The sequence below is a fragment of the Helianthus annuus genome, chromosome 12, assembly GCF_002127325.2.
Source record: "Helianthus annuus cultivar XRQ/B chromosome 12, HanXRQr2.0-SUNRISE, whole genome shotgun sequence".
NCBI lineage: Eukaryota > Viridiplantae > Streptophyta > Magnoliopsida > Asterales > Asteraceae > Helianthus > Helianthus annuus.
Genome location: NC_035444.2, coordinates 113912922 through 115066354, shown reverse-complemented (window position 1 = coordinate 115066354; position 1153433 = coordinate 113912922). Strand labels below are relative to the sequence as shown.

Here is a 1153433-nt window from a genome sequence, read left to right as displayed (position 1 = left end):
ACTTATTGAACTTATCTTCGTACACCTGCCAAGGGTTGGCCGCGATATTATGACCGACTTCGCACACCTGCCTTAGGAAGGCCGCGAACTAAATTTACTAATCTTCGCACACCTGCCTGGGAGGCCGCGATACAAATAAACCTAGTCTAGAATACTTGGGAAAACATCCCCTAATATCTTCGCATACCTGCCTGGGAGGCCGCGATGGAAACTAATACGATACATGACATAATGAACGAACATAGTACTACTCACACTATACTATTACTGAACTGTTAACTGTGAACTCACTCAACCAGTTGTTGACTCTCTGCTGCATGCCTTGCAGGACCTTAGGTACTTATGGAGCTTGCACTAGGAAGGAGCAGGTCGTTGTGGAACATGGATCGTGGATGCCATGTTAAAACGTTTAAACAATCAAACTTAACATTACTTTGGGTTTACATTTACATACTTTGGATTTTCATTAATACGCTTCCGCTATTGATACTATGTTTGGTTTAGAACATCAATTGTATTGAAATGGGTTTTACGAACTATCTTATTTATATTATGCTATGTTCAATATGATTGATGGCTTGATCCTGGTCATGTCACGCCTCCAAGCGGTGGTACTCCGCGTGTGGATTTTTGGGGGAGTGACAGATTGGTATCAGAGCCATTGGTTATAGAGAACATGGTTTTAATATGGGAAAAACGTTTTTATTAAAACCAGACTATAACCAGAACAGTGCTCTCAATGATCCACAACGACGCTTCGCTCCACGTGCAAGACTCAACATCCTAGGTAATAAGGTTTATGTTTATTACCTGCTTGCTAGAACTATATAGAACTTTGCTCGTAGTATGCTAGATTTACATTGCCTACTATACGTCGTTACATGAGAATACCTATGTGCTTACACTCTTCTGTCATCGCACTACTCGCGAACCTTTCTCACTTACTCTACTTTTACTATGAAGATCATGTCTGGACGTGTGAACATGACTCAAGCCCAGTTGACGGCTCTTATCAATGAACGAGTAGCTGCGGCACTTGCAGCTGCACAAGCAGGTAGTATACCCTGCGGATGGGATACTGTTGGTGCAGTCATCTGTCGACTACGTCTAATGTCGAGTCCGGGTTGCGATGCGGATCTGATCAAGCATGATGTCATCATGGTTAATGATAACATCATGTGACATCATCATATATTGCATCATTACATCAATATTCGAAAGTCAAGACAATAATAATATGATCATCATCAAAGGCTTCAATAAACGACAAAGTCATTTTAGAAATAAAAGTGTGAAGTAGACATTTGTGTTGATTGGACCAAATGAGGGTCCAATGAGAATCCACCTCTCAAAGATCCAATGACAAGCCACCATCATGTGGTCAAATGAGAGTCTGCCATTTTATGGCCCAATGAAAAGGTTCATGTGAAGAATCATGTGAAGACAAAAGGATGATAAGGTTCACTTAAAGTCAAAGCATGATGGATCGCTTATTTGACAGTCATGATGGATCACATATTTGTCAACATGTGGGAATCGCTTTTATGGCAGTCAATAGAATCGCTTTTAAGGCATCAACATGGATCGCTTTTATGGACTTATTTAGGATCGCTTTTGTGGTAGATGTAACTATGAGCGGTCCCAAACTAGTATATATAGGCTTCATTGTCATTTCATTTGTAACAACTTTCAGATCTGATACCGAGGTATTGCCGGTTTTTCCTTGTAATCGAAACGTTGTAAAATCAATATACAAGAGGATTAAAGTGTGATACAAGCTGTGTACACGTCCGTTTCCTTGTTTCCGCCTCTGAAACGGAGTTGAGCTCTTCCAAACGACTCGTTTAGGTCGAAATTCGATCCTACGAATGTTGAACATCAACTTTTCAATATCAGTTGTCGAAAATCTTTTTGACTTTTTCAAAACTTTATGCTAAAACACACTGAAAATCTTTTTGGATTTTTGACATAAGAGAAATAAAATGCAGTAAAGAAATATTTACAGACAATATTTTTGAGAGTTTGTGTAAGTGGATCATATCAGCTAATGAGACAAATCATCAACACCGTTAAGCTTTGATTTCATTTTAAGTTTTAAACAATTTACCTAGATTGTCAGTATACTGGTCCACTTAAATTTTCACACAAAGTTCAACTGATCCGAGATACGATATTAGTGTTTTAGAGACTTGAACTTAATTGTGTATCACTCCACTTGAATATACTCCCGTATCCAGATCTCAATGTTCAGATTTACAGGTAAATATACTACAACTGATATCTGAATATAAATTAGGGGATATGCGAGGGCTGAGGGATCTCAGGTCGATACTTCCGTATGCGCAGAGAGATATCAGCTTCGACTTTTTGGTGTGTCCCCTTTAGGAGATCTTTTAGCTACAACAACTGATTATCAATTTTATTGTCTAATCAGCTGAGGGCTTAATGCTGTGTTTCAAGCATTTTGCAGCAAGTATTATCCGGGGACTAGGTCAGAACTTCCATTCAGCAGAAGTCCCGGGATAATACCCCAGATATCACAGAGTATAAGAACCTAGTATATCAGAAAAAGAAACCTTTCAAACGAGATTTCAGGGGTTACCTATATACCCAAGAATAGTTACCCACAAATCAAGCAAGTTTGTTTTAGGTTTATATCTCGTCATAGTTTATTAAATGTGGAAAAATCTACTGACATATCCACAGTAAGATTGTTTATCACTTTTAAACTTTCCAAATCTTTAGCATGTTGTGATAGTCCGCTGATGTACTATCATTTCCTCTTTTTCACAACAAACTCATTTTTTGGATTTTATCATGTTTTTGTATTTTTTCAAATTTTCTAATGTTTTTGGATTTTCTGATATTTTCTACTCCCCCTAAAATGCAAACACATTAAAGAAAATTGAAAACAAATTGTACAAAAACATGACAACCGATATCAAATTGCATCAATTCGCAATTCACTTGGCATTAACACTCAGAACTCCCCCTATCAACAAACTATTTTTCTCATTTAGATTTCAAAACACTTAAGTTTGTTTTAATCAAAATGATTGTTCCGGAAAATAAGTTTGGTTGATTTTAATACTAAGTTCGGGGATGTGGTTCATCATCGTGTCTCTCAATCACTTGTAGGAAAATGCAAGTACAAGTTAATGTCCTTGATTTACCATATGCACAAGTTATGCACAATCAAATCTTCCAACCACTTGTAAACAAACATAAACAAACCTTTTTTACCGTTTGCATGATTGACATTACCATAGTAAATTCCTCAAGAAAGATGCCGATACCTGCTCCTCGCTTACCTACCTGGAAGCTCCGGCAAAGTCCTTCAATCCTGTAGAATTTTGACAATTTCAAACATTTTCAAATCATCCTAATTAAACATGAAAGATGCCGATTCCTGATCCACGATTACCAACTTGGGATCTCCGGCATGTCAGGTTTTTCATTTAAACAGATTCACCCAAGCCTGACGGTCCTTGGGTGATTTCGAATTCTTGTTCAACAATGGTGGAAAATTTGCATCATCCATTGTTAAACCTGAATTCTCCTTTTTTACCTCAACCAATGGCTCCTCTGGTTTTAATGAACCAGAATCATTGCCTGCAGGTGGCTTGTCTGAATTTGACCTGTCAGATTCATCGCCGACCATTTTCTTCTTTTTCTTTTCCTCTTTCGTCTTCAGATTTGTATCTGATGAATCTGTCTTGCTAGACTTTGCAATTGAAGGAGTTGATTCATCAGAACTTTTATTCTTTCTGTCCGGTGAACCCGAGGACAATATCTTTGTCACACCCCCAAAATCCACCTGTGGAGTATCACCGCTTGGGAGCGTGACTGACCAGGATCAAGCCACCAATCATATAGAACAATGTATATAGTTAAAGTAACAACAATTAAACCAAACCAAATCCATATGAAAGGTGTTTCCAAAACATAAGTAAGTTATCACTGTTTAGCGGAAGCGTATAAGTAAACCCAATATAAATAAGTGTGTAATGTCATAAAGTGTGCAACAAACAATCACGATCCAAGCCCACAACGACCAGCTCCTCCCTGTGCAAGCTCCATGTATCTAACGACCTGCAGGGCATGTAATAGAGGATCAACAACTAGTTGAGCGAGTTCACAGTTTATAGTTTAGTAATTGTAATAGTATGGTGAGCCTTGTGTTCGTTCATTAAGTCATGTATCGTAATAGTTCGTATCGCGGCCCTTCAGGCATGTATGCGAAGATTAGGGAAAGTTCTCAAGTATTCTAGACTAGGTATATTTGTATCGCGGCCACCCTGGCATGTGTGCGAAGTTTTAGTATATAGTTCGCAGCCTTTCTAGGCATGTGTGCGAAGATCAGTCATAATATCGCGGCCAACCCTGGCGTGTATGCGAAGATCAATTCAATTAGTATCACTAGTCTAGCAGTATCTTAACCAATCACCTTCCTTACCCGAGGATCATATCACTACGTTCCATTATAGATAAGTACCAGTAAATAATCAAATCCCATTCCCACCCTGGGAACCCCATGCCTTGGTTGTGTGAACTCACCTTGGTTTGCTCGGTATGCTATGTTATGTGTTCACAAGTAATCAGTCGAGTCCTATTGTATGCACGTGTAATCAATCAGTTCATGTTCGTAATGATACGCATGCAGTCTATGTCATAACATGTACTTAAGCAATTATCACGTATCACGTAAGCAGATAAACAAAGTCGTGCAATTCATGTTTCACGTAAGTGTCATTTACAGTTTGCACTATCATGGTTATTCATAACATACTTAGTAGGGTTAACATACGTAACGGAAATGATAAACTAATAGAGTCAGTAAGTTAACAACGTTCACAACCCGTTAGGGTTTCATGCTTAACGTTGTTACACCAATCTAACACAGTTGTAAGGTTGACAGAGTTAACAGACTTACTCAGTTGTTGTCACACACATCTAAACAGATTCAACATTATTTGTCATACAATTCATTGTTTCAAAGTAGTCATCATACAAGTCGGACAGGGCCTTGCCCTTTATAAAACTCAGACAAGATAAGAAAACTCGGACCATTAGGGGGGGTAGGGGTTAAAGTTCGGACATATGGGGTTGGGGTTAAAAGTCGGATGTGGTGTGGGGATGTTAAAACTCGGACAAAGAGATCCTTTGAAGAAACTCGGACCACATATGGGTCATGAAACTCGGACCAAATTGCACATACAAAACTCGGACATCCCATCAGTTTAAAGATCGGATAACCCCAGAGTTTAACACAAAGTCGGACTAGAGTGGCTCATAAAACTCGGACCCTCTATGTTTATTTGTTTAAACATCGGACAAACATAAACTTTTGGCAAAAAGTCGGACCCTCATGTTTGAACAAAAGTCGGACCCTTTTAGTTATACATAAAAGTCGGACCTCATGACACTTACTTCGGACCACATGTTCTCTTATAATAAAACTCGATCAAACCAAATAATTATTATCATCTATATCCGCCGTTTCATCACCCAATGATCATAGCCGTTTCATCACCCAATGATCATACTATTAACATATACACAATATATGATATTATTCAAAAACAATTAGTGGCACACTCATAGACCCACCCATATGTCCCCTGACAATCCTATGCTAACAAGAACAATCTAGCCGAATAGGGTATGGTGATTACATGCAAACTAGCTGACAACTTCCTATGCCATCACATGCACAAACATTAACTTGGCTACACTTTCCATACAATCCACATGCCAATCATACCTCACAATAGCCGACAACTATGTATATTGTTTTCATTTTTCTATTGGACCAAAAAATAAATCACTCATAAATCATTTGCTTGGAATTATCTAGTGGATACTCTAATTGGACCGAATAAAATCGGTGGTTTCACACACCTTCACATTCGATAAGTCAACATCATGTAAGATTACCTAGCACATGTATATTAACTCGCAACCCAATGATAGTCATGATATACGCATATCAAACAGAGTATAGGCAGTGGACATAATCCGAATATAATCACAAGCATCAACTCTAGTCCATATGAATAACGATAGAACACACAAAACCCTAACTATTTATAATCTCATTATTTAACAATTATTCTAGCCAAACCATTCTAATCTCAACGTGCATAACCATCATAACAATCAAACTATTGTAACAGAAGATCGAATCACTCAATCAATATCTAAATACTAACCGTATGTGGGATGGAACAAACAAGATCTTCAAAAGGAATGGTAGTTGCTGTCAAGTTCAAAGGTAGTGAGAGAGAGAGGAAGTGTGATTAGGGTTTTATCAGTTATCAAATACACGCACAGATTAAAACAAATCCTATATTCATTCGATACTGGGCCAAAGCTGTGACAACTGTGTTCTGTAAGCACCGTATAATGTAAAACAATGTTAGTTATCAATAAAACAATACGCTTTGGTGTTATTATATGTGTTCTTGTGTTTAATGATTTTACCATTTGATTCGATTCCGATTTCAAGCTTTAAATCACTTTCTGGAAGGTTATACGCAAACTGGTGCTTAAACGCAATCAGTTTAACGCGACGTACATTCCGGAACTGTGACGAAAGCCAAACATACCCTAAATATCCCTTTCATAACTTAGAAATAAGTTTCGAAGGATTCGGTATGGCGAAAACATGTTTATTTAAACTAAAGAACTAATTACAACAAAACTGCGAACGAACGTTGGTGATCGCCCGGATAATATTTAAATCCCACAAATATTCTGTTATGATTAAAATCTTATTTTAATCAGGTTCGTGTTGAAAAATAAATTAAAACGCTTAAAAACGTTCTTTTCTAGTTTAAGCGCGTACCGCGTGTTTCTACGCAACACAGTGCTTATACTGCAAAACGCAGACAACACAGCCAGTCTTGGCAACTGAAATTTATTTCCAGTAATATTTTGGGGAGTTTATTTTTATAGTATAATAAAAATATTTTAGGACGCCATAACCGGGATTTAAACGCTAGATAAAATACCCGGTATCCAGTTAAACACTCGTTTTAGCCTGCGTATGGCATGTTTATATAAAAAACTTACACTTTGCCCCCCCCTTTCATGTATACGGACACATAGGGGATGACCCACCAAATATTTGCCAATCTTCTACAAAATCTCATTTAATATTACTTAGATTTCTTTTGGATTTTATTTGATTTTGTAAAGATTTTGTGAGATATGGAAAGATTATAAGTACCATCTTCCTCATTTCACCACTCAACACCAAACTCTCACTCCCTTCTCCCACCTACGGCCATGAGCCACCCCCACACCACCACCATCTTCAAACTTGGTTCATCCATTCCAAGCTTCATCTAAGTGCTAGAAGGTGAATCAAGGGTGCTTGAAGTTGTAGATCACTAAGGAGCTTCATACATTGCTTTTCACCATCTTTTTTCTTCATCTTTTTCTAGAATTTCTACCCTAGCCTTGTGCTAGTAGTAAGTCCATTTATACTCTTGTCTCACTTCGATTCTTGTTCGATTGTTGATTGTTTTTCACACACAAAAACTCAAACAGCTTGCTGAGTTGGATTTCCAGCCAACTTCAACAGGCTGTAACGGGGTCATTTTAAGTCGAAAAACGGAATTTCTAAAGCCTAAAATGAGTGTTTTGGAATAACTAAGCAAATGGCACTGGAATCATAATTTTTCGAGACCGTTTACTATTTTTAAAAGGTTATTTTTGGACAGCAGCTCAAGCTGCATTTTTATTGCAGAAAAAGTATGACATTTTTGGAGTCACAACTTAGAACCTGAATAAAATCAACCCATGAAATTTTTACAGTAGATGGACACCGTTGTCAGGACGATCCTCCAACTGGAATTTCGTCAAACGGACTTACGGTTGATTTTTAGTGAATATTTCCGTAAACTGCAATCAGAAAGGTAACAAATCTGATTGCAGTCGAGAAAATGATTTTTTATAAAATATGGGTAACAAATTGGACTTTGATATTTTTACACAATAAATTTTGGAACATATGTCATATTCTGTAAAAATTTGGAGATTTTTAGAAAAGGCTAACTATTTTATAAAAATCCTCGAAAACAGTCCGGTTTCGAGTTATAAAGCTGAAATGAAGTATGCAACGTTTTGTTTGTCGATATGTCGATTTGGTGATTGAAAATGAACTATTGGTTTTATATAAAAGAAAATGATATGCTATTAAAGCATGGACACCTCTATTTACAGAGGATACCCTACCGAAATTTTCGGAGAATCCGAACACTTAGTAAAATATTAGATAAAGTAGGTACGAAATAGTTGTCTAACTATTTTTTTCTAATATCGATAGTTAAGTTAAAATAATTATCATTGTTTTAACAAAATAATACCTAAGTAACCAAATCAAAACACTAAACTCTAAGCCAAGGCACGACCCGCTCGTCTAATAGACATTAGTACGTTGTAGGTTGTCGTGTAGCGGACAGGGTTTGAGATTCGATTCAAGACGCACTACTGTGAGTACATAGTCCCCTCTTTTACTGTTTTTCAAACATTTTGGGGTGAAACACATGTGCCTACTTGTTACTTTTGTGCTTTTCATGTTTTCATACCATATACTTGCTATGTTAATTAGTACATTATTAGTACATTTCATTTCACTTGCTATGTATGTTTACTTGACATGCTAAGCACATTGTTTTACATTTCATTTCACTTGCTATGTATGTTCATTTAACATGCTGGCACATTGATTTACATAACTTTTCTGCTTTGTATGTTACTTAGCATACTTAGCACATCGTTTTCACGTAACTTGTTTACATTTGGTATGACATTTGGTTTGCATAAACGGTTCTTTACTACATTCATTAACATTAGCTACGCCGCTCGGTAGTAAGTAATGGTACCATAGGACTTGACAAATCCCGTTCCTGACATCCTGGGTTGGTGTGGATGTAAGGAATGACTGAATCCGTGAACATTTTACTTTGATAGCCTTTACTCTAAGGTTATCCTGCTGTCTCAAGGCTTGAATGTAATGCGTTTAACTTTCCACATAAATGTTTGTATCAATAAAGCATGTTTTCTACTTGGCAAAACATAACTTTTTGATTTATTCAGAATACTTTGTTTTGTTCCTTTTTACTTATGGGTGAGTATTCTCATTTTGTTACATACCATACATAACTTTTGTTTACACATAAATGTTTGTATCAATAAAGCATGTTTTCTACTTGGCAAAACATAACTTTTTGATTTATTCAGAATACTTTGTTTTGTTCCTTTTTACTTATGGTTAAGTATTCTCATTTTGTTACTTACCATACATAACTTTTGTTTACACATAACTACATGACTACATTTTGGACTTTTAAACATTGACAATGGTTTAGACAAGAACATTTGATGATTGGTTTGAACATGAACTGTCACACCCCGGCCGCGTGTAACATGCAACCGCGGCGGAAACGCCAGGGAGTGTCGTAGACAGAATTAAATTTTTTCATAACCATGGCATACAAGTTGTATTTTATTTATAAACAAAGGTGTTACATTGTCTTAGAAAGAGAGTACGGAAATCAAAACATAATTATGCTAGTTCAACTTCATTTTTTTAGGCTCTAAGGCACAGGTCCGCCCTAGAATCATGATCATCGCCCTATGGAATAGCTCCTGAAAACACATGTGAAAGTAGGTACGTCAGCATAAAAATGCCTGTGAGATACATAGGTTTTGTGAAAATGGGATTCATGACTTGAGTTTTAAAGAATGTTTAATAACAGTCAGTCATGAACCTTGTAATTTGTTTTGCTTTGTAAATCATTTGAAAAACGATAACATCAAACGATATGTATAGATAAGTGCAAGGTTAAACGAATAACCAAGTAAAATGAGTTGAATAAGATAAGTTGTTTGTGAAAATAATGTCTTGTGAAGAATATGTTACTTATGTAAAGTGTAATGTGTCTAAACTGAAATGACTTAGATAACGCCACGATATGTAATATTATACAAACATTTATATATAGGAAGTACCAGCGGCGTATCCACCATGTTTGTATCATATTACATACGCCACGTTACTTAAATCATTTACCCAACCAATCCACCATGTAAATTGTTCATGTGTAAACCAAATGTCAAGTGTTATTGTAAATCATGTCAAATGTTTATGTTCAAATGTAAGCCACCAAATGTGTATGTCAATGTCGACGTGTTTATGTTCAATGTAAATCATGTATTGTGCATCCGAAAATGTATCATGTATGGTAAGCGAAATGTATCAACTTAAACCATATGCACAAAACAAGTCGTTGAAGTAAAACGTGGTTTAAATCAGCGTTATGTTCTGCGGGAAATGCATGCTCTATTGATATTAACATTTATGCGGTATTGTAAACTATGCATACATCCAAGCCTTGAGACTGTGGCGATAAACCCTTAAACAAATTAAAGGTTTATCTAAGTTATGTATATCGAATTCGGTCATTCCTTCCAGTCCTATCAAACCCAGGACTTCAGAAACGGGAGTTGTCAATTCCTATGGTACCACTACCTACTAACGAACGGCGTAGCTAATGTTAATGAATGTATTGTTCCATGTTAAACAAACCAAATGTCATAACAAAATGAAGGCATGTGCCCATATGCTGAGTAAACATATGCAGCAGAAATGTTCATGTAAATCAATGTGCCCATATGCTGAGTAAACATATGCAACAGAAATGTTCATGTAAATCAATGTGTCCATATGCTGAGTAAACATATGCAACAGAAAATGTAATGTAATCAATGTACTAGGTATGCACACAATGGGCATACATAGCATGAAATGTAACGAAATCATGTACTATTATGTACTAATGAGCATAGCAGATATACGATGTGAAAACATGGAAAGCATGAAAGTAACAGATAGGCACATGTGTTTCACCCCAAAACAGTTTGGAAAACAGCAAGAGAGGGGTTCTATGTAATCACCTGAGGTTGCTTTGTTGTTCTTGTGAAATAACCAGGTAATGCGAGAGGTCACGGAATATCAACGGCACCTAATAGGTAGCTATGTTAATATACCGGACCAAATCGGAAGATCGGATAGTACACGGGTTCGTAAACCAAACGAGTATGGAGACTCGTGTAATATGGTTCAACAAAGCCTACATACTAAAATGAAACTTAACCTAAGTGCTTACGGTCCAGCACGACCCGTTTAGGTAGCTTATGCCACCTTACGCGTCGTTCGCGTAGAACGCGTTCGGAACGCCTAACATTGCGACCACAAGGTATAACCTCGGAAGGTTATAGCTATGGTCACCTAATATGTTTGGTCGGATCCTAAAGATCGACCAAATGGGTCGGGTTCGGAAGTATAAGCGATGGTTTAGATCGCTTACCTTACGACCCTATATAAGCACTATACTAAACGTGACGAGCTAAGCATGTTAGAACATGCTTAACTTAGTTTAGAAAACAGGTTTGGCATCAAAACAAACGGCTTTGATGCCCACGAGTAGTTTGGTTACAAAACACGCAAGAATGCGCATTTTGGCCGAAACTACGACTCGTCACTAAGCCTAGATAACGGGGTAATCAGTAGGTATGGTCACTACGGACCATGACCATCGTGATCACGCTCACGTTATGAAGTTCCATGAACTTCGCATCGACCATAAGCTGGTCAATGCAGAAAGTCAACAAAACGTTGACTTTCGGACTCGAAAAGCGAATAAAAGAGCGAAAGAAGACTTACGGAGGGTCCCCGAGTGCTAATCTAGATCAAATAGCTCAGGTATGAAACAATGGTTCCAACTTAGAGCTTTAGATCTGATTCTTGTGGGTTTTTACACAAAAGGGGGGGGTATTTATAGGAAAAGTGGAACCGTTAGGATCGTTTATCGAATATCGTGCCGCGATCTCGAGCGTACACTTGTCAAATTCTTGTGGTAAGTCAGAAATTGCCCCTTGGCTCTTGATTAGGTGAAAGGGCATTGCCTCTTGATCGAACGAAAGGCCAACTGCATTAAATAGATACATTGAATCTGTCTGACAGTCTCACGCGCCCCGCGTAAGGATTTGGTAAATCCTTACGTGCCCCGCCTAAGGTTCCCAGATCAGAATTTACAATTTTGGTCCCTGCACTTCAGAAACACGTATTTTGGCCCATTTTTGGCACGTTTAAGCCCCGTTAACCTCATTTCAAGGCTCTAAGATGAAGTTAAAGTGTAGGGGACATGAAATATGCTCAAAAATATTCCGGATGTCGGTTCGTTTGGCCGTACGATTGCGATGTTCGCTTAATTACGACGGAATGCGCATAAGCGCGAAAGACGATCCAAATGACGCGACGAATGGATTTTTCTCATGCCAAACACTAAGGCATAATATAAGGATGCTTACATAAATTTTTGGATGTCCGGATGTATTCAGAACGTAAGTTATGCGCGAGAGTGCAAACTTGTGCACTTTTTGACACTTTTAGCCCCTGAATGATCCAAAAGTTTGTTTTAGCATACCAAACCCCTCAAAGCCTACTTCTAAGCTATGTAAAGGATATTTATGGTATGTTTAACTTATGGACATGTTCCGGAATGTTCGTTACAGTTTAAATTGGCATACTTTCGCAGTTTGTCAAGTTTAGTCCCTGTAAGCGAATTAACTTGTTTTTGCTATACCAAAGCCTTCAAAACTTATTTCTAAGTTATGTAAAGGTTATTTAAGGTACGTTGAGTATATGTTGATGTTCCGGAGTATTTGTCGCATTAAACTGAGTACGTTTACGCACTAGTTAGCGTATAACTCTCCAGAAAGCGATGTAGAGTTTGGAATTGAACAAAAGTCAAAACATGAAAAATGCAAAACACAATCAAACAAACATTGGGATCAAATAACATTATTTTATTGATAATTGAACTGTTCATGATGATTACAGGCACAAATGTTACAGTCTCCCCTACTTGTGGAAATTTCGTCCCGAAATTTATTTAGAGGAAACTGATTGAAAAAGATGTGGATATTTTGCTTTCATTTGATCTTCACGTTCCCAAGTAAACTCGGGTCCACGCTTAGATTCCCAACGAACCTTGACCAAAGGAATGCGCTTGCGTTTAAGCCACTTGACTTCACGTTCCATGATTTCTACCGGTTTCTCAACAAACTTCAGTGTTTTATCAACACGAATTTCGTCAAGCGGTATGTGGAGGTTTTCATCAGCTAAACACCTCTTGAGATTGGACACGTGAAAGGTTGGATGAACATTTCCAAGTTCAGGAGGTAACTCAAGTCTGTAGGCTACCTTACCGATTCTTTCGACGATCTTGAATGGTCCAACATATCTAGGTGCAAGTTTTCCTTTCTTTCCGAATCTGATCACACCTTTCCAAGGTGAGACCTTAAGTAATACACGATCACCGACTTGAAAATCCAAGGGCTTGCGTTTTAGGTCCGCGTAACTCTTTTGACGGTTTCTAGCTGTCTGAAGGTTATCACGAACTTTCTTTACCTTTTCTGTTGTCTCTAAAATGAGGGCAGGTCCAGTAAGCCGAGCCTCGCCAATCTCATTCCAGCAGACTGGTGAACGACATTTTCGACCATAGAGAGCCTCGAAAGGAGCCATGTTGATGCTGGAGTGATAACTGTTGTTGTAGGAGAATTCAATCAACGGAAGATGTGAATCCCAACTACCACCAAAGTCGATCACACAAGCTCTAAGCATATCCTCTAGTGTCTGGATTGTTCTTTCAGATTGACCATCCGTTTGCGGATGGTAAGCTGTGCTAAGATTAAGTTGGGACCCCATAGCAGATTGCATGGTTCTCCAAAAATGAGAAGTGAAACGAGCATCTCTGTCAGAAATGATGCTCAAAGGAACACCATGTCGAGCTACAATTTCATCTACGTAGATTTGAGCAAGTTTGTCAGCCGAAAAATCCTCACGGATTGGTAAGAAATGCGCTGACTTTGTAAGACGATCCACGACTACCCAGATGGCATCGTGACCTTTCTTTGTGCGTGGAAGTTTAGTAATGAGATCCATAGTAATGTTTTCCCATTTCCAAACTGGGATCTCTGGTTGTTCCAATAAGCCAGAAGGACGCTGATGTTCAGCCTTAACCTTGAGACAAGTAAGGCATTTTGATACGTATAAGGCAATGTCCTTCTTCATACCAGGCCACCAATACTGAATACGAAGATCCTTATAGATCTTATCTGAGCCAGGATGAATGGAATAACGAGACTTATGGGCTTCATCCATAAGCAAGGTACGAAGATCATCTTGGCTTGGGACCCACAAACGGTCCATGAAATAGTACGATCCATTGTCTTTTAATTCAAGAGCAGGTGTTATGTGATAAGGAAATTCCTTATCCATCAAGCCTTGTGAAACACAAGGTTGTTGAGCCTGAGAAATACGGGCTTGTATATCGGTTTGAATAACAGATTGGACACGTACACAATGAAGCTTAGTACGTTCCTTGCGACTTAATGCATCGGCTACGACATTCGCCTTACCAGGATGGTAGCGAATCTCGCAGTCGTAGTCGTTTAGGAGTTCAACCCAACGTCTTTGCCTCATGTTGAGTTCTTTCTGGTTGAAGATGTGTTGAAGGCTCTTGTGGTCAGTGAAAACCACACATTTTGTACCGTACAAGTAGTGTCTCCAGATTTTGAGAGCGAAGACAACTGCACCCAACTCAAGATCATGAGTGGTGTAGTTTTTCTCATGTATCTTCAACTGCCTTGATGCGTATGCTATGACTTTGTTTCTTTGCATCAGGACGCAGCCAAGTCCTAATTTAGATGCGTCGCAATAAACGACGAAATCATCGTTGCCCTCAGGCAATGTTAGGACAGGTGCGTCGCAAAGCTTTTGTTTCAAAGTCTGAAACGCTTCCTCTTGTTTGACTCCCCATTCAAATGGCTTGTTCTTCTGAGTTAGAGCAGTTAGAGGAACTGCAATCTTTGAGAAATTTTCTATGAAGCGGCGGTAATAACCCGCTAGACCAAGAAAAGAACGAACTTCAGTAGGGGTAGTAGGTGTATCCCAATCCTTAATCGCACTGATCTTGGAGGGATCTACATGAATACCTTGTTCGTTGACAATATGTCCTAAGAATTGAACCTCTTTAAGCCAGAATTCACACTTGGAGAATTTGGCGAAAAGTTGTTCTTTCTTTAGGAGTTCCAAAGTAAGACGGAGATGTTGCTCATGATCAGCTCGCGTCTTAGAATATATCAAAATGTCGTTAATGAAAACAATGACGAACTTATCCAAGTAAGGTTTGCAGACCCTATTCATCAAGTCCATGAAAACAGCAGGAGCATTAGTCAAACCGAATGGCATGACTGTGAACTCATAATGTCCATAACGAGTACGGAACGCTGTCTTTGGAATATCTTCTTCATGCACACGAAGCTGATGATATCCAGATCGTAGATCAATCTTTGAAAAGTAAGATGCGCCTTGTAATTGATCGAAGAGATCATCAATGCGAGGTAGGGGATATCGATTCTTGATGGTAAGCTTGTTAAGCTCACGATAATCGATACACATCCTAAAAGATCCATCCTTCTTCTTTACAAAGAGAACGGGAGCACCCCAGGGTGAAAAGCTAGGATGGATAAAACCTTTGTCGGAGAGTTCCTGCAGCTGTTTAGACAACTCTTGCATCTCGGACGGTGCAAGACGATATGGAGCTCTGGCAACGGGATTTGCACCAGGTACGAGATCAATACGGAACTCGACTTGGCGTGCTGGAGGTAGACCAGGTAAGTCTTCAGGGAATACTTCGGAATAATCCCGAACGACAAGAATATCTGAAATAGACTTACCCTTGCCTTTATCTGCTGTAACATGCACTAAGAAAGCCACATAGTGCTTTCGCAGATACTTCCGTGCTTTAAAACAGGACATGAGTTTGAGACCACCGGCAGGCTTCTCACCAAGGACCTGTAGGATCTCACCTGTCGATAGCGGTACACGAACAATCTTCTCAGAACAAACTATCTCTGCGCGATGCTTGGATAACCAATCCATTCCCACAATAACGTCGAAGCTTCCAAGTTGCATTGGCGTGAGGTCAATAGGAAAAATATGGTCGTTAAGGTTTAACTGGCAGTTGGGTAGAACAGAATTTAGAACAATGGGTTCACCACTGGCAACCTCTACTGTCAAAGGTTTACCTAGTTTCGTTCTAGACACGCGAAGCATTGTCTCAAAAGACAATGACACAAAGCTCTTGTCGGCACCCGAATCAAAAAGAACAGATGCTGGCTGATTATTAATAAAGAACGTACCGTTCACCACCTCGTTGTCTGCTTGTGCTTCTTGTGCATTCATGTTAAAGACTCGACCTCGAGCCGGTGCCGGATTTTGGTTTGCATTCTGGTTCTGGGTGACTAGTCTTGGACACCGATTTCTGTAGTGGGTCAGATCCCCACAATTATAACATGCACCTGGTGGGTAGTTTGGTCGTGCAGCCTGACCCTGTTGTTGAGCAACCTGTTGAGCAGGGTTCTGGACTGCGTGATTCTGAGCAAACCGACAAACATCGGCAAGATGACCCGACTTCCCACAGTTAGTACAGAAACGGCACTGATATTGTGGTTGGTGGTGACTGTTGCATCGATTGCACAAAGGTGCATTTCCTGAATAGGGTTTCTTGGCTGGAGGCTGTGCGGCTTGGTTGGGAGCTGCCTGGTTAGCTTGGGCAGTCACAGCAAAATTTTGGGAAGCCTTACGCTTCCTTGACCCCCTTGAGGAACCAGAGTCCTTTCCCTTCTTGTTTTGACCTTTCTTGCTATCCTCCTTGTCAGCCGACTGCTTCTTGCCCTTGTCACCCTTCCTGTGTAGTTTATTCTTTCGAATCTGCGACTCAGTCAGTGTCGCTGATAACTCGATTGCCTGACGGAGTGTGGTAGGGTTGCTACCAGTAAGGATATCTTGTACTGAGTCAGGTAGGCCGTCGATGTATCTTTCGATGGCCTTATCGAGTGGGGTAACCATAGTCGGGCAAAGAAGACTCAACTCTTCAAACCTATCAGTGTAAGCCCTGTGCTCACCACTATCTTGCCTCAAAACATCAAATTCCTTCTCCAACGCTCGTTGTTCATGACGAGGACAAAACTCCCTCATCATAAGAGCTCTCAGTTGAGCCCATGTCTGAGCTAGAGCAACTTCTGCACCTTGATCTCTCATAACCCCATTCCACCATGTAAGAGCCCTCTTCTGAAACACGCTTGAAGAAAACTCGACTTTGCGATTGTCAGGACACTGCACATGACGGAAAGTGTTCTCGATGCTTTCGAACCACTGAAGAAGCCCAGTTGCTCCCTCAGAACCACTAAACTTGAGTGGCTTAGCCGAGCTAAAATCCTTGTATTTGCATGTACCATTGTTGTTGTTGGCCTGGTTCCATTGAGCAAAGAGATTCGGAAATTGAGCAGCCATCTGCTGCGCAATAATCTCCGCCAGCTCGGCAGTAGCTATCTGGTTGTCGCGTCGAGGAGGCATTCTAGAAGAGAAAAACATGAAATGAAACGAGTGAGATGATTGGATGAAGAGAATGAGATGAAGCAGAAGCAATCAAAAGCAAAGATGGCAGTTATGCATCGCAAAGCAAATAAGCGACGTGAAATGTCTAGTCAAGTAAATGGGTTAGAATTAGTGTATCGCGAAGACATGCTCGCCTATAAGTGAACACTCACCCCAAGAGTTCCCAGGTAAGAGTGACTGGTCCGATTATGTGGATTTGTACGAACACTCTAGCCTTAGACAGAAAACCCAGGGTACAGGCATTCACTCTTCCAGTTCGCACGTGTTCACACTATTAACCCAAAACTTTGACGGGATTTTTGAAATCCAAAGAGGTTCAAAACCATATAACAGAGGGTTCAAAACCTAGTAATCAATCATCCTAGAACAGATGATTAATTTTCAAAGCGGATTCGGAACCGAAGTTCCCGTTGTGGTTATCACCTAAGGATAGGTGATATGCATGTTTTAAACTCTAAACGCAAGATAACTTGTGTTAGGGTCCTAAAGTTATAGTCTAGGTCCAAGCATTACTAATAACCTAATTCCCTATAACCATTGGCTCTGATACCAACTCTTCTGTCACACCCCGGCCGCGTGTAACATGCAACCGCGGCGGAAAACGTCGGGGAGTGTCGTAGACAGAATTAGATTGTTTCATAACCATGGCATACAAGTTGTATTTTATTTATAAACAAAGGTGTTACATTGTCTTAGAAAGAGAGTACGGAAATCAAAACATAATTATGCTAGTTCAACTTCATTTTTTTAGGCTCTAAGGCACAGGTCCGCCCTAGAATCATGATCATCGCCCTATGGAATAGCTCCTGAAAACACATGTGAAAGTAGGTACGTCAGCATAAAAATGCCTGTGAGATACATAGGTTTTGTGAAAATGGGATTCATGACTTGAGTTTTAAAGAATGTTTAATAACAGTCAGTCATGAACCTTGTAATTTGTTTTGCTTTGTAAATCATTTGAAAAACGATAACATCAAACGATATGTATAGATAAGTGCAAGGTTAAACGAATAACCAAGTAAAATGAGTTGAATAAGATAAGTTGTTTGTGAAAATAATGTCTTGTGAAGAATATGTTACTTATGTAAAGTGTAATGTGTCTAAACTGAAATGACTTAGATAACGCCACGATATGTAATATTATACAAACATTTATATATAGGAAGTACCAGCGGCGTATCCACCATGTTTGTATCATATTACATACGCCACGTTACTTAAATCATTTACCCAACCAATCCACCATGTAAATTGTTCATGTGTAAACCAAATGTCAAGTGTTATTGTAAATCATGTCAAATGTTTATGTTCAAATGTAAGCCACCAAATGTGTATGTCAATGTCGACGTGTTTATGTTCAATGTAAATCATGTATTGTGCATCCCAAAATGTATCATGTATGGTAAGCGAAATGTATCAACTTAAACCATATGCACAAAACAAGTCGTTGAAGTAAAACGTGGTTTAAATCAGCGTTATGTTCTGCGGGAAATGCATGCTCTATTGATATTAACATTTATGCGGTATTGTAAACTATGCATACATCCAAGCCTTGAGACTGTGGCGATAAACCCTTAAACAAATTAAAGGTTTATCTAAGTTATGTATATCGAATTCGGTCATTCCTTCCAGTCCTATCAAACCCAGGACTTCAGAAACGGGAGTTGTCAATTCCTATGGTACCACTACCTACTAACGAACGGCGTAGCTAATGTTAATGAATGTATTGTTCCATGTTAAACAAACCAAATGTCATAACAAAATGAAGGCATGTGCCCATATGCTGAGTAAACATATGCAGCAGAAATGTTCATGTAAATCAATGTGTCCATATGCTGAGTAAACATATGCAACAGAAATGTTCATGTAAATCAATGTGTCCATATGCTGAGTAAACATATGCAACAGAAAATGTAATGTAATCAATGTACTAGGTATGCACACGATGGGCATACATAGCATGAAATGTAACGAAATCATGTACTATTATGTATTAATGAGCATAGCAGATATACGATGTGAAAACATGGAAAGCATGAAAGTAACAGATAGGCACATGTGTTTCACCCCAAAACAGTTTGGAAAACAGCAAGAGAGGGGTTCTATGTAATCACCTGAGGTTGCTTTGTTGTTCTTGTGAAATAACCAGGTAATGCGAGAGGTCACGGAATATCAACGGCACCTAATAGGTAGCTATGTTAATATACCGGACCAAATCGGAAGATCGGATAGTACGCGGGTTCGTAAACCAAACGAGTATGGAGACTCGTGTAATATGGTTCAACAAAGCCTACATACTAAAATGAAACTTAACCTAAGTGCTTACGGTCCAGCACGACCCGTTTAGGTAGCTTATGCCACCTTACGCGTCGTTCGCGTAGAACGCGTTCGGAACGCCTAACATTGCGACCACAAGGTATAACCTCGGAAGGTTATAGCTATGGTCACCTAATATGTTTGGTCGGATCCTAAAGATCGACCAAATGGGTCGGGTTCGGAAGTATAAGCGATGGTTTAGATCGCTTACCTTACGACCCTATATAAGCACTATACTAAACGTGACGAGCTAAGCATGTTAGAACATGCTTAACTTAGTTTAGAAAACAGGTTTGGCATCAAAACAAACGGCTTTGATGCCCACGAGTAGTTTGGTTACAAAACACGCAAGAATGCGCATTTTGGCCGAAACTACGACTCGTCACTAAGCCTAGATAACGGGGTAATCAGTAGGTATGGTCACTACGGACCATGACCATCGTGATCACGCTCACGTTATGAAGTTCCATGAACTTCGCATCGACCATAAGCTGGTCAATGCAGAAAGTCAACAAAACGTTGACTTTCGGACTCGAAAAGCGAATAAAAGAGCGAAAGAAGACTTACGGAGGGTCCCCGAGTGCTAATCTAGATCAAATAGCTCAGGTATGAAACAATGGTTCCAACTTAGAGCTTTAGATCTGATTCTTGTGGGTTTTTACACAAAAGGGGGGGGTATTTATAGGAAAAGTGGAACCGTTAGGATCGTTTATCGAATATCGTGCCGCGATCTCGAGCGTACACTTGTCAAATTCTTGTGGTAAGTCAGAAATTGCCCCTTGGCTCTTGATTAGGTGAAAGGGCATTGCCTCTTGATCGAACGAAAGGCCAACTGCATTAAATAGATACATTGAATCTGTCTGACAGTCTCACGCGCCCCGCGTAAGGATTTGGTAAATCCTTACGCGCCCCGCCTAAGGTTCCCAGATCAGAATTTACAATTTTGGTCCCTGCACTTCAGAAACACGTATTTTGGCCCATTTTTGGCACGTTTAAGCCCCGTTAACCTCATTTCAAGGCTCTAAGATGAAGTTAAAGTGTAGGGGACATGAAATATGCTCAAAAATATTCCGGATGTCGGTTCGTTTGGCCGTACGATTGCGATGTTCGCTTAATTACGACGGAATGCGCATAAGCGCGAAAGACGATCCAAATGACGCGACGAATGGATTTTTCTCATGCCAAACACTAAGGCATAATATAAGGATGCTTACATAAATTTTTGGATGTCCGGATGTATTCAGAACGTAAGTTATGCGCGAGAGTGCAAACTTGTGCACTTTTTGACACTTTTAGCCCCTGAATGATCCAAAAGTTTGTTTTAGCATACCAAACCCCTCAAAGCCTATTTCTAAGCTATGTAAAGGATATTTATGGTATGTTTAACTTATGGACATGTTCCGGAATGTTCGTTACAGTTTAAATTGGCATACTTTCGCAGTTTGTCAAGTTTAGTCCCTGTAAGCGAATTAACTTGTTTTTGCTATACCAAAGCCTTCAAAACTTATTTCTAAGTTATGTAAAGGTTATTTAAGGTACGTTGAGTATATGTTGATGTTCCGGAGTATTTGTCGCATTAAACTGAGTACGTTTACGCACTAGTTAGCGTATAACTCTCCAGAAAGCGATGTAGAGTTTGGAATTGAACAAAAGTCAAAACATGAAAAATGCAAAACACAATCAAACAAACATTGGGATCAAATAACATTATTTTATTGATAATTGAACTGTTCATGATGATTACAGGCACAAATGTTACATGAACTATATGCTTTGGTGGTTTGTTTAAGTGACTTAAGTAACGATATGTGTGTAGTATGCTACAAGCATGGTGGATACGCCGCTGGTACTTCCTATATATAAGTGCTTGTATTGTACTACATGTCATAGCGTTATTTAAATCATTTAGTTTGGACTTATATACTTTTACACGAATAATACATTTTCACAAGACTACGTTTTACAAAAACAACTTACTTTATACAACCTATTTTACTTGGTTATTCTTTAACCATACATAATTCTTTTATTTATACTTATCATCAAACTTTGTCGCTTTTCAAAGGATTTACAAAACAAAACATTTTACAAGGTTCATGACCAACTTTTATTAAACACTTTTCTTAAACTTATAAGTCATGAATCTTATTTTCACAAAACCTATGTTACTCGCCGGCATTTTTATGCTGACGTACCTATTTTCACATGTGTTTCAGGAGATGATGCATAGGATTGATCAAGACACACATAGGCGGACTTGGGCCTTAGTGACAATAAAAGATGCAAGACTAGTTAATTGTGTTATACTTATATGTTTGTTAAGACATTGTAACTCTTTTAATCAATAAAACAATATTTCAAATTTCCATGTGTTATGAAACCATGATTCTGTTACAACACTCCCCGACGATTCCGCCACGTTTTGTTGTTTTACGTGGTCGGCATGTGACAAAAGCCCACTTTTGTTTTCGATGAACACCATGGTGGACGAAAACACTCTCTAGTGTTTTCATGGGAAATGTGTTTTCGGCTAGGAGGGTTGATTTGTGAGTTCCATGTTCGTTATTATTATTAACATTCATGCTCATATTGCACAAGAATATATAAAACACACTTAATGCACACCATATATATCATATAAATCAAACACGGTTTAGCATATTACAAACGCGTACAGTTGTGAAACAAACAAGTCGTGCCAACAAACAATCTAAACAATTAACGTGAAATAAATGCGAAAATGGAATCTTGGAAACTCGAGTTGTCACATTATCTCCAACTTGAAAGAAATTTCGTCCCGAAATTTAGCATGCGGTTACTGAGGAAGCTAGGTAAGTTGTATCGTTTACTGGTTTTCCTGGGTTGTCACATCATCCCCCTGTTGATTTGGAATTTCGTCCCGAAATTCTGTAGTAGCTTCAGCCTCAGTAGTGGTTGCATTGGTTCCGAATAACTGGGGATACTTTTCTTTCATCTGGTCTTCGCGTTCCCAGGTGTACTCTAGGCCACGTTTGGAGTTCCAACGAACTCGAACAAGAGGGATTCTCTTGTGTCTAAGGACCTTAACATCCCGGTCCGTGATTTCAACTGGTTCCTCGACAAACTGCAACCGCTCGTCGATAGTGACTTCCTTGAAAGGAATTATGAGAGTCTCATCTGACAGGCACTTCTTCAGATTCGACACGTGGAATACGTTGTGAACTGCACCGAGTTCAGCTGGTAGGTTTAGTCTATAGGCTACCTTGCCTATACTTTCAGTGATTTCGAACGGTCCAACATACCGTGGATTGAGCTTGCCTCGTTTACCAAATCTAACCACACCCTTCCAGGGTGAAACTTTAAGTAAAACCCGGTCCCCGACCTGAAATTCCAATGGCTTCCTACGCTTATCCACGTAGCTTTTCTGGCGATCGCGAGCTGCCGCCATGCGTTGTCGTATTTGTGCTATTCGTTCAGTAGCGTCAACTACCATTTCTGGACCTATAATCCGACTATCTCCCACCTCTACCCAACAGAGAGGTGACCGGCATTTACGTCTGTACGATGCCTCGAATGGAGCGGCTTGTATGCTGGTGTGGTAACTGTTATTGTACGAAAACTCCACTAAAGGAAGGTGCTTTTCCCAGCTGTTGCCGAAATCGATAACACACGCCCGAAGCATGTCTTCTAGAGTTTGAATCGTGCGCTCAGACTGCCCATCCGTCTGAGGGTGGTAAGCTGTGCTCATGTCTAAACGAGAGCCAAACGCTTTGTGCATCGCTTGCCATAGTTCTGAGGTGAATCGTGCATCCCGATCCGAAATAATGGAGGTGGGCACCCCGTGCCTCGAAACAACTTCTTTAGGATAAACGTCTACGAGGGTGGAGAACTTATCCGTTTCTTGATAGCCAAGAAATGTGCAGGCTTGGTGAGTCGATCAACGATCACCCAAATAGTATCATTCCCCCGCTGGGATCTAGGCAGGCCAGTAACAAAATCCATGGAAATTTCTTCCCATTTCCACTGTGGTATCCTGGGTTGCTGAAGTAGGCCTAAGGGTTTCTGGTACTCTGTCTTGACTCTCGCACAGGTCGAACATTTGCCGACGTAAGTTGCAATGTGGGCCTTCATGCTAGGCCACCAATAGGTTGTTCTGATGTCGTGGTACATTTTATCCGACCCTGGATGTACCGAGTAGCGAGATCACAAGTTCTCGTAAACCGCCATAAAGTGGGACCCAAATACGTCCTGTTACATAGTAGGCGCCGTCTTCCTTTTGTTCTAATCGTTGCCTGGAGCCGCGTAAGGCTTCAGCCCTGACGTTTTCTGGTTTTAATGCTTCCACCTGAGCATCACGTATCTGTGCAGGAAGACTGGACTGGATAGTAAGCTGCAGTGCTCGTATGCGTCTAGGTAGAGTGTCTTTCCGGCTGAGGGCGTCAGCCACAACATTGGCTTTGCCTGGATGGTACTTGGAACCGTCGTCGTTGACGCATGTTCAATTCCTTCTGCTTGAAGATATGCTCGAGACTCCTGTGATCGGTGTAGATAGTGCACTTGGAACCGTACAGGTAGTGTCGCCATATCTTAAGCGCAAAAACAACAGCTCCCAGCTCTAAATCGTGCGTCGTGTAGTTCCGTTCATGAACTTTGAGTTGACGAGAAGCGTAGGCAATAACTTTATCCCGCTGCATCAATACACAACCAAGCCCCTGTATCGACGCGTCACAATAGACTACAAAATCATCTGTGCCCTCTGGCAATGAGAGAATAGGTGCGCTGCAAAGCCTATCCTTTAAGTACTGAAAAGCCATTTCTTGGGTATTACCCCAACGATAGGTAACACCTTTCTGTGTCAACATCGTAAGCGGTTGTGCGATCTTGGAGAAGTCTTTAATGAATCGTCTGTAATATCTCGCCAAACCCAAGAATTGGCGTATTTTCGTTGGTGTATGCGGTGCAGGCCAGTTCCTGATCGAATCTACCTTGGACGGATCGACATGAATCCCATCCCTGTTCACCAAATGGCCTAAGAAGTGGACTTCACGGAGCAAGAAGTCGCATTTAGAAAACTTTGCGTACAATTGCTCCTTTCGAAGAAGTTCCAAGATAAGACATAAGTGCTGCTCGTGCTCCTCCTGACTCTTGGAGTAGATCAGAATGTCGTCGATGAAGACAATGACGAACTTGTCAAGATAAGGTTTGCACACCCTGTTCATAAGATTCATGAAGACTGCCGGCGCGTTCGTAAGCCCAAATGGCATGACTAGAAACTCGTAGTGACCGTAGCGAGTTCTGAATGCTGTCTTGGAGACGTCCTCATCCCAGACTCTCAGCTGGTGATACCCTGACCTTAGATCAATCTTGGAATAGTAACTCGACCCTTGCAACTGGCCGAATAAGTCATCTATACGAGGAAGAGGATAGCGGTTCTTCACTGTGACCTTGTTCAGTTCGCGGTAATCAATGCACCTCCTGAAAGTGCCATCCTTCTTTTTCACAAATGGTACTGGAGCTCCCCAAGGCGAAGCGCTTGGACGAATAAAGCCCTTATCCAAGAGCTCTTGTAGTTGCTTAGACAGTTCTTCCAATTCAGTTGGAGCTAAGCGATACGGTGCGTGGGATATAGGTGTTGTCCAAAACTATAGGAACGAGGTCGCTAGGGAACGTCTGGCCAGCGAAGATAAGATTACAATCCTGAACTATGAATGGCCTCTAGACTTGTACCATAACTAACACTACAACACGCTGGGTGTTCAAGGGAGTTGGTGTATGTTTTAACATTCGACTAACTTTCCAAGGCATATAATTGGTATTCACACTCGAATCAAACAAGACAGTAACATAGAAATCGACAAGGAGAAACTTACCCATAACCACATTGGGATCATTTCTGGCATCACCCTGCCCCAACACAAATGCACGACCCCTTGCTTCATTGACGTTGTTGTTCCCACCATTGTTGTTGTTGCCATTTCCCTGATTGTTGCTATTGTTGTTGTTGCGATTCTGGTTCTGGTTCAACTGGGGACAATCACGCTTGAAATGACCTTCAGCCCCACACTAAAAACATCCCCTGTTGCCCCGTTGCTGCTGCTGCTGATGCTGGTTCTGTGGAGCTGGTGGTGGGTGTTGCTGATTCTGATTTGCAGGTCGCGAACTCCTGCAGTCTTTAGCTTCATGCCCTAACTTGAGACATCTCTGACAACGCTCCTTACAACACCGCCCGCTGTGGTGTCTGTTGCACTTATTACACAGTGGGTGAATTCCCCGATATCCACCCTGCCCCTGACTGCCAGATGATTGCTGACTCGGATTCTGGTAGTCATTTGTCTTGCGCTGCTGAGACTGAACAGAAACTGATCCCCTGCTGGAATCCCCATCCCATTTTCTTTTGTTGTCTCTGGGAGTAGCAGAAGTAGTAGCAGCAGTAGTGGTAGCATTGATACGTTTTGGCAACCTGTTCTGATCCACTGCCTGATCTGTAATACGATGAGCAAGGCGCTGAATAGCCTGGATATTATCAAGATTAGCCGATGTCACATGGCTCTGGATCTCTGGCGCTAACCCCTTGAGATACAACTCAATGCGCTTGACTGGAGGGTCCACCATAGTTGGACATAGCACGGCCAGCTCGTTTGACCTTTTAGTGTAAGCTTCAATCTCTGACCCAGTCATTTTCAAATGATAAAACTCATCCTCCAGCTTGTGGATGTCTTCTCGAGTGCAGTATTCCCTTTTTATCAGCTCCTTGAAATCATTCCAAGGGGTGGCGTTAGCAGCTGCCAACCCTAGGATCTGTACTTGCACGTTCCACCAAGTTAACGCGATTCCTTCCAAAGTACCAGTGGCGTACTTGACCCTGCGAGCCTCAGGGCATTCACACATTTCGAACACAGATTCTAGCTTCTCAAACCAATGGAGGAGTCCCACTGCCCCCTCGGTGCCACTGAATGAGCTTGGACGACAGTCCATGAAGTTCTTGAAAGTACAGACGGGCTGCTGAGCGTGTTGACCTATTGTGTACGCATAGGACAAGGTTAAACACAAGAGTTAATGTAGGATCTAAAGATCCTAGTATGAGTCTAAACTGCAGGGTATACTACCTGCTTGAGCAGCTGCAAGTGCCGCAGCAACTTGTTCATTAACGAAAGCCGTCAACTGGGCTTGTGTCATGTTAATTCGTCCGGCCATTGATCTTCACATCAAAGGCAACATAAGTGAGAAAGGTTCGCGAATAGTGCGATGACAGAAGAGTGTAAGCACATAGGTGTTCTCAAGCAATAACAAATAGTGAGCAAAGAAATCTAAGCATACTACGAGCAAAGATCTATGCAATTCTAGCATGTAGGCAATAAACATAAACCTTATTACCTAGGATGTTGAGTCTTGCATGTGGAGCGAAGCTTCGTTGTGGATCGTTGAGAGCACTGTTCTGGTTATAGTTTGGTTTTAATAAAAACGTTTTCCCATGTTAAAACCAGGTTCTCTATAACCAATGGCTCTGATACCAATCTGTCACACCCCCAAAATCCAACTGCGGAGTATCACCGCTTGGGAGCATGACTGACCAGGATCAAGCCACCAATCATATAGAACAATGTATATAGTTAAAGTAATAACAATTAAACCAAACCAAATCCATATGAAAGGTGTTTCCAAAACATAAGTAAGTTATCACTGTTTAGCGGAAGCGTATAAGTAAACCCAATATAAATAAGTGTGTAATGTCATAAAGTGTTCAACAAACAATCACGATCCAAGCCCACAACGACCAGCTCCTCCCTGTGCAAGCTCCATGTATCTAACGACCTGCAAGGCATGTAACAGAGGATCAACAACTAGTTGAGCGAGTTCACAGTTTATAGTTTAGTAATTGTAATAGTATGGTGAGCCTTGTGTTCGTTCATTAAGTCATGTATCGTAATAGTTCGTATCGCGGCCCTTCAGGCATGTATGCGAAGATTAGGGAAAGTTCTCAAGTATTCTAGACTAGGTATATTTGTATCGCGGCCACCCTGGCATGTGTGCGAAGTTTTAGTATATAGTTCGCAGCCTTTCTAGGCATGTGTGCGAAGATTAGTCATAATATCGCGGCCAACCCTGGCGTGTATGCGAAGATCAGTTCAATTAGTATCACTAGTCTAGCAGTATCTTAACCAATCACCTTCCTCACCCGAGGATCATATCACTACGTTCCATTATAGATAAGTACCAGTAAATAATCAAATCCCATTCCCACCCTGGGAACCCCATGCCTTGGCTGTGTGAACTCACCTTGGTTTGCTCGGTATGCTATGTTATGTGTTCACAAGTAATCAGTCGAGTCCTATTGTATGCACGTGTAATCAATCAGTTCATGTTCGTAATGATACGCATGCAGTCTATGTCATAACATGTACTTAAGCAATTATCACGTATCACGTAAGCAGATAAACAAAGTCGTGCAATTCATGTTTCACGTAAGTGTCATTTACAGTTTGCACTATCATGGTTATTCATAACATACTTAGTAGGGTTAACATACGTAACGGAAATGATAAACTAATAGAATCAGTAAGTTAACAACGTTCACAACCCGTTAGGGTTTCATGCTTAACGGAGTTACACCAATCTAACACAGTTGTAAGGTTGACAGAGTTAACAGACTTACTCAGTTGTTGTCACACACATCTAAACAGATTCAACATTATTTGTCATACAATTCATTGTTTCAAATTAGTCATCATACAAGTCGGACAGGGCCTTGCCCTTTATAAAACTCAGACAAGATAAGAAAACTCGGACCATTAGGGGGGGGGTAGGGGTTAAAGTTCGGACATATGGGGTTGGGGTTAAAAGTCGGATATGGTGTGGGGATGTTAAAACTCGGACAAAGAGATCCTTTGAAGAAACTCGGACCACATATGGGTCATGAAACTCGGACCAAATTGCACATACAAAACTCGGACATCCCATCAGTTTAAAGATCGGATAACCCCCGAGTTTAACACAAAGTCGGACTAGAGTGGCTCATAAAACTCGGACCCTCTATGTTTATTTGTTTAAACATCGGACAAACATAAACTTTTGGCAAAAAGTCGGACCCTCATGTTTGAACAAAAGTCGGACCCTTTTAGTTATACATAAAAGTCGGACCTCATGACACTTACTTCGGACCACATGTTCTCTTATAATAAAACTCGATCAAACCAAATAATTATTATCATCTATATCCGCCGTTTCATCACCCAATGATCATAGCCGTTTCATCACCCAATGATCATACTATTAACATATACACAATATATGATATTATTCAAAAACAATTAGTGGCACACTCATAGACCCACCCATATGTCCCCTGACAATCCTATGCTAACAAGAACAATCTAGCCAAATAGGGTATGGTGATTACATGCAAACTAGCTGACAACTTCCTATGCCATCACATGCACAAACATTAACTTGGCTACACTTTCCATACAATCCACATGCCAATCATACCTCACAATAGCCGACAACTATGTATATTGTTTTCATTTTTCTATTGGACCAAAAATAAATCACTCATAAATCATTTGCTTGGAATTATCTAGTGGATACTCTAATTGGACCGAATAAAATCGGTGGTTTCACACACCTTCACATTCGATAAGTCAACATCATGTAAGATTCCCTAGCACATGTATATTAACTCGCAACCCAATGATAGTCATGATATACGCATATCAAACAGAGTATAGGCAGTGGACATAATCCGAATATAATCACAAGCATCAACTCTAGTCCATATGAATAACGATAGAACACACAAAACCCTAACTATTTATAATCTCATTATTTAACAATTATTCTAGCCAAACCATTCTAATCTCAACGTGCATAACCATCATAACAATCAAACTATTGTAACAGAAGATCGAATCACTCAATCAATATCTAAATACTAACCGTATGTGGGATGGAACAAACAAGATCTTCAAAAGGAATGGTAGTTGCCGTCGAGTTCAAAGGTAGTGAGAGAGAGAGAGGAAGTGTGATTAGGGTTTTATCAGTTATCAAATACACGCACAGATTAAAACAAATCCTATATTCATTCGATACTGGGCCAAAGCCCACTTTTGTTTTCGATGAACACCATGGTGGACGAAAACACTCTCTAGTGTTTTCATGGGAAATGTGTTTTCGGCTAGGAGGGTTGATTTGTGAGTTCCATGTTCGTTATTATTATTAACATTCATGCTCATATTGCACAAGAATATATAAAACACACTTAATGCACACCATATATATCATATCAATCAAACACGGTTTAGCATATTACAAACGCGTACAGTTGTGAAACAAACAAGTCGTGCCAACAAACAATCTAAACAATTAACGTGAAATAAATGCAAAAATGGAATCTTGGAAACTCGAGTTGTCACATTATCTCCAACTTGAAAGAAATTTCGTCCCGAAATTTAGCATTCGGTTACTGAGGAAGCTAGGTAAGTTGTATCTTTTCCTGGTTTTCCTGGGTTGTCACAATCTTTTCGAGATATTCTCTTGCTTTCTTTCTTTTCTTCCTCAGTCTGTCTTTCTGCCCCTGTGAAAGCTTGACTTTCTTTTCTTGAATTTTCTGTTCTTGAACTTTAGGTTTTAGAACCTTCTGTTCCTGGGGCTTGACTTTGACTGGAATCTTTGCCAATTTCTGAGAATTAACCCTCAATCTGTCATTCGATTTCCTTGGGCATTCTCTGGCAATGTGACCTTTGATGTTGCAATTAAAGCACCGTCTGGTCTCATAACTCCAATTCCAGCAGTTAACAGCAATGTGTCTTTGATAACCGCATCGGTAACACACTCTGTTATCGTACCTTATACCACTTTCACACCAAATGCTCAGATCATAGCATTGTCTGGCTTGGTGATATTCTTTCCTCAAGTTTGCTGATTTTGTCTTTTGAGCACTGTGGTCTGACCTGCACCACTTATTACCAACAATTTTTGAATTTTCATTTTTTACTTTTTGTAATTTTTTCTTTTGATTGGATGATCGATCTGATGTACTTTTATTATCTTTTTGTTTCTGTTCCACTTTCTTCTTCAAAGGTTTCTGTTTAGAACATTCACCTTTTTCAGTTGATTGTAGAACAGTTTTCTGAAATTTTTCTTTTAAATTTAAAAACAATTTTTGTTTTTCAATTTTAACATGTTCATCATCAGATTTTACATCACAATCTTCAACTTTGACAGAGTCAAAGTTTGTGACATCGTCACTTATTGGAACAGAATTGATTGGTTTTGGACAGGGAAAATTTAAACTGTCTGATTTAGTCACAAAACCTATCAATTTCTTCTCAAGTTCATCAATTTTGTTCCTCGAATTCTCAGCTTCACTTTCAAGCTGAGATATTCTCCCAAAATGAGACTTGATTGTTTTCTCATTATCATTCTTCAAATTTTCAAGAACAGATTTTTCATTCATCAAAACTTTTATCTGTTCCTGAAATTTTGATTCATTCGCTTTCAGATTCTTGTTTTCCAGCTTAATCCAGAAATCCTCATCTTCTGAAGATTTCTTTTTGCTTTCAAACTCTTTTTCCAACACTTCAATTTTCTTTCTAGCACATTCACATTCTTTCTCCAAATTTATAATTTTCTAAAGATGTGAATTGATCAATTTTTGCTTTTCAATGTTGTTTTGGCTAAAAACCTATCTCCCATCATCAAGAATTTTCAGTTGATTTTGAAATTCTTTTTCACTTTTTGATTTTTCAATTTCAAAATCCTTAATTTTCTCTTCAAAAACCTTTTCTTTTTCTTTCAACTTCCTGTTTTCAAATGTCAAACTGTTCAAATTACTTAACAGTTTGTCATTTTCATCTTTCAACTTCTCACAATTTTCCTTCAAAATAAGAATCTGCTTATCATCAGCATGCTTCACATCTTCTAACTTCTTGACTTTCGATGTCAAACTTTCCGCATCCATCAAGAGTTTGTCATTTTCAGTCTTGAAGCTGTCACATTTTGAGCACACTGATGCAGAATTTGAAGAGTTATTCTTCACAGATTCTTTTTCAGTTTTCTGTCCTTCAGCTTCCTTTGTTGAACTTTCTTCAACTTTTGCTTTTTTCTGGATATCCATCTCATGCTCTTCAATTTTCTGAATAAACTGTGCCAGATTCATAACTTGAGACTTCCTCATGTGTTTTACAATCAACAGATAAGTTCCCCACTTCTGTTGGGGTAAAGCCTCAGCTAGCTTATCGATCCACTCATCATCCTCTTTCTTAATGTCCAATCTACCCATTTCCAATACCAGATGACAATATCTATCAATTGTCTGCTTTGTTGTTTCATCTTCAAAAGCCACAAACATATCAAATGATTTCTTCAATAACGCAGCTGAAACTGTATCAACCGATGTAGCAAGAGCATTGTAAAAGTTCTCTTCCATGTTTCAAAAATCAGATGATACTTCGGGAAATACACTCTGACAAAATACCTGACGATCAAACAAACAAAACACAATCAGTTTAAAGATTTATCAATTAATGGAAACGAAAACTGGTACTCGAACTCGTGAAAATTTTGTGCGGACTGAAAGTTGACACACTGAGCGGACTGAAAATTGACACACTGTGCGGACTGCTTTGACCTTTTCAATGACCTAGCAAAACCACACGACCTGGAACGAAATCGAATTCAAACAACCTGAACTGGAATCAAATCTCAAATGAACTGTCTTGATGTAAACTTGTTCACCTTGTGAAACACCTCAAATTTAATGAAATCGAATTCAAACACCTTGTGAACTGTCTTGGCAAAACTGTCCTGATGAGGTGGCAAAATTGTGATTGGGCCGTTTGACATGGGCTTTCTCTTCACATGGGGCAAACTTTGAAAGTGACTTTGGGAATTGGCGGTTATGACTGGGCGGCAAGTGTGATAGGATCAAATTGGACGGCACCTTTTTATAGTGGGGTGGCAATTTTTTTATGACACAATCTCTAGTGGGCTGTTCAATTCAATCAACCACAAACATGTGATAATGGCCGACAATATGATTCAATGTTTCATTTCATGCCCTTCAACATCTTTGATCACATGCAAACTACTGATCAAACCTCATTAAAAGTATGCATAATTCAATAAATATTTTCAAGCGGTTCACACTTAACAATGATTATCACAAAAGCGAATCAAATGATGTCTTATAAGCGGTTCACAAAATGTACTAAGAGCGGACCTAAATTCTACCAAATAAGCGACTGACACGGTACAATGAGCGGACCTGAATATTGTTCGAAAAAGCGGACCAAGACAATATTTTGGAGCGGACCTATGCAATTTTTGAGCGGACCTTGTGTTCTAAAAGCGAGTCTAGAGTGACGTCAGCAACGAACGAACATTTTTCGAGCGAAAGTTCAATTTTAAGCCAATTTTAGATCTGAAATTCTCAAAGTTTTGTTAAATCATGATTCCGCACACACTGTGTAAATTTGAAGCGATTCTAACCGTAAAAAGTTACGTTTTTTCGAAAAAGAAAGGTGTAGAAGCAGAAAAAGTGATGAAAACGAGCTGTATATGCGAGATCTCCTCCTCCTTGGCTCTGATACCAATTGTAGGATAGAATTTCGACCTAAACGAGTCGTTCGGAAGAGCTCAACTCCGTTTCAGAGGCGGAAACAAGGAAACGGACGTGTACACAGCTTGTATCACACTTTAATCCTCTTGTATATTGATTTTACAACGTTTTCGTTTACAAGGAAAACCGGCAATACCTCGGTATCAAATCTGAACAATGTTACAAATGAAATGACAATGAAGCCTATATATACTAGTCTAGGACCGCTCATAATGACAGTCATAAAAGCGATCCATGTACATGACCTTAAAAGCGATCCATCATGTGGCCTTAAAAGCGATCCTATACTAAACCGAAAGAGCGAACCACTTTGATATAATTTTGTCTTCACTTGAACTCTTATCTTATTAGACCTTTTCATGATGACACATCATTGGACCTCCTAATGGTCCAATCAAAACCAACACTTGAAATTGTCTTTTGTGTATGATAATGTAAACGGCCATTTCTTGTAACATGACATCACTTGTGATGTCACCTTGGTGATGTCACTCGTGATGTCATACCCGATCGGACCCGCAACGAGATCGAGACTCGATATTAAGACGTAGTCGACAGATGACTGCACCAACAGATACACATTAGGTTCTTTGAATCCTACAATCCTAAATCAACCCATGTATTTAACATCGTCCTATTCTATGCACAATAGGTCAAAACGCTCCGCAACCTGTCTGCACTTTCAAGAACTTCATGGATTGTCGTCCAAGCACTTTCAGTGGCACCGAGGGGGCAGTGGGACTCCTCCATTGGTTTGAGAAGCTCGAGTCGGTATTTGAGATGTGTGAATGCCCAGAGGCTCGCAGGGTGAAGTACGCCACTGGCACGCTTGAAGGAATAGCGCTAACTTGGTGGAACGCGCAAGTACAGATTTTAGGGTTGGCAGCTGCTAACGCCACCCCTTGGAATGATTTCAAGGAACTGATTAAACGGGAATACTGCACTCGAGAAGACATCCACAAGTTGGAAGATGAGTTGTACCATTTGAAAATGTCTGGGTCAGAAATAGAAGCTTATACTAAAAGGTCTAACGAGTTGGCTGTGTTGTGCCCAACTATGGTGGACCCTCCGATCAAGCGCATTGAGATCTATCTCAAGGGATTAGCGCCAGAGATTTAGAGCCACGTAACATCGGCTAATCTTGACAACATCCAGGCTATCCAACGCCTCGCTCATCGTCTCACAGATCAGGCAGTCGATCAGAACAGGCTGCCCAAACTTCAGCTGCTACTCCTACTACCCCCAGTGACAACAAAAGAAAATGGGAGGGGGATTCCAGCAAGGGATCAGTTTCTGTCCAGTCTCAAGCACAGCAGCGCAAGACAAATGACTGCCAGAGTCCGAATCAGCAATCATCAGGCAGTCAGGGGCAGGGTGGATATCGGGGAATTCACCCATGGTGTAGTAGGTGCAACAAACACCACAGTGTAGGATGTCGCAGAGAACGTTGTCAAAGATGCCTCAAGATGGGTCATGAGGCTAAGGATTGTAGAAGCTCACGGCCAGCAAATCAGAACCAGCAACTCCCACCGCCAGCTCCACAGAACCAGCAGCAGCAGCCACAGCGTGGAAACCGGGGATGTTTCCAGTGTGGGGCTGAAGGCCACTACAAACGTGATTGCCCTTAATTGAACCAGAACCAGAATCGCAACAACAACAATAACCAGGGCAACGGGAACAACAACAACTGGGGAAACAACAACAACAATGGCAACGAAGCTCGGGGTCGTGCTTTTGTGCTAGGTCGGGGCGACGCAATGAATGATCCCAATGTGGTTATGGGTAAGTTTCTTCTCGACGATATTTATGTTATCGTCTTATTTGATTCGGGTGCTGATACAAGTTATATGTCCTTGAAAATGAGTAAATTGTTAAAACGTACACCAACTCCCCTAAACACCAAACACGTCGTAGAATTAGCGAATGGTAAAAGTGTAGAAGCCGCACATGTAATCAAGGGTTGTAGCATCATCTTAGCTGGTCAGACCTTCTCGATTGATCTTATACCCATAGTTTTGGGTAGTTTCGACGTCGTCATCGGTATGGATTGGTTATCCCAACATCACGCAGAGATTTTATGCAAGGAAAAGATCATTCGTATTCCTCGTTCTAGTCAAGAACCTCTCGAAGTTCAAGGCGACAAGAGTGATGCTGTGGTTGGCATCATCTCTTTCTTGAAGGTGCAGAAATGTTTACGAAAGGGGCATACTGCAATTCTGGCACTTGTCACTGACGCATCAGCAAAGGAAAAGAAGTTGGAGGATATTCCAGTTGTACGTGACTTTCCTCAGGTGTTTCCTGAAGATTTACCCGGTTTACCGCCTCACCGCCAACTCAAATTCCAGATTGAGTTAGCTCCAGGAGCAGCACCAATAGCCCGCGCACCGTATCGTTTAGCCCCAACCGAACTGGAAGAACTGTCGAAGCAGCTACAAGAGCTCTTGGAAAAGGGCTTTATTCGTCCAAGCTCATCGCCTTGGGGAGCTCCAGTACTTTTCGTGAAAAAGAAGGATGGCACTTTCAGGATGTGCATTGATTACCGCGAACTGAACAAGGTAACGGTGAAGAACCGTTATCCTCTTCCGCGTATAGACAACCTATTCGACCAGTTGCAGGGGTCGAGTTACTACTCCAAGATAGACTTGAGGTCGGGATATCACCAGCTGAGAGTCCGGGATGAGGACGTCTCCAAAACCACATTCATAACTCGCTACGGTCACTACGAGTTTCTTGTTATGCCATTCGGGTTAACGAACACGCCTGCCGAATTTATGGATTTGATGAACAGGGTGTGCAAGCCGTATCTAGACAAGTTCGTTATTGTCTTCATTGACGACATTCTTATTTACTCCAAGAGTCAGGAGGAGCACGAACAGCACATACGATTGATTTTGGAATTTCTTCGAAAGGAGCAATTGTACGCCAAGTTTTCTAAATGGGACTTCTGGCTTCGTGAAGTCCACTTCTTAGGCCATGTGGTGAACAGGGATTGGATTCATGTCGATCCATCCAAGGTAGATTCGATCAGGAACTGGCCTGCACCGCGTACACCAACGGAAATACGCCAATTCTTGGGCTTGGCGGGTTACTACAGACGGTTTATCAAAGACTTCTCGAAGATCGCACAGCCGCTTACACTGCTGACACAGAAAGGTGTCACCTACCGTTGGGGAGATTCCCAGGAAACCGCTTTCCAGTACTTAAAGGATAGGCTTTGCAGCGCACCTATTCTCTCAATGCCAGAGGGCACAGATGACTTTGTGGTTTATTGTGACGCGTCGATATAGGGTCTTGGGTGTGTATTGATGCAACGGGATAAAGTTATTGCTTACGCTTCGCGACAACTCAAGGTTCATGAACGGAACTACACAACGTACGATTTAGAGCTGGGAGCTGTTGTTTTCGCGCTTAAGATATGGCGACACTACCTGTACGGTACCAAGTGCACAATTTACACCGATCACAGGAGTCTCGAGCATATCCTTAAGCAAAAGGATTTGAACATGCGTCAACGAAGATGGGTTGAACTTCTGAACGATTACGAATGCGCCATCAAGTACCATCCAGGCAAAGCCAATGTTGTGGTTGACGCCCTCAGTCGGAAAGATACTACACCTAGGCGTGTACAAGCCTTGCAACTCACTATTCAGTCCAGTCTTCCTACACAGATACGAACTGCTCAGATAGAAGCATTAAAACCCGAAAACGTCAAGGCTGAAGCCTTACGCGGCTCAAGGCAACAAATGGAACAAAAGGAAGATGGCGCCTACTATGTAACGGGGCGTATTTGGGTCCCACTATATGGCGGATTACGGGAACTTGTGATGGATGAAGCACACAAGTCTCGCTACTCGGTACATCCAGGGTCGGATAAAATGTACCACGATCTTAAAACAACATACTGGTGGCCTAGCATGAAGGCCCACATCGCTACTTACGTCGGCAAGTGTTTGACATGTGCAAAAGTCAAAGTGGAATATCAGAAACCAGCGGGCCTACTTCAATAACCCAAGATACCGCAATGGAAATGGGGAGAAATTTCCATGGATTTTGTTACAGGCCTACCCAGATCCCAGCGTGGGAATGATACTATATGGGTGATCGTGGATCGACTCACCAAGTCTACACACTTTCTGGCTATAAAGGAAACGGATAAGTTCTCCACTCTCACAGACGTTTATCTTAAAGAAGTTTTTTCGAGGCACGGGGTGCCCACCTCCATCATTTCGGATCGGGATGCACGATTCACGTCAGAGCTATGGCAAGCGATGCATAAATCTTTCGGCTCACGGTTAGACATGAGCACAGCGTATCACCCTCAGACGGATGGGCAGTCTGAGCGAACGATCCAAACTCTTGAAGACATGCTTCGGGCATGTGTTAGTGATTTCAGCAATGGCTGGGAAAAGCACCTCCCTTTGGTGGAGTTCTCATACAATAACAGCTATCACACCAGCATACAAGTCGCTCCATTCGAGGCATTGTACGGGCGTAAATGTCGGTCACCTCTTTGTTGGGCAGAGGTGGGGGATAGTCAGATCATGGGTCCGGAGATTGTAGTGGACGCCACAAAAAAGATTGCACAAATACGACAACGCATGGCGGCAGCACGTGACCGGTAGAAAGCCTACGCAGATAAGCGTAGAAAGCCATTGGAATTTCAGGTCGGGGACCGGGTATTACTTAAAGTCTCACCCTGGAAGGGTGTGGTTCGTTTTGGCAAACGGGGCAAACTAAATCCGCGGTACGTCGGATCATTTGAAATCATTGAGAAAATAGGCAAAGTGGCCTACAAGCTAAACCTACCAGCTGAACTCGGTGCAGTTCACAATGTATTTCACGTGTCGAATCTAAAGAAGTGCCTGTCAGATGAGACCCTCATAGTTCCTTTTAAGGAACTCACTATCGACGAGCGGTTGCAGTTAGTCGAGGAGCCAGTTGAAATCACGGACCGGGATGTTAAGGTCCTCAAAAACAAGAGAATCCCTCTTGTTCGAGTTCGTTGGAACTCCCGTCGTGGCCCAGAGTACACCTGCGAACGCGAAGACCAGATGACAGAAAAGTATCCCCAGTTATTCAAAACCAATACAACCACTGCTGAGGCTGAAGCTACTAACACGGAATTTCGGGACGAAATTCCAGATCAACGGGGGGAGGATGTGACACCCCAAGGAAACCAGTGAACGATGCAACCTATCTAGCTTCCTCACTGGGTACCTACTAAATTTCGGGAGAAATTTCTTTTAAGTTGGGGATAATGTGACAACTCGAACTTTCGACTTTCACTTTCGCATTAAATGCACGTTGACTTTGACCGATTGACTTCGACTGTTTAGTTGTTGATTTGTTTGACTTGTAATGTATACATTGTGATATAAGAAAGTGTTCTGTGATTGCATGATTATGTGTTCGATTGTATAACTTGAAATCTGTTTGATAAACTTAAACTGTCAACACTTGAACAACCCGACGAAACACAAGTGTGTTTCGCCAAGCACTCTTCGACGAAACAAGAGAGTGATTCGCCAAGATATAGCTCGACGAAACAGGGGGCCTGTTTCGTCAATCCCACCTCAACGAAATAGATCTGATTCGCCGGCCCAGTTTCGCCGAAAGCCCAGTTAGGGCCCAATGCACTGTTTCGTGTTATATAACGTGAAGCGGTTCCAGTTTCACATTTTGAGCAATATGTGAACCCTAGAGCTCTCCACTGTGTGACACCGACAACTGCCTTCCACCACCACCTCTATTTCTCGAATCCTTAGTGGTTCTTCTCGAATCGGTTAGTATAATCCTATGATGTGATTCCATTGTATGACTATCTGTTGATTTATGCTCTTATGTGGCAACTAGGGTTAGTGAAAGACATGAATCCAGAATTTATGTCGTTATATATATATATATGATATTGTTCTTGAATACTTTACGATTCTGATGTAACTAGTTGATGTAGCTTGTATATTCTTGGTGATATTACGATTAAAAGAACATGACCATCAGGTCCGCACATGTTGTGATTTACGGCCGTTTCATGATCTAGGGTTCATGCTAGAGATTGGATGTTAGTGTAGGAGGTGATTAACGTTTTCCATATGAACAACAATTACTGAATGGCTACTGTATTGTGTCAATGATTTCAGAATGATTAGACAATAATTATGTGCTAAATGATTAGATGATGATTACTGTTTGATTGTTGATGGCAATTAGGGTTTTCCTGTGTTATTGCGTAACTGATCGACGTAACGGGTATTGACGTAACTGAAACTAGTTTACGAAACAGAAGTGTCGGCGAAACAGATAGGGTGTTTCGCCAAGGGCAGTTGACAGAACAAAGGGGTGTTTCGTCAAAGGGTCGAACGACGAAACAGAATATGTTTCGCCAAGGGCAGTTGACGGAACAAAGGGGTGTTTCGTCAAAGGGTCAAACGACGAAACAAATGGTGTTTCGCCAAAACATGTTTCGCCAAAGTGTGTTTCGCCAACCTGTGATTCGCCAATTTGGATAATCTGCACAGTAAACTTAATTTAATACTGTTGGAATTAACTGGGTTATTTAACTGCTGTTAAGTGATGTGCATGACTTATGTGATAACGGATACATGCTAGTACTTCTGTGATTATATCTATACGTGAACAACTTGGATATAAACTGATTATGCATACGTACGTATTTAGGACGTGATTGATTAACTGTGAGCACTTACTTAGCATACCGAGCAAACCAAGGTGAGTTCACACAACCAAGGCATGGGGTTCCCGGGTGGGAATGATAAGATACGACTAGACTAGTAACACTTATTGAACTGATCTTCGCACACCTGCCAAGGGTTGGACGCGATATTATGACCGACTTCGCACACCTGCCTTAGGAAGGCCGCGAACTAAATTTACTAATCTTCGCACACCTGCCTGGGAGGCCGCGATACAAATAAACCTAGTCTAGAATACTTGGGAAAAACATCCCCTAATATCTTCGCATACCTGCCTGGGAGGCCGCGATGGAAACTAATACGATACATGACATAACGAACGAACATACTACTACTCACACTATACTATTACTGAACTGTTAACTGTGAACTCACTCAACTAGTTGTTGACTCTCTGCTGCATGCCTTGCAGGACCTTAGGTACTTATGGAGCTTGCACTAGGAAGGAGCAGGTCGTTGTGGAACATGGATCGTGGATGCCATGTTAAAACATTTAAACAATCAAACTTAACATTACTTTGGGTTTACATTTACATACTTTGGATTTTCATTAATACGCTTCCGCTATTGATACTATGTTTGGTTTAGAACATCAATTGTATTGAAATGGGTTTTACGAACTATCTTATTTATATTATGCTATGTTCAATATGATTGATGGCTTGATCCTGGTCATGTCACGTCTCCAAGTGGTGGTACTCCGCGTGTGACACCACTGCTCCCGGTGATCAAAGTAGCACACCCACTGCTTTGAAACCAACACCTGCCACCAAAAAGACCAAAAGAAAAACATCCAGAAAACCCACCAAACCCACACCAAAGGCAACTCTAGAAGATGAGATCCCAGAGTCAATGCCAGTGACAACACAAAAGTCACAAGAAACCACTGCTGCTACTTCCTCACAGCAGTTGGAAGAAAGATCTCAACCCCAACCTAAAACTCCTCCTGCATCCTCACAAAAGGATCAGGTTGTAAGCACAGGGACACCAAATTATGAAGCTCTGTATCCACTCGGATCCATCTTCCACAGTCCTGATCCCAAGGATGTAACATTTGTGCTTGTAATCATTATGAACAGTTCAATTATCAATAAAACAATGTTATTTTATCCCAATGATTGTTTGATTGTGTTTTACATTTTTCATGTTTTGACTTTCGTTCAATTTCAAACTCTACATCGCTTTCTGGAGCATTATACACAAACTGGTGCGTAAACGTACTCAGTTTAATGCGACAAATACTCCGGAACATCAACATATACTCAACATACCTTAAATAACCTTTACATAACATAGAAATAAGTTTTGAAGGCTTTGGTATGGCAAAAACAAGTTAATTCGCTAACAGGGACTAAACTTGACAAACTGCGAAAGTATGCCAATTTGAACTGTAACGAACATTCCGGAACATGTCCATAAGTTAAACATACCATAAATATCCTTTACATAGCTTAGAAATAGGCTTTGAGGGGTTTGGTATGCTAAAATAAAACTTTTGGGTCATTCAGGGACTAAAAGTGTCAAAAAGTGCACAAGTTTGCACTTTTGCGCATAACTTACGTTCTGAATACATCTGGACATCCAAAAATTTATGTAAGCATCCTTATATTATGCCTTAGTGTTTGGCATGAGAAAAATCCATTCGTCGCATCATTTGGATCGTCTTTCGCGCTTATGCGCATACCGTCGTAATTAAGCGAACATCGCGATCGTACGGCCAAACGAGCCAACATTCGGAACATTTTTGGGCATGTTTCATGTCCACAAGGTTTAGGCATCATTTTAGGGCCTTAAAGATGGCTTTACAGGTCTTAAAAGGGCTGGAAATAGCTTAAAAACGCAACAGGGGCCAAATATGTAAATTCTGCAAGTGGTGCAGATCAGACGGGGCCAGGCGACCCACGTAAGATCTGCACACACTTTCACGCGGGCCGCGTGAGGATGTCTGACAGAAAGATTTTGCATTTAATGCAAAATCTGGCCTTTCGTTCGATCAAGGGGCGATGCCTTTTCACCCAATGAAGGGCCAGGAGCCAAGTTCAGTGAATTTAACCATTGGACACATGTACGCACGAGATCAAGGCACGATATTCGATAAAACGATCCTAACGGTTCCAGTTTTCCTATAAATACCCCCCCCCCTTTGTGTAAAAATCACAACAATCTGATCTTGAAGCTCTAAGTTGAAACCATTGTTTCATACCTGAGCTATTTGATCTAGATTAGCACTCGGGGACCCTCCGTAAGTCTTCTTTCGCTCTTTTATTCGCTTTTCGAGTCCGAAAGTCAACGTTTTGTTGACTTTCTGCATTGGCCAGCTCATGGTCGATGCGAAGTTCATGGAACTTCATAACGTGAGCGTGATCACGATGGTCATGGTCCATGGTGACCATACCTACTGATCACCACGTTATCTAGGTTCAGTGACGAGTCGTAGTTTCGGCCAAAATGTGCATTCTTGCATATTTTGTAACCAAACTACTCGTGGGCATCAAAGCCAATTGTTTTGATGTCAAACCTGTTTTCTAAACTTAGTTAAGCATGTTCTAACATGCTTAGCTCGTCACGTTTAGTATAGTGCTTATATAGGGTCGTAAGGTAAGCGATCTAAACCATCGCTTATACTTTCGAACCCGACCCATTTGGTCGATCTTTAGGATCCGACCAAACACATTAGGTGACCATAGCTATAACCTTCCGAGGTTATACCTTGTGGTCACGATGTTAGGCGTTCCGAACGCGTTCTACGCGAACGACGCGTTAGGGTAGCGTAAGCTACCTAAACAGGTCGTGATGGACCGTAAGCACTTAGGTTAAGTTTCATTTTAGTATGTAGGCTTTGTTAAACCATATTACACGAGTCTCCATACTCGTTTGGTTTTCGAACCCGCGTACTATCCGATCCTTCCGATTTGGTCCGGTATATTAACATAAGCTACCTATTAGGTGTCGTTGATATTCCGTGATCTTTAGCACTATCTGGTTATTATACAAGGAACTCAAAGCAATCTCAGGTGAGTACATTGAACCCCTCTTTTACTGTTTTCTAAACTGTTTTGGGGTGAGACACATGTGCCTATCTGTTACTTTCATGCTTTCCATGTTTTCACATCGTATATCTGCTATGCTCATTAGTACATTATAGTACATGATTTCATTACATTTTATGCTATGTATGCCCATTGTGTGCGTACTTAGTACATTGATTTACATAACATTTTTGCTGCATATGCTTACTCAGCATATGGGCACATCGATTTACATGAACATTTCTGTTGCATATGTTTACTCAGCATATGGACACACTGATTTACATGAACCTTTCTGTTGCATATGTTTACTGAGCATATGGACACATTGATTTACATGAACATTTCTGTTGCATATGTTTACTCAGCATATGGACACATTGATTTATATGAACATTTCTGCTGCATATGTTTACTCAGCATATGGGCACATTGATTTACATAACATTTCTGCTTAGTATGTTTACTTAGCATACTTAGTACAATTGTTTACATCACATGCCTTCATTTTGTTATGACATTTGGTTTGTTTTACATGGGACAATACATTCATTAACATTGATCACGCCGTTCGTTAGTAGGTAGTGGTACCATAGGAATTGACAACTCCCATTCCTGAAGTCCTGGGTTTGATAGGACTGGAAGGAATGACCGAATTCGATATACATAACTTAGATAAACCTTTAATTTGTTTAAGGGTTTATCGCCACAGTCTCAAGGCTTTGATGTATGCATAGTTTACAATACCACATAAATGTTAATATCATTAGAGCATGCATTTTTCCACAGAACATAACGTTGATTTAAACCACGTGTTACTTCAACGACTTGTTTTGTGCAGTTTACATATGGTTTAAGTTGATACATTTCGCTTACCATACATGATACATTTTGGGATACATATTACATGATTTACATTGAACATAAACACGTCGACATTGACATACACATTTGGTCGTTTACATTTGAACATAAACATTTGACATGGTTTACAATAACACTTGACATTCGGTTTACACATGAACAATTCACATGCTGGACTGGTTTGGGTAAATGATTTAAGTAACGTGGCGTATGTAATATGATACAAACATGGTGGATACGCCGCTGGTACTTCCTATATATAAATGTTTGTATAATATTACATATTGTGGCGTTATCTAAGTCATTTCAGTTTAGACACATTACATTTTACATAAATAACATATTCTTCACAAGACATTATCTTCATAAACAACTTATCTTATTCAACTCATTTTACTTGGTTATTCGTTTAACCTTGCACTTATCTATACATATCGTTTGATGTTATCGTTTTTCAAATGATTTACAAAGCAAAACAAATTATAGGTTCATGACTGACTGTTATTAAACATTTCCTTAAGCTCAAGTCATGAATCCCATTTTCACAAAAACTATGTATCTCACAGGCATTTTTATGCTGACGTACCTACTTTCACATGTGTCTTCAGGAGCTATTCCATAGGACGATGATCATGATTCTAGGGCGGACCTGTGCCTTAGAGCCTAAAAATGAAGTTTGAACTAGCTTAATTATGTTTTGATTTCCGTACTCTCTTTCTAAGACAATGTAACACCTTTGTTTATAAATAAAATACAACTTGTATGCCATGGTTATGAAACAATTTAATTCTGTCCACGACACTCTCCGGCGTTTCCGCCGCGGTTGCATGTTACACGCGGCCGGGGTGTGACAGAAGAGTTGGTATCAGATCCAATGGTTATCGGGAATTAGGTTATTAGTAATGCTTTGACCTAGACTATAACTTTCTAGGACCCTAACACAAGTTATCTTGTGTTTAGAGTTTAAAACATGCACATCACCTATCCTTAGGTGATAACCACAACGGGAACTTCGGTTCCGAATCTGCTTTGAAAATTAATCATCTGTTCTAGGATGATTGATTACTAGGTTTTGAACCCTCTGTTATAAGGTTTTGAACCCTCTTTTATAAGGTTTTGAACCCTCTGTTATATGGTTTTGAACCTCTTTGGATTTCAAAAATCCCGTCAAAGTTTTGGGTTAATAGTGTGAACACGTGCGAACTGGAAGAGTGAATGCCTGTACCCTGGGTTTTCTGTCTAAGGCTAGAGTGTTCGTACAAATCCACATAATCGGACCAGTCACTCTTACCTGGGAACTCTTGGGGTGAGTTTTCACTTATAGGCGAGCATGTCTTCGCGATACACTAATTCTGACCCATTAACTTTGACTAGACATTTCATATCGCTTGTTTGCATTGCGATGCATAACCACCATCTTTGCTTTTATTGATTCTGTTTCATCTCGTTCTCTACACCCAATCATCTCACTCGTTTCCTTTCATGTTTTCCTCTTCCAGAATGCCTCCTCGATGTGAACACCAAATAGCGACTGCTGAACTGGCAGAGATCATTGCGCAGCAGATTGCTGCTCAATTCCCGAATCTCTTTACTCAATGGAACCAGGCCAACAACAACAACAATGGTACATGCAAATACAAAGATTTTAACTCGGCTAAGCCACTCAAGTTTAGTGGTTCTGAGGGAGCAACTGGGCTTCTTCAGTGGTTCGAGAGCATCGAGAACACTTTCCGTCATGTTCAGTGTCCTGACAATCGCAAGGTCGAGTTTTCTTCGAGTGTGTTTCAGAAGAGGGCTCTTACGTGGTGGAACGGGGTAATGAGAGACCGTGGTGCGGAAGTTGCTCTAGCACAGACGTGGGCAACGAGCGTTAGAGAAAGAGTTTGATGATTTGAAACAGGATAGTGGTGAGCACAGGGCTTATACTGACAGGTTTGAGGAGTTAAGTCTGCTTTGCCCGACTATGGTTGCCCCACTCGATAAGGCTATCGAAAGGTACATCGACGGCCTGCCTGACTCAGTACAAGACATCCTTACTGGTAGCAACCCTACCACACTCCGTCAGGCAATCGAGTTATCGGCGACGTTGACTGAGTCGCAGATCCGAAAGAATAAACTACACAGGAAGGGTGACAAGGGCAAGAAGCAGTCGGCTGACAAGGAGGATAGTAAGAAAGGTCAGAACAAGAAGGGAAAGGACTCTGGTTCCTCAAGGGGGTCAAGGAAGCGTAGGGCTTCCCAAAATTTTGCTGTGACTGCCCAAGCTAACCAGGCAGCTCCCAACCAAGCCGCACAACCTCCAGCCAAGAAACCTTACTCAGGAAGTGCACCTTTGTGCAATCAATGCAAAAGTCACCATCAGCCGCAATATCAGTGCCGTTTCTGTACTAACTGTGGGAAGTCAGGTCACCTTGCCAATGTTTGTCGGTTTGCTCAGAACCGCGCAGTACAGAACCCTACTCCACAAGTTGCTCAACAACAGGGTCAGGTTGCACGACCAAACTACCCACCAGGTGCTTGTTATAACTGTGGGGATCTGACCCACTACAGAAATCGGTGTCCAAGACTAGTCAACCAGAACCAGAATGCAAACCAGAATCCGGAACCGGCTCGAGGTCGAGTCTTCAACATGAATGCACAAGAAGCACAAGCAGACAACGAGGTGGTGAACGGTACGTTCTTTATTAATAATCAGCCAGCATCTGTTCTTTTTTATTCGGGTGCCGACAAGAGCTTTGTGTCATTGTCTTTTGAGACAATGCTTCGCGTGTCTAGAACGAAACTAGGTAAACCTTTGACAGTAGAGGTTGCCAGGGGTGAACCCATTGTTCTTAATTCCGTTCTACGCAACTGCCAGTTAAACCTTAACGACCATATTTTTCCTATTGACCTCACGCCAATGCAACTTGGAAGCTTCGACGTTATAGTGGGAATGGATTGGTTATCCAAGCATCACGCAGAGATAATTTGTTCTGAGAAGATTATTCGTGTACCGCTGTCAACAGGCGAGATCCTACAGGTTCGTGGTGAGAAGCCTGCCGGTGGTCTCAAACTCATGTCCTGTTTTAAAGCACGGAAGTATCTGCGAAAGCACTATGTGGCTTTCTTAGCACATGTTACAGCAGATAAAGGCAAGGGTAAGTCTATTTCAGATATTCCTGTCGTTCGGGATTATTCCGAAGTATTCCCTGAAGACTTACCTGGTCTACCTCCAGCACGCCAAGTCGAGTTCCGTATTGATCTCGTACCTGGTGCAAATCCCGTTGCCAGAGCTCCATATCGTCTTGCACCGTCCGAGATGCAAGAGTTGTCTAAACAGCTGCAGGAACTCTCCGACAAAGGTTTTATCCGTCCTAGCTTTTCACCTTGGGGTGCTCCCGTTCTTTTTGTAAAGAAGAAGGATGGATCTTTTAGGATGTGCATCGATTATCGTGAGCTTAACAAGCTCACCATCAAGAATCGATATCCCTTACCTCGCATTGATGATCTCTTCGATCAATTACAAGGCGCATCTTACTTTTCAAAGATTGATCTACGATCTGGATATCATCAGCTTCGTGTACATGAAGAAGACATTCCCAAGACAGCGTTCCGTACTCGTTATGGACATTACGAGTTCACAGTCATGCCATTCGGTTTGACTAATGCTCCTGCTGTTTTCATGGACTTAATGAATAGGGTCTGCAAACCTTACTTAGATAAGTTCATCATCGTTTTTATTGATGACATTTTGATATATTCTAAGACGCGAGCTGAACATGAGCAACATCTTCGTCTTACTCTGGAACTCCTAAAGAAAGAGCAACTTTTCGCCAAATTTTCCAAGTGTGAATTCTGGCTTAAAGAAGTTCAATTCTTAGGACATATTGTCAACGAACAAGGTATTCATGTAGATCCCTCCAAGATCAGCGCGATTAAGGATTGGGATACACCTACTACCCCTACTGAAGTTCGTTCTTTTCTTGGTCTAGCGGGTTATTACCGCCGCTTCATTGAAAACTTCTCAAAGATTGCAGTTCCTCTAACTGCTCTAACTCAGAAGAACAAGCCATTTGATTGGGGAGTCAAACAAGAGGAAGCGTTTCAGACTTTGAAACAAAAGCTTTGCGACGCACCTGTCCTAACATTGCCTGAGGGCAATGATGATTTCGTCGTTTATTGTGACGCATCTAAATTAGGTCTCGGCTGCGTCCTAATGCAAAGAAACAAAGCCATAGCATACGCATCAAGGCAGTTAAAGATACATGAGAGGAACTACACCACTCATGATCTTGAGTTGGGTGCAGTTGTCTTCGCTCTCAAAATTTGGAGACACTACTTGTACGGTACAAAATGTGTGGTTTTCACGGACCACAAAAGTCTTCAACACATCTTCAATCAGAAAGAGCTCAACATGAGACAACGACGTTGGGTTGAACTTCTAAACGACTACGACTGCGAGATTCGCTACCATCCTGGTAAGGCGAATGTCGTAGCCGATGCATTGAGTCGCAAGGAACGTACTAAGCTTCATTGTGTACGTGTCCAATCTGTTATTCAAACTGATATCCAAGCCCGTATATCCCAGGCTCAACAAGCTTGTGTTTCACAAGGCTTGATGGATAAGGAATTTCCTTATCACATAACTCCTGCTCTAGAGCTGAAGGACAATGGATCATATTACTTCATGGACCGTTTGTGGGTCCCAAGCCAAGATAATCTTCGTACCTTGCTTATGGATGAAGCCCATAAGTCTCGTTATTCTATTCATCCTGGCTCAGATAAGATGTATAAGGATCTTCGTATTCAGTATTGGTGGCCTGGTATGAAGAAAGACATTGCCTTATACGTATCCAAATGCCTTACTTGTCTTAAGGTTAAGGCTGAACATCAGCGTCCTTCCGGATTATTGGAGCAACCAGAGATCCCAGTTTGGAAATGGGAAAACATTACTATGGATCTCATTACCAAACTCCCGCGCACAAAGAAAGGTCACGATGCCATCTGGGTAGTCGTTGATCGTCTTACCAAATCAGCGCATTTCTTGCCAATCCGTGAGGATTTTTCGGCTGACAAACTTGCTCAAATCTACGTGGATGAAATTGTAGCTAGACATGGTGTTCCTTTGAGCATCATTTCTGACAGAGATGCTCGTTTCACTTCTCATTTTTGGAGAACCATGCAATCTGCTATGGGGTCTCAACTTAATCTGAGCACAGCTTATCATCCGCAAACGGATGGTCAATCTGAAAGAACAATCCAGACACTGGAGGATATGCTTAGAGCTTGTGTGATCGATTTTGGTGGTAGTTGGGATTCACATCTTCCATTGATTGAATTCTCCTACAACAACAGTTATCACTCCAGCATCAACATGGCTCCTTTCGAGGCTCTCTATGGTCGAAAATGTCGTTCACCAGTCTGCTGGAATGAGATCGGCGAGGCTCAGCTTACTAGACCTGCCCTCATTTTTGAGACAACAGATAAGGTTAAGAAAGTTCGTGATAACCTTCAGATAGCTAGAAGCCGTCAAAAGAGATACGCGAACCTAAAACGCAAACCCTTGGATTTTCAAGTCGGTGATCATGTATTACTTAAGGTCTCACCTTGGAAAGGTGTGATCAGATTTGGAAAGAAAGGAAAACTTGCACCTAGATATGTTGGACCATTCAAGATCGTCGAAAGAATCGGTAAGGTAGCCTACAGACTTGAGTTACCTCCTGAACTTGGAAATGTTCATCCAACATTTCACGTGTCCAATCTCAAGAGGTGTTTAGCTGATGAAAACCTCCACATACCGCTTGACGAAATTCGTGTTGATAAAACACTGAAGTTTGTTGAGAAACCGGTAGAAATCATGGAACGTGAAGTCAAGTGGCTTAAACGCAAGCGCATTCCTTTGGTCAAGGTTCGTTGGGAATCTAAGCGTGGACCCGAGTTTACTTGGGAACATGAAGATCAAATGAAGGCAAAATATCCACATCTTTTTCAATCAGTTTCCTCTAAATAAATTTCGGGACGAAATTTCCACAAGTAGGGGAGACTGTAACATTTGTGCTTGTAATCATTATGAACAGTTCAATTATCAATAAAACAATGTTATTTTATCCCAATGATTGTTTGATTGTGTTTTACATTTTTCATGTTTTGACTTTCGTTCAATTTCAAACTCTACATCGCTTTCTGGAGCATTATACGCAAACTGGTGCGTAAACGTACTCAGTTTAATGCGACAAATACTCCGGAACATCAACATATACTCAACATACCTTAAATAACCTTTACATAACTTAGAAATAAGTTTTGAAGGCTTTGGTATGGCAAAAACAAGTTAATTCGCTAACAGGGACTAAACTTGACAAACTGCGAAAGTATGCCAATTTGAACTGTAACGAACATTCCGGAACATGTCCATAAGTTAAACATACCATAAATATCCTTTACATAGCTTAGAAATAGGCTTTGAGGGGTTTGGTATGCTAAAATAAAACTTTTGGGTCATTCAGGGACTAAAAGTGTCAAAAAGTGCACAAGTTTGCACTTTTGCGCATAACTTACGTTCTGAATACATCCGGACATCCAAAAATTTATGTAAGCATCCTTATATTATGCCTTAGTGTTTGGCATGAGAAAAATCCATTCATCGCGTCATTTGGGTCGTCTTTCGCGCTTATGCGCATACCGTCGTAATTAAGCGAACATTGCGATCGTACGGCCAAACGAGCCAACATCCGGAACATTTTTGGGCATGTTTCATGTCCACAAGGTTTAGGCATCATTTTAGGGCCTTAAAGATGGCTTTACAGGTCTTAAAAGGGCTGGAAATAGCTTAAAAACACAACAGGGGCAAAATATGTAAATTCTGCAAGTGGTGCAGATCAGACGGGACCAGGCGACCCGCGTAAGATCTGCACACACTTTCACGCGGGCCGCGTGAGGATGTCTGACAGAAAGATTTTGCATTTAATGCAAAATCTGGCCTTTCGTTCGATCAAGGGGCGATGCCTTTTCACCCAATGAAGGGCCAAGAGCCAAGTTCAGTGAATTTAACCATTGGACACATGTATGCACGAGATCAAGGCACGATATTCGATAAAACGATCCTAACGGTTCCAGTTTTCCTATAAATACCCCCCCCCCCTTTGTGTAAAAATCACAACAATCTGATCTTGAAGCTCTTAGTTGAAACCATTGTTTCATACCTGAGCTATTTGATCTAGATTAGCACTCGGGGACCCTCCGTAAGTCTTCTTTCGCTCTTTTATTCGCTTTTCGAGTCCGAAAGTCAACGTTTTGTTGACTTTCTGCATTGGCCAGCTCATGGTCGATGCGAAGTTCATGGAACTTCATAACGTGAGCGTGATCACGATGGTCATGGTCCATGGTGACCATAGCTACTGATCACCACGTTATCTAGGTTCAGTGACGAGTCGTAGTTTCGGCCAAAATGTGCATTCTTGCATATTTTGTAACCAAACTACTCGTGGGCATCAAAGCCGTTTGTTTTGATGTCAAACTTGTTTTCTAAACTTAGTTAAGCATGTTCTAACATGCTTAGCTCGTCACGTTTAGTATAGTGCTTATATAGGGTCGTAAGGTAAGCGATCTAAACCATCGCTTATACTTTCGAACCCGACCCATTTGGTCGATCTTTAGGATCCGACCAAACACATTAGGTGACCATAGCTATAACCTTCCGAGGTTATACCTTGTGGTCACGATGTTAGGCGTTCCGAACGCGTTCTACGCGAACGACGCGTTAGGGTAGCGTAAGCTACCTAAACAGGTCGTGATGGACCGTAAGCACTTAGGTTAAGTTTCATTTTAGTATGTAGGCTTTGTTAAACCATATTACACGAGTCTCCATACTCGTTTGGTTTTCGAACCCGCGTACTATCCGATCCTTCCGATTTGGTCCGGTATATTAACATAAGCTACCTATTAGGTGCCGTTGATATTCCGTGATCTTTAGCACTATCTGGTTATTATACAAGGAACTCAAAGCAATCTCAGGTGAGTACATTGAACCCCTCTTTTACTGTTTTCTAAACTGTTTTGGGGTGAGACACATGTGCATATCTGTTACTTTCATGCTTTCCATGTTTTCACATCGTATATCTGCTATGCTCATTAGTACATTATAGTACATGATTTCATTACATTTTATGCTATGTATGCCCATTGTGTGCGTACTTAGTACATTGATTTACATAACATTTTTGCTGCATATGCTTACTCAGCATATGGGCACATCGATTTACATGAACATTTCTGTTGCATATGTTTACTCAGCATATGGACACACTGATTTACATGAACCTTTCTGTTGCATATGTTTACTGAGCATATGGACACATTGATTTACATGAACATTTCTGTTGCATATGTTTACTCAGCATATGGACACATTGATTTATATGAACATTTCTGCTGCATATGTTTACTCAGCATATGGGCACATTGATTTACATAACATTTCTGCTTAGTATGTTTACTTAGCATACTTAGTACAATTGTTTACATCACATGCCTTCATTTTGTTATGACATTTGGTTTGTTTTACATGGGACAATACATTCATTAACATTGATCACGCCGTTCGTTAGTAGGTAGTGGTACCATAGGAATTGACAACTCCCATTCCTGAAGTCCTGGGTTTGATAGGACTGGAAGGAATGACCGAATTCGATATACATAACTTAGATAAACCTTTAATTTTTTTAAGGGTTTATCGCCACAGTCTCAAGGCTTGGATGTATGCATAGTTTACAATACCACATAAATGTTAATATCATTAGAGCATGCATTTTTCCACAGAACATAACGTTGATTTAAACCACGTGTTACTTCAACGACTTGTTTTGTGTAGTTTACATATGGTTTATGTTGATACATTTCGCTTACCATACATGATACATTTCGCGTATGTAATATGATACAAACATGGTGGATACGCCGCTGGTACTTCCTATATATAAATGTTTGTATAATATTACATATCGTGGCGTTATCTAAGTCATTTCAGTTTAGACACATTACATTTTACATAAATAACATATTCTTCACAAGACATTATCTTCATAAACAACTTATCTTATTCAACTCATTTTACTTGGTTATTCGTTTAACCTTGCACTTATCTATACATATCGTTTGATGTTATCGTTTTTCAAATGATTTACAAAGCAAAACAAATTACAAGGTTCATGACTGACTGTTATTAAACATTTCCTTAAGCTCAAGTCATGAATCCCATTTTCACAAAAACTATGTATCTCACAGGCATTTTTATGCTGACGTACCTACTTTCACATGTGTTTTCAGGAGCTATTCCATAGGACGATGATCATGATTCTAGGGCGGACCTGTGCCTTAGAGCCTAAGAATGAAGTTTGAACTAGCTTAATTATGTTTTGATTTCCGTACTCTCTTTCTAAGACAATGTAACACCTTTGTTTATAAATAAAATACAACTTGTATGCCATGGTTATGAAACAATTTAATTCTGTCCACGACACTCCCCGGCGTTTCCGCCGCGGTTGCATGTTACACGCGGCCGGGGTGTGACAAAGGACATGTCTCTTTCAACACCCATACCCTCACCAATCATATTGCCACAATCAATATTACCCATGTTGCATGCAGTTGATATGGCACAGACACAAACCAGTTCCTCACTATCACCTATTTCTGAGAGTATACCTCCACAAGTGACTGGGTCTGATGCTCATACCTCTGCTAACCCAGCAACAGCTGAGGAGGTTACACCCCCTGAGTTACAAGTAACTCTCAGTGGTAGTTCAAGTGGAGCAGCAACTACAACTGATGGATCAACAGATCTTCAGTTGGACAGTTGTTACATTACTAAGACTCCCTTGAAGGCAATTTCTTCCATGGCAACATTGGTAACCACCAGTAAGTTATCTTTAACTGCTGGTAACATGAAAGGTTTATCGGTTGCTGAAGAAAGAAGTCCCCAGTACCAAGAAAAAGGGGCATCAATGGATGATTTTTGGGACTCTGTTCCTAAGTCACACATTGATACAACCACCACTGGTGGGGATTCAGATGATCCTGTTAATTCAGGTGATGATTCAAAATACAATGAATTGACGGCCAGAGTTGAAAATCTGGAATCTTCTGTTGCCGAGATAAAAGATATGGTGCAGCAGCTGTTAGAAGCTCAAAAAGCCCAAACATCTGTTCCTCCTGCTCAAGCACCTGCTCCACAGCATTTGCTGCAAATGAGCTTTGGAATATCTTCCAGCCCATGCTTGAACAACAGCAACAAATGGTTGCTAAAAGGCATGCTAATCAAGTACAAATGCTGACCAACATGGTGGAATCTCGGTTCAAAGACACTCTGTGACAACCCGAGTTTTCAAGGTCTCTATTTGACTTAACCTTGTACTTATTGGCAAAGTGATATATATATATATATATATGTATATATATATATATATGTATGTATATATAATGTGCATTACAATTGAGTGTATGATAATAAAATGTTTCATGTTAATTTTGTGTGTATTGTTTTTCGGCCCAAGTTAAATAGCCCAAGACAGGTTACGGATCGGCCCAACTGCTTTAGTATTTTCCATTACGTAGACTTCTATACGTAAACCTTTAAACCACAAATATCAAACCCTATTTCTTCTTCCACACCCTACGTACGGCAAACAGGAGATAACCCCCTCCCATTCACAATATCATCTTGTTCAACCAGGACTTCCGGTTAGTGAGTTCAGTTCATGTTTGTTTAATTTTCAACTACCTGATTTTGATACGTACGGATTAGACTTATAAGATCTCATGCATAGGTGAACGATTTGAATTATAGCTATGTTTGTTTGTGATTACTTGTAGCTTGATACGAATTAACTGAATTAATTGATTAGAGTGTTAATCGAAATTGTTTATGATGTTGATCGAGGACATGCTTACTTGGCCGAAGGCATGCTTGCTGATCGTGTTTTAATATATGATAAGAAGTTGTATGATAAAAATTTCATGGTCATGATCAGATTAAATCGATTACATGATTTTCTTGACGATGAGGATTGTGATGAAATCTGTTAATATTTGTGTTTGTATGGTGGGCCGATAAGTTCATCAAATAGGGTATGTTGATATTGGGCTGGCCCTTATTAATAATTACTTGGGTTCGGCTCTTAAAGCATGATCTGATTGATTGGAGTTCGATGCTAAACATAATTGTTATGTATGAGAATTGTGTTGTTGTTAGATGTTATGTTAGGAGTTTGCTAAACAATAATTACATGAAACTCGATCCACTATTGATGTATCATGATGTACTTTGAATATGAATTATGAGCAAAGGTTAGTTTATGAAAGTGGGGTTGTTTGTGATCTGACTAGTCTGCCATCACATGTGCCTATGGGAGTGTGTGTATGTTGATAAGATTTAATCGGTGATGTAATGATTTGGTCTAAAGTATGAGTTGCGTGATTTATTATTTGGATTCATTAAAACTTGACTAGATGCTATGATTAATATATGCAAATGGTTTGTATTGTTTATACATGATAGTGGTTATGATTTGGATTTAGGGATGTAAATAATTAACTGTTACATGATCAAGTGATTAGAGGTAATAGAGTTTAATTGTTTTCATAGTTAATATTATCTTGATCAGTAAGCACATGGATTGGATTATAAATTATGGGTAACTTTGTGGTTTGATTGGGCATATATGACTATATGTGTGGGACTATTTAAAATGTAAAGTGGTGATGATGAATGGATCGAGTTGAATTGCTGTGAATCTGATTAGACGTAAATACCTATGATAGGACGTGATTGATTAGAGTATATGGGCAAATAAATTATCTGCCGAGCAAACCAAGGTGAGTTCACACAACCAAGGCATGGGATTCCCGGGTTAGGAATGGGTTGGAAGTTTTGAAATGGATAATTACTCATACTTACGCTATTGCTAGACTATATACCATCGTCCTCAGGTTAGTCAGGACACTTACGTAAAACCTACGTAAACTAGTACATACCATTGTCTCCCGGGTCGGGAGGACACTTACGTAAAACCTACGTAAACTCATACCCACTACTGTCTTCCGGGCCGGAAGGACACTTACGTAAAATCTACGTAAACCCCACGCGTACCACTGTCCTCAGGGAAGGGCACTTACGTAAAACCTACGTGACCTTGTACGTATTCCTGTTCTCGGTTAAGAAGAACACTTATGGTTGCAAACAGTCTAGTAAGTAATTACATGGGAAGCCCCCATTAGTGAGGATAAACGTGGGAAGCCCCCACTGGAAATAAATATAATCGTGGGAAACCCCCCTCTAGAAGTACATACATACATGGGAAGCCCCCACTAAATGAATATACGATTTGTTATTACGAACTTACCTTCTGTGAACTTGCTCAACTAGTTGTTGACTCTCTGCTGCATGCCTTGCAGGACCTTAGGTACATATGGAGCTTGCACAGGGAGGAGCAGGTCATTGTGGGACATGGATCGTGGATGCCATGTTAACATTTAAACATTGAACTTATGATTTACATTGGGTTTACATACTTATGCTTCCGCTACTCAAATTATGTTTTGCTTGATTTGAACATTAATTGTATTGAATTGGGTTTTACGAACTACTTTAATTATTATACACTATGTTCAATATGATTGATGGCTTCATCTAGGTCATGTCACGCCTCCAAGCGGTGGTACTCCGCGTGTGGAATTTGGGGGTGTGACAGATTGGTATCAAAGCCATTGGTTATAGAGTACTTGGTTTTAATATGGGAAAAACGTTTTTATTAAAACCAGACTATAACCAGAACAGTGCTCAACGATTCACAACGACGCTTCGCTCCACGTGCAAGACTCGACATCCTAGGTAATATGGTTTATGTTTATTACCTGCTTGCTAGAAATGCATAGAACTTTGCTTGTAGTACGTTTAGATACACATGACACTAATACGTGAGAATACCTATGTGCTTACACTCTTCTATCATCGCACTACTCGCGAACCATTCTCACTTACGCTACTTTTCTTTGAAGATCATGTCTGGACGCGTTAACATGACTCAAGCCCAGTTGACGGCTCTCATTAACGAACAAGTTGCTGCGGCACTTGCAGCCGCACAAGCAGGAGGTATATCCTGTAGTCATAGCACACTCTAGGATCATTAGATCCTACACTCCTAAACCAATCTCGTGTTTAACTTTATCCTATTCGTACACAATAGGTCAACATGCACAGCAACCTATCGGCACTTTCAAGAACTTCATGGATTGTCGTCCAGGCACATTTAGTGGCACAGAAGGAGCAGTGGGACTCCTCCATTGGTTTGAGAAGCTCGAGTCGGTATTCGAGATGTGTGAATCCCCTGAGGCTCGCAGGGTCAAGTACGCCACTGGCACGTTAGAAGGAATTGCGCCAACTTGGTGGAACGCCCAAGTTCAACTCCTAGGGTTGGTAGCTGCTAACGCGCCACCCCTTGGAATGATTTCAAGGAACTGATAAAAAGGGAATACTGCTCACGTGACGACATCCACAAGTTAGAGGTGGAGTTTTTCAATCTAAAGATGACGGGGTCGGAGATCGAGGCCTACACCAAGCGGTCAAATGAGATGGCCGTTCTGTGTCCAACTATGGCGGACCCACCTATCAGGCGAATCGAGTTGTATCTCAAGGGTTTAGCGCCAGAGATTCAGAGCAACGTGACATCGGCTAATCATAACAACATCCAGGATGTTCAACGCCTAGCCCATCGTCTCACTGATCAGGCAGTGGATCATGTGACAACTCGAATTTCCAAGATTTCCAGCTTCGCATTAATTGCGCACTAATTGTTAAGCTGTCTTGTTTGTTTCACCACTGTACACGTTCGTAAATTGTTAAGTCGTATTGCGCTTGTTATATTGTATATATTAGTGTGCTCTTATATGTGTTGGGTGTGCAATGTAAGTGTGTTAACGGATATATGTTTTGTATGTTTAATGTTTGTACACTTAATAAAAAGATGGAACTTTTGTCAAACACCCACACACCTCACGAAAACACACTTCACGAAAACACTAAGTGTTCTCGTCTACAAAGGGGCCAACGAAAACATTAAGGGCTTCGGCCCAGTAAATATCAGTTATATGTTTCGATATTAATCATCAAGAAAAAAATCAATCGCCAAACCCTACCTTTCACTTCGGTGCGAACGGCAGCAGGATATCCCCTCCCCTCTTCAAGACTCTATCTCGGTTGATTTGATTAGTGCCCTCGGTTAGTTCTTGTGCCTCCAATCTGTTGTGTTTATAATATTTTTATGCTAGTTGATTTGTAAGATGGTAATATTTACATGTCATGTCTATGTGATTGAATTGCATAAGGATCCTTATACTTAATTATGTCGGCTATTGCTTTCATAAATAAATAGAATTGTCAGTAATCATGTGACTTTTTCATGGATATGTAAATATGTCTAGATGATGATTTGATTTGGTCCAATCACATGTTAATAATTAACACATGTCGGCCATAATTGATTTAAATTGGTAAGGATAGTGGGTGTCATCATGATCTGTTAATTGGTGACTTTGTAAATTACAAAAAAATAAATAATCAATTGTCAGTAGGTTGCAAAGGGGTCATGTGGCTTTGGGCGGCCAAGGGTTCCGATTGGTGGGATAGGGCGGCTCAAAGGGGGTATTGGTTACCTTATTGGCCCAACCGAATTATTGAGGGTGGCGGCTATCATCTTGCACATGACTTGTAGGTTTTGTTTTTAGTGTTTAATATTTGTGCCATGATGATTGAATGTTGTGTGATCATTGGTTAGAAATTGGCGGCTGAACCTATGTTGGTCCAATCAAAGGAAAAAAAATAGTGGCACACTAAGAATATTAAATCATCTCAAAAGAAATTGTGCAGGGCATTCAAACATGTAAATTGTCGGCCACTTTATAACTCTTTGACAAATGATTTTTTTTGCATAAAGTGCAGCCAAATAAGTAAACATATGATTTGTGGGGGTGGGCGGTTGTTGACCGAAAGACAGTGGCTGTGGGCTTCGGCCCAATAGAACAAGGTTTTCTTTTCAAATCAATAATTTACTAAATAATGTGTCAGGAATCTGTTTTGGTAAATGCATAGGTGATTTGTTTGGTAGTGATGGGCCGACCTTTTGTATATTACCTGGTCCGAGTTTCTAAAAGAAGTTGATGCCCGAGTTTAATGATGTATGCAAAGCCCGAGTTTTGGTAGCCATCACACATGTCCGAGTTTAACTCAAGAATTACCCGACCTTGCAAGTCACAAGGGGGTCCGAGTTTAAGGGAGACTTATGTCCGAATTTGTAATTAAATTATGTGGTCCGAGTTTAACCCCTTTCCCCCTTTAGTTTGGTCCGAGCTTCATGAACTCATGTCCGAGTTTCATGAGGGTGACACAACTAGTCCGACTTTAAGTAGTAATATATATATATCCAACTTTTAAATGCTAAGGAGGTTCTTGTCTGACTTTTGTGAAGGAACCCCTCCCCCTTTGTTCCGAATTCTTTGCATATAAGCATTATCATCTGAACTTTAAATCCTTGATGATCTTGTCTGAGTTTGATACGTGATGCTTTGGATGTTTACATATAATCTGAGTTTAAGGTGATACATGATCTAAGCCTCCTGTTAATACTAAATCAAAACCCTGGATGAAGAACATGTTGACAGATACTTGTTACTTGTTCCTGCATGTTAAGATACTGCTTGTACTGTATGATACAATATCGTATATGATTGTTTGATCACCGAAGAGTTGTCAACCCTAATTGAGTTTATATACTTACGTCAAATATGTGCAATGTATCCTAGGTCGTGTGTAACGGACTTAAACAATTGTTAAACCCTAGAGCATAGCATACCGAGCAAACCAAGGTGAGTTCACACAGCCAAGGCATGGGGTTCCCAGGGTGGGAATGGGATTTGATTATTTACTGGTACTTGTCTATAATGGAACGTAGTGATATTATGGGATGAACTATGGTACATACTCCACTGTTAGAACTACTGCTAGACTAGTAACACTTATTGAACTGATCTTCGCATACCTGCCAAGGGTTGGCCGCGATATTATGACTGACTTCGCACACCTGCCTTTGGAAGGCCGCGAACTGTAATTTACTAATCTTCGCACACCTGCCTGGTAGGCCGCGATACGGATAAACCTAGTCTAGAATACTCGGGATGAACATCCCCTAATATCTTCGCATACCTGCCTGGGAGGCCGCGATGGAAACTAATACGATACACGACATAACGGACGAACATACTACTACTCACACTGTACTATTACTGAACTGTTAACTATGAACTCGCTCAACTAGTTTGTTGATCCTCTGTTACATGCCTTGCAGGTCGTTAGATATTTATGGAGCTTGCACAGGGAGGAGCAGGTCGTTGTGGAGCATGGATTACGTTTTGAACTTATTGAACTTATGTTACACATTTGGGCTTTCGTACTTATGCTTCCGCTATACTTATAAACTATGATTATGTTTTGAACACCTATCATATTGAATGATTGGTTTACATTTATTATATTTGATATTACTTACATGTTCGATATGATTGGTGGCTTGATCCTGGTCATGTCACGCTCCCAAGCGGTGATACTCCGCGTGTGGATTTTGGGGGTGTGACAGATTGGTATCAGAGGCATTGGTTATAGAGAACTTGGTTTTAATATGGGAAAACGTTTATATTAAAACCAGACTATAACCAGAACAGTGCTCTCAAACGATCCACAACGACGCTTCGCTCCACGTGCAAGACTCGACATCCTAGGTAATAAGGTTTATGTTTATTACCAGCTTGATAGAACTGCATAGAACTTTGCTCGTAGTATGCTTACATTACCTTGCTCACTACATGTTAATGCTTGAGAACACTTACGTGCTTACACTCTTCTGTCATCGCACTATTCGCGAACCACTCTCACTTACACTACTTTTACTATGAAGATCATGTCTGGAAGAATTAGCATGACACAAGCCCAGCTAGAGGCTTTCGTTCAAACTCAATTTGCTGCGGCACTTGCAGCTGCTCAAGCAGGTAGTATACCCTGCAGTATAGACTCACACTAGGATCCTTAGATCCTACATTAACTCTCGTATTTAACTTTGTCCTATTCGTACACAATAGGTCAACACGCGCAGCAGCCTGTCTGCACATTCAAGAACTTCATGGACTGTCGTCCAAGCTCATTCAGTGGCACCGAGGGGGCAGTGGGACTCCTCCATTGGTTTGAAAAGCTAGAGTCAATATTCGAAATGTGCGAGTGCCCTGAGGCTCGCAAGGTCAAGTACGCCACTGGCACTTTGGAAGGAATCGCGTTGACTTGGTGGAACGCGCAAGTACAGATCTTAGGGTTGGCAGCTGCTAACGCCACACCCTGGAACGATTTTAAGGAACTTATCAAAAGGGAATATTGCACACGTGAAGATATTCACAAGTTGGAAGATGAGCTGTATAATTTGAAAATGGTTGGGTCAGAGATCGAAGCGTATACTAAACGGTCGAATGAGCTGGCCGTGTTGTGTCCAACTATGGTAGACCCTCCGTACAAGCGCATTGAGATGTATCTCAAGGGATTGGCGCCAGAGATCCAGAGCCATGTGACATCGGCCAATCTTGACAACATTCAGGCTATTCAGCGCCTCGCTCACCGTATTACAGATCAGGCAGTGGATCAGAATAGACTGCCAAAGCGTGTCAAGGCTACTGCTACTGCTGTCACTACTTCTACTACTCCCAGTGACAACAAGAGGAAATGGGAGGGGGATCCCAGCAAGGGATCGGTTACTGTTCAGTCTCAGCAGCGCAAGACAAATGACTACCAGAATTCGAGTCAGCAATCATCTGGCAGTCAGGGGCAGGGTGGATATCGGGGAATTCACCCACTGTGTAATAAGTGCAACAGGCACCACAGCGGAAGATGTCGCAGGGAACGTTGTCAAAGGTGCCTCAAGATGGGTCATGAGGCTAAGGATTGTAGAAGCTCTCGACCTGCAAACCAGGATCAGCAATTTCCGCCACCAGTTCCTCAAAACCCGCAACAGCAGCAACCACAGCGTGGAAACCGGGGATGTTTCCAGTGTGGGGCAGAAGGTCATTACAAACGCGATTGCCCTCAGTTGAACCAGAATCAGAACCACAACAATAACCAGGGCAACGGGAACAACAACAACAACAGGGGAAACAACAACAACAATGGCAACGAGGCAAGAGGTCGAGTTTTCGTGTTAGGACGAGGAGACGCAATGAACGATATTTGAACTTATAACTTATTTTGGGTTTTCATTATTATGTTTCCGCTACTCAAACAAAGTTTGGTTTGAACATCAAATGTATTGGGTTTTACGAATTATTTTGACTACTATACTTTATGTTTGATATGATGGATGATTTGATATTATTGAGCGCATCTGCCGTATTTATGGACCTTATGAGCAGGGTGTGCAAACCCTATCTTGACAAGTTCGTCGTTGTCTTCATCGACGACATTCTGATCCACTCCAAGAGTCAGGAGGAGCACGAGCAGCACTTACGTCTTATCTTGGAGCTTCTTCGAAAGGAGCAGTTGTACGCAAAGTTTTCTAAAAGCGACTTCTGGTTTCGTGAAACCCACTTCTTAGGCCATGTGGTGAACAGGGATGAGATGCATGTTGATCCATCCAAGGTAGATTCGATCAGGAACTGGCCTGCACCGCGTACACCGACGGAAATACGCCAATCCTTGGGTTTGGCGGATGACTACAGACGGTTTATCAAAGATTTCTCAAAGATTGCTCAGCCACTTACACTGCTGACATAGAAAGCTGTTACCTACTGTTGGGGAGATTCCCAGGAAAACCGCTTTTCAGTACTTAAAGGATAGGCTTTGCAGCGCACCTATTCTCTCATTGCCAGAGGGCACGGACGATTTTGTAGTATACTGTGATGCATCCATCCAGGGTTTTGGATGTGTGTTAATGCAGTGCGACGAGGTCAATGCTTACGCTTCACGGCAACTCAAGATTCATGAACGAATTATACGACGCACGATTTAGAGCTGGGAGCTGTTGTTTTCGCGCTTAAGATATGGCGACACTACCTGTACGGTACCAAGTGCACAATTTACACCGATCACAGGAGTCTCGAGCATATCTTCAAGTAGAAGGAATTGAACATGCGTCAGCGACGATGGGTCGAGCTACTTAATGATTATGAATGCGTTATCAAGTACCATCCAGGCGAAGCCAGTGTTGCGGCAGACGCTCTCAGTCGAAAGGATACTTTACACAGGCGTGCACGAGCTTTGCAGCTCACTATTCAGTCTGATCTTCCTGCACGGATACGAAATGCTCAGGTAGAAGCATTGAAACCAGAAAACATCAAGGCTGAAGCCTTACGCGGCTCGAGGCAACGGTTAGAACAAAAGGAAGACGGCGCCTACCATGTAACAGGACGTATTGGGTCCTACCCTATGGCGATCTACGCGAACCTGTGATGGATGAAGCACACAAGTCTCGCTACTCGGTACATCCAGGGTCGGATAAAATGTACCACGACATTAGAACTACATATTGGTGGCCTAGCATGAAGGCCCACATTGCAAATGATTGACTTGTGCGAGAGTCAAGACAGAGTACCAGAAACCCTCAGACTTACTTCAGCAACCCAGGATACCTCAATGGAAATGGGAAGAAATTTCCATGGATTCCGTTACAGGCCTACCTAGATCCCAGCGTGGGAATGACACAATATGGGTAATCGTGGATTGACTCACCAAGTCTGCACACTTCCTGGTTATTAAAGAAACGGATAAGTTCTCTACATTAGCAGAAACCTACTTGAAAGAAGTTGTTTCAAGGCACGTGGTGCCCACCACTATTATTTCGGATCGGGATGCACGATTCACGTCAGAACTATGACAAGCGATGCACAAAGCTTTTGGCTCTCGATTAGACATGAGCACAGCTTATCACCCTCAGACGGATGGACAGTCTGAACGCACTATTCAAACCTTAGAAGACATGCTTCGGGCATTTGTCATCGATTTCGGCAACAGCTGGGAAAAACATTTCCCTTGGATGAAGTTCTCATACAATAACAGTTATCACACCAGCATACAAGCCGCTCCATTTGAGGCATTGTACAGACGTAAATGCCGGTCACCTCTCGGTTGGGCAGAGGTGGAGGATAGTTAGATTACGGGCCCAGAAATGGTAGTTGACGCTACTGAACGAATTGCACAGATACGACAACGCATGGCGGCAGCTCGCGATCGCCAGAAAAGCTACGCAGATAAGCGTAGGAAGCCATTGGAATTTCAGGTCGGGGACCGGGTTTTACTCAAAGTTTCACCCTGGAAAGGTGTGGTTAGTTTTGGTAAAGAGGCAAATTCAATCCACGGTATGTTGGACCATTTGAAATCACTGAAAGAATAGGCCCAGTAGCCTACAGACTGAACCTACCAGCTGAACTCGGTGCAGTTCACAATGTATTTCACGTGTCGAATCTAAAGAAGTGCCTATCAGATGAGACCCTCATAGTTCCTTCTAAGGAACTCACTACCGACGAGCGGTTGCAGTTCGTCGAGGAGCCAGTTGAAATCACGGACCGGGATGTTAAGGTCCTCAAACACAAGAGAATCCCTCTTGTGCGAGTTCGTTGGAACTCCCGACGTGGCCCAGAGTTCACCTGGGAACGCGAAGACCAAATGAAAGAAAAATACCCCCAGTTATTCGAAACCAATGCATCCACTACTGAGGCTGAGGCTACTACTACTGAATTTCGGGACGAAATTCCAAATCAACGGGGGAATGATGTGACACCCCAGGAAAACCAGTGAACAATACAGCTTACCTAGCTTCCTCAGTGAGTGCGTACCAAATTTCGGGACGAAATTTCTTTTAAGTTGGGGATAATGTGACAACTCGAATTTCCAAGATTTCCAGCTTCGCATTAATTGCGCACTAATTGTTAAGCTGTCTTGTTTGTTTCACCACTGTACACGTTCGTAAATTGTTAAGTCGTATTGCGCTTGTTATATTGTATATATTAGTGTGCTCTTATATGTGTTGGGTGTGCAATGTAAGTGTGTTAACGGATATATGTTTTGTATGTTTAATGTTTGTACACTTAATAAAAAGATGGAACTTTTGTCAAACACCCACACACCTCACGAAAACACACTTCACGAAAACACTAAGTGTTCTCGTCTACAAAGGGGCCAACGAAAACATTAAGGGCTTCGGCCCAGTAAATATCAGTTATATGTTTCGATATTAATCATCAAGAAAAAATCAATCGCCAAACCCTACCTTTCACTTCGGTGCGAACGGCAGCAGGATATCCCCTCCCCTCTTCAAGACTCTATCTCGGTTGATTTGATTAGTGCCCTCGGTTAGTTCTTGTGCCTCCAATCTGTTGTGTTTATAATATTTTTATGCTAGTTGATTTGTAAGATGGTAATATTTACATGTCATGTCTATGTGATTGAATTGCATAAGGATCCTTATACTTAATTATGTCGGCTATTGCTTTCATAAATAAATAGAATTGTCAGTAATCATGTGACTTTTTCATGGATATGTAAATATGTCTAGATGATGATTTGATTTGGTCCAATCACATGTTAATAATTAACACATGTCGGCCATAATTGATTTAAATTGGTAAGGATAGTGGGTGTCATCATGATCTGTTAATTGGTGACTTTGTAAATTACAAAAAAATAAATAATCAATTGTCAGTAGGTTGCAAAGGGGTCATGTGGCTTTGGGCGGCCAAGGGTTCCGATTGGTGGGATAGGGCGGCTCAAAGGGGGTATTGGTTACCTTATTGGCCCAACCGAATTATTGAGGGTGGCGGCTATCATCTTGCACATGACTTGTAGGTTTTGTTTTTAGTGTTTAATATTTGTGCCATGATGATTGAATGTTGTGTGATCATTGGTTAGAAATTGGCAGCTGAACCTATGTTTGTCCAATCAAAGGAAAAAAAATAGTGGCACACTAAGAATATTAAATCATCTCAAAAGAAATTGTGCAGGGCATTCAAACATGTAAATTGTCGGCCACTTTATAACTCTTTGACAAATGATTTTTTTTGCATAAAGTGCAGCCAAATAAGTAAACATATGATTTGTGGGGGTGGGCGGTTGTTGACCGAAAGACAGTGGCTGTGGGCTTCGGCCCAATAGAACAAGGTTTTCTTTTCAAATCAATAATTTACTAAATAATGTGTCAGAAATCTGTTTTGGTAAATGCATAGGTGATTTGTTTGGTAGTGATGGGCCGACCTTTTGTATATTACCTGGTCCGAGTTTCTAAAAGAAGTTGATGCCCGAGTTTAATGATGTATGCAAAGCCCGAGTTTTGGTAGCCATCACACATGTCCGAGTTTAACTCAAGAATTACCCGACCTTGCAAGTCACAAGGGGGTCCGAGTTTAAGGGAGACTTATGTCCGAATTTGTAATTAAATTATGTGGTCCGAGTTTAACCCCTTTCCCCCTTTAGTTTGGTCCGAGCTTCATGAACTCATGTCCGAGTTTCATGAGGGTGACACAACTAGTCCGACTTTAAGTAGTAATATATATATATCCAACTTTTAAATGCTAAGGAGGTTCTTGTCTGACTTTTGTGAAGGAACCCCTCCCCCTTTGTTCCGAATTCTTTGCATATAAGCATTATCATCTGAACTTTAAATCCTTGATGATCTTGTCTGAGTTTGATACGTGATGCTTTGGATGTTTACATATAATCTGAGTTTAAGGTGATACATGATCTAAGCCTCCTGTTAATACTAAATCAAAACCCTAGATGAAGAACATGTTGACAGATACTTGTTACTTGTTCCTGCATGTTAAGATACTGCTTGTACTGTATGATACAATATCGTATATGATTGTTTGATCACCGAAGAGTTGTCAACCCTAATTGAGTTTATATACTTACGTCAAATATGTGCAATGTATCCTAGGTCGTGTGTAACGGACTTAAACAATTGTTAAACCCTAGAGCATAGCATACCAAGCAAACCAAGGTGAGTTCACACAGCCAAGGCATGGGGTTCCCAGGGTGGGAATGGGATTTGATTATTTACTGGTACTTGTCTATAATGGAACGTAGTGATATTATGGGATGAACTATGGTACATACTCCACTGTTAGAACTACTGCTAGACTAGTAACACTTATTGAACTGATCTTCGCATACCTGCCAAGGGTTGGCCGCGATATTATGACTGACTTCGCACACCTGCCTTTGGAAGGCCGCGAACTGTAATTTACTAATCTTCGCACACCTGCCTGGTAGGCCGCGATACGGATAAACCTAGTCTAGAATACTCGGGATGAACATCCCCTAATATCTTCGCATACCTGCCTGGGAGGCCGCGATGGAAACTAATACGATACACGACATAACGGACGAACATACTACTACTCACACTGTACTATTACTGAACTGTTAACTATGAACTCGCTCAACTAGTTTGTTGATCCTTTGTTACATGCCCTGCAGGTCGTTAGATATTTATGGAGCTTGCACAGGGAGGAGCAGGTCGTTGTGGAGCATGGATTACGTTTTGAACTTATTGAACTTATGTTACACATTTGGGCTTTCGTACTTATGCTTCCGCTATACTTATAAACTATGATTATGTTTTGAACACCTATCATATTGAATGATTGGTTTACATTTATTATATTTGATATTACTTACATGTTCGATATGATTGGTGGCTTGATCCTGGTCATGTCACGCTCCCAAGCGGTGATACTCCGCGTGTGGATTTTGGGGGTGTGACAGATCTGGACAAGCTACCGAAACGTATTAGCGCTACTACTGCTACCGCATCAGCCGCTACTCCTGCTACCCCCAGTGACAACAAAAGAAAGTGGGAAGGGGATTCTAGCAAAGGTTCAGCAACAGTTCAGTCTCAGGCTCAGCAACAGAAGACTGACCACTACCAGAGTCCTAGTCAGCAGTCTTCTGGTAGTCGTGGGCAGAGAAGATATCAGGGAAATCATCCAAAGTGCCACAACTGTAACAGGCACCATAGCGGCCAGTGCAACAAGGGTCGTTGCCAAAGGTGTCTCAAGGTGGGCCACGAGGCCAAAGACTGTAGGAGCCCACGGCCTGCGAATCAGAACCAGCAACCGCAACTACCAGCTCCACAAAACCAGTAACAGCAGCAACAGCGAGGCAACAGGGGATGCTTTCAATGTGGTGCTGAAGGCCATTTCAAGCGGGATTGCCCCAGATAAACCAGAATCGCAACAACAACAACAATCAGGGCAATGGTAACAACGGTGGAAACAATAATGGCAATGAAGCTAGGGGTCGAGCTTTTGTGCTAGGTCGGGGCGACGCAGGAACGATTCTAACGTGGTCATGGGTAAGTTTCTTCTCGATGAATTTTACGTTACTGTTTTGTTTCATTCGGGTGCGGATACAAGTTATACGTCTTTGAAAGTTAGCCAATTGTTAAAACGTGCACCAACACTCTTAATCACCAAACATGTAGTTGAATTAGCTTATGGTAAGAGTCTAGAAGCCACGCTTGTAGTCAAGGGTTGTAATATTGTCTTAGCCGGTCAAGCTTTCTCCATTGACCTTATTCCCATAGTCTTGGGAAGCTTCGATATCGTTATTGGGATGGATTGGTTATCCCAACATCAGGCAGAAATACTATGCAGCGAGAAGATCATTCGTATTCCCCGTTCTAGTGAAGAACCTCTCGAAGTTCAAGGCGACAAGAGTGGGGTTGTGGTTGGCATCATCTCTTTCATGAAGGCTCAGAAATGTTTGCGGAAGGGTCACACCGGTATCTTGGCACTTGTTACTGATGCATCAACGAAAGAAAAGAAGTTGGAGGATATTCCAGTTGTACGCGACTTTCCTCAGGTGTTTCCCGAAGATTTACCTGGTCTACCGCCTCATCGCCAGGTCGAATTTCAAATCGAGCTAGCACCAGGAGCAGCACCGATAGCACGTGCACTGTATCGATTAGCTCCATCAGAGTTGGAAGAACTCTCTACGCAACTGCTAGATCTCTTGGAAAAGGGCTTCATTCGTCCAAGCTCTTCGCCTTGGGGAGCTCCAGTGTTATTTGTGAAAAAGAAGGACGGTACCTTTAGGATGTGCATAGATTACCGGGAACTTAACAAGGTAACGGTGAAGAACCGTTATCCTCTTCCGCGTATAGACGACTTATTCGACCAGTTGCAAGGGTCGAGTTACTACTCCAAGATAGACTTGAGGTCAGGTTACCATCAGCTGAGAGTCCGGGATGAGGACGTCTCCAAAACAGCATTCAGAACTCGCTACGGTTACTACGAGTTTCTCGTCATGCCATTTGGGCTAACGAACGCACCAGCAATCTTTATGGACCTCATGAACAGGGTGTGCAAACCCTATCTAGACAAGTTTGTGATTGTATTCATCGACGACATTCTGATCTACTCCAAGAGTCAGGAGGAACACGAGCAGCACTTACGACTTATCTTGGAACTTCTTCGAAAGGAACAACTGTACGCCAAGTTTTCAAAATGCGACTTCTGGCTTCGTGAAGTCCATTTTCTAGGCCATGTGGTAAACAAGGATGGGATCCATGTCGATCCATCCAAGGTAGATTTGATCAGGAACTGGCCTGCACCGCGTACACCAACGGAAATACGCCAATTCTTGGGATCGGTGGGTTATTACAGGCGATTCATCAAAGACTTTTCAAAGATTGCACAGCCGCTTACGCTACTGACACAGAAGGGTGTCACCTACCATTGGGGTAATACTCAGGAAACTGCTTTTCAGCACTTAACGGATAGACTTTGCAGTGCACCTATCCTCTCATTGCCAGAGGGCACGGACGACTTCGTGGTTTATTGTGATGCATCCATCCAGGGTCTTGGATGTGTGTTAATGCAGCGCGACAAGGTCATTTCTTACGCTTCGCGCCAACTTAAGGTTCACGAATGGAACTACACGACGCACGATTTAGAGCTAGGAGCTGTTGTTTTCGCGCTCAAGATATGGCGACACTACCTGTACGGTACCAAGTGCACTATCTACACCTATCACAGGAGTCTCGAGCATATCTTCAAGCAGAAGGAATTAAACATGCGTCAACGACGATGGGTTGAACTACTGAACGATTACGAGTGAGCCATCAAGTACCATCCAGGAAAAGCCAACGTTGTGGCTGACGCCCTCAGCCGAAAAGACACTCTACCTAGACGCGTGCGAGCACTACATCTCACTATTCAGTCTAGTCTTCCTGCACAGATACGAGATGCTCAGGTAGAAGCATTGAAACCAGAAAACGTCAGGGCTGAAGCCCAATAGAACAAGGTTTTCTTTTCAAATCAATAATTTACTAAATAATGTGTCAGAAATCTGTTTTGGTAAATGCATAGGTGATTTGTTTGGTAGTGATGGGCCGACCTTTTGTATATTACCTGGTCCGAGTTTCTAAAAGAAGTTGATGCCCGAGTTTAATGATGTATGCAAAGCCCGAGTTTTGGTAGCCATCACACATGTCCGAGTTTAACTCAAGAATTACCCGACCTTGCAAGTCACAAGGGGGTCCGAGTTTAAGGGAGACTTATGTCCGAATTTGTAATTAAATTATGTGGTCCGAGTTTAACCCCTTTCCCCCTTTAGTTTGGTCCGAGCTTCATGAACTCATGTCCGAGTTTCATGAGGGTGACACAACTAGTCCGACTTTAAGTAGTAATATATATATATCCAACTTTTAAATGCTAAGGAGGTTCTTGTCTGACTTTTGTGAAGGAACCCCTCCCCCTTTGTTCCGAATTCTTTGCATATAAGCATTATCATCTGAACTTTAAATCCTTGATGATCTTGTCTGAGTTTGATACGTGATGCTTTGGATGTTTACATATAATCTGAGTTTAAGGTGATACATGATCTAAGCCTCCTGTTAATACTAAATCAAAACCCTAGATGAAGAACATGTTGACAGATACTTGTTACTTGTTCCTGCATGTTAAGATACTGCTTGTACTGTATGATACAATATCGTATATGATTGTTTGATCACCGAAGAGTTGTCAACCCTAATTGAGTTTATATACTTACGTCAAATATGTGCAATGTATCCTAGGTCGTGTGTAACGGACTTAAACAATTGTTAAACCCTAGAGCATAGCATACCAAGCAAACCAAGGTGAGTTCACACAGCCAAGGCATGGGGTTCCCAGGGTGGGAATGGGATTTGATTATTTACTGGTACTTGTCTATAATGGAACGTAGTGATATTATGGGATGAACTATGGTACATACTCCACTGTTAGAACTACTGCTAGACTAGTAACACTTATTGAACTGATCTTCGCATACCTGCCAAGGGTTGGCCGCGATATTATGACTGACTTCGCACACCTGCCTTTGGAAGGCCGCGAACTGTAATTTACTAATCTTCGCACACCTGCCTGGTAGGCCGCGATACGGATAAACCTAGTCTAGAATACTCGGGATGAACATCCCCTAATATCTTCGCATACCTGCCTGGGAGGCCGCGATGGAAACTAATACGATACACGACATAACGGACGAACATACTACTACTCACACTGTACTATTACTGAACTGTTAACTATGAACTCGCTCAACTAGTTTGTTGATCCTTTGTTACATGCCCTGCAGGTCGTTAGATATTTATGGAGCTTGCACAGGGAGGAGCAGGTCGTTGTGGAGCATGGATTACGTTTTGAACTTATTGAACTTATGTTACACATTTGGGCTTTCGTACTTATGCTTCCGCTATACTTATAAACTATGATTATGTTTTGAACACCTATCATATTGAATGATTGGTTTACATTTATTATATTTGATATTACTTACATGTTCGATATGATTGGTGGCTTGATCCTGGTCATGTCACGCTCCCAAGCGGTGATACTCCGCGTGTGGATTTTGGGGGTGTGACAGATCTGGACAAGCTACCGAAACGTATTAGCGCTACTACTGCTACCGCATCAGCCGCTACTCCTGCTACCCCCAGTGACAACAAAAGAAAGTGGGAAGGGGATTCTAGCAAAGGTTCAGCAACAGTTCAGTCTCAGGCTCAGCAACAGAAGACTGACCACTACCAGAGTCCTAGTCAGCAGTCTTCTGGTAGTCGTGGGCAGAGAAGATATCAGGGAAATCATCCAAAGTGCCACAACTGTAACAGGCACCATAGCGGCCAGTGCAACAAGGGTCGTTGCCAAAGGTGTCTCAAGGTGGGCCACGAGGCCAAAGACTGTAGGAGCCCACGGCCTGCGAATCAGAACCAGCAACCGCAACTACCAGCTCCACAAAACCAGTAACAGCAGCAACAGCGAGGCAACAGGGGATGCTTTCAATGTGGTGCTGAAGGCCATTTCAAGCGGGATTGCCCCAGATAAACCAGAATCGCAACAACAACAACAATCAGGGCAATGGTAACAACGGTGGAAACAATAATGGCAATGAAGCTAGGGGTCGAGCTTTTGTGCTAGGTCGGGGCGACGCAGGAACGATTCTAACGTGGTCATGGGTAAGTTTCTTCTCGATGAATTTTACGTTACTGTTTTGTTTCATTCGGGTGCGGATACAAGTTATACGTCTTTGAAAGTTAGCCAATTGTTAAAACGTGCACCAACACTCTTAATCACCAAACATGTAGTTGAATTAGCTTATGGTAAGAGTCTAGAAGCCACGCTTGTAGTCAAGGGTTGTAATATTGTCTTAGCCGGTCAAGCTTTCTCCATTGACCTTATTCCCATAGTCTTGGGAAGCTTCGATATCGTTATTGGGATGGATTGGTTATCCCAACATCAGGCAGAAATACTATGCAGCGAGAAGATCATTCGTATTCCCCGTTCTAGTGAAGAACCTCTCGAAGTTCAAGGCGACAAGAGTGGGGTTGTGGTTGGCATCATCTCTTTCATGAAGGCTCAGAAATGTTTGCGGAAGGGTCACACCGGTATCTTGGCACTTGTTACTGATGCATCAACGAAAGAAAAGAAGTTGGAGGATATTCCAGTTGTACGCGACTTTCCTCAGGTGTTTCCCGAAGATTTACCTGGTCTACCGCCTCATCGCCAGGTCGAATTTCAAATCGAGCTAGCACCAGGAGCAGCACCGATAGCACGTGCACTGTATCGATTAGCTCCATCAGAGTTGGAAGAACTCTCTACGCAACTGCTAGATCTCTTGGAAAAGGGCTTCATTCGTCCAAGCTCTTCGCCTTGGGGAGCTCCAGTGTTATTTGTGAAAAAGAAGGACGGTACCTTTAGGATGTGCATAGATTACCGGGAACTTAACAAGGTAACGGTGAAGAACCGTTATCCTCTTCCGCGTATAGACGACTTATTCGACCAGTTGCAAGGGTCGAGTTACTACTCCAAGATAGACTTGAGGTCAGGTTACCATCAGCTGAGAGTCCGGGATGAGGACGTCTCCAAAACAGCATTCAGAACTCGCTACGGTTACTACGAGTTTCTCGTCATGCCATTTGGGCTAACGAACGCACCAGCAATCTTTATGGACCTCATGAACAGGGTGTGCAAACCCTATCTAGACAAGTTTGTGATTGTATTCATCGACGACATTCTGATCTACTCCAAGAGTCAGGAGGAACACGAGCAGCACTTACGACTTATCTTGGAACTTCTTCGAAAGGAACAACTGTACGCCAAGTTTTCAAAATGCGACTTCTGGCTTCGTGAAGTCCATTTTCTAGGCCATGTGGTAAACAAGGATGGGATCCATGTCGATCCATCCAAGGTAGATTTGATCAGGAACTGGCCTGCACCGCGTACACCAACGGAAATACGCCAATTCTTGGGATCGGTGGGTTATTACAGGCGATTCATCAAAGACTTTTCAAAGATTGCACAGCCGCTTACGCTACTGACACAGAAGGGTGTCACCTACCATTGGGGTAATACTCAGGAAACTGCTTTTCAGCACTTAACGGATAGACTTTGCAGTGCACCTATCCTCTCATTGCCAGAGGGCACGGACGACTTCGTGGTTTATTGTGATGCATCCATCCAGGGTCTTGGATGTGTGTTAATGCAGCGCGACAAGGTCATTTCTTACGCTTCGCGCCAACTTAAGGTTCACGAATGGAACTACACGACGCACGATTTAGAGCTAGGAGCTGTTGTTTTCGCGCTCAAGATATGGCGACACTACCTGTACGGTACCAAGTGCACTATCTACACCTATCACAGGAGTCTCGAGCATATCTTCAAGCAGAAGGAATTAAACATGCGTCAACGACGATGGGTTGAACTACTGAACGATTACGAGTGAGCCATCAAGTACCATCCAGGAAAAGCCAACGTTGTGGCTGACGCCCTCAGCCGAAAAGACACTCTACCTAGACGCGTGCGAGCACTACATCTCACTATTCAGTCTAGTCTTCCTGCACAGATACGAGATGCTCAGGTAGAAGCATTGAAACCAGAAAACGTCAGGGCTGAAGCCCTACGCGGCTTAAGGCAATGATTAGAACAGAAGGAAGACGGTGCCTACTACGTAACAGGGCGAATTTGGGTTCCACTTTATGGCAACTTGCGTGAGCTAGTGATGGATGAAGCTCACAAATCTCGCTACTCGGTACATCCAGGGTCGGATAAAATGTACCACGACATTAGGACGACTTATTGGTGGCCTAGCATGAAGGCCCACATCGCTACCTACGTCAGCAAGTGCTTGACTTGTGCAAAAGTGAAGGCAGAGTATCAGAAACCAGCAGGTCTACTCCAGCAACCAAAGATACCACAGTGGAAATGGGAGGAAATTTCCATGGATTTCGTTACTAGCCTGCCTAGATCTCAACGTGGAAACGATACTATTTGGGTGATCGTGGATCGACTCACCAAGTCTGCTCATTTCCTGGCAATCAAAGAAACAGACAAGTTTTCCACACTAGCAGACATATACTTGAAGGAAGTAGTCTCAAGGCACGGGGTGCCCACCTCTATCATTTCGGATCGTGATGCACGATTCACTTCAGAGCTTTGGCAAGCAATGCACAAGGCTTTTGGCTCTCGGTTAGATATGAGCACGGCTTATCACCCTCAGACGGATGGACAGTCTGAGCGTACGATTCAAACTCTTGAAGACATGCTTCGGGCATGTGTCATTGATTTCGGCAACAGCTGGGAAAAGCATCTCCCTTTGGTGGAGTTCTCGTACAATAACAGTTATCACACCAGCATTCAAGCCGCTCCATTCGAGGCATTGTACGGGCGTAAATGCCGGTCACCTCTCTGTTGGGCAGAGCTAGGGGATAGTCAAATCACGGGTCCAGAACTTATAGTAGACACCACGGAAAAGATTGCACAAATACGACAACGCATGGCGGCAGCTCGCGACCGTCAGAAAAGCTACGCGGATAAGCATAGGAAGCCATTGGAATTTCAGGTGGGGGACCGGGTTTTACTTAAAGTCTCACCCTGGAAGGGTGTGGTTCGTTTTGGCAAACGGGGCAAGCTCAATCCGCGGTATGTCGGACCGTTCGAAATCATAGAAAGAATAGGCAAAGTAGCCTACAGACTAAACCTACCAGCTGAACTCGGTGCAGTTCACAAAGTTTTTCACGTGTCGAATCTGAAGAAGTGCTTGTCAGATGAGACCCTCATAATTCCCTTGAAGGAACTCACTATCGACGAACAGTTGCACTTCGTCGAGGAACCAGTTGAAATCACGGACCGGGATGTTAAGGTCCTCAAGCACAAGAGAATCCCTCTTGTTCGAGTTCGTTGGAACTCCCGTCGTGGCCCAGAGTACACCTGGGAACGCGAAGACTAGATGACAGAAAAGTATCCCCAGTTATTCGGAACCAATGCAACCACTACTGAGGCTGAAGCTACTACTGCGGAATTTCGGGATAAAATTCCATATCAACGGGGGGAGGATGTGACACCCCAGGAAAACCAGTAAACGATACAACTTATCTAGCTTCCTCAGTGAGTACGTACCAAATTTCGGGACGAAATTTCTTTTAAGTTGGGGATAATGTGACAACCCGAGTTTTCAAGGTCTCTATTTGACTTAACCTTGTACTTATTGGCAAAGTGTGTTATATATATATATATATATATATATATATAATGTGCATTACAATTGAGTGTATGATAATAAAATGTTTCATGTTAATTTTGTGTGTATTGTTTTTCGGCCCAAGTTAAATAGCCCAAGACAGGTTACGGATCGGCCCAACTGCTTTAGTATTTTCCATTATGTAGACTTCTATACGTAAACCTTTAAACCACAAATATCAAACCCTATTTCTTCTTCCACACCCTACGTACGGCAAACAAGAGATAACCTCCTCCCATTCACAATATCATCTTGTTCAACCAGGACTTCCGGTTAGTGAGTTCAGTTCATGTTTGTTTAATTTTCAACTACCTGATTTTGATACGTACGGATTAGACTTATAAGATCTCATGCATAGGTGAACGATTTGAATTATAGCTATGTTTGTTTGTGATTACTTGTGGCTTGATATGAATTAACTGAATTAATTGATTAGAGTGTTAATCGAAATTGTTTATGATGTTGATCGAGGACATGCTTACTTGGCCGAAGGCATGCTTGCTGATCGTGTTATAATATATGATAAGAAGTTGTATGATAAAAATTTCATGGTCATGATCAGATTAAATCGATTACATGATTTTCTTGACGATGAGGATTGTGATGAAATCTGTTAATATTTGTGTTTGTATGGTGGGCCGATAAGTTCATCAAATAGGGTATGTTGATATTGGGCTGGCCCTTATTAAGAATTACTTGGGTTCAGCTCTTAAAGCATGATCTGACTGATTGGAGTTCGATGCTAAACATAACTGTTATGTATGAGAATTGTGTTGTTGTTAGATGTTATGTTAGGAGTTTGCTAAACAATAATTACATGAAACTCGATCCACTATTGATGTATCATGATGTACTTTGAATATGAATTATGAGCAAAGGTTAGTTTATGAAAGTGGGGTTGTTTGTGATCTGACTAGTCTGCCGTCACATGTGCCTATGGGAGTGTGTGTATGTTGATAAGATTTAATTGGTGATGTAATGATTTGGTCTAAAGTATGAGTTGCATGATTTATTATTTGGATTCATTAAAACTTGACTAGATGCTATGATTAATATATGCAAATGGTTTGTATTGTTTATACATGATAGTGGTTATGATTTGGATTTAGGGACGTAAATAATTAACTGTTACATGATCAAGTGATTAGAGGTAATAGAGTTTAATTGTTTTCATAGTTAATATTATCTTGATCAGTAAGCACATGGATTGGATTATAAATTATGGGTAACTTTGTGGTTTGATTTGGCATATATGACTATATGTGTGGGAGTGTTTAAAATGTAAAGTGGTGATGATGAATGGATCGAGTTGAATTGCTGTGAATCTGATTAGACGTAAATACCTATGATAGGACGTGATTGATTAGAGTATATGGGCAAATAAATTATCTGCCGAGCAAACCAAGGGGAGTTCACACAGCCAAGGCATGGGATTCCCGGGTTGGGAATGGGTTGGAAGTTTTGAAATGGATAATTACTCATACTTACGCTATTGCTAGACTATATACCATCGTCCTCAGGTTAGTCAGGACACTTACGTAAAACCTACGTAAACTAGTACATACCATTGTCTCCCGGGTCGGGAGGACACTTACGTAAAACCTACGTAAACTCATACCCACTACTGTCTTCCGGGCCGGAAGGACACTTACGTAAAACCTACGTAAACCCCACGCGTACCACTGTCCTCAGGGAAGGGCACTCACGTAAAACCTACGTGACCTTGTACGTATTCCTGTTCTCGGTTAAGAAGAACACTTATGGTTGCAAACAGTCTAGTAAGTAATTACATGGGAAGCCCCCATTAGTGAGGATAAACGTGGGAAGTGTGACACCTGTGTCACTGTGACCGTCAAACAAATGCCAAACCAATGAAATTTTGTATTTCATACTTGGGAATTGTGAAAATATGTGTATCATTTGCACATATCAATTCTTGTTCGATTTCGGGCTTTAAGTCGCTTTCTGGAAGGTTATACACGATCTGATGCGTAAATATAACCAGTTTAATGCAACAAACACTCCGGAATAGTGACATAGGCTTAACATACCTTAAATAACCTTTACATAACTTAGAAATAAGTTTTGGATGGTTTGGTATGCCGAAATCAAGTTTATTCGATCGCAGGGACTATTTGTGTCAAACTGCAAAACTATACCGATTCGTATGGTGTCGAACAGTCTGGAACTTGATCATAAGTTAAACATACCATATATCACCTAAATATGGCTTAGAAATAAGCTTTGATAGGTTCGGTGTGTGAAAACATGCTTATATGATCTTACAGGGACTAAAAGTGTCATAAACGGCGTAAGTTTGCATTTTCGCGCATATCTTACGTTCTGGACACATCTGGACATCCAAAATTTTTGTACACACTAAAATATTTTTGTTTTAGTGATCGCCATGCAAAAAAATTCCATTCGTCGCTTAATTTGGATCGTTTTCGCGTCCGTTCGAGTTTCGTCGTAAATAACCGAACAACGTGACCGTACGACCAAACGAACCGACATCCGAGATATTTTTGAGCATGTTTTGAGTCCCCTATGCTTTAACTTCATTTTAGAGCCTTGAAATGAGGTTAACAGGGTTTAAACGCATCGAAAAAGGCTTTAAACACGTGCAGGGACCATTTCTGTCAATTTTGAAACTTTGCTGAACCTGATGCATGCTAGCGTAGCGCGAGCCCTAAGGCCTATGCCCTAGCGCTACACGAGCGCCTCATCTGGGCAGAAAGTGTGTTTTCAGCATCTGTTTGCAAATTCAGGGGCTGTTTTGGTAAATTCTTGGTGTGTTGAGCAAGTTTAAGTGTTCTCCAAGGCTTTGCACCTGCTCCTAACACTTGTATGGATGAGATTTATTCCTTAATGGCTAAACAAACCACTTGTGATGATCCTAGAGCATCACCACAAGTATAAATAGCCCATCCATTTCATTCATTCCTTGCTTATTCTTCTCATTCCTCTCTTCACATCTGCTTTGGAGCTCTCTCTCAAGCATTTGGGACTTTGTCTTCTTGTAGAAAAGATAGCAAGGACCTTAAGTGAGCTTCTTTCATTCTTTTTCTTGCTTTTTCCTTATGTAGTGCAGAAAGTCAAACAGTTTGGCCAACAGTTTGACTTTCGGTTTTGACCATCAATTGGTCAAGTCAAAGTTCAATTGAACTTTGAAACGTGATTGTAATCACGATAGTTATAATCCTTCGCGATTATAACCGCTGATTACCACGTTATCTAGTTGTAGTGTCGAGTCAAAGTTTCGGTCAAAATGCGTTTTAGCATGCATTTTGCCTCGGAACTACTTTAGGGTATCAAAACACTTTGTTTTGATACCAAATCAGTAGGTTAGACATGTTTTGACATGTCTAACTCGACACTATTAGTTTGTGCTTGTTTAGGGTCGTAAGATAAGCGGACTAAACAACCGCTTATACTTCCGAACCCGACCCGTTTGGTCGATCTTTAGGATCCGACCAAGCTTAGTTAGTGATCATAGTTGCATAGGGAATAACCACTGAGGTTATACCTTATGATCACATAGGATTGGTTAGTCATATGTGTGACAACTCGAGTTTCTGACTTTCACTTTCGCATTAAATGCGCGTTGACTTTGACTGTTTAGTTGTTTGGATTATGGACTTGTAATTGTACACGTTGTGTTTTGATGAAATGAATTGTCGTGTTGCACATATGTGATTACTTGCTGTGGTATTAAAGTTATTATTAGAATATTATTAAAACACTTAGTTTAGATCGAAACATGTTATGCCAATCGAAGGACCCCGAAAGATATCCTTCGATTCGAAGGATCAACTGCCGGTTCGAAGGATCTCGAAACATATCCTTCGAACCAAGACCATATCCTTCGACTGGAACCCAGATCCTTCGGCCCAGTCTTTCAGATGGGCTTGGCCCATTTCTGTAATACGTATAAATACGTATCAGCATGTATCGGCTGTCATTTTCTATCATATTCCCAACCCTAGAGCTCTCCAAACTGTGATGGCAAGCTAGTAACCACAGGAGACCCTTGCGACCAAACCCTCATTTCGGTTAGTAAAATCTATTTGATTCGATCGTTCGTTTATATGCGTATGTGTTCACGTGTAGTGTGTTCTTGATTGTTGATGTAACCTGAACTGATACATGCCTGAATATTATGATTTTGAATACGATTGAATATCGATATAGATTTCACATAGGGTTTGATGATGTGTTAATGTGCGTTAACCGGTTTCGTGATACGTTTAAACTAGGTTCATGCTAGACAATGATTTCTGGATGATTGCGTTATGATTAGATGTGCTAAATGATTCTGATGTTTTGGTAATGATGATGACGGCTGTACAGATGATTAGGGTTGCTGTTCCTGTGAAAACGTAACTGATTGTGAAAACGTAACTGTTGATTGATCGAAAGATGCTTGTAGTCGAAACATAGCATTGACCGAAGGATAGATATGACCGAAACATAATTAAGTTGACCGAAAGATACCTTAGGTCGAAAGATGACTGATGGTACGAAACATACCAACTAGTCCGAAAGATAACTGTGAAAACTTGTAAGTGTCGAAAGATCACTGATGTGTCGAAAGTTAACAGTGGATCGAAGGATAGTAGCAATTATAAACATCCTTCGAAGGATGGAATGTATACATGAACTATTTGACATGCCATGCTTGATGATGAATGTTTACATTTGTAATTGTGTGCACTAGCTGATGAGTAACTAGGAAATGGTACGTGTTGCGCCGATGTACAAACTGACTGTTACGTGAACATTATATTGCATGCGAATCATTGTGAACATGAACTGATTTGTTATACGTGCGTACAGTAGGACGTGATTAATTACTAGTGAGCGCATAACTTAGCATACCGAGCAAACCAAGGTGAGTTCACACAGCCAAGGCATGGGTTCCCAGGGTGGGAATGGGTTGGATGATTAATTGTGCATACTTTGATACTGTAACGAACGATTAAACTGTTGATGCTTACGAACTACTCAACTGCCTTCGCACCCACCCTGGTCGGTAAAGACTATGGTCGCGAACGAACTGATAAATTGCCTTCGCACACACCCTGGTCGGTAAAGACTATGGTCGCGAACTAACAGGAAAAACGTGGAACACCACCACAGGAAAACGTGGAACACCACCACAGGAAAACGTGGAACACCACCACAGGAAAACGTGGAACACCACCACAGGAAAACGTGGAACACCACCACAGGAAAACGTGGAACACCACCACAGGAAAACGTGGAACACCACCACAGGAAAACGTGGAACACCACCACAGGAAAACGTGGAACCCCACCACAGGAAAACGTGGAACACCACCACAGGAAAACGTGGAACCCCACCACAGGAAAACGTGGAACACCACCACAGGAAAACGTGGAACCCACCACAGTAAAATATACAAACGGCCCAGTAGAGCCACCTATTACAAATGAACTTACTATTACGCATTCTCTTTATGTGAACTCGCTCAACTAGTTTGTTGATCATTCTGTTGCATGCCTTGCAGATCGCTAGGTACTTGGAGCTTGCACTGGAGATGCGGGTCGTTGTGGACAAGGATCGTGGCTCTTCCGCTTTACTATTGTGATACTTAAAACTATTGATACTGGTTTATTTACTATGTTTCCGCAACACTTTTGAAACGATTTAATGTTTGAACACCTTTTGTATTGAATGGATGGTTTTCATTTACTTTATTTAATATTAAATGCATGTTCAATATGATTGGTGGCTTGATCCTGGTCAGTCACGCTCCCAAGCGGTGATACTCCGCAGGTGGATTTTGGGGGTGTGACAGATTGGTATCAGAGCCATTGGTTATAGAGAACTTGGTTTTAATATGGGAAAACGTTTTTATTAAAACCAGACTATAACCAGAACAGTGCTCTCAACGATCCACAACGACGCTTCGCTCCACGTGCAAGACTCGACATCCTAGGTAATAAGGTTTATGTTTATTGCCTACATGCTAGAATTGCATAGAACTTTGCTCGTAGTATGCTTACATTACTTTGCTCACAACTTGTCATTGCATGAGAATACTTATGTGCTTACACTTTTCTGTCATCGCCCTACTCGCGAACCATTCTCACTTACGTTACATTTGCCATAAAGGTCATGGCCGAATATATCAACATGACACAAGCCCAGTTGACGGCTCTCATTAACGAACGAATTGCTGCGGCACTTGCAGCCATACAAGCGGGAGGTCAACACGCTCAGTCCCCTGTTTACACCTTCAAAAATCTCAAGGATTGCCAGCTTTGTACCTTCAGCGGAACTGAGGGGGTTGAAGGCCTCCTCCATTGGTTCGAGAGACTCGAAACTGACTTCGAGGTGCATGATTGCCCTGAGTCACGTAGGGTAAAGTTTGCTGCTGGAGCACTCGAAGGTGCTGCATTTACCTGGTGGAAAGCACAGGTTCAGATGTTAGGGCTGGCAGCTGCTAATGCCACCCCCTGGAACGAGTTCAAGGAACTGATTAAGGAAGAGTTTTGTAGTCGTGAAGACATCCACAAACTAGAGGTAGAGTTCCTCAACCTACAGATGGTGGGGTCTGAAATTGAAGCTTATACGAGGAGATCGAATGAATTAGCCACATTTTGTCCTACTATGGTAGACCCTCCCACCAAACGCATCGAACTGTATCTCAAGGGTCTGGTGCCCGAAATTCAGAATCATATGACCACAGCTAACCTTGGCACTATCCAGCAAGCCACTCGATTGGCTCATCGTCTCACAGACCAGGCTGTAGAACAGAACAAACTACCGAAACGAGCTAAGACTGATACTGCATGTGCTTCTAGAGATAACAAACGCAAGTGGGATGAAAACCTGAGCACGGGATTAATTTTGGTCCAACCTCTGACGCAGCAGCAAGAGATAGATGACTACCAGAGCCCCAAACAGCAGTTTTCTAGTAGTCATGGGCAGAAAAGATATCGAGGAATTCACCCATGGTGCAACAAATGTAACAGACACCACGGTGGCCAGTGCAACAGGGGTCGTTGCCAGCGGTGTCTCAAGATTGGTCATGAAGCAAAGGATTGTCGAAACTCACGTCCTGTAACCCAAGAACAACAACGACTGCCTCAACCTTCACAGAACCAGCAACTGCAACTACCAGCTCCACAGAGCACACAGCAGCAGCCACAGCGTGGAAACGGGGGATGTTTCCAGTGTGGGGCTGAAGGTCATTTTAAACGCGATTGCCCTCAATTAAACCAGGATCAGACTCAAAACCACGACCATGGAAACAGGGATGACAACGGGGAAAGTGTTGGGGGAAGCAATGGAAACCATGACGCCGGGGCAGCGTGTACATGATTGGTCAGGGAGACGCAATGAACGATATTTGAACTTATAACTTCTTTTTGGGTTTTTCATTATTATGTTTCCGCTATTCGAACAAAGTTTGGTTTGAACATCAAATGTCTTGGGTTTTATGAATTATTTTAACTACTATATTTTATGTTTGATGTGATGGATGGGTTGATATTATTGAACACACCTGCCGTATTTACGGACTTTACGAACAGGGTGCGCAAACCTTATCTTGACAAGTTCGTTATTGTCTTTATCGACGACATTCTGATCTACTCCAAGAGTCAGGAGGAGCACGAGCAACACTTACGTCTTATCTTGGAACTTATTCGAAAGGAGCAACTGTACGCAAAGTTTTCAAAATGCGACTTCTGGCTTCGTGAAGTCCACTTCTTAGGCCACGTAGTGAACAAGGATGGGATACATGTCGATCCATCCAAGGTAGATTCGATCAGAAACTGGCCTGCACCGCGTACACCGACAGAAATACGTCAATTCTTGGGTCTGGCAGGTTACTACAGACGGTTTATTAGGGACTTTTCAAAGATCACGCAACCACTTACGCTACTGACACAGAAGGGTGTTACCTATCGCTGGGGAGAGCCCCAGGAGACTGCTTTTCAGCACCTAAAGGATAGACTTTGCAGTGCACCTATCCTCTCATTGCCAGAGGGCACAGACGACTTCGTGGTTTATTGTGATGCATCCATTCGGGGACTGGGATGTGTGTTAATGCAGCGCGACAAGGTTATCGCTTACGCCTCTCGTCAACTCAAGGTTCACGAGCGCAACTACACGACGCACGATTTAGAGCTGGGAGCTGTTGTTTTCGCGCTTAAGATATGGCGACACTACCTGTACGGTACCAGGTGCACGATTTACACCGATCACAGGAGTCTCGAGCATATCCTTAAGCAGAAGGATTTGAATATGCGTCAACGACGATGGGTCGAGTTACTTAACGATTACGAATGCGCTATCAAGTATCATCCAGGCAAAGCCAATGTTGTGGCGGATGCCCTTAGTCGAAAGGACACTTTACCACGGCGCGTGCGAGCGCTACAGCTTACGATTCAGTCTAGCCTTCCTGCTCAGATACGAGCTGCTCAGACAGAAGCCCTGAAGCCCGAAAACGTCAAGGCTGAAGCCTTACGCGGCTCACGACAACAAATGGAACAAAAGGCGGACGGCGCCTACTATGTCACGGGCCGGAGTTGGGTCCCTTTCTATGGCGGTTTACGCGAACTCGTAATAGACGAAGCACACAAGTCTCGTTACTCGGTACATCCAGGGTCGGATAAAATGTACCACGACATCAGCACTGCATATTGGTGGCCTAGTATGAAGGCCCACATTGCTACGTACGTTGGAAAATGCTTGACCTGTGCGAGAGTCAGGGTCAAATATCAGAAACCAGCTGGCCTACCTCAACAGTCTACGATACCACAGTGGAAATGGGAAGAAATTTCCATGGACTTTGTTACAGGCCTACCGAGATCTCAGCGTGGGAACGACACAATATGGGTGATCGTGGATCGACTCACCAAGTCTGCACACTTCTTAGCTATTAAGGAAACGGATAAGTTCTCCACTCTCGCAGATATCTACCTCAAGGAAGTTGTTTCGAGGCACGGGGTGCCCATTTCTATTATTTCGGATCGCGATGCACGATTCACGACAGAGCTTTGGCAAGCGATGCACAAATCCTTCGGCTCAGAATTAGACATGAGCACAGTATATCACCCTCAGACGGATGGGCAGTCTGAGCGAACTATTCAAACTCTAGAAGACACGCTTCGAGCGTATGTTATCGATTTCGGCAACGGCTGGGAAAAGCACCTCCCTTTGGTGGAGTTCTCGTACAATAATAGTTATCACACCAGCATTCAAGCCGCTCCATTCGAGGCATTGTACGGGCGTAAATGCCAGTCACCTCTCTGTTGGGCAGAGGTGGGGGATAGTCAAATCACGGGTCCAGAGATTGTAGTGGACGCCACAGAAAAGATTTCACAGATACAACAACGCATGGCGGCAGCACGCGACCGTCTGAAAGCCTACGCGGACCAGCGTAGAAAGCCATTGGAAATTTCGGGTCGGGGACCGGGTTTTACTAAAAGTTTCACCCTGGAAGGGTGTAGTACGTTTTGGCAAACGGGGCAAACTAAATTCACGGTATGTCGGACCATTCTAGATCATAGAACGAATAGGCAGGGTAGCCTATAGATTGAATCTACCAACTGAACTCGGGGCAGTTCACAATGTCTTTCATGTATCGAACTTACAGAAGTGCCTATCAGATGAAAACCTTATCTTTCCTTGTAAGGAACCCACTATCGACGAGCGGTTACAGTTCGTCAAGGAACCAGTAGAAATCACGGACCGGGATGTGAAGGTCCTCAAAAACAAGAGAATCCCTCTTGTTCGAGTTCGTTGGAACTCCAAACGTGGCCCAGTGTACACCTGGGAACGCGAAGATAGGATGACAGAAAAGTACCCCCAGTTATTCGGAACCAATGCAACCACTACTGAGGCTGAAGCTACTACTACTGAATTTCGGGACGAAATTCCAAATCAACGGGGGGATGATGTGACACCCCAGGAAAACCAGTAAACGATACAGCTTACCTAGCTTCCTCAGTGAGTGCATACCAAATTTCGGGACGAAATTTCCAATTAGTTGGGGATAATGTGACAACTCGAGTTTCTGACTTTCACTTTCGCATTAAATGCGCGTTGACTTTGACTGTTTAGTTGTTTGGATTATGGACTTGTAATTGTACACGTTGTGTTTTGATGAAATGAATTGTCGTGTTGCACATATGTGATTACTTGCTGTGGTATTAAAGTTATTATTAGAATATTATTAAAACACTTAGTTTAGATCGAAACATGTTATGCCAATCGAAGGACCCCGAAAGATATCCTTCGATTCGAAGGATCAACTGCCGGTTCGAAGGATCTCGAAACATATCCTTCGAACCAAGACCATATCCTTCGACTGGAACCCAGATCCTTCGGCCCAGTCTTTCAGATGGGCTTGGCCCATTTCTGTAATACGTATAAATACGTATCAGCATGTATCGGCTGTCATTTTCTATCATATTCCCAACCCTAGAGCTCTCCAAACTGTGACGGCAAGCTAGTAACCACAGGAGACCCTTGCGACCAAACCCTCATTTCGGTTAGTAAAATCTATTTGATTCGATCGTTCGTTTATATGCGTATGTGTTCACGTGTAGTGTGTTCTTGATTGTTGATGTAACCTGAACTGATACATGCCTGAATATTATGATTTTGAATACGATTGAATATCGATATAGATTTCACATAGGGTTTGATGATGTGTTAATGTGCGTTAACCGGTTTCGTGATACGTTTAAACTAGGTTCATGCTAGACAATGATTTCTGGATGATTGCGTTATGATTAGATGTGCTAAATGATTCTGATGTTTTGGTAATGATGATGACGGCTGTACAGATGATTAGGGTTGCTGTTCCTGTGAAAACGTAACTGATTGTGAAAACGTAACTGTTGATTGATCGAAAGATGCTTGTAGTCGAAACATAGCATTGACCGAAGGATAGATATGACCGAAACATAATTAAGTTGACCGAAAGATACCTTAGGTCGAAAGATGACTGATGGTACGAAACATACCAACTAGTCCGAAAGATAACTGTGAAAACTTGTAAGTGTCGAAAGATCACTGATGTGTCGAAAGTTAACAGTGGATCGAAGGATAGTAGCAATTATAAACATCCTTCGAAGGATGGAATGTATACATGAACTATTTGACATGCCATGCTTGATGATGAATGTTTACATTTGTAATTGTGTGCACTAGCTGATGAGTAACTAGGAAATGGTACGTGTTGCGCCGATGTACAAACTGACTGTTACGTGAACATTATATTGCATGCGAATCATTGTGAACATGAACTGATTTGTTATACGTGCGTACAGTAGGACGTGATTAATTACTAGTGAGCGCATAACTTAGCATACCGAGCAAACCAAGGTGAGTTCACACAGCCAAGGCATGGGTTCCCAGGGTGGGAATGGGTTGGATGATTAATTGTGCATACTTTGATACTGTAACGAACGATTAAACTGTTGATGCTTACGAACTACTCAACTGCCTTCGCACCCACCCTGGTCGGTAAAGACTATGGTCGCGAACGAACTGATAAATTGCCTTCGCACACACCCTGGTCGGTAAAGACTATGGTCGCGAACTAACAGGAAAAACGTGGAACACCACCACAGGAAAACGTGGAACACCACCACAGGAAAACGTGGAACACCACCACAGGAAAACGTGGAACACCACCACAGGAAAACGTGGAACACCACCACAGGAAAACGTGGAACACCACCACAGGAAAACGTGGAACACCACCACAGGAAAACGTGGAACACCACCACAGGAAAACGTGGAACCCCACCACAGGAAAACGTGGAACACCACCACAGGAAAACGTGGAACCCCACCACAGGAAAACGTGGAACACCACCACAGGAAAACGTGGAACCCACCACAGTAAAATATACAAACGGCCCAGTAGAGCCACCTATTACAAATGAACTTACTATTACGCATTCTCTTTATGTGAACTCGCTCAACTAGTTTGTTGATCATTCTGTTGCATGCCTTGCAGATCGCTAGGTACTTGGAGCTTGCACTGGAGATGCGGGTCGTTGTGGACAAGGATCGTGGCTCTTCCGCTTTACTATTGTGATACTTAAAACTATTGATACTGGTTTATTTACTATGTTTCCGCAACACTTTTGAAACGATTTAATGTTTGAACACCTTTTGTATTGAATGGATGGTTTTCATTTACTTTATTTAATATTAAATGCATGTTCAATATGATTGGTGGCTTGATCCTGGTCAGTCACGCTCCCAAGCGGTGATACTCCGCAGGTGGATTTTGGGGGTGTGACAATATGCTTGTTAGCTTGTATGCCCATAGGAAATGACCAAAATGCCCTTTTGAAGCATAAATCCGTATTTTGACTATGTGAACATAATTTTGACATGTAATCTGATTTAGTAACATGTTTAGGGATAATTGGGCATGTAAGACTTGACATAGCACATAGATTACCATCCGAACATGGTTTTACGCTAACGACGCCTTATAGTAGCTTATGTTACCATAATGTGTCGAAACGGGTCAAAAGCACTTAGGTAGGCCTTTCAATCAGAATGTAGGGTCTATTAAATCATACCATATGAGTTCAATTACTCATTTGATTTATAGAACCTCATTCTATCCTATCTCCCGATTTAGGACCGGTTATTTACATAGTTACCTATATAGGGTGCCGTTTGATTCCCTGATCACTCTAGCTTTGCTTGGTTGTTGTTCAAGACTTCTAAGCACCCTCAGGTGAGTACATAGTCCCCTCTTTTACTGTTTTCAAACTGTTTTGGGGTGGAACACATGTGCCTACTTGATACTTTCATGTTTCCCATGTTTTTATATCATATACTTACTATGTTCAATAGTACATTATTAGTACACGATTTCATTATGTTTTGCTATGTATGTTCACTTAACATGCTAGCACATTGATTTCCATATACTTCATTTTGTCGCATATGCTCATCCAGCATATGGACACATTGTTTTACATTTTGAACCGTTGTAACCATATAATCATTTGAACCGTTGTAACCATTTGATCATATGAACCGTTGGTAACCATTTGACTATGTGAACCGTTAGTAACCGTTGATTATGTGAACCGTTTGTAACCGTTGACTAGATGATCCGTTGGATTATGTGAACCGTTTGTAACCATTTGACTATGTGAACCGTTTGTGACTATTTAACTATGTGAACCGTTTGTAACCGTTGATTGACACGAACTGTTTGAATCTGTTTGAACCGTTGGGTTAGGGAAGTGATTAGGTAACGGGGCGGGTATAATGTGTTAAAAGCATGGTGGATACGCCGCTGGTACTTCCTATATGTAAGTGCTTTTAATACTTTATACATCGTTGCGTTGTCTAGATCACTTGGGCAATGGTAAACAAAACAAAGTTGTAATACAAGGTTTTTCCCAACAACATATTATACTATTCGAGTTTTTATTCCATAAACGATTTAAAAAAAACTGGATTTAATTAAACAAATGTTTTGGGGTTAAGAATCATGGCTACGAGATTTTTTTTATGAAATATAACCAATTTGATTTGAGTTGGTTATTTGTGTCGCAATACTATACTTTTCAAAACAAGGTTTTTAAATAAGTATTGCAATATGTAAAACGAGCCATGAATCTGAAACTCATACAAAACCTATGTACTCGCCGGCATTTTTATGCTGACGTACCTATTTTCACATGTGTTTCAGGTACATTAGTTGATGGCATTTGATGATGATATTGGTGTATTCTCACATAGGAATGGACAAGGCCTTAGCGACTTTAAAACTTGGAGGATAATAGTTGTATTTATCTAATTTGTATCAAAACATTTAGTTCAATAATTCAATAAAACGAAACTATTTATTCCATGGTTGTGAAACAATGATTCTGTTACAACACTCCCCGACGTTTCCGCCACGTTTTGTTGTTTTACGTGGTCGGGGTGTGACAGAAAAGTTGGTATCAGAGCCAATGGTTATAGGGAATTAGGTTATTAGTAATGCTTTGACCTAGACTATAACCTTCCTAGGACCCTAACGCGAGTTTACTTGCGTTTAGTCATAAAACAATACCGTCACTTATCCTTAAGTGACAACCACAACGAGAACATAAATTTGATCTGCCTTGAAAACTAATCATCTATTCTAGGATGATTTATTATAAGGTTTTGAACCCTTCCAGTTTGACTCATATTTGGCTTAGTGCCTTTTGAGTTTTCAAACTCGTCAAAGTTTGGGTCTAAATAATGTGAACACGTGCAAACTGGAAGAGTGGATGCCTGTACCCTAGGTCTTCTGTCTAAGGCTAGAGTGTTCGTACAAATCCGCAGTATCGGACCAGTCACTCTTACCTGGGAACTCTTGGGGTGAGTGTCCACTTATAGGCAAGCATGTCTTCGCGATATATTATATTGACCCGCTTACTTTGATTAATCACTATCTCATTTGTTTGCCTTTGGTAACAAACAAATGGTCATAATCTTCATGTGTTGTCATTCTCTTTTGGCTATCTTTTGCTTGTTTCCTCCTATGCCTTCCATTGTCTTCAAGATGCCTCTTCATCGCAACAACACCCAAATGTCCGAACCAGGTGCTGCAACTACCCAGTAAGTAGGCGTCGTACTCCAGAGGACCGTTGTTTTAGCTATCAGCATGACTCGCCTCAGGGATGAAGCCGTATAAAGGAACTGCTCCTTGGTGCAATCAATGCCACCGTCATCACCCAAATCAAATACCCTGTTTCAAATGTACCCACGGTGGACGATGGGGACATTTGGTTAACATCTGCCGCTTTGCGATCCAAAGCAAAGTTGTTACCAATCCTGCTGCTACTCAACCTTCAAATTCTGCTTCATATGTCGCCTTGGTATATCTAGTGCCTCAACCTCATGAACTTTCTACCTTGTGTATCGACGTAAGCACGCCTAGTGCAAGGTGTCGGAACACCTCTCGTTACACAAATTCCAAAATCCATGTAGGATCTTTCTATCCTCATAATTAGATCCTTGTGGATGGGTATCGTTCATCGGAGCCCTTAATTGAATTCTTTGTATGATTCAATACGTACATTACAATTCAATAAGGACAAAGCCGAATTCTTATTAAGATTTTCCTATCTTCATAGATAGATTCTTGAAAATGATTAAAGTGCCAAATGAAATCCACGGATTGGATTCCTGGTATGCTTTAAGTATCCGCGTTCAAAGATAACAATTTAAAGGCCAAATTAAACAATTATGTGATTATATGCTTATGTTCTCCCTTTTATGTTTTTGTGATCCAATTTTGTTATCCAAATCCTCGTAGAATCTTCCATATCTTCGTATAAGGGATTCATAGTAGGATATCCAAAGGTACTATCTTAAATCCTTAATGGACTTCTACGTTGGAGTTGAGTCCCTTGGGTTATGAAGTACTATTCCATAATTAGACCCCTTGAGTTGTCTAGTTAAACAGATTGATCCAAAATTCTGGTTAGGAATATCATGTGATGGTATAGCTGAAAAGTCTCCTTGAGAGGTCTAATTAAAGAGATCTTTTGTTGATCTAATTAAAAGGACCCTATGGTAGTCTAGCCACACTCATCACAGGTTTGATTTTTCTTCCCTTACACATTATGAAATGAACTGTGCAGACTGTGCAAGGAATTACGTAATTATGGAGGCCTACATAATTATGGAATTTAGTGCACAGAAACCACAGCGAGTTTTGTCATGCGTCTAGAGTGAACCCTGTTCATTTTCAATTCTGATGAAGCACCCGTTGAAGAAAAATGAACTAGCTACTCATTTTTCACTTCTGAAAGAATATCCGTTGATGGAAATGAATATCCGTTTGTTTAATCCTTCATTTCCGTTCTGATGAAGAATCCGTTGAGGAAAATGGATCATCCATTCATTTTCGCTTCTGAAGAATATCCGTTGATGGAAATGAATATCCGTTTGTTTAATCCTTCATTTCCGTTCTGATGAAGAATCCGTTGAAGAAAATGGATCAACCATTCATTTTCGCTTCTGAAGAATATCCGTTGATGGAAATAAATATCCGTTTGTTTAATCCTTCATTTCCGTTCTGATGAAGAATCCGTTGAGGAAAATGGATCATCCATTCATTTTCGCTTCTGAAGAATATCCGTTGAAGGAAATGAATATCCGTTTGAATATCCTTTTCATTTCCGTTCTGATGAAGAATCCGTTGAGGAAAATGGATCATCCATTCATTTTCGCTTCTGAAGAATATCCGTTGAAGGAAATGAATATCCGTTTGAATATCCTATTCATTTCTGTTCTGATGAAGAATCCGTTGAGGAAAATGGATCATGTGACAACTCGAGTTTCCAAGATTTCCATCTTCGCATTAATTGCACGTTAATTGTTAAGTTGTTTGTTTACACGACTTGTTTGTTTCACAACTATACACGGTTGTAATATGTTAAATCGCATTGTGATTGATATGATATATATGTGGTGTGCATTATATTTGAGGTGTAGCCTTTAGGCACGTTAGTAGCCTTGTTTTCTCATTGTTTCTCTTTTATGCCCCTTACGACAATATAAATTGTTACAAAACGTGTGACTTTAATAATCTTGCTAAACAAAACATCCGGTTTAATATGTTGTGTGTTAGTGAATTAGTTTAAGGGTCTAGAGTATGTGGGCCGAAATCTTTAGCAAATTGCATCAAGTGGTAATTGGGCCGTACACGTTGATGGACTAGTATGACCGAATGTCTTTGATTATCTTGGTTATCTCATAAACTAACAAACTGAGATAACACCACTTGAGCCTTTCTTATTGTCTGGAAATAATCGGCCCAGTATGACCGGCCCACCTCATTTGTTTGATTGGCAATTTAAGTAGAAGGCTGCGTGACATATTTACAATTAGCACATTATCACAAATTTTAAGATAAAACAAACCCTACCTCCCCTACTTGTTGTGCGACGGCAGGAGATAAGACACCCCCATCTCGGTTAGTGTTAATATTTTTTTTTTATTGAATATGTTGGTTGAATACTCTCCTTGTTAATCATTCACATGTTGCCTCAGTATGTCGGTTCAATAGGGTTATAGAATAATGGCTAGATAAAGGTGGATAAGTTTGAAATTGAAAATGGTGGCCATGTGTGTTGTCGGAATTTAGTCAAGGTTCACTTCTAAATTGTTTGTTTATATGCTGCCAATTTATATGATGATGTTGTTGGTGATTTGATAATTCACATGGTGGCATATGTTGGTCCAATAACCTTGGTGGGATGAAAAGTGGGTCGGCCATGATTGGTTTGGCTTATTATAAAATGGTGAGGGAATATGTTATCATAAATGGCGGCTAAGTTGTCTATAAAAAAAAAATAAAATAAAATAAACGAAGTCAGTAGAAGGGTCATGTGTTGAGATGTAGAGCTTGGTCTTGATTGGTTGGGTTGGGAGGTCAACCAAAAGCTATTGGTTGAGGGCTTCGGCCCAATAGTCCGAGTTTTATAAGCCACTTTATGTCGAGTTTCATGGCCCTAAACCCTTCCCCTTTGTCCGACTTTATGATAAAAATCCCCTAGGTCCGAGTTTCAGCCAATGAGCTCATTTAGAATCCTACTTTTATATGATAATGGGGTCCGAGTTTCATGATTTAGTGGCTTTTGTCCGAGTTTATTATCATTAGTGTCCGAGTTTTTGCGTGCATGATTTTGTTGAATGCTCACACATTAAATTAAGATAAGTTGTTCACTCTGTTAGGTATTTAACTCTACTGGTTTGTTAACCCGGTTAATTAATTAACAGTGTGGGTTATTATTCATGCTATGCTTGTTAAATCTGGAAGCTTGTTATCTTTGCTTAATACATTAACCTAGTTAAGTCTGTTAAAACCATCGAGCATGTTAGTGATTAACCATGTTAGATATTACCAAGAACTCAATTATATGGAGTATGATTGTGTGAACATGAACCCACTATTATGGGATGCTTGATGAGAAATGCATGGACATACTGTGCGACATAGACTACCTGTGAAACATTTTGAATTCGAAACTGATTGTACATACGTGCGTACTATAGGACTTGACTGATTACCTGTGGGCGCATAACCTAACATACCGAGCAAACCAAGGTGAGTTCACACAGCCAAGGCATGGGGTTCCCAGGGTGGGAATGGGATTTGATTATTTACTGGTACTTATCTATACTGGAACGTAGTGATGTGATTTGATGAACTAATGTACATACTCCACTGTTAGAACTTCTACTAGACTAGTAACGCTTATTGAACTGATCTTCGCACACCTGCCAAGGGTTGGCCGCGATATTATGACTGACTTCGCACACCTGCCTTTGGAAGGCCGCGAACTGTAATTTACTAATCTTCGCACACCTGCCTGGTAGGCCGCGATACAGGAAAACCTAGTCTAGAATACTCGGGATGAACATCCCCTAATATCTTCGCATACCTGCCTGGGAGGCCGCGATGGGAAATTAATACGATACATGACATAACGAACGAACATACTACCACTCACACTATACTATTACTGAACTGTTAACTGTGAACTCGCTCAACTAGTTGTTGACTCGCTGCTGCATGCCTTGCAGGACTTTAGGTACTTATGGAGCTTGCACTGGAGGCGCGGTCGTTGTGGACAAGGATCGTGATTACTACGTTGAACTGTTATGACGTTTAAAACTATTAACTATGTTGGACTATTTACTATGCTTCCGCTATACTTTGAAACTATGATTATGTTTGAAACACCTATCGTATTGGATATTTGGTTTACATTTATTTTTACTTGATATTAATTACATGTTCAATATGATTGGTGGCTTGATCCTGGTCAGTCACGCTCCCAAGCGGTGATACTCTGCAGGTGGATTTTGGGGGTGTGACAGATTGGTATCAGAGCCATTGGTTATAGAGAACTTGGTTTTAATATGGGAAAACATTTTTATTAAAACCAGACTATCACCAGAACAGTGCTCTCAACGATCCACAACGACGCTTCGCTCCACGTGCAAGATTCAACATCTTAGGTAATAAGGTTTATGATTATTGCCTACATGCTAGAATTGCATAGAACTTTGCTCGTAGTATGCTTACATTACTTTGCTCACTACTTGTTACTGCTTGAGAACACCTATGTGCCTACACTTTTCTGTCATCGTACTACTCGCGAACCATTCATACTTATGCTACCTTTACTGTTCGATCATGTCTGGACGTGTTGACATGACTCAAGCCCAGTTGACGGCTCTCATTAACGAACAAGTCGCTGCGGCGCTTGCAGCCGCACCAGCAGGAGGTATAACCTGCTATTCCAACCCTATCCTAGGACGTTAGATCCTACTCTCGTGACCCAACTCTCGCGCTTAATCTTGACCCATCTTTCTCGCGCAACGGGTCAGAACGCACATCAATCTCTCTGCACATTCCAGAACTTCATGGACTGTCGTCCAAGCACATTCAGTGGCACATTCAAGAACTTCATGTGTGAACGCCCAGAGGCACGCAGGGTCCAGTACGCCACTGGCACGTTGGAAGGAATCGCGCTAACCTGGTGGAACGCGTAAGTACAGATAATAGGGTTGGCAGCTGCTAACACCACTCCCTGGAACGAATTCAAAGAACGCATTAAAAGGGAATACTGCATGCGTGACGACATCCACAAGTTGGAAGTGGAGCTTTACCCTTTGAAAATGACGGGGTCAGGAAATTGATGCTTATACGAAACGGTCGAACGAACTGGCCATTATGTGACCAACCATGGTGGACCCTCCAAGCAAGCGTATCGAATGGTACCTCAAAGGTCTAGCTTCAGAGATTCAGAGCCATGCTGCATCGGCTAACCTCGACAATATCCAAGACATTCAGCGTCTTGCTCATCGCTTCACGGATCGGGCAATGGAACAGAACAGGCTGCCTAGTTGTATCAGCGCTATTGCTACCGCTATCACTTCTGCTACTCCCGCTACTCCTAGTGACAACAAGCGGGAAAAGATGGGTATTCCAGCAAGGGTTCAGCTACCATTCGGTTTCAAGCACAGCAGCAACGCAAGAATAGTGATCACCAGAGCCGAGTCAGCCAACTTCTGGTGGTCAGGGGCAGGGCGAATATCGGGGAATTCACTCAACGTGAAACTAATGCAACAGATACCACGGTGGTTAGTGCAAAGGGAAGATTGTTCGCATTCCTCGCTCTGGTCAAGAACCTCTCGAAGTTCAAGGCGACAAGCGTGGTGTTGTGGTTGGCACCACCTCTTTCTTGAAGGCTCAGGAATGTTTGCGGAAGGGCCACACCGCAATTATGGCTCTCGTTATTGACGCATCAGCGAAAGAAAAGAAGTTGGAAGACCATACAGTTGTACGCGACTTTCCTCAGGTGTTCCTAAAGATTTACTTGGTCTACCGCCTCATCGTCAGGCCGAATTTCAAATCGAGCTCGCTCCAGGAGCAGCACCTATAGCCCGCGCACCGTATCGCTTAGCTCCAACTGAACTGGAAGAATTGTCTAAGCAACTACAAGAGCTCTTGAATAAGGGCTTCATTCGTCCAAGCTCTTTGCCTTGGGGAGCTCCAGTACTATTTGTTAAAAAGAAGGATGGCACTTTCAGGATGTGCATAGACTACCGCGAATTGAACAAGGTCACAGTGAAGAACCGCTATCATCTTCCACGCATTGACGACTTATTCGACCAGTTGCAAGGGTCGAGTTACTATTCCAAGATTGATTTAAGGACAGGGTATCATCAGCTGAGAGTCCGGGATGAGGACGTCTCCAAAACAGCATTCAGAACTCGCTATGGTCACTACGAGTTCCTAGTCATGCCATTTGGGCTTACGAACGCGCCTGCAGTCTTCATGGATCTTATGAACAGGGTGTGCAAACCCTATCTTGACAAGTTCGTCATTGTCTTCATCGACGACATTCTGATCTACTCCAAGAGTCAGGAGGAACACGAGCAGCACTTACGTCTTATCTTGGAACTTCTTCGAAAGGAGCAATTGTACGCAAGTTTTCAAAATGCGACTTCTGGCTTCGTGAAGTCCACTTCTTAGGCCATGTGGTGAACAGGGATGGGATTCATGCTGATCCATCCAAGGTAGATTCGATCAAGAACTGGCCTGCACCGCGTACACCGACGGAAATACGCCAATTCTTGGGTTTGGCGGGGTATTACAGACGATTCATTGAAGACTTTTCGAAGATCGCGCAGCCGCTTACTATGCTGACACAGAAAGGTGTCACCTACCGTTGGGGAGATTCCTAAGAGACCGCTTTTCAGTACCTAAAGGATAGGCTTTACAGTGCACCTATTCTCTCACTGCCGGGAGGCACAGATGACTTCGTGGTTTATCGTGACGCATCGATACAGGGTCTTGGTTGCGTATTGATGCAACGGGATAAGATTATTGCTTACGCTTTGTGTGACATTTGTGCTTGTAGACATTGTAAACAGTTCGGTTATCAATAAAATAAAGTTATTTGATCCCAATGTTTGTTTATTCATGTTTGATGTTTTTCATGTTTTGGCTTTTATTCGATTTCAAACTCTATATCGCTTTCTGGAGAATCGTACGCAAACTGGTGCGTAAACGTAATCAGTTAAATGCGACAAATACTCCGGAACATCAATTTATGCTTAACATACCTTAAATAACCTTTACATAACTTAGAAATAAGTTTTGAAGGCTTTGGTATGGCAAAATCTAGTTTATTCGCTTACAGGGACTAAAATTGACAAACTGCGAAAGTATGCCAATCTGAACTGTAACGGACATTCCGGAACATGGTCATAAGTTAAACACACCTTAAATATCCTTTACATAGCTTAGAAATAGGCTTTGAGGTGTTTAGTGTGCTAAAATAAACTTTATGCCCATTAAGGGACTAAAAGCGTCAAAAAGTGCATAAGTTTGCACTTTCGCGCATATCTTACGTTCTGAATACTTCCGGACATCCAAAAATTTATGTAAGCATTAAAATATTATGTTTTAATGTTTGGCATGAGAAAAATCCATTCGTCGCGCAATTTGGATCGTTTTTCGCGCTTATGCGCATTCCGTCGTAATTAAGCAAACATCGCGATCGTACGACCAAACGAACCGACATCCGAGATATTTTTTTAGCATATTTTGAGTCCCCTATACTTTAACTTCATCTTAGAGCCTTGAAATGAGGTTAACGGGGCTTAAACGTGCCAAAAATGGGCCAAAATGCATGTTTCTGAAGTGCAGGGACTAAAACTGCAATTTCTGAACTGTGACCCTTAGGCGGGGCGCGTAAGGATTCATGTAATCCTTACGCGGGGCGCGTGAGGTCCCCAGAACTGCAAAAACAGTTTTAACAGCTGCTAACAGCTGTTATGCGCTCAAAAACCCATTGCAAATGGTATTTTAGAATCAGGGGACTGAAACAATGGACTCATATGGTTTTTAAAAACTATGGGTACACATGGATGGCCAAGATCGAAGCACGCTTTGCGAGGAACGATCTTAACGGCTCTACAAATCCTATAAATACCCCTCCATGTCTTGCCCATTTCCCTCACACTTGAATTCTGAGGTTGCTCTCTAAGTTGGGGTGCTTGACACTTCATACCTGAGAGTACTCGGAATTCAATCTTGCGGGGACCCGTTGTAAGTATTCTTTCGTTCTTTTATTGCTTTTCGAGTCCGAAAGTCAAACTTTGTTTGACTTTCTGCATTGACCAGTTTATGGTCAATGCGAAGTTCGTTTGAACTTCATAACGTGAGCGTAATCACGTTGGTTATAGTCCCTAGCGACTATACCTACTGATTACCACGTTATCTAGGCTTAGTGACGAGTCGTAGTTTCGGTCAAAATGCGTTTTCTTGCGCATTTTGTAACCAAACTACTTTAGGGTATTAAAACCGTTTGTTTTAATACCAAAACCTGTTTTCTAAACATGTTCTAGCATGTTTAGCTCGTCGCTTTTAGTTTTGTGCTTGTTTAGGGTCGTAAGGGTAAGCGATCTAATCAATCGCTTATACTTACGAACCCGACCCATTTGGTCGATCATTAGGATCCGACCAAACACATTAGGTGACCATAGTATATAGGGAATAACCTTTCAAGGTTATACCTTATGGTCACGCCATTTGAGTAGTTGTATGACAAGTGGTTCTTATGCTTTAGGTAAATTACCAAAATGCCCTTTTTACACTAAAATTCATTTTAAACTTATGTAACATAAATTTTGACACCTAAACTGATTTAGCAACAATATTAAGTGTGTTAAGGCATATCTTGCTTGTCATAGGGCTAGTTAGGCGTTTCAAGCGCGTTTTACGCAAACGACGCGTTAAAGTAGCATAAGCTACCTAAGCGGGTCGTAACGGGTCAAAAGCACTTAGGATAAGTTTCGTTTTAGTATGTAGGCTTTGTCAAACCATATTACATAAGTTCCCACACTTATTTGGTTTGCGAACCCTCGTACTACCCGATCCTCCGATAGGTCCGTTTATTAATGTAGGTGCCTTTATAGGTGCTGTTTGATTCCGTGAACTTCTAGCATTGCTTGGTGGTTGTTCTACGACTTCTAAGCAATCTCAGGTGAGTACATAGTCCCCTCTTTTACTGTTTTTCAAACATTTTGGGGTGAAACACATGTGCCTACTTGTTACTTTCGTGCTTTCATGTTTTCTCATCATACACTTGCTATGTTCATTAAATACTTCGATTACATGACATTTTATGCTACGTATGTTCGTTTAGCGCATACTTAGTACATTTATTTTACATGACATTTTCACGCTATGTATGTTCATCATACTTAGTGCATTTGTTTTACATGACATTTTCACGCTATGTATGTTCATCATACTTAGTGCATTTGTTTTACATGACATTTTCATGCTTACATTTTGGGTATGACATTTGGTTTGTTTAAGTGGGACAATATACATTCATTAACATTGATCACGCCGCTCGTTAGTAGGTAATGGTACCATAGGAATTGACAACTCCCATTCCTGAAATCCTGGGTATGTTTGGATTGGAAGGAATGACCGAATTCGATTAAAACATTTAGACAGATAGACCTTTAATTTGTTTAAAGGTTTATCACCACAGTTGCAAGGCTTGGATGTATGCATTTTCACAATACCGCATAAATGTTTGTATTCATTATAGCATGCATTTTCCACAAAACATAGCGTTGATTTAAACCATGTTTTACTTCAATACACTGTTTTGTGCATTTTTCCTATGGTTTAGTTGATACATATTTCACTAACCATACATTGACATTTTGATTACACATTACATGATTGATATTTGACATAGACAATGTTGATATTGATATATACACATTTTGACATGGTTTTCACAATAACATTGGGCAAATGGTTTAGACATGGGCAACTTTCATTGGGTGGTTTATTTAAGTCATTGAACTTGGACTTAATCATTTTTCTTACAAATAACACATTTTTCATAAGACATTGTTTTACAACACTGTTCGATATATATATATACAAACTCATTTTACTTAGTTATTCATTTAACCTTACATTACTTTTTCACATATCATCTACTTTATCATCGCTTTTCAAATGATTTATAAAACAAAACATGTTACAAGGATCATGACTGACTTCGTTAAACAACCCTTTTCTAAAACCTAAGTCATGAATCCTATTTTCACAAAACCTATGTTACTCACTGGCATTTTTATGCTAACGTACTTTATTTTCACATGTGTTTCAGGAGCAAATGCGTAGGATGATCGTGACACGCTAGGGTGGACTTGGGCCTTAGTGACATAAAACAAAACTAGACGTAGTTTAATTTCGTCATGTGCTCTTTATTTCTGTAGTTTTAAGACAATGTGGCTTGTTGGTTCTTGTTTGAACAATGAATTCCACCCTCGGGTGATGAATAAGATAATACTTTAAATGCCATGGTTGTGAAACAATAATTCTGTTACAACACTCCCCGATGTTTCCGCCACGATTTGATGTTTTACGTGGTCGGGGTGTGACAGAAGAGTTGGTATCAGAGCCAATGGTTATAGGGAATTAGGTTATTAGTAATGCTTTGACCTAGACTATAACCTTTCTAGGACCCCAACACAAGTTGTCTTGTGTTTAGATTTTAAAACATGCACTTCACCTATCCTTAGGTGATCATCAAAACAAGAACCCAGATTTCTAAAACGATTTCTGAAAAACAATCCTCTATTTTTTTCAAATGATCTATTTTATTGTTTTGAACCCTTCTGACTTTTCAAATTGATTTTGGAAATTTATCATTTGCTTTAATGATTCTTTTGGCCTTGTGCCTTTCGAGTTTTCAAAATCCCGTCAAAGTTGGGTCTAAATGATGTGAACACGTGCAAACTGGAAGAGTGAATGCCTGTACCCTGGGTTTTCTGTCTAAGGCTAGAGTGTTCGTACAAATCCACATAATCGGACCAGTCACTCTTACCTGGGAACTCTTGGGGTGAGTGTTCACTTATAGGCGAGCATGTCTTCGTTAAGCATTGTTTATGGATCCATTTACTTTGATTAGTCACAGTGCGTCATTTGTTTGCTTTGTGATACGGACAAATGACCACCATCCTTGCTTTGTTGATTTTGTTTCATCTCATTCTTTTCATCTAATCATCTCACTCGTTTCCTCTCGTGTTTTCCTCTTTTCTTTAGCATGCCTCCTCGACGCGAAAATCAGCTACCCAATGCCGAACTGGCAGAAATCATCGCACAGCATATGGCTGCGGCGTTCCCGAATCTTATTGCTCAGTTTAACCAAGCAAACGTCAATCAGAACGCTCCTTGTAACTTTAAGAGTTTCAATTCGGCTAAACCACTCAAGTTCAGTGGTACCGAAGGAGCAACTGGGCTTCTTCAATGGTTTGAGAGCATTGAGAATACTTTTCGTCATGTTCAGTGTCCTGATAATCGCAAGGTCGAGTTTGCTTCAAGTGTCTTTCAGAAGAGGGCGTTGACATGGTGGAACGGGGTTATGAGAGATCGTGGTGCTGAAGTCGCTTTAGCACAAACGTGGGCTGAGTTAAGGACTCTCATGATGAGTGAGTTCTGTCCTCGTCATGAATTGCGAAAGTTGGAAAGGGAGTTTGACGATCTGAAACAGGTTAGTGGTGAGCACCGGGCGTATACTGATAGATATGAAGAGTTGAGTTTGCTATGCCCAACAATGGTCACCCCACTTGACAAGGCTATCGAAAGATACATCGATGGTCTACCTGATTCTGTGCAAGACATCGTTACTGGGAGTAAGCCTACCACTGTCCGTCAGGCCATTGAGTTAGCTGCGACATTGACAGAATCGCAGGTCAGAAAGGGTAAATTGCATATGAAGGGTGACAAGGGTAAGAAGCAGGATTCTGACAAGAAGGATAGCAAGAAAGGTAAGAAGGGGAAGGATTCTGGCTCATCAAGGGGCTCTAGGAAGCGAAAGGCTTCCCAAAATTTTGCCATCACTGCCCAACAGGACCAGGCAGCTCCCAATCAGCCAGCGCAGCCTCCCGCGAAGAAGCGGTATGAAGGGAATGCACCTTTGTGCAATAGGTGCAATAGTCATCATCAGCAACAACTCCCGTGTCGTTTCTGTACCAACTGTGGAAAGTCGGGTCATCTTGCAGAAGTTTGTCGTTTTGCTCGAAATCAGGTAGCTCAACCACCTGTTCAACAGCAAGCTGCACGACCTCACTACCCTCCCGGCTCATGCTTTAATTGCGGAGACCTGACTCATTATCGAAACCAGTGTCCAAGGCTGGTTAATGCAAATCCAGTTCAGGCCCAGGCTCGTGGACGAGCTTTCAATATGAATGCTGTTGAGGCGCAGGCAGACAACGAGGTGGTGAACGGTACGTTCTTAGTTAATAATCAACCTGCGTCTGTTCTTTTTGATTCGGGGGCCGATAAAAGTTTTGTGTCTTTATCTTTCGAACCTTTGCTTCACGTGTCTAGAACAAAACTAGGTAAACCTTTGACTGTTGAAGTTGCGAATGGTGAACCCATTGTTCTTAATTCCATTCTTCGCAACTGCCAATTAAACCTTAGCAACCATCTTTTTCCTATTGACCTCACGCCTATGCGTCTTGGAAGTTTCGACATTATTGTGGGTATGGATTGGTTAGCCAAGCATCGCGCAGAGGTGGTTTGTTTTGAGAAGATCGTTCGTGTGCCGCTCCCGTCAGGTGAGATCCTACAGGTTCGTGGTGACAAACCTGTTAGTAGCCTCAAGCTTATGTCTTGTTCTCAAGCTCGGAAGTATCTGCGAAAGAACTATGTGGCCTTCTTGGCACATGTTACGGCAGATAAAGACCAAGGTAAGTCTATTCAAGATATCCCGGTTGTTCGGGATTATCCGGAGCTGTTTCCTGAAGAATTACCTGGTCTACCCCCAGCACGCCAAGTCGAGTTCCATATCGATCTTGTACCTGGTGCAAATCCTATTGCTAGAGCTCCGTATCGCCTTGCACCATCTGAGATGCAAGAGCTATCTAAGCAGCTTCAGGAACTTTCTGACAAAGGTTTTATCCGTCCTAGCTTTTCTCCTTGGGGTGCTCCCGTTCTTTTTGTCAAAAAGAAGGATGGATCCTTCAGAATGTGTATCGATTATCGTGAGCTGAATAAGCTTACCATCAAGAATCGATATCCCCTACCTCGCATTGATGATCTCTTTGACCAATTACAGGGTGCTACTTGCTTTTCGAAGATTGATCTTCGTTCTGGGTATCATCAACTTCGTGTGCATGAAGAGGATATTCCCAAAACAGCATTCCGCACTCGATATGGGCATTATGAGTTCACAGTCATGCCATTCGGTTTGACCAATGCTCCTGCTGTTTTCATGGACTTGATGAATAGGGTCTGCAAGCCTTATTTAGATAAGTTCATCATCGTTTTCATTGATGATATCTTGATTTATTCTAAGACGCGAGCTGATCACGAGCAACATCTTCGTCTTACTCTGGAACTCCTAAAGAAAGAGCAACTTTTTGCCAAGTTCTCCAAGTGCGAATTTTGGCTAAAAGAAGTTCAATTTTTGGGACATATTGTCAACGAACAAGGTATTCATGTAGATCCCTCCAAGATCAGTGCGATTAAGGATTGGGATACGCCAGCTACTCCTACTGAGGTTCGTTCTTTTCTTGGTCTTGCGGGTTATTACCGCCGCTTCATTGAAAACTTCTCGAAGATTGCAGTTCCCCTAACTGCTCTAACTCAGAAGAACAAACCCTTTGAATGGGGTTCTAAGCAAGAGGAAGCATTTCAGACCTTGAAGCAGAAGCTTTGTAATGCACCTATTCTGACTTTGCCTGAAGGCAACGATGATTTTGTTGTCTACTGTGATGCATCGAAATTAGGTCTTGGCTGTGTTCTAATGCAAAGGAACAAAGTCATAGCCTACGCATCTAGACAATTGAAGGTACATGAGAGAAACTACACCACTCATGATCTCGAGTTGGGTGCAGTTGTCTTTGCTCTCAAAATATGGAGACACTATTTGTACGGTACAAAATGCGTGGTTTTCACTGACCACAAAAGTCTCCAGCACATATTTAATCAAAAAGAACTCAACATGAGGCAAAGACGTTGGGTCGAATTCCTAAACGACTATGATTGCGAAATTCGCTATCATCCTGGTAAAGCGAATGTCGTGGCTGACGCATTAAGTCGTAAGGAACGTACTATGCTTCATTGTATTCGTGATCAAACTGCTATCCAAGCTCGATCCGATATTCAAGCCTGCATTTCTCAGGCTCAGCATGTTTGTGTTTCACAAGACTTGATGGGTAAGGAATTACCCTATCACATTAAGCCTGATCTTATTCTAAAGGAAGATGGGTCGTATTATTTCATGGACCGTTTGTGGGTCCCAAGCCAAGATGATCTTCGTACTTTGCTTATGGATGAGGCCCATAAATCTCGTTATTCTATCCATCCTGGCTCAGACAAAATGTATAAGGATCTTCGTACTCAGTATTGGTGGCCTGGTATGAAGAAAGACATTGCCTTATACGTTTCAAAATGCCTTACTTGTCTTAAGGTTAAGGCCGAACACCAGCATCCTTATGGTCTTTTGGAGCAACCAGAGATTCCAGTTTGGAAATGGGAAAACATCGCTATGGATCTCATTACTAAACTTCCGCGCACTAAGAAAGGTCACGATGCCATCTGGGTAATTGTGGACCGTCTTACTAAATCAGCGCATTTCTTGCCAATCCGTGAGGATTTTTCTGCTGATGATTTGGCTAAAATCTACGTGGATGAAATTGTATCTCGACATGGTGTTCCTTTGAACATTATTTCGGACAGGGATGCTCGTTTCTCTTCTCGATTTTGGAGAACCATGCAATCTGCTATGGGGACCCAACTCAATCTGAGCACAGCCTATCATCCACAAACTGATGGCCAAACTGAAAGAACAATCCAGACTTTGGAGGATATGCTTAGAGCTTGTGTGATCGACTTCGGTGGTAGTTGGGATTCACATCTTCCATTGATTGAATTCTCCTACAACAACAGTTATCACTCCAGCATCAACATGGCTCCTTTCGAGGCTCTCTATGGTCGAAAATGTCGTTCACCAGTCTGCTGGAATGAGATAGGTGAGGCTCAGATTACTGGACCTGACCTCATTCTGGAGACAACTGACAAGGTTAAGAAAGTTCGTGATAACTTACAGGCAGCTCGAAGCCGTCAAAAGAGTTACGCGGACCTAAAACGCAAGCCCTTGGATTTTCAGGTCGGTGATCGTGTATTACTTAAGGTCTCACCTTGGAAAGGTGTGATCAGATTTGGAAAGAAAGGAAAACTTTCACCTAGATACGTTGGACCATTCCAGATCGTCGAAAGAATCGGTAAGGTAGCCTACAGACTTCAATTGCCTCCTGAACTTGGAAATGTTCATCCAACCTTTCACGTATCCAACCTCAAAAGGTGCTTAGCTGATGAGAACCTCCACATACCACTTGACGAAATTCGTGTTGATAAAACACTACATTTTGTTGAGAAACCTGTGGAAATTATGGATCGTGAAGTCAAATGGCTTAAACGCAAGCGCATTCCGTTGGTTAAAGTTTGCTGGGAATCTAAACGTGGACCTGAGTTTACTTGGGAACGTGAAGATCAAATGAAGGCGAAGTATCCACATCTATTCCCACGAGTTTCCTCTAAACGAATTTCGGGACGAAATTCCCACAAGTAGGGGAGACTGTGACATTTGTGCTTGTAGACATTGTAAACAGTTCGGTTATCAATAAAATAAAGTTATTTGATCCCAATGTTTGTTTATTCATGTTTGATGTTTTTCATGTTTTGGCTTTTATTCGATTTCAAACTCTATATCGCTTTCTGGAGAATCGTACGCAAACTGGTGCGTAAACGTAATCAGTTAAATGCGACAAATACTCCGGAACATCAATTTATGCTTAACATACCTTAAATAACCTTTACATAACTTAGAAATAAGTTTTGAAGGCTTTGGTATGGCAAAATCTAGTTTATTCGCTTACAGGGACTAAAATTGACAAACTGCGAAAGTATGCCAATCTGAACTGTAACGGACATTCCGGAACATGGTCATAAGTTAAACACACCTTAAATATCCTTTACATAGCTTAGAAATAGGCTTTGAGGTGTTTAGTGTGCTAAAATAAACTTTATGCCCATTAAGGGACTAAAAGCGTCAAAAAGTGCATAAGTTTGCACTTTCGCGCATATCTTACGTTCTGAATACTTCCGGACATCCAAAAATTTATGTAAGCATTAAAATATTATGTTTTAATGTTTGGCATGAGAAAAATCCATTCGTCGCGCAATTTGGATCGTTTTTCGCGCTTATGCGCATTCCGTCGTAATTAAGCAAACATCGCGATCGTACGACCAAACGAACCGACATCCGAGATATTTTTTTAGCATATTTTGAGTCCCCTATACTTTAACTTCATCTTAGAGCCTTGAAATGAGGTTAACGGGGCTTAAACGTGCCAAAAATGGGCCAAAATGCATGTTTCTGAAGTGCAGGGACTAAAACTGCAATTTCTGAACTGTGACCCTTAGGCGGGGCGCGTAAGGATTCATGTAATCCTTACGCGGGGCGCGTGAGGTCCCCAGAACTGCAAAAACAGTTTTAACAGCTGCTAACAGCTGTTATGCACTCAAAAACCCATTGCAAATGGTATTTTAGAATCAGGGGACTGAAACAATGGACTCATATGGTTTTTAAAAACTATGGGTACACATGGATGGCCAAGATCGAAGCACGCTTTGCGAGGAACGATCTTAACGGCTCTACAAATCCTATAAATACCCCTCCATGTCTTGCCCATTTCCCTCACACTTGAATTCTGAGGTTGCTCTCTAAGTTGGGGTGCTTGACACTTCATACCTGAGAGTACTCGGAATTCAATCTTGCGGGGACCCGTTGTAAGTATTCTTTCGTTCTTTTATTGCTTTTCGAGTCCGAAAGTCAAACTTTGTTTGACTTTCTGCATTGACCAGTTTATGGTCAATGCGAAGTTCGTTTGAACTTCATAACGTGAGCGTAATCACGTTGGTTATAGTCCCTAGCGACTATACCTACTGATTACCACGTTATCTAGGCTTAGTGACGAGTCGTAGTTTCGGTCAAAATGCGTTTTCTTGCGCATTTTGTAACCAAACTACTTTAGGGTATTAAAACCGTTTGTTTTAATACCAAAACCTGTTTTCTAAACATGTTCTAGCATGTTTAGCTCGTCGCTTTTAGTTTTGTGCTTGTTTAGGGTCGTAAGGGTAAGCGATCTAATCAATCGCTTATACTTACGAACCCGACCCATTTGGTCGATCATTAGGATCCGACCAAACACATTAGGTGACCATAGTATATAGGGAATAACCTTTCAAGGTTATACCTTATGGTCACGCCATTTGAGTAGTTGTATGACAAGTGGTTCTTATGCTTTAGGTAAATTACCAAAATGCCCTTTTTACACTAAAATTCATTTTAAACTTATGTAACATAAATTTTGACACCTAAACTGATTTAGCAACAATATTAAGTGTGTTAAGGCATATCTTGCTTGTCATAGGGCTAGTTAGGCGTTTCAAGCGCGTTTTACGCAAACGACGCGTTAAAGTAGCATAAGCTACCTAAGCGGGTCGTAACGGGTCAAAAGCACTTAGGATAAGTTTCGTTTTAGTATGTAGGCTTTGTCAAACCATATTACATAAGTTCCCACACTTATTTGGTTTGCGAACCCTCGTACTACCCGATCCTCCGATAGGTCCGTTTATTAATGTAGGTGCCTTTATAGGTGCTGTTTGATTCCGTGAACTTCTAGCATTGCTTGGTGGTTGTTCTACGACTTCTAAGCAATCTCAGGTGAGTACATAGTCCCCTCTTTTACTGTTTTTCAAACATTTTGGGGTGAAACACATGTGCCTACTTGTTACTTTCGTGCTTTCATGTTTTCTCATCATACACTTGCTATGTTCATTAAATACTTCGATTACATGACATTTTATGCTACGTATGTTCGTTTAGCGCATACTTAGTACATTTATTTTACATGACATTTTCACGCTATGTATGTTCATCATACTTAGTGCATTTGTTTTACATGACATTTTCACGCTATGTATGTTCATCATACTTAGTGCATTTGTTTTACATGACATTTTCATGCTTACATTTTGGGTATGACATTTGGTTTGTTTAAGTGGGACAATATACATTCATTAACATTGATCACGCCGCTCGTTAGTAGGTAATGGTACCATAGGAATTGACAACTCCCATTCCTGAAATCCTGGGTATGTTTGGATTGGAAGGAATGACCGAATTCGATTAAAACATTTAGACAGATAGACCTTTAATTTGTTTAAAGGTTTATCACCACAGTTGCAAGGCTTGGATGTATGCATTTTCACAATACCGCATAAATGTTTGTATTCATTATAGCATGCATTTTCCACAAAACATAGCGTTGATTTAAACCATGTTTTACTTCAATACACTGTTTTGTGCATTTTTCCTATGGTTTAGTTGATACATATTTCACTAACCATACATTGACATTTTGATTACACATTACATGATTGATATTTGACATAGACAATGTTGATATTGATATATACACATTTTGACATGGTTTTCACAATAACATTGGGCAAATGGTTTAGACATGGGCAACTTTCATTGGGTGGTTTATTTAAGTCATTGAACTTGGACTTAATCATTTTTCTTACAAATAACACATTTTTCATAAGACATTGTTTTACAACACTGTTCGATATATATATATACAAACTCATTTTACTTAGTTATTCATTTAACCTTACATTACTTTTTCACATATCATCTACTTTATCATCGCTTTTCAAATGATTTATAAAACAAAACATGTTACAAGGATCATGACTGACTTCGTTAAACAACCCTTTTCTAAAACCTAAGTCATGAATCCTATTTTCACAAAACCTATGTTACTCACTGGCATTTTTATGCTAACGTACTTTATTTTCACATGTGTTTCAGGAGCAAATGCGTAGGATGATCGTGACACGCTAGGGTGGACTTGGGCCTTAGTGACATAAAACAAAACTAGACGTAGTTTAATTTCGTCATGTGCTCTTTATTTCTGTAGTTTTAAGACAATGTGGCTTGTTGGTTCTTGTTTGAACAATGAATTCCACCCTCGGGTGATGAATAAGATAATACTTTAAATGCCATGGTTGTGAAACAATAATTCTGTTACAACACTCCCCGATGTTTCCGCCACGATTTGATGTTTTACGTGGTCGGGGTGTGACACTTTGCGGCAACTCAAGATTCATGAACGGAACTACACGACGCCCGATTCAGAGCTGGGAGCTGTTGGTTTCGCGCTTAAGATATGGCGACACTACCTGTACGGTACCAGGTGCACGATTTACACCGATCACAGGAGTCTCGAGCATATCCTTAAGCAGAAGGATTTGAACATCCAGGGAGCTGTTGGTTCCACTCTATGGCGGTTTACGAAAGCTTGTGAAGGACGAAGCACACAAGTCTCGCTACTCGGTACATCCAGGGTCGGATAAAATGTACCACGACATTTGAACTACATATTGGCGGCCCAGCATGAAGGCCCACATTGCAACTTACGGCGTCAAATGTTTGACTTGTGCGAGAGTCAAGACAGAGTACCAGAAACCCTCAGACCTACTTCAGCAACCCAGGATATCACAGTGGAAATGGGAAGAGATTTCCATGGATTTCGTTACAGGCCTACCTAGATCCCAGCGTGGGAATGATACTATATGGGTGATCGTGGATCGACTCACCAAATCTGCGTACTTCCTAGCTATTAAGGAAATGGATAAGTTCTCCACCCTCACAGACATCTATCGTAAAGAAGATGTTTCAAGGCACGGGGTGCCCACCTCCATCATTTCAGATCGGGATGCACGATTCACGTCAGAGCTATGGCAAGCGATGCATAAAGCGTTTGGCTCTCGTTTAGACATGAGCACAGCATATCACCCTCAGACGGATGGGCAGTCTGAGCGCACGATTCAAACTCTAGAAGACATGCTTCGAGCATGTGTTATCGATTTCGGCAACGGCTGGGAAAAGCACCTCCCTTTAGTGGAGTTTTCATACAATACCAGTTACCACACCAGCATTCAAGCCGCTCTATTCGAGGCATTGTACGGACGTAAATGCCGGTCACCTCTCTGTTGGGCAGAGGTGGGGGATAGTCAGATTACGGGTCCAGAGATTGTAGTGGACGCCACAGAAAAGATTGCACGGATACGACAACGCATGGCGGCAGCACGTGACCGTCAGAAAGCCTACGCGGATAAGCATAAAAAGCCATTGGAATTTCAGGTCGGGGACCGGGTTTTACTAAAAGTCTCACCCTGGAAGGGTGTGGTACGTTTTGGCAAACGGGGTAAACTAAATCCGCGATATGTCGGACCATTTGAGATTATAGAAAGAATAGGCCCAGTAGCCTACCGATTGAACCAACCAGCTGAACTCGGGGCAGTCCACAATGTTTTTCACGTGTCAAATCTGAAGAAGTGCCTGTCAGATGAGACCCTCATCATTCCTTTTAAGGAACTCACAATCGACGAGCGGTCGCAGTTCGTCGAGGAACCTGTAGAAATCACGGACCGGGATGTGAAGGTCCTCAAACACTAGAGAATCCCTCTTGTTCGAGTTCGTTGGAACTCCCGTCGTGGCCCAGAGTACACCTGGGAACGCGAAGACCAGATGACAGAAAAGTACCCCTAGTTATTCGAAACCAATGCAACCACTACTGAGGCTGAAGCTACTACTACTGAATTTCGGGACGAAATTCCAAATCAACGGGGGGATGATGTGACACCCCAGGAAAACCAGTAAACGATACAACTTACCTAGCTTCCTCAGTAAACGCATGCTAAATTTCGGGACGAAATTTCTTTCAAGTTGGGGATAATGTGACAACTCGAGTTTCCAAGATTTCCATCTTCGCATTAATTGCACGTTAATTGTTAAGTTGTTTGTTTACACGACTTGTTTGTTTCACAACTATACACGGTTGTAATATGTTAAATCGCATTGTGATTGATATGATATATATGTGGTGTGTATTATATTTGAGGTGTAGCCTTTAGGCACGTTAGTAGCCTTGTTTTCTCATTGTTTCTCTTTTATGCCCCTTACGACAATATAAATTGTTACAAAACGTGTGACTTTAATAATCTTGCTAAACAAAACATCCGGTTTAATATGTTGTGTGTTAGTGAATTAGTTTAAGGGTCTAGAGTATGTGGGCCGAAATCTTTAGCAAATTGCATCAAGTGGTAATTGGGCCGTACACGTTGATGGACTAGTATGACCGAATGTCTTTGATTATCTTGGTTATCTCATAAACTAACAAACTGAGATAACACCACTTGAGCCTTTCTTATTGTCTGGAAATAATCGGCCCAGTATGACCGGCCCACCTCATTTGTTTGATTGGCAATTTAAGTAGAAGGCTGCGTGACATATTTACAATTAGCACATTATCACAAATTTTAAGATAAAACAAACCCTACCTCCCCTACTTGTTGTGCGACGGCAGGAGATAAGACACCCCCATCTCGGTTAGTGTTAATATTTTTTTTTTATTGAATATGTTGGTTGAATACTCTCCTTGTTAATCATGCACATGTTGCCTCAGTATGTCGGTTCAATAGGGTTATAGAATAATGGCTAGATAAAGGTGGATAAGTTTGAAATTGAAAATGGTGGCCATGTGTGTTGTCAGAATTTAGTCAAGGTTCACTTCTAAATTGTTTGTTTATATGCTGCCAATTTATATGATGATGTTGTTGGTGATTTGATAATTCACATGGTGGCATATGTTGGTCCAATAACCTTGGTGGGATGAAAAGTGGGTCGGCCATGATTGGTTTGGCTTATTATAAAATGGTGAGGGAATATGTTATCATAAATGGCGGCTAAGTTGTCTATAAAAAAAAAATAAAATAAAATAAACGAAGTCAGTAGAAGGGTCATGTGTTGAGATGTAGAGCTTGGTCTTGATTGGTTGGGTTGGGAGGTCAACCAAAAGCTATTGGTTGAGGGCTTCGGCCCAATAGTCCGAGTTTTATAAGCCACTTTATGTCGAGTTTCATGGCCCTAAACCCTTCCCCTTTGTCCGACTTTATGATAAAAATCCCCTAGGTCCGAGTTTCAGCCAATGAGCTCATTTAGAATCCTACTTTTATATGATAATGGGGTCCGAGTTTCATGATTTAGTGGCTTTTGTCCGAGTTTATTATCATTAGTGTCCGAGTTTTTGCGTGCATGATTTTGTTGAATGCTCACACATTAAATTAAGATAAGTTGTTCACTCTGTTAGGTATTTAACTCTACTGGTTTGTTAACCCGGTTAATTAATTAACAGTGTGGGTTATTATTCATGCTATGCTTGTTAAATCTGGAAGCTTGTTATCTTTGCTTAATACATTAACCTAGTTAAGTCTGTTAAAACCATCGAGCATGTTAGTGATTAACCATGTTAGATATTACCAAGAACTCAATTATATGGAGTATGATTGTGTGAACATGAACCCACTATTATGGGATGCTTGATGAGAAATGCATGGACATACTGTGCGACATAGACTACCTGTGAAACATTTTGAATTCGAAACTGATTGTACATACGTGCGTACTATAGGACTTGACTGATTACCTGTGGGCGCATAACCTAACATACCGAGCAAACCAAGGTGAGTTCACACAGCCAAGGCATGGGGTTCCCAGGGTGGGAATGGGATTTGATTATTTACTGGTACTTATCTATACTGGAACGTAGTGATGTGATTTGATGAACTAATGTACATACTCCACTGTTAGAACTTCTACTAGACTAGTAACGCTTATTGAACTGATCTTCGCACACCTGCCAAGGGTTGGCCGCGATATTATGACTGACTTCGCACACCTGCCTTTGGAAGGCCGCGAACTGTAATTTACTAATCTTCGCACACCTGCCTGGTAGGCCGCGATACAGGAAAACCTAGTCTAGAATACTCGGGATGAACATCCCCTAATATCTTCGCATACCTGCCTGGGAGGCCGCGATGGGAAATTAATACGATACGTGACATAACGAACGAACATACTACCACTCACACTATACTATTACTGAACTGTTAACTGTGAACTCGCTCAACTAGTTGTTGACTCGTTGCTGCATGCCTTGCAGGACTTTAGGTACTTATGGAGCTTGCACTGGAGGCGCGGTCGTTGTGGACAAGGATCGTGATTACTACGTTGAACTGTTATGACGTTTAAAACTATTAACTATGTTGGACTATTTACTATGCTTCCGCTATACTTTGAAACTATGATTATGTTTGAAACACCTATCGTATTGGATATTTGGTTTACATTTATTTTTACTTGATATTAATTACATGTTCAATATGATTGGTGGCTTGATCCTGGTCAGTCACGCTCCCAAGCGGTGATACTCTGCAGGTGGATTTTGGGGGTGTGACAGATCATCCATTCATTTTCGCTTCTGAAGAATATCCGTTGAAGGAAATGAATATCCGTTTGAATATCCTTTTCATTTCTGAATCTGAGGAAGCATCTGTTGAAAATGGATCATCCATTCATTTTCGCTTCTGAAGAATATCCGTTGAAGGAAATGAATATCCGTCTGATTATCCTTTTCATTTCCGTTTCTGAGGAAACATCTGTTGAAAATGACTCCGTCTGTTCATTTTCGTTTCTGAAGAATGTCCGTTAAGGAAATGATAGGATTATGCTTTGCATATCTCTAGGGGTTATTTGACACCAAGTCACAGACAGACTCCTACGAATAAATTTCGGGACGAAATTTCCTAAAGTAGGGGAGACTGTGACACCTGTGTCACTGTGACCGTCAAACAAATGCCAAACCAATGAAATTTTGTATTTCATACTTGGGAATTGTGAAAATATGTGTATCATTTGCACATATCAATTCTTGTTCGATTTCGGGCTTTAAGTCGCTTTCTGGAAGGTTATACACGATCTGATGCGTAAATATAACCAGTTTAATGCAACAAACACTCCGGAATAGTGACATAGGCTTAACATACCTTAAATAACCTTTACATAACTTAGAAATAAGTTTTGGATGGTTTGGTATGCCGAAATCAAGTTTATTCGATCGCAGGGACTATTTGTGTCAAACTGCGAAACTATACCGATTCGTATGGTGTCGAACAGTCCGGAACTTGATCATAAGTTAAACATACCATATATCACCTAAATATGGCTTAGAAATAAGCTTTGATAGGTTCGGTGTGTGAAAACATGCTTATATGATCTTACAGGGGCTAAAAGTGTCATAAACGGCATAAGTTTGCATTTTCGCGCATATCTTACGTTCTGGACACATCTGGACATCCAAAATTTTTGTACACACTAAAATATTTTTGTTTTAGTGATCGCCATGCAAAAAAATTCCATTCGTCGCTTAATTTGGATCGTTTTCGCGTCCGTTCGAGTTTCGTCGTAAATAACCGAACAACGTGACCGTACGACCAAACGAACCGACATCCGAGATATTTTTGAGCATGTTTTGAGTCCCCTATGCTTTAACTTCATTTTAGAGCCTTGAAATGAGGTTAACGGGGTTTAAACGCATCGAAAAAGGCTTTAAACACGTGCAGGGACCATGTCTGTCAATTTTGAAACTTTGCTGAACCTGATACATGCTAGCGTAGCGCGAGCCCTAAGGCCTATGCCCTAGCGCTACGCGAGCGCCTCATCTGGGCAGAAAGTGTGTTTTCAGCATCTGTTTGCAAATTCAGGGGCTGTTTTGGTAAATTCTTGGTGTGTTGAGCAAGTTTAAGTGTTCTCCAAGGCTTTGCACCTGCTCCTAACACTTGTATGGATGAGATTTATTCCTTAATGGCTAAACAAACCACTTGTGATGATCCTAGAGCATCACCACAAGTATAAATAGCCCATCCATTTCATTCATTCCTTGCTCATTCTTCTCATTCCTCTCTTCACATCTGCTTTGGAGCTCTCTCTCAAGCATTTGGGACTTTGTCTTCTTGTAGAAAAGATAGCAAGGACCTTAAGTGAGCTTCTTTCATTCTTTTTCTTGCTTTTTCCTTATGTAGTGCAGAAAGTCAAACAGTTTGGCCAACAGTTTGACTTTCGGTTTTGACCATCAATTGGTCAAGTCAAAGTTCAATTGAACTTTGAAACGTGATTGTAATCACGATAGTTATAATCCTTCGCGATTATAACCGCTGATTACCACGTTATCTAGTTGTAGTGTCGAGTCAAAGTTTCGGTCAAAATGCGTTTTAGCATGCATTTTGCCTCGGAACTACTTTAGGGTATCAAAACACTTTGTTTTGATACCAAATCAGTAGGTTAGACATGTTTTGACATGTCTAACTCGACACTATTAGTTTGTGCTTGTTTAGGGTCGTAAGATAAGCGGACTAAACAACCGCTTATACTTCCGAACCCGACCCGTTTGGTCGATCGTTAGGATCCGACCAAGCTTAGTTAGTGATCATAGTTGCATAGGGAATAACCACTGAGGTTATACCTTATGATCACATAGGATTGGTTAGTCATATGCTTGTTAGCTTGTATGCCCATAGGAAATGACCAAAATGCCCTTTTGAAGCATAAATCCGTATTTTGACTATGTGAACATAATTTTGACATGTAATCTGATTTAGTAACATGTTTAGGGATAATTGGGCATGTAAGACTTGACATAGCACATAGATTACCATCCGAACATGGTTTTACGCTAACGACGCCTTATAGTAGCTTATGTTACCATAATGTGTCGAAACGGGTCAAAAGCACTTAGGTAGGCCTTTCAATCAGAATGTAGGGTCTATTAAATCATACCATATGAGTTCAATTACTCATTTGATTTATAGAACCTCATTCTATCCTATCTCCCGATTTAGGACCGGTTATTTACATAGTTACCTATATAGGGTGCCGTTTGATTCCCTGATCACTCTAGCTTTGCTTGGTTGTTGTTCAAGACTTCTAAGCACCCTCAGGTGAGTACATAGTCCCCTCTTTTATTGTTTTCAAACTGTTTTGGGGTGGAACACATGTGCCTACTTGATACTTTCATGTTTCCCATGTTTTTATATCATATACTTACTATGTTCAATAGTACATTATTAGTACACGATTTCATTATGTTTTGCTATGTATGTTCACTTAACATGCTAGCACATTGATTTCCATATACTTCATTTTGTCGCATATGCTCATCCAGCATATGGACACATTTTTTTACATTTTGAACCGTTGTAACCATATGATCATTTGAACCGTTGTAACCATTTGATCATATGACCCGTTGGTAACCATTTGACTATGTGAACCGTTAGTAACCGTTGATTATGTGAACCGTTTGTAACCGTTGACTAGATGATCCGTTGGATTATGTGAACCGTTTGTAACCATTTGACTATGTGAACCGTTTGTGACTATTTGACTATGTGAACCGTTTGTAACCGTTGATTGACACGAACTGTTTGAATCTGTTTGAACCGTTGTGTTAGGGAAGTGATTAGGTAACGGGGCGGGTATAATGTGTTAAAAGCATGGTGGATACGCCGCTGGTACTTCCTATATATAAGTGCTTTTAATACTTTATACATCGTTGCGTTGTCTAGATCACTTGGGCAATGGTAAACAAAACAAAGTTGTAATACAAGGTTTTTCCCAACAACATATTATACTATTCGAGTTTTTATTCCATAAACGATTTAAAAAAAACTGGATTTAATTAAACAAATGTTTTGGGGTTAAGAATCATGGCTACGAGATTTTTTTTATGAAATATAACCAATTTGATTTGAGTTGGTTATTTGTGTCGCAATACTATACTTTTCAAAACAAGGTTTTTAAATAAGTATTGCAATATGTAAAACGAGCCATGAATCTGAAACTCATACAAAACCTATGTACTCGCCGGCATTTTTATGCTGACGTACCTATTTTCACATGTGTTTCAGGTACATTAGTTGATGGCATTTGATGATGATATTGGTGTATTCTCACATAGGAATGGACAAGGCCTTAGCGACTTTAAAACTTGGAGGATAATAGTTGTATTTATCTAATTTGTATCAAAACATTTAGTTCAATAATTCAATAAAACGAAACTATTTATTCCATGGTTGTGAAACAATGATTCTGTTACAACACTCCCCGACGTTTCCGCCACGTTTTGTTGTTTTACGTGGTCGGGGTGTGACAGAAAAGTTGGTATCAGAGCCAATGGTTATAGGGAATTAGGTTATTAGTAATGCTTTGACCTAGACTATAACCTTCCTAGGACCCCAACGCGAGTTTACTTGCGTTTAGTCATAAAACAATACCGTCACTTATCCTTAAGTGACAACCACAACGAGAACATAAATTTGATCTGCCTTGAAAACTAATCATCTATTCTAGGATGATTTATTATAAGGTTTTGAACCCTTCCAGTTTGACTCATATTTGGCTTAGTGCCTTTTGAGTTTTTAAACTCGTCAAAGTTTGGGTCTAAATAATGTGAACACGTGCAAACTGGAAGAGTGGATGCCTGTACCCTAGGTCTTCTGTCTAAGGCTAGAGTGTTCGTACAAATCCGCAGTATCGGACCAGTCACTCTTACCTGGGAACTCTTGGGGTGAGTGTCCACTTATAGGCAAGCATGTCTTCGCGATATATTATATTGACCCGCTTAGTTTGATTAATCACTATCTCATTTGTTTGCCTTTGGTAACAAACAAATGGTCATAATCTTCATGTGTTGTCATTCTCTTTTGGCTATCTTTTGCTTGTTTCCTCCTATGCCTTCCATTGTCATCAAGATGCCTCTTCATCGCAACAACACCCAAATGTCCGAACCAGGTGCTGCAACTACCCAGTAAGTAGGCGTCGTACTCCAGAGGACCGTTGTTTTAGCTATCAGCATGACTCGCCTCAGGGATGAAGCCGTATAAAGGAACTGCTCCTTGGTGCAATCAACGCCACCGTCATCACCCAAATCAAATACCCTGTTTCAAATGTACCCACGGTGGACGATGGGGACATTTGGTTAACATCTGCCGCTTTGCGATCCAAAGCAAAGTTGTTACCAATCCTGCTGCTACTCAACCTTCAAATTCTGCTTCATATGTCGCCTTGGCATATCTAGTGCCTCAACCTCATGAACTTTCTACCTTGTGTATCGACGTAAGCACACCTAGTGCAAGGTGTCGGAACACCTCTCGTTACACAAATTCCAAAATCCATGTAGGATCTTTCTATCCTCATAATTAGATCCTTGTGGATGGGTATCGTTCATCGGAGCCCTTAATTGAATTCATTGTATGATTCAATACGTACATTACAATTCAATAAGGACAAAGCCGAATTCTTATTAAGATTTTCCTATCTTCATAGATAGATTCTTGAAAATGATTAAAGTGCCAAATGAAATCCACGGATTGGATTCCTGGTATGCTTTAAGTATCCGCGTTCAAAGATAACAATTTAAAGGCTAAATTAAACAATTATGTGATTATATGCTTATGTTCTCCCTTTTATGTTTTTGTGATCCAATTTTGTTATCCAAATCCTCGTAGAATCTTCCATATCTTCGTATAAGGGATTCATAGTAGGATATCCAAAGGTACTATCTTAAATCCTTAATGGACTTCTACGTTGGAGTTGAGTCCCTTGGGTTATGAAGTACTATTCCATAATTAGACCCCTTGAGTGGTCTAGTTAAACAGATTGATCCAAAATTCTGGTTAGGAATATCATGTGATGATATAGCTGAAAAGTCTCCTTGAGAGGTCTAATTAAAGAGATCTTTTGTTGATCTAATTAAAAGGACCCTATGGTAGTCTAGCCACACTCATCACAGGTTTGATTTTTCTTCCCTTACACATTATGAAATGAACTGTGCAGACTGTGCAAGGAATTACGTAATTATGGAGGCCTACATAATTATGGAATTTAGTGCACAGAAACCACAGCGAGTTTTGTCATGCGTCTAGAGTGAACCCTGTTCATTTTCAATTCTGATGAAGCACCCATTGAAGAAAAATGAACTAGCTACTCATTTTTCACTTCTGAAAGAATATCCGTTGATGGAAATGAATATCCGTTTGTTTAATCCTTCATTTCCGTTCTGATGAAGAATCCGTTGAGGAAAATGGATCATCCATTCATTTTCGCTTCTGAAGAATATCCGTTGATGGAAATGAATATCCGTTTGTTTAATCCTTCATTTCCGTTCTGATGAAGAATCCGTTGAAGAAAATGGATCAACCATTCATTTTCGCTTCTGAAGAATATCCGTTGATGGAAATAAATATCCGTTTGTTTAATCCTTCATTTCCGTTCTGATGAAGAATCCGTTGAGGAAAATGGATCATCCATTCATTTTCGCTTCTGAAGAATATCCGTTGAAGGAAATGAATATCCGTTTGAATATCCTTTTCATTTCCGTTCTGATGAAGAATCCGTTGAGGAAAATGGATCATCCATTCATTTTCGCTTCTGAAGAATATCCGTTGAAGGAAATGAATATCCGTTTGAATATCCTATTCATTTCTGTTCTGATGAAGAATCCGTTGAGGAAAATGGATCATCCATTCATTTTCGCTTCTGAAGAATATCCGTTGAAGGAAATGAATATCCGTTTGAATATCCTTTTCATTTCTGAATCTGAGGAAGCATCTGTTGAAAATGGATCATCCATTCATTTTCGCTTCTAAAGAATATCCGTTGAAGGAAATGAATATCCGTCTGATTATCCTTTTCATTTCCGTTTCTGAGGAAACATCTGTTGAAAATGACTCCGTCTGTTCATTTTCGTTTCTGAAGAATGTCCGTTAAGGAAATGATAGGATTATGCTTTGCATATCTCTAGGGGTTATTTGACACCAAGTCACAGACAGACTCCTACGAATAAATTTCGGGACGAAATTTCCTAAAGTAGGGGAGACTGTGACACCTGTGTCACTGTGACCGTCAAACAAATGCCAAACCAATGAAATTTTGTATTTCATACTTGGGAATTGTGAAAATATGTGTATCATTTGCACATATCAATTCTTGTTCGATTTCGGGCTTTAAGTCGCTTTCTGGAAGGTTATACACGATCTGATGCGTAAATATAACCAGTTTAATGCAACAAACACTCCGGAATAGTGACATAGGCTTAACATACCTTAAATAACCTTTACATAACTTAGAAATAAGTTTTGGATGGTTTGGTATGCCGAAATCAAGTTTATTCGATCGCAGGGACTATTTGTGTCAAACTGCGAAACTATACCGATTCGTATGGTGTCGAACAGTCCGGAACTTGATCATAAGTTAAACATACCATATATCACCTAAATATGGCTTAGAAATAAGCTTTGATAGGTTCGGTGTGTGAAAACATGCTTATATGATCTTAGAGGGACTAAAAGTGTCATAAACGGCGTAAGTTTGCATTTTCGCGCATATCTTACGTTCTGGACACATCTGGACATCCAAAATTTTTGTACACACTAAAATATTTTTGTTTTAGTGATCGCCATGCAAAAAAATTCCATTCGTCGCTTAATTTGGATCGTTTTCGCGTCCGTTCGAGTTTCGTCGTAAATAACCGAACAACGTGACCGTACGACCAAACGAACCGACATCCGAGATATTTTTGAGCATGTTTTGAGTCCCCTATGCTTTAACTTCATTTTAGAGCCTTGAAATGAGGTTAACGGGGTTTAAACGCATTGAAAAAGGCTTTAAACACGTGCAGGGACCATTTCTGTCAATTTTGAAACTTTGCTGAACCTGATACATGCTAGCGTAGCGCGAGCCCTAAGGCCTATGCCCTAGCGCTACGCGAGCGCCTCATCTGGGCAGAAAGTGTGTTTTCAGCATCTGTTTGCAAATTCAGGGGCTGTTTTGGTAAATTCTTGGTGTGTTGAGCAAGTTTAAGTGTTCTCCAAGGCTTTGCACCTGCTCCTAACACTTGTATGGATGAGATTTATTCCTTAATGGCTAAACAAACCACTTGTGATGATCCTAGAGCATCACCACAAGTATAAATAGCCCATCCATTTCATTCATTCCTTGCTCATTCTTCTCATTCCTCTCTTCACATCTGCTTTGGAGCTCTCTCTCAAGCATTTGGGACTTTGTCTTCTTGTAGAAAAGATAGCAAGGACCTTAAGTGAGCTTCTTTCATTCTTTTTCTTGCTTTTTCCTTATGTAGTGCAGAAAGTCAAACAGTTTGGCCAACAGTTTGACTTTCGGTTTTGACCATCAATTGGTCAAGTCAAAGTTCAATTGAACTTTGAAACGTGATTGTAATCACGATAGTTATAATCCTTCGCGATTATAACCGCTGATTACCACGTTATCTAGTTGTAGTGTCGAGTCAAAGTTTCGGTCAAAATGCGTTTTAGCATGCATTTTGCCTCGGAACTACTTTAGGGTATCAAAACACTTTGTTTTGATACCAAATCAGTAGGTTAGACATGTTTTGACATGTCTAACTCGACACTATTAGTTTGTGCTTGTTTAGGGTCGTAAGATAAGCGGACTAAACAACCGCTTATACTTCCGAACCCGACCCGTTTGGTCGATCGTTAGGATCCGACCAAGCTTAGTTAGTGATCATAGTTGCATAGGGAATAACCACTGAGGTTATACCTTATGATCACATAGGATTGGTTAGTCATATGCTTGTTAGCTTGTATGCCCATAGGAAATGACCAAAATGCCCTTTTGAAGCATAAATCCGTATTTTGACTATGTGAACATAATTTTGACATGTAATCTGATTTAGTAACATGTTTAGGGATAATTGGGCATGTAAGACTTGACATAGCACATAGATTACCATCCGAACATGGTTTTACGCTAACGACGCCTTATAGTAGCTTATGTTACCATAATGTGTCGAAACGGGTCAAAAGCACTTAGGTAGGCCTTTCAATCAGAATGTAGGGTCTATTAAATCATACCATATGAGTTCAATTACTCATTTGATTTATAGAACCTCATTCTATCCTATCTCCCGATTTAGGACCGGTTATTTACATAGTTACCTATATAGGGTGCCGTTTGATTCCCTGATCACTCTAGCTTTGCTTGGTTGTTGTTCAAGACTTCTAAGCACCCTCAGGTGAGTACATAGTCCCCTCTTTTACTGTTTTCAAACTGTTTTGGGGTGGAACACATGTGCCTACTTGATACTTTCATGTTTCCCATGTTTTTATATCATATACTTACTATGTTCAATAGTACATTATTAGTACACGATTTCATTATGTTTTGCTATGTATGTTCACTTAACATGCTAGCACATTGATTTCCATATACTTCATTTTGTCGCATATGCTCATCCAGCATATGGACACATTGTTTTACATTTTGAACCGTTGTAACCATATGATCATTTGAACCGTTGTAACCATTTGATCATATGAACCGTTGGTAACCATTTGACTATGTGAACCGTTAGTAACCGTTGATTATGTGAACCGTTTGTAACCGTTGACTAGATGATCCGTTGGATTATGTGAACCGTTTGTAACCATTTGACTATGTGAACCGTTTGTGACTATTTGACTATGTGAACCGTTTGTAACCGTTGATTGACACGAACTGTTTGAATCTGTTTGAACCGTTGGGTTAGGGAAGTGATTAGGTAACGGGGCGGGTATAATGTGTTAAAAGCATGGTGGATACGCCGCTGGTACTTCCTATATATAAGTGCTTTTAATACTTTATACATCGTTGCGTTGTCTAGATCACTTGGGCAATGGTAAACAAAACAAAGTTGTAATACAAGGTTTTTCCCAACAACATATTATACTATTCGAGTTTTTATTCCATAAACGATTTAAAAAAAACTGGATTTAATTAAACAAATGTTTTGGGGTTAAGAATCATGGCTACGAGATTTTTTTTATGAAATATAACCAATTTGATTTGAGTTGTTTATTTGTGTCGCAATACTATACTTTTCAAAACAAGGTTTTTAAATAAGTATTGCAATATGTAAAACGAGCCATGAATCTGAAACTCATACAAAACCTATGTACTCGCCGGCATTTTTATGCTGACGTACCTATTTTCACATGTGTTTCAGGTACATTAGTTGATGGCATTTGATGATGATATTGGTGTATTCTCACATAGGAATGGACAAGGCCTTAGCGACTTTAAAACTTGGAGGATAATAGTTGTATTTATCTAATTTGTATCAAAACATTTAGTTCAATAATTCAATAAAACGAAACTATTTATTCCATGGTTGTGAAACAATGATTCTGTTACAACACTCCCCGACGTTTCCGCCACGTTTTGTTGTTTTACGTGGTCGGGGTGTGACAGGAAGCCCCCACTGGAAATAAATATAATCGTGGGAAACCCCCCTCTAGTAGTACATACATACATGGGAAGCCCCCACTAAATGAATATACGATTTGTTATTACGAACTTACCTTCTGTGAACTCGCTCAACTAGTTGTTGACTCTCTGCTGCATGCCTTGCAGGACCTTAGGTACATATGGAGCTTGCACAGGGAGGAACAGGTCGCTGTGGGACATGGATCGTGGATGCCATGTTAACATTTAAACATTGAACTTATGATTTACATTGGGTTTACATACTTATGCTTTCGCTACTCAAATTATGTTTTGTTTGGTTTGAACATCAATTGTATTGAATTGGGTTTTACGAACTACTTTAATTATTATACACTATGTTCAATACAATTGATGGCTTGATCCTGGTCATGTCACGCCTCCAAGCGGTGGTACTCCGCGTGTGGAATTTGGGGGTGTGACACACTCAAGCAGACATCAAGGCTATAAAAGCTAGCATACAAAAGACTGCTCAGAGTGAGAGTGTTCTATCTGCCATCTTCTTCATGGATACACTCCTGGCAGATAATGCCAAAAAGGGGGAGAAAATCAAGCTGAAAAAGAAAGTTATAGAAGATGGGTTGTACATTGAACCAGAAAAACCCAAAACCTCAAAAACTTCAACTCAAAGAGCTGATACAACAGCAGTTACAAAAACAATTGTCTGTAGCCAAACAGCTGCCATCACATCAACACATACATCTCCAACACACACCACTCTACCACAAATCACCACAACCAAAACAGTAGTTACAAAAACTGCTGTTTCATCATCACCTGTGTCTACAACACAAAAACCACCACTACCATCACAAACAGCCAAACCTTCATCGCCCCCTGCTAAAAGGCAGAAGACAACAGATTTTATAACATCTGTTGTAATGACAACGGGAGTTGAAGCACCAGTTGTTTCAACATCTGTTAGTCAACCACTGATCACCCTTCAAACAACTGCCACAATAACCCCTGCTCAAAAGCAGAAGACATCTGCTAATACATCAGCAGTTGTAATGACAACAACAGTTGAGACACTAGTTGTTTGAACAGTTGTTAGTCAAACATCCACCACTGCTCTCTCCTTTCCTATATCTCAACCTAAGCTCATTAGCAGAAAAAGAAAGCCAATTACTGCCGATGAAGGGATACATGATCCAAATACTGAAAAGTATCCACTAGAGCTTGAAGCCATCAAAAATGAGATGAGGCAGTTTTATACAGAACCAGATCCCTCAAAAAGTAAATTCTCCTCACTCATAGGCTATATAGCTCCAGAAGATATAAATGATTATCTCAAGATAAAGGCAAGGCAAGCTAAAGTTAAAGCTAAGATTGACAGTGAAAATGAAAGGCTAAGCGAAGAAGGCATTGCTAATAGACTGGAGTTCTACCTTGCAAAGGTTAAGCAGATAGAAGAATTTGCACAGGAGCTAGCCAAAGAAAAGGTTGATCAAAAGAAGAAGTTGAGAGAACAACTTCTAGCCTTCATCATGAAAGAAAAGTTCTATCCTGCTGATGAACAACAGTTTAAAGAATGGCCTTTAGTAGCTTTAAAGCATGAGGCTGAAAGGATCCAAAGAATCAAGAATGATCCTTCAAAGAAAAAGAATGCTCCAAACTGGAGTAAGTACAAAAAGCTCATTGCTAACCTCACTGCTGAATATAAAGGAAAGAAAAAGGAGCTAGTGGATGCTAAGGTAGACACTGTTGAAGCCATATCAAAATGGTCTAGGCAGCAAACTGATGAAGCCTATGAGAGGTTGAAGAAAAGGAAGAAGAGAGAACAAATGATGAAGCTGGAACAACAAATTGAAAGCCTCAAAACAATGCTAAAATCAGCAGACAACCTTACTCTTGTGACAAACCAAGAAGAAGGTAAACAACTGTCTTACAAGGAGGTCAAAGAAAAGGAAGCAGAGTATCTCAAAGACACCATCATGAAAATGGGTCTAAAAGAAGATAGCTCAGCAAGAATTCAAAACCTTTTTAAGAAGGTATTAAACAGTCTTGCATCCCCAAACACTGGAACAGGCATGATAGAAAAAGAAAAACAAGAGCTTACTGGACAAGAAACTGTAGAAGACATAGGTGCAGTAAACAAAGTCATTAAAGAAGCTTTCAAAAGAATGTCTGAGAGTTTGCATGTGTTTTCAAGGCCATCATCCCTTAACTCATCTGATAATAAATCTCTCCCAAGAAACCCATTGGATTCAAAAATACTAAAGTGGAAGTCTGATCAAAAGACCCACGTATTGACTTTGCTCAGATCCAATGGTGAGGTGAAGCACATATCAAGGAAAGAAGCACTAGGCCTTAGTGTTGAAGATTTGCAGGATCTCCTTGAGCTTTCACTATGCAGGGATGAAGATGACCAGAGTGCCAAAGATTTTGAAGCTGAATTTAAGGAACAAGCTAAGGCACTCTTGATGAGTAATAAAGGTCCTGAATAAGGAAGGGTTTTGGCATTATCTGTTCCAGGGGGAGATTGTTGGGATTGAACCCTAACAGAGGAACAGATAATGTAAAGCCAAAACCGGATCCCATCAGTGGACCATCAATAAGCAGCAGTTTATCCTATGCTCTCCCCTTGACAGTGGTTATCTAACAGCTGATGGATCTTAAGTGCTGCTCAACTACAACAACTGATAAACCAAACTCTGATGATTATCCAACGACTGCTGAAGACAAACACTGATGCTCTATCTACTGCTGTTTCCTAAGTACTGCTGAAGACTCAAGCACTGCTCTCTCAAAGACTGATCACCTTTGAAGGATGCACTGAAGATTCAACATTTGTGCTCAGGCTACAACAGTGGAACGTGAAGCAGTAGTTTTCCTTAGTTTTGCTTTTTACTACTTATCAGATGTTACATGTCAGTAGTTTGTATAGAACAGTGTTTATAGTTTGTTAGGTCGTTAGATGTCACTATCATGGTGACGTCAGCTGAAGCTCATCAGTAGTTTGGTTTGCCTATAAATATGACAGTATTCTGTACTGTTATACTTGATTCGTTTTGAGTGAGTTCTCCTCCTCAATTCAATCCTTTCATCTTGTGCAACCAACTCTGGTGTATCAGGCCGAGGGGGAGTTTAGATTGTAAGCTTGCTGTAATCATTTGCTTTCTATTGTAAATCATTTGACTTAATAAATAGCAATTGTTTATCAATCTATACTTTCCTTTGATTATGTTTACAAAGTTTGCAACTCATTTCCGCTGCACTTATTCGTTATTATGCAAACAAACACAATCATGACAGCCCCAAATCCTAACAGGGTGGAGGTTTTCTACAGAAATTAGCTGGATTTTGTCATTGTTTTCTACTTCTACACCTACTTTTATTTGTTCAGAAAGTTGTAACGGTCAGAATTGGCTCAAAATTTCTCAGATTGTGCGCAATAGTTCAAAGACAAATCCTGGAAAGTTTCGGACCAAAATACGAATTAAAATGGACCAAATGATCTTCGGACTAGGTTTCGCTTCAAGGGACACTTGACTGTTTCGCTTGAAAGGTTCCGCTTCAACTGACAATTTGAAGTTTACCTTGTGTAGTTCCGCTTCAAACTACATCATAGTTCCGCTTATTCGGTCATTTTTCAGAGGTTCCGCTTCAAATTACGTGATAGTTTCGCTTGTGTGTCACCATAAGTGAGGTTTCGCTTCAAATTCATCAGGGTTTCCGCTTCAAGGTTCCGCTTCAAGAGACTGTTTTGGAATTTCGCTTATTAGGTTTCGCTTCATTGATCATCTAAGGTTCTGCTTCAACAGTTTCGCTTATTTGGACAACATCATAGTTTCGCTTCAAGTGAATTTCAGCAGTTTCGCTTTTGTGATCATTCTAGTTTCGCTTATTTGTCTACTATCTTGAAAAACGTGCAAAGTCATGGATACCTAGTTCTACAACGCGTTTGCAACACCGTCTACTACAGCTGCGATTGCTCAGGCCATGAACTTAGAGAACGAGACGGGAACCACCCAAAAGCCCCCGAAATTGATGAGTATCGAAGAATACTACGGGTGGAAAGACAGATTCAAGAACTGGGTTCAGGAAAACCATCTTAGAGCATGGGAATGTATCTTGAAGAAATATGTATTACCTCGAACAGAATTGCAGACTACCAAAAAGTTGTCGGAATTCACGGAGCAGGAATGGGCTATGTACAAAGCTGAGAAAATGATGATAAGTCTGCTTCAGCAAGCGATCAAAGAAGACATCTTTATCTTGCTACAGCACGACAAAATAGCAAAATCAATTTGGGATGCACTTAAACTCAAATTTGAGGGAAGCGAGAAAATGATAAAAAGCAAGAAAGCGTTGCTTAAGAAAGAGTTTGATTTGTTCAGCAGTCTACCGGGTGAAGACACAAAGAAGCTGATTGAGAGATACTGCCATCTTGTACGATCAATGTCGATGTTAAGTATTGAAAAGATCATGAAGAGTGGGTAGACAAGTTAGCCGATGCGTTACCACAGAAAGAGTGGGGAACATATTTGATGATTCTGAAAAACACTGGTGTTTATGATGAGTTGACTATATCTCAGTTTATAGAAAAGATTGAAAGTCAGGATCTGGAACAGCAGAAGATTGCTAGGATGAATAATCCGAGTGGTCAACAGGATGTAAAGATGTATTACAAAGGTGGTATTCCGGTTCCAGAATCTGAGAGAAGTCCAAAAATCGAGACTGCATTCAGTGCTGGAGATTCATCAGAAAAAGCTGATCAGGTTTCAAGCAAAAGCAGCAGTGGATTCTCATCATTTCCAAGTGTTAATCCTAAAGAGTCAAATTCAAGCTTTCAGTCTCAGGGCACAAAGACAGGAAATGGATACATGATTCAGTGCAATATAGCTCTAAACCTTCCAGAAGGTCAAAGTTTTTCAGAAGACACTGCTAATGACCACATGGAACTTCTTGGTTCTGTGTTGTTATCTTATGAGGGTCTTGTTGCTGGTCGGATCGGAAATCCTATGCTCACAAAGGAGGATTACGATAAGATAGACGCCGAAGAGATGGAATTAATGGATATTAAATGGTGTCTTGCAAGTGTTCTTCGACGTGCTGAAAAGTTCAAGACAATTACCGGGAGAAATGACTTTCTTGATGCTCATGTATCTACTTTAGGTTTTGATAAATCTAAAGTTACTTGTTTTCGATGCAGGGAGAAAGGGCATTTCAAACGGGAGTGCAAGGGTAGAGAAGCTAGCGGTGCTCAGAATCCGTTCGGAAAAAACGACTACTACTACCGGAAAGCCATTTATCAGCAGGTTTTGTCAATCACAAGACTCACAAACGGCTCATGGTAGGAAGATTGAAGATTCTAAGAGAGCATGTTTAGTGGACTTCAACTGGAGCAACTACATATCTCCTTATAGCAAAGCCTGTATAGTTGATCAAGATGATGAGAGACTACCTGATGGCTTTAGCTGGGATATGTTCGTTGATGAGAAAGGAGAGTTCAAAGCTTTCATCGCCAAGATTGTCAGAGAGCCAAACATGTTTGCTACCTGGATGAAGTCTATTGGAGTGAATGTGACGAGTGAGGATGAAAAGTCTGTTACATCTGATGAAAATTCAGAAAGTGTTGATGAACTTTCAGAAAGATCTGGGGAAATTTCAGAGGGTTCAGATAAGAGTGTTCAAAATGTTGCTAGTTCTGAAGAGGAAGTTGTATTTGATCAAACTGTGACACCCCAGGAAAACCAGTGAACAATGTAACTTACCTAGCTTCCTCAGTGAGTGCGTACCAAATTTCGGGACGAAATTTCTTTTAAGTTGGGGATAATGTGACAACTCGAGTTTCTGACTTTCACTTTCGCATTAAATGCGCGTTGACTTTGACTTTGACTGTTTAGTTGTTGGATTGTGGACTTGAATTATACGAGTTGTGTGTTAATGAAAATATATATATATACGTTTTGATTATTTGATCGTGCATAGTTGTTTGCTACATTGTGAAACTTGTAAACTAGTTAGCATGAAACACATTACATTACACAAACAACCTTCGAAGGATGTCCACGAAACATGGTGCATGAATCGAAGGATGACGAAACACATCCTTCGATCCGGAAGATCATCCTTCGGATTGATAAGTCTCGAAACATATCATTCGGGCCATGAAGGAATCCTTCGACATCCTTCGGCCCAGTCATTTAATGGGCTTGGCCCATTCCGATGATACGTTTATAACTGAAAATACATGTATCGGTAATGATTATTCTAAAAACCCTAGAGCATCCTTGTGACGGCAATCACAGACTTACGGAGACTCCTTGCTGATCGATCCACTTGTTTACAAATTCCGGTTAGTGTTCAAGGTGTACATGATGTCATGGTTTATCAATTATTTGCTGTACGTGGTTTGTATGCTAACCGGTTACGAATGTTAATGGGATATGAATGTTATAACTGCCTAATCGTTTTGCAATATGTGTTTTTATGATCGGATTTGTACGGTATGAATGTTACGATGGGTTAGCTAGGATATTTGTATTAAACTGCCATGATTGTTATGATATTGTTATTAATCGGCTAACAAATCGAATCCGTTGTGATAATGTATAATGATAAGGTTTGTGGGTTGGTTGTGATATTGTACAATTCGATTTGTGTTATTGATTCGTTGCTCTTGAAATCGGATCGTATAGGATTAAATACTGTTATGGTTCATGTGGGTGAATTTAGGGTTCATAATGTTTATGAAAATAATCCCTGTTTGATCAATTTTTAGGAAACAGAAATGATTGAAATCGTGTTGGTTGATTTTCACGGATAAATTGGAAACTTGAATAAAACGTAACTGATATTATCGAAAGATAATGTATATGCCGAAAGATAATAGTAGTGACCGAAAGATAGTTTGACCGAACCATAATTTGACCGAAGGATAGATTTGATCGAAGGATAGCATGCTTCGAAACGTGACAAAACAGTTGGTCGAAAGATGACTAATGAATCGAAAGATATTAGGGTTTTGATAACGCTTTGAACAGTGGAACATATGTTGAATTAATTTACATGCCATGCTTGGTAATGAACATATTCGTGTAATACTACGTGTTGTACTGATATGCAAACTGACTGCTATGTGAACCAATTAATTGCATGCGTAACATTTCGAGCATGAACTGATTTGCTATACGTGTATACATAGGACGTGATTAATTAACTGTGAGCACTTATTTAGCATACCGAGCAAACCAAGGTGAGTTCACACTCTTACCAAGGCATGGGGTTCCCGGGGTGTTGGGAATGGGATTGAAAGGTTGATTAGATACTCTATTGACACTATGACTAGACTACCACATCACTATCCTCGGTTGTGAAGGATACCTATAGCTACGAGTAGTCTAGTGGTTAGGAAAACGTGGAACACCACCATAGGAAAACGTGGAACACCACCACAGGAAAACGTGGAACACCACCACAGGAAAACGTGGAACACCACCACAGGAAAACGTGGAACACCACCACAGGAAAACGTGGAACACCACCACAGGAAAACGTGGAACACCACCACAGGAAAACGTGGAACACCACCACAGGAAAACGTGGAACACCACCACAGGAAAACGTGGAACACCACCACAGTAAAATATACAAACGGCCCAGTAGAGCCACCTATTACAAATGAACTTACTATTACGCATTTCCTTTATGTGAACTCGCTCAACTAGTTTGTTGACCATTCTGTTACATGCCTTGCAGATCGTTAGGTACTTGGAGCTTGCACTGGAGAAGCGGGTCGTTGTGGACAAGGATTCGTGGTTTCTATGCTGAACCATTATAACATTTGAACTATTTACTATTTACTATTGTTGGATTATTACTATGCTTCCGCTACACTTTAAAACAATAACATGTTTTGAACACCTTTTGTATTGAACGGATGGTTTTCTTTTATCTTACTTAATACTATATGCATGTTCAATATAATTGGTGGCTTGATCCTGGTCAGTCACGCTCCCAAGCGGTGATACTCCGCAGGTGGATTTTGGGGGTGTGACAGATTGGTATCAGAGCCATTGGTTATAGAGAACTTGGTTTTAATATGGAAAAACGTTTTTATTAAAACCAGACTATAACCAGAACAGTGCTCTCAACGATCCACAACGACGCTTCGCTCCACGTGCAAGACTCGACATCCTAGGTAATAAGGTTTATGTTTATTACCTGCTTGCTAGAATTTGCATAGAACTTTGCTCGTAGTATGCTTACATTACCTTGCTCACAACTTGACATTGCATGAGAATACTTATGTGCTTACACTCTTCTGTCATCGCACTATTCGCGAACCTTTCTCACTTATGTTGCCTTTGATGTGAAGATCAATGGCCGCACGAATTACCATGACTCAAGCCCAGCTAGAGGCTCTCGTTGCTGCGGCAGTTGCAGCCGCCCAAGCAGGTAGTATACCCTGCAGTATAGACACTAGGATCTCTAGATCCTACATTAATTCTCGTACCTAACTTTGCCCTATTCGTACACAATAGGTCAACCCGCTCAGCAACAACCTGGGTGCACATTCAAGAATTTCATGGACTGTCGTCCTAGCTCGTTCAGTGGCACGGAGGGGGCAGTTGGACTCCTCCACTGGTTTGAAAAGCTCGAGTCGGTTTTCGAAATGTGTGAATGCCCTGAGGCTCGCAGGGTGAAGTTCGCCACTGGCACACTTGAAGGGATTGCGCTCACTTGGTGGAACGCACAAGTGCAGATTTTAGGGTTGGCAGCTGCTAACGCCACCCCATGGAACGACTTTAAGGAACTCATCAAGCGTGAGTACTGCACGCGTGAAGATATTCATAAGTTGGAGGATGAGCTTTATAATCTGAAGATGGTCGGATCGGAAATTGAAGCGTATACTAAACGGTCGAATGAGTTGGCTGTGTTATGTCCAACTATGGTGGACCCTCCTTACAAGCGTATTGAGTTGTATCTCAAAGGTTTGGTGCCAGAAATACAGAGCCACGTTACCTCGGCTAACCTCAACAATATCCAGGAAATACAGCGTCTCGCTCATCGCATCACCGATCAGGCAGTGGATCAGAATAAACTGCCGAAGCGTATCAGTGCTACCGCTACCGCTACTGCTACTACTACACTTGCCACTCCCAGCGATAGTAAGAGAAAATGGGAGGGGGATTCTAGCAAGGGATCAGCATCGGTACAGTCGCAGTCTCAGCAGCGAAAGACGGACAGCTACCAGAGTCCAAGTCAGCACTCCTCTAGCAGTCATAAACAAGGAGGGTATCGAGGAAACCTTCCAAAGTGTAACACCTGCAACAAACATCACAGTGGCCAGTGCAATAAGGTTCGTTGTCAAAGATGCCTCAAGATGGGTCATGAGGCCAAAGACTGTAGGAGTCCACGGCCTGCAAATCAGAACCAGCAACTCCCACCGCCAGCTCCACAGAACCAGCAGCAGCAACCACAGCGTGGAAACCGGGGATGTTTCCAGTGTGGGGCAGAAGGACACTACAAACGCGATTGTCCTCAGTTGAACCAGAATCAGAACCACAACAATAACCAGGGCAACGGGAACAACGACAACAACGGGGGAAACAACAATAACAATGGCAACGAGGCAAGAGGTCGAGTTTTCATGTTAGGAGGAGGAGACGCAATGAACGCTAATTGAACTTATGACTTCTTTTTGGGGTTTTTCATTATTATGTTTCCGCTATTCGAACAAAGTTTGGTTTGAACATCAAATGTTTTGGGTTTTATGAATTATTTCAACTACTATATTTTATGATTGATGTGATAAATGGTTTGATATTATTGAACACACCCGCCGTATTTATGGACATTACGAACAGAGTGTGCAAACCCTACCTAGACAAAATGTTCTTGACTCCATCAACGACATTCTGATCTACTCCAAGAGTCAGGAGGAGCACGAGCAGCATCTTCGTCTTATTTTGGAACTCCTTCGGAAGGAACAGTTGTACGCCAAGCTTTCTAAATGCGACTTCTGGCTTCGTGAAGTCCACTTCTTAGGCCACGTAGTGAACAAGGATGGGATACATGACGATCCATCCAAGGTAGATTCGATCAGAAACTGGCCTGCACCGCGTACACCGACAGAAATACGTCAATTCTTGGGTCTGGCAGGTTACTACAGACGGTTTATTAGAGACTTTTCAAAGATCACGCAACCACTTACGCTACTGACACAGAAGGGTGTTACCTATCGCTGGGGAGAGCCCCAGGAAACTGCTTTTCAGCACCTAAAGGATAGACTTTGCAGTGCACCTATCCTCTCATTGCCAGAGGGCACAGACGACTTCGTGGTTTATTGTGATGCATCCATTCGGGGACTGGGATGTGTGTTAATGCAGCGCGACAAGGTTATCGCTTACGCCTCTCGTCAACTCAAGGTTCACGAGCGCAACTACACGTCGCACGATTTAGAGCTGGGAGCTGTTGTTTTCGCGCTTAAGATATGGCGACACTACCTGTACGGTACCAGGTGCACGATTTACACCGATCACAGGAGTCTCGAGCATATCCTTAAGCAAAAGGATTTGAATATGCGTCAACGCAGATGGGTTGAACTTCTAAACGACTATGAATGCGCCATCAAGTATCATCCAGGCAAGGCCAATGTTGTGGCTGATGCCCTCAGTCGGAAAGACACTATACCTAAGCGCGTGCGAGCGCTACAGCTTACTATTCAGTCCAGTCTTCCTGCACAGATACGAGCTGCTCAGATAGAAGCACTAAAGCCCGAAAACGTCAAGGCTGAAGCCTTGCGCGGTTCAAGGCAACAAGTGGAACAAAAGGAAGACGGCGCCTACTATGTAACGGGGCGTATTTGGATCCCACTTTATGGCGGCTTACGCGAACTTGTGATGGATGAAGCGCACAAGTCTCGCTACTCGGTACATCCAGGGTCGGATAAGATGTACCACGATATCAGAACAACTTATTGGTGGCCAAACATGAAAGCTCTTATCGCAACTTACGTCGGCAAGTGTTTAACTTGTGCAAGGGTTAAAATCGAGTACCAGAAACCATCAGGCCTGCTTCAGCAGCCTAAGATACCGCAATGGAAATGGGAAGAAATTTCCATGGATTTCGTTACGGGCTTACCTAGATCCCAGCGTGGGAATGACACTATTTGGGTGATCGTTGATCGGCTCACAAAGTCTGCTCACTTCTTGGCTATCAAAGAAACGGATAAGTTTTCTACCCTAGCAGACATCTACATGAAAGAAGTTGTTTCGAGGCACGGAGTGCCCACCTCTATTATTTCGGATCGCGATGCACGATTCACGTCAGAGCTTTGGCAAGCGATGCACAAATCTTTCGGCTCACGATTAGACATGAGCACAGCATATCATCCTCAGACGGATGGGCAGTCTGAGCGAACTATCCAAACCCTTGAAGACATGCTTCGGGCATGTGTCATTGATTTCGGCAACGGCTGGGAAAAGCATCTCCCTTTGGTGGAGTTCTCGTACAATAACAGTTACCATACCAGCATCCAAGCCGCTCCATTTGAGGCATTGTACGGACGTAAATGCCGGTCACCTCTCTGTTGGGCAGAGGTGGGGGATAGTCAAATTACGGGTCCAGAGATTGTAGTGGACGCCACAGAAAAGATAGCACAGATACGACAACGCATGGCGGCAGCACGCGACCGTCAGAAAGCCTACGCGGACAAGCGTAGAAAACCATTGGAATTTGAGGTCGGGGACCGGGTTTTATTGAAAGTTTCACCCTGGAAGGGTGTGGTACGTTTTGGCAAACGAGGCAAACTAAATCCGCGGTACGTCGGACCATTCGAAATTACAGAAAAGATTGGCAAGGTAGCCTACAAGTTGAACCTACCAGCTGAACTCGGAGCAGTTCACAATGTCTTTCACATATCGAACTTAAAGAAGTGCCTATCAGATGAAAACCTCATCATTCCTTTTAAGGAACTCACTATCGACGAGCGGTTGCAGTTCGTCGAGGAACCAGTTGAAATCACGGACCGGGATGTTAAGGTCCTCAAACACAAGAGAATCCCTCTTGTTCGAGTTCGTTGGAACTCCCAGCGTGGTCCAGAGTATACCTGGGAACGCGAAGACCAGATAAAAGAAAAGTATCCCCAGTTATTCGAAACCAATGCATCCACTTCTGAGGCTGAAGCTACTACTACTGAATTTCGGGACGAAATTCCAAATCAACGGGGGGATGATGTGACACCCCAGGAAAACCAGTGAACAATGTAACTTACCTAGCTTCCTCAGTGAGTGCGTACCAAATTTCGGGACGAAATTTCTTTTAAGTTGGGGATAATGTGACAACTCGAGTTTCTGACTTTCACTTTCGCATTAAATGCGCGTTGACTTTGACTTTGACTGTTTAGTTGTTGGATTGTGGACTTGAATTATACGAGTTGTGTGTTAATGAAAATATATATATATACGTTTTGATTATTTGATCGTGCATAGTTGTTTGCTACATTGTGAAACTTGTAAACTAGTTAGCATGAAACACATTACATTACACAAACAACCTTCGAAGGATGTCCACGAAACATGGTGCATGAATCGAAGGATGACGAAACACATCCTTCGATCCGGAAGATCATCCTTCGGATTGATAAGTCTCGAAACATATCATTCGGGCCATGAAGGAATCCTTCGACATCCTTCGGCCCAGTCATTTAATGGGCTTGGCCCATTCCGATGATACGTTTATAACTGAAAATACATGTATCGGTAATGATTATTCTAAAAACCCTAGAGCATCCTTGTGACGGCAATCACAGACTTACGGAGACTCCTTGCTGATCGATCCACTTGTTTACAAATTCCGGTTAGTGTTCAAGGTGTACATGATGTCATGGTTTATCAATTATTTGCTGTACGTGGTTTGTATGCTAACCGGTTACGAATGTTAATGGGATATGAATGTTATAACTGCCTAATCGTTTTGCAATATGTGTTTTTATGATCGGATTTGTACGGTATGAATGTTACGATGGGTTAGCTAGGATATTTGTATTAAACTGCCATGATTGTTATGATATTGTTATTAATCGGCTAACAAATCGAATCCGTTGTGATAATGTATAATGATAAGGTTTGTGGGTTGGTTGTGATATTGTACAATTCGATTTGTGTTATTGATTCGTTGCTCTTGAAATCGGATCGTATAGGATTAAATACTGTTATGGTTCATGTGGGTGAATTTAGGGTTCATAATGTTTATGAAAATAATCCCTGTTTGATCAATTTTTAGGAAACAGAAATGATTGAAATCGTGTTGGTTGATTTTCACGGATAAATTGGAAACTTGAATAAAACGTAACTGATATTATCGAAAGATAATGTATATGCCGAAAGATAATAGTAGTGACCGAAAGATAGTTTGACCGAACCATAATTTGACCGAAGGATAGATTTGATCGAAGGATAGCATGCTTCGAAACGTGACAAAACAGTTGGTCGAAAGATGACTAATGAATCGAAAGATATTAGGGTTTTGATAACGCTTTGAACAGTGGAACATATGTTGAATTAATTTACATGCCATGCTTGGTAATGAACATATTCGTGTAATACTACGTGTTGTACTGATATGCAAACTGACTGCTATGTGAACCAATTAATTGCATGCGTAACATTTCGAGCATGAACTGATTTGCTATACGTGTATACATAGGACGTGATTAATTAACTGTGAGCACTTATTTAGCATACCGAGCAAACCAAGGTGAGTTCACACTCTTACCAAGGCATGGGGTTCCCGGGGTGTTGGGAATGGGATTGAAAGGTTGATTAGATACTCTATTGACACTATGACTAGACTACCACATCACTATCCTCGGTTGTGAAGGATACCTATAGCTACGAGTAGTCTAGTGGTTAGGAAAACGTGGAACACCACCATAGGAAAACGTGGAACACCACCACAGGAAAACGTGGAACACCACCACAGGAAAACGTGGAACACCACCACAGGAAAACGTGGAACACCACCACAGGAAAACGTGGAACACCACCACAGGAAAACGTGGAACACCACCACAGGAAAACGTGGAACACCACCACAGGAAAACGTGGAACACCACCACAGTAAAATATACAAACGGCCCAGTAGAGCCACCTATTACAAATGAACTTACTATTACGCATTTCCTTTATGTGAACTCGCTCAACTAGTTTGTTGACCATTCTGTTACATGCCTTGCAGATCGTTAGGTACTTGGAGCTTGCACTGGAGAAGCGGGTCGTTGTGGACAAGGATTCGTGGTTTCTATGCTGAACCATTATAACATTTGAACTATTTACTATTTACTATTGTTGGATTATTACTATGCTTCCGCTACACTTTAAAACAATAACATGTTTTGAACACCTTTTGTATTGAACGGATGGTTTTCTTTTATCTTACTTAATACTATATGCATGTTCAATATAATTGGTGGCTTGATCCTGGTCAGTCACGCTCCCAAGCGGTGATACTCCGCAGGTGGATTTTGGGGGTGTGACACAAACACCATCTGATTCTAGTTTATCAGATACTGATTCTGAAAAATCTGTACAGTTTGATCAATCACCAGTTGATAGTAGCAGTGATGATGAGGAGGAGAAACATATTAATGTTACTAAATCTCATCTTTCTCCTGAAAGTTTTCATTTCTATTTTGCAGATCGAATGGAGAAACTGAAGGAGAAACGAGCTGCTAAAGAACAACAACAAGTGAAGATTGAAGAAGTTGTTCAGAATGAAAATGTTGAAAGTTCTGCTGAAGAGATAGTCGAAACTGAGAAAGTGAAAGAAGAACTAAAGGTAAAAGAAGAAGAAAAAGTGATTGAAGTTGTGAAAACAATTGAAGTTGAATAGATTGTTGAAGTCATCAAGCCTTGTATGAAGTGTTTGGAAGCTTGCAAGGATTGTGCAGCAAAAGACGACATCATTGCTGAGTATGAGAAGAAAAAGGAGCAGTTACTGTTTAACCTCAACTACGTGAAAGAATCGTACGATGTCTTGAACAAAACAGTAACTGGTCTCCAAAAGACAAATTCAGAAAGAGAACAAGCACTGACGATGATGAATACAGTCATGATGTCAAAGCAAAAAGCCATAAATTTCTACATCAAAGAAAGTGCTAAATGGAAGCAAGAGTTGGAAACAGAAAAGATTGAGAATGAGAGAATAGACGTTTACTTCAAAGTTATTCTAGTTCTGATTATCTTATTGATCGTATTTACCCAACTGTTGCAGGTATGGAAGCTTTTCAAGACGAGAAGCCGAGGGAAAAGAAAGATTGTGGTAAGAAACCGACTGTTAGCTATAACAAGTGTCCGCCTCCAATTTGGGAAGGGTACTCTCCTAGAAAACCAAACGACGAGCAACTTGAAAAAGCAGTCAATATAAAGCTTAAAACCGACACAACTGACGTTTTACCAGATAACATTGATGTCACGTTTACCTCGTCCGATATTGATCATGAGTCTGAGTTGATCAAAAAGGTGGTCGATCAGGTGTTGGATACTGATGAGGAGTCTGAGTCAAAGTCTGAGTCTGGAAAGTCAAATTCGTCAGTCAACAGGGAAAATTCGTAGGTTAAACGGTCTTATAATAAAGAATTTTTGTTATCAAAAGCAAATTTGAATGATGAAGCATTTGAAGTAGTTTATACTTTGAATGGTTCTGACAAATTATCTTACAATAAAGAGTTTCCAATAATGTGTATTAAAACGTAATTGATTAACAAAACTTTCAAACTAATAGAGATTAATATTCCTGAATTGAAAGTTTTGAAAAGTTTTGAAAAATCTAAAAAATATACTTCAAGAGTTCAACAACGGTTAAACAAGAAAAAAGGTTACAATTCTGGTTCTGGTTTCCAAAAGAAACCTAACCAAAATTGTAGCTACAAAAAGAAAGGTCTTGGTTTTATTCCACTAGAAAATTATAAAAATAATAAAGGTTCTAAAACAAAAACAGAATTTGTGTCAGGTGGAAGCTCAGATGAGGAACAGAAGAAACCATTCTGGAGACAGTCAAATCAAGAGTTTCTTGCTGAAGGAAAGAAGAATGGAACTGAAGTGTTTTATCAAAGAGAGACTCGCACCTGTTACAAGTGCAATGAAGCTGGTCACATTGCATGGAATTGTTCAAAGAATGCAAAAACAAAATAGGGAGTTTCTCAGAAATTAAAAGAAAAAGTTGTTGATATTGAACCACCAACTGAAAAACTTAAAGTTTTTGAAAACTCAACTTATGAGGTTGGTGAATGAATAGGGGGAGTTCAGATTGTTTATGCAGAGTGAATAGCGATTTGATGTGATTCGATGTCGGTTGTCAAGTTTCTGTACAGTTTGTTTTATTTTTCATGTTTCATGTGGGTCAAGAGTCTAGTTATTTTCAAATTTCCTTTGAAATGTGTTTGCATTTTTGGGGGAGTATGGAAATTTCAGAAAATCCAAAAACATTTGAAAATTTGAAAAAGACAAAAACATGATAAAATTCAAAAATGAGTTTCGTTGTGAAAAAATGTAAAGATAAAATGTGATAAACAATCTCACTAAGGATGTGTCAGTAGGTTTTTACACACTTAGTAAATTGTGACGAGATATAAACTAAATTTCGAACTTGCTTGTTCTGTGGGTTAACACAAACTTGGATATATAGGTAACCCCTGAAATCTTGTTTGAAAGGTCCCTTATTCTGAGATACTAGGTCTTTATGCTCAGTGATATCTGGGGTATTATCCCGGGACTTCTGCTGTATGGAAGTACTGACCTAGTCCCCGGATAATGCTTTCCGCAAAAAGCTTGAAACATAGCTTCGCCCTCAGCAAGCTGATGAAACAATAAAATTGATAGTCGCTGCTGTTGAAATCAAAAGATCCTCTAAAGGGGACATACCTTAAAGTCGAAGCCGTCATCTCTCTGCGTATACGGAAGTATCGACCTGAGCTCTCACGGCCCTCGCATCTAAACCTTGAACAGATATCAGCTGTGGTATACTCACCTGTAAGACTGAATATTGGGATCTGGATACGAGAGTATATTCAAGTAGTGGGACACACGGATAAGTTCAAGAGCTTAAGACATTAATATTGTATCTCAGATCAACTGAACTTTGTGTGAAAATTTCAGTGGACCGATATACTGACAATCTAGGTGAATTGTTTAGAACTAAAAATGAAATCAAGCTTAACGGTGTTAGTGACATGTCTTAAAACTGATATGATCCTCTTACACGATCTCACAAAAATATGTTTGTAAATATTTCATTTCTACATTCTCGTGTTTTTACAAATGGTGTCAGTTACTTTCCTTCCGAAAAATCCAAAAAGATTTTGTGTGTGTTTTAGCATAAAGTTTCAGAAAATTCAAAAAGATTTTCGACAACTGATGTTGGAAAGCTGATTTTCAAAGTTTCAAGTGCTAAACATGATGACTTTGTTGTGAGGAGGAGAGTGTCTAATTGTCAAAATATAGTTTTCAAATCAACATGTGATTCATCATAGTCCGAGAAAGAGTTGTAGATGGTGTACATGGATTTGAGAGAGAGTTAGTATTGATGCACTCAAGTTGTTAAATTTTGAAATCTTATTGCTGGGTTAAGAATGTACAGGTATAGTTAGGTTTTGATCTTGGATCTAAAGATAAAGTGTCAGGTTTCGATTCCTGAAGATCTCTGTTTGAGCCAGGCTGATTGATCCTGAGAAGTTGTGAAGGCCAGACAACGATCATGAAGATGTTGCTGAAGAACAAAGGAATACCAGCAAATCGAGAGGGGGAGTCTGAAGACAGAGAGAAAAGCCCAGAGACTGTTCAAGACTGAAGATGTGAAGACACAGCATGGTCGTGAATCAATGAACGACTCCATCAACATCTGAGGGGAGTCTGTTGGTGCACTACATCTGTTGATTTCATCTTGGATCAAGTCAAACATTGCATTGTATAGATTAGGGCTCAATATACGAGAAAATAGGAGAATGTGTGTGTTTTAGGAAGAGGTTTCGCTTGTAGAGACATATGCTAGAGGTTCCGCTTTGTTGTCACTGTAGAGGTTCCGCTTATATGTCATGTACACATAAGCGAAACCATGTGCACTATAAATAGGAGTCACTATAAGCGAAACTATAAGAAGAACTTTGACGAATTCCATACCGAGGTGCTGCCGGTGTGATGTTTGAGATGTAAACGTTGTTAAATCAATGAAATCAGTAGTTTAAGTGAAGAACAAGCTATTTCTACCTACGTTTCTTGTTATTCCGCACCTGAAACATAGAAGAACGCCTCTGAACGACTCGTTCGGGTCAGAACACGATCCTACAGAATATTCGGAAGCATCCCATATTTATAGGAATTTTAGTTTGTATTTCGTTACTATAAATAGGTGGGTATATCAGATCGAATACGACATCACAGCTACACTCACTACACTATCACACTTGTTATGTCGCAATTTTTACTTTTCACACAAAGCATTGTAACACTTAGCGATCTGGTCAATATCCTGCACTGTATCCTGAAGTTTGAAGCAATAAGAAGAACTAGGTAGCTGCGATTGTCAGCTCCCGAGGTTTTATGCCGGCGATCTAGATTGATCAAGGGCTTTCCTCGTACATCTCGTGTCATTTCCTTTAGTTTTTTCTCATAGTTTTATCATAGATACAACTCAATATCCTGAGCCGTATCCTGAAAACTGTTTTTACAAACAACATAACAAGCATATTTCCAATACACTTTTTAGCACACTACCTCACTTAACTAATTTGATCACTTAATTGCTTCGGTAATTTTTGACCAAAACACCTATATATACTAGGTGTGCCAAGTCATTTGTAAATTTCCGGCTTGAGTACCGAACTGCTGCCGAAGTGTCAACTCGCTATAAAACTTTGTCAAATCAATCAAAAGACAGTTTAAAGTGTATATCTAGCTGAATTGACTTGATACAATTGTTTCCGCCTCTCGTATAGAGCAAAAACTCTTCTGATCGACTCATTCGGGTTAGAAAACGATCCTACAAGTGGTATCAGAGCTCAGGAGGAAGAGTTCTTACCAATTCAGCTGCAAATTCTGGTTTCTACACCTTCTTTTTCACAATTAACAAGTTTTCACGGTCAAAATGACTTGAATTTTACATATAATGTGCGAAACAGTGTTTTAACAAACCCTTGAAAGTTTTAGACTTAAAATCGAACAAAAACCTGATCAATTTTGACAAAATCAGCTCGAGATGATGACATCAGCAGTATTTCGTACGGAATAGGAGTTTCATTTCGCACGAAATAGCGTTCGCAGGGTCTTTTCGCACGAAAGCACTTTAATTCAGTCATTTCGCACGAAATCAAAAGGGTTTTTTCATACGAAATCAGTTATTTCGCACCAAAGTGGTACTTCGTTTGACCATTTCTCATGAAATCACCTATTTCGTTTGAAAGGGTGTTATTTCGCACGAAAACAGTGATTTCACACCTGATTGGTATTTCATTTGTACAAGGTTATTTCGTTTGAAAGGAGCCTATTTCGTTTGAACTGTCAAAGTTTGTTGAATTGTGAAATCGAATCATGGAAGAGGAATTTTACAACGCCTTTGCTACTCCGATCAGTATTGCACAAAACACAATGTTGGAAAATGAAACGGGAACCATGCAAAAACTGCCAAAGCTCATGAACATTGAGGAGTATAAAGGATGGGAAGAACGTTTTGAGAATTGGGTTCAAGCTAATTACTTGGATGCTTGGGAATGTGTTGAGACGAAATATATTAGACCGATGACTGATGATGAGGAGGTGATTGCAATGAAAGATCTTAGTGCAGAAGAGAAAAAGAAATACAAAGATGAAAAAATGATGACTAGTTTGTTACATCAAGCTGTTAAGGAAGATATCTTGGTTTTATTGCAACACAATGGAACTGCATACTCTATCTGGAAAGCTTTAAAATCAAAGTTTGTTGGAAGTAAAGAAATGATCAAGAACAAAAAATCACTTTTGAAAAAGGAATTTGATCTATTTCGTGGTTTGAGAACTGAGAGCACCAAGCAGATCATTGAAAGATACTGTAATTTGTTAGTCAACATGAAGAGGGCGAGTATTACAAAGGATAATGAAGAATTGATTGAGAAGTTGGCCGATGCTTTGCCACATGAAACTTGGGGCACATACCTCATGATGTTGAGAAACAAGAAAGATTTTGGGAATCTAACACTGAGTAAATTCATTGAGAAGCTTGAAGCTCAAGAAATGGAACAAAGGAAGATTTCAAGAATGAAGGATTTTGATGGTGAACAAGATATCAGTCTTTATTACAAAGGAGGTATCAGTGATAAGACCAACATGTCACCAACGGTTGAAACTGCATTCAATGCAAAGTGTTCATCGAGAGGTTCATCTAAAGGATCAAACAGCAAAACAAGTTTTTCGTCATATCCGTCATTTGATCCAAACTTGTCAGCAACCAAGAATGGCAAGATGTTACAACGCAACATTTTATTAAACCTTGAAAATGATTAGAATTTCTCGGAAGAGGTTGCAAAAAGTCACATGTTTTTGTTAGGGACTGTGTTAGAATCATATGGTAGTCTAGTTGCAGGGAGGATCGGGAATCCAATGTTGACAAAAGAGGATTACGATCAGATTGATGCTGAGGAGATGGAGTTGATGGATATAAAATGGTGTTTAACAAGTGTGTTGAGGAGAGCTGAGGAATTTAAACAGATCACAGGAAGAGATGACTTCCGTGATGCAAATGTTTCTACTTTAGGTTTTGATAAATCTAAAGTTACTTGTTTTCGTTGCAGGGAAAAAGGACATTTCAAGAGGGAGTGCACAAATCGCGAAGCAAGTGGAGCTCAAAATCCATTCAACAACAATGACTACTATCGGAAAGTGATTTATCATCAAGTGGCTCAACAATCACATTAACAAGAACCACAAACTGCTCATGCTAAGAAGGCGATCGAGGAGTCATCAAAGAGAGCTTGTATGGTGAATCAAGATGATAAAAAATCAACAAAAGGATCCAATTGGGATAAATATATTTCAGCTGACAGCAAAGCATTTCTGATAGATCAAGATGATGAAAAATTACCAGAAGGGTTTAGCTGGGAAAATTTCAGTTGGGATTACTATGATCCTAACAAAACTCCAAATCACAAAGCTTTTGTTGCTCGAGTTGCTGAAGACATTGATAATGATAATGATTATTATGCAAGAAGAATGGAAGAGCATTTAAGAATGATGGAGGAGAGTGACAATGATGATGAAAAAGCTAAAAAGAAAAAGAAGAAAGCTAAAAAACCTGTCAGCAGTGATGATGAAGAAGTTCGTGTGATAAGGAAAAAGGTAAAAGAAGTTCCAGCGTTCACAGTTGAAGAAGAAGCTGATGCAAGAAATATTCCTGTGAAATGTGATAACTGTGAAGCAATGAAGAAACAAAACAGTACTCTGATTCATAACATGAACAGATTGAAAGAGTCGTATGATGTTCTAAACAAGTCAATAAATCAGTACAATCAATCAAGCAGTGAACAAGCAACAGCAATGAAGACACTTCAAGGAGCTTTCATGACAAAGCAGAAAGTTGTCAACAATTACATTGAGAAGTGTGCTGTTCTAGAACAAAAACTAGAAACTCAGAGGATTGAAACAGAAAGAGTAAACAGGTTGTTAAAAAGTTACTCATGTACTTCTTATGTTATTGACAAGATTTATCCAACCGTTGAAGGCATGAAGACTTTTGAAGAAGAAACATCTAAAGAGAAGACTTGTGAAACAAAGGAGAAAACCAAGTGAAAAATTCTGGTAAGAAACAAAGCGTCAGTTACAACAAGTGTGCACCCCCGCTTGAAAATGGATATTCGCCACGAAATCCAAATTCTGAAAGAGTCAAAAAGGCAACCAACTTAGTGTGGGAGTCTGAACCATCAGTCAATTTGCCAGAAAATATTGATGTTACTTTCACTGCATCTGACACTGATCAACAATCTCAATTGATGAAGAAAGTGGTGGATCATGTGTTAGATAAAGATGATATGGAGGAGTCTAAGTCAGAGTCAAAATCTGAGTCTGGAACTCCAAGTCAAACAGTCAAAATGGACAAACGGGTTTATAATAAAGAATTTCTGTTATCAAAATCTAATTTGAATGATGAAGAATTCAAAGTGGCATATACTTTGAATGATTTTGACAAATTATATTCTGAAGAGGAATTTCCAATAAGAGGTGTCAAAACAGAAATGATCAAAAAGGTTTTCAAACTAACAGAAATTAATATTTCTGAAATAAAAGATGTAAATCTATCGGAAAAACCTAAAAAATACACCTCAAGAGTACAATAAAGAGAAAACAAGAAAAAAGGTTACAGTTCTGGTTCTGGTTATCAAAAGAAACCAAACCATAACGGTAATTTCAAAAAGATAGGTCTTGGATTTATTACACCAGAAAATCATAAAAATGAAAAAAACTTATAAACCAAAAACTGTATTTGTTTCAGGAGCAAGCTCAGAAGAAGAAGAAGAAAAGAGCTCATTCTGGAAGCAGACGAACAGAGAATTCCTTGCAAAGAAGCAAGAGGAAATGAAAAATGGAGCTGTTCAAAAGAAAGAGACGAGAACTTGTTTTCAATGCAAATCAATTGGTCATATTGCCAAGAATTGTCCTAAGACAATCCAATCAAAACAAAGAGTGTCTCTCAAAATGAAAGAAAAGATGGTTGAAAATGAACCACCAACCAAACCCTTTATTGTTTTCAAAAACTCAAAATTTGAGGTTGGTGAATGTTCAAAAGGATTTTACAAAAGAAAAGCAAATCTTGATAACCAAAAATGGGTTGTTAAGAAATCTGATGATAGTTCTAGCAATGATTTTGATTCGTCAAAATCAGAGGAGCTATCTTCTGGCGATGAATCCGATTCCACAAAATCAGAGGAGCCACAAGTTGAATCAAAAGGTGAAAAATCAGTTCCTCCAATGGATGATGCAAATTTTCCAACATTGAGGGCTGAAAATTTTAAAGAAAAGGTTGGTAAAGTTGAGATTTCAAATCAATTCTTTTCTGAAAAGAAAGAATTTGATGTTTAAAAAGCCTTTAACCCCCAAAGTGAAACACATTTTTGGAAAAATGATTAATGGGAAGGCAAAAGGGGTAAAGGAATTTTACGAGAAGAAGAGGAAAGGTAAGAAACTGAGGATTGAACAAAACAAAGTGATGAGTAATCCCCAACCTTCAAGTGGTAAAATCAACAAAACTTATTTTCTGGAAAAACCATTTTGATTAAAACAAACTTAAGTGTTTTGAAATCATAATGGGAAAATAGTTTGTTGTAAGGGGGAGTTCTGATTGTTTAAGCCAAGTGGATGGCGAATTAAAGCAATTCACATCAGTTTGTCAGTTTAATTGTACAATCTATCTTTAATTGTTTTTTAAAATGTTTTTGAATTTTAGGGGGAGTTATAAATTTAAAAAAATCTAAAAACATTTGAAAAACTGAAAAATCACAAAATTCAACTCGTTTTTGAATTGAAAAATGTTGAAAAAAAAAACAACAAAAACATCGAAAATTGAAAAAGAGTTTTGTTGTGAAAAAGAGGAAATGATAGTATATGAGTGGACTATCACAACACGCTAAAGAATTGTAAAGTCAAAAATGTGATAAACAATCTCACTGCTGATGTGCCAGAAGGTTTTTATACATTCAGTAGATTGTTTTCGAGATATAAACATAAATTCAAATACTTACTTATCTCGTGGGGAACATCTCTCGGATATATGGGTAACCCCCGAAATCTTGTTTGAAAGATTTTCTATTTCTGACATACTAGGTCTTTGTGCGTGGTGATATCTGGGGTATTATACCAAGACTTCTGATTTTGCGGGAGCAATAGCCTAGTCCTCGTATAATACTTTGCATTGCTTTAATCTTAAAGCAAACCATCAGTACAAAAAATGATGAAACATTGAAAAATGCTAATCATGTGCTGTTGAAGAAAAGATCCCCAAACAGGATACACCTAAAGTCGAGCTATAATCTCTTTGTACGAACGAAAGTTCTAGCCCGAGCTCTCACGGTTTCACAATTATCCGTTTACAGATATCATTAGTGTACATTCACCTGTAAGACTGAATATAGAAGTCTGGATACGGGAGTATATTCTGAGGTGGGACATGCGAATAAGTTTAAGTCATTAAAACACTAATCTCGTATCACGAGACACTTGAACTTTGTGTGAAAATTTAAGTGGATCCGTATACTGACAATCTAAGTGAATTGTTTAGAACTTAAAATGTTTAAAGCTTAACGGTGTTAGTGATTTGTCTCATAAACTGATATGATCCTCTTACACAAACTCACAAAATATTGTCTGTAAATATTTCTACATTTTTCTTAAATTCAAAAATCTCAAAAAGATTTTAGTGTGTTTTAGCATAAACTTTTTGAAAAAATCAAAAAGATTTTTGACAACTGATGTTGGAAAGCTGATTTTCAAAATTCCGAGTGCTAAACATGATGGACATCAAGCAAGGGGGAGTTTGTTTGAAAAAAGAAAATAATATTTCTTCAAATGGTCATCAAGATTGTAAATGTCGAATCAGTTTTGAATTTGTTTTACAAGTGGTTCATCAGAGATTAACAATGAAAAATCATTTATTAATTGATTAATACCTACAAGTGGTTTTAATTCATCTGTTGAATTGTTCTTCTACAAGTGGTAAGCAGAGAACATAAATTTGTCAAATTTTAATTTTGTGAAATTCATTGTGAGGTAGAGGATGTGCAGGTAAGCCAGGTTTCGATTCCTAAGCAGAGTGTGTACCAGGCCATGATCCTGATCCCAGCTTATTGATAGAAGGAGTCTGTAGATGAAAAGAGCCAGATTCTGATACTAGGAGATGTGTTCACGCAAGCTGCTGATGCTGATGAACTTAAGGAATCAAGAGATCTGATTAAGAGAATTAGAGTGAGGGAAGAGCCATGTCAAGATCCTGGAGATGAAAAGAGAAGAGAGAGTTTGAGGATACTTTACATTGTTAGATACTTTGGAAGAGGTCGGGAAGACTGATGAAGAGTGAAGATTGAAGACTCGACATCGAAGACTTTGTCAACATCCAAGGGGGAGTCTGTTAGTGCATATGTTTGTCGACTTCGTCTTGTATCGAGTCTCGTATTCATTTAGATAAATCAGGGCACGCAAAACGAGAAATGTGGGTGTGAAGGTATTTCGCACGAAATAGCAAACAGCTATTTCGTACGAAATCACATGAGTATTCCGCACGAAATCACTATTTCGTGTGAAATCTGATTTCGTATGAGATGATTTCGTACGAAATCACCTTCCCTATATATACTAGGTGTGCCAAGTCTTTTGTAACTTTCCGGCTTGAGTACCGAACTACTGCCGAAGTGTCAACTCGCTGTAAAACTTTGTCAAATCAATCAAAAGACAGTTTAAAGTGTATATCTAGCTGAATTGACTTGATACGGTTGTTTCCGCTTCTCGTATTGAGCAAAAACTCTTCTGATCAACTCATTCGGGTCAGAAAATGATCCTACACATTTTGATTCCCCAACTCTTACAAAAGTCAGTAGTCCTCTTACTTATGAACTGAGAACCATTGTCACAGATTATCTCGGCTGGTACTCCGAACCTGGTTAGGATATTCCTTTTTATGAAGGATACTACTTCTTGGTCTCTAACTTGTACAAATGCTTCATCTTCAACCCATTTAGAAAAATAGTCAGTCATTGCTAGCATAAAGACTTTTCCTCCTGGAGCTTTCGGCAACTTTCCTACTATGTCCATCCCCCACTTCATGAATGGCCAAGGGGAAGCTATAGGATACAATGGTTCAGCTAGTTGATGTAATATGTTACTGTGCCTTTGACATGCATCACATTTCCGAGCATTTTCCGCAGCATCTTTCTTCATTGTCGGCCAATAGTATCCTGTCCTTAATACTTTTGAGAATAATGACCTGCCCCCAGTGTGGTTACCACAATCCCCTTCATGTATATCCTAAAGTACTTCTTTGGCTTCAGGATCCTCAAAGCATCTTAAATATGGTCCTGCAAGAGATTTCTTGTACAAAACGTTATTTATAATGGTGAATCGTGATACCTTCATTCTAAATGCTTTAGGATTTTCGTCCTTAGGGACATGTCCTTCCTTTAGATATTTCATGATAGGATCCGTCCAGGATGTAGCGTTCTCACCAGGATCACGAGTAGGATCCTGAACATTGGTTACTTCCTTATCCTGAGCCTTGAAGAGATCCACGGCAGGATATAGGATGTGCAGTATTGGTATTTGGATCCCCTCAGGTATCCTGATTGATGATCCTAGGTTTGCCAAGGCATCTGCTTCAGCATTATCTTCTCTTGGTACTTGTTCAAGTGTAAAAACATCGAAATATCGTGCTAATTTTTTGAGAATATCAAGATATTCAATTTACTTCTCACCGTTAACTGCATAAGGCCCATTAAAATGATTAGTAATTAACAAAGAATCAATATATACTTCCAGATTCTTAATATTCGTGTTTTTAGCCAATTCTAATCCTGCAATCAATAACCACTTGGGCTAGCTCAAGTGGCCACCGACATCCTTGCTAAAGTCTCTCGGGGACCCTCATTTGGAGAGGTCTGGGGTTCGATCCCACTCGAGTACGACTAGAGGATATTTTCTGTCAGGGATCTTTGTCGGGTAGTGAACTGGGAGGGGAGATCCCCTCCGCGGTCGGGGTTACCGTGCAAATTAACCTTTTTTGTTAATCCTGCAATCAAAGCCTCATATTCTGCTTCATTATTAGTGGCAGGAAATTCACATCTAATAGCCTGGGGTAATATGTCCCCCTTTGGCGATTTTAGTAGTATACCCAATCCTACACCTCTAACATTAGATGCACCATCAGTATATAATGTCCAGGATTCTGAGGATTCTCCTAGTTGTTGAACTTCTAAGTATACTTCATTTTGAATGTCACTACTGAAATCAGCCACAAAGTCAGCTAAAGCCTGAGACTTTATGGCATTCCTAGGTTCATATACTAGATCATAGGCACTTAACTTTACCAACCACTTAGCCATTCTTCCTGACATTTCAGGTTTCCTAAACACATTTTTAACAGGATAATTGGTTTTAACATGAATCCTATTTGTTTCAAAGTAATGTATAAGCTTTGTTGATGCCATAACTAAGGCTAATATTAGTTTTTCTAAATGAGAATATCTAGTTTCAGCATCTAGTAAACTCTTGCTAACATAATAGACAGTGATGTGCACAAAATGCAACATATAAATTACATCAATTGTGGCTTAAAACTAACCCTTTTTTCGTACTAATGTTGGAAAAAGTATGCTTTTGTCTTCCTTTTGTGTTTTCAGGATTAAATGAGCTCAAAATAACAAAAGAAGCAAAAAGACAGCACAATCTAACAAAAATATAAGAAAAGGAACAAAAGTGATATGCCCGACCCCTCAACAGCATCTCCCCAAGCAAAACAGAGAAGCCAGAAGACTGAACATGCCCCGTGCTCAGCGAGCACGGGGCCGTGCCCAAGAAGTAGTAGAAAAGACAAACCTATAGAAGCTTCTATTGCCCACCACGGGGCCGTGCCCAGCGGTCACGGGGGTGTGGTCAGGTTGCTGCAGGCGCATTTATTGTAATTGCGAATTACAATTAATGAAGAGAGAGAGTGTCAGATGGACACGGGGCCGTGCCCAGCGGGCACGGGGCCGTGCCCAGACTTCTGTTCAGCCTATAAATAGGAGTGCTTGGAGCCATTTCAACTCATCCCTTGGCACACCACCTCTCTCACACTTCACCCACCACCCACCACCACCATAACACCATCATCCACCACCATCATCCATTGTCCATCATAGAGTGTGTGAGTCATCTCGGGATCCAAGATTGATCGTAAGAGTTCTTGAAAATCAAAGGCCATGTTTGCCTAAGTCTCTTACATCACTTGGTGAAGACAAGTGTTTAGTGTAATACTTTTTATTTTTAATCTTTTGCACTTTTTAATTGGTTTTGTATTAATGACTTTAATTACTAGTTTCTTATGTTGAAGGTGATTCTTCCTTATCGTTTGTCCGTGGTGTCTTGGCATTATTTTACTGTCTGTATAAAATAAAAGATTTTCACCATTCATATCTCCACAGTCTATATGGAGGTATGTTGGCTACCTGGTCGGGGGTTAAGAGAACGGTTTGGTAAGAGTCTTGCCATTGTTCAGTGTATAGATCATGCAAAGGACCTGGGTCAAATTTCGTAGGACCTCCTTCAATATCCAAAGGTATTGGATGGCGGGGGTCCAAACTCTTTGATCCCCTCATAAGTTAAACTACTATTAAAACTTTAACCCGACTACTTAGGACTGTATCCCTGCTGACTCAGGCTACTTAGCCAAGGGTAACGTCGCCTTCAAAAGAGGGGCCTACCACATTATGCATTAATAACTTAATTAATTATCTTTCAATAATCCAACCCTTTAGGATTGTATCCTTGCTGACTCAAACTACTGGGTTGAGGGTAACGTCACCTTCAAAAGAGGGGCATACTACAATAACTAAGATAATCTCTTAAACAAGTGCAAAAGTGCAAAAATAATCAAAGGTTACACTAACACACGAGTCGGATCCAAGTGATTCATCTTGTCTATTTGTTTTTACTTTTATTTTTATTTTCAGCATTTTAGTTAGTTTTATTTTCTTAGTTTAAAATTTTTTTCTAACATTTGATTTGATTAGACGTTGAGGATAAACCAGTACTAAAAGCTCTTGTGTCCTTGGACGACCTTGGTATCTTACCAACACTATACTACGTCCACGATGGGTGCACTTGCCCATATGTGTGTTGAGTGTTAGTAAATATCGTGTTTTATAAATTAAAAACTTGGCTAAAAAGTGTAAAAGGGCTTAAAATATACACCTAAAACATACACACACTAACACGCATCAAGTTTTTGGCGCCGTTGCGGGGACACAAGGATTTTAAGAAAGCTTAAAATCGACGGCCTAATCTTTTTTTTCAAAACCTTTTTAAAACGCGCGCACATTTTTTGCATTTTAGTTTAGTTTGCATTTACAGTAGCCTGAACACGAGGCCGTGTTCACTGAACACGGGGCCGTGCTGCATGTTTTTAGTTAGATACCCAGATACAGAGTCTGAACACAGGGCCGTGCTCACTGAACACGCCCCCGTGCTCAACGAGACCAGTAGCTTTAATTAAAACGCCCAGATACAGACCCTGAACACGGGGCCGTGTCCACTGAACACGGGGCCGTGTCTAGCCTCTGTTTTCGCCTTTATTTTCTGTTTTCTGGTCCCGAGACTCAGTTGTGGTCTGTCGAGTGATTCTTATGGATCAATACTCAGGAGGCTACAACTACACTTATGAGGAGGATGATTTTATGGGAGACTATTGCACTAATTGTGGTAACCCACACTCAGTACAATATTGTAACTTATTTCAACCATCCGCTTCATACAACTATTATGAGGAGCCCAGGTATGAGCCATCGACCTCATACACATCCTATGAAGACCAAAGGTATGAACCTTACCCCTCATACTCATATTTTGATGAATCAAGGTATGAGCCTTCATACTCATACTTTGAGGAATCAAGATATGAACCACCACCTTCATATACTTATTATGAGGAACCATGGCGTGAACAACCCACCTCATATGAGTACTATGAAGAACAAAATTACGACCCTTATCCATCATATACTTACAATGAGGAACAATGGTGTGAACCATCTACTTCATATGGGTACTATGAGGAACCAAGGATCGAACTGTGACAACTCGAACTTTAGACCTATCGTTGTGTAGCGTATGTGAACGTGTTATGATTATACGAGCTTTGATTTAAATGAACGTTATGTTATTATGTGCTTTGTGCTATATGTTATATGATTGTATGTATGTATGTTGTAAACGATCCGTCCGCACACCCACACTTGATCGCACAAGGCTAACCGGTCACACAAGCCCATTCGGGCCACACCTTGTACGCGGACCAATAGGGCAGCCCATGTAAGGGCCGGCCCACCCCTCTAAACCATGTAAACACCCATAGTTGGGGATTAGTAATCTCATTTGTTACAAACACCATCACACACAAAACCCTAGACAACTTTTGCTCTCTCTCTTGTTTGCTTGGAACCCGACGGCACACACACACCCTTTGAAGCTTGTGAACCGGATCGATCCTCTATCTTCATCCGGTTAGTGTTTTGGTGTTTGTTTGGTATTTGATTGTATGATGTGCACTTTGATTTACATGTTCCATGCTTAGATCAACCGACTAGGATTGAATATGTGTTGTTCGTGTACATATTATTGCATGATGTTAAGCTAAAACCGAATTGATATTGCTATGTCGTGTATGCGAGTTGGTGATGTTTGATCGTGATTGATATTCTTGCTATCTTGTTTGCTTAAACGATGATCTTGTGATATTACCGGGTAAATAAACAATCGGCTGTGATATGAATTGAAACCGTATGTTATGTGTAAAGTTCTAGGGTTGGTTCAATTAAATGGCATGGAATAGATTAGTGTTCATAAATGTTGATTAGGGTTCATATGGATTTTTGAATAAGTTGTCTTGTTTGATCGAGATTTAGCATGTCTTGTAACTGATTTCATGTTAATTGATTTGGTTATGTTTGGAAACCTTGAAACGGATTGAAAGAATTCTGTATGAAATCAGGAAGTTTGTTACGTTGACTAACCACACGGTTGCGAGTCGAGACCGGTGATCGTTGCGACTCGGAACCTCACACCCAGCAGCACGAGCCGAAACCATGGTTGCGAGTCTTGTTGCGACTCGTAACCGGACCATGCCGAGCCGAGACCCCTGTTGCGACTCGTAACCAGCTGTTGCGACTCGTAATCCCCGTTGCGACTCGAGACCAGTTATGCACGTACACTGTTTTGGGCCTACACTGTCACGGGCCCAATCATTCTGGGCCAAACATTTTGGACTTATGCAATTGACTGCTAATTGGACTGGTATGCGTTTTATTTGAGCCATGTGTGCCATTGGACTTTTATTGGGCCAGATTATTATTGGGCTGATGTTAGTACCCAGGTTAAATGGATTACTTGTCTGCTACGTGTTGTCATGAATTATACGTGCCAGTAACATGTTAACTTGTATGAAACCCGCATATACTATCTAAGTCAAAACCTGACTTGTATTATAACCATGATAGGACGTGGTTGACCATTTACTAGCTTACCTGTACTCTTTGTGTATCTGCCGAGCAAACCAAGGTGAGTTCACACAACCAAGGCATGGGATTCCCGGGTTGGGAATTGGGTTGGATATGTTGATAATGAAAGAGTTACTCGTACTTACGCATTCACTAGACTATAGACCATCGTCCTCAGGATAGTCAGGACACGTTACGTAAAGCCTACGTAACCCAGTATTTGCCATTTGTCTCCCGGGTCGGGAGGACACGTTACGTAAAGCCTACGTAACCCAATACCATCTACTGTCTTCCGGGTCGGAAGGACGCGTTGCGTAAATCCTGCGTAGCCCCCACGCGTACCACTGTCCTCGGGGAAGGGCACGTCACGTAAAGCCTACGTGACCCAGTACGTATTCCTGTTCTCGGTTTAAGAAGAACACATGGTTGCACTAGTCTAGTAAGTACTATAATGGGAATCCCCCATTGTTCAGGATAATTGTGAGAATCCCTCACCAATAGTATATACATGTATGGGAAGCCCCCACTAGATGAACTTACGCATTACTGTTACGAACTTACTTTCTGTGAACTCGCTCAACTAGTTGTTGATTATTTGTTGCATGCCTTGCAGGACCTTAGGTACATTATGGAGCTTGCACAGGGAGGAGCAGGTCGTTGGGGGATTTGGATCATGAACGATATCTGAACTTATAACTGTTTTGAGATTACATTACTATGCTTCCGCTACATAAACAATATTTGGTTTTGAAACATCAATCATGTCATGATGAACTACATTAATTACTTTTATTATTAAATGCTATGTTTGATATGATTGATGGCTTGATCCTGGTCACGTCACGCCTCCAAGCGGTGGTACTCCGCAGGTGGATTTTGGGGGTGTGACAGATTGGTATCAGAGCCATTGGTTATAGAGAACTTGGTTTTAATATGGGAAAATGTTTTTATTAAAACCGGACTATAACCAGTACAGCGCTCTCAACGATCCACAACGACGCTTCGCTCCACGTGCAAGACTCGACATCCTAGGTAATAAGGTTTATGTTTATTGCCTGTTTGCTAGAACTGCTTAGAATTTTGCTCGCATTACGCTTAGATACACATGATACTATAGCATGAGAATCCCTACGTGCTTACGCTTTTCTGTCATCGCCCTACTCGCGAACCACTCTCACTTACATTACTTTTACTATGAAGATCATGTCTGGAAGAATTAACATGACACAAGCCCAGCTAGAGGCTCTTGTCCAAGCTCAAGTTGCTGCGGCACTTGCAGCTGCTCAAGCAGGTAGTATACCCTGCAGTATAGATTCATACTAGGATCCTTAGATCCTGCATTAACTCTCGTATTTAATCTCGTCCTATTCGTACACAATAGGTCAACACACGCAGCAACCTGTCTGCACTTTTAAGAACTTCATGGACTGTCGTCCAAATTCCTTCAGCGGCACAGAGGGGGCAGTGGGACTCCTCCACTGGTTTGAAAAGCTAGAATCAGTATTCGAAATGTGCGAGTGCCCTGAGGCTCGCAAGGTTAAGTATGCAACCGGCACCTTGGAAGGAATCGCGCTAACCTGGTGGAACGCGCAGGTGCAAATTCTGGGGTTGGCAGCTGCTAACGCCACACCCTGGAACGATTTTAAGGAACTTATTAAGAGGGAATATTGCACGCGTGAAGATATTCACAAGTTGGAAGACGAGCTGTATAATCTGAAAATGGTTGGGTCAGAGATCGAAGCGTATACTAAACGGTCAAACGAACTGGCCGTGCTGTGTCCAACCATGGTGGACCCTCCATACAAGCGCATTGAGATGTATCTCAAGGGGTTGGCACCAGAAGTCCAGAGCCATGTCACATCGGCTAATCTCGACAACATCCAGGAAATTCAGCGCCTCGCTCATCGCATCACCGACCAGGCAGTGGATCAGAATAAGCTGCCTAAGCGTGTCAACGCTACTGCTACAGTCACTTCTTCAGCTACTCCCGCTACTACTAGTGACAGCAAAAGAAAGTGGGATGGAGATTCTAGTAAAGGTTCAGCATCCGTTCAGTCTCAAGCTCAGCAACAGAAGACTGACCACTACCAGAGTCCCAGTCAGCAATCCTCTGGTGGTCATAGACGGGGAAGATATCAGGGATTTAACCCCAAGTATCACAATTGCAACAGGCACCATAGCGGCCCATGCAACAAGGGTCGTTGTCAAAGGTGTCTCAAAATGGGGCATGAGGCCAAAGACTGTAGGAGCCCACGACCTGCAAACCAGAACCAGCAACCGCAACAACCAGCTCCACAGAACCCACAGCAGCAGCAGCAGCCACAGCGTGGAAACCGGGGATGTTTCCAGTGTGGGGCTGAGGGTCATTTCAAACGCGATTGTCCTCAGTTGAACCAGAATCGCAACAACAATAACCAGGGCAATGGGAACAACAACGGTGGGAACAACAACAATAATGGCAACGAGGCTAGGGGACGCGCTTTTGTGCTAGGTCGAGGCGACGCAGTGAACGATCCCAACGTGGTTATGGGTAAGTTTCTCCTCGAAAATATTTACGTTACTGTTTTGTTTGATTCGGGTGCGGATACAAGCTATATGTCTGTGAAAATGTGTCAACTGCTAAAACGTGCACCAACACTTTTACCCACCAAACATGTAGTAGAGTTAGCTAACGGTAAAAGTCTAGAAGCCATGCACGTGGTTCAGGGTTGTAATCTTATCCTAGCTGGTCAAGTTTTCATTATCGATCTCATTCCCATAGTTTTGGGTAGCTTCGACGTCGTGATTGGGATGGATTGGTTATCCCAACACCAGGCAGAAATCCTATGCAGCGAGAAGATAATTCGTATTCCACGTTCTGGTCAGGAATCTCTAGAAGTTCAAGGATACAAGAGTGGTGCTGTGGTTGGCATCATCTCTTTCTTGAAGGCTCAGAAGTGCCTGCGGAAGGGTCACACCGCAATCTTGGCACTCATTACAGACGCTTCAGCAAAGGAAAAGAAATTGGAAGATATTCCAATTGTACGTAACTACCCTCAGGTGTTTCCTGAAGACATACCTGGCTTACCGCCTCATCGTCAGGTCGAATTTCAAATCGAGCTCGCTCCAGGAGCAGCACCCATAGCTCGCGCACCATACCGTCTAGCTCCATCAGAATTGGAAGAATTATCAAAACAGCTGCAGGAGCTCTTAGAAAAGGGCTTCATTCGTCCAAGCTCTTCGCCTTGGGGAGCTCTAGTACTTTTCGTGAAAAAGAAAGACGGTACGTTCAGAATGTGCATCGACTACCGTGAACTCAACAAGGTGACGGTGAAGAACCATTATCCTCTTCCACGCATAGACGACTTATTCGACCAGTTGCAAGGGTCGTGCTACTATTCAAAGATAGACTTGAGGTCTGGTTATCATCAGCTGAGAGTCCGGGATGAGGACGTCTCTAAAACCGCATTCAGAACTCGCTACGGCCACTACGAGTTTCTTGTCATGCCGTTCGGGTTAACGAACGCGCCTGCCGTATTTATGGATCTTATGAACAGGGTGTGCAAACCCTATCTTGACAAGTTCGTCATAGTATTCATCGACGACATCCTGATTTACTCCAAGAGTCAGGAGGAACACGAGCAGCATCTTCGTCTTATTTTGGAACTCCTTCGGAAGGAACAATTATACGCCAAGCTTTCTAAATGCGACTTCTAGCTTCGTGAAGTCCACTTTCTAGGCCACGTAGTGAACAAGGATGGGATCCATGTCGATCCATCCAAAGTAGACTCGATCAGAAACTGGCCTGCACCGCGTACACCGACAGAAATACGCCAATTCTTGGGTTTGGCAGGTTATTATCGGCGGTTCATCAAAGACTTTTCAAAGATTGCTCAGCCGCTTACGCTACTGACACAGAAGGGTGTCACCTACCGTTGGGGAGACCCCCAGGAAACCGCTTTTCAGTACTTAAAGGATAAACTTTGCAGTGCACCCATCCTCTCTTTGCCAGAGGGCACAGACGATTTCGTAGTATATTGTGACGCATCAATACAGTGTCTGGGTTGCGTATTGATGCAGCGGGATAAAGTTATTGCCTACGCCTCTCGTCAACTAAAGGTTCATGAACGGAACTACACGACGCACGATTTAGAGCTGGGAGCTGTGGTTTTCGCGCTTAAGATATGGCGACACTACCTGTACGGTACCAGGTGCACGATTTACACCGATCACAGGAGTCTCGAGTATATCCTTAAGCAGAAGGATTTGAACATGCGTCAACGACGATGGGTCGAGTTACTAAACGATTACGAATGCGCTATTAAGTACCATCCAGGCAAGGCCAATGTTGTGGCTGACGCCCTCAGTCGGAAAGACACTTTACCACGGCGCGTGCGAGCGTTACAGCTTACGATTCAGTCTAGCCTTCCATCACAGATACGAAATGCTCAGGTAGAAGCATTGAAACCAGAAAACGTCAAAGCTGAAGCCTTACGCGGCTCACGACAACGAATGGAACAGAATGCAGACGGCGCCTACTCTGTAACGGGGCGTATTTGGGTCCCACTTTATGGCGGTCTACGCGAACTTGTAATGGACGAAGCTCACAAGTCTCGCTACTCGGTACATCCAGGGTCGGACAAAATGTACCACGACATCAGCACTACTTATTGGTGGCCTAGTATGAAGGCCCACATCGCTACATACGTTGGAAAATGCTTGACCTGTGCGAGAGTCAAGGTCGAATATCAGAAACCAGCTGGCCTACTTCAGCAGCCTAAGATACCTCAATGGAAATGGGAAGAAATTTCCATGGATTTCGTCACAGGCCTACCTAGATCCCAGCGGGGAAATGATACCATATGGGTGATCGTGGATCGACTCACCAAGTCTGCACACTTCCTACCTATAAAGGAAACGGATAAGTTCTCCACTCTCGCAGACGTCTATCTTAAAGAAGTTGTTTCGAGGCACGGGGTGCCCATCTCCATCATTTCGGATCGCGATGCACGATTCACGTCAGAGCTATGGCAAGCGATGCATAAATCATTCGGCTCAAGATTAGACATGAGCACAGCGTACCATCCTCAGACCGATGGGCAGTCTGAGCGAACGATTCAAACTCTTGAAGACATGCTTCGGGCATGTGTTATCGATTTCGGCAACGGCTGGGAAAAGCATCTCCCTTTGGTTGAGTTCTCGTATAATAATAGTTATCACACCAGCATTCAAGCCGCTCCATTTGAGGCATTGTACGGGCGTAAATGCTGGTCACCTCTCTGTTGGGCAGAGGTGGGGGATAGTCAGATTACGGGTCCAGAGATTGTAGTGGACGCCACAGAAAAGATAGCACAGATACGACAACGCATGGCGGCAGCACGCGACCGTCAGAAAGCCTACGCCGACAAGCGTAGAAAGCCATTGGAATTTCAGGTCGGGGACCGGGTTTTATTAAAAGTCTCACCCTGGAAGGGTGTGGTACGTTTTGGCAAACGGGGCAAACGGGGCAAACTAAATCCGCGGTACGTCGGACCATTCGAAATCATAGAAAAGATCGGCAAAGTAGCCTACAAGTTGAATCTACCAGCTGAACTGAGGGCAGTTCACAATGTCTTTCATGTGTCGAACTTAAAGAAGTGCCTATCAGATGAAACCCTCATCATTCCTTTTAAAGAACTCACTATCGACGAGCGGTTGCAGTTCGTCGAGGAACCAGTTGAAATCACGGACCGGGATGTGAAGGTCCTCAAAAACAAGAGAATCCCTCTTGTTCGAGTACGTTGGAACTCCAAACGTGGCCTAGAGTACACCTGGGAACGCGAAGACAGGATGACAGAAAAGTACCCCCAGTTATTCGAAACCAATACAACCACTACTGAGGCTGAAGCTACTACTTCGGAATTTCGGGACGAAATTTCCAGATCAACGGGGGGAGGATGTGACACCCCAGGAAAACCAGCGAACGATTAAACTTACCTAGCTTCCTCAGTGAGTGCATACCAAATTTCGGGACGAAATTTCCAATTAGTTGGGGATAATGTGACAACTCGAACTTTAGACCTATCGTTGTGTAGCGTATGTGAACGTGTTATGATTATACGAGCTTTGATTTAAATGAACGTTATGTTAATATGTGCTTTGTGCTATATGTTATATGATTGTATGTATGTATGTTGTAAACGATCCGTCCGCACACCCACACTTGATCGCACAAGGCTAACCGGTCACACAAGCCCATTCGGGCCACACCTTGTACGCGGACCAATAGGGCAGCCCATGTAAGGGCCGGCCCACCCCTCTAAACCGTGTAAACACCCATAGTTGGGGATTAGTAATCTCATTTTTTACAAACACCATCACACACAAAACCCTAGACAACTTTTGCTCTCTCTCTTGTTTGCTTGGAACCCGACGGCACACACACACCCTTTGAAGCTTGTGAACCAGATCGATCCTCTATCTTCATCCGGTTAGTGTTTTGGTGTTTGTTTGGTATTTGATTGTATGATGTGCACTGTGATTTACATGTTCCATGCTTAGATCAACCGACTAGGATTGAATATGTGTTGTTCGTGTACATATTATTGCATGATGTTAAGCTAAAACCGAATTGATATTGCTATGTCGTGTATGCGAGTTGGTGATGTTTGATCGTGATTGATATTCTTGCTATCTTGTTTGCTTAAACGATGATCTTGTGATATTACCGGGTAAATAAATAATCGGCTGTGATATGAATTGAAACCGTATGTTATGTGTAAAGTTCTAGGGTTGGTTCAATTAAATGGCATGGAATAGATTAGTGTTCATAAATGTTGATTAGGGTTCATATGGATTTTTGAATAAGTTGTCTTGTTTGATCGAGATTTAGCATGTCTTGTAACTGATTTCATGTTAATTGATTTGGTTATGTTTGGAAACCTTGAAACGGATTGAAAGAATTCTGCATGAAATCAGGAAGTTTGTTACGTTGACTAACCACACGGTTGCGAGTCGAGACCGGTGATCGTTGCGACTCGGAACCTCACACCCAGCAGCACGAGCCGAAACCATGGTTGCGAGTCTTGTTGCGACTCGTAACCGGACCATGCCGAGCCGAGACCCCTGTTGCGACTCGTAACCAGCTGTTGCGACTCGTAATCCCCGTTGCGACTCGAGACCAGTTATGCACGTACACTGTTTTGGGCCTACACTGTCACGGGCCCAATCATTCTGGGCCAAACATTTTGGACTTATGCAATTGACTGCTAATTGGACTGGTATGCGTTTTATTTGAGCCATGTGTGCCATTGGACTTTTATTGGGCCAGATTATTATTGGGCTGATGTTAGTACCCAGGTTAAATGGATTACTTGTCTGCTACGTGTTGTCATGAATTATACGTGCCAGTAACATGTTAACTTGTATGAAACCCACATATACTATCTAAGTCAAAACCTGACTTGTATTATAACCATGATAGGACGTGGTTGACCATTTACTAGCTTACCTGTATTCTTTGTGTATCTGCCGAGCAAACCAAGGTGAGTTCACACAGCCAAGGCATGGGATTCCCGGGTTGGGAATTGGGTTGGATATGTTGATAATGAAAGAGTTACTCGTACTTACGCATTCACTAGACTATAGACCATCGTCCTCAGGATAGTCAGGACACGTTACGTAAAGCCTACGTAACCCAGTATTTGCCATTTGTCTCCCGGGTCGGGAGGACACGTTACGTAAAGCCTACGTAACCCAATACCATCTACTGTCTTCCGGGTCGGAAGGACGCGCTGCGTAAATCCTACGTAGCCCCCACGCGTACCACTGTCCTCGGGGAAGGGCACGTCACGTAAAGCCTACGTGACCCAGTACGTATTCCTGTTCTCGGTTTAAGAAGAACACATGGTTGCACTAGTCTAGTAAGTACTATAATGGGAATCCCCCATTGTTCAGGATAATTGTGAGAATCCCTCACCAATAGTATATACATGTATGGGAAGCCCCCACTAGATGAACTTACGCATTACTGTTACGAACTTACTTTCTGTGAACTCGCTCAACTAGTTGTTGATTATTTGCTGCATGCCTTGCAGGACCTTAGGTACATTATGGAGCTTGCACAGGGAGGAGCAGGTCGTTGGGGGATTTGGATCATGAACGATATCTGAACTTATAACTGTTTTGAGATTACATTACTATGCTTCCGCTACATAAACAATATTTGGTTTTGAAACATCAATCATGTCATGATGAACTACATTAATTACTTTTATTATTAAATGCTATGTTTTATATGATTGATGGCTTGATCCTGGTCACGTCACGCCTCCAAGCGGTGGTACTCCGCAGGTGGATTTTGGGGGTGTGACACGAACAACCGGATTCAAGCTTAGAGGATCCCGATCCTTACTCTATCACTGACATAGCCGATTGGATAATAGAAAAACTTAAAACTATCGAACGATGCATAAAAGAATCTCGCACAAGGGAAGAGGAGTTCCGCGCAAGAGAAAAATTAAATAAAGAAACGATAGTTAAAGAGTTAAAAATGGAAGAACAAATAAGTGAAAAACCGACACATGAGCTAAACAACGAAAAAGGTGAGGCCGATAATGTTAAAATTCAAGAAGAATCTAATTTTGAAGAAATTAATCTCTTGTCACCTTCTTTCGAAAATCATTGTTTAGTACCAACTCATGCTAAGTTTTTAAAAGAGCTAAACACTAGCACTAAAATTGGAGAAATGGTAAGTGTTAAGTTAACTAATGATCAAACTTCGCTGATAAAAGAAAACCCTTTTGAAATTAACATTACACCGGTTCCATGTTTTTTACAAAATTCATTTATTAGTAACGTCACCATTGATAAAGATCTTTGTGTTAACATAATGCCTAATTACATTTTCGAAAAATTAAGTATTAGTGATTTTGCTCCACTTCAAATACCCATTTTTCTATCCAATCAGAAAGTAATAAAATCAATCGGTATAGTTGAGGATATCCTGGTTCAAACAGGTCAATTGGTTATTCCAACCGACTTTGTCATCCTCAATGACGCTCCTCTAGTGTTGGGAAGACCTTTTGTAAAAACTCATGATGCTTTGAAAAACCGGAAGTCTAAAAAACTACATCTTCAATTAGGGGCATTCAAAAGGAGCATAGATCTTGAGCGCTCAATGAAATATCCTTTTGGCAATAATGACCCCCTAATTGAAGGTGAAGATGAGCCACCCGATATAAGTGAAAAGATTGACAACTTTGTTGAAGAAGAGGTCGCCATAGAACAAACCTTTAAGGTTCTTGATATAGATGAGCCCCAAAATAAGGAGTCTCCTAAAGACCCACCCCTCGAGCTCAAAGAACTTCCAAAAGGTTTGGAATATGCTTTTCTAGACAAAGATGGTAAATCACTTGTAATTATTTCGTCTAAATTAAATAGTGTAGAAAAAGAAAAATTAATTAGACTTTTGAAAAAACATAAAAATGCGATCACTTGGAAGCTTGTAGATATAAAAGGAATAAGCCCTTCCATGTGCACGCACAAAATTTTAGTGAATGATGACTACAAATCAGTAATACAACCACAAAGAAGAGTAAATCCAAATGTCCTAGAAGTGGTTAAAAATGAGGTCATCAAACTCCTAGACGCCGGACTTATTTATCCTATCTCAGATAGTCCATGGGTAAGTCCCGTCCAAGTAGTTCCAAAGAAAGGAGGTATGACGGTAATAACTAATGAAAATAATGAATTAATACCAACGAGAACCGTCACAGGATGGAGAGTATGTATAGATTATAGACGATTAAATGAAGCGACAAGGAAAGACCACTTTCCTTTGCCCTTCATTGATCAAATGTTAGAACGATTATCCGGTCACAAATTTTACTGTTTCTTGGATGGATTTTCAGGTTACTTTCAAATTCCAATAGCACCTGGAGACCAAGAAAAGACAACTTTCACATGCCCCTACGGAACTTTTGCTTATCGTCGCATGCCATTTAGTCTATGTAATGCACCTGCAACATTCCAACGTTGCATGGTGGCCATTTTCCATGATATGATAGAAAAGACAATGGAAGTCTTCATGGACGACTTTTCTATCTTTGGAGATTCATACGACCAATGCCTCGATAACCTCGAACGAATGCTATCCTGATGTGAGAAAACTAACCTCGCCCTTAATTGGGAAAAATGCCATTTCATGGTAACAGAGGGAATAGTACTCGGTCACAAGATCTCGAGCGAGGGAATGGAAGTTGATCGAGCAAAAATTGACACAATTTCTCGATTACCTCCACCATCCTCCGTTAGAGCAATCAGAAGTTTCTTAGGGCATGCCGGATTTTACGGACGGTTTATCAAAGACTTTTCAAAAATTTCAAGACCTCTAACAAAATTACTTGAAAAAGATGCGCCTTTCATCTTTGACAAGGATTGCAATCAAGCATTTCTAACCCTCAAGGAAATGCTAGTCAATGCACCTATCATGATAGCACCCGATTGGAAACTACCTTTCGAAATCATGTGTGATGCAAGTGACTTTGCTGTTGGAGCTGTCTTGGGACAGAGAAAGGAAAAGAATTTCCACCCAATTTATTATGCTAGTAAAACACTCAATGATGCACAAGAAAATTACACAACCACTGAAAAAGAATTACTAACTGTGGTATTTGCTTTTGATAAATTTCGTTCTTACCTTGTACTTTCTAAAACTGTAGTCTATACAGATCATGCTGCTATCCGTTACCTCTTCAAGAAACAAGACGCCAAACCCCGTTTGATCAGGTGGATTCTACTCCTCCAAGAATTTGATATTGAAATCAAAGACAAAAGAGGAGCAGAAAACACAGCAGCAGATCATCTTTCACGCCTAGAAGACCCAGCTTTGGAGGCAACCAGGGACGAGCAAATCAACGAAAAATTCCCAACAGAGTCCTTGGAAATGGTGGAGTATCGACAAGAACCATGGTATGCCGACTATGCTAACTACTTAGCTAGCGGTATAGTCACCAAAGGATGGACACACCACCAACGAAAGAAATTCTTTGCTGATGTAAAACATTACTTTTGGGAAGACGCTTATCTTTTCAAAATGTGTGCTGAGCAACTCATCCGAACGTGCGTATATGGCAACGAAGCACGAAGAATTCTCCGCCATTGTCATGAAGGTCCATATGGAGGACATCATGGTGCCGCTAGTACCGCACGAAAGGTATTTGATTCGGGATTTTATTGGCCGGCCATTTACAAAGATGCGCAAAATCTTGTCAAGACATGTGACGCTTGCCAAAGATCAAGTAAGATTTCTTCCAAAAACGAAATGCCACAGAATGGCATTCTCGCTTGTGAAATTTTTTCTGTGTGGGGACTCGATTTCATGGGACCTTTCTCACCATCAAAAGGAAACAAATATATACTTGTGGCAGTCGATTACTTGTCAAAATGGGCAGAGGCCGAAGCACTTCCAACAAATGATGGAAGAGTAGTGTAGAAATTAAATCTCGAAATGGAATTCCATTCAAAGTCAATTGCCAACGGCTAAAGCTCTATCGAGGATCTATTGAGGATGAAGAGGAAGAGATCTCGCTCCAAACGGTCTATGAATAAAAGGCATCCACATCGTACCTGGTATGTTATGAACAAATGGGTAAACATCGAAACCGGTAAGTCTTCTAACCATGTTTTTGGGAAAACCGGGGCACTCACACGAGCACTAAAAAAAATATTTTCAAAACTTTGCTCGGCACGGGGCCGTGTCTGCTGGACACGGGGCTGTGTCCGCGCAACTGTCGGGATAAAACTCCCTTTTCACAACAGTTACACCATTCCACACGCCCCGTTTCCCCGAAGAACACTCTGGTCCAGGCGATTTTCTGCAGAATTTTGACGTCTCCTCTCACTCTAACAACATCAAGGTATGATTCTATCATCATTAGTAGTTAGATTAGTTATTTGCATGTAGTTAAAACATCAAAAATTTGGGAAAAAATCTAGGGTTCTTGAAGTTCATCCGAATCAAACCTCAAATTTTTGCAATAATCTGTTAGCATTAGTTTAGATTAGTGTAAGGGGAAGTAAAGAGATTTGTATTGTTGATAGATTTGCTCGATTTCTCACAAAAACCTCAAACCCTTGTTTTCGAACTGAAAAAGATGAAATTGAAGGGGTAAACGGTTTGGTTTGGGAAAAACGGCACTTGGGGTTTCATTTTCGGGGGAAACCGCACCTACTTGGCCAGAAATTTTTAGATTTTCGGGACCGGATCGAAAAATGAGGTTTTTGTGTAACAGACGCCTGGACACGGGGTCGTGCCCGCTGAGCACGGGGCCGTGTCCAGCTAACTGTTTGCAGTTTTTTCCGAAAACCTCACGGTTTCATGCTAACTTTTGGTGTATTCTTTCAGATATCGGTGAAGTTCACAAGATTCAACGCAAATGAGCTCGATGCTAGGGCCAGATATGACATGCTTCAAACAAGACCCGAAGAATACCCAAGGCAAGCATGTACGGATCTCTTGACCATGGTGAACCAACTTGACCGGTTCAACAACCTCGTTACCGGACCACTAAGGGTTGCCCTAACCAGTCGACTTCGATCGGTACATCAATGCACTTTGGAGTTCTACAGTACTTTCACCTTCACTTCAAGATGTGACCCTTTTGACAATGAGGGGCTTGCATTTCGATGTGGTGGGACGAAATACTCGATCTCTATGGCGCAATTCAGGGCAATAGTGGGACTGTATACGGAGGAGGATTCGGGAAATGAAGAAAACACCGGGGGATTGCGAGAACTGGATGAAAATGAACGCCAAGCCGCATGGGCTCAGATTGGTGATGGGTTTTACAATCCGAGCAGCACTAAGAGTTCTAAGCTGAGGGATCCGCTTTATCGCTACATTCATTGGCTCCTCACTTACTCTCTTAGTCAAAGACATGACAGCAGCGGAGTTGTTGGGTTAAGAGATTTGGTAGTCCTTCACTGCATCCACAACCGAAGACCCCTCGATGTTCCATTCCTCCTACTCCGGAACATGCATCTGAACCGGCTTGCTCATGCACCAACCCCTATCTTCTATGGGGGATGGGTGTACCGCCTCTTCAAGCACTTCACGCACATTCCTAGGTCTTCTGAAAGAAGCCCATGGTCAGGGCGGGTCGATGTGTACATTTGCCGCGCCATGAACCTAATCTATGAGGTGGAAGATGGATCGGTGAGCTTTCAAAGGATGCAAGGTCATGCATGGAACCCACAAGAGGCGCTAGTCCTTCACGCTTGTAGGATCGGATTGCGACCTAAACGAGTCGTTTGGATGAGCTCAAATCCGTTTCAGAGGCGGAAACAAAGAAACGGACGTGTACACAGCTTGAATCACACTCTAAACCTCTTGTATATTGATTTTACAATGTTTACATTTACAAGGAACACCGGCAATACCTCGGTATCAAATCTGAAAATCGTTACAAATGAAATGATAACAAGCCTATTTATACTAATGCCTGGTTCGCTTATAATGACACTGAACACATCAGCGAACCATATGCATGACCTTAAAAGCAAGCCTCCAAGTTTGCCATAAAAGCGAACCTCCCATGATCCTTATCAGCGAACCTTCCTTTTGACTTATAAGCGAACCACTCAAATGTTGACTGAGTCTTCAAATGAATCTTCTTATAGGACCTTCCATTTTTTGTCTCTTGTGATTGAACCTTCTCATTGGACCATCAACTGAAATTGTAGGATCGATTTCGACCTAAACGAGTCGTTTGGAAGAGCTCAACTCCGTTTCAGAGGCGGAAACAAGGAAACGGATGTGTACACAGCTTGTATCACACTTTAAACCTCTTGTATATTGATTTTACAGCGTTTACATTGACAAGGAACACCGGCAATACCTCGGTATCAGATCTGAACAACGTTACAAATGAATATGACAACAATCCTATTTATACTACTGCCGGTTCGCTCGAAGTGACAAACAGCATAAGCGAACCACATGTTGCCGTAAGAGCGATCCTTCATGATAGCCATAAAAGCGAACCCTTTCAATTCCTTTCAAGCGAACCTTCCATTGGACCTCATAAAATTTTGTTTTCAAGTGAACCTTCATGTAATTGAACCTACAAATCGATGGCACTTCATTGGACCTTTAATAGGCACCACCTAATTGGACCACTCTTGATTTGTATTTTGAGAACATATATATCTTTTGTGTCTTTTGACATTAAACGGCTATTACTCAATTTCTTGTTTCATGACATCACTTGTGATGTCACCTAGGTGATGTCACTTGTGATGTCACCTATGTGATGTCACTCGTGATGTCATGCCCGATCGGATCTACAACGCACCCGAAACTCGACATAAGACGAAGACGACAGATGACAGCACCAACAGACTCCCCCTCAGATGTTGACGAGTCTTAAGTGTCGAGTCTTCAACGACTTCAGTCTTTCTCACAGTGTAAGCATCCTCTAGTCTTTCTCTTCTCTTTTCATCATCACCAACAGACTCTCCACGCACAATCTCTACTCAGATGTCTTCAGACTCCCCCTTTCGATATGCTGGGATCGCAGTCTGGCATGTTGTAATCACAAAGATCTTCAGGTGTCGGAACCTGGTTCTCTATCTCTTTGAAACCTGCACATCCTCTACCCAAAAATAAATCTTTCGATGATAACATGTAAAAATCTAATGAGTCACTTGCAGACATTATACAATCAAAAGAATGATTTTACAATGTAAATATTTGAAGAACCAGTTGAAGAGATATATCATTTTTGTTTTCAAAACCAACACACTCTCCCAAACCATTTGTTCATCATGTTTAGCATCTGGAATTTTGAAAATCAAGTTTTCAATACCAGTTGTCGAAAATCTTTTTGAATTTTTCAAAAAATTTATGCTAAAACACACTGAAAATCTTTTTGGATTTTTGACATAAGAGAAATAAGAATGCAGTAAAGAAATATTTACAAACATTATTTTTGTGAGTTTGTGTAAGAGGATCATATTAGCTTATGAGACAAATCACCAACTCCGTTAAGCTTCATTTCATTTTAAGTTCTAAACAATTTACCTAGATTGTCAGTATATTTGTCCACTTAAATTTTCACACAAAGTTCAACTGATTCTGTGACAACCCTAACTTTTAAAGTCAGTATCTATTCGTCACGTTATCTTTCATATGTTTCCATGTCCTCGTGTTCGTATTATAAATTGTAATTGGGCCGCACCCAAAACCCTTGTGGTCCAATAGGAGCATATTGGGCTGAAATCGGCCCATCATAGAAACAGTTTACCCACATCTTATGACAACCTAAATCGAATAGTAGCAACCAAGTAAATGGATTCGTACACATCTAGGCTAATTATCAAGCTGATCAAATATTGGGCTTGAGTCCATTATCGGCCGGCCAAGTAAGGAACCGGCCCATTAGTATACTCATGCTCAATTCGAATATCCTGTTTGGACTAATGTTATAAAGTAAGGTGGGCTTAGGCCCAGTTCGGTTGTAACAAACAAACCGCCTAAAAATCATTATCAATACGTATATGTATCACACTAGGATGGTTTCATCATAAAACAAACTCTATCTTTGATTAGTTTAAAACTAAAACAAACCCCACCTTCCTCTCTCAAGATCGCACGGCAGGAGAAACCTTTTCCTCTTTCGCTGTATTCTTTTGTTCGAGACCAGTGGTTAGTAAACTCATGCCCATGTTAAATATTAATTGATTGTTGTGTTTTGGTATGTGCTTGATTAATATGGTACGGGTATGTGTATATTTTATTAACGGTGTGAAATCTTGATGAACATTAGATCAGTAATAAATCTGCCATAAAGGTTAGTTGATGTTGTGAATTGATCTGGTTGCTACATGATGTATGAATGAGTAGGATCTGCCATAAAAGTTAGTTGAGTTACTGATATTGATTAGATTGCATGATCTGTTTGTTAAATTGATCTCTGTTATGTACATGGAACCAATGATCGGTCACAAGGGTTGGGTAAGGGAGGCCCAAGACCTCGATATACATATATGTATTCTTGTTGTGGTTTGAACTTGATTTCACCTACATAATTTATTAATAATGATTATCGAATACTGTGGAGTGTGATAATCATATATAATTAATGGATATAGTATGTTGGCAAATATGATCTTTATGTTGGAAATAGGTCTGATCGAATATTGAGTGGATTTGAATGGAAATTAATTAGGTTGTCATGGGAGTAATGGTTAGGGGTGGCGGCCATGTGAAGCATAGAATTAATCAAATAAGGTGGTTAATTGGGTCCAATAGGATTAGATCACATGGCTGCACAAAAACTCCATAATCTGATTACAAGCATGGCGGCCATGTGAGATCTTACTAAACCATGTGATTATTTTATCCTTTGATTTTATTCATGGAAGTTAATAAATATGGCTAATGATAGTTATAGCGGTTGTGAAACCAAATTATATAAATGGATAATGTGCACACTAAGGACATGATTAAATGCTCTGGATGGACTGCATGTTTAAGCCCAGTTAAACATTTACACACACTACACATGGGCCGAATTTCACTACTCCTTTGTTAACATTTAGTTGGACTTTATTAATGATATGTGTTGTATATGACCCAAACCCTTTGTGCCATTTTATTATGTGATTATCGTTAATTTGTGGTGTGCCATACAAGAACGCTAAGTGTGATTATGAAACTGTGTAGGAAACCGTATGTGTGTAAATGGGTACGCATGTGGAACATGATATTGTATGCTACTTGACTTGTGATATGTACCAATACGTAGAATATTTCATTGCGAATTTAAATTAATTGAGATGTGGTGATTATAATAGGGCGGGATTGACCAAATTGTTTGATAATTAAGATTACCTACCGAGCAAACCAAGGTGAGTTCACTGCACTTTTCTCAAGCATGCGTCCCGGTGGTTTGGGACAATTGGTAAACATTCGGAAGGGAAACATTGGGTAAACAACTTAATCGGTTTTGGTTATTGCCTGGAGGGCAATGGAGGTATTTAGTTGATAGCGCTATTAGGTGGGAAACCTCACACCGGGCCGTAAGGACGGGCGTGAACTAATTATCTGGGTATGGCTATGGTTGTTAGAGGCACACTCCTCGGATACATATGGGCACTCTCCCTAGGGTATCTAACGAAGGCAACATAGCAATCAGTCGTAAGGGGTACCCACTCCCCGGATACACATGGGCACACTCCCTGGGGTATCTAACATGAGCAACATCGTAACGCAACATTAAATCGCATTAACATACATATGGTAACATAACTTGTTAACAAAACCTTGAACTCACCAGCGTAGTCTGACACACTTGTTGCATGCTTGTAGGTAATTACTGAAGGAACTTGGGAACTTGCTGTCTGATGCTGCTGGAGTGGTTATGGTCATGATAAACATTTATATTGATTGGGTTTCGACACATTTATACATTTATACTTTTATGCTTCCGCTCAATACTTTGGTTTTGGTTAAACTTTTCAAACGTTATATTTATTTCAATTGGGTATTTCAATACATTATGACTTGTGTTTGATATGATTGGTGTCTCTTTGTTGGATCGTTGCACCTCCAATAGGGACATACCCTTGGGGGTGTGACAGTTTGGTATCAGAGCCACTGGTTATAGAGAACTCGGTTTTAAAAAATGTTTTCATAAAACCAGACTATAACCGAATTGATCCAAACGATGACCATGACACTCAGCTCCAGACTGCAAGGTTCGTTTCTCATTTACTATTGCATAGTATATCTAGTGTACACTTATGTATAGCATTACACGTGAATGCACACTTGGCACAACAGCATGAGCCCTTACATTACCAACCCCTGTTATGTGAACTGTTAGTGCGACACTACCCTTCGACTATTGTGATTCTTGATCATATAAAACTCTTCGCATGCTATTTGAATGTGGGGAGCCTTTTAGCGCAAGTTAAGAGGCACTGAGATAAGCATGCAAATCGCCTTATTATTATGGGTGCACACATAATAATAACGCGAGGTGCATGCAAGTCCCAGTGAGGCTTAACGAGCGTGGGAAGGGTTCTGCCCTATTGTGTGTAAACTTGGTAGTTTGTAGATTTCAATGTGATACTCGACTTTTACCTCATTTCGATTGGAGTTATGTGCCACAGGGTCCAGTCGTCAGTTAGGACTGACTCCCACCTTTGTTGTAAATAAGCATGTAGTAGAATTAACTGATAGTAAATTGATAGAAGCTTCTCATGTTCTTTTTGGTTGTAAACTTGACCTCGTGGGTCAAGTGTTCGATATTGACCTACTTCCCAATACTCTTGTAAGTTTTGACATGGTCGTTGACATGGACTTGGTTATCTATGTATCAAGCAGAAATCCCCTGCAAAAAGAAAATCGTGCGTTCCCTCTCCCCAGTGGGGAATCCTTATCCGTTTAAGATCATCGTAGTGGTGCCATTGTTGGCATCGTCTCAGTCGTGAAAGCCCAGAAGTGTCTACGGAAGGGATACCCTGCCATACTAGCTCTTGTCACCGATTCGCCACTTTAAGAAAGGAAGATCGAGTGTCTTCCACTTATCCGTGAATTTTCCGACATGCCTTCTGAGAAGTGAGCTGGTTTACTTCCACACCGTTAGGCGGAATTTCAGATTGACCTTATGCAATTTCAGATTAGTTTGAACTTAAACCTAAACGTGTGTTAACCTTATTAAGTATGAACCTTTGTTAAACGTAACTTTTGTTAAACGTTACATGTTAATATATTTGGGGCCACCACACATTAATGATCCAGCCCAGGTTATTTATGCATGCTATCCATTACCCTTCGGCCCACCCATCACCCTTTCATTAGCTTGGCCCAACATTAAACCTTTTTGTATACGTATACTAATTATGTATTGATATTTAATAATCCCTAATTTACCAAAACAAACCCTATCTTTCTCAATCTTGGGCGGTAGCCTCATCTCTCTCGAAACCCCCCCCCCCTGAGGTCGATGACAACATCAAGAGAAGCCAGCCTAGTCGCAACCCTTACTTGCGTGATTAATGGGTCGCCGTGTGTCGTTTGTCGGGTTAGTGTTCCATCATAGGTAACTACTATTGATTGACGCATGGTATGTGTATTTAATTGTGTTACACATGGTGTATGCGTGATTTGTGTTCTGTTATCATGTGAGTATGACGCTTGATGAATGAGAACCATAATGTTTAGGGCATAGAACTCAGTAATTATTAAATGTTATTGTGTGACTGGTTCTGGTTAGTAATTCTTGATTCTTGCCTGCAATATTCATCGTTGTATGGTATTGTTCATATGTGATATTGAAGGTGTGATTTTCATATATGATTGATTAATCGTGTGATAATATGTGAATCCTTGTGCATTGATTGAATAGGGTTAGTTGTCGGGGTTAATAATCTGATTTCTTGATCTTGCTTTATATGCATATCATGTTCCGATAACCCTTGCGTGATCTTGTTGTATATGTGCTTTGAAACCACCCACAGCCATGAGGAATTTATAAGATGATCTTATGTGATATGATGACTGATCTAATGTGTCATGCGTATGGAATTGGTGTAACTGGTCTTGTGAGGAACCGGTTAGAATATATGCGAAAGTAAATGGTGATCTTAAGTTTGGTTCGTGAATTATAAGATAGTTGTTTTGATACTGGATGTTATGATCGTATGCTTGGTATAATAAACATAAATCCCTTAGGTTTGCTAAATACTATCACAGCTGCGTCGTAGGATTTTCGAGGGTTTCGCAACTTCAACCTCCTTAGCATAGCGGGGAGCTGTGAATCCCTGAGTAATAAGACCGATCACAAGGGTTTTCAGTGCGCCCTTGTTTCAATAGAGCTAATCATGTGAAGGCATCGCTAGAATGGAACTTCCGAACGCACACGAGATTAGGAGAACTATACCCACGCATCCCTGTAGACGAACCTTATCACTTTCACTTGTCACCGCCGCTAGAAGTGAAGTAGTCACAGTTGCACGCGTTTGTCGTTTTGCAACACTAACCCTTACCCACCCAACCTCTGTTTTAAACAAATGATACACTCGCGCGACCGCAATGCGACGAACCTCCCTGTTGTGCCATGCCGCCATGCACCACTACTGGAAATTACTTCTAGACAACAAATTACTGACCAAATCCTTCGGATGTTTAATAGACCCCTGTTTCGCTCGAATCTTTGTACGAACCTCATTAATTCCCTGTTTCTTTGATTGGCAACTGATAAAACAAAACGCTAATCACCATACCATGATTTCCACTGATCACCAGATTAGCCCCCAGGCGTTGTAAAGTATCTATAGATCGAGTTCGTCGGAACTCACTTCAAGCCATTGTTTTAGATCAATTTTCGGGACGAAAATTCTTTCAAGTAGGGGATGATGTGACACCCCGCGAAAACGCTTAACAAAACTAGCTTCCTCAGTGACTGTTTGCTAAATTTCGGGACGAAATTTCTTTCAACTTGGGGATGATGTGACAACCCTAACTTTTAAAGTCAGTATCTATTCGTCACGTTATCTTTCATATGTTTCCATGTCCTCGTGTTCGTATTATAAATTGTAATTGGGCCGCACCCAAAACCCTTGTGGTCCAATAGGAGCATATTGGGCTGAAATCGGCCCATCATAGAAACAGTTTACCCACATCTTATGACAACCGAAATCGAATAGTAGCAACCAAGTAAATGGATTCGTACACATCTAGGCTAATTATCAAGCTGATCAAATATTGGGCTTGAGTCCATTATCGGCCGGCCAAGTAAGGAACCGGCCCATTAGTATACTCATGCTCAATTCGAATATCCTGTTTGGACTAATGTTATAAAGTAAGGTGGGCTTAGGCCCAGTTCGGTTGTAACAAACAAACCGCCTAAAAATCATTATCAATACGTATATGTATCACACTAGGATGGTTTCATCATAAAACAAACTCTATCTTTGATTAGTTTAAAACTAAAACAAACCCCACCTTCCTCTCTCAAGATCGCACGGCAGGAGAAACCTTTTCCTCTTTCGCTGTATTCTTTTGTTCGAGACCAGTGGTTAGTAAACTCATGCCCATGTTAAATATTAATTGATTGTTGTGTTTTGGTATGTGCTTGATTAATATGGTACGGGTATGTGTATATTTTATTAACGGTGTGAAATCTTGATGAACATTAGATCAGTAATAAATCTGCCATAAAGGTTAGTTGATGTTGTGAATTGATCTGGTTGCTACATGATGTATGAATGAGTAGGATCTGCCATAAAAGTTAGTTGAGTTACTGATATTGATTAGATTGCATGATCTGTTTGTTAAATTGATCTCTGTTATGTACATGGAACCAATGATCGGTCACAAGGGTTGGGTAAGGGAGGCCCAAGACCTCGATATACATATATGTATTCTTGTTGTGGTTTGAACTTGATTTCACCTACATAATTTATTAATAATGATTATCGAATACTGTGGAGTGTGATAATCATATATAATTAATGGATATAGTATGTTGGCAAATATGATCTTTATGTTGGAAATAGGTCTGATCGAATATTGAGTGGATTTGAATGGAAATTAATTAGGTTGTCATGGGAGTAATGGTTAGGGGTGGCGGCCATGTGAAGCATAGAATTAATCAAATAAGGTGGTTAATTGGGTCCAATAGGATTAGATCACATGGCTGCACAAAAACTCCATAATCTGATTACAAGCATGGCGGCCATGTGAGATCTTACTAAACCATGTGATTATTTTATCCTTTGATTTTATTCATGGAAGTTAATAAATATGGCTAATGATAGTTATAGCGGTTGTGAAACCAAATTATATAAATGGATAATGTGCACACTAAGGACATGATTAAATGCTCTGGATGGACTGCATGTTTAAGCCCAGTTAAACATTTACACACACTACACATGGGCCGAATTTCACTACTCCTTTGTTAACATTTAGTTGGACTTTATTAATGATATGTGTTGTATATGACCCAAACCCTTTGTGCCATTTTATTATGTGATTATCGTTAATTTGTGGTGTGCCATACAAGAACGCTAAGTGTGATTATGAAACTGTGTAGGAAACCGTATGTGTGTAAATGGGTACGCATGTGGAACATGATATTGTATGCTACTTGACTTGTGATATGTACCAATACGTAGAATATTTCATTGCGAATTTAAATTAATTGAGATGTGGTGATTATAATAGGGCGGGATTGACCAAATTGTTTGATAATTAAGATTACCTACCGAGCAAACCAAGGTGAGTTCACTGCACTTTTCTCAAGCATGCGTCCCGGTGGTTTGGGACAACTGGTAAACATTCGGAAGGGAAACATTGGGTAAACAACTTAATCGGTTTTGGTTATTGCCTGGAGGGCAATGGAGGTATTTAGTTGATAGCGCTATTAGGTGGGAAACCTCACACCGGGCCGTAAGGACGGGCGTGAACTAATTATCTGGGTATGGCTATGGTTGTTAGAGGCACACTCCTCGGATACATATGGGCACTCTCCCTAGGGTATCTAACGAAGGCAACATAGCAATCAGTCGTAAGGGGTACCCACTCCCCGGATACACATGGGCACACTCCCTGGGGTATCTAACATGAGCAACATCGTAACGCAACATTAAATCGCATTAACATACATATGGTAACATAACTTGTTAACAAAACCTTGAACTCACCAGCGTAGTCTGACACACTTGTTGCATGCTTGTAGGTAATTACTGAAGGAACTTGGGAACTTGCTGTCTGATGCTGCTGGAGTGGTTATGGTCATGATAAACATTTATATTGATTGGGTTTCGACACATTTATACATTTATACTTTTATGCTTCCGCTCAATACTTTGGTTTTGGTTAAACTTTTCAAACGTTATATTTATTTCAATTGGGTATTTCAATACATTATGACTTGTGTTTGATATGATTGGTGGCTCTTTGTTGGATCGTTGCACCTCCAATAGGGACATACCCTAGGGGGTAATTTGGGGGTGTGACAGATTCGAGATACGATATTAATGTTTTAAAAACTTAAACTTATTCGTATGTCCCACTACTTGAATATACTCCCGTATCCAGATCCCAATATTCAGTCGTACAGGTGAATATACCACAGATGATATCTGTAAGGGGTTAATTGCGAAACCGTGAGAGCTCAGGTCAGAACTTCCGTTCAGCAGAGAGATGACGGCTCGACTTTTGGTGGGTCCCCTTTAGAGGATCTTTTTTACAACAGCAATGACTATCAATTTTATTGTTTCATCGATTTGCTGAGGGCGGCGCTTTTTCAAGCATTTGCAGAAAGTATTATCCGGGGACTAGGTCAGTACTTCCATACAGCAGAAGTCCCGGAATAATACCCCAGATATCACTGAGCATAAAGACCTAGTATCTCAGAATAAGGGACCTTTCAAACAAGATTTCAGGGGTTACCTATATATCCAAGTTTGTGTTAACCCACATAACAAGCAAGTTTGAAATTTAGGTTTATATCACGTCATAGTTTATTAAATGTGCAAAAATCTACTGACACATCCACAGTAAGATTGTTTAACACTTTTAAACTTTCCAAATTTTTAGCATGTTGTGATAGTCCGCTGATGTACTATCATTTCCTCTTTTTCACAACAAACTCAATTTTGGATTTTATCATGTTTTTGTCTTTTTCAAATTTTCTAATGTTTTTGGATTTTCTGAAATGATTTTCTACTCCCCCTAAAATGCAAACACATTAACGAAAATTGAAAACAAATTGTACAGAAACATGACAACCGATATTAAATCGCATCAATTCGCCATTCACTTGGCATAAACAATCAGAACTCCCCTTATCAACAAACTATTTTCTCATTTAGATTTCAAAACACTTAAGTTTGTTTTAATCAAAATGATTTTTCCGGAAAATAAGTTTGGTTGATTTTACCACTTGTAAGTATATCAATACTAAAATCGGGGATGTGGTTCATCATCTTGTCTCTCAATCACTTGTAGGAAAATGCAAGTACAAATTAATGTCCTTGATTTACCGTTTGCATGATTGACATTACCGTAGTTATGCACCATCAAATCTTCTAACCACTTGTAAACAAGCACAAACAAACCTTTTTTACCGTTTGCATGATTGACATTACCGTAGTAATTTCCTCAAGAAAGATGCCGATACCTGCTCCTCGCTTACCAACCTGGAAGCTCCGGCATAGTCCTTCAACCTGTAAAATTTTGACAATTTCAAACACTTTCAAATCATCCTAATTAACATGAAAGATGCTGATTCCTGATCCACGATATAAACTTGGGATCTCCGGCAAGTCCGGTGTATTACTCAAACATAATGTCCACCCAAGCCTCACCAGCCTTGGGTGACTTTGGAACATATCTGTCCCACCAACATTTTGATTTATAAAACTCTTTAGCACCCTTTACCTTCTTATCAACCATCTTCCCAAAAATGTGTTTGACTTTCCCGTTGAAAGCCTTCTCAACATCAAATTCTCCTTTATCAGCGAAGAATTGATTTGAGATCTCAACCTTTCCAACTTTCTTCATCAAATTTTCCTTTGACAGTGACGGAAAATTCTCATCGTTCACCACTGGAACGGAATTCACAATCTTTTTATAAACCAATGACTCCTCTGATTTTATGGAATCAGATTCATTGTCAGAATTACCCTCAAATTTAACAACCCATTTTTGTTTACTTAAATCACCTCTTCTTTTGTAAAACCTTTTTGAACTTTCTCCTTCCTCAGAAGTAGAATTTTCAAACTTTTTAACAAATTTTACAGATTGTTCTTTCTTATCAATACAAGTTTTTCTCAAAACAGAGTTAGAAGAAACTCCCTGTTTTTGGTAGTTGGTCTTGGGACAATTCCAAGCTATGTGTCCAACTTCCTGACATTTGAAACAGGTTCTTCTGTCAACTCTTTGAGCAGATTTTCTCACATTCTTCCTCACTTCAGCAAGAAACTCTTGATTCGACTGCTTCCAGAACGGTTTCTTCTGTTCATCCTCTGAACTTCCTCCTGAAACAAATTTTGTTTTTGGTTTATAAGTTTTCTGATTTTTATAATTTTCTGAAAAATTGAAACCAAGACCATTCTTTTTGAGATTACCATTATGGTTTGGTTTCTTTCGATAACCTGAACCATAATCATAACCCTTTTTCTTGTTCAATCTCTGTTGAACTCTTGAAGTGTACTTTTTAGGTTTTTCAGTAAGATTTACATCTTTTATTTCAGAAATATTAATTTCTGTTAATTTGAAAACCTGTTTGATCATTTCAGTTTTTACACTTCTTATTGGGAACCTCATCAGAATATAATTTGTCTGAATCATTCAATGTATATGCTACTTTGATTGATTCGTCATTCAAATTAGATTTCGATAACAGGAATTCTTTATTGTAAACTCTCTTAACCAGCGAACTCGGACTTTTCTTAGATGAACTCGAACTATCTGACTTAGACTCCGACTTTGACTCTTCATCCATATCCAACACCTGATCGACAACTTTCTTAACTAACTCGGACTCATGATCAGTGTCAGACGCTGTGAATGTAACATCAATATTGTCTGGTAATTCATCAGTGATATCAGACTTTAATTTGATGTTTAGAGCCTTGTCTACTTGTTCCTCATTTGGCTTTCTGGGGGAATAACTCTCAAAGATAGGAGGCGGACATCTGTTATACTTGACACTTGGTTTCTTACCAGTATCCTCTTCTTTTTCTTTCTTCTTGAAAGCTTCAAGACCCGCGACAGTAGGATAAACACGATCAATCAGATAATCACAAGTAGTATAACTCAAAAGTAATCGGTTGATCCTTTCACTCTCGATCTTCTCAAGTTCCAACTCCTTCTTCAAGTTAGCACAATCTTCAATGTAATCATTTATGACACTTTGCTTTGTCATCAAAGTTGCACTCATCTTGTCATTTGCTTTTTCAAATTCTGCATTTGCTCTTTTCAAACTGTCAACTGTCCTGTTCAATACGTCGTATGACTCTTTCACATACTTCACATTAAACAGTAAATCTTCCTTCATTTTCTCTAACTCAGCAATCTTTTTATCTTTTTCTTCACAAACTTTGCAAGCTTCTGAACATTTCTCACAAGGCTTTGTGACTTCAACCACCTTTTCAACTATCTTTTCGACTTCGACAGTCTTTTCAACTTCTACAATTTTCTCGACTTCGATAATCTTTTCTATTTCGACAATCATTTCAACAATTTTCTCAACTTCCACGAGTTTTTCGACTTCGACAATTTTCTCGACCACTTTCTCTATTTCAACAATCTTCTCTATTGCAATCTCAGCAGTTGCTTCATATTTTGTTTCTACAGCTTCAGTCTTCGCCTTTTCATCAGCGAGTAACTTTGCTGCTTCTAGCTCTCTCTACAATCGAGCAATCTTCTTCTGATTCAGCATCTCAACTTTATCTGCATAGAAAAAATTAAAACTGTCAGGATCAATGCTTTTTCTACATTTGTTAACATACTCTTCCTCATCATCCGTATCAACATCACTTCCAAGATCTGGAAATATTGGAAATCTTTTCTGAAAATCCTCACTTTGATCTAGAATCCTGGTAACAATTGCAACATCAGATTTAGTTCCACTAGGTATATACTTGTCCCAGCTAAATCCATGTGCAATAAACTCATCACTTTGATCTATTATCCCATAATAAGCTTTCCTATTGGCTTCTTCAATCATTCTCCCATGAGCAATTTGCGGTTCCTTTTGTTGAGGTTTTTGATCGATTTGATGAAAGATCGATTTCTGATAATAATTGCTCTTTTCTTGACTACCAGTTGACTCTTGGTTTTTACATTCCCGTTTAAAGTGACCTTTTCCTTTACATCGGAAACAGGTAACCTTTGACTTGTCAAAACCAAGTGGAGAAGCAGCCATTCCTCGGAACTCGTCTCTGCCAGTAATCTGTTGAAATTTTTCAGCTCTCCTGCAGGCACTAGCTAAGCACCACTTCACATCCATCAGCTCAAGCTCTTCTGCATCAATTTGGTCGTAATCTTCTTTTGTGAGCATCGGATTACCAATCCTTCCGGCAATCAAACTTTCATATGACTCCAACATGGCGACAAGAGATGCCATGTGTTGCTTTGTCACCTCAGGAGAAAGAGTTTGACCATTCTGGATGTTCAGTGTCACATTGCATTGCAAATTTGTAGAATTTTGCTTTTGAGGACTAGGTGTGTTGATGTTAGGATCAAAGCTTGAGAATGATGAAGTAGATCCACCACTCTGAGTTGTAGTACTTGCATGAGGACTGGCAGAATCATCAGCACTGAATGCAGTACTAATCTTTGGACTAAGATTGGGAGTGGTCTCAAACTTGTTTCCCCGATAATATAAACTGACATCTTGCTTTGCATTTGGATTTGTCATCATGGCTGTCTTTTGAATATCCAGCTCCTGCTCTTCGATTTTCTGAATAAACTGAGCCAAATTCATGTTCTCGGACTTTCTCATAAGTTTCACAACCATCAAATACGTTCCCCACTTATGCTGTGGTAACGCCTCTGCTAATTTATCAACCCACTCATCATCATCATCTTTCACAATGTTCAACCTACCCATTTCCAACACTAAATGACAATATCTATCAATAGTCTGCTTGGTTGTTTCATGATCAAATGCAGTAAACATGTCAAACGATTTCTTCAATAATGCCTTCTTGTTTTTGATCATATCAGCACTCCCTCTGAATTTCTGAATCAACGCTTCCCAAATGGATTTAGCTGTTCCGTTATGTTGAAGTAAGACGAAGATATCTTCTTTAACTGCTTGCTGAAGGATGCTGATCATCATCTTCTCACTAGTGTACTTCAACTTATCAGCTTCAGTAAAATCATTGAAACCCTTTTCCAACCCACGTTCATTCTTTGGTTTCTCGTAATCTTTCAGTAAAGAACACCATGCGTCGAATATGTAAGCTTGAACCCAATTCTCGAATCGGTTCTTCCAACCCTGAAAATCTTCAATGTACATGAGTTTCGGTGGTTTTTGATGAGTTCCCGTCTCATTCTCATTATACAACGCTTCAGCAGGAGTTACAGGGGCAACGGGTGTCGCGAACGCATTGTAAAACTCTTCAGCCATGTTTCAAAACTCAGATGATGCTTCGGGAAATACCTGATAACACACAAGCAAAAACACAATCAGTTTAGAGACTTATCAGATAATGGAAACAAACTGGTACTCGAACTGATGATTATTCATTGCGGACTGAAGGTTGACACACTGTGCGGACAGCTATGACTCGGATCAAATACGAATGGCGTGACCCTTTTTCGTGTAAACTTACTGACTTTCAAGTGACCGGATGAACCTTTGAACACTTTGGACCCCAAACCGTACAAATTGAAACTAACTTCCAAGCAAAATGAATTCTTTCACATGCTTTCACACGATCTGAACACACTGACGAACTGGAACAAACTTTTAAGCAGACAGGACTGAGATCAAATGACCTTATAATGACCGTGTTCACAAAACACAATTTGAACTGCCAAACAACCTGTCCTTTTAAATGAACTATTTCACTATATATAAATTGCCAAAAAGTATTTTTATTTAATTTTTTGTAGGATCGGATTTCAACCTAAACGAGTCGTTCGGAAGAGCTCAACTCCGTTTCAGAGGCGGAAACTAAGAAACGGATGCGTACACAGCTAGATTCACACTTTAAACCTCTTGTAGATTGATTTTACAATGTTTACATTCACAAGGAAAACCGGCAATACCTCGGTACCTGATCTGAAAAACCGTTACAAATGAAATGACAATCTACCTATTTATACTAGTTATGAACCGCTCGAAAGACATTTCCACAAAAGCGGTTCATGTAAAAACCGAATAAGCGATTCCAACAGTTGCCGTAAAAGCGGTTCCCCTCTCTTGATCATATCAGCGATTCCAATTAGTTGACCATTCAAGAGTTTGTCTTTTTGTGAACTTTCATCTCATTGGACCTTACAAATCAAGAAGCTCATTGGACCATCATATGATGATATATCATTGGACCTTTTGATGGCAACATTTGATAGGACCATCAATTCCTTTGTCTTTTTGTGAACATATATTTCTTGTGTCTTTTGACATTAAACGGCCAACATTATAATATTTGAATGATGGCATCACTAGTGATGTCACCTAGGTGATGTCACTCGTGATGTCATCCCCGATCAGATCCGCAACGAGACCGAGACTCTACAGAAGACGTAGTCGACAGATGACTGCACCAACAGACTCCCCCTCAGATGTTGACGAGTCTTAAGTGTCGAGTCTTCAACGACTTCAGTCTTTCTTACAGTGCAAGCATCCTCAACTCTTACTCTTCTCTTCTCATCATCATCAGCAGACTTCTTCACGCATAATCTTTACTTGGATGTCTTCAGACTCCCCCTTTCGATAAGCTGGGATCGCAGTCTGGCTTGTTGTAATCACAGAAACTTCAGGTATCGGAACCTGGTCTTCAAAACCTGCACATCCTCTACCCAAAAATAAATCTCCGATGATAATATGAAAATATCTAATGAATCATTCACAGAAATTATACAATCACAGAATGATTTCACAATTTTGAAGAACCACATGAAGATATATATCATTTTTTTAAAAAAAAACCAACACACTCTCCCAAACCATTTGTTCATCATGTTTAGCACCCGGAATTTTGAACATCAACTTTTCAATATCAGTTGTCGAAAATCTTTGACTTTTTCAAAACTTTATGCTAAAACACACTGAAAATCTTTTTGGATTTTTGACACAAGAGAATTAAAATGCAGTAAAGAAATATTTACATACAATATTTTTGAGAGTTTGTGTAAGAGGATCATATCAGCTAATGAGACAAATCACCAACACCGTTAAGCTTTGATATCATTGTAAGTTTTAAACAATTTACCTAGATTGTCAGTATATTTGTCCACTTAAATTTTCACACAAACTTCAACTGATCCGAGATACGATATTAATGTCTTAAGAACTTAAACTTATCCGTGTGTCCCACTACTTGAATATACTCCCGTATCCAGATCCCAATATTCAGTCTTACAGGTGAGTATACCACAGATGATATCTGTTTAGGGGTTAAATGCGAGGGCCGTGAGAGCTCAGGTCGATACTTCCGTATACGCAGAGAGATGACGGCTTCGACTTTTCGGTGTGTCCCCTTTAGAGGATCTTTTGATTTCAACAGCAGCGACTATCAATTTTATTGTTTCATCAGCTTGCTGAGGGCGACGCTTATGTTTCAAAGCGTTTGCGGAAAGCATTATCCGGGACTAGGTCAGTACTTCCATACAGCAGAAGTCCCGGGATAATACCCCAGATATCACTGAGCATAAAGACCTAGTATCTCAGAATAAGGGACCTTTCAAACAAGATTTCAGGGGTTACCTATATATCCAGGCAGTTTTGTTAACCCACAGAATAAGTAAGTTTGAATTTTAGGTTTATATCTCGTCACAATCTACTAAATGTGTAAAAACCTACTGGCACATCCTCAGTGAGATTGTTTATCACATTTTTAGTTTTCATTTCTTTAGCATGTTGTGAAAGTCCACTGATGTACTATCATTTCCTCTTTTCACAATGAAACTCATTTTTCATTTTATCATGTTTTTGTATTTTTCAAATTTTCTAATGTTTTTGGATTTTCTGAAATTTCCCTACTCCCCCTAAAATGCAAACACATTTCAAAGGAAATTTGAAAATAACTAGATTCTTGACCCACTTGAAAACATAGAAAACAACACAAACTGTACAAAAACTTGACAACTAATATCAAATCGCCTCAATTCGCCATTCACTAGGCATAAACAATCTGAACTCCCCCTTTCACAAACCATTTTCTCATTTAGATTTCAAAACACTGAAGTTTGTTTTAATCAAAATGATTTTTCCGGAAAATGTGTTTGTTTTTACCACTTGTAAGTTTACCACTTGGTTAAGTACGGGGATATGGTTCATCGTCTTGTCAGTTTTATCAAATATAGTAAATCAAGTACAACTCAATGTCCCTGATTTACCGTTTTGCAATCAAGCAACCTGTACCACTTGTAAAATAACCATACAATACCACTTGTATGTATATACAAAATGCCGATTCCTGCTTCGCACTTACCAACCTGGAAGCTCCGGCGTAGTCATTCAACCTGTAAATTTTTAACAATTTTAAGAATTTTCCATACAAATTCATAATACATGAATGATGCCGATTCCTGATCCACGATTACAAACTTGGGATCTCCGGCAAGTCAGGTTTTTCAAGCAAAGAAAATGTCCACCCAAGCCTGACCAGCCTTGGGTGATTTCAATTCGGATTTAGTTGGGGTGTAAGTTGCTTTCTTTGTAGCGTAAAAGTCTTTTACCCCTTTCACCTTCCTATCAACCATTTTACCAAAAATTTTCTTTACATTCCCATTAAAAGCTTTCTCAACATCAAAATTATCCTTTTCAGAATAATCCTGATTTGAGACTTCAGTCTTTCCAACTTTTCTTTTAAAATTCTCAGTCCTCAATGGTGGAAAGTTCTCGTCATCCATTGAAGGAACTGAGTTTTGATCACTCTCATCAAACTGTGGCTCCTCTGATTTTGTGGAATCAGATTCATCGCCAGATTTTACCTCAGATTTCTTAACAACCCATTTTTGGTTGTCAAGTTTTACACTTCGCTTGTAAAATCTCTTCAAACATTCACCAACTTCAAATGTTGAATTTTTGAAAACTTTAAATTGTTCAGTTGGAGGTTCGGTTTTATCAACTACAACTTGTTTCAATTTTCCAGAAACTCCCTGTTTTGTGTTCGTCGCTTTCGGACAATTCCATGCAATGTGACCGGCTTCATTGCATCGGAAACAGGTTCTGGTTTCTTTCTTCACGTAAGCTCCATTCTTTCTTTTCTCAGCTAGAAACTCTTGGTTAGATTGTTTCCAGAATGAGCACTTCTTCTCCTCTTCCGAGCTTGTACCTGAAACGAATTGTGTATTTGTTTTAGAAAATTTTTCATTTTTATAATTTTCTGGTGGAGTAAAACCAAGACCTTTCTTTTTGTAGCTACGATATTGGTTTGGTTTCTTTTGAAAACCCGAACCAGAATTGTAACCTTTTTTCTTGTTTAGTCGTTGTTGAACTCTTGAGGTGTAAAATTTAGGTTTTACAATAAGATTTTCATCTTTTATTTCAGAAATATTAATTTCTTTTAGTTTGAAAACCTTTTTAAGCATTTCTGGTTTAACACCTCTTATTGGAAACTCTTTATCAAAATATAATTTGTCAGACCCATTCAAAGTATATGCAACTTCAAACGTTTCATCATTCAAATTAAATTTTGATAGCAAAAATTCTTTACTATAAACCCGTTTTCCCGACGATTTCGAACTCTTTTTCGGACGAACTCGAACTCCCGACTGACTGACACGCACTTTCGGACTCGGACATTGACTCTGACTCCTCATCCTTATCCAACACCTGATCGACTACTCGTTTTATCAGTTCGGACTCATGATCTGTGTCGGACGCTGTGAACGTGACGTCAATATTGTCCGGTAAAACATCGGTTATTTCGGATACTAACTCAATATTGACCGCCTGTTTTAGTTCTTCCTCATTTGGTTTTCTAGGCGAATACCCTTCCCAAATCGGAGGCGGACACTTATTATAACAGACGCCCTGTTTCTTACCAATATCTTTCTTTTTCTTTGGCTGTTCATCTTTAAACGCCTCAAAACCTTCAACTGTTGGATAAATTCTATCCATTACGTAGTCACAACCTTCGTAACTTTGCAGCAATCTTCTGATTCTTTCATTCTCTGCTGCTTCATTCTCCAACTCTTTCTTCAACTTTGCACATTCTTCTATGTACATGTTGATCTCTTTTTGCTTTGTCATCATTGTTGCATTTAGCATCTTCAAAGCTTTCTCTCTTTCAGAGTTAGTCTTCTCCAAACCATTCACATGCCTATTCAAAACATCATACGACTTTTTCAAGTTTTTTACATCAAACAACAACTGTTCTTTCAGCTTTTCTAGCTCGCTAAACCTCTCGTCTTTCTCTATGCATTGTTTACACGACTCTAAACATTTAAGACAGGGTTTTGTGACTTCAACGATCTTCTCGACTTCAACTCTTTTTTCAACCTCCACAATCTTCTCAATCACTTTGACTTCTTTTATCTCCTTTGCAGCTTTCTTCTCTTTCAGTCTCTTCAGTTTTTCTACAAAATAAAATTCAAAACTATCAGAAGATAAGTGAGCTTTGCCAATATTAATCTGTTCAATCTCTTCATCACTATCACTTGTTTCTGATGAACTATTTTCAGAAGATACAGATCTTTCATCTTCACTCTTCTCTTCATCAGATAACACTTCCATCCATTCCTTCAGCATTTCTGGCTTTTGAATAATGTGTGCAATGAACGCTTTAACATTTGAATCAGCTGGGATATATTTGTCCCAGCTAAATCCTTCAGCCATTTTCTCATCATCTTGATCAGCAATACCAAAATAAGCTTTCTTGTTTGCATCCTCGATCATTTTTCCATGTGCCGTTTGAGGTTCTCTTTGTTGATGCGGTTGATGAGTGATTTGCTGATAAATGGTCTTCCTATAATAATCATCTTTCCCAGACGATTCCTTTTCTCCTCTTGGCTGCTGATTCTTGCACTCTCTTTTAAAGTGACCTTTCTCCCTGCAACGAAAACAAACAACTTTAGATTTATCAAATCCTAAGTTAGAAAGGTTTGCATCCAAGAAATCATTTCTCCCTGTAACCAATCTAAACTTTTCAGCTCTCCTCAAAACACTCGCCAAGGCCCACTTTATGTCCATCAATTCTAGCTCCGCTGCATCAATCTGGTCATAGTCTTCTTTTGTCAGCATTGGATTGCCAATTCTTCCGGCAATCAAACCTTCATAAGCTTCCAATGCAGTGACCAGCAATCCCATATGACTCTTTACAACTTCTTCAGAATAATTCTGTCCGTTTTGAAGATGTAGAGCCACATTGCATTGTAACAGATGCCCATTTCCAACTGATGTATTTTGAGCACTTGGAGGATTCACCGTTGAAAATCCACTAGTGTTTACTGATCCTTGACTGCTTGGTTCAGATTGATTTCCAGCACTAAAAGCGGTTTGTATCTTTGGACTGGCTTCAGCAGTTTGAACATTTCCTTTATAATATAATTTGATATCTTGTTGATGAGTAGAACTATTCATTCTGGCAATTTTTTGCTGCTCCAAATCTTGTGCCTCCAGTTTCTCGATAAACTGTGCAATAGATAGCCTGCTAAACTGTCCGGAATTCTTCAATATCATCAAATATGTACCCCATTCCTTTTGCGGTAACGCATCAGCAAGCTTTTCAACCCATTCAGCTGGAGTCTTTGTGATTTTCAACAGCGACATAGTGCGAACCAGATGACAGTATCTCTCAATGAGAGTCTTTGTTGTTTCACCAGGCATGCAAGTAAACAATTCAAACTCTTTCTTCAACAAAGCTGCTTTGCTTTGTAACATCTCAGTACTTCCCTCAAACTTCTTCTTAAGAGCTTCCCAGATAGAATACGCATTGTCATCATGTTGAAGCAATACAAATATATCTTCCTTTACTGCTTGCTGTAACAGATTGACCATCATTTTCTCTCCTTTATAACTTTCCCTCTCTGGTTCCGTAAGCTCTGAAATGATTTTATCAAGACCCACTGAATTCTTTGGCCTCTCATATTCAGTTTCGATGCTTTCCCAGGCTTTTAGATGATTCGCCTGCACCCAATTCTCGAAACGTTTCTTCCATCCGTGATAATCTTCTATCCCCATCAATTTCGGGGGTTTTTGCATCGTTCCGGTTTCATTCTCCATTGTCATGTTCTTAGCAATGTCGATCGGGCTAGCAGGAGTTGTAGCGAACGCGTTGTAAAACTCCGAATCCATGCTTCAAGAATCAGATAATACTTCGGGCAATACCTGTCAACACACAAATAAAAACACAATCAGTTTAAAAATTTATGAATTAATGAAATCGAACTGGTACTCGAACTGGTGAATTTTCTGTGCGGACTGAAGGTTGACACACTTTCTGGACTGAAATTTGACAAACTGTGTGAACTGCTGACTCAGATCAAACTCAAACGACCAGATTCACTACTAACGAACTGATATGACTTTCAAACAGACTGTTGAACCTTTGACAACTATGAACTCCAAACTGTACGAACTAGAACCGACTTTCCAGCGAATTTGGCCTTTCAAACTATTTCATGTGACCTGAACACACTTCAAACTGTTTTAACTAATATCAATTAGTTGAGATGATTCGAAACTTGTATTTTAATATCTGATTGGTCTAATATGCATAATGGGCGGCAAGCATATGGGTGGCAACTTTTAATATCGAGACCTTGATTGTGCCGATTTAAATAGTGATTAATTTTTATGTTTCCAACAATATCAAAAGATCAATTATTAGAAACTGACAATTTTATATTAGTGTTCACATGCAAATGTTTAATATCTAATTTTATATGATGTCGACAACTCAACTTCACATGCAAACTGACATGTTTTTGAATGAACTGAACACTTTCATGTGACAATATTTCAAACGATGACACCTTTCAAGCGGTGAATTTAAACAATGTTTATCACAAAAGTAATTCAGATGGTCGCAAAAATCGAATCAGATGATGTAACTATGAGCGGGGCCCGACTGACTCAATAAGCGGTTCACAGATTAACTTTTTCGAGCGGTTCACATGTATTACTATGAACGACCCACAGTTGTTTTAGAGCGGTTCAAAGAATTAACTTTGGAGCGGTTCATGCAAAGTCTATATGAGCGATCCACAACAGTATTTTGGAGCGATCCTAAGTGAAAGTTTGAAGCGGTCCTAGATGTGATGTCAGCAAACACGAACCGCTTTTGAGCGAAAATTCAATTTTAATCAATTTTAAGCTGAATTAAGGTCTGAAAACTTCCAGGTTTTGATAATTCATGATTACGCACACAATATGTAAATTTGAAGCAATTTCGACCGTAAAAAGTTGCGTTACTCGAAAAAGAAAGGTGTAGAAGCAGAAAAATGATGAAAAACAAGCTGAATATGCAAGATCTCCTCCTCCTTAGCTCTGATACCAATTGTAGGATCGGATTTCAACCTAAACGAGTCGTTCTGAAGAGCTCAACTCCGTTTCAGAGGCGGAAACTAAGAAACGGATGCGTACACAGCTAGATTCACACTTTAAACCTCTTGTAGATTGATTTTACAATGTTTACATTCACAAGGAAAACCGGCAATACCTCGGTACCTGATCTGAAAAACCGTTACAAATGAAATGACAATCTACCTATTTATACTAGTTATGAACCGCTCGAAAGACATTTCCACAAAAGCGGTTCATGTAAAAACCGAATAAGCGATTCCAACAGTTGCCGTAAAAGCGGTTCCCCTCTCTTGATCATATCAGCGATTCCAATTAGTTGACCATTCAAGAGTTTGTCTTTTTGTGAACTTTCATCTCATTGGACCTTACAAATCAAGAAGCTCATTGGACCATCATATGATGATATATCATTGGACCTTTTGATGGCAACATTTGATAGGACCATCAATTCCTTTGTCTTTTTGTGAACATATATTTCTTGTGTCTTTTGACATTAAACGACCAACATTATAATATTTGAATGATGACATCACTAGTGATGTCACCTAGATGATGTCACTCGTGATGTCATCCCCGATCAGATCCGCAACGAGACCGAGACTCGACAGAAGACATAGTCGACAGATGAGTGCACCAACATTTTTTTTAAATTCGTTCATTTGTGCCACCCAAACAACTAACCGACAACAAAAATTAATAATATGAAATGATAGAACCACCCTAATCACTAAACTAACTCATAATAGGACCCTCAAATTGAAATCACTTACAAAACAAATACACAAGATTACTGTGCGGCAATATTTTCTTTAACTCCAATTGGGCCAAAACATTCCACAGTGGGCGACAATTTTTGTTCTTTATAAAAGATGGCGATGCAAGAAATGATTTATTGGGTTAAACTAATAAATGGGGCGGCTATATATTTTTTTAAAAAATCCGATTAGGCCTCTGTGCATAATGGGGCGGTGCTTTTTCTTTAAATGGACGACACCTTTATTGCTATTGGGCCGCAACAATAGTGCTGGCAACAATTTATATTCAATAACACTTCATGATTTGATTGTTTTATGATAACTTTGATTGGACCTTGAAATCAAAGTAACAGACTTACCGACAAAAGTTATCAATAGGATCTTTTATAGTGTGAAAAATCAAATGACCGACAAAAGATTTAATAATACTGATCAACCTCGTAAAATGAATCACACAACCCGATGAACGTTTTCACTGTCACTATGAGCGGATCTCAATGATGATTGAGCGAACCTGACTAGTTTTTATAAGCGAACCAGAAATGTCTTTATAAGCGGACCACAAATGTCACAAAGAGCGAACCTCGACTGTCTCAAAAAGCGGACCAATGTTCTAAAAGCGAACCAAACCTGGAATCATGCTTGATTAAATTCGCAACGCAACCCGGACTCGACATTAGACGAAGTCGACAGATGACTGCACCAACAACGCTCCACCTCCCCAATACTAGTACCAACCCCACGGTGACCCAGGGCAGTCCTCCTCACAAGGAGGTGGTTTTCCTAACCTTCAAAGTTTACAGGATCTTTTGCAGGAAAACCTTATGTGCACCTGGAACACCTACAACCTTGCCAACAACACATACCACCGGATCAGAGCCATTGAGAGAAACATCACCGATATCCAAGACGACATCGGGAGCATCCGGGAGTATATGGCGGGTCATGGGGGAGGAGGTGATGACAGTGATGAAGACATGGACTAGGAGGGTGAAGAAGGAGTAGGAGTGTGTCACACCCCCAAAATCCACCTGCGGGTTATCACCGCTTGGGAGCGTGACTGACCAGGATCAAGCCACCAATCTTATAGAACAATGTACAAAGTAAAAGTAATTGTAATTAAACCAAACCATTCCATATGAAAGGTGTTCCAAAACATAAGTATGTTATCACTGTTTAGCGGAAGCGTATAAATAAAACCCAACATAATAAAGTATGAAATGTCACAAAGTGTTTAACGAAACAATCACGATCCAAGCCCACAACGACCAGCTCCTCCCTGTGCAAGCTCCATGTATCTAACAACCATGGATTGAATTCTAAACAGAAAGAGGAAATCAAGAGTGATGAAGAACTTGTGCCAATGATGAAGGTGATGATTGCCAGAGAGGATCAGAGAATGAAAGTATGTGTTTTGTTTCTTTGGTGGTGATTAGTGAAAAGGGATTAGGGTTAAGGATGATTTAAGTTTTACTATTAGCACAAAGCACCCTAAAGAATTATCTATCACATATTGCATGCAAAAGTAATACAATTTACAGTTTCACCACCATCTTTAAGTATTTGTCAAATCATTCATAAATAACACATAATCATGCACAATCACAATACACTTTATTGTATCCAAATGTTACAGTTTCACATCAGACTAATTGTGCAAGTAAACAACTAAACAAACAATGAACGTGCAATAAATGTGAAAATGGAATCTTGGAAAGTCGAGTTGTCACATTATCCCCAACTTGAAAGAAATTTCGTCCCGAAATTTAGCATGCAGTTACTGGGGAAGCTAGGTAAGTTATATCGTTTACTGGTTTTCCTGGGGTGTCACATCATCCCCCTGTTGATTTGGAATCTCATCCCGAAATTCTGTAGTAGTAGCTTCAGCCTCAGTAGTGGTTGCACGGTTTTCGAATAACTGGGGATACTTGAGTTCCATTTGATCTTCTCGTTCCCAGGTATACTCTGGGCCACGACGGGAGTTCCAACGAACTCGTACAAGAGGTATTCTAGTGTTCTTGAGGACCTTGACATCCCGGTCCGTGGTTTCAACTGGTTCCTCGACGAACTACAACCGCTCGTCGATAGTGAGTTCCTTAAAAGGAACTATGAGGGTCTCATCTGACAGACACTTCTTCAGATTCGACACGTGGAATACGTTGTGAACTACACCGAGTTCAGCTGGTAGGTTTAGTCTGTAGGCTACTTTGCCTATTCTTTCGATGATTTCAAATGGTCCAACATACCGTGGATTGAGCTTACCTCGTTTACCAAGACGAACCACACCCTTCCAGGGTGAGACCTTGAGTAGCACTCGATCCCCAACTTGGAATTCGAGCGGTTTTCTGCGTTTATCAGCGTAGCTTTTCTGGCGATCACGAGCTGCCGCCATGCGTTGTCGTATTTGTGCTATTCGTTCGGTAGCGTCAACTACCATTTCTGGACCTGTAATCTGACTATTCCCCCACCTCTGCCCAACAGAGAGGTGACCGGCATTTACGTTCGTACAATGCCTCGAACGGAGCGGCTTGTATGCTGGTGTGGTAACTGTTATTGTACGAAAACTCCACTAAAGGGAGATGTTTTTCCCAGCTGTTGCCGAAATCGATAACACATGCCCGAAGCATGTCTTCTAGAGTTTGAATCGTGCGCTCAGACTGCCCATACGTCTGAGGGTGGTAAGCTGTGCTCATGTCTAATCGAGAGCCAAAACCTTTGTGCATTGCTTGCCATAGTTCTGAAGTGAATCGTGCATCCCGATCCGAAGTAATAGAGGTTGGCACTCCATGCCTCGAAACAACTTCTTTCAAGTAGATGTCTGCTAACGTAGAGAACTTATCCGTTTCTTTGATAGCCAAGAAATGAGCAGACTTGGTGAGTCGATCTACGATCACTCAAACAGTGTCATTCCCGCGCTGGGATCTAGGCAGACCAGTAACAAAATCCATGGAAATTTCTTCCCATTTCCACTGCGGTATCTTTGGTTGCTGGAGTAGGCCTGAGGGTTTCTGGTACTCTGTTTTGACTCTCGCACAAGTCAAACATTTGCCGACGTAAGTTGCAATGTGGGCCTTCATACTAGGCCACCAATATGTAGTTCTAATATCGTGGTACATTTTATCCGAACCTGGATGTACCGAGTAGCGAGACTTATGAGCTTCATCCATCACAAGTTCTCGTAAACCGCCATACAGTGGGACCCAAATAAGTCCTGTTACATAGTAGGCGTCGTCTTCCTTCTGTTCTAATCGTTGCCTTGAGCCGCGTAAGGCTTCAGCCTTGACGTTTTCTGGTTTCAATGCTTCCACCTGAGCATCTCGTATTTGTGCAGGAAGATCAGACTGAATAGTGAGCTGCAAAGCTCGTACACGCCTAGGTAAAGTGTCTTTTCAACTGAGAGCGTCAGCCACAACATTGGCTTTGCCAGGATGGTACTTGATGGCACATTCGTAATCATTAAGTAACTCGACCCATCGTCGTTGACGCATATTCAATTCCTTCTGCTTGAAGATATGCTCGAGACTCCTGTGATCGATGTAGATAGTGCACTTGGTACCGTACAGGTAGTGTCGCCATATCTTGAGCGCGAAAACAACAGCTCCTAGCTCTAGATCGTGCGTCGTGTAATTCCGTTCATGAACTATGAGTTGCCGCGAAGCGTAGGCAATAACTTTATCACGCTGCATCAATACACAACCAAGCCCCTGTATCGATGCGTCACAATAGACCACAAAATCATCTGTGCCCTCTGGCAATGAGAGAATAGGTTCGCTGCATAGCCTATCCTTTAAGTACTGGAAAGCGGTTTCCTGGGAATCTCCCCAACGGTAGGTGACACCCTTCTGTGTCAGCATTGTAAGCAGCTGTGCGATCTTTGAAAAGTCTTTGATGAATCGTTTGTAGTACCCCGCCAAACCCAAGAATTGGCGTATTTCCGTTGGTGTACGCGGTGCAGGCCAGTTCCTGATCGAATCTACCTTGGATGGATCGACATGAATCCCATCCCTATTCACCACATGGCCTAAGAAGTGGACTTCACGAAGCCAGAAGTCGCATTTTGAAAACTTGGCGTACAGTTGTTCCTTTCGAAGAAGTTCCAAGATAAGGCGTAAGTGCTGCTCGTGTTCCTCCTGACTCTTGGAGTAGATCAGGATGTCGTCAATGAAAACGATTACGAACTTGTCTAGATAGGGTTTGCACACCCTGTTCATAAGATCCATGAAAATTGCAGGCGCGTTCGTAAGCCCAAATGGCATGACTAGAAACTCGTATTGACCGTAGCGAGTTCTGAATGCTGTCTTGGAGACGTCCTCATCCTGGACTCTCAGCTAATGATAACCGGACCTTAGATCAATCTTGGAGTAGTAACTCGACCCTTGCAACTGGTCGAATAAGTCGTCAATACGAGGAAAAAGGATAACGGTTCTTCACTGTGACCTTGTTCAGTTCGCGGTAGTCATTGCACATCCTAAAAGTGCCATCCTTCTTCTTCACAAATAGTACTGGAGCTCCCCAAGGCGAAAAGATAGGTCGGATAAATCCCCTATCCAAGAGTTCTTGTAGCTGCGTCGATAGTTCTTCCAATTCTGATGGAGCTAAGCGATACGGTGCGTAAGCTATAGCTGCTACCCAGAACTGTAGGAATGAGGTTGATAGGAAACGTTTGACCAGCGAGGATAAGATTACAATCCTTAACTATGAATAGCCTCTAGACTTTTACCATTAGCTAACACTATGACATGTTTGGGTGTTTAAAAGAGTTGGTGCACTTTTTAACATTTGACTAACTTTCATATAACTGGTATCCACACCCAAATCAAACAAGACAGTAACATATAAGTCGTCGAGAAGAAGCTTACCCATTAATACGTTAGGATCGTTCCTTGCGTCACCCTGACCAATCACATACATGCGGCCCCGACGTCATTGTTTCCATTGCTTCCCCCAACGCTATTGTGACACCCTAGGAAAACCAGTAAACGATACAACTTACCTAGCTTCCTCAGTAACCGCATGCTAAATTTCGGGACGAAATTTCTTTCAAGTTGGGGATAATGTGACAACTCGAGTTTCCAAGATTCCTATTTCGCATTTATTGCACGTTTATTGTTGTTTAGTTGTTTATTTGCACAATTGATTTGTTGTGGAACTGTAACGTTTTGATACAATGAAGTGTATTGTGTGATTGTGCATAGTTATGTGTTAATTGTGAAAGTTTTGTCACATGTATGAACTTGGTGGTGAAACTGTGAACTATTGTGAGATGGTGTACTTGTGTAAAATATGATACCTAGGGAGGTATAGAGTAATTAGTGAAATCCTAGAGATTCTTAACCCTAATCCCTTTTCATTAATCATTACACAAACAAAACACGTACTTGCAATCCTCTGATCTTCTCTGGCAATCATCATCTCTATCACAAGCACAAGTCTCCTGCATCAATCTTAACCTTGCAATCTAGTTAGAATCAATTCAAGGTAATCATTAATCATTGGTTTTTGTTAATTGTTGATTGATTCATTCATGCTAAACCCTAGTTTTCATTTGATATTCTCTGCTTATTGATTGAGTCTGATTTATTGAGAAATGAATAAGGTTATTATGTAATCAATTGCTTGATGATTTAGATGTGTGATATGTTTAAACTGTTGATGATTGATTTGATTCTGCACTGTGAAAGTATGTAATTAGGGTTTTCTGTTCATATGAAAACTAAAACATAACTGATACAATCCCTAGGAACTGGAACATTCGTAGGTATGATTGTTTTTAGTCAGAGTTTTGTTTTTGATGCCATGTCCGACTTTTAATAGATGCATGATGTCCGAGTTTAAAGGAGGGATTGAGGTCCGACCTTTAAATCTAGATGTGATCCGAGTTTTAATTATATTGCATAGTGTCCGACTTTTTGCTTGTTAACATTGTCCGACTTTTGTAAGTGAGACACTAGGTCCGGCCTTTATGAGCTTCACAAGATGTCCGACCTTTTTGAGATGGGCTTGGTCCGAGTTTAATGTCCCAACCCCTAGTCCGACTTTGTTTAAGAATAAGGGGGGGTCCGAGTTTTACATATAGGGGAGGGGTTGTCCGAGCTTTAACCCCACCCCCATGGTCCGACTTTTGGCATAGGACAAGCTTTTCCGAGTTTTTGAGGGGGGAGCCTCCCCTGTCCGAATTTAAAGGGGGGGGGCCCTTAGTCCAACTTTTGTTGTGTTAAAACATCTTGTCCGAACTTTATAACATGGTTGATTGTCCGAGTGTTAACTAGGAAGCTTTGCCTTAATGTTTGATGGTATAATGAAATAGCCTGATTGTTTGTTGTACACATGATCTGATTATTGGTTCAGTTATTAACCTTACTAACTCTGTTAGTTAGTAAACTATGTTAAAGTGTAATCCAGTTAAACACGTTAACTCCGTTATGACTGTAAAGATGTTAATTCAGCTAGACATGTAACATTTCTAGTATGCGAATCCTGTTAAGTGTGTTAACTTAGTGAAGTATGTTGACTGCCTGTTCTTCCTATCAAGCATGAATTGTATGAAGATTTAACTGGTTGTAATGCCTGATGTTAACTGTTATACACACTATGTGATGAACTTTGCTTGCGAAACCTTACAAACATGAACTGACTGTGAACACATGCATACTCTAGGCTTTGATTGGTTATTTGTGAGTGCATAACCTAGCATACCGAGCAAACCAAGGTGAGTTCACACAGCCAAGGCATGGGATTCCCGGGTTGGGAATTGGGTTGGGAAGATTTGTATTGGATAATTACTCGTACTTACACTATTGCTAGACTATATACCATCGTCCTCAGGTTAGTCAGGACACTTACGTAAAACCTACGTAAATTAGAATCTACCACTGTCTCCCGGGTCGGGAGGACACTTACGTAAAACCTACGTAAACTCATACCTACTACTGTCTTCCGGGTCGGAAGGACACTTACGTAAAACCTACGTAAACCCCACGCGTACCACTGTCCTCGGGGAAGGGCACTCACGTAAAACCTACGTGACCTTGTACGTATTTCTATTTTCGGATTAAGAAGAACACATGGTTACAATAGTCTAGTAAGGATAAACATGGGAAGCCCCCATTAGTAATAAATATAATCATGGGAAACCCCCACTATTAGTGCATACATACGTGGGAAGCCCCCACTAAATGAACATACGTATTACTGCTACGAACTTACTTTCTGTGAACTCGCTCAACTAGTTGTTGACTCTCTGCTGCATGCCTTGCAGGACCTTACGTACATATGGAGCTTGCACAAGGAGGAGCAAGTCGTTGTGGACAAGGATCGTGAATGCTATAATTGAACGTTATGACATTACATACTTATTTATAATTGGGCTTTTACTTATTTGCTTCCGCTAAACGTTGAACTATTACTTATGTTTTAAACACCTTTCATATGGATGGGTTTGGTTTAATGACATTTACTTTCAGTATATACAATGTTCTATATGATTGGTGGCTTGATCCTGGTCAGTCACGCTCCCAAGCGGTAGTACTCCGCGTGTGGATTTTGGGGGTGTGACAGATTGGTATCAGAGCCATTGGTTATAGAGAACTTGGTTTTAATAAGGGGAAAACGTTTTTATTAAAACCAGACTATAACCAGAACAGTGCTCTCAACGATCCACAACGACGCTTCACTCCACGTGCAAGACTCAACATCCTAGGTAATAAGGTTTATGTTTATTGCCTACATGCTAGAATTACATAGAACTTTGCTCGTGGTATGCTTAGATTACATTGTTCACTACTTGTTATTGCTTGAGAACACCTATGTGCTTACACTCTTCTGTCATCGCACTACTCGCGAACCATTCTCACTTATTCTACTTTTACTATGAAGATCATGTCTGGACTTGTGAACATGACTCAACCCCAGTTGACGGCTCTTATCAATGAACAAGTAGCTACGGCACTTGCAGCTGCACAAGCAGGTAGTATACCCTGCGGATGTGATTCACACTAGGATCTTTAGATCCTACAATAACTCTTGTGTATAACTTTGTCCTATTTGTACACAATAGGTCAACACGCTCAACAACCTGTCTGCACATTCAAGAACTTCATGGGCTGTCGTCCAAGCACATTCAGTGGCACAGAGGGAGCAGTAGGACTACTCCATTGGTTCGAAAAGCTCAAGTCGGTATTTGAAATGTGTGAATGCCCTGAGGATCGCTGGGTGAAGTACGCCACTGGCACGCTGGAAGGAATTGCGCTAACTTGGTGGAACGCGCAGGTTCAGATTTTAGGGTTGGCAGCTGCTAACGCCACCCCTTGAAACGATTTCAAGGAACTTATCAAGAGGGAATACTGCACACGGGATGACATCCATAAGTTGGAAGATGAGTTTTACCATTTGAAAATGATAGGGTCGGAAATCGAAGCTTACACGAAACGGTCGAACGAACTGGCCATCTTGTGTCCAACCATGGTGGACCCTCCGATCAAGCGCATTGAGTTGTACCTCAAGGGTCTAGCATCAGAAATTCAGAGCCATGTGACATCGGCTAATCTCGACAATATCCAAGACATTCAGCGTCTTGCTCGTCGCCTCACAGATCAGGCGGTGGATCAGAACAAGTTGCCCAAACGTATCAGCGCTACTACTGCTACCACATCAGCTGCTACTCCTACTACCCCCAGTGACAACAAAAGAAAGTGGGAGGGGGATTCTAGCAAGGGTTCAGCAACAGTTCAGTCTCAGGCTCAACAGCAGAAGACTGATCACTACCAGAGTCCTAGTCAGCAGTCTTCTGGTGGTCACAGGCAGAAAAGGTATCAAGGATCTCACCCCAAGTGTCACAACTGTAACAGGCATCACAGCGGCCAGTGCAACAAGGGTCGTTGCCAAAGGTGTCTCAAGATGGGCCACGAGGCCAAAGACTGTAGGAGTCCACGGCCTGCGAATCAGAACCAGCAACTACAATTACCAGCTCCACAAAACTCGTAGCAGCAGCAACAACGGGTCAACAGGGGATGTTTTCAGTGTGGGGATGAAGGTCATTTCAAGCGTGATTGCCCCCAGTTAAACCAGAACTAGAATCGCAACAACAACAACAACCAAGGCAATGGTAACAACAACGGTGGGAACAATAACGGCAATGAAGCTAGGGGTCATGCTTTTGTGCTGGGTCGAGGTGACGCAAGGAAGGATCCTAACGTGGTCATGGGTAAGTTTCTTCTCGATGACATTTATGTTACTGTATTGTTTGATTCGGGTGCGGATACAAGTTATGTGTTATTGAAAGTTAGCCAAATGTTAAAACGTGCACCAACTCCCCTAAATACCAAACATGTCGTAGAGTTAGCTAATGGTAAAAATATAGAGGCCACACAAATAGTTCAGGGTTGTAATCTTATCCTCGCTGGTCAGACTTTCTCCATCGACCTTATCCCTATAGTTCTTGGTAGTTTCGACATTGTCGTGGGTATGGATTGGTTATCCAAGCAGCAAGCAGAGATCTTATGTAAGGAGAAGATTATTCGTATTCCCCGTTCTGGTCAAGAACCTCACGAAGTTCAAGGTGACAAGAGTGGTGCTGTGGTTGGCATCATCTCCTTCTTGAAGGCTCAGAAATGTTTACGAAAGGGGCACACTGCCATTTTGGCACTAGTTACTGATGCATCAACGAAAGAGAAAAGAGTTGAGGATATCCCAGTTGTACGCGAATTTCCTCAAGTGTTTCCTGAAGATTTACCTGGTCTACCGCCTCATCGTCAGGTCGAGTTTCAAGTCTAGCTAGCTCCAGGAGCAGCACCTATAGCTCGCGCACCGTATCGATTAGCTCGAACTGAACTGGAAGAACTGTCTAAGCAACTACAAGAGCTCTTGGGTGAGGGCTTCATTCGTCCAAGCTCTTCGCCTTGGGGAGCTCCAGTACTATTTGTGAAAAAGAAGGATGGCACTTTCAGGATGTGCATAGACTACCGCGAACTGAACAAGGTCACAGTGAAGAACCGCTATCCTCTTCCTCGTATAGACAACTTATTCGACCAGTTGCAAGGGTCGAGCTACTACTCCAAGATTGATCTAAGGTCTGGTTATCATCAGCTGAGAGTCCGGGATGAGGACGTCTCCAAGACAGCATTCAGAACTCGCTACGGTCACTACGAGTTTCTAGTCATGCCATTCGGGCTAACGAACGCGTCTGCAGTTTTCATGGATCTTATGAACAGGGTGTGCAAACCTTATCTAGACAAGTTCGTCATAGTATTCATCGACGACATTCTGATCTACTCCAAGAGTCAGGAGGAACACGAGCAGCACTTACGTCTTATCTTGGAACTTCTTCGAAACGAGCAACTGTACGAAAAGTTTTCAAAATGTGACTTCTGGCTTCGTGAAGTCCACTTCTTAGGCCATGTGGTGAACAGGGATGGGATTCATGTCGATCCATCCAAGGTAGATTCGATCAAGAACTTGCCTGCACCGCGTACACCAACGGAAATACGCCAATTCTTGGGTTTGGCGGGGTATTACAGACGGTTCATTAAAGACTTCTCAAAGATCGCACAGCCGCTTACGATGCTGACACAGAAAGGTGTTACCTACCGTTGGGGTAATACGCAAGAAACGGCTTTTCAGTATCTGAAGGATAGACTATGCAGCGCACCTATTCTCTCGTTGCCAGAGGGCACGGATGATTTTGTGGTCTATTGTGACGCATCGATACAGGGGCTTGGTTGTGTGTTGATGCAGCATGATAAAGTTATTGCCTACGCCTCGCGGCAACTCAAAGTTCATGAACGGAACTATATGACGCACGATTTAGAGCTGGGAGCTGTTGTTTTCGCGCTCAAGATATGGCGACACTACCTGTACGGTACCAAGTGCACTATCTACACCGATCATAGGAGTCTCGAGCATATCTTCAAGCAGAAAGAATTGAACATGCGTCAACGATGATGGGTCGAGTTACTTAATGATTACGAATGTGCCATCAAGTACCACCCAGGCAAGTCCAATGTTGTGGCAGACGCCCTCAGTCGAAAGGATACTCTACCTAGGCGTGTACGAGCTTTGCAGCTCACCATTCAGTCTAGTCTTCCTGCACAGATACGAGATGCTCAGGTGGAAGCATTGAAACCAGAAAACGTCAGGGCTGAAGCCTTACGCGGCTCAAGGCAACGATTAGAACAAAAGGAAGATGGCGCTTACTATGTAACAGGGCGTATTTGGGTACCACTATACGGCGGTTTACGAGAACTTGTGATGGATGAAGCTCACAAGTCTCGCTACTCGGTACATCCAGGGTCGGATAAAATGTACCACGATCTCAAAACAACATATTGGTGGCCTATCATGAAAGCCCACATCGCGACTTACGTCGGCAAGTGTTTGACATGTGCAAAAGTCAAAGTGGAGTATCAGAAACCAGCGGGCCTACTTCAGCAACCCAAGATACCGCAATGGAAATGGGAAGAAATTTCCATGGATTTTGTTACAGGCCTACCCACATCTCAACGTGGGAATGATACTATATGGGTGATCTGGATCGACTCACCAATTCTGCACACTTCCTGGCAATTAAAGAAACGGATAAGTTCTCCACCCTCGCAGACGTTTATCTTAAAGAAGTTGTTTCGAGGCACGGGGTGCCCACCTCTATCATTTCGGATCGGGATGCACGATTCACGTCAGAGCTATGGCAAGAAATGCACAAATCTTTTGGCTCACGGTTAGACATGAGCACAGCATATCATATTAAGACGGATGGGCAGTCTGAGCGCACGATCCAGACTCTCGAAGACATGCTTCGGGCATGCGTTATCGACTTCGGCAACGGCTGGGAAAAGCATCTCCCTTTGGTGGAGTTTTCGTATAATAACAGTTATCGCACCAGCATTCAAGCCGCTCCATTCGAGGCATTGTACGGACGTAAGTGTCGGTCACCTCTCTGTTGGGCAGAGGTAGGGGATAGTCAAATCACAGGTCCAGAAATTGTAGTGGACGCCATGGAAAAGATTGCACAGTTACGGCAACGCATGGCGGCAGCTCGTGACCGTTAGAAAAGCTACGCGGATGAGCGTAGGAAACCGTTGGAATTTCAGGTCGGGGACCAGGTTTTACTAAAAGTCTCACCCTGGAAGGGTGTGGTTCGTTTTGGCAAACGAGGCAAACTAAATCCACGGTATGTCGGACCGTTCGAAATCAGTGAGAAAATAGGCAAAGTGGCCTACAAGCTAAACCTACCAGCTGAACTCGGTGCAGTTCACAATGTTTTCCATGTGTCGAATCTGAAAAAGTGCCTATCAGATGAGACCCTCATAGTTCCTTTTAAGGAACTCACTATCGATGAGCGGTTGCAGTTCGTCGAGGAACCAGTTGAAATCACGGATCGGGATGTCAAGGTCCTCAAGAACACTAGAATACCTCTTGTTCGAGTTCGTTGGAACTCCCGTCGTGGCCCAGAGTATACCTGGGAACGAGAAGATCAAATGCAACTCAAGTATCCCCAGTTATTCGAAAACTGTGCAACCACTACTGAGGCTGAAGCTACTACTACAGAATTTCGGGACGAAATTACAAACCAACGGGGGGATGATGTGACACCCCAGGAAAACCAGTAAACGATACAACTTACCTAGCTTCCTCAGTAACCGCATGCTAAATTTCGGGACGAAATTTCTTTCAAGTTGGGGATAATGTGACAACTCGAGTTTCCAAGATTCCTATTTCGCATTTATTGCACGTTTATTGTTGTTTAGTTGTTTATTTGCACAATTGATTTGTTGTGGAACTGTAATGTTTTGATACAATGAAGTGTATTGTGTGATTGTGCATAGTTATGTGTTAATTGTGAAAGTTTTGTCAAATGTATGAACTTGGTGGTGAAACTGTGAACTATTGTGAGATGGTGTACTTGTGTAAAATATGATACTTAAGGAGGTATAGAGTAATTAGTGAAATCCTAGAGATTCTTAACCCTAATCCCTTTTCACTAATCATTACACAAACAAAACACGTACTTGCAATCCTCTGATCTTCTCTGGCAATCATCATCTCTATCACAAGCACAAGTCTCCTGCATCAATCTTAACCTTGCAATCTAGTTAGAATCAATTCAAGGTAATCATTAATCGTTGGTTTTTGTTAATTGTTGGTTGATTCATTCATGCTAAACCCTAGTTTTCATTTGATATTCTATGTTTATTGATTGAGTCTGATTTATTGAGAAATGAATAAGGTTATTATGTAATCAATTGCTTGATGATTTAGATGTGTGATATGTTTAAACTGTTGATGATTGATTTGATTCTGCACAGTGAAAGTATGTAATTAGGGTTTTCTGTTCGTATGAAAACTAAAACGTAACTGATACAATCCCTATGGAACTTTGTTTTTAGTCAGAGTTTTGTTTTTGATGCCATGTCCGACTTTTAATAGATGCATGATGTCCGAGTTTTAAAGGAGGGATTGAGGTCCGACCTTTAAACTCTAGATGTGATCCGAGTTTTAATTATATTGCATAGTGTCCGACTTTTTGCTTGTTAACATTGTCCGACTTTTGTAAGTGAGACACTAGGTCCGACCTTTATGAGCTTCACAAGATGTCCGACCTTTTTGAGATGGGCTTGGTCCGAGTTTAATGCCCCAACCCCTAGTTCCGACTTTGTTTAAGAATAAGGGGGGGGGGTCCGAGTTTTGCATATAGGGGAGGGGTTGTCCGAGCTTTAACCCCCACCCCCATGGTCAGACTTTTGGCATCGGACAAGCTTGTCCGAGTTTTTGAGGGGGGAGCCTCCCCTGTCCGAATTTAAAGGGGGGGGGAGCCCCTTAGTCCGACTTTTGTTGTATTAAAACATCTTATCCGAACTTTATAACATGGTTGATTGTCCGAGTGTTAACTAGGAAGCTTTGCCTGAATGTTTGATGGTATAATGAAATAGCCTGATTGTTTGTTGTACACATGATCTGATTATTGGTTCAATTATTAACCTTACTAACTCTGTTAGTTAGTAAACTATGTTAAAGTGTAATCCAGTTAAACACGTTAACTCCGTTATGACTGTAAAGATGTTAATTCAGCTAGACATGTAACATTTCTAGTATGCGAATCCTGTTAAGTGTGTTAACTTAGTGAAGCATGTTGACTGCCTGTTCTTCCTATCAAGCATGAATTGTATGAAGATTTAACTGGTTGTAATGCCTGATGTTAACTGTTATACACACTATGTGATGAACTTTGCTTGCGAAACCTTACAAACATGAACTGACTGTGAACACATGCATACTCTAGGCTTTGATTGATTATTTGTGAGTGCATAACCTAGCATATCGAGCAAACCAAGGTGAGTTCACACAGCCAAGGCATGGGATTCCCGGTTGGGAATTGGTTGGGAAGATTTGTATTGGATAATTAATCGTACTTACACTATTGCTAGACTATATACCATCGTCCTCAGGTTAGTCAGGACACTTACGTAAAACCTACGTAAATTAGAATCTACCACTGTCTCCCGGGTCGGGAGGACACTTACGTAAGACCTACGTAAACTCATACCTACTACTGTCTAAAGGGTCGGAAGGAAACTTACGTAAAACCTACGTAAACCCCACGCGTACCACTGTCCTCGGGGAAGGGCACTCACGTAAAACCTACGTGACCTTGTACGTATTTCTATTCTCGGATTAAGAAGAACACATGGTTACAATAGTCTAGTAAGGATAAACATGGGAAGCCCCCATTAGTAATAAATATAATCATGGGAAACCCCCACTATTAGTGCATACATACGTGGGAAGCCCCCACTAAATGAACATACGTATTACTGCTACGAACTTACTTTCTGTGAACTCGCTCAACTAGTTGTTGACTCTCTGCTGCATGCCTTGCAGGACCTTAGGTACATATGGAGCTTGCACAGGGAGGAGCAAGTCGTTGTGGACAAGGATCGTGAATGCTATGATTGAACGTTATGACATTACATACTTATTTATGATTGGGCTTTTACTTATTTGCTTCCGCTAAACGTTGAACTATTACTTATGTTTTAAACACCTTTCATATGGATGGGTTTGGTTTAATGACATTTACTTTTACTATATACATTGTTCTATATGATTGGTGGCTTGATCCTGGTCAGTCACGCTCCCAAGCGGTAGTACTCCCCGTGTGGATTTTGGGGGTGTGACATTTATCCCCATTGTCGTCCCTGTTTCCATGATCATGGTTCTGAGTGTGTTCCTGGTTTATATGCAGACAATGTCTCTTGTAGTGATCTTTAGCATCACACTGAAAACATCCTTTAAAACTTTGTTGTTGCTGCTAATTCTGTGAAGATTGAGGTGGCCGTTGCTGTTCTTGAGTTACCAGACGTGAGCTTCGACAATCCTTAGTTTAATGGCCAATCTTGAGACACCTCTGGCAACGGCCCTTGTTGCACTGACCGCTGTGGTGTCTATTGCATCTGTTACACTTTGGATGATTTCCTCGATATCCACTCTGCCCACGACTACTAGAGAACTGCTGTCTGGGGCTTTGGTAGTCATCTATCTTTTGTTGCTGCGCCATAGGCTGGACCAAAATTAATCCCTTGCTCAGGTTTTCATCCCACTTGCGTTTGTTATCACTAGAAGCACATGTAGTATCAGCTTTAACACGTTTCGGTAGTTTGTTTTGTTCTACTGCCTGGTCTGTGAGACGATGAGCAAGCTGGGTGACTTGCTGGATAGTGCCAAGATTAGTGGCGGTCACATGACTCTGAATTTCTGGCACCAGACCCTTGAGATACAGCTCGATACGTTTGGTGGGAGGGTCTACCATAGTGGGACAAAATGTGGCTAATTCATTTGATCTCTTCGTATAAGCTTCAATTTCAGACCCCGCCATCTGTAAGTTGAGAAACTCCACCTCTAGTTCGTGGATGTCTTCACGACTGCAAAATTCTTCCTTAATTAGGTCCTTGTACTCGTTCCAGGGGGTGGCATTAGCAGCTGCCAGCCCTAACATCTGAACCTGTGCTTCCCACCAGGTTAATGCAGCACCTTCGAGTGTTCCAGTAGCAAACTTTACTCTACGAGACTCAGAACAATCATGCACCTCAAAGTCAGTTTCGAGCCTTTCGAACCAGTGGAGGAGGCCTTCAACTCCCTCAGTTCCACTGAAGGTACTAGGTTGGCAATCCTTGAGATTTTTGAAGGTGTAAACAGGTGGCTGAGCGTGTTGACCTCCTGCTTGTATGGCTGCAAGTGCCGCAGCAATTCGTTCGTTAATGAGAGCCGTCAACTGGGCTTGAGTCAAGTTGATATGTCTGCCATGATCTTCATAGCAAATGTAACATAGGTGAGAGAGTTTCGCGAATAGTGCGATGACAGAAGAGTGTAAGCAATAACAAATAGTGAGCAATGTAATTTAAGCATACTACGAGCAAAGTTCTATGCAATTCTAGCAAGTAAGCAATAAACATAAACCTTATTACCTAGAATGTTGAGTCTTGCACGTGGAGCGAAGCGTCGTTGTGGATTGTGAGCACTGTACTGGTTATAGTCTGGTTTTAATAAAAACGTTTTCCCCATATTAAAACCAAGTTCTCTATAACCAATGGCTCTGATACCAATCTGTCACACCCCAAAATCCACCTGCGGGGTATCACCGCTTGGGAGCGTGACTGACCAGGATCAAGCCACCAATCATATAGAACAATGTACAAAGTAAAAGTAATTGTAATTAAACCAAACCATTCCATATGAAAGGTGTTCCAAAACATAAGTATGTTATCACTATTTAGCTGAAGCGTATAAATAAAACCCAACATAATAAAGTATGAAATGTCGTAAAGTGTTTAACGAAACAATCACTATCCAAGCCCACCACGACCAGCTCCTCCCTGTGCAAGCTCCATTTATCTAACAACCTTGGATTGAATTCTAAACAGAAAGAGGAAATCAAGAGTGATGAAGAACTTGTGCCAATGATGAAGGTGATGATTGCCAAAGAGGATCAGAGAATGAAAGTACGTGTTTTGTTTCTTTGGTGGTGATTAGTGAAAAGGGATTAGGGTTAAGGATGATTTAAGTTTCACTATTAGCACAAAGCACCCTAAAGAATTATCTATCACATATTGCATGCACAAGGTATACAATTTACAGTTTCACCACCATCTTTAAGTATTTGTCAAATCATTCATAAACAACACATAATCATGCACAATCACAATACACTTTATTGTATCCAAACGTTACAGTTTCACAGCAGACTAATTGTACAAGTAAACAACTAAACAAACAATGAACGTGCAATAAATGTGAAAATGGAATCTTGGAAACTCGAGTTGTCACAGAGTGGACGGTTGGTGAGCCCACAGGTTAATTTCCCTTTCTATCAAACAATTCCCGGCCTGGGTGCCGAAGTGTTGAACAATTTACTTTCCCTAACTTATTTTTATTTTCTTCTTTTGTTTTTACTTTTAACTTGATGGTTTGGATGTTTGATTTGGTGATTTAGGACGTTTGGTATTGTTTGGTGTGGTATTTACTGATAAAATAGGTACAAACGAGGCTTAGAGTACTAAACATTAGTGCTACTAAAGCCAGGACAGGAAAACCGGAGAAAGAAACCTGTTTTTCAGCCTTGCAGACTGTCCACACGGGGTCGTGTCCGGCCGACACTCCCCCGTGCCCACCTCCCAGACCTGCTGTTTGTTAAATTTCTGCAGAATTTTTGCCAGACACGGGGTCGTGCCTAGCCAACACGCCCCCGTGTCCATCTTCTGTAAGTTTTCATTACTGGCAGTGGAACACAGGGTCGTGTCCAACCAACACGAGGCCGTGTCCAGACTGCCAGTAACATAAAATTTTGCTTTTAACACCATTTTACACATTCAATCAACCTAAAAACTTATTTTTGGGACACAATGAGGACAATGTGTAATTTAAGTGTGGGGGGGGGGATGCTAAAACCTTGAATTTTGCAAGTCCTAATAACAAGCCTTACACAAAACTCTATTGGAACCGCTAATCACCCCATTTTTTTTCCAAAAATTTTCATTTTTTTTATTTGTCTAAGTTTAAGTTGGGAATTCAAGTCTTAACAAGGTTATATTTTTACAAGTTTACAACCGATAGCGTCGTAATAAAAAGAACCAACATAAGAAAAGTATGAAAAAGTATGACAAACTTAGTTAAAATTTGATTATATATACTTGATCACATAAAAACCCTTTCCCACAAAAGTGAGTTTTGAGCCTTTAACGAGCATACAAATATATATCTTTACACTAAATGCTCATTTTTCGTTTCTTGTGTGAATAGCCGCTTGGTTCGTACGACTCTAGAACTTGCCACAACAATACATTCCCGGTCCTTGCCAACTTAAACCCAAGTAAGTAAATGATGGAGGCATTAGGACTAACCTTTTTTCTTTCTACACCATTATTTTTCATTTTTTTACCACCTACCCAAAATCCCCCTAGTTAACCCCTTTGAGCCTATACCTTTTCATTTCTTAACCCAAAAACCATCACCCTTTTTACCCACCTAAACCTTTTTATTTTAACCCTTTATTTTAGTAACAAAGGTCGGTTTTCTAATGACTCTGTTGAAAAAAAAAGTTGTATATTTTGATGAAACCAAATAAACAAACAAGTTCATCAAAAATAACCTTGTTTGAAACAAGTGGTTCATCAAAATAAAATAAAAATGTGAAAAATAAAAAGTCTTTCAAAAACTGACGTTTGTTACGCCTTTCGCCCTTTTTACTAACCACTAACCCAACCACCCACCTTTAGCCCAAGCCTATCCCTTCACCCAAAAAGTCCTCTTGATATTTACAAAGGTATATAGTTAAAAAGGAGGAGGATTGATTGCTTGGCAAGCTTATGGTAGGAGTAAGTTCCATGCCGCTCTCGAGTGATTCACTAAAAATACACCTTCGGCCGAGTGTTGAGTGATTCCCCCGTGAGGTATGTGAACTTGTATATAAATGGAATTTTAAAAAGGTATGTTATGCCCTAATATATAATTTATCTTATGAAATGTTTTTAAATCATGACGAATAGGATTGTAAATAAATAAAAATAAAACCTAAATAATCTTGGAATTCCCGACACTCTATGACAAGCCCAAAAACCTTCTCTTCTAACCATTCCATTTGGGAGTGAATAAAGCCACATTATAAAGAGTTTTGCTTGAGGATAAGCAAAGATTCAAGTGTGGGGGTATTTGATGTGCACAAAATGCAACATATAAATTACATCAATTGTGGCATAAAACTAACCCTTTTTTAGTACTAATGTTGGAAAAAGTATGCTTTTGTCTTCCTTTTGTGTTTTCAGGATTAAATGAGCTCAAAATAACAAAAGAAGCAAAGAGACAGCAAAACCTAACAAAAATACAAGAAAAGGAACAAAAGTGATATGCCCGACCCCTCAACAGCATCTCCTCAAGCAAAACAGAGAAGCCAGAAGACTGAACACGCCCCGTGCTCAGCGAGCACGGGGCCGTGCCCAAGAAGCAGCAGAAAAGACAAACCTATAGAAGCTTCTATCGCCCACCACGGGGCCGTGCGCAGCGGACACGGGGGCGTGGTCAGGTTGCTGCAGGCGCATTTATTGTAATTGCGAATAACAATTAATGAAGAGAGAGAGTGTTAGATGGACACGAGGCCGTGCCCAGGATTCTGTTCAGCCTATAAATAGGAGTGCTTGGAGCCATTTCAACTCATCCCTTGGCACACCACCTCTCTCACACTTCACCCACCACCCACCACCACCATAACACCATCATCCACCACCATCATCCATTGTCCATCATAGAGTGTGTGAGTCGTCTCGGGATCCAAGATTGATCGTAAGAGTTCTTGACAATCAAAGGCCATGTTTGCCTAAGTCTCTTACATCACTTGGTGAAGACAAGTGTTTAGTGTAATACTTTTTATTTTTAATCTTTTGCACTTTTTAATTGGTTTTGTATTAATGACTTTAATTACTAGTTTCTTATGTTGAAGGTGATTCTTCCTTATCGTTTGTCCGTGGTGTCTTGGCATTATTTTACTCTCTATATAAAATAAAAGATTTTCACCATTCATATCTCCACGGTCTATATGGAAGTATGTTGGCTACCTGGTCGGGGGTTAAGGGAACGTTTTGGTAAGAGTCTTGCCATTGTTCAGTGTATAGATCCTGCAAAGGACCTGGGTCAAATTTAGTAGGACCTCCTTCAATACCCAAAGGTATTGGATGGCGGGGGTCCAAACTCTTTGATCCCCTCATAAGTTAAACTACTATTAAAACTTTAACCCGGCTACTTAGGACTGTATCCCTGCTGACTCTGACTACTTAGCCGAGGGTAACGTCGCCTTCAAAAGAGGGGCCTACCACATTATGCATTAATAACTTGATTAATTATCTTTCAATAATCCAACCCTTTAGGATTGTATCCTTGCTGACTCAAACTACTGGGTTGAGGGTAACGTCACCTTCAAAAGAGGGGCCTGCTACAATAACTAAGATAATCTCTTAAATAAGTGCAAAAGTCTGAAAATAATCAAAGGTTACACTAACACATGAGTCAGATCCAAGTGATTCATCTTGTCTATCTGTTTTTACTTTTATTTTTATTTTCAACATTTTAGTTAGTTTTATTTTCTTAGTTTAAAAATCTTTTTCTAACATTTTGATTTGATTAGACGTTGAGGATAAACCGGTACTAAAAGCTCTTCTATCCTTGGACGACCTCGGTATCTTACCAACACTATACTATGTCTACGATGGGTGCACTTGCCCATATGTGTGTTGAGTGTTAGTAAATATCGTGTTTTTTAAATTTAAAACTTGGCTAAAAAGTGTAAAAGGGCTTAAAATATACACCTAAAACATACACACACTAACATGCATCAGATAGGATACTGCTGACCTTCATGATCTTTTACTAGGACAACACTTACTGCATTCCCTGATACAGCAAGATATAGGGATAATGGTTCACCATCCTCAGGCTTCATTAGTTGAGGTGCGGTCGAAAGATACTGCTTCAAATCCTGCAAGGCTGCTTCATGCTTCTCCCCCCATTCAGACTTCTAATTTTTCTTCAGGATATCATAAAACTCCTTGCATTTTTCGAGGATCTTGAAATAAATCTGTTTAATGCTGCTACTTGGCCTGTCAATCTTTGTACATCTTTCATGTTGGAAGGTGATTTGATGTCCAGGATGGCTCTGATCTGTTCTGGGCTTGCTTCTATCCCTCTTTTAGTCACCATATATCCTAGAAACTTTCCTTCCCCCACTCCAAAATGGCACTTAGCAGGATTCAGCTTCATGTTATACTGATCCAGGATATCAAATGCTGCCTTAATATCTTGGAGGTGATCCTCAGCCATCTTAGATTTTACTGCCATGTCATCGATGTACACCTCCATAGTGTCCCCCAGTTTGTCTTTGAACACCATGTTTACCAATCTTTGATATTTTGCACCTGCATTTTTTAAACCAAAAGGCATAGCAGTGTAACAATAAATACCTGTTGGTGTCATAAAGGCAGTATCCTCCTGGTCTGAAGGTTCCATCTGCATCTGCTGGAATCCTGAGGATGCATCCATAAAGGTTAACATCTCATGGCCGGCAGTAGCATCCACCATTGAGTCAATATGAGGAAGAGGAAATGGGTCCTTAGGACAAGCTTTATTCAAGTCTGCGTAGTCTACACAGACTCTCCATTTCCCATTTTTCTTCTGTACCACCACTACATTTGCTAGCCACCTTGGAAACTTGACTTCTCTGATCATTTTGGACTTCAATAACCTTTATACTTCTTCTTGAATAATCATATTTCGTTCTAGAGCGAATTTCCTTCTCTTTTGCTGAACAGGCTTGAATGACCCGTCAATACCGAGCTTATGTGTTATAATATCCTTGGAAATACCTGTCATATCCTCATGCTTCCATGCGAATGTTGACATCCTGCATTTCAAAAAGTTAGTCAATCGATTTTCAATATCCTGAGGGATATTGGTTCCTACGAGCACCGAGATATCTGGATTATCCTGATCCAGGATAATTTTCTTTACATCCTGCTTCGAAGCCTCCACAATATCCTGTGCCCGTATCTTTAATTGCTATGCTGCATTTGGCTTGGTTGAGGATTTCATGGAGGATGAGTAACATTCCTTTGCTCCCTGCTGGTCACTATCCACTTTGACAACTCCCCAAGGTGTGGGGATCTTGATGCACTGGTGATAGGTTGATGGTATAGTTTTCATATCATGGATCCATGGCCTGCCCAATGTGATATTGTAGCAGGATAGGGAGTCTATCACACAGAAGCGCTGTATTGAATTGACCCCTTCAACATATGCTGGTAACTTTATCTCTCCCACTGTGTTCCTAGCTTCTCCACTGAAGCCAACGAGTATAGTGAATTTCGAAGTGATATCCATTGGAGATACATTCATCCTTTTCAATGTCTCTAGTTGGATTATGTTGACGGAGCTGCCATTATCCACCATTATCATGCGTACAAAATGGTTAGCCACATATAATGTTATTACCAGAGCATCATAGTGAGGATCCTGGACAGTATCCCTGTCATCACTGTCAAAAGTGATCACTTTGTCAGTTGTGAGGGTTGACATCCTGGTTGGCCTTTCTCCTCTTTCGGCTTTAGCCTCCTTTGCATGTCTCTTGGCCGCAGAATATGAAGTCCCACAAATGTCGGATCCTCCTGAGATAAAGTTAATTATCTTGGCATCCGCAGGGGGTGATGCTGCTCGTTCAGGATCCTTCTCAGTATCCTGACCCTTGTTTTTCTTTCTTCCCAAGAGATCCTTTTGGTATCCCTTGCTCAAGAGATAACTTATTTCTTTCCTCAAAGCAATGCAATCCTCAGTAACATGTCCGAAATCCTCATGGAAGGCACACCATTTGGACTTATCCTTCCAATAAGCTTTTTGTTGATTCTTTCGAGGCCACCTAGCTTTGTCTCCTAAACCCTGCATAGCATACATAAGTTCAGGTATATTAACAGAAAAATAGTATTCAGATCATTCAGGATACTCCTCAGGATCCCCGTCTTCAACAGCATTCACTTTCTTGTTGTCATTTCTACCATGTGGCTTGGAGTGATATGGTTTATAGGAGGATTCTGATTTCCTGTTAGTTAACTCATAGGTTGTGGACGAGTTCATCCTTTCTTGCATCTTTTTGTCATCCTCCAGTCGAATATATCTTAAAGCCCTGTTTCAAGCTTCATCCAAGTTCCTGCATGGGTTCATTACAAGATCTTGGTAAAATTGGGAATCTTTTTGCAAACCCATCTTGAAGGCCTGCACAGTTGTTGCAACATCAAGATGTGGGATATCTAAGGATTCCTGACTAAAGTTATTCACATAATCTCTTAAAGATTCCTGAGGTCCTTGAGTTATCCTGTAGAGATCACTTATTAGTTTTTCAAAACTTTGACTGCAAGAAAATTGACTATTAAATAAATTCACTAAATGAGCAAATGATGTAATTGAGTGAGGAGGAACATTTAAGAGCCATTTTAAGGCTGATCCTGTTAAGGTAGAACCAAAACCCTTACACAAGCATGCTTCTTTAAGATCTGGAGGGATAGGGTTGATTTCCATCCTTTCCCTATACTGGGCAATATGCTCCTCAGGATCTGTGGTTCCATCATAGAGTTTCATGTTGGGGATTTAAAATCTTTTTGCGATTTCAGCATCACAAATAGGATGCGCAAACTGTGATATCCTGTGGCTATCCTGGGATACTTCAGGAATTGGCTGAACCACCCCAGGTACACTGGATATCATGTCTTTCAGCTTCTGAAGCTCCCTAGATAATGTTGATCTTACACCTGCATCCTACAAAGATCCAACACTGTTAGTAACAAGAGTATTATTATTAGATACATTACCGGTCTGAGGATTCTGGCCATATCTTGAAGCATATCCTAAGCTTTTCACAGTTTACACTCTAACTGAAGAGGGTATCTCAGGAGTATGATTCTAGGAATGGCTAGGCACAATATTTCCCCGGTTATCCTCAGTAAAAACTGCAGAACTGAAGTTCAAAGTCCTGGGTTGTAAGGGAGTGACAATTGTCACACCCCCAAAATCCACCTGCGGAGTATCACCGCTTGGGAGCGTGACTGACCAGGATCAAGCCACCAATCATATTGAACATGCATATAGTATTAAGTAAGATAAAAGAAAACCATCCGTTCAATACAAAAGGTGTTCAAAACATGTTATTGTTTTAAAGTGTAGCGGAAGCATAGTAATAATCCAACACTAGTAAATAGTTCAAATGTTATAATAGTTCAGCATAGAAACCACGAATCCTTGTCCACAACGACCCGCTTCTCCAGTGCAAGCTCCAAGTACCTAACGATCTGCAAGGCATGTAACAGAATGGTCAACAAACTAGTTGAGCGAGTTCACAGTAAGTAAATGTGTAACAGTAAGTAACAGGTGGCTCTACAGGGCCGATAGTAAGTTATGCTGGTGGGGGCTTCCCATGTTAAGTGACCACTAGACTGTTCGTATTATTATCCCTGTTCTTCGTCCGAGAACAGAAGTGTGTATAAAGTGTGCGTAGGTTTTACGCACGTATCCTTCGTAACCTGAGGATAGGAGTAAGTAATGCGTACACGTAGGTTTTACGTGCGTATCCTTCGTAACCGAGGATAGAATGGCATGTGAACCCGTAGGTGTTATCCCAACCTACGTAACCGTCCTGACATCCGAGGACATGATAGGTGACAGTCTAGTAAAGCATATGTACGTTCCTTTCAATAACAACCTTTAACCCATTCCCACAACCCGGGAATCCCATGCCTTAGTAGGAGTGTGAACTCACCTTGGTTTGCTCGGTATGCTAAGTTATGCACTCACAAGTAATTAATCACGTCCTAGTGTATGCACGTATAACAAATCAGTTCATGTTCGAAATTGTACGCATGCAGTTAATTGTTCACATAGCAGTCAGTTTGCATATCGGCACAACACGTAGTATTACACGAATATGTTCACCACCAAGCATGGCATGACAATTAATTCAACATATGTTCAATCAGTCAAAGTATGTTCATAATCCCTAACATCCTTCGAATCCAGTCACTATCTTTCGACAACAGTAATCACAATTATCTTTCGGAAACAATTACCACAATTATCCTTCGGGCCAATGTTATGTTCCGAATCCTATGTCATCTTTCGATCACACACATATCTTTCGGTCAACAGGTATCTTTCGGTCAACAGATATCTTTCGGTCAACAGATATCTTTCGGTCAACAGATATCTTTCGGTCAACAGATATCTTTCGGTCAACAGATATCTTTCGGTCACAACTATGTTTCGACTACAAGCATCTTTCGATCAATCAACAGTTACGTATATCACCATCAGTTACGAATATCACAGAAACAGAAACCCTAATCATCTACAGCCGTCATCATCATTAACAATCATCATCACATCAGTTACATTACACAGAAGGCACAAGATCATCTACGACAGTTACTATCATTCCTAGAAATCATTTAACGGTAACAAAATCAATCATCAACCAATCCGAATCGTCATCTATGTGTCATGTAAACATAATCATCATTCGGTTCAACTATCTAACATACATATCCGGTTTATCATAACCGATTCATAAAATATTATCATTGAACATCATCAAAACGGATCCGATAATCATGCATATCCGATTAACATACAATGATAGATTGCAAGACAATAGATAAATCATGGAATCAAAGCATCGTAAACAACACCACACACTAACCGGAAATCTGGATTACGGAATGAATTCCTTCGAACAGAGAGTAGGTCTGCTATATGCCTGCTATATGCCGTAACACACACACAATGGAACTAGGGTTTTTCCGGAAACTAACTGTTGTCTAACATGCATTCACGTATTTAAATGTATCACAGAAATGGGCCAAGCCCATTAGAATAACTGGGCCGAAACATATCGAAGGATATGTTTCGTGATTCATCATTCCGAAGGATGATCTTTCGGATCGAAGGATGTGTTTCGACATCCTTCGATTCATGCATCATGTTTCGTGGGACATCCTTCGAAAGTTGGGCCATGTATCATACTAACTAGTTAACACATAATACAAGTTTCACAATATGGCAATCAAATGTGCAATTAAGCAATTAGTCAATACATGTTCGTGTAATACATATGAAATCAAATCTTGGAATTTCGAGTTGTCACATTATCCCCAACTTAAAAGAAATTTCGTCCCGAAATTTGGTACGCACTTACTGAGGAAGCTAGGTAAGTTACGTCGTTCACTGGTTTTCCTGGGGTGTCACATCATCCCCCCGTTGATTTGGAATTTCGTCCCGAAATTCAGTAGTAGTAGCTTCAGCCTCAGAAGTGGATGCATTGGTTTCGAATAACTGGGGATACTTTTCTTGCATCTGATCTTCGCGTTCCCAGGTATACTCTGGACCACGCTGGGAGTTCCAACGAACTCGAACAAGAGGGATTCTCTTGTGTTTGAGGACCTTAACATCCCGGTCCGTGATTTCAACTGGTTCCTCGACGAACTGTAACCGCTCGTCGATAGTGAGTTCCTTAAAAGGAACTATAAGGGTCTCATCTGATAGACATTTCTTCAGATTCGACACGTGAAATACATTGTGAACTGCACCGAGTTCAGGAGGTAGGTTTAATCTGTAGGCTACTTTGCCAATCTTTTCCACGATTTCGAATGGTCCGACATACCGCGGATTCAGTTTGCCTCTTTTACCAAAACGAACCACACCCTTCCAGGGTGAAACTTTCAATAAAACCCGGTCCCCGACCTCAAATTCCAATGGCTTTCTATGCTTGTCCGCGTAGGCTTTCTGACGGTCGCGCGCTGCCGCCATGCGTTGTCGTATCTGTGCTATCTTTTCTGTGGCGTCCACAACAATATCTGGACCCGTAATTTGACTATCCCCTACCTCTGCCCAACAGAGAGGTGACCGGCATTTACGTCCGTACAATGCCTCGAATGGAGCGGCTTGAATGCTGGTATGGTAACTGTTATTGTACGAGAACTCCACCAAAGGGAGGTGCTTTTCCCAGCCGTTGCCGAAATCGATAACACACGCTCGAAGCATGTCTTCTAGAGTTTGAATAGTTCGCTCAGACTGCCCATCCGTCTGAGGATGATATGCTGTGCTCATGTCTAATCGTGAGCCGAAGGATTTGTGCATCGTTTGCCAAAGCTCTGACGTGAATCGTGCGTCGCGATCCGAAATAATAGAGGTGGGCACTCCGTGCCTCGAAACAACTTCTTTCATGTAGATGTCTGCTAGGGTAGAAAACTTATCCTTTTCTTTGATAGCCAAGAAGTGAGCAGACTTTGTGAGCCGATCAACGACCACCCAGATAGTGTCATTCCCACGCTGGGATCTAGGTAGGCCAGTAACAAAATCCATGGAAATTTGCTCCCATTTCCATTGTGGTATTTCTGGTTGCTGAAGTAGGCCTGATGGTTTCTGGTACTCGATTTTAACCCTTGCACAAGTTAAACACTTGCCGACGTAAGTTGCGATAAGAGCTTTCATGTTTGGCCACCAATAGGTTGTTCTGATATCGTGGTACATCTTATCCGACCCTGGATGTACCGAGTAGCGAGACTTGTGCGCTTCATCCATCACAAGTTCGCGTAAACCGCCATAAAGTGGAACCCAAATACGCCCCGTCACATAGTAGGCGCCGTCTTCCTTTTGTTCCATTTGTTGCCTTGAACCGCGCAAGGCTTCAGCCTTGACGTTTTCGGGTTTTAGTGCTTCTAACTGAGCAGCTCGTATCTGTGCAGGAAGACTGGACTGAATGGTAAGCTGTAGCGCTCGCACGCGCTTAGGTAGAGTGTCTTTCCGACTGAGGGCATCAGCCACAACATTGGCCTTGCCTGGATGATACTTGATGGCGCATTCGTAGTCGTTTAGAAGTTCAACCCATCTCCGTTGACGCATATTCAAATCCTTTTGCTTAAGGATATGCTCGAGACTCCTGTGATCGGTGTAAATCGTGCACCTGGTACCGTACAGGTAGTGTCGCCATATCTTAAGCGCAAAAACAACAGCTCCCAGCTCTAAATCGTGCGTCGTGTAGTTCCGTTCATGAACCTTGAGTTGCCGAGAGGCGTATGCGATCACTTTATCCCGTTGCATCAATACACAACCAAGCCCTTGTATCGATGCGTCACAATAAACCACGAAGTCATCCGTGCCCTCGGGCAGTGAGAGAATAGGCGCGCTGCAAAGCCTATCCTTTAAGTACTGAAAAGCGGTCTCTTGCGTATTACCCCATCTGTAAACGACACCTTTCTGTGTAAGCATAGTGAGTGGTTGCGCGATCTTGGAGAAGTCTTTAATAAATCGCCTGTAGTAACCTGCCAAACCCAAGAATTGGCGTATTTCTGTCGGTGTACGTGGTGCTGGCCAGTTTCTGATCGAATCAACCTTGGATGGATCGACATGAATCCCATCCTTGTTTACCACATGGCCTAAGAAGTGGACTTCACGAAGCCAGAAGTCGCATTTAGAAAACTTTGCATACAGTTGCTCTTTTCGAAGAAGTTCCAAGATAATACGTAGATGCTGCTCGTGCTCCTCCTGACTCTTGGAGTAAATCAAAATGTCGTCGATGAAAACGATGACGAACTTGTCGAGATACGGTTTGCACACCCTGTTCATAAGATCCATGAAGACTGCAGGTGCGTTTGTAAGCCCGAATGGCATGACCAGAAACTCGTAGTGACCATAACGAGTTCTGAAAGCAGTTTTGGAGACGTCCTCATCCCGGACTCTCAGCTGATGATACCCTGACCTCAAATCGATCTTGGAAAAGTAACACGACCCTTGCAACTGGTCGAATAAGTCATCTATGCGTGGAAGAGGATAACGGTTCTTCACCGTCACCTTGTTGAGTTCACGGTAGTCGATGCACATCCTGAACGTACCGTCTTTCTTCTTCACAAATAACACTGGAGCTCCCCAAGGCGAAGAGCTTGGACGAATAAAGCCCTTTTCCAAGAGCTCTTGCAGCTGCTTCGACAGTTCTTCCAGTTCGGTTGGAGCTAAACGATACGGTGCGCGGGCTATTGGTGTTGCTCCAGGAGTTAACTCAATCTGAAACTCGACTTGACGATGAGGAGGTAAACCAGGTAAATCTTCAAGAAACACCTGAGGGAAGTCACGTACAACTGGGATATCCTCCAGCTTCTTTTCCTTTGCCGATGCATCAGTAACGAGAGCCAGAATGGCAGTATGCCCCTTTCGTAAACATTTCTGCGCCTTCAGGTAAGAGATGATGCCAACCACAGCACCACTCTTGTCGCCCTGAACTTCGAGAGGTTCTTGACTGGAGCGAGGAATACGAATAACTTTTTCCTTGCATAAGATCTCTGCGTGATGTTGAGATAACCAATCCATGCCGATGACGACGTCGAAGCTACCCAAGACTATGGGTATGAGATCAATCGTGAAAGTCTGACCCGCTAGAACAATGCTACAACCCTTGACTACATGAGCGGCTTCTACACTTTTACCATTCGCTAGTTCTACGACGTGTTTAGTGTCTAGAGGTGTTGGTGTACGTTTTAATAAGTTACTCATTTTCATGGACATATAACTTGTATCAGCACCCGAATCAAATAAGACAGTAACGTAAATATCATCGAGAAGGAACTTACCCATAACTACGTTAGGATCATTCACTGCATCTCCTCGACCCAACACAAATGCTCGACCACGAGCTTCATTGCCGTTGTTGTTGTTGTTGTTGTTGTTGCCCCCATTATTGTTGTTATGGTTTCCGTTGCCCTGATGGTTGTTGTTGCGGTTCTGGTTCAACTGTGGGCAATCGCGTTTGAAGTGACCTTCAGCCCCACACTTATAACACCCCCTGTTGCCCTGTTGCTGATTCTGCTGATTCTGTGGAGCTGGTTGCTGAGGCTGCTGATTCTGATTTGCAGGGCGAGCGCTTCTACAATCTTTGGCCTCGTGACCCATCTTTAAACACCTTTGACAACGGCCCTTATTGCACTGGCCGCTGTGATGCCTGTTGCAGTTGTTACACTTTGGGAGATTTCCGCGATATCCACCCTGCCTGTGGCTACCTGACGACTGCTGGTTAGGGCTTTGATAGTTGTCAGTCTTTCGCTGCTGATTCTGGGACTGAACCGAAACTGATGCTTTGCTTGAATCCCCCTCCCACTTTCTCTTACTTTCGCTGGGAGTAGCAAGTGTAGTAGTAGCAGTAGCGGTAGCACTGATACGCTTTGGCAGTTTGCCCTGGTCTACTGCCTGATCTGTGATGCGATGAGCGAGACGCTGGATTTCCTGGATGTTGTTGAGGTTAGCCGACGTTACGTGGCTCTGAATCTCTGACGCGAGCCCCTTGAGATACAACTCAATGCGCTTGTATGGTGGGTCTACCATGGTTGGACACAGCACAGCCAACTCATTCGACCTCTTGGTGTAAGCTTCGATTTCTGAACCCACCATCTTCAAATTGTACAACTCATCCTCCAACTTGTGGATGTCTTCTCTTGTGCAATATTCCCTCTTGATCAGTTCTTTGAATTCATTCCAGGGTGTGGCGTTAGCAGCTGCCAACCCTAAGATCTGCACTTGTGCGTTCCACCAAGTGAGCGCAATCCCTTCAAGTGTGCCAGTGGCGAACTTCACCCTGCGAGCCTCAGGGCATTCACACATTTCGAAAACCGACTCGATCTTTTCAAACCAGTGGAGGAGTCCGACTGCCCCCTCCGTGCCACTGAACGAGCTAGGACGACAGTCCATGAAAGTCTTGAAGGTACACGCAGGTTGTTGCTGAGCGGGTTGACCTATTGTGTACGAATAGGGCAAAGTTAAGTACAAGAATTAATGTAGGATCTAAAGATCCTAGTGTCTATACTGCAGGGTATACTACCTGCTTGGGCGGCTGCAACTGCCGCAGCAACGAGAGCCTCTAGCTGGGCTTGAGTCATGGTAATTCGTGCGGCCATTGATCTTCACATCAAAGGCAACATAAGTGAGAAAGGTTCGCGAATAGTGCGATGACAGAAGAGTGTAAGCACATAAGTATTCTCATGCAATGACAAGTTGTGAGCAAGTAATGTAAGCATACTACGAGCAAAGTTCTATGCAAATTCTAGCATGTAGGCAATAAACATAAACCTTATTACCTAGGAAGTTGAGTCTTGCACGTGGAGCGAAGCGTCGTTGTGGATCGTTGAGAGCACTGTTCTGGTTATAGTCTGGTTTTAATAAAAACGTTTTCCCATATTAAAACCAAGTTCTCTATAACCAATGGCTCTGATACCAATCTGTCACACCCCCAAAATCCACCTGCGGAGTATCACCGCTTGGGAGCGTGACTGACCAGGATCAAGCCACCAATCATATTGAACATGCATATAGTATTAAGTAAGATAAAAGAAAACCATCCGTTCAATACAAAAGGTGTTCAAAACATGTTATTGTTTTAAAGTGTAGCGGAAGCATAGTAATAATCCAACACTAGTAAATAGTTCAAATGTTATAATAGTTCAGCATAGAAACCACGAATCCTTGTCCACAACGACCCGCTTCTCCAGTGCAAGCTCCAAGTACCTAACGATCTGCAAGGCATGTAACAGAATGGTCAACAAACTAGTTGAGCGAGTTCACAGTAAGTAAATGTGTAACAGTAAGTAACAGGTGGCTCTACAGGGCCGATAGTAAGTTATGCTGGTGGGGGCTTCCCATGTTAAGTGACCACTAGACTGTTCGTATTATTATCCCTGTTCTTCGTCCGAGAACAGAAGTGTGTATAAAGTGTGCGTAGGTTTTACGCACGTATCCTTCGTAACCTGAGGATAGGAGTAAGTAATGCGTACACGTAGGTTTTACGTGCGTATCCTTCGTAACCGAGGATAGAATGGCATGTGAACCCGTAGGTGTTATCCCAACCTACGTAACCGTCCTGACATCCGAGGACATGATAGGTGACAGTCTAGTAAAGCATATGTACGTTCCTTTCAATAACAACCTTTAACCCATTCCCACAACCCGGGAATCCCATGCCTTAGTAGGAGTGTGAACTCACCTTGGTTTGCTCGGTATGCTAAGTTATGCACTCACAAGTAATTAATCACGTCCTAGTGTATGCACGTATAACAAATCAGTTCATGTTCGAAATTGTACGCATGCAGTTAATTGTTCACATAGCAGTCAGTTTGCATATCGGCACAACACGTAGTATTACACGAATATGTTCACCACCAAGCATGGCATGACAATTAATTCAACATATGTTCAATCAGTCAAAGTATGTTCATAATCCCTAACATCCTTCGAATCCAGTCACTATCTTTCGACAACAGTAATCACAATTATCTTTCGGAAACAATTACCACAATTATCCTTCGGGCCAATGTTATGTTCCGAATCCTATGTCATCTTTCGATCACACACATATCTTTCGGTCAACAGGTATCTTTCGGTCAACAGATATCTTTCGGTCAACAGATATCTTTCGGTCAACAGATATCTTTCGGTCAACAGATATCTTTCGGTCAACAGATATCTTTCGGTCACAACTATGTTTCGACTACAAGCATCTTTCGATCAATCAACAGTTACGTATATCACCATCAGTTACGAATATCACAGAAACAGAAACCCTAATCATCTACAGCCGTCATCATCATTAACAATCATCATCACATCAGTTACATTACACAGAAGGCACAAGATCATCTACGACAGTTACTATCATTCCTAGAAATCATTTAACGGTAACAAAATCAATCATCAACCAATCCGAATCGTCATCTATGTGTCATGTAAACATAATCATCATTCGGTTCAACTATCTAACATACATATCCGGTTTATCATAACCGATTCATAAAATATTATCATTGAACATCATCAAAACGGATCCGATAATCATGCATATCCGATTAACATACAATGATAGATTGCAAGACAATAGATAAATCATGGAATCAAAGCATCGTAAACAACACCACACACTAACCGGAAATCTGGATTACGGAATGAATTCCTTCGAACAGAGAGTAGGTCTGCTATATGCCTGCTATATGCCGTAACACACACACAATGGAACTAGGGTTTTTCCGGAAACTAACTGTTGTCTAACATGCATTCACGTATTTAAATGTATCACAGAAATGGGCCAAGCCCATTAGAATAACTGGGCCGAAACATATCGAAGGATATGTTTCGTGATTCATCATTCCGAAGGATGATCTTTCGGATCGAAGGATGTGTTTCGACATCCTTCGATTCATGCATCATGTTTCGTGGGACATCCTTCGAAAGTTGGGCCATGTATCATACTAACTAGTTAACACATAATACAAGTTTCACAATATGGCAATCAAATGTGCAATTAAGCAATTAGTCAATACATGTTCGTGTAATACATATGAAATCAAATCTTGGAATTTCGAGTTGTCACAACAATATCCTCAGCGGGCCTGCTAGAGCTGGATTTCAAGAGTTGTATTTCTCTTAAAATCATTCGGTTGGTCTCATGCTGTTGCCTCATCTGTTCCTATACACTACCAAACAAGGTTAGAACTTCATCATTAGAGGCCAGTACAGGGGTGGATCCCTGAACACTCCGAGTAGGTATAATATCCTGAGGTTGCGAGGAGGCTTGCATCCTTGGAGGAGGTGGATAGAGCACCGAACCAATTGTTGCAGAAGTTGTAGCAGACACGGTGGAGGAACTCATGTTTGATCTCGAGGCCATTGCAAACAATGTGGCAAAAAGTTTTGAAAAAAGAAAACCAAGTAAATATTTTAACAAAGTTTCTAATATGAATAGCACCACTTGCCCACGGTGGGCGCCAAATTGTTTTGGTCAAAAATTACCTAAGCAATTTAGTGATCAAATTAGTTTTGTGAGGTAGTGTGCTAGGAAAGTGTATCGAAAATATGATTGTTAACTTGTTTGTAAAAACAGTTTCAGGATATAGCTCAGGATATTGAGCTATATCGATGATCAAACAATGAGCAAAAAGTAAAAGGTGTGACACGAGATATACGAGGAAAGCCCTTGATCAATCTAGATGGCCGGCACAAAACCTTTGGAACTGACAATCGCAACTGCCTTGTTCTTCTTATTGTTAGGGCTGGATTTTTATGACTTATGATCCTTACATGTGATCCTTACACGTGATCCTAACCAGTGATCCTTGTTTCTTTGGCAGATAGTGATCCTCAGAAAAGTTCCAGGATCAGGATCACGGAGCATCCTAGGGATCCTCTTACTAACGATTGTTCTCTTTGAATTTAATGTTGTTTTGCAGGAATTTCAAGTAGGATCCGCTCTTAACAACGTAAACAAGGAACCTGTCATGCTACTTTGGCATATGCATAATCAAAGATGGACGTTGGGGACAATATGGAAACTCAGCACAATTTAAGGGCGATAATTTAGGCTAAATTTACTTCTATTCTTGAAGGGGTAACGAGCTAATAGTTAGGTTACTTACCTAAAATACGACCACACATACTTGTATAAGTAGCACTCTTCCACATTCGGAAGACACAACACATTTCTCACACACCTTAGCATACGATACTATAGTGATCCTTGTACCTAGCTCGTTACCATCCGAAGTTGTAACCATTATTTGTTATATTGAAGTTTGGTGATCGGTAGTTTCTATCACCCGAGGTTTTTTATGCCGGAGATCATTGATCAAGGGCTTTTTCCTCGTATAAATCCTTGCGTCACTTGTGCATTTTACATTTGAGTGATCCTTCACTTTGTTCATCATACCAAGCATCATTCCCCGTTTACATAAAGTTTGGTTGCATTATCCTTGTGTGATTTTTGACCAAAACAGTTTGGCGCCCACCGTGGGGCAATTGGTGCTTCATTCATAAGAAAATTTTCTGTTGGTGATCATTCCGGAAGTGTTGCATGGCTTCATCATTGAAGAATACTTCCACAGCGATGTTTGCAGTCAATTCATCTAATGGCATTCCACCTTTGCCTCCACCACCCGCTGGAACTCAGAAAAATGTTGAGAAGAGACCAACTCCTATCTCCTCTAAACCATCATCTTCTGCTCTAACTTCTTCTGTTCCCAGTACTAGTGATATATTTACTTTGATTTTGCAGATGAGGGATCGTATGCAGCAGCAGGATGAAACTAATGATAGGATCCTCAAGGAAATCAGAGATCTCAAAAGGCAAAAGAAAACGGCAGAGGATCATTCCCCACTAATGCCCAAATCTTTGAATTTTGATACTCCGATGATTACTTCTCAGCCATCAGAGGCCCTGGACATTCAACATATGGGAGGATTAAGAGGAGTGCATTTCGGCCCAGCGGCAATGACTCAGGCATCAGGATCATATTTCCAACCGGCAGGATCCTACACTCAGCATATGGGATCCTTCATGAGCTTAGGATCCTCCTTTGTTCCAGGATCATCCCAGGTTCAAGGATCCTCCTTTGTTCCAGGATCATCCCAGGTTCAAGGATCCCCTCAGATACCAGGATCCTTGAAGAATTTGCAAACAGGAAGTCCAGATGTCCATTAAGGAGATTTTATTCCAATGCAAACCATTGCTTCCACTGGTCCCTCCATCATCCCAGAATCCCTGCAACAAGGATTCACATCCAATGTTCCTAATTTGAACCCGATGGGAGGTAACACTTTTAATAATTCTTATACCACTAACCATGGATTCATGCAGGATACAGGTATCAATCATGCTATGGCCAGAGAGCTACAAAAACTGAAGGATATGATATCAAGTGTTCCAGTGTCACACCCCCAAAATCCCACACGCGGAGTACCACCGCTTGGAGGCGTGACATGACCAGGATCAAGCCACCAATCATATTGAACATGTAATTAAATGGTAAAAGTTATCCATCAATACGAGAGGTGCTTATCAAAACCAACATAAGTAGATGTAGCGGAAGCATTAATGTATAAAACCCAACATAAGTATTAACATATGAAATGTCATAAGTGTTTAATAATTAATCACGATCCATTTGCCCACAACGACCTGCTCCTCCCTGTGCAAGCTCCATAAGTACCTAAGGTCCTGCAAGGCATGCAGCAGAGAGTCAACAACTAGTTGAGCGAGTTCACAGAAAGTAAGTTCAGTAATAGTAATTATATAAGTCGCATTATGTTCGTTCGTTGTTCATGTATAGTATTGGTTTCCATCGCGGGCCCTTTCGGCATGTATGCGAAGATTTGGGTTAATACTCCCAAATATCCTAGACTATGTATATTTGTATCACTGGCCACCCTGGCATGTGTGCGAAGTTTTAGTATGTATAGTTCGCAGCCTTCCTAAGGCATGTGTGCGAAGATCAGTCATAATATCGCAGCCAACCCTTGGCGTGTGTGCGAAGATCAGTTCAAGTAGGTATACTAGTCTAGCCGTATCTTATCATCTACCATCCTCACCCTGAGGACCACATCATTAGGTTCCATTAACTAAGTACGCACGAAATAATCATCCAATCCCATTCCCACCCTGGGAACCCCATGCCTTGGCTGTGTGAACTCACCTTGGGTTTGCTCGGCAGATACACAAAGTTCAAGTAAGCTATATGGTGATCAACCACGTCCTAGCATGGTTATCATACAAGTCAGGTTCGTATTCGAATATAGCACATAGGTTCTACACGTATTGTGGCAATTATAATCATGGCATGCACAAGTATTCATAGCAGTCCAATAGCAGACAAGTAACAAGTTCAAGTATCCGGCCCAATCAATTGGGCTCGTAACAGTGCAAGGTCCAAACAGTGTGCATGTGTAGCCGGTCTCGAGTCGAGACTAGAGATCTCGAGTCGCAACAAAGGAGGTCTCGACTAGTGCATATATTGGGTGGTCTCGAGTCAGGTCTCGAGTCGCAACAGGACTCGCAATACGGGTCTCGAGTCACTATGGTCCACTCGAAACTACACGGTCTCGAGTCGGTCTTGAGTCGCAACCGGACCCGAAACTGTGTTCTCGGTTTGTGCTGTTGTGTGTCGGTGTGAGGTCTCGAGTCGAGACTAACAGATGTAACCGATTTCCATAATTCAGTCAACAATTATTCCGTGATTTCAGCTAACAAGTTAGGCAGTTTCGAAAACAGATCAAATCAACAATTAATCCATATTCAAGCATGTTCATAATCATCATCAAGAACAATCAACCAAATTATCATACGAAACATACAATCGGATCCTTAAATCAACCGATTCTAAACTAGCATGCACCCTAGTCTATGTGTACATCAATTCTGTAATCATGTTTATCTACTCATACAAGTTATACAAACCCTAACCAATTTAAACATACATGAGCCGATTTCAAGCACATTAACATTAACAATTTATAACATCACTAACCATAATCACCACATAAAGCATGCATAACACAACGTCCATAAACATAAAATCGGTAAACACACACTAACCGGTTAGAGAAGGAATGATCCGAAACAAAACTTCGAGAGAGATGGGGTGTTCGGCTGCCTTAGTTCCGAGTCGAGAGAGAGAGTATGTTCTAGGGTTTGTGTGTGTGTTAGGATGTTTTGCAAGTTGTGAGAATGTTACTAACATTCTAGGTATAATTCGGTTAAGGGAGGGATGGGCCGAACCCTCACTTGGGCCGCCTCATGCTCTCGAGTCCAACAACATGGACCGAATGGGTTTGTGTCCGGTTGTGAGTCATGTGCGATCGGTTTCAAGTAATATTTACACATTCACATATCACATAATCACATAATCATTCAATTAGTAAAGTTCACATAAACACGTATCGTTACACAAAGTAGGTACGAATTACGAGTTGTCACATTATCCCCAACTTAAAAGAAATTTCGTGCCGAAATTTGGTACGCACTCACTGAGGGAGCTAGGTAAGTTGTATCGTTCACTGGTTTTCCTGGGGTGTCACATCCTCCCCCCGTTGATCTGTCCCGAAATTCCGCAGTAGTAGCTTCAGCCTCAGAAGTGGTTGCATTGGTTCCGAATAACTGGGGATACTTTTCTGTCATCTGGTCTTTGTGACAACCCAAACTTTAGACATACTTTGATGTAACGTTACGTGTCTAGGTGATACCTTGATTAATGAATGTTATGACGTATGTGCACGATATGTGTTAATATGAACTTGAATGATTCATTGAAAGTATGATTTCTATGCTTGTCTATGTAATGTATTTATGTATGGTTATGACCCGATCGCACAAGACCCACTCGACCACACAAGCCCACTTGGACTTTACATTTGGACGCGGCCCCTTATGGGCAGCCTAAGTGGATTTCGGCCCACCTACTTTACACGATTAACACAAAGGGTGTTGGTAATTTGCACGCACTTTTTGGCAAAGCATCCTCACACAAGAAACCCTAGGCGCTACCCCTCTCTCTCGTTGCTTGGAACCCGACGGCACCCACACACTCTTTCTAGCCGAAGACTATTGTGTGAATCACCTTTCCTGCCATTAATCGGTTAGTATGATTGTTTGTGTACATGATTGAGATGATGTTAATTAATATTGATGTCTTAAAAATCGGCTCACATGCATATGATTAGATCGAGATGCATAGTAGTAATTGGAGGTAATCATTATGTCATGTTTTCGGATTAGGTTGCATGATCTGAATTATTTTAGAGTTGTATATAATTAATTTAGGTTATAGCATGATGTCATGAGGATATGTGTTGATGGGACTGTTGAAAAAGGATTGTTGCTATTCGAATTGTTTACATGAATGATGATGGGCATGTGACTTGAATTGTCAGTATATGTCATGTGCTTGTCATATGTATTCTTAAATCTCAGTACATATTCAACTCAATATATATAATAGTCCTAGTTTTCATGTGAGTGAATGATATGTATGCATTAAAGGTCAAATGAAAAGAAAATGAATAACCTGACATATTTGGTACATGTGATTCAATATGCAAATTGAAAATTGGGAACCATTGGTTCAATTTGCGGCTAGATCAAGTGTGGCCCAATGGAGTTTTATGGCATATTATACATTTCAGTACATCAAAAGTCTAATAGGCATTTCACGTGATTGTATGGAATGATGCATATGGGCGGCTATAAGTGTCTAGGAATGGAAAAAAAAAATCTAGATCTTAGGTCCAATCACCTTTTGAGGTGATTATTTTTGTCGGCCATTGAAAGTGGGAATGAGGATTTGTCTTGCTCTTGTGGTCCAATAAAAAAATAAAATAAAACAAATAAATAAATAGATAAATAAATAAATAACTTGACCTACTTGTTTGCATATAATATTCGGTGCATGAATTTGGAAATTACGGAAAGGGTCAAACGGTGGGAAGGATTCTAGCGGCCAATGAGGGTTGGCGGTGAGGGATTGGTGTCGGCCACTAGGGCATCTAGGTGGTTGTCAGGCGGTTTGCTACTGGCCAGATCAGTTAAGGTTTTGACGAAACTAGAGGGTGTTTCGCCAAGGATAATTGGCGAAACAGAATGTGTCTCATCAATCATGTGTTTTGTAAAAATCTGTGTTTCGCCAATTTGAATAGTTTGCACAGTAACATGATTTAATCCTGTTAAATGTTATCTGAGATATTTAACTGCTGTTAAGTGATGTGCGTGACTGTTATGATAATGGATACATGCTAGTACTTCTGTGATTGCACCTATACGTGAACAACTTGGATATAAACTGATTATGTATACGTGCGTATTTAGGACGTGATTAATTAACTGTGAGCACTTATTTAGCATACCGAGCAAACCAAGGTGAGTTCACACAGCCAAGGCATGGGGTTCCCAGGGTGGGAATGGGATTTGATTGTTTACTGGTACTTATCTATATTGGAACGTAGTGATGTGATTTGATGAACTATGATTCATACTCCGCTGATTGAACTACGACTAGACTAGTAACACTTATTGAACTGATCTTCGCACACCTGCCAAGGGTTGGCCGCGATATTATGACTGACTTCGCACACCTGCCTTTGGAAGGCCGCGAACTGTAATTACTAATCTTCGCACACCTGCCTGGTCGGCCGCGATACAGATAAACCTAGTCTAGAATACTTGGGATGAACATCCTCTAATATCTTCGCATACCTGCCTGGGAGGCCGCGATGGAAACTAATACGATATGTGACATAACGAACGAACGTACTACTACTCACACTATATAATTACTGAACTGTTAACTGTGAACTCGCTCAACTAGTTGTTGACTCTCTGCTGCATGCCTTGCAGGACATTAGGTACATATGGAGCTTGCACAGGGAGGAGCAGGTCGTTGTGGTGCATGGATCGTGGATGTTTTGATAACCTTACAACACTTGAACTATTTATATACATTGGATTCTCATTGTTACGCTTCCGCAACTTAAACTATGTTTTGTTGAAACATCAATCGTATTGAATGATTTGTTTACATTTATTATACTTGACATTAATTACATGTTCGATATGATTGGTGGCTTGATCCTGGTCAGTCACGCTCCCAAGCGGTGATACTCCGCAGGTGGATCTTGGGGGTGTGACAGATTGGTATCAGAGCCATTGGTTATAGAGAACTTGGTTTTAATATGGGAAAACGTTTTTATTAAAACCGGACTATAACCAGAACAGTGCTCTCAACGATCCACAACGACGCTTCGCTCCACGTGCAAGACTCGACATCCTAGGTAATAAGGTTTATGTTTATTGCCTACATGCTAGAATTGCATAGAACTTTGCTCGTAGTATGCTTACATTACTTTGCTCACTACTCGTTACTGCTTAAGAACACCTATGTGCCTACACTTTTCTGTCATCGCACTACTCGCGAACCATTCATACTTATGCTACCTTTACTGTTTGATCATGTCTGGACGTGTTGACATGACTCAAGCCCAGTTGACGGCTCTCACTAACGAACAAGTTGCTGCGGCACTTGCAGCCGCACCAGCAGGAGGTATAACCTGCTATTCCAAACCTATCCTAGGATGTTAGATCCTACTCTCGTGACCCAAGTCTCGCGCTTAACCTTGACCTATTCTTCTCGCGCAACGGGTCAGAACGCACAGCAACCTGCCTGCACATTCAAGAACTTCATGGACTATCGTCCAAGCACATTCAGTGGCACAGAAGGAGCAGTGGGACTACTCCATTGGTTTGGGAAGCTCGAGTCAGTATTCGAGATGTGTGAATGCCCTAAGGCTCGTAGGGTCAAGTACGCCACTGGTACTTTAGAAGAAATCGCGCTAACCTGGTGGAACGCGCAAGTACGGATGCTAGGGTTGGCAGCTGCTAACGCCACTTCCTGGAACGAATTCAAAGAATGCATTAAAAGGGGATTACTGCACGCGTGATGACATCCACAAGTTGGAAGTGGAGCCTTACCATTTGAAAATGACGGGGTCAGGAATTGATGCTTATACGAAACGGTCGAACGAACTGACCATCTTGTGTCCAGCAATGGTGGACCCTCCAAGCAAGCGTATCGAATTGTACCTCAAGGGTCTAGCCTCAGAGACTCAGAGCCATGCTACATCGGCTGATCCCGACAATATCCAAGACATTCAGTGTCTTGCTCATCGCTTCACGGATCAGGCAGTAGAACAGAACAGGCTGCCTAGTTGTATCAGCACTATCACTACCGCTATCACTTTTGCTACTCCCGCTACTCCTAGTGACAACAAGCGGAAATGGGATGGGTATTCCAGCAAGGGTTCAGCTACCGTTCAGTCTCAAGCACAGCAAGCAGCAATTCTATGCAAGGAAGAGATTGTTCGCATTCCTCGTTCAGGTCAAGAACCTCTCGAAGTTCAAGACGACAAGAGTGGTGCTGTGGTTGGCATTACCTCTTTCTTGAAGGCTCAGAAATGTTTGCGGGAGGGCCACACCGCAATTTTGGCTCCCGATACTAACGCATCAGCGAAAGAAAAGAAGTTGGAAGACCATCCAGTTGTACGTGATTTTCCTCAGGTGTTTCCTGAAGATTTACCTGGCTTACCTCCTCATCGTCAGGCCGAATTTCAAATCGAGCTAGCTCCAGGAGCAGCACCTATAGCCCGTGCACCGTATCGTTTAGCTCCAACGGAATTGGAAGAACTGTCAAAGCAACTACAAGAGCTCTTGGATAAAGGCTTCATTCGTCCAAGCTCTTCGCCTTGGGAAGCTCCAGTACTATTTGTGAAAAAGAAGGATGGCACTTTCAGAATGTGCATCGATTATCGCGAACTGAACAAGGTCACGGTGAAGAACCGCTATCCTCTTCCTCGCATTGACGACTTATTCGACCAGTTGCAAGGGTCGAGTTACTACTCCAAGATTGACCTAAGGTCAGGGTATCATCAGCTGAGAGTCCGGGATGAGGACATCTCCAAAACCGCATTCAGAACTCGCTATGGCCGCTACGAGTTTCTGGTCATGCCATTCGGGCTTACGAACGCGCCTGCAGTCTTCATGGATCTTATGAACAGGGGCTTGGTTGTGTATTGATGCAGCGGGACAAAGTTATTGCCTACGCCTCTCGTCAACTCAAGGTTCATGAACGGAACTACACGACGCACGATTTAGAGCTGGGAGCTGTTGTTTTTGCGCTTAAGATATGGCGACACTACCTGTACGGTACCAAGTGCACAATTTACACCGATCACAGGAGTCTCGAGCATATCTTCAAGCAGAAGGAATTGAATATGCGTCAACGACGATGGGTCGAACTGCTTAATGATTACGAATGCGCTATCAAGTATCATCCAGGCAAGGCCAATGTTGTGGCTGACGCTCTCAGTCGAAAAGACACTCTACCTAGGCGTGTACGAGCTTTGCAGCTCACTATTCAGTCTGTTCTTCCTGCACAAATACGAGATGCTCAGGTGGAAGCATTGAAACCAGAAAACGTAAAGGCTGAAGCTTTACGCGGCTCAAGGCAACGATTAGAACAGAAGGAAGACGGCGCCTACTATGTAACAGGACGTATATGGGTCCCACTGTATAGAGATTTACGAGAACTTGTGATGGATGAAGCTCATAAGTCTCGCTACTCGGTACATCCAGGCTCGGATAAAATGTACCACGATCTTAGAACTACATACTGGTGGCCTAGCATGAAAGCCCTCATCGCAACGTACGTCGGCAAATGTTTGACTTGTGCGAGAGTCAAGATGGAGTACCAGAAACCCGCAGGCCTACTTCAGCAACCCAGGATACCACAATGGAAATGGGAAGAAATTTCCATGGATTTCGTTACAGGCCTACCCAGATCCCAGCGTGGGAAAGATACTATATGGGTGATCGTGGATCGACTCACCAAGTCTGCACACTTCCTGGCTATTAAGGAAACGGATAAGTTCTCAACTCTCGCAGACATCTATTTTAAAGAAGTTGTTTCGAGGCACGGGGTGCCCACCTCCATCATTTCGGATCGGGATGCACGATTCACGTCAGAGCTATGGCAAGCGATGCACAAATCCTTCGGCTCACGATTAGACATGAGCACAGCGTACCATCCTCAGACCGATGGGCAGTCTGAGCACAGCGTACCATCCTCAGACCGATGGGCAGTCGAGCATGTGTTATCGATTTCGGCAACGGCTGGGAAAAGCACCTACCTTTGGTGGAGTTCTCATACAATAACAGTTATCATACCAGCATACAAGCCGCTCCATTCGAGGCATTGTACGGGCGTAAATGCCGGTCACCTCTCTGTTGGGCAGAGGTGGGGGATAGTTAGATTACGGGTCCAGAGATTGCAGTGGACGCCACAGAAAAGATTTCACAGATACGACAACGCATGGCGGCAGCACGCGACCGTCAGAAAGCCTACGCGGACAAGCGTAAAAGGCCTTTGGAATTTCAGGTCGGGGACCGGGTATTGTTGAAAGTTTCACCCTAGAAGGGTGTGGTACGTTTTGGCAAACGAGGTAAACTAAATCCGCGATACGTCGGACCATTCGAAATCATAGAAAAGATTGGCAAAGTAGCCTACAGATTGAACCTACCAGCTGAACTCGGGGCAGTTCACAATGTCTTTCATGTATCGAACTTAAAGAAGTGCTTATCAGACGAAACACTCATCATTCCTTTTAAGGAACTTACTATCGACGAGCGGTTGCAGTTCGTCGAGGAACCAGTTGAAATCACGGACCGGGATGTGAAGGTCCTTAAACACAAGAGAATCCCTCTTGTTCGAGTTCGTTGGAACTCCAAACGTGGCCCAGAGTACACCTGGGAACGCGAAGACAGGATGACAGAAAAGTACCCCCAATTGTTCGCGAACAGTACAACCACTGCTGAGGCTGAAGCTACTACTTCGGAATTTCGGGACGAAATTCCAGATCAACGGGGGGAGGATGTGACACCCCAGGAAAATCAGTGAACAATACAGTTTACCTAGCTTCCTCAGTGAGTGCATACCAAATTTCGGGACGAAATTTCCAATTAGTTGGGGATAATGTGACAACCCAAACTTTAGACATACTTTGATGTAACGTTACGTGTCTAGGTGATACCTTGATTAATGAATGTTATGACGTATGTGCACGATATGTGTTAATATGAACTTGAATGATTCATTGAAAGTATGATTTCTATGCTTGTCTATGTAATGTATTTATGTATGGTTATGACCCGATCGCACAAGACCCACTCGACCGCACAAGCCCACTTGGACTTTACATTTGGACGCGGCCCCTTATGGGCAGCCTAAGTGGATTTCGGCCCACCTACTTTACACGATTAACACAAAGGGTGTTGGTAATTTGCACGCACTTTTTGGCAAAGCATCCTCACACAAGAAACCCTAGGCGCTACCCCTCTCTCTCGTTGCTTGGAACCCGACGGCACCCACACACTCTTTCTAGCCGAAGACTATTGTGTGAATCACCTTTCCTGCCATTAATCGGTTAGTATGATTGTTTGTGTACATGATTGAGATGATGTTAATTAATATTGATGTCTTAAAAATCGGCTCACATGCATATGATTAGATCGAGATGCATAGTAGTAATTGGAGGTAATCATTATGTCATGTTTTCGGATTAGGTTGCATGATCTGAATTATTTTAGAGTTGTATATAATTAATTTAGGTTATAGCATGATGTCATGAGGATATGTGTTGATGGGACTGTTGAAAAAGGATTGTTGCTATTCGAATTGTTTACATGAATGATGATGGGCATGTGACTTGAATTGTCAGTATATGTCATGTGCTTGTCATATGTATTCTTAAATCTCAGTACATATTCAACTCAATATATATAATAGTCCTAGTTTTCATGTGAGTGAATGATATGTATGCATTAAAGGTCAAATGAAAAGAAAATGAATAACCTGACATATTTGGTACATGTGATTCAATATGCAAATTGAAAATTGGGAACCATTGGTTCAATTTGCGGCTAGATCAAGTGTGGCCCAATGGAGTTTTATGGCATATTATACATTTCAGTACATCAAAAGTCTAATAGGCATTTCACGTGATTGTATGGAATGATGCATATGGGCGGCTATAAGTGTCTAGGAATGGAAAAAAAAAAATCTAGAGCTTAGGTCCAATCACCTTTTGAGGTGATTATTTTTGTCGGCCATTGAAAGTGGGAATGAGGATTAGTCTTGCTCTTGTGGTCCAATAAAAAAATAAAATAAAACAAATAAATAAATAGATAAATAAATAAATAACTTGACCTACTTGTTTGCATATAATATTCGGTGCATGAATTTGGAAATTACGGAAAGGGTCAAACGGTGGGAAGGATTCTAGCGGCCAATGAGGGTTGGCGGTGAGGGATTGGTGTCGGCCACTAGGGCATCTAGGTGGTTGTCAGGCGGTTTGCTACTGGCCAGATCAGTTAAGGTTTTGACGAAACTAGAGGGTGTTTCGCCAAGGGTAATTGGCGAAACAGAATGTTTCTCATCAATCATGTGTTTTGTAAAAATCTGTGTTTCGCCAATTTGAATAGTTTGCACAGTAACATGATTTAATCCTGTTAAATGTTATCTGAGATATTTAACTGCTGTTAAGTGATGTGCGTGACTGTTATGATAATGGATACATGCTAGTACTTCTGTGATTGCACCTATACGTGAACAACTTGGATATAAACTGATTATGTATACGTGCGTATTTAGGACGTGATTAATTAACTGTGAGCACTTATTTAGCATACCGAGCAAACCAAGGTGAGTTCACACAGCCAAGGCATGGGGTTCCCAGGGTGGGAATGGGATTTGATTGTTTACTGGTACTTATCTATATTGGAACGTAGTGATGTGATTTGATGAACTATGATTCATACTCCGCTGATTGAACTACGACTAGACTAGTAACACTTATTGAACTGATCTTCGCACACCTGCCAAGGGTTGGCCGCGATATTATGACTGACTTCGCACACCTGCCTTTGGAAGGCCGCGAACTGTAATTACTAATCTTCGCACACCTGCCTGGTCGGCCGCGATACAGATAAACCTAGTCTAGAATACTTGGGATGAACATCCTCTAATATCTTCGCATACCTGCCTGGGAGGCCGCGATGGAAACTAATACGATATGTGACATAACGAACGAACGTACTACTACTCACACTATATAATTACTGAACTGTTAACTGTGAACTCGCTCAACTAGTTGTTGACTCTCTGCTGCATGCCTTGCAGGACATTAGGTACATATGGAGCTTGCACAGGGAGGAGCAGGTCGTTGTGGTGCATGGATCGTGGATGTTTTGATAACCTTACAACACTTGAACTATTTATATACATTGGATTCTCATTGTTACGCTTCCGCAACTTAAACTATGTTTTGTTGAAACATCAATCGTATTGAATGATTTGTTTACATTTATTATACTTGACATTAATTACATGTTCGATATGATTGGTGGCTTGATCCTGGTCAGTCACGCTCCCAAGCGGTGATACTCCGCAGGTGGATCTTGGGGGTGTGACAGTCTTCGCGTTCCCATGTGTACTCTGGGCCACGTCTGGAGTTCCAACGAACTCGGACAAGAGGGATTCTCTTGTTTTTGAGGACATTCACATCCCGGTCCGTGATTTCAACTGGTTCCTCGACGAACTGCAACCGCTCGTCGATAGTGAGTTCCTTAAAAGGAATTATGAGGGTCTCATCTGACAAGCACTTCTTCAGATTTGACACGTGAAAAACGTTGTGAACTGCCCCGAGTTCAGCTGGTAGGTTTAGTCCGTAGGCTACTTTGCCTATTTTCTCAGTGATCTCGAACGGTCCGACATACCGCGGATTTAGTTTGCCCCGTTTGCCAAAACGTACCACACCCTTCCAGGGTGAGACTTTAAGTAAAACCCGGTCCCCGACTTGAAATTCCAATGGCTTTCTACGCTTGTCCGCGTAGGCTTTCTGACGGTCGCGTGCTGCCGCCATGCGTTGTCGTATCTGTGCTATCTTTTCTGTGGCGTCCACCACAATTTCTGGACCCGTGATCTGACTATCCCCCACCTCTGCCCAACAGAGAGGCGACCGGCATTTACGTCCGTACAATGCCTCGAATGGAGCGGCTTGTATGCTGGTGTGATAACTGTTATTATATGAGAACTCCACCAAAGGGAGATGCTTTTCCCAGCCGTTGCCGAAATCAATAACGCATGCCCTAAGCATGTCTTCAAGAGTTTGGATTGTTCGCTCAGACTGCCCATCCGTCTGAGGATGATATGCTGTGCTCATGTCTAACCGTGAGCCGAAAGATTTGTGCATCGCTTGCCATAGTTCTGATGTGAATCGTGCATCCCGATCCGAAATGATGGAGGTGGGCACCCCGTGCCTCGAAACAACTTCTTTAAGGTAGATATCTGCAAGAGTGGAGAACTTATCCGTTTCCTTTATAGCTAGGAAGTGTGCAGACTTGGTGAGTCGATCCACGATCACCCATATGGTATCATTCCCACGCTGGGATCTGGGTAGGCCTGTAACAAAATCCATGGAAATTTCTTCCCATTTCCATTGCGGTATCTTGGGTTGCTGAAGTAGACCCGCTAGTTTCTGGTAGTCCACCTTGACTCTCGCACAAGTCAAGCACTTGCTGACATAGGTAGCGATGTGGGCCTTCATGCTAGGCCACCAATAAGTAGTTCTGATGTCGTGGTACATTTTGTCCGACCCTGGGTGTACCGAGTAGCGAGACTTGTGAGCTTCATGTGACAACTCGAATTTCCAAGATTCTATTTCGCATTTATTGCACGTTCATTGTTTGTGTAGTTAATTATTTACACAATTTATTGCTATGGAACTTTATACGTTTTGATACAATGAATCGTATTGTGTGATTATGCATGGTTGTTTGATTAATTGTGATAGACTTGCCAATTATGTGAACTTGGTGGTCAAACTGTGAAATGCTTGTAAGATGGTATGCTTGTGTAAAAGATAATTATTCAGGGTGTATTGAGTAATTAGTGAAAACTTAATTATACTTAACCCTAATCCTTCACTAAACCACACACACACAAAAAATCCAAGCCCGTAGTTCACAATTCTCTGGAAATCATCACCCAATCATTGGCAAGACATCACAAGTTTGATTCCTCTCTTTCTCTAGGATCAACACAAGGTAATTGCTAATCATTGTTTATTGATTGTTGATTTGTCATCTATTCTTGATTCTTGTAATTCTTGCAAACCCTAGTTCTTGATATAATGGTCCTGTATTTGCTGAATTGAATCTTGATTATCGTGTTATGATAATGGTTAGTCGTAAAATCATTGTTGATGGCAAAATATGCTTGGTAATATGAAGTTGTTAACTGTTAAAATGATTTCCTGCTATGCAAAAGTGATGAATTTAGGGTTTCTGTTCGTATGAAATTAAGAATGTAACTGCTACGATCGAACTGGAATATGAACATTTGTTTGTCTGAGTTTAGCAAGGGGTAGCATGTCTGAGTTTATTATGATGCTACTTGTCTGAGTTTATTATGATGTTACATGACCGAGTATATTATGATGTTCCTTGTCCGAGTTTCCTCACATATAAATGCCCGAGTTTTACATTCAGCTAATATGGTCCGAGTTTATGAAATGAAAGAAGTGACCGACCTTTTATTAATCAGGTCCGAACTTTATGATTAACCCTCAAGGTCCGAGTTTGATTTCCATTATCATAGGTCTGAGTTTAACAAGCATAGGACCGAGTTTAGTCCATCAAGCATATGGTCCGAGTTTATTAATGTTGTCCGACCTTGTGAAAGGATTCCCCAGGTCCGAGCTTAACATGGCAGCCCTCACCCTTGTTCTTGTCCGAGTTTAAACAGGGGAACCCCCCCCCCCCCACACTGTCCGAGTTTCTAAGTAGGGCAAGCCCCGTCCGACGTTGTGTGATGTTTAATGTGAAGCCATGAGTTGCTTGTTAATTAATGTGAAATCTGTTCAGGCTGCATGATTAATGTGAAATCTGTTCAGGCTGCATGATTAGAATGAAGCCATAAATTCCGTAAAACTTGTTATGTTAATAACGCCGATGAATGTACGAAGTATGTTAATACTGACAAATACGTTAACCTCCATGTTAGACTGAAATGTGGAAGCAAAGACATCACGCATGAATTATGTGAATGCGATGAACTGACTACGTGATATATGATTCTATGTATATGATTGTATGATATTGAACGCAATCGTATGATCGTGCATGTGTGACCATTCTATGTGATATCATCATGTACACAATACACACACAAGACATAGTTGCTTGGTTACCAATCACTCGCAAACCCTAATTAGATGCAAACACTCACATCGTATTATGTGCAACATATCCTAGGTGGTGTGTAACGGACTGAGACGTTTGATAAACCCTAGAGCATAGCATACCGAGCAAAACCAAGGTGAGTTCACACCCTTACTAAGGCATGGGATTCCCAGGGCACGGGAATTGGGATTGATGGATTGTGATTGAATAGAACTGTACTTACACTATTACTAGACTACCATACCATCGTCCTCGGTTGTGCAGGACACGTACGTGCAATCTACGTACACATATATCAATTACTATCCTCGGTTGTGAAGGATACTTATACTAAATTACTATCCTCGGATGTGAAGGATACTCACGTAAGACCTACGTGAACTTATACTTACTACTATCCTCGGTTGTGAAGGATACTTTTACTCACTACTATCCTCGGTTGTGAAGGATACTTTTACTCACTACTATCCTCGGTTGTGAAGGATACTTTTACTCACTACTATCCTCGGTTGGGAAGGATACTTATACTTATTACTATCCTCGGATGTGAAGGATACTTATGCTTATTACTATCCTCGGTTGTGAAGGATACTCATGGTTACGAGTAGTCTAGTGGTTATACAACATGGGAAGCCCCACCAATAGAACGTACTAACGGCCCAGTAGAGCCACCTGTTACAAACGAACTTACTATTACGCATTTACTTTCTGTGAACTCGCTCAACTAGTTGTTGATCCTCTGTTACATGCCTTGCAGGTCGTTAGGTATATGGAGCTTGCACATGGAGGAGCGGGTCGTTGTGGGCTTGGATCGTGATTATCTTATTAAACACTTATGACATTTCGTACTTACTTATGTTGGGTTTTGATTATACGCTTCCGCTAAACAATGATAACTTACTTATGTTTTGGAAACACCTTTCATATGGATTTGGTTTGGATTACATTGCAATTACTTTTACTTTATACAATGTTCTATATGATTGGTGGCTTGATCCTGGTCAGTCACGCTCCCAAGCGGTGATACTCCGCAGGTGGATTTTGGGGGTGTGACAGATTGGTATCAGAGCCATTGGTTATAGAGAATTTGGTTTTAATATGGGGAAAACGTTTTTTTATTAAAACCAGACTATAACCAGAACAGTGCTCTCAACGATCCACAACGACGCTTCGCTCCACATGCAAGACTCGACATCCTAGGTAATAAGGTTTATGTTTATTGCCTACATGCTAGAATTGCATAGAACTTTGCTCGTAGTATGCTTACATTACTTTGCTCACTACTTGTTACTGCTTAAGAACACCTATGTGCCTACACTTTTCTGTCATCGCCCTACTCGCGAACCATTCATACTTATGCTACCTTTGCCGTTCGATCATGTCTGGACGTGTTGACATGACTCAAGCCCAGTTGGCGGCTCTTATTAACAAACAAGTTGCTGCGGCGCTTGCAGCCGCACAAGCAGGAGGTATAACCTGCTATTACAGATCTATCCTAGGATGTTAGATCCTACTCTCGTGACCCAACTCTCGCGCTTAACCTTGACCTATATTTCTCGCGCAACGAGTCAGAATGCACAGCAACCTGTCTACACATTCAAGAACTTCCTGGACTGTCGTCCAAGCACATTCAGTGGCACAGAAAGAGCAGTGGGACTACTCCACTGGTTTGGGAAGCTCGAGTCAGTATTCGAGATGTGCGAATTCCCTGAGGCTCGTAGGGTCAAGTACGCCACTGGTACTTTGGAAGGAATCGCGCTAACCTGGTGGAACGCGCAAGTACAGATACTAGGGTTGGCAGCTGCTAACGCCACCCCCAGGAACGAATTCAAAGAACGCATTAAAAGGGAATATTGCACGCGTGATGACATCCACAAGTTGGAAGTGGAGCTTTACCATTTGAAAATGACGGGGTCAGAAGTTGATGCATATACGAAACGGTCGAACGAACTAGCCATCTTGTGTCCAACCATGGTGGACCCTCCAAGCAAGCATATCGAATTGTACCTCAAGGGTCTAGCCTCAGAAATTCAGAGCCATGCTACATCGGCTAACCTCGACAACATTCAAGACATTCAGTGTCTTGCTTATCGCCTCACGGATCAGGCAGTGGAACAGAACAGGCTGCCTAGTTGTATCAGCGCTATTACTACCGCTACCACTTCTGCTACTCCCGCTACTCCTAGTGACAACAAGCGGAAATAGGATGGGTATTCCAGCAAGGGTTCAGCTACCGTTCGGTCTCAAGCACAGCAGCAGCACAAGAATAGTGATCGCCAGAGCACAGCAGAAGCTAAGGATTCAGGAGCCCACGGCCTGCAAATCGAAATCGCCAGTAGCAACAGCAAGCAGAAATCCTATGAAAAGAAAAGATTGTTTGCATTCCTCGTTCTGGTCAAGAACCTCTCGAAGTTCAAGGCGACAAGAGTGGTGCCGTGGTTGGCATCACCTCTTTCTTGAAGGCTCAGAAATGTTTGCGGAAGGGCCACACCGCAATTTGGGCCCTCGTTACTGACACATCAGCGAAAGAAAAGAAGTTGAAAGACCATTCAGTTGTACGCGACTTTCCTCAGGTGTCTCACAAGGATTTACCTGGTCTACCGCCGCATCATCAGGACGAATTTCAAATCGAGCTCGCTCCAGGAGCAGCACCCATAGCTCGAGCACCGTATCGCTTAGCTTCACCAGAATCGGAAGAACTATCGACGCAGCTACCAGGAATCTTGGATAAGGGATTTATCCGACCTATCTCTTCGCCTTGGGGAGCTACAAGAACTATTAGATACCAATTATCGGTGAAAAAGAAGGATGGCACCTTCAGGATGTGAAATTGATTACCGTGAACTGAACAAGGTCAAAGTGAAGAACCGTTATCCTCTTTCACGCATTGACGACTTATTCGACCAGTTGCAAAGGTCGAGTTACTACTCCAAGGTTGATCTAAGGTCTGGTTATTATCAGCTGAGAGTCCAGGATGAGGACGTCTCCAAGACAGCATTCAGAACTCACTACGGCCATTACGAGTTTCTTGTCATACCATTCGGGCTTACGAACGCACCTGCAGTTTTCATGGATTTTATGAACAGGGTGTGCAAACCCTATCTAGACAAGTTCGATCAGGCACTGGCCTGCACCGCGTACACCAACGGAAATACGCCAATTCTTGGGTTTGGCGGGTTACTACAGACGATTTATCAAGGATTTCTCGAAAGTCGCTCAGCCGCTTACACTACTGACACAGAAGGGTGTCGCCTACCGATGGGGCAACACGCAGGAAACTGCTTTCCAGTACCTAAAAGTTAGGCTTTGCACCGCACCTATTCTCTCATTGCCAGAGGGCACCGACGATTTCGTGGTCTTTTGTGACGCATCGATACAGGGGCTTGGTTGTGTATTGGTGCAGCGTGATAAAGTTATTGCCTACGCTTCGCGACGACTCAAGATTCATGAACGGAACTACTCGACGCACGATTTAGAGCTGGGAGCTGTTGTTTTCGCGCTTAAGATATGGCGGCACTACCTGTACGGTACCAGGTGCACGATTTACACCGATCACAGGAGGCTCGAGCATATCCTTAAGCAAAAGGATTTGAACATGCGTCAACGGAGATGGGTTGAACGACTACGAATGCGCCATCAAGTATCATCCAGGCAAGGCCAATGTTGTGGCTGAAGCCCTCAGTCGAAAGGACACCCTACCTAAGCGCGTGCGAGCGCTACAGCTTACTATTCAGTCCAGTCTTCCTGCACAGATACGAGCTGCTCAGATAGAAGCATTGAAACCCGAAAACGTCATGGCTGAAGCCTTACGCGGTTCAAGGCAACGAATGGAAGAAAAGGAAGACGGCGCCTACTATATAACGGGGCGTATTTGGGTCCCACTTTATGGCGGTTTACGAGAACTTGTGATGGTCGAAGCACACAAGTCTCGCTATTCGGTACATCCAGGGTCGGATAAAATGTACCACGATATCAGAACTACATATTGGTGGCCTAGCATGAAGGCCCACATTGCAACTTACGTCGGCAAATGTTTGACTTGTGCGAGAGTCAAGACAGAGTACCAGAAACCCTCAGGCCTACTTCAGCAACCCCAGATACCGCAATGGAAATGGGAAGAAATTTCCATGGATTTCGTTACAGGCCTACCTAGATCTCAGCGTGGAAATGATACCATATGGATGATCGTGGATCGACTCACCAAGTCTGCACACTTCCTGGCTATAAAGGAAACGGATAAGTTCTCCACTCTCGCAGACATCTATCTTAAAGGAGTTGTTTCGAGGCACGGGGTGCCCACCTCCATCATTTCGGATCGGGATGCACAATTCACGTCAGAGCTACGGCAAGCGATGCACAAATCTTTTGGCTCACGATTAGACATGAGCACAGCATACCATCCTCAGACCGATGGGCAGTCTGAGCGAACAATCCAAACTCTTGAAGACATGCTTCGGACATGTGTTATCGATCTCGGCAACAGCAGGGAAAAGCACCTCCCTTTAGTGGAGTTCTCGTACAATAACAGTTACCACACCAACATTCAAGCCGCTCCATTCGAGGCATTGTACGGACGTAAATGCCGGTCACCTCTCTGTTGGGCAGAGGTGGGGGGGATAGTCAGATTACGGGTCCAGAGATTGTAGTGGACGCCACAGAAAAGATTGCACAAATACGGCAACGCATGGCGGCAGCACGCGACCGTCAGAAAGCCTACGCGGATAAGCGTAAGAGGCCATTGGAGTTTCAGGTCGGGGACCGGGTTTTACTTAAAGTCTCACCCTGGAAGGGTGTGGTTCGACTTGGTAAACGAGGCAAACTCAATCCACGGTATGTTGGACCGTTCGAAATCACTGAAGAAGTGCCTGTCAGATGAGACCCTCATTATTCCTTTTAAGGAACTCACTATCGACGAGCGGTTGCAGTTCGTCGAGGAACCAGTTGAAAACACGGACCGGAATGTTAAGGTCCTCAAACACAAGAGAATCCCTCTTGTTCGAGTTCGTTGGAACTCCCTACGTGGCCCAGAGTACACCTGGGAACGCGAAGACCAGATGACAGAAAAGTACCCCCAATTATTCGAAACCAATGCATCCACTACTGAGGCTGAAGCTACTACTACTGAATTTCGGGACGAAATTCCAAATCAACGGGGGGATGATGTGACACCCCAGGAAAACCAGTGAACGATATAACTTACCTAGCTTCCTCAGTGAGTGCGTACCAAATTTCGGGACGAAATTTCTTTTAAGTTGGGGATAATGTGACAACTCGAATTTCCAAGATTCTATTTCGCATTTATTGCACGTTCATTGTTTGTGTAGTTAATTATTTACACAATTTATTGCTATGGAACTTTATACGTTTTGATACAATGAATCGTATTGTGTGATTATGCATGGTTGTTTGATTAATTGTGATAGACTTGCCAATTATGTGAACTTGGTGGTCAAACTGTGAAATGCATGTAAGATGGTATGCTTGTGTAAAAGATAATTATTCAGGGTGTATTGAGTAATTAGTGAAAACTTAATTATACTTAACCCTAATCCTTCACTAAACCACACACACACAAAAAATCCAAGCACGTAGTTCACAATTCTCTGGAAATCATCACCCAATCATTGGCAAGACATCACAAGTTTGATTCCTCTCTTTCTCTAGGATCAACACAAGGTAATTGCTAATCATTGTTTATTGATTGTTGATTTGTCATCTATTCTTGATTCTTGTAATTCTTGCAAACCCTAGTTCTTGATATAATGGTCCTGTATTTGCTGAATTGAATCTTGATTATCGTGTTATGATAATGGTTAGTCGTAAAATCATTGTTGATGGCAAAATATGCTTGGTAATATGAAGTTGTTAACTGTTAAAATGATTTCCTGCTATGCAAAAGTGATGAATTTAGGGTTTCTGTTCGTATGAAATTAAGAATGTAACTGCTACGATCGAACTGGAATATGAACATTTGTTTGTCTGAGTTTAGCAAGGGGTAGCATGTCTGAGTTTATTATGATGTTACATGTCTGATTTTATTATGATGTTACATGACCGAGTATATTATGATGTTCCTTGTCCGAGTTTCCTCACATATAAATGCCCAAGTTTTACATTCAGCTAATGTGGTCCGAGTTTATGAAATGAAAGAAGTGACCGACCTTTTATTAATCAGGTCCGAACTTTATGATTAACTGTGACAACTCGAGTTTCTGACTTTCACTTTCGCATTAAATGCGCGTTGACTTTGACTGTTTAGTTGTTTGGATTATGGACTTGTAATTGTACACGTTGTGTTTTGATGAAATGAATTGTCGTGTTGCACATATGTGATTACTTGCTGTGGTATTAAAGTTATTATTAGAATATTATTAAAACACTTAGTTTAGATCGAAACATGTTATGCCAATCGAAGGACCCCGAAAGATATCCTTCGATTCGAAGGATCAACTGCCGGTTCGAAGGATCTCGAAACATATCCTTCGAACCAAGACCATATCCTTCGACTGGAACCCAGATCCTTCGGCCCAGTCTTTCAGATGGGCTTGGCCCATTTCTGTAATACGTATAAATACGTATCAGCATGTATCGGCTGTCATTTTCTATCATATTCCCAACCCTAGAGCTCTCCAAACTGTGACGGCAAGCTAGTAACCACAGGAGACCCTTGCGACCAAACCCTCATTTCGGTTAGTAAAATCTATTTGATTCGATCGTTCGTTTATATGCGTATGTGTTCACGTGTAGTGTGTTCTTGATTGTTGATGTAACCTGAACTGATACATGCCTGAATATTATGATTTTGAATACGATTGAATATCGATATAGATTTCACATAGGGTTTGATGATGTGTTAATGTGCGTTAACCGGTTTCGTGATACGTTTAAACTAGGTTCATGCTAGACAATGATTTCTGGATGATTGCGTTATGATTAGATGTGCTAAATGATTCTGATGTTTTGGTAATGATGATGACGGCTGTACAGATGATTAGGGTTGCTGTTCCTGTGAAAACGTAACTGATTGTGAAAACGTAACTGTTGATTGATCGAAAGATGCTTGTAGTCGAAACATAGCATTGACCGAAGGATAGATATGACCGAAACATAATTAAGTTGACCGAAAGATACCTTAGGTCGAAAGATGACTGATGGTACGAAACATACCAACTAGTCCGAAAGATAACTGTGAAAACTTGTAAGTGTCGAAAGATCACTGATGTGTCGAAAGTTAACAGTGGATCGAAGGATAGTAGCAATTATAAACATCCTTCGAAGGATGGAATGTATACATGAACTATTTGACATGCCATGCTTGATGATGAATGTTTACATTTGTAATTGTGTGCACTAGCTGATGAGTAACTAGGAAATGGTACGTGTTGCGCCGATGTACAAACTGACTGTTACGTGAACATTATATTGCATGCGAATCATTGTGAACATGAACTGATTTGTTATACGTGCGTACAGTAGGACGTGATTAATTACTAGTGAGCGCATAACTTAGCATACCGAGCAAACCAAGGTGAGTTCACACAGCCAAGGCATGGGTTCCCAGGGTGGGAATGGGTTGGATGATTAATTGTGCATACTTTGATACTGTAACGAACGATTAAACTGTTGATGCTTACGAACTACTCAACTGCCTTCGCACCCACCCTGGTCGGTAAAGACTATGGTCGCGAACGAACTGATAAATTGCCTTCGCACACACCCTGGTCGGTAAAGACTATGGTCGCGAACTAACAGGAAAACGTGGAACACCACCACAGGAAAACGTGGAACACCACCACAGGAAAACGTGGAACACCACCACAGGAAAACGTGGAACACCACCACAGGAAAACGTGGAACCCCACCACAGGAAAACGTGGAACACCACCACAGGAAAACGTGGAACCCCACCACAGGAAAACGTGGAACACCACCACAGGAAAACGTGGAACCCACCACAGTAAAATATACAAACGGCCCAGTAGAGCCACCTATTACAAATGAACTTACTATTACGCATTCTCTTTATGTGAACTCGCTCAACTAGTTTGTTGATCATTCTGTTGCATGCCTTGCAGATCGCTAGGTACTTGGAGCTTGCACTGGAGATGCGGGTCGTTGTGGACAAGGATCGTGGCTCTTCCGCTTTACTATTGTGATACTTAAAACTATTGATACTGGTTTATTTACTATGCTTCCGCAACACTTTTGAAACGATTTAATGTTTGAACACCTTTTGTATTGAATGGATGGTTTTCATTTACTTTATTTAATATTAAATGCATGTTCAATATGATTGGTGGCTTGATCCTGGTCAGTCACGCTCCCAAGCGGTGATACTCCGCAGGTGGATTTTGGGGGTGTGACAGATTGGTATCAGAGCCATTGGTTATAGAGAACTTGGTTTTAATATGGGAAAACGTTTTTATTAAAACCAGACTATAACCAGAACAGTGCTCTCAACGATCCACAACGACGCTTCGCTCCACGTGCAAGACTCGACATCCTAGGTAATAAGGTTTATGTTTATTGCCTACATGCTAGAATTGCATAGAACTTTGCTCGTAGTATGCTTACATTACTTTGCTCACAACTTGTCATTGCATGAGAATACTTATGTGCTTACACTTTTCTGTCATCGCCCTACTCGCGAACCATTCTCACTTACGTTACATTTGCCATAAAGGTCATGGCCGAATATATCAACATGACACAAGCCCAGTTGACGGCTCTCATTAACGAACGAATTGCTGCGGCACTTGCAGCCATACAAGCGGGAGGTCAACACGCTCAGTCCCCTGTTTACACCTTCAAAAATCTCAAGGATTGCCAGCTTTGTACCTTCAGCGGAACTGAGGGGGTTGAAGGCCTCCTCCATTGGTTCGAGAGACTCGAAACTGACTTCGAGGTGCATGATTGCCCTGAGTCACGTAGGGTAAAGTTTGCTGCTGGAGCACTCGAAGGTGCTGCATTTACCTGGTGGAAAGCACAGGTTCAGATGTTAGGGCTGGCAGCTGCTAATGCCACCCCCTGGAACGAGTTCAAGGAACTGATTAAGGAAGAGTTTTGTAGTCGTGAAGACATCCACAAACTAGAGGTAGAGTTCCTCAACCTACAGATGGTGGGGTCTGAAATTGAAGCTTATACGAGGAGATCGAATGAATTAGCCACATTTTGTCCTACTATGGTAGACCCTCCCACCAAACGCATCGAACTGTATCTCAAGGGTCTGGTGCCCGAAATTCAGAATCATATGACCACAGCTAACCTTGGCACTATCCAGCAAGCCACTCGATTGGCTCATCGTCTCACAGACCAGGCTGTAGAACAGAACAAACTACCGAAACGAGCTAAGACTGATACTGCATGTGCTTCTAGAGATAACAAACGCAAGTGGGATGAAAACCTGAGCACGGGATTAATTTTGGTCCAACCTCTGACGCAGCAGCAAGAGATAGATGACTACCAGAGCCCCAAACAGCAGTTTTCTAGTAGTCATGGGCAGAAAAGATATCGAGGAATTCACCCATGGTGCAACAAATGTAACAGACACCACGGTGGCCAGTGCAACAGGGGTCGTTGCCAGCGGTGTCTCAAGATTGGTCATGAAGCAAAGGATTGTCGAAACTCACGTCCTGTAACCCAAGAACAACAACGACTGCCTCAACCTTCACAGAACCAGCAACTGCAACTACCAGCTCCACAGAGCACACAGCAGCAGCCACAGCGTGGAAACGGGGGATGTTTCCAGTGTGGGGCTGAAGGTCATTTTAAACGCGATTGCCCTCAATTAAACCAGGATCAGACTCAAAACCACGACCATGGAAACAGGGATGACAACGGGGAAAGTGTTGGGGGAAGCAATGGAAACCATGACGCCGGGGCAGCGTGTACATGATTGGTCAGGGAGACGCAATGAACGATATTTGAACTTATAACTTCTTTTTGGGTTTTTCATTATTATGTTTCCGCTATTCGAACAAAGTTTGGTTTGAACATCAAATGTCTTGGGTTTTATGAATTATTTTAACTACTATATTTTATGTTTGATGTGATGGATGGGTTGATATTATTGAACACACCTGCCGTATTTACGGACTTTACGAACAGGGTGCGCAAACCTTATCTTGACAAGTTCGTTATTGTCTTTATCGACGACATTCTGATCTACTCCAAGAGTCAGGAGGAGCACGAGCAACACTTACGTCTTATCTTGGAACTTATTCGAAAGGAGCAACTGTACGCAAAGTTTTCAAAATGCGACTTCTGGCTTCGTGAAGTCCACTTCTTAGGCCACGTAGTGAACAAGGATGGGATACATGTCGATCCATCCAAGGTAGATTCGATCAGAAACTGGCCTGCACCGCGTACACCGACAGAAATACGTCAATTCTTGGGTCTGGCAGGTTACTACAGACGGTTTATTAGGGACTTTTCAAAGATCACGCAACCACTTACGCTACTGACACAGAAGGGTGTTACCTATCGCTGGGGAGAGCCCCAGGAGACTGCTTTTCAGCACCTAAAGGATAGACTTTGCAGTGCACCTATCCTCTCATTGCCAGAGGGCACAGACGACTTCGTGGTTTATTGTGATGCATCCATTCGGGGACTGGGATGTGTGTTAATGCAGCGCGACAAGGTTATCGCTTACGCCTCTCGTCAACTCAAGGTTCACGAGCGCAACTACACGACGCACGATTTAGAGCTGGGAGCTGTTGTTTTCGCGCTTAAGATATGGCGACACTACCTGTACGGTACCAGGTGCACGATTTACACCGATCACAGGAGTCTCGAGCATATCCTTAAGCAGAAGGATTTGAATATGCGTCAACGACGATGGGTCGAGTTACTTAACGATTACGAATGCGCTATCAAGTATCATCCAGGCAAAGCCAATGTTGTGGCGGATGCCCTTAGTCGAAAGGACACTTTACCACGGCGCGTGCGAGCGCTACAGCTTACGATTCAGTCTAGCCTTCCTGCTCAGATACGAGCTGCTCAGACAGAAGCCCTGAAGCCCGAAAACGTCAAGGCTGAAGCCTTACGCGGCTCACGACAACAAATGGAACAAAAGGCGGACGGCGCCTACTATGTCACGGGCCGGAGTTGGGTCCCTTTCTATGGCGGTTTACGCGAACTCGTAATAGACGAAGCACACAAGTCTCGTTACTCGGTACATCCAGGGTCGGATAAAATGTACCACGACATCAGCACTGCATATTGGTGGCCTAGTATGAAGGCCCACATTGCTACGTACGTTGGAAAATGCTTGACCTGTGCGAGAGTCAGGGTCAAATATCAGAAACCAGCTGGCCTACCTCAACAGTCTACGATACCACAGTGGAAATGGGAAGAAATTTCCATGGACTTTGTTACAGGCCTACCGAGATCTCAGCGTGGGAACGACACAATATGGGTGATCGTGGATCGACTCACCAAGTCTGCACACTTCTTAGCTATTAAGGAAACGGATAAGTTCTCCACTCTCGCAGATATCTACCTCAAGGAAGTTGTTTCGAGGCACGGGGTGCCCATTTCTATTATTTCGGATCGCGATGCACGATTCACGACAGAGCTTTGGCAAGCGATGCACAAATCCTTCGGCTCAGAATTAGACATGAGCACAGTATATCACCCTCAGACGGATGGGCAGTCTGAGCGAACTATTCAAACTCTAGAAGACACGCTTCGAGCGTATGTTATCGATTTCGGCAACGGCTGGGAAAAGCACCTCCCTTTGGTGGAGTTCTCGTACAATAATAGTTATCACACCAGCATTCAAGCCGCTCCATTCGAGGCATTGTACGGGCGTAAATGCCAGTCACCTCTCTGTTGGGCAGAGGTGGGGGATAGTCAAATCACGGGTCCAGAGATTGTAGTGGACGCCACAGAAAAGATTTCACAGATACAACAACGCATGGCGGCAGCACGCGACCGTCTGAAAGCCTACGCGGACCAGCGTAGAAAGCCATTGGAAATTTCGGGTCGGGGACCGGGTTTTACTAAAAGTTTCACCCTGGAAGGGTGTAGTACGTTTTGGCAAACGGGGCAAACTAAATTCACGGTATGTCGGACCATTCTAGATCATAGAACGAATAGGCAGGGTAGCCTATAGATTGAATCTACCAACTGAACTCGGGGCAGTTCACAATGTCTTTCATGTATCGAACTTACAGAAGTGCCTATCAGATGAAAACCTTATCTTTCCTTGTAAGGAACCCACTATCGACGAGCGGTTACAGTTCGTCAAGGAACCAGTAGAAATCACGGACCGGGATGTGAAGGTCCTCAAAAACAAGAGAATCCCTCTTGTTCGAGTTCGTTGGAACTCCAAACGTGGCCCAGTGTACACCTGGGAACGCGAAGATAGGATGACAGAAAAGTACCCCCAGTTATTCGGAACCAATGCAACCACTACTGAGGCTGAAGCTACTACTACTGAATTTCGGGACGAAATTCCAAATCAACGGGGGGATGATGTGACACCCCAGGAAAACCAGTAAACGATACAGCTTACCTAGCTTCCTCAGTGAGTGCATACCAAATTTCGGGACGAAATTTCCAATTAGTTGGGGATAATGTGACAACTCGAGTTTCTGACTTTCACTTTCGCATTAAATGCGCGTTGACTTTGACTGTTTAGTTGTTTGGATTATGGACTTGTAATTGTACACGTTGTGTTTTGATGAAATGAATTGTCGTGTTGCACATATGTGATTACTTGCTGTGGTATTAAAGTTATTATTAGAATATTATTAAAACACTTAGTTTAGATCGAAACATGTTATGCCAATCGAAGGACCCCGAAAGATATCCTTCGATTCGAAGGATCAACTGCCGGTTCGAAGGATCTCGAAACATATCCTTCGAACCAAGACCATATCCTTCGACTGGAACCCAGATCCTTCGGCCCAGTCTTTCAGATGGGCTTGGCCCATTTCTGTAATACGTATAAATACGTATCAGCATGTATCGGCTGTCATTTTCTATCATATTCCCAACCCTAGAGCTCTCCAAACTGTGACGGCAAGCTAGTAACCACAGGAGACCCTTGCGACCAAACCCTCATTTCGGTTAGTAAAATCTATTTGATTCGATCGTTCGTTTATATGCGTATGTGTTCACGTGTAGTGTGTTCTTGATTGTTGATGTAACCTGAACTGATACATGCCTGAATATTATGATTTTGAATACGATTGAATATCGATATAGATTTCACATAGGGTTTGATGATGTGTTAATGTGCGTTAACCGGTTTCGTGATACGTTTAAACTAGGTTCATGCTAGACAATGATTTCTGGATGATTGCGTTATGATTAGATGTGCTAAATGATTCTGATGTTTTGGTAATGATGATGACGGCTGTACAGATGATTAGGGTTGCTGTTCCTGTGAAAACGTAACTGATTGTGAAAACGTAACTGTTGATTGATCGAAAGATGCTTGTAGTCGAAACATAGCATTGACCGAAGGATAGATATGACCGAAACATAATTAAGTTGACCGAAAGATACCTTAGGTCGAAAGATGACTGATGGTACGAAACATACCAACTAGTCCGAAAGATAACTGTGAAAACTTGTAAGTGTCGAAAGATCACTGATGTGTCGAAAGTTAACAGTGGATCGAAGGATAGTAGCAATTATAAACATCCTTCGAAGGATGGAATGTATACATGAACTATTTGACATGCCATGCTTGATGATGAATGTTTACATTTGTAATTGTGTGCACTAGCTGATGAGTAACTAGGAAATGGTACGTGTTGCGCCGATGTACAAACTGACTGTTACGTGAACATTATATTGCATGCGAATCATTGTGAACATGAACTGATTTGTTATACGTGCGTACAGTAGGACGTGATTAATTACTAGTGAGCGCATAACTTAGCATACCGAGCAAACCAAGGTGAGTTCACACAGCCAAGGCATGGGTTCCCAGGGTGGGAATGGGTTGGATGATTAATTGTGCATACTTTGATACTGTAACGAACGATTAAACTGTTGATGCTTACGAACTACTCAACTGCCTTCGCACCCACCCTGGTCGGTAAAGACTATGGTCGCGAACGAACTGATAAATTGCCTTCGCACACACCCTGGTCGGTAAAGACTATGGTCGCGAACTAACAGGAAAACGTGGAACACCACCACAGGAAAACGTGGAACACCACCACAGGAAAACGTGGAACACCACCACAGGAAAACGTGGAACACCACCACAGGAAAACGTGGAACCCCACCACAGGAAAACGTGGAACACCACCACAGGAAAACGTGGAACCCCACCACAGGAAAACGTGGAACACCACCACAGGAAAACGTGGAACCCACCACAGTAAAATATACAAACGGCCCAGTAGAGCCACCTATTACAAATGAACTTACTATTACGCATTCTCTTTATGTGAACTCGCTCAACTAGTTTGTTGATCATTCTGTTGCATGCCTTGCAGATCGCTAGGTACTTGGAGCTTGCACTGGAGATGCGGGTCGTTGTGGACAAGGATCGTGGCTCTTCCGCTTTACTATTGTGATACTTAAAACTATTGATACTGGTTTATTTACTATGCTTCCGCAACACTTTTGAAACGATTTAATGTTTGAACACCTTTTGTATTGAATGGATGGTTTTCATTTACTTTATTTAATATTAAATGCATGTTCAATATGATTGGTGGCTTGATCCTGGTCAGTCACGCTCCCAAGCGGTGATACTCCGCAGGTGGATTTTGGGGGTGTGACATTAACCCTCAAGGTCCGAGTTTGATTTCCATTATCATAGGTCTGAGTTTAACAAGCATAGGACCGAGTTTAGTCCATCAAGCATATGGTCCGAGTTTATTAATGTTGTCCGACCTTGTGAAAGGATTCCCCAGGTCCGAGCTTAACATGGCAGCCCTCACCCTTGTTCTTGTCCGAGTTTAAACAGGGGAAACACCCCCCCCACACTGTCCGAGTTTTTAAGTAGGGCAAGCCCCGTCCGACGTTGTGTGATGTTTAATGTGAAGCCATGAGTTGCTTGTTAATTAATGTGAAATCTGTTCAGGCTGCATGATTAATGTGAAATCTGTTCAGGCTGCATGATTAGAATGAAGCCACAAATTCCGTAAAACTTGTTATGTTAATAACGCCGATGAATGTACAAAGTATGTTAATACTGACAAATACGTTAACCTCCATGTTAGACTGAAATGTGGAAGCAAAGACATCACGCATGAATTATGTGAATGCGATGAACTGACTACGTGATATATGATTCTATGTATATGATTGTATGATATTGAACGCAATCGTATGATCGTGCATGTGTGACCATTCTATGTTATATCATCATGTACACAATACACACACAAGACATAGTTGCTTGGTTACCAATCACTCGCAAACCCTAATTGGATGCAAACACTCACATCGTATTATTTGCAACATATCCTAGGTGGTGTGTAACGAACTGAGACGTTTGATAAACCCTAGAGCATAGCATACCGAGCAAAACCAAGGTGAGTTCACACCCTTACTAAGGCATGGGATTCCCAGGGCACGGGAATTGGGATTGATGGATTGTGATTGAATAGAACTGTACTTACACTATTACTAGACTACCATACCATCGTCCTCGGTTGTGCAGGACACGTACGTGCAATCTACGTACACATATATCAATTACTATCCTCGGTTGTGAAGGATACTTATACTAAATTACTATCCTCGGATGTGAAGGATACTCACGTAAGACCTACGTGAACTTATACTTACTACTATCCTCGGTTGTGAAGGATACTTTTACTCACTACTATCCTCGGTTGTGAAGGATACTTTTACTCACTACTATCCTCGGTTGTGAAGGATACTTTTACTCACTACTATCCTCGGTTGGGAAGGATACTTATACTTATTACTATCCTCAGATGTGAAGGATACTTATGCTTATTACTATCCTCGGTTGTGAAGGATACTCATGGTTACGAGTAGTCTAGTGGTTATACAACATGGGAAGCCCCCACCAATAGAACGTACTAACGGCCCAGTAGAGCCACCTGTTACAAACGAACTTACTATTACGCATTTACTTTCTGTGAACTCGCTCAACTAGTTGTTGATCCTCTGTTACATGCCTTGCAGGTCGTTAGGTATATGGAGCTTGCACATGGAGGAGCGGGTCGTTGTGGGCTTGGATCGTGATTATCTTATTAAACACTTATGACATTTCGTACTTACTTATGTTGGGTTTTGATTATACGCTTCCGCTAAACAATGATAACTTACTTATGTTTTGGAAACACCTTTCATATGGATTTGGTTTGGATTACATTGCAATTACTTTTACTTTATACAATGTTCTATATGATTGGTGGCTTTTATCCTGGTCAGTCACGCTCCCAAGCGGTGATACTCCGCAGGTGGATTTTGGGGGTGTGACACTTCATCCATTACTAGCTCGCGTAGACCGCCATAAAATGGGACCCAAATACGCCCCGTTACATAGTAGGCGTCGTCTGCCTTCTGTTCTAATCGTTGCCTTGAGCCGCGTAGGGCTTCAGCCCTTACGTTTTCTGGTTTCAATGCTTCTGCCAGAGCATCTCGTATTTGTGTAGGGAGGCTAGACTGAATCGTAAGCTGTAGCGCTCGCACGCGCTTAGGTAGTGTGTCTTTTCGACTGAGGGCATCAGCCACAACATTGGCCTTGCCTGGATGGTACTTGATGGCGCATTCGTAATCGTTCAGTAGTTCGAACCATCGTCGTTGACGCATGTTCAATTCCTTCTGCTTGAAGATATGCTCGAGACTCCTGTGATCGGTGTAAATTGTGCACTTGGTACCGTACAGGTAGTGTCGCCATATCTTGAGCGCGAAAACAACAGCTCCCAGCTCTAAGTCGTGCGTCGTGTAGTTCCGTTCATGAATCTTAAGTTGACGCGAAGCGTAAGCGATAACCTTATCCCGTTGCATCAATACACATCCAAGACCCTGGATGGATGCATCACAATAGACCACAAAATCGTCCGTGCCCTCTGGCAATGATAGGATAGGTGCACTGCAAAGTCTATCCTTTAGGTGCTGGAAAAGCAGTTTCCTGCGTGTTGCCCCAACGGTAGGTGACACCCTTCTGTGTCAGTAGTGTAAGCGGCTGAGCAATCTTTGAAAAGTCTTTAATAAACCGTCTGTAGTAACCCGCCAAACCCAAGAATTGGCGTATTTCCGTTGGCGTACGTGGTGCAGGCCAGTTTCTGATCGAGTCTACCTTGGATTGATCGACATGAATCCCATCCCTGTTCACTACATGGCCTAGAAAGTGGACTTCACGAAGCCAGAAGTCGCATTTCGAAAACTTAGCGTACAACTGTTCCTTCCGAAGGAGTTCCAGAATAAGGCGTAGATGTTGTTCGTGTTCCTCCTGACTCTTGGAGTATATCAGGATGTCGTCGATGAAGACAATGACGAACTTGTCAAGATAGGGTTTGCACACCCTGTTCATAAGGTCCATAAATACGGCAGGTGCATTCGTTAACCCGAACGGCATGACAAGAAACTCGTAGTGGCCATAACGAGTTCTGAATGCGGTTTTGGAGACGTCCTCATCCCGGACTCTCAGCTGATGATAACCAGACCTCAAGTCTATCTTGGAGTAGTAACACGACCCTTGCAACTGGTCGAATAGGTCATCTATGCGTGGAAGAGGATAACGGTTCTTCACCGTTACCTTGTTCAGTTCACGGTAGTCGATGCACATTCTGAACGTACCGTCTTTCTTTCTCATGAATAACACTGGAGCTCCCCAAGGCGAAGAGCTTGGACGAATGAAGCCCTTTTCCAAGAGCTCTTGTAGCTTCTTTGACAGTTCCTCCAATTCTGATGGAGCTAGACGATATGGTGCGCGAGCTATGGGTGCTGCTCCTGGAGCGAGCTCAATTTGAAATTCGACCTGACGGTGAGGCGGTAATCCAGGTAAATATTCAGGAAACACCTGAGGGTAGTCGCATACTACTGGAATATCCTCCAGTTTCTTTTCCTTCACTGATGCATCTGAAACGAGTGCCAAGATTGCGGTGTGACCCTTCCGCAAACATTTCTGAGCCTTCAAGAAAGAGATGATGCCAACCACTGCACCACTCTTGTCGTCTTGTACTTCGAGAGGTTCTTGACCAGTACGGGGAATGCGAATGATCTTCTCACTGCATAAGATCTCTGCCTGATGTTGGGATAACCAATCCATTCCTATGACGATATCGAAACTTCCCAAGACTATGGGAATAAGGTCGATCAAGAATGCTTGACCGGCTAAGACAATACTACAACCCCTGACTATTTGCGTGGCTTCTAAACTCTTTCCATTAGCTAGTTCTACGATGTGTTTGGTGTTTAGGGGTGTTGATGTACGTTTTAACAATTTACTGGCTTTCACAGAAATATAACTTGTATCCGCCCACGAATCAAATAAAACAGTAACATAAATATCGTCGAGAGGAAACTTACCCACAACCACATTGGGATCATTCCTGGCATCACCCTGCCCCAACACAAACGCACGACCCCTTGCCTCGTTGCCATTGTTGTTGTGGTTCCCACCGTTGTTGTGCCCGTTGCCCTGGTTATTGTTGTTGTTGCGGTTCTGGTTCTGGTTCAACTGAGGACAATCGCATTTGTAATGACCTTCTGCCCCACACTGGAAACATCCCCGGTTTCCACGCTGTGGTTGCTGCTGCTGTGGGTTTTGAGGAACCGGTGGCGGAAGTTGCTGATTCTGGTTCTCAGGTCGTGAGCTCCTGCAATCTTTAGCTTCGTGCCCTAGCTTGAGACATCTCTGACAACGTTCCTTGCGACACCGTTCACTGTGGTGTCTGTTACACCTGTTACATAGTGGGTGAACTCCCCGGTATCCACCCTGCCCCTGACTGCCAGATGATTGCTGACTCGAATTCTGGTAGTCATTCGTCCTGCGCTGCTGTGCTTGAGACTGAACGAAAACTGATCCCCTGCTGGAATCCCCATCCCATTTCCGTTTGTTGACGCTGAGTGTAGAAGGAGTAGCAGCTGGAGTAGTAGTTACACTGGCGCGTTTGGGCAGCTTGTTCTGTTCTACTGCCTGATCTGTGAGTCGATGAGCAAGACGGTGGATGTCTTGGATGTTGTCGAGGTTTGCCGATGTAACATGGCTCTGGATCTCTGGCGCAAGTCCCTTGAGATACAACTCAATGCGTTTCACTGGAGGGTCCACCATAGTTGGACACAGAATGGCCAGTTCGTTTGATCGTTTCGTATAGGCTTCAATCTCTGACCCCGTCATTTTCAAGTGATAAAGCTCGTTCACCAACTTGTGGATGTCATCACGCGTGCAGTATTCCCTCTTAATGAGTTCCTTGAAATCATTCCAGGGTGTGGCGTTAGCAGCTGCCAACCCGAAGATCTGAACTTGGGCGTTCCACCAAGTTAGTGCTATTCCTTCTAGCGTGCCAGTGGCGTATTTCACCCTGCGAGCCTCAGGACATTCACACATCTCGAACACGGACTCGAGCTTTTCAAACCAGTGGAGGAGTCCAACCGCTCCTTCAGTGCCACTAAAGGTACTTGGACGACAGTCCATGAAGTTCTTGAAAGTGCAGACTGGTTGTTGTGCTGGTTGACCTATTGTGTACGAATAGGACAAAGTTAAATACAAGGGCTAGTTTAGGTGTGTAGGATCTAAAGATCCTAGTGTGTGCTATAACCACAGGATATACCTCCTGCTTGTGCGGCTGCAAGTGCCGCAGCAACTTGAGCTTGAACGAGAGCCTCTAGCTGGGCTTGAGTCATGTTAATTCGTCCAGACATGATCTTCATTGTAAAAGTAGCGTAAGTGAGAATGGTTCGCGAGTAGGGCGATGACAGAAAAGCGTAAGCACGTAGGTATTCTCATGTAATAAAGTCATGTGTATCTAAGTGCACTATGAGCAAAGTTCTATACGTTTCTAGCAAGCAGGTAATAAACATAAACCTTATTACCTAGGATGTCGAGTCTTGCACGTGGAGCGAAGCGTCGTTGTGGATCGTTGAGAGCACTGTTCTGGTTATAGTCTGGTTTTAATAAAAACGTTTACCCATATTAAAACCGAGTTCTCTATAACCAATGGCTCTGATACCAATCTGTCACACCCACAAAATCCCACACGCGGAGTACCACCGCTTGGAGGCGTGACATGACCAGGATCAAGCCACCAATCATATTGAACATGTAATTAAATGGTAAAAGTTATCCATCAATACGAGAGGTGCTTATCAAAACCAAGATAAGTAGATGTAGCGGAAGCATTAATGTATAAAACCCAACACAAGTATTAACGTATGAAATGTCATAAGTGTTTAATAATTAATCACGATCCATTTGCCCACAACGACCTGCTCCTCCCTGTGCAAGCTCCATAAGTACCTAAGGAACTGCAAGGCATGCAGCAGAGAGTCAACAACTAGTTGAGCGAGTTCACAGAAAGTAAGTTTAGTAATAGTAATTATATAAGTCGCATTATGTTCGTTCGTTGTTCATGTATAGTATTGGTTTCCATCGCGGGCCCTTTCGGCATGTATGCGAAGATTTGGGTTAATACTCCCAAATATCCTAGACTATGTATATTTGTATCGCTGGCCACCCTGGCATGTGTGCGAAGTTTTAGTATGTATAGTTCGCAGCCTTCCTAAGGCATGTGTGCGAAGATCAGTCATAATATCGCAACCAACCCTTGGCGTGTGTGCGAAGATCAGTTCAAGTAGGTATACTAGTCTAGCCGTATCTTATCATCTACCATCCTCACCCTGAGGACCACATCATTAGGTTCCATTAACTAAGTACGCACGAAATAATCATCCAATCCCATTCCCACCCTGGGAACCCCATGCCTTGGCTGTGTGAACTCACCTTGGGTTTGCTCGACAGATACACAAAGTTCAAGTAAGCTATATGGTGATCAACCACGTCCTAGCATGGTTATCATACAAGTCAGGTTCGTATTCGAATATAGCACATAGGTTCTACACGTATTGTGGCAATTATAATCATGGCATGCACAAGTATTCATAGCAGTCCAATAGCAGACAAGTAACAAGTTCAAGTATCCGGCCCAATCAATTGGGCTCGTAACATTGCAAGGTCCAAACAGTGTGCATGTGTAGCCGGTCTCGAGTCGAGACTAGAGATCTCGAGTCGCAACAAAGGAGGTCTCAACTAGTGCATATATTGGGTGGTCTCGAGTCAGGTATCGAGTCGCAACAGGACTCGCAATACGGGTCTCGAGTCACTATGGTCCACTCGAGACTACACGGTCTCGAGTCGGTCTTGAGTCGCAACCGGACCCGAACCTGTGGTCTCGGTTTGTGCTGTTGTGTGTCGGTGTGAGGTCTCGAGTCGAGACTAACAGATGTAACCGATTTCCATAATTCAGTCAACAATTATTCCGTGATTTCAGCTAACAAGTTAGGCAGTTTCGAAAACAGATCAAATCAACAATTAATCCATATTCAAGCATGTTCATAATTATCATCAAGAACAATCAACCAAATTATCATACAAAACATACAATCGGATCCTTAAATCAACCGATTCTAAACTAGCATGCACCCTAGTCTATGTGTACATCAATTCTGTAATCATGTTTATCTACTCATACAAGTTATACAAACCCTAACCAATTTAAACATACATGAGCCGATTTCAAGCACATTAACATTAACAATTTATAACATCACTAACCATAATCACCACATAAAGCATGCATAACACAACGTCCATAAACATAAAATCGGTAAACACACACTAACCGGTTAGAGAAGGAATGATCCGAAACAAAACTTCGAGAGAGATGGGGTGTTCGGCTGCCTTAGTTCCGAGTCGAGAGAGAGAGTATGTTCTAGGGTTTGTGTGTGTGTTAGGATGTTTTGCAAGTTGTGAGAATGTTACTAACATTCTAGGTATAATTCGGTTAAGGGAGGGATGGGCCGAACCCTCACTTGGGCCGCCTCATGGTCTCGAGTCCAAGAACATGGACCGAATGGGTTGTGTCCGGTTGTGAGTCATGTGCGATCGGTTTCAAGTAATATTTACACATTCACATATCACATAATCACATAATCATTCAATTAGTAAAGTTCACATAAACACGTATCGTTACACAAAGTAGGTCCGAATTACGAGTTGTCACATCCACGGGTAGTCAAACCTATCCCGGAGATTGCAGATGGAAGCCATAAGGTATCTCGTTTTGCACCACCAATCTGTGATGCTGAGATACCCAAAAGATTCCATATCCCTACTATGAAGCTGTATGATGGTACAACGGATCCTGAGGAACACATAGCACAATACAGGGAAAGGATGGAGATCAATCCAATTCCAGAAAAGCTAAAGGAAGCATGCCTATGCAAAGGATTTGGATCCACTCTTACTGGATCAGCTCTTAAATGGCTGCTGAGTCTTCCCCCTTACTCTATTACTTCATTTGCTAATTTAGTTAACTTATTCAATAACCAATTTTCTTGTAGTAGAAAATTTGAACGATTAACTAGTGATTTATATAGGGTAACTCAGGGTCATAATGAATCATTAAGGGATTATATAACCAAATTCAGTAAAGAATCCTTGGACATTCCCAACTTGGATATGGCCACAGCTGTTGAGGCCTTCAAAATGGGATTGCTTAGGGATTCATTGTTCTATGATGATCTTGTTATGACACCATGCAGGAACCTAGATGAAGTAAGAACTTGTGCACTCAGGTTCATCCGGCTAGAAGATGACAAAAGGATCCAGGAAAGACAAGTAGGATCCTCAAAACAAGAAAAGCAAGGATCCTCTTTCAAAAGCAACAGATTCAAATCCTACAATAGAAATGACAACCAGAACGTGCATGCTGTTGACCAAGAAGAGGATGATGATGTCACACCCTGGCTTTGCGGAAGCGTGGTTAATTTGGTGTGACTTCTTAATACCATAGCTTAATCATAACCAAGCTATATGAATTAAAAAAAATATGCAAGATCATCCATTAAAATAAAAATACCATAACATCGTCTTAACGGGATAACACCCTAACAACCATAACATTGTTTCCCAAACAAAACAACTTAAACATAACATAAACACAGTTTAAGGACTGTGACTTGTCCAGGAAAGAGTCACATTCCCTAAACCCCGGATGATCTTGGAAACTAGTGCAGCGGGAAAACGTGCCATACCGTGCCAGATCTTTTAATTCCCTGAAATACATGTAAGTTGAAAAATCAACAATAATGTTGAGCGAGTTCATGTGTAAGTGAGTAAATAAACCTTTGTCTTTATCAAAAACCCTGGTATGTAGCAAATAAGGAAAAAGAGATCACCAATGGTTTGCAAGGCCATTGATATGTGTGAAGTGCAAGTAGGAAGACTCAAACCTAGCGGATTTATGTGTCGGGCACTAAGTCACCCCGAGGTCCGTTATGCTGGACCTAGGGCTGGGCTCGCTACACCCAGATAGATCTACCGCTCCTGTCCCTCGGTCCTACCATGAGGATTAATGGCCTCAAGTTTCCGCCTACCCACTCACATGATCTAAGTAGTAAACCTCCTTACGCTAACCATACCATGTATAAAGTATTCATAATCAATGTAACATGTATTTCACCCCCGCAGTTTAGAAAACTGAAAACAGTTAAGAGAAAAGGGGGACATGAACTCACAGTCAGTGCGTCGCTATACCAAGTACTCCGAATGTCAGGCAGCTGTGCAACGACCTACATGTGCTAATTCTATTAGACGGGTTTATATTTTGCATGTACTTGGTAGTTAATCTCCTTCCCAAGGATGGGGGATTTAATACATGTGCGTTCAATTTATAATATTAAGTCTCACTTAATATATCTTCATTTCAAATATAAATATTTTTCTCAAAAATATTATATTTCCATTTCACATAATACTTCCAAAATAATGCGTTGACAAAATACGCGTTCATGAATATTTCCGTATAATGCGTAAGTTACGTTTTAACGATTAAGTGGTAATAATAATTACCGGTGTAACTTATATGTTTGTCGTGTAATCGTTTGTATTATTTTGGAGCTGTTATCGTTCGAAATATTATTTTTACTCTAAAAATAATATTTATATATTTTCACAAAATAATCATAAACAGTGTGGTGAAAATATATTTACTAAGTATATATTTATCACGTTTAGTTTTGTGAAAATCCCACCTCCGAATATTTGTAAATAAGTCGTGGCGAAATATATTTGGAAATCATATCAAAAATAGTTCTAACACTTGTAAATACTTCTAAGTGTTAGATTTTAGAAAAATTTCGCCAGAGTTTCCCCTGTAACTGGAGGTGGCCACGCTTTCAAGCGTATCATTTTCTTTTACAAAATAATTTCAACACTTCTTTAAATCAACCAATCAATTTCCGACACATCAAACTAGTCGACAAGTATGTAAATCGTATAATCGCATGAACTTGTAGTTTTTCCGAAGACTATAGTGTAGATCCCGTTATATTTTGTGGATCTATGTGTAAAGTAACTCAATCTTGTAAAAACCTCGTTTTTAGAATAAATCTACCTTTACATCTTCTCGTCATCTTTTGCAAAAATTATTATTTTGTCGGATCTTTCATTTCACAAGTGTTTATACACTTGTGGTTTGTAAAAATCACACTTGTTAGTGTGTTATCCGACTTTTAGAAAACATGATTTTCTCAACACTTGGTCCTTTGAAAATACCACTTGCAGATACGTAGATCCGCTAGTTTTAAACACTATTTTACAAGTAAAAATACTTTTACACAAGTTCATGTTTCTCGTGTGGTAGAGTTTCACCTTTTAACCCTTGTACCGATAGAAACAAGCTTATGTCAAGATCTATGATCTTAACAAAGTCGGGTTAAACGATGATCCGAGCTACCACAACGTAGATCGGGCCTAAATAATCACCACTTTCAAGTACTACAACTTTTACACAAGTATTAAGCTTTTAACCATCAATCTTCATGTTTTAGTAGACTTCAAAGATTCAAAATGCAAGTTTCCGCATTTTAACCGTTATAAATCTTATTAACCACCTTAGATATGTTCAAGAATGAGTTTTTAGTGTTATACCTCTAGCTCGAGGCTAGAGAAGATTCTAGGCGAAAATGTGGTGGATAAAAGCAAGATAACGAGGTCCTTCCACTTCCGTTAGCTCCAAGACTCCTTATGCGTGACCCGAAAGGCTTGTGTATGCTTGGAATGGATGGATCAAAAGCCGAAAATGGGTGGATGTGTGGATGTGGGTTCGGCCGAAAGCCAAGGGAGGGCAAGAGAGTGTGTGTGTGTTGAGTTGTGAAGTGTGAAAATCTCTTGTGTTTAAGTCCATACTTATAGGCAAACATGAAAGTGATTATCCCATGGTTCATGTGTCATCTAGATATGAGACCAAGGGAAATAAAATATTAGAAAAATGGTACGTGTCAAGGTCACAAGGTGAGCGATCGGCCCAAGGGGGGGGGGGTTTCTAGTTCGAATTCAAGTGGATGGTTAGAGTTTAGTTACTTTAAACCAAGTTAGATTTAGGGGTTAACTCGGTTAGTCATATGTTGTGCTTTAACGCGGGTGTTAGGGTATTCAGGGACCCTAACTGGCTCAGAAAAAGACCAATAATATTTTTGTCAATATTTTCATGTTCCGGGCATAGTCCGGTTGTTCGGTTGGATAGTAATCCGTTAAAGTGCTTAAGTAAGCTTTTAAGCGTCGTTAATAATATTTTTTGTGACACAACTTATTCTACAAAGTGTCAGGAATATTTTCCTCATGTTCTGGCACTTTATTAGTTAGCCAGAAGCTAGTATGTTAATAAAAGTGCTGTGTTTGGTGCTTAGAGTACGTTTTAGGCACATCCAGCCATTATATCTTATTCCTAGAGACGCAGTTCTACAACCCTTGTATCCCTACACTCACTATGGGTGTAGTAAAATATTTCTGGCTCATACAGGCCCTTAGAGGCAGTGTCTGCCTGATGCTGGCTTTATCAGCATGTTCAATAGGTTATCCGTTCTAATGCTACTGTGCTTTAGTGCATCATGTTTGTCACTAAGGTTCAACTTGTAAATAATGTAGTGACGGCAATCAAAGTATGATGCAGGAATATACAAGTACTAGAAATCAAGTAGCAGTTCGTCAGCAATTTCAGTTAAGCACAGTAATTAAGCAGCAATTATTTATTAATTAAATCGTACGGATACCTGGTTTAGTGAGGGTTGTCACATTCTCCCCCCGTTAGAAAAATTTCGTCCCGAAATTTTAAGCTCTGCTTGTAGAAGCAGGGTTCTCAGGAAATAAGTGGGGGTATTTCTCTTTCATTCGGTCCTCACGCTCCCAGGTGAATTCAGGACCATGTCTAGCATTCCAACGAACTTTGACGAGCTTGACACTGCTCCGGCGGGTCTTGTTAACTTTCCAATTCGTGACCTCGACAGGTTCTTCAACGAAGTGGAGCGTGTCGTCAACATGAATTTCGTCGGTAGGAATGGCAACTGTATCTTGAGTTGGACTTCTCTTCAGATTGGATACATGAAATGTATCGTGAACACCATTTAGTTCAGCAGGTAGGTCCAACTTGTATGCTACTAACCCGATTCTCTCCAAGATCTTGAACGGTCCAATATACTTCGGGTTCAGCTTTCCACGTTTCCCAAAGCGTGCCACACCCTTCCAGGGTGATACCTTCAACAAAACCATATCACCAACCTCAAACTCTAGAGGTTTCCTGCTTCGATCCGCGTAGGCTTTCTGCCTGTCACGAGCCGCACTGATGCGATCTCGGATTTGTGCGATCTTATCTGTGGTTTCCTGTACCACTTCAGGACCAACCAATTGTCTATCACCTGCGTCAGCCCAACAAAGCGGTGATCTGCATTTGCGCCCATATAAAGCTTCGAATGGCGCGGCACCAATACTGGTGTGGTAGCTGTTGTTGTATGAGAACTCAACCAGAGGCAAATGTTTATCCCAGCTACCGCCCAAATCCATAACACATGCTCTCAGCATGTCGTCCAATGTCTGAATCGTCTGCTCGCTTTGGCCGTCGGTCTGTGGGTGAAACGCAGTGCTCAGATTCAACTTTGAGCCAAAAGCTTCCTGGAAGGATTGCCAAATCCTCGATACGAACCTTCCGTCTCTATCAGAGATAATCGAGAGAGGTACTCCATGACGTGTAACAATCTCTCTCATGTAAATTTCAGCTAGTTTGCTCGTATTATCCTTCTCTCGGATAGGTAGGAAGTGTGCTGACTTCGTTAAGCGATCCACTATTACCCAAATAGTGTCATGGCCTCTTGGCGTTCTTGGCAACTTCGTAATAAAATCCATAGAGATTTGTTCCAACTTCCACTTGGGAATCTCTGGTTGCTGCAGAAGTCCCGAAGGCTTCTGGTATTCCGCCTTAACTTTGGCGCATGTTAAACATTTGCTCACATAAACAGCCACATCGCCTTTCATCCTAGGCCACCAATAATAATCTTTAAGATCCTGGTACATCTTATCCGCTCCAGGATGGATAGAGTACCGCGATTTGTGAGCTTCATCGAAAATAACCTTCCTTAAACCACCAAACAGAGGAACCCAAATCCTTTTCTCAAAACACAACGTTCCTTCCCTGTTTGGTACCAATAACTTCTCCATCCCACGGAGATACTCTTCTTCAAGGTTTCCTTCTTTGAGAACTTCCTTCTGCGCGGCACGAATGCGCAGAGGAAAGTCGGTTCGAATAACCATCTCCAAAGCCCTAACCCTTATGGGCTTGATTCTCTCTTTTTGACTTAGGGCATCGGCGACCACATTCGCCTTCCCTGGATGATACTTAATCTCGCAGTCGTAATCATTCAACAACTCAACCCATCGTCTTTGCCTCATATTCAACTCCTTCTGGTTGAATATGTGTTGGAGGCTCTTGTGATCTGTGAAGATTGTGCACTTCGTACCATAAAGGTAGAGTCTCCAGATCTTTAAAGCAAAAACTACTGCGCCTAGTTCCAAATCATGGGTGGTATAATTCTTTTTGTGTACCTTCAGTTGGCGTGACGCGTAGGCAATAACCTTTTGGCGTTGCATCAACACACAACTCAATCCTTGACGCGATGCGACGCAGTATACCACAAAATCATCTGTACCTTCCGGTAGAGCTAAGATTGGCGCGTTGCAAAGCTTATCCTTCAATATCTGAAATGCTTCCTCCTGTTTGATTCCCCAATCAAACTTCTTGTCCTTCTGCGTGAGGAGCGTTAATGGTTGGGCGATCTTTGAAAAGTTCTCGATGAACCTTCGATAATAGCCAGCCAAACCCAGGAATTGCCGAATCTCGGTTGGCGTTTTTGGCGTTTCCCAATCCTTGATCGCCTCGATCTTGGTTGGATCCACGTGGATTCCATCTCCGTTTACCACGTGCCCAAGGAATTGCACTTCTCTTAGCCAAAACTCGCACTTAGAGAATTTGGCGTATAGCTGTTCCTTCTTTAGTAGCTCCAGAATGGCTCTTAAATGCTGCTCGTGCTCAGCCTTCATCTTTGAATAAATCAAAATATCATCGATGAATACAATCACAAACTTGTCCAAGTATGGCTTACAAACTCGATTCATCAAATCCATGAACACTGCAGGTGCGTTTGTCAGACCAAACGGCATAACGAGAAACTCGTAATGTCCATATCGGGTTCTGAAGGCTGTCTTTGGGATACTCTCTTCCTGTATCCGTAACTGATGGTATCCAGATCGAAGATCGGTCTTTGAATAAAAGCTTGAACCATGTAGTTGGTCAAACAGATCATCGATTCTTGGCAGGGATACCTGTTCTTGATCGTCAGCTTGTTCAACTCTCTGTAATCAATACACATGCGGAAACTACCGTCCTTCTTCTTGACAAACAAAACTGGAGCTCCACAAGGCGAGAAGCTCGGTCGGATAAATCCCTTGTCTAACAAATCTTGAAGTTGTGTCGATAGTTCCTGCATCTCAGACGGAGCAAGTCTGTATGGCGCCTTAGCCACAGGCGCGGCGCCTGGAACTAAGTCTATGCGGAACTCCACTTGTCTCTGAGGCGGCAATCCAGGCAAGTCTTCTGGAAAGACTTCTGGATATTCCCTCACGATAGGGATGTCTTCGATCTTTGGCTCAGCAGCTTTCTTATCTACAATGTGTGCCAGAAAGGCAGCACATCCCTTCTGCAAACACTTTCTTGCCTTCAGGCAGCTAATAATCCTCAACGGCGTCTCACGCTTCTCTCTGTGAACAATAATGGTCTCACCATCATCGGTCGGGATACGAACGACCTTCTCATGACAAACTATCTCGGCCTTGTTACTCGATAACCAATCCATCCCTACTACCACGTCGAAGCTTCCCAACTGGACTGGTAGTAGATCTAGAGCGAACTCACGCTCTCCCAATTCGATTACGCAACCTCGAATCACCTCATTAGCTTCTACTAACTTTCCATTCGCTAATTCGATCGAGTACAGAGTATCTAACTTACTAGCGGCTAAACCAAGCATATTCTTAAATTCTAACGACACGAAGCTATAATCGGCGCCAGTATCAAATAGAACGGATGCATAGCGTTGGTTTACAGGGAACGTACCAGTGACAACATTGGGATCCTGGCGCACTTCCCTTGCTTCTATGTTGAAAACCCTTCCGCGAGCTTGGTTTAATTCCGGGCAGTTTCTTTTGTAGTGCCCAATGTCGCCGCAGTTAAAGCATCCGGGTCTCTACCCATTTCCACCAACGTTTCCAGCTTGATTGTTTCCCTGATTTCGATTCATGGCGCCCGCTTGGTTTGCATGATTGACCTGATTCCCATCACCTCCATGGTTTCCTTGGGGGCGGTTCCCATTACCACCACGATTATTCCTATTCCCAAATCCTCCTTGGCCTCCCCGGCAAGCACTAGCCCAACAAAAATCCTTCGTATGACCAGTCTTCCCACATGATTCACAAACTCTTAGCCTGCAACGACCAGAGTGATGTCATTGGAATTAGTTGCACTTGGGTTGTGCACCCATATATCCCTTACCTTTCTTCCTACCACCAGCTGTATCCTGAGCTGGCGCGTTCTGCTCTCCTTTCTTAACCACCACCCCGGTGCCCTGCTTGAAGTTCGAAAACTTTCGTTTGTTACCACATGACGACTCCACATGAGTCTCTTTCTTCTTGGGCTCAGCTTCATCAAACTTGTTCAAACGAATTGCCTCCTCGGTGAGAGCCACACTCAAATCAATGGCTTCAATGATAGTTGCAGGTTTGGAGGAGGTCACCATGCTGATGATTTGAGGAGCTAATACCCAAATGAAGCGTTCGATTCTTTTGAACTCAGGTGTGACCATGTAGGGTACCACATGCGACAAGTCGTGGAATCTTTGGACGTACTCAGCTATCTTTGAACCTTCCATTTTTAGATGCCAGAACTCGGTCTCCAATCTTTGGATCTCAGCGCGAGAATAGTACTTTTTGCGCATGAGTTCCTTCAGTTCAGCCCAAGTCAGCGCGTAAGCAGCTGCTTCGCCAAGTGTCTGTACTTGCAAGTTCCACCAGGATAGGGCTCCATCCAGAAATAGCCCAGAGATGTAAGTGACTTGCTGATCCAATGCGCATTTGCTCATGCGAAGAACGGATTCTATTTTCTCAGCCCAGCGGACAAAAGCGACAGCACCTCCTGTGCCATCAAAGTTTACGGGCTTGCAGTCCAAGAACTGTTTGTAGGTGCACCCTGCACATACATTATAACGCATGATTGGCGTTAGCACTCTTGCTAAGGGGATCCATTTAGGTCATGGTATGTCTTAATGACTTAGGGTTACCATGAGGTGGATTGTTGTTGTTGCCCGTGTTGCCAGAGTTGCTTCCACTCATTCCTCCTTGAGAGGCAGCATATTGAGCAGTAGCAGCAGCAATGACTTGCTGTAGTTCTTCCTGAGTCGTAGGCATTTGCTGTTGTTGACGTCTTGGCGGCATCTTCTAAAGATGTGTTTACGTCGGTCAGGCCATAGTAACGCGTACGTATATAGTAATAGTAATAGCACATAACATCTCATGTTATCAATACTTCACAAATACTATTCACACAACATCCCATGTCACAAATACAACATCCCATGTCATAAAAATATATACACAACATCCCATGTCATAATAATGTAAATAAGCAATCAAGCGAATCAAATATGATGAGAATACTGCGATTGCCATATATATCGAGACCACAACATAAGTGTATCAGTACATCATTGTGTCATACAATCATCAATCAACTAGGGGCTACATCACCCCTGTCCAAAAGCTATATCAAATCAGTGTCAAATACATCAAATACATCAAGTATGTGTCAAAAGTCAGTATCATCATGTAGTCTCCAAAATGCTATGCAATCAAAAGCAATCGCGGCCCTCTCACCAACGTCTACACAAGCAGTACTGATGAGCTCTATACAGATGGCGGCGGAGGAGGGGGAAAGTAAGTGTAAAGCAAGCGACGTAACTGAAGCCAGTCCTCCTCCATAGCCTGCTGAGTGCGAATGACGGAAGCAACCTGCTGCTCTAGTGTAATGAGACGAGCAGCATAATCTGGGGGTAATGATCGACATGGCTGAAGAGGAGAGTGTATCTGACCATGGCATGAACATGGTGGCAGCTGAGCTCTCTCGAGCTCCTGGAGACGCTGCGTGTGTGACTCGTGCTGGTGAGCGAAGGACATCAAGATGTCCTCTATAGTGTGTCCCACATGAAATGGATGGTATGGATCAGTAGGCGGCATGACTGGTGGGGTCGACTAAAGCAAAGGCTCACTGGTGGGGTCAAATGGTGCCACATGAAACGGTGAAGTAGAGGGTGGAACAGATGATATCTGGGGCATGAAGGGAATAGACATCGGTACGTGCCCAAAAGGATGTGCTGAAGAGCCCTCTCCAGGCCTCGCTGGAGGTACAAACTGAGGAACCTGAAAAGTGAAATCAACAGGTCGTGTAACAGGGATCTGAGGGGGCAAAGGTGGAACATCCTCATCGGCAGGTATCCAACCGTGCTGTGCATGCTCATCCGGTGGATCCATGTGGTCTGCAAACAGTGCGTGCTCAGGCTCAAGTGGAACGGGATCAAATAGGGGAGCAACAATAGGATCAACTGGTGCAATGTGCTCAACAGGGATATCAACAACAGGTGGGGGAACAACAGGATCGACACCAACAACGACATGATCGCCCTCCAAATGATCATCAACGGGCGGGTCAGCTAGAACGGGCTCAACTGGGATGCCAGCATGTACGGGGTCATGCTCGGGCATAGGATCTAGAGCAGCTGCCTGCTCAGGAGCCAAGGCAGGCTCATGGTTATCAAAATCCATCTCGAAATCAAAATCGGGATCAATAGGATCAACTGGATCAGCGGGATCCTCCATGGGCTGGTCCATCGGGATAAACTCAATATCATGATCCAGGTCGAATCCCGGAGGAAAGATGGGATCAGAATCCTCTATGTCGTCATGCTCAAATGCAAAGCTAGGAATAGGTGCGGCAGAGGATGCCTGGTCAGGATCCGAATCGTGTGCAAAGTGTTGTGCGCTCACCTTGTGAGAAGGTGCGGATGCCACAAACTCAAAGGAGTCTGGGACCGGTGAATGTGCGGGTGAGTCCTCGGCAGGGGCATCAGTGATCATCAGAAGATCGCCAGCGGGAAGAAGGGCTGCATCCGGAATCTCATCCTCAATAGGCTCATCCTCAAATAGATCAACATCGCCGTCAGCCTCGGCGTCGAGAAGTAAGTCATATGCGGGATAGACGGCTAACGGTATAGGAGCTGGAATCACTACTAGGGGTAAGTACTCAGCAGGGGGGCCATCCGCAGGCTCATCAGCACCCTCGGGTAGTGCGAAGGGCTGGAAATCGTCGTCGTCCGTGCTGGTGGAATCAGATGTATGCACCTCATGCTCCGAAGATGGGAGGTCATCAGATACGATAGGTAGGGGTCCGGTGGTGTCCGAGTCACCTGTGCCCGGTGAGTCCATGTGTCTGTAACACACACACAAGTATGCACAAATAATCAGTCATACAATCGAATAATCACATAAGCTACCAAGTAAGATATCACATAATTCTCCTAGTCCCACTAGCCTCCCAGCCTCCCAGACTGTTCTTCCTAGTCCCACTAGCCAATTCTTCCAGCCTCCCAGACTGACTCCCTAGTCCCACTAGCCAAATCTCCCAGCCTCCCAGACTGACTCCCTAGTCCCACTAGCCAAATCTCCCAGCCTCCCAGACTGACTCCCTAGTCCCACTAGCCAAATCTCCAGCCTCCCAGACTGACTCCCTAGTCCCACTAGACAACTACCTCGATCCATTGGATCGAGCCTCGGCCTCCCAGACCGAGCCTCAGCCTCCCAAACCGAGCCTAAAAATAATAAATAAAATGCGCTCAACATTTGTTTATAAAAAGGTTTTGGATCTGGACTTAAGTGGTATGCAGTAAAAATGTTTTTGTGAGAGCCCTAGTGATCATAGTCTAGACTCGGGAAGGAATCCTAGTTCGCTATGATCAGAGCTCTGATACCAAGCTGTCACACCCTGGCTTTGCGGAAGCGTGGTTAATTTGGTGTGACTTCTTAATACCATAGCTTAATCATAACCAAGCTATATGTATTAAAAAAAATATGCAAGATCATCCATTAAAATAAAAATACCATAACATCGTCTTAACGGGATAACACCCTAACAACCATAACATTGTTTCCCAAACAAAACAACTTAAACATAACATAAACACAGTTTAAGGACTGTGACTTGTCCAGGAAAGAGTCACATTCCCTAAACCCCGGATGATCTTGGAAACTAGTGCAGCGGGAAAACGTGCCATACCGTGCCAGATCTTTTAATTCCCTGAAATACATGTAAGTTGAAAAATCAACAATAATGTTGAGCGAGTTCATGTGTAAGTGAGTAAATAAACCTTTGTCTTTATCAAAAACCCTGGTATGTAGCAAATAAGGAAAAAGAGATCACCAATGGTTTGCAAGGCCATTGATATGTGTGAAGTGCAAGTAGGAAGACTCAAACCTAGCGGATTTATGCGTCGGGCACTAAGTCACCCCGAGGTCCGTTATGCTGGACCTGGGGCTGGGCTCGCTACACCCAGATAGATCTACCGCTCCTGTCCCTCGGTCCTACCATGAGGATTAATGGCCTCAAGTTTCCGCCTACCCACTCACATGATCTAAGTAGTAAACCTCCTTACGCTAACCATACCATGTATAAAGTATTCATAATCAATGTAACATGTATTTCACCCCCGCAGTTTAGAAAACTGAAAACAGTTAAGAGAAAAGGGGGACATGAACTCACAGTCAGTGCGTCGCTATACCAAGTACTCCGAATGTCAGGCAGCTGTGCAACGACCTACATGTGCTAATTCTATTAGACGGATGGCCGTGCCTTAGCTTTATAGTTTAAGTTTTTGGGAAATAGTTAGACAACTATTTCGTGTTTATATTTTGCATGTACTTGGTAGTTAATCTCCTTCCCAAGGATGGGGGATTTAATACATGTGCGTTCAATTTATAATATTAAGTCTCACTTAATATATCTTCATTCCAAATATAAATATTTTTCTCAAAAATATTATATTTCCATTTCACATAATACTTCCAAAATAATGCGTGTACAAAATACGCGTTCATGAATATTTCCGTATAATGCGTAAGTTACGTTTTAACGATTAAGTGGTAATAATAATTACCGGTGTAACTTATATGTTTGTCGTGTAATCGTTTGTATTATTTTGGAGCTGTTATCGTTCAAAATATTATTTTTACTCTAAAAATAATATTTATATATTTTCACAAAATAATCATAAACAGTGTGGTGAAAATATATTTACTAAGTATATATTTATCACGTTTAGTTTTGTGAAAATCTGTCACACCCCCAAAATCCACACGCGGAGTACCACCGCTTGGGAGCGTGACTGACCAGGATCAAGCCACCAATCATATTGAACATGTAATTAATATCAAGTAAAATAAATGTAAACCAAACATCCAATACGATAGGTGTTCAAAACATAACCATAGTTTCAAAGTATAGCGGAAGCATAGTAAATAATCCAACATTAGTTAATAGTTTTAAATGTCATAACAGTTCAACGTAGAAACCACGATCCTTGCCCACAACGACCCGCTTCTCCAGTGCAAGCTCCATAAGTACCTAAAGTCCTGCAAGGCATGCAGCAGAGAGTCAACAACTAGTTGAGCGAGTTCACAGTTAACAGTTCAGTAATAGTATGGTATGAGTAATAGTAAGTTCGTTCGTTTATATCATGTATCATATTTCCATCGCGGCCTCCCAGGCAGGTGTGCGAAGATATTAGGGGATGTTCTTCCCAAGTATTCTAGACTAGGTTTATTTGTATCGCGGCCTCCCAGGCAGGTGTGCGAAGGTTAGTAAGTTCAGTTCGCGGCCTTCCAAAGGCAGGTGTGCGAAGATGTCATAATATTGCGGCCAACCCTTGGCAGGTGTGCGAAGATCAGTTCAATAAGTGTTACTAGTCTAGTAGGTTCGTATTCATTAGGCTCTACCATCTGAGTATGCACCACAATCTATCAAATCCCATTCCCCACCCGGGAACCCATGCCTTGGCTGTGTGAACTCACCTTGGTTTGCTCGGTATGCTTAACTATTTGATTCCAATTAATCAGTAAAGGCCTATAATTATACACGTATTCACAATCAGTTTATATCCACTTATTTCACATATCATTCATGATCATAAAGCATCGAATAAGTAATAAACATCAAATCTGTCATTGACACACAATTCTATTTCATGTGCCAAACACTAACACATGTGGTGGAGTAATTAATTGTGAAGGCTCACATGTGATAAAGCACTTATGTTGGTCCAATTGGAGTTAAGTGGGATCGGTTCAATTAAATATCATTGGCCTTGTGAAAGGTGCATGTCCTAAATGGCGGCCTAATCACAACTGATTTATCAGTTTTATAGTCAACGACTCAAGTTGGTTCTTTTCTAGGATTCATGTGCTAATGTGGTGAGGTCCAATAGTGATCAAGATTTGTGATATTGTCAGCCTATGCCATGTGCTCCTTGTTACATTTAAAGGCTCATTATCATGAACACATCACATGCATAACATTTAATATAACAGTTCATCAAGCAATAACATTATGGATTTGATTACCCACTGTCTCGGCGAAACACTGTTCCGTCGAAGTCGGCCATGGCGAATCAAGTGTTTAGTCGGGATCATCCCCACAAGAACATCACCCTGTTTCGTCGAGAATCATATTGGCCGTCACGGTGTTTCTGTAACCCTAACGTGCACAGTTATCATAACACCGAACAGTTTCTGGTATCATCATCGTTGTTACAATACTCAATGTTGTAACCCTAAGACATCAACTAGTCGGATCAGTGGCCTGGCATTCCTCCGACCCGCTCATACAGTCAACATTCCTAGTATGTATTACATGTTAACATATAGTTGTTTCACATAAACCCTAGCATTTAGTCAAGCATGATCAGTAGTATAATTAATCAGATTTAGTCTAATAATTCACGGTAGGAATATCACTCCATCAACCAACCCAATAAACTTATCAATCAGATATAAATGCATACATGCTAACATATAAGATCTATCAAGAATCATGCTGTACGAGAATACATGTAAATTATCATATCAAAACACATATAACATCTTCAATTATGAATATGTAAAAGAAACGGAAGAGAACACTAACCCTACGCACGAACAAGGCGAATTACAGACAATTAAATCATGCAAGAAGGAGGGTTGCGACTAGTCTGGCTCTCCTTCCTACTGCCGTCGACTTTAAGGGGGTGTTTAGGGTTTGAGATTATGTGACAGCCAATTAGTGGAGTCACGTACAACCTATTATGTGTGCGTGTATATGACATCCCAAGGTGGCCGGCCCAAGCTCCATGTCTTCATTTGGGCTTTACTTAATCCATTAGTTATAGTGATATACTAGGTGGGTGTATGTGCTCGGGTTGGGCCAATGTAACAGTTGGGCCGATGAGGATCCTTATACCCGAAATGTTTACGGCTAAGACAACATGCATTTGTTTAACATAAACAACTAAGATATACAATTTACAAAAGAACATACATGCAACACCATAGAACTACCAGATTTTTAATGAAAACATATGAGATTAATACCCGGTGAATTATAAGATGCAGATAAACGAGGCATAACATGCAACGATTAGCACAAGAAAAGGAGTTGAAAACACGAGTTGTCACAAAATCCCACCTCCGAATATTTGTAAATAAGTTGTGGCGAAATATATTTGGAAATCATATCAAAAATAGTTCTAACACTTGTAAATACTTCTAAGTGTTAGATTTTAGAAAAATTTCGCCAGAGTTTCCCCTGTAACTGGAGGTGGCCACGCTTTCAAGCGTATCATTTTCTTTTACAAAATCATTTCAACACTTCTTTAAATCAACCAATCAATTTCCGACACATCAAACTAGTCGACAAGTATGTAAATCGTATAATCGCATGAACTTGTAGTTTTTCCAAAGACTATAGTGTAGATCCCGTTATATTTTGTGGATCTATGTGTAAAGTAACACAATCTTGTAAAAACCTTGTTTTTAGAATAAATCTACCTTTACATCTTCTCGTCATCTTTTGCAAAAATTATTATTTTGTCGGATCTTTCATTTCACAAGTGTTTATACACTTGTGGTTTGTAAAAATCACACTTGTTAGTGTGTTATCCGACTTTTAGAAAACATGATTTTCTCAACACTTGGTCCTTTGAAAATACCACTTGCAGATACGTAGATCCGCTAGTTTTAAACACTATTTTACAAGTAAAAATACTTTTACACAAGTTCATGTTTCTCGTGTGGTAGAGTTTCACCTTTTAACCCTTGTACCGATAGAAACAAGCTTATGTCAAGATCTATGATCTTAACAAAGTCGGGTTAAACGATGATCCGAGCTACCACAACGTAGATTGGGCCTAAATAATCACCACTTTCAAGTACTACAACTTTTACACAAGTATTAAGCTTTTAACCATCAATCTTCATCTTTTAGTAGACTTTAAAGATTCAAAATGCAAGTTTCCGAATTTAACCGTTATAAATCTTATTAACCACCTTAGATATGTTCGAGAATGAGTTTTAAGTGTTATACCTCTAGCTCGGGGCTAGGGAAGATTCTAGGTGAAAATGTGGTGGATAAAAGCAAGATAACGAGGTCCTTCCACTTCCGTTAGCTCCAAGACTCCTTATGCGTGACCCGAAAGGCTTGTGTATGCTTGGAATGGATGGATCAAAAGCCGAAAATGGGTGGATGTGTGGATGTGGGTTCGGCCGAGAGCCAAGGGAGGGCAAGAGAGTGTGTGTGTGTGTTGAGTTGTGAAGTGTGAAAATCTCTTGTGTTTAAGTCCATACTTATAGGCAAACATGAAAGTGATTATCCCATGGTTCATGTGTCATCTAGATATGAGACCAAGGGAAGTAAAATATTAGAAAATGGTACATGTCAAGGTCACAAGGTGACCGATCGGCCCAAGGGGGGGGGGGTTTCTAGTTCGAATTCAAGTGGATGGTTAGAGTTTAGTTACTTTAAACCAAGTTAGATTTAGGGGTTAACTCGGTTAGTCATATGTTGTGCTTTAACGCGGGTGTTAGGGTATTCAGGGACCCTAACTGGCTCAGAAAAAGACCAATAATATTTTTGTCAATATTTTCATTTTCCGGGCATAGTCCGGTTGTTCGGTTGGCTAGTAATCCGTTAAAGTGCTTAAGTAAGCTTTTAAGCGTCGTTAATAATATTTTTAGTGACACAACTTATTCTACAAAGTGTCAGGAATATTTTCCTCATGTTTTGGCACTTTATTAGTTAGCCAGAAGCTAGTATGTTAATAAAAGTGTTGTGTTTCGTGCTTAGAGTACGTTTTAGGCACATCCAGCAATTATATCTTATTCCTAGAGACGCAGTTCTACAACCCTTGTATCCCTACACTCACTATGGGTGTAGTAAAATATTTCTGGCTCATACAGGCCCTTAGAGGCAGTGTCTGCCTGATGCTGGCTTTATCAGCATGTTCAATAGGTTATCCGTTCTAATGCTACTGTGCTTTAGTGCATCATGTTTGTCACTAAGGTTCAACTTGTAAATAATGTAGTGACGGCAATCAAAGTATGATGCAGGAATATACAAGTACTAGAAATCAAGTAGCAGTTCGTCAGCAATTTCAGTTAAGCACAGTAATTAAGCAGCAATTATTTATTAATTAAATCGTACGGATACCTGGTTTAGTGAGGGTTGTCACAGATGAGGATTATCCTCCGATTTCTGAATATTGTTTTTCCGTTGATAATTATGAACTAATCCTTGCAATGCAGAATTTAGGAGAAAAAGCCAGATGGCCCAGAAAAAATGGTAAACCAGCCGGAACTAAAGACAAATCAAAGTGGTGTGCATACCATGAGGATTTCGGGCATTTAACTGAAGAGTGCATCGCATTAAGAAAGGAAATTGGATATCTGCTAAGCAAGGGACATTTAAAAGAGTTGTTGGGAAGAAAAAAGCAAAAGACCCAGGATCCTGAAAGGATCCCTGAAAAAGCTCCAGCCCCTCCGGCAAATGCACAAGTGATCAACTTTATTTCTGGAGGATCAGACATCTGTGGTACATCCTTCTCAGCAGCTAAAAGGCATGCAAAGGAAGCTAAAATGGATAACGGAGACAGACCTATTCGAACATCAAGTGTCTCGGAAGGAAAAATCATAACCTTTGAAGAGGATGATAGAATCAACATCCAGGATCCTCATCATGATAGTCTAGTCATCACTCTCTTTATCTCTAACCATTTTGTCCGCAGGATCCTTATTGACGGAGGAAGCTCAGTGAATATTATCCAACTCGATGTTCTGAAGAAGATGGGTATCCCTGAATCAGATATCACACCAAGATCCTCCGTGCTTGTAGGATTTAGTGGCGAAACTAAGAAAACCCTGGGGGACATCAAACTCCCAATTTACGTGGAAGGATTACATAATTATCAGAAATTTTGTGTTATTGACTGTTTGTCTTGTTGTAATGTTATCCTTGGCAGGCCTTGGATACACGATATGAAGGCAGTCCCGTCCACCTACCATCAATGTGTGAAGCTCCCTAGCCCATGGGGAATAATCAAGATCGATAGTGATCAACAGGAGGCTAAGGATTGTTACACCTCATCAATGAAACCAGCCTCGAAACCAAGGGAGCAATAGCAATTAAAGTCTCCTCCAAGGGGTGTCTTGGAGGCAAGAGAGCAGGATGTGGACGAAATCCTCTTGGATCCTGATGATCCTGAATCCAAGATCTATATCGGATCAGGGATCCTTAGCAACATGAAAGAAGACATAGTATCCTTCCTCAAAAGAAGAAAGTGTACCTTTGCATGGAAACATGAGGATATGACAGGTATATCTAAGGATATTATAACTCACAAACTTGGCATTGACAGGTCAATCAAACCAATCCATCAAAAAAGGAGGAAGTTTGCACCGGAAAGAAATGCCATTATCCAGGAAGAAGTAGAAAGATTACTTCGAAAAGGTATGATTAGAGAGGTAAAGTATCCAAAATGGCTAGCCAATGTGGTCGTTGTTCAAAAGAAAAACGGAAAGTGGAGGGTATGTGTCGATTTCACTGACTTGAATAAGGCATGTCCCAAGGATCCTTTCCCATTACCCCACATTGACTCCATGGTGGATGCAACGGCGGGTCATGAACTGTTAACCTTTATGGATGCATCATCTGGATTCCAACAAATTCAGATGGAGCCATCTGACCAGGAGGATACGACTTTTATGACCCCAACCGGTTTATATTGTTATATTGCTATGCCGTTTGGATTAAGGAATGCAGGTGCAACATATCAAAGACTGGTAAACATGATGTTCAAGGATCCTATTGGACAAACTATGGAAGTATACATAGACGATATGGTCGTAAAATCCAAGAGAGCTGAGGATCACCTAAGGGACTTGGAGGAAGCATTTGATATCCTTGATAATTATAACATGAAGCTTAATCCTTCAAAATGTCACTTTGGTGTTAAAGCAGGTAAATTTCTAGGATATATGGTGACCCAGAGGGGCATTGAAGCAAGCCTGGAACAAATCAAAGCATTGGTAAATATCAAATCCCCTGCCAACGCTAAGGATGTGCAAAGGCTAACAGGCAGGATAGCAGCTCTAAACAGATTCATATCCAAATCCTCAGAAAAATGTAAAGAATTCTATGATATCCTAAGAAAGAATAAGAAATTCGAATGGACTGAAAAGCATGAGAATTCTTTACAAGCCCTAAAAGAATACATGTCCTCAGCCCCAGCATTGATGAAACCAGAAAAAGGAGATGTGTTATCCTTATACCTTGCGGTATCCTCAAAAGCAGTAAGTGCAGTCCTTGTTAAGGATCATGAAGGTACACAATATCCTGTCTATTATGTAAGTAAGAGTTTACTTGATGCTGAATCCAGGTACTCACACCTTGAAAAACTTATTCTTGCACTGATTATGGCATCTACTAAACTAAGACATTATTTTGAAACACATGTTATTGTTGTTAGAACTAATTTCCCAATTAAGAATGTCCTCAGGAAACCAGAGATGTCTGGAAGAATGGCTAAGTGGGCAGTAAAGCTTAGTGCCCATGATATAAGATATGAGCCCAGAACAGCCATCAAATCCCAAGCATTAGCAGACTTTGTGGCTGATTTCAGTAGTGATCTACAAAAGGAAGCCGAATTGGAGGTCCAACAGCTGGATGAGACCAAGGATCCTTGGATACTACATACTGACGGATCCTCAAATGTCAAAGGCACAGGGCTCGGCATACTACTAAAATCGCCACAGGGGGACATAATACCCCATTCCATAGCTTGTGAATTCCAAGCCACTAATAATGAGGCTTAATATGAAGCCTTAATCGCTGGCTTAAAATTGCTAAGCATATGGGGATCAGGTATCTTGAGGTATACGTGGATTCATTGTTAATCACTAATCACTTTAATGGATTCTATGCTGTGAAAGGTGAAAAACTAACCAAATATTTAGAGATAGTCAAAGAATTGGCACTCTCCTTTGTTTCTTTCAGTTTGACACAGGTACCAAGGGAGGAAAATACAGAAGCTGATGCATTAGCCAATCTAGGATCATCTTTGAAGATCCCAGAGGATATAAGTATCCCCATCATCCATATCCTGGCTCCAGCTATTGAAAATCAGGTGGCCATTGAGATAGAAGAGGATACTGCAATGATCCCTAGTGAGGATACTCAATCTTATTCAGGATCATGGATCTCACCAATCATGAGATACTTACAACACGGGGAGATTCCTATGGGAGAAAATCCTAGGGCTTTCAGGATTAAGGTATCTCAATTCACAATCTTAAATAATGTGCTATATAAGCGATCTCTTGCAGGACCATATTTAAGATGTATCGAGGATCCTGAAGTTCAAGAAGTGTTAAAAGACTTCCATGAAGGAGATTGTGGAAACCACACTGGGGGCAGGGCATTGTTCTCAAGGATCTTAAGGACAGGATACTACTGGCCAACTATGAAAAGGGATGCTGTGGAGTATGCTAAGAAGTGTGATCCTTGTCAAAGACACAGCAATATCCTTCATCATCCGGCTGAATTTCTACATCCTATACCATCCTCTTGGCCATTTAAGAGATGGGGGATGGATATAGTTGGCAAGCTCCCTAAAGCACCTGGTGGAAAAGTATTCATGCTTGCTATGACTGACTACTTCTCCAAATGGATAGAGGCTGAAGCTGTAACATTTGTGCTTGTAATCATTATGAACAGTTCAATTATCAATAAAACAATGTTATTTTATCCCAATGATTGTTTGATTGTGTTTTACATTTTTCATGTTTTGACTTTCGTTCAATTTCAAACTCTACATCGCTTTCTGGAGCATTATACGCAAACTGGTGCGTAAACGTACTCAGTTTAATGCGACAAATACTCTGGAACATCAACATATACTCAACATACCTTAAATAACCTTTACATAACTTAGAAATAAGTTTTGAAGGCTTTGGTATGGCAAAAACAAGTTAATTCGCTAACAGGGACTAAACTTGACAAACTGCGAAAGTATGCCAATTTGAACTGTAACGAACATTCCGGAACATGTCCATAAGTTAAACATAAAATAAATATCCTTTACATAGCTTAGAAATAGGCTTTGAGGGGTTTGGTATGCTAAAATAAAACTTTTGGGTCATTCAGGGACTAAAAGTGTCAAAAAGTGCACAAGTTTGCACTTTTGCGCATAACTTACGTTCTGAATACATCCGGACATCCAAAAATTTATGTAAGCATCCTTATATTATGCCTTAGTGTTTGGCATGAGAAAAATCCATTCGTCGCGTCATTTGGATCGTCTTTCGCGCTTATGCGCATACCGTCGTAATTAAGCGAACATCGCGATCGTACGGCCAAACGAGCCAACATCCGGAACATTTTTGGGCATGTTTCATGTCCACAAGGTTTAGGCATCATTTTAGGGCCTTAAAGATGGCTTTACAGGTCTTAAAAGGGCTGGAAATAGCTTAAAAACGCAACAGGGGCCAAATATGTAAATTCTGCAAGTGGTGCAGATCAGACGGGGCCAGGCGACCCGCGTAAGATCTACACACACTTTCACGCGGGCCGCGTGAGGATGTCTGACAGAAAGATTTTGCATTTAATGCAAAATCTGGCCTTTCGTTCGATCAAGGGGCGATGCCTTTTCACCCAATGAAGGGCCAAGAGCCAAGTTCAGTGAATTTAACCATTGGACACATGTACGCACGAGATCAAGGCACGATATTCGATAAAACGATCCTAACGGTTCCACTTTTCCTATAAATACCCCCCCCCCTTTGTGTAAAAATCACAACAATCTGATCTTGAAGCTCTAAGTTGAAACCATTGTTTCATACCTGAGCTATTTGATCTAGATTAGCACTCGGGGACCCTCCGTAAGTCTTCTTTCGCTCTTTTATTCGCTTTTCGAGTCCGAAAGTCAACGTTTTGTTGACTTTCTGCATTGGCCAGCTCATGCTCGATGCGAAGTTCATGGAACTTCATAACGTGAGCGTGATCACGATGGTTATGGTCCATGGTGACCATACCTACTGATCACCACGTTATCTAGGTTCAGTGACGAGTCGTAGTTTCGGCCAAAATGTGCATTCTTGCATATTTTGTAACCAAACTACTCGTGGGCATCAAAGCCGTTTTTTTGATGTCAAACCTGTTTTCTAAACTTAGTTAAGCATGTTCTAACATGCTTAGCTCGTCACGTTTAGTATAATGCTTATATAGGGTCGTAAGGTAAGCGATCTAAACCATCGCTTATACTTTCGAACCCGACCCATTTGGTCGATCTTTAGGATCCGACCAAACACATTAGGTGACCATAGCTATAACCTTCCGAGGTTATACCTTGTGGTCACGATGTTAGGCGTTCCGAACGCGTTCTACGCGAACGACGCGTTAGGGTAGCGTAAGCTACCTAAACAGGTCGTGATGGACCGTAAGCACTTAGGTTAAGTTTCATTTTAGTATGTAGGCTTTGTTAAACCATATTACACGAGTCTCCATACTCGTTTGGTTTTCGAACCCGCGTACTATCCGATCCTTCCGATTTGGTCCGGTATATTAACATAAGCTACCTATTAGGTGCCGTTGATATTCCGTGATCTTTAGCACCCGCGTACTATCCGATCCTATCTGGTTATTATACAAGGAACTCAAAGCAATCTCAGGTGAGTACATTGAACCCCTCTTTTACTGTTTTCTAAACTGTTTTGGGGTGAGACACATGTGCCTATCTATTACTTTCATGCTTTCCATGTTTTCACATCGTATATCTGCTATGCTCATTAGTACATTATAGTACATGATTTCATTACATTTTATGCTATGTATGCCCATTGTGTGCGTACTTAGTACATTGATTTACATAACATTTTTGCTGCATATGCTTACTCAGCATATGGGCACATCGATTTACATGAACATTTCTGTTGCATATGTTTACTCAGCATATGGACACACTGATTTACATGAACCTTTCTGTTGCATATGTTTACTGAGCATATGGACACATTGATTTACATGAACATTTCTGTTGCATATGTTTACTCAGCATATGGACACATTGATTTACATGAACATTTCTGCTGCATATGTTTACTCAGCATATGGGCACATTGATTTACATGAACATTTCTGCTTCGTATGTTTACTTAGCATACTTAGTACAATTGTTTACATCACATGCCTTCATTTTGTTATGACATTTGGTTTGTTTAACATGGGACAATACATTCATTAACACTACCTACGCCGTTCGTTAGTAGGTAGTGGTACCATAGGAATTGACAACTCCCATTCCTGAAGTCCTGGGTTTGATAGGACTGGAAGGAATGACCGAATTCGATATACATAACTTAGATAAACCTTTAATTTGTTTAAGGGTTTATCGCCACAGTCTCAAGGCTTGGATGTATGCATAGTTTACAATACCACATAAATGTTAATATCATTAGAGCATGCATTTTTCCACAGAACATAACGTTGATTTAAACCACGTGTTACTTCAACGACTTGTTTTGTGCAGTTTACATATGGTTTAAGTTGATACATTTCGCTTACCATACATGATACATTTTCGGATACATATTACATGATTTACATTGAACATAAACACGTCGACATTGACATACACATTTGGTCGTTTACATTTGAACATAAACATTTGACATGGTTTACAATAACACTTGACATTCGGTTTACACATGAACAATTCACATGTTGGACTGGTTTGGGTAAATGATTTAAGTAACGTGGCGTATGTAATATGATACAAACATGGTGGATACGCCGCTGGTACTTCCTATATATAAATGTTTGTATAATATTACATATCGTGGCGTTATCTAAGTCATTTCAGTTTAGACACATTACATTTTACATAAATAACATATTCTTCACAAGACATTATCTTCATAAACAACTTATCTTATTCAACTCATTTTACTTGGTTATTCGTTTAACCTTGCACTTATCTATACATATCGTTTGATGTTATCGTTTTTCAAATGATTTACAAAGCAAAACAAATTACAAGGTTCATGACTGACTGTTATTAAACATTTCCTTAAGCTCAAGTCATGAATCCCATTTTCACAAAAACTATGTATCTCACAGGCATTTTTATGCTGACGTACCTACTTTCACATGTGTTTTCAGGAGCTATTCCATAGGACGATGATCATGATTCTAGGCCGGACCTGTGCCTTAGAGCCTAAAAATGAAGTTTGAACTAGCTTAATTATGTTTTGATTTCCGTACTCTCTTTCTAAGACAATGTAACACCTTTGTTTATAAATAAAATACAACTTGTATGCCATGGTTATGAAACAATTTAATTCTGTCCACGACACTCCCCGGCGTTTCCGCCGCGGTTGCATGTTACACGCGGCCGGGGTGTGACAGAAGAGTTGGTATCAGAGCCAATGGTTATAGGGAATTAGGTTATTAGTAATGCTTTGACCTAGACTATAACTTTCTAGGACCCTAACACAAGTTATCTTGTGTTTAGAGTTTAAAACATGCACATCACCTATCCTTAGGTGATAACCACAACGGGAACTTCGGTTCCGAATCCGCTTTGAAAATTAATCATCTGTTCTAGGATGATTGATTACTAGGTTTTGAACCCTCTGTTATAAGGTTTTGAACCCTCTGTTATAAGGTTTTGAGCCCTCTGTTATATGGTTTTGAACCTCTTTGGATTTCAAAAATCCCGTCAAAGTTTTGGGTTAATAGTGTGAACACGTGCGAACTGGAAGAGTGAATGCCTGTACCCTGGGTTTTCTGTCTAAGGCTAGAGTGTTCGTACAAATCCACATAATCGGACCAGACACTCTTACCTGGGAACTCTTGGGGTGAGTGTTCACTTATAGGCGAGCATGTCTTCGCGATACACTAATTCTGACCCATTTACTTTGACTAGACATTTCATATCGCTTGTTTGCATTGCGATGCATAACCACCATCTTTGCTTTTATTGATTCTGTTTCATCTCGTTTTCTACACCCAATCATCTCACTCGTTTCCTTTCATGTTTTCCTCTTCCAGAATGCCTCCTCGACGTGAACACCAAATAGCGACTGCTGAACTGGCAGAGATCATTGCGCAGCAGATGGCTGCTCAATTCCCGAATCTCTTTACTCAATGGAACCAGGCCAACAACAACAACAATGGTACATGCAAATACAAAGATTTTAACTCGGCTAAGCCACTCAAGTTTAGTGGTTCTGAGGGAGCAACTGGGCTTCTTCAGTGGTTCGAGAGCATCGAGAACACTTTCCGTCATGTTCAGTGTCCTGACAATCGTAAGGTCGAGTTTTCTTCGAGTGTGTTTCAGAAGAGGGCTCTTACGTGGTGGAACGGGGTAATGAGAGACCGTGGTGCGGAAGTTGCTCTAGCACAGACGTGGGCTGAACTGAGAGCTCTTATGATGAGGGAGTTTTGTCCCCGTCATGAGCAACGAGCGTTAGAGAAAGAGTTTGATGATTTGAAACAGGATAGTGGTGAGCACAGGGCTTATACTGACAGGTTTGAGGAGTTAAGTCTGCTTTGCCCGACTATGGTTGCCCCACTCGACAAGGCTATCGAAAGGTACATCGACGGCCTGCCTGACTCAGTACAAGACATCCTTACTGGTAGCAACCCTACCACACTCCGTCAGGCAATCGAGTTATCGGCGACGTTGACTGAGTCGCAGATCCGAAAGAATAAACTACACAGGAAGGGTGACAAGGGCAAGAAGCAGTCGGCTGACAAGGAGGATAGTAAGAAAGGTCAGAACAAGAAGGGAAAGGACTCTGGTTCCTCAAGGGGGTCAAGGAAGCGTAGGGCTTCCCAAAATTTTGCTGTGACTGCCCAAGCTAACCAGGCAGCTCCCAACCAAGCCGCACAGCCTCCAGCCAAGAAACCTTACTCAGGAAGTGCACCTTTGTGCAATCAATGCAACAGTCACCATCAGCCGCAATATCAGTGCCGTTTCTGTACTAACTGTGGGAAGTCAGGTCACCTTGCCAATGTTTGTCGGTTTGCTCAGAACCGCGCAGTACAGAACCCTGCTCCACAAGTTGCTCAACAACAGGGTCAGGTTGCACGACCAAACTACCCACCAGGTGCTTGTTATAACTGTGGGGATCTGACCCACTACAGAAATTGGTGTCCAAGTCTAGTCAACCAGAACCAGAATGCAAACCAGAATCCGGAACCGGCTCGAGGTCGAGTCTTCAACATGAATGCACAAGAAGCACGAGCAGACAACGAGGTGGTGAACGGTACGTTCTTTATTAATAATCAGCCAGCATCTGTTCTTTTTTATTCGGGTGCCGACAAGAGCTTTGTGTCATTGTCTTTTGAGACAATGCTTCGCGTGTCTAGAACGAAACTAGGTAAACCTTTGACAGTAGAGGTTGCCAGTGGTGAACCCATTGTTCTTAATTCCGTTCTACGCAACTGCCAGTTAAACCTTAACGACCATATTTTTCCTATTGACCTCACGCCAATGCAACTTGGAAGCTTCGACGTTATAGTGGGAATGGATTGGTTATCCAAGCATCACGCAGAGATAATTTGTTCTGAGAAGATTATTCGTGTACCGCTGTCAACAGGCGAGATCCTACAGGTTCGTGGTGAGAAGCCTGCCGGTGGTCTCAAACTCATGTCCTGTTTTAAAGCACGGAAGTATCTGCGAAAGCACTATGTGGCTTTCTTAGCACATGTTACAGCAGATAAAGGCAAGGGTAAGTCTATTTCAGATATTCCTGTCGTTCGGGATTATTCCGAAGTATTCCCTGAAGACTTACCTGGTCTACCTCCAGCACGCCAAGTCGAGTTCCGTATTGATCTCGTACCTGGTGCAAATCCCGTTGCCAGAGCTCCATATCGTCTTGCACCGTCCGAGATGCAAGAGCTGTCTAAACAGCTGCAGGAACTCTCCGACAAAGGTTTTATCCGTCCTAGCTTTTCACCTTGGGGTGCTCCAGTTCTTTTTGTAAAGAAGAAGGATGGATCTTTTAGGATGTGCATCGATTATCGTGAGCTTAACAAGCTCACCATCAAGAATCGATATCCCCTACCTCGCATTGATGATTTCTTCGATCAATTACAAGGCGCATCTTACTTTTCAAAGATTGATCTACGATCTGGATATCATCAGCTTCGTGTACATGAAGAAGACATTCCCAAGACAGCGTTCCGTACTCGTTATGGACATTACGAGTTCACAGTCATTCCATTCGGTTTGACTAATGCTCCTGCTGTTTTCATGGACTTAATGAATAGGGTCTGCAAACCTTACTTAGACAAGTTCATCATCATTTTTATTGATGACATTTTGATATATTCTAAGACGCGAGCTGAACATGAGCAACATCTTCGTCTTACTCTGGAACTCCTAAAGAAAGAGCAACTTTTCGCCAAATTTTCCAAGTGTGAATTCTGGCTTAAAGAAGTTCAATTCTTAGGACATATTGTCAACGAACAAGGTATTCATGTAGATCCCTCCAAGATCAGCGCGATTAAGGATTGGGATACACCTACTACCCCTACTGAAGTTCGTTCTTTTCTTGGTCTAGCGGGTTATTACCGCCGCTTCATTGAAAACTTCTCAAAGATTGCAGTTCCTCTAACTGCTCTAACTCAGAAGAACAAGCCATTTGATTGGGGAGTCAAACAAGAGGAAGCGTTTCAGACTTTGAAACAAAAGCTTTGCGACGCACTTGTCCTAACATTGCCTGAGGGCAATGATGATTTCGTCGTTTATTGTGACGCATCTAAATTAGGTCTCGGCTGCGTCCTAATGCAAAGAAACAAAGTCATAGCATACGCATCAAGGCAGTTAAAGATACATGAGAGGAACTACACCACTCATGATCTTGAGTTGGGTGCAGTTGTCTTCGCTCTCAAAATTTGGAGACACTACTTGTACGGTACAAAATGTGTGGTTTTCACGGACCACAAAAGTCTTCAACACATCTTCAATCAGAAAGAGCTCAACATGAGACAACGACGTTGGGTTGAACTTCTAAACGACTACGACTGCGAGATTCGCTACCATCCTGGTAAGGCGAATGTCGTAGCTGATGCATTGAGTCGCAAGGAACGTACTAAGCTTCATTGTGTACGTGTCCAATCTGTTATTCAAACTGATATCCAAGCCCGTATATCCCAGGCTCAACAAGCTTGTGTTTCACAAGGCTTGATGGATAAGGAATTTCCTTATCACATAACTCCTGCTCTAGAGCTGAAGGACAATGGATCATATTACTTCATGGACCGTTTGTGGGTCCCAAGCCAAGATAATCTTCGTACCTTGCTTATGGATGAAGCCCATAAGTCTCGTTATTCTATTCATCCTGGCTCAGATAAGATGTATAAGGATCTTCGTATTCAGTATTGGTGGCCTGGTATGAAGAAAGACATTGCCTTATACGTATCCAAATGCCTTACTTGTCTTAAGGTTAAGGCTGAACATCAGCGTCCTTCCGGATTATTGGAGCAACCAGAGATCCCAGTTTGGAAATGGGAAAACATTACTATGGATCTCATTACCAAACTCCCGCGCACAAAGAAAGGTCACGATGCCATCTGGGTAGTCGTTGATCGTCTTACCAAATCAGCGCATTTCTTGCCAATCCGTGAGGATTTTTCGGCTGACAAACTTGCTCAAATCTACGTGGATGAAATTGTAGCTAGACATGGTGTTCCTTTGAGCATCATTTCTGACAGAGATGCTCGTTTCACTTCTCATTTTTGGAGAACCATGCAATCTGCTATGGGGTCTCAACTTAATCTGAGCACAGCTTATCATCCGCAAACGGATGGTCAATCTGAAAGAACAATCCAGACACTGGAGGATATGCTTAGAGCTTGTGTGATCGATTTTGGTGGTAGTTGGGATTCACATCTTCCATTGATTGAATTCTCCTACAACAACAGTTATCACTCCAGCATCAACATGGCTCCTTTCGAGGCTCTCTATGGTCGAAAATGTCGTTCACCAGTCTGCTGGAATGAGATCGGCGAGGCTCAGCTTACTGGACCTGCCCTCATTTTTGAGACAACAGATAAGGTTAAGAAAGTTCGTGATAATCTTCAGATAGCTAGAAGCCGTCAAAAGAGTTACGAGGACCTAAAACGCAAACCCTTGGATTTTCAAGTCGGTGATCGTGTATTACTTAAGGTCTCACCTTGGAAAGGTGTGATCAGATTTGGAAAGAAAGGAAAACTTGCACCTAGATATGTTGGACCATTCAAGATCGTCGAAAGAATCGGTAAGGTAGCCTACAGACTTGAGTTACCTCCTGAACTTGGAAATGTTCATCCAACCTTTCACGTGTCCAATCTCAAGAGGTGTTTAGCTGATGAAAACCTCCACATACCGCTTGACGAAATTCGTGTTGATAAAACACTGAAGTTTGTTGAGAAACCGGTAGAAATCATGGAACGTGAAGTCAAGTGGCTTAAACGCAAGCGCATTCCTTTGGTCAAGGTTCGTTGGGAATCTAAGCGTGGACCCGAGTTTACTTGGGAACGTGAAGATCAAATGAAGGCAAAATATCCGCATCTTTTTCAATCAGTTTCCTCTATATAAATTTCGGGACGAAATTTCCACAAGTAGGGGAGACTGTAACATTTGTGCTTGTAATCATTATGAACAGTTCAATTATCAATAAAACAATGTTATTTTATCCCAATGATTGTTTGATTGTGTTTTACATTTTTCATGTTTTGACTTTCGTTCAATTTCAAACTCTACATCGCTTTCTTGCGCATTATACGCAAACTGGTGCTTAAACGTACTCAGTTTAATGCGAAAAATACTCCAGAACATCAACATATACTCAACATACCTTAAATAACCTTTACATAACTTAGAAATAAGTTTTGAAGGCTTTGGTATGGCAAAAACAAGTTAATTTGCTAACAGGGACTAAACTTGACAAACTGCGAAAGTATGCCAATTTGAACTGTAACGAACATTCCGGAACATGTCCATAAGTTAAACATACCATAAATATCCTTTACATAGCTTAGAAATAGGCTTTGAGGGGTTTGGTATGCTAAAATAAAACTTTTGGGTCATTCAAGGACTAAAAGTGTCAAAAAGTGCACAAGTTTGCACTTTTGCGCATAACTTACGTTCTGAATACATCCGGACATCCAAAAATTTATGTAAGCATCCTTATATTATGCCTTAGTGTTTGGCATGAGAAAAATCCATTCGTCGCGTCATTTGGATCGTCTTTCGCGCTTATGCGCATACCGTCGTAATTAAGCGAACATCGCGATCGTACGGCCAAACGAGCCAACATCCGGAACATTTTTGGGCATGTTTCATGTCCACAAGGTTTAGGCATCATTTTAGGGCCTTAAAGATGGCTTTACAGGTCTTAAAAGGGCTGGAAATAGCTTAAAAACGCAACAGGGGCCAAATATGTAAATTCTGCAAGTGGTGCAGATCAGACGGGGCCAGGCGACCCGCGTAAGATCTGCACACACTTTCACGCGGGCCGCGTGAGGATGTCTGACAGAAAGATTTTGCATTTAATGCAAAATCTGGCCTTTCGTTCGATCAAGGGGCGATGCCTTTTCACCCAATGAAGGGCCAAGAGCCAAGTTCAGTGAATTTAACCATTGGACACATGTACGCACGAGATCAAGGCACGATATTCGATAAAACGATCCTAACGGTTCCACTTTTCCTATAAATACCCCCCCCCCCTTTGTGTAAAAATCACAACAATCTGATCTTGAAGCTCTAAGTTGAAACCATTGTTTCATACCTGAGCTATTTGATCTAGATTAGCACTCGGGGACCCTCCGTAAGTCTTCTTTCGCTCTTTTATTCGCTTTTCGAGTCCGAAAGTCAACGTTTTGTTGACTTTCTGCATTGGCCAGCTCATGGTCGATGCGAAGTTCATGGAACTTCATAACGTGAGCGTGATCACGATGGTCATGGTCCATGGTGACCATACCTACTGATCACCACGTTATCTAGGTTCAGTGACGAGTCGTAGTTTCGGCCAAAATGTGCATTCTTGCATATTTTGTAACCAAACTACTCGTGGGCATCAAAGCCGTTTGTTTTGATGTCAAACCTGTTTTCTAAACTTAGTTAAGCATGTTCTAACATGCTTAGCTCGTCACGTTTAGTATAGTGCTTATATAGGGTCGTAAGGTAAGCGATCTAAACCATCGCTTATACTTTCGAACCCGACCCATTTGGTCGATCTTTAGGATCCGACCAAACACATTAGGTGACCATAGCTATAACCTTCCGAGGTTATACCTTGTGGTCACGATGTTAGGCGTTCCGAACGCGTTCTACGCGAACGACGCGTTAGGGTAGCGTAAGCTACCTAAACAGGTCGTGATGGACCGTAAGCACTTAGGTTAACTTTCATTTTAGTATGTAGGCTTTGTTAAACCATATTACACGAGTCTCCATACTCGTTTGGTTTTCGAACCCGCGTACTATCCGATCCTTCCGATTTGGTCCGGTATATTAACATAAGCTACCTATTAGGTGCCGTTGATATTCTGTGATCTTTAGCACTATCTGGTTATTATACAAGGAACTCAAAGCAATCTCAGGTGAGTACATTGAACCCCTCTTTTACTATTTTCTAAACTGTTTTGGGGTGAGACACATGTGCCTATCTGTTACTTTCATGCTTTCCATGTTTTCACATCGTATATCTGCTATGCTCATTAGTACATTATAGTACATGATTTCATTACATTTTATGCTATGTATGCCCATTGTGTGCGTACTTAGTACATTGATTTACATAACATTTTTGCTGCATATGCTTACTCAGCATATGGGCACATCGATTTACATGAACATTTCTGTTGCATATGTTTACTCAGCATATGGACACACTGATTTACATGAACCTTTCTGTTGCATATGTTTACTGAGCATATGGACACATTGATTTACATGAACATTTCTGTTGCATATGTTTACTCAGCATATGGACACATTGATTTATATGAACATTTCTGCTGCATATGTTTACTCAACATATGGGCACATTGATTTACATAACATTTCTACTTAGTATGTTTACTTAGCATACTTAGTACAATTGTTTACATCACATGCCTTCATTTTGTTATGACATTTGGTTTGTTTTACATGGGACAATACATTCATTAACATTGATCACGCCGTTCGTTAGTAGGTAGTGGTACCATAGGAATTGACAACTCCCATTCCTGAAGTCCTGGGTTTGATAGGACTGGAAGGAATGACCGAATTCGATATACATAACTTAGATAAACCTTTAATTTGTTTAAGGGTTTATCGCCACAGTCTCAAGGCTTGGATGTATGCATAGTTTACAATACCACATAAATGTTAATATCATTAGAGCATGCATTTTTCCACAGAACATAACGTTGATTTAAACCACGTGTTACTTCAACGACTTGTTTTGTGCAGTTTACATATGGTTTAAGTTGATACATTTCGCTTACCATACATGATACATTTTGGGATACATATTACATGATTTACATTGAACATAAACACGTCGACATTGACATACACATTTGGTCGTTTACATTTGAACATAAACATTTGACATGGTTTACAATAACACTTGACATTCGGTTTACACATGAACAATTCACATGGTGGACTGGTTTGGGTAAATGATTTAAGTAACGTGGCGTATGTAATATGATACAAACATGGTGGATACGCCGCTGGTACTTCCTATATATAAATGTTTGATAATATTACATATCGTGGCGTTATCTAAGTCATTTCAGTTTAGACACATTACATTTTACATAAATAACATATTCTTCACAAGACATTATCTTCATAAACAACTTATCTTATTCAACTCATTTTACTTGGTTATTCGTTTAACCTTGCACTTATCTATACATATCGTTTGATGTTATCGTTTTTCAAATGATTTACAAAGCAAAACAAATTACAAGGTTCATGACTGACTGTTATTAAACATTTCCTTAAGCTCAAGTCATGAATCCCATTTTCACAAAAACTATGTATCTCACAGGCATTTTTATGCTGACGTACCTACTTTCACATGTGTTTTCAGGAGCTATTCCATAGGACGATGATCATGATTCTAGGGCGGACCTGTGCCTTAGAGCCTAAAAATGAAGTTTGAACTAGCTTAATTATGTTTTGATTTTCGTACTCTCTTTCTAAGACAATGTAACACCTTTGTTTATAAATAAAATACAACTTGTATGCCATGGTTATGAAACAATTTAATTCTGTCCACGACACTCCCTGGCGTTTCCGCCGCGGTTGCATGTTACACGCGGCCGGGGTGTGACAGAAGCTTTTGCCCAAGTCAGAGAAAAGGAAGTTATATCCTTTATTAAAAGAAACATCATAACTAGATTTGGCATTCCTTTTGAAATTGTATGTGATAATGGTTCCCAATTTATTGGGAGCAGGACTACTAACTTTTGTGACAGCTGGGGGATTAAGATGATAACATCAACACCAGTCCACCCACAAGCCAATGGTCAAGCAGAATCATCTAACAAGATCATCATCAATAATCTGAAGAAGAAACTTGGATCCAAGAAGGGGAAATGGGCAGAGGAATTGCCTTATGTGCGTTGGGCTGATAGGACAACTCCCAAGAATGCTACTGGTCAAACACCCTTCTCTTTAGTGTTTGGGGCAGAAGCAGTGATCCCAACAGAAATGGTGGTTCCAACTACTAGAACAAGTACTCGTGATCCTGAAGGAAATGCTACAAACTTGGCTCAGGACTTGGATACTATTGAGGAAATCAGGGATCTGGCTAGGATAAGGATGGCGAGCTACCAACAAAGAATGGCTGGTGCTTACAACAAAAATGTCAGAATAAGGAAATTCCAGATTGGGGATATGGTGTTGAGGAAAGCACTCCAGAATACCATCAATCCTGCTGATGGGAAATTGGCACCAAAATGGGAAGGCCCTTACTTGATTGAAGCCGAAGCAGGAAAGGGGGCATATAGATTGCTAACCATGGAAGGAAATTTGTTACCAAGAGCCTAGAACGCTGTTCACTTAAAGAAATATTTCATGTGAACAGGATCCTCCTGGCACATATGATCCTTACATTGAAAGCATCCTCGAAGGATCCCAGTGATGTCAATGATCCTTACTCTGGTAAAATCCTAATCCTAAACTATTCCATTTTCTTATTTTTACATAAGGATAAGGATCATGTATCCTTCATCCTCCTCTCACGAGAATTTGAGTTCTGATAGTCCAGGTACCCTCAGCATATTATTGATAGTCTTCAAAAGCATCTCAGATCCTTGGGTTCAACCCCAGTTATCCTTGGGCTTGTCCCCAATTTTCGCATGTAGCGCACGATGATCCTGGTATAGTTCATGTCTTTGGGACCAGTACCCACTCCAGGGGCTTATAACCTCATCGTACTGGCTATACCCAGGATCCTACGTATAATGGTAGACGTACCATACATCCGTTCCTAAGGTTTCTAACGTTTTCACGTTAGCTAAGGTTTTGGCATTTTCATGTCACTAAGTTTGGATAGTCGCCAGTGAGGGCCATACTCCAGTTTACATACGATCCTTGGGCTTGTCCCCAGTTATCCTTCGGGCTTGTCCCCAGTTATCCTTTGGGCTTGTCCCTAGTGATCCTTTGGGCTTGTCCCCAGTTATCCTTTGGGCATGTCCCCAGTTACTGACTTATCTTTTATATTGGCTTAGTCCCAAGTTATATCCCATTTTTTCAGGTTTTCGAAGTTAAACAATTAAGGATCCTTAATCCTTACCATCCATTAAAGTTTTACTTATGGTTATCCTAATTAAAGGTTAGGATCCTAACTTGGACCCTCAAGTATGATCCTTAACTATTTTTAATTTCATTCATTATTCATTTGAATAAACCTTAGACCTTGACAACTGAACCTATGATCCTTAAAATAAACTACTTTGAAAATTTTCGATTAAAGGATATTTGATCCAGGATCATATCCTAAATTTCTTAAACATAGTTTGCTTAACTTTTCTTACTCAAACAAATATGTATTAAAACAATTGGAAATTAGAAGGATAACAATACGAGATAAGCCAAAAAGATTAGAGTTATTTTATTAACAAAGGTTTGAGACCCTTCAAAGTTGTCAAAATTGCCAACCCACGTTTCTACCAGCAAAACGTGGCCCGTCCACATGGGTTGGCAAAGGGTGTCCATTGTTTGTGCGGTCATAGCATGCAGGTAAATAAAAGGCGGCAGGATCACAACGGCTTCATCCCCCAAACAGAGGATCCCTCCACCATTTGCAATCCTACCTATTGTCTGAAGGATCCTTGATCCTTAATCCTAAAACTATTGTTCAGAGTTACAGACCATAATTGTTTCTAAAAAACATCAACAACCACAAAAAAAATTGGGCTCCGGCTATGTCTAGAAGTTTCCTTCATCGCCCAATCCTGCAGCTCAATCCTTCGTTGCACCATCACCACCGGCTCCACTCGCCTCCCCAGCATGATCCTTGCCAGCACCTTCAAGCATCGGGATCTCCTCAGCTTCCTCATCATCCTCCAACTTTGCCAGCCTCGCCTTCCAGCCCTCCACGTCCCATGTGCTTTTGTCGAAGGCAGGATCCTGAGCTTCCGCAGCCATCTGCAGCTGGATCTTATACATGGCTATCGCGACAGAGACCTTGGCGTCCTGGGTGATGTCATGCTTCTCATAATCAAATTTGATCAGCATTTTGGCAGCTTCATCCTTGGTAGCCCGGGGCTCCTTCTCAAGATCAGCAATCTTGAGATCCTTCAGCACACCCATCTGTTGGAGGTCAGCGATTTGGCGATCTTGATCCTCGACGTGGCCAACATAAGTCTTTATCTCAGCAAATTTCTGCAAAGAAAACAAGGCATAACATCAGAAACAAGTGATCCTCAAAACTGTCAGGATAACAAACAGGGGCAGTGATCCTTACCTCGTTGAAATAGTCCAGAAACTGTTGGCGGAGCAGGGGCAGACCTTGTAAATCCTCAGAGGCCTTTCTCTTCTTTCCTTTACCCCTAATAGGTGCTTTAGGGGCTGAAGCACTTGGGCTAGCAGGATTCTTCTTCCTTGAGGATTTCACGTTGGTCAGATCATCGATGCCAAACTTTGAGGCAGACTTAGAAGGTTTTCCAGCACCTACACAACCAAAATAAGATAAGTATTCTAATTAAATTTGAAATCCTACTTAGAATTACTTTATAAATATGAATACTTACTTGACATTGTGGCAGAGGCAGAAGATACTTCTTGAGAATCCTGGGTTGCAACTTGGAAAGTTCTTGTCTCCGGATCAAGCTTCTTAAAGGCCAAAAGTCTCTCTTTTGTAGCAGGTGTCAACTTCAGATGAGAGATGGAGATAGCTGCACAACAAACAAGAAAATATCAGTGATCCTCATCCTAAGGAACAAATTTTATGGTGATCCTTCCAGGATCCTCTATCCTACCATGGGTAGCCCACTCCTTGGGCAAATCCTTCCCATCAGGAATGGAATCTCTCCTAACAAAAAAGAACCGACGCTTCCAGTTCGTGTCGTTCTTGGTAACTTTGAAGACAGGGTGATCCTCTCCAGCTTTTCGCTTAAACAAATAACGATGGGATCCGAAAGTAGTAAGATCATACATCTCGGCCAACTCCGCCATGCCAAGGTCAATACCCTCTTGCCCAATGATCCTTTCAAGGGTGTATAACACCCTCCAGATCATGGGCATAGCCTGGATATAGCAGATGCCGGTAAGAGAGAAAAAGGATTGAGTGAACTGTGGGAAAGGATACGAATATCCTATCAAGAACGGAGTAACCGGGAAAGCTACCCAAGTATCAGAAATAAAATCACTCAAAGCAGTGGGAGTAAATGACTTGAAGATAGTATTCGCCGGAAAGCAATGACGGATTCTATCGATCTGAGGATCGGTGAAACAACACCTCTCAGTGGGAGAATCCTTGATGATCCCTTGACCCTTCAAGGGACTGTTCTTCTTAGGATCCTTATGTGGGGAGTTCCGGAGCAACATCTTTTCAAGATGATAGAAAGAAAAAGAAAAACAGAGCAAGCAAGGTAGAAGGAGAAGGGGAATACCTGTTCAATTCTCTGATCACGGTTATAAAGGGAAGAGTTCTCGAATTTAAATGCATTCGATCCTATCCCTATTTCTATTTATAATGATGATTCGTGCAAGGTTGTCACTTCCGTGACGTCAGATTGCGACGGATAGTTCCATTGTAACGGCTATATATCCGTTAGGTCAGTTAGAGATAAGATCAACAAAATACAACTCGTTTATTCACAATATTACTCCTTATATTTTGGGGGCAATTGTTAGGGCTGGACTTTTATGACTTATGATCCTTACATGTGATCCTTACACGTGATCCTAACCAGTGATCCTTGTTTCTTTGGCAGATAGTGATCCTCAGAAAAGTTCCAGGATCAGGATCACGGAGCATCCTAGGGATCCTCTTACTGACGATTGTTCTCTTTGAATTTAATGTTGTTTTGCAGGAATTTCAAGTAGGATCCGCTCTTAACAACGTAAACAAGGAACCTGTCACGCTACTTTGGCATATGCATAATCAAAGATGGACGTTGTGGACAATATGGAAACTCAGCACAATTTAAGGGCGGTAATTTAGGCTAAATTTACTTCTATTCTTGAAGGGGTAACGAGCTAATAGTTAGGTTATTTACCTAAAATACGACCACACATACTTGTATAAGTAGCACTCTTCCACATTCGGAAGACACAACACATTTCTCACACACCTTAGCATACGATACTATAGTGATCCTTGTACCTAGCTCGTTAACATCCGAAGTTGTAACCAGTATTTGTTATATTGAAGTTTGGTGATCGGTAGTTTCCATCACCCGAGATTTTTTATGCCGGAGATCATTGATCAAGGGCTTTTTCCTCGTATAAATCCTTGTGTCACTTGTGCATTTTACATTTGAGTGATCCTTCACTTTGTTCATCATACCAAGCATCATTCCCCGTTTACATAAAGTTTGGTTGCATTATCCTTGTGTGATTTTTGACCAAAACACTTATTACTTCAAACGTCAGGATACAATGCAGGATATTGATCAGATCGCTAAGTGTTACAATGCTTTTTGTGAAAGTGAGAATTATGAGAGAGTTGAAGTGTTAGAGAGTAGTGAGTGCTATTGTGTCCTATTCGATCTGATTTATCCATCTATTTATAGCTAGGAAATACAAACAAAAATTCCTATAAACGGGGGATGCTTCCGAATATTACATAGTTAACGTTATGGATCGAGTAAAGCAGCTTCAACATCTTCCTTTGAACTACTTAGACCGAGTCTTCCAGGGAAAGGGTCCTCATGAACGTTACGAGCTTGGACTCATATTCCTGCACATAATCCGTTAGTGATCCTCAGGATACCATTCAGGATGTTACCAATATCCTGAATGAGCATCCCGGGTATGAACATATATCATACAACTAAGATATAGCTTTAGATATTGACCAGGATATGGGTTCAAAATTTCACCCATAACACCCATAAGTACAGAAAGCTTTTCTGGAAAGAAATACATACTAGTAATAGTAGATGATTTCTCTAGGTAAACATGGGTAGAATTTTTAAGGAAGAAAAGTGAAACTCCTGATCAAATCATTAATTTTATCAGAAAAATTGAAAATCTATTAAAACTAACAGTCAGAAGAATCAAAACAGACAATGGGACAGAATTTAAAACTTCAAAAATTGATAACCTTCTTGTAAGTAATGGAATTTCTCATGATTTTTCTGCTCCCAGAACACCTCAACGGAATGGGGTGGTTGAAAGAAAAAATAGAACCTTAGTAGAAGCTGCCAGAACAATGCTTGCTTATGCTAAAATGTCCACTCATTTTTGGGCAGAAACAATAGCAAATGCATGTTTCACCCAAAACAGAACCATAATCAACAAAAGGCTAAACAAAACACCTTACAACATTATCAATGGAAGAATTCCAAGTGTAAAATTTTTGCATACATTTGGTTGTAGATGTTTTGTTTTCAATGATTTTGAAAGCCTTGAGAAATTTGACAGAAAAGTAGAAAAAGGTATTTTTCTTGGTTACTCTTTGTCCTCAAAAGCTTATAGATTTCTAAACACGAGGATAATCAGAGAAAGTCTTTATGTTTCTTTTGATGACTCATCAGAAACAGAGATTTCTGAAGAATACATGAAAGAAGTAAATTTTTCTGACGAACAAGAAAATTATGAACATCTCTTTGAAATGATAACTGAAGGTTTCCTAGAACATGATAAATCTCTCTCAAACATATCTATAGATAATTAATGTACTAACCCTACATAACAAATGGGAAGTGCATCAGAAATCTTGAATCAGAACAATGAAAACATGTCTGATTCAAGAAATTCTGATACACTACATGCAACTAAGGCAACTGTTCAGGGGGAAACTTCAAATCCATCCGAACCAACAACTTTTCACCACAAGTTGAGATGGATTAAAGGACATGTTCATTCTGATATCATTGGCAATCCAGCAGATGGTGTAAGAACAAGATCTGCAACAACACAGGAGTGTGCATTTGCTGGGTTCTTAAGCAAAATAGAACCCAAGTCTGTCAAGGAAGCTCTAAATGATTCAGACTGGATTCATGTTATGCAAGAAGAGCTGGATCAGTTTGAAAAGAGCAAGGTATGGGATCTGGTGCCTAAGCCAAATGACAAATCAGTCATAGGCTCAAAATGGGTATTCAGAAATAAATCTGATTAAAATGGCATAATCACCAGGAATAAAGCAAGGTTAGTGGTCAAAGGTTATTGTCAATAAGAAGGTATAGACTATCATTAAACTGGCATAATCACCAGTAGCTAGATTAGAAGCTGTAAGAATTTTTCTTGCATTTTCTGCATCCAAAGATTTCAAGGTTTATCAAATGGTTGTAGAATCTGCATTCCTGAATGGAAGAATTGAGGAAGAAGTTTATGTGCATCAACTAGAAGGCTTTGTTGATCCAAAATTTTAAAATCATGTCTATAGATTAAACAAAGCCTTGTATGGTTTGAAGCAAGCTCCTAGAGCTTGGTATGAAACACTCTCAAACTTCTTACTCAATTCTGGGTTTACTAAAGGTACTATTGACACAACACTTTTCCTCAAAACACATAAAGGTCACACTTTGTTGGTCCAGATATATGTTGATGACATCATATTTGGATCAACAAATGAAAATTTATGTAAAAAGTTTCAAAAGCTAATGACCAGCCACTTTGAAATGAGCATGATGGGTGAGTTAACCTTTTTCTTAGGTTTACAAGTAAAACAAAGAATTGATGGAATATTTTTGAGTCAATCAAAATATGTGAAAACAATTCTTCAAAAAACTCACTTGAAAACTACTCAGTTTCAAAAACTCCCATGGCAACAAGGAACAAATTGGATTTTGATAAAGATGGAATATGTGTAGATATAAAAACCTATAGGGGGTGATAGGATCATTGCTATATTTAATAGCAAGCAGACTAGATATTATGTTTGCAACATGCTTTCTGGCCAGATATCAATGTGATCCTAAAGAATCCCACCTAAAAGCTGTAACAAAGGTTTTTAAATATCTAAAAGGCACTTCAGAACTTGGTCTCTGGTATCCTAAGGATACAAACCTTAAACTAATTGCATATACAGATGCAGATTATGCAGGGTGCAAGATTGACAGAAAAAGCACATCTGGTGCATGTCATATCTTGGGAGAAAAACTGGTATGTTGGGCAAGCAAGAAACAAAACTGTGTTGCAACATCAACAGCAGAATCAGAGTATATAGCAGCAGCAAGTTGCTGTTCACAAGTGTTGTGGATGCAAACTCAGCTGAGAGATTATGGAGTAAATCTGACAAAAATACCAATCGTATGTGATTCAAAGAGTGCAATAGCAATAACAGAAAATACAGTTCACCACTCAAGAACCAAACACATAGATGTCAAATATCACTTCATAAAAGATCATGTTGAGAAACGTAACATAGAAATGTATTTTGTTCCAACTGAAAACCAAATTGCTGATATCTTTACAAAGCCTCTTGATGAAAAGAGACACAATTTTTTAATCAGCAAACTTGGCGTGGTTAATATAAGAGATAAAGATTTTTCAGAAAAAAAGACACAAATTGAAAACCAAATTGATGAACATCAAAATTCTGATAATCAAAGAATAATTCAACAGGTTTCTAACAAAGAAATTTATCAATCTGATGAAAAATCAGAAGATCTAATAAATCATCAATAAAAGTGATGATTTATCAGAAAATCTGAAGAAGTATCAGAAAATCTGGTGAAATTATCAGAAATTTTGATACAACATCAGAAACTTTGCTGAAATATCAGAATGAACACTGATCATCAAAAACTTTCATCTTCATACATATCTCATATGTTTATAACTTCATAACTGTGTATAGTCTGTTTTTGTATGTTTTTTCTTTTATTAAAAAAACAAAAAGGGAGAAAAGTAACATGCATTAAGATAAAATTCAATATCACTGCAGAGAAAATCAACCGTCACAAAAGAATTTTTTGCAGAAAATTGAATTTTTCTTGTACTACCAATGCATGCAACGTCATTTTTGCATAAGAAGCGTGAGAGACACGTAGGCACAAAAAAGATTAGGGGCTATATAAGTAGCCGCCTAGCTATTCAATGCTTACTCACACATGGGGCTTAAGTAGACTGTCATATTCTCTATCATATTCCCACTACAACAGATATCGTCTTAAATGAAGAGATTAAAATGAAAATGAAAATCTTTGGCTGTTAATAACATTTATGGTATAACTATCACTGTCATCTATAAATATTAACATCCAGAAAAGGCCTTTCTTCACCAAACAATCTTCTCTTCAAAAGCTCCTCATCAGAAAATCTCATATCTAAAGATGGCTCACCCAAAAATGATGAAACAAAAACACTTCCCTCTCCCTCTTCATAGACATCATAACCTTAGACTTAGGTCTAATCTAAAAGGTCATGCATGGGAAGATTGCAAATATGTGTACAACATGATCATGCAAAGTCCCATGGGCTTTGCTGTGTCTACACATGTTACCATCTATCCAGAACTTCTTCAAGAATTCTAGTGGAATGCTGAAATCATCTTCAGTGGCACTTCCATGTGGATAGAAAGCAACGTTATAGGGGTAATAATCACCCTAAAAGAGGAAACTCTTAGAGATGTCCTCTAGCTGGGTGATGATCAAGAAAACACCTTTGTGGATAAGGAAATGGTACAACAAACCTTGACAGACATGGGTTATCATACATATAACGTGTCAAGGCAGATAAGCAAATCTGGCTTCATACCACATTTCCAATATCTGGTGACACAGCTTAGGGTCTGCTTCTCTAAGAAGATTGGACACTTCAACGAGCTATCATACAGGATGATGGAACTGATTAATGCTGTTGTACAGGAAAAACCTTACATCTACTCTAAGTTTCCCATGGGAGACTAGAAGCTAACATTCACGGCCGTCAACCTTTTCTGATCTACCTACGATTCATGACCAAGGTGATTACCAGGCAGCTGGACTTCGGAGGAGTAAGAAGCAGGTATCCAAGGGCCGAGCTGGCGCTACAAGAGAACATCAGTGATCCTACCCTTGTCCCATCAACAAATCACACCGGTCGGATAACCTGTCTTTGGTTGTATGTGAAGTGCATGTACAACGTGCTTGAGGAGGATTAGTTGCAGTTTGCTTGTTTTGTTTATTTGTGTTATGATGTTTACTCTTTTAATATGTTTAGTTTTTTAAGGGGAATGACAATAGATCTAGGGGGAACTAAAACAACAAATCTGATAAAAACAAGAAAAATCTGGTATAAAATAAAAATCTGTTAAACCTAGTGAAACATCAGAAATTCTAATATTTCACCAGAAAATCTGATAATACATCAGAAAATCAAAGTTTTCATCAGAAAAGTTTCTTAACAACCAGGAAGTATAATAAATCAACAGAAAGGAACATTTGGAAACATGGATTTTAGCCAGACTCGAAGAAACTTATAACCAACTAAAAACTTTTTGAAATAAGTTTCTTTCAAAATATTCTTTTTCTGAGGATTGGAACAAGCTGTATAACAAAAACTTCTTGAAAATCAGAACAACGGTGTGGAGTTCAGAATTGCAATGTAGGTGAAAATCTCAAAACTCTACTTATTCCCACTCATCTAAAAAAAAATGCTGATTCAATCTCTATGTATGAATCAAATGCATTCTGATGAAGTATGAAGAAAATTCAACTCTCAAAGTTTTGTTCAAAGATTTTCTGATATATTTCATCAAAAGGAAAAACTTGGGAAGACGTACAATCTCAAACAGGTTTCTATTGGACCTTTTTGAACCAAAAGGGGTCCTACATGAAGAAAAGGTGCAAGTTGGACATTTGTGTTTATCTACTAGAATCTTGGAATCTCTGATTTTGGTTAAAGGATTGATATTAAATTAGAGATAAACCAAAGGTTCTGAAAAACGGTTGTTTCCTAAACGGATTAAAACATCATTAAGGTGTCATTAACCACCTTTAATACAAACAACCCACGCAAAACACTCACAGATCTCTGTCTCAAAACACTATAAATACCTCATTCAAAGACAGAGACTTCCATCTTCAACCTTCAAAACTCAAAACCCTAAAAAAACCCGTTTTCCTAAACAAAAACCCCAATTCTAAATGGCTGCTATCAACATCAATATACCACCAGTTGAACACTCTGTTCCTTTCATCAACGAAGCCGAATTTCTTCCATTAAAGAGCAACAATGAAGCAATGAACGACAACATTGAAGAATATGATATAAAGTGTCAAATTCTAATTGAATTTCTGATCAGATGCCCGATAGCTCAAGCTCTCACAAAGACCAGAGAGGTACTAGAAAAACTCATACAACAAGTTGTAAAAACTCTCAAAGTCACAAATGAAATTGAGCTAAAAACACATGTGTGGGGAGATATCTTCGTTACAATCTCACCGGAGAAAATAAGGGAATGTTTGGAATTACCCTTAAGCCAAAGCTATGAAGAAGCACTAAAAAAGGAAGATATGTTTTCACTACTTGATGCAGTAATGGGTTACAAGACAAAGATTTCAAAAATCAATGAATTCAAGAGGAATAAGCTACCTGCCTTCTGGCAAGTGTTGATGGAAATTCTGAACAAGTGTTTATCTTCAGTCTCATTAGTGGGTTGAATATTGATTTTGGAACAGAAATATTTAATCTGATTAGAAGATCAATTCTAACTAATACTGGAAGGATAGATTCACATCTACCTTTTCCCAGATTTCTGTCAATCATAATTTCTGATGCATTTTCCGAAAGGAACATAGAAATTCCAGCATCAGAAAATATGTGGAGTACAGAAATTATGAGACCCTGGACTGCTGTAGGGTCTTGGAAGTCAGATTATGATGTGCCTGTTCTGTCAGAAAGAATGATGAATCTGATACCAGAAGATTCACCATACAGAGCAGAATACTTAAGGATGTTAAGCAAGAAGCCAGAGAACAAAGAAGTTTTTGATAGTATGTCCCCCATGGAGCATGATGCACAAGAATCAAGCACACCAAGAATGGAGCAGCAGGGTGAATCAGAACCTCATCCAGCTGATGAAGATGTGAACATGAGTCCTGTGGTAGAAGAAAATCATGCTGAAATCTCACATATGGGAGAAACAGGTGCACAACACTCTAAACTTAATATTATTCATAATTCTGAGAGTGATTCTGATGATTCAATTCAAGGAAATTATGAAATTTCAAGAATGGGCACTGTTTCTATAAGACAAAGTGAGAGTGGAACCAAAGACCCATTTTCTGAATCAGATTCTGAGGAGGAAAATGTGGGGACAACAGGTGGAGATCAGTCTACTAATTAAGGAAACCTGGATGAGAAAGTTAAAAGTTTCTCAACAACTCATGGAGAACCTGAAAAGGATCAAGGATATGAGGGAAACCAGAACTTGAATGTGTTTCAGTTTTCTAGTGAGGGTATAGAGAATATGGAATATTTCCATCCTCTTAACCTCAGAATAGCAGAGAACGTGTTTTCTACTAGTGTTAGAGGTGGAGCATCAGTTGTTTCTCCTATTATCCAAGGACATCGATATGTGTCAATTGAACAACTACACAAGGAACTTGAAGACACAACTGATGTTTATACTGAGAAAACAGCCACAGAAGATAAACATGATCTGATATTGGAAGAGATCAGAAATCAAAAATCAGACATCAAAGTTTTATCAGAAACTGTCAATGTTGTGCAGAAGCAAACATAAGACAACACTGCAACCCTCAACAAACTACAAGAGTCATCAGAAAACACAGAGAGCTCATCAGAATTCAAGAAAGCTCTCACAGAACTGCAAGAAATTAAGAAGCAGATGGTTGAGGTTGCAAGTGCAGGGGAAAGCTCAAGTTCAGGAAGAATCCTTGAAGAAATTCAGTTCCTCAGAGCCAACAACAGCAGCATGGCTGAGACCTTTGAGAAACTGATGGTGGAAATGTCTGCACAAAAAGAACAAAATCAACTGGAATTTCAGAAAATGAAGAAACAAGAAGAATCAAATACTCAAACTCTTGCTGATGTTCATCTGTTAGTAAAGAGGTTGCAGTATAATGTTGCCAGACTGGGAAAGATTGATTTTCATGAACTGAAAACTCCAATTCCACAAGAAAAACCAGCAGGAGTATCAGAAACTCCTCAACAACAATTCAAACAACCAGAAGTCACTCAACAAGATCAAACCAAACAATCAGAAACTCCAACAACTCAAAAACATAAGCAACCCATGGGTTCTCCTCCTAGTAGACAAAAGTTACTCATGGGTCCTCTACCAAACATTCCAAAACCAGATACTTCAAGAATCCAACAGAAAGAACCTATTCCAGTTCGAGCATCTTCCACAGCTCTCACAGGAGAAACATAATTCAGCATAAAGATTGATACAAAAGAGAAGAGAAGAATGGAACATTAAGTAACCTCTTCAAAAAGGTCAAGAAAAGTGATTAGAGAAGATTCAGATGGAAACCTCAAAGAAGTAAATGTGTTGAAAGGTGATTTACACACAATCATGTACCCTGAAGAACACCTAAAGCATTACTACTGGAAAGGTCCAGAAGACAACCCAAAAAGGCCACTCTCTCCAATGAGTAAAAATATTCTTCAAGTTTGGAATGAGGGAAGCTAGGAAGTTCTGCCTAAACCAATGACCAATCCAATAGTCTCTATTGAAAGAATCATCACTTTAAGTACTGGAGGAGGTGTCTTGGGAAATGAAAGTCAGAACAAATACACCTTGATCAGAAAAGATAATCGTGAACAAAAGGTTACTGACGGAAATCTGGCTGATGATCTTCACGCAATGGGCATAGTAAAAATGAAGAATATCATTGATAAAGAGAAAAGTGGTTCAGTTGTGATCATAAGAGCTCTTGACAGCTTCAAAAGTGTAGGAGCAAAAATATATAAAAGGGTTGCGCTAGCAGACTTTGATTTATGTATCAATTTTGAGTACAACAATAAAGTGCTAATACCTCCTCCTGACAACACTATTCCAGCTGAAATCCCTTCCAAACTAGTAAGGACTGGGTAATCTTTGACAAACCAGAAATAAGTGTAGTCTTCAAAGATGCTAATGATGAGAAAGCTCTGTTCAGAATGAGTGAAATACGCAGGTATTCAAATCAAACTCTGAAATATATAAAGTACTGCATGAATGAGAAACAAGAGCAGCTCAAGAAGAAGGGAAAGATCTGTTGGTGCGTACATCTGTCGACTTCGTCCTGTATCGAGTCTTGCATTGCTCATGGCACGAAGTTCGAGGAATATGACATAAAGCTAATTCCGCATGAAAGACTAATTCCGCATGAAAGATCATCAAGTAATTCCACACAGAATAACATGTAATTCCGTGTGAGACATGTAATTTCGCTTGAATTTGTAATATCGTATGAGATGTAATTTTGTGCGTGTATAGTTGGTGCGGAATTAGGAGATCTATAAATAGCTGTGATTCATTGTCATTTCACACGAAATTACCTAGAAGTTTTCCGACGGCGAAGCTCTGTCGAAGTGTCGTCGTGTTGTTATTATGTTCCAGATCAATACAAACGACAGTTTAAGTGTAGATCTAGATGAATTCATGCATTATGTCTGTTTTCGCCTTTCATAGTGTATAGAACGCCTTTGATCGACTCGTCTCAGGTCCGACAATGATCCTACAAGTGGTATCAGAGCTCAGGAGGAGGAGTTATAGCCAATTCAGCCTGATTTCATCTCATTTTCTTACTTCTACACCTTCTTTTCTGATTTGAACAACTTTTCACGGTCAAAATGACCTGAATTTCACATATCATAATAAAAACAGTGTTTTAACAAAGCCTTGAGAAAATTGAACCTTAATTCAATCTAAAATTGACAAGATTCTTAATTTCGCATGAAAAGTTGTATCGAAATGATGACGTAAGCATAATTCCGTTTGAAAGTGTGTACTAATTTCGCACGGAATTACATCGTTTTTCTAATCTCGTTTGAATTTGCACTTAATTCCGCATGGAATTGTAATTCTGTTTGGAAATTTCGTTTGAATTGTGATTCCGTTTGAATCGAGTGTCTAATTCCGCACGAAATTAAGTTTCTGTTGGACAATTCAAACGAAATTAGGTTATCTCGTTTGAAAAGTGTAATTCCGTTTGAAGTTTTTAATTTCGTTTAAAAGTTTGTGCAGGTTAATCTCGTTTGAAACTTAATATCGCTTGAAACTAATTTTGTTTGAAAAATGTCTGACGAAGATTTTTACAACGCGTTTGCCACATCTCCGACTACTCCAGCTGCCATTGCTCAAAACATGAACTTAGAAAACGAGACTGAAACATTGCAAAAACCCCCGAAGCTTATGGGAATTGAGGAGTACCATGGCTGGAAAAATCGTTTTGAAAATTGGGTTCAGGCAAACCATCTGAGAGCTTGGGAAAGCATTGAAACAAAGTATGTTAGACCCCAGACTGCTTTGAGAGTTGATAAATCTTCTCAGAATTTACAGACCAAGAGAGAGATAGTTATAAAGAAGATAAAAATTTCAGCATCAAAGTTCAAAAACTTGAAATGGTTGTGTGATACAGTGCAACATTGCATTGAATCTTCCAAATGGTCAGAGTTTGTCTGAAGAAGTTGCAAGAGATCACATGACATTACTTGCTACAGTTTTGGAAACTTATGAGGGATTGGTTGCTGGAAGGATCGGAAATCCTATGTTGACAAAAGAGGATTACGATCAGATAGACGCTGAAGAGATGGAGCGCATGGACATCAAATGGTGCTTGGCTAGTGACTTGAGAAGAGCTGAAAAATCAAAATGATTATAGGGAGAAATGATTTTCTGGATGCACATGTTTCTACTTTGGGTTTTGATAAATCTAAAGTTACATGTTTTCGTTGCAGGGAGAAAGGGCATTTCAAAAGAGAATGCAAAAATCAAGAAGCTAGTGGAGCAAAGAATCCATTTGGAAAGGATGATTACTATCGGAAAGCCATATATCAACAAGTTGCTCATCAACCATCTCAACAAAAAGAACCACAAACTGCTCATGCTAAAATGATCGAAGATGCAAACAAGAAAGCTTATTATGGCATCATTGATCAAGAAGATGAACAGGTGGTAGCAGGCTTCAGCTGGGATAAATATATCCCATCTGATTCAAAAGTTGTGGCGTTAATTGCAGAAATAGTTCAAAAGCGTGATTTGTTTACAGAATGGATGAAGATATTTGATAGAAATGATTCAAGTCAAGAAGAAGAATCTGTTTCATCCGATGAAAGTTTAGAAAAAGCAACGGTTTTTTTATCAAACACCATATGATTCTGATTCTTCATATGAGAATTCTAAAAAGAAAATAGATTTTGATCAATCACCAACTGATGATAGTAGTGATGATGAAGAAGAAAAGCATATTAATGTTGCAAAAACTCAACTATCTCCTGAAAGTTTTCAATTTTATTTTGCAGATCGCTTGTAGAAATTGAAGAAGAAACGAGCAGCAAAGGAGTTGAAAAAGGAGAAAGTTGATGAAGTTAAAATTACTGAGCAGGTAGTTAAAGAAGAAAAGGTGGTTGAAGTGGAAAAAGTTGTTGAAGTTGAAAAAATAGTCGAAAAGATTGTTGAGGTTATCAAGCCATGTGAAAAATGCTTGGAATCTTGCAAGCAATGTGCCAAAAAAGATGAGAAACTGAGTGAGAAAGACAAGATGATAGAAAAGTTATTGTTTGATCTCAACTACGTGAAGGAATCATACGATGTATTGAACAAAACGGTAACTGGTCTGCAAAAGACTAATTCTAAAAGAGAAGATGCACTGACAATGCTGAATGTTGTGATAATGTCGAAGCAGAAAGCTATCAATTTCTATATTGAAGAAAGTGCAAAATGGAAGCAAGAGTTGGAAACTGAAAAGGTAGAAAATGGGAGAATCTGACGATTATTCCAGAGTTATTCTAGTTCTGATTATCTTATTGATCGAATTTATTCAACTGTTGCAGGTATGGAAGCATTTAAAGATGAAAAGCCGAAGAAGAAGGATATTGGTAAGAAACAGAGTGTTAGTTACAACAAGTGTCCGCCTCCAATCTGGGAAGGATATTCTCCCAGAAAACCAAATGAGGAGCAAGTCCAAAAGGCAGTCAATATTAAACTGAAGTCTGATATAACCGATGAGTTACCAGAAAATATTGACATCACTTTTACATCTTCTGACACTGATCGTGAGTCCGAGTTAATAAAAAAGGTGGTAGATCAGGTGTTGGATAAGGATGAGGAGTCTGAGTCAAAGTCCGAGTCCGAAAGTTTGTGTTTGTCAGTTGGGAGTTCGAGTTCGTCAGTCAGGAGTTCAAAGTCATTGGGAAAACGGGTTTATAGTAAAGAATTTTTATTGTCAAAATCCAATTTGAATGACGAAACATTTGAAGTTGCATATACTTTGAATGATTCTGACAAATTATATTTTGATAAAGAGTTTCCAATAAGAGGTGTTAAAACTAAAATGATCAAAAAGGTTTTCAAATTGGCAGAAATTATATTTCTGAAATAACAGATGTAACTCTTTCTGGAAAACCTAAGCCTTACACCTCAAGAATTAAACAAAAAATAAACAAGAAAATGGGTTATAATTATGGTTATGGTTTTCGAAAGAAACCAAATCATAATGGTAACTACAAAAAGAAAGGATTGGGTTTTATTCCACCAGAAAATTATAAAAATGAGAAAATTTCTAAAAATGCAAAATTTGTTTCAGGACCATCTGCTGAGGATGAAAAGAAGAGCTCATTCTGGAGACAGACAAATCAAGAATTTCTTGCTGAGAGGAAGAAAAATGAAGCTCATCAGAGAAAAAAGACAAGAACATGTTTTAGATGCAATGAAGTTGGTCACATTGCATGGAATTGTCCATTGGCAACAAAGACAAAACAGGGAGTCTCAGAAAAACTCAAAGAAATTGCTGTTGATAAAACCGAACCACCAACTGAAAAATTTAAAGTGTTTAAAAATTCAACATATGATGTTGGTGAGTGTTCTAAGAGATTTTACAGGAGAAGTGTGAATCTTGACAACCAAAAGTGGGTTGTTAAGAAATCTGAGGTAAAATCTGGCGATGAATCTGATTCCACAAAATCAGAGGAGCCACATGTTGTTGAAAAGAGTGAAAACTGAGTTCCTCCAAGTTGAGATCTCGAATCAATTTTATTCTGAGAAGAACGAATTTGATGTTGAGAAAGCTTTTAATGGAAATGTGAAGAAAATTTTTGGAAAGATGATCGATAGAAAGGTTAAAGGGGTAAAAGATTTTTACGCTACAAAGAAAGCAACTTACACCCCAACTGCAGATGCATTGGTTACACCCAAGGCTGGTCAGGCTTGGGTGGACATTTTCTTTCAGTGAAAAACCTGACTTGCCGGAGCTCCCAATTTTGTAATCGTGGAGCATGAATCGGCATCATTCTTAAAATTGGTAATTGTGAATGAATCTTAAATTGAGAAATTTTACAGGTTGTGACTTGCCGGAGCTTCCAGGTTGGTAAGTGTGAAGCAGGATTCGGCATCTTTATTGGTAAAATGAATTTGTGTAGATGTTTTATTCTTACATGTGGTACAGATGGTAATTTTACAAGTGATTCGTCAAGGTCATTAGGTTGAACTTGATGTAATCCTCATACATGTGATTGAAAACAAGGTGATGAATTGATCCCTGAACCTACAAATGGTTCTAACAAAACTTATTTTCTGGAAAAACCATTTTGATTAAAACAAACTTAAGTGTTTTGAAATCTTAATGGGAAAATAGTTTGTTGTAAAGGGAAGTTCTGATTGTTTATGCCAAGTGGGTGGCGAAATGAAGCGATTCACCGCAGTTGTCAATTTTCTTGTACAGTTTGTTTTAAAATTTCTTTAATTGTGTTTGCATTTTAGGGGGAGTAAGAATTTCAGAAAATCCAAAAACATTAGAAAATTTGACAAAGCCAAAAACATGATAAAATTGAAAATTGAGTTTCAGTGTGAAAAGAGGAAAAGATAGTACATCAGTGGACTATCACAACACGCTAAAGAAATGGAAAGTCAAAAATGTGATAAACAATCTCACTGCGGATATGCCAGTAGGTTTTTACACATTTAGTAGATTGTTTTCAAGATATAAACCTAAATTTCAAACTTGCTTATCTCGTGGGGAACATTTCTTGGATATATGGGTATCCCCCGAAATCTTGTTTGAAAGGTCCCTCTTTCTGAGATACTAGGTATTTATACTCAGTGATATCTGGTGTATTATCCCGGGACTTCTGATTTTGCGAAAGCAATGGCCTAGTTCCCGTATAATACTTTACAAATTGCTTGAAACATAGCATCGCCCTCAGTACAAAAATGATGAAACATTGAAAAATGCTAATCATGTGCTGTTGAAGAAAAGATTCTCTAAAGGGAACCCACCAAAAGTCGAGCCGTCATCTCTCTGCTGAACGGAAGTTCTGACCTGAGCTCTCACGGTTTCGCATTTAACCCTTTAATAGATATCATCTAGGTATACTCACCTGTAAGACTGAATATTGGGATCTGGATATGGGAGTATATTCAAGAGGTGGTACACGCGTATAAATTTAAGTTCTTAAGACATTAATCTCGTATCTCGGAACAGTTGAACTTTGTGTGAAAATTTAAGTGGACCAATATACTGACAATCTAGGTGAATTGTTTAGAACTTAAAATGAAATGAAACTTAATGGTGTTAGCGATGTGTCTCAAAAACTGATTTGATCCTCTTACACAAACTCATAAAAATATTGTCTGTAAATATTTCTTTACTGTATTTCTTTTATATGAAAAATCCAAAAAGATTTCCAGTGTGTTTTAGCATAAATTTTTGAAAAATTAAAAAAGATTTTCGACAACTGATGTTGAATAGCTGATTTTCAAAATTCCAAGTGCTAAACATGATGAACATTTTGTGAGGTGGAGTTTGTGTATTATTTATTACAAAGTGGTAATTAGAAGCTTTAAATGAAAATCATTCTGATTGAATTTGAGGGAGAGTTTTAATATATAAATTTGTCAAAGGTTATAAATCTTATGTTTGTCTAGAGGATGTGTAGGATGCCAGGTTCCGATACCTGAGGACACTGTGATATTAAAGAGCCAGGTTTCGATTCTGATCCTGTGAAAGCCAGACTGCGATCCCAACAAATCGAAAACGGGGAGTCTGAAGACATCCAAGTAGAAGATTGTTAGAGGGGAGTGTGTTGGTGCTGATACTTCAAAGAGCAGTTAGACTGATAAAGTGTTGATGCATGGAATGTCTGTTGACTACGTCTGAATTACGTCTTAGGTCAAGATAGGTCAACATAGGTTTTGGAAAGTCAAAATTAGGATATTATGTTGTAGTTTCGCTTTTATGTACATGTGTAGAAGTAGTTCCGCTCATGTGTCATATGTAGTTTCGCTCAAGTGGTTTAGTTGGTAGTTTCGCTTATACGGCATGTCGTATAAGCGAAAGCACAGGGACTATATATTTGTATTTGAGGCGAAACTAGGTCATTCATTCAGGAGGTTGGAGCGGAACTAGGTCATTGCTGGTGTAACGAAACTCTGTCAAATTTGTATCAGAAAGCAATAAAAGAGAAGGAATTGAATAGGAAAAGTTGTGTAACTTCATTTACGTTGATTCTGCCTTCATATGTGAAGATGAACGTTCTCAACTGACTGTTTAGGGTCGGAACACGGTCCAACAAGTGGTATCAGAGCTCAGGACGAGGACTTCATACTACTACAGCTTGATTCTACCGAATTCTCTCATTTCTACTTACTTTCTCACATACTTTTTTGATTTGAACTGGTTCCTACGGTTGAAATGACCTGATTTTTGAGTATAATGTGCGAAACATAGTAATAACAAACCCTAGAAAGATTCAGGTTAAAACACGGCTTAAAAATGGTAAAATTTGGGTAAAAAACATAGTTCCGCTTTTTCGGACATCGCTGGTTTCGCTCGAAAATAACCTGTTAGTTCCGCTTTTACGGACATTTCGCTTTTTCGAACAAGATAATTCCACTCGAAAGAACTTGGTAGTTTCGCTCGAACGAACATTGGGGTTTTGCTCGAACGGACAATTGACTTCCGCTCATACGTACTTTGTGGTTTCGCTTATACGGTCAAACATAGTTTCGCTCATCTGTCACCTATATTGGTTTCGCTTTTGTGAACAAATCTGCTTTCGCTTATTTGTCACAATAGTTGATTTCGCTTTTGTGTCACTGTTTTTCAAAATCTCGAAAATTGTTCTAAGTGTTTGCTGATTGTGCAGGTACATTCAAAATGGATGACATATTCTTGAACCCGTTTAGTGACATGTACGCGTTCACGGGAAATTCCGGAAACGACGATACTTCATCAAGCAACACGAATGAGAATCCGCCAAATGCGAAGAAAAAGTTAACGGAAGCTTAGGAATCTGAAAGTGCCTTCGGACATTCAATAATCCTCCAAAGTTAATGGCTATCGAGGAATACAGTCGGTGGTCTAGAAAGTTTGAAGATTGGCTGATGGCATTTGCATTTCCTAGCTGGAAGAGTCTGAAAAACGGTTATGAACATGGAAACAAAAATGGTGAAACTTTAACATCTGCTGATGAGATTGAATCGTTTGTAGCTGAGCAAAAATGCGTGGTTTGTTATTTCAGTCTCCGAGAGGATATTATTTCTTTGATCGATTATTCAAACGCAAAAGATCTCTGGAAAAAGCTAGAAACGAAATGTCTAGGAAGTGCTGAAATTGTGAAAAGTAAAAAGAAACTTCTTAGGAAAGAATTTGATATGTTTAGCTGTTTAAAGAATGAGTCAGTCTGTAAAATGATAGAAAGATTTGGTCATCTGAAGCTGGAATTAGCAAGACATGATATCAGATTTCCTGATGAAGAGCTTATCAACAAACTGTTCGATTCATTACCTGACGAGATGGATTGGAGATATTATGCGCTGATGCTGAAAAACACTATCGAGCCTTCAAAGTTGACTGTGGATTTGGTGATTGAGAGACTTGAAAGTCACGAGTTGGAACTGAAGAAGACGTACAAAGTCAATCACTCATCTTACCAGCAGAATTTGGATTTGTATTATCCAAAAAGCATGATACCAAAAGCAACTTCTCCCGAAACTGCTTTTTCTGCTGAGAATGTGTCCACATCAAGCAAAGAAAGTCAAAGTGGTCAAAGCAGTGGAAATCACAGTGGTTGTCACAGTGGATCTTCACCATCTGCAAGTCATTCTGATGCAAAGAATCGTGTTCAATGCAATATTGCAATAGACTTGAAGAATGCTCAGAATTTTGATGAGGAGTCGGCCAAACAGCAGATGATCTTCCTAGCATCGGTGTTGGAATCGTATGAAGGGTTAGTAGCTGGGAAGATAGGCAGTACCAGCTTAACGAAGGAAGATTATGATCAGATAGATCCTAAAGAAATGGAGCTGATCGATATTCGTTGGGCTATGGCTAGTGCTGTTCGTCGAGCACAACGTTTCATGGAAATTACCGGCAGGAAGACAATTGGTGGTCCATCTACCAAGCTGGGGTTCGATAAATCCAAAGTGACATGCTTCAAGTGTAAGCAGAAAGGTCACTTCAAGCGAGAATGCAGAAACGCATGTGCTGATGAGTCGGAGAACCCTTTCAGAGATGATTACTACAAGAAGGCGATTTATCACCAGAATAAATCTGAGCTGCCTAGATTGAAGCAGGTTGAAGACAACAAAGAGAAATCTAGAGCTCTTGCGGTGATTTACGATGATGAGGGGCATGATTGGAGCCAAGAAGTTCTACCGGAAGAAGACGCGGTTGGTTACGCGTTTATGGCGAAAAATGAACCTATTCCGTGGAAAGATAATCGTACTGAAGAGCAGAAGTATAGATACAGAAAAATGATTACTGAGAACAGAATCATTAGAATTTCTGGTATCTATCTGGAAGCAAGGAGAGCGAGAAGATGGGATCCGGACAGGGAGTGTCATCTTGATCAGGATGGAAATATTGCGATCGATGACAAAACGCTTGATATCGAAGCCATAATCAAGGAGTTAAAAGAAGAAGATGAGTATTGGCAAAATAAATGGTGGGGAACTGGAGACGAGAAAGAGAAAGAAGAGAAAGAGAAGAAGGAGAAAGAAGAGATGGTGAAATCAAAGAAGATTTACTGGAGTTATTGACACAACGCAGGAGTTGACTGCAGAGAACCTGGGAAAAATGGCTGACAAAGTGCTGGCTGCTAAGGCACTTGAGGTAGACTCTAACTCCGTGTCTGAGTCAAAAAGCCAGGTCAGTTCAAACTTGTCAACAAAAGCGTCAGGTAAACAAATTGATGGAAATGTTGATTGCAAAAATTGCAACAAAGAGTGCAAATTTTGTAATACAGTCACGTATCTCAACGGTAAGAAAGTTGAAGATCTGACAGCAAAGGTCAGAAGCGTTGAGAATCAAATTCTCGATCGTGACAAAACAGTTAAAGCTTCAACTGAACGGATAAGAGAATTAACTAGTCAAATTGAAAGTGATAAAATTGATCATGAAAAAGTTAAAAAAGAAAATGAAAAGTTAATTCTTGAAAACCGTCAGATTTCTGAAAAGTTTGAAAAACTCAAAAGCACAATGAAAGATAATGATGATCGAAATGGTAAAACATATAAAGAAAATGTTCAATTAAAAGCTGTGCTTAGGGTAAAAGAAGAATCAATCAACTAACAACTTGATGAAATCGCTAAACTGAAACTTAAAGTTCAAGAGGTTGTAATAAAAAACGAGCGAATCCAGTTGAAGCTTAACAGTTATAGCTCCGCAAGCTTTGTTTTGCAACACATTATTCCCAAACCCATCGGGAAAAACAAAGCTGGTGAAGACTTGTATTCTGATGGAACCGAGGTGGGTTTTCATAGAGTTCCACCGCCGATTTTGGATAATTACACAAAAAAGCAATCGGGGTTGGTTGAAATTGAGGAAGAAAGTGATGTTAAACTTCCGGAGAACATTGATGTCACGTTCAGATCTTCAAATGATGAAAGTGTCCAAAATGATATTGTAAAAGGTGTTGTTGAAAATGTGCTAAACACAGATAGTGACACTACTGAGGAAGATAGGTGTTTCTTGGACAAATACATTCCGAAACAAAAGTCCAAGAACAACTTAAATGAAAAATCAAATCTTGTCATGTACAAGATGTTAGGTTCAAATAAGTTGTTTTTGGATTCAGAGTTTCCTATTGAGAATGTTAACATGAACAAATTGACAAATGTTTTCAAGTTGGTTGAAGTTGAATTGTCAGAAGTAAACAATTTGAGTCAAAAGAAGAGAAAAATGATTTTTGAGAAAAACAAAGCTTTCAACAAGAAATCTGTTAATCCACCGCGTTTTTATTATAACAACAAGAATCGAAACAATTGGCCGGGTGGTTATCAGGGGGGTAAATCGTATCAGAAAAGAAATGTTTCAAACAAGAGGTTTGTTGAGAAGAAAAAGTTTGTGAACAGTTCAAGTTCACTTGCTGATGAAGAGAAAGATTTTTTTTCAAAATCAAATAAAGAGTTCTTTGAGAAGAGAGCTTCACAGGCTCGGTCTGAAGGCACAAGTTGAGTGACTGATACTCGAACATGCTTTAGATGTAATCAAGTTGGTCACATTGCACGAAAGTGTACCAACGTAAACCCTAAGACTGAAACTGTGAAGACTCAACAAAAGAAAGTTGATGTGAAGGGTAAAGCACCAATCGTTGTTGAGAAAAAGAGTGTGAAAAATGACAACATCAAAGTGAAAAATGAACCTGTAAAGAAGTCGGTAACTAAAAATGACAAATTTTACAAATGGGTTGCATTATCTCAACAAGTTTGGAAACCGAAAACTGAGAAAAATATTTCACCTTCTGAGGATTCAATTCAAGTTGATTATGATGAAAATTTTCCACCTCTGAAGGCTTAAAACTTTAAAATTCAAGTTGCGAGAGTTAAAACGGTCAAGGTTACACCTAAGGCAGATGAGGCCTGGGTGGACACCATGTTTGATTAAGCACTTTGAATTGCCGGAGCTTCCTTGATCGCGAAGCATAAATCAGCATCTTTATTGAAGTTGGTTAACTCAAAGTTTGTTATGTGCACGATCTTCCAAAACTTGTATCCAGATGGATCATGGATAGTGGAGCTTCAAGACATATGACAGGGAAGACTGCATTGCTGTATGATGTGAGAAACATAAATGGAGCATACGTAGGTTTTGCGGGTAATCAAGGAGGAAGGATTATTGGTGAAGGAACGTTATCCAACGGGATTGTGACGTTTGAAAGAGTTAACTACATTGCTGAACTGGAGAATAGTCTACTGAGTATCTCCCAGATCTGTGACAGGATGTATACTACTCACTTCACTGACAAAGAATGCTTGATCTTGAAACCAGGATTTGTTATCCCTGAGGAATGGATTATCATGAGGGCACCGAGAGTTAATGATCTGTATGTGTTGGATATGAGTGTAGCTACTACAACCACGGGTCAGGCTCACTGTTTCGTGTCCAGAGCAACTGAAAAAGAATCGAGATTGTGGCACCGGAAGATGGGGCATATACATCTTAGAAAAATGAATCATTTGGTGCATAATGATTTGGTTACAGGAGTTCATGTCAAAGGTTTTCATCTGGAAGGGGAGTGCATTAGCTGTGTAAAAGGCAAGCAGAAGAAAAAGTCAAACCCTACAAAGCAAGTCAATTCAGTCTCAAGACCCTTGGTGAGACTTCACATGGATTTGTTTCGTCCGGTGAATGTCAAGAGTATTACGGGAGATAAATATTGTCTTGTGGTTACTGATGATTATTCCAGATTTTCTTGGGTATCTTTCTTGAAGACGAAAGACGAAACGTTTGACAGATTGATGGCGTTGTTCAAGAAGATTGAGAATCTGTACCAAAGGCGTATCAAAAGAATTCGAAGTGATAATGGTACTGAATTCAAGAACAGCAGAATGGAAGAATTTTGTGATCAAAGAGGTATATTGCATGAGTTTAGTGCTCCGTACACTCCGCAGCAGAATGGAGTCGCAGAACGCAAAAACCGGACGCTAATCGAGACGGCTAGAACGATGCTCGTAGATTCAAAGTTACCAATTAATTTTTGGGATGAAGCTGTTTCCGCCGCATGCTATACGCTCAACAGGGTTCTCACTGTCAAAAAGTTCAACAAAACATGCTTTGAGCTGATCAATAATCGCAAACCGAATTTGAAGTATCTAGAACCGTTCGGGTCACCCTGTACAGTTATAGAGCCTTATGGAAAGTTTGGTCTGAAGTGCATTGAGGGTATATTTGTTGGATATTCAAGTCCTACACGACGTGTCTTCGTTCCAAGTGAGAAGCGGATTATTGAAGCTGTAAATGTTGAATGTCAAGATTATACTACGCCACAAAGTCCAGGAGATTCATGGCGATATCATTACGACAAGTTGTGGGAATCGTTTGACATGATGGACGAAGAAGAAGAAGAAGAAGATTTCTTTGATGAGTTGGATATTTTTCGTGAATACGAGTCACAACAAAGGTTCCCAGCTGAGCATTCAAGACGACCACGGGAAAATTCAAATGATGATGAAGCAGGGCCGAGTAATACTGGTGAACACGATGATGTCTAACAGAATGAAGTTGCTCAAGATAATCAGTCAGATCAGAATGATAATCAAGAATCAGAGAACATGCCGATCTTTGATCAGGGAGATTCAGATTCTGAGAGGGAGCAGATTCAGGATTCAAGTCAAATAAACCAAGTTGGTGAACAAAGTGCAAATCAAAATGTTACTAATCTGGAAGGTGATGTGGATGTTCCAAGCGAAGTGATGCCGCGAACTCTTTCTTATCATCCAGAGGAGTTAATCATAGGAGAATTGCATTCAGACGTTCGCACAAGACGTCAAATAGATCAGGGCTTAACATGTTTTTATTCTACAGTAGCACCTTTACAAACTGAATTTTCATTAAGTTGTTTTATCTCGCAGATCGAACCAAGAACGTACAAAGAGGCGCTTACTGAAGACTCTTGGGTCATTGCAATGCAAGAAGAGTTGAGTCAGTTTGAAAAGTTGGGAGTGTGGAAGCTAGTGGATTTACCGGATGGTCAAAGGAAAATCAATACGAAATGGGTATTCAAGTGTAAGAGAGACGACAGAGGAGTTGTTGTAAGGAACAAAGCTCGACTTGTTGTTCAGGGCTTTAGTCAACAGGAAGGGATTGATTTTACAAAAGTCTATGCTCCTGTGGCACGACTAGAGGCAATCAGAATTTTCCTTGCATTTGCGTCTTGGAAGAACTTTAAAGTATATCAGTTAGATGTAAAATCGGCGTTTCTTTATGGGAAGGTCAAAGAGGAGGTTTATGTCGGTCAGCCGCCGAGCTTTACTGACCCAATCCACAAAAACAAGGTCTACTTATTAGACAAAGCGCTGTATGGTTTACACCAGGCCCCGAGAGCTTGGTACAAGACTTTGTCTCAACACCTACTAGCCAACAGTTTCATACGTAGAAAAGTGGATGCCACTCTCTTCACTAAAGAGGTCGACGGACATCTTCTGATAGTACAAATTTATGTAGATGATATAATCTTTGGGTCGACAAATGAGAAATTGTGCAAAGATTTCGAACAGGCGATGAAGCAACTATCTGAGGGAATTTTCATTCACCAGACGAAGTACGTGCATGATATTCTAGAGAAATTTGGAATGTCAAGTTCTACTCTAGCTGCTACCCCACTTGCGACAAATCATGGGATTCACCCAGATCTCACCGGAGACAAGGCTGATGAAATGTTCTATCGTTCCATGATAGGTTCTTTGATGTACCTAACTGCTTCACGTCCTGATATTATGTACCCAACGTGCCTCGCAGCAAGATATCAATCTAACCCGAGAGCTTCGCACATGATTATTGTGAAGAGGATATTACGCTACCTGAAAGGAACTCCTACATTGGGGTTGTGGTATCCTAGAAAAGGTGACTTTACGCTCGAAGGGTATTCCGATTTGGATTTCGGATGCTGCAAAGTCAATACAAAATCAACAACTACAGGATGCCAGTTCTTTGGACCTAGATTGGTTACCTGGCAGTGTAAGAAACAAACGTCTGTGGTGTTATCTACATGTGAAGCAGAGTACGTTTTTGCTAGCAGTTGCTGCTCTCAGATCCTGTGGATACAGCAACAGATGCGCGAATACGATTTGCAGTTTCTTAAGACACCTCTTTTTGTTGATAATGAAGCTGCTATTAACATAACAAAGAATCCAGTACATCACAATAAAACTAAACATATAGAAATTCGTCATCACTTTATTCGCGATTGTTTCGAGAAAAAGTTGATACGAATTGAGAAAATCCACACTAACGAACAAAAAGCTGATTTACATACCAAAGCTTTTGATAAAAATCGGTTTAAATATTTGTTAAAACTAAATGGTATGAAGCTTCTTTCGGTGTCGGATGGCATAATTGGCATTGATGAGAGTACTGTTGCGGATGAAGACGAGAAACAATCTGCAATGGTTTGTTGTTTTTTTACATGTTTTGGTATTTAGGGGGAGTAGATAGATGTATATAGATATATTTTCAGAAAATACAAAAACAGTAAAAAATGCAAAAATACAAAAACATGATAAAACTGAAAAAGAGCTTGTGTAAAAAGGGAAAATGATAGTACATCGGCTAGACAATTACAGTATGCTAAAGGATTGTAAAGATTAAATGAGTTAAACAATCTCACTAATGATGTGTCGATAGGTTTTCGCACATTTAGTAAATTTATTCAGGATATAAACCTAAAATTTCAAACTTGTGAAATTCGTGGGGAACACTACTTGGATATATAGGTAACCCCTGAAATCTCGTTTGAAAGGTCCCATATTCTGAGATACTAGGTCTTTATACTCAGTGATATCTGGGGTATTATTCCGGGACTTCTGCTGTATGGAAGTACTGACCTAGTCCCCGAATAATACTTTCTGCAAATGCTTGAAACAAAGCATCGCCCTCAGCAAGCAGACGAAACAATAAAATTGATAGTCGCTGCTGTTGTAACTAAAAGATCCTCTAAAGGGGACACACCAGAAAGTCGAAGCCGTCATCTCTCTGCGTATACGGAAGTATCGACCTGAGCTCTCATGGCCCTCGCATTTAACCCCTTATAGATATCATTTGTGGTATACTCACCTGTAAGACTGAATATCTGGGATTCTGGATACGGGAGTATATTCAAGAGGTGGGACACATGAATGAGCTAAATTCATAAGTCATCTAAATTGTATCGTGAATAGATTAAAATCTGTGTGAGAATTTAAGATGGATCAGTATATCGACAATCGAGGTGAATTGTTTAAGTCTGAGCATGAAATGAAGCTTAACGGTACTAGTAATTTGTTTGAAAAGCTGATATGATTCCCTGACATGCTCGCCAAAAACAAGTTTGTAAATAGTTTACCTTGTTTACTTTCTGCAATTTAAGTTTTCTGTATTTCATTTCTTAGTTTAGAACACTTTATTAAAACCCAAAGTGCGGAGTTAATCATTGGATTCTCCAAGATTGAAGCGGATGCAGGAAAGTTCTGAGCTGAAGAATGAGGAGAGCTTACTTTGTTGGAGTTGAGATGTTTTCAAAGTTGAAACAAGTTCATTAACTTGATACTTGTTATTTTCAGAAAATATGAAAAAGTTTTTGAAATCAGTTTGATTTGTCTAGAGATCAACCAAGGTCATTAAGTTGGACTTGGTAGATTAATTGAGTAATCAGGGTCATTAATTTGGACCTGAATATTTAAGTGGATTTCTAAAACTGATTGAATTTGTGATTTTGTGAAGAGATAAATTTGTAATGTTATTGTTTGAGACACAGGTTTTTGGACTTCATTATTCCCAATGGAAGCTGTTGGTGCACTACATCTGTTGATTTCGTCTTAGATAGAGTCTTTCATTGTAATGTATAGATTAGGGCGCGTTTTACGAGAAAACTGGAGAGTTTACGTGTTTTAGAGTATAGGTCCGCTTATACGGACATAGTAGGTTCTCTTATGTGTCAGGTCCACTTATTCGGACATAATAGGTTAGCTTATTCGTCAGGTCCGCTTATACGGACATGCCGTATAATGGAACCTATAAGGTTCGCTTATATGGACATGCCGTATAAGGGGACCTCCTCACCTATATATACCGTATAAGAGGACCTCATTTGTAACGTTCTAGTTTCCATACCGAGGTGCTGCCGGTGTGAGAATTGATTGTAAAAGCTGTCAAATTAATCAGAAAAGAGATTTAAGAAGATATCTAGCTGTTTCTACATCAGGTACTTGTTTTCCGCACCTGTATCTGATCAAACTCCTCTGATTGACTCATTCGGGTCAGAATCCGATCCTACAAGTGGTATCAGAGCTTCAGGAGGAGGAGTTCTACATAGATTTGCTGGATTTCATCACGTATTCTTACTTCTACACCTTCTTTCTTCGTCAGACCGAGATTTTACGGTCGGAATTCGCTCTAAATTTCACAGATTGTGCGTAACAGTGTATAGTCAAATCCCTGAAAGTTTGAGGCTGAAATTCAAAGAAAAAACGGGTCAAAACGTGTTCCGAAGTAGGTCCGCTTTTACGGTAACTCATAGATTCACTCCAAATTTCAGTTTTGGTTCGCTTTTAGGACACTTTTAAGGTAGATCCGCTCCAAATTCGTGTTAGATTCGCTAAAAAAATGATAGATTCGCTCAAAAATCATAGATCCGCTTATTGGTTTCATTGAGGTTCACTCCAAAATAATTGTTATGGTCCGCTCATTAATCAATTAGGAGGTTCGCTCATAGGGTATCTTTTGTGGTCCGCTCCATTGTCACATCTTAGGTGGTTCGCTCATCTGGTAAAATCATAGCTCCGCTCATCGTCTTATAATACAACCCATGTGACATACATATATCGGCCTAATCAAGTTTATAGTATAAAAGGCCCAATGAGAATTAAGAGCAGTTATCCAAGTGTCGGCCATTATAGGATCTTCCTTGTTGGATAAGTGTTTTTTTTTTAAAAAAAACCCCATCACGTGAATATATGGTCAAATCAAAGTGTTCATATTAACTGCACAATCATTTAATACAATCAAAGTCAAATGTCACAAATTGTTGATTTAATGAAATTGATATCGGTCCAATGAAAAGTTTGATGTGAATTTGTTTGTTGATTTAATCAAAGTCTTTCTTGAGCCACACAAGACCTTTTACTCTCACCTTGTTCTAAAAATTGGTTCACATAATTGTCTGATACGGTTGTTCTAAGCGGTCCAATAATATGTTGTCTTTGTGGAATGTAAGGCTCAATCAAGAATGTGTGATATCGGTCCAATGAGGATTAAGTCCTTTTAATGTCACGGCCCAACAATTGGTGATAGTTTACGGCCCCATCTCAAAGTGTTATAAAAAGTGTGTTGTTTGTCATTTAGTGTTTGATTAAATTTGTCGGTCAAGTAAAATCAACGTTTGTCAGTTCTTTTCTAAAAAAATAATAATAAAATTTTCATGTGAATTGGTTGATTTTAAGGTTGATAAATCAAGTATCATATTTGTCGGCTAGTGAGGTTTTAAAAAAAAGGTTTAAAGGCCCATGTGTCTACATCAGTTATTTGGCCCAATCAGCTATAAGGATAGTAATATGAGGTCCAATCATAGTTGTTGAATGTGAGTTGGTGGATTGATTTGGTCCTATCATTGTTTTTGGTTCTGGTTTGAAACATATATGTTCTCACAGTTTGCCAATTTCATCCTTCAGTTCGCACGGAATATTCATCAGTTCGAGTGTTTCAGTTTGCACAGAGTATCAGTGTAGGATCGTTTGCTGACCCGAACGAGTCGTTCAGAGGTTATCTCTTGCGTTTCAGATGCGGAATAATAAGAAACACAAGTAGAAGTAGCTTGTTCTTCTCCATAACTGCTTGTTTGATTGATTTGAAACAATTTACAGCTCGATCTTCACACCGGCAGAGCTTCGGCGTGGAATCCAACAACACCCTTACAGATCCGCTCTAACATCCCCTATATATAGATGATTGCGTCCGCTTATGTGTCACATGACCATAAGAGCGGACCATACAAGTCCACAAAAGCGGACCACTAAGACCCTTCGAGCGAACCTAGAACCCTATGTCCCTATGAGCGGACCTAGTACATAAAACACATACAGACTCCTGTTTTCTCGTAAAACGCGCCCTAATCTATACATTACAATGAAAGACTCGATCTAAGACGAAATCAACAGATGTAGTGCACCAACAGACTCCCCCTCAGATGTTGATGGAGTCGACTATCGAGTCACAACAATGCTGTGTCTTCACATCTAAAGTCTTGATCAGTCTCTGGGCTTTTCTTTCTCTCTATCTTCAGACTCCCCCTCTCGATTTACTGGTATTCCTTTGTTCTTCAGTAACATCTTCAGGATCTTTGCCTGTCTTTAAAACAAACTAATTCTCTTGATCAGATCTCTTGATTCCTTAAGTTCATCAGCATCAGCGATTTCGAGATTGATTTCCAGGATCGAAACTTGGCTCTCTTCAATTAGAGTCCTCAGGAATCGTAACCTGGCTTTCTAACACATATCCAGAATCAAAACCTGGCTACCTGCACAATATCAACCAAGAAATAAATTTCTAATTTGAACATATTTCAAATAACTAAGCATCAACACTTAACTCCCTCTCAAATTTCTTTCTCTATGATGAACCACTTGAAAAGGTTAGATTATAAAAACATTCAGTTTTACACAAACACTCCCCCTCAAATGCTGCTTATCATGTTAAGCACTCGGAATTTTGAAAATCAGCTATTCAACATCAGTTGTCGAAAATCTTTTTGACTTTCTCAAAAATTTATGCTAAAACACACTGAAAATCTTTTTGGATTTAGAAATAAAGAAACATGAAATACAGTAAAGAAAATATTTACAGACAATATTTTTGTGAGTTCGTGTAAGAGGATCATATCAGTTTATGAGACATGCCACTAACACCGTTAAGCTTGATTGCATTTTCAGTTCAAAACAATTCACCTAGATTGTCAGTATATTGATCCACTGAAATTTTCACACAAAGTTCAATTGATCTGAGATACGATATTAATGTCTAAAGAACTTAAACTTAATTGTGTATCACTCCACTTGAATATACTCCTGTATCCAGATCCCAAATATTCAGTCTTACAGGTGAGTATACCACAGCTGATATCTGTAAAGAGGTAGATGCGAAACCGTGAGAGCTCAGGTCAGAACTTCCGTTCAGCAGAGAGATGACGGCTCGACTTTTGGTGGGTCCCCTTTAGAGTATCTTTTGAATACAACAGCAGCGACTATCAATTTTATTGTTTCATCAGCATGCTGAGGGCTGCGCTTTTTCAAGCATATGCAGAAAGTATTATCCGGGGACTAGGTCAGTACTTCCATACAGCAGAAGTCCCTAGATAATACCCCAGATATCACTGAGCATAAAGACCTAGTATCTCAGAATACGGGACCTTTCAAACAAGATTTCGGGGGTTACCCATATATCCAAGAATAGTTAAACACGAATTAAGCAAGTTTGAATTTAGGTTTATATCACGTTTCAATTTACTAAATATGTGAAAACCTACTGACATATCCACAGTAAGATTGTTTATCACATTTTGACATTACATTTCTTTAGCGTGCTGTGATAGTCCACTGATGTACTATCATTTCCTCTTTTTCACAACGAAACTCATTTTTGAATTTTATCATGTTTTTGGCTTTTCAGAAATTTCCCTACTCCCCCTAAAATGCAAACACATTTCAAAGAAAATTTGAAACCCACTAGAAACATGAAAAGTAAAACAAACTGTACAGAAACTTGACAACTGACATCGAATCACATCAAATCACCATTCACTAGGCATAAACAATCTGAACTCCCCCTTTCAACAAACCATTTTCTCATTTAGATCTCAAAACACTCAAGTTTGTTTTAATCGAAATGATTTTTCCGGAAAATGAGTTTGTGTTTACCACTTTTAAGTTTACCACTTATGAAGCATGGGGATGTGGTTCATCATTTTGTTTATCAATCTCATATGAATAATAAATCAAGTACAACTTAATGTCCCTGATTTATCATTTGCAGTTCAGAATCACTGTACCACTTGTAAATGTAAACTCTTCAAAGTATAACCACAAATACCACTTGTAGATCAAAAAATACCCCTTGTAGATTTTACTGTAGGAATGAGACGTCTACAGAAACCTTTTTACCACTTGTCGAATTATTCAGAAAGATGCTGATTCCTGCTTCTCAATTACCAACCTGGAAGCTCCGGCGTAGTCCTTTCACCTGTAAACATTCAAACACTATTCAAAATTTTTCAAAAAAACTTTTCAAACACTAGAATGATGCCGATTCCTGATCCATGAAATAAACTTGGGATCTCCTGCAAAGTCCTAAGACTATCATGGGAAGCAGACTTCCATCCAAGTCTTCTCAGACTTGATGGATTTCAGCTCTTGAGCAGTAGGAGAGTATGTTGCCTTTTTCGTTGCATAAAAATCTTTTACCCCCTTAGCTCTCCCGCTCAACATTTTCCCAAAAATCTTTTTAACATTCCCATTGAATTTTTTCTCGACAACAAATTCATCTTTTTCTTTGTAAAACTGATTCGAAATCTCAGTTTTTCCCACTTTCTTCCTCACCTCCTCAAACTTCAATGATGGAAACTCCTCATCATTCACTAAAATCTTCTTCTCAACCTGTGGCTCTTCTGGCTTTGTGGAACCAGATTCATCGCCGACATTCACATCTCCTTTCTTTTCAACCCACACCTGGTTGTCTTTTCCTTTCTTCTCATACTTGTTCTTCTTTGAACACTCACCAACCTCAAATTTTGAATTCTCAAAAATTTTAGGCCTATTGGTTGGTGGTTCGACATCAACAACTTTCTCTTTCATTTTCTGAGAAACTCCCTGTTTTGTGTTGGCGTTCTTTGTACAATTCCATGCAATATGACCGACTTTATTGCATCTGTAACAGGTTCGAGTCTCTCTTTGATAACAAATATCAGCTCCATTCTTCTTTTTCTCAGCAAGAAACTCCTTTTTGACTGTCTCCAGAACGGTTTCTGCTGTTCTTCCTCAGCACTTCCACCTGAGACAAATTCAGTTTTTGTTTTAGAATTTTTCATGTTTTTGTCATTCTCTGGTGGAAGAAAACCAAGACCTTTCTTTTGTAGCTCCGATTCTGGTTAGGTTTCTTTTGAAAACCAGGACCAGAATTGTTGCCCTTTTTCTTATTTATACGTTGGTGAACTCTAGAAGTATATTTTTTAGATTTTTCAAAACTTTTCAAAACTTTTAATTCTGGAATATTAATTTCTATTAGTTTGAAAGTTTTGTTTATTAGTTCCGTTTTAATACTCATTATTGGGAACTCTTTATTGTAATACAATTTGTCAGAACCATTCAAAGTGTAAACAACTTCAAATGTTTCATCATTCAAATCTGCCTTTGATAATAAAAATTCTTTACTATAAGATCGTTTGAACGACAAATTTTCCCTGTTGACTGACTTTGACTTTCCAGACCCAGATTTCGACTCAGACTCCTCATCAGTATCCAACACCTGATCGACCACCTTTTTGATTAATTCAAACTCATGATCAGTATCGGACAAGGTATACGTGACATCAATGTTATCTGGTAAAACGTCAGTTGTGTCGGTTTTAAGCTTTATATTGACTGCTTTTTCCAATTGCTCCTCATTTGGTCTCCTAGGAGAATAACCATCCCAAATCGGAGGTGGACATTTGTTATAACTAACAGTCGATTTCTTACCACAGTCTTTATTTTCTTTTGGCTTCTCATATTTAAAAGCTTCCATACCTGCAACAGTTGGATAAATACGGTCAATGAGATAATCAGAACTAGAATAACTTTGCAGTAAACGTCTAATTCTCTCATTCTCGATCTTTTCTGTCTCCAACTCTTGCTTCCACTTAGCACTCTCTTCGATGTAGAAATTGATTGCTTTCTGCTTTGTCATCATAACAGCATTCATCATCGTCAGTGCTTGCTCTCTCTCTGAGTTTGTCTTTTGGAGACCAGTTACTGTTTTGTTCAAGACATCGTATGATTCTTTCACATAGTTGAGATTGAACAGTAACTGCTCCTTCTTCTTCTCATACTCAGCAATAATGTCGTCTTTTGCAGCACATTCTTTGCATGCTTCTAAACACTTCTCGCAAGGCTTGACGACTTCAACAATCTTCTCAACTTCAGTTGTTTTAACAACCTTAATCACCTTTTCTTCTTCTTTCTCAACCTCGGTAATCTTCTCAGCAACACCTTCAACATTCTGAACATCACCTTCAGATTTCTTCTGTTGCTCTTTAGCAGCTCTTTTCTCCTTTAGTTTCTCTATTCGATCTGCAAAATAGAAATGAAAACTTTCAGGAGAAAGATGAGATTTGGCAACATTTATATGTTTTTCTTCCTCATCATCACTGCTACTGTGATCCGGTGATTGATCAAATTTTACAGATTTATCAGAATCATCATCTGATTCACTAGAATCAGACGGTGTTTTATCAAAAACAACTGCCTTTTCTGAAATAAACTCATTCTGTACATCTTCATCTGAACTCTGTAAGCTTTCATCTAAACCTTCTAAAATTTCTCCAGATCTCTCAGAAAGTTTATCAGTACTATCTGAACCTTCATTGGTTGACACAGACTTTTCATCTTCACTTTTCACATTCTCCCCGATAGATCTCATCCAAGTAGCAAACACATCTGGCTCTCGGACGATCTTGGTAATGAAAGCTTTGAACTCTCCCTTCTCATCCACAAACATATCCCAACTGAAACCTTCTGTAGTTTCTCATCATCTTGATCGATTATGCGTGCTGTTTTGCCTTCAGATGACATGTAATCACTCCAGCTGAAATCTACCAAACATGCTCTCTTGGGATCTTTAATCTCTCTCCCATGAGCTGTCTGTGGTTCTTGGGATTGACCGACTTGTTGATAGATAGCTTTGCGGTAGCAGTCATCTTTCCCGAATGGATTCTGTGCACCGCTAGCTTCTCTTCCCTTGCACTCCCGCTTGAAATGGCCTTTCTCCCTGCATCGAAAACATGTAACTTTAGATTTATCAAAACCTAAAGTTGAAACATGAGCATCTAGAAAGTCATTTCTCCCGGTAATGGTGTCGAATTTCTCAGCCCGACGAAGAACACTTGCAAGACACCATTTGATATCCATGAGTTCCATTTCCTCGGCATCTATCTGATCGTAATCCTCTTTGGTAAGCATAGGATTTCCGATCCGACCAGCAACAAGACCTTCATAGGATAACAGAACTGAACCCAGAAGTGCCATGTGGTCTTTAGCAGTGTCTTTAGAGAAGCTTTGACCTTTTGGAAGATTGAGAGCTATGTTGCATTGAATCACGTATCCGTTTCCGGTCTTTGTACCTTGAGACTGAAAGCTTGTGTTTGTCTCTTTCGGATTCACACTCGGAAATGATGAAAACCCGCTGCTACTCTTATTTGAACTCTGATCAGCTTTCTCAGATGAATCACCAGCACTAAAAGCAGTTTGAATCTTTGGACTTCTTTCAGACTCAGTGGCTGGAACACTACCCCGGTAGTACATCTTCACATCCTGTTGACCACTCGGACTATTCATCCTCGCGATCTTTTGCTGTTCAAGATCCTGACTCTCAATTTTCTCAATAAACTGTGAGATTGTCAACCCATCGTACACACCAGTATTCTTCAAGATCATCAAATACGTTCCCCACTCTTTCTGAGGTAATGCATCCGCCAATTTATCCACCCATTCCTCACGACCTTTTTCAACTCCCAACATTGATAACGATCGCACCAAGTGACCGTATCTCTCGATTAGCTTTTTAGTATCCTCTCCCGGCAAACTGCTAAACAAACCAAACTCTTTATTTAACAATGCCTTTTTGCTTTTGATCATGTTTTCACTTCCCTCGAACTTGACCTTAAGAGCATCCCATATTGATTTAGTAGTTTTGTCATGTTGTAACAGAATGAATATATCTTCTTTTATCGCCTGTTGCAACAAACTGATCATCATTTTCTCAGCCCTATACATTGCTCTTTCTTGATCAGTGTAGGTCCCTCGGAGGTTGAGGATAAACCTATTCCTTGTTATGTTCAACACTCTAGCAAGTGCGGAATCCAAGCTAGAGTGCAAACCGTAGTTTAGATGAAAGCAAAGATTACAAAGAGAAATAGTAGACAAGCAAAGTATCAAAGTTTTCTCTTGTATTTCAGTGGACACGGTTACAGACCTTGACCAAACTGAAATGCTCTCTTACAAGACCTTGGGTTCACTCACAAAAGCTCTCAACACTATCCGAATGACTAACTGTGAAGTGAAAACCCTCATGGGATATATATACCCATATCAGACAACCATGCACGAAGGATCAGGTATTCTGGTCGAAGGATCATCTATCGACCAGAATTACCATCGAAAGATATCGAAGGATCCAAACATACCTCGAAGGATGGTATATCCTTCGAGGTTCATAAGTATCCATCGAAAGATCATCTTTCGAGGTCATCGAAGGATACAATCCATCCTTCGATGGCATCCTTCGAAGCATACAAGTTTTACACACTAAGTGTTGACTGTTTGGCCAAGTCAAACCAGGAGGATGGTTGACTTGGTCAAACACACATTCCAACACATAAACAACATTACAAAAGATATAAACACGACAAACAAAAGACATCGTTTTATACATTACAAAATACAGACAAAGTACAGACACAAGTGCACCAACAAACTCCCCCTTGGCTGTAGCTTTGTCTCGGTCTTCATGTCTTAAGTCTCGAGCGTCCTTTCCACTGTCAGATGATGTGACGACCATGCACTTCCTGCATTGACCAGCAGATTGAAGCAATATCGGGCCATCCTTTGAAACTTCATAGCTTGATCTCGATCCTGAACTAAGTAGTTTATCTCATGATCTTTCAAAACAATAATATCCGATCTGGACATATTTGTAATCCACATCGGATCTATTATCCTGAAGTTCTCTTGATTATCCCTGAAGAGGATCACCGCTTCTCCAGTATCAGCATCGTAAACCCAGCAACGGAAGTTTTCAAGAAAGTCGGTCTTCATCTTCAGTAACGGAATCTTCTTCATCACCTTGGGAGGATCGTATACCAAACGATAACGAGCTGTGTTTGTCTCTGGATCAAGTGTGAACCTGATCTGCTCGTATCTTGGAAACTGAGGCTTGTACAGAGGATCCTTCCACCCTAATCTCCTTTCTAACCTGATTTTCTTAGCAAACAGATCCACCATCTGTTCTTTAGCTCGATTGATTACATCTAGTTGGGCCAACACTGCAACATCATAATATGGAAGTGTGAGAATACTAAGGAGAGTTCTGAAATACTGAAGACCCGTTTCTCTTTTCACAACCATGCAGTGAAGATCTTTGACAAACATCCAGCTAATGATGCGACCCCGAGCCTGATTTTTCTCCAGCATCATATAGTTAGCCTGTTCCAACGGAGCGAGCGGAGGAGGATTCCTAGCAAGGATATCCGCTCGCCATTCATTAACTGTTTTCTCACGGCTTTCCTGAGCTGATGGCGAATCAGAAGAAAGATTGGCGAACTCTGCAGTCTTTTCAGCAACAAGGTCATCATCAAGGGCATTCACCTCCGCATTGTCCTTTCCAACATATACAGGACGTTCAGGATCAGAACTGATGAAGATTTCTTCAATTGTGGAGAAATCAGTTTGATCCTGTACCAGCGGAGTAGCATCTATCATACACACAGCAACTTCATCCAAATCAGTCAAAATCGAAATCTGTTCATCAGTCATCTCAGAAATAAACTCTCCCTCTTCCAGCAGTTCACCCGTCACAGGATGATGTTTCTGAGCACTTGAAGATTCAGGGAGATCTGTAGTAAATGTTTCCGGTTCCAGACTGATCCGTTCAGGGTTTACAGACATTTCCAGTGTTTCAGTCTGCTCAGTTGGGCCTGTAGAAGCTGTAGGAGGAGCAGACGGAGTATCTTGAGGAGTACCAGATCCGCCTGCAGCACCGGATGCAGTTGCACCGGAGCCTGAGGCAGTTGTTTGATCTGTATTAGTAGCATCATCATCTTGATCATCCTCACGCCTTGCGGGAACTATTCCTAAGGTTTTGCACCTTTCGTTCCACAATGTACCAACCCTCGAATAAACCCTATTAAAGTTGCTGTACATGGGCTTGAAAGCCTCCATCAGTCTATCATCACGATTACTTACCATCTCCCTCAACGCTTTCGCCTGAGTCTCCAAATTGGTACTATGTCTTTTCGTAATTTCCACCTCCCTATCTCGTGCCCTATTTGCCTCTTTTAACCTTTCGATTTCCTCAGCCTATTCCTTGATCTAAACATTCTGAGCTTCAACAATTTTACATAGCTGGTTGTGTGCCACTACATCTTGTTTTCGCAGGACACGATATTCTTCAATAGTTCTTGTGTGTCTACCAACTATATCACCCAATTCACTGATTTGTTCAATCAGGAATTGTACCTTGTCAGCTTCAGAAAATCCAGACAAGGTTTCTGCCAGAGATGGCCTTAAAGGCTCAGGTCTTGAAGAACCAGATTGACCAGCCTGACCTGACGCACCTGTAGGACCAGAAATAACGAGAGTAGGTCGGGCATGTGTACCTGAGGTGGGAATTGCAGGCGGCTGTTGATCAACAGTCGCCGTGCGTGTCCCAGAAGACCTCTAAGGAGAAGCCATTAGCTCCAGCGTCTCTTTTTCAGTAAATTGATCACCAGAGGAAGGAACCTGCTGCTCAGGAGCAGATGAAGGCTGAACAGAAACAGGAACAGAGGTGTCATCAGTAGATTTCTTCTTTGAACGAACACCCTGTCGCTTAGCCTTCCTTTTCTTAACAAAACCTGGAGAAGTGAGCGTATAATCTTCATCATCCTTATCGGAGTCTCCAGTATCACCCGTCTTCTTAATATGTATCAACCGAGGGTTCCCGCATCTATCAAACACTTTCATCATCCCAGGGGGAGGAGGATTATCATCCTCAGACGAAGAATCACCATCACCTGAACCTCCTTCCTCTTCGGAAGATGAACTGCTTTCATCAATAAGCTTTCTCGGCTCATCTATCTTGCCCTTTCCTTTGTCAGTCGCAACCGAACCAGACTGACCAGCAACATTACCAGCACCACCATCACCACCAGAAACAATATGAACATCAGGATCAACAGACATATCCTGAACCTCTTCAGCAGCCACATTTATATCAACCTCAGTACTAGCTGCTGCACCAGAACTGCCAGCAGACCTTCTAGTTGCCTTGATTCCATGTTTAGCTGTGAGTTGCTCATCAGCCATAGCAATTAACGCTGGTTCTTCATTATCAGAAACACTTCCTTCACGACGCCATCTGTGATTCTGTGGAGCCTCATAGTCAGGAGCATTAAGATGACCAATCAGTTTCCTATCCGGATCCGATCCCTTGTAAACCCCCATAGACTTGAAGATTAGCAGTGTGCGTTCGTTCATCGGATTCACAGGAAGCACATCTGCCTCAACTTTAGCAAGATCAGGAATCTGATCATCTATCATCATTTGCAGAAACCGAGGGTATAACCAAAACTTGGTGTTAGTTCGCTGTGTATCAGACGGAAGTGGCCTCCGAGTGTTCTCCTTCAGATTATTGAAGATATACCGAGAAATGTTGAACGGCTTGTTCAGAATTAGCGCCGTAAACAATCCAGTCAAATCGATTGGAGACAAATCATACCCAGAGCGCTTGTTGCTTAGGCAATGAATGAGAATGTGCAGAAGGAACTTATATCGAAGCGGCAGGTACTTCTTGTTGATTTGATTGGCAAGAACGTTCTGGCTGTACTTAATCCTCAACAATAACCCTCGCTGACACTGTAGCTCTATCGACGTTGGGTCTTCAGGTTGATCACCAAGCCGCAGGCGTTCTCTGATGGAGTTTTCAGTAATAACCACGGGCCTTTTAGCGACTGCTGCCCTGATCACTTCTTTATTATCCACCGTTTCAACCACAGCTGTATTCCAGAATGCCTTGATATTCGACTGATAGGCGACATGCTGTGTGGTGATAGCGTAGTTGATGCGCGCCCTGTGAAGATATTCCATGATGCCAGCAAACTCCGGACTGATGCTTCCTACCGGTTGTAAATATGCCGCCATATTATGTCTAGATTCAGACATTGCTTCAAGCTCCGATTTCACCTTCTTGGTTGGTTTGGCCCGTTCCTTTTTCACTGCTTTTGGTGCCATTTCTGCAGATCACATTGACACGTAATAAGCAAAGGTCAAACAGTCAACATTGGAATTCCACACTTAGAAAATTTTCAATTTCTTGAAAATATTCTAAGTGTTGAACTCTTCGAAGGATCCAAATGTCCATCGAAAGATTGAATCACAGCACGAAAGATGGCAACCAGTTCGAAAGATGTTGATTAAGCTCGAAGGATGTCACTTATCTCGAAGGATGTCAACCTTATCGAAGGATCATCTTTCGAGTAATTAGATATTTTGAAAGATATCCTGATCATTCGAAGGCTGATCAATCAAAAGATGATCTTTCGAGATATCTACCATCTTTCGAGCTTCACCTCGAAGGATGCTGTTTAGCACATCTATCGAGGTGATGATTCATCATCTTCCGATCCGGCCACTGTTCATCAGCATAATTTTCCGGCAGTGAGTTCCGGTGATGTTTTAAATTTTGTTCAAGCGTGTTTTTATGTCAAACAAAAACAACATCACCACCGTTTCAAAACATCAACAATTTTACCCAACCCTGATTCACAACAAGAACACATGCATCAAATTTTTACCATAAACCCAAACCATTTCAAACATCACCCTGTTTATCCAACCTTAACATCAGTCATCAAGATTCAATCCAAACAAATGCAATATGCACAATCAGATACAAGATTATCACATGATTATCAACAAACATCACTGATTCAAAAACAAAACATTCAGATTCTAAAAAGAACATTAATGTATAAAGAATATGATCAATGACATGCTTATGATGATTTTGTTTTGATGTTTGTTAACAGATTAAAACATAATCATCCTACCAAGTATCTTATGAGAATCCTGATGTTAACAAGTGATTTTGAAAATTTGGGCAGAGTTTCGAGAGAAATGAGAGGGTTTTGAGATGGGTTTTTGAAACTGTTAAGTGTGAATGAAGAAGAAGATGCCTTTTTATACCATCACCTCGAAAGTCCAACCGCCTCGAAGGATTAAACCATTCGAAAAATGAGCAGTTTTCTCGAAGGATTACTTTTTGTTCGAAGGATCCATATATGGTTCGAAGGATCCAGATATTTGAAGGATCTGGATCGAAGGATGCCAGATATTTTGGAATCCTTCGAAAGATATCCTTCGATCTAAAACCATCTTTCAAGGGATCTGGTCAACTCGAAGGATCACTTGGTCAAATCCTTCGTTGACCCAGCATCTTTCGACAGTTGACTTTCATTGACTTTCTGACCATCTGATCTTTCGAGGGCCATTGCTTCCTCGAAGGATCAGATTTCCCACCAACACTTTGGATTTTTAGGGAATTTCCAATTTACACCTTTCAAATTTTGAGGTTTTTCAATAATGACCATTTTTAAAGTTGTCCGTTATGAAGTTCTGCAAGGTTAATTTTATGAAGTATCTCGGCTTGTCAGGTATCGGATCGAGCACCAGCATCAGTTAATCAAAAATAATGTTAAATTAAAAATCTTTTTGGATTTTGTGGTTTGATAAAATAAAAGGCAACAATTTTAAAATCCTTTGAATGTTATCAAACGACATCACCGCTAATGTCGTGCTGATATGCACCAAACGACAAAAAAACTGTTTAAAAATAAAGCAGTAAATAAAGCAGTAAGTAAATATGTACAAACACAACAATATTTTTGCGAGTTTCTGGCGAAGAGAATCATATCAGCTTGCGGTCTTTTGTCAAAACATATTTCCTTTTAAAATTCTTTTACAGAGGTGGATAAGTATTCTACCACAATTACCGATATTGTTGTCCACTTAAACTCAGCGATCAAGTGTAATCATAATACAATGAGATACGTTTAAAGTATGATTTATACTTACCGACCGGTGTTCATCCACTCACGACACATTCCCGTATCAAGGTATGCACGAGAGTTCATCTTACTGGGGAGTATACCATTTATCATCCGTTTTAACGTATATATTTACAATGTGAACAAGTCACTTATTTGAGTTTGAAAACAAGCCCTATGTGATAGAATCACTTATTGATGAGGAACTTGAGTTTCAATGCATGAGGGCACAGGAGCAAGTCCGTGAACAGTTCAGTACTTCCGTACAGCAGAGAGACGAACTTGACTCCCGGATAAATGTGATATTTTATCACTTATTTTGATGGACATGTGATTGTTTATCACTTATTGAGGTCGAATGCAGTATGAGATATGTACACGAATGTATGGTTTCATGGAAGAACTTAGACTTTGTCTTTTATAGAAACAACCATGATACCCAGATGATAAACAGCATAAACCCCGAATATCTCAGAACCTCGGCAATCTATCAAACGAAATTTCGGTACCAAGACCATATGCCAATGAACGGTTCCCACGCGGTTTTCAGTCTGTTATGTTTATATCTCCTGCATATTTTAAAATGATCGTGAGTCTACCGGTACATCATTAGTAGAGCTACTTATCATTTTCTTTTTCTTTTGATTTCTGGAAACATGTTTCAACCGACCTCTGATGTAATATCACTTTCTCTTATATTGCCAAGAAACTCATTTTTGTTTTTCTATTGTTTTTGTGTTTTTCTGAATTTTCTCCCCCTTAAATGCAGAAAGTAAATAAATTAAAGACATATTTTTGTATTTTTGTGGTTTTTCAATGTTTTTGTATTTTTCTTGAAACTTTCTCCCCCTAAAATTCAAAAATAAAGTGAAGTAAAAATATTTTTGGATTTTTGGTTTTTAGAAAAATATTTACAAAAACGATTTCCTGATGTCGGTTACTCTTGCTTCACCTTAATGCCGTTTACCAAAAGTAAATAATCAAATCTTGATTTATCAAATGCTTTGGTAAAAAGGTCGACACGTTGGTGGTCGGTATGAATATGAACCACATCGATAAGTCTCTTTTCAAAGCAATCACGTATGAAGTGATATTTAATATCGATGTGCTTCGTTTTCGAGTGCTGTACAGGATTTCTAGTGATCTGTAAGGCAGCCTCATTATCAACATAAATAGGAGTAGTTAGGAATTCAAAACCGTAGTCCCGCATCTGTTGTTGGATCCATAGAACCTGGGAGCAGCAACTAGACGCAGCAATGTATTCTGCTTCACATGTAGACGTAGCCACACATGTCTGCTTCTTGCATTGCCAAGTGACTAGGCGATTGCCTAAGAACTGACATCCTGCTGTAGTTGATTTTCCATCTTTCTTGCAGCCGCCGAAATCAGAATCACTGAAGGCTTTGAGATCGAAGTTATCATCCTTAGGGTACCATAACCCGGTGTCAGGGTAACTCTTCAGATAACGAAAGATCCTTTTGACAGCAGCATAGTGAGAGACCTTCGGATTCGCTTGATACCTAGCGAGAAGACAAGTTGGATACATAATGTCGGGTCTTGATGCGGTGAGATACATTAAGGATCCAATCATAGCACGATAAAGTGAAGAATCCACCGCATCCCCTTCTTCATCCGGAGTAATCCCGTGATTCTGCGGAAGAGGAGTAGAAATTGGCTTCGTATCGGACATCTGGAACCGGCTCAAGATGTCTCCGACGTACTTGGTTTGATGGATAAAAATTCCAGATTCGGACTGATTAACTTGCAAACCCAAGAAGAACGTCATTTCACCCATCGCACTCATCTCGAATCGATCTTGCATCACCTTTTCAAATTCCTTGCACAACTTATCATCGGTGGAACCAAAGATAATATCATCGACATACACTTGTACCAACAGAAGATCTTCACCTTTTTCTTTGATGAAGAGGGTACAGTCGATCAAACCTCGTCGAAAACCATTGCTGAGCAGATAGGTAGACAACGTTTCATACCAAGCCCGAGGTGCTTGATGAAGACCATATAACGCCTTGTTAAGTAGTAAAACCCTGTCAGGATGTAATGGATCTTCAAACCCCGGTGGTTGCTCGACATATACTTCCTCTTCGACTACTCCGTGTAGAAAAGCACTTTTAACATCCATCTCGTACACCTTGAATTTTTGAAGGATGCGTAGGCTAGAAAGATTCTAATAGCCTCTAGACGAGCTACAGGTGCATACACTTCGTTGTAGTCAATACCTTCAATCTGACTGAAGCCTTGAACCACTAACCTTGCCTTGTTTCGGACAACAATCCCACGGTCGTCCTTTTTGCACTTAAACACCCAGCGAGTTCCGATCTTTTTGTAGTTATCGGGCCTATCAACCAATTTCCATACGCCCAACTTCTCGAACTGCTGAAGTTCTTCTTGCATGGCTTCCACCCAGGAATCATCTTTCAATGCCTCCTTCCAAGATTTAGGCTCTTCTTGGCTAACATAGCAGGCGAAAGACCAATCATTTTGTTGTCCCGATTCTCGTATCTCAGCATACAAGCCAGCATTTTCGTTGTTTCTGATTTGATTTCTTGTCCTTACACCACTGAGAACATCACCTACTATATTCTGCTGAGGATGAATGTTATGAATTCGGGTTTCAGTAACTTGTGGAACTTCAACATTTGACCTCAAGTTAGTGATATTTAAATTCCCGATATCATTCTGAAGCTGGTGAGTTGTAGAAGATGATGCATTTTCTTCTTGGATAATTGGCGCAGACACTGGATCCGTTGCTTCTGAAGTACCTTGAACCGGAGGCAGTGCTTCACCATCATTTGCATCAACATACTCCTCATCTTCCGATGACAAATTGTAATCGACAGCATCATTAAACACCTCATTTGAAGCGAGATTGTTGACAGAAGAAGATGCTTGTGAGTCAACAATGATTGGACGAGCTAACTGAGAGCCAGTCGCATTCTCACTTTCAGACAACATTTGAGCAATTGCATTGTCATCATCAAATGTCGGCAGATTGAATGAGTCGAAAAGACCATCATAATCGAACATCCATGGATCTCCAGAAGGCTTCGGAGGATTAGAATATCTTTGAACTCTTACTTCACCCCATTCTTCAATCCTTTTGGTAGTCAGGTTCCATACTCGCAGATTAGGAGTAGCATACCCAAGGAAGTAACCTTCGATAGCTTTTGCACCAAACTTCCCATCAGGCTCAATCATGGTACATGGTGCACCAAAAGGTTCTAGATATTCCAAGTCAGGAGTCTTCTTGTGTAGGAGTTCGAAGCACGTTTTCCCATGTCTTTTCACTGTGAGAACCCTGTTTAATGTGTAGCAAGCCGAGGCAACAGCTTCAGTCCAAAATCGAACTGGAAGCTGAGACTCAACCAACATGGTTCTTGCAGTCTCAATTAAGGTTCTGTTCTTTCTTTCAGCGACTCCATTTTGTTGTGGCGTGTACCGAGAGCTGTATTCATGAAGGATTCCTTTTGCAGTGCAAAACTCATCCATAACCCTGTTTTTGAACTCGGTACCGTTGTCGCTTCGAATTCGCCTCACCTTTAGATTATACAGATTTTCCAACAAGGTGATCAAATTCTTCAGAATTTCTGGAGTCTCGCTCTTGTGGACCATGAAATCAACCCATGAAAATCTTGAGTAGTCATCAGTAACTACCAAGCAGAAAACTTCTCCGTGCACACTCTTGTGTTTGACTGGGCCGAAAAGATCCATATGCAAACGCTCGAGTGGCATGTTGACGGTGTTAACCTTCTTCAATGGATGAGATTTCTTGGTCTGCTTTCCCTTTTGACATGGCACACAGACATCTTGAAGTTGAAAGTTCTTCACATTGACACCTCTCACCAAGTTGTTTTTGACAAGGTGATTCATTTTTCTGAGGTGAATATGACCCATCCGTCTGTGCCAAGAGATCGTCTCATTTTCAGTGGCTTTTGAAATAAAGCAAGTAACTTGTTTTGACTGAGTTATTGCTTGGCTCATATCAAGGACATACAAATCATTAACTCTTGGTGCTGATAAGAGAATCCATTCAGCGGGAATCTTGAATCCTGGCTTCAGCACATAACAACTGGCATCATCAAAATGCACGGTGAACTTCTTGTCGCAGATTTGAGAAACACTCAGGAGATTGTGATCCAACTGTTGCACATAATTGATTTTGTCGAAGCTCACAATTCCATTTGAGATCATTCCCTCGCCGGTGATATACCCTCCTTTGTCTCCAGCAAACGCAACATATCCTCCTCTTATACTTCGCACATCGAAAAGAAGACGATAGTCGCCAGTCATGTGCCTGGAAGCCCCACTATCAACAATCCAAAGACTATTAATAGTTCCTCCTGGAGCCGCCTGCACATGCAATTAACACATCAGTTTGAGAGGGGGACCCAAGCCTTTGTGGACTTGGGTCGTCCTTGATCATCAAGGAAAGTGATCTCAATCACTTGATGATTAGGAAATAAAACCTCTGGTGCTCCCCCTGACTTAATTACCTGTTTTTGTTTCCAAGCTTGTTGTCCTGTACCAGTATTTGTTTTAATTGTTTTTGTATTTACTGGTTTTACATTTGTAGATTTAGCTTGAACAGGTTTTTCATCCTTGACCTCTGATTTTAAGGCCTTCTCAATTACCCTATTGTTCTTTTGTTTTAACTTCTTTTCCCTTTCTTTCAAGACACGTGGGTCTTGTTTCGGGGAAACCGGTTGTTTTTGGTAATTGGTTTCTTGGGGAGCACTTGTTTTTCCTTTCAATTTTTGCAAGTATAGGCAATATCTTACAATGTGCCCAACTGTTCCACATTCAAAACACATTCTCCGCTCTACAAACCTCGGAGAAACGTGTTGATGACCAGACTGAGAACCAGACACTGAACTTTGTGATCTAGATGTGCTTGGACCTAAGTCACATCCATTGGTGTGTTGGGTATAATTGTTCTGATCATTTCGTTTGAAAATTCTAACTTGTTTTACAAAATCAATGTTAGATTTATTTTGAAATGTTTCAAGTTTGTCCGTACCCGTTGATCCAACAAAGTTCACTTTCTGTTCTCTTTTCTTAGCTGGAGCTCTTTTGTTTTGCACCTTTTGAACCTTAGGTTGCTCAACCTTAGATTGTTGAATTTTAGGTTGTGCAGCCTTAGATTGAGGAGCCTTAGACTGCTCAACTTTAGGTTGTTGAACCCTTGGTTGTTCAGTCTTAGGCTGCTGAGCCTTTGGTGCTTGAGTATTCTTGTTTTGAGCCCTCTTTTCTTGTACCTGGCCCTTACCCTTTCCAGAATTCACTTGTTGTTTTCGCTCAACTGGCAGTTTTTGGTTTCCGTATTGTTTTCTAATTAGCTCACACGGAATTGGTTCACATTGAGTGACCGTCACTTTGTTACCTTTGTTTCCCAAAAACTTATCAGTTCGTCCTTCAAAAATTTTCTCAATTAAATCTTGATTTACATTTTTGATTGGAAAATCTCTGTCAGAATAAATTTTCCTGTCTCCCTTGAGCGTATACAACAAGTTATTCTTTTCACTGCTAGGTACACTGGGCTTCATTGCCTTTGGTGTTTCAGCCTTACTCGGTTTCACTGGTGGATCACACAAGATGTGATTCTCAATTGGAATGTCTGGTGTAACCGAGTTAGGCTGTGGTTTCTCATTTTCTTCAGATTCATCGTCCGAAGACTCAGCATCCTCAATAATCGGAGGACTCTGTTCCTTAACAGACGATGAATTTTTCACATTCTCAGATTCAGATTGCCCCGAGGATGATGTACCAGTTGTGAACCCGAGACCTGCTGCAAAGTCATCTAGACCGAGTGGCACAGTAGGTTCAAAACGGGGCATATCCTCGTCATTAGGCGACTTGGAGTAATTGTGATTCATCGGGGGAGGACATGATTTGTAACCAATACATTTTGTATCCCCCTTTTTCCTTTGGACATCAATAATGTGATCCAAAACATAGCGGGAATTGGAATAGCTTTCCAATTTCTGCTTGATTGTTTCACATTCACATCTAGCTGTAGCTAACTCTACCATTTGTTTCTCAATTGTGTCAATCAAATTATTATTAGCATGTTGTTTTCTCAAAACAGCCTTTTGAAGTTCAGAAACATCATGTTTTAATGACGCAATTGTTGCTTTAAACTCCTTTTCATTTCTTGTTAAAAACAAGTAAGCCTCAGTTGCTTTAGAAAGATCAACAATCAATTCTTGATTGTGTTTGTGTGTGATTTCAAAAAGACTTTCCTTTTCTGCATATTCTAGACATTTAGCACATTCAACAGTAGCAGAAATAGAGTCAGATTTAGAATCACATACCTGAGAGGTTTGTCCTTCAACATGAGCCATGAAGGCTGTATGAAAAGAAAAAGATCCATCTTCAGAGAAAAATTGAGAAAGCTTCTCAGAAGTTCCAGCAGCTTTCTGGCAAAGAATAGATCTTCTCTTGCATAATGCTTCAGCATCAGCCAATAGCTCATCAACCTCCAGATCTAAAGCCTCACTTGATAGATCACAAGCATCAAGTGATTCCCCATCCATACTTCCACTATAACCCGAGCTATCTTCATCTTCTGAAGATTCACCAGCAGACACGGGTTCTTCAACCTTTTCAACCACCTTAGCATAACATGCTGTTCCACCATTTCCTCCTTCACCAAGCTGAAGATTCCAGTTGCAAATCTCATCAGCTTGAACAACTAATCCTCTGTGGGGATTAGAGTTTGCGGTTCCAGATGTATTTCCTCCCACGGGAACTATTTGTCTGTCAGAATTGTTCTGTTGTTGCTGAGGCTGTCTTTGATTCCTGAACGGATTCTGATTGCCTTGCTTGGGTGGCTTCTGACATTCCCGCTTGAAATGACCCTTTTCACCACAGTTAAAGCAGGTGACAGCATTCTTATCAAAACCATACTTGGTGTTGTTGTTGCTTTCCAAGTTGGTTCTCCCCGTTCTCTCCATAAACTCTTTAGCTCTACGAATAGCACTAGCAAGAGCCCACTTTATTTCCATCATCTCAAACTCTTCTTTATCAACCTGCTGATAATCTTCGTTGGTTAGGTTGATATTTCCAATCTGACCCGCAACCAACCCACAGTAGGCGGTAACCAAGGTGTTCAACATCTCCATATGTTCCTTGGCTATCTCAACACTGACTTTTGAAAAATTGGAAGTATCCAATCTGACAGTGTTCGGATTGGAAGTAGCTTGAAAGCTTGAAGAACTTCCATAAAATCCCTGCTGTTGTGGTTGTTGCTGTTGCTGTTGAGCTCTGTTAGGATCCAAGAAAGGCGGTGGAGTGAATTGTTGAGCTGTCTGTTGTTGTTGTTGTTGAGAAGAAGAATCTGGTCTTGAATACATCATTGTGTATGCTGAAGGATCAAATTGATTTGCTGTTGAAGGTCCAGTGTTGGAGATGAACGCTGTTTGAAGCTTAGCATGCTGAGAAGCTGGCTTTTCTCCAGTAATACCACCTGCAATCCCAAAATACATCTCTGGATTCTGAGGAGTGATTGTTCTTTTCGCCTTGAGCTTTTCTTCAACATCTTTGTTTTCCAATTTCTGTATTAGCTCATAAATGGTAATTGTATCCAGAACACCGTTTTCCTTGAGAATCTCAAGATAACTGCTCCACTTTGCTGGTAAGGCATCAGCAAATCTCTTCACCATGTCTTGTGGAGTGGCAGAAACTTTGAAGGCAAACATTTCACTCAACAGATGGTGAAATCTTGTAGACAACTCTGCTAGACCTTCATTCTCCATGCAGGTAAAACCTTCAAACTCTTTCTTTAGCAGCTCCTGCTTGATCTTCCTTGATTGAGCATTTCCTTCACACCTTAACGTGAGCATATCCCACAAACTTTTGGTTGTCGTACAGTAGACGAATTGGTGGTATATATCTCTGTGAAGAGCCTGCGTGAGAATCATAAATGCTTTCTTTTCCAATTCAAACTTCTTCTTATCTTCGTCAGACAGTGTGCTGTAAGTTTCTGGATTTGATCCTGCAACTTCCAACTCATTTTCAAATGAAGTGAAGAAACACATCCATAAGTCTTGACCTTGCCCCTGAACATAAGTTCTCAGCCTTTCTTTCCACCATCCCCAATCATTGATGTGATTAAGCTTTGGCGGTTTCGTGCTTGTACCAGTTTCACTATCGTTCTGCATCATTGCTTGAATGCTGTTGCTTTGATTAGTGACCAATGCCCATTGATTTGCAGTTATCATTGCAGCTTGAGTTGGGGCAATAGCCTGCATCCATGCAATTTTGTTGAACTCTGGCGCAGATTGCGTGGTTGATGATTGCGTAGATGATGACTGTGGAGTCAAAGTTGTTGTAGTCCACGCAGAAGGATCCCATTGACCGTTTGTTCCCATTTTATAATTAATATATTAGATGAAAATTAACTTTAGAAAAATTAATTTTCACAAACTATGTTAAAAATTTCGAAGGATAACAAACAGCCAAAGGATGTAGGATCGAAAGACCTGAAATTCACAACTGTTAAGTCTAAACAAATAAGACTCGAAGGATGCACGAAAGATGACACTTGTTCGAAGGATCAACAGTGTTCGAAGGATCACTGTTGAGATTCGAACAATAACCTCGAAAGATAACTTTGAAAGATTCACCTACACGAAGGATCCTTATCTTTCGAAATGAACAGTAACTCGAAGGATGTATCTTTCGAAAAGATTCCTTGACTCGAAGGATAACTCACTGACTTCGAAGGATGTTCGAAGGATGGTTATCTTTCGAATCTCCTTGATCGAAGGATGATCTTTCGAGCTCGAAAGGTATCTTTCGACGGTCTGACACACTGACAGAAAGGACAACAGGTTGGTGAAAAGGTGATGTGGTTGGTGACCAACTTTCGGCAAAGAGGATGATCTGACAACAACTTTTCACCAAGTCAGATTTGACTTTGAAAATAATGCCCAAAAAGGAAGCTTCTTATCCACACCAAGCAACCGGAGTTTGACCGGAATATTGGCCGGAAAACACAAACCTTTTCAAACAAGATTTTTAAGTTACCCAAACCTTCCCGTAACACACCCGGTTAGTTTAGAACACGTTTTTATGGTTAAAAATGCAAGAAACACACTAAAAACGGGTGCTAAACCAAGAAAGTTTTTGTCCAAACATAACCAAAGTCTTGCACAAACCCGGTTTTAACAAGGAAAAGAGCCACGGCTCTGATACCACTTGTAGGTCCCTCGGAGGTTGAGGATAAACCTATTCCTTGTTATGTTCAACACTCTAGCAAGTGCGGAATCCAAGCTAGAGTGCAAACCGTAGTTTAGATGAAAGCAAAGATTACAAAGAGAAATAGTAGACAAGCAAAGTATCAAAGTTTTCTCTTGTATTTCAGTGGACACGGTTACAGACCTTGACCAAACTGAAATGCTCTCTTACAAGACCTTGGGTTCACTCACAAAAGCTCTCAACACTATCCGAATGACTAACTGTGAAGTGAAAACCCTCATGGGATATATATACCCATATCAGACAACCATGCACGAAGGATCAGGTATTTTGGTCGAAGGATCATCTATCGACCAGAATTACCATCGAAAGATATCGAAGGATCCAAACATACCTCGAAGGATGGTATATCCTTCGAGGTTCATAAGTATCCATCGAAAGATCATCTTTCAAGGTCATCGAAGGATACAATCCATCCTTCGATGACATCCTTCGAAGCATACAAGTTTTACACACTAAGTGTTGACTGTTTGGCCAAGTCAAACCAGGAGGATGGTTGACTTGGTCAAACACACATTCCAACACATAAACAACATTACAAAAGACATAAACACGACAAACAAAAGACATCGTTTTATACATTACAAAATACAGACAAAGTACAGACAAAGTACAGACACAAGTGCACCAACAATCAGTAAATTCGGATATCTCTTTAACAACTTGCAAATCTGTTCTAGGCAAAGTATACTTCTTCAATATGCATTCCCATGATCTGAGATGATTTGCCTGAACCCCGTTTTCAAACCGATCCTTCCATCCATAATACTCCTCAATGCTCATCAATCTAGGGGGCTTTTGAGTCGTTCCCGTCTCGTTTTCTAAGTTCATTGCTTGAGCAATCGCAGCTGGAGTAGTTGATGATGCAAATGCGTTGTAGAACTCGGAATCCATATTGACTTAACACGTTTTTCAATGCAAGTGTCAGAAAAGCGAACCAATACTTAACAGATAAGTGAAACAGATGTTCACAAAAGCGAAGTGTACTTTGGAGCGAACCCTTATAAGCGAACCAGAAAAATCCAAATAAGCGAACCAGAAAGTGTTCTTTGGAGCGGACCAACAATGAATTTGTAGCGGACTTGTCTTGACAGATAAGCGGACCTGGAGTGTACTCTGGAGCGAACCAAGAACTTCTTTTGGAGCAGACCAGAAATGATTTTGGAGCGGACCAGTAACCAATCTGTACGGATGAGCGGACTTGATACAGTCAAATAAGCGGACCTCTCAGATGACCGAAAAAGCGAACCACAATTCGAACATGATTTGACCCATTTTTAAGCTGTATTTTGGCCTGAAATTTTCAAGGGTTTGTCTTTGTATGATAATACACAATCTGTGAGTTTTTGAACGAAATTTGACCGTGAAATCTCCTGGAAATGAGAAAAGAAGGAGTAGAAGTAAGAAGAAACCATGAAAAACAGCTACAATCTGTAGAAAACCTCCTCCCAAGCTCTGATACCACTTGTAGGATCGTTTGCTGACCCGAACGAGTCATTCAGAGGTTATCTCTTGCGTTTCAGATGCGGAATAATAAGAAACACAAGTAGAAGTAGCTTTTTCTTCTCCCTAACTGCTTGTTTTATTGATTTGAAACAATTTACAGCTCGATCTTCACACCGGCAGAGCTTCGGCGTGGAATCCAACAACACCCTTACAGATTCGCTCTAACATCCCCTATATATAGATGATTGGGTCCGCTTATGTGTCACATGACCATAAGAGCGGACCATACAAGTCCCCAAAAGCGGACCACTAAGACCCTTCGAGCGAACCTAGAACCCTATGTCCCTATGAGCGGACCTAGTACATAAAACACATACAGACTCCTGTTTTCTCGTAAAACGCGCCCTAATCTATACATTACAATGAAAGACTCGATCTAAGACGAAATCAACAGATGTAGTGCACCAACAATCAGTTTGTTTCAGTTAATTGATAAGTGTTTAAACTGATTGTGTTCTGTTTGTTTGTTTCAGGTGTTTCACGAGGTGAATCATTTCATTCGAAAGGGGATCTAGTTTGAATTTGATATTTCATTTTAAGTGACTGTCTCGATAAACGTGTTTCCGGATCATGGACTTAAAATTCTTTAATATGACTAGTGAAACAGTTAATAGAATAAATGTATTAAAGAAAGAATTTGATTTGTTTTCAGGTTGTCAAGGAGAAACTACAAAGAGTATCATTGAGAGGTATAGTCATCTTGTTCGCTCAATGTCTGAGAAGGGTATTCAGAAAAATCCAAATGAATGGGTTAAGAGATTAGCCAATTCCATACCTCAACAAGAATGTGGTACATATCTGTTGGATTTAAAAAGAAATGGAGAATACTCTAGATTGTCAATTTGTCAATTCATTAAGAAGCTTGAAGAACAAATGGAGAACAATGATGTGAATAAGAAGAATCAAGAAGAAAAATCTGTTTCATCCGATGAAAGTTCAGAAGAAGCAATTGTTGTTGATCAAACATCAACTGATTCTGGTTCTTCAGATGAAAGTTCCGAAAGAGCTTTAGTTTTTGATCAAACATCAACTAACTCTGGTTCTTCGGATAATAGTTCTGACAAATCAGTAGAGTTTGACCAATCACCAACTAATAATAGTAGTGTTAATGAGAAGATTATTGAAGCAGAAAAGGTGACTGACGCTGAGAAAGTTATTGAAGTTGAAAAAATCATAGAGATCGAAAAGATTGTTGAAGTCACAAAACCTTGTCTTACGTGTTTAAAGTCTTGTAAACAATGTATAGAAAAAGATGAGCGGTTTAGTGAGTTAGAAAAGTTGAAAGAACAATTGTTGTTTGATGTAAAGAACCTGAAAAAGTCATATGATGTATTGAATAGACATGTGAATGGTCTGGAGAAGACTAACTCGGAAAGAGAAAAGGCATTGAAGATGATGAATGCTACAATGATGACAAAGCAAAAAGAGATCAACATGTACATAGAAGAATGTGCAAAGTTGAAGAAAGAGTTGGAGAATGAAGCAGCCGAGAATGAAAGAATCAGAAGATTGCTGCAAAGTTACAAAGGTTGTGACTACATAATCGACAGAATTTATCCAACAGTTGAAGGTTTTGAGGCATTTAAAGATGAAGAAACAAAATCAAAGAAGAAGAAGGATACTGGTAAGAAACAGGGTGTCTGTTATAATAAGTGTCCGCCTCCGATTTGGGAAGGATACTCGCCTAGAAAACCTAACGAGGAAGAACTAAAACAGGCGGTCAATATTAAGTTAGAATCCGAGATAACCGATGTTTTACCAGATAATATTGACGTCACGTTCACAGCGTCCGACACAGATCATGAGTCCGAACTGATAAAACGAGTGGTCGATCAGGTGTTGGATAAGGATGAGGAGTCAGAGTCAAAGTCTGAGTCCGAAAGTTCGTGTCAGTCAGTCAGGAGTTTGAGTTCGTCTGAAAAGAGTTCTAAATCATCGGGAAAACGGGTTTACAGTAAAGAGTTTTTATTATCAAAATCTAATTTGAATGACGAAATGTTTGAAGTTGCGTATACTTTGAATGATTCTGACAAATTATATTTTGATAAAGAGTTTCCAATAAGAGGTGTTAAACAAGAAATGATTAAAAAGGTTTTCAAACTAACAGAAATTAATATTTCTGAAATAAAAGATGAAAATCTTATTGTAAAACCTAAATTTTACACCTCAAGAGTTCAACAACGACTAAACAAGAAAAAAGGTTACAATTCTGGTTCGGGTTTTCAAAAGAAATCAAACCAAAATCGTAGCTACAAAAAGAAAGGACTTGGTTTTACTCCACCAGAAAACTATAAAAATGAAAAATTTTCTAAAACAAATACAAAATTTGTTTTAGGTACAAGCTCGGAAGAGGAGAAGAAGTGCTCATTCTGGAAACAATCTAACCAAGAATTTCTTGCCGAGAAAAGAAAGAATGGAGTTTATGTGAAGAAAGAAACCAGAACCTGTTTCCGATGCAATGAAGCCGGTCACATTGCATGGAACTGTCCGAAAGCGACGCACACAAAACAGGGAGTTTCTGGAAAAATGAAAGAAATTGTTGTTGATAAAACCGAACCACCAACTGAACAATTTAAAGTTTTCAAAAATTCAACATTTGAAGTTGGTGAATGTTCGAAGAGATTTTACAAGCGAAGTGTAAAACTTGACAACCAAAAATGGGTTGTTAAGAAATCTGAGGTATAATCTGGCGATGAGTCTGATTCCACAAAATCAGAGGAACCACAGTTTGATGAGAGTGATGAAAATTTAGTTCCTTTAATAGATGACGAGAACTTTCCACCATTGAGGACTGAGAATTTTAAGAAGAAAGTTGGAAAGACTGAAATCTCAAATCAGGATTTTTCTGAAAAAGATAATTTTGATGTTGAGAAGGCTTTTAATGGAAATGTAAAGAAAATTTTCGGTAAAATGGTTGATAGGAAGGTGAAAGGGGTAAAAGACTTCTACGCTACAAAGAAAGCAACTTACACCCCAACAAAATCTGAATTGAAATCACCCAAGGCTGGTCAGGCTTGGGTGGACATTTTCTTTGAGTAAATGCCTGACTTACCGGAGATCCCAAGTTTGTAATCGTGGATCAGGAATCGGCATCAGTCATGAATTATGAATTTGTATGAAAAATTCTTAAAATTGTTAAAACTTTACAGGTTGAATGACTACGCCGGAGCTTCCAGGTTGGTAAGTGCGAAGCAGGAATCGACATTCTGATTGATAAAATGGTTTGTGTAGAGGTGTCATTGTCATACCCTGGCTTTGCGGAAGCGTGGTTAATTTGGTCTGACTTCTTAATACCATAGCTTAATCATAACAAAGCTATATGAATTAAAAATATGCAAGATCATCCATTAAAATAAAAAAAATATCAAAACATTGTCTTAACGGGTTAACACCCTATCAACCATAAACTTGTCCCACAAACATTACAACCCTAAACATAACATAACATAACATGATTCGAGGACTGTGACTTGTCCAGGAAAGAGTCACATTCCCCAAACCCTGGATGACCTCGGTGACTAATGCAGCGGAAAACATGCCATACCGTGCCAGATCTTTTAATTTCCTGAAATGTAAGTTGAAAAATCAACAATAATGTTGAGCGAGTTCATGCGAAAGTGAGTAAATAAACCTTTGTATTTATTAAAAACCCTGGTATGTAGCAAATAAGGAAAAAGAGATCACCAATGGTTTGCAAGGCCATTGATATGTGTGAAATGCAAGTAGGAAGGCTCAAACCTAGCAAATTTATGCGTCGGGAAGAAAGTCATCCCAAGGTCCGTTATGCTGGACCTGGGACTGGGCTCGCTACACCCAAATAGATCTACCGCTCCTGCCCCTCGGTCCTACCCTGAGGATTAATGACCTCAAGTTTCCGCCTACCCATTCACATGATCTAAAAGTAACCCTCCTTACGCTAACCATACCATGTATAAAGTAATCATAACCATTGTAACATGTATTTCACCCCCGCAGTTTAGAAAACTGAAAACAGTTAAGAGAAAAGGGGGACATGAACTCACAGTCAGTGCGTCGCTATACCAAGTACTCCGAATGTCAGACAGCTGTGCAACGACCTACATGTGCTAATTCTATTAGACGGATGGCCGTGCCTTAGCTTTATAGTTTAAGTTTTGTGAAACAGTTAGACAACCGTTCCTTGTATATACTTGGTAATTAATTTCCTTCCCAAGGATGGGGGATTTAATACATGTGTATTTGTATCACCTCATTAAGTCCCACTTAATATATTTTTACTTCTCATTCCAAAATATAAATATTTTTCTCAAAAATATTATATTTTCTCTTCACTTATTACTTTCCAAAATAATACATTGACAAAATACGCGTTCATGAGTATTTCCGTATAAAGCGTAAGTTACGTTTTAACGATTAAGTGGTAATAATAATTACCGGTGTAACTTATATGTTCGTCGTGTAAGCGTTTGTATTATTTTGGGTTCATCAACGTTTGTAAATATTATTTTTACTCTAAAAATAATATTTATATATTTTCACAAAATAATCATAAACAGTGTGGTGAAAAATATATTTATCGAATAAATATTTATCACGTTTAGTTTTTGTGAAAATCCCACCTCCGATTATTTAATAAATAAAGTCATGGCGAAATATATTTTTGAAAACATCTCAAAAATAGTTTAACACTTGTAAATATTTTTAAGTGTTAGATTTTAGAAAAATTTCGCCAGAGTTTCCCCTGTAACTGGAGGTGGCCACGCTTTCAAGCGTATCATTTTCTTTTACAAAATCACTTCAACAATTTCTTGATTCAATCAAACAATTTCCGACACATCAAACTAGTCCCGACACATCAAACTAGTATGTAAATCGCATTATTACATGAACTTGTAGTTTTTCCGAAAACTACAGTGTAGATCCCCTTATATTTGGTGGATCTTTGTATAAAATAGTTTAATCTTGTAAAAACCCCGTTTTTAGAATAAATCATTCTTTACAACTTCCCGTCATCTTTCTCAAAGATTGTTATTTTGTCGAAACTTCTTATTTCACAAGTGTTTATACACTTGTGGTTTGTAAAATCATATTCATTAGTTTGTCATCCGACTTTTTATAAAACATGATTTTCTCGACACTTGGTTCTACGAAAATACCACTTGCACATACGTAGATCCGCTAGTTTTAAACACCATTTTACTAGTAAAAATACTTTTACACAAGTTCATGTTTCTCGTGTGGTAGAGTTTCACCTTTTAACCCTCGTACCAATAGAAACAAGCTTATGTCAAGATCTATGATCTTAACAAGGTCGGGTTAAACGATGATCCGAGCCACCACAATGTAGATCGGGCCTAAATAATCACCATATTTAAACACTATAACTTTTACACAAGTTATGATCTTTTATCCAACAAAATTCAAGTTTTAGTAAACTTTAAAGATTCAAAAGATAGGTTTCCACATTTTTAACGGTTATAAATCATATTAACCACTTTAGATATGTTCGAGAGTGAGTTTTAAACATTATACCTCTAGCTCGGGGCTAGGGAAGAATCTAGGCGAAAATGAGGTGGATAAAAGCTAAGTAACGAGGTCCTTCGGCTTCCGTTTGCTCCAAGACTCCTAATACGTGATCCTTGAAGCTTGTATGTGCTTGGAATGGAGAGATCAAGAGCCGACAAATGATGGAGGGGAGTGTGGGTGTTCGGCCGAGAGTTGGGAGGGGCAAGGGAGAGAGAGTTTTTGGTGATTGGTGAAGTGTAAGAACTCATGTGTGTTAGTGTTGTATTTATAGGCAAAACTTTGTTCTTAATCCAATGGTTAGTATGTCTTCTAGATATTAGGCAAATAGATAAAATAATTCAACTTTTGTACCCTTGTTGTCTCAATTAGTTGGCCGATCCTAATGGGGGGGGGGTCATTCGGTTCGATTTCAATCGTTTAGTTAGAGTTTAGTTACATCAAACCAAGTTAGATTAGGGGTTAACTCGGTTAGTGGTGTGATGCGTTATATCGCGTGTGTTAGGGTAATCAGGGACCCTAACTGGCTCAGAAAAAGACTAACAAAATTTTTGGCAATATTTTTATGTTCCGGGTATAGTCCGGTTGTTCGGTTGGATTGTAATCCGTTAAAGTGCTTAAGTAATCTTTTAAGCGTCGTAAATAATATTTTTAGTGACACGTCTTATTCTGCAAAGTGTCAGGAATACTTCCTCATGTTTTGGCACTTTATTAGTTAGCTAGAAGCTGGTATGTTAATAAAAGTGCTGTGTTTTGTGCTTAGAGTACGTTTTAGGCACATCCAATAATTATATCTTATTCTTAGAGACGCAGTTCTACAACCCTTGTATCCCTACACACACTATGGGTGTAGTCAAATAATTCTGGCTCATACAGGCCTTAGAGGCAGTGTCTGCCTGATGCTGGCTTTATCAGCATGTTCAATAGATTATCCGTTCAAATGCTACTGTGCTTTTGTGCATCATGTTTGTCACTAAGGTTCAGTAAGTAAATAATGTAGTGACGGAAATCAAGGTATGATGCAGATATGTACAAGTATCAACAGTCAAGTAGCAGTTCATCAGTATTTTCAGTTAAGCACAGTAATTAAGCAACAATTAATAGTTAATTAAGTCGTACGGATACCTGGTTTAGTGAGGGTTGTCACATTCTCCCCCCGTTAGAAAAATTTCATCCCGAAATTTTAAGTTCTGCTTGTAGAAGCAGGGTTCTCAGGAAATAAGTGGGGGTATTTCTCTTTCATTCGGTCCTCACGCTCCTAGGTGAATTCAGGACCATGTCTAGCATTCCAACGAACTTTGACGAGCTTGACACTGCTCCGGCGGGTCTTGTTCACTTTCCAATCCGTGACCTCGACAGGTTCTTCAACGAAGTGGAGCGTGTCATCAACATGAATTTCGTCGGTAGGAATGGCAACGTTATCTTGTGTTGGACTTCTTTTCAGATTGGATACATGAAATGTATCATGAACATTATTCAGTTCGGCAGGTAAATCCAACATGTATGCTACGGTCCCAATTCTTTCCAAAATCTTGAACGGTCCAATATACCTCGGGTTCAACTTTCCACGTTTCCCAAAGCGTGCCACACCCTTCCAGGGTGATACCTTCAACAAAACCATATCTCCAATCTCAAACTCTTGAGGTTTCCTGCCTTGATCTGCGTAGGCTTTCTGCCTGTCACGAGCCGCACTGATGCGGTCCCGTATCTGTGCGATCTTATCTGTGGTTTCCTGTACCATTTCAGGACCAACCAATTGTCTATCACCTGCGTCAGCCCAACAAAGCGGCGATCTGCACTTGCGCCCATATAAAGCTTCGAATGGTGCGACACCAATACTGGTGTGGTAGCTGTTGTTGTATGAAAACTCAACCAGGGGTAAATGCTTATCCCAGCTACCGCCCAAATCCATCACACATGCTCTCAGCATGTCTTCTAACGTCTGAATCGTCCGCTCGGTTTGACCATCGGTCTGCGGGTGAAAAGCTGTGCTCAGATTCAACTTGGAGCCAAAAGCTTCCTGGAAGGATTGACATATCCTTGACACGAACCTTCCGTCTCTATCAGAGATAATCGAGAGAGGTACTCCATGGCGTGTAACAATCTCTCTCATGTAAATTTCAGCCAATTTGCTCATATTATCCTTCTCTCGGATAGGTAGGAAGTGTGCTGACTTCGTTAAATGGTCCACTATTACCCAAATAGTGTCATGGCCTCTTGGCGTTCTTGGCAACTTCGTAACAAAATCCATGGAGATTTGTTCCCACTTCCACTTGGGAATCTCTGGTTGTTGCAGAAGTCCTGAAGGCTTCTGGTATTCTGCCTTAACCTTGGCATATGTTAAGCATTTGCTCACATAAACTGCAACATCGCCTTTCATCCTAGGCCACCAATAATAATCTTTAAGATCCTGGTACATCTTATCCGCTCCAGGGTGGATAGAGTACCGTGACTTGTGAGCTTCATCGAAAATAACCTTCCTTAAACCACCAAACAAAGGAACCCAAATCCTTTTCCCAAAACACAACGTTCCTTCCCTGTTTGGTACCAATAACTTCTCCATCCCACGGAGATACTCTTCTGCAAGGTTTCTTTCCTTGAGAGCTTCTTGCTGCGCTGCACGAACGCGCGAGGAAAGATCGGTTTGAATAATCATCTCTAAAGCCCTAACCCTTATGGGCTTGATTCTCTCTTTACGACTTAGGGCATCGGCGACCACATTCGCCTTCCCTGGGTGATACTTTATCTCACAGTCGTAGTCATTCAACAGTTCTACCCATCGTCTTTGCCTCATGTTCAACTCCTTCTGGTTGAATATATGTTGGAGGCTCTTGTGATCTGTGAAGATTGTGCACTTCGTACCATAAAGGTAGTGTCTCCAGATCTTTAAGGCAAAAACCACTGCGCCAAGCTCCAAATCGTGCGTGGTATAATTCTTTTCGTGCACTTTCAGTTGGCGTGACGCGTAGGCAATAACCTTTTGGCGTTGCATCAACACACAACCCAATCCTTGACGCGAAGCGTCGCAATATACCACAAAATCATCAGTACCTTCTGGTAGAGCTAAGATTGGCGCGTTGCAAAGCTTATCCTTCAATATCTGAAATGCTTCCTCCTGTTTAATTCCCCAATCAAACTTCTTATCCTTCTGCGTGAGGAGTGTCAATGGTTGAGCGATCTTTGAAAAGTTCTCGATGAACCTTCGATAATAGCCAGCCAAACCCAAGAATTGCCGAATCTCGGTTGGCGTCTTTGGCGTTTCCCAATCCTTGATCGCTTCGATCTTGGTGGGATCCACGTGGATTCCATCTCCGTTCACCACGTGCCTAAGGAATTGCACTTCCCTTAGCCAAAACTCGCACTTAGAGAATTTGGCGTACAACTGTTCTTTCTTTAGCAGCTCCAGAATGGCTCTAAGATGCTGCTCGTGCTCAGCCTTCGTCTTTGAATAAATCAAGATATCATCGATGAATACAATCACGAAGTTATCCAAGTACGGCTTGCAAACTCGATTCATCAAATCCATGAATACTGCAGGTGCGTTTGTCAAACCAAACGGCATAACGAGAAACTCGTAGTGTCCATATCGAGTTCTGAAGGCTGTCTTTGGGATACTCTCCTCCTGTATCCGTAGCTGATGGTATCCAGATCGAAGATCGATCTTTGAATAGAAGCTTGAACCTTGAAGTTGGTCAAACAGATCATCGATTCTTGGCAGGGGATACCTATTCTTGTTCCTCAGCTTGTTCAACTCTCTGTAGTCAATGCACATACGGAAACTACCGTCCTTCTTTTTGACAAACAAAACTGGAGCTCCCCAAGGCGAGAAGCTTGGTCGGATAAATCCCTTATCTAACAACTCTTGAAGTTGTGTCGACTGTTCTTGCATCTCAGACGGAGCAAGTCTGTAGGGTGCCTTAGCCACAGGCGCGGCGCCTGGAACTAAGTCAATGCGAAACTCCACTTGCCTTTGAGGCGGCAAGCCAGGCAAATCTTCTGGAAAGACTTCTGGGTATTCCCTCACGACAGGGATGTCTTCGATCTTCGGCTCAGCAGCCTTTTTATCCACAATGTGTGCTAGAAAAGCAACATATCCTTTCTGCAAACACTTTCTCGCTTTCAGGCAGCTAATCATCTTTAACGGCGTCTCACGCTTCTCCCCATGAACAACAATGGTCTCACCATCATCGGTCGGGATACGAATAATCTTCTCGTGACAAACTATCTCGGCCTTGTTACTCGATAACCAATCCATCCCTACTACTACGTCGAAGCTTCCCAACTGGACTGGTAGTAGATCCAGAGCGAACTCACGCTCTCCCAATTCGATTGCGCAACCTCGAATCACCTCGTTAGCCTCTACTAACTTCCCATTCGCTAATTCGATCGAGTATGGAATATCTAATTTACTAGCGGCTAAACCAAGCATATTCTTATATTCTAGCGATACGAAGTTGTAATCGGCACCAGTATCAAACAAAACGGATGCATAGCGTTGGTTTACAGGGAACGTACCAGTGATAACATTAGGATCCTGGCGCGCTTCCCTTGCTTCTATGTTGAAAACTCTTCCGCGTGCTTGGTTTAATTCTGGGCAATTCCTTTTGTAATGCCCAACATCACCGCAGTTAAAACATCCGGGCCTCTGCCCGTTCCCACCATTGTTTCCCGCTTGGTTGTTTCCCTGATTTCGATTCATGGCGTCCGCTTGGTTTGCATGATTGACCCGATTTCCATCACCTCCCTGGTTTCCTTGTGGGCGGTTCCCAGCACCACCACGGTTGTTCCTATTCCCATATCCTCCTTGGCCTCCCCGGCCAGCAGTGGCCCAACAAGTCTCCTTCAGGTGGCCAGCCTTCCCACATGCTTCACAAACCTTTAACCCACAACGACCAGAGTGATGTCGTTGGCATGAGTTGCACTTGGGTTGTGCACCCATATATCCCTTACTTTTCTTTCTCCCACCAGCTGTATCTTGAGCTGGCGCATTCGATTCCCCTTTCTTAACCACCATCCCGGTGCCCTGCTTGAAATTTGAAAACTTCCTCTTGTTTCCTCCAGATGACTCCACATGAGTCTCTTTCTTCTTGGGCTCAGTTTCATCAAACTTGTTCAACCGAATTGCCTCTTCGGTGAGAGCCACACTCAAATCAATGGCTTCTGTGATAGTTGCAGGTTTGGAGGAGGTCACCATGCTGATTATTTGAGGAGCCAATCCCCAAATGAAGCGTTCAATTCTCTTGAACTCAGGTGTAACCATCTAGGGTACCACATGCGACAAGTCGTGGAACCTCTGAACATACTCTGCTATCTTAGGACCTTCCATTTTTAGATGCCAGAACTCGGTCTCCAATCTCTGAATTTCAGCGCGAGAACAGTACTTCTTGCGCATGAGTTCTTTCAGCTCGGTCCACGTCAGTGCGTAAGCAGCAGCTTCGCCAAGTGTCTGGACTTGTAGATTCCACCAGGATAGGGCTCCATCCAAAAATAGCCCTGAGATGTAAGTGACTTGTTGATCCAGTGCGCATTTGCTCATGCGAAGTACGGACTCAGTTTTCTCAGCCCAGCGAACGAAGGAGACAGCACCTCCTGTGCCATCGAAGTTTACTGGCTTACAGTCCAGGAATTGTTTGTAAGTGCACCCATGCGGTGGATTGTTGTTGTTGCCCGTGTTGCTGGAGTTGCTTCCACTCATTCCTCCTTGAGAGGCAGCATATTGAGCAATAGCAGCAGCAATGACTTGCTGTAGTTCGTCCTGAGTTGTAGGCATTGGCTGAGGTTGACGTCTTGGCGGCATCTTCTAAAGATGTATACGTCGGTCAGGCCATAGTAAGCGTACGTATATAGTAATAGCAATAGCACATAACATCTCATGTTATCGATATATCACACACAACATCCCATGTTACGATTATTATACACACAACATCCCATGTCACAAATATTATACACACAACATCCCATGTCCCAACATCCCATGTCACAAGTATTATATGCACAACACCCCATGTCCCAACATCCCATGTCACAAGTATTATATACACCACATCCCATGTCCCAACATCCCATGTCACAAAAATATAAATAAGCAATCAAGTGAATCAGATATGGTGAGAATACTGCGATTGCCATATATATCGAGACCACCATGTAGTAAGTGTATCAGTACATCACTGTGTCATACAATCATCAATCAATTAGGGGCTATACCACCCCTGTCCAAAAACTATATCATGTCAGTGTCAAATACATCAAGTACATCAAATAAGTATCAACAAAAGTCAGTATCATCAGATGGTCTCCAAAATGCTGTGCAGTCACAATCGCTGTCGTCTCACCAACGTCTACCTATACAGCACTGATGAGCTCTATGCGGATGGCGGGGGAGGAGGGGGAAAGTGAGGGTAAAGCAAGCGGCATAGCTGAAGCCAGTCCTCCTCCATAGCCTGCTGAGTGCGAATGACAGAGGCAACCTGCTGCTCTAGTGTAAAGAGACGAGCAGCAAAATCTGGGAGGTAATGATCGACATGGCTGAAGAGGGGAGTGTATCTGACCATGGCATAGACATGGTGGCAGCTGAGCTCTCTCAAGCTCCTGGAGACGCTGCGTATGTGACTCGTGCTGATGAACGAAGGACATCAAAACGTCCTCTATAGTGTGTCCAACATGAAACGGATGGTATGGATCAGTAGGTGGCATGGCTGGTGGCGTCGACCAAAGCAAAGGCTCACTGGTGGGGTCAAATGGTGCCACATGAAATGGTGAAGTAGAGGGTGGAACAGATGACATCTGGGGCATGAAGGGAATAGACATCGGTACGTGCCCAAAAGGATGGGCTGAAGAGCCCTCTCCAGGCCTCGCTGGAGGTACGAACTGAGGAACCTGAAAAGTAAAATCAATAGGTCGTGTAACAGGGATCTGAGGGGGCAAAGGTGGGACGTCCTCATCAGCAGGTATCCAACCGTGCTGAGCATCCTCATCGGGTGGATCCATGTGGTCAGCAAATAGTGCGTGCTCAGGCTCGAGCGGAATGGGATCAAATGGAGGAGCAACGACAGGGTCGACTGGTGCAATATGATCAACAGGATGGTCAATCGGTATATCAGCAACAAAAGGTGGATCAACAACAGGATCGATAGCAACAACATGATCACCCTCCAGATGATCATCAACGGGCGGGTCAGCCAGAACAGGCTCAACTGGGATGCCAGCATGTACGGGGTCATGCTCAGGCATAGGATCTAGAGCAGCTGCCTGCTCAGGAGCCAAGGCAGGCTCATGGTCATCAAAAGCCATATCAAAGTCGAACTCAGGATCAATAGGGTCAACTGGATCAGCGGGATCCTCCATGAGCTGGTCCATCGGGATAAACTCGATATCATGATCCGGGTCGAATCCCGGAGGAAAATGGGATCAGAATCCTCTATGTCGTCATGCTCGAATGCAAAGCTTGGAATAGGTGCTGCTGAGGATGCCTGGTCAGGATCCGAGTCGTGTGCAAAGTGCTGTGCGCTCACCTCGTGAGAAGGTGCGGATGCCACAGACTCAAAGGAGTCTGGGACCGGTGAATGTGCGGGTGAGTCCTCAGCAGGGGCGTCAGCGATCATCAGAGGATCGCCAGCAGGAAGTAGGGCTGCGTCCGGGATCTCATCCTCTATAGGCTCATCCTCAAACAGATCGATATCGCCGTCAGCCTCGGCGTCAAGTAGCAAGTCATATGCGGGATAGACGGCTAAAGGAATAGGAGCTGGTATCACAACTAGGGGTAAGTACTCAGCAGGAGGGTCATCAATAGGCTCATCAGCGCCATCGGGCAGAGCGAAGGGCTGAAAGTCATCGTCATCAGTGCTCGTGTAATCGGAGGTATGCACCTCGTGCTCTGAGGATATAATGTCGTCAGATACTATGGGTAAGGGTCCGGTGGTATCCGAATCACCCGTGCCTGGTGAGTCCATGTGTCTGTAACACAAATACAAATATGCACAAATAATCAGTAAATCAGGTAATCACATAAGTTACCAAATAATAATCACATAATCCTCCTAGTCCCACTAGCCTCCCAGACTGTCTTTCCTAGTCCCACTAGCCAATTTTTCCCAGCCTCCCAGACTGACTCCCTAGTCCCACTAGCCAATTTTTCCCAGCCTCCCAGACTGACTCCCTAGTCCCACTAGCAAATTCTCCCAGCCTCCCAGACTGACTCCCTAGTCCCACTAGTCAATTCTCCCAGCCTCCCAGACTGACTCCCTAGTCCCACTAGACAACTACCTCGATCCATTAGATCGAGCCTCGGCCTCCCAGACCGAGCCTCAGTCTCCCAGACCGAGCCTCAGCCTCCCAGACTGAGCCAAAAAAAAATAATAAACAAAATGCGCTCAACATTTGTTTATAAAAAGGTTTTGGATCTGGACTTAAGTGGTATGCAGTAAAAATGTTTTCGTGAGAGCCCTAGTGATCATAGTCTAGACTCGAGAAGGAATCCTAGTTCGCTATGATCAGAGCTCTGATACAAAGCTGTCACACCCTGGCTTTGCGGAAGCGTGGTTAATTTGGTGTGACTTCTTAATACCATAGCTTAATCATAACAAAGCTATATGAATTAAAAATATGCAAGATCATCCATTAAAATAAAAAAAATATCAAAACATTGTCTTAACGGTTAACACCCTATCAACCATAAACTTGTCCCACAAACATTACAACCCTAAACATAACATAACATAACATGATTCGAGGACTGTGACTTGTCCAGGAAAGAGTCACATTCCCCAAACCCTGGATGACCTCGGTGACTAATGCAGTGGAAAACATGCCATACCGTGCCAGATCTTTTAATTTCCTGAAATACATGTAAGTTGAAAAATCAACAATAATGTTGAGCGAGTTCATGCGAAAGTGAGTAAATAAACTTTTGTATTTATCAAAAACCCTGGTATGTAGCAAATAAGGAAAAAGAGATCACCAATGGTTTGCAAGGCCATTGATATGTGTGAAATGCAAGTAGGAAGGCTCAAACCTAGCAAATTTATGCGTCGGGAACAAAGTCATCCCAAGGTCCGTTATGCTGGACCTAGGACTGGGCTCGCTACACCCAAATAGATCTACCGCTCCTGCCCCTCGGTCCTACCCTGAGGATTAATGACCTCAAGTTTCCGCCTACGCATTCACATGATCTAAAAGTAACCCTCCTTACGCTAACCATACCATGTATAAAGTAATCATAACCATTGTAACATGTATTTCACCCCCGCAGTTTAGAAAACTGAAAACAGTTAAGAGAAAAGGGAGACATGAACTCACAGTCAGTGCGTCGCTATACCAAGTACTCCGAATGTCAGGCAGCTGTGCAACGACCTACATGTGCTAATTCTATTAGACGGATGGCCGTGCCTTAGCTTTATAGTTTAAGTTTTGGGAAACAGTTAGACAACCGTTCCTTGTATATACTTGGTAATTAATTTCCTTCCCAAGGATGGGGGATTTAATACATGTGTATTTGTATCACCTCATTAAGTCCCACTTAATATATTTTTACTTCTCATTCCAAAATATAAATATTTTTCTCAAAAATATTATATTTTCTCTTCACTTATTACTTTCCAAAATAATACGTTGACAAAATACGCGTTCATGAGTATTTCCGTATAAAGCGTAAGTTACGTTTTAACGATTAAGTGGTAATAATAATTACCGGTGTAACTTATATGTTCGTCGTGTAAGCGTTTGTATTATTTTGGGTTCATCAACGTTTGTAAATATTATTTTTACTCTAAAAATAATATTTATATATTTTCACAAAATAATCATAAACAGTGTGGTGAAAAATATATTTATCGAATAAATATTTATCACGTTTAGTTTTTGTGAAAATCCCACCTCCGATTATTTAATAAATAAAGTCATGGCGAAATATATTTTTGAAAACATCTCAAAAATAGTTTAACACTTGTAAATATTTTTAAGTGTTAGATTTTAGAAAAATTTCGCCAGAGTTTCCCCTGTAACTGGAGGTGGCCACGCTTTCAAGCGTATCATTTTCTTTTACAAAATCACTTCAACAATTTCTTGATTCAATCAAACAATTTCCGACACATCAAACTAGTCCCGACACATCAAACTAGTATGTAAATCGCATTATTACATGAACTTGTAGTTTTTCCGAAAACTACAGTGTAGATCCCCTTATATTTGGTGGATCTTTGTATAAAATAGTTTAATCTTGTAAAAACCCCGTTTTTAGAATAAATCATTCTTTACAACTTCCCGTCATCTTTCTCAAAGATTGTTATTTTGTCGAAACTTCTTATTTCACAAGTGTTTATACACTTGTGGTTTGTAAAATCATATTCATTAGTTTGTCATCCGACTTTTTATAAAACATGATTTTCTCGACACTTGGTTCTACGAAAATACCACTTGCACATACGTAGATCCGCTAGTTTTAAACACCATTTTACTAGTAAAAATACTTTTACACAAGTTCATGTTTCTCGTGTGGTAGAGTTTCACCTTTTAACCCTCGTACCAATAGAAACAAGCTTATGTCAAGATCTATGATCTTAACAAGGTCGGGTTAAACGATGATCCGAGCCACCACAACGTAGATCGGGCCTAAATAATCACCATATTTAAACACTACAACTTTTACACAAGTTATGATCTTTTATCCAACAAAATTCAAGTTTTAGTAAACTTTAAAGATTCAAAAGATAGGTTTCCGCATTTTTAACCGTTATAAATCATATTAACCACTTTAGATATGTTCGAGAGTGAGTTTTAAACATTATACCTCTAGCTCGGGGCTAGGGAAGAATCTAGGCGAAAATGAGGTGGATAAAAGCTAAGTAACGAGGTCCTTCCGCATCCGTTTGCTCCAAGACTCCTAATACGTGATCCTTGAAGCTTGTATGTGCTTGGAATGGAGAGATCAAGAGCCGACAAATGATGGAGGGGAGTGTGGGTGTTCGGCCGAGAGTTGGGAGGGGCAAGGGAGAGAGAGTTTTTGGTGATTGGTGAAGTGTAAGAACTCATGTGTGTTAGTGTTGTATTTATAGGCAAAACTTTGTTCTTAATCCAATGGTTAGTATGTCTTCTAGATATTAGGCAAATAAATAAAATAATTCAACTTTTGTACCCTTGTTGTCTCCCTTAGTTGGCCGATCCTAATGGGGGGGGGGGGGTCATTCGGTTCGATTTCAATCGTTTAGTTAGAGTTTAGTTACATCAAACCAAGTTAGATTAGGGGTTAACTCGGTTAGTGGTGTGATGCGTTATATCGCGTGTGTTAGGGTAATCAGGGACCCTAACTGGCTCAGAAAAAGACTAACAAAATTTTTGGCAATATTTTTATGTTCCGGGTATAGTCCGGTTGTTCGGTTGGATTGTAATCCGTTAAAGTGCTTAAGTAATCTTTTAAGCGTCGTAAATAATATTTTTAGTGACACATCTTATTCTGCAAAGTGTCAGGAATACTTCCTCATGTTTTGGCACTTTATTAGTTAGCTAGAAGCTGGTATGTTAATAAAAGTGCTGTGTTTTGTGCTTAGAGTACGTTTTAGGCACATCCAATCATTATATCTTATTCTTAGAGACGCAGTTCTACAACCCTTGTATCCCTACACACACTATGGGTGTAGTCAAATAATTCTGGCTCATACAGGCCTTAGAGGCAGTGTCTGCCTGATGCTGGCTTTATCAGCATGTTCAATAGATTATCCGTTCAAATGCTACTGTGCTTTTGTGCATCATGTTTGTCACTAAGGTTCAGTAAGTAAATAATGTAGTGACGGAAATCAAGGTATGATGCAGATATGTACAAGTATCAACAGTCAAGTAGAAGTTCATCAGTATTTTCAGTTAAGCACAGTAATTAAGCAACAATTAATAGTTAATGAAGTCGTACGGATACCTGGTTTAGTGAGGGTTATCGCAGTCATTCCTAAAAGTGATATTGTTTGGTTATTTTTAGAAGTGGTACAGGTTGCTTGATTGCAAAACGGTAAATCAGGGGCATTGAGTTGTACTTGATTTACTATATTTGATAAAACTGACAAGACGATGAACCATATCCCCGTACTTAACCAAGTGGTAAACTTACAAGTGGTAAAAATAAACACATTTTCCGGAAAAATCATTTTGATTAAAACAAACTTCAGTGTTTTGAAATCTAAATGAGAAAATGGTTTGTGAAAGGGGGAGTTCAGATTGTTTATGCCTAGTGAATGGCGAATTGAGGCGATTTGATATTGGTTGTCATGTTTCTGTATAGTTTGTTTTGAATTTTCTTCAAGTGGGTCAAGAGTTTTAGATAGTTTTCAAATTTCGTTAATGTTTTTGCATTTTAGGGGGAGTAGAAATTTCAGAAAATCCAAAAACATTAGAAAATTTGAAAAAGTCAAAAACATGATAAAATCAAAAATGAGTTTTGTTGTGAAAAGGGGAAATGATAGTACATCAGTGGACTGTCACAACATGCTAAAGAAATGAAAAGTAAAAATGTGGTAAACAATCTCACTGCGGATATGCCAGTAGGTTTTTACACATTTAGTAGATTGTGACGAGATATAAATCTAAAAATTCAAACTTGCTTGTTATGTGGGTTAACACAAACTTGGATATATAGGTAACCCCTGAAATCTTGTTTGAAAGGTCCCTTATTCTGAGATACTAGGTCTTTATGCTCAGTGATATCTGGGGTATTATCCCGGGACTTCTGCTGTATGGAAGTACTGACCTATTCCCCGGATAATGCTTTCCGCAAACGCTTTGAAACACAAGCGTCGCCCTCAGCAAGCTAATGAAACAATAAAATTGATAGTCGCTGCTGTTGAAATCAAAAGATCCTCTAAAGGGGACACACCGAAAAGTCGAAGCCGTCATCTCTCTGCGTATACGGAAGTATCGACCTGAGCTCTCACGGCCCTCGCATTTAACCCCTGAACAGATATCATCTGTGGTATACTCACCTGTAAGACTGAATATTGGGATCTGGATACGGGAGTATATTCAAGTAGTGGGACACACAGATAAGTTTAAGTTCTTAAAACATTAATATCGTATCTCGGAACAGTTGAACTTTGTGTGAAAATTTAAGTGGACAAATATACTGACAATCTAGGTGAATTGTTTAGAACTTAAAATGAAATAAAGCTTAACGGTGTTGGTGACTTGTCTCATAAACTGATATGATCCTCTTACACGAACTCACAAAAATATTGTTTTGTAAATATTTCTTTACTGCATTACATTTTCTTTATTTCAAAATCCAAAAAGATTTTCAGTGTGTTTTAGCATAAAATTTTGAAAAAGTCAAACAGATTTTAGACAACTGATATTGGAAAGCTGATTTTCTAAATTCCGAGTGCTAAACATGATGAGCAATATTTGAGGGGGAGTGTTTGTGTGGAATTAAATGTTTTCATAATTTAACCTTTCAAGTGGTTCATCAATATTGTCACTGATAAAGTTTCAGTTTTAGTTTGAGAAAGAGTTTGTTTTAGTGCATACATCTTTATTCTAAAATTGTAAAACTTATGTTTTGGGTAGAGAATTTGCAAGATAAGATGAGAAGCTGTTAGATGAAAAGACAGACTCGATAGTCGACTCCATCAACATCAACTCGAGTCTTTCATTGTAATGTATAGATTAGGGCGCGTTTTACGAGAAAACTAGAGAGTTTACATGTTTTAGAGTATAGGTCCGCTTATACGGACATAGTAGGTGTAACATTTGTGCCTGTAATCATCATAAACAGTTCAATTATCAATAAGACAATGTTATTTGATCCCAATGTTTGTTTCATTGTGTTTTACATTTTTCATGTTTTGACTTTTATTCAATTCCAAACTCTACATCGCTTTCTGGAGAGTTATACGCTAGCTAGTGCGTAAACGTACTTAGTTTAATGCGATAAATACTCCGGAACATCAACATATACTCAACATACCTTAAATAACCTTTACATAACTTAGAAATAAGTTTTGAAGGCTTTGGTATAGCAAAAACAAGTTAATTCACTTACAGGGACTAAACTTGACAAACTGCGAAAGTATGCCAATTTGAACTGTAATGAACATTCCGGAACATGTCCATAAGTTAAACATACCATAAATATCCTTTACATAGCTTAGAAATAGGCTTTGAGGGGTTTGGTATGCTAAAATAAACTTTTGGATCATTCAGGGACTAAAAGTGTCAAAAAGTGCATAAGTTTGCACTTTCGCGCATAACTTACGTTCTGAATACATCCGGACATCCAAAAATTTATGTAAGCATCCTTATATTATGCCTTAGTGTTTGGCATGAGAAAAATCCATTCGTCGCGTCATTTGGATCGTCTTTCACGCTTATGCGCATTCCGTCGTAATTAAGCGAACATCGCGATCGTACGGCCAAACGAACCGACATCAGACATATTTTTGGGCATGTTTCATGTCCACAATGTTTAGGCATCATTTTGGGGCCTTAAAGATGGCTTTACAGGTCTTAAAAGGGCTGGAAATAGCTTAATAACGCAACAGGGGCCAAATACGTAAATTCTGCAAGTGGTGCAGATCAGACGGGGCTAGGCGACCCGCGTAAGACCTGCACCCACTTTCACGCGGGCCGCGTGAACATGTCTGACAGAAGATTTTGCATTTAATGCAGAATCTGGCCTTTCGTTCGATCAAAGGGCGATGCCTTTTCACCCAAATGAAGGGCCAAGGGTCAAGTTCACTGAATTTAACCCCTGGACACATGTACGCACGAGATCAAGGCACGATATTCGATAAAACGATCCTAACGGTTCCACCTTTCCTATAAATACCCCCCCCCCCATTTGAGTAAAAACCCACAAAATCAGATCTAAAGCTCTAAGTTGAAACCATTGTTTCATACCTGAGCTATTTGGTCTTGATTAGCACTCGGGGACCCTCCGTAAGTCTTCTTTCGCTCTTTTATTCGCTTTTCGAGTCCGAAAGTCAACGTTTTGTTGACTTTCTGCATTGACCAACTTATGGTCGATGCGAAGTTCATGGAACTTCATAACGTGAGCGTGATCACGATGGTCATGGTCCGTAGTGACCATACCTACTGATCACCATGTTATCTAGGCTCGGTGACGAGTCGTAGTTTCGGCCAAAATGTGCATTCTTGCATATTTTGTAACCAAACTACTCGTGGGCATCAAAGCCGTTTGTTTTGATGTCAAACCTGTTTCTAAACTTAGTTAAGCATGTTCTAACATGCTTAGCTCGTCACTTTTAGTTTAGTGCTTATATAGGGTCGTAAGGTAAGCGATCTAAACCATCGCTTATGCTTTCGAACCCGACCCATTTGGTCGGTCATTAGGACCTGACCAAACACATTAGGTGACCATAGCTATAACCTTCCGAGGTTATACCTTGTGGTCACGATGTTAGGCGTTCCAGACGCGTTCTACGCGAGCGACGCGTTAGGGTAGCGTAAGCTACCTAAACGGGTCGTGATGGACCGTAAGCACTTAGGTTAAGTTTCATTTTAGTATGTAGGCTTTGTTAAACCATATTACACGAGTCTCCATACTCGTTTGGTTTACGAACCCGCGTACTATCCGATCCTTCCTATTTGGTCCGGTATATTAACATAGCTACCTATTAGGTGCCGTTTGATATCCCGTGACCTCTAGCATTATCTGGTTATTATACAAGAACTCCAAAGCAATCTCAGGTGAGTACATTGAACCCCATCTTTTACATGTTTTCGAGGAGTCAATGTGAGTACATTGAACCCCTCTTTTACTGTTTTCCAAACTGTTTTGGGGTGAAACACATGTGCCTATCTGTTACATTCATGCTTTCCATGTTTTCACATCATATGCCTGCTATGTTGTTAGTACATTATAGTACATGATTTCATTACATTTTATGCTAGGTATGCCCATTGTGTGCGTACTTAGTACATTGATTTACATAACATTTTTGCTGCATATGTTTACTCAGCATATGGGCACATCGATTTACATGAACATTTCTGTTGCATATGTTTACTCAGCATATGGACACATTGATTTACATGAACATTTCTGTTGCATATGTTTACTCAGCATATGGACACATTGATTTACATAAACATTTCTGTTGCATATGTTTACTCAGCATATGGACACATTGATTTACATGAACATTTCTGCTTCGTATGTTTACTTAGCATACTTAGTACAATTGTTTACATCACATACCTTCATTTTGTTATGACATTTGGTTTGTTTAACATGGGACAATACATTCATTAACATTGATCACGCCGTTCGTTAGTAGGTAGTGGTACCATAGGAATTGACAACTCCCATTCCTGAAGTCCTGGGTTTGATAGGACTGGAAGGAATGACCGAATTCGATATACATAACTTAGATAAACCTTTAATTTGTTTAAGGGTTTATCGCCGCAGTCTCAAGGCTTGGATGTATGCATAGTTTACAATACCACATAAATGTTAATATCAATAGAGCATGCATTTCCCGCAGAACATAACGCTGATTTAAACCACGTGTTACTTCAACGACTTGTTTTGTGCAGTTTACATATGGTTTAAGTTGATACATTTCGCTTACCATACATGATTCATTTTGGGATACACATTACATGATTTACATTAAACATAAACACGTTGACATTGACATACACATTGGTGGTTTACCTTTGAACATAAACATTTGACATGGTTTACACAATAACACTTGACATTTGGTTTACACATGAACAATTTACGTGGTGGATTGGTTTGGGTAAATGATTTAAGTAATGTGGCGTATGTAATATGATACAAACATGGTGGATACGCCGCTGGTACTTCCTATATATAAATGTTTGTATAATATTACATATCGTGGCGTTATCTAAGTCATTTCAGTTTAGACACATTACATTTTACATAAATAACATATTCTTCACAAGACATTATTTTCACAAACAACTTATCTTATTCAACTCATTTTACGTGATTATTCGTTTAACCTTGCACTTATCTATACATATCGTTTGATGTTATCGTTTTTCAAATGATTTACAAAGCAAAACAAATTACAAGGTTCATGACTGACTGTTATTAAACATTCTTTAAAACTCAAGTCATGAATCCCATTTTCACAAAACCTATGTATCTCACAGGCATTTTTATGCTGACGTACCTACTTTCACATGTGTTTTCAGGAGCTATTCCATAGGACGATGATCATGATTCTAGGGCGGACCTGTGCCTTAGAGCCCTAAAATGAAGTTTGAACTAGCTTAATTATGTTTTGATTTCCGTACTCTCTTTTTAAGACAATGTAACACCTTTGTTTATAAATAAAATACAACTTGTATGCCATGGTTATGTAACAATTTAATTCTGTCCACAACACTCCCCGGCGTTTCCGCCGCGGTTGCATGTTATACGCGGCCGGGGTGTGACAGAAGAGTTGGTATCAGAGCCAATGGTTATAGGGAATTAGGTTATTAGTAATCCTTTGACCTAGACTATAACTTTAGGACCCTAACACAAGTTATCTTGTGTTTAGAGTTTAAAACATGCACATCACCTATCCTTAGGTGATAACCACAACGGGAACTTCGGTTCCGAATCCGCTTTGAAAATTAATCATCTGTTCTAGGATGATTGATTACTAGGTTTTGAACCCTCTATTATAAGGTTTTGAACCCCTTTGGATTTTCAAAAATCCCGTCAAAGTGTTGGGTTAATAGTGTGAACACGTGCGAACTGGAAGGGTGAATGCCTGTACCCTGAGTTTTCTGTCTAAGGCTAGAGTGTTCGTACAAATCCACATAATCGGACCAGTCACTCTTACCTGGGAACTCTTGGGGTGAGTATTCACTTATAGGCGAGCATGTCTTCGCGATACACTAATTCTGACCCATTTACTTTGACTAGACATTTCACGTCGCTTATTTGCTTTGCGATGCATAACCGCCATCTTTGCTTTTGATTGCTTTTGCTTCATCTCATTCTCTTCATCCAATCATCTCACTCGTTTCATTTCATGTTTTTCTCTTCTAGAATGCATCCTCGACGCGACAACCAGATAGCTACTGCCGAGCTGGCGGAGATTATTGCGCAGCAGATGGCTGCTCAATTTCCGAATCTCTTTGCTCAGTGGAACCAGGCCAACAACAACAATGGTACATGCAAATACAAGGATTTTAGCTCGGCTAAGCCACTCAAGTTTAGTGGTTCTGAGGGAGCAACTGGGCTACTTCAGTGGTTCGAGAGCATCGAGAACACTTTCCGTCATGTGCAGTGTCCTGACAATCGCAAAGTCGAGTTTTCTTCAAGCGTGTTTCAGAAGAGGGCTCTAACATGGTGGAATGGGGTTATGAGAGATCAAGGTGCAGAAGTTGCTCTAGCTCAGACATGGGCTCAACTGAGAGCTCTTATGATGAGGGAGTTTTGTCCTCGTCATGAGCAACGAGCGTTGGAGAAAGAATTTGATGTGTTGAAGCAAGATAGTGGCGAGCACAGGGCTTATACAGATAGGTTTGAGGAGCTGAGTCTTCTTTGCCCGACTATGGTTACCCCACTCGATAAGGCCATCGAAAGATACATCGACGGCCTACCTGACTCAGTACAAGATATCCTTACTGGTAGCAACCCTACCACACTCCGTCAGGCAATCGAGTTATCAGCGACACTGACTGAGTCGCGGATTCGAAAGAATAAATTACATAGGAAGGGTGACAAGGGCAAGAAGCAGTCGGCAGATAAGGAGGACAGTAAGAAAGGTTAGAACAAGAAGGGAAATGACTCTGGTTCCTCAAGGGGGTCAAGGAAGCGTAAGGCTTCCCAAAATTTTGCTGTCACTGCCCAAGCTAACCAGGCAGCTCCCAACCAGCCTCCAGCAAAGAAACCCTACTCAGGAAGTGCACCTTTGTGCAATCAATGCAACAGTCACCACCAGCCACAATATCAGTGCCGTTTCTGTATTAACTGTGGGAAGTCAGGTCATCTCGCCAATGTTTGTCAATTTGCTCAGAATCACGCAGTCCAGAACCCTGCTCAACAGGTTGCTCAACAACAGGGTCAGGCTGCACGACCAAACTACCCACCAGGTGCATGTTATAATTGTGGGGATCTTACCCACTACATAAATCAGTGTCCAAGACTAGTCAACCAGAACTAGAATGCAAACCAGAATCAGGCTCAGGCTCGAGGTCGAGTCTTTAACATGAATGCACAAGAAGCACAAGCAGACAACGAGGTGGTGAACGGTACGTTCTTTATTAATAATCAGCCAGCATCTGTTCTTTTTTATTCGGGTGCCGACAAGAGCTTTGTGTCATTGTCTTTTGAGACAATGCTTCGCGTGTCTAGAACGAAACTAGGTAAACCTTTGACAGTAAAGGTTGCCAGTGGTGAACCCATTGTTCTAAATTCTGTTCTGCGCAACTGCCAGTTGAACCTTAACGACCATATTTTTCCTATTGACCTCACGCCAATGCAACTTGGAAGCTTCGATGTTATTGTGGGAATGGATTGGTTATCTAAGCATCGCGCAGAGATAGTATGTTCTGAGAAGATTGTTCGTATACCGCTGTCGACAGGCGAGATCCTACAGGTTCGTGGTGAGAAGCCTGCCGGTGGTCTCAAACTTATGTCTTGTTTTAAAGCACGGAAGTATCTGCGAAAGCACTATGTGGCTTTCTTAGCACATGTTACAGCAGATAAGGGCAAGGGTAAGTCTATTTCAGATATTCCTGTCGTTCGGGATTATTCCGAAGTATTCCCTGAAGACTTACCTGGTCTACCTCCAGCACGCCAAGTCGAGTTTCGTATTGATCTCGTACCTGGTGCAAATCCCATTGCCAGAGCTCCATATCGTCTTGCACCATCCGAGATGCAAGAGTTGTCTAAACAGCTGCAGGAACTCTCCGACAAAGGTTTTATCCGTCCTAGCTTTTCACCTTGGGGTGCTCCCGTTCTTTTTGTAAAGAAGAAGGATGGATCTTTTAGGATGTGTATCGATTATCGTGAGATTAACAAGCTTACCATCAAGAATCGATATCCCCTACCTCGCATTGATGATCTCTTTGATCAATTGCAAGGCGCTTCTTACTTTTCAAAGATTGATCTGCGATCTGGATATCATCAACTTCGTGTGCATGAAGAAGATATTCCAAAGACAGCGTTCCGTACTCGTTATGGACATTATGAGTTCACAGTCATGCCATTCGGTTTGACTAATGCTCCTGCTGTTTTCATGGACTTAACGAATAGGGTCTGCAAGCCTTATTTAGATAAGTTCATCATCGTTTTCATTGACGACATTTTGATATATTCTAAGACACGAGCTGATCATGAGCAACATCTTCGCCTTACATTGGAACTCCTAAAGAAAGAACAACTTTTTGCCAAATTCTCCAAGTGTGAATTCTGGCTTAAAGAGGTTCAATTCTTAGGACATATTGTCAACGAACAAGGTATTCATGTAGATCCCTCCAAGATCAGTGCGATTAAGGATTAGGATACACCTACTACCCCTACTGAAGTTCGTTCTTTTCTTGGTCTAGCGGGTTATTACCGCCGCTTCATAGAAAATTTCTCGAAGATTGCAGTTCCTCTAACTGCTCTAACTCAGAAGAACAAGCCATTTGATTGGGGAGTCAAACAAGAGGAAGTGTTTCAGACTTTGAAACAAAAGCTTTGCGACGCGCCTGTCCTAACATTGCCTGAGGGCAACGATGATTTCGTCGTTTATTGCGACGCATCTAAATTAGGACTTGGCTGCGTCCTGATGCAAAGAAACAAAGTCATAGCATACGCATCAAGGCAGTTGAAGATACATGAGAAAAACTACACCACTCATGATCTTGAGTTGGGTGCAGTTGTCTTCGCTCTTAAGATTTGGAGACACTACTTGTACGGTACAAAATGTGTAGTTTTCACTGACCACAAGAGTCTTCAGCATATCTTCAATCAAAAAGAGCTCAACATGAGACAACGGCGTTGGGTTGAACTTCTAAACGACTACGACTGCGAGATTCGCTACCATCCTGGTAAGGCGAATGTCGTAGCCGATGCATTGAGTCGCAAGGAACGTACTAAGCTTCATTGTGTACGTGTCCAATCTGTTATTCAAACCGATATCCAAGCCCGTATTTCTCAGGCTCAACAATCTTGTGTTTCACAAGGTTTGATGGATAAGGAATTTCCTTATCACATAACACCTGCTCTTAAACTGAAAGACAATGGATCGTACTATTTCATGGAGTTTGTGGGTCCCAAGCCAAGATGATCTTCGTACCTTGCTTATGGATGAAGCCCATAAGTCTCGTTATTCCATTCATCCTGGCTCAGACAAGATGTATAAGGACCTTCGTATTCAGTATTGGTGGCCTGGTATGAAGAAAGACATTGCCTTATACGTATCAAAATGCCTTACTTGTCTTAAGGTTAAGGCTGAACATCAGCGTCCTTCTGGTTTATTAGAGCAACCAGAGATCCCAGTTTGGAAATGGGAAAACATTACTATGGATCTCATTACCAAACTCCCGCGCACAAAGAAAGGTCACGATGCCATCTGGGTAATCGTTGATCGTCTTACCAAATCAGCGCATTTCGTGCCAATCCGTGAGGATTTTTCGGCTGACAAACTTGCTAAAATCTACGTGGATGAAATTGTAGCTAGACATGGTGTTCCTTTGAGCATCATTTCTGACAGAGATGCTCGTTTCACTTCTCATTTTTGGAGAACCATGCAATCTGCTATGGGGTCCCAACTTAATCTGAGCACAGCCTATCATCCGCAAACGGATGGTCAATCTGAAAGAACAATCCAGACACTGGAGGATATGCTTAGAGCTTGTGTGATAGATTTTGGTGGTAGTTGGGATTCACATCTTCCGTTGATTGAATTCTCCTACAACAACAGTTATCACTCCAGCATCAACATGGCTCCTTTCGAGGCTCTCTATGGTCGAAAATGTCGTTCACCAGTCTGCTGGAATGAGATCGGCGAGGCTCAGCTTACTGGACCTGCCCTCATTTTAGAGACAACAGAAAAGGTAAAGAAAGTACGTGATAACCTTCAGACAGCTAGAAGCCGTCAGAAGAGTTACGCGGACCTAAAACGCAAACCCTTGGATTTTCAAGTCGGTGATCGTGTATTACTTAAGGTCTCACCTTGGAAAGGTGTGATCAGATTCGGAAAGAAAGGAAAACTTGCACCTAGATATGTTGGACCATTCAAGATCGTCGAAAGAATCGGTAAGGTAGCCTACAGACTTGAGTTACCTCCTGAACTTGGAAATGTTCATCCAACCTTTCACGTGTCCAATCTCAAGAGGTGTTTAGCTGATGAAAACCTCCACATACCGCTTGACGAAATTCGTGTTGATAAAACACTGAAATTTGTTGAGAAACCGGTAGAAATCATGGAACGTGAAGTCAAATGGCTCAAACGCAAGCGCATTCCTTTGGTCAAGGTTCGTTGGGAATCTAAGCGTGGACCCGAATTTACTTGGGAACGTGAAGATCAAATGAAAGCAAAATATCCGCATCTTTTTCAATCAGTTTCCTCTAAATAAATTTCGGGACGAAATTTCCACAAGTAGGGGAGACTGTAACATTTGTGCCTGTAATCATCATAAACAGTTCAATTATCAATAAGACAATGTTATTTGATCCCAATGTTTGTTTCATTGTGTTTTACATTTTTCATGTTTTGACTTTTATTCAATTCCAAACTCTACATCGCTTTCTAGAGAGTTATACGCTAGCTAGTGCGTAAACGTACTTAGTTTAATGCGATAAATACTCCGGAACATCAACATATACTCAACATACCTTAAATAACCTTTACATAACTTAGAAATAAGTTTTGAAGGCTTTGGTATAGCAAAAACAAGTTAATTCACTTACAGGGACTAAACTTGACAAACTGCGAAAGTATGCCAATTTGAACTGTAATGAACATTCCGGAACATGTCCATAAGTTAAACATACCATAAATATCCTTTACATAGCTTAGAAATAGGCTTTGAGGGGTTTGGTATGCTAAAATAAACTTTTGGATCATTCAGGGACTAAAAGTGTCAAAAAGTGCATAAGTTTGCACTTTCGCGTATAACTTACGTTCTGAATACAACCGGACATCCAAAAATTTATGTAAGCATCCTTATATTATGCCTTAGTGTTTGGCATGAGAAAAATCCATTCGTCGCGTCATTTGGATCGTCTTTCACGCTTATGCGCATTCCGTCGTAATTAAGCGAACATCGCGATCGTACGGCCAAACGAACCGACATCCGACATATTTTTGGGCATGTTTCATGTCCACAATGTTTAGACATCATTTTGGGGCCTTAAATATGGCTTTACAGGTCTTAAAAGGGCTGGAAATAGCTTAATAACGCAACAGGGGCCAAATACGTAAATTCTGCAAGTGGTGCAGATCAGACGGGGCTAGGCGACCCGCGTAAGACCTGCACCCACTTTCACGCGGGCCGCGTGAACATGTCTGACAGAAGATTTTGCATTTAATGCAGAATCTGGCCTTTCGTTCGATCAAAGGGCGATGCCTTTTCACCCAAATGAAGGGCCAAGGGTCAAGTTCACTGAATTTAACCCCTGGACACATGTACGCACGAGATCAAGGCACGATATTCGATAAAACGATCCTAACGGTTCCACCTTTCCTATAAATACCCCCCCCCCATTTGAGTAAAAATCCACAAAATCAGATCTAAAGCTCTAAGTTGAAACCATTGTTTCATACCTGAGCTATTTGGTCTTGATTAGCACTCGGGGACCCTCCGTAAGTCTTCTTTCGCTCTTTTATTCGCTTTTCGAGTCCGAAAGTCAACGTTTTGTTGACTTTCTGCATTGACCAGCTTATGGTCGATGCGAAGTTCATGGAACTTCATAACGTGAGCGTGATCACGATGGTCATGGTCCGTAGTGACCATACCTACTGATCACCACGTTATCTAGGCTCGGTGACGAGTCGTAGTTTCGGCCATAATGTGCATTCTTGCATATTTTGTAACCAAACTACTCGTGGGCATCAAAGCCGTTTGTTTTGATGTCAAACCTGTTTCTAAACTTAGTTAAGCATGTTCTAACATGCTTAGCTCGTCACTTTTAGTTTAGTGCTTATATAGGGTCGTAAGGCAAGCGATCTAAACCATCGCTTATGCTTTCGAACCCGACCCATTTGGTCGGTCATTAGGACCTGACCAAACACATTAGGTGACTATAGCTATAACCTTCCGAGGTTATACCTTGTGGTCACGATGTTAGGCGTTCCAGACGCGTTCTACGCGAGCGACGCGTTAGGGTAGCGTAAGCTACCTAAACGGGTCGTGATGGACCGTAAGCACTTAGGTTAAGTTTCATTTTAGTATGTAGGCTTTGTTAAACCATATTACACGAGTCTCCATACTCGTTTGGTTTACGAACCCGCGTACTATCCGATCCTTCCGATTTGGTCCGGTATATTAACATAGCTACCTATTAGGTGCCGTTTGATATCCCGTGACCTCTAGCATTATCTGGTTATTATACAAGAACTCCAAAGCAATCTCAGGTGAGTACATTGAATGTGACAACTCGAACTTTAGACATGCTTTGATGTAACGTTACGTGCTCATGAGAACTGAATTATATGATTTTAAATGAATAATTGTTTACGTGTGTTGTGTATGTATGAATGTTATGTGTTGCACGAGCCCAAACTACACAAACCGGCCACACAAAGCCCTTTGGGCCACTCCTTGTGCACGCGGACCATTAGACAACCAAGTGGGCTCGGCCCACTCCCCACTCGCAACACAAAACCGAGTTAGGGGTTTTGTTTTACCATTTTTGCAAATCACAAACACACACAAACCCTAGAAGCTTTGCTCTCTCTCTCTCTCGGCTTGTTGAGGAACCGACGGCACAAGGCCATCCGACCACCCTCTTGTTCGGATCACATCTCGTTACTTGTAATCGGTTAGTATATTATCTATGATTATGTGTTTTATGCTTAGGTGATGCCATGATAAATCGGATTGTATGATTTAGTATTCGGTTGGTATGAGTTATTTGATTGTGCTCTTGTTAATCGGTTTCTGTGAATGATGATCATGTTTTCATACGAAATAGGTTGCATGAGTGATTTGTTAATTGGTCCGGATTGATGTTTGTAATCGGCTGAGATGATTCTGTTTGTACATGCGAATTAGGGTGCATGCTAGGATGGTGTTATGATTAGGATTCGGTTTAGTGTTGGTTGATAATCCGATTATTGATTTGATACGGTTATGAATTTGCTAAATGATGAAGGTTTGAAGACATTATGAATATGATTGAATGTTGTACAATCCTTGTTTGATCTGATTTCCGAAACTGCCTAAGTGTTTGCTGAAATCACGGAGTTTAATTGACTAGAATTATGGAAACCAGTTACACAGCCAGTTGCGACTCAGATTGCGGGTCGAAACCTCCCCGTCTCGACTCGAAACCACAAACAGCACCAGCCGAAACCACGGTTGCGAGTCCCGTTGCGACTCGTAACCAGACCATGATGAACCGAGATCTCCATTGCGACTCGCAACCAGCTGTTGCGACTCGTAATCTCCGGTTGCGACTCGAGATCTCCGTTGCGACTCGAGACCACCGTTGCACGCACACTGTTGGGCCTTCACTGTCATGGGCCCAATCTATTGAGCCCAACGATTTGAATTGTGGACTGTTTATTAATGGACTTGTATGTGTTTGCTATTTGGGCCGATTGAGAATCTGGATTGTTTTGTTATTGGGCTGCTTATGTCATTGGGCCGGGTATGAATGGACTTAGAACAATTGGATCCTCACATGCTATGTCTTATCTGTTTACGTGCGTACATGTTTGCCATGACTATACGTGATTACTATATACGTGCTATATACGAACCTGACTCGTATAATAACCATGATAGGACGTGAGTGATCATTTACTTGCTACTTGTACTTTCTGTGTATCTGCCGAGCAAACCAAGGTGAGTTCACACAGCCAAGGCATGGGATTCCCGGGTTGGGAATTGGGTTGGATATGATGAAATGGAATGATTACTCGTACTTACGCATATACCAGACTATAGACCATCGTCCTCAGGTTAGTCAGGACACGTTACGTAAAACCTACGTAACCCAGTATATTTGCCATATGTCTCCCGGGTCGGGAGGACACGTTACGTAAAGCCTACGTGACCCAATACCATCTACTGGCTTCCAGGTCGGAAGGCCACGCTGCGTAAAGCCTACGTAGCCCCCACGCGTACCACTGTCCTCGGGGAAGGGCACGTCACGTAAAGCCTACGTGACCCTGTACGTTTTCCTGTTCTCGGTAAAGAAGAACACATGGTCGGAAGTTAGTCTAGTAAGTACCGTTAATGAGAAGCCCTCATTAACCAGGATGAACATGGGAAGCCCCCACCTTTATTACACACTAGTATGGGAAGCCCCCACTAGCTATACTTATGCATTACTTTATGAACTTACTTTCTGTGAACTCGCTCAACTAGTTTGTTGATTATTTGCTGCATGCCTTGCAGGACCTTAGGTATACTTGGGAGCTTGCACAGGGAAGGAGCAGGTCGTTGTGGGCAGATGGATCGTTAATGATGTCGAACTCATAACTCGTTTTGAATTTACTTTACTATGCTTCCGCTACTTAAAACAGTATTTGGTTTTGAAACATCAATCATGTCATGGTGACTTACGTTAATTACTTTTATTATTATTAAATGCTATGTTTGATATGATTGATGGCTTGATCCTGGTCAGTCACGCTCCCAAGCGGTGGTATTCCGCGGGTGGATTTTGGGGGTGTGACATTGAACCCCATCTTTTACATGTTTTCGAGGAGTCAATGTGAGTACATTGAACCCCTCTTTTACTGTTTTCCAAACTGTTTTGGGGTGAAACACATGTGCCTATCTGTTACATTCATGCTTTCCATGTTTTCACATCATATGCCTGCTATGTTGTTAGTACATTATAGTACATGATTTCATTACATTTTATGCTAGGTATGCCCATTGTGTGCGTACTTAGTACATTGATTTACATAACATTTTTGCTGCATATGTTTACTCAGCATATGGGCACATCGATTTACATGAACATTTCTGTTGCATATGTTTACTCAGCATATGGACACATTGATTTACATGAACATTTCTGTTGCATATGTTTACTCAGCATATGGACACATTGATTTACATAAACATTTCTGTTGCATATGTTTACTCAGCATATGGACACATTGATTTACATGAACATTTCTGCTTCGTATGTTTACTTAGCATACTTAGTACAATTGTTTACATCACATACCTTCATTTTGTTATGACATTTGGTTTGTTTAACATGGGACAATACATTCATTAACATTGATCACGCCGTTCGTTAGTAGGTAGTGGTACCATAGGAATTGACAACTCCCATTCCTGAAGTCCTGGGTTTGATAGGACTGGAAGGAATGACCGAATTCGATATACATAACTTAGATAAACCTTTAATTTGTTTAAGGGTTTATCGCCGCAGTCTCAAGGCTTGGATGTATGCATAGTTTACAATACCACATAAATGTTAATATCAATAGAGCATGCATTTCCCGCAGAACATAACGCTGATTTAAACCACGTGTTACTTCAACGACTTGTTTTGTGCAGTTTACATATGGTTTAAGTTGATACATTTCGCTTACCATACATGATTCATTTTGGGATACACATTACATGATTTACATTAAACATAAACACGTTGACATTGACATACACATTGGTGGTTTACCTTTGAACATAAACATTTGACATGGTTTACACAATAACACTTGACATTTGGTTTACACATGAACAATTTACGTGGTGGATTGGTTTGGGTAAATGATTTAAGTAATGTGGCGTATGTAATATGATACAAACATGGTGGATACGCCGCTGGTACTTCCTATATATAAATGTTTGTATAATATTACATATCGTGGCGTTATCTAAGTCATTTCAGTTTAGACACATTACATTTTACATAAATAACATATTCTTCACAAGACATTATTTTCACAAACAACTTATCTTATTCAACTCATTTTACGTGATTATTCGTTTAACCTTGCACTTATCTATACATATCGTTTGATGTTATCGTTTTTCAAATGATTTACAAAGCAAAACAAATTACAAGGTTCATGACTGACTGTTATTAAACATTCTTTAAAACTCAAGTCATGAATCCCATTTTCACAAAACCTATGTATCTCACAGGCATTTTTATGCTGACGTACCTACTTTCACATGTGTTTTCAAGAGCTATTCCATAGGACGATGATCATGATTCTAGGGCGGACCTGTGCCTTAGAGCCCTAAAATGAAGTTTGAACTAGCTTAATTATGTTTTGATTTCCGTACTCTCTTTTTAAGACAATGTAACACCTTTGTTTATAAATAAAATACAACTTGTATGCCATGGTTATGTAACAATTTAATTCTGTCCACAACACTCCCCGGCGTTTCCGCCGCGGTTGCATGTTATACGCGGCCGGGGTGTGACAGTAGGTTCTCTTATGTGTCAGGTCCACTTATTCGGACATAATAGGTTAGCTTATTCGTCAGGTCCGCTTATACGGACATGCCGTATAAGGGAACCAATCAGGTTCGCTTATATGGACATGCCGTATAAGGGGACCTCCTCACCTATATATACCGTATAAGAGGACCTCATTTGTAATGTTCTAGTTTCCATACCGAGGTGCTGCCGGTGTGAGAATTGATTGTAAAAGCTGTCAAATTAATCAGAAAAGAGATTTAAGAAGATATCTAGCTGTTTCTACATCAGGTACTTGTTTTCCGCACCTGTATCTGATCAAACTCCTCTGATTGACTCATTCGGGTCAGAATCCGATCCTACAGAAGCTAACTGTCAAAGTTTGAACCAGATCAAGACCTCAGATTCTAGAATATTGAGAGGGGGAGTTTGTGAAAGGGGGAGTCTGGATCAACAGTCCAAGGGGAGTTGGAAGATAGAGCTAGGTTGTGATCCTAAACCTGTGAAGATAGAATGCTTATAATGTGAAGACAGAGAGTTGGAGAAAAGACCAAGACTGAAGACTCGGAGCTGAAGACTTCGTCAACATCCAAGGGGGAGTCTGTTGATGCATGGAATGTCTGTTGACTACATCTGCATTACGTCTTAGGTCAAGATAGGTCAACATAGGGTTTGGAAAGTCAAAATTAGGATATTATGTTGTAGTTTCGCTTTTATGTACATGTGTAGAAGTAGTTCCGCTCATGTGTCATATGTAGTTTTGCTCATGTGGTTTAGTTGGTAGTTTCGCTTATACGGCATGTCGTATAAGCGAAAGGACAGGGACTATATATAGGTATTTGAAGCGAAACTAGGTCATTCATTCAGGAGGTTGGAGCGGAACTAGGTCATTGCTGGTGTAACGCAACTCTATCAAATTTGTATCAGAAAGCAATAAAAGAGAAGGAATTGAATAGGAAAAGCTGTGTAACTTCATTTACATTGATTCCGCCTTCGTATGTGAAGATGAACGTTCTCAACTGACTGTTTAGGGTCGGAACACGGTCCAACATAAAGACTGAAGATGGCAAAGACTCGACACTTAAGACTCGTCAACATCTGAGGGGGGGTCTGTTGGTGCATATATCTGTCAACTTCGTCTTGTATCGAGTCTTGCATTGCTCATGGCACGAAGTTCGAGGAATATGACATAAAGCTAATTCCGCATGAAGGACTAATTCCGCATGAAAGATCATCAAGTAATTCCGCATGGAATTACATGTAATTCCGTGTGAGACATGTAATTTCACTTGAATTTGTAATATCGTATGAGATGTAATTCCGTGCGTGTATAGTTGGTGCGGAATTAGGAGATCTATAAATTGTTATGATTCATTGTCATTTCAAACAAAATTACCTAGAAGTTTTCCGACGGCGAAGCTCTGTCGAAGTGTCGTCTTATTGTAATTGTGTTCCAGATCAATACAAACGACAGTTTAAGTGAAGATCTAGCTGAATTCATGCATTATGTCTGTTTCCGCCCTTCATAGTGTATAGAACGCCTCTGATCGACTCGTCTCGGGTCCGACAACGATCCTACAAGAACAATGAGCAGCTGAGAAGAACCATTGAAGATTGCATTGAAAAGTGGAGGAATCCAGAGGATGGTACAAAGAACTTTACAAGGAAACTCAAAAGGCAATTGATCACAAGAAAAGGCTAAAACTAGGAGACAAATACAGAAGTGGAGTGAAGATCAATTAATGAATTGATGAGATTAATTTTCTGTTTTTAAGAACAAAATTTTATTTCTATTTGTTTTGAACAATGGTTGGTTTGATTATGTTTTTGAACTTAGTTGTTTGAATTATCTTTTCAAGGATTAGTTAAAAGTTGTTTATGTTGATATAGATAGTTCATTTTCTTACAGTACTTAGGGGGAAGCTGTTAGGAAACTTTATTTGTAAGTACTGAAGAAAATCACATTCAACTGGATCTATAAAGAAGATAACAGTCCTGAAGATCACCACAAGAAGAAGAAGATCGGATAGGACAATTGAAATGAACAACATCTACTTAAAAGAATCACAAGTTGATCAAGAGCTGAAGAAGATTATCAGAGAAGGTCATTTCTGATGGATCTTATGATATTTCTGATGAAATATCATCAGTTTCTGATGATTCTGATCATCAGATTTTCTGATGATTTGTTCACCAGAATTTCTGATGAAGTGGTTTATCAGAAATTCTGATGAAATACCCCACTTGTCTTAAAATCAGCTCGATCCTGCCACAATAACCGAAGCACTTGACATTATTGAATATCATGATTACAAAGTGTGACAACCCGTGATTTACGGCACCTAATTACGAAATTAACTAGCGATTAACGCGATACTAAATAGTGTTTACAATGCTAATTAACTTAATTAGGCCTTTGGAGTGCCTAGGAACGTGTATCCGATTCTACAGTGCGCGTGTGACGATCTGCGGAGATGCTATTGGAGAGTTAACGATGATACGCTGAAAACGTACGAAATACTGACAACAACGACAAAAATGGATGTTACACGAATAATTTTATGTTTATGGAGTTGGGTTGCGATATCGGGTCACGTAGGAATTACGGGCCACTTACACACAAGATGGGCTTGTGGGCCCTGGGCCCAAGCCCAAAACCCGCAAACCTAAACCAACACATAATAAATTAATCTTTACTACAAAGTTTGTTTCTTTTTGCTTGTGAATCTTTCCAAAATCCCTTCAAGATCTAAGTAAAATCCTAGAAAATCTTATAACATACTATAAAATCTATACAAAATATTTTCTAAGATTTCACAAGATATCTTCAAATCTCTAAACCTCTATATATGACCATACCTCCTTCCTTTCTACACTCACACCAAAAATTACCCCTGTCTTCCCCTTCTCTCTCTCGAATATTCATTCAGGAAACAAATTCCCACACAAAAAAATTCTGTCTTCTCACTTGATGCTATCCAACATTCACACATACACCACCTAAGCTCTCTCTCTAGAGCATCTTTACAGACAACAGACACCAACAATACACCCCACCTCACTCACTCGACATCTTCTCTCTGTGCATTGAAGGCCGGCATCCGGTCCGGTAAGACCACCGGCGATGCGGCGGTGGTTGTTTCCAGCAACCGGCGAGACCCCCCCCCCCTCTTTCGAACTACAAAACGAACCACCACCACCACTGTTTGGTGGTGGTGCGGCGGTGCGACTCAGGGAAAGAGATGAGAGAGAGAAACGAGACAGAAGAGAGAGAGAGAGAGAGAGGCTGAGAAGAGAAAAGGAGGGCGGCGGCGACGGAGGTGAGCAGCGGCGGCCGGCAGTGGCGGCGGTGCTATCTTCATGTCCGGCGGGTTACCGATGGACTTGGTTCAGGTTGGTTCACTCCACCTCTATTTTGGTTCAACCTTGTTACGGTTTCGGTTTGCTCAATACATACTCTCGGTTCAGTTTCAGAAGCCGTATGGGTTGACTCGGTCAACTCAGCTTACGGGTCAACTCGGTCCGGGTCAACAGTGGTCAACAAGAACAGACCAGGTGACGTTTCGGGTTCGGGACTCGGTTCGGTTCAGGTCAACGATACGGTTCAAGTCGACCCGGTTAAACCGAGCTCACTCGGTTCGGGTCTTGGTCAAGGGCAGTCAACAAGTCAGCGACTCGGGTCAATTCAGTCAACGACCCGGTCAACTCAGTCAACTGAGCCGGTCAACTCAGTTGACCCGGTCAACTCATTCAAGCGGCTCGAAGATTCGACGCGAAGACTTGGTAAAAATTAACGTCACATTTATTTTGTTATTTTTATAGTATTATTACTCACGTGACAAACGAGCTCCAACCGACTAACGATCTTGCATTTAGTTAATTGATTATTCATATTTGGTATTTTGATAAAATTCGTATATATTATGTGTTGGGTTGTTGAATCTTGATAAAAGTAACGACAACTTGCGTTGTCGGGGACGTCCAAAAACAAAGGAAACTCTGCCCGTTTTTTTTGAGAAAAATCCGTAAATAGAAACGCGTTTTATTATAAAACAAACATCGGATTCAAATGATATTTTGGAAAGACGAATACAAGCATAAAGTACTTTCGATAACACTTCACAACTTACAAAAAAGACGAGTCGGAAATTTATATAATTATTATATTTATTATAAACTTCGGGATTTCGACAACTCCTTTATAAAGTCAATATAATTATTTATATTGTTTCAAACGCCGAACGCACATTCGTTTATAAAAATAAATATAGTTTATATTTATTTCAAATACCAAACGACACGACAATTGTTTTGCTAAAATAAATATAGTTCATATATTTATTTGAAGTAATAAACGACACAAATTCTTTTATAAAATAGATATAGTTTATCTATTTATTTCGAACTTCAAACAAACTCGATAATACTTTCGCAAATAAATATAACTTTTTATATTTATTACAAACGCCGAAACGGCGTATACGTATATTATGGCAAATATACACAAGACGTGATGTATATAATACAAGTTATTATATATTATTTTCATACGAAGCGCGATACGAGTTTGTTATATGATATTTTCATAGAAATATTATTTTTATACACGTACGACTACTCGAGACGTCTAGCGCGATGATAATGATATATTTATATTTTTATATAAATATTTATTTATTTATTTTAAGTCTCTCGGAAACTAAGTCTTTTTCAAGACTTACTAAATTGCTGCTAACATTAAACGAGACTTAACACGTATAACTTAATCTTTTCCATTAAGTTAACAACATACCGTTGAATCGTTCGATTAATGATTCGGTAGAGCTCGGTAACACGTAGTTACCGTTTTTGCTTAGAAACTTATTAGATATTCCATGTTAGGAATATTGTAGAATGCACGCTAGCAAGCCACGTCTTGGAAGCGACATCACAAAGTCGTAATTAGCTAGCTTTGCACAGGAATATTCAGGCGAGTTCATAACCCCCACTTTTTACTACTGTTTTACATTCTTTTTGTAAATGTTTTCGGGGTGGAAAGGCATGCAAAATTTTCAGAAACATACCAAGTTTTGAACAAACGCAAAACTCGTATTTCTAAATCATATCACGAATGGATTTCGAGGAACTCAAACGATTTACGAAAGGTTTATACTAAACATACCGGTTTTTTTTTACAAAACAAATGCTTATTTTCGAAATATGAATGATTTTTCATAACTAAGGAGTCAGTCAGGGTGGCTGGGAAGGTTCAGTCAGGGTGGCTGGGAAAGTTCAGTCAGGGTGGCTGGGAAAGCTCAGTCAGGGTGGCTGGGGAGGCTCAGCCAGGGTGGCTGAGGTGGAATATATGTTACAGTAATTACGAAAATTTTTACATGGTATGGTTAACGTAAGGAGGTGTTATACGATCATGTGAGTGGATAGGAACAACATGGGGCCATTAGTCCTCATGGAGGGACCGAGGGACAGGAGCGGTAGATCTATCTGGGTGTAGCGAGCCCAGCCCCCGGCCAAACTAGAAACGGACCGTGGGGTGACTTTGTCCACATACTTTGCCGTGGCGAAATCTGCTAGGTTTGAGTCTCCCTATTTGCACTTCACATATGTCAGTGGCCTTGCAAACCATTGGTGATCACAAGTCCTCTTACACTGCTACATACCAGGGATTTTATACTTACGGAAACTTCTTGTTCATACAAATTAACTACCATGTTTTATACAAATACAAAGAATTATGGGGGTATGGAGTCAAAGTCAGGGTGGGCATTGACAGTTATGCGAACATTACAAAGACAAGGCTTTACAAATACATGGTTTTATGAACATAACGTGTTACAAACACAACGTTTCCATATAACTTGGCAAGAAAATGATTTTTAAATTCATTTTCTCAATACTATTTCAAAAACCGGTTACCAAAGATTTATTTCAAACCTTTCACAACTCAAAAGATTTATTTCAGATCTTTTACAAACAAACTATGAACTCGCTCAACTTTATGTTGACATTTTTCGCATGTTCTTTCTCAGGTTGCATTTCTAAGACAAAGCACGGTTGGAATAGGAGGACCATGAAGAGTCGAGTACTTAGTGGGCGTTCAGTTTCTAGAAAGACTTAGCTTATTTGCTTCCGCTGTGCAATGAAGATACCAGTCCAGTCACGCCAATGCTCTGATAGTTTCGGGGTGTGACACAAAGGCAACTTGAACGTTGGATTCAATGAATATGACAAATTGCTACTTTATGCACGACTTTTACATGAATAAAACAAATGTTTATTCATGTATTCAGCCTTCTATAAATAGAAGGCGCACCAAGCAGAAGATGATGAGTTAAGCTTAGCATTCAACACATACTACAAAACTCCATTGCCTTCTCACCCTCAGAATTCAAGTATTCATTTGTAATAGATAATAATCTTACAATCACCTTGTAAACCTTTTTGTTTCTTGAAAGTCTGATTTCCATTTCCGCACAACTTTTTCACATCTACTGAAATCACTTGCCATATAACATGAAAAGAAGTTTTTAAGTCCAAACTGAGTCAAACAAGCGTAATCATGATGGTTATAGTCCCATGTGACGATACCTACCGATTACCACGTTGATGAATCGAAGTGACGAGTCAAAGTTTCGGTCAAAATACGTGTTTATGCGTATTTTGCGACGAAGCTATTTTTGGGTATAAAAACACTTTGTTTGATATCAAACCTGTTTTCTAACTTAGTTAAACATGTTTTAACATGTTTAACTCGTCACTTTAGTCTAGTGCTTGTTTAGGGTCGTAAGTCAAGCGGTCTTGACAACCGCTTAGACTTTCGAACCCGACCCGTTTGGTCGATCGTTAGGATCCGACCAAGCATATTTTGTGACCATAGTTATATAGGGAAAAACCTTCCGAGGTTATACCTTATGGTCACTTAGTTTAATTAGTTGTATGATAGGTAGGTTATATGACTTAGGAAAATGACCAAAATGCCCTTTTCATGAATAATTTGTATTTAAGCATATGTAACTTAATTTTTGTCACTTAAACTGATTATGCAACATATTTAAACATGTTAGGGCATATAATACCTGTCATAGGACTAGTTAGGCGTCTCGAACGTGCATTTGCGCGAACGACGCATTAAGGTAGCTTAAGCTACCTTAATGGGTCGTAACGGGTCGTAAGCACTTAGAATAGGTTCCGATTTAGAATGTAGGCTTTGTTAAACCATATCAAATGAGTTCCAATATGTGACAACTCGAATTTCCAAGATTTCTACTTCGCATTTATTGCACGTTCATGTATTGTTTAGTTGTTTAATTGCTCAAATAATTGGCTATGGAACTGTAACGTTTTGATACAATGAAGTGTATTGTGTGATTAGGCGTGGTTATGTGTTAATTGTGAAAGACTTGTCAAATATGTGAACTTGGTGGTGGAACTGTGAAATTGTTGTGAGATGGTCTGCTTGTGTAAAATATAGTACTTCAGGATGTTTAGTGCTAATAGTGAAACTTTAACAACCCATAACCCTAATCCCCTTCTATAATCATTCACTAATCATCACACAAGAATCAAAAACACGTACCCTCATATTCTCTAATCCTCTCTACAACCATCTTCTCATCATTCTTGGATTCACAAGTCCTTTTGCATCAAGTTTGATTACCAAACCGTCTAGAATCAAATCAAGGTAATGGTTTAATCATTGGTTGTGATTAATTGTTGATTGATTGATGCATGTAAACCCTAGTTCTTCACATGCTAAGTTCTGTGATTGTTAATGTGATTCTGATTATTGTGATTATGATGTTTGTCTAGTGCATAATCGATTGCTTGATGACTTTGATGTATGATATGAAGAAATATTGATTGTGTGTTGATTACTGCTAAACAGATATGAATTAGGGTTTTCTTAGTCGTATGAAAACTAAAACGTAACTGATACAATCTCATGGAACAGGAACATTCGTATGTTTAATTAGTTGTTTGAGGATTGTGAATGAACATGGTCTGAGTTTTGTTATGTAGATACATGTTGTCCGAATTTTACATGCTTGTTATAGAGGTCCGAGTTTTTGCCTTGTAAGATTGGTCCGAGCTTTGTGTCACATATGATGTCCGATGTTTACATAACATGTTGTCCGAGCTTGTTACAAGGACCCTAAGGTCCGACTTTTATGAACAACAAGTTGTCCGATCTTCATGATTTAGGGGTAAGGCAGTCCGAGGTTCTTAGGAGGGTGTTATGTCCGAGTTTCAACCCCCCACACTGTCACACCCCCAAAATCCACCTGCGGAGTATCACCGCTTGGGAGCGTGACTGACCAGGATCAAGCCACCAATCATAGTGAACATGCATATAGTATTAAGTAAGATAAAAGAAAACCATCCGTTCAATACAAAAGGTGTTCAAAACATGCTATTGTTTTAAAGTGTAGCGGAAGCATAGTAATAATCCAACAATAGTAAATAGTTCAAATGTTATAATAGTTCAGCATAGAAACCACGAATCCTTGTCCACAACGACCCGCTTCTCCAGTGCAAGCTCCAAGTACCTAACGATCTGCAAGACATGTAACAGAATGGTCAACAAACTAGTTGAGCGAGTTCACAGTAAGTAAATGTGTAACAGTAAGTAACAGGTGGCTCTACAGGGCCGATAGTAAGTTATGCTGGTGGGGGCTTCCCATGTTAAGTTACCACTAGACTATTCGTATTATTATCCCTGTTCTTCGTCCGAGAACAGAAGTGTGTATAAAGTGTGCGTAGGTTTTACGCACGTATCCTTCGTAACCTGAGGATAGGAGTAAGTAATGCGTACACGTAGGTTTTACGTGCGTATCCTTCGTAACCGAGGATAGAATGGCATGTGAACCCGTAGGTGTTATCCCAACCTACGTAACCGTCCTGACATCCGAGGACATGATAGGTGATAGTCTAGTAAAGCATTTGTACGTTCCTTTCAATAATAACCTTTAACCCATTCCCACGACCCGGGAATCCCATGCCTTAGTAGGAGTGTGAACTCACCTTGGTTTGCTCGGTATGCTAAGTTATGCACTCACAAGTAATTAATCACGTCCTAGTGTATGCACGTATAACAAATCAGTTCATGTTCGCAATTGTACACATGCAGTTTAATGTTCACATAACAGTCAGTTGCATAACAGCACACACGTATTATTTCACCTTGCACGAATACAGATGCTAACATTTATCTCTAAGCATGGCATGCCAATTAAATCCAGCATATAATCAATCAGTCAAAGTATGTTCATAATCCTTAACATCCTTCGAATCCAGTCACTATCTTTCGACAACAGTAATCACAATTATCTTTCGGAAACAATTATCACAATTATCCTTCGGACCAATGTTATGTTCCGAATCCTATGTCATCTTTCGATCACACACATATCTTTCGGTCAACAGGTATCTTTCGGTCAACAGATATCTTTCGGTCAACAGATATCTTTCGGTCAACAGATATCTTTCGGTCAACAGATATCTTTCGGTCAACAGATATCTTTCGGTCACAACTATGTTTCGACTACAAGCATCTTTCGATCAATCAACAGTTACGTATATCACCATCAGTTACGAATATCACAGAAACAGAAACCCTAATCATCTACAGCCGTCATCATCATTAACAATCATCATCACATCAGTTACATTACACAGAAGGCACAAGATCATCTACGACAGTTACTATCATTCCTAGAAATCATTTAACGGTAACAAAATCAATCATCAACCAATCCGAATCGTCATCTATGTGTCATGTAAACATAATCATCATTCGGTTCAACTATCTAACATACATATCCGGTTTATCATAACCGATTCATAAAATATTATCATTGAACATCATCAAAACGGATCCGATAATCATGCATATCCGATTAACATACAATGATAGATTGCAAGACAATAGATAAATCATGGAATCAAAGCATCGTGAAATCAAAGCATCGTAAACAACACCACACACTAACCGGAAATCTGGATTACGGAATGAATTCCTTCGAACAGAGAGTAGGTCTGCTATATGCCTGCTATATGCCGTAACACACACACAATGGAACTAGGGTTTTCCGGAAACTAACTGTTGTCTAACATGCATTCACGTATTTAAATGTATCACAGAAATGGGCCAAGCCCATTAGAATAACTGGGCCGAAACATATCGAAGGATATGTTTCGTGATTCATCATTCCGAAGGATGATCTTTCGGATCGAAGGATGTGTTTCGACATCCTTCGATTCATGCATCATGTTTCGTGGGACATCCTTCGAAAGTTGGGCCATGTATCATACTAACTAGTTAACACATAATACAAGTTTCACAATATGGCAATCAAATGTGCAATTAAGCAATTAGTCAATACATGTTCGTGTAATACATATGAAATCAAATCTTGGAATTTCGAGTTGTCACATTATCCCCAACTTAAAAGAAATTTCGTCCCGAAATTTGGTACGCACTTACTGAGGAAGCTAGGTAAGTTACGTCGTTCACTGGTTTTCCTGGGGTGTCACATCATCCCCCCGTTGATTTGGAATTTCGTCCCGAAATTCAGTAGTAGTAGCTTCAGCCTCAGAAGTGGATGCATTGGTTTCGAATAACTGGGGATACTTTTCTTGCATCTGATCTTCGCGTTCCCAGGTATACTCTGGACCACGCTGGGAGTTCCAACGAACTCGAACAAGAGGGATTCTCTTGTGTTTGAGGACCTTAACATCCCGGTCCGTGATTTCAACTGGTTCCTCGACGAACTGTAACCGCTCGTCGATAGTGAGTTCCTTAAAAGGAACTATAAGGGTCTCATCTGATAGACATTTCTTCAGATTCGACACGTGAAATACATTGTGAACTGCACCGAGTTCAGGAGGTAGGTTTAATCTGTAGGCTACTTTGCCAATCTTTTCCACGATTTCGAATGGTCCGACATACCGCGGATTCAGTTTGCCTCTTTTACCAAAACGAACCACACCCTTCCAGGGTGAAACTTTCAATAAAACCCGGTCCCCGACCTCAAATTCCAATGGCTTTCTACGCTTGTCCGCGTAGGCTTTCTGACGGTCGCGCGCTGCCGCCATGCGTTGTCGTATCTGTGCTATCTTTTCTGTGGCGTCCACAACAATATCTGGACCCGTAATTTGACTATCCCCTACCTCTGCCCAACAGAGAGGTGACCGGCATTTACGTCCGTACAATGCCTCGAATGGAGCGGCTTGAATGCTGGTATGGTAACTGTTATTGTACGAGAACTCCACCAAAGGGAGGTGCTTTTCCCAGCCGTTGCCGAAATCGATAACACACGCTCGAAGCATGTCTTCTAGAGTTTGAATAGTTCGCTCAGACTGCCCATCCGTCTGAGGATGATATGCTGTGCTCATGTCTAATCGTGAGCCGAAGGATTTGTGCATCGTTTGCCAAAGCTCTGACGTGAATCGTGCGTCGCGATCCGAAATAATAGAGGTGGGCACTCCGTGCCTCGAAACAACTTCTTTCATGTAGATGTCTGCTAGGGTAGAAAACTTATCCTTTTCTTTGATAGCCAAGAAGTGAGCAGACTTTGTGAGCCGATCAACGACCACCCAGATAGTGTCATTCCCACGCTGGGATCTAGGTAGGCCAGTAACAAAATCCATGGAAATTTGCTCCCATTTCCATTGTGGTATTTCTGGTTGCTGAAGTAGGCCTGATGGTTTCTGGTACTCGATTTTAACCCTTGCACAAGTTAAACACTTGCCGACGTAAGTTGCGATAAGAGCTTTCATGTTTGGCCACCAATAGGTTGTTCTGATATCGTGGTACATCTTATCCGACCCTGGATGTACCGAGTAGCGAGACTTGTGCGCTTCATCCATCACAAGTTCGCGTAAACCGCCATAAAGTGGGACCCAAATACGCCCCGTCACATAGTAGGCGCCGTCTTCCTTTTGTTCCATTTGTTGCCTTGAACCGCGCAAGGCTTCAGCCTTGACGTTTTCGGGTTTTAGTGCTTCTAACTGAGCAGCTCGTATCTGTGCAGGAAGACTGGACTGAATGGTAAGCTGTAGCGCTCGCACGCGCTTAGGTAGAGTGTCTTTCCGACTGAGGGCATCAGCCACAACATTGGCCTTGCCTGGATGATACTTGATGGCGCATTCGTAGTCGTTTAGAAGTTCAACCCATCTCCGTTGACGCATATTCAAATCCTTTTGCTTAAGGATATGCTCGAGACTCCTGTGATCGGTGTAAATCGTGCACCTGGTACCGTACAGGTAGTGTCGCCATATCTTAAGCGCAAAAACAACAGCTCCCAGCTCTAAATCGTGCGTCGTGTAGTTCCGTTCATGAACCTTGAGTTGCCGAGAGGCGTATGCGATCACTTTATCCCGTTGCATCAATACACAACCAAGCCCTTGTATCGATGCGTCACAATAAACCACGAAGTCATCCGTGCCCTCGGGCAGTGAGAGAATAGGCGCGCTGCAAAGCCTATCCTTTAAGTACTGAAAAGCGGTCTCTTGCGTATTACCCCATCTGTAAACGACACCTTTCTGTGTAAGCATAGTGAGTGGTTGCGCGATCTTGGAGAAGTCTTTAATAAATCGCCTGTAGTAACCTGCCAAACCCAAGAATTGGCGTATTTCTGTCGGTGTACGTGGTGCTGGCCAGTTTCTGATCGAATCAACCTTGGATGGATCGACATGAATCCCATCCTTGTTTACCACATGGCCTAAGAAGTGGACTTCACGAAGCCAGAAGTCGCATTTTGAAAACTTTGCGTACAGTTGCTCTTTTCGAAGAAGTTCCAAGATAAGGCGTAAGTGCTGCTCGTGCTCCTCCTGACTCTTGGAGTAGATCAAAATGTCGTCGATGAAGACGATAACAAACTTGTCGAGATAGGGTTTGCACACCCTGTTCATAAGATCCATGAAGACTGCTGGCGCGTTCGTAAGCCCGAATGGCATGACAAGAAACTCGTAATGACCGTAGCGAGTTCTGAAAGCGGTTTTGGAGACGTCCTCATCCCGGACTCTCAGCTGATGATACCCTGACCTTAAATCAATCTTGGAATAGTAACACGACCCTTGCAACTGGTCGAATAGGTCATCTATGCGCGGAAGAGGATAACGGTTCTTCACTGTGACCTTGTTCAGCTCGCGATAATCGATGCACATTCTGAAAGTGCCATCCTTCTTCTTCACAAATAACACTGGAGCTCCCCAAGGTGAAGAGCTTGGACGAATAAAGCCCTTTTCCAAGAGCTCTTGTAGCTGCTTCGACAGTTCTCCCAGTTCGGTTGGAGCTAAACGATACGGTGCGCGGGCTATTGGTGCTGCTCCAGGAGCTAACTCAATCTGAAACTCGACTTGACGATGAGGAGGTAAACCAGGTAAATCTTCAGGAAACACTTGAGGAAAATCACGCACAACTGGTATATCCTCCAGCTTCTTTTCCTTCGCTGATGCGTCGGTGACAAGTGCCAGAATGGCAGTATGTCCCTTTCGTAAACATTTCTGCGCCTTTAAGTAAGAGATGATGCCAACCACAGCACCACTCTTGTCACCTTGTACTTCGAGAGGTTCTTGACTGGAGCGAGGAATACGAATAACCTTTTCCTTGCATAAGATCTCTGCGTGATGTTGAGATAACCAATCCATGCCGATGACGACGTCGAAGCTACCCAAGACTATGGGTATAAGATCAATCGTGAAAGTCTGACCCGCTAGAACAATGCTACAACCCTTGACTACATGAGCGGCTTCTACACTCTTACCATTTGCTAGTTCTACGACGTGTTTAGTGTCTAGAGGTGTTGGTGTACGTTTTAATAAGTTACTCATTTTCATGGACATATAACTTGTATCAGCACCCGAATCAAATAAGACAGTAACGTAAATATCATCGAGAAGGAACTTACCCATAACTACGTTAGGATCATTCACTGCATCTCCTCGACCCAACACAAATGCTCGACCACGAGCTTCATTGCCGTTGTTGTTGTTGTTGTTGTTGTTGTTGTTGCCCCCATTATTGTTGTTATGGTTTCCGTTGCCCTGATGGTTGTTGTTGCGGTTCTGGTTCAACTGTGGGCAATCGCGTTTGAAGTGACCTTCAGCCCCACACTTATAACACCCCCTGTTGCCCTGTTGCTGATTCTGCTGATTCTGTGGAGCTGGTTGCTGAGGCTGCTGATTCTGATTTGCAGGGCGAGCGCTTCTACAATCTTTGGCCTCGTGACCCATCTTTAAACACCTTTGACAACGGCCCTTATTGCACTGGCCGCTGTGATGCCTGTTGCAGTTGTTACACTTTGGGAGATTTCCGCGATATCCACCCTGCCTGTGGCTACCTGACGACTGCTGGTTAGGGCTTTGATAGTTGTCAGTCTTTCGCTGCTGATTCTGGGACTGAACCGAAACTGATGCTTTGCTTGAATCCCCCTCCCACTTTCTCTTACTTTCGCTGGGAGTAGCAAGTGTAGTAGTAGCAGTAGCGGTAGCACTGATACGCTTTGGCAGTTTGCCCTGGTCTACTGCCTGATCTGTGATGCGATGAGCGAGACGCTGGATTTCCTGGATGTTGTTGAGGTTAGCCGACGTTACGTGGCTCTGAATCTCTGACGCGAGCCCCTTGAGATACAACTCAATGCGCTTGTATGGTGGGTCTACCATGGTTGGACACAGCACAGCCAACTCATTCGACCTCTTGGTGTAAGCTTCGATTTCTGAACCCACCATCTTCAAATTGTACAACTCATCCTCCAACTTGTGGATGTCTTCTCTTGTGCAATATTCCCTCTTGATCAGTTCTTTGAATTCATTCCAGGGTGTGGCGTTAGCAGCTGCCAACCCTAAGATCTGCACTTGTGCGTTCCACCAAGTGAGCGCAATCCCTTCAAGTGTGCCAGTGGCGAACTTCACCCTGCGAGCCTCAGGGCATTCACACATTTCGAAAACCGACTCGATCTTTTCAAACCAGTGGAGGAGTCCGACTGCCCCCTCCGTGCCACTGAACGAGCTAGGACGACAGTCCATGAAAGTCTTGAAGGTACACGCAGGTTGTTGCTGAGCGGGTTGACCTATTGTGTACGAATAGGGCAAAGTTAAGTACAAGAATTAATGTAGGATCTAAAGATCCTAGTGTCTATACTGCAGGGTATACTACCTGCTTGGGCGGCTGCAACTGCCGCAGCAACGAGAGCCTCTAGCTGGGCTTGAGTCATGGTAATTCGTGCGGCCATTGATCTTCACATCAAAGGCAACATAAGTGAGAAAGGTTCGCGAATAGTGCGATGACAGAAGAGTGTAAGCACATAAGTATTCTCATGCAATGACAAGTTGTGAGCAAGTAATGTAAGCATACTACGAGCAAAGTTCTATGCAAATTCTAGCATGTAGGCAATAAACATAAACCTTATTACCTAGGAAGTTGAGTCTTGCACGTGGAGCGAAGCGTCGTTGTGGATCGTTGAGAGCACTGTTCTGGTTATAGTCTGGTTTTAATAAAAACGTTTTCCCATATTAAAACCAAGTTCTCTATAACCAATGGCTCTGATACCAATCTGTCACACCCCCAAAATCCACCTGCGGAGTATCACCGCTTGGGAGCGTGACTGACCAGGATCAAGCCACCAATCATAGTGAACATGCATATAGTATTAAGTAAGATAAAAGAAAACCATCCGTTCAATACAAAAGGTGTTCAAAACATGCTATTGTTTTAAAGTGTAGCGGAAGCATAGTAATAATCCAACAATAGTAAATAGTTCAAATGTTATAATAGTTCAGCATAGAAACCACGAATCCTTGTCCACAACGACCCGCTTCTCCAGTGCAAGCTCCAAGTACCTAACGATCTGCAAGACATGTAACAGAATGGTCAACAAACTAGTTGAGCGAGTTCACAGTAAGTAAATGTGTAACAGTAAGTAACAGGTGGCTCTACAGGGCCGATAGTAAGTTATGCTGGTGGGGGCTTCCCATGTTAAGTTACCACTAGACTATTCGTATTATTATCCCTGTTCTTCGTCCGAGAACAGAAGTGTGTATAAAGTGTGCGTAGGTTTTACGCACGTATCATCAAAACGGATCCGATAATCATGCATATCCGATTAACATACAATGATAGATTGCAAGACAATAGATAAATCATGGAATCAAAGCATCGTGAAATCAAAGCATCGTAAACAACACCACACACTAACCGGAAATCTGGATTACGGAATGAATTCCTTCGAACAGAGAGTAGGTCTGCTATATGCCTGCTATATGCCGTAACACACACACAATGGAACTAGGGTTTTCCGGAAACTAACTGTTGTCTAACATGCATTCACGTATTTAAATGTATCACAGAAATGGGCCAAGCCCATTAGAATAACTGGGCCGAAACATATCGAAGGATATGTTTCGTGATTCATCATTCCGAAGGATGATCTTTCGGATCGAAGGATGTGTTTCGACATCCTTCGATTCATGCATCATGTTTCGTGGGACATCCTTCGAAAGTTGGGCCATGTATCATACTAACTAGTTAACACATAATACAAGTTTCACAATATGGCAATCAAATGTGCAATTAAGCAATTAGTCAATACATGTTCGTGTAATACATATGAAATCAAATCTTGGAATTTCGAGTTGTCACACACACTCCCATGTCCGATCTTTAACCCTTGTTAAGGGGGTCCGAGTTTAGAAAGGGCAGCCCCTACCCTATCCGAGATTGTTGAGGAGCCACCCTAGTCCGACTTTTGTAATAGAGTTCCAAGGACCGAGTTTTTAAGGTGGATGATCCGAACTTTTTGTGTAAGGCCCAAGTTCCGAGTTTTAATAATACAAATATGGACCGACTTTTAAACTAACATGTGTCTGACTTTTATTTAATAAGGAGGTCTGACTTTTGTTATTTATATATATATATATCCGAATTTTTGAAAGCTTGTCAATCAGAGTTTGTGAATGCTCTCTAGACCGACTTTTATAGATGATAAACAATATCCGACTTTTAAACAAATCTGTGGGGTCCGAGTTTCATTGTGGTTGTCCGAGTTTGTTATACATACACTAAGGGTGTCCGAGTTTTTGCATGCTTTAGGATGTCCGACCTTTTTATAGTTGTAAGGGGGATGTGTTAGTCCGAACTCTCGTGATGCTCATATGGGTCCGAACTATATATATATATATATATATATATGACACAAGGACCGAGTTTTGTAATGTAATGTTTGTCGAGTTCTATGCTTTAAATAACTTGTCCGAATTTGTTTATAAAAGTTGATGTGGACCAACTGTTATATTATTAAGTCAGATAACCCCGGTAAACATGTCGACTGTGTTACGTATGTAAAGTATATGAACCCCTGTTAAGTCAAGTTGATTAACCCTGTTAACTGTTAAGTGTAACTGTGTTCTATTCTGCATGATACGATACCGTGTGTTACTGTAATTGCTGTGTATTACTGTATTTATGTGCAAACCATGTCAGGTCAGTATATAATTAATTATCACACACAGTCGATTGAACACCAAGACTTGTAAACCCTAATTGATTGCAAACGCTTACGTCGAATTTATGTGCATTGTACCTTAGGTCGTGTGTAACGGACTTAGACATTTGATAAACCCTAGAGCATAGCATACCGAGCAAACCAAGGTGAGTTCACACAGCCAAGGCATGGGGTTCCAGGGTGGGAATGGGATTGATTTATTTATTTGTACTTCACTAGATAATGGAACGAAGTGATATGATCCTCGGGTGAGGAAGGTGATTGGTGATACTGCTAGACTAGTGATGCTTATAGAACTGATCTTCGCACACACGCCGTGGTTGGCTGCGATAATATGACTGATCTTCGCACACATGCCAGGGTTGGCTGCGATAATATGACTAATCTTCGCACACATGCCTATGAAGGCTGCGAACTATACACTAAAACTTCGCACAAGTGCCGCGTGGCCGCGATACGAACATACCTAGTCTAGAATACATGAGAACTTTCCCTAATCTTCGCATACATGCCTAGGTGGGCTGCGATACGAACTATTACGACACATGACTTAATGAACGAATACAAGGCTTATTACACTAGTGCAATTACTGAACTATAAACTGTGAAGTCGCTCAACTAGTTGTTGATCCTCTGTTACATGCCTTGCAGGTCGTTAGATACATGGAGCTTGCACAGGAAGGAGCAGGTCGTTGTGGGCATGGATCTTGAATGCTTAATTAAACACTTATGACATTTTATACATTATTATTTATGTTGGGTTTTACTTACATGCTTCCGCTACTTAAATAAAGTTTGGTTTGAACATCAATCGTATTGAATTGGGTTTTATGAATTACTTTAACTATTATGCACAATGTTCGATATGATTGATGGCTTGATCCTGGTCATGTCACGCCTCCAAGCGGTGGTACTCCGCGTGTGGATTTTGGGGGTGTGACACAATACTCATTTGGTTTACGAGACCTCATTCTACCCGATCTTCCGATTTAGGTGTCGGTTTTTTAACTAGCAATCCGATTACTAGGTACCACTTGATTTCCTTGGTTTTCCCGAGCATTGTTAGTTCACTTTAATCAAAGATACTTGCAATTCAATGTGAGTACATAGTTCCCCTATTTTACTGTTTTCAATTGTTTTGGGGTGATTCATATGTGTTAAACGATTTCGATGCTTTCAACGATGATTTCAAAAATGAATACTTTGATTTATATACAATAACGATTTCGATAATGCGAACGAACTTCTTGGGCGTATTTACATAACGAATGACATTCATTAGCTTTGGCCGAGCCGACCATGTGACAACCCTCACAAATCCAGGTATCCGTACAATTAATTAATATTAATTAGGGCTTAATTACTGTGCTTGATTACAATTATGAATAAACTGCTTCATGTTTTCTGATACATACATACTCATGCATCATAATTTATTATTGTCACTTCATTTATTACACACAAAACATTAGTGACAAACTTGATGCACGAAAGCACAGTTAGCACAGTGAGCGAATAACCCAGTGAACATGCTGACATTGCCAGCACTAGATAGACATTGTTTCTGAGGCCAGTATGAGCCGGGAGTAGATTACTACACTAGTAGGGAGTGTAGGGAGGTGAGGATCATAAAGCTGCGTCACTAGGTGATAGTTATAGTGACCGGAAGTGCCTAAAATACACTTTAATTACAAAATTCTGCACTACATACAAAAATTCAGCTTTTAACATAACTAGCAAAGTGCAAAAACTTGGTAAAATAGTCCTAGACACTTTCCAAAGTGTTGGGAATTTAATGTGTCACTAAAAACAATATAAACGACACTTTATAGCTTTACTTAGCACTTTAAGGGATCAATATCTAACCAAACAACCGGACCTTACCCGGAACATAAAAATATTGCCAAAGACACTGTTTTTACCTTTCTGAGCTAGTTAGGGTCCCCAAACACCCTAACACCCTTTATATTAATAAACACACTTAACATACTAACTAAATACTTACAATCCAACTAGTTAGTAACCAAGTATCATCACCACCCAACCCTTACCCCTCCCCCCCTCATGCGACGGTCACCTTAGGGTGACCCACACCTCCATTTTCTTGATTATTTTATTATTGTTGTTGGTTATCTAGAGAACATAATGTATATGAGGTAATATGAAGAATAGGATTATAAATAAGTTCATAAGGTAATCACAATCTCTCATCAACACTTCAACTTCAAACAACTTTCTATCCTCCTACACCACCTCACGGCCGCCACCCTTCCACCACACCACCACCACTTTCAACCATTGTTCAAGTATTTCTCATACATCCATAGAAGCAAGGAGTCCTACAAACAAGCCGGGTGCTCTCGAAAGTTCAAGAACCTCTCTAGATTTCTTTTATCCACCACATTTACACCTTGTTTCTTCCCTAGCCTTGTGCTAGTAGTAAGTGCTTCTAATCATCATCTTGATCTTGTTTATGGTGGTTAGTAGTTGATTTAATGGTTAAAAATTAAGAAACACTAAAGAACTTGCATTAAAGTCTTGAACATAAGATGAATAAGGTGGATAAAGAGAAGATATGTGTGTAAATCATGTACATCTTATATGGTTGTGATTATTTGATGTTGTTTGTTACTAAAAGTAGGATGGATCATCATCTAGACATACTAGATCATGTTCAAGAACATGAACTAGTAGGATGTTAGTGTTAGAAATAAGAAAGATGATGAAACCATCCACCATGAACTTCAAACTTGAATAAACATAATTTTTCTTGTAAAATGAAGTTGTAAACTTGTGGATCTAAAGATCTACAAGTGGATTTTTGGAAGAACTATGCGGAAGATACTAGTTTTGTCATAACCATGATATTTTATGAAAGAAGCACATTTATAGTAACTAAACAAGTGTGTAAACACTTGTGTAACAAGAAATTTAACAAAGAAATATTTTTGTAAATCTTGATTAAAAGTTGTGAAACTTCAAGTTCTTTAAAAATGAAGTTTTCAAGAAGCTAATCATGTTTTTAAAGATAACAAGACCCACTAAATGTGTCGGTGATTTACTACATATTTTTACAAAACTCTCAAGTTCATGAGTTATGGTTTAGTCGTATTTTTGTCAAGTTTGATGAGTAAATATTGTATGTCGTTGATTGGTAAATTGTTTGGTTGATTTTACAAAAAAGAAAATGATATGCTAAAAGCATGGACACCTCCATTTACAGAGGAAAATCTGGCGAATTTTTTCTAAAAATATAACACTTAGAAATATTTTTATAATAAATGGTTACAAATATATTTTAACTTGTTTTTTTTTCAAAATAAACTTCGCCATGAGTTTACTTCAAAAATAACTAAGTACCGGAGGTGGATTTTCGTAAATAAAACTTGTTAAATATATATTTAGAATATATATTTTATAATAAGACGCTTGTGTGATTATGTGATTATTTGGTGAACTAGATATATATTATTTTTAGGGTAAAAATAATATAACTTGAAATATCATGAAATTATGACTTCCAAAATAATATCAACGCTCTCACAAAAATAAATATTTAAGTTATACAAGTATCGTAATACAACGCGAACTTTAAAAATGTAGCTTATGTATTTTTCGGAAAAATACTCTATTTAGAATATTTTTGGTAAAATATTATTTTGGAAAAACTTATGAAATAAAATATAATATTTTTGGGAAAATATATATATTTTGGGATTAAAACATTTTAGACAAAGTAATTAAAAAATATTTTTCAAGTGAGACTTAAAAATATATTTTCGGTGAAAAATATATTTTCGGAATTATAAGACACACATGTATTAATACCCCCATCCTTGGGAAGGAATATATTTATTAAATAATTAAGAAGTGTAAATACGAAATAGTTGTCTAATTATTTCCCAAAAACGTTAAACCTTAAGCCAAGGCACGGCCATCCGTCTAATAGGAATTAGTACGTGTAGGTCGTCACGCAGTAGGTTGATTTGGGACCGACTATTTCGAGACGCACTTCTGTGAGTTCATGTCCCCCTTTTCTCTTTACTGTTTTCAGTTTTATACTTCGGGGGAGAAATACATGCGACAACTATTACAACTTTTATTACATGGTATGGTTAGCGTAGGGAGGGTTTATACTACTACTAGATCATGTGAGGGGTGGGTACAACACTCGAGGCCATTAATCCTCTTTGTTAGGACCGAGGGACACAAAAGTGATAGATCTATTTGGGTGTAGCGAGCCCACACCCGTGAGGCCGGGGAGGCCCATAGAGGTGACTGTGTCTTACAGCCGGAAGCCCGATACAAATTTGCTAGGTTTGAGTTTCCCTGCACTTTCTCACACATACTAGTGGCTTTGCAACCCATTGGTGATCTCTTTTTCCTTATTGCTACATACCAGGGACTTTTATACATACTTCAAAGGTTTATTCATACTCACTTTTACATGAACTCGCTCAACTTTTTGTTAATTTTTTAAATTACATGTATTTCAGGAAATTAGGGATCTGGCAAGGTATGCTATGTCGTCAAGCTGCGTAGGAGAAATGATGTCATCCGAGTTTAGGGATTGTGACCTTTGCCTGGACGAGTCACAAGTCTTAAACTGTGTTTATTTCATGTCTTTTAGTTGTGTCATATGAACAAGATTTGTATTATGTCATGTTGTAATTTCGTTGCATGTGTCGACTTTTGGAAAACAATGTTGTCGTGTTTTATTTTTAAAAACTTGAATTAATGGATGATCATCATGGTTTTATTTTCATATAGCTTTGTTGTGATTAAGCTATGGTATTAAGAAGTCACACCAAATAATCCCACGCTTCCGCAAAGCCAAGGTGTGACAGCTTGGTATCAGAGCATTGATCTTAGCGAACTAGGATTCCTTCTCGAGTCTAGACTATGATCACTAGGGCTCTCACGAAAATATTTTTACATTGCATGCATTACGTCCAGATCCAGGATACAAAACATTTTTACAAACAAAAAGTATGAGCACTTTTAAAAATTTATGATTCAGTCACCACGACTGAGGGAATTCAGCCCTAAAGGCTAGGGAGGTTCAGTCATGTAAACTGAAGGGCCAATCTTTGATATTGAGGAGGTTTTGGTCTGTGAGGCCAGGGAGTTAGTCTGAGGGACTAGGAGGTTCAGTCTGAGAGGCTGGGATGTTAGTCTAGTGAGACTAGGAGAATTACTTGTTTGCTTATTGGTGACTAACATGTTTATTTGATTATATGTTGATTGTTTGTGCATATGTGTGGTTGTGTTACAGACATCATGCCTTCTTCATCAGACACTGGAGTTTCAGACACTTTAGATCCTATGGCAATCGTATTAGATGACAGAGTTTTGTCAGAGCGAGAGGTCTACACTTCCGACACCACCAGTACCGATGATGACGATTTCCAGCCCTTTGCGCTGCCTGACGTCGGACCTGAGCCTGCTGATGGCCTTCCTGTCGGGGACTTACCACTTGCGGTGATCCCTGCTCCTATACTGCTTCCTGTTTACCCAGTTGTAGATATGCCCCTCGATGTTGTTTCTGACGATGACATCGATCTGTTTGAGGAGGACCCACCTGAGGCTGACCATGAGGGCGGGGCCCCTATTGCTGCTGATGTTATCCTACCCATTGTTGGTGCTCCTGCAGAGGAGGCTCCTGTTGATTCACCTGTCCCAGATTCCTTTGAGTCTGTGGCGTCTGCATCTTTGCACACTCAGGGAATGCAGCATCACTCTCACGACACCGACCCTGACATGGCGTCATTAGCTGCACCTGCTCCCGCGCATGATCTTGAGTTTGATCACGAGGTTGACGATGATTTCGATCCTGTCTTTCCCCTGGTTTTGATCCTGACCAGGATATCGAGTTCATTCACTTAGACCAGCCCCTAGAGGAGCCTGTAGCCCCTATCGATCCTTTGTTTGATGATCCAGCTGATTTTGATATGGATTTTTTTGACCCGGAGCCTGTCGTGGCCCCTGAGCGAGTCGTTGCTCCTGACCCTGCATTAGAGCATGACCCTGTTCATGACGATGCACCCGCTGTTGCTCCTTTTGTTGATGATATACCCATTGCCGATCATCCTGTTGTTGCCCCCCGTTGGTAGATGATCATGTTATTGACGCTCCTGTTGATGCTCCACTCCTGATAGAGGATCCTGTTGTTACACCATTTCCTGATCCTGTGCCGGTGCTGTTCGATCGTGCACCTTTTGCTACCCATATAGATCCATGCTACGCCGGCACCCGTAACAGGTGGAACGATGACGATGACGATTACCCACCATTCGTGTTACCTGTTACACCTCCAGCAGCCCCTGTTTTAGCACCCGTTCCAGCACCCATTTCAGCACCCACCGATATCCCACTATTTCCCCCACACACCACAGACGCTCATCGCACAGATCTTCCTGTTACGTTCCTTCAGGACATACCGCCACCGCGTCCTGGAGAGGGGTCATCTAGGCAGCCGCCTATCCCTGTTCCACCCATGATGTCATCCCCTTTTCCATTCGCGTTTCAGTTTCCCACTATTACACCACCTATTGCACCATCCTTCACTCCGTCGAGCGAGCCATTTCTATGGACTATGCCCCCTATCATGCCACTGTCTGATCCGTATCACCCATACCATGTTGGGTATTCTACGGAGGACATACATCATTGATGATACAGTAGGAGGCACTGACCCGTCGCATACAGGAGTTGGAGAGAGCTCAGCGACCACCTTGCCGTTGTCAGACCCCATTTTCAGTACCACACACACCGCATCCACTTTCACCCGACTCAGACGTCCGTTTCTTGACCTCTGAGCAGCAGATAGCATATTTGTTGCGCGTCTGTCGCGCTTTAGAGCAGGATTGGTTACATATGTGTCGCTTGTATTACTCTCATTTTCCTCCTCCCCCTCCGCCATCAGCATAGGCGTTTTGATTCGATGCAGGTAGACTTTTGGTGAGAGGACCCGGATTGTGCAGACTATACAGCTTTTTGAAGACCGCATTTTAATGACATTACTTTTGATGTTTAGTTCTTGATTGTTGTTGTAGTTGATTAGACAGATCAGACAAGGGCGATGTGGCCCTTAGTCACTTTTGATGTATGATACAGTCACAAAACTTGTAAACATTATACTGTGGTCTTGATTTATGATAGCGCAATCGCAGTATTCTCATTATATGTGATGTTGGATTTATTGTTTTCAATTTTATGTTATGTGCTAGAATTATATGTAACATGAGATACTATGTGTTTGATATTGTTGTTGCGTACGTATACCATTTACTTACTATGACCTGACCAACGTGAAACATCTTTTAGAAAATGCCACCAAGATGTGATCCGCGCATGCCCACTAATGAGGCAGAACTTCAAGGAATCATTGCTGCCGCTATCGCGCAGTATGCTGCTTCTCATGCAGAAACAAGTGGAAATATCTCTCAAAACCACGGCAATAACAATCCACCTAATGGTAATGTTAAGTCGTTTGAGATATATTATGATACATTTGGATATTTTTAGCACGTGCGCTAATACCATTTGTAAATTCAAACGTATGTGCAGGATGCACTTACAAGCAAGCCCGTGAACTTCGACGACACAGGAGGTGCTGTTGCGTTTGTAAGATGGGCTGAGAAGACTGAATCTATTCTTAGAATGAGCAAGTGTGCTCCCGAGCAACAAGTGACCTACATCTCAGGGCTATTCCTGGATGGAGCCCTATTTTGGTGGAATTTGCAAGTGCAAACTCTTGGTGAAGCTGCTGCTTATGCGATGTCATGGAATAAGCTGAAGGAGCTCATGAGAAGGAAGTACTGCTCACGTGCCAAAATTCAGAAGCTAAAATGGAAGGTCCCAAGATTGCGGAGTATCTTCAGAGATTCCACGATTTGTCCCATGTAGTGTCATACATGGTCACACCGGAGTTCAAACGTATCGAGCGCTTTATCTGGGGATTGGCACCTCAGAGTATGGTTACTACTTCCAAGCCTGCGACGATCACAGAAGCCATTGATCTCAGTGTGGCTCTTACTGAGGAAGCTATTCGCTTGAACAAGTTCTCGAATACTGAGCAGAAGAAGAAAGAGACTCATGTGGAGTCGTCTGGTGAAAATAAAAGGAAATTTTCGAACTTCAAGCAGGGTACAAGCAATGTGAACAAGAAAGGTGAATCAAGCACACCGGCCAGAGCTGCAACCGGTGTTAAAAATAAAGGGAAAGGTTATATGGGTACTATGCCCAAGTGCAATACGTGCCAGCGCCATCATCATGGCCAATGCAGATTGAGGAAGTGTGAATCATGTGGAAGGAACGGCCACACAAAGGATACGTGTTGGGCCGAAACTGGTGCAGGGCGTACTGGTAATCGAGGGTTTGGGAATGGTAATGGAAACCGCCAGCAGGGAGGAAACGACGGAAATGGAAACCGGGGAATCGTTGCGAATCAAGCTGGTAATGGGAATCGCAACCAAAACAACACTCAAGCTGGGAACGGAGGTGGTAATGGTCACGGACCAGGATGTTTTAATTGTGGAGAAGTTGGGCACTTTAAGAAGGAATGCCCAAAGCTAAACCAGGCCCGTGGGAGAGTATTTAACATCGGAGCAAGGGAAGCGCGCCAGGATCCCAACGTTGTCACTGGTACGTTCCCTATAAATCAACGCTTTGCATCTGTTCTGTTTGATACTGGTGCCGACTATAGCTTTGTGTCGTTAGAATTTAAGAGTATGCTTGGGTTAACTGCTAGTAAGTTAGATGTTCCGTACTCAATTGAACTGGCTAATGGAAACCTAGTTGAAGCGAATGAAGTTGTCAGAGGTTGTGTCATTGAACTGGGAGAACGCGAGTTCACTTTGGATCTACTACCAATCGAGTTGGGAATCTTTGACGTGGTAGTAGGGATGGATTGGTTGTCGAGCAACAATGCTGAGATTATTTGTCACGAAAAGATCATTCGCATCCCAATAGAAGACGGAGAAACGATCGTGGTTTACGGAGAGAAGCGCGATACGCCTATGAGAATCACCAGCTGTCTGAAAGCCCGAAAGTGTTTAAAGAAGGGATGTGTTGCCTTCTTGGCACACATCGTGGATAAGGAAGCTGCTGAGCCGAAGATCGAAGACATTCCAGTGGTAAAGGAATATCCTGAAGTCTTTCCAGAAGACTTGCCAGGATTGCCACCCCAAAGGCAAGTGGAGTTCCACATTGACTTAGTTCCAGGCGCCGCGCTTGTGGCTAAAGCACCTTATCGACTTGCCCCTTCTGAGATGCAAGAGTTGTCGACACAACTTCAAGAGTTGCTAGACAAAGGATTTATCAGACCAAGCTTCTCGCCTTGGGGAGATCCAGTTTTGTTTTCAAGAAAAAGGATGGTAGTTTCCGTATGTGTATCGACTACCGAGAGTTGAACAAGTTGACGATCAAGAATAGATATCCTCTGCCAAGGATTGATAACCTATTCGATCAACTTCAAGGTTCAAGCTACTACTTGAAGATCGATTTGCGATCAGGTTATCATCAGCTGAAAATTCAAGAGGAAAGTATTCCCAAGACCGCTTTTAGAACTCGATATGGACATTACGAGTTTCTGGTGATGCCGTTTGGGTTGACAAACGAGCCAGCTGTTTTTATGGATTTGATGAACAGAGTTTGCAAGCCATACCTCGATAAGTTCGTAATCGTATTCCTTGTTGATATCTTGATCTACTCAAAGACGAAGGACGAGCACGAACAACATTTGAGAGCTATCTTGGAGCTACTGAAAAAGGAAAAGTTGTATGCCAAATTCTCGAAGTGCAAGTTTTGGTTACGCGAAGTCCAATTCCTTGGACATGTGGTGAATGAAGATGGAATCCATGTGGATCCAACAAAGATCGAAGCGATAAAGAATTGGGAGACTCCAAAGACGCCAACCAAGATTCGACAATTCTTAGGTTTGGCTGGCTACTATCGAAGATTCATTGAGGATTTTTCAAAGATCGCTCAACCTTTGACTTCCCTCACATAAAAGGATAAGAAGTTTGATTGGGAATCAAATAAGAAGAAGCGTTCCAGTTGTTAAAGAACAAGCTTTGTAATGCACCGATCTTATCGCTACCAGAAGCAACAGATGATTTCGTGGTATATTATGACGCCTCGCGTCAAGGTTTAGGATGTGTACTGATGCAAAGGCAGAAGGTTATAGCTTACGCGTCACGCCAGTTGAAGGTTCATGAGAAAAATTATACCACGCACGATTTGGAGCTAGGCGCAGTGGTATTCGCGTTGAAAATTTGGAGACATTATTTATATGGTACAAAGTGTACAAAATTCATGGATCATAAGAGTCTGCAAAACATATTCGACCAGAAGGAGCTAAACATGAGACAAAGACGCTGGGTCGAATTATTGAACGACTACGACTGCGAGATCAAGTATCATCCAGGGAAGGCGAATGTGGTCGCCGATGCCCTAAGTCGAAAAGAAAGGATTAAGCCCATAAGGGTTGGGGCTTTAGAGATTATTATCCAGACAGATCTTTCACTGCGCATTCGCGCCGCACAGAAAGAAGCTCTTAAAGAAAGGAACATTGAGGAGGAATATCTCCGTGGAATGGAGAAGCAATTGGTACCAATCGAGAAAGGAACTTTATGTTTCATGAAACGGATTTGGGTTCCTTTGTTTGGTGGTTTGAGAAAGGCTATTTTCGATGAAGCTCACAAGTCACGGTACTCTATCCACCCAGGAGCGGATAAGATGTACCAAGATCTTAAGGGTTATTATTGGTGGCCTAGGATGAAAGGCGAAGTAGCAGTTTATGTTAGTAAGTGTTTAACGTGCGCCAAGGTAAAAGCTGAATACAAGAAGCCTTCAGGACTTCTGCAATAGCTCGAAATACCCAAATGGAAATGGGAACAGATTTCAATGGATTTCATAACAAAACTGCCAAGAACGCCAAAAGGTCACGATACTATTTGGGTAATAGTAGACCGGTTAACGAAATCTGCACATTTCTTGCCAATCAGAGAGAAAGATAACACGAGCAAATTAGCTGAGATATACATGAGAGAGATCGTTGCACGTCATAGAGTGCCTCTGTCTATCATCTCTGATAGAGACGGGAGGTTTGTGTCAAGGATTTGGCAGTCCTTTCATGAAGCATTCGGATCTTAGTTGAATCTGAGCACCGCCTTTCACCCACAAACAGATGGACAGAGCGAGAGAATAATCCAGACATTAGAAGACATGCTGCAAGCTTGCGGGATGGATTTAGGTGGAAGTTGGGATACTCACCTACCATTGGTCGAATTTTCATACAACAATAGTTATCACGCAAGTATTCAAGCCGCACCGTTCGAAGCTCTATACGGACGCAAATGTCGATCACCGATTTGTTGGTCTGACGCAGGTGATAGACAGTTAGTTGGTCCGGAAGTGGTCCAGGAAACCACAGACAAGATTGCACAGATCCGAGATTGCATCAAGGCGGCTCGCGATCGTCAAAAGTGTTATGCGGACAGAAGAAGGAAACCTCTGGAGTTTGAGGTAGGAGACATGGTTTTGTTAAAAGTATCATCCTGGAAGGGTGCGGCACGCTTCGGAAAGCGTGGAAAGTTGAATCCGCGATTTATTGGTCCATTCAAGATTCTGGAGAGAATTGGTTTAGTAGCATACAAGTTGGACTTACCTGTCGAACTTAATGGTGTTCACGATACATTCCATGTATCAGACTTGAAGAAGAGTCTGACGAAAGAAACTGTTGTCATTCCTAATGACGAAATTCATATCGACGACACGCTCCACTTTGTGGAAGAACCCGTTGAGGTTAGGGATTGAAAGATAAACAAAACACACAGGAGCAGTGTCAAGCTCGTCAAAGTTCGTTGGAATGCAAGACATGGTCCGGAATACACATGGGAACGTGAGGACCATATGAAACAGAAATACCCCCACTTATTTCCCAAGACCCCTGCAACTAGAAGCAGAGCCTAAAATTTCGGGACAAAATTTTCTTAACGGGGGGAGAATGTGGCAACCCTCACAAACCCAGGTATCCGTACAATTAATTAATATTAATTAGTGCTTAATTATTGTGCTTGTGAACAAACTGCTTTCTGTTTTCTGATACATAGATACTCATGCATCATACTTTATTACTGTCACTTCATTTATTACACACAAAACATTAGTGACAAACTTGATCCACGAAAGCACAGTTAGACTGTGAGCGGATAACCCAGTGAACATGCTGACATTGCCAGCACTAGACAGACATTGTTTCTGAGGCCAGTATGAGCCGGGAGTAGATTACTACACTAGTAGGGAGTGTAGGGAAGTGAGGATCATAAAACTGCGTCACTAGGTGATAGTTATAGTGGCCGGAAGTGCCTAAAATACACTTTAATTACAAAATTCTGCACTACATAAAAAAAATCAGCTCTTAACATAACTAGCAAAGTGCAAAAACTTGGTAAAATAGTCCTAGACACTTTCCAAAGTGTCGGGAATTTAATGTGTCACTAAAAACAATATAAGGGACACTTTATAGCTTTACTTAGCACTTTAACGGATCAATATCTAACCAAACAACCGGCCCTTACCCGGAACATAAAAATATTGCCAAAGACACTGTTTTTACCTTTCTGAACTAGTTAGGGTCCCCGAACACCCTAACACCCTTTATAATAATAAACACACTTAACATACTAACTAAATACTTACAATCCAACTAGTTAGTAACCAAGTATCATCACCACCCAACCCTTACCTGTCACACCCCGACCACGTAGGACAACAAACCGTGGCGGAAACGTCGGGGAGTGTTGTAACAGAAGCTATTGTTTCATAACCATGGATACAAAAAAAAGTGTTTCGTTTTATTGATAAAATTAAACATTACATTGTCTTAACACATAGAACAAACAAGTTTTATATCGTCTATCATAGTTATTATGTCACTAAGGCCTTGTCCAGATCCTAGGTGACGCATGCATCCTAGAAATCAATCAAGCATCAACACCTGAAACATATGTAAAAACTTAGTCAGCAAAGAAATGCTGGCGAGTACATAGGTTTTATAAGAGTATCGGAACCATGGCTCGTTTATATGTTGCAGTACTTTATTAGACTACAAGAGTCAAAATACAAACCTTGTTTTGAAAAGTGTATTGCAACATATTTAACCAACTCAAATCAAGTGGGTTATAGTTTGTAAAATCTGGTAGCCATGCTATTAACCCAAAAACATTTGTTTTAGAAAACCAACTTGTAAAATATCTTGTAAAAACTTGTTAAAAACTCGTATGGTTTATATCTTTTAGAAAACATCGTTGTGTGACATCGTTTCAAAATCGTTTACCCAAGTGAACCAAATAACGCCACGGTATGTAATATGTTGAAAACACTTATATATAGGAAGTACCAGCGGCGTATCCACCATGCTTTCATCACATTACACCCGTCCCGTTATCTAAACACTAACAAAAAACCAATCATTCACCCAAATCGTTTAACTTGTTCAAATCGTTTTCAAATTGTTTCCAAATCGTTAACTCGTTTAAAATGTTTAAAATCATCCTCGTTTTAATTGTGTAAACCTTGAAAACATTTCGTACATATGAATCACCCCAAAACATTTAAAAACAGTAAAATAGGGGAACTATGTACTCACATGAAGTGCAAAGTATCCTCAATCAATAGAACTCAAGCAAACTCAAGCAAACCAGAGAAATCAAGTAGCACCTAATAATCGAACCACTAGTCAAACAATAGACGCCTAAATCGGACGATTGGATAGAATGAGGTCTTGTAAACCAAATGAGTGTTGGAACTCATGTGATATGGTTTAACAAAGCCTACATCCTAATTTGAAACCTAACCTAAGTGCTTTCGACCCATTACGACCCATTAAGGTAGCTTACGTTACTTTAACGCGTCGTGCGCGCAAAAGCATATTCGAGACGTCTAACTAGTCCTATGACAAGTATTGTATGCCAATACATGTTTAATTATGTTACATGACCAGTTATGAGACAAAAATTTAGGTTATATATGCTTAATTACCAATTATATATGAAAAGGGCATTTTGGTAATTTACCAAAGGCATATAAACTACTTATCATGTGACTAATTAAGCCTAAGTGACCATAAGGTATAACCTTGAAAGGTTATTCCCTATGCTACTATGGTCACTAAACATGTTTGGTCGGATCCTAACGATCGACCAAACGGGTCGCGTTCGAAAGTCTAAGCGGGTGTTTAAACCGCTTGACTTACGACTTTACACAAGCACTAATCTAAAAAGTGACGAGCTGAACATGCTAGAACATGTTTAGTTGAGTTAGAAAACAGGCTTTGATATCAAAACAAACGGTTTTGATACCCTAGAGTAGTTTGGTTACAAAATACGTGAGAAAACGCATTTTGGCCGAAACTACGACTCGTCACTGAGCCTAGATAACGTGGTAATCAGTAGGTATAGTCACTAGGGACTATAACCATCGTGATTACGCTCACGTTATGAAGTTCAAACGAACTTCGCGTTGACCGTAAACTGGTCAAAGCAGAAAGTCAAACGCAGTTTGACTTTAACGCTAGAAACGAATGAAAAGAACGAAAGAATACTTACAAAAGGTCCCCGCAAGCTTTCATTTCCTAAGTATTCTCAGGTATGAAGTGGCTAGCACTTCAACTTAGAGAAATCTCAGAAAATCAAGTGTGGGTTTTGAGCAAAGGGGTGGGAGTTATTTATAGGATTTCTAGAACCGTTAGGATCGTTTCTTGAACCCCGAGCTTCGATCCAAGCCCTACACATCATACCCACTAATTTGAATACCATGGGAGCCTTCAAACCAGCCCATAGAATGGCCAAAACCATGTGCAAAACAATGGGGAATAGTTGGGTTTTAAAAAATGAAGTCCGCTATGCTGGAGAGGGCTTACGGACCGTAAGCACCTCCATACGGTCCGTAAGGACCTTGTGTGCTGGCAGCAAGTTTCAGCAATTGGCAGAACAGGCCCCTGAAGCCCCAAACTTGATTTTTAAGCATTTTTGGCACGTTTAAACCCCGTTAACCCCATTTTAAGGCTCTAAAATGAAGTTAAAGTATAGGGAACTTAAAATGTGCTCAAAAATATCTCGGATGTCGGCTCGTTTGGTCGTACGATTGCGTTGTTCGATTAATTACGATGGGAGTCGTAACGAACGCAAAAACGATCCAAATTGTGCGACGAATGGATTTTTATTATGCCAAACACTAAAACATAATATTTTAATGCTTACATAACTTTTTGGATGTCTGGATGTATTCAGAACGTAAGATATGCGCGAAAATGCAAACTTATGCACTTTTTGATGCTTTTAGTCCCTATTGATCAATAAAGTTTGTTTTAGCATACCGAACCCCTCAAAGCTTATTTCTAATCTATGTAAAGGTTATTTAGGGTATGTTTACCTTATGATCAAGTTCCGGAATGTTCGTCACCCTACAAATCGGTATAGTTTCGCAGTTTGACACAAATAGTCCCTGCGGTCGAACAAACTTGATTTCAACACACCAAACCATCCAAAACTTATTTCTAAGTTATGTGGATGTTTTTTACGGTATGTTAAGCCTATTTCACTATTCCGAAGTGTTTGTTGCATTTAACTGGTTATATTTACGCATCCGTGCGCATATAAACTTCCAGAAAGCGATTTAGAGCTTGAAATCGGAATCGAATCGAATTGAAAACTTACCAAACACAAATACACACATAATAACATAAAAAACATATAATAACACCAAAGCACATTGTTTTATTAATAATCAACATTGTTTTATATTGAACCACGACTACAGAACACAGTTGTCACAGTCTCCCCTACTTTAGGAAATTTCGTCCCGAAATTTTAACTAGAGGAAACTTGTGAAAACAAATGCGGATATTTGGTCATCATTTGGTCCTTAAGTTCCCAAGTAAATTCTGGGCCACGTTTGGTCTCCCAACGAACTTTGACCAAATGAATCCGTTTGTTCTTCAACTGCTAGAATGTACGGTCCACTATCTCCACGGGTTTCTCGACAAAGTGCATCGTTTCATCGATTCGGATCTCGTCGAGAGGAATGTGAAGATCAGTGTCAGCTAAACACTTTCGCAAATTGGACACGTGAAAAGTCGGATGAATATTTCCAAGCTCTGGAGGTAGCTCTAGTCGATAGGCAACTTTCCCAATTCTTTCCACAATCTTGAATGGTACCACATATCGAGGTGCAAGTTTTCCTTTCTTTCCAAATCTCACGACTCCTTTCCAAGGTGAAACCTTGAGTAGGACACGGTCTCTGACTTGAAATTCTATGGGCTTGCGTCGCATATCCGCATAACTCTTTTGACGGCTTCGAGCTGTCACAAGATTATCGTGGATTTTCTTGATTTTGTTAGTTGTTTCCAGAACGAGCTCAGGTCCAGTAAGCTGAGCTTCACCGGTCTCGTTCCAACAGACAGGTGAACGACATTTTCGACCGTAGAGAGCTTCGAATGGTGCCATTTAGCATATCCTCCAAAGTTTGAATCGTCCTCTCGGATTATCCATCTATTTGGGGATGATAAGCAGTGCTTAGATTTAGTTGGGTTCCCATTGCAGATTGCATGGTCTTCCAGAAATGAGATGATAATCGAGCATCACGATCAGAAGTGATATCCAAAGGAACACCATGTCGTGATACAATCTCATCAACATAAATCTTTGCAAGTTTATCAGTAGATAGATCCTTGCGAATTGGAATAAAATGAGCTGATTTCGTTAATCGATCGATAACAACCCAAATAGCATCGTGACCTTTATATATACGCGGTAACTTAGTGATGAGATCCATCGCAAGGCTCTCCCACTTCCAAACCGGTATCTCTGGTTGTACAAGCAAGCCAGAAGGTCGTTGATGTTCAGCCTTGACTTTAAGACAAGTTAGGCATTTTGATACATATAAGGCAACATCCTTTTTCATACCAGGCCATTAGCACTGAGTACGAAGATCCTTCTACACTTTATCAGCACCAGGATGGATAGAATATCAAGACTTGTGAGATTCGTCCATAACTAGGGTGTGAAGATCGTCTTGTTTTGGAATCCAACAACTGTGACACCTGTGCCACCACGAACACCAAAAAAATGCAAAACCTAAGAAACATTGTGTTTCATACTTGGGATTTGTATAAATATGTGTATCCTTTGCACATATCAATTCTTGTTCAATTCTGAGCTTCAAATCGCTTTATGGAAAGTTATACGCGCACTGGTGCGTAAACATAATCAGTATAACGCGACAAACACTCTAGAATAGTGAAATAGGCTTAACATACCTTAAATGACCTTTACATAACTTAGAAATAAGTTTTGGAAGGTTTGGTATGGCAAAAGCAAGTTTATTCGATCGCAGGGACTATTTGCGTCAAACTGCGAATCTATACCGATTCGTATGGTGTCGAACAGTTCGGAACTTGATCATAAGTTAAACATACCATATATAACCTAAACATGGCTTAGAAATAAGCTTTGATGGGTTTGGTGTGCGAAAACATGCTTATATGATCTTACAGGGGCTAAAAGTGTCAAAAATGGCGTAAGTTTGCATTTTCGCGCATATTTTACGTTCTGGACACATCCGGGCATCCAAAATTTTTGTGCACACTAAAATATTTTTATTTTAGTGATCGGCATGCAAAAATTCCATTCGTCGCTTAATTTGGTTCGTTTTCGCATCCGTTTGAGTTTCGTCGTAATTAACCGAACAACACGATCGTACGACCAAACGAGCCGACATCCGAGAATGTTCCAAGCATATTTTGAGTCCTCTAAACTTTATTGACCTTGTAGAGCCTTGAAAATGGCTTAAGGGGGTCAACAATGCCTGAAATGGACTCGATTGCATGCAGGGACGAAAACTGTAAATTTTGAAAGTTTGCTGATTTGGGGCTCAGGCGGGGCGCGTAAGCCCAGCCCCAAACCTTACGCGGGGCGCCTCAGGTGCCCAGCGACCAGAAAGTTGGTTTTTGCAAACTGTTAGCAAATTCAGGGGCTGTTTTGGTAAATTCTTGGTGTGTTAAGCAAGTTAAGTGGTCACCAAGGCTTTGTACCTGCTTGTGACAATTGGAGGGCCATGATTTCTTGCTTAATGGCTAAACAAAACACTTGTCATGATCTTGTTGATCACCAACAAGTATAAATAGGCCACTCCATTCACTTGTTCATTGTGTGACAACCGGTAATTAACGGCTTCTAATTACGCGATTAACGGACGTTTAAGAGGATAAGAAACAGTGTTTAAGGCACATATTAACTAAATTAGGCTACTGGAATGCCTAGGGACGCTTATTCGACGTTATAATGCGCGTACGGTGATTTTGGGTAATTCTGCTGAACGATAACGAAAACAAACTGACACCGTACAAAATACTGACCATGCTGACAAATATGAAGTTTATACGTATAATTTATACTTATGAATGTCGTTTCACGAATTTATAGTGCTTCCAAATGTCACGAAGCGAAAACGAACGTTGGTGATAAATTCAATAATTATAGAAAAGTATAAAGATACGTTCAACGTGTATAAATTTTATAATTAAGATTTAATTTTTCAAGACTTTATATGGTTTTAAGAAAAACCATATGTATATCTTTGTGCTAACAAAGGATCCGTCTTGTAAATTTTCTACCCATGCTTAAAGGTATATATATGTATATACCTATATGTATATAAGTTGGGCGTTTACTAACCTTATAAACTAATAGGTTTATTAGTTTTATAGAAAAACTATCAAATTTAAATCCCATTTCTTTTCCTACCTTTTTTTTATTTGATTTCTTGCAACCTCAAGACAACGTACATCTATAAAAATTATCTATATAAAAATTATCTATACAAGACCCATGCTTCCATTCCTTATGTCCCCAACAATCCACATGATTAGAGGAAAGGAAAAGTCAAGTTAGACATATTATTTCTAGCATGCCATTCCTAAAACCCATACCTACTAAGACACATGAATGACAAAACCCATATGACTAGTACTACAATCAACGAATTTTCACATCATAAAAATATCTACTTGTCTTCATTCATTACTTCAAGCTAGTACTAGAACTCTAGTTTAATAATATTACACCCATGCTGTATATGATTAAATCTAAACCACTAAAACAAAAAGAAAAAAAAAGTTGTTTTCTTTTCCTTCATGCCTTACGGCTTAAAGGTTTCCCAAACCAAACCATCATCATTTTTTTTACTAGTTAATTACTAGATATTTTTACCACCTCTATTATACATTCAAACAAAACCCCACTCTCAAACATAACACTCTGTCTTGTCTTCTCTCTCATCACTCAGGTCACCGGAGTAACCTCCGGCCGGAAATCCAACGCCGGCTTCTCCGACAAACACACACACACCCCGAAACACTTCCCTCGTTCTCACAACCCTCATTCTCCCGCTCGGCTTCTCCGGCGCCGAATCTCTGGCGAAACCCACACCACACCTGCAATCTCGTTCCTCTCTCCGACAAACAGCCATCAGCGGACACAACTCTCCCCCTTGGCTCCTTGACCTCCGGCGAAGGTGTAACAGCGACGGCGAGGACCCGACGGGTCGGATGTTCGAGAAAACACCACCACAGCGGCGGTGCTGTGGTGGAGGGTGTCAGGTGGCAGCAGATGACAGAGAGAGAGACGGTGAGGAGGAAAGATGTCAACAGCGACGAACGTCGTTTCCGGCGACGATCATCCGCAGGCGGTGGAGCCGCGGCGGCGGCGTTTCTAGTTCCGGCAAGCTTCCGATCAGGCTCAGCTTATGTTTGGCTTAGACTTGGTGCAGATTCGGGACGTGTTTGGCTCGGATTCGAGCTATGTTCGGGAAACCGGGTTATAATTCAGGTCAGTGGCTCAAGTGTTCAGAATTGTGTCGGCTTCTTTAGGTTCTACTCAGGTCAGACTCGGGTTCAGCATAAGAAATGAGGTTGCTGTTGGTTTGGATTCACAAGAAGATCAACATGTTATGGTTCGCGCTTGGGTTATAATGTTCCAGATTTATGTTACGGCGCGGTTCACATGTTTGGTTCGGGTTTGGTCAGCTGTGGCCGACCTCAGGTTCAGTCAACAGGTCGACATTCACTTTCGGGTTTATGCGGGTCTTGGATCGGCTCGGGCCGCTGTTCATGGTTCGGGTCGACTCGGTCAAACCGAGTCGACTCAGTCAAACTCAGGTCAACAATGAGTTGACTCGGTCAACTCAACAGGTCAACCCAGTTGACTTGGTCAACTCAGTCGACGTATCGGCACGCGAAGAGCGGTAAAGTTTTAACGACACGTTGAACTTTCATATATATACGTTAGTTTAGAGTCATAGTTAAACGCGAAACCGAGCTCGACCGATACGTTAGTGATTTCGTTTTATCTTTGGCGCATTTTACAAAATTAGTTATATATTATAATGCTTTGGCGAGATTTGATATAAATTGCTTGAATTTTTGTTACAACATTGTTGAATTTTGAAAAATATATCGACACCTAGTTGTCGGGATCGTCCAAAAACAGGGGAAGCTCTGTCCATTTTTCGCTAAAAAAACCCATAATACGAGACAAACTTGAAGTTTATAAACGACTATCGAATGTCAAAGTATACTTTTCAAAAGAAATATAAAGGGTATTAAGTATTTTGGCGACGGTTCCCGACTCACAAAACGAATTTATAACGCCTTGAAAAACTCGAATACGTTTTATAAAACGAATATAACTAATTATCTATACCCTTTTCAGGCGATGAAATTTCGAAAACTTATATACAATAACTATAATAGTCGATGTCATTTCAAACGTCGTAGATTCGAATATTTAATTCCCACATCGACTTCGTACAGTTTTATGAAATAAATAAAACGTTTTATATTTATTTCATACGCCGACTTTAAACTTTCTAGCGAACTAACTATGGTTTTTATATTTATTTCAAACATTAGTATTCGGAAATATTATGAAGTAAATATAATTAATTATATTACCTTCAACTATGTAAAGTCCGGATATTCTTATAAAACGACTACAAATGTTTGAAATTATTTCAAACAACATGCTTTCGATATATAGATATATATGTATATATATTTATCTATTTCCATTCTACGAAAACTATAACGGTATATTACCGCACCACATACGACATTTCGGATACGTACCAGTATTCACCTACGCTTTCTATTCGCGACGACTAACATGACTTCGTAAGTATATTTATATTTATATATATAAATATGTATTTTATAACACTCGAAAACTAAGTCGACTTCGTGACTTAGTTTTATCCCGGTTATAAACGGGATCAAGTAACAATAGTTTGGCTATTTCGAATCAAAATACTAACACCTTCCTTCGTAGAGTCGCTTCATTAACGACTCGGTAGAGCTCGGACACGTAGTTTAGCTATGTTTAATTAGAAACTTATAATTATTCCTTGATTAGGAATGCTTTAGTTGCACGCTAGCTACATCACATTCGTGGAATGACACTACGGAATCACGCGAGGCTAGCTTTGCACAGGAATGTCAAGGTGAGTTCATAACCCCCACTTTTTACTGTTTTACATTTTTATAAAATGTTTTCGGGGGTGGAAAGACATGCAAGTTTTGCAAAATCACACAAGGTTTCGATAAATAAATATCGCATATTTATAAACCATTTTGCGACAGGATTTCAACAAACGCAGATGGTTTACGAAAAGATTATGCTAAACATACCGGTTTTATAAAAAACATAAGTGTTTTTCGAAACATGCATGAGTTTTAATAACACGAATGACGTGGGCAAAGGCCCAAGGACATGGGCAGAGGCCCAACGACATGAATAACTCTCACATTATACGTTAACTAGGGTATGATTAAGCTAGGGAATGAACTGTTAGATCAGGTGAGCGAATAGTAATCTCTCTTAAGTGCCATTAATCTTGTATAAGACCGAGGGCAAAAGTGGTAGATCTATCGGGTGTAGCGAGCCCCACTCTTGGGTCCTTGTGTGGCCCATGTAGTGCTTTTGTTGTTCTAACCGGGTGGACCGGGGGAAATCTGCTAGGGTTGAGTGCTTCCTATGTCGCCACACATATTAATGTCCTTGCAAAACATTAATGATCTGTTCATAGACGCTTACATACCAGCTTTTGATACTTAAGTTTTCAAATGTTTTAAAGATTCATTTGATTGAAACTCACAAATACATCGATTTATAAACTTTGGTAACGCTTTTCAAACTATACCTAAGTAAGAGGACACGCTGATCCTGCTTACAAAGGTTCGTTTGGGCTTGGCCCATTCTCTCTCGTGCAATGCACAAAGACTCTCGTGGGCTAGACTCACAGTTTTCATATATCATGCCAAGAAAATGATTTTACTACATTTTCCCAACAACTTTAAAACCGGTTATCAAAAAGATTTATTTTAAATCTTTTCAAAACAAACTATGAACTCGCTCAACTTTATGTTGACTTTTTCGCATGTTCTTTCTCAGGTTACATTGTCAAAACTACGGAACGGTTGGAATAGAAGAACCCACGGGATTTCGAGTAATTAGCGGGCGTTCATTTTTTAGAAGTCTTAGCTTTTTGCTTCCGCTGTGCAATGAAGATACCGGTCCAGTCACGCCAGCTCTGATATTTCGGGGTGTGACACATTGCTCATTCCTCTCTTCTCTCCTTTGCATCTGCTTTGGAGCTCTCTCAATTGAGTTTGGGACTTGTCTTCTTTTGTAGAAAAGATAGCAAGGACTTGGGTGAGCCTTTTTTCATTCTTTTATTTGCTTTCTAGTCTAAATAGTCAAACAAGTGTTTGACTTTCAGTTTGACCAAGTCAATGGTCAACGCAAAGTTCGGTTGGACTTTGCAACGTGATTGTAATCACGATAGTTATAATCCTTCGTGATTATAACCGCTGATTACCACGTTAACTAGGTGTAGTGTCGAGTCAAAGTTTCGGTCAAAATGCGTTTTAGCACGCATTTTGCAACGGAACTACTTTAGGGTATCAAAACACTTTGTTTTGATACCGAATCAGTAGGTTAAACATGTTTTGACATGTTTAACTCGACACTATTAGTTTAGTGCTTGTTTAGGGTCGTAAGGTAAGCGGTCTAAACAACCACTTAGACTTTCGAACCCGACCCATTTGGTCGATCTTTAAGATCCGACCAAGCTTAGTTAGTGATCATAGTTGCATAGGGAATAACCACTGAGGTTATACCTTATGATCACATAGGATTGGTTAGTCGTATGCTAGTTAGCTTGTATGCCCATAGGAAATGACCAAAATGCCCTTTTGAAGCTAAAATCCGTATTTTGACTATGTGAACATATTTTTGACATATAATCTGAATTAGTAACATGTTTAGGGATAATTGGGCATGTAAGACTTGACATAGCACATAGTTAACCATCTGAACATTGTTTTACGCAAACGACGCATTATAGTGGCTTATACTACCATAATGGGTCGAAACGGGTCAAAAGCACTTAGGTAGACTTTCCAATCAGAATGTTAGGTCTATTAAATCATGCCATATGAGTTCAAATACTCATCTGATTTATAGAACTTCATTCTATCCTATCTCCCGATTTAGGATCCGATTGTTTAACATAGTGATCCATACTAGGTGCCACTTGATTCCTTGATTTCCCGAGCTTTGTTAGGACACTTAATCAAGGATACTTGCAATCTCAAGTGAGTACATAGTCCCCTCTTTTACTGTTTTCAAACGTTTTGGGGTGAAACATATATGCCTATCTATTATTTTCCTGATTTTAAACTACATGATTATACATGCTTATTACATATTCTTTGTTAAATTAAACGATTTCCTATGGTTTAAACACTGATTTTCCAAAACTTAAATAAACAAATTGTTGGATTGTACCATTTTTATACATTCACCCAGCCGATTGGTAGTATGATATAGCGCTATAGGACTAGACACCCCATTCCTGTTGAATGGAATGTCAGAAACCAAATTTTAACCAAATAGAAATTGCCTTCGTGGTATTTCTATAGTCTCCAAAGTGTAGTTTGATACACTAAGGCTTGATTGAATACCAAATCACACTTTCTTTGTATATGTTGATATACTACAAAAGTACAGTTTGATGTGCTCTCACATGTGATCTACCAAAGTATATTTTGATATACTAAGTACAAAATCCAACATGTGTTTTAACATACTACTTTGTTATTTCCCAAAGCATAGTTTGATATGTTACTGTTTACCAAAGTATAGTTTGATATACTACCTACTTTGTTATTTCATAAACTAAAGTATAATTTGATATACTACCAAAGCATAACTGATATGCTATTCTTAAACCAAAGCATAACTGATATGCTATTCTTAAACCAAAGCATATTTGATATGCTATTTTCAAACCGAAGTATAATTTGATATACTACCAATACTTTTATCCTTAAACCAATGTATGTTTGAGATATACTACCAAAACTATTATTTTAATTACTAAAGTATATTTCAATATACTATCCATTTAACTATTTCAAAACTAAAGTATACTTTGTTATAGTATTTATACAAGCTTTTCAAAACCAAAGTATATTGTTGTCTATACTATAAATTTTTTCCAAAACGACACGTTTTCAGAAACAGAACTTTTACATTAGATTCATGGCTATTTTGAAAACATAAAACCTTTTCTCACATTATCCAAAGCCATGAATCTAATACACAAAATCCTATGTTACTCACAGGCATTTTTATGCTGACGTACCTATTTTCATATATGTTTCAGGTACTGCTATGTGATGATTGTTGATGCATGCTACACATAGGATGGACTTGTGCCTTAGCGACTTTAAAACTGAGATACAATTTATTTGTATTTATCTGATTTGTACCAAAACATTGAGTTCAATAATTTAATAAAACAAAACTATTTGATCCATGGTTGTGAAACAATGATTCTGTTACAACACTCCCCGACGTTTCCGCCACGATTTGTTGTTTTACGTGGTCGGGGTGTGACAGAAAAGTTGGTATCAGAGACAATGGTTATAGGGAATTAGGTTATTAGTAATGCTTTGACCTAGACTATAACCTTCCTAGGACCCTAACACAAGTTATCTTGTGTTTAGTCTTAAAACAATACACTTCACCTATCCTTAGGTGATTAACAAAAACAAAACACAATTCGTTCTCTCGAGTCAAAAATTTTCAAAACATCACAAGAAGTCATCTATCCTTAGATGATTTGTTTTTAGGCTTTTAAGCCTTTGGTGTTTTCAAAATCTCGTCAAAGTTTGGGTCTAAATAATGTGAACACGTGCAAACTGGAAGGGTGAATGCCTGTACCCTGAGTTTTCTGTCTAAGGCTAGAGTGTTCGTACAAATCCGCAGTATCAGACCAGTCACTCTTACCTGGGAACTCTTGGGGTGAGTGTTCACTTATAGGCGAGCATGTCTTCAGTGATACATTATATTGACCCATTTACTTTGATTTGTCACAGTGTCGTTTGTTTGTTTTAAGTAACGAACAAATGATCACAATCCTTATGCCTTGTTGATATTCTTAACGTCCAATTTTGAATATCCCATGACATCTCACTCGTTTTCCCTCATGTTTCTTTGCTCTTTTAGAATATGCCTCCGCGACGTAATCAAGCTCAGGATACCGCTTTGGCAGCCTTAATCACTCAACAATTCGCTGCTGTGCTCCCGAACCTTATCACCCAGATAAATCAGGCAAACAATAACAAGAACAATGTTCAGTGCACCTTTAAGACATTCAATTCAGCTAAGCCACTCGCATTTACTGGGTCTGAAGGGGCCACGGGGCTCCTACAGTGGTTTGAGAGTCTCGAAAGCACGTTTCGTCATGTACAGTGCACAAATGAGCGAAAAGTTGAGTTTGCGTCGAGTGTATTCCAGAAAAGAGCACTCACATGGTGGAACGGGATAATGAGGGATCGAGGTGCCGATGTGGCAATGGAACAAACCTGGGAAGAACTTCGGGCTCTAATGATGAAGGAATTTTTTCCTCGTCATGAGCTTAGGGCTTTAGAAAGGGAATTTGATGATCTCAAACAAAACAGCGGTGAACATCGAGCCTACACTGATCGTTACGAGGAATTGAGTCTGTTATGTCCTACTATGGTTACACCCTTGGATAAGGCGATTGAAAGATACATCGATGGTCTTCCTGACCCAATTCGGATATTGTTACTGGTAGCAACCCTACAACCGTCAGACAAGCCATTGAACTATCTGCTACCCTGACTGAGTCTCAAATCAGGAAGGGTAAGCTTTTCTGAAAAGGCGATCTGAAACCATCTGACAAGTCAGCACAAGATAACCCAAAGGATAAATAGACCGAGTCCTCTAAGAAGTCGAAGAAGCGTAAGGCTTCACAAAACTTCGCAGTAGTCGCTCAGAATGATCAGGTTGCACCAAATCAGCCAGCACAGCCTCGTGCTAGGAAGAACTATATTGGTACTGCACCATTGTGCAACAAATGCAACCGTCATCATGTGAATCAGACACCGTGTCAAAAGTGTACCCACTGTGGGTGATTGGGACATTTAGTCAATACATGTCGCCATGTTATCCAAAACCAGAATGCTGCAAATCCTGTTGACGTTAAAGCACGGTTTCCACCTGGATCGTGCTATAACTGTGGTGATCTTACTCACTATCGGAACAATTGCCCGAGACTTGTTAATGCAAATCCAGCACGCGGACGAGCATTTAACATAAACGAGGCAAACGTAAATGACAATGCAGCGGTGAACAATTAGATTTTTGTATTTTCCTTTGTTTGTTATCTTTTGACATTTGAGACAATTCAGTTATTATAAATAAAATGGTTGTTCCAATTTTATTTCCAAAACTGATCCAGTGGTGTGTCTTGACATACCCCTACGATGTTGACGCCTAGGGATTTTATTCCTAACAAAGCAAATTACTCGTGTGATTCCTTTATTCTATGATCATTTGTGATCTTCCCAAAAATCCTAAGTACTAGTTTCTTTTAAGAAACAAAGTACAGGTGCAATTCTTAATCAGATACTTGAAGTACCATTTCAAATCCTTGATTTGATAAAGGTGCTATCATAAGTCCTTGATTGGATTCTTTATGTGTCCTAATACGAATGTTATAACACGACAGAAACAAATTCCAAATCCTTATAAGATCTTCCTATATTCATAGTTAGATTCTTGAGGATATTTTAAAGTACTAATTGAAGTCCGTGATTGGATTTCTAGTGTACTTCAAAATGCATTAATTCACAAACGAGCTAATAACTAAATTAACGAATACACAATTTGGTGATTTTGTGTTTATATGTAATTCCAAAGCTCATTATCTAAGTCCTGGTGGAATCTTTCGTATTTTCATATGTTATATTCTCAGAAGGATACTCAAAGTACTGTTTTAAATCCTTAAGGGGCTTCTATGCAAATAGTAAGAACCTTAGATTCCAAAGTGCTGATTCAAAACACTTATTTGGTTCCGAGTTATAAAGATCCCTTAAGTGGTCTATTTAAAGAGATCATACAACGGTCTAGTTAAGGAAGATCATGTGTTGATCTGGTTAAAAGGATCGTTCATTGATCTAGTTAAAAAGATCTTTTGGTGATCTAGTCAAGTCATTTCATGTTTATTTGATTTTACCCTACACATTATGAGATGAACTGTGCGGACTGTGCAAAGAATTACGTAATTATGGATGCATACGTAATTATGGAATTTAGTGCACACAAACCACAGCATGTTTTGTCATGTGTTAAGACCTATAGTGATGAGAATAACGAGACGGGAACAATGTAAAAAGGACATGGTGGATACGCCGCTGGTACTTCCTATATATAAGTGTTCCTTATTACATTGAGAAAGTAGAGTTATTTAAATTACTAGAAGTCCTGGACCTTGGCCAATGTCATTTTGCAATCTCCGACTCTGTTTTTGAGCACACACATGTTTCCTACATTAGTCTTCATACGAAACTTCCTCCTATCCGTTACTCGAAACTCCATGTTTTTGTTACTGCAACAACGACATTTTGGCAGTTAACAGATTCGCTAAAAATCCAAACGTGACCTAGAGTTTTACTTGGGAAACGAAGGATTCATTCGAAAGCGAAACAATCACAGTTGTCTTCACAAGTTTCCTCTAGAATTAAATTTCTGGACGAAATTTCCTAAAGTAGGGGAGACTGTGACACCTGTGCCACCACGAACACCAAAAAAATGCCAAACCTATGAAACATTGTGTTTCATACTTGGGATTTGTATAAATATGTGTATCCTTTGCACATATCAATTCTTGTTCAATTCTGAGCTTTAAATCGCTTTCTGGAAAGTTATACGCGCACTGGTGCGTAAACATAATCAGTATAACGCGACAAACACTCCGGAATAGTGAAATAGGCTTAACATACCTTAAATGACCTTTACATAACTTAGAAATAAGATTTGGAAGGTTTGGTATGGCAAAAGCAAGTTTATTCGATCGCAGGGACTATTTGCATCAAACTGCGAATCTATACCGATTCGTATGGTGTCGAACAGTCCGGAACTTGATCATAAGTTAAACATACCATATATAACCTAAACATGGCTTAGAAATAAGCTTTGATAGGTTTGGTGTGCGAAAACATGCTTATATGATCTTACAGGGGCTAAAAGTGTCAAAAATGGCGTAAGTTTGCATTTTCGCGCATATTTTACGTTCTGGACACATCCGGGCATCCAAAATTTTTGTGCACACTAAAATATTTTTATTTTAGTGATCGGCATGCAAAAATTCCATTCGTCGCTTAATTTGGTTCGTTTTCGCATCCGTTTGAGTTTCGTCGTAATTAACCAAACAACACGATCGTACGACCAAACGAGCCAACATCCGAGAATGTTCCAAGCATATTTTGAGTCCTCTAAACTTTATTGACCTTGTAGAACCTTGAAAATGGCTTAACGGGGGTCAAAAATGCCTGAAATGGACTCGATTGCATGCAGGGACCAAAACTGTAAATTTTGAAAGTTTGCTGATCTGGGGGCTCAGGCGGGGCGCGTAAGCCCAGCCCCAAACCTTACGCGGGGCGCCTCAGGTGCCCAGCGACTAGAAAGTTGGTTTTTGCGAACTGTTTGCAAATTCTGGGGCTGTTTTGGTAAATTCTTGCTGTGTTAAGCAAGTTAAGTGGTCACCAAGGCTTTGTACCTGCTTGTGACAATTGGAGGGCCATGATTTCTTGCTTAATGGCTAAACAAACCACTTGTCATGATCTTGTTGATCACCAACAAGTATAAATAGGCCACTCCATTCACTTGTTCATTGCTCATTCCTCTCTTCTCTCCTTTACATCTGCTTTGGAGCTCTCTCAATTGAGTTTGGGACTTGTCTTCTTTGTAGAAAAGATAGCAAGGACTTGAGTGAGCCTTTTTTCATTCTTTTATTTGCTTTCTAGTCTAAATAGTCAAACAAGTGTTTGACTTTCAGTTTGACCAAGTCAATGGTCAACGCAAAGTTCGGTTGAAATTTGCAACTTGATTGTAATCAAGATAGTTATAATCCTTGGTGATTATAACCGCTGATTACCACGTTAACTAGGTGTAGTGTCGAGTCAAAGTTTCGGTCAAAATGCGTTTTAGCACGCATTTTGCAACGGAACTACTTTAGGGTATCAAAACACTTTGTTTTGATACCAAATCAGTAGGTTAAACATGTTTTGACATGTTTAACTCGACACTATTAGTTTAGTGCTTGTTTAGGGTCGTAAGGTAAGCGGTCTAAACAACCGCTTAGACTTTCGAACCCGACCCGTTTGGTCGATCTTTAAGATCCGACCAAGCTTAGTTAGTGATCATAGTTGCATAGGGAATAACCACTGAGGTTATACCTTATGATCACATAGGATTGGTTAGTCGTATGCTAGCTAGCTTGTATGCCCATAGGAAATGACCAAAATGCCCTTTTGAAGCTAAAATCCGTATTTTGACTATGTGAACATATTTTTGACATATAATATGAATTAGTAACATGTTTAGGGATAATTGGGCATGTAAGACTTGACATAGCACATAGTTAACCATCCGAACATAGTTTTACGCAAACGACGCATTATAGTGGCTTATACTACCATAATGGGTCGAAACGGGTCAAAAGCACTTAGGTAGACTTTCCAATCAGAATGTTAGGTCTATTAAATCATGCCATATGAGTTCAAATACTCATCTGATTTATAGAACTTCATTCTATCATATCTCCCGATTTAGGATCCGATTGTTTAACATAGTGATCCATACTAGGTGCCACTTGATTCCTTGATTTCCCGAGCTTTGTTAGGACACTTAATCAAGGATACTTGCAATCTCAAGTGAGTACATAGTCCCCTCTTTTACTGTTTTCAAACGTTTTGGGGTGAAACATATATGCCTATCTGTTATTTTCCTGATTTTAAACTACATGATTATACATACTTATTACATATTCTTTGATAAATTAAACGATTTCCTATGGTTTAAACACTGATTTTCCAAAACTTAAATAAACAAATTGTTGGATTGTACCATTTTTATACATTCACCCAGCCGATTGGTAGTGTGATATAGCGCTATAGGACTAGACACCCCATTCCTGTTGAATGGAATGTCAGAAACCAAATTTTAACCAAATAGAAATTGCCTTCGTGGTATTTCTATAGTCTCCAAAGTGTAGTTTGATACACTAAGGTTTGATTTAATACCAAATCACACTTTCTTTGTATATGTTGATATACTACAAAAGTACAGTTTGATGTGCTCTCACATGTGATCTACCAAAGTATATTTTGATATACTAAGTACAAAATCCAACATGTGTTTTAACATACTACTTTGTTATTTCCCAAAGCATAGTTTGATATGCTACTGTTTACCAAAGTATAGTTTGATATACTACCTACTTTGTTATTTCGTAAACTAAAGTATAATTTGATATACTACCAAAGCATAATTGATATGCTATTCTTAAACCAAAGCATAACTGATATGCTATTCTTAAGCCAAAGCATATTTGATATGCTATTTTCAAACCGAAGTATAATTTGATATACTACCAATACTTTTATCCTTAAACCAAAGTATATTTGAGATATACTACCAAAACTATTATTTTAATTACTAAAGTATATTTCAATATACAATCCATTTAACTATTTCAAAACTAAAGTATACTTTGTTATAGTATTTATACAAGCTTTTCAAAACCAAAGTATATTTTTGTCTATACTATAAATTTTTTCCAAAACGACACGTTTTCAGAAACAAAACTTTTACATTAGATTCATGGCTATTTTGAAAACATAAAACCTTTTCTCACATTATCCAAAGCCATGAATCTAATACACAAAATCCTATGTTACTCACAGGCATTTTTATGCTGACGTACCTATTTTCATATATGTTTCAGGTACTGCTATGTGATGATTGTTGATGCATGCCACACATAGGACGGACTTGTGCCTTGGCGACTTTAAAACTGAGAAACAATTTATTTGTATTTATCTGATTTGTTCCAAAACATTGAGTTCAATAATTTAATAAAACAAAAACTATTTGATCCATGGTTGTGAAACAATGATTTTGTTACAACACTCCCCGACGTTTCTGCCACGATTTGTTGTTTTACGTGGTCGGGGTGTGACACCAACGATCCTTGAAATAGAGCAACCCACCGTCCTTCGTTTTGAGTTTAAGCTCATGCTGATGTGGTATTTACATACCCATCAAATTTTGTGAAACACAAAATTGCTGAGCTTGAAGAACACGAGTTTGAAGATTAAATAGTGTTTGGAACGCTTCTTCTTGTTTGGGTCACCACTCAAAAGGCTTATTCTTTTGAGTCAAAGCAGTGAGTGGAACCGCGATTTTTGAGAAGTTTGAAATGAATCGACGATAATAACCAGCAAGACCAAGAAAAGATCGAATCTCTGTAGGTGTCGTCGGTGTACTCCAATCCTTAATAGCAACAATTTTGGAAGGATCCACATGAATACCCTGCTCGTTGACTATATGACCCAGAAACTGAACTTCTTTAAGCCAGAATTCACACTTGGAGAATTTAGCGAAAAGTTGTTCCTTCTTAAGGAGTTCCAATCTTAAGCGAAGGTGTTGTTCGTGATCGGCTCGAGTCTTCGAATAAATGAGGATATTGTCGATGAACATAATAATGAACTTGTCTAAATAAGGTTTACAGACCCTATTCATTAAGTCCATAAAGATAGCTGGAGCATTCGTCAAACCAAAGGGCATGACTGTGAACTCGTTATGCCCATATCTCGTGCGGAAAGCAGTTTTGGGAATATCTTCTTCGAGAACACGAAGTTGATGATACCCAGAACGTAGATCGATCTTAGAAAAGCATGAAGCACCTTGCAGCTGGTCAAAGAGATCATCAATTCGAGGTAGGGGATATCGATTCTTGATGGTAAGCTTATTAAGCTCACGATAATCGATACATATTCGAAAAGACCCATCTTTCTTTTTCACAAAGAGGACAGGAGCTCCCCAAGGTGAATAACTCGGACGGATGAATCCTTTATCAGATAACTCTAACTCTTGAAGCTGTTTCGATAACTCTTGAATCTCTTATGGTGCAAGACGGTAAGGTGCTTTTTCCATAGGGTTGGCATTGGGTACAAGGTCAATATGAAACTCGACTTGACGAACTGGAGGCAAACCAGGCAGTTCATCAGGAAACACCTCCGGATAATCCCGAACAATCGGAATATCCTGAATACTCTTGCACTTGTCTTTCTCCTTGGTGACAGGTGCTAGGAAAGCAACATATCCTTTTCTCAAATAACTTCGGGCTTTTGTTTCTTAAAAGAAACGGGCGTTTAAGGTTCTTGGGGAGATCACAAGTGATCATAAAAAAAATGACAAAACCACACGAGTGGTTTATTTTTGTATTGGCATCATAAGGTTGCATCAAACATTCATACAATTGCATTGGTTCACAAAAAATAAAAACATAAATTTTTATTTATATAACAACCGCATTGTCTTTAAATGTTAAAAGATAGCAACCAGAGGAATTACAAAATACTAATCGTTCACTGCTGCATCATTGATTGCCTCATTGATGTTATACACTCGTCCACGTGCTGGATTCACATTGACGTTGACGTTCGCATTCGGGTTTGCAGTAGCATTCGCGTTTGCATTCACCAGTCTTGGACAGTTGTTGCGGAAGTGACCAAACTCTCCACAGTTGAAACATGAACCCGGTGGGAATCTTGCAGCATTCCCTTGAACCGGTGCTTGAACCTGAGCAGCCTGATTTTGTCCCAGACGACAAATATTGGCCAAATGCCCAAGTTTTCCTCACGTCGTACATTGCTTACAAGCTTGCTGTGCAACATGATGACCGTTGCAGCGAGCACCATGAGGTGCGGTACCAACATATACCTTTTTCGTAGGTGGCTGAGCTGGTGGGTTCTACGGGTTTTGAGCATTCTGTGTTGTAACAACAAAATTCTGAGCATCCTTTCGCTTCCTCGATTTCTTTGATGTCTCACCTTCCTTATCCTTACCCTTACCCTTTTTCTTCTCTTTTCCAGAATCAGTTGCCTTCTTTTTATCACCCTTACGGGTGAGTTTACCCTTCCTGACTTGAGACTCAGTCAGGGTAGTAGACAACTCGATTGCTTGACGAAGGGTAGTAGGATTAACACCGGTCACAATATCTAGAATGGAATCAGGTAAACCATCGATATATCTTTCGATTGCTTTCTCCAGAGGGGTAACCATGGTGGGACACAATAGACTGAGTTCCTCAAAACGATCCATGTACGCACGGTGTTCAGCCCCATCTTGCTTTAGATCGTCAAACTCTCGCTCCAAAGCCCGAATTTCGTGACGGGGATAAAACTCTTTCATCATGAGAGCCCAAAGCTCATCCCATGTTTGTGCTAACGCCACTTCGGCACCCCTATCGCGCATAACACCATTCCACCAGGTAAGCGCTCGCTTCTCAAACACGCTTGATGCAAATTCAACCTTCCGCGCATTCGGACACTGGACGTGTCTGAATGTGCTCTCGATACTCTCAAACCACTGCAAGAGCGCAGTTGCTCCTTGCGACCCAGAAAACTTTAGAGGCTTAGCAGAATTGAAGCTCTTGAAGTTGCACGGCGCATTGTTGTTATTATTATTGTTGTTGTTGTATATCTCGTGGACTTGAGTCACAACACCGAGAAGCACAGCAGCCACTTGCTGAGAAACCAAGGCTGCGATCTCTTCAATAGTGAAAGATTGTGCTTTACGTCGAGGAGGCATTGTCTAATAAGGAAACAAGAGAAACGAGTGTGGTTGAAAAGCAAAAAGTGGTATTGAAAATACTGTCAAAACATCAGAAAGGCGATCATTTGTTCGTTACCTCGAACAAACAAACGAAACGGAGTGACTAATCAAAGTAAATGGGTCAATGTAATGTATCGCCGAAGACATGCTCGCCTATAAGTGGACACTCACCCCAAGAGTTCCCAGGTAAGAGTGACTGGTCCGATACTGCGGATTTGTACGAACACTCTAGCCTTAGACAGAAAACTCAGAGTACAGGCACCCACTCTTCCAGTTTGCACGTGTTCACACTATTTAGACCCAGACTCTGACGAGATTTTGAAAACTTAAAGGGTTCAAAACCTTATAACAAAGGGTTCAAAACCTAGTAATCAATCATCCTAGAACGAATGATTAGTTTTCAAAGCGGATTCGAACTTAGCGTTCTCATTGTGGTTATCACCTAAGGATAGGTGACGGTATTGTTTTAAAATCTAAACGCAAGTAAACTTGCGTTAGGGTCCTAAAGTTATAGTCTAGGTCAAAGCATTACTAATAACCTAATTCCCTATAACCATTGGCTCTGATACCAACTTCTTCTGTCACACCCCGACCACGTAGGACAACAAACCGTGGCGGAAACGTCGGGAGTGTTGTAACAGAAGCTATTGTTTCATAACCATGGATACAAAAAAAGTGTTTCGTTTTATTGATAAAATTAAACGTTACATTGTCTTAACACATAGAACAAACAATTTTTATATCGTCTATCATAGTTATTATGTCACTAAGGCCTTGTCCAGATCCTAGGAGACGCATGCATCATAGAAATCAATCAAGCATCAACACATGAAACATATGTAAAAACTTAGTCAGCAAAGAAATGCTGGCGAGTACATAGGTTTTATATGAGTATCGGAACAATGGCTCATTTATATGTTGCAGTACTTTATTAGACTACAAGAGTCAAAATACGAACCTTGTTTTGAATAGTGTATTGCAACATATTTAACCAACTCAAATCAAGTGGGTTATAGTTTGTAAAATCTGGTAGCCATGCTTCTTAACCCAAAAACATTTGTTTTAGAAAACCAACTTCTTGTAATATGTTTTAGAAACATCTCAAAACATCGTTGCCATGCTTCTTGTAAAAACTTGTTAAAAACTCGTATGGTTTATATCTTTTAGAAAACATCGTTGTGTGACATCGTTTCAAAATTGTTTACCCAAGTGAACCAAATAACGCCACGGTATGTAATATGCTGAAAACACTTATATATATGAAGTACCAGCGGCGTATCCACCATGCTTTCATCACATTACACCTGTCCCGTTATCTAAACACTAACCAAAAACCAATCGTTCTCCCAAATCGTTTAACTTGTTCAAATCGTTTTCAGATCGTTTCCAAATTGTTAACTCGTTTAAAATGTTTAAAATCATCCTTGTTTTAATTGTGAAAACTTATTTATGGTCATCTCGCTAACAACATTCAAACCTTCGTGACTCAATCACCTCGCTTCTCGCTTCTCGAATTAACAAACCACCATAGGGTAAGTTAACAAACATCAGATTCAGTCCCTACCCACAACCCCCACACATAACCATGGGTGTAGTAAAGTAACGGGATTTGTCAGATCCTATGGTACCATAACCTAATACTGGTCGGTTGGGCCAAAATTAATGAATGTCATTTGTTATGTAACTACAACCATCAAGTTTCGTTCACATTATTGAAATCGTTATTAGTGTAGTAAAAATCATTTTAATCGTTTTTGAAATCATCGTTTAAACCTTGAAAACATTTCGTACGTATGAATCACCCCAAAACATTTAAAAACAGTAAAATAGGGGAACTATGTACTCACATGAAGTGCAAAGTATCCTCGATCAATAGAACTCAAGCAAACTCAAGCAAACCAGAGAAATGAAGTAGCACCTAATAATCGAACCACTAGTCAAACAATAGACGCCTAAATCGGACGATTGGATAGAATGAGGTCTTGTAAACCAAATGAATTTTACAGGGGCTAAAAGTGTCAAAAATGGCGTAAGTTTGCATTTTCGCGCATATTTTACGTTCTGGACACATCCGGGCATCCAAAATTTTTGTGCACACTAAAATATTTTTATTTTAGTTAGCGGCATGCAAAAATTCCATTCGTCGCTTAATTTGGTTCGTTTTCGCATCCGTTTGAGTTTCGTCGTAATTAACCGAACAACACGATCGTACGACCAAACGAGCCGACATCCGAGAATGTTCCAAGCATATTTTGAGTCCTCTAAACTTTATTGACCTTGTAGAGCCTTGAAAATGGCTTAACGGGGGTCAACAATGCCTGAAATGGACTCGATTGCATGCAGGGACGAAAACTGTAAATTTTGAAAGTTTGCTGATCTGGGGGCTCAGGCGGGGCGCGTAAGCCCAGCCCCAAACCTTACGCGGGGCGCCTCAGGTGCCCAGCGACCAGAAAGTTGGTTTTTGCAAACTGTTAGCAAATTCAGGGGCTGTTTTGGTAAATTCTTGGTGTGTTAAGCAAGTTAAGTGGTCACCAAGGCTTTGTACCTGCTTGTGACAATTGGAGGGCCATGATTTCTTGCTTAATGGCTAAACAAACCACTTGTCATGATCTTGTTGATCACCAACAAGTATAAATAGGCCACTCCATTCACTTGTTCATTGCTCATTCCTCTCTTCTCTCCTTTACATCTGCTTTGGAGCTCTCTCAATTGAGTTTGGGACTTGTCTTCTTTGTAGAAAAGATAGCAAGGACTTGGGTGAGCCTTTTTTCATTCTTTTATTTGCTTTCTAGTCTAAATATTCAAACAAGTGTTTGACTTTCAGTTTGACCAAGTTAATGGTAAACGCAAAGTTCGGTTGAACTTTGCAACGTGATTGTAATCATGATAGTTATAATCCTTCGTGATTATAACCGCTGATTACCACGTTAACTAGGTGTAGTGTCGAGTCAAAGTTTCGGTCAAAATGCGTTTTAGCACGCATTTTGCAACGGAACTACTTTAGGGTATCAAAACACTTTGTTTTGATACCGAATCAGTAGGTTAAACATGTTTTGACATGTTTAACTCGACACTATTAGTTTAGTGCTTGTTTAGGGTCGTAAGGTAAGCGGTCTAAACAACCACTTAGACTTTCGAACCCGACCCATTTGGTCGATCTTTAAGATCCGACCAAGCTTAGTTAGTGATCATAGTTGCATAGGGAATAACCACTGAGGTTATACCTTATAATCACATAGGATTGGTTAGTCGTATGCTAGTTAGCTTGTATGCCCATAGGAAATGACCAAAATGCCCTTTTGAAGCTAAAATCCGTATTTTGACTATGTGAACATATTTTTGACATATAATCTGAATTAGTAACATGTTTAGGGATAATTGGGCATGTAAGACTTGACATAGCACATAGTTAACCATCTGAACATAGTTTTACGCAAACGACGCATTATAGTGGCTTATACTACCATAATGATTCGAAACGGGTCAAAAGCACTTAGGTAGACTTTCCAATCAGAATGTTAGGTCTATTAAATCATGCCATATGAGTTCAAATACTCATCTGATTTATAGAACTTCATTCTATCCTATCTCCCGATTTAGGATCCGATTGTTTAACATAGTGATCCATACTAGGTGCCACTTGATTCCTTGATTTCCCGAGCTTTGTTAGGACACTTAATCAAGGATACTTGCAATCTCAAGTGAGTACATAGTCCCCTCTTTTACTGTTTTCAAACGTTTTGGGGTGAAACATATATGCCTATCTGTTATTTTCCTGATTTTAAACTACATGATTATACATGCTTATTACATATTCTTTGATAAATTAAACGATTTCCTATGGTTTAAACACTGATTTTCCAAAACTTAAATAAACAAATTGTTGGATTGTACCATTTTTATACATTCACCCAGCCGATTGGTAGTATGATATAGCGCTATAGGACTAGACACCCCATTCCTGTTGAATGGAATGTCAGAAACCAAATTTTAACCAAATAGAAATTGCCTTCGTGGTATTTCTATAGTCTCCAAAGTGTAGTTTGATACACTAAGGCTTGATTGAATACCAAATCACACTTTCTTTGTATATGTTGATATACTACAAAAGTACAGTTTGATGTGCTCTCACATGTGATCTACCAAAGTATATTTTGATATACTAAGTACAAAATCCAACATGTGTTTTAACATACTACTTTGTTATTTCCCAAAGCATAGTTTGATATGCTACTGTTTACCAAAGTATAGTTTGATATACTACCTACTTTGTTATTTCATAAACTAAAGTATAATTTGATATACTACCAAAGCATAACTGATATGCTATTCTTAAACCAAAGCATAACTGATATGCTATTCTTAAACCAAAGCATATTTGATATGCTATTTTCAAACCGAAGTATAATTTGATATACTACCAATACATTTATCCTTAAACCAATGTATATTTGAGATATACTACCAAAACTATTATTTTAATTACTAAAGTATATTTCAATATACTATCCATTTAACTATTTCAAAACTAAAGTATACTTTGTTATAGTATTTATACAAGCTTTTCAAAACCAAAGTATATTGTTGTCTATACTATAAATTTTTTCCAAAACAACACGTTTTCAGAAACAGAACTTTTACATTAGATTCATGGCTATTTTGAAAACATAAAACCGTTTCTCACATTATCCAAAGCCATGAATCTAATACACAAAATCCTATGTTACTCACAGGCATTTTTATGCTGACGTACCTATTTTCATATATGTTTCAGGTACTGCTATGTGATGATTGTTGATGCATGCTACACATAGGATGGACTTGTGCCTTAGCGACTTTAAAACTGAGAAACAATTTATTTGTATTTATCTGATTTGTTCCAAAACATTGAGTTCAATAATTTAATAAAACAAAACTATTTGATCCATGGTTGTGAAACAATGATTCTGTTACAACACTCCCCGACGTTTCCGCCACGATTTGTTGTTTTACGTGGTCGGGGTGTGACACCAACGATCCTTGAAATAGAGCAACCCACCGTCCTTCGTTTTGAGTTTAAGCTCAAGCTGATGTGGTAATTCCGTACCCATCAAATTTTGTGAAACACAAAATTGCTGAGCTTGAAGAACACGAGTCTGAAGATTAAATAGCGTTTGGAACGCTTCTTCTTGTTTGGGTCACCACTCAAAAGGCTTATTCTTTTGAGTCAAAGCAGTGAGTGGAACCGCGATTTTTGAGAAGTTTGAAATGAATCGACGATAATAACCAGCAAGACCAAGAAAAGATCGAATCTCTGTAGGTGTCGTCGGTGTACTCCAATCCTTAATAGCAACAATTTTGGAAGGATCCACATGAATACCCTGCTCGTTGACTATATGACCCAGAAACTGAACTTCTTTAAGCCAGAATTCACACTTGGAGAATTTAGCGAAAAGTTGTTCCTTCTTAAGGAGTTCCAATCTTAAGCGAAGGTGTTGTTCGTGATCGGCTCGAGTCTTCGAATAAATGAGGATATTGTCGATGAACACAATAATGAACTTGTCTAAATAAGGTTTATAGACCCTATTCATTAAGTCCATAAAGATAGCTGGAGCATTCGTCAAACCAAAGGGCATGACTGTGAACTCGTTATGCCCATATCTCGTGCGGAAAGCAGTTTTGGGAATATCTTCTTCGAGAACACGAAGTTGATGATACCCAGAACGTAGATCGATCTTAGAAAAGCATGAAGCACCTTGCAGCTGGTCAAAGAGATCATCAATTCGAGGTAGGGGATATCGATTCTTGATGGTAAGCTTATTAAGCTCACGATAATCGATACATATTCGAAAAGACCCATCTTTCTTTTTCACAAAGAGGATAGGAGCTCCCCAAGGTGAATAACTCGGACGGATGAATCCTTTATCAGATAACCCTTGAAGCTGTTTCGATAACTCTTGAATCTCTTATGGTGCAAGACGGTAAGGTGCTTTTTCCATAGGGTTGGCATTGGGTACAAGGTCAATATGAAACTCGACTTGACGAACTGGAGGCAAACCAGGCAGTTCATCAGGAAACACCTCTGGATAATCCCGAACAATCGGAATATCCTGAATACTCTTGCGCTTGTCTTTCTCCTTGGTGACAGGTGCTAGGAAAGCAACATATCCTTTTCTCAAATAACTTCGGGCGTTTGTTTCTTAAAAGAAACGAGCGTTTAAGGTTCTTGGGGAGATCACAAGTGATCATAAAAAAAATGACAAAACCACACGAGTGGTTTATTTTTGTATTGGCATCATAAGGTTGCATCAAACATTCATACAATTGCATTGGTTCACAAAAAATAAAAACATAAATTTTTATTTATATAACAACCGCATTGTCTTTAAATGTTAAAAGATAGCAACCAGAGGAATTACAAAATACTAATCGTTCACTGCTGCATCATTGATTGCCTCATTGATGTTATACACTCGTCCACGTGCTGGATTCACATTGACGTTGACGTTCGCATTCGGGTTTGCAGTAGCATTCGCGTTTGCATTCACCAGTCTTGGACAGTTGTTGCGGAAGTGACCAAACTCTCCACAGTTGAAACATGAACCCGGTGGGAATCTTGCAGCATTCCCTTGAACCGGAGCTTGAACCTGAGCAGCCTGATTTTGTCCCAGACGACAAATATTGGCCAAATGCCCAAGTTTTCCACACGTCGTACATTGCTTACAAGCTTGCTGTGCAACATGATGACCGTTGCAGCGAGCACCATGAGGTGCGGTACCAGCATATACCTTTTTCGTAGGTGGCTGAGCTGGTGGGTTCTACGGGTTTTGAGCAGTCTGTGTTGTAACAACAAAATTCTGAGCATCCTTTCGCTTCCTCGATTTCTTTGATGTCTCACCTTCCTTATCCTTACCCTTACCCTTTTTCTTATCTTTTCCAGAATCAGTTGCCTTCTTTTTATCACCCTTGCGGGTGAGTTTACCCTTCCTGACTTGAGACTCAGTCAGGGTAGCAGACAACTCGATTGCTTGACGAAGGGTAGTAGGATTAACACCGGTCACAATATCTAGAATGGAATCAGGTAAACCATCGATATATCTTTCGATTGCTTTCTCCAGAGGGGTAACCATGGTGGGACACAATAGACTGAGTTCCTCAAAACGATCCGTGTACGCACGGTGTTCAGCCCCATCTTGCTTTAGATCGTCAAACTCTCGCTCCAAAGCCCGAATTTCGTGACGGGGATAAAACTCTTTCATCATGAGAGCCCAAAGCTCATCCCATGTTTGTGCTAACGCCACTTCGGCACCCCTATCGCGCATAACACCATTCCACCAGGTAAGCGCTCGCTTCTCAAACACGCTTGATGCAAATTCAACCTTCCGCGCATTCGGACACTGGACGTGTCTGAATGTGCTCTCGATACTCTCAAACCACTGCAAGAGCGCAGTTGCTCCTTGCGACCCAGAAAACTTTAGAGGCTTAGCAGAATTGAAGCTCTTGAAGTTGCACGGCGCATTGTTGTTATTATTATTGTTGTTGTTGTATATCTCGTGGACTTAAGTCACAACACCGAGAAGCACAGCAGCCACTTGCTGAGAAACCAAGGCTGCGATCTCTTCAATAGTGAAAGATTGTGCTTTACGTCGAGGAGGCATTGTCTAATAAGGAAACAAGAGAAACGAGTGTGGTTGAAAAGCAAAAAGTGGTATTGAAAATACCGTCAAAACATCAGAAAGGCGATCATTTGTTCGTTACCTCGAACAAACAAACGACACGGAGTGACTAATCAAAGTAAATGGGTCAATGTAATGTATCGCCGAAGACATGCTCGCCTATAAGTGGACACTCACCCCAAGAGTTCCCAGGTAAGAGTGACTGGTCCGATACTGCGGATTTATACGAACACTCTAGCCTTAGACAGAAAACTCAGAGTACAGGCACCCACTCTTCCAGTTTGCACGTGTTCACACTACTTAGACCCAGACTCTGACGAGATTTTGAAAACATAAAGGGTTCAAAACCTTATAACAAAGGGTTCAAAACCTAGTAATCAATCATCCTAGAACGAATGATTAGTTTTCAAAGCGGATTCGAACTTAGCGTTCTCATTGTGGTTATCACCTAAGGATAGGTGACGGTATTGTTTTAAAATCTAAACGCAAGTAAACTTGCGTTAGGGTCCTAAAGTTATAGTCTAGGTCAAAGCATTACTAATAACCTAATTCCCTATAACCATTGGCTCTGATACCAACTTCTTCTGTCAAACCCCGACCACGTAGGACAACAAACCGTGGCGGAAACGTCAGGAGTGTTGTAACAGAAGCTATAGTTTCATAACCATGGATACAAAAAAAGTGTTTCGTTTTATTGATAAAATTAAATATTACATTGTCTTAACACATAGAACAAACAATTTTTATATCGTTTATCATAGTTATTATGTCACTAAGGCCTTGTCCAGATCCTAGGTGACGCATGCATCCTAGAAATCAATTAAGCATCAACACATGAAACATATGTAAAAACTTAGTCAGCAAAGAAATGCTGGCGAGTACATAGGTTTTATAAGAGTATCGGAACAATGGCTCGTTTATATGTTGCAGTACTTTATTAGACTACAAGAGTCAAAATACGAACCTTGTTTTGAATAGTGTATTGCAACATATTTAACCAACTCAAATCAAGTGGGTTATAGTTTGTAAAATCTGGTAGCCATGCTTCTTAACCCAAAAACATTTGTTTTAGAAAACCAACTTCTTGTAATATGTTTTAGAAACATCTCAAAACATCGTTGCCATGCTTCTTGTAAAAACTTGTTAAAAACTCGTATGGTTTATATCTTTTAGAAAACATCGTTGTGTGACATCGTTTCAAAATCTTTTACCCAAGTGAACCAAATAACGCCACGGTATGTAATATGTTGAAAACACTTATATATAGGAAGTACCAGCGGCGTATCCACCATGCTTTCATCACATTACACCCGTCCCGTTATCTAAACACTAACCAAAAACCAATCGTTCTCCCAAATCGTTTAACTTGTTCAAATCGTTTTCAAATCGTTTCCAAATCGTTAACTCGTTTAAAATGTTTAAAATCATCCTCGTTTTAATTGTGAAAACTTATTTATGGTCATCTCGCTAACAACATTCAAACCTTCGTGACTCGATCACCTTGCTTCTCGCTTCTCGAATTAACAAACCACCATACGGTAAGTTAACAAACATCAGATTCAGTCCCTACCCACAACCCCCACACATAACCATGGGTGTAGTAAAGTAACGGGATTTGTCAGATCCTATGGTACCATAACCTAATACTGGTCGGTTGGGCCAAATGAATGTCATTTGTTATGTAACTACAACCATCAAGTTTCGTTCACATTATTGAAATCGTTATTAGTGTAGTAAAAATCATTTTAATCGTTTTTGAAATCATCGTTTAAACCTTGAAAACATTTCGTACATATGAATCACCCCAAAACATTTAAAAACAGTAAAATAGGGGAACTATGTACTCACATGAAGTGCAAAGTATCCTCGATCAATAGAACTCAAGCAAACTCAAGCAAACCAGAGAAATCAAGTAGCACCTAATAATCGAACCACTAGTCAAACAATAGACGCCTAAATCGGACGATTGGATAGAATGAGGTCTTGTAAACCAAATGAGTGTTGGAACTCATGTGATATGGTTTAAAAAAGCCTGCATCCTAATTTGAAACCTAATCTAAGTGCTTTCGACCAATTACGACCCATTAAGGTAGCTTACGCTACTTTAACGCGTCGTGCGCGCAAAAGCGCATTCGAGACATCTAACTAGTCCTATGACAAGTATTGTATGCCAATACATGTTTAATTATGTTACATAACCAGTTATGTGACAAAAAATTAGGTTATATATGCTTAATTACCAATTATGTATGAAAAGGGCATTTTGGTAATTTACCAAAGGCATATAAACTACTTATCATGCGACTAATTAAGCCTAAGTGACCATAAGGTATAACCTTGAAATGTTATTCCCTATGCTACTATGGTCACTAAACATGTTTGGTCGGATCCTAACGATCGACCAAACGGGTCGTGTTCGAAAGTCTAAGCGGGTGTTTAGTCCGCTTGACTTACGACTTTACACAAGCACTAATCTAAAAAGTGACGAGCTAAACATGCTAGAACATGTTTAGTTGAGTTAGAAAACAGGTTTTGATATCAAAACAAACAGTTTTGATACCCTAGAGTAGTTTGGTTACAAAATACGCGAGAAAACACATTTTGGCCGAAACTACGACTCGTCACTGAGCCTAGATAACGTGGTAATCAGTAGGTATAGTCACTAGGGACTATAACCATCGTGATTACGCTCACGTTATGAAGTTCAAACGAACTTCGCGTTGACCATAAACTGGTCAAAGCAGAAAGTCAAACGCAGTTTGACTTTAATGCTAGAAATGAATGAAAAGAACGAAAGAATACTTACAAAAGGTCCCCACAAGCTTTGATTTCCCAAGTATTCTCAGGTATGAAGTGGCTAGCACTTCAACTTAGAGAAATCTCAGAAAATCAAGTGTGGGTTTTGAGCAAAGGGGTGGGGGTATTTATAGGGTTTCTAGAACCGTTAGGATCGTTTCTTGAAACCCGAGCTTCGATCCAAGCCCTACACATCATACCCACTGATTTGAATACCATGGGAGCCTTTAAACCAGCCCATAGAATGGCCAAAACCATGCGCAAAACAATGGGGAATAGCTGGGTTTTAAAAAATGAAGTCTGCTGTGCTGGAGAGGGCTTACGGACCGTAAGCACCTCCATACGGTCCGTAAGGACCTTGTGTGCTGGCAGCAAGTTTCAGCAATTGGCAGAACAGGCCCCTGAAGCCCCAAACTTGATTTTTAAGCATTTTTGGCACGTTTAAACCCCGTTAACCCCATTTTAAGGCTCTAAAATGAATTTAAAGTATAGGGAACTTAAAATGTGCTCAAAAATATCTCGGATGTCGGCTCGTTTGGTCGTACGATTGCGTTTTTCGGTTAATTACGACAGGAGTTGTAACGAACGCAAAAACGATCCAAATTAGCGACGAATGGATTTTTATTATGCCAAACACTAAAACATAATATTTTAATGCTTACATAAATTTTTGGATGTCCGGATGTATTCAGAACGTAAGATATGCGCGAAAATGCAAACTTATGCACTTTTTGACGCTTTTAGTCCCTATTGATCAATAAAGTTTGTTTTAGCATACCGAACCCCTCAAAGCCTATTTCTAAGCTATATAAAGGTTATTTAGGGTATGTTTAACTTATGATCAAGTTCCGGAATGTTCGTCACCATACAAATCGGTATAGTTTCGCAGTTTGACACAAATAGTCCCTGCGATCGAACAAACTTGATTTCAACACACCAAACCATCCAAAACTTATTTCTAAGTTATGTGGAGGTTGTTTAAGGTATGTTAAGCCTATTTCACTATTCCAGAGTGTTTGTTGCATTAAACTGGTTATATTTACGCATCTGTGCGCATATAACCTTCCAGAAAGCGATTTAGAGCTTGAAATTGGAATCGAACCGAATTGAAAACTTACCAAACACAAATACACACATAATAACACAAAAACACATATAATAACACCAAAGCACATTGTTTTATTAATAATCAACATTGTTTTATATTGAACCACGACTACAGAACACAATTGTCACATTACCCCCCCCCCCTCATGCGACGGTCACCTTAGGGTGACCCACACCTCCATTTTCTTGATTATTTTATTATTGTTGTTGGTTATCTAGAGAACATAATGTATGTTGGGTAATATGAAGAATATGATTATAAATAAGTTCATAAGGTAATCACCATCTCTCATCAACACTTCAACTTCAAACAACTTTCTCTCCTCCTACACCACCTCACGGCCGCCACCCTTCCACCACACCACCACCACTTTCAACCATTGTTCAAGTATTTCTCATACATCCATAGAAGCAAGGAGTCCTACAAACAAGCCGGGTGCTCTCGAAAGTTCAAGAACCGCTCTAGATTTCTTTTATCCACCACATTTACACCATGTTTCTTCCCTAGCCTTGTGCTAGTAGTAAGTGCTTCTAATCATCATCTTGATCTTCTTTGTCATAACCAGGATATTTTATGAAAGTAGCACATTTATAGTAACTAAACAATTGTGTAAACACTTGTGTAATAAGAAATTTAACAAAGAAATATTTTTGTAAATCTTGATTAGAAGTTGTGAAACTTCAAGTTCTTTAAAAATGAAGTTTTCAAGAAGCTAATCATGTTTTTAAAGATAACAAGACCCACTAAATGTGTCGGTGATTTACTACATATTTTTACAAAACTCCCAAGTTCATGAGTTATGGTTTAGTCGTACTTTTGTCAAGTTTGATGAATAAATATTGTATGTCGTTGATTGGTAAATTGTTTGGTTGATTTTACAAAAAGAAAATGATATGCTAAAAGCATGGACACCTCCATTTACAGAGGAAACTAAACTCTGGCGAAATTTTTCTAAAAATATAACACTTAGAAATATTTTTATAACAAATGGTTACAAATATATTTTAACTTGTTTTTTTTTCAAAATAAACTTCGCCATGAGTTTACTTCAAAAATAACCAAGTACCGGAGGTGGATTTTCATAAATAAAACTTGTTACATATATATTTAGAATATATATTTTATAATAAGACGCTTGTGTGATTATGTGATTATTTGGTGAACTAGATCTATATTAATTTTAGAGTAAAAATATTATAACTTGAAATATCATGAAATTACGACTTCCAAAATAATATCAACGCTCTCACAAAAATAAATATTTAAGTTATACAAGTATCGTAATACAACGCGAACTTTAAAAATGTAGCTTATGTATTTTTCGGAAAAATACTTTATTTAGAATATTTTTGGTAAACTATTATTTTGGAAAAACTTATGAAATAAAATATAATATTTTTGGAAAAAATAAATATATTTTGGGATTAAAACATTTTAGACAAAGTAATTAAAAATATATTTTTCAAGTGAGACTTAAAAATATATTTTCAGAATTATAAGACACACATGTATTAATACCCCCATCCTTGGGAAGGAATATACTTATTAAATAATTAAGAAGTGTAAATATGAAATAGTTGTCTAACTATTTCCCAAAAACGTTAAACCTTAAGCCAAGGCACGGCCATCCATCTAATAGGAATTAGTACGTGTAGGTCGTCAAACAGCAGGTTGATTTGGGACCGACTATTTCGAGACGCACTTCTGTGAGTTCATGTCCCCCTTTTCTCTTTACTGTTTTCAGTTTTATACTTCGGGGGTGAAATACATGCGACAACTATTACAACTTTTATTACATGGTATGGTTAGCGTAGGGAGGGTTTATACTACTACTAGATCATGTGAGGGGTGGGTACAACACTCGAGGCCATTAATCCTCTTTGTTAGGACCGAGGGACACAAGAGTGATAGATCTATTTGGGTGTAGCGAGCCCACACCCGTGAGGCCGGGGTGGCCCATAGAGGTAACTGTGTCTTACAGTCGGAAGCCCGGTACAAATTTGCTAGGTTTGAGTTTCCCTGCACTTTCTCACACATACCAGTGGCTTTGCAACCCATTAGTGATCTTTTTTTCCTTATTGCTACATACCAGGGACTTTTATACGTACTTCAAAGGGTTATTCATATTCACTTTTACATGAACTCGCTCAACTTTTTGTTGATTTTTCAAATTACATGCATTTCAGGAAATTAGGGATCTGCCAAGGTATGCTATGTCGTCAAGCTGCGTAGGGGAAGTGATGTCATCTGAGTTTTGGGATTGTTACTTTTTCCTGGACGAGTCACAAGTCTTAAACTATGTTTATTTCATGTCTTTTGGTTGTGTCATATGAACAAGGTTTTTATTATGTCATGTTGTAATTTCGTTGCATGTGTCGACTTTTGGAAAACAATGTTGTCGTATTTTATTTTTAAAAACTCGAATTAATGGATGATCATCATGGTTTTATTTTCATATAGCTTTGTTGTGATTAATCTATGGTATTAAGAAGTCACACCAAATAAACCCACGCTTCCGCAAAGCCAGGGTGTGACAGACCAGTATTAGGTTATGGTACCATAGGATCTGACAAATCCCGTTATCGGACTGCCACCATGGTTATGTATGGGGGTTATGTGGGTAACGACTGAACCTGTTAATTGTTAACTTACCCTTTGGTGGTCTATTAATACGAGTTGAACGATGGATTAGTTACGAAGGTTTGAATGTTATAAGCGAGACGACCAAAAGTTAGTTTTCACAATTAAAAGATCGAACGATTTTGAACGATTGAACGATTCTGAACGATTGAACGATTTGAACGATTGGAACGATTTGAACAAGTTAAACGAATTGAACGAACGATTAGTTTTTGGTATGTGATTAGATAACGGGACGGGTTTAATGTGATAAAAGCATGGTAGATACGTCGCTGGTACTTCTTATATATAAGTGCTCTTATCATATTACATCCCGTGGTGTTATTTTGTTCACTTTTACGAACGATCTTAAACGATGTCACACAATGATGTTTACTAAATGATATAAACCATATGAGATTTATTACGAGAACAATTTACGATTTGGGTTTACATAAACAAATGTTTTGAGTTAAGATTCATGGCATCGAGGTTTTATAAACTATAGCCAATCTGTTTTGACTTGGTTATTCATTTTACAAAACAAGGTTTTCTAATATCGATTAACAAAGTTATACAAGTATTTCAACATGTAAACGAGCCATGAATCTGACACTCACACAAAACCTATGTGCTCGCCGGCATTTCTTTGCTGACTTTATTTTTACATATGTTTCAGGTGGTGTTGAATGATGTTGATTGCGACTAGGATGCATGCTCACTAAGGACTGGACGAGGCCTTAGTGACTTAATAACGATGATAGTCGATATGTGAACTTGTTTGTGTTAACTTTAAGACAATTTAAATATTTAATAATTCAATAAAACGAAACTTTTGAATCCATGGTTGTGAAACATTAATTCTGTCGCTCCACTCCCCGACGTTTCCGCCGCGGTTTCGTTGTTTTACGCGGTCGGGTGTGACAAAAGAGTTGGTATCAGAGCTCATGGTTATAGGGAATTAGGTTATTAGTAATGCTTTGACCTAGACTATAACTTTTCTAGGACCTTAACGCAAGTAAACTTGCGTTTAGATTTTAAAACAATACCGTCACCTATCTTTAGGTGATTACCACAACGAGAACAAAATAATAAATCCGCTTTGAAAATCAATCATCTCTTCGTAGATGATTTATTATAAGGTTTTGAACCTTCAAAGTTTTTAAAATCTCGTCAAAGTTTGGTTCTTATAATGTGAACACGTGCAATCTGGAAGGGTGGATGCCTGTATCCTGAGTTTTCTATCTAAGGCTAAAGTGTTCGTACAAATCCATATAATCGGACCAGTCACTCTTACCTGGGAACTCTTGGGGTGAGTGTCCACTTATAGGCTAAAGCATGTCTTCGCGATACATTATATTGATCCATTTACTTTGATATGTTACTGTGTACCGTTTGTTTGTTCGAGGTAACGAACGAATGATCACCTTCCTTATGTTTTGTCGATGTTTTCAATACCTCTTTTTTTATCCAATTGTCGATCTCACTCGTTTCTCATGTTTCCTTTTTATTTTTTGAATATGCCTCCTCGACGAGATGCACAACCTCAAACTAACGCCGAAATCACAGCCCTTGTCGCTCAGCAAATGGCTGCTGTGATTCCAAACCTAATAACTCAAATCAATCAAGCGAACAAAAATAACAACAACAATGCTCATTGTAGTTTCAAAACGTTTAATTCGGCTAAACCACTAAAGTTTTCTGGGTCACAAGGAGCAACTGCGCTCCTACAATGGTTCAAGAGTCTTGAGAGCACATTTAGACATGTTCAGTGTCTGAATGAACGAAAGGTTGAGTTTGCGTCCAGTGTTTTCGAGAAGCGTGCTCTTACATGGTGGAACGGTGTAATGCATGATAGGGGTGCCGATGTGGCAATGGCACAAACTTGGGAAGAGCTTCGGGCTCTCATGATGAAAGAGTTCTGTCCCCGTTATGAGATAAGGGCTTTGGAACGAGAATTCGATGATCTAAAACAAGATGGGGGAGAACACCGTGCGTACACGGATCATTATGAGGAACTAATTTTGTTGTGTCCTACTATGGTTACCCCGTTGGAAAAAGCAATTGTGAGGTATATTGATGGTCTGCCTGATTCTTTGCAAGACATAGTAACTAGTAGTAACCCTACCACTGTGCGTCAAGCAATCGAACTAGCTGCAACCCTGACTGAGTCTTAAGTTAGAAAGGGAAAACTGACCCACAAGGGTGACAAGAAGCAGTCAGCCGACACTACTCAAGACAAGGGTAAGGTTAAGAAGAAAGGCGAGTCGTCTAGGAGGTCGAGGAAGTGCAAGGCTTCCCAAAATTTTGATGTCACTGCACAAAACGATCAGAACTCACCAGCACAACCTCCTGCTAAGAAACAGTATGCTGGTACTACTGATGCGTGTGTAGTGTAATATTATTTTGATGAGTATTTAAGCCCTTTTTACACTTTTAGCCAAGTTTTAAATTTATAAAACACGATATTCACTAACACTAAACACACATATGGGCAAGTGCACCCATCGTGGACGTAGTATAGTGTTGGTAAGATACCGAGGTCGTCCAAGGACACAAGAGCTTTTAATACCGGTTTATCCTCAACGTCTAATCAAATCAAAAAGTTAGAAAAATGTTTTAAACTAAGAAAAATAAAAACTAACTAATATGCTGAAAATAAAAATAAAATAAAAACAGATAGACAAGATGAATCACTTGGTTCCGACACGTGTATTAGTATAACCTTTGATTATTTTCGCACTTTTGCACTTGTTTAAGAGATTATCTTAGTTATTATAGTAGGCCCCTCTTTTGAAGGGGACGTTACCCTCAACCCAGTAGTTTGAGTCAGCAAGGATACAATCCTAAAGGGTCGGATTATTGAAAGATAATGAATTAAGTTATTAATGCAAATTATCGTAGGCCCCGCTTCTGGCGGTGACGTTACCCTCGGCTAAGTAGTCTGAGTCAGCAGGGATACAGTCCTAAATAGCCGGGTTATAGTATTAATAGTAGTTAACTTATGAGGGGGTCAAAGAGTTTGGATCCCCTCCATCCAATACCTATGGGCATTGAAGGAGATCCTACTAAATCTGACCCAGGTCCCAAGCAGGACCTCTAAACGCTGAACAAGGGCAAGACCCTTACCAAACCGTTCCCTTAACCCCCGACCAGGTAGCCAACATACCTCCATATAGACCGTGGAGATATGAATGGTGAAAATCTTTTATTTTATATAGACAGTAAAATAACGCCAAGACACCACGGACAAACGATAAGGAAAGATCACCTTCAACATAAGTAACTAGTTATTAAAGTCATTAATACAAAACCAAATAAAAAGTGCAAAAGATTAAAAATAAAAAGTATTATACTAAACACTTGTCTTCACCAAGTGATGTAAGAGACTTAGGCAAACATGGCCTTGATTGTCAAGAACTCTTACGATCAATCTTGGATCCCGAGACGACTCACACACTCTATGATGGACAATGGATGATGGTGGTGGATGATGGTGTTATGGTGGTGGTGGGTGGTGGATGAAGTGTGAGAGAGGTGGTGTGCCAAGGGATGAGAGAGAATGAAGCCAAGCTCTTCTATTTATAGGCTGGACACGGCCCCGTGTCCGCTGGACACGGCCCCGTGCCCGCCTGACACTCTCTCTCCTCATTAATTGTAATTGCGAATTACAATTAATGCGCCTGCTGTACTTTCACCACGCCCCCGTGCTCGCTGGACACGGCCCCGTGGTGGGCAATGGAAGCTTCTACTGGTTTGTCTTTTCTGCTGCTTCCTGGGCACGCCCCCGTGTTCGCTGGACACGGGGCGTGTTCAGACTCTGTTTCTTCCTTTTTGCTTTGGGAGGTGCCGTTGAGGGTCCGGGCAGTCTACTTTTGTTCCTTTTCTTGTATTTATGGTAGAATTAGTGGTCTTTTTGCTTCTTTTGTGATTTTGAGCTCATTTCATCCTGAAAATACAAAAGGAAGACAAAAACACTATTTTTCCAACATTAGTACTTAAAAAGGGTTAGTTTTATGCCTTAATTGATGTGTTTTATATGTTGCATTTTACACACATCAAATACCCCCACACTTGAACTTTTGCTTGTCCTCAAGCAAAACTCTTTAAATGTGGCTTACACTCCCAAATGGAATAGGTAGAAGAGAAGTTTTTAGTTTGTCCTAGAGTGTCGGGAATCCAAGGTTTTTATAGGCTTTATTTTTATTTATTTACAATCCTATTCGTTATGATTTATTTTGAACTTTTCATAAGATAAACTACTTAGTTGGGCATAACATGCTTTATTAAAATTCCATTTATATACAAGTTCACATACCTCACGGGAGATCACTCAACACTCGGCCGAAGGTGTATATTTTAGTGAATCACTCGAGAGCGGCACGGAACTTACGTATTTCCATAGGCTTGCCAAGCAATCAATCCTCCTCCTTTTTAACTTTTTACCTTTGTAAATATCAAGAGGACTTTTTGGGTGAAGGCTTGGGTTTAAAGGTGGGTGGTTGGTTAGTGGTTAGTAAAAAGGCGAAAATCGTAGCAAGCGTCGGTTTTCGTAAAATACCTTGTTTTTAGTGACTTATTATTTTTGAAGTATTTCTCCAAACAAGCTTTTTATAGCTTTTTTTTTTTTTTTTTTTTTTTTTTTTTTTTTGATGTCACATGAAAGGGCAAGTTGACGAAAAACCGAGCTTGTTACTAAAATAAAGGGTGAAAAAATGAAAAAGGTTTTTGGTTGGTAAAAATGGTTTTTTGGGGTAATGAAATGAAAGGTTTAGGCTCAAAAGGGGTTTTCTAGGGGATTTTGGGTAGGTAAAAAAAAATGAAAAATAATGGTTTTAAAAGAAAAATGGTTAGTCCTAATGCCTCCATCATTTACTTACTTGGATTTAAGTTGGTAAGGACCGGGAATGTATCGTCGTGGCAAGTTCTAGAGTTGTAAGGACCGAGCGGCTATTCACACAAGAAACGAAAAATGAGCATTTAATCTAAATATGTGTATTTTTATGCTCAATAAAGGCTCAAAACTCACTTTTGTGGGAATGGGTTTTTAAATGTGACCAAGCATATATAATCGAATTTTAAACTAGACTTGTTATGCCGTTTCATAATTTTCTTATGTTGGTTCCTTTTTTATCACGACGCTATCGGTTGTAAACTTGTAAAAAATATAACCTTTTTAGAACTTGTTCTTCCCAACTTAAACTAAGACAAGTAAATAACAAATGAAAAAGTTTTTGAAAAAAATTGGGGTGTTTAGCGGTTCCAATAGAGTTTTGTGTAAGGCTTGTGTTTAGGATTTTGCAAAATTTCAAGGTTTTAGCATCCCCCCCACACTTAAATTACACATTGTCCTCAATGTGTCCAAAAACAATATTTTTGGTTGATTAAAATGTATAAAAGTGTGTTAAAAAGCAAATATTTATGTTACTGGCACTCTGGACACGGCCCCGTGTTCAACGGGCACGGCCCCGTGGTCAAGTGCCAGTAACAAAAATTTCAGAATTGAAACAGAAGCCTGGACACGGGGGCGTGTCCGCTGAACACGGCCCGTGTCCAGTTACCTGAACTGGGTGATTTTTCTGTAGGGGCTCAGCACGGGGCCGTGTTGGTTGGGCACGGCCCGTGTTGAGCCTTCTGTGGTGGAGATTTTTGTCGGGTTGCTCTGTTCTTCATGCATGGTTCCATTTTTTCTCGTTCCCTTTTTCATCCATTACCACCATGAGTGTGTTTTATTCTCAAAACAACCATCAATCATAAAAACCATCATAACATTGCAAATATTAGGGAGACACTACACTAAGTTAGCTAAATACTAGGGGATACATAAGGTTATCATAAGAGTTCTACTTATTTAAGAAAATTTCGGGAATAGCTTCCTGATGTAGTAACTCTCTTTAGCCGATGGCTCCTTGGTTGTCATTCAAAGCCATTCTTCTATCTCCCTAGGGAGGTAAAAGGTAGCTTCATTCTCTTCGGTGTCTCGAGGAGGAACGCTCACCGGGATTCCTTACACCACCCTCGGTTGAGGTACTTGGTGCATGGCGTGCCATTCTGCTGGAATGATAACCTCGGGTACTACATTCCACGCCCTTTGGGTTATTACCGGGACCAAAGGCGGGGAAGCGAGAAGGTTTAATCTCTGGTGAAGGAGATTTACTTCCCGTAGGCAACCCTCCAAATCTACCGTCAGATGATTAATACGATCCACCAAAGCTTCTTCTACTCCCGTCATCTCGTCTATGGCTTCCCTCAAAGCGTAAACGTAGTTTACTAGGGAGTCCTCTACCGTAGACGACCTCCTTCCATTTCGGTTATTTCTTGAAGATGTTCCGCTGTTTCTGCTGGCCATTTTCTGCGAAATAATCCGAAGATAACTAAACTTTTGCAAAACAGTACCTCGAACACGGCCCCGTGCTCAGTGAGCACGGCCCCGTGTTCAGCTATCTGCAGGATTTTTGCCTAACAACTCCAGGTTTTTAAATTATTTTAATATACTTTTATTATGTTTTAAGCTTAGATAATTTAAAACAAAGTTATAGAACTAACTTTAGACAAGAATCCGTGGCAAAAATTCCTACAAATCTTTCATAGAAGGTTGGAATCATGGGTTTCCAAGCTTTCATGGAGGTAAGGTTTGAAAAAAATTTTGGAAGAAGGAGAAATGAACAAAAGTGGAAAAGACAAGATGGTCCTTAGGAACCTTCTTTTAGCACTTACCTAGGATGGTATATGTGAAGATTCCAGGAATCTCTGCTGGGTGGAGTGGTCAAAAATGAGCAGAATTCAGGCTGCATTTAAAGAAAACGACAGCACACTGGACACGGCCCCGTGTCCACTGGACACGGCCCCGTGTGCAGAGAAAATCCTGACACATTTTGTCCGTATTCTGACAGAATCAGCAGAGAATCTTCTGAGTGAACACGGGGGCGTGTTGACCGGGCACGGCCCCGTGTCGGTAGGCTGTTTTATGGAGTTTTATTTCTTACTAAGGAGCTAATCTATGTCGGGTGGCTCTTGATTTGTTGGAACAACCCCATAGTGCCTAAGATACCTTAATTGTCCTATACTAAGGCGAGAACGCAAGAGGTTGTCGGTGAAGGTAATTCCTATTTTCATTCTAGGTGGACAAGTCCGACCCTTTCCCGGGCTCTCGTTAAAGAAGGTGTATGCCGAATCGCTCAGGTCTATGTATGCACCGAACGAAGTCGATGGGGAGTCCTTCACGGCACAATCGGCACAGGGACGACTATCGTCCGCGTCTTGTCTAGGTAAGAAGGTATTTTCGGGAGCAACGAGGTTGTCGGAATGCAGTTCCAACATTTCCTCATGGTCATCATCTTGGGATGGATCTAAAAAATCCTTCCTAAGTTCTTTTGACCAATTGAGAAGTAGTTCTTCTAGTTGAAATAGCTCGTCAAGGAGCATTTCTCCTAGAATATCTGGCTGGGCGCATTCGAGGGAGAAATAGTGCTTATTTTTACTTTCGCCCCTCTTAAGGTTACAAGGAATCGGTGGGTCTATATAGTGGGGCCTATAAGTGAGGAAGAAACATTTTAATTCCTCATGTTCGCCTCCACATATTCGACACCACAAACCATAAGAGTGCCGAAAGTAAAAAGAATTACTATCACTCATGTTTGTATCAGAAATTACCAACCGCCGGGATCTAACGGTTCTGTTTTCAGCAACTGAATCTTGGGCACGGGGGCGTGTTGAGTGGACACGGCCCCGTGTTCAGCCTACTGTCTGACTTAAAACAGGATTTGCCAGTTCCAATGATTGAGCACGGGGCGTGTTCAGCAAGCACGGCCCCGTGTTGAGCTCTGCAGAAGCTAAAAATCTAAGAAAAAATCCTAAAAAATTAAAGAAAAATAAAAATATGATTAGGCCGTTGATTCCTAACTTTCTTAAAATCCTTGTGTCCCCGGCAGCGGCGCCAAAAACTTGATGCGTGTGTAGTGTAATATTATTTTGATGAGTATTTAAGCCCTTTTTACACTTTTAGCAAAGTTTTAAATTTATAAAACACGATATTCACTAACACTAAACACACATATGGGCAAGTGCACCCATCGTGGACGTAGTATAGTGTTGGTAAGATACCGAGGTCGTCCAAGGACACAAGAGCTTTTAATACCGGTTTATCCTCAACGTCTAATCAAATCAAAAAGTTAGAAAAATGTTTTAAACTAAGAAAAATAAAAACTAACTAAAATGCTGAAAATAAAAATAAAATAAAAACAGATAGACAAGATGAATCACTTGGTTCCGACACGTGTATTAGTATAACCTTTGATTATTTTCGCACTTTTGCACTTGTTTAAGAGATTATCTTAGTTATTGTAGTAGGCCCCTCTTTTGAAGGCGACGTTACCCTTAACCCAGTAGTTTGAGTCAGCAAGGATACAATCCTAAAGGGTCGGATTACTGAAAGATAATGAATTAAGTTGTTAATGCAAATTATGGTAGGCCCCGCTTCTGGCGGTGACGTTACCCTCGGCTAAGTAGTCTGAGTCAGCAGGGATACAGTCCTAAATAGCCGGGTTATAGTATTAATAGTAGTTAACTTATGAGGGGGTCAAAGAGTTTGGATCCCCGCCATCCAATACCTATGGGCATTGAAGGAGATCCTACTAAATCTGACCCAGGTCCCAAGCAGGACCTCTAAACGCTGAACAAGGGCAAGACCCTTACCAAACCGTTCCCTTAACCCCCGACCAGGTAGCCAACATACCTCCATATAGACCGTGGAGATATGAATGGTGAAAATCTTTTATTTTATATAGACAGTAAAATAACGCCAAGACACCACGGACAAACGATAAGGAAAGATCACCTTCAACATAAGTAACTAGTTATTAAAGTCATTAATACAAAACCAAATAAAAAGTGCAAAAGATTAAAAATAAAAAGTATTATACTAAACACTTGTCTTCACCAAGTGATGTAAGAGACTTAGGCAAACATGGCCTTGATTGTCAAGAACTCTTACGATCAATCTTGGATCCCGAGACGACTCACACACTCTATGATGGACAATGGATGATGGTGGTGGATGATGGTGTTATGGTGGTGGTGGGTGGTGGATGAAGTGTGAGAGAGGTGGTGTGCCAAGGGATGAGAGAGAATGAAGCCAAGCTCTTCTATTTATAGGCTGGACACGGCCCCGTGTCCGCTGGACACGGCCCCGTGCCCGCCTGACACTCTCTCTCCTCATTAATTGTAATTGCGAATTACAATTAATGCGCCTGCTGTACTTTCACCACGCCCCCGTGCTCGCTGGACACGGCCCCGTGGTGGGCAATGGAAGCTTCTACTGGTTTGTCTTTTCTGCTGCTTCCTGGGCACGCCCCCGTGTTCGCTGGACACGGGGCGTGTTCAGACTCTGTTTCTTCCTTTTTGCTTTGGGAGGTGCCGTTGAGGGTCCGGGCAGTCTACTTTTGTTCCTTTTCTTGTATTTATGGTAGAATTAGTGGTCTTTTTGCTTCTTTTGTGATTTTGAGCTCATTTCATCCTGAAAATACAAAAGGAAGACAAAAACACTCTTTTTCCAACATTAGTACTTAAAAAGGGTTAGTTTTATGCCTTAATTGATGTGTTTTATATGTTTCATTTTACACACATCACTACGCCACACTGCAATAGGTGTAATGGTCTTCATGCGACCCAACAGGCTTGTAAATAATGTACCAATTGTTGTAAGCTTGGGCACACGGCCAACATTTGTCGTTTAAGTCAGAATCAAGTTGCTCAGAATCCAACACAGGCTCAGGGAAATGCTGCTAGATTCCCACCTGGTTCATGTTATAACTACGGAGAGATGGGTCATTTCCGCAATAATTGTCTGAGGCTTGCGAACCCGAATGCCAATGCGAATGCAAATCCCGCTCGTGAACGAGCATACAATTTGAACGCCAACGAGGCTCGTGCTGACAACGAGGTTGTTAATGGTACGTTCCTTGTTAACCATCAACCTGCATCTGTTCTTTTCGATTCTGGTGCCGATAGAAGTTTTGTATCTTTATCATTTGAGCCTTTGCTTGCGAGACCTAGAACTAAACTGAGGAAACCCTTATTTGTCGAAGTTGCTACTGGAGAACCTCTTGTACTCGATTCTGTTATTCGCGATTGTCAATTGAACGTTGATAACCATCTTTTTCCTATTGACCTCACACCGATGCAACTTGGGAGTTTCAACATTATCGTAGGGATGGATTGGTTAACTAAGTTTCATGCTGAGGTGGTTTGTTTCGACAAGATTGTTCGTATTCCTCTTTCGTCTGGAGATGTTCTGGAAGTCCGTGGCGAGAAACCTTCGAATGGTTTAAAACTTATGTCGTGTACGAAAGCCCAAAGTTATTTACGAAAAGGATATGTGTCCTTCCGGGCACATGTCACAGTGGCGAAAGGCAAGAGCAAGTGTATCCAAGATATTTCGATTGTTCGAGATTATCCAGAGGTATTTCCTGATGAACTGCCCGGTTTGCCTCTAGTTCGTCAAGTCGAATTTCATATTGAACTTGTTCCCAATGCCAACCCGATTGCGAAAGCACCTTATCTTCTTGCGCCGTCTGAGATGCAAGAGTTATCTAAACAGCTTCAAGAGTTATCTGATAAAGGATTCATCCGTCTAAGTTATTCACCTTTGGGCGCTCAAGTCCTGTTTGTGAAAAAGAAAGATGGGTCTTTTCAAATGTGCGTCGATTATCGTGAGCTTAACAAGCTTACCATCAAGAATCGATATCCCCTACCACGAATTGATGATCTCTTTGATCAGCTGCAAGGTGCTACATGTTTTTCTAAGATCGATCTGTGTTCTGGGTATCATCAGCTTCGTGTACTCGAAGAAGATATTCCCAAAACTGCATTTCGCACGAGATATGGTCACTACGAGTTCACTGTCATGCCTTTTGGTTTGACGAATGCCCCAGCTATTTTAGTGGATTTAATGAATAGGGTTTGTAAACCTTATTTAGATAAGTTCATCATTGTGTTCATTGACGACATTCTCATTTATTCGAAGTCTCGAGCTGATCACGAGCAACACCTTCGTTTGACGATGGAACTCCTAAAGAAGGAACAACTTTTCGCCAAATTCTCCAAGTGTGAATTTTGGCTCAAGGAAGTTCAGTTTTTGGGTCATACTGTTAACGAGCAGGGTATTCATGTGGATCCTTCCAGAATAGCTGCTATTAAGGACTGGAACACACCTACGACACCTACAAAAGTTTATTCTTTTCTTGGTCTTGCTGTTTACTATCATCGAGTCATTTTGAATTTCTCGAAGATCGCAGTTCCTCTCACTCCTTTGACTCAAAAAAATAAGCCTTTTGAGTGGGGACCCAAACAAGAGGAAGCTTTCCAAATGCTAAAACGAAAACTCTGTGATACTCCTGTCTTATCTTTGCCCGATGGGAACGATGATTTTGTTATCTATTGTGACGCGTTGAATCTAGGCATTGGTTGTGTTCTTATGTAACGAGGTAAAGTTATAGCTTATGCGTCAAGACAATTGAAAGTTCACGAGAAGAACTACACGACTCATGATCTTGAGTTAGGTGCTGTTGTTGTTGCACTCAAAATCTGGAGACACTATCTTTATGGTACGAAATGTGTGGTTTTCACAGACCACAAAAGTCTCCAGCACATTTTTAATCAGAAGGAGCTAAACATGAGTCAACGTGTGACACCTGTATCACCGCGACCATCAAACAAATACCAAGCCTATGAAATATTGTATTTCATACTTGGGATCTTGTATAAATATGTGTATCTTTTGCACATATCAGTTCTTGTTCAATTTCAAATCCTACAACACTTTCTGGGAAATTATACGCAAACTAGTGCGTAAACGTACTCAGTTTAATGCGACAAATACTCCAGAACATCAACATATACTTAACATACCTTAAATAACCTTTACATAACTTAGAAATAAGTTTTGAAGTCTTTGGTATGGCAAAAACAAGTTATTTCACTTACAGGGACTAAACTTGACAAACTGCGAAAGTATGCCAATTTGAACTGTAACAAACATTCCGGAACATGTCCATAAGTTAAACATACCATAAATATCCTTTACATAGCTTAGAAGTAGGCTTTGAGGGGTTTGGTATGCTAAAATAAACTTTTAGGTCATTCAGGGACTAAAAGTGTCAAAAAGTGCACAAGTTTGCACTTTCGCGCATAACTTACGTTCTGAATACATCCGGACATCCAAAAATTTATGTAAGCATCCTTATATTATGCCTTAGTGTTTGGCATGAGAAAAATCCATTCGTCGCGCATTTTGGATCGTTTTTCGCGCTTATGCGCATTCCGTCGTAATTAACCGAACATCGCATTCGTACGGCCAAACGAACCAACATCCAACATATTTTTGAGCATGTTTCATGTCCACAATGTTTAGGCATCATTTTAGGGCCTTAAAGTTGGCTTTACGGGCCTTAGAAGTGTCGAAAATGGCTTAAATATGCAACATGGGCTAAAACTGTAAATTCTCAAACTTGTTGCCTAATCTGCACCTCCAGGCGGCCCGCCTGGGTTTTGTGCACATCCTGAAGCAGGCCGCATGGCCCCTTTAGTAACAGAATTTTGTCTTTCTTGCACAACTTGGCCTTTTAAACAACCCAAGGGGCAATGCCCTTTTACCAAATCAGGAGCCAAGGGTCACAATAAGCCACCACAACTTTGTGACAAGTGTACGGCTTGGATCGTGGCACGATATTCAAGAAACGATCCTAACGGCTCTAGTTTTCCTATACCTTTGATGTAAAACCCACAAAAATCTGATCAAAATGCTCTAAGTTGATGCCATTGCTTCATATCTGAGCTCTTTGATCTAGATTAGCATTCGGGGACCCTCCGTAAGTATTCTTTCGTTCTTTTATTCGCTTTTCGAGTCCGAAAGTCAACGTTTTGTTGACTTTCTGCATTTACCAGCCTATGGTCAACACGAAGTTCATGGAACTTCATAACGTGAGCGTGATCACGATGGTTATAGTCCGTAGTGACTATACCTACTGATTACCACGTTATCTAGGCTTAGTGACGAGTCGAAATTTCGGCCAAAATGTGCATTCTTGCATATTTTGTAACCAAACTACTTGTGAGCATCAAAGCCGTTTGTTTGGTGCCAAACCTGTTTTCTAAACTTAGTTAAGCATGTCCTAACATGCTTAGCTCGTCACTTTTAGTTTAGTGCATATATAGGGTCGTAAGGTAAGCGATCTAAACCATCGCTTATACTTTCGAACCCGACCCATTTGGCCGATCACTAGGATCCGACCAAACACATTAGGTGACCATAGCTATAACCTTCCGAGGTTATACCTTGTGGTCACGATGTTAGGCGTTCCAGACGTGTTCTACGCGAACGACGCGTGAGGTAGCATAAGCTACCTAAACGGGTCGTAATGGGTCGCAAGCACTTAGGTTAGGTTTCATTTTAGTATGTAGGCTTTGTTAGACCATATTACACGAGTCTCCATACTCGTTTGGTTTACGAACCCACATACTATCCGATCCTTCCGATTTTGGTCCGGTATATTAATGTAGCTACCTATTAGGTGCCGTTTGATATTCCGTGATCTCTAGCATTATCTGGTTATTATACAAGAACTCCGAAGCAATCTCAGGTGAGTACATTGAACCCCTCTTTTACTATTTTCCAACCTATTTTGGGGTGAAACACATGTGCCTATCTGTTACTTTCATGCTTTCCATGTTTTCACATCATATACTTGCTATGTTCGATAGTACATATTTAGTACATGATTTCATTGTGTTTATGCTATGTATGTCCACTGTGTGCATACTTAGCACATCACTTTACAATATATTTCATGCTATGTATGCCCATTGTGTGCGTACTTAGTACATTGTTTTAAATACGTTTAATGCTATGTATGCCCATTGTGTGCGTACTTAGTACATTGCTTTACTTTACATTACATGCTATGTATGCCCATTGTGTCACACCCCCAAAATCCACCTGCGGAGTATCACCGCTTGGGAGCGTGACTGACCAGGATCAAGCCACCAATCATACAGAACATTGTATAAAATAAAAGTAAATGCAATATAATCCAAACCATTTCCATATGAAAGGTGTTTCCAAAACATAAGTAAGTTGTCATTGTTTAGCGGAAGCGTATTATTGTAAAACCCATAGCAATTAAGTATCAAATATCAAAAGTGTTCAATAAAATAATCAAGATCCAAGCCCCACAACGACCAGCTCCTCCGTGTGCAAGCTCCATTATGTACCTAAGGTCCTGCAAGGCATGCAGCAGATAATCAACAAACTAGTTGAGCGAGTTCACAGTTTATAGTTTAGTTTGGGTAATAGTGCGTTTGTTCAATTAAGTTTCGTATCGTATCAGTTCCATCGCGGCCTCACAGGCATGTGTGCGAAAATTATGTTCGTTAGTTCGCGACCATAGTCTTTACCGACCAGGGTGTGTGCGAAGGCAGTTCATCAGTTCGTTCGCGACCATAGTCTTTACCGACCAGGGTGGGTGCGAAGGCAGTTGAGTAGTTCGTAAGCATCAACAGTTTAATCGTTCGTTACAGTATCAAAGTATGCACAAGTAATCATCCAACCCATTCCCACCCTGGGAACCCATGCCTTGGCTGTGTGAACTCACCTTGGTTTGCTCGGTATGCTAGGTTATGCACTCACAAGTAATTAATCACGTCCTATTGTATGCACGTATAACAAATCAGTTCATGTTCGCAATGATACGCGTGCAATTTAATGTTCACATAACAGTCAGTTTGCATATCGGCACAACACGTATTGTTTCACATCAAACCATCAGCTAGTGTACACGAATACCAATGTTAACATTCATCACTAATCATGGCATGCCAAATCAATCAAACATACATTCCAACATTAAAATATGTTCATAATTATATATCTTTCGATCCACCCTTATCTTTCGGTACATTAGTGATCTTTCGATACACAGTTATCACAGTTATCCTTCGGACCGAAAGTTATGTTTCGAACCAATGCCATCTTTCGACCAACTGTCATCTTTCGGTCAACTTAATTATGTTTCGGTCAATGCTATCCTTCGGTCAATGCTCCTATGGTTCGGTCAAAGCTATCCTTCGGTCAACACTACTATGGTTCGACTAACAAGCATCTTTCGACCACAACTATGTTTCGAGTAGCAATATCTTTCGACAATTAACAGTTACGTTTGATCACAATCAGTTACGGATATCATGCAGTCAATTACAGAAACAGAAACCCTAATCATCTACAGCCGTCATCATCATTAACAAGCACATTTCATATATTCAATCTCAAGAACCCTAACCGAAATCATGAACAATAACCATATTCATTCGGATTACTATCAAGACATAACAACCTCATGTAAACTGATTTCATAATATCCCGATTTCACTAATATATCAACAAGTTATCAATCCGGAGCATACATCGTCACAGTAACATAACAAGCACCATTGAATCGATTTAAACTTATTATCATGCCATACAACTACAAGATCATCTTTATACGATTCCTATCATTCAACATACAATCAATTCGAGTCGTTCTTAATCAAAGCATGTAATAATAATAACATCATGTCATCAACGATGATAGTGAAACACTAACCGGATTAGGGGATTGAAACTAGTGGGGTTTCGGGTGCACAAGAACTTTCAGCCGACTCCAAGACTTCGAGAGAGAGGGAAAGGTATTAGGGTTTTTAGAAACTAACTGCCGGTTACATGCATCACGTAATTAAACGTATTACAGAAATGGGCCAAGCCCATTAGAAAGGCTGGGCCGAAAGATGTCGAAGGATGGAGTCTTTGGTCGAAGGATATGTTTCGAGATCCTTCGAACCGGAAGCTGATCCTTCGAGTCGAAGGATATGTTTCGAGATCCTTCGAACTGTGTGCCATGCTTCGTGATCTAGACTAAGTGTTTTTAATAATAAATCTAATATTATATTCTACCACAGCAAGTAATCACATATGACAAAACGACAATACGTTTCATTAAAATACATCGCGTACAATTTCAAGTCCACAATCCAAACAACTAAACAGTCAAAGTCAACGCGCATTTAATGCGAAAGTGAAAGTCAGAAACTCGAGTTGTCACATTATCCCCAACTTAAAAGAAATTTCGTCCCGAAATTTGGTACGCACTCACTGAGGAAGCTAGGCAAGTTACATCGTTCACTGGTTTTTCCTGGGGTGTCACATCATCCCCCCGTTGATTTGGAATTTCGTCCCGAAATTCAGTAGTAGTAGCTTCAGCCTCAGAAGTGGATGCATTGGTTTCGAATAGCTGGGGGTACTTTTCTTTCATCTGATCTTCGCGTTCCCAGGTATACTCTGGACCACGCTGGGAGTTCCAACGAACTCGAACAAGAGGGATTCTCTTGTGTTTGAGGACCTTAACATCCCGGTCCGTGATTTCAACTGGTTCCTCGACGAACTGCAACCGCTCGTCGATAGTGAGTTCCTTAAAAGGAATGATGAGGTTTTCATCTGATAGGCATTTCTTCAGATTCGACACGTGGAATACATTGTGAACTGCACCGAGTTCAGCTGGTAGGTTCAACTTGTAGGCTACCTTGCCAATCTTTTCTGTAATTTCGAATGGTCCGACGTACCGCGGATTTAGTTTGCCCCGTTTGCCAAAACGTACCACACCCTTCCAGGGTGAAACTTTCAATAAAACCCGGTCCCCGACCTCAAATTCCAATGGTTTTCTACGCTTGTCCGCGTAGGCTTTCTGACGGTCGCGTGCTGCCGCCATGCGTTGTCGTATCTGTGCTATCTTTTCTGTGGCGTCCACTACAATCTCTGGACCCGTAATTTGACTATCCCCCACCTCTGCCCAACAGAGAGGTGACCGGCATTTACGTCCGTACAATGCCTCAAATGGAGCGGCTTGAATGCTGGTATGGTAACTGTTATTGTATGAAAACTCCACTAAAGGGAGGTGCTTTTCCCAGCCGTTGCCGAAATCGATAACACACGCTCGAAGCATGTCTTCTAAAGTTTGGATAGTTCGCTCAGACTGCCCATCCGTCTGAGGATGGTATGCTGTGCTCATGTCTAATCGTGAGCCGAAAGATTTGTGCATCGCTTGCCAAAGCTCTGACGTGAATCGTGCATCGCGATCCGAAATAATAGAAGTGGGCACTCCGTGCCTCGAAACAACTTCTTTCATGTAGATGTCTGCTAGGGTAGAAAACTTATCCGTTTCTTTGATAGCCAAGAAGTGAGCAGACTTTGTGAGCCGATCAACGATCACCCAAATAGTGTCATTCCCACGCTGGGATCTAGGTAAGCCCGTAACAAAATCCATGGAGATTTCTTCCCATTTCCATTGCGGTATCTTAGGCTGCTGAAGCAGGCCTGATGGTTTCTGGTACTCGATTTTAACCCTTGCACAAGTTAAACACTTGCCGACGTAAGTTGCGATAAGAGCTTTCATGTTTGGCCACCAATAAGTTGTTCTGATATCGTGGTACATCTTATCCGACCCTGGATGTACCGAGTAGCGAGACTTGTGCGCTTCATCCATCACAAGTTCGCGTAAGCCGCCATAAAGTGGGACCCAAATACGCCCCGTTACATAGTAGGCGCCGTCTTCCTTTTGTTCCATTTGTTGCCTCGAACCGCGCAAGGCTTCAGCCTTGACGTTTTCGGGTTTCAGTGCTTCTAACTGAGCAGCTCGTATCTGTGCAGGAAGACTGGACTGAATGGTAAGCTGTAGCGCTCGCACGCGCTTAGGTAGAGTGTCTTTCCGGCTGAGGGCATCAGCCACAACATTGGCCTTGCCTGGATGATACTTGATGGCGCATTCGTAGTCGTTCAGAAGTTCAACCCATCTTCGTTGACGCATATTCAAATCCTTTTGCTTAAGGATATGCTCGAGACTCCTGTGATCGGTGTAAATCGTGCACCTGGTACCGTACAGGTAGTGTCGCCATATCTTAAGCGCGAAAACAACAGCTCCCAGCTCTAAATCGTGCGTCGTGTAGTTCCGTTCATGAACCTTGAGTTGCCGAGAAGCGTAGGCTATCACTTTATCACGTTGCATCAATACACAACCAAGCCCCTGTATCGATGCGTCACAATAAACCACGAAGTCATCCGTGCCCTCGGGCAGTGAGAGAATAGGCGCGCTGCAAAGCCTATCCTTTAAGTACTGGAAAGCGGTCTCCTGTGTATTACCCCATCTGTAAACGACACCTTTCTGTGTAAGCATAGTGAGTGGTTGCGCGATCTTGGAGAAGTCTTTAATAAATCGCCTGTAGTAACCTGCCAAACCCAAGAATTGGCGTATTTCTATCGGTGTACGTGGTGCTGGCCAGTTTCTGATCGAATCAACCTTGGATGGATCGACATGAATCCCATCCTTGTTTACCACATGGCCTAAGAAGTGGACTTCACGAAGCCAGAAGTCGCATTTTGAAAACTTTGCGTACAGTTGCTCTTTTCGAAGAAGTTCCAAGATAATACGTAGATGCTGCTCATGCTCCTCCTGACTCTTGGAGTAAATCAAAATGTCGTCGATGAAAACGATGACGAACTTGTCGAGATACGGTTTGCACACCCTGTTCATGAGATCCATGAAGACTGCAGGTGCGTTTGTAAGCCCGAATGGCATGACCAGAAACTCGTAGTGACCATAACGAGTTCTGAAAGCAGTTTTGGAGACGTCCTCATCCCGGACTCTCAGCTGATGATACCCTGACCTCAAATCGATCTTGGAATAGTAACACGACCCTTGCAACTGGTCGAATAAGTCATCTATGCGTGGAAGAGGATAACGGTTCTTCACCGTCACCTTGTTGAGTTCACGGTAGTCGATACACATCCTGAACGTACCGTCTTTCTTCTTCACAAATAACACTGGAGCTCCCCAAGGCGAAGAGCTTGGACGAATAAAGCCCTTTTCCAAGAGCTCTTGCAGCTGTTTCGACAGTTCTTCCAGTTCGGTTGGAGCTAAACGATATGGTGCGCGGGCTATTGGCGCTGCTCCAGGTGCCAATTCGATCTGAAACTCGACTTGGCGATGAGGCGGTAAGCCTGGTAAATCTTCAGGAAACACCTGAGGGAAGTCACGTACAACTGGGATATCCTCCAGCTTCTTTTCCTTTGCTGATGCATCAGTAACGAGAGCCAGAATGGCAGTATGCCCCTTTCGTAAACATTTCTGCGCCTTTAAGTAAGAGATGATGCCAACCACAGCACCACTCTTGTCACCTTGTACTTCGAGAGGTTCCTGACTGGAGCGAGGAATACGAATAACTTTTTCTTTGCATAAGATCTCTGCGTGATGTTGAGATAACCAATCCATGCCGATGACGACGTCGAAGCTACCCAAGACTATGGGTATAAGATCAATCGTGAAAGTCTGACCCGCTAGAACAATGCTACAACCCTTGACTACATGAGCGGCTTCTACACTTTTACCGTTTGCTAGTTCTACGACGTGTTTAGTGTCTAAAGGTATTGGTGTACGTTTTAATAATTTACTCATTTTCAATGACATATAACTTGTATCAGCACCCGAATCAAATAAGACAGTAACGTAAATATCGTCGAGAAGAAACTTACCCATAACCACATCGGGATCATTCACTGCATCTCCTCGACCCAACACAAAAGCACGACCACGAGCTTCATTGCCGTTGTTGTTGTTGTTTCCCCCATTGTTGTTGTTACCATTACCCTGATTGTTGTTATTCCCGTTGCCCTGGTTGTTGTTATTGCGATTCTGGTTCAACTGGGGACAATCGCGTTTGTAGTGACCTTCAGCCCCACACTGGAAACACCCCCGGTTTCCACGCTGTGGCTGCTGCTGCTGATTCTGTGGAGCTGGCGGTGGAAGTTGCTGGTTCTGATTCACTGGTCGCGCGCTTCTACAATCTTTGGCCTCATGGCCCATCTTGTGGCACCTTTGGCATTGACTCCTGCGACATCTTCCACTGTGGTGTTTGTTGCACCTGCTGCACCACGGGTGATTTCCCTTATAACCACTATGTCCCTGACTGCCCGATGACTGCTGACTCGGACTCTGGTAATCGTTGGTGCGACGTTGCTGAGTTTGGGATTGAACAGACGCTGATCCCCTGCTGGAATCCCCGTCCCACTTTCTTTTATTCTCGCTGGGTGTAGCAAGTGTAGTAGTAGCAGTAGCGGTAGCGGTAGCACTGATACGCTTTGGCAGTTTGCCCTGGTCTACTGCCTGATCTGTGATGCGATGAGCGAGACGCTGGATTTCCTGGATGTTGTTGAGGTTAGCCGACGTAACGTGGCTCTGTATTTCTGGTGCCAAACCTTTGAGATACAACTCAATTCGCTTGTATGGTGGGTCTACCATGGTTGGACATAGCACAGCCAACTCGTTCGACCTCTTGGTGTAAGCTTCAATCTCTGAACTCACCATCTTCAAGTTGTACAACTCATCCTCCAACTTGTGAATGTCTTCTCTAGTGCAGTATTCTCTCTTGATCAGTTCTTTGAATTCATTCCAGGGTGTGGCGTTAGCAGCTGCCAACCCTAAGATCTGCACTTGTGCATTCCACCAAGTGAGCGCAATCCCTTCAAGTGTGCCAGTGGCGAACTTCACCCTGCGAGCCTCAGGGCATTCACACATTTCAAAAAACGACTCGAGCTTTTCAAACCAGTGGAGGAGTCCAACTGCCCCCTCCGTGCCACTGAACGAGCTAGGGCGACAGTCCATGAAATTCTTGAATGTGCACCCAGGTTGTTGCTGAGCGGGTTGACCTATTGTGTACGAATAGGGCAAAGTTAAGTACGAGAATTAATGTAGGATCTAAAGATCCTAGTGTCTATACTGCAGGGTGTACTACCTGCTTGGGCGGCTGCAACTGCCGCAGCAACGAGAGCCTCTAGCTGGGCTTGAGTCATGGTAATTCGTGCGGCCATTGATCTTCACATCAAAGGCAACATAAGTGAGAAAGGTTCGCGAATAGTGCGATGACAGAAGAGTGTAAGCACATAAGTATTCTCATGCAATGTCAAGTTGTGAGCAAGGTAATGTAAGCATACTATGAGCAAAGTTCTATGCAAATTCTAGCATGTAGGCAATAAACATAAACCTTATTACCTAGGAAGTTGAGTCTTGCACGTGGAGCGAAGCGTCGTTGTGGATCGTTGAGAGCACTGTTCTGGTTATAGTCTGGTTTTAATAAAAACGTTTTTCACATATTAAAACCAAGTTCTCTATAACCAATGGCTCTGATACCAATCTGTCACACCCCCAAAATCCACCTGCGGAGTATCACCGCTTGGGAGCGTGACTGACCAGGATCAAGCCACCAATCATACAGAACATTGTATAAAATAAAAGTAAATGCAATATAATCCAAACCATTTCCATATGAAAGGTGTTTCCAAAACATAAGTAAGTTGTCATTGTTTAGCGGAAGCGTATTATTGTAAAACCCATAGCAATTAAGTATCAAATATCAAAAGTGTTCAATAAAATAATCAAGATCCAAGCCCCACAACGACCAGCTCCTCCGTGTGCAAGCTCCATTATGTACCTAAGGTCCTGCAAGGCATGCAGCAGATAATCAACAAACTAGTTGAGCGAGTTCACAGTTTATAGTTTAGTTTGGGTAATAGTGCGTTTGTTCAATTAAGTTTCGTATCGTATCAGTTCCATCGCGGCCTCACAGGCATGTGTGCGAAAATTATGTTCGTTAGTTCGCGACCATAGTCTTTACCGACCAGGGTGTGTGCGAAGGCAGTTCATCAGTTCGTTCGCGACCATAGTCTTTACCGACCAGGGTGGGTGCGAAGGCAGTTGAGTAGTTCGTAAGCATCAACAGTTTAATCGTTCGTTACAGTATCAAAGTATGCACAAGTAATCATCCAACCCATTCCCACCCTGGGAACCCATGCCTTGGCTGTGTGAACTCACCTTGGTTTGCTCGGTATGCTAGGTTATGCACTCACAAGTAATTAATCACGTCCTATTGTATGCACGTATAACAAATCAGTTCATGTTCGCAATGATACGCGTGCAATTTAATGTTCACATAACAGTCAGTTTGCATATCGGCACAACACGTATTGTTTCACATCAAACCATCAGCTAGTGTACACGAATACCAATGTTAACATTCATCACTAATCATGGCATGCCAAATCAATCAAACATACATTCCAACATTAAAATATGTTCATAATTATATATCTTTCGATCCACCCTTATCTTTCGGTACATTAGTGATCTTTCGATACACAGTTATCACAGTTATCCTTCGGACCGAAAGTTATGTTTCGAACCAATGCCATCTTTCGACCAACTGTCATCTTTCGGTCAACTTAATTATGTTTCGGTCAATGCTATCCTTCGGTCAATGCTCCTATGGTTCGGTCAAAGCTATCCTTCGGTCAACACTACTATGGTTCGACTAACAAGCATCTTTCGACCACAACTATGTTTCGAGTAGCAATATCTTTCGACAATTAACAGTTACGTTTGATCACAATCAGTTACGGATATCATGCAGTCAATTACAGAAACAGAAACCCTAATCATCTACAGCCGTCATCATCATTAACAAGCACATTTCATATATTCAATCTCAAGAACCCTAACCGAAATCATGAACAATAACCATATTCATTCGGATTACTATCAAGACATAACAACCTCATGTAAACTGATTTCATAATATCCCGATTTCACTAATATATCAACAAGTTATCAATCCGGAGCATACATCGTCACAGTAACATAACAAGCACCATTGAATCGATTTAAACTTATTATCATGCCATACAACTACAAGATCATCTTTATACGATTCCTATCATTCAACATACAATCAATTCGAGTCGTTCTTAATCAAAGCATGTAATAATAATAACATCATGTCATCAACGATGATAGTGAAACACTAACCGGATTAGGGGATTGAAACTAGTGGGGTTTCGGGTGCACAAGAACTTTCAGCCGACTCCAAGACTTCGAGAGAGAGGGAAAGGTATTAGGGTTTTTAGAAACTAACTGCCGGTTACATGCATCACGTAATTAAACGTATTACAGAAATGGGCCAAGCCCATTAGAAAGGCTGGGCCGAAAGATGTCGAAGGATGGAGTCTTTGGTCGAAGGATATGTTTCGAGATCCTTCGAACCGGAAGCTGATCCTTCGAGTCGAAGGATATGTTTCGAGATCCTTCGAACTGTGTGCCATGCTTCGTGATCTAGACTAAGTGTTTTTAATAATAAATCTAATATTATATTCTACCACAGCAAGTAATCACATATGACAAAACGACAATACGTTTCATTAAAATACATCGCGTACAATTTCAAGTCCACAATCCAAACAACTAAACAGTCAAAGTCAACGCGCATTTAATGCGAAAGTGAAAGTCAGAAACTCGAGTTGTCACATTATCCCCAACTTAAAAGAAATTTCGTCCCGAAATTTGGTACGCACTCACTGAGGAAGCTAGGCAAGTTACATCGTTCACTGGTTTTTCCTGGGGTGTCACACATTGTGTGCGTACTTAGTACATTGTTATACATTACATTTCATGCTATATATGCCCATTGTGTGCATACTTAGGACATGGTTTTACATTGCATTTCTGTTGCATATGCTCATCCAGCATATGAACACATTATGCTACATTTTGAACCGTTGTAACCATTTGACTTTGTGAACCGTCTTACCCCTTTGATTTCATGAACCGTCTGTAACCACTGAACCGTGTGAACCAGTTGTATCTGTTGACATGATTTACATTTGACAATAGACATTTGACTATACATGAACATTTCTACAATTGTTAAACACTTCATCTTGATGGTTTGGTTTGAGTAAGTGATTAAGTAACGAGGCATGTGTAACATGATACAAGCATGGTGGATACGCCGCTGGTACTTCCTATATATAAGTGTTGTATGGTATTACATATCGTAGAGTTATTTGAATCATTTCAATTTGAGACATATGACATTTTATACAAATAACACACTTTTCACGAGACATTGATTTACAAACGACCTATCTTATACAAACACATTTTACATGGTTATCCGTTTAACCAAACATTGTTCTCTTATTTATACATATCGTCTGATCTTATCGTTTTTTTTTCAAATGATTTACAAGACAAAGCAAATTACAAGGTTCATGACTAAACATTTTCTCAAACATAAGTCATGAATTCCGTTTTCACAAAACCAATGTATCTCACAGGCATTTTTATGCTGACGTACCTATTTTCACATGTGTTTTCAGGAGATGATGCATAGGACTTATCAAGACATACTTAGGCGGACCTGTGCCTTAGTGACTTAAAACGAGACAAGAACTAGTTAATTTATGTTATGTACTCTTTGGTTCTTGTTTAAACAATGTAGACTTTCATATTTGATTAATAAAACGAAACTTCAATTGCCATGGATTTGAAACAATTGATTCTGTTACAACACTCCCCGACGTTTCCGCCACGTTTTGTATGTCCTACGTGGTCGGGGTGTGACACAACGACGCTGGGTTGAACTCTTGAACGACTACGACTGCGAAATTCGCTACCATCCTGGTAAGGCGAATGTCGTAGCCGATGCGCTAAGCCGAAAGGAACGTGTCAAGCTCAATTTTGTTCGTATTCTATCTGATATTCAAACTCGCATCTCACAAGCTCAACGTACTTGTGTTACACAAAACCTGATGGGTAGGAATTACCACATCAGCTAGAGCTTAAACTCGAAACTCGAAACGATGGGTTACTCTATTTCAAGAATCGTTTGTGGATTCCGAAACAAGACGATCTTCGCACTTTAGTGATGGACGAATCTCACAAGTCTCGATATTCTATTCATCCTGGTGCTGACAAAATGTACAAGGATCTACGTACTCAGTATTGGTGGCCTGGTATGAAAAAGGATGTTGCCTTGTATGTATCGAAATGCCTAACTTGTCTCAAAGTCAAGGCTAAACATCAACGACCATCTTGTTTGCGTGTACATCTAGAGGTCACGATGCTATATGGTCGTCATTGATCGATTAACGAAGTCAGCTCATTTTATACCCATTCATGAGGATCTATATGCTGATAAACTTTCCAAGATTTATGTTGATGAGATTATATCTCGACATAGTGTTCCTTTGGATATCATATCTGACTGTGATGCTCGATTCTCGTCTCACTTTTGGAAGACCATGCAATCTGCTATGGGAACCCAACTGAATCTAAGCACTGCTTATCATCCCTAAACAGATGGACAATCTGAGAGGACGATACAAACGTTGGAGGATATGCTTAGAGCATGCGTGAAAGACTTTGGTGGTAATTGGGATTCTCATCTACCGTTTATCGAGTTCTTTTACAACAACAGTTATCATGCTAGTATCAATATGGCACCGTTCGAAGCTTTATACGGTCAAAAATGTCGTTCACCTGTCTGTTGGAATGAGATCGGTGAAGTTCAGCTTATTGGACCTGAGCTCATTCTGGAAACAACAGATAAAATCAAGAAAATTCACGATAATCTTCTGACAGCTAGAAGCCGTCAAAAGAGTTACGCGGATATGCGACGCAAGCCCTTGGAATTTCAAGTCGGAGACCGTGTCCTACTCAAGGTATCTCCTTGGAAGGGAGTGGTGAGATTTGGAAAGAAAGGAAAACTTGCACCTCGATATGTTGGACCATTTAAGATTGTTGAAAGAATTGGAAAGGTTGCCTATCGACTTGAGCTACCTCCTGAACTTGGGAATATTCACCCAACATTCCACGTGTTCAATCTACGAAAGTGTTTAGCCGATACTGATCTTCATATTCCACTCGACGAAATTCAAGTTGACGACACGATGCACTTTGTCGAGAAACCTGTGGAGATAATGGACCGTGAAATCAAGCGACTGAAGAACAAGCTGTGACACCCCAGGAAAATCAGCAAACGATACAACTTACCTAGCTTCCTCAGTAACCGCATGCTAAATTTCGGGACGAAATTTCTTTCAAGTTGGGGATAATGTGACAACTCGAGTTTCCAAGATTCCAATTTCGCATTTATTGCGCGTTCATTGTTTGTTTAGTTATTTATTTGCACAAATAATTTACTATGGAACTGTAACGTTTTGATACAATGAAGTGTATTGTGTGATTGTGCATGGTTATGTGTTAATTATGAAAGATTTGTCAAATGCATGAACTTGGTGGTGAAACTGTGAAATTGTTTGAGATGGTGTACTATTGTAAAAGTTGATACTTGGGGATGTAGAGAGTAATTAGTGAAATCCTAGTGATACTTAACCCTAATCCCTTTTCACTAATCATTACACAAAAACAAAGCACGTACTTTCATTCTTTGATTCTCTGGCAATCATCACCTCCATCCCAAGCACAAGTCTCCGGCATAAATCTTAATCTTGCAATCTAGTTAGAATCAATTCAAGGTAATTATTAATGATTGTTTGTTGATTATTTGATTTTCATCAATACTTGATTCTTGTGAATTCTTGTAAACCCTAGTTATTCATATGCTAAGTTCTGTAATTATTAATGTGATTCTGATTATCGTAATTATGACGATTGACTAGTTGTATAATTGATTACTTGATGATTTTGATGCATGATATGAAGAATTATTGATTGTTGTGTTGATTACTACTAAACAGATATGAATTAGGGTTTTCTTAATCGTTAGAACTGATAACGTAACTGATACAATCGCAAGGAACTGGAACATTCGTATGTATGATTGATTATAGTCAGAGTTTTGTTTTGATGCCCTGTCCGACTTTTAATGGATGCATGATGTCCGAGTTTTATTTACATTGCATAGTGTCTGAGCTTCTTAACTAGATAAGGGGTCCGAGTTTTGGCCTTGTAAGGTTGTCCGAGTTTCAGATGATGTAAATGGTCTGACCTTTTGTTTTGGATGGTCCGATCTTTATTGATCATTAACATAGTCCGACTTTTGGGCAAAGGACTATGTGTCCGAGTTTTATAAAATGCCTAAGGGTCCGACTTTGGTTTGTTTTATACATGTCCGACCTTCATGCATGACAACTTGTCTGACTTTTGCTAATATATATTGGTCCAAGTTTTATTGTTGTTGCTTATAAGGATCCGAAGTGTGATGGAATGAAATACATATGGTCCGAGTTTAAGCATCATTCCTTGTCCGACTTTTATGTTGGATATGTTAGGTCCGAGCCTTGTAAGAGAGAGTATCAAGGTCCGACTTTTATTAAGACATCTAAATGTGTCCGACTTCTAAACAAAAGCATGATGTCCGAGTTCTTATATGATTTACTTGGTCCGAGTTTTTTAAAGGGGACCATTGATCCGACTTTTAAATGGTTGATGATGTCCGAACTTCTTTTATATATATGATTGAGTCCGAGTTTTAACCCCCCACACTTTATATCCGACTTTAATGGCACATAAGGGTCCGAGTTCATGCTAGGGACCTTTGGTCCAACTTTTGAACAGGGGAAACCCCCCCCCCCACGCACACTTGTCCGAGTTTTGCAAAGGGCAAGGCCCTGTCCGAGGTTGTGTAATGAATTCTGTGGATCAATGAGCTGTATGATTAGTGAACTGTATGATTAGTGATGTAAATCTGTTAAGGTGTATGATTTAATTGAAGCCGCGACTCTGTTAAACCTGTTAAGCGTATTAGCGATGTAACATGTTAAATATGTTAACAGTGGCAATTGGATTAACATCCACGTTAGATTAAACCGTGAAATCAGAGACGTGACGCATGAATTATGAGAATATGATTGACTGCTTACGTGACATATGATTCTATGTATATGATTGTATGATATTGAATGCAATTGTATGATTTCGCATGTGTGAACATTCTATGTGATATTACCATGTACACAATAAACACGCAAAACATAGTTGCTTGGTTACCAATCACTCGCAAACCATAATTTGATGCAAACACTCACATCGTATTATGTGCAACATATCCTAGGTCGTGTGTAACGGACTTAGACGTTTGATAAACCCTAGAGGCAATAACATACCGAGCAAACCAAGGTGAGTTCACACAGCCAAGGCATGGGGTTCCCAGGGTAGGAATGGGATTGATTTATTTATTTGTACTTCTCTAGATAATGGAACGTAATGATATGATCCTCGGGTGAGGAAGGTGATTTGTTAAGATACTGCTAGACTAGTGATGCTTATAGAACTGATCTTCGCACACACGCCAGGGTTGGCTGTGATAATATGACTGATCTTCGCACACATGCCGGGGTTGGCTGCGATAATATGACTATTCTTCGCACACATGCCTAGGAAGGCTGCGAACTATACACTAAAACTTCGCACAGGTTCCGGGTGGCAGCGATACAAACATACCTAGTCTAGAATACTTGAGAATTTCCCCTAATCTTCGCATACATGCCTGGGAGGCCTGCGATACGAACTAATACGACATATGACTTAATATACGAACACAAGGCTTACATTACTATTACAATTACTGAACTATTAACTGTGAACTCGCTCAACTAGTTGTTGACTCTCTGCTGCATGCCTTGCAGGATCATGGGTACTTATAGAGCTTGCACAGGAAGGAGCATGTCGTTGTGGAGCATGGATCGTGGATGTTGTGTTAAACTTTATAACACTTGAACTTATTACTTACATTGGGTTTTCATACGTATGCTTCCGCTACACTTGATACTATAATTATGTTTCGAACACCTATCGTATTGAATGATTGGTCTGCATTTATTATACTTGATATTAATTACATGTTCAATATGATTGGTGGCTTGATCCTGGTCAGTCACGCTCCCAAGCGGTGATATTCCGCAGGTGGATTTTGGGGGTGTGACAGATTGGTATCAGAGCCATTGGTTATAGAGAACTCGGTTTTAATATGGGAAAACGTTTTCAGTAAAACCAGACTATAACCAGAACAGTGCTCTCAACGATCCACAACGATGCTTCGCTCCACGTGCAAGACTCAACATCCTAGGTAATAAGGTTTATGTTTATTGCCTACATGCTAGAATTACATAGAACTTTGCTCGTGGTATGCTTAGATTACATTACTCACTACTTGTTATTGCTTGAGAACACCTACGTGCTTACACTCTTCTGTCATCGCACTACTCGCGAACCATTCTCACTTACGCTACCTTTACTATGAAGATCGTGTCTAGACGTGTTAACATGACTCAAGCCCAGTTGACGGCTCTCATTAACGAACAAGTTGCTGCGGCGCTTGCAGCCGCACAAGCAGGAGGTATAACCTGCTATTCCAAACCTATCCTAGGATGTTAGATCCTACTCTCGTGACCCAACTCTCGCGCTTAACCTTGACCTATCTTTCTCGCGCAACGGGTCAGAACGCACAGCAGCCTGTCTGCACATTCAAGAACTTCATGGACTGTCGTCCAAGCACATTCAGTGGCACATAAGGAGCAGTGGGACTACTCCATTGGTTTGGGAAGCTCGAGTCAGTATTCGAGATGTGCGAATGCCCTGAGGCTCGCAGGGTCAAGTACGCCACTGGTACTTTGGAAGAAATCGCGCTAACCTGGTGGAACGCGCAAGTACGGATACTAGGGTTGGCAGCTGCTAATGCCACCCCCTGGAACGAATTCAAAGAACGCATTAAAAGGGAATACTGCACGCGTGATGACATCCACAAGTTGGGGGTGGAGCTTTACCATTTGAAAATGACGAGGTCAGAAATTGAAGCTGATACGAAACGGTCGAACGAACTGGCCATCTTGTGTCCAACCATGATGGACCCCCCAAGCAAGCGTATCGAATTGTACCTCAAGGGTCTAGCCTCAGAGATTCAGAGCCATGCTACATCGGCTAACCTCGACAATATCCAAGACATTCAGTGTCTTGCTCATCGCCTCACGGATCAGGCAGTGGAACAGAATAGGCTGCCTAGTTGTATCAGCGCTATTACTGCCGCTACCACTTCTGCTACTCCCGCTACTCCTAGTGACAACAATCGGAAATGGGATGGGTATTCCAACAAGGGTTCCGCTACCGTTCAGTCTCAAGCACAGCAGCAGCGCAAGAATAGTGATCACCAGAGCCCGAGTCAGCCAACTTCTGGTGATCAGGGGCAGGGTGGATATCGGGGAATTCACCCAATGTGTAGCGAATGCAACAGACACCACGGTGGTTAGTGCAACGAGGGACGTTGCCAGAGGTGCCTCAAGATGGGCCATGAAGCTAAGGATTCAGGAGCCCACGACCTGCAAATCAGAATCGCCAACAGCAACAGCAAGTAGAAATCCTATGCAAAGAAAAGATTGTTCGCATTCCTCGTTCTGGCCAAGAACCTCTCGAAGTTCAAGGCGACAAGAGTAGTGCTGTGGTTAGCATCACCTCTTCCTTGAAGGCTCAGAAATGTTTGCGGAAGGGTCACACCGCAATTTTGGCTCTCGTTACTGACGTATCAATGAAAGAAAAGAAGTTGGAAGACCATCCAGTTGTCGCGACTTTCCTCAGGTGTTTCCTGAAGATTTACCTGGTCTACCGCCTCATCGTCAGGTCGAATTTCAAATCGAGCTTGCTCCGGGAGCAGCACCCATAGCTCGAGCACCGTGTCGTTTAGCTCCAACCGAACTGGAAGAACTGTCAAAGCAGCTACAAGAGCTCTTGGAAAAGGGCTTTATTCGTCCAAGCTCTTCGCCTTGGGGAGCTCCAGTGTTATTTGTAAGAAAGAAGGACGGTACCTTCAGGATGTGCATAGAAAACCGGGAACTCAACAAGGTGACGGTGAAGAACCGTTATCCTCTTCCGCGTATTGACGACTTATTCGACCAATTGCAAGGGTCGAGTTACTACTCCAAGATTGATCTACGGTCTGGTTACCATCAGCTGAGAGTCCGGGATGAGGACGTCTCCAAGACAGCATTCAGAACTCGTTACGGTCACTACGAGTTTCTAGTCATGCCATTGGGGCTTACGAACGCGCCTGCAGTTTTTATGGATCTAATGGACAGGGTGTGCAAACCCTATCTTGACAAGTTCGTCATTGTCTTCATCGATGACATTCTGATCTACTCCAAGAGTCAGGAGGAACACGAGCAGCACTTACGTCTTATCTTGGAACTTCTTCGAAAGGAACAATTGCACGCCAAGTTTTCAAAATGCGACTTCTGGCTTCGCGAAGTCCACTTCTTAGGCCATGTGGTGAACAGGGATGGGATTCATGTCGATCCATCCAAGGTAGATTCGATACGAAACTGGCCTGCACCGCGTACACCAACAGAAATACGCCAATTCTTGGGTTTGGCGGGGTATTACAGACAATTCATCAAAGACTTATCGAAGATCGCACAGCCGCTTACTATGCTGACACAGAAAGGTGTCACCTACCGTTGGGGAGATTCCCAAGAAACCGCTTTTCAGTACTTAAAGGATAGGCTTTGCAGCGCACCTATTCTCTCATTGCTAGAAGGCACGGATGATTTTGTGGTCTATTGTGACGCATCGATACAGGGGCTTGGTTGTGTATTGATGCAGCGGGATAAAGTTATTGCCTATGCTTCGCGGCAACTCAAAGTTCATGAACGGAACTATACGACGCACGATTTAGAGCTGGGAGCTGTTGTTTTCGCGCTCAAGATATGGCGACACTACCTGTACGGTACCAAGTGCACTATTTACACCGAACACAGGAGTCTCGAGCACATCTTCAAGCAGAAGGAATTGAACATGCGTCAACGACGATGGGTCGAGCTACTTAATGATTACGAATGCGCTATCAAGTACCATCCAGGCAAAGCCAATGTTGTGGCTGACGCTCTCAGTCGGAAAGACACTCTACCTAGGCGTGTACGAGCTTTGCAGCTCACTATTCAGTCTGATCTTCCTGCACAAATACGAGATGCTCAGGTGGAAGCATTGAAATCAGAAAAACGTCAGGGCTGAAGCCTTACGCGGCTTGAGGCAACGATTAGAACAAAAGGAAGACGGCGCCTACTATGTAACAGGACGTATTTGGGTTCCACTATATGGTGGTTTACGAGAACTTGTGATGGATGAAGCTCATAAGTCTCGCTATTCGGTACATCCGGGTTCGGATAAAATGTACCACGACATCAAAACTACATATTGGTGGCCTAGCATGAAGGCCTACATAGGAACTTACGTCGGCAAATGTTTGACGTGTGCAAAAGTCAAAGTGGAGTATCAGAAACCAGCGGGCCTACTTCAGCAACCCAAGAAACCGCAATGGAAATGGGAAGAAATTTCCATGGATTTTGTTACCGGCCTACCCAGATCCCAGCGTGGGAATGACACCATATGGGTGATCGTGGATCGACTCACCAAGTCTGCACACTTCCTGGCTATAAAGGAAACAGATAAGTTCCCCACTCTCGCAGACATCTATCTTAAAGAAGTTGTTTCGAGGCACGGGGTGCCCACCTCCATCATTTCAGATCGGGATGCACGATTCACGTCAGAGCTATGGAAAGCGATGCACAAATCTTTTGGCTCACGATTAGACATGAGCACAGCATATCATCCTCAGACGGATGGACAGTCTGAGCGAACGATCCAAACTCTTGAAGACATGCTTCGGACATGTGTCATTGATTTCGGCAACGGCTGGGAAAAGCATCTCCCTTTGGTGGAGTTTTCGTATAATAACAGTTATCACACCAGCATACAAGCCGCTCCATTCGAGGCATTGTACGGGCATAAATGCCGGTCACCTCTCTGTTGGGCAGAGGTGGGGGATAGTCAACTCACGGGTCCAGAACTTATAGTGGATACCACAGAAAAGATTGCACAAATACGACAACGCATGGCGGCAGCACGCGACCGTCAGAAAAGCTACGCGGAAAAGCGTAGGAAGCCATAGGAATTTCAGGTCGGGGACCGAGTTTTACTTAAAGTCTCACCCTGGAAGGGTGTGGTTCGTTTTGGCAAACGGGGCAAACTCAATCCACGGTGCGTTGGACCATTCGAAATCACTGAAAGAATGGGCACAGTGGTCTACAGACTAAACTTACCAGCTGAACTCGGTGCAGTTCACAATTTTTTTTTTCACGTGTCGAATCTGAAGAAGTGCCTGTCAGATGAGACCCTCATAGTTCCTTTTAAAGAACTCACTATCGACGAGCGGTTGCAGTTCGTCGAGGAACCAGTTGAAATCACGGACCGGGATGTCAAGGTCCTCAAGAACACTAGAATACCTCTTGTATGAGTTCGTTGGAACTCCCGTCGTGGCCCAGAGTATACTTGGGAGCGTGAAGATCAAATGAAACTCAAGTATCCCCAGTTGTTCAAAAACCGTGCAACCACTACTGAGACTGAAGCTACTACTACAGAATTTCGGGACGAAATTCCAAATCAACGGGGGGATGATGTGACACCCCAAGAAAATCAGCAAACGATACAACTTACCTAGCTTCCTCAGTAACCGCATGCTAAATTTCGGGACGAAATTTCTTTCAAGTTGGGGATAATGTGACAACTCGAGTTTCCAAGATTCCAATTTCGCATTTATTGCACGTTCATTGTTTGTTTAGTTATTTATTTGCACAAATAATTTACTATGGAACTGTAACGTTTTGATACAATGAAGTGTATTGTGTGATTGTGCATGGTTATGTGTTAATTATGAAAGATTTGTCAAATGCATGAACTTGGTGGTGAAACTGTGAAATTGTTTAAGATAGTGTACTATTGTAAAAGTTGATACTTGAGGATGTAGAGAGTAATTAGTGAAATCCTAGTGATACTTAACCCTAATCCCTTTTCACTAATCATTACACAAAAACAAAGCACGTACTTTCATTCTTTGATTCTCTGGCAATCATCACCTCCATCCCAAGCACAAGTCTCTGGCATCAATCTTAATCTTGCAATCTAGTTAGAATCAATTCAAGGTAATTATTAATGATTGTTTGTTGATTATTTGATTTTCATCAATACTTGATTCTTGTGAATTCTTGTAAACTCTAGTTATTCATATGCTAAGTTCTGTAATTGTTAATGTGATTCTGATTATCGTAATTATGACGATTGACTAGTTGTATAATTGATTACTTGATGATTTTGATGCATGATATGAAGAATTATTGATTGTTGTGTTGATTACTACTAAACAGATATGAATTAGGGTTTTCTTAATCGTTAGAACTGATAACGTAACTGATATAATCGCAAGGAACTGGAACATTCGTATGTATGATTGATTATAGTCAGAGTTTTGTTTTGATGCCCTGTCCGACTTTTAATGGATGCATGATGTCCGAGTTTTATTTACATTGCATAGTGTCTGAGCTTCTTAACTAGATAAGGGGTCCGAGTTTTGGCCTTGTAAGGTTGTCCGAGTTTCAGATGATGTAAATGGTCTGACCTTTTGTTTTGGATGGTCCGATCTTTATTGATCATTAACATAGTCCGACTTTTGGGCAAAGGACTATGTGTCCGAGTTTTATAAAATGCCTAAGGGTCCGACTTTGGTTTGTTTTATGCATGTCCGACCTTCATGCATGACAACTTGTCTGACTTTTGCTAATATATATTGGTCCGAGTTTTATTGTTGTTGCTTATAAGGATCCGAAGTGTGATGGAATGAAATACATATGGTCCGAGTTTAAGCATCATTCCTTGTCCGACTTTTATGTTGGATATGTTAGGTCCGAGTCTTGTAAGAGAGAGTATCAAGGTCCGACTTTTATTAAGACATCTAAATGTGTCCGACTTCTAAACAAAAGCATGATGTCCGAGTTCTTATATGATTTACTTGGTCCAAGTTTTTTAAAGGGGACCATTGATCCGACTTTTAAATGGTTGATGATGTCCGAACTTCTTTTATATATATCATTGAGTCCGAGTTTTGACCCCCCACATTTTATATCCGACTCTAATGGCACATAAGGGTCCGAGTTCATGCTAGGGACCTTTGGTCCAACTTTTGAACAGGGGAAACCCCCGCCCATGCACACTTGTCCGAGTTTTGCAAAGGGCAAGGCCCTGTCCGAGGTTGTGTAATGAATTCTGTGGATCAATGAGCTGTATGATTAGTGAACTGTATGATTAGTGATGTAAATCTGTTAAGGTGCATGATTTAATTGAAGCCGCGACTCTGTTAAACATGTTAAGCGTATTAGCGATGTAACATGTTAAATATGTTAACAGTGGCAATTGGTTTAACATCCACGTTAGATTAAACCGTGAAATCAGAGACGCGACGCATGAATTATGAGAATATGATTGACTGCTAACGTGACATATGATTCTATGTATATGATTGTATGATATTGAATGCAATTGTATGATTTCGCATGTGTGAACATTCTATGTGATATTACCATGTACACAATAAACACGCAAAACATAGTTGCTTGGTTACCAATCACTCGCAAACCATAATTTGATGCAAACACTCACATCATATTATGTGCAACATATCCTAGGTCGTGTGTAACGGACTTAGACGTTTGATAAACCCTAGAGGCAATAACATACCGAGCAAACCAAGGTGAGTTCACACAGCCAAGGCATGGGGTTCCCAGGGTGGGAATGGGATTGATTTATTTATTTGTACTTCTCTAGATAATGGAACGTAATGATATGATCCTCGGGTGAGGAAGGTGATTTGTTAAGATACTGCTAGACTAGTGATGCTTATAGAACTGATCTTCGCACACACGCCAGGGTTGGCTGCGATAATATGACTGATCTTCGCACACATGCCAGGGTTGGCTGCGATAATATGACTGATCTTCGCACACATGCCAGGGTTGGCTGCGATAATATGACTAATCTTCGCACACATGCCTAGGAAGGCTGCGAAGTATACACTAAAACTTCGCACAGGTGCCGGGTGGCCGCGATACAAACATACCTAGTCTAGAATACTTGAGAATTTCCCCTAATCTTCGCATACATGCCTGGGAGGCCTGCGATACGAACTAATACGACATATGACTTAATATACAAACACAAGGCTTACATTACTATTACAATTACTGAACTATTAACTGTGAACTCGTTCAACTAGTTGTTGACTCTCTGCTGCATGCCTTGCAGGATCATGGGTACTTATAGAGCTTGCATAGGAAGGAGCATGTCGTTGTGGAGCATGGATCGTGGATGTTGTGTTAAACTTTATAACACTTGAACTTATTACTTACATTGGGTTTTCATACTTATGCTTCCGCTACACTTGATACTATAATTATGCTTCGAACACCTATCGTATTGAATGATTGGTCTGCATTTATTATACTTGATATTAATTACATGTTCAATATGATTGGTGGCTTGATCCTGGTCAGTCACGCTCCCAAGTGGTGATATTCCGCAGGTGGATTTTGGGGGTGTGACACAAGCGAATACGATTAGTCAAAGTTCGTTGGGAGTCCAAACGTGGCCCAGAGTTTACTTGGGAACGTGAGGACCAAATGAAAGCGAACTATCCACAATTGTTTTCACAAGCTTCCTCTAGTTAAAATTTCGGGATGAAATTTCCTAAAGTAGGGGAGACTGTGACAACTGTGCTCTCTGTAAACGATGTACGATGTAAAACAATATCAATTATCAATAAAACTATATGTTTTGGTGTTAATATGTGTGTATTTGTGTTCGATGATTTTACGATTTTGATTCTAGTTTGATTTTAAGCTTTAAGTCGCTTTCTCGAAAGTTATACGCAAACTGATGCGTAAACGTAATCAGTTTAACGTGACAAACACTCCGGAATAGTGATATAGGCTTAAAATACCTTAAATAACCTTTACATAACTTAGAAATGAGTTTTGGAGGGTTTGGTGTGTCGAAAACAAGTTTATTCGATCGTAGGGACTATTTGTGTCAAATTGTGAAACTATGCCGATTCGTACAGTAACGAACATTCCAGAGTTTGATCATTGGGTTTAGTGATTGGAATGCAAAAATACCATTCGTCGTGTAATTTGGATCGTTTTTGCGTCCGTTCGAGTTTTCATCGTAATTAACCGAATAACGCAACCGTACGACCAAACGAACCGACATCTGAGATGTTTTAAAGCATATTTCATGCCCCCTATACTTTGAAATCATTATTGAGCCTTGAAAATGGGTTAAGGAGGCTTAAACGTGTCAAAAACCAAGTTTTATGCATGCAGGGACCATTTCTGACATTCTGAGATTTTGGTCTCTGGCGGGGCGCGACAGGCCTCTCGCGGGGTGCCACAGACTGATCTGTGCAGAAAATTAATTTTCAGCAATCAGCAGCTAATACCTGGGTTTTCAGCAATCTGTGCAGACAATACACTAGGGGCTGGTTTTTGAGGTCCCATTGTATTTAAAACCATGTTCTACAAGTGTATAGCTTAGATCATACCTTGATTTACTCAAAATCACTTGTAAAGATCTTGTTAATTCAAGACATCCTATAAATACCCATCAAGTTCATTCTCATTCCTTGCACAAATTGATCAAATCTGCTCTAAGTTGAAGCTAAGGCTTCATACCTAGTATTTTAGATCAATTCTTCCTAGCTTGGACCTTTTGTAAGCTTCTTTCATGCTTGTTTATGCTTTTCAAGCGTGAAAGTCAAATAGTGTTTGACTTTCTGCTTTGACCACGATTTGGTTAACACAAAGTTCGTTCGAACTTTGCAACGTGAGCGTAATCACGATGGTTATAGTCCCATGTGACTATACCTACTGATTACCACGTCGATGAGTCGAAGTGACGAGTCAAAGTTTCGGTCAAAATACATGTTTATGCGTATTTTGCGACGAAGCTATTTTTGGGGTATCAAAACACTTTGTTTTGATATCAAACCTATTTTCTAACTTAGTTAAACATGTTTTAACATGTTAACTCCTCACTTTTAGTCTAGTCCTTGTTTAGGGTCGTAAGTCAAGCAGTCTTGACAACCGCTTAGACTTAGAATGGGTTTCGATTTAGAATGTAGGCTTTGTTAAACCATATCACATGAGTTCCAATACTCATTTGCTTTACGAGACCTCATTCTACTCGATCTTCCGAATTAGGTGTCGATTTTTTAACTAGCGATCCGATTACTAGGTACCACTTGATTTCCTTGGTTTTCCCGAGCATTGTTAGTTCACTTTAATCAAGGATATTTGCAATTCAATGTGAGTACATAGTTCCCCTATTTTACTGTTTTCAATTATTTTGGGGTGATTCGTATGTGTTAAACGATTTCAATGCTTTCAACGATGATTTCAAAAACGAATACTATGGTTTATATTAAACAATAATGATTTCGATAATGTGAACGAACTTGTTGGACGTATTTACATAACGAATGACATTCATTAGCTTTGTCCGAGCCGACCAGTATTAGGTTATGCTACCATAGGATCTGACAAATTCCGTTATCGGACTGCCACCATGGTTATGTATGGGGGTTATGTGGGTAACGACTGAATCTGTTAATTGTTAACTTACCCGTTGGTGGTCTGTTAATACGAATTGAACGATGGACGAGTTATGAAGGTTTGAATGTTATAAGCGAGACAACCAAAAGTGATTTTTCACAATTAAAACGATTGAACGATTTTGAACGATTGAACGATTCTGAACGATTGAACGATTGGAATGATTGGAACGATTTGAACAAGTTAAACGAATTGAACGAACAATTGATTTTTGGTATGTGATTAGATAACGGGACGGGTTTAATGTGATAAAAGCATGGTAGATACGTCGCTAGTACTTCTTATATATAAATGCTCTTATCATATTACATTTCGTGGCGTTATTTAGTTCACTTGGACGAACGATCTTAAACGACGTCACACAATGATGTTTACTAAACGATATAAACCATAAGAGTTTGATTACGAGAACAATTTACGATTTGGGTTTACATAAACAAATGTTTTGAGTTAAGATTCATGGTATCGAGGTTTTATAAACTTTAACCAATCTGTTTGGACTTGGTTATTCATTTTACAATACAAATATTTTACTAGACAAGGTTTTCTTATATCGATTAACGAAGTTGTACGAGTTATTTCAACATGTAAACGAGCCATGAATCTGACACTCACACAAAACCTATGTGCTCGCCGGCATTTCTTTGCTGACTTTAGTTTTACATATTTTTCAGGTGGTGTTGAATGATGTTGATTGCGACTAGGATGCATGCTCACTTAGGACTGGATGAGGCCTTAGTGACTTAATAACGATGATAGTCGATATGTGAACTTGTTTTTGTTAACTTTAAGACAATGTAAATATTTATTAATTCCATAAAATGAAACTTTTGAATCCATGGTTATGAAACAATAATTCTGTCACTCCACTCCCTGACGTTTCTGTCGTGGTTTCGTTGTTTTACGCGGTCGAGGTGTGACAATTTCTCACCCTCTTAACTGAGAAAAAAAAACTGATGTTAAGCACATGGAGTATACGGGAACAAAAATTGAAAAGCTGAGGACTATAGCTGTAATTCTTGAAAGTTAGGGACTAAAGGCGATCCGGACATTTAACTCTTTACTAGTGTATTATAATATAATTTAGCCTTAGCCAGATCTTATCAGGACTCATTAATTTCAAGGTTGACTGTAGGTCCCCTTGATGTGTATGGATCTTCACAGAATCGTCTTTCCAATCAAGAGTGCAGAATCCTCTTGATCAGAATTAGCAGAAAACGTGTGGAACAACAAATCACTTTCAACTGGGTTTCTATTGATTATCAAACTTTCGTATTACAATCAATCTAAACCCTAACCCTCACAATTTCGTCCAAGCTAGTACTCTCACGAAATTCTATCTCTCTAACAACTGTTTTGGCTGATTAACTGATTAACCTAAACCCTAAAGCCTAACCTTGTTTATATAACACAAGGTTTACTATTTGGGCTAGGGTTTCCTACATGGGCAAAGCCCAATTCGTTTCCCCTTTACCCAAATGGGTTTAGTTTAGCCCAAACACAATTATTTCACTAATACAAAGCTAAACCCGCTAACCGTTTATTGTTAAACTAATTACAAGATATCCAAAGACCAAATCTAAGCTGTTGTCACAAATATGCACCAACAAACTCCCCCTTGACAATAGCTTCATAAAAACTTTGTCTTGAGTCAAAACTTTGTCTTCGGTCTTCTTGCAATCTTCAAGTAGTCTTGCACTGTCTTTGGTCTTTGGATAGCTTCAGCTTCAACGGCTTCTGTCAGCAACAGACTGTCAGCAACAGACTCCCCCTAAGCTGATGCATCCAATCACCAAATCTTCAACACGTTAGCGTTTGAGTAAACTCCAGTTCAGCATTTGCAAAGCAATCTTCAAACTCTTCAATCTTGTCTGCAATATAGAAAGGAGGTTCTACCATGCATCCAATCAAACTCTCATCTTCACACTTCACAGCAACTTCTCAGCAACAAACCGCTTCAATCTGTATACTATAAAACAAACATCTCGAGAAACCATAAGAATTTTTCAACAAGGTTAAATAAATTATTATTTTTCAAGAGATAGTTAAACTATATCACAGATTAAGCTTTTTCAACTTATCACCAACACGCAAAACTTTTTGTCCAACACTGAAGAACCTGCCTGATTTTAAAATTTTGAACTCACTTTCTAACACCGTCTCCCCCTATCGGTAACAATTCCTCCAAGAATAACAGTTTTCCGTACGTTAAGAATTTTAAACAGAAAGAGACACTATTTTTGGATTTTTATATTTTCTGAAAGCAAGTAAATACAAAAGCAATAAACACTCTATTTTTGTGAGAATCACTGGTAAGAAGATCTTATCAGCACAATCAAACTGTTTTTCACACAATTTGATAATTCTTTATTCAATTTTTCGTGAAAAGCAGTTCAAGACGATTACCAGTATGTTTGTCCACTTAAAAAAAATGCATGAACATTTCAAGTACCATTACCATATGATACGTTAAGGTAATTTTATTTTCTGAAATACGAGCGTGTCCCACAACAGGATATACCCCCGCGATCAAGGTATGCACAAAGATTCATCGTAGTAGGTGAGTATACTGATGGCATCCTTTAAGATATCCGGACTGTGTCTAGGTCTGCATATAATCTGTTTTATCATGTTTTAATTGCTTAACAATGAACACCCAAACAAATACTAATCAAATCATGGAAATATAAACAACACACTCTATCATGCAAGTATCTTCCCTACCACATATTTCACAAGTCCAATCAAGATTTCTGAAATCTTAACTGAGAATAGGTTGAGAAGAGAACAGAATAGATCTTTAGTAGAGATGGTATAATATACAGATCAAATGAGATTTTCTCAGTTTGATATAGGTTTCTTGGGTTTCTTTTGGGCACTTGAGGGCCTCTTTCGGGTGTATTAGATCTATAGTGTGACAACGAACAGCTAGGTCAGCATGTATCTGGATGCAGCAGAAGCTGTCGTTGCCTAGCACCTACAGGTCAGCATATATCTGGATGCAGCAGAGGAGGTACACGACTTTTTTCAGAGAAGATTTCAGAATCAGATCAAAATTGTGTGTATCGGGAAATATACAGACATTCAAATAGAAATGAGCTAATTCCAAGTGACTATCTTTCCTGGGGTCATGTACAATTTTAGTTCTAACAGACAGACAGCCAAGATATCCCTAGTTGAAATAACAGTATAAAGACCCAAAACTTCAGATTTTGACAATCTATCAACGCAAGAATTAAGGTCATTAAACCATACACCACTGATGTGTTCCCCACTCATATTCAGTTCATTTAAGTTTATATCACATTGGTAAGTTGATTATTTCATGCTTTTGCCTACTGGTACATCATATGATGAAGCTGCTATCACACTTAAGCAATTTATGATTCAGTTTCAGTGTGACAGTCTAACTTGCTGATGTACTATCATTTCTTCTTTTTCACACAGTGAAATTTCATTGCTCTGATACCAATTGTAGGTCCCCTTGATGTGTATGGATCTTCACAGAATCGTCTTTCCAATCAAGAGTGCGGAATCCTCTTGATCAGAATTAGCAGAAAACGTGTGGAACAGCAAATCACTTTCAACTGGGTTTCTATTGATTATCAAACTTTCGTATTACAATCAATCTAAACCCTAACACTCACAATTTCGTCCAAGCTAGTACTCTCACGAAATTCTATCTCTCTAACAACTGTTTTGGCTGATTAACTGATTAACCTAAACCCTAAAGCCTAACCTTGTTTATATAACACAAGGTTTACTATTTGGGCTAGGGTTTCCTACATGGGCAAAGCCCAATTCGTTTCCCCTTTACCCAAATGGGTTTAGTTTAGCCCAAACACAATTATTTCACTAATATAAAGCTAAACCCGCTAACCGTTTATCGTTAAACTAATTACAAGATATCCAAAGACCAAATCTAAGCTGTTGTCACAAATATGCACCAACATTGACCATAACGAGCCATAATTTATTAGTATAATTTAGCTTATGATATAACTTAGTCTTAGACCATGGGTAATGGTTAATGCCTCTGAAGAGGCATTTTTTGCCACATCACCATCATAATGCTTCATGCAATGGTTAAGGTTTCATAATGTCCTTTCATTCATTTGCTTCCTTGTTTTTCCTCCTTATTGGGCATTATTCTAGAATGCCCCTCCCTCTTCATGCCCCTATAATGCCCATGAGGAATGGTGTAAGGGCATTATCAAAATCTTTCATGCCCTTATAAAGCCCCATTACATATGGCCTTAATTGGATTCTCTCATTGCTCATTAATATCAAGGTTGATCGTAACGAGGCATAAGAAGAACTAAGTAGTTAACACGGTAAAATATTTAATATCGGTAATTTGACTATCATGCTAAATTTATATATATAGAAACTTAACACTAATATTTCAGTATACTCTCTAACCATTAATAAGTTAATCTTTTGCAACTTGCAAAACACTAACAATTGTAGCAAGTAGAAACTGACTAAGACTTAAAACACTAACATTTAACACTAACAACTAACAGTTAAGATTTAAAACACTAATATCACAAATAAGAAGAAATATGAATAATAGAACTAAGAAAAAGGTACTGATATCGGGAAAATTGATGATATATCGGTAAAATATTGGCCTAATTGTGACATTTGTGCTTGTAATCATTGTAAACAATTCAGTTATCAATGAAATGAAGTTATTTGATCCCAATGTTTATTTGTTTATGTTTGATGATTTTCATGTTTTGACTTTTATTCAATTTTAAACTCTATATCTCTTTCTGGAGGATTATACGCAAACTGGTGCGTAAACGCAAGCAGTTTAACACGACAAATACTCCGGAACATCAATTTATGCTTAACATACCTTAAATAACCTTTACATAACTTAGAAATAAGTTTGAAGGCTTTGGTATGGCAAAATCAAGTTAATTCGCTTATAGGGACTAAAATTGACAAACTACGAAAGTATGCCGATTTGAACTGTAAGGAACATTCCAGAACATGATCATAAGTTAAACACACCCTAAATATCCTTTACATAGCTTAGAAATAGGCTCTGAGGGGTTCGGTGTGCTAAAATAAACTTTATGCTCATTCAGGGACTAAAAGCGTCAAAAAGTGCATTAGTTTGCATTTTCGCGCATAACTTACGTCATGTATACATCCGGACATCCAAAAATTTATGCAAGCATTAAAATATTTTTTTTAGTGTTTGGCATGAGAAAAATCCATTCGTCGCGCAATTTGGATCGTCTTTCGCGTTTACGCGCATTCCGTCGTAATTAAGTGAACATCACGATTGTACGACCAAACAAACCGACATCCGGCATATTTTTTAGCATGTTTCATGTCCACAATGTTCAGGCATCATTTTAGGGCCTTAAAGTTGGCTTAACGGGCCTTAAACATGTCGGAAATAGCCCTTAAAAGCATGCAGGGACTGAAACTGTCATTTTTCAAACTTTCTGCTGAACTGTGACACTCAGGCGGGGCGCGTATGGTTTAGTCTGTTCCTTACGCGGGCCGCGAGGCCTCCCCAGACCTGCAAAACCAGTTTACCCAGCTGTTAACAGCTGTTACACTCACAAAAACCCATTGCAAATGGTATTTCTTAAACTATGGATTGATACTAGGGGCTCTAATGGTTTTCCAAAACAAGGGGTACACATGGACGGTTGAGATTGAAGCACGTTTCTCGATGAACGATCTTAACGGTTCTAGGAAAACTATAAATACCCCCACCCTTTTCACCCCCAACTCACTTGAATTCTGAGATTTTTTGTAAGTTGGAGTGGTTATCACTTCATACCTGAGAAATACTTGGAATTCAATCTTGTGGGGACCTTCAGTAAGTATTCTTTCGCATTTTTCATTCGTTTTAGCGTTAAAGTCAAACTACATTTGACTTTCTGCATTGACCAGTTTATGGTCAACGCGAAGTTCGTTTGAACGTCATAACGTGAGCGTAATCACGATGGTTATAGTCCCTAGTGACTATACCTACTGATTACCACGTTATCTAGGCTCAGTGACGAGTCGTAGTTTCGGCCAAAATGCGTATTCTTGCGTATTTTGTAACCAAACTACTTGTGGGTATCAAGACCCTTTGTCTTGATATCAAACCTGTTTTTAAACCTCGTAAAGCATGTTCTAACATGTTTAACTCGTCACTTTTAGATTTGTGCTTGTTTAGGGTCGTAAAGGTAAGCGATCTAAACAATCGCTTATGCTTTCGAACCCGACCCATTTGGTCGATCATTAGGATCCGACCAAACCCGTTAGGTGACCATAGTTGTATAGGGTATAACCTTCCGAGGTTATACCTTATGGTCACGCCGTTTAAATAGTTGTATGATAAGTAGTTCTTATGCCTTAGGTAAATTACCAAAATACCCTTTTTGCGCTAAAATTCATTTTAAGCCTATGTAACATAATTTTTGGTATCTAAACTGATTTAACAACAATATTAAACATGTTGAGGCATATCTTACTTGTCATAGGGCTAGTTAGGCGTTCCAAACGCGTTTTACGCGAACGACGCGTTAAGGTAGCATAAGCTACCTAAACGGGTCGTAATGGTTCAAAAGCAGTTAGGATAAGTTTCGTTTTAGTGTGTAGGCTTTGTTAAACCATATTACATAAGTTCCCATACTTATTTGGTTTACAAACCCTCGTACTACCCGATCCTTCAATAGGTCCGTTTATTAATGTAGATACCTATATTAGGTGTCGTTTGATTCCGTGATCTTCTAGCTTGCTTGGTGGATATCTAAAGTCTATTGAGCAATCTCAAGTGAGTACATAGTCCCCTCTTTTACTGTTTTCCAAACGTTTTGGGGTGAAACACATGTGCCTACTTGTTACTTTCATGCTTTCCGTGTTTTCACAACTTATGCTTGCTATGTTCATTAGTACACTTATAGTACATGATTTTATTATGTTTTGCGACGTGTGTTTATTTGACATGCTACCACATTGTTTTACATTACATTTCTTTTGCTATGTATGTTCATTTAACATGCTAGCACATTGATTTACATGACTTTTCTGATTTGTATGTTTATTAGCATACTTAGTACATTGTTTTCACATAACTTGTTTACATTTGGTATAACATGTGACAACCCGTACTCTAGACTTATCTTGTGTGACGTTATATGCTCACGTGATCTATGTTAATTGAACGAATTATGTGATTGTGTGACATGTTGCTTAAACCGAATAGTATTTGATTTCACGAAAACCCACTCGGTCCATTTAGTGGACTCGAGACCATGAGAAAACCCATGTGGGATTTCGGCCCACATCCCTTGTACGTATACATATATACATGCACACCTTTAGGGTTCTAGTTTTACAACTTGACAATTTAGAAAACACACACACACCAAACGCTCTCTCTCTCTCTATCGGAACTAGGCAGCCGACCCTCTCAAGTCTTGAAGTTTCTTGTAATCGGATCATCCCTCGTGCACACTCTAGAATCGGTTAGTGTTTATGGTTGGTTGTTTATACATGTTGATGATGTTTCTTGCATGATAATCTAGGGCTATTGTATGTGATTGATGATGTTCTTGTAATCGGCTCATGTATAAATCTGATAGTGTTGGTATAGCTCGAACGAATTGATAATCATATTAGCAGATTTATTTACACAAAGGCTAGGATGCATGCTAGATAAAAATCGGCTGGTGTGATAAATCCGATTGCATGTTTTAGTTGCTACTGTTCTTGATGATAATATGCATGTTCTTGAATACTATTCATATGATCTGATTAGGGTTCATGAGAAAATAGATGGACAATTGACTGTTTGATCGATTGCATGCTAAACTAAAAGTTGGAAATTATGTTAATTGATCTGTTTCCGAAACTGGTTGATCTATTTGCTGATATTACGGAATGTTAGTTGGAAACTGATAATTGATTTTTGTATGATTGCATGAAACATGGAAACTATTACAAGTTGTTAGGCACACGGATTGCGAGTCGAAACCGAGATTGCGAGTCTTGTTGCGACTCGGAACCCCACACAACAGCATGAGCCGAAACCATGGTTGCGAGTCCCGGTTGCGACTCGTAACCAAACCATGACAAGCCGAGACCAGTCGTTGCGACTCGTAACCCCGTTGCGACTCGAGACCTGACTCGAGACCACCTAGTCTCGAAGGATAAGCATCTGTCGAGATCTCCCTTGTTGCGACTCGTAATCTCTGTTGCGAGTCGAGACCATGCACGTACACGTAATTGGACTTGCACACTAACACGAGCCCAACTAATTGGGCCGGATAATTGGATTGTTTACATCTCTGTTAAATGGACTGTTGATCTGGTTGGGCTATTATTGTCATTGGGCCGGGTTATGTTTGGGCCGGACACTTGGATTTGTTTACTTAGATTGTTTATCGAATTACTGTTACGTGTACATGTTTACCATGATCCTTGCATGCTTGCAACGTGTTAGCCTATGTGATACAACATACGTGCTATATGCGAACCTGACTTATGTGGTAACCCTGTTAGGACGTGGTTGACCACTGTTAGTTCAAAAACTCTCTTTCTCTCTTTGTGTATCTGCCGAGCAACCCAAGGTGAGTTCACACAGCCAAGGCATGGGGTTCCCAGGGTGGGAATGGGATTGAATAAATTATACGTACATACTCAGTTAACGGAACATAATGATATGAGTCCTCAGGGTGAGGGTGGTGAATGATAAGATACGGCTAGACTAGTATACCAATTGAACTGATCTTCGCATACACGCCAGGGGTTGGCCGCGATATTATGACTGATCTTCGCACACATGTCTTGGAAAGGCCGCGAACTATATACTAAAACTTCGCACACATGCCAGGGTGGCCAGCGATACAAATATACATAGTCTAGAATACTTGAGAACTTTCACTAATCTTCGCATACATGCCTAAAGGGCCCGCGATACGAACCAATGCTATACGTGAACAATGAACGAACTTATACGATGCATGATTTGATAAACGAACGCAATGCTTGCTATACTACTCCATTACTGAACTTACTTTCTGTGAACTCGCTCAACTAGTTTGTTGATTATTTGCTGCATGCCTTGCAGGACTTTAGGTACATTATGGAGCTTGCACAGGGAGGAGCAGGTCGTTGTGGGCAAAGGATCGTGAATGATATTTCGACACTTATGTTAAATCATACGTACTATTGTTTGGGTTACATAAATGCTTCCGCTGTACTTAACTAAATTACATGTTCAATATGATTGGTGGTTAGGATCCTGGTCATGTCACGCCTCCAAGCGGTGATACTCCGCGTGTGGATTTTGAGGGTGTGACAGATTGGTATCAGAGCCATTGGTTATAGAGAACTAGGTTTTAATGTGGGAAAACGTTTTTATTAAAACCAGACTATAACCAGAACAGTGCTCTCAACGATCCACAACGACGCTTCGCTCCACGTGCAAGACTCGACATCCTAGGTAATAAGGTTTATGCTATTACCTGTTTGCTAGAACTGCTTAGAACTTTGCTCGCATTACGTTTAGATACACATGACTTTGTTACATGAGAACACCTACGTGCTTACACTTTTCTGTCATCGCCCTACTCGCGACCCACTCTCATTTACGTTACTCTTACTATGAAGATCATGTCTGGAAGGATTAACATGACTCAAGCCCAGCTAGAGGCTCTCGTTCAAGCTCAAGTTGCTGCGGCACTTGCAGCTGCTCAAGCAGGTCAACCAGCGCAGCAAGTTTGCACCTTTAAGAACTTCATGGACTGTCGTCCAAACTCTTTCAGCAGCACAGAGGGGGCAGTGGGACTCCTCCACTGGTTTGAGAAGCTAGAATCCGTATTCGAAATGTGCGAGTGCCCTGAGGCTCGCAAGGTCAAGTTTGCCACCGGCACTCTAGAGGGAATAGCACTAACTTGGTGGAACGCCCAAGTTCAAATCTTAGGGTTGGCAGCTGCTAACGCCACCCCATGGAACGATTTTAAGGAACTCATCAAGCGTGAGTATTGCACGCGTGAAGACATTCACAAGCTGGAAGACGAGCTGTATAATCTGAAAATGATTGGGTCAGAGATCGAAGCGTATACGAAACGGTCAAACGAGTTGGCAGTTCTGTGTCCTACTATGGTGGACCCTCCATACAAGCGCATTGAGTTGTACCTCAAGGGATTGGCGCCAGAGATTCAGAGCCACGTGACTTCGGCTAACCTCGAAAACATCCAGGAAATTCAGCGCCTCGCTCATCGCATCACTGATCAGGCAGTGGATCAGAATAAACTGCCAAAGCGTGTCAACGCTACTGCTACAGTCACTTCAGCTGCTACTTCTGCTACACCCAGCGACAACAAACGGAAATGGGATGGGGATTCCGAACAGTCTCAAGCACAGCAGCGCAGAACGAACGACTACCAGAACCCGAGTCAGCAATCATCTGGCAATCAGGAGCAGGGTGGATACAGGGGAGTACACCCACTATGCAACAAGTGTAACAAGCACCACAGTGGAAGGTGTCGCAAGGAACGTTGCCAGAGATGTCTCAAGATCGGGCATGAAGCCAAAGATTGCAGGAGCTCACGACCTGCAAACCAGAACCAGCAACTTCCACCACCAGTTCCTCAGAACCCACAGCAGCAGCATCAGCCACAGCGTGGAAATCGGGGATGTTTCCAGTGTGGGGCAGAAGGTCATTACAAGCGCGATTGCCCGCAGTTGAACCAGAATCAGAACAACAACAATAACCAGGGCAATGGGAACAACAACAACAACAATGGCAACGAGGCAAGGGGTCGAGCTTTCATGCTAGGACAAGGAGACGCTGTTTGAACTCATAACTCGTTTTGGGACTTCTTTTATTATGTTTCTGTTACTCGAACAAAGTTTGGTTTGAACATGAATCGTACTGGGTTTTATGGACTATTTTAATTCCTATACTTTATGTTTGATATGATGGATGGTTTGATATTATTTGAACGCTCCTGCCGTATTTAAGGACCTTATGAACAGGGTGTGCAAACCCTACTTAGACAAGTTCGCCATAGTATTTGTGAAGTCCACTTCTTAGGCCGCGTAGAGAACAAGGATGGGATCCGTGTCGATCCATCCAAGGTAGACTCAACCAGAAACTGGCCTGCACCACGAACTACAGACGGTTTACCAAGGATTTCTCGAAGATTGCTCAGCCACTTACGCTACTGACACAGAAGGGTGTCACCTATTGCTGGGAGAGCCCCAGGAGACTGCTTTTCAGCGCGACAAGGTTATCGCTTTCGCTTCACGTCAACTTAAGATTCATGAACGCAACTACACGACGCACGATTTAGAGCTGGGAGCTGTTGTTTTCTCGCTTAAGATATGGCGACACTGCCTGTACGGTACCGGGTGCACGAGTTACACCGATCAAAGGAGTCTCGAGCATATTCTTAAGCAGAAGGATTTGAATATGCGTCAACGAAGACGGGTCGAGTTACTAAACGATTACGAATGCGTCATCAAGTACTATCCAGGTAAGGCCAAAGTTGTGGCGGGCGCCCTCAGTCGGAAGGACATTCTACCAAAGCGCGTGCGAGCGCTACAGCTTACGATTCAGTCTAGCCTTCCTGCACAGATACGAGCTGCTCAGACAGAAGCACTGACGCCCGAAAACATCAAGGCTGAAGCCTTACGCGGCTCACGACAGCAAATGGAACAGAAGGCAGACGGCGCCTACTATGTAACGGGGCATATTTGGGTCCCACTTTATGGCGGTCTACGCGAACTTGTGAAGGACGAAGCTCACAAGTCTTACCACTCAGTACATCCAGGGTCGGATAGAACGTACTACGACATCAGCACTATTTATTGGTGGCCTAGCATGAAGGCCCACATCGCTACATACGTTGGAAAATGCTTGACCTGTGTAAGAGTCAAGGTTGAATACCAGAAACCAACGGGCCTACTTCAGCAGCTTAAGATACCTCAGTGGAAATGGAAAGAAATTTCCATGGATTTCGTTACAGGCCTACCTCGATCTCAGCATGGGAACGATGCCATATGGGTGATCGTGGATCGACTCACCAAGTCTGCACACTTCCTACCGATTAAGGAAACGGACAAGTTCTCCACTCTCACAGACATCTATCTTAAAGAAGATTGTTTCGAGGCACGGGGTGCCCACGTCCATCATTTCGGATCGCGATGCACGATTCACGTCAGAACTTTGGCAAGCAATGCACAAACCATTCGACTCACGATTAAACATGAGCACAGTAGCAAACAAGCCGCACCATTCGAGGCATTGTACGGGCGTAAATGCCGGTCACCTCTTTGTTGGGCAGAGGTGGGGGATAGTCAGATCACGGGTCCGGAGATTGTAATGGACGCCACAGAAAAGATTGCACAGATACGACAACGCACGGCGGCAGCACGCGACCGTCAGAAAGCCTACGCGGGCAAGCGTATAAAGCCATTGGAATTTCAGGTCGGGGACCATTCGAGATCATAGAACGTACAGGCAGGGTAGCCTATAGATTGAACCTATCAGCTGAACTCGGGGCAGTTCACAATGTCTTTCATGTATCGAACTACCGACGAGCGGTTACAGTTCGTCGAGGAACCAGTAGAAATCACGGACCGGGATGTGAAGGTCCTCAAACACAAGAGAATCCCTCTTGTCCGAGTTCGTTGGAACTCCAAACGTGGCCCAGAGTACACCTGGGAACGCGAAGACAGGATGACAGAAAAGTACCCCAGTTATTCGAAACCAATACAACCACTACTGAGGCTGAAGCTACTACTTCGGAATTTCGGGACGAAATTCCAGATCAACGGGGGGAGGATGTGACACCCCAGGAAAAACCAGGGAACGATTGAACTTACCTAGCTTCCTCAGTGAGTGCATACCAAATTTCGGGACGAAATTTCCAATTAGTTGGGGATAATGTGACAACCCGTACTCTAGACTTATCTTGTGTGACGTTATATGCTCACGTGATCTATGTTAATTGAACGAATTATGTGATTGTGTGACATGTTGCTTAAACCGAATAGTATTTGATTTCACGAAAACCCACTCGGTCCATTTAGTGGACTCGAGACCATGAGAAAACCCATGTGGGATTTCGGCCCACATCCCTTGTACGTATACATATATACATGCACACCTTTAGGGTTCTAGTTTTACAACTTGACAATTTAGAAAACACACACACACCAAACGCTCTCTCTCTCTCTATCGGAACTAGGCAGCCGACCCTCTCAAGTCTTGAAGTTTCTTGTAATCGGATCATCCCTCGTGCACACTCTAGAATCGGTTAGTGTTTATGGTTGGTTGTTTATACATGTTGATGATGTTTCTTGCATGATAATCTAGGGCTATTGTATGTGATTGATGATGTTCTTGTAATCGGCTCATGTATAAATCTGATAGTGTTGGTATAGCTCGAACGAATTGATAATCATATTAGCAGATTTATTTACACAAAGGCTAGGATGCATGCTAGATAAAAATCGGCTGGTGTGATAAATCCGATTGCATGTTTTAGTTGCTACTGTTCTTGATGATAATATGCATGTTCTTGAATACTATTCATATGATCTGATTAGGGTTCATGAGAAAACAGATGGACAATTGACTGTTTGATCGATTGCATGCTAAACTAAAAGTTGGAAATTATGTTAATTGATCTGTTTCCGAAACTGGTTGATCTATTTGCTGATATTACGGAATGTTAGTTGGAAACTGATAATTGATTTTTGTATGATTGCATGAAACATGGAAACTATTACAAGTTGTTAGGCACACGGATTGCGAGTCGAAACCGAGATTGCGAGTCTTGTTGCGACTCGGAACCCCACACAACAGCATGAGCCGAAACCATGGTTGCGAGTCCCGGTTGCGACTCGTAACCAAACCATGACAAGCCGAGACCAGTCGTTGCGACTCGTAACCCCGTTGCGACTCGAGACCTGACTCGAGACCACCTAGTCTCGAAGGATAAGCATCTGTCGAGATCTCCCTTGTTGCGACTCGTAATCTCTGTTGCGAGTCGAGACCATGCACGTACACGTAATTGGACTTGCACACTAACACGAGCCCAACTAATTGGGCCGGATAATTGGATTGTTTACATCTCTGTTAAATGGACTGTTGATCTGGTTGGGCTATTATTGTCATTGGGCCGGGTTATGTTTGGGCCGGACACTTGGATTTGTTTACTTAGATTGTTTATCGAATTACTGTTACGTGTACATGTTTACCATGATCCTTGCATGCTTGCAACGTGTTAGCCTATGTGATACAACATACGTGCTATATGCGAACCTGACTTATGTGGTAACCCTGTTAGGACGTGGTTGACCACTGTTAGTTCAAGAACTCTCTTTCTCTCTTTGTGTATCTGCCGAGCAACCCAAGGTGAGTTCACACAGCCAAGGCATGGGGTTCCCAGGGTGGGAATGGGATTGAATAAATTATACGTACATACTCAGTTAACGGAACATAATGATATGAGTCCTCAGGGTGAGGGTGGTGAATGATAAGATACGGCTAGACTAGTATACCAATTGAACTGATCTTCGCATACACGCCAGGGGTTGGCCGCGATATTATGACTGATCTTCGCACACATGTCTTGGAAAGGCCGCGAACTATATACTAAAACTTCGCACACATGCCAGGGTGGCCAGCGATACAAATATACATAGTCTAGAATACTTGAGAACTTTCACTAATCTTCGCATACATGCCTAAAGGGCCCGCGATACGAACCAATGCTATACGTGAACAATGAACGAACTTATACGATGCATGATTTGATAAACGAACGCAATGCTTGCTATACTACTCCATTACTGAACTTACTTTCTGTGAACTCGCTCAACTAGTTTGTTGATTATTTGCTGCATGCCTTGCAGGACTTTAGGTACATTATGGAGCTTGCACAGGGAGGAGCAGGTCGTTGTGGGCAAAGGATCGTGAATGATATTTCGACACTTATGTTAAATCATACGTACTATTGTTTGGGTTACATAAATGCTTCCGCTGTACTTAACTAAATTACATGTTCAATATGATTGGTGGTTAGGATCCTGGTCATGTCACGCCTCCAAGCGGTGATACTCCGCGTGTGGATTTTGAGGGTGTGACATAACATTTGGTTTGTTTAACGGTTCTTTATTACATTCATTAACACCGATCATGCCGCTCGGTAGTAAGTAATGGTACCATAGGACTTGACAAATCCCGTTCCTGACATCCTAGGTTTGTTTGGGTGTAAGGAATGACTGAATCCAAAAACATTTTACTTTGATAACCTTTACTCTAAGGTTATCCTGCTGTCTCAAGGATTGGATGTATGCGTTAAGTTACTACATAAATGTCTGTATCAATAAAACATGCAATTATTTTACAAAACATAACTTTTGATTTATTTCAAATACTTGTTTTGTTCATTTTTACTTATGGTTTAAGTAGTCTCATTTTTACTTACCATACATAACTTTGTTTACACATTACATGACTTACACTTAAGTTGGGTTATACTATGACATTTGACTATTGGTTTAAACATGAACATTATACATTGGTGATTTGTTTGGGTGACTTGATGTGACATCTGTGCTTGTAATCATTGTAAACAGTTCAGATATCAATAAAATAAAGTTATTTGATCCCTATGTTTGTTTGTTTATGTTTGATGTTTTTCATGTTTTGACTTTTATTCGATTTCAAACTCTATATCGCTTTCTGGAGAATTATACACAAACAGTTGCGTAAACGTAATCAGTTAAAAGCGACAAACACTCCGGAACATCAATTCATGCTTAACATACCTTAAATAACCTTTACATAACTTAGAAATAAGTTTTGAAGGCTTTGGTATGGCAAAATCCAGTCAATTCGCTTACAGGGACTAAAATTGACAAACTGCGAAAGTATGCCGATTTGAACTGTAACGAACATTCCGGAACATGATCATAAGTTAAACACACCCTAAATATCCTTTACATAGCTTAGAAATAGGCTTTGAGGGGTTCGGTGTGCTAAAATAAACTTTATGCTCATTCAGGGACTAAAAGCATCAAAAAGTGCATAAGTTTGCATTTTCACGCATAACTTACGTTCTGAATACTTCCGGACATCCAAAAAATTATGTAAGCATTAAAATATTATGTTTTAGTGTTTGGCTTGTCAAAAATCCATTCGTCGCGCAATTTGGACCGTTTTTGCGTCCGTTACGACTTCCGTCGTAATTAACCGAACAACGCAATCGTACGGCCAAACGAACCGACATCCGACATATTTTTGAGCACATTTTAAGTTCCCTATACTTTAACTTCATATTTGAGCCTTAAAATGAGGTTAACGGGGCTTACACGTGTCAAATCGCATCAAAAATCAAGTTCGGAGTCACAGGGGCCTGTTCTGCCATTTTGTGAAAATTTCTGCCAGCACCAGAGGTCCTTACGGACCGTAAGGGACCTCATACGGTCCGTAAAGCCTCCCCAGATCAGCAGAATGTGCTTTCCAGCCATTTCCAGCTGTTACACACCTTTACCCATGGTTTCTTGCATCTTGTGGGCTGGTTTTGGATGTCCCATGGTTTTCTAAAACAGTGGGCACACATGGAGGGTGGAGATCGAAGCTCGGATTTCAAGAAACGATCCTAACGGTTCTACGAAATCTATAAATACCCCCCATGAATTCACTTCCAACTCACTTGATTTTCTGAGATTTTCTCTAAGTTGGAGTGATTACCACTTCATACCTGAGAAATACTTGGAAATCAATCTTGCGGGGACCTTCTATAAGTATTCTTTCGCGTTTTTCGTTCGTTTTAGCGTTTAAGTCAAACTGTGTTTGACTTTCTGCATTGACCAGTTTATGGTCAACGCGAAGTTCGTTTGAACTTCATAACGTGAGCGTAATCACGATGGTTATAGTCCCTAGTGACTATACCTACTGATTACCACGTTATCTAGGCTCAGTGACGAGTCGTAGTTTCGGCCAAAATGCGTTTTCTCGCGTATTTTGTAACCAAACTACTCTTGGGTATTAAAACCGTTTGTTTTAATGCCAAACCTGTTTTCTAACTCCACTAAACATGTTCTAGCATGTTTAGCTCGTCGCTTCTAGTTTTGTGCTTGTCTAAGGGTCGTAAGGTAAGCGATCTAATTAATCGCTTATGCTTACGAACCCGACCCATTTGGTCAATCATTAGGATCCGACCAAACATATTAGGTGACCATAGTTGTATAGGGAATAACCTTCCGAGGTTATACCTTATGGTCACCTTGTTTAACTAGTTGTAAGATAGGTAACGTATGTGCCTTAGGTAAATTACCAAAATACCCTTTTTACGCCAAAATTCATTTTAAGCCTATGTAACATAATTTTTGGTATCTAAACTGATTTAACAACAATATTGAACATGTTAAGGCATATCTTGTTTATCATAGGGCTAGTTAGGCATTCTGAACGCGTTTTACGCGAACGACGCGTTAAAGTAGCATAAGCTACCTAAGCGGGTCGTAACGGGTCAAGAGCACTTAGGATAGGTTTCGTTTTAGTACGTAGGCTTTGTTAGACCATATTACATAAGTTCCACACTTATTTGGTTTACGAAACCTCGTACTACCCGATCCTCCGATAGGTCCGTTTATTAATGTAGATACCTATATAGGTGCCGTTTGATTCCGTGATCTTCTAGCATTGCTTGGTGGTTATCCTACGACTTCTAAGCAATCTCAAGTGAGTACATAGTACCCCTCTTTTACTATTTTCCAAACATTTTGGGGTGAAACACATGTGCCTACTTGTTACTTTCATGCTTTCATGTTTTCGCATTATATACTTGCTATGTTCATTAGTACATTGTTTTACATGACATTTTCATGCTATATATGTTCATCATACATAGTACACTTGTTTTACATGACATTTTCATGCTATGTATGTTCATCATACATAGTACACTTGTTTTACATGACATTTTCATGCTATGTATGTTCATCATACATAGTACACTTGTTTTACATGACATTTTCATGCTATGTATGTTCATCATACTTAGTACACTTGTTTTACATGACATTTTCACGCTATGTGTGTACATTTGATTACATACTTAGTGCATTGTTTTTACATGCTTATATCTTGGGTATGACATTTGGTTTGTTTAAGTGGGACCATATACATTCATTAACTTTGATCACGCCGCTCGTTAGTAGGTAGTGGTACCATAGGAATTGACAACTCCCGTTCCTGACATCCTGGGTATGTTTGGATGAAAGGAATGACCGAATTCGATTTAAACATAAAAACCGATAGACCTTTAATTTGTTTAAAGGTTTATCACCACAGTCACAAGGCTTGAATGTATGCATTTTTACAATACCGCATAAATGTTTGTATTCAGTATAGCATGCATCTCCGCAAAACATAACGTTGATTTAAACTGAGTTTTACTTCAATACTTTGTTTTGTGCATTTTCACCTATGGTTTAGTTGATACATATTTCACTTACCATACATGACATTTTGTTTACACATGACATGATTGACATTGACATAGACATTTTGACATTTGGTTAAACATAAACATGTTTACATTGGTGGTTTGTTTGTGTAAGTGATTTAAATAACGAGGCGTGTGTAATATGATACAAACATGGTGGATACGCCGCTGGTACTTCCTATATATAAGTGTTTGTATGATATTACGCATCGCAGCGTTGTTTAAATCATTTCAGTTTATCTATATAACATATTTTTCACAATACATTGTTTTACAAACAACTTGTTTTATACAACTTATTTTACTTGGTTATTCATTTAACCATACATTATTCTTTCAAAAATACATATCTACTATCGTTTTTCAAATGATTTACAAACAATACAATCAACAAGGTTCATGACTACATTTCATTAAACATTTTTCTAAAACCTAAGTCATGGATCCTATTTTCACAAAACCTATGTATCTCACAGGCATTTTTATGCTGACGTACCTATTTTCACATGTGTTTCAGTAGCAAATGCATAGGATGATCGTGATACACTAGGGTGGACTCGGGCCTTAGTGACGATAAAATGGATCTAGACTAGTTAAAACTTGTTATGTACTTTGTTTCTTTTTATTTTAAGACAATGTAACTTGTGGGTTCTCGTTTGAAACAATGTATTCCACCCTTGGGTGATGAATAAAATATTATTTAAATTACCTTGGTTGTGGATCAATAATTCTGTTACAACACTCCCCGATGTTTCCGCCACGATTTGATGTTTTACATGGCCGGGGTGTGACAGAAGAGTTGGTATCAGAGCCAATGGTTATAGGGAATTAGGTTATTAGTAATGGTTTGACCTAGACTATAACCTTTCTAGGACCCCAACACAAGTTGTCTTGTGTTTAGATTTTAAAACATGCACTTCACCTATCCTTAGGTGATCACCAAAACAAGAACCCAGTTTTCTAAAACGATTTTTGAAAAACAATCTTCTGTTTTCAAAAGATTTCTTATATGGTTTTGAACCCTTTTTGGTTTTTCAATTTGATTTTGAAACTTTATCATTTGTTTTTAAATGATTCTTTTGGCCTTGTGCCTTCCAAGTTTTCAAAATCTCATCAAAGTTTTGGGTTCTAAATAGTGTGAACACGTGCAAACTGGAAGGGTGAATGCCTGTACCCTGGGTTTTCTGTCTAAGGCTAGAGTGTTCGTACAAATCCACCTAATCGGACCAGTCACTCTTACCTGGGAACTCCTGGGGTGAGTGTTCACTTATAGGCGAGCATGTCTTCGCTAAGCATTATTTATTAGCCCATTTACTTTGATTAGTCACTGTGTGTCGTTTGTTTGCTTTGTGATACGGACAAATGACCACTATCCTTGCTTTGTTGATTTTGTTTCGTCTCGTTCTTTTCATCTGATCATCTCACTCGTTTCCTCTCATGTTTTTCCTCTTTTTAGCATGCCTCCTCGACGCGAAAATCAGCTACCCAAAACCGAACTGGCAGAAATCATCGCACAGCATATCGCTGCTGCATTCCCGAATCTTATTGCTCAGTTTAACCAAGCCAACATCAATCAGAACGCTCCTTGTAACTTCAAGAGCTTCAATTCGGCTAAACCACTCAAGTTCAGTGGTACTGAGGGGGCAACTGGGCTCCTTCAATGGTTTGAGGGCATTGAGAATACTTTCCGTCATGTTCAGTGTCCTGATAATCGCAAAGTTGAGTTTGCTTCAAGTGTTTTTCAGAAGAGGGCGTTAACATGGTGGAACGGGGTTATGAGAGATCGAGGTGCTGAAGTCGCTTTAGCGCAAACATGGGCTAAATTGAGGACTCTCATGATGAGTGAGTTTTGTCCTCGTCATGAGCTACGAAAGTTGGAAAGGGAGTTTGACGATCTGAAACAGGTTAGTGGTGAGCACCGGGCGTATACTGATAGATATGAAGAGTTGAGTTTGTTATGCCCAACAATGGTCACCCCACTTGACAAGGCTATCGAAAGATACATCGATGGTCTACCTGACTCTGTGCAAGACATCGTTACTGGTAGTAAACCTACCACTGTTCGTCAGGCAATCGAACTATCTGCAACGCTGACTGAATCGCAGATCAGAAAGGGTAAATTGCATAGGAAGGGTGACAAGGGCAAGAATCAGGCGTCTGACAAAGGGGACAACAAGAAAGGTAAGAAGGGGAAGGCTTCTGGCTCATCAAAGGGCTCCAGGAAGCGAAAGGCTTCCCAAAATTTTGCCATCACTGCAAAACAGAACCAAGCGGCTCCCAATCAGCCAGCGTAGCCTCCCGCAAAGAAGCGGTATGAAGGGAATGCACCTTTGTGCAATAGGTGCAATAGTCACCATCAACAGCAACTCCCGTGTCGTTTCTGTACCAACTGTGGAAAATCGGGTCATCTTGCAGAGGTTTGTCGTTCTGCTAGAAATCCAGCCCAACAGGGAGTTCAACTACCTGTTCAACAGCAAGCACAAGCTGCACGACCTCACTATCCTCCTGGCTCGTGCTTTAATTGCGGAGACCTGACCCATTATCGAAACCAGTGTCCAAGGCTGGTTAATGCAAATCTAGTTCAGGCTCAAGCTCGTGGATGAGCTTTTAATATGAATACTGTTGAGGCGCAAGCAGACAACGAGGTGGTGAACGGTACGTTCTTAGTTAATAATCAACCTGCATCTGTTCTTTTTGATTCAGGGGCCGATAAGAGTTTTGTGTCGTTATCTTTTGAGCCTTTGCTTCACGTGTCTAGAACGAAACTAGGTAAGCCTCTGACAGTTGAAGTTGCGAGTGGTGAACCCATTGTTCTTGATTCTGTTCTTCGCAATTGCCAGTTGAACCTTAACGACCATCTTTTTCCCATTGACCTCACGCCTATGCAACTTGGGAGTTTCGACATCATTGTGGGTATGGATTGGTTAGCCAAGCATCACGCAGAGGTAGTTTTTTTTGAGAAGATCGTTCGTGTGCCGCTTTCGTCAGGTGAGATACTACAGGTTCGTGGTGAAAAACCTGCTAGTAGCCTCAAGCTTATGTCTTGTTTTCAAGCTCGGAAGTATCTGCGAAAGAACTATGTGGCCTTCCTGGCACATGTTACGGCAGATAAAGACCAAGGTAAGTCTATTCAAGATATCCCTGTTATTCGGGATTATCCGGAGCTGTTTCCTGAAGAGTTACCTGGTCTACCCCCAGCACGCCAAGTCGAGTTCCATATTGATCTTGTACCTGGTGCAAATCCTATTGCCAGAGCTCCATATCGTCTTGCACCATCTGAGATGCAAGAACTGTCTAAGCAGCTTCAAGAGCTTTCTGACAAAGGTTTTATTCGTCCTAGCTTTTAACCTTGGGGTGCTCCCGTCCTTTTTGTCAAGAAGAAGGATGGATCCTTCAGAATGTGTATCGATTATCGTGAGCTGAATAAGCTTACCATCAAAAATCGATATCCCCTACCTCGCATTGATGATCTCTTTGACCAGTTACAGGGTGCTACTTGCTTCTCGAAGATTGATCTTCGTTTTGGGTATCATCAACTTCGTGTGCATGAAGAGGATATTCCCAAGACAGCATTCCGCACTCGATATGGGCATTATGAGTTCACAGTCATGCCATTTGGTTTGACCAATGCTCCTGCTGTTTTCATGGACTTAATGAATAGGGTATGTAAGCCTTATTTGGATAAGTTCATCATTGTTTTTATTGATGACATCTTGATTTATTCTAAGACGCGAGCTGATCACGAGCGCCATCTTCGTCTTACTCTGGAACTCCTAAAGAAAGAGCAACTTTTTGCCAAGTTCTCCAAGTGTGAATTTTGGCTTAAGGAAGTTCAATTTTTAGGACATATTGTCAACGAAAAAGGTATACATGTAGATCCCTCCAAGATCAGTGCGATTAAGGATTGGGATACGCCTACTACTCCTACTGAGGTTCGTTCTTTTCTTGGTCTTGCGGGTTATTACCGCCGCTTCATCGAGAACTTCTCGAAGATTGCAGTTCCTCTAACTGCCCTAACTCAGAAGAATAAACCCTTTGAATGGGGTTCTAAGCAAGAAGAAGCATTTCAGACCTTGAAGCAGAAGCTTTGTGATGCACCTATTCTAACTTTGCCTGAGGGAAATGATGATTTTGTTGTGTACTGTGATGCATCGAAATTGGGTCTTGGCTGTGTTCTGATGCAAAGGAATAAAGTCATAGCCTACGCATCAAGACAATTGAAGGTACATGAGAGAAACTACACCACTCATGATCTTGAGTTAGGTGCAGTTGTCTTCGCTCTCAAAATCTGGAGACACTATTTGTATGGTACAAAATGCGTGGTTTTCACTGACCACAAAAGTCTTCAGCATATCTTCAATCAGAAAGAACTCAACATGAGGCAAAGACGTTGGGTCAAACTCCTAAACGACTATGACTGCGAAATTCCCTACCATCCTGTTAAAGCGAATGTTGTGGCTGACGCATTAAGTCGTATGGAACGTACTATGCTTCATTGTGTTCGTATTCAATCTGCTGTTCAAGCTCGATCTGATATCCAAGCACGCATTACTCAGGCTCAACAGGCTTGTGTTTCACAAGACTTGATGGGTAAGGAATTACCCTATCACATTAAGCCTGATCTTGTGCTGAAGGAAGATGGATCATATTATTTCATGGACCGTTTGTGGGCCCCAAGCCAAGATGATCTTCGCACTTTGCTTATGGATGAAGCCCATAAGTCTCGTTATTCTGTTCATCCCAGCTCAGACAAAATGTATAAGGATCTTCGTACTCAATATTGGTGGCCAGGTATGAAGAAAGACATTGCCTTGTACGTTTCAAAATGCCTTACTTGTCTCAAGGTTAAGGCTGAACACCAGCATCCTTATGGTCTTTTGGAGCAACTTGAGATCCCAGTTTGGAAATGGGAAAACATTGCTATGTATCTCATTACCAAACTCCCGCGCACTAAGAAAGGTCATGATGCCATCTGGGTAGTTCTTGATCGTCTTACAAAGTCAGCGCATTTCCTGCCGATCCGTGAGAATCTATCTGCTGAAGATCTGGCTAAAATCTATGTGGATGAAATCGTATCTCGACATGGTGTTCCCCTGAACATTATTTCTGATAGAGATGCTCGTTTCTCTTCTCGTTTTTGGAGAACCATGCAATCTGCTATGGGGACCCAACTCAATCTGAGCACAGCATATCATCCACAAACAGATGGCCAAACTGAAAGAACAATCCAGACTCTGGAGGATATGCTTAGAGCTTGTGTGATCGATTTTGGTGGTAGTTGGGATTCACATCTTCCATTGATTGAATTTTCCTACAACAATAGTTATCACTCCAGCATCAATATGGCTCCTTTCGAGGCTCTCTATGGTCGAAAATGGCGTTCACTAGTCTACTGGAATGAAATAGGTGATGCTCAGCTTACTGGACTTGACCTCATTCTAAAGACAACTGACAAGGTTAAGAAGGTTCATGATAACTTACAGGCAGCTCGAAGCCGTCAAAAGAGTTACGCAGACCAATGACACAAGCCCTTAGAATTCCAAGTCGGTGATCATGTATTACTTAAGGTCTCACCTTGGAAAGGTGTGATTAGATTTGGAAAGAAAGGAAAACTTGCACCTAGATACGTTGGACCACTCAAGATCGTCGAAAGAATCGGTAAGGTAGCCTACAGACTTGCATTACCTCCCGAACATGGAAATGTTCATCCTACTTTCCACGTATCCAATCTCAAAAAGTGTCTAGCTGATGAGAACCTCCACATACCGCTTGACGAAATCCGTGTTGATAAAACACTTCATTTTGTTGAGAAACCTGTGGAAATTATGGATCGTGAAGTCAAATGGCTTAAACGCAAGCGCATTCCGGTTGTTAAAGTTCGCTGGGAATCTAAACGTGGACCTGAGTTTACTTGGGAACGTGAAGATCAATTGAAGGCGAAATATCCACATCTATTCCCACGAGTTTCCTCTAAACAAATTTCGGGACGAAATTTCCACAAGTAGGGGAGACTGTGACATCTGTGCTTGTAATCATTGTAAACAGTTCAGATATCAATAAAATAAAGTATTTGATCCCTATGTTTGTTTGTTTATGTTTGATGTTTTTCATGTTTTGACTTTTATTGGATTTCAAACTCTATATCGCTTTCTGGAGAATTATACACAAACTGTTGCGTAAACGTAATCAGTTAAAAGCGACAAATACTCCGGAACATCAATTCATGCTTAACATACCTTAAATAACCTTTACATAACTTAGAAATAAGTTTTGAAGGCTTTGGTATGGCAAAATCCAGTCAATTCGCTTACAGGGACTAAAATTGACAAACTGCGAAAGTATGCCGATTTGAACTGTAACGAACATTCCGGAACATGATCATAAGTTAAACACACCCTAAATATCCTTTACATAGCTTAGAAATAGGCTTTGAGGGGTTCGGTGTGCTAAAATAAACTTTATGCTCATTCAGGGACTAAAAGCATCAAAAAGTGCATAAGTTTGCATTTTCACGCATAACTTACGTTCTGAATACTTCCGGACATCCAAAAATTTATGTATGCATTAAAATATTATGTTTTAGTGTTTGGCTTGTCAAAAATCCATTCGTCGCGCAATTTGGACCGTTTTTGCGTCCGTTACGACTTCCGTCGTAATTAACCGAGCAACGCAATCGTATGGCCAAACGAACCGACATCCGACATATTTTTGAGCACATTTTAAGTTCCCTATACTTTAACTTCATATTTGAGCCTTAAAATGAGGTTAACGGGGCTTACACGTGTCAAATAGCATCAAAAATCAAGTTCGAAGTCACAGGGGCCTGTTCTGCCATTTTGTGAAAATTTCTGCCAGCACCAGAGGTCCTTACGGACCGTAAAGGACCTCATACGGTCCGTAAAGCCTCCCCAGATCAGCAGAATGTGCTTTCCAGCCATTTCCAGCTGTTACACACCTTTACCCATGGTTTCTTGCATCTTGTGGGCTGGTTTTGGATGTCCCATGGTTTTCTAAAACAATGGGCACACATGGAGGGTGGAGATCGAAGCTCGGATTTCAAGAAACGATCCTAACGGTTCTACGAAATCTATAAATACCCCCAATGAATTCACTTCCAACTCACTTGATTTTCTGAGATTTTCTCTAAGTTGGAGTGATTACCACTTCATACCTGAGAAATACTTGGAAATCAATCTTGCGGGGACCTTCTGTAAGTATTCTTTGCGTTTTTCGTTTGTTTTAGCGTTTAAGTCAAACTGTGTTTGACTTTCTGCATTGACCAGTTTATGGTCAACGCGAAGTTCGTTTGACCTTCATAACGTGAGCGTAATCACGATGGTTATAGTCCCTAGTGACTATACCTACTGATTACCACGTTATCTAGGCTCAGTGATGAGTCGTAGTTTCGGCCAAAATGCGTTTTCTCGCGTATTTTGTAACCAAACTACTCTAGGGTATTAAAACTGTTTGTTTTAATACCAAACCTGTTTTCTAACTCCACTAAACATGTTCTAGCATGTTTAGCTCGTCGCTTCTAGTTTTGTGCTTGTCTAAGGGTCGTAAGGTAAGCGATCTAATTAATCGCTTATGCTTACGAACCCGACCCATTTGGTCAATCATTAGGATCCGACCAAACATATTAGGTGACCGTAGTTGTATAGGGAATAACCTTCCGAGGTTATACCTTATGGTCACCTTGTTTAACTAGTTGTATGATAGGTAACGTATGTGCCTTAGGTAAATTACCAAAATACCCTTTTTACGCCAAAATTCATTTTAAACCTATGTAACATAATTTTTGGTATCTAAACTGATTTAACAACAATATTGAACATGTTAAGGCATATCTTGTTTATCATAGGGCTAGTTAGGCATTCCGAACGCGTTTTACGCGAACGACGCGTTAAAGTAGCATAAGCTACCTAAGCGGGTCGTAACGGGTCAAGAGCACTTAGGATAGGTTTCGTTTTAGTACGTAGGCTTTGTTAGACCATATTACATAAGTTCCCACACTTATTTGGTTTACGAAACCTCGTACTACCCGATCCTCCGATAGGTCCGTTTATTAATGTAGATACCTATATAGGTGCCGTTTGATTCCGTGATCTTCTAGCATTGCTTGGTGGTTATCCTACGACTTCTAAGCAATCTCAAGTGAGTACATAGTACCCCTCTTTTACTATTTTCCAAACATTTTGGGGTGAAACACATGTGCCTACTTGTTACTTTCATGCTTTCATGTTTTCGCATTATATACTTGCTATGTTCATTAGTACATTGTTTTACATGACATTTTCATGCTATGTATGTTCATCATACATAGTACACTTGTTTTACATGACATTTTCATGCTATGTATGTTTATCATACATAGTACACTTGTTTTACATGACATTTTCATGCTATGTATGTTCATCATACATAGTACACTTGTTTTACATGACATTTTCATGCTATGTATGTTCATCATACTTAGTACACTTGTTTTACATGACATTTTCACGCTATGTGTGTACATTTGATTACATACTTAGTGCATTGTTTTTACATGCTTATATCTTGGGTATGACATTTGGTTTGTTTAAGTGGGACCATATACATTCATTAACTTTGATCACGCCGCTCGTTAGTAGGTAGTGGTACCATAGGAATTGACAACTCCCGTTCCTGACATCCTGGGTATGTTTGGATGAAAGGAATGACCGAATTCGATTTAAACATAAAAACCGATAGACCTTTAATTTGTTTAAAGGTTTATCACCACAGTCACAAGGCTTGAATGTATGCATTTTCACAATACCGCATAAATGTTTGTATTCAGTATAGCATGCATCTCCGCAAAACATAACGTTGATTTAAACTGAGTTTTACTTCAATACTTTGTTTTGTGCATTTTCACCTATGGTTTAGTTGATACATATTTCACTTACCATATGTCACACCCCCAAAAATCCACACGCGGAGTACCACCGCTTGGAGGCGTGACATGACCAGGATCAAGCCACCAATTATATCAAACTTAGCATTTAATAATAATCATAGACATAATTGGTGTTCAAAACCAAACACTGTTTAAGTAGCGGAAGCATTAAATGTAAAACCCAAAACATAAGTATCAATGTGTGAATGTAAAAGTGTTTAATAAGCATTCACGTGTTCTTGTCCACAACGACCCGCTTCTCCTCTGGTGCAAGCTCCAAGTATACCTAAGGTCCTGCAAGGCATGCAGCAAATAATCAACAAACTAGTTGAGCGAGTTCACAGAAAGTAAGTTCATAACATAGTGCACAAGTATAACTAGTGGGGGCTTCCCATACTAGTGTGTACTAAAGGTGGGGGCTTCCCAAACCTTGTGTTTATATTATCGGTGGGGGCTTCCCACGTTTATCCTTACTAATGAGGGCTTCTCATTAGTGGTACTTACTAGACTAACTTCCAACCATGTGTTCTTCTTTACCGAGAACAGGAATACGTACTGGGTCACGTAGGCTTTACGTGACGTGCCCTTCCCCGAGGACAGTGGTACGCGTGGGGGCTACGTAGGCTTTACGCAGCGTGTCCTTCCGACCCGGATGACAGTAGAAGGTATTGGGTTACGTAGGCTTTACGTAACGTGTCCTCCCGACCCGGGAGACAAATGGCAAATACTGGGTTATGTAGGCTTTACGTAACGTGTCCTGACTATCCTGAGGACGATGGTCTATAGTCTAGTGAATGCGTAAGTACGAGTAACTCTTTCAATATCAACATATCCAACCCAATTCCCAACTCGGGAATCCCATGCCTTGGCTGTGTGAACTCACCTTGGTTTGCTCGGCAGATACACAATGAGTACAGATAAGCTAGTAAATGGTCAACCACGTCCTATCATGGTTGTAATACAAGTCAGGTTTTGACCAAGGAAGTGCACGTATGTATCATACAGGTTAACACGTTACTAGCACGTATATATCATGGCAATCACATGTAAATCAAGTAATGTATCAAGAAGCCCAATTAATATTGGCCCAACTCGTTGTGCGATTCAACTAACACATGCCCAATTATTAAAACAGATCAATAACACCTTCTCGGCCCAACATAGAAGAAGTCCAACATACAAGTAAACAGTTTAACGCTTTCGGCCCAAATAACACATGGGTGCGTTTGTGCGTTCCGGTCGGTGTTGTGCGATTGGGCAAACCCAGCCCAATAAACCCTCTGGCCCAACAGTTTAATAATATGTGTACTAACGTACTTGTGCGGTTCATGCCTCTTGTGCGACTGAAATATTGGGCTGTCCGGCCCAGGGCTCTAGCAGTTCAACTCTGAATAGTAACTTCGGCCCAACACATAGGCCTTGTGCGATCCGTACCAGCCCAGTCAAGCATGTATACCCAGCCCACTGATTAAATGACTTGTGCGGTCCAAGGGACCTTGTGCGAATAGACTTCCCTTGTGCGACCCGAAACCTTGTACGAGTGGGCTGGTATGTTTACTCTTGTGCGATTGATTAACCAACATCCATACTTCAAGCAATCAGTTACGCAAATCAAATTAATTCCCTTGACTAAATTCAATGGTTCCCATTCTTATGATTATCAATCAACAATGCCAACAGTTTCTATTTTCATCATAATCGATCAAAACAAAGTAATTTAAGGCTAACTCATAGAAACCCTAATTCAATTCCATATGAACAATATCAACATGAACAAGCATATTTTCATGGTTCGAGCTTAACAATAACAAATCAATACTAGCAACACGTATCATTCGACCCGATTCATATTCATTCATTCAATTACATAAGTTAATCATTACATCACATGAAGGCCAAGCAATAACAGGTGACATATCCGATTGGCTAGATCATATATCAAACGTACACACACAAGCCGATTCTAAGGGCACTAACTCAACGATTAATCACACAACATCACTAAAATCGTAAGCTAATACATGCAATCAATCATACTAACAATTATACGTTCATAGTAGTGCACTAACCGGTTACGAGTAGGAAAGGATGATCCGAGTATAAAAGCCTTCGGTGGCCGTCGGTTGAGAAGAGAGAAGAGAGAGCTAGGGTTTTTAGTATGTTATGATTTTTGATAGAAGTGTGGGATGGTTACAACACCCCTATGTGTTAATCGTGTAAAGTGGGTGGGCCGAACCCCTATATGGGCCGCCCTAATGATTCTAGTGTAGGTAATGTGGCCCAAAAGGCCTTGTGCGGTCAAGTGGGTGTTGTGCGATCGATTTCATTAACATACATACACATTACATACACAACACACGTAGCACATAATAACATAGCGTTCCTTTAAATCAAAGCTCGTATAATCATAACACGTTCACATACGTTACACAAAGTAAGTCTAAAGTTCGAGTTGTCACATTATCCCCAACTAATTGGAAATTTCGTCCCGAAATTTGGTATGCACTCACTGAGGAAGCTAGGTAAGCTGTATTGTTCACTGATTTTCCTGGGGTGTCACATCCTCCCCCCGTTGATCTGGAATTTCGTCCCGAAATTCCGAAGTAGTAGCTTCAGCCTCAGCAGTGGTTGTACTGTTCGTGAACAATTGGGGGTACTTTTCTGTCATCCCGTCTTCGCGTTCCCAGGTGTACTCTGGGCCACGTTTGGAGTTCCAACGAACTCGAACAAGAGGGATTCTCTTGTGTTTGAGGACCTTCACATCCCGGTCTGTGATTTCTACTGGTTCCTCGACGAACTGCAACCGCTCGTCGATAGTGAGTTCCTTAAAAGGAATGATGAGGGTTTCATCTGATAAGCACTTCTTTAAGTTCGACACATGAAAGACATTGTGAACTGCCCCGAGTTCAGCTGGTAGGTTTAGCTTGTATGCTACCTTGCCAATCTTTTCTATGATTTCGAACGGTCCGACGTACCGCGGATTCAGTTTGCCCCGTTTGCCAAAACGTACTACACCCTTCCAGGGTGAAACTTTTAGTAAAACCCGGTCCCCGACCTGAAATTCCAATGGCTTTCTACGCTTGTCCGCGTAGGCTTTCTGACGGTCGCGTGCTGCCGCCATGCGTTGTCGTATCTGCGCGATCTTTTCCGTGGCGTCCACAACAATCTCTGGACCCGTAATCTGACTATCCCCCACCTCTGCCCAGCAGAGGGGTGACCGGCATTTACGCCCGTACAATGCCTCGAATGGAGCGGCTTGAATGCTGGTGTGATAACTATTATTGTACGAAAACTCCACCAAAGGGAGTTTCCCAGCCGTTGCCGAAATCGATAACGCATGCCCGAAGCATGTCTTCGAGAGTTTGAATCGTTCGCTCAGATTGCCCATCCGTCTGAGGATGATATGCTGTACTCATGTCTAACCGTGAGCCGAAAGATTTATGCATTGCTTGCCAAAGTTCTGACGTGAATCGTGCATCGCGATCCGAAATGATGGACGTGGGCACCCCGTGCCTCGAAACAACTTCCTTAAGATAGATGTCTGCGAGAGTGGAGAACTTATCTGTTTCCTTTATAGGTAGGAAGTGTGCAGACTTGGTGAGTCGATCCATGATCACCCATATGGTATCATTCCCATGCTGGGATCGAGGTAGGCCTGTAACGAAATCCATGGAAATTTCTTCCCATTTCCATTGAGGTATCTTAGGCTGCTGAAGCAGGCCAGCTGGTTTCTGATATTCAACTTTGACTCTCGCACAGGTCAAGCACTTTCCAACGTACGTAGCAATGTGGGCCTTCATACTAGGCCATCAATGAGTAGTGCTGATGTCGTGGTACATTTTATCCGACCCTGGATGTACCGAGTAGCGAGACTTGTGAGCTTCTTCCATTACAAGTTCGCGTAGACCGCCATAAAGTGGGACCCAAATACGCCCCGTTACATAGTAGGCGCCGTCTGTCTTCTGTTCCATCTATTGTCGTGAGCCGCGTAAGGCTTCAGCCTTGACGTTTTCGGGCTTCAATGCTTCTGCCTGAGCATCTCGTATCTGTGCAGGAAGGCTAGACTGAATCGTAAGCTGTAGCGCTCGCACGCGCTTCGGTAAGGTGTCCTTTCGACTGAGGGCATCAGCCACAACATTGGCTTTGCCTGGATGATACTTGATAGCGCGTTCATAGTCATTCAGTAATTCAACCCATCTTCGTTGACGCATGTTCAAATCCTTCTGCTTAAGAATATGCTCGAGACTCCTGTGATCGGTGTAAATCGTGCACCTGGTACCGTACAGGTAGTGTCGCTATATCTTAAGCGCGAAAACAACAGCTCCCAGCTCTAAATCATGCGTCGTGTAGTTGCGTTCATGAACCTTGAGTTGACGAGAGGCGTAAGCAATAACCTTGTCGCGCTGCATTAACACACATCCAAGTCCCCGAATGGATGCATCACAATAAACCACGAAGTTGTCTGTGCCCTCAGGCAAAGAGAGGATAGGTGCACAGCAAAGTCTATCCTTTAAGTGCTTAAAAGCAGTCTCCTGGGGCTCTCCCCAGCGATAGGTAACACCCTTCTGTGTCAGTAGCGTAAGCGGCTGAGCAATCTTCGAAAAGTCTCTAATAAACCGTCTGTAGTAACCTGCCAGACCCAAGAATTGGCGTATTTTTGTCGGTGTACGCGGTGCAGGCCAGTTTCTGATCGAGTCTACCTTGGATGGATCGACATGGATCCCATCCCTGTTCACCACATGGCCTAAGAAGTGGACTTCACGAAGCCAGAAGTCGCATTTAGAAAGCTTGGCGTACAGCTGTTCCTTCCGAAGAAGTTCCAATATCAGGCGAAGATGCTGCTCGTGTTCCTCCTGACTCTTGGAGTAAATCAGAATGTCGTCGATGAATACTATGACGAACTTGTCAAGATAGGGTTTGCACACCCTGTTCATAAGGTCCATAAATACAGCAGGCGCGTTCGTTAACCCAAACGGCATGACAAGAAACTCGTAGTGGCCATAACGAGTTCTGAATGCAGTCTTGGAGATGTCCTCATCCCGGACTCTCAGCTGATGGTACCCCGACCTCAAATCTATCTTCGAATAGTAGCACGACCCTTGCAACTGGTCGAATAAGTCGTCGATGCGCGGAAGAGGATAACGGTTCTTCACCGTCACCTTGTTGAGTTCACGGTAGTCGATGCACATCCTGAACGTACCGTCTTTCTTTTTCACGAAAAGTACTGGAGCTCCCCAAGGCGAAGAGCTTGGACGAATGAAACCCTTTTCCAAGAGCTCTTGCAGTTGCTTTGACAGTTCCTCCAATTTTGATGGAGCTAGACGATATGGTGCGCGAGCTATGGGTGCTGCTCCTGGAGCGAGCTCGATTTGAAATTCGACCTGACGATGAGGCGGTAAGCCAGGTAAGTCTTCAGGAAACACCTGAGGAAAGTCACGTACAACTGGTATATCTTCCAGTCTCTTTTCCTTCGTCGATGCATCTGAAACAAGAGCCAAAATGGCTGTGTGACCGTTACGTAAGCATTTCTGAGCCTTCAAGAAAGAGATGATGCCGACCACTGCACCACTCTTGTCACCTTGAACTTCGAGAGGTTCTTAACCAGAACGAGGAATGCGAATAATCTTCTCGCTGCATAAGATCTCTGCTTGATGTTGGGACAACCAATCCATCCTAATCACAACGTCGAAACTACCCAAAACTATGGGAATGAGATCGATAGAGAATGCTTGACCAACTAGGATAAGATTACAACCCTGAACTACGTGCGTGGCTTCTAGACTTTTACCGTTAGCTAACTCTACTACATGTTTGGTGGGTAAAAGTGTTGGTGCACGTTTTAGCAGTTGACACATTTTTACAGACATATAGCTTGTATCCGCACCCGAATCAAACAAAACAGTAACGTAAATATTGTCGAGGAGAAACTTACCCATAACTACGTTGGGATCGTTCACTGCGTCGCCTCGACCTAGTACGAATGCACGACCACGAGCTTCATTGCCATTGTTGTTGTTTCCCCCGTTGTTGTTCCCGTTGCCCTGGTTATTGTTGTTGCGATTCTGGTTCAACTGAGGGCAGTCGCGTTTGAAATGACCTTCAGCCCCACACTAGAAACATCCCCGGTTTCCACGCTGTGGCTGCTGCTGCTGCTGCTGGTTTTGTGGAGCTGGTTGCTGAGGCTGCTGGTTCTGATTTGCAGGACGAGGGCTCCTACAGTCTTTAGCCTCGTGACCCATCTTAAGACACCTTTGACAACGACCCTTGTTACACGGGCCATTGTGATGTCTGTGGCAATTGTGGCACTTAGGTTGACTTCCCTGATATCTCCTCTGTCTGTGACCACCAGAGGATTGCTGACTGGGACTCTGATAGTGGTCAATCTTCTGCTGCTGAGCTTGTGGCTGAACAGTCGCTGAACCCCTGCTGGAATCTCCATCCCATTTTCTTTTGCTTTCGCTAGTAGTAGCAGGAGTAGCTGAAGGAGTGACTGTAGCAGTAGCGTTGACACGCTTAGGCAGTTTATTCTGATCCACTGCCTGGTCGGTGATACGATGAGCGAGGCGTTGGATTTCCTGGATGTTGTCGAGGTTAGCCGAGGTAACATGGCTCTGGATCTCTGGCGCCAACCCCTTGAGATACATCTCGATGCGCTTGTATGGAGGGTCCACCATAGTTGGGCACAATACGGCCAGCTCATTCGACCGTTTAGTATACGCTTCGATCTCTGACCCAACCATTTTCAGATTATACAGCTCGTCTTCCAGCTTGTGGATATCTTCCCGCGTGCAATACTCACGCTTGATGAGTTCCTTGAAATCGTTCCATGGGGTGGCGTTAGCAGCTGCCAACCCCAGAATTTGCACCTGCGCGTTCCACCAGGTTAGCGCGATTCCTTCCAAGGTGCCGGTGGCAAACTTGACCTTGCTAGCCTCAGGGCACTCGCACATTTCGAATACTGATTCTAGCTTTTCAAACCAATGGAGGAGTCCCACTGCCCCCTCAGTGCCGCTGAAAGAATTTGGACGACAGTCCATGAAGTTCTTGAAAGTACAGACAGGCTGCTGCGCGTGTTGACCTATTGTGTACGAATAGGACGAAGTTAAATACGAGAGTTAATGTAGGATCTAAAGATCCTAGTGTGTGCCTATACTGCAGGATATACTACCTGCTTGAGCTGCTGCAACTGCCGCAGCAACTTGAGCTTGAACGAGAGCCTCTAGCTGGGCTTGTGTCATGTTGATTCGTCCAGACATGATCTTCATTGTAACAAGTAGCGTAAGTAAGAATGGTTCACGAATAGGGCGATGACAGAAAAGTGTAAGCACGTAGGGATTCTCATGCTATGGTATCATGTGTATCTAAGCGTAATGCGAGCAAAGTTCTAAACAGTTCTAGCAAACAGGCAACAAACATAAACCTTATTACCTAGGATGTCGAGTCTTGCACGTGGAGCGAAGCGTCGTTGTGGATCGTTGAGAGCACTATTCTGGTTATAGTCCGGTTTTAATAAAAACGTTTTCCCATATTAAAACCAAGTTCTCTATAACCAATGGCTCTGATACCAATCTGTCACACCCCCAAAAATCCACACGCGGAGTACCACCGCTTGGAGGCGTGACATGACCAGGATCAAGCCACCAATTATATCAAACATAGCATTTAATAATAATCATAGACATAATTGGTGTTCAAAACCAAACACTGTTTAAGTAGCGGAAGCATTAAATGTAAAACCCAAAACATAAGTATCAATGTGTGAATGTAAAAGTGTTTAATAAGCATTCACGTGTTCTTGTCCACAACGACCCGCTTCTCCTCTGGTGCAAGCTCCAAGTATACCTAAGGTCCTGCAAGGCATGCAGCAAATAATCAACAAACTAGTTGAGCGAGTTCACAGAAAGTAAGTTCATAACATAGTGCACAAGTATAACTAGTGGGGGCTTCCCATACTAGTGTGTACTAAAGGTGGGGGCTTCCCAAACCTTGTGTTTATATTATCGGTGGGGGCTTCCCACGTTTATCCTTACTAATGAGGGCTTCTCATTAGTGGTACTTACTAGACTAACTTCCAACCATGTGTTCTTCTTTACCGAGAACAGGAATACGTACTGGGTCACGTAGGCTTTACGTGACGTGCCCTTCCCCGAGGACAGTGGTACGCGTGGGGGCTACGTAGGCTTTACGCAGCGTGTCCTTCCGACCCGGAAGACAGTAGAAGGTATTGGGTTACGTAGGCTTTACGTAACGTGTCCTCCCGACCCGGGAGACAAATGGCAAATACTGGGTTACGTAGGCTTTACGTAACGTGTCCTGACTATCCTGAGGACGATGGTCTATAGTCTAGTGAATGCGTAAGTACGAGTAACTCTTTCAATATCAACATATCCAACCCAATTCCCAACCCGGGAATCCCATGCCTTGGCTGTGTGAACTCACCTTGGTTTGCTCGGCAGATACACAATGAGTACAGATAAGCTAGTAAATGGTCAACCACGTCCTATCATGGTTGTAATACAAGTCAGGTTTTGACCAAGGAAGTGCACGTATGTATCATACAGGTTAACACGTTACTAGCACGTATATATCATGGCAATCACATGTAAATCAAGTAATGTATCAAGAAGCCCAATTAATATTGGCCCAACTCGTTGTGCGATTCAACTAACACATGCCCAATTATTAAGACAGATCAATAACAAGTAAACAGTTTAACGCTTTCGGCCCAAATAACACATGGGTGCGTTTGTGCGTTCCGGTCGGTGTTGTGCGATTGGGCAGACCCAGCCCAATAAACCCTCTGGCCCAACAGTTTAATAATATGTGTACTAACGTACTTGTGCAGTTCATGCCTCTTGTGCGACTGAAATATTGGGCTGTCCGGCCCAGGGCTCTAGCAGTTCAACTCTGAATAGTAACTACGGCCCAACACATAGGCCTTGTGCGATCCGTACCAGCCCAGTCAAGCATGTATACCCAGCCCACTGATTAAATGACTTGTGCGGTCCAAGGGACCTTGTGCAAATAGACTTCCCTTGTGTGACCCGAAACCTTGTACGAGTGGGCTGGTATGTTTACTCTTGTGCGATTGATTAACCAACATCCATACTTCAAGCAATCAGTTACGCAAATCAAATTAATTCCCTTGACTAAATTCAATGGTTCCCATTCTTATGATTATCAATCAACAATGCCAACAGTTTCTATTTTCATCATAATCGATCAAAACAAAGTAATTTAAGGCTAACTCATAGAAACCCTAATTCAATTCCATATGAACAATATCAACATGAACAAGCATATTTTCATGGTTCGAGCTTAACAATAACAAATCAATACTAGCAACACGTATCATTCGGCCCGATTCATATTCATTCATTCAATTACATAAGTTAATCATTACATCACATGAAGGCCAAGCAATAACAGGTGACATATCCGATTGGCTAGATCATATATCAAACGTACACACACAAGCCGATTCTAAGGGCACTAACTCAACGATTAATCACACAACATCACTAAAATCGTAAGCTAATACATGCAATCAATCATACTAACAATTATACGTTCATAGTAGTGCACTAACCGGTTACGAGTAGGAAAGGATGATCCGAGTATAAAAGCCTTCGGTGGCCGTCGGTTGAGAAGAGAGAAGAGAGAGCTAGGGTTTTTAGTATGTTATGATTTTTGATAGAAGTGAGGGATGGTTACAACACCCCTATGTGTTAATCGTGTAAAGTGGGTGGGCCGAACCCCTATATGGGCCGCCCTATTGATTCTAGTGTAGGTAATGTGGCCCAAAAGGCCTTGTGCGGTCAAGTGGGTGTTGTGCGATCGATTTCATTAACATACATACACATTATATACACAACACACGTAGCACATAATAACATAGCGTTCCTTTAAATCAAAGCTCGTATAATCATAACACGTTCACATACGTTACACAAAGTAAGTCTAAAGTTCGAGTTGTCACACCATACATGACATTTTGTTTACACATGACATGATTGACTTTGACATAGACATTTTGACATTTGGTTAAACATAAACATGTTTACATTGGTGGTTTGTTTGGGTAAGTGATTTATATAACGAGGCGTGTGTAATATGATACAAACATGGTGGATACGCCGCTGGTACTTCCTATGTATAAGTGTTTGTATGATATTACGCATCGCAGCGTTGTTTAAATCATTTCAGTTTAGCTATATAACATATTTTTCACAATACATTGTTTTACAAACAACTTGTTTTATACAACTTATTTTACTTGGTTATTCATTTAACCATACATTATTCTTTCAAAAATACATATCTACCATCGTTTTTCAAATGATTTACAAACAATACAATCAACAAGGTTCATGACTACATTTCATTAAACATTTTTCTAAAACCTAAGTCATGGATCCTATTTTCACAAAACCTATGTATCTCACAGGCATTTTTATGCTGACGTACCTATTTTCACATGTGTTTCAGGAGCAAATGCATAGGATGATCGTGATACACTAGGGTGGACTCGGGCCTTAGTGACTATAAAATGGATCTAGACTAGTTAAAACTTGTTATGTACTTTGTTTCTTTTTATTTTAAGACAATGTAACTTGTGGGTTCTCGTTTGAAACAATGTATTCCACCCTTGGGTGATGAATAAAATATTATTTAAATTACCTTGGTTGTGGAACAATAATTCTGTTACAACACTCCCCGACGTTTCCGCCACGATTTGATGTTTTACGTGGTCGGGGTGTGACACTTGAATAACGAGACGCGTGTAATATGATACAAGCATGGTGGATACGCCGCCGGTACTTCCTATATATAAGTGCTTGTATGATATTACATATGGTAGCGTTATTTAAGCCATTCAGTTTTGACATATTACTTTTACAAACATTCTCACTTAAACGTTGTTTTACAAATAACTTGGTTTATACAAACTCTTTTGCTTGGTTACTCTTTTAACCATACGTTTTTCTTTTACATATACTTATCATCTGATTTTGCTATCGTTTTTCAAATAATTTACAAAAGAAAAACACTCAACAAGGTTCATGACTGAAATTTATTAAACATTTTTCTAAAACCTAAGTCATGAATCCTACTTTTCACAAAACCTATGTACCTCACAGGCATTTTTATGCTGACGTACCTATTTTCACATGTGTTTTCAGGTGTTGTTGCTTAGGATGATCATCACATACTAGGGAGGACCTGTGCCTTAGAGACTTAAAATGAAGATAGACTTAGCTTAATATTGTGATATACTTTTGTTTCTTATATTTTAAGACAATGTGACTTGTTGGTTCTTGTTTTAAAACAATGTATTCCACACTTGGGTGATGAATAAAATAGTATTTTAATTACCATGGTTGTGGAACAATAATTCTGTTACAACACTCCCCGACGTTTCCGCCACGATTTGATGTTTTACGTGGTCGGGGTGTGACAGAAGAGTTGGTATCAGAGCCAATGGTTATAGGGAATTAGGTTATTAATAATGCGTTAACCTAGACTATAACCTTTCTAGGACCCTAACACAAGTTGTCTTGTGTTTAGATCTTAAAACATGCACTTCACCTATCCTTAGGTGATCACCAAAACAAGAATCCAGTTTTCTAAAACGATTTTTGAAAAACAATCTTCTGTTTTCAAATGATTTATTATATGGTTTTGAACCCTTTTGATTTTTCAAATTGATTTTTGAAATTTTATCATTTGTTTTGAATGATTCTTTTGGCCTTGTGCCTTCCAAGTTTTCAAAATCTCGTCAAAGTTTTGGGTTCTAAATAGTGTGAACACGTGCAAACCGGAAGGGTGAATGACTTTACCCTGGGTTTTCTTTCTAAGACTAGAGTGTTCGTACAAATCCACATAATCGGACCAGTCACTCTTACCTGGGAACTCCTGGGGTGAGTGTTCACTTATAGGCGAGCATGTCTTCGCTAAGCATTATTTTTGGACCCATTTACTTTGATTAGTCACTGCGTGTCGTTTGTTTGCTTTGTGATACGGACAAATGACCACCATCCTTGCTTTGTTGATTTTGTTTCATCTCATCCTTTTCATCTCACTCGTTTCCTCTCATGTTTTCCTCTTTTTTGCATGCCTCCTCGATGTGAAAACCCGCATTCTTGTCAATCAGAATCGGGCAGCTCAGAACCCGGCTCAACAAGTTGCTCAGCCTCTTGCTCAGCAACAAGGTCAAGCTGCACGACCTCACTACCCACCAGGTTCTTGTTATAACTGTGGGGATCTGACCCACTACCATAACCAGTGTCCAAGATTGGTAAATGCAAATCCAATTCAGGCCCAGGCTCGTGGGCGAGCTTTTAACATGAATGCACAAGAGGCGCAAGCAGACGATGATGTGGTGAACGATACGTTCTTTGTTAATAATCAACCTGCGTCTGTTCTTTTTGATTCAGAGGACGATAAGAGTTTTGTGTCGTTATCTTTTGATCCCTTGCTTCGCGTGTCTAGAATGAAACTAGGTAAGCCTTTGACAGTCGAAGTCGCGAGTGGTGAACCCGTTGTTCTTGATTCTGTTCTTCGCAGCTGCCAGTTAACCTTAACGACCACCTATTTCCTATTGACCTCACACCTATGCAACTTGGAAGCTTCGACATTATTGTGGGTATAGATTGGTTAGCCAAGCATCGCGCAGAGGTAGTTTGTTTTGAGAAGATCGTTCGTGTGCCGCTTTCGTCAGGTGAGATACTACAGGTTCGTGGAGAGAAACCTGTTAGTAGCCTCAAGCTCATGTCTTGTTATCAAGCACGGAAGTATCTGCGAAAGAACTCTGTGGCCTTCTTGGCACATGTTACAGCAGATAACGGCAAAGGTAAGTCTATGCAAGATATCCCTGTTGTTCGGGATTATCCGGAGCTGTTTCCTGAAGAATTACCTGGTCTACCTCCAGCACGCCAAGTCAAGTTCTGTATTGATCTTGTACCTGGTGCAAATCCTATTGCCAGAGCTCCATATCGTCTTGCACCATCTGAGATGCAAGAGTTGTCTAAGCAGCTTCAAGAGCTTTCTGACAAAGGTTTTATCCGTCCTAGTTTTTCACCTTGGGGTGCTCCCGTTCTTTTTGTCAAGAAGAAGGATGGATCCTTCAGGATGTGTATCGATTATCGTGAGCTTAATAAGCTTACCATCAAGAATCGATATCCCTTACCCCGCATTGCTGATCTCTTTGACCAGTTGTAGGGTGCTACTTGCTTTTCGAAGATTGATCTTCGTTCTGGGTATCATCAACTTCGCGTGCATGAAGAAGATATCCCCAAGACAGCATTCCGCACTCGATATGGGCATTATGAGTTCACAGTCATGCCATTCGGTTTGACCAATGCTCCTGCTGTTTTCATGGACTTAATGAATAGGGTCTGCAAGCCTTATTTAGATAAGTTCATCATTGTTTTCATTGATGATATCTTGATTTATTCTAAGACGCGAGCTGATCACGAGCACCATCTTCATCTTACTCTGGAACTCCTGAAGAAAGAGCAACTTTTTGCCAAATTCTCCAAATGTGAATTTTGGCTTAAGGAAGTTCAATTTTTAGGACATATTGTCAACGAACAAGGTATTCATGTAGATCCCTCCAAGATCAGTGCGATTAAGGATTGGGGTACGCCTACTACTCCTACTGAGGTTCGTTCTTTCTTTGGTCTTGCGGGTTATTACCGCCGCTTCATCGAAAACTTCTCGAAGATTGCAGTTCCTCTAACTGCTCTAACTCAGAAGAACAAACCCTTTGAATGGGGTTATAAGCAAGAGGAAGCATTTCATACCTTGAAGCAGAAGCTTTGTGACGCACCTATTCTGACTTTGCCTCAGGGAAATGATGATTTCATCATTTATTGTGATGCATCGAAATTAGGTCTTGGCTGTGTTCGATGCAAAGGAACAAAGTCATAGCCTATGCATCAAGGCAGTTGAAGGTACATGAGAGAAACTACACCACTCATGATCTTGAGTTGGGTGCAGTTGTCTTCGCTCTCAAAATCTGGAGACGTTATTTGTATGGCACAAAATGTGTGGTTTTCACTGACCACAAAAGTCTTCATCATATTTTCAATCAGAAAGAACTCAACATGAGGCAAAGACGTTGGGTCGAACTCCTAAATGACTATGATTGCGAAATTCGCTACCATCCTGGTAAAGCGAATGTTGTGGCTGACGCATTAAGTCGTATGGAACGTACTAAGCTTCATTGCGTTCGTGTTCAATCTATTCATCTTGGCTCAGACAAGATGTATAAGGATCTTCGTACTCAGTATTGGTGGCCTGGTATGAAGAAAGACATTGCCTTGTACGTTTCAAAATGCCTTACTTGTCTCAAGGTTAAGGCTGAACACCAACATCCTTATGGTCTTTTGGAGCAACCAGAGATCCCAGTTTGGAAATGGGAAAACATTGCTATGGATCTCATTACCAAACTTCCATGCACAAAGAAAGGTCACGATGCCATCTGGGTAGTTGTTGATCGTCTTACTAAGTCAGCGCATTTCTTGCCAATCCGTGAGGATTTTTCTGCTGAAAGGCTGGCCAAAATCTACATCGATGAAATTGTATCTCGACATGGTGTTCCTTTGAACATTATTTCTGATAGAGATGCTCGCTTCTCTTCTCGATTTTGGAGAACCATGCAATCTGCTATGGGGACCCAACTTAATCTGAGCACAGCTTATCATCCACAAACTGATAGCCAAACTGAAAGAATAATCCAGACTTTGGAGGATATGCTTAGAGCTTGTGTGATCGATTTCAGTGGTAGTTGGGATTCACATCTTCCATTGATTGAATTCTCCTACAACAACAGTTATCACTCCAGCATCAACATGGCTCCTTTCGAGGCTCTCTATGGTCGAAAATGTCGTTCAACAGTCTGCTAGAATGAGATCGATGAGGCTCAGCATACTGGACCTGACCTCATTCTAGAGACAACTGATAAGGTTAAGAAAGTTCGTGATAACCTACAGACAGCTCGAAGCCGTCAAAAGAGTTACGCGGACCAACGACGCAAGCCCTTGGATTTTCAAGTCGGTGATCGTGTATTACTTAAGGTCTCACCTTGGAAAGGTGTGATCAGATTTGGAAAGAAAGGAAAACTTGCACCTAGATATGTTGGACCATTCAAGATCGTCGAAAGAATCGGCAAGGTAGCCTACAGACTTAAATTACCTCCTGAACTTGGAAATGTTCATCCAACTTTCCACGTATCCAATCTCAAAAAGTGTCTAGCTGATGAGAACCTCCACATACCGCTTGACGAGATTCGTGTTGATAAAACACTCCATTTTTTGAGAAACCTATGGAAATTTTGGATCGTGAAGTCAAATGGCTTAAACGCAAGCGCATTCCTCTGGTTAAAGTTCGCTGGGAATCTAAACGTGGACCTTAGTTTACTTGGGAACGTGAAGATCAAATGAAGGTGAAGTATCCGCATCTATTCTCACGAGTTTCCTCTAAACAAATTTCAGGACGAAATTTCCACAAATAGGGGAGACTGTGACATCTGTGCTTGTAATCATTGTAAACAATTCAGTTATCAATGAAATTAAGTTATTTGATCCCAATGTTTGTTTGTTTATGTTTGATGATTTTCATGTTTTGACTTTTATTCAATTTTAAACTCTATATCTATTTCTGGAGGATTATACGCAAACTGGTGCGTAAACGCAATCAGTTTAACGCGACAAATACTCCGGAACATCAATTTATGCTTAACATACCTTAAAGGTAAGCGATCTAAACAAACTACTTGTGGGTATCAAGACCCTTTGTCTTGATATCAAACCTGTTTTTAAACCTTGTTAAACATGTTCTAACATGTTTAACTCGTCACTTTTAGATTTGTGCTTGTTTAGGGTCGTAAAGGTAAGCGATCTAAACAATCGCTTATGCTTTCGAACCCGACCCATTTGGTCATCATTAGGATCCGACCAAACACGTTAGGTGACCATAGTTGTATAGGGAATAACCTTCCGAGGTTATACCTTATGGTCACGTCGTTTAAATAGTTGTATGATAAGTAGTTCTTGTGCCTTAGGTAAATTACCAAAATACCCTTTTTGTGCTAAAATTCATTTTAAGCCTATGTAACATAATTTTTGGTATCTAAACTGATATAACAACAATATTAAACATGTTGAGGCATATCTTACTTGTCATAGGGCTAGTTAGGCGTTCCAAACGCGTTTTACGCGAACGACGCGTTAAAGTAGCATAAGCTACCTAAACGGGTCGTAATGGGTCAAAAACACTTAGGATAAGTTTCGTTTTAGTGTGTAGGCTTTGTTAAACCATATTACATAAGTTCCCATACTTATTTGGTTTACAAACCCTCGTACTACCCGATCCTCCAATAGGTCCATTTATTAATGTAGATACCTATATTAGGTGCCGTTTGATTCCGTGATCTTCTAGCTTGCTTGGTGGATATCTAAAGTCTATTGAGCAATCTCAAGTGAGTACACAGTCCCCTCTTTTACTGTTTTCCAAACGTTTTGGGGTGAAACACATGTGCCTACTTGTTACTTTCATGCTTTCCATGTTTTCACAACTTATGCTTGCTATGTTCATTAGTACACTTATAGTACATGATTTTATTATGTTTTGCGACGTGTGTTGTCACACCCCCAAAATCCACCTGCGGAGTATCACCGCCTGGGAGCGTGACATGACCAGGATCAAGCCACCAATCATATTGAACGTGTAAATAAATAGTAATAGTTATCCATCAATACGAAAGGTGTTTATCAAACCAACATAGTTAAGTATAGCGGAAGCATTTAAGTAAACCCAAACATAAGTATTAATGTGTGAATTATCATAAGTGTTCAAATAGCATTCACGATCCTTTGCCCACAACGACCTGCTCCTCCCTGTGCAAGCTCCATAATGTACCTAAGGTCCTGCAAGGCATGCAGCAGAGAGTCAACAACTAGTTGAGCGAGTTCACAGAAAGTAAGTTCAGCAGTAGAAATGGTATAGCTAGCATTGCGTTCGTTCATCTAATCATGTATCGTATTAGTTCGTTCGTTGTTCATGTATAGTATTGGTTTCCATCGCGGGCCCTTTCGGCATGTATGCGAAGATTTGGGTTAATACTCCCAAATATCCTAGACTACGTATATTTGTATCGCTGGCCACCCTGGCATGTGTGCGAAGTTCTAGTATGTATAGTTCGCAGCCTTCCCGAGGCATGTGTGCGAAGATCAGTCATAATTATCGCAGCCAACCCTTGGCGTGTGTGCGAAGATCAGTTCAAGTAGGTATACTAGTCTAGCCGTATCTTTTCATTTGCCATCCTCACCCTGAGGACTATATCATTAGGTTCCATTAACTAGGTACGTACAAAATAATCATCCAATCCCATTCCTTGGCTGTGTGAACTCCATGCCTTGGCTGTGTGAACTCACCTTGGGTTGCTCAGCAGATACACGAAGAAGAGGGTTCTTGAACTAACAGTGGTCAACCACGTCCTAACAGGGTTACCACACAAGTCAAGTTTGGTTCAAGTAATGCACGTATGAATCAAAGCAAACACGTATAGCACGTTTTACAGTCAAAAGCATATCAAAATCACACTTGTGCATCTCGGATGGTTGGGCCGTTGAGCTTGTGCGAGCCCAACCATCTTGTGCGATATAAATCTAGGCCCAAACAGTTCCCGGCCCGAATTAATTAATACCTTAGTCTTGTGCGAACCCTTTTTGGGTTGTGCAATCCAAACTAGCCCAACCCAACATAACACCCGGCCCAACATAACAGTCCAATATTGTACGGCCCAAAAGATAACATATAAATGACATTGTGCGATCCAAGCAGACTTGTGCGATCTGCTTGGGTTGTGTGACTGGATTGGACTTGTGCGGTTCAATTTGGGCTGATCGGCCCACTGCTTAACAACTTGTGCGACTGGTAACATCTTGTGCGACCAACTTGTGGGATTGGGGCTCTTGTGCGATCGGAGCCCCTTGTGCGATCCATCTAACTTACCCGAAACTTATGGCAATTGGTTACACAATTAATCAGTTTCCAATTTTATCTCAAATCAATTAACATCTTAACAGTTTCAAGGCCAATACATAATCGATCAAATCATGCAATTATAGACTATCTCACAAGAACCCTAAACCGATTTAAACAAGCTTTGTGACATGCAATTCATCATAGTTCAAGAACATATCCTAATACATTCAATCGGATTAAACATAACAACCAAGCTTTGTGACATGCAATTCATCATAGTTCAAGAACACATCCTAATACATTCAATCGGATTAAACATAACAACCTCATGCAAGCCGATTTCATACATAACCCGATTCACTAACATATCAACAAGTTAACAATCCGAATTGCATAACATAACATAGATTAATCATCTATTCGGTTCTTGATGGTAACATCCGATAAAGTGCACATGTGAGCCGGTTAACCTCTAATCGGTTTTTAAGTTATTTTCATGTATCCGATTCACAAGAATATCAATACATAGTTCATAATGTTCATCAAATCAACAACCCTAATCATCCGAGTCTAAGCATGAAATCATATAATCGTTCAACAAGAAAAACAATACAAAACACTAACCGGTTAGAATCAATCCAAGAGAAAATGAGCCGAATGAAAAGCAAGATCCCGATCCTAAGGTTGCTCGCCGTCGGGTTTGAGAGAGAGGATGAGGGAACTAGGGTTTGTAAGTGTAAAGTGTTTAGCAAACAAATGAGGAGCAACTCCCCCCATTGTGTATGTATACGTATAAGAGGGAATGGGCCGGCCCTTACTTGGGCTGCCCTTGATCCGATTTCAAGATGTGGCCCAAACGGGCTTGTGCGACCGAGCGGTGTGTTGTGCGGTTTGGTTCGTTTATATATACATACATACACATAGATACACACAAAGCACATAAGCATAACAATCATACTTCCATTAATCATTCAAGTTCATATAGTCACATATCGTGCACATACATCACATCAACGTAGGTCCGAAATACGAGTTGTCACATTATCCCCAACTAAAAAGAAATTTCGTCCCGAAATTTGGTATGCACTCACTGAGGGAGCTAGGTAAGTTCAATCGTTCGTTCACTGATTTTTCCTGGGGTGTCACATCCTCCCCCCGTTGATCTGGAATTTCGTCCCGAAATTCCGAAGTAGAAGCTTCAGCATCAGTAGTGGTTGCATTGGTTCTGAATAACTGGGGGTACTTTTCTGTCATCCTGTCTTCGCATTCCCAGGTGTACTCTGGGCCACGTTTGGAAATCCAACGTACTCGAACAAGAAGGATTCTCTTGTTTTTGAGGACCTTCACATCCCGGTCCGTGATTTCAATTGGTTCCTCAACGAACTGTAACCGCTCGTCGATAGTAAGTTCTTTGAAAGGAATGATAGGGGTCTCATCTGATAGGCATTTCTTCAGATTCGACACGTGAAAGACATTGTGAACTGCCCCGAGTTCAGCTGGTAGGTTTAGCTTGTAGGCTACTTTGCCTATTCTTTCTATGATCTCGAACGGGTCGACATACCGCGGATTCAGTTTGCCCCGTTTGCCAAAACGAACCACACCCTTCCAGGGTGAAACTTTAAGTAAAACCCGGTCCCCGACCTGAAATTCCAATGGCTTTCTACGCTTATCTGCGTAGGCTTTCTGACGGTCACGTGCTGCCGCCATGCGTTGTCTTATCTGTGCAATCTTTTCCGTGGCGTCCACTACGATCTCTGGACCCGTAATCTGACTATCCCCCACCTCTGCCCAGCAGAGAGGTGACCGGCATTTACGTCCGTACAATGCCTCGAATGGAGCGGCTTGTATGCTGGTGTGATAACTGTTATTGTATGAGAACTCCACCAAAGGGAGGTGCTTTTCCCAGCCGTTGCCGAAATCAATAACACATGCCCGAAGCATGTCTTCAAGAGTTTGGATCGTTCGCTCAGACTGCCCATCCGTCTGAGGATGATATGCTGTGCTCATGTCTAATCGTGAGCCGAAAGATTTGTGCATTGCTTGCCATAGCTCTGACGTGAATCGTGCATCCCGATCCGAAATGATGGAGGTGGGCACTCCGTGCCTCGAAACAACTTCCTTAAGGTAGATGTCTGCGAGAGTGGAGAACTTATCCGTTTCCTTTATAGCTAGGAAGTGTGCAGACTTGGTGAGTCGATCCACGATCACCCATATGGTATCATTCCCACGCTGGGATCTAGGTAGCCCTGTAACGAAATCCATGGAAATTTCTTCCCATTTCCACTGCGGTATCGTGGGTTGCTGAAGTAGACCCGCTGGTTTCTGGTATTCGACCTTGACTCTCGCATGGGTCGAGCACTTGCTGACATAGGTAGTGATATGGGCCTTCATGCTAGGCCACCAATAAGTAGTTCTAATGTCGTGGTACATTTTATCCGACCCTGGATGTACCGAGTAGCGAGACTTGTGTGCTTCATCCATTACAAGTTCGCGTAGACCGCCATAAAGTGGGACCCAAATACGCCTCGTTACATAGTAGACGCCGTCTTCCTTTTGTTCCATTCGTTGTCGTGAGCCGCATAGGGCTTCAGCCCTGACGTTTTCTGGTTTCAATGCTTCTGCCTGAGCATGTCGTATGTGTGCAGGAAGGCTAGACTGAATGGTAAGCTATAGCGCTCGCACGCGCCATGGTAGAGTGTCTTTCCGACTGAGGGCATCAGCCACAACATTGGCTTTGCCTGGATGGTACTTGATGGCGCATTCGTAATCGTTCAGTAACTGGACCCATCGCCGTTGACGCATTTTCAAATCCTTCTGCTTAAGAATATGCTCGAGACTCCTGTGATCGGTATAAATCGTGCACCTGGTACCGTACAGGTAGTGTCGCCATATCTTAAGCGCGAAAACAACAGCTCCCAGCTCTAAATCGTGCGTCGTGTGGTTCCGTTCGTGAATCTTAAGTTGACGTGAAGCGTAAGCAATAACCTTGTCGCGCTGCATTAACACACATTCAAGTCCCCGAATGGATGCATCACAATAAACCACGAAGTCATCTGTGCCCTCTGGCAAAGAGAGGATAGGTGCACTGCAAAGCCTATCCTTTAGGTGCTGAAAAGCAGTTTCCTGGGGATCTCCCCAACGGTAGGTGACACCCTTCTGTGTCAGTAGCGTAAGCGGCTGAGCAATCTTTGAAAAGTCTTTAATAAACCGTCTGTAGTAACCCGCCAAACCCAAGAATTGACGTATTTCCGTTGGCGTACGTGGTGCAGGCCAGTTCCTGATCGAGTCCACCTTGGACGGATCGACATGGATCCCATCCTTGTTCACTACATGGCCTGGAAAGTGGACTTCACGAAGCCAGAAGTCGCATTTCGAAAACTTAGCGTACAGCTGTCCCTTCCGTAGGAGTTCCAAAATAAGGCGTAGGTGCTGCTCGTGCTCCTCCTGACTCTTGGAGTAGATCAGGATGTCGTCGATGAAAACAATGACGAACTTGTCAAGATAGGGTTTGCACACCCTGTTCATAAGGTCCTTAAATACGGCAGGTGCGTTCAATAATATCAAACCATCCATGATATCATGTTAAACATAAAGTATAGTAGTTAAAATAATTCATAAAACCCAATACGATTGATGTTCAAACCAAACTTTGTTTAAGTAGCGGAAACATAATAATGAAAACCCAAAATAAGTTATAAGTTCAGATATCGTTCATTGCGTCTCCTCGTCCTAACACGAAAGCTCGACCTATTGCCTCGTTGCCATTGTTGTTGTTGTTCCCGTTGCCCTGGTTATTGTTGTGGTTCTGATTCTGGTTCAACTGAGGGTAATCGCGTTTGTAATGACCTTCAGCCCCACACTGGAAACATCCCCAGTTTCCACGCTGTGGCTGCTGCTGCTGTGGGTTCTGAGGAGCTGGTGGTGGAAGTTGCTGGTTCTGATTAATTGGCCGTGAGCTTCTACAATCTTTGGCTTCGTGCCCTAGCTTGAGACATCTTTGACAACGTTCTTTGCGACACCTTCCACTGTGGTGCCTGTTACACTTGTTACATAGTGGGTGAACTCCCCGGTATCCACCCTGCTCCTGACTGCCAGATGACTGCTGACTCGAATTCTGGTAGTCATTCGTCTTGCGCTGCTGTGCTTGAGACTGAACGGATACTGATCCCCTGCTGGAATCCCCATCCCATTTCCGTTTGTTGTCGTTGGGTGTAGCAGAAGTAGCAGCTGGAGTAGTAGTTGCACTGACGCGTTTGGGCAGCTTGTTCTGTTCTACTGCCTGATCTGTGAGTCGATGGGCAAGACGCTGGATGTCTTGGATGTTGTCGAGGTTTGCCGATGTAACATGGCTCTGAATTTCGGAGGCTAGACCCTTGAGGTACAACTCGATGCGCTTGATCGGAGGGTCTACCATGGTTGGGCACAAGATGGCCAGTTCGTTTGACCGTTTCGTATAAGCTTCTATCTCTGACCCCGTCATCTTCAAGTGATAAAACTCATTCTCCAACTTGTGGATATCATCCCTTGTGCAGTACTCACGTTTGATAAGTTCCTTGAAATCGTTCCAGGGTGTGGCGTTAGCAGCTGCCAACCCTAAAATCTGAACTTGGGCGTTCCACCAAGTTAGTGCTATTCCTTCTAGCGTGCCAGTGGCGTATTTCACCCTGCGAGCCTCAGGGCATTCGCACATCTCGAACACTGACTCCAGCTTCTCAAACCAGTGGAGGAGTCCCACTGCCCCCTCTGTGCCGCTGAAAGTACTTGGACGACAGTCCATGAAGTTCTTAAAGGTGCAAACTTGCTGCTGCGCTGGTTGTCCTATTGTGTACGAATAGGGCAAAGTTTAAATACAAGGGCTAGTTTAGGAATGTAGGATCTAAAGATCCTAGTGTGTGCTATACTGCAGGGTATACTACCTGCTTGAGCAGCTGCAAGTGCCGCAGCAACTTGAGCTTGAACGAGAGCCTCTAGCTGGGCTTGAGTCATGTTAATTCGTCCAGACATGATCTTCATAGTAAAAGTAGCGTAAGTGGGAATGGTTCGCGAGTAGGGCGATGACAGAAAAGTGTATGCACGTAGGTATTCTCATGTAATTAAGTCATGTGTATCTAAGCGTAATGCGAGCAAAGTTCTATATAGTTCTAGCAAATAGGCAATAAACATAAACCTTATTACCTAGGATGTCGAGTCTTGCACGTGAAGCGAAGCGTCGTTGTGGATCGTTGAGAGCACTGTTCTGGTTATAGTCTGGTTTTAATAAAAACGTTTTCCCATATTAAAACCGAGTTCTCTATAACCAATGGCTCTGATACCAATCTGTCACACCCCCAAAATCCACCTGCGGAGTATCACCGCCTGGGAGCGTGACATGACCAGGATCAAGCCACCAATCATATTGAACGTGTAAATAAATAGTAATAGTTATCCATCAATACGAAAGGTGTTTATCAAACCAGCATAGTTAAGTATAACGGAAGCATTTAAGTAAACCCAAACATAAGTATTAATGTGTGAATTATCATAAGTGTTCAAATAGCATTCACGATCCTTTGCCCACAACGACCTGCTCCTCCCTGTGCAAGCTCCATAATGTACCTAAGGTCCTACAAGGCATGCAGCAGAGAGTCAACAACTAGTTGAGCGAGTTCACAGAAAGTAAGTTCAGTAGTAGAAATGGTATAGCTAGCATTGCGTTTGTTCATCTAATCATGTATCGTATTAGTTCGTTCGTTGTTCATGTATAGTATTGGTTTCCATCGCGGGCCCTTTCGGCATGTATGCGAAGATTTGGGTTAATACTCCCAAATATCCTAGACTACGTATATTTGTATCGCTGGCCACCCTGGCATGTGTGCGAAGTTCTAGTATGTATAGTTCGCAGCCTTCCCGAGGCATGTGTGCGAAGATCAGTCATAATTATCGCAGCCAACCCTTGGCGTGTGTGCGAAGATCAGTTCAAGTAGGTATACTAGTCTAGCCGTATCTTATCATTTGCCATCCTCACCCTGAGGACTATATCATTAGGTTCCATTAACTAGGTACGTACAAAATAATCATCCAATCCCATTCCCACCCTGGGAACCCCATGCCTTGGCTGTGTGAACTCACCTTGGGTTGCTCGGCAGATACACAAAGAAGAGGGTTCTTGAACTAACAGTGGTCAACCACGTCCTAACAGGGTTACCACACAAGTCAAGTTTGGTTCAAGTAATGCACGTATGAATCAAAGCAAACACGTATAGCACGTTTAACAGTCAAAAGCATATCAAAATCACACTTGTGCGTCTCGGATGGTTGGGCCGTTGAGCTTGTGCGAGCCCAACCATCTTGTGCGATATAAATCTAGGCATAAACAGTTCCCGGCCGAAATCAATTAATACCTTAGTCTTGTGCGAACCCTTTTTGGGTTGTGTGATCCAAACTAGCCCAACCCAACATAACACCCGATCCAACATAACAGTCCAATAGTGTACGGCCCAAAAGATAACATATAAATGACATTGTGCGATCCAAGCAGACTTGGGTTGTGAGACTGGATTGGACTTGTGCGGTTCAATTTGGGCTGATCGGCCCACTGCTTAACAACATTACAGCCGATGAGGTCCAATGAGCCTTGTGCGACTGGTAACATCTTGTGCGACCAACTTGTGGCATTGGGGCTCTTGTGCGATCGGAGCCCCTTGTGCGATCCATCTAACTTACCCGAAACTTATGGCAATTGGTTACACAATTAATCAGTTTCCAATTTTATCTCAAATCAATTATCATCTTAACAGTTTCAAGGCCAATACATAATCGATCAAATCATGCAGTTATAGACTATCTCACAAGAACCCTAAACCGATTTAAACAAGCTTTGTGACATGCAATTCATCATAGTTCAAGAACACATCCTAATACATTCAATCGGATTAAACATAACAACCAAGCTTTGTGACATGCAATTCATCATAGTTCAAGAACACATCCTAATACATTCAATCGGATTAAACATAACAACCTCATGCAAGCCGATTTCATACATAACCCGATTCACTAACATATCAACAAGTTAACAATCCGAATTGCATAACATAACATAGATTAATCATCTATTCGGTTCTTGATGGTAACATCCGATAAAGTGCACATGTGAGCCGGTTAACCTCTAATCGGTTTTTAAGTTATTTTCATGTATCCGATTCACAAGAATATCAATACATAGTTCATAATGTTCATCAAATCAACAACCCTAATCATCCGAGTCTAAGCATGAAATCATATAATCTGACAACAAGAAAAACAATACAAAACACTAACCGATTAGAATCAATCCAAGAGAAAATGAGCCGAATGAAAAGCAAGATCCCGATCCTAAGGTTGCTCGCCATCGGGTTTGAGAGAGAGAATGAGGGAACTAGGGTTTGTAAGTGTAAAGTGTTTAGCAAACAAATGAGGAGCAACTCCCCCCATTGTGTATGTATACGTATAAGAGGGAATGGGCCGGCCCTTACTTGGGCTGCCCTTGATCCGATTTCAAGATGTGGCCCAAACGGGCTTGTGTGACCGAGCGGTGTGTTGTGCGGTTTGGTTCGTTTATATATACATACATACACATAGATACACACAAAGCACATAAGCAAAACAATCATACTTCCATTAATCATTCAAGTTCATATAGTCACATATCGTGCACATACATCACATCAACGTAGGTCCGAAATACGAGTTGTCACATGTGTTTATTTGACATGCTAGCACATTGTTTTACGTTACATTTCTTTTGCTATGTATGTTCATTTAACATGCTAGCACATTGATTTACATGACTTTTCTGCTTTGTATGTTTACTTAGCATACTTAGTACATTGTTTTCACATAACTTGTTTACATTTGGTATAACATTTGGTGTGACACCTGTGTCACCGCGACCATCAAACAAATACCAAGCCGATGAAATATTGTATTTCATACTTGGGATCTTGTACAAATATGTGTATCTTTGGCACATATCAATTCTTGTTCAATTTCAAACTTTATATCGCTTTCTGGAGAATTATACGCAAACTGGTGCGTAAATGTACTCGGTTTAATGCGACAAATACTCCGGAACATCAACATATACTCAACATACCTTAAATAACCTTTACATAACTTAGAAATGAGTTTTGAAGGCTTTGGTATAGCAAAAACAAGTTAATTCGCTTACAGGGACTAAACTTGACAAACTGCGAAAGTATGCCAATTTGAACTGTAACGAACATTCCGGAACATGTCCATAAGATAAACATACCATAAATATCCTTTACATAGCTTAGAAATAGGCTTTGAGAGGTTTGGTATGCTAAAACAAACTTTTGGATCATTCAGGGACTAAAAGTGTCAAAAAGTGCACAAGTTTGCACTTTCGCGCATAACTTACGTTCTGAATACATCCGGACATCCAAAAATTTATGTAAGCATCCTTATATTATGCCTTAGTGTTTGGCATGAGAAAAATCCATTCGTCGCGTCATTTGGACCGTCTTTCACGCTTATGCGCATTCCGTCGTAATTAAGCGAACATCGCGATCGTACGGCCAAACGAACCGACATCCGACATATTTTTGGGCATGTTTCATGTCCACAATGTTTAGGCATCATTTTAGGGCCTTAAAGATGGCTTTACAGGTCTTAGAAGGGCTGGAAATAGCTTAAACACGCAACAGGGACCAAATGTGTAAATTCTGCAAGTGGTGCAGATCAGAGGGGCCAGGCGGCCCGCGTAAGGATTGCCCAAAACATGAGGCGGGCCGCGTGAACATGTCTGACAGAAGATTTTGCATTTAATGCAGAATCTGGCCTTTCGTTCGATCAAGAGGCGATGCCTTTTCACCCAAATGAAGGGCCAAGGGCCAAGTTCAGTGTATTTAACCCCTGGACACATGTACGCACGAGATCAAAGCACGATATTCGATAAAACGATCCTAACGGTTCCACCTTTCCTATAAATACCCCCCCCCCCATTTGAGTAAAAACCCACAAAATCAGATCTAAAGCTCTAAGTTGAAACCATTGTTTCATACCTGAGCTATTTGGTCTTGATTTGCACTCGGGGACCCTCCGTAAGTCTTCTTTCGCTCTTTTATTCGCTTTTCGAGTCCGAAAGTCAACGTTTTGTTGACTTTCTGCATTGACCAGCTTATGGTCGATGCGAAGTTCATGGAACTTCATAACGTGAGCGTGATCACGATGGTCATGGTCCGTAGTGACCATACCTACTGATCACCACGTTATCTAGGCTCGGTGACGAGTCGTAGTTTCGGCCAAAATGTGCATTCTTGCATATTTTGTAACCAAACTACTCGTGGGCATCAAAGCAGTTTGTTTTGATGTCAAACCTGTTTCTAAACTTAGTTAAGCATGTTCTAACATGCTTAGCTCGTCACTTTTAGTTTAGTGCTTATATAGGGTCGTAAGGTAAGCGATCTAAACCATCGTTTATGCTTTCGAACCCGACCCATTTGGTCGGTCATTAGGACCTGACCAAACACATTAGGTAACCATAGCTATAACCTTCCGAGGTTATACCTTGTGGTCACGATGTTAGGCGTTCCAGACGCGTTCTACGCGAGCGACGCGTTAGGGTAGCGTAAGCTACCTAAACGGGTCGTGATGGACCGTAAGCACTTAGGTTAAGTTTCATTTTAGTATGTAGGTTTTGTTAAACCATATTACACGAGTCTCCATACTCGTTTGGTTTACGAACCCGCGTACTATCCGATCTTCCGATTTGGTCCGGTATATTAACATAGCTACCTATTAGGTGTCGTTGATATTCCGTGATCTTTAGCATTATCTGGTTATTATACAAGGAACTCAAAGCAATCTCAGGTGAGTACATTGAACCCCTCTTTTACTGTTTTCCAAACTGTTTTGGGGTGAAACACATGTGCCTACTTGCTACTTTTATGCTTTCCGGTTTTCACATCATATACTACTATGTTCGATAGTACATATATAGTACATGATTTCATTGTGTTTATGCTATGTATGCCCATTGTGTGCGTACTTAGTACATTGCTATACATTTCATGCTACGTACGCCCATTGTGTGCATACGTAGTACATTGTTTCACATTGCATTACTGTTGCATATGCTCATCCAGCATATGAACACATTACACTACATTTTGAACCGTTGTACTCTACAATACATTTCATGCTACGTACGCCCATTGTGTGCATACGTAGTACATTGTTTCACATTGCATTTCTGTTGCATATGCTCATCCAGCATACGAACACATTACACTACATTTTGAACCATTGTAACCATTTGACTATGTGAACCGTCTTACCCCTTTGATTTCATGAACCGTCTGTAACCATTGAACCGTGTAAACCTGTTGTATCCGTTGACATGATTTACAGTTGACAATGGACATTTGACTATACATAAACATTTCTTCCGTTGTTAAACATTTCATCTTGATGGTTTGGTTTAAGTAAATGATTAAGTAACGAGGCGTGTGTAATATGATACAAGCATGGTGGATACGCCGCTGGTACTTCCTATATATAAGTGTTTGTATGGTATTACATATCGTAGCGTTATTTGAATCATTTCATTTCAATTCAAGATATATGACATTTATACAAACAACACACTTTTCACGAGACATTGTTTTACAAACGACTTATCTTATACAAACTCATTTTTACATGGTTATCCGTTTAACCATACAGTGTTCTCATATTTATACATATCATTTGATCTTACCGTTTTTCAAATGATTTACAAGACAAAGCAAAATACGAGGTTCATGACTAAACATTTTCTCAAACTCAAGTCATGAATTCCGTTTTCACAAAACCAATGTATCTCACAGGCATTTTTATGCTGACGTACCTATTTTCACATGTGTTTTCAGGAGATGATGCATAGGACTTATCAAGACATACTTAGGCGGACCTGTGCCTTAGTGACTTAAAACGAGACAAGAACTAGTTAATTTATGTTATGTACACTTTGATTCTTGCTTAGACAATGTAAACTTTCATGTTTGATTTATAAAACGAAACTTCATTTGCCATGGATTTGAAACAATTGATTCTGTTACAACACTCCCCGACGTTTCCGCCACGTTTTGTATGTTCTACGTGGTCGGGGTGTGACAGAAAAGATGGTATCAGAGCCAATTGTTATAGGGAATTAGGTTATTAGTAATGCTTTGACCTAGTCTATAACCTTCCTAGGAACCTAACGCGAGTTTACTTGCGTTTAGTCACAAAACAATACCGTCACCTACCCTTAGGCGACGACCATAACAAGAACATAAATTTCAAAACCACCTTGAAAGCTAATCATCTGTTCTAGGATGATTGATTACTAGGTTTTGAACCCTCTATTGTAAGGTTTTGAACCCTTTGTTATAAGGTTTTGAACCCCTTTGAATTTTCAAAACTCCCGTCAAGGTTTTGGGTCCTAAATAGTGTGAACACGTGCGAACTGGAAGGGTGAATGCCTGTACCCTGGGTTTTCTGTCTAAGGTTAGAGTGTTCGTACAAATCCGCATAATCGGACCAGTCACTCTTACCTGGGAACTCTTGGGGTGAGTGTTCACTTATAGGCGAGCATGTCTTCGCGATACACTATGAGGATCTATTTGCTTTGATTCAGCCCTGGTGTTGTTTGTTTGCTTCATGATTCAAACAAGTGACCATCAACCGTGATTATGGTCAGTGATTGTAACATCCTACTCTTACCCAATACCATTTTATTTGTTTCCTTTCATGTTTTTCTCTTTTAGAATGCCTCCTCGACGCGAATACCAGATAGCAACTGCCGAGCTGGCAGAAATTATTGCGCAGCAGATGGCTGCTCAATTCCCAAATCTCTTTGCTCAATGGAACCAAGCCAACAACAACAACAATGGTACATGCAATTTCAAGAACTTTAACTCGGCTAAACCACTCAAGTTTAGTGGTTCTGAGGGAGCAACTAGGCTTCTCCAATGGTTCGAGAGCATCGAGAATACCTTTCGCCACGTGCAGTGTCCGGAAAATCGCAAGGTCGAGTTTTCTTCGAGTGTGTTTCAGAAGAGGGCCCTTACATGGTGGAACGGGGTAATGAGAGACCGTGGTGCAGATGTTGCTCTAGCACAAACATGGGCTGAACTGAGAGCACTTATGATGAGAGAGTTTTGTCCTCGTCATGAACAACGAGCATTGGAGAAGGAGTTTGATGATTTGAAACAAGATAGTGGCGAACACAGGGCATATACTGATAGGTTTGAGGAGTTGAGTCTACTTTGCCCGACTATGGTCACCCCACTCGACAAGGCTATCGAAAGGTACATCGACGGCCTGCCTGACTCGGTACAAGACATTGTCACTGGTAGCAACCCTACCACACTCCGTCAGGCCATTGAGCTATCTGCAACCTTGACTGAATCGCAGATCAGAAAGCATAAACTTTTTCGAAAAGGTGACAAGAAATCGGCCGGGGAATCGAACCCAATCGAGGAATCAAAGACCATGGATGAACAGACTGAATCTCCTAAGAAGTCAAGGAAGCGAAAGGCTTCTCAGAACTTCGCCGTGGTCGCTCACAATGGTCAAGCCGTCCCCAACCAACCAGCTCAACCCCCTGCTAGAAAACCATACAATGGAACTGCACCCTTGTGCAACCAATGTAGCCTCCATCATCACGCCAATGTACAGTGCCGCAAATGCCAAACTTGTGGACTCATAGGCCATACAACAAGAATCTGCCCAGCTGCAGCTGCACCAAACCAAGCTGGCAACAATCCCGCTCAAGGTCGTTTCCTACCAGGTTCTTGTTTCAACTGTGGCGAGATGGGTCATTTCCGAAGAAATTGCCCAAAGCTTGCTAATGCAAATCCAGCACAAGGATGATCACCCGACTGACTAGAAGACAACATCGTTTAGAAATAATCATGTCTTATGTATTAAGTTTCTTTTGTTGTCAAGATCCAAGGAACAGTTGATATCGTTGTTTATAAATAAATCTTTCATTTACATTGCAATGTATTTCTATGGTTGCATGTATAAACGACATATCCCTTGCAATACCGACAATCAAGGAACCGTATTCCTTGAAGAACAAACTACCCCCAAAATTCTCCCATTCTATAATCGCTTGCGTCTTCCACGGAATTCCTAAGTACCCGTTTATTCTAAGGAAACGAAGTACAAGGCGCAGGTTACAACACAAGACGAATACCCAAGGTACCACTATAAATCCTTAATAGGGTACCTAGGAATTTCCCGTAAGTCTTTAATTGTTGTATACCTTCATTCGAATGTGGTGATTCCTTGTAATCAAAAATCGAATTTTGGGAGATCTTTCTATCTTCTCAGATAGATTCCAGTGAACATTGAGATCCGTCGACAGGTTTCCATATCCGTATTCAATCGATAACAAGTTAATAACAAATTATGATCAAATTAAACAATTATGTGACTATGTGCTTATGTGTTTCCTTATGTATTGTTGTGTGATCCAAATTATGTTATCCAAATCTTCGTAGAATCTTACATATCCGTGTACAAGAGATTCATAGTAGGATGCCCAAAGGTATTACTTAAAATCCTCAATGGACTTCTATGTTATAGTTAAGTCCCTCGGATTATAAAGTACTACTTCATAATTAGACCCCTTGAGTGGTCTAGCTAAACAGATTCATCCAAAAATCTGGTTAGGGATATCATGTGATGATATAGCTGAAAGGACTCCTTGGTGGCCTAACCAAGAGGATCCCCTGTCGATCTAATTAAAAGGAACCGATGGAAGTCTAGTCACCCTCGTCACAAGTTTGATATCCTTCCCCAAAACATTACAAAACAAACTGTGCGGACTGTGCAAGGGATTACGTAATTATGGATGCATACATAATTATGGAATTTAGTGCACAGAAATCACAGCAAGTTCTGTCATGTGTCTAGAGTTAACCCTATTCATTTCCAATTCTGATGAAGCATCCGTTGAGGAAAAATGAACTAGCTATTCATTTTTGACTTCTGAAGAATATCCGTTGAGGAAATGAATATCCGTTATCCTTCATTTCCAAATCTGAAGAATACCCGTCGAGGAAAATGACTCCGTTTGTTCATTTTCGTTCTGAAGATTTATCCGTTGAGGAAATGAATATCCGTTTATCCTTCATTTCCAAATCTGAAGAATACCCGTTGAAGATGACCCCGTTTGTTCATTTTCGTTTCTGAAGATTATCCGTTGAGGAAATGAATATCCGTTGTGTAATCCTTCATTTCCAACTCTGAGGGAGCAACCGTTGAAGATGACTCCGTTAGCTCATTTTCGTTTCTGAAGATTTATCCGTTGAGGAAATGAATATCCGTTGTGTAATCCTTCATTTCCAACTCTGAGGAAGCAACCGTTGAAGATGACTCCGTTAGTTCATTTTCGTTTCTGAAGATTATCCGTTGAGGAAATGAATATCCGTTGTGTAATACTTCATTTCCAACTCTGAGGAAGCAACCGTTGAAGATGACCCCGTTTGTTCATTTTCGTTTCTGAAGATTATCCGTTGAGGAAATGAATATCCGTTGTGTAATCCTTCATTTCCAACTCTGAGGAAGCAACCGTTGAAGATGACTCCGTTAGTTCATTTTCGTTTCTGAAGATTATCCGTTGAGGAAATGAATATCCGTTGTGTAATACTTCATTTCCAACTCTGAGGAAGCAACCGTTGAAGATGACCCCGTTTGTTCATTTTCGTTTCTGAAGATTATCCGTTGAGGAAATGAATATCCGTTGTGTAATCCTTCATTTCCAATTCTGATGAAGCAACCATTGAAAATGACCCGTCTGTTCATTTTCGTTTCGGAAGAATGACCGTTAAGGAAATGACAAGATATTGCCTTACATATCATTGGTGGTTATTTGGCAAATTCACAAATAGACTCCTACGAATAAATTTCGGGACGAAATTTCCTAAAGTAGGGGAGACTGTGACACCTGTGTCACCGCGACCATCAAACAAATACCAAGCCGATGAAATATTGTATTTCATACTTGGGATCTTGTACAAATATGTGTATCTTTGGCACATATCAATTCTTGTTCAATTTCAAACTTTATATCGCTTTCTGGAGAATTATACGCAAACTGGTGCGTAAATGTACTCGGTTTAATGCGACAAATACTCCGGAACATCAACATATACTCAACATACCTTAAATAACCTTTACATAACTTAGAAATGAGTTTTGAAGGCTTTGGTATAGCAAAAACAAGTTAATTCGCTTACAGGGACTAAACTTGACAAACTGCGAAAGTATGCCAATTTGAACTGTAACGAACATTCCGGAACATGTCCATAAGATAAACATACCATAAATATCCTTTACATAGCTTAGAAATAGGCTTTGAGAGGTTTGGTATGCTAAAACAAACTTTTGGATCATTCAGGGACTAAAAGTGTCAAAAAGTGCACAAGTTTGCACTTTCGCGCATAACTTACGTTCTGAATACATCCGGACATCCAAAAATTTATGTAAGCATCCTTATATTATGCCTTAGTGTTTGGCATGAGAAAAATCCATTCGTCGCGTCATTTGGACCGTCTTTCACGCTTATGCGCATTCCGTCGTAATTAAGCGAACATCGCGATCGTACGGCCAAACGAACCGACATCCGACATATTTTTGGGCATGTTTCATGTCCACAATGTTTAGGCATCATTTTAGGGCCTTAAAGATGGCTTTACAGGTCTTAGAAGGGCTGGAAATAGCTTAAACACGCAACAGGGACCAAATGTGTAAATTCTGCAAGTGGTGCAGATCAGAGGGGCCAGGCGGCCCGCGTAAGGATTGCCCAAAACATGAGGCGGGCCGCGTGAACATGTCTGACAGAAGATTTTGCATTTAATGCAGAATCTGGCCTTTCGTTCGATCAAGAGGCGATGCCTTTTCACCCAAATGAAGGGCCAAGGGCCAAGTTCAGTGTATTTAACCCCTGGACACATGTACGCACGAGATCAAAGCACGATATTCGATAAAACGATCCTAACGGTTCCACCTTTCCTATAAATACCCCCCCCCATTTGAGTAAAAACCCACAAAATCAGATCTAAAGCTCTAAGTTGAAACCATTGTTTCATACCTGAGCTATTTGGTCTTGATTTGCACTCGGGGACCCTCCGTAAGTCTTCTTTCGCTCTTTTATTCGCTTTTCGAGTCCGAAAGTCAACGTTTTGTTGACTTTCTGCATTGACCAGCTTATGGTCGATGCGAAGTTCATGGAACTTCATAACGTGAGCGTGATCACGATGGTCATGGTCCGTAGTGACCATACCTACTGATCACCACGTTATCTAGGCTCGGTGACGAGTCGTAGTTTCGGCCAAAATGTGCATTCTTGCATATTTTGTAACCAAACTACTCGTGGGCATCAAAGCAGTTTGTTTTGATGTCAAACCTGTTTCTAAACTTAGTTAAGCATGTTCTAACATGCTTAGCTCGTCACTTTTAGTTTAGTGCTTATATAGGGTCGTAAGGTAAGCGATCTAAACCATCGTTTATGCTTTCGAACCCGACCCATTTGGTCGGTCATTAGGACCTGACCAAACACATTAGGTAACCATAGCTATAACCTTCCGAGGTTATACCTTGTGGTCACGATGTTAGGCGTTCCAGACGCGTTCTACGCGAGCGACGCGTTAGGGTAGCGTAAGCTACCTAAACGGGTCGTGATGGACCGTAAGCACTTAGGTTAAGTTTCATTTTAGTATGTAGGTTTTGTTAAACCATATTACACGAGTCTCCATACTCGTTTGGTTTACGAACCCGCGTACTATCCGATCTTCCGATTTGGTCCGGTATATTAACATAGCTACCTATTAGGTGTCGTTGATATTCCGTGATCTTTAGCATTATCTGGTTATTATACAAGGAACTCAAAGCAATCTCAGGTGAGTACATTGAACCCCTCTTTTACTGTTTTCCAAACTGTTTTGGGGTGAAACACATGTGCCTACTTGCTACTTTTATGCTTTCCGGTTTTCACATCATATACTACTATGTTCGATAGTACATATATAGTACATGATTTCATTGTGTTTATGCTATGTATGCCCATTGTGTGCGTACTTAGTACATTGCTATACATTTCATGCTACGTACGCCCATTGTGTGCATACGTAGTACATTGTTTCACATTGCATTACTGTTGCATATGCTCATCCAGCATATGAACACATTACACTACATTTTGAACCGTTGTACTCTACAATACATTTCATGCTACGTACGCCCATTGTGTGCATACGTAGTACATTGTTTCACATTGCATTTCTGTTGCATATGCTCATCCAGCATACGAACACATTACACTACATTTTGAACCATTGTAACCATTTGACTATGTGAACCGTCTTACCCCTTTGATTTCATGAACCGTCTGTAACCATTGAACCGTGTAAACCTGTTGTATCCGTTGACATGATTTACAGTTGACAATGGACATTTGACTATACATAAACATTTCTTCCGTTGTTAAACATTTCATCTTGATGGTTTGGTTTAAGTAAATGATTAAGTAACGAGGCGTGTGTAATATGATACAAGCATGGTGGATACGCCGCTGGTACTTCCTATATATAAGTGTTTGTATGGTATTACATATCGTAGCGTTATTTGAATCATTTCATTTCAATTCAAGATATATGACATTTATACAAACAACACACTTTTCACGAGACATTGTTTTACAAACGACTTATCTTATACAAACTCATTTTTACATGGTTATCCGTTTAACCATACAGTGTTCTCATATTTATACATATCATTTGATCTTACCGTTTTTCAAATGATTTACAAGACAAAGCAAAATACGAGGTTCATGACTAAACATTTTCTCAAACTCAAGTCATGAATTCCGTTTTCACAAAACCAATGTATCTCACAGGCATTTTTATGCTGACGTACCTATTTTCACATGTGTTTTCAGGAGATGATGCATAGGACTTATCAAGACATACTTAGGCGGACCTGTGCCTTAGTGACTTAAAACGAGACAAGAACTAGTTAATTTATGTTATGTACACTTTGATTCTTGCTTAGACAATGTAAACTTTCATGTTTGATTTATAAAACGAAACTTCATTTGCCATGGATTTGAAACAACTGATTCTGTTACAACACTCCCCGACGTTTCCGCCACGTTTTGTATGTTCTACGTGGTCGGGGTGTGACATTTGGTTTGTGTAACGGTTCTTTATTACATTCATTAACACCGATCATGCCGCTCGGTAGTAAGTAATGGTACCAAAGGACTTGACAAATCCCGTTCCTGACATCCTAGGTTTGTTTGGGTGTATGGAATGACTGAATCCGAAAACGTTTTACTTCGATAATCTTTACTCTAAGGTTATCCTGCTGTCTCAAGGCTTGGATGTATGTGTTAACTTACTACATAAATGTCTGTATCAATAGAACATGCAGTTATTTTACAAAACATAACTTTTGATTTATTTCAAATACTTGTTTTGTTCATTTTTACTTATGGTTTAAGTAGTCTCATTTTTACTTACCATACATAACTTTGTTTACACATTACATGACTTACACTTAACTTGGGTTATACTATGACATTTGACTATTGGTTTAAACATGAACATTATACATTGGTGATTTGTTTGGGTGACTTGAATAACGAGACGCGTGTAATATGATACAAGCATGGTGGATACGCCGCTGGTACTTCCTATATATAAGTGCTTGTATGATATTACATATGGTAGCGTTATTTAAGCCATTCAGTTTTGACATATTACTTTTACAAACATTCTCACTTAAACGTTGTTTTACAAGTAACTTGGTTTATACAAACTCTTTTGCTTGGTTACTCTTTTAACCATACGTTTTTCTTTCACATATACTTATCATCTAATTTTACTATCGTTTTTCAAATAATTTACAAAAGAAAAACACTCAACAAGGTTCATGACTGAAATTTATTAAACATTTTTCTAAAACCTAAGTCATGAATCCTACTTTTCACAAAACCTATGTATCTCACAGGCATTTTTATGCTGACGTACCTATTTTCACATGTGTTTTCAGGTGCTGTTGCTTAGGATGATCATCACATACTAGGGAGGATCTGTGCCTTAGAGACTTAAAATGAAGATAGACTTAGCTTAATATTGTGATATACTTTTGTTTCTTTTATTTTAAGACAATGTGACTTGTTGGTTCTTGTTTTAAAACAATGTATTCCACTCTTGGGTGATGAATAAAATAGTATTTTAATTACCATGGTTGTGGAACAATAATTCTGTTACAACACTCCCCGACATTTCCGCCACGATTTGATGTTTTACGTGGTCGGGGTGTGACAGAAGAGTTGGTATCAGAGCCAATGGTTATAGGGAATTAGGTTATTAGTAATGCTTTGACCTAGACTATAACCTTTCTAGGACCCCAACACAAGTTGTCTTGTGTTTAGATCTTAAAACATGCACTTCACCTATCCTTAGGTGATCACCAAAACAAGAATCCAGTTTTCTAAAACGATTTTTGAAAAACAATCTTCTGTTTTCAAATGATTTATTATATGGTTTTGAACCCTTTTGATTTTTCAAATTGATTTTTGAAATTTTATCATTTGTTTTGAATGATTCTTTTGGCCTTATGCCTTCCAAGTTTTGAAAATCTCGTCAAAATTTTGGGTTCTAAATAGTGTGAACACGTGCAAACTGGAAGGGTGAATGACTGTACCCTGGGTTTTCTGTCTAAGGCTAGAGTGTTCGTACAAATCCACATAATCGGACCAGTCACTCTTACCTGGGAACTCCTGGGGTGAGTGTTCACTTATAGGCGAGCATGTCTTTGCTAATCATTATTTTTGGACCTATTTACTTTGATTTGTCACTGTGTGTCGTTTGTTTGCTTTGTGATATGGACAAATGACCACCATCCTTGCTTTGTTGATTTTGTTTCATCTCATCCTTTTCATCTCACTCGTTTCCTCTCATGTTTTCCTCTTTTTAGCATGCCTCCTCGACGTGAAAACCCGTTATCTAATGCCGAAATGGCAGATATTCTGGCATAACACATGGCTGCCGCACTCCCAAACATTATAGCTCAAGTGAACCAAGCCAACAACAATCAGAACGCTCCTTGTAACTTCAAGAGCTTCAATTCGGCTAAACCACTCAAGTTCAGTGGTACTAAGGGGGCACTGGGCTCCTTCAATGGTTTGAGAGCATTGAGAATACATTTCGTCATGTTCTGTGTCCTGAGAACCGGAAGGTCGAGTTCACTTCTAGCGTATTTCAGAAAAAGGGCTTTAACATGGTGGAACGGGGTTATCGTGCTAAGAAGCAAATGTAACTACTAAACATCTAAACATCGTGTTAAAGTCCTTTTCTGAAATGTAACTACTAAACATCGTGCTAAGTCGTAACCGAACGAAAAAAAAACCTTGAGGCCAAATGTGACAAAATATCATGCTAAGAAGCAACCGAACAACAACCAATCCAGAAAAAATCATAAAACGAAAACTAACTAAAAACACTATAATAAAGAAAAGTTTTGTTAAAATGATAAAAAGTCTAAAGTTTACTCTTAAGAAAGACATAAAAGACAAAAACTTTTAAATTAATAGATAACATATAATATATATAATATAAAAAACAAACAACAGACAAAAACTAACTATTCATCAACATGTTTCAAATTAGTATATAACTAGCTGAGTTTCCCCGCGCAACGCAGCGGGATTTGGTGGGGATCTATTGGGTTCGTTACACAGGGGAATTCAGTCGGTATCAGTTCGGTTTGTAACAGTATTAGTATGGTACCAACACTCCATTTAAGGTTATGATATGTCCAAAAGGTTTGTTTTACATTAAAATCTATGAGAATGAATACCAGTGATGCTTCCGGTAATAACTATACTGGTTACGATTTTGGTATCAACTCAATTCGTCATGGTACTATTTTGAAAAATATACTCTTTTGTCAACAACTTTTTATAGGAGCAGCAAGAAACAAATTATTAACAAAGTCGGTATTCAACTTTATAAAAAATGATGATGAACGCGATTTATCAAACGGAAATCAAATTAATTAAACTAAATGGTTACCTACACCGGTATGGTTATTGTTCAGTCGGCACCAGTTTTATTCGTCGTGGTACCGCTATGACACCAACACTTGATCCAGCCTAGGATACAGTATAAAGACTCTGTTTCGAACATAACCCTGTTTTCAATCAAATTTATACAGGAACGTCGAAAGAAACAACCAAACACAACTACGTATTTAGTGTTTTTAAGTCAACAAACGCAAGTAATCGAAGAAAAACCAAATTAGTAAAACAATTACATATATTAAATGTGTATATCATATATACACTATAGGGATAAAATAAATTTATTTATAACGTACAATAATAAAATAATAATTATATTAAAATATCTATTATATATACCTACTCTTCATAAAGACTTGCTATTGTTTATATATAAATATCTTTATTATATGTACTACTGTTCATGATGAGTTGCTATTAATATTATTAGTTATTAGGCCCGAGTTGCGGGGAGATAGTGTAAAACCATGCAATCAAAATTGTGGAGAGGGGGCGTAAAACAATGCTAAGTAGCAATCGAATGACGATCAACATATTATAAAAAAATGAATTCTAACACCAAGTGACTCACGTAACGTGACACATAGACGAAGTCGAATTTATACGACACATGTTAGAAAGTCGAAGGGGTAAAAAATACTGACGGATCAAATGTAACCACTAAACACCGTACTAAGTAGCCAACGAACGACAATCATATCGAAGAAAAAGCCTAAAACAAAAACTAATAAAAAAGACTAAACTTATTTTAACTTTTGTAAAAAAATTGTAAAAATCTATAGTTTTATAATAAAAATGAAAAACATTCAAGTTCAAAAAAAAAAAAAACAACAAACAAACCCACAAAGACAAAATATACACTATTCTTTATATGTTATGAATTAATACATGTATATATGAATATGTATAATATATAATATATTATATAATATATAATATATAATATATAATATATAATATATAATATATAATATATAATATATAATATATAATATATAATATACAATATATAATTAGGTTGTTCCCACCCTTGTATTGCGATGGGGAACCGACATGTTTTAAAAACAAAAACAACTAAAATAATTAAGAAACTGGTAGTTGATAACGGTTTTTGTTTCATTTAGAGATTCTCAGTACAATAACATAAACTATTTATAAAACCCATAACTAAATTCATTGATGTTACCGCTTCCCACTATTAACCGTCCTCCGGCATATCACACTCCCAAAGAAATTCTACTTTAAAGACTCTTTAGCGTTAGCATCACTTCATTCGAACACTTACCCAAAGGTTTCTTTTTAACATATATCATAACGTGTTGTAGAGGGTCGGTTTAAGCGCAAATAAAAAATACGTAACAATATATATTTTTATATGAGTGCCAGATGGTTAAAAATATCAAATACTGAAAAAACGTCTAAACAATTGGCTAGTTGAAATATAACGTTACGTAAATGAATGTCGAAGCGTAGATAAAAATAACTCCTGTGCACCGCTAATATTATTTGAACCTATATATAAATAGATGAAACATGTAAAAAAATATGACATCGTAACGGAAAAATTGTTTAAAATTTAAAGCGGTAACTTTATTAAAGTTTGGGGATTGTGGTATAAAACGATTTAAAAAGGATAAAAATAACTTTATTAGTGTTTAGGGGACGTTCGATAAATTCATTAAAATTCAGGGATAAGAATGTAAATTAGATTTAAAAAAACTACCAAAATTGGGGACAAAAGTGTAAGAACCAAAATTGTGCGGTCAAAATATAAAAAATAAGGTGTCTTGTGGGATGTATAGAAATGTCACTAAAAATTGACTAAATTACAAAGTTTTCATAAAAGAAAATCTAATTATGTAAGTGTGAATGTCATTCTAATAAATAAGTTAAAAACTAAAGGGTTTTCATTTCTATAGTTTATGATGTGTTTTAATATATAACTAGTTTTAAGTCCCCCGCATTGCGGTGTAGGGGTCGTAAAATTGTGCTACCAGTGTTACGGGGTTGGAGGCGTAAAATCGTGCTAAATAGCAACCGAACAACGATCAAAACCAGGAAAAACCGTAAAACAAAAAAAACCGATTTTTTTGTCACACCCCGACCGCGTGTAACATGCAACCGTGGCGGAAAACGTCGGGGAGTGTTGTGGACAGAATTAATTGTTATACAACCATGGAAATTAAAGTCACATTTTATTTATCAAACACGGGTGTTACATTGTCTTAAAAGGAAATACAGAATTCAAAACATAGTTATACTAGTTCTATCTTCATTTTTAGGCTCTAAGGCACAGGTCCGCCCTAGTATCGTGATCAACATCTTATGGAACATCTCCTGAAAACACATGTGAAAGTAGGTACATCAGCATAAAAATGCCTGTGAGATACATAGGTTTTGTGAAAGTGGGATTCATGACTTGAGTTTTAAAGAAATGTTTAATAACAGTCAGTCATGAACCTTGTAATTTGTCTCGCTTTGTAAACAATTTGAAAAGCGATAATATCAGATGATATGTATAGATAAACGTAAGGTTAAATGAATAACCTAGTAAAATGAGTTGAATAAGATAAGTTGTTTTGTAAGACAATGTTTTATGAAAAGTATGTTATTTGTATAAAATGTTATATGTCTAAACTGAAATGATTTAGATAACGCTAAGATATGTAATATTATACAAACACTTATATATAGGAAGTACCAGCGGCGTATCCACCATGTTTGCATCATATTACATACTCCACGTTACTCAAACCATTTACCCAAACCATCCACCATGTAAGATTGTTCTTGTATAACTCAATTGTCAAGTGTTATTGTGTAAACCATGTCAAATGTCTATGTTCAATGTAAACCACCAAATGTGTATGTCAATGTCAACGTGTTTATGTTCAATGTAAATCATGTAATGTGTATCCCAAAATGTATCATGTACGGTAAGCGAAATGTATCAACTTAAACCATATGTAAAATGCACAAAACAAGTCGTTGAAGTAAAACGTGGTTTAAATCAACGTTATGTTCTGTGGAAAAAATGCATGCTCTATTGATATTAACATTTATGCGGTATTGTGAAATATGCATACATCTAAGCCTTGAGACTGTGGCGATAAACCCTTAAACAAATTAAAGGTTTATCTAAGTTATGTATATCGAATTCGGTCATTCCTTACAATCCTATCAAACCCAGGACTTCAGGAACGGGAGTTGTCAATTCCTATGGTACCACTACCTACTAACGAACGGCGTAGCTAATGTTAATGAATGTATTGTCCCATGTTAAACAAACCAAATGTCATAACAAAATGAAGGCATGTGATGTAAACAATTGTACTAAGTATGCTAAGTAAACATACGAAGCAGAAGTGCTCATGTAAATCAATGTGCCCATATGCTGAGTAAACATATGCAGCAGAAATGTTCATGTAAATCAATGTGCCCATATGCTGAGTAAACATATGCAGCAGAAATGTTCATGTAAATCAATGTGTCCATATGCTGAGTAAACATATGCAACAGAAATGTTCATGTAAATCAATGTGTCCATATGCTGAGTAAACATATGCAACAGAAATGTTCATGTAAATCAATGTGTCCATATGCTGAGTAAACATATCCAACAGAAATGTAATGTAAATCAATGTACTAAGTACGCACACAATGGGCATACATAGCATAAAATGTAATGAAATCATGTACTATAATGTACTAATGAGCATAGCAGATATACGATGTGAAAACATGGAAAGCATGAAAGTAACAGATAGGCACATGTGTTTCACCCCAAAACAGTTGGAAAACAGTAAAAGAGGGTTTCTATGTACTCACCTGAGATTGCTTTGGAGTTCTTGTATAATAACCAGATAATGCTAAAGATCACGGGATATCAAACGACACCTAATAGGTAGCTATGTTAATATACCGGACCAAATCAGAAGGATCAGATAGTATGCGGGTTTGTAAACCAGACGAGTGTGGAGACTCGTGTAATATTGTCACACCCCCAAAATCCACCTGCGGAGTATCACCGCTTGGGAGCGTGACTGACCAGGATCAAGCCACCAATCATATTGAACATGCATATAGTATTAAGTAAGATAAAAGAAAACCATCCGTTCAATACAAAAGGTGTTCAAAACATGTTATTGTTTTAAAGTGTAGCGGAAGCATAGTAATAATCCAACACTAGTAAATAGTTCAAATGTTATAATAGTTCAGCATAGAAACCACGAATCCTTGTCCACAACGACCCGCTTCTCCAGTGCAAGCTCCAAGTACCTAACGATCTGCAAGGCATGTAACAGAATGGTCAACAAACTAGTTGAGCGAGTTCACAGTAAGTAAATGTGTAACAGTAAGTAACAGGTGGCTCTACAGGGCCGATAGTAAGTTATGCTGGTGGGGGCTTCCCATGTTAAGTGACCACTAGACTGTTCGTATTATTATCCCTGTTCTTCGTCCGAGAACAGAAGTGTGTATAAAGTGTGCGTAGGTTTTACGCACGTATCCTTCGTAACCTGAGGATAGGAGTAAGTAATGCGTACACGTAGGTTTTACGTGCGTATCCTTCGTAACCGAGGATAGAATGGCATGTGAACCCGTAGGTGTTATCCCAACCTACGTAACCGTCCTGACATCCGAGGACATGATAGGTGACAGTCTAGTAAAGCATATGTACGTTCCTTTCAATAACAACCTTTAACCCATTCCCACAACCCGGGAATCCCATGCCTTAGTAGGAGTGTGAACTCACCTTGGTTTGCTCGGTATGCTAAGTTATGCACTCACAAGTAATTAATCACGTCCTAGTGTATGCACGTATAACAAATCAGTTCATGTTCGAAATTGTACGCATGCAGTTAATTGTTCACATAGCAGTCAGTTTGCATATCGGCACAACACGTAGTATTACACGAATATGTTCACCACCAAGCATGGCATGACAATTAATTCAACATATGTTCAATCAGTCAAAGTATGTTCATAATCCCTAACATCCTTCGAATCCAGTCACTATCTTTCGACAACAGTAATCACAATTATCTTTCGGAAACAATTACCACAATTATCCTTCGGGCCAATGTTATGTCCCGAATCCTATGTCATCTTTCGATCACACACATATCTTTCGGTCAACAGGTATCTTTCGGTCAACAGATATCTTTCGGTCAACAGATATCTTTCGGTCAACAGATATCTTTCGGTCAACAGATATCTTTCGGTCAACAGATATCTTTCGGTCACAACTATGTTTCGACTACAAGCATCTTTCGATCAATCAACAGTTACGTATATCACCATCAGTTACGAATATCACAGAAACAGAAACCCTAATCATCTACAGCCGTCATCATCATTAACAATCATCATCACATCAGTTACATTACACAGAAGGCACAAGATCATCTACGACAGTTACTATCATTCCTAGAAATCATTTAACGGTAACAAAATCAATCATCAACCAATCCGAATCGTCATCTATGTGTCATGTAAACATAATCATCATTCGGTTCAACTATCTAACATACATATCCGGTTTATCATAACCGATTCATAAAATATTATCATTGAACATCATCAAAACGGATCCGATAATCATGCATATCCGATTAACATACAATGATAGATTGCAAGACAATAGATAAATCATGGAATCAAAGCATCGTAAACAACACCACACACTAACCGGAAATCTGGATTACGGAATGAATTCCTTCGAACAGAGAGTAGGTCTGCTATATGCCTGCTATATGCCGTAACACACACACAATGGAACTAGGGTTTTTCCGGAAACTAACTGTTGTCTAACATGCATTCACGTATTTAAATGTATCACAGAAATGGGCCAAGCCCATTAGAATAACTGGGCCGAAACATATCGAAGGATATGTTTCGTGATTCATCATTCCGAAGGATGATCTTTCGGATCGAAGGATGTGTTTCGACATCCTTCGATTCATGCATCATGTTTCGTGGGACATCCTTCGAAAGTTGGGCCATGTATCATACTAACTAGTTAACACATAATACAAGTTTCACAATATGGCAATCAAATGTGCAATTAAGCAATTAGTCAATACATGTTCGTGTAATACATATGAAATCAAATCTTGGAATTTCGAGTTGTCACATTATCCCCAACTTAAAAGAAATTTCGTCCCGAAATTTGGTACGCACTTACTGAGGAAGCTAGGTAAGTTACGTCGTTCACTGGTTTTCCTGGGGTGTCACATCATCCCCCCGTTGATTTGGAATTTCGTCCCGAAATTCAGTAGTAGTAGCTTCAGCCTCAGAAGTGGATGCATTGGTTTCGAATAACTGGGGATACTTTTCTTGCATCTGATCTTCGCGTTCCCAGGTATACTCTGGACCACGCTGGGAGTTCCAACGAACTCGAACAAGAGGGATTCTCTTGTGTTTGAGGACCTTAACATCCCGGTCCGTGATTTCAACTGGTTCCTCGACGAACTGTAACCGCTCGTCGATAGTGAGTTCCTTAAAAGGAACTATAAGGGTCTCATCTGATAGACATTTCTTCAGATTCGACACGTGAAATACATTGTGAACTGCACCGAGTTCAGGAGGTAGGTTTAATCTGTAGGCTACTTTGCCAATCTTTTCCACGATTTCGAATGGTCCGACATACCGCGGATTCAGTTTGCCTCTTTTACCAAAACGAACCACACCCTTCCAGGGTGAAACTTTCAATAAAACCCGGTCCCCGACCTCAAATTCCAATGGCTTTCTATGCTTGTCCGCGTAGGCTTTCTGACGGTCGCGCGCTGCCGCCATGCGTTGTCGTATCTGTGCTATCTTTTCTGTGGCGTCCACAACAATATCTGGACCCGTAATTTGACTATCCCCTACCTCTGCCCAACAGAGAGGTGACCGGCATTTACGTCCGTACAATGCCTCGAATGGAGCGGCTTGAATGCTGGTATGGTAACTGTTATTGTACGAGAACTCCACCAAAGGGAGGTGCTTTTCCCAGCCGTTGCCGAAATCGATAACACACGCTCGAAGCATGTCTTCTAGAGTTTGAATAGTTCGCTCAGACTGCCCATCCGTCTGAGGATGATATGCTGTGCTCATGTCTAATCGTGAGCCGAAGGATTTGTGCATCGTTTGCCAAAGCTCTGACGTGAATCGTGCGTCGCGATCCGAAATAATAGAGGTGGGCACTCCGTGCCTCGAAACAACTTCTTTCATGTAGATGTCTGCTAGGGTAGAAAACTTATCCTTTTCTTTGATAGCCAAGAAGTGAGCAGACTTTGTGAGCCGATCAACGACCACCCAGATAGTGTCATTCCCACGCTGGGATCTAGGTAGGCCAGTAACAAAATCCATGGAAATTTGCTCCCATTTCCATTGTGGTATTTCTGGTTGCTGAAGTAGGCCTGATGGTTTCTGGTACTCGATTTTAACCCTTGCACAAGTTAAACACTTGCCGACGTAAGTTGCGATAAGAGCTTTCATGTTTGGCCACCAATAGGTTGTTCTGATATCGTGGTACATCTTATCCGACCCTGGATGTACCGAGTAGCGAGACTTGTGCGCTTCATCCATCACAAGTTCGCGTAAACCGCCATAAAGTGGAACCCAAATACGCCCCGTCACATAGTAGGCGCCGTCTTCCTTTTGTTCCATTTGTTGCCTTGAACCGCGCAAGGCTTCAGCCTTGACGTTTTCGGGTTTTAGTGCTTCTAACTGAGCAGCTCGTATCTGTGCAGGAAGACTGGACTGAATGGTAAGCTGTAGCGCTCGCACGCGCTTAGGTAGAGTGTCTTTCCGACTGAGGGCATCAGCCACAACATTGGCCTTGCCTGGATGATACTTGATGGCGCATTCGTAGTCGTTTAGAAGTTCAACCCATCTCCGTTGACGCATATTCAAATCCTTTTGCTTAAGGATATGCTCGAGACTCCTGTGATCGGTGTAAATCGTGCACCTGGTACCGTACAGGTAGTGTCGCCATATCTTAAGCGCAAAAACAACAGCTCCCAGCTCTAAATCGTGCGTCGTGTAGTTCCGTTCATGAACCTTGAGTTGCCGAGAGGCGTATGCGATCACTTTATCCCGTTGCATCAATACACAACCAAGCCCTTGTATCGATGCGTCACAATAAACCACGAAGTCATCCGTGCCCTCGGGCAGTGAGAGAATAGGCGCGCTGCAAAGCCTATCCTTTAAGTACTGAAAAGCGGTCTCTTGCGTATTACCCCATCTGTAAACGACACCTTTCTGTGTAAGCATAGTGAGTGGTTGCGCGATCTTGGAGAAGTCTTTAATAAATCGCCTGTAGTAACCTGCCAAACCCAAGAATTGGCGTATTTCTGTCGGTGTACGTGGTGCTGGCCAGTTTCTGATCGAATCAACCTTGGATGGATCGACATGAATCCCATCCTTGTTTACCACATGGCCTAAGAAGTGGACTTCACGAAGCCAGAAGTCGCATTTAGAAAACTTTGCATACAGTTGCTCTTTTCGAAGAAGTTCCAAGATAATACGTAGATGCTGCTCGTGCTCCTCCTGACTCTTGGAGTAAATCAAAATGTCGTCGATGAAAACGATGACGAACTTGTCGAGATACGGTTTGCACACCCTGTTCATAAGATCCATGAAGACTGCAGGTGCGTTTGTAAGCCCGAATGGCATGACCAGAAACTCGTAGTGACCATAACGAGTTCTGAAAGCAGTTTTGGAGACGTCCTCATCCCGGACTCTCAGCTGATGATACCCTGACCTCAAATCGATCTTGGAAAAGTAACACGACCCTTGCAACTGGTCGAATAAGTCATCTATGCGTGGAAGAGGATAACGGTTCTTCACCGTCACCTTGTTGAGTTCACGGTAGTCGATGCACATCCTGAACGTACCGTCTTTCTTCTTCACAAATAACACTGGAGCTCCCCAAGGCGAAGAGCTTGGACGAATAAAGCCCTTTTCCAAGAGCTCTTGCAGCTGCTTCGACAGTTCTTCCAGTTCGGTTGGAGCTAAACGATACGGTGCGCGGGCTATTGGTGTTGCTCCAGGAGTTAACTCAATCTGAAACTCGACTTGACGATGAGGAGGTAAACCAGGTAAATCTTCAGGAAACACCTGAGGGAAGTCACGTACAACTGGGATATCCTCCAGCTTCTTTTCCTTTGCCGATGCATCAGTAACGAGAGCCAGAATGGCAGTATGCCCCTTTCGTAAACATTTCTGCGCCTTCAGGTAAGAGATGATGCCAACCACAGCACCACTCTTGTCGCCCTGAACTTCGAGAGGTTCTTGACTGGAGCGAGGAATACGAATAACTTTTTCCTTGCATAAGATCTCTGCGTGATGTTGAGATAACCAATCCATGCCGATGACGACGTCGAAGCTACCCAAGACTATGGGTATGAGATCAATCGTGAAAGTCTGACCCGCTAGAACAATGCTACAACCCTTGACTACATGAGCGGCTTCTACACTTTTACCATTCGCTAGTTCTACGACGTGTTTAGTGTCTAGAGGTGTTGGTGTACGTTTTAATAAGTTACTCATTTTCATGGACATATAACTTGTATCAGCACCCGAATCAAATAAGACAGTAACGTAAATATCATCGAGAAGGAACTTACCCATAACTACGTTAGGATCATTCACTGCATCTCCTCGACCCAACACAAATGCTCGACCACGAGCTTCATTGCCGTTGTTGTTGTTGTTGTTGTTGTTGCCCCCATTATTGTTGTTATGGTTTCCGTTGCCCTGATGGTTGTTGTTGCGGTTCTGGTTCAACTGTGGGCAATCGCGTTTGAAGTGACCTTCAGCCCCACACTTATAACACCCCCTGTTGCCCTGTTGCTGATTCTGCTGATTCTGTGGAGCTGGTTGCTGAGGCTGCTGATTCTGATTTGCAGGGCGAGCGCTTCTACAATCTTTGGCCTCGTGACCCATCTTTAAACACCTTTGACAACGGCCCTTATTGCACTGGCCGCTGTGATGCCTGTTGCAGTTGTTACACTTTGGGAGATTTCCGCGATATCCACCCTGCCTGTGGCTACCTGACGACTGCTGGTTAGGGCTTTGATAGTTGTCAGTCTTTCGCTGCTGATTCTGGGACTGAACCGAAACTGATGCTTTGCTTGAATCCCCCTCCCACTTTCTCTTACTTTCGCTGGGAGTAGCAAGTGTAGTAGTAGCAGTAGCGGTAGCACTGATACGCTTTGGCAGTTTGCCCTGGTCTACTGCCTGATCTGTGATGCGATGAGCGAGACGCTGGATTTCCTGGATGTTGTTGAGGTTAGCCGACGTTACGTGGCTCTGAATCTCTGACGCGAGCCCCTTGAGATACAACTCAATGCGCTTGTATGGTGGGTCTACCATGGTTGGACACAGCACAGCCAACTCATTCGACCTCTTGGTGTAAGCTTCGATTTCTGAACCCACCATCTTCAAATTGTACAACTCATCCTCCAACTTGTGGATGTCTTCTCTTGTGCAATATTCCCTCTTGATCAGTTCTTTGAATTCATTCCAGGGTGTGGCGTTAGCAGCTGCCAACCCTAAGATCTGCACTTGTGCGTTCCACCAAGTGAGCGCAATCCCTTCAAGTGTGCCAGTGGCGAACTTCACCCTGCGAGCCTCAGGGCATTCACACATTTCGAAAACCGACTCGATCTTTTCAAACCAGTGGAGGAGTCCGACTGCCCCCTCCGTGCCACTGAACGAGCTAGGACGACAGTCCATGAAAGTCTTGAAGGTACACGCAGGTTGTTGCTGAGCGGGTTGACCTATTGTGTACGAATAGGGCAAAGTTAAGTACAAGAATTAATGTAGGATCTAAAGATCCTAGTGTCTATACTGCAGGGTATACTACCTGCTTGGGCGGCTGCAACTGCCGCAGCAACGAGAGCCTCTAGCTGGGCTTGAGTCATGGTAATTCGTGCGGCCATTGATCTTCACATCAAAGGCAACATAAGTGAGAAAGGTTCGCGAATAGTGCGATGACAGAAGAGTGTAAGCACATAAGTATTCTCATGCAATGACAAGTTGTGAGCAAGTAATGTAAGCATACTACGAGCAAAGTTCTATGCAAATTCTAGCATGTAGGCAATAAACATAAACCTTATTACCTAGGAAGTTGAGTCTTGCACGTGGAGCGAAGCGTCGTTGTGGATCGTTGAGAGCACTGTTCTGGTTATAGTCTGGTTTTAATAAAAACGTTTTCCCATATTAAAACCAAGTTCTCTATAACCAATGGCTCTGATACCAATCTGTCACACCCCCAAAATCCACCTGCGGAGTATCACCGCTTGGGAGCGTGACTGACCAGGATCAAGCCACCAATCATATTGAACATGCATATAGTATTAAGTAAGATAAAAGAAAACCATCCGTTCAATACAAAAGGTGTTCAAAACATGTTATTGTTTTAAAGTGTAGCGGAAGCATAGTAATAATCCAACACTAGTAAATAGTTCAAATGTTATAATAGTTCAGCATAGAAACCACGAATCCTTGTCCACAACGACCCGCTTCTCCAGTGCAAGCTCCAAGTACCTAACGATCTGCAAGGCATGTAACAGAATGGTCAACAAACTAGTTGAGCGAGTTCACAGTAAGTAAATGTGTAACAGTAAGTAACAGGTGGCTCTACAGGGCCGATAGTAAGTTATGCTGGTGGGGGCTTCCCATGTTAAGTGACCACTAGACTGTTCGTATTATTATCCCTGTTCTTCGTCCGAGAACAGAAGTGTGTATAAAGTGTGCGTAGGTTTTACGCACGTATCCTTCGTAACCTGAGGATAGGAGTAAGTAATGCGTACACGTAGGTTTTACGTGCGTATCCTTCGTAACCGAGGATAGAATGGCATGTGAACCCGTAGGTGTTATCCCAACCTACGTAACCGTCCTGACATCCGAGGACATGATAGGTGACAGTCTAGTAAAGCATATGTACGTTCCTTTCAATAACAACCTTTAACCCATTCCCACAACCCGGGAATCCCATGCCTTAGTAGGAGTGTGAACTCACCTTGGTTTGCTCGGTATGCTAAGTTATGCACTCACAAGTAATTAATCACGTCCTAGTGTATGCACGTATAACAAATCAGTTCATGTTCGAAATTGTACGCATGCAGTTAATTGTTCACATAGCAGTCAGTTTGCATATCGGCACAACACGTAGTATTACACGAATATGTTCACCACCAAGCATGGCATGACAATTAATTCAACATATGTTCAATCAGTCAAAGTATGTTCATAATCCCTAACATCCTTCGAATCCAGTCACTATCTTTCGACAACAGTAATCACAATTATCTTTCGGAAACAATTACCACAATTATCCTTCGGGCCAATGTTATGTTCCGAATCCTATGTCATCTTTCGATCACACACATATCTTTCGGTCAACAGGTATCTTTCGGTCAACAGATATCTTTCGGTCAACAGATATCTTTCGGTCAACAGATATCTTTCGGTCAACAGATATCTTTCGGTCAACAGATATCTTTCGGTCACAACTATGTTTCGACTACAAGCATCTTTCGATCAATCAACAGTTACGTATATCACCATCAGTTACGAATATCACAGAAACAGAAACCCTAATCATCTACAGCCGTCATCATCATTAACAATCATCATCACATCAGTTACATTACACAGAAGGCACAAGATCATCTACGACAGTTACTATCATTCCTAGAAATCATTTAACGGTAACAAAATCAATCATCAACCAATCCGAATCGTCATCTATGTGTCATGTAAACATAATCATCATTCGGTTCAACTATCTAACATACATATCCGGTTTATCATAACCGATTCATAAAATATTATCATTGAACATCATCAAAACGGATCCGATAATCATGCATATCCGATTAACATACAATGATAGATTGCAAGACAATAGATAAATCATGGAATCAAAGCATCGTAAACAACACCACACACTAACCGGAAATCTGGATTACGGAATGAATTCCTTCGAACAGAGAGTAGGTCTGCTATATGCCTGCTATATGCCGTAACACACACACAATGGAACTAGGGTTTTTCCGGAAACTAACTGTTGTCTAACATGCATTCACGTATTTAAATGTATCACAGAAATGGGCCAAGCCCATTAGAATAACTGGGCCGAAACATATCGAAGGATATGTTTCGTGATTCATCATTCCGAAGGATGATCTTTCGGATCGAAGGATGTGTTTCGACATCCTTCGATTCATGCATCATGTTTCGTGGGACATCCTTCGAAAGTTGGGCCATGTATCATACTAACTAGTTAACACATAATACAAGTTTCACAATATGGCAATCAAATGTGCAATTAAGCAATTAGTCAATACATGTTCGTGTAATACATATGAAATCAAATCTTGGAATTTCGAGTTGTCACAAATATGGTTTAACAAAGCCTACATACTAAAATGAAACCTAACCTAAGTGCTTACGATCCATTACGACCCGTTTAGGTAGCTTATGCTACCTTACGCGTCGTTCGCGTAGAACGCGTCTGGAACGCCTAACATTGTGACCACAAGGCATAACCTCGGAAGGTTATAGCAATGGTCACCTAATGTGTTTGGTCGGATCCTAATGATCGACCAAATGGGTCGGGTTCGAAAGTATAAGCGATGGTTTAGATCGCTTACCTTACGACCCTATGTAAGCACTAAACTAAAAGTGACGAGCTAAGCATGTTAGAACATGCTTAACTAAGTTTAGAAAACAGGTTTGGCATCAAAACAAACGGCTTTGATACTCACGAGTAGTTTGGTTACAAAATATGCAAGAATGCACATTTTGGCCGAAACTACGACTCGTCACTGAGCCTAGATAAAGTGGTAATCAGTAGGTATAGTCACTACGGACTATAACCATCGTGATCACGCTCACGTTATGAAGTTCCATGAACTTCGCGTTGACCATAGGCTGGTCAATGCAGAAAGTCAACAAAACGTTGACTTTCGGACTCGAAAAGCGAATAAAAGAACGAAAGAATACTTACGGAGGGTCCCCGAATGCTAATGTAGATCAAAATGGCTTAGGTATGAAACAAAGGTTCCAACTTAGAGCTCTTGATCAGATTGTGTGGGTTTGTGCAACAATGGGGGGGTGGGTATTTATAGTATTTCCCGAACCGTTAGGATCGTTTCTTGAAAAACGTGATTGTATCTTGCGCGTACACTTGTCGAAAGGTTGTGGTTACTGAAAATACCCCTTAGTGAACTGAAAGGGCAAGCCAAAATCATGTGGTTGTGGTTAAACCAGCTGAAATTTGCGGACTAGATGTTCTTATCTGTTCTGCATGTCCCATGCGGCCCGCGTGAAGGTGCAGGTCAGACTTACGCGGGCCGCCTGGCCCCGTCTGATCTGCACCACTTGAAGAATTTACAGATTTGGTCCCTGTTGCGTGTTTAAGCTATTTCCGACACTTCTAAGGCCCGTAAAGCCAACTTTAAGGCCCTAAAATGATGCCTAAACATTGTGGACATGAAACATGCCCAAAAATGTTCCGGATGTTGGTTCGTTTGGCCGTACGATCGCGATGTTCGCTTAATTACGACGGAATGCGCATAAGCGCGAGAAACGATCCAAATGACGCGACGAACGGATTTTTCTCATGCCAAACACTAAGGCATAATATTAGGATGCTTACATAAATTTTTGGATGTCCGGATGTATTCAGAACGTAAGTTATGCGCGAAAGTGCAAACTTGTGCACTTTTTGACACTTTTAGCCCCTGAATGATCCAAAAGTTTGTTTTTGCTATACCAAAGCCTCAAAAGTTATTTCTAAGTTATGTAAAGGTTATTTAAGTTATGTTGAGTATATGTTGATGTTCCGGAGTATTTGTCGCATTAAACTGAGCGCGTTTAAGCACCAGTTAGCGTATAACTCTCCAGAAAGCGATGTAGAGTTCGAAATTGAACAAAAGTCAAAACATGAAAAATGTAAAACACAACCAAACAAATATTGGGATCAAATAACATTGATTTATTGAGAACTGAACTGTTCACAACGATTACAAGCACAAATGTTACAGTCTCCCCTACTTGTGGAAATTTCGTCCCGAAATTTATTTAGAGGAAACTCGTGGAAAAAGATGCGGATATTTCACCTTCATTTGATCTTCACGTTCCCAAGTAAACTCGGGTCCACGTTTAGATTCCCAGCGAACCTTGACCAAAGGAATGCGCTTGCGTTTAAGCCACTTGACTTCACGTTCCATGATTTCTACCGGTTTCTCAACAAATTTCAGTGTTTTTTCAACACGAATTTCGTCAAGCGGTATGTGGAGGTTCTCTTCAACTAAACACCTCTTGAGATTGGACACGTGAAAGGTTGGATGAACATTTCCAAGTTCAGGAGGTAACTCAAGTCTGTAGGCTACCTTACCGATTCTTTCGACGATCTTGAATGGTCCAATGTATCTAGGTGCAAGTTTTCCTTTCTTTCCAAATCTGATCACACCTTTCCAAGGTGAGACCTTAAGTAATACACGATCACCGACTTGAAAATCCAAGGGCTTGCGTTTTAGGTCCGCGTAACTCTTTTGACGGCTTCTAGTTGTCTGAAGGTTATCACGAACTTTCTTAATGTCACACCCCGACCGCGTGTAACATGCAACCGCGGCGGAAAACGTCGGGGAGTGTTGTGGACATAATTAATTGTTTCACCATGGCATACAAAGTTGTATTTTATTTATAAACAAGAGTGCTACATTGTTCCAAAACAAGAAATACAAAGTTCATAACATATTTAAACTAGCCTATCTTCATTTTTAGGCCCTAAGGCACAGGTCCGCCCTAGTATCGTGATCAACATCTTATGGAACAGCTCCTAAAAACACATGTGAAAGTAGGTACGTCAGCATAAAAATGCCTGTGAGATACATAGGTTTTGTGAAAATGTGATTCATGACTTGAGTTTAAAGAATGTTTAATAACAGTCAGTCATGAACCTTGTAATTTGTCTTGCTTTGTAAACCATTTGAAAAACGATAACATCAGATGATATGTATAGATAAGTGCAAGGTTAAACGAGTAACCAAGTAAAATGAGTTGAATATAATAAGTTGTTTAGTAAGACAATGTGTTGGTGCACTTGTGTCTGTACTTTGTCTGTATTTTGTAATGTTATAAAACGATGTCTTTTGTTTGTCGTGTTTACGTCTTTTGTTGTGTTGTATAAGTGTTTGAATGTAAGTTTGACCAAGTCAACCATCCTCCTGGTTTGACGTGGCCAAACAGTCAACACTATGTTTGTAAGATTGTTTGCTTCGAAGGATGTCATCGAAGGATGGTTTGTATCCTTCGATGACCTCGAAAGACAACCTTCGATGGATACAGATGGACCTCGAAGGATATATCATCCTTCGAGGTATGTATGGATCCTTCGGTAGATTTCTGGTCGATAGATGATCCTTCGACCAGACTATCTTATCCTTCGAGCATGTAATCTGTTATGGGTATATATATCCCATGTATGGTTCATTTCATAGTCAGACATCCGAAAGTTCTGTGATAGTGTATGTGAGTGAACCAAGTCTTGTAGAGAGCATTTTTCAGTTTGGTCAAGGGCTGTAACCGTGTCCACTGAAATACAAGAGAAAACTTTGATATATTGTGTGTCTACTCTTTCTCTTTGTAGCTTGTGCCTTCATCTAAACTATCGGTTTGCATTCTAGCTTGGATTCCGCACTTGCTAGAGTGTTAAACATAACAAGGATAAGGTTTAACCTCAACCTCCGAGGGACCTACAAGTGGTATCAGAGCCGTGGCTCTTTTCCTTGTTAAAAACCGGGTTTGTACAAGACTTTGGAGTGTTTGGACAAAACTCACTTGGTTTAGCACCCGTTTTTGGTGTTTTTCTTGCTTTTATAAACTTAAAAACGTGTTCTAAACTAACCGGGTGTGTTAAGGGAAGGTTTGGGTAACTTAAAATCTTGTTCTAAAAGGTTTGGTAATTTCCAGCCAAAATTCCGGCTTACTCCGGTGACCGGTTTCTGGATAAGAAGCTTCCTTTTTGGGCAATATTTTTAAAAGTCAAATCTGAGTTGGTAGAAAGTTGAGGTCTGAACATACCTTCTGCCGAAAGTTGTCTACCAACCCCATCACCTTTTCACCAACCTGTCTACTTTGTGTCAGTGTGTCAGTTGTGTTCGAAAGATATCCTTCGAAGTCGAAAGATCATCTTTCGATCAAGGAGGTTCGACAGATACCTATCCTTCAAACATCTTTCGAAGTCTGTAAGTTATCTTTCGAGCCAAGGAATCTTTTCGAAGGATATATCGTTCGAGCTACTGTTACTATTCGAAAGATAAGGATCCTTCGTCTTGGAGAATCTTTCGAAGTCATTGTTCGAAATTCAACAGTGATCTTTCGAACACTGTTGATCCTTCGAACAGGTGTTATCTTTCGAGTCCTTATCTGTATAAATTTAACAGTTGTGATTTTCAGGTCTTTCGATCCAGTATCCTTCGGCTGTTTGTTCATTTCCACATATTAACATAGTTTGTGAACATTGAATTTTCAAAAGGAAAAACTTGTTTTTCAAATTTTTAAGTCAATTTTCACTTAATATATTAATTTTTATAAAATGGGAACAAACGGTCAGTGGGATCCATCCGCGTGGACTACAACAACTTTGACTCCACAATCATCAGCTACGCAATCATCAGCCACGCAATCTGCGTCAGAGTTCAACAAAACTGCATGGATGCAGGCTATTGCCCCACCTCAAGCTACAATGATAACTGCAAATCAATGGGCATTGGTCACAAATCAAAGCAGCAGCATTCAAGCAATGATGCAGAACGACAGTGAAACTGGTACAAGCACAAAACCGCCAAAGCTAAATCACATCAATGATTGGGGATGGTGGAAAGAAAGGCTGAGAACTTATGTACAGGGGCAAGGTCAAGATCTATGGATGTGTTTCTTCACTCCATTTGAAAATGAGTTGGAAGTTGCAGGATCTAATCCAGAAACTTACAGCACTATGTCTGATGATGATAAGAAGAAATTTGAGTTGGAAAAGAAAGCATTCATGATTCTCACGCAAGCTCTTCACAGAGACATATACCACCAGTTTGTTTACTGCATGACTACTAAAAGCTTGTGGGATATGCTCACATTACGATGTGAAGGAAATGCTCAGTCTAGGAAGATCAAGCAAGAATTGCTGAAGAAAGAGTTTGAAGGTTTCACGTGTATGGAGAACGAGGGTTTGGCAGAGTTGTCTACAAGGTTCCATCATCTGTTGAGTGAAATGTTTGCTTTTAGAGTCACTGCCACTCCACAAGAAATGGTGAAGAGATTTGCTGATAGCTTACCAGCAAAATGGAGCGGTTATCTTGAAATTCTCAAGGAAAATGGTGTTCTGGACACAATCACCGTTTATGAGTTAATTCAAAAATTGGAGAACAAAGATGTACAAGAAAAGCTAAAGGCAAAAAGAACAATAACTCCTCAGAATCCAGAGATGTACTATGGGATTGCAGGTGGTATTAGTGGAGAAAAACCAGCCTCTCAACATGCGAAGCTTCAAACAGCTTTCATCTCAAACACCGGACCTTCCCCAACAAATCAGTTTCATCCTTCAGCATACACGATGATGTATTCAAGACCAGATTCTTCTTCTCAACAACAACAGACAGCTCAGCAATTCACACCACTGCCTTTCTTAGACCCAAGCAGAGCTCAGCAGCAACAACCGCACCAGCAAGGGTTTTATGGAAACTCTTCAAACTTTCAAGCCACTTCCAATCCGAACACAGTCAGATTAGACACTTCCAACTTTTCCAAAGTCACTGTCGAAATAGCCAAGGAGCATATGGAGATGTTGAATACCTTGGTTAGTGCTTATTGTGGATTAGTTGCAGGTCAGATTGGGAATATCAATCTAACCAATGAAGATTATCAGCAAGTGGATAAAGAAGAGTTTGAGATGATGGATATCAAATGGGCTCTTGCTAGTGCAATTCGAAGAGCAAAGGAGTTTATGGAAAGGACGGGGAGAACCAACTTGGAAAGCAACAACAACACCAAGTATGGTTTTGATAAGAATGTTGTCACTTGCTTTAATTGTGGTGAAAAGGGTCATTTCAAGCGGGAGTGTCAGAAGCCACCTAAGCAAGGCAAACAGAATCCATTCAGGAATCAAAGACAGCCACAACAGCAACAGAACAACAATTCTGACAGATCAATAGTTCCCGTTGGAGGAAATACATCTGGTTCCACAAACACCAATCCCCACAGAGGATTAGTTGTTCAAGCTGATGAAATATGCAACTGGAATCTTCAGCTCGGAGAAGGAGGAAATGGTGGAACAGCATGTTATGCTAAAGTGGTTGAGAAGGTAGTTGAACCCGTGTCTGCTGGTGAATCTTCGGAAGATGAAGATAGTTCGGGTTATAGTGGGAGCATGGATGGGGAATCACTTGATGCTGGTGATTTATCAAGTGATGCTTTAGATTTGGAGGTTGATGAGCTTTTGGCTGAAGCTGAAGCATTATGCAAGAGGAGATCTATTCTTTGCCAGAAATCTGCTGGAACTTCCGAGAAACTTGCTCAGTTTTTCTCTGAAGACGGATCTTTTTCTTTTCATACAGCCTTTATGGCTCATGTAGAAGGTCAAACCTCTCAGGTATGTGATACTAACTCTGACTCTATTTCTGCTTCTGTTGAATGTGCAAAGTGTTTAGAATATGCAGAAAAGGAAATTCAGTTTGAAATCACGCACAAACACAATCAAGAATTGATTGTAGATCTTTCTAAAGCAACCGAAGCTAACTTGTTTTTAACCAGAAATGAAAAGGAGTTTAAAGCAACAATTGCGTCATTAAAACATGATGTTTATGAATTACAAAAGGCTGTTTTGAGAAAACAACATGCTAACAATAATCTAATTGACACAATTGAAAAGCAACTGGTAGAGTTAGCAACAGCTCGATGTGAATGTGAGACAATTAAGCAGAAATTGGAAAGCTATTCCAATTTCCGCTATGTTTTGGATCACATTATTGATGTTCAAAAGAAAAAGGGGGATGCAAAATGTATTGGTTACAAATCATGTCCTCCCCCGATGAATCACAATTACTCCAAGTTGCCTGATGACGAGGATATGCCCCGTTTTGAACCTACTGTGCCACTCGGTCTAGATGACTTTGCAGCAGGTCTCGGGTTCACAACTGGTACATCATCCTCGGGTCAATCAGAATCTAAGAAAGTGACAGAATCATCGTGTGTTAAGGAACAGAGTTCTCCCATTATTGAGGATGCTGATTCTTCGGACGATGAATCTGAAGAAATTGTGAAACAACAGTCTAACTCGGTTACAACAGATATTCCTATCGAGAATCACATTCTGTGTGATCCACCAGTGAAACCGAGTAAGACTGAAATGTCAAAAGCAATGGAATCCCTTGTAGTTAGCTCTGAAGGGAATAACTTGTTGTATACGCTCAAAGGAGATAGTAAAATCTACTCTAACAAAGATTTTCCAATTAAAAATGTAAATCAAGATTTAATTGAGCAAATTTTTGAAGGATGCACTGATAAGTTTTTGGGGAACAAAAGTGGCAAAGTTACAGTAACTCAATGTGATCCAATTCCGTGTGAACAAATTAGAAAACAATACGGAAACCAAAAACTACCAATTGAGCGAAAACAACAAGTCAACTCCGGAAAGGGTAAGGTACAGGGAAAGAAGGCTCAGAACAAGAATGTTCAAGCACCTAAAGTTCAGCAGCCTAAGACTGAACAACCAAAGGTTCAACAACCTAAAGTTGAACAGTCTAAGGCTACTCAACCTAAGGCTGCACAACCTAAAATTCAACAATTAAGGGTTGAGCAACCTAAGGTTCAACAACAAAAGGTGCAAAACAAAAGAGCTCCTGTTAAGAAACAAGAACCAAAAATGAACTTTGTTGGATCCACTGGTTCAGACAAACTTGAAACATTTCAGGATAAATCTAACGTTGATTTTGTAAAACAAGTTAGAATTTTAAAACGAAATGATCAAAATAATTACACCCAACACACCAACGGATGTGATTCAGGTCCTAGTACGTCTAGATCACAAAGTTCATTGTCTAGTTCTTCGTCTGGTCATCAACATGTTTCTCCGAGGTTTGTAGAGCGGAGAACATGCTTTGAATGTGGCACAATTGGGCATATTGTAACATACTGCCCATATCTGCAAAAGTTGAAGGCAAAAACGAGTGCTCCCCAAGAAACCAATTACCAAAAACGACCTGTTTCCCCGAAACAAGACCCACGTGTCTTGAAAGAAAGGGAAAAGAAGTTAAAACAAAAGAACCAAAAGGTAATTGAGAAGGCCTTAAAATCAGAGGTCAAAGAAGAAAAACCTGTACAAGCAAAATCTACAACGGTAAAACCAGTAAATGCAAAAACAATTAATACAAATACTGGTAAAGGACAAACAGCTTGGAAACAAAAACAGGTAATTCAGTCAGGGGGAGCACCACAGGTTCTTTTTCCTAATCATCAAGTGATTGAAATCACTTTCCTTGATGATCAAGGACGACCCAAGTCCACAAAGGCTTGGGTCCCCCTCTCAAACTGATAAGTTAGTTGCATGTGCAGGCGGCTCCAGGAGGAACTATTAATAGTCTTTGGATTGTTGATAGTGGGGCTTCCAGGCACATGACGGGCGACTATCGTCTTCTTTTCGATGTGCGAAGTATAAGAGGAGGATATGTTGCGTTTGCTGGAGACAAAGGAGGGTATATCACCGGCGAGGGAATGATCTCAAATGGAATTTTGAGTTTCGACAAAATCAATTATGTGCAACAGTTGGATCACAATCTCCTGAGTGTTTCTCAGATCTGCGACAAGAAGTTCACCGTGCATTTTGATGATGCTGGTTGTTATGTGCTGAAGCCAGGATTCAAGATTCCCGCAGAACGGATTCTCTTATCAGCACCAAGAGTTAATGATTTGTATGTCCTTGATATGAGCCAAGCAATAACTCAGTCCAAACAAGTTACTTGCTTTATTTCAAAAGCCACTGAAAAGGAGACGATCTCTTGGCACAGACGGATGGGTCATATTCACCTCAGAAAAATGAATCACCTTGTCAAAAACAATTTGGTGAGAGGTGTCAATGTGAAGAACTTTCAACTTCAAGATGTCTGTGTGCCGTGTCAGAAAGGGAAGCAAATCAAGAAATCACATCCATTGAAAAAGGTTAACACTGTAAACATGCCACTCGAACGTCTGCATATGGACCTTTTCGGCCCAGTCAAACACAAGAGTGTGCACGGGGAGGTTTTCTGCTTGGTAGTTACTGATGACTATTCAAGATTTTCATGGGTTGACTTCATGGTTCACAAGAGTGAGACTCTAGAAATTCTAAAGAATTTGATCACCTTGTTGGAAAATCTTTATAATCTAAAGGTGAGGCGAATTCGAAGCGACAATGGAACCGAGTTCAAAAACAGGGTTATGGATGAATTTTGCACTGCAAAAGGAATCCTTCATGAATACAGCTCTCGGTACACACCACAACAAAATGGAGTCGCTGAAAGAAAGAACAGAACCTTAATTGAGACTCCAAGAACCATGTTGGTTGAATCTCAGCTTCCAGTTCGATTCTGGACTGAAGCTGTTGCCTCGGCCAGCTACACGTTAAACAGGGTTCTCACAGTGAAAAGACATGGCAAAACGTGCTTCGAACTCCTACACAAGAAGACTCCTGACTTGGAATATCTAGAACCTTTTGGAGCACCATGTACCATGATTGAGCCTGACGGGAAGTTTGGTGCCAAAGCTATCGAAGGTTACTTCCTTGGGTATGCTACTCCTAATCTGCGAGTATGGAACCTGACTACCAAAAGGATTGAAGAATGGGGTGAAGTAAGAGTTCAAAGATATTCTAATCCTCCGAAGCCTTCTGGAGATCCATGGATGTTCGATTATGATGGTCTTTTCGACTCATTTAATCTGCCGACATTTGATGATGACAATGCAATTGCTCAAATGTTGTCTGAAAGCGAGAATGCGACTGGCTCTCAGTTAGCTCGTCCAATCATTGTTGACTCACAAGCATCTTCTTCTGTCAACAATCTCGTTTCAAATGAGGTGTTTAATGATGCTGTCGATTACAATTTGTCATCAGAAGATGAGGAGTATGTTGATGCAAATGATGGTGAAGCACCGCGTCCGGTTCAAGGTACTTCAGAAGCAACGGATCCAGTGTCTGCGCCAATTATCCAAGAAGAAAATGCATCATCTTCTACAACTCAACAGCTTCAGAATGATATCGGGAATTTAAATATCAATAACTTGAGGTCAAATGTTGAAGTTCCTCCAGTTTCTGAAACCCGAATTCATAACATTCATCCTCAGCAGAATATTATAGGTGATGTTCTCAGTGGTGTAAGGACAAGGAATCAAATCAGAAATAACGAAAATGTTGGCTTGTATGCTGAGATACGAGAATCGGGACAACAAAATGATTGGTCTTTCGCCTGCTATGTTAGCCAAGAAGAGCCTAGATCTTGGATGGAGGCATTGAAAGATGATTCCTGGGTGGAAGCCATGCAAGAAGAACTTCAGCAGTTCGAGAAGTTGGGTGTATGGAAATTGGTTGATAGGCCCGACAACTACAAGAAGATCGGAACTCGTTGGGTGTTTAAGTGCAAAAAGGACGACCGTGGGATTGTTGTCCGAAACAAAGCAAGGTTAGTTGTTCAAGGCTTCAGTCAGATCGAAGGTATTGACTACAATGAAGTGTGTGCACTTGTTGCACGTCTGGAGGCTTTTAGAATTTTTCTAGCCTACGCATCCTTCAAGAAATTCAAGGTGTACCAGATGGATGTTAAAAGTGCTTTTCTTCACGGAGTAGTCGAAGAGGAAGTTTATGTCGAGCAACCACCGGGGTTTGAAGATCCATTTCATCCTGACAGAGTTTTACTGCTTAACAAGGCGTTATATGGTCTTCATCAAGCGCCTCGGGCCTGGTATGAGACACTGTCTACCTATCTGCTGAGCAATGGGAGACGGGGTTTGATCGACTGTACCCTCTTCATCAAAGAAAAAGGTGAAGATCTTCTGTTGGTACAAGTGTATGTCGATGACATTATCTTTGGTTCTACCAATGATAAGTTATGCAAGGAATTTGAAAAGGTGATGCAAGATCGATTCGAGATGAGTGCGATGGGTGAAATGACGTTCTTCTTGGGTTTGCAAGTTAATCAGTCCGAATCTGGAATTTTTATCCATCAAACCAAGTACGTCGGAGACATCTTGAGCCGGTTCCAGATGTCCGATTCGAAGCCAATTTCTACTCCTCTTCCGCAGAATCACGGGATTACTCCGGATGAAAAAGGGGATGCTGTGGATTCTTCACTTTATCGTGCTATGATTGGATCCTTAATGTATCTCACCGCATCAAGACCCGACATTATGTATCCAACTTGTCTTCTCGCTAGGTACCAAGCGAATCCGAAGGTCTCTCACTATGCTGCTGTCAAAAGGATTTTTCGTTATCTGAAGGGTTGCCCTGACACCGGGTTATGGTACCCTAAGGATGATAACTTCGATTTCAAGGCTTACAGTGATTCTGATTTCGGCGGCTGCAAGAAAGATGGCAAATCAACTACAGCAGGATGTCAGTTCTTAGGCAATCGCCTAGTCATTTGGCAGTGCAAGAAGCAGACATGTGTGGCTACATCTACATGTGAAGCGGAATACATTGCTGCGTCTAGTTGCTTATCCCAGGTTCTATGGATCCAACAACAGATGCGGGACTACGGTTTTGAATTCCTAACTACTCCTATTTATGTTGATAATGAAGCTGCTTTACAGATCACTAGAAATCCTGTACAGCACTCAAAAACGAAGCACATCGATATTAAATATCACTTCATACGTGATTGCTTTGAAAAGAGACTTATCGATGTGGTTCACATTCATACCGATCACCAACGTGCCGACCTTTTTACCAAAGCATTTGATAAATCAAGATTTGATTATTTACTTTTGGTAAACGGCATAAAGGTGAAGCAAGAGTAACCGACATCGGGAAATCGTTTTTGTAAATATTTTTCTAAAACCAAAAATTCAAAAATATGTTTTTACTTTATTTTATTTTTGAATTTTAGGGGGAGAATTTTCAAGAAAAATACAAAAACATTGAAAAACCACAAAAATACAAAAATATGTCTTTAATTTATTTACTTTCTGCATTTAAGGGGGAGGAAATTCAGAAAAACACAAAAACAATAGAAAAACAAAAATGAGTTTCTTGGTAATATAAGAGAAAGTGATATTACGTCAGAGGTCGGTTGAAACATGTTTCTAGAAATCAAAAGAAAAAGAAAATGATAAGTAGCTCTACTAATGATGTACCGGTAGACTCACGATCATTTTAAAGTATGCAGGAGATATAAACATAACGAACTGAAAACCGCGTGGGAACTGCTCATTGGCATATGGTCTTGGTACCGAAATTTCGTTTGATAGATTGCCGAGGTTCTGAGATATTCGGGGTTTATGCTGTTTATCATCTGGGTATCATGGTTGTTTCTATAAAATACAAAGTCTAAGTTCTTCCATGATACCATACATACGTGTACATAATTCATACTGCATTCGACCTCAATAAGTGATAAACAATCACATGTCCATACAAAATAAGTGATAAAATATCACATTTATCCGGGAGTCAAGTTCGTCTCTCTGCTGTACGGAAGTACTGACCTGTTCACGGACTTGCTCCTGTGCCCTCATGCATCGAAAATCAAGTTCCTCATCAATAAGTGATTCTATCACATAGGGCTTGTTTTCAATTCAAATAAGTGACTTGTTCACATGTTATATACGTTAAAAACGGATGATAAATGGTATACTCCCCAGTAAGATGAACTCTCGTGCATACCTTGATACGGGAATGTGTCGTGAGTGGATGAACATCGGTCAGTAAGTATAAATCATACCTTAAATGTATCTCATTGTATTATGATTACACTTGATTGTTGAGTTTAAGTGGATAACAATATCGGTAATTGTGGTAGAATACTTATCCACTTCTGTAAAAGAATTATAAAAGGAAATGTGTTTTGACAAAAGACCGCAAGCTGATATGATTCTCTTCGCCAGAAACTCGCAAAAATATTGTTGTGTTTATACATATTTATTCACTGCTTAATTTTCATTGTCTTATTTTAAACAGTTTTTGTCGTTTGGTGCATATCAGCACGACATTAGCGGTGATGTCGTTTAATAACATTCAAAGGATATTAAAATTGTTGTCTTTTAATTTATCAAAATCCAAAATCCAAAAAGATTTTCAATTTAATATTATTTTTGATTAACTGATGTTGGTGCTCGATCCGATACCTGACAAGCCGAGATACTTCATAAAACTAACCTTTGCAGAACTTCATAACGGACAACTTTTCAAAATGGTCATTTTTGAAAACCTCTAAAACTTGAAGGGTTTGAATTGGAAATTCCCAAAAATCCAAAGTGTTGGTGGAAATCTGATCCTTCGAGGAAGCAATGGCCCTCGAAAGATCAGATGGTCAATGAAAGTCAATGAAAGTCAATCATCTCAGTCGAAAGATGAATTGGTCAACGAAGGATTTGACCAATTTGATCTTTCGAGCTGATCAGATCTTGTTGAAAGATGGAAAAGGTCGAAAGATATCCTTCAAGGATTCCAAAAATATCTGGTATCCTTCGATCCAGATCTTTCAAATATCTGGATCTTTCGAGCCAAATATGGATCCTTCGACCCAAGGGTGATCTTTCGAGACACCTTTACATCTTTCGAAAGGTCATGTATCCTTCGAGGCGGTTCGACTTTCGAGGTCAGACTATATAAAGGTATCATCTTCCTCACAACAACATAACAGTTTCAAACTTCATCACTCAAAAACCTCTGATCATCCCGAAACTCTGTCAAAATCAAAACAAAGCTTAGACTATCTGTTTTATAACGACACTCTTGGTAGGATATCTCTAATACAGTTTATAAACAACATTGTCTTAGGATAATCCTCTTTGATCATGTATTTCTAATTTTTCTTTGTTCTTGAACTTTTGAAAAAGATGAATGACATGTGATGGATGTTATGTGCAAATGTTATAAACATGTTAATGATAAGTTTTGTTTTGATAAGTATAATGTTCATAACAGGTTTTGGTTGAATCTTGTAGTCAAGGATTGTGGGTTGGACTAAACAGAGTTTGTTTGGGGTTTTGGGTTGTGATTATTATCCGGGTTGGATTAGTGTTCGGTTTGAACTAAAAGGCTGATGTTTTAAATGGTTTTTGATGATTAATGTTATAAATTGATTTTGATTGATTTTGATCACCTAAAACCCACTTAAAACTTCCACCGGAAACACACTTAAAAATGACCGCCGGAAAATATCGCCGATGAACAGTTGCCGGAAATCATCACGAAGGATGTTGATCCTCAACCTCGAAAGATGTGTTGCAAAACATCTTTCGAATTGAGACTCGAAGGATGTTAGATTTCTCGAAGGATTCATCCTTCGATTGATCAGACCTTTCGAATGATCAAGACATCTTTCAAATTCTTGATTCTTCAAAAGATGATCCTTCGATAAGGAATTTTCATCCTTCGAGGAAAGTAACATCCTTCGAACAGTCAGTCATCCTTCGAGCCATGTTTCAATCCTTCGATGGCTAAATGACATCTTTCGAGGGTTCAACACTTAGAAATTTTTTAAGAAATTGAAATTTTTCTAAAGTGTGAAATCCTTGTTGACTGTTTTGACTTTTTCTCATTACGTGTCAATGTTTTGATGTACAGAAATGGCACCAGAAGTGAGGAAAGAACGGGCAAAGCCAACGAAGAAAGAAAAATCTGAGGTTGAATCTATGTCTGAACCTAGACATAACATGGCTGCTTATTTACAACCGGAAGGCAAAATCAGTCCGGAATTCACGGGAATTATGGAGTATCTTCATCGCGCTCGTATCAACTATGCAATCACTACACAGCATACTGCTTATCAATCTCATATCAAGGAGTTCTGGAATTCGGCTGTGGTTGAAACAGTGGAGAACAAGGAAGTGATTAATGGATCAGTTGCTGGGAGACTCGTGGTGATTACAGAGAACACCATCAGAGCACGCTTGCAACTAGGCGATCAGCCAGAAGATTCTACTTCTATTGATTTACAATGTCAGCGGGGATTACTGATGAGGCTACGGTACAGCGACAACGTTCTTGAAAATCAGATCAACAAGAAGTTTATGCATCTTCGATACAAGCTCTTGTTGCATATCCTTATTCACTGCCTGAGCAACAAAAGATCTGGATATGATCTGTCGCCGATTGATTTAACGGGATTGTTTACGGCTTTGATTCTGAATAAGCCGTTCAACATATCTCGTTATATTTTCGACAATCTGAAGGAAAATGCTCGAAGGCCACTCCCGTCAGCTACTCAACGAACATCTACCAAGTTTTGGCTGTATCCTAGATTTCTGCAGATGATGATTGATGATCAGATTCCTGATCTTCCTAAAGCTGAAGCAGATGTTCTACCTGTCAATCCGATGAATGAGCGTACACTACTGATCTTCAAGTCCATGTCCGCCTATAAGGAATCAGATCCAATTAGAAAGCTTATTGGTCATCTCGATGTTCCTAACTACGAGGCACCGCAGAACAACAAATGGCGTCGAGACGCGAGTGATTCTGATAATGAAGAGCCAAGGTTAATCGCTTTGGCTGACACGCAGCTCGGGGCTAAACACGTAATCAAAGCATCAAGGAAGTCTGCTGGCAGTTCTAGTGCTGCAGCACATGTTGAAGTTGATGTTAATGTTGCTGCTGAAGAAGTTCAGGGAGTGTTTGTTGATCCTGATGCTCATGTTAGTGCAGGTGGTGATGGTGGTACTATAGTTGGTGAGACAGGCGGTAGTGAAGGTGGAGCTGGTGGTCCTGCTAGTCAGTCAGGTAATGTTGCGACTGACAAAGGCAAAGGAAAGGCGGACGAGCCGAGGAAGTTGATAGATGAAAGCAGTTCATCTTCTGAAGATGAAGGAGGTTCTGGTGACGATGGTTCGTCTTCTGAGGATGATAATCCTCCTCCTCCAGGGATGCGAAAGGTCTATGATAATCGCGGGAATCTCCGTTTTGAACGAATAGAGAAGACGGTTAGAACTGGAGAATCTGACAAAGATGAGGATTATATCCCTGCTGCTCCGGGTTTTATTAGAAAGAGGAAAGCAAAAAGACAGGGTACTCGTGCGTCAAAGAAAAAGGCTGGTGATTCCTCTATTCCTGTTTCTATTCAGCTTTCAACTGCTCCAGAGCAACAGCTGCCTCCTGTTAGTGATCAACTGACTGCATCAGAGACGCTGGACCTGATGTCTTCTCCTCAGAGGTCTTCTGGGACGCGCACGGTGTCTGTTGATCAACAGCCGCCTGCAACTCCCGCCTCAGGTACACATGTCCGACCTCCTCTTGTTATTACTGGTCCCATAGGTGCTTCTGGTCAGGCTGGTCAGTCTGGCTCCTCAGGACCTGAGCCTTCGCGACCGACTCTGGTAGAGACTTTGTCTGTTTTATCTGAAGCTGAAAAGATTCAGTTCCTGATTGAACAAGTCAGTGAATTGGGTTCTATAGTCGGTCGGCATACAAGAACGATTGAAGAGTATCGTGTGCAACGAACACGGGATGTGGAGGCACACAACAAGTTAGTCTCAATTGTTGATGCCCAGAATCTTAAGATAAATGCACAGGCTATAGAGATCGAAAGGTTAAAAGAAGCCAACAGGGCTCGTGATAGGGAGGTCGAGATAATGAAAAGGCATAGTACTGTGTTGGAGAATGAGGCAAAAGCACTAAGGCAGAAGCATGAAGAGCTGTCAGAGCGCTATAAAAATCGCGATGATCGATTAATAGAAGGCTTCAAGCCTGTGTACGCAAACTTCAAGAAGATTAATCAGAAAGTGGGTACGCTGTGGAATGAAAGATGCAATGCATTAGGCATTGTACCCTCAAGGCGTGAGGATGACAAGGATGATGATGCAGCAAATCCGGATCAACCAGCTGCCTCAGGTTCTGGTGCAACTGCATCCGGGGCTGCAGGTGGGTCTGGTACATCTCAAGATGCTCCTACTGCTCCTTCCACAGCTACTACTCGCCCATCTGAGCAGACAGAAACACTAGAAACTTCTACAGGGCATGAGCATGTTAGTCTGGAACCAGAAACGTTTGCAGATCTCCCTGAATCCTCAGGTGTTCTTCAGTATCATCCAGTCACGGTGAACTGTTAGAAGAGGGAGAACATGTTACCGAAATGTCTGATGAACAGGTACTGGCTCTGACAGAATTGGATGAAGTTGATGTAAGCATGATTGATGCTACTCCGTTGGTTCAGGACCAAACCGATTTCTCTGCAATTGATGAAATCTTCATCGGTTCGGATCCTGAACGTCCTGTCTATGTTGGGCAAGATAATACAGAGGTTAATGCTCTTAATGATGAGTATGTGGCAGAAAAGACAGCAGAATTTGCCAATCTTTCTTCAGATTCTCCGACAGCTCAAGAAAACCGTGAGAAGACAGTGAATGAATGGCGAGCGGATTTCCTAGCTAGGAATCCTCCTCCGCTCGCTCCGTTGGATCAGGTTAATTACATGAGTCTGGAAAAGAATCAGGCTCGGGGTCGTATTATTAGTTGGATGTTCGTTAAGGAACTTCACTGCATGGTCGTGAAACGAGAAAGTGGTCTTCAGTATTTTAGGACTCTTCTAAGTATTCTGTCACTTCCATACTATGATGTTGCAGTGTTAGCTCAACTAGATGTTATCAATCGAGTCGAAGACAAGATGGTGGATCTGTTTTCAAAGAAAATCAGGTTGGAAAGAAGAAGGGGTTGGAAGGATCCTCTATACAAGCCGCAGTTTCCTCGATACGAGCAGATCAGATTTACACTTGATCTAGAAACAAACACTGCTCGCTATCGTTTGGTTTATGATCCTCCAAAAGTGATGAAGAAGATACCTTTGTTGAAAATGAAGACTGACTTTCTGGGAAACTTTCGTTGCTGGGTCTATGATGCGGATACTGGAGAAGCCGTGATCTTATTCCGAGATAGTCAGGAGAACTTTCGAATAATAGATCCGATGTGGATTACTAACATGTCCAGGTCGGATATTATTGTTCTTAAGGATCACGAGATCAACTACTTAGTTCGGGATCGGGAACAAGCAATGAAGTTTCAGAAGATGGCCTTGTACTGCTTCAATTTACTGGTTAATGCGGGAAGTGCATGGTCATCGCATCATTTGACAGTTGAAAGGACGTTCGAGACTTAAAGACACGAAGGTCGAGACAAAGCTACAGCCAAGGGGGAGTTTGTTGGTGCACTTGTGTCTGTACTTTGTCTGTATTTTGTAATGTTATAAAACGATGTCTTTTGTTTGTCGTGTTTACGTCTTTTGTTGTGTTGTATAAGTGTTTGAATGTAAGTTTGACCAAGTCAATCATCCTCCTGGTTTGACTTGGCCAAACAGTCAACACTATGTTTGTAAGATTGTTTGCCTCGAAGGATGTCATCGAAGGATTGTTTGTATCCTTCGATGACCTCGAAAGACAACCTTCGATGGATACAGATGGACCTCGAAGGATATATCATCCTTCGAGGTATGTATGGATCCTTCGGTAGATTTCTGGTCGATAGATGATCCTTCGACCAGACTATCTTATCCTTCGAGCATGTAATCTGTTATGGGTATATATATCCCATGTATGGTTCATTTCATAGTCAGACATCCGAAAGTTCTGTGATAGTGTATGTGAGTGAACCAAGTCTTGTAGAGAGCATTTTTCAGTTTGGTCAAGGGCTGTAACCGTGTCCACTGAAATACAAGAGAAAACTTTGATATATTGTGTGTCTACTCTTTCTCTTTGTAGCTTGTGCTTTCATCTAAACTATCAGTTTGCATTCTAGCTTGGATTCCGCACTTGCTAGAGTGTTAAACATAACAAGGATAAGGTTTAACCTCAACCTCCGAGGGACCTACACAATGTTTTATGAAAAGTGTGTTATTTGGATAAAATGTTATATGTCTAAACTGAAATAATTTAGATAACGCTAAGATATGTAATATTATACAAACATTTATATATAGGAAGTACCAGCGGCGTATCCACCATGTTTGCATCATATTACGTACTCCACGTTACTCAAACCATTTACCCAAACCAATCCACCATGTAAATTGTTCATGTATAAACCAAATGTCAAGTGTTATTGTGTAAACCATGTCAAATGTTTATGTTCAATGTAAATCATGTAATGTGTATCCCAGATGTATCATGTATGGTAAGCGAAATGTATCAACTTAAACCATATGTAAAATGCACAAAACAAGTCGTTGAAGTAAAACGTGGTTTAAATCAGCGTTATGTTCTGTGGAAAAATGCATGCTCTATTGATACTAACATTTATGCGGTATTGTGAAATATGCATACATCTATGCCTTGAGACTGTGGCGATAAACCCTTAAACAAATTAAAGGTTTATCTAAGTTATGTATATCGAATTCGGTCATTCCTTACAATCCTATCAAACCCAGGATTTCAGGAACGGGAGTTGTCAATTCTTATGGTACCACTACCTACTAACGAACGGCGTGATCAATGTTAATGAATGCATTGTCCCATGTTAAACAAACCAAATGTCATAACAAAATGAAGGCATGTGATGTAAACAGTTGTACTAAGTATGCTCAGTAAACATACGAAGCAGAAATGTTTATGTAAATCAATGTGTCCATATGCTGAGTAAACATATGCAACAGAAATGTTCATGTAAATCAATGTGTCCATATGCTGAGTAAACATATGCAACAGAAATGTTCATGTAAATCAATGTGTCCATATGCTGAGTAAACATATGCAACAGAAATGTTCATGTAAATCAATGTGTCCATATGCTGAGTAAACATATGCAACAGAAATGTTCATGTAAATCAATATGTCCATATGCTGAGTAAACATATGCAACAGAAATGTAATGTAAATCATTGTACTAAGTACGCACACAATGGGCATACATAGCATGAAATGTAATGAAATCGTGTACTATAATGTACTAACAACATAGCAGGCATATGATGTGAAAACATGGAAAGCATGAATGTAACAGATAGGCACATGTGTTTCACCCCAAAACAGTTTAGAAAACAGTAAAAGAGGGGTTCAATGTACTCACCTGAGATTGCTTTGGAGTTCTTGTGTAATAACCAAACAATGCTAGGTCACGGAATATCAAACGGCACCTAATAGGTAGCTATGTTAATATACCGGACCTAAAATCGGAGGAACGGATAGTATACGGGTTCGTAAACCAAACGAGTATGGGGACTCGTGTAATATGGTTTAACAAAGCCTACATACTAAAATGAAACTTAACCTAGGTGCTTGCGACCCATAACGACCCGCTTAGGTAGCTTATGCTACCTTGCGCGTCGTTCGCGTAGAACGCGTCTGGAACGCCTAACATCGTGACCACAAGGTATAACCTCGGAAGGTTATAGCTATGGTCACCTAATGTGTTTGGTCGGATCCTAATGATCGGCCAAATGGGTCGGGTTCGAAAGTATAAGCGATGGTTTAGATCGCTTACCTTACGACCCTATATAAGCACTAAACTAAAAGTGACGAGCTAAGCATGTTAGAACATGCTTAACTAAGTTTAGAAAACAGGTTTGGCATCAAAGCAAACAGCTTTGATGCTCACGAGTAGTTTGGTTACAAAATATGCAAGAATGCACATTTTGGCCGAAACTACGACTCGTCACTGATCCTAGATAACGTGGTAATCAGTAGGTATAGTCATTACGGACTATAACCATCGTGATCACACTCACGTTATGAAGTTCCATGAACTTCGGGTTGACCATAGGCTGGTCAATGCAGAAAGTCAACAAAACGTTGACTTTCGGACTCAAAAAGCGAATAAAAGAACGAAAGAATACTTACGGAGGGTCCCCGAATGCTAATCTGGATCAAAATAGCTCAGGTATGAAACAAAGGTTCCAACTTAGAGCTTAGATCAGATTCTTGTGGGTTTTAACCAAAAGGGGGGGGTATTTATAGGATTTCCCGAACCGTTAGGATCGTTTCTTGAAAAACGTGATCGAATCTCGTGCGTACACTTGTCGAAAACTTGTGGTTACTGAAAATACCCCTTAGAGAGCTGAAAGGGCAAGTTTAAAACATGTGGTTGTGGTTTAATCTGCTGAGATTTGCTGACTAATTGGTCTTATCTGATTTGTTAGTCTGACGCGGCCCGCCTCAATATGCAGGCCAAACTCACGCGGGCCGCCTGGCCCCGTCTGATCTGCACATATTTTCAGAATTGGCAGTTTTGGTCCCTGTTGCGTATTTAAGCAATTTCCGACACTTCTAAGGCCCGTAAAGCCATCTTTAAGGCCCTAAAATGATGCCTAAACATTGTGGACATGAAACATTTTCAAAAATGTTCCGGATGTTGGTTCGTTTGGCCGTACGATCGCGATGTTCGCTTAATTACGACGGAATGCGCATAAGCGCGAAAAATGATCCGAATGACGCGACGAATGGATTTTTCTCATGCCAAACACTAAGGCATAATATAAGGATGCTTACATAAATTTTTGGATGTCCAGATGTATTCAGAACGTAAGTTATGCGCAAAAGTGTAAACTTGTGCACTTTTTGACACTTTTAGCCCCTGAATGATCCAAAAGTTTGTTTTAGCATACCAAACCCCTCAAAGCCTATTTCTAAGCTATGTAAAGGATATTTATGGTATGTTTAACTTATGGACATGTTCCGGAATGTTCGTTACAGTTCAAATTGGCATACTTTCCCATTTTGTCAAGTTTAGTCCCTGTAAGCGAATTAACTTGTTTTTGCCATACCAAAGCCTTCAAAACATATTTCTAAGTTATGTAAAGGTTATTTAAGGTATGTTGAGTATATGTTGATGTTCCGGAGTATTTGTCGCATTAAACTGAGCACGTTTAAGCACCAGTTAGCGTATAACTCTCTAGAAAGCGATGTAGAGTTTGAAATTAAACAAAAGTCAAAACATGAAAAATGTAAAACACAACCAAACAAACATTGGGATCAAATAACATTGTTTTATTGATAATTGAACTGTTCATAATGATTACAAGCACAAATGTTACAGTCTCCCCTACTTGTGGAAATTTCGTCCCGAAATTTATTTAGAGGAAACTCGTGGAAAAAGATACGGATATTTTGCCTTCAATTGTTCTTCACGTTCCCAAGTAAACTCGGGTCCACATTTAGATTCCCAGCAAACCTTGACCAAAGGAATACGCTTGCGTTTGAGCCACTTGACTTCACGTTCCATGATTTCTACCGGTTTCTCAACAAATTTCAGTGTTTTATCAACACGAATCTCGTCAAGCGGTATGTGGAGGTTTTCATCAGCTAAACACCTCTTGAGATTGGACACGTGAAAAGTTGGATGAACATTTCCAAGTTCAGGAGGTAACTCAAGTCTGTAGGCTACCTTACCGATTCTTTCGACGATCTTGAATGGTCCAACGTATCTAGGTGCAAGTTTTCCTTTCTTTCCAAATCTGATCACACCTTTCCAAGGTGAGACCTTAAGTAATACACGATCACCGACTTGAAAATCCAAGGGCTCGCGTTTTAGGTCCGCGTAACTCTTTTGACGGCTTCTAGCTGTCTGAAGGTTATCACGAACTTTCTTAACCTTATCTGTTGTCTCTAAAATGAGGGCAGGTCCAGTAAGTTGAGCCTCGCCAATCTCATTCCAGCAGACTGGTGAACGACATTTTCGACCATAGAGAGCCTCGAAAGGAGCCATGTTGATGCTGGAGTGATAACTGTTGTTGTAGGAGAATTCAATCAATGGAAGATGTGAATCCCAACTACCACCAAAATCGATCACACAAGCTCTAAGCATATCCTCCAGTGTCTGGATTGTTCTTTCAGATTGACCATCCGTTTGCGGATGATAGGCTGTGCTCAGATTAAGTTGGGACCCCATAGCAGATTGCATGGTTCTCCAAAAATGAGAAGTGAAACGAGCATCTCTGTCAGAAATGATGTTCAATGGAACACCATGTCGAGCTACAATTTCATCTACGTAGATTTGAGCAAGTTTGTTAGCAGAAAAATCCTCACGGATTGGCAAGAAATGTGCTGACTTGGTAAGACGATCAACGACTACCCAGATGGCATCGTGACCTTTCTTTGTGCGCGGGAGTTCGGTAATGAGATCCATAGTAATGTTTTCCCATTTCCAAACTGGGATCTCTGGTTGCTCCAATAATCCGGAAGGACGCTGATGTTCAGCCTTAACCTTAAGACAAGTAAGGCATTTGGATACGTATAAGGCAATGTCTTTCTTCATACCAGGCCACCAATACTGAATATGAAGATCCTTATACATCGTATCTGAGCCAGGATGAATAGAATAATGAGACTTATGGGCTTCATCCATAAGCAAGGTACGAAGATCATCTTGGCTTGGGACCCATAACCGGTCCATGAAGTAATATGATCCATTGTCCTTCAGTTCAAGAGCAGGTGTTATGTGATAAGGAAATTCCTTATCCATCAAACCTTGCGAAACACAAGATTGTTGAGCCTGAGATATACGGGCTTGGATATCGGTTTGAATAACAGATTGGACACGTACACAATGAAGCTTAGTACGTTCCTTGCGACTCAATGCATCGGCTACAACATTCGCCTTACCAGGATGGTAGCGAATCTCGCAGTCGTAGTCGTTTAGAAGTTCAACTCAACGTCTTTGCCTCATGTTGAGTTCTTTCTGATTGAAGATGTGTTGAAGACTCTTGTGGTCAGTGAAAACCACACATTTTGTACCGTACAAATAGTGTCTCCAAATCTTAAGAGCGAAGACAACTGCACCCAATTCAAGATCATGAGTGGTGTAGTTCTTCTCATGTATCTTCAACTGCCTTGATGCGTATGCTATGACTTTGTTTCTTTGCATCAGGACGCAGCCAAGACCTAATTTAGATGCGTCGCAATAAACGACGAAATCATCATTGCCCTCAGGCAATGGTAGGACAGGCGCGTCGCAAAGCTTTTGTTTCAAAGTCAGAAATGCTTCCTCTTGTTTGACTCCCCAATCAAATGGCTTGTTCTTCTGAGTTAGAGCAGTTAGAGGAACTGCAATCTTCGAGAAATTTTCTATGAAGCGGCGATAATAACCCGCTAGACCAAGAAAAGAACGAACCTCAGTAGGGGTAGTAGGCGTATCCCAATCCTTGATCGCACTGATCTTGGAGGGATCTACGTGAATACCTTGTTCGTTGACAATATGTCCCAAGAATTGAACCTCCTTAAGCCAGAATTCACACTTGGAGAATTTGGCGAAAAGTTGCTCTTTCTTTAGGAGTTCCAACGTAAGACGGAGATGTTGCTCATGATCAGCTCGCGTCTTAGAATATATCAAAATGTCATCAATGAAAACGATGATGAACTTATCCAAGTAAGGTTTGCAGACCCTATTCATTAAGTCCATGAAAACAGTAGGAGCATTAGTCAAACCGAATGGCATGACTGTGAACTCAACTCATAATGTCCATAACGAGTACAGAACGCTGTCTTTGGAATATCTTCTTCATGCACACGGAGTTGATGATATCCACATCGTAGATCAATCTTTGAAAAGTAAGAAGCGCCTTGCAATTGATCAAAGAGATCATCAATGCGAGGTAGGGGATATCGATTCTTGATGGTAAGCTTGTTGAGCTCACGATAATCGATACACATCCTAAAAGATCCATCCTTCTTCTTGACAAAAAGAACGGGAGCACCCCAAGGTGAAAAGCTAGGACGGATAAAACCTTTGTCAGAGAGCTCCTGAAGCTGCTTAGATAACTCTTGCATCTCAAACGGTGCAAGACGGTATGGAGCTCTGGCTATGGGATTTGCACCAGGTACGAGACCAATACGGAACTCGACTTGGCGTGCTGGAGGTAGACCAGGTAACTCTTCAGGGAAAACTTCAGAATAATCCCGAACGACAGGAATATCTGAAATAGACTTACCCTTGCCTTTATCTGCTGTAACATGTGCTAAGAAAGCCACATATTTCTTCCGTAGATACTTCCGTGCTATAAAACAAGACATGAGTTTGAGACCACCGGCAGGCTTCTCACCACGAACCTGAAGGATCTCGCCTGTCGACAATGGCACACGAACAGTCTTCTCAGAACAAACAATCTCTGCGCGATGCTTAGACAACCAATCGATTCCCACGATAACGTCAAAGCTTCCAAGTTGCATTGGCGTGAGGTCAATAGGAAAAATATGGTCGTTAAGGTTCAACTGGCAGTTGCGTAGAACAGAATTAAGAACAATGGGTTCTCCACTGGCAACCTCTATTGTCAAAGGTTTCCCTAGTTTCGTTCTAGACACGCGAAGCATTGTCTCAAAAGACAATGACACAAAACTCTTGTCGGCACCCGAATCAAAAAGAACAGATGCTGGCTGATTATTAATAAAGAACGTACCGTTCACCACTTCGTTGTCTGCTTGTGCTTCTTGTGCATTCATGTTGAAGACTCGACCTCGAGCCTGTGTCTGATTCTGGTTTGCATTCTGGTTCTGGTTGACTAGTCTTGGACACCTATTTCTGTAGTGGGTCAGATCCCCACAGTTATAACAAGCACCTGGTGGGTAGTTTGGTCGTGCAGCCTGACCCTGTTGCTGAGCAACTTGTTGAGCAGGGTTCTGAACTGCGCGATTCTGAGCAAACCGACAAACATCGGCAAGATGACCCGACTTCCCACAGTTAGTACAGAAACGGCACTGATATTGCGGCTGATGGTGACTGTTGCATTGATTGCACAAAGGTGCACTTCCTGAATAGGGCTTCTTTGCTGGAGGCTGGTTGGGAGCTGCCTGGTTAGCTTGGGCAGTGACATCATAGTTTTGGGAAGCCTTACGCTTCCTTGACCCCCTTGAGGAACCAGAATCCTTTCCCTTCTTGTTTTGACCTTTCTTGCTATCTTCCTTGTCAGCCGACTGTTTCTTGCCCTTGTCGCCCTTCCTGTGTAGCTTATTCTTTCGAATCTGCGACTCAGTCAGTGTCGCTGATAACTCGATTGCCTGACGGGGTGTGGTAGGGTTGCTACCAGTGAGGATGTCTTGTACTGAGTCAGGTAGGCCGTCGATGTACCTTTCGATGGCCTTATCGAGTGGGGTAACCATAGTCAGGCAAAGCAGACTCAACTCCTCAAACCTATCAGTATAAGCCCTGTGCTCGCCACTATCTTGCTTCAAAACATTAAATTCCTTCTCCAATGCTCGTTGTTCATGACGAGGACAAAACTCCCTCATCATAAGAGCTCTCAGTTCAGCCCATGTCTGAGCTAGAGCAACTTCTGCACCTTGATCTCTCATAACCCCATTCCACCATGTAAGAGCCCTCTTCTGAAACACGCTTGAAGAAAACTCGACCTTGCGATTATCCGGACACTGCATGTGGCGAAAAGTGTTCTTGATGCTCTCGAACCACTGAAGAAGCCCAGTTGCTCCTTCAGAACCACTGAACTTGAGTGGCTTAGCCGAGTTAAAATCCTTGTATTTGCATGTACCATTGTTGTTGTTGGCCTGGTTCCATTGAGCAAAGAGATTTGGGAATTGAGCAGCCATCTGCTGCGCAATAATTTCTGCCAGCTCGGCAGTAGCTATCTGGTTGTCGCGTCGAGGAGGCATTCTAGAAGAGAAAAAACATGAAATGAAACGAGTGAGATGATTGGATGAAGAGAATGAGATGAAGCAAAATCAACAAAAGCAAAGATGGCGGTTATGCATCGCAAAGCAAACAAGCGACATGAAATGTCTAGTCAAAGTAAATGGGTCAGAATTAGTGTATCGCGAAGACATGCTCGCGTATAAGTGAACACTCACCCCAAGAGTTCCCAGGTAAGAGTAACTGGTCCGATTATGTGGATTTGTACGAACACTCTAGCCTTAGACAGAAAACCCAGGGTACAGGCTTCACTCTTCCAGTTCGCACGTGTTCACACTATTAACCCAAAACTTTGACAGGATTTTTGAAAATCCAAAGGGGTTCAAAACCTTATAACAGAGGGTTCAAAACCTAATAATCAATCATCCTAGAACAGATGATTAATTTTCAAAGCGGATTCGGAACCGAAGTTCCCGTTGTGGTTATCACCTAAGGATAGGTGATGTGCATGTTTTAAACTCTAAACACAAGATAACTTGTGTTAGGGTCCTAGAAAGTTATAGTCTAGGTCAAAGCATTACTAATAACCTAATTCCCTATAACCAATGGCTCTGATACCAACTCTTCTGTCACACCCCGACCGCGTGTAACATGCAACCGCGGCGGAAAACGTCGGGGAGTGTTGTGGACAGAATTAATTGTTTCATAACCATGGCATACAAAGTTGTATTTTATTTATAAACAAGAGTGCTACAAGACATAAGTTTGAGACCACCGGCAGGTGTATCCCAATCCTTAATCACACTTGGAGAATTTGGCGAAAAGTTGCTCTTTCTTTAGGAGTTCCAAAGTAAGACGAAGATGTTGTTCATGATCAGCTCGCGTCTTAGAATATATCAAAATGTCATCAATGAAAACGATGATGAACTTATCCAAATAAGGTTTGCAGACCCTATTCATCAAGTCCATGAAAACAACAGGAGTATTAGTCAAACCAAATGGCATGACTGTGAACTCATAATGTCCATAGCGAGTGCGGAATGCTGTCTTAGGAATGTCTTCTTCATGCATACGAAGTTGAAGATATCCAGATCGCAGATCAATCTTTGAAAAATAAGAAGCGCCTTGCAATTGATCAAAGAGATCATCAATGCGAGGTAGGGGATATCGATTCTTGATGGTGAGCTTGTTAAGCTCACGATAATCGATACACATCCTGAAAGATCCATCCTTCTTCTTTACAAAAAGAACGGGAGCACCCCAAGGTGAAAAGCTAGGACGGATAAAACCTTTGTCGGAGAGCTCCTGAAGCTGTTTAGATAATTCTTGCATCTCAGACGGTGCAAAACGATATGGAGCCCTGGCAATGGGATTTGCACCAGGTACGAGATCAATACGGAACTCGACTTGGCGTGCTGGAGGTAGACCAAGTAACTCTTCAGGGAAAACTTCAGAATAATCCCGAACGACAGGAATATCTGAAATAGTCTTCCCCTTTCCTTTATCTGCTGTAACATGTGCTAAGAAAGCCACATATTTCTTCCGTAGATACTTCCGTGCTTTAAAACAAGACATAAGTTTGAGACCACCGGCAGGCTTCTCACCACGAACCTGTAGGATCTCGTCTGTCGACAGCGGCACACGAACAATCTTCTCAGAACAAACTATCTCTGCGCGATGCTTAGATAACCAATCCATTCCCACAATAACGTCGAAGCTTCCAAGTTGCATTGGCGTGAGGTCAATAGAAAAAATATGGTCGTTAAGGTTCAACTGGCAGTTGCGGAGAACAGAATCAAGAACAATGGGTTCACCACTGGCAACCTCTACTGTCAAAGGTTTACCTAGCTTCGTTCTAGACACGCGAAGCATTGTCTCAAAAGACAATGACACAAAACTCTTGTCGGCACCCGAATCAAAAAGAACAGATGCAGGCTGATTATTAATAAAGAACGTATCGTTCACCACCTCGTTGTCTGCTTGTGCTTCTTGTGCATTCATGTTGAAGACTCGACCTCGAGCCTGAGCCTGATTTTGGTTTGCATTTTGGTTCTGGTTGGCTAGCCTTGGACACCGATTTCTATAGTGGGTCAGATCCCCACAGTTATAACAAGCACCTGGTGGGTATTGTGGTCGTGCAGCTTGACCCTGTTGCTGCGCAAGAGGCTGAGCAAATTGTTGAGCAGGGTTCTGAACTGCGCGGTTTTGAGCAAACCGACAGACATTGGCAAGATGACCTGACTTCCCACAGTTTGTACAGAAACGGCACTGATGTTGCGGCTGATGGTGACTGTTGCATTGATTGCACAAAGGTGCACTTCCTGAAAATCCAAAGGGGTTCAAAACCTTATAACAGAGGGTTCAAAACCTAGTAATCAATCATTCTAGAACAGATGATTAATTTTCAAAGCGGATTCAGAACCGAAGTTCCCGTTGTGGTTATCACCTAAGGATAGGTGAAGTGCATGTTTTAAAATCTAAACACAAGATAACTTGTGTTAGGGTCCTAGAAAGTTATAGTCTAGGTCAAAGCATTACTAATAACCTAATTCCCTATAACCATTGGCTCTGATACCAACTCTTCTGTCACACCCCGACCGCGTGTAACATGCAACCGCGGCGGAAAACGTCGGGGAGTGTTGTGGACAGAATTAATTGTTATACAACCATGGAAATTAAAGTCACATTTTATTTATCAAACACGGGTGTTACATTGTCTTAAAAGGAAATACAGAATTTAAAACATAGTTATACTAGTTCTATCTTCATTTTTAGGCTCTAAGGCACAGGTCCGCCCTAGTATCGTGATCAACATCTTATGGAACAGCTCCTGAAAACACATGTGAAAGTAGGTACATCAGCATAAAAATGCCTGTGAGATACATAGGTTTTGTGAAAGTGGGATTCATGACTTGAGTTTTAAAGAAATTTTTAATAACAGTCAGTCATGAACCTTGTAATTTGTCTCGCTTTGTAAACAATTTGAAAAGCAATAATATCAGATGATATGTATAGATAAACGTAAGGTTAAATGAATAACCTAGTAAAATGAGTTGAATAAGATAAGTTGTTTTGTAAGACAATGTTTTATGAAAAGTATGTTATTTGGATAAAATGTTATATGTCTAAACTGAAATGATTTAGATAACGCTAAGATATGTAATATTATACAAACACTTATATATAGGAAGTACCAGCGGCGTATCCACCATGTTTGCATCATATTACATACTCCACGTTACTCAAACCATTTACCCAAACCATCCACCATGTAAGATTGTTCTTGTATAACTCAATTGTCAAGTGTTATTGTGTAAACCATGTCAAATGTCTATGTTCAATGTAAACCACCAAATGTGTATGTCAATGTCAACGTGTTTATGTTCAATGTAAATCATGTAATGTGTATCCCAAAATGTATCATGTACGGTAAGCGAAATGTATCAACTTAAACCATATGTAAAATGCACAAAACAAGTCGTTGAAGTAAAACGTGGTTTAAATCAACGTTATGTTCTGTGGAAAAATGCATGCTCTATTGATATTAACATTTATGCGGTATTGTGAAATATGCATACATCCAAGCCTTGAGACTGTGGCGATAAACCCTTAAACAAATTAAAGGTTTATCTAAGTTATGTATATCGAATTCGGTCATTCCTTACAATCCTATCAAACCCAGGACTTCAGGAACGGGAGTTGTCAATTCCTATGGTACCACTACCTACTAACGAACGGCGTAGCTAATGTTAATGAATGTATTGTCCCATGTTAAACAAACCAAATGTCATAACAAAATGAAGGCATGTGATGTAAACAATTGTACTAGGTATGCTAAGTAAACATACGAAGCAGAAGTGCTCATGTAAATCAATGTGCCCATATGCTGAGTAAACATATGCAGCAGAAATGTTCATGTAAATCAATGTGTCCATATGCTGAGTAAACATATGCAACAGAAATGTTCATGTAAATCAATGTGTCGATATGCTGAGTAAACATATGCAACAGAAATGTTCATGTAATTCAATGTGTCCATATGCTGAGTAAACATATGCAACAGAAATGTTCATGTAAATCAATGTGTCCATATGCTGAGTAAACATATGCAACAGAAATGTTCATGTAAATCAATGTGTCCATATGCTGAGTAAACATATGCAACAGAAATGTAATGTAAATCAATGTACTAAGTACGCACACAATGGGCATACATAGCATAAAATGTAATGAAATCATGTACTATAATGTACTAATGAGCATAGCAGATATACGATGTGAAAACATGGAAAGCATGAAAGTAACAGATAGGCAAATGTGTTTCACCCCAAAACAGTTGGAAAACAGTAAAAGAGGGGTTCTATGTACTCACCTGAGATTGCTTTGGAGTTCTTGTATAATAACCAGATAATGCTAAAGATCACGGGATATCAAACGGCACCTAATAGGTAGCTATGTTAATATACCGGACCAAATCGGAAGGATCGGATAGTATGCGGGTTTGTAAACCAGACGAGTGTGGAGACTCGTGTAATATGGTTTAACAAAGCCTACATACTAAAATGAAACCTAACCTAAGTGCTTACGATCCATTACGACCCGTTTAGGTAGCTTATGCTACCTTACGCGTCGTTCGCGTAGAACGCGTCTGGAACGCCTAACATCGTGACCACAAGGCATAACCTCGGAAGGTTATAGCTATGGTCACCTAATGTGTTTGGTCGGATCCTAATGATCGACCAAATGGGTCGGGTTCGAAAGTATAAGCGATGGTTTAGATCGCTTACCTTACGACCCTATGTAAGCACTAAACTAAAAGTGACGAGCTAAGCATGTTAGAACATGCTTAACTAAGTTTAGAAAACAGGTTTAGCATCAAAACAAACGGCTTTGATGCTCACGAGTAGTTTGGTTACAAAATATGCAAGAATGCACATTTTGGCCGAAACTACGACTCGTCACTGAGCCTAGATAACGTGGTAATCAGTAGGTATAGTCACTACGGACTATAACCATCGTGATCACACTCACGTTATGAAGTTCCATGAACTTCGCGTTGACCATAGGCTGGTCAATGCAGAAAGTCAACAAAACGTTGACTTTCGGACTCGAAAAGCGAATAAAAGAACGAAAGAATACTTACGGAGGGTCCCCGAATGCTAATCTAGATCAAAATGGCTCAGGTATGAAACAAAGGTTCCAACTTAGAGCTCTTGATCAGATTGTGTGGGTTTTTGCAACAATGGTCGAGGTGGGTATTTATAGTATTTCCCGAACCGTTAGGATCGTTTCTTGAAAAACGTGATTGTATCTTGCGCGTACACTTGTCGAAAGGTTGTGGTTACTGAAAATACCCCTTAGTGAACTGAAAGGGCAAGCCAAAATCATGTGGTTGTGGTTAAACCAGCTGAAATTTGCTGACTAGATGTTCTTATCTGTTCTGCATGTCCCACGCGGCCCGCGTGAAGGTGCAGGTCAGACTTACGCGGGCCGCCTGGCCCCGTCTGATCTGCACCACTTGCAGAATTTATAGATTTGATCCCTGTTGCGTGTTTAAGCTATTTCCGACACTTCTAAGGCCCGTAAAGCCAACTTTAAGGCCCTAAAATGATGCCTAAACATTGTGGATATGAAACATGCCCAAAAATGTTCCGGATGTTGGTTCGTTTGGCCGTACGATCGCGATGTTCGCTTAATTACGACGGAATGCGCATAAGCGCGAGAAACGATCCAAATGACGCGACGAACGGATTTTTCTCATGCCAAACACTAAGGCATAATATTAGGATGCTTACATAAATTTTTGGATGTCCGGATGTATTCCGAACGTAAGTTATGCGCGAAAGTGCAAACTTGTGCACTTTTTGACACTTTTAGCCCCTGAATGATCCAAAAGTTTGTTTTTGCCATACCAAAGCCTTCAAAACTTATTTCTAAGTTATGTAAAGGTTATTTAAGGTATGTTGAGTATATGTTGATGTTCCGGAGTATTTGTCGCATTAAACTGAGCACGTTTAAGCACCAGTTAGCGTATAACTCTTCAGAAAGCGATGTAGAGTTCGAAATTGAACAAAAGTAAAAACATGAAAAATGTAAAACACAACCAAACAAATATTGGGATCAAATAACATTGTTTTATTGATAACTGAACTGTTCACAACGATTACAAGCACAAATGTTACATTTTTAACCCTAGATGACTCACGTGACATAAAAAGTAGACGGAGACGAATTTATAACAACATATATTAGAAAGCTTAGGGGGTAAAAAAAACCCAAGAGAACAATCGTGACCACCAAACACCGTACTATAATTAAGTAGCGACCGAATGACATCAAAATCACGGAAAAAAGTATAAAATAAAAACTAACAAAAAACTAAACTTGTTTAACTTTTATGGTCAAATTATCAAATATTTAAGCTCGAAAGATTATATAGATTTTTGAAAGAGACTCAATTTATCATTTCATTCATAATATTAATTAAATAATGTTGTGACGGTTAAATACCCATACAATTCGAAGAGACTAACTACTTAAAAGTAACCCCTAATTACTTAATTTCCAGCCCAGCTGGTTGATGCATTGGAAATAATGGGGAAGGACTCATGTTCGACTCTTGATCCCACCCGAGTTTTCTACTACAGTGCATTTACTTCAGAGGGTCGACTCTTATGGAGGGTGCAACTCTTGTCATGTGGTAGGAGGCTGGAAATTTTCTCGGGGACAGCGTAACGCCCCTCTCGACCAGGCGTAGGCCCGGTTAAGACAACATAGTCCTGGTAATGAGTGGTGGCGGGCCTGCGTCTTGCGGGTGGGAATTAGCCGTCTGTTGTAAAGTTCACCTGTCAAAAAAAAAAAAAAAAAAACCTTAAACAAACAAATAAGAAACTAACCACTTGACCACTACTTCAATTTATGTCCTTTAATTTTGCACCGAATTTTGAAACGTGCCCTTTAAAACTTTTAGTTTCAATTTATGTCAGATTGGGATAAGTGTTGTCGGATCATGAATTGTCTTCCATGGTTGTCTGAATTAGGGTTCATCATCGAATTATTTTGCAGAAATTAGGAGGATGATTGAGATCGATGAGTGAAATTAGAAGGATAATTATACGTTGTGAAGAATATAAAGGGACACAGCTGCAATCAAACTTCAAATGACAATTATACACTTGCATTAAATAAACCTAACTGGGTAAATTAACCCAGTTTGGTGTAAAGGACATAAAGTGATATAAAACAAGTGTTTTTTGAACACAAATTGAAACTAAAAGTTTTAAAGGACACGTTTCAAAATTCAGTACAAACATAAAGGACAAAAAGTGAAATTTTCTCTATCATATATGTTTTTTTTGTTTTCCATTTGAATTATCAAATTCAGTTTTTGAGAATACTATCGAAATGTTATATACACAATTCAATAAGATATCTAGACCGATTCCAAATTATAAAACTTAGAATACGCAAAAGAAAGCGATACTAGAGGATCAATTCAAAGAAGGTTTTGGCTCGTAATGGTTATAAATAGTAGATGTATTATTATGGGTTTTTGATATGGCTGCTGGATTTGTTTATATTGCAATTTGAAAATTCCTATCTTTATCATCTAACTCACCTCACAAATGATGATACTCTGAATAACTTATTTTTATTTGTTTGTATTCTTTTGCATTATTGAGCCTGATAACTATTCATATTTGAATACACATTTTATTTATTTTTTTAAAAAAAGTCTTTATCTATATTTTATTTATAAGTAAATATCCAAAGTTAGCTTAACTTTAGGGTAAATTACAGTTTTCGTCCTTTATGTTTGTAACGGGTTGCAATGGATGCTATTTAACTTCAATAATTACAGTCATAATCCCTTATTTGCAAAAATCATTACTGTCACACCCCAAAATCCACCCGCGGAGTACCACCGCTTGGGAGCGTGACTGACCAGGATCACGCCATCAATCATATCAAACATAGCATTTAATAATAAAAGTAGTTAATGTAAATCATCATAACATGATTGATGTTTCAAAACCAAACATTGTTTAAGTAGCGGAAGCATAGTATGTAATCTCAAAATAATTATATGTTCGAATAACGTTCAAGAATCCAAATCCCACAACAACCTGCTCCTCCCTGTGCAAGCTCCATAATGTACCTAAGGTCCTGCAAGGCATGCAGCAAATAATCAACAAACTAGTTGAGCGAGTTCACAGAAAGTAAGTTCATAACGTAGTGTATAAGCATAGCTAGTGGGGGCTTCCCATACTAGTGTGAAATAAAGGTGGGGGCTTCCCATGTTTATCCTGGCTAATGAGGGCTTCTCATTAACGGTACTTACTAGACTAACTTCCGACCATGTGTTCTTCTTTACCGAGAACAGGAATACGTACAGGGTCACGTAGGCTTTACGTGACGTGCCCTTCCCCGAGGACAGTGGTACGCGTGGGGGCTACGTAGGCTTTACGCAGCGTTGCCTTCCGACCTGGAAGCCAATAGATGGTATTGGGTTACGTAGGTTTTACGTAATGTGTCCTCCCGACCCGGGAGACATATGGCAAATATACTGGGTTACGTAGGCTTTACGTAACGTGTCCTGACTAACCTGAGGACGATGGTCTATAGTCTGGTATATGCGTAAGTACGAGTATTCATTCTATATCCAACATATCCAACCCAATTCCCAACCCGGGAATCCCATGCCTTGGCTGTGTGAACTCACCTTGGTTTGCTCGGCAGATACACAGAAAGTACAAGTAGCAAGTAAATGGTCACTCACGTCCTATCATGGTTATTACGCAGGTCAGGTTTGTATAAAACACGTAAGTTACTAACACGTATTGATCATGGCAATGAACACGTATCCCAATAGCAGCCCAAAGCAAAACAGTTAAACAAATAGCCAAGTGTCCGGCCCAATCAGTTGGGCCTGTAATAGTAAAAGTCCAATAGCAAACAGTCCACAAATTCAATCGTTGGGCTCAATAGTTTGGGCCCGTAACAGTGAAGGCCCAACAGTGTGCGTGTAAATGGTGGTCTCGAGTCGCAACCGGCGATCTCGAGTCGCAACCGGAGATTACGAGTCGCAACAGCTGGTTACGAGTCGCAATGGTGGTCTCGGTTCATCATGGTCTGTTACGAGTCGCAACGGGACTCGCAACCATGGTCTCGACTTGTGCTGGCTTGGTTACGAGTCGCAACCTGACTCGCAACTATGGTCCCGACTTGCAACCATGTGTCGTAACCGAGTATGTAACTGATTTCCATAATTCCTGCATTGACTTATCCGTGATTCTAGCAAACATCTAAGGCAGTTTCGAAATCAGATCAATCACGGAAATTTATCAACAGTTAATTCAGATTTCATGCGAATTCATAACAATTCAAGAACATCAAATCAACGTGAACAGCATTCATATGAACAATAATCTATTTATATGAACATGTAATCGTGACTAATTACCTAGCCCAATGCTTAGCATATCCACAAGTTACCATCCGAATCATATAGCATAACAACAGATTACATCGAGTTTCATCCGATCCGTATGAACATGTTAACAATCCGAACCACATATTAACATTTGATTTATAACAAAGCACACATGTAAACCGGTTCTATCACAATCAACCATACTATCATCATCCGAATTACATCATGTAATGCTCAAGAATCATATATAATCATCATGTAAACGCATGGATCATAACATCATCATATACAATCAAATAACAATGTACACTAACCGGTTGGAATCAAAGAGAGGGTGAGCCGAGAAGTGTTGTTCGCCGTCGGGGATCCAAGCAGCCGAGAGAGAGAGAAAAAGAGTCTAGGGTTGTTGTGTGTGTTTGTGATTTTGCAAAAACAAGGAAACAAAACCCCTAATTCCGATTTTGTGTTGCGAGTGGGGGAGTGGGCCAAGCCCACTCGGCTGCCCAATGAACCCGTGAACAAGGAGTGGCCCAAAGGGGCTTGTGCACTCGTATGAAGTGTTGTGCGGTTCGGGTTTGGCTCGATAAAGATAAACATAACACACACACATAAAAAGCACATAATATCATAACATTCATTAGATCGAAATGTCACATAAGCACGTAACGTTACATCAAAGCAAGTCTAAAGTTCGAGTTGTCACATTATCCCCAACTAATTAGAAATTTCGTCCCGAAATTTTGGTATGCACTCACTGAGGAAGCTAGGTAAGTTCAATGGTTCACTGGTTTTCCTGGGGTGTCACATCCTCCCCCCGTTGATCTGGAATTTCGTCCCGAAATTCCGAAGTAGTAGCTTCAGCCTCAGTAGTGGTAGCACTGGTTTCGAATAACTGGGGGTACTTTTCTGTCATCCTATCTTCGCGTTCCCAGGTGTACTCTGGGCCACGTTTGGAGTTCCAACGAACTCGGACAAGAGGGATTCTCTTGTGTTTGAGGACCTTCACATCCCGGTCCGTGATTTCCACTGGTTCCTCGACGAACTGCAACCGCTCGTCGATAGTAAGTTCCTTAAAAGGAATGATGAGGTTTTCATCAGATAGGCACTTCTTTAAGTTCGATACATGAAAGACATTGTGAACTGCCCCGAGTTCAGCTGGTAGGTTCAACTTGTAGGCTACCTTGCCAATCTTTTCGATAATTTCGAATGGTCCGACGTACCGCGGATTTAGTTTGCCCCGTTTGCCAAAACGAACCACACCCTTCCAGGGTGAAACTTTCAATAAAACCCGGTCCCCGACCTCAAATTCCAATGGCTTTCTACGCTTGTCCGCGTAGGCTTTCTGACGGTCGCGTGCTGCCGCCATGCGTTGTCTTATTTGTGCAATCTTTTCTGTGGCGTCCACAACAATCTCTGGACCCGTGATCTGACTATCTCCCACCTCTGCCCAGCAGAGGGGTGACCGGCATTTACGCCCGTACAATGCCTCGAATGGAGCGGCTTGAATGCTGGTATGGTAACTATTATTATACGAGAACTCCACCAAAGGGAGATGCTTTTCCCAGCCGTTGCCGAAGTCTATGACGCATGCTCTAAGCATGTCTTCAAGAGTTTGAATCGTCCGCTCAGACTGCCCATCCGTCTGAGGGTGATATGCTGTGCTCATGTCTAACCTTGAGCCAAAAGATTTGTGCATCGCTTGCCAAAGTTCTGACGTGAATCGTGCGTCGCGATCCGAAATGATAGATGTGGGCACCCCGTGCCTTGAAACAACTTCCTTAAGATAGACGTCTGCGAGAGTGGAGAACTTATCCGTTTCCTTTATAGGTAGGAAGTGTGCAGACTTTGTGAGTCGATCCACGATCACCCATATGGTATCATTTCCCCGCTGGGATCTGGGTAGGCCTGTAACGAAATCCATGGAAATTTCTTCCCATTTCCACTGAGGTATCTTAGGCTGTTGAAGTAGGCCAGCTGGTTTCTGATATTCAACCTTGACTCTCGCACAAGTCAAGCACTTTCCAACGTACGTAGCAATGTGGGCCTTCATACTAGGCCACCAATAAGTAGTGCTGATATCGTGGTACATTTTATCCGACCCTGGATGTACCGAATAGCGAGACTTGTGTGCTTCGTCCATCACAAGTTCGCGTAGACCGCCATAAAGTGGGACCCAAATACGTCCCGTTACATAGTAGGCGCCGTCTGCCTTCTGTTCCATTTGCTATCGTGAGCCGCGTAAGGCTTCAGCCTTGACGTTTTCGGGCTTCAATGCTTCTACCTGAGCATCTCGTATCTGTGCAGGAAGGCTAGACTGAATCGTAAGCTGTAGCGCTCGCACGCGCCGTGGTAGAGTGTCTTTCCGACTGAGGGCATCAGCCACAACATTGGCTTTGCCTGGATGATACTTGATAGCGCATTCGTAATCGTTAAGTAACTCGACCCATCGTCGTTGACGCATGTTCAAATCCTTCTGCTTAAGGATATGCTCGAGACTCCTGTGATCGGTGTAAATCGTGCACCTGGTACCGTACAGGTAGTGTCGCCATATCTTAAGCGCGAAAACAACAGCTCCCAGCTCTAAATCGTGCGTCGTGTAGTTCCGTTCATGAACCTTGAGTTGACGAGAGGCGTAAGCGATAACCTTGTCGCGCTGCATTAACACACATCCCAGTCCCCGAATGGATGCATCACAATAAACCACGAAGTCATCTGTGCCCTCTGGCAAAGAGAGGATAGGTGCACTGCAAAGTCTATCCTTTAGGTGCTGAAAAGCAGTCTCCTGGGGCTCTCCCCAGCGATAGGTAACACCCTTCTGTGTCAGTAGCGTAAGCGGCTGAGCAATCTTCGAAAAGTCTCTAATAAACCGTCTGTAGTAACCTGCCAAACCCAAGAATTGGCGTATTTCCGTCGGTGTACGCGGTGCAGGCCAGTTCCTGATCGAATCAACCTTGGATGGATCGACATGGATCCCATCCTTGTTCACTACATGGCCTAAGAAGTGGACTTCACGAAGCCAGAAGTCGCATTTAGAAAGCTTGGCGTACAACTGTTCCTTCCGAAGGAGTTCCAATATCAGACGAAGATGCTGCTCATGTTCCTCCTGACTCTTGGAGTAAATCAGAATGTCGTGGATGAATACTATGACAAACTTGTCAAGATAGGGTTTGCACACCCTGTTCATAAGATCCATAAATACAGCTGGCGCGTTCGTTAACCCGAATGGCATGACGAGAAACTCGTAGTGACCGTAACGAGTTCTGAAGGCTGTCTTGGAGACGTCCTCATCCCGGACTCTCAACTGATGGTACCCCGACCTCAAGTCTATCTTCGAATAGTAGCACGACCCTTGTAACTGGTCGAATAAGTCGTCTATGCGTGGAAGAGGATAACGGTTCTTCACCGTCACCTTGTTCAGTTCCCTGTAGTCTATACACATCCTGAACGTACCGTCTTTCTTTTTCACGAATAGCACTGGAGCTCCCCAAGGCGAAGAGCTTGGACGAATGAAGCCCTTTTCCAAGAGCTCTTGTAGCTGCTTTGACAATTCTTCCAATTCTGATGGAGCTAGACGATATGGTGCGCGAGCTATGGGTGCTGCTCCTGGAGCGAGCTCGATCTGAAATTCAACCTGACGATGAGGCGGTAAGCCAGGTAAATCTTCAGGAAACACCTGAGGGAAGTCACGTACGACCGGTATATCTTCCAATTTCTTTTCCTTTACTGATGCGTCTGAAACAAGAGCCAAAATGGCTGTGTGACCTTTACGTAAGCACTTCTGAGCCTTCAAGAAAGAGATGATGCCAACCACAGCACCACTCTTGTCGCCTTGAACTTCTAGAGGTTCCTGACCCAAACGAGGAATGCGAATAACCTTTTCGCTGCATAAGATTTCTGCCTGGTGTTGGGAAAGCCAATCCATCCCAATCACGACGTCGAAACTACCCAAAACTATGGGAATGAGATCGATAGAGAAAGCTTGACCAGCTAGGATAAGATTACAACCCTGAACTACGTGCGTGGCTTCTAGACTTTTACCGTTAGCTAACTCTACTACATGTTTGGTGAGTAAAAGTGTTGGTGCACGTTTTAGCAGTTGACACATTTTCACAGACATATAGCTTGTATCCGCACCCGAATCAAATAAAACAGTAACGTAAATATTGTCGAGGAGAAACTTACCCATAACAACGTTGGGATCGTTCACTGCGTCTCCTCTTCCCAAAACGAAAGCTCGACCTCTTGCCTCGTTGCCATTATTGTTGTTGTTCCCGCCGTTGTTGTTGCCGTTGCCCTGGTTGTTGTTGTTGCGATTCTGGTTCTGGTTCAGCTGAGGGCAATCGCGTTTGAAATGACCTTCAGCCCCACACTGGAAACATCCCCGGTTTCCACGCTGTGGCTGCTGTTGCTGCTGCTGGTTCTGTGGAGCGGGTTGTTGCTGTTGCTGATTCTGATTCGCAGGACGAGGGCTCCTACAGTCTTTGGCCTCGTGACCCATCTTAAGACACCTTTGACAACGACCCTTGTTACACGGGCCGTGGTGATGCCTGTTGCAATTGTGGCACCTAGGTTGACTACCCTGATATTTCCTCTGTCTGTGACTACCAGAGGATTGCTGACTAGGACTCTGGTAATGGTCGATTTTCTGCTGCTGAGCTTGAGACTGAACAGTCGCTGAACCTTTACTAGAATCTCCATCCCATTTTCTTTTACTGTCACCAGATGTAGCAGGAGTAACCGAGGTGGTGACGTTAGCAGTAGCATTAACACGCTTGGGCAGTTTATTCTGGTCCACTGCCTGATCGGTGATACGGTGAGCGAGGCGTTGGATTTCCTGGATGTTTTGGAGGTTAGCCGACGTCACGTGGCTCTGAATTTCTGGCGCCAATCCCTTGAGATACAACTCAATGCGCTTGTATGGAGGGTCCACCATAGTTGGACACAGAACGGCCAGCTCATTCGACCGTTTCGTATACGCTTCAATCTCTGATCCAACCATTTTCAGGTTATACAGCTCGTCTTCCAGCTTGTGGATATCTTCACGCGTGCAATACTCACGCTTGATGAGTTCCTTAAAATCGTTCCACGGGGTGGCGTTAGCAGCTGCCAACCCTAAGATCTGAACTTGGGCGTTCCACCAAGTTAGCGCGATTCCTTCCAAAGTGCCAGTAGCAAACTTGACCTTGCGAGCCTCAGGGCACTCGCACATTTCGAATACAGATTCTAACTTTTCAAACCAATGGAGGAGTCCCACTGCCCCCTCGGTGTCGCTGAAAGAATTTGGACGACAGTCCATGAAGTTCTTGAAAGTGCAAACTGGCTGCTGCGCGTGTTGACCTATTGTGTACGAATAGGACGAAGTTAAATATGAGAGTTAATGTAGGATCTAAAGATCCTAGTGTGTGCCTATACTGCAGGATATACTACCTGCTTGAGCTGCTGCAACTGCCGCAGCAACTTGGGCTTGAACAAGAGCCTCTAGCTGGGCTTGTGTCATGTTGATTCGTCCAGACATGATCTTCATAGTAAAAGTAACGTAAATGAGAGTGGTTCGCGAGTAGGGCGATGACAGAAAAGTGTAAGCACGTAGGGTTTCTCATGCTATAGTATCATGTGTATCTAAGCGTAATGCGAGCAAAGTTCTAAGCAGTTCTAGCAAACAGGCAATAAACATAAACCTTATTACCTAAGATGTCGAGTCTTGCACGTGGAGCGAAGCGTCGTTGTGGATCGTTGAGAGCACTGTTCTGGTTATAGTCCGGTTTTAATAAAAACGTTTTCTCATATTAAAACCAAGTTCTCTATAACCAATGGCTCTGATACCAATCTGTCACACCCCAAAATCCACCCGCGGAGTACCACCGCTTGGGAGCGTGACTGACCAGGATCACGCCATCAATCATATCAAACATAGCATTTAATAATAAAAGTAATTAATGTAAATCATCATGACATGATTGATGTTTCAAAACCAAACATTGTTTAAGTAGCGGAAGCATAGTATGTAATCTCAAAATAATTATATGTTCGAATAACGTTCAAGAATCCAAATCCCACAACAACCTGCTCCTCCCTGTGCAAGCTCCATAATGTACCTAAGGTCCTGCAAGGCATGCAGCAAATAATCAACAAACTAGTTGAGCGAGTTCACAGAAAGTAAGTTCATAACGTAGTGTATAAGCATAGCTAGTGGGGGCTTCCCATACTAGTGTGAAATAAAGGTGGGGGCTTCCCATGTTTATCCTGGCTAATGAGGGCTTCTCATTAACGGTACTTACTAGACTAACTTCCGACCATGTGTTCTTCTTTACCGAGAACAGGAATACGTACAGGGTCACGTAGGCTTTACGTGACGTGCCCTTCCCCGAGGACAGTGGTACGCGTGGGGGCTACGTAGGCTTTACTCAGCGTGGCCTTCCGACCTGGAAGCCAATAGATGGTATTGGGTTACGTAGGTTTTACGTAACGTGTCCTCCCGACCCGGGAGACATATGGCAAATATACTGGGTTATGTAGGCTTTACGTAACGTGTCCTGACTAACCTGAGGACGATGGTCTATAGTCTGGTATATGCGTAAGTACGAGTATTCATTCTATATCCAACATATCCAACCCAATTCCCAACCCGGGAATCCCATGCCTTGGCTGTGTGAACTCACCTTGGTTTGCTCGGCAGATACACAGAAAGTACAAGTAGCAAGTAAATGGTCACTCACGTCCTATCATGGTTATTACGCAGGTCAGGTTTGTATAAAACACGTAAGTTACTAACACGTATTGATCATGGCAATGAACACGTATCCCAATAGCAGCCCAAAGCAAAACAGTTAAACAAATAGCCAAGTGTCCGGCCCAATCAGTTGGGCCTGTAATAGTAAAAGTCCAATAGCAAACAGTCCACAAATTCAATCGTTGGGCTCAATAGTTTGGGCCCGTAACAGTGAAGGCCCAACAGTGTGCGTGTAAATGGTGGTCTCGAGTCGCAACCGGCGATCTCGAGTCACAACCGGAGATTACGAGTCGCAACAGCTGGTTACGAGTCGCAATGGTGGTCTCGGTTCATCATGGTCTGGTTACGAGTCGCAACGGGACTCGCAACCATGGTCTCGACTTGTGCTGGCTTGGTTACGAGTCGCAACCTGACTCGCAACTATGGTCCCGACTTGCAACCATGTGTCGTAACCGAGTATGTAACTGATTTCCATAATTCCTGCATTGACTTATCCGTGATTCTAGCAAACATCTAAGGCAGTTTCGAAATCAGATCAATCACGGAAATTTATCAACAGTTAATTCAGATTTCATGCGAATTCATAACAATTCAAGAACATCAAATCAACGTGAACAGCATTCATATGAACAATAATCTATTTATATGAACATGTAATCGTGACTAATTACCTAGCCCAATGCTTAGCATATCCACAAGTTACCATCCGAATCATATAGCATAACAACAGATTACATCGAGTTTCATCCGATCCGTATGAACATGTTAACAATCCGAACCACATATTAACATTTGATTTATAACAAAGCACACATGTAAACCGGTTCTATCACAATCAACCATACTATCATCATCCGAATTACATCATGTAATGCTCAAGAATCATATATAATCATCATGTAAACGCATGGATCATAACATCATCATATACAATCAAATAACAATGTACACTAACCGGTTGGAATCAAAGAGAGGGTGAGCCGAGAAGTGTTGTTCGCCGTCGGGGATCCAAGCAGCCGAGAGAGAGAGAAAAAGAGTCTAGGGTTGTTGTGTGTGTTTGTGATTTTGCAAAAACAAGGAAACAAAACCCCTAATTCCGATTTTGTGTTGCGAGTGGGGGAGTGGGCCAAGCCCACTCGGCTGCCCAATGAACCCGTGAACAAGGAGTGGCCCAAAGGGGCTTGTGCACTCGTATGAAGTGTTGTGCGGTTCGGGTTTGGCTCGATAAAGATAAACATAACACACACACATAAAAAGCACATAATATCATAACATTCATTAGTTCGAAATGTCACATAAGCACGTAACGTTACATCAAAGCAAGTCTAAAGTTCGAGTTGTCACAATTACACCTTTCGTCTATTAACACTAACCATGTTAAAAATTTAAGTTAAGTCAAATCATGTGATTATCACATGAGGGCATTTACGTCCATCTACCTACCTATTCCCCCAACTAATAAAACCCTCTTTTCACACTTATTCCAAATTAGGGTTCTTCCCACTTGCTTCCACCACCACCACCACCACCACCTGCCCCACCACCACCAACATTAATATCACTAAAAACACATTTCTATGTATAAGCTCTCTACACTCTCTAACCCATCATCCCAAAAAATACAATTGGCAACCCTGTCATATAGGTCAAACCCAAAGATTAAATGCCATAATTAAAGGTGATGTGGACGTCTTGAAACAAAACCCAAAGGTTGGTTCTCGATTAAAACCACAATGAAAACAACACATCCAAAATTTTAATTAAAACCACCAATGCAAAAATAACAAAGCTTGAGCTTGACTAACAAACTAACTAAACAATCATACACTTACTCAAATTTCACTTAATATTTGGGTACAGTTAATACAATGGCATCAAATCAAGATATGGAGTTTGCAACGGAACCTTAGTGATAGCCGTCGCTGTCACTGATGTCGCTGATTACCGTCGCCGCAGTCATCAATGCCGTTGCTGTCACCCACAACCTACATCACCATCATCATCTTCACTGGCGAAGTGGTTTACCGGGTTTAGGAGGCCAGCCGGAGGCCATCCTCCTCCACTATTTCTCCCTATTTCAAATACTTTCTCTCTCTCTCTCTAAATATATATATATATATATATATATATATATTCCTCTTCTCTCGTAATAATGTGTAATAATGTGTGATATGAAAAGTGGGATTGGATAAGTAGTGTTAAAGATCAGATGAGAATATGGGATTTAGGGGTGTTTAGGATTAGAGAGAGAGAGAGAGAGAGAGAGAAATAGATGGTTTTTAGAGAGAGAATAGGGTGTTTATGCGTTTTATTTTTTTCATGTTTTATTTTTAGAGATAAAATGACTCCCAATCACTTGAGAATTTTATGTTATCCCAGACCCATATATGTCATTTTAAACAAGAATCCAAAGCCATCACATTCATTCCCGTTTCTGATGAAGTATCCATTGAGGAAAATGAATTATTTATTCATTTTTGCTTCTGAAGAAAATCCATTGGGAAATGAATAACCCGTTCATTCCACTTCTGATGAAGTATCCATTGAGGAAAATGAATTATCCATTCATTTTCGCTTCTGAAGAAATATCCATTGGGGAATGAACAATCCATTCTTAATCCAATCATTTCCGTTTCTGACGAAGTATCCATTGATGAGAATGAATTATCCATTCATTTTCGTTTCTGAAGAAATATCCATTAGGAAATGAATAACCTATTCAACCTTCATTTCCACATCTGACGAAGTATCCATTGATGAAAATGAATTATCCATTCATTTTTGCTTCTGAAGAAATATCCATTGGGAAATGAATAATCTATTCAATCCTTCATTTCCACTTCTGACAAAGTATCCATTGATGAAAATGAATTATCCATTCATTTTCGCTTCTAAAGAAATATCCATTGGGAAATGAATAATCTAGTCAATCCTTCATTTCCGCTTCTGACGAAGTGTCCATTGATGAAAATGAATTATCCATTCATTTTCGCTTCTGAAGAAATATCCATTGGGAAATAAATAATCTATTCAATCATTCATTTCAACTTCTGACGATGTTTCCATTGAGGAAAATGAATTATCCATTCATTTCCACTTCTAAAGAACATCCATTGAGAAATGAAACACGAACGAAATCCTTTTAGATCTATCTATCTTCATAGTTATATTCTTGTGTGATGTTTAAAGTACTAAATTGAAGCCCTTGAATCTTAGTGTACTTTAAATGCGAATATACAAGTTGATGGCCAAGTTAACGATCATGTGTTTATGTGATTAGTGGTGATTTAGAAAACGAAACAAGTGTAATACCATAAGAACATGGCGGATACACCGCTGGTACTTCCTACATATAAGTGTTCTTATTGTATTACCCTTGTAGCGTTATCCAAATCACTTTAGGATTTTTGTGTTTAGTCGATTCAAATGTTCTATTATCAAATCCCTGTAGAATCTTCCATATTTCACTATGATAGATTCTTAAAATGGATATCTAAAGTACTACTTTTAAATCCTTGATTGGATTTCTAAGAATACTTTACAAGACACTGAAACAAAGAGCCAAATCCTTACAAGATCTTTCTATCTTAATAGTTAGAATCTTAAAGGATACTCTCATATCTATTGATTGGTTTGGTTTTACCATTAATCAAATCCCTCATCCCCACTTCCTTCATTAATCGAGGAAGTATCCATTAGGGGATGAGCATCGTAGGTATAACAACCCATTCCCATTTCCTGCATTATCTGAGGAAGCATCCACTAGGGAATAATAAAGTTATTCCTTACTTGGAGATCCTTGATGGGCTATTCTATGCAAATAGATAAAACTCTAGATTCCATGCAAGAAAATTGCTTGACACAATTGATACAAGCAGACTCCTATGAATAAATTTGGGGACGAAAATTCCTAAAGTAGGGGAGACTGTGACAATTGACTTCAGTTATCATTCTACAATCCCAAACAATATCATAATCGATGAAACCTTGTGTTTTATTTACGGGATTGTATAATTATCCATAACAAATACACAATATCAATCCTTGTTCAATCTCGAGATCTTAAACCTTTTCGGGAAAGTTATACGTAAAATATTACGTAAACGTAATCAATTTAACGCAACGTACATTCCGGAACAATGACATAAGCTAAACATATCCTAAATACCCTTTTACATAACTTAGAAATAAATTTTGAAGGGTTCGGTATGGCAAAAACGTGCTTAATTGATCACAGGGATTATTTGCGTCAAACTGCGAAAGTCTGCCGATTCGCGTATTTCTTAATACGGAACACGTATGCACATCCAAAAATTTTTGTAATCTTTAAAATATTTTATTTTAGTGAGGAGAATTCAAAAATATCCATCATTACGCAATTTGGATCGTTTTCGCGTTAGCTAAAGCGTTCGTCGTAATTAAGCGAAAAACGCGACCGTACAACCGAACGAACCGACATCCACGACATTTCCAAGCATATTTTAAGTCCCCTGTACTTTAACATCCTTATAAAGCCTGAAATATCCCACCTCCTTGCGGCGATATAGGAAACAAAACCTTGATCTTTTAATTTGAAACTATGTTGTAAACTTTTAAACAAATGTCTTTTGAAGAGATGTAAACTCTTATATTTAACTTATGTTTTGAATCGTGAAACAATGAATGGTAATTTTGAGTTTGTTTACTTCATGTAGTATGTTTACTTATTCGTATGCATTGAGAATCAATCACGATCAGACCTCGCGCTTCTGCCTCTTAAAGGGGTGTGACATAAACGTACATGAGCAATAGTTTTGATATATAAATTGATCATACAACATTATTAAACAAATTTTGACATATCGGACTCGTCATAGGACTCATTCGACCATCCGGACCCATAATTATGCATACGACCCGTTAAAGTGGCGTAAACCATTTTAACAAGTCGTAACAGGTCAAAACACCTATAGACACTTTCCAAATCTGAATGTAACGTTAATAAATCATATTACACGAGATCCTATACTTGTTTGTTTTTAAACCTCATTTGATCTGTTCTTCCATTTAAGCCACAATGTACACTAATTTTATAACAATCCAATACATTAGGAAACACTTGAGCTTTGCATACACGATTGGGCAAGACATCAACACAACTCGTGAGTAAATAGTCCCCTCTTTTACGTTTTCAAATGTTTTGGGGTGATTCATATATGCCTACTAGTATTATCCAAGTTTTTGAAACACTAAGGTTTATATATAAAACTATATTCTTTTCTATAATGTGTGAAACTTGGTGGTGCGTTATCCATGAAACGAGTACGTTTATTAACTTTGGCCAAGTAGACCGGTAGTATGTTATGGTACCATAAGACTGAAAATCCCATATCTAAATTTCCCGGGGTTTGTGGGGAAGTTTGGGGAACGACAGAAACCGTGAAACACAATTTGATAAACCCTTTGGTGGTTTCTTAGTCGAGTCAACACCGGCTTGAATGTATTCACAACACAACCACACTTGTTTACATAAAGACGTTATACAAAACAAGGAGGATTGGTTTATACAAAACAAGGACGATTGGTTTATACAAAACAAGGAGGATTGGTTGTTACAAAACAAGGACGATTGGTTTATACAAAACAAGGACGACTGGTTTACATAAAACAAAGACGATTGGTTAAGATAAAGTCACAAATGGTTTCAATTAAAGATATATAAACCATACAAAGTGTTCTTTTAAATCGATTACTTACACGGTTTTACAAAAGAAACAATTTTTTCAAGATTCATGGCTACAATGTTTTCTTACTCATACCAACTTTTATAGTTGGTTAAACATATTCCAATACCAAACACATTTAATACAAGTTTGGTTACAAGGTTTTCACTCATCGACTCTCGTATTCGGACGGGGTATTGCAATGCAATGAAAATCTAAAGCCATGAATTTGACTACAAAACCTATGTCACTCACTAGCATTCATTGTTGACATTACTTTCACAGATGTTTCAGGTGCAAATGTGTAACTATGAAAGCTTGCTACAGGTAGGATGGACACGGTCCTTAGTTTTGCGTTAAAAAAAGAACACATGCCTTAGTTTTGAATTAACACTGAAAGAATTTGTAACGTGACTCCCCGACGTTTCTGTCGCGGGTTGTTATTTCACGGTCGGGGTGTTACACAATGAAACTGGTATTACATCCCCTGCTCAAAGTTCCATGTACATAAAAATGACCCATCATGCGAAACATATCTGGTTCAAATATATCCCAAAAAGATTTGATAATTTTGAACGTGAAACCATCGAGCCCGGGTGCTTTGTCGTTGCCACAATTCCATACCGCCTCTTTAATTTCTTCTTTCGAAGCCGTTTAACAAATAGGCCCATTGCGATAAGTTGAGTCTCTTGAAGCCATTGTTTACAAACTTCGGTCTCGGCTTTTTGTCCTCCATAAAATAAAAACTGATTGAAAATGCTCCTTTATACCAATTTTTAACTCGTCCGGCTATGAGACCCACACCCCCATCAAAACTGAGCTCGTTAATTCTGTTATTTTTATGCCCTTTTATCATTCCATGGAAGAACGATGAGTTTTCGTCGCCCTCTTGCACCCATTTTGGCTTTGGCCCCTTTAAGAAAAAAACAATGGGCTGATACAAGAGCTGAAAATAAAGTTGAAATCCTTGACACAAAAGCTGAAAGTATGAGTTTGTCCGCCAAATTATTTCTTTCAATTCATTGATTGCACTTAACCAAGTTTCTCTTTCCTTTATCGCCTTGTCTGACAAACTCATACTTTCAGCTTTTATATCAACGATTTCAACTTTATTTTTCAGCTCTTGTATCAGCCCATTGTTTTTCTTTAATCGTTGCACACCAAGGCTTAATGGCAGCTTTGATTGCCTTGAGTCTCGCTGCCATTAATTTATACGGGAGTGAATATTTGATGTTATCGTACGACTTGAGAACTAGATTCTTTAGACCATCTTCTTTGAGCCATGAGTTAAAAAATCGGAAGGGAGGGGTTCCGAATTTTACATTAGAGCAAAGTAACAATATTGTTCTAAGATTCAATCTGTACCGAGGTAGGCCAATGAGCTTTGCCGATGGCCATATAGATAAGAACGAATGGCAAACCAAGAACCTCTCGATATAACTGGATCTCTTTCCATCGTTTGTCATGTATGTAAATGAGCACCCCGTCATGGAGTATTCTGACAGGCCTGCTCTAATTATGAAACCGTTAAAATCTGCAGTTGTTTCTGGGTAGAAGTGTGAGTTTCTTCTTTCACAGGGAATGGGGACACAATTAAAATCTCCGGAAAAATATCCAAGAGCCAGATTGTGAATTCATTAGTTGGGATAATTTGGTCCAAAGCTGCTTCTTTAAAAATTTATCATGTGGTGCATAAACATTCACCAGTATAAGGTCACTGAATACGTCAGAGAAAGTGCCCACAGTGGCTAGGAACCACCTGTTATGAATCGATGTTTGTTTTCGAAAAATCGATGGGTCCCAAATATCTAACAAACCATCGGACCTGCCACTGGCATCAACGTAGTCAAAATCTAAAGGAAAATTACACTAAAACGAACTGACCTGGATATTAGAGGAGTCCACCATTTGCGTTTCCTACATACCGATAAAACTGAGTTTATTGACACTTCTAAGATTACGAATATGCTTCGCTTTGTTTGCGTTGCCATCCCCCATAATGTTTGTAGATAAGAAATTTATTGTTCACCATTTGTCTCCTGTGCCCCCAAAATCTGCTCCCTGATTGTAACAGTACAGCTCTAAACCCGATTTCTTCGCCTACCGCCATAGTTAGGTCAACTTCCTTATCGACACTTCCTTTTCACCACTACAGGTATCATCTTCTTTTCGACTGCTTTGTGGTTTTCTCCAATCCCCCAGTCGATCTGGCTCGGTACCTCAGGCCTTCGCCATTCTTCCGGGCCCATAAGGTATCTTTCATCCGCATTGAAGGGAACGTGAATTTCCCTTTTCGATTTGTACCCTTCTTTGTCACAATTGAAGATATTTGTCTGTTATTGTAGGTAGGAGAAGATCGAGGGATGTTAAGATCAATATTCTGTCATTGTGCTTTTGCCACATCTTCAATTAGCTCTCTTAGATTGAAAGGATCAGGTGAAGGTTCACACCCATTTTAGTTGTTGATAGGCCCACTAGGAGGGGTGTCAGCAACCACCTCAATCACATTCCCAATACAAATTTTATTTTAAATATTTCTTCACCAAAAACGAAAAAACACAGTTCTCTGGCGACTACTTCTATTGTTTCTTCATGAACCACCCAGACCAAGAGAAAATCCGCCTGCCGAAGGGAGTGGACGGTGGCACAGGCTTGAATCCACCAATGTATGTGTATATATCGATTTTTTTATATAAATGTGTCCTCGGAAAACACATGCCCTAGCCTGTGGTTCTCCACGCCCACCCGCAGGGCCGCCCATGCTTAGCATACAAACATGAGAAGTGAAGGAAACTTTTTTTTTAAATTTTCCATCTACTTGTTTAATTGGAAAATGAAAAAAATATGAATGATTATGTAATTTTTGGGGAGTAATTACAAATACTCTACTAGTAGATTAATTACAATTAGTAGAGAAATTTGAATGGTATTAAATATGGGAAAACCCCACAATAAATCTGGAAAACTTTCTTGTGGGAATCGAACCCATGACCTAATGGTCTCAAAGCCTTATCCCACCCTCTAGATGTTAATAAAATGAGGAAAATAAAATTTCAAAAAAAAAAAAAAATCTCTTCTCCATTTCTCACGTTAAGCCAATTTGTATGTTAAAGACCCATTTCTACACCAACCTTACTCTAAAAATTAAAAATATATATATATATATATATATATATATATATATATATATATATATATATATATATAGGGTAAGTTTCATGCGAGAACCACCTTTATTGCGAGAACCGCGAGAACCAATGTGAACACAAGCTAAAATAGCTAAAAAAACCTAAAAAAACCCTAAAAAAAACCTAAACCCCCCCAACCCCCCCCCCCCCAAAAAAAAAAAAACCTAACCCCCCCCCCCCAAAAAAAAACCTAACCCCCCCCCCCCAAAGCTAAATGTTAAAAACTAAAACCCTCAAAAACCTAAAAAAAACCTAACCCCCCCCCCACCCCCCCCACCCCCCCCCCCAAATAAACCTAAACCCCCCTCCCCCACCCCCCAAAAACCTAAACCCCCCCCCCCTCAAGCTAAAATGCTAAAAACTAAACCCCCCAAAAAACCTAAAAAATCTAAAAAAATCAAAAAAGAAATCAAAAAAAAATCTAAAATTTTTTTTTTATTTTTTACTATTTTTTATGTTCAAATCGCTACTTTTAGTAGCAAAAAAAAAAAAATTTTTTTAAAAAAAAAATAAAATTTAAAAAAATTTTTTTTTTTTTATACTAAAAGTCGCGATTTTTATATAAAAAATAGTAAAAAAATAAAAAAAAAATTTGGGTGTTTTTTAGATTTTTTTAGGTATTACTGTTTGTGTTCACACTGGTTCTCGCAATAAAGGGTGGTTCCTAACGAATCTTTGTCCTATATATATATATATATATATATATATATATATATATATATATATATTTTATAAGGTAAGCTTAACCCGTGAGGCGCCACCCATTTATAATTGGAAAATTGGTATTTAATAAACCAACCTTTAACCAGTTGGTAAATAATAATCCAACCTACAGAATTGGTATATAATAATCCTACCTATCAACATGTTGGTACTCAATGAACTTCCGTTAATTTTTTTTAACTGAAGTTAGTTTTTAAGTTTTATTTATTACACAAACAGTCCCTGTAGTTGTAATTTACTAGGTTTAACTATTTTATAAACCTCAAATCGAGGAAAAGGAGGATTTTCGAGTGGTTTTTTTGTTTCATAAAATAGTTAAAACTAGTAAATTACAACTACAGGGACTGTTTGTGTAATAAATAAAACATAAAAACTAACTTCAGTTAAAAAAAATTAACGGAAGTTCATTGAGTACCAACATGTTGATAGGTGAGATTATTATTTACCAATTTTGAAGATTGGATTATTATTTACCAACTGGTTAAAGATTGGTTTATTAAATACCAATTTTCCTTTATAATTCGATTACAAGTTACACGCATTCAAAACCCATTAACTTGTTCACAACTCGTCAACCTAAATATTTGAATGGTCAAATATTTTAATGGTTTAGATAAACAGAAAATGGTTTACACGGGTCTGAGACATACGATTTTATTTGTATCTGAGTCAGAGTTAGTTGACATTTTTGACATAAATAAATAAGCGGGTCATGTCCGGGTTAATAAATTCAACGCAGATAAACATTGGCACTTTCATCACTATTACATCTCAAATTTATCAGTCAAGAACTCAAGATTGATTATAATCAAAAGATAGAATTCTACGTACTTTGCTCCTACACCTCGTTATACTACCATATTGGAGGTATATACCTGTATACAACAACCGGGCTTACTACAGAATGCTTATCATTCTTCCAAACAAGTGATCCTGACAACAAAGACGCATCCTTTCGATCAAACTTCCCCTCCACAACAACCGTAAACGCTCTTTTCTTGTTTAACTTGTCAAAGGATAGCTTACTCGGCTCAACCTTGATCGAAAGTCCCTTAGGACTCGCCACCTGGGCTTTGTAGGTAACTTTTTCATCGCCTACGTTCTTTACAACCCGTTTAAAGACCACAGAAAAGGTTGTGACATTGCTTTCAACCTGCAAATGTATTGATGGATAGTTAAGGCCATCAACACCTTTTGTTGGTTTAAAGTTGTTGCAATGGTATGTTTTCTTTCCACCAATCAGTATGGCAAGAGTTGTGCTGTTGTAGCCTACTTTGCATAGGAACCGAATGTAGGCACTCGTGTTGATGTCGTAAACGAGACCAGGGCTTCGTGCTTTGGTTGGGTTTATAAGACCCGAGCCCGATGCCAATGCCATGTCTTTTGTGTTCACTTTCATTGTTGTTGCTGGGACAAAATAGGACACTTGAAATCACATGTTTTGAACTTTTCATCTATATATTAACCTACCCATTTAGTCATTATGAGTAGGGATCGCAATGACGGGTATTAGTATTATATCCCATTTAGTCATTATGAGTAGGGATCGCAATGAGTAATATTATACCCTAATATTACTCAGGAACGTTTGATCGAGACGAGGATTAGTAACTCACCAGTTGTCATTAGAGCTGATTTTATTGCAGCTGGCGACCAAGTGGGGTGAAAGGATTTAACATAGGCTGCAGCTGCGGCCAAATGAGGGCAAGCCATTGAAGTTCCAGATGCTATTTTGTAATCCACAAACCGTTTGTCCATGTCTGGGTGTCCGGTCATGCTTGATAGTTTTGAGTACGCAGCCAATATGCCGAGTCCTGGTGCAGCGATATCAGGCTGTACCATAAAAAATGCATTAATTATACATGCGCCGAGGTACATCAATCAAACTTAGGTACCTTAAGGATGTTGGGAGTTATAAGCTGTGGTCCTCTTGAAGAGAAAGACGTGACAAATGGCACATCATCCATCGTAATGGATCTTGTTTTTTGTATGACGGCGGCGGCAGACTTTCTGTGTTTAAGCAAAGGTATTAATTATTAGGAGGATGCCAACCCAACTTGAGGTTAGATAATTGAATGGAAGTCTTACTTGGTGGAGTTGATGTAGTGATCGATATTTAAACCCTCCTCCTGACTTACTGTGGTTCCTGGGATGAGAAACGTAGAAGGTAGATCATAGTCCTTATCTCGTGACAAAATTAATCCGGCCACTCGTTTGTTGTACAATGTGATATCTTGTTCATTTTTTCCCACACAATACACAATCTTTCCCTTCACCATTTCATCCGACAACGAGTCAAAGTCGCAAGCACTGCGTAGTGTAATCATCCCATTAATTTCAATCTTACATTCTTAATGCAAATGACTACCAACTTAAATGTACCTTGCGTTTCGGTATATTTGACTAGCATTGGCTGCAAGGGTACCACTTATTAAGGGATACATTTTCTTCCTTGGCGAAAATGTATTAAGAGAAATTCCCTATCAGTAAACATAATTTATAATGGTTACAATACGCAGTATTATTTTTAACTGCCTATCCGAAAAACGACAGAAATTGACAAACTTTTATAAATTACCAATCAACCGGTGTGTCCTATCCTATGGCGCAACACGCTTATTTTTTAAAACGTTTTTCTTAATTTTAATTCTTTTTGTAAAAATAAATTGAATATTGTTTACAACTTTCAAACTATTTGTATTCTAATTATTACTTTTTGTTTTGTACTTGTAGCGTCAACATAGCTTAACATCAGACAGTAACCGTGATTTTCTCATCTACGTAGGGTGTAGTGAGAGAGAGAGAGAGAGATAGTAACCGTGATAGTGTGACCGTTGCCCAACTTAACATCAGATACAAACTGCCTATCGGAACTTGATGCAGCGACGGTTGTGACCCACGGTGCTATGTTTTTCACCGTGAGCTGATGGGGGCCTTCGTTGCCTGCTGAGCATGCAACGAAGACCCCCTTCTTCATCGCGTGAAAAGCTCCAATTGCGATTGAATCTTGGAATAACTGTCTAGGAGTACCACCAATGGAGACTGATATTACATCAACCCCATCGGCGATTGCCATGTCAAATCCAGCTAACAAATCCATCTCGGAACAACTACCACTCCAACATACTTTATAAGCTGCTATACGTGCTGCGTCCACCCCACCTCTTGCTGTCCCTTTCCCAATACCGAAAACATTAGCATTCTTCACAGGGATGCCTGCAGCCGTTGAGGCCGTGTGGGTTCCATGGCCTTCCAGGTCTACAGGTGACAACTTCTGGTCGGGCTTTGTACTGATGTGGGAATATTGTGCACCAATCAGTTTGCTGCATAATTACACAAACATATACAAAACTGTAAGTATGTGCACCATGTCCAATGTTAAGGGTGGGTGTCAATGTGAATTACTCGACTCGCTCCTTAAGTGCGAATCTAACCGAGCTTCCTAAACAAAGAGACGTACGTACTTGTTGCAACCTGTGAAGTTTCCAGCGACAACGCATTTCCCCTTCCATTTTGGAGGAGGAGGACCGTAGCCTTTGTCATCGAAGCTAGGAGAGAGAGGCCATACCCCTGTTGGACATTGAATAATAAATCATCATATAAAACATTCTTGTAAATTACAGATATATATATAAGTAGTTGAATGATCACCGGTATCAAGAACACCAATGATGAGATTGCTTTCGACTTTTAGGTTCCTTTTTGTTCCCTCTAGTGGCATTCCAAGGAAATCCCATGATCTGGTTGTGTGAAGCTCACGTTTGGTGTTTGGGAACACTGATAGAACTCCTTCTTTATCTGCAACAAATATTTTGCATAAATCTCATTTTTTGGGTTTGGATTCCAACAACTAGTCGGCCTAATCAACCACAAAGACTCCAAGATCAGTTTGTAACTTTTTGTAGGGCCGGCAATTTTTTGTAGGGCCGGCTCAACCGTTTTAGAGGCTTAAAGCCAACTAGAGATCTGGGCCTACTAACGGGCTGTATGGTAGCCTCTGAATGATCATTAAGAGGCTACCTCTTAATGGAACCATTTAGAATTTTATCAATAAGAAGGTAGAAGAATGTGACATGTGATGATTTACCATTTAGAGGTTACCTCTTAACCATTCAGACTTGAGGTTACCTCTTATTCATTCAGAGATTTTAAACCATTAAGAGTTAGCATCTCAATGATCATTAAGAGGCTACCAAACAGCCCCTAAATAAGGTTTTTTTTATGGGTTTGTACCAATTGGATTTTGGACTTTGTGTTTATTTAAAAATAACAAACGAAAAAAAACGGGCTAACAATGTCTCGAAGACTCGAACCCCCACCTTACTTGTAGATAGAGAGGAAGTTTACCACTAAATCAACCTACCATTTTATGTTTAAACGCCCTAATTTAAATATATATACAAAAACTAGCAGTCTTTTCTAAATTTGGGGTCTTTCTATTAAATGGTGGCCCAAAGCCCTTGCTTGGGTTTTCTTACCCTTGGGCCGGCCCTGATTTTGTTGTTCGGAGACACTTTTGCTTACTTTCACATTATCACTAGGAATTTATCAACGTTTTTTAGTCTCGCTCTTCATTTTTCTCTCACTTTTAATCCCTTTAATTTTCATCTTCTAAAATTTGTCAAAATAATTTTTCGTTTTTATTTAACCTCAAGACTTTTCCACTTTCAATTTTATTCCCTTATATTTTTCATAATTTACAAATTTGTTGTTTAGTATATCGGTCTAAAAATTGTTAGTTAAAACACTGTAACGCGTGTGTGGTTAAACGTTTTTACGTTCATTTTTTGTGGTTTAATAGCCAAGTAGTTATTCTTCTCAATGTTTTACTTTCGTTGTACTTATTGCAAGTTAACACGCTGCGATGTGCATGCATGGTTCAATGTTTTTATGTTTACTTTTATTCGGTTTAAAAGTTTTGCTGCAAAACGCGGGTCCTAAATACTAGTTTCCTTTTATTTGATTATATTCCAATAAAATTTGACATGGCCCGTCCTTTTTACAAAAATAAAAATAAAAAAAAGAAAGGTTTTTGCATGGTTTTCCTGTTTCTATTGATTGATCATGATGGTAAAATATAACTTACGTGAGAGTTGTTTTGCTTCATGAGGTAACAAATTTGCCACAAAACCATTAAAGCTCCTTCCATAACTATGCAACTTGGATTCTCTTGCAAGTGTTTCACTGCAAAATCAGAATTTGATAAGCCAAATAAAAAACTTGTGATGTGAGTGTACTAAGTAACTTGTACGTCAAGTTTCTAAACAAAATACTAAGGGGGTGTTTGGTGTTGCGTTTTCAAAATAGATTATACGTTCTCAAAATAGATTTTGCGTTCTTAAAATTGCATTTTGAAAAAGTACGTATGCAGGTACATGCTTCTGCGTTTTGGAGGCAGATAATCACTTTTTCATCCAAACACTTTTTTAGATTATTTATGTTTTACAAACGCAATAATCAAATGATCACTTCAAAATGTAATCCAAACACCCTCTAATTCTCGACTTTACTTACTCTCCAATGGTATCCGAGAGAAGACTATGGTGATCATCTGCAATCGACGTCAACGTCTTCTCAACAGGTGAAGCTCCCATGTACACTATGTATGCCTATTAGAACAATTGCGCCAAAAAACATCAAGCTCTTACATTATTTCAGTGATGTTTTATACATACCCGTAACTTGTTTCATAATCCGTCAATGTATCGGGTTTACCCTTGGGTTTGTTTGTTATCATTATACTCATGGTTGTAAAACAAGGTTTACAAGGCCGAGTACTCCCCGAGTAGTCGCTACAAGGCAGGCTGCCGAGGCGACTTTCTTTGACTCCGCCTAATTACTCGGAGTCGGTCAAACGCGGTCAACCTCGGCCATAATTGGATCTAGTAGGTCAACGCGGGCCGAGTTTGACTTAAATAATAATATAACATAATTTCTATGCCTATCATATTAAAGAATAAATATCATTTTCACGTATTTTGTTATAAATATTAGTAAATTTGTGTTATTTGACATATATTTAATCTCCAAAAAGTAATTTCTTTATAATTTAACATGTCCGAGTACTCCCCGAGTACTCTCCGCGTAGACCGAGTACTCTCAACTCCCCAGTCGACCGACTAGGGAGCGCCTAGCGACTTTTGCAACCATATTTATACTATAATTGTATATAAGTTCATAATCCAAGAGCATTTCTGTAGCTTACAGAAATAAAAAGAAGAAGCAAACTGTGTTACTTCGATAAAACGAAAATGGCATTTTGATCAATGAGTTTGGCAAAAATAGCTTTCACTTTTTTTCTTTACAAACATATAATTTCACTTTTCTTGTTTTTAATTAAGAAATTGTTTCCACTAACCAAAACCTTTCATATTGTGTCGTAGCAACATATTTTGACCTCGCGCACCAAACTTCTATCTGGCGTTGGAGAATGCATTTGTCGCGCCAGATGGAAATCTGTTACGCTAAGGTTGAAATATGTTGCGACAAAAGACATTTGTCAAACATTGGTTGATTAAAACTTTTTGTCAATTAATCAAGATGATATTTTGATGATTCCAATAAACAAATGTGTGTTGTGATGGATTATACTACTGCAAATCCAGGTTACACGATATTGGTGAATCTTAATATATTATAATGTATTACAACCCAAACAAACATACTCGTTTATCCTAATCATGCCTTTAAATATTATCCTTTTATTTTTATTTTTCTCTGTCTTTGTATAATAAAGAAGTCTACTGATTTAGTTTTTGTACTTGGAACCTAATTGTATGATAAAATTTGATCAAAACTAAAATACTAAGGGGAGTGGGGGTGGTCCGTGATGGACACTCCATCACTCGTGAAATAATCACGAACACCGTCACCACCATACTCTATCACGAGTGATAGTTTAACTCGTTGATAATATCACGCGTTGAAGATTGTTGAATGTATGTCTATGACTTGTACATTGTGTATTAATACTTGTACATTGGAATCCCATCACTAGTGATGACCACCGCCACTTCGATTCTATCACTAGTGATAAAATAGTGGGTGATGACATGGCATGAATTGATTGGATATTGGGAGTGATAGAATTCTATCACTAGTGACCACCCCCTCCCCCTAAGAAATGTACTTGGTATTCCGATGACCACGGGTAAACATGATACCTCACATGTATCGAGTAATCATTCATCTGGATTATAATTGGGTATGGGATTACCAATACCTTTCCTCCGTGACAGACTTACAGTTGAATCCATAAGTTAGTGCACATATGAAGTTAGAGATTTGTTGAATAACCTAGAGGTCCTAATTTGTCGGAGAGTTAAGTAGCAGAAGTGGATCAATAATTTACCGACAGATAGGTGGGAAACAAAAAGAGAGTCAATGTACCTTTCTTTCATTTTGGTAATCTGCAGCAATCACTATGGTGTCAAGACATAGACTAAAGAAGATTAAGGGCAGTAATAGTTTGAAAATCCCCATTGATCACTCTCTTGTCTCTAAAACATGAAGTTGATTAGTTTGGTTTATTTATAAATATAGGCACACGTAGTGAGCATGTGATACAACGAAAAGACCTCCATGTTTGTCTCCGTTTAGAGAAGATTGAGTATTACGTGGCTTCAAATGTGGATCTCTAGAGTGACTACTACTACTTACGTAACATTCGTTTTGTGTTTATAGTAATCAGAAAAAAGAAACACCAACTTTTTATGTCAATAAAATAAAACATTAAATTAGGTAGATAAACAAAGGAACATTACAAAATGAATTTCAAAATGTATAATACTAAGGATTACAAGCATCAAGATACATAATACATCCATTAATTTTTATTCTTTTTGGGCGTAAATGTTTTTGAATTAATATTAAATTTTAATAAATAACTAGCGGAATTCCACGCGCTTCGCAACAGGAATTCGATCTATTCGTATCAGTTCAGTCTATCACGGTACCAGAATTCAGTGTGTATCAATTCAGTTCGATATATCGGCACTCACTAAAGAGAAGTTACAAGTTAATTAATCGGAATTCGGAATAGGAACCGAAAGAGAAAACCCAAACACGGTAGCGTTAACAACCGAAAGAGAAAACCCAAAAAATAAAGTCATAATATGATTGAAACGATAGCAACACGTGTTCAATTCAACGTAAAAACCCAAAAAATAAAGTCATAATATGATTGAAACGATAGCAACACGTGTTCAATTCAACGTAACCAAGATAATAAAAACGGTTGTTTCGGATTGGCTAAAACCGAAATACCACAACGTGCAATAAACAAATAATAACGAACCTTCCTTTTTAATAACAACTAGTAATTTTACCTTGCACATTGCGGCGGAAATTGAAGATAACCTGATATATAATGAATATTTCTAGGACCTGATTTTTAAATTTTCAAATATAGACATTATATTGCTACTTGCAGGTTTATCCTATCAATTATTGTTGAAATAATAGACTTGGGCGGTTATCATTCATTTAGGTTTAATTGTTTCTATCTGATGGGCTCATGTGTTTTTGTTATGATGTTGGGCCAATGGGCCTGGTTGTTAATAAGTTGTTAGTTGTTGCAACAGATTGTACAACTGGGCAAACTGGAGGGGGCAAAGTGCAACTTCTAAGGGACTGCGATCATCATCCTCTGAAGTTTTGGACTAAAGTGTAATATTGGTTGCGCAGACATATAAAAGGGTGGATCTCAGTCATTTGTTCATGATTCACCCCAAATTTCACTCCGTCACTCTCTCCGTATAACGATTAGGGTTTTCTGTGTATCTTCGCATCTCGGTGTTCTCTCGTCTGTGCTTGAGAGATTATCGTTGTTGTTCGGTATAGATGATCATCTGTTGATGATCATCAAGACATCTTTGTATTTCTGTATTGCTCAGATCTTACATTTGTAAGATCATTGGGATATTGAGGGGTAAATCTTTTGGTTTGCGTTAATAAGAGATTTGTCACTTTGTTTTGTCGCTATAATTTGTGTCTATATCTTGTTGTTTGTCATTGTTGATCATCATACCATTGTTTTTAACATGGTATCAGAGCCATTGAGCTCCTGATTGATGATCATTATTCATCTTCCGCGGTATATCTGTGTGTATTTTTGACTGTTTACTGTTGTTGTAATTTCTAGGGTTTCTGTTCTCTGAAACTATTTTTGAAGGCAAATCTGCTTAGATCTGTTTATTTGGAGGTGTTCTTGTTATTGGTGGATGAAACCCTAACTTAGGGTTTCCAAGGCGACTGTTCAGATCCACTCTCTTTGTTAGTCTCTGAACCTTAGAAGGTTCAGGGCAAACTAACCGGAGGTGTTATTTGCGGCATGTCTATTTCAGATCGGGTAGATCATAATATCTACTATTCTGGTATCTTTTGAAGTAATACGCACCCACTATAAGATCGTTCCTTCTTCTTTTATTTCTTGTTGATATTGTTTGTTTTTCAGTAGTTGATGCCGGGGTAGAAAAGACCGGCTTATCTGTGTTATATGTTATTTGTTTGTTTTTTGTTGATTATGTGGTTGTTTGTGTTGGTCTAGTTTTTTTGGCTCCAGAGCAAAGGCATGTCCAGGACCCTGGAATCTTGTGCCTGACTCAGCTTCGCCTTAGGGCGATTGTTTCTATGTTTGTTATCTGTTGATAACTTTTGTGTTCTTGTTGGTTATTTTTTGTTCTGTGTATTTCTATCTTCTTTTCTGTCTTTATCGGTGTGTCATTATGACTGATGCTAGTACCTCTGTTACCCTTATTAGCAAGTTGGATATAGGGAACCCTCTTTATTTACATCCTAGTGACTCTCGTGCCCTCACTATAGTTAGCATGAAGCTTAAGGGCACTGAGAATTATGTCGTTTGGTCTAGTGCAATGAAGCTTGCACTAGAAGCTAAAAATAAGTATGGTTTTATAGACGGTAAATGTGAAAAACCTAATAGTGATGATGTCCTGGCTGCCCAATGGGATAGATGTAACTCTGTGGTGTTAACCTGGTTATTAAATTATATTTCTAAGGAGTTGTTTTTAGGTCAAGTCTTTTCCAAACTTGCTTCTGAAGTTTGGACAGACTTGAAAGAAATGTATGATAAGGTAGATGGATCTGTTATCTATGGCCTGTATAATCGAATTAACTGCATTCACAAAATGGTAGTTCTGTGGCTGAATACTATAACAAATTGACAACAATTTGGAAGCAGTTTGATGTAATGGTGCATCTGCCTTCATGTTCTTGTCAAGCAGCCAAAAACTACAATGATTTTTCAACTTTAATAAAACTAATGCAGTTCCTAATGGGTCTTGATGATGTATATCAACCTGTTAGGACAAATTTGTTAACAAGAGAACCATTTCCTTCTATCAAAGCAGCTTATGCTTTGATTTCTAGAGAAGAGTCTCATAGACTTTCTAGTAATGGTTCTAAGGGTCAGTCTATGTCATTTGTATCTAAGTCTAACCAGTCTAATCAAAACTTTGACCCTAGAAGAAGGAATTTTAGGGGACCTAACCCAAACTTAAAATGTACTAATTGCAATATGTTAGGTCATACAGTTGATCATTGTTTTGAATTAATTGGTTATCCTCCTGGTATGAAAAGAAGAGCTACTGGATCTTTTGTTAGAAATAATAATAATAATAACAGTAATAATAGTAATAATAAATCTAGTATATCATCTGCTCCTTTAAGTTCTGTTGTGTCTACTTTACCATTTACTCCTGAGCAGATTTCAAAGTTAATAAGTTTAGTGGGTGATAAGTATGAGGGAGATCAGGTGAAGTCTAATATGGGAGGTATGTCTTCATGTGTGACTGAATTTGTTAGTTGTTCTTGTAGTGTGAGTTTTAATCATCATTATAGTTGGGTAGTAGATTCGGGTGCAAATCAACACATGATTAAAAGTGATAAAGATATGCTTAACTACGTAGATGTTTCTGAATGTGGATTAGAAGTTGGTCACCCTAATGGAACAAGTGTTAGTGTGTTGAAAATTGGGGAGTTAAGATTAATTAATAATGTTGCGTAAAAAGATGTGTTTTATGTTCCTGAATATAAGTGAAACCTTATGAGAGGTTCCGCTTATTCGTACATGTCCGTATAAGCGAAACCTTATGAGAGGTTCTGCTTATTCGTACATGTTCATATAAGTGAAACCTCCAACACTATAAATACCTCTTGAGCGAAATCATTTGTAACGTTCTTGTTTTCCATACCGAGGTGCTGCCGGTGTGAGAATTGGTTGTAAACGCTGTTATATCAATCAACAAAGTGATTTAAGTGAAGATCTAGCTATTTCTACGTCAGGTACTTGTTTTCCGCACCTGTATCTGATCAAAACTCCTCTGATAGACTCGTTTGGGTCAGAATTCGATCCTACAAGTGGTATCAGAGCTTCAGGAGGAGGAGTTCTACAAAGATTTGCTGGATTTCATCACAAATTCTTACTTCTACACCTTCTTTCTTCATCAGAACGAGATTTTACGGTCGGAATCCGCTCAAAATTTCACAGATTGTGTGTTACTGATCATTGTCAAATCTCTGAAAGTTTGAGCTTAAAATTCACACTAAAAATGGTCCAAAATAACCTCCGAGTTGGTTTCGCTTATACGTACACACAATAGTTTCGCTTCAAATGACCTCCAAATTGACTTAGTTTCGCTTCAAATGACCTCCAAATTGACTTAGTTTCGCTCCAATGGACATCCAACAGACATAGTTTCGCTTATTGTGACACCTTTCGCTCATAGGACCTTCAATTCACATAGTTTCGCTTATTTGACATAAACAGGGTATCGCTTGTTTGTCACAACAAGAAGTTCCGCTTGTGTGAACATCTTTGTTCCGCTTTTGTGTCACTGAAATACATAGGTTCGCTTTTGTGTCAACCTAAGACACCTAGTTTCGCTCCAAAGGCCTGTCAATTGGTTTCAGTAGTTCATGTGATTAAAAGGTTATCGGTCAAATAAAAATCAGACAGATTCATTAAAAGAAGTTGTCGGCTAGTTGTTGAATTGTCCATTTGCATGAGGTAATAAAAGTGTTGTCGGCCACATTTAAAAAGATATCGATCAGATCTTGTAGTTATCAAATATAAATTGAATTGTCATATAAAAGGTCCAATGAGCATTTAAATGACTTAAAAGTTTTCGGCTACATTAGAAATTCATTTCAAAGTAGTGTATTGGCCCAATACATTGCAATTGCATGTGAATTAAATTCACTGAATATGTGTTAAGAAATTACAGCTCAATTAAAGTGTGTTGAATATTTCAACAACCCATGTGATTAACATTTGCGGCCCAATCATAAACTTTGAAAATCGAAAGGCCCAATCAGATTTTATAGTAATAAAGGCTGTCGGCTATCATTTAAAATAAATGAATTGCATGTGATTAATATCATTAAAGTCATATAAAAGATCCAATCAAGTTTTGTCGATAAAAGTAAATGTCGGCCACTATTGTAATTGCATGAGAAATCTTTTTAGAGGTCCAATTAATTGAAGTTGATTCAATCCACGTGTTTTGGTCACCGATTCATTAACATCATAGCCCATGTGACTTATAGTGGGCGGCCCAATCATTAGTGTTAGTTAATGGGTTTAACGATAAAATAATTCTATGAGATTTTGTTTCACTTACATGTGATCGAGCCCAAGATTTGAAGGCCCAAACAGGTTATTCACTTCACACGTATTATTCACGAGGTCGTTTAGTGTGGTCAAGTCGCGTGAAAAGGTCCAATTCGTTTAAAAGTCATCATTTCGCTTGGAAGATAGTTCCAGTTCGTACGGTTTGGAGTTTACAATTGTCAAAAGTCCATCAGTTCGCACATAGTGAGTCTGGTTGTTTGAAATTGATCTGAGTCATAGCAGTTCTCACAATTTGCCAGGTTAAACCTCTGTCCGCACATAATATTCTATATTCATCAGTTCCAGTGATTCAGTTCGCACAGAGTATCAGTTTGATTCATTTTGCTTTGATAAGTGTTTTAAACTGATTGTATTTTGTTTGTTTGTGATACGTCAGGTAACACATGTGTGAAACATGGATACTGAGTTTTACAACGCGTTTGCTACAACCCCTGCTAGTCCGCCTGACATTACAAAGACCATGACAATGGAGAATGAAACCGGAACAATGCAAAAACCCCCGAAACTTATAGGAATTGAAGATTATCACGGATGGAAGAAACGGTTCGAGAATTGGGTTCAGGCGAATCATTTGAAATCTTGGGAGAGCATCGAAAATGAATATGAGAGGCCAAAGAATTAAGTGGGTGTCGATAAAATCATTTCGGAATTCACGGAGCAAGAAAGAGATAGTTGTAAAGGAGAGAAAATGATGATCAGTCTGTTACAGCAAGCTGTAAAAGAGGATATATTTGTGTTACTTCAACATGACGACAATGCTTACTCTATCTGGGAAGCACTTAAAAAGAAATTTGAGGGAAGTACTGAAATGCTACAAAGTAAAGCAGCTTTGTTGAAAAAGGAGTTTGAGCTATTTACGTGTATGCCTGGTGAGACGACCAAGACTCTTATTGAGAGATACTGTCATCTTGTTCGCACCATGTCACAGTTAAAGATTACAAAAACTCCAGCTGAATGGGTTGAAAAGCTTGCTGATGCATTACCGCAAAAGGAATGGGGTACATATCTGATGATATTGAAGAATTCCGGACAGTTTAGCAGGTTATCAATTGCACAGTTTATCGAGAAACTGGAGGCACAGGATCTGGAGCAGCAGAAAATTGCTAGAATGAACAGTTCAACTCATCAGCAAGATATCAAACTGTACTATAAAGGAAATGTTCAAACTGCTGAAGCCAGTCCAAAGATACAAACTGCATTTAGTGCTGGAAATCAATCTGAACCAAGCAGTCAAGGATCTGTCAACACTAGTGGGTTCTCAACGGTGAATCCTCCAAGTGTTCAAAGTGCATCTGCTGGAAATGGGCATTCGATTCAGTGTAATGTAGCTCTATATCTTCAAAATAGTCAAAATTATTCTGAAGAAATTGTAAAGCATCATATGGGATTATTGGTCACTGCATTAGAGTCTTATGAAGGGTTGATTGCCGGAAGAATTGGTAATCCGATGCTCACAAAGGAAGATTATGACCAAATTGATGCAGAGGAGCTAGAACTGATGGATATTAAATGGGCCTTAGTGAGTGTTTTGAGGAGAGCAGAAAAGTTTAGATTGGTTACAGGGAGAACTGATTTCTTGGATGCAAATCTTTCTAATCTTGGATTTGATAAATCTAAAGTTGTTTGTTTTCGTTGCAGGGAGAAAGGCCACTTTAAAAGAGAGTGCAAGAATCAGGAGCCGAGAGGAGCAAAGGAGTCGTCTGGGAAAGATGATTATTATAGGAAAACCATTTATCAGCAAATCACTCATCAGCCGCATCAACAAAAAGAAGCTCAAATGGCACATGGAAAAATGATCGAGGATGCAAACAGGAAAGCCTATTATGGCATTGTTGATCAAGATGATGAGAAAATGGCTGGAGGATTTAGGTGGGACAAATATATTCCAGCTGATTCAAATGTTCATGCTTTCATTGCACATATTGTTCGAAGCCAGAAATGCTGAAGGAATGGATGGAAGTGTTATCTGATGAAGAGAATAGTGAAGATGAAGGATCTGTTTCTTCTGAAAATAGTTCATCAGAAACAAGTGATGATGAAGAAATGGAACATATAAATTTGGGAAAAATTCATTTATCTTCTGACACTTTTGAATTTTATTTTGCAGAAAAATTGAAGAAATTGAAAGAGAGGAAAGCTGCAAAGGAAATGAAAGAAGTCAAAGTGATTGAGAAGATTGTGGAAGTTGAAAAGAGAGTTAAAGTCGAGAAGATCGTTGAAGTCACAAAACCCTGTCTTACATGTTTAGAGTCTTGTAAACATTGTATAGAAAAATATGAGAGGTTTAGTGAGTTAGAAAAGTTGAAAGAACAATTGTTGTTTGATGTAAAGAACTTGAAAAAGTCATATGATGTATTGAACAGACATGTGAATAGTCTGGAGAAGACTAACTTTGAAAGAGAGAAAGCTTTGAAAATGATGAATGCTACCATGATGACAAAGCAGAAAGAGATCAACATGTACATAGAAGAATGTGCAAAGTGGAAGAAAGAGTTGGATAATGAAGCAGCTGAGAATGAAAGAATTAGAAGATTGCTGCAAAGTTATAAAGGTTGTGACTACATAATCGATAGAATTTATCCAACAGTTGAAGGTTTTGAGGCATTTAAAGATGAACAACCAAAGAAGAAAAAGGATACTGGTAAGAAACAGGGTGTCTGTTATAATAAGTGTCCGCCTCCGATTTGGGAAGGGTACTCGCCTAGAAAACCTAATGAGGAAGAACTAAAACAGGCGGTTAATATTAAGCCAAAATTCGAGATAACCGATGTTTTACTGGACAATATTGACGTCACGTTCACAGCGTCCGACACAGATCATGAGTCCGATTTGATAAAACGAGTGGTCGATCAGGTGTTGGTGTTGGATAAAGATGAGGAGTCAGAGTCAAAGTCCGAGTCCGAAAGTTCGTGTCAGTCAGTCGGGAGTTCAAATTCGTCCGAAAAGAGTTCGAAATCATCGGGAAAACGGGTTTATAGTAAAGAGTTTTTGCTGTCAAAATCTAATTTGAATGATGAAACATTTGAAGTTGTGTATACTTTGAATGATTCTGACAAATTATATTTTGATAAAGAGTTTCCAATAAGAGGTGTTAAACTAGAAATGATAAAAAAAGGTTTTCAAATTAACAGAAATTAATATTTCTGAAATAAAAGATGAAAATCTTGAAGTAAAACCTAAACCTTACACCTCAAGAGTACAACAAAGATTAAACAAGAAAAAAGGTTACAATTCTGGTTCTGGTTTTCAAAAGAAACCAAACCAAAATCGTAGCTACAAAAAGAAAGGACTTGGTTTTATTCCACCTGAAAATTATAAAAATGAAAAATTTTCTAAAAATACAAAATTTATTTCAGGTACAAGCTCGGAAGAGGAAGCAAAAAGCTCATTCTGGAAATAATCTAATCAAGAATTTCTTGCCGAAAAGAAAAAGAATGGAGCCTATGTGAAGAAAGAGACAAGAACCTGTTTCCGATGCAATGAAGCTGGTCACACTGCATGGAACTGTCCGAAAGCGACAAACACAAAACAGGGAGTTTCTGGAAAACTGAAGCAAGTTGTTGTTGATAAAACCGAACCACTGACTGAAAAATTTAAAGTTTTCAAAAATTCAACATTTGAAGTTGGTGAGTGTTCGAAGAGATTTGACAAGCGTAGTGTGAAACTTGACAACCAAAAATGGGTTGTTAAGAAATCTGAGGTAAAATCTGGTGATGAATCTGATTCCGCAAAATCAGAGGAGCCACAGTTTGATGAGAATGATGAAAACTCAGTTCCTTCAATGGATGATGAGAACTTTCCACCATTGAGGACTGAGAATTTTAAAAGGAAAGCTGGAAAGTCTGAAATCTCAAATCAGGGTTATTCTGAAAAGGATAATTTTGATGTTGAGAAAGTATTTAATGGGAAAGTTAAGAAGATTTTCGGAAAAATGGTTGATGGGAAGGTGAAAGGGGTAAAAGACTTTTACGCTAAGAAGAAAGCAACTTACACCCCAACAAAATCTGAAGTGAAATCACCCAAGACTGATGAGGCTTGGGTGGACATTTTCTTCGATTGAAAAACCTGACTTGCCGGAGATCCCAAGTTTGTAATCGTGGATCAGGAATCGGCATCATTCATGTATTATGAGTTTGTATGAAAAATTCTTAAAATTGTTAAAACTTTTACAGGTTGAATGACTACGCCGGAGCTTCCAGGTTGGTAAGTGCGAAGCAGGAATCGGCATTCTGATTGGTAAAATGGTTTGTGTAGAGGTGACGTACCTACAAGTGGTATTGTTTGATTATTTTTACAAAGTGGTACATGTTGCTTAAATTGCTTAATGTTAAATCAGGGACATTAATTTGTACTTGATTTACTAACTCGTGATAACACAAAGAACAAGATGATGAACCATATCCCCAATTTTAACAAAGTGATAAACCTACAAATGGTTTTTATCTAAACAAACTTATTTTCCGGAAAAATCATTTTGATTAAAACAAACTTAAGTGTTTTGAAATCTCAATGAGAAAATGGTTTGTGAAAGGGGGAGTTCAGATTGTTTATGCCTAGTGAATGGCGAATTGAGGCGATTTGATATCGGTTGTCATGTTTCTGTACAGTTTGTTTTGAATTTTCTTCAAGTAGGTCAAAAGTTTAGTTTTGTTTTTTTCAAACTTTTAGTTTAGTTTAAATTTTTTTTTTTTATAAATTTCAAAAAATTTTAAATCCTACTTGTCAGCCCACGGTTTCGAGTTTTCTTTTTAAGGAAACAAAGTGATTCGGGCTCGACTCCTCAAATGAACTCTTGATCACTGGTCTCGACTCCATCTCTACAACAACAACAGGTCTCGAGTCATCTTCACCACAGTCGAATCATCATCACATCAGAGTCTCGAGTCACCTTTTCACAGTCTCGACTCCAGTTAACAAATATCGAGTCACACATCTTCTATCTTCCAAGTCGCAACCACCATTTCATCTTGGTTTCCAGTCCGAGTCGCAACATCCATGTTAGGATCTGAGGCTGTCATGATTTGTGTTTGTTTGCATAAAACGAATAAGTGCAGCGGAAATGGGTAGCAAACTTTGTAAACACAAACAAAGGAAAGTATAGATTGATAAACAATTGCTTTTCATTGATTCAAATGATTTACATAAAAGCAAAAGATTACAGTAAAAGCTTACAATCTAAACTCCCCCTCAGCCTGATACACCAGAGTTGGTTGCACAAGATGAAAGGATGAATTGAGGAGAAGAACTCACTCAAAACGATCAAGTGTAACAGTACAGAGTACTGTCATACTTATAGGCAAACCAAACTACTGATATACTTCAGCCGACGTCACCATGATAGTGACATCTAACGACCTAACAAACTACAAATACTGTCCTATACAAACTACTGTTATGTAACATCTGATATTCACTAACATACAAAACATAAGGAAAACTACTGCTTCACGTTCCACTGTTGTAGCCTTAGCACGGATGTTGAGTCTTCAGTGCTTCCTTCAAAGGTGATCAGTCTTTGAGAGGGCAGTGCTTGAAACTTCAGCAGCACTTAGGAAACAGCAGTAGATAGAGCAACAGAGTTTGTCTTCAGCAGTTGTTAGGTAATCATCAGAGTTTGGTTTATCAGTTGTTGTAGTTGAGCAGCACTTAACATTTATCAGATGTTAGATAACCATTGTCAAGGGGAGAGATTAGAGTAAACTGCTCCTTATTAGGAGTCCACTGATGGGATCCGGTTTTAGCTTTACATTATCTGTTCCTCTGTTAGGGTTCAATCCCAACAATCTCCCCCTGGAACAGATAATGCCAAAACCCTTCCTTATTCAGGACCTTTATTTTTCATGAGAAGTTCCATTGCTTTTCTTTTAAAATCTTCCTCAAAATCCTTGGAACTTGTAGCATCCTCATCCCTGCACAGTGTAAGCTCAAGGAGATCCTGTAGATCTTCAGCACTTAGGCCTAGCGCCTGATTCCTTGATATATGCTTCACTTCACCATTGAATCTGAGCAAAGTCAATACGTGGGTCTTTTGATCAGACATCCACTTTAGTATTTTTGAACTCAATGGGTTTCTTGGGAGAGCTTTATTATCTGATGAACTTGAAGTGATTGGCCTGAGGAAGTGAAGAGCAGCATCATGAGCTTCAGACACTCGTATGAATGCTTGTTCAATGATCTTGTTGGCTTCTGCTATATCTGCTTCAACTTCTTTGTCAATCAGCTCACTGTTTATGATGCCTGCTGATGACTTTTGGCTTACTACTTTAACCTTTTTGGCAAGGACTTGTAGTTTAGCCAATCTTTCTTTATCTGAAGCTATTTTCTTCATAGCTTCTTCAATCTGTTCAGCTTCTTTGTTCTTATCTACTCCAGCAGATAGCATTTCCTTCTTTTCTTTACTCAGCTTTGTGACAAAATCTTCTGCTGTGCTGATCTGTGTTTCGAAAAGTTTGACTTGCTCTTGAAGCTTTTTGTAGTCAGACCTTTTAGGAGAGTTAGAGGCTTTCATCCTCTGCTTCTCAAGTCTTTCATAAGCTTCATCAGTTTGTTGCCTAGACCATTTTGATATGGCTTCAGCAGTGCCTATCTTAGCATCCACCAACTCCCTTTTCTTTCTTTTATACTCAGCAGTGAGATCAGCAATGAGTCTTTTGTACTTACTCCAGCTTGGAGCAGTTTTCTTCTTCGAAGGATCATTTTTGACTTTTTGGATCCTTTCAGCCTCATGCTTCAAAGCTACTAGAGGCCATTCTTTAAACTGGGATTCTTCAGCAGAATAGAACTTTTCTTTCATGATGAAGGCTAGAAGTTGATCTCTCAATCTCTTCTTTTGATCAGCCTTTTCTTTGTCTAGCTCTTGTGCATATTCTTCCATTTGCTTAAACTTTGCAAGGTAGAACTCCAGTCTATTCGCAATGCCTTCTTCGCTTAGCCTTTCTTTCTCACTGTCAACCTTGGCTTTAACTTTAGCTTGCCTTGCCTTTATCTTGAGATAATCATTTATATCTTCTGGAGCTATATAGCCGATGAGTGAGGAGAATTTTCTTTTTGATAGGTCTGCTTCTGTGTAAAACTGTCTCATCTCATCTTTGATGGCTTCTAGTTCCAGTGGATACTTTTGCAGCATTTGGATCATGACTACCTTCATCAGCAGTGATTGGCTTTCTTTTTCTTTTTAGGACCTGTGGTTGTGATATAGGAAGAGATATAGGAAGAGATATAGGAAGAATTAGGGCAGTTGTGGATGTCTGACTAACAGTGGTTGAAACAACTGGTGTCTCAACTGCTGTTGTCATTACAACTACTGATGTATCAGTTGTTGTCTTCTGCTTTTGAGCAGGGGAAGGAGAATGGGAAATGATATTTGAAGGTGGTGATGGTGGTGGTGACTCATCATCAGGAATGAAGACCCTTCTCCTTGTTGAAGAAGAGGCTGATGATGTTTTGGGTGGATCAGTGGTTTGAGATTGGATGGCAGTGGATTGTGATTGACTAACAGTGGTTGAAACAACTGGTGCTTCAATCACTGTTGTCACTAACATCTGCTGTCTTCTGCTTTATGGCAGGAGGCAGTGGTGGCGTGACTTTGGATGATGGTAGTGGTGGAACAGTAGTTGTGATGGTGTGTGATGAGGTTGTGTGTGTTGATGAGATGGCAGCTGTTTGGCTACTTGCAGCAGTTTTTGTAACTGCTGGTGTATCAGCTGTTTTGGATTTTTCTGGTTCAACATACAACCCATCTTCAATGCCTTTCTTTCAACCTGTTTTTCTCCCCCTTTTTGGCATTATCTGCTAGAGGTGTATCCATGAAGAAAATGGCAGATGGAGCTTTCTCACTTTGAGCATTCTGTTGAATGCTGGCCTTTATAGCCTTGATATCAGCTTGAGTATCTTTGAACCGAGATTCAACCATGTTGTTCAGCATTTGCATTTGAAGATCATGCTTTTTAGCAGCCATTTGTTACTGTTGTTCTAACATGGGTTGAAAAATATTCCAAAGCTCATTTACAGCAAATGCTTGTGGAGCAGATGCTTGAGCAGGAGGAGCAGATGATTGGGCTATTTGAGCTTGTAACAGCTGCTGCACCATATCTTTTATTTCTGCAACTGAAGGTTCCAGGTTTTCAACTCTGGCCGTCAATTCATTATATCTTGAATCATCACCTGAATTAACAGGATCATCTGAATCCCCACCAGCAGTGGTTGTATCAATGTTTGATTTAGGAAGTGAATCCCAAATATCATCCATTGATGCCCCTTGTTCTTGGTACTGGGGACTTCTTTCTTCAGCAACCGATAGACCTTTGATGGCACCAATGGTTATATTTAACTCACTGGTGGTTACCGATGTTGCCATGGAAGAAATTGCCTTCAAGGGAGTCTTAGTTATGAAACAACTGTCCAACTGAAGATCTGTTGATCCATCAGTTGTAGTTGCTGCTCCACTTGAACTACCACCAAGAGTTACTTGTTACTCAAGGGGTGTAACCTCCTCAACTGTTGCTGGAATAGCAGAGGTATTAACATCAGACCCAGGCACTTGTGGAGGTATGCTCTCAGTAATGGGTGATTGAGAGGAACTGGTTTTTGTCTGTGCAATATCAACTGCATGCAACAGGGGTATTATTGATTGTGGCATTATTATTGGTGAGGGTGTGGGGGTAGAAAGAGACATGTCCTTGGGATCAGGACTGTGGAAGATAGATCCGAGTGGACCTAGAGCTTCATATTGTGGTGTCCCTATGCTTACAACTTGATCCTTTTATGAGGATGCAAGAGGAGTTTGAGGCTGGGGTTGAGATCTTTCTACCAACTGATGTGAGGAAGTAGCAGCAGTGGTTTCCGGTGACTTTTGTGTTGTCACTGGCAGTTGCTCTGGGATCTCATCTTCCAGAGTTGCCTTTGTTTTGGGTTTGGTGGGTTTTCTGGATGGTTTTCTTTTGGTCTTTTTGGTGGTGGCAGGTGTGGGTTTCAGAGCAGTGGGTCTGCTACTCTGATCACCTGGAGCAGTGGGCTCAACAGTGGTTTCTTGAGGGTCAGTGGCAGTTTCTAAAATCTGCTCTGCCTCTTTTGTTTTTAATTTTATAGGTGCCATCATTATTGAAAAAGTTTCTATTGTTAAACAGTTTATTTTGAACGAGACAGCTTGTTTGGGCAGTTCTGCATCTTTCTCTACAAATGTTTGTTCAAAATAATAGCTTAGAAATCTCGGAAAGAGCAGAAAAGCCTTATTATCAATGTTCTTTACCAAATCATCAAATATTACCTGGGAGTAGTTAAAGCTTTTATCGTTTAAAATTGCATACCACAGGCATTGAATTTTTGTTGGTATCTCATTGAAGGACGTTGTTTTATTTGAAACACACATGAGCAGTGTGTGAAATAAAAATCTGGGTGCAGAAGGGAAGTAACCCTTTTGTAGGGTATCTACCTTTGGTTGTTCTGCATAACCCCTTTTCATGAAATCTTTACCAACTCGTCTTTTGTAAAAGAGGTTTTTCCATTTAAATCATCGAGTTTAAAGGTTTCAGAGATGGATTTCGGAGAGATTTTTACCTTCTTACCCTGTATCGAGGAGTTGATGGCGGCGGTGATATCTCCTTGTTTTTCAAGGGTGGCATTTTTCCAGAACTCTCTCTGGGTATCAAGGTAAATAGGAGCGTCTGCTGTTATCAAAGTTTTGTACTTTGATGCAGAAATGATGTCAAGGATGGAGTCGAATGTGTGGTTATCGGTGGGTTTTGTGAGTATACCCACATAATTGTGTGGAGCTTTGTAGCGTATCTCCATGGTTTCAGCGGCCATTTCAGTGGCTTCTGCTGTTTTGGAGGAAGATGACGAAGGTTTTGTTTTTGATTTTGATTTTGGCTTCGTCATTTTTGATGATGAATATCGAAGAAGATTTTTGGAGTTATAAGAGGGAAACTGTTTTTGTGAAGAGAATGTTTGGAATTAAATTCGACAGTGTAATCCTCTGTTTGGATTTAATCAGGGTTTTATTTAGGGAAAAAATGATTGCTGATGTGGCAACGGTTATTTTGATCTAAAGGCTAAAAACGGACCACGTGTCAAACATCTGATGGAATGGTAAATGATGGAAGACAGTTGTTTTAACAACTACTGATGGATCAAGCATCAGTAGTTACAACGTTAATAAAATGGAACAGTGGATGTATCAGTGGATGAAACAATGATTTTAAACATCAGTGTTTTTGAAGAACAGAGGTTGACACTTTAACAGTGGACAGACTTTAGAGAGCAGATGTTAAGGCACAACAGCATTTAAAGAACAGCAGTGGATAGAAATCATTTTTAGCAACTGCTTGTGCATCAGTGTTTTGGCATTTGACAAATAATTTTAGCATCTGTTGGTTTAGATGTAGATATTGATTTTTGTCTTTGTGAAAACACAATATCTTATCTATCATCTGTTGTTTACAGAAATGCTATTCTTAACAAGATACATTTTAGATGTATCATATCAAGATTAAGTTGTCAGCAGTCATTTTCAGAAATTTTGTTCAAGGTTTTGCCATCTGTCTATTATTTCAGACAGTGGTTTAGCATCCCAGATGATGAAGTCTTGCTTTACTTAGAACAACTCATTTTATGTCTAATTACTAGAACATGAGTGTCTTAGTAGTTCAAAAATGAATTTACAAACAATTTCTGATCTGTGACAAAACTAAACTTGAGCTTAACATGACCTTGATGTGTGAGTCATTTCCTTTTGACCAGTTTTAAGGATAGTAATTTCACACAAAAATAAGGAGATTACATCCAGACCAGAGATGAACTTTCAATATTAAAAAGGAGTAAAAAATACAAATACATTTTATAAAGATTAAAATGCATCTGGTTTTATTAAAAGGAAAACGCCTTAAAAAAACTAAAGGATGTTTTGGAGCTGATTAAAAGGATCTGACACTCTTTTTAAGTAAATGATCAAATTATTCTCAAGTTATTCTGACCATTATTTGGGTCATTTTCTTGTCAAATGATTATAAATTTCTTTTACGCACAATCACAGGATATGCCATTGTTACCAGAACAATTTCTGTATTGATAAATGCACACAGTTGTATGATAACCACTGAAGATCTAATTCTAACCTCACAAGTGTTTTATGCTAATACTCTTTTCTTTTGATTTCAAAAGTTTTGAGATAGCCACACTTTGAGATTTTTATTCCCCTTTTCCCTTTTTACCCTTATTATTCATATGTTCAGAAATACTCACTAGGAGATTTTATTTTGAACATACCTTGTCCAAAATCACTTTGAAGCAATGTTTTAAGAAATCTGACCATGTTTGAACATGTTTTAGTTCAGATTTCACATTACTTCTGATTAGGACTGTTTTGACATTTTATTTTTCTCAATATGTGTTAGACAAGGTTGATTTGGTCCTTTTGTAGGCACTCAACATGCCTTTGAACACATGAGAGATTTTGACTAAAGTTTTTCTCCCTCTTTTCGATATCAACAGCATGCAGGTGTTTTAGATGAACACAAGTTTTGCTGATCTGAGGTACATACTTTAGTGTTTATTAAAAAAAAAACATCACAAATATCGAAACAACAATTGTAATTCATTTTGAAACATTTAACGATCTCATAATTTATCAGATATTTTGCAAATCTGAAAACTATAAGTGACATATGTATGAAAACATTTGTTGTGTGAGATTTGTGTGTCATATGACATCTTGGTTGATTTACAGAGTTTTGAATAACCATTTTGATCATGATTTGCTCATTACTCTGTTTTTCAACTGAATGCAACCAACCTTAGTATCAATGAATTTTGAGCTGATCTGTTATGTCAAATTGATTGTTAGATCGAATTTGACTGTCCAAGCTCTGATACCAATTGTTAGGATCTGAGGCTGTGATGATTTGTGTTTGTTTGCATAAAACGAATAAGTACAGCGGAAATGGGTAGCAAACTTTGTAAACACAAACAAAGGAAAGTATAGATTGATAAACAATTGCTTTTCATTGATTCAAATGATTTACATAAAAGCAAAAGATTACAGTAAAAGCTTACAATCTAAACTCCCCCTCAGCCTGATACACCAGAGTTGGTTGCACAAGATGAAAGGATGAATTGAGGAGAAGAACTCACTCAAAACGATCAAGTGTAACAGTACAGAGTACTGTCATACTTATAGGCAAACAAAACTACTGATATACTTCAACCGACGTCACCATGATAGTGACATCTAACGACCTAACAAACTACAAATACTGTCCTATACAAACTACTGTTATGTAACATCTGATATTCACTAACATACAAAACATAAAGAAAACTACTGCTTCACGTTCCACTGTTGTAGCCTTAGCACAGATGTTGAGTCTTCAGTGCTTCCTTCAAAGGTGATCAGTCTTTGAGAGGGCAGTGCTTGAAACTTCAGCAGCACTTAGGAAACAGCAGTAGATAGAGCAACAGAGTTTGTCTTCAGCAGTTGTTAGGTAATCATCAGAGTTTGGTTTATCAGTTGTTGTAGTTGAGCAGCACTTAACATTTATCAGCTGTTAGATAACCACTGTCAAGGGGAGACATTAGAGTAAACTGCTACTTATTAGGAGTCCACTGATGGGATCCGGTTTTGGCTTTACATTATCTGTTCCTCTGTTAGGGTTCAATCCCAACAATCCAAGGTCTCGAGTCATTCACTGTCTTGAGTTATATTCATCACTAAAGGTCTTGGCAAAACACATCTGTTTTGGGTTCACAAGCACCGGTGTTTACGAGTTGGGTTTCGACTTCACGAGATTGCCGAATTCTCGAGTCATTGAGTCAACTGTTTCGAGTCGCATGATCATCTCCGTCTTTAAACATCACCGGTTCATTACCTTCGTTTTCATCATCCTCCATCTTTTCCGACCACCATTCCGACTCCATCAACATCATCGTTCACCCCGAGATCCTTTCACCTTACTGTCGGTTCAGTTCTGTTTAAACATAATGGAAAACATGAAAACATACCTATTACCGCAGACAGTGCAGTGGAGAATCCAGTGAGAGAAGACAACATGGAGTTCGACATCTTTGTCAAGGTGATCTGGTTCCTCCTTTGGGTGCTGACTGATGATGGTGACTGATTAAACCGAAAAGGGTATCGGCTATGGAGATGAAGGTCGAATGTGATGTTATGCTTATGGGGTATGTCTAATGGTGTAACTGTCTAACCCCTTAACCTCCACATAAGTCTCCTTATATAAGCACCCAGGAGGAAACCTAATTAGTTAATCAGGGTCATATGGTCCATCAACAATTACCAACTAATTATCTTAATAGGTTGTTATATATTTTGATCTAGATTATGTAAATGATTATAATGGCTATAGATTAAATATTAATACATAATATATTTAATCTTACATTCTCCCACTTAGCTGAGTAATCATTTACTATGAGTATTAGATAAGCCTAATCAGGATTTAACACTCATTTTAGCCTTAAACAAGTACTATAGCAGAGAAATACAGCCGTTGAATCATTATGCGACTCAGGACCCCCATTAATCATACTATAGCCTTAATTTAAAACCTAATCGTCATGATCAAAATACGCATAAGCCCTTTGTTTGATTTGTAACTTTATTTGTCTATATGCCATTATACCGGTTGAACATATTCTAAGAGACATACAAAATCAAACTGAGGAAATTTCATTAATCATAAAACATAAGCTAGTATAATATGCTCAAATAAGGTCTTTTCTAAATCCCATATTCCGAACATGTTCTTCGTAAACCTTAGGAGGGAGACCTTTAGTCATCTGATCCACAAGCATATCTTTAGTACTAATATACTCGATACAAAGATTATTTTCCTCAACTCGTTCATGTACGAACAGATATTTTGTATCGAGATATAAACCAGCTCCAGTCGAACTGTTACTGTTCGAGAAACTAACGGCAGCTAAATTATCACAGTAAAGCTTCAATGGTCTAGAAATGGAATTAACAATTTTGAGTCCAGTGATCAGATTTCTAAGCAACATTCCATGACAGGTTGCGTTATAAACAGCAATGTACTCTGCCATCATTGTGGAAGTTGTGGTCAACTGTTGTTTATGACTCTTCCTAGAGATAGGGCCGCCTGCTAACAAAAAGATATAGCCCGAAGTGGATTTCTTGTCATCTTTGCATTTGGCAAAGTCAGAATCAGAATAGCCCACCACTTCTAAATGATCACTTCTTCTATAAGTCAGTTTATAGTCTTTCGTCCCTTGCAGATATCGAAGTACCTTCTTAGCTGCTTTCCAGTGATCTAGGTCAGGATTAGTCTGATAACGGCCTAGCATACCAGCAATATAAGCGATATCTGGGCGAGTACAGACTTGAGCATACATCAGGTTCCCGACTACTGACGCGTAAGGTATCTGGCTCATTTGCTCTTTCTCAACCTCTGTTGTCAGACACTGGAATGAACCGAAAACATCTCCTTTAACTACTGGAGCGACGGAGGGTTTGCACTGTTGCATGTTGTAACGTGTAAGGACACGATCTATGTAAGCCCTTTGGGACAATCCTAAGATCCCTTTGTGTCTATCTCGGTGAATTTCGATGCCAATGACGTAAGAAGCATCTCCGAGATCCTTCATGTCGAAGTTACGCGAGAGTAACCGTTTCGACTCATGCAACATGTCTAAACTATTACTTGCTAATAGAATATCATCTACGTAAAGGACAAGTATAGTAAAGTTGCTCCCACTCATCTTGAGGTAGGTGCATTAATCCACTTGATTCTTCATAAAACCTTGCTTCTTCATGACTTCATCAAACTTGAGGTACCACTGACGTGATGCTTGTTTGAACCCATAAATGGATTTCTTCAACTTACAGACTAGATGCTCCTGACCTTCAGGTTTAAAGCCTTCAGGTTGTTTCATGTAAACATATTCGTCTAAGTCTCCGTTAAGGAAAGCGGTTTTAACGTCCATATGATGTAACTCTAAATCAAAATGAGCTACTAGGGCCATGACGATCCTTAATGAATCTTTACGAGAGACAGGTGAAATCGTCTCTTGATAATCAATCCCCTCTTTCTGAGTGTAGCACTTTGCAACCAATCTCGCTTTGTAGCGTTCAACGTTCCCATTCGGATCCAGTTTTGTTTTGAACACCCATTTGCATCCTACGGGTTTGACTCCGTTGGGTAATTCTACCAAATCCCAAATGTCATTTTTCTTCATGGATTCAAGCTCATCAATCATTGCTTTATGTCATTCAGAAGACTGATCACTGCTAATGGCTTCATTGTAAGAGATAGGATCATTGAGCTTTCCGGGATCCATTTCAGTCAGGTAGGTAACATAATCATCCCAATTAGTAGGCCTTCTTTGCCTAGATGACCTCCTGAGTGGATTATCGGGTTCAGCGTTGTCTTGGTTATGAGCGTTTGATGTGCCTTCGTCATGAGGTATAATAGGTTCTAATTGTGGAGGTGAATTTGAGTGGTAAGGTCCGCTGGCTTATTCTCTCTTAGAGCATAATCAAAATCCAGCAATCCAAGTGTAAGCATGAGAGCATCCTTCCATGCAGCAAAGTTATCACCAGTCAAAGGTGGAATCCCGCAATTGGGCACTGATAGTGGAAATAAGATGAGCAAGTTATGATACTAAGGAAGAAGTCCTAATGTGATCTAAGGGCACGTTAAACTAAGGCAGGCATAAATAATGACCATTTTACATTATGAAGCTGTGATATTATCTATTACTAACATCAAAATAATAGACTTAGTTAAAAAAAAATCTACTTAAACGAAGACAAATCAGCTTTGCCCAGAAGTGTAATCATTTAAGCATATGTGCAAAGTGGTTGTAACAAATCAGCTTTGGCCAGAAATTGAGACAATCACTTTAGTTATGCACTTGTTGAGTATGCCATCTATGAAGGAATTAAATCAGCTTTGGTCAGATATTAAGACATTCATGTTTATGATGCACACTCAACATAGCTTTCGTAATACTTGAATGATAAGTAGATGTATCAAATCAGCTTTGGCCAGAAATGATACATCAGAAGCTCATTCAAGTTAAGCCTTCTTGGTTTTGTAAAACATTATCTGATTCTGATTAATTAACTAAGTAATTACAAAACCAATTATTTAATAGCAAACCACCCGTTAGCACGGTGAGTTCGCTGGGGGGTGCAGGGGGACAGCGTGCCCCCGCACGGGGTTCAGGGCGGAGCCCCGAGCTAAATCTTAGTTCACATTAAACAGCCTAAAATAATGAGGTTTCGAGTCAGGTCTCGACTGAGTTATGAGATCTTGAGTCAGTTATGAGGTCTCGAGTCGCAACCTTATTGTCTCGAGTCGGAACCATGGTCTCGACTACTATATCTTATGAGATCTCGACTCATGATGAGGTCTCGAGTCGCAACCACGGTCTCGAGACGCAACTTTATGGTCTTGAGTCTCAACCTTATGGTCTCGAGTTATGACCTTATGGTCTCGAGTCGAGACCTTTGTCTCGAGTTGTAAACTTTTGAGCCCTTATGATTTCGAGTCGAGACCTTATGGTCTCGAGTCGAGATCTGTTGGTCTCGAGTTGTGAAGGTTTAAGGACCTGATGATTTCGAGTCGAGACTGATGGTCTCGAGTCGTAATCTGATGGTTTCGAGCCCATTGTTGATAGCTTTTTATTGTGATAATAACTAAAAACTCGAATTCTAAGGGGTTATGAGATATGATTTCCTGTTTTAAGATGATCTAATTTTATCAAAATATTTTGAAAAATTATAATTGGAAACTATTATGAGATATTTCGAAAAATTATTATGAGATATAATTTCTCTTTTCTGACCACCATTCCGACTCCATCAACATCATCGTTCACCCCGAGATCCTTTCACCTTACTGTCGGTTCAGTTCTGTTTAAACATAATGGAAAACATGAAAACATACCTGTCACCGCAGACAATGTAGTGGAGAATCCAGTGAGAGAAGACGACATGGAGTTCAACATCTTTGTCAAGGTGATCTAGTTCCTCCTTAGGGTGCTGACTGATGATGGTGACTGATTAAACCGAAAAGGGTATCGGCTATAGAGATGAAGGTCGAATGTGATGTTATGCTTATGGGGTATGTCTAATGGTGTAACTGTCTAACCCCTTAACCTCCAAATAAGTCTCCTTATATAAGCACCCAGGAGGAAACCTAATTAGTTAATAAGGGTAATATGGTCCATCAACAATTACCAACTAATTATCTAAATAGGTTGTTATATATTTTGATCTATATTATGTAAATGATTATAATGGCTATAGATTAAATATTAATACATAATATATTTAATCTTACACTTACACCACTGTTCATCATCTTCCAAACGATCTCGAATCGCAACATTCTGAGTCGAAATCATCAGGATCATCACTTTTATAACTTCTGAGTCGCAACCAACAACTGTCATACATTGTGGTTTCGAGTTCACGATTCTGATTCCGAGTCGCAACCAGAGGCGAAGGATTCAAGGGGCGGGGAGGGGCGCCCGCCCCCCCGAACTTTTCGGTCAGTAGTGTTATATATGTACGTTTCGTATAGGATTTTGTAGGTATATACGTTTTCGACCCCCCGGTTTTATAAATTTTTTTAGGGATATACGTTTTCGACCCCCGGTTTTAATTTCTTTTATTTATATAGCCCAAATAAAATATTTAACTAGTCCAAATATTATAGCCCAAATCATTATATTTGGTAAAATACTAAAATGTATGTTATATAACCCAAACCAAATCATTATATAGCCCAACTTAAAAGCCTACCGTATAAAAAAACCCAAATTCGTTTACTTTGGGACACCGACTAGAAGAACAGAAGCCACAAGCAAGAATTGCAGAAGGGGGGGGGGGCGCAGGTTTCATAACTGTTCGACTTCAGCAACTTGTTCGAGAACAGAAGGCAAAACACTGGTCGTTGTTGTGGTCTTGTACTCTTGTTCGACTTCATTAATCTTCATAAAGTTAAAGGTATGTGTTTTTTTATCTTTAGGTTTAATTTAGAGCTGCAATTTATGTGATTTAGGTTGAAATTAGGGATGAAATTGGTCCGAATTTTTGCCCTAAACTTGTTGAATCTTTCTGTAACTATGTCTAATTTTATTTATTTAATCTTATTGTGATTTGATTTAGATAGAAATTAGAGTTTGAAATTTAGGGTGATTTGTTAATTTGTTTTGTTATTAGATTATGCTATGTGAAAGAATAAAATGATAACTTCTTTTTTAATTTTTTAATGTTTGAGAACATTTTTTATTTGATATTAATGTTTGACCCGACCCGACTCGACCCGAATCGAATCACCGATGTTCGACCCGAACATATACCTCGAAATTACGCGATAGAAATTTTTTTTAGGTCCGTTACTTTCCGACCCCCCGATTTTTTTTTCAAGCTTCGCCACTGGTCGCAACCATTGTTTCGACTCACAGTTTTGAGTCCCATCTCGACAGAGATTTCGAGTCACTGGTTTCACGTGAAGTCCATCACTGCATCCCCGATAACATCATCCTTCACGACCACCATCTTCATCGACCACTCCGATCATCTTCACCAACAATCATCATCCCAGCCATTGACCATCATCCATCGTCTCCATCTACCATCAAATAAACCATCATTATTCACCATCGCACCACCACCTTCGTTGTTCATTGCAAGTTGCAGGTTCTTAAAACGAAGAAGAAGGAGAGACATAAATTGACAGGTTGAGGTGTCGGGAAAAATAGAAATTAAGAAGATAAATAGTTTTGGTGACGGTTTGGTATGTCGGGAAACATATTTGGAACTTTAACTGAAAGTCACGTTTGTTTTTCTTTTAGGTTTTAATAATATTAATAATAATATTCAAATCATTTAGTAATCATTTCATTATCATTAATTATAATAATAATAATAATAATAATAATAATAATAATAATAATAATAATAATAATAATAATAATAATAATAATAATAATCAGGTTTTACTTTTTAATAAAAAACCAATAAAAAATAATAGTAATAATAATAAGTATTACTTTATAATAAAAAAAATTTATTTTCTAATTAAAAAAATTTATTTTATAAATAAAAAAAGGGGGAGTTTGTTTGTGATATGGTTTGACAGAATTTTGAGGTGTGGTTCAGAAATCGGGTTCTTTCAACTGCAGAATGTTTGAGGTAGCGTGTACATGGGTTCTTGCCTTGGTTTGTGTTTTGAGGAAAAGAGCAAAAGTATCAACCACCCACTAAAATTATGGCATTCATGTTTCACAAACCCGTGGCTTAAGAAATTACTGTTGAAGAGCTATTATTTGTCTTTTGCACTCCTGAATGTAGAGAAAGAGTTGAGGCATATCATTTACACAACGCTAAGCTAATACAAGATTACAAAGATATAAAGAATAAAAATTTTACTTTGGTAAAAAATGAAAAGCTTTATAAAGATAAATTCGAAGCTCAGCGTGTCACACCCTGACTTTTGCGGAAGCGTGGTTATTGGTGTGACTTACTTAATACCATAGCATTCAATCATAACAATGCTATATGATAAAACCATAAGATGCTCATCCAATAATTAAGTTTAGAACAACAACATAATATAGATTATTTGAAACGTAAACGCCAAATTTTAAGTTACAACCACAACATGTTTAAATGAGTTCTTAAAGACTCGACCATTATCTTAAACTAACCCGAGCTTAGGACCATGTATCTCGTCCAGGAGTAAGATATATCTCCTAAATCCTAAAGACTTGGATGACATCGTTTATTTATGATGCAGCTTGAAAACATGCACACCTGCCAGATCCACTTAGTTCCCTGAAATACATGTAATTTGAAAAACATCAACAAAAGTTGAGCAAGTTCATGTGTAAGTGTATGTGAATAAACCTTTAAAGTAAGTCTTGTATGTATGTAAGTCCCTGGTATGTAGCAATAAGGAAAAACAGATCACCAATGGTTTGCAAGGCCAATGGCATGTGTGAAATGGTGCAGGAAAACTCAAACCTAGCAAATTTGTCTCCGGGATGAAGACATAGTCACCACATGGGCCACCCTGGTCGCATGGGTGTGGGCTCGCGACACCCAAATAGATCTATCACTCATGTCCCTCGGTCCTACAATGAGGATTAATGGCCTTAAGTGTCATACCCACCTTTCACATGATCAAGCGGTAAACCCTCCTTAAGCTAACCATGCCATGTATAAAACGTTTGTAAATAATCGCAACATGTATTTCACCCCCGAAGTTATAAAACTAAAAACAGTTAAAAGAAAAGGGGGACATGAACTCATAGTATTGCGTCTTCAGAATCGTAATCCAAATCTCCTCACCGAACACGACTCCCTACAATGTACTAGGGTCTATTAGACTAACGGGTCGTGCCTTGCTTGTATTTACGTTTTTGAGTTACGTTTCTTATGTTCCCAATATTATTCCAAGTTATGATTACTTGTTAAAATAGTAATAATTTTAACTTTAAATTATATTTAATCTTGGAATAATTGTTTAACAATATTTTGTAACAATACTTCTCAAGTATTTAATTTCGTACTTCTTTCCCAAAGATGGGGGTATTTCATACATGTACTTTCGTATTCTCATATTTGTATTCTCAAAAATAATATATTTTCAAGTCTCACTTTAGAAAATATATATAACTTATTTGTCAAAAATAATGTATTACAAGAATATATATTTTTCCCAAAAATCATATATCTTCTAAATATACTAGGAAAATATATTTTTATCTCCCAGAAATAATATATTTTCTTCTTGTTGAAAATATGACGTAACTTGGTAATATGTAAAAAAATCATGTTTTCACTTCTTGTATCCAAAATAATATTTACCAAAAATATATTTGGAATGGTATTTTCCGGAATATTTCATAAGTTACGTTCTTGCGTTCGGTTTCACAATATTTATGTGTGTAACTTATATATTTATTCCTTGTGATTTTTGGTATTATTTTGGGATTGTAAATTCTTGGTATTTGTTAAGTTATATTATTTTACCCTAAAATAATATAACTATTCCACAAAGTATACAAATATTCACACAAGTGTTTTTAATATAAGATATATATTCTAAATATATATATTTATCCATTTTTATTTACAAAAACCGACCTCCAATACTTGTATTTTTTTAACAAAATGTATGGCAAAGTTTACATTGAAAAACATAGTTTAAAGCATAGTTGTAAATACTTGTTTAGAAAATATTTTCTAAGTGTTTGTTTTTTTAGAAAATTTTGCCATAGTTTCCTTTGAAAATGGAGGTGTCCATGCTATTAAAGCATATCATTTTCTTTTCAAAAATCATCACAACAATCAACAATCAATCCTAAACAATATTATACTTACCAAGTGTAAAAACTATTCAATTTACATAACAATATGAACTTGATCCTTCACAAAAACTTGTAGTAATTTGGTAATGTTTCTAGTAGGTCTAGTTATCCTTTAAAGTCTGTTTATTTCTTTAAAAATCTCATTCTAAAAGAAACTAGGTGTTTACAACTTGTAAACATATTCTACAAAAATGTTTATTTATTAGATCTCTTGTTTCATAAGTGTTTATACACTTGTTTTATCACTAAAAATAGTGTAGGTTTAAATAAAAACCATGATTTATTAGAAATCATATTTTGAACTTGGTTTTAGTGGAAAATCATTCACAATCTTGGATCCACGAGACTATTAATTCACTTTGTTTATTATATCTTCAAGAAATCATTTCATTTATCAAGTTCATGTTTATACAAGAAGATGATCATCTTATGTTGTCACATAATCATCCTCCACTTGCTAGATCATGTGTTTAATCATATTCTAGCAAGCTCCATGTGATGATCAACATCATATTCCTAAGAAAACAACAAGCAAGTATTATTCATACACTAAACAACATTATTTCACCAAGATATCATCATATGTAAGCTTATGATCCATGGTTCTTGTTTATGTCTTTTAGTGTTCTTGTGATTTACAACATGTTACATCTTTTAACCACTAAAATAGAAGTAAACAAGGGTTACAAAGATCTTACTACTAGATCTAAGCTAGGGAAGTCCACTTGATGAAAATGGAGCGGATAAAAGCAATTTATGGAGGTCCTTCAAGATCCATAAGCACCGAGCTCCCTTAATCACCTTCTAACATCATGAAATGAACTTGGAATGCATGGACTTAAAAGGAAAGTAATGGTGGTGTGTGGGGGAGCTTTCTGCCGAAGTAAGGGAGAGGGAGAAGGAGGTTTGTGGTGAAGGTGAAGTGTTGAAGAAGATGGGTACTTATAACCACAATTCTCTATTGTCCATTGGTTCTAATGTTTCAATAAGTACGTACACAATCATTTACAATCTAAGCAAAGATCAAGATGAGATTTAGGAAGATTATGAAATCTTGAGGGTGGGGTCACTTCTAGTGACCGTAAATGTGAGGGGGGGGGGGTAAATGTAACTTTGATGGTAAATGGTGTTAATTAGTTGGAGGTTAAGTGTAAGGTCTAGTGTTTTAGGTGTAGGATGTATTATGTAGTGTATTAGGGTGTTCGGGGATCATAATGTCACACCCCGACCGCGTTAAAACAACAAAACCGTGGCGGAAACGTCGGGGAGTGTTGCAACAGAATTATTGTTTCACAACCATGGATATTAACATTACATTGTCTTGACACATAACAAACACATTAAATATCGACTATCATTATTATTATGTCACTAAGGCCTTGTCCAGATCCTATGTGACGCATGCATCCTAGAAACCACATCAAGCAACAACACCTGAAACATATGTAAAAACTTAATCAGCAAGGAAATGCTGGCGAGTACATAGGTTTTATAGGAGTGTCGGATTCATGGCTAGTTTAAATGTTGCAATACTTCATTTAAAAACTTTGTTTTGAAAAGAGTGTAATATTGCAACTTAATTAACCAACTCAAATCAAGCGGGTTATAGTTTATAAAATCTCGTAGCCATGATTCTTAACCCAAAAACATTTGTTTTAGTAAAGCAATTTGTAAAACATCTCGTATTAAATCGTTAATAAAATCTCGTTAATAAAACTCGTATTATTTCGAAAACTTCGTTTATGTGATATCATTCCAAAATCGTTTACCCAAATGAACTAAATAACGCCACGGTATATAATATGTTGAAAACACTTATATATAAGAAGTACCAGCGGTGTATCTACCATGTTTTCACCACATTACACCCGTCCCGTTATCTAAACACTAGCCAAAAACCAATCGTTTACCCAGATTGTTTAACATTGTTTCCAAATCGTTTCCAAATCATTTCCAAATCGTTTCCAAATCGTTTACTCGTTTAAATCGTTTAAATCGTCCTCGTTTTAATTGTGATAACTTATATATGGTCGTCTCGTTAATAACATTCAAACCTTCGTGACTCGATCACCTCGTTTATCGCTTCTCGAGTTAACAAACCACCAAAGGGTAAGTTAACTAACATAAGATTCAGTCGCTACCCACAACCCCCACACATAACCATGGGTGTAGTAAAGTAATGGGATTTGTCAGATCCTATGGTACCATAACCTAATACTAGTCGGTTGGGCCAAAACTAATGAATGTCATTTGTTATGTAACTACAACCATCAAGTTTCGTACACATTATTGAAATCGTTATTAGTTTAGTAAAAATCGTTTTAATCGTTTTTGAACTCATCGTTTAAACCTTGAAAACATTTCGTACATATGAATCACCCCAAAACATTTAAAAACAGTAAAATAGGGGAACTATGTACTCACATGAAGTGCAAAGTATCCTCAATCAATAGAACTTCAAACAACCTCAAGCAAACCAGAGAAATCAAGTAGCACCTAGTGATCGAACCACTAGTCAAACAATAGACGCCTAAATCGGACGATCGGACAGAATGAGGTCTTGTAAACCAAACGAGTGTTGGAACTCATATGATATGGTTTGACAAAGCCTACATTCTAAATTGGAACCTAACCTAAGTGCTTTCGACCCGTTGCGACCCATTAAGGTAGCTCACGCTACCTTAACGTGTCGTGCGCGCAAAAGTGCGTTCGAGACGTCTAACTAGTCCTATGACAAGTATTATATGCCCATACATGTTTAAATATGTTGCATAACCAGTTATGTGACAAAAATTTAGGTTATATATGCTTAATTACCAATTATGTATGAAAAGGGCATTTTGGTAATTTACCAAAGGCATATAAACTACTTATCATGCGACTAATTAAGCCTAAGTGACCATAAGGTGTAACCTTGAAAGGTTATTCCCTATGCTACTATGGTCACTAAACATGTTTGGTCGGATCCTAACGATTGACCAAACGAGTCGTGTTTGAAAGTCTAAGCGGGTGTTTAGTCCGCTTGACTTACGACTCTACACAAGCACCAAACTAAGAGTGACAAGCTAAACATGCTAGAACATGTTTAGTTAAGTTAGAAAATAGGTTTTGATATCAAAACAAACGGTTTTGATACCCTAGAGTAGTTTGGTTACAAAATACGCATAAACACGCATTTTGGCCGAAACTACGACTCGTCACTACGCCTAGTCAACGTGGTAATCAGTAGGTATAGTCACAAGGGACTATAACCATCGTGATTACGCTCACGTTGCAAAGTTCAACGGAACTTTGTGTTGACCATTGACTTGGTCAAAGCTAAAAGTCAAACTTGTTTGACCTTCATGCTTGAAATACAAGAACAAGCAAGAAGAGGACTTACAAAGGGTCCAAGAAGGGTGTTTGATCTAAAATAGCTCAGGTATGAAGTGTAAACAACCCAACTTAGAGCTGAATTCAGATCAAGTGTGAAGAACCCAAATGAGGAAGCTTGCTATTTATAGGAAGTTAGGATCAATAGGATGATTCCAAGTGTTTAGAGGGTGTAATCTTGGCCATACATGTGGGTTAATGGTATTAGAATACAACGGGAGTCGAAAACCAGCTCCAGGTATTGCAAATATTACATTAAAACCCCTGAATTTAGCCTAGATTGCTGATTTTGAAGTTTCTGTCTGACATAGCCACGCGGCCCGCGTAAGATATACATCAACTCTTACGCGGCCCGTGTAAGGATGTTTGGCAGAATGTCAAAACAGGTCCCTGCACTTCAGAATCATGCAATTCGGCTCATTTTTGACACGTTTAAGCCCCGTTAACCTCATTTCAAGGCTCTAAAATGATGTTAAGGTATAGGGCACTCAAAACATGCTCAAAAATATCTCGGATGTCGGTTTGTTTGGTCGTACGGTTGCGTTGTTTGGTTAATTACGACGGAAGTCGTAACGAATGCAAAAACGATCCAAATTAAGTGACGAATGAAATTTTATCATGCCACACAATAAAACATAATATTTTAATTATTACATGAATTTTTGGATGTCCGGATATATTCAGAACGTAAAATATGCGCGAAAATGCAAACTTGTGCACTTTTTGACGCTTTTAGTCCATATTGATCAATAAAGTTTATTTTAGCATACCGAACCCCTCAAAGCCTATTTCTAAGCTATGTAAAGGTTATTTAGGGTATGTTTAACTTATGATCAAGTTCCGGATGTTCGTTACTATATAAATCAGTATAGTTTCGCAGTTTGACACAAATAGTCCCTGCGATCGAACAAAGTTGATTTTAACACACCAAACCATTCAAAACTTATTTCTAAGTTATGTGGAGGTTTTTTAAGGTATGTTAAGCCTATGTCACTATTCCGGAATGTTTGTCGCATTATACTGACTGCGTTTATGCACCAGTTCGCGTATAACTTTCTAGAAAGCGATTTAAAGCTTGAAATTAGAATCGAATCGAATTGTAAAAATCACCAAACACAAATACACACATAATAATATCAAAACACATATAATAACACCAAAGCACATTGTTTGATTAATAATCAACATTGTTTTACATCGTACATCGATTACAGAGTACATTTGTCACACATAACTAGCTCAAAAATAATAAAACAATGATTCTAGCAATATTTTGGTGTTCCGGGTGATGTCCGGTTGTTCGGTTATATACCAGTTCGTTTAAGTGTCAAGTTATTCCATTTAGTGATTTTTAAGTACCCTTTTTGGGACACTTTGAATTACCGACACTTAGGAAAGCATACAGGACCATTTTGCCATATTTTTGCATGTTACTAGCATGTTAAAATGCTGATTTTTCCTGATTAATGCAGAATTATGCACTTTAAGTGGGTTTTAGGCACTTCCCGGCACTTAAACTAACACATAGTGACGCAGTTTTATGGTCCTTACTTCCCTACACACCATACTAGTGTAGTACCTTGTCTCTGGCCCTTACGGGGTCTCAAAACACCGTCTGTCAGCATGTTTCTGGGTTATCCGCTAATTGTGCTAACCGTGCTTTGTGCATCGTTTAAATCACTAAGGTTTGTATGTGATAAATGATGTGACAATACAAAATGTGATGCATATGTATGTATGATACAGGAATCAGAAAGCAGTTTAAGTTATCAATTGTAATTAAGCACAGTCATTAAGCACTAATCAATATTAATTAACTATACGGATTCCTGGATTTATGAGGGTTGTCACACAGCGAAAAGACATCATTAAACTTAAGGATGATCTATGTGTAAAGACTTGCCATTACTTGGAGGTGAAAGAAAAGATATGCATTTTGACCAAAGAACTGGAAGACATTAAACAAAAATATCAAATTAATGAAATCAATATTAAAAATTACGAATCTTCCAGTAAATTGGTCAAAGATCTATGTGACCTTCAACTTGCATACAAGAGAAAGAAGGGGTGTGGGTTGGGTTTCAATCAAGTTCCTCCTCCATATACTGACAACTACACATATTTACCCATGTCTGAGGAGGAATTGATGAATGAGGACAAGATGGCTTACGGTCCTAAAGCTGATAAGTCATCAATCAACAGCAGACCTGTTGATAAACGAGCGACTCCTATAATAAATTTTGTTGCTAAGGGTACAATTGATCCTAATGCTTCGTCTACGTGTGCAGATGAAGTAGTTGAAGTAACGGTTGAAAATGTTGTTGGGGATGAACAAGCATCAGAGTCTGATTCTTCTGAAAATTTAATAAATGAACCTAATCCAGACTGTATTTCGACGTTAGATATTTTTAGCTCGGTTTTTCGCTCTGTGATTAATTTCAGGCCTGATGGTTTGGGCGAAAACGTTGATGCTTGTGTAACAGATACTAAATCGGCAAATGAAACAAATGAGCCAGCTGAACCATCTGATTCCAAATGCGAATCACTTGAAGCAGCTGATTCTGAGAAATTGGAATCAGTTGATTCTAGTGAATTCAGCTCAAGGGTGTCATGTGCAGAACCATCTTGTGCTGAGAATTCGTCTAATGATCTAGCTGAAGTTTCTACTGAAGTTTCTGGTGTTTCATCTGATAAACCAGAATTCTCCGATTCTGTCAAAGCTGACGACATGAAGGAAGAAGTGAAGACTAACGTGAATAAGGCTCCAAGTGCGCAAGCTGAACAATCTGAACCTTCTGTTAGTAATGAAAAGGTTCAGATCAAGCAACAAGAGCCGAAGCGAGCAGGTAAAGGATGCGGAAAGAAGAAGCCTAAACATCAAAGACGATTAGGCTCTCCACAGTCCTCAACGGGTAGCAATAATCCTCAAAAGGCCCGTGATATGAAAAATGCTTTTGTTAAGCCAGTCAGGAATGGCAAATGTGAGAAATATGCTTTTGACTGTGCTAATAAAGCTTTCGGAAAGACTGGTGAGATTTCTAAACAAGACTTGCAGTCTAAGCAGAACATGAAAAATCAGAAGAAATCTCCACAACAAAAGGCCCCTGTTGTCACACCCCCAAAAATCCACACGCGGAGTACCACCGCTTGGAGGCGTGACATGACCGAGATCAGGCCATCAATCATATTGAACATAGCATAATATAAATAAGATAGTTTGTAAAACCCAATTCAATACAATTGATGTTCTAAACCTAACATAGTATCAATAGCGGAAGCGTAATAATGAAAATCCAAAGTATGTAATTGTAAACCCAAAGTAGTGTTAAGTTTGATTGTTTAAAAGTTTTAACATGGCATCCACGATCCATGCTCCACAACGACCTGCTCCTTCCTAGTGCAAGCTCCATAAGTAACTAAGGTCCTGCAAGGCATGCAGCAGAGAGTCAACAACTAGTTGAGCGAGTTCACAGTTAATAGTTCAGTAATAGTATATTGTGAGTAGTAGTATGTTCGTTCGTTATGTTATGCATCGTATTAGTTTCCATCGCGGCCTCCCAGGCAGGTATGCGAAGATTAGGGGATGTTCTTCCCAAGTATTCTAGACTAGGTTTATGTGTATCGCGGCCTCCCAGGCAGGTGTGCGAAGATTAGTAAATTTTAGTTCGCGGCCTTCCTAAGGCAGGTGTGCGAAGTCAGTCATAATATCGCGGCCAACCCTTGGCAGGTGTGCGAAGATCAGTTCAATAAGTGTTACTAGTCTAGCCATATCTTATCGTTGGGTTCTATCATCTGAGTATATACAATAAGTCATCCAATCCCATTCCTACCCGGGAACCCCATGCCTTGGCTGTGTGAACTCACCTTGGTTTTGCTCGGTATGCTAAGTATGTGCTCGAAGTAAATCAATCACGTCCTAGGGTATGCACGTATACACAATCAGTTTGTATTCATTTTGTTCATGTATAGACATATCACCAAGTAGCACATTGCGCGTATTCAAGATTATGCAAGTCATGTTCATCATTTAACAGCAGTTAGTTAATACAGTTAACTTCTAACAGAGTCTAACCAGGTCACTGTGCAAAGTATTAAGTCGGTGAAACACAGATTGACGAAACATACTCTGTTTCGTCAATCACCCTTTGGCGAAACAAGATTCTATTTCGTCAAGACAGTCCTCGGCGAAACACACTTTCATTTCGTCAAACATTTTCGTCAAGCAGTGTGTTTCGTCAACAACTATCAGTTACGTCAGAAATGTACATCAGTTACAATTTCATCCCAGAAAACCCTAATCATTGGAACAACCGTCATGAACATTATCGATCATCAACATCAAACAGAATCCTCATCATCATACAGAAATCGTTCAATCACAGAAATCATCATGAATCAATCATACAATCATAATTCATCATACTGAGCCTTATGTTGCTATTCATTAATCTGTAAACATCACTATCGAACCATCAATGAAACCGGGATCATATCATCATTCGACTCCACCACAACCCTAACAGTTCAATGATTTGTATATGTCAATCGGTTATACATTCACACATGACAGTTCACAACATCGTACCATCTAAATCATCCATCAATACAATAATCTAACACATGAACGTTACTACAACTCTATTCGATTTCCTGTTCAGATTTACAAGGACAAGATCATCACATAATCATACAAGAACAATCACGGGACTAATCACACTAACCGTGATAAAAGAACGATGGATTGAGAGCCATGGAAGGCTTCGAGAATTCAAACTACCGTCACACAGAAAAGCTCTAGGGTTTCGGTTCTTGGTGAAAGTGTGACGAAGTAAATGTTCCGTGTAACTTATACTCGTTTATGTGTTCTGGGCCCTTAATGGGCTTTGGCGAAACTGGGCTCGGCGAAACAGATTCTGTTTCGTCGAGAATGGGTTGACGAATCATGCTCCTGTTTCGTCGAGCTGTTATTGGCGAATCAACTTCTGTTTCGTCGGGTTGATTCATGGAAGTTACACAAGGCTTAGCTAGTTTGAGTGTGTACTAACAGGTTCACATTATATCATTAACACATAACATGCAATACTCACAACACGTTTCATTATAACATAACATGCACAGTTACAAGTCAAACAACTACACGGTCAAAGTCAACGTGCATTAAATGCAAAAGTGAAAGTCGAAATTTCGAGTTGTCACATTATCCCCAACTTAAAAGAAATTTCGTCCCGAAATTTAGTACGTACCCACTGAGGAAGCTAGATAGGTTGCATCGTTCACTGGTTTTCTTGGGGTGTCACATCCTCCCCCCATTGATCTGGAATTTCGTCCCGAAATTCCGTGGTAGTAGCTTCAGCCTCAGCAGTGGTTGTGTTGGTTTCGAATAACTGGGGTTACTTTTCTATCATCTGGTCTTCGCGTTCCCAGGTGTACTCTGGGCCACGACGGGAGTTCCAACGAACTCGAACAAGAGAGATTCTCTTGCTTTTGAGGACCTTAACATCCCGGTCCGTGATTTCAACTGGCTCCTCGACGAACTGCAACCGCTCGTCGATAGTGAGTTCCTTAAAAGGAACTATGAGGGTCTCATCTGACAGGCACTTCTTCAGATTCGACACGCGAAATACATTGTGAACTGCACCGAGTTCAGCTGGTAGGTTTAGCTTGTAGGCCACTTTGCCTATTTTCTCAATGATCTCGAACGGTCCGACATACCGCGGATTTAGTTTGCCCCGTTTGCCAAAACGAACCACACCCTTCCAGGGTGAGACTTTAAGTAATACCCGGTCCCCGACCTGAAATTCCAATGGCTTCCTACGCTTATCCGCGTAGGCTTTCTGATGGTCGCGTGCTGCTGCCATGCGTTGTCGTATTTGTGCAATCTTTTCTGTGGCGTTTACTACAATCTCTGGACCCGTGATCTGACTATCCCCCACCTCTGCCCAACAGAGAGGTGACCGGCATTTACGCCCGTACAATGCCTCGAATGGAGCGGCTAGTATGCTGGTGTGATAGCTGTTATTGTATGAGAACTCCACCAAAGGGAGGTGCTTTTCCCAGCCGTTACCGAAATCAATAACACATGCCCGAAGCATGTCTTCAAGAGTTTGGATCGTTCGCTCAGACTGCCCATCCGTCTGAGGGTGATACGCTGTGCTCATGTCTAACCGTGAGCCGAAAGATTTATGCATCGCTTGCCATAGCTCTGACGTGAATCGTGCATCCTGATCCGAAATGATGGAGGTGGGCACCCCGTGCCTCGAAACAACTTCTTTAAGATACACGTCTGCGAGAGTGGAGAACTTATCCGTTTTCTTTATAGCCAGGAAGTGTGCAGACTTTGTGAGTCGATCCACGATCACCCATATGGTATCATTCCTACGCTGGGATCTGGGTAGGCCAGTAACAAAATCCATGGAAATTTCTTCCCATTTCCACTGCGGCATCTTGGGTTGCTGAAGTAGGCCCGCTGGTTTCTGATACTCCACTTTGACTTTTGCACATGTCAAACACTTGCCGATGTAAGTAGCGATGTGGGCCTTCATGCTAGGCCACCAATAAGTAGTTCTGATGTCATGGTACATTTTATCCGAACCTGGATGTACCGAGTAGCGAGACTTGTGAGCTTCGTCCATTACCAGCTCGCGTAAACCGCCAAAAAGTGGGACCCAAATACGCCCTGTTACATAGTAGGCGCCGTCTTCCTTTTGTTCCATTTGTTGCCTTGAGCCGCGTAAGGCTTCAGCCTTGACGTTTTCGGGTTTCAATGCTTCTATCTGAGCGGTTCGTATCTGTGTAGGAAGACTGGACTGAATGGTGAGTTGCAATGCTCGTACACGCCTAGGTGTAGTACCTTTTCGACTGAGGGCATCAGCCACAACATTGGCCTTGCCTGAATGGTACTTGATGGCGCATTCGTAATCGTTTAGAAGTTCGACCCATCTTCGTTGACGCATGTTCAAATCCTTTTGCTTAAGGATATGCTCGAGACTCCTGTAATCGGTGTAAATTGTGCACTTGGTGCCGTACAGATAGTGTCGCCATATCTTAAGCGCGAAAACAACAGCTCCCAGCTCTAAATCGTGCATCGTGTAGTTCCGTTCGTGAACCTTGAGTTGACGAGAAGCGCAGGCAATAACTTTATCCCGTTACATCAATACACACCCAAGACCCTGTATCGATGCGTCACAATAGACCATGTCACACCCCGACCACGTAAAACATCAAATCGTGGCGGAAACGTCGGGGAGTGTTGTAACAGAATTATTGTTCCATAACCAAGGTAATTAAAATAATATTTTATTCATCACCCAAGGGTGGAATACATCGTTCGAAACAAGAACCAACATGTTACATTATCTTAAAACCACAGAATTAAGGAGTACATAACGTAATTAAACTAAGTCTAGCTCTGTTTTATGTCACTAAGGCCCAAGTCCACCCTAGCGTGTCACGATCATCCTATGCATTAGCTCCTGAAACACATGTGAAAATAGGTACGTCGGCATAAAAATGCCTGTGAGTAACATAGGTTTTATGAAAATAGGATTCATGACTTAGGTTTAAGAAAATGTCTAATGAAAACTTGTCATGAATCTAGTTTAAGTGTTTGCTTGTAAAATGTTTGAAAAGCGATAACAAATCAGTTAATATGTATGTATAAAAGAATGATGTATGGTTAAAAGAATAACCAAGTAAAAATAAGTTGTATGGAATAAATTGTTTTGTAAAACAAAGTCTTGTGAAAAATATGTTATTTGCAAAAATGTATAAGTCCAAAATTGAATGATTTAAATAACGGTATGTCATGTAATATAATACAAGCACTTATATATAGGAAGTACCAGCGGCGTATCCACCATGCTTGTAGCATACTACACACATATCGTTACTTAAGTCACTTAAACAAACCACCAAAGCATATAGTTCATGTTCAAACCAATCATCAAATGTTCTTGTCTAAACCATTGTCAATGTTTAAAACCCAAAATGTAGTCATGTAGTTAAGTGTAAACAAAAGTTATGTATGGTAAGTAACAAAATGAGAATACTTAACCATAAGTAAAAAGGAACAAAACAAAGTATTTTGAATAAATCAAAAAGTTATGTTTTGCCAAGTAAAAGCTTGTTTTATTGATACAAACATTTATGTGGTAAGTTAACGCATTACATTCAAGCCTTGAGACAGCAGGATAACCTTAGAGTAAAGGTTATCAAAGTAAAATGTTTTCGGATTCAGTCATTCCTTTCATCCAAACCAACCCAGGATGTTAGGAACGGGATTTGTTAAGTCCTATGGTACCATTACTTACTACCGAGCGGCGTAGCTAATGTTAATGAATGTAGTAAAGAACCGTTTATGCAAACCAAATGTTATACGAAATGTAAACAAGTTATGTGAAAACAATGTACTAAGTATGCTAAGTAAACATACAAAGCAGAAAAGTCATGAAAAGCAATGTGCTAATATGCCATGTGAACATATATCGCAAAGTAATGTAATGTAAATCAATGTGCTAGCATGTTAAGTAAACATACATAGCAAAACATAATGAAATCATGTACTAATAGTGTACTAATGAACATAGCAAGTATAAGTTGTGACAACATGGAAAGTATGAAAGTAACAAGTAGGCACATGTTTTTCACCCCAAAATGTTTGAAAAATAGTAAAAGAGGGGTCTATGTACTCACTTGTGATTGCTTAGAAGTCGTAGGATAACCACCAAGCAATGCTAGAAGATCACGGAATCAAACGACACCTATATAGGTATCTACATTAATAAACGGACCTATCGGAGGATCGGGTAGTACGAGGGTTCGTAAACCAAATAAGTAGGGGAACTTATGTAACATGGTTTAACAAAGCCTACGTACTAAAACGAAACCTATCCTAAGTGCTTTTGACCCGTTACAACCCGTTTACGTAGCTTATGCTACTTTAACGCGTCGCTCGCGTAAAACGCGTTCGGAATGCTTAACTAGTCCTATGACAAGCAAGTTATGCCTTAACATGCTTAATATTGTTGCTAAATCAATTTAGATGTCAAAATTTATGTTACATAGGCTTAAAATGAATTTTTGCGCAAAGAGGGTATTTTGGTAATTTACCTAAGGCATAAGAACTACTTATCATACAACTACTTAAACGTCGTGACCATAAGGTATAACCTCGGAAGGTTATTCCCTACACAACTATGGTCACCTAAAATGTTTGGTCGGATCCTAATGATCGACCAAATGGGTCGGGTTCGTAAGCATAAGCGATTGATTAGATCGCTTACCTTTACGACCCTAAACAAGCACAAATCTAAAAGCGACGAGCTAAACATGCTAGAACATGTTTAGTAAAGTTAGAAAACAGGTTTGGTATTAAAACAAACGGTTTTAATACCCTAGAGTAGTTTGGTTACAAAATACGTGAGAAAACGCATTTTGGCCGAAACTACGACTCGTCACTGAGCCTAGATAACGTGGTAATCAGTAGGTATAGTCGCTAGGGACTATAACCATCGTGATTACGCTCACGTTATGAAGTTCAAATGAACTTCGCATTGACCATAAACTGGTCAATGCAGAAACGCTAAAACGAACGAAAAACGCGAAAGAATACTTACAGAAGGTCCCGCAAGATTGATATTCCAAGTATTTCTCAAGTATGAAGTGTTCTACACTTCAACTTAGAGAAAATCTCAGAATTCAAGTGGGGAAAGAATGAAATGGGTGGGGGTATTTATAGTTTTCGCACAACCGTTAGGATCGTTTATCGAAAACCGAGCTTCAATCTTAGCCATACACCTCATGCCCACTGATTTATGAAACCATGGGACCTTAAAACCAGCCCATAGGAACCTTAAAACCATTTGCAAAACCAAGGAGCAGCTGGGTTTTATTAAAAATGATTTCTGCTGAACTGGGACCTGCTTACGGACCGTATGGAGTAGGTCTTACGGTCCGTAAGGACCTTGCAGGTCTGATACTTTCCAGAAATTGCAAAATGGTCCCTGCACTTGAGAAACATGCATTTCGGCCCATTTTTGACACGTTTAAGCCCCGTTAACCCCATTTCAAAGCTCAAAAATGAAGTTAAAGTATAGGGAACTTAAAATATGCTCAAAAATATCTCGGATGTCGGTTCGTTTGGCCGTACGATCGCGATGTTTGCTTAATTACGACGGAATGCGCATAAGCGCGAAAAACGATCCAAATTGCGCGACAAATGGATTTTTCTCATGCCAAACATTAAAACATATTATTTTAATGCTTACATAAATTTTTGGATGTCCGGATGTATTCAGAACGTAAGTTATGCGCGAAAATGCAAACTTATGCACTTTTTGACGCTTTTAGTCCCTGAATGACCCAAAAGTTTATTTTAGCACACCGAACCCCTCAAAGCCTATTTCTAAGCTATGTAAAGGATATTTAGGGTGTGTTTAACTTATGATCATGTTCCGTAATGTTCGTTACAGTTCAAATCGGCATACTTTCGCAGTTTGTCAATTTTAGTCCCTGTAAGCGAATTAACTGGATTTTGCCATACCAAAGCCTTCAAAACTTATTTCTAAGTTATGTAAAGGTTATTTAAGGTATGTTAAGCATAAATTGATGTTCCGGAGTATTTGTCGTGTTTAACTGATTACGTTTATGCACCAGTTTGTGTATAATTCTCTAGAAAGCGATATAGAGTTTAAAATTGAATAAAAGTCAAAACATGAAAAACATCAAACATAAACAAACAAACATAGGGATCAAATAACTTTATTTCATTATTAACTGAACTGTTTACAATGATTACAAGCACAGATGTCACAGTCTCCCCTACTTGTGGAAATTTCGTCCCGAAATTTGTTTAGAGGAAACTCGTGAGAATAGATGTGGATACTTCGCCTTCATTTGATCTTCACGTTCCCAAGTAAACTCAGGTCCACGTTTAGATTCCCAGCGAACTTTCACCAACGGAATGCGCTTGCGTTTAAGCCATTTGACTTCACGATCCATAATTTCCACAGGTTTCTCAACAAAATGTAGTGTTTTATCAACACGGATTTCGTCCAGTGGTATGTGGAGGTTCTCATCAGCTAAACACTTTTTGAGATTGGATACGTGGAAAGTTGGATGAACATTTCCAAGTTCGGGAGGTAATGCAAGTCTGTAGGCTACTTTACCGATTCTTTCGACGATCTTGAATGGTCCAACGTATCTAGGTGCAAGTTTTCCTTTCTTTCCAAATCTGATCACACCTTTCCAAGGTGAGACCTTAAGTATTACACGATCACCGACTTGGAATTCTAAGGGCTTGCGTCGTTGGTCCGCGTAACTCTTTTGACAGCTTCGAGCTGCCTGTAAGTTATCACGAACTTTCTTAACCTTGTCAGTTGTCTTTAGAATGAGGTCAGGTCCAGTAAGCTGAGCCTCACCTATTTCATTCCAGCAGATCGGTGAACGACATTTTCGACCATAGAGAGCCTCGAAAGGAGCCATGTTGATGCTGGAGTGATAACTATTGTTGTAGGAGAATTCAATCAATGGAAGATGTGAATCCCAACTACCACCAAAATCGATCACACAAGCTCTAAGCATATCCTCCAAAGTCTGGATTGTTCTTTCAGTTTGGCCATCTGTTTGTGGATGATAAGCTATGCTCAGATTGAGTTGGGTCCCCATAGCAGATTGCATGGTTCTCCAAAATCGAGAAGAGAAGCGAGCATCTCTATCAGAAATAATGTTCAAAGGAACACCATGTCGAGATACAATTTCATCCACATAGATTTTAGCCAGATCTTCAGCAGATAGATTCTCACGGATCGGCAGGAAATGCGCTGACTTTGTAAGACGATCAACAACTACCCAAATGGCATCGTGACCTTTCTTAGTGCGCGGAAGTTTAGTAATGAGATCCATAGCAATGTTTTCCCATTTCCAAACTGGGATCTCAGGTTGCTCCGAAAGACCATAAGGATGTTGGTGTTCAGCCTTAACCTTGAGACACGTAAGGCATTTGGAAACGTACAAGGCAATATCTTTCTTCATACCAGGCCACCAATACTAAGTACGAAGATCCTTATACATTTTATCTGAGCCAGGATGAATAAAATAACGAGACTTATGGGCCTCATCCATAAGCAAAGTGCGAAGATCATCTTGGCTTGGGACCCACAAACGGTCCATGAAATAATACGATCCATCTTCCTTTAGCACAAGATCAGGCTTAATGTGATAGGGTAATTCCTTACCCATCATGTCTTGTGAAACACAAGCCTGTTGAGCCTGAGTAATGCGTGCTTGGATATCAGATCGAGCTTGAATAGCAGATTGAACACGAGCACAATGAAGCACAGTACGTTCCTTACGACTTAATGCGTCAGCCACAACATTCGCTTTACCAGGATGGTAGCGAATTTCGCAATCATAGTCGTTTAGGAGTTCGACCCAACGTCTTTGCCTCATGTTGAGTTCTTTCTGGTTGAAGATATGCTGGAGACTTTTGTGGTCAGTGAAAACCACACATTTTGTGCCATACAAATAGTGTCTCCAGATTTTAGAGCGAAGACAACTGCACCCAACTCAAGATCATGAGTGGTGTAGTTTCTCTCATGTACCTTCAATTGCCTTGATGCGTAGGCTATGACTTTGTTCCTTTGCATCAGAACACAGCCAAGACCCAATTTCGATGCATCACAGTAAACAACTAAATCATCATTGCCCTCAGGCAAAGTCAGAATAGGTGCATCACAAAGCTTCTGCTTCAAGGTCTGAAATGCTTCTTCTTGCTTAAAACCCCATTCAAAGGGTTTATTCTTCTGAGTTAGAGCAGTTAGAGGAACTGCAATCTTTGAGAAGTTCTCGATGAAGAGGCGGTAATAACCCGCAAGAACGAGAAAAGAACAAACCTCAGTAGGAGTAGTAGGCGTATCCCAATCCTTAATCGCACTGATCTTGGAGGGATCTACATGAATACCTTGTTCGTTGACAATATGTCCTAAAAATTGAACTTCCTTAAGCCAAAATTCACACTTGGAGAACTTGGCAAAAAGTTGCTCTTTCTTTAGGAGTTCCAGAGTAAGACGAAGATGGCGCTCGTGATCAGCTCGCGTCTTAGAGTAAATCAAGATGTCATCAATGAAAACGATGATGAACTTATCCAAATAAGGCTTCCAGACCCTATTCATTAAGTCCATGAAAACAGCAGGAGCATTGGTCAAACCGAATGGCATGACTGTGAATTCATAATGCCCATATCGAGTGCGGAATGCTGTTTTGGGAATATCCTCTTCATGCACACGAAGTTGATGATACCCAGAACGAAGGTCAATCTTCGAAAAGCAAGTAGCACCCTGTAACTGGTAAAAGAGATCATCAATGCGAGGTAGGGGATATCGATTCTTGATGGTAAGCTTATTCAGCTCACGATAATCGATACACATTCTGAAGGATCCTTCCTTCTTTTTGACAAAGAGAACGGGAGCACCCCAAGGTGAAAAGCTAGGACGGATAAAACCTTTGTCAGAAAGCTCCTGAAGCTGCTTAGACAACTCTTGCATCTCAGACGGTGCAAGACGATATGGAGCCCTGGCAATAGGATTTGCACCAGGTATAAGATCAATACGGAACTCGACTTGGCGTGCTGGGCGTAGACCAGGTAACTCTTCAGGAAACAGCTCTGGATAATCCCGAACAACAGGGATATCTTGCATAGACTTACCTTGGTCTTTATCTGCTGTAACATGTGCCAAGAAGGCCACATAGTTCTTTCGCAGATACTTCCGAGCTTGAAAACAAGACATAAGCTTGAGGTTACTAGCAGGTTTCTCACCACGAACCTGTAGTATCTCACCTGACGAAAGCGGCACACGAATGATCTTCTCAAAACACACTACCTCTGCGTGATGCTTGGCTAACCAATCCATACCCACAATAATGTCGAAGCTTCCAAGTTGCATAGGCGTGAGGTCAATAGGAAAAAGATGGTCGTTAAGGTTCAACTGGAAGTTGCGAAGAACAGAATCAAGAACAATGGGTTCACCACTCGCAACTTCTATTGTCAAAGGCTTACCTAGTTTTGTTCTAGACACGCAAAGCAAGGGCTCAAAAGATAACGACACAAAACTCTTATCGGCCCCTGAATCAAAAAGAACAGACGCAGGTTGATTATTAACAAAGAACGTACCATTTACCACTTCGTTGTCTGCTTGCGCCTCAACAGCATTAATGTTAAAAGCTCGTCCACGAGCCTGAGCTTGAACCGGGTTTGCATTTATCAACCTTGGACATTGGTTACGGTAGTGGGTCAGATCCCCACAGTTGTAACAAGAGCCTGGTGGGAAATGAGGTCGTACTGCTTGACCTTGTTGCTGAGCAAGAGGCTGAGCAACCTGTTGAGCCAGGTTTTGAGCTGCCCGATTCTGATTGACAGGAATGCGGCATGTAGCAGCAAGATGACCAGGTCTTCCGCAGTTGGTGCATTGACGACACTGGTGGTGTGGTTGATGATGTCCGTTACACTTATTGCACAGAGGTGCATTGCCAAAGTATGGTTTCTTGGCAAGAGGTTGCGCAGGCTGATTTTGAGCAGCTTGAGCCTAAGTAGTAACGGCATAGCTCTGGGAAGCCTTCCGCTTCCTAGAACCCTTCGAAGAACCTGCATCACTCCCCTTCTTGCTTTTACCTTTCTTGCTATCCTTCTTGTCAGACTCCTGCTTCTTACCCTTCTTGTCACCCTTCCTGTGCAACTTACCCTTTCGAATCTGCGACTCAGTCAACGTTGCAGATAGTTCGATTGCCTGACGAACAGTGGTAGGTTTACTACCAGTAACTATGTCTTGCACAGAGTCAGGTAGACCATCGATGTATCTTTCGATAGCCTTATCAAGTGGGGTAACCATCGTTGGGCATAACAAACTCTACTCTTCGTACCTATCAGTATACGCCCGATGCTCACCACTTACTTGTTTCAGATCATCGAACTCCCTTTCCAATGCTCGCAGTTCATGACGAGGACAAAACTCACTCATCATGAGAGTCCTCAACTCAGCCCATGTCTGTGCTAAAGCAATTTCAGCACCACGATCCCTCATGACCCCGTTCCACCATGTCAACGCCCTCTTCTGAAAAACACTAGAAGCAAACTCGACTTTGCGATTATCAGGACACTGAACATGACGAAAAGTATTCTCAATGCTCTCAAACCATTGAAGGAGCCCAGTTGCCCCCTCAGTACCACTGAACTTGAGTGGTTTAGCCGAATTGAAGCTCTTGAAGTTACAAGGAGCGTTCTGATTGATGTTGGCTTGGTTAAACTGAGCAATAAGATTCGGGAACGCAACAGCCATATGCTGTGCGATGATTTCTGCCAGTTCGGCATTCGGTAGCTGATTTTCGCGTCGAGGAGGCATGCTAAAAAGAGGAAAACATGAGAGGAAACGAGTGAGATGATTAGATGAAAAGAACGAGACGAAACAAAATCAGCAAAGCAAGGATGGTGGTCATTCGTCCGTATCACAAAGCAAACAAATGACACACAGTGACTAATCAAAGTAAATGGGTCTATGAATAATGCTTAGCGAAGACATGCTCGCCTATAAGTGAACACTCACCCCAAGAGTTCCCAGGTAAGAGTGACTGGTCCGATTATGTGGATTTGTACGAACACTCTAGCCTTAGACAGAAAACCCAGGGTACAGGCATTCACCCTTCCAGTTTGCACGTGTTCACACTATTTAGAACCCAAAACTTTGACGAGATTTTGAAAACTTGGAAGGCACAAGGCCCAAAAGAATCATTAAAAAACAAATGATAAAATTTCAAAATCAATTTGAAAAATCAAAAGGGGTTCAAAACCATATAATAAATCATTTGAAAACAGAGGATTGTTTTTCAAAAATCGTTTTAGAAAACTGGGTTCTTGTTTTGGTGATCACCTAAGGATAGGTGAAGTGCATGTTTTAAGATCTAAACACAAGACAACTTGTGTTGGGGTCCTAGAAAGGTTATAGTCTAGGTCAAAGCATTACTAATAACCTAATTCCCTATAACCATTGGCTCTGATACCAACTCTTCTGTCACACCCCGACCACGTAAAACATCAAATCGTGGCGGAAACGTCGGGGAGTGTTGTAACAGAATTATTGTTCCACAACCAAGGTAATTAAAATAATATTTTATTCATCACCCAAGGGTGGAATACATCGTTCGAAACAAGAACCAACATGTTACATTGTCTTAAAACCACAGAATTAAGGAGTACATAACGTAATTAAACTAAGTCTAGCTCTGTTTTATGTCACTAAGGCCCAAGTCCACCCTAGCGTGTCACGATCATCCTATGCATTAGCTCCTGAAACACATGTGAAAATAGGTACGTCAGCATAAAAATGCCTGTGAGTAACATAGGTTTTATGAAAATAGGATTCATGACTTAGGTTTAAGAAAATGTTTAATGAAAACTTGTCATGAATCTAGTTTAAGTGTTTGCTTATAAAATGTTTGAAAAGCGATAACAAATCAGTTAATATGTATGTATAAAAGAATGATGTATGGTTAAAAGAATAACCAAGTAAAAATAAGTTGTATGGAATAAATTGTTTTGTAAAACAAAGTCTTGTGAAAAAATATGTTATTTGCAAAAATGTATAAGTCCAAAATTGAATGATTTAAATAACGGTATGTCATGTAATATAATACAAGCACTTATATATAGGAAGTACCAGCGGCGTATCCACCATGCTTGTAGCATACTACACACATATCGTTACTTAAGTCACTTAAACAAACCACCAAAGCATATAGTTCATGTTCAAACCAATCATCAAATGTTCTTGTCTAAACCATTGTCAATGTTTAAAACCCAAAATGTAGTCATGTAGTTAAGTGTAAACAAAAGTTATGTATGGTAAGTAACAAAATGAGAATACTTAACCATAAGTAAAAAGGAACAAAACAAAGTATTTTGAATAAATCAAAAAGTTATGTTTTGCCAAGTAAAAGCTTGTTTTATTGATACAAACATTTATGTGGTAAGTTAACGCATTACATTCAAGCCTTGAGACAGCAGGATAACCTTAGAGTAAAGGTTATCAAAGTAAAATGTTTTCGGATCAGTCATTCCTTTCATCCAAACCAACCCAGGATGTTAGGAACGGGATTTGTCAAGTCCTATGGTACCATTACTTACTACCGAGCGGCGTAGCTAATGTTAATGAATGTAGTAAAGAACCGTTTATGCAACCAAATGTTATACCAAATGTAAACAAGTTATGTGAAAACAATGTACTAAGTATGCTAAGTAAACATACAAAGCAGAAAAGTCATGAAAAGCAATGTGCTAATATGCCATGTGAACATATATCGCAAAGTAATGTAATGTAAATCAATGTGCTAGCATGTTAGGTAAACATATGTGATAACTCGAACTTTAGACTTGCTTTGATGTAACGTTACGTGCTTATGTGACATTTTGAACTAATGGATGTTATGTGATTTATTGAATGTCGTTATGTGCTTAGTGTTTTACGTGTTTGCATGTTAATCGAGCCAAACCCAAACCGCACATTTTAACCGGTCACACAAGCCCTTTGGGCCATACCTTGTTCACGAATCCATTAGGCAGCCGAGTGGGCTCGGCCCACTCCCCACTCGCAAACACAAAACCACATGTGAGGGTTTGATTTTGATTGTTTTGCAAAAACAACACACACACACCAAACTCTCTCCCTCTCTCTCTCGGAAATCGTCTCTCTCTCTCTCGGAACCGGAGATCACACCCTTGAAGTTCTCGGCTCCGTCTTTTGTTTACATCTCGGTTAGCATCAACCTCTTGTTTACGTGTTTATATGTTTTGTTAGTAACCGGATTTACATGATTATTGTTTATAATCGGATATATGAATGTTATGTTTTTATGTTTGCCATGCTAGATGACCCTATCATGTATGAATTAGGGATTTATGCTAGTTATATTGAATGCATAGTAATCGGAATCAAAGGCCACTGTTATCGTTATTGTTTTGATTTGAATACATGTTGATTAACCGGCTGTAATGTTGATAGGGATTCAGATTTAAGTTGCATGATAATGGGTAATTTTATCACATGAATCCAATCGTATAGATGTTCTTGACATGTTATGAACGTACATGAACCTGTTGATTTCTGAATTGATTTCGGTGTTTGATCTGTTTTCCGAAACTGCCTAATTGTTTGCTGATATTACGGAATGTTAGTTGAATTGAAATTGGAAACTGATAATTGATTTCATAAATGCGTATTGCATGAATTAAGGAAGCTGTTACATCCTTGGTTGCGACTCAGATTGCGAGTCGGAACCCACAGTCTCGACTCGAGACCACACAGCAACATCAGCCGAAACCATGATTGCGAGTCTTGTTGCGACTCGTAACCAGGGCATGACAAGTCGAGACCAAAGGTTGCGAGTCCTGTTACGACTCGTAACCGGACCTTGCCAAGTCGCAATCTCACACAACAGCACGAACCGAAACCACGGTTGCGAGTCCCGTTGCGACTCGTAACCGGACCTGGACAACTCGAGACCGGCCCCGTTGCGACTCGAGAACACCACAGTTACGAGTCCCGTTGCGACTCGGGATCTCCTCGTTGCGACTCGAGACGGGCCATGTTATTGGACTTTTACTATTGCAGGCCCAACTGATTTGGGCCGGACACTTGGCTATTTGTTTAACTGTTTGTTTTGGGCTGCTATTGGAATACGTGTACATTGCCATGATCAATACGTGTTAGTAACCTACGTGCTTTATACGAACCTGACTTGTATAATAACCATGATAGGACGTGGTTGACCATTTACTTGCTACTTGTACTCTTTGTGTATCTGCCGAGCAAACCAAGGTGAGTTCACACAGCCAAGGCATGGGATTCCCGGGTTGGGAATTGGGTTGGATATGTTATTGTTAAAAGAGTTACTCGTACTTACGCATTCTCTAGACTATAGACCATCGTCCTCAGGTTAGTCAGGACACGTTACGTAAAGCCTACGTAACCCAGTATTTGCCATTTGTCTCCCGGGTCGGGAGGACACGTTACGTAAAGCCTACGTAACCCAATACCATCCACTGGCTTCCAGGTCGGAAGGCCACGCTGCGTAAAGCCTACGTAGCCCCCACACGTACCATGTCCTCGGGGAAGGACACGTCACGTAAAGCCTACGTGACCCTGTACGTTTTCCTGTTCTCGGTAAAGAAGAACACATGGTCGGAAGTTAGTCTAGTAAGTACCGTTAATGAGAAGCCCTCATTAGCCAGGATAAACATGGGAAGCCCCCACCAGTAATAAGAACACAAGGTTTGGGAAGCCCCCACCTTTAGTACACACTAGTATGGGAAGCCCTTACTAGTTATATTTATGCACTATGTTATGAACTTACTTTCTGTGAACTCGCTCAACTAGTTTGTTGATTATTTGCTGCATGCCTTGCAGGACCTTAGGTACATTATGGAGCTTGCACAGGGAGGAGCAGGTCGTTGTGGGATACGGATCATGAACTTATTCTGAACTTATAACTATTTTGAGATTACATACTATGCTTCCGCTATTTAAACGATGTTTGGTTTTGAAACATCAATCATGTCATGATGATTTACATTGATTACTTTATTTATTAAATGCTATGTTTGATATGATTGATGGCTTGATCCTGGTCACGTCACGCCTCCAAGCGGTGGTACTCCGCGTGTGGATTTTGGGGGTGTGACAGATTGGTATCAGAGCCATTGGTTATAGAGAACTTGGTTTTAATATGGGAAAACGTTTTTTATTAAAACCGGACTATAACCAGAACGGTGCTTTCAACGATCCACAACGACGCTTCGCTCCACGTGCAAGACTCGACATCCTAGGTAATAAGGTTTATGTTTATTGCCTGTTTGCTAGAACTGCTTAGAATTTTGCTCGCATTACGCTTAGATACACATGATACTATAGCATGAGAAACCCTACGTGCTTACACTTTTCTGTCATCGCCCTATTCGCGAACCATTCTTACCTATGCTACTTGTTACAATGAAGATCATGTCTGGAAGAATCAACATGACACAAGCCCAGCTAGAGGCTCTCGTTCAAGCTCAAGTTGCTGCGGCAGTTGCAGCAGCTCAAGCAGGTCAACACGCGCAGCAGCCTGTCTGCACTTTCAAGAACTTCATGGACTGTCGTCCAAACTCTTTCAGCGGCACAGAGGGGGCAGTGGGACTCCTCCATTGGTTTGAAAAGCTAGAATCTGTATTCGAAATGTGCTAGTGCCCTGAGGCTCGCAAGGTTAAGTTTGCTACTGGCACCTTGGAAGGAATCGCGCTAACCTGGTGGAACGTGCAGGTGCAGATTCTCGGGTTGGCAGCTGCTAACGCCACCCCATGGAACGATTTCAAGGAACTCATCAAGCGTGAGTATTGTACACGTGAAGATATTCACAAGCTGGAAGACGAGCTGTATAATCTGAAAATGGTTGGATCAGAAATCGAAGCGTATACTAAACGGTCGAATGAGCTGGCCGTGTTATGTCCAACTATGGTGGACCCTCCATACAAGCGCATTGAGATGTATCTCAAGGGTTTGGCGCCAGAAATTCAGAGCCACATGACGTCGGCTAATCTCGATAACATCCAGGAAATTCAGCGCCTCGCTCACCGTATCACCGACCAGGCAGTGGATCAGAATAAACTGCCTAAGCGTGTCAACGCTACTGCTACAGTCACTCCTTCAGTTACTCCTGCTACTACTAGCGAAAGCAAAAGAAAGTGGGATGGAGATTCTAGTAAAGGTTCAGCATCCGTTCAGCCACAAGCACAGCAGCAGAAGATCGACCACTATCAGAGTCCCAGTCAGCAATCCTCTGGTGGTCACAGACAGAGGAGATATCAGGGAAGTCAACCTAAGTGCTACAACTGCCACAGACATCACAATGGCCCGTGTAACAAGGGACGTTGTCAAAGGTGTCTTAAGATGGGTCACGAGGCCAAAGACTGTAGGAGTCCACGGCCTGCGAATCAGAATCAGCAGCCTCAGCAACCAGCTCCACAGAACCAGCAGCAGCAGCAGCAGCCACAGCGTGGGAACCGGGGATGTTTCCAGTGTAGGGCTGAAGGTCACTTCAAACGCGACTGCCCTCAGTTGAACCAGAATCGCAACAACAATCAGGACAACGGGAATAACAACAACGGTGGAAACAACAACAACAATGGCAACGAAGCTAGGGGACGCGCTTTTGTGCTAGGCCGAGGCGACGCAGTGAACGATCCCAACGTTGTTATGGGTAAGTTTCTCCTCGACAATATTTACGTTACTGTTTTGTTTGATTCGGGTGCTGATACAAGCTATATGTCTGTGAAAATGTGTCAACTGCTAAAACGTGCACCAACACTTTTACCCACCAAACATGTAGTAGAGTTAGCTAACGGTAAAAGTCTAGAAGCCACGCACGTAGTTCAGGGTTGTGATCTTATCCTAGCTGGTCAAGCTTTCTCTATAGACCTCATTCCAATAGTTTTGGGTAGTTTCGACGTTGTGATTGGGATGGATTGGTTATCCCAACACCAGGCAGAAATCTTATGCAGCGAGAAGATAATTCGCATTCCTCGTTCGGGTCAAGAACCTCTCGAAGTTCAAGGCGACAAGAGTGGTGCAGTGGTTGGCATCATCTCTTTCTTGAAGGCTCAGAAATGCTTACGTAAGGGTCACACAGCCATTTTGGCTCTTGTTTCAGACGCATCAGTAAGGGAAAAGAAATTGGAGGATATTCCAATTGTACGTGATTACCCTCAGGTGTTTCCTGAAGACTTACCTGGCTTACCGCCTCATCGTCAGGTCGAATTTCAAATCGAGCTCGCTCCAGGAGCAGCACCCATAGCTCGCGCACCATATCGTCTTGCTCCATCGGAATTGGAGGAATTGTCAAAGCAACTGCAGGAACTCTTGGAAAAGGGTTTCATTCGTCCAAGCTCTTCGCCTTGGGGAGCTCCAGTACTTTTCGTGAAAAAGAAAGACGGTATGTTCAGGATGTGCATCGACTACCGTGAACTCAACAAGGTGACGGTGAAGAACCGTTATCCTCTACCACGCATAGACGACTTATTCGACCAGTTACAAGGGTCGTGTTACTATTCGAAGATAAACTTGAGGTCTGGTTACCATCAGCTGAGAGTCCGGGATGAGGACGTCTCCAAGACAGCCTTCAGAACTCGTTACGGTCACTACGAGTTTCTTGTCATGCCGTTCGGGTTAACGAACGCGCCTGCTGTATTTATGGATCTTATGAACAGGGTGTGCAAACCCTATCTCGACAAGTTCGTCATAGTATTCATCGACGACATTCTGATTTACTCCAAGAGTCAGGAGGAACACGAGCAGCATCTCCGTCTTATTTTGGAACTCCTTCGGAAGGAACAGCTATACGCTAAGTTTTCTAAATGCGACTTCTGGCTTCGTGAAGTCCACTTCTTAGGCCACGTAGTGAACAAGGATGGGATCCATGTCGATCCATCCAAGGTAGACTCGATCAGAAACTGGCCTGCACTGCGTACGCCGACAGAAATACGCCAATTTTTGGGTCTGGCAGGTTACTACAGACGGTTTATCAAGGACTTCTCGAAGATCGCGCAACCACTTACACTACTGACACAAAAGGGTGTTACCTATCGCTGGGGAGAGCCCCAGGAGACTGCTTTCCAGCACCTAAAAGATAGACTTTGCAGTGCACCTATCCTCTCTTTGCCAGAGGGCACAGATGACTTCGTGGTTTATTGTGATGCATCCATTCGGGGACTGGGATGTGTGTTAATGCAGCGCGACAAGGTTATTGCTTACGCCTCTCGTCAACTCAAGGTTCATGAACGGAACTACACGACGCACGATTTAGAGCTGGGAGCTGTCGTTTTCGCGCTTAAGATATGGCGACACTACCTGTACGGTACCAGGTGCACGATTTACACCGATCACAGGAGTCTCGAGCATATTCTTAAGCAGAAGGATTTGAATATGTGTCAACGACGATGGGTCGAGTTACTAAACGATTACGAATGCGCTATCAAGTATCATCCAGGCAAAGCCAATGTTGTGGCTGATGCCCTTAGTCGGAAAGACACTTTACCTCGGCGCGTGCGAGCGCTACAGCTTACGATTCAGTCTAGCCTTCCTGCACAGATACGAAATGCTCAGGTAGAAGCATTGAAACCCGAAAACGTCAAGGCTGAAGCCTTACGCGGCTCACGACAACGAATGGAACAGAAGGCAGACGGCGCCTACTATGTAACGGGGCGTATTTGGGTCCCACTTTATGGCGGTCTACGCGAACTTGTGATGGACGAAGCACACAAGTCTCGCTACTCGGTACATCCAGGGTCGGATAAAATGTACCACGATATTAGCACTACTTATTGGTGGCCTAGTATGAAGGCCCACATCGCTACATACATTGGAAAATGCTTGACCTGTGCGAGAGTCAAGGTTGAATACCAGAAACCAGCTGGCCTACTTCAGCAGCCTAAGATACCGCAATGGAAATGGGAAGAAATTTCCATGGATTTCGTTACAGGCCTACCTAGATCCCAGCGTGGGAATGATACCATATGGGTGATCGTGGATCGACTCACCAAGTCTGCACACTTCCTACCTATAAAGGAAACGGATAAGTTCTCCACTCTCGCAGACGTCTATCTTAAAGAAGTTGTTTCGAGGCACGGGGTGCCCACATCTATCATTTCGGATCGCGATGCACGATTCACGTCAGAGCTTTGGCAAGCGATGCATAAATCCTTTGGCTCACGATTAGACATGAGCACAGCATATCACCCTCAGACGGATGGGCAGTCTGAGCGAACGATCCAAACTCTAGAAGACATGCTTCGGGCATGCGTTATCGATTTCGGCAACGGCTGGGAAAAGCACCTCCCTTTGGTGGAGTTCTCATACAATAGTAGTTATCACACCAGCATTCAAGCCGCTCCATTCGAGGCATTGTACGGGCGTAAATGCCGGTCACCTCTCTGTTGGGCAGAGGTGGGGGATAGTCAGATTACGGGTCCAGAGATTGTAGTGGACGCCACAGAAAAGATTGCACAAATACGACAACGCATGGCGGCAGCACGCGACCGTCAGAAAGCCTACGCGGACAAGCGTAGAAAGCCTTTGGAATTTCAGGTCGGGGACCGGGTTTTATTAAAGGTTTCACCCTGGAAGGGTGTGGTACGTTTTGGCAAACGGGGCAAACTGAATCCGCGGTACGTTGGACCGTTCGAAATCATAGAAAAGATAGGCAAAGTAGCATACAAGTTGAATCTACCAGCTGAACTCGGGGCAGTTCACAATGTCTTTCATGTATCGAACTTAAAGAAGTGCCTATCAGATGAAAACCTCATCATTCCATTTAAGGAACTCACTATCGACGAGCGGTTGCAGTTCGTCGAGGAACCAGTAGAAATCACGGACCGGGATGTGAAGGTCATCAAACACAAGAGAATCCCTCTTGTTCGAGTTCGTTGGAACTCCAAACGTGGCCCAGAGTACACCTGGGAACGCGAAGACAGGATGACAGAAAAGTACCCCCAGTTATTCGAAACCAATGCAACCACTACTGAGGCTGAAGCTACTACTTCGGAATTTCGGGACGAAATTCCAGATCAACGGGGGGAGGATGTGACACCCCAGGAAAATCAGTGAACAATACAGTTTACCTAGCTTCCTTAGTGAGTGCATACCAAATTTCGGGACGAAATTTCCAATTAGTTGGGGATAATGTGACAACTCGAACTTTAGACTTGCTTTGATGTAACGTTACGTGCTTATGTGGCATTTTGAACTAATGGATGTTATGTGATTTATTGAATGTCGTTATGTGCTTAGTGTTTTACGTGTTTGCATGTTAATCGAGCCAAACCCAAACCGCACATTTTAACCGGTCACACAAGCCCTTTGGGCCATACCTTGTTCACGGATCCATTAGGCAGCCGAGTGGGCTCGGCCCACTCCCCACTCGCAAACACAAAACCACATGTGAGGGTTTGATTTTGATTGTTTTGCAAAAACAACACACACACACCAAACTCTCTCCCTCTCTCTCTCGGAAATCGTCTCTCTCTCTCGGAACCGGAGATCACACCCTTGAAGTTCTCGGCTCCGTCTTTTGTTTACATCTCGGTTAGCATCAACCTCTTGTTTACGTGTTTATATGTTTTGTTAGTAACCGGATTTACATGATTATTGTTTATAATCGGATATATGAATGTTATGTTTTTATGTTTGCCATGCTAGATGACCCTATCATGTATGAATTAGGGATTTATGCTAGTTATATTGAATGCATAGTAATCGGAATCAAAGGCCACTGTTATCGTTATTGTTTTGATTTGAATACATGTTGATTAACCGGCTGTAATGTTGATAGGGATTCAGATTTAAGTTGCATGATAATGGGTAATTTTATCACATGAATCCAATCGTATAGATGTTCTTGACATGTTATGAACGTACATGAACCTGTTGATTTCTGAATTGATTTCGGTGTTTGATCTGTTTTCCGAAACTGCCTAATTGTTTGCTGATATTACGGAATGTTAGTTGAATTGAAATTGGAAACTGATAATTGATTTCATAAATGCGTATTGCATGAATTAAGGAAACTGTTACATCCTTGGTTGCGACTCAGATTGCGAGTCGGAACCCACAGTCTCGACTCGAGACCACACAGCAACATCAGCCGAAACCATGATTGTGAGTCTTGTTGCGACTCGTAACCAGGGCATGACAAGTCGAGACCAAAGGTTGCGAGTCCTGTTACGACTCGTAACCGGACCTTGCCAAGTCGCAATCTCACACAACAGCACGAACCGAAACCACGGTTGCGAGTCCCGTTGCGACTCGTAACCGGGCCTGGACAACTCGAGACCGGCCCCGTTGCGACTCGAGAACACCACAGTTACGAGTCCCGTTGCGACTCGGGATCTCCTCGTTGCGACTCGAGACGGGCCATGTTATTGGACTTTTACTATTGCAGGCCCAACTGATTTGGGCCGGACACTTGGCTATTTGTTTAACTGTTTGTTTTGGGCTGCTATTGGAATATGTGTACATTGCCATGATCAATACGTGTTAGTAACCTACGTGCTTTATACGAACCTGACTTGTATAATAACCATGATAGGACGTGGTTGACCATTTACTTGCTACTTGTACTCTTTGTGTATCTGCCGAGCAAACCAAGGTGAGTTCACACAGCCAAGGCATGGGATTCCCGGGTTGGGAATTGGGTTGGATATGTTATTGTTAAAAGAGTTACCCGTACTTACGCATTCTCTAGACTATAGACCATCGTCCTCAGGTTAGTCAGGACACGTTACGTAAAGCCTACGTAACCCAGTATTTGCCATTTGTCTCCCGGGTCGGGAGGACACGTTACGTAAAGCCTACGTAACCCAATACCATCCATTGGCTTCTAGGTCGGAAGGCCACGCTGCGTAAAGCCTACGTAGCCCCCACACGTACCATGTCCTCGGGGAAGGACACGTCACGTAAAGCCTACGTGACCCCACTAGTTATATTTATGCACTATGTTATGAACTTACTTTCTGTGAACTCGCTCAACTAGTTTGTTGATTATTTGCTGCATGCCTTGCAGGACCTTAGGTACATTATGGAGCTTGCACAAGGAGGAGCAGGTCGTTGTGGGATACGGATCATGAACTTTATCTGAACTTATAACTATTTTGAGTTTACATTACTATGCTTCCGCTACTTAAACAATGTTTGGTTTTGAAACATCAATCACGTCATGATGGACTACCTTAATTACTTTTATTATTATTAAATGCTATGTTTGATATGATTGATGGCTTGATCCTGGTCATGTCACGCCTCCAAGCGGTGGTACTCCGCGTGTGGATTTTTGGGGGTGTGACAACATACATAGCAAAACATAATGAAATCATGTACTAATAGTGTACTAATGAACATAGCAAGTATAAGTTGTGACAACATGGAAAGTATGAAAGTAACAAGTAGGCATATGTGTTTCACCCCAAGATTTGAAAAATAGTAAAAGAGGGGTCTATGTACTCACTTGTGATTGCTTAGAAGTCGTAGGATAACCACCAAGCAATGCTAGAAGATCACGGAAACAAACGGCACCTATATATGTATCTACATTAATAAACAGACCTATCGGAGGATCGGGTAGTACGAAGGTTCGTAAACCAAATAAGTAGGGGAACTATGTAACATGGTTTAACAAAGCCTACGTACTAAAACGAAACCTATCCTAAGTGCTTTTGACCCGTTACGACCCGTTTAGGTAGCTTATGCTACTTTAACGCGTCGCTCGCGTAAAACGCGTTTGGAATGCTTAACTAGTCCTATGACAAGCAAGTTATGCCTTAACATGCTTAATATTGTTGCTAAATCAGTTTAGATGTCAAAATTTATGTTACATAGGCTTAAAATGAATTTTGGCGCAAAGAGGGTATTTTGGTAATTTACCTAAGGCATAAGAACTACTTATCATACAACTACTTAAACGTCGTGACCATAAGGTATAACCTCGGAAGGTTATTCCCTACACAACTATGGTCACCTAAAATGTTTGGTCGGATCCTAATGATCGACCAAATGGGTCGGGTTCGTAAGCATAAGCGATTGATTAGATCGCTTACCTTTACGACCCTAAACAAGCACAAATCTAAAAGCGACGAGCTAAACTTGCTAGAACATGTTTAGTAAAGTTAGAAAACAGGTTTGGTATTAAAACAAACGGTTTTAATACCCTAGAGTAGTTTGGTTACAAAATACGTGAGAAAACGTATTTTGGCCGAAACTACGACTCGTCACTGAGCCTAGATAACGTGGTAATCAGTAGGTATAGTCGCTAGGGACTATAACCATCGTGATTACGCTCACGTTATGAAGTTCAAATGAACTTCGCATTGACCATAAACTGGTCAATGCAGAAAGTCAAACGCAGTTTGACTTTAACGCTAAAACGAACGAAAAACGCGAAAGAATACTTACAGAAGGTCCCTGCAAGATTGATATTCCAAGTATTTCTCAGGTATGAAGTGTTCTACACTTCAACTTAGAGAAAATCTCAGAATTCAAGTGGGGAAAGAATGAAATGGGTGGGGGTATTTATAGTTTTCGCACAACCGTTAGGATCGTTTATCGAAAACCGAGCTTCAATCTTAGCCATACACCTCATGCCCACTGATTTATGAAACCATGGGACCTTAAAACCAGCCCATGGGAACCTTAAAACCATTTGCAAAACCAAGGAGCAGCTGGGTTTTATTAAAAATGATTTCTGCTGAACTGGGACCTGCTTACGGACCGTATGGAATAGGTCTTACGGTCCGTAAGGACCTTGCAGGTCTGATACTTTCCAGAAATTGCAAAATGGTCCCTACACTTGAGAAACATGCATTTCGGCCCATTTTTGACACGTTTAAGCCCCGTTAACCCCATTTCAAAGCTCAAAAATGAATTTAAAGTATAGGGAACTTAAAATATGCTCAAAAATATCTCGGATGTCGGTTCGTTTGGCCGTACGATCGCGATGTTTGCTTAATTACGACGGAATGCGCATAAGCGCGAAAAACGATCCAAATTGCGCGACGAATGGATTTTTCTCATGCCAAACATTAAAACATAATATTTTAATGCTTACATAAATTTTTGGATGTCCGGATGTATTCAGAACGTAAGTTATGCGCGAAAATGCAAACTTATGCACTTTTTGACGCTTTTAGTCCCTGAATGACCCAAAAGTTTATTTTAGCACACCGAACCCCTCAAAGCCGATTTCTAAGCTATGTAAAGGATATTTAGGGTGTGTTTAACTTATGATCATGTTCCGGAATGTTCGTTACAGTTCAAATCGGCATACTTTCGTAGTTTGTCAATTTTAGTCCCTATAAGCGAATTAACTGGATTTTGCCATACCAAAGCCTTCAAAACTTATTTCTAAGTTATATAAAGGTTATTTAAGGTATGTTAAGCATAAATTGATGTTCTGGAGTATTTGTCGTGTTTAACTGATTACGTTAACGCACCAGTTTGTGTATAATTCTCCAGAAAGCGATATAGAGTTTGAAATTGAATAAAAGTCAAAACATGAAAAACATCAAACATAAACAAACAAACATAGGGATCAAATAACTTTATTTCATTGCTAATTGAACTGTTTACAATGATTACAAGCACAGATGTCACAGACCACAAAATCTTCCGTGCCCTCTGGCAATGAAAGAATAGGTGCGCTGCAAAGCCTATCCTTTAAGTACTGAAAAGCGGTTTCCTGGGGACCTCCCCAACGGTAGGTGACACCCTTCTGTGTCAGTAGTGTAAGCGGCTGTGCGATCTTCGAAAAGTCTTTGATGAATCGTGTGTAATAACCCGCCAAACCCAAGAATTGGCGTATTTCCGTTGGTGTACGCGGTGCAGGCCAATTCCTGATCGAATCTACCTTGGATGGATCGACATGAATCCCATCCCTGTTCACCACATGGCCTAAGAAGTGGACTTCACGAAGCCAGAAGTCGCATTTTAAAAACTTGGCGTACAATTGTTCCTTTCGAAGAAGTTCCAAATTCAATCGTAGGTGCTGTTCGTGCTCCTCCTGACTCTTGGAGTAAATCAGAATGTCGTCGATGAAGACAATCACAAACTTGTCTAAGTACGGCTTGCACACCCTGTTCATCAGATCCACAAATACGGCAGGCGCATTCGTTAACCCAAATGGCATGACAAGAAACTCGTAGTGACCGTAGCGAGTTCTGAATGCGGTTTTAGAGACGTCCTCATCCCGGACTCTCAGCTGATGATACCCTGACCTCAAGTCTATCTTGGAGTAGTAGCTCGACCCTTGCAACTGGTCGAATAAGTCGTCTATACACGGAAGAGGATAACGGTTCTTTACCGTCACTTTGTTCAGTTCACGGTAGTCGATGCACATCCTGAAAGTGCCATCCTTCTTTTTCACGAAAAGTACTGGAGCTCCCCAAGGCGATGAGCTTGGACGAATAAAGCCCTTTTCCAAGAGCTCTTGTAGTTGCATCGACAGTTCTTCCAATTCGGTTGCAGCTAAACGATACAGTGCGCGGGCTATTGGTGCTGCTCCAGGAGCTAACTCAATCTGGAATTCGACTTGGCGGTGAGGTGGTAGCCCAGGTAAATCTTCAGGAAACACCTGAGGAAAGTCACGTACAACTGGAATATCCTCCAGCTTCTTTTCCTTTGCTGATGCATCAGTGACAAGTGCCAGAATCGCAGTGTGCCCCTTACGCAAACATTTCTGAGCCTTCAAGAAAGAGATGATGCCAACCATAGCACCACTCTTGTCGCCTTGAACTTCGAGAGGTTCTTGACTAGAACGAGGAATACGAATGATCTTTTCCTTGCATAAAATCTCTGCGTGATGTTGGGATAACCAATCCATACCGATGACGACGTCGAAACTACCCAAAACTATGGGTATAAGATCAATCGAGAAGGTCTGACCAGCTAAAACGATGCTACAACCCTTGATTACATGTGCGGCTTCTACACTTTTACCATTCGCTAGCTCTACGATATGTTTGGTGTTTAGGGGTGTTGGTGTTCGTTTTAACAATTTACTCATTTTCAAGGACATATAACTTGTATCAGCACCCGAATCAAATAAGACAGTAACATAAATATCGTCAAGAAGAAACTTACCCATAACCACATTGGGATCATTCATTGCGTCGCCCCGACCCAGCACGAAAGCACGACCCCAAGCTTCGTTGCCATTGTTGTTGTTGTTTCCCCCGTTGTTGTTGTTCCCGTTGCCCTGGTTATTGTTGTTGTTGCGATTCTAGTTCTGGTTCAATTGAGGGCAATCACGTTTGAAGTGGCCTTCAGCCCCACACTGGAAACATCCCCGGTTTCCACGCTGTGGCTGCTGCTGCTGGTTCTGTGGAGTTGGCGGTGGGAGTTGCTGGTTCTGATTTGCTGGCCGTGAGCTTCTATAATCCTTAGCCTCATGACCCATCTTGAGGCATCTTTGACAACGTTCCCTGCAACATCTTCCACTGTGGTGTTTGTTGCGCCTACTACACCATGGGTGAATTCCCTGATATCCACCCTGTCCCTGACTGCCTGATGATTGCTGATTCGGACTCTGGTAGTCATTTGTCTTGCGCTGCTGTGCTTGAGACTGAACAGAAACTGATCCCTTGCTGGAATCCCCCTCCCATTTTCTCTTGTTGTCACTGGGAGTAGCAGAAATAGTGACAACAGTAGTGGTAGCACTGATGCGTTTTGGCAGCTTGTTCTGTTCCACTGCCTGATCGGTGAGTCGATGAGCAAGACGCTGAATGTCTTGGATGTTTTTGAGGTTAGCCGACGTCACGTGGCTCTGAATCTCTGACGCAAGCCCCTTGAGATACAACTCAATGCGCTTAACTGGAGGGTCCACCATCGTTGGACACAAGATGGCCAGTTCGTTTGACTGTTTCGTGTAAGCCTCAATCTCTAACCCCGTCATCTTCAAGTGGTATAACTCATCCTCCAACTTGTGGATGTCGTCTCGCGTGCAGTATTCTCGTTTGATCAGTTCTTTGAAATCTTCCCAGGGTGTGGCGTTAGCAGCTGCCAACCCTAGGATCTGAACCTGCGCGTTCCACCAGGTTAGCGCAATCCCTTCCAACGTGCCGGTGGCGTACTTGACCCTGCGAGCCTTAGGGCATTCACACATCTCAAATACCGACTCGAGCTTTTCAAACCAATGGAGGAGTCCCACTACCCCCCTCGGTACCACTGAAAGTGCTTGGACGACACTCCATGAAGTTCTTGAATGTGCAGACAGGTTGTGGAGCGTTTTGACCTATTGTGCATAGAATAGGACAATCTTAAATACAAGGGTTGATTTAGGAATGTAGGATTCAAAGATCCTAGTGTGTATTCCATCCGCAGGGTATACTACCTGCTGGTGCAGCTGCAAGTGCCGCAGCTACTCGTTCATTGATAAGTGCCGTCAACTGGGCTTGAGTCATGTTCACACGTCCAGACATGATCTTCCTAGTAAAAGTAGAGTAAGTGAGAAAGGTTCGCGAGTAGTGCGATGACAGAAGAGTGTAAGCACATAGGTATTCTCATGTAGTGACATATAGTAGGCAATGTAATCTAAGCAAACTACGAGCAAAGTTCTATATAGTTCTAGCAAACAGGTAATAAACATAAACCTTATTACCTAGGATGTTGAGTCTTGCACGTGGAGCGAAGCGTCGTTGTGGATCGTTGAGAGCACTGTTCTGGTTATAGTCTGGTTTTAATAAAAATGTTTTTCCCTTATTAAAACCAAGTTCTCTATAACCAATGGCTCTGATACCAATCTATCACACCCCCAAAAATCCACACGTGGAGTACCACCGCTTGGAGGCGTGACATGACCGGGATCAGGCCATCAATCATATTGAACATAGCATAATATAAATAAGATAGTTTGTAAAACCCAATTCAATACAATTGATGTTCTAAACCAAACATAGTATCAATAGCGGAAGCGTAATAATGAAAATCCAAAGTATGTAAATGTAAACCCAAAGTAGTGTTAAGTTTGATTGATTAAAAGTTTTAACATGGCATCCACGATCCATGCTCCACAACGACCTGCTCCTTCCTAGTGCAAGCTCCATAAGTACCTAAGGTCCTGCAAGGCATGCAGCAGAGAGTCAACAACTAGTTGAGCGAGTTCACAGTTAATAGTTCAGTAATAGTATAGTGTGAGTAGTAGTATGTTCGTTCGTTATGGCAGGTGTGCGAAGATTAGTAAATTTTAGTTCGCGGCCTTCCTAAGGCAGGTGTGCGAAGTCAGTCATAATATCGCGGCCAACCCTTGGCAGGTGTGCGAAGATCAGTTCAATAAGTGTTACAAGTCTAGCCATATCTTATCGTTGGGTTCTATCATTTGAGTATATACAATAAGTCATCCAATCCCATTCCCACCCGGGAACCCCATGCCTTGGCTGTGTGAACTCACCTTGGTTTTGCTCGGTATGCTAAGTATGTGCTCGAAGTAAATCAATCACGTCCTAGGGTATGCACGTATACACAATCAGTTTGTATTCATTTTGTTCATGTATAGACACATCACCAAGTAGCACATTGCACGTATTCAAGATTATGCAAGTCATGTTCATCATTTAACAACAGTTAGTTAATACAGTTAACTTCTAACAGAGTCTAACCAGGTCACTGTGCAAAGTATTAAGTCGGCGAAACACAGATTGACGAAACATACTCTGTTTCGTCAATCACCCTTTGGCGAAACAAGATTCTATTTCCTCAAAACAGTCCTCGGCGAAACACACTTTCATTTCGTCAAACAGTTTCGTCAAGCAGTGTGTTTCGTCAACAACTATCAGTTACGTCAGAAATGTACATCAGTTACAATTTCATCCCAGAAAACCCTAATCATTGGAACAGCCGTCATGAACATTATCGATCATCAACATCAAACAGAATCCTCATCATCATACAGAAATCGTTCAATAACAGAAATCATCATGAATCAATCATACAATCATAATTCATTATACTGAGCCTTATGTTGTTATTCATTAATCTGTAAACATCACTATCGAACCATCAATGAAACCGGGATCATATCATCATTCGATTCCACCACAACCCTAACAGTTCAATGATTTGTATATGTCAATCGGTTATACATTCACACATGACAGTTCACAACATCGTACCATCTAAATCATCGATCAATACAATAATCTAACACATGAACGTTACTACAACTCTATTCGATTTCCTGTTCGGATTTACAAGGACAAGATCATCACATAATCATACAAGAACAATCACAGGACTAATCACACTAACCGTGATAAAAGAACGATGGATTGAGAGCCAAGGAAGGCTTCGAGAATTCAAACTGCCGTCACATAGAAAAGCTCTAGGGTTTCGGTTCTTGGTGAAAGTGTGACGAAGTAAATGTTCCGTGTAACTTATACTCGTTTATGTGTTCTGGGCCCTTAATGGGCTTTGGCGAAACTGTGCTCGGCGAAACAGATTCTGTTTCGTCGAGAATGGGTTGACGAATCATGCTCCTGTTTCGTCGAGCTGTTATTGGCGAATCAACCTCTGTTTCGTCGGGTTGATTCGTGAAAGTTATACAAGGCTTAGCTAGTTTGAGTGTGTACTAACAGGTTCACATTATATCATTAACAGATAACATGCAGTACTCACAACACGTTTCATTATAACATAACATGCACAGTTACAAGTCAAACAACTACACGGTCAAAGTCAACGTGCATTAAATGCAAAAGTGAAAGTCGAAAGTTCAAGTTGTCACACCTGCAAACGACAAGTATAGGCATCCAAATTCATCTTCGTCTGCAGGAAATGTGCAACACAAACAAGCACAGAAAGTACCGGTTCGTCCTTCAGGGCCTGCAAGAGCAAATCCAGCTGATCAGAATGCTTTCTACATGAAGAGACAAACATGCTTCAATTGCGGCATTGCTAGTCACATTGCTCGAAACTGCACACATCATCCCTATATACCCTACTATATGTAAAATCAGAGGTTTACACCTAAGAATAACTATCTTTCTAAGCCAATGAAGGTATCTTCACCTAAGGCAATGAAGAATGTGAATCCTAAGGTTAAACCTTCTGATGAGGACTGGAATGCTGCCAAAAACAAACGCAAAGCTTTTCAGGCTCAAAAACGTGTTTCTAAAACTAACAAACCTGAATCAGCTAAAGTTGCACAATCAATGGCAACAAACACGTTTGTTAAACCGAAACAGATTTGGAAACCTAAATCGAAAGCAGCAATGTCTTCAATCTTTGAAACGAAAGGGGATTTGTGTTTGAAAGAAGTGTCTTATTTTGATGCTTCAGGAAATCCCATGACCACGATGGCCTGGGTACCCATGTCTTACTAATCTCCTTACTTTTCAGGAACAACTAAGGAGGAGCTGTTGACAATCTCTGGAATGTTGATAGCGGTTGTTCCAGAGATAAAACGGGTAACATTTCACTATTGCAAAAAGTTCAAATTTTTTTTTTTTACAGATGATATGTTTCCTTTGGAGGAGATAAGAGTAGTAAGATAAGATCAGCAAAAGGTACCATTTAAATTTAGTACTTTGATTTGAATTTGAAGTCTTCAATCTGATGACAGAACGGTCAAGCAAAAATATTTACCATAAAATCATACGCCATTGGTATGTTACCCACATGGTACATAGTTCGTTATGTTTATATCACTTAGTATCTTTTATCATTTTGAGCGTCAAGCCTATCGACATATCGCAATAGATCCTAGTCTTTTCAGCTATGGCACCTTACATGTGTTAGTCAAGCCCTTTAACACGAACATTTATTTCACTTCCCATATCATGCAATTTAGCTTTTTGGCTTTTTCATTTTTCAAATGTTTTTGTATTTTTCTCATTTTCTCCCCTTAAAACAATACATATTTACAACATACTCTTTTTGTATTTTCTGTGTTTTCTCCCCCTAAACTCTATATCTATCTATATGTCCCTGATATAGATAGATATAGAGTTTACGGGGAGAAAGCACAGAAAATACAAAAAGAGTTTGCTGCAAATACGTATTGTTTTAGGGGGAGAAAATGAGAAAAATACAAAAACATTTGAAAAATGAAAAAGCCAAAAAGATAAATTGCATGATATGGGAAGTGAAATAAATGTTCGTGTTAAAGGGCTTGACTAGCACATGTAAGGTGCCATAGCTGAAAAGACTAGGATCTACTGCGATATGTCGATAGGCTTGACGCTCAAAATGATAAAAGATACTAAGTGATATAAACATAACGAACTATGTACCATGTGGGTAACATACCAATGGCGTATGATTTTATGGTCTTAAATCTTGCGTTGATAGATAGCCAACGTCTGAGTTTTCGGGTCTTTATATTGTTGAATCATCCGGGGATATCTTGGCGGTCCTTCTGTTGCATCCATATTATATGCAGACCTAGACACAGTCAGGATATCTTAAAAGATCCCAAGATGACAAAAACCCTAAGGAATCAAATCTCAAAAAGAGAAAATTCCAAATGCTCAAAGAGCTAAAATTCGTACCAAAATGGTATTTGCCTCGCCCTCGTTGGACACAATCATTGGTCGCTCTGCTGTACGAAAGTACTGACCTGTCACCAATGGTCTAACTTTGTAAATAAAAAGGATAACATCAGTATACTCACCTGCTACGATGAATCGTTGTGCTTACCTTGATCGCGGTGGTATGCCTTGGAATGGGACAAATGGGTATAATAGTATAATATTATCTTAAGCATATCACGAAGTTGAAAATTGAAAGTTGAGCGCTAAAGTTTAACTGGACAAACATATTGGCAATCGCATAGACCAGTTTGATTAGGCTCGTACTGAAAAGTGTTCCTTAGTCTGCCTGAGAATGAATTTTGATCCCATTGCAATTGTAATTGTATATTATGATAGTTGTTTATATTTTGAGTTTTTATTTGTTTTTAGTTCAAAAAAATAATAAAAAAAATACAAAAACTAAAAAATACAAAAATAGTGTCTTGCTTTTCTATAAAACCAAAAATCCAAAAATAGAGTGTTTATTTGTTTTCTTAAAATTAAAAATGTAACCGTTCTTGAAGATTTGACTGATCATCAAAAGTTAAAAGAATTTAAATTGTGAAATTTGATGTACCTAGTGTTCATGTGGTACGTTCCTCTGTTGCATAGAAATGTTTGCTTATAAATTTCTGAGCATGTGTAGAACTTGATTTCCATCAAGAACAGGGGTTGTTTGTCACACCCCGACCGCGTAAAACAACAAACCGCGGCAGAAACGTCGGGGAGTGATGCGACAAAATTATTGTTACAACAACCATGGTAATTAAAGTTATGTATTATTAAGATTAAAGTTCATATTGTCTTTGAGTTCAAACTAAAATAACATAATAACTGGCTTTTAAGTCACTAAGGTCCGAGTCCGCCTGAGTGAAGCACAAACATCATCATGCATTAGCACCTGAAACACATGTAAAAATAGGTACGTCAGCATAAAAATGCCTGTGAGATACATCGGTTTTGTTTATGCAGGATTCATGACTTGTGGTTTAAAAAGTGTTTAACAAAATGTAGTCATGAACCTTGTAAAATGTTTTATGAAATCATATGAAAATCTATAGGATCGCGACCTGACCCGAATGAGTCGTTCAGAGGTGTTCTACTCTGTTTCAGGTGCAGAATAACAAGAAACAGAGCTAAGAAAAGCTGATTCTTCACTTAAACTACTGATTGTATGGATCAGAACTCAATTACAAGCAGTTCTTCACACCGGCAGCACTTCGGTATGGAAAACAAGGACTGGATGCTGATTTCGCCTATGTGACCTCTATATATACTGATTTGATTTTGCCCATATGTACATGTACATATAAGCGAAATCCCTACATGACCAAATAAGCGAAACCCCATGTCTAAGTCCCTATGAGCGAAATCAGCCTTCTAATAACATACACTCTCGTATTTTCTCGTAAAACGTGCCCTAATCTATACAAAGCAATCTAAGACTCGATCCAAGACGAAGTCGGCAGATGTAGTGCACCAACAGACGCCCCCTCAGATGTTGACGAGTCGTCCAACTAGTCTTTGACAATATCATGTCTTCACTTCCTCAGTCTTGATCTGTCTCTTGGCTTTTCTCTCTCTCTATCTTCATCAACAGACTCCCTTTTAACAATATCTGCTTAAATATCTTCAGACTCTCCCTCTCGATTTGCTGGCATTTCTTTGTTCTTCAGCAACATCTGCTTCAGGATCATTGTCTGGCTTTCACAGGACCAAGATAATTACCTGGCTTTAACTTTCACCACAGAATCTGGAACCTGGCACTAGCTCTGTTCACAGCGTTTAATTTCCAGGATCGAAACTTGGCTTTCTTCAATCAGAGTCCTCAGGTATTGTAACCTGACTCTTTATCTTTAGCTCCAAGATTGAAACCTTGCTATTCGTGCACATTCTTAACCCAGAAGTAAATTTTCTAAGTTTAACAATTTGTATGCACCAACACTCTAAAATAATCAGATGACTACCTCTCATAAACATATGCACCTACAATAACTCTTCCTCAAACCACTATCTCTATGATGAATCACTTGTTGATTTCCAAAACGCATTTGATGTTCAATATACACTCCCCCTCACAACAATGTCATCATGTTTAGCACTTGGAATTTTGAAAATCAGCTTTCCAACATCAGTTGTCGAAAATATTTTCGACTTTTTCAAAATTTATGCTAAAACACACACAAAATCTTTTTGGATTTTCTTAAAGAAAGTAATTGACACCACTTGAAGAAACAAGAAAATGCAGAAATGAAATATTTACAAACAATATTTTTGTGAGTTTGTGTAAAAGGATCATATCAGTTTATGAGACATGTCACTAACACTGTTAAGCTGCAATTTCATTTTAAGTTCTAAACAATTCACCTAGATTGTCAGTATATTTGTCCACTTAAATTTTCACACAAATTTCAATTGATCCGAGATATGATGTTAATGTTTTGATTACTTGAACTTATCTGTGTGTCCTACTTCTTGAATATACTCCCGTATCCAGATCCCAATATTCAGTCTTACACGTGAGTATACCACAACTGATATCTGTCAGGGGTTAGATGCGAGGGCCATGAGAGCTCAGGTCGATACTTCCGTATACGCAAAGAGATGATGGCTTCGACTTTTCGGTGTGTCCCCTTTAGAGGATCTTTTGATTACAACAGCAGCGGCTATCAATTTTATTGTTTCATCAGCTTGCTGAGGGCGAAGCTATGTTTCCAGCTTTTGCGGAAAGCATTATCCGGAGACTAGGTCAGAACTTCCATTCAGCAGAAGTCCCGGGATAATACCCCAGATATCACTGAGCATAAAGACCTAGTATCTCAGAATAAGGGACTTTTCAAACAAGATTTCAGGGGTTACCTATATATCCAATAAGTTGTTAACCCACAGAACAAGCAAGTTTGAATTTTTATGTTTATATCTCGTCACAATTTACTAAATGTATAAAAATCTACAGACACATCCACAGTAAGATTGTTTATCACATTTTATCTTTACATTTCTTTAGCATGTTGTGATAGTCTACTGATGTACTATCATTTCCTCTTTTCACAACAAAACTCATTTTTGACTTTATCATGTTTTTGGCTTTTTTTCAAATTTTCTAATGTTTTTGGATTTTCTGAAATAGAATTCTACTCCCCCTAAAATGCAAACACATTTCGAAGAAAATTTGAAAACTTTCTAAGCTCCACATGAAACATAAAATATAAAACAAACTGTACAAAACTTGACAACTGACATCGAATCACATCAAATCGCCATTCACTATGCATAAACAATCAGAACTCCCCCTATCACAAACCATTTTCTCATTTAGATCTCAAAACACTTAAGTTTGTTTTAATCAAAATGATTTTTCCGGAAAATGAGTTTGTTTTTACCACTTGTAAGTTTACCACTTGTTTAAGTATGGGGATATGGTTCATCATCTTGTTTATCAATCACATATGTATAGTAAATCAAGTAAAACTTAATGTCCCTAATTTACCATTTGCAGTGCAGAAATCTCTGTACCACTTGTAAGTATATCCGAAACAATACCACTTGTAGAAATACACACAAAACTTACTGTAGGAATGTTACATTTACGTAACCATTTTACCACTTGTAGAATTGATCACAAAGATGCCGATTCCTGCTTCACATTTACCAACCTGGAAGCTCCGGCGTAGTCCTTTACCTGTAAAATTTTAACAACTTTCAAAAAAATTTAAACAAACTTTTGAATCACTAGAAAGATGCTGATTCCTGATCCACGATTACAAACTTGGGATCTCCGGCACTAAACGCAGTTTGGATTTTCGGACTTCTCTCAGCTTCTGGAACCGGAATACTTCCTTTGTAATACATCTTTACGTCCTGTTGACCACTTGGACTTTTCATCCTCACGATCTTTTGCTGTTCCAAATCCTGACTCTCAATCTTTTCTATAAACTGAGAAATCGTTAACCCATCATAAACACCCGTATTATTTAGAATCATCAAATACGTTCCCCACTCTTTCTGCGGTAGGGCATCGGCCAACTTGTCTACCCACTCTTCACGATCTTTAGTAATACTCAACATCGACATGGATCGCACTAGATGGCAGTAGCGCTCTATCAGCTTCTTCGTATCCTCTCCCGGTAGACTACTTAACAGATCAAACTCTTTCTTTAACAACGCTTTCTTGCTCTTTATCATGTTTTCACTACCCTCAAATTTTACACGAAGAGCATCCCAAATCGACTTTGATGTCTTGTCATGCTGTAGCAGGATAAATATATCTTCTTTGATCGCTTGTTGAAGCAGACTGATCATCATCTTCTCAGCTTTATACATATTCCGTTCTTGATCTGTGAACTCTGATAACTCTTTAAGAACCTGCAAATCTTTTCGAGGCAGCACATATTTCTTCAGTATACATTCCCATGACCTAAGATGGTTAGCCTGAACCCAGTTCTCGAATTTGTCTTTCCACCCGTAGTATTCTTCGATACTCCTCAATTTCGGGGGCTTTTGGGTGGTTCCCGTCTCGTTTTCTGAACTCATGGCTTGAACAATGGCAGTTGGACCAGACGGTGTTGCAAACGCATTATAGAACTCAGTATCCATGATGACTTAGCACGTTTTTCAAGATCAGTGACTTAAAAGCGAAATTTGGTATACTGGGTGTCCTTTTGAGTGAAATCACCAATTTATGTGACATTGGAGCGAAATCTGATGTACTCAAGAGCGAAATTAGGGTTTTGTGGTTCACAAAAGCGAAATCAAGGAGTCACAAGAGCGAAATTAGGGTTTTGTGGTGGACATATGAGCGAAATCAAGCTGTTTGGATGATCTTGGAGCGAAATTAAGATGACATATAAGCGAAATCATGAAATGTCCGTATGAGCGAAATTAAGTTCGAGGTCAATTTAGTCCATTTTACTTTGAATTTCAATGTCAAACTATCAGTGATTTGTCTATGTCCAATAACACACATTTTGTGAAATTTTGAGCGAAATCCGACCGTTAAATCAGGATCTGGTGAAGAAAGAATGTGTAGAAGTAAGAAAACAAGATGAAATCCAGCTAATCTCTGCAGAACTCCTCCTCCTAAGCTCTGATACCACTTGTAGGATCGCGATCTGACCCGAATGAGTCGTTCAGAGGTGTTCTACTCTGTTTCAGGTGCGGAATAACAAGAAACAAAGCTAAGAAAAGTTGATTCTTCACTTAAACTACTGATTGTATTGATCAGAACTCAATTACAAGCAGTTCTTCACACCGGCAGCACTTCGGTATGGAAAACAAGGACTGGATGCCGATTTCGCCTATGTGACCTCTATATATACTGATCTGATTTCGCCCATATGTACATGTACATATAAGCGAAACCCCTACATGACCAAATAAGCGAAACCCCATGTCTAAGTCCCTATGAGCGAAATCAGCCATCTAATAACATACACTCTCCTATTTTCTCGTAAAACGTGCCCTAATCTATACAAAGCAATCTAAGACTCGATCCAAGACGAAGTCGACAGATGTAGTGCACCAACAAAATCGATATGAAAGTCAATGATGATGAAAGAACAATGCATGGTTAAATGGATAACCAAGTAAAAGTGAATTTGTATAAAATATGTAATTTGTAAAACGATGTCATATTCTTGTATAAAATGTTTCATGTCTTGCCCAAGTGGTTTAGATAACGCAATGATGTATAATATAATAAAAGCACTTATATATAGGAAGTACCAACGGCGTATCCACCATGCTTTTATCATATAACACATAGCCCCGTTACAAGTCACTTATCAATAACTAACCAAAATGTCTTGTTTAATGTCAAAAATGTTTATGTATAAACCATGTCCAATATCATGTGTAACATGTATCATGTATAACAAAATGAAATGCATAGTAAGTAGCAAGTACCTACTTACACTATGTGATGATGTCAATGTGAAACAAATGTCTTGTATGGTGAATAACAAGTAATTACTCAACCATAGGAAAAATGTACAAAACTGTCACACCCCGACCACGTAGGACATACAAAACGTGGCGGAAATGTCGGGGAGTGTTGTAACAGAATCAATTGTTCCAAATCCATGGCAAATGAAGTTTCATTTTATTAATCAAATATGAAAGTATACTTTGTTTAAGCAAGAACTAAAGAGTACATAACATTAATTAACTAGTTCTTGTCTCGTTTTAGGTCACTAAGGCACAGGTCCGCCTAAGTATGTTTTGATAAGTCCTATGCATCATTTCCTGAAAACACATGTGAAAATAGGTACGTCAGCATAAAAATGCCTGTGAGATACATTGGTTTTGTGAAAACGGAATTCATGACTTGTGTTTGAGAAAATGTTTAGTCATGAACCTCGTATTTTGCTTTGTCTTGTAAATCATTTGAAAAACGGTAAGATCAAATGATATGTATAAATAAGAGAACACTGTATGGTTAAACGGATAACCATGTAAAAATGAGTTTGTATAAGATAAGTCGTTTGTAAAACAATGTCTCGTGAAAAGTGTGTTATTTGTATAAAATGTTCTATGTATCAAATTGAAATGATTTAAATAACGCTACGATATGTAATACCATACAAACACTTATATATAGGAAGTACCAGCGGCGTATCCACCATGCTTGTATCATATTACCAACGCCTCGTTACTTAAATCACTTACTCAAACCAAACCATCATGATGAAATGTTTAACAACGGTAGAAATGTTTATGTATAGTCAAATGTCTATTGTCAACTGTAAGTCATGTTAACGGATACAACTGGTTTACACGGTTCAATGGTTACAAACGGTTCATATAATCGAAGGGTTAAGACGGTTCACATAGTCAAATGGTTACAACGGTTCAAAATGTATGATAATGTGTTCATATGCTGGATGAGCATATGCAACAGAAATGCAATGTGAAACAATGTACTACGTATGCACACAATGGGCGTACGTAGCATGAAATGTATTGTAGAGTACAACGGTTCAAAATGTAGTATAATGTGTTCATATGCTGGATGAGCATATGCAACAGAAATGCGATGTGAAACAATGTACTACGTATGCACACAATGGGCGTACGTAGCATGAAATGTATTGTAAAGCAATGTACTAAGTACGCACACAATGGGCATACATAACATGAAATGTATTGTAAAGCAATGTACTAAGTACGCACACAATGGGCATACATAGCATGAAATGTATTGTAAAGCAATGTACTAAGTACACACACAATGGGCATACATAGCATGAAATGTAGTGAAATCATGTACTAATATGTACTAACGAACGTAGCAGGTATATGATGTGAAAACATGGAAAACATGAAAGTAACAAGTAGGCACATGTGTTTCACCCCAAAACAGTTTGGAAAACAGTAAAAGAGGGGTTCAATGTACTCACCTGAGATTGCTTTGTAGTTCTTGTATAATAACCAAACAATGCTAGATCACGGAATATCAAACGGCACCTAATAGGTAGCTATGTCAATATACCGGACCAAATCGGAAGGATCGGATAGTATGCGGGTTCGTAAACCAAACGAGTATAGAGACTCATGTAATATGGTTTAACAAAGCCTACATACTAAAATGAAACCTAACCTAAGTGCTTGCGACCCATCACGACCCGTTTAGGTAGCTTATGCTACCTTACGCGTCGTTCGCGTAGAACGCGTCTGGAACGCCTAACATCGTGACCACAAGGTATAACCTCGGAAGGTTATAGCTATGGTCACCTAATGTGTTTGGTCGGATCCTAATGATCGACCAAATGGGTCGGGTTCGAAAGTATAAGTGATGGTTTAGATCGCTTACCTTACGACCCTATATAAGCACTAAACTAAAAGTGACGAGCTAAGCATGTTAGAACATGCTTAACTAAGTTTAGAAAACAGGTTTGCCATCAAGACAAACGGCTTTGATGCTCACGAGTAGTTTGGTTACAAAATACGCAAGAATGCGCATTTTGGCCGAAACTACGACTCGTCACTGAGCCTAGATAACGTGGTGATCAGTAGGTATAGTCACTACGGACTATAACCATCGTGATCACACTCACGTTATGAAGTTCTAATGAACTTCGCATCGACCATAAGCTGGTCAATGCAGAAAGTCAACAAAACGTCGAATTTCGGACTTGAAAAGCGAATAAAAGAACGAAAGAATACTTACGGAGGGTCCCCGAATGCTAATCTAGACCAAAATGGCTCAGGTATGAAACAATGGTTCCAACTTAGAGCCTTAAGATCAGATTGTGTGGGTTTTGAGCAAAATGGGGGGGGGTATTTATAGGAAAAGTGGAACCGTTAGGATCGTTCATCGAATAACGTGCTACGATCTTGTGCGTACATGTGTCAAAATGTTATGATTCACTGAATATGGCCATTGGCCTTTGATTGGGTGAAAAGGCAATTGGACCTTTCGCCATTTGAAGAGCCAATCAGCATTAAATGTGGGTTCTGCTGTACTGGGGACCCCTTACGGACCGTATGGCTTATGGCTTACGGTCCGTAAGCCCCTAGTTTGGCAGAATTGCAGTTTTGGTCCCTGCAGCACCAAAACTTGGTATTTGATGCGTTTTGGGCACGTTTAAGCCCCGTTAACCTCATTTCAAAGCTCTAAAATGATGTTAAAGTATACGGAACTTAAAATGTGCTCAAAAACATGTCGGATGTTGGTTCGTTTGGCCGTACGGTCGCGATGTTCGGTTAATTACGACGGAATGCGCATAAGCGCGAAAGACGATCCAAATTGCGCGACGAATGGATTTTTCTTATGCCAAATACTAAGGCATAATATAAGGATGCTTACATAAATTTTTGGATGTCCGGATGTATTCAGAACGTAAGTTATGCGCGAAAGTGCAAACTTGTGCACTTTTTGACACTTTTAGTCCCTGAATGACCCAAAAGTTTATTTTAGCATACCAAACCCCTCAAAGCCTATTTCTAAGCTATGTAAAGGATATTTATGGTATGTTTAACTTATGGACATGTTCCGAAATGTTTGTTACAGTTCAAATTGGTATACTTTCGCAGTTTGTCAAGTTTAGTCCCTGTAAGCGAATTAACTTGTTTTTGCCATACCAAAGCCTTCAAAACTTATTTCAAAGTTATGTAAAGGTTATTTAAGGTATGTTAAGTATATGTTGATGTCCCGGAGTATTTGTCGCATTAAACTGATTACGTTTACGCACCAGTTTGCGTATAATTCTCTAGAAAGCGATGTAAAGTTTGAAATTGAACACGAATTGATATGTGCAAAATATACACATATTTATACAAGATCCCAAGTTTGAAATACAATATTTCATCGGCTTGGCATTTGTTTGATGGTCGCGGTGACACAGGTGTCACAGTCTCCCCTACTTTAGGAAATTTCGTCCCGCAATTTATTCGTAGGAGTCTATTTGTGATTCTGCCAAATAACTATCAGCGATATGCAAAGTAATGTCCTGTCATTTCTGTGACACCCCAGGAAAACCAGTGAACGATTGAACTTATCTAGCTTCCTCAATGAGTGCATACCAAATTTCGGGACGAAATTTCTTTTTAGTTGGGGATAATGTGACAACTCGTACTTTAGACTTATCTTGTAACGTTACATGCTTAGGTGTGCTACATTGTTTGGTTTAATGTTATGTGAATGTTATGTTAACACGTGCTTGGGAATGAGTATTGAATGATATTATGTGTAACGTGTATTGCATGCTGGTATGTATGTATTCAATCGCACAACGCACACAACAATCGCACAAGCCCAAGTTGGGCCACATTGCTCGCACACGGTTCAAGGGCAGCCCAAGCAAGGGCCGGCCCATTCCTCTTATGCGTATAAACACCCTTAGGGACTTGTTTTTCTCATTTGTTACAAAACACTATCACAACAAGAAACCCTACTCTCTTTCTCTCCTCTCAAACTCGACGGCAGCCACAATTCTCTCCTTCTCGAAGCTCTTGACTTGGCCGATTCCCCTTTCTCCTCTCAATCCGGTTAGTGATTAATGTTATTGATTGTATGTTGATGTTATTGATTGTATGTTGATAACCGAGGATTCTTGTTAACATGGTTGCTTATGATAATAGTTAATAGGGTGTTGTTAATCGGCTCACATGTATGGTTAATGTTCACAAAAATCGGATTGTATGATATAAATCAAATGGTAATTGATGATGCTTGAAAAATCAGTCGATGTGCTATATGTTTCGGGTTGAATGTGATGATGCATGCTCATATAAATCGTTATGTTATAAGATGTTGTTCATGGTTGGTTATGATTTAGGGTTATAAGAATTGATGTTGGAATCCCTGTTTGATCGAAATCTATCATGTTTTGAAACTGATAACTTGTTAATTGATAAGTATGGAAACCTTGAATTAGTGTAACTGATTGCTTGGATGATGGAAATTAGTTGAACGATCGCACAAGTCCAAACCACACACACCTAGCATCGCAAAACAGTTCAGTCGCACAAGTGCAGCCTGGTCGCACAAGGCCTGTGTTGGGCCGTGGATATCGATCAGATTTGGACTGTTAGAGCCCTGGGCCGGACAACCCAAGACTTCAGTCGCACAAGGTACCTTCAGTCGCACAAGGTATCTTTAGTCGCACAAGACTTTATAATGGGCCGGGTATACTTGTTGGACCGAACAGACTATTTAATTACTGATGTTATTTGGGCCGGGTTAGTGATCAATCGCACAAGAGCTAACCGGACCGCACAAGCTCACTATGTGTTATATTGGGCCGCATATGTTATTGGATCACTTACACTATTTGGGCTGGCACATGTTGGATCGCACAACATGTTGAGGATCGCACAACATGTTGGGCCGTTTACATTTGGGCTAATAGTTTAGACGCACAAGTATGATTGCATTGTTATGCTTTGACTGTTTACGTGTTATACATGCTGCTATGATTTATACGTGCATTACTGAAGTCAAAACCTAACTTGTATGGTAACCCTGTTAGGACGTGGTTGACCACTGATAGTTCAAGAACCCTCTTTGTGTATCTGCCGAGCAATCCAAGGTGAGTTCACACAGCCAAGGCATGGGATTCCCGGGTTGGGAATTGGGTTGGAATAATTGATATGGAATGATTACTCGTACTTACGAAATCACTAGACTATAGACCATCGTCCTCAGGATAGTCAGGACACTTACGTAAAACCTGCGTAAACTAGTATCTGCCATTGTCTCCCAGGTCGGGAGGACACTTACGTAAATCATGCGTAACCTAATACCACTACTGTCTTCCGGGTCGGAAGGACACTTACGTAAATCCTGCGTAAACTCCACACGTACCACTGTCCTCGGGGAAGAGCACTCACGTAAATCCTGCGTGACCTTGTACGTATTCCTGTTCTCGGATTAAGAAGAACACATGGTTGCAATATGTCTAGTAAATACCATAATGGGAAGCCCCCATTACTAAGGATAAATGTGAGAATCCCTCACCAGTAGTATACACTTGCATGGGAAGCCCCCCCCCCACTAGATGAACTTACGCATTACTGTTATGAACTTACTTTCTGTGAACTCGCTCAACTAGTTGTTGATTATCTGCTGCATGCCTTGCAGGACCTTAGGTACATTATGGGGCTTGCACAAGGAGGAGCAAGTCGTTGTGGGCAAATGGATCGTGATTACTTATGTCATTTCATACATTAATACTGATGATTGGGTTTTTACTTTAATGCTTCCGCTATACTTAACTATGTTGGTTTTGATAAACACCTTTCGTATTGATGGATAATTTTTACAATATATTTACATGTTCAATATGATTGGTGGCTTGATCCTGGTCATGTCACGCTCCCAAGCGGTGATACTCCGCAGGTGGATTTTGGGGGTGTGACAGATTGGTATCAGAGCCATTGGTTATAGAGAACTTGGTTTTAATATGGGAAAACGTTTTTATTAAAACTAGACTATAACCAGAACAGTGCTCTCAACGATCCACAACGACGCTTCGCTCCACGTGCAAGACTCGACCTCCTAGGTAATAAGGTTTATGTTTATTACCTGCATGATAGAACTATATAGAACTTTGCTCGCATTACGCTTAGATACACATGACTTTATTACATGAGAATACCTACATGCTTACGCTTTTCTGTCATCGCCCTACTCGCGAACCACTCTCACTTACGTTACTTTTCCTATGAAGATCATGTTAGGACGAATTAACATGACTCAAGCCCAGCTAGAGGCTCTCGTTCAAGCTCAAGTTGCTGCGGCACTTGTAGCCGCACAAGCAGGTAGTATATCCTGTAGTCATAACTCACACTAGGATCTTTAGATCCTACACTCCTAAACTAGCCCTTGTATTTAAACTTTGCCCTATTCGTACACAATAGGTCAACCAGCGCAGCAGCAAGTTTGCACCTTTAAGAACTTCATGGACTGTCGTCCAAGTACTTTCAGTGGCACAGAGGGGGCAGTGGGACTCCTCCACTGGTTTGAGAAGCTGGAGTCAGTGTTCGAGATGTGTGAATGCCCTGAGGCTCGCAGGGTGAAATACGCCACTGGCACGCTAGAAGGAATAGCACTAACTTGGTGGAACGCCCAAGTTCAGATCCTAGGGTTGGCAGCTGCTAACGCCACCCCATGGAACGATTTCAAAGAACTTATCAAACGTGAGTACTGCACAAGGGATGATATCCACAAGTTGGAGAATGAGTTTTATCACTTGAAGATGACGGGGTCAGAGATAGAAGCTTATACGAAACGGTCGAACGAACTGGCCATCCTGTGCCCAACCATGGTAGACCCTCCCATTAAGCGCATCGAGTTGTACCTCAAGGGTCTAGCCTCAGAAATTCAGAGCCATGTTACATCGGCTAACCTCGACAATATCCAGGACATCCAGCGTCTTGCTCATCGCCTCACGGATCAGGCGGTGGAACAGAACAAGTTGCCCAAACGCATCAGTGCTACCACTTCAGCCGCTACCCCACTACACCCAGTGACAACAAAAGAAAGTGGGATGGGGATTCTAGTAAAGGCTCAGCAACAGTTCAATCTCAAGCTCAGCAACAAAAGACTGACCACTACCAGAGTCCTAGTCAGCAATCCTCTGGTGGTCATAGACAGAGAAGGTATCAAGGGTTTCACCCCAAGTGTCACAACTGCAACAGACATCACAGCGGCCAGTGCAACAAGGGTCGTTGTCAAAGATGTCTCAAGATGGGTCACGAGGCCAAAGACTGTAGGAGCCCACGGCCTGCAAATCAGAACCCGCAACCGCAACAACCAGCTCCACAGAACCCACAGCAGCAGCAGCCACAGCGTGGAAACCGGGGATGTTTCCAGTGTGGGGCTGAAGGTCATTTCAAATGCGATTGTCCTCAGTTGAACCAGAATCAGAACCGCAACAATAACAATAACCAGGGCAACGGGCACAACAACGGGGGAAACAACAACAACAATGGCAACGAGACAAGGGGTCGAGCTTTCGTGTTAGGACGAGGAGATGCAATGAACGATCCCAATGTGGTTATGGGTAAGTTTCTCCTTGACGATATTTATGTTACTGTTTTATTTGATTCGGGTGCGGATACAAGTTATATTTCTGTGAAGGCTAGTAAATTGTTAAAACGTACATCAACACCCCTAAGCACCAAACATGTCGTAGAGTTAGCAAATGGTAAGAGTTTAGAAGCCACGCAAATAGTCAAGGGTTGTAGTATTGTCTTAGCCGGTCAAGTTTTCTCCATCGACCTTATTCCCATAGTCCTGGGAAGTTTTGATATCGTTATTGGGATGGATTGGTTATCCCAACATCAGGCAGAGATCTTGTGCAACGAGAAGATTATTCGTATTCCACGTTCTGGTCAAGAACCTCTCGAAGTTCAAGGTGACAAGAGTGGTGCAGTGGTTGGCATCATCTCTTTCTTGAAGGCTCAGAAGTGTTTGCGGAAGGGTCACACCGCAATCTTGGCACTCGTTTCAGATGCATCAGTGAAGGAAAAGAGACTGGAGGATATTCCAGTTGTACGCGACTACCCTCAGGTGTTTCCTGAAGACTTACCTGGCTTACCGCCTCATCGTCAGGTCGAATTTCAAATCGAGCTCGCTCCAGGAGCAGCACCCATAGCTCGTGCACCATATCGTCTAGCTCCATCAGAATTGGAGGAACTGTCAAAGCAGCTACAAGAGCTCTTGGAAAAGGGCTTTATTCGTCCAAGCTCATCGCCTTGGGGAGCTCCAGTACTTTTCGTGAAAAAGAAAGACGGTACGTTCAGAATGTGCATCGACTACCGTGAACTGAACAATGTAATGGTGAAGAACCGTTATCCTCTTCCACGCATAGACGACTTATTCGACCAGTTGCAAGGGTCGTGTTACTACTCCAAGATAGACCTACGGTCAGGGTATCATCAGCTGAGAGTCCGGGATGAGGACGTCTCCAAGACAGCATTCAGAACTCGCTACAGCCACTACGAGTTTCTTGTCATGCCGTTCAGGTTAACGAACGCACCTGCCGTATTTATGGACCTTATGAACAGGGTGTGCAAACCCTATCTTGACAGGTTCGTTATTGTCTTCATCGACGACATTCTGATCTACTCCAAGAGCCAGGAGGAACACGAGCAGCACCTACGCCTTATTTTGGAACTTCTACGGAAGGAACAGCTGTATGCTAAGTTTTCGAAATGCGACTTCTGGCTTCGTGAAGTCCACTTCTTAGGCCACGTAGTAAACAAGGATGGGATCCATGTCGATCCATCCAAGGTAGACTCGATCAGAAACTGGCTTGCACCACGTACGCCAACGGAAATACGCCAATTCTTGGGTTTGGCGGGTTACTACAGACGGTTTATTAAGGACTTTTCAAGAATTGCTTAGCCGCTTACGTTACTGACACAGAAGGGTGTCACTTATCGCTGGGGAGAGCCCCAGGAGACTGCTTTTCAGCACCTAAAGGATAGACTTTGCAGTGCACCTATCCTCTCCTTGCCAGAGGGCACAGATGACTTCGTGGTTTATTGTGATGCATCCATTCAGGGTCTTGGATGTGTGTTATTGCAGCGCGACAAGGTTATTGCTTACGCTTCACGCCAACTTAAGATTCACGAACGGAACTACACGACGCACGACTTAGAGCTGGGAGCTGTTGTTTTCGCGCTTAAGATATGGCGACACTACCTGTACGGTACCAGGTGCACGATTTACACTGATCACAGTAGTCTCGAGCACATTCTTAAGCAAAAGGATTTGAACATGCGTCAACGAAGATGGGTTGAACTACTTAACGATTACGAATGCGCCATCAAGTACCATCCAGGCAAAGCCAATGTTGTGGCTGACGCTCTCAGTCGGAAAGACACTTTACCTCGGCGCGTGCGAGCGCTACAGCTTACGATTCAGTCTAGCCTTCCTGCACAGATACGAGATGCTCAGGCAGAAGCATTGAAACCATAAAACGTCAGGGCTGAAGCCCTACGCGGCTCAAGGCAACGATTAGAACAGAAGGCAGACGACGCCTACTATGTAACGGGGCGTATTTGGGTCCCACTTTATGGCGGCCTACGCGAACTTGTAATGGATGAAGCTCACAAGTCTCGCTATTCGGTACACCCAGGATCGGATAAAATGTACCACGACATCAGGACTACTTATTGGTGGCCTAGCATGAAGGCCCAAATCGCAACCTATGTCAGCAAGTGCTTGACCTGCGCGAGAGTCAAGGTCGAATACCAGAAACCAGCGGGTCTACTTCAGCAACCCACGATACCTCAATGGAAATGGGAAGAAATTTCCATGGATTTCGTTACAGGCCTCCCTAGATCCCAGCGGGGGAATGATACCATATAGATGATCGTGGATCGACTCACCAAGTCTGCACACTTCCTAGCTATAAAGGAAACGGATAAGTTCTCCACTCTCGCAGACATCTATCTTAAAGAAGTTGTTTCGAGGCACGGGGTGCCCACCTCCATCATTTCGGATCGGGATGCACGATTCACGTCAGAACTATGGCAAGCGATGCACAAATCTTTTGGCTCACGGTTAGACATGAGCACAACATATCATCCTCAGACGGATGGGCAGTCTGAGCGAACGATTCAAACTCTTGAAGACATGCTTCGGGCATGTGTTATCGATTTCGGCAACGGCTGGGAAAAGCATCTCCCTTTGGTGGAGTTCTCATACAATAACAGTTATCACACCAGCATACAAGCCGCTCCATTCGAGGCATTGTACGGGCGTAAATGCCGGTCGCCTCTCTGTTGGGCAGAGGTGGGGGATAGTCAGATCACGGGTCCAGAGATTGTAGTGGACGCCACAGAAAAGATTTCACAGATACGACAACGCATGGCGGCAGCACGCGACCGTCAGAAAGCCTACGCGGACAAGCGTAGAAAGCCTTTGGAATTTCAGGTCGGGGACCGGGTTTTACTTAAAGTCTCACCCTGGAAGGGTGTGGTTCGTTTTGGCAAACGGGGCAAACTAAATCCGCGGTATGTCGGACCGTTCGAGATTATTGAGAAAATCGGCAAAGTAGCCTACAGATTGAACCTACCAGCTGAACTCGGGGCAGTTCACAATGTGTTTCACATGTCGAATCTGAAGAAGTGCCTGTCAGATGAGACCCTCATAATTCCCTTTAAGGAACTTACTATCGACGAGCGGTTGCAGTTCGTCGAGGAGCCAGTAGAAATCACGGACCGGGATGTAAAAGTCATCAAAAACAAGAGAATCCCTCTTGTTCGAGTTCGTTGGAACTCCAAACGTGGCCCAGAGTACACCTGGGAACGCGAAGACAGGATGACAGAAAAGTACCCCCAGTTATTCGGAACCAATGCAACCACTACTGAGTCTGAAGCTGCTACTGCGGAATTTCGGGACGAAATTCCAGATCAACGGGGGGAGGATGTGACACCCCAGGAAAACCAGTGAACGATTGAACTTATCTAGCTTCCTCAGTGAGTGCATACCAAATTTCGGGACGAAATTTCTTTTTAGTTGGGGATAATGTGACAACTCGTACTTTAGACTTATCTTGTAACGTTACATGCTTAGGTGTGCTACATTGTTTGGTTTAATGTTATGTGAATGTTATGTTAACACGTGCTTGGGAATGAGTATTGAATGATATTATGTGTAACGTGTATTGCATGCGGGTATGTGTGTATTCAATCGCACAACGCACACAACAATCGCACAAGCCCAAGTTGGGCCACATTGCTCGCACACGGTTCAAGGGCAGCCCAAGCAAGGGCCAGCCCATTCCTCTTATGCGTACAAACACCCTTAGGGACTTGTTTTTCTCATTTTTTACAAAACACTATCACAACAAGAAACCCTACTCTCTTTCTCTCCTCTCAAACTCGAAGGCAGCCACAACTCTCTCCCTCTCGAAGCTCTTGACTTGGCCGATTCCCCTTTCTCCTCTCAATCCGGTTAGTGATTAATGTTATTGATTGTATATTGATGTTATTGATTGTATGTTGATAACCGAGGATTCTTGTTAACATGGTTGCTTATGATAATAGTTAATAGGGTGTTGTTAATCGGCTCACATGTATGGTTAATGTTCAAAAAAATCGGATTATATGATATAAATCAAATGGTAGTTGATGATGCTTGAAAAATCAGTCGATGTGCTATATGTTTCGGGTTGAATGTGATGATGCATGCTCATGTAAATCGTTATGTTATAAGATGTTGTTCATGGTTGGTTATGATTTAGGGTTATAACAATTGATGTTGGAATCCCTGTTTGATCAAAATCTATCATGTTTTGAAACTGATAACTTGTTAATTGATAAGTATGGAAACCTTGAATTAGTGTAACCGATTGCTTGGATGATGGAAATTAGTTGAACGATCGCACAAGTCCAAACCACACACACCTAGCATCGCAAAACAGTTCAGTCGCACAAGTGCAGCCTGGTCGCACAAGGCCTGTGTTGGGCCGTAGATATCAATCAGATTTGGACTGTTAGAGCCCTGGGCCGGACAGCCCAAGACTTCAGTCGCACAAGGTACCTTCAGTCGCACAAGGTATCTTTAGTCGCACAAGACTTTATGATGGGTCGGGTATACTTGTTGGACCGAACAGACTATTTAATTACTGATGTTATTTGGGCCGGGTTAGTGATCAATCGCACAAGAGCTAACCGGACCGCACAAGCTCACTATGTGTTATATTGGGCTGCATATGTTATTGGATCACTTACACTATTTGGGCTGGCACATGTTGGATCGCACAACATGTTGAGGATCGCACAACATGTTGGGCCGTTTACATTTGGGCTAATAGTTTAGACGCACAAGTATGATTGCATTGTTATGCTTTGACTGTTTACGTGTTATACGTGCTGCTATGATTTATACGTGCATTACTGAAGTCAAAACCTGACTTGTATGGTAACCCTGTTAGGACGTGGTTGACCACTGATAGTTCAAGAACCCTCTTTGTGTATCTGCCGAGCAATCCAAGGTGAGTTCACACAGCCAAGGCATGGGATTCCCGGGTTGGGAATTGGGTTGGAATAATTGATATGGAATGATTACTCGTACTTACGAAATCACTAGACTATAGACCATCGTCCTCAGGATAGTCAGGACACTTACGTAAAACCTGCGTAAACTAGTATCTGCCGTTGTCTCCCGGGTCGGGAGGACACTTACGTAAATCCTGCGTAACCTAATACCCACTACTGTCTTCCGGGTCGGAAGGACACTTACGTAAATCCTGCGTAAACTCCACACGTACCACTGTCCTCGGGGAAGGGCACTCACGTAAATCCTGCGTGACCTTGTACGTATTCCTGTTCTCGGATTAAGAAGAACACATGGTTGCAATTAGTCTAGTAAGTACCATAATGGGAAGCCCCCATTACTAAGGATAAATGTGAGAATCCCTCACCAGTAGTATACACTTGCATGGGAAGCCCCCCCCCCACTAGATGAACTTACGCATTACTGTTATGAACTTACTTTCTGTGAACTCGCTCAACTAGTTGTTGATTATCTGCTGCATGCCTTGCAGGACCTTAGGTACATTATGGAGCTTGCACAAGGAGGAGCAGGTCGTTGTGGGCAAATGGATCGTGATTACTTATGTCATTTCATACATTAATACTGATGATTGGGTTTTTACTTTAATGCTTCCGCTATACTTAACTATGTTGGTTTTGATAAACACCTTTCGTATTGATGGATAATTTTTACAATATATTTACATGTTCAATATGATTGGTGGCTTGATCCTGGTCATGTCACGCTCCCAAGCGGTGATACTCCGTAGGTGGATTTTGGGGGTGTGACAATTTCTTTTAACGGTCATTCTTCAGGAAATTAACAGACGGAGTCATTTTCAATGGTTGCTTCATCAGAAATGGAAACGAAGGATTACACAACGGATATTCATTTTCCCAACGGATAAATCGTCAGAATCGAAAATGAACTAACGGAGTCATTTTCAACGGTTGCTTCATCAGAGTTGGAAATGAAGGATTACACAACGGATATTCATTTCCCCAACGGATAAATCGTTATAAACGAAAATGAACTAACGGAGTCATTTTCAACGGTTGCTTCATCAGAGTTGGAAATGAAGGATTACACAACGGATATTCATTTCCCCAATGGACAAATCGTCAGAACGAAAATGAACTAACGGAGTCATTTTCAACGGTTGCTTCATCAGCGTTGGAAATGAAGGATTACACAACGGATATTCATTTCCCCAACGGATAAATCGTCAGAAACGAAAATGAACTAACGGAGTCATTTTCAACGGTTGCTTCATCAGAGTTGGAAATGAAGGATTACACAACGGATATTCATTTCCCCAAGGGATAAATCGTCAGAAACGAAAATGAACTAACGATTCATTTTCAACGGTTGTTTCATCAGAGTTGGAAATGAACAGGGTTAACTCTAGACACATGACAGAACTTGCTGTGATTTCTGTGCACTAAATTCCATAATTATGTATGCATCCACAATTACGTAATCCCTTGCATAGTCCGCACAGTTTGTTTTGTAATGTTTTGGGGAAGGATATCAAACTTGTGGTGAGGGTGACTAGACTTCCATCGGTTCCTTTTAATTAGATCGACAGGGGATCTTCTTAATTAGGCCACCAAGGAGTCCTTTCAGCTATATCATCACATGATATCCCTAACCGAGTTTTTGGATCAATCTGTTTAACTAGACCACTCAAGGGGTCTAATTATGAAGTAGTACTTTATAATCCGAGGGACTTATCTATTACATAGAAGTCCATTGAGGATTTTTTTTAAGTAATACCTTTGGGTATCTACTATGACTCTCTTGTACAAGGATGTAGGATTCTACGAGGATTTGGATAACATAACAACACATAAGGGAACACATAAGCACAAAGTCACATAATTGTTTAACTTGATTATAATTTGTTATTAACTTGTTATTGATTGAATACGGATATGGAAACCAATCGACGGGTCTCAATGTTCACTGGAATCTATCTGAGAAGATAGAAAGATCTCCCAAAATTCGATTTTTGATTACAAGGAATCACCACATTCGAATGAAGGTATACAACAATTAAAGACTTACGGGAAATCCTTAGGCACCCTATTAAGGATTTATAGTGGTACTTTGGGTATTCGTCTTGTTTTGTAACCGGCGCCTTGTACTTTGTTTCCTTAGAATAAACGGGTACTTAGGAATTTTGTGGAAGACGCAAGTGATTATAGAATGGGAGAATTTTGGGGGTAGTTTGTTCTTCAAGGAATACGGTTTCTTGATTGTCGGTATTGTAGGGGATATGTCGTTTATGCATGCAACCACAGCAATACATTGTAATGTAAATAAAAGATTTATTTATAACAACGATAACAACTGTTTCTTGGACTTTGACAACAAAAGAAAACAATACATAAGACGTGATTATTTCCAAATGATGTTGTCTTCTAGTCAGTCGGATGCTCATCCCTGTGCTGGATTTGCATTAGCAAGCTTTGGGCAATTTCTTCTCAAATGACCCATCTCGCCACAGTTGAAACAAGAGCCTGGTAGAAAACGACCTTGAGCAGGATTGTTGCCAGCTTGGTTTGGCGCAGCTGCAGCTGGGCAGACTCTTGCTGTGTGGCCTATAAGTCCACAAGTTTGGCATTTGCGGCATTGTACATTGGCGTGATGATGGAGGCCACATTGGTTGCACAAAGGTGCAGTTCCATTGTATGGTTTTCTAGCAGGGGGTTGAGCTGGTTGGTTGGGGACGGCTTGACCATTGTGAGCGACCATGGCGAAGTTCTGAGAAGCCTTTCGCTTCTTTGACTTCTTAGGAGATTCAGTCTGTTCATCCATGGTCTTTGATTCCTCGATTGGCTTCTTGTCACCCTTTCGAAAAAGTTTATGCTTTCTGATCTGCGATTCAGTCAAGGTTGCAGATAGCTCAATGGCCTGACGGAGTGTGGTAGGGTTGCTACCAGTGACAATGTCTTGTACCGAGTCAGGCAGGCCGTCGATGTACCTTTCGATAGCCTTGTCGAGTGGGGCAACCATAGTTAGGCAAAGTAGACTCAACTCCTCAAACCTATTAGTATATGCCCTGTGTTCGCCACTATCTTGTTTCAAATCATCAAACTCCTTCTCCAACGCTCGTTGTTCATGACGAGGACAAAACTCTCTCATCATAAGAGCTCTCAGTTCAGCCTATGTTTGTGCTAGAGCAACATCTGCACCACGGTCTCTCATTACCCCGTTCCACCATGTAAGAGCCCTCTTCTGAAACACACTCGAAGAAAACTCAACCTTGCGATTTTCCGGACACTGCACGTGGCGAAAGGTATTCTCGATGCTCTCGAACCATTGGAGAAGCCCAGTTGCTCCCTCAGAACCACTAAACTTGAGTGGTTTAGCCGAGTTAAAGTTCTTGAAATTGCATGTACCATTGTTGTTGTTGGCTTGGTTCCATTGAGCAAAGAGATTTGGGAATGGAGCAGCCATCTGCTGCGCAATAATTTCTGCCAGCTCGGCAGTTGCTATCTGGTGTTCGCGTCGAGGAGGCATTCTAAAAGAGGAAAACATGAAAGAAAACAAATAAAATGGTATTGGGTAAGAATAGGATGTTACAATCACCGACCATAATCACGGTTGATGGTCATTTGTTTGAATGATGAAGCAAACAAACAACACCAAGGCTGAATCAAAGCAAATAGATCCTCATAGTGTATTGCGAAGAAATGCTCGCCTATAAGTGGACACTCACCCCAAGAGTTCCCAGGTAAGAGTGACTGGTCCGATTATGTGGATTTGTACGAACACTCTAACCTTAGACAGAAAACCCAGGGTACAGGCATTCACCCTTCTAGTTCGCACGTGTTCACCCTATTTAGGACCAAAAACTTTGACGGGAGTTTTGAAAATTCAAAGGGGTTCAAAACCTTATAACAGAGGGTTCAAAACCTAGTAATCAATCATCCAAGAACAGATGATTGGTTTTCAAAGCGGTTTTGAAATTTATGTTCTTGTTGTGGTCGTCGCCTAAGGATAGGTGACGGTACTGTTTTATGACTAAACGCAAGTGAACTCGCGTTAGGGTCCTAGGAAGGTTATAGACTAGGTCAAACCATTACTAATAACCTAATTCCCTATAACCATTGGCTCTGATACCAACTTTTCTGTCACACTCCGACCATGTAGGACATACAAAACGTGGCGGAAACGTCGGGGAGTGTTGTAACAGAATCAATTGTTCCAAATCCATGGCAAATGAAGTTTCGTTTTATTAATCAAATATGAAAGTATACTTTGTTTAAGCAAGAACTAAAGAGTACATAACATTAATTAACTAGTTCTTGTGTCGTTTTAGGTCACTAAGGCACAGGTCCGCCTAAGTATGTCTTGATAAGTCCTATGCATCATTTCCTGAAAACACATGTGAAAATAGGTACGTCAGCATAAAAATGTCTGTGAGATACATTGGTTTTGTGAAAATGGAATTCATGACTTATGTTTGAGAAAATGTTTAGTCATGAACCTCGTATTTTGCTTTGTCTTGTAAATCATTTGAAAAACGGTAAGATCAAATGATATGTATAAATAAGAGAACACTGTATGGTTAAACGGATAACCATGTAAAAATGAGTTTGTATAAGATAAGTCGTTTGTAAAACAATGTCTCGTGAAAAGTGTGTTATTTGTATAAAATGTTCTATGTATCAAATTGAAATGATTTAAATAACGCTACGATATGTAATACCATACAAACACTTATATATAGGAAGTACCAGCGGCGTATTCACCATGCTTGTATCATATTACACACGCCTCGTTACTTAAATCACTTACTCAAACCAAACCATCAAGCTGAAATGTTTAACAACAGTAGAAATGTTTATGTATAGTCAAATGTCTATTGTCAACTGTAAGTCATGTCAACGGATACAACTGGTTTACACGGTTCAATGGTTACAAACGGTTCATATAATCGAAGGGTTAAGACGGTTCACATAGTCAAATGGTTACAACGGTTCAAAATGTATGATAATGTGTTCATATGCTGGATGAGCATATGCAACAGAAATGCAATGTGAAACAATGTACTACGTATGCACACAATGGGCGTACGTAGCATGAAATGTATTGTAGAGTACAACAGTTCAAAATGTAGTATAATGTGTTCATATGCTGGATGAGCATATGCAACAGAAATGCAATGTGAAACAATGTACTACGTATGCACACAATGGGCGTACGTAGCATGAAGTGTATTGTAAAGCAATGTACTAAGTACGCACACAATGGGCATACATAGCATGAAATGTATTGTAAAGCAATGTACTAAGTACGCACACAATGGGCATACATAACATGAAATGTATTGTAAAGCAATGTACTAAGTACACACACAATGGGCATACATAGCATGAAATCTAGTGAAATCATGTACTAATATGTACTAACGAACGTAGCAGGTATATGATGTGAAAACATGGAAAACATGAAAGTAACAGGTAGGCACATGTGTTTCACCCCAAAACAGTTTGGAAAACAGTAAAAGAGGGGTTCAATGTACTCACCTGAGATTGCTTTGTAGTTCTTGTATAATAACCAAACAATGCTAGATCACGGAATATCAAACGGCACCTAATAGGTAGCTATGTCAATATACCGGACCAAATCGGAAGGATCAGATAGTATGCGGGTTCGTAAACCAAACGAGTATAGAGACTCGTGTAATATGGTTTAACAAAGCCTACATACTAAAATGAAACCTAACCTAAGTGCTTGCGACCCATCACGACCCGTTTAGGTAGCTTATGCTACCTTACGCGTCGTTCGCGTAGAACGCGTCTGGAACGCCTAACATCGTGACCACAAGGTATAACCTCGGAAGGTTATAGCTATGGTCACCTAATGTGTTTGGTCGGATCCTAATGATCGACCAAATGGGTCGGGTTCGAAAGTATAAGCGATGGTTTAGATCGCTTACCTTACGACCCTATATAAGCACTAAAGTAAATGTGACGATCTAAGCATGTTAGAACATGCTTAACTAAGTTTAGAAAACAGGTTTGGCATCAAAACAAACGGCTTTGATGCTCATGAGTTGTTTGGTTACAAAATACTCAAGAATGCGCATTTTGGCCGAAACTACGACTCGTCACTGAGCCTAGATAACGTGGTGATCAGTAGGTATAGTCACTACGGACTATAACCATCATGATCACGCTCACGTTATGAAGTTCTAATGAACTTCGCATCGACCATAAGCTGGTCAATGCAGAAAGTCAACAAAACGTCGACTTTCGGACTCGAAAAGCGAATAAAAGAACGAAAGAATACTTACGGAGGGTCCCCGAATGCTAATCTAGACCAAAATGGCTCAGGTATGAAACAGTGGTTCTAACGTAGAGCCTTAAGATCAGATTATGTGGGTTTTGAGCAAAATGGGGGGGGGGTATTTATAGGAAAAGTGGAACTGTTAGGATCGTTCATCGAATAACGTGCCACGATCTTGTGCGTACATGTGTCAAAATGTTATGGTTCACTGAATATGGCCCTTGGCCTTTGATTGGGTGAAAAAGAAATTGGACCTTTCGCCATTTGAAGAGCCAATCAGCATTAAATGTGGGTTCTGCTGTACTGGGGACCCCTTACGGACCGTATGGCTTATGGCTTACGGTCCGTAAGCCCCTAGTTTGGCAGAATTGCAGTTTTGGTCCCTGCAGCACCAAAACCTGGTATTTGATGCGTTTTTGGCACGTTTAAGCCCCGTTAACCTCATTTCAAAGCTCTAAAATGATGTTAAAGTATAGGGAACTTAAAATGTGCTCAAAAACATGTCGGATGTCGGTTCGTTTGGCCGTACGGTCGCGATGTTCGGTTAATTACGACGGAATGCGCATAAGCGCGAAAGACGATCCAAATTGCGCGACGAATGGATTTTTCTTATGCCAAATACTAAGGCATAATATAAGGATGCTTACATAAATTTTTGGATGTCCGGATGTATTCAGAACGTAAGTTATGCGCGAAAGTGCAAACTTGTGCACTTTTTGACACTTTTAGTCCCTGAATGACCCAAAAGTTTATTTTAGCATACCAAACCCCTCAAAGCCTATTTCTAAGCTATGTAAAGGATATTTATGGTATGTTTAACTTATGGACATGTTCCGGAATGTTTGTTACAGTTCAAATTGGCATACTTTCGTAGTTTGTCAAGTTTAGTCCCTGTAAGCGAATTAACTTGTTTTTGCCATACCAAAGCCTTCAAAACTTATTTCTAAGTTATGTAAAGGTTATTTTGTCACACCCCGACCACGTTAAAACAACAAAGCGTGGCGGAAACGTCGGGGAGTGTTGCAACAGAATTATTGTTTCACAACCATGGTAACCAAATGTTTTGTTTTATTGGATTATTATGTAATGTACATTGTCTTTAAATCAAAACAAACTAACTACATATTGTTTATAACTGTTTTTAAATCACTAAGGCCTCGTCCAGGTCCTATGTGACACAAGCTTCCTAGCAAGCAACATCAAGCAATATCACCTGAAACATATGTAAAAAGTAAAGTCAGCAAAGAAATTGCTGGCGAGTACATAGGTTTTGTGGGAGTATTGGATTCATGGCTCGTTTATATGTTGCAGTACCTCGTTAGACTACAAGAGTCAAAAAATACAAACCTCGTTTTGAAAAGTGTATTGCAACATAATTAACCAACTCAAATCAAATTGGTTATAGTTTATAAAATCTCGTAGCCATGAGTCTTAACCCAAAAACATTTGTTTTAGTAAAATAATTTGGAAACATCTCGTAAAAGCTCGTTAATAAAACTCGTATGGTTTATATCGTTTCGAAAACCTCGTTGTGTGATATCGTTTCAAATCGTTTTCCCAAGTGCACTAAATAATGACACGCAATGTAATATGATAGAATCACTTATATATAAGAAGTACCAGCGGCGTATCTACCATGATTCTATCATACTACACCCGTCCCATTATTTAATCACTACCCAAAACCAATCGTTTAATTCGTTTATCTCGTTTCAAATCATGTATCTCGTTTCAAATCGTTATCTCGTTTCAAATCGTTTAACTCGTCCCAAAATCGTATTCGTTTTAATAGTGAAAAAGATACTTTTGGTCGTCTCGTTAACAACATTCAAACCTTCGTGACTCGTTTAACTCGTTTCTCGTTTCGTATTAACAAACCACCAAAGGGTAAGTTAACAATCATCAGGTTCGGTCGTTACCTACATAACCCCCCACACATAACCATGGGTGTCGTCTGATAACGGGATTTGTGAGATCCTATGGTACCATAACCTAATACTGGTCGGCTTGATCAGAGCTAATGAATGTCATTTGTTATGTAATAACAACCAACAAGTCTTGTTCACCTTATTGAAATCGTTATTAGTTTTGTATAAACCATCTCAATCGTTTTTGAAATCATCGTTTAAACCTTGAAAATCGTTTTGTACATATGTTTCACCCCAAAACAATTGAAAACAATAAAATAGGGGAACTATGTACTCACTTGAGATTGTAGGGTATCCTTGATTTTGTGAACTATCGATGCACGGGCAATCAAGGAATCAAGTGGTACCTAGTATCGGATTGCTAGATAAATAAATCGACACCTAAATCGGGAGATAGGATAGAATGAGGTTCTATAAATCAAATGAGTAATTAAACTCATGTGGTATGATTTAATAGTCCCATCATTCTGATTTGGAAGTCTACCTAAGTGCTTTTGACCCGTTTCGACACATTATGGTAACATAAGCTACCATAAGGCGTCGTTAGCGTATAACTATGTTCGGATGGTAATCTATGTGCTATGCCAAGTCTTACATGCCCAATTATCCCTAAACATGTTACTAGATCAGATTACAAGTCAAAAATATGTTCACATAGTCAAATTACGGATTTTAGCTTCAAAAGGGCATTTTGGTCATTTCCTATGGGCATACAAGCTAACTAGCAAATGACTAACCGATCCTACGTGATCATAAGGTATAACCTCAGTGGTTATTCCCTATGCAACTATGATCACTAACTAAGCTTGGTCGGATCCAAAGATCGACCAAACGGGTCGGGTTCGGAAGTATAAGCGGTTGTTTAGACCGCTTATCTTACGACCCTAAACAAGCACAAACTAATAGTGTCGAGTTAGACATGTCAAAACATGTCTAACCTACTGATTTGGTATCAAAACAAAGTGTTTTGATACCCTAAAGTAGTTCCGTTGCAAAATGCGTGCTAAAACGCATTTTGACCGAAACTTTGACTCGACACTACAACTAGATAACGTGGTAATCAGCGGTTATAATCGCGAAGGATTATAACTATCGTGATTACAATCACGTGTCAAAGTTCAATTGAACTTTGACTTGACCAATTGATGGTCAAAACCGAAAGTCAAACTGTTGGCCAAACTGTTTGACTTTCTGCACTACATAAGGAAATAGCAAGAAAAAGAATAAAAGAAGACTCACAATAGTCCTTGCTATCTTTTCTACAAAGAAGACAAGTCCCAAATCAGTTGAGAGAGCTTCCAAAGCAGATTGAAGAGAAGAGAAATGAGGAATGAGCAAATGAAATGAGAAGTTTGGATGGCTATTTATACTTGTGGTGAGTTAATAGGATCATCACAAGTGTTTTGCTTGGTCATTAAGCATTAATCCTAGCCATACATGTGTTACAAGCTGATTAGAAGCCTTGGTGAACACACAAACTTGCCCACCACACAAAGAAATTGCACAAACAGCCCCTGAATTTGCAAACAGATGCTGAAAATGAACTTTCTGCCCAGATGAGGCACTCGCGTAGCGCGACGGCATAGGCCTTAGGGCTCGCGCTACGCTACGGTGTGCCTGATACAGCAAAGTTTCACAAAATGGCAGAAATGGTCCCTGCACGCGTTTAAAGCCTTTTTCGATGCGTTTAAACCCCGTTAACCTCATTTCAAGGCTCTAAAATGAAGTTAAAGCATAGGGGACCTGAAATATGCTCGAAAACATCTCGGATGTCAGTTCGTTTGGTCGTACGATCGCGTTGTTCGGTTAATTACGACGGAAGTCGTAACGAACGCAAAAATCGACCCAAATTAAGCGACGAATGGAATTTTTGCATGGCGATCACTAAAATAAAAATATTTTAGTGTGTACAAAAATTTTGGATGTCCAGATGTGTCCAGAACGTAAGATACGCGCGAAAATGCAAACTTACGCCGTTTTTGACACTTTTAGTCCCTGAAAGATCATATAAGCATGTTTTCGCACACCGAACCTATCAAAGCTTATTTCTAAGCCATTTTTAGGTTATATATGGTATGTTTAACTTATGATCAAGTTCCGGACTGTTCGACACCATACGAATCGGTATAGTTTCCTAGTTTGACACAAATAGTCCCTGCGATCGAATAAACTTGTTTTCGACACACCAAACCATCCAAAACTTATTTCTAAGTTATTTAAGGTATGTTAAGCCTATTTCACTATTCCGGAGTGTTTGTCGCATTAAACTGACTGCGTTTACACACCAGTTTGCGTATAACTTTCCAGAAAGCGATTTAGAGCTCGAAATCGAACAAGAATTTGATATGGCAAACGATACACATATTTTCACAAATCCCAAGTATGAAACACAAAATTTCATTGGTTTGGTATTTGTTCGATGGTCTTGGAGGCACAGATGTCACATATTTAAGGTATGTTAAGTATATGTTGATGTCCCGGAGTATTTGTCGCATTAAACTAAGTACGTTTACGCACCAGTTTGCGTATAATTCTCCAAAAAGCGATGTAAAGTTTGAAATTGAACACGAATTGATATGTGCAAAATATACACATATTTATACAAGATCCCAAGTTTGAAATACAATATTTCATTGGCTTGGCATTTGTTGATGGTTGCGGTGACACAGGTGTCACAAAAACGAGGTTTTTGAATAAACCTAAGTTTAAATCAAATGTTATGTTTTGAAGAAAACAATGCTTTATGATTACAAACATTTATGCAGTAATGTTAATCGCATACATTCAAGCCTTGCGACTGTGGCGACAAACCTTTAAACAAATTAAAGGTTTATCTAAGTTATGTAGTCGGATTCTGTCATTCCCAACTTCCAAACAAACCTAGGAAGTCGGAAACGGGAGTTGTCAATTCCTATGGTACCATTACATACTACCGAGTAGCGTGATCAATGTTAATGAATGTATTATTGTCCCGATTAAGCACACCAAATGTCATAACCAATGTAGCATGTGAAAACCATGTACTAGGAATGCTAAGTAAACATGCCTAGTAGAAATGTTCATGTAAAACAATGTGCTAGCATGCTCAGTAAACATACATAGCAGAAATGTCATGTAAAACGATGTGTTCATATGCTAAGTAAACATATGTAACAAATGTCCAATAAATCAATGTGCTAGCTTGCTTAACATACATCGCAAAACATAATTGAAATCATGTACTAGATATGTACTAGATGAAACTAGCATGTTTATGTCATAAAAGCATGAAAGGCACGAAAGTAACACGTATGTACATGTGTATCACCCCAAAGTATTTGAAAACGGTAAAAGAGGGGAACTACATTGATGCGTGTTAGTGTATATATGTTTTTAGATATATATTTAAGCCCTTTTTACACTTTTAGCCAAGTTTTAAATTTATAAAACACGATATTTACTAACACTAAGCACACATATGGGCAAGTGCACCCATCGTGGACGTAGTATAGTGTTGGTAAGATACCGAGGTCGTCCAAGGACACAAGAGCTTTTAATACCGGTTTATCCTCAACGTCTAATCAAATCAAAAAGGTTAGAAAAATGTTTTAAACTAAGAAAAATAAAAACTAACTAAATGCTGAAAATAAAAATAAAGTAAAAACAGATAGACAAGATGAATCACTTGGTTCCGACACGTGTATTAGTATAGCCTTTGATTATTTTCGCACTTTTGCACTTGTTTAAGAGATTATCTTAGTTATTGTAGTAGGCCCCTCTTTTGAAGGCGACGTTACCCTCAACCCAGTAGTTTGAGTCAGCAAGGATACAATCCTAAAGGGTCGGATTATTGAAAGATAATGAATTAAGTTATTAATGCAAATTATGGTAGGCCCCGCTTTTGGCGGTGACGTTACCCTCGGCTAAGTAGTCTGAGTCAGCAGGGATACAGTCCTAAATAGCCGGGTTATAGTATTAATAGTAGTTAACTTATGAGGGGGTCAAAGAGTTTGAATCCCCGCCATCCAATACCTATGGGCATTGAAGGAGATCCTACTAAATTTGACCCAGGTCCCAAGCAGGACCTCTAAACGTTGAACAAGGGCAAGACCCTTACCAAACCGTTCCCTTAACCCCCGACCAGGTAGCCAACATACCTCCATATAGACCGTGGAGATATGAATGGTGAAAATCTTTTATTTTATATAGACAGTAAAATAACGCCAAGACACCACGGACAAACGATAAGGAAAGATCACCTTCAACATAAGTAACTAGTTATTAAAGTCATTAATACAAAACCAAATAAAAAGTGCAAAAGATTAAAAATAAAAAGTATTATACTAAACACTTGTCTTCACCAAGTGATGTAAGAGACTTAGGCAAACATGGCCTTGATTGTCAAGAACTCTTACGATCAATCTTGGATCCCGAGACGACTCACACACTCTACGATGGACAATGGATGATGGTGGTGGATGATGGTGTTATGATGGTGGTGGGTGGTGGATGAAGTGTGAGAGAGGTGGTGTGCCAAGGGATGAGAGAGAATGAAGCCAAACTCCTCTATTTATAGGCTGAACAGAAGGCTGGACACGGCCCCGTGTCCGCTGGACACGGCCCCGTGCCCGCCTGACACTCTCTCTCTTCATTAATTGTCATTGCGAATTACAATTAATGCGCCTGCTGTACTTTCACCACGCCCCCGTGCTCGCTGGACACGGCCCCGTGGTGGGCAATGGAAGCTTCTACTGGTTTGTCTTTTCTGCTGCTTCCTGGGCACGCCCCCGTGTTCGCTGGACACGGGGCGTGTTCAGACTCTGTTTCCTTCTTTTTGCCTTGGGAGGTGCCGTTGAGGGTCCGGGCAGTCCACTTTTGTTCCTTTTCTTGTATTTATGGTAGAATTAGTGGTCTTTTTGCTTCTTTTGTGATTTTGAGCTCATTTCATCCTGAAAATACAAAAGGAAGACAAAAACACACTTTTTCCAACACTAGTACTTAAAAAGGGTTAGTTTTATGCCTTAATTGATGTGTTTTATATGTTGCATTTTACACACATCAAATACCCCCACACTTGAACTTTTGCTTGTCCTCAAGCAAAACTCTTTAAATGTGGCTTACACTCCCAAATGGAATAGGTAGAAGAGAAGTTTTTTAGCTTGTCCTAGAGTGTCGGGAATCCAAGGTTTTTATAGGTTTTATTTTTAGTTATTTACAATCCTATTCGTTATGATTTATTTTGAACTTTTCACAAGATAAACTACTTAGTTGGGCATAACATGCCTTATTAAAATTCCATTTATATACAAGTTCACATACCTTACGGGAGATCACTCAACACTCGGCCGAAGGTGTATATTTTAGTGAATCACTCGAGAGCGGCACGGAACTTACGTCTTCCATAGGCTTGCCAAGCAATCAATCCTCCTCCTTTTTAACTTTTTACCTTTGTAAATATCAAGAGGACTTTTGGGGTGAAGGCTTGGGTTTAAAGGTGGGTGGTTGGTTAGTGGTTAGTAAAAAAGGCGAAAATCGTAGCAAGCGTCGGTTTTCATAAAATACCTTGTTTTTAGTGACTTATTATTTTTGAAGTATTTCTCCAAACAAGCTTTTTATAGCTTTTGTTTGTTTTTGACTTCATCATCTAGTTTTTTTTTCTTTTTTTTTTCTTTTTTTTTTTTTTTTTTTTTGATGTCACTTGAGAGGGCAAGTTGACGAAAAACCGAGCTTGTTACTAAAATAAAGGGGAAAAAAATGAAAAAGGTTTTTGGTGGGTAAAAATGGTTTTTGGGGTAATGAAATGAAAGGTTTAGGCTCAAAGGGGCTATCTAGGGGGATTTTAGGTAGGTAAAAAAAAATGAAAAATAATGGTTTTGAAAGAAAAATGGTTAGTCCTAATGCCTCCATCATTTACTTACTTGGGTTTAAGTTGGTAAGGACCGGGAATGTATCGTCGTGGCAAGTTCTAGATTTGTAAGGACCGAGCGGCTATTCACACAAGAAACGAAAAATGAGCATTTAATCTAAATATGTGTATTTTTATGCTCAATAAAGGCTCAAAACTCACTTTTGTGGGAATGGGTTTTTAATGTGACCAAGCATATATAATCGAATTTTAAACTAGATTTGTTATGCCGTTTCATAATTTTCTTATGTTGGTTCCTTTTTTATCACGACGCTATCGGTTGTAAACTTGTAAAAATATAACCTTTTTAGACTTGTTCTTCCCAACTTAAACTAAGACAAGTAAATAAAAAAAATGAAAAAGTTTTTGAAAAAATTTGGGGTGTTTAGCGGTTCCAATAGAGTTTTGTGTAAGGCTTGTGTTTAGGATTTTGCAAAATTTCAAGGTTTTAGCATCCCCCCACACTTAAATTACACATTGTCCTCAATGTGTCCAAAAACAATATTTTTGGGTGATTAAAATGTATAAAAGTGTGTTAAAAAGCAAATATTTATGTTACTGGCACTCTGGACACGGCCCCGTGTTCACCGGACACGGCCCCGTGGTGAACTGCCAGTAACGAAAAACTTACAGAAGGTGAACACGGGGGCGTGTTGGGTGAACACGGCCACGTGTCGGGCAAAAAATTGCAGGTCAGTAGCCAAACAGCAGATCTGGGAGATGGACACGGGGGCGTGTCGGCTGGACACGTCCCCGTGTGGACAGTCTGTTAGCCAAAAAAAAATAGGTTTTTCTCCCGGTTTCTTCATCCTAGGGCTGCAAGTGCTAATGTTTAGCACTCTAACCCTCGCATTGCACCTGTTTAATCATTCAATACCATCCAACCAAGCACAAACCATCCTAACATACCATTGTCAAACATTATCCAAACATAAAATAAAAACAAAATAAAGATAAAAAGTAGTTAAGGAAAGTAAATTGTTCGACAAGACAACTGGCACGCAGGCCATAAATTGTTTGATGGATAAGAAGGGCAATCAAACCTGTGGGCTCATCACCAGCCAGCCCCCTTGTTCCTCCCAGCCTCCTACTCCATGTCTTCATCACTACCATCACCTCCACCCCCTTGCCTCGCCATGTACTCCTGGATGCTACCGATATCGTCTTGTATATCGTTGACGCTGCGCTCGATAGCTCCAACCCGGTGGTATGTGTTGTTGGCGAGGTTGTAGGTGTTCCTGGTGCACATAAGGTTTTCCTGCAAAAGATCATGTAAACTTTGAAAATTAGGAAAACCGCCTCCTTGAGATGAGGATTGACCCGGATCGCCTTGGGGTGGGTATTGGAAATGTGGAGGTGGTGCATGAAGAACTAGAGCCTCCTGCGGGTTCCATGCGTAGCCTTGCGTCCTCTGAAAGCTCACCGTCCCGTCCTCCGCTTCATAAAGCAAGTTCATGGCTCGGCAAATATGATAATCGACCCGTCCCGACCATGGACTCCTTTCGAAGGACCTTGGGATATTCGTGAAGTGCTTGAAAAGACGGTACACCCATCCCCCGAAGAAGATTGGTGTAGGAGCAGAGGCAAGGCGGTTCAAGTGCATGTTTCGCAGTAGGAAGTAAGGAACATCGAGAGGCTTCTGGTTGTGGATGCAGTGAAGGACAACCAAATCTTTCAACCCAACAACGCCACTACTGTCATGGCGTTGGTTCAGCGAGTACGTGAGGAGCCTGTGGATGTAGCGGTATAGCGGGTCCCTCAGTTTGGTGCTCTTTGTGCTGCTCGGGTTGTAGATTCCTTCACCTATTTGAGCCCATGCGGCTTGGCGTTCGGTTGCATCCAAGTCTCTTAACCCCCCTGTATTCTCTTCATTTCCTGCTTCTTCATCATTGTATAACCCAATAATGGCTCCAAACTACGCCATGGAGGTTCTATAGGTGGTCCCTCCACATCGAAACTCAACCGCGTCATGATCAAACGGTTCGCGCCTTGAGTTGAAGATGAAGGTGCTATAGAATTCCATTGTGCATTGGTGGACCGACCGAAGTCGGGCAGTCAATGCGACGTGCAGTGGGCCCCTCACAATGTTGTTGAAGCGGTCCAGTTGGTTCACCATGGTTAGCAAATCAGTACATGCCCGCCTTGGGTATTCTTCGGGTCTTGTTTGTAGGACCTCGTAGCGTGCCCTAGCGTCAAGTTCGTTTGCACCAAACCTTGTGAATTTCGACATCTGAAAAGAGTACATAAAAAGTTAGTACGAAACCAGGAAAATTAAAGCGAAACTGGAAACAGTGGGCTGGACACGGCCCCGTGTTCAGCGGACACGGCCCCGTGTCCAGGCGTCTGTAACCCAAAAATTCCATTTTTCGTCCCGGTTTCGAAAACCTGAAAATTTTTAGCCCAATAGTAGCGGTTTCCCCCGAAAATGAAACCCTAAGTGTCTTTTTTCCAAAAACAAACCATTTACCCTTTCAATTTCGTGTTTTTCGGTTCAAGAACAAGGGTTTGGGTTTTTAGTTGGAAATCGGACGAATCTATCAACAATACATGTCTATTTACTTCCTACTACTCTATTCTAAACTACTACTAACAATTTTTATCAAAAATTTTGAGTTTGATCCGGATGAACATGAAGAACCCTAGATTTTCCCCCAATTTTTGATGTTTTAACTACATGCAAGTAACTAATCTAACTACTAAGAAGGATAGAATCATACCTTGACGTTGTTAGAATCGGTGGTGACGTTCGAAATCTGCAGAAAATCGCCTCTAACCAGAGAGTTTTCGGTGAAACGGGGCGTGTGGAATGGTGTAACTGATAGGAAAAGAGGGTTTTATCCCGACAGTCGCCTCGACACGGCCCCGTGTCCAGCGGACACGGCCCCGTGCCGGGCGAAGTTTTTGAAAAATATATTTTTTTTATGTGCTCGTGTGCATGCCCCTTATTTCCCAAAAATGGTTAGTTGATTTACTGGTTTTGAACGTACACTTACCTGTAACATGTCGGGTACGAGTTTATTCGTTGACCGTTTGTAGTGCGATTTCCTCTTCCTCATCCTCAATGGATCCTCTGTAGAGTTTCAGCCGTTGGCCATTGACTTTAAATGGTGTCCCATTCCGAGTTTTAATTTCTACTGCACCGTGTGGAAAAACATGGGTAACGGAAAAAGGTCCTGACCACCTAGATTTTAACTTACCAGGAAATAATCGAAGTCGTGAATTAAACAATAGAACTTGGTCTCCAACCCGAAATTCATTAGATTTAATATATTTATCATGCAAATTTTTCATTCTTTCTTTATAAATTTCGGAGTTAGAATTTGCATAATTCCTAAGTTCTTATAATTCGTTTATTTGACAAAATCGATTTTTACCGGCAACTTCTAAATCTAAGTTTACGTTTTTTATTGCCCAGTGGGCTTTGTGAGCGATTTCTACTGGCAAGTGGCAACTTTTTCCATAGACGAGTTTATATGGGGTTGTGCCTATAGTGGTTTTATAAGCAGTTCGAAAAGCCCATAAAGCGTCGTCTAATTTGTCGGCCCATTCTTTTTTATTTATTCCTACGGTTTTTTCAAGTATTCGTTTTAAACCTCGATTAGTCACTTCGGCTTGCCCATTTGTTTGAGGATGATATGCTGTCGAGACCCGGTGATAGACCCCATACCTTGTTAATATTTTTTCGAGTTGATGATTGCAAAAATGGGTACCTCTATCACTTATCAAAGCCTTTGGTGTCCCGAAACGAGAGAACAGCTTTTTCAGAAATTTTACCACCACTCTCCCATCGTTTGTTGGAAGAGCTTCGGCCTCTGCCCATTTAGACAAGTAATCTACTGCCACAAGTATATATTTGTTTCCCTTTGAAGGTGGGAAAGGTCCCATGAAATCGAGTCCCCACACATCAAAGATTTCACAAACGAGAATGCCATTTTGAGGCATTTCGTTTTTGGAAGAAATATTACCTGATCTCTGGCAGGCATCACATGTCTTTACAAGGTTTTGTGCATCCTTGTAAATGGTTGGCCAGTAAAATCCTGAGTCAAATACCTTTCGTGCGGTACTTGCGGCACCATGATGTCCTCCGTATGGACCTTCGTGACAATGACGGAGTATTCTTCGCGCTTCATTACCATGGACACACCTTCGGATGAGCTGGTCGGCACATATTTTGAAAAGATAGGGGTCTTCCCAAAAGTAATGCTTTACATCAGCAAAGAATTTCTTCCTTTGATGATGTGGCCATCCTTTGGCGACTACACCGCTAGCTAAGAAATTAGCGTAGTCGGCATACCATGGTACTTGTCTACTTTCCATCATTTCCAGGGACTCCGTGGGAAATTTTTCGTTGATTTGCTCGTCCCTGGTTGTCTCCAAAGCTGGGTCTTCTAAGCGTGAGAGATGATCTGCAGCAGTGTTTTCCGCTCCTCTTTTGTCCTTGATTTCAATGTCGAATTCTTGGAGGAGTAAAATCCACCTTATCAAACGGGGTTTTGCGTCTTGCTTCTTGAAGAGGTACCTGATGGCTGCATGGTCTGTATAAACTATTGTTTTAGAAAGAACAAGATAAGAACGAAATTTATCAAAAGCAAATACCACCGCTAGTAATTCTTTTTCTGTAGTTGTATAATTTTCTTGTGCATCATTAAGAGTTTTACTAGCATAATAAATTGGGTGGAAATGTTTTTCTTTTCTTTGTCCCAAGACTGCTCCAACAGCAAAGTCGCTTGCATCGCACATGATTTCGAATGGAAATTTCCAATCTGGTGCTATCATGATAGGTGCGTTGACTAGCATTTCCTTGAGGGTTAGAAATGCTTGATTGCATTCCTTGTCAAAGATGAAGGGTGCATCTTTTTCAAGCAATTTTGTTAGAGGTCTCGAAATTTTTGAAAAGTCCTTGATAAACCTTCTATAGAATCCGGCATGCCCTAGGAAACTTCTGATTGCTCGTACGGAGGATGGAGGAGGTAATCGATAAATAGTCTCTATTTTTGCTCGATCAACTTCCATTCCTTCGCTTGAGATCTTGTGACCGAGTACTATTCCCTCTGTTACCATGAAATGGCATTTTTCCCAGTTAAGGGCGAGGTTAGTTTCCTCACATCGGGATAGCATTCGTTCAAGATTATCGAGGCATTGGTCATATGAGTCTCCAAAGATGGAAAAGTCATCCATGAAGACTTCCATTGTCTTTTCGATCATATCATGGAAAATGGCTACCATACAACGTTGGAATGTTGCAGGCGCATTACATAGACCGAATGGCATGCGTCGATATGCAAAAGTTCCGTAGGGACATGTGAAAGTTGTTTTCTCTTGGTCTTCTGGTGCTATCGGTATTTGAAAGTAACCTAAAAAACCATCTAAGAAACAATAAAATTTATGACCGGATAATCTTTCTAACATTTGATCAATGAAGGGCAAAGGAAAGTGGTCTTTCCTAGTTGCTTCATTTAATCTTCTATAATCTATACAGACTCTCCATCCTGTGACGGTTCTCGTTGGTATTAATTCATTTTTCTCGTTAGTTATTACCGTCATACCTCCTTTCTTTGGGACTACTTGGACTGGACTTACCCACGGGCTATCGGAGATAGGGTAGATTAGTCCGGCGTCGAGTAGTTTGATGACTTCATTCTTAACCACTTCTTGAACATTGGGGTTCACTCTTCGTTGTGGTTGAATTACCGTTTTGTAGTCATCATTCATTAAAATTTTGTGCGTACACATGGAAGGGCTTATTCCTTTAATATCTCCAAGCTTCCAAGCGATTGCATTTTTGTGTTTTTTAAGTAAGTTAACTAATTTTTCTTTTTCTATATTACTTAACTGAGATGAAATAATTACGGGTAAACTACCATTTTTGCCTAGAAAAGCATATTCCAAACTTTTAGGAAGTTCTTTGAGCTCAATGGGTGGGTCTTTAGAAGACACCTTATTTTGTGGCTCATCTAGATCAAGAACCTTAAAAGTTTGTTCTATGGCTATCTCTTCTTCGACAAAGTGGTCTTCTTCGTTGGTTGTATCGGGTGGTTCAGCTTCATCTTCAATTAGGGGTCATTGTTGCCAAAAGGATATTTCATTGAGCGCTCAAGATCTATGCTCCTTTTGAATGCCCCTAATTGAAGAGGTAGATTGTTGTACTTCCGGTTTTTCAAAGCTTTATGAGTTTGTACAAAAGGTTTTCCCAAGACTAAGGGGGCGTCATTTAGGATGACGAAGTCGGTTGGGATTACCATTTGATTTGTTTGAACCAAAACATCTTCAACTACACCGATTGATTTCATTACTTTCCGAACGGATAGAAAAATGGGTATTTGAAGTGGAGTAAAATCACTAACACTTAATTTTTCAAAAATATAGTTAGGCATTATGTTAACACAAAGACCTTTATCAATGGTGATATTACTAATAAATGAATTTTGAAAGAAACATGGAACCGGTGTAATGTTAATTTCAAAAGGATCTTCTTTTATTAGCGAGGTTTGATCATTAGTTAACTTAACACTTACTAAGTCTTTGATTTTAGCACTAGTGTTTAACTCTTTTAAAAACTTGGCATGAGGGGTTATTAAACAATGGTTTTCGAAAGTAGGTGACAAGAGGTTAATTTTTTCAAAATTAGACTCTTCTTGAATTTTTACATTAACGGACTCACCATTTTCGTTGTTTAATTCATGTGTCGGTTTTTCACTTTCTTGTTCTTCCATTTTTACACTTTCAACTATCTCTACGTTATTATCATTTTTTAGCTCTTCTCTTGCGCGGGATTCCTCTTCCCTTGCGCGAGATTCTTTTATACAACGTTCGATAGTTTTAATGTGTTCTAATATCCTATTAGTCACTTCGGTGAGATTGAAAGAATTTGGATCCTCAAAGCTTGAATCCGGTTGCTCGATCCTAGGTTCCTCATAATACTCATATGAAGTAGATGGTTCACACCATTGTTCTTCATTGTATGTATATGATGGATAAGGGTCGAAGCTTTGTTCTTCATAGTACTCATATGAGGTGGGTTGTTCACGCCATGGTTCCTCATAATAAGAGTATGAAGGTGGTGGCTCATATGTTGAATCTTCAAACCCATCGGGAAAAACAAAGCTTTGTTCTGCAGCACATTGTTCCCAAACCCATCGGGAAAAACAAAGCTGGCGAAGATGTATTTTCGGATGGAACTGGAGTGGGATATCATCAAGTTCCACCACCTGTTTTAAACAATTTCTCAAAGAAAAAGTCCGGGCTGGTTAATGATGATGAAAATTTAGATGAAATAAAACTTCCAGAGTCGATTGATGTTACATTCTCATCATCATCATCTGATGATAGTGTTCAGACTGATATTGTCAAAAACATGGTAGAAAGTGTTTTAGAGTCTGATTCAAATGAAGATGATGGATGTTTCTTGGATAAATACATTCTGAAACAAAAGTCCAAAAACAACTTAAATGAAGAACCAAATCTTGTCATGTACAAGATGTTGGGTTCAGATAAGTTGTTTTCGGATTCTGAGTTTCCGATTGAGAATGTAAATGTCAACAAATTGAAAAATGTTTACAAATTGATCGAAGTTGAGTTGACAGAAGTGAAGAGTTTGAACCAAACAAAAAGACAAATGAATTTTGAAAAAGATAAAGCTTACTACAAGAAACCCGTTATTCCTCCACGTTTTTCTAATAACAATCGAAACAATTCGTCGGGTGGATATCAGGGGGGTAAGTCTTATCAGAAGAAAAATGTTCAAAACAAGAAGTCTGTTGAAAGGAAAGTGTTTGTGAACAGTTCGAGTTCATTTTCTAATGAAGAACCTGAAATCTTTTCAAAATCAAACAAAGAGTTCTTTGAGGAAAAAGCCTCACAACCTCAGTCTGAAGGCACAAGTCGGGTTGTTGACACCCGAACATGCTTCAGATGCAATCAAGTTGGGCATATTGCACGAAAGTGTATCAACTTGAAGCCTAAGACTGATGTTGTTGAAAATCAAAAGAAGAATAATGATGTGAAAGAAAAAGCTTCATTGGTTGTTGAGAAAAAGAGTTTGAAAAATGACAACACCAAAGTCAAAACTGAACCCGTAAAGAAGGTGGCAATTAAAAATGATAAATTTTACAAACGGGTCGCAACAACTCAACAAACATGGAAGCCGAAAGTTGCTGAAATGAGAGCAAGTGGTTCAAAACCAAAGGTTTCTGAAATGGAAAAACAATCATCTTCTACCACATCGGTAAAGATGAGTGTTCCTTTGGATCGTCATGAAAAGCTTGAAAAGAAAAAAATCAGTTTCTGAAAAGAAAAGGGTTCCATTATCTCAACAAGTTTGGAAACCAAAAAGTGAGAAGAAAATTTCAATTTCTGAGGTGAAAAAGGCTGAAGAATCAATTACGGTTGATTATGATGCAAATTTTCCACCTCTCAAAGCTGAAAATTTCAAAATTCAAATTGCGAGAGTCAAAGTTACACCTAAGGCTGATGAGGCCTGGGTGGACTCGATGTTTGACTAAACAATTCGAATTGCCGGAGCTTCCTTGAACGCGAAGCATGTATCGGCATCCTTAATTGAAATGTTTTAATCAATTTGGTTTATATGCAGGATCTTCCACAACTTGTTTCAAGATGGATCATGGATAGTGGAGCTTCCAGACATATGAAAGGAAAGATCGCATTGTTGTACGATGTAAGGAATATAAATGGAGGATATGTTGGATTCGCGGGTAATCAAGGTGGTCGGATCATTGGTGATGGAACGTTATCCAATGGGATTGTAAAGTTTGAAAGAGTCAATTACATTACTGAGCTGGAGAATAATCTACTAAGTATTTCTCAAATCTGTGACAGAAAGTATACCACTCACTTCACTGACAAACAATGTTTGATTCTAAAACCAGGATTTGTTGTCCGTGAGGAGTGGGTCATCATGAGGGCACCAAGAGTCAACAACCTGTATGTATTGGATATGAGCATAGCAACGACAACAACGGGTCAGGCTCACTGTTTTGTGTCAAGAGCAACTGAGAAGGAGTCAAGATTGTGGCACCGAAAAATGGGGCATATTGTGACAACTCGAATTTCCAAGATTCCTTTTTCGCATTTTTTTACACGTTCATTGTTTGTGTAGCTAATTATTTGCACAATTAGTTGCTATGTAATTGTATACATTTTGATACAATGAAGTGTATTGCGTGATTGTGCATGGTTATGTGTTAATTGTGATAAATTTGTTAAAAGCATAAACTTTGTGGTGAAACTGTGAAACTGTTTGAGATGGTGTGCTATTGTAAAATATAATAACTAAGGGTGTGTAGAGTTATTAGTGAAACTTATATGGTACTTAACCCTAATCCTTCACTAAACCTCACACAAGAAACCAAAGCACGTACTTCACATTCTCTGGCAATCATCATCATCATCATTGGCAAGACATTCATCACTTTTGTTTCCACATTCTTTCTAGAATCATTCAAGGTAATTGTTTATTGATTATTGTTATACTTGTAAACCCTAATTGATTATTTGATTAATATCAATTCTTGATTCTTGGTTATATGTTCATGAAAACCCTAGTTCTTCATATAATATTCTATGACTTTTGATTTGATTCTGATGAAGATGATAGTGATATTTAAAAGTTGTTTAATCGATTTCCTGGTGAGGTAAGAATACATGATTGATTGATAGTTGATTTGCTGCTAGACAGAATGCAATGAAACTAGGGTTTCTTAGTCGTGATGATATGAAAAAGTAACTGCTACGATGTAAGGAACGAATGATTAAAATGTTGTCAGAGTTTTATTGAATGTGTTTTGTCTGAGTTTTATAACAAGATAGCTTGTCCGAATTTTATATGGGGTAAAGGATGTCTGAGTTTTGTTATAGCAAATCATACCCGACTTATTCATGTATTGATTGAGTTTTGGACTCTTGATGTGTGTTCGTTGTTTAACCCTAGGTAAAGGGGTCCGAGTTTCATTTATACATAACATGAAGGTCCGACTTTTAACCATCACACCACATGTCCGACTTTTAAACCTGTGTATGGCCCGAGTTTTTATTGCATAAAACATGTCCGATCCTTTTAAGGGGTTTAATAGTCTGACTTTCATTAAATGGAGTGTGTTATCCGACTTTTGCCCAAGATGCATGTTGTCCGAGGTTGTTACTAGGCATGGGGGGGGGGGTTCCGAACTTCATGAAGGACATTGGGGGAGTCCGACTTTTAAGACCCTATGTCCGAGTTTCTTATGTGAGAAAAGGGAGTCCGACCTTTGTTGTGTTTTATGTCCGATTTTTATAAAGAAATCAGGGGGTCCGACTTTTTAATCATATGAACATGATCCGACTTTTATTGTTTGTTGATGTCCGACCTTTATATGATGTTTCAAGGTCCGAATTTGCTTATCATGCTTAGCCGACCTTTTTACTTGTGATATAGTGTCCGAGCTCTCATGCCTGATGCTTTGTTTAAGTGTTATGCTTCGATGATAGTCAGAATTACCTATGTTATGTATAATCAGAGCCTTACAAAGTGATGTATGAAGCAAGTTACTTGTAACCACCAGTGTATAGAACCTACTGTATGCTTTGTATGTTCTGTGCATTACAGCATGCTATCGTATGTTACCGTATATGATCGTGTGATGCTGTAGCTAGGAACAATCTTTATCATATCATCCTGTACACAGTGAACACACATAACACAATTGTTTGAGTATCAAAGACTAGCAAACCCTAATTTGATGCAAACACTTACATCGTATCATGTGCAACATATCCTAGGTCGTGTGTAACAGACTTAAACATTCGATAAACCCTAGAGCATAGCATACCGAGCAAACCAAGGTGAGTTCACACAACCAAGGCATGGGGATCCCAGGGTGGGAATGGGATTAAATGATTTATTCGTACATACTTAGTTAATCGAACTTAATGATATGGTCCTCGGGAGAGGAAGAGTAAAGATAAGATACGGCTAGACTTGTATACCCATTTGAACTGATCTTCGCTCACACGCCAGGGGTTGGCTGCGATATTATGACTAATCATTCGTGTGACAACCCGAATTTCCAAGATTCTATTTCGCATTTATTGCACGTTCATGTATTGACTAGTCGTTTATTTGCACAATTGATTGCCATGGAATTATATATGTTTTGATTGCTTGATTGTGCATGGTTGTTCGTTATTTGTGAACTTGATAAATATATGAACTTGGTGGTGAAATTATGAAATTGTTATGAGATGGTGTACTATTGCAAAATATAATACTTGAAGATGTAGAGGACAATTAGTGAAACTCTAGTCATACTTAACCCTAATCCCATTTCACTAATCACTTTCACAAAAACCAAAGCACATACATTCACTTTCTCTAGCAATCATCATCACCAAATCATTGGCAAGACATCACAAGTTTGATTCCTCTTCTTCTCTAGGATTAACACAAGGTAATTGTTAATGATTGTTTATTGATTGATGGATTGTTATCAATGCATGATTCTTGTAATTCTTGCAAACCCTAGTTCTTCATTTAACGTTTTACGATTCTGGATTTGATTATGTTGATAATGATATTGAGTAGTTGTTTAATCGATTGCCTGGTAATAAGAAATGCATGATTAGTTGAGTAATTGGTTTGATGCTAGTCTGACATAATGAAATTAGGGTTTTCACGCTTGCTTGAACAATAGAAAACGTAACTGATGTGATGCAAAGATCGAACGATTGAATTGTTTCTCTGACTTATGTGAAGCCATGTAATTGTCTGAGTTTCATATAAATTATAGTCCGAGGTTTTGGAAGTTGTAGTGGTCCGAGTTTGTAGATACAAGGGCCCGAGTTTGTGTAACAAGCATGAAGTCCGAGTTTCTTAAATGAAATCATGGCCGAGTTTCTTAAATGAAAACATGTCTGAGTTTATTAAATGAAATCATGGCCCGAGTTATGTATAAGCTCATGGGTCCGAGTTTAATCTATGATCTCTAGGTCCGACTTTCTTGAAGGGTGGCATGCGTCCGAGTTTCTTAAATGAAAACGTGTCTGAGTTTATTAAATGAAAACATGGTCCGAGTTATGTATAAGCTTAGGGGTCCGAGTTTAAGAATGGAAACCCCCCACCACCCTAGTCCGACTTTAATCAAGGGAACTCTTGTCCGACCTTGATGGCAGTTGCCCGACTTTGTTTGGGGCTCAAGGTGGTCCGAGTTTGAGGGGGGGCTACCCCTCCTCCTGTCCGACTTTTAAATATGTAGCATAGATTTTCTGGTTCAAGCAAGGAGATACGATTTTGGTGTATGTTTGTGATTCAAATTTCATAAGGATAGTGATTGTCTGAATGTTAACTAGGAAGTTTCGCATGAATGTTTGATGGTGCAATGAAATAGTCCGATTGTTTGTTATACGCATGATATGATTATTACTTAAACATTAGCCTAATTAACTCTCTTAGTTAGTAAACTATATTAGAGTGTAATCCGGTTAATCACGTTAATTCCGTTATGATTACAAGGGTGATTATCACAGCTAGACATATAACATTTCTATTATGCGAATCCTGTTAACCTGTTCTTCCTATCAAGCATGAAATGTATGAAGATGATTAACTGGTTGCAATGTCTGATGTTAACTGTTACACACGCTATGTGATGAACTTTGCTTGCGAAACCATACAAACATGAACTGACTGTGAACACGTGTATACTCTAGGCTTTGATTAATTACTTGTGAGTGCATAATCTAGCATACCGAGCAAACCAAGGTGAGTTCACACCCTTACTAAGGCATGGGATTCCCAAGGGCTTGGGAATGGGATTAAAGGAATGAGATTGACTAGATACACTGTTACTAGACTACCATACCACTGTCCTCGGTTGTGCAGGACACATACTATGCTATTCACTGTCCTCGGTTGTACAGGACACATACTTACAATCTACGTAGACTTATACTTACTACTATCCTCGGTTGTGAAGGATACCTATACTTATTACTATCCTCGGATGTGAAGGATACTTATACTTACTACTATCCTCGGTTGTGAAGGATACCTATACTTATTACTATCCTCGGATGTGAAGGATACTTATACTTATTACTATCCTCGGATGTGAAGGATACTTATGCTTATTACTATCCTCGGTTGTGAAGGATACCTATGGTTACGAGTAGTCTAGTGGTTATACAACATGGGAAGCCCCCACCAACAGAACGTACTAACGGCCCAGTAGAGCCACCTGTTACAAACGCACTTACTATTGCGCATTTACTTTCTGTGAACTCGCTCAACTAGTTGTTGATCCTTTGTTACATGCCTTGCAGGTCGTTAGATATATGGAGCTTGCACATGGAGGAGCGGGTCGTTGTGGGCTTAGATCGTGATTATCTTATTAAACACTTATGACATTTCGTACTTAATTATGTTGGGTTTTGATTATACGCTTCCGCTAAACAATGAAAACTTACTTATGTTTTGGAAATACCTTTCATATGGATTTGGTTTGGATTATATTGCAATTACTTTATACAATGTTCTATATGATTGGTGGCTTGATCCTGGTCAGTCATGCTCCCAAGCGGTGATACTCCGCAGGTGGATTTTGGGGGTGTGACAGATTGGTATCAGAGCCATTGGTTATAGAGAACTAGGTTTTAATATGGGAAAACGTTTTTATTAAAACCAGACTATAACCAGAACAGTGCTCTCAACGATCCACAACGACGCTTCGCTCCACGTGCAAGACTCAACATCCTAGGTAATAAGGTTTATGTTTATTGCCTACATGCTAGAATTACATAGAACTTTGCTCGTAGTATGCTTAGATTTCTTTGCTCACTACTTGTTATTGCTTGAAACACCTGTGTGCTCACTCTCTTCTGTCATCGCACTATTCGCGAACCTCTCTCACTCATGTTCTCCTTGATATCAAGATCATGAGTGGACACGTTAACCTAACTCAAGCCCAGTTGGCGGCTTCGATCCCTGAACAAGTTACAGCAGCACTCGCAGCTGCCCAGGCAGGAGGTGTAACCTGCCATCACCACTTACTCTAGGATCTTTAGATTCTACTCTCGTAAACCAACACTCGTGCTCAAGTATGTTTACTCTTACGCACACGGCAGGTCAACACGCTCAGCCACCTGTCTGCACATTCAAGAACTTCATGGACTGTCGACCAAGCACGTTCAGTGGCACTGAAGGAGCAGTGGGACTACTCCATTGGTTTGAGAAGCTCGAGTCAGTTTTCGAAATGTGTGAATGCCCTAAGGCTCGCAGGGTGAAGTACGCCACTGGCACTCTCGAAGGAATAGCGCTAACTTGGTGGAACGCGCAAGTACAGATTCTAGGGTTGGCAGCTGCTAACGCCACACCTTGGGAAGAATTCAAGGAACTGATAAACGAGAATACTGCACACGCGATGACATCCACAAGTTGGAAGTGGAGCTTTATCATTTGAAGATGACGGGGTCAAAGATTGAAGCTTATACGAAACGGTCGAACGAACTGGCCATCTTGTGTCCAACCATGGTGGACCCACCGATCAAGCGTATCGAATTGTACCTCAAGGGTCTAGCCTCGGAGATTCAAAGTTATGTGACATCGGCCAACCTTGCTACTACCCAGGATGTTACTCATCTTGCTCATCGCCTTACAGATCAGGCAGTGGAACAGAACAAGCTGCCTAGACGCATTGGTGCTACTACTACTTCTGCTATTCCTAGTGACAACAAGAGAAGGTGGGATGGAACCTTCAGCAAGGGTTCAACTTCAGTTCAGTCTCAGGCACGGCAGCGAAAGATCGATGACTATCATAGCACTGGTCAGCAATCGTCTGGTAGTCAAGGGTTGTAACCTCGTCTTAGTTGGTCAGACACTCTCCATCAACCTCATTCCCTAGTCTTGGGTAGTTTCGACATCGTCATTGGGATGGATTGGTTATCCCAACAGCAAACGGAGATCCTATGCAAATAGCAAGATTGTTTGTATTCCCCGTTCTGGTCAAGAACCTCTCGAAGTTCAGGACGACAAGAGTGGTGCTGTGGTTGGCATCATCTCTTTCTTGAAGGCACAGGAATGTTTACAAAAGGGGCACGCTGCTATTCTGGCATTAGATACAGATGCATCGACGAAAGAGAAGAGAATAGGAGATATTCCAGTTGTACGCGAAATTTCCTCAGGTGTTTCCTGAAGATTTACCTGGTCTACCGCCTCGTCGTCAGGTCGAATTTCAAATCGAGCTCGCTCCAGGAGCAGCACCCATAGCTCGAGTACCGTATCGTTAGCTCCAACTGAACTGGAAGAACTGTCAAAGCAACTACAAGAGCTCCTGGATAAGGTCTTCATTCGTCCAAGCTCTTCGCCTTGGGGAGCTCCAGTGTTATTTGTGAAAAAGAAGGATGGCATCTTCAGGATGTGAAATTGATTACCGTGAACTGAACAAGGTGACAGTGAAGAACCGCTACCCTCTGCCGCGAATTGACGACTTATTCGACCAGTTGCAAGGGTCGTGTTACTACTCCAAGATAGACTTGAGGTCAGGTTACCATCAGCTGAGAGTCCGGGATGAGGACGTCTCCAAGACAGCATTCAGAACTCGCTACGGTCACTACGAGTTTCTTGTCATGCCGTTCGGGTTAGCGAACGCACCTGCCGTATTTATGGATCTAATGAACAGGGTATGCAAGCCCTACTTAGACAAATTTGTGATAGTGTTTATTGACTACATCTTGATCTACTCCAAGAGTCAGGAGGAGCACGAGCAGCACTTACGTCTTATCTTGGAACCTCTACGAAAGGAACAACTGTACGTCAAGTTTTCAAAATGTGACCGCTGGCTTCGTGAAGTCCACTTCTTAGGCCATGTGGTGAACAGGGATGGGATCCATGTCGATCCATCCAAGGTAGATTCGATCAGGAACTGGCCTGCACCGCGTACACCAACGGAAATATGCCAATTCTTGGGTTTGGCGGGGTATTACAGACGATTCATCAAAGACTTCTCCAAGATCGCACAGCCGCTTACTATGTTGACACAGAAAGGTGTTACCTATCGTTGGGGTAACACACAAGAAACGGCTTTTCAGTACCTGAAGGATAGATTATGCAGCGCACCTATTCTCTCATTGCCAGAGGGCACAGATGATTTTGTCGTCTATTGTGACGCATCGATACAGGGGCTTGGTTGTGTATTGATGCAGCGGGATAAAGTTATTGCCTACGCCTCTCGTCAACTCAAGGTTCATGAACGGAACTACACGACGCACGATTTAGAGCTGGGAGCTGTTGTTTTCGCGCTTAAGATATGGCGACACTACCTGTACGGTACCAAGTGCACAATTTACACCGATCACAGGAGTCTCGAGCATATCTTCAAGCAGAAGGAATTGAATATGCGTCAACGACGATGGGTCGAACTGCTTAATGATTACGAATGCGCCATCAAGTACCATCCAGGCAAGGCCAATGTTGTGGCTGACGCTCTCAGTCGAAAAGACACTCTACCTAGGCGTGTACGAGCCTTACAGCTCACCATTCAGTCTGATATTCCTGCACAAATACGAGATGCTCAGGTGGAAGCATTGAAACCAGAAAACGTAAAGGCTGAAGCTTTACGCGGTTCAAGGCTACGAATGGAACAAAAGGAAGACGGCGCCTACTATGTAACGGGGCGTATTTGGGTCCCACTTTATGGCGGTTTACGAGAGCTTGTGATGGACGAAGCACACAAGTCTCGCTACTCAGTACACCCAGGGTCGGATAAAATGTACCACGATATCAAAACAACATACTGGTGGCCAAGTATGAAAGCCCACATCGCCACCTATGTTGGCAAGTGCTTGACCTGTGCAAGAGTCAAGGTTGAATATCAGAAACCCGCAGGCCTACTTCAACAGCCTAAGATACCTCAATGGAAATGGGAAGAAATTTCCATGGATTTCGTTACAGGCCTACCTAGATCTCAGCGTGGGAACGATACAATATGGGTAATCGTGGATCGACTCACCAAGTCTGCACACTTCCTAGCTATAAGGGAAACGGATAAGTTCTCCACTCTCGCAGACATCTATCTTAAAGAAGTTGTTTCGAGGCACGGGGTGCCCACCTCCATCATTTCGGATCGGGATGCACGATTCACGTCAGAGCTATGGCAAGCGATGCACAAAGCGTTTGGCTCTCGTTTAGACATGAGCACAGCATATCACCCTCAGACTCTAGAAGACATGCTTCGAGCATGTGTTATCGATTTCGGCAACGGCTGGGAAAAGCACCTCTCTTTAGTGGAGTTTTCATACAATAACAGTTACCACACCAGCATTCAAGCCGCTCCATTCGAAGCGTTGTACGGACGTAAATGCCGGTCACCTCTCTGTTGGGCAGAGGTGGGGGATAGTCAGATTACGGGTCCAGAGATTGTAGTGGACGCCACAGAAAAGATTGCACAAATACGACAACGCATGGCGGCAGCACGCGACCGTCAGAAAGCCTACGCGGATAAGCGTAAGAGGCCATTGGAATTTCAGGTCGGGGATCGGGTTTTACTTAAAGTCTCACCCTGGAAGGGTGTGGTTCGATTTGGTAAACGAGGCAAACTCAATCCACGGTATGTTGGATCGTTCGAAATCACTGAAAGAATAGGCCCAGTAGCCGACAGACTGAACCTACCAGCTGAACTCGGTGCAGTTCACAATGTATTTCACGTGTCGAATCTGAAGAAATGTCTATCAGATGAGACCCTCATAGTTCCTTTTAAGGAACTCACTATCGATGAGCGGTTGCAGTTCGTCGAGGAGCCAGTTGAAATCACGGACCGGGATGTGAAGGTCCTCAAACACAAGAGAATCCCTCTTGTTCGAGTTCGTTGGAACTCCCGACGTGACCCAGAGTACACCTGGGAACGCGAAGACCAAATGAAAGAAAATACCCCCAGTTATTCGAAACTAATGCAACTACTACTGAGGCTGAAGCTACTACTACGGAATTTCGGGACGAAATTCCAAATCAACGGGGGAATGATGTGACACCCCAGGAAAACCAGTGAACAATACAGCTTACCTAGCTTCCTCAGTGAGTGCGTACCAAATTTCGGGACGAAATTTCTTTTAAGTTGGGGATAATGTGACAACCCGAATTTCCAAGATTCTATTTCGCATTTATTGCACGTTCATGTATTGACTAGTCGTTTATTTGCACAATTGATTGCCATGGAATTATATATGTTTTGATTGCTTGATTGTGCATGGTTGTTCGTTATTTGTGAACTTGATAAATATATGAACTTGGTGGTGAAATTATGAAATTGTTATGAGATGGTGTACTATTGCAAAATATAATACTTGAAGATGTAGAGGACAATTAGTGAAACTCTAGTCATACTTAACCCTAATCCCATTTCACTAATCACTTTCACAAAAACCAAAGCACGTACATTCACTTTCTCTAGCAATCATCATCACCAAATCATTGGCAAGACATCACAAGTTTGATTCCTCTTCTTCTCTAGGATTAACACAAGGTAATTGTTAATGATTGTTTATTGATTGATGGATTGTTATCAATGCATGATTCTTGTAATTCTTGCAAACCCTAGTTCTTCATTTAACGTTTTGCGATTCTGGATTTGATTATGTTGATAATGATATTGAGTAGTTGTTTAATCGATTGCCTGGTAATAAGAAATGCATGATTAGTTGAGTAATTGGTTTGATGCTAGTCTGACACAATGAAATTAGGGTTTTCACGCTTGCTTGAACAATAGAAAACGTAACTGATGTGATGCAAAGATCGAACGATTGAATTGTTTCTCTGACTTATGTGAAGCCATGTAATTGTCTGAGTTTCATATAAATTATAGTCCGAGGTTTTGGAAGTTGTAGTGGTCCGAGTTTGTAGATACAAGGGCCCGAGTTTGTGTAACAAGCATGAAGTCCGAGTTTCTTAAATGAAATCATGGCCGAGTTTCTTAAATGAAAACATGTCTGAGTTTATTAAATGAAATCATGGCCCGAGTTATGTATAAGCTCATGGGTCCGAGTTTAATCTATGATCTCTAGGTCCGACTTTCTTGAAGGGTGGCATGCGTCCGAGTTTCTTAAATGAAAACGTGTCTGAGTTTATTAAATGAAAACATGGTCCGAGTTATGTATAAGCTCAGGGGTCCGAGTTTAAGAATGGAAACCCCCCACCACCCTAGTCCGACTTTAATCAAGGGAACTCTTGTCCGACCTTGATGGCAGTTGCCCGACTTTGTTTGGGGCTCAAGGTGGTTCGAGTTTGAGGGGGGGGCTACCCCTCCTCCTGTCCGACTTTTAAATATGTAGCATAGATTTTCTGGTTCAAGCAAGGAGATACGATTTTGGTGTATGTTTGTGATTCAAATTTCATAAGGATAGTGATTGTCTGAATGTTAACTAGGAAGTTTCGCATGAATGTTTGATGGTGCAATGAAATAGTCCGATTGTTTGTTATACGCATGATCTGATTATTACTTAAACATTAGCCTAATTAACTCTCTTAGTTAGTAAACTATATTAGAGTGTAATCCGGTTAATCACGTTAATTCCGTTATGATTACAAGGGTGATTATCACAGCTAGACATATAACATTTCTATTATGCGAATCCTATTAACCTGTTCTTCCTATCAATCTGATGTTAACTGTTACACACGCTACGTGATGAACTTTGCTTGCGAAACCATACAAACATGAACTGACTGTGAACACGTGTATACTCTAGGCTTTGATTAATTACTTGTGAGTGCATAATCTAGCATACCGAGCAAACCAAGGTGAGTTCACACCCTTACTAAGGCATGAGATTCCCAAGGGCTTGGGAATGGGATTAAAGGAATGAGATTGACTAGATACACTGTTACTAGACTACCATACCACTGTCCTCGGTTGTGCAGGACACATACTATGCTATTCACTGTCCTCGGTTGTGCAGGACACATACTTACAATCTACGTAGACTTATACTTACTACTATCCTCGGTTGTGAAGGATACCTATACTTATTACTATCCTCGGATGTGAAGGATACTTATACTTACTACTATCCTCGGTTGTGAAGGATACCTATACTTATTACTGTCCTCGGATGTGAAGGATACTTATACTTATTACTATCCTCGGATGTGAAGGATACTTATGCTTATTACTATCCTCGGTTGTGAAGGATACCTATGGTTACGAGTAGTCTAGTGGTTATACAACATGGGAAGCCCCCACCAATAGAACGTACTAACGGCCCAGTAGAGCCACCTGTTACAAACGAACTTACTATTGCGCATTTACTTTCTGTGAACTCGCTCAACTAGTTGTTGATCCTTTGTTACATGCCTTGCAGGTCGTTAGATATATGGAGCTTGCACATGGAGGAGCGGGTCGTTGTGGGCTTAGATCGTGATTATCTTATTAAACACTTATGACATTTCGTACTTAATTATGTTGGGTTTTGATTATACGCTTCCGCTAAACAATGATAACTTACTTATGTTTTGGAAATACCTTTCATATGGATTTGGTTTGGATTATATTGCAATTACTTTTACTTTATACAATGTTCTATATGATTGGTGGCTTGATCCTGGTCAGTCACGCTCCCAAGCGGTGATACTCCGCAGGTGGATTTTGGGGGTGTGACAATTCGCACACATGCCTTGGGAAGGCCGCGAACTATAGATACTAAAACTTCGCAAGTAATGCCAGGGTGGCCGCGATACAAATATACAGAGTCTAGGATATTTGGGAGTACTTCCCCAAATCTTCGCATACATGCCGAGAGGCCCGCGATGGAAACTAATACGATACACGACTTAACAAACGAACATAATACTACTCATACTGTTACAAATACTGAACTTTACACTGTGAACTCGCTCAACTAGTTGTTGATCCTCTGTTACATGCCTTGCAGGTCGTTAGATATATGGAGCTTGCACAGGGAGGAGCAGGTCGTTGTGGGCATGGATCTTGAAGGCTTAATTTGTCACACCCTGGCTTTGCGGAAGCGTGGTTAATTTGGTGTGACTCTTAATACCATAGCTTAACCATAACAAGCTATATGAATTTAAAATCATGCAAAGTCATCCATTGAAAATAAAATTGTCAAACATTGTCTAAATGGGTAAACACCCAACAACCATTACTCGTCTTAACAGTACAACCACTACCATAGTGCAAACATAAATAAACATGGTTCAGGGGCTATGGCCTGTCCAGGAAAGAGCCATAAGCCTTGAACCCGGATGACTCTGAATCTATATGCAGCGGGAAATCCTGCTAAACCGTGCCAGATCCTTAATTCCCTGAAATACATGTAAGTTGAAAAATCAACAATAATGTTGAGCGAGTTCATGCGAAAATGAGTAAATAAACCTTTATCTTTATCAAAAACCCTGGTATGTAGCAAATAAGGAAAAAGAGATCACCAATGGTTTGCAAGGCCATTGATATGTGTAAATGCAAGTAGGAAGGCTCAAACCTAGCAAATTTATGCGTCGGGAACAAAGTCATCCCAAGGTCCGTTCTGCTGGACCTGGGACTGGGCTCGCTACACCCAAATAGATCTACCGCTCCTGCCCCTCGGTCCTACCCTGAGGATTAATGACCTCAAGTTTCCGCCTACCCATTCACATGATCTAAGTAACCCTCCTTACGCTAACCATACCATGTATAACATATCCATAATCATTGTAACATGTATTTCACCCCCGCAGTTTATAAAACTGAAAACAGTTAAGAGAAAAGGGGGACATGAACTCACAGTGAACGCGTCACAAAATCAAGCAATCCAATATCCAGGTGCTGTGCAACGACCTACATGTGCTAATTCTATTAGACGGATGGCCGTGCTTTAGCTTCATAGTTTACATTTTTGGGAAACAGTTAGTCAACCGTTTCGTATATATATTTGATACGCATTCTCCTTCCCAAGGATGGGGGAATTAAATACATGTATACTTATATTATTTTATTAAGTCCCACTTAATATATTTTATTTTTTATTTCAAAATATATTTATTTTTCTCAAAAATAATATATTTCCTTTTTCTCATAATATTTTCCCAAAATAATATATTGACAACACACGCGCTTATGAATACTTCTGAATAAAGCGTAAGTTACGTTTTGGTGATTAAGTGGTAATGATAATTACCGTTGTAACTTATATTCTCGACGTATAAGCGTTTGTATTATTTCGGGCTTGACAAGGTTAGTAAATATTATTTTTACTCTAAAAATAATATTTATATATCTTCACAAAATAATCATAAACAGTGAGGTGACAAAATGTATTTACCGAATATATACTTATCACGTTTACTTTTGTGAAAATCCCACCTCCGATTATTTGTAAATAAAGTTGTGGCGAAATATATTTTGAAAACATGTCAAGGTAGTCTAACACTTGTAAATAATTCTAAGTGTTAGATTTTTAGAAAATTTCGCCAGAGTTTCCCCTGTAACTGGAGGTGGCCACGCTTTCAAGCGTATCATTTTCTTTTACAAAATCATCTCAACAATTTGTCAATTCAACCGAGTCATTTTTCCACTCTTCAAATAGAAGACTAGTATGTAAAACCGCGTCGTTTCATGAACTTGTAGTTTTTACAAAAACTACGGTGTAGATCTCGTTATTTTTAGTGGATCTATTCATAACATAGCTTAGTCTTGCAAAAACCTCGTTTTTGGAACAAATCACTTCTTACAATTTCCCGACAATTTCTGTAAACATTGTTATTTGGTCGGATCTTTTATTCTACAAGTGTTTCTACACTTGTAGTTTATAGAAATCGTATTTGTTAACACTTTATCCACTTTTATAAAAACATGATTTTCTCGACACCCGGTCCTACTAATATACCACTTGTACATACGTAGATCGGCTTGTTTTAAATACTATTTTTCATGTTAAAACACTTTTATACAAGTTCATGTTTCTCGTGTGGTGGAGTTTCACCTTTTAACCCTTGAACCGCTGGCATCTAGTGTATGCCAAAATTCGAGATCTTAACAAAGTCGGGTTAAACGATGATAAGAGCCACCACATCATAGATCGGGCCATTTTAATCAACATGTTCAAATACTACGACATTTACACGCGTTTTGAGCTTTTATCCAACGATATACACGTTTTAGTAAACTTTAAAGTTCCATTAAGCGGGTTACCGACATTCAACCGACAAATATCCTTTTAACCACTTTAGACATGACCAAAAATGAGTTTTAAACGTTATACCTCTAGCTCGGGGCTAGGGAAGAAACTAGTCGAAAACTGCGTGGATAATAGCAAACGGTAGAGGTCCTTCGCGTTCCGTTTGTTCCGAGCTCCGTTGTATGTAACCACCGACACTTGAGTATACTTGGAATGTAGAGACTTGAACCGAAAAATGGATGTGGGGGTGGGGTGATGTTCGGCCGAGAGAGGGGGCAAGGGAGAGGGAGAGAGTGAAAGTTGGAGTGTGTGTGTTCAAGTGTGAGAGAGGTGAGGGTTTTTATAGAAAAAGTTGCCTCGATCCTCGCGTAATCTAATATAAAATAATAAAGGACGTACTCCCCCGGGTCCCACTAGTTGGCCGATTCCTTTAGGTTGTAATGGTGCTCGGTTCGTTTCCAATCGTTCAGTTACGGTTCAGTTTGGTTAAGTGCGTTAAGTGCGAGGTCTAACCCCGTTAGTTGTTTAATGCATTATAAAGCGGTTGTTAGGGTAATCAGGGACCCTAACTGGCTCAGAGAAGTACTAATATTAATTTTGGCAATATTTTTATGTTCCGGGTATTGTCCGGTTGTTCGGTCGGATAGTAATCCGTTAAAGTGCTTAAGATATCCGTTAAGCGTCATAAATAATATTTTTAGCGACACAATTTATTCTGCAAAGTGTCGGGAATAATTCCTCATATTTTGGCACTTTATTAATTAGCTAGAAGCTAGTGTGTTGATAAAAGTGCTGTGTTTCGTGCTTAAAGTATGTTTTAGGCACATCCAAATCTCTATATCTTATTCCTAGAGACGTAATCATACAACCCTTGTATCCCTACACACACTATGGGTGTAGTAAAATAATTCTGGCTCATTCAGGCCTTTAGAGGCAGTGTTTGCCTGATGCTGGCTATATCAGCATGTTCACTGTGTATCCGTTTAGTGCTACTGTGCTTTTGTGCATCATGTTTGTCACTAAGGTTCAGCAATTAAGTAGTGTAGTGACAGGAATATCAAAGTATGATGCAGATATGTACAAGTACCAACAATCAAGTAGCAGTTTATCAGCAAACTCAGTATAGCACAGTAATTAGGCAATAATTAATAATTAATTAAGTCGTACGGATACCTGGTTTTGAGAGGGTTGTCACATTCTCCCCCCGTTAAATAAATTTCGTCCCGAAATTTAGGTTCTGCTTGAAGAAGCAGGGTTCTTAGGAAACAGGTGGGGGTATTTCTCTTTCATTCGGTCTTCACGCTCCCAGGTGAATTCAGGACCATGTCTAGCATTCCAGCGAACTTTGACGAGCTTGACACTGCTCCGGCGGGTCTTGTTAACTTTCCAATCCGTGACCTCAACAGGTTCTTCAACGAAGTGGAGCGTGTCATCAATATGAATCTCGTCGGTAGGAATGGCAACGTTAACTTGAGTTGGACTCCTCTTTAGATTGGATACATGAAATGTATCGTGAACGTTATTCAGCTCGGCAGGTAGATCCAACTTGTATGCTACTGTTCCAATTCTTTCCAAAACCTTGAAAGGACCAATGTAGCGCGGATTCAACTTCCCACGCTTCCCAAAGCGTGCTACACCCTTCCAGGGTGATACCTTCAACAAAACCATATCCCCAACCTCAAACTCTTGAGGTTTCCTTTTCAGATCTGCATAGGTCTTCTGGCGATCACGAGCCGCGCTAATGCGATCTCGGATTTGCGCGATCTTATCTGTAGTTTCCTGAACTACATCGGGACCTACCAATTGTCTATCACCTGCGTCAGACCAACAGAGCGGCGACCTGCACTTGCGCCCATATAAAGCTTCGAATGGCGCGGCACCAATACTGGTGTGGTAGCTGTTGTTGTATGAAAACTCAACCAGGGGTAAATGCTTATCCCAGCTACCGCCTAAATCCATCACACATGCTCTCAGCATGTCTTCCAATGTCTGAATCGTCCGCTCACTTTGGCCGTCGGTCTGCGGGTGAAACGCGGTGCTCATATTCAGCTTCGAGCCAAAAGCTTCCTGGAAGGATTGCCATATCCTCGATACGAACCTTCCATCTCTATCGGATATAATCGAGAGAGGTACTCCATGGCGAGTGACAATTTCTCTCATGTAAATCTCAGCCAATTTGCTTGTATGATCCTTTTCGCGGATAGGCAAGAAGTGTGCTGACTTCGTCAAGCGATCCACTATCACCCAGATAGTGTCATGGCCCTTAGGCGTTCTTGGCAACTTCGTAATGAAATCCATGGATATTTCTTCCCACTTCCATTGGGGAATTTTTGGTTGCTGCAGAAGTCCCGAAGGCTTCTGGTATTCTGCCTTAACCTTAGCGCAAGTCAAACATTGGCTCACGTAGATAGCAACATCGCCTTTCATCCTAGGCCACCAATAATAATCCTTAAGATCTTGGTACATCTTATCCGCTCCCGGGTGGATAGAGTACCGTGATTTGTGAGCTTCATCAAAAATAACCTCCCTTAAATCACCAAACAAAGGAACCCAAATCCTTTTCTCAAAACATAACGTTCCTTCCTTGTTTGGAACCAATATCTTCTCCATCCCACGGGGATATTCTTTCTCAAGGTTCTCCTCCTTGAGAGCTTCTTTTTGCGCTGCTCGAATGCGCGAGGAAAGATCGGTTTGGATAATCATTTCCATAGCCCTAACCCTTATGGGCTTGATTCTCTCCTTGCGACTTAGGGCATCGGCGACCACATTCGCCTTCCCCGGATGATACTTGATCTCGCAGTCGTAATCGTTCAGCAACTCAACCCATCGCCTTTGCCTCATATTCAACTCCTTCTGGTTGAATATATGCTGGAGGCTTTTGTGATCTGTAAAGATCATACACTTCGTACCGTAAAGGTAGTGTCTCCAAATCTTCAAAGCAAAAACCACTGCGCCTAGCTCCAAATCATGCGTGGTATAGTTCTTTTCGTGCACCTTCAGTTGGCGTGATGCGTAGGCGATAACCTTTTGACGTTGCATCAACACACAACCCAATCCTTGACGCGAAGCGTCGCAGTATACCACAAAATCGTCGGTACCTTCCGGTAGAGCTAAGATTGGCGCGTTACAAAGCTTATCCTTTAACAACTGAAATGCTTCATCCTGTTTGATTCCCCAATCAAACTTTTTATCCTTTTGCGTGAGGAGCGTCAATGGCTGAGCGATCTTTGAAAAATCCTCAATAAATCTTCGATAATAGCCAGCCAAACCCAAGAATTGCCGGATCTCGGTTGGCGTCTTTGGCGCTTCCCAATTCTTGATCGCCTCGATCTTGGTTGGATCCACATGAATTCCACTTTCATTTACCACGTGCCCAAGGAATTGCACGTCTCTCAGCCAAAACTCACACTTAGAAAATTTGGCATACAACTGCTCCTTCTTCAGTAGCTCTAAGATAGCTCTGAGGTGTTGCTCGTGCTCTGCCTTCGACCTTGAGTAGATCAAGATGTCGTCGATGAACACAATCACGAACTTATCCAGGTATGGCTTACAAACTCGGTTCATCAAATCCATGAACACTGCAGGTGCGTTTGTTAAACCAAACGGCATGACAAGGAACTCGTAGTGCCCATAACGAGTTCTGAAGGCTGTCTTCGGGATACTTTCTTCCTGTATCCGGAGCTGATGATATCCAGATCGAAGATCGATCTTTGAGTAGAAACTTGAACCTTGAAGTTGGTCGAACAGATCATCAATCCTTGGCAAAGGATACGTATTCTTGATCGTCAGCTTGTTCAATTCTCTGTAGTCAATGCACATACGGAAACTACCATCCTTCTTCTTGACAAACAAAACTGGAGCTCCCCAAGGCGAGAAGCTTGGTCGAATAAAACCCTTATCCAACAACTCTTGAAGTTGCGTTGATAGCTCTTGCATCTCAGACGGGGCAAGTCTATAAGGTGCCTTAGCCACAGGCGCGGCGCCTGGAACTAAGTCGATGCGAAATTCCACTTGCCTCTGAGGCGGCAAGCCAGGCAAGTCTTCTGGAAAGACTTCCGGATATTCCCTTACGACAGGGATGTCTTCGATCTTCGGCTCAGCAGCCTTTTTATCCACAATGTGTGCTAGAAAAGCAACACACCCTTTCTTTAAACACTTTCTTGCTTTCAGACAGCTAATAATCCGCAACGGCGTCTCACGCTTCTCTCCATGAACAACAATGGTCTCACCATCGTCGGTCGGAATACGGATAATCTTCTTGCGACAAACAATCTCTGCTTTGTTATTTGCTAACCAATCCATCCCTACTACCACGTCGAAGCTTCCCAACTGGACTGGTAGTAGATCGAGAGCAAACTCACGCTCTCCTAACTCGATTACGCAATCTCTAATCACTTCATTGGCTTCTACTAACTTCCCATTTGCTAGCTCGATCGAATAAGGAATATCTAACTTACTAGCGGCTAAACCAAGCATGTTCTTAAATTCTAGCGATACGAAGCTATAATCGGCACCAGTATCAAACAAAACAGACGCATAGCGTTGGTTTACAGGGAACGTACCAGTAACAACATTGGGATCCTGGCGCGCTTCCCTGGCCTCCATGTTGAAAACTCTTCCACGAGCTTGGTTTAATTCCGGGCAGTTCCTCTTGAAGTGCCCTTGATCTCCACAATTAAAACATCCGGGCCTCTGCCCGTTTCCACCATTGTTCCCAGCTTGGTGGTTTCCCTGGTTTCGGTTCACGGTGCCTGCTTGGTTAACACGGTTCCCATCTCCTCCCTGATTTCCTTGTGGGCGGTTCCCATTACCACCACGGGTATTTCTATTCCCATTTCCTCCCTGACCTCCCCGGCCAGCATTTGCCCAACAAGTCTCCTTCAGGTGGCCAACCTTTCCACATGCTTCACAAACTTTCAACCCACAACGACCGGAGTGATGTTTTTGACATGAGTTGCACTTGGGCTGTGCACCCATGTATCCCCTGCTTTTCTTTCTACCACCAACTGAATCTTGAGCTGGTGCATTCGATTCTCCCTTCTTAACCACCGTCCCGGTGCTTTGCTTGAAACTCGAAAACTTCCGCTTGCTACCACCAGAGGACTCCACATGAGTCTCCTTTTTCCTGGGTTCAATCTCATCGAACTTGTTTAACCGAATCGCTTCTTCAGTGAGAGCCACACTGAGATCAATGGCCTCTGTGATGGTTGCGGGTTTGGAAGAAGTCACCATACTGATTATCTGAGGAGCCAATCCCCAGATGAAGCGCTCAACCCTTTTAAACTCGGGCGTAACCATATAAGGTACCACGTGCGACAGATCGTGGAATCTCTGAACATATTCCGCTATCTTCGACCCTTCCATCTTTAAGTGCCAAAACTCGGTCTCAAGCTTTTGAATCTCCGCGCGAGAGCAGTACTTCTTCCGCATAAGCTCTTTCAATTCGGCCCAAGACAGGGCGTAGGCGGCAGCTTCGCCTAGAGTTTGCACTTGAAGGTTCCACCAAGATAGGGCTCCATCTAGAAACAGCCCTGAAATGTAAGTGACCTGCTGGTCGATCGCACATTTGCTCATACGGATGGTGGAATCAGTCTTCTCTGCCCAACGAACGAAGGCAACAGCACCACCCGTGCCGTCGAAGTTTGTGGGCTTACAGTCCAGAAACTGCTTGAAGGTGCACCCTGCACATTCGTTTCAATATAGGAACTGCATTAGCAATTGCTACAGGAATCCAATTAGACCATGGTACGTCTTAAAGACTTAGGGTTACCATGAGGGGGATTCTGGTTGCCATTGCCGTTGGAGCTACTCCAGCTGGGTCCTCCCTGCGATGCAGCATACTGAGCAATCGCGGCAGCAATGACTTCTTGCAGTTCTTCTTGAGTCGTGGGCATCGGCTGCGGTTGACGTCTTGGTGCCATTTTCTAAAGATGCGTACGTCGATTAGGCCATAGAAATCATACGTATATAGTAATAGTAATAGCATATAACATCTCATGTTATCAATATATCACACACAACATCCCATGTCCAACATCCCATGTCCAACATCCCATGTCCCAATACAAAAATAATCAATCAAGTGAATCAGATATGGTGAGAATACGGCGATTGCATATATATCAAGACCATAAGCATAGTAAGTGTGTTAGTACATTCATCAATCACATAGGGGTTACATCACCCCTGTACAAAATACATCATATCAGTGTTACATACAATCAATACATCACATGTATCAACAAAAATCTGTGCAGTCAAATGGTCTTCAAAAGCTGTGCATAACAATCGCGGCCGTCTCACCGGTGTCTACCCTGGTAACGTCGATGAGCTCTAGACGGGTGGTGGTGGTGGAGGAGGGGGAAAAAGAGGATAATGCAAGCGGCGAAAGAGAAGCCAGTCCTCCTCCAGGGCCTGCTGGGTGCGGATCACGGATGCAATCTGCTGCTCTAGGATCGAAAGTCGAGCAGCAATGTCAGGAGGAAAAGACCGAAATGGCTGAGCAGATGAGGATGACGGACCATGACATGAACAAGGAGGCATCTGAGCTCTCTCGAGCTCCTGCAAACGCTGAGAATGGGAATCATGCTGAAGAACAAATGACATCAATAGGTCCTCTAGGGTATGCCCCATATGAGGTGGATCAACGGGTGGCATAACGGGTAGCGAAGACCAGAAAGAAGGCTCGCTGACAGTGCCAAAAGGCATAACAGGAAAAGATGAAGTGGATGCTGAAGCAGGAGATATCTGAGGCATGACAGGTAATGGCATCGGTACATGGCCAAATGGATGGGCGGAAGAGCCCTCTCCAGGCCCCGCTGGAGGTGCGAAAGATGGGATCTGAAATGAGAACTCAGGATGGTGAGCATCAATGCGGTGAGGAGGAAGCGGCGGAACATCCTCGTCAGCCGGTATCCAACCGTGCTGAGCCTCCTCGTCAGGGGGATCCATGTGCTCTGCAAACAGAGCATGCTCGGGCTCAATAGGCAAGGGATCAACAGGAGCTAAAACAGGATCAACGTGGGCATCAACATGATCAACAAGATCGACATGAGGGTCAACTGGGACGTCAGCGATCGGAGGGTCAACAAGAGGATCAACAACATGGTCAGCATCTAACAAGGGGATATCATCAGCAGGAAAAATCGCCAAGTGGCTGACCCGCCAAAATAGGATCAACAGGAACATCAGCATGCGCCAAACCATGCTCATGTGCGGGATCGAAAGCAGCGGCCTGCTCTGGAGCTACTGCAGGCTCGGGATCGACAAACGCCATATCGAAGTCAAAGTCCGGATCGATAGGATCAAAAGGGTCGGCGGGGTCAACGGGGTCCTCTACAGGCTGGTCCATATGAACGAACTCAATATCACGGTCTGGATCAAATTCAGGAGGAAATACAGGGTCAGAATCCTCGAAATCGTCATGCTCAAAAACAAAGCTCGGCATAGGGGCGGCAGATGACGCCTGGTCAGGATCCGAGTCATGAACGAAAAACTGCGTGCTCGCCACATGCGATGGAACAGATGCCACAGACTCGAAGGAGTCTGGGGCTGGAGAATGAACAGGCGAGTCTCCGACAGGAGCACCGGCGATCATCAAAAGACCGCCAGCGGGCAAAAGAGCTGGGTCAGGAACCTCGTCCTCGTATAGCTCATCATCGAAAAGATCAATATCGCCACCAGCCTCGGCATCAAGCATAAGCTCATAAGCTGGGTAGGATGCAAGAGGAATCGGGGCGGGAATCACAGCGAGAGGAAGATCCGCAGCAGGACCACCAACGATGGGCTCATCGACGCCGTCAGGTAGTGCGAACGGCTGAAAGTCGTCGTCGTCTGTACTAGTATAATCCGAGGTATGCACCTCGTGCTCTGATGACATAATCTCGTCTGACTCCATGGGTCGGGGTCCAGTAGTGTCCGAGTCTCCAGTATCTGAGGTGTCCATGAGTCTGTAATACAATCACAAGTATGCACAAATATCAGCAAATCAGGTAATCACACAAGTTACCACATAATAATCACATATTCCTCCTAGTCCCACTAGCCTCCCAGCCTCCCAGACTGTTCTTCCTAGTCCCACTAGCCAACTTTTCCCAGCCTCCCAGACTGACTCCCTAGTCCCACTAGCAAACATTTCCCAGCCTCCCAGACTGACTCCCTAGTCCCACTAGACAACTACCTCGATCCGTTAGATCGAGCCTCGGCCTCCCAGACCGAGCCTCAGTCTCTCAGACCGAGCCTCAGCCTCCCAGACTGAGCCTAAAAATAATAAAATATGCTCAACATTTGTTTATAAAAAGTTTTGGATCTGGACTTAAGTGGTATGCAGAAAAACATTTTCGTGAGAGCCCTAGTGATCATAGTCTAGACTCAAAATGAACCCTAGTTCGCTATGATCAGAGCTCTGATACCAAGCTGTCACACCCTGGCTTTGCGGAAGCGTGGTTAATTTGGTGTGACTCTTAATACCATAGCTTAACCATAACAAGCTATATGAATTTAAAATCATGCAAAGTCATCCATTGAAAATAAAATTGTCAAACATTGTCTAAATGGGTAAACACCCAACAACCATTACTCGTCTTAACAGTACAACCACTACCATAGTGCAAACATAAATAAACATGGTTCAGGGGCTATGGCCTGTCCAGGAAAGAGCCATAAGCCTTGAACCCGGATGACTCTGAATCTATATGCAGCGGGAAATCCTGCTAAACCGTGCCAGATCCTTAATTCCCTGAAATACATGTAAGTTGAAAAATCAACAATAATGTTGAGCGAGTTCATGCGAAAATGAGTAAATAAACCTTTATCTTTATCAAAAACCCTGGTATGTAGCAAATAAGGAAAAAGAGATCACCAATGGTTTGCAAGGCCATTGATATGTGTAAATGCAAGTAGGAAGGCTCAAACCTAGCATATTTATGCGTCGGGAACAAAGTCATCCCAAGGTCCGTTCTGCTGGACCTGGGACTGGGCTCGCTACACCCAAATAGATCTACCGCTCCTGCCCCTCGGTCCTACCCTGAGGATTAATGACCTCAAGTTTCCGCCTACCCATTCACATGATCTAAGTAACCCTCCTTACGCTAACCATACCATGTATAACATATCCATAATCATTGTAACATGTATTTCACCCCCGCAGTTTATAAAACTGAAAACAGTTAAGAGAAAAGGGGGACATGAACTCACAGTGAACGCGTCACAAAATCAAGCAATCCAATATCCAGGTGCTGTGCAACGACCTACATGTGCTAATTCTATTAGACGGATGGCCGTGCTTTAGCTTCATAGTTTACATTTTTGGGAAACAGTTAGTCAACCGTTTCGTATATATATTTGATACGCATTCTCCTTCCCAAGGATGGGGGAATTAAATACATGTATACTTATATTATTTTATTAAGTCCCACTTAATATATTTTATTTCTTATTTCAAAATATATTTATTTTTCTCAAAAATAATATATTTCCTTTTTCTCATAATATTTTCCCAAAATAATATATTGACAACACACGCGCTTATGAATACTTCTGAATAAAGCGTAAGTTACGTTTTGGTGATTAAGTGGTAATGATAATTACCGTTGTAACTTATATTCTCGACGTATAAGCGTTTGTATTATTTCGGGCTTGACAAGGTTAGTAAATATTATTTTTACTCTAAAAATAATATTTATATATCTTCACAAAATAATCATAAACAGTGAGGTGACAAAATGTATTTACCGAATATATACTTATCACGTTTACTTTTGTGAAAATCCCACCTCCGATTATTTGTAAATAAAGTTGTGGCGAAATATATTTTGAAAACATGTCAAGGTAGTCTAACACTTGTAAATAATTCTAAGTGTTAGATTTTTAGAAAATTTCGCCAGAGTTTCCCCTGTAACTGGAGGTGGCCACGCTTTCAAGCGTATCATTTTCTTTTACAAAATCATCTCAACAATCTGTCAATTCAACCGAGTCATTTTTCCACTCTTCAAATAGAAGACTAGTATGTAAAACCGCGTCGTTTCATGAACTTGTAGTTTTTACAAAAACTACGGTGTAGATCTCGTTATTTTTAGTGGATCTATTCATAACATAGCTTAGTCTTGCAAAAACCTCGTTTTTGGAACAAATCACTTCTTACAATTTCCCGACAATTTCTGTAAACATTGTTATTTGGTCGGATCTTTTATTCTACAAGTGTTTCTACACTTGTAGTTTATAGAAATCGTATTTGTTAACACTTTATCCACTTTTATAAAAACATGATTTTCTCGACACCCGGTCCTACTAATATACCACTTGTACATACGTAGATCGGCTTGTTTTAAATACTATTTTTCATGTTAAAACACTTTTATACAAGTTCATGTTTCTCGTGTGGTGGAGTTTCACCTTTTAACCCTTGAACCGCTGGCATCTAGTGTATGCCAAAATTCGAGATCTTAACAAAGTCGGGTTAAACGATGATAAGAGCCACCACATCATAGATCGGGCCATTTTAATCAACATGTTCAAATACTACGACATTTACACGCGTTTTGAGCTTTTATCCAACGATATACACGTTTTAGTAAACTTTAAAGTTCCATTAAGCGGGTTACCGACATTCAACCGACAAATATCCTTTTAACCACTTTAGACACGACCAAAAATGAGTTTTAAACGTTATACCTCTAGCTCGGGGCTAGGGAAGAAACTAGTCGAAAACTGTGTGGATAATAGCAAACGGTAGAGGTCCTTCGCGTTCCGTTTGTTCCGAGCTCCGTTGTATGTAACCACCGACACTTGAGTATACTTGGAATGTAGAGACTTGAACCGAAAAATGGATGTGGGGGTGGGGTGATGTTCGGCCGAGAGAGGGGGCAAGGGAGAGGGAGAGAGTGAAAGTTGGAGTGTGTGTGTTCAAGTGTGAGAGAGGTGAGGGTTTTTATAGAAAAAGTTGCCTCGATCCTCGCGTAATCTAATATAAAATAATAAAGGACGTACTCCCCCGGGTCCCACTAGTTGGCCGATTCCTTTAGGTTGTAATGGTGCTCGGTTCGTTTCCAATCGTTCAGTTACGGTTCAGTTTGGTTAAGTGCGTTAAGTGCGAGGTCTAACCCCGTTAGTTGTTTAATGCATTATAAAGCGGTTGTTAGGGTAATCAGGGACCCTAACTGGCTCAGAGAAGTACTAATATTAATTTTGGCAATATTTTTATGTTCCGGGTATTGTCCGGTTGTTCGGTCGGATAGTAATCCGTTAAAGTGCTTAAGATATCCGTTAAGCGTCATAAATAATATTTTTAGCGACACAATTTATTCTGCAAAGTGTCGGGAATAATTCCTCATATTTTGGCACTTTATTAATTAGCTAGAAGCTAGTGTGTTGATAAAAGTGCTGTGTTTGGTGCTTAAAGTATGTTTTAGGCACATCCAAATCTCTATATCTTATTCCTAGAGACGTAATCATACAACCCTTGTATCCCTACACACACTATGGGTGTAGTAAAATAATTCTGGCTCATTCAGGCCTTTAGAGGCAGTGTTTGCCTGATGCTGGCTATATCAGCATGTTCACTGTGTATCCGTTTAGTGCTACTGTGCTTTTGTGCATCATGTTTGTCACTAAGGTTCAGCAATTAAGTAGTGTAGTGACAGGAATATCAAAGTATGATGCAGATATGTACAAGTACCAACAATCAAGTAGCAGTTTATCAGCAAACTCAGTATAGCACAGTAATTAGGCAATAATTAATAATTAATTAAGTCGTACGGATACCTGGTTTTGAGAGGGTTGTCACATAATTAAACACTTATGGCATTTCATACATTAATATTTATGTTGGGTTTACTTACATGCTTCCGCTACTTAAACAAAGTTTGGTTTTGAATCATCAATCATGTCGTGATGAATTAAATTATCTACTTTTATTATTATATGTTGTGTTCGATATGATTGGTGGCTTGATCCTGGTCAGTCACGCTCCCAAGCGGTGAAACTCCGCAGGTGGATTTTGGGGGTGTGACAGATTGGTATCAGAGCCATTGGTTATAGAGAGCTTGGTTTTAATATGGGAAAACGTTTTTATTAAAACCAGACTATAACCAGTACAGTGCTCTCAACGATCCACAACGACGCTTCGCTCCACGTGCAAGACTCAATATCCTAGGTAATAAGGTTTATGTTTATTGCCTACATGCTAGAACTGCATAGAACTTTGCTCGTAGTATGCTTAGATTACATTGCTCACTACTTGTTATTGCTTGAGAACGCCTATGTGCTTACACTCTTCTGTCATCACACTATTCGCGAACCTCTCTAACTTATGTTACATTTGCTATGAAGATCATGGTCGGACGTATTAACATGACACAAGCCCAGTTGACGGCTTTCGTTAACGAACAAGTTGCTGCGGCACTTGCAGCCGCTCAAGCAGGTAACCTTGTCCTATTCGTACACAATAGGTCAACACGCTCAGCAGCCCGTCTGCACTATCAAGAACTTCATGGGCTGTCGTCCAGGCACATTCAGTGGCACCGAGGGGGCAGTGGGACTCCTCCACTGGTTTGAAAAGCTCGAGTCTGTGTTCGAGATGTGTGAATGCCCTGAGGCTCGCAGGGTCAAGTATGCCACTGGTACTTTGGAAGGGATCGCGTTAACTTGGTGGAACGCGCAAGTACAGATCTTAGGGTTGGCAGCTGCTAACGCCACCCCTTGGAATGACTTCAAGGAACTGATTAAACGTGAATACTGCACTCGGGAAGACATCCACAAGCTGGAGGATGAGTTTTATCATTTGAAAATGACTAGGTGAGAAATCGAAGCTTACACTAAAAGGTCGAACGAACTGGCAGTGCTATGTCCAACTATGGTGGACCCTCCAATCAAGCGCATTGAGTTGTATCTCAAGGGATTAGTTCCAGAAATTCAGAGCCATGTGACATCGGCTAATCTTGATAATATCCAAGCTATTCAGCGCCTTGCGCATCGTATTACGGACCAGGTAGTGGAACAGAACAGCTGCCAAATCGCATCGGGGCTACCATTACTGCTGTTACTACTTATGCTACTCCCAGTGACAACAAGAGAAAATGGGAGGGGGATTCCAGCAGGGGATCAGTTTCTGTTCAGTCTCAAGCACAGCAGCGTAAGACAAACGACTACCAGAATCCGGGTCAGCAGTCATCAGGCAGTCAGGGGCAGGGTGGATATCGGGGAATTCACCCACTGTGTAATAAGTGCAACAGACACCACAGTGGACGGTGTCGTAAGGAGCGTTGTCAGAGATGTCTCAAGTTAGGGCATGAAGCTAAAGACTGCAGGAGTTCGCGACCTGCAAATCAGAATCAGCAACACCCACCACCAGCTCCACAGAACCAGCATCAGCAGCAGAATCAGCGGGGCAACAGGGGATGTTTTCAGTGTGGGGCTGAAGGGCATTTCAAGCGTGATTGTCCCTAGTTGAACCAGAACCAGAATCGCAACAATAACAACAATCAGGGAAATGGCAACAACAACAACAATGGTGGGAACAACAACGGCAACGAAGCAAGGGGTCGTGCATTTGTGTTGGGGCAGGGTGATGCCAGAAATGATCCCAACGTGGTTATGGGTAAGTTTCTTCTTGACGGCTTTTATGTTAGTGTTTTGTTTGATTCGGGTGCGGACACCAGTTATGTGTCGTTAAAAGTTAGTAACATGTTAAAACGTACACCAACACCCTTAAACACCAAACATGTCGTAGAACTAGCAAATGGTAAGAGTGTAGAAGCCACGCATGTAGTCAAGGGTTGTAGCATCGTTCTAGCGGGTCAGACCTTCTCGATTGATCTCATTCCTATAGTCCTGGGTAGTTTCAACATCATCATCGGTATGGATTGGTTGTCCAAGCAGCAGGCGGAGATCCTATGCAAGGAGAAGATCATTCGTATTACTCGTGCGGGTAGGGAACCTCTCGAAGTTCAAGGCGACAAGAGTGGTGCTGTGGTTGGCATCATCTCTTTCTTGAAGGCTCAGAAATGTTTAAGAAAGGGTCATACGGCTATCTTGGCACTTGTTACTGATGCATCGACGAAAGAGAAAAGAATAGAGGATATTCCAGTTGTACGCGAATTTCCTCAAGTGTTTCCCGAAGATTTGCCTGGTCTACCGCCTCATCGTCAGGTCGAGTTTCAAGTCGAGCTAGCTCCAGGAGCAGCACCTATAGCTCGTGCACCGTATCGTTTAGCTCCAACTGAACTGGAGGAACTGTCAAAGCAACTACAAGAGCTCTTGGATAAGGGCTTCATTCGTCCAAGCTCTTCGCCTTGGGGAGCTCCAGTACTATTTGTGAAAAAGAAGGATGGCACTTTCAGGATGTGCATAGACTACCGCGAATTGAACAAGGTCACAGTGAAGAACCGCTATCCTCTACCGCGTATTGACGATTTATTCGACCAGTTGCAAGGGTCGAGTTACTACTCCAAGATTGCTCTACGGTCAGGTTATCATCAGCTGAGAGTCCGGGATGAGGACGTCTCCAAAACAACATTTAGAACTCGCTACGGCCATTACGAGTTTCTAGTCATGCCATTCGGGCTTACGAACGCGCCTGCAGTTTTCATGGATCTTATGAACAGGGTGTGCAAACCCTATCTTGACAAGTTCGTCATTGTCTTCATCGATGACATTCTGATCTACTCCAAGAGTCAGGAGGAACACGAGCAGCACTTACGTCTTATCTTGGAACTTCTTCGAAAGGAACAACTGTACGCCAAGTTTTCAAAATGCGACTTCTGGCTTCGTGAAGTCCACTTCTTAGGCAATGTGGTGAAAAAGGATGGGATTCATGTCGATCCATCCAAGGTAGATTGTCACACCCCAACCGATGGCGGAATCATCGGGGCGCGGCACTGAGCGAAACAGATTGTCCAGAAGTTTCCACAACAACTAACATACAATTCAGTTATACAACACGTCCCATACCGTGTCCCAAATAATATCAAGTTATCATAGAAATCAACCAAACAATATGGGAACTGTTCCGACAACTCAATTTCTTAATTATTACAGACCGAAAGTAAATATTGTTTTAAGACCTCTAGACGGCTATCCGTAAATCTTACTGACTACAGGTGCCAGTACAAGATCTACAGATAATTATGGCCCTGGGACAGATACGTGGACACTGTCCTAAGGTCACAGGCTCCTAGAAGCTTATTATTGCCTCGCTTCCCTAGCACGCTAGTAGCTTAAACACCTGTCACATACGTTAAAATAAAAGTCAATACATATAATGTAAAGGTGAGTACACAAGTTTGATATAGCATATAGAGTTCGAATAGTTTACGCATAACCAAGCACGTACACAAGGGCAAACGATGCATGTAAATTATCGACATGGGACCATCGATACCAATGACTTCGAGTTGACTGTCCGAGACAGTTCGCAATACATGATTACCACCGTAATCCATGCAAGTAATTGTCCTTAGCAACCCCCGTGTGAACGGGTGCTGAGTCCAAACTATAGTACTACGTTGCTAAAGCAGGCAGATAGCACTCCACGTGTAAACATAATAAACAGCAATCATTTAGACAAGTAATACATGCAAGTAGGTTAGCGTTCAAATAGTTTGTGTTGATTGTGATTTTGATAGTTTACGTATGTAACACCCAAAAGTGCTGAAAGCAAAAAGGGATCGAGTATACTCACAGTGGTTGATCGTGGATTGAAGGGAGCACTGAGAATAGGTTAGCCTGAGTAGTTCGATAACACAACGATGAGTAACGCGGAAAAAGTAAACAATGTACTTGGATCGAATAGGCCATTCGATCGGACAGCAGTTCGATCGAGTGGGCTGTTCGATTGGTTTGAAAGTCCGTTCAAACATCCGTTCGATCGGCCGGCTGGCTCGATCGGCTGGTTCCTTCAAGTGGATTGTTTCCTTCCTTTGATGTGAAGGATGTGTTTGTGTATGATGGTTGGTACTACCTTTCAAGTTGGTCGATCGAACAGCTGTTCGATCGGTTAGCCCAACCGATCGGTTAGCATTCCGTTGTTTTCAAATATGTCACTCGATCGGCTGGCATGCTCGATCGGGTGACATTCCAATGTTTTGAAAAGTCTAAGTGTTTTAAAGTATAGTATCTCATGATTCGAGCAGTAACGATTACAATCGAGTGGCGTAGTCGATCGAACAGTACCTCGTCAATACTACACCTCATGAGTTTGTGGGACTAAGTGCTAGTCGATCGGTTAGCCTAGTCGATCGGCTGGCATAGTCGTTCGGTTGGGCTGTTCGATCGAACAGCCTAGCCGTTCGGCCAGCTTCTCGACTTGGTTAACCTTTCACTTAACACTTGGTTATTCCCGTTCATTGTTGATGTTTTAGAGATATTTTGACTACGAGTTGAACCACAAAACTGAAGTCCCTACTTAGTCTACTGACTCGAGCAGGAATCACCCAACTCGGTCAGAGACGGTTTGGAACCCAAGTTTAACGTTTAACCCGAAATCGGTATATCTCCCGGTAAAACCCGAATCTTGAACCATGTGTTTGTTTAGATTGATTTGTAAATCGGTTCAAGTCTCGTTTTCACCTTTTTGAGTGTAAAAGAGTTGAAAGATAGATGAAAACCCATCTTCCAATCCTTTTCCACCGTGAAATGTTAAGATCTTTGGAAGATTTTAGGTTATTGATGTGGAAATCGGTTAGATCTAGCTTATTCATGGTTGAATGAAGTCAAGAACATGAAGTTCTTGATGAACACCAAGAACACCATGATGACATCACTCAAGACCACCTAGATCTTGGTGATTTCATGGTTGAAATTCAGATTTTGAAAGATAGAAAGATGGAGAATCGATTAATGAACAAAAACGTACAAGGATTAGAGCGAAATACTTACCGGTTTGAGAGAAATCTGGGATTTAGTGAGAAGAAGAGGCTGGTCGGTCAGAGCTTTTCCAAAAGTGGAAAGCTTGACAAGGACAGCCCTATTTATAGGCTTCCAAAAGAGGAAAGGGTCAGCTGATCGAACAGCATCCCTGATCGAGCAGCTGTCCGATCGAACAGCCTGTTCGATCGGCTAGCCTGTTCGATCAGGTTGCCCTGTTCGATCGGCTTGCCTGGTTTAGAGTGTTTCGCGACGATTTTCGATATTTCGAGTTCGATGAACGATGATTTGAGAATGATAGAATTCCTAATCAAATTACTTTTAGTTCCAACTACTATATCTAACATACAAGCATCCTTACACCACGATTTTGATTCGATTTCGATTGAGTTTGATTCACCTTTGAGTCTTGATTGATTTGATTGATTCACCACACACTTTAACATAAAAGTAAACATGCACAAGTAACACATAAGGCACACACACACGTATAAAAGCATTAAAATCCCCACACTTGAGTTTGATGATTGATTTGATTAGCTTGATTATTGATTGACTAGCTTTATTGCATTGTTACTTCCTATTATTCACAGTCGGTCGTTGATTCACAGTTCGATTATCGTCCGATTAGTTTGATTATACAACACTTACTCCAAATAATACGAAAATCAAAATGAAACTAAAATGAAATTAATCTTTATTAATCTTTAATTCCAATAACAGTCAACACTTGACTTTGACTTTGACGTTTGGAAAACACGGGGTGTTACAGTCTCCCCTCCTTTAGGGAATTTCGTCCCGAAATTAGGCCGAGAACCGTACATCGCCGTGTGATTTTTACCAATTTGATGCTTCAGATCTATCTGAATAACTGCGGGTACTTGGCCTTCATGTCACTTTCGAGTTCCCAAGTGAACTCCGCGCCTCGTTTGCCTTCCCATCGTACTTTTACAATAGGAATGCGAGAGCGTCTGAGTTGCTTGGTCTGTCGGTCCATGATTTCGACAGGCTTTTCCACGAAGTGTAGTGTCTCATTGACCTGAAGATCGTCGAGTGGTATTATTGCGTCATGGTCGGCTACGCATTTTCGAAGGTTTGAAATATGGAAAGTCGGGTGGACATTGCTGAGTTCCTCCGGTAATTCGAGTTTGTAGGCAACTTTACCGATCCTTTCCAGAATCTTAAAAGGTCCAACAAATCGAGGCGCAAGTTTCCCTCTTTTGCCGAATCGGACTACTCCCTTCCAAGGTGATACCTTTAGGAGCACGTAGTCGCCAACTGCAAATTCGCGGGGCCTGCGTCGTTTATCGGCGTACATCTTTTGTCTGTCCCGGGCCTTTACCAAATTTTCCCTTATCTGGTGGATCTTGTCAGTCGTTTCTTGCAGAATCTCGGGCCCAGTCAATTGTGAATGACCGACCTCGTGCCATACAATAGGCGAGCGACATCTCCTACCATACAAGGCTTCGAAAGGTGCCATTTCGATGCTGGAGTGATAGCTATTATTGTACGAAAATTCGGCCAATGGTAGGTGTTTGCTCCAACTACCACCAAAATCGATAACACACGCACGGAGCATGTCTTCAATAGTACGAATCGTTCTTTCAGTCTGCCCGTCGGTTTGCGGGTGGAATGCGGTACTCAAATTCAGCGTCGTACCAAGAGCTGCTTGAAAAGTTTCCCACAATCTCGATGTAAACCGAGCATCGCGATCCGAAATGATGTCTCGAGGCGTACCATGATTCTTAATGATCTCGTCGGTGTAGATTTGGGCTAGCTTGGCCACCTTATAGTCTTCTCGTATTGGCAGAAAGTGGGCTGATTTGGTTAGACGGTCGACTATAACCCAAATACTGTCGTGACCTGATGGCGTGGTCGGAAGCTTAGTTATGAAATCCATAGCTATGCTTTCCCACTTCCATACGGGTATCGGCGGTTGTTCGAGTAAGCCTGAAGGTCTTTGGTGTTCAGCCTTGACTCTTGCACAAGTTAAACAGCTACCAACATATAGAGCAATATCCCTTTTCATCCCAGGCCACCAGTACTTGTAGCGAAGGTCCTGGTACATTTTGTCCGCACCGGGATGAATGGAATATCGGGATTTGTGGGCTTCGTTCATGATGATCTTTCGCAAATCTGTCCTCCTCGGAACCCAGATTCGGTCCAGATAATAGAATATCCCGTTGGCTTTGCTCACGAGCTGAGTTCCATCGTGATAGATTCGTTCTTTCTTCAACGTACGCTCGTTAAAGCAAGCGTGTTGTGCTTCGCGGATGAGAGCTTCGAGGTTATACTGAGCCTGGATGTTTCGAACACCTATCACGTAATTCTTTCTGCTGAGGGCGTCTGCAACTACATTCGCCTTGCCTGGGTGATAACGGATCTCACAGTCGTAATCGTTGAGAAGTTCTACCCATCGGCGTTGACGCATATTGAGTTCTCTCTGGTTAAAGATATGTTGTAAGCTCTTGTGATCAGTGAAGATCGTACACTTTGTACCATACAGGTAGTGTCGCCAAATCTTTAAGGCAAAGACAACTGCGCCTAGCTCGAGGTCATGGGTTGTATAGTTCTTCTCGTGGATTTTGAGCTGTCGAGATGCGTAAGCTATAACCTTGTCTCGTTGCATGAGAACACAGCCAAGTCCAAGGTTTGAAGCATCACAATAGACAACGAAGTCATCGCTTCCGTCCGGCAGTGTAAGAACTGGTGCATGGCACAGCATGTGTTTGAGGGTTTGGAAGGCAGTCTCCTGCGCGGTTCCCCACACAAAAGGCTTGTCTTTATGAGTAAGGGAGGTAAGCGGTACAACAATCTTTGAGAATCCTTCGATGAATCGCCGATAGTAACCAGCTAATCCGAGAAAAGAGCGAACTTCTGACGGATTCTTTGGCGTAACCCATCCCTTGACTGCCTCAATCTTTGCAGGATCAACGTGTATACCCCGACTATTCACAATGTGACCCAGAAATTGAACCTCCTCTAACCAGAACTCACACTTGGAGAATTTGGCGTAGAGTTGGTTTCCCTGAAGCAATTCGAGAACCAATCGCAAATGCTGCGCATGTTCGGCCCTCGATCTGGAATAGATCAGGACATCGTCGATAAATACAATGACGAAACGGTCTAAGAACGGTTTACACACGCGATTCATCAGATCCATAAAGACCGCGGGTGCATTGGTCAAACCAAAAGGCATGACAACAAATTCGTAGTGGCCGTATCGGGTTCGAAAAGCGGTTTTGGGTATGTCTTCCTCTTGAATCCGCAACTGATGGTAGCCTGAACGTAGATCAATCTTGGAGAAACACTGAGCACCTTGTAGCTGGTCAAACAAATCATCGATTCTAGGTAAGGGGTATCGGTTCTTGATGGTCAGCTTGTTCAATTCCCGGTAATCGATGCACATCCGGAACGACCCGTCCTTCTTTTTGACGAAAAGGACTGGTGCGCCCCATGGAGAAGTGCTCGGGCGAATGAAGCCTTTTTCAAGTAACTCTTGGAGTTGGTTCGAGAGTTCTCGCACCTCAGATGGAGCGAGTCGATACGGAGCCTTGGCCACTGGGTTGGCTCCTGGAATAAGGTCGATTCGAAAGTCGATATCACGACTTGGAGGTAATCCAGGAAGATCATCAGGGAACACCTGAGGAAATTCTCGGACAACGGGGACATCCTTGACTTCAACTTTCTTTTTCTTGTCCGTCTCTGCTACAACAATGTTGGCCAAAAAGGCTCGATATTCCTTGCGGAGATATTTGCGAGCTTGAAGACAGGACATGAGCTTGAGATCTTTTGCAGTAGTTTCACCATAAACACATAGAATATCACCACTAGCTAGCACAAAACGAATCATCTTATCGGAACACACAACTTCAGCACGGTTTTCACGAAGAAAGTCCATGCCTACTATGACATCGAAACTTCCGAGCTGCATTGGAATGAGATTAATCGGGAATATATGATTGTTGAGCTTGAGAGTACAATCACGGAGCACAGAATTGACAGCAATGGTTCTTCCGGTAGCGACTTCTACTTCGAAAGGCGTCGAAAGATAAGAGCGCTTACGTCTAAGAAGTTTCTCAAACTCAAATGACACAAAGCAGTTATCGGCTCCAGTATCAAACAAACATGATGCATATATACCATTCACAAGGAACGTACCATTGACCACGTTGTTATCAGCTTGAGCCTGGCGTGCATTGATGTTGAAAGTTCTGGCGTGAGCGGCTTGTTGTTGAGGCTGTTGTTGTTGTTGCTGGGGTTGTTGAGCTTCTTGTTTCACCACCCTGTTCGGGCACCGGTTTGCGAAGTGGTTAGGGTCACCACATGCAAAGCAGGTCCGAACATTGTTTGTTGGGGCCTGAGCGGCTTGAGGAGCTTGAGGAGCTGGGAGTAGAGCCTGGTTGACAGCGGCTTGAGCTTGCGTTTGACGAGGACCATGGCGGCAACTCGCAGTGAAATGCCCGTAAACGTTGCAGTGGGCACAGAATCGGCAGGCCACACCCACCGGGTGATGATAAGAACACGTAGCACAGAGTGGGTGGGGGCCGGTGTACGCACGCTTCGCTGGCGGCGCATTGATCACTGGCGCAGTGTGCTGTGGTTGCTGCTGTTGTGGCGGTACTGACTGTAGTGGAGCAGCAGTGGTTGCAGCAGCGCAACTCTTGTTCTTCTTTCTCCTCTTTGAAGACTTGGAGGCTTGGGCAGTGGTGTTATCGGTTGATGCGGCAGTAACTTGATGCAGGGGCTTGACTTGCTTATCCCAGAAACCAGCCTTCACCCGCTTGTCATTAATCTCGGCAGCGAGTAGGTAGGTTTCCTCGATCGTTGCGGGCTTGGAGGCGTGAACAAAATCTGCGACACAATCCGGAAGAGCACGGATGTATTTCTTGATGGTCATGTCAGAAGTCTTGACCTGGTCGGGACATATGATACTCAATTGCTTGAAACGGGCGGTGAGACCAGCATTGTCTCCCTCCTTTTGCTTGATACTCCAGAACTCATCCTCCAACTTTTGGCGTTCGTGGGGAGGACAGAACTCGTCCATCATGATCGCTTTCAATTCCTTCCACGTCAGCTCGTATGCAGCGTCGTTCCCGCGCTTGTTCCTTTCTGCGGTCCACCAGTCCAAAGCGCGCGACTGGAAGACACCGGTAGCATTGAGAGTACGGAGGTGATCTGGGCATCCGCTTTGACGAAGGGTGACTTCTACCGAGTCAAACCAATGAAACAGAGCCGTAGGGCCATCTTCACCGGTAAACTCTTTTGGCCCACATGCCTTGAATTGTTTGAAGCTAAAAGTAGCTTTGTTGGAGTCTTTGGGCGTGAGGGTTCGGGATTCCTCAGATGACTTGCTTGCGTTCTCGAACACATCACTGGCGGCTTTCGCCACGGTCTTAGAGATGATAGCAGCCAGACGTCGATCTCTTTTCTCCTGGCGGGTAAGACGCGAGTGTGATCTAGGTTGTCCAGATGACGACATGGTCTGCAATAGACATCGTCACAGGCTCAACACAACGAATTCGAGTCTCACACGTTCTTAGATCTCTAAAGCTTAGAATCACGTCGCATCTCTCGTCACGTAACACATATAATCACATAAGCACATAATCATAGAGGCACATAAGCACAGAAGCAATTAGGGCACATAAGCACAGAAGCAATTAGAGCACATAAGCACAGAAGCAATTAAGCAAATAGAGCACTTAATTTCCTAAACACGTACGAAATTTTATCACAGAGGTTGTCAGAAAACAGAAACCTATAACCACAAGTCGAGTGTCGTTCGTTTTGCGTATCGGATAGCATCACATTGTATCGTCTATCTTAGTCATATAGCGTAGCATAACACACTGGTTTCGTTTAGATCACGTCAACAGGGATTTGAATCGAGATAGGATAGCAACAAGGTCTCGCAGATTGATAACAAATGGAGTAACCAACAAATCTTAAAACACGTAAACAGGTAAATCATATAAAATCAACAAAACAACACTCAAAATCGGAAAATGGATTGTCTGCGGCTACTAGACTTTGACTAACCATGGCAATTTAACTATTCACAGTTGACTTGTCGTCACTTTCGACTCTAGGGGACATGTTCCTGCCTCGATTCTTGGGCATTATGCATGCGCATTCTAGGTCATACTCGTGAGTTCAGGTCGTTGGAGTCCGTCAATTGCCTTGGCGAGATAAAATAAAGTCGGAATAACTGCCAAGGTTAGGGTTTCACCCCTAGCTCAGCAATTTCTTCCTTGTTTTAAGAAAATTTAGAGGAAAGTTTTCATCAAATTACGGGTTTCAGCCCTAATTTGGTATAATTCTCCCCCGTTCGTTGATAGAAAATTTCACAAAATAATCGGCAAAGATTTGTAATTTAGGCAGGAATTTGCGGGTTTCACTCCTAATCCCGTCCAAATTACAAAACTTGGCTCGGAGTTCGGATGTAATGATAGAATAGAAGGAATCAACATAAAATAAGCACATAAACTTGGTCTCTTGGTTCCTAACTATAGTCTAGGTCTCTAAGACAGCGATCCGGACTAGATCGTGTCTAACCTAATTCCCTATAGTTATGGCTCTGATACCAAATCTGTCACACCCCAACCGATGGCGGAATCATCGGGGCGCGGCACTGAGCGAAACAGATTGTCCAGAAGTTTCCACAACAACTAACATACAATTCAGTTATACAACACGTCCCATACCGTGTCCCAAATAATATCAAGTTATCATAGAAATCAACCAAACAATATGGGAACTGTTCCGACAACTCAATTTCTTAATTATTACAGACCGAAAGTAAATATTGTTTTAAGACCTCTAGACGGCTATCCGTAAATCTTACTGACTACAGGTGCCAGTACAAGATCTACAGATAATTATGGCCCTGGGACAGATACGTGGACACTGTCCTAAGGTCACAGGCTCCTAGAAGCTTATTATTGCCTCGCTTCCCTAGCACGCTAGTAGCTTAAACACCTGTCACATACGTTAAAATAAAAGTCAATACATATAATGTAAAGGTGAGTACACAAGTTTGATATAGCATATAGAGTTCGAATAGTTTACGCATAACCAAGCACGTACACAAGGGCAAACGATGCATGTAAATTATCGACATGGGACCATCGATACCAATGACTTCGAGTTGACTGTCCGAGACAGTTCGCAATACATGATTACCACCGTAATCCATGCATGTAATTGTCCTTAGCAACCCCCGTGTGAACGGGTGCTGAGTCCAAACTATAGTACTACGTTGCTAAAGCAGGCAGATAGCACTCCACGTGTAAACATAATAAACAGCAATCATTTAGACAAGTAATACATGCAAGTAGGTTAGCGTTCAAATAGTTTGTGTTGATTGTGATTTTGATAGTTTACGTATGTAACACCCAAAAGTGCTGAAAGCAAAAAGGGATCGAGTATACTCACAGTGGTTGATCGTGGATTGAAGGGAGCACTGAGAATAGGTTAGCCTGAGTAGTTCGATAACACAACGATGAGTAACGCGGAAAAAGTAAACAATGTACTTGGATCGAATAGGCCATTCGATCGGACAGCAGTTCGATCGAGTGGGCTGTTCGATTGGTTTGAAAGTCCGTTCGAACATCCGTTCGATCGGCCGGCTGGCTCGATCGGCTGGTTCCTTCAAGTGGATTGTTTCCTTCCTTTGATGTGAAGGATGTGTTTGTGTATGATGGTTGGTACTACCTTTCAAGTTGGTCGATCGAACAGCTGTTCGATCGGTTAGCCCAACCGATCGGTTAGCATTCCGTTGTTTTCAAATATGTCACTCGATCGGCTGGCATGCTCGATCGGGTGACATTCCAATGTTTTGAAAAGTCTAAGTGTTTTAAAGTATAGTATCTCATGATTCGAGCAGTAACGATTACAATCGAGTGGCGTAGTCGATCGAACAGTACCTCGTCAATACTACACCTCATGAGTTTGTGGGACTAAGTGCTAGTCGATCGGTTAGCCTAGTCGATCGGCTGGCATAGTCGTTCGGTTGGGCTGTTCGATCGAACAGCCTAGCCGTTCGGCCAGCTTCTCGACTTGGTTAACCTTTCACTTAACACTTGGTTATTCCCGTTCATTGTTGATGTTTTAGAGATATTTTGACTACGAGTTGAACCACAAAACTGAAGTCCCTACTTAGTCTACTGACTCGAGCAGGAATCACCCAACTCGGTCAGAGACGGTTTGGAACCCAAGTTTAACGTTTAACCCGAAATCGGTATATCTCCCGGTAAAACCCGAATCTTGAACCATGTGTTTGTTTAGATTGATTTGTAAATCGGTTCAAGTCTCGTTTTCACCTTTTTGAGTGTAAAAGAGTTGAAAGATAGATGAAAACCCATCTTCCAATCCTTTTCCACCGTGAAATGTTAAGATCTTTGGAAGATTTTAGGTTATTGATGTGGAAATCGGTTAGATCTAGCTTATTCATGGTTGAATGAAGTCAAGAACATGAAGTTCTTGATGAACACCAAGAACACCATGATGACATCACTCAAGAACACCTAGATCTTGGTGATTTCATGGTTGAAATTCAGATTTTGAAAGATAGAAAGATGGAGAATCGATTAATGAACAAAAACGTACAAGGATTAGAGCGAAATACTTACCGGTTTGAGAGAAATCTGGGATTTAGTGAGAAGAAGAGGCTGGTCGGTCAGAGCTTTTCCAAAAGTGGAAAGCTTGACAAGGACAGCCCTATTTATAGGCTTCCAAAAGAGGAAAGGGTCAGCTGATCGAACAGCATCCCTGATCGAGCAGCTGTCCGATCGAACAGCCTGTTCGATCGGCTAGCCTGTTCGATCAGGTTGCCCTGTTCGATCGGCTTGCCTGGTTTAGAGTGTTTCGCGACGATTTTCGATATTTCGAGTTCGATGAACGATGATTTGAGAATGATAGAATTCCTAATCAAATTACTTTTAGTTCCAACTACTATATCTAACATACAAGCATCCTTACACCACGATTTTGATTCGATTTCGATTGAGTTTGATTCACCTTTGAGTCTTGATTGATTTGATTGATTCACCACACACTTTAACATAAAAGTAAACATGCACAAGTAACACATAAGGCACACACACACGTATAAAAGCATTAAAATCCCCACACTTGAGTTTGATGATTGATTTGATTAGCTTGATTATTGATTGACTAGCTTTATTGCATTGTTACTTCCTATTATTCACAGTCGGTCGTTGATTCACAGTTCGATTATCGTCCGATTAGTTTGATTATACAACACTTACTCCAAATAATACGAAAATCAAAATGAAACTAAAATGAAATTAATCTTTATTAATCTTTAATTCCAATAACAGTCAACACTTGACTTTGACTTTGACGTTTGGAAAACACGGGGTGTTACATAGATTCGATACGGAACTGGCCTGCACCGCGTACACCAACGGAAATACGCCAATTCTTGGGTTTGGCGGGGTATTACAGACGGTTCATTAAAGACTTCTCCAAGATCGCGCAGCCGCTTACAATGTTGACACAGAAAGGTGTTACCTATCGTTGGGGTAATACACAAGAAACGACTTTTCAGTACCTGAAGGATAGGCTATGCAGCGCACCTATTCTCTCATTGCCAGAGGGCACGGATGATTTTGTGGTTTATTGTGTCGCAATGATACAGGGGCTTGGTTGTGTATTGATGCAGCGTGATAAAGTTATTGCCTACGCTTCACGTCAACTCAAAGTTCATCAACGGAACTACACGACGCACGATTTAGAGCTGGGAGCTGTTGTTTTTGCGCTTAAGATATGGCTACACTACCTGTACGGTACCAAGTGCACTATCTACACCGATCACAGGAGTCTCGAGCATATCTTCAAGCAGAAGGAATTGAACATGCGTCAACGTCGATGGGTCGAGCTGCTTAATGATTATGAATGCGCCATCAAGTACCATCCAGGCAAAGCCAACGTCGTGGCTGACGCCCTCAGTCGGAAAGATACCTTACCTAGGCGTGTACGAGCCTTGCAGCTTACCATTCAGTCTAGTCTTCCTGCACAGATACGTGATGCTCAGGTAGAAGCATTGAAGCCAGAGAACGTCAAGGCTGAAGCCTTACGCGGTTCAAGGGAACGATTGGAACAAAAGGAAGACGGTGCCTATTATGTTACGGGGCGTATTTGGGTCCCACTGTATGGCGGTTTACGAGAACTTGTGATGGATGAAGCGCACAAGTCTCGCTACTCGGTACATCCAGGTTCGGATAAGATGTACCACGATCTCAGAACTACATATTGGTGGCCAAGCATGAAAGCTCACATCGCGACTTACGTCAGCAAGTGTTTGACTTGTGCGAGAGTCAAAGTTGAATATCAGAAACCATCATGCCTACTTCAGCAACCGGAAATACCACAATGGAAATGGGAGCAAATTTCGATAAGTCCCAGCGTGGGAACGATACTATTTGGGTGATCGTTGATCGACTCATGAAGTCTGCTCACTTCTTTGCTATCAAAGAAACGGATAAGTTCTCCACTCTCGCAGACGTGTATCTTAAGGAAGTTGTCTCAAGGCACGGGGTGCCAACCTCTATTATTTCGGATCGGGATGCATGATTCACTTCAGAACTGTGGCAAGCGATGCACAAAATCTTTTGGCTCTCGGTTAGACATGAGCACAGCATATCACCCTCAGACGGATGGGCAGTCTGAACGTACGATTCAAACTCTAGAAGACATGCTTTGGGCATGTGTTATCGATTTTAGCAACGGCTGGGAAAAGTATATTCCGTTAGTGGAATTTTCATACAGTAACAGTTATCACACCAGCATGCAAGCCGCTCCATTTGAGGCATTGTACGGGCGTAAATGCCGGTCACCTCTATGTTGGGCAGAGGTGGGGGATAGTCAAACCACAGGTCCAGAACTTGTAGTTGATGCTACTGAACGAATTGCACAGATACGACAACGCATGGCGGCGGCTCGTGACCGTCAGAAAGCGTACGCAAACAAACGCCGGAAATCGCTCGAGTTCCAAGTTGGGGATCGAGTGCTACTCAAAGTCTCACCCTGGAAGGGTGTGGTTCGTTTTGGTAAACGAGGCAAACTCAATCCACGGTATGTTGGACCGTTCGAAATCACAGAAAGAATAGGCAAAGTAGCCTACAGGTTAAACCTACCAGCTGAACTCGGTGCAGTTCACAACGTATTCCATGTGTCGAATCTGAAGAAGTGTCTGTCAGATGAGACCCTCATAGTTCCTTTTAAGGAACTCACTATCGACGAGCGGTTGCAGTTCGTCGAAGAACCAGTTGAAATCACGGACCGGGATGTTAAGGTCCTCAAACACAAGAGAATCCCTCTTGTCCGAGTTCGTTGGAACTCCCGTCGTGGCCCAGAGTACACCTGGGAACGCGAAGATCAGATGACAGAAAAGTACCCTCAGTTATTCGGAACCAATGCAACCACTACTGAAACTGAAGCTACTACTGCGGAATTTCGGGACGAAATTCCAAATCAACGGGGGGATGATGTGACACCCCAGGAAAACCAGTAAACGATACAACTCACCTAGCTTCCTCAGTAACCGCATGCTAAATTTCGGGACGAAATTTCTTTCAAGTTGGGGATAATGTGACAACTCGAATTTCCAAGATTCCTTTTTCGCATTTTTTTACACGTTCATTGTTTGTGTAGTTAATTATTTGCACAATTAGTTGCTATGGAATTGTATACATTTTGATACAATGAAGTGTATTGTGTGATTGTGCATGGTTATGTGTTAATTGTGATAAATTTGTTAAAAGCATAAACTTGGTGGTGAAACTGTGAAACTGTTTGATGTCACACCCCGACCACGTAGAACATACAAAACGTGGCGGAAACGTCGGGGAGTATTGTAACAGAATCAATTGTTTCAAATCCATGGCGAATGAAGTTTCGTTTTATAAATCAAACATGAAGGTTTACATTGTCTAAACAAGAATCAAAGTGTATATAACATAAATTAACTAGTTCTTGTCTCGTTTTAAGTCACTAAGGCACAGGTCCGCCTAAGTATGTCTTGATAAGTCCTATGCATCATCTCCTGAAAACACATGTGAAAATAGGTACGTCAGCATAAAAATGCCTGTGAGATACATTGGTTTTGTGAAAACGGAATTCATGACTTGAGTTTGAGAAAATGTTTAGTCATGAACCTCGTATTTTGCTTTGTCTTGTAAATCATTTGAAAAACGGTAAGATCAAATGATATGTATAAATAAGAGAACAATGCATGGTTAACCGAATAACCATGTAAAAAGAGTTTGTATAAGATTTGTTGTTTGTAAATCAATGTCTTGTGAAAAGCGTGTTATTTGTATAAAATGTTCTATGTTTCAAATTGAAATGATTCAAATAACGCTACGATATGTAATACCATACAAACACTTATATATAGGAAGTACCAGCGGCGTATCCACCATGCTTGTATCATATTACACATGCCTCGTTACTTAAATCACTTACTCAAACCAAACCATCAAGATGAAATGTTTAACAACGGTAGAAATGTTCATGTATAGTCAAATGTCTATTGTCAAATGTAATCCATGTCAACGGATACAACTGGTTTACACGGTTCAATGGTTACAGACGGTTCATGAAATTGAAGGGTTAAAACGGTTCACATAGTCAAATGGTTACAACGGTTCAAAATGTAGTGTAATGTGTTCATATGCTGGATGAGCATATGCAACATTAATGCAATGTGAAACAATGTACTACGTATGCACACAATGGGCGTACGTAGCATGAATGTATTGTTGAGTACAACGGTTCAAAATGTAGTGTGATGTGTTCATATGCTGGATGAGCATATGCAACAGTAATGCAATGTGCAACAATGTACTAAGTATGCACACAATGGGCATACATAGCATAAACACAATGAAATCATGTACTATATATGTACTATTGAACATAGCGAGTATATGATGTGAAAACAGGAAAGCATGAAAGTAACAGATAGGCACATGTGTTTCACCCCAAAACAGTTTAGAAAACAGTAAAAGAGGGGTTCAATGTACTCACCTGAGATTGCTTTGGAGTTCTTGTATAATAATGCTAAAGATCACGGGATATCAAACGGCACCTAATAGGTAGCTATGTTAATATACCGGACCAAATCGGAAGGATCGGACAGTACGCAGGTTCGAAAACCAAACGAGTATGGAGACTCGTGTAATATGGTTTAACAAAGCCTACATACTAAAATGAAACTTAACCCAAGTGCTTACGGTCCATCACGACCCGTTTAGGTAGCTTATGCTACCTTACGCGTCGTTCGCGTAGAACGCGTCTGGAACGCCTAACATCGTGACCACAAGGTATAACCTCGGAAGGTTATAGCTATGGTCACCTAATGTGTTTGGTCAGGTCCTAATGACCGACCAAATGGGTCGGGTTCGAAAGTATAAGCGATGGTTTAGATCGCTTACCTTACGACCCTATATAAGCACTAAACTAAAAGTGACGAGCTAAGCATGTTAGAACATGCTTAACTAAGTTTGAAAACAGGTTTGACATCAAAACAAACGGCTTTGATGCTCACGAGTAGTTTGGTTACAAAATATGCAAGAATGCACATTCTGGCCGAAACTACGACTCGTCACTGAGCCTAGATAAAGGGGTAATCAGTAGGTATGGTCACTACGGACCATAACCATCGTGATCACGCTCACGTTATGAAGTTCCATGAACTTCGCATCGACCATAAGCTGGTCAATGCAGAAAGTCAACAAAACATTGACTTTCGGACTCGAAAAGCGAATAAAAGAGCGAAAGAAGACTTACGGAGGGTCCCCGAGTGCTAATCTAGATCAAATAGCTCAGGTATGAAACAATGGTTTCAACTTAGAGCTTCAAGATTAGATTGTTGTGATTTTTACACTAGGGGGGGTATTTATAGGAAAAGTGGAACCGTTAGGATCGTTTTATCGAATATCGAGCCTTGATCACGTGCGTACATGTGTCCAGTGGATAAGTTCAGTGAACTTGACTCTTGGCTCTTCATTGGGTGAAAAGGCATTGCCCTTTGATCGAACGAAAGGCCAGATTCTGCATTAAATGCAAAATATTTCTGTCAGACATCCCCACGCGGCCCGCCTCATATTTGGGCAAAACTCACGCGGGCCGCCTGGCCCTCTCTGATCTGCACCACTTGCAGAATTTACACATTTGGTCCCTGTTGCGTGTTTAAGCTATTTCCAGCCCTTCTAAGACCTGTAAAGCCATCTTTAAGGCCCTAAAATGATGCCTAAACATTGCGGACATGAAACATGCCCAAAAATGTGTCGGATGTTGGTTCGTTTGGCCGTACGATCGCGGTGTTCGCTTAATTACGACGGAATGCGCATAAGTGTGAAAGACGATCCAAATGACGCGACGAATGGATTTTTCTCATGCCAAACACTAAGGCATAATATAAGGATGCTTACATAAATTTTTGGATGTCCGGATGTATTCAGAACATAAGTTATGCGCGAAAGTGCAAACTTGTGCACTTTTTGACACTTTTAGTCCCTGAATGACCCAGAAGTTTATTTTAGCATACCAAACCCCTCAAAGCCTATTTCTAAGCCATGTAAAGGATATTTATGGTATGTTTAACTTATGGACATGTCCCGGAATGTTCGTTATAGTTCAGATTGGCATACTTTCGCAGTTTGTCAAGTTTAGTCCCTGTAAGCGAATTAACTTGTTTTTGCTATACCCAAGCCTTCAAAACTTATTTCTAAGTTATGTAAAGGTTATTTAAGGTATGTTGAGTATATGTTGATGTTCCGGAGTATTTGTCGCATTAAACTGAGTACGTTTACGTACCAGTTTGCGTATAATGCTCTAGAAAGCAATGTAGAGTTTGAAATTGAACAATAATTGATATGTGCAAAACATACACATATTTATACAAGATCCCAAGTATAAAATACAATATTTCATCGGCTTGGTATTTGTTTGATGGTCGCGGTGACACAGGTGTCACAGTCTCCCCTACTTTAGGAAATTTCGTCCCCAAATTTATTCGTAGGAGTCTATTTGTGAATTTGCCAAATAACCACCAATGATATGTAAGGCAATATCTTGTCATTTCCTTAACGGTCATTCTTCCGAAACGAAAATGAACAGACGGGTCATTTTCAATGGTTGCTTCATCAGAATTGGAAATGAAGGATTACACAACGGATATTCATTTCCTCAACGGAAAATCTTCAGAAACGAAAATGAACAAATGGGGTCATCTTCAACGGTTGCTTCCTCAGAGTTGGAAATGAAGTATTACACAACGGATATTCATTTCCTCAATGGATAATCTTCAGAAACGAAAATGAACAAACGGGGTCATCTTCAACGGTTGCTTCCTCAGAGTTGGAAATGAAGGATTACACAACGGATATTCATTTCCTCAACGGATAATCTTCAGAAACGAAAATGAACAAACGGGGTCATCTTCAACGAGTATTCTTCAGATTTGGAAATAAAGGATAAACGGATATTCATTTCCTCAACGGATAAATCTTCAGAACGAAAATGAACAAACGGGGTCATTTTCCTCAACGGGTATTCTTCAGATTTGGAAATGAAGGATAAACGGATATTCATTTCCTCAACGGATATTCTTCAGAAGCGAAAAATGAATAGCTAGTTCATTTTTCCTCAACGGATGCTTCATCAGAATTGGAAATGAATAGGGTTATCTCTAGACACATGACAGAACTTGCTGTGATTTCTGTGCACTAAATTCCATAATTATGTATGCATCCATAATTACGTAATCCCTTGCACAGTCCGCACAGTTTGTTTTGTAATGTTTTGGGGAAGGATATCAAACTTGTGACGAGGGTGACTAGACTTCCATCGGTTCCTTTTAATTAGATCGACAGGGGATCCTCTTGGTTAGGCCACCAAGGAGTCCTTTCAGCTATATCATCACATGATATCCCTAACCAGATTTTTGGATGAATCTGTTTAGCTAGACCACTCAAGGGGTCTAATTATGAAGTAGTACTTTATAATCCGAGGGACTTAACTATAACATAGAAGTCCATTGAGGATTTTAAGTAATACCTTTGGGCATCCTACTATGAATCTCTTGTACACGGATATGTAAGATTCTACGAAGATTTGGATAACATAATTTGGATTACACAACAATACATAAGGAAACACATAAGCACATGGTCACATAATTGTTTAATTTGATCATAATTTGTTATTAACTTGTTATCGATTGAATACGGATATGGAAACCTGTCGACGGATCTCAAGGTTCACTGGAATCTATCTGAGAAGATAGAAAGATCTCCCAAAATTTGATTTTTGATTACAAGGAATCACCACATTCGAATGAAGGTATACAACAATTAAAGACTTACGGGAAATTCCTAGGTACCCTATTAAGGATTTATAGTGGTACCTTGGGTATTCGTCTTGTGTTGTAACCTGCGCCTTGTACTTCGTTTCCTTAGAATAAACGGGTACTTCGGAATTCTGTGGAAGACGCAAGCGATTATAGAATGGGAGAATTTTGGGGGTAGTTTGTTCCTCAAGGAATACGGTTCCTTGATTGTCGGCATTGCAAGGGATATGTCGTTTATACATGCAACCATCGAAATACATTGCAATGTAAATGAAAGATTTATTTATAAACAACGATATCAACTGTTCCTTGGATCTTGACGACAAAAGAAACTTAATACATAAGACATGATTATTTCTAAACGATGTTGTCTTCTAGTCAGTCGGGTGATCATCCTTGTGCTGGATTTGCATTAGCAAGCTTTGGGCAATTTCTTCGGAAATGACCCATCTCGCCACAGTTGAAACAAGAACCTGGTAGGAAACGACCTTGAGCGGGATTGTTGCCAGCTTGGTTTGGTGCAGCTGCAGCTGGGCAGATTCTTGTTGTATGGCCTATGAGTCCACAAGTTTGGCATTTGCGGCACTGTACATTGGCGTGATGATGGAGGCTACATTGGTTGCACAAGGGTGCAGTTCCATTGTATGGTTTTCTAGCAGGGGGTTGAGCTGGTTGGTTGGGGACGGCTTGACCATTGTGAGCGACCACGGCGAAGTTCTGAGAAGCCTTTCGCTTCCTTGACTTCTTAGGAGATTCAGTCTGTTCATCCATGGTCTTTGATTCCTCGATTGGGTTCGATTCCCCGGCTGATTTCTTGTCACCTTTTCGAAAAAGTTTATGCTTTCTGATCTGCGATTCAGTCAAGGTTGCAGATAGCTCAATGGCCTGACGGAGTGTGGTAGGGTTGCTACCAGTGACAATGTCTTGTACCGAGTCAGGCAGGCCGTCGATGTACCTTTCGATAGCCTTGTCGAGTGGGGCGACCATAGTCGGGCAAAGTAGACTCAACTCCTCAAACCTATCAGTATATGCCCTGTGTTCGCCACTATCTTGTTTCAAATCATCAAACTCCTTCTCCAACGCTCGTTGTTCATGACGAGGATAAAACTCTCTCATCATGAGTGCTCTCAGTTCAGCCCATGTTTGTGCTAGAGCAACATCTGCACCACGGTCCCTCATTACCCCGTTCCACCATGTAAGAGCCCTCTTCTGAAACACACTCGAAGAAAACTCGACCTTGCGATTTTCCGGACACTGCACGTGGCGAAAGGTATTCTCGATGCTCTCGAACCATTGGAGAAGCCCAGTTGCTCCCTCAGAACCACTAAACTTGAGTGGTTTAGCCGAGTTAAAGTTCTTGAAATTGCATGTACCATTGTTGTTGTTGTTGGCTTGGTTCCATTGAGCAAAGAGATTTGGGAATTGGGCAGCCATCTGCTGCGTAATAATTTCTGCCAGCTCGGCAGTTGCTATCTGGTGTTCGCGTCGAGGAGGCATTCTAAAAGAGGAAAACATGAAAGGAAACAAATAAAATGGTATTGGGTAGGAATAGGATGTTACAATCACTGACCATAATCACGGTTGATGGTCACTTGTTTGAATCATGAAGCAAACAAACAACACCAGGGCTGAATCAAAGCAAATAGATCCTCATAGTGTATCGCGAAGACATGCTCGCCTATAAGTGGACACTCACCCCAAGAGTTCCCAGGTAAGAGTGACTGGTCCGATTATGCGGATTTGTACGAACACTCTAACCTTAGACAGAAAACCCAGGGTACAGGCATTCACCCTTCCAGTTCGCACGTGTTCACACTATTTAGGACCCAAAACTTTGACGGGAGTTTTGAAAATTCAAAGGGGTTCAAAACCTTATAACAAAGGGTTCAAAACCTTACAATAGAGGGTTCAAAACCTAGTAATCAATCATCCTAGAACAGATGATTAGCTTTCAAGGCGGTTTTGAAATTTATGTTCTTGTCGTGGTCGTCGCCTAAGGATAGGTGACGGTATTGTTTTGTGACTAAACGCAAGTAAACTCGCGTTAGGGTCCTAGGAAGGTTATAGACTAGGTCAAAGCATTACTAATAACCTAATTCCCTATAACCATTGGCTCTGATACCATCTTTTCTGTCACACCCCGACCACGTAGAACATACAAAACGTGGCGGAAACGTCGGGGAGTGTTGTAACAGAATCAATTGTTTCAAATCCATGGCGAATGAAGTTTCGTTTTATAAATCAAACATGAAGGTTTACATTGTCTAAACAAGAATCAAAGTGTATATAACATAAATTAACTAGTTCTTGTCTCGTTTTAAGTCACTAAGGCACAGGTCCGCCTAAGTATGTCTTGATAAGACCTATGCATCATCTCCTGAAAACACATGTGAAAATAGGTACGTCAGCATAAAAATGCCTGTGAGATACATTGGTTTTGTGAAAACGGAATTCATGACTTGAGTTTGAGAAAATGTTTAGTCATGAACCTCGTATTTTGCTTTGTCTTGTAAATCATTTGAAAAACGGTAAGATCAAATGATATGTATAAATAAGAGAACAATGCATGGTTAACCGAATAACCATGTAAAAAGAGTTTGTATAAGATTTGTTGTTTGTAAATCAATGTCTTGTGAAAAGCGTGTTATTTGTATAAAATGTTCTATTTTTCAAATTGAAATGATTCAAATAACGCTACGATATGTAATACCATACAAACACTTATATATAGGAAGTACCAGCGGCGTATCCACCATGCTTGTATCATATTACACATGCCTCGTTACTTAAATCACTTACTCAAACCAAACCATCAAGATGAAATGTTTAACAACGGTAGAAATGTTCATGTATAGTCAAATGTCTATTGTCAAATGTAATCCATGTCAACGGATACAACTGGTTTACACGGTTCAATGGTTACAGACGGTTCATGAAATTGAAGGGTTAAAACGGTTCACATAGTCAAATGGTTACAACGGTTCAAAATGTAGTGTAATGTGTTCATATGCTGGATGAGCATATGCAACAGTAATGCAATGTGAAACAATGTACTACGTATGCACACAATGGGCGTACGTAGCATGAATGTGTTGTAGAGTACAACGGTTCAAAATGTAGTGTGATGTGTTCATATGCTGGATGAGCATATGCAACAGTAATGCAATGTGCAACAATGTACTAAGTATGCACACAATGGGCATACATAGCATAAACACAATGAAATCATGTACTATATATGTACTATTGAACATAGCGAGTATATGATGTGAAAACAGGAAAGCATGAAAGGTTATAGCTATGGTCACCTAATGTGTTTGGTCAGGTCCTAATGACCGACCAAATGGGTCGGGTTCGAAAGTATAAGCGATGGTTTAGATCGCTTACCTTACGACCCTATATAAGCACTAAACTAAAAGTGACGAGCTAAGCATGTTAGAACATGCTTAACTAAGTTTGAAAACAGGTTTGACATCAAAACAAACGGCTTTGATGCTCACGAGTAGTTTGGTTACAAAATATGCAAGAATGCACATTCTGGCCGAAACTACGACTCGTCACTGAGCCTAGATAACGGGGTAATCAGTAGGTATGGTCACTACGGACCATAACCATCGTGATCACGCTCACGTTATGAAGTTCCATGAACTTCGCATCGACCATAAGCTGGTCAATGCCGAAAGTCAACAAAACGTTGACTTTCGGACTCGAAAAGCGAATAAAAGAGCGAAAGAAGACTTACGGAGGGTCCCCGAGTGCTAATCTAGATCAAATAGCTCAGGTATGAAACAATGGTTTCAACTTAGAGCTTCAAGATCAGATTGTTGTGATTTTTACACTAGGGGGGGGGTATTTATAGGAAAAGTGGAACCGTTAGGATCGTTTTATCGAATATCGAGCCTTGATCACGTGCGTACATGTGTCCAGTGGATAAGTTCAGTGAACTTGACTCTTGGCTCTTCATTGGGTGAAAAGGCATTGCCCTTTGATCGAACGAAAGGCCAGATTCTGCATTAAATGCAAAATCTTTCTGTCAGACATCCCCACGCGGCCCGCCTCATATTTGGGCAAAACTCACGCGGGCCGCCTGGCCCTCTCTGATCTGCACCACTTGCAGAATTTACACATTTGGTCCCTGTTGCGTGTTTAGGCTATTTCCAGCCCTTCTAAGACCTGTAAAGCCATCTTTAAGGCCCTAAAATGATGCCTAAACATTGTGGACATGAAACATGCCCAAAAATGTGTCGGATGTTGGTTCGTTTGGCCGTACGATCGCGGTGTTCGCTTAATTACGACGGAATGCGCATAAGTGTGAAAGACGATCCAAATGACGCGACGAATGGATTTTTCTCGTGCCAAACACTAAGGCATAATATAAGGATGCTTACATAAATTTTTGGATGTCCGGATGTATTCAGAACATAAGTTATGCGCGAAAGTGCAAACTTGTGCACTTTTTGACACTTTTAGTCCCTGAATGACCCAGAAGTTTATTTTAGCATACCAAACCCCTCAAAGCCTATTTCTAAGCCATGTAAAGGATATTTATGGTATGTTTAACTTATGGACATGTCCCGGAATGTTCGTTATAGTTCAGATTGGCATACTTTCGCAGTTTGTCAAGTTTAGTCCCTGTAAGCGAATTAACTTGTTTTTGCTATACCCAAGCCTTCAAAACTTATTTCTAAGTTATGTAAAGGTTATTTAAGGTATGTTGAGTATATGTTGATGTTACGGAGTATTTGTCGCATTAAACTGAGTACGTTTACGTACCAGTTTGCGTATAATGCTCTAGAAAGCAATGTAGAGTTTGAAATTGAACAATAATTGATATGTGCAAAACATACACATATTTATACAAGATCCCAAGTATAAAATACAATATTTCATCGGCTTGGTATTTGTTTGATGGTCGCGGTGACACATGTGTCACATTTGAGATGGTGTGCTATTGTAAAATATAATAACTAAGGGTGTGTAGAGTTATTAGTGAAACTTATATGGTACTTAACCCTAATCCTTCACTAAACCTCACACAAGAAACCAAAGCACGTACTTCACATTCTCTGGCAATCATCACCATCATCATTGGCAAGACATTCATCACTTTTGTTTCCACATTCTTTCTATAATCATTCAAGGTAATTGTTTATTGATTATTGTGATACTTGTAAACCCTAATTGATTGTTTGATTAATATCAATTCTTGATTCTTGGTTATATGTTCATGAAAACCCTAGTTCTTCATATAATATTCTATGACTTTTGATTTGATTCTGATGATGATGATAGTGATATTTAAAAGTTGTTTAATCGATTGCCTGGTGAGGTAAGAATACATGATTGATTGATAGTTGATTTGCTGCTAGACAGAATGCAATGAAACTAGGGTTTCTTAGTCGTGTTGATATGAAAACGTAACTGCTACAATGTAAGGAACGAATGATTAAAATGTTGTCAGAGTTTTATTGAATGTGTTTTGTCTGAGTTTTATAACAAGATAGCTTGTCCGAATTTTATATGGGGTAAAGGATGTCTGAGTTTTGTTATAGCAAATCATACCCGACTTATTCATGTATTGATTGAGTTTTGGACTCTTGATGTGTGTCCGATGTTTAACCCTAGGTAAAGGGGTCCGAGTTTCATTTATACATAACATGAAGGTCCGACTTTTAACCATCACACCACATGTCCGACTTTTAAACATGTGTATGGCCCGAGTTTTTATTGCATAAAACATGTCCGATCCTTTTAAGGGGTTTAATAGTCCGACTTTCATTAAATGGAGTGTGTTATCCGACTTTTGCCCAAGATGCATGTTGTCCGAGGTTGTTACTAGGCATGGGGGGGGGGTTCCGAACTTCATGAAGGACATTGGGGGAGTCCGACTTTTAAGACCCTATGTCCGAGTTTCTTATGTGAGAAAAGGGAGTCCGACCTTTGTTGTGTTTTATGTCCGATTTTTATAAAGAAATCAGGGGGTCCGACTTTTTAATCATATGAACATGATCCGACTTTTATTGTTTGTTGATGTCCGACCTTTATATGATGTTTCAAGGTCCGAATTTGCTTATCATGCTTAGCCGACCTTTTTACTTGTGATATAGTGTCCGAGCTCTCATGCCTTGATGCTTTGTTTAAGTGTTATGCTTCGATGATAGTCAGAATTACCTATGTTATGTATAATCAGAGCCTTACAAAGTGATGTATGAAGCAAGTTACTTGTAAACACCAGTGTATAGAACCTACTGTATGCTCTGTATGTTCTGTGCATTACAGCATGTTACCGTATGTTACCGTATATGATCGTGTGTTGCTGTAGCTAGGAACAATCTTTATCATATCATCCTGTACACAGTGAACACACATAACACAATTGTTTGAGTATCAAAGACTAGCAAACCCTAATTTGATGCAAACACTTACATCGTATCATGTGCAACATATCCTAGGTCGTGTGTAACGGACTTAAACATTCGATAAACCCTAGAGCATAGCATACCGAGCAAACCAAGGTGAGTTCACACAGCCAAGGCATGGGGTTCCCAGGGTGGGAATGGGATTGAATGATTTATTCGTACATACTTAGTTAATCGAACTTAATGATATGGTCCTCGGGAGAGCAAGAGTAAAGATAAGATACGGCTAGACTTGTATACCCATTTGAACTGATCTTCGCACACACGCCAGGGGTTGGCTGCGATATTATGACTAATCATTCGCACACATGCCTTGGGAAGGCCGCGAACTATAGATACTAAAACTTCGCAAGTAATGCCAGGGTGGCCGCGATACAAATATACAGAGTCTAGGATATTTGGGAGTACTTCCCCAAATCTTTGCATACATGCCGAGAGGCCCGCGATGGAAACTAATACGATACACGACTTAACGAACGAACATAATACTACACATACTGTTACAAATACTGAACTTTACACTGTGAACTCGCTCAACTAGTTGTTGATCCTCTGTTACATGCCTTGCAGGTCGTTAGATATATGGAGCTTGCACAGGGAGGAGCAGGTCGTTGTGGGCATGGATCTTGAAGGCTTAATTAAACACTTATGACATTTCATACATCAATATTTATGTTGGGTTTACTTACATGCTTCCGCTACTTAAACAAAGTTTGGTTTTGAATCATCAATCATGTCGTGATGAATTACATTATCTACTTTTATTATTATATGCTGTGTTCGATATGATTGGTGGCTTGATCCTGGTCAGTCACGCTCCCAAGCGGTGAAACTCCGCAGGTGGATTTTGGGGGTGTGACAGTCAGTCATGAACCTTGTAATTTGTCTTGCTTTGTAAACCATTTGAAAAACGATAATATCAGATGATATGTATAGATATGTGTAAGGTTAAACGAGTAACTAAGTGAAATGAGTTGAATAAGATAAGTTGTTTGTAAAAATAATGTCTTGTGAAAAGTATGTTATTTGTGTAAAATGTAATGTGTCTAAACTGAAATGACTTGGGTAACGCTACGATATGTAATATTATACAAGCATTTATATATAGGAAGTACCGGCGGCGTATCCACCATGTTTGTATCATATTACATACGCCACGTTACACCAACCATTTACCCAAACCAACCAAATGTCAAGTGTTATTGTGTAAACCATGTCAAAATGTCTATGTTCAATGTAAACCACCAAGTATGTATATCAATGTCAAAATGTTTATGTTTAATGTAGATCATGTAATGTGTACCCAAAATATATCTTGTATGGTAAGTGAGATGTATCAACTAAACCATATGTAAAATGCACAAAACAAGGTGTTGAAGTAAAACATGGTTTAAATCAACGTTATGTTTTGTGGAACAATGCATGCTCTACTGATATAAACATTTATGCGGTATTGTAAAATATGCATACATCCAAGCCTTGAGACTGTGGCGATAAACCCTTACACAAATTAAAGGTTCATCTAAGTTATGTATATCGAATTCGGTCATTCCTTCCAATCCAAACAAACCCAGGATTTCAGGAACGGGAGTTGTCAATTCCTATGGTACCACTACCTACTAACGAATGGCGTGATCAATATTAATGAATGTATTGTTCCATGTTAAACAAACCAAATGTTATACCAAAATGAAGGCATGTGATGTAAACAATTGTACTAAGTATGCACACAATGGGCATAAATAGCATGAGATGTAATGTTTAACAATGTACTAAGTACGCACACAATGGGCATACATAGCATGAGGTGTACTGTAAAGCAATGTACTAAGTACGCACACAATGGGCATACATAGCATGAAATGTAATGTAATACAATGTACTAAGTACGCACACAATGGGCATACATAGCACGAAATGTAATGTGAAACAATGTACTAAGTACGCACTCAATGGGCATACATAGCATGAAGTGTAATGTAAAGCAATGTACTAAGTACGCACACAATGGGCATACATAGCATGAAATGTAATGTAAAGCAATGTACTAAGTACGCACACAATGGGCATACGTAGCATGAAATGTAATGTAATGTAAAGCAATGTACTAAGTACGCACACAATGGGCATACATCGCATGAAATGTAATGTAAAGCGATGTACTAAGTACGCACACAATGGGCATACATAGCATGAAATGTAATGAAATCATGTACTATAATGTACTAACGAACATAGCAGGTATATGACGTGAAAACATGGAAAGCATGAAAGTAACAAGTAGGCACATGTGTTTCACCCCAAAACAGTTTGGAAAACAGTAAAAGCAGGGTTCAATGTACTCACCTGAGATTGCTTTGAATTCCTTGTATATTAACCAGATAATGCTAGAGATCACGGGATATCAAACGGCACCTAATAGGTAGCTATATTAATATACCGGACCAAAATCGGAAGGATCGGATAGTATGCGGGTTCGCAAACCAAACGAGTATGGAGACTCGTGAAATATGGTTTAACAAAGCCAACATACTAAAATGAAACCTAACCTAAGTGCTTACGATTCATTTCGACCCGTTTAGGTAGCTTATGCTACCTTTACGCGTCGTTCGCGTAGAACGCGTTTGGAACGCCTAGCATCGTGACCACAAGGCATAACCTCGGAAGGTTATAGCTATGGTCACCTAATGTGTTTGGTCGGATCCTGACAATCGACCAAATGGGTCGGGTTCGAAAGTATAAGCGATGGTTTAGATCGCTTACCTTACGACCCTATATGAGCACTATACTAAAAGTGACGAGCTAAGCATGTTAGGACATGCTTAACTAAGTTTAGAAAACAAGTTTGGCATCAAAACAAACGGCTTTGATGCTCACGAGTAGTTTGGTTACAAAATACGCAAGAATGCACATTTTGACCGAAACTACGACTCGTCACTGAGCCTAGATAACGTGGTAATCAGTAGGTATAGTCACTACGGACTATAACCATCGTGATCACGCTCACGTTATGAAGTTCCATGAACTTCGTGTTGACCATAGGCTGGTCAATGCAGAAAGTCAACAAAACGTTAACTTTCAGACTCGAAAAGCGAATAAAAGAGCGAAAGAATACTTACGGAGGGTCCCCGAATGCTAATCTAGATCAAAATGGCTCAGGTATGAAACAAAGGTTCCAACTTAGAGCTCTTGATCAGATTGTGTGGGTTTTTGCAAGAATGGGGGGGGGGTATTTATAGTATTTCCCGAACCGTTAGGATCATTTCTTGAAAAACGTGATCGAATCTCGTGCGTACATTTGTCGAAAGCTTGTGGTTACTGAAAATGACCCTTAGTGAGCTGAAAGGGCAAGTAAGAACGTGTGGATGAGGTTTAATCAGCTGAGATTTGCTGACTAATCGATCTTATCTGATCTGCTAGTCTGATGCGGCCCACGTGAAGGTGCAGGCCAGACTAATGCGGGCCGCATGGCCCCGTCTGATCTGCACCACTTGCAGAATTTACAGTTTAGGTCCCTGTTGCATGTTTAAGCCATTTCCGACACTTCTAAGGCCTGTAAAGCCAACTTTAAGGCCCTAATATGATGCCTAAACATTGTGGTTCGTTTGGCCGTACGATCGCGATGTTCGCTTAATTACGACGGAATGCGCATAAGCGCGAAAGACGATCCAAATGACGCGATGATGGATTTTTCTCATGCCAAACACTAAGGCATAATATAAGGATGCTTACATAAATTTTTGGATGTCCGGATGTATTCAGAACGTATGTTATGCGCGAAAGTGCAAACTTGTGCACTTTTTGACACTTTTAGCCCCTGAATGATCCAAAAGTTTGTTTTAGCATACCAAACCCCTCAAAGCCTATTTCTAAGCTATGTAAAGGATATTTATGGTATGTTTAACTTATGGACATGTTCCGGAATGTTTGTTACAGTTCAAATTGGCATACTTTCGCTGTTTGTCAAGTTTAGTCCCTGTAAGCGAATTAACTTGTCTTTGCCATACCAAGGCCTTCAAAACTTATTTCTAAGTTATGTAAAGGTTATTTAAGGTATGTTGAGTATATGTGGATGTTCCGGAGTATTTGTCGCATTAAACTGAGTACGTTTACGCACCAGTTTGCGTATAATTCTCCAGAAAGCGATGTAGAGTTTGAAATTGAACAAAAGTCAAAACATGAAAAATGTAAAACACAACCAAACAAACATTGGGATAAAATAACATTGTTTTATTGATAACTGAACTGTTCACAATGATTACAAGCACAAATGTTACAGTCTCCCCTAATTGTGGAAATTTCGTCCCGAAATTTATTTAGAGGAAACTCGTGGAAAAAGATGCGGATATTTCGCCTTCATTTGATCTTCACGTTCCCAAGTAAACTCGGGTCCACGTTTAGATTCCCAGCGAACCTTGACCAAAGGAATGCGCTTGCGTTTAAGCCACTTGACTTCACGTTCCATGATTTCCACCGGTTTCTCAACAAATTTCAGTGTTTTATCAACACGAATTTCGTCAAGCGGTATGTGGAGGTTCTCATCAGCTAAACACCTCTTGAGATTGGACACGTGAAAGGTTGGATGAACATTTCCAAGTTCAGGAGGTAACTCAAGTCTGTAGGCTACCTTACCGATTCTTTCGACGATCTTGAATGGTCCAACGTATCTAGGTGCAAGTTTTCCTTTCTTTCCAAATCTGATCACACCTTTCCAAGGTGAGACCTTAAGTAATACACGATCATCGACTTGAAAATCCAAGGGCTTGCGTTTTAGATCCGCGTAACTCTTTTGACGGCTTCTAGCTGTCTGAAGGTTATCACGAACTTTCTTTACCTTATCTGTTGTCTCTAAAATGAGGGCAGGTCCAGTAAGTTGAGCCTCGCCAATCTCATTCCAGCAGACTGGTGAACGACATTTTCGACCATAGAGAGCCTCGAAAGGAGTCATGTTGATGCTGGAGTGATAATTGTTGTTGTAGGAGAATTCAATCAATGGAAGATGTGAATCCCAACTACCACCAAAATCGATCACACAAGCTCTAACCATATCCTCCAGTGTCTGGATTGTTCTTTCAGATTGACCATCCATTTGCGGATGATAGGCTGTGCTCAAATTAAGTTGGGACCCCATAGCAGATTGCATGGTTCTTCAAAAATGAGAAGTGAAACGAGCATCTCTGTCAGAAATGATGTTCAAAGGAACACCATGTCGAGCTACAATTTCATCCACGTAGATTTGAGCAAGTTTGTCAACCGAAAAATCCTCACGGATTGGCAAGAAATGCGCTGACTTGGTAAGACGATCAACGACTACCCAGATGGCATCGTGACCTTTCTTTGTACGCGGGAGTTTAGTAATGAGATCCATTGTAATGTTTTCCCATTTCCAAACTGGGATCTCTGGTTGCTCCAATAAACCGGAAGGACGCTGATGTTCAGCCTTAACCTTAAGACAAGTAAGGCATTTGGATACGTATAAGGCAATGTCTTTCTTCATACCAGGCCACCAATACTGAATACGAAGATCCTTATATGTGACAACCCTCACTAAACTAGGTATCCGTACGACTTAATTAACTATAAATTGCTGCTTAATTACTGTGCTTAACTGAGATTCCTGATGAACTGCTACTTGACTGTTGATACTTGTACATATCTTCATCATACTTTGATTTCTGTCACTACATTATTTACTTACTGAACTCTAGTGACAAACATGATGCACAAAAGCACAGTGGCATTTGAACGGATAATCTATTGAACATGCTGATAAAGCCAGCATCAGGCAGACACTGCCTCTAAAGGCCTGTATGAGCCAGAAATATTTTACTACACCCATAGTGTGTGTAGGGATATAAGGGTTGTATAACTGCGTCTCTAGGAATAAGATATAATGATTGGATGTGCCTAAAACGTACTCTAAGCGCAAAACACAGCACTTTACTTAACATACCAGCTTCTAGCTAACTAATAAAGTGCCAAAACATGAGGAAATATTCCTGACACTTTTGGAAATAAATTGTGTCACTAAAAATATCATTTACGACGCTTAAAAGAATACTTAAGCACTTTAACGGATTACAATCCAACCAAACAACCGGACTATACCCGGAACATAAAAATATTGCCAAAAATATTGTTAGTCTTTTTCTGAGCCAGTTAGGGTCCCTGATTACCCTAACACCCGCGATATAACGCATCACACCACTAACCGAGTTAACCCCTAATCTAACTTGGTTTGATGTAACTAAACTCTAACTAAACGATTGAAATCGAACTGGATACCCCCCCCCTAATGAGATCGGCCAACTAGGGGAACCAAGAGGGTACAACTTTTGATTATTAAATTGTTTATGCCTAATATCAAGGGGACATATAATCCGTTGGACGATGATCATAACTTTGTCTATAAATACATGAGATTACTCTAGAGATTATACTCACCACAAATCACCAAACACAACTCTCTCTCCCTCTTGTTTCACTCTCGGCCGAACACCCACACTCCCATCCATCCATTGTCGGGCTTTGATTAATCCATTCCAAGCATACACAAGTGTTAAGGGCTACGTATTAGGAAGCTTGGAGCAAACGGAAGCGGAAGGACCTCACTACCTTGCTTTTATCCACCACCTTTTCGCCTAGATTCTTCCCTAGCCCCGAGCTAGAGGTATAATGTTTAAAACTCACTCTTGAACATATCTAAAGTGGTTAATATGAATTATAATGGTTAAAATGCGGAAACCCATCTTTTGAATCTTTAAAGTTTACTAAAACTTGAATTTTGTTGGATATAAGATCATAACTTGTGTAAAAGTTGTAGTGTTTGAATATGTTGATTATTGAGGCCCGATCTACGTTGTGGTGGCTCTGATCATCGTTTAACCCGACTTTGTTAAGATCATAGATCTTGACATAAGCTTGTTTCTATCGGTACAAGGGTTAAAAGGTGAAACTCTACCACACGAAAGACATGAACTTGTGTAAAAGTATTTTGACTTGTAAAATAGTATTTAAAACTAGCGGATCTACGTATGTACAAGTGGTATATTCGTAGAACCAAGCGTCGAGAAAATCATGTTTTATAAAAGTCGGATGACATACTAACAAATGTGATTTTACAAACCACAAGTGTATAAACACTTGTGAAATAAGAAGATTCGACAAAGTAACAATTTTTATAAAAGTTGTCGGGAAGTTGTAAAGAATGATTTATTCTAAAAACGGGGTTTTTTACAAGATTAAACTATTTTATGCAAGGATCCACCAAATATAAGGGGATCTACACAATAGTTTTCGGAAAAACTACAAGTTCATGTAATAATGCGATTTACATACTAGTCGGCAAGTTTGGTATGTTGAGATTAGTTTGATGTGTCGGAAATTGTTTGATTGAATCAAGAAATTGTTGAAGTGATGTTGTAAAAGAAAATGATATGCTTGAAAGCGTGGCCACCTCCAGTTACAGGGGAAACTCTGGCGAAATTTTTCTAAAATCTAACACTTAGAATTATTTACAAGTGTTAGACTATTTTTGAGATGTTTTCAAAATATATTTCGCCATGACTTTATTTATTAAATAATCGGAGGTGGGATTTTCACAAAAACAAAACGTGATAAATATTTATTCGATAATTATATTTTTCACCACACTGTTTATGATTATTTTGTGAAAATATATAAATATTATTTTTAGAGTAAAAATAATATTTACAAACGTTGACGAACCCAAAATAATACAAACGCTTACACGACAAACATATAAGTTACACCGGTAATTATTATTACCACTTTATCGTTAAAACGTAACTTACGCTTTATACGGAAATATTCATAAACGCGTATTTTGTCAGCGTATTACTTTGGAAAGTATTAAGTGAAGAGAAAATATAATATTTTTGAGAAAAATATTTATATTTTGAATAAGAAGTAAAAATATATTAAGTGGGACTTAATGAGATGATACGAATACACATGTATTAAATCCCCCATCCTTGGGAAGGAAATTAATTACCAAGTATATACAAGGAACGGTTGTCTAACTGTTTCCCAAAACTTAAACTATAAAGCTAAGGCACGGCCATCCGTCTAATAGAATTAGCACATGTAGGTCGTTGCACAGCTGCCTGACATTCGGAGTACTTGGTATAGCGACGCACTGACTGTGAGTTCATGTCCCCCTTTTCTCTTAACTGTTTTCAGTTTTCTAAACTGCGGGGGTGAAATACATGTTACAATGGTTATGATTACTTTATACATGGTATGGTTAGCGTAAGGAGGGTTACTTTTAGATCATGTGAATGGGTAGGCGGAAACTTGAGGTCATTAATCCTCAGGATAGGACCGAGGGGCAGGAGCGGTAGATCTATTTGGGTGTAGCGAGCCCAGTCCCAGGTCCAGCATAACGGACCTTGGGATGACTTGGTTCCCGACGCATAAATTTGCTAGGTTTGATCCTTCCTACTTGCATTTCACACATATCAATGGCCTTGCAAACCATTGGTGATCTCTTTTTCCTTATTTGCTACATACCAGGGTTTTTGATAAATACAAAGGTTTATTTACTCACTTTCGCATGAACTCGCTCAACATTATTGTTGATTTTTCAACTTACATGTATTTCAGGGAATTAAAGATCTGGCACGGTATGGCATGTTTTCCGCTGCATTAGTCACCGAGGTCATCCAGGGTTTGGGGAATGTGACTCTTTCCTGGACAAGTCACAGTCCTCGAATCATGTTATGTTATGTTATGTATAGGGTTGTAATGTTTGTGGGACAAGTTTGTGGTTGATAGGGTGTTAACCCGTTAAGACAATGTTTTGATATTTTTATTTTAATGGATGATCTTGCATATTTTTAATTCATATAGCTTTGTTATGATTAAGCTATGGTATTAAGAAGTCACACCAAATTAACCACGCTTCCGCAAAGCCAGGGTGTGACAGCTTGGTATCAGAGCTCTGATCATAGCGAACTAGGATTCCTTCTTGAGTCTAGACTATGATCACTAGGGCTCTCACGAAAACATTTTTACTGCATACCACTTAAGTCCAGATCCAAAACCTTTTCATAAACAAATGTTGAGCGCATTTTATTTATTATTTTTAGGCTCAGTCTGGGAGGCTGAGGCTCGGTCTGAGAGACTGAGGCTCGGTCTGGGAGGCCGAGGCTCGATCTAATGGATCGAGGTAGTTGTCTAGTGGGACTAGGGAGTCAGTCTGGGAGGCTGGGAGAATTTGCTGGTGGGACTAGGGAGTCAGTCTGGGAGGCTGGGAGAATTTGCTTGTGGGACTAGGGAGTCAGTCTGGGAGGCTGGGAGAATATGCTAGTGGGACTAGGGAGTCAGTCTGGGAGGCTGGGAAAAATTGGCTAGTGGGACTAGGAGGATTATGTGATTATTATTTGGTAACTTATGTGATTACCTGATTTACTGATTATTTGTGCATATTTGTGGTTGTGTTACAGACACATGGACTCACCAGGCACAGGTGATTCGGATACCACCGGACCTTTACCCATAGTATCTGACGACATTATATCCTCAGAGCACGAGGTGCATACCTCCGATTACACGAGCACTGATGACGATGACTTCCAGCCCTTCGCTCTGCCCGATGGCGCTGATGAGCCTATTGATGACCCCCCTGCTGAGTACTTACCCCTAGTTGTGATTCCGGCTCCTATTCCTTTAGCCGTCTATCCCGCATATGACTTGCTACTCGACGCCGAGGATGACGGCGATATCGATTTGTTTGAGGACGAGCCTTTTGAGGATGAGATTCCGGATGCAGCCCTTCTTCCCGCTGGCGATCTTCTGATAATCGCTGACGCCCCTTCTGAGGACTCACCTGCACATTCACCGGTCCCAGACTCCTTTGAGTCTGTGGCATCCGCACCTTCTCACGAGGTGAGCGCACAGCACTTTGCACACGACTCGGATCCTGACCAGGCATCCTCAGCAGCACCTATTCCGAGCTTTGCATTTGAGCATGACGACATAGAGGATTCTGATCCCATTTTCCCTCCGGGATTCGACCCGGATCACGACAATGAGTTTATCCCGATGGACCAGCCCATGGAGGACCCCGCTGATCCAGTTGACCCTATTGATCCTGAGTTCGACTTTGATATGGCTTTTGATGACCATGAGCCTGCTTTGGCTCCTGAGCAGGCAGCTGCTCTAGATCCTATGCCTGAGCATGACCCCGTACATGCTGGCATCCCAGTTGAGCCCGTTCTGGCTGACCCGCCCGTTGATGATCATCTGGAGGGTGATCATGTTGTTGCTATCGATCCTGTTGTTGATCCACCTTTTGTTGCTGATATACCGGTTGACCATCCTGTTGATCATATTGCACCAGTTGACCCTGTCGTTGTTCCTCCATTTGATCCCATTCCACTCGAGCCTGAGCACGCACTATTTGCTGACCACATGGATCCACCCGATGAGGATGCTCAGCACGGTTGGATACCTGCTGACGAGGACGTCCCACCTTTGCCCCCTCAGATCCCTGTTACACGATCTGTTGATTTCACTTTTCAGGTTCCTCAGTTTGTACCTCCAGCGAGGCCTAGAGAGGGCTCTTCAGCCCATCCTTTTGGGCACGTACCGATGTCTATTCCCTTCATGCCCCAGATGTCATCTGTTCCACCCTCTACTTCACCATTTCATGTGGCACCATTTGACCCCACCAGTGAGCCTTTGCTTTGGTCGACGCCATCAGCCATGCCACCTACTGACCCATACCATCCGTTTCATGTTGGACACACTATAGAGGACGTTTTGATGTCCTTCGTTCATCAGCATGAGTCACACACGCAGCGTCTCCAGGAGCTCGAGAGAGCTCAGCTGCCACCATGTTCATGCCATGGTCAGATACACTCCCCTCTTCAGCCATGTCAATCATTACCCCCAGATTTTGCTGCTCGTCTCTTTACACTAGAGCAGCAGGTTGCTTCTGTTATTCGCACTCAGCAGGCTATGGAGGAGGATTGGCTTCTGTTACGCCGCTTGCTTTACCCTCACTTTCCCCCTCCTCCCCCACCATCCGCATAGACCTCATCAGTGCTGTATAGGTAGACGTTGGTGAGACGACAGCGATTGTGACTGCACAGCATTTTGGAGACCATCTGATGATACTGACTTTTGTTGACACTTATTTGATGTACTTGATGTATTTGACACTGACATGATATAGTTTTTGGACAGGGGTGAGGTAGCCCCTAATTGATTGATGATTGTATGACACAGTGATGTACTGATACACTTACTACCTTGTGGTCTCGATATATATGGCAATCGCAGTATTCTCACCATATCTGATTCACTTGATTGCTTATTTATATTTTTGTGACATGGGATGTTGGGACATGGGATGTTGTGTATATAATATTTGTGACATGGGATGTTGGGACATGGGATGTTGTGTATATAATATTTGTGACATGGGATGTTGTGTGTATAATGATCGTAACATGGGATGTTGTGTGTGATATATCGATAACATGAGATGTTATGTGCTGTTACTAGTACTATATACGTATGCTTACTATGGCCTGACCGACGTATACATCTTTAGAAGATGCCACCAAGACGTCAACCTCAGCCAATGCCTACGACTCAGGACGAACTACAGCAAGTCATTGCTGCTGCTATTGCTCAATATGCTGCCTCTCAAGGAGGAATGAGTGGAAGCAACTCCGGCAACACGGGCAACAACAACAATCCACCGCATGGGTGCACCTACAAACAGTTCTTGGACTACAATGTCACACCCCCAAAATCCACCTGCGGAGTATCACCGCTTGGGAGCGTGACTGACCAGGATCAAGCCACCAATCATATTGAACATGTAATAAATAGAAATAAATATCCATCAATACAAAGGTGTTTATCACAAACCAACATAATTAAGTGTAGCGGAAGCATTAATGTAAAACCCATCATAAGTATTAATGTTTGTAATATCATAAGTGTTTAAAAGTAATCACGATCCATCTGCCCACAATGACCTGCTCCTCCTTGTGCAAGCTCCATTAGTACCTAAGGTCCTTCAAGGCATGCAGCAGAGAGCCAACAACTAGTTGAGCGAGTTCACAGAAAGTAAATGCGTAATAGTAAGTTCACGAGTATCAAGTGGCTCTACAGGACCAGTATAGGTTTCTATAGGTGGGGGCTTCCCATGTTATTAATCCACTAGACTATGTGTAACCATAGGTGTTCTTCACAACCGAGAACAGTAATACGTACAAGTTTACGCAGGATTTACGTAAGTATCCTTCACAACCGAGGATAGGGTACGTGGGGGTTTACGTAGGTTTTACGTAAGTACCTGACACAACCGCGGCAGTAGTGAGTATCCGTTCACGCAGGTTTTACGTGAGTATCCTTCACAACCGAGGATAGCGAGTAGCATGAGTGTACGTAGGTTTTACGTACGTGTCCTGCCCAAACGAGGACGATGGTATGGTAGTCTAGTAATGGTATCTATGTGAATCTATTCAACCTTATCCTTTCAGTCCCATTCCCAACACCCCGGGAATCCCATGCCTTGGTAAGAGTGTGAACTCACCTTGGTTTGCTCGGCAGATACACAAAGAGTACAATTAGCTAGTAAAAGGTCAACCACGTCCTATCACGGTTATTATACGAGTCAGGTTTTGACTAAGGTAATGCACGTAAGAATCACATAAGTTAACATGTTAAAAGCACATATAAGTCATGGCAACACTTATTGCACGGCATCAGTCAGTTTGTATAATAGGATCATACTTTGAGCGATTAAACAATTGGGCCCAACAACTTAACAAATTAAATAACAATCTCGGCCCAAACCGATCGCACATAAGGGCCTTGTGCGATCCGGCTCGGCTTGTGCGATCTAATTAATTCAGCCCAACGATAATACTCAGCCCAACAATAAACTGGCCCAAACATGCATAAGCGGCCCAAATATAACACATAAGTGACTTGTGCGACTGAACTGGATTGTGCGACTAGAGACCCATGTGCGACCAGGATTGAGATTGGGCCTAAGGCCCAACATGTGATTTAAGAGCCATTACTCGTGCGATCCGACACACCTGGCCCAGTCCAGCATGCATGGCAGCTTGTGCGATCCACACCTGTTGTGCGACCGTGCATGCCAAACATCTTGTGCGCAATGGGTCCTTGTGCGATTTAAGGACTCTTGTGTGATTGGTCCGTCTTGTGCGACCAGACGGCTTGTACACTTGGTTTTCAAATCCCGATTTCATTGTGGATTCGGTTACAATCTTATAACAGTTACCAATTTTATCTCAATCAATCAACAAAATTTCCAACATATGTTTACCCTAATGCCGATCAAACAAGCCTTTTCATCATGAATTCGTATGAATCTTAATTCAAACATAACCACTAATTTATCAAGAACATAAACAATATATTCATCATCCTATCAAATCGTGTGATATGGTCCAATTAGCATGCATATTAATTCAACAGTTGTGCACATCATCCGCATATAAACACATATCAAACGATTAACAACATCCAATCATGACAAAACAATCCGAGAACCAAACATATCAACCTAATCGGATCGGCCCTAGTTTAATATCACATACACAAGCCTAATCGGTATAGTCTAGCATGGAATCATATCATCGATCAATAAGAAGGTAAATAACAACACACTAACCGTAGTGTAAAGGGTGATCCGATTCAAGAATGATATCCGAGAGGAAGAGAAGTGATGGCCGTCGAGTTCCAAAGCAAACGAGAGAGAGAAAGGTCTAGGGTTCTTGGTGTGTGTTCTTGTGTTTTGTAAAAAATGAGAAAAAAAACCAAGTCCCTAAGGTGTTGAACGCATACAAGGGATGGGCCGGCCCCTTTGCTCGGGCTGCCCTTGAGTCCGTTTACAAGTAATATGGCCCAAAGGCCTTGTGCGGGTGATGTGTGTGTGTTGTGCGATCCTTGTGCGGTTCAATACATACATACAATATATACATAACATACATGATTCACAAGGTTAACGTAACATTCATTAATTCAAGGTATCACATAGACACGTAACGTTACATCAAAGTGAGTCTAAAGTTCAAGTTGTCACATTATCCCCAACTAATTGGAAATTTCGTCCCGAAATTTGGTATGCACTCACTGAGGAAGCTAGGTAAGTTCAATCGTTCACTGGTTTTCCTGGGGTGTCACATCCTCCCCCCGTTGATCTGGAATTTCGTCCCGAAATTCCGAAGTAGTAGCTTCAGCCTCAGTGGTGGTTGCATTGGTTTCGAATAACTGGGGGTACTTTTCTGTCATCCTGTCTTCGAGTTCCCAGGTGTACTCTGGGCCACGTTTGGAGTTCCAACGTACTCGAACAAGAGGGATTCTCTTGTGTTTTAGGACCTTAACATCCCGGTCCGTGATTTCAACTGGTTCCTCGACGAACTGCAACCGCTCGTCGATAGTGAGTTCCTTAAAAGGAATGATGAGGGTTTCATCTGATAGGCACTTCTTTAGGTTCGACACATGAAAGACATCGTGAACTGCACCAAGTTCAGCTGGTAGGTTCAACTTGTAGGCTACTTTGCCTATTTTCTCGATGATTTCGAATGGTCCGACATATCGCGGATTCAGTTTGCCCCGTTTTCCAAAACGTACCACACCCTTCCAGGGTGAGACTTTTAATAAAACCCGGTCCCCGACCTGAAATTCCAAAGGTTTTCTACGCTTGTCCGCGTAGGCTTTCTGACGGTCGTGTGCTGCCGCCATGCGTTGTCGTATCTGTGCAATCTTTTCTGTGGCGTCCACTACAATCTCTGGACCCGTGATCTGACTATCCCCCACCTCTGCCCAACAGAGAGGTGACCGGCATTTACGCCCGTACAATGCCTCGAATGGAGCGGCTTGGATGCTGGTGTGATAACTATTATTATACGAGAACTCCACCAAAGGGAGATGCTTTTCCCAGCCGTTGCCGAAATCGATGATGCATGCCCGAAGCATCTCTTCTAGAGTTTGGATCGTTCGCTCAGACTGCCCATCCGTCTGAGGATGATATGCTGTGCTCATGTCTAATCGTGAGCCGAAAGATTTGTGCATCGCTTGCCATAGCTCTGACGTGAATCGTGCATCGCGATCCGAAATGATGGATGTGGGCACCCCGTGCCTCGAAACAACTTCTTTAAGGTAGATGTCTGCGAGAGTGGAGAACTTATCCGTTTCCTTTATAGCCAGGAAGTGTGCAGACTTGGTGAGTCGATCCACGATCACCCATATGGTATCATTCCCCCGCTGGGATCTAGGTAGGCCTGTGACAAAATCCATGGAAATTTCTTCCCATTTCCATTGAGGTATCCTAGGCTGCTGAAGTAGGCCAGCTGGTTTCTGGTATTCGACCTTGACTCTCGCACATGTCAAACATTTTCCAACGTATGTAGCGATGTGGGCCTTCATACTAGGCCACCAGTATGTAGTACTGATGTCGTGGTACATTTTGTCCGACCCTGGATGTATCGAGTAGCGAGACTTGTGAGCTTCATCCATTACAAGTTCGCGTAGACCGCCATAAAGTGGGACCCAAATACGCCCCGTTACATAGTAGGCGCCGTCTGCCTTCTGTTCTAACCGCTGTCGTGAGCCGCGTAGGGCTTCTGCCTTAACGTTTTCTGGTTTCAATGCTTCTACCTGAGCATCTCGTATCTGTGCAGGAAGGCTAGACTGAATCGTAAGCTGTAGCGCTCGCACGCGCCGTGGTAAAGTGTCTTTCCGACTGAGGGCATCAGCCACAACATTGGCCTTGCCTGGATGATACTTGATAGCGCATTCGTAGTCGTTCAGCAACTCGACCCATCGCCGTTGACGCATGTTCAAATCCTTTTGCTTAAGGATATGCTCGAGACTCCTGTGATCGGTGTAAATCGTGCACCTGGTACCGTACAGGCAGTGTCGCCATATCTTAAGCGCGAAAACAACAGCTCCCAGCTCTAAATCGTGCGTCGTGTAGTTCCGTTCGTGAATCTTGAGTTGACGTGAAGCGTAAGCAATAACCTTGTCGCGCTGCATTAACACACATCCAAGTCCCCGAATGGATGCATCACAATAAACCACGAAGTCATCTGTGCCTTCTGGCAGAGAGAGGATAGGTGCACTGCAAAGCCTATCCTTTAGGTGCTGAAAAGCAGTCTCCTGGGGCTCTCCCCAGCGATAGGTAACACCCTTCTGTGTCAGTAATGTAAGCGGCTGAGCAATCTTCGAAAAGTCTTTAATAAACCGTCTGTAGTAACCCACCAAACCCAAGAATTGGCGTATTTCCGTTGGCGTACGTGGTGCAGGCCAGTTTCTGATCGAGTCTACCTTGGATGGATCGACATGGATCCCATCCTTGTTTACTACGTGGCCTAAGAAATGGACTTCACGAAGCCAGAAGTCACGTTTCGAAAACTTAGCGTACAGCTGTTCCTTCCGAAGGAGTTCCAAAATAAGGCGTAGATGCTGCTCGAGTTCCTTCTGACTCTTGGAGTAAATCAGAATACCGTCGATGAATACTATGACAAATTTGTCGAGATAGGGTTTGCACACCCTGTTCATAAGGTCCATAAATACAGCAGGCGCGTTCGTTAACCCGAATGGCATGACAAGAAACTCGTAGTGGCCGTAGCGAGTTCTGAATGCAGTTTTGGAGACGTCCTCATCCCGGACTCTCAGCTGATGGTACCCCGACCTCAAATCTATCTTCGAATAGTAACTCGACCCTTGCAACTGGTCGAATAAGTCGTCGATGCGCGGTATAGGATAACGGTTCTTCACCGTCACCTTGTTGAGTTCACGGTAGTCGATGCACATTCTGAACGTACCGTCTTTCTTCCTTACGAATAGTACTGGAGCTCCCCAAGGCGAAGAGCTTGGACGTATAAAGCCCTTTTCCAAGAGCTCTTGCAGCTGTTTCGACAGTTCTTCCAATTCTGATGGAGCTAAACGATATGGTGCGCGAGCTATGGGTGCTGCTCCTGGAGCGAGCTCGATCTGAAATTCGACCTGACGATGAGGCGTTAAGCCAGGTAAGTCTTCAGGGAACACCTGAGGAAAGTCACATACAACTGGTATATCCTCCAGTCTCTTTTCTTTCGCCGATGCATCCGAAACAAGAGCCAAAATGGCTGTGTGACCCTTTCGTAAGCATTTCTGAGCCTTCAAGAAAGAGATGATGCCAACCACAGCACCACTCTTGTCGCCCTGAACTTCAAGAGGTTCTTGACCAGAACGGGGAATGCGAATAATCTTCTCGCTGCATAAAATCTCTGCTTGATGCTGGGATAACCAATCCATTCCTATGACGACGTCGAAGCTACCCAATACTATGGGAATGAGATCGATAGAGAAGACTTGACCAGCTAGGATAAGATTACAACCCTGAACTACGTGCGTGGCTTCTAGACTTTTACCGCTAGCTAACTCAACTACATGTTTGGTGGGTAAAAGTGTTGGTGTACGTTTTAGCAGTTGACACATTTTCACAGACATATAGCTTGTATCCGCACCCGAATCAAACAAAACAGTAACGTAAATATTGTCGAGGAGAAACTTACCCATAACCACATTGGGATCGTTCACTACGTCACCTCGACCTAGCACAAAAGCGCGTCCCATAGCCTCGTTGCCATTATTGTTGTTGTTCCCACCTTTGTTGTTGTTGCCATTGCCCTGGTTGTTATGGTTGTTGTTCTGGTTCCTGTTTAACTGAGGACAGTGCCTTTTGAAGTGCCCCTCTGCCCCACACTGAAAACATACTTTGTTGCCCTGTTGCTGATTCTGCTGTGCCTGTGGTTGCTGCTGGTTCTGGTTCGCAGGACGAGGGCTTCTACAATCCTTAGCCTCATGACCCATCTTGAGGCATCTTTGACAGCGACCCTTGGTACACTGGCCACTGTGGTGTCTACTGCATTTGTTGCACTTTGGAAGGTTCCCTCGATATCCGCCCTGCCTGTGACTACCTGAAGAATGCTGGCTGGGACTCTGATGACTGTCAGTCTTTCGCTGCTGGGCCTGAGACTGAACTGAAGCTGATCCCCTACTGGAATCCCCATCCCATTTTCTCTTGCTGTCACTGGGAGTAGTAGGAGTAGCTGAAGTAGTAGCGGTAGCAGTAGCGCTGACACGCTTAGGCAGTTTATTCTGATCCACTGCCTGGTCGGTGATGCGATGCGCGAGACGTTGAATATCCTGGATGTTATCGAGATTAGCCGAGGTAACATGGCTCTGGATCTCTGGCGCCAATCCCTTGAGATACATCTCAATGCGCTTGTATGGAGGGTCCACCAGGGTTGGACACAGCACGACCAGCTCGTTTGACCGTTTAGTATACGCTTCGATCTCAGATCCAACCATTTTCAAATTATACAGCTCGTCTTCCAACTTGTGAATATCCTCACGCGTGCAATACTCCCTCTTGATCAGTTCCTTGAAATCATTCCAGGGTGTGGCGTTAGCAGCTGCCAACCCTAAAATCTGAACTTGGGCGTTCCACCAAGTTAGTGCTATTCCTTCCAGCGTGCCAGTGGCGTATTTCACCCTGCGAGCCTCAGGGCATTCACACATCTCAAAAACTGACTCTAGCTTCTCGAACCAGTGGAGGAGTCCAACTGCTCCTTCAGTGCCACTAAAGGAATTTGGACGACAGTCCATGAAGTTCTTGAATGTGCAGACAGGCTGCTGCGCGTGTTGACCTATTGTGTGCGAATAGGACGAAGTTAAATACGAGAGTTAATGTAGGATCTAAGGATCCTAGTATGAATCTATACTGCAGGGTATACTACCTGCTTGAGCAGCTGCAAGTGCCGCAGCAACTTGAGCTTGAACGAGAGCCTCTAGCTGGGCTTGTGTCATGTTAATTCTTCCAGACATGATCTTCATAGTAAAAAGTAACGTGAGTGAGAGTGGTTCGCGAGTAGGGCGATGACAGAAAAGTGTAAGCACGTAGGGATTCTCATGCTATAGTATCATGTGTATCTAAACGTAATGCGAGCAATGTTCTAAGCAGTTCTAGCAAACAGGCAATAAACATAAACCTTATTACCTAGGGTGTCGAGTCTTGCACGTGGAGCGAAGCGTCGTTGTGGATCGTTGAGAGCACTGTTCTTGTTATAGTCTGGTTTTTAATAAAAACGTTTTCCCATATTAAAACCAAGTTCTCTATAACCAATGGCTCTGATACCAATCTGTCACACCCCCAAAATCCACCTGCGGAGTATCACCGCTTGGGAGCGTGACTGACCAGGATCAAGCCACCAATCATATTGAACATGTAATAAATAGAAATAAATATCCATCAATACAAAGGTGTTTATCACAAACCAACATAATTAAGTGTAGCGGAAGCATTAATGTAAAACCCATCATAAGTATTAATGTTTGTAATATCATAAGTGTTTAAAAGTAATCACGATCCATCTGCCCACAACGACCTGCTCCTCCTTGTGCAAGCTCCATTAGTACCTAAGGTCCTGCAAGGAATGCAGTAGAGAGTCAACAACTAGTTGAGCGAGTTCACAGAAAGTAAATGCGTAATAGTAAGTTCACGAGTATCAAGTGGTCTACTGGACCAGTATAGGTTTCTATAGGTGGGGGCTTCCCATGTTATTAATCCACTAGACGATGTGTAACCATAGGTGTTCTTCACAACCGAGAACAGTAATACGTACAAGTTTACGCAGGATTTACGTAAGTATCCTTCACAACCGAGGATAGGGTACGTGGGGGTTTACGTAGGTTTTACGTAAGTTGTCACACCCCCAAAATCCACCCGCGGAATACCACCGCTTGGGAGCGTGACTGACCAGGATTCAAGCCATCAATCATATCAAACATAGCATTTAATATAAAAGTAATTAACGTAAGTCTCCATGACATGATTGATGTTTCAAAACCAAATACTGTTTTAAGTAGCGGAAGCAATGTAAAGTAAACCCAAATAAAGTTATAAGTTCAATAATGTTCATGATCCATCTGCCCACAACGACCTGCTCCTTCCTTGTGCAAGCTCCATAAAGTACCTAAGGTCCTGCAAGGCATGCAGCAAATAATCAACAAACTAGTTGAGCGAGTTCACAGAAAGTAAGTTCATAATGTAATGCATAGGTATAGCTAGTGGGGGCTTCCCATACTAGTGTGTACTAAAGGTGGGGGCTTCCCATGTTTATCTTGGCTAATGAGGGCGTCTCATTAACGGTACTTACTAGACTAACTTCCGACCATGTGTTCTTCTTTACCGAGAACAGGAAAACGTACAGGGTCACGTAGGCTTTACGTGACGTGCCCTTCCCCGAGGACAGTGGTACGCGTGGGGGCTACGTAGGCTTTACGCAGCGTGGCCTTCCGACCTGGAAGCCAGTAGATGGTATTGAGTTACGTGGGCTTTACGTAACGTGTCCTCCCGACCCGGGAGACATATGGCAAGTATACTGGGTTACGTAGGCTTTACGTAACGTGTCCTGACTAACCTGAGGACGATGGTCTATAGTCTGGTATATGCGTAAGTACGAGTAATCATTCCATTTCATCATATCCAACCCAATTCCCAACCCGGGAATCCCATGCCTTGGCTGTGTGAACTCACCTTGGTTTGCTCGGCAGATACACAAGGAATATAAGTAGCAAGTAAATGGTCACTCACGTCCTATCATGGTTATTATACGAGTCAGGTTCGTATATAGTACGTATATAGCAATCACGTATAGTCATGTCAAACATGTACGCACGTAAGCAGATAAGACATAGCATGTGAGGATCCGATTGTTCTAAGTCCAATCATACCCGGCCCAATGACATAAGCAGCCCAATACCAAAACAGTCCAGATTCTCAATCGGCCCAAATAGCAATCACATACAAGTCCATTAATAATCAGTCCACCATTCAAATCGTTGGGCCCGTGACAGTGAAGGCCCAACAGTGTGTGCGTGTAAACGATGGTCTCGAGTCGCAACGGAGATCTCGAGTCGCAACCGGAGATTACGAGTCGCAACAGCTGGTTGCGAGTCGCAACGGTGATCTCGGCTCATCATGGCCTGGTTACGACTGATCATGTGCTGGTTACGAGTCGCAACGGGACCCGCAACCGTAGTCTCGACTTGTGCTGGCTTGGTTACGAGTGGGATTCTGACTCGCAACTATGGTCCCGACTCGCAACCAGGTGTCGAAACCGCGTATGTAACTGATTTCCATAATTCCTGCATTGACTTATCCGTGATTCTAGCAAACATCTAAGGCAGTTTCGAAATCAGATCAATCACAGAAATTCATCAACAGTTAATTCAGATTTCATGCATATCCATAACAATTCAAGAACATCAAACCGGCAATTTAATTAGTAATCATGCATATGAACAATAGTAACATTCATAACAATACATACATTCTAACATGGATCCCGACTACCAACTCTACCCGATCAAACAATGTCTAACAGCCGATTACTAACTACTCGGTGCTTATATCCAAAACGTCAATTATTGTGATCATGTTTAGCATGCATGAGTCGATTAACAAAACTAAATCAATTATCATCCCAATCAATACATCAACAAGAATTCTCGGTTAAGCAACACCAACATACAAAACCATACGATAACCATTTAACAAGCAATCTAATTATCAAGCACTAACCGGTTGGATTGAAGGTAGAGGATCGATTCGTTTCACAAGCTTCAAAGTGTGTGTGTGTGTGCCGTCGGGTTCCAAGCAAGCCGAGAGAGAGCAAAGCTTCTAGGGTTTGTGTGTGTGTGTTTGTGATTTGCAAAAGTGGTGAAACAAGCCCCTTGTTCCGGTTTTGTGTTGCGAATGGGGAGTGGGCCGAGCCCACTCGGTTGTCTAATGGACCCGAGAACAAGGAGTGGCCCCAAGGGCTTTGTGTGAGTGGTGTTGTGCGGTTCAAGTTATGTAGCCTTGTGCGGTTTGGCTCGTTTACATACATCCACATATTATATGCACAACACACGTAATAACAAAATCACATAATTATTCAATAAACAACGTTCTCATAACCACGTATCGTTACACAAAGTGAGTCTAAAGTTCGAGTTGTCACATTATCCCCAACTAATTGGAAATTTCGTCCCGAAATTTGGTATGCACTCACTGAGGAAGCTAGGTGAACTGTACCGTTCACTGATTTTCCTGGGGTGTCACATCCTCCCCCCGTTGATCTGGAATTTCGTCCCGAAATTCCGAAGTAGTAGCTTCAGCCTCAGTAGTGGTTGCCTGGTTCCCGAATAACTGGGGGTACTTTTCTGTCATCCTGTCTTCGCGTTCCCAGGTGTACTCTGGGCCACGTTTCGAGTTCCAACGAACTCGAACAAGAGGGATTCTCTTGTGTTTGAGGACCTTCACATCCCGGTCCGTGATTTCAACTGGTTCCTCGACGAACTGCAACCGCTCGTCGATAGTGAGTTCCTTAAAAGGAATGATGAGGTTTTCATCTGATAAGCACTTCTTTAAGTTCGACACGTGAAAAACATTGTGAACTGCCCCGAGTTCAGCTGGTAGTTTCAACTTGTAGGCTACTTTGCCAATCTTTTCTATGATTTCGAATGGTCCGACGTATCGCGGATTCAGTTTGCCCCGTTTGCCAAAACGAACCACACCCTTCCAGGGTGAAACTTTCAATAAAACCCGGTCCCCGACCTCGAATTCCAATGGCTTTCTACGCTTGTCCGCGTAGGCTTTCTGACGGTCGCGTGCCGCCGCCATGCGTTGTCGTATCTGTGCTATCTTTTCCGTGGCGTCCACTACAATCTCTGGACCCGTAATCTGACTATCCCCCACCTCTGCCCAACAGAGAGGTGACCGGCATTTACGCCCGTACAATGCCTCGAATGGAGCGGCTTGAATGCTGGTGTGATAACTGTTATTGTAAGAAAACTCCACCAAAGGGAGGTGCTTTTCCCAGCCGTTGCCGAAGTCGATAACGCATGCCCGAAGCATGTCTTCAAGCGTTTGAATCGTTCGCTCAGACTGCCCATCCGTCTGAGGGTGGTATGCTGTGCTCATGTCTAGTCGTGAGCCAAAGGATTTATGCATCGCTTGCCATAGTTCTGATGTGAATCGTGCGTCGCGATCCGAAATGATAGATGTGGGCACCCCGTGCCTCGAAACAACTTCTTTAAGATAGACGTCTGCAAGTGTGGAGAACTTGTCCGTTTCCTTAATCGGTAGGAAGTGTGCAGACTTAGTGAGTCGATCCACGATCACCCATATAGTATCATTCCCACGCTGGGATCTAGGTAAACCCGTAACAAAATCCATGGAAATTTCCTCCCATTTCCATTGCGGTATTTTAGGCTGCTGCAGTAGGCCAGCTGGTTTTTGATATTCGACCTTGACTCTCGCACAAGTCAAGCACTTTCCAACGTACGTAGCGATATGTGCCTTCATACTAGGCCACCAATAAGTAGTGCTAATATCGTGGTACATTTTATCCGACCCTGGATGTACCGAGTAGCGAGACTTGTGTGCTTCATCCATCACAAGTTCGCGTAGACCGCCATAAAGAGGGACCCAAATACGGCCCGTTACATAGTAGGCGCCGTCTGCCTTCTGTTCCATTCGTTGTCGTGAGCCGCGTAAGGCTTCAGCCTTGACATTTTCGGGCTTCAATGCTTCTACCTGAGCATCTCGTATCTGTGTAGGAAGGCTAGACTGAATCGTAAGCTGTAGTGCTCGCACGCGCCGTGGTAAAGTGTCTTTTCGACTAAGGGCATCAGCCACAACATTGGCTTTGCCTGGATGATACTTGATAGCGCATTCATAATCGTTCAGTAGTTCAACCCATCGCCGTTGACGCATGTTCAAATCCTTCTGCTTAAGAATATGCTCGAGACTCCTGTGATCGGTGTAAATCGTGCACCTGGTACCGTACAGGTAATGTCGCCATATCTTAAGCGCGAAAACAACAGCTCCCAGCTCTAAATCGTGCGTCGTGTAGTTGCGTTCATGAATCTTGAGTTGACGAGAGGCGTAAGCGATAACCTTGTCGCGCTGCATTAACACACATCCAAGTCCCCGAATGGATGCATCACAATAAACCACGAAGTCATCTGTGCCCTCTGGCAATGAGAGGATAGGTGCACTGCAAAGTCTATCCTTTAGGTGCTGAAAAGCAGTCTCCTGGGGCTCTCCCCAGCGATAGGTAACACCCTTCTGTGTCAGTAGCGTAAGCGGCTGAGCAATCTTCGAGAAGTCTCTAATAAACCGTCTGTAGTAACCTGCCAGACCCAAGAATTGGCGTATTTCCGTTGGCGTACGCGGTGCAGGCCAGTTCCTGATCGAATCTACCTTGGATGGATCGACATGGATCCCATCCTTGTTTACCACGTGGCCTAAGAAGTGGACTTCACGAAGCCAGAAGTCGCATTTAGAAAGCTTGGCGTACAACTGTTCCTTCCGAAGGAGTTCCAAAATAAGGCGAAGATGCTGCTCGTGCTCCTCCTGACTCTTGGAGTAAATCAGGATGTCGTCGATAAATACTATGACGAACTTGTCGAGATAGGGTTTGCACACCCTGTTCATAAGATCCATAAATACCGCAGGCGCGTTCGTTAACCCGAATGGCATGACGAGAAACTCGTAGTGACCGTAACGAGTTCTGAAGGCTGTCTTGGAGACGTCCTCATCCCGGACTCTCAACTGATGGTACCCAGACCTCAAGTCTATCTTCGAGTAGTAACACGACCCTTGCAATTGGTCGAATAAGTCGTCTATGCGTGGAAGAGGATAACGGTTCTTCACCGTCACCTTGTTGAGTTCACGGTAGTCGATGCACATCCTGAACGTACCGTCTTTCTTCTTCACGAAAAGCACTGGAGCTCCCCAAGGCGAAGAGCTTGGTCGAATGAAACCCTTTTCCAAGAGTTCCTGCAGTTGCTTTGACAATTCCTCCAATTCCGATGGAGCCAGACGATATGGTGCGCGAGCTATGGGTGCTGCTCCTGGAGCGAGCTCGATCTGAAATTCGACCTGACGATGAGGCGGTAAGCCAGGTAAATCTTCAGGAAACACCTGAGGGTAATCACGTACAACCGGTATATCTTCCAGTTTCCTTTCCTTTGCTGATGCGTCTGTGACGAGAGCCAGAATGGCTGTGTGACCTTTACGTAAGCACTTCTGAGCCTTCAAGAAAGAGATGACGCCAACCACAACACCACTCTTGTCGCCTTGAACTTCTAGAGGTTCCTGACCCGAACGAGGAATGCGAATAACTTTTTCGCTGCATAAGATTTCTGCCTGGTGTTGGGACAACCAATCCATCCCAATCACGACGTCGAAGCTACCCAAAACTATGGGAATGAGATCAATAGAGAAGGCTTGACCAGCTAGGATAAGATTACAACCCTGAACTACGTGCGTGGCTTCTAGACTTTTACCGTTAGCTAACTCTACTACATGTTTGGTGGGTAAAAGTGTTGGTGCACGTTTTAGCAGTTGACACATTTTCACAGACATATAGCTTGTATCCGCACCCGAATCAAACAAAACAGTAACGTAAATATTGTCGAGGAGAAACTTACCCATAACAACGTTGGGATCGTTCACCGCGTCGCCTCGACCTAGCACAAAAGCGCGACCACGGGCTTCATTGCCGTTGTTGTTGTTGTTGTTTCCACCGTTGTTGTTCCCGTTGCCTTGGTTGTTATTGTTGCGATTTTGGTTCAATTGAGGGCAATCGCGTTTGAAATGACCTTCAGCCCCACACTGGAAACACCCCCGGTTTCCACGCTGTGGCTGCTGTTGCTGCTGGTTCTGTGGAGCTGGTTGCTGAGGCTGCTGGTTCTGATTCGCAGGACGAGGGCTCCTGCAGTCTTTGGCCTCGTGACCCATTTTGAGACACCTTTGACAACGACCCTTGTTACATGGGCCGTGGTGATGCCTGTTGCAGTTGTGGCACCTAGGTTGACTACCCTGATATCTCCTCTGTCTGTGACCACCAGAGGATTGCTGACTGGGGCTCTGATAGTGGTCAATCTTCTGCTGCTGAGATTGTGGCTGAACAGATGCTGAACTTTTACTGGAATCTCCATCCCATTTTCTTTTACTGTCACCAGATGTAGCAGGAGTAACTGAGGTGGTGACGTTAGCAGTAGCATTAACACGCTTGGGCAGTTTATTCTGATCCACTGCCTGATCGGTGATACGATGAGCAAGGCGCTGGATTTCCTGGATGTTTTCGAGGTTAGCCGACGTCACGTGGCTCTGAATTTCTGGCGCCAATCCCTTGAGATACAACTCAATGCGCTTGTATGGAGGGTCCACCATAGTTGGACACAGAACGGCCAGCTCGTTAGACCGTTTAGTATACGCCTCGATTTCCGATCCAACCATTTTCAAGTTATACAGCTCGTCTTCCAGCTTGTGAATATCTTCCCGCGTGCAATACTCACGCTTGATGAGTTCCTTGAATTCGTTCCATGGGGTGGCGTTAGCAGCTGCCAACCCTAAGATTTGAACTTGGGCGTTCCACCAAGTCAGTGCTATTCCTTCCAAAGTACCGGTGGCAAACTTGACCTTGCGAGCCTCAGGGCACTCGCACATTTCGAATACTGATTCTAGCTTCTCGAACCAGTGGAGGAGTCCAACTGCCCCCTCTGTGCCGCTGAAAGAGTTTGGACGACAGTCCATGAAGTTCTTGAACGTGCAGACAGGCTGCTGCGCGTGTTGACCTAATGTGTACGAATAGGACGAGAGTTAAATACGAGCGTTAATGTAGGATCTAAAGATCCTAGTGTGTGCCTATACTGCAGGATATACTACCTGCTTGAGCTGCTGCAACTGCCGCAGCAACTTGAGCTTGAACAAGAGCCTCTAGCTGGGCTTGTGTCATGTTGATTCGTCCAGACATGATCTTCATAGTAACAAGTAGCATACGTAAGAATGGTTCGCGAGTAGGGCGATGACAGAAAAGCGTAGGCATATTGGTGTTCTCATGTAATCAAAGCATGTGTATCTAAGCGTAATGCGAGCAAGGTTCTAAGCAGTTCTAGCAAACAGGCAATAAACATAAACCTTATTACCTAAGATATCGAGTCTTGCACGTGGAGCGAAGCGTCGTTGTGGATCGTTGAGAGCACTGTTCTGGTTATAGTCCGGTTTTAATAAAAACGTTTTCCCATATTAAAACCAAGTTCTCTATAACCAATGGCTCTGATACCAATCTGTCACACCCCCAAAATCCACCCGCGGAATACCACCGCTTGGGAGCGTGACTGACCAGGATTCAAGCCATCAATCATATCAAACATAGCATTTAATATAAAAGTAATTAACGTAAGTCTCCATGACATGATTGATGTTTCAAAACCAAATACTGTTTTAAGTAGCGGAAGCAATGTAAAGTAAACCCAAATAAAGTTATAAGTTCAATAATGTTCATGATCCATCTGCCCACAACGACCTGCTCCTTCCTTGTGCAAGCTCCATAAAGTACCTAAGGTCCTGCAAGGCATGCAGCAAATAATCAACAAACTAGTTGAGCGAGTTCACAGAAAGTAAGTTCATAATGTAATGCATAGGTATAGCTAGTGGGGGCTTCCCATACTAGTGTGTACTAAAGGTGGGGGCTTCCCATGTTTATCTTGGCTAATGAGGGCGTCTCATTAACGGTACTTACTAGACTAACTTCCGACCATGTGTTCTTCTTTACCGAGAACAGGAAAACGTACAGGGTCACGTAGGCTTTACGTGACGTGCCCTTCCCCGAGGACAGTGGTACGCGTGGGGGCTACGTAGGCTTTACGCAGCGTGGCCTTCCGACCTGGAAGCCAGTAGATGGTATTGAGTTACGTGGGCTTTACGTAACGTGTCCTCCCGACCCGGGAGACATATGGCAAGTATACTGGGTTACGTAGGCTTTACGTAACGTGTCCTGACTAACCTGAGGACGATGGTCTATAGTCTGGTATATGCGTAAGTACGAGTAATCATTCCATTTCATCATATCCAACCCAATTCCCAACCCGGGAATCCCATGCCTTGGCTGTGTGAACTCACCTTGGTTTGCTCGGCAGATACACAAGGAATATAAGTAGCAAGTAAATGGTCACTCACGTCCTATCATGGTTATTATACGAGTCAGGTTCGTATATAGTACGTATATAGCAATCACGTATAGTCATGTCAAACATGTACGCACGTAAGCAGATAAGACATAGCATGTGAGGATCCGATTGTTCTAAGTCCAATCATACCCGGCCCAATGACATAAGCAGCCCAATACCAAAACAGTCCAGATTCTCAATCGGCCCAAATAGCAATCACATACAAGTCCATTAATAATCAGTCCACCATTCAAATCGTTGGGCCCGTGACAGTGAAGGCCCAACAGTGTGTGCGTGTAAACGATGGTCTCGAGTCGCAACGGAGATCTCGAGTCGCAACCGGAGATTACGAGTCGCAACAGCTGGTTGCGAGTCGCAACGGTGATCTCGGCTCATCATGGCCTGGTTACGACTGATCATGTGCTGGTTACGAGTCGCAACGGGACCCGCAACCGTAGTCTCGACTTGTGCTGGCTTGGTTACGAGTGGGATTCTGACTCGCAACTATGGTCCCGACTCGCAACCAGGTGTCGAAACCGCGTATGTAACTGATTTCCATAATTCCTGCATTGACTTATCCGTGATTCTAGCAAACATCTAAGGCAGTTTCGAAATCAGATCAATCACAGAAATTCATCAACAGTTAATTCAGATTTCATGCATATCCATAACAATTCAAGAACATCAAACCGGCAATTTAATTAGTAATCATGCATATGAACAATAGTAACATTCATAACAATACATACATTCTAACATGGATCCCGACTACCAACTCTACCCGATCAAACAATGTCTAACAGCCGATTACTAACTACTCGGTGCTTATATCCAAAACGTCAATTATTGTGATCATGTTTAGCATGCATGAGTCGATTAACAAAACTAAATCAATTATCATCCCAATCAATACATCAACAAGAATTCTCGGTTAAGCAACACCAACATACAAAACCATACGATAACCATTTAACAAGCAATCTAATTATCAAGCACTAACCGGTTGGATTGAAGGTAGAGGATCGATTCGTTTCACAAGCTTCAAAGTGTGTGTGTGTGTGCCGTCGGGTTCCAAGCAAGCCGAGAGAGAGCAAAGCTTCTAGGGTTTGTGTGTGTGTGTTTGTGATTTGCAAAAGTGGTGAAACAAGCCCCTTGTTCCGGTTTTGTGTTGCGAATGGGGAGTGGGCCGAGCCCACTCGGTTGTCTAATGGACCCGAGAACAAGGAGTGGCCCCAAGGGCTTTGTGTGAGTGGTGTTGTGCGGTTCAAGTTATGTAGCCTTGTGCGGTTTGGCTCGTTTACATACATCCACATATTATATGCACAACACACGTAATAACAAAATCACATAATTATTCAATAAACAACGTTCTCATAACCACGTATCGTTACACAAAGTGAGTCTAAAGTTCGAGTTGTCACATAAGTACCTGACACAACCGAGGCAGTAGTGAGTATCCGTTCACGCAGGTTTTACGTGAGTATCCTTCACAACCGAGGATAGCGAGTAGCATGAGTGTACGTAGGTTTTACGTACGTGTCCTGCCCAACCGAGGACGATGGTATGGTAGTCTAGTAATGGTATCTATGTGAATCTATTCAACCTTATCCTTTCAATCCCATTCCCAACACCCCGGGAATCCCATGCCTTGGTAAGAGTGTGAACTCACCTTGGTTTGCTCGGCAGATACACAAAGAGTACAATTAGCTAGTAAAAGGTCAACCACGTCCTATCACGGTTATTATACGAGTCAGGTTTTGACTAAGGTAATGCACGTAAGAATCACATAAGTTAACATGTTAAAAGCACATATAAGTCATGGCAACACTTATTGCACGGCATCAGTCAGTTTGTATAATAGGATCATACTTTGAGCGATTAAACAATTGGGCCCAACAACTTAACAAATTAAATAACAATCTCGGCCCAAACCGATCGCACATAAGGGCCTTGTGCGATCCGGCTCGGCTTGTGCGATCTAATTAATTCAGCCCAACGATAATACTCAGCCCAACAATAAACTGGCCCAAACATCCATAAGCGGCCCAAATATAACACATAAGTGACTTGTGCGACTGAACTGGATTGTGCGACTAGAGACCCTTGTGCGACCAGGATTGAGATTGGGCCTAAGGCCCAACATGTGATTTAAGAGCCATTACTCGTGCGATCCGACACACCTGGCCCAGTCCAGCATGCATGGCAGCTTGTGCGATCCACACCTGTTGTGCGACCGTGCATGCCAAACATCTTGTGCGCAATGGGTCCTTGTGCGATTTAAGGACTCTTGTGTGATTGGTCCGTCTTGTGCGACCAGACGGCTTGTACACTTGGTTTTCAAATCCCGATTTCATTGTGGATTCGGTTACAATCTTATAACAGTTACCAATTTTATCTCAATCAATCAACAAAATTTCCAACATATGTTTACCCTAATGCAGATCAAACAAGCCTTTTCATCATGAATTCGTATGAATCTTAATTCAAACATAACCACTAATTTATCAAGAACATAAACAATATATTCATCATCCTATCAAATCGTGTGATATGGTCCAATTAGCATGCATATTAATTCAACAGTTGTGCACATCATCCGCATATAAACACATATCAAACGATTAACAACATCCAATCATGACAAAACAATCCGAGAACCAAACATATCAACCTAATCGGATCGGCCCTAGTTTAATATCACATACACAAGCCTAATCGGTATAGTCTAGCATGGAATCATATCATCGATCAATAAGAAGGTAAATAACAACACACTAACCGTAGTGTAAAGGGTGATCCGATTCAAGAATGATATCCGAGAGGAAGAGAAGTGATGGCCGTCGAGTTCCAAAGCAAACGAGAGAGAGAAAGGTCTAGGGTTCTTGGTGTGTGTTCTTATGTTTTGTAACAAATGAGAAAAAAAACCAAGTCCCTAAGGTGTTGAACGCATACAAGGGATGGGCCGGCCCCTTTGCTCGGGCTGCCCTTGAGTCCGTTTACAAGTAATATGGCCCAAAGGCCTTGTGCGGGTGATGTGTGTGTGTTGTGCGATCCTTGTGCGGTTCAATACATACATACAATATATACACAACATACATGATTCACAAGGTTCACGTAACATTCATTAATTCAAGGTATCACATAGACACGTAACGTTACATCAAAGTGAGTCTAAAGTTCAAGTTGTCACATACAAGCCCGTAAACTTCGATGGCACAGGTGGTGCTGTTGCTTTCGTCCGCTGGGCTGAGAAAACCGAATCCGTACTTCGCATGAGCAAATGCGCGCTGGATCAACAAGTCACTTACATCTCAGGGCTATTTTTGGATGGAGCCCTATCATGGTGGAATCTACAAGTCCAAACACTTGGCGAAGCTGCTGCTTACGCACTGACGTGGACCGAGCTGAAAGAACTCATGCGCAAGAAGTACTGTTCTCGCGCTGAAATTCAGAGATTGGAGACCGAGTTCTGGCATTTAAAAATGGAAGGTCCTAAGATAGCAGAGTATGTTCAGAGGTTCCACGACTTGTCGCATGTAGTACCCTACATGGTTACACCTGAGTTCAAGAGAATTGAACGCTTCATTTGGGGATTGGCTCCTCAAATAATCAGCATGGTGACCTCCTCCAAACCTGCAACTATCACAGAAGCCATTGATTTGAGTGTGGCTCTCGCCGAAGAGGCAATTCGGTTGAACAAGTTTGATGAAACTGAGCCCAAGAAAAAGGAGACTCATGTGGAGTCATCTAGAGGAAACAAGAGGAAGTTTTCGAATTTCAAGCAGGGCACCAGGATGGTGGTTAAGAAAGGGGAATCGAATGCGCCAGCTCAAGATACAGCTGGTGGGAGAAAGAAAAGTAAGGGATATATGGGTGCACAACCCAAGTGCAACTCATGCCAACGACATCACTCTGGTCGTTGTGGGTTAAAGGTTTGTGAAGCATGTGGGAAGGCTGGCCACCTGAAGGAGACTTGTTGGGCCACTGCTGGCCGGGGAGGCCAAGGAGGATATGGGAATAGGAACAACCGTGGTGGTGCTGGGAACCGCCCAGAAGGAAACCAAGGAGGTGATGGAAACCGTGCCAATCATGCTAACCAAGCGGGTGCCATGAATCGAAATCAGGGAAACAACCAAGCGGGAAACAATGGTGGGAACGGGCAGAGGCCCGGATGTTTTAACTGCGGTGATGTTGGGCATTACAAAAGGAATTGCCAAGAATTAAACCAAGCACGCGGAAGAGTTTTCAACATAGAAGCAAGGGAAGCGCGCCAGGATCCCAATGTTGTCACTGGTACGTTCCCTGTAAACCAACGCTATGCATCCGTTTTGTTTGATACTGGTGCCGATTACAGCTTCGTATCGCTAGAATTTAAGAATATGCTTGGTTTAGCCGCTAGTAAATTAGATATTCCATACTCGATCGAATTAGCGAATGGGAAGTTAGTAGAGTCTAACGAGGTGATTCAAGGTTGCGCAATCGAATTGGGAGAGCGTGAGTTCGCTCTGGATCTACTACCAGTCCAGTTGGGAAGCTTCGACGTGGTAGTAGGGATGGATTGGTTATCGAGTAACAAGGCCGAGATAGTTTGTCACGAGAAGATTATTCGTATCCCGACCGATGATGGTGAGACCATTGTTGTTCATGGGGAGAAGCGTGAGACGCCGTTAAGGATGATTAGCTGCCTGAAAGCGAGAAAGTGTTTGCAGAAAGGATGTGTTGCTTTTCTGGCACACATTGTAGATAAAAAGGCTGCTGAGCCGAAGATCGAAGACATCCCTGTCGTAAGGGAATATCCAGAAGTCTTTCCTGAAGACTTGCCTGGATTGCCGCCTCAAAGGCAAGTGGAGTTTCGCATTGACTTAGTTCCAGGCGCCGCGCCTGTGGCTAAGGCACCCTACAGACTTGCTCCGTCTGAGATGCAAGAACTGTCGACACAACTTCAAGAGTTGTTAGACAAGGGATTTATCCGACCAAGCTTCTCGCCTTGGGGAGCTCCAGTTTTGTTTGTGAAGAAGAAGGACGGTAGTTTCCGTATGTGCATTGACTACAGCGAGTTGAACAAGCTAACAATCAAGAATAGGTATCCCCTGCCAAGGATCGATGATCTATTCGACCAGCTTCAAGGTTCAAGCTTTTACTCATGGATCGATCTTCGATCTGGATACCATCAGCTACGGATACAGGAGGAGAGTATCCTAAAGACAGCCTTCAGAACTCGATATGGACACTACGAGTTTCTCGTTATGCCGTTTGGATTGACAAACGCACCTGCAGTGTTCATGGATTTGATGAATCGAGTTTGCAAGCTGTACTTGGATAAGTTCGTGATTGTATTCATCGATGATATTTTGATTTATTCAAAGACGACGGCTGAGCACGAGCAACATCTTAGAGCCATTCTGGAGCTGCTAAAGAAAGAACAGTTGTACGCCAAATTCTCTAAGTGCGAGTTTTGGCTAAGGGAAGTGCAATTCCTTGGGCACGTGGTGAACGGAGATGGAATCCACGTGGATCCCACCAAGATCGAAGCGATCAAGGATTGGGAAACGCCAAAGACGCCAACCGAGATTCGGCAATTCTTGGGTTTGGCTGGCTATTACCGAAGGTTCATTGAGAACTTTTCAAAGATCGCCCAACCATTGACGCTCCTCACTCAGAAGGATAAGAAGTTAGATTGGGGAATCAAACAGGAGGAAGCATTTCAGGTATTGAAGAATAAGCTTTGCAACGCGCCAATCTTAGCTCTACCAGAAGGTACTGATGATTTTGTGGTATATTGCGACGCTTCGCGTCAAGGATTGGGTTGTGTGTTGATGCAACGTCAAAAGGTTATTGCCTACGCGTCACGCCAACTGAAGGTACACGAAAAGAACTATACCACACATGATTTGGAGTTAGGCGCAGTAGTTTTCGCTTTGAAGATCTGGAGACACTACCTTTATGGTACGAAGTGCACAATCTTCACAGATCACAAGAGCCTCCAGCACATATTCAACCAGAAGGAGTTGAACATGAGGCAAAGACGATGGGTAGAACTGTTGAACGACTACGACTGTGAGATAAAGTATCACCCAGGGAAGGCGAATGTGGTCGCCGATGCCCTAAGTCGTAAGGAGGGGATCAAACCCATAAGGGTTAGAGCTTTGGAGATGATCATTCAGACCGATCTTTCCTCGCGCGTTCGTGCAGCGCAACAAGAAGCTCTCAAGGAAAGAAACCTTGAAGAAGAGTATCTCCGTGGGATGGAGAAGTTATTGGTACCAAACAGGGAAGGAACGTTGTGTTTTGAGAAAAGGATTTGGGTTCCTTTGTTTGGTGGTTTAAGGAAGGTTATTTTCGATGAAGCTCACAAGTCACGGTACTCTATCCACCCTGGAGCGGATAAGATGTACCAGGATCTTAAAGATTATTATTGGTGGCCTAGGATGAAAGGCGATGTTGCAGTTTTTGTGAGCAAATGCTTAACATGTGCCAAGGTTAAGGCAGAATACAAGAAGCCTTCAGGACTTCTGCAACAACCAGAGATTCCCAAGTGGAAGTGGGAACAAATCTCCATGGATTTTGTTATAAAATTGCCAAGAACGCCAAGAGGCCATGACACTATCTGGGTGATAGTGGATCGATTAACGAAGTCAGCACACTTCTTACCTATCCGCGAGAAGGATAATACGAGCAAATTGGCTGAAATTTACATGAGAGAGATTGTTACACGCCATGGAGTACCTCTCTCAATTATCTCCGATAGAGACGGAAGGTTCGTATCGAGGATATGGCAATCCTTCCAGGAAGCTTTTGGCTCAAAGTTGAATCTGAGCACTGCTTTTCACCCGCAGACCGACGGACAAAGTGAGCGGACGATTCAGACATTGGAAGACATGCTGAGAGCATGTGTGATGGATTTGGGCGGTAGCTGGGATAAGCATTTACCCCTGGTTGAGTTTTCATACAACAACAGCTACCACACCAGTATTGGTGCCGCGCCGTTTGAAGCTTTATATGGGCGCAAGTGCAGATCGCCGCTTTGTTGGGCTGACGCATGTGATAGACAATTGGTTAGTCCTGAAATGGTACAGGAAACCACAGATAAGATCGCACAGATACGGGACCGCATCAGTGCGGCTCGTGACAGGCAGAAAGCCTACGGGGATCGAAGCAGGAAACCACTAGAGTTTGAGGTTGGTGAGACGGTTTTGTTGAAGGTATCACCCTGGAAGGGTGTGGCACGCTTTGGGAAACGTGGAAAGTTGAACCCGAGGTACATTGGACCATTCAAGATCTTGGAGAGAATCGGGTTAGTAGCATACAAGTTGGACCTACCTGCCGAACTAAATGGTGTTCACGATACATTTCATGTATCCAATCTGAAGAAAAGTCCAACACAAGATAACGTTGCCATTCCTACCGACGAAATTCATGTTGATGACACGCTCCACTTCGTTGAAGAACCTATTGAGGTCACGGATTGGAAAGTTAACAAGACCCGCCGGAGCAGTGTCAAGCTCGTTAAAGTTCGTTGGAATGCTAGACATGGTCCTGAATTCACCTGGGAGCGTGAGGACCGAATGAAAGAGAAATACCCCCACTTATTTCCTGAGAACCCTGCTTCTACAAGCAGAACTTAAAATTTCGGGACGAAATTTTTCTAACGGGGGGAGAATGTGACAACCCTCACTAAACCAGGTATCCGTACGACTTAATTAACTATAGATTGCTGCTTAATTACTGTGCTTAACTAAGATTCCTGATGAACTGCTACTTGACTGTTGATACTTGTACATATCTGCATCATACTTTGATTTCCGTCACTACATTATTTACTTACTGAACTCTAGTGACAAACATGATGCACAAAAGCACAGTGGCATTTGAACGGATAATCTATTGAACATGCTGATAAAGCCAGCATCAGGCAGACACTGCCTCTAAAGGCCTGTATGAGCAAGAAATATTTTACTACACCCATAATGTGTGTAGGGATACAAGGGTTGTATAACTGCGTCTCTAGGAATAAGATATAATGATTGGATATGCCTAAAACGTACTCTAAGCACAAAACACAGCACTTTACTTAACATACCAGCTTCTAGCTAACTAATAAAGTGCCAAAACATGAGGAAATATTCCTGACACTTTTGGAAATAAATTGTGTCACTAAAAATATCATTTACGACGCTTAAAAGAATACTTATGCACTTTAACGGATTACAATCAAACCGAACAACCGGACTATACCCGGAACATAAAAATATTGCCAAAAATATTGTTAATCTTTTTCTGAGCCAGTTAGGGTCCCTGATTACCCTAACACCCGCGATATAACGCATCACACCACTAACCGAGTTAACCCCTAATCTAACTTGGTTTGATGTAACTAAACTCTAACTAAAAGATTGAAATCGAACTGGATACCCCCCCTAATGAGATCGGCCAACTAGGGGAACCAAGAGGGTACAACTTTTGATTATTAAATTGCTTATGCCTAATATCAAGGGGACATATAATCCGTTGGACGATGATCATAACTTTGTCTATAAATACATGAGATTACTCTAGAGATTATACTCACCACAAATCACCAAACACAACTCTCTCTCCCTCTTGTTTCACTCTCGGCCGAACACCCACACTCCCATCCATCCATTGTCGGGCTTTGATCAATCCATTCCAAGCATACACAAGTGTTAAGGGTTAAGTATTAGGAAGCTTGGAGCAAACGGAAGCGGAAGGACCTCACTACCTTGCTTTTATCCACCACCTTTTCGCCTAGATTCTTCCCTAGCCCCGAGCTAGAGGTATAATGTTTAAAACTCACTCTCGAACATATCTAAGGTGGTTAATATGAATTATAACGGTTAAAATGCGGAAACCCATCTTTTGAATCTTTAAAGTTTACTAAAACTTGAATTTTGTTGGATAAAAGATCATAACTTGTGTTAAAGTTGTAGTGTTTGAATATGTTGATTATTGAGGCCCGATCTACGTTGTGGTGGCTCTGATCATCGTTTAACCCGACTTTGTTAAGATCATAGATCTTGACATAAGCTTGTTTCTATCGGTACAAGGGTTAAAAGGTGAAACTCTACCACACGAAAGACATGAACTTGTGTAAAAGTATTTTGACTTGTAAAATAGTATTTAAAACTAGCGGATCTACGTATGTACAAGTGGTATATTCGTAGAACCAAGCGTCGAGAAAATCATGTTTTATAAAAGTCGGATGACATACTAACAAATGTGATTTTACAAACCACAAGTGTATAAACACTTGTGAAATAAGAAGATCCGACAAAGTAACAATTTTTATAAAAGTTGTCGGGAAGTTGTAAAGAATGATTTATTCTAAAAACGGGGTTTTTTTACAAGATTAAACTAACTTTTGCAAGGATCCACCAAATATAAGGGGATCTACACAATAGTTTTCGGAAAAACTACAAGTTCATGTAATAATGCGATTTACATACTAGTCGGCAAGTTTGGTATGTTGAGATTAGTTTGATGTGTCGGAAATTGTTTGATTGAATCAAGAAATTGTTGAAGTGATGTTGTAAAAGAAAATGATACGCTTGAAAGCGTGGCCACCTCCAGTTACAGGGGAAACTCTGGCGAAATTTTTCTAAAATCTAACACTTAGAATTATTTACAAGTGTTAGACTATTTTTGAGATGTTTTCAAAATATATTTCGCCATGACTTTATTTATTAAATAATCGGAGGTGGGATTTTCACAAAAACAAAACGTGATAAATATTTATTCGATAAATATATTTTTCACCACACTGTTTATGATTATTTTGTGAAAATATATAAATATTATTTTTAGAGTAAAAATAATATTTACAAACGTTGACGAACCCAAAATAATACAAACGCTTACACGACAAACATATAAGTTACACCGGTAATTATTATTACCACTTAATCGTTAAAACGTAACTTACGCTTTATACGGAAATATTCATAAATGCGTATTTTGTCAGCGTATTACTTTGGAAAGTATTAAGTGAAGAGAAAATATAATATTTTTGAGAAAAATATTTATATTTTGAATAAGAAGTAAAAATATATTAAGTGGGACTTAATGAGATGATACGAATACACATGTATTAAATCCCCCATCCTTGGGAAGGAAATTAATTACCAAGTATATACAAGGAACAGTTGTCTAACTGTTTCCCAAAACTTAAACTATAAAGCTAAGGCACGACCATCCGTCTAATAGAATTAGCACATGTAGGTCGTTGCACAGCTGCCTGACATTCGAAGTACTTGGTATAGCGACGCACTGACTGTGAGTTCATGTCCCCCTTTTCTCTTAACTGTTTTCAGTTTTCTAAACTGCGGGGGTGAAATACATGTTACAATGGTTATGATTACTTTATACATGGTATGGTTAGCGTAAGGAGGGTTACTTTTAGATCATGTGAATGGGTAGGCGGAAACTTGAGGTCATTAATCCTTAGGATAGGACCGAGGGGCAGGAGCGGTAGATCTATTTGGGTGTAGCGAGCCCAGTCCCAGGTCCAGCATAACGGACCTTGGGATGACTTTGTTCCTGACACATAAATTTGCTAGGTTTGAGCCTTCCTACTTGCATTTCACACATATCAATGGCCTTGCAAACCATTGGTGATCTCTTTTTCCTTATTTGCTACATACCAGGGTTTTTGATAAATACAAAGGTTTATTTACTCACTTTCGCATGAACTCGCTCAACATTATTGTTGATTTTACAACTTACATGTATTTCAGGGAATTAAAGATCTGGCACGGTATGGCATGTTTTCCGCTGCATTAGTCACCGAGGTCATCCAGGGTTTGGGGAATGTGACTCTTTCCTGGACAAGTCACAGTCCTCGAATCATGTTATGTTATGTTATGTATAGGGTTGTAATGTTTGTGGGACAAGTTTGTGGTTGATAGGGTGTTAACCCGTTAAGACAATGTTTTGATATTTTTATTTTAATGGATGATCTTGCATATTTTTAATTCATATAGCTTTGTTATGATTAAGCTATGGTATTAAGAAGTCACACCAAATTAACCACGCTTCCGCAAAGCCAGGGTGTGACATTATACATCTTATCTGAGCCAGGATGAATAGAATAACGAGACTTATGGGCTTCATCCATAAGCAGGGTACAAAGATTATCTTGGCTCGGGACCCACAAACGGTCCATGAAGTAATACGATCCATTGTCCTTCAGTTCTAGAGCAGGAGTTATGTGATAAGGAAATTCCTTATCCATCAAGCCTTGTGAAACATTGACTTGTTGAGCCTGTGAAATACGTGCTTGGATATCGGTTTGAATAACAGATTGGACATGAACACAATGAATCTTAGTACGTTCCTTGCGACTCAAAGCATCGGCTACGACATTCGCCTTACCAGGATGGTAGCGAATTTCGCAGTCAAAGTCGTTTAGAAGTTCAACCCAACGTCGTTGCCTCATGTTGAGCTCTTTCTGATTGAAGATATGCTGAAGACTTTTATGGTCTGTGAAAACCACACATTTTGTACCGTACAAGTAGTGTCTCCAAATCTTAAGAGCGAAGGCAACTGCACGCAACTCAAGATCATGAGTGGTGTAGTTCTTCTCATGTATCTTCAATTGTCTTGATTCGTATGCTATGACTTTGTTTCTATGCATCAGGACGCAGCTAAGGCCTAATTTAGATGCGTCGCAATAAACGACGAAATCATCATTGCCCTCGGGCAAAGTTAGGACAGGCGCGTCGCAAAGCTTTTGTTTCAAAGTCAGAAACGCTTCCTCTTGTTTGACTCCCCAATCAAATGGCTTGTTCTTCTGAGTTAGAGCAGTTAGAGGAACTGCAATCTTTGAGAAGTTCTCAATGAAGCGGCGGTAATAACCCGCTAGACCAAGAAAAGAATGAACTTCAGTAGGAGTAGTAGGTGTATCCCAATCCTTAATCGCACTGATCTTGGAGGGATCTACATGAATACCTTGTTCGTTGACAATATGTCCTAAAAATTGAACCTCTTTAAGCCAGAATTCACACTTGGAGAATTTGGCGAAAAGTTGCTCTTTCTTTAGGAGTTCCAAGGTAAGACGGAGATGTTGCTCATGGTCGGCTCGCGTCTTAGAATATATCAAGATGTCATCAAGGAAAACGATGATGAATTTATCTAAATAAGGCTTGCAGACCCTATTCATCAAGTCCATGAAAACAGCAGGAGCATTAGTCAAACCGAATGGCATGACTGTGAACTCATAATGTCCATAACGTGTACGGAACGCTGTCTTGGGAATGTCTTCCTCATGCACCCGAAGTTGATGATATCCAGATCGCAGATCAATCTTTGAAAAGTAAGAAGCGCCTTGCAATTGATCAAAGAGATCATCAATGCGGGGTAGGGGATATCGATTGTTGATGGTGAGCTTGTTAAGCTCACGATAATCGATACACATCCTAAAAGATCCATCCTTCTTCTTTACAAAAAGAACGGGAGCACCCCAAGGTGAAAAGCTAGGACGGATGAAACCTTTGTCAGAAAGCTCCGGAAGCTGCTTAGATAATTCTTGCATCTCAGACGGTGCAAGCCGGTATGGAGCTCTGGCAATGGGATTTGCACCAGGTACGAGATCAAATTGGAACTCGACTTGGCGTGCTGGGGGTAGACCAGGTAACTCTTCAGGGAAAACTTCAGAATAATCCCGAACGACAGGAATATCTGAAATAGACTTACCCTTGCCTTTATCTGCTGTAATATGTGCTAAGAAAGCCACATAGTTCTTCCGTAGATACTTCCGTGCTTTAAATCAAGACATGAGTCTGAGACCACCGGCAGGCTTCTCACCACGAACCTGTAGGATCTCGCCTATCGACAGCGGCACACGAACAATCTTCTCAGAACAAACTATCTCTGCGTGATGCTTAGATAACCAATCCATGCCCACTATAACGTCGAAGCTTCCAAGTTGCATTGGCGTGAGCTCAATAGGAAAGATATGGTCGTTAAGGTTCAACTGGCAGTTGCGTAGAACAGAATCAAGAACAATGGGTTCACCACTGGCAACCTCTAATGTCAAAGGTTTACCTAGTTTCGTTCTAGACACTCGAAGCATTGGCTCAAAAGACAATGACATAAAACTCTTGTCGACACCCGAATAAAAAAGAACAGATGCTGGCTGATTATTAATAAAGAACGTACCGTTCACCACTTCGTTGTCTGCTTGTGCCTCTTGTGCATTCATGTTGAAGACTCGCCCTCGAGCCTGAGTCTGATTCTGGTTTGCATTCTGGTTCTGGTTGGCTAGTCTTGGACACCGATTTCTGTAGCGGGTCAGATCCCCACAGTTATAACAAGCACCTGGTGGGTATTGTGGTCGTGCAGCTTGACCCTGTTGCTGAGCAAATTGTTGAACAGGGTTCTGAACTGCGCGATTTTGAGCAAACCGACAAACATCGGCAAGATGACCTGACTTCCCACAGTTAGTACAGAAACGAAACTGATGTTGCGGCTGATGGTGACTGTTGCAACGATTGCACAAAGGTGCACTTCCTGAATAGGGTTTCCTCGCTAGAGGCTGTACGGGTTGGTTGGGAGCTGCCTGGTTAGCTTGGGCAGTGACAGCATAGTTTTGGGAAGCCTTACGCTTCTTTGCCCTTTTTGATGAACCAGACTCCTTTCCATTCTTGTTTTGACCTTTCTTGCTATCTTCCTTGTCAGACGACTGCTTCTTGCCCTTGTCACCCTTCCTGTGTAGTTTATTCTTCCGAATCTGCGACTTAGTCACTGTCGCTGATAACTCGATTGCCTGACGGAGTGTGGTAGGGTTGCTACCAGTAATAATGTCTTGTACCGAGTCAGGCAGGCCGTCGATGTACCTTTCGATAGCCTTGTCGAGTGGGGCGACCATAGTCGGGCAAAGTAGACTCAGCTCCTCAAACCTATCAGTATATGCCCTGTGCTCGCCACTATCTTGTTTCAAATCATCAAACTCCTTCTACAACGCTCGTTGTTCATGACGAGGACAAAACTCCCTCATCATAAGAGCTCTCAGTTCAGCCCACGTCTGTGTTAGAGCAACGTCTGCACCACGGTCTCTCATTACCCCATTCCACCATGTAAGAGCCCTCTTCTGAAACACGCTCGAAGAAAACTCGACCTTGCGATTTTCCGGACACTGCACGTGGTGAAAAGTATTCTCGATGCTCTCGAACCATTGAAGAAGCCCAGTTGCTCCCTCAGAACTAAACTTGAGTGGTTTGGCCGAGTTAAAGTTCTTGAAATTGCATGTACCATTGTTGTTGTTGTTGGCTTGGTTCCATTGAGCAAAGAGAATTGGGAATTGAGCAGCCATCTGCTGCGCAATAATTTCTGCCAGCTCGGCAGTTGCTATCTGGTGTTCGCGTCGAGGAGGCATTCTAAAAGGGGAAAAACATGAAAGGAAACGAGTGAGATGATTGGATGAAGAGAATGAGATGAAACAGAATCAACAAAAGCAAAGATGGTGGTTACGCATCGCAAAGCAAACAAGCGACACATAATGTCTAATCAAAGTAAATGGGTCGATAATAATGCATTGCGAAGACATGCTCGCCTATAAGTGAACACTCACCCCAAGAGTTCCCAGGTAAGAGTGACTGGTTAGATTATGTGGATTTGTACGAACACTCTAGCCTTAGACAGAAAACCCAGGGTACAGGCATTCACTCTTCCAGTTCGCACGTGTTCACACTATTAAAACCCGAAAACCTTGACGAGATTTTTGGAAATTCAAAGGGGTTCAAAACCTTATAACAGAGGGTTCAAAACCTAGTAATCAATCATCCTAGAACAGATGATTAATTTTCAAAGCGGATTCGGAATCGAAGTTCTCGTTGTGGTTATCACCTAAGGATAGGTGAAGTGCATGTTTTAAAATCTAAACACAAGATAACTTATGTTAGGGTCCTAGAAAATTATAGTCTAGGTCAAAGCATTACTAATAACCTAATTCCCTATAACCAATGGCTCTATACCAACTCTTCTGTCACACCCCAGCCGCGTATAACATGCAACCGCGGCGGAAACGTCGGGGAGTGTTGTTGACAGAATTAATTGTTTCATAACCATGGAAATCAAAGTTACATTTTATTTATTAAACAAGAGTGATACATTGTCTTAAACAGGAAAAACAAAGAGTTTATAACATAATTAACTAAGTCTTCTTCAGTTTTAGTCTCTAAGGCACAGGTCCGCCCTAGTGTCATGATCATCATCCTAGGGAATAGCTCCTGAAAACACATGTGAAAGTAGGTACGTCAGCATAAAAATGCCTATGAGATACATAGGTTTTGTGAAAATGGGATTCATGACTTGAGTTTAAAGAAATGTTTAATAACAGTCAGTCATGAACCTTGTAATTTGTCTTGCTTTGTAAACCATTTGAAAAACGATAATATCAGATGATATGTATAGATAAGTGTAAGGTTAAACGAGTAACTAAGTGAAATGAGTTGAATAAGATAAGTTGTTGTAAAAATAATGTCTTGTGAAAAGTATGTTATTTGTGTAAAATGTAATGTGTCTAAACTGAAATGACTTGGGTAACGCTACGATATGTAATATTATACAAGCATTTATATGTAGGAAGTACCAGCGGCGTATCCACCATGTTTGTATCATATTACATACGCCACGTTACACCAACCATTTACCCAAACCAACCACCATGTAAATTGTTCATGTATAAACCAAATGTCAAGTGTTATTGTGTAAACCATGTCGAAATGTCTATGTTCAATGTAAACCACCAAGTATGTATATCAATGTCAAAATGTATATGTTTAACGTAGATCATGTAATGTGTACCCAAAATATATCTTGTATGGTAAGTGAGATGTATCAACTAAACCATATGTAAAATGCACAAAACAAGGTGTTGAAGTAAAACACGGTTTAAATCAACGTTATGTTTTGTGGAACAATGCATGCTCTACTGATATAAACATTTATGCGGTATTGTGAAATATGCATACATCCAAGCCTTGAGACTGTGGCGATAAACCCTTAAACAAATTAAAGGTTCATCTAAGTTATGTATATCGAATTCGGTCATTCCTTCCAATCCAAACAAACCCAGGATTTCAGGAACGGGAGTTGTTAATTCCTATGGTACCACTACCTACTAACGAATGGCATGATCAATGTTAATGAATGTATTGTTCCATGTTAAACAAACCAAATGTTATACCAAAATGAAGGCATGTGATGTAAACAATTGTACTTAGTATGCACACAATGGCCATAAATAGCATGAGATGTAATGTGAAACAATGTACTAAGTACGCACACAATGGGCATACATAGCATGAGGTGTAATGTAAAGCAATGTACTAAGTACGCACACAATGGGCATACATAGCATGAAATGTAATGTAAAACAATGTACTAAGTACGCACACAATGGGCATACATAGCACGAAATGTAATGTGAAACAATGTACTAAGTACGCACTCAATGGGCATACATAGCATGAAGTGTAATGTAAAGCAATGTACTAAGTACGCACACAATGGGCATACATAGCATGAAATATAATGTAAAGCAATGTACTAAGTACGCACACAATGGGCATACATAGCATGAAATGTAATGTAAAGCAATGTACTAAGTACGCACACAATAGGCATACATAGCATGAAATGTAATGTAATGTAAAGCAATGTACTAAGTACACACACAATGGGCATACATAGCATGAAATGTAATGAAATCATGTACTATAATGTACTAACGAACATAGCAGGTATATGACGTGAAAACATGGAAAGCATGAAAGTAACAAGTAGGCACATGTGTTTCACCCCAAAACAGTTTGGAAAACAGTAAAAGAGGGGTTCAATGTACTCACTTGAGATTACTTTGAATTCCTTGTATAATAACCAGATAATGCTAGAGATCACGGGATATCAAACGGCACCTAATAGGTAGCTATATTAATATACCGGACCAAAATCGGAAGGATCGGATAGTATGCGGGTTCGCAAACCAAACAAGTATGGAGACTCGTGAAATATGGTTTAACAAAGCCTACATACTAAAATGAAACCTAACCTAAGTGCTTACGATCCATTTCGACCCGTTTAGGTAGCTTATGCTACCTTTACGTGTCGTTCGCGTAGAACGCGTTTGGAACGCCTAACATCGTGACCACAAGGCATAACCTCGGAAGGTTATAGCTATGGTCACCTAATGTGTTTGGTCGGATCCTAACGATCGACCAAATGGGTCGGGTTCGAAAGTATAAGCGATGGTTTAGACCGCTTACCTTACGACCCTATATAAGCACTATACTAAAAGTGACGAGCTAAGCATGTTAGGACATGCTTAACTAAGTTTAGAAAACAGGTTTGGCATCAAAACAAACGGCTTTGATGCTCACGAGTAGTTTGGTTACAAAATACGCAAGAATGCGCATTTTGGCCAAAACTACGACTCGTCACTGAGCCTAGATAACGTGGTAATCAGTAGGTATAATCACTACGGACTATAACCATCGTGATCACGCTCACGTTATGAAGTTCCATGAACTTCGTGTTGACCATAGGCTGGTCAATGCTGAAAGTCAACAAAACGTTAACTTTCAGACTCGAAAAGCGAATAAAAGAGCGAAAGAATACTTACGGAGGGTCCCCGAATGCTAATCTAGATCAAAATGGCTCAGGTATGAAACAAAGGTTCCAACTTAGAGCTCTTGATCAGATTGTGTGGGTTTTTGCAAGAATGGGGGGGGTATTTATAGTATTTCCCGAACCGTTAGGATCGTTTCTTGAAAAACGTGATCGAATCTCGTGCGTACCTTTGTCGAAAGCTTGTGGTTACTGAAAATGACCCTTAGTGAGCTGAAAGGGCAAGTAAGTGTCACACCCCCAAATTCCACCTGCGGATAACACCCGCTTCGAGGGCGTGACTGACCAGGATCCAGCCACCAATTATACTAAGCATTGGTTATTAGTAAAGTAGATTGCTATCTTGGGTAGTTTAGCAACATCTTAGTTTAAGTTCGATAGTAAGTTTAAACAAAACAGCGGAAGCATAAACCAAATAGTTTTAAAAGATAGTTCATGGTTTAAGATAAATAAAACCCAACACACGGGTTTTGACGATCACTACACATTCCCAAGCAGCAGCTCCTCAGTCACTGGTTACCTGCAAAGCATGCAGTAAGGTGTCAACAATAATGCTGAGTGAGTTCACTAGTTGTCCAGTTTTAATTACCAAAAACTCGTTTCACCAGTTAATTTATCCGTTTATACATGCCATGGGGAGCTACCCCAAAAGTTAGCGACTAAACTTTTTTTCCAATACCGAACACTAGGTAACCGTTGCGTTTCCGCAGGATGCCCCGATGTCAATGTTCTATCATCATTGACGGATGCCTGAGTACATTAGTTCATGACCGATCCCATACCATGGCACGGTGTGAGGTTGGTAAAACCTAAATAGCGCTATCAACTAATAACCCGTTCGCCTGGCCCCGGCGACTAATCGGTATTATGTAGTAGGGACTTGAGTGATAGAGTTGCGTTTAGTGCCGTTTGGTTGCATTTCGTATAAACAGTAACTAACTAAAAGGTTTCCCAATGACAAGGGAAGGAAAAGTAAGTTTGTTCCCAGTAACTAGGGAAGGAATGTAAATGGTATCCCCTTTACAAGGGGACTGAGTTGTTTTAGTCTCGTGTCCCAAACCACCGGGACGCATGCTTTTAAGTTGTGAACTCACCTTGGGTTGCTCGGTAGATATTTTTACCCGGTCAAGTATGTTGGTCACCACGTCCTAACATGGTTACCAAATATGGGTCAAGTCGGGTACAAGTAAACACATAGCAAACACGTATAACATGCAGTACACAACGGTTGGGTTATTGGGTCAGCCCTAACACACAATCACATAGCCCAGTCAACAGAAGCCCAACAGTCAAAGCCCAATAGCACCAAAATAGCCCAGTCGAGACAAGGGTGGTTGTGACTCGCAACCGAGGTTACGACTCGCAACCGAGGTCTCGGTTCATCACGTTTTGGTTACGACTAGCAACCAGAGGTTCCGACTCGCAACCGGCGGTTCCGACTTAGCAGCAATGGTTACGACTCGCAACCGGATCCAACACGCGTTGATTGCGACTCGCAACCGGGAGATCTCGACAAGACTTGGTGTGGTCTCGAGTAGCAACCAAAGGTTGCGACTCGCAACCGTGATTACGTGCAGCCAATCTTCTAGAACCTGTGCAGTGTACTATCCAATGATATTGCATTTTCATGTAATTTGTGTACCATGCCCACTAAACATGTTTTCTTGTCTATCTTGCCATCAAAACAGATCAAACAAACATATTCAAAATATTTCATGGCATTCAAACTGTTCATCATAACATTCATAATATTCATCCTTTAAGCACAAAACCATAAGTTCTTTATAGGGAAAAACTAAGATCAAAGAACACATGTTTAACACAAATCTGTTTTAACATAAATGAGCATAATCGGTATCATTATTTTCGGTTCCTAGTCAAGCATGTTTCATCATAAATCACAACTCGTGAGATCAAGCAAATCATGCATATCATTCGGTCAAAATCATTCAAACAAGCATCTAGCATTAACCGAATAACAAAACCATTTAACACAAAATCGGATCATTTTCATTAAGACACAAAAATCATTTCAAGCAACCACTTTTATCACCAAACAAGCATTTCATAACAACAACATCAACAATCAAGCACTAACCAATAACAATGCTATCTAACATACCACTAATAATCAACCGAGAACCATATTAACCAACAAAACACTAACCGGTTGATGTTGAGGGTGTGAAGATCCGATGAACCGACTTTCAGGTGGTGATCTTGAGCTCGATCCGGGGGTCTTGGTGTCTCCGGTTGGTTCCGAGTAGGAAGAGGAGATGAGAGGAGGTTGATGATCATAGGGTTTTAGGGTTTAGTGAGAGGAGATGAGAGGAGAGTAGGAAAGTGTTGTAAAAATGGTTAAGGGAGGGGAGGGTTGGTTTATATAGGATCTCGAGTTGGGGCTAGGGGGTTCCGGGTTGGGTTCTCGGTCACAAGGCCCTAACCGGCCCAACTGCTACTGTTCACTCGAGACCGAGCATGGTCTCGAGTCAGGTTTCGGCTCCTATATGTATAACACACACCTATATATATATATCTATACGTACACATATGCACCCGACACGTAATAACAAGCAATTTATAATTTTTCTCTTAATAGTTTACGTACACACATGTTACATCGAAAGGTTGTCCGGGAAAATCCGAAGTGTCACAGTAAGAACATGTGGATGAGGTTTAATAAGCTGAGATTTGCTGACTAATCGATCTTATCTGATCTGCTAGTCTGATGCGGCCCGCGTGAAGGTGCAGGCCAGACTAATGCGGGCCGCATGGCCCCGTCTGATCTGCACCACTTGCAGAATTTACAGTTTAGGTCCCTGTTGCATGTTTAAGCCATTTTCGACACTTCTAAGGCCTGTAAAGCAAACTTTAAGGCCCTAAAATGATGCCTAAACATTGTGGACATGAAACATGCTCAAAAATATGTCGGATGTTGGTTCGTTTGGCCGTACGATCGCGATGTTCGCTTAATTACGACGGAATGCGCATAAGCGCGAAAGACGATCCAAATGACGCGACGAATGGATTTTTCTCATGCCAAACACTAAGGCATAATATAAGGATGCTTACATAAATTTTTGGATGTCCGGATGTATTCAGAACGTAAGTTATGCGCGAAAGTGCAAACTTGTGCACTTTTTGACACTTTTAGCCCCTGAATGATCCAAAAGTTTGTTTTAGCATACCAAACCCCTCAAAGCCTATTTCTAAGCTATGTAAAGGATATTTATGGTATGTTTAACTTATGGACATGTTTCGGAATGTTTTTTACAGTTCAAATTGGCATCCTTTCGCAGTTTGTCAAGTTTAGTCCCTGTAAGCGAATTAACTTGTCTTGGCCATACCAAGGCCTTCAAAACTTATTTCTAAGTTATGTAAAGGTTATTTAAGGTATGTTGAGTATATATTGATGTTCCGGAGTATTTGTCGCATTAAACTGAGTACGTTTACGCACCAGTTTGCGTATAATTCTCCAGAAAGCGATGTAGAGTTTGAAATTGAACAAAAGTCAAAACATGAAAAATGTAAAACACAACTCAACAAACATTGGGATAAAATAACATTGTTTTATTGATAACTGAATTGTTCACAATGATTACAAGCACAAATGTTACAATTTCCAGCACAGTATTCTAGGCAATCTCAGAAAACTTCAAATGATGATGAAGCAGGTCCTAGTAATGCTGGTGAACAAGATGATACTTTTCAAACTCCAGAGAATCAGACGGCAACAAATGATGACACAACATCTGATGTGGGTCCAACTTTTGATCATGGGGATTCTGAATCTGAGGGGGAGCAAATCCAGATCTTAGATCAAGCAGATCCTATCAGTGAAGAAGGTGCAAATCAAAATGTCACTAATCTGGAAGGCAATGTAGATGTTCCGAGTGAAGTAATGCCCAGAACTCTTTCATATCATCCAGAGGAGTTGATCATCGGAGAGCTTCAATCAGGAGTTCGCACCAGACATCAAATTGACCAAGGGCTTACTAGTTTTTATTCATCAGTAGCACCTCTACAAACTGAATTTTCACTATGTTGTTTTATCTCGCAGATCAAACCACGAACGTACAAAGAGGCGCTTACTGAAGAATCTTGGGTCAACGCGATGCAAGAAGAGCTGAACCAGTTTGAGAAATTAGGTGCTTGGAAACTGGTGGATTTACCTCAAGGTCATAGGAAAATAAACACCAAATGGGTGTTCAAGTGTAAGAGGGACGACAGAGGAGTAGTTGTAAGAAACAAAGCTCGACTCGTTGTTCAAGGCTTCAGTCAGTAGGAGGGAATTGATTTTACCGAAGTGTATGCTCCTGTGGCACGACTTGAAGCAATCAGAATTTTCCTAGCATTTGCATCATGGAAAAACTTTAAAGTCTACCAGCTTGATGTGAAGTCGGCCTTTCTCTACGGCAAAGTGAAGGAGGAAGTCTATGTCGGCCAGCCACCGGGCTTCGTCGATCCATACCATAAAGACAAAGTGTATCTCTTGGATAAAGCGTTATATGGCTTACACCAGGCCCCGAGAGCCTGGTATGAGACATTATCTCAGCATTTGCTAGCCAATCACTTCATCCGGGGAATAATAGACGCCACCCTCTTCACAAAGATAGTCGATGGTCACCTGCTGATAGTACACATTTATGTGGACGACATAATTTTTGGGTCAACAAACGAGAACTTGTGCAAAGACTTTGAACAAGTGATGAAGCAAAAGTTCGAAATGTCATCAATGGGGGAAATGAAATTCTTTTTGGGACTCCAAGTTGATCAACTTCCTGAGGGAATTTTCATACACCAGACAAAGTATGTTCATGATATTCTAGAGAAATTCGGAATGTTCATGATACTCCTATGGCAACCCCATTAGCAACAAATCATGGAATTCACCTAGATCTCACCGGAGATAGGGCAGATGAAACACTTTATCGTTCCATGATTGGTTCATTGATGTATCTAACTGCTTCAAAACCCGACATTATGTATCCGACGTGCCTCGCAACAAGATTTCAATCTAACCCGAGAGCTTCGCACTTGATCATTGTGAAAAGGATATTACGCTACCTGAAGGGAACTCCATCGTTGGGGTTGTGGTATCCTAGAAAAGGCGACTTTACGCTCGAAGGGTATTCCGACTCGGATTTCGGATGCTGCAAAGTCAATCCCAAATCAACAACTATAGGATGCCAGTTCTTTGGACCTCGCTTGGTTACCTGGCAGTGTAAGAAACAAACGTCTGTGGCGCTATCCACATGTGAAGCAGAGTACATTTCTGCCAGCAGTTGCTGTTCTCAGATCCTGTGCATACAGCAACAGATGCGCGACTACGGTTTGCAGTTTCTTAACACTCCTCTTTTTGTTGATAATGAGGCCGCAATAAATATAACAAAAAATCCGGTACATCATGCTAAAACCAAACACATAGAAATTCGTCATCACTTTATTCGCGATTGTTTCGAGAAAAAGTTGATACGAATTGAGAAAATCCACACTGACGAGCAAAAAGCTGATTTACATACCAAAGCATTTGATAGAACACGTTTTAAATATCTTTTAAAACTGAATGGTATGATGCTCTTGTCGGTGAAGGATGGAATTATTGGCGTTGATGAGAATACCACTGTAGATGATGTTGATAATCACTCTGCAATGGTTTGTCGATTTTTTACATGTTTTGGTCTTTAGGGGGAGATAGGTATATCTGTATATACTTTTTAGAAAATCCAAAAACATTAAAAAAATTCAAAAAGACAAAAACATGATAAAATTTCAAAATTAAAAACAATAAAAATGAAAAAGAGCTTGTGTAAAAAGGGAAAATGAGAGTACATCAGCTAGACTGTTACGGTATGCTAAAGATTTGTAAAGTTTTAAAAGGTTTAAACAGTCTCACTAATGATGTGTCGATAGGTTTTTACACAGTCAATAGATTTGTTCGGGATATAAACTTAAAAATACATAACGAGACTTACTTTGTGGGGAACACTATTTGGATATATAGGTAACCCTTGAAATCTCGTTTGATAGGTCCCATATTCTGAGATACTAGGTCTTTATACTCAGTGATATCTGGGGTATTATTCCGGGACATCTGCTGAATGGAAGTTCTGACCTAGTCCCCGAATAATACTTTCCGCAAAATGCTTCAAATATAGCATCACCCTCAGCAAGCTGATGAAACAATAAAATTGATAGTCGCTGTTGTTGAAATCAAAAGATCCTCTAAAGGGGACACAACAAAAAGTCGAAGCCGTCATCTCTCTGCGTATACGGAAGTATCGACCCGAGCTCTCACGGCCCTCGCATTTAACCCCTTACAGATATCATCTGTGGTATACTCACCTGTAAGACTTAATACTGGGAACTTGATACGGGAGTATATTCAAAAGGTGGGACACATGAATGAGTTAAGTTTATAAGACATCTAAATCATATCCTGAATAAATTGAAATTTGTGAGAAAACTTAAAATGGATCAGTATATCGACAATCTAGGTGAATTGTTTAAATTCTGAGTATGAATTAAGCTTAACGGTACTTGTAACATGTCGGTAGCTGATATGATTCCCTAACACGCTCACCAAAAATATGTTTGTAAATAGATTTCTTTCATTACATTCTGTCTTTCAGTTTCAGTTATACTCTTCTAGTTTAGAATCTGCATTGAAAACTCAAAAAGATTTTGCATTTCTGCTTTATTTTTGACAAACCGAAGCGGAGGGTTGATCTTCAGATTCACAGTCTGATGCAAGTTGCAGGAAGTTGTTCTGAGCTGAAAAACAAGTTTGGAGCTAATCATTGATTCAAATAGAAATAATAAAAGGTCAATATGCAAGTTCATTAAGTTGAAACTTGTAAATTTTCAGAAAAATGTTTGATCAAAACATCAGTTTGTCTTTGCTTCGGGTCAACCAAGGTCATTAAGTTGAACTTGGTAGACAAATTAAGTACCTAGGGTCATTAACTTGGACCTAGATACTTAAGTGGATTTCTCGAACACTGATAATGTGAAAAAGGTCAAAAAGTCAAATCGGTTTGAAAGCCAAAGTGTCTTGGATCAAACAGGCCAGCCGATTGGCTGGACCAGCCGATTGAACAGCCTAGCCGTTCCGTTACCACCCTATAAATAGTGGTTCTTACTTCATTTGAACGTTTACGCACTTCGATCGAACGAGAACTCTCTCAGCCGATTCACTGTTTTTCACTAATTATTTGATTCTCTTTGCAACATATCATTGATTTGTTGGTTTGCTCATCATATTCAATGGCAAAGGTATGTGTTTCACTTCCAAATCTTTGAAATCCATACTGTTCTTCATGTTCTTCATCTGTCGGACCTTTTATCTCAGATTTAGGAAGATTTAGGAATTATTGATGAAATCTGGTTATAGGGTTTTGATCGCAATGACAAGATCAACATGTTTACCGTTTCAATTTTTGAAAAATCTTGTTTGAACTTGTTAGATCTGAGAATAGATGTTTACGGCTGTCGGCGGGTTTTTCATGAAATTAGACACTGTTCAGGATGTTTTAGATAAAGATAAGCATAGGGTTTTGATCGCGACATCATTAGGATTCTAGATCTGTGCTTAATTTGTGTATTTGATTATCAAATTTTTGAAAGCATCTGATAGTGTTGTTCCTAGCCGAATGTGTGACAAATGCTAGTCGATCGGCTAGTCCAGCTGATCGAATAGCAATATGCTAGCCGATCGGCTAGACCAGCCGATCGAGCAGCAATGAAGATCATGTGTTTATGTTGTTGCCTTGAAATTTGTGCCAAATGATTGCTATGAAATCTGTGTGATAGAATCCTTTGTTGAATACTGTTTGATCATAGCATTGCCAGCCGATCGGCTAGACCAGCCGATCGAACAGCAATTGCTAGCCGATCGAACAGCATGACAGCATTGCCAGCCGATCGGCTAGACCAACCGATCGAACAGCAATGTGCCAGCCGATCTGCTGGACCAGTCGATCGAACAGGAATTGCTAACCTATTGAAAAGCATACGCTAGCCAATCGAGCAGCATTATTTGTTGAAGGAATAGTATTCTTTCTTCACCTAGATTTCTGTGCATAAGTTTGCCAGCCGATCGAAGAGCATTTGCTAGCCGATCGGACACCATTTGTAAGAACTTCTTTGACATAAATTGCCAGCCGATCGGCTGGACCAGCCGATCGAACAGGCATTGTCACTCTATTCATTCTCAGTTGATCGAATAGCAATGCTACTCGATCGAACAGGCTAGTCGATTCTATTGTGTTATCACAAAGAAATTCCAAGTGTTAGAAATTTTTTTCAAAATTTGTCATCCTTATGTCTTTATTCTTGTTCAAATGATTAATTCTGAATATTTTAACAGGGACGAGGAAAAGAAAAGGACAAGGGTCATAATATACCTTGTGCACTCGATACTGAATCGACAGCTGGTACTGTTGTAGAAAAGATGGCAACATTCTTGAGAGAGAGAGCAGAATTGCTAAAGCGATGTCTGATAAAACTGTGGCGTATGAATCACATGTTAGATAAAAAGATTCATGCTGTATTAAGAAAGAAGGACAAAAATGGAAAAGATATAGATGTTGAGATTGAATTCAGTGTTGCAGATGTTAGAAGGGTTCTTGATCTACAAGATTCTGATGATGATCCGACAATCATGTCAGAACGTCTTGTAAAAGGTTTGTGGTGCAGAATGGGTTTCACGGGGTACATAAATGGAAAGATGTACAAAAGATGTTTCTCCAAAGCATATCGGTACTTGATGCATTGTATGGTGCATTCGTTGGGTCATAGAAAGGGTGCTTATGATGAGGTTGCTGATTATATCATGAACATCATAGCAAGCTTGGTGTTGAACAGAAAATACAACATTTCTCAAATAATTTTTGAGTATATGAAGGAAAATTGCCAAGCTGGAGGAGACAAATACATCATGTATCCTAGATTCATCATGATGATTTTAAATGATAAAATCAAAGATCTTCCTAAGGACATTGAGGATGTGATGGAGATAAGCATTGTAAATAAGGTCACAATTGGTAGAATTACAAAAGACAAGGATGCAAAAACCAAGCAGATGATTTGCAGAATAAAAGATAAAGAATATGTTGCTCCTGAAAACGATAAGTGGAGGCATGACGATAGTAATTCTGACAATGAAGACACAAAGATGAATGAGATGGTTGAGAAAAAGACTAGGTGGTGGTTCATTAGAGATGGAAAAAGGAAAAGGACACCTAAGTCATCCCCTGCGGTTGTTACTCCTAAAGATGGAGAAAAGGGTATAGTGAAAGGGGGAGCATTAAGACAATTAGATCACATATTGTTTAAATGTTACTAATCTTGTTGTATATGTTTGTCTTGTAGGGTCTTCTAGAGAGCCGCAGCAGAAGCTAGTGGATGAGACAGTTGTAGAGCCATCTGTGGTGATTGAACAAGGTGCTGAGTTGTTAAAGCAAACTTTACAAAGCTATTTGGAAAAGAACGGGGAGATTGCAACACAACAAGCTCAAGGAACAAGTGTTCATGCTGAAAAGGTTACAAGGGTTGAACCAGAAACAAAAGATCAAAGTGGTTCAAGTGATGGAGATTCTGAAGCTACTTAATCTGAGTCTGAACTAATTCCTGAAACTCTTGGTAGAGGAAAAGCTCAATTGAAGAAAAGTCCTTCAAAGAAACAAAAGGGATCAGATGAAGAAGGTTCTCCGTATGATCCTAAAAAGTCAAAGAAGCAAAGAAAGAAACGAAAGGCAGCTCCAGTTAGTGTAATTCCAAGAAATATGAGATCAAAGAAATCAGGAGTTGAGTCACAAAAGGATAAAGAAGGAAAGAAAGTTCAACATGTGTAGAAAGAAAAGTCTCCAAGTGTTGATGTTCCAAAAGAACCAGAGATAAAAACAAAAGAAGTTCCAGTTGTTGAAACAGAAAAGAAGACAGGTGATGACGATTATATCGAGATCACAGGCTTCAAAGCTGCCACTCCTAAATCTGCTCAACAAGATATTCCTGGTTCATCACATCAGAAAGAAGAAGATTTCAATTTTGATTTTGATAATATTGGTCCTGCTACTGGTATTTTCTCAGAAGATCTTCCAGGAGAAAGCCATATGTTCAATGATAAAGCTGTCAAAGAGCTAATTCAAAGAGTTAACAAGTTGGAGAAAGAAAATGGCAAAGCTGAGGAGGAACGTGATATGCTGAGAAAACAAGTTGAAGATTTGATGATAGCACATGATAAAATAGTTGCAGCGCTGGTAGAAAAAGAAGCAAGAATGAACAAAATGAAGGATGATGTCGATGATAGTTCTAAAATGTTTGAGTTGTTGACACTAGAGATATCAACCTTGAATACAAAGATAAAGGAACTGGAGAATGTGAACCAGTCGCTCAATCAGCTTCTCAGTGAAATGAGTGAAGCTTCTTCAAATGAGATGAAGGCTATGAAGTTGGAGATGGAAGCTATGAAAGTTGACAAAGTGATGAAAGATCAACAACTTCACATGCTGGTTGCTGTAGTTGAAAGCCATCTAAAGATGAATATTCATGCTGCATTGGATGAAATTGATGTAATAAAGGCAAATGAAAGAAGATTGGAACGAGAACGTCGTGTAGCTGAAGAAGCAAATCAAAAGAACAAAGGTGTGGTTGAAGAAGTTGAATTAGTTGATGGATCTTCGAGTCAACTTGATGCTGGTGGCTCTTCTTCACAGCCTGATGTTGAAATGATTGAAGTTGTTGAAATTCAGGAACAAGTTGAAGATGATCAGGAGATGGTTGATGCTGAAGAGCCTCATGAACCTGAATTCTTAGTTGTCGGTGAGCCTTCTGAGCCAGTAGTTGTTGAAAATATTCTTCGAAGGGTTGAAATTATTCAGATAAAAAGAAAGGCCAGGGAAGTTCTGCTACTTGAGTGGAAGACAGACAAATTTGTGCTAATTGGTGATGCTTACCCTGTGCCATACAATTCAAAAGAAGTGGCAAAGTTGTTAAAGTTTTATCACACCCCGGCCGCGTATAACATGCAACCGCGGCGGAAACGCCGGGGAGTGTTGTAACAGAATCAATTGTTTCAAATCCATGGCAATTGAAGTTTTGTTTTATTAATCAAACATGAAAGTTTACATTGTTTTATACAAGAACCAAAGAGTACATAACATAATTTAACTAGTTCTTGTCTCGTTTTAAGTCACTAAGGCACAGGTCCGCCTAAGTATGTCTTGATAAATCCTATGCATCATCTCCTGAAAACACATGTGAAAATAGGTACGTCAGCATAAAAATGCCTGTGAGATACATTGGTTTTGTGAAAACGGAATTCATGACTTATGTTTGAGAAAACTTTTAGTCATGAACCTTGTAATTTGCTTTGTCTTGTAAATCATTTGAAAAACGATAAGATCAGATGATACGTATAAATAAGAGAACACTGTATGGTTAAACGGATAACCATGTAAAATGAGTTTGTATAAGATAAGTCATTTGTAAAACAATGTCTTGGGAAAAGTGTGTTATTTGTATAAAATGTCATATGTCTCAAATTGATATGATTCAAATAACGCTACGATATGTAATACCATACAAACACCTATATATAGGAAGTACCAGCGGCGTATCCACCATGCTTGTATCATATCACACACGCCTCGTTACTTAATCACTTACTCAAACCAAACCATCAAGATGAAATGTTTAACAATTGTGGAAATGTTTATGTATAGTCAAATGTCTATTGTCAAATGTAAATCATGTCAACGGATACAACTGGTTTACACGGTTCAATGGTTACAAACGGTTCATATAATCGAAGGGTTAAGACGGTTCACATAGTCAAATGGTTACAACGGTTCAAAATGTAGTATAATGTGTTCATATGCTGGATGAGCATATGCAACAGAAATGCAATGTAAAACAATGTACTAAGTACGCACATAATGGGCATACATAGCACGTAATGTAAAGCAATGTACTAAGTACGCACACAATGGGCATACATAGCATGTAATGTAAAGCAATGTACTAAGTACACACACAATGGGCATACATAGCATGTAATGTAAGGCAATGTACTAAGTACGCACACAATGGGCATACATAGCATGTAATGTAAGGCAATGTACTAAGTACGCACACAATGGGCATACATAGCATGTAATGTAAGGCAATGTACTAAGTACGCTGTGACACCTGTGTCACCACGAACACCAAACAAATGCCAAACCTATGAAACATTGTGTTTCATACCTGGGATTTGTATAAATATGTGTTTCCTTTGCACATATCAATTCTTGTTCAATTCCGAGCTTTAAATCACTTTCTGGAAAGTTATATGCGCACTAGTGCGTAGACGTAATCAGTTTTAGCGCAACAAACACTCCGGAATAGTGAAATAGGCTTAACATACTTTAAATGACCTTTACATAACTTAGAAATAAGTTTTGGAAGGTTTGGTATGGCAAAAACAAGTTTATTCGATCGCAGGGACTAATTGCGTCAAACTGCGAAACTATACCGATTTGTATGGTGTCGGACAGTCCAGAACTTGATCATAAGTTAAACATACCATATATAACCTAAACATGGCTTAGAAATAAGCTTTGATAGGTTCGGTGTGCGAAAACATGCTTATATGATCTTACAGGGACTAAAAGTGTCAAAAACGGCGTGAGTTTGCATTTTCGCGCATATCTTACGTTCTGACCACATCTGAACATCCAAAATTTTTGTACACACTAAAATATTTTTATTTTAGTGATCGGCATGCAAAAATTCCATTCGTCGCTTAATTTGGTTCGTTTTCGCATCCGTTTGAGTTCCGTCGTAATTAACCGAACAACGCGATCGTACCGCCAAACGAACCGACATCCGAGATGTTTTCGAGCATGTTTTGAGGCCCCTATACTTTAACTTCATTTTAGAGCCTTAAAATGAGGTTAACGGGGTTTAAACGCATCGAAAAAGGCTTTAAAAACGTGCAGGGACCATTTCTGCCAAACTTTGAAAGTTCAGCCTACACCGTCGCGTAGCGCGACGACCATAAGGCTTTATGGTCGCGCTACGTGACCATCACATCTGGGCAGAAACATTGTTTTCAGCATCCGTTTGATAATTCGGGGACCTTTCTTGCAATTCCTTTGTGTGGTGACCAAGTTAGCACCTCTCCAAGCAAAGTATAGCTGTCAATTACACTTGTCTGGCCAGATTTCTTTGCTTAATGGCTAATCAAAACACTTGTGATGATCCTATTAACTCACCACAACTATAAATAGCCATCCTAACTCCTTCATTCCTTGCTCATTCTCATTCTCTCCTCTCTACATCTGCTTTGGAGCTCTCCTAAGCTGAATTGGGACTTTGTCTTCTTGTTGAAAAGATAGCAAGGACCCTTAGTGAGCTTCTTTCATTCTTTTTATGGCTTTTTCCATATGTAATGCAGAAAGTCAAACGTTTGGCCAACAGTTTGACTTTCGGTTTTGACCATCAATTGGTCAAGTCAAAGTTCAATTGAACTTTGAAACGTGATTGTAATCACGATAGTTATAATCCTTCGTGATTATAGCCGCTGATTACCACGTTAACTAGTTGTAGTGTCGAGTCAAAGTTTCGGTCAAAATGCGTTTTAGCACGCATTTTGCAACGGAACTACTTTAGGGTATCAAAACGCTTTGTTTTGATACCAAATCAGTAGGTTAGACATGTTTTGACATGTTTAACTCGACACTATTAGATTAGTGCTTGTTTAGGGTCGTAAGGTAAGCGGTCTAAACAACCGCTTAGCCTTTCGAACCCGACCCATTTGGTCGATCTTTAAGATCCGACCAAGCTTCGTTAGTGATCATAGTTGCATAGGGAATAACCACTGAGGTTATACCTTATGATCACATAGGATTGGTTAGTCGTATGCTAGTTAGCTTGTATGCCCATAGGAAATGACCAAAATGCCCTTTTGAAGCTAAAATCCATATTTTGATTATGTGAAGATATTTTTGACATATAATCTGAATTAGTAACATGTTTAGGGATAATTGGGCATGTAAGACTTGACATAGCACATAGTTAACCATCCGAACATAAGTTTTACGCAAACGACGCATTTTAGTGGCTTATACTACCATAATGGGTCGAAACGGGTCAAAAGCACTTAGGTAAACTTCCAAATCAAAATGTTAGGTCTATTAAATCATGCCATATGAGTTGCAATACTCATTTGATTTATAGAATTTCATTCTATCCTATCTTCCGATTTAGGATCCGATTGTTTAACATAGTGATCCATACTAGGTGCCACTTGATTCCTTGATTTCCCGAGCGTTGTTAGGACACTTAATCAAGGATACTTGCAATCTCAAGTGATTACATAGTCCCCTCTTTTACTGTTTTCAATTGTTTTGGGGTGAAACATATATGCCTATCTTTTATTTTCCTGATTTTTAAACTATATGATTACACATGCTTAATACATATTCTTTTGACAAATTAAACAATTACCTATGGTTTAAACACTGATTTTCCAAAACTTAATAAACAAATTGTTGGATTGTACCATTTTTATACATTCACCCAGCCGATTGGTAGTATGATATAGCGCTATAGGACTAGACACCCCATTCCTGTTGTATGGAATGCCAGAAACCAAATTTTAACCAAATAGAAATTGCCTTTGTGGTATTTCTATAGTCTCCAAAGTGTAGTTTGATACACTAAGGCTTGATTGAATACCAAATCACACTTTCTTTGTATATGTTGATATACTACAAAAGTACAGTTTGATGTGCTCTCAAATGTGATCTACCAAAGTATATTTTGATATACTAAGTACAAAATCCAACATATGTTTTAACATACTACTTTGTTATTTACCAAAGCATAGTTGATATGCTATTTTTAAACCAAGGCATAGTTTGATATGCTACTGTTTACCAAAGTATAGTTTGATATACTACCAACATTGTTATTTCATAAACCAAAGTATAATTTGATATACGACTAAAGCATAGTTGATATGCTATTTTTAAACCAAAGCATATTTGATATGCTATTTTCAAACCGAAGTATAGTTTGATATACTACCAATACTTTTATCCTTAAACCAAAGTATATTTGAGTTATACTACCAAAACTATTATTTTAATTACTAAAGTATATTTCGATATACTATCCATTTAACTATTTCAAAACTAAAGTATACTTTGTTATACTATTTATACAAGATTTTCAAAACCAAAGTATATTTTTGTCTATACTATAAACTCTTTTCCAAAACGACACGTTTTAAGAAAACAAAATTTTTACATTAGATTCATGGTTATTTTGAAAACATAAAACCTTTTCTCACATTATCCAAAGCCATGAATCTAATACACAAAATCCTATGTTACTCACAGGCATTTTTATGCTGACGTACCTATTTTCATATATGTTTCAGGTACTGCTATGTGATGATTGTTGATGCATGCTACACATAGGATGGACTTGTGCCTTAGCGACTTTAAAACTAAGAAACAATTATTTGTATTTATCTGAATTGTACCAAAACATTGAGTTCAATGATTTAATAAAACAAAACTATTTGATCCATGGTTGTGAAACAATGATTCTGTTACAACACTCCCCGACGTTTCCGCCACGATTTGTTGTTTTACGTGGTCGGGGTGTGACAGAAAAGTTGGTATCAGAGCCAATGGTTATAGGGAATTAGGTTATTAGTAATGCTTTGACCTAGACTATAACCTTCCTAGGACCCTAACACAAATTATCTTGTGTTTAGTCTTAAAACAATACACTTCACCTATCCTTAGGTGATTAACAAAAACAAAACACAATTCATTCTCTCGAGTCAAAATTTTTCAAAACATCACAAGAAGTCATCTATCCTTAGATGATTTGTTTTTAGGCTCTTAAGCCTTTGGTGTTTTCAAAATCTCGTCAAAGTTTGGGTCTAAATAATGTGAACACGTGCAAACTGGAAGGGTGAATGCCTGTACCCTGAGTTTTCTGTCTAAGGCTAGAGTGTTCGTACAAATCCGCAGTATCGGACCAGTCACTCTTACCTGGGAACTCTTGGGGTGAGTGTTCACTTATAGGTGAGCATGTCTTCAGTGATACATTATATTGACCTATTTACTTTGATTTGTCATAGTGTCATTTGTTTGTTTTAAGTAACGAACGAATGATCACAATCCTTATGCTCTGACGATATTCTTAAACATCCAGTTTTGAATATCCAATGACATCTCACTCGTTTTTCCCTCATGTTTCTTTGCCCTTTTAGAATATGCCTCCTCGACGTGATCAAGCTCAGGATGCCACCTTGGCAGCCTTAATCGCTCAGCAATTCGCTGCTGTACTCCCGAACCTTATCACCCAGATAAATCAGACAAACAATAACAATGTTCAGTGCACCTTTAAGACATTCAACTCAGCTAAGCCACTTACATTTACTGGGTCTGAAGGGGCCACGGGGCTCCTACAGTGGTTCGAGAGTCTCGAAAGCACGTTTCGTCATGTACAATGCCCAAACGAGCGAAAAGTTGAGTTTGCGTCGAGTGTATTCCAGAAAAGAGCACTCACATGGTGGAATGGCATAATGAGGGATCGAGGTGCCGATGTAGCAATGGCACAAACCTGGGAAGAGCTTCGGGCTCTAATGATGAAGGAATTCTGTCCTCGTCATGAGCTTAGGGCTTTAGAACGGAAATTTGATGATCTCAAACAAGACAGCGGTGAACATCGAGCCTACACTGATCGTTACGAGGAATTGAGTCTGTTATGTCCTACCATGGTTACGCCCTTGGATAAGGCGATTGAAAGATACATCGATGGTCTTCCTGACCCATTTCAGGATATTGTTACTGGTAGCAACCCTACTACCGTCAGACAAGCCATTGAACTATCTGCCACCCTGACTGAATCTCAAATCAGGAAGGGCAAGCTTTTCCGAAAAGGCGATCCGAGACCATCTGACAAGACAGCACAAGATAAACCAAAGGATAAACAGACCGAGTCCTCTAAGAAGTCGAAGAAGCGTAAGGCTTCACAAAACTTCGCAGTAGTCGCTCAGAATGATCAGGTTGCACCAAATCAGCCAGCACAGCCTCGTGCTAGGAAGAACTATATTGGTACTGCACCCTTGTGCAACAAATGCAACCGTCATCATGTGAATCAAACACCGTGTCTCAAGTGTACCCACTGTGGGCGATTGGGACACTTGGTCAATACATGTCGCTATGTTATCCAAAACCAAAATGCTGCAAATCCTGCCGCTGTTCAAGCACGGTTTCCACCTGGATCGTGTTATAACTGTGGTGATCTTACTCACTACCGGAACAATTGCCCAAGACTTGTTAATACAAATCCAGCACGTGGACGAGTATTCAACATAAACGAGGCAAATGCAAATGACAATGCAGTAGTGAACAATTAGACTTTTGTATTTCCTTCGTTTGTTATCTTTTGACATTTGAGACAATTCAGTTATTATAAATAAAATGGTTGTTCCAATTTTATTTCCAAAACTGATACGATTGTGTGTGTGTTGACATACCCCTACAATATCGACACCAAAGAACCATGTTCTTTTGAGAACAAACTTCTCGTGTGATTCCTTTATTCTATGATCATTTGTGATCTCCCCAAAAATCCTAAGTACTAGTTTTTTTTTAAGAAACAAAGTACAGGTGCAATTCTTAATCAGATACTTGAAGTACCATTTCAAATCTTTGATTTGATAAAGGTACTGTCGTAAGTCCTTAATTGGATTCTTTATTTATCCTAATACGAATATTATAACACGACAGAAACAAATTCCAAATCCTTATAAGATCTTCCTATCTTCATAGTTAGATTCTTGAGGATATTTTAAAGTGCTAATTGAAGTCCGTGATTGGATTTCTAGTGTACTTCAAATTCACAAACGAGCTAATAACTAAATTAACGAATACACAATTTTTGGTGATTTGTGTTTATGTGTAATTCCAAAGCTCGTTATCTAAGTCCTGGTGGAATCTTCCGTATTTTCATATGTTAGATTCTCAGAAGGATACTCAAAGTACTGTCTTAAATCCTTAAGGGGCTTCTATGCAAATAGTAAGAACCTTGGATTCCAAAGTGCTGATTCAAAACGATTATTTGGTTCCGAGTTATAAAGATCCCTTAAGTGGTCTATTTAAAGAGATCATACAACGGTCTAGTTAAGGAAGATCATGTGTTGATCTAGTTAAAAAGATCGTTCATTGATCTAGTTAAAAAGGTCCTTTGGTGATCTAGTCAAGTCATTTCATGGTTATTCGATTGATTTTACCCTACACATTATGAGATGAACTGTGCGGACTGTGCAAGGAATTACGTAATTATGGATGCATACGTAATTATGGAATTCAGTGCACAGAAACCACAGCAAGTTTTGTCATGTGTTAAGACCTATAGTGATGAGAATAACGAGACGGGAACAATGTAAAAAGGGCATGGTGGATACGCCGCTGGTACTTCCTATATATAAGTGTTCCTTATTACATTGCGAAAGTAGCGTTATTTAAATTACTAGAAGTCCTGGACCTTGACCAATGTCAATCTTATTTTGCATTCTCCGACTCTGATTTCGAGCACACACAAGTTTCCTATAATAGTCTTCATAGGAAACATTCTCCTATCCGTTGTTCAAAACCCCATGTTTTTGGTACTACAACAACGACATTTGGCAGTTAACAGATTCGCTAAGAATCCAAACGTGACCTAGAGTTCTACTTGGGAAACGAAGGATTCATTTGAAAGCGAAACAATCACAGTTGTCTTCACAAGTTTCCTCTAGAATTAAATTTCGGGACGAAATTTCCTAAAGTAGGGGAGACTGTGACACCTGTGTCACCACGAACACCAAACAAATGCCAAACCTATGAAACATTGTGTTTCATACCTGGGATTTGTATAAATATGTGTATCCTTTGCACATATCAATTCTTGTTCAATTCCGAGCTTTAAATCGCTTTCTAGAAAGTTATATGCGCACTGGTGCGTAGACGTAATCAGTTTTAGCGCAACAAACACTCCGGAATAGTGAAATAGGCTTAACATACTTTAAATGACCTTTACATAACTTAGAAATAAGTTTTGGAAGGTTTGGTATGGCAAAACAAGTTTATTCGATCGCAGGGACTAATTGCGTCAAACTGCGAAACTATACCGATTCGTATGGTGTCGAACAGTCCAGAACTTGATCATAAGTTAAACATACCATATATAACCTAAACATGGCTTAGAAATAAGCTTTGATAGGTTCGGTGTGCGAAAACATGCTTATATGATCTTACAGGGACTAAAAGTGTCAAAAACGGCGTGAGTTTGCATTTTCGCGCATATCTTACGTTCTGACCACATCTGAACATCCAAAATTTTTGTACACACTAAAATATTTTTATTTTAGTGATCGGCATGCAAAAATTCCAATCGTCGCTTAATTTGGTTCGTTTTCGCATCCGTTTGAGTTCCGTCGTAATTAACCGAACAACGCGATCGTACGACCAAACGAGCCGATATCCGAGATGTTTTCGAGCATGTTTTGAGGCCCCTATACTTTAACTTCATTTTAGAGCCTTAAAATGAGGTTAACGGGGTTTAAACGCATCGAAAAAGGCTTTAAAAACGTGCAGGGACCATTTCTGCCAAACTTTGAAAGTTCAGCCTACACCGTCGCGTAGCGCGACGACCATAAGGCTTTATGGTCGTGCTGCGCGACCATCACATCTGGGCAGAAACATTGTTTTCAGCATCAGTTTGATAATTCAGGGACCTTTCTTGCAATTCCTTTGTGTGGTGACCAAGTTAGCACCTCTCCAAGCAAAGTATAGCTGTCAATTACACTTGTATGGCCAGATTTCTTTGCTTAATGGCTAATCAAAACACTTGTGATGATCCTATTAACTCACCACAACTATAAATAGCCATCCTAACTCCTTCATTCCTTGCTCATTCTCATTCTCTCCTCTCTACATCCGCTTTGGAGCTCTCCTAAGCTGAATTGGGACTTTGTCTTCTTGTTGAAAAGATAGCAAGGACCCTTAGTGAGCTTCTTTCATTCTTTTTATGGCTTTTTCCTTATGTAATGCAGAAAGTCAAACGTTTGGCCAACAGTTTGACTTTCGGTTTTGACCATCAATTGGTCAAGTCAAAGTTCAATTGAACTTTGAAACGTGATTGTAATCACGATAGTTATAATCCTTCGTGATTATAGCCGCTGATTACCACGTTAACTAGTTGTAGTGTTGAGTCAAAGTTTCGGTCAAAATGTGTTTTTGCACGCATTTTGCAACGGAACTACTTTAGGGTATCAAAACGCTTTGTTTTGATACCAAATCAGTAGGTTAGACATGTTTTGACATGTTTAACTCGACACTATTAGATTAGTGCTTGTTTAGGGTCGTAAGGTAAGCGGTCTAAACAACCGCTTAGCCTTTCGAACCCGACCCATTTGGTCGATCTTTAAGATCCGACCAAGCTTAGTTAGTGATCATAGTTGCATAGGGAATAACCACTGAGGTTATACCTTATGATCACATAGGATTGGTTAGTCGTATGCTAGTTAGCTTGTATGCCCATAGGAAATGACCAAAATGCCCTTTTGAAGCTAAAATCCATATTTTGATTACGTGAACATATTTTTGACATATAATCTGAATTAGTAACACGTTTAGGGATAATTAGGCATGTAAGACTTGACATAGCACATAGTTAACCATCCGAACATAAGTTTTACGCAAACGACGCATTTTAGTGGCTTATACTACCATAATGGGTCGAAACGGGTCAAAAGCACTTAGGTAAACTTCCAAATCAGAATGTTAGGTCTATTAAATCATGCCATATGAGTTGCAATACCCATTTGATTTATAGAACTTCATTCTATCCTATCTTCCGATTTAGGATCCGATTGTTTAACATAGTGATCCATACTAGGTGCCACTTGATTCCTTGATTTCCCGAGCTTTGTTAGGACACTTAATCAAGGATACTTGCAATCTCAAGTGAGTACATAGTCCCCTCTTTTCTTGTTTTCAATTGTTTTGGGGTGAAACATATATGCCTATCTGTTATTTTCCTGATTTTTAAACTATATGATTACACATGCTTAATACATATTCTTTTGACAAATTAAACAATTACCTATGGTTTAAACACTGATTTTCCAAAACTTAATAAACAAATTGTTGGATTGTACCATTTTTATACATTCACCCAGCCGATTGGTAGTATGATATAGCGCTATAGGACTAGACACCCCATTCCTGTTGTATGGAATGTCAGAAACCAAATTTTAACCAAATAGAAATTGCCTTTGTGGTATTTCTATAGTCTCCAAAGTGTAGTTTGATACACTAAGGCTTGATTGAATACCAAATCACACTTTCTTTGTATATGTTGATATACTACAAAAGTACAGTTTGATGTGCTCTCAAATGTGATCTACCAAAGTATATTTTGATATACTAAGTACAAAATCCAACATATGTTTTAACATACTACTTTGTTATTTACCAAAGCATAGTTGATATGCTATTTTTAAACCAAGGCATAGTTTGATATGCTACTGTTTACCAAAGTATAGTTTGATATACTACCAACATTGTTATTTCATAAACCAAAGTATAATTTGATATACGACTAAAGCATAGTTGATATGCTATTTTTAAACCAAAGCATATTTGATATGCTATTTTCAAACCGAAGTATAGTTTGATATACTACCAATACTTTTATCCTTAAACCAAAGTATATTTGAGTTATACTACCAAAACTATTATTTTAATTACTAAAGTATATTTCGATATACTATCCATTTAACTATTTCAAAACTAAAGTATACTTTGTTATACTATTTATACAAGATTTTCAAAACCAAAGTATATTTTTGTCTATACTATAAACTCTTTTCCAAAACGACACGTTTTCAGAAACAAAATTTTTACATTAGATTCATGGTTATTTTGAAAACATAAAACCTTTTCTCACATTATCCAAAGCCATGAATCTAATACACAAAATCCTATGTTACTCACAGGCATTTTTATGCTGACGTACCTATTTTCATATATGTTTCAGGTACTGCTATGTGATGATTGTTGATGCATGCTACACATAGGATGGACTTGTGCCTTAGCGACTTTAAAACTGAGAAACAATTATTTGTATTTATCTGAATTGTACCAAAACATTGAGTTCAATGATTTAATAAAACAAAACTATTTGATCCATGGTTGTGAAACAATGATTCTGTTACAACACTCCCCGACGTTTCCGCCACGATTTGTTGTTTTACGTGGTCGGGGTGTGATATACGCACACAATGGGCATACATAGCATGAAATGTATTGTAAAGAGATGTACTAAATATGCACACAACGGGCATGCGTAGCATGAGATGTATTGTAAAGAGATGTACAAAGTATGCACACAATGGACATACATAGCATCGACACAATGAAATCAAGTACTATATATGTACTATCGAACATAGCAAGTATATGATGTGAAAACCGGAAAGCATGAAAGTAACAAGTAGGCACATGCGTTTCACCCCAAAACAGTTTGGAAAACAGTAAAAGAGGGGTTCAATGTACTCACCTGAGATTGCTCAGAAGTCCTTGTGTAATAATCACACAATGCTAGAGATCACGGAATATCAAACGGCACCTAATAGGTAGCTATATTAATATACCGGACCTAAATCGGAAGATCTGATAGTATGCGGGTTCGTAAACCAAACGAGTATGGAGACTCGTGTAATATGGTTTAACAAAGCCTACATACTAAAATGAAACCTAGCCTAAGTGCTTGCGACCCATTACGACCCGTTTAGGTAGCTTATGCTACCTTAACGCGTCGTTCACGTATAATGCATTTGGAACGCCTAACATCGTGACCACAAGGTATAACCTCGGAAGGTTACAGCTATGGTCACCTAATGTGTTTGGTCGGATCCTAATGATCGACCAAATGGGTCGGGTGCGAAAGTATAAGCGATGGTTTAGATCGCTTACCTTACGACCCTATATAAGCACTATACTAAAAGTGACGAGCTAAGCATGTTAGAACATGCTTAACTAAGTTTAGAAAACAGGTTTGGCATCAAAACAAACGGCTTTGCTGCTCACGAGTAGTTTGGTTACGAAATACGCAAGAATGCGCATTTTGGCCGAAACTACGACTCGTCACTGAGCCTTGATAACGTGGTAATCAGTAGGTATAGTCGCCATGGCCTATAACCATCGTGATTACGCTCACGTTATGAAGTTCCATGAACTTCGTGTTGACCATAGGCTGGTCAACACAGAAAGTCAACAAAACATTGACTTTCATACTAGAAAGCGATCAAAAGAACGAAAGAACACTTACGAAGGGTCCCCGAAAGCTAAACTTGATCCAGGAGCTCAGTTATGAAGCAATAGCATCAACTTAGAGCTCTATGATCAGTTTTGTGGGTTTTACACCAATTGGGGGGGGGGGGTATTTATCGGAAAAGTAAGGCTGTTAGGATCGTTTCTTGAATTTCGTGCCACGATCTTATGTGTACACTTGTTCCAAAGTTGTGGTGGCTCAAAATGACCCTAACTCTACAGATTGTGAAAGGGCATTGCCCTTTGGGTTGTTTGAATGGCCAAGTTCAACCAAAGAAACAAGTTGTTGCATCTGTAGGGGCCATGCGGCCCGCTTCAGGATGTGCACAAAACCTAGGCGGGCCGCCTGGAGGTGCAGATCAGAAAACAAGTTTCAGAATTTACAGTTTTAGTCCATGTTGCATATTTAAGCCATTTCCGACACTTCTAAGGCCCGTAAAGCCAACTTTAAGGCCCTAAAATGATGCCTAAACATTGTGGACATAAAACATGCTCAAAAATATGTCGGATGTTGGTTCGTTTGGCCGTACGATCGCGATGTTCCTTTAATTACGACGGAATGCGCATAAGCGCGAAAAACGATCCAAAATGCGCGACGAATGGATTTTTCTCATGCCAAACACTTAGGCATAATATTAGGATGCTTACATAAATTTTTGGTTTTCCGGATGTATTCAGAACGTAAGTTATGCGCGAAAGTGCAAACTTGTGCACTTTTTGACACTTTTAGTCGCTGAATGATCCAAATGTTTATTTTAGCACACCGAACACCTCAAAGCCTGTGTCTAAGCTATGGAGAGGATATTTATGGTATATTTAACTTATGGTCATGTTCCGGAATGTTTGTTACAGTTCAAATTGGCATACTTTCGCAGTTTGTCAAGTATAGTCCCTGTAAGCGAATTAACTTGTTTTTGCCATACCAGAGCCTTCAAAACTTATTTCTAAGTTATGTAAAGGTTATTTAAGGTATGTTAAGTATATGTTGGTGTTCCAGAGTATTTTTCGTATTCAAACTGAGTACGTTTACGCACCAGTTTGCGTATAATTCTCTAGAAAGCGATATAATGTTTGAAATTGAACAAGAATTGATATGTGCAAAAGATACACATATTTATACAAGATCCCAAGTATGATGTTGGTGCACTACATCTGTTGATTTTGTCTTAGATCGAGTCTTTCATTTTAATGTATAGATTAGGGTACGTTTTACGAGAAAACTGGAGAGTTTATGTGTTTTAGTGAGGAGGTCCGCTTATACGGACATAGGAGATCCTCTTTTGTGTCAGGTCCGCTTATACGGACATGGGAGGTCCGCTTATTCGTCAGGTCCGCTTATACGGACATGTCCGTATAAGGGAACCTACCTGGACTATAAATACCACATAAGAGGACCTCATTTGTAACTTTGCCAATTCCATACCGAAGTGCTGTCGGTGTGAAGATCGAAGTGTAATCAGTGTCATATCAATAAAATCAGTAGATTAAGTGAATTGCAAGCTATTTCTACCTACGTTTCTTATTATTCCGCATCTGAAACTTAGGAGAAAGCCTCTGAACGACTCAATCGGGTCAGAACACGATCCTACAAGTGGTATCAGAGCTTGGGAGGAGGTTTTCAACAGAGAATAGCTGGATTTCTTCATCATTTCTTACTTTTACACCTTCTTTCTTCATCAGAACGAGATTTCACGGTCGGAATCAGCTCAAAATTTTACAGATTATAGGTAATTGCTCATAGATAAACCCTTGAAAGTTTGAGATTGAAATTCGGATGAAAAATGGGTGAAATCATCTTCGGAAGTAGGTTCGCTTTTTCGGTCAGTTGGTAGATCCGCTCCAAATTCATCACAGGTCCGCTCCAAATTATAGATCCATTCCAAATTATAATAAGGTCCGCTCCAAATTCATCATAGGTCCGCTCGAAATTATAGATCCGTTCCAAATTATAATAAGGTCCGCTCCAAATTCATCATAGATCCGCTTCAAAAACAGATCCGCTCCAAATTTTTATAACAGGTTCGCTTCAAAAAATAAGATCCGCTCCAAACTTTGGTAGGTCCGCTCCAAAGTTCTTCATAGATTCGCTCCAAATTTTTATAACAGGACCGTTTATTGTGACAATTAAATGGTGTTTCGCTCTTGAGGACTTGACTAGTTTCGCTCTTGAGTACATTGATTGGTGTGAAAAACATTTAACAACATCATGTGTTAGTTCTTTGGATTCGAGGTGTCAGTAATTGATTAAAGAAATCACATGATTGTGTCAGTTTGCATGTGATGTTGGTGTGTCAACAACTATAGTGAACATATTGGTTATTAAAATTAAAGGTCCAGTGATAATTCATTGAGCATTGTTTGGATAAGTTGATGTCAATCTAAGAAGCAAATTGGCCAAATAGATTTGTGAGATATTGATGCTTGTCGGATAAGTGGATTTGTGTCAGTAGTACATGTGAACAATTTTCATCAAACTCATGCTTTGTTGTTAGTCACACTTTGAGGTCCAATCAAAGAGTTTTAGACGATTCAATTTTCTGCCATTTTCTATACATGTTGCATCAATGATTTGCTCCAATCAGACTTTGATTTGTGTCATTGTTGTTAGCCAAATATTAGAGTGAACAGCCCAAGTCTTGGCCCAAGTTTCAACATTATTAAAGGCCCAATCATTTGATTCAAGTGAATGTGATTTGATCAAAAGTGCCGGCCCAATCAGAATTAAACATTGTGTGAGGTAGTGTTGTTATCAGCCGACCATATATCTTCGACCCAAGGTTTGGACAAGTTCACATCAAATCCATTTTGCATCAAGATAGTTCGAGTGATTTTGAACTAGTTCGTATAAATTGAAAGTCTTCAGGTCGTTTGATTTTGATCCGGGTCATAGCAGTCCACACAGTCTGTCAATTTTCAGTCCGCACGGAATATTCACCAGTTCGAGTACCAGTCTTTTTCTGTTATTTGATAAATTTTTAAACTGATTGTGTTTTGTTTGTTTGTTTGTGTAAATCAGGTGATACAGGTGTGAAACATGGACGAGGAATTCAACAACGCATTCGCTACTCCAGTTACACAGATGAGTATTGCACAGAACACGATGTTGGAAAACGAAATAAGGACGATGCAAAAGCCTCCCAAACTAATGAACATCGAAGAATTTAAAGGTTGGAAGGTCGTTTTGAGAATTGGGTACAAGCTAATTATCTTGATGCATGGGAATGTGTCGAGACAAAATATGTTCGACCTTTGAATGATGACGAAGAACCTGTTCCGATAAAAGAACTAACTGCTAGGAAGAAGTACAAAGATGAGAAGATGATGCTAAGTCTTCTTCAACAGGCAGTGAAAGAGGATATTATGGTGCTTTTGCAACACAATGGAACTTCTTATTCGATTGGAAAGCATTACGGTCAAAGTTTAGGGGTAGTGAAGAGATGGTTAAAAGCAAGAAGTCGCTTCTAAAGAAAGAATTTGATCTTTTCCGTGGGTTAAAGAATGAAAGTACACGAGAGATTATCGAACGATACGGTAACTTGCTTGCTAACATGAAGAGATTGAGTATTGAGAAAAGCACTGATGAGTTGATCGAAAAACTTGCTGATGCGTTACCATATGAGACTTGGGGCACATACCTTATGATGCTCAGAAACAAGAAAGGTTTTAGCAATCTGACGCTCAGTAAGTTCATTAAAAAAATCAAAGCTCAGGAGATGGAACAATGGAAAGTTATCAGAATGAAAGATTTCGATGGTGAACAGGACATAGGGTTATATTATAAGGCTGGGGTAAATGAGAAGAAATCTTCAAATCTATCTCCGAAGGTTGAGACTGCCTATAGTGCCAAAAATTCATCTGGAAGTCCATCATCTGGGTCCAACAGCAAAACCAGTTTCACTTCATTTCCATCTTTTGATCCAAATATCTCTGCAACTAAGAATGGGAGAAAGTTACAGTGCAACATTGTGTTGAATCTTGAAAATGATCAAGATTATTCTGAGGAAGTTGCCAAAAACCAAATGTCTTTATTAGGAATGGTTTTGGAATCTTACACTTGTTTTGTTGCAGGTCGTATCGGCAATCCAATGTTAACCAAAGAAGATTACGACCAAATAGACGCTGAAGAGATGGAGCTGATGGACATAAAATGGTGTCTGGCTAGCGTGTTAAGGAGAGCTGAGAAATTCAAACAAATCACGGGGAGAGATGATCTTCGTGATGCGAATGTTTCTACTTTAGGTTTCGACAAATCTAAAGTCACTTGTTTTCGGTGCAGGGAAAAAGGACACTTCAAGAGGGAGTGCACTAACCGAGAAGCAAGTGGGGCTCAAAATCCGTTCAATAACAATAATGATTACTATCGGAAAGCCGTCTATCACCAAGTTGGTCAACAATCATCTCAACAACATAAACATCAAGCTCAAACTGCACATGGAAGAGATGTGATTGAAGATTCTGGAAAAAGAGCTTGTGTGGGTAATAGTGATAGAGTGTATGGAAAAAGAAAGGATGGTAGTGCTTTGATAATTGATCAAGATGATGAGAGATTACCAGAGGGTTTTAGTTGGGAAAATTTTACGTAGGATGATTATATCCCTGATCAAACTACAACTTATACTGCTTTCACGGCAAAGGTTGAAGATGATAGTGATGATGATACTGAGTATTGGGCAAGAAAATTCAAAGCTGATATGAAGTTGCTTGCTGAAAGTGATAGTGTAGATGAAAAAGCCAAGAAGAAAAAGAAAAAGATCAAGACACCAGTGAGCAGTGATGATGAAGATGTTCCAGTGGTAAGAAGGCAAAAGGTGAAAGAAGTGCCAAAATTCAAGGTTGAAGAAGAAGTTGATGCAAAGAAGATTCCAGTAAATTGTGAAAATTGTGAAGTTGTAAAGAAGCAGAACAGCACACTGATCTACAACTTGAACAGTTTGAAGGAATCTTATGATGTGCTAAACAAAACGATGAATCAATACAACCAAACGAGTGAAGAACAAGCTACAGCAATGAAGGCACTTCAGGGAGCTTTCATGATAAAGCAGAAAGTTGTGAATAATTACATCGAGAAGTGTGCTGCTTTGGAACAAAAGCTTGAGCTGCAAAGAATTGAAACTGAAAGAGTTAACCGTTTGTTAAAAAGTTACTCATGTACTTCTTATGTCATTGACAGGATTTATCCGACGGTTGAAAGTATGAAGGCATGGGAAGATGATGAGATAACTGAAGAGAAAGAAGCTGGAAAAAGTGCTGATGAAAAGACTTCTGAAAAGAAGAAGAATGATACGAAGAAAAAGACTGACAAGAAAGATTCTGGTAAGAAACAAGGTGTCAGTTATAACAAGTGTCCACCTCCGCTGGAAAATGGATATTTGCCAAGATACCCAAACGATGAAAGAGTCAAAAAGGCAACAAATTTACAGTGAGAGTCAGAGTCGTCAGTCAATTTACCAGATAGTATTGATGTTACTGATCAACAGTCTCAATTAATGAAGAAAGTCGTGGATCATGTGTTAGAAAACGATGAGATAGAGGAGTCAAAGTAGGAGTCCGCGTCAGAGTCAAAGTCTGAGTCAAGCACTCCGGGTCAAACAGAAAAACAGGGAAAAATAGTCTATGACAAAGAATTCCTATTATCAAAATCTAATTTGGATGATGGGTTGTTTAAAGTTGCCTACACTTTGAATGATTCTGACAAATTATATTTTGATGAGGAATTTCTAATAAGAGGTGTCAAAACTGAATTGATAAACAAGGTTTTCAAACTCACAGAAATCAATATTTCTGAAATAAAAGACTTATGTCTCTATGAAAAACCTAAAAAATACACCTCAAGAGTTCAACAAAGATTAAACAAGAAAAAGGGTTACGGTTCTGGTTCTGGTATCCAAAAGAAATCAAACCATAACGGTAATTTCAAAAAGAAAGGTCTTGGTTTCACTCCAACAGAAAAACAGAAAAATGAAAAATATGTTCGTGATTTTAAATCCAAATTGACATTTGTTTCAGGAACGTCCTCTGAAGAAGAAGAAAAGAAAGCATTCTGGAGGCAGTCAAACAATGAGTTCCTTGCAAAGAAGCAAGATGAAATGAAGAAGATGACTGAGCAGAAGAAAGATACGAGAACCTGTTTCCAATGCAAGGACATATTGCAAGAGACTTTTCTAAGGCAATAGCACCAAAACAGGGAGTTTCTCGTAAACTAAAAGAGAAAGTGGTTGAGTTCGAACCACCAATTGATAGAACAAAATTGTTTAAAGATTCTACATTTGAAATTGGTGAAAGTTCGAACAAGTTTTACAAGAAGATAACCAAATCTGACAACCAGAAATGGGTTGTTAAGAAGGTTGGTGAAAGCTCTAGCGATGATTCTGATGGATCAAAATCAGAGGAGCTATCTTCGGGCGATGAAACTGATTCCACAAAGTCAGTTGAGCCACAAGTTGTTTCAAAATGTGAAGCTGATGTAAAAGATGAAAAATCAGTTCCGATTGTGAATGATGAGGAGTTTCCATTACTTCGGGCTGAGAATTATAAAAAGAAAATTGGTAAAATTGAAATTTCTAACCAATTTTATAATGATAAACAGGAATTTGATGCTGAGAAGGTCTTTAACCCCAAGGTAAAACATATCTTTGGCAAGATGATTGATCGAAAAGTCAAAGGGGTTAAAGAATTTTATGAGAAGAAAACAAAGAAAGAAAAGGTTGAACCATCCCTGGTTTGTGACTGGGATGGTACATATTATGAACAGTAAGTCTCAGGACTTGCCGGAGCTCCCAGGTTGGTAAGCGTGGAGCATGAATCGGCATCTTTCTTGAATTTTATTCGGTAACGTCAATCATACAATCGGTAAAGAGGTTTGTTTATGTTTGTTGGTTATAATTACAAGTGGTTAGATGTTTTGATTGCATATGGTAAATCAAGGACATTAAGTTGTACTTGTATTTTCCTACTTTTGGTTGGAAGACAAGATGATGAACCACATCCCCGAACATTTGTTTGATAAATCTACAAGTGGTAAAATCGGTTGTCATGTTACTGTACAGTTTGTTTTGATATCGGTTGTCATGTTTCTGTACAATTTGTTTTCATATTTTCGTTAATGTGTTTGCATTTTAGGGGGAGTAAGAAAATTTCAGAAAATACAAAAAACATTAGAAAAATTGAAAAAACCAAAAACATGATAAAATCAAAAATGAGTTTTGTTGTGAAAAAGAGGAAATGATAGTACATCAGTGGACTATCATAATATGCTAAAGAATTGGAAAGTTTAAAAGTGATAAACAATCTTACTGCGGATGTGTCAGTAGATTTTGGCACATTTAGTAAATTGAAACGAGATATAAACGTAAATCAAACTTGCTTGATTTGTGGGTAACTATTCTTGGATATATGGGTAACCCCCGAAATCTTGTTTGAAAGGTCCCGTATTCTTAGATACTAGGTCTTTATACTCAGTGATATCTGGGGTATTATCCCGGGACTTCTGCTGTATGGAAGTACTGACCTAGTCCCCGGATAATGCTTTTCGCAAAATGCTTGAAACATAGCATCGCCCTTAGCAAGCTGATGAAACAATAAAATTGATAGTCACTGCTGTTGTAATCAAAAGATCCTCTAAAGGGGACACACCGAAAAGTCAAAGCCGTCATCTCTCTGCGTATACGGAAGTATCGACCTGAGCTCTCACGACCCTCGCACATTACCCCTTTACAGATATCATCTGTGGTATACTCACCTGTAAGACTGAATATTTGGGATCTGGATACAGGAGTATATTCAAGTGGAGTGATACACAATTAAGTTTAAGTCTCTAAAACATTAATATCGTATCTCGAATCAATTGAAGTCTGTGTGAAAATTTAAGTGGACAAACATACTGACAATCTAGGTAAATTGATTAGAACTGAGAATGTTTAAAGCTTAACGGTGTTAGTGATATGTCTCAAAACTGATATGATCCTCTTGCACGAGCTCACAAAAATATTGTCTGTAAATAGTTCATTTCTGCATGTATTTTTCTTTCAGAAAAATCCAAAAATAGTTTTGGTGTGTTTTAGCATAAATGTTTGAAAAGACAAAAAGATTTTCGACGACTGATATTGAAAAGCTGATTTTCAAATTTCTAAGTGCTAAACATAATGAACAGTTGGTTTGGGAGATTGTGTTTATTTTAATAAGAAAAATGTTACAATTCCAAGTGGTTCATCAGTATCTGATTGGCTGGTTAGTTTGTTGTTTGGTGATGTTTATATGCTTAAACGTTTATGATAAAACTTATGTTGTGGTTGAGTTGTTATGTAGGAAGAATCAATATTTGAGGGGGAGCACATGTTGGACTTGATAAACTCAAAAGATGTCAAACTTCAAAGTGAGGGAGTCTGTTGATAATAAAAGAGAGAAAGAAGAAGATAGAGAGAGAGAAGCCCAAAGACTGATCAAGACTGAAGATATGAAGACACAGCATTGTTGTGACTCGATAGTCGACTCCATCAACATCTGAGGGGGAGTCTGTTGGTGCACTACATCTGTTGATTTCGTCTTAGATCGAGTCTTTCACTGTAATGTATAGATTAGGGTATGTTTTACGAGAAAACTGGAGAGTTTATGTGTTTTAGAGAGGAGGTCCGCGTATACGGACATAGGAGATCCTCTTTTGTGTCAGGTTCGCTTATACGGACATGGGAGGTCCGCTTATTCGTCAGGTCTGCTTATACGGACATGTCCGTATAAGGGAACCTACCTGGACTATAAATACCACATAAGAGGACCTCATTTGTAACTTTGCCAATTCCATACCAAAGTGCTGTCAGTGTGAAGATCGAAGTGTAATCAGTGTCATATCAATAAAATCAGTAGATTAAGTGAATTGCAAGCTATTTCTACCTACGTTTCTTATTATTCTGCATCTGAAAGTTAGGAGAAAGCCTCTGAACGACTCAATCGGGTCAGAACACGATCCTACATATGAAATACAATATTTCATCGGCTTGGTATTTGTTTGATGGTCGCGGTGACACAGGTGTCACAGTCTCCCCTACTTTAGGAAATTTCGTCCAGAAATTTATTCGTAGGAGTCTATTAGTGACTTTGCCAAATACCCACCAGCGATATGCAAGGCAATATCCTGTCATTTCCTTGACGGTCATCCTTCAGAAACGAAAATGATCAGATGGAGTCATTTTCCTCAACTATCACACCCCGACCACGTAGAACATATAAAACGTGGCGGAAACGTCGGGGAGTGTTGTAACAGAATCAATTGTTTCAAATCCATGGCAATTGAAGTTTCGTTTTATTAATCAAACATGAATGTTTACATTGTTTAAACAAGAACCAAAGAGTACATAACATAAATTAACTAGTTCTTGTCTTGTTTTAAGGCACTAAGGCACAGGTCCGCCTAAGTATGTCTTGATAAGTCCTATGCATCATCTCCTGAAAACACATGTGAAAGTAGGTACGTCAGCATAAAAATGCCTGTGAGATACATTGGTTTTGTGAAAACGGAATTCATGACTTATGTTTGAGAAAATGTTTGGTCATGAACCTTGTATTTTGCTTTATCTTGTAAATCATTTGAAAAACGGTAAGATCAGATGATATGTATAAATAAGAGGGCACTGTATGGTTAAACGGATAACCATGTAAAATGTCTTTGTATAAGATAAGTCGTTTGTAAAACAATGTCTCGTGAAAAGTGTGTTATTTGTATAAAATGTCATATGTCTCAAATTGGAATGATTCAAATAACGCTACGATATGTAATACCATACAAACACTTATATATAGGAGGTGCCAGCGACATATCCACCATGCTTGTATCATATTACACACGCCTCGTTACTTAATCACTTACTCAAACCAAACCATCAAGATGAAATGTTTAACAATTGCGGAAATGTTCATGTATAGTCAAATGTCTACTGTCAAATGTAAATCATGTCAACAGATATAACTGGTTCACACGGTTCAATGGTTACAGACGGTTCATGTAATCAAAGGGGTAAGACGGTTCACATAGTCAAATGGTTACAACGGTTCAAAATGTAGCATAATGTGTTCATATGCTGGATGGGCATATGCAACAGAAATGCAATGTAAAACCATGTACTAAGTATGCACACAATGGGCATATATAGCATGAAATGTAATGTATAACAATGTACTAAGTAAGCACACAATGGGCATACATAGCATGTAATGTAAAGCAATGTACTAAGTACGCACACAATGGGCATACATAGCATGAAATGTAATGTATAACAATGTACTAAGTACGCACACAATGGGCGTACATAGCATGAAATGTATTGTAAAGTGATGTGCTAAGTATGCACACGATGGACATACATAGCATAAACACAATGAAATCTTGTACTATATATGTACTATCGAACATAGCAAGTATATGATGTGAAAACCGGAAAGCATGAAAGTAACAAGTAGGCACATGTGTTTCACCCCAAAACAGTTTGGAAAACAGTAAATGAGGGGTTCAATGTACTCACCTGAGATTGCTTTGAATTCCTTGTATAATAACCAGATAATGCTAGAGATCACGAAATATCAAACGACACCTTATAGGTAGCTATATTAATATACCGGACCAAAATTGGAAGGATCGGATAGTATGCGGGTTCGTAAACCAAACGAGTATGGAGACTCGGGAAATATGGTTTAACAAAGCCTAAATACTAAAATGAAACCTAACCTAAGTGCTTACGATCCATTACGACCCGTTTAGGTAGCTTATGCTACCTTAACGCGTCGTTCGCGTAGAACGTGTTTGGAACGCCTAACATCGTGACCACAAGGTATACCCTCGGAAGGTTATAGCTATGGTCACCAAATGTGTTTGGTCGGATCCTAATGATCGACCAAATGGGTCGGGTTCGAAAGTATAAGCGATAGTTTAGATCGCTTACCTTACGACCCTATATAAGCACTATACTAAAAGTGACGAGCTAAGCATGTTAGAACATGCTTAACTAAGTTTAGAAAACATGTTTGGTATCAAAACAAACGGCTTTGATGCTCACGAGTAGTTTGGTTACAAAATACGCAAGAATGCGCATTTTGGCCGAAACTACGACTCGTCACTGAGCCTTGTTAACGTGGAAATCAGTAGGTATAGTCGACATGGACTATAACCATCGTGATCACGCTCACGTTATAAAGTTCCAACGAACTTCGTGTTGACCATAAGCTGGCCAACGCAGAAAGTCAAACAAAGTTTGACTTTAGCACTAGAAAGCGATTAAAAGAACGAAAGAACACTTACGAAGGGTCCCCGAATGCTAATCTAGATCAAAATGGCTCAGGTATGAAACAAAGGTTCCAACTTAGAGCTTTTGATCAGATTTTTGTGGGTTTTAACCAAAAGGGGGGGGGGTATTTATAGGAAAAGTAAAGCCGTTAGGATCGTTTCTAGAATATCGTGCCACGATCTTATGCGTACACTTGTCGCAAAGTTGTGATGGCTCAAATTGACCCTAACTCTTCAGATGGTGAAAGGGCATTGCCCTTTGGGATGTTTGAAAGGCCAATCTTATCCAGAAAACAAAGTTTCTGTTACTGAAGGGGCCATGCGGCCCGCATCAGGATTAGACAAAACTCAGGCGGGCCGCCTGGGCCTGTCTGATCTGCACATACTTTCAGAAATGGCAGTTTTGGTCCCTGTTGCGTATTTAAGCCATTTCGACACTTCTAAGGCCCGTAAAGCCAACTTTAAGGCCGTAAAATGATGCTTAAACATTGTGGACATGAAACATGCTCAAAAATATGCTGGATGTTGGTTCGTTTGGCCGTACGATCGCGATGTTCGCTTAATTACGACGAAATGCGCATAAGCGCGAAAGACGATCCAAATGACGCGACGAACGGCTTTTTCTCATGCCAAACACTAAGGCATAATATAAGGATGCTTACATAAATTTTTGGATGTCCGGATGTATTCAGAACGTAAGTTATGCGCGAAAGTGCAAACTTATGCACTTTTTGACACTTTTAGTCCCTGATTGATCCAAAAGTTTGTTTTAGCATACCAAACCCTTCAAAGCCTATTTCTAAGCTATGTAAAGGATATTTATGGTATGTTTAACTTATGGACATGTTCCGGAATGTTCGTTACAGTTCAAATTGGCATACTTTCGCAGTTTGTCAAGTTTAGTCCGTGTAAGCGAATTAACTTGTTTTTGCCATACCAAAGCCTTCAAAACTTATTTCTAAGTTATGTAAAGGTTATTTATGGTATGTTAAGTATATGTTGATATCCCGGAGTATTTGTCGCATTAAACTGAGTATGTTTACGCACCAGTTTGCGTATCATTCTCCAGAAAGCGATGTAAAGTTTGAAATTGAACAAGAATTGATATGTGCAAAAGATACACATATTTATACAAGATCCCAAGTATGAAATACGATATTTCATCGGCTTGGTATTTGTTTGACGGTCGTGGTGACACAGGTGTCACAGTCTTCCCTACTTTAGGAAATTTCGTCCCGAAATCTATTCGTAGGAGTCCATTAGTGACTTTGCCAAATACCCACCAGCGATATGCAAGGCAATATCCTGTCATTTCCTTGACGGTCGTTCTTCAGAAACAAAAATGAACAGACGGAGTTATTTTCCTTAACGGGTATTCTTCAGAAACGGAAATGACGGAATAAGCAAACGGATGTTCGTTTCCTCCACGGACAAATCCTCAGAAACGAGAATGAACTAACGGGGTTATTTTCAACGGTTGCTTTATCAGAGTTGGAAATGAAAGATTACACAACGGATATTCATTTCCTTAACGGGTAAATCTTCAGAAACGAAATTGAATTAACAGAGTCATTTTCAACGGTTGCTTCATCAGAGTTGGAAATGAAGGATTACACAACGGATATTCATTTCCTCAACGGATAAATCTTCAGAAACGAAAATGAATTAACGGAGTCATTTTCAACGGTTGCTTCATCAGAGTTGGAAATTAAGGATTACACAGTGGATATTCATTTCCTTAACGGATAAATCTTCAGAAACGAAATTGAATTAACGGAGTCATTTTCAACGGTTGCTTCATCAGAGTTGGAAATGAAGGATTTCACAACGGATATTCATTTCCTCAACGGATAAATCTTCAGAAACAAAAATGAATTAACGGAGTCATTTTCAACGGTTGCTTCATCAGAGTTGGAAATGAAGGATTTCACAATGGATATTCATTTCCCCAACGGATAAATCGTCAGAAACGAAAATGAACTAATGGAGTCAGTTTCAACGGTTACTTCCTCAGAGTTGGAAATGAAGGATTTCACAACGGATATTCATTTCCCCAACGGATAAATCGTCAAAAACGAAAATGAACTAACGGAGTCATTTTCAATGGTTGCTTCATCAGAGTTGGAAATGAACAGGGTTAACTCTAGACACATGACAAAACTTGCTGTGATTTTTGTGCACTAAATTCCATAATTATGTATGCATCCATAATTACGTAATCCCTTGCACAATCCGCACAGTTTGTTTTGTACTGTTTTGGGGAAGGATATCAAACTTGTGATGAGGGTGACTAGACTTCCATCGGGTCCTTTTAATTAGATCGACAGGGGATCCTCTTAGTTAGGCCACCAAGGAGTCCTTTCAGCTATATCATCACATGATATTCCTAACCAGATTTTTGGATCAATCTGTTTAACTAGACCACTCAAGGGGTCTAATTATGAAGTAGTACTTTATAATCCGAGGGACTTAACTGTAACGTAGAAGTCCATTGAGGATTTTAAGTAATACCTTTGGGTATCCTACGATGAATCTCTTGTACAAGGATATGTAAGATTCTACGAGGATTTGGATAGCATAAATTGGATCACACAACAACACATAAGGGAACACATAAACACAAAGTCACATAATTGTTTAACTTGATTATAATTTGTTATTAACTTGTTATTGATTGAATACGAATATGGAAACAAATCGACAGGTCTCAATGTTGACGGGAATCTATCTGAGAAGATAGAAAGGTCTCCCAAAATTCGATTTTTGATTTCAAGGAATTATCACATTCGAATTTAGGTATACAACAATTAAGGACTTACGGAAATTCCTTAGGTACCCTATTAAGGATTTATAGTGGTACTTTGGGTATTCGTCATGTGTTGTAACTTGTGCCTTGTATTTCGTTTTCCTTAGAAGAAACGGGTACTTAGGAATTTCGTGGAAGACGCAAGAGATCATAGAATGGGAGAATTTTGGGGGTAGTTTGTTCTTTAAGGAATACGGTTCCTTGATTGTCGGTATTGTAAGGGGATATGTCGTTTATACATGCAACCACAGATAATACATTGCAATGTAAACAAAAGATTTATTTATAAACAATGGTAACAACTGTTTCTTGGACCTTGACAACAAAAGAAAATAATACATAAGACGTGATTATTTCTAAACGATGTTGTCTTCTAGTCAGTCAGATGCTCATCCTTGTGCCGGATTTGCATTAGCAAGCTTTGGGCAATTTCTTCGGAAATGACCCATCTTGCCACAGTTGAAACAAGAGCCTGGTAGAAAACGACCTTGAGCAGGATTGTTGCCAGCTTCGTTTGGCGTAGCTGCAGTTGGGCAGACTCTTGCGGTGTGGCCTATAAGTCTACAAGTTTGGCATTTGCGGCACTGTACATTGGCATGATAATGGAGGCTACATTGGTTGCACAAGGGTGCAGTTCCATTGTATGGTTTTCTAGCAGGGGGCTGAGCTGGTTGGTTGGGGACGGCTTGACCATTGTGAGCGACCACGACGAAGTTCTGAGAAGCCTTTCGCTTCTTTGACTTCTTAGGGGATTCAGTCTGTTCATCCATGGTCTTTGATTCCTCGATTGGGTTCGATTCCCCGACCGGTTTCTTGTCACCTTTTCGGAAAAGTTTACTTTTCCTGATCTTTGATTCAGTCAAGGTTGCAGATAGCTCAATGGCCTGTCTAACTGTAGTAGGGTTGCTACCAGTCACAATGTCTTGTATTGAGTCAGGGAGGACATCAATGTACTTTCTGATTGCCTTATCCAAAGGTGTAACCATATCCGGGCATAACAAACTTAACTCCTCATAACGATCCGTGTAGGCTCGATGCTCACTGCTAACTTGCTTAAGATCGTCGAACTCCGTTTCCAAGGCCCTGATCTCGTGACGAGGACAGAATTCCTTCATCATCAGAGCTCGAAGCTCTTGCCATGTTTGAGCTAGTGCCACATCGGCACCCCTGTCTCTCATCACACCATTCCACCACGTCAAAGCTCGTTTCTCAAAGACGCTAGATGCGAATTCTACCTTTCGCTCGTTTGGGCATTGGACATGTCTGAAGGTGTTCTCTAAACTCTCGAACCATTGCAGAAGTGCAGTCGCTCCGTGAGAACCAGAAAACTTTGATGGCTTAGCCGAGTTGAACGTCTTGAAGTTGCAGGGGGCTTTATGGTTGTTGTTGGCTTGGTTCCATTGAGCAAAGAGGTTTGGGAACTGAGCAGCCGTTTGCTGCGCAATGATCTCTGCCAGTTCTGTAGTCGTTATCTGGTTTTCGCGTCGAGGAGGCATTCTAAATGAGAGACAAGAAAGAAAACAAATGAAATGGCATTGGGTAAGAATAGGATGTTACAATTACCGGCCATAATCATGGTTGATGGTCATTTGTTTGAATCCATGAAGCAAGCAAACAACACCAAGGCTGAGTCAAAGCAAATAGATCCTCATAGTGTATCGCGAAGACATGCTCGCCTATAAATGGACACTCACCCCAAGAGTTCCCAGGTAAGAGTGACTGGTCCGACTATGTGGATTTGTACGAACACTCTTGCCTTAGACAGAAAACTCAGAGTACAGGCATTCACTCTTCCAGTTTGCATGTGTTCACATTATTTAGGACCCAAGACTTTGACGAGAGTTTTGAAAACTCAAAGGGGTTCAAAACCTTATAACAGAGGGTTCAAAACCTAGTAATCAATCATCCTAGAACAGATGATTAGTTTTCAAAGCGGTTTTGAAATTTATGTTCTTGTTGTGGTCGTCGCCTAAGGATAGGTGACGGTATTGTTTTGTGGCTAAACACAAGTAAACTCGCATTTATGGTCCTAGGAAGGTTATAGACTAGGTCAAAGCATTACTAATAACCTAATTCCCTATAACCATTGGCTCTGATACCAACTTTTCTGTCACACCCCGACCACGTAGAACATATAAAACGTGGCGGAAACGTCGGGGAGTGTTGTAACAGAATCAATTGTTTCAAATCCATGGCAATTGAAGTTTCGTTTTATTAATCAAACATGAATGTTTACATTGTTTAAACAAGAACCAAAGAGTACATAACATAAATAAACTAGTTCTTGTCTCGTTTTAAGGCACTAAGGCACATGTCCGCCTAAGTATGTCTTGATAAGTCCTATGCATCATCTCCTGAAAACACATGTGAAAGTAGGTACGTCAGCATAAAAATGCCTGTGAGATACATTGGTTTTGTGAAAACGGAATTCATGACTTATGTTTGAGAAAATGTTTGGTCATGAACCTTGTATTTTGCTTTGTCTTGTAAATCATTTGAAAAACGGTAAGATCAGATGATATGTATAAATAAGAGGACACTGTATGGTTAAACGGATAACCATGTAAAATGTGTTTGTATAAGATAAGTCGTTTGTAAAACAATGTCTCGTGAAAAGTGTGTTATTTGTATAAAATGTCATATGTCTCAAATTGGAATGATTCAAATAACTCTACGATATGTAATACCATACAAACACTTATATATAGGAAGTACCAGCGGCGTATCCACCATGCTTGTATCATATTACACACGCCTCGTTACTTAATCACTTACTCAAACCAAACCATCAAGATGAAATGTTTAACAATTGTGGAAATGTTCATGTATAGTCAAATGTCTACTGTCAAATGTAAATCATGTCAACAGGTATAACTGGTTCACACGGTTCAATGGTTACAGACGGTTCATGTAATCAAAGGGGTAAGACGGTTCACATAGTCAACAGGTTACAACGGTTCAAAATGTAGCATAATGTGTTCATATGCTGGATGAGCATATGCAACAGAAATGCAATGTAAAACCATGTACTAAGTATGCACACAATGGGCATATATAGCATGAAATGTAATGTATAACAATGTACTAATACGCACACAATGGGCATACATAGCATGTAATGTAAAGCAATGTACTAAGTACGCACACAATGGGCATACATAGCATGAAATGTAATGTACAACAATGTACTAAGTACGCACACAATGGGCATACATAGCATGAAATGTATTGTAAAGTGATGTGCTAAGTATGCACACAATGGACATACACAGCATAAACACAATGAAATCATGTACTATATATGTACTATCGAACATAGCAAGTATATGATGTGAAAACCGGAAAGCATGAAAGTAACAAGTAGGCACATGTGTTTCACCCCAAAATAGTTTGGAAAACAGTAAATGAGAGGTTCAATGTGTCACACCCCGACCACGTGTAAAAACAAAACGTGGCGGAAACGTCGGGGAGTGTTGTAACAGAATCATTGTTTCATAACACATGGAAATTTAAATATGGTTTTATTGATTAAATGAACTCGTTGTTCTATTACAATCACATAAGTACAACTATGATCTTCCAAGTTTTAAAGTTGCTAAGGCACGAGTCCATCCTAAATGTAGCATGCATCAACAATCATCTCAAGACAGCACCTGAAACATGTGTAAAAATAGGTACGTCAGCATAAAAATGCCTGTGAGATACATAGGTTTTGTGAAAACGGAGTTCATGACTTGAGTTTGAGAAAATGTTTAGTCATGAACCTCGTATTTTTGCTTTGTCTTGTAAATCATTTGAAAAACGATAGGATCAGATGATATGTATAAATAAGAGAATAATGTATGGTTAACTGAATAACCATGTAAAATGAGTTTGTATAAGTTAAGTTTGTTTGAAAAACAATGTTTTAATAAAACGTTTATGGTATATATAAAATATACCTTGGTTTTAAGAAAGTTGAATAAGTAATATATTAAAATATATTTCAGTTCCAATATTGTTAACCCAAGTGTACTAAATAACGCCACGGTATGTAATGCAATGGAAACACTTATATATAAGAAGTACCAGCGGCGTATCTACCATGTTTTCATCACATTACACTCGTTCTGTTATCTAAACACTAACCAAAACCAAATCGTTTGATAGATAGTATATTAAATATACTTTAGTTGTTCAAAATAATAGTTTTCAGTAATATGGCTTAGCAAAGCCTACATACTAAAATGAAACCTAATCTAAGTGCTTACGGTCCATCACGACCCGTTTAGGTAGCTTATGCTACCCTAACGCGTCGTTCGCGTAGAACGCGTTCGGAACGCCTAACATTGCGACCACACGGTATAACCTCGGAAGGTTATAGCTATGGTCACCAAATGTGTTTGGTCGGGTCCTAATGACCGACCAAATGGGTCGGGTTCGAAAGTATAAGCGATGGTTTAAATCGCTTACCTTACGACCCTATATAAGCACTAAACTAAAAGTGACGAGCTAAGCATGTTAGAACATGCTTACCTAAGTTTAGAAACAGGTTTGGCATCAAAACAAACGGCTTTGATGCCCACGAGTAGTTTGGTTACAAAACATGCAAGAATGCACATTTTGGCCGAAACTACGACTCGTCACCGAGCCTAGATAACGTGGTGATCAGTAGGTATGGTCACTATGGACCATAACCATCGTGATCACGCTCACGTTATGAAGTTCCATGAACTTCGCATCGACCATAAGCTGGTCAATGCAGAAAGTCAACAAAACGTTGACTTTCGGACTCGAAAAGCGAATAAAAGAGCGAAAGAAGACTTACGGAGGGTCCCCGAGTGCTAATCAAGACCAAATAGCTCAGGTATGAAACAATGGTTTCAACTTAGAGCTCTAAGATCTGATTTTGTGAATTTTACACTAAAGGGGGGGGGTATTTATAGGAAAAGTGGAACCATTAGGATCGTTTTATCGAATATCGTGCCTTGATCTCGTGCGTACATGTGTCCAAGTGGATAAGTTCAGTGAACTTGACCCTTGGCTCTTCATTGGGTGAAAAGGCATCGCCCTTTGATCGAACGAAAGGCCAGATTCTGCATTAAATGCAAAATCTTTCTGTCAGACATGTTCACGCGGCCCGCCTAAGGATTTGGCAAATCCTTACGCGCCCCGCCTAAGGTTCCCAGACCAGAATTTTCAATTTTGGTCCCTGCACTTCAGAAACACGTATTTTGGCCCATTTTTGGCATGTTTAAGCCCCGTTAACCTCATTTCAAGGCTCTAAGATGAAGTTAAAGTGTAGGGGACTTGAAATATGCTCAAAAATATTCCGGATGTCGGTTCGTTTGGCCGTACGATCGCGATGTTCGCTTAATTACGACGGAATGCGCATAAGCGTGAAAGACGATCCAAATGACGCGACAAATGGATTTTTCTCATGCCAAACACTAAGGCATAATATAAGGATGCTTACATAAATTTTTGGATGTCCGGATGTATTCAGAACGTGAGTTATGCGCGAAAGTGCAAACTTATGCACTTTTTGACACATTTAGTCCCTGAATGATCCAAAAGTTTGTTTTAGCATACCAAACCCCTCAAAGCCTATTTCTAAGCTATGTAAAGGATATATATGGTATGTTTAACTTATGGACATGTTCCGGAATGCTCGTTACAGTTCAAATTGGCATACTTTCGCAGTTTGTCAAGTTTAGTCCCTGTAAGCGAATTAACTTGTTTTTGCCATACCAAAGCCTTCAAAACTTATTTCTAAGTTATGTAAAGGTTATTTAAGGTATGTTAAGTGTATGATGGTCTCCCGGAGTATTTGTCGCATTAAACTGAGTACGTTTATGCACCAGTTTGCGTATAATTCTCCAGAAAGCGTTGTAGAGTATGAAATTGAACAAGAATTGATATGTGCAAAGCATACACATATTTATACAAATCCCAAGTATGAAATACAATATTTCCTTGGTTTGGCATTTGTTTGATGGTTGAAGTGACACAGGTGTCACACAATGTACTCACCTGAGATTGCTTTGAATTCCTTGTATAATAACCAGATAATGCTAGAGATCACGGAATATCAAACGACACCTAATAGGTAGCTATATTAATATACCGGACCAAAATTGGAAGGATCGGATAGTATGCGGGTTCGTAAACCAAACGAGTATGGAGACCCATGAAATATGGTTTAACAAAGCCTACATACTAAAATGAAACCTAACCTAAGTGCTTACGATCCATTACGACCCGTTTAGGTAGCTTATCCTACCTTAACGCGTCGTTCGCGTAGAACGTGTTTGGAACGCCTAACATCGTGACCACAAGGTATAACCTTGGAAGGTTATAGCTATGGTCACCTAATGTGTTTGGTCAGATCCTAATGATCAACCAAATGGGTCGGGTTCGAAAGTATAAGCGATGGTTTAGATCGCTTACCTTACGACCCTATATAAGCACTATACTAAAAGTGACGAGCTAAGCATGTTAGAACATGCTTAACTAAGTTTAGAAAAATAGGTTTGGCATTAAAACAAACGGCTTTGATGCTCACGAGTAGTTTTCTTACAAAATACGCAAGAATGCGCATTTTGGCCGAAACTACGACTCGTCACTGAGCCTTGTTAACGTGGTAATCAGTAGGTATAGTCGCCATGGACTATAACCATCGTGATTACGCTCACGTTATGAAGTTCCAACGAACTTCGTGTTGACCATAAGCTGGCCAACGCAGAAAGTCAAACAAAGTTTGACTTTAGCACTAGAAAGTGATTAAAAGAACGAAAGAACACTTACGAAGGGTCCCCGAATGCTAATCTAGATCAAAATGGCTCAGGTATGAAACAAAGGTTCCAACTTAGAGCTTTTGATCAGATTTTTGTGGGTTTTAACCAAAAGGGGGGGGGTATTTATAGGAAAAGTAAAGCCGTTAGGATCGTTTCTTGAATATCGTGCCACGATCTTATGCGTACACTTGTCGCAAAGTTGTGGTGGCTCAAATTGACCCTAACTCTTCAGATGGTGAAAGGGCATTGCCCTTTGGGATGTTTGAAAGGCCAATCTTATCCAGAAAACAAATTTTCTGTTACTGAAGGGGCCATGCGGCCCGCATCAGGATTAGACAAAACTCAGGCGGGCCGCCTGGGCCTGTCTGATCTGCACATACTTTCAGAAATGGCAGTTTTGGTCCCTGTTGCGTATTTAAGCCATTTCCGACACCTCTAAGGCCCGTAAAGCCAACTTTAAGGCCCTAAAATGATGCCTAAACATTGTGGACATGAAACATGCTCAAAAATATGCCGGATGTTGGTTCGTTTGGCCGTACGATCATGATGTTCGCTTAATTACGACGAAATGCGCATAAGCGCGAAAGACGATCCAAATGACGCGACGAACGGATTTTTCTCATGCCAAACACTAAGGCATAATATAAGGATGCTTACATAAATTTTTGGATGTCCGGATGTATTCAGAACGTAAGTTATGCGCGAAAGTGCAAACTTATGCACTTTTTGACACTTTTAGTCCCTCAATGATCCAAAAGTTTGTTTTAGCATACCAAACCCTTCAAAGCCTATTTCTAAGCTATGTAAAGGATATTTATGGTATGTTTAACTTATGGACATGTTCCGGAATGTTCGTTACAGTTCAAATTGGCATACTTTCGAAGTTTGTCAAGTTTAGTCCCTGTAAGCGAATTAACTTGTTTTTGCCATACCAAAGCCTTCAAAACTTATTTCTAAGTTATGTAAAGGTTATTTATGGTATGTTAAGTATATGTTGATATCCCGGAGTATTTTTCGCGTTAGACTGAGTACGTTTACGCACCAGTTTGCGTATAATTCTCCAGAAAGCGATGTAAAGTTTGAAATTGAACAAGAATTGATATGTGCAAAAGATACACATATTTATACAAGATCCCAAGTATGAAATACAATATTTCATCGGCTTGGTATTTGTTTGATGGTCGTGGTGACACAGGTGTCACATCAACGATTATTCTTCAGAAATGGAAATGACGGAATAAGCAAACGGATGTTCATTTCCTCAACGGACAAATCTTCAGAAACGAAAAATGAACAGACGGAGTCATTTTCAATGGTTGCTTCATCAGAAATGGAAATGAAGGATTACACAATGGATATTGATTTTCTCAACGGATAAATCTTCAGAAACGAAAATGCACTAACGGAGTCATTTTCAACGGTTGCTTCATGAGAGTTGGAAATGAAGGATTACACAACGATATTCATTTCCCCAACGGATAAATCGTCAGAAACGAAAACGCACTATCGGAGTCATTTTCAACGGTTGTTTCATTAGAGTTGGAAATGAAGGATTACACAACGGATATTCATTTCCCCAACGGATAAATCGTCAGAAACGAAAATGCACTATCAGAGTCATTTTCAACGGTTGCTTCATCAGAGTTGGAAATGAAGGATTACACAACGGATATTCATTTCCCCAACGGATAAATCGTCAGAAACGAAAACGCACTAACGGAGTCATTTTCAACGGTTGCTTCATCAGAGTTGGAAATGAAAGATTACACAACGGATATTCATTTCCCCAACAGATAAATCATCAGAAACGAAAATGCACTAACGGAGTCATTTTCAACGGTTACTTCATCAGAGTTGGAAATGAAGGATTACACAACGGATATTCATTTCCCCAATGGATAAATCGTCAGAAACGAAAATGCACTAACGGAGTCATTTTTAACGGATGCTTCATCAGAGTTGGAAATGAATAGAGTTAACTCTAGACACATGACAGAACTTGCTGTGGTTTCTGTGCACTAAATTCCATAATTATGTATGCACCCATAATTACGTAATCCCTTACACAGTCCGCACAGTTTGTTTTGTAATATTTTGGGGAAGGATATCAAACTTGTGATGAGGGTGACTAGACTTCCATCGGGTCCCTTTAATTAGATCTACAGGGGATCTTCTTAGTTAGGCCACCAAGGAGTCCTTTCAGCTATATCATCACATGATATCCCTAGCCAGATTTTCGGATCAATCTGTTTAACTAGACCACTCAAGGGGTCTAATTATGAAGTAGTACTTTATAATCCGAGGGACTTAACTATAACATAGAAGTCCATTGAGGATTTTAAGTAATACCTTTGGGTATCCTACTATGAATCTCTTGTACAAGGACATGTATGATTCTACGAAGATTTGGATAACATAATTTGGATCACACAACAACACATAAGGGAACACATAAGCACAAAGTCACATAATAGTTTAACTTGATTATAATTTGTTATTAACTTGTTATTGATTGAATACGGATATGGAAACCAGTCGATGGGCTACAATGTCCACTGGGATCTATCTGAGAAGATAGGAAGATCTCCCAAAATTCGATTTTTGATTTCAAGGAATTACCACATTCGAATTAAGGTATACAACAATTAAGGACTTACGGGATATCCTTAGGTACCCTATTAAGGATTCATAGTGGTACTTTGGGTATTCGTCTTGTGTTGTAACCTGCGCCTTGTACTTCGTTTCCTTAGAATAAACGGGTACTTAGGAATTTCGTGGAAGACGCAAGCGATTATAGAATGGGAGAATTCTGGGGGTAGTTTGTTCTTCAAGGAATACGGTTTCTTGATTGTCGGTATTGTAAGGGATATGTCGTTTATACATGCAACCACAGCAATACATTGCAATGTAAATCAAAAATTTATTTGTAAACAACAATAACAATTGTTTCTTGGACATTGACAACAAAAGAAAATAATACATAAGACGTGATTATTTCCAAACGATGTTGTCTTCTAGTCAGTCAGATGCTCATCCCTGTGCTGGATTTGTATTAGCAAGCTTTGGGCAATTTCTTCGGAAATGACCCATCTTGCCACAGTTGAAACAAGAGCCTGGTAGAAAACGACCTTCAGCAGGATTGTTGCCAGCTTGGTTTGGTGCAACTGCAGCTGGGCAGACTCTTGCTGTGTGGCTTATAAGTCCACAAGTTTGGCATTTGCGGCACTGTACATTGGCGTGATGATGGAGGCTACATTGGTTGCACAAGGGTGCAGTTCCATTGTATGGTTTTCTAGCACGGGGCTGAGCTGGTTGGTTGGGGACGGCTTGACCATTGTGAGCGACCACGGCGAAGTTCTGAGAAGCCTTCCGCTTCTTTGACTTCTTAGGGGATTCAGTCTGTTCATCCATGGTCTTTGATTCCACGATTGGGTTGGATTCCCCGACCGGTTTCTTGTCACCTTTTCAGAAAAGTTTACCTTTCCTGATCTTTGATTCAGTCAAGGTTGTAGATAGCTCAATGGCCTGTCTAACTGTAGTAGGGTTGCTACCAGTCACAATGTCTTGTATTGAGTCAGGGAGGCCATCAATGTACTTTTCGATTGCTTTATCCAAAGGTGTAACCATATCTGGGAATAACAAACTTAACTCCTCATAACGGTCCGTGTAGGCTCGATGCTCACCGCTAACTTGCTTAAGATCGTCGAACTCCGTTTCCAAAGCCCTGATCTCGTGGCGAGGACAGAATTCCTTCATCATCAGAGCTCGAAGCTCTTGCCATGTTTGAGCCAGTGCCACATCGGCACCCCTATCTCTCATCACACCATTCCACCATGTCAAAGCTCGTTTCTCAAATACGCTAGATGCGAATTCTACCTTTCGCTCGTTTGGACATTGAACATGTCTGAAGGTGTTCTCTAAACTCTCGAACCATTGCAGAAGTGCAGTCGCTCCTTGAGACCCAGAAAACATTGATGGCTTAGCTGAGTTGAACGTCTTGAAGTTGCAGGGGGCATTATTGTTGTTGTTGGCTTGGTTCCATTGAGCAAATAGGTTTGGGAATTGAGCAGCCATTTGCTGCGCAATGATCTCTGCCAGTTCTGCAGTCGCTATCTGGTTTTCGCGTCGAACACGTAGAACATACAAAACGTGGTGGAAACGTCGAGGAGTCATTCTAAATGACAGACAAGAAAGAAAACAAATGAAATGGCATTGGGTAAGAATAGGATGTTACAATTACCGACCATAATCATGGTTGATGGTCATTTGTTTGAACCACGAAGCAAACAAACAACACCAAGGCTGAATCAAAGCAAATAGATCCTCATAGTGTATCGCGAAGACATGCTCGCCTATAAGTGGACACTCACCCCAAGAGTTCCCAGGTAAGAGTGACTGGTCCGATTATGTGGATTTGTACGAACACTCTAACCTTAGACAGAAAACCCAGGGTACAGGCATTCACTCTTCCAGTTTGCACGTGTTCACACTATTTAGGACCCAAAACTTTGACGAGAGTTTTGAAAATTCAAAGGGGTTAAAAACCTTATAACAGAGGGTTCAAAACCTAGTAATCAATCATCCTAGAACAGATGATTAGTTTTCAAAGTGGTTTTGAAATTTATGTTCTTGTTGTGGTCGTCGCCTAAGGATAGGTGACGATATTGTTTTATGACTAAACGCAAGTAAACTCACGTTAGGGTCCTAGGAAGGTTATAGACTAGGTCAAAGTATTACTAATAACCTAATTCCCTATACCATTGGCTCTGATACCAACTTTTCTGTCACACCCCGGCCACGTATAACATGCAACCGCGGCGGAAACGCGGGGGAGTGTTGTAACAGAATCAATTGTTTCAAATCCATGGCAATTGAAGTTTCGTTTTATTAATCAAACATGAAAGTTTACATTGTTTTATACAAGAACCAAAGAGTACAAAACATAATCGAACTAGTTCTTGTCTCGTTTTAAGTCACTAAGGCACATGTCCGCCTAAGTATGTCTTGATAAGTCCTATGCATCATCTCCTGAAAACACATGTGAAAATAGGTACGTCAGCATAAAAATGCCTATGAGATACATTGGTTTTGTGAAAACGGAATTCATGACTTATGTTTGAGAAAACGTTTAGTCATGAACCTTGTAGTTTGCTTTGTCTTGTAAATCATTTGAAAAACGATAAGTTCAGATGATATGTATAAATAAGAGAACACTGTATGGTTAAACGGATAACCATGTAAAATGAGTTTGTATAAGATAAGTCGTTTGTAAAACAATGTCTCGTGAAAAGTGTGTAATTTGTATAAAATGTCATATGTCTCAAATTGAAATGATTCAAATGACGCTACGATATGTAATACCATACAAACACTTATATATAGGAAGTACCAGCGGGTATCCACCATGCTTGTATCATATCACACACGCCTCATTACTTAATCACTTACTCAAACCAAACCATCAAGATGAAATGTTTAACAATTGTGCAAATGTTTATGTATAGTCAAATGTCTATTGTCAAATGTAAATCATGTCAACAGATACAACTGGTTTACACGGTTCAATGGTTACAAACGGTTCATATAATCGAAGGGTTAAGACGGTTCACATAGTCAAATGGTTACAACGGTTCAAAATGTAGTATAATGTGTTCATATGCTGGATGAGCATATGCAACAGAAATGCAATGTAAAAAAATGTACTAAGTACGCACATAATGGGCATACATAGCATGTAATGTAAAGCAATGTACTAAGTACGCACACAATGGGCATACATAGCATGTAATGTAAGGCAATGTACTAAGTACGCACACAATGGGCATACATAGCATGTAATGTAAGGCAATGTACTAAGTACGCACACAATGGGCATACATAGCATGTAATGTAAGGCAATGTACTAAGTACGCACACAATGGGCATACATAGCATGTAATGTAAGGCAATGTACTAAGTACGCACACAACGGGCATGCATAGCATGAAATGTATTGTAAAGAGATGTACTAAGTATGCACACAACGGGCATACGTAGCATCATATGTATTGTAAAGAGATGTACTAAGTATACACACAATGGACATACATAGCATAGACACAATGAAATCATGTACTATATATGTACTATCGAACATAGCAAGTATATGATGTGAAAACCGGAAAGCATGAAAGTAACAAGTAGGCACATGCGTTTCACCCCAAAACAGTTTGGAAAACAGTAAAAGAGGGGTTCAATGTACTCACCTGAGATTGCTCAGAAGTCCTTGTGTAATAATCACACAATGCTAGAGATCACGGAATATCAAAAGGCACCTAATAGGTAGCTATATTAATATACCGGACCTAAATCGGAAGATCTGATAGTATGCAGGTTCGTAAACCAAACGAGTATGGAGACTCGTGTAATATGGTTTAACAAAGCCTACATACTAAAATGAAACCTAGCCTAAGTGCTTGCGACCCATTACGACCCGTTTAGGTAGCTCATGCTACCTTAACGCGTCGTTCGCGTATAACGCGTTTGGAACGCCTAACATCGTGACCAAAAGGTATAACCTCGGAAGGTTACAGCTATGGTCACCTAACGTGTTTGGTCGGATCCTAATGATCGACCAAATGGGTCGGGTTCGAAAGTATAAGCGATGGTTTAGATCGCTTACCTTACGACCCTATATAAGCACTATTGTAGGATCGTTCTCGGCCCTGTTTGAGTCGTTCAGAGAAATTCTTATCCGAATTAAGAGGCGGAAACTAATAATTCGGTGCAATTCAAGCTGTATTCACTTTAAACTTGCTTTATTATTGATATCGAACGCGATTACAAGATTTGACAGCACTTCGGCAACATACCGGAACAAACACCTTCAACTATGTGTTTCTGGATCGCTCATATAGACCTATATATAGACAAGCTGGTTCGCTTATATGTACATGTACGTATAAGCGATCCTACATCATGACAGAAAAGCGATCCTAACCTAAACATGACACAAAAGCGGACCTAGAACATGTATACATAAGCGATCCTATACAATTCACCATTTCTAGGATTCCGTGCCATTTCCGATCTGTTTAACTTCAAGACTCGATGGAAGACGTAGTCAGCAGACGTAAGTGCACCAACAGACTCCCCCTCGGATGTTGACGGAGTCTTCATAGAGTCTTCGCACATGTCTATCTACAATCTTCTTCAGTCGACAATCTGCCTCTGAAATATCTGTCTTTCCAAGAATCCTCGTTCTCTATCTTCATCATCAACAAACTCTTCTCTCTTGAATGTTGACTCGGTGTCTTCAGACTCCCCCTCTCACATAGCTGGGATCGTAGTCTGGAATTCAAACTTTCACTGGTTTTAAGATCGTTAACAGGCTCCCATCATGTTCCAGATCAATACCTGGCCCCATTCTCACCCAGGATCAATATCTGGCTCAAGTCCTGCACAATCTCTACCGAACCATAAGTTTCTACAGAGATTAAAATTTTTCAACAATTTAGAAACTATGTTGAACCAAAACAGCAATGATTTTGCATTCAAGAATTTATTACTGGTTCTTATCAAACCAACTTTACCATCTCTACACAAACACTCCCCAAACCAGTTCTTTAAGTTTAGCACTTTGAATTTTGAAAATCAGCATCTCAACACCAGTTATCGAAAATCTTTTTGATTTTTCAAAATTTATGCTAAAACACACTAAAAATCTTTTTGAATTTTCTGAAAGAAAGTAAATGCAGAAATGAAATATTTACAGACAATATTTTTGTGAGTTTGTGCAAGAGGATCATATCAGTTATGAAACATATCACTAACACCGTTAAGCTTGATTACATTTTAAGATCCAAACAATTTACCTAGATTGTCAGTATGTTTGTCCACTTAAATTTTCACACAGATTTCAATTGATTCTAGATACGATATTAATGTTTTAGAGACTTAAACTTAATTGTGTATCACTCCACTTGAATATACTCCCGTATCCAGATCCCAAATATTCAGTCTTACAGGTGAGTATACCACAGATGATATCTGTAACGGGGTAAATGCGAAACCGTGAGAGCTCAGGTCAGAACTTCCGTTCAGCAGAGAGATGACGACTCGACTTTTGGTGGGTCCCCTTTAGAGGATCTTTTTTACAACAGCAATAACTATCAATTTTATTGTTTAATCAGATTGCTGATGGCGAGCTTATGTTTCAAAGCTTTTAGCAGAAAGTATTATTCGGGGACTAGGTCAGAATTTCCATACAGCAAAAGTCCCGGAATAATACCCCAGATATCACTGAGTATAAAGACCTAGTATCTCAGAATATGGGACCTTTCAAACAAGATTTCAGGGGTTACCCATATATCCAAGAATAGTTATCCACGAATTAAGTAAGTTTGAATTAGGTTTATATCTCATTTCAATTTACTAAATGTGTGAAAATCTACTGACACATCCGCAGTAAGATTGTTTATCACATTTTGACTTTACAAATCTTTAGCATGCTGTGATAGTTTACTGATGTACTATCATTTCCTCTTTTATGCAACAAAAACTCATTTTTCAGTTTTATCATGTTTTTGGTTTTATCAAATTTGCTGATGTTTTTGGATTTTCTAAAAATTCTTACTCCCCCTAAAATTCAAATACATCTAATGAAAATTGAAAACAAACTGTACAGAACATGACAACTGATATCGAAACACTTCAATTCTCCATCCGTTTGACTTAAACCATCAGAACTCCCCCTCACAACAAACTATTTTCCCATAATGATTTCAAAACACTTAAGTTTATTTTAGTCAGAATGTTTTTTCCGGAAAATAAGTTTGATTGTTTTTACGACTTGTAAAATTGGGGTTCAAATCATCACTTTGTTTTAACAATTTCCTGAATGATAATTAAATCAAGTTCAATTCAATGACCTTGATTTAACCACTTGTAAGATCAACTGGTTCTCATTCTGAACCACTTATAACAACCACAAATATACAACCACTTGTAGATTTTGCGATAAAACATTTCAAACCTGTTTTTCAACCAATTACCATCTTTTGGTTGAATTCTCAAAGTGCCGATTCCTACTCCTCGCTTACAAACGTGGGAGTTCCGGCAAGTCCTGCAAAAAACCTCACAAACAGATTTAGAAAGATGCCGATTCATGATCCACGATACCATCTTGGGATCTCCGGCAAGTCAGGTTTTTATTCTTTAAAAAATATATCCACCCAAGCCTGACCTTCCTTGGGTGTGACCTCATTGTTTTCATCGTTCCTTTCAACTGACTTGTAAACCCATCCTTTGGAAGCATAAAAATCCTTAATGCTTTGGGCCTTACCACTGACCATTTTTCCAAAGATGCGTTTTACATTTCCGTTAAAAGTTTTTTCAACATCAATTTTCTTCTTGCCAGAATAAAATTGATTTGAAATTTCAACTTTTCCGATTTTAGATTTGAAATTCTTAGCATTTAGTGGCGGAAAATTCACATCGTCCACTGTTGGAACTTTTCTTACAATCTCTTTCTCAACATGTGGCTCCTCTGATTTTATGGAATCAGAATCATTACCAGACTTTTTACCTGAACCTTTTACAACCCATTTCTGATTTGTAGCATTGTCTATTCTTTTGGAAGCACTCTTTGAACATTCTCCTATTTCATAAGTCGAATTCTCAAAGCCTGTGAACTTCCGGGTTGACAATTCAGTTTTCTCAACAATTTTTTCTTTCATTTTTCTTGAGACTTCTTGTTTTGGTCGAAATGTCTTTGGACAATCTTTCGCAACATGACCCATAGCTTTACACTGAAAACAAGATCTCTTTTCAACCTTCTTCGGTTCTTCCTTCTTCTTCATGTCCTCTTGCTTCTTAGCAAGGAATTCTTGATTTGTCTGATTCCGGAAAGATTTTTCTTTTTCAGCTTCTGTTGTTTTTCCTGCAACAAACATTGTTTTTGGTTTATACATTTTCTCATTTTTATAGTTTTTCGGTGGAATAAAACCAAGACCTTTCTTTTTGAAATTACGATTATGGTTTGGTTTATGTCGGAAACTATAACCACAATTGTAACCCATTTTCTTGTTGATTCTTTGTTGATCTCTTGAAGTGTACTGTTTGGGTTTTCCATTAAGATTTAAATCTTTTATTTCAGAAATATTAATTTCTGTTATTTTGAAAACCTTTTGAATCATTTCAAGTCTGACACTTCTTATTAGAAAACTTTCATCTGAATATAATTTGTCAGAACCTTTCAAAGTATATGCCACTTTGACCGATTCATCATTCAAATTAGATTTCGAAAGTAAAAACTCTTTATCATAAACTCGTTTGTCCTTTTTGACTGTTGGCTTTGACACACTAGACCCAGACTTTGACTCAGGTTTTGACTTCGGTTTTGATTCCACATTGTCATCTGTGTCTAACACCTGATCGACCATACTTTTTATCAACTTTGACTCATGATCAGTGTCTGATGACGTATATGTGACATCAATACTTTCTGGTAAGTTATCCGACGACCCAGACTCCCATTTCAAATTGATCGCTTTGTTGACTCTTTCTGAATTTTGTTTTCGAGGTGAATATCCATTTTCGACCGGGGGCGGACATCTATTGTAGGATACACTCGGTTTCTTACCAGACGCTTTCAACTTTTCTTCAACATTTGTCACACACTTTTCTTCATCCGATGTCTCCTCTTCTTTGAACATCTTTAAATCTTTCACCACCGGATAAATCCTGTCAACCACAAAAGTAGAACATGAGTAACTATCTAATAATTTCTTGACTTTCTCAGTTTCTATCTTTTGTGTTGCCAACTCAAGCTCGAGATCTGCACATTTCTTTATGTTAAAGTTTGTCGTATCAAGCTGTCTCAGATAAGCTATCTTCAAAGTATTCATAGCTTCAGCTTGTTCACCATCAGAATCTGTATATTTGTTGATTTCTCTGTTCATAGTATCATACGATTCTTTCAACTTGTGAATATTGTGCAACAACTCATTGTTTTGTTTGATTAACGAATCACAGTTTAAGCACTTTTCAGAAACTTCAACTCGTTCTGCATCAATCTTTACTTCATATTCTGGAACTTCTTTGACACTTCTGCTCGGTTGTAAAAACTCAGTTCTTCTTCTTTTCTCAGCCTTCGCTTCTTCCTTCAGTCTCTCTTCCTCTTCTGCCTCTTCTCTGTTCCTTCTTCGTTTTTCTTCAGCAGCTTCCATGACTTTTCTGCACCTTTCTGCACATTTCAAATCATAAGCATTAGCAAAGAAAGCATGAGAAATGTTTTTGGACATCTCTTTGGCCATAAGATTTTGATCTGGACAAAAATCATCCCAAGTAAAACCTTCAGCCAACTTCTCATCATCTTGTTCAGCCAAACACACTTTGCTGTCTTTCGGAAGATACTTTTCCCAGGTAAAATTATCATATTTTCCCTGACTAACAACACATGCTATTTTATCAACCACATCTCTTCCATGAACTGTTTGTGGCTGTTGTTGTGCTGGTGGTGTGATTTGATGATAGATGGCCTTCTTGTGATAGTCGTTGTTACCGAAAGGGTTCTGGGCACTGGTAGCTTCACGGTTTTTACACTCCCTCTTGAAATGCCCCTTCTCCCTACAACGAAAACACGTAACTTTAGATTTATCAAAACCTAAAGCTGAAACGTTTGCATCACGAAAATCATCACGGCCTGTAATTTGTTTAAACTTTTCAGCACGTCTCATCACACTCGCCATACACCATTTAATGTCCATCAATTCCATTTCCTCAGCATCAATTTGATCATAATCCTCTTTCGTGAGCATTGGATTTCCGATCTTTCCTGCAACAAAACAACTATAAGACTCTAAAATCATCCCTAACAAAGACATTTGATTTTTAGCAATCTCTTCAGTGTAGTCTTGATCATTTTCAAGGCTTAACACAATGTTACACTAAAGTTTTCTACCATTCTTTGTTACAGAGATGTTAGGATCGAAAGATGAAAATCTTATGCTGTTGCTTGATCCTTGAGATGCCTTCTTCTCAGAAGAATCTTTAACACTGTAAGCAGTTTCGATCTTAGGAGAAAACCTTGTTGAATCAGTAACACCATGCTTGTAGTACAGACTGATATCATGTTCTCCATCGTAGTTCTTCATCCTAGCAATCTTCCTCTGCTCCATCTCTTGAGCTTCCAGATGCTTTATGAAGTCTCCTAGTGTCATCTTTTTACATTCTGCTTTGTTGGACCTCAGCATCATCAAAAATGTTCCCCATGTTTCATATGGAAGTGCATCTGCAAGTTTTTCAATTAGTTCATCAGTATCTTTCTTAACACCAAGTTTCGTCATATTTCTAACCAAGTTACAATATCTATCAATAATTTGCTTGGTGTTTTCATTTTTCAATCCCCGAAACAAATCAAATTCTTTCTTAATGAGAGACATTTGTTCTTTAACATATCATCACTTCCCGTAAACTTTGCTTCCAATTCTGTCCACATTGAATATGCAGTTCCGTCATGTTGAAGCAGTATCAAGATATCTTCTTTTATAACTTGCTGAAGCAGACTCACCATAAGCTTTTCATCTCGATATTTCTTTTTATCTGCTGTACTCATCTCTCTAAGTGTTAATGGAGTACCATTTACAACATCATTCTTTGTGGGTTTGACATATGGCTCTTCAGTGTGTTCCCACGCATCTAGATGATAAGCTTCAACCCAATTTCCGAAACATTCTGACCACACGTTATAATCATCAATATCCATGAGTTTAGGTGGTCTTTGAGATGTTCCGGTTTCATTGTCGATCAAAGCACTTTGAGTAATCGAGGTTGGAGTAGCAAAAGCGTTATAAAATTCAGTATCCATCGTTCAAATGTCCAAAGATCACACAAATTCCAAATCTTATACAAACTGTTCAAAAGAGCGAAACCAACTATTGGTCAGATAAGCGAACCAATAGACTTGACCAGATAAGCGGACCAAACAACTAAACCCTTCGAGCGAACTGTCTTTCGAGCGAACCGATGACTTGACTAATGAGCGGACCAGTCAGATTGTACAAATGAGTGAATCAGAAGCTGTCACTAAAAGCGGTCCAAGCTGAATTTTCGAGCGAACCTAACCCAAAAATGTTCCTTGGAGCGAACCAGACAGGTATTTTGGAGCGGTCCTGATTGATGACGTCACTTTTTGTGCGAGTACGTATAAGCGAACCCTCTAAAAATCAACTTTCTAGGCCGATTTTAGATCTGAAAACTTCAAGGGTTTGTTAATTCATGATTCCGAGTGCACTGTGTGATTTTGAGCTTGTTTTACCGTGAAAATTTTTGAAAAATTGAAGAAAGTGTAGAAAATCAGAAGAAATGCAGCTAAAATAGCAAGAACTCCTCCTCCTGAGCTCTGATACCAATTGTAGGATCATTCTCGGCCCTGTTTGAGTCGTTCAGAGAAATTCTTATCCGAATTAAGAGGCGGAAACTAATAATTCGGTGCAATTGAAGCTGTATTCACTTTAAACTTGCTGTATTATTGATATCGAACGCGATTACAAGATTTGACAGCACTTCGGCAGCATACCGGAACAAACACCTTCAACTATGTGTTTCTGGATCGCTCATATAGACCTATATATAGACAAGCTGGTTCGCTTATACGTACATGTACGTATAAGCGATCCTACATCGTGATAGAAAAGCGATCCTAACCTAAACATGACACAAAAGCGGACCTAGAACATGTATATATAAGCGATCCTATACAATTCACCATTTCTAGGATTCCGTGCCATTTCCGATCTGTTTAACTTCAAGACTCGATGGAAGACGTAGTCAACAGACGTAAGTGCACCAACAACTATACTAAAAGTGACGAGCTAAGCATGTTAGAACATGCTTAACTAAGTTTGGAAAACAGGTTTGGCATCAAAACAAACGGCTTTGATGCTCACGAGTAGTTTGGTTACAAAATACGCAAGAATGCGCATTTTGGCCGAAACTACGACTCATCACTGAGCCTTGATAACGTGGTAATCAGTAGGTATAGTCGCCATGGACTATAACCATCGTGATCACGCTCACGTTATGAAGTTCCATGAACTTCGTGTTGACCATAGGCTGGTCAACGCTAAACTTAGTCCCTGTTGCATATTTAAGCCATTTCCGACACTTCTAAGGCCCGTAAAGCCAACTTTAAGGCCCTAAAATGATGCCTAAACATTGTGGACATAAAACATGCTCAAAAATATGTCGGATGTTGGTTCGTTTGGCCGTACGATCGCGATGTTCGCTTAATTACGACGGAATGCGCATAAGCGCGAAAAACGATCCAAAATGCGCGACGAATGGATTTTTCTCATGCCAAACACTTAGGCATAATATTAGGATGCTTACATAAATTTTTGGATGTCCGGATGTATTCAGAACGTAAGTTATGCGCGAAAGTGCAAACTTGTGCACTTTTTGACACTTTTAGTCCCTGAATGATCCAAAAGTTTATTTTAGCACACCGAACACCTCAAAGCCTATTTCTAAGCTATGGAGACGATATTTATGGTATGTTTAACTTATGGTCATGTTCCGGAATGTTTATTATAGTTCAAATTGGCATACTTTCATAGTTTGTCAAGTTTAGTCCATGTAAGCGAATTAACTTGTTTTTGCCATACCAGAGCCTTCAAAACTTATTTCTAAGTTATGTAAAGGTTATTTAAGGTATGTTAGGTATATGTTGGTGTTCCGGAGTATTTGTCGTATTCAAACTGAGTACGTTTACGCACCATTTTGCGTATAATTCTCTAGAAAGCGATATAATGTTTGAAATTGAACTAGAATTGATATGTGCAAAAGATACACATATTTATACAAGATCCCAAGTATGAAATACAATATTTCATCGGCTTGGTATTTGTTTGATGGTCGCGGTGACACAGGTGTCACAAGTTTCTTGATCGAAAAAGGAAGGGAAGGATAGCTCGTGGTGAGATTGTGGATGAAGAATCTGATATAGAGATGTTCGGAGATGATGAAGAGGAGGATGAAGATAAGGATGATGAAGATAAATCTGATGACAAAGATGATGACAAGTCTGATAAAGATGACAAAGACGATGATGACAATGATCAAGGTGCTTCTGGATTATTAATCAGAGATCCAGCTGTTCAAGAAAAGGTGGATGAGTTGATGAACAACGAAATCAATGAACAGGAGGATGAAGATCAGAATGAAGCATCATCATCTGGAAAGCAACCTGTTGATCAGGTACTTCTCTCAAATCCTACCATCTTTTATCTAGATGTTCAACAACAAGGAGAGGTAGAGATTACAAGAACAAGGGCTGAAATGCTTGAGGAATTGGGGTTAGAAGATGGAAAGTTCAAGTTTGACATTGAAGATGAAATTCCTCAGTCCCCTGCAAAGGATTTTGAGCCTAGATACCCCCATGAAGCAGATCATTATGATGAAGTGATTGTTGAAAGTGCTTCAGATTCAGAGGAAGATAGATATGATTTTCATTATGAAGGGGAAGATGCGGCATTTCCATCGCTTGCAGAGCTATTTAAAGATAAAAATGAAGATGAGATCAGGAGAAAGATTGTAGAAAAGATTTCTACTGAAGATATTCCTGAACCAGTTCCAAGAGAGATTCCTGCAGAAGAAAGAAAGAAATGGTTCAAGAACATGCCAAAGGAAAGAAAAACTCTCAGGGCGCTTCAATTTTTCACACATAACAAAGATCTTTCTTGGGGAGACATCTTGTCTTGGGGATACTTAGAAGATCTTAAAGTTTATGCTATAAGACGGGAGCAGGGAGTTCAATATTTTAAGTTCTTAGCTGATATTGCTACTTTACCTTGGTGGGACGTAGATACATTGGTGTTAACAAAGAACATTAAGCAGTATTACTATGGTCCAGAAGTGCGTGAGCATGATCAGAAATTGTGGAACTATATCAAACAACAAGCTGCGAATCATTATCCAGATTGGAAACCACATTTCCCAAAGCAGATTGTTACTTATCTGGAGAATGGAGAAAAAGACATTACTTTGGATGTAAAGCCTCCCAGGTGTTTGAAGAATATGCCTCTTAGAGCCATTGAACAAGACTTTTATGATCTATTTCAAGCTTGATTATACAATCCATCTACAGCTGAGGCAGTGATCTCTTTGCATGACAAGTCCACAGGAGAATCTAGAAGAATCTGTATCTTGGATCCTATGTGGCTGGTGAACTGTTCAAAGAAAGACATAGATTGCTTGTTTGTTAACAAGATAGTTTATGATAAGAAAGACAAAGAGATAGCTATGCAATATCAAGGAGTAGTCGATGTTTGCTTCGCCAAAGAAATCAATTCAGGAAGATACTGGAAGACGAAATGCAGAGATCTTGAAATTGATGAGTTCTTTAAAGTTTACAAGCAAAGTCAAAGATCTGAAGCAATAGCTAAAAGAGTTGCTGAGCTGGGAAAAAGAAGAATGGGGTTTGTGCCGCCTACTGATCAAACGCCAATTAAATATGAAGAGAACAAGATACCGAAATGGGATCGAAAGCGTGATGGCGACCCAGAGTATAGAAAATGGTGGATAACTGAGGACAGACATAAAAGAAGAAGAATGTTAGAAGAAAAAGCAGAACAAAGAAGGCAAAAGGCTAAAGAAAGGAGACACAACAGGAGGAAATAAAGACTATGTTGGAAGGAACTGCAGCTACATCCGAGGGGGAGTCTGTTAGTGCAATAACGTCTGTAGCTTCCGTCAACATGTAGTTATATTTTGTATAGTTGTGTATATGTTTTGTATGTTTGTATGTAAAGCAGGACAGGATACGGTGAAGTTTTTGTTAAGTGCTAATGCTGCCAGCCGATCGGCTAGCCCAGCCGATCGGACAGCCCGGCCGATCGAGTAGGTTGTTCGATCGGTTAGCATTGTCAGCCGATCGGCTAGCCCAGCCGATCGGCCAGCACTCTCTTATCCTGTCCTTGCCTATAAATAGCTATTCGGTCAGTTTATTTAGAACCTTTTTGACACTTTCACTTTCTAGCTACCTTTTGTAAATCTGATTTCTTTCTGGTTCCTGTACACTTTCACATCATTCAATAGAATATCAGACGGTGATTCAGAGTAGAATGTTGTCTTTGTATATCTGCTATGTGATTACATGAATTCCGCGCGTTAATCACTTACGATTCAACTACGTTTTCGAGAAGATCCCATCCGAGGGACCAACACGACGAATTGAATTTTATCATGCCAATCACTAAAAGAAAATATTTCAATGATTACATAAATTTTTGGTTATCCAGATGTGGTCAGAACGTAAGATATGTGCGAAAATGCAAACTTACGCCGTTTTTGACACTTTTAGCCCCTGTAAGGTCATATAAGAATGTTTTCCCACACCGAACCTATCAAAGCTTATTTCCAAGCCATGTTTAGGTTATACATGGTATGTTTAACTTATGATCATGTTCTGGACTGTACGTCGCCTTACGAAAAGGCAGACTTTTGCAGTTTGACGCAAATAGTCCCTGAGAGCGAATAAACTTGTTTTTGTCGTACCAAAGCCTTCAAAACTTATTTCTAAGTTATGTAAAGGTTATTTAAGGTATGTTAAGCTTATGTTGCTATTCCGGAGTGTTTGTCGCGTTAAACTGATCGCGTTTACGCATCAGTTCGCGTATAACTTCCCAGAAAGCTATATAGAATTCAAAATCTATCAAAAATCAACATGTGCATAAAATCAATCATAAATAACAAACATTGGGATCAAAATACATTGTTTTATTAATATTGGATTGTTCAAAGTCTGCAAAAATGATTACACAAGCACAGATGTCACAGTCTCCCCTACTTTAGGAAATTTCATCCCGAAATTTATTTAGAGGAAACTTGTGAGAATAGATGCGGATATTTCGCTTTCTTCTGATCTTCACGTTCCCAAGTAAACTCTGGGCCACGTTTAGATTCCCAGCAAACTTTGACATTAGGTATGTGCTTACGTTTGAGCTTTTTGACTTCACGGTCCATAATTTCCACAGGTTTCTCAACGAAGTGCATCGTGTTATCAACACGAATTACATCAAGTGGTATGTGGAGTTTCTCATCAGCTAAACACTTTTTGAGATTGGACATGTGGAATGTTGGATGAACATTTCCAAGTTCAGGAGGTAGCTCTAGTCTGTAGGCTACTTTTCCGATTCTTTCAACGATCTTGAACGGTCCAAATAGCGTGGTGCAAGTTTTCCTTTCTTTCCAAATCTAATCACACCTTTCCAAGGGGATACCTTGAATAGGATGTGATCACCGACTTGAAATTCTAAGGGCTTGCGTCGTCGATCCGCGTAATTCTTTTGATGGCTTCTAGCTGTCTGTAGGTTATCACGAATCTTCTTGACCTTATCTGTAGTCTCTATAATGAGATCGGGTCCAGTAAGCTGAGCTTCACCTATCTCATTCCAGCAGACCGGTGAATGACATTTTCGACCGTATAAAGCTTCGAAAGGAGCCATATTGATGCTAGAGTGATAACTGTTGTTGTAGGAGAATTTGATCATCGAAAGATGCGAATCCCAACTACCACCAAAGTCAATCACACACGCTCTAAGCATATCCTCCAGTGTCTGGATTGTTCTTTCAAATTGACCATCCGTTTGAGGATGATATGCTGTGCTCAAGTTAAGTTGGGTTCCCGTGGCAGATTGCATGGTTCTCCAAAAGTGAGACGAGAATCGAGCATCTCTGTCAGATATAATGTTCAACGGAACACCATGTCGAGATACAATCTCATCAACATAGATTTTGGCCAACTTATCAGCAGATAGATCCTCACGGATTGGCAAGAAATGTGCTGAATTTGTTAGACGATCAACGATTACCCAAATGGCATCATGACCTCTTTTAGTGCGCGGCAGCTTGGTAAGAGATCCATAGCAATGTTTTCCCATTTCCAAACCGGAATCTCTGGTTGCTCCAATAATCCAGAGGGATGTTGATGTTCTGCCTTAACCTTAAGAAAAGTAAGGCATTTGGAAACATATAAGGCAATGTCCTTCTACATACCCGGCCACCAATAATGGGTTCGATGATCCTTATACATTTTATCTGCACCAGGATGAATAGAATAATGAGACTTATGAGCTTCATCCATAAGAAAGGTGCGAAGATCGTCTATACTTGGGACCCACAAACGGCCCATGAAATAGAATATCCCAAAGTCTTTCAGTTCAAGCTCAGGCTTAATGTGACACGGAAATTCCTTACCCATCAAGCCTTGTGTAACACAAGTATGTTGAGACTGAATTATGCGGGTTTGAATGTCAGATCGAACCTGAACACAGTGAAGCTTGACATGTTCCTTACGACTCAATGCGTCAGCCACGACATTCGCCTTACCAAGATGGTAGCGTATTTCGCAATCGTAATCGTTTAGGAGTTCAACCCAACGTCGTTGCCTCATGTTTAGTTCTTTCTGATTGAAGATATGCTGGAGGCTTTTGTGGTCGCTAAAAACTACACACTTTGTACCATAAAGGTAGTGTCTCCAGATTTTGAGAGCAAAGACTACTACACCCAGCTCATGATCATGAGTGGTGTAGTTTTTCTCGTGTACCTTCAACTGTCTTGATGCAAAAGCTATGACTTTGTTTCTTTGCATAAAAATGCAGCCAAGGCCTAAATTAGACGCATCACAGTACACCACAAAATCATCGTTACCCTCGGACAAAGATAGAATAGGTGCATCACAAAGTTTCTGTTTCAAGGTCTGGAAAGCTTCTTCCTGTTTAGATCCCCACTCAAAAGATTTATTCTTCTGAGTTAAAGCAGTGAGAGGAACCGCAATCTTGGAGAAGTTTTCAATGAAACGGCGGTAATAACCCGCTAGACCAAGAAATGAACGAACCTTGGTAGGAGTAGTAGGAGTATCCCAATCCTTAATCGCACTGATTTTGGCGGGATCTACATGAATACTTTGTTCGTTGACGATGTGCCCCAAAAATTGAACTTTCTTAAGCCAGAATTCACACTTGGAGAATTTGGCGAAAAGCTGTTCTTTCTTTAGAAGCTCCATTGTAAGACGAAGATGTTGCTTATGATCAGCTCGTGTCTTAGAATAGATCAAGATATCATCAATGAAAACAATGATGAACTTATCCAAATAAGGCTTACAAACCCTATTCATCAAGTCCATGAAAACAGCAGGAGCATTTGTTAGACCGAAGGGTGTAACAGTAAACTCATAATGACCATAGCGCGTACGAAAAGCTGTCTTGGGAATATCTTCTTCGAGAACTCGAAGATGATGATACCCAGAACATAGGTCACTCTTTGAAAAGCAAGTAGCACCCTGTAGCTGATCAAAGAGATCATCAATGCGAGGTAGGGGATATCGATTCTTGATGGTAAGCTTGTTAAGCTCACAGTAATCGATACACATCCTGAATGATCCATCTTTCTTTTTCACGAATAGGATAGGAGCGCCCCAAGGGGAAAAGCTTGGACGGATGAATCATTTGTCAGAAAGCTCCTGAAGCTGCTTAGATAACTCTTGCATCTCAGACGGTGCAAGACAGTATGGTGACTTAGCAATGGGATTTGCACCAGGTACGAGATCAATGCGAAACTCAACTTGGCGTACAGGGGGTAAACCAGGTAATTCTTCGGGAAATACCTCTGGATAATCCTGAACAACATGGATATCTTGGATAGTCTTACCCTTGCCTTTATCCTCTACTACATGTGCCAAGAAAGCAACATATTTCTTTCGTAGGTATTTGCGAGCTTGGGTACAAGACGTGAGTTTAAGACCACTGACGGGTTTCTCCCCACGAACTTCTAAGATCTCACCTGTCGAAAGTGGTATACGGACCAACTTCTCAAAACATATCACCTCAACATGGTACTTGGATAACCAATCCATTCCTACTATTATATCGAAGCTCCCGAGTTGCATCGGTGTGAGGTCAATAGGGAAAAGATGGTTATTGAGATTCAACTGGCAATTTCGAAGAACCGAGTCGAGTACAACAGGTTGACCACTAGCTAGTTCTACTGTCAAGGGCTTTCCTAGTTTTGTTCTAGTCGCAAGCAAATGCTGAAATTCTAATGACATAAAACCCTTATCGGCACCCGAATCAAATAGAATAGAAGCATGCTGGTTATTAACAAGGAACGTACCGTTCACCACTTCGTTATCTGCGCGAGCCTCATTTGCATTCAGATTAAAAGCTCTACCACGAGCTGGTGCCTGATTTGCATTTGCCAACCTCGGGCAGTTGTTCCTGTAGTGGGTCAGATCCCCATAATTGTAACACGAACCAGGCGGAAAGTGAGGTCGTGCAGGATTCTGGGCAGGGTTTTGCACAGCTTGGTTTTGAGCTGCCTGATTCTGATTAGGAGCAAAACGGCAGGTATTCACAAGATGACCAGACTTGCCACAATTTGTGCAGATGCGACATTGCAACTGTGGCTGGTGATAGCTATTACATCTGTTGCACAGAGGTGCATTTCCCGCATACTGCCTCTTAGCAGCAGGTTGTGCAGCCTGATTATGTGCTGCCTGATTAGGAGCAACCTCGTTAGTCTGAGCAGTAACGGCGAAATTAATGGAAGCCTTACGCTTCCTCGATTTCTTTGAAGACTCAGCAGCCTTCTTGCCCTTTTTCTCTGTGGTGCTATCAGACTGATTCTCCTTTTTGTCACCTTTCCTGTGGAGTTTACCCTTTTTAACATGCGATTCAGTAAAGCCTGACGGATGGTAGTAGGGTTACTGCCAGTGACAATATCCTGAACAGGAACTGGCAAACCATCTATGTATTTCTCAATAGCCTTATCCAAAGGCGTGACCATTGTAGGATAGAGCAAGCTTAACTCCTCATATCTATCTGTATAAGCCCGGTGTTCACCACTGTCTTCCTTTAGATCATGGAACTCATTTTCGAGTGCCCTCTGCTCGTGACGAGGACAAAATTCTCTCATCATGAGGGCTCTAAGTTCCTCCCAAGTCTAACCCAAAGCAACATCAGCACCTCGGTCTCTCATTACCCCATTCCACCAGGTAAGAGCCCTCTTTTGGAATACACTTGTAGCAAACTCGACCTTACAATTGTTTGGACACTGAACATGGCGAAAGGTGCTCTCAAGACTCTCAAACCATTGTAGGAGCCCAGTTGCCCCTTCAGAACCACTAAACTTGAGTGGTTTAGCCGAGTTAAAACTTTTGAAGTTGCACGGAGTAGGTGCATTAACATTGTTATTAGTGGTTTGGTTTATTTGAGTTATGAGATTCGGTAGCATAGCAGCCATCTGCTGTGCTATAATAGCTGCCAGTTCGGCATCAGGTTGTTGAACGTTACGTCGAGGAGGCATTCTAAAAGAGGAAACATGAGAGAAAACGAGTGAGATGATGTGATGAAAAATGAGATATCAATAAAATCGACAAATTAGCAAGGATGGTGGTCATTTGTTTGTTAACACAAAGCAAACAAACAACACACAGTGAAAAATCAAAGTAAATGAGTCATAATAATGTATCACCGAAGACATGCTCGCCTATAAGTGAACACTCACCCCAATAGTTCCCAGGTAAGAGTGACTGGTCCGATACTGCGGATTTGTACGAACACTCTAGCCTTAGACAGAAAACTCAGGGTACAGGCATTGACCCTTCCAGTTTGCACGTGTTCACATTATTTAGACTTAAACTTTGACAAGATTTTGAAAACTTGGAAGGCACACGACCAAAAGAAATCATCTAAGGATAGATGATTGATTTTCAAAATCATTTTGGAAAATTGTGTTCATGTTTTGGTAATCACCTAAGGATAGGTGACAGGTATTGTTTTAAGATCTAAACACAAGTAAACTTGTGTTAGGGTCCTAGAAAGTTATAGTCTAGGTCAAAGCATTGCTAATAACCTAATTCCCTATAACCATTGGCTCTGATACCAACTCTTCTGTCACACCCCGACCACGTAAAACAACAAACCGCGACGGAAACGTCGGGGAGTGAGGCGACAGAATTATTGTTTCAACAACCATGGTAATTAAAGTTATGTATTATTAAGATTAAAGTTCATATTGTCTTTGAGTTCAAACTAAAATAACATAATAACTGTCTTTTAAGTCACTAAAGCCCGAGTCCGCCTGAGTGAAGCACAAACATCATCATGCATTAGCACCTGAAACACATGTAAAAATAGGTACGTCAGCATAAAAATGCCTGTGAGATACATAGGTTTTGTTTATGCAGGATTCATGACTTGTAGTTTAAAAAGTGTTTAACAATATGTAGTCATGAACCTTGTAAAATGTTTTATGAAATCATATGAAAATCGATATGAAAATCAATGATGATGAAAGAACAATGCATGGTTAAATGAATAACCAAGTAAAACTGAATTTGTATAAAATATGTAATTTGTAAAACGATGTCATGTTCTTGTATAAAATGTTTCATGTCTTGTCCAAGTGGTTTAGATAACGCAACGATGTATAATATAATAAAAGCACTTATATATAGGAAGTACCAGCGGCGTATCCACCATGCTTTTATCATATAACACATAGCCCCATTACATAAGTCACTTATCAATAACCAACCAAAATGTCTTGTTTAATGTCAAAAATGTTTATGTATAAACCATGTCCAATGTCATGTGTAACATGTATCATGTATAACAAAATGAAATGCATAGCAAGTAGCAAGAACCTACTTAAACTATGTGATGATGTCAATGTGAAACAAATGTCATGTATGGTGAATAACAAGTAATTACTCAACCATAGGAAAAATGTACAAAACGAGGATTTTGAATAAACCTAAGTTTAAATCAAATCTTATATTTTGCAGAAAAAAATGCTTTATGATTACAAACATTTATGCAGTAATGTTAATCGCATACATTCAAGCCTTGCGGCTGTGGCGACAAACCTTTAAACAAATTAAAGGTTTATCTAAGTTATGTAGTCGGATTCTGTCATTCCCAACTTCCAAACAAACCTAGGAAGTCGAAAACGGGAGTTGTCAATTCCTATGGTACCATTACATACTACCGAGCAGCGTGATCAATGTTAATGAATGTATTATTGTCCCGATTAAGCACACCAAATGTCATAACCAATGTAGCATGTGAAAAACATGTACTAGGAATGCTAGTAAACATGCCTAGCAGAAATGTTCATGTAAAACAATGTGCTAGCATGCTCAGTAAACATACATAGCAGAAATGTCATGTAAAACGATGTGTTCATATGCTAAGTAAACATATGTAACAAATGTGTAATAAATCAATGTGCTAGCATGCTTAACATACATAGCAAAACATAAATGAAATCATGTACTAGATATGTAATAGATGAACTAGCATGTTTATGCCATAAAAGCATGAAATGCACGAAAGTAACACGTGTGTACATGTGTATCACCCCAAAGTATTTGAAAACGGTAAAAGAGGGGAACTATGTAGTCACTTGGGATTGCCTAATAGTCTTGAGAATAAGACCAAATAAGGCTTCAAGGATCACGAATCAACCGGCACCTAGTATAGGTAACTATGTTAATAAACGGATCCTAGATCGGGAGATAGGATAGAATGAGGTAATATAAATCAAATGTGTATTTGAACTCATATGGTATGATTTAATAGACCTTACATTCTGATTTGAAAGTCTACCTAAGTTCTTTTGACTCGTTTCGACCCATTATGGTATCATAAGCCACTATAATGCGTCGTTTGCGTAAAACTATGTTCGGATGGTTAACTATGTGCTATGCCAAGTCTTACATGCCCATTTATCCCTAAACATGTTACTAATTCAGTTTACATGTCAAAAATATGTTCACATAGTCAAAATACGGATTTATGCTTCAAAAGGGCATTTTGGTCATTTCCTATGGGCATACAAGCTAACTAGCAAATGACTAACCAATCCTATGTGATCATAAGGTATAACCTCAGAGGTTATTACCTATGCAGCTATGATCACTAAGCAAGCTTGGTCGGATCCTAATAATCGACCAAACAGGTCGGGTTCGAAAGTCTAAGCGTTTGTTTAGACCGCTTAACTTACAACCCTAAACAAGCACTAAACTAACAGTGACGAGTTAAACATGTCAAAACATGTTTAACCTACTTAGAAAACTGATTTGGTATCAAAACAAAATGTTTTGATACCTAAAAGTAGTTTGGTTGCAAAATACGCTTAAATGCGCATTTTGACCGAAACTACGACTCGTCACTACGCCTAGTCAACGTGGTAATCAGTAGGTATAGTCACAAGGGACTATAACCATCGTGATTACGCTCACGTTGCGAAGTTCAAACGAACTTCTCGTTGACCATTGACTGGTCAAACTAAAAGTCAAACATTATTTGGCATTTAAGTTAGAAAGCGATAAAAGAACGAAAGAGGAATTACAAAGGGTCCAAATAGATTTGGTTCTAAGTATTCTCAGGTAGGTAGTGAATAATCACAACCACTTAGAGAAATCTCAGACTAAATGTGAGGAAAATGAATGAGGGACATGGCCTTATATAGTTTTTCGCAAACCGTTAGGATCTTTTCTTGGCAAGTAGGGAATGATCTAGGCCATACAAATGTTAAAGACTGATTGGGGGACTTGTTCTCCACACAAACCAGCCCATAACATGAAAAACTAGAGATCAAAACCATCAAAATCGAGCTAAATGACCTGATTCAATGTTTCTGATCTGCAAGTCTGACACGCGCCGCGTAAGGATAAGGCCAGGCTTACGCGGGCCGCCTGGGCCACTTTGGCAGATTGTCAGTTTTAGCCCCTGAACTTGTAAAACTTGCATTTCGGCTCATTTTTGACACGTTTAAGCCCCGTTAACTTCATTTCAAGGCTCTAAAATGAAGTTAATGTATTGGGAACTCAAAACATGCCCAAAAATATCTCGGTTGTCAGTTGGTTTGGTCGTATGATCGTGTTGTTCGGTTAATTACGACGGAAGTCGTAACGAACGCAAAATCGATCCAAATTGAGCGACGAATGGAATTTTATCATGCCAATCACTAAAATAAAATATTTTAATGATTACATAAATTTTTGGGTGTCCAGATGTGGTCAGAACGTAAGATATGTGTGTCACACCCCGACCACGTAAAACATCAAATCGTGGCGGAAACGTCGGGGAGTGTTGTAACAGAATTATTGTTTCACAACCATGGCATACAAAATTATATTTTATTCATCAACCAAAGAGTTACATTGTTTTAAGCAAAATAAAACAAAGAGTACATAACAATTTTTAACTAGTCTAGCTTCATTTTATTGTCACTAAGGCCCAAGTCCACCCTAGCGTGTCACGAACATCCTATGCATTTGCTCCTGAAACACATGTGAAAATAGGGTACGTCAGCATAAAAATGCCTGTGAGATACATAGGTTTTGTGAAAATAGGATTCATGACTTAAGTTTAAGAAAATGTTTAATAAAAGTAGTCATGAACCTTGTAAAATGTTTTGTTTGTAAATCCTTTGAAAAGCGATAAAAATCAGATGATATGTATAAGTAAAAGAATGATGTATGGTTAAATGAATAACCGAGTAAAATAAGTTATATAAAATAAACTGTTTTGTAAAACAATGTCTTGTGAAAAATATGTTATTTGTAAAAATGTATCAATCCAATTTGAATGATTTAAATAACGCTACGACATGCAATACAATACAAGCACTTATATATAGGAAGTACCAGCGGCGTATCCACCATGCTTGTATCACATTACACACGTCTCGTTACTTACCCAAACAAACCACCAATATAAATTGCCCATGTCTAAACCATTTGTCAAATGTCTTTGTGAAAGCCATGTCAAAATGTTTATGTCAAAATGTTGTCCAAGAAACGTGTATACCAATATCAAAATGTCCATGTCAAATATCTATCATGTAATGTGTAAACAAAATGTCATGTATGGCAAGTGAAATATGTATCAACTAAACCATCGGTTAAAATGCACAAAACAATGTATTGAAGTAAAACGTGGTTTAAATCAATGTTACGTTTTGTGGAAATGCATGCTATACTGAATACTGACATTTATGCGGTATTATGAAAATGCATACATCCAAGCCTTGTGACTGTGGTGATAAACCCTCAAACAAATTAAAGGTCTATCTGTATTATGTTTTAATCGAATTCGATCATTCCTTCCATCTAAACATACCTAGGATGTCAGGAACGGGAGTTGTCAATTCCTATGGTACCATTACCTACTAACGAGCGGCGTGATCAAAGTTAATGAATATATATGGTCCCATTTAAACATACCAAATGTCATACCCAAAATGTAAGCATGTGATGAAAATGTACTAAGCATGATGAACATACATAGCATGTGATGTAAAACAAATGCACTAAGTATGATGAACATACATAGCATGAAAAGGTAATGTAAAACAATGCACTAGGTATGCACTAAATGGACATACATAGCGTGAAATGTTATGTAAAACGATGTACTAAGTATGCGCACAATGGACATACATAGCAAAAACATAATGAAATCATGTACTAATAGTGTACTAATGAACATAGCAAGCATTTGATGTAAAACATGGAAAGCACGAAAGTAACAAGTAGGCACATGTGTTTCACCCCAAAATGTTTGGAAAATAATAAAAGAGGGGTACTATGTACTCTGTTGAGATTGCTCAATAGACTTTAGATATCCACCTAGCAAAGCTAGAAGATCACGGATTCAAACGGTACCTAATATAGGTATCTATATTAATAAACGGACCTATCGGAGGATCGGGTAGTACGAGGGTTGTAAACCAAATAAGTGTGGGAACTTATGTAGTATGGTTTGACAAAGCCTACATACTAAAACGAAACTTATCCTAAGTGCTTTTGACCCGTTACGACCCGTTTAGGTAGCTTTTGCTACTTTAACGCGCCGTTCGCGTAAAACGCGTTCGGACTGCCTAATTAGCCCTATGACAAGTAAGATATGCCTTAAAATGTTTAATATTGTTGCTAAATCAGTTTAGATACCAAAAATCATGTTACATAGACTTAAAATGAATTTTAGCGTAAAAAGGGTATTTTGGTAATTCACCTAAGGCATAAGGTATAACCTCGGAAGGTTATTCCCTATACACTATGGTCACCTAATGTTTTTGGTCGGATCCTAAAGATCGACCAAATGGGTCGGGTTTGAAAGTATAAGCGATTGATTAGATTGCTTACCTTTACGACCCTAAACAAGCACAAATCTAAAAGCGATGAGCTAAACATGCTAGAACATGTTTAGTAAAGTTAGAAAACAGGTTTGGTATTAAAACAAACGGTTTTAATACCCTAGAGTAGTTTCGTTACAAAATACGCGAGAAAACGCATTTTGGCCGAAACTACGACTCGTCATTGAGCCTAAATAACGTGGTAATCAGTAGGTATAGTCACTAGGGACTATAACCATCGTGATTACGCTTACGTTATGAAGTTCAAACGAACTTCGCGTTGACCATAAACTGGTCAATGCAGAAAGTCAAACACAGTTTGACTTTAACGCTAAAACGAATGAAAAGTACGAAAGAATACTTACAGAAGGTCCCCGCAAGATCGATATTCCAAGTATTTCTCAGGTATGAAGTGTTCTACACTTCAACTTAGAGAAAATCTCCGAATTCAAGTGGGTTTTGCACAAGAGAATGAAGGGTATTTATAGACTTGGTAGAGCCGTTAGGATCGTTCCTCGTAATCCGAGATTCAGTCCTAGCCTTACACATCGAGTCCATAGATTTACAAAACCAGGGGAGCCCCTAGAAATGCCCCCAAAACCATGTGCAAAGGTGGGATCAAGCTGGAAATAGCTGGAAAACAATTTCTGCTGATCTGGGCATGGCTTACGGGCCGTAAGCAACCCCATACGGTCCGTAAGGACCCTGCAGACCAGCTATGTTTCAATTTTGGCAGTTTTGGTCCCTGTGCGCGTACGGTCGTGTTTTGGCACTGTTAACACCCGCCAAACCCATTTTTAAGCTCTAAAAGGATGCTAAAGTATAGAGAACATGAAACATGCTCAAAAATATGCCGGATGTCGGTTCGTTTGGCCGTACGATTGCGTTGTTCGGTTAATTACGACGGAAGTCATAACGGACGCAAAAACGGTTCAAATTGCGCGACGAATGGATTTTTGACAAGCCAATCACTAAAACATAATATTATGCGCGTAAATTATGCGCGAAAATGCAAACTTATGCAGTTTTGACGCTTTTAGTCCCTGAATGACCCAAAAGTTTATTTTAGCACACCGATCCCCTCAAACCTATTTCTAAGATATGTAAAGGATATTTAGGGTGTGTTTTAACTTATGGGCATGTTTCGGAATGTTCGTTACAGTTCAAATTGGCATACTTTCGCAGTTTGTCAATTTTAGTCCCTGTACGCGAATAAACTTGATTTTGCCATACCAAAGCTTTCAAAACTCATTTCTAAGTTATGTAAAGGTTATTTAAGGTATGTTAAGCATAAATTGATGTCCTGGAGTATTTATCGCGATAAACTGAGTACGTTTACGCACCAGTCTGCGTATAATTCTTCAGAAAGAGTTATAGAGATTGAAATTGAATAAAAACCAAAACATGAAAAACATCAAACATAAACAAACAAACATCGGGATCAAATGACTTTATTTTATTGATAACTGAATTGTTTACAATGATTATAAGCACAAATGTCACAGTCTCCCCTACTTGCGGAAATTTCGTCCCGAAATTTGTTTAGAGGAAACTCGAGGAAAAAGATGCGGATACTTCGCCTTCATTTGATCATCACGTTCCCAAGTAAACTCAGGTCCGCATTTAGATTCCCAGCGAACTTTAACCAAAGGAATGCACTTGCGTTTAAGCCATTTGACTTCACGATCCATTATTTCCATAGGTTTCTCAATAAAATGTAGTGTTTTATCAACACGAATTTCATCAAGCGGTATGTGGAGGTTCTCATCAGCTAAACACTTCTTGAGATTGGATACGTGGAAGGTCGGATGAACATTACCAAGTTCAGGAGGTAATTCAAGTCTGTAGGCTACCTTACCGATTCTTTCGACGATCTTGAATGGTCCAACGTATCTAGGTGCAAGTTTTCCTTTCTTTCCAATCTGATCACACCTTTCCAAGGTGAGACCTTTAGTAATACACGATCACCGACTTGGAATTTCAAGGGCTTGCGTCGTCGGTCCGCGTAACTCTTTTGACGGCTTCGAGCTGTGTGTAAGTTATCACGAACTTTCTTAACCTTGTCAGTTGTCTCTAGAAGGAGGTCAGGTCCAGTAAGCTGAGCCTGACCTATTTCATTCCAGCAGACTGGCAAACGACATTTTCGACCATAGAGAGCCTCGAAAGGAGCCATGTTAATGCTGGAGTGATAACTGTTGTTGTAGGAGAATTCAATCAAGGGAAGATGTGAATCCCAACTACCACCAAAATCGATCACACAAGCTCTAAGCATATCCTCCAAGGTCTGGATTGTTCTTTCAGTTTGGCCATCTGTTTGTGGATGATATGCTGTGCTCAGATTAAGTTGGGTCCCCATAGTAGATTGCATGGTTCTCCAAAAACGAGAAGAGAAGCGAGCATCTCTGTCAGAAATAATGTTCAGAGGAACACCATGTCGAGATACGATTTCATCCACATAAATTTTAGCCAGCTTTTCAACAGAAAAATCCTCACGGATTGGCAAGAAGTGCGCTGACTTAGTAAGACGATCAACAATTACCCAGATGGCATCATGACCTTTCTTAGAGCGCGGAAGTTTGGTAATGAAATCCATAGCGATGTTTTCCCATTTCCAAACTGGAATCTCTGGTTGCTCCAAAAGACCAGAAGGATGTTGGTGTTCAGCCTTAACTTTGAGACAAGTAAGGCACTTTGAAACGTACAAGGCAATGTCCTTCTTCATACCAGGCCACCAATAACGAGTACGAAGATCCTTATACATTTTGTTTGAGCCAGGATAAATAGAATAAGGAGACTTATGGGCCTCATCCATAAGCAAGGTGCGAAGATCATCTTAGCTTGGGACCCATAAACGGTCCATGAAATAATACGATCCATCATCTTTCAGCACAAGATCAGGCTTAATGTGATAGGGTAATTCCTTACCCATCAAGTGTTGTGAAACACAAGCATGTTGAGCCTGAGAAATGCGTGCTTGAATATCGGATTGAGCTTGAATATCAGATTGAACACGAACACAATGAAGCTTAGTACGTTCCTTACGACTCAATGCGTCAGCCACAACATTCGCTTTACCAGGATGGTAGCGAATTCCGCAATCATAGTCGTTTAGGAGTTCTACCCAACGTCTTTTCCTCATGTTGAGTTCTTTCTGATTGAAGATATGCTGAAGACTTTTGTGGTCAGTGAAAACCACACATTTTGTACCGTACAAATAATGTCTCCAGATGTTGAGAGCGAAAACAACTGCACCTAGCTCAAGATCATGAGTGGTGTAGTTTCTCTCATGCACCTTCAATTGCCTTGATGCTTGGGCTATGACTTTGTTCCTTTGCATCAGAACACAGCCAAGACCCAATTTCGATGCGTCGCAATAAATGACGAAATCATCATTGCCCTCAGTCAAAGTTAGAATAGGTGCGTCACAAAGCTTCTGCTTCAAGGTCTGAAATGCTTCATCTTGCATAATGTCACACCCCGACCACGTAAAACAACAAATCGTGGCGGAAACGTCGGGGAGTGTTGTAACAGAATTTTTGTTTCACAACCATGGTAATTAAAAGTTATGTTTTATTCATCAAGCAAAGGTTACATAGTCTTAAATTAACTGAAACAAAGTGTTCATCACATAATTAAACTAGTTCCATCTTTATTTTAGTCTCTAAGGCATAGGTCCGCCCTAGTGTGTCACGAACATCCTAAGCAACAGCTCCTGAAAACACATGTGAAAATAGGTACGTCAGCATAAAAATGCCTGTGAGATACATAGGTTTTATGAAAATTGGATTCATGACTTAAGTTTTAAGAAAATGTTTAATAAAATTTTGTCATGAACCTTGTAAATTGTTTTGTTTCGTAAATTATTTGAAAAGCGATAAGATCAGAAGATGTGTATAAATGAAAGAATAATATATGGTTAAATGAATAACCAAGTAGTATGAGTTTGTATAAAACAGACTACTTTGTGAACCAAAGTCTTGAAAAAATATGTTGTTGTGTAAAATGTACAAGTCCAAAAGTAGTCAACAAATGTTATGTATGGTAAGCAAAGTGTAGTCACATAAACCAAATGTAAAGATGTACAAGACAAGGTACTTTGAATATATCAAAAGTTATGTTTTGCAAAGTAAAAACATGTTTTATTGATAATAACATTTATGTGGTAAGTTAAACGCATACATTCAAGCCTTGAGACAGACGGATAACCCTAAGTCAAGGTTATCAAAAGAAATGTTTTCGGATTCGGTCATTCCTTACACCCAAACAAACCTAGGATGTCAGGAACGGGATTTGTCAAGTCCTATGGTACCATTACTTACTACCGAGCGGCGTAGCTAATGTTAATGAACGTATATAAGTCCCGTTTGCACAAACCAAATGTTATACCAAATGTAAGCATGTTATATGAAAACAATGTACTAAGTATGCTAAGTTAACATACAAAGCAGAAAAGTCATGTAAATCAATGTGCTAGCATGCTCAGTCAACATACATAGCAGAAATGTAAGGTAAAAAAAATGTACTAAGTATGCCAAGTAAACATACATAGCAAAACAATGTAATGTAAATCATGTACTATAAGTGTACTAATGAACATAGCAAGTATATGACATGAAAACAGGAAAGCATGAAAATAACAAGTAGGCACATGTGTTTCACCCCAAAACGTTGGAAAACAGTAAAAGAGGGGTCTATGTACTCACAGCAGTGCGTCTTGAATCGAATCTCAAACCCTGTCCGCTACACGACAACCTACAACGTACTAATGTCTATTAGACGAGCGGGTCGTGCCTTGGCTTAGAGTTTAGTATTTTGGGTCACGTTTCTTATATTGTTCCGTGTGGTAATTATTTGTTAAAATAGTTAATGTTTTAACTTAATCATATGACATGTTGGGATATTTGTTCATTCAATGTTCTAGTAAACTTTTGTCTAGAATATATTTACTAAGTGTTGGATTTTCGGAAAATTTCGGCAGAGTATCCTCTGTAAATAGAGGTGTCCATGCTTTAATAGCATATCATTTTCTTTTATATAAAACCAATAGTTCATTTTCAATCACCAAACCGACATATCGACAAACAAAACGTTGCATACTTCATTTCAGCTTTATAACTCGAAACCGGACTGTTTTCGAGGATTTTTATAAAATAGTTAACCCTTTCTAAAAATCACCAAATTTTTACAGAATATGACATATGCTCCAAAATTTATTGTGTAAAAATATCAAAGTCCAATTCGTTACCCATATTTTATAAAAAATCATTTTCTCGACTGCAATCAGATTTGCTACCTTCTGATCGCAGTTTACGGAAATATTCGCTAAAAATCAACCGTAAGTCCGTTTGACGAAATTCCAGTTGGAGGGTCGTCCTGACAACGGTGTCCATCTACTGTAAAAATTTCATGGGTTGATTTTATTCAGGTTTTAAGTTGTGACTCCGAAAATGTCATACTTTTTCTGCAATAAAAATGCAGCTTGAGCTGCTGTCCAAAAATAACCTTTTAAAAATAGTAAACGGTCTCGAAAAATTATGATTCCAGTGCCATTTGCTTAGTTATTCCAAAACACTCATTTTAGGCTTTAGAAATTCCATTTTTCGACTTAAAATGACCCCGTTACAGCCTGTTGAAGTTGGCTGGAAATACAATTCAGCAAGCTGTTTACATGGTAGAAGTTACTAAAACGCATCAACGAAGACCCTAACCATGGTTTATTGATGATTTAATGTTCAAACCTCAATCATGCTTTAACCAACCCTAAACCAACCAGATTTCAACTTCTTACAAACTTTTTATATAGGGTTTTTATGCAGGATTTCATGTTCATCTTTTTAGTGTTCATTTTCTTGTGTTACTTGATTATCGTCATCATAACAAGGAACAAGATGAGACAATGGTGTGAAGGGACTTACTACTAGCACAAGGCTAGGGTAGAAATTCTAGTGTGAAGATGATGGGAAGCTTGAATCACTAGAGAACACCTTGAGATCACCCTTGAATCTTCACACCACTTGAAGGTTGCTAGAAATAGTGATGAACATGAAGAACAAGAGTTTGAAGGTTTGAAGATGGAGAGAGAGAGATGGGGGACGGTTGGGAGGGAGGAGAGAGAGAGGTGATTGTTGAGTGAAGTGTTGTGGGGAGTATGGTGGTATTTATAGGCAAAAAAGGAATCTAACAAGATCTTCCATGATTACAAAAATCTCAAGGAATCCAAGAAAGATCAAATGTAATCATTTCAACATCTATCAAGAAATTTGGTGGGTCCCTCTTGATATGGCCGAAATTTTGATGGGGGAGGGGGTCCATGTGTAAATTTTTATATAAATATGCCATATGTAGGCTAAAACGGGTGTTTAACTAGATACCGGGTATTTTATCTAGCGTTTAAAGCCCGATTTATGGCGTTCTAAATTATTTTTATTACTCTACAAAAATAAACCTACCAAAATATTGTTGGAATAAAATTTCAGTTGCCAAGACTGGCTGCGTTGTCTGCGTTTTGCAGTAGAAGCACTGTGTCGCGCAGAAACACGCGGTACGCGCTTAAACTTGAAAAATTAGCGTTTTTAGGCGTTTTAATTCATTTTTCAACACGGACCTGATAAAAATAAAGTTTTTAATCATAACAGAATATTTTTGGGATTTAAATATTATCCGGGCGGTCACCAGCGTTAGTTTCGCAGTTTTGTCGTAAATAGTCCTTTAGTTCAAATGAACATGTTTTTGCCATACAGAATCCTTTGGAACTTATTTCTAAGTTATGTAAAGGATATTTAAGGTATGTTAAGCTTACGTCATAGTTCCGGAGTGTACGTTGCGTTAAACTGATTGCGTTTATGCACCAGTTATGCATATAACTCTCTAGAAAGCGATTTAAAGCTTGAAATCGGAGTCGAATCAAATTGTAAAATCATCAAACATAAATACACACATAATAACACCAAAGCACATTGTTTTATTGATAATTCACATTGTTTTACATTATACGACGCTTACAGAACACAGTTGTCACAGTCTCCCCTACTTTAGGAAATTTCGTCCCGAAATTTTATTTAGAGGAAACTTGCGAAAACAAATGCGGATATTTGGCCTTCATCTGGTCCTTACGTTCCCAAGTAAACTCAGGGCCACGTTTGGATTCCCAGCTGTGACAACTCGAATTTCCAAGATTTCTATTTCGCATTTATTGCACGTTCATGTTTTGTCTAGCCGTTATTTACACAATTGATTGCCATGGAATTATATATGTTGATTGTTTAATTGTGCATGGTTGTTTGTTAATTGTGAAATTGATAAATATATGAACTTGGTGGTGAAATTATGAAATTGTTATGAGATGGTGTACTATTGTAAAATATAATACTTGAGGATGTAGAGGACAATTAGTGGAATTCTAGTAATACTTAACCCTAATCTCTTTCACTAATCATTCTCTAATCATCACAAGAATCAAAGCACGTACACCCACATTCCCTAATCCTCTCTACCACCACCTTCTCATCATTCTTGGATTCACAAGTTCTTTGCATCTAGTTTGATTCTTCTCTTTCTCTAGAATCATTCAAGGTAATTGTTTTTAGATTATTGTAATACTTGTAACCCTAATTGATTATTTGATTGTTGTTGTTCTTGATTCTTGATTATGTGAAAACCCTAGCTTTCAATTGATATTCTTTTATTGAGAAACAAATAGGGTTATTATGTAAATCAATTGCATGATGATTTAGATGTTTGATATGATTAAACTGTTGAAGATTGATTTGATTCTGCTATGAATGTATGAAGTAGGGTTTGATTGATGAACGTAACTGATGGAATGATAGATAGTAACTGTTTCAATCGTGTTTGCTAGTAGTCTGAGTTTATAATAACATGATGCATAGGTCCGAGCTTAGCAAATGAAAACATAGCCTGAGTTTAATGATCACCATGTAAACATAAGTCTGAGTTTAATGTGTAACCTTTGGACCGAGTATAATAGAACTCATGTGGTCCGAATATAATGTTGTTGAGCTGCCCGAGTTTAAAATCATAAGGCCCTTGTCCGAATTTATTGATGATGAAAAGTCTGAGTTTAATACTCTAAAGGCTTGACCGAATTTAATAAAATGTTGCCATGTCCGAGTTTATTAGTGTATTGTGACTGAGTTTAATCTTGTTATGCTTGTCCGAGTTTCCCCTAACATCTAAGAGGTCCGAGTATAATGTTGATGTGTTGTACGAATGTATAAGCTGACCTCTGTCCGAGTTTATTGATGTTACTTGGGCCGAGTTTATTGATTTCTCTTAGGACCGAGTATTTAAAGTCAATGGGTCCGAGTTTAATATGGAGGCAGTTGGTCCGAGTTTGTTTATCAAGGGAAACCAAGGTCTGAGTTTAATAGGAAGGGGTTGGTCCGAGTTTGTGGGGGGGTTTTGTTGTCTGAGTTTAACCCCCACACGATCCGAGTTTTAAACCTCATACCCCCCCCCCCTAGTCCGAGTTTCCTTAAATAAGTAGCAAGGGTCCAATTATTTGTTTAAACTTATATGGTCAGAATATATGTGGATGTTATGCTTACTTGATTCGATTTTCACATGTATAAGTGCTAGTTCCGACTTGTTTTTATTACTCATAGTTATAGCCCGACTTTTATACGTAATACGCATAATCCGACCCTTGTAGATCAAATGATATCTAATATGATGACTCAACTGCATGTTAATCTAGTCTGAGTTTCATGTCGAATGCAAAGTCCGAACTTGTTGCTTGATAAATGGTCCGACGGTTGTTGATGAATTTGCTGAGTTAACTAATGATACTTTCAATGCTAAGTCAAAACCCATATGAGGAACATCTGTATGAAACTATGTATTGTTGAATATTACTGCATGAGTTTATATGAATGCACGATCCTAATCATATCATTCCGCACACGAATATCACACGAATCACAACTGACTGATATCATAGACTTATAAACCCTGATTTGATGCAAACTCTTACACTGTATCATGTGCAACATATCCTAGGTCGTGTGTAACGGACTTAGACGATTAATAAACCCTAGAAGCAATAACATACCGAGCAAACCAAGGTGAGTTCACACAGCCAAGGCATGGGGTTCCCAGGGTGGGAATGGGATTTGATTATTTACTGGTACTTATCGCTACTGGAACGTAGCGATGTGATTTGATGAACTATGGTACATACTCCGCTGATTGAACTACGACTAGACTAGTAACACTTATTGAACTGATCTTCGCACACCTGCCAAGGGTTGGCCGCGATATTATGACTGACTTCGCACACCTGCCTTTGGAAGGCCGCGAACTGTAATTTACCAATCTTCGCACACCTGCCTGGTAGGCCGCGATACAAGTAAACCTAGTCTAGAATATACGGGATGAACATCCCCCTAATATCTTCGCATACCTGCCTGGGAGGCCGCGATGGAAACCATTACGATACACGACATAACGAACGAACATACTACTACTCACACTATACTATTACTGAACTGTTAAACTGTGAACTCGCTCAACTAGTTTGTTGATCCTCTGTTACATGCCTTGCAGGTTGTTAGATACATGGAGCTTGCACAGGGAGGAGCAGGTCGTTGTGGAGATTGGATCGTGGATGTTATGTTATACTTACAACACTTGAATTATTTACATACATTGGATTTCATTATTACGCTTCCGCAACTTAAACTATGTTTTGTTGAAACATCAATCGTATTGAATGATTTGTTTACATTTATTATACTTGTCATTAATTACATGTTCGATATGATTGGTGGCTTGATCCTGGTCATGTCACGCTCCCAAGCGGTGGTACTCCGCGTGTGGATTTTGGGGGTGTGACAGATTGGTATCAGAGCCATTGGTTATAGAGAACTTGGTTTTAATATGGGAAAACATTTTTTATTAAAACCAGACTATAACCAGAACAGTGCTCTCAACGATCCACAACGACGCATCGCTCCACGTGCAAGACTCGACATCCTAGGTAATAAGGTTTATGTTTGTTACCTGCTTGCTAGAACTGCATAGAACTTTACTCGTAGTATGCTTACATTACTTTGCTCACTACTTGTTATTGCTTGAGAACACTTACGTGCTTACACTCTTCTGTCATCGCACTATTCGCGAACTTTTCTCACTTATGTTGCCTTTGATGTGAAGATCAATGGCCGCACGAATTAACATGACTCAAGCCCAGCTAGAGGCTCTCATTGCTGCGGCAGTTGCAGCCGCTCAAGCAGGTAGTATACCCTGCAGTATAGACACTAGGATCTTTAGATCCTACATTAATTCTCGTATTTAATTTTGCCCTATTCGTACACAATAGGTCAACCCGCTCAGCAACAACCTGTGTGCACCTTCAAGAATTTCATGGATTGTCGTCCTAACACGTTCAGTGGCACGGAGGGAGCAGTTGGACTCCTCCATTGGTTCGAAAAGCTAGAGTCGGTATTCGAGATGTGCGAGTGCCCTGAGGCTCGCAAGGTTAAGTTCGCCACTGGCACACTTGAAGGGATTGCGCTCACTTGGTGGAACGCACAAGTGCAGATCTTAGGGTTGGCAGCTGCTAACGCCACACCCTGGAATGATTTCAAAGAACTGATTAAGAGGGAATACTGCACTAGAGAAGACATTCACAAGTTGGAAGACGAGTTGTATAACCTGAAAATGGTTGGTTCGGAAATCGAAGCTTACACCAAGAGATCAAATGAGTTGGCTGTGTTATGTCCAACTATGGTGGACCCTCCATACAAGCGAATTGAGTTGTATCTCAAAGGTTTGGCACCAGAAATACAGAGCCACGTTACCTCGGCTAACCTCGACAACATCCAGGAAATTCAGCGCCTCGCTCACCGCATCACAGATCAGGCAGTGGACCAGAACAGGCTGCCAAAACGTGTCAAGGCTACCACTACTGCTGTCACTACTTCTGCTACTCCCCGTGACAACAAGAGGAAATGGGAGGGAGATTCCAGCAAGGGATCAGTTTCTGTTCAGTCTCAGCAGCGCAAGACAAATGACTACCAGAATTCGAGTCAGCAATCATCTTGCAGTCAGGGGCAGGGTGGATATCGGGGAATTCACCCACTGTGTAATAAGTGCAACAAACACCACAGTGGAAGATGTCGCAGGGAACAATGTCAAAGATGCCTCAAGATGGGTCATGAGGCTAAGGATTGTAGGAGCTCTCGGCCAGCAAATCAGAACCAGCAACTCCCACCGCCAGCTCCACAGAACCAGCAGCAGCAACCACAGCGTGGAAATCGGGGATGTTTCCAGTGTGGGGCAGAAGGTCATTACAAACGCGATTGTCCTCAGTTGAACCAGAATCAGAACCACAACAATAACCAGGGCAACGGGAACAACAACAACAACGGGGGAAACAACAACAACAATGGCAACGAGGCAAGAGGTCGAGTTTTCGTGTTAGGAGGAGGAGACGTAATGAACGCTAATTGAACTTATAACTTATCTTGGGTTTCCATTATTATGTTTACGCTACTCAAACAAAGTTTGGTTTGAACATTAATCGTGTTGGTTTTATGAATTATTTTACCTATTATATTTTATGTTTGGTTTGATGGATGGTTTGATATTATTGAGCGCACCTGCCGTATTTATGGACCTTATGAACAGGGTGTGCAAACCTTATCTTGGCAAGTTCGTCATTGTCATCGTCGACGACATTCTGATCTACTCCAAGAGTCAGGAGGAACACGAGCAGCGCTTACGTCTTGTCTTGGAAACTGTACGCAAAGTTTTCAAAATGCGACTTCTGGCTTCGTGAAGTCCACTTCTTAGGCCATGTGGTGAACATGGATGGAATTCATGTCGATCCATCCAAGGTAGATTCGATCAGGAATTGGCCAACACCGCGTACACCAACGGAAATACGCCAATTTTTGGGCTTGGCGGGGTATTACAGACGATTCATTAAAGACTTTTCGAAGATCGCGCAGCCGCTTACTATGCTGACACAGAAAGGTGTCACCTACCGTTGGGGAGATTCCCAAGAGACCGCTTTTCAGTACCTAAAGGATAGGCTTTGCAGTGCACCTATTCTCTCCCAGCCGGAGGGCACAGATGACTTCGTGGCTTATGGTGATACATCGATACAGGGTCTCGGTTGAGTATTGATACTAGGGGATAAGATTATTGCTTACGCTCGCGACAACTCAAGATTCATGAACGGAATTACTCGACGCACGATATAGAGCTGGGAGCTGTTGTTTTCGCGCTTAAGATATGGCGACACTACCTGTACGGTACCAGGTGCACGATTTACACCGATCACAGGAGTCTCGAGCATATTCTTAAGCAAAAGGATTTGAACATGCGTCAACGGAGATGGGTTGAACTACTGAACGGCTACGAATGAGCTACCAAGTATTATCCAGGCAAGGCCAATGTTGTGGCCGACGCCCTCAGTCGAAAGGACACCCTACCTAAGCGCGTGCAAGCGCTACAGCTTACTATTCAGTCCAGTCTTCCTGCACAGATACGAAATGCTCAGGTTAAAGCATTTGAAATCCGAGAACGTCATGGCTGAAGCCTTACGCGGTTCAAGGCAACGAATGGAACAAAGGAAGACGGCGCCTACTATGTATCGGGGCGTAATTGGGTCCCACTTTATGGCGGTTTACGAAAGCTTGTTATGGACGAAGCACACAAGTCTCGTTACTCGGTACATCCAGGGTCGGATAAAATGTACCACGACATTAGAACTACATATTGGTGGCCTAGCATGAAGGCCCACATTGCAAATGTTTGACTTGTGCGAGAGTCAAGACAGAGTACCAGAAACCCTCAGGCCTACTTCAACAACCCAGGATACCACAGTGGAAATGGGAATAAATTTCCATGGATTTTGTTTCGGGCTTACCTAGATCCCAGCGTGGGAAAGATACTATATGGGTGATCGTGGATCGACTCAACAAGTCTGCACACTTCCTGGCTATAAATGAAATGGATAAGTTCTCCACTCTCGCAGACATCTATCTTAAAGAAGTTGTTTCGAGGCACGGAGTGCCAACCTCTATTATTTCGGATCGGGATGCACGATTCACGTCAGAACTATGGCAAGCGATGCACAAAGCGTTTGACTCTCGTTTAGACATGAGCACAGCATATCACCCTCAGACGGATGGGCAGTCTGAGCGCACGATTCAAACTCTAGAAGACATGCTTCGAGCGTGTGCTATCGATTTCGGCAACGGCTGGGAAAAGCACCTCCCTTTAGTGGAGTTTTCATACAATAACAGTTACCACACCAGCATTCAAGCCGCTCCATTCGAGGCATTGTACGGACGTAAATGCCGGTCACCTCTCTATTGGGCAGAGGTGGGGGATAGTCAGATCACGGGTCCAGAGATTGTAGTGGACGCCACAGAAAAGATTGCACAGATATGACAACGCATGGCGGCAGCACGCGACCGTCAGAAAGCCTACGCGGACAAGGGTAGCAAGCCTTTGGAATTTCAGGTCGGGGACCGGGTTTTATTAAAAGTCTCACCCTGGAAGGGTGTCGTTCGTTTTGGTAAACGAGGCAAGCTTAATCCGCGGTATGTCGGACCATTCGAGATTATAGAACGAATAGGCCCAGTAGCCTACCGATTGAACTTACCAGCTGAACTCGGTGCAGTTCACAACGTATTCCACGTGTCGAATCTGAAGAAATGTCTGTCAGATGAGACCCTTATAGTTCCTTTTAAGGAACTCACTATCGACGAGCGGTTGCAGTTCGTCGAGGAACCAGTTAAAGTCACGGACCGGGATGTGAAGGTCCCCAACACAAGAGAATCCCTCTTGTTCGAGTTCGTTGGAACTCCCGTCGTGGCCCAGAGTGCACCTGGGAACGCGAAGACCAGATGACAGAAAAATATCCCTAGTTATTCGAAACCGTGCAACCACTGTTGAGGCTGAAGCTACTACTACCGAATTTCGGGACGAAATTCCAAATCAACGGGGGGATGATGTGACACCCCAGGAAAACCAGTGAACGATATAACACCTAGCTTCCTCAGTGAGTGCGTACCAAATTTCGGGACGAAATTTCTTTCAAGTTGGGGATAATGTGACAACTCGAATTTCCAAGATTTCTATTTCGCATTTATTGCACGTTCATGTTTTGTCTAGCCGTTATTTACACAATTGATTGCCATGGAATTATATATGTTGATTGTTTAATTGTGCATGGTTGTTTGTTAATTGTGAAATTGATAAATATATGAACTTGGTGGTGAAATTATGAAATTGTTATGAGATGGTGTACTATTGTAAAATATAATACTTGAGGATGTAGAGGACAATTAGTGGAATTCTAGTAATACTTAACCCTAATCTCTTTCACTAATCATTCTCTAATCATCACAAGAATCAAAGCACGTACACCCACATTCCCTAATCCTCTCTACCACCACCTTCTCATCATTCTTGGATTCACAAGTTCTTTGCATCTAGTTTGATTCTTCTCTTTCTCTAGAATCATTCAAGGTAATTGTTTTTAGATTATTGTAATACTTGTAACCCTAATTGATTATTTGATTGTTGTTGTTCTTGATTCTTGATTATGTGAAAACCCTAGCTTTCAATTGATATTCTTTTATTGAGAAACAAATAGGGTTATTATGTAAATCAATTGCATGATGATTTAGATGTTTGATATGATTAAACTGTTGAAGATTGATTTGATTCTGCTATGAATGTATGAAGTAGGGTTTGATTGATGAACGTAACTGATGGAATGATAGATAGTAACTGTTTCAATCGTGTTTGCTAGTAGTCTGAGTTTATAATAACATGATGCATAGGTCCGAGCTTAGCAAATGAAAACATAGCCTGAGTTTAATGATCACCATGTAAACATAAGTCTGAGTTTAATGTGTAACCTTTGGACCGAGTATAATAGAACTCATGTGGTCCGAATATAATGTTGTTGAGCTGCCCGAGTTTAAAATCATAAGGCCCTTGTCCGAATTTATTGATGATGAAAAGTCTGAGTTTAATACTCTAAAGGCTTGACCGAATTTAATAAAATGTTGCCATGTCCGAGTTTATTAGTGTATTGTGACTGAGTTTAATCTTGTTATGCTTGTCCGAGTTTCCCCTAACATCTAAGAGGTCCGAGTATAATGTTGATGTGTTGTACGAATGTATAAGCTGACCTCTGTCCGAGTTTATTGATGTTACTTGGGCCGAGTTTATTGATTTCTCTTAGGACCGAGTATTTAAAGTCAATGGGTCCGAGTTTAATATGGAGGCAGTTGGTCCGAGTTTGTTTATCAAGGGAAACCAAGGTCTGAGTTTAATAGGAAGGGGTTGGTCCGAGTTTGTGGGGGGGTTTTGTTGTCTGAGTTTAACCCCCACACGATCCGAGTTTTAAACCTCATACCCCCCCCTAGTCCGAGTTTCCTTAAATAAGTAGCAAGGGTCCAATTATTTGTTTAAACTTATATGGTCAGAATATATGTGGATGTTATGCTTACTTGATTCGATTTTCACATGTATAAGTGCTAGTTCCGACTTGTTTTTATTACTCATAGTTATAGCCCGACTTTTATACGTAATACGCATAATCCGACCCTTGTAGATCAAATGATATCTAATATGATGACTCAACTGCATGTTAATCTAGTCTGAGTTTCATGTCGAATGCAAAGTCCGAACTTGTTGCTTGATAAATGGTCCGACGGTTGTTGATGAATTTGCTGAGTTAACTAATGATACTTTCAATGCTAAGTCAAAACCCATATGAGGAACATCTGTATGAAACTATGTATTGTTGAATATTACTGCATGAGTTTATATGAATGCACGATCCTAATCATATCATTCCGCACACGAATATCACACGAATCACAACTGACTGATATCATAGACTTATAAACCCTGATTTGATGCAAACTCTTACACTGTATCATGTGCAACATATCCTAGGTCGTGTGTAACGGACTTAGACGATTAATAAACCCTAGAAGCAATAACATACCGAGCAAACCAAGGTGAGTTCACACAGCCAAGGCATGGGGTTCCCAGGGTGGGAATGGGATTTGATTATTTACTGGTACTTATCGCTACTGGAACGTAGCGATGTGATTTGATGAACTATGGTACATACTCCGCTGATTGAACTACGACTAGACTAGTAACACTTATTGAACTGATCTTCGCACACCTGCCAAGGGTTGGCCGCGATATTATGACTGACTTCGCACACCTGCCTTTGGAAGGCCGCGAACTGTAATTTACCAATCTTCGCACACCTGCCTGGTAGGCCGCGATACAAGTAAACCTAGTCTAGAATATACGGGATGAACATCCCCCTAATATCTTCGCATACCTGCCTGGGAGGCCGCGATGGAAACCATTACGATACACGACATAACGAACGAACATACTACTACTCACACTATACTATTACTGAACTGTTAAACTGTGAACTCGCTCAACTAGTTTGTTGATCCTCTGTTACATGCCTTGCAGGTTGTTAGATACATGGAGCTTGCACAGGGAGGAGCAGGTCGTTGTGGAGATTGGATCGTGGATGTTATGTTATACTTACAACACTTGAATTATTTACATACATTGGATTTCATTATTACGCTTCCGCAACTTAAACTATGTTTTGTTGAAACATCAATCGTATTGAATGATTTGTTTACATTTATTATACTTGTCATTAATTACATGTTCGATATGATTGGTGGCTTGATCCTGGTCATGTCACGCTCCCAAGCGGTGGTACTCCGCGTGTGGATTTTGGGGGTGTGACACCAGCGAACCTTGACCAAATGAATCCGTTTGCTCTTCAACTGCCTGAATGTACGATCCACTATCTCCACAGGTTTCTCGACAAAATGCAGTGTTTTATCAACACGTATTTCGTCAAGCGGTATGTGGAGGTTCTCGTCAGCTAAACACTTTTTGAGATTGGACACATGGAAGGTTGGGTGAACGTTTCCAAGTTCAGGAGGTAACTCAAGTCTGTAGGCTACCTTACCGATTCTTTCCACGATCTTGAATGGTCCAACATATCTAGGTGCAAGTTTTCCTTTCTTTCCAAATCTGATCACACCTTTCCAAGGTGAGACCTTAAGTAATACACGATCACCGACTTGAAATTCCAAGGGCTTGCGTCGTTGGTCCGCGTAACTCTTTTGACGGCTTCGAGCTGTCTGAAGGTTATCACGAACTTTCTTAACCTTATCAGTTGTCTCTAGAATGAGGTCAGGTCCAGTAAGTTGAGCTTCACCTATCTCATTCCAGCAGACTGGTGAACGACATTTTCGACCATAGAGAGCCTCGAAAGGAGCCATGTTGATGCTGGAGTGATAACTGTTGTTGTAGGAAAATTCAATCAATGGAAGATGTGAATCCCAACTACCACCAAAGTCGATCACACTAGCTCTAAGCATATCCTCCAAAGTCTGGATTGTTCTTTCAGTTTGGCCATCTGTTTGTGGATGATAGGCTGTGCTCAGATTGAGTTGGGTCCCCATGGCAGATTGCATGGTTCTCCAAAATCGAGAAGAGAAGCGAGCATCCCTATCAGAAATAATGTTCAAAGGAACACCATGTCGAGATACAATTTCATCCACATAGATTTTAGCTAACTTTTCAGCAGAAAAATCCTCACGGATTGGCAAGAAATGCGCTGATTTAGTAAGACGATCCACAATTACCCAGATGGCATCATGACCTTTCTTAGTGCGCGGAAGTTTAGTAATGAGATCCATAGCGATGTTTTCCCATTTCCAAACTGGAATCTCTGGTTGCTCTAAAAGACCAGAAGGATGTTGGTGTTCAGCTTTGACCTTAAGACAAGTAAGGCATTTCGAAACGTACAAGGCAATGTCTTTCTTCATACCAGGCCACCAATACCGAGTACGAAGATCCTTATACATCTTGTCTGAGCCAGGATGAATAGAATAACGAGACTTATGGGCCTCATCCATAAGCAAAGCGCGAAGATCATCTTGGCTTGGGACCCACAAACGGTCCATGAAATAGTACGATCCATCGTCCTTCAGTTCAAGATCAGGCTTAATGTGATAGGGTAACTCCTTACCCATCAAGTCTTGTGAAACACAAGCATGTTGAGCCTGAGAGATGCGGGCTTGAATATCGGGTCGAGCTTGAATATCAGATTGAACACGAACACAATGAAGCTTAACACGTTCTTTACGACTCAAAGCATCGGCTACGACATTCGCCTTACCAGGATGGTAGCGAATCTCGCAGTCATAGTCGTTTAGAAGTTCGACCCAACGTCTTTGCCTCATGTTAAGTTCTTTCTGGTTGAAGATATGCTGAAGACTTTTGTGGTCAGTGAAAACCACGCATTTTGTACCGTACAAATAGTGTCTCCAGATTTTGAGAGCGAAGACAACTGCACCTAACTCAAGATCATGAGTGGTGTAGTTTCTCTCATCTACCTTTAATTGTCTAGATGCATAGGCTATTACTTTGTTCCTTTGCATCAGAACACAGCCAAGACCCAATTTAGATGCATCGCAATAAACGACGAAATCATCATTGCCCTCAGGCAAAGTCAGAATAGGCGCGTCACAAAGCTTCTGCTTCAAGGTCTGAAACGCTTCTTCTTGTTTAGAACCCCATTCAAAGGGCTGATTCTTCTGAGTTAGAGCAGTTAAAGGGACTGCAATCTTTGAGAAATTCTCTATGAAGCGGCGGTAATAACCCGCGAGACCAAGAAAAGAACGAACCTTAGTAGGGGTAGTAGGTGTATCCCAATCTTTAATCGCACTGATCTTGGAGGGATCTACATGAATACCTTGTTCGTCGACAATATGCCCCAAAAATTGAACTTCCTTAAGCCAAAATTCGCACTTGGAGAATTTGGCAAAAAGTTGCTCTTTCTTTAGGAGTTCGAGTGTAAGACGAAGATGTTGCTCATGATCAGCTTGCGTCTTGGAGTATATCAAGATGTCATCAATAAAAACGATGATGAACTTATCCAAATAAGGCTTGCAAACCCTATTCATCAAGTCCATGAAAACAGCAGGAGCATTGGTCAAACCGAACGGACTGTGGTAGGGTTACTATGTGACAACAGTGTTCTGTAAGCGTCGTATAATGTAAAACAATGTGAATTATCAATAAAACAATGTGCTTTGGTGTTATTATGTGTGCATTTATGTTTGATGATTTTACAATTTGATTCGACTCCGATTTCAAGCTTTAAATCGCTTTCTAGAGAATTATATGCAAAACTGGTGCATAAACGCAATCAGTTTAACACAACGTACACTCCGGAACTATGACGTAAGCTTAACATACCTTAAATATCCTTTACATAACTTAGAAATGAGTTCCAAAGGAATCTGTATGGCAAAAACATGTTCATTTGAACTAAAGGACTATTTACGACAAAACTGCGAAACTAACGCTGGTGACCGCCCGGATAATATTTAAATTTCAAAAAATATTCTGTTATGATTAAAAATTTTATTTTTATCAGGTCCGTGTTGAAAAATAAATTAAAACGCCTAAAAACACTAATTTTTCAAGTTTAAGCGCGTACCGCGTGTTTCTGCGCGACACAGTGCTTCTACTGCAAAACGCAGACAACGCAGCCAGTCTTGGCAACTGAAATTTTATTCCAACAATATTTTGGCAGGTTTATTTTTGTATAATAATAAAAATAAATTAGAACACCATAAACCGGGGTTTAAACGCTAGATAAAATACCCGGTATCTAGTTAAACACCCGTTTTAGCCTACTTATGACATGGTTGTATAAAAATTTACACTTTGGTCCCTCCCCCATATAAATTTCGGTCACAAGTAGGTGGACCCCACCAAATATTTTGCCAAGATTTGTTTTGATTATAATTGATCTTTCTTGGATTCTATGTGATTTCCTTGGAAGTTGTAAGATTCTTGTCTAGATTTTTGCCTATATATACCCACCATACTCCACACAATACTTGCACTCAACCTCCCTTCTCTCCCTCTCTCCTCAAAATCGTGCCCCATCTCTCTCTCTCTCTCTCTACCTTCAAATCTTCAAGACTTGTTCTTCATTCAAAGCTTTGAAGGTGATCCATGGAGGTTGCAAGTTGAAGGGCATTCAAAGGAGCTTTGTTCTAGTCTTGTTCATCATCTTTCTCACCATCATCTTCACTAGAATTTCTACCCTAGCCTTGTGCTAGTAGTAAGTTCATTCATACTCTTGTCTCACTTCGATTCTTGTTCGATTGTTGATTGTTTTTCACACACAAAAACTCAAACAGCTTGCTGAGTTGGATTTCCAGCCAACTTCAACAGGCTGTAACGGGGTCATTTTAAGTCGAAAAACGGAATTTCTAAAGCCTAAAATGAGTGTTTTGGAATAACTAAGCAAATGGCACTGGAATCATAATTTTTCGAGACCGTTTACTATTTTTAAAAGGTTATTTTTGGACAGCAGCTCAAGCTGCATTTTTATTGCAGAAAAAGTATGAAATTTTCGGAGTCACAACTTAAAACCTGAATAAAATCAACCCATGAAATTTTTACAGTAGATGGACACCGTTGTCAGGACGACCCTCCAACTGGAATTTCGTCAAACGGACTTACGGTTGATTTTTAGCGAATATTTCCGTAAACTGCGATCAGAAGGTAGCAAATCTGATTGCAGTCGAGAAAATGATTTTTTATAAAATATGGGTAACGAATTGGACTTTGATATTTTTACACAATAAATTTTGGAACATATGTCATATTCTGTAAAAATTTGGTGATTTTTAGAAAAGGCTAACTATTTTATAAAAATCCTCGAAAACAGTCCGGTTTCGAGTTATAAAGCTGAAATGAAGTATGCAACGTTTCGTTTGTCGATATGTCGGTTTGGTGATTGAAAATGAACTATTGGTTTTATATAAAAGAAAATGATATGCTATTAAAGCATGGACACCTCTATTTACAGAGGATACTCTGCCGAAATTTTTCCGAAAATCCAACACTTAGTAAATATATTCTAGACAAAAGTTTACTAGAGCATTGAATGAACAAATATCCCAACATGTCATATGATTAAGTTAAAACATTAACTATTTTAACAAATAATTACCACACGGAACAATATAAGAAACGTGACCCAAAATACTAAACTCTAAGCCAAGGCACGACCCGTTCGTCTAATAGACATTAGTACGTTGTAGGTTGTCGTGTAGCGGACAGGGTTTGAGATTCGATTCAAGACGCACTACTGTGAGTACATAGACCCCTCTTTTACTGTTTTCCAAATGTTTTGGGGTGAAACACATGTGCCTACTTGTTATTTTCATGCTTTACTGTTTTTCATGTCATATACTTGCTATGTTCATTAGTACACTTATAGTACATAATTTACATTACATTGTTTTGCTATGTATGTTTACTTGACATACTTAGTATATTGTTTACTTTACATTTCTGCTATGTATGTTGACTGAGCATGCTAGCACATTGATTTACATGACTTTTCTGCTTTGTATGTTGACTTAGCATACTTAGTACATTGTTTTCATATAACATGCTTACATTTGGTATAACATTTGGGTTGTACAAACGGGACTTATATACGTTCATTAACATTAGCTACGCCGCTCGGTAGTAAGTAATGGTACCATAGGACTTGACAAATCCCGTTCCTGACATCCTAGGTTTGTTTGGGTGTAAGGAATGACCGAATCCGAAAACATTTCTTTTGATAACCTTGACTTAGGGTTATCCGTCTGTCTCAAGGCTTGAATGTATGCGTTTAACTTACCACATAAATGTTATTATCAATAAAACATGCTTTTACTTTGCAAAACATAACTTTTGATATATTCAAAGTACCTTGTTTTGTACATCTTTACATTTGGTTTATGTGACTACACTTTTACCATACATAACATTTGTTGACTACTTTTGGACTTGTACATTTTACACAACAACATATTTTAAGACTTTGGTTTACAAAGTAGTCTATTTTATACAAACTCATACTACTTGGTTATTCATTTAACCATATATTATTCTTCCATTTATACACACCTTCTGATCTTATCGCTTTTCAAATAATTTACGAAACAAAACAATTTACAAGGTTCATGACAAAATTTTATTAAACATTTTCTTAAAACTTAAGTCATGAATCCAATTTTCATAAAACCTATGTATCTCACAGGCATTTTTATGCTGACGTACCTATTTTCACATGTGTTTTCAGGAGCCGTTGCTTAGGATGTTCGTGACACACTAGGGCGGACCTATGCCTTAGAGACTAAAATAAAGATGGAACTAGTTTAATTATGTGATGAACACTTTGTTTCAGTTAATTTAAGACTATGTAACTCTTTGCTTGATGAATAAAACATAACTTTTAATTACCATGGTTGTGAAACAATAATTCTGTTACAACACTCCCCGACGTTTCCGCCACGATTTGTTGTTTTACGTGGTCGGGGTGTGACATACTACCAGTAACGATGTCTTGCACTGAGTCAGGTAGACCATCGATGTACCTTTCGATAGCCTTATCGAGTGGGGTAACCATTGTTGGGCACAACAAACTCAGCTCCTCATACCTATCAGTATATGCCCGATGCTCGCCACTATCCTGTTTCAAGTCATCAAACTCCCTTTCCAAGGCTCGCAGTTCATGACGAGGACAAAACTCCCTCATCATAAGAGTCCTAAGTTCAGCCCATGTTTGTGCTAGAGCAACTTCTGCACCACGGTCTCTCGTAACCCCGTTCCACCATGTAAGCGCCCTCTTCTGAAACACACTGGAAGCAAACTCGACTTTGCGATTATCAGGACACTGAACGTGACGAAAAGTATTCTCAATGCTCTCGAACCATTGAAGAAGCCCAGTTGCTCCCTCAGAACCACTAAACTTGAGCGGTTTAGCCGAGTTAAAACTCTTGAAATTGCACGGAGCGTTGTTGTTGTTAGCTTGGTTCAACTGAGCAATAAGATTTGGGAACGCAGCAGCCATCTGCTGCGCGATGATTTCCGCCAGTTCGGCATTTGGTAGCGGATTTTCGCGTCGAGGAGGCATTCTAAAAAGAGGAAACATGAGAGGAGACGGGTGAGAAGGTTAGATGAAAAGAATGAGATGAAACAGAAATCAACAAAAGCAAAGATGGTGGTCATTCGTCCGTATCACAAAGCAGACAAACGACACACAGCAGCTAATCAAAGTAAATGGGTCAAAAATAATGCTTCGCGAAGACATGCTCGCCTATAAGTGAACACTCACCCCAAGAGTTCCCAGGTAAGAGTGACTGGTCCGATTATGTGGATTTGTACGAACACTCTAGCCTTAGACAGAAAACTCAGGGTACAGGCATTCACTCTTCCAGTTTGCACGTGTTCACACTATTTAGAACCCAAAACTTTGACGAGATTTTGAAGACTTGGAGGGTTTAAGAGATTAATGATCCATTTTGGCTTCGTGCCTTCCATTATGTATTGTTTTTTTTTTTTTTTTGGTAATCACCTAAGGATAGGTGAAGTGCATGTTTTAAAATCTAAACACAAGACAACTTGTGTTGGGGTCCTAGAAAGGTTATAGTCTAGGTCAAAGCATTACTAATAACCTAATTCCCTATAACCATTGGCTCTGATACCAACTCTTCTGTCACACCCCGACCACGTAAAACAACAAATCGTGGCGGAAACGTCGGGGAGTGTTGTAACAGAATTTTTGTTTCACAACCATGGTAATTAAAAGTTATGTTTTATTCATCAAGCAAAGGTTACATAGTCTTAAATTAACTGAAACAAAGTGTTCATCACATAATTAAACTAGTTCCATCTTTATTTTAGTCTCTAAGGCATAGGTCCGCCCTAGTGTGTCACGAACATCCTAAGCAACAGCTCCTGAAAACACATGTGAAAATAGGTACGTCAGCATAAAAATGCCTGTGAGATACATAGGTTTTATGAAAATTGGATTCATGACTTAAGTTTTAAGAAAATGTTTAATAAAATTTTGTCATGAACCTTGTAAATTGTTTTGTTTCGTAAATTATTTGAAAAGCGATAAGATCAGAAGATGTGTATAAATGAAAGAATAATATATGGTTAAATGAATAACCAAGTAGTATGAGTTTGTATAAAACAGACTACTTTGTAAACCAAAGTCTTGAAAAAATATGTTGTTGTGTAAAATGTACAAGTCCAAAAGTAGTCAACAAATGTTATGTATGGTAAGCAAAGTGTAGTCACATAAACCAAATGTAAAGATGTACAAGACAAGGTACTTTGAATATATCAAAAGTTATGTTTTGCAAAGTAAAAACATGTTTTATTGATAATAACATTTATGTGGTAAGTTAAACGCATACATTCAAGCCTTGAGACAGACGGATAACCCTAAGTCAAGGTTATCAAAAGAAATGTTTTCGGATTCGGTCATTCCTTACACCCAAACAAACCTAGGATGTCAGGAACGGGATTTGTCAAGTCCTATGGTACCATTACTTACTACCGAGCGGCGTAGCTAATGTTAATGAACGTATATAAGTCCCGTTTGCACAAACCAAATGTTATACCAAATGTAAGCATGTTATATGAAAACAATGTACTAAGTATGCTAAGTTAACATACAAAGCAGAAAAGTCATGTAAATCAATGTGCTAGCATGCTCAGTCAACATACATAGCAGAAATGTAAGGTAAAAAAAATGTACTAAGTATGCCAAGTAAACATACATAGCAAAACAATGTAATGTAAATCATGTACTATAAGTGTACTAATGAACATAGCAAGTATATGACATGAAAACAGGAAAGCATGAAAATAACAAGTAGGCACATGTGTTTCACCCCAAAACGTTGGAAAACAGTAAAAGAGGGGTCTATGTACTCACAGCAGTGCGTCTTGAATCGAATCTCAAACCCTGTCCGCTACACGACAACCTACAACGTACTAATGTCTATTAGACGAGCGGGTCGTGCCTTGGCTTAGAGTTTAGTATTTTGGGTCACGTTTCTTATATTGTTCCGTGTGGTAATTATTTGTTAAAATAGTTAATGTTTTAACTTAATCATATGACATGTTGGGATATTTGTTCATTCAATGTTCTAGTAAACTTTTGTCTAGAATATATTTACTAAGTGTTGGATTTTCGGAAAATTTCGGCAGAGTATCCTCTGTAAATAGAGGTGTCCATGCTTTAATAGCATATCATTTTCTTTTATATAAAACCAATAGTTCATTTTCAATCACCAAACCGACATATCGACAAACAAAACGTTGCATACTTCATTTCAGCTTTATAACTCGAAACCGGACTGTTTTCGAGGATTTTTATAAAATAGTTAACCCTTTCTAAAAATCACCAAATTTTTACAGAATATGACATATGTTCCAAAATTTATTGTGTAAAAATATCAAAGTCCAATTCGTTACCCATATTTTATAAAAAATCATTTTCTCGACTGCAATCAGATTTGCTACCTTCTGATCGCAGTTTACGGAAATATTCGCTAAAAATTAACCGTAAGTCCGTTTGACGAAATTCCAGTTGGAGGGTCGTCCTGACAACGGTGTCCATCTACTGTAAAAATTTCATGGGTTGATTTTATTCAGGTTTTAAGTTGTGTCTCCGAAAATGTCATACTTTTTCTGCAATAAAAATGCAGCTTGAGCTGCTGTCCAAAAATAACCTTTTAAAAATAGTAAACGGTCTCGAAAAATTATGATTCCAGTGCCATTTGCTTAGTTATTCCAAAACACTCATTTTAGGCTTTAGAAATTCCGTTTTTCGACTTAAAATGACCCCGTTACAGCCTGTTGAAGTTGGCTGGAAATACAATTCAGCAAGCTGTTTACATGGTAGAAGTTACTAAAACGCATCAACGAAGACCCTAACCATGGTTTATTGATGATTTAATGTTCAAACCTCAATCATGCTTTAACCAACCCTAAACCAACCAGATTTCAACTTCTTACAAACTTTTTATATAGGGTTTTTATGCAGGATTTCATGTTCATCTTTTTAGTGTTCATTTTCTTGTGTTACTTGATTATCGTCATCATAACAAGGAACAAGATGAGACAATGGTGTGAAGGGACTTACTACTAGCACAAGGCTAGGGTAGAAATTCTAGTGTGAAGATGATGGGAAGCTTGAATCACTAGAGAACACCTTGAGATCACCCTTGAATCTTCACACCACTTGAAGGTTGCTAGAAATAGTGATGAACATGAAGAACAAGAGTTTGAAGGTTTGAAGATGGAGAGAGAGAGATGGGGGACGGTTGGGAGGGAGGAGAGAGAGAGGTGATTGTTGAGTGAAGTGTTGTGGGGAGTATGGTGGTATTTATAGGCAAAAAAGGAATCTAACAAGATCTTCCATGATTACAAAAATCTCAAGGAATCCAAGAAAGATCAAATGTAATCATTTCAACATCTATCAAGAAATTTGGTGGGTCCCTCTTGATATGGCCGAAATTTTGATGGGGGAGGGGGTCCATGTGTAAATTTTTATATAAATATGCCATATGTAGGCTAAAACGGGTGTTTAACTAGATACCGGGTATTTTATCTAGCGTTTAAATCCCGATTTATGGCGTTCTAAATTATTTTTATTACTCTACAAAAATAAACCTACCAAAATATTGTTGGAATAAAATTTCAGTTGCCAAGACTGGCTGCGTTGTCTGCGTTTTGCAGTAGAAGCACTGTGTCGCGCAGAAACACGCGGTACGCGCTTAAACTTGAAAAATTAGCGTTTTTAGGCGTTTTAATTCATTTTTCAACACGGACCTGATAAAAATAAAGTTTTTAATCATAACAGAATATTTTTGGGATTTAAATATTATCCGGGCGGTCACCAGCGTTAGTTTCGCAGTTTTGTCGTAAATAGTCCTTTAGTTCAAATGAACATGTTTTTGCCATACAGAATCCTTTGGAACTTATTTCTAAGTTATGTAAAGGATATTTAAGGTATGTTAAGCTTACGTCATAGTTCCGGAGTGTACGTTGCGTTAAACTGATTGCGTTTATGCACCAGTTATGCATATAACTCTCTAGAAAGCGATTTAAAGCTTGAAATCGGAGTCGAATCAAATTGTAAAATCATCAAACATAAATACACACATAATAACACCAAAGCACATTGTTTTATTGATAATTCACATTGTTTTACATTATACGACGCTTACAGAACACAGTTGTCACACATAAAACCCTATTCAAAGGGTTTGTTCTTCTGAGTTAGAGCAGTTAGAGGAACTGCAACCTTCGAGAAGTTCTCAATGAAGCGGCGGTAATAACCCGCAAGACCAAGAAAAGAACGAACCTTAGTAGGAGTAGTAGGTGTATCCCAATCCTTAATCGCACTGATCTTGGAGGGATCTACATGAATACCTTGTTCGTTGACAATATGTCCTAAAAATTGAACTTCCTTAAGCCAAAATTCACACTTGGAGAATTTGGCAAAAAGTTGCTCTTTCTTTAGGAGATCCAGAGTAAGACGAAGATGTTGCTCATGATCAGCTTGCGTCTTAGAGTAAATCAAGATGTCATCAATAAAGATGATGATGAACTTATCCAAATAAGGCTTGCAGACCCTATTCATCAAGTCCATGAAAACAGCAGGAGCATTGGTCAAACCGAATGGCATGACTGTGAACTCATAATGCCCATATCGAGTGTGGAATGCCGTCTGGGGAATATCTTCTTCATGCACACGAAGTTGATGATACCCAGAACGAAGATCGACCTTCGAGAAACAAGTAGCACCCTGTAACTGGTCAAAGAGATCATCAATGCGAGGTAGGGGATATCGATTCTTGATGGTAAGCTTGTTCAGCTCACGATAATCTATACACATTCTGAAGGATCCATCCTTCTTCTTGACAAAAAGAACGGGAGCACCCCAAGGTGAAAAGCTAGGACAGATAAAACCTTTGTCAGAAAGCTCTTGAAGCTGTTTAGGCAACTCTTGCATCTCAGACGGTGCAAAATGATATGGAGCTCTGGCAATTGGATTTGCACCAGGTACGAGATTAATACGGAACTCGACTTGGCGTGCTGGAGGTAGACCAGGTAGCTCTTCAAGAAACAGCTCCGGATAATCCTGAACAACAGGAATATCTTGAATAGACTTACCTTGGCCCTTATCTGCTGTAACAGGTGCCAAGAAGGCCACATAGTTCTTTCGCAGATATTTCAGAGCTTGAAAACAAGACATAAGCTTGAGGCTACTAGCAGGTTTCTCACCACGAACCTGTAGAATCTCACCAGATGAAAGCGGCACACGAACAATCTTCTCAAAACAAATTACCTCTGCGCGATGCTTGGCTAACCAATCCATACCCACAATAATGTCGAAGCTTCCAAGTTGCATAGGCGTGAGGTCAATAGGAAAGAGATGGTTGTTAAGGTTCAATTGGCAGTTGCGAAGAACAGAATCAAGAACAACGGGTTCACCATTCGCAACCTCGACTGTCAAAGGCTTACCTAGTTTCGTTCTAGACACGCGTGTCACACCCCGGCCGCGTATAACATGCAACCGCGGCGAAAACACCGGGGAGTGTTGTGGACAGAACTAATTGTTTCATAACCATGGAAATCAAAGTTACATTTTATTTATTAAACAAGAGTGATACATTGTCTTAAACAGGAAAAACAAAGAGTTTATAACATAATTAACTAAGTCTATCTTCAGTTTTAGTCTCTAAGGCACAGGTCCGCCCTAGTGTCATGATCATCATCCTATGGAATAGCTCCTGAAAACACATGTGAAAGTAGGTACGTCAGCATAAAAATGCCTGTGAGATACATAGGTTTTGTGAAAATGGGATTCATGACTTGAATTTAAAGAAATGTTTAATAACAGTCAGTCATGAACCTTGTAGTTTGTCTTGCTTTGTAAACCATTTGAAAAACGATAATATCAGATGATATGTATAGATAAGTGTAAGGTTAAACGAGTAACCAAGTGAAATGAGTTGAATAAGATAAGTTGTTTGTAAAAATAATGTCTTGTGAAAAGTATGTTATTTGTGTAAAATGTAATGTGTCTAAACTGAAATGACTTGGGTAACGCTACGATATGTAATATTATACAAGCATTTATATATAGGAAGTACCAGCGGCGTATCCACCATGTTTGTATCATATTACATACGCCACGTTACACCAACCATTTACCCAAACCAACCACCATGTAAATTGTTCATGTATAAACCAAATGTCAAGTGTTATTGTGTAAACCATGTCGAAATGTCTATGTTCAATGTAAACCACCAAGTATGTATATCAATGTCAAAATGTTTATGTTTAATGTAGATCATGTAATGTGTACCCAAAATATATCTTGTATGGTAAGTGAGATGTATCAACTAAACCATATGTAAAATGCACAAAAAAGGTGTTGAAGTAAAACATGTTTTAAATCAACGTTATGTTTTGTGGAACAATGCATGCTCTACTGATATAAACATTTATGCGGTATTGTGAAATATGCATACATCCAAGCCTTGAGACTGTGGCGATATGTCACACCCCGGCCGCGGTAAAACGATGAAAGCCGCGGCGGAAACGCCGGGGAGGTGAGTAGCAACAGAATTATTGTTTCAACAACCATGGTAGTTAAAGTTTTGTATTATTAAAATTAAAGTTACATTGTCTTGAGTTCAAATAAATTACATAATAATTGTTTTTTAAAGTCACTAAGGCCCGAGTCCGCCTAAGTGAAGCACAAACACCCTTATGCATTAGCACCTGAAACACATGTAAAAATAGGTACGTCAGCATAAAAATGTCTGTGAGATACATAGGTTTTGTTTATGCAGATTCATGATTTGTTTTTTTTGAAAAAAAGTTTTTAATAAAGTGTAGTCATGAATCTTACAAAATGTTTTTCCTTTGTAAAACCACATGAAAAATCAATGAAAATCAAATGATGATGAAATGATAATGCATGGTTAAATGAATAACCAAGTGAAAATGAATTTGGATAAAATATGTAATTTGTAAAACAATGTCATGTTTGTCACACCCCCAAAATCCCACACGCGGAGTACCACCGCTTCCGAGCGTGACTGACCAGGATCAAGCCACCAATCATATTGAACAAGTAATTCAATAGTAAAAGTTATCCATCAATACGAATGGTGTTTATCAAAACCAACATAAGTGAATGTAGCGGAAGCATTTATGTAAAACCCAACAAAAGTATTAATGTTTGAACGCATCATACGTGTTTAAAAGTAATCACGATCCATCAGCCCACAACGACCTGCTCCTCCTTGTGCAAGCTCCATTAGTACCTAAGGTCCTGCAAGGCATGCAGCAGAGAGTCAACAACTAGTTGAGCGAGTTCACAGAAAGTATATGCGTAATAGTAAGTTCATGAATATCAGGTGGCTCTACTGGGCCGTTTGTACGTTCTATTGACTAGACTATTCATAACCATAAGTGTTCTTCACAATCCGAGAACAGTAGTAGGTATAAGTTCACGCAGGTTTTACGTGAGTATCCTTCACATCCGAGGATAGTAATGAGTATAAGTATCCTTCACAACCGAGGATAGTGATCAGTATAGGTATCCTTCACAACCGAGGATAGTGATCAGTATAGGTATCCTTCACAACCGAGGATAGTGATCAGTCTGAGTATCCTTCACAACCGAGGATAGTGATATGTATAAGTATCCTTCACATCCGAGGATAGTACTATGGTAGTCTAGTCATAGAGGCAGTATGAATCTATTCAACTTTATCCTTATCAATCCCATTCCCAACACCCCGGGAATCCCATGCCTTGGTAAGAGTGTGAACTCACCTTGGGTTGCTCGGCAGATACACAAAAAGAGGGTTCTTGCACTAACAGTGGTCAACCACGTCCTAACAGGGTTACCATGCAAGTCAGGTTCGGTTCAAGTAAAACACGTATGAATCATAGCAAACACGTATGCACGTAAACAGTCAACACGTTATATACACCACTTGTGCGATTCGGATGGTTGGGCCATCAAGCTTGTGCGAGCCCAACCACCTTGTGCGATCTCATGACTGAGCCCAATCCATACCCGGCCCATCAAACAAACAAACAGTTTAACCTATACGGCCCAATAACTAACATACGTATGACATTGTGCGATCCAGCTGGTCTTGTACGATCCAGCTGGGTTGTGCGATCAAGAATGGACTTGTGCGTCTGGATCTTTGGGTTGTCCGGCCCAACAGTTAAATAAACATATAACTTGTGTGTGACCCAACACCTTGTGCGATCCACACTAGCTTGTGCGATCCACCAGGTGTTGTGCGATCAGGCAATGACTAAAAGTATTGTGCGTTTGGCCTTATGCGATCAGATCAGTTGTGCGATTGATCTGCTTGTACGTGAGGACCTTTTGTACGATTGAGGTCTTGTGCGATCAGTTAATAATTTCCGTGAAACAAGCAATCGGTTACAAATCATATACGGTTTCCTTATACAACAATTATCAATTAACACCAATCCACAAATCAGTTAGCCAAAATATCGATTTAACAGGGTAGTTTCACCTCAATTCATATGAACCCTAATAATCACACTCATGAACAACATATTATCATCATCAAATCAAACTGGGATATATATAGCACATCGACTAATTTTTCCAGCATCAACAACTACCATTTGATTTTACATAATCCGATCTTTGTGAACCCTAACCAAACATGTGAGCCGATTTATGAACATCAACAACAATCAAACATCATATCCGATTACAATAATCCGAAGAACCATTCTTAACGTCAATCAACAGCCGACTAGCAACCATTTAATCTACCAGCATCATACAAACAATTCGAATCATATCACAGCCGAACATATATTCATACCTCCGGTTCTAGTTAAGATTTATAACATCATCACATACAATCAAAACAATCCGAACAAACATGAAATCGAGCATAAACAAAATGTCATCAATCAATACAAACAACAATCACACTAACCGGATTATGAGTAGAAGCAAGGTGATCCGAGTAGGGGATGCTCTTGCCGTCGGGTTCCAAGCAACCGAGAGGGAGAGAGAAAAGTCTAGGGTTCTTGTGTGTGTTGTGAGAATTGTAACAACTACAAAACCAATCCCCAACTAAGAGGTTTACACGGCTAAAGAAAGTGGGCCGAACCCACTTGGGCTGCCCTAGTAGTCCGCAGGCAAATATAAAGCCCAAGTGGCTTGTGCGGTCGGGTGGTATTGTGCGTTCTTGTGCGATCCAATACATACATACATACATATAATACACAGTGCACATAACACATCATTCATTCAATTATATAATCAAGCTCACATAAGCACGTAACATCATAACATTCATTAACGCAAAGCGTCATAGGCACGTAACGTTACATCAAAGTAAGTCTAAAGTTCGAGTTGTCACATTATCCCCAACTAAAAAGAAATTTCGTCCCGAAATTTGGTATGCACTCACTGAGGAAGCTAGGTAAGTTATAACGTTCACTGGTTTTCCTGGGGTGTCACATCCTCCCCCCTTGATCTGGAATTTCGTCTCGAAATTCCGAAGTAATAGCTTCAGTCTCATCAGTGGTTGTACTGTTCGCGAACAATTGGGGGTACTTTTCTGTCATCCTGTCTTCGCGTTCCCAGGTGTACTCTGGGCCACGTTTGGAGTTCCAACGTACTCGAACAAGAGGGATTCTCTTGTTTTTGAGGACCTTCACATCCTGGTCCGTGATTTCAACTGGTTCCTCGACGAACTGCAACCGCTCGTCGATAGTGAGTTCTTTGAAAGGAATGATAAGGGTCTCATCTGATAGGCACTTCTTCAGATTCGACACGTGAAAGACATTGTGAACTGCACCGAGTTCAGCTGGTAGGTTCAACTTGTAGGCTACCTTGCCTATTTTCTCAATGATTTCGAATGGTCCGACATACCGCGAATTTAGTTTGCCCCGTTTGCCAAAACGAACCACACCCTTCCAGGGTGAGACTTTAAGTAAAACCCGGTCCCCGACCTGAAATTCCAATGGCTTTCTACGCTTATCCGCGTAGGCTTTCTGACGGTCGCGTGCTGCCGCCGTGCGTTGTTGTATCTGTGCAATCTTTTCTGTGGCGTCCACTACAATCTCTGGACCCGTAATGTAACTATCCCCCACCTCTGCTCAACAGAGAGGTGACCGGCATTTACGTCCGTACAATGCCTCAAATGGAGCGGCTTGAATGCTGGTGTGATAACTATTATTATACGAGAACTCCACCAAAGGGAGGTGCTTTTCCCAGCCGTTGCCGAAGTCTATAACGCATGCCCTAAGCATGTCTTCAAGTGTTTGAATCGTTCGCTCAGACTGCCCATCCGTCTGAGGATGATATGCTGTGCTCATGTCTAACCGTGAGCCAAAAGATTTGTGCATTGCTTGCCATAGTTCTGACGTGAATCGTGCATCGCGATCCGAAATAATGGAGGTGGGCACTCCGTGCCTAGAAACAACTTCTTTAAGATAAACGTCTGCGAGAGTGGAGAACTTATCCGTTTCCTTTATAGCCAGGAAGTGTGCAGACTTGGTGAGTCGATCCACGATCACCCATATGGTATCATTCCCACGCTGGGATCTGGGTAGGCCTGTAACGAAATCATGGAAATTTCTTCCCATTTCCATTGAGGTATCTTAGGCTGCTGAAGTAGGCCCGCTGGTTTCTGGTATTCAACCTTAACTCTCGCACAGGTCAAGCATTTTCCAACGTACGTAGCGATGTGGCATGCTAGGCCACCAATATGTAGTTTTGATGTCGTGGTACATTTTGTCCGACCCTGGATGTACCGAGTAGCGAGACTTGTGAGCTTCATCCATTACAAGTTCGCGTAGACCGCCATAAAGTGGGACCCAAATACGCCCCGTTACATAGTAGGCACCGTCAGCCTTCTGTTCCATTCGTTGTCGTGAGCCGCGTAAGGCTTCAGCCTTGACATTTTCGGGCTTCATTGCTTCCACCTGAGCATTTCGTATCTGTGCTGGAAGGCTAGACTGTATAGTGAGCTGCAAGGTTCGTACGCGTCTAGGTAGAGTGTCCTTTCGACTGAGGGCGTCGGTCACAACATTGCCCTTGCCTGGATGGTACTTGATGGCGCATTTGTATTCGTTCAGTAGTTCAACCCATCGTCGTTGACGCATGTTCAAATCCTTTTTGCTTAAGGATATGCTCGAGACTCCTGTGATCGGTGTAAATCGTGCACCTGGTACCGTACAGGTAGTGTCGCCATATCTTAAGCGCGAAAACAACAGCTCCCAGCTCTAAATCGTGCGTCGTGTAGTTCCGTTCGTGAATCTTAAGTTGGCGCGAGACGTAAGCAATAACCTTGTCGCACTGCATTAACACACATCCAAGTCCCCGAATGAATGCATCACAATAAACCACGAAGTCATCTGTGCCCTCTGGCAAAGAGAGGATAGGTGCACTGCAAAGTCTATCCTTTAGATGTTGAAGAGCAGTCTCCTGGGGTTCTCCCCAATGGTAGGTGACACCCTTCTGTGTCAGTAGCGTAAGTGGCTGAGCAATCTTCGAGAAGTCCTTGATAAACCGTCGGTAGTAACCCGCCAAGCCCAAGAATTGGCGTATTTCCATTGGCGTACGTGGTGCAGGCCAGTTTCTGATCGAGTCTACCTTGGATGGATCGACATGGATCCCATCCTTGTTTACTACGTGGCCTAGAAAGTGGACTTCACGAAGCCAGAAGTCGCATTTCGTAAACTTAGCGTACAGCTGTTCCTTCCGTAGGAGTTCCAGAATAGGGCGTAGATGCTGCTTGTGTTCCTCCTGACTCTTGGAGTAAATCAGAATGTCGTCGATGAATACTATGACGAACTTGTCTAGGTAGGGTTTGCACACCCTGTTCATAAGGTCCATAAATACGGCAGGCGCGTTCGTTAATATCAAACCATCCATCATATTAAACATAAAGTATAGTAGTTAAAATAATTCATAAAACCCAATACGATTGATGTTCAAACCAAACTTTGTTTGAGTAGCGGAACCATAATAATGAAAACCCAAAATAAGTTATAAGTTCAAATATCGTTCATTGCGTCTCCTTGTCCTATCACGAAAGCTCGACCTCTTGCCTCGTTTCAATTGTTGTTGTTGTTTTCCCCGTTGTTGTTGTTGTTGTTCCCGTTGCCCTGGTTATTGTTGTGGTTCTGATTCTAGTTCCAGTTAAATTGTGGATAGTGTCTCTCATAGTGATCTTTTGTACCATACTAAAAACACTCTCTAAAACTTTGCTGCTGCCACTGAGCCTGTGGGGCTTGAGGCTGTTGTTGTCGTTGTTCCTGACTTACAGGACGTGAGCTTCGACAATCTTTAGCTTCATGACCAATCTTGAGACATCTCTGACATTGCTCCTTGCGACACCATCCACTGTGGTGTCTGTTACAAATGTTGCACCATGGATGAATTCCTCGATATCTTTTCTGCCCATGATTACTAGAAAACTGATATCTGGGCCAATGGTAGTCACCTATCTCTTGCTTCTGCGTCAGAGGCTGGACCAAAATTAATCCCATGTTCAGGTTTTCATCCCACTTGCGTTTGTTATCTCTAGAAGCACATGCAGTATCAGTCCTAGCACGTTTCGGTAGTTTTTTCTGTTCTACAGCCTGGTCTGTGAGACGATGAGCCAGTCGAGTGACTTGCTGGATAGCGCCAAGGTTGGCTGTGGTCATATGACTCTGAATTTCGGGCACTAGACCCTTGAGATACAGTTCGATGCGTTTGGTGGGAGGGTCTACCATAGTAGGACAAAATGTGGCTAACTCGTTTGATCTCCTCGTATAAACTTCAATTTCAGACCCCACCATCTGTAGGTTGAGGAACTCTACCTCTAGTTTGTGGATGTCTTCTTGACTACAAAACTCTTAATTAAGTCCTTAAACTCATTCCAGGGAGTGGCGTTAGCAGCTGCCAGCCCTAACATCTGAACCTGTGCTTCCCACCAGATTAATGCAGCACCCTCGAGTGTTCCGGTAGCAAACTTTACTCTACGAGACTCAGGGCAATCATGCACCTCGAAGTCAGTTTCAAGACTTTCGAACCAATGGAGAAGTCCAACCGCTCCCTCCGTGCCGCTGAAGGTACTTGGACGACAGTCCATGAAATTCCTAAAAGTGCAGACAGGTGGCTGCGCGTGTTGACCTATTGTGTACGATAAGGGCAAAGTTTAAATACAAGGGCTAGTTTAGAAGTGTAGGATCTAAAGATCCTAGTGTGTGCTATACCGCAGGGTATACTACCTGCTTGAGCAGCTGCAAGTGCCGCAGCAACTTGAGCTTGAACGAGAGCCTCTAGCTGGGCTTGAGTCATGTTAATTCGTCTAGACATGATCTTCATAGTGAAAGTAACGTAAGTGAGAGTGGTTCGCGAGTAGGGCGATGACAGAAAAGTGTAAGCACGTAGGTATTCTCATGTAATTAAAGTCATGTGTATCTAAGCGTAATGCGAGCAAAGTTCTAAGCAGTTCTAGCAAACAGGCAATAAACATAAACCTTTTACCTAGGATGTCGAGTCTTGCACGTGGAGCGAAGCGTCGTTGTGGATCGTTGAGAGCACTGTTCTGGATATAGTCTGGTTTTAATAAAAAAAACGTTTTCCCCATATTAAAACCAAGTTCTCTATAACCAATGGCTCTGATACCAATCTGTCACACACCCAAAATCCCACACGCGGAGTACCACCGCTTGGGAGCGTGACTGACCAGGATCAAGCCACCAATCATATTGAACAAGTAATTAAATAGTAAAAGTTATCCATCAATACGAAAGGTGTTTATCAAAACCAACATAAGTGAATGTAGCGGAAGCATTTATGTAAAACCCAACAAAAGTATTAATGTTTGAACGCATCATACGTGTTTAAAAGTAATCACGATCCATCAGCCCACAACGACCTGCTCCTCCTTGTGCAAGCTCCATTAGTACCTAAGGTCCTGCAAGGCATGCAGCAGAGAGTCAACAACTAGTTGAGCGAGTTCACAGAAAGTATATGCGTAATAGTAAGTTCATGAATATCAGGTGGCTCTACTGGGCCGTTTGTACGTTCTATTGACTAGACTATTCATAACCATAAGTGTTCTTCACAATCCGAGAACAGTAGTAGGTATAAGTTCACGCAGGTTTTACGTGAGTATCCTTCACATCCGAGGATAGTAATGAGTATAAGTATCCTTCACAACCGAGGATAGTGATCAGTATAGGTATCCTTCACAACCGAGGATAGTGATCAGTATAGGTATCCTTCACAACCGAGGATAGTGATCAGTCTGAGTATCCTTCACAACCGAGGATAGTGATATGTATAAGTATCCTTCACATCCGAGGATAGTACTATGGTAGTCTAGTCATAGAGGCAGTATGAATCTATTCAACTTTATCCTTATCAATCCCATTCCCAACACCCCGGGAATCCCATGCCTTGGTAAGAGTGTGAACTCACCTTGGGTTGCTCGGCAGATACACAAAAAGAGGGTTCTTGCACTAACAGTGGTCAACCACGTCCTAACAGGGTTACCATGCAAGTCAGGTTCGGTTCAAGTAAAACACGTATGAATCATAGCAAACACGTATGCACGTAAACAGTCAACACGTTATATACACCACTTGTGCGATTCGGATGGTTGGGCCATCAAGCTTGTGCGAGCCCAACCACCTTGTGCGATCTCATGACTGAGCCCAATCCATACCTGGCCCATCAAACAAACAAACAGTTTAACCTATACGGCCCAATAACTAACATACGTATGACATTGTGCGATCCAGCTGGTCTTGTACGATCCAGCTGGGTTGTGCGATCAAGAATGGGCTTGTGCGTCTGGATCTTTGGGCTCTCCGGCCCAACAGTTAAATAAACATATAACTTGTGTGTGGCCCAACACCTTGTGCGATCCACACTAGCTTGTGCGATCCACCAGGTGTTGTGCGATCAGGCAATGACTAAAAGTATTGTGCGTTTGGCCTTATGCGATCAGATCAGTTGTGCGATTGATCTGCTTGTACGTGAGGACCTTTTGTACGATCGAGGTCTTGTGCGATCAGTTAATAATTTCCGTGAAACAAGCAATCGGTTACAAATCATATACGGTTTCCTTATACAACAATTATCAATTAACACCAATCCACAAATCAGTTAGCCAAAATATCGATTTAACAGGGTAGTTTCACCTCAATTCATATGAACCCTAATAACCACACTCATGAACAACATATTATCATCATCAAATCAAACCGGGATATATATAGCATATCGACTAATTTTTCCAGCATCAACAACTACCATTTGATTTTACATAATCCGATCTTTGTGAACCCTAACCAAACATGTGAGCCGATTTATGAACATCAACAACAATCAAACATCATATCCGATTACAATAATCCGAAGAACCATTCTTAACGTCAATCAACAGCCGACTAGCAACCATTTAATCTACCAGCATCATACAAACAATCCGAATCATATCACAGCCGAACATATATTCATACCTCCGGTTCTAGTTAAGATTTATAACATCATCACATACAATCAAAACAATCCGAACAAACATGAAATCGAGCATAAACAAAATGTCATCAATCAATACAAACAACAATCACACTAACCGGATTATGAGTAGAAGCAAGGTGATCCGAGTAGGGGATGCTCTTGCCGTCGGGTTCCAAGCAACCGAGAGGGAGAGAGAAAAGTCTAGGGTTCTTGTGTGTGTTGTGAGAATTGTAACAACTACAAAACCAATCCCCAACTATGAGGTTTACACGGCTAAAGAAAGTGGGCCGAACCCACTTGGGCTGCCCTAGTAGTCCGCAGGCAAATGTAAAGCCCAAGTGGCTTGTGCGGTCGGGTGGTATTGTGCGTTCTTGTGCGATCCAATACATACATACATACATATAATACACAGTGCACATAACACATCATTCATTCAATTATATAATCAAGCTCACATAAGCACGTAACATCATAACATTCATTAACGCAAAGTGTCATAGGCACGTAACGTTACATCAAAGTAAGTCTAAAGTTCGAGTTGTCACATTATCCCCAACTAAAAAGAAATTTCGTCCCGAAATTTGGTATGCACTCACTGAGGAAGCTAGGTAAGTTATAACGTTCACTGGTTTTCCTGGGGTGTCACATCCTCCCCCCGTTGATCTGGAATTTCGTCTAGAAATTCCGAAGTAGTAGCTTCAGTCTCAGCAGTGGTTGTACTGTTCGCGAACAATTGGGGGTGCTTTTCTGTCATCCTGTCTTCGCGTTCCCAGGTGTACTCTGGGCCACGTTTGGAGTTCCAACGTACTCGAACAAGAGGGATTCTCTTGTTTTTGAGGACCTACACATCCTGGTCCGTGATTTCAACTGGTTCCTCAACGAACTGCAACCGCTCGTCGATAGTGAGTTCTTTGAAAGGAATGATAAGGGTCTCATCTGATAGGCACTTCTTCAGATTCGACACGTGAAAGACATTGTGAACTGCACCGAGTTCAGCTGGTAGGTTCAACTTGTAGGCTACCTTGCCTATTTTCTCAATGATTTCGAATGGTCCGACATACCGCGGATTTAGTTTGCCCCGTTTGCCAAAACGAACCACACCCTTCCAGGGTGAGACTTTAAGTAAAACCCGGTCCCCGACCTGAAATTCCAATGGCTTTCTACGCTTATCCGTGTAGGCTTTCTGACGGTCGCGTGCTGCCGCCGTGCGTTGTCGTATCTGTGCAATCTTTTCTGTGGCGTCTACTACAATCTCTGGACCCGTAATCTGACTATCCCCCACCTCTGCCCAACAGAGAGGTGACCGGCATTTACGTCTGTACAATGCCTCAAATGGAGCGGCTTGAATGCTGGTGTGATAACTATTATTATACGAGAACTCCACCAAAGGGAGGTGCTTTTCCCAGCCGTTGCCGAAGTCTATAACGCATGCCCTAAGCATGTCTTCAAGTGTTTGAATCGTTCGCTCAGACTGCCCATCCGTCTGAGGATGATATGCTATGCTCATGTCTAACCGTGAGCCGAAAGATTTGTGCATTGCTTGCCATAGTTCTGACGTGAATCGTGCATCGCGATCCGAAATAATGGAGGTGGGCACTCCGTGCCTCGAAACAACTTCTTTAAGATAAACGTCTGCGAGAGTGGAGAACTTATCCGTTTCCTTTATAGCCAGGAAGTGTGCAGACTTGGTGAGTCGATCCACGATCACCCATATGGTATCATTCCCACGCTAGGATCTGGGTAGGCCTTTAACGAAATCCATGGAAATTTCTTCCCATTTCCATTGAGGTATCTTAGGCTGCTGAAGTAGGCCCGCTGGTTTCTGGTATTCAAACTTGACTCTCGCATAGGTCAAGCATTTTCCAACGTACGTAGCGATGTGGGCCTTCATGCTAGGCCACCAATATGTAGTTTTGATGTCGTGGTACATTTTGTCCGACCCTGGATGTACCGAGTAGCGAGACTTGTGAGCTTCATCCATTACAAGTTCGCGTAGACCGCCATAAAGTGGGACCCAAATACGCCCCGTTACATAGTAGGCACCGTCTGCCTTCTGTTCCATTCGTTGTCGTGAGCCGCGTAAGGCTTCAGCCTTGACATTTTCGGGCTTCATTGCTTCCACCTGAGCATTTCGTATCTGTGCTGGAAGGCTAGACTGTATAATGAGCTGCAAGGTTCGTACGCGTCTAGGTAGAGTGTCCTTTCGACTGAGGGCGTCGGTCACAACATTGCCCTTGCCTGGATGGTACTTGATGGCGCATTTGTAGTCGTTCAGTAGTTCAACCCATCGTCGTTGACGCATGTTCAAATCCTTTTTGCTTAAGGATATGCTCGAGACTCCTGTGATCGGTGTAAATCGTGCACCTGGTACCGTACAGGTAGTGTCGCCATATCTTAAGCGCGAAAACAACAGCTCCCAGCTCTAAATCGTGCGTCGTGTAGTTCCGTTTGTGAATCTTAAGTTGGCGCGAGACGTAAGCAATAACCTTGTCGCGCTGCATTAACACACATCCAAGTCCCCGAATGAATGCATCACAATAAACCACGAAGTCATCTGTGCCCTCTGGCAAAGAGAGGATAGGTGCACTGCAAAGTCTATCCTTTAGATGCTGAAGAGCAGTCTCCTGGGGATCTCCCCAACGGTAGGTGACACCCTTCTGTGTCAGTAGCGTAAGTGGCTGAGCAATCTTCGAGAAGTCCTTGATAAACCGTCTGTAGTAACCCGCCAAGCCCAAGAATTGGCGTATTTCCGTTGGCGTACGTGGTGCAGGCCAGTTTCTGATCGAGTCTACCTTCTATGGATCGACATGGATCCCATCCTTGTTTACTACGTGGCCTAGAAAGTGGACTTCACGAAGCCAGAAGTCGCATTTCGTAAACTTAGCGTACAGCTGTTCCTTCCGTAGGAGTTCCAGAATAGGGCGTAGATGCTGCTTGTGTTCCTCCTGACTCTTGGAGTAAATCAGAATGTCGTCGATGAATACTATGACGAACTTGTCTAGGTAGGGTTTGCACACCCTGTTCATAAGGTCCATAAATACGGCAGGCGCGTTCGTTAATATCAAACCATCCATCATATTAAACATAAAGTATAGTAGTTAAAACAATTCATAAAACCCAATACGATTGATGTTCAAACCAAACTTTGTTTGAGTAGCGGAACCATAATAATGAAAACCCAAAATAAGTTATAAGTTCAAATATCGTTCATTGCGTCTCCTTGTCCTATCACGAAAGCTCGACCTCTTGCCTCGTTTCAATTGTTGTTGTTGTTTTCCCCGTTGTTGTTGTTGTTCCCGTTGCCCTGGTTATTGTTGTGGTTCTGATTCTGGTTCCAGTTAAATTGTGGATAGTGTCTCTCATAGTGATCTTTTGTACCATACTGAAAACACTCTCTAAAACTTTGCTGCTGCCACTGAGCCTGTGGGGCTTGAGGCTGTTGTTGTCGTTGTTCCTGACTTACAGGACATGAGCTTCGACAATCTTTAGCTTCATGACCAATCTTGAGACATCTCTGACATTGCTCCTTGCGACACCGTCAACTGTGGTGTCTGTTACAAATGTTGCACCATGGATGAATTCCTCGATATCTTTTCTGCCCATGATTACTAGAAAACTGATGTCTGGGCCAATGGTAGTCACCTATCTCTTGCTTTTGCGTCAGAGGCTGGACCAAAATTAATCCCATGTTCAGGTTTTCATCCCACTTGCGTTTGTTATCTCTAGAAGCACATGCAGTATCAGTCTTAGCACGTTTCGGTAGTTTGTTCTGTTCTACAGCCTGGTCTGTGAGACGATGAGCCAGTCGAGTGACTTGCTGGATAGCGCCAAGGTTGGCTGTGGTCATATGACTCTGAATTTCGGGCACTAGACCCTTGAGATACAGTTCGATGCGTTTGGTGGGAGGGTCTACCATAGTAGGACAAAATGTGGCTAACTCGTTTGATCTCCTCGTATAAACTTCAATTTCAGACCCCACCATCTGTAGGTTGAGGAACTCTACCTCTAGTTTGTGGATGTCTTCTTGACTACAAAACTCTTCCTTAATTAAGTCCTTAAACTCATTACAGGGAGTGGCGTTAGCAGCTGCCAGCCCTAACATCTGAACCTGTGCTTCCCACCAGATTAATGCAGCACCCTCGAGTGTTCCGGTAGCAAACTTTACTCTACGAGACTCAGGGCAATCATGCACCTCGAAGTCAGTTTCAAGACTTTCGAACCAATGGAGAAGTCCAACCGCTCCCTCCGTGCCGCTGAAGGTACTTGGACGACAGTCCATGAAATTCCTAAAAGTGCAGACAGGTGGCTGCGCGTGTTGACCTATTGTGTACGATTAGGGCAAAGTTTAAATACAAGGGCTAGTTTAGAAGTGTAGGATCTAAAGATCCTAGTGTGTGCTATACCGCAGGGTATACTACCTGCTTGAGCAGCTGCAAGTGCCGCAGCAACTTGAGCTTGAACGAGAGCCTCTAGCTGGGCTTGAGTCATGTTAATTCGTCCAGACATGATCTTCATAGTAAAAGTAACGTAAGTGAGAGTGGTTCGCGAGTAGGGCGATGACAGAAAAGTGTAAGCACGTAGGTATTCTCATGTAATAAAGTCATGTGTATCTAAGCGTAATGCGAGCAAAGTTCTAAGCAGTTCTAGCAAACAGGCAATAAACATAAACCTTATTACCTAGAATGTCGAGTCTTGCACGTGGAGCGAAGCGTCGTTGTGGATCGTTGAGAGCACTGTTCTGGTTATAGTCTGGTTTTAATAAAAAAAACGTTTTCCCCATATTAAAACCAAGTTCTCTATAACCAATGGCTCTGATACCAATCTGTCACACCCCCAAAATCCCACACGCGGAGTACCACCGCTTGGGAGCGTGACTGACCAGGATCAAGCCACCAAACATATTGAACAAGTAATTCAATAGTAAAAGTTATTCATCAATACGAAAGGTGTTTATCAAAACCAACATAAGTGAATGTAGCGGAAGCATTTATGTAAAACCCAACAAAAGTATTAATGTTTGAACGCATCATACGTGTTTAAAAGTAATCACGATCCATCAGCCTACAACGACCTGCTCCTCCTTGTGCAAGCTCCATTAGTACCTAAGGTCCTGCAAGGCATGCAGCAGAGAGTCAACAACTAGTTGAGCGAGTTCACAGAAAGTATATGCGTAATAGTAAGTTCATGAATATCAGGTGGCTCTACTGGGCCGTTTGTACGTTCTATTGACTAGACTATTCATAACCATAAGTGTTCTTCACAATCCGAGAACAGTAGTAGGTATAAGTTCACGCAGGTTTTACATGAGTATCCTTCACATCCGAGGATAGTAATGAGTATAAGTATCCTTCACAACCGAGGATAGTGATCAGTATAGGTATCCTTCACAACCGAGGATAGTGATCAGTATAGGTATCCTTCACAACCGAGGACAGTGATCAGTCTGAGTATCCTTCACAACCGAGGATAGTGATATGTATAAGTATCCTTCACATCCGAGGATAGTACTATGGTAGTCTAGTCATAGAGGCAGTATGAATCTATTCAACTTTATCCTTATCAATCCCATTCCCAACACCCCGGGAATCCTATGCCTTGGTAAGAGTGTGAACTCACCTTGGGTTGCTCGGCAGATACACAAAAAGAGGGTTCTTGCACTAACAGTGGTCAACCACGTCCTAACAGGGTTACCATGCAAGTCAGGTTCGGTTCAAGTAAAACACGTATGAATCATAGCAAACACGTATGCACGTAAACAGTCAACACGTTATATACACCACTTGTGCGATTCGGATGGTTGGGCCATCAAGCTTGTGCGAGCCCAACCACCTTGTGCGATCTCATGACTGAGCCCAATCCATACCCGACCCATCAAACAAACAAACAGTTTAACCTATACGGCCCAATAACTAACATACGTATGACATTGTGCGATCCAGCTGGTCTTGTACGATCTAGCTGGGTTGTGCGATCAAGAATGGGCTTGTGCGTCTGGATCTTTGGGCTGTCCGGCCCAACAGTTAAATAAACATATAACTTGTGTGTGGCCCAACACCTTGTGCATCCACACTAGCTTGTGCGATCCACCAGGTGTTGTGCGATCAGGCAATGACTAAAAGTATTGTGCGTTTGGCCTTATGCGATCAGATCAGTTGTGCGATTGATCTACTTGTACGTGAGGACCTTTTGTACGATTGAGGTCTTGTGCGATCAGTTAATAATTTCCATGAAACAAGCAATCGGTTACAAATCATATACGGTTTCCTTATACAACAATTATCAATTAACACCAATCCACAAATCAGTTAGCCAAAATATCGATTTAACAGGGTAGTTTCACCTCAATTCATATGAACCCTAATAATCACACTCCTGAACAACATATTATCATCATCAAATCAAACCGGGATATATATAGCACATCGACTAATTTTTCCAGCATCAACAACTACCATTTGATTTTACATAATCCGATCTTTGTGAACCCTAACCAAACATGTGAGCCGATTTATGAACATCAACAACAATCAAACATCATATCCGATTACAATAATCCGAAGAACCATTCTTAACGTCAATCAACAGCCGACTAGCAACCATTTAATCTAGTTATGATTTATAACATCATCACATACAATCAAAACAATCCGAACAAACATGAAATCGAGCATAAACAAAATGTCATCAATCAATACAAACAACAATCACACTAACCGGATTATGAGTAGAAGCAAGGTGATCCGAGTAGGGGATGCTCTTGCCGTCGGGTTCCAAGCAACCGAGAGGGAGAGAGAAAAGTCTAGGGTTCTTGTGTGTGTTGTGAGAATTGTAACAACTACAAAACCAATCCCCAACTATGAGGTTTACACGGCTAAAGAAAGTGGGCCGAACCCACTTGGGCTGCCCTAGTAGTCCGCAGGCAAATGTAAAGCCCAAGTGGCTTGTGCGGTCGGGTGGTATTGTGCGTTCTTGTGCGATCCAATACATACATACATACATATAATACACAGTGCACATAACACATCATTCATTCAATTATATAATCAAGCTCACATAAGCACGTAACATCATAACATTCATTAACTCAAAGTGTCATAGGCACGTAACGTTACATCAAAGTAAGTCTAAAGTTCGAGTTGTCACATTATCCCCAACTAAAAAGAAATTTCGTCCCGAAATTTGGTATGCACTCACTAAGGAAGCTAGGTAAGTTATAACGTTCACTGGTTTTCCTGGGGTGTCACAATGTTCATGTATGAAATGTTCATGTTTTGCCCAATTGGTTTATATAACGCAACGATGTATAATACGATAAAAGCACTTATATATAGGAAGTACCAGCGGCGTATCCACCATGCTCTTATCATATAACTCATAGCCTCGTTACATAAGTCACTTATCAATAACCAACCAAAATGTCCTGTTCCATGTCAAAATGTGTATGTGTAAACCGTTTACAATGTCATGTGTATCATGTATAACCAATGAAATGCATAGCAAGTAGGAAATCATCTACTTAACTATTTAATGATGTCTAATGTGAAAACAAATGTCATGTATGGTGAATAACTAGAAGTTACTCAACCCCATAGAAAATGTACAAAACATGTTTTTGAATAAACCTAAGTTTAAATCAAATGTTATGCTTTGCAGAAAAACAATGCTTTATGATTACAAACATTTATGCAGTAATGTTAATCGCATACATTCAAGCCTTGAGACTGTGGCGACAAACCCTTAAACGAATTAAAGGTTCACCTAAAGTTATGTAGTCGGATTCTGTCATCCCCAACTTCCAAACAAACCCAGGAAGTCGGAAACGGGAGTTGTCAATTCCTATGGTACCATTACATAAGTCCGAGCGGCGTAGCTAATGTTAATGAATGTATTATTGTCCCGATTGAACATACCAAATGTCATAACCAATGTAGCATGTGAAAACCATGTACTAGGAATGCTAAGTAAACATGCCTAGTAGAAATGTTCATGTAAAAACAATATGCTAGCATGCTCAGTAAACATACATAGCAGAAACGTCATGTAAAACAATGTGCTACATATGCTAAGTAAACATATGCAACAAATTTGTAACAAATCAATGTGCTAGCATGTTTTACATACATAGCAAAACACAATGGAAAGCATGTACTATATGTGTACTAGGTGAAAGTAGCATGTTTATGTCATAAAACCATGAAATGCACAAAAGTAACATGTATGTACATGTGTATCACCCCAAAACATTTGAAAACGGTAAAAGAGGGGAACTATGTACTCACTTGGGATTGCTAATTAGTCTTGAGAATAAGACCAATTTAAGCTCCAAGGGTCACGGAATCAACCGGCACCTAGTATAGGTAACTATGTTAATAAACGGCCCTAAATCGGGAGATAGGATAGAATGAGGTTCTATAAATCAAATAAGTAATTGAACTCATATTGTATGATTTAATAGTCCCAACATTCTGATTAGAAAGCCTACCTAAGTGCTTTTGACCCGTTTCGACACATTATGGTAACATAAGTCACTATAAGGTGTCATTAGCGTAAAACTATGTTCGGATGGTTAACTATGTGCTATGCCAAGTCTTACATGCCCAATAATCCCTAAACATGTTACTAAATCGGATTACATGTCAAAAATATGTTCACATAATCAAAATACGGATTTTAGCATCAAAAGGGCATTTTGGTCATTTCCTATGGGCATACAAGTTAACTAGCAAATGACTAACCAATCCTAGGTGATCATAAGGTTATAACCTCAGTGGTTATTCCCTATGAAACTATGATCACTGACTAAGCTTGGTCGGATCCTAAAGATCGACCAAACGGGTCGGGTTCGGAAGTATAAGCGGTTGTTTAGACCGCTTAACTTACGACCCTAAACAAGCACAAACTAATAGTGTCGAGTTAGACATGTCAAAACATGTCTAACCTACTGATTTGGTATCAAAAAAAAGTGTTTTGATACCCGAAAGTAGTTCCAAGGCAAAATGCATGCTAAAACGCATTTTGACCGAAACTTTGACTCGACACTACAACTAGCTAACGTGGTAATCAGCGGCTATAATCACGAAGGATTATAACTATCGTGATTACAATCACGTTTCAAAGTTCAATTGAACTTTGACTTGACCAATTGATGGTCAAAACCGAAAGTCAAACTGTTGGCCAAACGTTTGACTTTCTGCACTACATAAGGAAAAAGGCAATAAAAAGAATGAAAGAAGCTCACTTAGGGTCCTTGCTATCTTTTCTACAAAGAAGACAAAGTCCCAATTCAGCTTAGAGAGCTTCCAAGCAGATGAGAAGGAGAGAAATGATGAATGAGCAAAGAATGAAGGAGTTTGGATGGCTATTTATACTTGTGGTGAGTTAATAGGATCATCACAAGTGTTTTGCTTGGTCATTAAGCATTAATCCTAGCCATACATGTGTTACAAGCTGATTAGAAGCCTTGGTGAACACACAAACTTGCCCACCACACAAAGAATTAACCATAACAGCCCCTGAATTATCAAACAGTTAGCAAAATATGATTTCTGGTCGCTGGGCATCCTTTACGGTCCACAAGGGGACCCTTACGGTCCGTAAGGACCTTGCTGCAGATCAGCAAGTTTCCCAAAATGATAGATTTGGCCCCTGAGCTTGTTTCAACGCGTATTGGCACTTCTAACACCCGTCAAGCCCATTTTTAAGCTTCATAATGAAGTTAAAGTATAGGGAACATGAAACATGCTCAAAAATATGTCGGATGTCGGTTCGTTTGGCCGTACGGTTGCGTTTGTTCGGCTAATTACGACGGAAATCGTAACGAGCGCGAATATGATCCAAATTGCGAAACTAATGGAATTTTTGCATGCCGATCACTAAAATAAAAATATTTTAGTGTGTACAAAAATTTTGGATGCCCAGATGTGTCCAGAACGTAAGATATGCGCGAAAATGCAAACTTACGCCGTTTTTGACACTTTTAGTCCCTGTAAGATCATGTAAGCATGTTTTCGCACACCGAACCTATCAAAGCTTATTTCTAAGCCATGTTTAGGTTATATATGGTATGTTTAACTTATGATCAAGTTCCGGACTGTACGTTGCCTTACGAAACGGCAGACTTTTGCAAGTTGACGCAATTAGTCCCTGAGAGCGAATAAACTTGTTTTTGCTATACCAAAGCCTTTAAAACTTATTTCTAAGTTATGTAAAGGTCATTTAAGGTATGTTAAGTTTATGATGATGTTCCGGAGTGTTTATCGCGTTTTACTGATCGTGTTAACGCATCAGTTCGCGTATAACTTTCTAGAAAGCGATATAGAGTTTAAAATCGATCAAAAATCAACATGGGCACAAAACCAAACATAAATGACAAACATTGGGATCAAAATACACTGTTTTATTAATATTGTATTGTTCAGAGTCTGCAAAATGATATCACAAGCACAGATGTCACACGATAAACCCATAAACAAATTAAAGGTTCATCTAATTTATGTATATCGAATTCGGTCATTCCTTCCAATCCAAACAAACCCAGGATTTCAGGAACGGGAGTTGTCAATTCCTATGGTACCACTACCTACTAACAAATCGCGTGATCAATGTTAATGAATGTATTGTTCCATGTTAAACAAACCAAATGTTATACCAAAATGAAGGCATGTGATGTAAACAATTGTACTAAGTATGCACACAATGGGCATAAATAGCATGAGATGTAATGTGAAACAATGTACTAAGTACGCACACAATGGGCATACATAGCATGAGGTGTAATGTAAAGCAATGTACTAAGTACGCACACAATGGGCATACATAGCATGAAATGTAATGTAAAACAATGTACTAAGTACGCACACAATGGGCATACATAGCACGAAATGTAATGTGAAACAATGTACTAAGTACGCACTCAATGGGCATACATAGCATGAAGTGTAATGTAAAGCAATGTACTAAGTACGCACACAATGGGCATACATAGCATGAAATGTAATGTAAAGCAATGTACTAAGTACGCACACAATGGGCATACATAGCATGAAATGTAATGTAAAGCAATGTACTAAGTACGCACACAATGGGCATACATAGCATGAAATGTAATGAAATCATGTACTATAATGTACTAACGAACATAGCAGGTATATGACGTGAAAACATGGAAAGCATGAAAGTAACAAGTAGGCACATGTGTTTCACCCCAAAACAGTTTGGAAAACAGTAAAAGAGGGGTTCAATGTACTCACCTGAGATTGCTTTGAATTCCTTGTATAATAACCAGATAATGCTAGAGATCACGGGATATCAAACGGCACCTAATAGATAGCTATATTAATATACCGGACCAAAATCGGAAGGATTGGATAGGATAGTATGCGGGTTCGCAAACTAAACGAGTATGGAGACTCGTGAAATATGGTTTAACAAAGCCTACATACTAAAATGAAACCTAACCTAAGTGCTTACGATCCATTTCGACCTGTTTAGGTAGCTTATGCTACCTTTACGCGTCGTTCGCGTAGAACGTGTTTGGAACGCCTAACATCGTGACCACAAGGCATAACCTCGGAAGGTTATAGCTATGGTCACCTAATGTGTTTGGTCGGATCCTAACGATCGACCAAATGGGTTGGGTTCGAAAGTATAAGCGATGGTTTAGATTGCTTACCTTACGACCCTATATAAGCACTATACTAAAAGTGACGAGCTAAGCATGTTAGGACATGCTTAACTAAGTTTAGAAAACAGGTTTGGCATCAAAACAAATGGCTTTGATGCTCACGAGTAGTTTGGTTACAAAATACGCAAGAATGTGCATTTTGGCCGAAACTACGACTCGTCACTGAGCCTAGATAACGTGGTAATCAGTAGGTATAGTCACTACGGACTATAACCATCGTGATCACGCTCACGTTATAAAGTTCCATGAACTTCGTGTTGACCATAGGCTGGTCAATGTAGAAAGTCAACAAAACGTTGACTTTCGGACTCGAAAAGCGAATAAAAGAGCGAAAGAATACTTACGGAGGGTCCCCGAATGCTAATCTAGATCAAAATGGCTCAGGTATGAAACAAAGGTTCCAACTTAGAGCTCTTGATCAGATTGTGTGGGTTTTTGCAAGAATGGGGGGGGGTATTTATAGTATTTCCTGAACCGTTAGGATCGTTTCTTGAAAAACGTGATCGAATCTCGTGCGTACATTTGTCGAAAGCTTGTGGTTACTGAAAATGACCCTTAGTGAGCTGAAAGGGCAAGTAAGTACATGTGGATGAGGTTTAATCAGCTGAGATTTGCTGACTAATCGATCTTATCTGATCTGCTAGTCTGATGCGGCCCGCGTGAAGGTGCAAGCCAGACTAATGCGGGCCGCATGGCCACGTCTGATCTGCACCACTTGCAGAATTTACAGTTTAGGTCCCTGTTGCATGTTTAAGCCATTTCCCACACTTCTAAGGCCTGTAAAGCCAACTTTAAGGCCCTAAAATGATGCCTAAACATTGTGGACATGAAAGATGCTCAAAAATATGTCGGATGTTGGTTCGTTTGGCCGTACGATCGCGATGTTCGCTTAATTACGACGGAATGCGCATAAGCGCGAAAGACGATCCAAATGACGCGACGAATGGATTTTTCTCATGCCAAACACTAAGACATAATATTAGGATGCTTACATAAATTTTTGGATGTCCGGATTTATTCAGAACGTAAGTTATGCGCGAAAGTGCAAACTTGTGCACTTTCTGACACTTTTAGCCCCTGAATGATCCAAAAGTTTGTTTTAGCATACCAAACCCCTCAAAGCCTATTTCTAAGCTATGTAAAGGACATTTATGGTATGTTTAAGTTATGGACATGTTCCAGAATGTTCGTTACAGTTCAAATTGGCATACTTCCGTAGTTTGTCAAGTTTAGTCCCTGTAAGCGAATTAACTTGTTTTTGCCATACCAAGGCCTTCAAAACTTATTTCTAAGTTATGTAAAGGTTATTTAAGGTATGTTGAGTATATGTTGATGTTCCGGAGTACTTGTCGTGTTAAACTGAGTACGTTTACGCACCAGTTTGCGTATAACTCTCTAGAAAGCGATGTAGAGTTTGAAATTGAACAAAAGTCAAAACATGAAAAATGTAAAACACAACCAAACAAACATTGGGATTAAATAACATTGTTTTATTGATAATTGAACTGTTCACAATGATTACAAGCACAAATGTTACAACGCGAAGCAATGGCTCGAAAGATAAAGACACAAAACTTTTATCGGCCCCTGAATCAAAAAGAATAGACACAGGTTGATTATTAACAAAGAACGTACCGTCCACCACATCATTGTCTGCTTACGCCTCTTGTGCATTCATGTTAAAACCTCGTCCACGAGCCTGAGCTTGAACTGGATTCACATTTACCAGCCTTGGACACTAGTTTCGATAATGGGTCAGGTCTCCACAATTAAAGCACGAGCCAAGAGGATAGTGAGGTCGTGCAGCTTGCTGTTGAACAGGTGGTTGAGCTACTTGTTGAGCGACCTGATTTCGAGCAGAACGACAAACTTCTGCAAGATGTCCAGACTTCCCACAGTTGGTACAGAAAACCGCACGGAAGTTGCTGATGATGGTGACTATTGCACCTATTGCACAAAGGTGCATTCCCTTCATATCGCTTCTTTGCTGGAGGTTGTGCTGCCTGATTGGGAGCTGCCTGGTTCTGTTGGGTAGTGACTGCAAAATTTTGGGAAGCCTTACGCTTCCTAGAACCCTTTGCAGAACCCGAATCTTTACCCTGCTTGTTTTTACCTTTCTTGCTATCCTTCTTATCAGACTCCTGCTTCTTACCCTTCTTGTCACCCTTCCTGTGCAAGTTACCCTTTCAAATCTGTGACTCAGTCAACGTTGCAGATAACTCGATTGCCTGACGGACAGTGGTAGGCTTACTACCAGTTACGATGTCTTGCACGAAGTCAAGTAGACCATTGATGTACCTCTCGATAGCCTTATCAAGTGGGGTAACCATTGTTGGGCAAAGTAAGCTTAACTCCTCATATCTATCAGTATACGCCCGGTACTCACCACTTACCTGCTTCAGATCATCAAATTCCCTTTCCAATGTTCGCAGCTCATGACGAGGACAAAACTCCCTCATCATAAAAGTCCTCAGTTCAGCCCATGTTTGTGCAAGAGCAACTTCTGCACCACGGTCTCTCATAACCCCGTTCCACCATGTCAAAGCCCTCTTCTGAAATACGCTAGAAACGAACTCGACCTTCCGGTTCTCAGGACACAGAACATGATGAAATGTACTCTCAATGCTCTCGAACCATTGAAGGCGCCCAGTTGCCCCTTCGGTACCACTGAACTTGAGTGGTTTAGTCGAATTGAAACTCTTGAAGTTACAAGAAGCATTCTGATTGTTGTTGGCTTGGTTCACCTGAGCGATAATGTTTGGGAGTGCGGCAGCCATGTGCTGTGCCAGAATATCTGCCATTTCGGCATTGGTTAATAGGTTTTCACGACGAGGAGGCATGCTAAAATTAAAAGAATGAGAGGAAACAAAATTAAAAAAGGCAAAGATGGTGGTCATTTATCTATATCACAAAGCAAACAAACGACACACAGTGACTAATCAAAGTAAATGGGTCCGAAAATAATGCTTAGCGAAGACATGCTCGCCTATAAGTGAACACTCACTCCAGGAGTTCCCAGGTAAGAGTGACTGGTCCGATTATATGGATTTGTACGAACACTCTAGCCTTAGACAGAAAACCCAGGGTACAGGCATTCACCCTTCTAGTTTGCACGTGTTCACACTATTTAGAACCCAAAACTTTGACGAAATTTTGAAAACTTGGAAGGCACAAGTCCAAAAGAATCATTCAAAAACAAATGATAAATTTTCAAAATCAATTTGAAAAATCAAAAGGGTTCAAAACCATATAAAAAATCATTTGAAAATAGAAGATTGTTTTTTAAAAATCGTTTCAGAAAATTGGGTTCTTGTTTTGGTGATCACTTAAGGATAGGTGAAGTGCATGTTTTAAGATCTAAACACAAGACAACTTGTGTTGGGGTCCTAGAAAGGTTATAGTCTAGGTCAAAGCATTACTAATAACCTAATTCCCTATAACTATTGGCTCTGATACCAACTCTTCTGTCACATCCCGACCACGTAAAACATCAAACGTGGTGGAAACGTCGGGGAGTGTTGTAACAGAATTATTGTTTCACAACCATGGCATACAAAATTATATTTTATTCATCAACCAAAGAGTTACATTGTTTTAAACAAAATAAAACAAAGAGTACATAACAAGTTTTAACTGGTCTAGCTTCATTTTATTGTCACTAAGGCCCAAGTCCACCCTAGCGTGTCACGAACATCCTATGCATTTGCTCCTTAAACACATGTGAAAATAGGGTACGTCAGCATAACAATGCCTGTGAGATACATAGGTTTTGTGAAAATAGGATTCATGACTTAAGTTTAAGAAAATGTTTAATAAAAGTAGTCATGAACCTTGTAAAATGTTTTGTTTGTAAATCCTTTGAAAAGCGATAAAAATCAGATGATATGTATAAGTAAAAGAATGATGTATGGTTAAATGAATAACCGAGTAAAATAAGTTATATAAAATAAACTGTTTTGTAAAACAATGTCTTGTGAAAAATATGTTATTTGTAAAAATGTATCAATCCAATTTGAATGATTTAAATAACGCTACGACATGCAATACAATACAAACACTTATATATAGGAAGTACCAGCGGCGTATCCACCATGCTTGTATCACATTACACACGTCTCGTTACTTAAATCACTTACCCAAACAAACCACCAATATAAATTGCCCATGTCTAAACCATTTGTCAAATGTCGTTGTGAAAGCCATGTCAAAATGTTTATGTCAAAATGTTGTCCAAGAAACGTGTATACCAATATCAAAATGTCTATGTCAAATATCTATGATGTAATGTGTAAACAAAATGTCATGTATGGCAAGTGAAATATGTATCAACTAAACCATAGGTAAAAATGCACAAAACAATGTATTGAAGTAAAACGTGGTTTAAATCAATGTCACGTTTTGTGGAATTGCATGCTATACTGAATACAGACATTTATGCGGTATTGTGAAAATGCATACATCCAAGCCTTGTGACTGTGGTGATAAACCCTCAAACAAATTAATGGTCTATCTGTATTATGTTTTAATCGAATTCGGTCATTCCTTCCATCCAAACATACCTAGGATGTCAGGAACGGGAGTTGTCAATTCCTATGGTACCATTACCTACTAACGAGCGGTGTGATCAAAGTTAATGAATGTATATGGTCCCATTTAAACAAACCAAATGTTATACCCAAAATGTAAGCATGTGATGAAAATGTACTAAGCATGATGAACATACATAGCATGTGATGTAAAACAAATGCACTAAGTATGATGAACATACATAGCATGAAAAGGTAATGTAAAACAATGCACTAGGTATGCACTAAATGGACATACATAGCGTGAAATGTTATGTAAAACGATGTACTAAGTATGCACACAATGGACATACATAGCAAAAACATAATGAAATCATGTACTAATAGTGTACTAATGAACCTAGCAAGCATATGATGTAAAACATGGAAAGCACGAAAGTAACAAGTAGGCACATGTGTTTCACCCCAAAATGTTTGGAAAATAATAAATGAGGGGTACTATGTACTCACTTGAGATTGCTCAATAGACTTTAGATATCCACCAAGCAAAGCTAGAAGATCACGGATTCAAACGGCACCTAATATAGGTATCTATATTAATAAACGGACCTATCGGAGGATCGGGTAGTACGAGGGTTTGTAAACCAAATAAGTGTGGGAACTTATTGTTAGGACCTGTTTGACTCCGAAACGATTGCGTAATCGAACGTGTGACGTGCGGAATCCGTACACGAACGCGAGCTAACACACGAGACGTAATATAAACGTGATTCTATTAACGAATCTGAAAACGTACAGCACCTGAATCACGAATAATCCCGGTGGATCTGTCTTCCGCTTCAGCTTCCCCTTTCTGTAGACTCTTTTCTTTGTCAGGCTCCCCCTTTCGTCAAGCTTCCGTGCTTTGGGATCGACACCTTGCTTTCCGGTTACAAGCTCTTCCAGAAATGATACCTGGCTCTTTGTACGCTTCCGTTTGCGTTGAGCTCATCTTCAGACTCCCCCTTAGACTCGGCTTTCGGGATCGTAGTCTGGATCTTTCCTGCAATCACTCATACAAATGATAAGTAACAATGTTTTGAACATTCAATTAAATTCTCTAATCCACTCCCCCTATCAACTAACTTTACAGATATGGCAGCATTAAAGAATCCAACTCCCTCACAGTTAATCATCCAAGTCCAAATTAATGACCTTGGAGATATCACAAACTGTTTTTGAAAATTTTTTATTTTAATTCAAGTATCAAATTAATGAACTTGTTTTATTTTTCAGAAACACAATCAGCTTACTCAGATTTTGAAACTCAGCAACTCAGACATCGGTTTATCAAAAATAAAGCAGAAATCAAAATCTTTTTGTATTTTCTGAAAATATAAAGCAATAAAGAAATATATACAAACATATTTACAGACAATATTTTTGTTTGAGTATGCGTCAGAGGATCATATCAGTTTTTGACAAGTCACAAGTACCGTTGAGCTTAGTTACACATTAAGAATTAAACAATTCACTTAGATTGTCAATATACTGATCCACTTAAATTTTCATACAAATTTCAACTGATTCAGGATACGAATTATATGTTTTAAGACTTAAACTCATTCATGTGTCCCACCTCTTGAATATACTCCCGTATCCAGAATCTCAATATTCAGTCTTACAGGTGATTAATACTACAATGATATCTGTACATAAATTAGGTATGCGAGGACTGAGGGATCTCAGGTCGATACTTCCGTATGCGCAGAGAGATATCAGTTTCGACTTTTTAGTATGTCCCCTTTAGAGGATCTTTTAGCTACAACAGCAGCGACTATCAATTTTATTGTTTCATCTGCATGCTGAGGGTTTATGCTGGGTTTCAAGCATTCGGTGAAAGTATTATCCAAGGACTAGGTCAGAACTTCCATTCAGCAGAAGTCCCAGAATAATACCCCAGACATCATAGAGTATAAAAACCTAGTATATCAGAATACGAGACCTTTCAAACGAGATTTCAGGGGTTACCTATATATCCAAGTAGTGTTCCCCACGAAATAAGTAAGTTTGAATTTAGGTTTATATCCCGAAAAAGTTTACTAAGTGTATAAAAACCTATCAACATATCATCAGTGAGACTGTTTAACACTATTTAATCATTACAATTCTTTAGCATACTGTAACTGTCTGCTGATGTACTATCATTTCCACTTTTTACACAAAACTCAAATTTTTGAATTTTATCATGTTTTTGGCTTTTTCAAATTTTCTAATGTTTTTGTATTTTCTGACAATTTTTCTCCCCCTAAAATGCAAAACCATTAAAAGAAATTTGATAACCGATGTAGATAGCTTTGTCTCGCCATCCATTTTCTGCTTCTCGTGTACCGAATTACAGAAAATATAACATACTACATAGCACAGTTAGCAGAAAAACTAACATAAAGTACCCCAATGATTTACAACACATTGATTTTTACAGTTTGAAAACCGTTTTTCAATCTGATGAATGTAATCATGTTTGTTCAGCCGTGAGGGTTTCGGCGTATTCCACCAACACATATTTTTGGAATTTTCTATTTTGACAAAAATTAAAAACAAACATATTTTTGGTTTTTCAAATTTTAACAAACTAAAACATATTTTTGGTTTTTAATTTTCAAATTTTTAGAGTTTTTGAAATATTGTTTATTTATGTACAGAAAAACATATAAACTCCCTGTTTCAACCAACACATGGTCCAGCAGCCTCTGCTTCCTCTTCATGTGCCAGGCTGCTCCAATTTTCAATTTCACAATCTTCAGATTCCTTGAGCACCTGCACATTCAACTAATTGAATTACTTGAACAATTTAGCCCAGGTCTGTTGAACCTTAGGCATTTCAACACAATAATTTTCATTCAATGCTGGAAATTCATTGTCATTTTTCACAAAAACTTTCTCAATTTTAACTTCAACTTTCTCATCTTTTACCGAATCAACATGTTTCTTAACACTCCATGTTTGACCTTTCGGTGTACCACGTTTGTAAAAATGTGAATCTTTTTGAACATTTTGATTTTGAACAACAACTTGTGGTTTCCAAAGCTGTTGGGGTTTTGTCATATCAACTGAAGTTTTCCACCTTTGTGTTGTTCTGAATCTGGGTGTGTGAGTTCCAGGCCTGTCTTGAATCGAACCTATTCGGGGTTGATTTGCAATTTTGATTCGAAGCAAACTTGTTTGTGTTGTACCTCCAAGTTTGTTTTGAATCAAATCTGGTTGACCTTTGTCTCACATACTCAGATTTTTGTTTCACAGCATCGATCTTCTCTTTGTCAACATCCACAGGTTTTGGATTTGGACACTTGCGTGCAAGATGTCCTTTTTGATCACATTTGAAACATGTTCTCATGGACACATCTTTGACCTGTGGCTGTTGCTTTCTCTTTTGTGCTTCAAACTCAGCATTGGATTGTCTCAATTTGAGTTCTTTTTCTTCATCCAAACTGTTTCCCTGTACAAAACTCATTTTTGCCTGAAAATTTGGCATTTCATTTTTGTTTCGATTCTGTTTCTTCTTATAACCCAACCCAGCCTTCATGTTTTTCTTTTTGAAACTAGGTTTGTTATACGAACCTTTATGACTCTTACCGACAAACTTTGAAATCTCAGACTTCTCAATCTCAACCATTTTGAAAACTTTGTCAACTTTTTCTAAAATCACATTTTGAATCGGGAATACAACATCTAAGAATAATTTGTCTGATCCAATCATGGTATAAACCAATCCCTTTGAATCATCATTCAAATTGTTCTCGGATTTTGTGTTTTTCATATATGCATCATGAAGATTTCCTTCATCTTCATCCTGTGATTCAGATTTACCTGTATCAACCGACTCTTCTTTCAACACACTTTCAACGACTTTACCTACCACCTCTGAATCATGAGAATCATCAGATTTGGAATAGGTTATGTCAATGTTGTCTGGCAATTGGTCTACCATGTTGAAAGCTTTTTCGACCTTTTCCTCATCATAAAATGCAAACTTTTCCGGTGGTGGAACTTGATGAAACTCTGAGCCAATGCCTTTCTTGTTCTGCTCAGACTCACCATCTCCCGGTTTTATATGGAAAATTCGTTCAAGCACATATGACGACACATGGTAACTTTTTAACTTGTTGTTATCCTGTTCTAAATCAGCAATCTGTCGCTTTAGCTTAGCAACATCTTCGATATATGAATTAACAACATCTTGTTTTATAGCATACATTCGTTTAAGCTCTTTGGTTGTTTCAGAAAGATAATTCATTCTAGATTGAGCATATTTCATTTCATCTTTTACTTTATCATATGACTCTTTCGTAACATGATATGATAACTTCATTGAGTCATATTCCTTTTTCATTTCTTGACAAGCAATCTCTTTTCGTTCGCATTCATTTTTCATTTTCAAAACGTTTTCTTTCAAAACTTCATTTTCTTTTTCTAACTTTGAACATTTTCCTGAAAGTTTTTCATCATTTTCGTTAAAAGCTTTTTCTTTTTCTAACATATCTTTGCATTTTTCTTTGAAAATGTTTTCGATTTTTGTGAATTCAAGTTCTCTTGTTCTGAATTGCTCATCTTTTTCAGTACAAGCTCTGCATGGTTCCATGCACTTCTTGCACTGTTCAATTTGTTTTAAGACTTCAGAATCAGAATGTACTTCAGTGATTGGCACTTCGGTGTTTTCAGCTGCCTCTGGCTGCTTCATCTCAGCATCATCTTGCTTCACTTCAGTACTGACTTCCTCACCATCATCACCATCTACATTCTCATTCTTTTCTTCTATTTCTTCTTTCTTCATCTCTTCTTCAATCTGCTATTCTTCAGTAACAGCTTCTTTCACAACTTCTGCTTTAACAACTTCTGTTTCAGCAACCTTCTTCAAATTCTCCACCATTTCTTCAACATTTTTCTTCATTCTCTCTTCATCCCTTTTTCTCAAACATGACAGCATAGCATATCTAATATCTTTTTCATACTGTTTAACATATGCATCATCCTTCATCACCCTTCTGTAGTATTCAGCTCTCAATGGGACAACAAGAAGAACATCATTAAAAATTATATCTTTCTTTGGAACAACCGGTTCTCCTTCTCTGTTGTAGTAACATTCTCTCTTCTTATCCCATCTTCGATTGCTGACAGCATCTTCATACTCTTCCTGCATATCGTCCATTCTGTTATGAACCACGTTCCATTCTTTGTAAGTTTTCTCACTCAAAATCTCTTCTCGAGTTTTCTCTTTGACCTCAGCAACAACATTTTCTTCACTAATTTCAGCAGTGTTTTTTTCTTTGTTTTCATCTTTAATCTCAGCCATGATGCGAATTTCTTCAATTACCTGAATCACAATCACACAAAACAAACAATTAGTTCAAAAATTTATCCAACAATTTGAATCGGATGAAAAGTTGATCGATCGGATAGTATGCTGGACGATCGGACGAGATGTTGTTCAATCAGTTGCCGTTTTGACGAGAAAACTGTTCGATCGGTCGGGAACTGGTCGATCGGTTGACACTACACGACAAAATCTTGAATCAGTTGGCACAAAAAGACAAAACTTAAACGATTGTTTATCCTATTGAATTATCACACACAAGTATTTAATGATCACAAACAATCAATAACCACAATTCATTTCATAATTCACACATCTCAATTTTTACTATATCCAAGCTCACATGCAAGAATATCAAACAATTAAAATGCCGACAAGACTGTTGCTCGTATAATGTGATTTGACCGAAAGTTTACATGAATGATGATTGTGCCGATTTTAATGAATCAACTATGATTAGGCCAAAAGTAGCTAATGGTTCGGTGTATATGGACAAAATCACTTCTGCCAACACTTATCAAAGTACAACCGAAAAATTTTTTATTTAGCCAACCCACTAACACACATCATTTGGGCTTTTTGTGATTGGACCTTTCTTTTAATGGGTTGGGTGGCAACAAAAGTTGATTGGGTCTTAATTGGTGAATGGGAGGCACTTTGTAAATGTATTATGTAATATGACAAAATAAAAAAAAAACGACAACTTTAGACAACATATTCAGTCAACATCCTTTCATTGGACCAAATTAAGTGAGTGGGCGGCAATCATAAATCCGATTTATCCTATAGGCACATGGGCGGCAACTGTCACTTATTTGCATATGCACATGGGCTTCACTTTAACGTGGATGTGATTGGGACGGCAACTGGAAAGCTCGGATTGGGCCTTTAATGGTAGTGGTGATGTCGTTTAATCTTGGGCAGCACAACAACAACCTGCAGTGATTTTTTATGTAGCAGACAATCCCTTTCTTTTTCAGAAACTCACGTGAAGAAGATGACTAATGAGCGATCCATGAGTTGTTCACAAAAGCGGTTCTCAACTGTTTGAATAAGCGGACCAAACTTTATCCTATGAGCGATCCTGAACCTTTGACTTAAGAGTGGTTCACACCAATTGCCCTATGAGCGGTTCAAAGGGTGTCACATGAGCGATTCAACTTATGACCAAATAAGCGGACCACAATTTTGGTCGAATAAGCGGTTCAGACCTGCAATTTTGACGCAAATTCGAACGAAAAAAACTCGATTTCTCCTAAACGGTTTGGAGTTTCGATCTGAAACTTGGTAGGGTTTTAGATCAAGTATAGGCGCACAACATATCCAAAAATCAGACGAAACAGACCGTGAAAACCTGTTCAATTTGACGATAATCAGTAAAAACGACAACTTTAGACAACATATTCAGTCAACATCCTTTCATTGGACCAAATTAAGTGAGTGGGCGGCAATCATAAATCCGATTTATCCTGTAGGCACATGGGCGGCAACTGTCACTTATTTGCATATGCACATGGGCTTCACTTTAACGTGGATGTGATTGGGACGGCAACTGGAAAGCTCGGATTGGGCCTTTAATGGTAGTGGTGATGTCGTTTAATCTTGGGCAGCACAACAACAACCTGCAGTGATTTTTTATGTAGCAGACAATCCCTTTCTTTTTCAGAAACTCACGTGAAGAAGATGACTAATGAGCGATCCATGAGTTGTTCACAAAAGCGGTTCTCAACTATTTGAATAAGCGGACCAAACTTTATCCTATGAGCGATCCTGAACCTTTGACTTAAGAGTGGTTCACACCAATTGCCCTATGAGCGGTTCAAAGGGTGTCACATGAGCGATTCAACTTCTGACCAAATAAGCGGACCACAATTTTGGTCAAATAAGCGGTTCAGACCTGCAATTTTGACGCAAATTCGAACGAAAAAAACTCGATTTCTCCTAAACGGTTTGGAGTTTCGATCTGAAACTTGGTAGGGTTTTAGATCAAGTATAGGCGCACAACATATCCAAAAATCAGACGAAACGGACCGTGAAAACCTGTTCAATTTGACGATAATCAGTAAAAACGTGAAAAAGATGAAGAACTAGATGAAATTCGGATCTGAATCTGATGAAATCCTATGCGAAATCGTGTGAAAGATCAGTGCAATCGAGCTCCTGCTCTGATACCACTTGTTAGGACCGGTTTGACTCCGAAACGATTGCGTAATCGAACGTGTGACGTGCGGAATCCGTACACGAACGCGAGCTAACACACGAGACGTAATATAAACGTGATTCTATTAACGAATCTGAAAACGTACAACACCTGAATCACGAACAATGAACTTTCTCTCTCTAGCTTTCTCTCTCTAGCTCTAGAAACCTCCAAGTTGTGAAAATGACAAATGCTCCAAAAAAGTTCTAAACTAGAAGCCCTAGAGTTCTATTTATAGGCCAAGGGATTAATGAGGAATCTCACTAATTACAATTATGCCACCTTGCTTTTTTTACTAACTATCTTTAAAATATAACAATGTAACTCTCGTTTTCCTTGGTTTTCTGCTACTGACTAGATTGACGGAGGCGATAGACAGATAATGCACTAACACTTATGTAGTATGGTTTGACAAAGCCTACATACTAAAACGAAACTTATCCTGAGTGCTTTTGACCCGTTACGACCTGTTTAGGTAGCTTATGCTACTTTAACGCGTCGTTCGCGTAAAACGCGTTCGGACCACCTAATTAGCCCTATGAAAAGTGAGATATGCCTTAACATGTTTAATATTGTTGCTAAATCAGTTTAGATACCAAAAATCATGTTACATAGGCTTAAAATGAATTTTAGAGTAAAAAGGGTATTTTGGTAATTCACCTAAGGCATAAGAACTACTTATCATACAACTACTTATACGACGGGACCATAAGGTATAACCTCGGAAGGTTATTCCCTATACACTATGGTCACCTAATGTATTTGGTCGGATCCTAAAGATCGACCAAATGGGTCGGGTTTGAAAGTATAAGCGATTGATTAGATCGCTTACCTTTACGACCCTAAACAAGCACAAATCTAAAAGCGACGAGCTAAACATGCTAGAACATGTTTAGTAAAGTTAGAAAACAGGTTTGGTATTAAAACAAACGGTTTTAATACCCTAGAGTAGTTTGGTTACAAAATACGCGAGAAAGCGCATTTTGGCCGAAACTACGACTCGTCACTGAGCCTAAATAACGTGGTAATCAGCAGGTATAGTCACTAGGGACTATAACCATCGTGATTATGCTTACGTTATGAAGTTCAAATGAACTTCGTGTTGACCATAAACTGGTCAATGCAGAAAGTCAAACACAGTTTGACTTTAACGCTAAAACGAACGAAAAGTACGAAAGAATACTTACAGAAGGTCCCCGCAAGATTGATATTCCAAGTATTTCTCAGCTATGAAGTTTTCTACACTTCAACATAGAGAAAATCTCAGAATTCAAATGGGTTTTACACAAGAGAATGAAGGGTATTTATAGACTTGGTAGAGCCGTTAGGATCGTTCCTCGTAATCCGAGATTCAATCCTAGCCTTACACATCGAGTCCATAGATTTACAAAACTAGGGAGCCCCCTAGAAATGCCCCCAAAACCATGTGCAAAGGTGGGATCAAGCTGGAAATAGCTGGAAAACACTTTCTGCTGATCTGGGCATGGCTTACGGACCGTAAGCAACCCCATACGGTCCGTAAGGACCCTGCAGACCAGCTATGTTTCAATTTTGGCAGTTTTGGTCCCTGTGCGCGTACGGTCGTGTTTTGGCTCTTCTAACACCTGTCAAACCCATTTTTAAGCTCTAAAAGGATGTTAAAGTATAGGGAACATGAAACATGCTCAAAAATATGCCGGATGTCGGTTCGTTTGGCCGTACGATTGCGTTGTTCGGTTAATTACGACGGAAGTCGTAACGGACACAAAAACGGTCCAAATTGTACAACGAATGGATTTTGACAACCTAATCACTAAAACATAATATTTTAATGATTACATAAATTTTTGGATGTCCGGATGTATTCAGAACGTAAATTATGCGCGAAAATGCAAACTTATGCACTTTTTTACACTTTTAGCCCCTATAAGGTCATATAAGCATGTTTTCGCACACCGAACCTATCAAAGCTTATTTACAAGCCATGTTTAGGTTATACATGGTTTGTTTAACTTATGATCATGTTCTGGACTGTACGTCGCCTTACGAAAAGGCAGACTTTTGCAGTTTGACGCAAATAGTCACTGAGAGCAAATAAACTTGTTTTTGCCATACCAAAGCCTTCAAAACTTATTTCTAAGTTATGTAAAGGTTATTTAAGGTATGTTAAGCTTATGTTTCTATTCTGAAGTGTTTGTCGTGTTAAACTGGTCGCGTTTACGCATCAGTTCGCGTATAACTTCCCAAAAAGCTATATAGAATTCAAAATCGATCAAAAATCAACATGTGCATAAAATCAAACATAAATAACAAACATTGGGATCAAAATACATTGTTTTATTAATATTTGATTGTTTAAAGTCTGCAAAAATGATTACACAAGCATAGATGTCACATTGTTGAAGATTGAGATGTTGTTAGCTGCTGACAAAGCATGAAGCATCAAAACAACAAGATGTACCTGAGTCAGAAGAACCGGATGTGACAACCCTCAAAATCCTATGTATTCCGTACAATTTATTATTGATAATTAAAGTGTTTGACGACTGTGTGGAATTACTTAACTGCTTTCTGATATCTGTGTTATGCTTACACGCATTTGTTAATATACTAATAGTGTACAGAAAGGTCACTAAATAGTCCGTTATATTTTCCCAAGTGTTAGAAAGTAAAAACGCTATAAAATATATAAATAGGACGCCTTACGAATTAATTAAGCACTTTAACGGAACAGTATCCAACCGAACAACCGGACTTAACCCGGGACATAAAAATATTGACATTGACATTAATTTTCTTTTCTGAGCCAGTTAGGGTCCCCGAACACCCTAACACCCACTACATATCATATAAATACCATATGGGAGTTCATACTTGGAAATCAACTATTAGTTGCAGAAAGTTAAAACAGCCCCCCCCCCCCCCCCCCCCCCGCCCCAACCGAAATCGGTCCCCAAGGGACCCACAAATCATCACCTCCATACTTCATAAATCCTACTAGATTTCCCCATATATTTTGTGTAGATATGATTGGATTTGTTGCTTGATATGTTAGACAAAATATTAGAAAAGACAAAATATTAGAAAAGACCTTCCGCTCGATCCTGGTCATGTCACCCCTCCAAGCGGTGATACTCCGCATGGTGGATTTTGGGGGTGTGACAGATTGGTATCAGAGCCATTGGTTATAGTGAACTTGGTTTTAAAAAGGGAAAAGATTTTTGATAAAACCAGACTATAACCTGTACAGTGCTCAACGATCCACAACGACGCTTCGCTCCACGTGCAAGACTCGACACAATAGGTGATATGATATATGTTATATTGTCGGTTAGATAGCTCACACTGTGCATTGGATAATGTGATAATTGCTAGTTGAACCTTGTGTGCTTACTCTCTACTGTCGTCCCACACTTACGCACTTTCGTGACATTTTCCTCACTTACGTTGCTTCGTTATGAAGATCATGAGCGGACGCAGAGGACGTATCAACCTCACTCAAGCCCAGCTGACGGCTTTGATCAACGAACGAGTTGCAGAGGCACTCGCAGCTATTCCTGCAGGAGGTATAACCTGCTACTTCAACCCATCTTAGGACGTTTAGATCCCACCTTCGCGAATCAACCCTCGTGCTTAACCTTGTCTTTTATTCTCGCACCACAGGTCAACATGCTCAGCCTCCTGTGTGCACATTCAAAACCTTCATGGATTGCCGACCTAGCACTTTCAGCGGCACAGAAGGAGCTGTAGGCCTTCTTCACTGGTTTGAGAAGCTTGAGTCTGTTTTCGAGATGTGTGAATGCCCTGAAGATCGCAGGGTGAAGTATGCTACTGGAACACTCGAGGGTGCTGCGTTAACCTGGTGGAAAGCACAGGTTCAACTGCTTGGGTTGGCGGTTGCTAATGCCATCCTGTGGAACGGTTTCAAAGAACTGATTAGAGAAGAGTACTGCAGTCGTGACGACATCCACAAGCTGGAGGTGGAGTTTTTCAATTTGAAAATTGTCACACCCCCAAAATCCACACGCGGAGTACCACCGCTTGGAGGCGTGACATGACCAGGATCCAGCCATCAATCATATTGAACATAGCATAATATAAATAATATAGTTTGTAAAACCCAAATCAATACGACTGATGTTCCAAACCAAACATAGTATCAATAGCGGAAGCGTAATAATGAAAATCCAAAGTAAAGTTATAAGTTCAATTGTTTAACACAAAGTCTACGATCCGAATCCCACAACGACCTGCTCCTCCTTGTGCAAGCTCCATAAGTACCTAAGGTCCTGCAAGGCATGCAGCAGAGAGTCAACAACTAGTTGAGCGAGTTCACAGTTAACAGTTCAGTAATAGTATGGTACGAGTAATAGTATGTTCGTTCGTTTATAACATGTATCATATTTTCCATCGCGGCCTCCCAGGCAGGTGTGCGAAGATATTAGGGGATATTCCTCCCGAGTATTCTAGACTAGGTTTACTTGTATCGCGGCCTACCAGGCAGGTGTGCGAAGAGGTTAGCAAGTTTAGTTCGCGGCCTTCCAAAGGCAGGTGTGCGAAGAGGTTATCAAGTTTAGTTCGCGGCCTTCCAAAGGCAGGTGTGCGAAGATCAGTTCAATAGGTGTTACTAGTCTAGTTGTATCTTATCGTTCGATTCTATCAGCTAAGTATGTACAATAATTCAACAAATCCCATTCCCACCCGGGAACCCATGCCTTGGCTGTGTGAACTCACCTTGGTTTGCTCGGTATGCTAAAGTTAAGTGCTCACAATTTATCAATCACGACCTATAGTACGCACGTATGTATAATCAGTTTCGAACTCAAAATGTTTCGCAGGCAAATCTATGTCATAAGGTGCTTAGTATTTAATATCGTATGTCACGTAAGCAGTCAAATCAATTAACAGATTTAACAATACCAACACTTAACAAGGTCAACAAGATTAACGAAATCAACACCTTTAACTGAGTTACATATTCAACGGGGTTGCGAGCTTAACTTAACAGAGTTAACCCTTTACAGTTTTACCAAACAAACAGTGTTAATTTATCAAACTAATAGCATTGGTTACTCAACAGAGTTAACACATATAACTTGGTTAATAAAGTGCTTAACTACGTTAATCAATTTAGCATGATTTATCAACTAACATAGTTAAACCTAACAGAGCTAACCCAGCAACAATATCAACATACGAGATACACAGTTACAGATCACCAAGCGAAAACACTTAATGGACGAAAACCAGGTTTGGGCCGAAAACAGTTATAGCCGAAAACACTTGGGCCGGAATCCTTTGCTGGCGAAAACATGCTTGGGCCGAAAACACTAGTTGGGCCGAAATCTGATTGGGCCGAAAACCCTCTGAATGACGAAATCACTTTGGGCCGAAATCCCACAAGTGATTTTGTTGAGGTGGGGATTTCGTTGGGGTGGGGTTTTCGCCGGCTAGTCCTCACCATCAACATAACAGTTACGCAATGCCAGAACCTTAATCATCACTTACAGTTTATGACCGATTATCGACAAAAATCATTAAATTTGATCAGCGATATATAACTATGTATATTACCGAATTATTGCGAAATCAATCTCATCCTAACATCATCATATTGTTCAGAACTAATCGTGAAAAATCATCATTCGATTCACAATAAAACATTACTTATTGCAGCCGATCTATATACATGTGCATCCTTCCATTCAGTTTTACAATTAGCATTTGAATCATCAGATTGATCAACAGGAACCATAACATAATCATATAACATCCATTAATCAATCTAACATATATGTACGAATCATGAAAACATGCATAGATCAAACAACAGTGTACTAACCGTTATGATAGATCACAAGATTGATTAAAGGAGAGGATGAAGTCTTGAGGTTGCCGTCGCACAGGTGAGTAAGGCTCTAGGGTTTTCCGAATGAAAATTCTTACGTAGAGGTTATGATCCGAAAATACATATGAGTGACTAACTACTGGGCCTAAAGCCCATTTTGTTTTCGCTGGACCCAGGATGGACGAAAACACATATGTGTTTTCATCTAAAAGTGTTTTCATGAGAGTGGGGTGTTTTCAAGTGAAAGTGTTTTCGTGTGGGTTAAGGTGTTGGCCAAGGTTCCATTATTTACCATGATATGCATACACATACATACATAATATACACGTTACAGTAACACTTATATTGCACCTCTTAAATATAAACTACAACCCAAACAAACAAACAAACAAACAAACAATCCAACCAATTAACGTGCAATAAGTGCGAAGATAGAAATCGTGAAAATTCGAGTTGTCACATTATCCCCAACTTAGAAGAAATTTCGTCCCGAAATTTGGTACGCACTCACTGAGGAAGCTAGGTAAGTTGTATCGTTCACTGGTTTTCCTGGGGTGTCACATCATCCCCCCGTTGATTTGGAATTTCGTCCCGAAATTCTGTAGTAGTAGCTTCAGCCTCAGCAGTGGTTGCACGGTTTTCGAATAACTGGGGATACTTTTCTTTCATTTGGTCTTCGCGTTCCCAGGTGTACTCTGGGCCACGACGGGAGTTCCAACGAACTCGAACAAGAGGGATTCTTTTGTTTTTGAGGACCTTCACATCCCGGTCCGTGATCTCGACTGGTTCCTCGACGAACTGCAACCGCTCATCGATAGTGAGTTCCTTAAAAGGAACTATGAGGGTCTCATCTGACAGACATTTCTTCAGATTCGACACGTGGAATACGTTGTGAACCGCACCGAGTTCAGCTGGTAGGTTTAGCTTGTAGGCCACTTTGCCTATTTTCTCAATGATCTCGAACGGTCCGACGTATCGCGGATTTAGTTTGCCCCGTTTGCCAAAGCGAACCACACCCTTTCAGGGTGAGACTTTAAGTAAAACCCGGTCCCCGACCTGAAATTCCAACGGTTTCCTATGCTTATCCGCGTATGCTTTCTGACGGTCGCGTGCTGCCGCCATGCGTTGTCGTATTTGTGCAATCTTTTCCGTGGCGTCCACTACAATCTCTGGACCCGTAATCTGACTATCCCCCACCTCTGCCCAACAGAGAGGTGACCGGCATTTACGCCCGTACAATGCCTCGAATGGAGCGGCTTGAATGCTGGTGTGATAACTGTTATTGTACGAAAACTCCACCAAAGGGAGGTGTTTTTCCCAGCCGTTGCCGAAATCGATGACACACGCTCGAAGCATGTCTTCAAGAGTCTGGATCGTTCGCTCAGACTGCCCGTCCGTCTGAGGGTGATATGTTGTGCTCATATCTAACCGTGAGCCGAAAGATTTGTGCATCGCTTGCCATAATTCCGACGTGAATCGTGCATCGCGATCCGAAATGATGGATATGGGCACCCCGTGCCTTGAAAAAACTTCTTTAAGATAAACGTCTGCGAGAGTGGAGAACTTATCCGTTTCCTTTATAGCCAGGAAGTGTGCAGACTTGGTGAGTCGATCCACGATCACCCATATGGTATCATTCCCACGCTGGGATCTGGGTAGGCCTGTAACGAAATCCATGGAAATTTCTTCCCATTTCCATTGCGGTATCTTGGGTTGCTGAAGTAGGCCCGCTGGTTTCTTGTACTCGACCTTGACTCTCGCACAAGTCAAACATTTGCCGACGTACGTTGCGATGTGGGCTTTCATGCTTGGCCACCAGTATGTTGTCTTGATGTCGTGGTACATTTTATCCGACCCTGGATGTACCGAGTAGCGTGACTTGTGTGCTTCGTCCATGACCAGCTCGCGTAAACCGCCATAAAGTGGGACCCAAATACGCCCCGTTACATAGTAGGCGCCGTCTTCCTTTTGTTCCATATGCTGCCTTGAGCCGCGTAAGGCTTCAGCCATGACGTTTTCGGGTTTCAATGCTTCTGTCTGAGCAGTTCGTATCTGTGCAGGAAGACTGGATTGAATAGTGAGCTGCAAAGCTCGCACGCGCTTAGGTAGAGTGTCTTTCCGACTGAGGGCGTCAGCCACAACATTGGCTTTGCCTGGATGATACTTGATGGCGCATTCGTAGTCGTTCAGAAGTTCAACCCATCTCCGTTGACGCATGTTCAAATCCTTTTGCTTAAGAATATACTCGAGACTCCTGTGATCGGTGTAAATCGTGCACCTGGTACCGTACAGGTAGTGTCGCCATATCTTAAGCGCGATAACAACAGCTCCCAGCTCTAAATCGTGCGTCGTATAATTCCGTTCATGAACTTTGAGTTGTCGCGAAGCGTAGGCAATAACTTTATCCCGCTGCATCAATACACAACCAAGCCCCTGTATCGATGCGTCACAATAGACCACGAAATCTTCTGTGCCCTCTGGCAATGAGAGAATAGGCGCGCTGCAAAGCCTATCCTTTAGGTACTGAAAAGCCGTTTCCTGAGAATCTCCCCAACGGTAAGTGACACCCTTCTGTGTCAGCATAGTGAGCGGCTGAGCGATCTTGGAGAAGTCTTTAATGAATCGCCTGTAATAACCCGCCAAACCCAAGAATTGGCGTATTTCCGTTGGTGTACGCGGTGCAGGCCAGTTCCTGATCGAATCTACTTTGGATGGATCGACATGAATCCCATCCCTGTTCACCACATGGCCTAAGAAGTGGACTTCACGAAGCCAGAAGTCGCATTTGGAAAACTTGGCGTACAATTGCTCCTTTCTAAGAAGTTCCAAGATCAATCGTAGGTGTTGTTCGTGCTCCTCTTGACTCTTGGAGTAAATCAGGATGTCGTCGATGAAGACAATGACGAACTTGTCAAGATAGGGTTTACACACCCTGTTCATAAGATCCATAAATACGGCAGGCGCGTTCGTTAACCCGAATGGCATGACAAGAAACTCGTAGTGGCCGTAACGAGTTCTGAATGCGGTTTTGGAGACGTCCTCATCCCGGACTCTCAGCTGATGATACCCTGACCTCAAGTCTATCTTGGAGTAGTAACTCGACCCCTGCAACTGGTCGAATAAGTCGTCTATACGCGGAAGAGGATAACGGTTCTTCACCGTCACCTTGTTTAGTTCACGGTAGTCGATGCACATTCTGAACGTACCGTCTTTCTTCTTCACAAAAAGTACTGGAGCTCCCCAAGGCGAAGAGCTTGGACGAATGAAGTCCTTATCCAAGAGCTCTTGTAGTGGCTTTGAAAGTTCTTCCAGTTCAGTTGGAGCTAAACGATACGGTGCGCGGGCTATTGGTGCTGCTCCAGGAGCTAACTCAATCTGAAACTCGACTTGGCGATGAGGCGGTAAACCGGGTAAATCTTCAGGAAACACCTGAGGAAAGTCACGTACAACTGGAATATCCTCCAGTTTCTTTTCCCTTGCTGATGCGTCCGTGACAAGTGCCAGAATGGCAGTGTGCCCCTTTCGTAAACATTTCTGAGCTTTCAAGAAAGAAATGATGCCAACCACAGCACCACTCTTGTCGCCTTGAACTTCCAGAGGTTCCTGACTAGAGCGAGGACTACGGATGATCTTTTCCTTGCATAAAATTTCTGCGTGATGCTGGGACAACCAATCCATACCGATGACAACGTCGAAACTACCCAAAACTATGGGTATAAGATCAATCGAGAAAGTCTGACCAGCTAGAACGATACTACAACCCTTGATTACATGTGCGGCTTCTACGCTTTTACCATTGGCTAGTTCTACGTCGTGTTTAGTGTTTAGGGGTGTTGGTGTACGTTTTAGCAGTTTACTCATTTTCAAAGACATATAGCTTGTATCAGCACCCGAATCAAATAAGACAGTAACGTAAATATCGTCGAGAAGAAACTTACCCATAACCACGTTGGGATCATTCACTGCGTCACCCCGACCTAGCACAAAAGCACGACCCCGAGCTTCATTGCCATTGTTGTTGTTGTTTCCCCCGTTGTTGTTGTTGTTATTGTTCCCGTTGCCCTGATTGTTGTTGTTGCGATTCTGGTTCTGGTTAAGTTGAGGGCAATCACGTTTGTAGTGACCTTCAGTCCCACACTGGAAACATCCCCGGTTTCCACGCTGTGGCTGCTGCTGGTTCTGTGGAGCTGGCGGTGGGAGTTGCTGGTTCTGGTTTGCTGGTCGCGAGCTTCTACAATCCTTTGCCTCATGACCCGGCTTGAGGCACCTTTGACAACGTTCTCTTTGACATCTTCCACTGTGGTGTTTGTTGCACCTGTTACACCACGGGTGAGTTCCCCGATAACCACCCTGTCTCTGACTGCCTGATGATTGCTGATTCGGACTCTGGTGGTCGTTGGTGCGACGCTGTTGTGTCTGGGACTGAACCGATACTGATCCCCTGCTGGAATCCCCATCCCACTTTCTTTTGTTCTCGCTAGGTGTGGCAGAAGTAGTAGCTGGAGTAGTAGTAGTAGTAGTGGTAGCACTGATGCGTTTTGGCAGTCTGTTCTGATCCACTGCCTGATCTGTGATGCGGTGAGCGAGGCGCTGAATAGCCTGAAAGTCGTCAAGATTAGCCGATGTTACGTGGCTCTGGATCTCTGGCGCCAAACCCTTGAGATACAACTCAATACGCTTGTATGGAGGGTCCACCATAGTTGGACACAACACAGCCAACTCGTTCGACCTCTTGGTATAAGCCTCGATTTCTGACCCAGTCATCTTCAAATGATAAAACTCATCCTCCAGCTTGTGGATGTCTTCCCGAGTACAGTATTCCCGTTTGATCAATTCTTTGAAATCATTCCAAGGGGTGGCGTTAGCAGCTGCCAACCCTAGGATCTGTACTTGCGCGTTCCACCAGGTGAGCGCAATCCCTTCCAACGTGCCAGTGGCATACTTGACCCTGCGAGCCTCAGGGCATTCGCACATTTCAAACACTGACTCTAGCTTCTCGAACCAATGGAGGAGTCCCACTGCCCCCTCGGTGCCACTGAAAGTATTTGGACGACAGTCCATGAAGTTCTTGAAAGTGCAGACAGGCTGCTGCGCGTGTTGACCTATTGTGTACGAATAGGACAAGGTTAAATACGAGAGTTAATGTAGGATCTAATGATCCTAGTGTGAGTTTATACTGCAGGGTATACTACCTGCTTGAGCAGCTGCAAGTGCCGCAGCAACTTGAGCTTGAACGAGAGCCTCTAGCTGGGGTTGAGTCATGTTAATTCGTCCGGCCATTGATCTTCACATCAAAGGCAATATAAGTGAGAAAGGTTCGCAAGTAGTGCGATGACAGAAGAGTGTAAGCACATAGAGGTTCTTAGGCAGTAACAAGTAGTGAGCAAAAGTAAGGTAAGCATACTACGAGCAAAGTTCTAAGCAGTTCTAGCAAGCAGGTAATAAACATAAACCTTATTACCTAGGATGTCGAGTCTTGCACGTGGAGTGAAGCGTCGTTGTGGATCGTTGAGAGCACTGTTCTGGTTATAGTCTGGTTTTAATAAAAACGTTTTCCCCATATTAAAACCAAGTTCTCTATAACCAATGGCTCTGATACCAATCTGTCACACCCCCAAAATCCACACGCGGAGTACCACCGCTTGGAGGCGTGACATGACCAGGATCCAGCCATCAATCATATTGAACATAGCATAATATAAATAATATAGTTTGTAACACCCAAATCAATACGACTGATGTTCCAAAACAAACATAGTATCAATAGCGGAAGCGTAATAATGAAAATCCAAAGTAAAGTTATAAGTTCAATTGTTTAACACAAAGTCTACGATCCGAATCCCACAACGACCTGCTCCTCCTTGTGCAAGCTCCATAAGTACCTAAGGTCCTGCAAGGCATGCAGCAGAGAGTCAACAACTAGTTGAGCGAGTTCACAGTTAACAGTTCAGTAATAGTATGGTACGAGTAATAGTATGTTCGTTCGTTTATAACATGTATCATATTTTCCATCGCGGCCTCCCAGGCAGGTGTGCGAAGATATTAGGGGATATTCCTCCCGAGTATTCTAGACTAGGTTTACTTGTATCGCGGCCTACCAGGCAGGTGTGCGAAGAGGTTAGCAAGTTTAGTTCGCGGCCTTCCAAAGGCAGGTGTGCGAAGAGGTTATCAAGTTTAGTTCGCGGCCTTCCAAAGGCAGGTGTGCGAAGATCAGTTCAATAGGTGTTACTAGTCTAGTTGTATCTTATCGTTCGATTCTATCAGCTGAGTATGTACAATAATTCAACAAATCCCATTCCCACCCGGGAACCCATGCCTTGGCTGTGTGAACTCACCTTGGTTTGCTCGGTATGATAAAGTTAAGTGCTCACAATTTATCAATCACGACCTATAGTACGCACGTATGTATAATCAGTTTCGAACTCAAAATGTTTCGCAGGCAAATCTATGTCATAAGGTGCTTAGTATTTAATATCGTATGTCACGTAAGCAGTCAAATCAATTAACAGATTTAACAATACCAACACTTAACAAGGTCAACAAGATTAACGGAATCAACACCTTTAACTGAGTTACATATTCAACGGGGTTGCGAGCTTAACTTAACAGAGTTAACCCTTTACAGTTTTACCAAACAAACAGTGTTAATTTATCAAACTAATAGCATTGGTTACTCAACAGAGTTAACACGTATAACTTGGTTAATAAAGTGCTTAACTACGTTAATCAATTTAGCATGATTTATCAACTAACATAGTTAAACCTAACAGAGCTAACCCAGCAACAATATCAACATACGAGATACACAGTTACAGATCACCAAGCGAAAACACTTAATGGACGAAAACCAGGTTTGGGCCGAAAACAGTTATAGCCGAAAACACTTGGGCCGGAATCCTTTGCTGGCGAAAACATGCTTGGGCCGAAAACACTAGTTGGGCCGAAATCTGATTGGGCCGAAAACCCTCTGAATGACGAAATCACTTTGGGCCGAAATCCCACAAGTGATTTCGTTGAGGTGGGGATTTCGTTGGGGTGGGGTTTTCGCCGGCTAGTCCTCACCATCAACATAACAGTTACGCAATGCCAGAACCTTAATCATCACTTACAGTTCATGACCGATTATCGACAAAAATCATTAAATTTGATCAGCGATATATAACTATGTATATTACCGAATTATTGCGAAATCAATCTCATCCTAACATCATCATATTGTTCAGAACTAATCGTGAAAAATCATCATTCGATTCACAATAAAACATTACTTATTGCAGCCGATCTATATACATGTGCATCCTTCCATTCAGTTTTACAATTAGCATTTGAATCATCAGATTGATCAACAGGAACCATAACATAATCATATAACATCCATTAATCAATCTAACATATATGTACGAATCATGAAAACATGCATAGATCAAACAACAGTGTACTAACCGTGATGATAGATCACAAGATTGATGAAAGGAGAGGATGAAGTCTTGAGGTTGCCGTCGCACAGGTGAGTAAGGCTCTAGGGTTTTCCGAATGAAAATTCTTACGTAGAGGTTATGACCCGAAAATACATATGAGTGACTAACTACTGGGCCTAAAGCCCATTTTGTTTTCGCTGGACCCAGGATGGACGAAAACACATATGTGTTTTCATCTAAAAGTGTTTTCATGAGAGTGGGGTGTTTTCAAGTGAAAGTGTTTTCGTGTGGGTTAAGGTGTTGGCCAAGGTTCCATTATTTACCATGATATGCATACACATACATACATAATATACACGTTACAGTAACACTTATATTGCACCTCTTAAATATAAACTACAACCCAAACAAACAAATAAACAAACAAACAATCCAACCAATTAACGTGCAATAAGTGCGAAGATAGAAATCGTGAAAATTCGAGTTGTCACAAAAATGACGTGGTCTGAGATCGAGGCATACACGAAGAGGTCGAACGAGCTAGCCATCCTGTGCCCCACTATGGTGGACCCTCCCTACAAACGCATTGAGCTGTACCTTAAGGGCCTGGTACCAGAGATTCAAAGCCATGTAACCTCGGCTAATCTTGGCACCATTCAGCAAGTCGTCAAGTTGGCTCATCGCCTCACTGATCAGGCAGTTGAGCAGAACAGGCTGCCAAAGCGTATTAGCGCCACTACTTCTGATGCTCCCAACAACAATAAGCGCAAGTGGGATGGAAATCTGGGCAAGGGTTCTGTTTCAGCTCAATCTCAGCAGTGAAAGACAGATGAGTACAGGAGCCCCAGTCAGCAGTCTTCTAGGAATCAAAGTCAGGGTGGATACAACAAGCCTGGTCACATGGCAAGGGACTGCAGGAGTCAGCATCCGGCGAATCAGAACCGGCAGCAACAGCAAGCCCTACCCAATCAACGCCAGCAGCAGGGCAACAAAGGATGCTTCTAGTGTGGCGCTGAAGGACACTTTAAGAGGAACTGCCCCCAGCTGAACCAAAACCAGAATAATAACCAAAGAACTGGGAACCACAATGGAAACAACAACGGAGGCAACAATGGAGGTAACAATAATGGAAATGGCGCCCAAGGTCGTGTGTTCGTGATTGGTCTGGGAGAAGCAAGGAACGATCCCAACGTTGTGATGGGTAAGTTTCTTCTGGACGACTTCTTTGTTACTGTTTTGTTCGATTCGGGTGCCGATACTAATTATGTGTCCGTAAAATTTAGCCAAATGCTTAAGCGCACTCTAACACTTCTGAACACCAAACACACGGTAGAACTAGCTAACGGTAAAAGTCTTGAAGCCACACACGTAGTTAAAGGTTGTAACCTCGTCTTAGCTGGTCAGACATTCTCTATCGATCTTATTCCTATCACACTTGGTAGTTTCGACGTTGTTATTGGGATGGATTGGCTATCTCATCATCAAGCGGAGATTGTTTGTAAGGAGAAAATCGTCCGCATTCCTCGTTCTAGTAAAGAACCTCTCATGATTCGTGGCGACAAGAGTGGTGCTGTCGAAGGTGTCATCTCTTTTCTTAAGGCCCAGAAGTGTTTGCGAAAGGGCCACACTGCCATTTTAGCACTCGTTACTGACACATCAACGGAAGAGAAGAGAATTGAAGACATCCCTATTGTGCGCGATTTTCCCGAGGTATTTCCTGAGGAATTACCTGGTCTTCCGCCTCATCGCCAAGTTGAGTTTCAAATCGAGCTAGCTCCTGGAGCAGCGCCAGTAGCTCGAGCACCATATCGTCTAGCTCCATCAGAACTTGAAGAACTCTCCACGCAACTACAAGAACTCTTGGAAAAGGGTTTCATACGTCCTAGCTCTTCGCCCTGAGGAGCTCCAGTCTTGTTCGTAAAGAAGAAAGATGGTACTTTCAGAATGTGTATTGACTATCGCGAGCTTAACAAGGTGACTGTGAAGAATCGTTATCCTCTTCCACGAATTGACGACTTGTTCGACCAGTTGCAAGGGTCGAGCTATTACTCCAAGATTGACTTGAGATCGGGATGCCATCAGCTGAGAGTCCGAGATGAGGACGTCTCCAAAACAGCATTCAGAACTCGTTACGACCATTACGAGTTTCTGGTTATGCCATTCGGGCTGACGAATGCACCAGCGGTCTTCATGGATCTCATGAACCGAGTGTGCAAGCCTTACCTAGATAAGTTCGTTATTGTGTTCACCGACGATATCCTGATGTATTCTAAGAGTCAGGAGGAACACGAGCAGCATCTACGACTTATACTGGAACTTCTTCGAAAAGAGCAGTTGTATGCCAAGTTTTCGAAATGTGACTTTTGGCTTCGCGAAGTCCACTTTCTAGGCCATGTGGTAAATAAGGATGGAATTCATGTGGATCCATCTAAGGTTGAATCGATCAAGAATTGGCCTGCATCCCGCACACCAACAGAGATCCGCCAATTCTTAGGTTTGGCAGGATATTACAGAAGGTTTATCAAAGATTTCTCCAAGATTGCGCAACCCCTCACTTCACTGACTCAGAAGGGTGTCACCTATCGTTGGGGTGATGCACAGGAGTCCGCATTTCAACACCTAAAGGATAGACTTTGTAGCGCGCCTATCCTCTCATTGCCTGAAGGCACAGATGATTTCGTGGTTTATTGCGACGCTTCCATCCAAGGACTGGGTTGCGTATTGATGCAACGTGACAAGGTCATTGCCTACGCATCGCGCCAACTTAAAGTTCACGAAAGGAACTACACTACACATGACTTGGAGCTGGGAGCAGTTGTTTTCGCGCTTAAGATATGGAGACATTACCTGTACGGTACCAAGTGCACCATTTACACCGATCACAGGAGTCTCGAGCATATCTTCAAGCAAAAGGAATTGAATATGTGACAACGCCGATGGGTCGAGCTCTTGAATGATTATGAATGCGCAATCAAGTATCATCCGGGCAAAGCCAATGTTGTGGCCGACGCCCTCAGCCGAAAGGATACTATACCTAGGCGTGTACGTGCATTGCAACTTACCATCCAATCTAACCTTCCCGCTCAGATTCACGATGCTCAGGTTGAAGCATTGAAGGCCGAAAACATCAGGGCTGAGTCCTTACGAGGATCGAGGCAACGACTAGCACAAAAGGGAAACGACGCCTACTATGTTAACGGACGCATATGGGTTCCATTGTATGGAGACCTGCGCGAGCTTGTGATGGATGAAGCACATAAGTCTCGTTACTCAGTACATCCTGGTTCGGACAAGATGTACCATGATCTCAAGACTACATACTGGTGGCCTGGTATGAAAGCCAGCATAGCAACCTACGTTGGTAAATGTTTAACTTGTGCGAGAGTCAAGGTCGAATACCAGAAACCATCAGGCCCACTCCAACAACCAGAGATACCTAAATGGAAATGGGAGCAAAGTTCCATGCATTTCGTTACTGGTCTGCCCAGATCTCAACGCGGAAACGATACCATTTGGGTGATCGTGGATCGACTGACCAAGTCTGCACATTTTCTGCCTATCAAAGAAACGGATAAGTTTTCTACTCTAGCAGACATCTACTTAAAAGAAGTGGTATCAAGGCACGGAGTGCCAACCTCCATCATTTCTGATCGTGACGCTCGTTTTACCTCTGAACTGTGGCAAGCTATGCATAAGTCTTTTGGCTCACGTTTAGATATGAGCACCGCTAATCATCCACAGACAGATGGGCAATCTGAACTCACCATCCAGACTCTTGAAGACATGCTTAGGGCATGTGTAATCGATTTTGGTAACGGCTGGGAAAAGCATCTCCCGTTAGTGGAGTTTTCATATAACAACAGTTACCACACCAGCATCCATGCCGCTCCATTCGAGGCATTATATGGACGTAAATGCCGATCACCTCTCTGTTGGGCAGAAGTTGGTGACAGTCAAATCACTGGCCCAGAACTCGTAGTAGATACAACCGAGAAGATTGCTCAGATACTGTCACACCCCCAAAATCCACACGCGGAGTACCACCGCTTGGGAGCGTGACATGACCAGGATCAAGCCATCAATCATATCAAACATATCATTTAATAATAATAAAAGTCATTAAAGTAGTTCATCATGACATGATTGATGTTTCAAAACCAAACATTGTTTAAGTAGCGGAAGCATTGTTGTAAACCCAAGTTAAAAATACTGAAATGTCATAAGTGTCTAACAAAGTAATACGATCCTTGTCCACAACGACCAGCTTCTCTTTGTGCAAGCTCCAAGTACCTAACGATCTGCAAGGCATGTAACAGAATGATCAACAAACTAGTTGAGCGAGTTCACAGTAAGTAAGTGCGTAACAGTAAATAACGGGTGGCTCTACTGGGCCGATAGTAAGTTGTATAGGTGGGGGCTTCCCATGTTATGTGACCACTAGACTATTCGTATCAACTACTCGTATCATCCCTGTTCTTCTTCCGAGAACAGTAGCGCGTATGGGGTGTACGTAGGTTTTACGTACGTATCCTTCACAACCGAGGATAGGAGACGCGGGGGTGTACGTGGGTTTCACGTACGCATCCTTTGTACCGAGGATAGAAGTAAGTAATGCGTACACGTAGGTTTTACGTGCGTGCCTGACATCCGAGGCAGTGATTGGCATATGACCACGTAGGTGTTATTCTAACCTACGGAACCGTCCTGACATCCGAGGATCATGGTAGGTGATAGTCTAGGAAAAGCATGTGTACGTTCTTAGTCAATGATAACCTTTATCCCATTCCCACAACCCGAGAATCCCATGCCTTAGTAGGAGTGTGAACTCACCTGGGTTTGCTCGGCAGACAGTAAAATGCTCAAGTATACAAGTAAGGGATCAACCACGTCCTATCATGGTTACTTATGCAAGTTAGGTTCGTATAAAGCACGTAGGTTTCTAACACGTATTGATCATAGCAATTCACACATATTTCATAGCAGTCCAATAACAATCAGTTAAACAGGATCCAAGTGTTCGGCCCAAATCAGTTGGGCTTGCAACGGTGAAAATCCAAAAACATAAAGTCCGTCTCGAGTCGCAACGAGAAGGTCCCGAGTCGCAACGGGACTCGCAACTGGGGTGTTCCCGAGTGGCAACTAATGATCTTGAGTCGCAACCGGGTTACGAGTCGCAACAGGTGGTTACGGCTCATCATGGCCTGGTTACGAGTCGCAACGGGACTCGCAACTGTGATTGCGGCTCGTGCTGTTGTGCCGGTGTGAGGTTTCGAGTCGCAATTGGTGATACCGACTCGCAACCGTGTCCAAACTATAAATTTGTAACTGATTTCCTGATTTCATGCAGAATGGTTACAATCCATTATCCGTTACATAGTTTCCATATTTTGGCAATTATCAATTAACACAATCTCAACGATCCAACTAGCAAACCATCGATCAAACAGGGTTTTTAGCACTAAATCCGTATGAACCCTAATTCACAACCACATGAACAACATATCAAAACCTTGAATAAATATCCTTATTTAACAACATGAAGCCGGTTTAAAAACATCACAACAATCAACATCATATCCAATTCAAGTGACAGAACATATTAGCCGACTAACATCAATTAATCCGATTTACTAAGCACATGAACCCACTAGGATCCGATTAAGTGAACACACATGGCCGGTTATCATGAGTACTACCAATTAGTATCACATCATACGATCATGCAAACCATACATCATTCAATCATAATAACCAAACAAACATACTAACCGATTACGAGTAAAGGGGTGACTCGAACTAGAAGGTGATCGCCGGTCGCTTGGTGCCTTTGCCGCCGGGTTTGCGAGAGAGAGAGAGAGAAGGTCTAGGGTTGTGTGTGTTATGAAAATTGTAACAACAATGAGAAACAAAGCCTCCATACTTGGTTTAGGTGTTTGCGAGTGGGGAGTGGGCCGAGCCCAACTCGGTTATCAAATGGGGTCCGATTTCAAAGTGTGGTCCAAATGGGTTTGTGTGACCGGTTGGCCTTGTGCGATCGGGTTTTAGTGTGTGGTTTGGGCTCGTGCAACACATAACATACATACACATAATGCACATAAACATAACATACCACGTATTCATTCAATTAATAACGTTTTCGTAAACACGTATCGTTACACAAAGCAAGTCTAAAGTTCGAGTTGTCACATTATCCCCAACTAATTGGAAATTTCGTCCCGAAATTTGGTATGCACTCACTGAGGAAGCTAGGTAAGTTATAGCGTTCACTGGTTTTCCTGGGGTGTCACAGATACGACAACGAATGGCGGCAGCTCGTGACCGTCAGAAAAGCTATGCCGATAAGTGAAGAAAGCCACTCGAGTTCCAGGTTGGGGATCGAGTGCTGCTCAAAGTCTCACCTTGGAAAGGTGTAGTCCGATTTGGCAAACAGGGCAAGCTTAACCCGCGTTATGTCGGACCGTTCGAGATCATTGAGAGAATTGGCAAAGTCGCTTACAGGTTGAACCTACCTGAAGAACTCAGTGGAGTTCACAACGTATTCCATGTGTCGAATCTGAAGAAGTGTTTGTCAGATGAGACCCTCATAGTTCCTCTCAAAGAGCTCACTATCGATGACAAGCTGCGATTTGTCGAGGAACCAGTAGAGATTACGGGACAAGACGTTAAGATTCTCAAGCACACCAGAATACCTCTCGTTCGAGTTCGTTGGAATTCCCGTCGTGGCCCAGAGTATACCTGGGAACGAGAAGACCAAATGAAACTCAAGTATCCCCAGATGTTTAAGAAAAATGCAACCACTACTGAGGCTGAAGCTACAGCAGAATTTCGGGACGAAATTCCAAATCAACGGGGGGATGATGTGACACCCCAGGTCCCCAACGCAACTTAACTAGCTTCCTCAGTAACCAGGTGCTAAATTTCGGGACGAAATTCTCTTAACATGGGGAGAATGTGACAACCCTCAAAATCCTATGTATTCCGTACAATTTATTATTGATAATTAAAGTGTTTGACGACTGTGTGGAATTACTTAACTGCTTTCTCGTATCTGTGTTATGCTTACACGCATTTGTTAATATACTAATAGTGTACAGAAAGGTCACTAAATAGTCCGTTATATTTTCCCAAGTGTTAGAAAGTAAAAACGCTACAAAATATATAAATAGGACGCCTTACGAATTAATTAAGCACTTTAACGGAACAGTATCCAACCGAACAACCGGACTTAACCCGGGACATAAAAATATTGACATTGACATTAATTTTCTTTTATGAGCCAGTTAGGGTCCCCGAACACCCTAACACCCACTACATATCGTATAAATACCATATGGGAGTTCATACTTGGAAATCAACTATTAGTTGCAGAAAGTTACAACAGCCCCCCCCCCCAACCGAAATCGGTCCCCAAGGGACCCACAAATCATCACCTCCATACTTCATAAATCCTACTAGATTTCCCTATATATTTTGTGTAGATATGATTGGATTTGTTGCTTGATATGTTAGACAAAATATTAGAAAAGACCTCTTAAGTATGGCACATTAAATCACCATATCTTCTCATATCTTCACATAATCTTCACATAATCTTCACAAAATCCACCAACATATCTCCTAGATTTTTACTTCAATATTTTATATAGATTTTACTTGATGGAGTGGACATAATATTTGAAAGAAGATTATAAGTATGGTGTCTTACAAGATCACACCTTCTCATATCTCACACCCTACTTCTCAAAATTCACCCCAACTCCCTCATCTCTCCCTCTCCCTCTCGGCTATGGTTGTGCCGCCACCATCACCACCCCAAGTCCACCACATTCATCTATCTTTGAGTTCCATTCAAGCCTAGGAAGTGATTCAAGGAAGTTGCAAGTTGTGGAGCTTCAAAGGAACTTTGTTTATTGCTTCTTCTTCATCATTTTTCATCATCTTCTTCACTAGATTCTACCCTAGCCTTGTGCTAGTAGTAAGCTCTTGACAAACCCTTGTTCATCTTGTTTTATGGCTGAAATATTGTAGTATGATACTTATGTTTAAAACACTAAATAACAAGAACTAAGAAGATGAACATGAAGCTTTATTAAAGATGAACATGATGTAATAATGTTAGTATAATGTTATCTTGAGATGTTACTGATTCCTTGCTGATTACTTGTTAATATTGATTATTAGAAATGTTGTTGATCATTATGCATGTTAACAAAACCAATAGAACTCGCATTAGAATGTAAAAGCTGAAAAACAGAAAGCTGTTTGATGATTATAGCCAACTTCAGTTGGCTGTAACCGAACCTTAATAAAGCGAAAAATGTGTTTTCTGAACTCTAAAATTATGTATTATGAAATACGGTTCTAATGGCACTGGAATCATAATTTTTGGACTTCGTTTACTATTTTTATAAGGTCATTTTGTAACAGCAGCTCAAGCTGCATTTTTGCTGCTGAAAATAGGTGTTATGCTTTTTGGTCATAACTGGAAAAATATGATGAATCAGCTCATGAAATTCATACATTAGATGACAACTGATGTATTTGTAATTACCCCACTGGAATTTCGTAAATCGGACACTCGATGAATTTTTAATAAATTGTTCTGTGGACTGTGGTCAGAAATACATAAATCTGAGTTCAGTCCGGAATATGAATTTTTATAAAATATTGGTATTGAACCGGACCCCGATATTTTTACAAAATAAAATATGGAATGTTTATGACGTTCTGTAAAAATCTGCTAATTTTTGGAATAAGTTAACTACTTTATTGAAATGTCCGAAAACAGCCTGGTTTTGAATATTAATGCTGAATTGATATAAGCTGTGACTTGCTATCTGTGAACGATCTAACATGTTATATGTGTTACGTGCACTAGCGTATGTATGCTTATGAGTGGGGAATGGATGGGAAAAATATATATACAGGCATAAACAGTTAAAGTAATGCATGCTATGTGATAGATACGTGTAGAAACTTTGTGCTCTATTTGTAAGACACTAAATGACTAACTGTAAGTCATACTAGGACGTGATTGACCGACCTTGACTGTTAGCGATATTTGAGAATCTAACCGAGCAAACCGAGGTGAGTTCACACTTTTCTACAAAGCATGGTAAATTCCCGGTGGGAATGGGAATGAGTACAGGAATAGGGATTTCCTCGTCATTTGAGACGTGTTCAGGAATGTAAATTCCTCGTCCTGTTGGGACGTGTTAGACTTACTGGACTAGAACTCTATCAGCGAAGTCCCTCCCTTTTGTATCGACTTAATCGCCGAGGCTATAGCGAGCGGGTCATTAGTTAATAGCGCTATTAGGTTTAACAAACCTCACACCGTGCCAGTCGGACGGGCGTGTACTAATGGACTATAGCACGTCGGTGGTGATAGAACACCGACGCTAGGGCACAATTGATTTTTGTTAGTAGTCGATATGATAAACGAGTCTGGTAGTTTAAAATATTGGGGTAGCTCCCCACGGCCAAAGTGTCGGGCTGGATAGCCAGGGAAGGTGGACATGGGATGGTTAACTAATAAACGTTTTCGAACTATGGGGTAACCCCCACGGCTGGATAGCCGAATGAGATTAAACTATGTTTTTGGAAACAACTCTAAAATGGACAACCAACCGTGAACTCACTCAACTTTGTTGTTGACTCGTTATTACATGCTTTGCAGGGCATTAGATGCTATGGAGCTTGCATATGGAGGTGGTCGTTGTGGGATGCGAACTGATATGTCCAGTACTTAATGAATAAACTTTATGAACTTATTAAACCTACTTTTGGACTTTAAACTTATGAACTATGAACTTATGTTTTGAACTTATGTTATTATGCTTCCACTGTTAACCTAAAATCGGTTTACTTCCTTTTGGTCACCAATCGTATTGTGTTTGGTTTTATTTACTTAATTATGTTGTTCAATATGATTGGTAGCTCGATCCTGGTCATGTCACCCCTCCAAGCGGTGATACTCCGCATGGTGGATTTTGGGGGTGTGACACCGGATACGAAACGTCGTCTGACAGTGAAAGTACATTTGAAGAAGTACCGTGAACCTGCTTGAAAGACAAAGATTGGAGAAGAAAAGAGCTGTTGAGAATCCTCCTCTCACATTCTTGTTAACAAAGACTTTCAAGCAAAAGCTTATCGTGATCCTAATATGAAGCTAACTACAAGAGCTGAAGAAAGAGACCCAGTGTTGAGAGTTCAGAAGTCAAGAACTTCCACAACATCTGCAGCATAGCGACAACCATAGACTTTGTTGAAGACATTGCTGAATTCATGTTATGAAGACATTTTGGTGGCATCAGTCTAGGGGGAGATTGTTAGGCCCTAAAGTGTGAGACTGACGCATCAAATTAATGCAACGGGCTATGGTTACTAACTGGGCTTTACCGGGTTAGTTTATGTAACATTTGTGCTTTACATCTTTGTGAACAGTTCAGTTATCAATAAAACAATGTTATTTGAACCCAATGTTTGTTTGGTTGTGTTTTACATTTTTCATGTTTTGACTTTTGTTCGATTTTAAACTCTACATCGCTTTCTGGAGAATTATACGCAAACTCATGCGTAAACGTACTCAGTTTAATGCGACAAATACTCCAGAACATCAACATATACTCAACATACCTTAAATAACCTTTACATAACTTAGAAATAAGTTTTGAAGGCCTTGGTATGACAAAAACAAGTTAATTCGCTTACAAGGACTAAATTTGACAAACTGCGAAAGTATGCCAATTTGAACTAAAACAGACATTTCGGAACATGTCCATACGTTAAACATACCATAAATATCCTTTACATAGCTTAGAAATAGGCTTTGAGGGGTTTGGTATGCTAAAATAAACTTTTGGATCATTCAGGGACTAAAAGTGTCAAAAAGTGCATAAGTTTGCACTTTCGCGCATAACTTACGTTCTGAATACATCCGGACATCCAAAAATTTATGTAAGCATTATAATATTATGCCTTAGTGTTTGGCATGAGAAAAATCCATTCGTCGCGCAATTTGGATCGTTTTTCGCGCTTATGCGCATTCCGTCATAATTAAGCGAACATCGCATTCGTACGACCAAACGAACTGACATCCGGAATATTTTTGAGCATGTTTCATGTCCACAATGTTTAGGCATCATTTTAGGGCCTTAAGTTGGCTTTATGGGCCTTAGAAGTGTCGGAAATGGCTTAAATATGCAACAGGGACTAAACTGTCATTTCTGAAAGTTTGTGCTGGTCAGACAAGGCCAGGCGGCCCGCCTGAGTTTTGTGTGTATCTTGACGCGGGCCGCGTCAGCCCTGCAGATGCAGAAACTCGTTTTTTTGCTGTTTTTGGCCTTTCAATCACTCCAAAGGGCAATGCCCTTTCACAATCTCTGGAGTTAGGGTCATTATATGAAACCACAACATCTTGACAAGTGTATGAATGAGATCATGGCACGATATTCAAAAAACGATCCTAACGGTTTTGCTTTTCCTATAAATACCCCCCCCATTTGGTGTAAAACCCACAAAACTGATCAAAGAGCTCTAAGTTGGTGCCATTGCTTCATACCTGAGCTCCTGGATCAAGTTTAGCTTTCGGGGACCCTTCGTAAGTGTTCTTTCGTTCTTTTAATCGCTTTCTAGTGCTAAAGTCAAACTTTGTTTGACTTTCTGCGTTGACCAGCTTATGGTCAACACAAAGTTCGTTGGAACTTCATAACGTCAGCGTGATCACGATGGTTATAGTCCGTAGTGACTAGACCTACTGATTACCACGTTATCTAGGCTCAGTGACGAGTCGTAGTTTCGGCCAAAATGCGCATTCTTGCGTATTTTGTAACCAAACTACTCGTGGGTATCAAAACCGTTTGTTTTGATACCAAACCTGTTTTCTAAACTTAGTTAAGCATGTTCTAACATGCTTAACTCATCACTTTTAGTATAGTGCTTATATAGGGTCGTAAGGTAAGCGATCTAAACAATCGCTTATACTTTCGAACCCGACCCATTTGGTCGATCTTTAGGATCCGACCAAACACTTTAGGTGACCATAGTTGTATAGGGAATAACCTTCCGAGGTTATACCTTATGGTCACGACGTTAGGCGTTCCAAACGCGTTTTACACGAACGACGCGTTAAAGTAAGCATAAGCTACCTAAACGGGTCGTAATGGGTCGTAAGCACTTAGGCTAGGTTTCATTTTAGTATGTAGGCTTTGTTAAACCATATTACACGAGTCTCCATACTCGTTTGGTTTACGAACCCGCATACTATCCGGTCCTTCCGATTTTGGTCTGGTATATTAGTATAGCTACCTATTAGGTGCCGTTTGATATTCCGTGATCTCTAGCATTGTGTGATTATTACAAAAGAATTTCAAAGCAATCTCAGGTGAGTACATTGAACCCCATCTTTTACTGTTTTCTAAACTGTTTTGGGGTGAAACACATGTGCCTACTTGTTACTTTCATGCTTACCTGTTTTCACATCATATACTTGCTATGTTCTTTAGTACACTGATAGTACATGATTTCGTTACATTGTTTTGCTATGTATGTTTACTTGGCATGATAGCACATTGATTTACATTACATTATTTTGCTACATATGTTTACTTGGCATATTAAGCACATTGTTTTACAATACATTTTCTGCTATGTATGTTGATTGAGCATGCTAGCACATTGATTTACATGACTTTTATGCTATGTATGCCCATTGTGTGCGTACTTAGTACATCATTTTACACTACATTTTATGATATGTATGCCCATTGTGTGCGTACTTAGTACAATTATTCATCACATGCCTACATTTTGGTATGACATTTGGTTTGTTTAAATTATACAATGTACATTCAATAACACCGATCATGCCGCCCGTTAGTAGGTAATGGTAACATAGGACTTGACAACTCCCATTCCTGAAATCTCGGATTTCTTTGGATTGGAAGGAATGACCGAATACGATGAACATAACACATATAGACCTTTAATTTGTTTAAAGGTCTATCACTACAGTCACAAAGGCTTGAATGTATGCATTTTCACAATACCGCATAGATGTTTGTATCATATAGCATGCATTTTTTCCACAAAACATAACTTTGACTTAAACTATGTTTAATTCAATACCCTGTTTTTGTGCATTTTTACCTATGGCCTAGTTGATATATTTCACATGCCATATATGATATTTTGGATACACATTATATGATTTACATTAAACATAAACAATTTGACATTGATATACACATTTGGTGGTTTACATTAGACATGAACATTTTGGTATGGTTTACACAATAACACTTGACAATTGATTTATACATAAACAATTTACATGGTGGTTGGTTTGGGTAAATACTTTAAGTAACGTGGCGTATGTAATATGATACAAACATGGTGGATACGCCGCTGGTACTTCCTATAAATAAGTGTTTGTATAATATTACCTATCGTAGCATTATTTAAATCATTTCAGTTTAGACATATTACGTTTTACACAAATAACATACTCTTCACAAGACATTATTTTTACAAACAACTTATCTTATACAAACTCATTTTACTAGGTTATTCATTTAACCTTACATTTTATTTATACATATCATCTGATCTTATCGTTTTTCATATGATTTACAAAACAAAACAATTTACAAGGTTCATGACTGACTGTTATTAAACGTTTCTCTAAACTCAAGTCATGAATCCCATTTTCACAAAACCTATCTATCTCACAGGCATTTTTATGCTGACGTACCTACTTTCACATGTGTTTTCAGGAGCTGTTGCTTAGGATGATGATTGTGACACAAGGGCGGACCTGTGCCTTAGAGACATAAAAACGAAGATAGACTTAGTTTGAATATGTTCTGAACACTTTGTATGCCATAGTTGTGAAACAATGTAACACTCACCTATCCTTAGGTGATAACCACAACGAGAACTTCGATTCCGAATCCGCTTTGAAAATTAATCATCTGTTCTAGGATGATTGATTACTAGGTTTTGAGCCCTCTGTTATAAGGTTTTGAACCCCTTTGAATTTTCAAAAAAGTCTCGTCAAGGTTTTCGGGTTTTAATAGTGTGAACACGTGCAAACTGGAAGAGTGAATGCCTGTACCCTGAGTTTTCTGTCTAAGGCTAGAGTGTTCATACAAATCCACATAATCGGACCAGTCACTCTTACCTGGGAACTCTTGGGGTGAGTGTTCACTTATAGGCGAACATGTCTTCGCGATACATTATTTTGACCCATTTACTTTGATTAGACATTGTGTGTCGCTTGTTTGCTTAGCGATGCATGACCACCATCTTTGCTTTTGTTGATTTTGTTTCATCTCATTCTCTTCATCCAATCATCTCACTCGTTTCCTTTCATGTTTTCCTCTTCTAGAATGCCTCCTCGACGCGACAATCAAGTAGCAAATGCCGAACTGGCAGAAATTATTGCACAGCAAATGGCTGCTGCACTCCCAAACCTCTTCGCTCAATGGAACCAAGCCAACAACAACAACAATGCTCCATGCAATTTCAAGAATTTTAACTCGGCTAAACCACTCAAGTTTAGTGGTTCCGAAGGGGCAACTGGGCTTCTTCAATGGTTCGAGAGCATTGAGAATACTTTCCGTCACGTGTAGTGTCCAGACAATCGCAAGGTCGAGTTTTCTTCGAGTGTGTTTCAGAAGAGGGCTCTTACGTGGTGGAACGGGGTTATGAGGGATCGCGGTGCAGAAGTTGCTCTAGCTCAGACATGGGCTGAACTTAGGGCACTAATGATGAGGGAATTCTGCCCTCGTCATGAGCAGCGAGCGTTGGAGAAAGAGTTTGACGACTTAAAGCAATACAGTGGCGAGCACCGGGCTTATACAGATAGGTTTGAGGAGTTGAGTCTACTTTGCCCGACAATGGTTTCCCCACTCGACAAGGCCATCGAAAGGTACACCGACGGCCTACCTGACTCGGTATAAGACATCATTACTGGTAGTAACCCTACCACTCTCCGTCAGGCAATCGAGTTATCAGTGACACTGACTGAGTCGCAGATTTGAAAGGGAAAGCTGCACAAGAAGGGTGACAAGGGAAAGAAGCAGGCGTCTGACAACGAGGATAGCAAGAAAGGTCAAAATAAGAAGGGAAAGGATTCTGGTTCTACTAGGGGTCAAGGAAGCGTAAGGCTTCCCAAAACTTTGTTGTCACTGCCCAGGTTAACCAGGCAGCTCCCAACCAACCCGCACAGCCTCCAGCCAAGAAGCCTTATCTTGGCAATGCACCTTTCTGCAACAGGTGTAACAGCCATCACCCACCACAGGTTCAGTGTCGTCAATGCACCAACTGTGGAAGAAATGGTCATCTTGCTGCCACCTGCCGCATTCCTGCTAACCAGAACCAAGCTCAGCCTCTTGCTCAGCAACAAGGTCAAGCTGCACGACCTCATTTTCCTCCTGGTTCGTGCTACAATTGTGGGGATCTGACCCACTACAGAAACCGGTGCCCAAAGCTAGCCAACCAGAATGCAAACCAGAATCAGGCTCAGGCTCGAGGTCGAGTCTTTAACATGAATGCACAAGAGGCACAAGCAGATGATAATGTGGTGAACGGTACGTTCTTTATTAATAATCAGCCAGCATCTGTTCTTTTTTATTCAGGTGCCGATAAGAGTTTTGTGTCGTTATCTTTTGAACCATTGCTTCGAGTGTCTAGAACGAAACTAGGTAAACCATTGACAGTAGAAGTGGCAAGCGGTGAACCCATTGTTCTTGATTCTGTTCTCCGCAACTGCCAGTTGAACCTTAACAACCATCTTTTTCCCATTGACCTCACGACTATGCAACTTGGAAGCTTCGACGTTATTGTGGGTATGGATTGGTTAGCCAAGTGTCGCGCAGAGATAGTTTGTTTTGAGAAGATCATTCGCATGCCGCTTTCGTCAGGTGAGATCCTACAAGTTCGTGGTGAGAAACCTGCTGGTGGTCTCAAACTCATGTCATGTTTTAAAGCTCGGAAGTATCTGCGGAAGAACTATGTGGCATTTTTGGCACATGTCATAGCAGATAAGGGCAAAGGTAAATCTATTCAAGATATTCCTATCGTTCGGGATTATTCAGAGGTTTTCCCTGAAGAGTTACCTGGTCTACCCCCAGCACGCCAAGTCGAGTTCCGTATGATCTCGTACCTGGTGCAAATCCCATTGCCAGAGCTCCATATCGTCTTGCACCATCCGAGATGCAAGAGTTGTCTAAGCAGCTGCAGGAGCTCTCCGACAAAGGTTTTATCCGTCCTAGCTTTTCACCTTGGGGTGCTCCCGTTCTTTTTGTCAAGAAGAAGGATGGATCTTTTAGGATGTGTATCGATTATCGTGAGCTTAACAAGGTTACCATCCAGAATCGATATCCCCTACCTCGCATTGATGATCTCTTTGATCAATTGCAAGGCGCTTCTTATTTTTCAAAGATTGATCTGCAATCTGGATATCACCAACTTCGTGTGCATGAAGAAGATATTCCCAAGACAGCATTCCGCACTCGTTGTGGACATTATGAGTTCACAGTCATGCCATTCGGTTTGACTAATGCTCCTGCTGTTTTCATGGACTTGATAAATAGGGTCTGCAAGCCTTATTTACATAAGTTCATCATCGTTTTCATTGATGACATTTTGATATATTCTAAGACGCGAGCTGATCATGAGCAACATCTTCGTCTTACTCTGGAACTCCTAAAGAAAGAGTAACTTTTCGCCAAATTCTCCAAGTATGAATTCTGGCTTAAAGAGGTTCAATTCTTAGGGCATATTGTCAACGAACAAGGTATTCATGTAGATCCCTCCAAGATTAGTGCGATTAAGGATCGGGATACGCCTACTACTCCTACTGAAGTTCGTTCTTTTCTTGGTCTAGCGGGTTATTATCGCCGCTTCATTGAAAATTTCTCGAAAATTGCAGTTCCTTTAACTGCTCTAACACAAAAGAACAAGCCCTTTAATTGGGGATTCAAGCAAGAGGTAGCATTTCTGACTTTGAAACAAAAAATTTGCGACGCGCCTGTTCTAACTTTGCCTGAGGGCAATGATGATTTCATCGTTTATTGCGATGCATCTAAATTAGGTCTTGGCTGCGTCCTGATGCAAAGAAACAAAGTCATAGCATACGCATCGAGACAGTTGAAGATACATGAGAAGAACTACACCACTCATGATCTTGAGTTGGGTGCAGTTGTCTTCGCTCTTAAGATCTGGAGACACTATTTGTACGGAACAAAATGTGTGGTTTTCACAGACCACAAAAGTCTTCAGCATATCTTTAATCAGAAAGAGCTCAACATGAGGCAATGACGTTGGGTTGAACTTCTAAACGACTATGACTGCGAAATTCGCTACCATCCTGGTAAGGCGAACGTAGTAGCCGATGCTTTGAGTCGCAAGGAACGTACTATGCTTCATTGTGTTCGTGTCCAATTTGTTATTCAAGCTCAATCCGATATCCAAGCACGTATTTCTCAGGCTCAACAATCTTGTGTTTCACAAGGTTTGATGGATAAGGAATTTCCTTATCACATAACACCTGCTCTTAAGCTGAAGGACAATGGATCGTATTACTTCATGGACCGTTTGTGGGTCCCAAGCCAAGATAATCTTCGTACTTTGCTTATGGATGAAGCCCATAAGTCTCGTTATTCTATTCATCCTGGCTCAGATAAGATGTATAAGGATCTTCGTATTCAGTATTGGTGGCCTGGTATGAAGAAAGACATTGCCTTATATGTATCAAAATGCCTTACTTGTCTTAACGTTAAGGCTGAACATCAGCGTCCTTCCGGTTTATTGGAGCAACCAGAGATCCCAGTTTGGAGATGGGAAAACATTACTATGGATCTCATTACTAAACTCCCGCGCACATAGAAAGGTCACGATGCCATCTGGGTAGTTGTTGATCGTCTTACTAAATCAGCGCATTTCTTGCCAATCCGTGAGGATTTTTCGGCTGACAAACTTGCTCAAATCTACGTGGATGAAATTGTAGCTCGACATGGTGTTCCCTTTGATGGGATTTTAACATGTTTATCAAAGCAATTTCATCCATATGAAATAAAAACGCAGCGGAAATAATGTTTAAAACATGTTACTTTTGTAAGATATAAAACCATTTATATGCAAAATCCCAAAACCCGGATCCATATATGATGATGCATACTATCATACACAACCATAGGGTGTTTAGAAAACTACCTTCTTGGAGTAATAGGATGATGAAAAGGATGATGCTTCTTGAAATGGTTGTCCTCAAGAGTAGAAGACCTCAAGCTTGTATACCCCAAGCTTCCAACAAACACTACGATTGTAGCTAGGATTTCAACACTTGAATCAAAAACCGAACACTTGAAAAACACCCTCTTATGACCGATTTTTTTAGAGAGCAAGAACACAAGTCTTCTTCACAACTCTATATCTTTTTTTTTGCCATAAAAAATGTTTATATAGTCATGAGAGATGTGCACCTCTTTTTCACCCAATCAAATCCTCTCTTACACATGCAAGTGCATGAGAGTTCATTGGACCAAAGTTGTCTTGGTTAGGCCACCCAATCAAATCTTCTCTAACTTATGACAATTGCATGTCATCCCATTGGACAAAACCATTTTGTGAGTTCCCATGGGGAAGGTGGCGGCCTAGCTTTTATTTTATAAAAAAAATCAAATTCTTTTATAAAATATAAGTCTTGTATGTATTTTATAACGTTTATAAAATATAACATATCATATTGCAAGACTTTATGCAACATCTCATGACCTTTTATAATGTTATTTAACCAATTAAATAACAAGATAAAATATTCTCTCAAAATAAATTATCCATATAATTTATTAGTTTCTCAAGTGTAATTATTTAGAAAAACCAATTTCTAAATATTGTAAGTGTTAATATTTATTTGTTTGATCATATCACAAATAAATAATATAAGTGTTTGTCTAGCTTGTTATTGGGTATGACTCGACTTGGATCATAACGTACTAGCCACATCAATTTAATATGTGTCTTGGGCATACAGAGTCCAACAATCTCCCACTTGCACAAGATACATAGAAGATTGATGCAAGCAGTAAATGACGCCTAACTACGGTTTACTACCCCCAATACGTATGACTATATTTGCCATTCAATAACATCATCCCTTTCAAGTCCCTTACTTGAACATGATTTAGGTGAATTTATCATTTATCCTTTCGTTACAGATGTCATGTTAAATCCAGAGACATAGAGTGATCACTCTCTGTTGATTTAACTTTATCAGGCCTTAGACATCTTACTCTCAACGAATAAGAGGAACAAATCCCTTCTTGACTACATACGTCTCTCACAACCACCTTGTACCACACCTGAGCTCAGCCTTATGTACTGTCATATTACTGACAGCGAAGAAATAAGTCAAGGCATAATATTTGGTGAATATCAAGACCCAATATGTATCTCAGGTCAGAGGATACTATGATATTCGCCTTAACTCAAAATTTACTTATGATCAATAACAAATGATTCCATGCAGTAATATTTGAGAGCGAGTCAGTCCAATATTTGTATCCCACAAATATTTATGAACTTTGGCAGCAACACTTTGCTCTATATTCATTCTAAATGAATATCCACCAATCCAAGTTCATAATAGTCTTACATTCATATTTGTTCCCACAATTATGATCGACTACGGACATTTAGAATAATTAAGTTATTCACGGATTTAAACATGCTAATATGAAACGTAACTCAAAATACCATAAATGAGTTAAAATAACAATTGTTTCAATATCCAAATACAAAATTTGATCAAATCCAATCACTAGAATATCGAAGTCCTAAGGAACATGTGTGGCCCTCATGTTTTCCTCTGTCAAGGAGCTTCGTGAGTGGATCCGCAATGTTTTGATCGGTGTGAACTTGGCGGATACATATCTTTCCTTTTTCAACTTCATCCCTTATGTAGTTGAATCTCCGCTCGATATGTCTAGTCTTTTGGTGCGCACGAGGTTCCTTGATTTGAGCAATCGCACCCTCGTTATCACAAAAGATCTCTAGGGGATCTTGAATGGTAGGGACCACCCCTAGTTCGGCTATAAATTTCTTCAGCCATGCAGCTTCCTGGGCTGCCAATGAAGCGGCGATGTATTCTGATTCTGTAGTGGACAATGCTACCACGTCTTGTTTTGAGCTCTTCCAGGAGACTGCTCTTCCATTTAAAATGAAGACATACCCCGATTGCGATCGAGAATCACTTCGATCGGTTTGGAAACTCGCGTCCGTGTAACCCTTTACAACGAGTTCCTCCTCACCAGATCCATATATTAAGAACATATCCTTAGTCCTCCTAAGATATTTTAATATGCTTTTAACAGCCATCCAATGACTGTTACCTGGATTTTGTTGGTATCTACTCGTCATGCTCAAGGCGCATGAGACGTCCGGTCTGGTGCATATCATTGCATACATGATGGATCCTATAGCTGACGCATATGGGATTCTTTTCATTTTCTCTTGCTCATCCTTTGAGCTTGGACATTGAGATGTATTTAATATTGTCCCTTTTTGAATAGGTACAAAACCTCTCTTAGAGTTCTCCATTTGGAACCTATTCAAGACTTTGTCAATGTATGCACTTTGGTTTAAACCTATCAAGCGCCTTGATCTATCCCTATAGACCTTTATTCCCAGAATGTAGGCTACTTCACCAAGATCCTTAATGGAAAAACAACTTCCAAGCCAGGTTTTTACACCTTCCATGGTTGGAATGTCATTCCCAAATAGTAGAATGTCATCGACATACAGTACTAAGAAAGTGATGATGCTCCCACTAGCCTTCTTATACACACAAGCTTCATCGCCGTTCTTGATGAATCCAAAATTCTTAATTTCTTCATCAAAACGGTGATTCCAACTTCTAGATGCTTGTTTCAATCCATAGATTGATTTCTTTAACTTGCATACTTTGTCAGGATGTTTTGGATCGACAAAACCTTCAGGCTGAACCATATAGACATCTTCATCAAGATATCCATTGAGAAATGCCGTTTTGACATCCAATTGCCAGATCTCATAGTCATAATATGCGGCTATGGCAAATAATATCCTGATTGACTTTAGCATCGCCACAGGCGAGAAGGTCTCATCATAATCAATCCCTTGAGTTTGAGTGAAACCTTTTGCTACAAGTCTTGCTTTGTAAGTATCCAAGTTACCATGCATATCAGTTTTCTTCTTGAAAACCCACTTACTTCCAACTACTTTAGAGTTAAGTGGTGGCACAACCAATTCCCAAACTTGGTTGTCATACATGGATTGCATCTCTATGTTCATGGCTTCAAGCCATTTGTCGCAATCGGATTTTGACATTGCATCATGGTATGTGGTTGGTTCATCTGAATCTACCACGTAGCATCCATCCATGAAAAATCCATATCTTTCAGGTGGATTGCTAATTCTACCAGATCTGCGAACATTTTGTGTATTTCGATCAACCTCTTGATCGATTTCAACAACCTCTTGTTGAGTGCTAGTATCAACCAAACGTGTATCGTCTTGTGGTTCTTGATCCTCCTCAAGTTCCACTGTTCTATCACTGGTTCCTTCCATAAGGAACTTAGCTTCTAAGAACTTACCCTTTCGAGCAACAAATACCCTTTGCTCAGTTGGGTCGTAGAAATAGTATCCTATATCATCTTTAGGATAACCTACAAAGATACACTTAGTAGATCGGACTTCCAATTTATTTGGAGTGTATTGCTTAACATAAGCTTCACAACCCCAAACCCTTAAGAATGATAATGATGGAGGGTTTCCGTGCCATATTTCAAAAGGTGTCTTTTCCACTTTCTTGGTTGGGGCCATATTTAATATACGGACTGCGGAGAGCAAAGCGTAACCCCAAAATGATAGAGGCAATGTGCTTCTAGCCATCATAGATCGAACCATATCTAATAGAGTTCGATTTCTCCTCTCAGACACACCATTGTGTTGTGGTGTTCCAGGTGGAGTAAGTTGTGAGATAATCCCACAACTTCTAAGATGATCTTGAAAAACACCACTAAGGTATTCACCTCCTCTATCGGTGCGAAGGACTTTGATTGTTTTCTTGAGTTGATTTTCTACTTCACTTTTGAAGTCTTTGAACATTTCAAATGCTTCATCCTTGTGTTTTAGTAAATACACATAACCATAACGACTATAGTCGTCGGTAAAGGTAATGAAGTATCTTTCACCATTCCTAGTCATCGGCTTAAAAGGACCACACACATCTGAATGTATGATACCTAATAAGTCCTTAGCCCTTTCAAATGTTCCACTAAAGGGCGTCTTGGTCATTTTGCCTTGTAAACAAGATTCGCATACATCAAATGAATTATCTTCATTTGTATTTAAAAGACCATTTTTCTGAAGTGTATGCATGCGATTCTTGCTTATGTGTCCAAGGCGACAATGCCAAAGGTAGGAATCACTCAAATCCATTTTGAGTTTCTTGTTGGTTACTTGGTACATTGAGCTATCATATGATGCGTTATCATGATCTAATTCATAAATACCATTTAAAGACATAGCTTTAAAATAAAACACATCATTCATAGAAACATAAATGTCTTGGTTAACAAATTCGAAATTAAAACCAGATTGTTTTAAAAGGGAAACTGAAATTATGTTCCTAGTCAAACTAGGAGCATACAAAACATTCTTCAAAATAACTTCCAAACCACTTGGAAGCTTTAAAACGTAGTCTCCTTGAGCTTCGACATCAACCTTTGCTCCGTTGCCCATGAAGAGACTAGTGTCCCCTTTCTTGTAATGTTTATTTCTTTTGAACCCCTGCAACGAATTGCAAATATGAGTTCCACATCCGGTATCTAGTACCCATGTGTTAGAAGAAATAACATTAAGCTCAACATGTATCATAAAGATAGTACCTGAGGTTTGCCCTGCATCCCTCTTGTTTTTCAACTCTTTGAGATAGGTCGGACAATTTCTCTTCCAATGTCCTATCTCACCACATTCAAAACATGGGTCATTCGTAGCAACCTTTTGCTTCTTTTCTTTTGGTTTGGCGGGTTCTGCTTTAGCTTTTCCTTTTCCCTTTCCCTTGACGTGTCCCTTTCTTTTAGCATAGGTTGCTTCTTTTCTTTTGGTTTGGCGGGTTCTGCTTTAGCTTTTCCTTTTCCTCCTTCATTGATCGCAAGGACGGGTAAAGCCTTTTTGCCCATACTTGCTTCGGCCGTTTTGAGCATTGCATGAAGCTCACCAATGCTCTTGTCCCATCCATTCATGTTGTAATTCATAACAAAGCTCTCAAATTTCTTTGTTAAAGAGTTGAGGATCAAATCCGTAGCCAACTCTTTGGAGACGGGACAATTTAGCCGTTCGAGGCGATCAATGTGGCTTTTCATCTTGAGAACATAAGATGATACCGATTGGGTTTCCTCCATTCGACATGCATGAAGCGCCCGAACAGTTTCGAAGCGTTCTACCCTTGCTTGTTGTAGGAACATTTCCTTTAACTGGGTAATCATGTCGTATGCCCCGTGGTGTTCAAAATCCTTTTGAATTTCGGGAATCATAGTTCCCAACATGAGGCATGAGGCTTGCATGGAGTCCTCGGTATACTTAACCCAATCGTTGTAGGCTTCCACATCTTCCACGTTAGGTTCATCGGGAATAGGATCATCCAACACATAGGATATCTTCTCTTGCTTGAGAACGATTCTCAAGTTTCGAAACCAATCCATGAAGTTGTTATGGTTGAGACGATCCTTTTCAAGGATGGTTCTTAGTGATAGGTTTCGGACGGTTTGGGTAATCGGGTTTGCATTGTTAGCGGCCATCTACAAAATTTAACAAGTTCAATTTTAGTATTTTCGATATTATTATATTTTAATTATTAATACCCTTTTGTGTCTTAAAGACAATTAATAATTAAAATCTAGAATCCAACGTTACATTTAAATATTGGTTAGGTGACCTTTATCCCTCTATTTAAATTAACAAGGTAGTCAACGTTTGACAATTGCAACTCTTTGCAATTTCTAGCCATATGGGATCGGTTAAACATCTTTATGTTTAGTTGGCATGTTTAATCCCATCAACACCTTTGTTCCCCATGCTTTGGTGACCCTAAGTTCATGGTTTCCAAATCAAGTCGTCCAACTTACACACACGTGTGAGTTTATACACATAAGTGGTTAGGTGACCTTTATCCCACAAACATGGTAAACCCACCTCGAACATACAAGTTCCCTCAAATGTGGTTAGGTGACCTTTATCCCACAATAAGAGTTCCCAAGTATTTCGAGTGTTGTATAAAAGGATGGTGTTTGACTTGTTTTATAAAAGGGTTTTCAATATTTCAAAATTCTAGTTAGAAAATATTATGTACCATACATTTGCATGCATTCAAATTAATGGTACTTTAGTGAAAACTAATTTTCAAGGTTCTTTTTAATAAAACCCATTTTATTATAAAATCATTAATTTTTAACAAAACCTTTTATTAACCATTTTAATGATTTTGTTAAGAACCAATTTTACGCTTGTTGTTGATTATTAGTTTGTTAAGTCATGCATATCGACATATCATCTAAACAACAAAATAAGCAACCAAACAAGCACATCATTCATAATAATAGGTGCATAACCATAGCCAACTATTTTGACAACACTTGTTAGCCGAAACAAGTGTGCCAAAAGGTCCTTCCTAAGGGGTGAAAAATGACACAAGCGTTGTGTCGTTGAACTCCCACTTGATCCCGCATCCAAATGCTTCAAGTCTCCTTCTTGTGTTGTGATTTCTCCACCTTCTTTGGGCTTCCAAAAGTCTTTTATATTCAGCTCCAAACTCCTTTGGACTCCAAAAAAATGAGTTTTGGTTATCGGGTTAAAATCCCGTTGAGAACGATGAAGTTCTTTGGACCGAATATTATGGTCCAAACCAAAAGCTCATTTTTGTGTGCATCTTCTTTTACAAAATATATCCTAATACATTTTTCTAGTAAACTAAAATGCACCTAATCTATTTATTTTACATACCAAATGAAAATAAATAAATTACATATCTTCTAATGGAAGAACAAAATTAATTATTACAACCCATTGAAATAATAAATAACAACACAATCATTCAACACAAGGTCATGGCTAGGTTATATGCACCAAAATATATATCCAAATATATATATATTAATTTCAAGAAGCATAAAAAAATGGTTCCCTTTTATAAACATTTTCGGCTATGTTCAAAAAACCGAAAAGGTAAGTTTTGTCCAAACAAACAAATCATCCATATGAAATAAATTTTTCAAGATTCTCTTATGCATGTAAGAAAATAATCTTGAAAAACAAAAGGGTTAACCATGTTAAAATTTTCGGCCATGGGGTTTTATTCAAACCCGAAACCCGAAATTTTTAATCTATTGAAGTATGCACTCACATAAGCGGCTCTAGATGCCATTGATGGGATTTTAACATGTTTATCAAAGCAATTTCATCCATATGAAATAAAACGCAGCGGAAATAATGTTTAAAACATGTTACTTTTGTAAGATATAAAACCATTTATATGCAAAATCCCAAAACCCGGATCCATATATGAAGATGCATACTATCATACACAACCATAGGGTGTTTAGAAAACTACCTTCTTGGAGTAATAGGATGATGAAAAGGATGATGCTTCTTGAAATGGTTGTCCTCAAGAGTAGAAGACCTCAAGCTTGTATACCCCAAGCTTCCAACAAACACTACGATTGTAGCTAGGATTTCAACACTTGAATCAAAAACCGAACACTTGAAAAACACCCTCTTATGACCGATTTTTTTAGAGAGCAAGAACACAAGTCTTCTTCACAACTCTATATCATTTTTTTTTGCCATAAAAAATGTTTATATAGTCATGAGAGATGTGCACCTCTTTTTCACCCAATCAAATCCTCTCTTACACATGCAAGTGCATGAGAGTTCATTGGACCAAAGTTGTCTTGGTTAGGCCACCCAATCAAATCTTCTCTAACTTATGACAATTGCATGTCATCCCATTGGACAAAACCATTTTGTGAGTTCCCATGGGGAAGGTGGCGGCCTAGCTTTTATTTTATAAAAAAAATCAAATTCTTTTATAAAATATAAGTCTTGTATGTATTTTATAACATTTATAAAATATAACATATCATATTGCAAGACTTTATGCAACATCTCATGACCTTTTATAATGTTATTTAACCAATTAAATAACAAGATAAAATATTCTCTCAAAATAAATTATCCATATAATTTATTAGTTTCTCAAGTGTAATTATTTAGAAAAACCAATTTCTAAATATTGTAAGTGTTAATATTTATTTGTTTGATCATATCACAAATAAATAATATAAGTGTTTGTCTAGCTTGTTATTGGGTATGACTCGACTTGGATCATAACGTACTAGCCACATCAATTTAATATGTGTCTTGGGCATATAGAGTCCAACACCCTTGAATATCATTTCTGACAGAGATGCTCGTTTCACTTCTCATTTTTGGAGAACCATGCAATCTGCTATGGGGTCCCAACTTAATCTGAGCACGGCTTATCATCCGCAAACGGATGGTCAATCTGAAAGAACAATCCAGACACTGGAGGGTATGCTTAGAGCTTGTGTGATCGATTTTGGTGGTAGTTGGGATTCACATCTTCCGTTGATTGAATTTTCCTACAACAACAGTTATCACTCCAGCATCAACATGGCTCCTTTCGAGGCCCTCTATGGTCGAAAATGTCGTTCACCAGTCTGCTGGAATGAGATCGGCGAGGCTCAACTTACTGGACCTGCCCTCATTTTAGAGACAACAGATAAGGTTAGGAAAGTTCGTGATAACCTTCAGACAGCTAGAAGCCGTCAAAAGAGTTACGCGGACCTAAAACACAAGCCCTTGGATTTTCAAGTCGGTGATTGTTTATTACTTAAGGTCTCACCTTGGAAAGGTGTGATCAGATTCAGAAAGAAAGGAAAACTTGCACCTAGATACGTTGGACCATTCAAGATCGTCGAAAGAATCGGTAAGGTAGCCTACAGACTTGAGTTACCTCCTGAACTTGGAAATGTTCATCCAACCTTTCACGTGTCCAATCTCAAGAGGTGTTTAGCTGATGAGAACCTCCACATACCACTTGATGAAACTCGTGTTGATAAAACACTGAAATTTGTTGAGAAACCAGTGGAAATCATGGAACGTGAAGTTAAGTGGCTCAAGCGCAAGCGCATTCCTTTGGTCAAGGTTCGCTGGGAATCTAAACGTGGACCCGAGTTTACTTGGGAATGCGAAGATCAAATGAAGGCAAAGTATCCGCATCATTTTCCACGAGTTTCCTCTAAATAAATTTCGGGATGAAATTTCCACAAGTAGGGGAGACTGTAACATTTGTGCTTTAAATCTTTGTGAATAGTTCAGTTATCAATAAAACAATGTTATTTGATCCCAATGTTTGTTTGGTTGTGTTTTACATTTTTCATGTTTTGACTTTTGTTCGATTTTAAATTCTACATCGCTTTCTGGAGAATTATACGCAAACTGGTGCGTAAACGTACTCAGTTTAATGCGAAAAATACTCCGGAACATCTACATATACTCAACATACCTTAAATAACCTTTACATAATTTAGAAATAAGTTTTGAAGGCCTTGGTATGGCTAAAACAAGTTAATTCGCTTACAGGGACTAAATTTGACAAACTGCGAAAGTATGCCAATTTGAACTAAAACAGACATTCCGGAACTAAAAGTGTCAAAAAGTGCATAAGTATGCCAATTTAAACATACCATAAATATCCTTTACATAGCTTTGACATAGGCTTTGAGGGGTTTGGTATGCTAAAATAAACTTTTGGATCATTCAGGGACTAAAAGTGTCAAAAAGTGCATAAGTTTGCACTTTCGCGCATAACTTACGTTCTGAATACATCCGGACATCCAAAAATTTATGTAAGCATTATAATATTATGCCTTAGTGTTTGGCATGAGAAAAATCCATTCGTCGCGCAATTTGGATCGTTTTTCGCGCTTATGCGCATTCCGTCATAATTAAGCGAACATCGCGTTCGTACGACCAAACGAACTGACATCCGGAATATTTTTGAGCATGTTTCATGTCCACAATGTTTAGGCATCATTTTAGGGCCTTAAAGTTGGCTTTACGGGCCTTAGAAGTGTCGGAAATGGCTTAAATATGCAACAGGGACTAAAACTGTCATTTCTGAAAGATTGTGCTGATCAGACAAGGCCAGGCGGCCCGCCTGATTTTTGTGTGTATCATGACGCGGGCCGCGTCAGCCCTGCAGATGCAGAAACTCATTTTTTTGCTGTTTTTGGCCTTTCAATCACTCCAAAGGGCAATGCCCTTTCACAATCTCTGGAGTTAGGGTCATTATATGATACCACAACATCTTGACAAGTGTATGAATGAGATCATGGCACGATATTCAAGAAACGATCCTAACGGTTTTGCTTTTCCTATAAATACCCCCCCATTTGGTGTAAAACCCACAAAACTGATCAAAGAGCTCTAAGTTGGTGCCATTGCTTCATACCTGAGCTCCTAGATCAAGTTTAGCTTTCGGGGACCCTTCATAAGTGTTCTTTCGTTCTTTTAATCGCTTTCTAGTGCTAAAGTCAAACTTTGTTTGACTTTCTGTGTTGACCAGCTTATGGTCAACACGAAGTTCGTTGGAACTTCATAACGTGAGCGTGATCACGATGGTTATAGTCCGTAGTGACTATACCTACTGATTACCACGTTATCTAGGCTCAGTGACGAGTCGTAGTTTCGGCCAAAATGCGCATTCTTGCGTATTTTGTAACCAAACTACTCGTGGGTATCAAAACCATTTGTTTTGATACCAAACCTGTTTTCTAAACTTAGTTAAGCATGTCCTAACATGCTTAACTCGTCACTTTTAGTATAGTGCTTATATAGGGTCGTAAGGTAAGCGATCTAAACAATCACTTATACTTTCGAACCCGACCCATTTGGTCGATCTTTAGGATCCTGCCAAACACTTTAGGTGACCATAGTTGTATAGGGAATAACCTTCCGAGGTTATACCTTATGGTCACGACGTTAGGCGTTCCAAACGCGTTTTACACGAACGACGCGTTAAAGTAAGCAGAAGCTACCTAAACGGGTCGTAATGGGTCGTAAGCACTTAGGTTAGGTTTCATTTTAGTATGTAGGCTTTGTTAAACCATATTACACGAGTCTCCATACTCGTTTGGTTTACGAACCCGCATACTATCCGATCCTTCCGATTTTGGTCCGGTATATTAATATAGCTACCTATTAGGTGCCGTTTGATATTCCGTGATCTCTAGCATTGTGTGATTATTACAAAAGAACTTCAAAGCAATCTCAGGTGAGTACATTGCACCCCATCTTTTACTGTTTTCTAAACTGTTTTGGGTGAAACACATGTGCCTACTTGTTACTTTCATGCTTTCCTGTTTTCACATCATATACTTGCTATGTTCTTTAGTACACTGATAGTACATGATTTCGTTACATTGTTTTGCTATGTATGTTAACTTGGCATGCTAGCACATTGATTTACATTACATTATTTTGCTACATATGTTTACTTGGCATATTAAGCATATTGTTTTACATTACATTTTCTGCTATGTATGTTGACTGAGCATGCTAGCACATTGATTTACATGACTTTTATGCTATGTATGCCCTTTGTGTGCGTACTTAGTACATCATTTTACACTACATTTTATGATATGTATGCCCATTGTGTGCGTACTTAGTACAATTATTCATCACATGCCTACATTTTGGTATGACATTTGGTTTGTTTAAATTATACAATGTACATTCATTAACACCGATCATGCCGCCCGTTTGTAGGTAATGGTAACATAGGACTTGACAACTCCCATTCCTGAAATCTCGGGTTTGTTTGGATTGGAAGGAATGACCGAATACGATGAACATAACACATATAGACCTTTAATTTGTTTAAAGGTCTATCACTACAGTCACAAAGGCTTGAATGTATGCATTTTCACAATACCGCATAGATGTTTGTATCAGTATAGCATGCAATTTTTCCACAAAACATAACTTTGACTTAAACTATGTTTAATTCAATACCCTGTTTTTGTGCATTTTTACCTATGGCCTAGTTGATATATTTCAAATGCCATACATGATATTTTGGATACACATTATATGATTTACATTAAACATAAACAATTTGACATTGATATACACATTTGGTGGTTTACATTAGACATGAACATTTTGATATGATTTACACAATAACACTTGACAATTGATTTATACATAAACAATTTACATGGTGGTTGGTTTGGGTAAATAGTTTAAGTAACGTGGCGTATGTAATATGATACAAACATGGTGGATACGCCGCTGGTACTTCCTATAAATAAGTTTTTGTATAATATTACCTATCGTAGCATTATTTAAATCATTTCAGTTTAGACATATTACGTTTTACACAAATAACATACTCTTCACAAGACATTATTTTTACAAACAACTTATCTTATACAAACTCATTTTACTAGGTTATTCATTTAACCTTACATTTTATTTATACATATCATCTGATCTTATCGTTTTTCATATGATTTACAAAACAAAACAATTTACAAGGTTCATGACTGACTGTTATTAAACGTTTCTCTAAACTCAAGTCATGAATCCCATTTTCACAAAACCTATGTATCTCACAGGCATTTTTATGCTGACGTACCTACTTTCACATGTGTTTTCAGGAGCTGTTGCTTAGGATGATGATTGTGACACTAGGGCTGACCTGTGCCTAAGAGACATAAAAACGAAGATAGACTTAGTTTGAATATGTTCTGAACACTTTATTTCCTGTTTTGAAACATTGTAACACTCGTGTTTAATAAATAAAATATAACTTTGTATGCCATAGTTGTGAAACAATTAATTCTGTCCCAACACTCCCCGACGTTTCCGCCGCGGTTGCATGTTATACGCGGTCGGGGTGTGACAGTTTATATTAGGTTTTGGACCTTTGTAGGCCACTTGGGGCAAGCTTTAGGCCATGTGGGCCAAGCAGGCCCAAGGGGAGCCCATGTAGGGAAGTAGGCTTTAGTAGGTATGTAAACAAGTTTTCGACTTGTTTTAAGGTTTGAACCTCTTAGAGCATCATAGTTTCACAACTTCTAGAGAATCAGAGAGAGGCGATTGTGGTGTAGGATACTTGTACCAGACGTTTTGCTTATTCAAGTAATAGAACGTGTGCAAGTATTGAAAGTGATTCGGTATTGTGTTCTTCGTATTTTTGTGTTTTTCTTGAATCACCTATTGATTGGATTCCGCACAATCAATAGGTTGTTTGATATCATTGAAAGATCCGTTTACGGGATTTACAAAAACCATCCCAAATTTTTCTAAGTGTTGGGACTTACCTGGAATGCCGTTTTCTTCGCAATTTCAGCTCCTCGATAGTTGTGATTCCTGCAAAATACTCAAACACACAAAACAAAGACATGAAAAACTACGAAAAATTACGAAAAAAATTAACGAAAATACAAACGGTACATACTCTACAAACGAAGCTTTCCTCTACTCATTGTTCGGTGAAGGTGGGTGGGTCCTCTAGAGGAATGTCTTCCTCCTCGGTAGTATCAATGGGACCTCCCAAGTAGTGTTTCAGCCGATGACCATTTACCTTCCACACACCTTTATCAACTTCGTCATACAACTCGACGGTACCGTATGGAAACCCCTCCTTTACCAAATACGGTCCGGTCCATCTCGATTTCAACTTCCCCGCTATCAATTTCAATCTTAAATTGAACAATAGCACTTTATCACCTACCTTAAATTCCTTCAACCTTCGCAACCTCCTATCATGAAACGCCTTAGTCTTTCCCTTGATACTCCAAGATCGTTCATAGGTGGCGTCCCTTAGAGCCTCTAATTCATGTATTTGAAAGAATCTCCTCCTTGCGGCTTCGGTAAGGTCAAGGTAAACGGTTTTTAAAGCCCATAGTGCTCGATGTTCTAATTCTACAGAAAGATGGCACACTTTGCCATACACAATCATGAAGGGCGTGGTTCCTAACGGTGTTTTGTAAGCGGTGTGGAATGCCCACAATGCATCATCGAGCTTTTCCGACCAATCCTTTCTACTTTTTCCTACCGTTTTTTCTAGGATTCTATTCACCCCTCGGTTTGCATTCTCTACTTGGCCACTAGTTTGCGGGTGGTATGCGGTAGAAAGACAGTGAGTGACACCGTAGCGTGCAAGTGCCTTGTCCATGATGGAATTGCAAAAATGCGTACCACGGTCACTTATGATGGCTTTAGGAACTCCGAAACGTGTGAATAACTTCTTTAGAAACCTCACCACCACTCTGGCATCACTAGTAGGCAAAGCTTGAGCTTCCACCCACATTGAGACATAGTCAATGGCCACGAGGATGTACCTATTCCCACTCGATGAGGGGAAAGGACCCATGAAATCAATACCCCAGACGTCAAAGACTTCAAGAACTTGGATGGGATTTTGGGGCATTTCATCCTTGGATGAGATGTTGTCGGTACGTTGGCAACGGTCACACATCCTAACGAACTCTATGGCATCTCTAACTACCGTTGGCCAATAAAAACCACTATCAAAAACCTTTTATGCGGTAACATTTGGCCCGTGATGGCCTCCCATTAAACCCTCGTGCACATGTCTAAGGATATCCATTCCATCCTCTTTCGAAACACACCTCCTAAGCACTCGATCACCACCTATCCTAAAAAGGTACGGTGTCACACCCCCCAAATCCACCTGCGGAGTACCACCGCTTGGAGGCGTGACATGACCAGGATCCAGCCACCAATCATATTGAACATAGCATTTAAATATTAAAAGTAATCAAAACAACCCATCACAATATAATTGGTGTTTAGCAAAACGTAACTTGAGTAGCGGAAGCATAAGTATGTAAATCCAAAGTGAATCATAAGTTCAATGTTTAAATGTTAACATGGCATCCACGATCCATGTCCCACAATGACCTGCTCCTCCCTGTGCAAGCTCCATATGTACCTAAGGTCCTGCAAGGCATGCAGCAGAGAGTCAACAACTAGTTGAGCGAGTTCACAGAAAGTAAGTACGTAATGGAAATTCGTAAGTTCATTAATGGGGGCTTCCCAGGTATGTATGTACTAATAGTGGGGGTTTCCCATGGTTATATTTGTTACTAATGGGGGCTTCCCATGTTTATCCTTACTAATGGGGGGGCTTCCCATGTTATTACTTACTAGTGGGGGCTTCCCATATTTATACTTACTAGACTATTTGCAACCATGTGTTCTTCTTAGCCCGAGAACAGGAATACGTACAAGGTCACGTAGGTTTTACGTGAGTGCCCTTCCCCGAGGACAGTGGTACGCGTGGGGTTTACGTAGGTTTTACGTAAGTGTCCTTCCGACCCGGAAGACAGTAGTAGGTATGAGTTTACGTAGGTTTTACGTAAGTGTCCTCCCGACCTGGGAGACAGTGGTGGATACTAGTTTACGTAGGTTTTACGTAAGTGTCCTGACTAACCTGAGGACGATGGTATATAGTCTAGCAATAGCGTAAGTACGGGTAATTATCCATTTCAAATCTTCCAACCCAATTCCCACCCGGGAATCCCATGCCTTGGCTTTGTGAACTCACCTTGGTTTGCTCGGCAGATACACAGAAAGGTCAAGTCTAAATGCTAGTGGTCAACCGCGTCCGAATAGAATGGGAACGAGAATTGATCCGAACACTATGAACTTCGATGATGTATGTGGCTGCCTTCAAGATCGTGAGAGAGAGAGAGGAGAGCTAGGGTTTGTAGGTTTGTTTGTTTTGGTAAAGTGTGAGATGGGTGCTAGTGCCCCATGTGTTATTCGACTAAGGGGGGATGGGCCGAACCCACACTTGGGCTGCCCTAAGAGTCCGAGTACTAGTTGTGTATGTCGCACCCCCAAAATCCACCTGCGGAGTATCACCGCTTGGGAGCGTGACTGACCAGGATCAAGCCACCAATCATATTGAACATGCATTTAATATTAAGTAAAAGAAATGAAAACCATCCATTCAATACAAAAGGTGTTCAACAATAAATCGTTTCAAAGTGTAGCGGAAGCATAATAAATAACCAGTAATAGTTAACAGTTTAAGTGTCATAATAATTCAATGGAAAAGCCACGATCCTTGTCCACAACGACCCGCTTCTCCAGTGCAAGCTCCAAGTACCTAACGACCTGCAAGGCATGTAACAGAATGATCAACAAACTAGTTGAGCGAGTTCACAGAAAGTAAATGCGTAATAGTAAGTTCGTTTGTAACGGGTGGCTCTACTGGCCGATTGTACGTCCTACTGGTGGTGGTGTTCCACGTTACTTGTGGTGGTGTTCCACGTTTCCTGTGGTGGTGTTCCACGTTTCCTGTGGTGGTGTTCCACGTTTCCTGTGGTGGTGTTCCACGTTTCCTGTGGTGGTGTTCCACGTTTCCTGTGGTGGTGTTCCACGTTTCCTGTGGTGGTGTTCCACGTTTCCTGTGGTGGTGTTCCACGTTGTATAACCACTAGACTACTCGTAACTATAGGTATCCTTCACAACCGAGGATAGTAAAGTGGTAGTCTAGTCATAGTGTCAATAGAGTATCTAATCAACCTTTCAATCCCATTCCCAACACCCCGGGAATCCCATGCCTTGGTAAGAGTGTGAACTCACCTTGGTTTGCTCGGTATGCTAGGTTATGCATTCACAGGTAATTAATCACGTCCTATAGTATGCACGTATAACAAATCAGTTCATGTTCGCAATGATACGCATGCAATTTAATGTTCACATAACAGTTAGTTTGCATATCGGCACAACACGTATTATTTCACATTGAATCATCAGTTAGCGTGCACGAATACAATTATTAACATTCATTCCCAAGCATGGCATGCAAACTAAATTAAACATATGTTCCATTATTCAAGCATAAACCCTAATAACCTTCGACACATTACGGATCTTTCGACAAATAGTTACACAATTATCCTTCGACACATATATGATCTTTCGACCATACCTATCTTTCGGTTCAAGATTATCTTTCGTTAACCGTTATCCTTCGAGCAGCAAGTAACAACACGACACAATATCCTAGATGCCTTGGTGGCCGACACCTATCCCCACCACCAAGGGCTTTAGGTTGACCGCCCAAACTATCCAATCCATACTAACTCATAAATATATTTTTTTTTTTTTTTAGCAAACAAAACAAACATGGCCGACAGTTACATCATTTGTTTCTTAATTATTAGTGGGCCAAGCCCCACATCCAATTGCATTCGGTTAGCTACCCCAACCCTCCAATCACATCATCACATCCTAACATACTAGACAACAGCTGACACAATTTCATAAAACACATGTACCGCAAAACTGACTTTGACAATTAACATTCATGCACATTCAGCCACTAATTAATTCTCTTGTCCTACTGGGCCAAAGCCCACAACCAATAGGCTTGGTTGACCGACCAACTCCCACCAATTAACCTCTTTGGCCGCCCATGACACATGTTTTCTTGCCACTGACAATTGATCTCGTACTCTTCTAGCCGACATTTCAGTAAACTCATGTGCAACAAAACAGTAGAGCATATAATTACTAAACATGTGATATGACTAAGTCTCAATGGCCGACATATGAAGTTGCCTCCATGCGATTTATTTATCCCATGTTGTCAGCCATCATACTTGACTTTGTACCAAACAAAACATAATCCTAACATTACTACTGATCAACATCACACTTTCCCATCATGCACATAATCCAAAAACATGACATAATGATTACCTTCCATCACTAATATACATCTCGATCTAATCAAAACGTGCAACAATATTAACATTCAATTTCTAAAACATAAGTAACACTCACCGATCGATCCGAGATGAAGGGGAAAGCTTGGCCGCCTTCGGTTCGCGAACGAGAGGGAGAGAGGGATTAGCTAGGGTTTTTGTGTGTTTAAGATGTTGTGTTGTAACCCTTGAGAAATAACCAAATCCCTATATTTGTTTGCGCATAGAGGGAGTGGGCCGAGCCCATTCTGTTATCTCTAAGGGTCCAAATGCAAGGTGTAACCCAAAAGGGCTTGTGCGGTCGAGTGGTGTTATATGGTTTGCTTTGTTTGTAATTATTCATACACGTAACACATAACACTTATATCATGCATTCATATAAACAATATAGTTCACGTAAGCATACGACGTCATACAAGGTAAGTCTAAAATACGAGTTGTCACATTATCCCCGACTAATTGGAAATTTCGTCCCGAAATTTGGTACGCACTCACTGAGGAAGCTAGGTAAACTGCACCGTTCACTGGTTTTCCTGGGGTGTCACATCCTTCCCCCGTAGATCTGGAATTTCGTCCCGAAATTCCGAAGTAGTAGCTTCAGCCTCAGCAGTGGTTGCCTGGTTCCCGAATAACTGGGGGTACTTTTCTTTCATCTGGTCTTCACGTTCCCATGTATACTCTGGGCCACGCTGGGAGTTCCAACGAACTCGAACAAGAGGGATTCTCTTGTGTTTGAGGACCTTAACATCCCGGTCCGTGATTTCAACTGGTTCCTCGACGAACTGCAACCGCTCGTCGATAGTGAGTTCCTTAAAAGGAACTATAAGGGTCTCATCTGATAGGCATTTCTTCAGATTCGACACGTGAAATACATTGTGAACTGCACCGAGTTCAGGAGGTAGGTTTAATCTGTAGGCTACTTTGCCAATCTTTTCCAAGATTTCGAATGGTCCGACGTACCGCGGATTCAGTTTGCCTCGTTTACCAAATCGAACCACACCCTTCCAGGGTGAAACTTTCAATAAAACCCGGTCCCCGACCTCAAATTCCAATGGCTTTCTACGCTTGTCCGCGTAGGCTTTCTGACGGTCGCGTGCTGCCGCCATGCGTTGTCGTATCTGCGCAATCTTTTCTGTGGCGTCCACTACAATCTCTGGACCCGTAATTTGACTATCCCCCACCTCTGCCCAACAGAGAGGTGACCGGCATTTACGTCCGTACAATGCCTCGAATGGAGCGGCTTGAATGCTGGTATGGTAACTGTTATTGTATGAAAACTCCACTAAAGGGAGGTGTTTTTCCCAGCCGTTGCCGAAATCGATAACACACGCTCAAAGCATGTCTTCTAGAGTTTGGATAGTTCGCTCAGACTGCCCATCCATCTGAGGGTGATATGCTGTGCTCATGTCTAAACGTGAGCCGAAGGATTTGTGCATCGCTTGCCAAAGCTCTGACGTGAATCGTGCATCGCGATCCGAGATAATAGAGGTGGGCACTCCGTGCCTCGAAACAACTTCTTTCAAGTATATGTCTGCTAGGGTAGAAAACTTATCCGTTTCTTTGATAGCCAAGAAGTGAGCAGACTTTGTGAGTCGATCAACGATTACCCAAATAGTGTCATTCCCCCGCTGGGATCTTGGTAAGCCCGTAACGAAATCCATGGAAATTTCTTCCCATTTCCACTGCGGTATCTTGGGCTGCTGAAGTAGACCAGCTGGTTTCTGATATTCAACCTTGACTCTCGCACAGGTTAAGCATTTGCCAACATAGGTGGCGATGTGGGCCTTCATGCTAGGCCACCAATAAGTAGTGCTGATGTCGTGGTACATTTTATCCGACCCTGGATGTACCGAATAGCGAGACTTGTGAGCTTCATCCATTACAAGTTCGCGTAAACCGCCATAAAGTGGGACCCAAATGCGCCCCGTTACGTAGTAGGCGCCGTCTTCCTTTTGTTCCATGCGTTGCCTTGAGCCGCGTAAGGCTTCAGCTTTGACGTTTCCAGGTTTCAGTGCTTCTAACTGGGCAGCTCGTATCTGTGCAGGAAGACTGGACTGAATAGTAAGCTGTAGCGCTCGCGCGCGCTTAGGCAGAGAGTCTTTCCGACTGAGGGCATCAGCCACAACATTGGCCTTGCCTGGATGATACTTGGTGGCGCATTCGTAGTCGTTCAGAAGTTCAACCCATCTCCGTTGACGCATATTCAAATCCTTTTGCTTAAGAATATGCTCGAGACTCCTGTGATCGGTGTAACTCGTGCACCTGGTACCGTACAGGTAGTGTCGCCATATCTTAAGCGCGAAAACAACAGCTCCCAGCTCTAAATCGTGCGTCGTATAATTCCGTTCATGAACCTTGAGTTGCCGAGAGGCGTAAGCAATAACTTTATCCCGCTGCATCAATACGCAACCAAGCCCCTGTATCGATGCGTCACAATAAACCACGAAGTCATCTGTGCCCTCTGGCAATGAGAGAATAGGTGCGCTGCAAAGCCTATCCTTTAAGTACTGAAAAGCGGTCTCTTGCGTATTACCCCATCTGTAAACGACACCTTTCTGTGTTAGCATAGTAAGTGGTTGCGCGATCTTGGAGAAGTCTTTAATAAATCGCCTGTAGTAACCCGCCAAACCCAAGAATTGGCGTATTTCTGTCGGTGTACGTGGTGCTGGCCAGTTTCTGATCGAATCAACCTTGGATGGATCAACATGAATCCCATCCCTGTTTACCACATGGCCTAAGAAGTGGACTTCACGAAGCCAGAAGTCGCATTTTGAAAACTTTGCGTACAGTTGCTCCTTTCGAAGAAGTTCCAAGATAAGGCGTAAGTGCTGCTCGTGCTCCTCCTGACTCTTGGAGTAAATCAGTATGTCGTCGATGGAGTCAAGAACAATTTGCCTAGGTAGAGTTTGCACACTCTGTTCGTAATGTCCATAAATACGGCGGGTGTGTTTAATAATATCAAACCATTTACCATACCCAACATAAAATATAATAAGTAAAATGATTCATAAAACCCAAAACATTTGATGTTCAAACCAAACTTTGTTCGAATAGCGGAAACATAATAATGAAAAACCCAAAAAGAAGTCATAAGTTCAATTAGCGTTCATTGCGTCTCCTCCTCCTAACATGAAAACTCGACCTCTTGCCTCGTTGCCATTGTTATTGTTGTTTCCCCCGTTGTTGTCGTTGTTCCCGTTGCCCTGGTTATTGTTGTGGTTCTGATTCTGGTTCAACTGAGGACAATCGCGTTTGTAATGACCTTCCGCCCCGCACTGGAAACATCCCCGGTTTCCACGCTGTGGCTGCTGCTGCTGGTTCTGTGGAGCTGGCGGTGGGAGTTGCTGGTTCTGATTTGCTGGACGAGCGCTTCTACAATCTTTAGCCTCGTGACCCATTTTGAGGCATCTTTGACAACGAACCTTATTACACTGGCCACTGTGATGTTTGTTGCAGGTGTTGCACTTTGGGAGATTTCCTCGATACCCTCCCTGTCTGTGGCTGCTCGATGAGTGCTGACTGGGACTCTGGTAACTATCCGTCTTTCGCTGCTGAGACTGTGACTGTACCGATGCTGATCCCTTGCTAGAATCCCCCTCCCATTTTCTCTTACTTTCACTGGGAGTAGCAAGTGTAGTAGTAGCAGTAGTGGTAGCGGTAGCACCGATACGCTTTGGCAGCTTGCCCTGTTCTACTGCCTGATCTGTGATGCGGTGAGCGAGGCGCTGAATTTCTTGAATGTTGTTGAGGTTAGCCGACGTCACGTGGCTCTGGATCTCTGGCACCAAACCCTTGAGATACAACTCAATGCGCTTGTACGGAGGGTCTACCATGGTTGGGCACAGAACAGCCAACTCATTCGACCTCTTGGTGTAAGCTTCGATTTCCGAACCAACCATTTTCAGGTTATACAACTCGTCCTCCAACTTGTGAATGTCTTCACGTGTACAATACTCTCTCTTAATAAGTTCTTTGAATTCGTTCCAGGGTGTGGCGTTAGCAGCTGCCAACCCTAAAATCTGCACCTGCGCGTTCCACCAGGTTAGCGCTATTCCGTCCAAGGTGCCAGTTGCATACTTGACCTTGCGAGCCTCAGGGCACTCGCACATCTCGAATACTGATTCTAGCTTTTCAAACCAATGGAGGAGTCCCACTGCCCCCTCGGTGCCACTGAATGAATTCGGACGACAGTCCATGAAGTTCTTGAATGTACACACAGGTTGTTGCTGAGCGGGTTGACCTGCTTGAGCGGCTGCAACTGCCGCAGCAATGAGAGCCTCTAGCTGGGCTTGAGTCATGTTAATTCGTGCGGCCATTGATCTTCACATCAAAGGCAACATAAGTGAGAAAAGTTCGCGAATAGTGCGATGACAGAAGAGTGTAAGCACATAAGTATTCTCAGGCAATAACAAGTTGTGAGCAAAGTAATGTAAGCATACTACGAGCAAAGTTCTATGCAATTCTAGCATGTAGGCAATAAACATAAACCTTATTACCTAGGAAGTTGAGTCTTGCACGTGGAGCGAAGCGTCGTTGTGGATCGTTGAGAGCACTGTTCTGGTTATAGTCTGGTTTTAATAAAAATACGTTTTCCCATATTAAAACCAAGTTCTCTATAACCAATGGCTCTGATACCAATCTGTCGCACCCCCAAAATCCACCTGCGGAGTATCACCGCTTGGGAGCGTGACTGACCAGGATCAAGCCACCAATCATATTGAACATGCATTTAATATTAAGTAAAAGAAATGAAAACCATCCATTCAATACAAAAGGTGTTCAACAATAAATCGTTTCAAAGTGTAGCGGAAGCATAATAAATAACCAGTAATAGTTAACAGTTTAAGTGTCATAATAATTCAATGGAAAAGCCACGATCCTTGTCCACAACGACCCGCTTCTCCAGTGCAAGCTCCAAGTACCTAACGACCTGCAAGGCATGTAACAGAATGATCAACAAACTAGTTGAGCGAGTTCACAGAAAGTAAATGCGTAATAGTAAGTTCGTTTGTAACGGGTGGCTCTACTGGCCGATTGTACGTCCTACTGGTGGTGGTGTTCCACGTTACTTGTGGTGGTGTTCCACGTTTCCTGTGGTGGTGTTCCACGTTTCCTGTGGTGGTGTTCCACGTTTCCTGTGGTGGTGTTCCACGTTTCCTGTGGTGGTGTTCCACGTTTCCTGTGGTGGTGTTCCACGTTTCCTGTGGTGGTGTTCCACGTTTCCTGTGGTGGTGTTCCACGTTGTATAACCACTAGACTACTCGTAACTATAGGTATCCTTCACAACCGAGGATAGTAAAGTGGTAGTCTAGTCATAGTGTCAATAGAGTATCTAATCAACCTTTCAATCCCATTCCCAACACCCCGGGAATCCCATGCCTTGGTAAGAGTGTGAACTCACCTTGGTTTGCTCGGTATGCTAGGTTATGCATTCACAGGTAATTAATCACGTCCTATAGTATGCACGTATAACAAATCAGTTCATGTTCGCAATGATACGCATGCAATTTAATGTTCACATAACAGTTAGTTTGCATATCGGCACAACACGTATTATTTCACATTGAATCATCAGTTAGCGTGCACGAATACAATTATTAACATTCATTCCCAAGCATGGCATGCAAACTAAATTAAACATATGTTCCATTATTCAAGCATAAACCCTAATAACCTTCGACACATTACGGATCTTTCGACAAATAGTTACACAATTATCCTTCGACACATATATGATCTTTCGACCATACCTATCTTTCGGTTCAAGATTATCTTTCGTTAACCGTTATCCTTCGAGCAGCAAGTAACAACACGACACAATATCCTAGATGCCTTGGTGGCCGACACCTATCCCCACCACCAAGGGCTTTAGGTTGACCGCCCAAACTATCCAATCCATACTAACTCATAATTATATATTTTTTTTTTTTTTAGCAAACAAAACAAACATGGCCGACAGTTACATCATTTGTTTCTTAATTATTAGTGGGCCAAGCCCCACATCCAATTGCATTCGGTTAGCTACCCCAACCCTCCAATCACATCATCACATCCTAACATACTAGACAACAGCTGACACAATTTCATAAAACACATGTACCGCAAAACTGACTTTGACAATTAACATTCATGCACATTCAGCCACTAATTAATTCTCTTGTCCTACTGGGCCAAAGCCCACAACCAATAGGCTTGGTTGACCGACCAACTCCCACCAATTAACCTCTTTGGCCGCCCATGACACATGTTTTCTTGCCACTGACAATTGATCTCGTACTCTTCTAGCCGACATTTCAGTAAACTCATGTGCAACAAAACAGTAGAGCATATAATTACTAAACATGTGATATGACTAAGTCTCAATGGCCGACATATGAAGTTGCCTCCATGCGATTTATTTATCCCATGTTGTCAGCCATCATACTTGACTTTGTACCAAACAAAACATAATCCTAACATTACTACTGATCAACATCACACTTTCCCATCATGCACATAATCCAAAAACATGACATAATGATTACCTTCCATCACTAATATACATCTCGATCTAATCAAAACGTGCAACAATATTAACATTCAATTTCTAAAACATAAGTAACACTCACCGATCGATCCGAGATGAAGGGGAAAGCTTGGCCGCCTTCGGTTCGCGAACGAGAGGGAGAGAGGGATTAGCTAGGGTTTTTGTGTGTTTAAGATGTTGTGTTGTAACCCTTGAGAAATAACCAAATCCCTATATTTGTTTGCGCATAGAGGGAGTGGGCCGAGCCCATTCTGTTATCTCTAAGGGTCCAAATGCAAGGTGTAACCCAAAAGGGCTTGTGCGGTCGAGTGGTGTTATATGGTTTGCTTTGTTTGTAATTATTCATACACGTAACACATAACACTTATATCATGCATTCATATAAACAATATAGTTCACGTAAGCATACGACGTCATACAAGGTAAGTCTAAAATACGAGTTGTCACAGTGTAGCCCGAATGGCTTGTGCGGTCGAGTGTGTGTTGTGCGCTTATCATACATACATTCACAAGCATGTATTAACATAACATTCACATAAAAATTAACTTTCATAAAAGTCACATATCGTACACATACATTACATCAAAGTACAAAGATCGGTTTGGAAATACGAGTTGTCACATTATCCCCAAGTTGAAATAAATTTCGTCCCGAAATTTAGCACGTACTCACTGAGGAAGCTTGTTAAGTTGCATGGTTTTCCTGGTTTTCCTGGGGTGTCACATCCTCCCCCCGTTGATCTGGAATTTCGTCCCGAAATTCCGTAGCTTCAGCCTCAGTAGTGGTTGTACCGGTTGCGAACAGTTGGGGATACTTTTGTTTCATCTGATCTTCGCGTTCCCAGGTGGACTCTGGGCCGCGACGTGAGTTCCAACGAACTCGAACGAGAGGTATCCTAGTACGCTTGAGGACCTTAACATCCCGGTCCGTGATTTCAACAGGTTCCTCGACGAATCGTAACTGCTCGTCGATAGTGAGCTCCTTCAAAGGAACTATGTGGGTCTCATCTGACAGACATTTCTTCAGATTCGACACGTGAAAAACATTGTGAACTGCCCCGAGTTCAGCTGGTAGGTTCAGCCTGTAGGCTACTTTGCCTATTCTTTCTATGATCTCGAACGGTCCGACATACCGCGGATTGAGTTTGCCCCGTTTGCCAAAACGAACCACACCCTTCCAGGGTGAGACTTTAAGTAAAACCCGGTCCCCGTCCTGAAATTCCAATGGCTTCCTATGCTTATCCGCATAGCTTTTCTGACGGTCGCGTGCTGCCGCCATGCGTTGTCGTATTTGTGCAATCTTTTCCGTGGTGTCCACTATAAGTTCCGGACCCGTGATCTGACTATCCCCCACCTCTGCCCAACAGAGAGGTGACCGACATTTACGCCCGTACAATGCCTCAAATGGAGCGGCTTGTATGCTGGTGTGATAACTGTTATTGTATGAGAACTCCACCAAAGGAAGATGCTTTTCCCAGCTGTTGCCGAAATCGATAACACATGCTCGAAGCATGTCTTCTAGAGTTTGAATCGTGCGCTCAGACTGTCCATCCGTCTGAGGGTGATATGCTGTGCTCATGTCTAGTTGTGAGCCAAAAGCTTTGTGCATTGCTTGCCATAGTTCTGATGTGAATTGTGCATCGCGATCCGAAATGATATAAGTGGGCACCCCGTGCCTTGAGACTACTTCCTTCAAGTATATGTCTGCTAGTGTGGAAAACTTGTCCGTTTCTTTGATCGCCAAGAAATGAGCAGACTTGGTGAGTCGATCCACGATCACCCAAATCGTATCGTTCCCACGCTGGGATCTAGGTAGGCTTGTAACGAAATCCATGGAAATTTCCTCCCATTTCCACTGTGGTATCTTTGGTTGCTGAAGTAAACCTGCTGGTTTCTGGTACTCTGCCTTGACTCTTGCACAGGTCAAGCACTTGCTGACATAGGTGGCGATGTGGGCCTTCATGCTTGGCCACCAATAAGTCGTCCTGATATCGTGGTACATTTTATCCGACCCTGGATGTACCGAGTAGCGCGATTTGTGAGCTTCATTCATCACTAGCTCACGCAAACCGCCATATAGTGGGACCCAAATACGCCCTGTTACATAGTAGGCACCGTCTTCCTTCTGTTCTAGTCGTTGCCTTGAGCTGCGTAGGGCTTCAGCCCTGACTTTTTCTGGTTTCAACGCTTCTACCTGAGCATCTCGTATCTGTGCTGGAAGACTAGACTGAATGATGAGCTGCAATGCTCGTACGCGCTTAGGTGTAGTATCTTTCCGACTAAGTGCGTCAGCCACAACGTTGGCTTTCCCTGGATGGTACTAGATGGCGCATTCGTAATCGTTCAAAAGTTCGACCCATCTACGTTGACGCATGTTCAATTCCTTCTGCTTGAAGATATGCTCGAGACTCCTGTGATCGGTGTAGATAGTGCACTTGGTACTGTACAGGTAGTGTCGCCATATCTTGAGCGCGAAAACAACAGCTCCCAGCTCTAAATCGTGCGTCGTGTAGTTCCGTTCGTGAACCTTAAGTTGGCGCGAAGCGTAAGCAATGACCTTGTCGCGCTGCAATAACACACATCCAAGACCCTGAATGGATGCATCACAATAAACCACGAAATCGTCCGTGCCCTCTGGCAATGAGAGGACAGATGCACTACAAAGTCTATCCTTTAAGTGCTGAAAAGCGGCTTCCTGATTATTACCCCAACGGTAGGTGACACCGTTCTGTGTCAGTAGTGTAAGCGGCTGTGCGATCTTTGAAAAATCCTTGATAAATCGTCTGTAGTATCCTGCCAAACCCAAGAATTGGCGGATTTCAGTTGGCGTACGCGGTGCAGGCCAGTTCCTGATCGAATCTACTTTGGATGGATCAACATGGATCCCATCCTTGTTTACTACGTGGCCTAGAAAGTGGACTTCACGAAGCCAGAAGTCGCATTTTGAAAACTTGGCGTACAGTTGTTCCTTTCAAAGAAGTTCCAAAATCAATCGTAAATGCTGCTCGTGTTCCTCCTGACTCTTGGAGTGAATCAAAATGTCGTCGATGAAAACAATGACGAACTTGTCGAGGTAGGGTTTGCACACCCTGTTCATAAGGTCCATAAATACGGCAGGCGCGTTCGTTAGCCCAAATGGCATGACAAGAAACTCGTAGTGACCGTAGCGAGTTCTGAATGCGGTTTTGGAGACGTCCTCATCCCAGACTCTCAGCTGATGGTACCCCGACCTCAAGTCTATCTTGGAGTAGTAACTCGACCCTTGCAACTGGTCGAATAAGTCGTCTATACGCGGAAGAGGATAACGGTTCTTCACCGTTACCTTGTTAAATTCCCGGTAATCTATGCACATCCTAAAGGTACCGTCCTTCTTTTTCACAAATAACACTGGAGCTCCCCAAGGCGAAGAGCTTGGACGAATGAAGCCCTTTTCCAAGAGCTCTTGTAGCTGCTTTGACAGTTCCTCCAGTTCAGTTGGAGCTAAACGATACGGTGCTCGAGCTATGGGTGCTGCCCCTGGAGCGAGCTCGATTTGGAGTTAGACCTAACGATGAGGCGGTAGACTAGGTAAGTCTTCAGGAAACACCTGAGGGAAGTCGCGTACAACTGGAATGTCTTCTAACTTCTTTTCCTGCGTTGATGCGTCAGTAATGAGTGCCAAAATAGCGGTGTGACCCTTGCGCAAACATTTCTGAGCCTTCAAGAAAGAGATGATGCCAACCACAACACCACTCTTGTCGCCTTGAACTTCGAGAGATTCTTGACCAGAGCGGGGAATACGAACTATCCTCTCTTTGCATAAGATTTCTGCCTGGTGTTGGGATAACCAATCCATCCCAATAACGATATCGAAACTACCCAAAACTATGGGAATGAGATCAATCAAGAAGGTCGGACCAGCTAAGACGATGTTACAACTCTTGACTACATGTGCGGCTTCTACACTTTTACCATTTGCTAATTCTACGACATGTTTGGTGTTTAGGGGTGTTGGTGTACGTTTTAACATTTTACTCACTTTTAACGATATGTAACTTGTATCAGCACCCGAATCAAATAAGACAGTAACATAAATATCGTCGAGAAGAAACTTACCCATAACCACATTGGGATCATTCATTGCGTCGCCCCGACCCAGCACGAAAGCATGACCCCGAGCTTTGTTGCCATTGTTGTTGTTGTTTCCCCCGTTGTTGTTGTTCCCATTGCCCTGGTGATTGTTGTTGTTGCGATTCTGGTTCTGGTTCAACTGTGGGCAATCACGCTTGAAATGAACTTCAGCCCCACACTGAAAACACCCCCGGTTTCCTTGCTGTGGCTGCTGTTGCTGGTTCTGTGGAGCTGGTTGTTGTAGTTGCGGGTTCTGATTCGCAGGTCGCGCACTCCTGCAGTCTTTAGCTTCATGCCCTAACTTGAGGCATCTCTGACAACGTTCCTTGCGACACCGTCCACTGTGGTGTCTGTTGCACCTATTACATAGTGGTTGAATTCCCCAATATCCACCCTGCCCCTGACTGCCTGATGATTGCTGACTCTGATTCTGGTAGTCATTTGTCTTACGCTGCTGTGCTTGAGACTGAACAGAAACTAATCCCCTGCTGGAATCCCCATCCCATTTTCTCTTGTTGTCACTGGGAGTAGCAGTAGTAGTAACGGCAGTAGTGGTAGCACTGATGCGTTTTGGCAGCTTGTTCTGTTCCACTGCCTGGTCCGTGAGGCGATGAGCGAGGCGTTGAATAGCCTGGACGTTGTCAGGATTAGCCGATGTCACATGGCTCTGGATTTCTGGCGCTAACCCCTTGAGATACAACTCAATGCGCTTGATTGGAGGGTCCACCATAGTTGGACACAGCACGGCCAGCTCGTTTGACCTCTTAGTATAAGCTTCAATTTCTGACCCAGTCATTTTCAAATGGTAGAACTCATCTTCCATCTTGTGAATGTCATCACGTGTGCAGTATTCTCTCTTGATCAGTTCCTTAAACTCATTCCAAGGTGTGGCGTTAGCAGCTGCCAACCCTAGGATCTGTACTTGCGCGTTCCACCAGGTTAGCGCTATTCCTTCGAGAGTGCCAGTGGCGTACTTAACCCTGCGAGCCTCAGGGCATTCACACATCTCGAATACCGACTCGAGCTTCTCAAACCAATGGAGTAGTCCCACTGCTCCTTCTGTGCCACTAAATGTGCTTGGACGACAGTCCATGAAGTTCTTGAATGTGCAGACAGGTTGTAGGGCGTGTTGACCTATTGTGTACGAATAGGGCAAAGTTAAATACAAGGGTTAATGTAGGACCTAAAGATCCTAGAGTGAATCATATCCGCAGGATATACTACCTGCTTGTGCAGCTGCAAGTGCCGCAGCTACTTGTTCATTGATAAGAGCCGTCAACTGGGTTTGAGTCATGTTCACACGTCCAGACATGATCTTCATAGTAAAAGTAGCATAAGTGAGAATGGTTCGCGAGTAGTGCGATGACAGAAGAGTGTAAGCACATAGGTATTCTCATGTAATAGGGTCATGTGTATCTAGGCGTACTACGAGCAAAGTTATATATAGTTCTAGCATGTAGGCAATAAACATAAACCTTATTACCTAGGATGTTGAGTCTTGCACGTGGAGCAAAGCGTCGTTGTGGATCGTTGAGAGCACTGTTCTGGTTATAGTCTGGTTTTAATAAAACGTTTTCCCTTATTAAAACCTAGTTCTCTATAACCAATGGCTCTGATACCAATCTGTCAAACCCCCAAAATCCACCTGCGGAGTACCACCGCTTGGAGGCGTGACATGACCAGGATCCAGCCACCAATCATATTGAACATAGCATTTAAATATTAAAAGTAATCAAAACAATCCATCACAATATAATTGGTGTTTAGCAAAACGTAACTTGAGTAGCGGAAGCATAAGTATGTAAATCCAAAGTGAATCATAAGTTCAATGTTTAAATGTAAACTAGGCATCCACGATCCATGTCCCACAACGACCTGCTCCTCCCTGTGCAAGCTCCATATGTACCTAAGGTCCTGCAAGGCATGCAGCAGAGAGTCAACAACTAGTTGAGCGAGTTCACAGAAAGTAAGTACGTAATGGAAATTCGTAAGTTCATTAATGGGGGCTTCCCAGGTATGTATGTATGTACTAATAGTGGGGGTTTCCCATGGTTATATTTGTTACTAATGGGGGCGGGGGCTTCCCATGTTATTACTTACTAGTGGGGGCTTCCCATATTTATACTTACTAGACTATTTGCAACCATGTGTTCTTCTTAGCCCGAGAACAGGAATACGTACAAGGTCACGTAGGTTTTACGTGAGTGCCCTTCCCCGAGGACAGTGGTACGCGTGGGGTTTACGTAGGTTTTACGTAAGTGTCCTTCCGACCCGGAAGACAGTAGTAGGTATGAGTTTACGTAGGTTTTACGTAAGTGTCCTCCCGACCTGGGAGACAGTGGTGGATACTAGTCTACGTAGGTTTTACGTAAGTGTCCTGGCTAACCTGAGGACGATGGTATATAGTCTAGCAATAGCGTTAGTACGGGTAATTATCCATTTCAAATCTTCCAACCCAATTCCCACCCGGGAATCCCATGCCTTGGCTGTGTGAACTCACCTTCGTTTGCTCGGTAGATACACAGAAAGGTCAAGTCTAAATGCTAGTGGTCAACCGCGTCCGAATAGAATGGGAACGAGAATTGATCTGAACACTATGAACTTCATTATGTGTGTGGCTGCCTTCAAGTTCGTGAGAGAGAGAGAGAGAAAGAGAGAGAGAGAGAGGAGAGCTAGGGTTTGTAGGTTTGTTTGTTTTGGTAAAGTGTGAGATGGGTGCTAGTGCCCCATGTGTTATTCGACTAAGGGGGCATGGGCCGAACCCACACTTGGGCTGCCCTAAGAGTCCGAGTACAAGTTGTGTAGCCCGAATGGCTTGTGCGGTCGAGTGTGTGTTGTGCGCTTATCATACATACATTCACAAGCACGTATTAACATAACATTCACATAAATATTAACTTTCATAAAAGTCACATATCGTACACATACGTTACATCAAAGTACAAAGATCGGTTTGGAAATATGAGTTGTCACATTATCCCCAAGTTGAAAGAAATTTCGTCCCGAAATTTAGCACGTACTCACTGAGGAAGCTAGTTAAGTTGCATGGTTTTCCTAGTTTTCCTGGGGTGTCACATACGGGTCATCCCAAATGTATTTTCTAGCATCCCTAAGAAACGTTTCTTTTGTTGGTAAGACATACCCTTCACAATATCGCCATTTGCTAAATAATTTGCAAAATCCGAAAACCATGGCAAACCCTCTACCTCAGCACTAACAAAATCTATGGTTTCATGAGGAAAAGTGTCTCCTATTGAATCCTCACGAACCTCCTCTCTCTTAGGATCCTCTAAGCGTGATAAATGGTCGGCGACTACGTTTTCCGCTCCCTTTTTATCCCTAATTTCAATGTCGAACTTGGAGGGCAAAAGAATCCATCTAATGAGGCGTGGCTTTGCATCCTTCTTTTGGAAAAGAAAGCGCAAAGCGGCGTGGTCGGTGAAAACGGTGGTTTTAGAAAGCACAAGATATGAGCAAAACTTATCAAACGCAAACACTACGGCTTAGAGCTCTTTTTCCGTGGTGGTATAGTTCTCTTGAGCATCATTTAAAGTTTTGCTCGCGTAGTAAATTGGATGGAAATGCTTCTCAATTCTTTGACCTAAAACCGCACCTATGGCATAATCACTTGCATCGCACATGAGCTCAAAAGGCAAGCTCCAATTGGGCGAAACAAGTATAGGGGCACTAATGAATTTCTCCTTCAAGAAGTCAAAGGCTTTGATGCACTCTTCGTCGAAGACAAAAGGTACATCCTTCTCTAAAAGGCGGGTCATAGGGTGCGTAATCTCAGAAAAAACCTTAATGAAACGCCTATAAAAGCCCGCATGCCCTAGGAAGCTACGAACGGACTTGACACTAGTGGATGGAGGCAATCTACTTATGGTATCTATCTTGGCCCTATCCACCTCTATCCCCTCTCTAGACACCTTGTGACCTAAAACTATCCCCTCCGTCACCATAAAGTGACATTTCTCCCAATTTAGCATAGGGTTTGTCTCTATACATCTCTTAAGTATCCTATCAAGATTTAGAAGGCATTGATCGAAAGTGGTACCATAAACCGAGAAGTCATCCATGAAAACCTCCATAGAAGTCTCAAGCATGTCTTGGAATATAGCAACCATGCATTTTTGGAATGTAGCCGGAGCGTTGCATAACCCGAAAGGCATGCGGCGATACGCATAAGTGTCGTAAGGGCATGTGAATGTCGTTTTATCTTGATCCTCCGGGGCGATTGGGATCTGAAAATAACCCGAAAATCCATCGCGAAAACAATAGAATTCTTGACCCGCTAAACGCTCCAACATTTGGTCAATGAATGGCACGGGGAAATGGTCTTTCCGGGTGGCGTCATTCAACTTGCGGTAGTCGGTGCACACACGCCAACCGGTAACGGTACGAGAAGGGATTAATTCGTTCTTTTCATTCATGATCACCGTCATCCCACCTTTCTTTGGGACAACTTGGGTCGGACTAACCCACGGTGAATCGGAAATAGGGTATATCACCCCGGCATCTAACAACTTAAGCACTTCCTTCTTAACAACCTATTGCATGTTCGGATTAAGGCGCCTTTGAGGTTGCACCACCGGCTTATAATCATCTTCCATGAGTATCCGGTGGGTACAATAGGCGGGGCTTATGCCCTTGATATCCGAAAGTTACCATGCAATGGCTTCCCTATTCTCTCTCAACACCTCTAACAACCTGCCCTTCTCCCCCTCTTCTAACTTAGACGAAATATTGACGGGAAAATCGGACCCCTCACCAAGGAAAGCATACTCTAAGTGGGATGGGAGAACCTTAAGCTCTAATGGGGCGGGTTTCTCTAAGGGTGTACTCTCAATCTCACTCTTCACTTCAGGGACCCACTCGGTCTCTTCTCCTTCCTCACTCTCACTCACAACTTCCTCTACTTACTCAACTACCTCATCTAACTTACCCTTAACTAAATCGGCTCCACTAATATAGTCAAAGCAATGGTCGATACATGATAGGAATGACTCTATGAAATAGACCGAATGACAAGGACTACTAAGATCATTGGAACCGCTAGGGTGTTCCATGGAGCGTGCTATCTCGAAAGTGACTCTCTCCTCACCGACTTGGAGTGTGATTTTACCGTCGAAGACATCGATGATAACCTTTGCGGTACACAAGAATGGGCGTCCTAGAATGATAGGAACCTTCTCATCGGCTTCCATATCAAGAACGACAAAGTCTACGGGAAAGACGAATTTGTCCACTTTAACTAAAAGGTTTTCGATTATGCCACGTGGATATATCACTGATCTATCGACTAAGGACAAAGACATACGTGTAGGTGATAACTCTCCTAGACCTAACCTCTCATACATGGAATATGGCATGAGGTTTATACTCGCTCCTAAATCGGCTAGGGCCCTACACTCGGTATCACTCCCAAACAAGGTGAAAAGGCCCGGATCCTTCAATTTTTCTGGAACCTTGTTCAAGACCACGACGGAACACCCCCCACTAAGGGGAATGTTAGAAACCTCTCCTAACCTATCCTTACGTTTTAGAAGGTCCTTTAGGCATAGATTGAAGGGCTTCTACGAATGGAAGGTTGATCCTAAGTTACTTAAAAATCTCTAAAAATTTACCGTACTCTTTAGAATAAGTTTGGTTTTTAAGACGGGACGGGTATGGAGCACGGGAAAGATCAACAGTGGGTGATGGAACGATTTGTGTGGGTCATTTGTCTATACTACTCTCACCTTAAGGCCCCTCGGTGTGTGCGGTACTTGCTGGAATTAACCTAGGTTGCACTTTACCGGGAGCCTCCATCTCAATCTCTTCATCTACGGTGTAACACCCCGTCTTTCGAAAGTCAAAGTCAAAGTCAAGATTGAAGTCAAAAGGAGAAAAGATTGCTAATTGTGATCTGTCACTCCTTGCTCAACTACTGTTTTGACTTCTTTGACTTGTAATACAATCTTTATTTTATTTGCATTAGTTGTATTATGTGGAGTATCTGTGAATAATCAAGGTTTATTCGCTATTTATCGCATTGTTTTATCGCTTTACCGCTTATCGCATCGCAATCGCAACCCGAATTATGCGTTTCGGATAATGTTTTACGTGTGTGTGCCTACTTAGGTGTTATTTGTGCATGGTTATTTATGTTTATATCGTGGTGATTAATCGAAAAGCAATCGCAACTCTATCGCAATTGAATCGCAAACGCTAAACGCCAGTTAATTATGATGATTGTATGTTAGATATAGCGAGCGATGGATAGGTTATTTATTGTTTAATACTAGTGCATCGCAACCTCGATCGAAACGCAACGCTCAACACGCGAATCAAAACGACAAAACTCAATACACCGGACACCAGGATCGAGTTGCCACCCGATCGAGTGGCCATCCGATCGAGTCGCCATCCGATCGGTGACCCATCCGATCCTATGCACTTTCCTCTTTTGGAAACCCTATAAATACCCTCCTGTCACATCATTTGTGATGTGACAGCTCTCTGCTCGACCCAGCCGCACTTCAGCCTCCTTTCTCTCGATATCTCGCGATTCTTGTAAGTTTTCAACCTAAATCTTGTACTTCCTTGATCTACACGCACTTCTTCATCTTTTTCTCTTTTGAATCTCAACTTTTAACCGTGAAATCAATGGATTTGAGGTGTTCTACGGTGATGTCATCATGGAGTTCTTATGAACTTCAAGTATTGACCTCATTACATCAAGAACAACTCAGATCTGAAGGATTTCCACATGAATCGACAACGAGTTCGCATCCTGATCTTCTACTCCTTCTTAGTGATGTGTTGGTTCAAGATCTGGTTTCTATCAAAGAGACTTCCGATTTCGGGTCAAACATGAATGACGTCTTGAACAGTTGACTGATCGGACTAGGGCGGTTCCTGTCCGATCGGGTAACTTGAGTCTTGACGAGGTTTCTATTGTTTAGCACGTTGTCACATTGTCTCGATCAAAACCACAAAACTTTCAAAATAATCAAGTGTCAAGAACGATCAGGTCGTTGGGACGGATTGTCGTCCGATTGGATTGCCATCCGATCGGATTGCCCTCCGATTGGACAACCATCCGATCGGCTTACACTTGGTTCCACATTTAAACTTTTATTTGATTATTCCAAGGACTGAACGTTGAACGGATTGCTGCCCGATCGGATTGACATCCGATCGAACGACCATCCGACCATGTGACGATTGGGACTTCAACACTTAAACAGTTTTCAACATGTTCAATAACCAATGGATTACCACCCGATCGGATTGCAATCCGATCGGGTGACAACCTGCTGTGAACTTGTTCTCACTAAGTATCCTACTAATCGAATCGCCACCCGATCGAACCGACGTTCGATCGACCGACCTGAAGGGTAGAGATACTTCTCTGTTTTTCAAAATGCTACAACGAAAACTTCAAAGCCATCATACACAAACACATCCTTACCAAACAAGATGTCAATCCAATCGATTGGCCATCTGATCAGATGACCATCTGAACGGATTTTCATCCGATCGACTGGCCATCCGATCGGATTACCATCCGAGACTTGGTACTTTGCAACGTTTTACGCGTCGCTTATCGTTTATGCTATCGTTAACTATTCAGGCTAATCTCTCTCAGCGCTCCCTTCAATCCAAGAGAGTGTTTACTTGTTAACACAATCTGTGAGTATACTCGATCCCTTTTTGCTTTATGCACTTTTGGGTGTTACATACGTTACTTATTCTAAATCACAATCTACACACAACACAAACACTATACACTGTCCGTTATTGCATGCTACGTGTTATTCATTCGATGAATGCTTGTATGTTTTGTTAACACAATGATTGTTGCCTGACACCTTAGCAACGATAGTACTATAGTTTGGACTTAGCACCTGTCATGGACAGGGGTTGTTAAGGGCTTTACTTCACGTGTCCTAGTGGGGATATGTGTTGCGCATTCTACAACTCGCAGTCACGTCTGTGCATATTTCTCTGTCGATAACTTACTTGCCTTCACTTTATACATGTTTCATGCTGGTTATGCGTAAACTATTTCGAACTCTATTATACTACATCAAACTTGTATGCTCACCTTTACACTATGTGTATTGACCCTTATTTTAACGTATGTGACAGGTGTTTAGGATGCTATCTGCTAGGATGCTTGCTATGTGGGATCGAGTTAGGAAGAGTCTAGAAACAAACGAACAATTTATTTAAATCTGAGTTGTCGAAACATGTCATTTGTTTTTGAGATAACGCTGTCTGTAATTACTTAATTTGCTTGATGGGTTATGGTATGGGACATAATATTAACTATCTGTTAATGTAGTTATTATGGAATTTCTCTTGAACAATCTGTTTCGCTCAGTGCCGCGCCCCGATGATTCCGCCATCGGTTGGGGTGTAACAGATTGGTATCAGAGCCGTAACTATAGGGAATTAGGAAAGATTCGACCTAGTCCGGGTCGATGTCTTAGAAACGACCTAGTCGATAGTCTATGTACCAACAGACCGACTTGTACATACCCCTAAGGGTTTTGTACGAACTTGCTTGCTATATCTCGCTATTCTCGCTTGCACTACACTATCACTGCACTCTAATTTTCGAAAATGAACAAGTGATTAGGTCGAGATTAGGTGTGAAAACCGCAAACTATCGACTAAATTGCTTGTTCGACCCGCATTTTCATCTATAAACAGGAGAATTTGCGTTGAATCAGGATTGAAATCCGTACTTAAACACATATTTTCTTCTCTATTTTATCAAAACAGGAACGAAGTTGTTAAGTTAGGGGTGAAACCCGAACCTTGATGACTTGTTCCGATCTCTATTTTGGTTTTACAACACTCTCACCAAAGTCTCGACGGACTCCAACGACTTGAAGTTACACTGTAACTGGAAGGATGCGTGCCGTTCGCCCAAACCGAGGCGATAGCATAGTCTCGAAAGCCAAAGTATGTACCAAAAGTCCTTGTGAATAGTCGAATCACTCTGGGTAGTCGACGTCTATCAAGACATAGACAATCTATCCTCGATTTCATGCTCGCAATCGCTGATTTTAAGTGTTTTGATTCTGAGCCCGCAACTGCTGACTCTGATAATTTGTCGTTTTATGTGGATTTTATGTGTTTTATGTGATTTTATTTGTTTATGTGTTTCGATTTTGGTGATTTATTCGCTTTTCGCTCTCGCTTGATCGACACACACGAATCGCACTGCTCAGCTATCTCAAATCGCTAACAAATCATTTCTACTTGTGGATGATCACATGCTATGTTACTCGCTTATGCTATACTACTCACTATGTACTCGCAATTCGCAATCGCTATTCCGAACGCCCGAACTTTGAATGATAGGTTTCTGTATTGTGACTGCCTCTTGTGCTTCTGTACCTTACGTGCTTACGTGCCCATGCGTGCTTATGTGTTATGTGATTATGTGCTTATGTAATTGTATGGATGATTGTGTTCCTGAGCTTTAGTAGTAGTACGTGTGAGGTGAGAATCGATTATATAGCGTTTTAAATCCTATGGAACTGTCTATTGCAGACAATGTCGTCATTCGGATCATTCCACTCCCGTTCAGCTCGCCGCAACCACGATGACAAACGCATCGCTTCTTTGGTCGCTAAGCAGATTGCGAAAGTCATTCCGCAGATCGTTAGGGAGCTGAATGAAAATTCTAGCAAGTCTTCTGAAGAGTCCCGGACTGATACTCCTAAAGCTGCTTTTAGCTTCAAACAGTTCAAAGCTTGCGGTCCGAAAGAATTTACCGGCGAAGATGGTCCGGCGGCCATGTTTCAATGGTTCGATTCAATTGAAGTCACCCTGCGTCAGAGCAATTGTCCTGACAATCTCCGAACTGTTAACGCCACCGGCGTCTTCCAGTCCCGCGCTTTAGACTGGTGGACGGCCGAGAGAAACAAGAGAGGAAATGATGCAGCTTATGGTTTGACGTGGGATGAATTGAAAGACCTGATGATGAAAGCGTTCTGCCCTCCCCCACGAGCTCCAAAAGTTGGAGGACGAGTTCTGGCATCTAAAGCAGAAGGATGGTGACAATGCTGCTTTGACCGCTCTCTTCAAGCAGCTAAGCATAATCTGTCCAGACCAAGTTAAAACGCCCGAAATCACCATCAATAAGTATATCCGTGCTCTTTCGGATTGCGTGGCTGATTCGTCCAAGCTGCCAAGACGTCAACCATGGAGGAAACTTTTCTACTCGCCGCTGAGATCAACGACAAGTGAGTCAAAGCTGGGTATTGGGATAAAGCTTCCAAGAATCTGCATCAAGCTACCACCACCGCTGTGACAACCCGAACTTTCAAGGTCTTTCCTTGACATGATACTTGTTCCACACTACCTCCTCATAATTGTTTGAGTGGTATCTGATGCATATTTGATTTATTGTTGATGCATATTTGATGAACTGTTGAACTGTATTTTCATGATTCATTGTGTTGTAAAATGTGCACCCTTGTGTTATGATAAATGAATTGTTTTAAAGGTTGGTGAGTGAATGAAAGATTGAATTGCGTAGTGTTTGAAATAATTTAATTAAAGTTCCGTATCAAGTATGTCCATTTTAAACTTATATGTGTACATATCTAATTCAATTATAACAAGCGAATACTTGAAGCTAAACCCTTAATCCGTTTAACCGACCGAACCGTTTGTACTAAAACATCTGTTTCGCATGTAGATCCAACTAATCCGCGTAACTCGAAACTAATGAGGCCTGAACTATAACTCCCTTATTACCTCTTTTTGTTCGTTCAGTTGACCAATTAGAACATTATAATTTGTTGGTTTGTATTCAGCTATATATATATATATATATATGTATGTTACCAACTAAATTAGAACAGTCCACTCCTCCCTTTCGATTGTTTTGGACAGCCACTTTGGCCCACGCCCCATCTCTCCTTTAGTGCTGTATCGTTTGTTGTTGAAGCCCAAGCCCACCAAATCGCATGCATGAATACTGAATTATATACGTGATATTGTGATTCAAAGTAAAGAAAGGTAAACAAAACCCTAAACCTCACGTATGACTCTTAGCCGACACATCCCCTTCCCCTGCTTCTCCCTCTCTCATTTCCACCGGTGACCGGAGATCAGATTTCGATCGGCGCCTTCCCTTCTTCGATGTCGCATACGCCAATCAAACCTAACAATTTCACCACACTCTCCCTCTAGATCCCTACTGCAATCATTACCGACGACTGTCGGAGCCGGCTAACCGGACGCCAACGAATACACTTCACTCTCTTCCTCCCACTCTCGCTCCTTCCTTTCTCTCAATGTTCTGGTCGGTTGTGCAGCGGAACGTGGTGGTGCTGTTACATGAACATAATGATGATTGATGGTGCAGGACGCCGGCATCGACAACAGCGGTTGAGGTGGTGGTTCGCTTCAGACGGAAAGACTCACCAAATCGAGTCGATAAACTGACGAGGTGTGAGGTATAGATCTGTTTTTGTAATTGTGTTTTAGATGATCTGTTAATTGTTTTCTTTTGTTATGAATGTTTGAAAAGATCAGTGGTGATGTTATTATGTGCACTTGCTATTGGAAGTTGAATTGAATGTTCTATAAATTGCACATTACGTATGATAGTGGTAAACTGCTAGTGCATAAATTGTGAATTGTTTGGGAAATCGTGTGTTGGATTGTGTCCGATGTTTAGAATGCTAGCATTTTTTTTAATAGTCTCATAATAGTCCTACATGCTTGGTTGATTTAGTTAGGTTTAAGAATAAGAAAACATTGTTGTGCATGAGGGTCATATATTAAACAGATGAGTATTTAGGTTGACGTGCAAGAATCTGAGGGGTGTGGGCGTGTGACTAAATGATTGAATTGTGTTTGAAATTGTTTAACTAAATTATGTGATCCACTCCATTGAAATATGGGTATTTGATAAATATAAAGCATATGAGGGTATTATGGAAACTGTTGTATTATATATATAACTTGATGGAGAAATAGAGCACACTCCTTGGGTCGGGTAACAACATGCGACCACACCATCACTTGGGCCGATTTGGAGTAATGGGCCATGCTTATGAGTAAACTGCACACCCACTTAGTGAATTTGTGAACTTGTATCATGCATGTGGATTTATTTGGGCCGAAGAGTTTCAGTAGATCGCACCAATCCTAAGTGAAGCCTTAACTTGAATTATTTACATACTTGTGCGTTGAAGGACTAAACATTGGATGTCTTACAAGCATGAAGTCATGAAACGAACCTACTTATTGACAGAATACATGCTAAGTGATTACTTGATGGTATTGGATTGACAGATTAACTTGTATGATTTGAATTACATGTGTGTGCTACATGTATCTTGATTGTGTGATATGTGAACAAGGAATACATGAATTGATCGTATGTGAAACGTGTGTGTTATGTACACCTAAGACTGATTGTTATTGGTAACCCTTCTAGGACGTGTTTGATCAACTGTTAAACAAGCACTTAATCTAACCGAGCAAACCAAAGGTGAGTTCACTACATTCGAGCATGCGTCCCAGTGGTTGGGGACAGTCAGCAGTATGGGTAAAAATGGGTATATTGGTTAATATTCTCACCTATCATTTTCGTAAGTCCCTTATTAAGTTACCTGGAGGGTAACGGGTATTAGTTGGTAGCGCTACTTAGGTTTGGCACCCTCACACCGCTCCTAGATAGGACGGATGTGAACTAATGACCCAGTCGTGGCCCAGTACTAGATAGGAGTACGTGGGAAGGGCAGTCATGTACATCAGGAGCCGTCTTGTTCGGAATTGAGATATTAACAATATTACTTGCATTTGTCAGTGAACTGTTTTACATACAACTGGTAACAAACGTTTTCTTAAACTGTGAACTCGCCAGCTTTGTCTGATACACTTGTTACATGCTCGCAGGTCGTTAGGTATCTTGGAATAGGAACTTGCTGGCTGGAGGGCATGAGTGGTCATGGTTCACACCGATTAGTTTTATTTATTGAACATTGGTTCTTACATTTGTTGGAAAATGTTTATATTGTGATACGTTAACGCTTCCGCTGAATTTGCTGGTTTCGAATAACTTATGTTTGGATTTTAATATTAGATGATGAAACCTTATTTTAAACTTATGGATTCAATGTAATTGGTGGCTCGTTGCTAGTTGGTCACACGCCTAACAGGGATACTCCCTTGGTGGTATTTTGAGGGTGTGACAGTTTGGTATCAGAGCCACTGGTTATAGTGAACTTGGTTTTAAAACGTTTTGTAAAACCAGACTATAACCGAACAGTTCTGAATACGTGAATACGACCATGACACTCAGCTCCAGACTGCAAGGTTCGTCTCTCGTATACTCATTGTACTGTATAACTAGTGAACACATACATATGATAGTGCATGTGATTGCACATTTAGCACAACATAATGAATTCATGTATTACTTGCATGTGTTAGGTGACTGATAGGGTGGTATTTCTCTAAACATTCATGACTTACCTTTCGTGATGCTCTTTGTTTGCTACTCGAGGTTGGGGAACCATTTGACATGAGTTAGGAGGAGCTGAGATGAACATGCAAATCACAATATTATTGTGGGTGCACACATAATAATAATGTGGGGTGCATGCGAGTCCCAGTGAGGCTTAACGAGTGTGAGAGGGGTTCCGCCCTGTTAATCGTTGTTATGTTAGAACTCAGCAGCCTATAGGAGTCATAGCAGTGAATATCTCCTACTTGAACATGATCTTTTCACCCCTTTCTGAATCCTTACGAATCTCGATGCTATCGAGTATCACCTGATCACATACCTGAACGCCTAGCGAACTGTGTAGAATGTTAGGTGCTAGTACGAACGTCCCTGAGTTGGATGGCTCAGCGTCAAATGATTGGACTATACTTCCTTCACTTATCTTTGTTTGCTGGAACTTAGCGTGTTGACGCCTTAGACCCCGAAGTGCGATCACTTCTGCAACACTCTCATGGCGTACCGTGTATTACTCAGTCAACTTGCAAGAACGATGGACAAGAGGGTAAACGTAGTACCTTACCGACTTCAACATTTGAACGACCCTAGTTACTGGCAACGAACATCAGCGATTTGACTCCAAGCGAATCCTTAACCCTAGTCAACAACTTATGGGAACCGACTTTTACGAATCAATCAGGACATAAACGATGACAATTGACCATGAAGAGGAATGTGTAACTGCCAGCACAATGAGTAGTGCCTCGGAATGTGGCACGAAATGTGAAGGGATGGACATTGTTGGTGAAAGATCGCAGGACTCCATTTCGAGCAACAGCACTAGAAGCAACCGTCACGATGCCAGCAAGGTACTCACAAATCATGACTTTCGGTATGGAAATGATTGTGGCTTCAACAGGGAATGGCTGGTGTTAAAGCAAGACGCCAACAACCGAGGGGGCAATGACGGTTTCTGGAATTCTAGTAGCAGTTGGAACAATACGGGATATGGTACTCGCGAAGGACATTTAGTGTTGGCGTGAGCGACGCCAGGATTATAGCAACATGGCGGCCTACACGTTCTTAGTAACTAACCACTTCGTCACTGTTTTGCTTAACCCTGATGCTTCTTGAAACCGAACCTGCTGTCTAATCGGTGGATGACAGGTCAGATGAAACTGTGTATATTAGTTCGGATGCAAACTCGACCTTGTGGGATAAGTGTTCGACATCGACCTTTCTTCTGTTGTTGTTGTTCCTGATAGATGTGCCCTGTGAAGAGAACATTCTACGTATCCCTCTCCTAGTGGAGGATTGTTATCTGTTCTAACGTGTCAGAGTGGTGCAGGGGTTAGCATCAATTCAGCAGTGAAGGCCATAAGTGTCCACGGAAGGATTAGTCCACTATGATAGCACTCGTTACTGATGTCAAAGCTAAGGAAAATAGGATCGAGGATCTACCAATTGTTCGTGATTCCACCCAGCATGCTACGAGAAGAATTATCAGGTTTACCCTCACACCGTTAGGTGGAATATCAGATAGGTATCATGTCAGGAGCAGCCCTTGTTACTAGTATTCCTTATTGTCTTACACAGGGAGGTTGCGGGAACTGCCTATTCGACTTCAGGAACTATTAGACATGAGTTTTATCAAAACTAGTTTTTCGCTTTGGGGAGCCCCGGTTATATCAGTTAAGAGAAGCCCTTTTCTTATGTGTACTGATTATTGAGAACTCAACAAGGTGACAGCCAAGAACCATTTGCCTCGACCACGTATTGAAAACTCGTCGATCAGTTGCGAGGAAACAAGCTTCCATTCGAGGAGTGGCTAGTGAACGAACTATCATCAGATGGAAGCCCAAGAGGAGAATGTTCTCCACGCAACATGTCGAACGCAATGCAGCAGCAGCTTCAAGGATCACATAAATCGATCGTATTTGTTGGCGATGTTCTGAATCATGACCATGAGAAAGGAGCACCACGGACGACATCTATATATTGTTTAGAGCCCCAGAGGGAGGAGCCATTTCGTATGAAGTGTTGCGAAATATGACATCTGGATTCAAGGGATTTTCGAGAATAGCGCCGCTGTAATCTCTTTAGCACAGCAGCGTGCTGTGTTTGTAGGAGACAAAATAGGAGGACGTCTCTCCACCTTTCGAATTCCAACACTGCAATGCACTGAGCACCATGTTACCCGAGGGTGCGGGTGATTTAGTGGTATACTATGATGGTTCGAATCAGAGTCCCAGATACACACTGACGCAACACGAGAGTGTAATGATTTACGTGATGGGGGTACAAGGAGGAACTGCATGACACACAACTGGCGGTGAAAACCGTGGTCTTGGGATTTTAGATGGAGGCATTACTAGGACGGTACCAGATGCGTTTTTAGACCGATCACAAGGGCCTCCCGCGTACCTTGGTTTCGTCGGAGCTAAATCGCTTAATGTCATGGCTGTAGAGAACTTTAGGATGATTACAACTATGAAATCCGAACATGCACGAGCTTTGTAGCTCGCTAACGACTCTAACTCGCCTAACCAAACTCGCTCTGTTCAAACTGGAGAACTGAAGGAAGAGGATTTTGAAGTTGAATCCATGTGAGGCATGGAGAAACAACCTTTGACAGGTCGGACGATACTCGTTAAACGAATGTGGGTCTCCTTATACGGCAACGGTAGGGAACTTTTGTTGAGCAAAGCACACCAGCTTCGGCATTCTTGTCGTCTGGGTTTTGATGAGAGGCATTAGGATTTAAAAACCTTGTATTGGTAATCGGGCATGAAGGCCCACCTAGCTATGTATGGGAATGATATTTGACTTATGGGAAAGTCAAGGTGAAGTGCTAACAACTAGAAAACACCTATATGGAAAGCGAAAACAGACTACCATGGATTTGGTCGCTAGTCTACTTGCAACTCGAAACGGAAACAATATCACCTAGATGATTGTTGATTGTCTCATGTAACCAGCACACTTTTTAGCCAGCAAGGAAACATATAGGTTTTCTACACTTGTAGTCGTCTACGTGAAGGAAGTGGTTGATAGGCACGGGGTGCCAACTTCCATTATCTCCGATCACGACCCACAATCTGCATCTGAATTGTGGCAAGCAATGCACAAATCCTTTGGCTCACGTCTAGACATGAGCACAACATATCATCCACAGACGGATGGGCAGACTGAACGCACCATCCATACTCTTGAAGACATGCTTCGAACATGTGTAATCGACTTTGGTAACGGCTGGGAGCGGCATCTACCTTTAGTGGAGTTTTCGTATATCAACAGTTACCCCACCAGCATCCAGGTTACCCCGTTCGAGGCCTTGTGCGGATGGGAGTGCCGATCACCTCTTTGTTGGGTAGAAGTTGGAAACAGCCAAATCACTTACACAGAGCTCGTCGTAGACACAACAGAGAAGATTACTCAGATACAACAACAAATGGCGGCCGCTCGTGACCGTCAGAAAAGCTACACTGATAAGCGCTGGAAACCACTCGAGTTCCAGGTTGGGAATCGAGTGCTACCTAAAGTCTTACCTTGGGAAGGTGTAGTTCATTTCGAAATCACTGAGAGAATTGGCAAGGTGGCCTACAGGTTGAATCTACCCGAAGAACTCCGTGTAGTTCACAACGTATTCCATGTGTCGAATCTGAAGAGGTGTCTGTCAGATGAAACCCTCACAGTTCCTTCCAAGAAACTTACCATCGACGATTAGTTGCGATTTGTCGAAGAACCAATAGGAATCTTGGACTGGGAGGTCAAGATTCTCAAACGCACCAGGATACCTACTGTTCGAGTTCGTTGGAACTCCCGTTGTGGCCCAGAGTTTACCTGGGAACTAGTAGACCAAATGAAACACAAATGTCCCTAGTTGTTCGAAATCAATGAAACCACTACTGAGGCTGAAGCTACTGCGGAATTTCGGGACGAAATTCCAAACCAACGGGGTAATTATGTGACACCCCAGGAAAAACCAGGAAACCAAGCAACCTAACTAGCTTCCTTAGTAACTACGTGCTAAATTTCGGGACGAAATTTCTTTCAAGTTGGGGATGATGTGACAACCCGAACTTTCAAGGTCTTTCCTTGACACGATACTTGTTCCACACTACCTCCTCATAATTGTTTGAGTGGTATCTGATGCATATTTGATTTATTGTTGATGCATATTTGATGAACTGTTGAACTGTATTTTCATGATTCATTGTGTTGTAAAATGTGCACCCTTGTGTTATGATAAATGAATTGTTTTAAAGGTTGGTGAGTGAATGAAAGATTGAATTGCGTAGTGTTTGAAATAATTTAATTAAAGTTCCGTATCAAGTATGTCCATTTTAAACTTATATGTGTACATATCTAATTCAATTATAACAAGCGAATACTTGAAGCTAAACCCTTAATCCGTTTAACCGACCGAACCGTTTGTACTAAAACATCTGTTTCGCATGTAGATCCAACTCATCCGCGTAACTCGAAACTAATGAGGCCTGAACTATAACTCCCTTATTACCTCTTTTTATTCGTTCAGTTGACCAATTAGAACATTATAATTTGTTGGTTTGTATTCAGCTATATATATATATATATATATATATATATGTATGTTACCAACTAAATTAGAACAGTCCACTCCTCCCTTCCGATTGTTTTGGACAGCCACTTTGGCCCACGCCCCATCTCTCCTTTAGTGCTGTATCTTTTGTTGTTGAAGCCCAAGCCCACCAAATCGCATGCATGAATACTGAATTATATACGTGATATTGTGATTCAAAGTAAAGAAAGGTAAACAAAACCCTAAACCTCACGTATGACTCTTAGCCGACACACCCCCTTCCCCTGCTTCTCCCTCTCTCATTTCCACCGGTGACCGGAGATCAGATTTCGATCGGCGCCTTCCCTTCTTCGATGTCGCATACGCCAATCAAACCTAACAATTTCACCACACTCTCCCTCTAGATCCCTACTGCAATCATTACCGACGGCTGTCGGAGCCGGCTAACCGGACGCCAACGAATACACTTCACTCTCTTCCTCCCACTCTCGCTCCTTCCTTTCTCTCAATGTTCTGGTCGGTTGTGCAGCGGAACGTGGTGGTGCTGTTACATGAACATAATGATGATTGATGGTGCAGGACGCCGGCATCGACAACAGCGGTTGAGGTGGTGGTTCGCTTCAGACGGAAAGACTCACCAAATCGAGTCGATAAACTGACGAGGTGTGAGGTATAGATCTGTTTTTGTAATTGTGTTTTAGATGATCTGTTAATTGTTTTCTTTTGTTATGAATGTTTGAAAAGATCAGTGGTGATGTTATTATGTGCACTTGCTATTGGAAGTTTAATTGAATGTTCTATAAATTGCACATTACGTATGATAGTGGTAAACTGCTAGTGCATAAATTGTGAATTGTTTGGGAAATCGTGTGTTGGATTGTGTCCGATGTTTAGAATGCTAGCGTTTTTTTAATAGTCTCATAATAGTCCTACATGCTTGGTTGATTTAGTTAGGTTTGAGAATAAGAAAACATTGTTGTGCATGAGGGTCATATATTAAACAGATGAGTATTTAGGTTGACGTGCAAGAATCTGAGGGGTGTGGGCGTGTGATTAAATGATTGAATTGTGTTTGAATTGTTTAACTAAATTATGTGATCCACTCCACTGAAATATAGGTATTTGATAAATATAAAGCATATGAGGGTATTATGGAAACTGTTGTATTATATATATAACTTGATGGAGAAATAGAGCACACTCCTTGGGTCGGGTAACAACATGCGACCACACCATCACTTGGGCCGATTTGGAGTAATGGGCCATGCTTATGAGTAAACTGCACACCCACTTAGTGAATTTGTGAACTTGTATCATGCATGTGGATTTATTTGGGCCGAAGAGTTTCACTTGATCGCACCAATCCTAAGTGAAGCCTTAACTTGAATTATTTACATACTTGTGCGTTGAAGGACTAAACATTGGATGTCTTACAAGCATGAAGTCATGAAACGAACCTACTTATTGACAGAATACATGCTAAGTGATTACTTGATGGTATTGGATTGACAGATTAACTTGTATGATTTGAATTACATGTGTGTGCTACATGTATCTTGATTGTGTGATATGTGAACAAGGAATACATGATTTGATCGTATGTGAAACGTGTGTGTTATGTACACCTAAGACTGATTGTTATTGGTAACCCTTCTAGGACGTGTTTGATCAACTGTTAAACAAGCACTTAATCTAACCGAGCAAACCAAAGGTGAGTTCACTACATTCGAGCATGCGTCCCAGTGGTTGGGGACAGTCAGCAGTATGGGTAAAAATGGGTATATTGGTTAATATTCTCACCTATCATTTTCGTAAGTCCCTTATTAAGTTACCTGGCGGGTAACGGGTATTAGTTGGTAGCGCTACTTAGGTTTGGCACCCTCACACCGCTCCTAGATAGGACGGATGTGAACTAATGACCCAGTCGTGGCCCAGTACTAGATAGGAGTACGTGGGGAGGGCAGTCATGTACATCAGGAGCCGTCTTGTTCGGAATTGAGATATTAACAATATTACTTGCATTTGTCAGTGAACTGTTTTACATACAACTGGTAACAAACGTTTTCTTAAACTGTGAACTCGCCAGCTTTGTCTGATACACTTGTTACATGCTCCCAGGTCGTTAGGTATCTTGGAATAGGAACTTGCTGGCTGGAGGGCATGAGTGGTCATGGTTCACACCGATTGGTTTTATTTATTGAACATTGGTTCTTACATTTGTTGGAAAATGTTTATATTGTGATACGTTAACGCTTCCGCTGAATTTGCTGGTTTCGAATAACTTATGTTTGGATTTTAATATTAGATGATGAAACCTTATTTTAAACTTATGGATTCAATGTAATTGGTGGTATTTTGAGGGTGTGACAACCGCAACCACTGGTGGTATTTTGAGGGTGTGACAACCGCAACCACTGAAACCGCCGCCGCTCCGCAGTCTTCAAAGTCCTCTCATCGCAAGAGGAAGAACAACAACAACCGTAGCAAAAATTGCGCTGTCACCACTGCTGCCCCGCTCCAAGTTGTACCAGCTCAGCAGCAGACTCAACACCGCCAAGTCGCGGCATCGATTACCCAAGCACCGCCGGCAAAGCGTGCTTATACTGGTCCTCACCCGGCTTGCCCTACTTGTACTTATCACCACCTAGTGGGAATCGCCTACAGATATTGCATGCATTGAAACATGTACGGCCACTTCACCGTAAACTGCCGTACTGGTCCACGTCAAGCTACAGCTCCAGCTCCTACTCAACAAGCTCTACTTCCCGCTCTCCAAGGCCAGCAAGCGGCTCCTACACCCGCGATCCATGCTAGAGCTTGCTTCGCGTGTGGTGATCCTAACCACTTTGCGAACATGTGCCCGAATCGAGTGGTGAAGCAAGAGCCACAACAGCAGCAGCCCCAGCAACAACAGCAGCAACAACAACAGCCAGTAGCCCGCGGACGCACTTTCAACATCAATGTCCGCCAAGCTCAAGCCGATAACAACGTGGTTAATGGTACGTTCCTTGTGAATGGTATTTATGCTTCGTGTTTGTTTGATACTGGAGCAAATAACTGTTTTGTATCGTTTGAATTCGAAAAGCTCCTTGATCGTAAGCGCGCCCATCTCCCCTCGACGTTCGATGTTGAAGTTGCCACCAGAAGAACCGTCACTGTCAATTCTGTTCTTCGTGATTGTACTCTGGAACTCAACAATCACATCTTCCCTATTGACCTTATTCCGATGCAGCTCGGAAGTTTTGACGTCATAGTAGGCATGGACTTTCTTCGTGAAAACCATGTTGAAGTTGTTTGCTTCGATAAGATGATTCGATTCTGGCTCACTAATGGTGATCAACTTTGTGTGTATGGCGAAAATCCCTCGAAGGGTCTCAAACTCATGTCATGTGTTCAAGCTAGCAAGTATCTCCACAAGGAATACAGAGCTTTCTAGGCCAACATTGTAGTAGCGGAGAAGGAAAAGAAAGGAAATACAGGAGTGAAAGATGTCCCCGTTGTTTGTGAATTCCCCAACGTCTTTCCCGATGAGTTACCCGGTTTACCCCAAGTCGTGATATCGACTTTCGTATCGACCTCATTCCTGGAGCCAATCTTGTTGCTAGAGCTCCTTATCGACTCGCTCTGTCTGAAATGCGCGAACTCTCGAGTCAGCTCCAGGAATTGCTTGATAAAGGTTTCATTCGCCCTAGCACCTCTCCTTGGGGCGCACCAGTCCTTTTCGTCAAAAAGAAGGACGGATCGTTCCGGATGTGCATCGACTACAGGGAATTGAATAAGCTGACCATCAAGAATCGCTATCCCATGCCTCAAATCGATTATTTGTTTGATTAGTTACAAGGTGCTACATGTTTTTCAAAGATCGATCTATGCTCAGGCTACCACCAGTTACGCATTCAAGAGGAGGATATACCCAAAACCGCTTTTCGCACTCGATACGGCCACTATGAGTTCGTTGTTATGCCTTTTGGTTTAACCGACGCACCCATCGTTTTCATGGATCTGATGAATCGCGTGTGTAAACCGTTTCTTGACCGCTTTGTCATCGTGTTCATCGATGATATCCTGATCTATTCCAAGTCGAAAACCGAACACACGCAGCATCTACGTTTGGTTCTCGAGCTACTCCAGGGGAATTGACTCTATGCTAAGTTCCCCATGTGCGAATTTTGGCTGGAGGGGATTCAATTCCTCGGTCATATTGTCAATAGTCAAGGTATTCACGTAGAACCTGCGAAGATCGAAGCTGTTAAGAGTTGGGTTACACCTAAGAACCCGTCTGAAGTCTGTTCTTTTCTCAGACTAGCAGGCTATTATCGCCGATTTATCGACGGATTCTCTAAAATCGTCATGCTGCTTACTTCTCTCACGCATAAAGACATGCCATTTGTTTGGGGAACTGAACAAGATTTCGCCTTTCAAACTGTCACACCCCCCAAAATCCACATGCGGAGTATCACCGCTTGGCGGCGTGACTGACCAGGATCAAGCCACCAATCATATTGAACATAATAAGTAATAAATGTAATTAAACCAAACAATATGAAAGGTGTTCGAAACAAAGCATAGTAAGTGTTTAGTGGAAGCATAATTGTGAAAAACCCAAACATAAGTACTAAGTTCAAAGTGTTATAATGTTTTAACATGGCATCCACTGTCCATGTCCCACAACTACTGCGCCTCCCAGTGCAAGCTCCATGAGTACCTAACGACCTGCAAGGCATGTAACATAGAGTCAACAACAAAGTTGAGCGAGTTCACAATTGGTTGTTTAGTTATAGTATTCGTTTCGTAAAGCATATGTTCGTTTTGTAAACCATGTATCGTTTTAGTTCGTATCGTGGTCTCTGATGTGTGTAAAATGCAACATATAAATTACATCAAACGAGGCATAAAACTAACCCTTTTTAAGTACTAATGTTGGAAAAAGTGTGTTTTTGTCTTCCTTTTGTATTTTCACGATTAAATGAGCTCAAATTAACAAAAGAAGCAAAAAGACAGCTAAATCTAACATAAATACAAGAAAAGGAACAAAAGTGGATTGCCCGACCCCTCGACAGTATCCTCCCAAGCAAAACAGAGAAGGCAGAAGACTGAACACACCCCGTGCTCAGCGAGCACGGGGCCGTGCCCAAGAAGCAACATAATAGACAAACCTGTAGAAGCTTCTATTGCTCACCACGGGGCCGTGCCCAGTGAACACGGGGACATGCCCAAAGTGCTGCAGCGCATTAATTGTAATTGCGAATTACAATTAATGAAGAGAGATAGTGTCAGACAGGCACGGGGTCGTGCCCAGCGGACACGGGGCCATGCCCAGGCCTCTGTTCAGCCTATAAATAGGAGTGCTTGGATTCATTGCAACTCATCCCTTGGCACACCACCTCTCTCACACTTCATCCACCACCCACCACCATCACAACACCATCATCCACCACCATCATCCATTGTCCATCATAGAGTGTGTGAGTCGTCTCGGGATCCAAGATTGATTGTAAGAGTTCTTGACAATCAAGGCCATGTTTGCCTAAGTCTCTTTCATCACTTGGTGAAGACAAGTGTTTAGTATAATACTTTTTATTTTTAATCTTTTGCACTTCTTAATTGGTTTTGTATTAATGACTTTAATAACTAGTTTCTTATGTTGAAGGTGATTCTTCCTTATCGTTTGTCCATGGTGTCTTGGCATTATTTTACTGTCTATATAAAATAAAAGATTTTCACCATTCGTATCTCCACGGTCTATATGGAGGTATGTTGGCTACCTGGTCGGGGGTTAAGGGAACGGTTTGGTAAGGGTCTTGCCCTTGTTCAGCGTTTAGAGGTCCTTCAAGGGACCTGGGTCAAATTTAGTAGGATCTCCTTCAATGCCCATAGGTATTGGATGGCGGGGATCCAAACTCTTTGACCCCCTCATAAGTAAACTACTATTAATACTATAACCCGGCTATTTAGGACTGTATCCCTGCTGACTCAGACTACTTAGTCGAGGGTAACGTCACCTCCAAAAGAGGGGCCTACCATAATTTGCATTAAGAACTTAATTAATTATCTTTCAATAATCCGACCCTTTAGGATTGTATCCTTGCTGACTCAAACTACTGGGTTGAGGGTAACGTCGCCTTCAAAAGAGGGGCCTACTACAATAACTAAGATAATCTCTTAAACAAGTGCAAAAGTGCGAAAATAATCAAAGGTTATACTAATACACGAGTCGGATCCAAGTGATTCATCTTGTCTATCTGTTTTTATTTTTATTTTATTTTTCAGCATTTAGTTAGTTTTATTTTCTTAGTTTAAAAATCTTTTTCTAACATTTTGATTTGATTAGACGTTGAGGATAAACCGGTATTAAAAGCTCTTGTGTCCTTGGACGACCTCGGTATCTTACCAACACTATACTACGTCCACGATGGGTGCACTTGCCCATATGTGTGTTTAGTGTTAGTAAATATCGTGTTTTATAAATTTAAAACTTGGCTAAAAAGTGTAAAAAGGGCTTAAAATATATATCTAAAACATATTACACTACACACGCATCAAGTTTTTGGCGCCGTTGCCGGGGACACAAGGATTTTAAGAAAGCTTAGAATCGATGGCCTAATCAGTTTTTCAAAACCTTTTTAAAATGCGCGCACATTTTTATGCATTTTAGTTTAGTTTGCATTTACAGTAGCCTGAACACGGGGCCGTGCTCACTGAACACGCCCCCGTGCTGCATATTTTTAGTTAGATGCCCAGATACAGAATCTGAACACGGGGTTGTGCTCACTGAACACGCCCCCGTGTCCAACGAGACCAATAACTTTAATTAAAACGCCCAAATACAGATCCTGAACACGGGTCACACCCTGCTAGTAGCGGAAGCGTATTATGTGTGACGTAAGAAAGGTAATCATTGCATCCAAATGTATTAACAACATGAACAAACAACGATGCCATAGATATATAGTTTTCAACAAAAGATTACAAGTTTTCAACAACGTTTGACAAAGCATAGTTCTAAGTTATTTACCCATAACAAAAGATAGCTTTTAACAAAAAAACATAGTGAGGTTTTGTCCCCTATATACCCATACGAAGTTGGGATATAAAAGACAACCCCTCCAAAAGTGGCCATCGTTGTCATTTGTTTTCCCGAATCCCATAGTGAATCACCGGCTCAAGACCTGTTTCCTGAAATACATGTAGTTTTAAAAAGTCAACAAAAAGTTGAGCGAGTTCATGCAGTATTTGTTATCATGTGAAATCTCAAGAATGTTATCTTGTAATCATGGTATGTTCTGATTTATTCATGGAGTCTGTTAAGGATCTATCAGTGGGTAGCGAGCCCCCTGACATAATGTACCATAAGCAAATAACCAAACCGAGAACACTTTGTCATCATTGGGATCACAAAAGCACTCCAGGGTATACCAACCAGGAGTGGGGCGTGCCTCAAGCCCAATAGATCTACACCTTTTGCACCTTGGTCACTAAGTGATTAATGGTTACTAATGTTACTTCCCTACTTATGCACATTGATCATGTTATCTACTACTCCGTAACTAACATACCAATAGTTTTAGCATGTATTTCCCCTCGATGTTTTTGAAAACAAAACATTGAAAACAGTGAAAGGAGGGACATGACCTCACAAATTTGCGTTCCGTGTAATATGATATCGAAGTGAGCTTCCGTACGTGTCAGTAAGCTACATGTGTACTAATCTCGTTAGACACTAGGTCTTTCGGACCTCGTACAAGTTGTTCATCTTGAATTCTTTATTATGTTCTCGTTTGTCATCTTTGGAACAACTTTGTATTTTAGAACGTTGATAGTTTACTCGCTCGATTGTTATGTGTATTCATGTATTCTATACGTATTGAATTATATGTGAACGGCTTCGAACCTATGTCATTGGGCTTTGTGACAACCCTCAATTTACATGTATTCCGTACAATTTATTAACAATAATTAATGTGCTTGACGACTGTGTGGAATTACGTAACTTGTCACACCCCTAAAATCCACCCGCGGAGTACTACCGCTTGGGAGCGTGACTGACCAGGATCAAGCCATCAATCATATTGAACATAGCATATAATAATTAAAGTAGTTCGTAAAACCCAATTCAATACAATTGATGTTCTAAACCAAACATAGTATTAGTAGCGGAAGCATGTAAATAAACCCAACATAATTAATAGTATGGAATGTCATAAAGTGTTTAACGAAACATTCACGATCCATGCCCACAACGACCTACTCCTCCTGTGCAAGCTCTATAAATACTTAAGGTCCTGCAAGGCATGCAGCAGAGAGTAAACAACTAGTTGAGCGAGTTCACAGTAAACAGTTCAGTAATCGTAATAGTGTGAGTAGCATTATGTACGTTTATTAAGTCATGTATCGTATTAATTTCCATCGCGGCCCCCTAGGCATGTGTGCGAAGATTAGGGGAAGTTATCCCAAGTATTCTAGACTATGTATATTTGTATCGCGGCCACCCTGGCATGTGTGCGAAGTTTTAGTATATAGTTCGCGGCCTTTCCAAGGCATGTGTGCGAAGATCAGTCATAATATCACGGCCAACCCCGGCGTGTGTGCGAAGATCAGTTCAATTAGTATACTAGTCTAGTCGTATCTTATCATTTACCATCTTCACCCTGAGGACCATGAACATCTATCATCTGAGTATGTACAAATAAATCATCCAATCCCATTCCCACCCTGGGAACCCCATGCCTTGGCTGTGTGAACTCACCTTGGTTTGCTCGGCAGATACACAAAAGGTTTCTTGAACTAAGAGTGGTCAACCATGTCCTAACAGGGTTACCACACAAGTCAGGTTTTGACTCAAGCATAGCACATAGGTTTACACATAACTAACAGGTTTCAAGCACATATGGATCATGGCAAACACATAACAAATAAGTGCATAACATATCCGACTTGTGTGATATAAATAATCCCAATAGAAACCGGCCCAACATGTTGTGTGATCCACAACATGTTGTGCGATCCAACATAGCCCGACCCAATTAGTTAAGCAGTCCAACAGCCTGTTCGACCCAAATAAAAACATCTAAGTGACTCGTGCGATCCAGGTAACCTTGTACGATCCGGATGGGTTGTGCGATGATGGTTTGGGCTTGTGCGGCCCAACAGCTTAACAACATTCAACATACGTGTGGCCCAACATCTTGTGCGACTGAGGACCGCTTGTGCGATCAGGTCCTCTTGTGCGAATGGACTCCTTGTGCGAGTGGACCTCTTGTGCGATCAAGGGGTCTTGTGCGATCAGTTTAAACATTCCGGATAACATGCAATCGGTTACAAACATTTAACAATTTCCAATTTTTCAACAATCAATCAACAGTTTCCAAACCCATCCATATTCGATCAAAACAAGAAATCAATTGCTAATTCATATGAACCCTAATACAATCATAACATGAACAACAATCATAATACTTGAACATATTAACATAGCAATCACAACACTCATCCGATTAATAGTACATCCCAGCCGATTATCATGCATTCGGCTTCTTAACATCATATAGTTATCAATCCTATCTAAATACATATGAATCGAGACTTTCATGAATATCACACCACATAACTTATTTCATCACAATCCACGCATACAAACCCTAACTCAGCATGAAACACATATGAATCATATCACCAATCAATCAAGAAATCACAATAGATCACTAACCGATTAGTAGGTGAAACAAGGAAGGCAATCCGAATCAAAAGGTCTTCGAGGAGCTAAGTGTTGTTGCCGTCGAGTTCTAGAGAGAAGGGAGAGCAAGTAGGGTTTTTGTGTGTGTTGGTATTTTGTAACAAATGAGAGAACAACCCCAAAGGTGGGTGTTTGTTTGCGTAAAAGAGGAGTGGGCCGGCCCATCACGGGCTGCCCCTTTGGTCCGATTACAATAGATACGGCCCCAAGTGGGCTTGTGCGATCGGGCGTGTGTTGTGCGGTTGGTTCATGTTGTGCGTTTTGGGCCCGTTCAATACATAACCATTCAATAACATACATACATGCACATAATAGCATTCAATAAGTCAAAGTTCACATAATCACAACACGTTCACATACGTTACATACATCACAAAGATAGGTTCGAAATTCGAGTTGTCACATTATCCCCAACTTAAAAGAAATTTCGTCCCGAAATTTGGTATGTACTCACTGAGGAAGTTAGGTAAGTTGTATCATTTACTGGTTTTCCTGGGGTGTCACATCCTCCCCCCGTTGATCTGGAATTTCGTCCCGAAATTCCGAGGTAGCTTCCGCCTCAGTAGTGGTTGTACTGTTCGCGAACAATTGGGGGTACTTTTCTTTCATCTGATCTTCTCGTTCCCAGGTAAACTCTGGGCCACGACGGGAGTTCCAACAAACTCGAACAAGAGGGATTCTCTTGTTCTTGAGGACCTTAACATCCCGGTCCGTGATTTCTACTGGTTCCTCGACGAAGTGCAACTGTTCGTCGATAGTGAGCTCTTTCAAATGAATTATGAGGGTCTCATCTGACAGGCATTTCTTCAGATTCGACACGTGGAAAACGTTGTGAACTGCCCCGAGTTCAGCTGGTAGATTCAGTCGGTAGGCTACTTTGCCTATTCTTTCTATGATTTCGAACGGTCCGACATACCGCGGATTGAGCTTGCCTCGTTTGCCAAAACGAACCACACCCTTCCAGGGTGAGACTTTGAGTAAAACCCGGTCCCCGACCTGAAATTCCAATGGCTTCCTACGCTTATCCGCGTAGCTTTTCTGACGGTCGCGAGCTGCCGCCATACGTTGCCTTATCTGTGCAATCTTTTCCGTGGCGTTCACTATAAGTTCTGGACCCGTGATCTAACTATCCCCTACCTCTGCCCAACAGAGAGGTGACCGGCATTTACGCCCGTACAATGCCTCAAATGGAGCGGCTTGTATGCTGGTGTGATAACTGTTATTGTATGAGAACTCCACCAAAGGGAGACGCTTTTCCCAGCTGTTGCCGAAATGGATAACACATGCGCGAAGCATGTCTTCTAGAGTTTGGATCGTGCGCTCAGACTGTCCATCCGTCTGAGGGTGATATGCTGTGCTCATGTCTAGCTGTGAGCCAAAAGCTTTGTGCATTGCTTGCCATAGTTCTGATGTGAATCGTGCATCGCGATCCGAAATGATAGAGGTGGGCACCCCGTGCCTTGAAACTACTTCCTTCAAATATTTGTCTGTGAGTGTAGAAAACTTGTCTGTTTCTTTGATTGCTAGGAAATGAGCAGACTTGGTGAGTCGATCCACGATCATCCAAATAGTATCGTTCCCACGCTGGGATCTAGGTAGGCTTGTAACAAAATCCATGGAAATTTCCTCCCATTTCCACTGTGGTATCTTTGGTTGCTGAAGTAAGCCTGCTGGTTTCTAATACTCTGCCTTGACTCTTGCACAGGTCAAGCATTTGCTGACATAGGTAGCGATGTGGGCCTTCATGCTTGGCCACCAATAAGTAGTCCTGATGTCGTGGTACATTTTATCCGACCCTGGATGTACCGAGTAGCGAGACTTGTGTGCTTCATCCATCACAAGTTCTCGTAAACCGCCATATAGTGGGACCCAAATAGGCCCCGTTACGTAATAGGCACCGTCTTCCTTCCGTTCTAGTCGTTGCCTTGAGTCGCGTAGGGCTTCAGCCCTGACGTTTTCTGGTTTCAACGCTTCTACCTGAGCATCTCGTATCTGTGCTGGAAGACTAGACTGAATGGTGAGCTGCAATGCTCGTACGCGCTTAGGTGTAGTGTCTTTCCGACTGAGTGCGTCAGCCACAACGTTGGCTTTGCCTGGATGGTATTTGATGGCGCATTCGTAATCGTTCAGTAATTCAACCCATCGACGTTGACGCATGTTCAATTCCTTCTGCTTGAAGATATGCTCGAGACTCCTGTGATCGGTGTAAATAGTGCACTTGGTACCGTACAGGTAGTGTCGCTATATCTTAAGCGCGAAAACAACAGCTCCCAGCTCTAAATCGTGCGTCGTGTAGTTCCATTCATGAACCTTAAGTTGACGAGAAGCGTATGCAATAACTTTATCCCGTTGCATCAATACACAATCCAAACCCTGTATCGATGCATCACAATAGACCACAAAATCATCCGTGCCTTCTGGCAATGAGAGGATAGGTGCACTGCAAAGTCTATCCTTTAAGTGCTGAAAAGCGGTTTCCTGAGTGTTGCCCCAACGGTAGGTGACACCCTTCTGTGTCAGTAGTGTAAGCGGCTGTGCAATCTTTGAAAAGTCCTTGATAAACCGTCTGTAGTATCCTGCCAAACCCAAGAATTGGCGTATTTCCGTTGGTGTACGCGGTGCAGGCCAGTTCCTGATCGAATCTACCTTGGATGGATCGACATGAATCCCATCCCTGTTCACCACATGGCCTAAGAAGTGGACTTCACGATGCCAGAAGTCGCATTTTGAAAACTTGGCGTACAGTTGTTCCTTTCGAAGAAGTTCCAAGATAAGACGTAAGTGCTGCTCGTGTTCCTTCTGACTCTTGGAGTAGATCAGGATGTCGTCAATAAACACTATCACAAATTTGTCTATGTAGGGCTTGCACACCCAAACGAGTCGTTCAGAGGTTTTCTCCTTGGTTTCAGGTGCGGAATAACAAGAAACTAAGGTAGAAACAGCACAAATATCACTTTAACTACTTGTTGTATTGATTTGACGCTGGTTACAACTTAATCTCGCACCGGCAGAACCTCGGCACGATTTCACCAAAACGTTACAACTCTATTCAAGTCAGATCGCTCATAGGTATTTATAGACAGCTGGGACCGCTTATTGGACAGGCCCAATAAGCGGTCCATGTAGTTGACACATAAGCGGTCCAACTAACATGCAACTCGAGCGGTCCAGCAACTAACCTTTCGAGCGGTTCAGACCTTTGTCACTCAAGCGGACCAACATGTCCGTTCGAGCGGCCCATGTTCCTAAGAGCGATCCAATCATTATACAACTATACAATTTCACTTTCTCATATTTACAATCATTTACGATCATTCCTATTCTAAAACTCTAAGACTCGAACGAAGATGTAGTCGACAGACAACTGCACCAACAGACTCCCCCTTGAATGTTGACGGAATCTTCAGTGAGAGTCTTCAACAAGACATTCTCGGATATAGTTCGGTCTTCTTCAAGAATTCTGCCTGGATCTAACTTTCTTTGGCTATAACCTTCATCAGACTCCCCCTATCACTCTGCTAGGATAGACGTCTGGGATTTTGTTACCACCATCGAAATTATCTCCTGGCTTCTCTCTGTTCAGCTCATCATCTGCATCATCTCAAACACTCTATCACAAACTAATACAATTTGAAATTCAACTTAATGAATCAACAAATCATATAAGAAAAATTATGAAGATCAAACTGTAGGTTACCATTCAACTTATTCATCAAGTTAATGAACCAAATTTGCATTTCAAATCTTCACAATTTAACACTCTCTCCCAAACCAATCTGTCTGTTCATCAAGTTTAGCCTTTGAGATTTTGAAAATCAGCTCTTCACCATCAGTTGTTGAAAATCTTTTTGGATTTTTGAAAATATGAAACATAAATGCAAAGACAGAAATTTAAATGCAAAACAACCATATTTTTGTGAGTTTGTGCAAGAGGATCATATCAGTTTTTGAGACATAACACAAGCACCGTTAAGCTTTTAATCGTTTTAAGTTCTAAACGATTCACGTTGATTGACGATATAATTGTCCTCTTAAATTTTCATACAATTTTCAATCTATTCAGGATACTATTTAGGTATTTTATGAACTTAGTTCAATTCATGTGTCCCACCTCTTGAATATACTCCCGTATCCAGAATCCCAATATTCAGTCTTACAGGTATGAACACTACAATGATGTCTGTACATAAATTAGGGGAAAGATGCGAGAACTGAGGGATCTCAGGTCAGAACTTCCGTTCAGCAGAGAGATATCAGCTTCGACTTAGCAGTGTGTCCCCTTTAGAGGATCTTTTCAGCTACAACAGATGATTATCAATTTTATTGTCTAATCAGCTGAGGGTTTTATGCTATATTTCAAGCATTTTGTGGAAAGTATTAGCCAAGGACTAGGTCAGAACTACCGTTCAGCAGAAGTCCCGGAATAATACCCCAGACATCATAGAGTATAAACACCTAGTATATCAGAATACGAGACCTTTCAAACGAGATTTCAGGGGTTACCTATATATCCAAGTAGTGTTCCCCACAAATTTCACAAGTTTGAAATTTTAGGTTTATATCCCGAATAAATCTACTAAATGTACAAAAACCTATCGTCACATCATCAGTGAGACCGTTTATCACATTTGGCATTACATTTCTTTAGCATGCTGTGATAGTCCACTGATTTACTATCATTTCCTCTTGTTTTGCAACAAAACTCGTTTTTAAATTTTTAATGTTTTTGACATTTTCAAATTTTCTAATTTTTTTAAAATTTTTCTCCCCCTAAAATCAAAATATGTTTCAATTTTGATTTTCTGGGAAAATTTGAAACAAACTGTACAAACTTGACAACCTGATGAGAATCACTTCAATTCTCTATCCACCTTGCATAAACAATCAGAACTCCCCCTCACAACAAACTATTTTCCCATTGTGATCTCAAAACACTTAAGTTTGTTTTAATCAAAATGGCTTTTCCGGAAAACTTAGTTTGTTTACCAAACAGTTTAGGTACGGGGTTACTTCATCATCTTGTTTTCTACACAAAAGTAGGAAAATCCAAGTACAAATTAATGTCCTTGATTTACCATATGCAGTCCAGAATCCTCTGTATCACTTGTAAAACATACACAAACACAACCAAACCTCTTTACCGTTTGCATGATTGACGTTACCGAATAAAATTCAAGAAAGATGTCGATTCATGATCCACGATACCATCTTGGGATCTCCGGCAATTCCTTCAAAATCTCCAAACACAGATTTAAAAAGATGCCGATTCATGCTCTACGCTTACAAACCTGGGAGCTCCGGCAAGTCAGGTTTTTCTATTTGAAAAGTTTCACCCAAGCCTGACCAGCCTTGGGTGATTTTGAATTCTTATTCAACAATGGTGGAAAATTTTTCTCATCCATTGTTAAACTAGAATTCTCGACCTTTACCTCAACGCATGGCTCTTCTGGTTTTACCATCCCAGAATCATTGCCTGAATGTGGCTTGTCTGACTTTAATGAGTCAGATTCATCGCCGACATGTGGCTCCTTTGTTTCCGAAGAAACAAATTCGTCGCCAGGAAGTGAAAACCTCACTTTCTTCTTTTTCTCCTCTTTTGTCCTCAGATTTGCATCTGATGAATTCGACTTGCTTGACTTTGCAGTTGAGGAAGTTGATTCATCAGCACTCTTCTTCGATCTGTCGGGTGAACCCGAGGACAAAATCTTTTCGAGATATTCTCTCGCTTTCTTTCTCTTTTTCCTCAGTCGATCTTTCTGCCCCTGAGAAAGCTTCACTTTTGTTTCTTGAACTTTAGGTTCTTTGACCTTCTGTTCTCTGACGTTTTGGCCCGAAACTTTCAATTCTTTGGGCTTGACAACGACTGGTATCTTCTTTGCCATTTTCTGAGAATTGGCCCTCAATCTTTCATGCGATCTCCTTGGGCAATCTCTGGCAATGTGACCTTTGATATTGCAATTAAAGCACCTCCTGCTCTCATAACTCCAGTATTGGCAGTTAACAGCAATATGCCCCTGATATCCGCAGCTGTAGCACACCCTGTTATCATACCAGTTACCACCTTTTTCACACCAAATGCTCAGATCATAGCATTGTCTGACTTGGTGATATTCCTTCCTCAAATGTGCTGGTTTTGACGCTTTTGCACTGTGGTTTGTTCTGCACACAACAAATTTTGAATTTTCATTTTCAATTTTTTGTAATTTTTTCTTTTGATTGGATGATCGTACTGATGAGTTTTTTCTTTCATTTTTAAAGTTTTGATTCTGTTTTACAATCTTCTTCACAGGTTTTTGCTTAGAGCATTCACCTTTTTTAGTTGATTGCAGAACAGTTTTCTGAAATTTTTCTTTCAACTTTAAAAACAATTTTTGTTTTTCTTTCTTAACATTTTCATCATCAGACTCTGTCACAGACTCATCTGCTGAATAAAAATTCTCAGTTTCCTCATCAGTTTTATCATCACAATCTTTGACTTTGACTTTGTCAAAGTTTGTAGCCTTTTCACTCATCGGAACTGAATTGATCGGTTTTGGACAAGGAATATTCAACTTGTCAGATTTAGTTGCAAAACTGATCAATTTCTTCTCAAGTTTATCTATCTTGGTCCTGGAATTCTTAGCTTCTTCCTCAAGCTGAGATATTCTCTCAAGATGAGACTTGATGGAATTTTCATTCTCAACCTTCAAACTTTCAAGAACAGACTTTTCATTTGTCAAAATTTTGATCTGTTCCTGAAATTTTGATTCATTCGCTTTTAGGTTTTTGTTTTCAAGCTTTATCCAGAAATCCTCATCTTCTGACGATTTCTTTTTGCTTTCAAGCTCTTTTACCAACTCTTTGATTCTCTTTTGAGCGCTTTCACCTTCTTTTTCAAGTTCGACAATCTTCTGAAGATGGGAATTTATCATCTTTTGTTTTTCAATGTTGTTTTTACTAAACACATTTTTCCCATCTTCAAGAATTTTCACTTGCCCCTCAAATTCTTGATTTTTCAAAGTCAAACTGTTAAAATCAATCAACAGTTTGTCGTTTTCGGCTTTCAACTTCTCACAATCTTTTTCCAAAGAAAGAATCTGTTTTTCAGCAACGTGCTTCTCGTCTTTCAACTTTTTGACTTCAGATGCTAAACTTTCTATGTCTCTCACGAGTTTGTCATTATCAGTCTTAAAGTTATCGTCTGTTGAGCACATTGTTTCATTCTTCACCGATTCTTCAGCTTTTGGAACTTTTTCTTCATTTTCCATAAATTTACCTGCACAAAAGAGTTTAACGAAATCAAGAGGATTACCAACATTATCAATATAACAACCTCGTTTGAAATCGTATTTTAGCACGTTTTTTGCTGACACATTTAGCAGCTCTTTTGTACATTTCCTCAATCACATCTGTATCCAAATCTAGCATGTTATACTCCAAAACGTTAATCATCTCTTTCTTTTTCTTACTGACTTCAAGTTCATGAGCTTTAAGTTTGCTGATGAATTGATTTAGAGGTAGCTTTGAAAAATTTGAGTCCTCTCTTAAATTTTTCAAACATTCACTCCATTCAATTGGTAATGCATCTGCAAATTTCTCCAATTTTTCAGCAGTTGACGGATATATCTCATGATCTTTCAGATAATTCAGTAAAACATCATATCGGTCTTTAAGATCATCCAACGTTTCATCTTTCAGACACACGAAATATTTGAACCTTTTTGCCCAACCATCTTTGCTCACTTTTCTATACCCTTCATTTAGAAATCCGTTATTCCAGTTATTAAATCTTTCGAAATAATAATTCTCCTGTTCATCGAACATCATTGCCATGTTTCGCAAAACAGAACGGCACGTGTTTGTTGACGAATACACAATCTAAATGTGACAGAAAAGCGAATCAAACAGCAGTTGATCCAAATAAGCGGTCCAGATACACAAACTGAAGGACAAATAAACGGTCCAGAAATTGTCTGAAAAAGCGATCCAGAAATGATCCAATAAGCGATCCAAATCAGTTCTAATAAGCGATCCAGGAACAATTCGTCCGTATGAGCGGTTCTAACCGACCGAATAAGCGGTTCCAAACTATGTTCGAATAAGCGATTTACTATCCGTCCGAATAAGCGGTCCACACTTGTTCGGATGAGCGATTCACAATGTCCGGATAAGCGATTCAAGGTCGATCCGACCGAATGAGCGGTTCCTGATTCGTCCGGATAAGCGGTCCAAGAGCTGTTCGAACGAGCGGTTCAACTTCAATTCTAATTTTGATCCACTAAAACTTTGAATTTAGATCTGAAACTTTCTAGGGTTTATCTCGATACTATTTCGCACAATCTGTGAAAAATTGAGCAAATTCCAACCGTGAAATCTTCTCGAATCAGAAAAAGAAGGTGTAGAAGTAAGAAAAAGTGATGAAATCCGGCTAATTTCTGCAGAGAACCTCCTCCTGAGCTCTGATACCACTTGTATGATTGTATTCTGACCCAAACGAGTCGTTCAGAGGTTTTCTCCTTGGTTTCAGGTGCGGAATAACAAGAAACTAAGGTAGAAACAACACAAATATCACTTTAACTACTTGTTGTATTGATTTGACGCTGGTTACAACTTAAATCTCACACCGGCAGAACCTCGGCACGATTTCACCAAAACGTTACAACTCTATTCAAGTCAGATCGCTCATAGGTATTTATAGACAGCTGGGACCGCTTATTGGACAGGCCCAATAAGCGGTCCATGTAGTTGACACATAAGCGGTCCAACTAACATGCAACTCGAGCGGTCCAGCAACTAACCTTTCGAGCGGTTCAGACCTTTGTCACTCGAGCGGACCAACATGTCCGTTCGAGCGGCCCATGTTCCTAAGAGCGATCCAATCATTATACAACTATACAATTTCACTATCTCATATTTACAATCATTTACGATCATTCCTATTCTAAAACTCTAAGACTCGAACGAAGATGTAGTCGACAGACAACTGCACCAACACCTTCTGACTCTTGGAGTAGATCAGGATGTCGTCTATAAACACTATCACAAATTTGTCTATGTAGGGCTTGCACACCCTGTTCATAAGGTCCATAAATACGGCAGGCACATTCGTTAACCCGAACGGCATGACAAGAAACTCGTAGTGGCCGTATCGAGTTCTGAATGCGGTCTTGGAGACGTCCTCATCCCGGACTCTCAGCTGATGGTAACCTGACCTCAAGTCTATCTTGGAGTAGTAACACGACCCTTGCAACTGGTCGAATAAGTCGTCTATACGCGGAAGAGGATAACGGTTCTTCACCGTCACCTTGTTGAGTTCACGGTAGTCTATGCACATCCTGAAGGTACCGTCCTTCTTTTTCACAAATAACACTGGAGCTCCCCAGGGCGAAGAGCTTGGACGAATAAAGCCCTTTTCCAAGAGCTCTTGTAGCTGCTTTGGCAGTTCTTCCAGTTCAGTTGGAGCTAAACGATACGGTGCTCGAGCTATGGGTGCTGCTCCTGGAGTGAGCTCGATTTGAAATTCGACCTGGCGATGAGGCGGTAGACCAGGAAAATCTTCAGGAAACATCTGAGGGAAGTCGCGTACAACTGGAATGTCTTCCAACATCTTTTCTTTTGCTGATGCATCTGTAACGAGTGCCAAGATAGCGGTGTGACCCTTCCGCAAACATTTCTGAGCCTTCAAGAAAGAGATGATACCAACCACAGCACCACTCTTGTCGCCTTGAACTTCGAGAGGTTCTTGACCAGAGCGGGGAAAACGAATGATCTTCTCGCTGCATAAGATTTCTGCCTGATGTTGGGATAACCAATCCATCCCAATCACGATATCGAAGCTTCCCAAGACTATGGGAATGAGGTCAACCAAGAAAGTCTGACCGGCTAAGACAATATTACAACCCTTGACTACATGCGTGGCTTCTAGACTCTTACCATTAGCTAATTCTACTACATGTTTGGTGGTTAAGAGTGTTGGTGCACGTTTTAACAATTTACTGACTTTCAATGATATATAACTTGTATCAGCACCCGAATCAAACAAAACAGTAACATAAATATCGTCGAGGAGAAAGTTACCCATAACCACATTGGGATCGTTCATTGCGTCGCCCCGACCCAGCACGAAAGCACGACCCCGAGCTTGGTTGCCATTGTTGTTGTTGTTTCCCCTGTTGTTGTTGTTCCCATTGCCCTGGTGATTGTTGTTGTTGCGATTCTGGTTCTGGTTCAACTGTGGGCAATCACGCTTAAAATGACCTTCAGCCCCACACTGAAAACACCCCCAGTTTCCTCGCTGTGGCTGCTGTTGCTGGTTCTGTGGAGCTGGTTGTTGTAGTTGCTGGTTCTGATTCGCAGGTCGCGCACTCCTGCAGTCTTTAGCTTCATGCCCTAACTTGAGGCATCTCTGACGACGTTCCTTGCGACACCGTCCACTGTGGTGTCTGTTGCACTTATTACATAGTGGGTGAAACCCCCGATATCCACCCTGCCCTTGACTGCCTGATGATTGCTGGCTCGGATTCTGGTAGTCATTTGTCTTACGCTGCTGTGCTTGAGACTGAATCGAAACTGATCCCTTGCTGGAATCCCCATCCCATTTTCTCTTGTTGTCACTGGGAGTAGCAGAAGTAGTAACAGCAGTAGTGGTAGCACTGATACGTTTTGGCAGCTTGTTCTGTTCCACTGCTTGATCGGTGAGTCGATGAGCGAGTCGCTGAATATCCTGGATGTTGTCGAGATTAGCCGATGTCACGTGGCTCTGGATTTCTGGCACTAGACCTTTGAGATACAACTCAATGCGCTTGATTGGAGGGTCCACCATGGTTGGACACAAGATGGCCAGCTCGTTTGACCGTTTCGTATAAGCTTCAATTTCTGACCCCGTCATTTTCAGATGGTAAAGCTCATCTTCCAACTTGTGGATGTCATCCCGTGTGCAGTATTCACGTTTAATCAGTTCTTTGAAATCGTTCCAAGGTGTGGCGTTAGCAGCTGCCAACCCTAGGATCTGTACTTGCGCGTTCCACCAGGTTAGCGCTATCCCTTCGAGAGTGCCAGTGGCGTACTTCACCCTGCGAGCCTCAGGGCATTCACACATCTCGAATACCGACTCGAGCTTCTCAAACCAATGGAGTAGTCCCAATGCTCCTTCTGTGCCACTGAATGTGCTTGGACAACAGTCCATGAAGTTCTTGAATGTGCAGACAGGTTGTGAGGCGTGTTGACCTATTGTGTACGAATAGAACAAAGTTTAAACACAAGAGTTGGTCTAGAAGTGTAGGATCTAAAGGTCTTAGTGTGAGTTACAACTACAGGATATACCTCCTGCTTGTGCGGCTGCAAGTGCCGCAACAACTTGTTCGTTAATGAGAGCCGTCAACTGGGCTTGAGTCATGTTAACACGTCCAGACATGATCTTCATAGTAAAAGTAGCATAAGTGAGAATGGTTCGCGAGTAGTGCGATGACAGAAGAGTGTAAGCACGTAAGTGTTCTCAGGCAATAGTGTCATGTGTATCTATGCATACTACGAGCAAAGTTCTATGTAATTCTAGCATGCAGGTAACATATAATCATAAGCCATATTACCTAGTATGTCGAGTCTTGCACGTGGAGCGAAGCGTCGTTGTGGATCGTTGAGAGCACTGTTCTGGTTAGAGTCTGGTTTTAATAAAAGCGTTTTTCCCATATTAAAACCGAGTTCTCTATAACCAATGGCTCTGACACCAATCTGTCACACCCCCAAAATCCACCCGCGGAGTACTACCGCTTGGGAGCGTGACTGACCAGGATCAAGCCATCAATCATATTGAACATAGCATATAATAATTAAAGTAGTTCGTAAAACCCAATTCAATACAATTGATGTTCTAAACCAAACATAGTATGAGTAGCGGAAGCATGTAAATAAACCCAACATAATTAATAGTATGGAATGTCATAAAGTGTTTAACGAAACATTCACGATCCGTGCCCACAACGACCTACTCCTCCTGTGCAAGCTCCATAAATACCTAAGGTCCTGCAAGGCATGCAGCAGAGAGTCAACAACTAGTTTAGCGAGTTCACAGTAAATAGTTCAGTAATGGTGATAGTGTGAGTAGCATTATGTACGTTTATTAAGTCATGTATCGTATTAATTTCCATCGCGGCCCCCTAGGCATGTGTGCGAAGATTAGGGGAAGTTATCCCAAGTATTCTAGACTATGTATATTTGTATCGCGGCCACCCTGGCATGTGTGCGAAGTTTTAGTATATAGTTCGCGTCCTTTCCAAGGCATGTATGCGAAGATCAGTCATAATATCGCGGCCAAACCCGGCGTGTGTGCGAAGATCAGTTCAATTAGTTTACTAGTCTAGCCATATCTTATCATTTACCATCCTCACCCTGAGGACCATAAACATCTATCATCTGAGTATGTACAAATAAATCATCCAATCCCATTCCCACCCTGGCAACCCCATGCCTTGGCTGTGTGAACTCACCTTGGTTTGCTCGGCAGATACACAAAAGGTTTCTTGAACTAAGAGTGGTCAACCACGTCCTAACAGGGTTACCACACAAGTCAGGTTTTGACTCAAGCATAGCACATAGGTTTACACATAACTAACAGGTTTCAAGCACGTACGGATCATGGCAAACACATAACAAACAAGTGCATAACATATCCGACTTGTGCGATATAAATAAGCCCAATAGAAACCGGCCCAACATGTTGTGTGATCCACAACATGTTGTGCGATCCAACATAACCCGGCCCAATTAGTTAAGCAGTCCAATAGCCTGTTCGGCCCAAATAAAAACATCTAAGTGACTTGTGCAATCCGGGTAACCTTGTACGATCCGGATGGGTTGTGCGATGATGGTTTGGGCTTGTGCGGCCCAACAGCTTAACAACATTCAACATACGTGTGGCCCAACATCTTGTGCGGCTGGACCATTCTTGTGCGACTGAGGACCGCTTGTGCGATCAGGTCCTCTTGTGCGAATGGACTCCTTGTGCGAGTGGACCTCTTGTGCGATCAAGGGGTCTTGTGCGATCAGTTTAGACATTCCGGATAACATGCAATTGGTTACAAACATTTAACAATTTCCAATTTTTCAACAATCAATCAACAGTTTCCAAACCCATCCATATTCGATCAAAACAAGAAATCAATTGCTAATTCATATGAACCCTAATACAATCATAACATGAACAACAATCATAATACTTGAACATATTAACATAGCAATCACAACACTCATCCGATTGATAGTACATCCCAGCCGATTATCATGCATTCGGCTTCTTAACATCATATAGTTATCAATCCTATCTAAATACATATGAATCGAGACTTTCATGAATATCACACCACATAACTTATTTCAACACAATCCACGCATACAAACCCTAACTCAGCATGAAACACATGTGAATCATATCACCAATCAATCAAGAAATCACAATAGATCACTAACCGATTAGTAGGTGAAACAAGGAAGGCAATCCGAATCAAAAGGTCTTCGAGGAGCTAAGTGTTGTTGCCGTCAAGTTCTAGAGAGAATGGAGAGCAAGTAGGGTTTTTGTGTGTGTTGGTATTTTGTAACAAATGAGAGAACAACCCCAAAGGTGGGTGTTTGTTTGCGTAAAAGAGGAGTGGGCCGGCCCATCACGGGCTGCCCCTTTGGTCCGATTACAAGAGATACGGCCCCAAGTGGTCTTGTGTGATCGGGCGTGTGTTGTGCGGTTGGTTCATGTTGTGCGTTTTGGGCCCGTTCAATACATAAACATTCAATAACATACATACATGCACATAATAGCATTCAATAAGTCAAAGTTCACATAATCACAACACGTTCACATACGTTACATACATCACAAAGATAGGTTCGAAATACGAGTTGTCACATAACTGCTTTCTGATATCTATGTTATATTTACATGTGCATGTTGACACACTAATAGTGTGAAGAAAAGTTACTAAATAGTCTTGTATGCTTTCCTGAGTGTTGGGAATTAAAAATGTTACAAAAAGATGTATATAGGACACTATATGGAATAACTTAGCACTTTAACAAACCGGTATCTAACCGAACAACCGGACATTACCCGGAACACTAAAATATTGTAAAAAGCATTGTTTTTATTTTTCTGAGCTAGTTATGGTTCCCGAACATCATGACGCCTCTTACAAAATATCTACTAACTAATACATGTAACTAATACTTAAGATGAAACTAGATTGTAACTATTTAGTTTAACCTATGCTGGACCCCCCCCCCACCTAATCTATGGCCATCATGGCCCCTACACAACTTGATTTTATTTCATTTGTTTATTAGATAACATGACACATTACACAAAGGATTTAGTGGAAACTTGGTTATAAGTAATGCATGAAAGGTTTAGTGCTCATTTCTCACATTTCACCAACACACATCAAAACTCTCTCTTCCCTCCTCCCTTGGCTTCGGCTGAACTCACCACCACCATCATCACCTTCATTCAATCTTGCTTTATCCATTCCATTCATAGACAAAGGTGTATTAAGGTGAATCACGAGGTGTGGAACTCGCGGATCATCAAAGACCTTCTTCGTTTGCTATTAACCACCTCATTTCTTCTCTTGATCTTCCCTAGCTTAAAAGCTAGTAGTAAGTGACTCTAAACCTCTTCTTGATCTTGTCTAGAGTGGTTAATAAGCGTTTTGTCGGATAAATCGTGAACACTAAAAATCAAAACTAAAAAGTCTTGCTAGAGTGATGAACTTGTTGGTTAAAGAGTAAATAATGATGAAACATGGTAATACAAGATAAATCTGAAATATATGAGTATTAGTTTGCTGTAAATAACTTATAACCTGTTGTAACTCATTATTAGAATGAATGGTAATCATATGTGTGCGTTTTAGTAGTCTTTAGACTGATAACAGCTTGCTGATCTGTATTTTCAGCCGCCTTTAACAGGCTGTAAACAGGGCATAAATTCAACAAAAAACTGATATTTTGAATCTAAAATATGTTATTATGAAATACGGTTCTAATGGCACCGGAATCGTAATTTGTGGACATCGTTTACTATTTTTAAAGTATTAATTTGTAACAGCAACTTAAGCTGAATTTTGACAGCAATATATGGGTGTCATGAAATTTGTACAGTAGATGATAACCGATGCATATGTAATTACCCCACTGGAATTTCGTAAATCGGACACTCGATGAATTTTTAATAAATTGTTCAGTGGACTGTGGTCAGAAATGCATAAATCTGAGTTCAGTCCGGAACATGAATTTTTATAAAATATTGGTAATTAACCGGACCCTGATATTTTTACACAATAAATATGGAACGTTTAAGACATTCTGTAAAAATTTGGGAATTTTTGGAATAACTTAACTATTTTATTTAAATGCCCGAAAACAGCCGGTTTTGAATATTAATGCTGAATTGATATAAGTTGTGACTTGCGTGTCTAAATGTCGAGTATGCTATCCGTGAATGATCTAACATGTTATATATGTTATGTGCATTATCGTATGTTTGATTTTGAGTGGGGAATAAATGGGAAACTTAGAGGGCATAAACCGTTAAAGTGATGCATGTTATGTGATAGATACGTGTAGGAACTTTGTGTTCTATTTGAAAGCCACTAAATGACTAACTGGTAAATCATACTAGGACGTGATTGACCGACCTTGACTGTTAGCTATATTGAGAATCTAACCGAGCAAACCGAGGTGAGTTCACACACTTTCTAAGGCATGGGATTCCCGGTGGTTTGGGAATGGGTTAAAGAATTAAAACGGAATCTACATATCTTACTTAGGTAGGATATGTACGGCCATCCTCCTCGGGTAGGATGCCAGTATTAATCCTGCGTATTCTCTTTGGGAGAACTACGTACGTTCGTCCTCCTTGTGTAGGACAACAACCTTAAACTTACTAGACAAAACTCTATCATAAGTCCCTCATTTTATATCGACTTAATCGCCGAGGCCAATAGAGAGCGGGTCATTAGTTAATAGCGCTATTAGGTTTAACAAACCTCACACCGTGCCAGTCGGACGGGCGTGTTCTAATGGACTATGGCAAACCATCAGTGATGATAGACACTGATGTAGGGCACAACTTACTTGCGTAGTAGTCGATACCATACGGTCTAGTAGTTCACATGGGGAAGCGGGCAATTACGCCAACGAAAGACCAACCACGTTTTCAGAAACAACTTAAAACTAAACAACTAAACGTGAACTCACTCAACTTTGTTGTTGACTCGTTGTTACATGCCTTACAGGTCGTTAAATGCTTGGAGCTTGCATATGGAGGTGGTCGTTGTGGGATGCGAACTGATATGTCCCGTATTTAATAAATAAACTTTATGAACTTATTAAACCTACGTTTTGGACTTTAAACTTATGAACTATGGACTATGTTTTGAACTTATGTTTTATGCTTCCGCTGTTAAACTAAAATCGGTTTACTTCCTTTTGGTCACCAATCGTATTGTGTTTGGTTTTATTTACTTAATTATGTTGTTCGATATGATTGGTGACTCGATCTTGGTCATGTCACGCCTCCAAGCGGTGGTACTCCGCATGGTGGATTTTGGCGGTGTGACAGATTGGTATGAGAGCCATTGGTTATAGTGAACTTGGTTTTAAAAAGGGAAAAGCTTTTTAATAAAACCAGACTATAACCTGTACAGTGCTCAACGATCCACAACGACGCTTCGCTCCACGTGCAAGACTCGACACCATAAGTGGTATGATTTATGTTATATTGTCGGTTAGATAGTTCTCGCTATGCATTAGATAATGTGACAATTGCTATTGAACCTTGTGTGCTTACGCTCTACTATCGTCCCACACTTACGCACATTCACGACACTTTCCTCACTTACGTTGCTTCGTTATGAAGATCATGAGCGGACGCGGAGGACGTATCAACCTTACTCAAGCCCAGTTGACGGCTCTGATCAACGAACGAGTTGCTGAGGCACTCGCAGCTGTTCCTGCAGGAGGTATAACCTGCTACTTCGACCTATCTTAGGACGTTTAGATCTTACCTTCGCAAACCTACCCTCGTGCTTAACCTTGTCATTTATTCTCGCACCACAGGTCAACATGCTCAGCCTCCTGTGTGCACATTCAAAACCTTCATGGATTGTCGACCAAGCACTTTCAGCGGCACAGAAGGTGTTGTAGGCCTTCTTCACTGGTTCGAGAAGCTCGATTCTGTTTTCGAGATGTGTGATTGCCCGGAAGATCGTAAGGTGAAGTATGCTACTGGAACACTCGAAGGAGCTGCGTTAACCTGGTGGAAAGCACAGGTCCAATTGCTTGGGTTGGCGGTTGCTAATGCCAGCCCATGGAACGGCTTCAAAGAACTGATTAGAGAAGAGTATTGCAGTCGTGACGACATCCACAAGCTAGAAGTGGAATTTTTCAACCTGAAGATGACGGGGTCTGAGATTGAGGCGTATACTAAGAGGTCAAATGAACTGGCCATCCTGTGTCCTACTATGGTGGACCCTCCTTACAAACGCATTGAGCTGTACTATAAGGGCTTGGTGCCAGAAATTCAAAGCCACGTAACCTCAGCTAACCTTGGCACTATACAGCAAATCGTCAAGTTGGCTTATCGTCTCACTGATCAGGCAGTTGAGTAGAACAACTGCCCAAACGTATTAGCGCCACTACCTCTGATGCTCCGAACGACAATAAGCGCAAGTGGGATGGGAATATGGGCAAGGGTTCTACTTCAGCTCAATCTCAGCAGCGAAAGACAGACGAGTACAGGAGCCCCAGTCAGCAGTCATCTGGAAATCAAGGTAAGGGTGGGTACAAGGGAAATCACCCTAAGTGCAATCGATGTAATCTGCACCACAGCGGCCAGTGCAACAAGGGTCGTTGTCAGAGATGTCACAAGCTTGGTCATGAAGCCAAAGATTGCAGGAGCCCACGTCCCGCGACTCAGAATCGTCAACAACAACAAGCTCCACAGAACCACCAGCAGCAGCATCAGCAGGGAAATAAAGGATGCTTTCAGTGTGGCGCTGAAGGCCACTTTAAGAGGAACTGCCCCCAGCTGAATCAGAATCAGAACAACAACTAAAGAAACGGGAACCACAATGGAAACAACAACGGAGGCAACAACGGAGGTAACAATAATGGCAATGGCGCCCAGGGTCGTGTATTCGTGATTGGTCAGGGAGAAGCAAGGAACGATCCCAACGTTGTGATGGGTAAGTTTCTTCTGGACGACTTCTTTGTTACTGTTTTATTTGATTCGGGTGCCGATACTAGCTACGTGTCCTTAAAAGTTAGTCAGATGCTTAAGCGTACTCCAACACTTTTGAACACCAAGCACATGGTAGAGATAGCAAATGGCAAAAGTTTAGAGGCTACCACATATAGTTAAGGGCTGTAACCTCGTCCTAGCTGGTCAGAACTTCTCCATCGATCTCATTCCTATGGTTCTGGGTAGTTTTGACGTTGTCATTAGGGATGGATTGGTTATCTCGACACCAAGCGGAGATTATTTGCAAGGAGAAAATCGTCCGTATCCCTCGTTCTGATAAAGAACCCCTCGTGATTTGTGGCGACAAGAGTGGTGCTGTTGTAGGCATCATCTCTTTCCTTCAGGCCCAGAAGTGTTTGCGAAAGGGGCACATCGCTATTCTAACCCTTGTCTCTGATACATCCGTGGGAGAAAAGAAGATTGAAGCAATTTCTATTGTACGCGACTTTCCAGAGGTATTTCATGAGGAATTACCTGGTCTTCCGCCTCATCACCAAGTCGAGTTTCAAATTGAGCTAGCTCCTAGAGCAGCACCAGTAGCTCGAGCACCACATCGTCTAGCTCCATCAGAACTCGAAGAACTGTCTACGCAACTACAAGAGCTCTTGGAAAAGGGTTTTATACGTCCTAGCTCTTCGCCCTGGGGAGCTCCCGTCTTGTTCTTAAAAAAGAAAGACGGTACCTTCAGGATGTGTATTGACTACCGCGAACTCAACAAGGTGACCGTGAAGAATCGTTATCCTCTTCCACGCATTGATGACTTGTTCGACCAGTTGCAAGGGTCGAGCTTCTATTCTAAGATTGACCTGAGGACAGGCTACCATCAACTGAGAGTCCGGGAGGAGGATGTCTCCAAAACAGCATTCAGAACTCGTTACGGCCATTATGAGTTTCTGGTTATGCCTTTCGGATTAACCAATGCACCTGTAGTCTTCCTGGACCTCATGAACCGAGTGTGCAAGCCTTACCTGGATAAATTTGTCATAGTATTCATCGACGACATCTTGATCTACTCTAAGAGTCAGGAGAAACACGAGCAACATCTGAGGCTTATTCTGGAACTTCTTCGAAAAGAGCAGTTGTATACCAAGTTTTCAAAATGTGACTTTTGGCTTCGCGAAGTCCACTTTCTAGGCCATGTAGTAAAAAAAAGGGATGGGATTCATGTAGATCCATCCAAGGTTGACTCGATCAAGAACTGGCCTGCACCCCATACACCAACAGAAATCCGCCAGTTCTTGGGTTTGGTAGGATATTACCGAAGATTCATCAAAGATTTCTCAAAGATTGCGCAACCTCTCACTTCACTGACTCAGAAGGGTGTCACCTATCGTTGGAGTGATGCACAGGAATCTGCGTTTCAGCACTTGAAGGATAGACTTTGTAGCACACCTATCCTCTCATTACCAGAAGGCGTGGACGATTTCGTGGTTTATTGCGACGCTTCCATCCAAGGACTTGGTTGTGTGTTGATGCAACATGAAAAGGTCATTACCTAAGCATCACGTCAACTTAAGGTTCACGAAAGGAACTACACTACACACGACTTGGAATTGGGAGCAGTTGTTTTCGCGCTTAAGATATGGAGACATTACCTGTACGGTACCAAGTGCACCATTTACACTGATCACAGGAGTCTCGAGCATATCTTCAAGCAAAAGGATTTGAATATGCGACAACGCCGATGGGTAGAACTCTTGAATGATTATGAATGCGCGATCAAGTATCATCCGGGCAAGCCCAATGTTGTGGCCGATGCTCTCAGCCAGAAGGATACTATACCTAGGCGTGTACGTGCGTTATAGCTTACCATCCAATCTAACCTTCCAGCTCAGATTTGTGATGCTCAGGTTGAAGCATTGAAAGTAGAGAACATCAGGGCTGAGTCCCTGCGAGGATCGAGGCAACGGCTAGAACAAAAGGAAAACGACGCCTACTATGTTAACGGACGCATCTGGGTTCCGATGTATGGAGACTTACGCGAGCTTGTGATGGATGAAGCACATAAGTCTCGTTATTCAATACATCCTGGGTCGGATAAGATGTACCATGACCTAAAGACTACATACTGGTGGCCTGGTATGAAAACCAGTATAGCAACCTACGTCAGTAAATGCTTGACTTGTGCTAGGGTTAAGGTCGAATACCAAAAACCATCAGGCCCACTTCAACAACCAGAGATACCTAAATGGAAATGGGAGCAAATTTCCATGGATTTCATTACTGGCCTGCCCAGATCTCAACGCGGAAACGATACCATTTGGGTGATCGTGGATCGACTGACCAAGTCTGCACATTTTCTGGCCATCAAGGAAACAAATAAGTTTTCTACTCTAGCAGACATCTACCTAAAAGAAGTGGTACCAAGACACGGAGTGCCCACCTCCATCATTTCTGATCGTGACGCTCGTTTTACTTCGGAACTGTGGCAAGCTATGCACAAGTCTTTTGGCTCACGTTTAGATATGAGCACCGCTTATCATCCGCAGACGGATGGGCAATCCGAACGCACCATCCAGACCCTTGATGACATGCTTAGGGCATGTGTAATCGACTTTGGAAACGGCTGGGAAAAGCATCTCCCGTTAGTGGAGTTTTCATATAAACAACAGTTACCACACTAGCATCCAGGCCGCACCGTTTGAGGTATTGTATGGACGGAAATGCCGATCACCTCTCTGTTGGGCAGAAGTTGGTGACAGTCAAATCACTGGTCTAGAACTCGTAGTAGATACAACCGAGAAGATTGCTCAAATACGACAACGAATGGCGGCAGCTCGTGACCGTCAGAAAAGCAATGCTGATAAGCGAAGAAAGCCACTCGAGTTCCAGGTTGGGGATCGAGTGCTACTCAAAGTCTCACCTTGGAAAGGTGTAGTTCGTTTTGGCAAACGAGGCAAACTCAACCCGCGATACGTTGGACCCTTTGAAATCATCAAGAAAATTGGCAAAGTCGCTTATAGATTGAATCTACCTGAAGAACTCAGCGAAGTTCACAATGTTTTCCATGTGTCAAATCTGAAGAAGTGTCTGTCAGATGAGACCCTCATAGTTCCCTTAAAGGAGCTCACAATCGACGACCAGCTGCGATTTGTCAAGGAACCAGTAGAGATTACTGTCGAGATGTTAAGATTCTCAAGCACACCAGAATACCTCTCGTCCGAGTTCGTTGGAATCCCCGTCGTGGCCCAGAGTATACCTGGGAACGAGAAGACCAAATGAAACGCAACCACTACTGAGGCTGAAACTACTGCAGAATTTCGGGACGAAATTCCAAATCAACGGGGGGATGATGTGACACCCCAGGAAAATCAGGAAAACAACGCAACTTAACTAGCTTCCTCAGTAACCACGCGCCAAATTTCGGGACGAAATTCTCTTAACAGGGGGAGAATGTGACAACCCTCAATTTACATGTATTCCGTACAATTTATTAATAATAATTAATGTGCTTGACGACTGTGTGGAATTACGTAACTGCTTTCTGATATCTGTGTTATATTTACATGTGCATGTTGACACACTAATAGTGTGTAGAAAAGTTACTAAATAGTCCTGTATGCTTTCCTGAGTGTTGGGAATTAAAAATGTTACAAAAAGATGTATATAGGACACTATATGGAATAACTTAGCACTTTAACAAACCGGTATCTAACCGAACAACCGGACATTACCCGGAACACTAAAATATTGTAAAAAGCATTGTTTTTTATTTTTCTGAGCTAGTTATGGTTCCCGAACATCATGACGCCTCTTACAAAATATCTACTAACTAATATATGTAACTAATACTTAAGATGAAACTAGATTGTAACTATTTAGTTTAACCTATGCTAGACCCCCCCCCCCACCTAATCTATGGCCATCATGGCCCCTACACAACTTGATTTTATTTCATTTGTTTATTAGATCATGTCCCCCCCTACATGACACATTACACAAAGGATTTAGTGGAAACTTGGTTATAAGTAATGCATGAAAGGTTTAGTGCTCATTTCTCACATTTCACCAACACACACCAAAACTCTCTCTTCCCTCCTCCCTTGGCTTCGGCTGAACTCACCACCACCATCATCACCTTCATTCAATCTTGCTTTATCCATTCCATTCATAGACAAAGGTGTATTAAGGTGAATCACGAGGTGTGGAACTCGCGGATCATCAAAGACCTTCTTCGTTTGCTACTAACCACCTCATTTCTTCTCTTGATCTTCCCTAGCTTAAAAGCTAGTAGTAAGTGACTCTAAACCTCTTCTTGATCTTCTCTAGAGTGGTTAATAAGCGTTTTGTCGGATAAATCGTGAACACTAAAAATCAAAACTAAAAAGTCTTGCTAGAGTGATGAACTTGTTGGTTAAAGAGTAAATAATGATGAAACATGGTAATACAAGATAAATCTGAAATATATGAGTATTAGATTGCTGTAAATAACTTATAACCTGTTGAAAATTGTCACACCCCGACCACGTAGAACATACAAAACGTGGCGGAAACATCGGGGAGTGTTGTACCAGAATCAATTGTTTCAAATCCATGGCAACTGAAGTTTCGTTTTATTAATCAAACATGAATGTTTACATTGTCTAAACAAGAATCAAAGTGTACATAACATAAATTAACTAGTTCTTGTCTCGTTTTAAGTCACTAAGGCACAGGTCCGCCTAAGTATGTCTTAATAAGTCCTATGCATCATCTCCTGAAAACACATGTGAAAATAGGTACGTCAGCATAAAAATGCCTGTGAGATACATTGGTTTTGTGAAAACGGAATTCATTACTTATGTTTGAGAAAATGTTTAGTCATGAACCTTGTAATTTGCTTTGTCTTGTAAATCATTTGAAAAACGATAAGATCAGATGATATGTATAAATAAAAGAACACCGTATGGTTAAACGGATAACCATGTAAAATGAGTTTGTAAAACAATGTCTCATGAAAAGTGTGTTATTTGTATAAAATGTCATATGTCTCAAATTGAAATGATTCAAATAATGCTACGATATGTAATACCATACAAACACTTATATATAGGATGTACCAGCGGCGTATCCACCATGCTTGTATCATATTACACACGCCTCGTTACTTAATCACTTACTCAAACCAAACCATCAAGATGAAATGTTTAACAACGATAGAAATGTTTATGTATAGCCAAATGTCTATTGTCAAATGTAAATCATGTCAACGGATACAACTGGTTCACACGGTTCAGTGGTTACAAACGGTTCATATAATCAAACGGGTTTAGACGGTTCACATAGTCAAATGGTCACAACGGTTCAAAATGTAGCATAATGTGTTCATATGCTGGATGAGCATATGCAACAGAAATGCAATGTAAAGCAATGTACTAAGTACGCACACCATGGGCATACATAGCATGTAATGTAAAGCAATGTACTAAGTACGCACACAATGGGCATAAATAGCATGTAATGTAAAGCGATGTACTAAGTATGCACACAATGGGCATACATAGCATGAAATGTAATGTAAAGTGTTGTGCTAAGTATGCACACGATGGACATACATAGCATAAACACAATGAAATCATGTACTATATATGTACTATCGAACATAGCAAGTATATGATGTGAAAACAGGAAAGCATGAAAGTAACAGATAGGCACATGTGTTTCACCCCAAAACAGTTTGGAAAACAGTAAAAGAGGGGTTCAATGTACTCACCTGAGATTGCTTTGTAGTTCTTGTATAATAACCAAATAATGCTAGAGATCACGGAATATCAAACGGCACCTAATAGGTAGCTATATTAATATACCGGACCAAAATCGGAAGGATCGGATAGTATGCGGGTTCGTAAACCAAACGAGTATGGAGACTCGTGTAATATGGTTTAACAAAGCCTACATACTAAAATGTAACCTAACCTAAGTGCTGGCGACCCATTATGACCCATTTAGGTAGCTTATGCTACCTTAACGCGTCGTTCGCGTAGAACGCGTTTGGAACGCCTAACGTCGTGGCCATAGGGTATAACCTCGGAAGGTTATAGCTATGGTCACCTAATGTGTTTGGTCGGATCCTAATGATCGACCAAATGGGTCGGGTTCGAAAGTATAAGCGATGGTTTAGATCGCTTACCTTACGACCCTATATATGCCCCAAACTAAAAGTGACGAGCTAAGCATGTTAGAACATGCTTAACTAAGTTTAGAAAACAGGTTTGGCATCAAAACAAACGGCTTTGATGCTCACGAGTAGTTTGGTTACAAAAAATGAAAGAATGCACATTTTGGCCGAAACTAAGACTCGTCTCTGAGCCTAGATAACGTGGTAATCAGTAGGTATAGTCACTACGGACTATAACCATCGTGATCACGCTCACGTTATGAAGTTCCATGAACTTCGTGTTGACCATAGACTGGTCAATGCAGAAAGTCAACAAAACGTTGACTTTCGGACTCGAAAAGCGAATAAAAGAACGAAAGAATACTTACGGAGGGTCCCCGAATGCTAATCTAGATCAAAATGGCTCAGGTATGAAACAAAGGTTCCAACTTAGAGCTCTTGATCAGATTGTGTGGGTTTTTGCAAGAATGGGGGTGGGGTATTTATAGTATTTCCCGAACCGTTAGGATCGTTTCTTGAAAAACGTGATTGAATCTTGCGCGTACACCTGTCGTAAACTTGTGGTTACTGAAAATACCCCTTAGTGAGCTGAAAGGGCAAGTTTAAAACATATGGTTGTGGTTAAACCAGCTGAAATTTGCTGACTAGCTGATCTTATCTGTTCTGGGAGTCTGACATGCCCCGCGTAAGGATTTGGGCAATCCTTACGCGCCCCGCCTGAGGGTCACAGACTAGAATTTTTAGTTTTAGTCCCTGTACTTCAGAAACATGCAATTTGGCCCATTTTTGGCACTTTTAAGCCCCGTTAACCTCATTTCAAGGCTCTAAGATGAAGTTAAGGTGTAGGGGACTTGAAATATGCTCAAAAATATTCCGGATGTCGGTTCGTTTGGCCGTACGATCGCGATGTTCGGTTAATTACGACGGAATGCGCATAAGCACGAAAGACGATCCAAATGACGCGACGAATGGATTTTTCTCATACCAAACACTAAGGCATAATATTATAATGCTTACATAAATTTTTGGATGTCCGGATGTATTCAGAACGTAAGTTATGCGCGAAAGTGTAAACTTGTGCACTTTTTGACACTTTTAGTCCCTGAATGATCCAAAAGTTTGTTTTAGCATACCAAACCCCTCAAAGCCTATTTCTAAGCTATGTAAAGGATATTTATGGTATGTTTAACTTATGGACATGTTCCGGAATGTTCGTTTCAGTTCAAATTGGCATACTTTCGCAGTTTGTCAAGTTTAGTCCCTGTAAGCGAATTAACTTGTTTTTGCCATACCAAAACCTTCAAAACTTATTTCTAAGTTATGTAAGGATTATTTAAGGTATGTTGAGTATATGTTGATGTTCCAGAGTATTTGTCGCATTAAACTGAGTACGTTTATGCACCGGTTTACGTATAATTCTCCATAAAGCGTTCTAAAGTTTGAAATTGAACAAGAACTGATATGTGCAAAAGATACACATATTTATACAAGATCCCAAGTATGAAATACAATATTTCATTGGCTTGGTATTTGTTTGATGATCGCGGTGACACAGGTGTCACAGTCTCCCCTACTTTAGGAAATTTCGTCCCGAAATTTATTCGTAGGAGTCTATTTGTGACTCTGCCAAATAACCATCAGCGATATGCAAGGCAATATCCTGTCATTTCCTTAACGGTCATTCTTCAGAAATGAAAATGAATAGACGGAGTCATTTTCCTCAACGAGCATTCTTCAGAAATGGAAATGACAGAATAAGCAAACAGATGTTCATTTCCTTAACGGACAAATCTTCAGAAACGAAAAATTAACAGACGGAGTCATTTTCAATGGTTGCTTCATCAGAAATGGAAATGAAGGATTACACAACGGATATTCATTTCCTCAACAGATAAATCTTCATAAACGAGAATGAACAGACGGAGTCATTTTCAACGGTTGCTTCCTCAGAGTTGGAAATGAAAGATTACATTACGGATATTCATTTCCCCCAACGGATAAACCTTCAGAAACGAAAATGAACTAACGGAGTCATTTTCAACGGTTGCTTCATCAGAGTTGGAAATGAAGGATTACACAACGGATGTTCATTTCCTCAACGGGTAAATCTTCAGAAATGAAAATGAACTAACGGAGTCATTTTCAATGGTTGCTTCCTTAGAGTTGGAAATGAAAGATTACATTACGGATATTCATTTCCCCCAACGGATAAATCTTCAGTAACGAAAAAGAACTAACGGAGTCATTTTCAACGGTTGCTTCCTCAGAGTTGGAAATGAAGGATTACACAAAGGATATTCATTTCCCTCAACGGATAAATCTTCAGAAACGAAATTGAACTAACGGAGTCATTTTCAACGGTTGCTTCCTCAGAGTTGGAAATGAAGGATTTACAACGGATATTCATTTCCCCAACGGATAATTCTTCAGAAACGAAAATGAACTAACGGAGTCATTTTCAACGGTTGCTTCATCAGAGTTGGAAATGAATAGGGTTAATTCTAGACACATGACAGAACTTGCTGTGATTTCTGTGCACTAAATTCCATAATTATGTATGCATCCATAATTACGTAATCCCTTGCACAGTCCGCACAGTTTGTTTTGTAATGTTTTGGGGAAGGATATCAAACTTGTGATGAGGGTGACTAGACTTCCATCTGTCCTTTTTTTAATTAGATCGACAGGGGATCTTCTTAATTAGGCCACCAAGGAGCCATTTCAACTTTATCATCACATGATATCCTTAACCAGATTTTTGGATCAATCTGTTTAACTAGACCACTCAAGGGGTCTAATTATGAAGTAGTACTTTATAATTCGAGGGACTTAACGATAACATAGAAGTCCATTGAGGATTTTAAGTAATACCTTTGGGTATCCTACTATGAATCTCTTGTGTAAGGATATGTAAGATTCTACGAAGATTTGGATAACATAATTCGGATCACACAACAACACATAAGGGAACACATAAGCACATAGTCGCATAATTGTTTAACTTGATTATAATTTGTTATTAACTTGTTATTGATTGAATACGGATATGGAAACCTGTCGACGGGTCTCAATGTTCACTGGAATCTATCTGAGAAGATAGAAAGATCTCCCAAAATTCGATTTTTGATTACAAGGAATTATCATATTCGAATTAAGGTATAAAACAATTAAAGACTTACGGGAAATCCTTAGGTACCCTATTAAGGATTTATAGTGGTACTTTGGGTATTCCTCATGTGTTGTAACTTGCGCCTTGTATTTCGTTTTCCTTAGAAGAAACGGGTACTTAGGAATTACGTGGAAGACGCAAGAGATCGTAGAATGGGAGAAATTTGGGGGTAGTTTGTTCTTCAAGGAATACGGTTTCTTTGATTGTCGGTATTGTAAGGGATATGTCGTTCATACATGCAACCACAGAAATACATTGCAATGTAAATCAAAAATTTATTTATAAACAATGATAACAACTGTTTCTTGGATCTTGACAACAAAAGAAAATAATACATAAGACGTGATTATTTCTAAACGATGTTGTCTTCTAGTCAGTCAGATGCTTATCCCTGTGTTGGGTTTGCATTAGCAAGCCTTGGGCAATTTCTTCAGAAATGACCCATCTCGCCACAGTTGAAACAAGAGCCTGGTAGAAAACGACCTTGAGCAGGATTGTTGCCAGCTTGGTTTGGCGTAGCTGCAGCTGGGCAGACTCTTGCTGTGTGGCCAATAAGCCCACAAGTTTGGCATTTGCGGCACTGTACGTTGGCGTGATGATGGAGGCTACATTGGTTGCACAAGGGTGCTGTTCCATTGTATGGTTTTCTAGCAGGGGGTTGAGCTGGTTGGTTGGGGACGGCTTGACCATTGTGAGTGACCACGGCGAAGTTCTGAGAAGCCTTCTGCTTCTTTGACTTTTTAGGGGATTCAGTCTGTTCATCCATGGTCTTTGATTCCTCGATTGGGTTCGATTCCCCGACAGGTTTCTTGTCACCTTTTCGGAAAAGTTTACCTTTCCTGATCTTTGATTCAGTCTAGGTTGCAGATAGCTCAATGGCCTGTCTAACTGTAGTAGGGTTACTACCAGTCACAATGTCTTGTATTGAGTCAGGGAGGCCATCAATGTACCTTTCGATTGCCTTATCCAAAGGAGTAACCATATCCGGGCATAACAAACTTAACTCCTCATAACGGTCCGTGTAGGCTCGATGCTCACCGCTAACTTGCTTAAGGTCGTCGAACTCCGTTTCCAAGGCCCTGATCTCATGACGAGGACAAAATTCCTTCATCATCAGAGCTTGAAGCTCTTGCCATGTTTGGGCCAGTGCCACATCGGCACCCCTATCTCTCATCACACCATTCCACCATGTCAAAGCTCGTCTCTCAAAGACGCTAGATGCAAATTCTACCTTTCGCTCGTTTGGACATTGAACATGTCTGAAGGTGTTCTCTAAACTCTCGAACCATTGTAGATGCGCAGTCGCTCCTTGAGATCCAGAAAACTTTGATGGCTTAGCTGAGTTGAAAGTCTTGAAGTTGCAGGGGGCATTATGGTTGTTGTTGGCTTGGTTCCATTGAGCAAAGAGGTTTGGGAATTGAGCAGCCATTTGTTGCGCAATGATCTCTGCCAGTTCGGCAGTCGCTATCTGGTTTTCGCGTCAAGGAGGCATTCTAAAAGAGGAACAAGAAAGAAAACAAATGTAATGGCATTGGGTAAGAATAGGATATTACAATTACCGGCCATAATCATGGTTGATGGTCATTTGTTTGAATCCACGAAGCAAAACAAACAACACCAAGGCTGAATCAGAGCAAATAGATCCTCATAGTGTATCGCGAAGACATGCTCGCCTATAAGTGGACACTCACCCCAAGAGTTCCCAGGTAAGAGTGACTGGTCCGATTATGTGGAATTGTACGAACACTCTAACCTTAGACAGAAAACCCGGGGTACAGGCATTCACTCTTCCAGTTTGCACGTGTTCACACTATTTAGGACCCAAAACTTCGACGAGAGTTTTGAAAATTCAAAGGGGTTCAAAACCTTATAACAGAGGGTTCAAAACCTAGTAATCAATCATCCTAGAACAGATGATTCGTTTTCAAAGCGGTTTTGAAATTTATGTTCTTGTTGTGGTCGTCGCCTAAGGATAGGCGACGGTATTGTTTAATTACTAAACGCAAGTAAACTCGCGTTAGGGTCCTAGGAAGGTTATAGACTAGGTCAAAGCATTACTAATATCCTATTTCCCTATAACCATTGGCACTGATACCAACTTTTCTGTCACACCCCGACCACGTAGAACATACAAAACGTGGCAGAAACATCGGGGAGTGTTGTAACAGAATCAATTGTTTCAAATCCATGGCAACTGAAGTTTCGTTTTATTAATCAAACATGAAAGTTTACATTGTCTAAACAAGAATCAAAGTGTACATAACATAAATTAACTAGTTCTTGTCTCGTTTTAAGTCACTAAGGCACAGGTCCGCCTAAGTATGTCTTGATAAGTCCTATGCATCATCTCCTGAAAACACATGTGAAAATAGGTACGTCAGCATAAAAATGACTGTGAGATACATTGATTTTGTGAAAACGGAATTCATGACTTATGTTTGAGAAAATGTTTAGTCATGAACCTTGTAATTTGCTTTGTCTTGTAAATCATGAAAAGTGTGTTATTTGTATAAAATGTCATATGTCTCAAATTTAAATGATTCAAATATCGCTACGATATGTAATACCATACAAACACTTATATATAGGAAGTTCCAGCGGCGTATCCACCATGCTTGTATCTTATTACACACGCCTCGTTACTTAATCACTTACTCAAACCAAACCATCAAGATGAAATGTTTAACAACGGTAGAAATGTTTATGTATAGTCAAATTGTCTATTGTCAAATGTAAATCATGTCAACGGATAATGTGACAACTCGAACTTCCAAGATTCCTAATTCCCATTTAGTGCACGTTAATTGTTTAAATTGTCTGTTACACGACCTGTTTGTTTCGCAACTGTGCACGTTTGTAATACGTCATATCGTGTTGTGATTGATATGTTATAGTTGATGTGCAGCATAAGTGTATTTGTTGATATATGCTTGTACGTTGGTTAATATATGTGATGTATGAGTAATAAAATGGAACACTTGCTAAACATCCCTCATGAAAACACCCCATCGAAAACACCCTATGGCCGAAAACACTTCATGTGTTTTCGTCCACTAAATAGTCAACGAAAAACCAAATGGGCTTTGGCCCAGATCATTGTGTTGATTACTATGAGTAGCCGGCCCAAACAATCTGTTATTAGGATTAAAATTTGTAACCGGCCCAAGTCTTTTAACTATATAATTACATGTACGTATATGATCAACAAGGCAAACCAAAAACAAACCCTATTTTCTCCTCACTTGTGGTACGACGGCAGCAGGTCTATACCCCCCCCCCCATTCACTCGCAATCTGTTCTTCATCAATAACTCTCGATCGGTATGTTTCCGCATGGTACCATGTTAGACGTAGTGATGCTATTTATGCTAGATTTGTGAATGTGTGATCGATACATGTTATTATATAGTCATAATTATTGTGACTTGGATGGTTTGATGATTTTATTAATGAATAAAAGGCTAATCATATGAGAACTAGGGAATCGATTAATGTCAGTAGCATATCATGTGCAATAAGAGGGGATATGATGTGTTGCTTTGGAAACTGTCATGTATATGGGATAATGTGATCGATCATGTGTGCCTGATATTGATGATTCTGTTTGCATAGTGACACATTATACAACATAACCTTAGTCAAACCCACTCAAACTAAATGGTCCAATAACCTCTTGAGATGATTTACAGATGTCAGCCATTGTTGATTATTTCAAATGATGATGTTGGTTGGTGATTTGATGATTCATATGACTACATAGTTTGGTCCAATGAGAAGTTTAGGATGTGCATTGTTTGGTCCTATGAGAAGCTTAGGTGGTGCATTATTTGGTCCAATGGTAGTGAAGCTTGCAACCACCATGTAAATTGGTCAAATAGAAATATGAAAAGGATCTGCACATGTCGGCCATCCTATTTAAACCCTATTTGACCATTTTGTGATGTGATGCATGTGCAGCCAAATAAGTAAAAATCATAGGCTAGGTTCATTTGTGTATGTGGGTTGTCAGTAGTAGCATGTGATGTCTTGTATGAGTATAATTAGAGTAAAGATAATAAGAAACTTGATGATATAGCCGACCTTGTTTGCTTAAAGAAATAATCTGAGTTTTAAGGGATGAACAATGTCTGACCTTTTGGATTGTGTGTAGTCCGAATTGTATGCAAATTATAAGTCCGACTTTTATATATAAGATGCTTGTCCGAGTTTTAAATCAGGGACAAGGGTCCGAGCTTCATGTTTGTACCTTTGGTCCGACTTTTATAGAGGGAAACCCCCCCCCCCCCCCCCACTAGTCCGAGTTTCATATATGTTTAATCAGGTCCGAACTTTAACCCCCCATACCCCTAGTCCGAATTTTAACCCCCCCACACACACATTGGTCTGAGTTCTTAAGGGAGGGTGTGGCACTGTCCGAGTTTTGGGAGGAAAAATTGTTGGTCTATGTGTTATTTGCTCGTGTAATCCCGTTTATTATGTAACCGGTTAATCATGTAAACATTATCTTTGCTAAGTTGTGAACTCTAATTACTTGTTAACCCTTTTAAGTTAACTAGTGCAGTTAAGTTGATATTCCTGTTACATGTGTTAACGGTGTTAAGTGTTAACCACGATAAGTGTAATAGTTCTGCGAAAACATGTTATCTAGTTAAGCATGATGATCTTGTTAAACACGACGAACCTGTTAATTGTGTTACTGAATAACCTTGTACGTATTAACCAAGAACACTATCGTATGTGATACATGATGTTAATTGCCAAACGCTTTGTGATATAAATTACCTGCGTATTAATATGAACATGAACTGATTTATTACACGTGCACACAATAGGACTTGACTGATTACTTGTGAGTGCATAACATAGCATACCGAGCAAACCAAGGTGAGTTCACACAGCCAAGGCATGGGGTTCCCAGGGTGGGAATGGGATTGGATTACTTTATTGTACGTACTCAGTTGATAGAACCTAACGATAAGAACAAGACTAGACTAGTAACACTTATTGAACTGATCTTCGCACACCTGCCAAGGGTTGGCCGCGATATTATGACTGACTTCGCACACCTGCCTTTGGAAGGCCGCGAACTGAATTTGCTAATCTTCGCACACCTGCCTGGTAGGCCGCGATACAAGTAAACCTAGTCTAGAATACTCGGGATGAACATCCCCCTAATATCTTCGCATACCTGCCTGGGAGGCCGCGATGGAAACTAATATGATACATGACATAACGAACGAACATACTGCTACGCACACTATACTATTACTGAACTGTAAACTGTGAACTCGCTCAACTAGTTTGTTGATCCTCTGTTACATGCCTTGCAGGTCGTTAGATACATGGAGCTTGCACAGGGAGGAGCAGGTCGTTGTGGAACATGGATTATGTTTTAAAACTTGTTGAACTTATGTTACATATTTGGGCTTTCGTACTTATGCTTCTGCTATACTCTGAAACTATGATTGGTTTACATTTATTACATTTGATATTAATTACATGTTCGATATGATTGGTGGCTTGATCCTGGTCATGTCACGCCTCCTAGCGGTGGTACTCCGCGTGTGGATTTTGGGGGTGTGACAGATTGGTATCAGAGCCATTGGTTATAGAGAACTTGGTTTTAATATGGGAAAAAGTTTTTATTAAAACCAGACTATAACCAGAACAGTGCTCTCAACGATCCACAACGACGCTTCGCTCCACGTGCAAGACTCGACATCTTAGGTAATAAGGTTTATGTTTATTGCCTACATGCTAGAATTGCATAGAACTTTGCTCGTAGTATGCTTACATTACTTTGCTCACTACTTGTTACTGCTTGAGAACACCTATGTGCCTACACTTTTCTGTCATCGCACTACTCGCGAACTATTCATACTTATGCTACCTTTACTGTTCGATCATGTCTGGACGCGTTGACATGACTCAAGCCCGGTTGACGGCTCCCATTAACGAACAAGTTGCTGCGGCACTTACAGCCGCACAAGCAGGAGGTATAACCTGCTATTCCAGACCTATCCTAGGATGTTAGATCCTACTCTCGTGACCCAACTCGCGCTTAACCTTGACCTATCTTTCTCACGCAACGGGTCAGAACGCACAGCAACCTGTCTGCACATTCAAGAAGTTCATGGACTGTCGTCCAAGCACATTCAGTGGCACGGAAGGAGCAGTGGGACTACTTCATTGGTTTGAGAAGCTCGAGTCAGTGTTCGAGATGTGTGAATGCCCTGAGACTCGCAGGGTTAAGTACGCCACTGGCACGTTGGAAGAAATCGCGTTAACTTGGTGGAACGCGCAAGTACAAATCCTAGGGCTGGCAGCTGCTAACGCCACCCCTGGAACGAATTCAAAAGAACGCATTAAAAGGGAATACCGCACGCGTGATGACATCCACAAGTTGGAAGTGGAGCTTTACCATTTGAAAATGACGGGGTCAGGAAATTGATGCTTATACGAAACGGTCGAACGAACTGGCCATCTTGTGTCCAACCATGGTGGACCCTCCAAGCAAGCGTATCGAATTGTACCTCAAGGGTCTAGCCTCAGAGGTTCAGAGCCATGCTGCATCGGCTAACCTCGACAATAACCAAGACATTCAGCGTCTTGCTCATCACCTCACGGATCAAGCAGTGGAACAGAATAGGCTGCCTAGTTGTATCAGCGCTATTACTACCGCTATCACTTCTGCTACTCCCGCTACTACTAGTGACAACAAGCGGAAATGGGATGGGTATTCCAGCAAGGGTTCCGCTACCGTTCAGTCTCAAGCACAGCAGCAGCGCAAGAATAGTAATCACCAGAGCCGAGTCAGCCAACTTCTGGTGGTCAGGGGCAGGGTGGATATCGGGGAATTCACCCAACGTGTAACTAATGCAACAGACACCATGGTGGTTAGTGCAACGAGGGACGTTGCCAGAGGTGTCTCAAGATGGGTCATGAAGCTTAGGATTCAGGAGTCCACGGCCTGCAAATCGGAATCGCCAGCACCGTATCGCTTAGCTCCACCAGAATCGGAAGAACTATCGACTCAGCTACAAGAAATCTTGGATAAGGGATTTATCCGACCTATCTCTTCACCTTGGGGAGCTACAAGAACCCTTGGATACTATTCATCTGTGAAAAAAGAAGGATGGCACCTTCAGGATGTGAGTTTGATTACCGTGAACTGAACAAGGACACAGTGAAGAACCGTAACCCTCTTCCACGCATTGACGACTTATTCGACTAGTTGCAAGGGTCGAGTTACTACTCTAAGATTGATCTGAGGTCAGGTTACCATCAGCTGAGAGTCCGGGATGAGGACGTCTCCAAGACAGCATTCAGAACTCGCTACGGTTACTACGAGTTTCTTGTCATGCCATTCGGGCTTACGAACGCGCCTGCAGTCTTCATGGATCTTATGAACAGGGTGTGCAAACCCTACTTTGATAAGTTCGTCATCGTCTTCATCGACGACATTCTGATCTACTCCAAAAGTCAGGAGGAGCACGAGCAGCACTTACGTCTTATCTTGGAACTTCTTCGAAAGGAGCAACTGTACGCAAAGTTTTCAAACTGCGACTTCTGGCTACGTGAAGTCCACTTCTTAGGCCATGTGGTGAACAGGGATGGGATTCACGTCGATCCATCCAAGGTGGATTCGATCAAGAACTGGCCTGCACCACGTACACCAACAGAAATACGCCAATTCTTGGGTTTGGCGGGATACTACAGGCGGTTTATCAAAGACTTTTCGAAGATCGCGCAGCCGCTTACTATGCGGACACAGAAAGGTGTCACCTACCGTTGGGGAGATTCCCAAGAGACCGCTTTTCAGTACCTAAAGGATAGGCTTTGCAGCGCACCTATTCTCTCATTGCCAGAGGGCACAGATGACTTCGTGGTTAATTGTGATGCATCGATACAGGGGCTTGGTTGTGTATTGATGCAACGGGAAAAGGTTATTGCTTACGCTTCGCGGCAACTCAAGATTCACGAACGGAACTACACGACACACAATTTAGAGCTGGGAGCTGTTGTTTTCACACTTAAGATATGGCGACACTACCTGTACGGTACCAAGTGCACAATTTACACCGATCACAGGAGTCTCGAGCATATCTTCAAGCAGAAAGAATTGAACATGCGTCAACGTCGATGGGTTGAACTACTGAACGGTTATGAATGCGCCATCAAGTACCATCCAGGCAAAGCCAATGTTGTGGTTGACGCCCTCAGTCGAAAAGACACTCTACCTAAGCGCGTGCGAGCGCTACAGCTTACGATTCAGTCTAGCCTCCCTACACAGATACGAGATGCTCAGGCAGAAGCATTGAAACCAGAAAACGTCAGGGCTGAAGCCCTACGCGGCTCAAGGCAACGATTAGAACAGAAGGCAGACGGCGCCTACCATGTAACGGGGCGTATTTGGGTCCCACTTTCTGGCGGTTTACGCGAGCTGGTAATGGGTGAAGCTCACAAGTCCCGCTACTTGGTACATCCAGGGTCGGATAAAATGTACCACGACATCAGAACTACATACTAGTGGTCTAGTATGAAGGCCCACATCGCTACTTACGTCGGAAAGTGCTTGACCAGCGCGAGAGTCAAGGTTGAATACCAGAAACCAGCGGGTCTACTTCAGCAACCCAAGATACCGCAATGGAAATGGGAAGAAATTTCCATGGATTTTGTTACAGGCCTACCCAGATCCCAGCGTGGGAATGATACCATATGGGTGATCGTGGATCGACTCACCAAGTCTGCACACTTCCTCGCTATAAAAGAAACGGATAAGTTCTCCACTCTCGCAGACATCTATCTTAAAGAAGTTGTTTCGAGGCACGGGGTGCCCACCTCCATCATTTCGGATCGGGATGCACGATTCACGTCAGAGCTATGGCAAGCGATGCACAAATCTTTCGGCTCACGATTAGACATGAGCACAGCTTATCATCCTCAGACGGATGGGCAGTCTGAGCGAACGATCCAGACTCTTGAAGACATGCTTCGAGCAATAATAGTTATCACACCAGCATACAAGCCGCTCCATTCGAGGCATTGTGCGGATGTAAATGCCGGTCACCTCTCTGTTGGGCAGAGGTGGGGGATAGTCAGATTACGGGTCCAGAGATTGTAGTGGACGCCACAGAAAAGATTGCGCAAATACGACAACGCATGGCGGCAGCGCGCGACCGTCAGAAAGCATACGCGGATAAGCGTAGGAAACCGTTGGAATTTCAGGTCGGGGACCGGGTTTTACTTAAAGTCTCACCCTAGAAGGGTGTGGTTCGCTTTGGCAAACGGGGCAAACTAAATCCGTGGTATGTCGGACCGTTCGAAATCGTTGAGAAAATAGGCAAAGTGGCCTACAAGCTAAACCTACCAGCTGAACTCGGTGTAGTTCACAATGTATTTCACGTGTCGAATCTGAAGAAGTGCCTGTCAGATGAGACCCTCATAGTTCCTTTTAAGGAACTCACTATCGACGAGCGGTTGCAGTTCGTCGAGGAATCAGTTGAAATCACGGACCGGTATGTTAAGGTCCTCAAAAGCAAGAGAATCCCTCTTGTTCGAGTTCGTTGGAACTCCCGTCGTGGCCCAGAGTACACCTGGGAACGCGAAGACCAGATGACAGAAAAGTATCCCCAGTTATTCGAAAACTGTGCAACCACTACTGAGGCTGAAGCTACTACTACAGAATTTCGGGACGAAATTCCAAATCAACGGGGGGATGATGTGACACCCCAGGAAAACCAGTAAACGATACAACTCACCTAGCTTCCTCAGTAACCGCATGCTAAATTTCGGGACGAAATTTCTTTCAAGTTGGGGATAATGTGACAACTCGAACTTCCAAGATTCCTAATTCCCATTTAGTGCACGTTAATTGTTTAAATTGTCTGTTACACGACCTGTTTGTTTCGCAACTGTGCACGTTTGTAATACGTCATATCGTGTTGTGATTGATATGTTATAGTTGATGTGCAGCATAAGTGTATTTGTTGATATATGCTTGTACGTTGGTTAATATATGTGATGTATGAGTAATAAAATGGAACACTTGCTAAACATCCCTCATGAAAACACCCCATCGAAAACACCCTATGGCCGAAAACACTTCATGTGTTTTCGTCCACTAAATAGTCAACGAAAAACCAAATGGGCTTTGGCCCAGATCATTGTGTTGATTACTATGAGTAGCCGGCCCAAACAATCTGTTATTAGGATTAAAACTTGTAACCGGCCCAAGTCTTTTAACTATACAATTACATGTACGTATATGATCAACAAGGCAAACCAAAAACAAACCCTATTTTCTCCTCACTTGTGGTACGACGGCAGCAGGTCTATACCCCCCCCCCCATTCACTCGCAATCTGTTCTCCATCAATAACTCTCGATCGGTATGTTTCCGCATGGTACCATGTTAGACGTAGTGATGCTATTTATGCTAGATTTGTGAATGTGTGATCGATACATGTTATTATATAGTCATAATTATTGTGACTTGGATGGTTTGATGATTTTATTAATGAATAAAAGGCTAATCATATGAGAACTAGGGAATCGATTAATGTCAGTAGCATATCATGTGCAATAAGAGGGGATATGATGTGTTGCTTTGGAAACTGTCATGTATATGGGATAATGTGATCGATCATGTGTGCCTGATATTGATGATTCTGTTTGCATAGTGACACATTATACAACATAACCTTAGTCAAACCCACTCAAACTAAATGGTCCAATAACCTCTTGAGATGATTTACACATGTCAGCCATTGTTGATTATTTCAAATGATGATGTTGGTTGGTGATTTGATGATTCATATGACTACATAGTTTGGTCCAATGAGAAGTTTAGGATGTGCATTGTTTGGTCCTATGAGAAGCTTAGGTGGTGCATTATTTGGTCCAATGGTAGTGAAGCTTGCAACCACCATGTAAATTGGTCAAATAGAAATATGAAAAGGATCTGCACATGTCGGCCATCCTATTTAAACCCTATTTGACCATTTTGTGATGTGATGCATGTGCAGCCAAATAAGTAAAAATCATAGGCTAGGTTCATTTGTGTATGTGGGTTGTCAGTAGTAGCATGTGATGTCTTGTATGAGTATAATTAGAGTAAAGATAATAAGAAACTTGATGATATAGCCGACCTTGTTTGCTTAAAGAAATAATCTGAGTTTTAAGGGATGAACAATGTCTGACCTTTTGGATTGTGTGTAGTCCGAATTGTATGCAAATTATAAGTCCGACTTTTATATATAAGATGCTTGTCCGAGTTTTAAATCAGGGACAAGGGTCCGAGCTTCATGTTTGTACCTTTGGTCCGACTTTTATAGAGGGAAACCCCCCCCCCCACTAGTCTGAGTTTCATATATGTTTAATCAGGTCCGAACTTTAACCCCCCATACCCCTAGTCCGAATTTTAACCCCCCCACACACACATTGGTCCGAGTTCTTAAGGGAGGGTGTGGCACTGTCCGAGTTTTGGGAGGAAAAATTGTTGGTCTATGTGTTATTTGCTCGTGTAATCCCGTTTATTATGTAACCGGTTAATCATGTAAACATTATCTTTGCTAAGTTGTGAACTCTAGTTACTTGTTAACCCTTTTAAGTTAACTAGTGCAGTTAAGTTGATATTCCTGTTACATGTGTTAACGGTGTTAAGTGTTAACCACGATAAGTGTAATAGTTCTGCGAAAACATGTTATCTAGTTAAGCATGATGATCTTGTTAAATACGACGAACCTGTTAATTGTGTTACTGAATAACCTTGTACGTATTAACCAAGAACACTATCGTATGTGATACATGATGTTAATTGCCAAACGCTTTGTGATATAAATTACCTGCGTATTAATATGAACATGAACTGATTTATTACACGTGCACACAATAGGACTTGACTGATTACTTGTGAGTGCATAACATAGCATACCGAGCAAACCAAGTGTCACACCCCGACCACGTAAAACAACAAAACGTGGCGGAAACGTCGGGGAGTGTTGTAACAGAATCATTGTTTCACAACCATGGAATAAATAGTTTCGTTTTATTGAATTATTGAACTAAATGTTTTGATACAAATTAGATAAATACAACTATTATCCTCCAAGTTTTAAAGTCGCTAAGGCCTTGTCCATTTCTATGTGAGAATACACCAATATCATCATCAACTGCCATCAACTAATGTACCTGAAACACATGTGAAAATAGGTACGTCAGCATAAAAATGCCGGCGAGTACATAGGTTTTGTATGAGTTTCAGATTCATGGCTCGATTTACATATTGCAATACTTATTTAAAAACCTTGTTTTGAAAAGTATAGTATTGCGACATAAATAACCAACTCAAATCAAATTGGTTATATTTTATAAAAATCTCGTAGCCATGATTCTTAACCCCAAAACATTTGTTTAATTAAATCCAGATTTGTAAATCGTTTATGGAATAAAACTCGAATAGTATAATATATTGTTGGAAAACCTTGTATTACAACTTTGTTTTGTTTACCATTGCCCAAGTGATCTAGATAACGCAACGATATATAATGTATTAAAAGCACTTATATATAGGAAGTACCAGCGGCGTATCCACCATGCTTTTAACACATTATACCCGCCCCGTTACCTAATCACTTCCCTAACCCAACGGTTCAAACAGATTCAAACAGTTCGTGTCAATCAACGGTTACAAACGGTTCACATAGTCAAATAGTCACTAACGGTTCACATAGTCAAATGGTTACAAACGATTCACATAATTCAACGGATCATCTAGTCAACGGTTATAAACGGTTCACATAATCAATGGTTACTAACGGTTCACATAGTCAAATGGTTACCAACGGTTCATATGATCAAATGGTTACAACGGTTCAAATGATCATATGGTTACAACGGTTCAAAATGTAAAACAATGTGTCCATATGCTGGATGAGCATATGCGACAAAATGTAGTATATGGAAATCAATGTGCTAGCATGTTACGTGAACATACATAGCAAAACACAATGAAATCGTGTACTAATATGTACTATTGAACATAGTAAGTATATGATATAAAAACATGGGAAACATGAAAGTATCAAGTAGGTACATGTGTTCCACCCCAAAACAGTTTGAAAACAGTAAAAGAGGGGACTATGTACTCACCTGAGGGTGCTTAGAAGTCTCGAACAACAACCAAGCAAAGCTAGAGTGATCAGGGAATCAAACGGCACCCTATATAGGTAACTATGTAAATAACCGGACCTAAATCGGGAGATAGGATTGAATGAGGTTCTATAAATCAAACGAGTAATTAAACTCGTATGGTATGATTTAATAGACCTTACATTCAGATTGGAAAGCCTACCTAAGTGCTTTTGACCCGTTTCGACACATTATGGTAACATAAGCTACTATAAGGCGTCGTTAGCGTAAAACTATGTTCGGATGGTAATCTATGTGCTATGTCAAGTCTTACATGCCCAATTATCCCTAAACATGTTACTAAATCAGATTACTTGTCAAAAATGTGTTCACATAGTCAAAAATACGGATTTTAGCTTCAAAAGGGCATTTTGGTCATTTCCTATGGGCATACAAGCTAACTAGCAAATGACTAACCGATCCTACGTGATCATAAGGTATAACCTCAGTGGTTATTCCCTATGCAACTATGATCACTAACTAAGCTTGGTCGGATCCTAAAGATCGACCAAACGGGTCGGGTTCGAAAGGCTAAGCGGTGGTTTAGACCGCTTACCTCACGACCCTAAACAAGCACAAACTAATAGTGTCGTGTTAGACATGTCAAAACATGTCTAACCTACTGATTTGGTATCAAAACAAAGTGTTTTGATACCCTAAAATAGTTCCGAGGCAAAATGCGTGCTAAAACGCATTTTGACCGAAACTTTGACTCGACACTACGACTAGATAACGTGGTAATCAGCGGTTATAATCGCGAAGGATTATAACTATCGTGATTACAATCACGTGTCAAAGTTCAATTGAACTTTGACTTGACCAATTGATGGTCAAAACCGAAAGTCAAACTGTTGGCCAAACGTTTGACTTTCTGCACTACAAAAGGAAAAGGAAATAAAAAGAATGAAAGAAGCTCACAATAGTCCTTGCTATCTTTTCTACAAAGAAGACAAGTCCCAAATGCTTGAGAGAGAGCTCCAAAGCAGATGTGAAGAGAGGAAATGAGAAGAATGAGCAAGGAATGAATGAAATGGATGGGCTATTTATACTTGTGGTGATGCTCTAGGATCATCACAAGTGGTTTGTTTAGCCATTAAGGAATAAATCTCATCCATACAAGTGTTAGGAGCAGGTGCAAAGCCTTGGAGAGCACTTAAACTTGCTCAACACACCAAGAATTTACCAAAACAGCCCCTGAATTTGCAAACAGATGCTAAAAACACACTTTCTGCCCAGATGAGGCGCTCGCGTAGCGCGACTGCATAGGCCATAGGGCTCGCGCTACGCTACGGTGTGTCTGATTCAGCAAAGTTTCAAAAAATGGCAGAAATGGTCCCTGCACGTGTTTAAAGCCTTTTTCGATGCGTTTAAACCCCGTTAACCTCATTTCAAGGCTCTAAAATGAAGTTAAAGCATAGGGGACTCAAAACATGCTCAAAAATATCTCGGATGTCGGTTCGTTTGGTCGTACGGTCACGTTGTTCGGTTATTTACGACGAAACTCGAACGGACGCGAAAACGATCCAAATTAAGCGACGAATGGAATTTTTTTGCATGGCGATCACTAAAACAAAAATATTTTAGTGTGTACAAAAATTTTGGATGTCCAGATGTGTCCAGAACGTAAGATATGCGCGAAAATGCAAACTTACGCCGTTTATGACACTTTTAGTCCCTGTAAGATCATATAAGCATGTTTTCACACACCGAACCTATCAAAGCTTATTTCTAAGCCATATTTAGGTTATATATGGTATGTTTAACTTATGATCAAGTTCCGGACTGTTCGACACCATACGAATCGGTATAGTTTCGCAGTTTGACACAAATAGTCCCTGCGATCGAATAAACTTGATTTCGGCATACCAAACCATCCAAAACTTATTTCTAAGTTATGTAAAGGTTATTTAAGGTATGTTAAGCCTATGTCACTATTCCGGAGTGTTTGTTGCATTAAACTGGTTATATTTACGCATCAGATCGTGTATAACCTTCCAGAAAGCCACTTAAAGCCCGAAATCGAACAAGAATTGATATGTGCAAATGATACACATATTTTAACAATTCCCAAGTATGAAATACAAAATTTCATTGGTTTGGCATTTGTTTGACGGTCACAGTGACACAGGTGTCACAGTCTCCCCTACTTTAGGAAATTTCGTCCCGAAATTTATTCGTAGGAGTCTGTCTGTGACTTTGTGTCAAATAACCACTAGAGATATGCAAAGAATAATCCTATCATTTCCTTAACGGACATTCTTCAGAAACGAAAATGAACAGACGGAGTCATTTTCAACAGATGTTTCCTCAGAAACGGAAATGAAAAGGATAATTAGACGGATATTCATTTCCTTCAACGGATATTCTTCAGAAGCGAAAATGAATGGATGATCCATTTTCAACAGATGCTTCCTCAGATTCAGAAATGAAAAGGATATTCAAACGGATATTCATTTCCTTCAACGGATATTCTTCAGAAGCGAAAATGAATGGATGATCCATTTTCCTCAACGGATTCTTCATCAGAACAGAAATGAAAAGGATATTCAAACGGATATTCATTTCCTTCAACGGATATTCTTCAGAAGCGAAAATGAATGGATGATCCATTTTCCTCAACGGATTCTTCATCAGAACGGAAATGAAGGATTAAACAAACGGATATTCATTTCCATCAACGGATATTCTTCAGAAGCGAAAATGAATGGTTGATCCATTTTCTTCAACGGATTCTTCATCAGAACGGAAATGAAGGATTAAACAAACGGATATTCATTTCCATCAACGGATATTCTTCAGAAGCGAAAATGAATGGTTGATCCATTTTCTTCAACGGATTCTTCATCAGAACGGAAATGAAGGATTAAACAAACGGATATTCATTTCCATCAACGGATATTCTTCAGAAGCGAAAATGAATGGTTGATCCATTTTCTTCAACGGATTCTTCATCAGAACGGAAATGAAGGATTAAACGAACGGATATTCATTTCCATCAACGGATATTCTTTCAGAAGTGAAAAATGAGTAGCTAGTTCATTTTTCTTCAACGGGTGCTTCATCAGAATTGGAAATGAACAAGGTTCACTCAAGGCACATGACAAAACTCGCTGTGGTTTCTGTGCACTAAATTCCATAATTATGTAGGCCTCCATAATTACGTAATTCCTTGCACAGTCTGCACAGTTCATTTCATAATGTGTAGGGGAAGAAAAATCAAACTTGTGATGAGCGTGGCTAGACTACCATAGGGTCCTTTTAATTAGATCAACAAAAGATCTCTTTAATTAGACCACTCAAGGAGTCTTTTCAGCTATATCATCACATGATATTCCTAACCAGAATTTTGGATCAATCTGTTTAACTAGACCACGCAAGGGGTCTAATTATGGAATAGTACTTCATAACCCAAGGGACTCAACTCCAACGTAGAAGTCCATTAAGGATTTAAGATAGTACCTTTGGATATCCTACTATGAATCCCTTATACGAAGATATGGAAGATTCTACGAGGATTTGGATAACAAAATTGGATCACAAAAACATAAAAGGGAGAACATAAGCATATAATCACATAATTGTTTAATTTGGCCTTTAAATTGTTATCTTTGAACGCGGATACTTAAAGCATACCAGGAATCCAATCCGTGGATTTCATTTGGCACTTTAATCATTTTCAAGAATCTATCTATGAAGATAGGAAAATCTTAATAGGAATTCGGCTTTGTCCTTATTGAATTGTAATGTACGTATTGAATCATACAAAGAATTCAATTAAGGGCTCCGATGAACGATACCCATCCACAAGGATCTAATTATGAGGATAGAAAGATCCTACATGGATTTTGGAATTTGTGTAACGAGAGGTGTTCCGACACCTTGCACTAGGCGTGCTTACGTCGATACACAAGGTAGAATGTTCATGAGGTTGAGGCACTAGATATGCCAAGGCGACATATGAAGCAGAATTTGAAGGTTGAGTAGCAGCAGGATTGGTAACAACTTTGCTTTGGATCGCAAAGCGGCAGATGTTAACCAAATGTCCCCATCGTCCACCGTGGGTACATTTGAAACAGGGTATTTGATTTGGGTGATGACGGTGGCATTGATTGCACCAAGGAGCAGTTCCCTTATACGGCTTCATCCCTGAGGCGAGTCATGGTGATAGCTAAAACAACGGTCCTCTGGAGTACGACGCCTACTTACTGGGTAGTTGCAGCACCTGGTTCGGACATTTGGGTGTTGTTGCGATGAAGAGGCATCTTGAAGACAATGGAAGGCATAGGAGGAAACAAGCAAAAGATAGCCAAAAGAGAATGACAACACATGAAGATTGTGACCATTTGTTTGTTACCAAAGGCAAACAAATGAGACAGTGACTAATCAAAGTAAGCGGGTCAATATAATGTATCTCGAAGACATGCTCGCCTATAAGTGGACACTCACCCCAAGAGTTCCCAGGTAAGAGTGACTGGTCCGATACTGCGGATTTGTACGAACACTCTAGCCTTAGACAGAAGACCCAGGGTACAGGCATCCACTCTTCCAGTTTGCACATGTTCACATTATTTAGACCCAAACTTTGACGAGTTTCAAAACTCAAGAGGCACTAAGCCAAATATGAGTCAAACTGGAAGGGTTCAAAACCTTATAATAAATCATCCTAGAACAGATGATTAGTTTTCAAGGCAGATCAATTTATGTTCTTATTGTGGTTGTCACTTAAGGATAAGTGACGGTATTGTTTTATGACTAAACGCAAGTAAACTCGCGTTAGGGTCCTAGGAAGGTTATAGTCTAGGTCAAAGCATTACTAATAACCTAATTCCCTATAACCATTGGCTCTGATACCAACTTTTCTGTCACACCACGACCACGTAAAACAACAAAACGTGGCGGAAACGTCGGGGAGTGTTGTAACAGAATCATTGTTTCACAACCATGGAATAAATAGTTTCGTTTTATTGAATTATTGAACTAAATGTTTTGATACAAATTAGATAAATACAACTATTATCCTCCAAGTTTTAAAGTCGCTAAGGCCTTGTCCATTCCTATGTGAGAATACACCAATATCATCATCAACTGCCATCAACTAATGTACCTGAAACACATGTGAAAATAGGTACGTCAGCATAAAAATGCCGGCGAGTACATAGGTTTTGTATGAGTTTCAGATTCATGGCTCGATTTACATATTGCAATACTTATTTAAAAACCTTGTTTTGAAAAGTATAGTATTGCGACATAAATAACCAACTCAAATCAAATTGGTTATATTTTATAAAAATCTCGTAGCCATGATTCTTAACCCCAAAACATTTGTTTAATTAAATCCAGATTTGTAAATCGTTTATGGAATAAAACTCGAATAGTATAATATATTGTTGGAAAACCTTGTATTACAACTTTGTTTTGTTTACCATTGCCCAAGTGATCTAGATAACGCAACGATATATAATGTATTAAAAGCACTTATATATAGGAAGTACCAGCGGCGTATCCACCATGCTTTTAACACATTATACCCGCCCCGTTACCTAATCACTTCCCTAACCCAACGGTTCAAACAGATTCAAACAGTTCGTGTCAATCAACGGTTACAAACGGTTCACATAGTCAAATAGTCACTAACGGTTCACATAGTCAAATGGTTACAAACGGTTCACATAATTCAACGGATCATCTAGTCAACGGTTATAAATGGTTCACATAATCAATGGTTACTAACGGTTCACATAGTCAAATGGTTACCAACGGTTCATATGATCAAATGGTTACAATGGTTCAAATGATCATATGGTTACAACGGTTCAAAATGTAAAACAATGTGTCCATATGCTGGATGAGCATATGCGACAAAATGTAGTATATGGAAATCAATGTGCTAGCATGTTACGTGAACATACATAGCAAAACACAATGAAATCGTGTACTAATAATGTACTATTGAACATAGTAAGTATATGATATAAAAACATGGGAAACATGAAAGTATCAAGTAGGTACATGTGTTCCACCCCAAAACAGTTTGAAAACAGTAAAAGAGGGGACTATGTACTCACCTGAGGGTGCTTAGAAGTCTCGAACAACAACCAAGCAAAGCTAGAGTGATCAGGGAATCAAACGGCACCCTATATAGGTAACTATGTAAATAACCGGACCTAAATCGGGAGATAGGATTGAATGAGGTTCTATAAATCAAACGAGTAATTAAACTCGTATGGTATGATTTAATAGACCTTACATTCAGATTGGAAAGCCTACCTAAGTGCTTTTGACCCGTTTCGACACATTATGGTAACATAAGCTACTATAAGGCGTCGTTAGCGTAAAACTATGTTCGGATGGTAATCTATGTGCTATGTCAAGTCTTACATGCCCAATTATCCCTAAACATGTTACTAAATCAGATTACTTGTCAAAAATGTGTTCACATAGTCAAAAATACGGATTTTAGCTTCAAAAGGGCATTTTGGTCATTTCCTATGGGCATACAAGCTAACTAGCAAATGACTTACCGATCCTACGTGATCATAAGGTATAACCTCAGTGGTTATTCCCTATGCAACTATGATCACTAACTAAGCTTGGTCGGATCCTAAAGATCGACCAAACGGGTCGGGTTCGAAAGGCTAAGCGGTGGTTTAGACCGCTTACCTCACGACCCTAAACAAGCACAAACTAATAGTGTCGTGTTAGACATGTCAAAACATGTCTAACCTACTGATTTGGTATCAAAACAAAGTGTTTTGATACCCTAAAATAGTTCCGAGGCAAAATGCGTGCTAAAACGCATTTTGACCGAAACTTTGACTCGACACTACAACTAGATAACGTGGTAATCAGCGGTTATAATCGCGAAGGATTATAACTATCGTGATTACAATCACGTGTCAAAGTTCTATTGAACTTTGACTTGACCAATTGATGGTCAAAACCGAAAGTCAAACTGTTGGCCAAACGTTTGACTTTCTGCACTACAAAAGGAAAAAGGAAATAAAAAGAATGAAAGAAGCTCACAATAGTCCTTGCTATCTTTTCTACAAAGAAGACAAGTCCCAAATGCTTGAGAGAGAGCTCAAAAGCAGACGTGAAGAGAGGAAATGAGAAGAATGAGCAAGGAATGAATGAAATGGATGGGCTATTTATACTTGTGGTGATGCTCTAGGATCATCACAAGTGGTTTGTTTAGCCATTAAGGAATAAATCTCATCCATACAAGTGTTAGGAGCAGGTGCAAAGCCTTGGAGAGCACTTAAACTTGCTCAACACACCAAGAATTTACCAAAACAGCCCCTGAATTTGCAAACAGATGCTGAAAACACACTTTCTGCCCAGATGAGGCGCTCGCGTAGCGCGACTGCATAGGCCATAGGGCTCGCGCTACGCTACGGTGTGTCTGATTCAGCAAAGTTTCAAAAAATGGCAGAAATGGTCCCTGCACGTGTTTAAAGCCTTTTTCTATGCGTTTAAACCCCGTTAACCTCATTTCAAGGCTCTAAAATGAAGTTAAAGCATAGGGGACTCAAAACATGCTCAAAAATATCTCGGATGTCGGTTCGTTTGGTCGTACGGTCACGTTGTTCGGTTATTTACGACGAAACTCGAACGGACGCGAAAACGATCCAAATTAAGCGACGAATGGAATTTTTTTGCATGGCGATCACTAAAACAAAAATATTTTAGTGTGTACAAAAATTTTGGATGTCCAGATGTGTCCAGAACGTAAGATATGCGCGAAAATGCAAACTTACGCCGTTTATGACACTTTTAGTCCCTGTAAGATCATATAAGCATGTTTTCACACACCGAACCTATCAAAGCTTATTTCTAAGCCATATTTAGGTTATATATGGTATGTTTAACTTATGATCAAGTTCCGGACTGTTCGACACCATACGAATCGGTATAGTTTCGTAGTTTGACACAAATAGTCCCTGCGATCGAATAAACTTGATTTCGGCATACCAAACCATCCAAAACTTATTTCTAAGCTATGTAAAGGTTATTTAAGGTATGTTAAGCCTATGTCACTATTCCGGAGTGTTTGTTGCATTAAACTGGTTATATTTACGCATCAGATCGTGTATAACCTTCTAGAAAGCGACTTAAAGCCCGAAATCGAACAAGAATTGATATGTGCAAATGATACACATATTTTAACAATTCCCAAGTATGAAATACAAAATTTCATTGGTTTGGCATTTGTTTGACGGTCACAGTGACACAGGTGTCACACCAAGGTGAGTTCACACAGCCAAGGCATGGGGTTCCCAGGGTGGGAATGGGATTGGATTACTTTATTGTACGTACTCAGTTGATTGAACCTAACGATAAGAACAAGACTAGACTAGTAACACTTATTGAACTGATCTTCGCACACCTGCCAAGGGTTGGCCGCGATATTATGACTGACTTCGCACACCTGCCTTTGGAAGGCCGCGAACTGAATTTGCTAATCTTCGCACACCTGCCTGGTAGGCCGCGATACAAGTAAACCTAGTCTAGAATACTCGGGATGAACATCCCCCTAATATCTTCGCATACCTGCCTGGGAGGCCGCGATGGAAACTAATATGATACATGACATAACGAACGAACATACTACTACGCACACTATACTATTACTGAACTGTAAACTGTGAACTCGCTCAACTAGTTTGTTGATCCTCTGTTACATGCCTTGCAGGTCGTTAGATACATGGAGCTTGCACAGGGAGGAGCAGGTCGTTGTGGAACATGGATTATGTTTTAAAACTTGTTGAACTTATGTTACATATTTGGGCTTTCGTACTTATGCTTCCTCTATACTCTGAAACTATGATTGGTTTACATTTATTACATTTGATATTAATTACATGTTCGATATGATTGGTGGCTTGATCCTGGTCATGTCACGCCTCCTAGCGGTGGTACTCCGCGTGTGGATTTTGGGGGTGTGACAGATACAACTGGTTCACACGGTTCAATGGTTAAAACGGTTCATATAATCAAACGGGTTTAGACGGTTCACATAGTCAAATGGTCACAACGGTTCAAAATGTAGCATAATGTGTTCATATGTTGGATGAGCATATGCAACAGAAATGCAATGTAAAACAATGTACTAAGTACGCACACCATGGGCATACATAGCATGTAATGTAAAGCAATGTACTAAGTACGCACACAATGGGCATACATAGCATGTAATGTAAAGCGATGTACTAAGTATGCACACAATGGGCATACATAGCATGAAATGTAATGTAAAGTGTTGTGCTAAGTATGCACACGATGGACATACATAGCATAAACACAATGAAATCATGTACTATATATGTACTATCGAACATAGCAAGTATATGATGTGAAAACAGGAAAGCATGAAAGTAACAGATAGGCACATGTGTTTCACCCCAAAACAGTTTGGAAAATAGTAAAAGAGGGGTTCAATGTACTCACCTGAGATTGCTTTGTAGTTCTTGCATAATAACCAAATAATGCTAGAGATCACGGAATATCAAACGGCACCTAATAGGTAGCTATATTAATATACCGGGCCAAAATCGGAAGGATCGGATAGTATGCGGGTTCGTAAACCAAACGAGTATGGAGACTCGTGTAATATGGTTTAACAAAGCCTACATACTAAAATGTAACCTAACCTAAGTGCTGGCGACCCATTATGACCCGCTTAGGTAGCTTATGCTACCTTAACGCGTCGTTCGCGTAGAACGCGTTTGGAACGCCTAACATCGTGGCCATAGGGTATAACCTCGGAAGGTTATAGCTATGGTCACCTAATGTGTTTGGTCGGATCCTAATAATCGACCAAATGGGTCGGGTTCGAAAGTATAAGCGATGGTTTAGATCGCTTACCTTACGACCCTATATATGCCCGAAACTAAAAGTGACGAGCTAAGCATGTTAGAACATGCTTAACTAAGTTTAGAAAACAGGTTTGGCATCAAAACAAACGGCTTTGATGCTCACGAGTAGTTTGGTTACAAAATATGTAAGAATGCACATTTTGGCCGAAACTACGACTCGTCACTGAGCCTAGATAACGTGGTAATTAGTAGGTATAGTCACTACGGACTATAACCATCGTGATCACGCTCATGTTATGAAGTTCCATGAACTTCGTGTTGACCATAGACTGGTCAATGCAGAAAGTCAACAAAACGTTGACTTTCGGACTCGAAAAGCGAATAAAAGAACGAAAGAATACTTACGGAGGGTCCTCGAATGCTAATCTAGATCAAAATGGCTCAGGTATGAAACAAAGGTTCCAACTTAGAGCTCTTGATCAGATTGTGTGGGTTTTTGCAAGAATGGGGGTGGGGTATTTATACTATTTCCCGAACCGTTAGGATCGTTTCTTGAAAAACGTGATTGAATCTTGCGCGTACACCTGTCGTAAACTTGTGGTTACTGAAAATACCCCTTAGTGAGCTGAAAGGGCAAGTTTAAAACATGTGGTTGTGGTTAAACCAGCTGAAATTTGCTGACTAGCTGATCTTATCAGTTCTAGGAGTCTGACGCGCCCCGCGTAAGGATTTGGGCAATCCTTACGCGCCCCGCCTGAGGGTCACAGACCAGAATTTTCAGTTTTAGTCCTTGCACTTTAGAAACATGCAATTTGGCCCATTTTTTTTGGCACTTTTAAGCCCCGTTAACCTCATTTCAAGGCTCTAAGATGAAGTTAAAGTGTAGGTGACTTGAAATATGCTCAAAAATATTCCGGATGTCGGTTCGTTTGGCCGTACGATCGCGATGTTCGGTTAATTACGATGGAATGCGCATAAGCGCGAAAGACGATCCAAATGACGCGACGAATGGATTTTTCTCATGCCAAACACTAACGCATAATATTAATATACTTACATAAATTTTTGGATGTCCGGATGTATTCAGAACGTAAGTTATGCGCGAAAGTGCAAACTTGTGCACTTTTTGACACTTTTAGTCCCTGAATGATCCAAAAGTTTGTTTTAGCATACCAAACCCCTCAAAGCCTATTTCTAAGCTATGTAAAGGATATTTATGGTATGTTTAACTTATGGACATGTTCCGGAATGTTCGTTACAGTTCAAATTGGCATACTTTCGCAGTTTGTCAAGTTTAGTCCCTATAAGCGAATTAACTTGTTTTTGCCATACCAAAGCCTTCAAAACTTATTTCTAAGTTATGTAAGGGTTATTTAATGTATGTTGAGTATATGTTGATGTTCCGGAGTATTTGTCGCATTAAACTGAGTACGTTTATGCACCGGTTTGCGTATAATTCTCCAGAAAGCGTTGTAAAGTTTGAAATTGAACAAGAACTGATATGTGCAAAAGATACACATATTTAAACAAGATCCCAAGTATGAAATACAATATTTCATTGGCTTGGTATTTGTTTGATGGTCGCGGTGACACAGGTGTCACATAAATCATTATTAGAATGAATGGTAATCATATGTGTGCGTTTTAGTAGCCTTTAGACTAATAACAGCTTGCTGATGTGTATTTTAAGCGGCCTTTAACAGGCTGTAAACAGGGCATAAATTCAACGAAAAACCGATATTTTGAATCTAAAATATGTTATTATGAAATACGGTTCTAATGGCACCGAAATCGTAATTTTTGGACATCGTTTACTATTTTTAAAGTATTAATTTGTAACAGCAACTTAAGCTGAATTTTGACAGCAATATATGGGTGTCATACTTTCAGTCATAACCTGAATTTTGTGATGAATCGGACCATGAAATTTGTACAGTAGATGACAACCGATGCATATGTAATTACCCCACTGGAATTTCATAAATCGGACACTCGATCAATTTTTAATAAATTGTTCCGTGGACTGTGGTCAGAAATGCATAAATCTGAGTTCAGTCCGGAACATGAATTTTTATAAAATATTGGTAATTAACCGGACCCTGATATTTTTACACAGTAAAATATGGAACGTTTAAGAAATTCTGTAAAAATTTGGGAATTTTTGGAATAACTTAACTATTTTATTTAAATGCCCGAAAACAGCCGGTTTTGAATATTAATGCTGAATTGATATAAGTTGTGACTTGCGTGTCTAAATGTCGAGTATGCTATCCGTGAATGATCTAACATGTTATATATGTTATATATGTTATGTGCATTATCGTATGTTTGATTTTGAGTGGGGAATAAATGGGAAACTTAGAGGGCATAAACCGTTAAAGTGATGCATGTTATGTGATAGATACGTGTAGGAACTTTGTGTTCTATTTGAAAGCCACTAAATGACTAACTGGTAAATCATACTAGGACGTGATTGACCGACCTTGACTGTTAGCTATATTGAGAATCTAACCGAGCAAACTGAGGTGAGTTCACACACTTTCTAAGGCATGGGATTCCCGGTGGTTTGGGAATGGGTTAAAGAATTAAAACGGAATCTACATATCTTACTTAGGTAGGATATGTACGGCCATCCTCCTCGGGTAGGATCCCAGTATTAATCCTGCGTATTCTCTTTGGGAGAACTACGTACGTTCGTCCTCCTTGTGTAGGACAACAACCTTAAACTTACTAGACAAAAATCTATCATAAGTCCCTCATTTTATATCGACTTAATCGCCGAGGCCAATGGCGAGCGGGTCATTAGTTAATAGCGCTATTAGGTTTAACAAACCTCACACCGTGCCAGTCGGACGGGCATGTACTAATGGACTATGGCAAACCATCAGTGATGATAGACACTGATGTAGGGCACAACTTACTTGCGTAGTAGTCGATACCATACGGTCTAGTAGTTCACATGAGGAAGCCCCCACTAATCATGGAAATGGTTTGGGTAATAAAGAATGAACTGGTTAATCTTACTCTCAACTACGGGGTAACCCCCACGACAATTACGCCAACGAAAGACCAACCACGTTTTCAGAAACAACTTAAAACTAAACAACTAAACGTGAACTCACTCAACTTTGTTGTTGACTCGTTGTTACATGCCTTACAGGTCGTTAAATGCTTGGAGCTTGCATATGGAGGTGGTCGTTGTGGGATGCGAACTGATATGTCCCGTATTTAATAAATAAACTTTACGAACTTATTAAACCTACGTTTTGGACTTTAAACTTATGAACTATGGACTATGTTTTGAACATATGTTTTATGCTTCCGCTGTTAAACTAAAATCGGTTTACTTCCTTTTGGTCACCAATCGTATTGTGTTTGGTTTTATTTACTTAATTATGTTGTTCGATATGATTGGTGGCTCGATCCTGGTCATGTCACCCCTCCAAGCGGTGATACTCCGCATGGTGGATTTTGGGGGTGTGACAGGCTTATCCCACGTTTCATTGTTATTAGGCCTAGCCCTAGTTTTCTTGTTACTGGGCCTAGCTCTAGTTTTTAATGTCATTGGGCCTAGCCCTAGTTTTACTGTCATTGGGCCTAGCCCTAGTTTTTAATGTAATTGGGCCTAGCCCTAGTTTTTAATGTCATTGGGCCTAGCCCTAGTTTTAGTAATTTGGGTCTAGCCCAAATCTAATCCTAGTGAGTCCATTAAATATACTCTTGCAATTTTTACCAAAAATTCACCAAGCATGTAACTTAATAAGTTCGTTTTTCAATTGACCACTTAGTTATGCGTTCGCTTTAGTGTCTAAAAATATGTTATTTTTAGACTCGACATTGTAGTAACTTGTTTATGATGTCGATACGCCCAAATTGTCGTCATCAAGTGTTATGTATTTCCATTTCGGCCATTTTATTTAATTGTCCGATTTGATTTTACTAGCATTTCTTGGACCATGTAGGAACATGTACGTGTATTTATTTTGATCACCCTATATGTATCTAATACATACACATACATAGCACACATTGCAAGCACTTAGCAAGATTCCGAAAATATATAATTTTTCTTACCAAAAATTATATTTACACATTGTTATATTTTTACCCATTTATTTTTGTAAAAATATAAGTTTAAGTTCATAAGAACTTCTTGAATATTTAAACCTTAAATATTCCCATCAAAGTTTCCATAATGACGTTTAAGACCACTAATCGCGTTTAACCTTGTTAATCACCCTTTAATCCCCTTTTTAATCGCGATTAGATTTTTAGAAAAATTCGCCAAAGTTTCCCCTAAAATTATGATGTTTCCCACGTTATAAAAACGCGTTTAAACCATGTTTAAACCCATAATCATAATCAATTTCCAAATCAAGTTTCATTACCCCAACTTTACATGCATGATATCATACATTTTAACCCTCATTTCCATGAACTTTATAAGTGTATTTTAACCACTTGTTTAACAAATAATCTTCACATTTTTACTAGACTTTTTGAAGACAGTATTTTTGTCATAAGTTCAAATCAAGTTTTCCCGCTTTAACCCCTTTGATTACTACACTTTTTATGGTGATATTTCATAAAAATCAAGTTATTAAACTTAACTTGTAAGAACAAAGTTTAATAAACTCCCATAATTTAGTGTTAACTCCATTTAAAAACTTGCTTCTTTATGAATTCTAAAAATTATATAATTAGTCATGAAAGTGAGTATGATGATCTTTCAAGATTTAAACATAACCATGTTTAAATCACATTTTTATGTTCATCATGGCAAGATGAATACTAATCTTGAACACTAGATTAATCTACTAGCAAGATCATCATAAACATAAACTTTAACTCACTAATATTAACAAAATCAACATAAACAACATGATTATACAAACTAACTACACAAATCTACACATATCAACCCATAATATAGTTAGATTTAGTGTTCATTAGCTTTGAGATTAGGGTTTTTGTTTATGTTTAACTTTAATTTCAAGATAATCAACTTGTACTTTTGAGATTAACTAGTAACAAGAAGCTTAAAGAAAAAATAATCAAGGAGATCCTACAACTTTGCAAATGGTTAGTATGTTGTAGGATGAAGATTAAGAAGAGAATAAGACTTCCATGCACCTCCTAATGATTCTCCATTATTGCTACACCTTAGATGCTTCTTGAAATGGCTTAACTAGGTTAAATGGAGGTATTTAGTGAATGAAAAAAAAAACGAATATGAAAGTTGTTTGGGGTTGCCGAAATGTAGAGGAAGGAAGAGAAGGGTCTTTTTTTTCTTTGTGTAAGTTGTAAGATTGATAAAGTATGGTGGAGTGTTGAAATATATTTGTTATCTTTCAATTTCTTTAGTATTGATCATGATCTTGCCTACCATACACATTCATCATCATGCCTAGTGTTTGGGGGGGGGGGAGTATGGTCGTGAATATGGGGGAGGTTATGGTGTTTGTTTTATTTATTTTTTTATATAAATAAACATGTGATGAATTGTTAGATTTTTAGGTGCTTAACTAAGTATATTAATTAAGGGTGGTCTTGCATTATTAGGGGTAATTAGGGATTTGAAATGTTAATCGTTATTAACTAGTTCATTAGTTTAATGGGTATCGATTTTGGATGGCAAAAATGCCACTAGTTCGTTCGCCGGTTCGATACCGGGTGATATATTAAAGGTGTAATATAGTACCGGGAGTTATGGTTTTAATTTACCATCGATGCTGTGGCATTTATGTAAGGTGCATACGACGCCAAAATATGGTTAACTAGTTCGCTAGACTAGTGTAAGTTGTATTTTGATACCTTAAATGCTTTCCGTTTAGGCGTCGGCTAATTAACGTCACTTTTGCGTCGTACCGACGCCGCTTTGTTGCAAGTTGTTGTTCCACCGTCAAGCAAAGCATGAAGTGGTTCCGAGTCCCAAAATAAGCTTAACTAGTTCACTAGCTTCTTCGTTTGGTTGTTTTGTGGTAAAAATGTCGCTTACTAGTTTTTCGGGTCGATACGGACTAGTTATGTGCAAAGCGATGTAATATCGGAAACTTGTGATTATCAACATTCCGTTGATATCATCCTAGTGTTTTAGTATGTTTATCATCAATTGACATTATTTCGAGGTCCCGGAAATGCTTTGTTATAGGTTCGGACGTGTTAAAAAAATGCTACATTTTAAGCCAAAACGGGCATTTTTGCAATCAGATCGTTATACCGGAAAGTCTTGTATCTTTGCAAGATATGTTTTCGTATTAGTCTTTTCTTATAATAATGGACTCAATTATATTATCCGTGTGTCGTTTTTCAGTGTTTCGTTCTCTTTTCACTGTTACGAGCCCAATTGATTGGGCCGGATACTTGGACTTCGTTATTGACGTAACTGTTCCTTCTAATGCTCATACGTGAATTTCCATGATTATATTTGTGAACAATATGTGTAGAACATACGTGCTATACTTGAATAAGAACCTGACTTATACAATAACCATGCTAGGACGTGGTTGATCGCTATATAGTTTAACCGACTTTCTGTGTATCTGCCGAGCAAACCAAGGTGAGTTCACACAGCCAAGGCATGGGGTTCCCGGGTGGGAATGGGATTTGATGAATTATTGTGTATACTCAGATGATAGAACCTAACGATAAGATACGGCTAGACTAGTAACATTTATTGAACTGATCTTCGCACACCTGCCAAGGGTTGGTCGCGATATTATGACTGACTTCGCACACCTGCCTTAGGAAGGCCGCGAACTAAATTTACTAATCTTCGCACACCTGCCTGGGAGGCCGCGATACAAATAAACCTAGTCTAGAATACTTGGGAAAAACATCCCCTAATATCTTCGCATACCTGCTTGGAGGCCGCGATGGAAACTAATACGATACCTGACATAACGAACGAACATACTACCACTCACACTATACTATTACTGAACTATTAACTGTGAACTCGCTCAACTAGTGGTTGACTCTCTGCTGCATGCCTTGTAGGACCTTAGGTACATATGGAGCTTGCACTGGGAAGGAGCAGGTCGTTGTGGAGCATGGATCGTGGATGCCATGTTAAAACGTTTAAACAATCAAACTTAACATTACTTTGGGTTTACATTTACATACTTTGGATTTTCATTATTACGCTTCCGCTATTGATACTATGTTTGGTTTAGAGCATCAATTGTATTGAATTGGGTTTTACGAACTATCTTTTTATATTATGCTATGTTCAATATGATTGATGGCTTGATCCTGGTCATGTCACGCCTCCAAGCGGTGGTACTCCGCGTGTGGATTTTGGGGGTGTGACAGATTGGTATCAGAGCCATTGGTTATAGAGAACTTGGTTTTAATATGGGAAAAAACGTTTTTATTAAAACCAGACTATAACCAGAACAGTGCTCTCAACGATCCACAACGACGCTTCGCTCCACGTGCAAGACTCGACATCCTAGGTAATAAGGTTTACGTTTATTACCTGCTTGCTAGAACTATATAGAACTTTGCTCGTAGTATGCTTAGATACACATGACTCTATTACATGAGAATACCTATGTGCTTACACTCTTCTGTCATCGCACTACTCGCGAACCATTCTCACTTACGCTACTTTTACTATGAAGATCATGTCTGGACGAATTAACATGACTCAAGCCCAGTTGACGGCTCTCATTAACGAACAAGTTGCTGCGGCACTTGCAGCCGCACAAGCAGGAGGTATATCCTGTAGTCATAACTCACACTAGGATTTTTAGATCCTACACTCCTAAACCAACACTCGTGTTTAACTTTGTCCTATTCGTACACAATAGGTCAACACGCCCAGCAACCTGTCTGCACTTTCAAGAACTTCATGGACTGTCGTCCAAGTACTTTCAGTGGCACCGAGGGGGCAGTGGGACTCCTCCATTGGTTTGAGAAGCTAGAGTGAGTGTTTGAAATGTGCGAATGCCCGGAGGCTCACAGGGTGAAGTATGCCACCGGCACTCTCGAAGGAATTGCGCTAACCTGGTGGAACGCGCAAGTTCAGATCCTAGGGTTGGCAGCTGCTAACGCCACACCTTGGGAAGATTTCAAGGAACTTATCAAACGAGAATACTGCACGCGTGATGACATCCACAAGTTGGAGGTGGAACTAAATCATCTGAAAATGACGGGGTCAGAAATCGAAGCTTATATGAAACGATCAAACGAACTGGCCATCTTGTGTCCAACGATGGTGGACCCTCCAGTCAAGCGCATTGAGTTGTATCTCAAGGGGCTTGCGCCAGAGATTCAGAGCCACGTGACGTCGGCTAACCTCAACAACATCCAAGACATTCAACGTCTTGCTCATCGACTCACCGATCAGGCAGTGGAACAGAACAAGCTGCCAAAACGCATCAGTGCTACTACTACTGCTGTCACTATTTCTGCTACTCCCAGTGACAATAAGAGAAAATGGGAGGGGGATTCCAGCAAGGGATCGGTTTCTGTTCAGTCTCAAGCACAGCAGTGCAAAACAAATGACTACCAGAGTCCGAATCAACAATCATCAGGCAGTCAGGGGCAGAGTGGATATCGGGGAATTCACCCATGGTGTAGTAGGTGCAACAAACACCACAGTGGAAGATGTCGCAGGGAACGTTTTCAAAGATGCCTCAAGATGGGTCATGAGGCTAAGGATTGTAGAAGCTCACGACCAACAAATCAGAACCAACAACTCCCAGCGCCAGCTCCACAGAACCAGCAGCAGCCACAGCGTGGAAACCGGGGATGTTTCCAGTGTGGGGCTGAAGGACACTACAAACGTGATTGCCCTCAATTGAACCAGAACCAGAATCGCAACAATAACAATAAGCAGGGCAACGGGAACAACAACAACGGGGGAAACAACAACAACAATGGCAACAAAGCTCGGGGTCGGGCTTTTGTGCTAGGTCGGGGCGACGCAATGAATGATCCCAATGTGGTTATGGGTAAGTTTCTTCTCGACGATATTTATGTTACTGTCTTATTTGATTCGGGTGCTGATACAAGTTATATGTCCTTGAAAATGAGTAAATTGTTAAAACGTACACCAACACCCCTAAACAGCAAACATGTCGTAGAGTTAGCAAATGGTAAAAGTGTAGAAGCCGCACATGTAATCAAGGGTTGTAGCATCGTTTTAGCTGGTCAGACCTTCACGATTGATCTTATACCCATAGTTTTGGGTAGTTTCGACGTCGTCATCGGTATGGATTGGTTATCCCAACATCACGCAGAGATTTTATGCAAGGAAAAGATCATTCGTATTCCTCGCTCTAGTCAAGAACCTCTCGAAGTTCAAGGCGACAAGAGTGGTGCTGTGGTTGGCATCATCTCTTTCTTGAAGGCTCAGAAATGTTTACGGAAGGGTCACACTGCTATTTTGGCACTCGTTACTGATGCATCAGCGAAAGAAAAGAAGTTGGAGGATATTCCGTGTGACAACTCGAATTTCCAAGATTTCTATTTCGCATTTATTGCACGTTTATTTATTGTTTAGTTGTTTAATTGCACAATTAGTTGCTATGGAATTGTATACGCTTTGATGCAATGAATTGTATTGTGTGATTGTGCATGATTGTTTGTTAAATATTGAAAGACTTGACAAATAATTAAACTTGGTGGTGTAACTGTGAAATTGATATGAGATGGTGTGCTTGTGTAAGATATAGTAATGCAGGGTGTATAGAGTAATTAGTTAAACTTAAACTATACTTAACCCTAATCCCTTTTTCACTAATCATTTCACAAAAATCCAAGCACGTACTTTTCTCTGGCAATCATCACCACCATCATCATTGGCACAAGATAGTCATCACGCTTGATTCCTTTATTTCTCTAGAATCATTCAAGGTAATTGTTTATTGATCATTGCAATACTTGTAAACCCTAATTGATTGCTTGATTATTATCAATTCTGGATTCTTGATTATGTGTCCATGAAAACCCTAGTTCTTCATATAATATTCTGCGATTGTTGATTTGATTTGGATTATTGTGATAATGACGATTGAATAGTTGTTTAATCGATTGCTTGATGATTAAGAATACATGATTGATTTGATAATTGGATGGGTGCTAGACAGGTGCAATGTAATTAGGGTTTCTTCGTTGTGATAGCGTGAAAACGTAACTGTTGTTCATGTGACATATGTTTGCTCGATGATTGATGGTACATGATGTCCGAGCTTCATGAGAGTGTATAATCCGACCTTTTACATATTTAAGATTGTCCGACCTTTATATGCATCATATGTCCGACCTTCTTACATAACATATCACATCCGACCTTTAACACATTGTGATGTCCGAGTTTTTACATAGCATAATCATGTCCGATCTTTAACACGTGATAAGGTCCGAATTTCATAGTGTTGTGATTGTGTCCGAGCTTTATAAACAATTGCAAGTGGTCCGACTTTTAAAGCAAAGCTTAAGAGTCCGAGTTTCATACCATGTGTTGGTCCGAGTTTTTTTTGGCTAGGACATGTTGTCCGGGATTTGTAAAGGGGGAAGAGGTGGTCCGACTTTTCTTGTAAATATGTCCGAGCTTTAGGGCCTTGTATGTGGTCCGAGTTTTAGGGGGGAGCTACCCCCAGTCCGACTTTCAAACAGGGAACCCCCTCACTTCTTGTCCGATTTTGATAGATGGTAAGCTTAGGGTCCGAGTTAGTTGGGCCGGTTGGGTTAAGCTTTATCTGATTGGGCCTTGCCTAGACAATGGGCTGCACATGTTTATTAACTAGACACGAAGTGTATGCGAGTATATTGTGTGTGTCTGTATACTGTACATTTGAGCTAAATACATGTTAAACGATTATTAGATGACACTAGATGAATGGATGAACTATCATGGATGGGATTGCATGTGTGCGTTACATGTACGATATTGTGCTCTATGTGAACGATGAACACGCTAGACTACACTGTGAAATCAAAGACATGACGCATGAATTATGTGAATACGAGTAACTGTTTATGTGATGTATGATCCTATATATATATATATTCAAATGATACTGAATGCAACTGTATGATCTTGCATGTATGAATCATTGTCTGTGATATCATCCTGTACACAATAAGCACACAAAACACAGTTGCTTGAATATCAAGGATTTGTAAACCCTAAGTTGATGCAAACACTTACATCGTATCATGTGCAACATATCCTAAGTCGTGTGTAACGGACTTAGACATTTGATAAACCCTAGAGCATAGCATACCGAGCAAACCAAGGTGAGTTCACACAGCCAAGGCATGGGGTTCCTAGGGTGGGAATGGGATTGATTTATTTATTTGTACTGCTTTAGATAATGGAACGTAGTGATGTGATCCTCGGGTGAGGAAGGTGATTGGTTAAGACACTGCTAGACTAGTGATGCTTATAGAACTGATCTTCGCACACACGCCGGGGTTGGCTGCGATAATATGACTGATCTTCGCACACATGCCAGGGTTGGCTGCGATAATATGACTGATCTTCGCACACATGCCAAGGTTGCCTGCGATAATATGACTGATCTTCGCACACATGCCAGGGTTGGCTGCGATAATATGACTGATCTTCGCACACATGCCTAGGAAGGCTGCGAAATATACACTAAAACTTCGCACAGGTGCCGGGTGGCCGCGATACAAACATACCTAGTCTAGAATACTTAAGAATTTTCCCTAATCTTCGCATACATGCCTAGAGGGCTGCGATACGAACTAATACGATACATGACTTAAGGAACGAACACAGGGCTTACTATACAACTACAATTACTGAACTATTAACTGTGAACTCGCTCAACTAGTTGTTGACTCTCTGCTGCATGCCTTGCAGGACCTTAGGTACTTATGGAGCTTGCACAGGAAGGAGCATGTCGTTGTGGAGCATGGATCGTGGATGTGATGTTAAACTTTATAACACTTGAACTTATTACTTACATTGGGTTTTCATACTTATGCTTCCGCTACTTTGAAACTATAATTACGTTTTGAACACCTATCATATTGAATGATTGGTTTGCATTTATTCTACTTGATATTAATTACATGTTCAATATGATTGGTGGCTTGATCCTGGTCAGTCACGCTCCCAAGCGGTGATATTCCGCAGGTGGATTTTGGGGGTGTGACAGATTGGTATCAGAGCCATTGGTTATAGAGAACTTGGTTTTAAAATGGGAAAACGTTTTTATTAAAACCAGACTATAACCAGAAGAGTGCTCTCAACGATCCACAACGACGCTTCGCTCCACGTGCAAGACTCAACATCCTAGGTAATAAGGTTTATGTTTATTGCCGACATGCTAGAATTGCATAGAACTTTGCTCGTAGTATGCTTAGATTTCATTGCTCACTACTTGTTATTGCTTGAAACACCTGTGTGCTCACTCTCTTCTGTCATCGCACTATTCGCGAACCTCTCTCACTCATGTTCTCCTTGATATCAAGATCATGAGTGGACGCGTTAACCTAACTCAAGCCCAGTTGGCGGCTTTGATCACTGAACAAGTTACTGCAGCACTCGCAGCTGCCCAGGCAGGAGGTGTAACCTGCCATCACCACTTACTCTAGGATCTTTAGATTCTACTCTCGTAAACCAACACTCGTGCTCAAGTATGTTTACTCTTACGCACACGACAGGTCAACACCCTCAGCCACCTGTCTGCACATTCAAGAACTTCATGGACTGTCGACCAAGCACGTTCAGTGGCACGGAAGGAGCAGTGGGACTACTCCATTGGTTTGAGAAGCTCGAGTCAGTATTCGAAATGTGTGAATGCCCTGAGGCTCGCAGGGTGAAGTACGCCACTGGCACTCTCGAAGGAATAACGCTAACTTGGTGGAACACGCAAGTACAGATTCTATGGTTGGCAGCTGCTAACGCCACACCTTGGGAAGATTTCAAGGAACTGATCAAACGAGAATACTGCACACGCGATGACATCCACAAGTTGGAAGTGGAGCTTTATCATTTGAAGATGACGGGGTCAGAGATTGAAACTTATACGAAACGGTCGAACGAACTGGGCATCTTGTGTCCAACCATGGTGGACCCTCCGATCAAGCGTATCGAATTGTACCTCAAGGGTCTAGCCTCGGAGATTCAAAGTTATGTGACATCGGCCAACCTTGCTACTATCCAGGATGTTACTCATCTTGCTCATCGCCTCACAGATCAGGCAGTGGAACAGAACAAGCTGGCTAGACGCATTGGTGCTACTACTACTACTTCTGCTATTCCCAGTGACAACAAGAGAAGGTGGGATGGAACCTTCAGCAAGGGTTCAACTTCAGTTCAGTCTCAGGCACGGCAGCATAAGATTGATGACTATCAGAGCACTGGTCAGCAATCTTCTGGTAGTCAAGGGTTGTAACCTCGTCTTAGTTGGTCAGACACTCTCCATCAACCTCATTCCCTAGTCTTGGGTAGTTTCGACATCGTCATTGGGATGTATTGGTTATCCAACAGCAAACGGAGATCCTATGCAAAGAGCAAGATTGTTTGTATTCCCCGTTATGGTCAAGAACCTCTCGAAGTTCCGGGCGACAAGAGTGGTGCTGTGGTTGGCATCATCTCTTTCTTGAAGGCACAGAAATGTTTACGAAACGGGCACACTGCTATTCTGGCATTAGTTACAGAGCATCGATGAAAGAGAAGAGAATAGGGGATATTCCAGTTGTACGCGAATTTCCTCAGGTGTTTCCTGAAGATTTACCCGGTTTACCGCCTCACCATCAAGTCATATTTCAGATTGAGCTCGCTCCAGGAGCAGCACCTATAGCTCGCGCACCGTATCGTTTAACTCCAACTGAATTGCAAGAACTTTCAAAGCATCTACAAGAGCTCTTGGATAAGGGCTTCATTCGTCCAAGCTCTTCGCCTTGGGGAGCTCCAGTATTATTCGTGAAAAAGAAGGATGGCACTTTCAGGATGTGCATCGATTACCGCGAACTGAACAAGGTTACAGTGAAGAACCGTTATCCTCTTCCACGCATTGACGATTTATTCGACCAGTTGCAAGAGTCGAATTACTATTCCAAGATTGATCTAAGGTCAGGGTATCATCAGCTGAGAGTCCGGGATGAGGACGTCTCCAAGACAGCATTCAGAACTCGCTACGGCTATTACGAGTTCCTAGTCATGCCATTTGGGCTTACGAACGCGCCTGCAGTTTTCATGGATCTTATGAACAGGGTGTGCAAACCCTATCTTGACAAGTTCGTCATTGTCTTCATTGACGACATTCTGATCTACTTCAACAGTTAGGAGGAACACGAGTAGCACTTACGACTTATCTTGGAACTTCTTCGAAAGGAACAGCTGTACGCTAAGTTTTCGAAATGTGACTTTTGGCTTGGTAAAGTCCACTTTCTAGGCCACGTAGTAAACAAGGACGGGATCCATATTGATCCATCCAAGGTAGATTCGATCATGAACTGGCCTGCACCACGTACACCAATGGAAATACGCCAATTCTTGGGTTTGGCGGGTTACTACAGACGGTTTATCAAAGATTTCTCAGAGATTGCTTAGCCACTTACACTACTGACACAGAAGGGTGTCACCTACCGCTAGGGCAACAATCAGGAAACTGCTTTCCAGTACCTAAAGAATAGGTTTTGCAGCGCACCTATTCTCTCATTGCCAGAGGGCACGGATGATTTTGTGGTTTATTGTGACGCGTCGATACAGGGTCTTGGGTGTGTATTGATGCAACGGGATAAAGTTATTGCCTATGCTTCTCGTCAACTCAAGGTTTATGAACAGAACTACACGACGCACGATTTAGAGCTGGGAGCTGTTGTTTTCGCGCTCAAGATATGGCGACACTACCTGTACGGTACCAAGTGCACAATTTACACCGATCACAGGAGTCTCGAGCATATCTTCAAGCAGAAGGAATTGAACATGAGTCAACGACGATGGGTCGAGCTGCTTAATGATTACGAATGCGCCATCAAGTACCATTTAGGCAAGGCCAATGTTGTGGCTGACGCTCTCAGTCGAAAGGACACTCTACCTAGGCGTGTACGAGCTTTGCAGCTCACTATTCAGTCTTATCTTCCTGCACAGATACGAGATGCTCAGGTGGAAGCATTGAAACCAGAAAACGTAAAGGCTGAAGCTTTACGCGGCTCAAGGCAACGATTAGAACAGAAGGAAGACGGCGCCTACTATGTAACAGGACGTATTTGGGTCCCACTATATGGCGGTTTACGAGAACTTGTGATGGATGAAGCTCATAAGTCTCGCTACTCGGTACATCCAGGTTCGGATAAAATGTATCACGACATCAGAACTACATATTGGTGGCCTAGCATGAAGGCCCACATTGCAACTTACGTCGGCAAATGTTTGACTTGTGCGAGAGTCAAGACAGAGTACCAGAAACCCTCAGGCCTACTGCAACAACCCAGGATACCACAGTGGAAATGGGAAGAAATTTCCATGGATTTTGTCACTGGTCTGCCTAGATCCCAGCGCGGGAATGATACTATTTGGGTGATCGTAGATCGACTCACAAAGTCTGCTCATTTCTTGGCTATTAAGGAAACAGATAAGTTCTCTACCTTAGCAGACGGCTACTTGAAAGAAGTTGTTTCATGGCACGGAGTGCCAACCTCTATTATTTCGGATCGCGATGCACGATTCACTTCAGAGCTATGGCAAGCAATGCACAAAGCTTTTGGATCTCGATTAGATATGAGTACAGCTTATCACCCTCAGACGGATGGACAGTCTGAGCGCACGATCCAAACTCTAGAAGACATGCTTCGGGCATGTGTTTTCGATTTCGGCAACAGCTGGGAAAAACACCTCCCGTTAGTGGAGTTTTCGTACAATAACAGTTACCACACCAGCATACAAGCCGCTCCATTCGAGGCATTGTACGGACGTAGATGCCGGTCACCTCTCTGTTGGGCAGAGGTGGGGGATAGTCGGATTACAGGTCCAGAAATGGTAGTTGACACTACTAAACGAATTGCACAGATACGACAACGCATGGCGGCAGCTCGTGATCGCCAGAAAAGCTACGCTGATAAACGCAGAAAACCGCTCGAATTCCAAGTTGGGGATCGAGTGCTACTCAAAGTCTCACCTTGGAAGGGTGTGGTTCGATTTGGTAAACGAGGCAAGCTCAATCCACGGTAAGTTGGACCGTTCGAAATCACTGAAAGAATAGGCAGGGTAGCCTACAGACTAAACCTACCAGCTGAACTCGGTGCAGTTCACAACGTATTCCATGTGTCGAATCTGAAGAAGTGCCTGTCAGATGAGACTCTCATAATTCCTTTTAAGGAACTCACTATCGACGAGCGGTTGCAGTTCGCCGAGGAACCAGTTGAAATCACGGACCGGGATGTAAAGGTCGTCAAGCACAAGAGAATCCCTCTTGTCCGAGTTCGTTGGAACTCAAAACGTGGCCCCGAGTACACCTGGGAACGCGAAGACCAGATGACAGAAAAGTACCCCCAGTTATTCGGAACCAATGCAACCACTACTGAGACTGAAGCTACTACTGCGGAATTTCGGGACGAAATTCCAAATCAACGGGGGGATGATGTGACACCCCAAGAAAACCAGTGAACAATACAGCTTACCTAGCTTCCTCAGTGAGTGCGTATCAAATTTCGGGACGAAATTTCTTTTAAGTTGGGGATAATGTGACAACTCGAATTTCCAAGATTTCTATTTCGCATTTATTGCACGTTCATTTATTGTTTAGTTGTTTAATTGCACAATTAGTTGCTATGGAATTGTATACGCTTTGATGCAATGAATTGTATTGTGTGATTGTGCATGATTGTTTGTTAAATATTGAAAGACTTGACAAATATATAAACTTGGTGGTGTAACTGTGAAATTGATATGAGATGGTGTGCTTGTGTAAGATATAGTAATGCAGGGTGTATAGAGTAATTAGTGAAACTTAAACTATACTTAACCCTAATCCCTTTTTCACTAATCATTTCACAAAAATCCAAGCACGTACTTTTCTCTGGCAATCATCACCACCATCATCATTGGCACAAGATAGTCATCACGCTTGATTCCTTTATTTCTCTAGAATCATTCAAGGTAATTGTTTATTGATCATTGCAATACTTGTAAACCCTAATTGATTGCTTGATTATTATCAATTCTGGATTCTTGATTATGTGTTCATGAAAACCCTAGTTCTTCATATAATATTCTGCGATTCCTGATTTGATTTGGATTATTGTGATAATGATGATTGAATAGTTGTTTAATCGATTGCTTGATGATTAAGAATACATAATTGATTTGATAATTGGATGGGTGCTAGACAGGTGCAATGTAATTAGGGTTTCTTCGTTGTGATAGCGTGAAAACGTAACTGTTGTTCATGTGACATATGTTTGCTCGATGATTGATGGTACATGATGTCCGAGCTTCATGAGAGTGTATAATCCGACCTTTTACATATTTAAGATTGTCCGACCTTTATATGCATCATATGTCCTACCTTCTTACATAACATATCACATCCGACCTTTAACACATTGTGATGTCCGAGTTTTTACATAGCATAATCATGTCCGATCTTTAACACGTGATAAGGTCCGAATTTCATAGTGTTGTGATTGTGTCCGAGCTTTATAAACAATTGCAAGTGGTCCGACTTTTAATGCAAAGCTTAAGAGTCCGAGTTTCATACCATGTGTTGGTCCGAGTTTTTTTTGGCTAGGACATGTTGTCCGGGATTTGTAAAGGGGGAAGAGGTGGTCCGACTTTTCTTGTAACATATGTCCGAGCTTTAGGGCCTTGTATGTGGTCCGAGTTTTAGGGGGGAGCTACCCCCAGTCCGACTTTCAAACAGGGAACCCCCTCACTTCTTGTCCGATTTTTGATAGATGGTAAGCTTAGGGTCCGAGTTAGTTGGGCCGGTTGGGTTAAGCTTTATCTGATTGGGCCTTGCCTAGACAATGGGCTGCACATGTTTATTAACTAGACACGAAGTGTATGCGAGTATATTGTGTGTGTCTGTATACTGTACATTTGAGCTAAATACATGTTAAACGATTATTAGATGACACTAGATGAATGGATGAACTATCATGGATGGGATTGCATGTGTGCGTTACATGTACGATATTGTGCTCTATGTGAATGATGAACACGCTAGACTACACTGTGAAATCAAAGACATGACGCATGAATTATGTCAATACGAGTAACTGTTTATGTGATGTATGATCCTATATATATATATATATATATATATATATATATATATATATATATATATATATATATATATATATATATATATATATATTCAAATGATACTGAATGCAATGCATGTATGAATCATTCTCTGTGATATCATCCTGTACACAATAAGCACACAAAACACAGTTGCTTGAATATCAAGGATTTGTAAACCCTAAGTTGATGTAAACACTTACATCGTATCATGTGCAACATATCCTAGGTCGTGTGTAACGGACTTAGACATTTGATAAACCCTAGAGCATAGCATACCGAGCAAACCAAGGTGAGTTCACACAGCCAAGGCATGGGGTTCCCAGGGTGGGAATGGGATTGATTTATTTATTTGTACTGCTTTAGATAATGGAACGTAGTGATGTGATCCTCGGGTGAGGAAAGTGATTGGTTAAGACACTGCTAGACTAGTGATGCTTATAGAACTGATCTTCGCACACACGCCGGGGTTGGCGGCGATAATATGACTGATCTTCGCACACATGCCAGGGTTGGCTGCGATAATATGACTTATCTTCGCACACATGCCAGGGTTGGCTGCGATAATATGACTGATCTTCGCACACATGCCAGGGTTGGCTGCGATAATATGACTAATCTTCGCACACATGCCTAGGAAGGCTGCGAACTATACACTAAAACTTCGCATAGGTGCCGGGTGGCCGCGATACAAACATACCTAGTCTAGAATACTTGAGAATTTTCCCTAATCTTCGCATACATGCCTAGAGGGCTGCGATACGAACTAATACGATACATGACTTAAGGAACGAACACAGGGCTTACTATACTACTACAATTACTGAACTATTAACTGTGAACTCGCTCAACTAGTTGTTGACTCTCTGCTGCATGCCTTGCAGGACCTTAGGTACTTATGGAGCTTGCACATGAAGGAGCATGTCGTTGTGGAGCATGGATCGTGGATGTGATGTTAAACTTTATAACACTTGAACTTATTACTTACATTGGGTTTTCATACTTATGCTTCCGCTACACTTTGAAACTATAATTACGTTTTGAACACCTATCGTATTGAATGATTGGTTTACATTTATTCTACTTGATATTAATTACATGTTCAATATGATTGGTGGCTTGATCCTGGTCAGTCACGCTCCCAAGCGATGATATTCCGCAGGTGGATTTTGGGGGTGTGACATTCCAGTTGTACGTGACTTTCCTCAGGTGTTTCCCGAAGATTTACCTGGCCTACCGCCTCATCGTCAGGTCGAATTTCAAATCGAGCTCGCTCAAGGAGCAGCACCAATAGCCCGTGCACCGTATCGTTTGGCTCCAACTGAACTGGAAGAATTGTCAAAGCAACTAGAAGAGCTCTTGGAAAAGGGCTTTATTCGTCCAAGCTCATCGCCTTGGGGAGCTCCAGTACTTTTTGTGAAAAAGAAGGATGGCACTTTCAGGATGTGCATCGACTACCGTGAACTGAACAAAGTGACGGTGAAGAACCGTTATCCTCTTCCGCGTATAGACGACTTATTCGACCAGTTGCAAGGGTCGAGCTACTACTCCAAGATAGACTTGAGGTCAGGGTATCATCAGCTGAGAGTCCGGGATGAGGACGTCTCCAAAACCGCATTCAGAACTCGCTACGGTCACTACGAGTTTCTTGTCATGCCATTTGGGTTAACGAATGCGCCTGCCGTATTTATGGATTTGATGAACAGGGTGTGCAAGCCGTACTTAGACAAGTTTGTGATTGCCTTCATCGACGACATTCTGATTTACTCCAAGAGTCAAGAGGAGCACGAACAGCACCTACGATTGATTTTGGAACTTCTTCGAAAGGAGCAATTGTACGCTAAGTTTTCCAAATGCGACTTCTGGCTTCGTGAAGTCCACGTCTTAGGCCATGTGGTGAACAGGGATGGGATTCATGTCGATCCATCCAAGGTAGATTCGATCAGGAACTGGCCTGCACCACGTACAGCAACGGAAATACGCCAATTCTTGGGTTTGGCGGGATATTACAGACGATTCATCAAAGACTTCTCGAAGATCGCACAGCCGCTTACACTACTGACACAGAAGGGTGTCACCTACCGTTGGGGAGGTCCCCAGGAAACCGCTTTTCAGTACCTAAAGGATAGGCTTTGCATCGCACCTATTCTCTCTTTACCAGAGGGCACGGATGATTTTGTGGTCTATTGTGACGCATTGATACAGGGGCTTGGTTGTGTATTGATGCAATGGGATAAAGTTATTGCCTACGCTTCTCGTCAACTCAAGGTTCACGAACGGAATTACATGACGCACGATTTAGAGCTGGGAGCTGTTGTTTTCGCACTTAAGATATGGCGACACTACCTGTACGGTACCAAGTGCACAATTTACACCGATCACAGGAGTCTCGAGCATATCCTTAAGCAAAAGGATTTGAACATGCGTCAACGAAGATGGGTCGAACTTCTGAACGATTATGAATGCGCCATCAAGTACCATCCAGGCAAGGCCAATGCTGTGGCTGACGCTCTCAGTCGAAAGGACACTCTACCTAGACGAGTACGAGCCTTGCAGCTCACTATTCAGTCCAGTCTTCCTGCACAGATACGAACTACTCAGATGGAAGCGCTAAAGCCCGAAAACGACAAGGCTGAAGCCTTACGCGGCTCAAGGCAGCAAATGGAACAAAAGGAAGACGGCGCCTACTATGTGACGGGGCATATTTGGGTCCCACTATATGGCGGATTATGGGAACTTGTGATGGATGAAGCACACAAGTCTCGCTACTCGGTACATCCAGGGTCGGATAAAATGTACCACGATCTCAAAACAACATACTTGTGGCCTAGCATCAAAGCCCACATCGCTACTTACGTCGGCAAGTGTTTGACATGTGCAAAAGTCAAAGTGGAGTATCAGAAACCAGCGGGCCTACTTCAGCAACCCAAGATACCGCAATGGAAATGGGAAGAAATTTCCATGGATTTTGTTACAGGCGTACCCAGATCCCAGCGTGGGAATGATACCATATGGGTGATCGTGGATCGACTCACCAAGTCTGCACACTTCCTTGCTATAAAGGAAACAGATAAGTTCTCCACTCTCGCAGACGTTTATCTTAAAGAAGTCGTTTCGAGGCACAGGGTGCCCACTTCCATCATTTCGGATCGCGATGCACAATTCACGTCAGAGCTATGGCAAGCGATGCACAAGGCTTTTGGCTCCCGGTTAGATATGAGCACAGCTTATCATCCTCAGACGGATGGGCAGTCTGAGCGAACGATCCAGACTCTTGAAGACATGCTTCGGGCATGTGTTATCGATTTCGGCAACGGCTGGGAAAAGCATCTCCCTTTGGTGGAGTTTTCGTATAATAACAGCTATCACACCAGCATACAAGCCGCTCCATTCGAGGCATTGTACGGGCGTAAATGCCGGTCACCTCTCTGTTGGGCAGAGGTGGGGGATAGTCAGATCACGGGTCCAGAAATTGTGGTGGACGCCACAGAAAAGATTGCACAAATACGACAACGCATGGCTGCAGCACGCGACCGTCAGAAAGCCTACGCGGATAAGCGTAGGAAGCCATTGGAATTTTAGGTCGGGGACCGGGTTTTACTTAAAGTCTCACCCTCGAAGGGTGTGGTACGTTTTGGCAAACGGGGCAAACTAAATCCGCGGTACGTTGGACCATTTGAAATCATTGAGAAAATAGGCAAAGTGGCCTACAAGCTAAACCTACCAGCTGAACTCAGTGCAGTTCACAATGTATTTCATGTGTCGAATCTGAAGAAGTGCCTGTCAGATGAGACCCTCATAGTTCCTTTTAAGGAACTCACTATCGACGAGCGGTTGCAGTTCGTCGAGGAGCCAGTTGAAATCACGGACCGGGATGTTAAGGTCCTCAAGCACAAGAGAATCCCTCTTGTTCGAGTTCGTTGGAACTCCCGTCGTGGCCCAGAGTAGACCTGGGAACGCGAAGACAAGATGACAGAAAAGTATCCCCAGTTATTCGGAACCAATACGACCACTACTGAGGCTGAAGCTACTACTGCGGAATTTCGGGATGAAATTCCAGATCAATGGGGGAAGGATGTGACACCCCAGGAAAACCAGTGAACGATATAACCTACCTAGCTTCCTCAGCGAGTGCGTACCAAATTTCGGGACGAAATTTCTTTTAAGTTGGGGATAATGTGACAACTCGTATTTCGAACCCACTTTTGTGTAACGTTACGTGATTGTGTGATTATGTTAATAGAATGATTATGTGATTATGTGATATGTGAATGTGTAAATGTTACTTGAAACCGATCGCACATGACCCACAACCGGACACAAACCCATTCGGTCCATGTTGTTGGACTCGAGACCATGGGGCAGCCCAAGTAAGGGTTCGGCCCACTTCCTTCTCATACGTATACACGCATACGCACACCGTTAGGGTTTTACTTCCCACAATTCGCAACCAAGAACACACACAAACACTAGACTATCTCTCCCTCTCGACTCGGAACCAAGGCAGCCGAACACCCCTTTCCATCAAAGCTTTTGGGATTCGGATCATTCCTTTTCTCATCTCGGTTAGTAGTATGTTTACTAATTACGTGTTTTATATGCATGCTTGTGTGATGATATTGTTATTAATCGGATTGCATGATCGGCTAGGGTTATACTAGTGACTCGGATCATATATTGTAAGATATTATGAATGCATGTTAACCGGATCAGAGGCTAATGTTATTGTCCTTGTTGTAAAGTGGTCCGAATATATGCTTGTTAACCGGCTGTGATGATTGTGTTTTGAAACTAAGATTTAGGTTGCATGATAGTTAAATAATTCGGTTTATGTGTAAATGATGATTCGATGGTTACTGTTCTTGTGGGTGATGAAGATGTTATGAATGTGTTTGAATATGGAATGAATATCGATTTGATCTGATTTTTCGAAACTGCTAAGTTGTTAGCTGAAATTACGGAATGATTGTTACCAATTAATTAAGGAAATCTGTTGCACTTTGTCTCGACCAGGGTTGCAAGTCGAGAACCCTTATTCTCGACTCGAGACCACCTTACCAACACAAACAGCACAAACCGAGACCACGGTTGCGGGTCCGGTTACGACTCGAGACCGTGTAGTCTCGACCAGACCATGACAACTCGAGACCTCCTTGTTGCGACTCGAGACCCCGAAACCAGTACACCTCGAGACCGACTAGTCTCGACTCGAGATCGTTAGTCTCGACTCGAGACCGTGAACACTTGCACACTATTGGACTTTCACTGTTACGAGCCCAATTGATTGGGCCGGATACTTGGACTTTGTTATTTACGTAACTGTTCCTGCTAATGCTCATACGTGAATTGCCATGATTATATTTGTGAACAATATGTGTAGAACATACGTGCTATACTTGAATAAGAACCTGACTTGTATAATAACCATGCTAGGACGTGGTTGATCGCTATATAGTTTAACCGACTTTCTGTGTATCTGCCGAGCAAACCAAGGTGAGTTCACACAGCCAAGGCATGGGGTTCCCGGGTGGGAATGGGATTTGATGAATTATTGTGTATACTCAGATGATAGAACCTAACGATAAGATACGGCTAGACTAGTAACACTTATTGAACTGATCTTCTCACACCTGCCAAGGGTTGGCCGCGATATTATGACTGACTTCGCACACCTACCTTAGGAAGGCCGCGAACTAAATTTACTAATCTTCGCACACCTGCCTGGGAGGCCGCGATACAAATAAACCTAGTATAGAATACTTGGGAAGAACATCCCCTAATATCTTCGCATACCTGCCTGGGAGGCCGCGATGGAAACTAATACGATACCTGACATAACGAACGAACATACTACCACTCACACTATACTATTACTGAACTATTAACTGTGAACTCGCTCAACTAGTGGTTGACTCTCTGCTGCATGCTTTGCAGGACCTTAGGTACTTATGGAGCTTGCACTGGGAAGGAGCAGGTCGTTGTGGAGCATGGATCGTGGATGCCATGTTAAGACGTTTAAACAATCAAACTTAACATTACTTTGGGTTTACATTTACATACTTTGGATTTTCATTATTACGCTTCCGCTATTGATACTATGTTTGGTTTAGAGCATCAATTGTATTGAATTGGGTTTTACGAACTATCTTTTTATATTATGCTATGTTCAATATGATTGATGGCTTGATCCTGGTCATGTCACGCCTCCAAGCGGTGGTACTCCGCGTGTGGACTTTGGGGGTGTGACAGTTACATAATTAAATTACAATAAATGCATGAGATTTAGAAATATAAATAGTGATTAGATTGTACGGAATTACCAGTTATTTGCCAGTTGTCACATTCTCCCCCTGTTAAGAAGAATTTCGTCCCGAAATTCAAGTTGAGCCATCCTTCACGTTCCCATGTGTACTCGGGTCCGTGACGTGAATTCCAGCAGACCTTGACTAGCTCGATACGACTTCTCCTTGTCTTGTGGACCTTCCTGTCCATATCCTCAACGGGTTCTTTAGTAAACTGGAGCGTGTCGTCTACATGAATTTCATCCGCTGGGATGATAACTGTCTCAACAGTCAGACTTTTCTTAAGATTCGACACATGAAATGTGTCATGTACATTACTGAGTTCTTCTGGCAGTTTCAACTTGTACGCGATGGTACCGTCTTTTCTAGAATATCAAATGGGCCAATGTATCTCAGGTTCAGTTTTCCGCGTTTCCCGAATCTAGCTACGCCTTTCCAAGGCGAGACTTTTAGTAAGACTTTGTCTCCAACCTCGAAGGATAATGGTTTACGTCTTTGGTCCGCGTAGCTCTTTTGTCTATCACGAGCTGCTTTGGTACGGTCTCGTATCTTTGCTATCTTGTCAGTTGTCTCTTGGACTAGTTCAGGGCCAATGAGTTGTTTGTCTCCGACTTCCGCCAAACACAGTGGTGATCGGCACTTCCGTCCGTATAGTGCTTCGTATGGGGCGGCTTTAATGCTTGTGTGATAACTGTTATTATAGGAAAACTCTACCAGAGGTAAATGAGTATCCCAGTTTCCGCCCAAATCCATCACACAGGCGCGAAGCATGTCCTCTAACGTTTGGATGGTTCGTTCGCTTTGTCCATCGGTTTACGGATGAAATGATGTGCTTAGATCCAACGAGATCCAAGCGATTCCTGAAATGATTGCCATATTCTTGACACAAAGCGACCATCGCGATCTGAGATTATTGAAATAGGCACTCCATGACGTGCCACAATCTCGTTGAGGTAGATTTCAGCTAACTTCGCGGTACTGTCTTTTTCATGAATAGGTAGGAAGTGAACCGACTTGGTTAATCGATCAAGATAACCCAAGTCATGTCATGACCTCGAGAGGTTCGTGGGAATCCTGTAATGAAATCCATTGATATCTGCTCCCATTTCCAAACAGGAATCTCGGGTTGTTGTAATAGTCCAGATGGCTTTTGATACTCGGCCTTGACCTTTGCACAAGTTATGCATTTCCCAACGTAGGTCGCAATATCTCCTCTGAGATTAGGCCACCAGTAATATTCCTTTACATCCTGATACATCTTATCAGATCTGGGATGTATTGAATATTTTGACTTATGTGCTTCATCCAACACTAAGTCTCGCAATCCGCCAAAGTAAGGAATCCAGATTCTTCCCATGAAGTACCTTGTGCCATCTTTGATCTCTTCCAGTTGTTTCTCGAATCCTCACGAGGATTCTGCTTGAATGTTCTCCGGCTTTAGAGCTTATAGCTGTGCATCGTGCACACGAGTAGTGAAGTTCATCTGAATGGTTAACTCTAAAGCTCGTATCCGTAATGTTCTAACTCTGTCTTTCCGGCTTAAAGCATCCGCTACAACATTTGCCTTTCCCGGATGGTACCTGATTTCGCAGTCATAATCGTTCAACAATTCTACCCATCGCCGTTGGCACTTGTTTAATTCCTTTCGGTCGAATATGTGTCGAAGACTTCTATAATCAGTAAATATGGTACTCTTAGTACCATAGAGATAGTGACGCCAAATCTTTAAAGCGAATACCCCCGTGCCCAACTCTAGGTCGTGAGTTGTATAATTCTTTTCATGAATTTTCAACTGTCGTGATGCGTATGCGATGACTTTTTCACATTGCATTAATACACAACCCAAGCCTTTGGTGCGATGCATCACAATACACCACAAAGTCATCGGTGCCGTTAGGGAGTGATAAGATTGGCGCTTGGCATAGTTTATCTTTGAGCGTTTGGAATGCCATTTCTTGTTTTTCACCTCAATCAAACTTTCTATTCTTTTGAGTGAGTGAGGTTAGCGGTTGAGAAATTTTAGAAAAATTCTCAATGAATCTTCGATAGTATCCCGCTAAACCTAGAAATTGTCTTACTTCCATTGGGGTCTTCGGCGTTTCAGTTCTTTATGGCTCCTATCTTAGCTGGGTCCACATGTATTCCATTCTCATTCACAACGTGACCGAGAAATTAGACCTCGCGAATCCAAAATTCGCATTTTCATAACTTGGCATGCAATTGTTCTTTCTTAAGCCACTCCAGAATAGTTCTCAAGTGTTGTTCATGTTCCGCCTCTGTTCGTGAGTATGTTAAAATGTCATCAATGGATACGATCACGAACTTGTCGAGATATGGCTTACATACCCGATTCATCAAATTCATGAATACGGCAGGAGCGTTTGTTAGGCCGAAGGCACAACAGGGAACTCGTAATGCCCATAGCGAGTCCTAAACGTTGTCATAGGAATGCTTTCCTCTTGGATCCTCAGCTGATGGTGTCCGGATCTTAGATCAATTTTGGAATAGAAGCTAGAACCTTGTAACTGATCGAACAAGTCGTCAATCCTTGATAGAGGATACCGGTTCTTTATGGTTAACTTGTTCAGTTCTCGGTAATCTATCCACATCCGAAAGGTTCCGTCTTTCTTCTTGACAAATAGCACCGGAGCTCCCCAAGGTGAGAAACTCGGTCTATTGAATCCTTTGTCAAACAATTCCTGAAGCTGAGTAGATAATTCCTGCATCTCCGAGGGTGCGAGTCTATATGAAGCTTTCGCCACTTCTGCAGCTCCTGGCACAAGATCGATACTGAATTCGACTAGTCGCTGCGGAGGTAGTCCCGGCAAGTCTTCTGGAAAGACTTCAGGGTATTCCCTTACCACAGGTATGTCCTCCACTTTGCGCTATGCGGCCTTCTTGTCGACCACATGGACAAGAAAGGCGATGCATCCTGTTCTCAGACTCTTCCAAGCCTTCATACAGTTGTTGGTCAGCAACAGTGTGTCATGTTTCTCTCCATGCACCAAAAGATGTTCTCTCGTCAGACAGGGGGGAAAAGAATAATAGATTTCGCAGCACAACTACTTCTGGTCGGTTGTCGGCCAACCAGTCTATGCCAGAAGTTAAGTCGTAACAACCTAATTGAATGAGTGAAAAGCCATTACTGAATTTTCGTGCTCCAAGTTCGAGTGTGCATCCTTTGATGTCTTTCCTGACTTGACTAATTTACCAATGGCCAATCCTATGGTATGAGAGGACGTCTAGCTTACTTGACTCTAGGCCAAGCATACTTTGAATTCGATGGGAATGAAGCCAATACTGACATTGGTATAGAACAAAAATGGATGCAACTGGTCAGTTGACAGGAACCGTATCGGTGACCCTAAATGACTTCACATGACTCCGCTAATTCCCCATTAGCTAACTTGATAGAGTAAGACATGTCTTATCTACATGACTCTAATTCGTGTATATGCTTAGTATCTAAAGACACTAAGTTAAGACGATGTTGATATCCAAAGAATTGATACATGATGGTTGTAGAATAGAGCATACCCCTAGACTTTCTTACTCACTAGCTTGATTCATCCTTAACCATCCATGCTCGTAGGAACCTCCTTGCCACAGTAAAAACTACCTCGTTCATTCTTAAATATAGCTAACTCATTTGTTTCTGTTTTGTGCCAAGTCTTACCACACTGCTACTCTTGAGTCTTATCACTTTTGCAAGTGCCTTCATGATGAAAGTTTCACCTATTTCATTCCGAATTTTGACAAGTTATTAGCATACTTCTTAATGCGAGCATCGATTATGGCAGTAATCGCCTTCGCTTTGCTTGTCACGGGATTTCTCTTTCTCTTAACACCCTCCTTGGGCAGTCCCCCATCCTCACCACATCCTTGGTGAGACTAACTGAGAGAGTTACTTGAAAATAAATATAGGTAGGGTGACATGATGTGATCATGATTCGGATCTTAGGGCTAAACCCCAAATGTAGCGCTCAGTGCGTTTGGGTTCGAGTGTTATCCAATATGCAATCAATCCTTGACAGATTGTAGAGGCGTCGGGGGTAACCAACAACATTGGTTCTAATCATGATCGAGTTCTAGAGCTCGGTTCCCAAACTTGGAATTCTCCCGCTAGCGAGCAATACTCCTCTCGTGTAAGATCCTGGAGTTCTTCCAACGACATCCTCTTTGCTGTCTTACTCTCTATAGTTTTGTTGGGATTGAACCCTACCAAAATAACAGATAATAAAAGCCAAAACTGGATCACAGAAGTAGATTCAGATTAAGCAGATGTTTGGTTGCAAGTCTCTCCCCTTGAAAGTGGTTTCAACATCTGCTGGCCTCCTATCTGCTGATCATGCAATCTGCTGACCTACAACTACTGACCAAGACAAAGTCTGATAGAAGAACTAAAGCTCTGCTGCTCAATCTACTGCCTTGGTTCAAGCTCTGCTGATCATGACAAGTACTGCTGGTTTCACAGCAGTAGAAGGATGCAGCAGCAGTTTATATTTAGTTTATGCATTGAAATGTAATATCAGTAGTTAGCATAGCAGTGTTTGTATAGATCAAAGGTTAGAGTTTGTTAGGAGGTTAGATGTCACTTTCATGGTGACGTCAGCTTTGATGCTCAGTGGTTTGCAAGTGCCTATAAATAGAACAGTACTCTGTACTGTTCTGTTTAGCTCATTCACCATCTTCTTTCTGCACGAACAAACATTGAGCTCAGGCTGAGGGGGAGTTTGCATATCATACACACATTGTAATCAGAGTTTAAAAATAAATTTAATCATTTGATTCAGTGTTTGAAAATGTATGATAGATAGCATTTCTTCTGTTTGATTGTGAAAAGTTTGCTTCCATTAAATTCCGCTGCACTACTCTTTCATTTGTTCATTTAAATTCAAACACAAATCACAATCAATCCAAACTCAGATCCTAACAATTGGTATCAGAGCTAGGACAGTCAAACTTGATCTAACAATCATTTTGACGTAAATAGTTCAGCTCGAAATTGTTGATACTGATCGTTTGTTCGTTGTGTTGAAAAACAGAGTAAGGTTTAATCACCGATAAAGTTGATTAATCAGTGCCTATAAAACAACCGGAAAGATGTCGCAATCATAAGATGATAAAAATAACATTGGCTCTTTGTTTAAACCACCTATGCTGAAAAGAAATGAGTACAACATCTGGGAGCGAAGGATGAGTCACATCCTCGCTCAACAAAACACTGGATGTTGGAGGTCTGTCGTTTTCGGTCCTCATGTTCCTATGGTGCCAAGCGCAGAGGACGCCAAAAAATCCGTTCCTAAACCAACTGAAAATTACACTGAATTGGATTTTCAGAAGTTTGAACTGGATGCCAAAGCGTTTAGCATCATAGCCTCTGCACTCCCCAACGAAATCTATGCTGGATTGTTACATTGTAACAGTGCAAAAGAATTGTGGGATGCATTGAAGGAACAGTTCGGAGGAACTGAGGGGTTATCGAAAACAATAGGGAAATTCTGAATCAGCAGTATGAAACGTTTTGTCACATCAAAGGGAAATCACTAACCCAAAAATTTGAACGTTTCAGTTGTCTCATCAGTGAACTAAGGCTTGTTAAGGTTACATTTCCGAATGCAACTCAAAATAGTAGGTTCCTTAGATCATTGCCAGAAAAATGGGACACAATTGCTTTTGTCACCAGGAATTCAGCTGAATTCAAAGATCTGACCCTAACCCAACTCCATGGTAGACTCCTGACCTATGAAAGGGAGTTGAACCAAAAAAAGGAGGTTGCAAGAGTCTGGTAAAGTTGCTGATGACTATTCATTCGGCAGCACACCTCTGTTTGGTCAGGAAGAATCTGGCAGTAGTACTAAGGATCAGAGTTATGATCATTTTATTGACATAACAGCTGGGGGTAACTTTGTCAACTCTGATTCTCACTCTACAAATTATGCTTTCACAGCAAATACTGAAAACCAGATGTCAGATAATTTGTGTTTTGAGCTGAATGATTTGCAACATTTTGATCCCATTGACTTAGAAGAAATGGACATCTTGCATCAGTTGGCCTTGCTTAGTGTAAGAACAAGCAAGTTCTACAAAAGAACAGGGAGAAAATTTCCAGGACTTCATGGAAATTTAAGGGTGGGGTTGGATAAATCGAAAATCAAGTGTTACAAGTGTAGTAGGCTAGGTCACTTTGCTAGAGAATGTGGGAGTCAAACTACTGGTCCCATAATAACTCACCCTAGCACAAACCCTATACCACAACAACAAAACACTGTGCACTATGCCCAATATACCCCTGCAGCAGATGTTAACACTGCTCATTATGCTGCAACCCCTGTGCCGGTGCATTATGTTCAAACCACTGTTACACAAATTCAGTATATTCAAGCCCCTGTCCCCCAAGCACAAGTGCAACCTGCTGCACCTCAAACAGCTGCTCCAACTGTGACACAACCAGATCAGCAAAGCTTTTTCACACAAGGCTTTGTTGATTGGAGCAGCATGCCTGAAGAGCTTGGTGATGAAAATTTTGCTCTATATGCTTCTAATGATGCTTTTAATGATGAATTCTGTTTGATGGCATTCGAGTCAATACCAGAAGGGGATGAAGCTGAAGGTGAACAGCTAAGTGCTGAAACAGTGGATGAAGTTGCTGAAGCAGTGGTTACTGCAGTTGCTGGTGAACTACTGCTAGAAGAAAATTCAGAAACCCTGATTGAACCACTGACCGACCCTTGGTCCAAAGAAGACAAAGAGGAAGAAGAGCCGAAGAAAGCTGGTGATGAAGAAGAGAGAGTTGATGAAGAAGATAATCATCAATGTGATTGTGCCATGATGGCTGCTGCTAAGGTATCACCTCAAGTTCTTGAAAAAACTGTGTTCAGACAACTGTGTTATTGCATTTGCTAACATTAAAGAGGTGAATGAAAACCTTAGAGATAAAATCTTGTCTGATGAGGTCAAATTTGAAAAGTCATTGAAAGAACTAAGAAACAAATTGGCTGAAAAAGATAAAGAGATCAGCAGTTTGAAAGAAGAACAAAGCATAACCAAAACCCAACTCCAAACAATGGTAGAAAAATACCAAGTTTGCAAAAAGGAGTTAGAGTCTACCCAGATCACCTGTGAAAGATAGGTGGAGTCTTGCAAGGGGTATGAGGTTATGCTTGAGAAACAGCTTAAAAGCAATGTCAAGTTTGGTATAGGTCATAGAAAATATGATGACATTGCAAGCACTGCTGCAATGCAAGTTGTTTCTTCTGAAATCATACCAACCAACAAAAATGGCCAAGAGGTTAAAATAACCGACAAAATTGGTAACAAAATTACTCTGGAAAGATTAGTGGGATCCTCAACTTTTGAGGAAATTGAGAAATACCAATTTAAACCCACATGGTCTGATGAGTGTGATATCCTTGAAAATTTCAAACCAATGGATTTCACAACCACTGATGGTGTAAAAGCTCCAAAAGCAAGAGTCATTCCTATCAAAGATATCCCAACAGAGGTTCAAAACTCTGTTGCAAAGGAATCTGAGAAAAGGAAGAAAAGAGAAAAGATCAAAAAGTTGTTTTGTGAATTCTTTCAAAAGAAGAATCATCTAACAAAAGATTGTTTTCATCTAAAAGCATATGATATAAACAAAACAAGCAACATTTCACCTGCTTCAAGCTGCACCATCTGTGGTAAAATTAACCACAAAACTAAGGAATGTGTGTATCTCAAAAACTTTGATGAAAAGAAGAAAGAGTACACTGCAAAAACATCCTTAAGTTCATCAACATCATCTGTTAAGTTCACCAAGAAACAACCACTGTTCATCCCTATCCAAACTGCTGTCACAAAACAGTTGAACCAAACATCTGTTCAAAGGGATGTATAGGTGACAGATGCACCTCCAGCCAATCAATTCAGAAAAGGCAAGGAAAAAGCATCATACCAAAGGATTCCACACGTTTATGAGACTTACAAAAAGCCCTCTAAACCAAAAGTGAACAGACATCCTTTTGGTTATCAACAGATGATAGGTCAAGACCCCCAACAGTGGTTAGAGAGAAACATTCCCAAAAATGTTCAAACCCCTGAGCTAACCACTGTCCATGCATCTGCCTCCATCCCAGACACTATTGAGACCCCATCCAAAGCCCTGTTGGCTTTGGAAACCTTTTTGAACTAATCCATTTACTTCATGTGCAGGGAGCTTCTGCATGCTTAGATAGTCTTTGGTATGTAGATAGTGGAGGCTCCAGGCACATTACAGGATGTAAAGCCCTTCTTCAAGATTTCAAAATTCATGGAGGGGGTGATATATCCTTTGGTAATAATAGTAAGGGAAAAGTTCTGCGGTCTGGTACAGTAAAGTCTGGAAATGTAAAATTTGAAAATGTCAATCTTATTGATAATCTGAAATTCAACCTCCTAAGTGTATCTCAAATGAGTGATAAAGGGTTTGGTTCATTCTTCACAAAGGATTGTTGTAGGATTATTGGACCAGAAATGGTTAGTAAGATTGAAGCAATAATCAAGAAAGGCTCAACAAAACTTGTTGCTCAAAGAAGTGGCAATGTTTATGTTGTTGACATGTCAAGAGAGTGTCCCAGAGCTGATGCCTGTCTGTTCTCAGTTGCCTCTAACAAAGAGACAGAACTATGGCACAAAAGACTGGGACACACAAATCTCAAAACAATCAATGAAATCTCAAAAAATGGCTTAGTAAGAGGCTTACCACAAAAAATGTTTTCATGTCCTGAACACTGTGTTTCCTGTTTAAAAGGAAAACAGCACAAGAGCTCTTTTAAGTCCATTGAAGAGTCCAAAACAACCCAGTGTTTGCAAATGATGCACATGGATTTGTTTGGCCCAGTGCAAGTCATGAGTCTCAAAAAGAAAAGATAGTGTTTGGTTATTGTTGATGACTTCTCTAGGTTTACATGGACCTTCTTTTTACACTCAAAAGATGAGACTGCAGGCATTTTGCAAGACTTTGTGATATAGGTTGAAAAGCAATTTGACCTTCCAGTAAAAGTCTTCAGGAGTGACAATGGCACAGAATTCAAAAATAAGGAGTTGGATGCCTTCTGTGTGAAGAAAGGGATTGTAAGGCAGTACAGCATTCCTAGAACACCAGAGCAAAATGGGGTTGTTGAAAGAAAGAACAGAACATTGATTGAGGCTGCCAGAACCATGCTTGCAGATTCAGGTTTGCCATTAACTTTTTGGGCAGAGGCAGTAAACACTGCTTGCTATGTCCAAAATAGAGTTTTGATCAACTCCAGGCACAAAAAGACTGCTTATGAAATTATGTATAAAATAAAGCCATTGATCTCATATTTCAAAGTTTTTGGTTGCTCATGCTTCATTTTGAACTTAAAAGATTCTATCTCAAAGTTTGAAGCCAAAATCGATATGGGATATCACTTGGGATACTCATCCACTGCTAAGGCCTACAAAGTGTTTAATACACGGACCAAAGCTGTGGAAGAGACCTTGAATGTAAAGTTCAATGAACTTTCATCACTGAAAATCCCTGCAAATCCTGCAGAATTGTTTGATCTTGAAAAATTCACTTTTGAAAATACTGCTGTCAAGACTAACACTGCAGGTCCATCAGAGGATTCATCACCAGACTATGGATATGAAATCATCATTCCTCAAACGTCTGTTTCAAAAGGGGGAGCATCAGTTGTTCAAAACAGTTGTCAAAGCTCAACCACTGCTACCTCAATAGTTGTTGACCAAAGTAGCCCCTTAACCACTTCTTCCACCTCATCAAACACTGCTGACAAAAGTCCTCAAACAGTGGATCAAAGTCAGCAGGTGTTCACACCTTTACCTCCAATGCCTCCACCTTTTGAAGCCACTGTTGGGTCATCAAAATCACCAGCAGTGGTTAGCTCAGATGATACACATCTGCAGCCTTCACCACAAAATGCCATCATTCCCTACCAAGGAGAGCTAATCTTCTTGAAATCTCATCCACCAGATCAAATCATTGGCAAGATCAATGAAGGGGTGCTCACAAGAAAGCAGTCCCAAAACATTTGTCTTTTTGCTGGCTTTCTATCACTTCATCAGCCAGTCAAGTACCAAGAGGCACTGAAAGACAACAGCTGGGTAGAGGCCATGCAATAAGAACTCCAACAGTTCAGAAGACAACAAGTATGGGAGCTTGTACCACTGCCAGAGAATGTGAGTCCTATTGGCACGAAGTGGGTCTTCAAAAACAAAACTGATGAAAGGGGCATTGTTGTCAAGAATAAAGCCAGGCTTGTGGTTCAAGGCTACAGACAAGAAGAGAGAATTGATTATGATGAAACATTTGCTCCTGTTGCAAGACTTGAAGCAATCAGACTCTTCCTGGCCTTTGCTGTCAACCACAATATCAAGGTGTACCAAATGGATATAAAATGTGCATTCCTCTATGGTAAGATTCAAGAAGAGGTATATGTCTGTCAACGTCTAGGTTTTGAGGATCCATTTTATCCAGATCATGTCTACAAGCTAAACAAAGCTTTGTATGGCTTGAAACAAGCACCCAGAGCCTCGTATGAAACTCTTTCTGTTGGTGCAGTCATCTGTCGTCTTCGTCTTATGTCGAGTTTGGGTTGCGTTGCAGATCTGATCAGGCATGATGTCATCATGTTAAATGATGACATCATAATTGATGACATCATCATAATATGATAATGATCAATGCAATAGTAAACGTCTAGAATATGTTGGTGTAATTTGGTCCAATCACATAAGACAAAAGAGAATTTGGTCCAATCATATGCTTCCGTTTGAAGGCCCAATCATGTCAACCGTTTGAGATAAGGCTGCCGTTTGAAATGACCAATCATATGTAAGGTCCAACCGTTTGAATATTGTAATCGTTTGAATTAGTGTCCGTTTGAGGCCTTTCGTTTGAGAGTGTGTGTCCGTTTGAGCATGTTCAAACGGTAGGGTCTTCTACTATAAATAGGATTCAAACGAGTTCATTTGAAACGGTCAGGTCAAGTGATACCGAAGTGCTGCCGGTATTTTCCGAAGCATCATCTGAGTTTTGAAACATGGCTGAAGAGTTCTACAATGCGTTCGCGACACCCGTTGCCCCTGTAACCACTACTGAAGCGTTGTATAATGAGAATGAGACGGGAACTCATCAAAAACCGCCGAAACTCATGTACATTGAAGATTTTCAAGGTTGGAAGAATCGATTCGAGAACTGGGTTCAAGCTTACAGATTCGATGCATGGTGTTCATTGCTGAAAGATTATGAGAAACCAAAGAATTAACGTGGATTAGAGAAGGGTTTTAATGATTTTACGGAAGCTAACAAGTTGAAATACACAAGTGAGAAAATGATGATTAGCATCCTTCAGCAAGCAGTTAAAGAAGACATCTTTGTCTTACTTCAACATAATGGTACAGCTAGATCAATCTGGGAAGCGTTGATTCAAAAATTCAGAGGGAGTGCTGATATGATCAAAAACAAGAAGGCATTATTGAAGAAATTGTTTGACATGTTTACTGCATTTGATCATGAAACAACCAAGCAGACTATAGATAGATACTGTCATTTGGTGTTGGAAATGGGTAGGTTGGATATCAAGAAAGAGGACGATGAGTGGGTCGACAAATTAGCTGAGGCTTTACCACAGCATAAGTGGGGAACATATTTGATGGTTGTGAAACTTATGAGAAAGTCTGAGAGCATGAATTTGGCTCAGTTTATTCAGAAAATCGAAGAGCAGGAGCTGGATATTCAAAAGACAGCTATCATGACAAATCCAAATGCAAAGCAAGATGTTAGTCTGTACTATCGAGGGAACAAGTTTGAGACCACTCCCAGTCAAAGTCCAAAGATTAGTACTGCATTTAGTGCTGATGGTTTTGCAAGTCCAAATGCAAGTACTACAACTCAAAGTGGTGGATCTACTTCATCATTCTCAAGCTTTGATCCAAACAGCAACACACCTAGCCCTCAAAAGCAATACTCTACAAATCTGCAGTGCAATGTGACACTGAACATCAAGAATGGTCAAAATCTTTCTCCTGAGGTGGCAAAGCAACACATGGCATCTCTTGTCGCCATGTTAGAGTCGTATAAAAGTTTGATTGCTGGCGGAATTGGTAATCCGATGCTCACAAAGGAAGATTACGACCAAATAGATGCAGAAGAGCTTGAGCTGATGGATGTGAAGTGGTGCTTAGCTAGTGCCTGCAGGAGAGCTGAAAAATTTCAACAGATTACTGGCAGAGACGAGTTCCGAGGAATGGCTGCTTCTCCACTTGGTTTTGACAAGTCAAAGGTTACTTGTTTCCGATGTAAAGGAAAAGGTAACTTTAAACGGGAATGTAAGAACCAAGAGTCGACTGGTAGTCAAGAAAAGAGCAATTATTATCAGAAATAAATCTTTCATCAAATCGAACAAAAACCTCAACAAAAGGAACCGCAAACTGCTCATGGGAAAATGATTGAAGAAGCCAATAGGAAAGCTTATTATGGGATAATAGACCAAAGTGATGAGTTTGTTGCACAGGGGTTTAGCTGGGATAAGTATATACCCAGTGGAACTAAACCAGATGTGGCACTAGTTACCAGGATTCTGGATCAAAATGAGGATTGTCAGAAAAGGATTCCGATATTCCCAGATCTTGGAAGTGATGTTGATACGGATGATGAGGAAGAGTATCTTAACAAATGTAGAAAAAGCATTGATCCTGACAGTTTTAATTTTTTCTATGCAGATAAAGTTGAGATGCTGAATCAGAAGAAGATTGCTCGATTGCAGAGAGAGCTAGAAACAGCAAAGCTACTCGCTAACGAAAAGGAGAAGACTGAAGCTATTGAAACAAAAGATGAGGCAACTGCTGAGATTGCACCAGAAAAGATTGTTGAAATAGAGAAACTGGTCGAGAAAATTGTCAAAGTCGAGAAACTCGTCGAAGTTGAGAAAATAGTCGAAGTAGAAAAGATTGTCGAAAAGATTGTTGAGGTTGAGAAACTTGTAGAAGTTGAAAAGACCGTCGAAGTCGAAAAGATAGTTGAAAAGGTGGTTGAAGTTACTAAGCCTTATGAGAAATGTTCAGAATCTTGCAAAGAGTGTGATGAGAAAGACAAAAAGATTGCTGAGTTAGAGAAAATTAAGGAAGATTTACTGTCAGATGTGAAGTATGTGAAAGAGTCATACGATGTACTGAACAGGACAGTTGACAGTTTAAAAAGAACGAATGCAGAAATTGAAAAGGCAAATGACAAAATGAGTGCAACTTTGATGACAAAGCAGAGTGTTATAAATGATTACATTGAAGATTGTGCTAATTTGAAGAAGGAGTTGGAACTTGAGAGAATCGATAGTGAAAGGATCAACCGATTACTTTTGAGTTATACTACATTTGATTATCTGATTGATCGTGTTTATCCTACTGTCGCAGGTCTTGAAGCTTTCAAGAAGAAAGAAAAAGAAGAGGATACTGGTAAGAAACCAAGTGTCAAGTATAACAGATGTCCTCTTCCTATCTTTGAGAGTTATTCCCCCAGGAAATCAAACGAGGAACAAGTAGACAAGGCTCTAAACATCAAATTAAAGTCTGAAATCACTGATGAATTACCAGACAATATTGATGTCACATTCACAGCATCTGACACTGATCATGAGTCTGAGTTAGTTAAGAGAGTTGTCGATCAGGTGTTGGATATGGATGAAGAGTCAAAGTCGGAGTCTAAGTCAGATAGTTCGAGTTCGTCAGAAAAGAGTCCGAGTTCACCGGTTAAGAGGGTTTACAATAAAGAATTCCTGTTATCAAAATCTAATTTGAATGACGGATCAATCAAAGTAGCATATACATTGAATGATTCAGACAAATTATATTCTGATGAGGAATTCCCAATAAGAAGTGTCAAAACTGAAATGATCAAACAGGTTTTCAAATTAACAGAAATTAATATTTCTGAAATAAAAGATGTAAATCTTACTGAGAAACCTAAAAGGTACACTTCAAGAGTTCAACAGAGATTGAACAAGAAAAAGGGTTACGGTTATGGTTCAGGTTATCGAAAGAAAACAAACCATAATGGTAATCTCAAAAAGAAAGGTCTTGGTTTCAATTCTTCAGAAAATTATAAAAATCAAAAAACTTATAAACCAAAAACAAAATTTATTTCAGGAGGAAGTTCAGAGGATGAACAGAAGAAACCGTTCTGGAAGCAGTCGAATCAAGAGTTTCTTGCTGAAGTAAAGAATAATGTGAGGAAATTTGCTTCGAAAGTTGATAGAAGAACCTGTTTCAAGTGTCAAAATGTTGGACACATTGCTTGGAACTGCCAAGAGTCCATTTATTCAAAACAGGGAGTGTCTTCTAACTCTGATATGAAAAAGAAATGTGTTGATAAATCGACTTTGGAAGTTGGTGAAACTTCAAAACGTTTTTACAAAAGACAAGTCGATTTGAGTAAACAAAAATGGGTTGTTAAATCTGAGGGTAATTCTGACAATGAATCTGATTCCATAAAATGAGAGGAGTCTTTCGTTGATAAAAGGATTGTGAATTCCGTTCCTGTGATGAACGATGAGAATTTTCTGTCATTGTCAAAGGAAAATTTGATGAAGAAAGTGGGAAAGGTAGAGATCTCAAATCAATTCTTCACTGATAAAGGAGAAGTTGATGTTGAGAAGGCTTTCAACGGGAAAGTTAAACACATTTTCGGGAAGATGGTTGATAAGAAGGTAAAGGGTGCTAAAGAATTTTATAAATCAAAATGTTGGTGGGACAGATGTGTTCTAAAGTCACCCAAGGCTGGTGAGGCTTGGGTGGACATTATGTTTGAGTAAAACACCGGACTTGCCGGAGATCCCAAGTTGGTAATCGTGGATCAGGAATCGGCATCTTTCATGTTTAATTAGGATGATTTGAAAGTGTTTGAAATTGTCAAAATTTTACAGATTAAAGGACTATGCCGGAGCTTCCAGGATGGTAAGCGAGGAGCAGGTATCGGCATCTTTATTGAGAAATTTTCTATGGTAATGTCAATCATGCAAATGGTAAAAAAAAGGTTTGTTTGTGTTTTGTTTACAAGTGGTTAGAAGAATTGATTGTGCATAACTTGTGCATATGGTAAATCAAGGACATTAATTTGTACTTGCATTTTCCTACAAGTGATTGAGAGACAAGATGATGAACCACATCCCCGAACTTAGTATTGATATACTTACAAGTGGTAAAATCAACCAAACTTATTTTCCGGAAAAATCATTTTGATTAAAACAAACTTAAGTGTTTTGAAATCTAAATGAGAAAATAGTTTGTTGATAGGGGGAGTTCTGATTGTTTATGCCAAGTGAATGGCGAATTGATGCGATTTGATATCGGTTGTCATGTTTCTGTACAGTTTGTTTTCAATTTTCGTTAATGTGTTTGCATTTTAGGGGGAGTAGAAATTTTCACATGATAAAGACATTAAAAAATACAAAAACATTAGAAAATTTGAAAAAAACAAAAACATGATAAAATCCAAAAATGAGTTTGTTGTGAAAAAGAGAAAATGATAGTACATCAGCGGACTATCACAACATGCTAAAGAATTGGAAAGTTTAAAAGTGATAAACATTCTTACTGTGGATGTGTCAGTAGATTTTTGCACATTTAATAAACTGTGACGAGATATAAACATAATTTTTAAACTTGCTTATTCTGTGGGTTAACACAAACTTGGATATATAGGTAACCCCTGAAATCTTGTTTGAAAGATCCCTTATTCTGAAATACTAGGTCTTTATGCTCAGTGATATCTGGGGTATTATCTCGGGACTTCTGCTGTATGGAAGTACTGACCTAGTCCCCGGATAATACTTTCTGCAAATGCTTGAAAAAGCACCGCCCTCAGCAAATCGATGAAACAATAAAATTGATAGTCATTGCTGTTGTAAAAAAAAGATCCCCTAAAGGGGACTCACCAAAAGTCGAGCCGTCATCTCTCTGCTGAACGGAAGTTCTGACCTGAGCTCTCACGGTTTCGCACCTAACCCCTAACAGATATCATCTGTGGTATACTCACCTGTAAGACTGAATATTGGGATCTGGATACGGGAGTGTATTCAAGTAGTGGGACACACGGATAAGTTTTAGTTTCTAAGACATTGATATCGTATCTCGGATCAGTTGAACATTGTGTGAAAATTTAAGTGGACCAGTATACTGACAATCTAGGTAAATTGTTTAAAACTTAAAATGAAATCAAGCTTAACGGTGTTGGTGATTTGTCTCATAAGCTGATATGATCCTCTTACACAAACTCACAAAAATAATGCTTGCAAATATTTCTTTACTGCATTTTATTTCTCTTATGTCAAAAATCCAAAAAGATTTTCAGTGTGTTTTAGCATAAATTTTTGAAAAAATACAAAAAGATTTTCGACAACTGATATTGAAAAGTTAATTTTCAAAATTCCAGGTGCTAAACATGATGAACAGACGGTTTGGGAGAGTGTATTATTTTGAAAATAAAAATGATATATCTTCAAGTGGTTCTTCAAAGATTAACATTGTAAAATCATTCTTTGATTGTATAATTTCTACAAGTGATTCATTAGATTTTTACATGTTATCATCAGAAAAATTTATTTTTGTGTAGAGAATGTGCAGGATATCCGGAGATAGAGATCCAGGTTTCGATTCCTGAAGACTTTGTGATCTCAACATGCCAGACTGCGATCCCAGCATATCGAAAGGGGGAGTCTGAAGACATCTGAGTAGAGATTGTTCGTGGGGAGTCTGTTGATGATGAAAAGAGAAGAGAAAGATTTGAGGATGCTTACACTGTGAGATATTTCAGAAAGTGTTCAGACTGATAAAGACTGAAGTCGTTGAAGGCTCGACACTTAAGACTCGTCAACATCTGAGGGGGAGTCTGTTGGTGCAGTCATCTGTCGTCTTCGTCTTATGTCGAGTATGGGTTGCGTTGCAGATCTGATCAGGCATGATGTCATCATGTTAAATGATGACATCATAATTGATGACATCATAATAATATGATAATGATCAATGCAACAGTAAACGTCTAGAATATGTTGGTGTAATTTGGTCCAATCACATAAGACAAAAGAGAATTTGGTCCAATCATATGCTTCCGTTTGAAGGCCCAATCATGTCAACCGTTTGAGATAAGGCTGCCGTTTGAAATGACCAATCATATGTAAGGTCCAACCGTTTGAATATTGTAATCGTTTGAATTAGTGTCCGTTTGAGGCCTTTCGTTTGAGAGTGTGTGTCCGTTTGAGCATGTTCAAACGGTAGGGTCTTCTACTATAAATAGGATTCAAATGAGTTCATTTGAAACGGTCAGGTCAAATGATACCGAAGTGCTGCCGGTATTTCCCGAAGCATCATCTGAGTTTTGAAACATGGCTGAAGAGTTCTACAATGCGTTCGCGACACCCGTTGCCCCTGTAACCACTGCTGAAGCGTTGTATAATGAGAATGAGATGATAACTCATCAAAAACCGCCGAAACTCATGTACATTGAAGATTTTCAAGGTTGGAAGAATCGATTCGAGAACTGGGTTCAAGCTTACAGATTCGACGCATGGTGTTCATTGCTGAAAGATTATGAGAAACCAAAGAATGAACGTGGATTAGAGAAGGGTTTTAATGATTTTACAGAAGCTGACACTTTCCACCTTTTTACTTTCCATTGGTTTCACCAGAGGCAGGATTGATAAAACACTGTTTTTAAAATGGAGAGGGATGGATTTGATGATTGTCCAGATTTATGTGGATGACATCATTTTTGGAAGCACATGTAATAAAATGTTGAAGAGTTCAGGCAACTCATGACAGCTGAGTTTGAAATGAGTGCAATGGGTGAACTCCAGTGCTTTCTTGGTCTCCAAGTAAGGCAGCTGCAAAATGGCACTTTCATCCATCAAGGCAAATATGCAAAAGAACTTTTAAAGAAATTTGATATGGATGATTGTAAGCCATGTAGTACACCCATTGCAACCAATAAATTGGTCATGTCTGAAGGAAAGGATGATTTGGTTGATCAGACCATATATAGAAGCATGATTGGGTCTTTATTGTACCTAACTGCATCTAGACCAGATATCATGTTTGCAACATGTGTCTGTGTAAGATCCCAATCATCCCCCAGAAAGTCAAACCTTATTGCAGTAAAAAGGATATTCAGATACCTCAAAGGTGGTCCCACACTAGGTATCTGGTATCCAGCTGATGGTAAAATTGAGCTTTCAAGTTTCTCAGATAGTGATTTTGCTGGATGTGATAAAACAAGGAAGTCCACTTCAGGAGGGTGCCAATTCCTAGGCAACTGCTTAGTATCTTGGCAAAGCAAAAAGCAAGCAGCTGTTTCCACATCCACTGCTGAGGCAGAATATATAGCTGCTGCAAGCTGTACAGCCCAACTGCTCTGGCTTCAAAATCAGTTACTGGATTTTGGTATCACTGCCTTGAAAACACCACTCATGTTGGACAGCCAGGCAGCAGAAAATATCATCAAAAATCCAGTCTCCCATTCAACCACCAAACATATCGACATCAGACATCACTTTGTGAGGGATTGCTATGAAAAAGGTTTGATTTCTCTGCATCATGTTCCAACTAAGGATCAGCTGGCAGATGTGCTAACCAAAGCATTAGACACATCTACCTTTGAAAGCTTGATCTCTAGGATTGGTATGCTCAACATGGAATAACAGGCAAAATCCTGTTTTTCTATGAATAAAAGCATTAAAATGTTTTCAGAAAATCAAAAATCCATCCTTAAAAATAGCTAAAAATGAATTTTTCATTAAAATCCTAAAAGTCTGCCATAACCACTGATGGATTCAAAAGTTTGTGCTGCTACAAAAGTCTGTCCACTGCTGAAAGTCATCCCCTGTTCTCATTTTTCTTAATAACCACTGATGCTCATAATCAGTGTTGTATCCACTGCTGAGCTATCTACTGATAGTGAAAAGCATCCACTGTCCTCCATTTCCATTACAACTACTGCCTTCACCAGTTGTTTTCACAAAAGTACTGTTCAAAAGTACTGTCCTTCACTTCACCAGGGGATGGCATGCGGACAGTACTTCGTGGTCAGATCTTTTAAAACCGTTGCCACGTCAGCAGTCACTTTTTCATCCATAAAACCCCCTTTCAAAACCCAAACAGGGTTTCACTGTCGAATTGAATTCTTAAAAGTTCTCTTCTCAAAGCAGTTTCCATTACATTTCATCAAATTGCTCCACATTTTCATCTTCGATTCTCATCATGAAAATGACTAAATCGAAATCATCCGCAAAACCTTCCAAAGGGGTCTCTCTAAAGGCTACCTCCACCGAAATCCCACACAAACCATCTCATAATCTACTGGATCTTCTCACAAAACCCGGTACCATCGACACATTTGATTCCATCCTCGATCTGCTCAACGCCTCAAAGTACAAAACTTTATT

At 40.8% G+C, this 1153433-nt stretch overlaps 2 protein-coding genes across 2 annotated transcripts; both read right to left on the bottom strand.

The window, feature by feature from the left end:
* Positions 1-622829: 622829 nt before the first annotated feature.
* On the bottom strand, positions 622830-627701 carry LOC110895676 (subtilisin-like protease SBT4.15). The gene is made up of 10 exons (XM_035981353.1): positions 627622-627701; positions 627194-627291; positions 625759-625929; positions 625572-625677; positions 624926-625430; positions 624490-624587; positions 624196-624417; positions 624003-624117; positions 623724-623940; positions 622830-623514 (listed from the first exon to the last, which is right to left on the bottom strand). Exons 1-10 carry the CDS (start codon positions 627699-627701, stop codon positions 622961-622963), a joined length of 2166 nt encoding a protein of 721 aa, XP_035837246.1. The 3' UTR covers positions 622830-622960.
* Positions 627702-1016260: 388559 nt separating this feature from the next.
* On the bottom strand, positions 1016261-1017259 carry LOC110893456 (uncharacterized protein K02A2.6-like). Its single transcript, XM_022140563.1, has one exon. The coding sequence runs from the start codon at positions 1017257-1017259 to the stop codon at positions 1016261-1016263; it is 999 nt and encodes a 332-aa protein (XP_021996255.1).
* Positions 1017260-1153433: the final 136174 nt, after the last annotated feature.

Excerpts from the sequence above, each read along its gene's own strand:
- LOC110895676 (XM_035981353.1), bottom strand. The coding sequence starts at position 627,701 with ATGGGAGCTTCACCTGTTGAGAAGACGTTGACGTCGATTGCAGATGAT. Across the intron at positions 625,431-625,571 it reads AACTTCACAGGTTGCAACAA|CAAACTGATTGGTGCACAAT; the intron begins GTACGTACGTCT and ends GTAATTATGCAG. Across the intron at positions 624,118-624,195 it reads CACTACATCAACTCCACCAA|AAAGTCTGCCGCCGCCGTCA; the intron begins GTAAGACTTCCA and ends GCTTAAACACAG.
- LOC110893456 (XM_022140563.1), bottom strand. The coding sequence starts at position 1,017,259 with ATGTGTGACCGTTGCCAACGTACCGACAACATCTCATCCAAGGATGAA.